This window comes from Lepisma saccharinum, chromosome 13 (genome assembly GCF_977018435.1).
Source record: "Lepisma saccharinum chromosome 13, izLepSacc3.1, whole genome shotgun sequence".
NCBI classification, from domain to species: Eukaryota; Metazoa; Arthropoda; class Insecta; order Zygentoma; family Lepismatidae; genus Lepisma; species Lepisma saccharinum.
In genome coordinates this window covers 2,637,290-3,708,734 of record NC_139241.1, presented here as the reverse complement: position 1 = coordinate 3,708,734, position 1,071,445 = coordinate 2,637,290, and the positions used below count along the sequence as shown (strand labels likewise).

The window sequence follows — 1,071,445 nt, the reverse complement described above, 5'->3', positions numbered from 1 at the left end:
CTGTACACCGCAAGGCAAAGCAAACGATCGACGTTGGGTTTCCTCGTCACGTCGATCGTCGCGAATCCGAAATCGTCCCTGTTCCAGCAAGAAGAGCAGCGTTTTGAAAATTGATTGATCAACAGGCCGTTGAGTTTAGATAACATGGAAGGTAGAAATTCATGATCTGCCTTGCGGTGTACAGTCTCCATTGTTTGCTTTCGGAAACCAAAAAGATTCATTGTCCTTGCTAGTTCTTTATTGTGTATGTGATAATTTGAGACAGTCAAAGTTTTTTTTTTATTTTAGTTATAGTTATTTAAGTTTATTTTTTTTTCAATTGCATTGCCTACAATTTTTACTATTTTCTAAACGATAGTGTCCCCAAGGCAACGTGTGGATTCCACAAGACAAAATACATCTTTTATCGTCGTGCGGATCTAATGCTACTTTCCTAACTTTGTTTGTTGTAATCACGTGGTCTACACTTTGGATTCTTTGTTCTATACTTAGTATCGTCGATTGTGAGTAAAGGCAATCGATGTAATCGTGGAGGGTGAGTTTGTTCTCCACTGTATTCTTGCCCACACCTTTTGCTTTCTTCGTGACGCTACTCTCTGTTCTCATGGCATACATCTTCGAACGCAAACCCGCGAACTCGACAATAATATCACCGTTACATTCATCTTTCAGTTTACCTAGGACTTTTTTGTTACGAGATGGAATCCCAAATCTGTTGGGTTGAGGATACGCAGAAGTATCGAAATACTCAAGCATGGAAGGATTTTTTATGTCTTCGTATAGGTTAGGTGTTTGTATGCTGTAAATGAAGCTGTCGGTGTCCGTGTACAAAAGTGATATCTTATCATTGTAGAAGGGTTTCATCACGTCGTAATGAAATTCGAACATGTAAAGTTTCGACAAGTCGAGAACCGTTGCGCCAACGTAAATTGGTTTTCTGAATTTCATCAATTTTATATCTAGATTGAAAAGTGCCAAATTCTCGTTGTAAATTTTTCTCGACTTGAATCTAGGATCGGCTATCCACTTCCGACATTTATTCTTATCGGAAATTAATTTCACGTCTACGTGCTTTCTAACATTCTCCATGGTCTTTCCGTACACCGCATTGTTCATTAATTTAAAGAAGTCCTTGTCTAAATCGGAAGTGGCAGCTGTTCTATGTTGTGTGTTAGTTTCTATGTAAGGTCTTAACCACGTGGAATGTTTAAACTTTAGTATTCTTCTAACATTTACTATCTGAACACCCTTCCCAATCAAAAACCGGAGATTCTTGTAGTGGACGACGTATCTCTGTTTAGGGTCCAATGTTAACAAAAGCTTGTCTTGAACCGAGTCGGGTGGACATTTGATTTCGGGAGTCGGAGGCAAATCCGAAAACGTGTCGTGCAGATGATCGGAGAATTGGAGATCTACCTCTGCGAAGAAACCACACTCGCTATCGTCGAAATGAATAATGTCTATCGAAGTGGGATCTAACCATTCGAATCCCCCGTAAGGAAGTTTCTGAACCATGGCATGTCCGTAGAGATTATTAACGTCGGCGTAGAAGATGTAATTCGATACTCGATTTGAATCGTAATCTTCTTTCATGTGTACGTTATTAGCTTTTGCATGTCTCTGTACGCATTGCACCATTCCACCTCGTATCCCTCTTTCGATGAAAAGTAACATGTCAACGTCCGATATCAGTTCCAGCTTGACCTTTGTCTGGAATAACATTGCCGACCACGCTAATCCCGGTAGACTGTAGAAATACGCTGGATCTAATTTATAAATATTCGTTGCCGTTTTCCTGAACGCTTGAAAAACATCCGCGAGTATCGTCACGTCCAGTTTTAAGTATGCGTCGTGGTAGTCTCCGAGTGTCCTACATTCTAATTTCTCCCACATGAGTTGCGCGTGTTGGTATTCTTCTTCCGTGATTCCTTTCTCTCTGAGTCTGCTGTAAAATTCTCTTGGAAGTGGAAGAGCGTCGTCGTTAAATTTAGAATTATCACTAACGTACTCGTAAGGATAAATCCCTTTACGTCTAACGAGTTCTATGTCTACGATGGGAAAACTAGCTCTCGTTATTTTAAATTGATCGTCGATGAGTTTGTTCGCTAAAGCATCCAGACTTGCAGAGAGAAATCTATACGAATCCAGGAAGCGCATCTCGATTGTATTTTTCGTTCCCGGAATCGACACTTGCTTGCTGAGACTAATATAGCGTTCTTCATTCTCGGCCAAGACACCTATACGTTTCGGATCGTAGCCAAGATGTCTCACCAGGTGGTGAAAATCATATCTGCTTCCGTTGTGAAAGAATATGGGGATGAATTTAGGTTTCTGGGTTTTAAGATTGCACGTGTTGCAAATTCCACCTATGTAGTTTCCGCTGAAATGATCGTGGTGGAATATTTTTTTGTTCTCATCAGTGAAACTTTGATCACATACCGGACACACCTCAGTGGAATTGTAATTTTGAAGTTCATTTTCAGTTAAAGGTGCCATCGGTTTTGATGTAAGCAGTACGCTACCAATTACCTCAACCTCCTCCACCATTTTTTCCAGGAAGTGTTCGATTACATTTGGCCCGCGGTATATATATGCTTCATTTATTTTATCACGTCGCACAACAACATAGCCGAAACTATTAGGTTGATGAAGCTGGTACGGCGTTGTGGAGGAAATTTCAGGATCTGGTTCGCAGTAGGAGAGTGGTTTGAGGAACGCCTCGAAATCTGCGACGATGATTGCGGGATGTTCCAACAATGCCTTGTGCATTTTGAATTCTTCGACTTCGTTCGTTTCGGGCATCAACATTCTAGCCGGTCTGTTGTCGCCGCAATAAATTTTATGTTCGGCAAGTTTCTCGATAGCAATTTGACGTCCGGTGTAATTTCGATAATTGAGTTGTTTTCGATCGTCGAACGTGGTTAGGCATCTCGGGCAAACTTCGATGTTGTTTGCATGCTTGGTTGATTGACTTCTGACCAAACGTGATAGTGAACAAATTAGCATATAGTGATGAACATCCTCGTTGGAAATTAGAAGAAGATTAATCACACGAGCATCGTCATCGTCGATATCGCTTATCCTGACGGGGTGCACAAGATATTTATCTGACGTAAAAGAATATACATTAATAGCGATGCGTTTTCCTGCACGATTTTCGAACTTTGTTATATCCGACAATGTCACCGGGTATTCGATGTCAGACATTACACTTTCAAATTCGGACTCGTATTGCTTGTAATGATAAATCCGTTCTGGATTATTTTTGCAATGAACAGGATGCAGTGCAGCCAACACACACCAGAGAAAACACTTGTTATCGCTGTTCTGTATATTTAACACAGCCCTCTTGTGTTGAATGTTCGGTGGAAGAGGAACGTAGCTGGATGCACAAAGAGGCGAGAATTGGTTCACGTAAACGGTTAACGTGTGAGGACTTCCACACAGAGACCATCCCGACCCCTTAGCCTCGAAATCGTCATGTTTCTTAACCAGCTCGTTGGAAACTTTATAATAGAAGTTGTCCAAATTTTCGACGTCAGCAAAATAAAAAGTCTGATTTTTTGTACGATGATAAAAAATACTTGTTGTGCCATCAACTTTCTCGTATTCGGAAAACAGAACAACGTATACTTTTATAGAGTTGTTTTCAAGTTTATCTTTCAAAATATTTAGTACAGATGTTTTCGTTTCATCCAAGAAACTAAGGATGTCACGGCCTGGTTCTGACTTAATTGAAAAATCCTGGAGTTGGTCGTTGAATGCAGATCTAATTGGTTTGCGTTCATTGGATAATTTAATTTGCTTGGAAGTGGAAGCTTCGGTTCCTGGATCATCGATTTTTCTTTTCAATGTTCCTTGTTCGGTCGATGGTTTGCAAATTTTGAGGTGTTTACTTAAATTTGTAATGCTGATCATCTTTCCGCATCGAGCACAAGACTTAGAAGGTGACGAACGATTAATTCTCGAACCTGTTTCGCTACATCTTGCCCTGTGTACCGATAAATTGTTCCTTGAGATTAGCTTCCCACAAGTAACACATTCAGTTTTATCATTTTTACGATTGAAACTGGTGGTGGATGCCATTGCTTTTTCGAAAATCACAGAAATCAAAAAGTCTAGTATATAGCGATACAATTTTCAGGTATGTTATTTATATAGAATTTCTTGAGGTGAAATAGAAAATGCACGATCACGTCAAAATTCAATCTGGTCGAAATTACTATGAAAAACCACGTGAAACACCTTTGAACTTGAAATAATAGATGGTATGTAGCTTCAAAAAAAAATTAAATACCTATTTTTTTTACAAAAACAAGAAGCACTGCAACAGGACGTCCGTACTCTTCGGCTGCTCTCACGAGACTGACTGATCTGCAGTGTATGCCGTCTTATATAATAAAAGCACGGACCGTATTGAAAACACCTGTAATAATTAACCAATCAGAAGACGCCACGTTAGATATGACTCATCACATTACGTCATAACTTGTTGCAACATGTTGTGTAATAGTTTACTCCCTTATAGTTAATACAACAAAGAGCATTAGATATGAGTCATCACAATGTTACGTAATAACTTGTTGCAAAAACGTTGTGCAATAGTATACCCTTATAAGTAATACAATTAAGAGGTATTTAATATGAGTCATCACAATGTTAGTTACATGGTTCTAGTTAGGATGATGATTTTTTTTTTTGGTTTGTTGGATAGGGGTTGAAGAAGACTATTTGTTGTAGTGACCACAGTATTGTTTTTTTTTTTTGTGTGTGTGTGTGCGTTTTCTGTTCTCTTACGAGAATTAATATAGGTTGCCATAGAACCCTCCAATTCATGACTTAGGAAAAATCTGTTTGCAGATTCATCACGTACGCCTATACATGAGTAAAATGTGAATAGAACCTATGTTCGGAAATCCAAAATGGCGACCGGAAGTAGAATTATCTTAGAAACAGTAAGACTTAGGAAAAATCTGTTTGCGGATTCATCACGTACGCCTATATGTAAGTAAAATATAAATAGAACCTATGGTCGGAAATCCAAAATAGCGACCGGAAGTGGGGTTATCTTGGAAACGGTAAAACTTAGGAAGAATCTGTTTGGTGATTCATCACGTACACCTATACGTGAGTAAAAATATGAATAGAACCTAAGTAGTTGTATTTACGGGGGGATAAACTCGAGAAAGTACGAACCCCCCTCCAGCAGCTTTGCTACACTTAAAACTTGCTTAACATGAGCATATGAGTTTTTTGCTCAAGTGTGGAGCTCTGCATAATTCAAGATTTTTGTAAAAATGCCCTCGGGAATTTTTCAGAAAGGAAGAGAATTTTTCAGAAAGGAAGATAATTTTTCAGAAAAGAAGTGCCCCTCAGATTGATTTGTCTACACTTACAGAAGGCACTTCTGTGAGATTGTTGTCCATAAATTTGTTAAAAATATGCCCCTCTTGGCCACACTTAAAACTAGGCTACCCACACCCATACACACACACACACACACCTACACCCACCCACACCCACCCACACATATTTACTTCCGGTCCACTTCCGGTCTACTTCCGGTCCACTTCCGGTCAACTTCCGGTCCACTTCCGGTCTACTTCCGGTCCACTTCCGGTCCACTTCCGGTCCACTTCCGGTCCACTTCCGGTTTGTCTACTTCCGGTCTACTTGTGGCCAAGTTGTGGCCTATTTATGATATTTTTATCCAGCATAAAGTTTTGATCTGAATCCCAGGAAATTGTATATAAATACCAAAGCCAAAAATATTAATACACATACACACATATATACACACACAAAGCACAGTGCTGAACTCAACTGATCCAGCATAGAGTTTTGATTTGAACCCCAGGAAATTGTATATAAATACCAAAGCCAAAAATATTAAGTGTATATACACATACACATATACTCACACACACAAAGGACAGTGTTGAACCCAACTGATATTTTTATCCAGCATAAAGTTTTGAATTGAATCCCAAGAAATTGTATATAATAAACAACAACAAAAATGCCGAATCAAAAACATTGTAATCAATGCAATAAAAATATATTTAGCTCTAATTGGGCCAGACACCAAAAAATTTGTAACCCGGACAAATACAAAACTCCCACAAAAATTTGCCCCAAATGCAATAGAAAATATAACATGAAATATTTCACATATACACATAAAAATACTTGCTCTGCACAACCATCCACTTCTGGTCTGAAAAGAAGACACGAAACACCTGTTAATGCTGGACCTGCAAAGCAGCCACGCTATGCACCCATCCGTAGCAGTTTTAACGGCCAATTAAGGGATCACCGGTTTGTATCAGAGCCAAGATGCGGCATTGAGAATTTCTTGAACAGTGTAAATCCTAATGTGCAGGCAATTCTAAATGCACAAAATGGCTCTTATAAGCTCTCCCTCAAATTGTTTGTACAATATAAGAAACCAAATGACACAAAATTTACACACCCCCACGTAACAGAAACTGTACCGGTATATTCAAACGCAAATTTAGACACAATAATAAGCAGGTTGATAAATCAATTGAACATCAAACACTCTGAATTTGCGGCAAAAGAGTCAGGATGGAGCCTATGTGGTTCATCACACAAGTTATATGTTAATATTTCTGAATTCAACCCATTACAAGGATCTACATATGTGCCATTACCTGCCAATATCAAAAACAAAAGAGCCATGGTCAATATTGAAAATACCGACCAGAAATGCTTTTTGTGGTGTATATTAGCTGTTTTGTATCCAGTTTCAAGGAATCCTCAGAGAATAAGTTATTACAAACAGCATGAACATATTTTTGACGATGCAATGGAGGGTTTGGAATATCCAATGTCAGTTCAGAATATTGATAAATTTGAAAAAAAGGCCAGGCACATCAATGGCAAACAATTATCTATTAATGTATTTACTTGTTCTACTGGCAATTGCTTGATAGATCCTCTCAGAATCAGTACACTTGATGATGAATATAAAAATATTTGCACATAGAATAGAAAATGTGTGCCGTGACATAGCATCTAACATCTTATTAAAATCAAAACCTATGTTGCCTTTAACAGAGGAACAGATTGAAGATTTCAACAATGCAGAAAAATGCCCGGTATGTGATTGTGAATTTTCAGATACAAATATCAAGGTACATCACCATTCTCATACAGATGGTAAATTCTTAATGGCCCTGTGTAAAAGCTGCAATATTAAGATCAAGAGACCAAGATTTATCCCCGTATTTTGCCACGGAGCATCCAATTATGATTTCCATCATCTGATCAGGTACGAGGGGTTTGAGAAGCAGAATTTAAATATTTTAGCTGAAAATGATGAGAAATATATATCTATTAGCAAGATAATTAAAGTTGATGGTGTTCCTATTCACATAAGATTTCTTGATTCTTACAGATTTTTATCTGCTGGCCTGGCTACACTGGCCTCTCAATTACCTGATGATAAATTAAAAATCACACGTGCATTGTTTCCAAATCAGGACCTGAAATTAATTAGGCGGAAGGGTGTATATCCATATGACTATGTCACAGATTTTTCTAAATTTGATGAGTGTTCCCTGCCACCACAAGAAGAGTTTTACAGCAAAATCAGAGGATCTGGAATCAGTGATGATGATTATCACCATGCTCAGTTGATGTGGAACGATTTAAAATGCAAGACATTTGGTGATTATCACATGGCATATTTGAAACTTGATGTCACTCTCTTAGCTGATATATTGCAGGCATTCAGAAAATCTTCCATGCAAAATTATAAACTGGATCCAGTATATTTTTACAGTGCCCCGGGCCTAGCATGGGCTGCAACGTTTTTGAACACTAAAATGCAATTGGATCTGATCCACGATCAAGATATGTATCTGTTTATGGAGAAATGTATAAGAGGTGGGATGGTGCAATGTTCCCAGAGATATGCCAGAGCAAATAACAAGCATATGCCTGATTATGATCCAGCACGGCCATCAAATTATATACTGTATGTAGATGCAAACAACCTCTATGGTCACGCTATGATGCAAAAACTGCCATATGCAGGGCTTGAATGGGTCGAAGATTTCAATATTGAAGATCTTCAGGACTTTGATGACAGTGACTATGGCCTCTTCTTAGAGGTTGATCTGACATTTCCTGATGATTTGCACAATAAATTTTCTGATCTGCCCCCAATTCCCGAGGTTCAGTGTTCACCTGGCTCTAAACAGAAGAAGCTCATGATGACTCTGGAGCCAAAACAAGGCTATGTCATATATTACAAAAACCTCCAGTTCCTGATGAAACATGGTGTCCAAGTGACCAAACTTGGCAAAGTCTTGAGGTTCAGGCACTCAAGATGGTTGAAGCCATACATTGATACAAACACGGAGCTTCGAACATCTGCAAAGAGCCAATTTGATAAGGCCTTGTTTAAATTGATGGTGAATTCAGTATATGGCAAAACTATTGAAAATGTCAGAAAACATACCGATGTTAAAATAATTACTGACCCCAGCCTGAGCAAAAAATTGGTTGCAAAGCCCAACTTCAATTATAGAAGAATTTATGATGAGCACATGGCACTTTTCAACATGATGAAAACAAAGATTAAGTTTGATAAACCTATTTATGTAGGGGCTGCGATATTGGAATTGTCCAAATTACATATGTTAACATTGTATTATGATGTGCTGAAACCTTTTTATGGTGATCGTGTAAAATTATTGTACATGGACACGGATAGTTTTATTCTTGATATTCAAACAGAAGATGTTTATCAAGATATTGCACAGTCTGAATTGTTTCAATACTTTGATACCAGTGAACATACAAGGATTCAACCCCACAACAAAAAGGTGCCTGGCAAGTTAAAAGATGAGACATGTGGTGATGCTATTGTGGAATTTGCTGGGTTAAGTGCCAAGGTGTACAGTTTTAAAACATGTAGTGCTGTTGTCAAAAAGGCCAAGGGTATTGGCAGAGTTACTGTGGAAAAAGATCTTGTATTTGAAGATTATAAAAATTGCATTAAATCACAGAGTTCAATTAGAACATCAGAAAATAGAATTCAGAGTGAGGATCACTTGTTGACTTCAAATGTTGTAAGAAAAGTGGCCCTGGACCCACATGATGATAAGAGATGCATTTTATCATGTGGCATACATACTTTACCTTGGGGGCATTGTGATTTGAAAAATGGGAAACAATGCCCAATTACAGAGCATGATTTGAAATAAATAAACATGCCTATGAACTTATTTGGGTTCAAAAAACAGGCTATTATGGAGCTGCCGACACCACAACCCTCTTCTGATATGCTGTCTAAACTGAGTGGCTTGTTAATTATTCATCTGAACAGCATATTTACAGATAATGATGATGAAACAGGCAAAATATTGTACATATTTAACAATAATTTAAATCATTACCAATTACCTGTAGGTGGTCAATTGCAATTTATTACAACCCCTGAGGGTGATGTCAAAATTTCAGTAGGGAGAAATATTTATAGAATCAAGCACTCAAACATGATTTCTGGCACTGTATATACTGTTTCTGCTGGTGACTGCTTATATATTGAGGTCCCTGGGTCATATGACAAGCTTATACCCTTTTTTATAGAATTAAGAATCAGATACTCTATAATAAATAACCAGTAAAACAAAAATGCCTAATGATATATTTGGCCATACAAGACATGAAGATCACAGTGATGAGATTCTGATGCTTGATGTCAGAGTCAAGAAATTAAGAAGTGATTTACAAGCTTTACAAACCACACTCAATGCCAGTCTTCAATTAGAAATTACAAATTTGCAATCACAATGCATGGACCCTCTTCTTAAAATTGACTCTGAACTCAAATTATTGCTTCAGAAATATACTGATCTGGCCACATTAGATAATTTTCAAAGTTTAGAAGAAGCTGTAGCAGCTCTTCAAGCCAAATTTAAGACCCAGGCCACCAACTCCGAGCAATTGAAACAGCAATTGGAAGAGCAGATAAATAATGTCCAGGCACAGCTCCAAACAATTGTCAAAAGCATAAAATCACAAGAAGATTTTGATCTAGTGATTTCCACTCTAAAGGAACAGATTCAGTCACTCCAGATACCTAATCTGGACCCTCTGAACAATGCCATAGCCGAGGTTAAAGAAAAAATTGAGACACTTGAAAATTTTATGAACAACTTGCCATCTTCTGATGCTTTGAGTGCAATAACTCGGAGTGTTGCCAACATTAAGCTGCAACTTGAAACATATGAAGATTTTGGAAAAATTCAAAGTACCATAACCCATCTTGAAGGTACAATAGCAGCAGTGCAAAGTGATGTGGCAAATGTACAAGAAACTCGCCTGCCCGGTATTGTAGACACTCTTGTTAGTGTCCAGCAACAAATCACAAAGCTTGAAAACCTCAACACCGAATCTGAGCTATCTCATTTTCATCACTTGATCGATGATATCCAAACAAAACTTGAAATTTTACAACAATCAACACCCTCTCAGGCAGATATAGCCCTGCTCCAAAATGCTATGCAAAATGTGGCTGATGCTTCTGAATTAAATAATATGAAATTGGCACTTGAATCTTTGCAAAATACTGTATCAAATCTTCCCACATCACAGGAACTTAAAAATATTAAGAGGGCAGTGAATAGGATATTGAAATCAGAAGATATCAAGAATATCCAGGCAGAGATCAAACATCTCACTCAGACAGTGGCTATTCTTCCAACTAATCAACATATTAATGAACTGCATGCCCTGTTTGAGGATATCAGAAGACAGGTCCATGATCTTACTGCTCAAAATTCAAAATTGGCAGTTGTTGAAAATTTACAGCAAATTGTAGCTAATATCAAGCAACAGCTAGGGACCATGGAATCCAATCAAGCAAATGCTTTGTCTGTTTTTGCCACCCAGCTTCAAGAGATTGTGCAACAATACAAGAAACTTGTTGTGGACATAAAGATCAAGCCAGGCCATGATGATGTTGTTAGGACCATCAATGAGCACCTTGAATCTGTAACAAGCAGATTGCTTACAGCAGAAAAAGAAATAACAGGCATAATCGAGAATCCAAAACATACAGTAATTCTTGAATTGTACAGCATCCCCAACAAAGAATATGATTCACCATTTACACCAGGTGGCAAAATATATATGCTGTCCCCTGCACAATTTTATTACCAGTTTTTTGTTGGAGGCACACTGAGACCAATCAAGATCAAATATTGGCTTCAACCACAGGCACACCACTACCCCACCTTATCAATAACAAATGCTGAAAACAAAGTAAAAATCACCAGTGTAGAGTTAGAGGATTTTAGAGACCCCAATACATTAGAAACATCTTATGCTGAAGATGATGGCTCTCTGGAATTTAAAATACAAATAGGGGACAAATTATATTTAGAAAATCCTGCAGTCTCAGCTGCTGAACACCCCATAGTTGCAATATTCTTGTTTACATATTATGTCTAGACAAATTATTGTTGATGAATTACACAGACAAGCCAGACATAATTATAAGAGACTGCCAGTAGTCACAAAGGGCATAGATGATTTATGGCAGAGCGACTTGATTGAGTTGTCAACTGGACAGTTGAAAAACTTAGACAAAATCAACAAGGGCTACAAGTATCTACTTACTGTAATAGACACATTTTCAAAATTTGCCTGGGCTCTGCCACTCAAATCCAAGACTGGAACATGTGTTACAGAAGCCCTCAGGACAATCATCAATCATTCAGGAAGATCCCCGCGCTATTTGCAAACAGATAATGGCAAAGAATTTTATAATTCAGTGTTTCAACAATTTATTAAAAGCCAGGCAATAAAACATTATTCGAGTTACAGTGATCTCAAAGCCTCAATTGTAGAGAGATTCAACAGAACCTTAAAAAATCTTATGTATAAACAATTTACCCTTCAAGGTAATTATAAATGGCTTAATATTCTTCCAGAACTTCTACATAAATATAACAACTCGGTCCATTCCACAATCAACATGAAACCCTCTGAAGTAACTCCATCTGATGAGCAAAAATTGATCAGGACTGTTTATTATCCTAGATACCAGCCAACAACAAGAAGGGCCAAATACAGGGTGGGTGATCAAGTAAGAATCAGCAAATATAAGCACTTATTCAAAAGAGGCTTTACGAGAAACTGGAGCACTGAATTATTTACAGTGGTTCAAGTTAAACCCGGGACCCTTAACACATATATAATAAAAGATCACCGAGGAGAAATTCTCAAAGGCAGGTTCTATGAACAAGAGCTCAGCAAAACTAAACAGCCTGACACATATCTCATAGAAAAAATCATCCGCAGAAAAGGCAACAAGTTATTTGTCAAATGGCTGGGTCATCCGGAAAACAGCTGGATCGATGCAGACAAAGTGATAATATGAGCACCTGGGATGTTATAAAGAGGCTGCCAGAACCTGAACAGCAGATTAAGATAAATGGAGTGCTGCTGCCTGATAATATTAGGTGTCTTATTGTTGGGCCATCTGCTTGTGGTAAAACTACACTAGTGGTTGATAATTTTTTATTGGCACCCAACTGGTTAGACTGGAAAAACAGGCACTTGTATGTCTTCTCTAAGAGCTTGGAACAATTAAAATATCAGCAGTTGATGAAGCTATATGATGGATTGGATATAGCCACTTTTGAACCAGATGTTAAGCCACTTCATGAATGTCTCGATAACTCTGTTGTTGTGTTTGATGACATTATACTGGATAATCAAAACAAGGTTAGAAATTTCTTTACACAGGGCCGACACAAAAACATTGATTGCTTCTACCTGGCACAGACTTTTTCAAAAATACCGAAGCAACTGATCCGAGACAACAGCAATTTTATATGTGTGTTTCATCAAGATCATACCAACCTCAAACACATACATGATGAATATGTAGGTGGGGACTTGAGCTACAATGATTTTTCCAAGTTTTGCAGCAGGTGCTGGAACCAGGACAGTTATGGGTTTGTCACAATTGATATGACAAGAACACCTAACACTGGTAAATACAGAAATAAAATCAACGATTTTCTAGACGTTGAGACATAAATAAATAAACATGAAAAGGCCAATCATTGATGATCTTAAGTTAAGAGATTATCTTGTAAAAAGATTTAAGGGATGGAAATCAGAGAACCGTGGAATTTATGAAAAACACAAACAAACAGAACAGCCTGTCATTGATGCTATTAATAATTTAGGTAAGAATATCAAAACTGTTACAGAGCAGAATCAAAATTTGATCACAGAGCTTGTACCTGTAGCTGCAAGAAACATATTAGATTATCCATTCACCCCACTTTCCAGCATTCATACACCTAGTCCTGTTGCTCCTAGAAGAATTGAAGCTACTCAGGATCCTATTGAATTGGGTCTTCTTGCTCAAAAATATTTAACCACACCTAAAGACAACAAAGATGAGGTTTTTGGCTTATATGCTGACACAGAGCTTGACGGCAGTATCATACATAGAATTGGTAATTTCAGAGTAACTTTTATGGGGGATGATATAATTGTATATTCAGAATCTCGTCTCGGAGAAAAAGGTGCTTTTGTTAAGTACCCCGGAACACCTGGATTGTGGGAACTGATGACTAGGAAAAGGCCTGGCAGCTATACAGATCAAGATTATGAACATTACAAAGAAATATTAATAAAATCAGATGCTCTGTACCAGAACAATGATCCCACACAAAAAAGAGTCAAGTCTAGCAGTGGGGCAAAATACAACAATTTAATCAAGCCCATATGGTCACAGATCAAGACTGGCAGTGGGATCAAACAATACAACACCCTGCCTAAAGAATTTGTGTGGGTTGATGATGTCAGGAAACTTGTGGATAGGTTATTGGTCATAGCTGGGGAGGAAAATGCTGGCAACCACAATTTTTACAATGAAAAGGTTGGAATTATGGACATGATAAGCACCAAATTGTCTAATTTTATAGTAAAAGACCCTAAGGGGATTGGATATCTCATAAAAATTATTAATACTCTACCCCCCAAATTTTGGAATATTTCTGAGGGTCGGGGTTTGGTTAATGACATCATAAACAAGCTGCCATTTGAACTACACATTCCAGGCTATCAGTATTGTGGTCCAGGCACAAAATTGGATCATAGATTAAACAGAGGTGATCCTGGTGTTAATCCCCTAGATGCTGCTTGTAGAGACCATGACATAGCATACAACACACATTCTGATCTTGACAAGAGACATGTTGCAGACAAGAAATTAGAAGAGGCTGCATTTGGTAGATTTGTAAGCAAAGATGCTTCTTTGAGTGAAAAAATAGCAGCATTGGGAACCACCATAGCTATGAGCACCAAACAAAAACTGGGGTGGGGGTTGTGAATATGTATATAATAAACCTACGATGAAGGCCAAGGGTGTTATGTATCAAATACCTTATGCAGGTCTCAAATCTCTTAAAACTATTGACAGTCTTTTGACCAAAAAGCAGCGCAAGAAAAAAAGCTCTTGTATTGCAAAGGGACATGGTATGAAATTGTTGCTTAGTACCCCCCAATTAAAAAAATTACAGCAATCAAGAAAAAAATTGCATACAGGGGGATTCATATTTACCATCCCTGCCATCTTAGCTGCTCTCGGGGCTGTTGGGAGCTTGGCTGGGGGATCAGCCGCCATAGCAAAAACAGTAATAGATGCCAAGAAGAATAGGGCAGAATTAGATGAGCAGAAGCGCCATAACCTGGCCATGGAGAAAAAAGGCAAAGGTGTTAAGAGAGCCATGAATAAGTTTAAAAAAAACAAGAGCCGCTTACAAACCAAGATATTGAAGCTTTAATCAAGCCATTGGGCATCAAACATTTTAGAGGTGTGTACATGTCTGATTCTTTACCGGAACAACCACTCAACAAAGAGTGTGGCATTGTTAATTTGGATAAGTACAAAAATCAGGGCACTCACTGGATTTGTTATCTTAAATATTTAAACAATGAGGCATTTGTTTTTGATTCATTTGGAGGTGTTCCACCTGAAAATTTAATAAAATATCTAAATTCACCTAATCTTTATTACAATAATGCCCGTGTTCAAAACTTCAGAGATGTTAATTGCGGACATTTGTGTTTATCTGTTCTCAGATACATGTCTCAAATAAATAAACCATCAATTGAAAATTTTCAAAAGGCCTTGTGGTATCTGAAACATCATGGGGGTATTCCATCTCACCAGCCAAAATTCAATATTGAAACTAAAATTGCATGATGACATAGTGTATCCCAAAACAATAGCTCTCAGAGCATTTTACGGCATGTACCTGATCCCAAATATTACTCACCACAACAACACAATTGCAGTAGGGGATCAAAAAATTGTCATCACTCCAGGGCAGTATAATCTGTCCACTCTAAATGCTCAATTACCCAGAGGTATAGTTTTAAGTCAAAATTCTGTCACTCACAGAGTAGAGATTGTATCTGCCACAGAAACAGTGCATCTGGGTACTATAGGAGAGCTGTTAGGCTTTGAGAACAACACAAAACTTGAAGCGGGCATCAAACACACTGCTATGAATATACCTAAATTCTTAGCCATAGAGACTCTGAATATTCACTGTAATGTGGCAGAGGGTATGATCACCAAATCAAATGGCATAGGCACTCACAAACAAACTGGCATCATTGCAACATTCAAACCTAATTCCGAATTCATGGAGCCCATCATCTACAATCCATCCCCAACATTATATTTTCCTGTCTGTCATAATAGAATAGATTATATTGAATTGATGGTCACTAATGAAAAAGAAGAATTAGTTGATTTTGCTGGAGCTACAACAACTGCAATCATAGAGATTAATATTTAAATAAAAATACATACAATGGAAAATATTGAGAGTTATGAGCTACAATCATTCCCCCCAAACAGGAGGACATTTGCAAATTTAAATCAACCCAACACACAGATTGAGGTTGATCTTGATGTAGGGGACGGCTTTATACACCCCCACAGAGCAGATCTATACATCAAATTTGATGTTGTAAAGCTCGATGGAACAGATTATCCGGCAAATACAAATATAAGACTGGTGGACAATTTTGTGCCGCATCTGTTCTCTGAAATTGAGATCAGAAAGCATGGCGTTGTTATAAACAGAGTGGATTATCCAGGCATTACCTCCACAGCTTTGGCTACATTAAAATTATCCAAAACCGAGGCTTCATACTACAGAATCGGTGGATTTGAAGCTGGTGATAAGATATTAACCAAGAGCCACACAGTGCTGTTCCCCATGCGCCTGTTGCCAGGATTCTTCTCGGATTACAAAGATATCATGTGGAAGGGTGGGTTAAGAATTACATTTAGAAGAGCTGCAAATGATAATAATGCTTTGATGAGGTACAGTGCCATAAACCCTACAGGAGAAGCTCTGCCTAATACCCTACCTGATGAGGGCAAGTGCATTATTCAGACTATGGAGTTAAGAATCCCTGTTGTTGAGTATGAAGCCAGTTACGCTCTTAAATACAAAGCAGATATCCTAAAAAATCCACAGGTTCCTCTGCAATTTTACACATATCAATGCGTACAGAAGCCTGCATCTGGTTCTTATTATGAGTTTGATGCTACAAATTCATTCTCCAGCATACAATACGACATGCCTGATTTTGTGGTGGTATTGTTTCAGACTGGAAGACACAATAATCAGGAAAAAAATTCAAGTAAATTTGATAGCTGCAACATCAAAAACATATATCTTAAAAATGGCAGAAATGAGGTATTCCCTAGAGAAAATTACAATTTAGACATGTCCAAGGGTGATTTTCTCAAATTATATGAGGCTTTTTCGGCTTTCAAGAGGGTCACTACAGGCAATACGGATATGTATTACACACCAGATGAATTCAAGACACGGAGACCCATGTTTGTAATCAACACTTCAAAAAGAAAACAAGTTGTGGTAAATGACAGAACAAACATTAAAATTATCTGTGAATTCCACGAGGCTTTACCCGATGACACCATATGTAGTGTCATTCTCATAGGTGAAAAATCATATGTTTATGATGTAAGAAATGAAAGAGTCACGGAGCAATTCTAGAAGGTCTCTGCATATTGCATTGTCTTAGTACTAGATATGCAAGATGAGCCTGGTGTCCAATTGAACTCAAACCGGAAGTAAACCGGAAGTGGACCGGAAGTAGACAAACCGGAAGTGGACCGGAAGTAGACCGGAAGTGGACCGGAAGTGGACCGGAAGTGGACCGGAAGTAGACCGGAAGTGGACCGGAAGTAAATATGTGTGGGTGGGTGTGGGTGGGTGTAGGTGTGTGTGTGTGTGTGTATGGGTGTGGGTAGCCTAGTTTTAAGTGTGGCCAAGAGGGGCATATTTTTAACAAATTTATGGACAACAATCTCACAGAAGTGCCTTCTGTAAGTGTAGACAAATCAATCTGAGGGGCACTTCTTTTCTGAAAAATTCTCTTCCTTTCTGAAAAATTCTCTTCCTTTCTGAAAAATTCCCGAGGGCATTTTTACAAAAATCTTGAATTATGCAGAGCTCCACACTTGAGCAAAAAACTCATATGCTCATGTTAAGCAAGTTTTAAGTGTAGCAAAGCTGCTGGAGGGGGGTTCGTACTTTCTCGAGTTTATCCCCCCGTAAATACAACTACTAACCTATGTTCGGAAATCCAAAATAGCGACCGGAAATGGGGTTATCTTGGAAACGGTAAAACTTAGGACAAATCTGTTTGCTGATTCATCACGTACGCCTATATATAAGTAAAATATGAATAGAACCTATGCTCGGAAATCCAAAATAGCGACCGGAAGTGGGGTTAGGGGCCAGAAATCTTAAAAAAATATTATTTGTTTGTTTGTTTGCGTCACAATATAGGCGTGCACGCGCGTGTGTGTGGCACATCGTTCCCGAGAGAGAGGTTTACAAAGGTCACGATATACAAACATTTGACCGGGGCTTGGAAAATTACGATAAGGTGCATTCATCCTTCAAGAATAAGAAACTGCATTATTTACTCATCACGTTGTGTCAGCGCAATAAATGAGGCGCTGAACATAGAGAGAAAATAAGAGTTTTTGAGGTTTGGTGAACCTCAATTAATAAAAATAAGTTTTTGAGGTTTTGGTGAGCTCCAAATAATCAAAATGAGTTTTTGATGTTTTGGTGCTGTTTTCTACGCTGTGAAACATCGTCAGCGCAATAAATAAGGCGCGGAACGTGGAGAGAAAGTGAGTTTTTGAGGTTTGGCGAGCCCCACCGAGCCCCACCGAGCCCCATTTTCGGTTTGTGAACCGGCTTGATTGCACTACTAGTTATCTTAGAAACAGTGAGACTTAGGAAAAATCTGTTTGCGGATTCGTCATGTACGCCTATATGTAAGTAAAATATGAATAGAACCTATGCTCGGAAATCCAAAATAGCGACCGGAAGTGGGGTTATCTTTGAAACGGTAAGACTTAGAAAAAATCTGTTTGCGGATTCGTCACGTACGCCTATATGTAAGTAAAATATGAATAGAACCTATGTTCGGAAATCCAAAATGGCGACCGGAAGTGGCGTTATCTTGGAAACGGTAAGACTTAGGAGAAATCTGTTTGCGGATTCGTCACGTACGCCTATATGTGAGAAAAAGTATGAATAGAACCTATGCTCGGAAATCGAAAATAGCGACCGGAAATAGGGTTATCTTGGAAACAGCAAGACTTAGAAAAAATATGTTTGCTGATTCATCACGTACTCCTATACGTAAGAAAAAATATGAATAAAACCAATAGTGTTCGGAAGTCATGCAGGTTTGGACGTGACGACGCAGTTCAATAACATAGGTTAGACCCAAAAAAAACCTTGGTGATTTTTTCGAGTAAGCAGCTGGCAACACTGCCAGAAAATAGGGCTCATTGCCTTACGAGACAAGTCCATTAAAGCGAGCCCCACCGAGCCCCATTTTCGGTCCGTGAACTGTCTTTTTGGAACTACTTATCAGTTTAATACTACAAGCTGTTTTACCATATGTACCAATTAAGCTGATTCTGTAAATTAAATGATTACCTTTCTATTTGAGTTATATGGTAATCAGTTTATCGATGGTTGAAGTCCGGTTTACCATATGTATTAAGATGGTTCTCGAAACAAGATGATTACGCCTTCTACGAATTTAGTATGACGATCAGTTTACCAGATGGCTGCCAGGATGGAACAATCACCAAATTTGATATGACCGGATGTAGCAACCCACTTTTTATCTTGCACGTTCATATAATATCGTAATCGAATCCTGCAGTGTTCTTGATAATAATAGTAATAATCTATTTGAAGCAGCACAAGTTTCACTTAAATCATTCTACACTTTGCATTCATAGACGCGACAACAGAATGGTTGACAGGGAGAATGTAAGTACCATACATTGATTTTATGTTGTTTAAATAATAAGTTTATTTACGTTATGATGAAAAAAGTTCATACAGAAAATATACATACATACTAAATTTTTGGTCACAACATTCTATGGCCATGTATTGGTGTACGTTGATATACCAGCACTCTTTAAACTGATACAGATACTATACAGTAAATAGCTTATTACATTAGTCATGAAAATACATTAGTCATGAAAGTAGTTTTCAAATACATACACAAAAATATTGTTTGAATAATAAACATTTACAATTGTGCAGTAATATTTTTACACTGTTACATGTTTATTATAACAATTTACATACTAGTACATATTTATTATATAGATAATAGATATACAGATTAGTCTGAAATAGAGAAAATTAAACACTAGGATTAGTGTATTAGTAGGATTAGTTAGGCGATTAATTTTCTCTTTTTGAGAACTTCCATCATTCTTTTTTCTATTTCTTCTTCTTCTCCTTCACCCCCCGTTTTTTCTTCTCCTTTCTCCTGTCTTACACCTTTAAACACTTCCATCAAATCGAAACATACTCGAAGTGATAAATAGGAAGGTATATACTGCCCTTTTTTTATGGTTTCGATAAAACCCTCGAATACTGGGGATTTTCCTCTTTTCTCGACTATGTACGAGAAGATTTTCACTAGATTATCAATTTCAATTTCACGATTTTTACAAACTTCCTCAAGGTTTCTTAACAGTTCCTCCGATAAACCATTCTCTTCACAGAAGTCCACATAACGTGTAATTCGTTTTTGTACTTGCTTCGTCTCGTTTTTATTCCACAGATTTCTTCTTGCACCCTTTTCATTTCCATTGTCCAGGTCAGCATACAAAAGGTTAAAACTTAATGGTAACACCGCCATCTGAAAATAAAAGAAAAACTTATTTATGTACACAGTATACAGTATTACATAGTTTAAACTATATATATATATATATATATATATATATATATATATATATATCTATTTCAGGAATATCGTTTTACCGTACGCCGCGAGATGGAGGATACGGTAAACGAGATGAGGAGGGTTATGCTCCAGCATCTTCAGACCGACGAAGACGTTGCACGGCGTCAGCACCAATTTGATGTTCGGCATCGCCAACAGACTATTGATGCAGCTAACGAGGCTTTCAATCAGGCTGAACTTGGTCGAGCACAAACGCTCGAAAGTAGAAGGTTAGCTGCAGATCAGCTTGAACAGCAATGGGCTAGGTATATATTATCATATTTTCTGTTTTATAATTTGTAACTGTTACTATTTTCTATATATCATGTCTTGTAATATATCGATATATAATATATGATATTTTTCATTTTTCTTATTTATTTTTAGAGTTCACCGTGCAACACTTAATGAGGGGGTGAGGATACTGAATACTATACCCAGGAACCTGTTCAGTGGCGAACTTTTGGTGGCCGCAGGCATCGCCGCTGGCAGGGCCCCTCACCCCGAAGACCGTCCAAACGTTGGGCATAACCCTCCTCAGCCTCCCCCTGGTGGTGCTCCTCAACCAATTGTCCCCGTTGGGCATAACCTCCCTCATTTTCCCCCTGGTGGTGCTCCTCAACCAATTGTCCCAAACCCTCCTTCAACCCCTTCTTCTCCTTCTACGATAGACCTTGTAGAAGAAGAGGGAGAGGTGGAGGAGGAGATGGGGTCTTACGTAGAAGAGTCCCGTGAAACAAATTGTATATAAACAAAAAATAAAAAACAAGATAAAACACTTATAGTGTTTTACGTCTAGTACTTAAGTTTTCTTGGGATGAAGAAGTAGTGACGAAGACGAGAAACTATAAGTATTATAAACAGAAAATATATACTCGAAATAGATAATAGATTTCACACCTTCGATCGGTTTTGTTTTCAGGTTGTGAAGTATCAACTATTAAAAACAAGATGGACTACTTATATTGTTTTTACCTTTAGTATTTAAGTTTTTCTGAGGCTGGAGGACTAGCAACGAAAACGACAAACTGTAAGTAGTATAAATAAAACTATATATCTGAATAGATTATATTTTACGCACCTTAGATCGATTCAGTCTTCAACTTCTGAAGTGTCAGTTTCCTCTATAATATTAGGAAACTGTCTCGTTGGCGGGGTTGTACTCCTACTGAACTGCTCCTCTACTTTGAATATGCTGGAAAGAAATAGATAGTTTCTTTTTAGCTCATTCCCTGTAGGGTTATTAGCATAGTCTAACAGTTTTACAGGGTCCAGAGCAATACCTTTCACACCTAACACAGTGCCTACCGACTCTTCTAAACCTGTGCCACCCCTAAACCATTTCATAATCTCGTTCAACGTTAACACAGACTCTCGATATTGTTTTCGGAAAGTCTGCATCAACGTTGACACATCACAATAATCCACCATCATGTATTCCTTGTGGCACCCTACTCGGTAGACACGTGGAAGTTCCTCACTTACCAGATCTTCTAGGTTCTCGTATTCAACTACCTCCATCCCCGAAATGGTTACATGTGGACTATCACCTCGCATCATTAAATATTTCGATACAATACACCTGGGAGGGGCATGTAAGCAATCTACATTTACATGTTCGGGGTCCAGTTCCTTTTCAGTATCTTCACATATGCACTTTGTTGAGGAACTCCCCGTAACCACTGTGAAAGGTCCTGCCCTGTACCCGTGAACAACTATTTCATTTACAACCTCTTCTGACCATACCACGTATGGTAGGTGGGAATATACGGGTGCTCTCTCGTAGATATAATGTGTTGGGCAAAGACCATTACTACGGTTTCTACAATAGTATACACTTATTGGAAAACCTTCACTTTCCACTTCTACAAATGCCTCACTATTTAAATTCTTACTGTAAAAGGTTACTAAAAGCGACTCGCGATATCTAACTGGAGCATCAAAAATTAATAATTTAGAAAAATCCTGATTTATTTTAGATTTTGACTTACTCAACAATTCTGGTTTTCTCAATCCTGAAACCGTATCAGGGTATGCTAAACACATTGTTCTACCGGGAGAACACTCCGTATACCCATAAAGAGGATTAGACGTTATATTTTTAACACTATCGCGTTTCCTTCTTCTCAAAGATGTACCGGAATTGTCGATACTCTTGCGCCTACAGCCGTTTATTTTTTCATATTCATGTTGTGCTGCATTCCTCTCCTCCCACGATCTCCGAAACTCTTCCTCACTAATCCAGGTCTTCACATACAGTTTTTCTTTTGGACTCACACCTGCATGCATCGACAATTTCGGTACACTTTGAGAACCAGGTAACTCATTTACACTAGAACCCCCGTCACTTTCTGGTGGGGGTGCTTTTCCAAGCATCCCGCCAAGAATTTGTATTACCCAAGATAGGAGACCCATGGTTACTCACCTTAACAGTCTTCGTTGATACACTTCGAATGCCTCAGAACAAATATCTCCAACGTGCTAGCTTCGAAGATGGTTGCTGCTAATAGTATGTCTGGTGAACTGTGGAAGTAAACTGACAGCAAGTATCTCGAACGTGTGAAGAATTTTCAGATGGATACTGGCTAATATGAGGATGTCTGTTGAACAGTGAAAGTTGAACGCAGGGTAGGGCTTTATATAGCATCTACCCCTCCTCTTCCTCTCCCGAAAGTCCTTCATATTCCCTGCGCATTCTCTCACGCAAGGCATCTAATGCCCACGTGCCTCGTCGGTCCTCTTCCTTCCCCGGTACACTGTACACCCTAACCTCCCCCGAGAACCGAACGTTTCTTTTTCTATTTGTTCCATCCACATCCTCCTTGACCAGAACTTTTTTTTCCTTTTGCCTGTTCTCCATCACTCACACCAGCAATCTAACACTTCCTCCATCCAGACCATACTTATCAGCCTCCCCACGAACATCCATAACTCACCATCAGATTTATATACACGAAAAGTAGACTACCAATAAGCGAAAATCACATAGTCATTACAATTTAGCCGCCGCTGGAATTCCTCCATGAGGGTGTCATAGTAAGAGAGAAATTTTCGCCATTGTTCAAAATTTAGTGTGACTTCTCCGGTGGCGTTGCTGATTTCCACTTTTATGTTTTCTCCACTGCCCTCGAAGGTGAAGTAAAGTTCTCCTATAATGTTTATAGATCTGAATCTCTCTTCTCGTGTAGGGAATCTGTTCTTGTAAGTGTCAAAAATCGCATCTGATTTGTACACGCATGCTGGGTACTCATCGCTATTTAGGACGATGTAATTTTTTTCATGTTTCAAAATCAATTCAGTGTCGGTGAAAGTACCTCGAATAACGACATCCATGTTGTTATCAATGTTGTAGCGGCTTTCTGGTTCCATGTTGTGTTTTTTATGTGTATCTCTAGTAGACTGCTATGCTTAGTGACTTTACAATATTTTCAAAATATGTGCAAAGTACTACAAAAAGCAAGCTTTACCAGTTACTCAGCCAATATTTCCTATTTCAAGTAACTACATGTACCAGAAGCACTTGCACCCCAACACTAACTAGACTTCAATACTTATCAACCTCCCCACGAACATCCATAACTCACCACACACCCATTCCACAAATCCATCTCCTCATATTTCTTAACACATGTTCCACATCCTCTTTTTACAACACATTATCTCATCACCACCCAAAACACACATCCTTTTCGTTACATTTATCTACCCATTTCCCAGAAAACACTCGTCCACATCCGTTTCCTCCACACTCTAAGGTCACCTCATTCTCCTGACATTTCCTAACACGTGTTCAATATCCTTTTTACAACATATTATCTTATTACTACCAATCTCCCAAACATGTTTCCTTCTGTTCCCCTTTATCTCCCGAGTTCCAAGAAAAACAGTTAACGCCCAGCTCTTATGTTATCATTTCCGGTGAAACACGACTCCAAAAACCCTCACACCACTAAGAAACGCCTACCCCTTATCTTATCATTTCCGCTCTTATCTTATCTCATTTCCGGTTTAGGTGGGATAGACGGGGGGGTATTACTACTGGCATGGACAGAGGACTGACCGTATCTGGTGTCCTTGCATCGTGCCAACGGGTCGTTCGTATGTGCTGTCCTTGCATGTGGAGCTGTCCGCACGTGGAGTAACTGGTCGTATCTGTTCCAAGAAATCAACGCAGTAACCACAGCTTTCCTGTTATTTCTGACCTTACTACACTGAAGGGTAGAGCGTGCATGTGGACTGAAGACAGGGAAAGATAAGATCCACAGAGCCTTGAGTGCTTCCTGTTGTGAACCGCACCCAATTCCAAGTTTACGGAAAATTATGTATAGGTACGTCCAGAAACTTGCACGTTAGATACTCCCAGCCTTATCTTAGATGGCCTCCATCTAAGCAGAAGACGAAGAAAAGCTTCCAAGAAAAGTCAAACCAAGCTTGAGAGAAGAAATCGAGCTATAGCATCCACCGACGAAAACTGACTTCCAAGACGAAGTTCATACGGCTTTTCAGAAGTAGCAGGGCTATAGCGCTAAAGTTGAACATCGAAGAACAGTTTCCACGAAGATGATTCTTTTAGGCTTTATAATTGCAGCTCGTATATAGCGTTGAAGAAGATCATATGATGATATTGACACTATATCATTCGAGTATCTAGTAGTATCGTGAGGTCAGGTATAGGGATAAAATGCAATAACCTATTCAAGTATTCACTAAAGGAAATGGAATTATGGTGTATTAGCAAATGTCAGTGGGTAACCCTAAATAAGCTAATGAGATTTCTCCATATCAGTAAATAATTTACATCATGGTTGATGTTGCGTAGTTTACACAGTTGTTTGTAGAGTTGCACTATTTTGCTTTTCCTTTTTGCTAAAAATGTTCATGTTTTCCTTAGTTCACTTTGTTTACCCATTATACGAAGATATGAGTCATTTGGATAACGTTTTAACTTGAAAATTGATTAGTTGTAACACCAATTTTCTTTCTAACAAATACAATGTTCGGATGCAGGTGAAACCAATAGAACCAATGGCACACATGGACACCAAGGAAACAGTTCTGTAAGCATAAGAAAATTACATCATATTACCGAGTTACAATAGATGGTAAAACTGAAAGTTAAAAATATTAATGTACTCAAGTGTACTGATGTACAGTGACGGACAAATGCTATTCAAGCTGAATTCAGCAGCTTTGCTCGTGAGTGGACTGGAGTAACTATAAGATATATTTCTTGTTATCAGTTGTTAGCAATAATAGCTAGACCAATAAAATCTAGAGGTGAGAAGTTGACAGGCTCATTCCATGCCAAATCAACCGATAATAATTATTTCTTAACCTTAAGGGTTCAGATTTTTTAGATTTTTTGATCATACAATGCACCTAACAAAAGGACAAAAACTGCCAAATTTCAGATTTTTTCCGCTTTAATTTTTGAGTTATTGTCTCTCGAAAATGCAAAAATCCCAAAATTTGATGACATTTTGAAATTTTTAAACAGCTGTAGATCAAAAACTATTTCACCTAAAGAGCTCAAATTGGTGTCATTCTCTTCTGCTTTTAATGGGCTTTAATTTGAATTGCAACATCAGTGTGGTATTTGAATTTTGTAATTTTTAAAAAAATTGAAAAAACTTTTTTGAAAATCTCAAAACACCATTTCTATTTTTTAAAAAAAAATATTTGTAGACATCAATTGACTATTTGTGTGCAAAATGTCATAATGGGATGGACATGGGTTTCCATGGAAATTAAATGTTTGTATTGTAATGTGTGCAAAATTTGCTAAATTTGTTGACTTTCATGTTATAACCACAAATATTTGCTGAGTGGTTTATGTTGAAGTCTTCATATTAGTCAATTTTATAATTTTTGGACTACACATAATATGAAAATACCTCAAATTTATCACTTTTAAGATCTGACAAGCAAATTGAAAAATATACGAGGGGAAGTGAAACGCCATTCTTCTAAAGAGACACATTTCTTAAGGGCAATCGTTCAGGGAAAATTTGAGACACTCGCAATTCGGAATAAAATAGTTTTATTAACATCTAACTAATCAATGTTATGTTGTTAGTATCCTAATCCTAAGCTATGTTCTAACCCAATCATATCAGTTAAGTTACATAACACAAGGGAGCATCTAAGTCTCCAACAAAACTGAACTCAGTTGTAACCTTACCTTGAACTCGCACCCAGTAACAGCTCGGGCAGCGTTCCGACACACACAACATACTTCATTCTTCAATCTTCAGTATATGTAATTTGTTGCTGACCTTGCCTAATTACTCAGCCTGTCAATCAGAAGTGTGCTCTTTCCTGTTTTTGTGCCTATCTTCGCAAACAGTCCTATTTCTATAAGAAAGACCTTGCCAGGCACATCCGTACTAGATGCGTAACCTTCTAGGTACATCTGCACGGGAAGTGCGGCCCATTTATTGACATATGATGATATCACTTGATTGACATCAGATGATTGAAACTTGAGGACTGACACCTGATCATGTGATGATATCATATGAGTGACACTACACGATTGACATGTGGTGATTGACATTATTGTCATATCATGGCCAAGAACTTGCCTTTGAGTGGTGTGTGCTAAGCCACCGCCGTCTCCGAGTTTCAACCTTCACACGTGGAGGAAGGCGTCTAACCTTAACTGCCCAGTGCTGAGTAACTGGTAAAATCAACTTCCTTTGACTGGCTGTTACTTCTTTCAGAACCAACTCCTAAAACTGTAATATGCATTACAACGTTACATTAAATGCACGTTACAATTCTCCCCACCTGATCTTAGATGGTCCTCATCTAACCTCCTAGCTAAATAAGTACCCTCACATTTGCTTTGCGGAGCTCACGTATATAATAAATTATATATATATAAGCAGCGTTTACATGATTACAGCTCCAGGTGTCGGAAATGAGATTAGTTTGTGTAGCATTATGAGTAAAAATTTCTTTCACATGAATTTATATTAAAAGTTCATCTGGGTTCGAACCATGTTAACGATTGGGTTATTTTACTTAAATCTATGGTTAGTAATAATACGTGGAATCAATACATTTTACATGATTATGTGAATATTTCTCATAGTAGTTGTCTTCTTTGATAACAATACAACTTTGAAAGTCCATGAATATATATATATATATATATATATATATATATATATGGTAGTTAACAATATAGGTGATATAAAGTGTGTCTCTATAATTCACAAGCACTACGGTAGTTTCACAGCGTTCACTTGTGACGTTGAGTATCACTACATCGCAAGTCCACTTGAAGTGTAGTAGTGTTTCTTGGGGATGTGATCCCAATATCGGGTTTAACTTCACAGGGATGGGTTTTCTATATCACTGTTCATCTTTCAATTAGAACATCAGGCTGGCCGCATACCCGAGACACCTTGGACATCAAAGGCACAAGAGAAGTGGAGAAGTTCTCACAGCCATTGGAATTGAGGTATGAGAACGTGTTTTTCTTTTACGAATCCTATATAGGATCCAAGAGATGAGGCTTATGACTAGACAAGTTAATAAGGTAAGCCATGTGTAAACAGCTACGTGAGAAGGTACGTTGGAGAGTTCTGGCGCTTGGAGTTGTGATTGCACTGTACAATTAGAATAATGCGTCATTTCCTCGGTACATTCGTAATTAGCGTGATCGACTAATTGATGATAATGAACCCAGTGCACTGGTAAGAATCGGGAGATTTGTGCTTTGGTAGCGTAAGGAAGGATGCAGGGGAACTGCGCTCGGAAACATTTAGATAAGACACATAATACACATTGGCAGCCCAGTTGAATACCTATCGTAGCAAAAGGAGATGCTCTTCTGAAACTAAAAATAATACTTTCACATTTAATATTTATTTCCACTTGAGGAGGGACTAACACAAGGTAAGTGGAAATATTTAGCAAGATGGGTGGTACCACTTGTGGGTTTTTGGTGCAATGTAAAGGACATCGTTCTACATGAGCTGACACATTGTTCCGTGGAACGGAGTCGATACATTGATACTCAGGGGTGAACATGTTTTTTTACTGAAGTGATAAAGCAAAGGATGTCTTGGGAGAGAGAACATAAATGGTCATAGAAAATATTATTGCTTTCATATGGGATAACAGTCTCTGTTGATAATTGTATTTGACACGTATTGTCATAATACTGATACGGTAGAGGGTTTAAATGATGTGCATGAAAATTGCATAGTTATGAATTAATGGAATTTTAAGTGCTATTAGGTTGATCACAGAACCAATCGTACATTATAGAATAGGGAGGTTATAATACTGATATAATTTCTCAGGGGAAATGGCTAAGGTATAATTAAACAAGTTTAATTTAGTTTGTAATGGTTTTAAGTGTTGTTCAAGAACTTTAAATGGTAATAATGCGGGGTGCATTGTTTTACTTTGGCAAGCGGAAACTAAGAAACGCAACATTTCAGGTAAGTCTGGAAGCGGAAGGTTTTGAATTTTAATCCAATCTGTTGCAGGAAAGTCTTCGATTCTTTGCTGAATTTGATCTATATGTTGGTCTTTAAAAACAGCGTTCTAATATGGGTCTTTGCAGCCGAGAAATAACTCCACCCTTGAAGTGCAGGGTCAGTTGATATGGTTGTATTGCCTAAAGATTAGGGCCATTTTTCCCAATCGAGAATGTCAGACGTGTGGGGACTGTACTGTATGCGATATAGTAATGGGACAGAAGTTTGGAACAGAATGGGAGGATCAATTTTATTTAAATAAAATCCAGAAGTTACAAAGGTTCTCATTGATAGTCCGTAAGTCGTTGAGAGGAAGGGCCAGTTTAAGATAAGGACAGCTAGTCATGCTGTCATGGTTAAGTGTACTGGTTTTCGGCCAGGATTGTACCTGCGATGTAAAGGTTTTGGTATGGCTCCAGTGTTTCGAGCAACTTGTAATCTGGGATCGTCATCGTTTATGAATATAACCTGATTAGATCCAGTGTGTGGTGGTGTATGGATCAGGGGCTTTCGAGTACAACAAAAATGTAAATGTTGTCTGCTTACCCAGTACACAAGTAAAATTATCAAAATGCAAAGAAAGATGATAATTACATAAATAAGTATATGATCTAATATGCCATTTGAGAAATCTAGAGCTTCGGTAGTTCGGACCTGGCTAAGGGCAATGAGTTGAATTGCTTGCATTCGGTATCTGTGGATAGTCCATCCAATCAGAAATGTAAGACACAAATTCCATATGATAATTAACGAAAGTTTCGAGCGATCATTATCCACTATTAATGACGAGGGAATATCGGAAATATCAGTCAGATCGCTATCACTCTCGACAGCTTCCGTTTGAGTGGAAATTTTCAGAAATGGAATCTTCTCGGGCCAAAATGCCTCCAGACTGTCATTAAAATGTTTGAATTCAGCGGCTTTTGTTCCTGCGAAAAAAACATTAATCTTCATCGTAAGAATTTTAACCCACGAAGCAGGTTAAATATGATAACTCTGTACGCTATCGCTAGACTGACTAGGGCATGGAAACGTTCGGGAAATAAAGGTTTCGTTAGCTACAGTTAAAGAGCAATGACACGGAAGGGTAATTTCCAAAGCACCAGGATCATTAGCATAAGTTTTGATTCTCATCTCTTCACCGTTGCATTCACCCGTTATCTCTGGCGGTGGATTTGTGATAACGTAATGGTCTTGCGTAATTTCCGTCACGATAATGTTATTTCCTTCGTAACATTGGAACATGCAGTGACCGGCCAGTTCTTGGATCGTGGCGCCTTGTCTTATCTTCTGTGCGCAAGAATTACCCAAGGTGGCGTCGTGCCCAAAACGAGGTAAATAACATAAAGGGGAATTATGTGGGTCGCAGGCGGCCAAAAAAGTCCCTGATAATAACCTTACGAAGGAGGGGCTTGTTGCCGAAAACAAGGGGAGTGTATAATGTGACAAGTACTATTTTCCCATCGGTATGGAACTGTGAGAAATTACTCCAATACGGAATTTTCCCCAATTTTGACAATGGGTATTTTCAAGGTTACCACTACTTTCTTTGGAGAAAATAAACAGTGAGATAGAGGAAGAGTGTAATATTTTATTAAATTCTTGGTAGGGATTGCCAGTTGATAACCATTTTAAAATAAAGTGAATTGTAATTGCTTTAGATCTCTTTTTAACAGTTGTGGCCTAATTAGATACAATGGAATTTTATTTGCAAAGCAGGAGGTTCTCAGTTCTCGTAACTCAGAATTAATAGTGGAACTTATTAAAAGTTGATGCAACAATACGGATCTTAAGGCAATAAGATATATCTTGTAGTTAGTCACATTAGCGTCCCTTCCTATAGCGGTTACCCTGTTTTCCAATTTAGTTCGTAAGAGGTTTATTTGTTTTTCAATTTCGCCTGTAGTGTTATTCGTTTGTGTCACAACATCGCGAATTTGAGATTTTAGAAGGTGAACCTGTTGGTGTTCATTTTTCAAACTCGTGGTAATTTTATGTACTTGTGCATTCAGTACACGTTCATTTAGCAGCAGATCATGGTATTGGCTCTCGCTCACAACTCCACAGCAGCAGTTAGCGAAATCACCAATGAAAGTTCAGCCTAGCCCTCTATTTGTCCTCTCATGTTCATCCGCAGGAGGGAGAAAATCTATGTAAGTGTGATTCAAATGATTTAAAAACAGATTCTGTAAGTTACTTACCATCCCTTCCAAGGCGTTAAATACCTTATACTCGTGATTTTCCTTCTCAAAGGTGACCTTTTGTCCCCTTGTGGCTTCCAGTAAAGAGTGGTCCACCACCGTGGTTGAAGGGAGACTTTCTGTGTAGATGAGGGGCACGCTTCCCTCTCAGAGAATGACCCTTGGCAGACTTCTGCAATAGGCTCGAGGCATGAGCCTGATAGTTGGGTTAGTCCGCACATATCCCCAAAATAGGATGCAGAAATATCATGGTACTGATCTGAAATTAAAAATATATAAGTTACGGTACTACACCCTACTATCCCCTATTAACTCTCCTTACCAGAGAGCTTCGACCCGAAACCTTTTCGAGTTAGAGATCAGTCATACTGTAATGAGGCGCAAAGAAAAGGGGGGAAGGTTCTGTCCTCGCCCTCTGTTTTTGTTTTTATTTATTTATTTATGGATTTTCTTTTTCTAACACATGAGAGCATTGTATAGTCCATAAGAGGGGCAAAATTGCCGCCATCCGAAAACAATAAATATATAAAGAGAGATAATAATATATTGTAAGCGTAGCGAATGCAAAACAGTGAAAATATTTACAAACTGGGAATTACTATTGACAATCATCGAATTTCATTAATTTCTTCTTCATTCCTCAAAGAGGCCAACGCGGGCCCCTAAATAAAGGGGCGAAAAATGCAAGCGACCTGTTCTCTGTCGAACTATGTGTGAAGGGTCCACCAATCGCCTGGTAATTGAATTACAGAATTGACACGTACGTGTAACTCGAATGACATTTGCGACAGCCACTCGACTGGTTCCATAAGACGTGTAAAGTGCCGGAAACTTAGGCGTAAGAAGGAAATCAGATCGTAAAGCACATGAAAATATGTGGCTGATCCTTGGGGCAAAACAAAGTTGAGGACATTTCTTCCTGTTTCAATATAGTTATTTTCACATGAAATGAATGCCCGAACAAAATCTACCAGAAATTGTGAAATTAGGATTTCAGCTTTGTCATCACAAGCTTCTTGTAAAAGTGAAATCTGTATGTCAATGGCATCCATGCCTAACAAGGTCGACGGGGCCAAGGTAACTTCAGGTAAAAGAGCAGAATCGAATTCCATACTAGAATGTATCATCTCAAAATCCTCGTCCAAACTGAGATCTGAAACGGGAGATCTAACGAAAGGTATTGTCTCTAAACTAGCGAGAGAGTCGTTATCAGAATCTGCTTCTCCTACTCGCCGACTGGAGACCTCCATGTTAATATGCGAAAAGATATAGGGTTTTATTGGCCATCCGAAATTCACAGTCGAAAGTCCAATCCAAAATATATTTAGCATAGCAAGACTGAAGAAATAACTTGATCCTGTCAAATGACTCCTCTAAAACTGTCTCTTTATCATCGGTAGCAGAAGCACAATCAATAACAATTTTGCAAATAGCCTAAATTCTGAGTCAACAACAGCCTCACAAACGTGCTCACGTATATTCCCCACTCCGCATATATTAAATATGTCCTGAGAAAAAATCGTTAATGGCCATTGTACGCCACTGAAACGAGGGATTTAATGAAAGCTAGCTTATGTTGTCCACTGTTCCTTTTATATATATATATATATATATATATATATATATATATATATATATATATATATATCCTTGCCGTGGAGAAAGGAGAGGGGTCGAGCATATACTGTGTACTACATAAATAATGCTTTTCTGACTGCTTCCAGGGCGCTACCCTATTCGGTTCACCAATTCTTCTAATTGTTTCACGTGATTTAATATTTCGACATTACTTTTGTCGCCCGTATCAATGGGGAACTGCCTATAGATTCCTGCCTTAGAGTGGATACGTATAAAATTTCTAGTAACCTCTGTGCAGTCTAAGAAGAACTTCTCTGCCTTTTGCGTTCTGAATAACCATTACAAATACTTGCTTATCTTCTGAATTTTTTCTGGTTCCAGAACGCGAGAGGAAGGAACGTTTAATTGTGCTGCAATTTCGTCGACAATGGATTGGAACTGTGTCCCTTCAGGGGATAAAACTAAACCAAGACCCTCCACAACAATCTTACCGGAATACATAAGGGTGAATAATGGAATGCAGGCCAAAGTATGCGGTATTCTACGATAAAGTTCTGGTGATAGTAATCGTTCCCAAGGAATCAAGAGAAACGCTCAGAACCCAATCAAATTGAAAAGTAGCAACCCAAGTGCGAATCTTGTAAACAAAAGATGGAATAAAAGTGTTGTAGAGCCAATTAACCCACCTAGTAGACGTGGTTAGATTTCGATGACAGACAGTTTCGATGAAATTATAGCCAAGGGTGAAGACTAGGTATTGAAGAGTGTTGTTTAGAAATAGGCCAAGCGTTTGTTCGGTGGAATATCCACCTAAAGCTTGCGAAAGAGCATTATTGACAGCTTCGACGATGATAATGACAATTTCGTCAGGTAAGTTCCACACGGCAGCGAACATATGGTTATATCTTTCGCGTAAGCGTACAAGAAAATGGTAGCTAATTTATACACGCTGTTGGAGAAAGAACAAAAAGTACCTCACTATTAATTCACGGTGGAAACAATATTGGCAACTCTGCAAACTGTAAGAAAAAAAGAAAAGGTAAGCGTAAGTGATTTTAAGAGATTTTATTTAGCTTTTTCTGAATTTGTCTGACCTCTAAAATAAGACATTGTCGTCTACTTCGTTACAAGGCAACAGTCTGTATTTGTATTGCGGGAAATGTGGTATCCGTAGTGATAAGTAATTCTGGCTAAAAATTCCATTGCCGGAGTTATCGTGAAGAGAGAGAGAGAGAGAAAAAACTTTCAACAATATGGAAAGGGGGAAGAACGAATGGATCCATAGTTGTTTATTTGTCGACAATTAGCTTTCGTTATTTTCTCGTTCCTTCCAATGTTGTTTTACGGCTGAGTCTTACAAAAAAATCTAAGGTAGAAAGCAGGGGGGTGTTTATATGCCTCCTCTTTAAAGTTGAATCCGAACCAGTAATGGCTTTTACCGTTTATCGAACTAGGTTCATCATGTGTAATGTTTCTTGTTTAGACCTTATCCTTGGGTAACGATTAATGTCGGTGCAGAAAAGGAAGTTCTGGGTATCAAGTAGTTCGGTGCAGAGATGACAGTTTTGTTATAGCGATTAAGCTTTGGTTAAAAAAAAAGTCATGCTTTAGTCTTACTTGATTTCCGTTTTAACCGGCCTATATTTACCCTTAAGTTTCTTTCTCCTTTTAGGCGTTCAACATCATATACATTCTTGCCGCGATATGGTCCATCGTATTTCCTTCTTAGTTTATCTGATATACCTTTCTTTTTTGCAGGAAAATAGACCATGACTACGTCATGTAATGCATATGAGGGTTCACGTCTGGTGGCGTCGAAACGTTTTTTTCCCTTGTTGGTGACGTTTGGTATGCAATTCTCTGGCAAGAATCTGAACTGTTTTAAGATCTTGGCGAAAATTCTCAGAAAATTGGTCAGTGGGGTTAGCATTTAGTCCCGTTTCAAGGGGAAATAGAGGTTTTCGTCCAAATAAAATCTCATAAGGTGATAGACCGAGGCCTTCTGGGGGACTACAATTATAGGCGTAGACGCATAAATCCAGAAAAGATACCCAATCTTTTTTATTTTCTGCTGCGTACTTGCTAAGCATCGTAGCTATGCTGTGGTTAAATTTTTCAACCTTTCCGTTCCATTGCGGTTGGTATCTGCTCGTCTTTAAATGCTTGATTTTTAGCACACTGAGTAAATTATCTACTAAGGCAGCCTGAGAAACAGAGCCACGATCGGTGAGTATACTGGCTATCGTTTCGTAAACTGTGTACACTCTGTTAACAAAAAAATTGCCACGGCCTTTGCAGATATAGTCTTAAGGGTTGAGATACCACCCAAGACGAGAGCATATCTATAGCTACAATTACATATCTATACCCTTCTTTACAAGGGGTAATAGGACACAGAATATCACTTGCCCAGTTCTCTCAAATATTTCCCACCGGCAGGGGTGAAGGCAACCCTGTTTCCTTCCTGTCGACTTGTTTCGTTGTTGACATATTGGGCAGGAACGAACGTAATTCAGTTCGTCTTTCCGTGCGGTTTTCCAAAAATAACGTTGGTAAACTTTTGCAAACTTTTGGATTGTCCGGTATGTCCCCCGGTATAAGGTGAGTCGTGTACATCAGAAAACACATCAGCCTTCAGATTGTCAGGAATCACTAATAGTTTCTTATCTTTGTATAGGCAATACAATACCCCATTATCTAACGTGTAATATATTACAGGCAGATGGTCTGGGTCGTTTTCCTTTAACTCAATTAAAGCTCGCACCTCAGAGTCTTGTATTTGTCGAACTCGTATCTCCCTTTGTCTTTCATTGAAAGTCGAGTCTGTCACTTCGTCAATCAGTCCAACCATGTCACCATGATCGATATAATCTCTTTCGTCATCAGTTAGAGGAGAAACTGGGGCACGGCTCATACAATTAATTCGCCCTGGGCGATGTTTAATTTGGTATTTAAACTGGGAAAGGCGTAAACTCCATCTTGCAAGCCTCCCCGATAAGTCCTTTGCTCTTTGCAGCCAACAAGCACCGGAACTATCGACCACTGCTATAAATAATATATCAGCCAAATACTGACGAAAATGGAGGATGGAGAATACAAGGCAATACACTTCTTTTTCACAAATACAAATAATTTACTTGTACTCCCGTAAACAATCTGGAGCAATAGCTCACGGCCTGAGTCACGGTTTTTTTTTTCATTGTTGGGATCAGGAACAACGTGACAAAGAACTGAGCCGAATCCCAGCTGTGATGCGTCACAATAGAGTTCAATGGACAGATTAGGAATTAAATGTCGTAGTACAGGGGCGGTCGTCAGTCACGTTTTAAGCTGGTTAAGTGCGGACAATTGTTTTTCGCCCATGATAAATGGTATCCCTTTTTTGGTTAGATCAATCAAAAGTTTAGCTATGAGACTACACCCTTGTATGAATCTACGATAGAAATTACAACATCTTACAAAGGACCGAACTCCCTTTAAGTTCTTTGGAACTGGAATATCCTTTATGGCAGCTACTTTCTTCTGCAACACCAATCTTGCCTATTATATGGCCTAATATTTCTGTTTCGGCGTACGCAAAATGACATTTCCTAGGTCTTGCTTTAAGATTCGACCATATTAAGGAGAGGAAGGTTTTTTTTTCTAATCTCTCCAAATGTTGTGTCCAATCTTCAGCAAACACAATAATATCGTCAAGGAAAACACATAAGCTGTTCCATTTAAGGGCTGCGAAGACTTTACCGACGCATCTTTGGAAAGCTGCAGGGGCGGAGGCTAAACCAAAGGGTAATCTCTTGAATTCAAAGGTTTCATCCGGTGTTACTATGGCTGTTTTATGCCTGTCTTCTTTTGCGATATTTAGTTGTCAGTAGGTGGTGTAAAGATCTAGGGTAGAAATATATTTCACCCCACTAAGATAATGAATGATATCAGAAATGGCAGCGAATCGGAATATGGCGCCCCTATTTTCTTAGTTGCAGAGAATGACGGAATTTCCGGTTTAGAGCCCTGAAGTCACAACAGAGCCTATAACTTCCGTTCTTCTTTGCAACTAACAAAATAGGGGCGCCATATTGCGATTCGCTTTAATGAATAATGCCCAGACCGAGCATTTTCTCAATTTCCGCCTTTATGAATTCCCGCTGCTTTGGTGATACCCTGTATGGTGCCCGTCTAACCGGAATATCATCCTCGAGTAGTAAATTCACTTCGTATGCATTGGTAACTCCCAATTGTTCTCGCAAGGCTGCAAAACAATGTTTGTATTTTTCTAGCAGTTGAAGTAACTCCTATTTCTGGGTATCCGTCAAATCAGGTGATATATCTAAGTCAGTGTAAATATTAATTTTCTTTCTATACAAAATTCAAGGTAATTTTTAAGTCTGCTGCGTCTATGGCATTTATCTGTTGTGACGGAGCACTTTGCAAATTTGAAGAAATATATTCTGGTTTGTGTAAGACTACTACTACGTAATTAGGCGGAAATGCAACTTTGAAATGATTCATATTAATGATAGGAATACATGTGGTAGTGTATTGATTTATGAGCAACCTAGGGACCAAGCAGCGATACTGATCGTACAGGCCACAATTGATTTTGAGAATGAAGTCCTGATTAGAGGAAACAGAAGAAGATAAAGTTATTGCTGCCAATTCTGTATATTGATAAGGTTCGAGTATAACCGAATGTGTTGAAAATGCCTTTAACATTCGTTGAATATCTGCAAAATTCCTGTTTACACTCTCGGATCCGAACGGAAGTTCTTCGAAAAGAGCTTTATCTATAGCCTCACTCGACTTCGATGTCGCGGTGTTTTTTCTATCAGAGGGAAAATCGTCTTTCTCCAAAACGCCCTGCCTCGTTTGCTTACTAACGGCAGCGTTTTCTTTACTAACCTTGGAAAAATATTCTTCTCGATTACTTTTAGTATTGAAAGAGACAAATTTTCGGGGTGCAATAAAATTTGGTGGGATATGTAATGAATCCGAATCCAAATATACTGAAGTAGATGTTTCTGCAGTTGGGAACGTTATTTGGTCCTTCTTTTGTACTTCCTTCCCCATCTGTACTTGTTTTGTACTTCCTTCCCCATCTGGATCTCGTTACCCCAGGACAAGAACAAGGTACAAATGAAGCTTTGGATTTACACAATCGTACACCCGTTCTCGTCAAATGTGTAACATCAAGGTTAAAGAAATCCGTACCCAAAATGATACGATTTTGTAATGAAAGGTTACCACAGACAGCCAATGGCATGCTGAACTTGTGAGACCCGATCCAAAAATGAAAGTTGCACACTGGAGTGTGTTTTGTTGCAATTCCTGATAACGTAGAGAAAGTTACCGAACCTGTTTTTCTAGCAGAGAGGGAAAAGTGTCGGGGTAATATTCCAAAATGCAAAAGGCTACATGTTCTCCCCGTATCAATTAGAGCAGGAAAATAACGTCTAAATATAGAAATCATAACCATTGGTCGTTGATTTTGTTTTACCTCATTTTGCAAAAAATGGAACAATTAATGGCACCATAATATTGCTTTTTCAGAGGCTTTTGTTGATGAGGATGTAGACGACCCCTGAGGCGTTTCCCCTTTACTCGTTTGGGTTCCCACGATAAGGAGAAGGACTACGTCGGAGATTTGAAACTTGATCTCTTGGAAAATCGCGATTGCATTCTCTTCGAAAAGGTTGACCGCGTTGTGAAAAAGAGCCTCTTCCTCGGATAGTAGAGTATGAACCCCTTTGTGGACATGATCTAGCAAAATGATATGCCGAGCCACAAGTAAAACAACGTTTATCGTTATTCTGAAAATTGCCTGGTCTTCCGCGAGATGATATTCGACCTCTATTGTTTCCACTTCCTCGTGAAGAAGTCGAAACTGGAGAATTCTTTTGTTTCTCGGTGGCCTTTGAACTTGTTCGTTCCACGGTGTGCTCATATCGCGTAGGATTAGCAGGACGACTTGACGAGTTTTTCGGACGGTCGCTGGTCCCTTGTACAACCTGAGCATAAGTACGAGATGCAATATCCGCCTGGCATTTGGGACGTTCGAGCAAACGCAGGTTCGCTAATATGTCGTCTAATGTTTGAGACTTCATTGTTACTAACTTTTCCGTATCCAGTGCATCTAAACAGTTGGAAACAAAATTTATTTTTCCGTCGTCATTCATATGTGGATCTGTCTTCTTACACAGTTTAAGAACATCGTAAAAATAATTCTCAATGGATTCATCCCGTTGCTTCTCTCGTGGTGCCAGCTCAATGTAGGCTTGTCCAGCCGGTGAGACGGGTTGAAAAGCCGTAGCAAGCGCGTCTTCAACTTGTTGGAATCCCTGTAGGTTTTCGGTTCAAATCCCAATAAGCCAAAGCGCTTGCCCCCAAATAAGCTGGCAAGAATTTTATTTTTTGTCCTTCCGTCCATCCCAAAATCGAAGCTACACGTTTGTACGTGTTAAAGAAATCAGCAAAAACACCCGGCTGTATTGCAGAGACTATGGTTTATGAATGCATTAGTGATCGGCATTAGTCTCTATAGTCTCTATACTACGCTCGTCAGGGAGGGGTGTACGAATTGCCTCTAGAGAGCAAGATGGGAGTGGGCATCTAATGCTAGTATATAATAGGTTTTTCTGTTCGCCAGTTGCCTGCTGACGTGTTACAACCATTCAAAAGCGGAAAACATGTAACAATAGGAGATTCGAACAAAGCATTTACAAACCCAAATGAAGGAACGGAATCTTACACTACAATCAACGAGAACAGAGAGTGGAAGCCAGGACGCAGCCGAAGACCAAACATCCAGACAATCGAACAACCAACAGGAGTGGTGCGACCAACGACAAGAGACAATGGACAACCATGAACGACAGATGAAACAGGAACCACTAAATTTTTCGACAAATGGAGCAACGTATTCAAACTATCAGACGCTTTACTAGAACAAGAAGAAAGTCACAGGGAGGGGGACCACGGAGCCTCCACCAATATGAAACGCCATTCTTCTAGAGAGAAACATTTCTTAAGGGCAATAGTTCAGGGAACATTAGACACACTCACAATTCGGAATAATATAGTTTATTTAACATGTAAATAATCAATATTATGTTGTTAGTATCCTAATCGTAAGTTATGTTCTAACATAATCATATCAGTTAAGTTATATAACGAAGGGAGCATCTAAGTCTCCAGCAAAACTGAACTCAGTTGTAACCTTACCTTCAACTCGCACCTTGTAACAGCTGGGGCAGCGTTCCGACACACACAACATATTCATTCTCCTATCTTCAGTATATGTAATTTGTTGCTGACCTTGCATAATTACTCAGCTTGTCAATCAGAAGTGTGCCCTTTCCTGTTTTGTGCTTATCTTCGCAGACAGTCCTATTTCTATAAGAAAGACCTTGCCAGGCAAATCCGTACTAGCTGCGTAACCTTCTAGGTACATCTGCACGGGATGTGCGTCCCATTTATTGAGATATGATGATATCACTTGATTGACATCAGATGATTGGCACTTGATGACTGACATCTGATCATATGATGATATCATATGAGTGACACTACACGATTGACAGCTGGTGATTGACATTATTGTCATATCATGGCCAAGACCTTGCCTTTTGAGTGATATATGCTAAGCCACCGCCGTCTCCGAGTTTCAACCTTCACACGTGGAGGAAGGCGTATAACCTTAACTGCCCAGTGCTGAGTAACTGGCAAGATCAACTTCCTTTGACTGGCTGTTACTTCTTTCAGAACCAACTCCTAAAACTGTAATATGCATTACAACGCTACATTAATGTACGTTACATACTTCATGTTAAAGTTCATGCTTATGTTAAAGTTCACAATTTGTCTTCGTTAATTTTGGACGTTCTAGAGTCCAATAATATGCATTGATTGTTGCATTATCAATTAGCGCAGAAATTAAAACATTTAGATTAACGTTGTATCCTCAAATTTCATGGCTTCTCATCAAATGAAAAATAAGAAAAGTTTGTCCTGTACCACCAATATTCCAGAATAAGGAAGAGTAGAATCCAAATGAAAACCACAAACCAAGGAGTAGACAAGGTAAAGGCAGGCAGCATCCATCCATTAAGTACAAGAAATAGGAAATCTACAAACATATAACAAGCATTAATGTACTGTAAAGTTAACTCATATATTCAACCATGTACGTGAATTCTAAAAGTATGAAGGCATATTAATTGATCAGATAAAATAATATTTTTCACTTATTCTAAGCTTATCTATCTTATCATTTAAATATATTGTTTAATTATACTGCTGTAAATAAGACATGACTAAAATATTATGTTACATATATGTATTTCCATTGTCTGCTTTCTTTGTTACTGTACAAGTAACAATTCATCAATTCACTTGATCTAAATCTAAATTCCTTCTTTACTTCTAAATAATAAGCTGAGGTAGGTTACTAAGCTTCATGCTTATTTAGCATACTGTCTCCAATTGATACCTTTGTAAAAGCAACAAGACTATACCAAGTCCTAACATCGTCGAGAAAACTATCTACATCGAGTGATTACTGCTCTATTAGCGACTATATTTATTCTATCAATCTCATTAATCTTTTACTGACTAAAATATAGCCAATAATGTCTTAATAAGTCATTAATGTCGTGCAATGCAACCAGTGAATAAACGTTAAGTAACACAACTACTATTTCTATAAGAAGGGTCATAACTTCTAAACACCATTAACAAACAGTATTCAATTACTTAACACACAATAGTAAGGTAAGGGATTAACTTGGCCTTTAAAACACTGACTGAGATAATAAGAAAACACATTGGCCCAGTAGAAAGATGCAAGAACGAGATTGCTTGCAGTCAAACATTGATAAAACGTGAGTTACAGCGTCACTAGACATCCGAGAATGGCTCCTTCCAGTTTACATTCTAATCTTCCCTTTAACTCTCCCCGAACCAAGGTTGCAATTGCCTCCAATTGCAAGCGGGAAAGGAGGGGAAGCCAAAGTAAGGAAAAACATAACGAACTGGAATGTGGCAAGATAAAAAGACCACAATCCACGAAAGGGCAAAAACACAACCATGCAGAACAGTCCCTACCAGTAGAAAAGCATGGCCGTATGCAGCAATAAAAAACAAGATCTACACAGAAGTACAACAGGTCAGTCCCAGAGGCTTCCACTCTAAAGGGGTCAACAGTCAGGGCTTGAACAATCCTAGAAAATAAAACGACGAGGGTAGCGTCTAAGCCTGGACACATATAATGAATAACAAAAGTTCACTTTGAATAGTGTCCGCACATACATTCCAATGGCTGGCAAGTTAAAAATAATCAAATCCTAACCGAAGAAGCTTTTTCTCTGTCAACAGCCAGTACTTGAACAAAGGGTGGATCCAGGTGCAAGGACTAGCACTCAATGAAAGTAACTGACAATGACAGAACTTAACGCTACAGCCGCGTTACGATGAAAACGAACCGTGAAATACAAAGTGAAGCTAGAAGGCAGCCTATCACATAAAAATTAGTATGAAACTTTTAAAAATTGTATAGGGCGATATAGAAATACTGGTACTCAGGTACCCTCAAAAGTGAATAATCGAGCCTGAACACGAGTTTAATTATGCGATGTGCTGTATTTGACCGGGTCCGTGTCAATTATGTACGTCCATTCCGGCTGCTGTGCCTGTGCTGTGCTGCAGGTCGGCTCACGCACAACAAGAAGACAATGGAAGTACATAAAAGTGTGCTCACAGAAGAAAAATACAAGGGTGGCACTAACATCCTAAACGAACGACCAGCATTTCAAAAGGAGATTCTCGTTGAAAGCTAAAATGGATACTTCTACACTGCACAGTAATTCCAATCAAGAGAAGGAACTAAGAAAAGACAAGGAAAACATGAGATAATGTCATGGAAATAAACTGAGGAAGACCAGTACCGTTCAAGTACCAAATTGCAATGGGAAACACACATCAAATCCCTGGAGTGTACATATCCCGTAAGGGGGTTTAAGTTATAAAAGTTCAATTGTACAGAAAGTTACAAACGTAGAACATATTAAATGGAAACCAAGTCCGAAGATACCAATGTGAAGTGTAAGTATTAAGTATAAGGTGAAAAAAGAGACATAATGTACGTACGTATTTTCGTTCGGGTGTGGTAGAGCGCTGAATGTGGCCAATTCTTCACGGCTTTCGCCGGAAGGATATAAGATTAGCTGCTGTGAGTCAAGAAACGGACGGATCTGGGTTGGAAAATTAGCTAACTTTGCGTTCCTCTTTTCTCATAAACACGGTCATTCAGCTAAAAACGAACAATTTTCGATACTTGTAGATTTCAAGATAGATGCTCGAAATTTGAACAGGAGGACATCTACTACGCAGGCTGTAAGAAACGGATGCGTATTGACACATCGAATTACCTATTTAATCGAGATATGTCATGAACGTGAAGCTTGGAATCCAAACTTCCTCGTTCGAGCTGCACTGACTTGCAAGACTTAGAAATATAAGTTCTATAAGGCACATATGGAAGGGTTAAAGTTACAGTGGTGTAAGTCATTTTTTTAAAAAAGAGAAATAAGTCTGACTCACAGCACTTTGCTGATCAACACAACAGCTGTTTCCTTTTTCTCTAGACCTTAAACTGTCATCTGTTGACAGTTGAATGAATCTCTGATTTACTTCACGTTTTCTGTTAACAGATTGACTTATCTCGATCTGGATTCTGTGTCTAAGTCTTCTTTAAAAAAGGTGACTTACACCACTGTAACGTTAACCCGCCCATATAACAAAATAACCAAATTCTAAAATACAACGTCGGAAGTACAAAATCCCATTTACCTAAGAAAGACGGAAACGACACCATCAGCTTTGGGCAGCAAGTGCCCTAGTATGGGATGGTGGTCACAAAAACTAGTTTAAAACCATATCAGTAAATGTGTAGGTCTCCATAAAATTAAGTGGTATGAAATGTGTACAAGGATTACATAAGAGAAGATACCTACCCAAAAGAGGGGAAAATGGTCAGCATGGTATTGAAACGCGTTCGAAGAATAACTGACGAAATCAGATCAGATATCTTAAGCACAAAAATCAGTGGCGGAATAACACATCAAGAATCAACAGTTACAAGACAACTGGTATCATGGCACAAACCGCCTCTTAGGCAAAAGGTCCGCTAAGGAAGCCGAAAGACACACGTGGGTGAATGTAACAACCCAAGATACTATACTGTTCCAAAACTGAGTACAGGAACCAAAATACTATGCAACAAAAGCAAATCATCCACGATCATCTGAACCCAGAGAAGAAACTATGCTTAATCCAAGTAAGCGACAATAAACGGCCATAAAAGAATGGCACGGGATTCGAACCGCCGCTCTCATAATAGCGACCTGAAAAATGTACTGCCTTGTACAGAAAAACACACGTGCCGACCCACATCAATAACACTTAAACAAACCAAAATGTGCACAACAGGCCTACATAGGTGCCTGGAAAGTGAATCAAATACGTATTCCTCTGTGAATGTCTTTAAACCGCTGCTTAACAGCGGTACACAACTCAACTAGACAGTAATGTTGACTGAAACGTGGCCGTGCTGGCGGCACACACAGAAATTGCTCCCGAATGAGCGCAACATGCACACGGTACATGGATCAACACGATTGCCATGTCTAGGCAACGAAAACTAGGCGGTTTTCCACAAACTCTAAAACCAAGGCTCCCTGAGCCACAAGATATACCTATAAAAGTTGCAACAAACGTAGATTGGAGTACTTCTTATCTTCAAAATAAACGTAAAATCCTCTGCGTCACAATATGCAGGAAACACTGCCGCTTCTACGGCCCTACGCGCACAAGAATCCCAAAAATAACTGTAAATGCCCTTTCAAAACACACCGTCGGTTGAAAATCAGTGCAGTTAGTAACTGCCGAAATACCACTAGCATGTGTTACTACAAAACCGAAGTGGAAGAAGACGTAAACTGTTAAGAATAACAACACACACTGACCACACACAGGGTGACCAAAAGATGTACACCTCGCAGTGTAAAATGTTAAATGCCGGCCGCGAGTAAGTAAAAAAAACGGGCAAAAGTTTTAAAATATAAGAGAACATTTTAACTGGGTCAAATGCTAAAAATTACACACATAATTACATAAATTACTTAAAAATAATACATAAATATTGCCCTAGTGTGTATCATAGTGCACTGTTATCAGTGAACATAGAAAATTGGGCCATCTAATCGACCGAGTATATGTAAAATAACAATTACAAGCGCAAGTAACGCGTCAAACCAATCAATATTTAAAATAATAAAACAAAATCGGGGAAATATTTAACAATACAGGCACATTAGAAGGAAGAGAAAGCGACAGATTAGTGGGCAATTAAATCGTCCGTACAGGGTACCAATAACATTGGGTACGTTCAGCAACAAGGGTAGTCAACGATTTACTTATTACAGTGTATCAAAAGTTAATGGTGTAATTAAATCATAAGTAAACAATGTAAAAATGAAGCATTTAATGTGTATGTAAGTTCCTACAATGGGAAACACCTATGTATTAAGTAACGACGTGGAATCAAGAAGAAAATTTCCATGCAACCTAACCAAGGCACGCAAAGTGAAGGAGACTGCCGTAATTAGGCACAATGAAGAGCTTTCCAACCACTATCGGGAAAGTACAATGTAGCGTCGAAGATACGCCACCGGGACTTATCCGGCATGTTTGGTACAAAGATTTACGCCATTGTCAGAAAAATGTCGACGTATAGCAAAGGGGGAAGCCATGGTGCTCTAACCGGGCCTGAACCGGTGCGGACCAAAAAATACTAAATACCCCTAAAATTAAGTTACGAGCATCGGTGTGCATGTGGATCACCTGACAAAAGATGTCTCATGGACAATTCGTGATATCTTGACGGCGAAATTTGTCAATGACAAGGCACGCCCAATTTCAAGAGCAAAGACAGAAGCCCAAATTACACATCATAAATGAGCTTAACGTCCAAGAATACGATAAATACCTTAAACACAAGCATTAGGGGAAACGCAACCAACAAAAGAACAAACCCGCAAATAAAGCAATATCGAGTACAAGGAACTCAACATCTGCCTGCAATTGACGTCGCAGCAGAACCAGGACTGAGCCGCACACCACTGGGCCTCAACCGGCGTGGACAGTTCCAACCAGTACCATACATAAAATAGAAACGTAGCCTCAACAATCTCAACAAATTCAGGGCCCAGCTGAAGCACGAAACGGCCGAAACCTAGCAAGAGTAGAGACGATATAACTTCTGACACAATTAACTCCGGTTAATTTAGGTGCTTTGTTGAAACATATGGGTTGCGTCAAAGGACTCTGACAGCGGCAAGGAGAAAAGTCGACAGCAACCTTCTGCGCCCACCACGGGCCCTAACAGCGTGGATCACAAGAAAATGGGTTTCATTGTGGTATCAAAGAGAATCAACAGAAGACTATGCTAAACTGAGGAGCCCAAGGTACATTCATTCTAAAAGGTAAAGATCTGAAAGTTTTAAACATCACTACAGGCACAGCGGCCAGACAAAGGGGAGGTCCCGAACAACACGGGGTGTTTTACAACCTTAAAGTAGTCTCAAAAGAAAACAACACAAGACTGGAAAGGAGGAAAAATACATCTCAATCCTAAAAGCGGCGCAAATATACCCGTCCAAGTATAAGTTCTCGGAACGAAAAACCTTGAAGGAGAGGATAAATTACGGCCAACGCCCAAAACAAAATGGCAAACATTGGCAGGCGTCACGAAACAATGTGTACGTTAAACATGCTATAATAGTGTAAGATAAGATTCAATTATGTGGTTGATTAAGTAAGTACAATATGTAAACAACTCGGTAATAATATAACATGTAAAATAAGAATACTTAGAAATAAAAGAAGACTGGTGTAAGACATTTCCCTCTCCAGCTCGGGGAACTGAAAACTTATACATAAAAAGAAGGTTATAGAACGAAGAAAAACCACCAGCCCAGAAGGATGGGGCTAGGAGATACTCAGCCTAACATGACGCTTGTGAAGGGTAAATCAAAGTTGAACTGCTCAGAGTTCTCAAGGGAGTTGGTAGTCGTCGCCACTCCACCGGAAGGGAGAATGGGAGATATCACTCGGAACATTCGAGCGAAGGAAATGGGGGAGGAACCAATTAGAGAGAACTAACGAGCTACACGATTCTTTCGAAGTTGCGCTATCAGCGGATACTTCCTTTATACCAAGAGCGAGTGGCGAGGAACAAGATAAGCACTTCCTACCGCAAAGCTAGCATTTGAAAGCAAGCAAACAAGTTTCAGATTTAAGAACCAAGGGATTTACATCCGAAAGTAGTGTTTTTGTGATATTACTGGGGCGATAAATGATGAGCCCCCCTCAGGCAGATTTGGCTACACTTAAAACTAACTCAAGATGTGCATATGAGCTTATTGCTCAAGTGTGGTACTCTGTCTAATCCAAGATTTTTGTAAAAACGCCCTCGGGAATTTCCCGTGAAATGATGAGCCCCCTCAGATTATTTTGCCTACACTTACAAAAGCCACATCTGTGAGATTGTTGTCCATAAGCTTGTCAAAAATATGCCCCTCTTGATATTTTTTGCTACACTTAAAACTAAGCCAAAGAGCCACCCACATACACCCTCACCCACACATATTTACTTCCGGTCCACTTCCGGTCATTTCCAGTCAGTTCCGGTCCACTTCCGGTTTACTTACGGTCATTTCCGGCCACTTCCGGTACACTTCCGGTTTACTTCCGGTCATTTCCGGTCACTTCCGGTCCATTTCCGGTCCACTTCCGGTCATTTCCAGTCACTTCCGGTTTACTTCCGGTCATTTCCGGCCACTTCCGGTCCACTTCCGGTTTACTTCCTTCCGGTCAATTCTCGTCATTTCCGGTCCACTTCCGGTCCACTTGTGGCCTATTTCTGGTTTATTTCTATTGCATCATGTTTTGCAACAAATTATTACCCAATATTATGCAATAAATTATGAGGTATGTGTTGTTTTCTGATTGGTTGGTTATGAAATAATGTGATGATGTGTTATATTTTGATTGGCTTATTGTTTCAGATGTTTTCAATGCGGTCCGTGCTTAGGCTATATAAAGAGATTTTGCATTACATATCAGCCAGTATTGTGAGAGTTGTTGAAGAGTACAGATGTGTTGTTGCAGTGCTCCTCATATTTTTTAAACACAAAAATATAACAGATTTGTATAAATTGAATTATAGGTTTGTTTGATTTAATATAGAGAATTTTTTTATTATTCATATCAAACATATTGAACAAAAGGTTTATATCTGCCCCAGTTTGTTATACATGACACATGGTATTATGTCATTGCTTTTCTAGGACATGCCTGTGTAAACATGCATTTGTGCTAGGGCAGTGCTTCTGTACTTATTCTACCTTTGTGCATATAGGCTATTAGCTTTACAACCTGTCATAGGTTTATTAAGTATAGAGTTTTGATTTGAACCCCAAGAAATTTTGTATAAATACCAAAGCCAAAAATATTAACACACACACAGATATACACACACTAGGTATACAAAGCACACTGCTGAACCCAACTGATATTTTTTATTAAGCATAGAATTTTGATTTGAATCCCAAGAAATATATATAATAAACCAACAACAAAAATGCCAAATCAAAAATATTGTAATCAATGCAATAAGAATATATCGAGCCCTAATTGGGCTAGGCACCAAAAGAATTGTGATCCAGACAAATGCAGAACTCCCACAAAAATATGCCCTAAATGCCATAGAAAATATAGCATGGAATACTTCACATATAAACATATAGATACTTGTTCTGCACAGTCATCAACATTGCCCCCACAACCATCTACATCTGGTCTGAAAAGGAAGTTTGAAACACCTGTTAATGCTAGACCGTCAAAGCAGCCACGCTATGAACCCATCCATAGCAGTTTTGCTGGCCAACTTAGGGATTACCGGTTTGTATCAGAGCAAAAATGTGGTATTAAGAATTTTTTGAACAGTATAAATCCTGATGTGCAGGCAATTCTAAATGCACAAAATGGTTCTTATAAGCTGTCCCTCAAATTGTTTACACAATATAAGAAACCAAATGGCACAAAATTTACACAGCCCCACATAACAGAAACTGTAGCTGTTTATTCAAATGCAAATTTAGACAAAATAATAAGCAGTTTGATAGATCAATTGAATATTAAACACTCTGAATTTGCTGCAAAAGAATCAGGATGGAGCCTATGCGGAACTCCACACAAGCTCTATGTTAATATTTCTGAATTCAGCCCATTACAAGGTTCCACATATGTGTCTTTACCTGACAATATCAAAAACAAAAAAGCCGTGGTTAACATAGAAAATAATGATGAGAAATGTTTTCTGTGGTGTATTTTAGCTGCTTTGTATCCAGTTTTAGGGAATCCTGAGAGAATAAGTTATTATAAACAGCATGAACATGATTTTGATGAAGCAATGGAGGGCTTAAAATATCCAATGTCGGTTCCGAATATTGATAAATTTGAAAAAAAAGGCCCGGGATATCAATGGTGAACAATTATCTATTAATGTTTTTATTTGTTCCACTGGTCGTGGCAATTGCTTGATAGCACCTCTCAGAATCAGTACACTTGATGATGATTCTGCTGTTCCGATTGATCTGTTCTTAATTGAAGCGGATGGCACACAAAATTACACTCTGATACATAATCTTGAAGCTTTAGTTAGAACACAACTAGACAAATCCAATACAATATTCAAGCTGTGTAGAAGATGTTTGACTGTATTTGATGGTAGAAAAATGATGAACGGTGTTTGTGAACAGAATGCAGAAATTGCTAAAAACAAGTTAATTGAACATTTAAAATACTGTGGCAACCATAAACCTGTTCATATGGTGATGCCTAAGCCAAGTGAAAATGCCAAATTCAAAAATTTTGAAGCCTTGTTGGAACACCCAGCATATATAGTCTGTGATTTTGAATCAAACCTCAAACCACTTGCATTCTGCAGCCCAGATTCTGATGAATCTTCAATTACATCATACCAGTTACATGAACCTTCTAGTTTTTATTATGTTGTTGTACAGGATGGTGTGGTTAGTAAAGAATATTTATACATGGAAGCAGATGCCATCAAAGAATTTGCACATAGAATAGAAAATGAGTGCCATAACATAGCATCTAATATCTTATTAAAATCAAAACCCATGTTGCCTTTAACAGAGGATCAGATTGAAGATTTCAACAATGCAGAAAAATGCCCGGTATGTGATTCTGAATTTTCAGATACAAATATCAAGGTGCATCACCATTCCCATACAGATGGTAAATTCTTAATGGCCCTGTGTAATAGCTGTAATATTAAGATCCAGAGACCAAAATTTGTCCCTATATTTTGCCATGGTGCATCTAATTATGATTTTCATCATTTGATCAGGTACGAGGGGTTTGACAAGCAGAATTTAAATATTTTAGCAGAAAATGATGAGAAATATATTGCTATTAGCAAGATAATTAAAGTTAATGGTGTTCCTATTCACTTAAGATTTCTTGATTCCTACAGAATTCTGTCTGCTAGCCTGGCTACACTGGCCACTCAATTATCTGATGATCAATTCAAAATCACATGTGCTTTGTTTCCAAATCAGGACCTGAAATTAATTAGGCGGAAGGGTGTATATCCATATGATTATGTTACAGATTTTTCTAAATTTGATGAGTGTTCTCTGCCACCACAACAAGAGTTTTACAGCAAACTCAGAGCATCTGGAATCACTGATGAAGATTATCACCATGCCCAGTTGATGTGGAACAATTTAAAATGCCAGACATTTGGTGATTATCATAAGGCATATTTAAAACTTGATGTCACTCTCTTAGCTGATATACTTCAGGCATTTAGAAAATCTTCCATGCAAAATTATAAGCTGGATCCAATGTATTTTTACAGTGCGCCAGGCCTAGCATGGTCTGCAATGTTTTTAAACACTAAAATGCAGTTGGATCTGATCCAAGATCAAGATATGTATCTGTTTATGGAGCAATGTATAAGAGGAAGCATGGTGCAATGTTCTCAGAGATAATAACAAGTATTTTCCCAATTATGATCCAGCACTGCCATGAAATTATATACTGTATGTAGATGCCAATAGCCTGTATCGTTATAGTAGTGCAGGTTAGAGAGTTCACAAACCTCTATTGAGGCTCGGTGAGGCTCGCCTTAATGGACTTGTCTCGTAAGGCAATGAGCCTCATTTGATGGCAGTGTTGCCAGCTGCTTACTCGAAAAAATCACCAAGAGTTTTTTTGGGTCTAACGTAGCCTCAAGCAAGGAGCTGGCAATTTTGCTTGAGGCTCGCCTTAATAGATTTTTCTCGTAAGGCATAAGCTTTATTTTCTCGCAGCGTTGCTAATATTTTACTCGAAAAAATCACCAAGGTTTTTTTTTGGGGGGGTAAACCTAGCCTAAAGCAAGGAGCTGGCAATCTTGCTTGAGGCTTGTTTTACAGTGCATAAAAGCAAGAAGCTGGCAACCTTGCTTGAGGCTTGGAGAGAGAGAGAGGGAAGAGTTAAACAACCGACAGCTGCCAACACCCACCCTAACCTACTCTAACCTAACCTAACCTAACCTAACCTAACCTACTCTAACCTAACCTAACCTAACCTAACCTACTCTAACCTACTCTAACCTAACCTACTCTAACCTAACCTACTCTAACCTAACCTAACCTAACCTAACCTAACCTAACCTAACCTAACCTAACCTAAAGCAAGGAGCTGGCAATCTTGCTTGAGGTTTGCTTTACAGTTCATAAAGCAATTTGCCAACCTACTAGTACTTTTTACCATGGCTTTTTACAAAAAAAAGAGAGGAGAGAGAGAGGGGGAAGAGTTAAACAACTGACAATGTCGCTAATATTTACCTACAGTTTTTTTTTACTTGGCAAGGGGGTTTAGCCAATTTATATACTGGCGTAACATACATACACTGGGCAAGGAGAGCCGGCAACAAATATATACTGCCGTAAAAGAGAAAGAGATGGATGGGTGGATGGTAATATAGTATGCGTGTGCGTGTGTGCGTATAATATGTAGCATTATTAACTAGAGTGTGTTGACAATTTACTTACAACTAAAAAAAATAGAGATGCCAATTTTGCTGTAAGATGAAGAGAGAGAGATTTATGGCTGGCAACAGTGGTGAGCGATGTTCTCTTATTGTAATTTTCCAAGTCCCCGGGGGACCAAATGTTTATATATTGTGATTTTTGTAAACCTCTCTTGGGGGGAATGATGTGCCACACGCGCACGCGCGTACTTCTTATTATTTCCGTATTGTGACCAACCAAACAAATAACATGCTATTCATCATCAATTTAGCTGTGTTTTGTTTGGCGTCTATTTCGAGCAGTTTGCCCGGCGGTAAAATCTTATTGTAACAATCGGAGGTGTATATTGGCTGCACTGCATTCTGTTTATTACAAAAATAATCCACAGTGGGTTGGATATTACAAACAATACGAGTTTGAGTTTTGAAAGTGTAATGTCTGGCATCGAATACCCGGTGACTATTTCTGATACATCAAAATTTGAAATATGAGCACGAGATGCAGAAGGAAAACGCTTAATCATCAACGTGTATACCTATACGTTGGATAAACATGTCGTGCATCCCGTCAGGATAAGCGATGTCGACGATGATGATGCTCGTGTGATTAATCTTCTTCTAATTTCAAACGACAGTGTTCACTATTACTGTCTCAGGAATGTTATGTTTTTTTTCTCTATAAAAAAGATTTGTGTTGATTGTTTGGTTAAAAAGAATTTCCTAATTATTTGTTTTTTTGTCACAAGAATTGTTTGAATTTGGTTTGCTTAAAGATTGATGCATTAACCTGTTAAGAATGTCATATTAATAATACCGGCTCGGAAATGTTATGTCCTCTTCTTCTATAGAAGGTCATATAAATGTGCCAATTGGTTGGTTAGGGGGGATTTTTTGATTAGTAAATTGAGGTTATAAATACGTACGTATAAAAGTTTTGCTAATATGGAATGCTAAAGCTTAGTACTTGGCTTTCTCAGAGATTCGAATTCTATTAGGTTAAACAGCATAGAAATTTCACAGCAAGAATTGGCGTATACAATGTATATATTTTGAGAGGGGGGTTATAGCTTTTTATGCTGTACGAATACTGGAAGCTTGACAGTGACAACCAACAGAGTAGGTAAACCTACATCCAGGAACTGGCAACACTAGTTTCTGACAGTGAATTTGAAATAAAATATTAAACAAAATACATGAGTAAGCACTGTGATTACAAATAGTACCAGTGTTATGCCCCCAACTCCAACTGGACAACTGGGGAAAATAATTGTACAACAACTTGTACCTAATTGTACAACATATACACAGACATAAAAGAGAGAGTCTTCCCGTAACTTACTTCATGTACAATTTATATGATTTTACAACTGTGAAAAGAAAGCATATGTGTTCTGTATTTTTCGAAGTTGAATGAAAGCACATGTTTTTACGCTCTCGTAATACTAACCTTGCCCCACTGATTTTAAATTGCTTCCATCCGCTTTTTTTTCTGTGTTATTTCCGCATGCACGCAACATTCGCTTTCAATAGACAGAAGGAGTGTTAGTATAGCAGGCTCCGAGTTTACAATTTATTAAATTAAACAATAATTTATGTAAGAATATACTTGTACTTACCGAACACAAAATAATAAAAGCACATGTGAATGTTTGCGTGTGTTTATGTTATATGACGACTGAGTAAAAAAATAATGTTGACTCCCCGAAAGATAAAGTACTCCACGTCACCAAAAAAAATATCTCCTCTTGTCGATAAGTTGTCACGTTGTAATCAAAGGGTCCCGGGTTCGATACCTACTGGATTCCGATTCTATTTTAAACTGTATGCCCAGTCCTCCGATTAATCTATCTGTGCATAGAGTAAACTTAAAAAATCGGTTAATTATTGTTGCGATTAAAAAAAAAAGAGGGGTGGGTGAAGTCAGATTCAAAAAGAATGTCACGTGATTATTTTGATTCAATAGCTTCGTCTAGTTTGCTGCATTTTTTTGACTGCACTCACGCGTTTAGTTGGTTACACGGTGCAACCTACCTTGTTGATTTTGAGTGTCATGTAGTGTATTTGGTGTCTGCACCACGTCTTGGAGAGGTGTAATATGTGGTGTGGTGTATGACCACGTGGTGAGTGGTTAACTAATCAAATGAATGTTTAAAGCAGCAGACAGGCATTTGTTGAATCTTCTGAACTTGAACACTGCTATTTGTCTACTCGGTTGAATGTTATTTTTTTTCACCAGCCTGACACCGGGATACACCTGCACTGCAAAGAAGTGCAGCGTACTAGACGAGGATATTAAATTGCATACCGATCTATTGCATGCTAACCAAACCTCTTGGGAGGTGGGCCACGGGTCCTCCACATGTATGTATGTATGAAATGCGATTTGGGGGAGGCCAAATTTTAAATTTACAGCTTAATTAATCTGCATGTATGCTTAATGTTTGATTTTTTTTGTTTCTAGTTCGACATGAGATACACACAATTTTATTTTTTGAAGTACCTAGGTTAATCTGTGACATACAACTAGCGATCGACACGACCACCTGACACACAGACACAGAGAGAGTGAGCAAATTTAAAATGTGATCTATCGTGAATTAAACTAAGCTCCCTCACCCACCCACATATAGTCTTACAGGTGACTCAAAAGCAGAAATTGGTCATAGCGTGACAGGTCGATCTATCGTGAACTAAACTAACCTCCCCCACTCATACATACACACTATGTCTTACAATAAGTAAGGCTGCTATATCGCATGTAAGGGCTGACGGTTGCCAACACACACAAGATCTATTGCAAATTTTATTAATCTACGACATAAGCCATGGACACACACACACCAAGCCTTCCAGATAGGCTATAAGCAACTCACCTCTTGCAATTGTATAACGGGGAAAATTAACCTACAGCTAGCAACACTGTTTGAGCTGCTTTCGACGAGTAGTGTTACCAAACTTACTTTTTTTGCAAATAGGCTCTACAGCTAGAGGCTTGAAACATATGCCCTACCAGAGTATGCCAACTTACCTCATGTAAAAATATTACCTAGTACGGGTTAAGCTGTGACATACAACTAGCGAACGACACGACCACCTGACACACAGACAGCTTATACGCAGTTTTTCCTACACACGTACTGGGTTTAAAAGATAACTTGCAACAACTATTTCACTCACCTCCTATCATATAATAAAATTACCACAGGTTTTTGATACTTGCTGCCAGAACATGGTGGTTTTAGACTGGAAATTCAGCCCGATTATTCTATTTGTGCAAGAGAAAAATGATGATGCCTGCATTTGGAATATATAATTCTTCTTACGGTATTTTGCGTGCCCCCAGTAACCTTGCTTTCGATTCACGGAAGCTATGACGTGTATTTCCTGTTTCGCGAACATACGAGAACCTTTCACAATGTCGCATCAGATAATATATTGCAAGAGCGAGTTGGTTGTGTATATAAATCTAGTCTTGGGGAATAGACATGAATATAATGTCAAAATTATTGCATAACTTAAAAAGAACATTTATTGCACTGCGCTTTCTAGCAAAGGTAAATGTGGAATGCCCCGGCCCCTCAGAGATTCGAATACTGTTAGTTAAACAGCAAGCATTGTCATATGGACTGACGATTATTATTTTTTAAAAAAACAGACCTCGTAGTAAGTTATAACCTGAGCTGTCTTGCAAGTCTCTCGAGTTTGATATATGATGCCACTATAAACTGTACACAAGATATACCCAGTCCCTGGCATGAGATGGACGAGGACCTATACAGTTGTACAATGGTTGTTTTTTTTATTAAAGCATAGCGCTTATTTACATGTCAGCGCAACATGCATGCAAAGAAGGGAGGGAGACCATAACGGATAATTCTTATTTCGATTTCAATATTTTTGCTAGTCACGCTATCTAGACGAACACTGGAAGATGGGCAAAAGCGAGGGAAAGAGAGAAATGTTACTTTTTGCCCCCTCTGCCTGTGTGTGATATACTAGTTTTACATGCATACGGCTGTATCGTGAAGCGAGGCCGAAAATAATTTTTGAAAGCAGTCTCGAGCATCTTCGCGTTCAGCCAACAAAGAAATAAAACATTACACATGGGTGTGGGGCGCAACAGCCACAGTACGGTAATGTGCATGGATGTTAAAACTTTTGGGTTTTTCTGAATAGACATACATATCAGTTTTGCAGTCTCCAGATGGGACCGGAGCTTACTCTTCATTTGGACAAGGGGGTTCAGATCAACTATAATTTTTGTGAAAATTACATATATAAATAAGACTTAAGCGTATTATCTGCTTTCATGTCAGATTTTGCCAACCTGTAAGCTGTAGTGTTTAGGTGACAAGCGACCTGCTCAAATATGATACTGTTGACAATATTGTACGTCCGTGAAAATTACATATATAAATAAGACATAAGCGTATTATCTGCTTTCATGTCAGATTTTACCAACCTGTGAGCTGTAGTGTTTAGGTGACAAGCGACCTGCTCAAATATGATACTGTTGACAATATTGTACGCCCCGTGAAAATTACATATAAATAAGACTTAAGCGTATTATTTGCTTTCATGTCAGATTTTCCCAACCTGTGAGCTGTAGTGTTTAGGTGACAAGCGACCTGCTCAAATATGATACTGTTGACAATATTGTACGCCCGTGAAAATTACATATAAATAAGACTTAAGCGTATTATTTGCTTTCATGTCAGATTTTACCAACCTGTAAACTGTAGTGTTTAGGTGACAAGCGACCTGCTCAAATATGATACTGTTGACAATATTGTACGCCCTGTGAAAATTATATATAAATAAGACTTAAGCGTATTATCTGCTTTCATGTCAGATTTCACCGACCTGTGAGCTGTAGTGTTTATGTGACAAACGACCTGCTCAAATATGATACTGTTGACAATATTGTACGCCCGTGAAAATTATATATATAAATAAGACTTAAGCGTATTATCTGCTTTCATGTCAGATTTTACCAACCTGTAAGCTGTAGTGTTTAGGTGACAAGCGACCTGCTCAAATATGATACTGTTGACAATATTGTACGCCGCCGTGAAAATTATATATAAATAAGACTTAAGCGTTTTATCTGCTTTCATGTCAGATTTTGCCGACCTGTGAGCTGTAGTGTTTAGGTGACAAACGACCTGCTCAAATATGATACTGTTGACAATATTGTACGCCCTGTGAAAATTATATATAAATAAGACTTAAGCGTATTATCTGCTTTCATGTCAGATTTTGCCAACCTGTGAGCTGTAGTGTTTAGGTGACAAGCGACCTGCTCAAATATGATACTGTTGACAATATTGTTCATATATTGTATTGTATAGGAGACTAGAAGCATATAATTTGGCGAAAAAAAAAACAAAAACAAGTAAGGTCATAGAGAATAGTTAAAAAAGAGTGAACAATTATATTTTGCATTGCACAGCATTGGATATTAAATAACGTACCCCCAAAAAATCTCTGCATTATGCGTTCTGTAAAAAAAATTGCCCCTACGTGCCAAACTGCTGTGTCAAGTAAACATTTTCAAAAGCACTGTCGTACTTGTGTGCCGGGAAAGCAAATATGTGCGACCAAACTGTGCTCTAAGTGTGGAAAAAATATTTCTATTGCCAACTTCAAGTTGTTTTTTTTGACACGTATATATATTATTATTTTTTTAACAGAGGAAGAAAGTCCGTGCTTCGGAAAACGCGATGATGTGCGTAATGATATCTTCCGTCTCCTGCTTAGACTTGTACCAATCTACTGTGTACCGTCTTCTTCCCTGCCTTGCCTCGTCCAGTTCGTCCAACCTCTCGTTCAATTTTTCCCCTGCAGCCGAAAGCAGAATGTTGAGATCACCGCACCTCAGGCCGCTGATATCCCGAAGATGGTCCTTGAGAACCATTTCACAAGGGATGCGAACTTCCGGCGTCGTTCTTGCTATGATTACAAGTTTCCCTACATCCTCACAATCTCCGTTTACTGCGTGTTTAAATATTTTACATAGTAGCTCGGGCGGCAAATCAGTTATACGAGACATGTTGTTATTATTATTATTTTTTCACTCTATGTTATTTATATACCCTACCCCAATTTTTGTTTGGTGTTCATGGCGATGGAGGTACCCAGTGCGGCGACCCGTTCACCCAGCGATGCGTCTCTGCTCACGAACCTTTCGAAAGCTGCGTGCTCTAACTTTCTGTCTGCTTCGTGACGTGCATCCAGATCCGTCTGCGTGGTGTTGTAAGCGATGTCGTGATTTTTGCATGCGGCGTCCAACGGATTCACACCCTTGTCCCCTCTCTCCAATTTTTTCTCGAGTTTGGTACCCGGTCCGCAGTACTGGTAGCCAGGTAGATGCATCTCGAAAGGTAACTTGTTGATGATGTCGTTCACGAGTCCCTTTCCTTCGGCCACGTTCCAAAATTTTGGAGGCAGCGTGTTGATGATTTTGATCAGGTAACCTATGCCTCGGAAATAAAACCACTCGACGATTGTCGTGAAAATTCAGTTGTTGTGTTCGACGACGCCATCCTGGAAAATCAAAATGAAATTCGCAACTTTTTCACGCAAGGTCGTCACAAAGGAATGGATTGTTTTTACCTAGCTCAAACGTTTTCCAAAATTCCAAAACAGTTAGTGCGCGACAACGCTAATTTCATATGTATGTTTCGTCAAGATCACACCAACCTCAAGCACGCGTACGATGACTACGTAGGCGGAGACATGAACTACAATCAATTTTCGGAAGGCTGCTGCTCTACTTGCTGGAACGGTGACGATTTCGGATTCGCGACGATCGACATGACGAGGAAACCCAACGACGGAAAATACAGAAACAAAATCAACGATTTTCTAAACGTTGCAACGTTGTGAGAAACGACGTGTATAAATAAACATTATGACGAAACGAAAAATCGAGGACGAAAATCTCAAGTTGCGAAAATACCTCGCAAAACGCTTCAAAGGTTGGAAATCCGAGAATCGCGGATTCTACGAAGAGAAGAAACGTCAGGATCAACCCGTGATCGATGCCATCAGCAGTCTAGGTAAAGAAATTAAAAGTGTCACGGAACAAAATAAAAATTTGATCAACGAACTCGTACCGCTCGCAGCTAAAAGTTACGCCGTACCCACACCTATTTCGAGCATTCCTTCGACGCCGTTCGAACTGAAGGATGCACCGGCACGACGTCGAGCTATAGGCAGCACGTCTTCGGATAAAATCGAGTTGGGACCTTTGGCACGAGACTACCTGAGTACGGGGAAATTCGACAAAGATGAAGTGTTCGGATTGTATCCCAGCATGGAAATCAGCGAAGGCGGCGGTGTGGTGTGGAAGATTGGGAAATCGAAGGTGACCTTCGAAGGCAACGACATTAAAATTAATTTAGGCGACAAGGATAGTTGGAACAGGTATCCGGGTACGGTGGGACTGTGGGAACTCGTCGCCAAAAAGCAGCCGAAAGATTACACCGACGAAGATTACCAAAGTTACAAGGAAATTCTGATCATGACGGATGCCTTGTACCAGAACAACGACGCCTCGCAGAATAGGGTGAAATCGAGCAGCGGCGAGAAGTACAGGAATCTCATCAAACCGATTTGGAACCAGGTCAAAACAGGCAGCGGCGTCAAACGCTACAACACGTTACCCAAAGAATTCGTTTGGGTGGACGACGTTAGGAAACTCGTGGACCGTTTGTTGGTGATAGCCGGCGAAGAGAATGCAGGCAACCGTAATTTCTACAACGAGAAGGTTGGCATCGTGGACATGATCAGCACGAAACTTTCCAACTTCATCGTGAACGACGACAAGGGCATAGGTTACCTGATCAAAATCATCAACACGCTGCCTCCGAAATTTTGGAACGTGGCCGAAGGAAAGGGACTCGTGAACGACATCATCAACAAGTTACCTTTCGAGATGCATCTACCTGGCTACCAGTACTGCGGACCGGGTACCAAACTCGAGAAAAGATTGGAGAGAGGAGACAAGGGTGTGAATCCGTTGGACGCCGCATGCAAAGATCACGACATTGCCTACAACACCACGCAGACGGATCTGGACGCACGTCACGAAGCAGACAGAAAATTGGAACATGCAGCTTTCGAAAGGTTCGTGAGCAGAGACGCATCGCTGGGTGAACGGGTCGCCGCACTGGGTACCACCATCGCCATGAACACGAAACAAAAATTGGGGTGGGGTATATAAATAACATACCGTAAAAAAACTACACAAGAAAAAATCTCAGAATATATATATAAATAACATACCGTGAAAATAACACATAGAGCATCAACATGAAGCCCAAGGGTGTCGTGTACCAGATACCATACTCCAATCTTAAAAATCTAGGTGCCCTCGATGGGTTACTCACCAAGAAACAACGCGAGAAGAAACGTTCTTGCTTGTCGAAAGGACACGGAATGAAATTGCTGCTCAGCACACCTCAATTGAAAAGATTGCAGCGTTCGCGGAAACAGCAAAAGGTCGGAGGTTTCATATTCAGCATCCCGGCCATCCTGGCAGCATTGGGGGCTGTTGGAAGTTTAGCCGGCGGAAGTGCCGCCATCGCGAAAACCGTCATCGACTCGAAGAAGAACAAGGCCGAGTTGGAAGAACAGAAACGTCACAACCTGGCCATGGAGAAGAAAAAGGGGAAGGGCGTGATGAGAAAGTTTAAAAAAAAGAAACAAAAGCACTCACCAACCGAGACATTGAATCTCTGATCGGACCGTTACAAATCAAACACTTCAGAGGAGTTTTTATGTCCGACTCGTTACCTTCAAGCGTTAAAAGAAGAGAATGCGGAGTAGTCAATTTGGACGGTCAAGAAAATCCAGGCACGCATTGGATATGTTACCACAAAAACGATGATAAAGCATTTGTTTTCGATTCTTTCGGAGGTGTTCCACCTACAAATTTAATTTATTATCTGAAAACGAACAAAACCTCTATATACTACAACGACGAGCGCATTCAAAATTTCGAAGACGTGAACTGCGGCCATCTCTGCCTCTCCGTGCTCGCGTTTCTCTCTAAAATAAATAACCCTACGATCGAGGATTTCCAGAAAGCATTGTGGAACCTCAAACAGCATCACTAGGATGGGCGTGTTCCATCTCACGAGCGAATCTTCAATCTTGAAACTCACGCTGCACGACGACATCGTCTATCCTAAATCCGTGGCTCTGCGTGCATTCTACAGCATGTACCTCATACCTAATGTTACGCAGCACAACAACAAAATTAGCGTCGGAAGCGAACACATCGTCGTCACGCCAGGCCAATACAATCTTTCCACTTTGCAAGCTCAATTACCCAAAGGCACATACCTTTCTCAAAATTCGGTCACGCACAGAGTGGAAATCCTATCCGCGACGGAGACCGTGGACCTGGGCACCATGGGAGAACTTTTAGGTTTCGAGAACAACCACCCAAAACTCGAAGCTGGCATCAAGCACACAGCAACCAACATTCCTAAATTCTTGGCCATAGAGACTCTGAACCTACACTGCAACGTGGCGGAAGGTATGATCACAAAATCCTCGGACGGATTATTAGGAAGTCACAAGCAGACGGGAATCATAGCCACTTTCAAACCAAGTTCCGAGTTCATGGAACCGATCATCTACACGCCCTCTTCGCCGATCTATTTTCCAGTACGTCGCAACCGCATAGACGACATAGAGTTGGTGGTGACGAACGAGAAAGGAGACGTGGTGGATTTCGCAGGTGCCACTACGACGGCCATCGTGGAGATCAACGTATAATAAATAACACACATAGTGAAATGGAGCAAATCGAAAGTTACGAATTGCAATCTTTCCCTCCCAACCGTCGCACGTTCGCCAATCTGAACGAAGCGAACAGGGAGATCGAATACGACGTGGACGTAGGCGACGGGTTCATTCATCCTCACAGAGCGGACCTCTACCTTCAATTCGACGTGGTGAAGAAAGAAAGCGGAGACGCGTTTCCCGCAGCAGCAAACTTGATACTCGTGGACAACTTCGTGCCTCACCTGTTCTCGCAGGTGGAGGTGAGGAAACACAACACCGTCATCGACAGAATAGATTATCCAGGCATCACGTCGACGGCGGTGGGAACGTTGAAATTATCCAAAACGGACGCAGCGTACTACCAGGCCGGGGGATTCGAAGCCGGGACCAAAATATCGACGAGAAGTCACACGGTGCTCTTTCCCATGCGTCTGCTGCCTGGTTTCTTCTCGGACTACAAGGAGATCATGTGGAAGGGAGGACTGAGGATCACGTTTCGAAGAGCGGCCAACGACAACGACGCACTGATGCGATACGCTACTTTGGGTCCGGACGGCACCACGCCGATAGCCAACACTTTACCCGAAGCGGCGAAATGCGTCATCCGGAGCATGGAATTGAGAATACCGGTGGTGGAATACGAAACGAACTACGCCCTCAAGTACAAAGCGGAGATCTTGAAAAGTCCGCAGGTGCCGATTCACTTTCACGGTTACCAGTGCGTGCAGAAGGTGGCATCGGGAAGTCACATGGAATTCGACGTGACGACGCAGTTCAACAACATACAGTTCGACATGCCAGATTTCGTCGTAGTGCTTTTTCAGACCGGGAGGGACAAGAATCAGGAAAAAGATTCCAGCAAGTTCGACGACTGCAAAATCAAGAACGTTTATCTGAAGAACGGACGCAACGAAGTGTTCCCGCGCGAGAATTACAACCTCGACGTGGCCAAAAACGATTACCTCAAACTTTACGAAGCGTTCTCGGCTTACAAACGCGTGACCGAGGGAAGCGTGGACATGTACTACACGCCCAGCGAGTTCAAAGCACGGAGACCCATGACCGTTATCAACACATCTAAGAGAAAGAAGGTTGTGGTCAACGATCGAATCAACATCAAGGTCGTCTGCGAGTTCCACGATGCCTTGCCCGAGGATACCCTATGCAGTGTTATCCTGATTGCAGAGAAGTCCTTCGCCTACGACGTGAAGAACGAGAGGGTCACAGAGCAGTTTTAACAAGTTTTTTAACATCTTTTCTTGCACAAATAAGAAATTTTCTGCACTGGCACAATCAGTTACAATGGCACAATACGAATTTCACTAGTTCAGATCAGTTACAAATGTCAATTTCGTTAGTTATCAGTTACAATATCTTTTTTGCACTATAGCACGAGAGACAATCAGAAAACTTGCACAAAAAAATTTGTTGTTGTTTTTTACACGTGAAAATTAACAATAAAATTTCTTTTTTTATCGTTTCAGATGCTGTCGAAACATCAAAAACACATACACACACACTAGAAAAAAAAAGCATGCAACTTTATTTGTAACACACACATATTCTCCATCTTCATCAGGAAAATATTATAATAAACATAATTATTTTTATCTATATCTCACAATAAAACTCTATATCCAAAAATATCACAACATCAAATAACACTAGAGTCGTTAGTACACGTTGCATGCATTACGGAGGTCCTCTGTAGGGTTTCATGGAAGTTTGGGGGAAAAAAAAAACACGTGAAACCCTACAGAGGTGCGGTTATCTAGAGCCGTAGCCGTTAGAACCTTTTTGGGTTGGGCACCACGCACCCTGGCGGGGTTAGGGGCCAGGTATCCTAAAAAACAACAATTATTATTTTGTTTGTTTGTTTGCGTCACAATACATACGCGCGCACGCGTGTGTGGCACATCGTTTCCCCGAGAGAAGTTTACAAAAGTCACAATATATAAACATTGGCCTCTCTTTTTTTTGGGACTTGGAAAAAATTTACAATAAGAGGACATCGCTCACCACTGTTGCCAGCCATAAATCTCTCTCTCTTCATCTTACAGCAAAATTGGCATCTCTATTTTTTTTAGTTGTAAGTAAATTGTCAACACACTCTAGTTAATAATGCTACATATTATACGCACACACGCACACGCATACTATATTACCATCCACCCATCCATCTCTTTCTCTTTTACGGCAGTATATATTTGTTGCCGGCTCTCCTTGCCCAGTGTATGTATGTTACGCCAGTATATAAATTGGCTAAACCCCCTTGCCAAGTAAAAAAAAAACTGTAGGTAAATATTAGCGACATTGTCAGTTGTTTAACTCTTCCCCCTCTCTCTCTCCTCTCTTTTTTTTGTAAAAAGCCATGGTAAAAAGTACTAGTAGGTTGGCAAATTGCTTTATGCACTGTAAAGCAAACCTCAAGCAAGATTGCCAGCTCCTTGCTTTAGGTTAGGTTACGTTAGGTTAGGTTAGGTTAGGTTAGGTTAGGTTAGAGTAGGTTAGGTTAGAGTAGGTTAGGTTAGAGTAGGTTAGAGTAGGTTAGGTTAGGTTAGGTTAGGTTAGAGTAGGTTAGGTTAGGTTAGGTTAGGTTAGGTTAGAGTAGGTTAGGGTGGGTGTTGGCAGCTGTCGGTTGTTTAACTCTTCCCTCTCTCTCTCTCCAAGCCTCAAGCAAGGTTGCCAGCTTCTTGCTTTTATGCACTGTAAAACAAGCCTCAAGCAAGATTGCCAGCTCCTTGCTTTAGGCTAGGTTTACCCCCCCCCCAAAAAAAACCTTGGTGATTTTTTCGAGTAAAATATTAGCAACACTGCGAGAAAATAAAGCTTATGCCTTACGAGAAAAATCTATTAAGGCGAGCCTCAAGCAAAATTGCCAGCTCCTTGCTTGAGGCTACGTTAGACCCAAAAAAACTCTTGGTGATTTTTTCGAGTAAGCAGCTGGCAACACTGCCATCAAATGAGGCTCATTGCCTTACGAGACAAGTCCATTAAGGCGAGCCTCACCGAGCCTCAATAGAGGTTTGTGAACTCTCTAACCTGCACTACTCGTTATGCTATGATGGATAAATTGCCATATGCAGGGCTTGAGTGGGTTGAAGATTTCAACATTGAGGATCTTCAGGACTTTCATGACAGTAACTATGGCCTGTTCTTAGAGGTTGATCTGTCAATTCCTGATGATTTACACAAGAAATTTTCTGATCTGCCCCCAATTCCTGAGGTTGTGTTCACCTGGCTCTAAACAAAAGAAATTGATGATGACTCTAGAACCAAAACAGGATTATGTCATATATTACAAAAACCTCCAGTTCCTAATGGATCATGGTGTTCAAGTGACCAAGGTTGGATAAGTTTTGAGGTTCAGGCACTCAAGATGGTTGAAGCCATATATTGATACAAACACAGAGCTTCGAACATCTGCAATGAGCCAATTTGATAAGACTTTGTTTAAATTGATGGTCAATTCAGTGTATGGCAAAACCATAGAAAATGTCAGAAAACATAGTGATGTTAAATTAATTACTGACCCCAGCCGGAGCAAAAAATTGATTGCAAAGCCTAATTTCAATTATAGAAGAATTTATGATGAACATATGGCACTTTTTAATATAAAAAAAACAAAGATTAAGTTTGATAAGCCTATTTATGTAGGGCTGTGATATTGGAATTGGCCAAATTACACATGCTGGAGCTCTATTATGATGTATTGAAGCCTATTTATGGTGATCGTGTAAAACTGATGTACATGGACAGAGATAGTTTTATTCTTGATATTCAGACAGAAGATGTTTATCAAGATATGTCACAGCCTGCATTGCTTGAATATTTTGATACCAGTGAACATACAAAGATTCAACCCCACAACAAAAAGGTGCCTGGCAAGTTAAAAGATGAGACACTTGGTGATGTTATTGTGGCATTTGCTGGGTTAAGGGCCAAGATGTACAGCTTTGAAACATGTAGTGGTGTTGTTGCCAAAAAGACCAAGGTCATTGGCAGAGTAACTGTTGACAAAGAGCTTGAATTTGAAGATTACAAAAATTGTTTCAAATCATGTAGCACAATCAGAACATCAGAATGCAGAATTCAGAGTGTGGATCACTTGTTGACTACAAATGTTGTAAGAAAAGTGGCTCTGGACCCACATGATGATAAGAGATATATTTTATCATGTGGCATACATACTCTACCATGGGGTCATTGTGATTTGAAAAGTGGTAATCAATGCCCAATTACAAAGAATGATTTGAAATAAATAAACATGCCTATGAACTTATTTGGGTTCAAAAAACAGGCTATTATGGACCTGCCAACACCAGCACCCTCTTCTGATATACAATCTATGATATCTAATCTAAGTGGTTTGTTAATTATTCATCTGAACAGCATACTTACAGATATTGATGATAAAACAGGTAAAACATTGTACGTATTTAACAATAATTTAAATCATTACCAATTACCTGTAGGTGGTCAATTACAATTTATTACAATGTCAAGATTTCAAGAGGGAGAAATATTTATAGAATAAAGCACTCAAACATGATTTCTGGCACTGTATATACTGTTTCTGCTGGTGACTGCTTATACAGGGTGTTTCTAAAGGTCGTTTACAACGCTTGGGAGGTGATTCCTCACACGAAAACAAGCAAAAAGTCTAAGTTCCATTTTTACGACTGAGGCTTCGTTTTCCGAGATAAGAGCCTCGCAAAAGGTGACAAAGTGAACGTCACACCTGACTTGGACGAATACTATAACAGATAGAGAGGCGGTTCCAAGGGAATCATAAAGGAATCGTATGTGCTCAGTCCGGAAGTCACTATGAAAAGTTCACTGCACGCATGCGCAATGGAGTCCTCAAAGGAATTGGGGATTTCCAGCAAGAACAATACATGGAAAGGGTATGTAACGCAGCAAGAAGGACCGTGACAATGAGAAATGCGTTAAAGACAACACATCCCGACCTCAAACATCAAAACATGAGCACCGAACATAAAATCCGAAAAGTTGAGCACGGTTGCATACCCCAGTTACACGCGAGGAATGAACGAATCATGTCATGTGGCATACGAGAGACACATTACTCCACTAGGAGGAGGGAAAGAAAAACACATTATCAGGTGATTGCGACAACGTGTATTTTTACACGCGACAACTACGTAATATCCCCCCCCACACAAACACAACAAACAACAAATGCTACAATATCTTACGCACAGACAGTCCGTGTCACTGTACACCAACTGAAGATGTCACTTTCACCACACAAAGAGGGTGGGGAGCAATACCAAGAGTGTTCTCACTGAGATTTGCCGAGGGCAATAATCACAGACGGTTTTCAAAATGTCTGCCATTCACTTCTACGCAGAGATGACAGCGACATTTCAAGGATTGTCGAGTACGAGCAAACAAGCCAGATGTATCTGCTACCGTCGCGGCGGCGACGTTGATGCGACAACGAGGTCCTCAGCTGATGTGACAGGTGTGTCGTATACGAGGGTTTTCATTTCTCCCCAGAAGAAAAAATCGAGAGGGTTGAGATCTGGCGACCTCGGTGGCCAAGGCACAGGCTCATCCCTACCAATGAACCTATTGCGAAACACGTCATGCAGGAAATGTCGTACATTACAATCGATATGAGCTGGTGCACCATCGTGTTGGTACCACATTTCTTGCCGCAGTGCCAAAGGTACGGTCTCCAACAGTTCAGGCAGAACGTCACTAAGAAATGCATGATACGTGCGACCATTCAGGCGAACAGGGAGAATGTATGGTCCAATTAAATGATCATGTACTATCCCGCACAACACATTCACTGAAAACCTGTGCTGGTGATGGGCCACAAAAAGTGCATGTGGGTTGTCAAAGTCCCATACATGACTGTTTCTACTATTGAAGACATCAATCCTGGTGAAAATGGCTTCATCTGTCCACAATACGTTTGCCCCGAAGTGAGGGTTTGTGTCCAGATGATGCAACAACCATTGGCAAAACTCCATACGAGGGCGAAAGTCACGAGGTAACAGTTCTTGTACTTTCTGCAGTTGAAAAGGGTGCATTCCTTCCTCTGACAACACTCGCCAAACATTCACATGAGACGTGTTTCGTGCCCGAGCGAGCACGCGCGTACTAGTTCCAGGATGTTCTGCGACCGCTGTTAACACATCTTCTGCAAACTGATGTGTGCGTACACTTCGGGGTCTTCCAATTTCTTGCCGCGGTGGTAACACTGACCCTGTTTCACGCAGTCGATTGTCCACTACCTGAAAGAAGGTGTGAGACGGTAAAGGTCTATGTGGAAAGCGTTCTCCATAAAGACGCCTTGCCTCGCGGCTATTACCACGTGCCTCCCCATACATGAGATGCATGTCTGCTAGCTGCTGGGTCGTATACGCAGCCATCTGTGTAATAGGGAGCTGGAACTGCAAAGTATTGTTTTTGTTTAACACTGGCACACTGCACAAATTGGCCGTATCACCGTACGAACACCACAGACCAATTGTTGCGATACTTGACTTGTCCACTCCACAACGTCAACTTCTTTCAATACAACATACTAGTACTCTTCAATGCGTATGACAACCTAGAGCGAACTGCTGATCATATCCCAGCACCTGCAACACGACTGGAACGACTGCCGGAGAGAACCAACCCTTCGAGCTCCTCTCGCGGGAACAGCAGTCATGAAGGTCAAACGTAGACTACGAGAGCCAGACTTGCCTGTGCAGCGCTTCCAAAACTGGTCTCTTTTACGTCACAATGATCGCGTGCGAACACTTTTGGTATTGCTCCCCACCCCCTTTGTGTGGTGAAAATGACATCTTCAGTTGGTGTACAGTGACACGCACTGTCTGTGCATAAGACATTGTAGCATTTGTTGTTTGTTGTGTGTGTGTGTCGGGGGGGGGGATATTACGTAGTTGTCGCGTGTAAAAATACACGTTGTCGCAATCACCTGATAATGTGTTTTTCTTTCCCTCCTCCTAGTGGAGTAATGTGTCTCTCGTATGCCACATGACATGATTCGTTCATTCCTCGCGTGTAACTGGGGTATGCAACCGTGCTCAACTTTTCGGATTTTATGTTCGGTGCTCATGTTTTGATGTTTGAGGTCGGGATGTGTTGTCTTTAACGCATTTCTCATTGTCACGGTCCTTCTTGCTGCGTTACATACCCTTTCCATGTATTGTTCTTGCTGGAAATCCCCAATTCCTTTGAGGACTCCATTGCGCATGCGTGCAGTGAACTTTTCATAGTGACTTCCGGACTGAGCACATACGATTCCTTTATGATTCCCTTGGAACCGCCTCTCTATCTGTTATAGTATTCGTCCCAGTTAGGTGTGACGATCACTTTGTCACCTTTTGCGAGGCTCCTATCTCGGAAACGAAGCCTCAGTCGTAAAAATGGAACTTAGACTTTTTGCTTGTTTTCGTGTGAGGAATCACCTCCCAAGCGTTGTAAACGACCTTTAGAAACACCCTGTATATTGAGGTCCCGGGATCCTATGACAAGCTTATACCTTTTTTTATAGAATTAAGAATTAGGTATTCAATAATAAATAACCACTAAAACAAAATGCCTAATGATATATTTGGCCATACAAGGCATGAAGATCACAGTGATGAGATTCTTATGCTTGATGTCAGAGTAAAAAAATTAAGAAGTGATTTACAAGCTTTACAAACCACACTCAATGCCAGTCTTCAACTAGAAATTAAAATTTTGCAATCACAATGCATGGACCCTCTTCTTAAAATTGATTCTGAACTCAAATTGCTGCTTCAAAAATATACTGATTTGGCTACATTGGATAATTTTCAAAGTTTAGAGGAGGCTGTAGCAGCTCTTCAAGCCAAATTTAAGACTCAGGCTACCAACTCTGAGCAATTGAAACAACAATTGGAAGAGCAGATAAATAATGTCCAGACACAGCTCCAAACAATTGTCAAAAGCATAAAGTCACAAGAAGATTTTGATCTAGTGATTTCCACTCTAAAGGAACAGATTCAATCACTACAGATACCTAATCTGGACCCCTTGAACAATGCCATAGCCGAGGTTAAAGAAAAAATTGAGACACTTGAAAATTTTATGAACTACTTGCCATCTTCTGATGCTTTGAGTGCAATAACTCATTGAGTGTTGCCAACATCAAGCTGCAACTTGAAACATATGAAGATTTTGGAAAAATTCAAAGTACCATAACCCATCTTGAGGGTACAATAGCAGCAGTGCAAAGTGATTTGACAAATGTACAAGAATCTCTAGAATCCCGCCTGCCTGGTATTGTAGACACCCTTGTCAGTGTCCAGCAACAGATCACAAAACTTGAAAACCTCAACACTGAATCTGAGCTATCTCATTTTCATCACTTGATCGATGATATCCAAACAAACCTTGAAATTTTACAGCAATCAACACCTACTCAGGCAGATATAACCCTGCTCCAAGATGCTATGCGTGGTGTGGTTGATGCTTCTGAAGTAAATGATGTGAAATTGGCACTTGAATCTTTGCAGAATACTGTATCAAATCTGCCTACATTACAGGAACTTAAAAATATTAAGAGAGCTGTGAATCGCATATTGAAATCAGAAGATATCAAGAATATCCAGACAGAGATCAAACAGCTTACTCAAACAGTGGCCACTCTAACAACTAATCAACATATTAATGAACTGCATGCCCTGTTTGAGGATATCAGAAGACAAGTCCATGATCTTACTGCTCAAAATTCAAAATTGGCAGTTGTTGAAAATTTACAGCAAATTGTAGCTAATATCAAGCAACAGCTAGGGACCATGGAATCCAATCAAGCAAATGCTTTGTCTGTTTTTGCCACCCAGCTACAAGAGATTGTGCAACAATACAAGAAACTTGTTGTGGACATAAAGATCAAGCCAGGCCATGATGATGTTGTTAGGACTATCAATGAGCACCTTGAATCTGTAACAAGTAGATTGCTTACAGCAGAAAAAGAAATAACTGGCATAATCAAGAATCCTAAACATACAGTAATTCTTGAATTGTACAGCATCCCCAACAAAGAATATGATTCACCATTTACACCAGGTGGCAAAATATATATGCTGTCCCCTGCACAATTTTATTACCAATTTTTTGTTGGGGGCACACTTAGACCAATCAAGATCAAATATTGACTTCAACCACAGGCACACCACTACCCTACCTTATCAATAACAAATGCTGATAACAAAGCAAAAATCACCAGTGTAGAGTTAGAGGATTTTACAGACCCCAATACATTAGAAACATCTTATGCTGAAGATGATGGCTCTCTGGAATTTTATATACAAATAGGAGACAAACTGTATTTAGAAAATCCTGTAGTATCAGCTGCTGAACACCCCATAGTTGCAATATTCTTGTTTACATACTATGTCTAGACAAATTATTGTTGATGAATTACACAGACAAGCCAGACATAATTATAAGAGACTGCCAGTGGTTACAAAAGGCATAGATGATTTATGGCAGAGCGACTTGGTTGAGATGGCAAGTGGACAGCTGAAAAACTTAGACAAAATCAACAAGGGCTACAAGTATCTACTCACTGTCATAGATACATTTTCAAAATTTGCCTGGGCTGTGCCACTCAAATCCAAGACTGGACAATGTGTTACAGAAGCCTTCAGGACAATCATCAATCAGAGTGGAAGATCACCGCGCTATTTGCAAACAGATAATGGCAAAGAATTCTATAATTCTGTGTTCCAACAATTTATTAAAAGCCAGTCAATACAACATTACTCGAGTTACAGTGATCTCAAGGCCTCAATTGTAGAAAGATTCAACAAAACCCTAAAAAATCTTATGTATAAACAATTTACCCTTCAAGGTAATTATAAATGGCTCCGTATCCTACCAGAACTTCTAGATAGATATAACAACTCGGTCCATTCCACAATCAACATGAAGCCCTCTGAGGTAACTTCATCTGATGAGCAAAAATTGATCAGGACTGTTTATTATCATAGATACCAGCCAACAACAAGAAAAGCCAAATACAAGGTGGCTGATCAAGTAAGAATCAGCAAATATAAGCACTTATTCAAAAGAGGCTTTACAAGAAACTGGAGCACTGAATTATTTACAGTGGTTCAAGTTAAACCTGGGACCCGATACACATATATAATAAAAGATCACCGAGGAGAAATTCTCAAAAGCAGGTTTTATGAAGAAGAACTCAGCAAAACTAAGCAGCCTGACACATATCTCATAGAAAAAATCATCCGCAGAAAAGGCAACAAGATACTGGTGAAATGGCTAGGAATCCCAGAACACAGCTGGATCGAGCCAAACAAAGTGATACTATGAACACCTGGGATGTTATAAAAAGGCTGCCAGAGCCTGAACAGCAGAATAAGAGAAATGGAATGCTGCTGCCTGATAATATTAGATGTCTTATTATTGGGCCATCAGCTTGTGGTAAAACTACGCTAATCATTGATAATTTTTTATTGGCACCCAACTGGTTAGATTGGAAAACAGGCACTTGTATATCTTCTCTAAGAGCTTGGAACAATTAAAATATCAGCAGCTGATGAAGCTATTTGATGGATTGGATATTGCCACTTTTGAACCAGATGTTAAGCCACTTCATGACTGTCTCGATAATTCTGTTGTTGTGTTTGATGACATTATACTGGATAATCAAAACAAGGTTAGAAATTTCTTTACACAGGGCCGGCACAAAAACATTGATTGCTTCTACCTGGCACAGACTTTTTCAAAAATACCCAAGCAGCTGATCCGAGACAACAGCAATTTTATATGTGTGTTTCATCAAGATCATACCAACCTCAAACACATACATGATGAATATGTAGGTGGTGACTTGAGCTACAATGATTTTTCCAAGTTTTGCAGTAGGTGCTGGAACCAGGACAGTTATGGGTTTGTCACAATTGATATGACAAGAAAACCCGTATAATGGTAAATACAGAAATAAAATCAACAATTTTCTAGACATTGAAACATATATAAATAACCATGAAAAGGCCAATCATTGATGATCTTAAATTAAGAGATTATCTTGTAAAAAGATTTAAAGGATGGAAATCAGAGAACCGAGGAATCTATGAACAACACAAGCAAACAGAACAGCCTATTATTGAAGCTATTAGTGAATTAGGTAAAAATATCAAAACTGTTACAGAGCAAAATCAAAATTTGATCACAGAGCTTGTACCTGTAGCTGCAAGGAACATATTAGATTATCCAATCACCCCACTTTCTAGTATTCATACACCTAGTCCTGTTGCTCCTCGAAGAATTGAAGCTACTCAGGATCCTATTGAATTGGGTCTTCTTGCTCAAAAATATTTAAGCACACCTAAAGACAACAAAGATGAGGTCTTTGGCTTATATGCTGACACAGAGCGTGATGGTAGCATCATACATAGAATTGGCAATTTCAGAGTAACATTTATGGGAGATGATCTGATTGTATATTCAGAATCTCATCTTGGAGAAAGAGGTGGTTTTGTTAAATATCCTGGCACACCTGGATTGTGGGAACTGATGACTAGGAAAAGGCCTGGCAGCTATACAGATCAAGATTATGAGCATTACAAAGAAATATTAATAAAATCAGATGCTCTGTACCAGAACAATGATCCCACACAAAAAAGAGTCAAGTCTAGCAGTGGAGCAAAATACAACAACTTAATCAAGCCCATATGGTCCCAGATCAACACAGGTAGTGGGATCAAACAATACAACACCCTGCCTAAAGAATTTGTGTGGGTTGATGATGTCAGGAAACTTGTAGATAGGTTGCTGGTCATAGCTGGGGAAGAAAATGCTGGCAATCACAATTTTTACAATGAAAAGGTTGGAATTATGGACATGATAAGCACCAAATTGTCTAATTTTATAGTGAATGACACTAAGGTAATTGGATATCTTATAAAAATTATTAATACTCTACCACCTAAATTTTGGAATATCTCTGAGGGTCGGGGGCTGGTTAATGACATCATAAACAAGCTGCCATTTGAACTACACATTCCAGGCTATCAGTATTGTGGTCCCGGTACAAAATTAGACCATAGATTAAACAGAGGTGATCCTGGTGTTAATCCCCTAGATGCTGCTTGTAGAGACCATGACATAGCATACAACACACATTCTGATCTTGACAAGAGACATGTTGCAGACAAGAAATTAGAAGAGGCTGCATTTGGTAAATTTGTAAGCAAAGATGCTTCTTTAAGTGAGAGAATAGCAGCATTGGGGACCACCATAGTTATGAACACCAAACAAAAACTGGGGTGGGGGTTGTGAATATATATATAATAAACCTAGGATGAAGGCCAAGGGTGTTATGTATCAGATACCTTATGCAGGTCTTAAATCTCTTAAAACTATTGATAGTCTTTTAACCAAAAAGCAGCGCAAGAAAAAAATTCTTGTATTGCCAAGGGCCATGGTATGAAATTATTACTTAGTAACCCCCAATTAAAAAAATTACAGCAATCTAGAAAAAAATTGCATACAGGTGGCTTCATATTTACTATCCCGGCCATCTTAGCAGCTTTGGGGGCTGTTGGGAGCTTGGCTGGGGGATCAGCTGCTATAGCAAAAACAGTAATAGATGCCAAGAAGAATAAGGCAGAATTAGATGAATTGAAGCGCCATAATCTGGCCATAGAGAAACAAGGCAAAGGTGTTAAGAGAGCCATTAATAAGTTTAAAAAAACAAGAGCCGCTTACAAACCAAGATATTGAAGCTTTAATCAAGCCACTGGGCATCAAAAATTTTAGAGGTGTGTACATGTCTGATTCTTTACCAGAACAACCACTCAACAAAGAGTGTGGCATAGTTAATTTGGATAAGTACAAAAATCAGAGTACTCACTGGATCTGTTATCTTAAATATTTAAAAGATGAGGCATTTGTGTTTGATTCATTTGGAGGTGTTCCACCTGAAAATTTAGTAAAATATCTAAAATCAACTAATCTTTATTACAATAATGCCCGTGTTCAAAACTTCAAAGATGTTAATTGTGGACATCTGTGTTTATCTGTTCTTAGATATCTGTCTCAAATAAATAAACCATCAATTGAAAATTTTCAAAAAGCCCTGTGGTATCTGAAACATCATGGGGGTATTCCATCTCACCAGCTAAAATTCAATATTGAAACTTAGATTACATGATGATATAGTGTATCCCAAGACAATAGCTCTCAGAGCATTTTATGGCATGTACTTAATCCCCAATATTACACACCATAACAACAAAATTGCAGTTGGGGATCAAAAAATTGTCATCACTCCAGGGCAATATAATCTATCTACTTTAAATGCTCAGTTACCCAGAGGTATAGTGTTAACTCAAAATTCTGTCACTCACAGAGTAGAGATTGTGTCTGCTACAGAAACAGTGGATCTGGGTACTATAGGAGAGCTGTTAGGCTTTGAGAACAACACAAAACTTGAACCAGCCATCAAACACACTGCTATTAATATACCTAAATTCTTAGCCATAGAGACTCTGAATATTCACTGTAATGTGGCCGAGGGTATGATCACCAAATCAAATGGCATAGGCACTCACAAACAAACTGGCATCATTACAACATTCAAACCTAACTCTGAATTCATGGAGCCCATCATCTACGCTACATCACCAACATTATATTTTCCTGTGTGCCATAATAGAATAGATTACATTGAATTGATGGTCACTAATGAAAAAGAAGAATTAGTTGATTTTGCTGGAGCCACAACAACTGCTATCATAGAAATTAATATTTAAATAAAAATACATACAAAAAAAATGGAAAATATTGAGAGTTATGAGCTACAATCATTCCCCCCAAACAGGAGGACCTTTGCAAATTTAAATCAACCCAACACAGAGATTGAGGTTGATCTTGATGTAGGGGATGGCTTTATACACCCCCACAGAGCAGATCTATACATCAAATTTGATGTTGTAAAGCTCGATGGTACAGATTATCCGACAAATTCAAATATAAGATTGGTAGACAATTTTGTGCCACATCTGTTCTCTGAAATTGAGATCAGAAAACATGGTGTTGTTATAAACAGAGTAGATTACCCTGGTATTAACTCTACAGCTTTGGCCACACTAAAATTATCCAAAACTGAGGCATCATACTATAAAATAGGTGGATTTGAGGCTGGTGATAAAATTATATCTAAAAGCCACACAGTGCTGTTCCCCATGCGCCTGTTGCCAGGATTCTTCTCAGATTACAAAGATATTATGTGGAAGGGTGGTTTAAGAATCACATTTAGAAGAGCTGCCAATGATAATAATGCTTTGATGAGGTACAGTACATTAAACTCTACAGGGGAAGCTCTTCCTAATACCCTACATGATGAAGGCAAATGCATTATTCAGACTATGGAGCTAAGAATTCCAGTTGTTGAATATGAAGCCAGTTATGCTCTTAAATACAAAGCAGATATAATAAAAAATCCACAAGTGCCTTTACAATTTTATACATATCAATGTGTACAGAAGCCTGCCACTGGTAGCTATTATGAGTTTGATGCTACAAATTCATTCTCCAGTATACAATATGACATGCCAGATTTTGTGGTGGTACTGTTTCAAACTGGAAGACACAATAATCAGGAAAAAAATTCAAGTAAATTTGATAACTGCAACATCAAGAACATATATCTTAAAACTGGCAGAAATGAGGTGTTTCCTAGAGAAAATTATAATTTAGACATGTCCAAGGATGATTTCCTCAAATTATATGAGGCATTTACAGCATACAAAAGGGTCACTACTGGCAATACTGACATGTATTACACACCAGATGAATTCAAAGCACAGAGACCCATGTTTGTTATCAACACTTCAAAAAGGAAACAAGTTGTGGTTAATGACAGGACAAACATTAAAATTATCTGTGAATTCCACGATACACTCCCTGATGACACCATACGTAGTGTTATTCTTATAGGTGAAAAATCATATGTTTATGATGTAAGAAATGAGAGAGTCACAGAGCAATTCTAGAAAGCCTCTGCATATTGTACAGGTTGGGCCTGGTGTCCAATTAAACTTAAACCGGAAGTAAATATGTGTGGGTGTGGGTGGGTGTGGGTGTGCATGGGTATAGATGTAGCTAATAAGATTACATTTTACAGGGTATTACACTAAAAGCAATAAGCTCATATGAGCATCTTGGCTTAGTTTTAAGTGTAGCAAAAAAAATATCAAGAGGGGCATATTTTTGACAAGCTTATGGACAACAATATCACAGATGTGGCTTTTGTAAGTGTAGGCAAATCAATCTGAGGGGGCTCATCATTTCACGGGAAATTCCCGAGGGCATTTTTACAAAAATCTTGGATTAGACAGAGTACCACACTTGAGCAATAAGCTCATATGCACATGTTGAGTTAGTTTTAAGTGTAGCCAAATCTGCCTGAGGGGGGTTCATCATTTATCGCCCCAGTAATATCACAAATAACACTACTTCCGAAATTACAGACAACATACATTACAAAAGTTCACATTAAAAGACAATGCCCAGGAGTAAAAGGGATGTTCATATATTCAACATATATGTGATGCGGAAAAACAAGTATGTACCAACTCAGCATTTGCTAAAAGATCATTAGGGAAAAATGGTAAGGGACCGAGTTTGATGCATGAAAGAGCTCCAAGGTTATCCTAGCCCAGGGTACTGAGAATGGTCCTATGTTGGAAAACATAGAAAGGCGCACCTCTACCAACTGTAACGGTATGTCGGGTAAGACCCCAAAGACTACCGTTAGGGGTATGTAACTCCGACGTCTGGGCTTCGAGCTGTAAAGGAATACATTTATTCATTCTGGCAGAGTCTTAATACTAAATAGGAGAACCTGTAAGGCGTAGACATAATTAGGCTTATAAGTAATGATTAACAATAGAGAATAGATGTTCTTGATATATGAACAAGAACATATCTCAGCCTATGTGTTAAGGGGAGAGCAGCTATAGAAGAAAGGTAGATTAGCAATAATTAGTAAGCTGTAAGTGAAGATCCTTGTCCATCTTCTAAGTGCCTGAAGACAGCCTGACTTGACTGGGTGGATAGCCATCTTGGGTCGGAGACTGGACAGCGCCGTACATCAGATCTGCTGGTCGACTACCACACCTCGAGTCTTGTGACTAGGGTGTGGCTGAAGCAACCTTAGACAGGGTTATTTCTGTTGCCTCACGTCGTTGTCAGGAAGTGTAGAAGGTCAGGAAGGCATCGACAGAGGACTGATCGTATCTGGTGTCCTTCCATCGTGTCATCGGGTCGTTCGTATGTGGTGTCCTTACATGTGGAGCTGTCCGCACGTGGAGTAACTGATCGTATCTGTTCCAAGAAACCAACGCAGCTTTCCTGTTGTTTCTGACCTCACGGAAGGGTAGAGCGTGCATGTGGACTGAAGACAGGAGAAGATAAGATCCACAGAGCCTTGAGCGCTTCCTGTTTACGGAAATCATGTACGTCCAGAAACTTGCACGTTACAGCTGTTAATACAGTGCATATTGATTGGATAACCTTGACTTTCAATTTCCATAAAAGTTTCCTCTGGTAAATCTCTATTGTAAAACGTCACCACAAATGATTCCCTGTACCTTACGGGGACATCGAAAATCAATAATTTTGAATTTTTACTCTCAAATATTTTTCTTTCACAACCCTTTACTTTTTTGGATCGGGAAGTTGTTATAGGGTACGCAAGACATGTTGTCTTTCCGGGAAAACGCTCTGTATACCCGTACAGAGGATTACACTTCACATTCTCATCAACACTATTAACTTTATGTGACATGTTATTTAATTCCACTTAAAATTATATTGTTTACTTTCTTTGTTACTTACTAGTAACAATTCATCAGTTCACTTGAGTTCAGTCCTTCATTTACTTCCAAATAATACGTTGAGGCAAGTTAATAAGCCTCATGCTTCTTTAGCATACTGTCTTTAAGTGAGACCTTTATGAAAGTAACTGGACTATACCAAGTCCTAAAATCGTTGAGAAAAACTATCTTCATCGAGTATTTACTTTTCCATTAGCGACTATACTTCGTGTATTACTCTCATTAATCTATTAATGATTAAACTATTTCCATTAATATCTTGGTAACTCATTAATGCCATGTAATTGATTCAGTGAATTAATATTAATTAACACAACTAGTATTCCTACAACTAAGTCCATAGACTTACAAACAATATTATAAGTAATCATTAGTCAACTGGTATTTAAAATACTCAGTCACTTAACACACAATAGTAGTCAAAATAATCTACCTAGATTAAGGTATGAACTTACCTTTTAAAGTACTGACTTAGGTAAAATAAAAAGAAGACATTGACCCAGTTGGAAGAAGGAGGAACGAGTCAAACATTGATAAACCGTCATGTTGCTGATATGACGTCACAAGTGAGTTACAGCGTCATTAGACATCCGAGAATGGCTACTTCCTGTTTACATCCTAATCTTCCGTTTTACTCTTCCCGACCCAAGGTTGCAATTGCCCTCAATTGCAAGCGGGAAACAGGGGGAAGAGCCACGGTAAAGGGAAAACACTACGAAGTGGATAGGGCAGCAACACGAAAATCGCAAATCAAAAGGTCAAGTTGAGCGAGTGTGTCTCATAACATGTAGCAACGGAAGCATGCAACTTCAGTAATGACGGGAAAAAGGTCCGTATCGTCTGAGTGGCTTCACAAGCTTGGACGTATGTAATTAAGAAAAGTTCAATGGCGTCTTCATATACAGAAGAGGCAAAACTTCCTGCTTCTATCAAAGAAAATGTCAGATCCCAACCCGAGAATCCTATATCTATGTAAAAGTCCAGTACTTGCAAGTATACGTACTCAATAGGAATAATTGACAAGAGACAGTGGTGTTACTACCAAAAGGAACCGTGAAATACAAGGTGAAGCAACAGGCGACCTATCACCTAAAAATTTTAGTATGAGACTTTATGGAATGTCCATATAAAAATACTGGTACTCAAGTACCGTCAAAGTGGATAATCGAGCCTCAACACGAGAGAAAGCGGCGAGGATGATGTATTCACCAACGATGTATATTTGTCCGGACAATGAGTAGCGTCCATTCCCACTGAGGCACCTGTGCTGTGTTACAAGTCGGCTCGCGCACAAAAACAGAGCACAAGGGAAGTACATAAATGTGCGTGTACAGAAGAAAAATACAGGGATTGCACTAACTAATTGAACAACCAGCGTTCCAAAAGGAGATTCTCATTGAAAGCTAAAAGGGATACTTTCACACAAACGTCAACATGAGTAGAAACTAATAAAAGATAAGTAAAAGAGCAAACAGTGTCGTGGAAATATACCGAACAGATTCAGTACAGTACAAGGACCGTATCACATTGGGAACTAAACGTCAATTACCTGGGATGTACATATCTCGCAAAGGAGGTCAAGGTATATAAGTTCAATTGTATACAGATTAAATGGTAACCAAGTCCGAAGATACCAAGTGTTAAATCTATGGCGCTAAAAATGAACTTTACCCAATGAGGAAGATATGAACTGGAAAATAGGCCGAGTTTAGAGAATGAAAGAAGGTGTCTTGCTGCTACTAGCCGATCATTCAAATGAAAGATAAATCACATCCATACCTTCGTTTGCTAATGCCGTGTGTTATAGTATATTCAAAATGCCAGTCCTGACATGAAAATAGACGTAATGGCGTTATACGTATGCAACCTCAAGGCGAACTCTGACGTCACTTGAGGTTTGAAGCTCAGGTTAGTTCATTGATGACTCCAGTTATACATTTATTACCTCCCTAATTCTCGCAAGGTTCAATGAGGTCAGATATATCAGTTCAAATATGCACTTATAACATGATAACCAACTCTAAGAAACGACGTACTTAGTTCTAAGTACTAACCCTAAAGGTAACTGAACGGAGATAATCTAAGGCGCCGTACTAGAGAATACGTAAAGTCCTTTTTGCCTAAGATTGGCAGAAGCGACACCGTCAGGATACCGTGTCCTAACAGGGAGGGCTTGGATAGCGTATCAGTTAGCGTGGTTGTCTCGATGATAGTGAGTGTTGGTAAGTAAGTGTATGGACACGCAAGGATTACAGAAGACAAGATACTCTACCTAAAATCAGTCAATATGACATTAAACGCGATCGAAATGTCTGACCCAGAATCAGATCAGGAATTAGATACTTCTAATCTAAAAACTTCTGTAATATGCATGCATTTATGCCATTAAAATTAGCAAAATATGACCTTAAAAACTGAAAATATGACGGATAGGATATATGTAAAATTTAAAATGACTGACATTTAAAAAATATATGAAACGCAATTTACAAAATAAAATTCAGTAATCAGTACTGAAAAACTTTTCACCGTACTCTCTCACAAAACTTTTCAATTTTACACTCTCTGGGCACTTCACTTTCGGCATCTTGAAATTATAACAACATACGCGTTACCTGCAAAATTCGTTCCCCTACTTTCTGGAGCAAAGATGGTCTCTAGTTGCACTGCGAACTGGAAGCTTCAAACGACAGGATTCCTTTCTCCCCTTCCTTGGCACTGATACGCTCCCCCACTGAAAATAACGTACACTTCCAATGCTGTCTGGTTGCCGTGTACAGAAGGAGATGGGAGGGGCAGAACAGCTAACGATAAGGAATGAACAAGAGCCTAACAATCTTTAAGCTGATTGCGGACAACGAAAAGAATAATTGGAAAACAATTTCACTGTTTATTGTTTAAAGCTCGTCCAGGAAAAGTACACCGTTGGTTATTTTCCAACCAAGGTATAAAACAAACTGAAAAAAGAAATCCGCCGTTTAGATAACTTTGCGAAACAAGCCAGGAATTTCTTTCTAAACACTGGAAGAACTGTGTGTTGAGCATGGAAATATGCTTTTATTCCACACTTTTGAGCCATAATGTGCCCTATTCCACACTTTTGGGCCATAATATGCCCTAAACCGAAAATATTGTAGAAATATGCATTTATATGACCAATAAAAACAGTGTTATTGATTTCAAGACATCAAGAAACGTGCTTAAACTAACTTAACAAACAGAAAACCAGCCCTAGGGAAAATATGATATGTCATCAAAATCCGAGTCCTAGTTATAATATAACTAAACCTGGGCAGAATTCGCTTCTCAGGGTTAGATGCAGCTAAGTAAGCACATAAACATACATTGGGCGAGTGAAATAACCCAAGGGTACTACGCGGTACCAAGTGCGAATACAGGAACCATAATACTATGCAACAAAGAACCATGCACGAACATCTGAACCTGAAAAAATCTGCTTAATCCAATCCAGAAACTGCCAGAAAAGAATTGCAAGGGATTCGAACCGTCGCTCGGACAATAGCGACCTGAAGAATGTACTCTCTTGTACATTAAAACACTCACACATCAAATAACACTTATTTAAACCCAAATGTGCACAACAGGTCAACTTAGGTGCCTGGAAATTGAAAAATTACTCAGCGAATGCCCTAAATACGCTGCTTATCAGCGGAACACAACGCAACTAAACAGTAGTTACCACTAAAACGTGGCCGTGCTGGCGGCACACACAGAAATTGCTCCTTACTGAGCGCAAATGTACACGATTGCCATCTCAAGACAAAAATGACGAGGAGAGACTTTCACAAACGCCGAACTAAGGCTCACTGAGCCTCGAGGTATACCTATAAAATGTAGTTTAAATCATACGCCGTACTTCATTACTTCAAAAATAAACTGAAATCTTCTGCCCCTTCTACGGCACTATGTGCACAAGGAATCCCGAAAAGAACCGTATAAATGGTTTTCAAAACGTACTGTCGGTTTGAAATCACTGGAGTTAGTATATAACTGACGAACTAACACTAGCAGGTGTTACGGTAAAGCCGAAGTGAAAGAAGACGCAAACTGTTCATAACAAAAACACACACACTGACCACACACATGGTGACCAAAAGATTCACACCTCGTAGTGTAAAATAGTAAATGGCGGCCGCGATTGAAGTAACCAGAAATCCAGCGAGTGTATTAAAATAAAATAGAACAGTTGAAAGGTACACATAGTATAATAATATAAAGTACTTAAAGATAATACATAAATATTGCCTTACGATTGGTTTAACGCGTTAACCGCGCCCGTAAGAGCTATTTTATACATACTCGGTCAATTATACGACCAATTTCCTTGTGTCCCTGGACATTGTAGTGCTAAAATTTATGGCAAACGCTAAGGCAAAATTATAACAAAAAAGGCACAAGAGAAAGAGGAAGGGAGAGATTTGTCTTTCACCAGCTTAGAAGAGAAAATTGCACAAAAATAGTAAAATGGCTACCAACAACATTGGGTACGTTCCGCAACAAGGTAGGCAACGATTTACTTATTAAGGTGTATCAAAAGTTGAAACAACGGTAAAGGGGGTAAATAAATCATTAGGTAAACATATAAACAATGGGGAATTTAATGTGTATGTAAGTTCCTGACAATTAGTGGAAAAGTTACGTCATTGGCAGAAAACGTCGACGCGTAACCGACCTGAACCGATGCGGACCAAAAATGCTACACAACTCTGAAATCTATTTATATTCATTACTGTGCGTCAGAAGCAACGGACAGTAAATTGTAAAAGTGTTGGTAACGTGTCCCAGTGGACAGGTGGCGACACTTAACATTGAGGATCGTAATCCACAAGGTACACTTCGCAACATCTTATTTGACCGCCCGGAAAGAATTCTAAGTCCCAAAATCGTAAACTTAGCAACATTGCACTTCAGCTCCAGGTGAGAGTAGCCAACTTTGAGCAGGTCCTTCCACTAGACGAAAAACGCTGCGGTGATAGGTTTTCAATTTAACACTTTCCATGAACTTAGAAACTATAAACCGCTATTATAATACAGAATGAAACAGAAATAATAATTTGGAAAAAGAACCTTGAAGGATATTTACGATTCTGCTTGCTCTACTTGAAATTTGGGGGGTTTGAAACACTGAATAGAGTTTATCTCCACCTGGAGGAAATTGCCATCATGTTTGTGCAGAGAGAAGCAAATTTGTGAAGAGTTTATGCGATATTTTATTTACAATACATTGCATAATATCGAACAGTTCTCAAAAACATATATTTTGCACGACTTGTCGAGAAAATGTGCTTGAAACACAGGGAGGTGGGAGTCTTCATAAACGTCAACATGTTTTTAAGAGTATAACGTCATTAAGTTAACGTAGAGCAGTTGGTTATGCGCAGCTATCCTTATTTTTCATCAAGCGTGAAAGGTCGCGGGTTCAAATCTCACCCTCTTTTTTCTCTTTTTTTTTTGTTTGCTGAACAGATACCGTTGATATTAGAATATTTAAAAAATGAATCCGATGCACACTTGAGGGACGTCCCTTCTGCGCATATTTCCCCTTAGAATTTGGAGATTTCCAGGATTTAAAGTTAAAACTTTTCTTCTTAGTTATTGTTCATATGTTGTGTTAACACACACATCATGATTAATTAATAAATAACATATATGTATTCAGGATGTTATAATAACATTATGTAATGTTATTTAAGTTATGTATTGTTTGTTCTTCACTGACACCTAAAATATTGACTATTTGATTTCGATATACTAAAAAAAAAGATATATAGTTATGTTAAGTAGTGATGTAGTGCAGTACTGTAACGAAGGAGAGCGTTTAATGAGTTCAAATTGCTAACATTTGTAGTTTTATGTCCGTTCCTTCGTAATGACTGTTGTCAATCCCCTCACCACCATCTTACCATGCGTATAAACTAATAGTAAATCGCTAATTAACATAAATAAATTGTTATTGCGACGAAGGCCGATTCGATAAGAAACTACTAATAAGTATTTATATAGTGAGAGACAAACAAAAAATTCAAAACCTCATAATGATCGTTCATTCCTCACTGCTTTGTATCTAAAATGTTTGTCTTCTTTTGAACAGAAAGTACGAGTATCGGATATAACAAACTTTACGCACTAACTTCGCAATATTCGAAACCACCATTACAGACTTAGCTCTATGTAACTTGATTCTGCGCATTCCACGTGGCATGTGACTTCCTCCTATCATCGAAATAACTTTCTCTTACTATTTCCTTTTCTCTCGTGAAATACAGAGACCAATGTTAACTTCTTAGCCCGGTGGATAAACTTTACACCCAACGATATACTCCTGAAAAAAATCCTGCCTGGGTGGAGAATCGAACCTACGACCTCCCTCGTAAGAATCAAGCACGCTACCTCTTCTCCAGGTAGCTCATGTTAATAATATCCACTTTTCGAGGGTTCGTAGCGTCGAAATGAGGAGTCAAACAAACAAAAAAAGATCATGAAGAAAAGTTGTTTTTTTGTATTTATAATATGTATGCACTTTTATTCGGCCTACGTATAGGGCCGGTGGCAACCCACCATCGTGAGGAAATTGGGAAGCTCCGAGTGAGTGAGCGTAAACTGGTCAAGAAGACCTACTATAATGGCTGGGGGTTCGTCGGGCTGATCACCCGTCACCCCAACACTGGTCTGAGACCTCCACGCTATAACAGGTGACGGCGGAACAGTGTGGGAGGGAGACCAGCAGTCGGTAGGTAAGCCAAGGCCCTTCAAGGGCTGTAGCGCTGTGGGTTAATATGTATGCACTATGAAAGTTTGCACGATAAGCCTTTGCATACGTTAATTCTATATTTTTCGAGACTGATACGAGAACGAGAATTGCCCTCCGAAACCGAGACGGATGTTTATAAATGGAGACGAGACTGTAAAAGAGACATTTACAAATAAACACGAGACAGACATTTAGAACCCTCAACGAGAACGAGACCAAGACTACCATTTCTCGTCTCGATAGGATCCTTAGTAGTGAGGTTGTAAACCAACCAATTAATGCGTTCGGGGTAAAGAGAAGTGACGGCTTTTTTCGCAGTAGAAAATTCAAAATATATCGTACTATTTCAGTATGGGATATAATGTTATACACATGGGCGTTTCACGTTCTTCTTTTGGTATGATTAGGGTTGCTTTATTTCGTAAGTGAAAATCCAGGACACTGCTGGCCGGAAGCTTGTTGAAGATGACTCGAGGAGGAATAAATAACTGATTTGACAGTCTCAATGCTGTTTCTTATCGCAGGAATTCCGAAACTATTAGGAAATTGCAGACATTTGGTCTGTAGTCCCATTTGGTGTGTGGAATTACGTAATTTCCTTCCCATTCGTATCCCGTCCTATACGTCTCTAATTTAAGAGAATGAAATAAGTTCGAAGAAATCTTATGAACAAGTAGATAGAACAGGTAATGTGGTAACTTTACTGAACCAAAAGGGGAAGGGACCCGTTAAACCCCCTTAAACACGCCCATGGTTATACGCACTATTTCCTTGTAATAATTATACATAAACTAAGTAAGTTTGGTCATCAACAAATTTTACAAACAATATTTTTCGCATTCTGAGAACACGCACGCAGCAGAACCCTTTCATTTATATTGCACGTGAGCAGCACGGATATTTCATAGAAGAATGATCATTACAAAGCATAGCATTTCTTTCCACCATCGCTCCTTCTTCAATTATTTAATCTGTACAGATTTGTAAAACTGCTGCACATGTTCGCTCACCGTGGGCTACCCCCGGTAAACTGGACGCTCGAAGCAGACGACAAACGAGCTCTCTCGTAAGTAGTGACGTATTAACATGGCGGCAGCGTGTTTTCAGCGCAACGCTAGCCTCGCAACTTTGGAGATCTCGTTTTTGCCTTAAACTGGACGCAGAGAAACGCGAGAACTTGCAGGGGTCATTTTTCCGGGGTATAGTTTTTAAAATTGTTGTAAAAAAAATTGAGTGGAAATGTCCATACTAACGAACTTCAAACTATGAAAAACATATTTTCGTAGTGGAAAAATCCAAGTCATTTTCGAAATAAGAACTTCATGTTTTTCTATATTATGAAGTGGATATATGGGAGGGACGTTACGATCCCTCAGCACGAAAATTTTAAGTAAGCTACCTCCAACTTTTTCAATGGTCATAACTACTAATTAGGGTCTAGAAATTGATGAAATATTAACTTTTTTTCTGACCCTTAAAAACAATGCTAAACCTGATATCATGTCCGTTTCCATTCAGTTAGAGCAGGTAAACAATTTCTATTTTACATTTTTTTTTGCATTTTTCGGCCTTTTTTGGCTTTTAGTTTATTTGTCAGTATTTTTAACAGTTTGTTGCATTTTTACTTATTTTTGAGATTTATTTTTCTCCTCCCCTGTTGTTTCGTGCATTTTAAATGCATTTACTAGTAAAACTTACATATTTAGATTTCTTGACATGGTCCTTTTAGCAAATTCACCATGAATCGAAAATACAGTCAATGGAAAAGCTTAATATTATTCTTAACTGAAATGTTTGGCAATGGAGTAAAATACTTTGTGTGAAGATCTACTTTGAGGTTCTTTTTCTGGACACTATTATCGCTTTAATCTGTAGTTTTAAAGTAAAATTAGTCACAATATTATATACAATTACACTCCGGTGTACGCGAAGCAGAACTGTATTTTCGGATGCTGGCCGACTACAGTATCATAGAAGGCCCGCTCTGAAAGGAGATGAATTGGTTCATTTGGTGTTTTAAGTCAACTTTATGCATAGTAAGGCTAATCGGGACTGGAACTACAGTTTAAAGTGGGATCCGAACCAAGTGCATAAAATAACGTGAATCGTGTGGTGTAGGGGGATCGTTTGCTTATGGAATGGAAGGTCATGGGTTCAAACCTACTTCTTTGCAAAATATTTTTCTGAAGTAAACGGCTTTGGACGAGAATGCTTATCTACGTTTCTTGGATATTTCCGTTGATATTTATGCGATTTATGTCCAGCATTTCCGGATGCAGAAAGTTGACATGTAAGTTCTTAATATGTGTTAACTTATAACAGCTGAATGAAAAGAAAAGTATTTCCTAAAATCCTGCCAATCACTGAAAGATTAAAAACATTAGTAGAAGCATTACTTCAGGCATGCACAGTGGCGACGATTATGGATTGTGGAGGGGCAGATGACCCAGCACTATGCTAAACATTATCTACAAATGGAAAGAAACTGTCCTTGCCCTCCCCCCACCTTGCCCCATCAGTTTTGAAACCCAAACGCCACTGAGCATGCATCGCATAAATATTTTACAGTAATATCATATACTATTATATTACGTTATTAGAACGCTTCGTACTCGGCAAATAAAAAGGAAAAAATAATAAGGAAAGGGTGGGATTTGAACCTACGATGTTTCGTTCTTGACGAAAACAGTAAAAAAAAAACGAGAGTGTTGTCATCTAACCAACTACTCCAGGAGATTACTAACAGAAAGCTCAGTAAAACACGTTAATCTCACTTGAAGCAACATTGTGCCGGAGTTTCGAACCATTTTTCGCCAAGAACCAAGGAAAAGACACACTTTGCAGAATAGTTTGGTGTTGTGCAAGGTATCTTTACTAAACATTTCGCATAAAATCATCATAAATTTGCCTTCTTGCATTCAAATGTGACCGCAATTCTTTCCAGGTGGATGAGAACCTGTTCAGTGTTTCACAATGCACATACATTTTCCTATTTTCAAATTCAGAACGAAGAATCTTGAAATATTTTCAACATTCGTATTTCTACTTAACATTTTTAGTCTACTCATATATTTTATTACTGCTTAATGTATCTTTACTTTATGGAATGTGAAAGAATGAAAAAAAAAATCACGAGCGTTTTCATTTAGGAAGAAGAAATGTTGCAAAGTTGGCTACTCTTAGTTGGCTCTGAAGCGCTATGCTGCCAAATTTACGAATTCCGGACTTTGAAATTTTTCAGTGCGGTCAAATAAGATGTTGCGAAGTGTACATACTCCTCCAGGAGTGAGAACATTAAACCATCATTGATAAGCTTAACTTCTATAAATACCTTGAACATAAGCGCGAGAGGGAACCAAAGTGTGAGGGGAAACTGAAAAAGGGGAAGACCAAATCCCGTAAACCAGAAGGATAAAATAAAAATTAACCCCTATCCTCACAAAGGCATAAAAAGAGCAATATAACGAGTGCAAGGAACTGCACATCTGTGAGGGCCTCTTTTTTCAGTTGGAAGAGGGACGCAAGGCATTGCGCCAGAGAACCAACTGCAATCGACTTGATATATCACTTGCAAATACACTCGATATAAATATGTATATCTGTGTATAACAAATACTGACATATTTAAATCTAAGGTAATAAAAATTGCAGAAAGCACTTAAAGTACCTATCACTCAACCTAACCTACAAGCTTCAGGCGAGGAGATACAGTTACGCACCATGTGTGCATTTATTTGAATATCGTCGGAATGGGCAATGCTTCTGAAGAAAAGCGGCGGGGTACAAGAGAGAATGAATTTCTCCACATGTGGCAGGTAGAAGCGTTCATCAAAGTTGATTATTAAGCTAGATACGACCTGTTAAAAATATGACGAATAAGAATTTTCGGAATCCCACGTATTCCTTATCGGAATCAACTTCAACATCAAGTTACAGTTAATCAAATAGGAGTTTCGACTTTTCTGCTTGGCAATCACTTCCTCAAACTACCATCTTCCCGTTGATATAATTTTCCATTCCATCGGAAGTTTGATATTCCCAAGATAACAAATGAAGGAATACTCCCATATGCCCAATGCATTTCTCCTTGCCTCCTGGCGTGTTTGCCAAGCCTGGTACGGGTAAAAGAGCTAAATTTCACCTTAAATGGAGTTAAAACTGACTTTCAAGGAGCTAGATTTACGAAGTGCTTCCTAGAGTAATGTCAGTTGTCAAACGGGTGACAATTTATTCTTAGTTATCGCCATCTAGATCCGGCGTCATCACCCATCTCATGGTCGTACGAAATCGAAAATAAAGGATTCCCAGATAATAATATTATGCCAATTTCACGTCAACACGGCGCTATAAAAAAGTAGCTGGGGATATAAGAAGGGATGGGCGACGCAGCCAGTATAACAATATCACGTCAAGTGCAAAATATATAATGATGGCAAAAGTTGGTCTATGTGGGCCGGATCCAGTGATGGTATCATAGTGAGGCACGGGGGCGGGCGCCCCAGTTCACAGGCAAACAAGTGCACGAAAGAGCTAGATCTGGCTCCAAGAGAGCTAAGTTGGCAACACTGACTCGGAGGGAATAGCCGGCCGGAGACTGTCTCGCATGCCCTTAAGGAATTTCTTCGCAAACCCAAAAGGAAGAACCGTTAGTGGTCTTACATTACATACCTACATACACACTGGCTATCAAGACTTACTTCTTTATATATCTACATTTTCCTCAAGTGACATGGAAGAACTCAGGGATTACTGCTATTACCGTAATTGTACCGCGGTAAGCTAGCCAAGTTCACCCCAGCATAACACCAGTGAATGCTGAGCCACAGTAGGACCTTCCCGACCCAGCAATATTTCAGAGCTGACGAACTCGTTAAGCTCGGGAAACCTCATGTACTGTCACACCATAGTATAGGGCCACCAACGCAGAGGCAGGCCCATTGTCCTAGGTGGAACTTCCACGACGTCTCCTACCAAACGGTAGAGAAAAACCTTATCGGGAGAGTTCCTACAGTTTTTCTTGCCATCCGAAGAACAAGAATCCATGAGATGTAGGGTGGAAACTTAACGTGTAAAGTGCTTTTAATAAAAATGAAAATAAAAATAAAAACTGCCTTGGTTAGCATAATCGTGTTACACCAAGAATCCAAGTCACTTCAGGAAAATCCTGTGTGTTATATTTTGTTAGCACATAATATAACACACAGGATATAACTATCAGATAAATAGAATACCTAGCATTCATTCTGCAATCTAATCTATCAAGCTGAATACAGCTGTGATGGGATTCTGTGAGTTCGCTAGGCGCCGTCCAACTTAAATCTGGGTTGCAGGCTTTGGCACTCTAAGACCTGTTGCCCACAGGGTTTATCTATTTTACAGACAAACATATTTGAACATATATAGCATTAAGAAGGTTCCTGGTTCGAATGCCGGCCTAGGAATGCGTGTACTTTGTCACTGCCCCATCATCTTCATTTTATTTTTATTTTATTTATTCAAAGTTTCAGATACAGCACTTTTAAGGCCATTTTACACTGAAAACTCTAACAAATAACAAGAACAAGTCAAGGTGGTTTAAGGTAAAAACAAGAAAGGTTAAATATAAACATAAAGCATAAACAAGGAAACAAACAAAGATTTACATATTCATTTTTAGGGAAGATCGGAAAATGCTTTCAGGGGCAAAAATGTCTATGTTTATGGGTAAATTATTGTAGAACTGGGGCAGCCTGTGGAATAGAGCGCGCTGTATAAGAGAAAGCCTAGCTGTGGAGGTGTGGAACAATTCAGTGTTTCGGGTCGATCGAGAGGGAACTCTGAAGTTGAATTCTGTAAGAAGAGATTCAGATCTTAATTTCCCATTGATGATTTTATAGAAAAAATTCATATCGGCCATATTGCGTCGGGTCTGCAGTAACTGAATGTTCAAAGTAGTCAGGATGTCAGGTTTCTGAAGATGCCGCAAAGAAGGAATTCTATGACGAACAATGGCGGTAAAGAAGCTGAGGACGGAATCCATGCTAGAAAGATTTGTATTGGAAGCCATGGCCCAGACTGGAGAACAGTATTCGAGAATCGGAGAAATGAATGACTTGAAAAACAGGCTAAGAGAAATTGGAGTATCAATTTCAGTGAATCTGTACAGGAGGCCTAAGAGGCGCATTGCACTTTTAGTTGTAGCTGCGATGTGTTCCTTAAAGTTCAGCTTTTCATCTATGATAACACCTAGATCTTTTTGGGCCGCAACTGTAGTAATATAATTGTTTTCAAGAACATAATGAGAAAGTATTTTTTTCTTTTTTAAAGAGACTGTGAGGGAGGAACATTTCTGTGGGTTAAGTTGTAGATTCCACAGCTTACACCATGTGACAAGTTCGGAAAGAGCATTCTGGAGAATCACAGCATCTTGCGTGGTTGAGATTTCTTTGAAAAGTTTACAGTCGTCAGCAAACATGAGTAAATTGACAGGAAATGAGGAAAGTCTTTGAGGGAGATCGTCCATGTATAGGATGAACAAGAGAGGGCCCAAGACGCTCCCTTGTGGTACCCCAGACAGGACAGGAAGAAAATCAGAAGAGGCGCCTGAAAGGGTGACACGCTGTGTCCGTGAGTGTAAATAATCCTGGATTAAGGAGAGAAATTTGCCATGTATGTTAAATCTAGTTCGTAATTTGTGAATAAGAAGAGCATGGTTTATTTTGTCAAAGGCTTTTGAAATATCCAAGTATATCACATCTAGCTGGGAATTTTTGGAAATAGCCCTAGTGGCATGTGAAAGGAGAACTGAAAGATTAGTCAAGCAAGAGCTACCTGGAAGAAACCCGTGTTGGGCAGTACTGATATGCGGAGATGTAAATCTGAATAATCTGTCCTTAATGATTTTTTCACAGATTATAGACAGAGGTGACAGGAGTGATATTGGTCTGTATGATGTAGCACTATTTTTGTCTCCAGATTTGTGAATGGGTACAACGTTGGCTTTCTTGAACATCTGAGGAAACACGCCTTCAGAGAAGCACCTATTTAGCAAGAGAGAGAGAGGATGAGCCAAGAAGTCGGCAGTGTTACGGAGGAAAATTGTGGGAATTTCATCTGGTCCTAAAGAGCGGTGTATGGGTAATGAGCCAAGGAGAGATTTAACTTCATGAGAAGAGGTTTTGATAGTTGATAGAGAGTGTGAACAGACCGACTGCACGTCGGGGAGTGGGTTGGTTGAAGCATGCGAGGTGAAGTTTTCGTGAAAGAAACTGTTGAATAAGTGCACTCTTTTATCTCCACAGGCTGATTCCGATTTGTACTTGATTTCCATGGGGACGCGTGGTTTTTGCTTTCTTGAATTTAACAAAGTAAAGAATTTCTTTGGGTTGGTAAGGCACTGTGCTGTTACGTTGTCTACGTAGTCCTTATATTTTTTCTTAAGTAAATACTTGGAGTGACGTCTAATACTACAGAACGTTTGGTGTGTATGCACATTGGGGCTTTGTTTCCACAGGTTCCAGGCTTCCTTTTTGTTTTTTAGCACCAGGAGAACTTCATTGTCAAACCACAACGGATATTTTGTCGATTTCGGTCTCCTGGCCGGCACGAAGTCATCAATCACGGCGTGCAGTACGTCCACAAACATCTCCACTGATTTGTTGACGTCATCATCCTGCACCAGACACCACGGATAGAAATGAAGAGCTCGGCGAATGTCCTCCCAGGGTGCATTCCGCCACAGGCGATAAGGCTGCTTTTGCGGTCGAGACTTTCTCTTCTCCACGGGGGGCAGGTACACAAGGGGCCCGTTCCGAAAGTCGCACGAGTTTAACGCGTTAAACGAGTTATGGTAACTGGCCGTTCCATAAGTGCTTCCGTGCGTTTCGTGAGTTTCATTATGCTGTCCCAAAAGTCGCATTCCGTGCGTTTCGTGGAAGAACGAGATTCACCAAACGCACGGGCCAGGATGCTGGTTTGTTCCGTGAAAATCGTCTGCTCCTTGCAGACAAAGCGCGTGCTGATGGATTGAAACTGCACTAGTTCGGAAAATGTATTATAATTTTAACAGATAGCGATATGAAGCAACATTCACAAGATAAGTATGCCTTGACCGTTCTTAGAATGTGATTAAAATGAGTAACAGTGGCCATAATAGAGTTTATTTTTGCCATAAGGACATTCCTTCCGCTGACGCCATGCGGAAACTTTCTCTAAACAAAACGCTGCGCCTGCGCTTTCGCCTAGCGTGTCCCATATGTCTGTAAAATAACTGGTTTCACCAGATTCACGAGCCCAGTTATTTTCGTTGAATGCGTTCGTTTCGTTAAGACTTTCGGAACGCACCCAAGGACATCTAGCGAGTCGTGGTCCGATGGTAAAATGTTTCTTTCCGGGGTTATTTCTGGATCAGGCAGGGTTGCCAGGACGTAATCTAAGTTGCTGTTACCGCGTGTCTTATGCATGTTGAATTGCTTCAGACCAATACCATTCACGAATGTGTCCATGAACCATTGATCAGCCGGGCAGTTTGGAGTACCAGACGTGGGAGTGTTCCAATCGATGGAAAGGTTAAAATCACCAAAAAGCATTACGTCACCACACGTTAAGGCTGCCAAGACTGAATCCCTGCAGGCTTCCAGAATTTGCACGGGAGAGTTTCTGTTCGGTCGATAGTACGAACCAATTAAAATTTTTCTACCTTTCTCAATGTTAAGTTCAACCCACACGATTTCACAGTCACGGTTCAGATCCTTTCGAATTTTGCTTTTCCACTTCACATTCACGCACACCATCACACCCCCTCCTCTTCCAACTGGCCGATCATTTCGAAAAATATTGAAGTGACTCGCAAAAGGCAATTCATTGTCTGGAACAGTGTCGTTCAGCCAAGTCTCCGTAAACACCAAGCAATCATAGTTTAACAGCTCCGTCAGATGAATAGTACAGTCGGTGAGTTTATTTTTTATGCTTTGAGCATTTTGGTAATAAACTGAGAGGGAGGTAGAGTTCCGTTGGAGGGGCCCGGGGTTCAGATGAACGTCACCACAAAGGAGCGCGAGGCACAGGAAGTGACGGTAGCTGGCGAGGGTTGTTGACTTACCTCGAGGGTGCGGCTCCCGTTGTACCGGCGGCCGAGACATGGCTGCGGAGAGCTCGGGAACGATTTGAATAGCAGGAACAAAGTAACTTCTATAACCAAGTATCCAGTTCGTGATTACAGGATCCCTGGCCCACATTGACGAGCCAGGGTGTAACTTAACAGTCTCATGATGTTGAATAACACAAATGGCACAAAACACTACAAGAATACAGGCTGAACTTGAGGAGCGAAGAAACGTACTCCGTCTACCATCCGCCATCTTGACTTGACTTGACATCTTCGCGAGTAGTCAAAAGTGGCAGATAAGCGAAGTAAAATAAGCCAAATCAATGTCGCAATAATAACACAGTGACCGAGTGTATTAAGTGGGCGACTTTCGATCTTCCACAGGAGTTCCCGGGTTCTAATCTCGATCTGGACATGGAAGTGTCCTTTCTTTAATTTAATCACATCATCACTAAATTCGCATCATCGCTATTAGCTAGAAATTACAGAAAAGCGACTGAAAACAATAGAATTCACAAACTTACGTACTATCCTGCAGCTGCCAGCGTCACTCCACTTTTGAATGGAAATCCTATTTGAAGCTTTAGTACAATATAATTCTTATGCGTGTCTGGCCGTTAATTTTTGGATGTAGTTTCATAGCTACTAAAACCAACTTCAACAATAAACAATATCTGTTGCATGTTTTAAAAATTGTTGTGCTGTTTTGTGTTAGGTCACGTTCACTTACAACATAATCTAGACCAATAAGACATGTGAATGTGGTTGGGAAAGCACAGACGCGCAACATTACTGGAATGTCCAAAATATAATAGGGAAAAAATACATTATACAAAACTTTATATGTTTTAGAAGTTGTTTCCAATAAACTTGACAAGTTTTGTTGTCAATCTGGGTGTTCGGATGGGTTATAGTCTGTTAACATTTTTAAGATAATGTAACATACAATTGTAAAGGGGAATGTTTTTCTCTTTCAATCTAATGTCTGTGAAATAGGGGGTACACTGATATTTGTAATGTAAAGCAATTATGTATGTTATATATGCATATTATAGGTCCAAAAATAAAATAACAATAATAATATAAAAGAAGAAGTTTCGAACTTAAAGAAAGTAAATATTGAAACTGAACGTGAAGTTAGTATATCTCTGGAATTAGCTTTATTTTTTTTTAATATAGCCATTTTGATATCGTTGCTCTTTGTCTGTATCAGTTCATTTTGAATTTCAGAACGTGGATAATTATTTTGAATCTCATTTTATTGTATTCGTCTGAAATGTTCTTGTGCTGATTGGTCATATTTCGAAAGAAATTTCACCAAATACCTGAACATTCCTTAATTTACTGTTGTTTCTGCTGTGTACAATGTTTCTCGATGTTCTCGAACCGTTAAATTATGACAAGTCAAAAATTGTGTTTATGCTTATCAACCTTTATAAGAGAAAGTTTGATTGTTGTTGTCTTGCTTCCTGAATATTCTAAAATCAGACACCTACTACGCGGTTTATTTAAAATACTAAATAGTTGACTTATTCATTCAAATTGTAATGTTTCACTAGAATTCATAACCGGTTAAAAACATAATGTTGTAGTTTTATCGCCCACAAAAATTAGCCCTTTCCATCTATTTTTCTCATCTATTTATTACATTTTTTTAAAAAAAATAATAAGCCCATGGGATGCGACCCCCTTCGCCCACCCTTTGCTACGCCACTGTTGTTATCATAATTCCTCCCATTGTCACGGTAAACTGAAGGTCAGATATGAGGAGTAAAAAGAATAAACAAAGAAATAAAAACGCATTATCTGCAGTGGTCTCAGATCCCATTCCCTTTTAAGGCACCTTGTAGACTCGTTCTGATCCAAATTTAAACTGTAGGTCCAGTTCCGATTAGCCTATCATGAGCATACAGTAGACTTCTCGACCCTGTTGAACGTGGTGATAAAAATACAGAACGAATGAGTCTTGAATATTATTACGCATAATAATATATCCAAAGCATGGCAGTTGGGAGGGCCCCTTTCCCCCTCCCCGTGGATCCGAGCCTGACTGGACATCGCTAATATAGTACATGGATCTTATATCCTATGAATATTCCTTTAAGATTTGTAATGCTACAAACGAGCATTGACCTGATTTTTGTCTATATTGTATTTGTAGCGTTTCTGATTCTAAGATTTTAAGAAGTTTCAATCGCTAATAATCAGGGCCGGATTAAGACGAAATTGGCCCTGATACATGGCGTGGTGCTATGCACAGGGGAACACTTTACCTTTTACTGAAAGAATAAAATACCGTTGATTTTTTCTGTACAACTAACTTTCAGGGTTAAAAATTTACTACGTCGCACTTACCGAACAATAATAAAGTGGCAACAATCGCCAAGAATTGCAAAAAAGCGCAGCTAAATTACTAAGGGCCGGTTTTTCAATGTTCAGTTAAGGTTCATGTTAGCACGTAACTGGAAGTTAGTGAAAATTTCGGTTTTTCAATGTACAGTTAGCTCGTAACTGGAACTCTGGTGGCGATTATCTTTACTGGTACTTCTTCTTGCAGTTACCAGCCTAACTGGAAGTTGCGAAGCAACATGGATGCCTCGTGCAGCTATCGAAGTTCCACACTTGCAACTTCACTGTCAGATTAAACAAGATATGATTCATAAAACTTTTAAATTCGTACAGAAAAATACTTATTTTGTTTGGCAGAGCTTCCCAACGTCCATGCAAATATGGAAATTAAGCAGCGTAGTTGCTAGAATTCGCTTTGCAAGGTTGTGTTAGAGAATTTGTGACCAGGATATCCAGTCTACCAGGCGGGACAATATCCAAACAGTAATGTGGTGTAGACACAGTCCGTGCTTGGCCACGGGAGAGGCAGGTCGAAGCAAAGCAGTCGTGCGGGCTTAGATAACGCGTGACGCGTAAAACCGAGTGCGAGTGTTGAGCCAAGTGGAAAATAGGACTCTGATCGGTAATAGTATTTGACAATAGTTAATAAAAACAAAAAGGATAGCAATGAAACGTGAAAACCATTTTGATAAATTTCGCATATGGAGCAGGAAAACCCAGTGCAATGGACGTGCATGAGTTGATTTACAGTCAGTTTAAACTTAGTATTGATGGAATTTTAGCAATACAAATACCGACAACTGCGCGGGGTGTGTATTTGAAATTAGTGCGACAACGTACTATGTTAAAATTGCTAGAACAGTACCCAGGTGAATTAAAATTTAAGTATGATAATGGGAACGTAGTGAAAGTAAAAATTAGCGACGCAAGTCGAATAGTGAAATACGTACGTGTATTTAATGTACCTATGGAAGTTGAATTAAGACAAGTGCACGGGAAATTCAGTGAATATGGAACAGTGGATGAAGTGACAAGAAATGTGAAGTGAAAAGTTTCGTTATCCTGTGCCCAGTGGCGTACGTATGGTAAAAATGTCATTAAAGAAGCCAATACCATCATTTGTAACTATTGGCAAATATAAGGCACACGTGATATATACGTGACAAACTCCAACGTGTGAGTTCTGTGGTTCGGATGAACATTTAATATACAGTTGTAACCAGCGGCAAATGACTACCCTACGGGTTCCACCGAAAGTCAAGGCAACCTACAGTAAGGCAGCTTTGCCCAATGAGACCGACATAGTAAGCTCAGAGGGATTAACTAGTGCATCAAATCAGCAGAAAAATGAGGTTACCTCACAAATGAAGCCAACCAGTAATAATGAGTTGGGAAAACAAATAAGAAGAACATAAGAGGAGGGAGCAAAGAAAAAAACGACAAAACCTCAAGATAAAAAACACTCGAAGGAAGAAAAAGAATCAAGCGAATTATTGAAGAGTGAGAAGAAAAAGGAAGAATTCATGGACACATCCCTCCCCCCATTACCTTATCACAAGAGGAAACGAAACTGCATCCGCCACTAAATCACTGAGTGACAAACAAGAATCAGAAGAAGACAGTGATCTCATTTCCACTTGTGGGAATGAGAATAGTAATCAAATGAAGGTAAGTGAAACTAAGCTTAAACGAAAAACAAAAACAAAAAACTCTATAGCAAACGGCGTTCTACCAGACGATTAGGAAATAACTTTTCAAATAGTGCTCCAATTATTGGTTTAAATTCTCCAGTAGTGAAGATGGGGACTGGTAATCGAAGTAAAGAAAGCGAAAAGGCAGCTCAAGAACATAGTACTTAGAGTAATTATTTATATGGAAAATATGTATTATACAAAAGTGTGGATTATTTTAATACTATTAATAGCATTATATAGAAATATGGAAACATCAGTAATACGAGTTGCAAATATAAATATAAATAATATACAAAATGAAACAAAGTTAAAATCACTACGTAGTTTCTTGCATCAAAAAAGTATAGATGTTGCGATGTTGCAAGAAGTAGGCCGAAATTCGCTAGAATGTAATCAAAATTACATAGAATATAATAATTATAATTCAAGTGGTACAGGAACTGCAATTTTAGTTCGTAAAGGACTATCATTTATCCAAGTACAAAAAGAATCCAGTGGAAGATTAATCATGGGGAAATTGGGATCCTTGACATTAATTAACGTTTATGCCCCGTCGGGATCAAGATACCGGAACGAAAGAAGTATTTTTTTATACATATACAGTACCACAATACATTGCAGGTAGTGCAGGTTCAATGTATTTAGCAGGGGATTTTAATTGGGTATTATGTAATGTGGATCAAACACCGGGTTATAATTTTTCAAATGTTTTGCAAAAATTGGTGCACAATTTGCAGTTAAAGGATGTGTGGCAAGAAAAAAGAAGCAATGAACTCGGATACACATACGTCACTGCAACTAGATAGGGGATATGTTTCAAGTGAACTAAAATCAAATATTACCTCTGTTCATATGGAACCGGTGGTTTTTAGTGATCACCATGCTGTAATTACAACAATGAAATCACCGGTAAGGTTAACTAGAATAGGGAGGCGAACTTGGAAAATGAATACATCACATTTAATTGAAGAAGATTTTAGATTTGGCTTTGACAAACAGTGGGAAAAATGGACTAAGAGATCATTATATGAACAAAATATTAATAGATGGTGGACAGAAATTTTTAAACCAAATTTCCAAAGATATTGTAAACAATACTCCTGGGAAAAATAACACGAATTGTATAATAAATTTAATTTCCATTATGCAGTATTACACGACCTATATAAGAAAAAGAACAATGACCGTGACACGCAAACGAAAATTAAAAAGTAAAAGCACAACTACTGCGCCTACAGGCAACAAAAGTAGAAGGAATACGTATACACAGTGCGCTCCCCAACATAGATATTGAAGAAGAAATAAATTTAGTTCACGTAACAAATATATATCAGCGACAAAAACAGAGTCTGATAACATAACTGCAGGATAATCATGGAGTAGGCCATAATGAAGGGAATAAAATACAACAAATAGTGTATAAATATTTGGAAAATAAATATTCAAACGCTTATCAAAATAATGAGGAGGCTAGTCAATATTTAGACAAATACATTCCAATCCTCCAATCAGAAGAAATGGTTGGATTAAACCAACAATATACAAATGAAGAAGTGTATAAAGCAATAGTACAGGGAGTACGGGGAACATCACCTGGGGAAGATGGAATAGCGACTAATGCATATAAAGTTTTATGGCCAACAATGGGTAATACTTTAACAAAATGGGTTAATACAGTATTAAACAAATATAATTTAGTAAATTATGAGACAACAGGAATAATAATTCTAATACCAAAAAATAGTCAACCCAAGGAGATGAAAGATTACAGACCAATAACATTATTTAACACAGACTATAAAATACTGACTAGATGTGTAGCAAATCGATTAAAGTTGATTTTGACAAAACTGGCTACACCATATCAATATGGAGTAGTTGGAGAAAAAAAATATACCATTTATTGACACTATTACGAGATGAAATAATAAAATCTCAAGACTCCCAACCAAATAAATACCTCGTAGCGGTTGATTATTCACAGGCATTTGATAGAGTGGGACATAGTTTTTTGTTAAAAACAATACAAGAGATGGGTATTCATGGACAAATGTACGAAAATATTAAAACATTAGTGACAAATATAAGCTTAAAGGCAAAAATCAATGAGTTTTTAACTAATAAATGCATAGTCAACAGAGGACTTCCGCAAGGAAGCCCATTAAGCTTACCCCTTATTGTAATGGCCTTGGCACCTTTCCTTCAACACTGTCGCACGACCGTAAATGATAACAATACAGGAACGGAATTTACGATTGGAGCTTATATCGACGATGTCACAGTCATATGCCAAAATCAGTCAGCGATCAAGAACTTAATGGAATGTATACGACAATATGAAATAGAATCTGGTGCCTTAGTGAATATGACTAAAACGTGTTACTTAGCATTAGAAAAACAACATGAACAGCTACCTGACGTGACATTTAAAAAAGTGGATCAAGTTAAAATCCTAGGAGTGTTGTTTACAAATGACACTACAAAAAGCATAAAACTTAGTTATGATAATATATATCAGAATATTAATTATACCATACACAAATTTATACAACGACCCTTCACTTTATGTACGCGAGTCAAAATAGCAAATGTATATATCTTATCAAAACTATGGTATGGGGCCCAAATTTGGCCATGTGATAATCGTAACTTAGCACGAATAAAGAAAAGTTTAACCGGTTCCTTTGGGCAGGAAAAGTTTTCCGAGTGAATCAGCAGACACTTAGCTCACAAAAACAGCAAGGAGGAATGAGTTTGGTGGATGTTGGTAAAAAAACAAACGCTTTGTTTAATCATCGGTATTTTTCAATAATTCAATCTAAAGAAAATGTCGAGGACATTCCAGGGATATTCCATTAGAAGCACCAGTGAATGAGATCAAAATTCCCACTTCCCAAAAAGTATATCAAGAAGCTATAATGGAATATTTATATGGACTTATAAAGAAAATAGACTATAATCAGCTAACAGTGAAAGATTTGTATAATCAATACCTTATTCAAAATAAAGATACGCCGCACATAGTGAAGAAACACCCACAATATAATTGGAAAAGAATTTTTACCAATATTTCGGCAAAACATTTATCCAATAGACAATGCAGTCAATGGTACCAAGTTGTTCACGAACTAATTGATAATAAAGCAAAACGACATCGGTTGGGGTTTAGTTCAGACCCTAATTGTGAGCAGTGTTTATTAGAAAATACAATAGCACACAGGATGACGCACTGTGGAAAGGCAAAACAAGACTGGCTGGTACTCCAAAAAATGATAGCACATATAAGTCGATTATTAAGTGTATTACTCCGAAATTACTAATTTTTCCGGAATTTAATTTTTTCCCTGCTACAAAGCATCGAGCGATACAGTGGATTATAGGTACGTACATGATATATATTTTTTTAAATGGACAAACAGGAAACAATATGAGGGGCTATTACCGAAGTGAATATGGGAAAATTTTACCTAGTAGAAAAAAAAGGTTATTTGCAAACTATATTCAACACACATTGTATGACTCAACAATAATGTAATATTGGTGAATGTAACTACAAATGAAGTATGTTTAAACCTTGTTAAAAAGTAGTACTATGTAATAGTTATATTGTAAATAAAAAAAATAGTAATTAGCGGCACCACCTTTCGGAGCGTGTTGTATTTTGTAATACGAGTTCGAGTCCTGGTCACGGGTATTTTTTTTCTTGTCAATTATTTATTACATGTGTTGCATTCAATTCACGCTTTATTGTTGAATGATCTTCTCGGATAAATATTACTGTAAATTTTAAAATTATTTTTAATCGTACCTTCATATTTTTAGAAGTTTAGAAAGCTTGCTTACTATTAACATGTTGTTTTTTCGCTCAGGTACAAAGCATGCAGTCAAATGTACATTATTTACATGTTAATAATAATAATAGTGTTTATATCAACAAACAGGTATTATTAATGTCTCGACTTTCGGGTTCTTCGCGCTTCTTCTACAAGAAAGTATCTGCGCTTGCTCCTCATAACATCATTTCCCTCACGTGGAATTGGCCTTTATTAGAAGAAAACCAAATTTGTAGTGCTGTCTTTCGTTAATTTATTTCGTAAGCATACAAAATGGATACGCAGCCATTGTTCCTATCGTTTCACATGCAATAACGTGCTTTCGAGTGCGGCGTGCTTGTAGTTCTATAGTTAAACGCCAGGCTGTGTGTCCGTCGACGCTGTTTGAATCTATACTAACAGATGGCGCGCATATCGATTTCCTGTAATTTCAGTGCTTCAGAATTGCCAACACACTGTTTCGCAGAACGAACCATGGTTTAGTTAACTCAAGGAATATAGAGATTAGGTAAAGCCATCCGAAGATTGCCGATCTTGCACGAACGCGTGACGTCACCGGAGAAGCAGTGAGCTCGGCTGAAGCAGTAGGCCCCTAGCATTTATATGGGAGATTCAGAGAGCGAAAGTATATTATTACTTTTAGGAGGGGGAAAATAATAATTGTCATCCTCCAAGATGGTATTGAGGCATCCTTTTAATGATTAGTAACATAATTGAAAACGCGCTACTTTTAAAAGGGGGAAAAGTACATGTGAAAAAATGTATTTTGAAAATCCATATTCCTGAAACTTTCTGACCGATGAGCTACAAAGAAAGTTGCGTGTTCTCCTTTAGAATTTCGTCATTTTACAAATCGTAATATAATTTTAATAAAAACGTGGCATGCTAAAGAAGAATTAAAGAGTAAAAAATAATTGATTAATAGACTTAGTTTATTTTACTTCGCTATCTGTCACATATGGCTAATCGCAAAGATGAGGATGCGTGATGATATGATGAAATTGAAGAAAGGAAAGTAGACCCATGCCCGGGCGGGGATTCGAACCTGGGGGCCCTTGGCATCGTAAAGCGTTGTGCTAACCACTTCACCACGGAGGTCAGCATTACAAGGAAATAAACAGAAAATGACAATCATATGGCATCTATGTTTTAATATGCGAGAAACATTTGCGAGGAGGTTATTGAAGTAACAAATAATTATTACAAGACGTTGTGATGAAAATTATTAATATACCTGAAATATCGAGAGTTGACCTTGCAGTCTCTAAATGTACTTTTAGGGTTACGCAAAACCTTTACTCAAAATTGATAGTGTAAATTTATAAGCTATTAAAATTTAAAACTTATTCCTGTTCGAAAAGAGAAACTGCCAAGTCAAATTAATATTTCGTAGAAATACATATATTTGTCTTTCATGAGGCCAAGAGAGTATTTGGAAGGGACGCTGGCTTGGGAAGGCTATAGCCCCGGATCTCGATCTGCAAAGGGGCTTCCAGTGGGAAAATATTCCTATGAAATAGTCCAGAAGAAGGGGCGAAATGATTTTTTTAAATGGCTCAAGAATACAAAGATATAAGTGGATATTTGACAAGCTTAGTCTAAAACTTACAACTGAAGTCGTACGTGTGTGTGTGGGGGGGGGGGGTGGCTACGTGAAGTAACACAGTGGAATATGATTCACAATACTAAAATTAAAATAAATATGTGGGAACAATAGAAATCAAAATATGTTATAGCTAGTGACGGCGCAATAGTAAAGATGGAGGGGTAAATCATATTTTCCCGGGGCAATCATTTTTATTATTCCGTTACATACGACACAAAAATGCACATTTTGGCTAAAAGAGCATTCATTCATTTATTTATTTTGTCGTTTTACTGGGGGCAGATAAGAGAGAGAGAGAGAAATTGTCGAACGAGAATTGGGAGGCGTTCCTGCCCCCCCCCCCCCCCGTAGTGTGGTCACTGCCTATGGCTATGCTGGAGAAGAATGAACCAATTAATATGCTATTAAATAAAACAGATACTTTTAACTTTTAATCAAATTATTTGTGAACTATGATTTAAATTTAGAGAGAGCACATACCTGTTTAATTTAATTTGGATGAGTTAACTTCTGAAGCCTGCCATTTCCGAGCCTTCTTCCGGTGTAACTATACTGCCCTTTGAGCCGTAGCTGCTGCGTTCAGGTGGCGGAACGAGCTGAATACTAAATATGTGACAAATATATATAAAAAATACAACGTGTTGAAGCTATTGACGGCGCCAAAGAAAAGACAGAAGAAGAAGAACGTGGAGACTGCAGTGATATTTTACGGGAAGCAGCAGGCACGTTTCCAGGAATTCCTTGCGGGGGGAGCCTGAACACCATTTTTTAAAGGGGTATCACAATTGTATGTGATAGACGCATGATAAAGGAAGAAGAAGAATTTGTATTCTATAGCATGTTATTGATTGGTTGTTATAGTAACCGTGTGTAAGATGTACGTGAATGGCTTCCATGTATTAAAGTTACGTTGTTAATTTGAACCTACGTGTTTGTATGTCTTGTAAATGTATAGATAAGAATCACACACACACACAACAAGGCTTACATCTATGGCGCAGTCGTACAGGATGTTCTTGGTGATTCTTCGTAAGAAGAAGTATGGATGAAGACGTCACGAAGAGTACGCGACGATCATCATTCCAGCATAGGTTTATGCAAGGAGAAATTGTGTCGGCTTGATCAATTTCTACGGTAAGAACCAAGATTACACGGTTTGTGTACTATTTACAATAACTGCACAAGGGTAAGGTTCAATCAATGCGATACAAATTGTGTCTACGGCGTAGATTACAATAATTGTACAAGAACAAAGTTTAAATCAGTGTGATACGGATTGTGTTTAAGATATTGTGATATTTAGTTGACCACAATTATGAATATGTTCGGTTTGAATTTATTCTCTGAGTTCCGGCCAGATTCGGAAGAAATAGAAGATTATTTAACGAGGTTCGAACAGTCTTGCTTGGCTCATGATGTTAATGAAGCCAGGAAGGTACCCATACTGATTGCAGTTATAGGGTCTGAAGCTTTCAAAGTGCTGAAGAACATCCTTGCACCTGAACCAGTAGATCGTCAAACGTATTCGATCCTCAAGGACAATCTGCTTAAACATTATGGCCAGAGAACAAACAAATATGTGGAACGTTTTAAGTTCAGGCAATGCATGCAGGAAAGCGGCGAGGATGCAACACGATTTATGGTACGTGTTAAGCAACAAACACTTAAATGTAGTTTTGGCCAGTACTTACAGGAAGCCATTGTAGAGCAAATAATTGTAGGCGTTCGGTCTGACGCCATTAGAAAGAAATTACTTTCTGAACCTACATTGACTCCAGCAAAATGTCAAGATATTGTGCTTCGAATGGAATTAATTGAACGGGAAACACAAATGTTCACACATCGTGAAAAGGAATGCAGTTCTAATGTAGTTGCATTTGCTGGGACACAGAAATTTAAACCATGTTTCCAGTCCTCGCAAGCGCACAAAAAGAACTTCGTTAATCCTCAGAATAGAAGTTATAAAAGCACTAAAGAATGTGATAGATGCTCCAGAAGACATGATCTTGGACATTGTCCAGCAAAATATTCGATATGTTCATTTTGCAAAAAGAAAGGTCATTGGCATGTAAAATGCAAGTTTAGGAAAAATAATGGTGGAGTTGCGAGTAAGACAATTACAAGTGATCAAATATCTACGCCTAATATTAAACCTTTAGAAGTTGTTGGTGAACAAAGCATACATAATGAATTTCATGGTTTCTCTTTACTGCACATCGAAGTTAGTGATTCTCATCCGCTAGAAGATAATACTTGCACTATTTCATCAAGCACAGACAATTCACAAGTGGAAGATGCTACGCTCAATCGTTCAAAAGCAAGGAGCGTTAATTTCAAGCCAAAGACAAAAGTTGTAGATGGCACTAATGTTCTTATGTCAGCGGAACCGTGCGTAGTTAATCTGTGTATTGATAAACGAATTATACAATGTGAACTAGATACTGGATCTCCAGTTACGCTGTTCAATAGCAAGTCTTTCAAAAAAAATGTTTCCTCATCGGCGAACACAATTCACTACACTTAAGTTACGAGATGTGAATAATAATACTTTGAAGTTGAAAGGTCAAGCTTTCATTGATTTATCATTGAATGATGTACTGTATAAATTACCGGTTATATTGTGTGAAGAAGAACTGCGTTATCCGTTGATTGGACGTTCATGGCTCGACAGTATTCATCCAGGTTGGAGGAACTTGTTAGCACAACGTAACACAATGTTCACAAATACGGGGTCCGGACGAAATTACAACGTAGATATTAATACAAAAATACCGGAAAGTGAAGGTTTGAGAGCGCAGCTGGAGAAGAAACTTACCCAGAAAGATAAAGAATCATGGGAACGTGACCAACTGCGATATGACGGACATAAAAGACCGAAGCTCCGGAGAGACAGGGAGAGGGACATTAGTAAACAGATTGCCATTGGAATGCCAGCTAAGAGCATGGCCAGTGACGACACTCAGTTTGACCAGAAGCTGTTCAACCAATCAAAGAGGATGGCCAGTGGGTACGGAGATGACGAAGCGTACAACGTGTATGATAAACCTTGGTGGCATGCACGAACTCTGGGCCAACATATTTACAGACCATCAAGATATCTGGACAACGCTGTGTATGGAGAAGATTTCGAGAAAATAATGAAAACAAACAGATTTGTCCCAGACAAGGAATTTGGTGGCACGGACCGTGGAGCACCACGCAGCACACCTGTTCAGTTTGAGAAAGATGAAGATGATCCTTTCGGTCTGGACCAGTTTTTGACTCTAGATAGAAGAGCTATCAAGAGACCTAAGGATGCAGAGGGAAGAGATAACGAAAACCAACCAAACACAGACGCTAGGCATGCACCACTCAGAAGATCGAATAGACTTAGGAGACTTCCTGATAGATATGGTGAGACCAGCACTTAAAAAAAAAAAAAAAAAAAAAGAGACTCCAGGAGGAGATGATAGACGCATGATAAAGGAAGAAGAAGAATTTGTATTCTATAGCATGTTATTGATTGGTTGTTATAGTAACCGTGTGTAAGATGTACGTGAATGGCTTCCATGTATTAAAGTTACGTTGTTAATTTGAACCTACGTGTTTGTATGTCTTGTAAATGTATAGATAAGAATCACACACACACACAACAAGGCTTACAGTATGTTTAAGGCCAGTGGTGGCAATTGGGTTCCAAAATGTGGGGGGGGGGGGTGGACAAGGAGACAAGCATTAAGAGACCATAGTGTGATAGTGTGGAGGCAAAAGAATGGGGAGCAACAATCTCCTAAATCGTCGCCACTGTTTAAGGCTGTCATTTTAATCAGAACGTGAAATCGGGACATTTTCTACCACTCAACTCCTCTGTTTCCATGCATTAATATTGTGTGCCGGAACCATCTCAGTATGTACGTTTGTCCATTTCTTCTCATCAGGCATCAAAACATCTATGTACCAGAAGTGTTTTTACGAAGCTGTTACACATGCACGGAATGCACAATCCACTCGACAACGCAAGATTCAAACTGTGTGCAGGGAACTGGAATCAAACAGTTCACGAATATTTCTCTCTCATTCGAGCCTGAACACCACTAATGCGTCTTGTCCTCCCATGTTTGCAGTTCTTATAAAAGCCGAAACCCACCAAATTGTTCATATTCATGCCTAAGCACTCGCACGCAAGTGTCCAAAATTGTCTGTTGAGTGGTGTCGAACCCAGTAGCCTTAAACAAAAGCATTTTTTTATGCCATGAAATTCTCGGATTGCATACACAAAATTTGGTCCTGGCACAACGAAATCATCACTCAAAACTTTGATTTTCAGTTGATCTGTGCAGCTTATTTCTTTTTTAATAAATCGCTCCAATGCCCAGCCCGATACTGCCGAAATATTCACTTTAGAGAGAGAGAACTTCGATCTCTTCGTCTTTCCACCCGAACTACTCGTATCACTACTCGAAGTTCCGCTGTCGTCAATGTTTTTAGCTTTGGGACCGAACTGGAACTAGTGGTAGACTTCGTTACTTTACGGTATTTAGTCCATTTCATTTTCGAATCACTAGATCTTATAAAGCAACCAATGGACACTGACTGATCACTAATCGACTGTACGAATTGTCACACTTACCTCTGAAGTCTCCACCTATTCTGTTGTACAGATCAACCGGGAAATTGAAGCCGCGTATTAATATCCTCATTATATTCTAGAACGTTTCGCAGATATCACGATTCGTAAATATTGCCAGTAGTTCGACTCCTTCTCTTTTTCAAGAACGTTCCCTCTCGCGCTTTCCAGAGATTAAAAAATTACAATGAATCCGAATCGCCCTACCTGCGGCGCTACCTTTGTTGTGCAGCTTCCAAATGCTGACAAGTCTCTTCTACATAGTGTTCAAGTTCGCTACGACAACACCGAAAGCGTAAGAAAAGTTTACGTGCAATATTATCAATAACAGGGTTATAGAACATTCTACGTCTTGCCTTGATAACTATTTCTTTCCTTAAATTATCGTCACATTATTCAAGAAGACAAAAACCTAATTTTATCTAGTGTACAATGAAAACTTTCCTGGTGGGGGGAGTCCACGAGTTACGATCCCCACCTTGGATACGCGCTATAAACAATAACAGGGTTATAGAACATTCTCCGTCTTGTCTCGATAATTATTCCTCTCCTTAAATTATCGTCACATTATTCAAGAAGTCAAAAACATAATTTTATCAGTGTAAACTGAAAAATTTCCTTGAGGAGCGGGGGGGGGGGGGCTCGAACAACCTGATCCCTACCTTGGATACGCGCTATTAGCAATAACAGACTTATAGAACATTCTCCGTCTTGCCTAGACAATTATCTCTCTCAAATTATCACCATATTATTCAAGAAGCCAAAAACCTAATTTTATCTAGCGTAAACTGAAAATTTTCTTAAAGGGGGGGGGGGGCTTGAGCCCCTGATTCCCACCTTGGATACGAGCTGTTACCAATAACAGGGTTATAGAATATTCTCCGTCTTACCTCGATAATTATTTCTCTCCTTAAATTAACGTCACATTACTTTATTTGACACCACAATAAACAAAAAATCTCATTTTATCTAGTGTAAAGCGAAAACTTTCGGGGGGGCTTGAGCCCCCTAAGCCCCCCCTTGGATACGTGCCTGGGAAGCAGTCACGTTTATTACACCCTTACATTTACATACAATATTATAAAGTTCTGCTTTTAGATCTCGCACAATGCCTTTTTCACAAAAATGGGCAATCTCTCATTTTTTTTATATCAATCAAGGTGTGATATTTTAGTTTTCTTCCGTTAGTTTTCTGATAATAGTTTTCACAGCTTTCCATAGCATTTAGGCATGATTTCAGTTGACAAGAACAAAATAATCGTATTTCAAAACATAGAGCAAAAGGAAATCCAACGCGCTTAAGTTAAAACTCACTTAAATTGGAAGCCTGGAGAGAACAAAACAGGGGTTCCTTCGTAACACGATTTCTTGAAAACCATTTTACACATTTGAATCAACTTTGCGATAAATTGATTAGAAAGGATGAATCTTAACAGTAAAAGTTGTAACTTTTCCCTTGCTACTATATTTTAGAAGATATTCGTTGTCAAATTTCTCAATATTTGCATAAGGAACCAGCCTTTTCCTTGCCGAGTGTTTCGATGGTGACGTCATGCATCCACGGACAACTGCGCATACGATCTGCGCCGCCGTACGAGCACCCCCTGTAGTTAACTGGCAGTTACCTTCACATTGAAAAACCCGGTGCTGGTTAAGACTGGCTGTTATCTCCAACTGGCAGTTAGTTAACAGAGAGATTAACAGGACATTGAAAAACTGGGTCTTAGTAACATAAGATTGATAGCATTAACTTGAAATCTTCGGTGAACAATTAAACACAACGACGTTATAGTTACGTCACAGAGCAAAGAATAATAGTAACTGTATAATAAGTAACGTTGTGTCTAGGCGTCCGAAATTGGGGCTCCAAATGTCATTCTAAGATTTATTTTCAGGTTTATAAAGCAAAAGAAAACTGTTCAGCTTTCGGAAAATTCTCGTGTGTTTTCATCTGGGCCTATTTCAGGAATGGCCCTAATGGTGCAGCATCAATAGCACCCACCTTAATCAGTCACTGCTAACAATAGTAAATAACAAAACGCTCACCAACCGGGAAAACAGCCACAAGCTTATGATTCACTCAGGCCTCAGGCGTAAAACGGGGAGTAAGGGGTGACATTCCACGTAGTACACCCAATTGTCAACCTCACTTCCACGTAGTACACCCTGGAATGCATTTTGAAGACGAACGAGGCTCTGGCGACTGACCCTATGGCCAGTATAATTCTGTGTGTTGTACTGTGTTTTGTTCTTGTGTGTGCTGAGTGCTCCTTTGCAGCCTCAGCTTTTAACCTAAGTCAGAATGTTTTAAGATTTTACTTATGAGACGTTACAGCTAAGTTATTTGTAATGGTAAGGGGCTAAAAAAGTGACGGGTAAAAAATAGCCTAAGTGCTTACGCACCCAAAATTTTAAATTCATATTCAGGCGTAAAACGTGGGAACTGAAAATGATGTGCATAGCTACTGTCCATGCTAAATATAAGGAACAGGTTTTTTCTCTTGAGCTAAGCAGGATTGACTCGATTTTAATCTCGATTGTATTGTAGAGTTGGGTAAAGTTAAATCGAAATTTTCTGATTCTAAGAAGAAATAAATAAATTACTAAATAGCAGGCAAATAAGTTTATAAACGCTATTGCTTCAATGCAGTTATTGTTTCAGTTCCACGATAAAGTATGAAAAAGTATACATAACGTAAATACTATGATCATTTCCTAATATCTGAAAAAGATTCCATTTCTTTTCAATTTTGGATATCCAGCTTTGGACAAGATCTAGTTATGTGTTGGATATCCAGAATTTTGGATATCCCATTTTGGACAAGATGTAGATGTTTTGTAAATCCCATTTCGGACAAGATCCAGATATGTTTTTTATATCCAGAATTAGATGTGTTTTGGATATCCCATATTGGACAAGATCTGGAGACGTATTGGATATTTGGAATTGGACAATGTTTCTGACAGCCAGTTCTATAAATCTTTGGGCTGTGTTAGATATCTAGAATTGGTCTAGTTTCAGATATCCAGTTCTGGATATCCCATAGACGTCCAATGGATATCCATAATATCCATGGATCTGATCTGGACATTGCGGATTTCCAATGGATATCCCTTGGAGATTTGTGCTGTATGGAGCATACACCAAAGTGTAAGAGCCTACTGAAATGGTAGCACAATCGTAGTGTCACTGTCGCACTCGTACACAAAATCTGAAAATGTAAAAAAGAAGGTTCTGACGTTTTCTCTCCTTCTGCATTTTCTTCAATTCGAACACTGTGCATTTGCATAATAGATTCACACTTCGGAAATTGTAGTACATGAAACTACTTTTCCTGTGGCGTCGAGCAACGACGAAAAAACGTCATCTTTAGTGCACGAACGAAACCAATTGTCGTACAACAAAACTTTGAATCTTAATCTATCCAAAGATGTTTGGTTACAATGTTTCTGTAGTGTATGGTTTCTTGGAAATAACATTTTGAAATCTGCTCCTTCTTTTTAACTAACCCTGTACTTGATAGAATTGTCGATAATTATTTTGGCTAAGGGACCACAGAGAACTGTGCAACGTCACTGATATCCAATAATGCAAATATATGCTCAGAGAATAGATTCCCTGAATAATGAGATACCAGACTAAAATTTGCCTTCTAAGATTGAATTCTGGATCTGTTACTGAGTGATTTGTTAATTCTTGATTTTTTGTTTTTCTTTACTTCTGAATTTAAGTGTTTTCCATTATTTCCAGTTCAGTGGCCGTTAACTTATCTACAAGATAAGCAAATGAACTACAAATATCAATTGTGACGTGTGTGTAATGTATGTGGCAATGACCTATCATCAAAAGTAGATTCTTCTTGCATTATCTCTTATCTAGATCTTGATAAGATACATCATTTCAGACAGCGGTTCACGTCCAGATTTTCCGGGAGAGTCCCGGAAGAGTATATTTTCATAACTTTCGTTATTTATTAATTACATTCTTTATAAGTCATGAATTTTCCTGACTTTTCTTGCAAAAACGTGTCTTCTAAAATTAGACTACAAGCCAGGGTTTTCATTTTACTCCCTGCCCTTGAAAAATCGTTTCTCAAATACTTTACCATCTTTGGAACCATACTACCGTTTCAGTGTTCACTCCATAATAATTATAATAATTGTAGTGTGTATACATACTACTTGGTCGGGAACCAGGCTTCTTCTCCCCTTCCTCCCCGCCAACAGACTTCCGGTCTCGGGATTTCACTTATGAAATATAGCAACCCTATCCTAGATGGTTTAACACTGACAATGAGACGGCTGGGGGGGGGATGCTTTGCAAACATTTTGTCAGCTGGGGTATACCATTTCTCCCTATCTCTCCTCACTTCGACCACTGGCCTGACAACAATGGGACATCAATATGGGAAGTGCAATATACTTGTAGTGCAATCCCCTGAAGCAGAGGTGTAAGCTGGATGTGAAATAATTTAATCTACACACACATACAATGTTATTAAATACCAGGGTGTTCAAAGAAATGTATACCTACTTTAAAGTGGAATAGCTGCTATATTATTGTGAGTATTGCAACAATACAAAGGGAAAATTTACAACATAGACACAGTTTCTGTGTGCAATTACAAGAAGTGCTCAAACTGCAAACCACCAGCCTGCAAACAGCTTTGCACACGATGCTGTACACAAGTGCTACGTCCCAGTCTCGAGACTTTCGCACTTGGCAGCTTAGGACAGGGGTAGATGCATTAGATATTCGGGCTATTAAACCTAAGCAACAAACGTTAGAGGTTGATAAAAGAAACACAATGTTTACCCACTACAGAAGGAAATAAACCGACATATATTCTGAAAGACAGGTTATCAATACATTCCATACACTTGATTAATTTTCTACAATCTCAATCTAAAGTTTCATATTTCCGAATTCTTCCTCTTTCCTATTATATACGATCTTCTTCCATATATGAACTTATTCTTCTTGCTATAGGCTCCATCTTCTACAGCAAACTTCTTCTTCTTCATACATGGACTTATTCTTCTAGCTATAGGCTTCTTCTTCTACACGAACTTCTTTTTCTTCACACATGGACTTATTCTTCTAGTTATAGGCTTCTTCTTCTACAGCAACCTTCTTTTATCTACATGTATGGACTTATTCTTCTAGCTCTAGGCTTCTTTTTCTACAGAAAACTTCTTCTTCTACATATATGGAGTTATTCTTCTAGCTATAGGCTTCTTCTTCTACAGCAATCTTCTTATATCTACATGTATGGACTAATCTTCTAGCTATAGGCTTCTTTTTCTACAGCAACCTTCTTCTTCTACATATATGAACTTATTCTTCTAGCAATAGGCTTCATATTCTACAGAAAACTTCTTCTTCTTCATATATGGAGTTATTCTTCTAGCTGTAGGCTTCTTCTTCTACATCAAACTTCTTCTTCTACATATATGGACTTATTCTTCTAGCTATAGAGTTCTTCTTCTACAGCAACCTTCTTATTTACAAATGTAAGTAGTATAAAATACCCTATTACTGGGACGAGAAAGTATGAACCCCCCTCAGGCAGATTTGCCTACACTTAAAACTTGCTCAACATGCCCATATGAGTTTTTTGCTCAAGTGTGGCACCCTGTCTAATCCAAGATTTTTGTAAAAATGCCCTCGGGAATTTCTCGGGAAAGTATGACCCCCTCAGATTGATTTGCCTACACTTATAAAGGGCACTTCTGTGAGATTGTTGTCCATAAATTTGTTAAAAATATGCCCCTCTTGATATTTTTTTGGCTACACTTAAAACTAGGCCAAACGTATTAACACACACCCACACCCACACACACCCACCCACACCCACACATATTTACTTCCGATCCACTTCCGGTTACTTCCGGTCCACTTCCGGTTATTTCTGTAGTAGATGGAAAATAGCGGAGCTGGATCGCCCGGGCGAGTCGTAGCCTTTTAAGCTGTATATTTTAAGGTACCTTCACGATAAAGAGATTTTGCATTACATATCAGCTAGTATTGTGAGAGTGGCTGAAGAGTGTGGGTATGTTGTTGCAGTGCTCCTCATATTTTTTTAAAAAACACAAAAATATAGCAGATTTGTATAAATTGAATTATAGGTTTGTTTGATTTAATATAGAGAATTTTTTATTATTCATATCAAACATATTTCTAATATATTGAACAAAGGGTTTATATCTGCCCCACTTTGTTATACATGACACATGGTATTAGGTTTTTGCTTTTCTAGGACATGTCTGTGTTGATATGTATTTGTGGTGGCTTAGTGCTTCTGTAGATTAATACTTATTCTATTCTATCAAAGCACACTGCTGAACCCAACTGATATTTTTTATTAAGTATAGAGTTTTGATTTGAACCCCAAGAAATGTTATATAATAAACATAACAAAGCGAAACATATTTACACACTAAGTATATACACTAAATATACAAAGCACACTGCTGAACCCAACTGATATGTTTTATTAAGCATAGAATTTTGATTTGAATCCCAAGAAATTTTATATAATAAACCAATAATAAAAATGCCAAATCAAAAACATTGTAATCAATGCAAAAAAAATATATCCAGCCCCAATTGGGCTAAGCATCAAAAGAATTGTAATCCAGACAAATGCAGAACTCCCACAAAAATATGCCCTAAATGCCATAGAAAATATAGCATGGAATACTTCACATATAAACATATAGGTACTTGTTCTGCACAGTCATCAACATTGCCCCCACAACCATCTACATCTGGTCTGAAAAGGAAGCATGAAACACCTGTTAATGCTAGAGCAGCAAAGCAGCCACGCTATGAACCCATCCATAGCAGTTTTGCTGGCCAACTTAGGGATTACCGGTTTGTATAAGAGCAAAAATGTGGTATTAAGAATTTTTTGAACAGTATAAATCCTGATGTGCAGACAATTCTAAATGCACAAAATGGCTCTTATAAGCTGTCCCTCAAATTGTTTACACAATATAAGAAATCAAATGGCACAAAATTTACACAGCCCCACATAACAGAAACTGTACCTGTATATTCAAATACAAATTCAGACAAAATAATAAGCAGTTTGATAGATCAATTGAATATTAAACACTCTGAATTTGCTGCAAAAGAATCAGGATGGAGCCTATGCGGATCTCCACACAAGTTATATATTAATATTTCTGAATTCAGCCCATTACAAGGATCTACATATGTGTCTTTACCTGACAATATCAAAAACAAAAAAGCCGTGGTTAATATAAAAAATAATGATGAGAAATGCTTTTTGTGGTGTATTTTAGCTGCTTTGTATCCAGTTTCAAGGCATCCTGAGCGAATAAGTTATTATAAACAACATGAAAATGATTTTGATGAAGCAATGGAGGGTTTAGAATATCCAATGTCTGTTCAGAATATTGTTAAATTTGATGATGATTCTGCTGTTCCGATTGATCTGCTCTTAATTGAAGGGGATGATACACACCATTATACTCTGATACATAATCTTGAAGCTTTAGTTAGAACACAACTAGACAAATCTAAGACAATATTCAAGTTGTGTAGAAGATGTTTGACTGTATTTGATGGTCAAAAAATAATAAATGGGGTTCGTGAAAAAAATGCAGAAATTGCTAAAAACAAGTTAATTGAACATTTAAAATACTGTGGAATCATAAACCTGTTCATATGCTTATGCCTAACCCAAGTGAAAATGCCAAATTAAAAAAATTTGAAGCCTTGTTGGAACACCCAGCATATATACTCTGTGATTTTGAATCAAATCTCAAACCCCTTGCATTCTGCAGCCCAGATCCTGATGAATCTTCAAGTACATCATACCAGTTACATGAACCTTCTAGTTTTTATTATGTTGTTGTACAGGATGGTGTTGTTAGTAAAGAAGATTTATACATGGGAGCAGATGCCATCAAAAAATTTGCAGATAGAATAGAAAATGAGTGCCATGACATAGCATCTAATGTCTTATTAAAATCAAAACCTATGTTGCCTTTAACAGAGAAACAGATTGAAGATTTCAACAATGCAGAAAAATGCCCGGTATGTGATTCTGAATTTTCAGATACAAAAATCAAGGTGCATCACCATTCTCATACAGATGGTAAATTCTTAATGGCCCTGTGTAATAGCTGTAATATTAAGATCCAGAGACCAAAATTTGTCCCTATATTTTGCCATGGTGCATCCAATTATGATTTTCATCATTTGATCAGGTACGAGGGGTTTGACAAGCAGAATTTAAATATTTTAGCTGAAAATAATGAGAAATATATTGCCATTAGCAAAATAATTAAAGTTAATGGTGTTCCTATTCACTTAAGACTTCTTGATTCATACAGAATTCTGTCTGCTAGCCTGGCTACACTGGCCACTCAATTATCTGATGATCAATTCAAAATCACATGTGCTTTGTTTCCAAATCAGGACCTGAAATTAATTAGGCGGAAGGGTGTATATCCATATGATTATGTTACAGATTTTTCTAAATTTGATGAGTGTTCTCTGCCACCACAACAAGAGTTTTACAGCAAAATCAGAGGATCTGGAATCACTGATAATGATTATCACCATGCCCAGTTGATGTGGAACAATTTAAAATGCCAGACATTTGGTGATTATCACAAGGCTTATTTAAAACTTGATCTAACCCTCTTAGCTGATATACTGCAGGCATTCAGAAAATCTTCCATGGAAAATTATAAGCTGGATCCAATGTATTTTTACAGTGCTCCGGGCCTAGCATGGTCTGCAATGTTTTTAAACACTAAAATGCAATTGGATCTGATCCACGATCAAGATATGTATCTGTTTATGGAACAATGTATAAGAGGAGGCATGGTGCAATGTTCTCAGAGATATGCCAGAGCAAATAACAAATATATTCCTGATTATGATCCAGCACTGCCATCAAATTATATACTGTATGTAGATGCCAAGAGCCTCTATGGTTATGCCATGATGAAAAAACTGCCATATGCAGGGCTTGAGTGGGTTGAAGATTTCAATATTGAAGATCTTAAGGATTTTGATGACAGTAACTATGGCCTGTTCTTAGAGGTTGATCTGACAATTCCTGATGATTTACACAACACATTTTGTGATCTGCACCCAATTCCCGAGGTTAAGTGTTCACCTGGCTCTAAACAGAAGAAATTGATGATGACTCTAGAGCCGAAACAGGATTATGTCATATATTACAAAAACCTCCAGTTCCTGATGAAACATGGTGTTCAAGTGACCAAAGTTGGAAAAGTTTTGAGGTTCAGGCATTCAAGATCGTTGAAGCCATATATTGATACAAACACAGAGCTTCGAACATCTGCAATGAGCCAATTTGATAAGACCTTGTTTAAATTGATGGTCAATTCAGTGTATGGCAAAACAATTGAAAATGTCAGAAAACATATTGATGTAAAAATAATTACTGACCCCAGCCGGAGCAAAAAATTGATAGCAAAGCCCAACTTCAATTACAGAAGAATTTATGATGAGAATATGGCACTTTTCAACATGAAAAAAACAAAGATTAAGTTTGATAAGCCTATTTATGTAGGGGCTGTGATATTGGAATTGGCCAAATTACACATGTTAAAATTGTATTATGATGTGTTGAAGCCTTTTAATAAGAATCGTGTAAAACTGATGTACATGGACACAGATAGTTTTGTTCATGATATTCAAACAGAAGATGTTTATCAAGATATAGCACAGCCTGAATTGTTTAAATATTTTGATACCACTGAACATTCAAAAATTAAACCCCACAACAAAAAGGTGCCTGGCAAGTTAAAAGATGAGACGCTTGGTGATGTTATTGTGGCATTTGGTGGGTTAAGGGCCAAGATGTACAGTTTTGAAACATGTAGTGGCGCTATTGCAAAAAAGGCCAAGGGCATTGGCAGAGTGACTGTGGACAAAGAGCTTGAATTTGAAGATTACAAAAATTGCCTCAAATCATGTAGCACAATCAGAACATCAGAATCCAGAATTCAGAGTGTGGATCACTTGTTGACTACAAATATTGTAAGAAAAGTGGCTCTGGACCCACATGATGACAAGAGATGCATTTTATCATGTGGCATACATACTCTACCATGGGGTCATTGTGATTTGAAAAGTGGTAATCAATGCCCAATTACAGAGCATGATTTGAAATAAATAAACATGCCTATGAACTTATTTGGGTTCAAAAAACAGGCTATTATGGACCTGCCAACACCACAACCCTCTTCTGATATGATATCTAAACTAAGTGCTTTGTTAATTATTCATCTGAACAGCATATTTACAGATGTTGATGATGAAACAGGTAAAACATTGTACATATTTAACAATAATTTAAATCATTACCATTTACCTGTAGGTGGTCAATTGCAATTTATTACAACCCCTGAGGGTAATGTCAAGATTTCAGTAGGGAGAAATATTTATAGAATTAAGCACTCAAACATGATTTCTAGCACTGTATATACTGTTTCTGCTGGTGACTGCTTATATATTGAGGTCCCGGGATCATATGACAAGCTTATACCTTTTTTTATAGAATTAAGAATTAGATATTCAATAATAAATAACCACTAAAACAAAAATGCCTAATGATATATTTGGCCATACAAGACATGAAGATCACAGTGATGAGATTCTGATGCTTGATGTCAGAGTCAAGAAATTAAGAAGTGATTTAAAAGCTTTACAAACCACACTCAATGCCAGTCTTCAACTAGAAATTACAAATTTACAATCACAATGCATGGACCCTCTTCTTAAAATTGACTCAGAACTCAAATTATTGCTTCAGAAATATACTGATTTGGCCACATTGGATAATTTTCAAAGTTTAGAAGAAGCTGTAGCAGCTCTTCAAGCCAAATTTAAGTCCCAGGCCACCAACTCTGAGCAATTGAAACAGCAATTGGAAGAGCAGATAAATAATGTCCAGACACAGCTCCAAACAATTGTCAAAAGCATAAAATCACAAGAAGATTTTGATCTAGTGATTTCCACTCTAAAAGAACAGATTCAATCATTACAGATACCTAATCTGGACCCCTTGAACAATGCCATAGCCGAGGTTAAAGAAAAAATTGAGACACTTGAAAATTTTATGAACAACTTGCCATCTTCTGATGCTTTGAGTGCAATAACTCGGAGTGTTGCCAACATTAAGCTGCAACTTGAAACATATGAAGATTTTGGACAAATTCAAAGTACCTTAACCCATCTTGAGGGTACAATAGCAGCAGTGCAAAGTGATTTGACAAATGTACAAGAATCTCTAGAATCCCGCTTGCCTGGTATTGTAGACACACTTGTCAGTGTCCAGCAACAGATCACAAAGCTTGAAAACCTCAACACTGAATCTGAGCTATCTCATTTTCATCACTTGATCGATGATATCCAAACAAAACTTGAAATTTTACAACAATCAACACCCACTCAGGCAGATATAGCCCTGCTCCAAAATGCTATGCAAAATGTGGCTGATGCATCTGAATTAAATAATGTGAAATTGGCACTTGAATCTTTGCAAAATACTGTATCAAATCTGCCTACATCACAGGAACTTAAAAATAGTAAGAGAGCAGTGAATCGCATATTGAAATCAGAAGATATCAAGAATATCCAGACAGAGATCAAACAACTTACTCAGACAGTGGCCACTCTACCAACTAATCAACATATTAATGAACTGCATGCCCTGTTTGAGGATATCAGAAGACAGGTCCATGATCTTACTGCTCAAAATTCAAAATTGGCAGTTATTGAAAATTTGCAACAAATTGTAGCTAATATCAAGCAACAGCTAGGGACCATGGAATCCAATCAAGCAAATGCCCTGTCTGTTTTTGCCACCCAGCTTCAAGAGATTGTGCAACAATACAAGAAACTTGTTGTGGACATAAAAATCAAGCCAGGCCATGATGATGTTGTTAGGACCATCAATGAGCACCTTGAATCTGTAACAAGCAGATTGCTTACAGCAGAAAAAGAAATAACAGGCATAAACGAGAATCCTAAACATACAGTAATTCTTGAATTGTACAGCATCCCCAACAAAGAATATGATTCACCATTTTCACCAGGTGGCAAAATATATATGCTGTCCCCTGCACAATTTTATTACCAGTTTTTTGTTGGGGGCACACTGAGACCAATCAAGATCAAATATTGGCTTCAACCACAGGAACACCACTACCCCACCTTATTTTTAACAAATGCTGACAACAAACCAAAAATCACCAGTGTAGAGTTAGAGGATTTTACAGATCCCAATACATTAGAAACATCTTATGCTGAAGATGATTTCTCTCTGGAATTTCATATACAAATAGGAGACAAATTATATTTAGAAAATCCTGTAGTATCAGCTGCTGAACACCCCATAGTTGCAATATTCTTGTTTTCATATTATGTCTAGACAAATTATTGTTGATGAATTACACAGACAAGCCAGACATAATTATAAGAGACTGCCAGTAGTCACAAAAGGCATAGATGATTTATGGCAGAGCGACTTGATTGAGATGGCAAGTGGACAGCTGAAAAACTTAGACAAAATCAACAAGGGCTACAAGTATCTACTCACTGTCATAGACACATTTTCAAAATTTGCCTGGGCTGTGCCACTCAAATCCAAGACTGGAAAATGTGTTACAGAAGCCTTTAGGACAATCATCAATCAGAGTGGAAGATCACCGCGCTATTTCCAAACAGATAATGGCAAAGAATTTTATAATTCTGTGTTCCAACAATTTATTAAAAGCCAGTCAATACAACATTATTCGAGTTACAGTGATCTCAAAGCCTCAATTGTAGAGAGATTCAACAAAACCCTAAAAAATCTTATGTATAAACAATTTACACTTCAAGGTAATTATAAATGGCTTAATATTCTTCCAGAACTTCTACATAAATATAACAACTCGGTCCATTCCACAATCAACATGAAACTCTCTGAAGTAACTTCATCTGATGAGCAAAAATTGATCAGGACTGTTTATTATCCTAGATACCAGCCAACAACAAGAAAGGCCAAATACAAGGTGGGTGATCAAGTAAGAATCAGCAAATATAAGCACTTATTCAAAAGAGGCTTTACAAGAAACTGGAGCACTGAATTATTTACAGTGGTTCAAGTTAAACCTGAGACCCTTAACACATATATAATAAAAGACCACCGAGGAGAAATTCTCAAAGGCAGATTCTATGAAGAAGAACTCAACAAAACTAAACAGCCTGACACATATCTCATAGAAAAAATCATCCGCAGAAAAGGCAACAAGTTATTTGTCAAATGGCTAGGACTTCCAGAACACAGCTGGATCGATGCAGACAAAGTGATAATATGAGCACCTGGGATGTTATAAAAAGGCTGCCAGAACCTGAACAGCAGATTAAGAGAAATGGCAAGTTGCTGCCTGATAATATTAGATGTCTTATTGTTGGGCCATCAGCTTGTGGTAAAACTACACTAATGATTGATAATTTTTTATTGGCACCCAACTGGTTAGACTGGAAAAACAGGCACTTGTATGTTTTCTCTAAGAGCTTGGAACAATTTAAATATCAGCAGCTGATGAAGCTATATGATGGATTGGATATAGCCACTTTTGAACCAGATGTTAAGCCACTCCATGAATGTCTCGATAATTCTGTTGTTGTGTTTGATGACATTATACTGGATAATCAAAACAAGGTTAGAAATTTCTTTACACAGGGCCGGCACAAAAACATTGATTGCTTCTACCTGGCACAGACTTTTTCAAAAATACCGAAGCAGCTGATCCGAGACAACAGCAATTTTATATGTGTGTTTCATCAAGATCATACCAACCTCAAACACATACATGATGAATATGTAGGTAGAGACTTGAGCTACAATGATTTTTCCAAGTTTTGCAGTAGGTGCTGGAACCAGGACAGTTATGGGTTTGTCACAATTGATATGACAAGAAAACCCAATAGTGGCAAATACAGAAATAAAATCAACAATTTTCTAGACATTGAAACATATATAAATAACCATGAAAAGGCCAATCATTGATGATCTTAAATTAAGAGATTATCTTGTAAAAAGATTTAAGGGATGGAAATCACAGAACCGAGGAATTTATGAACAACACAAGCAAACAGAACAGCCTATTATTGATGCTATTAGTGAATTAGGTAAAAATATCAAAACTGTTACAGAGCAAAATCAAAATTTGATCACAGAGCTTGTACCTGTAGCTGCAAGGAACATATTAGATTATCCAATCACCCCACTTTCTAGTATTCATACACCTAGACCTGTTGCTCCTCGAAGAATTGAAGCTACTCAGGATCCTATTGAATTGGGTCTTCTTGCTCAAAAATATTTAAGCACACCTAAAGACAACAAAGATGAGGTCTTTGGCTTATATGCTGACACAGAGCGTGATGGTAGCATCATACATAGAATTGGCAATTTCAGAGTAACATTTATGGGAGATGATCTCATTGTATATTCAGAATCTCATCTTGGAGAAAAAGGTGGATTTGTTAAATATCCTGGCACACCTGGATTGTGGGAACTGATGACTAGGAAAAGACCTGGCAGCTATACAGATCAAGATTATGAGCACTACAAAGAAATATTAATAAAATCAGATGCTCTATACCAGAACAATGATCCCACAAAAAAAAGAGTCAAGTCTAGCAGTGGAGCACAATACAACAACTTAACAAGCCCATATGGTCACAGATCAAGACTGGCAGTGGAATCAAACAATACAACACCCTGCATAAAGAATTTGTCTGGGTTGATGATGTCAGGAAACTTGTAGATAGGTTATTGGTGATAGCTGGGGAGGAAAATGCTTGCAACCACAATTTTTACAATGAAAACGTTGGAATTATGGACATGATAAGCACAAAATTGTCTAATTTTATAGTGAATGACACTAAGGGGATTGGATATCTTATAAAAATTATTAATACTCTACCACCTAAATTTTGGAATATTTCTGAGGGCCGGGGGTTGGTTAATGACATTATAAACAAGCTGCCATTTGAATTACACATTCCAGGCTATCAGTATTGTGGTCCCGGTACAAATTTGGACCATAGATTAAACAGAGGTGATCCTGGTGTTAATCCCCTAGATGCTGCTTGCAGAGACCATGACATAGCATACAACACACATACTGATCTTGACAAGAGACATGTTGCAGACAAGAAATTAGAAAAGGCTGCATTTGGTAGATTTGTAAGCAAAGATGCTTCTTTGAGTGAAAGAATAGCAGCATTGGGAACCACCATAGCTATGAACACCAAACAAAAACTGGGGTGGGGGCTGTGAATATATATATATAATAAACCTAGAATGAAGGCCAAGGGTGTTATGTATCAAATACCTTATGCAGGTCTTAAATCTCTTAAAACTATTGATAGTCTTTTAACCAAAAAGCAGCGCAAGAAAAAAAATTCTTGTATTGCCAAGGGCCATGGTATGAAATTGTTGCTTAGTACCCCCCAATTAAAAAAATTACAACAGTCTAGAAAAAAATCACATGTTGGTGGATTTATATTTACTACCCCGGCCATCTTAGCAGCACTTGGGGCTGTGGGGAGCTTGGCTGGGGGATCAGCTGCTATAGCAAAAACAGTAATAGATGCCAAGAAGAATAAGGCAGAATTAGATGAAATGAAGCGCCATAATCTGGCCATGGAAAAACAAGGCAAAGGTGTTAAGAGAGCCATGAATAAGTTTAAAAAAAGAAGAGCCGCTTACAAACCAAGATATTGAAGCTTTAATCAAGCCACTGGGCATCAAAAATTTTAGAGGTGTGTACATGTCTGATTCTTTACCAGAACAACCACTCAACAAAGAGTGTGGCATAGTTAATTTGGATAAGTACAAAAATCAGGGCACTCACTGGATCTGTTATCTTAAATATTTAAACAATGAGGCATTTGTGTTGGATTCATTTGGAGGTGTTCCACCTGAAAATTTAGTAAAATATCTAAAATCAGCTAATCTTTATTACAATAATGCCCGTGTTCAAAATTTCAAAGATGTTAATTGTGGACATCTGTGTTTATCTGTTCTTAGATATCTGTCTCAAATAAATAAACCATCAATTGAAGATTTTCAAAAGGCCCTGTGGTATCTGAAGCATCATGGGGGTATTCCATCTCACCAGCCAAAATTCAATATTGAAACTCAAATTACATGATGATATAGTGTATCCCAAAACAATAGCTCTCAGAGCATTTTATGGCATGTACTTGATCCCTAATATTACACACCACAACAACAAAATTGCAGTAGGGGATCAAAAAATTGTCATCACTCCAGGGCAGTATAATCTGTCCACTCTAAATGCTCAATTACCCAGAGGTATAGTATTAACTCAAAATTCTGTCATTCACAGAGTAGAGATTGTATCTGCTACAGAAACAGTGGATCTGGGTACTATAGGAGAGCTGTTAGGTTTTGAGAACAACACAAAACTTGAACCAGCCATCAAACACACTGCTATTAATATACCTAAATTCTTAGCCATAGAAACTCTGAATATTCACTGTAATGTGGCCGAGGGTATGATCACCAAATCAAATGGCATAGGCACTCACAAACAAACTGGGATCATTGCAACATTCAAACCTAACTCTGAATTTATGGAGCCAATCATCTACACTCCATCCCCAACATTATATTTTCCTGTGTGCCATAATGGAATAGATTATATTGAATTGATGGTCACTAATGAAAAAGAAGAAATAGTTGATTTTGCTGGAGCCACAACAACTGCAATCATAGAGATTAATATTTAAATAAAAATACATACAAAAAAAATGGAAAATATTGAGAGTTATGAGCTACAATCATTCCCCCCAAACAGGAGGACATTTGCAAATTTGAATCAACCCAACACAGAAATTGAGGTTGATCTTGATGTAGGGGATGGCTTTATACACCCCCACAGAGCAGATCTATACATCAAATTTGATGTTGTAAAGCTCGATGGTACAGATTATCCGTCAAATTCAAACATAAGGTTGGTAGACAATTTTGTGCCGCATCTGTTCTCTGAAATTAAGATCAGAAAGCATGGTGTTGTTATAAACAGAGTGGATTATCCCGGCATTACCTTCACAGCTTTGGCCACACTAAAATTATCCAAAACCGAGGCTTCTTACTACAAAATAGGTGGATTTGAGGCTGGTGATAAAATATTATCCAAGAGCCACACAGTGCTGCTCCCCATGCGCCTGTTGCCAGGATTCTTCTCAGATTACAAAGATATTATGTGGAAGGGTGGTTTAAGAATCACATTTAGAAGAGCTGCCAATGATAATAATGCTTTGATGAGGTACAGTACATTAAATGCTACAGGGGAAGCTCTGCCCAATACCCTACCTGATGAAAGCAAATGCATTATTCAGACTATGGAGCTAAGAATCCCGGTTGTTGAATATGAAGCCAGTTATGCTCTTAAATACAAAGCAGATATAATAAAAAATCCACAGATTCCTTTACAATTTTATACATATCAATGTGTACAGAAGCCTGCCGCTGGTACTTATTATGAGTTTGATGCTACAAATTCATTCTCCAGTATACAATATGACATGCCAGATTTTGTGGTGGTATTGTTTCAGACTGGAAGACACAATAATCAGGAAAAAAGTTCAAGTAGATTTGATAACTGCAACATCAAGAACATATATCTTAAAAATGGCAGAAATGAGGTATTCCCTAGAGAAAATTATAATTTAGACATGTCCAAGGATGATTTTCTTAAATTATATGAAGCATTTACAGCATACAAAAGGGTCTCTACTGGCAATACTGACATGTATTACACACCAGATGAATTCAAAGCACAGAGACCCATGTTTGTCATCAACACTTCAAAAAGGAAACAAGTTGTGGTTAATGACAGGACAAACATTAAAATTATCTGTGAATTCCACAATACACTCCCTGATGACACTATATGTAGTGTTATTCTCATAGGTGAAAAATCATATGTTTATGATGTAAGAAATGATTGAGTCACAGAGCAATTCTAGAAGAGCTCTGTATATTGCACAAGTTGAGCCTGGTGCCCAATTGAACTTAAACCGGAAGTAAATATGTGTGTGTGTGTGTGTGTGGGTGGGTGGGTGTGGGTGTGGGTGTGGGTGTGTGTGGGTGTGTGTGTGTGTGTGTTAATACGTTTGGCCTAGTTTTAAGTGTAGCCAAAAAAAATATCAAGAGGGGCATATTTTTAACAAATTTATGGACAACAATCTCACAGAAGTGCCTTTTATAAGTGTAGGCAAATCAATCTGAGGGGGGTCATACTTTCCCGGGAAATTCCCGAGGGCATTTTTACAAAAATCTTGGATTTGACAGAGTTCCACACTTGAGCAAAAAACTCATATGGGCATGTTGAGCAAGTTTTAAGTGTAGGCAAATCTGCCTGAGGGGGGTTCATACTTTCTCGTCCCAGTAATAGGGTATTTTATACTACTAATGTATTTCTTCTTTCATCTTCCTTTGTACAGTTACTTAGTCACTACATGTGCTAATGACTACTTATTTGCATTTTCCTTAGATGCTTCTTCTCTTTGTTGCTTACGATCACCCCGTGGAACTTTGGAATTACTTCCAACGACATGTGTATACAAATCTCTCGGTGGACCTTACGAATCTATTCGTTTAAGCTTAAATGTATTATCTTCTTTCTTCAAATCGTGAAAGAGACCTAGTGGGTCTTTGACCAAGACCAGTGGCTGGATTATCTCCCCACCTTCTCGTCTCCTTTTTTCAAGTATGGCTTCACGGGTCTTTTTCCCGGCTCTTTTGCCTCTCTTCTTAGGCAACTGCTCCCAAATATCTATTGTTCCCCCTTCGGGTCGCTGCTTGACACGCTGCGCCACCACCTGAGCAAACCAAAAGGGATAATCAAGGGGCGTCGCCGATCCCGCGTTCAACCTTGATTCGGTGCTGCAATGTATGCGCAACTCGAAAGTGCTTGGCGGCTGCCGAGAACTTGGCGCCACCATTGGACAAACAACCAAAAGTTTAACAGAAAAACTCGTTCCTGCTAAGCAGTAAGGACACGACATCGTAATCGTTATTTGGCTTCTTTACTTTCCTTACATAGGCATATATGATACGTATAGAGATATTTTAGCTCTGCTGCCTTTATCCAATTCATTGTTGTTATAAGTTCACAAATTAAACATTCACAATTAATTTCACTATTTACAGTCACATTCGTATGGTTCCCTTTCGAATTGTTGCTATAATGAATGTCCTTCCGACTTTTGCCGCGCGCTGCCATCTATCGTCCGATATATACAACTGGCATTTGGGTGCGTAACACAGAGATTGCTGCACAAGCCATTTCAATTTCATGGCGTAGGTCCACTAGTGACCGTGGCTTCTTACTGTACACTACGTCCTTGACGGGGGTTAAATCAGGCGAACGAAACGGGTACTCAATCGGGTCCCTTTGTCCTATCCAACGCTGCACTTTCTCAACTTATTGCATCGCATCACGTTGCGCATCGCATTGCGCAGCGCATCGCGTTGGTGAACACTAACGCGGCTCTGCCCGAAAGGTGCAAAGTACAGACGTGAAGTATGGTCTTAGCGGAAGTGACGTCACCTAGTACAGTTCGAAAGCGCGAAGAACAGAAGTACGGAAGTGCACAGCTCGCAGTACAGATGGTTGCTGACTAGGTCACATGCTTTAAAATTTAAAATCACGGAGGTAGAAAGCCAGCAACACAGGTAGATATACGTTATAGGCCAGCAAGTTGTTGATTATAGTTCTTCTAATGTGTGGGAATGTATGTGTACAAACATTTGAAAAGGCTATGTGATTTCTATGGTGAAAAACAAGCGTTTAAATGGCGAGGAAAACAAAGAGTCCTCAGTTTTATCTACTGATAGTATTTGGCGCTGCAGTCGAAGTGCAGTTCCAAAGACTTTCACTTCCAGTCCAAGACCATACTCGGAGGATGCTCGCTTCAAGTACGGTATTGCACCTTTCGGACACGGTCTTTGTTGCTGTTTATGAACGATAGTACTACACATTGAACCCGTAGCCAACGCGAATTGAAGCGTATCGCATGTATGACATGCTCTTAAATTCTGTATACATTTTTTTGAACACCCCAGTATAAAAGTAAATATTTAAAAATACATTATTGTTAATTCCTATAAACAAATTAATTATTTACTTTATCAGAAATGTTAATTCCTTTACTAACTGGTCTGGTTACAGATGTCAACAACAAAATAGTTGGATTAGTTTTATTATGTGTAGGGTTTTTTGTTTAGATTTGACTTTCTATTTATATAAATCAATAAGATTTCATTATTGTATTTGTCTTGCATTCTTGCTTCAGTTCTATTGTGTTTATATTGTTATTGGTGATCTTTTGAAAGAGAGAGAGATGAAGTATGTGTTTTCGATATTATTATTAGTAAAGTATATTTGAAGGCAAAACTAGTCGCTTATCTTTTGTTGTTACAACAGAAACTCTCTCTCACCGAAGTTCTTGTTTGGGAGGGGGGATTTTTGAGGACAAGATTTCGCATCCTGGTTTGTGAAGTGGTGGGTGGCGTGGGTGAATACTATCCCCCAGTTAAGAAAATATTCCTCAAGCATATCTCCGCATGCTGCATTGTCTTTGACGTAGATACACGATTGTCGTACCAGCAGGAATTAAAGTATTTAGATGAATGTATGTAGATCCATACAAGCACCCCCCTTCCCAACACTCGACCAAGTATTCCCCCAGCTAGGAATTTCCGCTTCGGGCACTGGGTGTAAGGGCTCACCTTTTTGAAAGACACTATTAATTACTCTTCCACCCTGGACTGCATTCTTGCAGACTAATGAGGCTCTGGCGCCTGACACTACAGCCAATATAATCCTATACGAGTCTTGTGTTCTGTTAATGCTGTTGTTTCTGATTGTCGTTTCATCTATTTCATCATATCACCACTCATCCTCATCGACTTGATTAGTGGCAAAAGGACGATTAAAATAACTTGTACTGATTGTGCTTTTGACTAAGCTATGAAGATTTTAGTTCGGGGATGACAATGTAGTCATAGCAGAGGCGTCTCGTGAACGCATGCGGTGCATGATGCGCATGCGTCAATTGTGGGAAAAAGGACAGCTTGCTCTGCGACGACATTCATGAGCATTTCTACATTCTAATTTCTTCATATAGGAGAAGTATTTATTTTACACGAGAGCGCTCAACTAAGCTTTCTTGGATCTGAAGTGAAAGAAAGTAATAATTCTTTTCCCACAATTGATGCATACGTCACTTCAGATCCAAGAAATGTAATATAAGCTTAGTTCAGCGCTCTCGTGTAAAATAAATACTTCTCCTATATGAAGAAATTAGAATGTAGAAATGCTCATGAATGTCGTCGCAGAGCAAGCTGTCGTTTTTCCCACAATTGACGCATGCGCAGCATGCACAGCATGCGTTCACGAGACGACTCTGAGTCATAGTACTTGCCTCAGTAGTAGTTTCAGAGAATCAGTCCATTGAAAGGGAGTAGTGTGTTTTGTGGTATTACTGGGTCGATAAATGATGAGCCCCTCTCAGGCAGATTTGGCTACACTTAAAACTAGCTCAAGATGTGCATATGAGATTATTGCTCAAGTGTGGTACTCTGTCTAATCCAAGATTTTTGTAAAAATGCCCTCGGGAATTTCCCGTGAAATGATGAGCCCCCTCAGATTGATTTGCCTACACTTACAAAAGCTACATCTGCCAGATTGTTGTCCATAAGCTTGTCAAAAATATGCCCCTCTTGATATTTTTTTTTGGCTACACTTAAAACTAAGCCAAAAATGCTCATATGAGCTTATTGCTTTTCGTGTAATACCCTGTAAAATGTAATCTTATTAGCTACATCTATACCCATGCACACCCACACCCACCCACACCCACACATATTTACTTCCGGTTTAAGTTTAATTGGACACCAGGCCCAACTTGTGCAATATGCAGAAGTCTTCTAGAATTGCTCTGTGACTCTCTCATTTCTTACATCATAAATATATGATTTTTCACCTATAAGAATAACACTACATATGGTGTCATCAGGGAGTGTATCGTGGAATTCACAGATAATTTTAATGTTTGTCCTGTCATTAACTACAACTTGTTTTCTTTTTGAAGTGTTGATGACAAACATGGGTCTCTGTGCTTTGAATTCATCTGGTGTGTAATACATGTCAGTATTCCCGGTTGTAACCCTTTTGTATGCTGTAAATGCTTCATATAATTTAAGCAAATCATCCTTGGACATGTTTCAATTATAACTTTCTCTAGGAAGCACCTCATTTCTGCCATTTTTAAGATATATGTTCTTGATGTTGCAGTTATCAAATTTACTTGAATTTTTTTCCTGATTATTGTGTCTTCCAGTCTGAAACAGTACCACCACAAAATCTGGCATGTCATATTGTATACTGGAGAATGAGTTTGTAGCATCAAATTCATAATAGCTACCAGTGGCAGGCTTCTGCACACATTGATATGTATAAAATTGTAAAGGCACCTGTGGATTTTTTAGGATATCTGCTTTATATTTAAGAGCATAACTGGCTTCATATTCAACAACTGGAATTCTTAGCTGCATAGTCTGAATAATGCATTTGCCTTCATCAGGTAGGGTATTAGGCAGAGCTTCCCCTGTAGAGTTTAATGTACTGTACCTCATCAAAGCATTATTATCATTGGCAGCTCTTCTAAATGTGATTCTTAAACCACCCTTCCACATAATATCTTTGTAATCTGAGAAGAATCCTGGCAACAGGCGCATGGGGAACAATACTGTGTGGTTCTTAGATAATATCTTATCACCAGCCTCAAATCCACCTATTTTGTAGTAAGAAGCCTCGGTTTTGGATAATTTTAGTGTGGCCAAAGCTGTAGAGGTAATGCCAGGGTAATCTACTCTGTTTATAACAACACCATGTTTTCTGATCTCAATTTCAGAGAACAGATGTGGCACAAAATTGTCTACCAATCTTATATTTGAATTTGCCGGATAATCTGTACCATCGAGCTTTACAACATCAAACTTGATGTATAGATCTGCTCTGTGGGGGTGTATAAAGCCATCCCCTACATCAAGATCAACCTCAATCTCTGTGTTGGGTTGATTTAAATTTGCAAATGTCCTCCTGTTTGGGGGGAATGATTGTAGCTCATAACTCTCAATATTTTCCATTTTTTGTATGTATTTTTATTTAAATATTAATCTCTATGATTGCAGTTGTTGTGGCTCCAGCAAAATCAACTAATTCTTCTTTTTCATTAGTGACCATCAACTCAATATTATCTATTCTATTATGGCACACAGGAAAATATAATGTTGGTGATGGAGTGTAGATGATGGGCTCCATAAATTCAGAGTTAAGTTTGAATGTTGCAATGATGCCAGTTTGTTTGTGAGTGCCTATGCCATTTGATTTGGTGATCATACCCTCGGCCACATTACAGTGAATATTCAGAGTCTCTATGGCTAAGAATTTAGGTATATTAATAGCAGTGTGTTTGATGGCTGGTTCAAGTTTTGTGTTGTTCTCAAATCCTAACAGCTCTCCTATAGTACCCAGATCCACTGTTTCTGTAGCAGATACAATCTCTACTCTGTGAGTGACAGAATTTTGAGTTAACACTATACCTCTGGGTAACTGAGCATTTAGAGTAGATAGATTATATTGCCCTTGAGTGATGACAATTTTTTGATCACCAACTGCAATTGTGTTGTTGTGGTGTGTAATATTGGGGATCAAGTACATGCCATAAAATGCTCTGAGAGCTATTGTTTTGGGATACACTATATCATCATGTAATCTAAGTTTCAATATTGAATTTTGGCTGGTGAGATGGAATACCCCCATGATGTTTTAAATACCACAGGGCCTTTTGAAAATCTTCAATTGATGGTTTATTTATTTGAGACAGATATCTAAGAACAGATAAACACAGATGTCCACAATTAACATCTTTGAAGTTTTGAACACGGGCATTATTGTAATAAAGATTAGTTGATTTTAGATATTTTATTAAATTTTCAGGTGGAATACCTCCAAATGAATCAAATACAAATGCCTCATCTTTTAAATATTTAAGATAACAGATCCAGTGAGTGCCCTGATTTTTGTACTTATCCCAATTAACTATGCCACACTCTTTGTTGAGTGGTTGTTCTGGTAAAGAATCAGACATGTACACACCTCTAAAATTTTTGATGCCCAGTGGCTTGATTAAAGCTTCAATATCTTGGTTTGTAAGCGGCTCTTGTTTTTTTAAACTTATTCATGGCTCTCTTAACACCTTTGCCTTGTTTCTCCATGGCCAGATTATGGCGCTTCAATTCATCTAATTCTGCCCTATTTTTCTTGGCATCTATTACTGTTTTTGCTATTGCAGCTGATCCGCCAGCCAAGCTCCCCACAGCCCCAAGTGCTGCTAAGATGGCCGGGATAGTAAATATGAAGCCACCCACATGTGATTTTTTCCTGGATTGCTGTAATTTTTTTAATTGGGGGGTACTAAGTAATAATTTCATACCATGGCCCTTGGCAAGACAAGAATTTTTTTTCTTGCGCTGCTTTTTGGTTAAAAGACTATCAATAGTTTTAAGAGATTTAAGACCTGCATAAGGTATCTGATACATAACACCCTTGGCCTTCATCCTAGGTTTATTATATACATATTCACAGCCCCCACCCCAGGTTTAGTTTGGTGTTCATAGCTATGGTGGTCCCCAATGCTGCTATTCTTTCACTTAAAGAAGCATCTTTGCTTACAAATCTACCAAATGCAGCCTCTTCTAATTTTTTGTCTGCAACATGTCTCTTGTCAAGATCAGAATGTGTGTTGTATGCTATGTCATGGTCTCTGCAAGCAGCATCTAGGGGATTAACACCAGGATCACCTCTGTTTAATCTATGGTCCAATTTTGTACCGGGACCACAATACTGATAGCCTGGAATGTGTAGTTCAAATGGCAGCTTGTTTATGATGTCATTAACCAGCCCCCGACCCTCAGAGATATTCCAAAATTTAGGTGGTAGAGTATTAATAATTTTTATAAGATATCCAATGCCCTTAGTGTCATTCACTATAAAATTAGACAATTTGGTGCTTATCATGTCCATAATTCCAACCTTTTCATTGTAAAAATTGTGGTTGCCAGCATTTTCTTCCCCAGCTATCACCAGCAACCTATCTACAAGTTTCCTGACATCATCAACCCACACAAATTCTTTAGGCAGGGTGTTGTATTGTTTGATTCCACTACCAGTCTTGATCTGTGACCATATGGGCTTGATTAAGTTGTTGTATTTTGCTCCACTGCTACACTTGACTCTTTTTTGTGTGGGATCATTGTTCTTGTACAGAGCATCTGATTTTATTAATATTTCTTTGTAATGCTCATAATCTTGATCTGTATAGCTGCCAGGTCTCTTCCTAGTCATCAGTTCCCACAATCCAGGTGTGCCAGGATACTTAACAAAACCACCTCTTTCTCCAAGATGAGATTCTGAATATACAATTATATCATCTCCCATAAATGTTACTCTGAAATTGCCAATTCTATGTATGATGCTACCATCACGCTCTGTGTCAGCATATAGGCCAAAGACCTTATCTTTGTTGTCTTTAGGTGTGCTTAAATATTTTTGAGCAAGAAGACCCAATTCAATAGGATCCTGACTAGCTTCAATTCTTCGAGGAGCAACAGGACTAGGTGTATGAATACTAGAAAGTGGGGTGATTGGATAATCTAATATGTTCCTTGCAGCTACAGGTACAAGCTCTGTGATCAAATTTTGATTTTGCTCTGTAACAGTTTTGATATTTTTACCTAATTCACTAATAGCATCAATAATAGGCTGTTCTGTTTGCTTGTGTTGTTCATAGATTCCTCGCTTCTCTGATTTCCATCCTTTAAATCTTTTTACAAGATAATCTCTTAATTTAAGATCATCAATGATTCATGGTTATTTATATATGTTTCAATGTCTAGAAAATTGTTGATTTTATTTCTGTATTTGCCACTATTGGGATTCCTTGTCATATCACTTGTGACAAACCCATAACTGTCCTGGTTCCAGCACCGACTGCAAATCTAGGAAAAATCATTGTAGCTCAAGTCCCCACCTACATATTCATCATGTATGTGTTTGAGGTTGGTATGATCTTGATGAAACACACATATAAAATTGCTGTTGTCTCGGATCAGCTGCTTCGGTATTTTAGAAAAAGTCTGTGCCAGGTAGAAGCAATCTATGCTTTTGTGTCGGCCGTGTGTAAAAAAATTTCTAACCTTGTTTTGATTATCCAGTATAATATCATCAAACACAACAACAGAATTATCGAGACATTCATGATGTGGCTTAACATCTGGTTCAAAAGTGGCAATATCCAGTCCATCATATAGCTTCATCAGCTGCTGATATTTTAATTGTTCCAAGCTCTTAGAGAAGACATACAAGTGCCTGTTTTTCCAATCTAACCAGTTGGGTGCCAATAAAAATTATCAATCATTAGTGTAGTTTTACCACAAGCCGATGGCCCAACCATAAGACATCTAATATTATCAGGCAGCAGCATTCCATTTCTCTTATTCTGCTGTTCAGGCTCTGGCAGCCTCTTTATAACATCCCAGGTGTTCATAGTATCACTTTGTCTGCCTCGATCCAGCTGTGTTCTGGGAGACCTAGCCATTTCACCAGTATCTTGTTGCCTTTTCTGCGGATGATTTTTTCTATGAGATATGTGTCAGGCTGCTTAGTTTTGCTGAGTTCTACTTCATAAAACCTGCCTTTGAGAATTTCTCCTCGGTGATCTTTTATTATATATGTGTTAAGGGTCCCAGGTTTAATTTGAACCACTGTAAATAATTCAGTGCTCCAGTTTCTGGTAAAGCCTCTTTTGAATAAGTGCTTATATTTGCTGATTCTTACTTGATCACCCACCTTGTATTTGGCTTTTCTTGTTGTTGGCTGGTATCTAGGATAATAAACAGTGCTGATCAATTTTTGCTCATCAGATGAAGTTACCTCAGAGGGTTTCATGTTGATTGTGGAATGGACCGAGTTGTTATATTTATGTAGAAGTTCTGGAAGAATATTAAGCCATTTATAATTACCTTGAAGTGTAAATTGTTTATACATATAATTTTTTAGGGTTTTGTTGAATCTCTCTACAATAGAGGTCTTGAGATCACTGTAACTCGAGTAATGTTGTATTGACTGGCTTTTAATAAATTGTTGGAACACAGAATTATAGAATTCTTTGCCATTATCTGTTTGCAAATAGCGCGGTGATCTTCCACTCTGATTGATGATTGTCCTGAAGGCTTCTGTAACACATTTTCCAGTCTTGGATTTGAGTGGCACAGCCCAGGCAAATTTTGAAAATGTATCTATGACAGTGAGTAGATACTTGTAGCCCTTGTTGATCTTGTCTAAGTTTTTCAGCTGTCCACTTGAAATCTCAACCAAGTCCCACTGCCATAAATCATCTATGCCTTTTGTAACCACTGGTAGTCTCTTATAATTATGTCTGGCTTGTCTTTGTAATTCATCAACAATAATTTGTCTAGACATAGTATGTAAACAAGAATATTGCAACTATGGGGTGTTCAGCAGCTGATACTACAGGATTTTCTAAATACAGTTTGTCTCCTATTTGTATATTCAATTCCAGAGAGCCATCATCTTCAGCATAAGATGTTTCTAATGTATTGGGGTCTGTAAAATCCTCTAACTCTACACTGGTGATTTTTTGTTTGTTGTCAGCATTTGTTATTGATAAGGTAGGGTAGTGGTGTGCCTGTGGTTGAAGCCAATATTTGATCTTGATTGGTCTAAGTGTGCCCCCAACAAAAAATTGGTAATAAAATTGTGCAGGGGACAGCATATATATTTTGCCACCTGCTGTAAATGGTGAATCATATTCTTTGTTGGGGATACTGTACAATTCAAGAATTACTGTATGCTTAGGATTCTCGATTAGGCCAGTTACTTCTTTTTCTGCTGTAAGCAATCTGCTTGTTACAGATTCAAGGTGCTCATTGATAGTCCTAACAACATCATCATGGCCTGGCTTGATCTTTATGTCCACAACAAGTTTTTTGTATTGTTGCACAATCTCTTGAAGCTGGGTGGCAAAAACAGACAAAGCATTTGCTTGATTGGATTCCATGGTCCCTAGCTGTTGCTTGATATTAGCTACAATTTGCTGTAAATTTTCAACAACTGCCAATTTTGAATTTTGAACAGTAAGATCATGGACTTGTCTTCTGATATCCTCAAACAGGGCATGCAGTTCATTAATATGTTGATTAGTTGGTAGAGTGGCCACTGTCTGAGTAAGTTGTTTGATCTCTGTCTGGATATTCTTGATATCTTCTGATTTCAATATGCGATTCACTGCTCTCTTTATATTTTTAAGTTCCTGTGATGTAGGCAGATTTGATACAGTATTTTGCAAAGATTCAAGTGCCAATTTCACATCATTTAATTCAGAAGCATCAACCACACCACGCATAGCATCTTGAAGCAGGGCTATGTCTGCCTGAGTAGGTGTGGATTGTTGTAAAATTTCAAGCTTTGTTTGGATATCATCGATCAAGTGATGAAAATGAGATAGCCCAGATTCAGTGTTGAGGTTTTCAAGTTTTGTGATCTGTTGCTGGACATTGACAAGGGTGTCTACAATACCAGGCAAGCGGGATTCTAGAGATTCTTGTACATTTGTCAAATCACTTTGCACTGCTGCTATTGTACCCCCAAGATGGGTTATGGTACTTTGAATTTTTCCAAAATCTTCATATGTCTCAAGTTGCAGCTTGATGTTGGCAACACTCCGAGTTATAGCACTCAAAGCATCAGAAGATGGCAAGTTGTTCATAAAATTTTCAAGTGTCTCAATTTTTTCTTTAACCTCGGCTATGGCATTGTTCAGAGGGTCCAGATTAGGTATCTGGAGTGATTGAATCTGTTCTTTTAGAGTGGAAATCACTAGATCAAAATCTTCTTGTGATTTTATGCTTTTGACAATTGTTTGGAGCTGTGTCTGGACATTATTTATCTGTTCTTCTAATTGTTGTTTCAATTGCTCAGAGTTGGTGGCCTGAGTCTTAAATTTGGCTTGAAGAGCTGCTACAGCCTCCTCTAAACTTTGAAAATTATCCAATGTGGCCAAATCAGTATATTTTTGAAGCAACAATTTGACTTCTGAGTCAATTTTAAGAAGAGGGTCCATGCATTGTGATTGTAAATTTGTAATTTCTAGTTGAAGACTGGCATTGAGTGTGGTTTGTAAAGCTTGTAAATCACTTCTTAATTTTTTGACTCTGACATCAAGCATCAGAATCTCATCACTGTGATCTTCATGTCTTGTATGGCCAAATATATCATTAGGCATTTTGATTTAGTGGTTATTTATTATTGAATATCTAATTCTTAATTCTATAAAAAAAGGTATAAGCTTGTCATAGAATCCCGGGACCTCAATATATAAGCAGTCACCAGCAGAAACAGTATATACAGTGCCAGAAATCATGTTTGAGTGCTTTATCCTGTAAATATTTTTGCCTACTGTAACCTTGACATTACCCTCGGGGCTTGTAATAAATTGTAATTGACCACCTATATGTAATTGGTAATGATTTAAATTATTGTTAAATATGTACAATGTTTTACCTGTTTCATCATCAACATCTGTAAGTATGCTGTTCAGATGAATAATTAACAAAGCACTTAGTTTAGATATTATATCAGAATAGGGTGCTGGTGTTGGCAGGTCCATAATAGCCTGTTTTTTGAACCCAAATAAGTTCATAGGCATGTTTATTTATTTCAAATCATGCTCTGTAATTGGGCATTGTTTGCCACTTCTCAAATAACAATGACCCCATGGTAGAGTATGTATGCCACATGACAAAATGCATCTCTTATCATCATGTGGGTCCAGAGCTATTTTTCTTACAATATTGCTAGTCAACAAGTGATTTTTACTCTGAATTCTATTTTCTGATGTTCTGATTAAACTCTGGGTTTTGAGACAATTTTTGTAATCTTCAAATTCAAGCTCTTTGTCCACAGTTACTCTGCCAATGCCCTTGGCTTTTCTTGCAACAACGCCACTACATGTTTCAAAGCTGTACATCTTGGCCCTTAACCCAGCAAATGCCACAATAACATCACCAAGTGTCTCATCTTTTAACTTGCCGGGCACCTTTTTGTTGTGGGGCTGAATCTTTGAATGTTCACTGGTATCAAGATATTCAAGCAATGCAGGCTGTGACATATCTTGATAAACATCTTCTGTCTGAATATCAAGAATAAAACTATCTGTGTCCATGTGCATCAGTTTTACACCATCACCATAAATAGGCTTCAACACTTTATAATACAATTTTAACATGTGTAATTTGGCCAATTCCAATATCACAGCCCCTACATAAATAGGCTTATCAAACTTAATCTTTGTTTTTTCATATTAAAAAGTGCCATATGTTCATCATAAATTCTTCTGTAGTTGAAATTAGGCTTTGCTATCAATCTTTTGCCCAGGCTGGGGTCAGTAATTAATTTAACATCAGTATGTTTTCTGACATTTTCTATGGTTTTGCCATACACTGAATTGACCATCAATTTAAACAAAGTCTTATCATATTGGCTCATTGCAGAAGTTCGAAGCTCTGTGTTTGTATGAATATATGGCTTCAACCATCTTGAGTGCCTGAACCTCAAAACTTTTCCAACTTTCGTCACTTGAACACCATGATCCATTAGGAACTGGAGGTATTTGTAATATATGACATAATCCTGTTTTGGCTCCAGAGTCATCATCAATTTCTTTTGTTTAGAGCCAGGTGAACACTTAACCTCAGGAATTGGGGACAGATCAGAAAATTTCTTGTGTAAATCATCAGGAATTGTCAGATCAACCTCTAAGAACAGGTCATAGATACTGTCATCAAAATCCTGAAGATCTTCAATATTGAAATCTTCAACCCACTCAAGCCCTGCATATGGCAATTTATCCATCATAGCATAACCATACAGGCTGTTGGCATCCACATACAGTATATAATTTGATGGCAGTGCTGGATCATAATTGAGAATATACTTGTTATTTGCTCTGGCATATCTCTGAGAACATTGCACCATGCCTCCTCTTATACATTGTTCCATAAACAGATACATATCTTGATCTTGGATCAGATCCAATTGCATTTTAGTGTTTAAAAACATTGCAGACCATGCTAGGCCTGGAGCACTGTAAAAATACATTGGATGCAGCTTATAATTTTCCATGGAAGATTTTCTAAATGCCTGAAGTATATCAGCTAAGAGAGTCACATCAAGTTTTAAATATGCCTTGTGATAATCACCAAATGTCTGGCATTTTAAATTGTTCCACATCAACTGGGCATGGTGATAATCTTCATCAGTGATTCCAGATCCTCTGAGTTTGCTGTAGAACTCTTGTTGTGGTGGCAGAGCACACTCATCAAATTTAGAAAAATCTGTAACATAATCATATGGATATACACCCTTCCGCCTAATTAATTTCAGGTCCTGATTTGGAAACATAGCACATGTGATTTTGAATTGATCATCAGATAATTGACTGGCCAGTGTAGCCAGGCTAGCGGACAGAATTCTGTAGGAATCAAGAAATCTTAAGTGAATGGGAACACCATTAACTTTAATTATCTTGCTAATGGCAATATATTTCTCATTATTTTCTCCTAAAATATTTAAATTCTGCTTGTCAAACCCCTCGTACCTGATCAGATGATGAAAATCATAATTGGATGCACCATGGCAAAATATGGGGACAAATTTTGGTCTCTGGATCATAATATTACAGCTATTACACAGGGCCATTAAGAATTTACCATCTGAATGAGAATGGTGTTTCACCTTGATATTTGTATCTGAAAATTCAGAATCACATACCGGGCATTTTTCTGCATTGTTGAAATCTTCAATCTGTTTCTCTGTTAAAGGCAACATGGGTTTTGATTTTAATAAGACATTAGATGCTATGTCATGGCACTCATTTTCTATTCTATGTGCAAATTCTTTGATGGCATCTGATCCCATGTATAAATATTCTTTACTAACCACACCATCCTGTACAACAACATAATAAAAACTAGAAGGTTCATGTAACTGGTATGATGTAATTGAAGATTCATCAGGATCTGGGCTGCAGAATGCAAGGGGTTTGAGGTTTGATTCAAAATCACAGACTATATATGCTGGGTGTTCCAACAAGGCTTAAAATTTTTTGAATTTGGCATTTTCATTTGGGTTAGGCATAAGCATATGAACAGGTTTATGGTTGCCACAGTATTTTAAATGTTCAATTCACTTGTTTTTAGCAATTTCTGTGTTACATTCACGAACCCCATTTACCATTTTTTGACCATCAAATACAGTTAAACATCTTCGGCACAACTTAAATATTCTATTAAATTTGTCTAGTTGTTTTCTTACTAAAGCTTCAAGATTATGTATCAAAGTGTAATAGTATGTGCCATCCTCTTCAATTAAGAGCAGATAAATCGGGACAGCAGAATCATCATCAAATGTACTGATTCTGAGAGGTGCTATCAAGCAATTGCCACGGCCAGTAGAACAAATAAATACATTAATAGATAATTGTTTACCATTGATATCCCTGGCCTTTTTTTCAAATTTATCAATATTCTGAACAGACATCGGATATTCTAGGCCCTCCATAGCATCATCAAAATCATTTTCATGTTGTTTATAATAACTTATTCTCTTTGGATTATCTAAAACTGGATACAAAGCAGCTAAAATACACCCCAGAAAGCATTTCTGATCATTATTTTCTATGTTAAGCACACCTTTTTTGTTTTTAATATTAGCAGGTAAAGGCACATATGTGGAACCTTGTAATGGGTTAAATATAGAAATATTAACATAGAGCTTGTGTGGAGTTCCACATAAACTCCATCCTGACTGTTTTGCTGCAAATTCAGAGTGTTTAATATTCAATTGCTCTATCAAACTGCTTATTATTTTGTCTAAATTTGCATTTGAATATACAGCTACAGTTTCTGTTATGTGGGGCTGTGTAAATTTTGTGCCATTTGGTTTCTTATATTGTGTAAACAATTTGAGGGACAGCTTATAAGAGCCATTTTGTGCATTTAGAATTGCCTGCACATCAGGATTTATACTGTTCAAAAAATTCTTAATATCACATTTTTGCTCTGATACAAACCGGTAATCCCTAAGTTGGCCAGCAAAACTGCTATGGATGGGTTCATAGCGTGGCTGCTTTGCCGGTCTAGCATTAACAGGTGTTTCAAGCTTCCTTTTCAGACCAGATGTAGATGGTTGTGGGGGCAATGTTGATGACTGTGCAGAACAAGTATCTATATGTTTATAAGTGAAGTATTCCATGCTATATTTTCTATGGCATTTTGGGCATATTTTTGTGGGTGTTCTGCATTTTTCTGGATCACAATTCTTTTGGTGCCTAGCCCAATTGGGGCTGGATATATTCTTATTGCATTGATTACAATATTTTTGATTTGGCATTTTTGTTGTTGGTTTATTATATAAAATTTCTTGGGGTTCAAATCAAAATTCTATGCTTAATAAAAAATATCAGTTGGGTTCAGCAGTGTGCTTTGTATACTTAGTGTGTGTATACGTGTGTGTGTGTGTTAATATTTTTGGCTTTGGTATTTATATAAAATTTCTTGGGGTTCAAATCAAAACTCTATACTTAATAAACCTATGACAGGTTGTATAAAGCTGATAGCCTATATGCACAAAGGTAGAATAAGTACAGAAGCACTGCCCTAGCACAAATGCATGTCTATACAGGCATGTCCTAGAAAAACAATGACCTAATACCATGTGTCATGTATAACAAACTGGGGCAGATGTAAACCCTTTGTTCAATATGTTTGATATGAATAATAAAAAATTCTGTATATTAAATCAAACAAACTTATAATTCAATTTATACAAATCTGCTATATTTTTGTGTTTAAAAAATATGAGGAGCACTGCAACAACACATCTGTACTCTTCAACAACTCTCACAATACTGGCTGATATGTAATGCAAAATCTCTTTATATAGCCTAAGCACGGACCGCATTGAAAACATCTGATACAATAAGCCAATCAGAATATAACACATCATCACATTATGTCATAACCAACAAATCAGAAAACAACACATGCCTAATAATTTATTGCATAATATTGGATAATAATTTGTTGCACAACATGATGCAATAGAAATAAACCAGAAGTAGGCCACAAGTGGGCCGGAAGTGGACCGGAAGTAGGCAAACCGGAAGTGGCCCGGAAGTGGACCGGAAGTGAACCGGAAGTGGACCGGAAGTAAACCGGAAGTGAACCGGAAGTGGACCGGAAGTGGACCGGAAGTAAATATATGTTGGTGTAGGTGGGTGTGGGTGTGCGTGGGTGTAGATGTAGCTAATAAGATTACACTTTACAGAGTGTTACACTAAAAGCAATAAGCTCTTATGAGCATCTTGGCTTAGTTTTAAGTGAATCCAAAACAATATCAAGAGGGGCATATTTTTAACAAGCTTATGGACAACAATCTGGCAGATGTGGCTTTTGTAAGTGTAGGCAAATCAATCTGAGGGGGCTCATCATTTCACGGGAAATTCCCGAGGGCATTTTTACAAAAATCTTGGATTAGACAGAGTACCACACTTGAGCAATAAGCTCATATGCACATCTTGAGTTAGTTTTAAGTGTAGCCAAATCTGCCTGAGAGGGGCTCATCATTTATCGACCCAGTATTATCATCAATTACACTACTAAAGGGAAACTTTATTCTTCTCTAAGACCTCGATCTCTACTTCGTTTTTGTTAATGACTTTTACCCCCATATTAAGTGATGGTAAAAAATAACCACTGTATTGATGTGCTCACAGAAATCATCTGTGTTTTCCTTTCTTCTTCTTCTTAGGGATATAAGGTGTGTCCCTTAAACGTAGTACACCAAAATGCCAACCTCACTTCCACGTAGTACACCTTACGCTATAATTTGCTGACTAATGAGGCTCTGGCGTCTGGACTCTCAGCTCGTGTTGTGTCGTCTCTCTATGTTTGTGATTGTGCCTTCATCCGTCTTATCTTATGATAGTTCATCCTAGTCTTCGAGATTAGTCAAAAGTGGCACAAAAGTTAATTAAAATAAACTAAATAAATTCTTATTTTTCCTCCTCTTGCAGGTCTGGGTATAGTTCTGGTCTTCGGAGCAACCTCACTTTACTGCAAAGGAAGTTCCGAAAGAAAAGTTTTCCCTCTTACAACCATATATCAAGTCCACGTGGAGTCCAGCAAATCCTCCCCTGAAACCTTTCCCAATAGTGTCCTTCCAAGAACTGACCGTATCCTGTCAAGTCCACTTATGTTGCCAATTCAGTTTCTTTAGAGATTTCTTAACGTGAGGTTGCGGTCATCTTTGCTAGGTTGTGTCATTGTGTTTTGCTATTTTCTTATGCAATGGAAAGACCTTGGGAGTAAATCGTCGCAGTGAATGAATGGATGTCCAAACACTACAGGCAAAAGTGACAACACAGCTTTTCCGAAAAACAGGTGGTGGCTCGAAACCAGATACGCGTCCGGTCGGCTTTCTCTGGGATTGCCCGTTCTGCGACTACAAAAATGTATCATTCCATCGGCGATATGGTCTTCCTAAATTTATTTTTTTCCTTTTGGCAAACGGCTATCTGCCATCGTCAGAACTCAGCATGTTGATTGGTTTATTTTACTTCGCTTTCTGCCACTTTTGGCTAATCCTGAAGATGAGGATGAGTGATGATAAGGTGAAATAGATGAGAGAACCATCACGAACACATATGGACCATGGCCGTATTTAAGGGGGGGGTCCTTAGGGTTCAACCCTCCCCCCCCGAAACTTCTGACATGTTAGATTTATACAGGTTGAGAATGCAAAGTCGAAAACTTATTCACAGCTCTACCTAGGTACAAAAATACAACAGGAAGACAATGTGGAGAGAAATCCGCCTTGCGACAATTTCGTCAGAATTTTCGAACAGTTGGAATTCCTGAAACTTGAGGAAAACAGGTTCTCTTTATGTCCACAGCCCACACGCGACCCTTAAACTTTCACTTGACCGTTCTCATTTCAGTGTTGTTTCTGGTTGGGACTCAAAATTTCCCCTTTTAACTTTTAAATTCCCTGGGCTGTTAGATAAGGTGTTTAACCCTCTCCCCTTTCATTTCTATAATTATAATATTCAAATATCGTCTTTAAGTTTAAGATAGATATACAAAAGAAAAAGTTTAATGTTTTCATTTCCCAGTTTATTGCATATTTTTATAAGTTTTTCTCCGTCTCTCCTATTTATCCCCCCCCCCTCCAGCAAAATCCCTTGTTTCAACAATTTCCCTACTCGGAATATTACTGCACCATGCGCGAGATGCGCCTGCATCGTGACAAATGAATGGATCGCTTAAGGTTGAATTTAGATTTGACTGTCGAACAAACATGACTCTTATAGTCCAGTCGTTGTCCTAGCCAATAGCCTCCAGTCTCAAATTTGTCATTGCTGGATGGAAGTATATTTGTCCTTTTAGATCGCGTCCTTGTGGTGTGATACGAGTGTGTTTCTTGTGCCGGAGTTCTAGTGCTTTGCGAACACAAAAAAGAAACGCGGTGCAGATGGGAGAAGCGGACAACTCTACTCTCGATTGGGATGTTTTTCAAGAAAAAACCTAAAAGTGAAAACGGATGTATCAGTGGGGACACCTCTAATGATGACTTCGCCGCGAAATCAACGGATGACAAGCAAAATGATATTATCACAAATGCATCAGCCGATTTGTTGGTAACTAATATTGATAGTTCTTTCTGTGAAAATGATATTGGCCTTTACCTTAATGTAGCAAATCTCAACAATCTGAAAAAAGAACAACTTTTGAAGAATCCGTGGGTTCCTTCTTCAACATATGCTTTCCCGCGCAGAACTGCACGAAATCTAAGATTTCAGCTAACGTGGTTGGAAAAGTTTCCGTGGCTAGCCTATGCCAGTAAACTGGAAGGCGCATTGTGCAAAGTGTGTGTAGTCTTTTCTCGAGTGGAGGAAGGGGGTAAAGGGGGGCATCAACATTTAGGGGCTCTCGTTACCAAAGAGCACTGCAATTTAAAAAATGCTTTGGAAGATTTTGCAAACCATGCGAATACGTCATACCAAAAACGGTGTTTAGAGCTAGCCGAGAATTTCATAAAAGTGACTGAAGGGAAAAGTAATAAGATAGTGGACCAATTGTGCAGCGAGCGAGATAAACAAGGAGCTGAAAATCGCGAGAAACTGCGCTCCATTATAGAAACAATTATTCTCTGCGGTCGTCAAGAAATTGCCCTTCGCTGAACGGATGACTTTGGAAACGGGATGAAGTCTGAGGAGGCTGAAACAAACTACGGTAATTTCCGTGCCTTACTACGGTTCCGTGTAAGTGCAGGTGACGTTGTGCTTCCGATACATTTGGAATCGGATGCGCTCAATTCAAAGTACACAAGCCCTACCATTCAGAACGAGTTAATTACGATTTGTGGTGACATAATTAAGAAAGAGATAGTGGAGAAAGTGAATGCTGCCGAGTGTTTCTCTGTGATGGCAGACGAAACTACAGACATTTCTCGAATTGAACAGGTATCTGTGTGTGCGCGTTGTGTAGATGTGAAGGAACGTAAAATTCGCGAAGACTTTCTTGAATTTGTTCCAGCAGTCGACCTTACAGGCAAGGGCTTGGCCACACTGCTTTCTGCAACCTTAAGAAATAACATAAACTGTAATTTCTTGGTTGGACAGGGATATGACGGAGCGTCAGCCATGAGCGGTTACCTGCATGGTGTTAATGAATATATTAGGAAGGACCACCCCATGGCTCTTTACGTCCATTGTAGTGCTCATTCCTTGAACCTTGCTTTGGCAAATTCGTGTACTCTATCGTCCATACGCAATTGCCTAGGAAGCATTCAGTCTGTTGCAAATTTCTTCCGTTCGTCTGCTCAAAGAAACGAAGTTCTGAAAACGGCAATAAAAGAAAACCTACCAGAATGTCAACATGGAACTCTGTTAGGTCTTTGTGAAACAAGATGGGTCCGTAAGCACGAGAGTGTTATCAGATTTAAAGAGTTGTACCCAGCTGTAGTGAATGCACTGGAGTTGCTAGAATCGTCTGCAAACAAGGAGACTGCTCAAAAGGCATGCCAATTGTTAAGTGCCATTGAAGGAGCTAAATTCGTTGTCCCCCTCCTGATTTTAGAAAACATATTTTCTTACACCCTAACTTTATGTAGACAACTCCAGGCTGTAAATGCAGACTTAGCAGAAGCTTGCAACCATGTGGACCATGTTATCAATACTTTAAATGCCATGCGCGAAAATGTAGAAGAAGAATTCAAGAAGATTTTCGCCTATGCCACTTACATGGTTACTGAAAACGGTGGCCATATGGATTTTCCCAGGATCGTGAAAAGCCAAGCCCATCGAGACAATATCCCGTTTATGACCTTTGAGGAGTATTATAAGTTGAATATTTTTCTTCCATTTCTAAACCATATTATAACACAGCTTAGTGACAGATTCCAACGCCACATGACACTGATCTCTTCTTTGCAAAATGTTATTCCAAGTAAATGTGTTACAGCCAATAGTGAAGACCTGAAGGAATGTGTAGACTTTTATAAAAACTGCCTTCCTGAGCCCAGTATTGCCCACGCTGAATTTGAGGTGTGGAAATCAAAATGGGTGAAGCACAACACACCACCCAAGTCTGCTGTAGAAGGATTTGTGCAGTGCAATTCTTCATTATTTCCCAACATAAGTAAACTTCTACAGATACTGGCTACATTGCCAGTTTCAACTTCTTTACCGAAAAGAACATTTTCATCACTCAAATGACTGAAGACTTACCTTCGAAATTCCACCAGTGAAAATCGACTCAACTGTCTGGCATTGATGTCTGTTCATCGCAACATGAAGATAAACCCTGAGGATGTGCTCGACCAGTTTTCAAAGCGTTCTCGGCGTTTTGTATTGTAGCTTCCATTTCGGTGAGTTGTTTCCCTTTATTATTATTATTATTATTATTATTATTATGATCATCTTCATCACCATTATCATCACCACGATGATCATTATTGTAGGAGAAATGTTTGAATTTGAATTTTGTATGTGTCACATTTTAAATATTATTGCTGCCACATATTCTTCATTTCTTTATTCACTAATTATTTTCGTTGTTGCGAGAACATCATTGAAGCATTAAGTAGACGTTTTCTGTATTTTCAAAAAATTACTGCATATAAGTTTCTATTTTATTATTTTATGTTGCTTTTCTACATTGTGGGTTAACCGCGACGATGAGGATGTACCTACCCATGCTTGACCAGAGTTCGAACCTGGAACCCCCTAACTTCGTACTTTACTCTTACTATTCCCGCAGGGCAGCTAGTGTAGTATTTACATTTAACCATTTTTTCGTGCCATGAAACACAAATAGTGTTTAGTGACTGCATGTAATACTATTAACTATATGACCCCCCCTAAATATTTTTCTGTCTACGGTCATGATATGGACAGCACACAACATAAGTCCCGGAGGATTATACTGGCTGTGAGTCCAGACGTCAGAGCCTCGTTAGTCAGCAAATTATAGTGTAAGGTGTACTACTGGAAGTGAGGTTGCCATTTGAGCCTCTTGCTAAAGGATCACCAATTTTCGTATTATTATTATTTTTTAAGTGTTACAAAGTTACAAATGCAATGTTGTGTATCTTCAATTGAACCAACTTTACCTGGGTGGCTGATCATGTGTCATCTCTGATTGCCCCCGTGAAGATGACATGTAATGTGCGAACTAGACAAGGAGTCAGTGTTGCCAACTATAGGAACGCAAAATATACTAAATCCCCTTTATTATGCCGTCAAATCAAATCTGCATGTAAAAACTATAGCTTTAAAACGCTATTCTAAGTTCAAGATAGAATTAGGGTGAGCAGACGTTCTCTTTTATCCGGATATGTCCTCCTTTTTAGGTGTCTGTCCGGCGTCCGGGCGGATTTTTTAGAAATCGGTAAATGTCCTCCTTTTTTTGGAAAGAGTTTAGCATCGATCATAGCACATGTGCTGCATCAAGAATGCTTCCACACACAACGATCATCATATCACTTGGGGCTCGTTAAGTATTCGAGCAATGCTCACCTAGCATCTGGGAGCTGAACGCGATCACTTTGCCCGACTGAGTCATTGCTATTATTCTAAATCGTTCCTTCGCCCTTTGAGCGCGTCCCAGACCAGAGGTGGTCATTTTCGTTCAACCTCCCTCACCCTCACCCTCACGGCTCGGCTTCGCCCTCACCCTCACGATTTGCCTATCGCCCTCACCCTCACGACTCACCAGTCGCCCTCACCCTCACACGCCCTCACCCTCACGATTTGCCTTTCGCCCTCACCCTCACGATTTGCCTTTCGCACTCACCCTCACACGCCCTCACCCTCACGACTCGCCTTTCGCCCTCACCCTCACACGCCCTCACCCTCACGGCTCACAATTCGCCCTCACCCTCACACGCCCTTACCCTCACGATTTGCCTTTCGCCCTCGCCCTCACACGCCCTCACCCTCACGAATCGATCTCGCCCTCACCCTCACACACCCTCACCCTCACAAGTCTTCGGAGGGTGAGGGTGAGGTCTGCCCTCATGAGGGTTGCCCTCCGTAGAGAGTTAGCGATGTTTGAAGAAATAACTGGTTCCTTTACCACGTGCATTTCATACATTGAAATGACACGAAATTGTTAACTCATTCATGTGAAGGAAGTTAATAATAATGATAATAATAATAAATTTTCTTTATTAAGCAATAAGGTTTAACAATGAGTATCATTTTGGACTAAGATTATTTGAGTTATATATTGCATAATTAATTTACATCAAGTATAATTATTATTTTTAATATATTTATTATTTTTAAGTATACGTTGTCACAAAAATCGTGTCATATACAGTATTGTGGGGGGGCCACTGACAGTAGCGTTCACTTTATAAACACCTTATCAACAAAAGATGCAACTGCTCCGTCTTTATTTCTTGTTGTTTATCACACTATAACAATGATAATATACAAGCATCTGAGTTGTATCAATTCATTCTCTGTCCAGAGATGTTGGACTCGATCTCACTACGTCACAATTACCGGAATTCCATAGATGAGAAAGACTTGCCCCGCAGGCGTTCAAAGCCCCTACCCCCACCCTCTTGTCTGCAAGGACAGTTTGGATTTGGAAAACTACATTCCATTCACTGATCTTCTTGGAAACCGTGATGGAAATCTGCACCGCAAACAGGAGTATTTAGAGTAGCTTGAAGTCAGCTTGGAAATGGAAATATGTTCACTAAACAGAACGTAGAAGCTTTTAAAAGGGGGGAATATATTGACGAGGCATAAATTTCGTGATTATGAAGACAGAACAATCAAAGTACAATAGTACTGTGCTACAATTTTGAATATGTCAGTCAATTTCAAAAATTATTTTTCATTGATTCGTGAATCGCTGATTGTATCGTGTCGTGGTTAAATAAACTTTCCTTTGTCAAACAGACTAGTGCCCACGCTGTCGTTTTGACAGTGGCGCAACTACAGGGGAGCAGGGAGGCATTGCCCCCCAAACCTTCGACGGAAGTCAATTCTAAGGGGGGCAAACGTTGACGGCCAAGGGAATTTCCAGGGGTCACATAGGAGCAATTGCCCCCCCCCCCTTGATTTCAAATTTTGTGCAAATAAAAATACATTTCGTAAAATTTTCTTGCACGCTTCGCTCGCACTGTCTGCTTTTCTCAATCTCGTCAAGTTCAGAGCCGTAGTTAGGGGGCGGCGGGAGTCGGCCATGGACGCTGAGCGATCTAAATTAAAAAAAGCTATAAAAGAGAGAATGCCATGGCGCCCCCTGAAATTATTTGCGTCATATTAAATCAATATTCTTTTCAGTTTGGAAAAATTGGATCTAAAAATTTTCATATACGCTTTGCTCGCAATACAATTGTTTTCTGTAATGTAATATATTTAGGCATATATGTACATATATGTATTGAATAAATTTTGAATTTGTACACAATTTAGTGGCAGCATGTTGCATATGTATTTTCTTATTTTATGTCGCTCCATGTTGCATATGTGTTCAACATATGATGTACATGAAAGTTATACATGTCATGTGTACGAAAAGAATTATAATCAGAATGCATTTAGCCATTCAAAAATACAGTTTGTGTGATTGTTTTCCATTATTAGCTAATGTGAAATTGAACGTGTTGAAAAGATATTTCAAATCGTTTGACCAAACAAATACTTTAGCACCGACTTCTACCCCCTTTTTGCGTAATTTAACAGGATAATAACGTTTTTGATGCTGCTGCTACTACTACTACTACTACTACTACTACTACTACTATTGGTACTTTTACCCTGGTACTTCCCCCCCCCCCCCGACAAAAAATCGTCCTTGCACCTCTGCGTTTTGGAATCCAAGGATTCCACTTCTAGCTGGTGGACAATTTAGTACTTCTCCCATTGTAATTGTAGGTGCAGTAGATATTAGCTTATTTGAGCATAAAGTTTACGTCTAACAAACTACATCCCTTGATAACGAATATAAAATATTACTACCTTGTTGATGGGCAATGTACATTGCTTCTTTTTCTTCTTATTTTGAACCGGCCCCTGATGCGGAGTGGTTAGCACATCGCGTTACGACGCAAGGGGTCCCGGATTCGACTGTCGGCTTGTGCATGGATGTTTGTGAGTCACCATTCATTAATTTCATCATATCATCTCATCACGCATCCCATCTTCGCAATTAGCCAAAATTGGCACAAAAGCGGAGTACAATAAAGCAAATCAATCAATCAATCAAATCGTATTTTGGTTTCTTCACGTTCCAATTATACTTCTCTAGAATAGCAACGATAAAGATACATGAATAAGGAATAGGCGAGGGAACACAAAGAAAAACCAATATCTGGGCACATGAAACTTTTCATTTCATTTTCTCTCCCCAAAGAACAATTTCACTTCATTTTTTTTTCGGAAGAAATCCGTCATAATACACGGTCAGTATATCGATTAATATATAATCACATAATAATCACATGCGTTTAACAGAGTGGGTTATGGCAAAGATACTACGAATATCATATGCTACTGCTGCCTACACCACATGTAATTCGTCTCGATTTTAAGAGAACACAACGTTGCAATTATCAAACATTTAGTTTAGTTTATTTTCCGTCAAGCAAATTTGTTGATTTAACCTCTACCAGGTAAATGGAAATCTGATCGTCATGATATGAATGCTGTTCTTTTAACGAATGTGGTTACAGTAACGTCATTGTCAATAGGGGAAACAGTCGAGTCAGGACGTCGTTAAGGGGGGCCGGGGGGGCACTGGCCCCCCGAAACGTTCACGTGGCCCCGGCAAACTGTTCTACATTTGCTGAAAATTTTACTTTCATGACAAATATTGCAAAATAGTTTTGCAGTTAGAAGCACTGTTCTTAATTTGAGTGGCACGAACCCAAAACCACATTTCTTTCTCGTTTTCCTGGTTCTAGCTATAGTGGATGTCAGTGTAGGAACCTAGAACTTAGTTGTTTCTCGGAATTTTGAGGGAGCGGTCTTTCCACCCCTAGCAGTCGCAGGTCAACAACAGGCAGGGTTGGGCGTTGAGTGTTGACGTTGCGTCCAAACAATGTTTTGAGTTTGAGTAGTTTGTGACCAGATTAAAGAACGACCGCTTGTGCAGCGGTAAACCACATATATGCAAACAGTTACAACTGGTCCCGAATCAGAGCTCAATACACGCTAAATAAGTATAATGGTGGCAGGATGCCTCATATCTCCAGGTAAGTAGTATTATTCACACCAAATATCTATTCTACTATTGAAACAGTCTAAAACACGCAACGTGTTAAAAGTAATTATCTTCACAAACTGTACGATTTCTCGAGTCACATATTTTTCTCGATATCGTGAAGACCGATTTTGAGAATCCTCCTTAACAAACGATGCCTCCCCGATTGCGCAGTGATAGCCTTGTAATCGAGGGGTCCCGGGTTCAATACATGGGTGGAGGTACACAGTGGTCCGGATCTTACTTTAAACTGTAGGTCCAGTCCCGATTTGCCTTACTGTGCATAAAGTGGACTTAAAAACACCAACTCAACTCCTCAACTCCTTAACAAACTTTTCGAAGAATCGAAAATTTAAACAAGAACAAGTAAACACATTTTTGTAATTTTGAAATATATTATTATTATAGTTATTTTGGGTATTTTTGGTTCGTATGAATCTGCCTCACACAGTAAGTTTATTTTGTTGAGTCAAGTACAATAACAAACCCTTGCAATAAGTCACTGGAAACACATGTGAGGTCGCACATATATTTAAGCATCTATAAATAAATAATAACCCGTTGTTCGACAGCCCTGGAAGGGCCTTGGCCCATCACCCGACTGCCAGTCTCCCTCTCACAATCCTACCTAGAGGTGTGGAGATCTTTAACCAGTAATGGGGTGACGTGGGATCAGCACGTCGAACCCCCAACCGTTATAGGGGATATCCGTAAATAATAATTATATTCTTGTGGTAAGGAGTCGTTGTCATTTAACAAACTTTATTGATTTATTCCATCAGCATTATTTAAAATGTAGTGCCATACCAAACGTACCAACTTAACAAACGCACATTGATTGCTAAATGAGACATTTTCCTTGTGTTGCAGAGCAGGTTCAGTTTTAGGAGTATTGCAATGTTTTACACAGTCTGTTCGAAGAATTTTTAGAATATTGATGTTTTGTCAAAGGGACCACCCCCGAATAAATATCTGTGGATGTTTTACAGGTTTCATCGTATTTAAGAAGGTAATTTTTCCGGTGCAACTTTCCTCCGAACAACATGTCTTTTGCCACTCAAGCTGAAGAGCCGATTCATAGGTGCAACGACCTTGGCAGAAAGAAACTCTGATTGGCACCATGTTGACAAAAGACTCAAGAAGTCCCGCAACCGACAGAACTCGAAGCGTTCGGATCCTGCGGTGACATAAACTTTGGTTGAACACAAACGGATGAATTGGTAGGAAATGCAGTGATTTTATGGGCCGTCCCTTTCTGGGAAGTCGGACCTTTTGAAAACACACTTTCCCTTCATGGACACCAGGGGGCCTAAGCCAGGTCACCCCTTCCCACAAAATCTTCTCTTCATCTGGCTCTGGTTATCGGCCGTGCCGAAACGCACTGCAGGTAGCTAGGACTTTCTGGGTTGATTAGTTTATGGTTCAGCATGGACATAGGCTTTTCAAATTGCAAGAGACAAATTCTACTTTTCTGGCGGGAGATGAATGACTAAAATGTCGCGGTTCCTCCAGGTTCCCACACTCAACCCTTGTGCTCATAACCTGCAATGAAGGGAAAGGCCATAATAAGCCTTTGTAATGTACCGATGTTATATCCCTTCTGTTTCTTTTTGCCCTACTGTGTTGATTGGTCGACAATTGATGACTGTCAGCTAGTTCGAAGACAGTTTGATCCAAGAAGTGGTTTCATAGTTAGCTTCTGTAAACCTGAGATTCCGGTAGGATCACGGAGTGCTGAAGATCTCATTTTCATGCATTGCGAGTGAAATTTCGATTGATTTGGTTCATTTTACTTTGCTCTTCTGCCATATTTGGCTAATTGCGAAAATGAGGATGAGTGATGATATGATTAAATTGATCAATGGACACTCACAAACACCCATGCTCAGTCCGGAATTCGAACCCGGCACACCTGCCATCGTAGCACGATGTGCTAACCACTCCGCCACGGGGGTAGGCGAAGTGAAATTTCGAGTGTGAAGCTGCCAGCTCGTTTTCCTCTCGAAAAAATTGAAGTAGGATTGACTGATCGATCAAATGTCCAACACATTGACTTTCTAAATTGGTGTCCGACTACCACACATGAGGCCGGTTTTGACTCCCAGGGCGGTTGATCTCACATGTGATGACGCTGTGGCTGCTACTTAGGCGGGAAAGTTGACTAGACATACAAATAAAATTAATCCAAAGTTATATAGCGAATAATAGTTACTTACATAATAATATCATGAAATATGGAGAGCCAAATTACTTATCAAGCATTTTCTGTGATTTGTCTATCCTAGTGGGAGCGAAAACCTTTTGCCCTTGCTGGTAAACTCGGTTCCTGCAAATTCAAGACGGCATTTTCTAATTTTCATTTCTATTTGGGCCGACAACTCCGTGGTGGAGTGGTTAGCAGGTTACGCTACGAAGCAGAATGTCCCGTGTTCGAATTCCGGCCTGAGAAGGTGTCTTCTTTGTGATGATCCTTTCATCAATTTAATCTTAACTAATTCTCATCTTCACGATTAGCCAAAAAGTGTCAGAAAAGTGAAGTAAAATGAACCAAGTCAATCAATAATTTCTATTTCGTTATTTTACGCCCCTTTTCTACCTCTTGGGTTAAATGCGACGATGAGATTGAATGATGATCCGAAGGAATAGTGATGCGAGACATGATGCAACCACACCTGTCCAAGATCCGAACCTTGGACCTCTGGTTTAGTAGTGCGTCATGCTCATGCTTCGGGAGTGGAATCCTTTGAATGGAAAACTATAAAAGTAGGGTGAAAGAAAACAACATTGTACTGTGCAAAAAGCCACGTTTAGGTCCTCTAAAGAAAACTACAGTTATTCAGTAAAATTAATTTTGAAGGACAAAGCCTCCGAAGTGTTTTTCCATTCGGTGACGCGTGGTCATCACATCGAGTCTCATCTAGTTTTGAGAGTGGAATTCGCTTAGATATTGATTTCAAGTAGCTTCTCAATTGTCCTCACGATGTTAGGCCATCACAGAAATTTTGGAGTTTCTACCAGGGATCGAACCTTGAAAGACTAGAGCGCAATAATTTGAGCGCGCGGGAATTCTGTTGTTTCTATTGCCATCATATATTTAGTTTTGCACACGCAAAGAAGATTCCTTTTTAGAAATTAGGTGTGTGCATAACATTTCATATACAGAAAAGTTATAATTCTCCAATGTGTACAGTAAGACGCCACAAAAGACTCGTGCATGTCCCATAGAATAGTGGTTAAGGGTGTCGCCTTGCACTAAAAGCCGCCGAATTCGATTCTGGTATAAACGATATACAGGGTGGCTCAATAATTCAATTATTATTACCCCCGGTACAAGGCCACTACAGCGCGCAACATGGAAATGGTGATGACCAATCGTTATCAGGCCAAGGGGGAACCACATTGACGACACCCGCAGGGTCGGCGGCCATCTTGATGTACGCCACCTTGAATTCAACTTCATAATTTTAAATGGGAAGGGGGTCGTACGATATATTAAAATGGGCTAGAATTTCACGAGAAATGCAATGGTGAAGGTTGTTTCGACGTATCTTTAACCAGTAAAAAGTTATGACTGAATTCTTGAACCAATTTGCTCCTTTTCGAGGTGTTAGAAAAATGCCTTAAAATTTGTTTAGCGCTTCGGTAATGCATCGAGATCAAAGTGACGTCTAGGGAGAGACGTTCGCATGCTATTGCACATTATTTTAATCAGATACATCCATGAAGAGCTGCTCATTATGAATGGTTGTCGCGAACAATTTACAGTGTGACGCTTCCATTGAATTAAAAGTCCTTCACAGTGACAAGGCTAATGTTTATGTTCAGAAGGAAGTTCATAAACAGAATATTCGATGCTTTTTATCTGATAACTCATTTTCAACAGATCAAAGCTGAATAGTTAGTGCTGGTAAGTTAATGGTGTGGCGTGCTGTGTGGAACACGATTGGTTAGTCAATTTTCCATCAACGGAACCTTAAATGCTAGGGCTACTTGGATTTGTTAAATAAACAGTTTTTTTCATCCTTGCTTATGGAAGAAGGTACTTTTTACAGAGATTTTTCAATAGGGAAGAACACCAGAACACTTATGTGAACGTTATGAACCAGTTTTTGTCCAAAGTTAGTTATCAGATGACAAGGGTCACATATTCTGTTTATGAACTTCCTTCTGAACATAAACATTAGCCTTATCACTGTGAAGGACTTTTAATTCAATGGAAGCGTCACACTGTAAATTGTTCGCGACAACCATTCATAATGAGCAGCTCTTCATGGATGTATCTGATTAAAATAATGTGCAATGGCATGCGAACGTCTCTCCCTAGACGTCACTTTGATCTCGATGCATTACCGATGCGCTAAACAAATTTTAAGGCATTTTTCTAACACCTCGAAAAGGAGCAAATTGGTTCAAGAATTCAGTCATAACTTTTTACTGGTTAAAGATACGTCGAAACAACCTTCACCATTGCATTTCTCGTGAAATTCTAGCCCATTTTAATATATCGTACGACCCCCTTCCCATTTAAAATTATGAAGTTGAATTCAAGATGGCGTACATCAAGATGGCCGCCGACCCTGCGGGTGTCGTCAATGTGGTTCCCCCTTGGCCTGATAACGATTGGTCATCACCATTTCCATGTTGCGCGCTGTAGTGGCCTTGTACCGGGGGTGTTAAGTGACTTATTGAGCCACCCTGTACATGGGATGCCTATCTTGAGCTCATTACACAAACGTTTCATTTTCGCAACGTTGTCATACTTGTGCAGTGTGCACCTGATTCCAGCACCTTTTTATATCTAAACTGACGGAAGAGGGTTTTCTCTACTTCTTAATTTTCTTCGAGCAAATTTACAAATCTAAGGAATAAAGACTAATGACATTGTTGTTGGTGTCTCAAAAATCTGACATAAGAGAAAATACATGGATTTTTAAAGACTGTCTATATGCCATTAAGTTAATAAGTTCATTCTGCATTTAGATTCCCGAATAATGGCCGTGGATTTCGCGAGTCTATATCCGTAAATTTTTGGGGGCTACAGGAGAAAATAATGTTCTCTTCCAATAATTGATTGATTGATTGTTTTGGTGTTTTAAGTCCACTTTATGCACAGTAAAGCTAATCGGGACTGGACCTACAGTTTAAAGTGGGATCCAAACCACTTGTGCCTCCACCGGGTATCGAACCCGGGAACCCTTTCTCTTCCAATAAGATATTATATATATATATATATATATATATATATAACACATACTGTACATATACTTATGTAGGCCTATATGGTAAATTAATAGTTTGTTAGTTTTTAATGGTTTGATAGAAAAAAAATCTTAAGTTTTGGCCTCCCCCCCGAACTGATCAACCTAGCTACGTCCCTGAGTCGAGTACTCGCTTGCTCCTACCTGTTTGCATATGAGGCATCGATACTGAATGGGAATTATTAAATTATTTCTTTCCCATTCTCAATTCCTTTGCCTCTGTCTACATATGTATCTATACATAATGTGAACACTGAGAAATATTTGACGGCATATATTTCACAAGACCTGGGTAGTATGAGGGGATAGCAACAACAAGTAAATTAAGAAACGAGGAACATAGATAAGAAGAGGAATAAAAAGGACTGATGTGGGGTGAGAGGGCAATATGTTAAGAGAAACAAGTATGTTGTAAAAGAATACATGCAAACACACACACACACACACACACACACACACACACACACACACACACACACATATACAGGGTGTTTCTAAAGGTCGTTTACAACGCTTGGGAGGTGATTCCTCACACGAAAACAAGCAAAATTGCGTAAGATATTGTAGCATTTGTTGTTTGTTGTGTGTGTGTGGGGGGATATTACGTAGTTGTCGCGTGTAAAAATACACGTTGTCGCAATAATCTGATATTGTGTTTTTCTTTCCCTCCTCCTGGTGGAGTAATGTCTCACTCGTATGCCACATGACATGATTCGTTCATTCCTTGCGTGTAACTGGGAGTATGCAACCTTGCTCAACTTTTCGGATTTTGTGTTCGGTGCTCATGTTTTGATGTTTGAGGTCGGGATGTGTTGTCTTGAACGTATTTCTCATTGTCACGGTCCTTCTTGCTGCGTTACATACCCTTTCCATGTATTGTTCTTGCTGGAAATCTCCAATTCCTTTGAGGACTCCATTGCGCATGCGTGCAGTGAACTTTTCATAGTGACTTCCGGACTGAGCACATACGATTCCTTTATGATTCCCTTGGAACCGCCTCTCTATCTGTTATAGTATTCGTCCCAGTCAGGTGTGACGTTCACTTTGTCACCTTTTGCGAGGCTCCTATCTCGGAAACGAAGCCTCAGTCGTAAAAATGGAACTTAGACTTTTTGCTTGTTTTCGTGTGAGGAATCACCTCCCAAGCGTTGTAAACGACCTTTAGAAACACCCTGTATATATATATATATATATATATATATATATATATATATATATATATATATATATATAAGAAATGTAACTGATACTATAATTGAGGAAATATTTAATTAATTAATTGTCAAGTGCCAAAAAAACAATAGGAAAGTTAATGAAATATACGATTGGCATGCAGACACTGCGATGTTTTGTTTCACAATGTCGAAAACATTGGCAGACTACTTTTAGAGTTCTATCTTTATTCATCACATCAGTCAACAACTGCAAATATTTTTTACGCTTGCCAGATCTTATCCACGACATCTGACAAAAACCGAATTTTTCGTACCCTTGGTTTACGACATAGTGGATACATATGTTCTTTAAAACTAAACTTGGTACTGTTAGACACACCAGGATCCGTTATTTTTTATCCTCTTGTTACTTTGCTTTCCTCCCGTTTGACAGTGAAAGTTTTTATGTTTTATGTATGCGTCAGGTATTTGGCCTCGAAACCACTGGAATAAGTTCTCATTTTTATTTAAAACACAATCGATTTATGATAAAATTACATTACATGATTATTAAGGGATAAATGTTGAGAAATATGCATATGTGAAGACAATACAATAAAATTGGTTGTTATCATTCCATGGACATAATTGAAGGGAAATTGGAAAGATCAAACTCCACTTTTCAGTTTTTAAACCGAGCCCGGAAAACAGTAGATATTAATGTGTATGTGTATAATGTCTAACAATGAGGGTGCGGATTTAAAAGCACTAAAAAGCCCTCAAATAGGCAGACAAATGGGCACAAAAATAAAAAAAAATAAGCACTTCAAAAAACACCCTAAAATCAAAAGACAGATTAATATTTATTTCCCACATGGGAAAAATATGTAATTTTATGTAATGGCCTTTTTTAAAACTATCAGCTGGTTACGTGATTTTCGGCTACTCCGAAAACGTATCTAGGACAGGGTTTGTTTCTCTACCTATCACTTAAAAAAAAAGGAGGATAAGCAGTGCTCGAAGTGAGGGGGCATGGTTTCCCCGAGTTAGCAACATTTTCACAGATCATCCCCCCGCTGCCACACTGTTATCATGTCACCACATTAAAGTTAAACTAGGTCGGTATTGCTGCTACAACCGTTTTTCATCTTCTTCTTCTAAGAGAACTACTCCGCGGCGGAGTAGTTAGCACTGCGCGCTACGATGGCACAGGTCTCGGGTTGGAATCCTGACCTGGATAGGTGTTCTTTGTGAGTGTCCCTTCTTCAGTTTTAAAGTATCATCACTAGGTGCGGATTTTTGCTTATTTGCCTTCTTTATTCCTTTGCAGAAAAAATAGGCTTTAATGTTTAAAGTTCGTTTATAGTCCGAAAACGCATTTAGTGCGTATAAATGCCTATTTTCAGGGTTAGTGTCTATTTTGCTTAATCGTGCCTAAACATGTCTATTCTGCCTTTTTTGATAACTTCAGCTTTTTTATGCGTCTTTGGCTTTCCCTACATTGAAGAAGGTAAGCCATTGGTTACATTGAACTAACTGAAATATGGTATTCGCCAAATTTGAACCCACTACTTCTTTTTTTCCAACTGAAATCCTCTAGTGTCAACCAGTACTCATCTGCTTTGTTGAGCGTGTGATAGGAGATAGGCAGTTATGTGTGGAGATATCGTGTTCATATGTTTAAAAATGCCTAAGCACAAGGCAGCCAGAAGTGTTTTAATCAAAAATGGATTGATGCAGAAGGTTGTTTTACGATTGAAAACTTGATTTTTGTTATTTAGCGCCGCTTTTCTCCACGTTTGGCTAATCGCATCGATGAGGATGAGTGATATGATGAAACTGATGAAGAGACACTCAGAAGCAGTGGCGTGCACAAGGGGGGGGGGGCTTGATGGGGGTTATAACCCCCTTTCGCCCAGTAGTCTATTCCTAAAAAAAAGAACGTCAAAGGTAGGAAAATATGACAAAATGAGAGCTGACTACCAAGAAAAATATACATAACCTCTCCCTTTCGAAAATCCTGGACACGACACTGCTCACAAGGAACACCCATGCACAGGCCGGGATTCCAACCCGGGACCCCTGAGTTGTAGCCTTGTTGTACTAACAACTCCGCCACGGAGGTCGTCCCCACACGGAAAAGTAATTTTCTGTCAAGCTTGTATGAAGCAGACATCTTCAACTGTTAAATTACTTCCAAATAAACAATTTCTTTCACATGGGAAATATCACATGTACCTAGGTACTACATATGTACAGTTTTATGTATTGCACTTGTTCAAAACTCTGAGCTGCTCACGTATAAATTCCCACTCCTCAGAAAATATTTTTCTACCTCTCGCGTTGTTTGGGAACAAGGATAAATGGCGAACAATGCACACTGTGACGAGCCTTCAGCTTACATTACCTCAGTTCTAAATGTAACAATGCTATGTTATGTGACAAACTTCGTTTAGTGGCTTTGTGTTGAATATGGAGAATTACACTAATAGCGTGTCTTGGCGCTAGTTGCGAGGATGCCATCCGCTCGCATCCGCTCACTTCGAGCACTGACACTAAGTCAAACGATATTATTTATTCTAAAATGTTATGCGCATACACAGATGAACAGCTCATCTACTCGTGCAAAAAGTGCAAGTAAAATCATTCAAATAAATAAATTAACCAGGTTGTGTTATCCTAGCTTCCCTCAAATGATCATTTCATTCAAACTATTGTCAATTGTTTGTGAAATATATGTGCGCAATTAGTACAGTGGGTAACAGAAATTCATTTCTACGGAGAAATTTTAATCGGAACATCCTTTAAAATTTTTTTTTTTTGTTAAAATGGTGCAAATCCTTTTTTCATCACTTCAGAACAATTATTCACGTAACAATCGTTAGCTCAAGTTATTTGTGCGAGAATTACTTTAACTGACGATTCTCTGAAATTTGTGAATTGTTAGAGCACTTTTATATGTAAACTGGAATGCTAATACAGTATGCATGTTCATTGGAAGTAAAAAAAATGCCTATTTTAATGTATTTTTATTTTAGTTGCCTATTTTAGTCCTTTTAAGTGCCTATTTGCATCATTTTGGTGTCTATTGCCTGCCTATTTCAGAGGTTTTTAGTGCCTATAAATCCGTACCCTAATAATCACACATCCTCATCTTCACGATCATCCAAGAAAAATTAAGTAAAATAAACAAAATCAATCAATGGAAATTCGTACATTAGGCTAAAACTTAATGAAGAAGATTTCAGGCTTAGTTCTGCTCCGTCCAGCGTGTCCGATATTGAGCTACATGTGCAAGTTATACTTCTTGTAAATATATCTGCAAAAATATATCATTATATTAAATTTTATTTTCAAACTGTGAAATGCGAGAAATTTCTCAATTTTCAAGTAAAATCATAATAATTGTATTTGCCACTTTTATTCTCACCATTTTTATCGTTGCCATTTTATCCGCTTGCCATTTTCAATTTGCCACTTTTTCCATTGCCACTATTGCCTTTGCCATTTTTACGTAAATTCCCCCAGTTTCATGCCCAATTGTTTGCAAGTTATGAAAAAAAAAATTGCACCCTTAAAATAAATTGTGGATGTTCCCAATAAAATGTATCTGAAGAAATGAACTTGCGTTACTCATTGTGCTGATTGCGCACATTACACCAATACGTGAGCTGTTAATTTGTATGGCATTACATTTTAGAATAAATAGCATCGTTGACTTATGCAACACAAAGGCACTACACTAAGTTTTTCACATAACTTAGCATTGTTTCATTCAGAACTGAGGCAATGTAAGAGGGTTCATCTTGGTGTGCATTGTTCACCATTTATTCTTGTTTCCTAATAACGCGATAGGTAGAAAAACATTTTCAGAGGAGCCTAAAATCACGTACAGAGAACCTGAGTTTTGAGCAAGGATATTTTGTAAAACTATATAGGTATGTGTATGTGGGATAGAATATTTATTTGTATAGTAATTTAACACAAGCTTGACAGAAAATTACTTTTCTGTCAGTGGGGCCGATATCCGTGGGGAAGTGGATAGCACAGCAGGGGTTCCAGGTTCGAATCCTGGCCTGGGCATGGATGTTCTTTGCGAGTGTTCCTTCATAAATGTCATCATGTCATCCCTCATCCGAATCCTCGCGATTAGCCAAAAGTGGAAGAAAAGCGATGCTGAATAACAAAAATCAAATTTTCCGTCGCTGGTTAAACAAACTTTTGCAGAAATCCATTTTTAAATCAATACACATCTGGCAGTCTTGCGCTTTTGGCATTTTTAAAAATATGAACATGATATCTCCACAGATAACTGTCTACTTCCTTTCACACACACACACAACAAAGCAAATGAGTACGGATTGACTGCTACAAGATTTCAGGTGGAAAAAAGAAAGGGTAGTTAGGCGGTAGGTGTCGTTATGTCCACGGTGATGACTGATGAGTCACCAACAGGTTGTCCAGTTTGCTTACCCCGATTGGGGCTTTCAGTCAGTTCAACGTCAACGAAGGCTTACATTCAACATAGGGAAAGCCAAAGGCGCATAACAAAGCTGAAATAAGCAAAAATTGCAGAATATGCATTTTAGGCACGATTAAGCAAAATAGGCACTCACCTAATAGGCATTTATATGCAATATAAAAATGCGTTTTTGGACTAGAAACACCATGAAACGAATTAAAAATATTAAAGCCTATGTTTTACTACGAAAGAATGAAAAAGGCAAATACGACTGCACCGAAATTGATGTACGGTGATGCATTCTATGATCCGAGCAAATTTAATCTCACTCTGATCACTAAAGGTTAGATTCATGGTACTGAACTGACTACATTCAGGTGTAATTGGTACAACTTCGATTGAAATCTCATAATATTTGAGTGAGGCAGAACCTTCTTTCCGGATCAAGTAAAATACGGAGTGACGTGCACTGAGGAGTAGCTAGTCTAGCAGAGATAGATTAATCAATCTCACATATCTAATTTTCAAATCACAATATTTATTGTCCTGTTGAAGCCACAGTTCACATACAACACTTTTCTTTCACATGCTTCTCGTCCCTCGGTGAGATCAGCTGGCAATGAATAGTGTGCTTCCGTGTGCTAAACGAATGCCTAAAAGAGTACAATTTTGTTGCTGAAAAATATTTTTTTGATTTGTGGCGATTTTATCTTGATATCAAGCCAGAATTGCCAATAATGTTATTAATATCTTGATTACTATTTGTATTCTAATTTAAATAAATAGTGTGCTCTCATGTGCTAGCGAATGCCTAAAAGATAGTACAATTTTGTTGCTGAAAAATATTTTTTTGATTTGTGGCGATGATATCAAGCCAGAATCGCCACAATAAACTCATTAATATCTTGATTAATATTCGTGTGCTTATAAAAATACATAGTGTGCATTCATGTGCTAACTATGTGCAAACGTTTGAGATACAATTTCATAATTTATTAATATGTGGCGATTTCCAGTTGACATACGTTTGTCCACCGCCTCACCACTCACCATCACCAGTTCCAGGTAGAAACGAAATGGCCTTGTCATTGTGAAGGACTTTTAATTCAATGGAAGCGTCACACTGTAAATTGTTCGCAACAACCATTCATAATGCGCAGCTCTTATTAAAATCGTGTGCAATGGCATGCGAACTTCTCTCCCCAGACATCACTTTGATCTCGATGAGCTAAACAAATTTTAATACATTTTTCTAACACCTCGAAAAGGAGCAAATTGGTACAAGAATTCAGTCATAACCTTTTACTGGTTAAAGATACGTCTAAAAAACCTTCACCATTGCATTTCTCGTGAAATTCTAGCCTGATTTGATATATCATATCACCCCCTTCCCATTCAAAATTCTGAAGTTGAATTCAAGATGGCTGACATCAAGATGGCCGTCGTCCACGCGGGTGGCGTCAATGTGGTTCCCCCTTGGCCTGATAACGATTGGTCATCACCATTTCCATGTTGCGCGCTGCAGTGGCCTTGTACCGGGGGTGTTAAGTGACTTTTTGAGCCACCCTGTACAATTAAATTCAACACATTTCTGTACTTAATACGTCATTTGTTCTTTTACAAACAAAATACAGTTCCACCAGAAGGGAATTTTGCAGCACATTTTACTTGCCCTATTTGAGAAATGTTACACCTTTATGCCCATTCGGTTAACCTGCTCATTGTCTCTCCTACTAAATAATATAATTCTAATAATTTGGATAATGGCCTCTCTTGGCTCACCAGAACATGTGCACTTAGAAGATCAAAATCAAATCTTTCTTATTCTATAATTTGATGCACATACACAGATAAACAGGTCATATAATCGTACAAAAATAAAATAATGCAAATGCTTTCAATTAATCAGGTTATGGTATCTTAGCTTTCATGCAAATGAGAATATGATTATAATTATAATCCATTGTCAATGAAACATTTGTGCGCAATTAGCGCAATAGGTAACGCTAGTTCATTTCTTCCCAGAAATTTTAATTGGAACACCATTTAAAATATTTTTTTTCGTTAAAAGGATGCAAATTGCTTTTCATCCCTTTTTGTGCGTACAATTGAACACAAAATTGCATGTAGTCCAGTTTCGCCTAATCCCCTTTGCCTAACTGCTTATCGGCACAGTACGCGTATAATGTGATTTATGAAATTTAACGGTCTCTCCACAGGCCGAAATGCCTGTTTTTTTCATGCTGCATTTATTGAAAAAAATTGTCTTAATATATGTACATTTAGAAACTTTTTTGTTTTACCTACTTTATACCCTACTGCCTATATCTTTACTTTTTACGCCTATTTTTTTAATTTTCAATGACAGTTTTAGATTGTGTTTTTAAAAAATTGTACATAACTTAGTTTTCTTTCAAAAACATTATTTATTAGCACATTACGATGTTGCCAGTTGCCAGAAACAATTACAAAGCTGTCAAAAAGAGGTGAAACTCTTATCCATTAAAGTCTTGGAGGAATCGGTTCAGCTACTAATTGAAGTGTCAGGAGAAAAAGTTAGCTGTTGCAGAAAAGTGCAAAGGTGTAATGAGTAAAAATGTATAACTGGAAAACTTGAAAACGATTTGTGATATTCTTAAACGAGAAAAAATATTTCATTCACGATATGAATCCAGTTCTTACAATAGCCTATTTCATGGGTGGTCAAATAAGATCATTCTCGTTATGAAAATCATTCTTTCTGACAGATGGGTATCAATGAATGTTCAAGAAAGCAAAAAACAAAAAAAAAAACTAGTGGATGTGTGTAATCAAGGCAACAAATGAAAGTAAATATGTTGTTTACATGTTGATTTTAAAATGAAATTATAGAGATAAATTATTTGGAACTTTCCCACTTTATTTTTGTTTATTGTGCCTATTTTTTAATTTGGTGCCTATTTTCCACATTATAAATGCCTTTTTGTCTGCCTATTCTAACCAAAATAAATGCCCGAACTCCGGTGCAAGTTATGAAAGTCATTCTTAGTTATCCTTGATATCATACACCTGGTTAGGTTAGATAAAACAAGAACAAGCAGAACATTAAGCGTCAATGAAGCAGCTTAGAATTTCTAATCCGACTAAAGTCAGAGATTGAAGGGGGTCGAGTGGAGGATTGTTTTTGCCTACTAAAAGATCGACCAAGAAATGGAGTCCTATTTTCCTTTATCTTACAGAAAATATAACAAACACCCCCGGCTGCTGGATTGTGTGACAATGCTCCTTTTTAGGAGCAACACCTGACTATTTGGCATGGGCACATGTTGGGAATTGCTTGGTGTTTACTTGGATCAAAATTTCCCTCATTCCCCCTTCCGACCGGTTTAGGCGGTTAGGCGAAATGGGATGCCATCCGAAATTGAGGTATTTTTTCAAATTGGCCAAATGGTTAGTGCAAGTTCTTTATATCAGAATTACTTTATTTCACAATTCCCTGCGAAGATGAATTATTAATTAATACCAGTTTCGTGTCCAGGATTTTCGCAGTAATGTCTATCATTTACTGCCTTTCACTTTTTTAAAATAATACTGGAGCAAAGGGGAGGGGTTATGAACCCCACCGATCCCCTCTTGGCACGCCACTGATTAATACATTTCTGGCTGTCATATCCCTTGTCATTTTGAAACACATGATATCTCCTCATACAGTCACATTTTTTCACAGGCACAACAAAGCAAATGAGTACTGATTGATTCCCACAAATCTTTCAGGGGGAAAAAAAGAAGGGGAGAGCTGGGGTCGTTACGTCCACATATATGATGAGTCACCAACAGGTTGTCCAGTTTGCTTACCCCGATTGAGGCTTTCAGTCAGTTCAACGTCAACGAAGGCTTACATTCAACATAGGGAAAGCCAAAGGCGCATAACAAAGCTGTAATAAGCAAAAATGGCAGAATAGGCATTTTAGGGACGATTAAGCAAAATAGGCACTCACTTAATAGGCATTTATAGACAATATAAAAATGCGTTTTTGGACTAGAAACACCATGAAACGAATTAAAAATATTAAAGCCTATTTCTTACTAGACCCGGTGGAGGAGGCACTTTGTAGTTCGGATCCAACTTTAAACAAGAGGTGGTCATTTTCGTTCAATCTCCCTCACCTTCATGCCTCGCCCTCACACGCCTTCACCCTCACGGCTCACCCTCACATGCCCTCACGACTCGCCTTTCACCCTCATGGATTTTCCTTGCCCTCGCCCTCACCCTCACATGCCCTCACGACTCGCCTTTCACCCTCACGGATTTTCCTTGCCCTCGCCCTCACCCTCACACGCCCTCACCCTCACACGCCCTCACCCTCACGACTCGCCTTTCGCCCTCACAAACCCTCACCCTCACAACTCGACTTCATCCTCACCCTCACACGCCCTCACCATCACGACTCGCCTTTCGCCCTCACCCTCACACGCCCTCACCCTCACGACTCGCCTTTCGCCCTCACCCTCACCGCCCTCACCCTCACGACTCGACTTCGCCCTCACCCTCACACACCCTCACCCTCAAGGCTCGGCTTCGCCCTCACCCTCACACGCCCTCACCCTCACGACTCACCAGTCGCCCTCACCCTCACACGCCCTCACCCTCACGACTCACCTGTCGCCCTCACCCTCACACGACCTCACCCTCACCGCTCGGCTTCGCCCTCACCCTCACACGCCCTCACCCTCACGACTCACCAGTCGCCCTCACCCTCACACGCCTTCACCCTCACGGGTCGATCTCGCCCTCACCCTCACAAGTCTTCGGAGGGTGAGGGTGAGGTCTGCCCTCATGAGGGTCGCCCTCCGGAGGGTGACCACCTCTGTCCCAGACTGCTGGAACGCATGTAGGCTGTGTAGTTCCTCTGATTTATTGATTTGCTATATTTTACTTCGCTTTTTGTGCCACTTTTGGCATTTGCGAAGATGGTGATGAGTGATGACATGACGAAATTGATGAATGGACACTCACAAACATCCGTGCCCAGGCTGGGATTCGAACCCGGGACCCCTAGCATCGTACCACGCTGTGCTAACCACTCCGCCACAGAGGTCAGTCTGTTCCTTTTCGAGCCATAATACGCGATACAGAAACACGTAGTGAGAATTTTGATTATTAAGTCATATTTACTTTTATGAAATAACGAAGCGAAAGTGTAAATTCATCAATGATCTTGCAAGAAAATATCCAGCTCTTAAAGGATGGAAGAAACGAATATGAGGTAAAGTGTAAGGTGGCTGTCACTTTCCCCTCCTGTTGAAAGAGTGATAGAAATGTTCGCTGCATTAAAATCATATTTCTTGTCCGAACCCAACCTAAACTACCTAAGATTTTTTTTTTTTTTTTTTTTTTTTTTAAATAAGTTAAAGCGAAGCTTACTTATTACATTTGCATTCACTAATGGGGATATTTCATTCTAATATCCAAGAATTGGAAAAGGAGTAACATTCTGTGCTTCATTGAATATATATTCTTAGTTTTGATTGTCAAGTGTTAAAGCCAATGATGTGCGTCTACGCGTAAACAACGATAGTCTACATTCTACACGTAGACTATTCTATACACGTAATCTATGTAAACAACATGACGAAAGGTGATAACTTATAGCCTGACAAGTTAAGTCCCGATATGCGCAAATCGCTGCGGAGCACTTCGTATTACGTCATCCTCCCCACCACTCTTCTACTCACTGGTCTGGCGTTGAGAGTACCAGTGGTGCCAATTCAGCAAAATGAAGCTAAAACAAATATGACAAACAATTTTCACTGTTTAGCGTGACGGTGCATGCAGGCTCCTATTACATCAGTGGCTCATTTTATTTAATCCGGCCTTTGAAAGTGCTTGCGGTGCGCTGATCGTAAACTGTAGTATTCCGCACGTGCGTTAAGGTTTATAACGAAGAGAAACTACAGGGCAAATGACTTTACTTTCTGAATGCGACATCCAGCAGTGTCCAGTTTTTTTTTTTTTTGTTTTTTTTTTGTTTTTTTTTTAAACCGAGTGGGGTGGTGGTTCGTTTGTTTATCGTACAACAATCACCACGAGAAGGCAATCTGATAACACGCTTGCCTGTGTTCTTTTCTAAAGCAGTGAAATGTTCTTGCTCTTTACTCTTGGCTGCAAGATTCTTACTTTGAAAGAGATGGACTTATGGACGAGCGTGTAGATGAACTGATAATTAGACTTGGTGAAGCCGATTCAGACACGGACACAGATTCATCGTTAGACATAGACTCGGATGAGTTGGAGAGTGAAACTGATGAAGGAGAACTTGAAAACATTTAGAAGGTGAGCTCAGTTCTATCGTTTATATATTTTTCATTTTTCTATCGTTTTATTTCATACATTTCTTATGCTGGTAAGAAATATCCCTAATATAACTTAATTCATTTAAGGTTTAAAGGGAAAATATCAAAATGTATTTAGAATTTAGCGCAATCAATAGGTAGCGTAGGTGACGGGATACTAATTCATGCCTTTCACATTCAAATTTCGTTGAAAATTCTCAGAGGATTCAGCTCCCTCCAGTTTGTAACACTGCGAATGAACGTCGCCGCAGACAATGGAGTGGGGAAATGTGATGTGAGGTGCGCAAACAATGGATTGCAGCGTCTTGTTTTTAAACTTGTCAAGTTATAGCAAAGGGCGCCGTGGAATTAAAACAAAATTATACTGCGTATCAGTTGTTGATGTGTGAAGATAATTTTTCATACTCTTTCTTCCTAATTCGAACAATTTCTCACCTAGGAAGAAACCTAATATAGGAAATATTCTAGTGTTTTATGGGGAAAAGACCACTCTTGCCTCACGACTGCCATCTGTTGTTGTGTTTTGCATACTATTTATCTTCCTCCAAACTTGATAATAGAAGAGAAGATAAATTTTGTTGTAAATGGGATTCTTTTCATTTCGTTAGGAACCAATACAGTTGAAAATGTCACTTTCCTTCCATGAGACCCTTGGAAATTAATTTTAATGCACTTTTGATTGTCTACGTAGTCTATGTAAACTACAACCCAATGTAATCTACGCGTAGATTACGTGTAGATAACGCATGTAGACGTAAACTTATAGTTTAAGGCACATCACTGGTTAAAGCATAGATTAGGAAATTGCTTTATTTGCTTAAAGAGAGAGGAAATTATCTGAGAAGTATCTGTGAACAAAGTGGTGGTTAGATTTTTTATATTGTGTATGGCAAATGTGTTGCCAATTTTGGTGTCTTTGTCCTCGTTTTTCGTCATGCTGTGTCCTCTTTTTTGAGTGTAATTGTCTGGTCACCCCAGATAGAATGCACCCGAATGTCAACCTCCCTTCCATGTAGTGCACTTTGGACTGCATTTGTCGGACTGGCGAGGCTCTGGCGTCTGGACTCACAGCCAGTGCAAACTTCTGTGGGACTCGTGTTGCCTCGTCCCTGTGTGTTTGTGATTGTCTCTTCATGGAATTCATCTGATCACAATTTCATCCTCTTCTTCGCGATTAGCCAAAACTGGCAGAAAAGCGAAGTAAAATGAACTAAATCAATCAATCAATCGACGTTCTGACGAAGGGTCACCCAGTGAAAAATTGCTTGGTAGGTCCTGAACCTCCACAGAGGTGGTACGCCACTGAGATTTTCAGCGTAGAGAATAGCAAAAATGATTTAATTTCATATTCGTAGATGATTTCCTTCACACAAAAACTGTTCTATAGTTAGATTAGCATTTTGTGGCCCAACAATGCTGTGCCTTCTGTTTCTTGTTGTTCATTTTCCTTCGCTTTTCTGCCGCGTATGGCTAATCGCGACGAAGAGTGACGATATGGTGAAATCGATGAAAGTACACTCACAAAAATACCCATGTCTAGGCCGGATTCGAACACGAGACCCCTGGCGTCGTATCGCACTGTGCTAACCACTCAGCCACGGAAATCGAACTTTAGTCTGGACTCTCAGCCAGTATGCTCCTCCGTGTGACTTTTGTTCTGTGCTGTCCATATGTGTTTGTAATTGTCCCTTCATCAATTTCATCTTGTCACCATTCATCTTTATCTTTGGGATTAGTCAAAAGTGGAAGAAATGCGACGTTAAATAAACTAAATAAAACAAATTAGAAATCCACTAAATTTGTAGACTTCTCATTATAGTTGGTAACTATGTCAACTTTCTTTCGTACGAAGCAAGTGCGTAGATAATGTTCCAGGGTGTAATTTCGGGAAAAACCCTTGCATCACTTCCCCGTAAAGCACAGTTTTGGCCACGAGTTGTCTGCACAGCGTGATATATAATTCGGGTGAGCTTATGGACTGAATCTGTCAGCAATGGAGAGCAGAGGTGCTACTGATGAGGTTTCGAACAACAGTTCTGATTTCGTGCATGAGGCCAGAGATTCAGGAACGGATACGGAAGAACGATTATATCAGCTGGTAGTCCAAGTTAGAAATCAGCAAGAGCAGATGTTGAGACAGTTTTCGACTGATTCATCGGGCCATCATGGAGGTCAATCGCTGACAGGTGCAAATGAACAGGTAAGGTAACTAACTAACAAGCCCTTCTACGAACGTTAGTGCCTCTTTACAAAGGTGGCTAGACGTTTCGTATTAGCATCGACATTTCGACAGTCCCTTATTTATTTATTTATTTATTATTAAACACAACAGGCGAATGCCCAATTACAGTGTTCTACATTTCTTGGTTTGAGTTTGTAAATGTACAGTTTGATAAGAAATATTATTGTGCAGAAATGTAAATAAACATAAAACATGTTAACGCTAAATTATATGTGTATACAACAGTTAACAAACCGAGTTATAATAATACATGTTAATTGAAGAGAGTGAAATAAAATATCTAACTATTATCTACAAAAATAGCCTACATGAATACAATATTTCAAATATTAAGTACAATGCACAACGTATTTATCTTTACACTCAGTATTTCAGATCTTTACCACCATATACAATATATATATATATATAAAAGGAGATACTAATATAATATATTATAAATTACATAAAATATGGAAATAAAATAAACAAAATCAAGGATAGAAGTTTAAACGTAAAAAAGGGACGCCAAAATATTACTTTTTTGTGACAGTGACTTATCGGCATGGAATTACTGCAACAATACACATTCTGTACTATTACTATGAACTATGTCATTGTTGGGTACACTTTTTTTTCACATTTCAAGCCAGGGGCTAGGACCCGAAACCAGAGGCGGCGCCAGGATTAATCATCTAGGGGTGCTGAGGGGGTGCGTTGTTGAAAATAACAAAACATTTGACACGCATGCAACCTTTCAAAACGGGGGGGGGGGCGAGGACAGTTTACTTTTCCTTGGTAGATAAGGTTCGAATCCGGCTCTGGTCGGAATTTATTCGGCCGGTGGCAACCCACCATCGTGAGGAAATTGGGAAGCTCCGAGTGAGTGAGCGTAACCCGATCGAGAAGACCTGCAACGGCTGGGGGCTCGTCGGGCTGATCCCCCGACACTCCAATACTGGTCTAAGATCTCCACGCTATAACAGGTGACGAGGAACAGTGTGGGAGGGAGACCAGCAGACGGTAGGTAAGCCAAGGCCCTTCAAGGTGCTGTAGAGCTATGGGTTATTATTATTTAGATAAGGTTTAGTATAGTGCGGGAGCCAAAATAGCAAAAAGAGGGGCAACTGCTACCCTAATCGCTGCCACTGATTAACATAAATTACTGATTGAAATGAGCTGAAATTTTTGCTCCAGTGTGAGGAAGAACAAGTAAGCGGAAAATTGTTTATCCAAAATGGAACATGGAAAAAAAAAAACATAACTCACATTAAGTTATAGGCAATTATCGAAAACAACAAACATACCACTTAGAGAAACAAAAAGAAGAGAAAATTCATAACAACAATGCTGACGAGAGGGGCAAAAAATTGCCGCTGATCTTCATAGAGGCTGCCGCCAGTACAGAAAAGCATACATAATGCACTTTCTTAAAAGTACTTGTCTGTTGCATACGATAATAACGGTCTTGCTTCAGTATCCAACATTCGGCGGTCAATATGACGACATGACATAATATGACACTCTACGGGTTAGTGATTTCAATTGAACGTAGGGGGTGCGGAAGAAGATTAAGAGGCGCGCAGCACTCCCTCGCGCTCCCCTGGCGCCGCCCCTGCCCGAAACTGCTCCTCCCCACCGACAGCGGACGGGGCTTCCAGTAAGAAGAGAAATATCTTGTCACCTTGTCGCCTTGGCAAAATCTGCGGTGCTCTTCAACACATTGTTGTCAGTTTTATTCAGTGTCAGTGTCACGTGTTTGCATCATCACTGAGGGGAAGAGCGTACAGTCAACGGCAAAGATAATGGTAGGCAAATTGTCCACCGCTATTTTATTCTACATCCTGTATTGTTTTAAGGAATGAAACTATGTTGGTTCGAAGCAGACATTGTTCTCTGCTTATTGACATCTTTATTTCAATTCACTGTCGTCACATTGTGTAATTCAAACCGAATGAAAATGGTGGTGGACAATTCGCCTACTGTTTCTTTTGCCGTTGGGTGTACATACACAGCGAAAGCAGATACTTGCTGTCGGATTTAAAATGATGGATACTCGAGTTTCGACTCCAATAAAAAAAATAACCATTAGACCTACAGAAAAACGAGTTACATCAAAACTTAGCTTATTCAATTCTGCGTTAATCTATGCTAACCAAATTTTGTTTCGAGTGTGACTTACGTGGCAACACCGCTCGCACTGACTCGTAGTAACAGCCGCGTGCGGTGTTGCAACGTTCCGCACATCTTTACTTCGTTGAATAAAAATCTGTATAAAATCGGTTTCGCAATTGGAATGGACAAAGATAATTAATTTTAAAAACAGATGCAAAGAGCTTCAAAACAAGACAAATATTGTATTTGTAGGACTACCCAATACCAAGAAAAAGTTGTATCGCAAAATTAATAAGAACGTATTTTTGACAAATTTTAAAAACATGAAAATTAAGAATTGTGTTTAAAACCTTTCTGCGTGCACCGTACTGAAATTTCATTGCGATCGGACCACCCGTTTTATATTTATAGAATTTCAAAGAGAGCGATGTTTGCACAACTAGAAAGAAGCGGCACTTTTTTTTGCTCTCACGACGATAAAAAAATAGAAGGCAAACTCGAACAAAAATTCCTTAGCATATATTAACGCAGAATTGAATGAGTTCAATTTTGATGTAATTCGTTTGTATGTAGGTCTAATGGTTATTTTTTTTATTGGAGTCCAAACTCGAGTGTCTATAATTCTTAATCTGACATTAATATTTAACATCCTTGAAGTTTTTGACAACAAAGCAAAGGGGAGGGGGATTATACACATGACAGCAGACAACACTGTCGTGAGCACAGCCCTCCCGAAATTTTCAGGAAATTTATTTATTTATTTATTATGCTGCGCACAACAGGCAACTGCCCTTTTACAGTGTACAGTAAATTTCTTGCATTTGGTGTTTAATATACACATAAAAAATTCAAACATGAAAAGTACATATAAAAGTTACACATATCATCCTTATACATTATCTTGTATCAAACATGAATCAAATTTTGCACAATTACATTCATAAATGTATGTATATGTACAGTGGCGTCTCGTCCCTTAGGGCTTCCGGGACTTAGCCCCTAAAGTAAAACGGACGTATTGATGTAATTATCAATCACCATAACGCATAACCATCATACAGTCTTTTAAAAGGCGATTTTTACCCACGTAAATTCATCGTCTGTTGCAATGGATACGACAGCACTCCTAGCGGCATTGATGTCAATTATCGTTTTCCGGGGCACGTCGCAAAGGAAGGCGTGGCCTACACCCACCTACGCTACAGTGAAGGTCACATGCTAGCAGAGAGAGGAGGGGAGAGTGCAATGGATTTGTTTGAGTGCTGATTCGGGGCTAGTTCCTTCGCGTCGCGTTCGATCTCGCGTGCTGTTCTGTAGTGTTTTGGTGGCTTTCATTCGCTATGTTTGAGTGAGTTTGGCAGGGTTGATGTTCGAACACAAATTGATGAAGGACATAGGCTGTCAATTACAAGACGCAATGAAAGGACATAGGCTGTCAATTACAAGACACAATGAATTTGTCCGGAAAAATAGGCATATATTAAATCGACATGAACTTGCTCTACGAGGACATAATGAAAGAGAACAATCTTTAAACAGAGGCATTTTCCCAGATTTATTATCCCTTCATAGAAGAGGGAAAACTAAAGAGGGAACTTCGTGTTCTTTATTGTAGTGAAGAGTTGAAAAACACAAACTCTATCAGTAGATTGCATTCATTTTTTATATAAAATTATTTAGAGGGTACCTTTTCAGAAACAGTAAAAATGACAAACATAGTTTTAATAACTCCAGTGGCAACAGCTGAATCTGAACGATGTTTCAGCACATTGAAGCGTATTAAATAGTGTTGCCCACGGGACGAGACGGGAAAGGCTTTTAAAAATTCGAGACGAGACGAGGTTGATCATGTGTCCCTTTGACTAACGAATATTTTCGAGACGAGACAGCATTTGCACGAGACGAGACAGGCCAAAGTCTCGTCTCGTGGGCAACACTAGTATTAAAGCCTGCTTGAGAAATGAAATGGGACAAGACAGACCAAATGCCTTGGCACTAGCTTACAATAGAGAAAGAATACATTTCAAACATAGAGGGCTTCAACGAAAAAGTAGTTTAGTCCAGTTTAGTAGTTTAGAAGAAGATAAATACCCGTTTTTTTTGTAATTCATGTAATTTGTCATTACATTTTAAATTCTTTCAAAAAAGTAAGTCCAGTTTTGTAGTCTAGAAGAAAAAAATACCTATTTTTTGTAATTCATGTGAATTGTCATTATATTTTAAATTCTTTAAAAAAAATAAGCCCCGGCTAAATTTGAGGCCTCGAGACGCCACTGTAGATGTATATGCATTCATAAGTGTAAAGAAAGTAAAGAAGAAGAAGAAAAAATAAAAAGATATTAAGTAAGAATGTTGTCCATTAAATTGCGTTTGAACTCAGGAAATTTAGAAAATATGTCCATGTGTAAGCCCTTCTCTAAGATTATACAAGCTACATGTTGTTCGCAGCGGAGCCATTTCTGCGGATTTTGTACGGGTGCGGGAAATTGCATACCAAATGAAAGCATTACAGAACTCGGGAAGAACCAAAGTGGTATTTGAAACTCTACCTTAAAATGACCCCCGATTAAATTTTTTTTATCTTTGAACAACCTTCGAGACGAGGTTAAAAATACTAATCATAAAATATTGTACAGTGTATCCCGTCCTTCTAGAACGCAGGTAGAGGGAGACTATTTCCATAACATCTTTGGCTGTTATGCATTTGAAGCTTCGGAACGAGTCACAACTCTCGAAGCAGCCAATCAACGAAGCGAGCCGCTGACGTCAACTCAACCCTGAACCTATAGCTAAGTACCCTGCTCAGGCTCTTAACGCCCACTAAGCTCGCTAGACAGACTCGCGTAGTCTGCGGGAGATGTTCCGAAAGTAATTCGAGTATATAGTGTCCACCTTTAGAATTCCAGCTCCCTCCGAAAAGAAAATCCTGCGTACTACTTAAGTGATCTGCTCCAACAAATTAGTGCCAATTTGAAAGAAAAAAAATACGACCGGTATGATTTTTGGCATCCTAATTTATTCCGGCCCATACCTGCCCAATTCGATCACTGCACGTAGTACACCCTGGACTGCATTTTTCAGTCTAGCGAGGCTCTGGCGTTTGGACCTACGGCCAGTATAATCCTCTGTAGGACTCTGTGTGCATTGTCCTGTGTTTTGTCCTTATGTGTGCTGAGTGTCCCTCTACAGCCTCAGCTTTTAACCCAAGTAAGAATATTTTAATACTCTGACATTACAGTTGTGCTATTAGTTATATTTTAGTCATGGTAAGGAGCAGGGGCGCCGACTTGCCAAAATTATTGGGGGGCTCTGATCACTGAAATAAATTAATGAATGACTCACTCTCCCTTTTTAAAGTTTTGGCTTCAGTGTTCGGAATTTCATAAAAGCCCATGAATTCCTAAAAAATATCAAATTTTTTATTCACAGTTCGAATGCAGAATATTAATTGTCCACAGATGGATATGTAACAACTTTCGTCAACCATAATAGCAAAATATTCCCGACTTTTAATATCTGCTTCCACGGAGCGCAAAACAGATCTCCCTAATATATCAATGATTTCGTTCTGAATGTCATGTGAGAGCCATTTGTAGCCCGAACTACCCTAGTTCATGCGCATCGTCCTTTGAAACTTTTTAGTAAAAAAATTAACAATACTCATAATTACATACTTAGTATATAGTAATAAGTCATGTGTTTTGCTGTCTCTGGTCATAGCTCCCCCAAAGTTGATGGTTTAGCGTTCTCAGCCCCCCCAAAGTTGATGGTCTAGAACATTGGAAATGTGTATTTAAAGTTATGTTCATATGGCACAATTCACAGTAAACTTTACAAGAGAAGCAAAATAATACATTAGATGCAAAATTATTTGTTGGGCTCTGCCACATCGTTAACATTGGGGGGACTCGAGCCCCTCCAAGCCCCATGGAGTCGGCGCCTATGGTAAGGGGCTGGACCCTTACCTTATCATGTGACGGGTACAAAATAGCCTAAGTGCTGACGCACCCAGGATTTTAAATTCAAACACAGGGATAGTCTGGCACAAACGAAGGGAAGCGAGAGGAGGCAAAGATTTACATAAGCGTTACTACACCAACAGACACACACACTGGAGAATAGAAGCATAAAATTATATATTTCATACATATAATTTAATAAAACACAGGACCACTGACCACAGCAAAATTTATTTTATTTCCACCCTGTAACAGGACCTTCTTCAGACAAAGATTCACAATAAATTTATTTATGCAAGATTTTTCAATTTTATTTACACAAGAATTTCTTCAAATTTATTTACACAATAAATTCTTCAAATTTATCTGTACAAGAAACTCTTCAAATTTATTTGTACAAGAAATTCTTCAAATTTATTTGCACAAGAAATTCATCAAATTTATTGTGAATCTTTATCTGAAGAAAACCCTATTAGAAGGTGAAAACAGTACGTTTAAGTGTATTATGCAATAAATTTTCCCTTGGTCAGCATTTTAGTGTTTTATTAAATATGGAAACAAGGCTTAATAGTAGAGCAGAGCAGATACCAGGGATATCGGTATCGGTAAGTATCGAACCAACATAATTCGATTCCTTAAAACAGAACAGGATGTAGAATAAAAAATGTAATGAAAATAGTGATGGACAATTTGCCTACCATTATCTTTGCCGTTGACTGTACAAAGCAAACAAATTAATCACATGTTGTTGAAAGTGGATAAATCACACTAATCTCGAATTTTACACCTCTGCACCACTCTAAAATTTATTTATCCACAAAGGACGCCTTTATGGTCATTTCGGTTAAAAATTTCCACTTTATACCCCCTTAAAAACGTACTTGCGCCCCTGAAATTAGTGACATCTCTCCCATTTTTTTATGTCTTGTTTGTGAAATACAGGGAATTTTAAGGCTTGGAAGGGATTTTTCGTCATCGGACGGAATTTCCCTCTGAGGTAGATACACTGATCTAGCAGACAGCGATATTCAACTTCTCTAATTCAACTCACCATATGAAAAGAAGAGTCCAATAAATTCATACGTTATTTGAAACGTGTGGTGTAAAATGCTAATAAAATATAGCTATCAAACTCGATTTAGTAACACTTTCACAGCAGACAGCATAATTCTAATGTATATGTAAAATAAAAGCTAAATTCCGAAGTCAAGTTTCGGGACATTCCCGAGTCGGTTCGCTTTCTCCCGAAATTCGAGAATCTATATATATTATCTCTGCGACGTACGATGATTGTAAATAAGTGCAGAATCACTCATCCATGCTTTGACGTCAATTCTCGTCAAAAGTGGAAAATTAAAAGGATACTTCGCCAGATAATAGTGAAATGGAAGGAGAAGCGTACGAGTTTGTGACTCGGTCAGCTGTAGGGGAAAGTGACATGGAACAACGTGTGGTTGAACTTGAAGGCAAAGTTACATTTCAGGAGAAGGAAATACGGAAGTTGAAAAGTCGACTTGCTGCACAAGAAACATTACTAAAACGTGGCGAAAATGAAAACGAACAGGTAGGCAGTGTATTAATTACCCGCTTGTTATTTTTTTTATTTTTTTTATTTACATTTTACTTGGGATTACCGCTAAGCAGTTTTTCCCATATCTATATACATATGTAGTGTACATAAACTTATATTTTTTAGTACATTATTATTAAAGGATACTATGAACAATTTTTTTTTCTATTAAATAGTTAAGCCACATTTTCTAAAAAAAGATAACAATATATATCCAACTGTAAGGTTAGGTTCACAAATCAAAGATTCCAAACACTGAGGAAAAGGAATTTCACAGTTTATAAGAGTTTTATAGAATGTCTCTCTTTCTTGTGTGTATCTATTACACTCAAATAGGATATGGTGTATATCTTCCTTGTTGCCACATGTACAGTTTGGGTTTTGTACAATCCGGATCTTTTGTAAATGACTTTTAGTAGTTGTATGTCCTGACCTAATACGATTTAGTAATACTATCACATTCCGTGAACCTTGAACTTTTGTAAACCAAGGTCTCATTCTATTGAAATTAGCTATCCTCTGATAAAAGCTGCCTGCATTTTGAAATTCACCTTTGCACCATTCCGTCCAGTTTTCCTTCAACTTTTTCTTCACCCTCGGTAGAAGGTCTGTGTACCAGGTTTTCAGCTCCAGTAAAGGTTGAATTACCCTAGCTTGTTTTGCATACAAATCTGCCATATCATTTCCTAAATGTTGACAATGTGCTTTAACCCAGGTTAAATGAATTATCTTTCCCCTGCTCCTTAAATTTTGTAAAGTTTTTACACAGTTTATAATGTATGGGGAGCATTTAAATAATAAATCATAATTGGACTGAATTGAATATAATACACTTTTGGAATCCGTTAATATTAATATATTTTTTTCTTGCAATTTATATGTTTATATTAGTGCTTGGTAAATTGCATAAGCTTCAGCTGTAAAAATGGAAAAATCTTCCGGTAAATGTATCATAATTGATTCCTTCTTCTGTACATCATAAACAGCACATCCTACATTTTGACTACTTTTTGAACCGTCTGTATATATAAAGTAATAATCTTTCCATCTTTCCATGTAATCATATTTGGTATATTGTTCAGGAAAATAAATATCTCGGTAAAAATTTACTATCCTTCGGACACCCCTATTTTTTTCATTTCGTCAATTTTTGACGTTCTTACTTATGTATGTGCTTCGCGGAACATTCCTGAAGGTGTATTAACGTTGTTTTCATGAAATTAATTCCAATTTTTCACATTACCAGTACGTCTTGCCTCAAACATAATATGCCGAGTACACCTTCCTACATAATCACGCGTCGTGCTTGTGTTTTGTCAAATTTTTGACATTCGTACTTACGTATCTGCCTCGCGGAACATTCCTGAAGGTTTATTGACGTTGCTTTGATCAAACTAATAGCAATTTTTCACATTACGAGTACTTCTTTCTCCTACCTTTCCGTTTGCCTCACACACAATATGGCGCGGATACCGTCGTAAATAATGACGCGTCGGGATGACACATCGGCCTTCTCTTTTCTCGATTTTCAATTGTAATGCAGTGTTTCAACCTTCGGAACCCAAGAAATGCCCGACAACAAATTTTAAGGAGCGATTTTACAATACCGGGAATTTCTTCATTTTGTTTGAAATTCGGTATACTCACCAATTTTGGCCCCGTAATCACGTATCTGCAGTTAAAATTTCGCGCTCACACGTGGAAATAGCAAAATAATCTCAATTAAGTTCGTATTTCCACACCCTCGATTTCCGAATTTCCCGCCGGTTCCGGGCTCCGCCCCTGGGGTAATCGACTTACCGCCCCCAACCGCTATCGCGGCCCCGCCTGTTTCTATAGACTCCCTGTTAAGGGCATGTTAGAAATTGGCCAGATTCACCTGCCCCCAAATAAGCGCCAGCAGTTAAAATTTGGCGCTCACACGTGCAAATAGCAAAATAATCTCAATTAAGTTCGTATTTCCACATCCTCGATTTCCGAATTTCCCGCCGGTTCCGGGCTCCGCCCCTGGGGTAATCGACTTACCGCCCCCAACCGCTATCGCGGCCCCGCCTCCGCTCCGGCTACCCGCCTGTTTCTATAGACTCCCTGTTAAGGGCATGTTAGAAATTGGCCAGATTCACCTGCCCCCAAATAAGCGCCAGCAGTTAAAATTTGGCGCTCACACGTGCAAATAGCAAAATAATCTCAATTAAGTTCGTATTTCCACATCCTCGATTTCCGAATTTCCCGCCGGTTCCGGGCTCCGCCCCTGGGGTAATCGACTTACCGCCCCCAACCGCTATCGCGGCCCCGCCTGTTTCTATAGACTCCCTGTTAATGGCATGTTAGAAATTGGCCAGATTCACCTGCCCCCAAATAAGCGCCAGCAGTTAAAATTTGGCGCTCACACGTGCAAATAGCAAAATAATCTCAATTAAGTTCGTATTTCCACATCCTCCGCCTGTTTCTATAGACTCCCTGTTAAGGGCATGTTAGAAATTGGCCGGATTCACCTGCCCCCAAATAAACTGCAAATTTATACGTGAGCGCCAAATTTTAAGTGCAGATTCGTGATTACAAGGCCCAAAATCAGAAACTTCACGGAATCCTCCACACCCGGTACAAACTTAATCACACATCCAGCAAACGTCATTCTTCTACCTCCCGTTTCACGTTCTAACGCTAGTCGCAAACGCAGACAGTTCGAAACACTGCATATCAACAAAACACAATCACGACCCGTCATGATAGTCACGACGGTGTACGAAGGTGATGGTGTACGAAGGTGTACGAACGTGATGTTGTCGGAAGATGTACGCGCCAAACGCTATCTCCGTCGGAGAATTAATTTTCAACGAACAACATAAATTTCAACTCTGAAACATTCCCAAATCACACAAAACACCTTCCCGATGTTCGACAATGCTACAGGAACTTATTACGGTAAGTAGTTTCTTCTGTAAAAATAAATAAATGTGTCCGAAGGATAGTAAATTAGTACCAATATCTCTATATTCACAAACAGGAAAATCTAGAGTATATATGGGCTTACTCCTTACTTTCAATAATTTTTGATGATCCTCATAGTACTCATTATATAATTGCACCCATCCTATATCTTCGCAGTTATTAATTTTGCCTGTATCATATAATTCAACCAAGTCGAATAGAATGTCGTTAAACGGATGATTAACTTCTGACATTGTTTTCAACAGATATTTAATAGACATTTCTTTTTTCCTATAACTTAAGTTCCATTCGCATGCTTCCATGTATACAGCAACATTGGGAGTACTCTTCATCAGTCCTAGACACTTTCGTAGAACTTTCCTCTGCATTACTTCCAAAGGTCGAAATACACGTTCCGAAATTGTATTAAAGACTATAATCCCGTATTCTATTGTTGGTTTGTAATAGTTTTTGTAAAAATTCATCATGGTACTAGGATGACTTCCCCATTTTGTTGTAGCCATAGAACGAAATACATTGTAAATTACTTCTGCCTTTTTCACTAACATTTTTACATGAGGTTTCCATGTTAATTTACTATCAAATATAACGCCTAAATATTTCACTGAATTTTCTATGGGAATGTGTAACTTTTTTGTGTATTGATTCACATTTTTCGGAGCTCCTTTTTTACTAAATATAATCAACTTTGATTTTTCGGACGATATATTCATAGACCTATTCTCAAGAAATTTCTTTATCTCTATTATTTTCGCTTCCATGTTGGTGACTCCTTTATCTACTTGCTTGACACTCTCATATATACATAAATCATCTGCATATTGTATAAATCCAAATGGCTCAGGACATATTCTTTGAACATCCATTAAATATATATTAAAAAGTAAAGGACTTAAAGGACTTCCCTGTGGAAGTCCTCTTGTTATCCATCTAGGACCCTCAACTTTATTGTGAAAGTAAAAATATAAACAACGATTTTTTAATAGATTCCAAATTATTTTTAGAAGCATATAAGGTATTTTCAGATTTTGTAGAATGTTTAATAATTTATTTATATTTACATTATCATATGCCCCTTTAATATCTAAGAAAGCAGCAATAAGACTACTTTTCCTTTTCATTGTATCATAAATTTTTGATGATAACATTGCCAACGCATCTGTACACCCCATTCCCTTCCTAAATCCAACTTGAAGCCTTGAAAATAATTCCTGTCCCTCTATATGCCAACTTATTCTCTTTAGAATTAATTTTTCAAAAATTTTCCCCAGTACTGAAGACAAAGCTATCGGTCTATAAGATTCTCCTTTATGTGGACTTTTGCCAGGTTTCAATATTGGTAAAATCATTTGAGTGTACCACGATTGCGGTACATTTCCTGAATGCATTATATAGTTGTAGATGTTACAAAGATATATTATACCACATTCCGGCAAGTTTTGAATCATCGAGTATGTTATTCCATCTTTTCCTGGAGTTGTGTCCTTGGCTCTTATTATGTCTCTTATTTCATCGATCATGATATTGGTATATAATCCTTGTGAATGTCTATCTTTAGGACTGAAAGAGAAAATTTCATCAGGGGCATCTGCAGGTTCTTGTTTATTATTACATGTTACCTTCATAATAAATTCATCTTTCCAGGTTTCTTTGAGTGGTATTAATCGAGGGGTATGTGGTTTGCGGATTGATTTAAATTTAGCCCACACGGTACTGATACTCTCTTTGTTATTTATGTCTTCACAATACTTTGCCCACGATTGTCTCTTTGCGCTGATATAACATTTCTTGGCCTGCGCTATTGCTTTCTTATAATTAATCCAAGTTTCCTGATTTGGTATTGTTTTATAAACTTTAGTAGCTTCAATTCTCTGTATTTTAAAATTTTGGCAATCTTTATTCCACCAGTGTACTATTGGATACTTTTTTACAACTTCCTCTTTTGCCCTTGTACATGATCTGTCCATAACAATGCTAACAGAATCTACAAAATAATCATATGTACTCTTATCAATATTATTTAAATCTGTATTTTTAAATAAGATTGTAAGTAATTTAGAATATTTATTCCAATCAGCTTCGTTAACTTTCCATTTTCTGAGCGGAATAGTGAAAGATCTCACTGAATTAGTATCAGTATAAAAGAAACATGGATAATGGTCACTGGTTCTTTGATCACTGTCTGTTTCCCACTGAAATTGACCACATATATCATCTGACATTAACGTTAAATCTATAGCTGTTGGCCGAGTACCTAATCTTCCTATATACGTAGCAGACCCGTCATTAATTACAGTAAAGTTGTACAAATCCATACATTCTACTAACACTTTCCCCAACTTATCTTCATCCTGATCTCCCCATATTGTGTGATGGCAATTGAAATCCCCTGCTATAATAAAAGGCTTTTCTATGCATTGAAACATTTGCGATAATGTATTTGTCGTTAATTTCTGTGACTCTGCACCTGTAGGAATATATATAGATATAATACTAACTTTTTGGTTCATAAAAGCGATTTTAATTCCTACGACTTCAATTTTGTATGTGTCGTATATAGACAATGTATAATCAAAAGATATAGGTTCAAATGGAATGCTTTCATGAATCATAATTGCAACTCCTTTACTATCATCTTTAATCTTTTCATAAATTATGTGATAATGATTTACTTTAAAATAATCTATGTTTGATGGGTTCACAGAGATTTCCGATAAACATAAAAGTTCAGGTCTATATTCATGTATTAATTTCACCAGATTTTGCTTTCTTGCTTTCAATGATCTTACATTCCAGTGTACCCCCACGAATGTTTTCCATTATTTTTCCTTCCACACCCTAAGGTGTCTCTCCAAAAATTTCCAAATCCTCAATAATTTTCTGCACCTGGCCATTTATTTGTGAGCATTCTGTTAGTATTTCTTTTATGCTTAATAAGTCAGAATTTTTAGTTAATGTCGCCATAAGTTTCGCCATTAATTGTAACAAATTATACATAAGATCCTTCTGAGATGTTATGTGAGGAAAGTACACGATTTTTTTCTGTTCTTCATTGTTGTAGATTCCGGTGCTCACCTCCTGCATGCTTCTGTTTGTACTATCCACATCTTCCTCATTTTTCCTTGTCTTAATTACAGTTCCTGTAGACTTTCCATTTAATTGTTTTTGATTACTTTGTAATTTCTTTAGAGAACCTTTACTTGATTCTCCTTCAGAATTTCCATTATAATTCTTTGTTTGTGAATAGGAATTTAGTCTGAAATTTTTTCCATATTTATTTTCAAATTTGGAATAGTCTCTATGATGTTCTGGAGGAACTCTTTTCCATGAAACATTTTCCAAGTATGTATCTGATTTTCTTTCACCCCAATCACTTAAGGCTTCAAATCTGTTTTGTATTGTTATGCTATTTCCTACAACACCAGTCTTTCTTGTGTCAATTTCACTTATTTGACTTTTGTTTATATGGTTTTTTATTTGATCAGCATATGAGTTGCCTTGAACAACATAATTGCTTGGAACATTACCTGTTATTACTTTCTCTCTTGCATCTTGCCGGGATAAATTATCATATGCCATAACTCTCATGATTTCTCTTTCCATTTCCCATTTTACACATGACTTATCAGTAGCAACATGTTCTCCTCCGCAATTTAAACACTTCGGAGTTTCATTACAACTTTCATGTTCCTCTCTTCCACATCTAGCACACTTAGCTTTATCCTTGCATATGGCTGCTGAATGTGCGAACCTGTAACATTTCTTACATTGCATCACATTTCTAACTTTAGGAGTAACATCGAAAATGTGACTAACCACTATAATCTGTTTAGGCATTTCTTGAGATCTAAACGTGATTGATATTAGCTTAGTAGGAACAAAATAATATGAACCATCATCTTTTCGAATTCTCTTTTTCATTCTTTCCACTGATATTACTGTCGGGTCTTCAATACTTTCCTTAATTTCCTCCTCTTCAAATTCAGTGGGTACACCATATATCAATCCTTCCTTCACCAATAAGGATTCCGGGATGAACACATCAATATTATTTTCTTTATGAAAATGCATATTTTTCATGAAATTGTTAGCTTCATTCCTGGTGTAAAAATAAATCTTTGCTCTAAATAAACCACTTGGTTGGATATATCTGACCCTTATATCTTTCTTTCTCAATTCATTGCCTATTTTCATAGAGTTAAATTTCTTTTCTGCACCTTTAGTACTAGTCATTATTACTAAATATGGCCCATTATGTGTATCATAATACATTTTACACTTGTCTACATTATTTTCTCTTCGACCTTCTCCAAACGTGTTTACTTTATCTCTATTATCTAACCTGTCTATCCTTACCGCTTTTGCTGGAACTTGATCATCTTCAGAAGATCTGACTCTTTTAGCTTGTTTTCTAGATGTTTCTTCTATAATGTTATCTTCTATAACAATTTCATTGTCTTCTACCAAGTTCGTTATAATTTCTACTTGATTATTAAGTTCCATATAACCTATGGCATCCGCCATGACGTTAACAAGACTGCCTTACGAAAATCACATTTATGAGTATAATTCCTTTTACCGTAGTTTTAAACTTCAACTTAAATAAGTATATGGGTTTAACTCAATTCCAGTCACAAAATTCTCTCTTTATAAACAGTACTCACTTAATTAACAACTATTAATATTACCACAATATTACACAAACAGCTCAGTTTCCATCAACCACAGGCTATTCCTACCCGCTTGTTGTAAACTAAATTTTTTGTTGAATACAGTGGGAGGTAAATGTTACTCGGCAAATTGTCCATGACTATTTAAATTTTTTCTCTTGCATTGTACGTGCTTGTAAGGAATGGGTTTTTACGTATGCTGATGCAGAGGTTGTTAGCAGCTGGTTTGGCGTTTTGTTTCATTTCTTGAAGTTTTCATTGCGTAGGCAAGCAGGTCGTTGGTGTGGTTTTTACGTGAGTAAAGTTAGGTTGTGCCAGAAGTTGGTTTCCAACGTTTGCCCGACCACGGAGAAAGTCAACATCAGTTTTAAAAACTACTTTCACCTGTTAGGACCACATTCAAGAGCATGCTGAAAATTCTAGTGTGAAATAAATGACCTATGAAAGTGTTTCTTTCTGAACATTCTAGTCACAGCACATATAGAAAATATAATATTTCCTTAATGAAGTAGACGCTATTCTTAACTTGAGTCACTCATCAATCATTTGTCAGCCGCCCGCCGTGGATGAAAAATATTTCTGTGTTGGGAATTGCTTATGATTTGTCGGTTTAACTGTAGCAGAACAAGAACTTCTTACAGGTATCCTTGTGAAAGTGGTTCGTTATCTATGTATATAAAATAAACACGGTCATAGGCGCCGACTCCATGGGGCTTGGGGGCTCGAGCCCCCCCCCCCCAATGTTAACGATGTGGGGCAGAGCCCCCCGAATAATTTTGCTTAAGAGGATCTAATATATTATTTTGCTTCTCTTGTAAAGTTTAAAATGCATTGTGCCACATGAACTTAACTTGAAATACCAGTGGCGTGCGGTGACATTTAAACTAGGGTACGCAACATGGGCCAACCGAAATGAATTATGGGGTCCAGAACCCCCCCCCCCTGGCCATCATGTTATTCAGAAAATAACTTTTTTCTACAATTTTATAATGGGAAATTTCTCATCCTTGTATCAATATCCAAATATAACGAGGTAAAATATATGTATGATATTTTATATTCGCAAATATATTCTGATAGTAGCTACGTAGAGTCCAACAATTCAACTTCGATTATTTTCTTCATGCAGTGCGATGAATATTGAGCGGGAAGGAAATGGCTAAATCATTTTCCGTCCTTTCAAATTTCATGTAACAAATTTGATAAATCTCAGTATCCTCTACTATTTCACACCTTTCACAGAGGAAACCAACGAATAAGGCCAACAATAAAGTTTCACTGTTTTTCTACTCAGTCAATCACTCTGAAGAGATATTTTTTCTTCTTCTCAAAAATCAAAATGCCTAATATACTGCTTATCATCCTTCACAACTCCTGCGTGAAACAATTCTTCCAACTCAGGAACAGACCTTCCATTTTGGATTGTTTACACTTTTTCGTAAATTCCGAAAATCCCTTCTCCAGTATGTCATCAATAACTCCCGGTCCCCTTATTTTATCACTTCACAGCACCGACAAACAATAGATATCCTGTAATGTAAATAATATGAACGAAACACTCGCTGCAAATTTCACACAAGAGGAGAAAGCAAAAGTCAACTTCCCACGGTACGTTGTGTCCGGTCCGCTATGCCCGAAAACCACGCGTTCTTGTGAACGAATGAGTCTTGAGTTGCCAGTCGACAAAATATTTTGTAGAAGGGAGACAATTAAGGACAAGTAGAAAATACGTCAGCATGCATCCCAGAACACTTCAAAAGCTAAACTACCGTACATCACTTTGCAATGTGTGGCAGGAGGGAGGGGGCTCATTCGAATCCCATTGTAAGCATTGTGTTTTATTATGTTTTTCTTTCATCATTCATTCATATCGTCGGGTCAACAATCAACACCCATGCTATGGAACTCAAAGTAAATATTGATCCCGAAAGGAGATAAACAGATACTTTCATACTCTTAGAATTGTGCGAAACTTGCAAATTGTTCACATATTTTCCTCTCGATAAGGTGACAGTCCATTCTGGTCCTCACCTCCCTATACGAAAAAAACACTTTCTAGTGTAACTTTAACCTCACATAAATATTTTATATGTGATAGTTTACGCGTATATTAAATATGATCTTCCACAACTACATATTCTTGCCCTCCTCTCTGATTCCTGTATCACTTTTTATAATGTATTTTTATTGCAACCCAACAGTGATCTATCTAGGCGTGGCTGCTAAATGTTAGTAAGCTAAGCATTCCACAAAAAATATATATTTACTACTGTCAACACTGCATACACTGTCAAAATCTTGGGTACCCTCGATGCTTAGAACCGGGAAAGAAGTGACAGAGAGGGTAAGTGCGGGCAGACCCAAACACGTGGCTGGGGCTGATATGAGCCAATGGGGTTACCTTCCGAATTTCTAGGGTACCAAGCAGAAGAAACAGCATCTTTCTGCGGAAATCAGCAAGAACGCGGATCGGATGGGTGCCGAAGTCACAATCGGGATCATTCGAGACTGCCTTCAGGAAGGCAGCAGCGTGTTCGTGCGGAAATCGGAATTTCTTGCAGTGGAACTGCTTTCGGAGCGATAATTGTTCAACTTTCATGTTCGGGGAAGACGAAAAAATGTTTATTTTTTTTTACTGTGTTGTGGGTACGCAGTGCACACATTTGAAGTGTTCTAGACCATCAATTTGGGGTTCTATGACTGGAGACAGCAAAACACATGACTTATTACTATATACTAAGTATGTAATTATGAGTATTGTTAAAAGTTTTACTAAAAAGAGTTTTAAAAGACGATGTGCATGAACTAGGTAGTGGATGGGACGTTTGGGCTACAAATGGCTCTAACATGACATTCAGAACGAGATCATTGATATATTAGGGAGATCTGTTTTGCACTCCGTGGTAGCAGATATTAAAAGTCGGGAATATTTTGCTATTATGGTTGAGGAAACTTGTGACATATCCATCCGTGGACAATTAATATTCTGCATTCGAACTGTGAATAAAAATTTGATATTTTTGAGGAATTCATGCGCTTTTATGAGATTCCAAACACTGAGGCCAAAACTTAAAAGATAGAGAGAGTGAGTCATTCATTAATTTATTACAGTGATCAGAGCCCCCCGCCCCCCCCCCCCAATAATTTTGGCAAGTCGGCGCCCCTGAACACGGTTATATAAGTATGCAAACCAAATTCCCTGAAATGCGTAAAATTAAGTAAACACTGAAGGTACCTTGAAAACTGTGAAACGATTTGAATGAGAAAGTGTTGTTTAAGTTTTTCTTTTATATCAAAAAATGAACTGAAGTTTATATTTGGTTTCACAATAAATTATACACAACACAATCTTACCTCTGCTTTAGTTTCCAGTACATTGGCCCTATGTTGGCTCCACCCACACCAAAGTCACCGTTGTCAAACAGTATGTTTGTTCGTACTGACCAATTACTTTTAATACAGTTGGCCCAATGTTCAGCCAACCACTTTTGGTTATTTGGGATCCACAAGTGTTAAAGGTAAAAGTGGCGCTGCAGGAAACAAGGACATATTTAGAGGACTGGTCTACGGTGTCCGGAAGTGCTCCCCAATAGATTTGCCATGTAGTAAAAAAAATGTTCTGAAAAATAACTACTTCTTTCCCCATTTGTTGTGAATCTGTTTTGAATTGGTAATCGTTTCGAAAATTAATGCTTAAATAACAAAACTTAAAGTGCCTCCTCGATGGTGTAGTGGTAATGTCATGGCCTTGTAATCAAAGGGTCCTGGTTCGATAACACATAGTTCTTCAGATCATATCTGGAAGGTCCAGTCGCGATTAGCCTTCTGTGCGTAAGTTTCAAGAACAAAACTTGAAACAACAAAAGTGATTAGGCTAATGAATCTTCAACTTAGAAGAGGAAGCAAAGATAAATAAAATATTTGTTATTACTTAACATTCTTCATAAAATACCAATAACTTCCATCTTTTTTTTATTCTATAAATCTTCATTTTCTATTTATTGTGACATTCATCTCTTATACAAATTTTAGTAGTCTTAATTAGAGATAAGCTGGATAATGAATCATACTGTTATTTCTATATTTTACACCATCTTTTTACTTACTAGTGTAATAATAATAAGTAGACCTTATTGTTATTTACAGACCTATTCCTCATAAAATGTACTACTGTATTAGTATATCTATAATTTTTAAATGATAATATGAACATGTGTGACAACTTCGTTCAGTGAGGACCTTGTCGAAATATATTTCTACACATGTGCATGGGTGTAAAAGGTTCTAAGAAACATGGTCAAAGAAGAATGCTGTGAAATTTCACACTGGCTTTGTCCAAATTCTATGAGGTAGTGATTCAATAATGATGTAATTCAATTTTTACCTAAATATTTCTAAAGGGCATGGCATTAACCTTTTCTTCTATGCCAATGCATTAAGTTCAGGGTTTGGAAACATAGCTTTGTATTTGTATATGGAATGATAAAATTGATTATGGGACAAACACACATTGATGCATTACCCAGGATGCAGCACCAAGCAGTGGCATATTCTCATATTTTTTTTTTTTCAAATATATTGAAATTGCCGGAAAATTTTGAAGTTGTCGATTTTCTGTTTTTGTTTTACTTCCATGCTTGCATTAGTGTTTTGTTTTATTTCTATTATATCTGATTAATATGTAGTAAATATATGCAATAAATGACATTTGTTGCGGTAAACCTGGTCAAATTTTCAGAATACAAGGCTGGCGCCAAGTATCTTTTACCTTACTCTATTATAGCATGCTCCACTGTCTGGCAGTTTTGAGTTGTACTGATTGTACTAAAAGCATCCATTGTTGTTTTTTTCAGGGTGGGTGTGGGAGGAAGAGGGAGACAAACCATTCCACTAAAACCACTGCTTCAGTTTGAAGTTATCCTGTACCAGTTTTTCCTTTGATTAATATGATTCATCCACAGTGTTTGGAAGTAACTAAAGGCATGGCCATGAAAACAGGTGGATTGCGCTGGTGCCACATATGGAAAAAGCAAAGCGAGATCTGGACAAAAGTCGCTGGTTCCCGCACATTGTGTGGCGGTGTCAACCGGGCTGCGTTGCCTATTTCTAGTGTCAGACCGACCTCTCACTGGGGCACTTTCGTGTCATGCTTGACCTTTCCACTTTGTATTTTGTGGATTACAAAGACGAACTCTACAATGATTTCTTTCATTCTCTTAAACATCCCAACAAACGGGGTGCTGCTCTGACGTGACAACAGCATTATCTTATGACACTTGCCTAATTTCATGGCCGTGCATTTAGCTACTTTTAAAGTAAGTAGCTGTAACAGACTTACTTGCTACATTAGAGGTAAAATTACCATCAGTTACTTTATGGCACTCAAATTGTTAACTTGGAAATGTATAATGTGAGAGAGGTGCTCAATTTGGAAACTCCAACAGTGTATCTTCTCTGGATGACAAGGTGAAAGGATTTTCATGGAATCACAAGGAAGTGGGCTTCATGAGGGCTTACTTAACACCACCTGTTTCTACTGTGATTAATTTGGTTTATTTTACTTAGCTTTTCTGCCACTTTTGGCTAATCACAAAGATGAGGGTGAGTGATGTTATGATGAAAGTTATTAATGGGCATTCACAAAGAACACCCATTCCCAGTCTGGGATTTGAACCCAGAACCCCTGGCATCTGATAACCACTTGACCATGGAGGTCGGCTATGTCTACTATGTTAACCTGTCTCCTTCCCGATTTGAATGTACTGCTTGAAAATTGTAACAATTAAAAGTTGTTCAAAATATAGATAAATATTAGTGTTTAAGCATTTTAGTCTAATTTTATACATCAATTTACCAGGATTATTGCTTTAAATGTTTGAGAATCACATCAGAGTATTACTTGTTACATTATCACAAAATTAAGTTTCTTCACACAAAGCCAATGTAAAATAAAAATAAATTTCGAATTCTGCATAATTTCCAGGACAATTAGACTCCTCCAAAGGGTCCTGTGACAATTTTGCAGAATCCATTAAAGACCACGATACCGGAAAAGGTATCTGTAAATAAATTCCAACCGATACTAAATAATCCCAGTACCACTGGTATTGGCCAATGCTGATGCATCGGTATCAGCTGAACACTAATACACATATATGACAGCATTGTTTTATATTTTTAATTTTTTTTTGTTTCATTCTGTCTGATCGTAATATTCAAGTTTTATTGTTTTTTTCTGTAGGGACAGTCAGAGGATGCACCCATTTCAGAAAGAGAGTTGGAATGCATTAGGTATGGCAGCAATCTCCTGGCATGCAGCTTCTTCTTTGGATATTTGTATTTGGTTCTTCGTTCAGAAGACATCAGTTATTCTTCAGGTGAGATTATAATCTTATAATAATTATTGAACTGGTTTCATTTCATTGAGTGTACTTGAATATGTTGCTTACATGTTGATTTGCAGAGCTTGTCACAATTTTTTTTCCATTGCTTAAAGATATTCCTATACTTCAATAAAATATATTCTTCTTCTTAATGTGTAGTACAAAATTATTTCTATGAAGAAATTTGATTTTATTATCCTGAGTTCACTCAAGGTGCATGGCTTTACATTAAAAGTTTATATTTTTCGTCAACTTAATGTAAAAAAAAATATATTTTTTTTGTATACATGTTTAAAATTTTGAAGACTCCAGTTCTATTAAATCATATTGGAACAGGGTAGGTACTTACCAGGAATTATGTGAGAATTTTCCTCCGTGGATGAAAAATTGCAACTTTTATTAATCCAATGCCATTAAATCTATTCATATTTATAAATACTCTGGTGTATGTTTTTCACAGTCTAGCTTTAATGTTTATTGAGGAAGTAAAATAAAACTGAAGTGGAAAACAAAAGAGATTTCTCTCAGTCCGTACACTTTGCTATCGCATAACAATCTCTCCGACAGTCATACAAGTCATCTGATGACGCCAAATCTAACCTTTTTCGAGATTTTAAGCTATGAGTTTGCCAGCTACTGCTTATCACATCACACTACGATGCCAGGGGTCTTGGGTTCGAATCCCTGCCTGGGCATGGATGTTTGTTTTCATTCATCAATTTCATCATGTCATCACTTATCCCCATCTCCGCAAATTAGCCAAAAGTGGCACAAAAAGCGAAGTAAAATTAAGCAAATCCAATGAAAAAATTTCAAAAATGAAACTACAAGTTGCTTTGTGATGGAAATTCGACTGTGTTTAGCATCAGTTAATTGTCTGTCTGGATACATTGGAATCACAACGACCCTTTCTTTATATTGTTCATATATTTGGAGGGGGGCAGTAATAAGTAATGTTGAAATAAAGGAAACTCTTACTTGTAAGCTTCAATTATTATCAAGTGTTAACTCGGGCTACATGAAAATTTATTTTTGTCAAAATAATTTACAATCATGTATTTTTAAGGCAATATAATCTGCTACCTCAAAACATTATTTTTTTAAATATTTTTTGAGAGGTACATCTTTTAATTTTATTGCTCCTTATATATTTATTTTTTATGTTTGTATGAAACAACGATATGTAATCGCATTCGATTGTGGTGGAATTTTCTGTAAAAATCCTTGCTGGTACACCCAAATATGTCAGATACCAATCCTTGACAACAAACCATTATCATTCAATGATGTTTTTGTATGCATCCTCTTATTTGAAAAACGTATACTTTTAAATTTCAAATTATAATAAAGACAATAATTACAAACAACTAATGCCACAGTAGCTCAGTCGTTACGGCATCTGACTACCATGCTAGAGACCCAGGTTGGGTTTGCAGCAAGGGAGAACCGGGATTTTTTCCACCGGTTCAAGATGCTCCGGCTCCCACCCAGTGTTGTATAAAGTGGGTACCTGGAGGAAACTTGGGGGGGTAAAGGCAGCCAGGGCAGTGGTGGATCCAGGATTGGCAGTTGAGAGGGGCAATTTTCGCCAGGTAGATTGCAGTACCTTACCAAGCCAGGATACTCTCCTGACATACGTTTTCAATGGTTACGTAAACAATGCTGCCTCAGAGAGAAGCTGGGTTGTCGCCTGAGGTCTCATTGGTAGTGTTTGAAACAAGGGTTTGAGAATTCCAATTCTACACTCGTTTTTTTTTGTTTGTTTTTTTCATAATTATCGTAATTAATTCCAACTTTGCGACACACACATAAATATGCATCGTAAATCTGTAAATAAACTGACAAACATTACTGTCATTGCACCTGAAGCATACTACTTCGTCCATCGCAATTTTCAGAGGAGATTTAGCAACAATGGCTTCGCGGTGAACGAGACAATGGTCGGTTCGTAAGTTAGGATTTACTTCGCGTACTTTACCCACGAATCCTTTCACTCAGCCTGTCATGGAAACGGCTCCGTCTGTACAAACACTTAACGCAGTCCTCCCAAATTGGATGAAAATTCTAATCTCCTGAAAAATCAAAGTGAGTTGATAAAAACTTGTATGACCACAATTGAGAACCTCAAAAGTGATAATGCGAGATTACAAAGCAAATTGACAAACTTCATACTCAGGTTGATGATCTTGATCAATACAGCAGGAGGAATACGCTTGAAGTTTGTGGTGTACCAGAGGTTCCAAATGAAAATGTTTTTGCAACGGTTATAAATGTAGGTCGTGCTCTTGACATCGAAATTAATGACGGTATGATCGATGCATGTCACAGGCTCAAAAAACATCCAGGTCAAAGTGCGTCCAATATTATTGTTAAATTTGTAAGAAGAACTGATAAAGACAAATTTGTTCTAAGGAGAAAGGTTAAACGTAATCTAAACTGTAAAGATATTGGTCTCACCATAGGGGGGCCTATTTATGTAAATCAAAGTCTCACAATGCAAAGGAAAATCGCCTTCAGTGAAGCACGGAAAGTTAAAAGGGAAAAAGGTTACGAATATCTGTGGATTGATTGGTCTGGTAATGTTAAGTTGAGAAAGAGAACTAATGATTCGGTGGTCCATATATTAAATTCAATAAATGATGTCATCAACTTGAAATAAAGGTATGGCCGAAACCGACAACTATTTTTCAGATACTAATGAACTATCTGTCTACTACCAGAATGTTAGAGGGTTAAATACAAAATTACACAAATTATACTCTAGTATATCCCTCGAAAATTATGATATAATCATACTAACAGAAACTTGGTTAAATGTGGGTGTATATGATGGCGAGCTCATAGATAACCGATACAATGTTTATCGCCAAGATCGGGTCCATAAGGGAGGGGGAGGTGTCCTGGTTGCTGTAGCAAACAAGTATTCTGTTGAGGAATTTAAAATCACTATAGAATATGTAGAAATAGTATGTATCAAATTTATATTTGAACATAGAAGCTACTTCTTTTTATCAGTATATTTTCCACCAAAATCACCAATTAAGAAGTATCAGGATTTTTTTGAATTTGTTGAGGAGATTGCTAACCGGCATAGTTTTAAAGTAATTATTGTTGGTGATTTTAATATTACCACGATAATAGATGATCAATATAATTTATTGGAAGGTGGACCTATTAGTATTTCTCTTGCTAATTTTGTATCAATGGGAAATTTTAAATCTGTTAATCATGTAAAAAATAAAAATGGGAAAACCCTAGATTTACTATTGACAAATATAAGTGATAGCATGAATCTTACTAGAAATTTACACCCGTTGCTTGAGGAAGACCACCACCACCCGTCACTACATATTCAGGTCTTTTTAAACAAAAAGGTTACTAGTGTTAAATCAAATCCAGTTACTGTATACAATTATGCAAGGGCTGACTTCTACAATATGTACAAACACTTGGAAAATGAAAAATGGGACAATTTAGCTACTTACAAGAATCCCAATGAAGCCTTAGACTATTTTTACAAGGTAATTAATGGTGTGATAGACATATATGTGCCGAAAATATCAATATGTAAAAAACGTTCTTACCCATGTTGGTTTACATCTGATATAATAAGAAACTTAAAAGAAAAAGAAACATACAGAAGAAAGATGAAATATTCAGACTACTATCAAACTAAATTTGCTGAATTACGTAGAAAACTAAAAAGAATGATAAATATAGCATATAAAACATATGTATCAGAAATAGAGAACAATTTAATAAGCAACATTAAACCATTTTGGAATTTTATAAGAAATAAGAAAAAAACTAATAGGAAACTAGCTTATATGATGTATAAGGGTAATAGATTGGAAACGAATGTATTAATTACTAATGGTTTTGCTGAATATTTTCAAACAGTGTATGCTTCAAATCCTTCAACATATAACATTATTGAACCCTCTGACATGATAGTATCTCAGTCGCTGGTAGTAGATTCAATCACCAACGCAGAATGCAATGAAGCCATAAAAAAACTGAAATCAACCAAATGCAGTGGTCCCGATCAATTGCCAACATACATATTCAAAGGTTGTGCCGAATTATTATGCACCCCTTTGTGTTATATTTACAATATTGTTTTAAAAACTCAAATTTTCCCTGATCTTTGGAAAATCAGTAAAATTTGTCCTGTTCTAAAAAAGGGAGACCCATGCGAAATTACAAATTACCGACCCATTTCTCTAATCTCAGCTCCTTCAAAAATATTTGAATATATATTATATAACAGGATATTCAACCATGTTAAACCTTATATATCAATAGATCAACATGGATTTTGTCCTGGAAAGTCTACTTCAACTAATTTGGTCAATTTCATACAGAGTATATCCGATTCCCTTGATGATAGGAATTCTGTTGATGCAATATATATGGACTTCGCCAAAGCCTTTGATACTCTTGACCACGATGTATTGTTAAGTAAATTGTCTAAGTTTGGTTTCTCTCATAACTTTCTTATGTTAATATCTTCTTACCTATGCAATCGAATGCAATTCGTAACATACAATCAAGCTAAGTCATACACTTACAAAGTTTGCTCTGGTGTACCGCAAGGCTCCAATCTTGGACCATTATTCTTTCTATTATACATCAATGATCTACCCACAATTTTTAAATACTCAAAATGCTTACTTTTTGCTGATGACTTAAAATTGTATAAAGTAATGAAAGATTCAAATGATGCACATAAGTTGCAAAAAGACTTGGAAAATGCACAAAGATGGAGCATAGAAAATAAATTAAACTTTAATGTCACAAAATGTTTTGCAATAACTTTTTCCAGGCAAATCAAACCCAATATTTATCAGTATACAATGAATAATCGTGCATTACAAAGAGTAAATCAGATAAATGACTTAGGAGTTACATTAAATAATAAATTATCTTTTGGAACACACATTGATCAGATTTGTAATGATGCTTACAGAACGTTAGGGTTTCTAATTAGAAGTTCACAAGACATGCATAATGAAAGAGCTCTGACAAGCCTGTTTAATTGCCTTGTTCGAACCAAATTAGAATATGCAAGTGTAGTCTGGTCACCTTACACTCAATGTAATAGCAAAAAGATTGAAATAATTCAGAAGAAATTTGTTCGTTACTTATATTACAAAAAACACAAAAGATCGTCTTTTCAGGATCAGGTATCATATAAACAACTACTCAGAGAATTCAATGTTACACCTCTGTACGAAAGGAGAGTAGTATCACATCAATTATTTTTATATAAGTTAGTCAACGGGCTGGTTGACAGTCCAAGTCTCCTCCAAACATTAAAATTTAATGCTAAGAAGGACATGTTGCGGTTCAGGCAGCCTTTTTATTACAGTAAATCCAACTCAACTGAACACCAGAATTCCCCCATTCTAAGAATATGTATTAAACATAATGAAATAGTCAGAAACGGTGGAGACTTGGATTTTGCTATGCCATTCATGCAATTCCTGTCCGTCCTTCGAAGAAAATCATGAATCATGAATAAATAATAAATAATTATAGATGTTTTCTGTGTATATGGGTATGTTTATAAATACAATTTGCTTGTATGTGTGTATATTCGTGCATAGTTATAAATGCCTCAGTCTGTATATAGATATATACCTTGTTCTACCTCAGTGAATATCATTTTTGGATTTATGTTCTCTAGAATACCTGTGCTGGTGTCTTTTTATGAAACCATTATTGTAGTATTGCTCTCCTTTTTTCTTCTATTGTTTTTGTATTGTATTGTATTGTTGGAATTATAATTTTTTAATTGTTGAAAATATGTATATATGTAAGCCTATTGTAATTGGAGCGAAAGCTCTGTTATAGGTGAAATAAATAAATAAATAAATATTAATTCATTACGGACCACATATTCATTAGTCGTACAAAATATTTCTTCACCGGTTGCTCGCTTGGGTAGATCTTTGTAAAAAAAGAAATTACTTGCAATTACATCCCCATCAACATACCTTATGTAGGAAAGAAGTTGTGCGTGACTGCCAATATCGGTGGACTCGTCGATCTGAAGTGAGAACTTTTGACTGCTCTTTATTTTCTCCTTCATAATGTCTTCGATGTCACTGGACATGTCACTAACTCGGCGGCTGATTGTGTCAGCAGAGAGAGGAATTTTTGAAATTTCAGTAGCGCGGCTGATTGTGTCAGCAGAGAGAGGAATTTTTGAAATTTCAGTAGCAGCTTCTGAACCCAGGACTATTTTTACCATTTCTTTACACACGGGCATTAACAACGTTTCTGCTATTGTGTGTGTTTTTTTGGCCTTTACGATAAGTTCGGCTACCTTATAGCTAGCTTTCTGTACTTTTTGTGAAACACGTACCGACGTAGTCATGAGCGTCACTTGTTTTTTATTTTGTCCCAACCAACGAAAATAATTCACATATTTACTTAACAGAGAGGAATGTTTTGTTGACAATTGTCGTTTTAATTTACTGGGAACCATAGCAGCATTACTGAGATTTTCACCACACACAACACACTCAGGGATTGGGCATGTTTTGTCACCACACCAAAAAAAAACCGTAAGATAAATAGTTTTCACTATATTGCCGGTGAACTACTTTCTGTTTCTTTTTTTGGGGCTCGATGGTTTCACTACTTGCACTCGAGGACGAACCACTCCGTAGAAGGAACTTATCCATATCGAAAAGATAAAATAGTAAGACTGGTGTAGCAATCCAATACTCGCACTACTGCAGAGCACAGCTGTGATAGAACTGATCTGAAATACTGTAATTGTTGTCTGACAATGTGTGGGTCCTTCGGCGAAGGAAAAGAGCAACAAAGTTTGAGAAGCGCCGACAAACAGGCACATTGTGTGATGGCACACTAGTGTGCATCGGCACACCGGTTGCGGAACACTGCTCTAGCTGATCATATCGGTTCAGATACAGAAGCTAGAAGATATATACGAAATCTCAAAAATTCACGGAAATCGCCTTCACTGCAAAGTACACCTTTAGTTTCATATTCGGAGAGTTTTCTGTCATCCATGTGAACCTGTGAAGGGAACGTTTTGACGTCCAAACAGTTCTCACAGTAGGTAGTAAATAACCTTTCCCTGTTTTCAGCTATTTGTTCTAGGCGTTTGTTTTGCTGAATATTTATTACGTCGAGACTAGGATCACTTCGCATCTTCAAGAACCGTTTCCCATCTTCCACTACCTTTTTGTGATAATCTTTAGATTCGTGAACGACCAAACCCTGTGAAATTTGAAAAACCCTTCGAAAGTTTCATAACTAATTTCCCAAGTGTCGCATTGTGTTTAATCCCCCTGACTTGACCAGGTACGAAAATGGGACAAAATTTACATAGGTAGCTCTGAAGGTGATCTGAAGTGACAAGCCACTCGAACGATTCCAGGTGCTTTTTGGAAGCGTATCGATGGCCATCTTTGTCGCCTTTCCTTTGCAAGGAGAATGGATATTTATATCCAACTGGTGAAAACAAATGGCGCCTTAAAATACCCTCTTTTGAAAAATTATCTATCTGTCCCCCCAGGAATTTTCCAATATCAAAAACATCAATTCGCTGAGGTGTTTCACTTTCCGCGCAAATTGCAATATCTGCACTGGTCTGGTCGAATCTGTAGATTCTGCACTGTCACATAAAATATCCTCGTCACAAAGAAAGCAAGAAACACAAGGATGGAAACGTATCGCACCAAACTACACTACCAATTCACTCGACCGGAAAAGAACGCAAGAACTGACAAACCCAAAGTTACGTTGACTGGTGTCGGCTGGACCCACCCTCAAGTCCAGCGTGGGTATCATATTACCGTGCATGTCCAGTGAAGACTGCGACTTTTCGGTGTTTACTGAAATGTTTGTTTTTTTCCTCCTTCTGGTCAGTAGCAAAGGGAAGGAAACCAAAATTTCACTTCAATAGGGAGTAACGAAGCTCCTGTTGTGGAAAATCAAGTTTACCTTGTTAATGAGGGAAATGTAAATTAAAAAACATACATGCAGAACTTAAATTATTAGTAATCATTATTATATATCCCAAAAATCCATCATCAGGGCAGGGGGGGGAGGGCGATGGCCTCTTATTCCCCCCCATGGATCCCTGCCTGAGCCAGGGGTGTTGCTGATCACATCACTCCCACCTTTGGCCGTGATCAAGAATGTGTGGGCCCTAACTCCACACACCCCTTATACACCTTCAGGCATAGTGCAAAGTATTATGGCCGCCACCTGTAGAAAGCTGTCGGATCGCGCTCCACATAAGATTGGATTTTCTGTGTTCTCAGTTTATTTCTTCATTGTGGTACTTTGCACGGGTGTTAAGCTATTGCTATTGAACAGTGCCGACGATAAAAACATTAACCCAAGTGAGTGGAAATGCAGTGAGAGGTGTTTTATTGTTCCAGCGGCAGGCGTCCTCCCGACGCTTTTCTCTGCTTCGCCGAGGGAGACACGTGCAACGGACAGCGGCCAAGGTAAGCCCAGGCCTCACCGGCTCTTGAACTTTCTTTTCCTTGTGATGCTGTGTGGAGACATTAAGTTAAATCCAGGCCCCAGGCCAATGGAAAAACAAATTCAGTGCATACTATCATAATGCCCAGAGCATAAAGAATAAACTTTCTGACTGCACTTCGGAATTGGGAGAATTTATGGAGCAGGACTGTATTGCAATAACCGAAACGTGGCTCAATGACAATGTACTGGATTCCAAACTGCCTTTTTCAAAACATTTCACTATGTACAGGAAAGACCGAGGCTCAAGGGGCGGGGGAGTGATGCTTTGCATAAATAACAAATGGAAAAGTGTGATGCGAAGTGACCTGGATCGCGACTGTGAAATTCTGTGGGTTGAGGTGCTTCTCGGCAAGAAAAACAAACTTTTCATCGGTTGTTTTTACAGGCCACACAAAACTTGCCCCGTAGCAGTTCTGGAGGCTTGCTACGATTCTGTGCTGTCGGCATCCTCACGATGGTCCAGAACCCAATTAATGTCTCCGTAATCAGAGGCGAGGGCCACCTGCACCAATCACACCATGAGAACATCCAAACAATCCTCTCAACACCAAAATTACAGCAACTTCAAATTTATGTTTCAGATAGCTCCCACGAGTCCTACCTAGTAACGCCGGCAGCGCTGATTTGTTGTATACTGTGGAGGACAACTGACCTCGAAAGGGATTCCTTTTATGTGAACAATATAAGTTTACTCAATAAGATCAATATTCAAATAAGAATATGCCTGTCAGCTACCATATAATTCAGTCTTGGATATCAAATTCAGAGCTAGTACAATTGTATGTGATGCAGTTTACATGTTTTATGCAGTCTACTTCCACACCGTTCAAACTTGTCTAACAGAATATCAAATTTTGTAGTAACCCAACAACCTAACCTTTCCCTAGCTGATTGCCAAACCAATTACAAGCAAGAAATAATATGAGTTACGTTGGCAAGACACACAAAGTTCTTCCCTCTGAAAGAAAACACACAATATTAAAATATGTCAACATGCAATTATCACATACCGATTTTGTAAGCATATATAGAATGAAATAGGAGTTTCGAAATACTTAAACATTTATTCATATGAGAAATTACACCTCTCCCTGATCATTAACAGGAGCTGTTTATATTTTCACTTGCACTTGTACTCGATTTATTTTCCACACTAGATACACACGCTAGCATGCTTTATTCGAAACGTACTTTTGATAGATCTACCTTTGAAGTATATAAACATGAGCTCATGAAAAGTGATTAAACTGCTGCAGCTTACCTCCTGAAACGGTGGGTCACGTGATCCTTTTCACACCCTACCTTTGTAATGGAACTGCCTAATCGCATCACCTTACTTCCATTCATTGCTCGATCCAACGGCCGATCTCCTGTTGTACAAAGTGCAGTACCTTCCTTCACTGTCGAACACTTATCTTCCGTAAGCTAAACAATGAGGATTCCTTCCCACATGGTTCCGTTATTTCTCTCATCCTTCACCTCTACCCCGGCTTCTTTCTTTTTTTTCTCCTTCGTGTTTTTATTTCTCCTTTTTACATCACGTTTTCCGCGTGACACGAGAAGTTCTACTGAACATAATATTAAGTACAAATATTCATATATGTATGTATTAATAATCTGAATGTCATAAAGACTTAATTGATTATAGTTATTTTATTCAAGCACAATAATGGAGAATACTACACTGTAAATTTTATAAGTTTTCGCCATCACAACAAAATGTCCTTGTGCATAGCGAAAACAAACTGTTTTTGGCGGTAAATTTTATGACAATGAGATCTACAACAACAAGAGATTAAAACTTGTTACAAAGGCACTTGCAATAACATGACTTTGAATTTAACTTCGAAATACCATTTACGTACAATGTGAATTAAAAATTTTGTAATTTATAATGAATTACAAATAGTGCCATCTAGCGTTATTTTCTGAACTTCGTAATGTACCGGTTTACGGACGTAAGTAAAATATTTAAAATATTTACATTCTTGTAATATTATGATACCATATGACAATAACCGTCATATTTGGCGCCCAACAAGGGGCTCGACCCCTTTCAACAAGTTTACATCATCAAGTATATATATTTTACTTTTACACCAGATAACCTAACCATTCGTCAGGACATATTCACCTAAAACATACATTCGCATGATTACATTCATAAAATCTTGATATAAATACAATATGTATAATACAATTGTTCCTTACCGGAAGGAAGAACTCCGTGCGTGCCCCAGATGTAACCCTTCTTTGCCATTTATGCCCAAAATTTTAAGATCAGGAAATCCCTTGCAAACCCAAGAAAGAAAATTTCAGGCCCACATCTCCTGTGCTGGTGCGCCGCAGAACTGCACCTACTTGGTTCCTTACCCACCGCAGGTACAAATTTCACTTCACCCACAGGAGAATGTTCCAAACCTCAGTCCTCACTACCCCCAACCTCATCTTGATTGCCCTTAATGGCAACACCTTGGGTGATGCTATCTCTCATCATCTGCATCCATTTTTCCGTATCCTCTAATCCCAAATCTGATAACTTTTTCATCCATACCATCAACTTGTCCTCGGAACAATTCCATATTTTACAATTTTCAATAGATTGGTTCTCTATTTTCTCCCCATTAATACAATCTACCAAAGACAGTGTAGAATCTTTGTGGTTTTTTACGCAAAGGTAAGGACCGACAAAGAGCTCGCAATATTTTCGTATAACTTTATCCCCTATACCACTCTGCGCTTGATTTTTAACAAAGACTAATCTACCTTCGTCAACTACAGGATTAGTGACATGTCTTGCGTTAAGTACTTTCAACCTTTCCCGCCTTTTGCTGATACTGCCTAAACTTGCCATAACCAATTTTTCATCCCACGTGAGCTTATTAGTTTCTATTCCCAACAACGGTATTTTTGTCAAACTCTTTTGCATGTTTAGCCTCAACTCAGCTGGTGAATAACCCGTTTGAGAGGAGATTGAACCATTGAGGAAGTTAAGGGCTTCTGGAATCCTTTCTGGCCATTTGGCATGGTTGGATATACATAGTACCCTCATCAGCCGATTTAATTCCAAGTGATACCGTTCCACTAAATTTGAGCACGGGTGGTACACAGGAGTGTACAGGAGTTGTACTCCCCAGCTTTTCATGACATCCTGAAAATTTTTAGATTTGAACTGTGGTCCGTTATCAGACATTATCTTTTGTGGTACACCTAAATGAACAAAGTATACTTTGGTTAATCTATTTACAATTGTGGCCGCATTACTGTTAACGACCGGATATGCTACTAAATATCTCGTGGCCGCATCCAACACGGTAAAAAGAAATCTTTCACGCCTTGGTCCTAGTGCAAAGGGACCTTGCAAATCGATAAATAACAACTGGCCTGGTTTGTCTGTGACATGCGACCTAGCAACGAACTTGGCCGGATGCTTATTAGGTTTGGTGCGTTGGCAGATATCACAATCTTTAATGTACGACTTAATATCAGATTTCATGCCTTTCCAATAAAATGCCTGATAGATCATTGCAAGAGTCTTGGCAACTCCAAAGTGCCCCAAGTCATCGTGACAAGCTATTAAAACCTTTCCTATCAAGTTTACGGGAATGCAAATTCTGTGACGTGAATTGTCATGGAAGTCTTTGATGTAGAGTACGCCACCATTCAAACAGTAAGTTTGATTCCAGGACCTAGAACGAGCATTTATCTTTTGAACCACTCCTTGCAGGTGATTGATTATTTCCAACAAGCCTATATCCTTGTGCTGCAAAGTTATCAATTCTTCTTTGGTAAACAACTCTCGACCAGCTTTCATGACCGTAGATATGTTCACCAAGAACTGAGAATCCGGAATGTTTGGAAAATTTCGACTAAGTGTGTCAGCTAAAACATCATCCGCCCCTTTACAATATTGCACCCTGAAGGAGTATTGCTGAATTTGTATGAACCATCTCGTTAAACGAGAGTTCCAAGAGTGAGCCGATTCGAGCCACGTGAGCGACTTGTGGTCTGACACCACGACAAATTGTCTGCCTTTGAGAAACGTAGAAAATTTCTCTATCGTAAACAATATGGCAAGAACCTCTATTTCTGTGGACGTGTAAGACTTCTCGTACGTCTTCAACAATCTACTAACAAATCCTAACGGCTTGATGTTACCATCCACAATTTGGTAACAATAACCACCAATTCCAATTAAAGATGCATCCGTTTGGATATATAATTTGTTGTCAAAATCCGGATAATTCAACGTTACCTCTTGAACGACTAATGTCTTGAGGAGCTTAAAAGCTTCTTCCGCTTCCCCTGACCAATGCCATTTGGACTTATGTTTCAATAATTCATAGAGAGGTTGTGCTGCAAGAGCGTAATTGGGAATATATTTGGATAGCCAGTTAAAACACCCTAAAACTCTTTGAAGCTGTTTCAAATTTTCCGGTCTACGCAAATTAATGATGCTCTCAACATACGAGGGATCCTTTTTAAACCCTTTAGTCGTGACCACATGTCCCAAGAACTTAAATTCCTTAACCGCAAACTTGCATTTCTCTAATTTTAAAGTGAAACCTGCACGTTTCAATCTCTCAAGCACCAGATTAACGTGTCTGAGGTGAGATTCAAAATCTTTTGACTTAATAATGATGTCATCCACGTACACCACTACGAATTCTAGGAAAGACCCAAGCACGCGATTCATAACGTCGACAAATACTGCCGTACCATTGACCGACCCAAACACAACCCTTTTAAATTGGTAGAGGATCCCCTCGAATGCGAATGCCGTATATTTTCTGCTATCTTTATGCAACGGAACCTGCCAGTACGCATTTCCCAAATCTAGTGATGTGAAAAATTGACAACCAATGAAGGACGTCAGCAAATCATTGAACTTCATTGGCGTGAGTTGCATAGGTTTGACGTGTTGATTTATTTTCTTCAAATCCACACACAGTCTAATTCCCCCATTTGGCTTCGGGACGACTAGCAGAGGCGAACGATACTCAGAAACTGAGAGTTCAATTATTCCCCATGCTAACATTTGACTTAAATGATCCCTAACCTTATCCCTATATGCAAAAGGTATTGGGTAATTTCTAGCACCTATTGGCACGCTGGAATCCAATTCCATTCGATGAACATATTCACAACATAAACCTGGTTTCTCCGAAAACATTGGTTCAAAATTATGGATCATATCAACGAAACGCGAACTTAGGTTACCCTCCAAATTTAGAGAGTCCTTTACCTTATCCGCAAAATTTGGCCGAACATACCCTGAAATCTCATCATTTAATACAACCTTGGAAACTGACAAATCCTGCTCCATGCTACCTGTTTCAACAAGTGGAGTAAATTTTAGAAGTGTCCTTCCATTGGGAGTTTGATAGAAGAACGCATCATTATTAAAATTTAATTCCCCTTGAATTCCATAAATAACATCTAAACCTAAAATTACTGGTACACTTAACTTCTTTACGACAATTAATTGAACATAGAATTCATAACCCCCCAAATTAATATTTAACTTGGTGATACCCTCAACTGATTTCGATTTTGTACCAGAATAGTCCACTAGCTTGATGTTGGAGACGGACTCCAACCTGGGCCTAGAAATTAAAGACGAAACCGATCTCCACGTATTGTATTCAAGGAGACTGACCTCAGCACCGCTATCACAGAGGGCTACATATGGCTTTCCTAAAATAGTAACGTCAATCAAAGCCGATGCACAACGTTGCGGACTAGCATTAATGGGGGTAACTAATTTCATGTCATCATCTAAATCACACTCCTCACTGCCACCAACAATATTTACAAATAATATGGCAGGCCGAAACATTACGCCCTCACCCCCTGCCCATTGGTAAGGGACCTCTGACGGTTTTTCGTCTTATATATTTGTCGACTATCACTAGGATACTCCTCAATGGCGTGAACCTCCGCCTCTACCACGAACTGAGTACCACAGATGGAGTTCACCTTACCTAGACTTTTGAACACTCCCTTTCTTTGAAGGAAATACATAACTTGTGTTATCCCATCCTTATTCCAATGTACCTTGTCTACCTTACCACGAGAAGGATTACCCAAATATTCTTCATACAAATACACCTTGATTGCTCCCTGATCATTAAAGAACAGAGAAGCAATATCATGAACCTTTACGTTTTCACCATTATGAAACGACATTATAAATTCATTGACTCCCTGCCATTTCCGCCAGATGCCTGAGTCTTTGTCCCGCATGATACGCGCCAAGGGTGGCAAAGTCAACCAGTTAATTTCTTTTGTTCGCTCCCCCAAGAGTTTCAAAATTTCTAACAAGTTCTCTGTGATGGCCTCTACTGATTTGAATTGAAGAATATCATTTGTTCCTATCAAAACAATCACTGCGTCCGGCAACCTCGGACATGAACGAAGCCTGTCAATCAATTGTCCAGTGGTTTGCCCACTTACCGCCCAACCTATTTTTCGGCAGCCTCTTTCGTCAAACGTGATTTTGTAATTTCCAATTGTTTGCGCTAACCTGACTGACAAACTGTCTCCTATCAATAGCTTGTCTTCAAACATCGGATCCATTCCTCGATAACTGTCTTCTACTTCCCTACAAACGCGCGTATATGTCGAAGGCCTATGATCCTTGGGAGGATTACCCGTAAACAAACCCACATCACCTCCTACGATGTGAGTTCCTCCTCGTTTCCCAACGAAGATTCGCTAAACATATTACCCCTGCCTGAAACGTGCCGTTTGGTCTTCGGACTATTCTGAGAATCTTTCCATGCACCCCTGGGTGAACTCTTTGGGAAGCGAGAGTCAAGATTACCCTTATTTTCAGGACTTGGCGACTTAACCCTTACTTTGTTTATTCCTCCTTTTATCCCTTTACCTTTGGATGGAAGAACCCATTCCTTTTTGACAACTGCATCCTTAAGTGATTCACAATTTTCGATAACATGGACAGCTTCGGTAAAAGACGATATGTCTTTCATTACGAAATGTTCCCTTAACTTGTACGGCAAAAGTGCGCCAAGCTGAGCCACAATATGGGACTCCTCAGCCTTAGGTTGGATGGAACGCAATAACTTGAAGTTCCTGGAGAAGTAAAGCAACACGCTCTCCTCAGATGTTTTCTGATACGGTGAGCTCAGAACCTTAGCTAGACAGGAACTTCGCCACCTTGAGCTTTCGTAATGACCGATAAACTCAGTTTTGAATAGGTCATAAGAAATCAGTTGCGACTTCTTTTCTGAAAACCAAAGTTTTGCACTTTCTGTTAGGAGTTTTGGAACATAATTTATATATTGAGCTTGGTCAACTCCATACAACTCCAAGAGTTCCTCTACCTTTTCAAGGAATTCAGTGGGAGTTATATCAGTGATCAAGCCGTTAAATTTGGGAAATTTTAATAAGTCCTGAGGCTTGATACTAAATTGTTTCCCTCGAGCTAAACCAAGACTAATGCTAGGATCAACTTGATCCACCTTCCCTAACTTCGACTTTTCCTGATCATTTCCTGTTCCCTGAAACCTACTGATCTTAGCCCTTTTATGCCTGGTTTTAATATAACCTTTCCTGTTTGAGACGAAACTCTTTTTGCACGGTCTGTCAGTGTCAGATGCAGATTCTGCACAGGAATCACTGATGCCCGCCAGTGGATTCACTGTACTACTCAACCTACCAGGTACGGTATCGGAATCATCTGTGGACGTAGCCTTATCTACAAATTTCCTTCCCACAAAATCAGGCACTTCCCGATCAATTACCTGAACTTTACTCTGCTTCACGCCAGATTCCCATATGTCACGACCTTTACCGGAATTTCGCCGTTCCCATCTGGCCAGAACCTGATCAACCCTTTCCATCGACTCCTCAAGAGATCGCAACGTGACCAAAACATCTACGGGCACATTATTTACCACCGAAGCCTTACTACCCTGATGTTCAGAAGAAATATTACCCACCGGCCGAGAGGGTGAAGGAGATTCCCTTTTTATTTCCAACAACTCACTTTCACTAACTGCTTTTCCTAACTGAGACCTGATCGTGACTTGGCCCAACTCTTCCTTCCTACAGACTAACCTTCCCCACACTTTCTCAACAATTTTCCCTTCCAAAGATCTGATATTAGTTTCATTATCAATTTTCATCTGTTCCATAGACTTTTGCATGACCTGAACTTCCGAATCTAATCTACCTGTCAGTACTTCCAACTTTTCTTCCAATCCCTCTGCCCTGCTCATACATTCGACCCTATACTGAGAGACTGACAGAGTGAGATCTTGAAGACCCTCACTCGTCTTAACAATGTCTTTCTGCAAGTCCAGAATACATTTGTTGGTGTCATTTATATTAGATTGAAGTCCACCCACCAAACTGCTTGCATGAGCTGTAAGTTCTGACTTCAGCAAATCAGCGTTTTCCCTGTTTCTCTCATCACACTGCTTGATGAAAGCAAACAAGGATTCAATTCTAACAGACTCTTGTTCTGTTCCCATTTTTTTTTATTATTGTTCAAACTTATTATTCAGTTTTATTTGTTCAAATTTATTGTTCCGATTTGTTTGTTCCCCACCGCAACAACTAAACCATTGAGTCTACATGATCTTTTACGATGGTCCAGAACCCAATTAATGTCTCCGTAATCAGAGGCGAGGGCCACCTGCACCAATCACATCATGAGAACATCCAAACAATCCTCGCAACACCAAAATTACAGCAACTTCAAATTTATGTTTCAGATAGCTCCCACGAGTCCTACCTAGTAACACCGGCAGCGCTGATTTGTTGTATACTGTGGAGGACAACTGACCTCGAAAGGGATTCCTTTTATGTGAACAATATAAGTTTACTCAATAAGATCAATATTCAAATAAGAATATGCCTGTCAGCTACCATATAATTCAGTCTTGGATATCAAATTCAGAGCTAGTACAATTGTATGTGATGCAGTTTACATGTTTTATGCAGTCTACTTCCACACCGTTCAAACTTGTCTAACAGAATATCAAATTTTGTAGTAACCCAACAACCTAACCTTTCCCTAGCTGATTGCCAAACCAATTACAAGCAAGAAATAATATGAGTTACGTTGGCAAGACACACAAAGTTCTTCCCTCTGAAAGAAAACACACAATATTAAAATATGTCAACATGCAATTATCACATACCGATTTTGTAAGCATATATAGAATGAAATAGGAGTTTCGAAATACTTAAACATTTATTCATATGAGAAATTACACCTCTCCCTGATCATTAACAGGAGCTGTTTATATTTTCACTTGCACTCAGCTCGTAACTGAATTTAGTACGAACAGCTGAATTAGAATTAAATATCTTCACCGTGTGTCTGATTTGGCAACATTGCCTCATTCAAGGTTATAATTCGTCAAGTTCAAATAATTAACCCAGATAATTTTACACAGACAATTTCAAGCAATTGCACATTTCTTACCAACCGTGCAAATTTCACTAATTCGTCTTTCTGCGGACTACATACCTGCATTACGACATGTGACCTTGAAATATTCAGACGCAATAAAATACCTTTTGTCTCTGATTACTACCCAGATTTAAAATTATAAGGATAAACACTTATTCAAGGTTCTCTGGATGTATTGTATCAGATCATGTTCAAATTATTAGAGAAAACACCATTTTACATGTAACGGCATCGCCCGCCATTAGCTGTGAACCACGAGATACGGAACGCTAAATTTTCGATTTATTTTCCACACTAGATACACACGCTAGCATGCTTTATTCGAAACGTACTTTTGATAGATCTACCTTTGAAGTATATAAACATGAGCTCATGAAAAGTGATTAAACTGCTGCAGCTTACCTCCTGAAACGGTGGGTCACGTGATCCTTTTCACACCCTACCTTTGTAATCACCTTACTTCCATTCATTGCTCGATCCAACGGCCGATCTCCTGTTGTACAAAGTGCAGTACCTTCCTTCACTGTCGAACACTTATCTTCCGTAAGCTAAACAATGAGGATTCCTTCCCACATGGTTCCGTTATTTCTCTCATCCTTCACCTCTACCCCGGCTTCTTTCTTTTTTTTCTCCTTCGTGTTTTTATTTCTCCTTTTTACATCACGTTTTCCGCGTGACACGAGAAGTTCTACTGAACATAATATTAAGTACAAATATTCATATATGTATGTATTAATAATCTGAATGTCATAAAGACTTAATTGATTATAGTTATTTTATTCAAGCACAATAATGGAGAATACTACACTGTAAATTTTATAAGTTTTCGCCATCACAACAAAATGTCCTTGTGCATAGCGAAAGCAAACTGTTTTTGGCGGTAAATTTTATGACAATGAGATCTACAACAACAAGAGATTAAAACTTGTTACAAAGGCACTTGCAATAACATGACTTTGAATTTATCTTCGAAATACCATTTACGTACAATGTGAATTAAAAATTTTGTAATTTATAATGAATTACAAATAGTGCCATCTAGCGTTATTTTCTGAACTTCGTAATGTACCGGTTTACGGACGTAAGTAAAATATTTAAAATATTTACATTCTTGTAATATTATGATACCATATGACAATAACCGTCATATCCTCTATGGGCGACGTAATTCTTTTCGGAGACTTCAATCTGTCAATTACATGGACAGACTCCAGGCATGGCCTTACAAATGACAAGAACGACACGTACTTCATGGATCACTTCATACATGGCCTCAGACTTCAACAGCACAATATGTTCAATACACGAAAAGACAATAACCTGGACTACATTCTCTCATCACTCCCTTCAGCGCACATTACCCCTTCGAGAAATCTCATCCCTTCGGACCACGAATCGCTGGATGCTGTATTCTGGCTCCCGGACCACCTGAAAAGTCAACGACCTTCCAGCCCTCCACGCCAATACCTTGTTTGGCGCAAAGCACCCTAGGGTGACATCCGTTCGGCGCTGGATTCCATTCCCTGGACAATCCTGGAGAGTGGAAGTGTCGACGAAGCGTGTGACGTGTTTACTGATGTGATTCATGCAGTGATAAAGGATTATGTGCCACTCAAAAAAACGAAATCAAGCAAATACCCTTCTTGGTTCGACTCTGAGCTCTTGCTTGCCCTTTTAAACCGAAAAAAGGCCTGGGATCTCTGGAAACATTTTCCTAATGAATACACACGGAAAACTTTCACCGACTTACGACGTCACTCTAAACAATTGCAGAAGACCAAATACAGGGAATACATCGGTGCCATCACAAACAATATCAAATCAAATCCAAAACGTTTTTGGTCACTAATCAACTCAAGGAGGCAAAATTCCCGAATACCTCTGAAAGTAACACATGACTCAGTATGCGCAGAGGGCCCTGACAAAGCTAATCTTTTTAACTCTTTTTTTCTCCATAAATACAACCTCGAATACACCGGCTTCATCCCTTCCCAACCTCCGTCCAGTTTGCTGTCACTCTCTAACTTCTCTCTCCACGTCTCCAGAAGAAGTGCAACACATCCTATCTTCAATGCCTCAAAATCGCGCCAATGGTCCTGATGAAATCCCTTCTATTTTCCTAAAAAACGCTGCTTCCTCTCTCGCTATTCCCTTCTCTATTTTATTAAACAGATGCTTCAAGGAGGGTACATTTCCAGATTCATGGAAAAATGCTAACGTGGTACCATTATATAAATCTGGAGACAAGTGTGCTGTTTCTTCTTATAGACCTATTTCCCTTCTTTCACCACTTTCTATCGCCTGTGAAAAGATAATAAAGGACCGACTCTACAAATTTACCTCTCCATATATAAATACAGCACAGCACGGCTTTTTACCAGGAAGCTCCTGCTTAACCAACTTAAGCATTTTATTATCTGACGCTATCAACTCTATATCTGAAAATTCTCAACTGGATGTAATATATCTGGATTTTTCGAAAGCTTTTGACTCTATAAACCACAATTTCCTGCTTCATAAATTATCCCACCGTTTCAATATTCATGGAAACTTTCTCTCTCTGCTCAAGCACTACCTCCAAAACAGACAACAAAAAGTTGTTCTTTCCGGAATGTCTTCTTCTTATCAAGCTGTATCTTCTGGTGTACCTCAAGGCAGTGTTCTTGGACCTCTTCTCTTCATCCTGTACCTTGATGATCTCCCAGAATATCTTTCAGAGTCATGCAAGAACCTTCTCTTGTTCGCTGACGATTGCAAAATATATAGTAAAATCTCCAATTTCAGTGACATGACACTTCTGCAAAAGAATTTAGATTCTCTAATAAAGTGGTGTGAATTATGGAACTTAAAACTCAACCCTCAAAAATGTACCATGATGACCTTCTCCTTGAAGAAAAACACATTTAATACTAAATATTTCATAAAAAATAATTGTGTTCAAAGAGTTGCCGCACAAAAAGGACCTGGGCGTCATATTTGACGAGAAACTTTCCTTTTCTGAGCACATCTCTACAGTCACAAGGGGTTCAATGCGTATGCTGGGTCTTCTCTATCGTTTCACGGAAATAAACAACTTGACTGCCCTCAGCTCCTTTTACAAATCTTTTGTGTCACCTAAAATTGAATACTGTTCTCCGATCTGGTCTATGGCATGCCCCTCAAATTCAGATAGACTTAATTCCATCCTAAATTTCTTCCTGGCCATTGTTCGACACCGAATTCCGTCCACAAAACACTTGCAAAAGTCCATCCTCCTGCAAATGTTAAATATCCAAACTCCACAAGAGAGACATAGACAGGCTGACCAAATACTTCTACATAAAATAGTGAATGGCAACCTCAGAAGTGACCGCCTTCTTCAGGAAATTCACTTTCGTGTGCCTGCCCGTTCAACAAGAAGCACTCAACTTTTTGCCTCTCAGAAGCCGAGATTGTGTCTCATCCAGCGCTCTCTGTTCCATAGACTGCCCAGTGAATATAATAATCTAGGAAGCCAAATAGACATTTTTGAAAATCTGGACAGTTTTAGAAGAAAGTTAGCAAAAAATATGTAAGTCTTTTAACCACATGTAATTTTTTTTATGTTATTATTTTTGATGTATTATGTTATTATTTTTTTGTCCTTATGTTCTATAAAAACGTTCCAATGTAAAATGGCTAACGCTGTATTTGGAATCTTCTATTAAATAAATAAAATAAATAAATAAATAAAGCACGGGGAGCACACTTTACTGTAATTAAAAGCAACTTTCAACAAACCTGCAGTACTTGCATTTGCATTGAAATCCAAGTATGTTATACCTGTGTATTTATATTCATTTATAAATGAAATACCAAGAATCGTTCAGGTGAAATTACGAGAGACTTTAAGTTGGAACCAGCAGGCAGGTGAGACGTACAGTAACTGATCCCAAATGGACAGCTGTATTTGAGGATTTAGTGTTGTAGTCACCAGTGGTCGGTTGGGGGGAGGGGAGGGTGCTAACCCTCAGTTAATAAAATTAGCATTTCAAGCACTGGTAGTCAGTCACTCCATATTATAACTTATATTTATTTAATGTGTTACTATCATCCAAATGAGTTGTTTCAAAATTTTCTCTGTTCAATGTGCACTTAACATTTTCTGTGGTGCTCTGCGCACACAGCACGCAAATGTCCAAAAGACATCCATTGGACGTCCCCAGGGACAAATACCCTGTCTTTAATGAAACCCCACAAAAAGAAGTCACATGGTGTAAAGTCCCGTGATCTTGAGGACCAAAACACTGAAAGTGGTGTGGGTGATTTGAGTGTCGCACTAGCGCCAGTGATATGAACTCTCAGCTTAATGAAACATGCACGCACAAACTGTTTGCATTCTATAATCCTCTACGTCTCTTGTTTCCCCTTTAATACCAAAGAAGTGAGACGAGGATTGTCTTATCGGCGCAGTGGATGATCATATATTAGGTACTTAAAGTATACAATTGGAACTTAATATTCGTTTACCAATATTTATTACAAAACATATTAGTACTTATACTTTCCAAATACAATTAATTCAACAGAAATGTCTATGGATTATCTCCCAGTTAACCTAGTTTCATTTGTCCCATTTGATAGTCAGCAGTCGGTAAGTAAAGGCTACATGAGTCAGAGCAAATCGCAACCCAGCCCAAAACCCCCCACAGCCAACATGACCCGGAGCAATCCACCAAAAAAATCTAAACTAAAACAATTTCCTTTTCTTGCACTTTTAAGAACTCAAAATAAATCAATAGACTTTAGGTAAATTACACCCGGCCATGAGGGCCTATAAAGGGCGATAGACCGTAATGCAATATACTCAGCCTGTCCAGCCAGTGTCCAGTACGTCAGACGTCTCTCGTAGTCGGCAAGGATCTGCCACGCTAAACTTCTCGCTCGACCAGCGCAGAAGCCCAGCCAATGGCAGAACCTTCCAGAGTCACCTGTCTGTTGAGTCTCCATCCGTCATTCATGAGCAATATTACACTATGGGCTTACAAAACAACCTCTCCCCCAAAAATTACAATTTTCTAGCACATAGTGTACTACTAGTTACACATATCTTTTTAGAATTCACATTTCAAACATACTCTTCTTACATAACCAAGTTTCAAGCTTTAGAGCGAGGTTTCGTAATAGTTATAGGGGTTTGCGCATGTCATCCCTCCAACTCCATCGCCTGTAAATATTCAAAAAGAAAAAGAAAACAAACTGGTACCAGTACAAGTTTACAAACATAAACCATTCATTCTTACTATAATACAGGCAACCTACACCAAATCTACAATAATTTACATTTATATAATGGGAGAATCCTTAATTAACCTTACATAGTCAGAGATCTTGCCGATCCATGTATAAAATTACCTATTATTGCCTCTCCTGGGCTCCAAATATCTTTTCAATTTATGTACATGTACTTTGGAACATACCTTGTCATCATCAACTTTCTTAACCAGAACTGAATTCTCTGTTAGAAATTTACTTATGAAATATGGACCCTCGTACATATTAGAAAGACTTTTAGTTATCTTGTCCTCTAAGGAAGATTTAATCTTAGTCCTAACTAATACTTTGTCATTGACTTGAAACGTTATGGGTGCATATCGCTTCTTATACAATTGTTTTCTCTTTTCCCATTCCCTTTGCATATTTCTGATAGCATTTTTCCATTTATCTTGCAAATTACCATCTGCTACATTAAAATCCATATCAGATAATTGCCATTGGACTTCCAATGGATCCCACAATTGTCGTCCCAAAAACAATTCCGACGGAGTATACTTCAATGTATGATGGTATGAACAATTTAAACTATACTGTATCCTTTTCAAACCTTCATGCCATTTAGTTTGATCTGCTGAATAATAACATCTCAAGGCAGTTTTCAAAGTACGTATGTATCTTTCACTTAAATTGGCCTGAGGATTGCCAACAGATAATCTAATATGCTGAATTCCATGGTTAAATAAATAACTAGTAAATGCATCTGATACAAAATATGAAGCATTGTCTGATACAATCTCATAACAATAGCCATAAGTCAAAAATATATGATGTAATTTATCAATCAATACACTTGAACTCAATTTCCTAATTGGCTCAAATATACAAAATTTTGATGCTCCATCTACCAGAACAAAAATATATTTATAACCATTAGATACAGGTAATGGTCCACAAATATCTATGTACAACCTTTTCATAGGAATTGTTACAATTTCAGACGTTAATATATTTTCAGGGGTTGTGTTTTTACACTTAGCTCGTTGACATACATCACAAGATTGAACTAAATCCTTAACATCCTGAGACATATGTTCCCAAGTAACGTGTCTCTGTAGACGCTTAAGTGTTTTCAACCAATTGCCATGAGATCCTGTTCGCATATTAGTGTGATAATATAATATTAAAGGATGTTTCAAATTATCTGGTACACATATCCTATAAGGAAAATTCTTGGCTTTAGTTCTTTTGTATAAGAAACCTCGATGCAATTTATAATTTGGGAAATTTATACCTTGCTCCATTTGTCTCATAATATTGGCCAATTCCTGATCTTTCAACATTTCTTTCTTCAAGGTATTGGCATGAAATGGGTTTACCAACATGGCCAAATTAACATTACTAACATAATCAGAATCTAATTCTTCCGTGTGATAATCTCTCCAATCATACATACGAGATAATAAATCAGAAGTCACATTTTGCTTAGAGGGTATGTGCACCACTTCAAACTTATAACAAGAGAGTTTCTCCATCCATCTCGCATATTTGGAATATTTCCGAGATTGTTTAACCATATAACTAAGGCTCATATTATCTAATTGAATAATAAATGGCTGAATTTTCAAACAGTATTCAAAACGTGATATGGCTTGCATTAAACTTATAAGTTCAATCTCATAAATTGTTCGTTTTCTATCAACTTCTTTTAATCTTTTAGAAAAGAACGCCACTGGTCTCAGATTATTATTTTCATCAGCTTGCAAAAGACAAGAGCCGAATCCTCTCAAAGACCCATCACATTGAATAACAAACGGTTTATTTAAGTCAGGCAATTTCAAAATTACATGTTCTCTAAATAGAGTTTTAATTTTTTCTAGTGCCTCTTGTTGCCTAGAACCCCAATGAAACTTTATTTTGGGTGTCCGGATTTCATTTAAGGGAGCTACTACAGTAGAATACTCTGGAATAAATTTAGAATAAAAATTTAAGGTACCCAATAATCTTAATAATCCTTTTAAATTTCTCGGCGAAGGGAGATTTTGAATAGCTTCAATTCTGTCTGGATCCATTTCACAATTTCCTTGCCCAACAATAAATCCCAAGAATTTTATTCTCCTTTTCAAAAAACAACTTTTATTGGGGGAAATAGTTAATCCATATTCACGTAATCTCTGCAGTACTAAACGTAAATGTTCCAGATGTTCTTTCTCATTAGCACTATGAACAATTATGTCATCACAAAATAAATGTAAAAACCTTCCCTTATAATCATGAAAAACTTGGTTCATAACTCGTGACATGCAACTTGGCCCAATACTAATGCCAAATGGAATGACCTTATATCTATACTGATTACTAGGAGTTACAAAGGCTGTTACATCTCTGCTAGATTCATCCAAGTTTACCTGGTTGAACGCTCTTTTCAAATCAATAACAGAAAATACTCTCCCCTGACTCAATTGAGCCATAGTTTCTTCCATATTAGCCACTGGGTGCGCATCATAGATTATTTTCTTATTCACTGCAGAATAATCACAAATAAGTCTTTTAGTCCCCCCTGAAGAAGGAATTACAAAGCAAGGTGCTGCGTAAGGTGACGAAGATGTTTCAATAATGTTTTGTTCTAATAATTCAGTAATCACTCCATCTAGTTCCTGTTGTTTAGATGGTGGAACAAAATATGGACTCCGATGTACCGGAACATTATCATATAATTTAATTTTATACGAAAAGTTCTTTAAGCATCCTAGCTTAGAAGTAATAACATCAGAAAATTCACTTTTCAACTTACATAACTGTTGTTCAGTATCCTCTAATGCAAACTGTCCAAAAGATGCGCCAGAAACATCAGAAGCTCTGGATTCGAGTCCACGCCTTCTCTCTCGTGGCCTCCACGAAGTCCTGGACTGGCTCCGAAAGGAGTTCTCACCATTGTTTACATTTCTGACGAAGTTTTCCTGGTTCGCACCTGCTGCCTGCTGGAAAGCTACATGTTGACCTTGGTCAGTTCTCGTGCGCTGATAAGACCGAGCTCCGACACCTCGGCCTGTGCTGGCTGAACCCTGGGCAGGAGAACGTACATGAAATGAAGGACGATCTTGTCTTTGTCTTTGACCTATATTCTGTAAAACACGAAAATTTTTGCATAAGCTTTCAGATGTCCATTTAATAGGGATTTTCTCATCACTTCCGGAAAAACCAACAATTTGTTCTAAATAGTTAATCACCATGTGGCACTGTTTCTGAAATCTAACACCAAGCACTAAGTCTAGAGGCATGTTTTTGCAGACATGAAAAGTTGTGGTCCACGATAAATTTCCAAGACCAACATTTAACATAACTCCTTTATTAATATTCATAAGGTTGTTGTTACCAACTATCACTTGCATATCCAAATCCCATTCTCGAACAGTTCCCCTAGTCTTTATTCGATCTAAGAGACTTTCACTAATTAAACTATATGTTGACGCAGAATCTAAACATGCCAATAAATTCAGATTCTTGATTTTACAGTCAACAAACACAGCAGTCACTTTAGTTTCACCACCTTGTCTGGGTCCTATGTCACTACGCGATCCTTGCAAAGCAAATTGAGCACCTCTCACTTGCATCGGACACCATCGCTCAAAATGATCACTTGCTGAACATTTACGACAATATTTGGGCGTATATTCTTTGAATGCAGGACCTTTAGCCTTGAATTGTCGTTCGATATTATGTAATCCCCAAAAATCCTTGGACAAATAAGAAAGTTTTTCTAAAACTTTCAACTCGTTCTGCAATTCATTTAAAGTATTAGGTATCCCCTTTAGATACAATTTTTGGGAATACTGAGGTTTAAGTCTATCCACAAGATAACTTACAAATGTACTTTCATCAATATCATACTGCAAAATCTTAGCAGCTCGAACTCTACTTTCTAAATACTCTAATGGAGTTTCATTATCTCTTTGATTACCCAGTACATATTTATTACATAAATACTGCCTCCCAATACAAGTTGCATACTTATTTAAGATCATTTGAACTACATCATTCCAAGGGATATTTTCAATTATACATTTCATCCATAATTTACCCATTTCAGTATTTAATTTTGGTAAAACTGCGAGCATAATCTCGTGAGAAGGAAACATTTTTCTGTCTTTAATACCCTGCAATACATACAGAAATCGATACAGGCTTTCAGCATTAATTTCCTTAACTATAGGTACAGTAGCTATTAATAGTCAAATTTTCTTTGGCCATTTCCATATTTAACTTTCTCAAATCGGACCTATTATATAATACTCGTTCGTCTTCATCAGACGACGACGAACTTTCCAAAGGCTTACTTGGGCGTTTATTCACCCACCGGGGTTTACAAGGGATTTTTACGTACGTTTCTACATCTTCCCCCTCCCTTTCTCGTCCTTGGGCATTTTCTGGGGTGTGTGGTAAGGGTCCTACAAATTCATTTAACAACTGCGAAGCAGAATGTTCTCTACGATTTGATGAAAGTGGGGGAAAAGGCGGAACAAAATTCCTCCCATCCACTGTTCCCATAATATCTACAGTATAATAATTCCGAGAGGTAGCCATATTACCGCACCATTTTACAGTCTAACCATACTAGAAATATTGATATATTGATAGCCAATTGTACACAAGTAACAGAGACAGAACCAGCATACAACCATGCTCTGCTCTTATAATCCTCTACGTCTCTTGTTTCCCCTTTAATACCAAAGAAGTGAGACGAGGATTGTCTTATCGGCGCAGTGGATGATCATATATTAGGTACTTAAAGTATACAATTGGAACTTAATATTCGTTTACCAATATTTATTACAAAACATATTAGTACTTATACTTTCCAAATACAATTAATTCAACAGAAATGTCTATGGATTATCTCCCAGTTAACCTAGTTTCATTTGTCCCATTTGATAGTCAGCAGTCGGTAAGTAAAGGCTACATGAGTCAGAGCAAATCGCAACCCAGCCCAAAACCCCCCACAGCCAACATGACCCGGAGCAATCCACCAAAAAAATCTAAACTAAAACAATTTCCTTTTCTTGCACTTTTAAGAACTCAAAATAAATCAATAGACTTTAGGTAAATTACACCCGGCCATGAGGGCCTATAAAGGGCGATAGACCGTAATGCAATATACTCAGCCTGTCCAGCCAGTGTCCAGTACGTCAGACGTCTCTCGTAGTCGGCAAGGATCTGCCACGCTAAACTTCTCGCTCGACCAGCGCAGAAGCCCAGCCAATGGCAGAACCTTCCAGAGTCACCTGTCTGTTGAGTCTCCATCCGTCATTCATGAGCAATATTACACTATGGGCTTACAATTCCTGTCGTGTTGATGCATGCTGTGTCGCCCGTGATGCATACATTGAACATTTGTAGGTGCTACAAAAAACTGTTGGAGTTCCTCGTTCGTTCTGGACTGGTTTCATTAACGAAAGTTCAATAGTTTACATGCAATAAATTTTTGTAACCCCTCAATTATTTATGTAACACTTGGCATATAGGGACGATAACACAAGTCCCACATAAGATTATACTGGCTGCGAGTCCACATGCCAAGGATCGCCAAATGCAGTCTAGGGTGCATTAATAGATAAAGTGTAATTCTCTTGATAAATACAGCCTCAGATTTCATCTTAACTGCCCTTTTGATAGGGATTGTTCATTATTAAATATTTAATTTAATAGCTAATTTGCAACTTTATCTAGCTAGGGGTTGTACTAATAAAGGTGAAGAAGAACTAAAAAAAAAAAATCTCGAAGTCAAGAATTTTGGAATTGTTATTTTGCTAGACACCCTAATATGGTATTTTTTTATTTAGGCTTGAAGAAAGGTCTACAGCTCTTCAAAGCAAGGAAACAGGAGAAACAAGGAGTGAAGGTGAACGTTCCTCTTGAGAAGATGTTCATTCTTTGCCCCTCATCTGCTTATATTCCACCAGAATTTAAAGAGGAGAGGATGGAGGTTGAAGACGTAAGTATAGTGCCAGGAATTTTTAGAGAAAAGCGGGAGTCACGTTCTTGATGCAAAATTGATTATATAATAATATTAACAATAGTTATAGTCTAATAACATTATTAATAATATGTCAATTTCTTGGGGATCTCTTTCATGTTGAAAACACCAGAGGTGCAGATATGTGAGTGCAACTTTTTTGTTTTCAAACCATTAATACATTGAATATAGTCATTGAAGGGCTCCCACATAGCCAAAAGGTAAGCGATCTTGCCTTTGGTGTGAGCGGTTCTGTGTCCAATTCCCAGTGAAAATGTTGGTGTGTTCTTTTTTAGTTAAGGTAAAGTTCCCCGTGCAGATAGGATAGTGCCATGAAGGCACGTTTAGGGGTCCGAATATTCTCCATCTCCATCTCCATCTCCATCTCGACCATTTGATCAGCAGCTTGCTCTGGCCACCTTATCCCTTCCTCCTGCAGGTACCCGTTGATTTGTGACTGGGTGAGCCCCGGAGCCACTTTATGTGGGAACAAGGCTGGAAAAATTCCTACCTTAGATCACACCCTCCAGGAATCGAACCCAGATCTCCTGTATGGGTGTTGGACTCCCTTTCGACTAGACCATCACTGCTATACCTCATACTTTAGAGAGAAATTCTCGACATTGTTCTTTTAACTGTGATTGGGCAAGAGTACACAGTCTGACTCTTCATTATTGTTAGAAACGATGTGGCCACGTTTGTTGGTCAAGTGTGTTCAGTGCATGACTCCTCACCAACATAGACTTTGCTAGAAATTTTTGTAGGGAGGTCAGCCGTTGATATAAAATTGATTATTATTATTATTATAGAGTTATAAAAATTATTATTAACTAATAATAACTACAAATAATTTTTGCCAAACTATTATTAAATTGTTTGTTTTAAAGTGTGTATTTTTGCACAGAAAGGCTAATCGGGACTGGACCTACAGTTTCAATTAGGATCCGAACCACTATGCATTGTTAATATAGAAGTGTGTCACTAGGATGTAGCAAATTATAAAGCAAGAGGGTAACGGTTCATAACTACTGCAAAGGAGCCTGCCCGGTCAATGAAGGAAAAGATGAGTTATAACCGAGTGTGAATGCTCTCTCCACACTATCATACCTGTCTGCTGTTCTTGAAGAGTCCTGTTCTGGATGAATCAATAGGCAGTGTCCATAGCCTTGTCAGAGTTCATACTTCGACTCTGACGTGCGTTCCTCCCGTAATCCTGTATTAACTGTAGTGATCGAATTTGTAAGATAATTGAGAGTGATGTCCTTCTGGAGTTCATCTTTTATACTCCTGCCGGATTAGAGGTTTATTACACCTCTTGTCCCCTATCGGCAAGGTGTACTTTCGTCACATCACGTAAACCTCAGTGCGAAGGCATTAGGAAACCCAGCGCATTCCTGGGATAACTTAGAGGCAGTCGACGGAAGCTACAGATTAATGAACAGTGTAAAGAGAGAATGAAATGAGCCTCTTCTCTGTCTTCACTCATTATACCTCATCAACATATTAAAATGTATGATTATGACATTTTGTTATTAACTGTTGCACACTTCATTCAAGTTGGAAGTTTTGGGCAATTGTAGTAATTAAATTTAAGTTTATGTGCTGTCATTGCTATTAGCCCAAAGTGGCAGAAATATGACATTAAATAACAAAATGAATCAAGTTTACATTCTGCAACCTCTCACATAAAAATCTTATTTCTGTAATTTTTCAAATCTCATAGAACCATTTATTCTTTGGATTAATTGGTAGAATATGAAAACATGGGATTCTGATGTGGCTCCTGCATTTTAATTCTTCGAGCCCACAATTTTTTTTGTGTTTTATTCTGTTATTGACTATCAACATATAAGTTTATTGTCTTTTGTAATTCAAAATTAATAATACCAACTTCCAGGGAAGATTCGACCCTCACTTCCGATACTCAAGCTCACTACTACAGCTTCTAGGTTCTAGAGTAAAGTGCTCCCTTGCGCTTTCCAGCACACCATGAAGGCATATAGGGGGTGTGAAGAATGGGCGTCAGGAAGGGGGGTCGAATGGGTCGGTGGGCCCCTCTCCCCGGAGAGACATGGTTCATTTAAAGATACAAGAAAGCCGAAAGTTTGTTACTCTTATTGTTAAGAACAGAAATAAAGTTCATTTAGTTAGTATTCGAACAGAATAATAAAAGTTAAAATGCATTGGATCGAAAACATTGAGTGCAAAATACAGCAACAAGGTTATATTCTACCATTTCATCCAAAGAACAAATGGTTTCACAGTTAATTCTAATAATTACAGTTGTAGTTGCGAGTCCACACAACACACTTTATAGAAAAAAAAACCTAGCATTTAAAGCCTTTTCTTGAATGAGACGTGCGAAGGTTAATATCCAAATGCATTTCAGATACTAACTGCATAAAATGCAAAAGAAGTAATAGAAAATAGTTATCATTTGCCTGACCCCCCCCTGCAAAAATGTTTGGTTACGCCCATGGTGTGAAGTTAGGGCCCCACACTTTCTTGTTCACGGTGGAAGGGCCCCCCTTGATCAGCTACATACCCATGGCTGCCTTTACCCCCAGAATTTCCTCCAGGTACCCACTATATTGATGCTGCTAGGTTTGCGCTGGAGCCGCTTGAACAGGTGGAAAAATGCCTGGTTCTGCCTTGCTGGGGATCGAACCCGGGTCTCTCACATGGTAGTCAAGATGCCCTAACAGAAATTTAAAAGTAATGGTAGCAACTTCCAGGGGAGGCTCGAACCTTGCTCCAGATACTTAAGCTCACCACCACAGGTTCTGGGTTCTAGTGTTTGCTGGACAATATCATTTTCACGTTATACAAGTAGTCATTTGTGATTTGGGTGCGTTTCTTTGTTTCCTTCTTGACACTTTGCAGGAAGTGTGAAATGTGGTAACGGAGAACAAGCTATATGCTATTAAGCCCACCATATGTGCATGGCGTTCTCGTCCCGTCCTAATTTTGTGACTAATTTTACTTGTTAACAACAGATTAAAGCGATAATAGAGGCAACCAAGGGAACCTCAAAGTACTTTAAGTTTGCTGGAGGATAAATAAATTTATCACAAATTATTTAATGCATTGCAAAACATTTCAGTTAAAATGATATTATGTATTTTTCCATTGACTGAATTTTGGATTAATGGTGAACTTGTGTAAAGGACCATGTCAGGAAATACAAATATGTAAGCTATGCTAGCAAATGCATTTAAAATTCACGAAACAAGAAGTGGGGAGAAAAGTAAGCCTGAAAAATGCAATGAAAATGACAAGAAATACTGAAAAATGACCTAATAGCCAAAAAGGCCTAAAAATGCAAAATACGAGGCATATTTTTAAAGTAAGTTCCATTTTTAAATTAGCACTGTAGCACTGCACTTGCTGTTTCACACATGCACGCTGAAGACCTGCATCTATGGGTTTGCCACAGACGGCAGTACGCAACCGGTTCACCCGAGTAGACAGTTGTTCAGGTGTGGTTACAATGCCACAGATGGTTGAAAGTCCCGCGGAGTGTGAGCTACGTGCTGTCATTCGTTTTCTAAGTGCAAGAGACGTGAAAGCAGCTGAAATCCATCGGCAGATTGCAGAAGTATATGGAGACAACGCTATGAGCGATAGCATGGTAAGAAGATGGGTGAGGGCATTTAAAGATGTCCGCACAAACATGCCTGATGAGGGACAAAGTGGGCGACCGTCCGTCAACGATGACCTGGTGGAGTAAGTTGATGAAACGGTGCGCGAAAACACATACTTTACAATTTCATCTTTATCTACAGAGTTTCCAGAAGTGTCGTGCACTGTTCTGTATTAAATTGTGATAGTACGCTTAAATTACCGGAAGTTGTGCTCACAGTGGGCACCAAAAATGCTGTTATCACATCAGGCAACCGATTTCTATGAAGATGGCATTCAGAAGCTGGTCGTACGATACGATAAGTGCCTTAATGTAGGTGGCAATTATATTGAAAAGTAGATGTAGGCCCAGGCTTTCATGTAAAAATAAAATTATTACATCATGTGTCGTGTTTATGTAATATCAAAACAGAATTTACTTCAAAAATATGCCTCGTTTTTCTGGTTCTAGCTGAAGGGAAATGGACAGATATCAAGTTAACATTGGTTTCAAGGCTCATAAAAAACAGATTATTTGTTCAAGTTAACATTGGTTTCAAGGCACATAAAAAACAGATTATTTGTCATAACTTTTGATCCATACTTACCAAGTTTTTTTTTTTCATGTAGGTTGTCGTCGTTCATAGACGGAATAGAGCTGGCTGCGAGCGGAGGTACCAGAGCAGGATCTACAAGTTGCAGCCTAAGCCTGGCAGTTCCCTGGGAAATGAACCGGTGTATGCTGTTGTTGAAGGGGCAGCCACTCTTTTGACCATGTACAACACTTTCGAGTCTGCAACTGGAGCATCAAGTAAGTACATTGTCCATAATTTATCCACACAACTAAGAATATTGTATTTCTTCAAATCCAAGATGCCATTAAATGTAAGGTGCAACTTAACCCTTTCTGGGGAGGTGTAAGGGTTCCACGTACTGCACCCAAATCATCCAAACTTCCACATAGTACACCCTGGACTGCATTTTGCAGACTAAGGAGGCTCTGGCGTCTGAACCTACGTAAGGTATAATCCTCTGTTGGGCTGTGTTTTATCTTTATATGTGCTAAGTGTCCACCCAAGTAACAATATTTTGGTCCCTCAACATTACATCATCATCCTTTGCCATTTCCTGCCCCTAGCTGGGTTGGCATAGAAGTCAAGCCACCACTCCTCTCTTTCCACGGTTCCAATCTTGTCCTCTTCTCCTAACACTCTCCGCTGTCTGCTCTTTCCACAGACATCTTGGTCTCCCCCTTGGCCTTATTTCCACTCCTTGTGTGTTGTAAGCTCTTACTGGTAGTCTTCGTGCATCCATCCTCTTCATGTGTCCAAAGTAGAGATAGCCAAACGGATCCGGATCCGAAAGTTCGTGATCTGAAAATCCGGATCCGAAAGTTCCTGATCTGAAAATCCAGATCCGAGAGTTTCGTTCTCAATCCCATTATAATATTACCACACCTGAAAAGGTATTATGATCTTAGATTACAAAGAAATTTTTCATTAGTTAGTCCTACAAGATTTTTTTTTCAAGTTCCTAAAATACTTTGCTACGCAATGGCTAACACACTCGTACACAAAAAGAATCTAACTTGTTTATCATAAAATGTCAGAGGTGATTTTGTAAATGCCATTGAAACAAATATGTATTCATTCGAATGTATTGGAAATTCAAACACATATAAATGTGAGACATTCCATTCCAGGATGAAACCTTTAACACATTTAACAAGATAGAAATGTTATACAAAAATTATACAATTGGTCTGCAGTTACAGTTTTATAAATTAAAATAAAACATTATAATATATGTAGTGTTATATAATTACAAAGTGTAAGACTAACAAGGGAGGTTATCTAAGTGTCCCCCTCCGATTTCCATGAAACTTGGCAGGTGTATAGCAGGGCCCAAAGGAAGAAATAACATGTTTTTTTGTTTCAGCTAAGAAACTGTTTTAGGGGGCAAAACCCCCTCAAATGTCAAGATGAGGACAAATTGAAGTGAGGATCTGACCCGTGTGTCCCCCTCCGATTTCCATGAAAAAAACACGTACTTCTTCCTTTGTGGCCCTCTATACACCTGCCAAGTTCCATGGAAATAGGAGGGGGACACTTAGATAACCTCCCTTGTAAGTGTATTAATTACAAATCGCGCACCCGTGCACAAAATATATTGGGTTGGCAACTAAGTTCCCACCGTTTTTTAAGGAAGGTGTTGAAAGGTTAGTTTTCAATTGCAACGTCCCCCGGTTGTACACCAGTCATCACAAAGTTAGTCCGCTACTCCTTTAGTCGGGAACATGAGAATCTGCAAATCATCAGGGCTTGCTGGGTAGAAAAGAAACACAACACTGTTTTCAAAGTTAAAACGCAGTTTTATAAACGCGTATATTTCATAATCACTTACCAGTAAAACACTAGAACATTCAATACTAACGTTGGGCAATTCACTCACATATAACGAAAGTCAAAGAACATAATTAATTGTTTACTTTCAACTTATCGGCAAGAAGAAAACTCGAAAAACCAAAATCTATACTTCAATTCTCCCCCTTTCCAAGTTCTTATTGATCTTCACCTTCACCTGTTTTTCAATCTCAGTCTGTCGTCAGGTGAGAAACATTCAGGTTAGTTCACTTCCTCGGCTGAGATGAGAAAGTGACGTCAACACGAACAGATTTTGACGTATTTATAAACATATATAAAAGTTCCAACTACAACTGTATCAGTCTAACTATAATTATCTGTGACAACTTGCACATTATTTGAAATAACAAACATTTTAAAAATCGTAACTTCTTATAAATATAAAATCTTAAACTCTCAGGTTCGTTACACAATAAACAGATACAAGCAGTTAATCAATAATGTATTCTCCTGTGTTGTTTACAATGTTTTGCCAAAGTTCAACAAGGTTTTCAATACCTCGTCGGTAGAAATCACGTGGTTTAGACTCAAAAAAGTCATCCAACCAAGCTCTCAATTCTGCATCAGTATTGCGTTCGCATAGCATTTGAAAGAGATCGAAAGAGGTGAAAATCCGTTGGTGCAAAATCAGGAGAGTATGGTGGGTGTGGCAGCACTTCCCAACCATGAGCTTGAATGGCGTCCTTGGTCATATTGGGGATATGAGGGCGGGCGTTGTCGTGCAGCAAAAGAACACCATGCTGCCGATTCGGTCTTTTCTCTTGAATAGCCGGGTTGAGTCGTTCCATTTGTTGCACATAGAGTTCCGCGTTGATCGTTTGGTTCCTTTCAAGCAATTCGAAATGGAGAATCCCTTCCCAGTCCCACCATACGCACGACATCGTTTTACGCGGATGAAGTTCCTGCTTCGCACGTGGGGTCGCTTGTTTCCCGGGGCTCAGCCATTCATTACGCCGCTTCATATTCATGTAAAGGCACCATTTTTCATCGCCAGTAACGATTCGGTGAAGAAATCGTTCCTTGTGTCCATGGGTTGCACGGTGCCGAGCAAGCAAACCAGCGGAGATTGTGGCTCGTTGATTTTTGTTGGTGACACTTAAAGTGTGAGGCACCCATGCTCCACACTTCTGAACCTTTCCCATCGAGTGAAGATGCTTCTCTACAGTAGTGTGGGAGCAACCCATTGTCTCTGCCAGTTCCCTTGTTGTTTGACGCGGATTTTCATGCAACAGGTGGTTCAATCGCTCTTCATCGAACTCAACTGGACTGCCAGAACGAGATGCGTCTTTGAGGTCAAAATTTCCTTTTTTGAACTTCGCATACCAATCACGGGCGGTTCTTTCAGCTATAGCACCCACTCCATACACAGCACAAATGTTGCGAGCAGCTTCTGCGGCCTTAGAACCTTGATTAAAGGCAAAAAGGAGGAGGTGTTGAAAATGCTCATTCTTCTCAACTTGACATTCCATTTTAATGATCTGTAAATAACAAGAAAATGTGTCTTAGTAACAAAGAAACATAAATTTAGGTATAACAATATATTCTCTTTCGCATGATGTACACCTTCGTGCCAAACATATTTAATGTCATAGAGATTTTTCCAATTAAAAAAAACGGTGGGAACTTAGTTGCCAACCCAATATATACAATGTAATGTATGTATATTTTATATATATATATATATAAAAATCAAATAAGGTAAAAGGAAACACTCACCGGACAGTCTACTGTCCGGTGAGTGTTTCCTTTTACCTTATTTGATTTTTACTTAGCCCTTTTGGCCCTCCTTGCTTTTATCCATTATATATATATATGTATGTATGTATATTAGCAGGTAACAATATGTTATAAACACATTCTTACTTTCCAAAGATGCGCTCATGTGGGATGGCCAAACGGATCCGGATCCGAAAAATTTTATGATCTGGATCTGGTTATCCCTAGTCCAAACCATCTCATCTGTGCATGATCTATCTGTCCTGGAGCTTCACCACCCCCACAGTCTGTCGGATCTCCTCATCCCTTATTCTATCCCTTCTAGTCTTCCCCAATATACTCTTTACAAATGTCATCCACGCCTCCCATTTGTCCTCTTCTGTTTACCTCCTCATCTATTCTTCCACTTCTCTCAATTATGCTTCCTAGATATTTGAAGCTCTCCACTACCCTCAACTCCATCTTTATTCTTGGTTCATTTCTGGCTCTGTTTCTTGTTGTTATTAGCACCTCACTCTTTTCTGCATTGAATTTCATTCCTGCTCTTCTGATTTCCTCATTCCAACTATCAAGCTGTCTCTGTACCCCATATTACTAAGTCATTCAGTGAACAACAGGGTCTTCATCTCTTCCTCTCCTATATTCTTCCCCACCTCTTTGTTAATTACATCTATTGTAATTATGACGAGCAGTGGGGTAAGAGAACTTCCCTGTTTTAGTCAATTTCTTATACTGAACCACTCTGTTCTTCTCACTGGTCTTTTCACACAGCTCTGGTTGGCCTTGTAGGTGCTCTGCACTCTACACACTAGGGGAGACCGGGGTAATTAGAACAGGAAACAGCCTGTAGAAGTTCCACTGTAAATTACTCAGAAAGTTACTGATGGATTTTTTAAAAATTTCTACCATTTCAAAGAACATCTTTTGTATATTTTTGAAAAAAATAATGACCATACCTGCATTGCAAATACTCGTCCAAAAAAAAAAATTGTCATGACACCATAAAATTGTTCCAATTACCCCATTTGGGGTTAATGGAACATAAGTTAGAAATTTCAACTGAATAGCTTTAGATTGCTGTTGGGGTAATAAGAACATCATATATAAATGTCTCATTTATCCTGCAAATTTGAACACAATAGCTCTACTTCTTCTGGAGTTATCAATGCTTGTTTAAATAAAATCCCAAGTTAACGTCTTTTTTCATAAAGTTCAATTTCCCAGCTGTGAAGCAAACATGTGTGAATGAAAATCAGTGTTCTATGATTTATTTGAAAGGTTACAGGCCATTCTACAATGTAGTAAAGAAAAAACTTCTAATAGTTACATGTACAATCTAGTATATCAATTAGAAAAAGTACAAAAAAGCATCTTTTTTGGAGGAAAACTTACTCCAATTTGTAACAAGTAGTGCTAATACTTCTAAAAACACTTAAGATAACTTACACTAACAGGTTTAACTGTCGTGAAAAACTAATATATACAGAAATTAAGCTTATCAGTCTCAAAAAACAATTATATATGAAACCATAAAATATAGGCTACATGACAAAAGCTACACCAAAGAACACTTGACCCATATTAACATTTGTCAGTTTGGCACCAGTAGATCTACTGATTTGAATGTTTGATTTCTTTTTTGAAAGCTTCATACTTGCTCTTAATGATGTCATACAATGGAAGGGTAAATGGACCGATTCCATTTAACTCCAAAGGTCCGTAAAATATAAACTTCCTATCAATTTCCTCAACATCAGGTCTTCGTGGCCAATCGAACTTGCCAGTTTCTTTTTCCTCCAGAAACTTGATTGTTGCTTTAGACTGGCCATTAGAGATTTTAATAATTCTACCAACATACCACTTTCGCTCGTAATATACAGCGTAGTACTTTTCCAGTTTGAATAGGACTACATCGTCATCCTCTGATTCTATTTTACTATGTATATCACAATATACTTATCTAATGATTACAATTACCGTTTTTTGAATGTTGATACAAAATACCAAGTATGACATTATATTATACATTGTACAATTTTAAAGAGTCGACCTTTGTATATAAACCTTGATGCCAATGCAAATGTACACAATTTCAATAAATTTAATTATAAATTTGAATGTATCATATCTTTCTTGTCTGAAAGAACACATATGATTGAAGATATTTGTTTTTCATATTGCCAGTCAAAAATAACTGTTATGACTAAATTATTATAAATATTGCACAAATGTGGAACTTTGAACTTAGCCTAACCATTTTCAAATGTTGTTATGACAATGTATTATTTTTATTGTCATATTCATGGTATTTCAAGATGATGTTCTTATTACCCCATGACTGTTCTAATTACCCCAAGCAAAATCAAGCAAATTACGCAATGTTCTAATAACCCCTTTGGAGAAATTTTTGGGGTAATAAGAACTTTGCTTATAAAAACCAGGCAAAATGCCCATAGACAACCAAACTCACATGAAAAGATGTGTGCCCTTATGTTTTATTATAGGGGTGAAGAAAATTTTGCAAGGGTTCTTTCATTCACATCCAGTATATGCAGAAGCAGAGAAACACCAAACATGCGTCACATCATTTTTTGCAGGTGTATAATAAAAGTCAAATAAAACTTACTTTTGTGTAGTTATTCCAATAACAAATTTTCTGCATGTAGGTTTAGTGTAGGTACATAGGTATGAAATGTTATTACACCAGTCTTTTCGTTTTAAATTATTCTACATTAACATGTTCCAATAACCCCATGTTCTAATTACCCCGGTCTCCCCTATCTCTTCCTCGACTCCTTTCTCTCTTAGAGCCTTCCAAATCTTTGTTCTGTCCATGCTATTGTATGCCTTTCCTGTATCTAGGAATGCCATAATCAAATCATTTCCATACTCGTAGTGCCTTTCCTCCATTTGCCTTATGGTGAATATCAGATCTACTGTTGATCTGCCTCTTCTAAATCCATACTGTTCCTCTCTCATGTTCAGCTCCGTTACTTCCCTTATTATCTTTTCTAATATGAGGCGTTGCGGATACGAAAATCACGCATGAAACATTCCGATCTACGGTTAGCAAGTTTTTGTGGAGTTCGCACTGTGCCTGACAACGTGAAACTCATTTCCCACACAATGTACGTTTGTTGAGTTCGCCCTTCGTATCCGCAACGCCTCATATTTTCTCACACACCTTTGCGGAGTATCACAATAGTGTTATTCCTCTATAGTTTTTACATTCCTTTGTGTCCCCCTTCTTGAATATTTATCTAATAGTCCCTTTTTCCAATCTCTTGGCACTTCTCTCTCTTGCCACACTGTTTTCAACACACTGTGCAGCCACTGCACACCAATCACTCCTGCTCCTAGTATCATTTTCACTGGCACTTTATCTACACTTCTTCTTCTAGCGCTTCGACTCATTCTTCCATCAACTTTCTTCTTCCCTCCTTTACTACTGTTCTTGCCTCTTTCTTCTTTCCCACATACTCTTTTTGTACATTTTGTGATTTAACTTTAAACCATTATTTTTGTTTTTTACTGCCTCTCTAGTTCTTTCGTTCCATGGTGTTTCTTTCTTTTCTTGCTTGTCCTTCCACATACCTTTTCGGCTACCTCTACTTTTAAATCTTGTCCATTCGGTTTCTACTCCTTTAGGTTCATCTCTTGGCACTTTTGTTCACATTATTTCTTGATATTTCTCTTTTATCATCTTATCCTTAAATATCCACCCTCTTGTTCCTCCCTTCTATCTTTTATTTTCCATCTCCTCACATCTCCACATCCACCGACTCAGTCGGTAACGCGACTGACTACCATGCACAAGGTCCCGGGTTCGATCCCCGGCCGGTTCAAATCCGGGAAGTTTTCTAACGTTGGAAGTGGCTCCAGGGCCCACCCAGCGTTGAATGACATGGGTACCTGGGGGAAACCCTGGGGGGTAAAGGCAGTCAGGGGCGTGATGCTGATCACATCACCCCCAATCACGACTGGATCAAGAAAGTGTGGGGCGTTACCCCCACACCCCCTATATGCCTTTATGGCGTGGTGCTAAGCACAGGGGAGCACTTTACCTTTTACCTTCACATCTCCTACTAGTAGCCTGTGGACACTATCTAAGTTGTCACTGGGTATTACTTTATTGTTCATTATCTTTCTTACTTCCTTGTTTACCAATATATAATCTATTACAGACTTTTGTTCATTATTCCAACTGTATCTTGTAATTTTATGGCTGTCATATTTCTTCTTAAACCAGCTATTACCTACTACTAACAGTCCGTTTCTCTTACAAAAGCCTCCCTCCCTCCTCATTCGTCTGTCCCCATCCATCTGCTCCAAGTATTTCCATATACCCTTTCCTGTCTCTTCCCACTTGTGCATTAAAATCACCCATCAGAATTTGCCATTCCTTTCCTACATGTACTTCCAAGTATTTTTCAAATTCCTCTTTCTCCTCCCTCGAACATCCTGTTTGTGGGGCATCCACTTGAATTATTTCTAATACTTTCCCTCTTACATTTATTTTTAGTTTTATTATTCTGTCATTGACTTTTTCTACTTCCTCACTTATTCCACTTCTGACTACAAATCCAACCCCCACTTCTCCTGCCCTCTTCAGTCCCTGCCCAGAGCAGTTTATAGTCTTTCCTCAATTTCATTTCTCTTCTTTCTTTCCATTTCGTTTTGCTCATTCCAAAGATGTCGATCCCTCTTCTCTTCATTAGATCCACAATATCTTCGATCCTTCCTGTCAGAGTTCCAATATTCAATGTCCCTATTCGTAGCCCGCGTCATCTCCAATTTCCAACCGGCTTGCTTCTTTCTTATCTCGAATTGTTTGTTTTCAGCTGTCGGCTAATCGGGCCTGTCACAGCCTACACCTGGGTGGTGGGGCTGCCACCTGTGGGTTCCCAGGTACACCCTTGTTTTCTGTCGGGGTTCCAACTTCCTTAGCTTTTCTGGATCCCTCCAGGCCCACAAGGCAGTGGTGGCAAAAACTTTTATGGTGGAGTTTATTCGCCTTGAGACAAGGCTCTTGGTGGGTATCTGTGGTATTTGCTGAGTATGTCCATGCCACTGGACACCCTCCACACCCTGATAGCCTTCCCGCCTCGGTCCAGGACTGCTTATTTGGGTTTCTCCTTATTCGCAACTTCCCCTCAGATCCGAGGAAGGTTTCCCTATCTGCCACCTGTGACCCATCCAGTTGCTGATGCAAGGGATAAGGGGCTGGACCCCATATAATGTGACTGGTACAATAGCCTAAGTGCTGACTCACCCAAATTTTCGATTTCATTGATACAGAGCCCTGTAGAGCTCATTCAAAGAATCGGGTTGCGGTGAAACTTGGTACAGAGGCTATGAAGCCAGGTGGAAATGTGGTGCTGTAATCTGGTGCACAGTGAACAACATCCTGGGAAAAGCTTTATAAGACCATTGATAACACTTGTCTTACGCTCCCAAAGCTTCATTCACTTTGACATGGTACATACTGAGTACTGCTGTACCGACATAAACTCATTTATTACTGCAGTACCTCATTTCAAGTACTTGAAATTCACTTTTAATTCTTGCTAACTTTTGCTTTGTACTTGCTGGAAACTAATTTTAAGTCCTGGTATTCTTTATTTTACAATGTTATATTTTTTCTCAGTATTTCCAAAAGATCACAAGGGAAAAATTGTGACCTTCTTCTTCGACAAATTGAGACAACTTGTTGCTGATGATCCAGAGTGCAGGGACTCGTGTGAAATAATTCATTATGAAGGTAAGTTGAATCTGTAAATATTTATGTTGTACATATCTATCAGTAGCGTAACTAAGGTCAGCCGCCCACCGGATCGGACACAATGCAACACGACGAGTCATTTTTCTTGCAAACCGACGAAACGTTTAACATGTGGCTCTTATGAGCCACCGCACACTGGACAAAACATTTGAACAAGTCATGTAGCAACAGTTTACGACAAAACAGTGAAGGTCCCGAGAATTTGTTTGACAGCACATAATATATATGTAAGTTTGGCAGTGCGGTCAATGTTAAAAATAGAGCTTGATCCAGAGCAGCTAATCGGAGACCTCTGCTGTGCAATTATTCATCGACTGAGCATCATAATAAGCACAAAATTGATATGTTATGGAATGAAGTTCCACAGGAGATGAATTACATTACAATTACATTAAGTGAAAAAATAGGCTTATTAGAAATTATCTTGTGGTGTACAAAACGTTTCGTAAATTGTGCAAGGAAAACAATCTTCAGGCCAGTTTGGTATTTATTGCTCAAATAACTGTGTGTTTGCATTACGTGAATTAAACTTTTTCCTTCTTTGGAGGGTGGACAGTGCCTAAAGTGAGCAAAACTCTGTTCCTGCTGTGACATCGAACATCCATTTTATTTATTTTATGCACCATACAAAAGTCCATTCTTTGTTACATTAATTCTTGTAAAGAATAGATGAAAGGGATAGAAGAAAGTTCTTGTAATAAATTTGTCTCCTGTTGGTGGGCAGACTGGAAATGTAGAAAGAGTAATATATTGCGGTGAGTGCTATTTCTTTAAGACTAAAATGACAGATGTGATAGATCTTATGTTTATACATTTACTCTAGGTGCAATAATAATAAGAATTAGTGCTTTTTTCAGGCGGTACGTGACAGCATGCTCTACCGGTAACCTTTTATATACCGGGTGGTCCAAAAGTCCCAGAACGGTCACATATCATGAGAAATACACATCGAATCGGAAAACGAAAAAATACGTGTTTAATAAGTGAAAGAAAGTTATTCAGTGATATCACACTTGATTCCCCACCCCCACCTCCTGGGGATGGGGTGGAGGCAAATGTGAAATTTTAAATGGAAATCCCCATTTTGTATTGTAGAATCGGAAAGAGGACTTCATTCCGAGTCCAACGAGCTATCAACCATCCTCCTAGCTCAATTACGAACGGAGATATGGCGATTTTAAATATGGAAGGGACCAAATACTCTATTGAAAGGTCTTGACGTGCAGATTCCAAATATGAAATCTCTTCCACTCTAGCTCAATTAGGGGCAGAACGTCCCTTTTAAAATTTTTTGGGTTTTACGATTTTTTTTTATTTTTTGTGGGGGGTGAGGCAAAAAATTTAAAATCTCCATATCTCCGTTCCTAATTGAGCTAGGAGAATGGTTATAGCTTGTTGGACTCGGAATGAAGTCCTCTTTCCGATTCTACAATACAAAATGGGGGTTTCCATTTAAAATTTCACAGTTGCCCCCCCCCCTGCTCCATCCCCAGTGGGTGGGTGTGGTGAATCAAGTGTGATATGATGGCTTCCTTTCACTTATTAAACACTTATTTTTTTTGTTTTCTGATTCGATGTGTATTTCTCACGATATGTGACCGTTTCAGGACTTTTGGACCACCCGGTATATGCAGAGCCGTAGCTAGAGATTTCTGCGCCCGGGGTGAGAATAAATTTCAGCACCCCCTACTCTCACCTTATCGAACTTATACAATTTCTTTTAAGGGAGGGTAGAAGCATGTGTTGTTGTACCTTACTTAAATAATGTCGTTCATTCAAATTGATGTTCCATTTATGCTAATAATTGTAGCAATTACGAGTTGTTTGTACATATACACATATTCTTCTGATTGAAGAATCATTATTGACCTCTCGGTGTGCAATGATAAAAAATCCTAGAAATGAAACTAATCCATGCAAAAAAAAATATCTTACCATATGAATAACTAACTAACTAACTCACTCTCTAGCCTTCTTAAACCCGAAGGTTCATGGCTGCAGCAATACAGGCCTTCCATCTGTCCCTATCTTGAGCAAGATCTATATACTCTTTTCCATCCCTACCGATTTCCTTTAGGTCCATCTCAACGTTGTCCCTCCATCTTCGTCTTGGCCTTCCTACTGGTCTCTTACCATCAGGTTTCCCAACAAGAATCCTGTAAACTCCTCTTTCCTCTCCCATTCGTGCTACATGGCCTGCCCACCTAAGTCTTCTTGATTTAATTATTCTAATAATATCTGGACATGAATACAAATTATGTAGTTCTAAATTATGTAACCTTACCATATGAATAGCATATATATTTCTTAGGCAGCAGAAAAATCTCTAAGAAAGATCATTAATGTAATGTAATGTATTTTTATTAATGAAACTCTTTCAAATACCGTGCAAAGTCATTATACAAACTAGCTAAAATCGTTCAGTATTAATGTAATGTTTATGAAGTAAAACCTATTTACACTGCAAAATGTTATACTGATCAGCTGATATCAAGAACAATAAAAACAATAACTTATTAAGAACTACAATCAGTACATGATTATTTGACAATTCTCCTGTGTGAACATACTAGCTACAGTTTCTCTACTTGCCTTTCTAGCAGTAAAGTCATTAATAACATCATCGAACACAAGTGATTGAACGCTGTACTTTTCAACAGACAAAATAGTCAGGTTAGTCAGCTTTTCTTGACTCAAGGAAGAATGCAAGTAATTCTTTATAAGCTTTAACTTTCTAAAACTCCTTTCACAAGATGCAACAGAGGAAGGTAGAGTTAAAAATAGTTTCAATGAAAAAAAAGGTAAAGTGCTCCCCTGTGCAATTCACCATGCCATGAAAGCGTATAGGGGGTGTGGGGTTAGGGCTCCACACTTTCTTGATCACAGCCGAACGTGGGGGTGATGTGATCAGCACCATGCCCCTGGCCACCTTTACCCCCCAGAGTTTCCTCCAGGTACCCACTTTATACGATGCTGGGTGGGCGCCGGAGCCACTTGAACATGTGGAATGCAGTGACAAAATTTGGGTACAACTCAATACACGATATTATGAATGAATGAGAGAGCAGCAAGTGGTGACAATTCTGACAAGCATTCCAAGTGGATTTTTTTTAAAAATGCTTGCGCATCATGTTTAAAGAACAACAGTTCATGAAGTAACTCACTTCCGTTGATATCCTTAGGGTATAATAAAGCCAGATCAAAGACTCCCTTTCTGAACTTTTCGTCTGACATAACTGCCATATTGCTTGGAATAATTACGGAAAAATCCACCAAAACTCCCTTCATTAGCTTGAATCAATTGCCTATTTGTGACAAAATTGAATCCAATGCACAAAACAAGCTCTTCCTAATTTCTTGTTCTTCATTTATGGCTACATTTTCATCTTCTGCAACTTCATCGAAAAACTTGGTTTTCTTCTATTTTGGACACTGTTCTTTACTTGCAATGTTTATATCATCAGTTAACAGTAAAGTTAAAATAAATGTGTGAATAATAGAAATCATTGCAGATTCGTGCTATAAATTTAGTACAATTTAAGTTTCTGAATTACTTTGATATTTCAATTTACATTGCAGCAAACTTTATTTTAATGGATATGTATGTAACATTCAAATCTTATCATCGGAAGCCATGCCAAGTAAAGTCGTAACATGTAGTAAAATGGAATGTAAAATTTTTTTAAAAAAATAAAGTGCCGTGTGGTTTCTATTTCCGATGCTGAAGAATCATCGTTATCGTCTGTGGATTCAAATTTTTTTCTTGAAAAACTTCGATAAAATCCTTGCACTTCTAATGTCCTCTTTCTCTCTTCTTTCTTTTAATGTTTTGAGCCCCAGAAATTTTCTTGGAAGACATCATTTATAATAATTACACAATTTCGGATACACACAGCTTCGTCAAAAGCACGTTGACAATACAATACTCCTTGCAAAGTGAGTGTATAGTTCGTAGTAGCTACATCTAAACTAGTAGAATAGCATGAGTGCTTTTGTGAAGTTATGAGAGCTTCAATTCTGATTGCCTTTTGCCCGGTCGCTGCCTTTTGTTTCGCAAATTTTGTTTATCGTAATGTTCTCAATGGGTCATTGTCGCATATGAGAACGCAGCCACTATTGAGAAAGATCAACGACATCAGAGTTTTGTTGTGTCTCGACACCAAACAGCATAGACTTTTATTTATTATTGTTGTTCTAAGTGACATATACTCTCATCCTGTACACCTTGAAAGCTGCCTGGGAAGATCATTGAAAGAGCCAAAGACCATCACGACATAGTCTCTTAAATGAAATAGCTTTTTTGAAGAGATATTGTTTTCCGTCTAATTTTGCAATTTTTGTTTTTGTTTTAAAGAAAATTTAGTACAGTTATTACAACATGCAGACTGCAGTTTACACCAATAGTATTTTTACAGCTGCACATACTATTGGAACTATTAACTAAGAAGTTGTAAAACACATCGTCCCTAACAAACAAATAATATATATATATATAAATTTGAATATTTTTATTTTATTTGTTTAAAAGAAAAGCTTGTAATGCGAGTGCAGCAAGTGAAAAAAATCAATATCTTTGCAAACTGGCAATGATATTATTTTAATAGGGTGCCAATACTTTCGAGGAGATCACATGCATTCTTTATTACAAGTAATTTTCAATGTTTTTCTTCTTGCCGTTTGGTGCCCCCTTCCATCAGCACCTGGGGCAACAGCCCACTCGCCCCCCCCCCCTCAGCTATGGCTCTATATCTCTGTGTGTGTGTGTGTGTGTGTGAGTGTGTGAGTGTGAGTGTGAGTGTGTGTGTGTGTGTGTGTTTGTTTTTTCATGTATGTATATTTATTTATGTACCACAATATTTTGAGCAGTTCTTATGATCAACACAGTAACAAATAATAACAACAAACCAACTTGTAGAGTACCGCAAATTTTCTTTCCAGGAAAGAGCGCTGATAACAATTATAGATATTTGATAGGGACTCGTCGTGTCGTGTCACATTGTGTCCCATCATGTTGCATTGCATCACATCGTGACTCGGCTGGTTGCATCACGTTGTGACTCGTTGTGTCAGATCCGGTGTGCAGCTGGCCTAACATGCTCTCCCCCCTCGCCTCTGCATCTTTCAGTACTTGATTAATAAAGAAGATTCCTATCCTAAAATATTAATTCATGTCTACATTTATATTGGGTATATACGTGGATGGATCGGAAACAACAAGCATTCTGTGAATGCACGAAATAGGAGGTAAGTTGTTGGTTTACCTGGAGGTGCAACAGATGGATGGCATCATATACGCGTGGCAAGTTTCAACAACTTTACATTTACCGTCAGTGGTGTAGTAGCCGATGCAATGGTGCAGAATTGGTCTGCTGTGGAAGTGCGAAGTGTCATATGCTTCTTGCGTGCAAGGAATGTTCTGGCAGCAGATATTCATCGTCAACTCATGGAAGTGTATGGTGAGAGAGTTATCACTAGACAACATGTTGCGAAATGGTGTAGGTCATTTGACTCAGGAAGGGAGGATATGTCAATCTGCCATAGTGCGCACAATGGACATCCAAGTTCAGCAACAACAGACGTGAATATGGCACGAGTGGACGAAATGATTCAGGTGAGAAGTGTGGGAACCCCCCCCCCACCCATACAGCCCTGACTTGCCCCCCCCCCCCCAGTGACTTTTTTTGGTTCAGCGATCTGATAAATGTCACACTCGCCTTGACGATTACTTGGAAAAGTGATGTGTTTAGCCTTCTTAGAATATATCATCAATTCATACCAGGTCATACTGTGCTGTTTTCATTTGTTGTTGTAACCCTTTTTTTTTCGGATCCATCCACGTATAACCAACTTCTCTTTGAAATAAATAAGGGAAAATATGTTGGAAATTCTCATCCATGACAATTGATTTTGAATGCAGTTCCCTTTTGAACCAGAGCTTAGAATATCAATAGCAGAACAATGGAATATTCTGAAATTTGACCTGGTTTACCACGACAATTCTTATATATGGTATGCATTTGTTATACATTGATTAGATATAATATAAATTAAGCAGACATGCAAGTAAAACAAATACAGAAGCATAAAAACTTCAATAATTTCCGCATACATGAAAGAAAGTTGGTTTACCAGTGGTAAACTAGAAAACATGCTATAATATGACTCTGTAACAGGCATATTTCCATTGCATGAAATTTGAAGAAAAAATGCTTCCAAACTCAAATTACAAAAAGGACTATTTATTTATTTATTATTCAACTCAACAGGTTTACATCAATTTACAGAGTTCATATTATGATAGTGCAATTTCTTATACAGTACATAGAATAACAATACTGTAGAGTTTCATAACATATTTCTATTCATCATAAGAATAGGGGATATTAAAGTTGAGGTTAAAAGTGAGAAAAGTGTATGTTCTGTTTTTCTAGCCAATGTATTCATAACTGTTCTCTTGAATTGTGAATATGCCATTGTGAACAAATCGATGATTTTATTCTATTTCTGTATAGCATTGTAGAACGCACTCATTCTCCAAATAGGTGACCTTTTCATGATATTTGTATGTGCTTTGCTCACACAGAAGGTTCCATGTTTGGGTCGTGTTTTAATGTTCGGAATACCTATTTTGAATTGTGAAAGCCACAGAGGAGATCAAAGTAGCATAAGGTCTCAGGCTATCCGTCTGTGGTCAAGTCTGTCCATATGGAATTGCTCTATTAAGTTAGTATGTGATTTGAATCTGGGGTATTCACCTTCCAGTTTGAATTTCATGTATCGCAATAATTTTGACTGTACATGTTCTAAATTTGTGGTATGTTTTTGAACTTCTGTCTGTGTTTCATATGACAGCTTTACATATGCTTTCCATTGTGTACAACAAAAATACGTAAGAATCACACAAATTGTGATAATTTTATCATTTGAACCGGACCAAGATCAGAAAGTTAGGCTTCCAGCAGGTATTTTCAAAACAATTGAAATTTGCAGAAAAGTATGTTGGTATTGCCAGATATGTACACAGAATATTCCTGAGTATACAACAAGCATACATGTTTCAGTAATCAAATTTTCTTCTAATGGCAGGCTGCAAGCCCACCATTCTTTGTACCATCCCTCCCATCAAGATGAAGCCATTCTAATTTGGACCACAGCTTTAAGTGTTTTGCATATATTTTGTGGAATGTTTCTATTTTGCTTTCCTCAGACAAACTTTTAATCTTCCCAGCTCTTTTTATCGTCCCTGTTAAGAGACGATGGCAGTGTTTTAACAAGCATTTGCAAATTTTTGAGAATAGCTCGCCTCTTACACCAAGTCTGAGAAGTTTTTAGTCTGTCCTTACCTTTTTAATGTGTTAACACATTGTGTACATCCTGTGTATACAACCTTGCAGTTTTAACCTTTCTCAAGGGGTTTTTACACACTTTTTTTATCTTGAAGGTAAGGGTTTTTAGCTAAAAGGATTTTTCCCCACAAACGTTGGAGGTTCCAGATGCCCATATGTGCCCACTAGGTGGAACGAAATAAAAAATTCTAAAAAAGAAATTTTAATAGTGCGGAAAAGTTGCCTTTTGATGTAAAAATGACAAAAATAAAATTTGATGATAATTGGAGCATGTCTTGAGGTGCCGCAAGTACGATGAAGTTTCATAAATTTGATTTTTTTTTGCTCTATTTCAATCTTTTTCGTACTTGCGGCACCTCAAGACATGCTCCGTTACCATCAAATTTAATTTTTGTCGTTTTTACATCAAAAGGTAACTTTTCCGCACTATTAGGTTTTTTTTTAAAAAAAATATTTTTTCTGTTCCACCCTAGTGCCCACACACCCAAAAATTTTAATTCATTCAGTCTTCTTATTTATTCTCTCTTTGCAGATAGAGACGAAAACGGAGACCCAGTGTCCATTGCAGACATTGTGCTGGAGGCTATTGAAAATAACCTGACCTCCAAGAGCAAAACCTAAGCTCCCAACAATGCAGGCAGATCATTGTTACCCCAGCTTGAATCCCATGTCGTTTTGCTATCTAATTTCTCAATCAATATGATCATGGTTACATTCTATCAAATGAGGGAGTTACATTGGGAAATAATTTATTCCAGAGATTAAAAACTAAATTTAAGCAAGCTTCAAATCATTTTAAATGTTATGATGAAATAACAGTGTGAAAATAACAGTTAATTCTAAATATATCAACATTCAAGATGCATATATTCTAAACAGAATATTAAATATCTATAATAGGCATGCTTTAAATGTACTGAAATTACCAACTAGTTTGCACTCTGTTAAATAAATGTTGTATTTTGTCTTCTAAACTGTGTAGAGCATAATCAGTACCAGGTTAGAACAGAGGGCAATAAATTACACCAGTGTAACTATCAATATTGCCATACCACACACACACAGCAAGTTGCAGATACATACATGAATAGTGAAAATAACATTCAGGAAAATATGTATCACACGAGATGCATAAACATTGCTAATGTTCATACTGATTTCCTTGAGAATATGCATTTCAATTTACGTAGTTGCTTAACACTGGAATGGCAGGTGGGAGTATATTTAATATAAATGTTAATATGGGGTGGTGGGTTGTTACTGTCCCCCTAATTTCTAAATACATTCAATTGCACACACAATAAAGTACTAGATAAAGGAACATGTAATGTATGCTATCAGCAAGATCTAATCCAAAATCAGCTTTTCAAACTCATAATTGAACACCAAAAGAAGCAGATAAATATGTAGTATGTTAATAAAAAGCCTGATTTAAAAAAAAATACTCATAGGGGAACCCGGGGCAGAACGGAACACTTAATATTCAAACGACTGTAAAATAGTATATATGAGACAAAAAAGGCTACAAATTTAGGTACATATCCTTTGAACGTTGACAGACATTAAAATAGAAATTACACAGAAAGAAACATTGCACACGTAAAGAAAAACAGGAAACATGTAAAGTGGTCCATTCTGCCCCGGCACTGGGGCACAATGGAATGAAATGTAATATAATTGGTGAACATTCGTCTACAAATGATATTATGTGGTAATTATATAACTTGTTGGTGTAGGACCTATGATTTGTGCTCTGGCATACCAGGCCTAACCAGGATGTCAGTGGTGCTTGAAGGCAAGATATCAACATCTGAGAAAATATCCATGTTAACAGGCCAAATTCCAGTTGCTTCGAAACCTTTGAGTATTATTTACACACACATCCTATTACACATGCACACAAAAGACAACAGTAGCTAGAAACTGAATAATGCAACAACATGGGGCAGAATGGAACCCTACTCCGTTCTGCCCCATCCTACATTGTTAAGCTACATGAGGTTCTGGCGGAAAATGCCTGTGAAATATGCAACTGTTAATATACAACGGTGTAGTACCCACCACATCTTTAACATGGAAACTAGGGAAACCATGTGTTACATGTGGAAATGCATCTTACCTTGAGAGTAGAGACGTCCAAAAGTTACAAGACAACCTCAAAAATCCACCAAAACATCGTCAACATGGTGTGAACTCCCTACCAACACCTCGTTATGGATAGTTGACTTCAGTTAGCTTCTGCTACCTTACGGAGAAATAAAGGGGGGATACTGTTTGCCCCGGGTTCCCCTATAACAGTATAGAACTGAGTCAAAGACTCCAGATGTAATTTTGTTTTGTTTTATTTTTAATTTATTCTAATTTACATTACATTCATTAACATGTCACAGTGACAATAGTAGTTGTCTGCAGAGTTTTTATAGGGCATAACAATTATAATTATTTACTATTTAGTTGAAATATAAATTCTGATTATGGTTAATATCAGAATAAATAATATATTTTTTTTTTTTTAAATTCCTAAATCAATGATCTCCACTTTTCAAATAGCAAACTAAATACTTATTGTCAAAAATATGTTTCCATGTAAAAAAGTTTATTATCTCTTAAAGTTAATCTTATTTGGGATAACTATTTTCAGTGTATTCATTTAGTTGTATGCAATTAATGCTCTTAACTCTTGTATTGTATTGTTTCTAATTTGCAGTGAAGTAGTAGCTTACTAACATGCTTATATGCAAACTGCTTATTTAACCATTGCATGATGTTTGAAGGAAATAAACATTTTGTCAAAGCATAATAACTGGCTTATACTTATCACCAGCTTTGCTTCATAATGACTTACCCAACTAACATTTGAGAGCTATTGTGTAGGTAAAGTTTTAGATTTCCGCATTTTTGTTATTGTTGTTGAATGAACATGAGGGGTAGTCTGAAAATATTTTTTGCTGATCAATTGATGAAGAAAAGTGCAAAGTAAGGCTGAATCGATACCAATGCCGATGTATCGGAATCATCATCATGAAAAATGGTGTTGAGTTGCCACCTTTCAAGATTTGGAAGGCAGAAGTGGAAGTTACTGAGTGCATGTCAGGATATTCTCTCACACTTTGGGCTCCGGCCTCGGGATGCGTACAGGGTCGAGTCTCCTGGGGGTAAGCGTAACAACTTTCCTCCCGAGATTTTGGCCAGTGTGTGGGACTGGTGGCCACCCACCATCGTGAGGAAATTGGGGAGCTATGTATGAGTAGCGTAGCCCTGTCATGAAAACCTATGACGACGATGACTTGGGGTTCATCGTGCTGACCACACATCACCCCGTAACCGGTTGGATGATCTCCCAGCTTGGGTGAGTGAGTGGGAACCATTCTGCCACGAAAGCCGGCTCATCCTGTGTGTGTGTTGAAGGGCTATGTTGTTCCCGGCTTTACCACAAGACCAGGTGTCACGGTGCCATTGTCTCGTATTGTCAGCAGAAAGCAGAACCTAAGTCTGCCTTCTTTCATTGAATTCTATCAGTGTCACATGGTCACGGTACCTGTCAGCAGTCACCATTCAACCAGCAACCGGCCTTCCATCCATGTCCGTACCACGTATCTGTTCATCATGACAATTACTGTTGTAACAACATGCATGCGCTTTTCATGAAAATTGCAAAGTGGTTTGCAAAGCACGCTACGATCGAGGGGTCTCGGTTGGAATCCCGACCTACACGTGGATGTTCGTTGTGAGTGTCTGTTCATGAATTTCATCATATCATCACTCATCCTTATCTTAGAGGACAGAAGAGTTTACAGGATTCTTGTTGGGAAACCTGATGGTAAGAGACCTGTAGGAAGGCCAAGACTAAGATGGAGGGATAACGTTGAGATTGACCTACAGGAAATCGGTAAGGATGGAAAAGATTGGATTAATCTTGCACAGGATAAGAACAGATGAAAGGCTTGTGTTCCGGCAGCCATAAACCTTTGGGTTTAAGAATGTTAGAGAGTTTAGTTAGTTTCACCACTGATCCTTCCTTATCTTTGCGATTAGCCAAAAACTGGCAGAAAGGTGAAGTAAGATATGCCAAATCAATCATTCTACATAGTAATTGCTAACCTGCTCCTACATATAATGTGACACACACCTTACAAACCAAAGATCACACATTCGAGGTAGATCGCTGACAGTATTCTAAATCCCATCTGTACATTTTCTGGGTGATATGGATACTGCAAAACTTATTTTCAGACAGACCCTCTTATTTATCAGGTTTTACTAGTTGGTAGTGCTGCCATCAATTTGGTTTGGATAGGTTTGGGGTAGAATTCTTTCTTTTCTTTACCGACGTCGCATTCCTGTAAGAAAACATTTCAATTACTGCTTGCATTTTTCCTTCCACTATCATTATATGAGGAACAGTGCTCGAAGTGAGTGCCCAGCTAGCAAAAGTTTCACCAAGCACCCCCTTCCCCCAAGTGTGTCACTGTCTCCATGGTAACCCCTAAGAACTATGGGCATTGTTAATGACAGAACTACTATGGACGAATCTTGTCAGACTGATATTCTGATTTTGAACTGTGAATAGTTGTTTTGCTATTTTCAATTTTTGAGACATTTCACATGACTTGGCATGGTTGTAGAAGACTATTGTAAGGCAGTTTTCAATTTATTATTGTTGAGTTAAAGAAATGTAATGTACTTTATACAAAATGGAAGAAAATCTGTCAAAAATTGCAACAACAGCTTCCTTATTTTTTAAAATTCCAAATTCTTATGTTAGGTCAGGTGTTCAAAATAATATGCAAGCTTTTGCTGAAATTGAAAATGAGTTATGGCATCATGCATGTTCTTAACTATTGTTAGAAACTTGCGAACCACGGTAGATGTTGCAGGTGCTTTGAAATCAACACCTCACGTGGCATGGCAGCGACAACAGAAGAGATGCAAAGGTCCAACCATTTTTCTTTGTTGGAAGAAAAGTCTTGTCTTTGCGCTTGCAACCGAGTGTGTTGTTATTTCCTTACTTCGAAATTGAACACTGAAACAATATTAACAATTGTTTACAAATATAAAATTTTATTATGAATCTTGAAGTTGATGCAGTAGTTGTCTATTCCTCAAAAAAGAGGACATTTCCTAATTTTCCTAAAAACCTGCCCGGACCATTTTTAGGACCTGAAAAATAGGACCTCTGGTAACTGTATCCAGAACCCCAACCAGGGTGGCTACTCAACAAGAATTCCTTGAATTTCTGGAATTCTGCTTCCAGACCTTGCACCTAACGACTACCACCTCTTCCGCTATCTGAAGACCTTCCTGGGCGGCAATCGTTTAGACACTGATGAAGAAGTGAAAACGACTGTGAGTAACTGGCTATCATCACAGGCGGCAGAGTTCTATGAGGAGGGTATCCAAAAACTCGTAGTTTGTTATGTTTAAACTGGCAAGGAAATTATGTAGAAAAAATAGAGAAGTGTATGTAAATTCAGAAAATAAAGGTTTCTTTGAAAAACATTTACTACTTCGTTTTTAATGCAAAATGGACCTTGCTTTTAAAAATAAAACTCGTATTATCGTTTATGACAATGTTGAACAGGCTGGAGAATATTTTTCCAAGTTTTGAATCTGCAGTTTAAATTTGGGTCACTGTGCAATATGCCTCAAAAGAGTATTGAATCCGAGACCCCTTCAGAGAGTAGATTTTTTTTCTTTGTTCATTCTCTCTACTCCTCATTATATCTGATAGTTCACTTTATCATGAGAATGGGAGGAATTATGATAATGACACAATGATAACCATCTATTCCAGCCCGAACCTCTTATTTTTGCATAACAATACTCTAATCTGTAGAATATGGAAGTTATTTTGGTTCCTGCATTCAGTAGGACAGTGCGTTTCATGATCAAGTTGTATGCAGAGCAGCAGTGAGCAAACTGGAACCGCTAGCTATGTAATGAAATAAGCTTGTACAGTTTCATTGACAGTTACAATTAAAATGAGCATGTAACAGTTGGGCTGAAAAGTTCGTAGGCTGACTCATACATGGCGTTACTAGAATTAAATCCATGTAATTTTTACATAGTACTAACCTTCAAAAGATATGTGTATAAATTTCACAGCTGCCGGATAATTAGTTCGTGAGATATAGCATTGTGAGTGAAGCAGCGTGAGATATAGCATTGTGAGTGAAGCAGCTTTTGTTATTGTGAAAAAATGGATAAAAAAGAATTTCGTGTGTTAATAAAGCATTGCTTTTTGGCGAAAAAAAATACTGTTGAAGCCAAGGCTTGGCTTGATAAACATTATTCGGACTCTGCACCAGGAAAATCAACCGTTGAGAAGTGGTTTGCTAAATTTAAACGAGGCGAAATGAGCATCGAAGACGATGCACGCAGTGGACGCCCCAAAGAGGCTGTTACCGACGAAAACATCAAAAAAGTCCACAAAATAATTTTAAATGATCGTAAAGTGAAGTTGATCGAGATAGCTAAGATTATTACATAGCGTTGTTGGAGCGTTTAAAGGATGAAATCACGAAAAAACGGCCCCATTTGAAGAAGAAAAAAGTGCTGTTTCATCAAGACAATGCACCGTGTCACAAATCAATGAAAACGATGGCAAAATTATATGAATTGGACTACGAATTGCTTCCCCATCCACCATATTCTCCAGATCTGGCCCCCAGTGACTTTTTCCTGTTTGCAGACCTTAAAAGAATGCTCGCTGGAAAGAAATTTAGCACTGGTGAAGAGGTAATCGCCGAAACTGAGGCCTATTTTGAGACTAAAGAGAAATCGTACTATAAAAATGGCATCAAAAAATTGTATGACCGCTATAATCGTATCGCCCTCAAAGGCAACTATATTGAATAATAAAATCGAATTTTGTCAAAAAAATATTTTTTACTATGTTAGCCTACGAACTTTTCAGCCCAACTGTTACCTTGTTACAAAAGGTGTTGGAAATAATGTCCTCCTGCTTCTACGCATTTACGGCATCTTTTTGGAAAATTTTCATTACTGCATATCAGTTCCTCTACCAAAAATTGCTTCAATTTCCTGATATTTTCTTTCAATTCTTCACAAGTTTTTGAGCACCGTCTGTGTAGAACAGGAACATTTTTAAATTCTGCTGCAAAACCCCTTCAAACTTCCTTCCCTACAAGAATTTGTAATGACGTAGGAGTCGTACATAAACATTCATGGGTTTAAATTGTACGTATACCGTGGCATTATTAGACTGCAAAAAAGCACCAGTAGTACATAAATTAAAAAAAAAAAATCTAAAACACTTGTTAGCACCTTAACACTTCACAAACACATGCAAACTGGACACCAGCTATCTGAATACTGATGCGTCCAGTGGCAAGTCAGCGTAAAGCTGTGTGTCTAAATGCTGGCAGACATGCTCCCACCACCCAGCATGTGAACAACTCTACTCTGAAACACACTATATATTACGTAGAAGTTTTCAGCGAAATATGCATCCAGGCTCGACCATGACTCAGGACATTTTGCTGAAAACTTGTACATAGTAAATCTCCTGTGTGTGCCTAATCTTCAATAACTGTATATATTGCTTACATAATTCTCGTGTGTGTGCCTAATCTTCAATAACTGTATATTTTGCTTACATATATCTCCTGTGTGTGCCTAATCATCAATAACTGTATATATTGCTTACATAAAATAGTGCAAGCATAGTTTAGAATTAATTCTAGGTGCCCCCCTTTCTGACTCTGCCACTCGAACCAGGACCACCCAGATCAAAAATTTGTAATGCAAAAAAGATTGGCACAGAGACTGAATGATAATGACTCATTCTCAATATTCATATTTTAAGTAAATGAAGCAGATGCAAGAGAATTCAAATGAGGTGTGAGAACAGATGAAATATCAAAACAGAAATTTGTATCATGGTGGCAGAGTCTGTCAACAATAAAGCAAAAAAATGAAAACACATGAAAATGAGCACCGTGCTTTATTGAAGTTCGTTTGTTGCCAAATATTCATACACAATATTACTCATTTACAGTAAATTCTATATAATTAATCCACACTAAAAAATATGCAGTATAAAAATTGTATCAACCAACTAAGAAGTGCATCTAGAATTTACTGCGTCTATATATGTATATTTACATCTCTAGGTGAATTTACAATAATACAGCTCGTTTCATGGATTTTGAAGTATTTTTAAAAATTGAAGTTTTACCATTTGAACCAGTCTCTCTATAAATTTTAAATGTTATTTTCCCATTTTAACCTAATGTTATATGCCTATGGAATTAATGTAATAAGCATGAAGAAATCTGTCAATATGACATACTGCAAAACACATTCATTAATGTATATTTCCATTTTCAGGGTAAAAGTAATAATTTTATGTTCTTACATAATATTGACTAATAAATTTTTACTGAACACAGATATGGGATTGCAAAATATGTGTATAAGAAGCCATAAGGTGTGACTGGCACTTTTGGGAAATAGTTTTATTTGGGTATAAGAAGATATTATTCTCTGTATTACAAGTTTCAGCTGGCAAAATATATTTTAAGAATTATGCAATAGTAATTGCTATGTACCTTTATTAACTACCTTTCCATTTATTGCCTTTTTTGCTTTTACAATGCATGGAGAATTTTTACTGATTAAGAAATTATATAGTTAGTCTTCCTACATTGTCAAATAGACGAACCTCGGTTTCTAAGTTTGGCTCGGGTGGACATTTGGCTGATGCCAGCGAAGCCATTTTCGATGTTACTTCTCCTTTCGTAAAACCGCTGTGATGTATCAAAATCTGAATTTTTTTTTTGCATTAGTTTCGTGGATATGTTGCAAATATCTAGACTGCAGCAAAAGTACACTACACAAAGATTCACATGAATGCTCTGGAAGAAATTCTAAGCACATGTAAGTTTTCAGATTTTAGAACATCATAGCACTTTTACAAAACGAGAGGAAACATCGAAAACAATCTTGCTGCAATCAGCCAAATGTCCAGCCAAGCCTGAACCAGTCTAACTTGAATACTTTGTTTGGAATGTATCTTTTCACACCACATCATTTACAATAGGTAGTCATTAATAGGTAGTCATGTATTTATTGGACAGATAAGAGCACTATGCACATAAAAGTTACAACTACTTTTCAAACAAAACTTTTTGTGCAATGTTTTTCTTTCCAATACAGTCAAATACCATGCACACGCACAAAGAAAGCTTGAATGTAGTATAAAACCAGTTTGAAGCACAACTTTAATTTACCACAGCTCAACAGAAAATAAAAAAAGATAAACTTATTTCAGTTTTCCCGAATATGTACATTATCATATTTTTGTTTACATCACTCTGTACAGTTAACATCAAAAAAATTTAAAAAATAAACTGAATGAACAAAACATAGAAATAGACACACAAGCACATGTAAATATGTACAAAGCTATTCTGCAATATATAAAGCAGGGAAAAATGTTCCCCAAATTCCTGGCCTAGCCATAGCATGGATGGAAGTCACACTAGTTACGCTGTCATACTGTTAAGATTTTAATGCACTATTGCACAAAAGAAGCAACTCCTGATGAATAGCAGATAGGTATAAGAAAACTATTCTCACTTTTACTATATGTTTACTGATAAAACAGCAATGTCATACCAATTTTATCTGACCCATCCCTAAATGTTTATAGCTTGGCCAAAATAATTTCAAACATCGACATACTCACAACTTAAAATTAGTGCAAAACCTCAACCAGTGACAAAATTATCCTTGAAAACGCTAAAAGATTATTCAAAACAGTATCATAATTCGTAATAATAATTCTTAATAATACAGCATGTCTATGTACCAGGAATTCCACGTCAACTATTGGCTACAGAATTATGTGTGAATTCTGCATGAATTTTTCTCTGCAGACATGAAAAATTGCAACTTTTATTAATCCAAATTCGATTGAATTTATACATATTTATAAATGCCCTGAGGCAAGTTTTTCACATTTTAGCTTTCATTTTTATTGAGGAAGGAAAAGAAAACTGCGTAGAAAGTAAAACAGAATTCTCTGGATCCGTTTGCTTTGTTAGTGTCCTTTGCAGAACAATCTATCTGACAGATGGAAGATTATTGTAAGATGAAATATCTTTAAGTTGATTAGGTAAATTTGTGTTTGAAATTGTCATAGAATTAAATATTGAATTGAATTAGAATTTTAGGATTCATTGGAATCACGCAGACACTTTATATTGTTAACATATTTGTGTGTGTGTGTGTGTGAGTGGGTGGTGTTCTTGAAAACCTAGAATTATACTTGAATTTTATGATGGTCCTTGGCCACTCTGCAATAATAATATAACCTGTCGTGCAACAGCCTGCGAGGGCCAGGGCCTGCCTATCTACCACCTGCCAACATGGGAGATCATCGAACCAGTTACAGGGTGACGTGTGGTCAGCACGACAACCCACCAGTCGTTGTTGTAGGTATTCTATGACCAGGTAGCTCCTAGTTTCCCTGCGATGGTGGATGGTCACCGGTCCCATACACAGGCCGAAATCTCAGGAGAAAAGATGTTACGCTTCCCCCAGGAGACTCGAACCAGTGCCCGTCCCATAGCCGGAGTCCAAATGCCTGATGTCTTAGACTCCACGGCCACAGTGCGGGACTATAACACTTCATACTTTTTTAAAAAAAACTTAGAACAATTCTGAATGTTTTGTGAATTTCAGATTTTGAAACTCAATTTTGTAAATCAGTATAATGTTCTTAGTAACACTGAAATAAACAAGTTTATGATAGCAACCTTTCAGTTCATCTACATATTGGTTGTATGTTGAGAAATTTAAGAATCCAGTACTGTACAATATAAATTATTTGCTTCATCTTGCATGAAGAGTTGAAAAGTAGCTCTGTTGATTGGTGTAATGTAAATTACATCCTCATTTATAATGAGGATGAATGATGATTAGCTACATCACCCATTGGGAGTGGCAGGTTCGATTCCATTAGAATAATACGATAGTAGCAGCATGTTATTAAAGCTAATGTTTCCATAACACCCATGCCTAAAAATTGTCATGGAATAAATCGACAGTAGAATTGAATGAAGATGAGCATTACACCAGTAATGGTAATGTAAATTATATATAGGTAAAAAAAATATAAAGCATTGTTTCATATTGCTTAGTAATCTACTATCAAAATGTTCGTTCTTATGCTGCGGGCATATTGCATCGCACTGTACCCTGAAGGCACATAGGGAATGTGGAAGTAGAGCTCCATACATGCTCGATCCCTCCTATGACTTGAATCAGGATCTCCCACATGAAGTCATATGGTGTACCGACCGTACTACTGAAGCATCAATAAATTTAGAAGCCATTTTAGGATGCCACATGTCAGTGGAAGAATGTAAATATCAGAGTGGAATTAATTCATTGTTGAAGCAAGGTTATCTCTCCGTTTTCAAAATTCATGACCATTTTGCTCGGCTGAAGAAATGAATGACATATCTCATATTGGATAAACCAGTGCCGTACTTTAATGCCCATTGGTTAACGTAATTTCCACCCAATGGGGTAAAGTACAGTGAAACAGCTGGAAAATATGGGGTTATATTCAACGCATTACTACCTTAGATGAGGCATTACTGTTTTACGTTTTAACTGCATGTACAGTGAATATTGTAAATTTCTTAGAAAAGTAGTCAGCATTCTATAGGATAAAGTTGTCACACTGGTTTTCACAGAAGTGCAATGCAAAATATGTACAAAAGTATACAAAATATTTCACCCCTGCTAATGATATGCTATAAATTTCCTGAGAGTAAATTCTTACTATTAGGCAGAGAGGAGTTTATCTTAATCACATGTTATAACTTTAGAATATTTTCACAACTTTGATACTTTAAATCACCATTTTACATAAATGGAGGAAAATTAGTTTGTCTATACATTTTCATGCCTTTGAATTTAATCAAGGAAACTTCAATTTTGAGTTGATAAACCTTTTTGGGAAGAAAATCAAAAATGAAGAATTTCTTCCTCTATGTTATTTTGAAATTCCATGTTCAGAAATACCAAATTCTAACAATACTAAATGTATCCCGATCATACAAATTCCAAGCACTGCTTAGAACTTGTTGCAAATGAATTCCGTTTCAAACAAATATTTTTGTAAAATCATTTTAGTTTTTATTAGCTATTATAATTTGCCACATGAGAACCAGAGAAATATAACTCCAAAAATGCTGTTTGCAGTTTTGTTTAAATAAATTTCTCTGAAGAGCACTCTTGGGAGTCAGATCCACATATCTCCACTTCTAATCCTTAGCAGTTAGGAGGAGTCACTAATTTACTGACTCTTTAAGAGTCTGACATGTTCCTAAGAATACATTATTTCCTCTCTCTAATTTTGATAAACATCCATCTGGTTCTCATACAACGAATCATTGAATTGAGAATTTGATGTACATATTCATGTTAGTCATGGTTAACAAATGTGAAATCTTTCACTTACATATATACAAAATTACACTCAAATTGTCAAGTCCTACATATTACTAACATTTCAAAGCAATTTTAAGAAATTCAATCCCAGGTGTAGGGTATCCCCAAAAGAATCCAAACAATGTGTGTACAACGACAACACAGGAATACCCCAGCCAGAATATTGCTTTATGTGTGAACAGGCAACTGAAGATCCACTTCAGGATGTTTTGACACATTAAAAAAAACCGCACACACGACAGCAGTAATAATCATTTTGTTTCTACCTATTTTACAACTTTCAGCCGAAGTCCATGTCCATGGGTACTTTATTCAATCATCTTGAACAACACGCATGAAAATATCATCCCAAGAATCTGGAAAATAAAGTGCAAATTCTTTAATATGTATTGACACTGATGTTGAACATGGTGCCATAATAAAAAAAATTATATAAAAATGTTACAAATAATGCGTATTAAAACGAGTCCTGCGGTAAACAAAACAGGTTAAGGATTATAAAAAAAAACTACAAGGTTATTTAAAAAAAAAAAGTGGCAGATTTGAAATCCTTGTGGGCACACGCTAAAAGATACAAACATGTGCTGTGCGTCACCAGAAGAAGTAGTTCTACCATCTCTTCCATCGAGAAGAAGTCATGTTATGAAGGTGCAAAAAGAAAGATGCACCCAACATTTTAATTCATTCAATCATTCCATGTGATGGATGCGACAAATGTCAAACAATAATCCATTTCATTCCACATGTGCTTCAACTTGTCTAAAGTTATGGACTCCACACACACAACACTTCAGCTCTGAGATTTGAAGGAAGGGCTAGGATGTTACCAGTGTCTTTTATGTACCCCCAGAAATAAAAATGACAGGGGTAATGTGTGGAGACGGGTAGCCAGCAATGATGCACGAGGTCACGGTGCCCACCTATTCCATTCCAGAATGCAGAACAACTTCTTGGGAGTGGCCAAGTTGCTTTCACCACCCCCAGCGCCACCGTGAGGAATCCAACGGAAATTCTATGCAGGTTATTAAAATTTTGATTCTTATTTTCTCCAGTTGACACAACACATGCTGCTTGTATCTTGTACCATGCATCCACAAAAAAAGCTTTGTAACCTTCTCCTTCTTGAATAATGCTGTGTAATAAATAAACTATAAGCTCAAAGAATTCCTTACTGAAAATGTGTTTCTCACCTGCACATGTGGTCAAGTACTGAAAATCACAAACAGCACAAAGTGCAGTCGTGGATTAAAGACAGGCCAGACAGGAAAATATGATTTTATTTACTGATACTGGTCTTTCTCAGGCTCCACAAAATGCCATGTGACACTTTTGCAGAGTAATTATTGTGGAAATTCAAAATTCCTATTTATTTTTTACCAAGATTGTGAGGAAAACTATTTTGTTATTCCATAACCGGTAATTCGATTAAGCCTTGTTTCCATGACAGATAAAGTAAAAGTACAAATGCTGACCAAGGCAGTCTATATTTCAGTAAAAGAAAAACACTTAACAACATGACGTTTGAAGTCTTTATCAGGCTAGTCGGTAGGGCATGTGACTGCCACGTGGGATACCTTGGTTCTGTTCTTAGTGTCGGTGATCTGAGGTCGGGGTTTTTCTGGCCTTGTCCCCACATAAAGTGACTCTGGGGCTCACCCAACCTCAAATCAATGGGCACCTGCGAGCAACTCTGGAGGTAAAGATGGTCGGAGCGTTGTGCTGATCAAATCACCTCCAAAATGGCCAAGATCGAGAATGTGTGGGCCCTATCCTCCCCCCTCCATCCCCTAAATGTGCCTTCATGGCAGGGTGCTATATGCATAGGGAACTTTACCTTATCAGGGTCTTCCTCAGACTTGAAACCATACTAAAATTAAATAAAATTCAAACAGGAAACTACTGGGTGGCGCACAAAAAACTGAACCCCGCCACGAACATACAAACAACAAATGAAAAGCCGGCCCGTGTACAGGCTGTTTATTTTCTCCCACCTATGTCACCTATTGTTCCGAAGCTGTTGCAACGATGTATACTTTATTGTTGTCAGTACGAAAGCCGTGAAGACCTGGTTCAGACGTGTGTAGGTGACATTTATTCTCTTCAACAAAGAATCACAATAGTGCAGGCCTACGTGTCTACCAGGTCATTTAAGGAAACACAGGATATGTTTGCAAGTTTCCTGGCACTTCCATACCAGCAAAGAGCAGTATACATGATTTTGTGAAAAAGTTGCATACTACAGGGTCAGTTGCAAATGCAAAAAAAGAATCGAACCCCATCTGTTCATACACCTGCTGTGATTGCGGATATTCAAGCACGAATGATCCAAAGTCGTAAGAAGTCGACACGCAAATTGTCGCAACAGGCGAATGTTTTGCGTAGGTCTTGTCAACGTGTTTTACACGATATAGGGTTGAAGCCCTACAAAGTGACATGTGTCCAAGAACTGAAGGAGGAAGACAAGGAAAAACGTGTGAAGTACCGTACATGGCTACTTGAAACAATTGTGAGTGGATTGTTGGGTCCCCTGCTGTATTTCATGAGTCATGAAGCCTGGTTCCATCTGACAGGACATGTAAACTCCCGGAACACGAGATACTGGTCAACAAACAATCCCCATACGATTGAAGAGGAACATCTTCACGATAGAAAAATCGGAGTGTGGTGTGCTGTGTCTGCAAGTTGCGAGTCCCATATTTTTTGAAACAACAGTAAACACCGATGTGTATATGGGAATCTTTGAGGAATTTTTTGCACAGTTGACCCCCATGAACGCTTATATGCTTTCTTTCATCAGGATGGGGCAACCTGTCATACTTCACGTGAGTCCAATCTCACGAATCCATGAAATCTATACAAAAGAAAGGACTGTTAGCAAAGAATTGTGGCCGCTGCTTTCACCGGACTTAACCACTTGTGACTTTTATCTGTGGGGCAGTCTGAAGGGAAAAGTGTACACAAATAATCCAAGGACATTAGAAGACTTGAAGGACAATATTCGCAATGAAATTTCAAGAATTGATGCCGCAGAGTTGTCCAGAGTGTATGATAACATGTTAAGGCGTGCATAACAGTGCATTGAAGCACAAGGCGGTCATTTTCAGCACCTACTGTAAAAGACAAGATCGTTTCAGTAAGTAAGGACCTTTGCATTAGCATATTTCTTTTAAAAAGTGCAGACCTTTGCATTTCTTATTTGTTTTATTTATTTTATTTCTTTTTTGTATCTGCTCATGGCAGGGTTCGGTTTTTCGTGCGCCACCCGATATATGTATGCACACAGCGCAGGATCTAGACACAAGAATGTCTGAAAGTTCCAGTTCTTATCCACATGTGTCATCTCATGTCAGGTAATAGACATCTCACCTGACGGGTACCTCAACCTCCTGATTGTCTGGTACCATTAATTATCATTTTCCTCACATCTGGATGCAGAGAGCTTCCATACCTTCTGATCTTCTTCCCTCTTCTTTTCTTTCTAACACACTCTTCCATTCTTTTGTTGATCTTAAGTCCTTCATTCAATTATTTAATTTTAGTTTGGTTTCAGTTCAGAGGAAGTCCCTGATAGGGGATTAGACGATAACGTTGTTAAGTGTTTTCTACTGAAATATAGACTGCCTTGTTCAGCATATGTTGTGTTTTTTGTATAACAGGTATTTTAATATTGTGATGTAATTGTTGAATATTCTGAAACAAAACTCTGGTAAATTAGCCCTTATAATACAGGGACTGACAGAAAAAGCTGACAGTTTCGAAATGTGTATATAAATAAAACAATTAATGTAATGCAAGGTTTAATAATCAAAATTGCTACAAAAATAATTGCCATTTACAGTGCTTACATTAATTTTTCTTTGTTTTGAAAATTGTGTCCGATAAGTGATGACCATTCCTTACACATTCATGTAGCCTTGCCCTCATTCAGAATTGCCGCTATTTCGTTGCAAATAGTGAATAGCTAACTTGAGATCACCAATTGTTGTTCAAATGTTCAAAAATGGTGTTTACCTTTGACACAATTGGATTGTTGTGTGAGGTCTTTCAATGGTGGAGTGGGGGGAGTGCTCGTTGGCTTCGTCGCTCAACGCCATTTCAGTTAAGATGGAGCAGTGGACTGGGTGACACCGTGCTTTTAAGTTACAAGCATATTTTAAAAATGGTGAGTCCATTGTCCACACCCAACGATGGTTTCGAAGGGAGTTCCATTGTCGATCGTCACGGCCGTGTACCCAGTCAGAATACGATACTGCTTTGGGTCAGAACTTTTCGAGAGACAGGGTCAAGTCTGAAAAAGAATCTCAATGGGCATGGTCCGGAAAATGTTTCTTGGACATGTAGTGTCAAGAAATGGTGACGTTCCCTGGCCTCCTCGCTCCCCGGATCTAGTGTGTTAATTTCTTTTCGGCTACCTCAAATCATAAGTGTACGTTGAAAGACCTCACGCAATTGGTGATCTCAAGTTAGCTTTTCGCAACAATATAGCGGCAATTCCCAATGAAATGCTCGTGAGGGCGACGTCCAACTTAAAGTCAAGGCTACATGAATGTGTAAGGAATCGAGGTTTATAATTTATCGGACACAATTTTCAAAACAAAGAAAAATTAATGTAAGCAGTAAGTGGCAATTTTGATTATTAAACCTTGCATTAATTGTCTTATTTATCAACACATTTCAAAACTGTCAGCTTTTTCTGCCGGTCCCTGTGCTTAATGGTGATGGAGTGGAATACTGACCCACTGATATTAAACAATATTTTGAACAAATTTTAATCATTACAGTTTTCAAGCATTGCTGTTGGGTGAAATTAGTAAAATTATTGGTATAGTATCGGTTCGAAGTGGTATCGGGTCAGTCCTAGTAAGAACATACGAGGTTTGGCTAGAAAAAAAACGGACTGATGCTATGAAATCTTTTATTCAGCATTTTGTACAACAGGAACTTTATCTCCTTCAAAGTACTCCCCTGCACGATCTGTACACCGCTCCATACGAATTTTCCATTGCTGGAAGCAGTGTTGCCAGTCATTTTCGGAGATCATGTTCATTACATCCGTCGCTTTTCTTTACACAGCTTCTACTGTCTCAAATCTGGTTCCTTTTAGGGCGGACTTCACTCTGGGGAATAAAAAGAAGTCACAGGGAGCAAGGTCCGGCGAATACGGCAGATGTTCTAACACTGGGATGCCATATTTAGCCAAAAATGTCTTCACCGACAGGGCCGTATGGACAGGAGCATTGTCTTGGTGCAGAATCCATGACTTCCGTTGCCACAAATCAGGTCGTCGTCTTCTTACTCGCTCACGAAGGGTTTTCAGCACATTAATGTAATGATGTTGGTTTACAGTTTGACCCTCGGGTACCCAATGAACGTACACAATGCCTCGAATGTCGAAAAAGACAATCATCATGGCTTTGAATTTGGACTTGCTCATGCGAGCTTTCTTGTGACGTGGCGAACTCGGGGTCTTCCAATGCATTGATTGGCGCTTTGTGGCAGGGTCGTACGTGAAAAACCACGATTCATCACAGGTTATCACTCTCTCTAAGAAGGTAGGGTCTGTTTCAATGTTCTTCAAAGTGTCCGTACAAATGTTCACTCGAGCTTCCTTCTGTTCCAATGTCAGGTTCCTTGGCACGAGTTTTGAACACACTTTACTCATGTTCAAATTCTCGTGTAAAATTTGTCAAACACTTTCTTTGTCTATTCCTGTGATTTCAGCAACTGCTCTAATGGTCAATCGACGATCTTTTCGAATCACATCACTCACTTTTTGAATGTTTGTTTCCGTTTTCGACGTGCATGGTCGTCCTGTACGTGGGTTGTCTTGGATCATTTCCTGTCCTTCTTTAAACCGTTTAAACCACTCAAACACTTGTGTGCGTGATAAACACTCATCCCCGTACACAGATTTTAACATGTCGTACGCTTCTGTTGCGGATTTCCCCAGTTTGTAAAGGAACTTCATATTGACACGCTGTTCCATTTTAATACTCAGCATTTTCCGGACGGAGCACAGACGCATGTTCCGCTTTGTCCAAGTGCCACAGCGAAACTGAGAGGCCTGCACCCAGGGCAATTAGTCATTCTGTAGGCAGGGTATGGTAGTATAGAATCATGCATTGCTCAACCTTCGCGCATTCGTTGTTTGCCAATAGCAACATCAATCCGGTTTTTTTCTAGCCAAACCTCGTATATCTTCAAGCACATGCATGATGATAAAAGCATGTTAACATAAAAGGGAAATTGCAATCCTGTGAATCAAAACAAACTCATTCACAAGTGATGCAGATAAAAAATCTGCTTATTTAATCATGTTCTCTCTTTTTTTTACCTATTTTACAATTCCTGTTGATCCATTGCTTTAATCAATCAGCTTAATCATTATACATGAGAAGATCATGCCCATAAGCTGAAAAGGATTGAAGTTGTGCATTAAACGTTTTTATATTAATTAACGCATTTCTGTCAAACAAATCATATTGTACAGCTATATAATGAGGTGTGATGCAAATTAAAACCCTGATCCGCAAGGGATGCATCTTATAAAAATGCTGATTATTAATTTTTATGACAAATTAACTATCAACCATGAAAGGTGATATATACAAGGTTCATTCGAAAAGTAACTTCCGATTCGGTATAAAAGAAACACCAGGACATTGTGAGAGTTTTTATTATATACAACTGAAAGAGACAACTCTAAGCTATTTTTCTACATAAGCACCGTTTCTGTTGAGACACTTATCATATCGGTAAACAAGGTTTAAAATACCCATGTCAAAGAAATTTACCGCCTGAGCATTCAGCCATGCAGTAACACTGTCTTTGTGCAACTGTATTTTGGGACAGAATAGGGATACTGTTGGTGGAGTTTCTGGAACGAGGCACAACAATCAATGCCCAAGTGTGTGAAACCTTGAAGAAATTTGCGACGAGCAATTCAAAACAGGCGACGTGGCATGTTGGGTTCTGGCATTGTTCTCATGCATGAACGCTCACCCACATACTGCTGCTCAAACCAAGGACCTTGTTTGACCACCCTCCTTACATCCAGATTTGACCCCTAGCGATTATCACTTTTTTCCATAAATGGCTAGGGGCACAGCTCCTCAACCAGGAGCTCAAGGGCAGTGTTACTGTATGGCTGAATGCACAGGCGGCAGATTTCTTTGACGTAGGTATTGTAAACCTTGTTCGACGATGTGATAAGTGTCTCAACAGAAACGGTGCTTATGTAGAAAAATAGCTTAGAGTTGTCTCTTTCAGTTGTATATAAAATGCAGGAGGCCTTAGAAAGATCTCTTCGCGGGCTTACAGCAGACGACAATATGGGGGTGTGTCTGCTAGAACCAATCAGGTCCGCGAATGAGTGAGCCCGGTTGTCACAGCTAGCTCGCTGCACCCTTGTGGAAGGGTGAGTGACCTCTGCCTCTTGCTACCTCGGCCTGTTTGTTCGGCTGAGGAGCAGACGACACGAGAGTATCGGCAATAGTGTGCGAGCGACGTCTGCTGATAGCCCGCGAAACACTCTTTCTAAGGCCTCCTGCACTATAATAAAAATTCTCACAATGTCCTGGTGGTTCTTTTATACCCAAACTGAAGTTACTTTCCAAATGGCCCTGGTACAGTGCATCCTATGAGAACCAGAGGAACGTAACTGTGAAATTCCTGTTTTCGGTATTGTTTAAATACCCCCAAAGAGCTCTACTTGTAATCAGATTCACATATCTCCACTTCTAATTCTTAGCAGTAAGGTGGAGTCACATATCTCTAGTTTACTGACTCTTTTTAAGAGTCGGACATTTTCCTAAGAATATATTATTTCCTCTCCTGTAAATTTGATAAACTGAAGTTGCATCCCTCTGGTTCCCACATATCAAATGGGCAGTCAACTTGGGATGCTCACATTATAAAGGTCAATTTCCCCCGATAGCATAGTGGTAATGTCATCACCGCTTCGTAATTAAGGGGTCCCGGGCTCAATACCTGACAGAGGATCCAAATTTAAACTGTAGGTCCTTGCCAAATTAGCCTATCTGTTCATAAAGTGAACTTAAAACTCAAACCCAGGCTTTCAAGTTTATCAGAGTTTGTGTTCATCTTATTCGTATAGAATTGCAACAAAAACTTATGTTCTGCTGACGTACCAACCAATGGAGTCTAAAACATAGCAGGAGTGTACTGCCAAGTTGGTCATATCCGTATGCATGGTGTGTGTAAAGAGGGAGTATGGTGTAGGGATGTGTGTGTTTGGACAAAGTAAATTTGCATCATAATCAAAGTATAGCAGAACGTCGTTTATCTGCACATCAGTTATCTGCAACGTCAGTTATCCGCACACTCAAAAAAGCAAGATTCAACGAGTGTTTTCTCATTTTCTCATGTCTTTTGTTTTCTTGTACTTTATATGTATGTAGTACTGTGTACTGTATGTATAAAATAAACCTGTACTGTACGTGTTTTTCTTTGTTAAATAAACACATGCTTGATTATCCGCAAAAATCGTTATCTGCATAACCTTCAATCCCAGTTAATGCAGATAAACGACGTTCTATCGTACTTACTTAAAAGACCTTCTATAATGTTGATGTAATATGTTGTGCAAGGTAACATATAAACACCAACCAATGATAAAGTAGGTACAAATAACCTATCATAGACTAGGACCCCATACAATTCCATGTAACCCACTAGAAAATCCACGTTATTAAAATAAGAATGTAATTGGATCTTTCTGTTATTGTTTTATTTTGCCATTCCAATATCACAGACGTAATTGTGATTTCTGGATGAAATAAACATGCAAACTCACCATCAAGCATGCAACTCCAATGCCAGCTCCTCCAATGATAGCAGCGTGGTTCTTGATGAAGTCCTCAGCCCTCTTCAGGCAGCCATGTTCCCACACTGTGTGATTATTAGGATTCTCTCTGCAAGGAATTTTCTGCAAAAAACCATAAGAAATTTAGTATGTGTATATATAATGTAAGGAATGAGGATGTAGAGTAATTCAGTAACATGTAGCGGTACTTACAAGGAAAATGGATTCTACATTCCAGCAAGTTTGCCCTTTTTAAAAGAGTACAAGTTGGTAAAATATAATGTATGCACAAGGCAATTTCTACTTCTAGAACTAGAAATGTCACGTGCAGTTGTTTGATTTATTAGGAGAGTCGCATGAAAACCTTAAAGTCCAATAAGAATTCTAGGACAGACTGTATACAGTCCAAATTTACATCAGGCATCAACTGTTATTTACACAACAACCTCAAGGCTGGAACACTAATCAAGTGAGCCTCAAAGTGTCATTTTAAAGATGGCGCCGCCTCTACACACTTGCACCAGTGAAAAGTAACAGTTTATTTAACTCCGTCAGCCAAAAACTTACAGAAATTTCTCAGCAAATGAAAATTCAATATCTCTGTGCATGCTTACCACACCAGCAAGTTTACTAATGGAGGAGAAAGTTCGAGAATGGCCTCAGTTCGCAGGCAGATGGGTGGAAAGGCCTTTGCAGTGGCTCATAAGTGACTGCACGTGGACCCCAAAGACTTATTCTTTTTAAGGTACACAGGCACTAACTCAAAGTTGAAAATATATGTAGATCAGAAAAGGTTTGTGATAAAATGCAGCAACCTTGTGCAACCCTGCATACAGAAATCTACTAGATAAGAAACAAAAACAAATGAAGGGTTTCATTTGAGTCTCCCTTGTAAATCATGTGATTTTTTTTTTAAAAAAAATAGTGATTTAATTGACTTGAAAATTAAAATAATATTTTATAGAATAATGTGTGGATATCAGAATCACTTTTGATGAAAATACATTAATCTCGTAATCAAACTGTGGTGTTTATTAGGCTCTTAAATACTCTAACATTTTCAGAGGAATTGATTGATTGATTATTCACCTTAGGGATTGCAATGATCCATGGTTTCGTCAATTACATGATATCATATTACATTGCATATTACAATAGAGTACATTCTTAAGTGTTACACAGTTTATGATCCAATCCGATACATAATATGTTTAACAATTTTCATAGATAACGAGGGTATAAACATATATTCGTAACAATATAAGGGTTAACAGAGTAAGTGGATATGATTGTCACTCTTTATATTCTATCAGTGGAGTTATTTATATTCATTTGGTTCCTTTATTTTCCTAGGAATTCATTCACTTTGTAATACATATTTTCTAGGAAAGGTTGCTGGATATGTTTTCTGAATTGCTTTTTGCGCATAGTGATTAGATAATTTATTGTATGTTAACAGTCCTGTATGGTCAGTACTTTTTCTTTTATGTCTGCAGTCTTATTGATTTTAAGTGAAAATTCTGAGCTGTTTGTGTTGTATTTGTGAAGGGCACAGTTTTTGTTTAATAGGGGAGAATGTTCACTTATGAAAAAATGACTTTCTAAAATATATGCGTATATACATGGTACTGGTAGGATACAAATACGTTGGAATAAAGGTTTACTGGCTGACCTTGGAGTTTCATGGCACATTATTATGATAATTATAAATCTATGTACTGAAGGGGTGTATCTCGTATGAAATGAATATAATATGTAAACTCTAAACATATTACATTTTTGTTGCTTTAAAACTCAATAATTTTCAAAGGCAAAAAATAGCATATAATTTGTGTAGAATAATATACAAAATACTAATCATGTGAAAATGTAAATAGTGTCATTATCATTACTAAATAAACATGGCAGCTGATAATATTGCACTTGACATCCCTTGCCTCTTGCAGGTTGAGTATGAGTAACTAACAACCATGCACTATCCTTTTTCCTCCCACCCATTATTGAATATTTCCTGGTGGCAGGGTGGCTTCGAGGAAGGGAAAGAAAAGAAAGCTGTGTAGAAAATGAAACGGAATTTTATCAATATATTTACTTTGTTAGGATCCTTTCCAGAACAATCTATGGGACTGGCTGGAGATTATTGCAAGGTAAGATATCTTGAAATTGATTAGGTAAATTTGAGTTTGAAATCTTTATACAATTAACAATTTTTGTATATTAATGCATTTGTGACTTTTGTGTGTGGATGTATTTTGAGTCCGAGCATGTGAAATGGCAAATCTAAACTCCACACCTTAAATGAAATATTTTTAAATACAGTGTGTCCAGCTTAAAAGTATAATAAAAGAAAAATTAATAACTTGAGAAGTAATTGAGATATTTATTGGCGGTTTGCTTCTACAAGTATGTTAACTCAATTTTTTTTTTTTTTACGTATGCTTGCGGCAGTTGGTACCGCGTGCTCATGCGCGTAACTGCTTTGTTCACGTAAACGCACGCATCAGTAGCCATGTGGACTCCACAGCAGAAGGTGTTCTGTGTGCTTTCTCTCGTGGAACTAAAGTCTGTTACACTGGTACAACGTCGTTTTCGGCTTGAATATGGACTGCGACCAACCGACGATGTTCCCAGCTACATTTCAATCAAGAAGTGGGACAGGCAGCTTCGGGAAACTGGAAGTTTCCTTTCGATGTCGGGCCGCCATGCCAAGCACGCAGTTCCAGAGGCTACTGTTGAATTAATCCGAGCGTCCTTCCAGCAGAGCCCTCGTAAGTCAATCCGACGAGCAAGTAGGCAGTTACAATTACCTCGTTCGACAGTAGACGATGTCGTCCATAAAAGGTTGCGCCTACGGGCGTAAAAAATGGGACTTCGTCACAAAATCAAGGACAGGACAGGACACGCCATGATGGAATAACTTCGCGGAGACAATTCTGGCAAAAATTGATGAAAACGAGGCATTCCTCGATTTCATCTGTTTCTCAGACGAGACTACATTTCACACTTCCAGCAAGGTAAACACACACAATTGCCGCATATGGGGAAGTGAACCCCCCCCCCCCCCATGTAGTGATGGAGTGGGAACGTGACTGTGTGGTGTGGATTGTTGAAGGACAGGGTTATAGGCCCATTTTTCTTCACGGAGCCTACAGTTAATGCAAGAACGTACATCGACATGTTGGAGCTGTATGTTGTGCCACAGCTTCCTCGTGAAGTGATCTTTCAACAAGATGGCGCACCATGCCATTTTGCGAACATTGTGAGGGATTTCTTGGATCATGAGTTCCCAGATCGCTGGATTGGGAGAGGTAGTCCGTGGATTGCTTGGCCCCCTAGAAGCCCAGACATTACGCCACTTGATTTTTTCTGTGGGGGTTTATCAAGAATCAAGTGTACCAGACACCAGTTTGTGATCTACAAGATCTACACCATTGCATTCGTGCAGCTATCGCTAATGTTACGCATGCAATGCTGCAAAACACTTGGAGAGAAGTGGAAAACAGATTAGATGTCTGTCGCGCCACTAATGGTGCACATATCGAGGTGTATTAGGTATGTAAAAAAAAAAACATTTTGAGTTAACATACTTGTAGAAGCAAACCGCCAATAAATATCTCAAGTTATTAATTTTTCTTTTATTATACTTTTAAGCCGGACACCCTGTATATATACAGTTCAATTGAATTGAATTAGAATTTTTGGACACATTATAATCGCACAGACCTTTATATTTTTAATATATTTGTGTGGGGGGGGGGGAGTGGTGAGAGGCAGTAATAAGTAAGGTTGAAATAGACATAACATCTGTTTCCCTTGTACTTTTGGAAAGTTTGCCTTGAAAACTGGGAATTATACTTGAATGGTCCTAGAGTTCCACCCTTTGGTTGTCTATACCATTGTGGAAATGACATCGGATCTTACTAAATAGGAGAATACTTGCAAGTTCAGATAGATGCAGCTGCAATAAAGGTGAAATAACAAAACATAATTTGTAAAATTCTCCAATATGTCGCAATCATTTGACTCTCCACTTTGTGGCGTGCATAATTGCTTTTCAAGTGAAACTTATGTAATGAAAATGTTGCTTACCTCTCCGTTGTGCACTTTGCAGCAGCTGTCAGGGATGTAGCCCTTATTCTGTTTCCACTGAAGGAAATTGTTAGTACCACAGCACTTCAACTGGAAAGCAAATATGGATATATATTATATATATATATATTCTGTAAACAGTTTAATTAAAATATTTGCATTTAGTGTAACACATAGTATTTGTACTTTGAGAGGGGTGTAAGGGTTGACCTTCCACATAGTACACCCAATTGTCAACCTCACTTCCACATAGTACACCCTGGACTGCTTTATGCAGACAAACGAGGCTCTTGCGACTGGCCCTATGGCCAGTATAATTCTGTGTGTTGTCCTCTTTTTGTCCTTGTGTGTGCTGAGTGCCCCTTTACAGTTTCAGCTTTTAACGAAAGTCGGAGAATTTTAATATTTTAGTAACACGACATTGCAATTATGCTATTTTAGATCTGGTAAGGGGCTGGACCCCGTACAACGTGACGGGTGCAATCTAGCCTAAGGGCTGACACACCCAAAATCTTAAATTCAAATTAGTACTTTGAGCTACAAATATTTACTCGAAACAACTATTTCAGTAGAAACAATATTGTTATATAATCCTATAAATATAAATAAAATAATACCTTCACGTAGAAGAAATTGTGAATATGACACATCTACTACGGACAAACGCAATATGTATCTTGAAAGACATAAATTAATGTACATTCAGAACATTGCATTACAAAAAATTGAAAAATAATCATAATGTAATCCATATCTTGTAATTAATACAATTACAGTAGAGCGTCGATTATCCGAACGTCGGTCAACCGAGCGACCGCTTAACCGAACTGTGTACTCGCTCACTTTCAGATATCTGTAATGAAAAAAGTACGTGACTTAGCTGCTCGTAAGCGTGTAGGCTTGCTTAGACAGACCAAAATAAAGGATTTTTTTAAACGTTAATTTTGTGTACTGTGTGTATTGTTCATGCAAAATGCGTATGTAATATGTACATATTTTTGTTTAATAAACTGTACCACATACTATATATTCCTACTAAAGTTGCCTTTGTACGTTACTTTGTAATACATACTTAAAGAGATGCCTGTTTTTATGAATAAATTTACTGTACAGTACTTCTTTTTGGCAAATAAACATGTACAGTTCGATTATCCGAACAAACCAGTTTTCCGAACACCCATGTCCCCCAATTACTTCGGATAATCGACGCTCTACTGTAATATGATAATATTTTTGTTATTTACTTACTCAAGTTACGATGCCGATAAAGTTAGTATGTGACATAGTAATTGGTATGTTTTCAATGTGATCAATATATGCATATTAGTGTATTGGAAAACTAAAAAAATTTCTGATCTGATAATTCTATAAATAGTTTTTAGTTGAATACATCATTCTATTATTTTCTTACTTTATATTTCTAATGAGTAGTTTCTTTTCCTGTAGCAAAATAATCATAATCAAATATTATTAAGCGGAGTGAAGGAATGAATGAAGTGCTTATGAAATATTTCCAGTTTTATATCAGATCATTACATTATAAGTAAATTCTATATCAATACTTTACCATTGTAGGTAAAAAAGAATGTATATTGGTCCATCATTGTAAATTATATGAATGTCATAAATGTTTACATATATATAATGCATATCGCCATTTTTTAAAACTATAGAATAATAAAATAAATAAATTACTAATAATAATAAGAAGAAGATTGATATTAACTTGTTATCATCAGTATTTGGACTTGATAGTTGCATCTAAGATTTGAATGTGAGTTTCAATGAGTTATTTAAATACCCTTTGTCAGTAGTTTAATTTGAGGCCTAGTTTTTGGGGGGAGGGTATGCAGAACATGAACCCCAGGTTCCAGTGGAAGGTTACCAAAAATGCCTTTGTAAATATTAATAAATCTGAACAGTATTGTGGACACCACTGTAGAGTGGGATGCATAAGTATTACCAAGCTAATTGTCCACCACCATGTTTATTCTCTTTGTTTCACATAACAAGAGCGTGAAGAATTGAACAAAATGCCAAACAAGCTGCTGACGACCATTGCACCAGCATACACAAACACCCATTTCTTAAAAACACACAGAATGCAAGAGAGAAATGTATGAAAATAATCATGAACGATTTGCTGAGCAATACTTGTTCATTCTACTCTACTGTGCCACTGATCAGAAATAATTAAGGACACATGTGAATGCCAAACAAGTGTAATATTTAAAATAGTTGCAATCGCACATTAAATAAGGTTCAAAACAATATTGCATTTGAATTAATGTTCATATTACTCCACAGTGTCTCGTACTCACAGTTCTCTGAGTCTCGTCCCAAGCTTTCGTGATGGCTTTCTTCTCTCCGTAGTATTTCATGCTGGTCTGCATCTCCTTCTCCATCGTGTCCCGCACCTTCTCTCTGAACACGTACCCCAAGATTCCTCCCACCAGCATAAGCACGAATATGATGAAGACGATTATGAAGTACTGAAATTCAAAAGATATTTCCGCTGACAATATAAAGTTTTGAAAAAATACGTACATTAATTGACATCTTTTGTTCTATGGGCGTAATTTGGAGCCTAATTTTGAGGGGTAGAATCGAACATGTGACTTAGAGTGTAAATTTGTAAAAAGTAGCGTTCACGATTATTTGCTTAATAAGTGCTACGTATACAAAATCACAAATATTACTCATTATTGCTTTGTTCTTCAGATCCCGAGATGTTGAGAAAAGTTATAAACCTGAAAATTTTGGGTAGGCAAGTGTATCCCTCCTTGCCCCTGCCAAGTTATGCCTTGTTTTGTTCAGAGCTCCATATTTGCATACCCTACTTCCTCCAAACTTTACTTCAACATGAAACAGATACATTATATCATGTTTATTTTTTTTAATTTACATCACTTCCTTGTGACTTTCGGGTAATTGCAATGATAAGGATGAAATTTACGAAAGAAATGTCCAGGATTTGAACCCAGAACCTTTTGGTAGTAAGATGATGAGTGAGCTTAAACATGCTAAGTGGGTATATAAATATAGTAACTATAGAATGGGAGGATGGGGTATAATTCTCCCTTCCAAAATTCTAGAACATCCCACTGTGAGCTGTCCTTAAATTAACTGTATGTTCAATTCATCAGTTTCATCGTATCATCCTCATCTGCACGATTAGACAAAAGTGGAAGAAAAGCGAAGTAAAATAAAGAAAATTAATCAATCACTTATAAACATGGTTATTATAGCCAGTTATCATTACAAAATGACCTGGAAATTTATTTTAAAATTTCATGGAGAATCTCTTTTGTCAAATTAGGTGAGAACCTTATAACATCTGCAAAACATTTTAGAATAAGTTTAAATTTGTTTAAATTTGTATTGATATCAATATCAGCAATCAGATTTGGTTAATGGAATAAGAGAGAAAATCCATAATACTAACTGTGAGAAGCATGCATTTTATTTCCTTCACAGCTCCAAGACATCCTAAGAAGGCTATGAGGGAGACTATGGCACCTGTGATGATGAGGATGTATATAGCTCCTTTGAAGAGGTTTGTTCCAAGAAGTTCATCTATGAAGGATTTGTCCACCAGTGTCCATATGCCAATACTTAGGACCACCAAACCTCCAATCTGGAAGAGAAGATGATTAAATGTTATAATTTATGTATTACACATAATATTGTAAATTTTCAAGCAATAGTCATATATTTCTTCTGAAAATGAAATTACAGATCGTCCATTTAGAATGTAAATGTTCTATCTCCATATTGTAAACAAATAGAGATATTTTGGCTGTGGTCTATTTAGGATGGAATTGTTTCATCTCTGCTACCGTCTGATGCCTACATACAACATATATTGATAAATTTAGAGTATTTTTGGCCCATGTACAGAATTTGCATTCTCGTGAATGCAAACTCCAACAGCCAATGAAACCTTAGGACAATTTCCTCAACCAACCACAAGCACCATCCGAGAATGAGATAAACAATTTGAATTCTAACCTCAGTCACTTGTGGGAGATGCTTATCAATAGTAATGGTCTTTCAGTTCTTGCATTTGTGGTTAACAGATAAATTTTTGAATAATAGTGGAATCAAAGTAGTTGATTGATTTCTCAAAATATGAATTATTTATTTTACTTTGCTACCAAATGACAAATTGACAATGAAATTGTTTCATCTCCATCTCGTTTCCAGAATGAAGTGTTTGATCTGGTAGATAGATCATTGGCACTTTCAAAACAAAAGTAGTGTTGCGTGCAGTTCTATCTGAAATTTCAATTATTAATTACAGCATAAATACCTTACCAAACAACTACTTCTTTTTAGATAGGCTTCAATATATCAGCCTTTGCAATGATATGAACTTTCAACACAATAGTGACAAAGGTTCAATAAATATGTCATGTCTAATTTTAAAGGGCTCTCCTGGAAAAAAAAATGGACAGAACATTTGAGGCATTGCGGATACGAAAGGCGAACTCAACAAACGTGCATTTTGAGGGAAATGTGTTTCAAGTTGTCAGGCACAGTGCGAAATCCACAAAAACTTGGTAACAGTAGATCGGAACGTTTCATGCGTGATTTCCAAAGTTTTTTTGTGGAGTTCGCACTGTGCCTGACAACTTGAAACACATTTCCCTCAAAATGCACGTTTGTTGAGTTCGCCTTTCGTATCCACAACGGGTCATTTACATTCTCAGCAGACGAAATATCATAGTATTTGATTTCAGTCTTCACCAAGGCTTAAAGAAAGTTAAAAATTATGTAATTCTACCAAAAAGTTGAACAATATTATGTTTGTTTTTAATATTTAGCAATAGAAGTGGAAACTTTTCAAGCAATATTAATTGAAAATAGCTATCCAAAAGGTGATCATTTTCCCAAGCAGTTGTTACTTTGTTCAATCCAAGCCTTCAGGTTCTTAAGCAAGGGTGTGTCCAGAAAATTTGCAAGGAGTTTCAATAGGCGCATTTGATTTGTACTAGTCATCATGTGAAAACCAGAGGCAATGATGTAACTCCAAAAATGCAGTTTTTTATTTTCTTTAGATAAACTCCTCTACGTGGAGTCAGATCGACATATCTCCACTTCTAATCCTTAGCAGTAAGGAGGAGTAATGTTAAGATTCAGATATATTCCTAAGAATACATTGTTTTCTCCCGAACATGTCAATATATATTTCTTAACAGTTTCAACTTCAATTGTCAAATCAAGATTTGAAGAATCGTGCTCATTCTGTTTCACAACATCAGTGCTATTTTGAATTACAATATCCTACATTAAATTAGTTTGAGGAAACATTGAATTTTTGAGGGGCACCACTTTCTGGGTAATTCGGCCAATTATCAAAGTATATCTAATCAGGATGGCTCCTATATGAAAGAAGACAACTACAAAATGAATTATTGTTTGTTTGTTTTGTTTGAGTTGGTGTTTTAAGTTCACTTTATGCACAGGAAGGCTAATTGGGACTGGACCTACAGTTTAAAGATATCCGAACCACTATGTGCCTCCACCGGGTAGCGAACCCACGACCCCTTGATAACAAGTTGAGAGGCTTTGCTCAAAATGATTGTGTTCAACTGAATAATGTTAAGTGATATCAAAACTAGTGACATATTGTATATTTTTTTTATAAGTTCACAACAACTTATTATCCCAAGTAAACAAAAGTGATTGGCCAATACTGAAAATTGTTGGCCAGTACTGAAAATTGTTGGCCGAACGTAAGAACATACCCTTGGGAAATGGTAATTTTGGCTGTGCTTCAAACGTTGGCTAAATGCACCCCAACATACTGAAAACTGAAGTTTAGATAGGTATCTAATTTATTGTGAGGCCAAATATAAACTCTAGTACAAATTATTTGTGTAAAATAAAAATAAAAAATACATAGCACTTTCATTTTCATATGGTATCATTGTTTTCAAGGTACCTTCAAGTGGTAGCACAACAATCTTTGTACAAACCACCTTCACAAGAATACCTCTATGAATGTTCTTGTTCTACTACAGCTAAACAGACAAACAATAAGCAATTCCCAACACATCTTTCATCCATGGCGGCTGACAAAGGACTGGTGAGTGACTACAAGTTAAAAATAGCTTCTACTTTGATTTTGACTCACTTTTCCATGGTTAGGCAAGCATTGGCCCAACATAAGACCACCTTGAATTTGCCAACCAATGTAAACCCAACCTTTCCCACTTAAAACTGCAGTTGGCTCAATGGTTGTGGTTACTTGGTGATAGGAACAAATACAAAATCTGTCTTGCTCCCAAAATGTATTTCTATTCTTGCCTTTATCGCCCATAGATTGTGTCAGGATTTTCGATCTGAGGGATGCAGAGCGTACTATAAGGGGTGTGATGCATATTTAGCCGAAAAACATCACTTCTATATTCATTTGTTAAGTTTCATATGTAGTGTGCCTTACAATAATATTACTATTTGATACATAGAGATTAGTTTTGTACAGCTTTAAAAGTTGTCATTAAATCAAATTATACTCGACAGGGCTAGCAATAGTGTAACATGTAAGTTTACATCCTTCTTTTGATGTCTGTTATGAGAAATTACATAGCAAGATTTTGCTCTGCATAGTCTACAAGAAAATTAGTTCAGTGTCAAAACTTCTTGAACATTCTCGTATTTTATGCTAACATTGTTGTTATAAATTCAAATGAAATATAGAATGTGAAATAAGACAATAACATTATGAGAAAAGGGTAATAGATACAATATTTCATAAATACCTTAAGAGGAGTTGACTTGGAGTGGTAGTTAAATAACGGTACACTATGTCTCGGGAATCTATTGAGCAAGACCACGCTAATGGTATAGAAGGGGAGAAAGTAAGTGGGCAGAGCAAAGCAGTGCATGCTTCTGCAAACGACTGGCAGTCTCGTTGCCCCCTCAATGCATTCACTTCCACTCTCACGCTTTCATTGGTCGAGCCCTTTCATGTCGCCACTTGCACATAGACTTGTTTTCATTCGCTTCCTCCGGAGATTCCTGGACCATAGTGTGGCTGCACCTACAGTTTGGATACGACTATCCCCACCAAATCACGAAGCACAAGACTTATATAACCACCGTCTTCCATACTTTATTATTAGACGGCCCTCATGGCAGAGTGGTTAGCATATCGTGCTACGATGCCAGGGGTCCCAGGTTCGAATCCCAGCTTGGGCATGGATGTTTGTGAGTGTCCATTCATCAATTTCATCATTCATCCCCATCTTCACAAGTTTTGATTATGATGAATTCTGTTTATGAGCAGAACTCTATGAAGCAGCAAGTAAATTCCCTAAACTTTTAAAAGTTATTCCATAGGGAAGCTTCTCTATCTGCACCTTCGCTATTCCTGTCCCCAAAATGTGTGACTGATGCCATCATTCACATTCCTTCCACATCTGCAAAAGGTCAACAGCTCCCAAGTTTGGGGAACGAAGGTGAGTTTTATTGCTTCGGTTGAGAGTGGAATGTATGGTAAGCACTATGATCGAACCTTGTGCATTTTTTGGTATGATATAAAAATCAAAAGTAGTATGAAATGTGTAGCAGTCAATTAATACTTCAAGAGATGTTATAGAAGATTGAGAAAAAACTAGAATTTGTAAGATATTTCTAAATTTTACATTAACTTAATGACCCTCCACACACACACACACATAATTTACTTTCATTTAATACTGTTAAACTTTTGCAAAATGGATTTGTCTAGCTACGGGCCTGGTGCAGAACCTAAGCGACCACCCCATTACGTGCACCTGGCACTGTCTATGCTGTCACCATTCACAAATTCAGTTTATTAGTAAATTAGTCTATTGATTGGCTATAATTCACAAGTAAGTATTTTGACAGCATTCCACACATTGTCATTTTCATCCAGAAATATTAGGAAACTGTGTTAATACAATTTAACAAAATGTGTGGTTTTGGAGGAGAAAGAGTAACAAGAAAACCCTGAATTAACATGGAAAATTAAAATAACAATAATAATAATAATAATAATTCTTTCCACTTACCAAGATGATGAAATTTGATATGAACATGCTGTATTTCATACATTTCCCACAACCATCCATTTCTTGTCCGAAACCCATGATGACTGTGTTGAATTATGTCACACCTGAAAGAAAAGAGCTTTATATTAATAACATAGCCAAGGTAATTAATCACATGAAATTTTGTCACCAGGAATTTCTGTAGTAGAGTCAGCCAATTGATACCAAGTTGAATATAGATATAATAATATAAGAATTTGAATGAGCAGAACAGCGTCGTAACATGATCGCTTGTGTAAACGGACTGACACGGACTGATCGCTCCAGCATGATGGTCCATACAAGAATTAAAGGAAGCTATCAGCCCGAAGCAATAAGCAGGTTTAAGGAATATTTCACACCGAAGTGACAAGCGACATGGGGCCTCTTCAACAAGGGCGCCCACAGGGGGCACTTGCCCCCTTTAGATATCTGGAAAGAGTTCACGTAATTCAAATGGTTAAATTGTAGTGATATTTTATTTAAAAATTCGGGTTATTGTTTTGGCACTTCTGTATTAAAAACTGTTAATTTCAAGAAATTTCAGACACTTATAGCGCAGAAAATATCGAGAGTTAACCACTTTTAAATAAGATCCCTTGGGATTTCTCAGCTGTTCAGGATTACAAAATGTCAGGAAATTATTTCCCGAATGTGACCTGGATAATTCACACCCCGTCATTTTCAATTATAGTTTTTAACAGTGCCCATAGGCACTTGCCTCCCCCCCCTAAATTGGGTTTACAAATTAAGAGTAGTTAACCTCCTGGGAGATGAGCAGCAAAGTAATAAAGAGTAATATTTTTGATTTTACAAATGTAAGTTATTTAGCAAATAATGCTAGATGCTATTTTTATAGGATGGAAAGCTTCTCAATTCTGCCCCCCCCCCCTGTTAAGCCCCAAGTTCGATTCTGACCCTCCAAAGCTAGACCCCCAAGTTACACCCATGACAGTACCCTTAAGCTTTTGCATGTAAAAACATAAATCAGAGATACCATGGAGACAATAGATTCAGTGCAAGGACGTATTTAGGGGGAAAGTCAAGGTGGTCTGGACCCCCCTTTGAAGGACAGTACCAAAGTTTATGCTTGCACACTACTATTTATGATAATATGCATAAAGTATTAATCAGAAACTTTACTTTTTGTCAACTGAATCTAACGTCCTTTTCATTCTTTGTATATTATTTGACATTTATTTATTTTTCAGGGCACTTGTTTTTATATAAATTATGCCGATCTTAACTGCAGGTAGATAATGAATACGTACTGTTATACCTCTATTACCATACAATCTTTATTGATTGATTGATTGGTTTGCTGTATTTTACTTCGCTTCTTGTGCCACTTTTGGCTAATTTGTGAAGATGGGGATGAGTGATGAAATGAATGAATGGACACTCAGAAACATCCATGCCCAGGCCAGGATTCGAACCCAGGAACTCTGGCGTCGTAGCGCGATATGCTAACCACTCCGCCACGGTCGGCCGGCCATGCTGTCTTTATGCCTATTCATGTAATGATTATATAATACTAATTATATTTAATTAGCGTGAATTTAATAAATTATAATTTGGTTATTTTAATTTAAACATTATTATTATTCCTGAGACACTCGGTTCGGACACTCCCCTCCCGAGATATTTTTTTAGATACGTGCTTGATTCAGTGCTCTCTGTTTGATGTCTGTGCATTGTGAAAAAGTAAAAACAAAAAAAGACAGAACTGTTCATCAACAAAGTGATAGATGTGTATGGAAAGGAAGCAAGGTGAATCCAGTTTATATTTAATAAGAGAACTCAAGTCTGATCTTGACAAACACGCCACTGCATTTTCAATGCAAATTGAATTGTATGATTTGTAAAGTAGTAGTAATAGTATAATAATAAAATTCAATGTAAAGCAACATATTCACAGGGATTGCACGAATAACAGACCGTGACACGATGCGCGGTATTCTGAAAACGACCCAGTCCAAGCGACACGTGCAACTTGTCGTGTCGCTTCAGTTCGAAAGGTTAGGTTGATTAGTGAAGGTTTGTTCCCAAGCGACACTTGCCGGCCCTCGGGGCAGAGTGGCATCGCTCTACGACGCCAGGGGTCCCGGGTTTGAAATCCGACCTGGGCATGGATGTTTCCGAGTGTCCATTCATCATATCATCACTCATCCTCAACTTCGCAACTTAGCCAAAAGTAGCACAAGAAGCGAAGTCAAATAAAGCAATTCAATCAACCAAGCGACACTTCTCGCCTGTTCCTTGTCCCTTCGGCATGAAAGTTCCCTGTTACATGAAAGTTTTCTAACCGAACCTACCCGACAACATCGCGCTATCCAGGTGGTTGCCTGCTCAGGCTGCAAGTCGCTTCGCCCGTGTGGCCTTGTCTCGAGAATGGCCCCTCACTTGTAGTTCAAATTTCAGGGCCTAGTGTAAATTGATAAAGGATCTCTTCCGCACCTCGAACGAGAGGCAATATTTCCAGGTGGTTACCAGCTCGGGCTGCAAGTCTCAAACTTAAAGAGAACCTCTCGGGGCCCGGTAACGGACCGCGGTCCAGCGGTTGAGAAACAGTATACTGATGGCAAGCCCAACTGGTGGCTGACCTACATAGCTCCATCTGCCCCCAATCGTGTTCGGGGGTGTGTGACTCGATGAGTGTCAACAACCTCAGTTGCGAACTAAAAGCTGTAGAGGTAACATCGCCCTCGCGTTGCAACGTTGCCAAGCGTACGTCTGTTTTTGCCAGTTGTGTTAATTAGCTTGTTTCTGCAGTGTGTGTGGGTCTTTTGTGCACTAATTTTCCGTGCTTTGTTCACTATTGTACAACTTTTATCCAGTAATGGCGCTTAATATGCCCACTGCATTTCTCCTTGCCTCCTGGCAGTGTTGCCAAACCTGGTGCGCATAAAAGAGCTAAATTTAACCTTAAATGGAGTTAAAACTGACTTTCAAGGAGCTAGATTTACGAAGTGCTTCGTAGAGTAATGTTAGTTGTCAAAGTGGTGGGGCGCTGCTATTACCGTTAACTCTAAATTGATGACAATTTATTTTTAGTTTTCACCATCTAGATCCGGCGGCATCCATCACCCGTCTCATGGTCGTACGAAATCAAAAATAAAGGATTCCCTGATAACAATATTATGCCAATTTCACGTCAACACGGCGCTATATAAAGTAGGTGGGGATATAAGAGGGGATGGGGCAACGCAGCCAATATAACAATACTATCACGTCACGTGCAAAATGTATAATCATTGCAAAGGTTGGTGTATGTGGGCCGGAACCAGTGATGGTGTCATAGTGAGGCACGGGAGCGGGCGCTCCAGTTCACAGGCAAGTGCACGAAAGAGCCAGATCTGGCTCCAAGGGAGCTAAGTTGGCAACACTGACTCAGGGGGAAAAGCCGGGCGAAGACTGTCTCGCATGCCCTTAATCCTGTGTTACGTTTCACGTTTGTGCCTTTTCGCGATTATTCTACCACCCCCATAAAAACTGTGACTTATTAAACACATTCGCATCAGAATACAGTGAATGTCGCAACAGCTGGGCACAGGTGCAGGCAACACTTATCTGCTGCAGAAGGGCATGCATGCACCTTCTTAAAAAAGAAGTACGAAGGTGCTGCACGTTCGACTGGGATACCTGTGCCAGGCCTTTCGTTTGTTGTGCATGTAGGTCAGGGCCATAAGGCTTTGTCCACGGTTTCACTTTCACAAGGACCGAGAAAGTCTTCCGTTGCAGCTGTTTGTACGCTTCCCATTATACGTGGGATAATCCCTGCTTGTGACGAAGGATAATGCGGGATTCCCGTAACATTTCACCTCGTCTCCTTGCAACGGAGATAAGCTCAAGGTCGAACAGGGGACGTGTCGACAAGGCCTGCATTCACCAATCCAAGCATCTATCTTCGAACTCCAAGGTAAAAATTTACAGTTGTAACACTTGGAACTCTGGTTAGGCACATATCTTTATTCGTAGGAAGAGGGGATGGCGAACCAAAGGCTTCAGAAATAACAATAATATAATAATAACATATACGTAAATGTTTAAGTGAATGCGTTAATATAGTTTCATGTAATAAAAGGTAAAGTTCCCCGTGAATATAGCATTGTTGTTATTACATGAATAACTGAAAAGACTGTACAGTGGGATCCATGAGTATTACAGTGCAAATTGTCCATCACCATCTTCGTGCACTTTATTTGACCCAATAAGAGCTTCAAGAATTACAAGAAAACTCAAAACAAGCTGTTGACAACTTCTGCACCAGCATACATAAAAGTCCATCGCTTAAAAACATATAGGGTGCAAGAGAAAAGTTAATGAAAATAGTCATGGACAATTTGCACGGTAATACACATGGATCCCACTGTACATGAATAAAGATATAACAGCACGTATTCATTATCTGGCTTACGTGTAGTTAAGATTTGTATAAAAAGAACTGTCATGGCCAGAAAATTAATGTTAAAGAGATAAAGAATTTAATATTAATTGAATGACAAAACGAAAGTTAGATCCAGTTGACGGATCTTATTAACATTTTGTGTATATTATCATAATTACTAGTGTGCATAAATCTTCTTTAATATTGCCATTCCAAGCCTATGATCCCAATGTAATCCTTGCCTTCAGTAAGTTGTAAATAAATAACCTAACCCTCGATTATACAACAAATGCTGAACAAGTATATTGTCATTATTTAATTGTACGCTGGTAAATCTGGGCCCTCCTAAATATGTCCTTGACTTTGGCCTGTTTCAGGAAAGAATTTTTAGTAAATTTCTACCGCTATGATTTCGTCCTGAAAACAAATGTTTATCTGGAGCATTCACGTGAATGTTCGTCAGTGGAGTGCTCAAGGGGGGTTGGTAGGGATCGTAACCCCCATTTGGCCCATCATTTCCTATAAAAAGAACGTCAGCCTCCCCGATGGCGTAGTGGTAACGTCGTCGCCTTATATTCAAGGGGTCCCGGGTTCGAATCCCGCTGGGGACATATAGTGGTTCGGATGCCACTTTAAATTGTAGGTTCAGTCCCGATTAGCCTTCCTGTCCATAAAGTGGACTTAAATAATAAAAAAATCAAACTCAAAAAAGAACGTCAAAGGTAGGGAAAATAGCAGAATGAGGACCAACTGCCAAATAAACGCATACTTAATACCCGCTATCCAAAATCCTGAGCACTCCACTGATGTTTGTGTCCTTTTCTGGGGGTGTGAGGGGGTGCATGGGGTGACCTTCGCAAAGTCAACTCACTTCCATATATACACCTTGTCTCAGTTATCTCTGGAGCAAGGCCGCGCATAGCGGTAGAGAAGGGGAGAAATCGAGTGGGCAGAGCGAAGCAGTACACGCTGCTGCGAAGGCTGGTAACTGCAGTCGCTTCCCCCTTCTACGAAATCCCGTTCACTCTCACGTGTTCATTGGTGGAGCCGTCTGGCGCCACTACTTGCGCAGAGACTTCTTTCGTTCGCCTGCTCCAGAGATAAACGGGACAGAGTATAGTAGCCTTTCAATCTCCAAAAGGAAGCACGAGCACCTCCCTCCGTCCCCTGCACTGTGCATGTGCGGTCAGCAGACCGAGGCGATAGAATGCACAACAGATGACAATCAGGAGCGTATATCCTAGGCTATCTGCGAAGCCTGAAGTCTAGAGAATAAAATACAGGAGAAAAATCGATCAGAAATTGTAAATAATATTATTCATATCAGTGAGATGATGATGCTGATTCTGGAGTTGGCAACCTGATTTCTTATGAGTTGGCAACCTGATTTCATATGAGTTGGCAACCTGATTTCCTATGAGTTGGCAACCTGATTTCATATGAGTTGGAAACCTGATTTCTTATGAGTTGGCAACCTGATTTCTTAGGAGATGGTAAATTTATTTCTATTCATAGCCTAGGACTACGTGACATAGTGAGATAGCCCAGTATACGCCACTGATGATGATATTGAGGTCAGGGGCGTGATGCTGATCACATCACCCCCGCTCATGACCGGATCATGAATGTGTGGGGCGTTACCCCCACACCCCCTATACGCCTTCATGGCGTGGTGCTAAGCACAGGGGAGCACTTTACCTTTTTTTGTTTAATCTTTTTAGTATATATATCATTTTCTTAGTCAGATTACTCAAAAGTGTTGACAAGACGAATGCCCCATTATATCCTGCTTACTTTAGTTAATTGACATCGCCGTCAGTAATTTGGGACAGGCTTCGAACTGCATATTTTCATAGCTACTTACCATAACGTTCATCATCCTAATTATCAAAACATAGGATATTTCACGAGAATTACAACAAAGGAAAAAATCAACAAATTCGTGTTATCGACTGCTATACCACCTGGTGGCAAAAGCGAAAAATGTAGTGCGAACATCAGATCCAAGCGAATGACGTATTTTCAGCAACCAATCAAATTGCCTATGCAGCTTAGGCCTAACCTTATTACAAATTGTGGTGTCTTTCGGAGAAGCTTCGCAGAAGGTTGGCTGTCACCTTCAAGGAAACGTGACTCAGTTTCCCAAGAGAGCAATATTATGAAATGTTATGAGCATGAAGACGTGGGATTACGTAAACACCTTTCTATGCAGTCAAGCGTGCTTCCGTTCAACAGATCTCATAAACACAACATCTTAACAAGAGGCAAATTCGTACATTTCCATGAGCAGCAATCATTTCACGTAATTTTTTGCTGTTAGCTTCTGCCAAAGTAGAATTTCTGCAGACAGGGTATTTAATAAATCCAGTTGAACGACATCAACCTCCAATTGGGGGAGTCAAAATAAAAACTGTGTGCTTTGAAGCTGGACGTTTAAAAAATCGTGTGACGTCATGCTTCTGGTCTTCGTAATCAGTGGCGAAGCGCAGGGTGCGAAATCATTGAATACTGATGAGGGGGGGGGGAACGATCTTAATACACACACACACAAAATTACATATTATGTGATAAACACATTAATAACGTTATTAAATATAAAAGTAAATTTCTAAATATTTAAAAATGCATTATTATTAAATACTATAAACGATTTAATTTTTTACTTTTGTATAGATCTGATATTCATAAAGTAGCAAACTAATTCCTTTACTGTCTGGTTAAAGATGTCAATAAATTACAAAGCAGTTGGAATACTTTTATTATGTATTCGTTTTGTAAAGTTTTTGGTGCATATTAACATAAATAAATTAGATTTCATAGTTATATTTGTCTTGCATTCTTATTTTACATTTATTATGTGTGTTTTGTTATTAATGTGGATCTGTTAATGATCTCTTGAAAGAGAGAGAGAAAGAGAAAGAGAGAGAGAGAGAGAGAGAGAGAGAGAGCATGCAACCCCCACAGTCACACTACTATGTGTGTTTGTTTTCGATATTACCCTTAGAAAAATATATTTGAAATCAAAACCAATTGCTTATCTTTTGTTTTTGTAACGTAAACTCTCCCCCCCCGGAAACTTTTGATGGGGGGAATTTTTTAGTACAAGATTGTTGGGGAGAAATAGTGTTGCCCACGGGACGAGACGGGACAGGCTTTTAAAAATTCGAGACGAGACGAGATTGATCATGTGTACCGAGACAAACGAATATTTTCGAGACGAGACAGCATTTCACAGCATTTCCACGAGACGAGACAGGCCAAAGTCACACTAGGGGGAAATCCCCCGCGAGGCCCGGAGGTCGAGTCTACCCTGATATATTTGTCTATTTAGGGATTTTTATATAATATCATTGAACGACGTTTAATACAAGAAAACTGAAATTCTATAGGTCTTTCCATGATTACTGAAATTTAATATTCCTGCCCTGTACTTGATGTTTACATAAAGTGCTCGAAAAGTCTAATTTCTCGGGACACGTATACCACGGCCTAAGGTACTTCCTACTAGAGCGAATAGTCTTCCTACAACGATCTTGATTGAGTGATTGATTGATTTGGTTTATTATACTTCGCCTTTCTTCCACTTTTGTCTAATCGCAAAGATGAGGATGAGTGATGATATGATAAAACTGATGAAGGGACACTCACAAGTTACCTGGCCTGGTTTCGAAGCCCTGGCTTAGCGAGTTGTGCTAACCACTCTGTGACGGAGGTCGGCTCTTTTGGCTACGTTCATTCCCGGACAGGAGTGAGAAAGTGTGAAATATAAATAATTTAGCGTTTTAAGCTGGTCTTAATCATACATTTTACTGTAATAATAACTTTTTATGACACAATAGATATTACTGAGTTGTTGTATATTCTTGTTACCTTAGTATGACTGATATTTGTAATCTTGTTCTCCCATAAACAGGAACAGAAGAGAATCGAGATTCCGCTTATGTGCATAGCTCATTCGGGTCTTGCGAATTATCCCGCACTGCAGTAACAATTGGCGTACGCTGGATTTTTTTTTCGGGAGGGGCTGGAATTGTAAAGGTGGATGCTACATATCTGCCATCTAGCGGGCAGCATACACAATAAAATATTTCGTATATTTGGACCTTTCCGCTTTCAAAAACAGTCATCTGAAGTAATTTTAAACGAGTTTGCATTTGCCACTCTGTTTGTTCCTGAGTTCTTCACTGCATACATTTGAAAATGTTGATGTATTTGCAGTAGACAACGTCACATTAATCCGATTTCGGAGGGTAGCGTAGCCCCAATAGCCTCTCTCTGCGCACGCCAGTGGCAGTAACAATATTTGAATATACACGCTCAGAATACGTTATGATGTGCAGTGCTTGAAGTTCAAGATTGTTTTAAACTCCCCTTTTTTGCCCACATAGACTAATCGGGACTGGACCTACAGTCTAAAGTGGGATCCGAACCATTTATGTGCCTCTACCGGGTATAGAACTGGAACACATTGATTACATCGCGACGACCTCACTACCACGCCATCGTCCATGTTACATCGACAGTCGTTGGCTAAGCTTGCAACTTACTCTGTGACATGGTTTGCTATCAAAGTTTGATAAGGTTTTACTGTAAAGAATTGAAAGAAATACGAAGGCTTTATTATGTTTCCACAGTTAAATTTATTTTTATTGTTCAAACGCTTTATCAGAAAGAAATAGCATCACGAAAACGCCTGTTTATGTGTTTTTCAAAAGAAGATAAAACCATATGGTTCTTGTTCTTAAATGTGTGCAAAATTGGCTTTCTTCCAAGTACATTTGCCATTACGCCCCAAACACACAGTTTCTTCTACATTACAAAGTAAATGCAATCATTTTTTGAATACTTCTTTCCCTTTAACATTAACTAATTTTATGTGCAGTGGGCAATATAGTGGCAGTTTTAGCTTTTAGGGATTTAAAATAACATTTTAATGTATAAAACATTGTCTGCTTCTAAAAAAATCTCAGCCAGAACTCACCGTGGGCGTCGGAAATGTGTGTGTGTGGGGGGGTGACCCCCTACCCGCTGGAGATTTGAATGGTTCATTTCAAGTTACAAAAAATCAGAAAGCGTGTTATTTTTTATTGTTAATAACATAAATAAAGTTCAGTTAGTTGGTATTCGATTAGAATAACGAAATAAAAATGCGTTAAATAGAACAAAATAGTGTAAAATATAGGAACCATTTTATGTTTTCATATTTTACCATTTACACCAAGAATAAATGGTTTCACAGTTTTCAGAATTCAAAAAAATTACAGTTTTATGTGACAGTTCACACACCATAAACATTATGAATAAAATGTATCCCTGACTTTTAAACATTTTCCTTGAACAAAGTCTTTAAAATTTAATAGCAAGATGGAGTAACTACGCATTTCAGTACAGATCCCTTTGATCAAGTAGAAACTGAGTCATGTTTTCTTGAAGGTGACAGCCAACGTTTCTGCGAAGCTTTTCCGAGTCACCACAATCTCTATTAAGGTTAGGCCTAAGCTGCATAGGCAATTTGGTTGGTTGCTGAAAATACGTCATTCGCTTGGATCTGATGTTCGCACTACGTTTTTCGCTTTTGCCACCAGGTGGCATAGCCGTCGATAACACGAATTTGATGATTTTTTCCCCTTTGTTGTAATTCTCGTGAAATATGCTATGTTTTGATAATTAGGATGATGAACGTTATGGCAAGTATATAATAGTATAGTACAGTAGTAGTAGTAGTAACAATAACAACACAGCGCGTTACGACGGCAGAGAACCCTGGTTCAAATCCCGGGATTGGCATGAGTGATCTGTGTGAGTGCCCATCAGTTTCATCATATCACCATTCATCGCCGCAATTAGCCAAAAGTGGCAGAAAAGCGACGCTAAATAACAAAAATAAAACAAATCAAATCAATCAATAATAATAATAGATTTGTAATAGAATTTGTGCCGCCCTCTGTGGCGGAGTGGTTAGCACTGCGGCGCCAGGGGTTCCGCCCGATTTCTACCTGCCTGGGCATGCGTGTTCTGTGTGAGTGTTCCTTCATCATATCATCACTCATCCTCATCTTCGCGATTGGCCGAAAGTGACACGAAGTAAAATACCAAATTAATCAATCAGTAGAATTTCTTTATTGTTATTAGTTTATAATCGTTATTATTTTATAACAATAATCATAAGCATGATAATAATTATTATTGTTATTATTTCTTCTATTCAAGATTAATCAATGGGCATGACAGCCCCTACAAAAAATTCTGGCGACGCCCATGGAACTCAACCCTTTCCTCTGACCACACGCCTGTGCCTATACCCTTCCAGTCACTCAACAAAACAGGAACGAGCGTCAGAGGAGACACAAGCAAGTCATTGTGAAAGATAACGAAAGCAAGAAGGGAACTTGAAGGGAAAGAAATCAAAGGAGAGGGAAGAAGAAAAGAAAGACAGAGGAGAAAGGCGAGAGAGAAAGAGAGATAGAAGAACAAAAAGTTCCATGGAGAGAAAAGCTCGATATAAAGAAGGGGAAACAAGTAAATAAGGGAGTGAGAAATTGTACAAAGAAAGAGAAAGTATTTGAGAGAGGGGGAAGCAAGAAGGAATGAATCAAAGACAAAGGTATAGAGGCAAAAAGCAGAAAGACAGAAATGAATTAACAGAAAACAGTTAAAATAATTAAGAGTAATTGTTCCGAAATATTGGGGGGAATAAGTAACCGGCTTGTACATCAGTGTTCGGGAAGTTACTTTCCAAAAGTAATGAATTACAGTGTCTCATTTCAAAAAGTAACATAGTTACAATCACTGGTTCTTGAAAGGTAACTTACTTTTACAGTTACTTTCTGCCGTAACTTTTCTTGCAAAGCAATTAGACACAATCAATAATCATTCATTGTAGTAAAATAAATATGTGAAGACTATCATGTGTTGTATTCGTGTTTCTGGTATATAATATGTCTTCATACAGGCCCATACTCAGGATTTTTTTTAGGGGGGCCAAGCCCGAAACCTTGGTTTTATATATATATATATAAAAGAAAAATTGTCATGAAATATATGCCAATTATTAAATAATTAATTAACATAATTAATTCATATACATATATATATATATATATATTTATTTATTTATAAACATGTATAAACAAATTAATTAGCTAGATTTATAAACTAGCACATTAATTCCTTTAACGACTGGTTCAAAATGTCAATAAATTAGAAGACAGGGGAAATGTTTTTTATAAGTGTTAGATATTATTTAATTATTGCTTTTCATACTTTTATTGTGTTATGTTTTTATAATGGTGGAAATCTATTAATGGTCTTTCGAAAGGAAATATTTCCTTATCAGAGTTGTAGCTAGAGATTTCAGTGTCCAGGATGAGAATGATTTTCGCACCCCTCTACCTAGATGTAGAAATTATCCATGCTTCGACATTGTAGAAATGTTATGTACTTACTCTTTTCCGCTAAATCCAATGAAAATAAAACTTAGCATTCAAGAAATGTGGCTAATAAAAGGACAGTCGGTTGTGCATCCCACATCATCTTCATTGAAGCAGTGTGTTATTGTTCACATCTGCAAAATCCATTGCAAATTAAAGATAACTAGGTGGAGGGACAAAAAATTAGAAACTTTAAGAATACATTAGTTTTCTATTAAGTAAACATGTAAGTGCTGTGTTTTATTCCCGACGAAAGGAGGTGAGAAATGGAGGAGAAATTATACAGGTTGGTCTAATTTCTATGCTCCAGTGGCCTAGGGTGACAATGACAACCACCTTCGCAGCTACAGCTCCATTTCTCCTAGTCTATGGCTCATTTCTCTAGTCTACGGCTCCATTTCTTACTAGTCCAATTTGATATAATTTTGACATCTATCTATGACTGTAGAAGTAAGTTTTTACTCCATGCTGTTACCAGCCCTAGACACACACAGAGAGAGAAAGAGAGAGAGAGAGAGAGAGAGAGAGAGAGAGAACAAGAGATGTATGCAACATTCAAACACACAGGCAGACATCATTCTTTGTTATTCCTTCTTTCTATGAGTTTATGATGTTATTCTTAGTGAAGTATGTTTGAAGTCCAAACTAATTGAATATCTTTGTTGTTATAACACAAACTCTTACCCTCGGAAAATTTTAATGTTGGAAAAATTTTAATAGAACAAGATCGTTGGTGGGAGATCCCCCTTCCGCCATAGAAATTCGTACCCTGAATGTGACCACCAACGCTATGGAATTATCCTTATAATGAAGAACATGTCCGAATGTGAATTAACCACGAAAAAAGAGGACATTTTCTCATCAAGACTGCAGTTCGAAAAAAGTCAAAACAGGGAGTAAATATGGTGAACTGTCCCGACCAAATTGGAACATTTAGTAGCTTCGCATAAATGGTTATAAAACTAAAATTACTAACCCATTCATTTATACAAGAACAAAATTTAAATTCTTGCAATATATATATATATACATGTTATTTTTGTAGGTTTGCATCAAAATATTTCATGGCTCGATGGGGGGGGCATGGCCCCTTTGGCCCCCCCTGGGTACGGGCCTGTCTTCATACATACATATATTTACATTATTGCAACAAATAATGTACATATCGTCGTATTAGAACCAGCGAGAATTGATCTCGGGGGGGGGGGGCTTTTTAAACCAACTTCATTCTTCAATAATTTAATAGTATTAAATGAAGGTGAATTATGTGTGTGTGTGTCTGGGGGAGAGGTCATTAAGTTATATACAATTTATAAATATCATACAAATACTACATTTTTCTACATCTTTTAAACCATCTCTTGAAGTGTTCATTGACTTCTACTGGCATCGTCCATTACTACACACTCCAACTACTTTTGATGATATATATATATTTATGTCATACAAGAAAAAATGCACAATATTCAATCATAGTGCCTACCATACATTCCACCCCCGGCAAAAGCAATGAAACTTCCCTTCGTTCCCAAAACTTGGGAGTCGTTGACCTTTGATGCAGATGAGAAGGGAATTTGCATGATGACATCAAAGTCACATATTTCTGTCTAAACAGGAGGTCGCAACAGGGGCAGCGAAGGTACAGATAAAGAAGCTCCCCTATGAAGGAACCTTCTAAAGTATAGAGAATCTTCTAAATACTTGCAGCTACGTGGTGTCAACTCATGAACGAGATGAGCAAATGTGATATCTGCTGTTCATGTTCTGTTCATTTATCCTTCAAGTTGTGAGACCTCTACATTTTCAATCTTCACAGCAAACAAATTACACAAAATAGTTTTACCTAATGTCAAGGGGGCTGATGGCAGTGCCAGGGGGAGATAGCCCTTGGCCCCTGCCTGGCTACGGGCCTGATTAGAACCAAAGGAACGTAACTCCAAAAATGTTTAAATGAACTCCTCTGAAGTTAGGTTATTTGGAGTCAGACCGACACATCACTTCTGATCCTTAGCAGTAGGGTAGTCACGTATCTCCAATTTACAGACTATTGTATTGCTAACAATACATTATTTCCTCTCTCCTGTAAATTTGATGAATTAGACAAATTTGATAAATTCACACGACGATATACGCATTATACATAACAGGTCTTTTTATGGACATCTGGAAACACTGCTTCTGTTCAAGCGCCACCTACTGGTATGAACCCGAAATAGCCTACATGAAGAAGCAGGAAAGAACGTTTCTGAGTCTGTGGTGAAATTTTAGCTAGTTGCGTAATATATAGTTACAGACAAATTCAAGCTTAAATTGTGGATTTAATCATCGTTTTTATTGTAAAAGTGTTCTGTGTTATTACAAGACAGTACATTTATTGAAACGTAAGTTAATATTAAATAATCTTGTGATTTAGAAGATAAATCAGTGTTAAATCTGGATAGCATGGAAGGCTCTGGGCCATCCAATAAAGTTTCCTGCTTGTAAGAAATTCAACAAATTTCATTCAAGTGAGGGAAAATGTCTAGCGAGGAAATTATTAATCAAAGCAGAGAGGACGTCCAAATGGAGATGAATGAAGTAGTGGAAGTAAAAAAGGATACGTCTTCAAATAAAGACGGAGAAAATATGGATGTTGAATTGGTTGCTAAGCAACCAAAAAGTCAGAACACAAAACGAAATCGAGCAAAATTTAGTGGAAAGGAGGAATCTATAAATGCTCCAAAAATTTTTAAAGCAAACGTATTAGAGCGTACAATGCAATCAAAGGACAATGTGAATAAAAATGACTTATTCTATCCTGGGCACGATGGCCCATATATTGTGCTTGTTGAAGGAGCGGAACACAACGTTGGTAGCTTTAGTGCTATTATGTTAGGTAGTCACTTAAGAGAAGCTAGAATTAAGGTGAATTTTGTTAAGGCATCGGGTCTTAATCGTGCAAAGGTTTACTTTTTAACATCCAATGATGCAAATGACTTTTACTTGAACAAAGAGTTTCAGAAGAAATATAAGGTAAATGTCAAAATCCCGAAGAGTCTTTTACACAGAATGGGACTAATATATGGGTTACCGTTAGATATAAACTTAGAAGAAGTACAAGATGAAGCAGAGGCTGAGAGAAATATTCCAATAATCAAAATGGAAAGAATGAAGAAAAAGATTTATCAAGAAAATGGGGAATTTGATTTCAAACCGACCAAATTGATCAGCGTAACGTTTCAATCACAAAGGTTGCCCTCGCATGTAAAGCTACTCAGTAACATATTTGAGGTGCAGTGCAGGAATTGTTTCCGTTTCTCTCACACAAAGGATGTTTGTAAGTCCAAAGCGATATGTCCAAGGTGCGGTGATTATGAACATGATGATATATGTGCTGCAGTACCTAAATGCATAAATTGCTCAGGAAATCATCTTGCAACTGAGAGGTCGTGCAGTAAGTGGGAAGAGGAAAGAGAAATTCAGAAGGTGATAGCATATGAGGGCTGTTCATATCAAGAAGCAAAGAGAAAAGTTAGTTCTAGTAGTTCATTTATGACCGAAAGAGACGATTATTCTTATGCAAACATACTACAAGATTTCCCAGTGTTAAAAACAACTAAAGCAGAGTCTTCCTTTGTACAATCTCCAAGTTCAGCAATTACAACAGGTAACAGATATGAGGTGCTGGCCACTCTAAGAGATGAGGAACCAGGGACATCAAGAAACTTATATTCGTGGAAATCTTCTCAACCTCATCTTTACAACATGAACAATAATTATGCTGATCGAAGACTTGGGAAGATATTTAAAAGTAAAGAAGTTATGAAAAATAAAGGTATGCAAAATCTAAAGTCGTGTGACAATCCTCACGTGTGAGAATTGGTTATAGTTTGTTATCATTTTTAAGGAAGTGTAACATACAATTGTAAAAGGCAAAGTGTTCTTAAAAAAAACAACTAATATCTGTAAAATAGGGGGGATGGACTGATAATTTTATTGTAAAACAATTGTGTGTGTATTGTTATGGACAAAAAATGGCATAAAAGCTGTTAGGTTCCAAATAAAGGAATGAATGAATGAAGAACGTTTCTGATCAGCTGAGACGCACAAATACTACAGGAATTGCTGTTCTTTTTTATCGTGTGAAAGTTATTGAAGTGTATGTCTGTTCCTTATAAATGTGCCTATACTTATACCGAAGTGGCTACACAGAAAAATATTGGAGGAAGCATGAAGCATGCGTTTGATAAAACTGGTTGTTTGGTAAGAGAATTGGACGATAAAGCAGCGTCAAATTTGACAGTGTGTGGATTTGATGGCCAGTTATATGTTGCTGAATTTACTGAAGGAACTGTGAAGGGCACTACAAACAAGTAAGTTGAACGTTTTTTTCTTATTTTCAGTCTTGAACCGAAGACATTTTTTGACGTGCTCGGACTGTCCCCTACTTTACAGTGACAGAATGATAGTAGAACAATGTTCACTTGTAAACTTGACAAGGATCGTGCTGAAAGTTTGAGTAACTAGTTCTGTCGTTTTATGTGAAATTTGCGCTAAATCTGTTATTTTGTACACGAAATTTTTCAATAGAAAACTCAGTGTTAAGTTCTTGAAAGCAAGGAAAATAATTTGGCTCGCTAACCGTTGAATTATTTTCTTTACGTAATGTACTCTTAACTCTATCAAGAATCTTTCGCTGCCTAGACCTACGAATTCGTAACGAAATGTGCAGATCTTGCAGGATTGTCTTTCACATTACTTTGGATAATTTTGTCAGTACACTTTCTATTTTAAGAAATAATTTTCTTCTCCCCTTCTTTTGCTATAGATTATATTCATATTTAACATGTGCTACATTTATCCACAGATAAACCAATGGTAACACTTTCATCTAGTCAAAACGGATTTCTTCATTTTAACAGAAGGAACTACTTACGCAAATCACTTTCTGTAGCATTGTTGACGTTCCCGAATGTATTTTCTGTCATCGTTTCATCTTTTTTAGCGATAATTCATGTTTATATGTATAAAAATATCGCAATTGCCGTTGCTTCCATGTACTTCCTCTACAAGAACCGGATGTTCCGTGCGTTTGATGACGTAACCCCCTGTCACTGTTTCCAACCACCCCGTGTTTTTTTAAGATGATGACGTGACCCCAAATTTTAGCTATGCTTGCCTAACCAAACCTAACCTTGCCGTGAATGGTTCGTGGGGCTATCCGTGAATGGTTTGTGGGGCTACCCGTGCATGGTTCTATGACCCCAAATTTTAACTATGCGTGCCTAACCTAACCTAACCTTACCTAACGTACATTCGTACGGAAATTTGGACGTCAATTTCCACCTTGGGTAGGTGGACTATTTCGCCATCTATAGTTCAGAGAAGAAAACCGATCGTTTTCGCGTATAGCCAATCCTGAAATGCCTCGTAAAGGCGTACCGGCCCAAATGGGTGTTTTTAAAAAATTATGAGGTACAGTGGCAACACTGTTGATGTTTGAAGGCAACAAAAGGTGTGTTTAGTGATGGTCTATGACATGGAAATACTGGAAACAGGAAAAAAAGAAAATGAAAATTATGATGAAAAAAGTGTTACTTACCTACTCCTGGCAACCATGCAATGCGATAAGAGCGCCCACCGAACGAGAACAAAAGAATCAGTTAGTTGTGTACTCAGAACTGTTTGAGCCGTGCATTTTGCATTGTTCGTAGGGGAAGATTAGAATTGTTCTGTGAAATGAAGTACTCTTTGGAAGAGAGGGTGTTCATTGTGGAACATTATTTTTGTTCAAAATCGTACGCTAGTGTAAAAACTGTGTTTCGCGAGAAATATCCGAATAACAGTATTCCAGAAAATTCGACGATATATCGACTTGTTTCCAGATTTCGTGAAACAGGATCAGTTAATGACAAACCCTACCACAGACAACCACCAGTTTTGACACAAGGTGTGCTGCAGGATGTTGAGCAGAGAATATCACAATCTCCCAGGAAATCTGTTCGTAAACTTGCTGCACAGTCAGGTGTATCAAAAACAACAACTCACCGAGCGTTAAAACAATTGCACCTACGTGCATATAAGGTACAAGCTGTGCAAGAACTGAAGGAAGCAGACAAAGGTGCACGTGTCACGTAACCACTGCCAGTGGTTTAGAAATTTTATTAGAGACAATGGTGTGAATATTTTGGATAAGGTTTTTTTCACGGATGAAGCATGGTTCCACTTAAATGGATATGTCAACAGTCAAAATTCTCGACACTGGTCAAGTAACAATCCCCATTTGTTACATGAACAATCACTTCATCCACAAAAGATCGGTGTGTGTGGTGTGCGATTTCGCGGAGAAAAATAATCGGTCCATTCTTTTTCAACACAACAGTTGACGGAATAGTTTATCGTGACCTTATCACACAGTTTATTTCTCTGTTGGAACGTGATGAACGTGATTGTTGGTTTCAACAAGACTCCGCAACATGTCACACGTCTAATGAAACTTTAGACATGTTGGCAGAGTTTTTTGGCGATCACATTATAAGCAAAAACGTATGGCCCAGTCGCTCCCCGGATCTGACGTCTCCAGATTTTTTTCTATGGGGTTATTTGAAACAAACAGTTTACATTAATAACCCAAGAACACTTGATGATCTAAAAATAAACATTTGCACAGCCATTAACAATATAAACCAATCAACCTTGCATAAAGTTGCTTCCAACATGATAAAACGTGTTGATGAATGCCTCAGGGAAAATGGTTGTCATTTTCAACATCTTTTGTAAAGCTACACTGCTCTGTTACGCGCATTGCATGGTTGCCAGGAGTAGGTAAGTAACACTTTTTTCATCATAATTTTCATTTTCTTTTTTTCCTGTTTCCAGTATTTCCATGTCATAGACCATCACTAAACACACCTTTTGTTGCCTTCAAACATCAACAGTGTTGCCACTGTACCTCATAATTTTTTTAAAACACCCATTTGGACCGGTACGCCTTTACGAGGCATATCAGGATTGGCTATACGCGAAAACGATCGGTTTTCTTCTCTGAACTATAGATGGCGAAATAGTCCACCTACCCAAGGTGGAAATTGACGTCCAAATTTCCGTTCGAATGTTTGACATGCAATTTTCATGCTTTGTGGAAAAATAAATTTACACTCACTTACATTTGGCAACACTGCATGAACAACACTGCACCCCGTTTGTTGTTTCTATGTTTAAAAATATCTACTTGGACAGGGCTAACATTTGGTGTATGACTTATGTATGTACAGGTTTCGGTTACAAAGTAACGCCACTCTTAATTCCCAGTTGCGCCGTTCGTGGGACACCCTGTAGAATGTTCCGCAATGCAGAATAAGTAAGTAGCAATGTTAAAAAGGACGAATAGCTGTTTTGACTAGATGAAAGTAGTAATAAACCGATAATACGTTTATCTGTTATTTATCTTTCGGTTATGTACATATTAACTTTCCAAATATCGAGTTATTAGAAAGAGGCTATCCGTGTGTAATCTGGACTGTAAGTTAAACCGGGGCCTCCGAGATACTTATATACGGGCCTCACACCAGCTTCCGTGACGTCACAGCATACAAGTCACAAGTATAGTCCATTTACAACATTTAAGGAAGTGCATTGTAAGAGTATAATATTTAGTTTTCTGACTGAATCGTCCTCTCTTATTCGTTCAGAACATTGCTTTCACATTTCAAATCTTATATGACATTAGAAAATACGTAAATACGGTAATATTGATAAAAGTAAAATCCAATCTTTACCGTTCTGCATAAAGTACCTTTATTTTTCAAATTACCAATGGAAAAAAGGCGATATAGATAAAAGTTTATCCTACATTTGGAACTTACTGTAAGTTCGAAAAGAATTATTGTTAGTATAAAATTGCTATTAAACTGCTGTGGAATAAACTTGGGTCAATGTTATGTATGCAAGATAATTTTGTAAAAATTTACGTACAGAAGGTTGAGGAATGAGCTTGTAAGATTGGAATTTCGTATTAAATAAGCTTTCCAACTTCGGAAATTCAATTCCCGTGTGTAATTTGAATAAATGTTTAATTTTCTAGAAATCTGGTCAGTGACGGCGCCAGGGAAAAATTACTGGGGGGGGGGGGGGGCGAAAAAATATTGTAGGGGCAGTCACATTAAAACGTCAGAAAACACTACATATATATAATATACATAAATATATAATAATAATAATACTTATTATTATTATATTCATGTATGGTGTTTTGTGTTTGTCCTTTATTCAAAGTGGACGTTTACTGCATAAATTTAGTTCTTGATTAAGAGTTTATCTCAATATGATTTGTTTTAATAAAGGCATTAATTCTTTCTTTATTCGTGGGAACTGTCGTAAGTTGCGTTGTTTTTAGTGGCCTATTTGAGAATTGGAGGAGTGGTAAAAAATGGTCTAAAATAGTTTCCCCATTTATATTTTTATAATTCATCATCTTTCTTGAGATGAAACTACTGATATAAATATTCAAGTTAAAGATAATAATATAGATGACGAAGGAAAATGTTTCGATAAGTTTTAAGCTTTCAGATAAAGGTAATGTCCGTATACGGAGTATACACGAAGATATAATAATCGAGAGCACCGGTTAAACATTGGGAAGTTTAAGTTATCCAAAAAGTTACAGGTTTTCCTTAAATCAGATTCCACCTTTAAAAATATGTTGCTAAATATAGACTTAATGTTTTGAACATTTGTATAATTAGTTAACAATTAAAAAAGAGAGAATGGGAAGGGCAGTATTATGATGGCTTCGGTATGCAAGTAGTGTGTGATAATTGTTTGTTTGATTTGTTGTTTCAAGTCCAATTTATGCACAGATAGACTAATCGGGACTGGACCTACAGTTTAAAAGTGGAATAGTAACCACTGTGCAATGTGCCTCCACCGGGTATCGAGAGTAATGTGTGATGAATAAGTATTAACAAGCAAATTGTCCATTGTCTTCCTCTACGGGGCAATTTGGTCATATAAATATTGAGGTTTCTTATTGTTTAAGACTCCTGTACTACAGGCAATGCCAAAAACGTTCTTCTATTTTTAACGTTTAACCAATTAAGTTCCTTTTAGTACGGGGAAATATGTTATCTTCTTTTGACATCATATACAACTATTTTGAAGTTTCTGTAGTTTGTAATTTAGGGCACTGTTGGTGCTTATAAATACAGGGCATGCGTAATCAATTTTTGTCATTACAAGTTTGTTATTGTCTTATTTTCTTGTAGTTTACGGTTATTACAAGCATAAGAAAACAGTTTTTCGTTGTGACGTTTCAGGATAACACACGCTCCCTTCATCACAAGTCACAAGTTTGTTGACTACACTATATAGTCAAAAGTCACCATTCCGGACACCCAGTGTTGTTCATTCTAAAGAAAACAGACAGGTAACTAATAAGATGTCGGACCTCCCTTTGCTATTGTTACAGCATTTACTCTTCAGGGAAAGCTTTCCAGTAAGTTCTGGTTTATTGCTTGTGGATATTTTTCCCATTCGTCCTGTAGCCTAGGGAATAGTTCATGGCTGGTTTTTAGCTCGAGTGGATCTGGCACGTAACGGACGCTCCAGTTCATCCCAAATTTGTCCTATGGGGTTCCAGTCTGGGCTTCGAGCGGGCCAGCTATGCACATCCTCAAACCACGATGCAATGGACCCTGCTTTATGGACAGGGGAATTATTGTGCTGATAGATAAAAGGGCCCATTCTAAACTGTTGTCACAGTGTGGGTAGCATGCTATTGTCTAAAATATCCTCGTAAACACCACGGTTGATGTTGCCTTGACCAAAATTAAATGGTCCGAGCCCAAACCAGGAAAAGCAGCTCAAGACCATGCCACTACCGCTAAGTTCACTTGGGCGTCCGGTGACTTTTGGGTATATAGTGTAGATGAGATTTTCTTTGCTTAGCATGTGTACGGTGCAAGGAAAACCTCTGAAGCTGGACAAGATTGCCTTACGCGAGTGGGATCAACTTCAATTGTCATTGAAACGAACACAAATATTGTTGACTGAGCATGGCCATTGGGCTGACTTATTGATTAGATACAGCTTGCCACTATTAAGGGATTGAAACATGGAAAGAGCACGTATGTATGAGAACAACTGACGGTTGATAACATATTCCTATATTGATTTGCTTGCTTGCGTGTGTATATTATATAGGCTATAGGGATCATGCAATGACATTTTCTCACGCATGTACTGTATTTGCTTGAATATAATGCACAGACTCCGTGGCGGAGTGGTTAGCATGACGCACTACGACACCATGGGTCCGGATTCGAATCCCGACTTGCGCATGAGTGTTCTTTTTGAGCATGGGCGTTGCCAGAAATTTTTGTAGGGGACGTCGGGTAAATGATAAAAGCTTAATATTAGAAAAATAATAAGTATTATTACCAATGTTATTATACAATCATAAATATTATAAACTAACAAAAATAAATTTGATTCGAAATAATAATAATTATTATTGTTATTATTATATAAATGGGGAGACTCGATCCACCAAACAAGTGAATAACAGCACAACTATTTTCTATTATTTATTTTGCATTTTATGCAGTTAGTATTTGAAATGCATTTTCATATTAACTAGTGTATGTTTCGTTCAAGAAAATGCTTTAATTGTTAGGGGATTTTTTTTCATAAAGTTTGTTGTGTGACCTCTCACCTACAACTGTAATTATTAGAATTTTGAAAACTGTGAAACCATTTGTTCTTTGGATGAAATGGTAGAATATAACCTTGTTCCTGTATTCTTCACTCAATGTTTTCCATCCAATACAGTTTTACTTTGATTATTCTGTTCGAATACTAACTAGATGAACTTTATTTCTGTTCTTAACAATAAGAGTACCAAACTTTTGGCTCTCTTGTGTCTTTAAATGAACGATGTCAATTTCCAGGGGGGACCGCCGACCCGTTAGACCCTCCTCCCGACGCCCATGTGAGTGCCCTTTCATCACATCATGACTCATCGTCGCGATAAGCCAAAAGTGGCAGAAAAGCGAAATAAAATTAAACAAATCAATCAATGAATCGAATCTAGGGCAAGGCTTGGATGTTTGCGTCTCTCCTGATTGATTGATTGAGTGTTGTATTTTACTTAGCTTTTCTGACACTTTTGGCTAATCGCGACGATCAGGATTAATGTTGAAATGATGAAACTGACGAATGAACACTTACAAAGAACACCCATGCCCAGGTCGGGGTTCGAACCCTGGACCCCTGGCGTCGTAGCGCGATGTGCTAACCACTCTGCCACGGGAGCAGGCAATAGAGATTTGAGTAAAACTAATATGCGAGAACTGAAATTGATTGACAGGGGCAAACATCCCCTTAAGGATTTTCCTTTTTCTAAAAAATAAAAAAAAATTAAAAAACGTGGTTAGCACAGGCTGCAAGGGCCCCGGGTTCTAATCCTGGCCTGGGTCTTCTCTATGAGTGTCCCTTCATCAATTTCATCATCACTCATCCTCATAGTCGCGAATATCCAAAAGTGAAAGAAAATCAACGCCAAATAACAAAAGTCAAATCAAATTCATTACCTCACATGCCTCCAAATGTTGTCATTTCCACCAACCAATGTTTCTTTACTAATCTTAATTGACTAACCTAGTATCCACCCACCTTGCTCTGAACCGAAGCGTACCACCAGGGGAAGAAATATACGGTCTTGATTTAGCAATTAATATAAATTGGCTACATCCTGCGTACACGTGTTCATTAGTCACCAAGACGTCACATTTTCGTGGTTATGTCATTAATAACATCACGGCGAGCGCACATCATTAAGTGATTTTGGAATGGCAAACACGATCATGTAATGTCACTTGAAGATTACTTTACTGTATGTGATTAAAGGTCTTGTTTTGTCTTCTCATATATATTTGTAATGCCAGTGTAAAAGGATAGCAAATGCGAAAACTGATCATATCCAGCTCTACTAATGAATTTCTTAGAGTTTGGTTTCATTTTGAGTTACAAGTTTTTATTCGATCTAATTAACTAACTCTCAAGCCTTCTTAAACCCGAAGGTTTAAGCAACACAAGCCTTCCATCTGACCCTATCCTGGGCAAGATCAATCCAATCTTTTCCATCCTTAACGATTTCCTTTTGGTCGATCTCAACGTTATCCCTCCATCTTCATCTTGGCCTTCTACAGGTCTCTTACCATCAGGTTTCCCAACAAGAATCCTGTAAACTCTTCTTTTCTCTCCCATTCGTGCCATATGGCCTGCCCACCTAAGTCTTCTTCATTTAATTATTATAATAATATCTGGACAGGAATACAAATATGGCCGTTCTTGTCTCCTCATCCCTTTTAGGTCCAAATATTTTCCTAAGGATCCATAATTTATGTTCCTCTTTTAATGTATATAGGTAATACTACAGGCAAAATAGATGCAAACAATTTAAACCTAATTTTATATTGTCAACATACATAATCGAGCCACCATACTTATGATTTATTAATATTTAATTTAGGAAGGTAGGTAGCAGTGAAATTCTTGGAATCGACTTTCAAAATAGGAATTTTCCCGAAGGTCGAGAACCACGCCTTTTCTAGGTGTGGGCTTTTTCAGAAACGATTACCGATGTTGCCCTTTACGATATCGGTGGAACGCTTTCATTCCCTACCACTGGAGCACACATCGAAAGGGATGGGTTTCATTCTATAAGCGAACCTTTTCATTAGCTCATTACCCAAACAATGTTGCCTTCTTCTTTCCCTTTGATAGAACACGGTGACCTCCACGCGGTGAATTGTAGGTCAAAGGTTAACGAATGGTTTGGCTGATGGCCTACTTAATTCCTTCTAGTCTGGCGCCCACGTCGCTTCGTTATACTGGGCTATTTTTCCACTCCCTCGTTACGGAAGGGAACCGGAAATTTGAGAACCCAATCTGGACATTTTGCCCGGAACACCTGCGGTCAGTTATCTTCAAGATCCATACTGTGGGTGGCGCATCCTGAAAATTTGATTGATTGATTGAATTGTTAAGCCCACTTTATGCACAGTAAGGCTAATCGGGACTGAAAATACAATGTAAAGTGGGATCCGCCGAACCACTATGTGCCTCCACCGGGTATCGAACCCAGGACCCCTTGATTACAAGGCGACGATGCTACCACTGCGCCATCGGGGAGGCTGAAAATTTGACCTGGTTTAACGCAACCTGTGACGTGCGCATAGGAGGGGCTGGTGGGGCTACACCCCCTCCGAAGTTTTGAGGAAATCAATATTTTCAAATAAAATCAGTGAAGAACGCGGGGAAAATCAGAATGGAAAATGCACCCCTCTTGAAATGACCCCGGATTGCCATATTTAGGATAGAAAGTTCTAAATATGTGAAATATCTTATTGTGTATACCGTCCCCTAGAAAGCAGCTATGTACACCCAACGGCAAAAGAAACAGTAGGTGAATTGTGCATCACCATTTTCATTCGGTCTGTATTACACAATATAATGATAATGCATTGAAATGAACGTCAATAAGCAGAGAACAATGCTTGGTTTGAACCTTAAAACAACATAGGATGTACAATAAAAAGTAATGAAAATAGCGATGGACAATATGCCTACCATTATCTTTGCCGTTGACTGTACAGTGGGATTCATGAGTATTACCGTGCAAATTGTCCATCACTAAGTTCGTGCACCTTATTTGACCCAATAAGAGCTTCAAGAATTAAAAGAAAACTCAAAACAAGGTGTGGACAAAATCTGCACCAGCATACATAAAAATCCATAACTTAAGATCACACAGGATGTAAGAGAAAAATTAATGAAAATAGTCATGGACAATTTGCATAATAATACTCATGGATCCCACTGTACCTAACTCCACCATTACAATTCCAGCCCCCCAAAAAAAGAAAATCCTACGTATGGCAGTGACCGAAACAATTCTTACTTATTGAATATATTTATTACTTGTATAAATTAGACATAAATAAAACACCAATGCAGACATGAAGTTAAACGAAACAGAAGCCCTACAGCGTCAGATGTTTCGGCAATTTCTATATTTTTCATAAAATTTCCCTTTTCAACAAAAATTGGGCCTGGATTTCTTCACAAAGGGAAATTTCCCCTAAAGTAGCAAACACTGCCTCTGCGGAAAGCAGGAAGGTACAAGCACTTTTCTCTCGCCAACGCTGTTTGCAGTGGTGGAACTGACCTCACAGGTCGCGTATTTTAGTGAATGTGTTACTAATTTAATTTTAAAAATTAAATTTAATTTCGATTTATTCTTTCAAATCTGCGAAACGATAAAAAAATTTAATCAAATTTTTAGAGGATAAACTCGCTTCGTTATGTTATCGTTGCTATTTTTAATTTCGTCTTGACCGTGGAGGCTCCTTTGCCAGTATCGAAGGTGTTACACTTCGAGTACGAGATGTCAAGCGATTGCAGAACCTCGAGATGCTCTATTCCCATTCACTGCAAACAACATCACGCAGCCCGCATTCGCCCTGTTCCACAGAACATTGGGTGCTGCTGGCAATCTCTTTTAGCCAAGCGGTGACTGGTTTCATATCTCAAGCAAGCAAATATTTCACGTTACTCATAGACTTCCCCTTGTGGCGAAATTCGAGCAGAATGACAGGAACAACGCGAAATAGATTAAGTGCGAGGGGGGTTAAGTACAGTTGTCGCGCTTAATCATTGTTGTTCTTTTCGCGGATGTTACTCTTGCCATTCATCCTTCTCGCCGTTGTTTCTTTTTCACGCTTGGTCCTTTTTCGCTGCTCCCTATCTCGATTGAACCTTATGTCGGTTGTTTCTTTGTCGATTCAACCTTTTCTCGGTTGTTTCTTATCTCAGTTGTTCCTTTTAGCGGTTGTTTCCGTTCACCCTTGATCTTTATCTCGTTTGGCCCGTATCTCGGTTGTTCCGTTCTCCTTATTTTGGCTTCTCCTTATCTCCGCTTCTCCTTATCTCCGCCTCTCCTTATCTCCGCTTCTCCTTATCTCCCCTTCTCCTTATCTCGGTTGTTCCTTTTCGCGGTTGTTCTTTTTCGCGGTTTTTCTTTTCATGCTATATCTTTTTCTTGGTTCTTCCTTTTGCGATTCATTCTTTTCGCGGTTGTCCCTTTCACACACACCCGACACTTAAATTGTATTTGACACGTCCTTTTCCATTGCACTAATATTTATTGTTATTAATTATCTTTTCTCTTGTACAAATGTTTATTTTCTGTAATTTACCTATCACTGATAATGTCAGGATAGTGACTAACCTGTATATACATATCTTGTAAGAGCTGTTACCATGGCAATTACGGGTGTGTTTTGTCTTGACTTGGAAGTTCGGGTAATCTGTGGTTTTGGCTCTGGTTTTTGAATAGAGTGATCAAGTTGAATTATAAGAAGTTTAATTTCTTTGAGTAACATGGATTATATGTTAGGCATATAAGTATTTAGTTTGCAAAGAAGTAAAATAGACTTCCTTTTTCTTAGTGCAAACTTAACTTTGATTTTTATTTGGTTTGAACAACGAAGAGAGATATTACCCCATACCCTGAGAGGCATCACGTGTATGCTTTCGAGTCTTTCATGTGAACTTATTATTTGCTCTGGTAGTTAAATCATGTTCTTTTGACCAAAGAACGTGTCATATAACAGCATTAATCCTTCTCATACTTAATCCGTTGCGTAGTTATTTCCCTTTCTCTCATCATCCTTCATCGTTGTTTCCTTTCATCGCTGTATTCAACAATCGCACCACTTTTGTGTTACATACATCTGTGCCAATCAGCGTACATATTATCAATTCGATTGCTTATTTCCTTCGAAGGTTACTACAGAGAACAACAAATGAAACAACAATGTTATACACATTTATTTGCATTTCCTTGGGAACCGGTTACTAATTATCGCGTTTGAAAACACGTCAACATTTATTACATTTCATATTTCCAAACTCGTTTTGTAATACAGGATGTTTCACTCACTATTGGTCACAATGTAATGAAATTTACTACCGACATACCTTGGTGTGTGAAAAGCATGGTGACGTCATTGGAGATGGTGCCACAGTCTCTCTAGTCATTGTGTGGGAATGCGCGTGCATCCGGGCGATTCTGCCGTTAAATGCGTAAACGGAGTTCATAAAGTTGTGCCAGCGACAATTTACTGCGCAGTTTGGGGTCCGGAAACCGCCTGCAAAGTCTTCAATATTTGGTGAAGAAACTGGAAACAACGTGTGCAGCATTGAAGCTAATAGCGACCACCGCCAACATTCGCTGTGACGTCACCAAGCTTCTCATACAACAAGGTATCCCCGTAGCAAATTTAATTACATTATGAGCAATAGTTTGATTTTTATAACGAAAATCACGGGCCGAGAGCGAGTGACACACCCTGTACAAGACCAGTTCCCGAGGTATGCAACTCCTTGGTCATTTTCAGCTTGAAAACTAATTTTACATGAGTTGGCGTGGTCAAAAATAGATCCAGCTCCTCTCCCATCTATTAATTAATTAATTTTGGGGAGTGCGTCGGTACATATGGACATTTTGCACCCTTCAGGGTACACGGAAAAATATCCTATCTAAAATCCTTACCTGATAAAAAAGGTGTGTAAAAAGCCCCTTCAAAAAGGCTTAAAAGGAGACTGTACAGGACAAGCAGAACATTGTATTAAAAAGGCAAGGATAAACCAAAGACTTCCTCACAGACAGTGGAAGAGTACAGCTCTTTAAAAAACTTTTTAAAAATTGTAGTCCTCTAGGCTATAAGCTCTTGAATTTCGTTCCTTGCGGTCGTAAAATGTAGTTCAGGTACATGTTTTGGAGGGAATGTACTGTGGTATCTTCTCAGTTTAAAATATTTTACATTTACTCTAGTTATCTTTGTCGACAAATTGTACCCCCTCCCCTTTATGCACTTGCAATATTATGAGGTTTTATTGCCAAATGTTTTGGCATTCTGTTGACTTTCGCTTCCTAAGGTATAAAAAAAATTTACATGCCGGATTGTCCATGGCTATTTCTTCATCAATGTTTCTCTTGCATCCCGTGTGTTTTTAGAACTTTTTTAAGTATGCTGGTGTAGAGGTTGTCAGCAGCTTGATTGGAATTTTGCTTCAATTCTTGAAGCATGAACATGGTGATGGACAATTTGCTTGGTAATACTTACGCCAGGCCCGTAACCAGGATTGTTTTGAGGGGGCCAGACGCATAGGAAATTTTTTATAAATTTTCTCTCATATTATACTATATATATATATATATATATATATATGGGGGGAGTGTATGGGAGAGGGTAGTTAGAGAAATTTGCTCATTTTGCTACGGAAATGTTGAAGAACAGCATTTTCTTACCTATATGTATACAACCACGTGACAAATATTCGCAGCAGTTGACCCTGACATTTGTTTCTGTCAGAGAGCAAAAAGAAAAATTGTATGATGCGGGTAGACTACCATATATGCATAAAACAAACAATTCAAATAAACTGACTTTTCCAGTTTACATAACTGTGTAATGATTTAACATGCTAAAAAGATGAAGAGTTACACTTCAACTTTGTAAGTTAATCAAATGAATCACTCTTGTTGAACATTTTTGAAAAAAATAAATGAAAGAACCATTTTATAAGCAATATTACCCAAAATGGAAGATTGTTGGGAATATAAAACGAAACGTGTTTCCGGTTAACAATTCTGCCAAGCAAAAATCGTTTAATTTACCTGACTTCTCCAGGTTTTGGAAGTTTTTCTTTTTTTTTAAAAAAAATCTTGTTTCCAATGACCTCAGTCCTAGCCCTGTTTTCCTGACTCCTCCAGTTGTCCAGGACTTTGGCGTCAGTGCCACGGTGCGAAATCACTGCAGATTGGTGGGGGGGGAGGACCAGACAGACAGACACACTCCACACAATATATATACCACTAAATATCTGTCAATTATTAAATAATCAAATTATATTATAAAATATACAATAAATTATTTTGACTATCCTTAATTTAAAATTCGATTGCAAATTAAAGATTTTAATACACCACTAATGCTATGAACATCAACAATGATAAGAGTGACTGAAGGAGGAGGGGAAAAATTGAGAGACATTAAGAAGATAATGGTTTCCCATACAAAATTCATATCTAAATGCTATTTCGTGTTTTCTTAATAAATGTATATACTTGAAGAAAGACGATGAGAAATCGAGAGGAAATAACAAGTTGGACTAATTTAAGTGTTCTGGGATTGCTTGGTGCAGTGTCCTTAGAGATGAGGCTCTTTGTTGTCCGTTCTTTGCGAATGTCTTCGATATTATTCCAGTAATTGACTCCCAAAGTATTTCATTCCCAAACTAATTGCTTATGTTTGTTGTTAGAACAAAAATCTCCCCCCGGAAAAGTTTGGTGGGGGAGGATTTCAGGACAAGATCGTTGGTGGGGGAATTTCCCCCCTGTCCCCCCCCCCCGCGATTTCGCACCCTGGTCAGTGCAAACCCTGTAAATAAATTATCTGAAGGGAACGGCTAAGTGACTTCACCCTGGCAGTGTGTCTGCTGGCATAATATTGTTTCTATGGCGTGTTTTCACTTTTAAAATCTTATTCGACAGTAAAAATAAATGCTAGTGGAAACCAAGAAGCTACTAAATGGGGTTGTATACATGTGGGATAGAAAATGCCAATTTCAACGGCTCGTAGGATCGAATTTTTTGGCCTTGATGTCCTCTGCACACTGTGAAAGTTGTATGTTGTACGGTCACACCACTGTGCATTTATGTTCAAGACAATTACAAGTAGAAAAGAAGAAAAGTTGCTGTAAAACATATTCCGATTGACAGAATTTCGTAAATAATAATGTACTTAATTTCTTGAGTGTTTTGGACAAAAGTCCTACATAACCAGTACAATGTCTGTACAAGTCTTTCTTCCCTTATGGCAAGTAGTTTCCGAGGCGAGACGAAAAGGTCGGGACATGGATTAAAAGGAATGAACTGTCCCGACTAAATCTGATAGCCTTGCATCAATGGTTATAGAACTCAAATAGCCCAATATTGCAGACTGCAGACTTCTAGAGCCTGCCTCTGTCCAGAAACAACCTATTCATTTGCGCAAGGACAAAATCAAAATTCATGCAAAATTTTAAAAACTGTCAACGTAATTTTTGTAGGTTTTTATACGTTCAAATTAAAAATTTTCATGTCTCGAGAGGAGGGCATGGTCCCCCTGTCCCCCCCCCTTGGGTACGGGCCTGACTTACGCATCCCACTGTGCTACAGAGAGGTTTGAAAAAGTCAGATACGCATATATTCATAGCATTTGGATCCATGTTCTTCCCTTCGAGATCAATGTTAAAATAAATGTGTTAATTTTATGGATTAACTTCAGACTTCTGCGTAAAATGACAACCTGAGAAATAATTGAACTAACATCCAGTTTTTTTTAGAACCATACTTCTAGGACGTTCTTTAACAACTACCACTGAGAGTTCTAATAGTTCTTACTCAGTTATCGCTTGTGTACAAACAGTACATAAATAACTTGTCACGTTAACTAGAATATTTATACTAGCATTATTCTTGTGGACGTTTTAATGTTCTGAAAGCATGGTAAAATTTGTTTGCTGTTGAATAGAAATATACTTCACTGCCATCTATGGAGTGATTATGAACTGTTACGTATAACGTTGAGAAAAATTGACAGAAGTTATTTTACAAGAAGTTGTATGTAGCAATTGTAATTTCGACGATGAGGATGAGTGATGGGATTGATGAAGGAACACTCACAAAGAACACTCATGCCCACGTAGGGATTCGGGCGTTGTAGCGATAAGCACTCCATCACGATTCTTGTTACTTGCAAAATTATCACACAACGTTTTCTTCTATGTATTCGGTGGAAACTTGGTGTGGTTAACATCATGGACATCGGACAACATAACATACGTCATGTGGATGTAAAATACATGTTTTGATTATCACGTTACTAAGAATTCGTGAAAATGTGGCAGATTTGTCTGGTAACTTTCCTCTTGAATTTCTTTCCTTCTGTTAAGTTAGAATGAGCTACAGCTAACTCAGCTAAATCGTAGCATTCTACTTCTCCCATCTTTCTGTTGCTAACCTTTGACGTCTGGAAGAGAGGGGGGCCACGGCTCCCCCCTAGAAAATGAAGGTTCCACCTAAAAATTTTCAGTCACAGTAATTTTTGTTAATTATTATAAGGTTGTTGAAGGAAGATGATAATTTCAGTATTTTTGAGGGGAATCACAATTATGTGGGAAAATATGACTCCTTTGCGCCCCTGGAAAAATAATTACCTTGCTTGCCCCTCCCTGGGAAAAATCCTGCGAACCTCCATGATGCTAACACGTAAAGCATTATATTCGATAAAAACTAATATCACAATTACTTATCACTAGAGAACGGAAGTTTAGGTAAATAAATGTTTTTTTCTGCGATAAGATAGAGACCCTCGTTTTTGCCAAAATTCTGATCATAGCCTTATATGTCAACACAGCAAATTTTATTTTACATAAAGACACATATTTTCCAGTTTTCCATATGTAAATACGTATTTTGCGAATTGTCATTTTAAATACATAAAATCGCTCATTGACTTCAGCTACCTCGAAATCCTCGAAGGAAAAAAGGTTTATTCTCCGCACCTTTTTCATATCGAGAGTGTTAGGTTTATTTTGTCTTTGAACACGCTCGCTGGCAGACTTCTGGCGCCTCGCCTACGATCCTATTGGGAGAAAATATTACCCCCACTGGATCTAACGCACAAGTGATAATGTCTAAATGTACAGATATTTTTGGGAAAAACCAAGGTTTTCAAACGTTGTGCCAAATTACACGTGTTTTGGAAGGAGGTGAAGTAGAGGAAGAGGAAGCTTTGGAAAACTTCAGCGTTAGTGGCATTTCGTGCTTCAAATATGCAAGAATTGTTTCTTGTGACGTGGAGCGATCTTTCTTACAATATAAGATGCTTTTTAGAGATAATCGTCACAGATTTACAATGGATAATTTGGAAAAAACTATGGTGATCGATCCACTGCAACTCTTCCAAAAAATAGCTCGCTAAGAGGTAAGCATTTACAAACTGATTTCAGGTGTTTAAATGCATGTAATACTTTGTTTTTGTTACCAAATGTTTTTATTTTATTTTTGTCACATATTTTCCTCTTTCTATCACATATTTTCAACATTTATGACACATAAAAAAAAATATTTGTGAGTTTTTTAGCACATAATGTTCCGTTCCCTACTTATCACATCGTCATCCCAAGGCCCAACTCACCCCAGTCAACAAGGTAATGTTACCACAACGTTGTGGCAACGTTAGCCCCTAACATACCTAACGTTGTTACAACGTTGAATGTATGTTGATACAACGTTGCGAAAACGTTGTGTCAACGTTTAAGGGTAATTTATTTCAACGTTGCTGCAACGTTGTCGCAACATATACTGAACATTACGTAGCAACGGTAGGTATGTAAGGGGTTAACGTTGCCACAACTTTTTTGCAACATTACCTTGCTGCCTGTGTAATTTACGAATATAACAATGCACATTTAAAATATGGTTATTTCACATGGTAAGCTATTAGCAATCTTGCCACATTTTTGTATATACTACATATGTGTAACAGGAAAAACTCATGTTTGCAACGTCACAGTTTCTCTTTACATACTATAGAAACTTTTCCTGCTCCACCACAATAGACAATTGTTAGTCTGGAGATTTTCATGAATTAACAAATCTCTAACTACACTTGGTAATAGGTTTCTTTTTGCAGTTTTTTTTTTTTTTTTTTTTTTTTTTTTTGCTAGTGTCAACCCGTTGAGAGGGTTATGCCCTCACTTCGGTAAGTGATTTCATTGTAAGTTATGTGTCTTTCATCATTTTGGATGGTCTAAGTGCTTTTTTTTATATTGCAGAATATTTTTGTTATTAAGATTGGTGATTCGTATGTGTTATCTTACTTTTGAGCATGGTTGAGAAGATTGTAAATATGGATTTCGATATTTGGAGTCGGAGTATTGTTGGTACTGCTTAGGCTGTAGTGGTGGGATAAATATGGCGTGATAACTGCGATGGATGATATATATCGTATTCGTGTTTCTGTGGGTCTAGATCATCTAGATAACTTGAATACATGGTGAGCAGGTGTTGTAATGGCGTATACATATGTGTAGGTGCTGCATCATGTCGGATGTCAAGATGAATGGTATTCCAGAATACTGGGTTTTCGGATATCATGGCTTTGTTTATGTATCGTTGGCGAAGGCTCTCGACGTGATACAAAATAGTCGGGAAGGAAATTCTGTCATACAGTAGTGCTGTGGGATAAGGTAATTTAATCCGGAAAGCCAATCTAAATGCGTGCCGTTCAAAGATTTCCAGTTGGTCGTAGAAGGAAGCAGAAGCGTCAATCCAAGCAATATGCCCGTGAGTGATGGCTGGGCGCAAGAACATTTTGTAGGTGGTTAGAACTGTTGTCGGGTGTAATCCCCAAGATGTACCCACCAGTTTCCATAATAGGTTTAGGCGGTTTTTTACCTTCTTCTTTATCTTTTCTAAATGTGGACGCCAGGTCAGTTTTTCATCTATGGTAACCCCAAGGTATGTTACGTGATTTGAAGGTAAGATGCGTCTCCCCTCTATTTTAATCTCCAAGAGTTTGGGGTTTCGGTGTATTTTGGAGCGACAGTGGGGAGGTAGGAAAACTACTGCCTGAGTTTTTGAAGAGTTTATTGATAGTTTCCATTGGTTGCACCAGCGAATAAAGGAGTCTACGGCCTTTTGGAGTGTTTTATTAATGGATTGAACTGTTTTCCCAAGAGTTAGGAAAGCAGTGTCATCTGCAAATTGGAATACGTGTGTGCTGGTATCCATGGTCGGCATATCTGTTACATACATTAAATATAACAGCGGTGACAAAACAGACCCCTGCGGGACTCCTGTGTGCAAGAAGATGGGATAGGATGTTGCCGAGTTCAGAGAGATGTATGCCATGCGGCCTGTCAGGAACGAATGGATAAGGCGAATGTAGCATTGAGGAAGTTGGAATTTGTGGAGTTTATATATTAATCCGGAATGCCATACTTTGTCAAACGCCTTTTCGAGATCGAATAAAAGAAGACACGATGGCAAGGACTTGTTATAGTGGTTTGTTATAGTTGTTATCAATCTCAGAAGTTGGTCGTTGAGGCTGATGGATGGTCGGAAGCCTGCTTGATGTGCTGGTAGAAGCTTCTTGGATGAAAGGTGTTGGTGCAATCTGCGTACAAGTACTTTTTCAAAGATTTTGCTGAGGGTCGATGTGAGCTGTATTGGTCTGTAAGAGGATACTTCGCGAACAGGTTTCCCGGGTTTGGCGAACAGCAGCATTTTGGAAACTTTCCATTCTGTCGGGAAGTAGCCTGTTCGTAGTATATAGGTATATATGGTGGCTAGGATTAGCAGAAAGGTTCTTGGAGCCTCTCTGACGAGTCGGTAGGTTACCGAGTCGAAGCCTGGAGCAGTGTTCCTTTTCCGAGATATTGCGCATGCTATGTCTTCTGGTGTTATAGGTGAGGTTAGAGGTTCGTTTTCATCCATACTATGGTCATTGTTAGGTTTGAGAGCTCGGTTATGTGGATTTGAGACACGTTGTACTGTACGTGATTGGGTTGTTTTGTGTAATGGTTCAGTTTGTGGTGTGAAGATACCTTGAAAGTGGTGTGCAAAGGCGTTTGCTTTCTCTTGGTCGTCGTCTACGGATTTCCCATCGACTATAATGGGATATGTAGTTCTTGACCTTTTCCCTGTGAGTTTGTTAAATTGCTGCCAGTATTTGGATGGATGTGTTGTATCAGCCAGTGTATTGCACGTTTTTATCCAATTCCTTCTTTTATATGCAATGATATAGTTTTGTACCGTGCGGAGGAGTTGTCTATGATGCCGTAACGCTTCAGGATTTCTTGTTACAACATACTCTCGGAAGGCACGCCTGGAGGCTGAAATCAGTTTTAGATAGTTCGGCGGTAATTTTGGTTTATATAGATTGATGGTTTGAAGTGGGATGGTACTTTTCGCAGCTTCAGTTAAGGCAGAAGTGAGTAATGGGACTACATCATCCAGATCCCTATCGTTTGTTGGCGTATCTGCGTTTTGCACGGAGTTTTCGATTGCATTACGATATTTTTCCCAGTCTGCTTGATCGTAGGAGTACCTTGTTATGAGAAAGGGTTTGTGAGGAGTTGGTGCAGGTGCGTCAACTGTAAAGATTATAGGTGCGTGATCGCTACCAATGGGTTCAAGTACATCCACGTTGCTATTTGTAAGGAGGGAAGTCGATGTAAGTACAACATCTGGAGAAGTACTGCTGATTGGTCTAGATGGTTTCGGAAGTTGGTGGAAATGGCAATTTTGGCAGTTGACTATAGTTTGGTGAAATTGTCGCTTTTCGACTTGTGGTCGACTATGGAGATTTATGTCGGCCATGATTATGTAATGCTTGTAGCTGTTTTCAATGTAATTGATAAAGTTGTATGGTATAGGATGTCCAGGCCGAACATAGATGGTTGCTAGGGTAATGCTTCTGTGTCTCAGATATATTGTTGCTATGCTGTATTCCGGCAGGTTGAAATGCGGTGGTAAAGTGTGTTCTCTATGCGGATATGATTTTCGGAAGCCAATTGCAGTCCCTCCATTTGCACGTTGAGCTTCCGTTGGCCCATCATGTCGAATCATATTATATCCGCTGATCTTGGGTTTGAATTTTGGCGTTAGGAATGTTTCGTTGAGGGCAAAAGCTGATACATTCTTTTCCTGCAAGACAGTCTCAAATAAGCTTTTGTGTTTTGTTAAAGAGCGAATATTTAAGAAGAGAAAAGAATAACCCATGATTGTTATGAAGAGTCTGAAAACTGTTTTAGGATGTACTTGTGTTTTCAAGAGGGTTGATATTGAAATGAACATGTGGTCCCGTATACGTAGCGTGTAACTGCAGTTTGAAAAGTGTTTTTGCAGCGAGTATGACTTGGTCCAGAATATGTGTGCGGAGAAATGGCTGGATGTTTTGAGTTGTAATAGTAAAGAATCGTAGCAGGTCTTCCACAGTGATTGGGTCCATTAATGAATTTGCCGGTTTGGTTGAGCTATCTATAGTTCGGATGGGAACAACGAGCTCAGGGTGATTTGGTTCTGGGTTAGGTCTGGCTTGGCATTTATAGCTGTAAGTAGGATGTCCTTCAGAGCATGTGTTGCATTTAGGCGGGTTCTGGATGTTTGTACAAGTGTTGGTAGAATGTGGCCCAGAACAGTATCCACAGATGGCTGAATTTGGACAGTTGGTTGTAGTGTGCTGATTGTATGTTTGACAACGTTCACAACGCACTGGCAGTGGTGTTGACGTCCTGGAAGGTTCGACTCTGTGCTTTCGACAATATATATAGGCTCCATTGTGCAATAGTTCGTCCACGGTATCTTTATCTACTGTCAGTATGCGAACCATATAGGTTGGTCCGTTATCATTTCGAATTCTCATGCACTTGTGGATGGTGTGACCTTCTGCCTGAATTTCTTCAGCGATTTCTGTGTCGGTGTATTCAGGGGGAACACCCCGAATCACCACTGATAGCATTGGTGTTCGTTTAGGCGGAGGAGGTTGCTTTGGACGTGTAGAGGTTAGTGGCTTCATATTGGCATTTGTACCAAAAATTTCGTAGGAGGCCTTGTCTCTGATAATGGTGGAGAAGTGTGGGTCAGTAGATTTAATAATTATTCCGTTTCTGGTGAAGACAATTTCATTAACTGAAGCTCTTGGCACATATTTTAGGATTTGATTTAGGATATGTTTTGGCGTCTTGTATTTGGCGTCAAAGTTGGTGAGCAGGAAGTTATATAAGCTGGTATCCTGGTGTTTGGATTTTAGTTGGTCTACATGTGCTGTATTTGCTGCATCTCGTTTTATTGGTGATCGAGATCGTTGTCGTTGAGGTAATCCCTCATAGGAATTGCGACGTCGGTGTTTGGTGGAATAGCTGGACGTTTGCATTGGATCATTGGTACTTCGTGAATCGAGCATCGTCTCGGAGTTTGGACCGTCCGTCCGTTTAGTACCTCCGGTGAAGGTTTTCACCCCTTCTCGCTGTCGTAGCAGCGTTGCAGGAAGACCATGATGCATATCAGAAGACCACAACCGTGAGTTGTTTATATGATCCAATAGAACAAACGCAAATCCTATGGGAAAAGAGGCACAAACTCAAACCAACTGACAACTCAATCCAAAGAAGCGAATCAAAATTCCAAACTAATTGTAGAGCCCAAGACAAAAGAAGAGGAAGGATGAAGGTAGTAAGGGAAAACAGTTTCAAAAAATAGTGCAAGTCGTATGTCTGCTCCACTCAACGTGTTCAACCAAAAAGGTTCCTCGCAATCACCTAACCACCGTATAGGCACAATTGGTACCGTTTGTCCGTTCCAGACTTACGGCTTCCACCTGAAATAATTGGCCCACGATGCGTGACACAAGAGAGACCGACTTACGATTACCTATACCTGATGCTTTTTGCAGCACTTAGCTCCTGATTATATAATCTGGGATAAAAATATTTATCATGGGAGTTTCACTTGTATTCAACATATTTCATTTTCTGATCTTCCTTACAACTTCAATATTCACACATCTTTCGAAGGATAATAAAACACATTTTTTCACTAATTACAATTGAAGTTATCCTTATTTGTGTTACTAAAAGTTATGTTTGTTTTGTATTTGATTCGCACTGCCATCTAGTGTACGCTCTAGGAAATATAAGGTTTGGTGGTCAGTGCACATACAAATTCAGATTAAACAAAACACTCTGATCTGACGCTTGTGGCGCTCATGGTGGTGATAGGGTTACCAGATCGCTATAAGGGAAATGTAGGACATAATGTCCCAAAATGTAGGACTTTAAGTCAAAATGTAGGACACAAAACACTCGCAACAAATAATACACATTTCTAGAACAAGTTAGAAAGTAATTTAAAATTGGCACTTTCAGGTTGTTTTTTTGTAAAAAATTTCATATCTTAATGAATTCTTAAATGCAAAATTTCCAAATTTGTAATCAAAACTAAACAACACACTTCTTACTACGTTTTAACTGGTGCTTCTTACAGGAACCAATTTTTCTCAAACTTTCAGGTTTCTCAAAATACGTGGGTGACACTAAAAGTTTTTAGATGCGGCAACACTGATTGCAGCAATACATTGTCTCTAGGATATGTTGAAGTTAGTAGTCTGTGAAGTGTGATAATGCTGCAGAATTTATAGTTGTTAATTGTTGTGTGCCAGAAATTAGTCAATTATTGTCGTGTGTGTACAGTAAAATGGATTTAACACGGGAGCACTTCAGAGCAATGATTTTTTACGATTTTCGAGCAGGTTTAACGCAGCAGCAATGTTATGAAAGGCTCCGAAATGCATTTCAGGAGGAAGCCCCATGCCGTGCGACTGTGTTTAATTGGTTTTTAGAATTTCGACGTGGACGTCAGAAACTCAGTGATGAATTACGTGATGCTCGTCTTGTGACAGCAACTTCTCAAGAAAACGTCGACAGAGTGCGTCGCATGATAGAGGAGGATAACCGGGTGACATATGCAGTTATTAGTGCAACACTGGGTATTGGTATGAGTCAGGTTCAAACGATCCTGCATGACCGCCTTGGTGTCAGGAAGCTCTGTGCCAGATGGATCCCACACCATCTTACTCAGGAGCAAAAGCAGGCACGGGTCACATGGTGCATGAAAATGCTGGACAAATTTAACCAAGGACAATCAAATGCAGTGTATGACATCGTAACAGTTGACGAAACTTGGGTGTACTGTTATGAACCCGAGAGCAAACGACAGTCGACTCAGTGGATCTTCCCGGATGAAGACCCACCAACAAAAGTCAGGAAGGGACGAAGTGTTGGCAAACAAATGGTTGCCACTTTCTTCAGTCGGACGGGCCATATTGCAACAGTGCCGCTACAGGGACGTCGGACCTTTAATGCTGAATGGTACACTACGGTTTGTTTACCGGAGATCGTACGGAAAGTTCGTGAAAAACGCCCACGAAGTCGCATTATTGTGCATCAAGACAATGCGCGCAGCCATACAGCAGTACGAACAAATGAATTCTTCAAAGCCTCCAACATCGAAGAAATGACTCATCCTCCTTACAGTCCCGACCTCGCCCCTTGTGATTTCTTCCTGTTCCCTAAAATCAAGGATACATTACGAGGTTCTTCATTTCCTCTCCCGAGGAGGCAGTCACCGCCTTCGTTCAGTGCATTCAAGAGGTGCCTGCAGATGTGTGGTCCCAGTGCTTTCACACTTGGTTTGAGTGGATGAACAAGTGTATCAACTGTCATGGAGAACACTTTGAAAAATTATAGCATTCATACTTTTGGTCTCCAGTGTTTTACTTGCGAGTGTCTAAAAACTTTTAGTGTGACCTATCGTATATTTTTGAGAGACTGATGAACAGTCAAACTCTTTGAAAATACTTATATTAAACCACTCTCAACATTTGCACCGTGACTCAGCAATTACCGTAACTTGAAATGGTTCAAGAAGTTTCATCTGGGGTAGTTTTTAGTTCAATAACTTTGTTCTCTATGCCTCTGCTTTAAAATCAAAATATTGAATAAGAAACACCTTGTTCCATCAGTATAAACCCCAAGGCAAGAAATTTCGCTCATGCACCGAACAGTGACATCATCAGAATCTGCACCCCCCAAAAATATTCATAAATTGATTCCGTTTTTGTTATAGCAGGACAAACTTTTATTTTCTTTTTGGCCAATGACTAAATCAAAATAAATTTCACTATTGAGTTTGGAAGTGCAGTCCATATTATAACTTGAATGATTTTCTTTGTTCAACTGAGCCTCCCCGATGGCGTAGTGGTAACGTCGTTGCCTTGTAATCAAGCGATCCTGGGTTCGATACCCGGCGCAGGCACATACCATAGTGGTTCGGTTTTAGTTTTTTTTTAGATGCAACGTTATCACAACGTTGTTCCCTTACATACAACATTCATCATAAATACAACATACATACAACGTTGTGGCAACGTTAGTGTGTTGACTGGGACATTCCTTCTCGACAGAATATCACTCCTCCAGTTTAGTTCACCAGAAGCCGCCACTGAGTCATGCTGTGGTAATTAGATACTGTATGGGGTTAATGACAAGTCCCCGATCTCCGGTGAGGGAAAACCGAGATTTTTTTCTACCTGTTCAAGCGGCTCCGGCACCCATCCAGTGTCGTATGAAGTGGGTACCTGGAGGAAACTCTTTGGGGTAAAGGCGGCTAGGGGCATGGTGCTGATCACATCACCCCCAGCTCGGCCAAGATCAAGAAAGTGTGGGACCCTAACTCTGCATCCCCCATACGCTTTAATGGCGTGGTGCAAAAAGCACAGGGAAGCACTTGACTTTTTTTTATGGGTGATGACAATCTGGGGGGAAGCGCCATTGGCCTTGGAGGAGACCTCTGAGTTGAGTCCCTGGTTTGAATCCCGACCTGGGCGTGGACATTCTTTGTGGGTGTCCTTTCATCATGTCATCTCGGTAGTCTAGTCGGTAGGGCGTGTGACTGCCACGCGGAAGACCCGGATTCGATTCCCACTGTGAGTGATCTATGGTCGGAATTTCCCGGCCTTGTCACCGCATAAATCGGCTCCGGAGCTCACCCAGCCTCAAATCAATGGGTACTTGGGGGCAACCCTGGGGGTAAAGGCTGCGGGAGCGTGGTGCTGATCACATCACCTCCAAAATGGCCGAGATCGGGAACGTGTGGGGCCCAACCTCCACATCCCCTAGATGTGCCTCACGGCACGGTGCTATATGCACGGGGAATTACCTTTACAATCTTATTGTCATCTTCGCAATTAACCAAAGTGGCAGAAAAGGGAAGTAAAATAAACCAAACACTCAAACCAAATCTTGCTCGTAGATACATTGACCGTCACTGGCGAAAGCAGGATTTTCTTTTTTTCGGAGGAGGTTGGAATTGTAAAGACAGATAGCACGCAGCCTTTTTCTAGGGGACTGCATACATAAGAAGACATTTAGTATTTTTAGAACTTTTCACTCTCAAATATGGCAATTGTCATGGGCGCCCGCAGGGGGGCAGCCCCCTCTGAGATTTCTGGAAGGAGTTAATCTAACTCGAATGGTGAAATTGTAGAGATATTTTATAACAAAAAGTATTGTTTCTGTGACTTAATAATAGTTACAGCAACTATTATTATTATTATTATTATTATTTGAAGTAGGGTTGCATGTACTATTTTTACACTGATTAACTAACCATAAAAAACAGCTTTTTGTCATACATGAATTAATGTTAAATATACAGTTATGTAAATTCTATACAGAATATGGAAATTACAAATGTATATAATTTAAAAAAAAACATAAGTATAGTAGTAGTAATAATAGTAATGTTATAACAATAACAACAATAATAATAATAGCAGTAATAATAATATTATTAATAATAAAATTCTGTAACTGCCCCACCGGAGATCATTTTAAGGGTATTTTTCCGAGCTCTTCACTGCTTTTATTTGAATATTTTATTTTTCTCAAAATTTCGGAGGGGACCGCAGCCCCATCAGCCCCTCCTCTTCGTACGCCAGTGTTGACCGTATACATACGGTCTTACAACTTTCCTGCGCGTAAGATCCCTGCGAAGCAGCTGTCATCGGAATTGACCAATGAGACGTCTCGCAGGTCACGTGTTACCTTGGCTTCGTCCTTGCCGTGAACGGACAATGGGTATCCAGAAGCCCATCCTAAGGCACACGCTCCACGATTATGATATATACGCACGTGCCGCTTCCCTTAGTTTTTGTGGATCGTGTAAATAAAAGTGAAAGCAGAATTCCTCAATCGTTACGTCAGATGGGCGAGGGAACAAAGGCTGCGACGAAAAATGGCCTCAAACGGCGAAAGAAGTTACTTGCAGTGTTCCCAGGCGTTGCTTTTTTCGACGAGTGTCAACACTCAAAGATTTTCTCCACGCGGCCCTCACTCTTAATACGTTCCATACTTATATCATACTTATATCTAGGGCAGTTGATGACAAATAACCTTTTTTTTTCTGAGCCATGAAAACAATGCTAAACAGTCCATTTCCCTTTATTTAGAACCAAAAAACATTGTTTTATTTTGCATTTTCGGCCTTTTTTGGCTTTTAGGTCATTTTTCAGTATTTTTTCACGTTTTTTCTTCATTTTTGAGGCTCATTTCCCCCACCCTTCTTGTTTTGTGAATTTTAAATGCCTTTCGCTAGCAAAACTTATATAAATTTCCTGACATGGCACTTTTAGCAAGTTCGCCATTAATCGAAAATACGGTTCCGGGAAAGTACAATATTATTTTAACTGAAATATTTGGCATTAGTGTGTGTGCTGAGTAAATATTTACTGCCAGCTTTTAATAAATAAGGAGATTTTATCGTCGGAAACAGTATAGTTTTAGTTTTTGTTAAGTAATGGATGAATGATTTAGTTTTAAAAATTTAGTGAAAAAGTTTTTAATAGACATATTTAATTTTCTTGTTAGGCCTGTCCTCAATTTTGTTTTCGTTAAGGGGCTTATCCCCCTATTTCGTGACGGACAAAAATAGCCTATGTGCTGATATGCCCATAATATCAAAATCAACCAATCAATCTTTATCTTTACTCTCCTATGGAGGAACAAGTGTTTATTAATTGTAATGATTGCTCTATTGTGATTACGTAGGATTCATGTACTTTGGACTAAGAAACAAAAATCTCCGCTTTTTCAAACCTCTGAGAAATTTTGGTTTTAGGCTCCGCACCCACCTAGGGCCTGCCCTGTTTTACAACATTCAATCATTTATTGATTTATTTATTGGTACAAAAGATGGGCTAAAGAAGGGATTATAACCCCTTTTCCCCCTCTGGCAACGTCACTGAAAACAACTGATCATTAATATCAGTAATTTAACTTGAAAGAACTTTTAAAAATGTTATTTTCACGCTAATATGCACCAAGACTATTCTTCACGCTCTATGGCAGTTTTCAATTAGTCTTTAGTGTAACACAAAGAGATAGTAGCGTAAATTTTTAAAACATAGACTTTGGCAGTAGCACCTGGTCAGCGGAACGATTCGCATCGCATCGCTGCGTTTACGTTGCGGAAACTATAATCTTTACCGTGCTTGGCACCGCCAAGGACGTGAAACAAAGAAGGAAGGAAAAAATTACGGTCCAATTTTAAATTCAAAGGTTACTCAGTCCATGCTTAGTGATTTGTTTTGTCTTGTGTTACTACGCCTTTCTGCCACATTTCGCTAATAGCGATCATAGGGATGAATTGGTTTGTATTGGAAAGTATTTTATATTGTTTTCAATGTATTGTTATGAAAAATTCTTATCTATATATCTGTAAATGCAATGGAGAAATCCTATAAAGCAACTAAAATAAATCTCTGGTAAAGCATGTGGAATTTGTAACTTAGAATAAACTTTCTCATACAATTTTTTTTTCAAATATATGAACATTTTTAACTCTGTAGCTTCATTGTGTTTAACACACTTATAGAAAATTCAAAAACATGCTGCTTCAGTCATAAATTGACATGTTCTTCCTTTATACAGGTCTTCAGCAGGGCTAGCATGGCATCCCTTGTACCTTTTCTGAAGAAGGAAACCTCCTTTAGGTTGCAAAAGCATGAGTAAATGCTTACAAGGGTCAAAGAAATGATTTAGAATGACGTTGGTTTGTTTTATTTTAATTCGCTATTCTGCCAGTTTTGCTTAATCGCGCGGGTAATCATGAAAGATGACATGAAATTGACGAAAGGACAGTAACAAGCATACATGGACAGGACACAACCAGGGTGCGAAATCCTGGGGTGGGGGGGGCACAGGGGGATTCACCACCACTAAAAGTCTTGGATTCAAAAATCCGGGGGGGGAGAATGTTTGTTATAAAAAAAAAGGCGAGCAATTATTTTTTACTTTAAATATGCTTTACTAAAGATAGTATCGAAAACACACACGAAGTAGCCTAATGTGTTTGCAAGTGTTGTACACTTTCTCTCTCTCTCTCTCTCTCTCTCTCTCTCTCTCTCTCTCTCTCTCTCTCTCTCTCTCTCTCATTCATTCAAGAGACTATTTACAGATCTTACACCAAAAACAAATGTTATAGTGATATAATATATTCATAACAAAGGTAAAATAGCAATGCAAGACAAATATAATTATGAAATCTAATTGATTTATACTAATAGAAAGCAAAATCTAAACAAAAACTTAAAAGATGATAAAAATATTTAAACTATATTATACATTATATAATATATTAGTCGAGTTTGGAATACCTAAGAAGCTTGTTAGTATGATAAAAGTATGCACCAGTGAAACAGAAAATAAAATTCGTGTAGGTATTAATGTGTCTGACAAATTTACAATTCATGATTGGTTAAAACAAGGAGATGCATTATCTCCATTGCTCTTTAATTTTGCCTTAGAATATGCTGTTAGGAAGGTAAAAGAAACTAAAGAAGGACTAAAATTAAATGGTGTGACTCAGTTGTTAGCATATGCAGATGATGTAGACTTATTAGGGGATGATATAAATACAATTAAGAATAATGCTAAAATATTTTTCAAAACTGCTAAAGAGATAGGTTTGGAAGTTAACAAAGAGAAAACTAAATATATGCTTACAGGCTGAAACCAAGTGTTAGGTAATAATCAAAATCTAATTATTGATAACAACTCGTTTGAACCAGTTTCCAAATTCAAATACTTAGGAGTAATATTAACAAATGAAAATTATATGAAAGAGGAAATAAAAAGTAGGCTTAATTCAGGAAATGCATGTTACTTCTCTCTTCATAAACTTTTGTCTTCTCGTTTAATATCTAAGAAACTAAAAGTTAAAATATACGAAACAGTAATTTTGCCTGTAGTATTATATGGGTGTGTAACTTGGTCCCTTACATTGAAAGAGGAAGACAAATTGAGAGTATTTGAAAATAAGATCCTTAGGAAAATATTTGGACCTAAAAGGGATGAGGAGACAGGTGAGTGGAGAAGGTTACATAATTTAGAACTACATAATTTGTATTCATGTCCAGATATTATTAGAATAATTAAATCAAGAAGACTTAGGTGGGCAGGGCATGTGGCACGAATGGGAGAGGAAAGAGGAGTTCACAGGATTCTTATTGGGAAACCTGATGGTAAGAGACCTGTAGGAAGACCAAGACGAAGCTGGGGGGACAACGTTGAGATGGACCTAAAGGAAATCGGTATGGATGGAAAAGAGTATATAGATCTTGCTCAAAATAGGGACAGATGGAAGGCCTGTGTTGCTGTAGCCATGAACCTTCGGGTTTAAGAAGGCTAGAGAGTTAGTTATTTGTCATTTATTGACATCCTTAACGAGTCATTATAGGAATTAGTATAAAATAATATGTATATACTTAATAATTATTATAATAATAATAATGTATTTTAAATCATAATTTACTTGTATATTTATTATTATAAGTATGTATTATATGTATAAATATTTATATATTTGAATGGCTTATTGCAGAAAGGGACCTGAGTCACATTTTTGAGGTATCGGAGTTAATTTTTTCATCTCCACTGTGTCTAGCAGCATACTGCAGGGGGGTGCATTGAGGGTTGCAAAATTAACTATTCATTATGTTGAATATTTGAGCCAACAACGGCACATTTCTTTCTTACACTATAATATCATACGATTTTTCATTGTTTTTCTCCGAATTGTGCAAAGTTGACTCAGGTCCCTTTCTGCAATAAGCCATTCATTTGTATATATATATAACATATATATGTATGTATATATATATATATATATATATATATATATATATATATATATATATATATATATATATATTTTTGTGTGTGTGTGTGGATTAAGATCTCCTAACCCCCCCCCCACCAATTTTCAATGATTTCGCACCCTGGACACAACTCAAGCCTCACAGAACATTATACTCCCTGTGAGTCCATACACCAATGTGCGAGAACCAGGGTGCTAACCGCGATGATGATAGCGCGCACCCTCAAAATTGGGAATGTGGTGGGATTTTTACCTTAATATTAAACCTGTATATAATTTTCTAAAGAATGTGCAGAAAAAGAAATCTCACACCTTGACACCTACAATACGTACAGTGGGATGCACAAGTATTACCAAGTAAAATGGTCCATCACCATGTTTATTTCCTTTGTTTTGCATATTACAAATTCAAGAACTGAAGCAAGACAACAAAGACGCTGGCTGCTTACAAACTTTGCACCAACACACACAAGAATCCATTCCTTAAAAACTCATACGATGTAAGAGATGAAAACAGTAATGGGCAATTTGCCGAACAATAGTTGTGCATCCCACTGTACGATGGATTCTAGGACAATTGCGATGACTTTGACGGTGAAGGTCATTTTAAAAATTAATGGTAGGACGATTGCAACGACCAAGATGACTAACCCACAGGTGCACCCAGTGGCGAGCCCAGGCTTTTCGAAAGGGAGGGGTTATGTATACTTTTTCTTGGTAGTCACCCCTCATTTTGTCATATTTTCCTACCTTTGACGTTATTTTTTTTAGGAATACTGGGCGAAAGGGGGGGGGGGGGGTTATAACTTCCATCAACCCCCCCTGGGCACGCCACTGGGTGCACCTAACCTAACCTAACCTAAAAGTGGTTGTAATGAAAGTACGTTTACAAGCTACCTTGCCAGCGAGGGCGCCGGCAGGATTTTTTCTCAGGGGCGGGCGGGCAAAGACACAATTTTTTATTGCTATTAATAAGAGTAATAATACTATTACTATTACTGCAATTATTGTTTTATTATTATTATTACATTACTATTACTACTATTACTACTTATGTTTTTTTTTAAATAACATACATTTGATAATTTCCATATTCTGTATATCTCTACACAGTGCCATTCACGGATGAGTCTTCCGCAGAGCGGCGGCTATTATACAATTTGCATAACTCTATACTTAACATTAATTCGTGTAGGACAAAAGGCTTTTTTTATAGTTTGATAATCAGTGTAAAATAGACTGTAAGCTTAAATGTAACCCTATTTCAATTAATAATAATGATAATAGTTGCTGTAAGTTACGGCCTGTAGGTCACAGAAAACAATACTTTTTGTTATAAAATATCTCTACAATTTCACAATTCTAATTAGATTAACTCTTTCCAGAAATCTCAGGGGGGGGGACCGCTTGCCAGTCTCAAGTCTGGAGGAAGTGTGAGAGGAATCAATATTCGAAAATATCAATATTTCCCATAATTCTCTTGTAACAGGTATTGTACGGGGTGTTAAGTCACCCTTCAATTTAATAGATTTAAAATGCCGTGGCAACATTCCACCCGCCCTTTCACTTCTGTGTTCATCGCAATTGTCCGCCATCGCCATTGTGCGGCTACCGTACGATGAGGCAGGGTGGAAACAAAATATATATCCTCAGTAAATCATTTACTTTAGCTGGTTCCAAGTCACTTTTGCTACAAGGTGCACCATATTTATTCCAGCCACGCTCGGGGCGCCCCTGGTTGAGATCCCACTCAAATCCAATTGCATGTCCGGCCCCGATTAGCCTTTCTGTGCATAAAGTGGACGTAATAAAGGAAAGCAATGAAACTTTTCTTTGCATAATACTGTGGATTGAAATCAACTCACTACTTACAATTTCACTTTTGATTACATTCCCCAGAGCAGGATATTTATACGTGAAGGCCTGGAAGTAACATCATCCTGGCCCACCCCTACACAATTTATGTTGTAACTTCAATCAGATGGTTCGCTATATTTTTACCGCATTAACATTTCAATTATCTCATTTCGTGGTTCATTTCAGACCAGTTTTTGCCCACCTGAGGCCTGTTTGCAGGTGGAGGACAGGGGTTGTAGCCCCACAAACCCCCTCATTCGGGGCCTGTTCTTCCCCCGCCAACCGCACCTTGAAAAATCGTTGAAAACAGCCGCGTCCCTTGTCAGCCCATCCAACCCCTCAAAACTGCGTAAGTGCATTGTCTTCTCGACATGTAGGCACTAGTGTACGCCTGTGTAATTTATGTAGGGGTACGATGACGGGAAATATTTTCGTTGCGTCTATAATAAATGTAGGATATAATCAGACTGCATTGGATTCATGAAAACCTCCATTTCAAGACATGGACACCCAAGAAATTCACAATTATGTTGTGTTTGTAATTTCTGATATTTTTGGCTAATCACGACAATCAGAATAACGCGCTACTATGCCAGAATTCCCAGGTTCGAACCCTGGTCAGACATGGATATATCACTGTGTTTGTCCCATCAGTTCATCGCCTCCCCGTAGTGGTAACGTCGTCGCCTTGTAACAATGGGGTCGCAGGTTCGATACCCGGGAGGCCCACAGGTTCAAATCCCACTTCAAACTGCAGGTTCAGTCCCGATTAGCCTCTCTGTCCATAAAGTGGACTTGAGAAGAATCTCAAACAAACCCATCAGTTCACCCACATCATCGCGATTAATCCAAGAAGCAGAAAGTGGCGTAAAATAACCAAAACATGGAATAAATAATCAGATGACTAACAAAGATATACCTGTGTCAACTGTCAACATAGCAGGGGCGACACTTAAGTGTAGGCCTGAGTGGGTCCACGTTGACCATCGTCAAAAAATAACCGGCAAAGTTCGTGATGCAAAATAAAAATGAATGTCAACACAGGTAGTAATGAATATTTTTTAAACCTTAATTTTTTGTGAAAATGTATTCGGCCCAAATTTTAAAATCATTCAGTGGTGCAGCTTCTCACCGCAAAGTCTGGCTGGCGCCGTTGCTGACACTGACAGCCCACGCAGAATCCGTGGCCTGGGCATGAGTGTTATTTGAGAGTGTCCCTTCATCAATTTCATTACATCATCACTCATTCTTGTCGTCGCGATTAGCCAAAATCGACATAAAAGCGACGCTAAACTCAAATCAACTTCTACTAGGAACCTTCAGTAGCGACATCGTGAGCGGACCGCACAACACGCTCGACCATCGCAGTGAGAATAACAACGTACAATATAGGCCTAGGTCGATAGAAAATGTGCATGTAAGTATTCTGTGATATTTATTGATTCGATCATTTCACCAATCATGAATAAAATACTAAAATAAGAAAAGCAAATGCAACTATTACGTACCGTACTGAAAACAGATACACAACTGCAAGCAAGAACGTTCACACACGACACAACCGACGTAAAAAAAATGCCTTGTCCCAAATTTCACTAACTCGCCTCTGGCGACACAACCACTACAGAGATCGAGGACCTACTGCCTTCGAAACTTTACGCGAAGAAAGTCAACATTCGTGTAACTCAAGGCGATATTGCATTTAGGCGCGCTTCGAGCTTGCTCGTATTCGGAACAAACTTTCCGCGCCTACGAGCTGCGCAGATCACGTGGGTGGCAATAATATACTACCAGGTCTTGGGAGGGGAAGAGTAATAATCGAATCGGAAGGTGTGCGTCTGCTTGCGCACGTGTTTCGTATGTATTTGTTGTCAAATCACCAAAGCAACACCGCTTCGAGGTTCGTTACTCTAGCCACTGGCGTACGCAGGACTTTATTTCTTTGAGGGGGGACTAGAATTATAAAGGTGGATATTACATGGCTCATTGTGGGGAGGGGCAGAATTTTATAATTACCAGTGGCGTGCCTGGGATATTCGAAAGGGGGGAGTTACGTATAATTTTTTTTAGCAGTCTGTTCAAATTTTGCCATCTTTTCCTGGTTTTGACGTTCTTTTTTTCTGGAATGCTGAGCCAAAGGAAGGGTTATGACCTTCAACAATCCCCACCCCTTTGGGCACGCCATTGATTACTAGGGCAGCAGGGCTGAAATGATGCCCACACCGATACCAATACTCTTATCCATTCTCGCCGATACCGATGCGTGGAAATATGTTCAAAATATTGATTAATATTAGAGTGTAAGTAACTATTTCCTATTATATAAGCATCAATTTGTCAGAGTTTTGCTTTAAAATATTCACGAATTAGATAATCTAAACTACCTCCTATGTAATCACAAAAGACAGTTTCTCTACACAATGTTAGTGCAAAATTAAGGGAAACTTGAAATTTTGCATAATTTTCAGGATAATTAGAGTCCACGAAATTGCCGTGCAGCATTTTTGCGGACCCAGCAAAAGACCAAAATGCCGGGAAAGTATCTGTAAATAAAGTGCAACCGATACTTTTCGATACCAATACCACGTAGGCCGATAACGATACATCGGCATCGTTATCTAGTCAGCCCTAATATTTACCTTTAAAAGTTGTTCGAAGACAAAAATGGAAATTAATCGGGGTAATTTTAAGATGGGGGGGTCAGTAACGACTCTGTTTCCCCCCACCCGAGCTCTTAACTGCTTTCATTTGAAAAATTGATTTTCTCGGAGGGTCTGTAGCCCCATCAGCTCCTCCCTGCGTACGCCAGTGACTCTAGCCAACGTACACAATTGATGTTTGTAAAAATTATATAAAGTTTATTTGCATTCAAGGATTACCGTGTGTACAATAAATAGTACATGAACATATCAACGTATTACAATATACAAAACCTGTACTACATTAATGCATTGTGCACATGTACAAAACAAAATACATTACAAAAATTGGGCCTAACTCAGGGTCAGGCATTATAGCAAAATTTCATGAGAATGATTAACATACAGCGTACTGTTAGGTGACACTAATTATTCGAGTATAGATGGCTAGTGGCTACATTACATTTTACGTTAATAAAGAGGTTGGCTACACTGCAAAGTTAGCTACACTATAAGTTTGCTACACTGTGTTGTGCGAAAGTCGCTTCGATGTATTCAGTTGAGAAGTAGGGTCTTTGTCTTGTGTTTGAATATGATCAATTGTGGTTCTTTCCTCATGTGTTGTTGTAGGGTAATTTATTGTAGACATCAATGGATGAGTTTAAGGGGCCCTTTTACATAAGTTACGACGGCAGTGATTTTTATGAAGTTTATCTCTATTCCTTGTTTGAAGACAGTTTGTATTATTTTCTTCGGATATGATTCTCCTTAAGATTTTCTTGGGTACACATTATAATTTTGGGACGTTCTCCCTCTGCATACCATTTTTTTCCAAACCAAACAAACATGTGATAATTTGTGATCTTTGTGTACATACAAATATCCACAGCTTGAGTCTGCCCACAAAAAAATTCGAATCGAACGGGAGGAGGTGTGGTTAATAATTGAAAAGTTGAGTGGACTATAGTGACGTCATATTTACGCGTCATCACAACAGAAGGAATAAGGGATAGAAACACGAGAAGAAATGTGAAAGAAGCAGTAAAGAATGAGAAGGGGAGAGAAATAAATCACACATAGGGAAAGGGGGTGATAATATAGGAATGAAAGAGTGAGAGGAACAGAGAAAGATTGAAGTGTAAACGAGACATACATAGGGAGAGAGAGAGAGAGAGAGAGAGAGAGCACAAAAATGAGGGAATAAAGAAATAAATAAGCAAGACAGACTGAGGGAAAGGACAAAGTAAAAAAGAGAAGTGGCAGAGAGAGGAGAATAAACAGAAATATATATATATATATATATATATATATATATATATATATATATATATATATATATATATACCAGGTGGTTATAATTAAAGTGACGGTGTTCAGAGTGGTACAGCACGGGCTGTAATGAGAGTAGCAGTCTGAAACTTCGTAGATATGCTAATGAAGCAATGCGCTCGCGAATTATAAAAAACAAAAATTAGTTACAATTCTCGCCACCAGGGTAAAAAATGGCGCTGTAAGCAGTCAAAACTTGGTATAGTTACAGGAAAAACACTATAAATCGCAGAAAACAATACTCTTTGTAATAAAATATCGCTACAATTTCACTATTCGAATTACATGAACATTACTATAAGAAAAAGCAACAAGCGTCACCAACAACAACCAGGGAGCTCACACAATGGTTAGGCAATGTCACCGACTTTGACGTCAGAGTTACGAAAAATTCCACGTTTTGACTGCTTACAGCGCCATTTTTTACCCTGGTGGCGAGAATTGGAACTATATTTTTTTTTTTTTTTTTGCATAATTCGCGAGCGCATTGCTTCATAAGCATATCTACGAAGTTTCAGACTGCTACTCTCATTACAGCCCGTGCTGTACCACTCTGAACACCGTCACTTTAATTATAACCACCTGGTATATATATATATATATATATATATATATATAGAGAGAGAGAGAGAGAGAGAGAGAGAGAGAGAGAGAGAGAAAGATAGCGAGACGGAGAGGGAGAAGAGAATAAAGAAAAATAAACAGGAGAAATAAACAAAAGAGAGAGGAGAAAAGGGGGAAGTAAAAGTGTAAAGAGAGATAGAGAAAGCAGAGAGAACAGAGAAATAAATACGAGAGGCCGAAAGAAAAGAAAACAAGCGAGACCAAGAGAGAGTGTAGAAAAAAGAAGTGAGTCAGACAGAGATTGAAACCAAAGGGAAAAGAATTAAGAAAGAGCGCAAGGGAAGTAAATACAGAAATAAAAACAAAGAAATTGAAAGAAAAATAAGACGGAGGGAGCAAGGACAAGGAGAGATTGAAAAATAAACCAACAACATAGAAATGTGGAAACAAGACAAAGAAGGAAGCCCGAACAAAAAGATACTTGGAGAACTAGAAAGAAGATGAATGAAAAATAAGTTGCAAATGAAAGGGAGTAGGAAAGAATGAGCAGCCATCTTTTTCATATTATCTTCCTAAGGGGGCAAATTGCCACTTGTAAATCTGTCACAGACAGCTCGATATTCCCAAACGTAACTGCAGAACATCCAAAATAGTAGAAAGAGTAGAACAGCGAAGTAGTAAATGAGAAAACATTATGCAATGAGTTACGCCAAAGAAAAGAGAAGAAACATAACAGGACGTATCATTGTTTTCCCTGATAAAACACTTCAGGAAATATTACAATGGACGTGGAAAAAAATCGGCGAGAAGATGGGAAAATTCTTCAAAAAACATCAGGAAGCACAGAAGCCACAAGGGAACGAGGAGAAAGCGAGCTGCCTGGGTTTTATATGCAACAAGATGAACAAAACTCACAAGTTTCGTACGCGGAAACTTGTCCAATTGGAGGACAAAAAATCGTCACGAATTTTGGATTCTTTCATTCGCAACGTAGGACGGAAGCAGTGACGTCGCCGGAAAAGTTCCCTGCGGTGGGCTGTAAGGAAGTTTTCAGATCGAAGCGACAAGATACACGAGCCCGCCCATTCAGTCCATAAGCAAGCATTCACCGCGCTACCTACATACCGAGGCGACACCATGCATGATTTTAAGAAAACTGCACAGTCTATTGTGTCGCTTCGGTTCGGAAGATTCCATATATTTTTTTTTTTTTTTACTGAGGTTTCGTTTCCAAGCAGCGCCGATGTTGCGCACCGAAACGTCTCTCTTGGAAACCAACTTTGGAAAATAAATGCAACCTTCCAAATCGAAGCGACAAGACAAGTTGCACGCAGGGGCGCCGACTTGTCAAAATATTGGGGGGGGGGGGCTCTGATCACTGAAATAAATGAATGAATGACTCACTCCCTCCCTTTTTTAAAAATAAAAATTACGTCTTCGTATAGCAGATTTAAGCAGCTATCATATTCCTCATGCAAATGAAATGTAACATGAAAAACGTGTGTCTGCTCATTTGTTTTTTTAGATAACAATTAACATTTATATTTAAAAGTAGGCTATGTATTTACATTAAGAGGCCAACATAACAGTTTTATGCCGGCCTCGGTAGCCGAGCGTGTTGGGTGGTCGGCTCAACTCGCTTTGATCCGGAGGTCTCGGGTTCGACTCCCGGCGAGGGCATGGGTGTGTTTTAATGTCCGCAACAGACTTGTAAAGAAAGGACATGTGACGGGTGCAAAGAACCTTAGTGTTGACGTACCCATAAAAATAGCGAATATTTACAATATTTGAAAGTTTTATTTAATTATTTACATAAATGCTAACACAAATCGCAGGCAATTGTTTTACTTTTTTGTTCTTGCTACAATATTTTACTTTTTTAATTTAATTTTGCAATAATAAGAAGCACATAGCACGACGTGCTTTAGCAATAATGCACTTGATCATAGCCGTTCCCGCTTTCGCAATACAGACTTTTCATAAGCTTTCCTTGTGTACTTTACTGCAAGCCAGTGTTGAATAAACTCAAAGACTTGAGAATTATTTTCCCCTTATTCTTTGGATTAGAGGAAGAGATTTCGAGGATAACTGAATATCCTACATATCAATATTGCCTGAAAGTCGTGTTTACGACCTTAAATTGTTCAGAATTCACTAAACAACATACTGGTATAATTGTCATATCACCTCGTTATTTTGAAACTCTTTTTAGTAAAAATGTTAACGATACTCATAATTATATACTTAGTATATAGTAATATGTCATGTGTTTTTCTGTCTCCGTTCATAGCCCCCCAAAGTTGATGGTTTAGCGGTCTCAACCCCCCAAATTTGATGGTCTAGAACATTTCAAACGTGTATTTAAAGTTAAGTTAATGCGTCAGAATTCAGAGTAAACTTTACAAGAGAAGCAAAATAATACATTAGATCCTCTTAAGCAAAATTATTTGGGGGGCTCTGCCCCCACATCATTAACATTGGGGGGCTTGAGCCCCCCCAAGCCCCATGGAGTCGGCGCCTATGGTTGCACGTGTTGCTTGTCGTCTGGGTTTGTTCGCGCATGCACGGTGACTGATGGGACCCGCGTCGCTTCAGTCTGAATGCTCCCTAAAGCAAAACATTCACCGCGCATGCGCAGACAACAGACCGAGACGACACAAAGCACGGTATTGAGAAAACGGCCCAGTCCGAGCCACACAAAAGCGACAAGCCGCCCCTTTCTTTCTCACTTTTTAAGGTTCTTATCTTTGCTGCTCTCTCTTTGCACGTTTTTTCTTCCTCTGTTTTTCTTTCCACGTTTCTGTCTTTTCCTTTCTAGCTTTTCTATCTTTGTACTCTCTCTACTTCAACGTTTTTCTATTCCTCTATTTTTATTTCCAAGTTTCTCTCTGTCTTGCTTTTCAAATTTGTCTTTCTCTCTCTTTTTTATTTCTGTTTTTGATATATATTATAAAATACATTATTGTATGTGGTGAACTAGCAGTTATGGCCAATATACATAGTCTGTGCATAGCAACGATTATGCATCTTGTTTATGTGTCGTATGGATGATTTATGTTTTAATCATGTAATCCACCTTGTTACAAGTTTGAATATATTAATTATGAAGTTCCAATCTTGAGATGTGTATTTCTGTTTATGTCATTAATATTAGGACATAACAAAATGGCGACGAGGATTAAATAAGATAAATAATTACTACTGTAAGTAGAATTATAGTAATTAAGTCCAAGTGAGCCAGTATGGAAAAAAACATAAGTTTTATACCTGCATTTGAGGCTTATAACCCAAGCCAGGATATAAATTCGTATATTAAAAGATTCAAGGCTTTTATTGAGGCTAACGATATACAAGAAAGGAAACGAGTGTTTACTCTTATTTCTGTAATCGGTACTTTACCATATCAAGAGCTGGAACACAGATTGTCCAAAGGATCCACAAGATTGCACCTTGGATGAACTCTTTGATACATTGCAAAAAATATATGCACCACAGGTTAATAAATGGATTCAACGATTCGCTTTTATGCAAATAAAGCAAGAGCAAGGTGAGAGAGCTACATCGTACATAAATCGTTTAAAAGTTGCTGCAATAACTTGTGAGTTTACAGCAGATGAATTAGACACTCGTCTTAGAGAAAAACTTGTGTTTGGACTACCCGATAGTATACTAAAAGATAGATTACTGTCAGACATGCCCAACACATTCGAAAAGGTTTGTGATGTAGTACTCCAACATGAGATAATACGCACAAATAAAAATAAAGTCAATCAAAATGCATTTTTGGTAGGTGGAAATAAACAAATACAAGGCTCACGTAGATTCGGTACAAACAATTCGTTTGCTAAAGCTCATTTTTCAAAGAATCAACAAGATACAAGATAATCAAGATTTGGAACAAATAATGCATCCAAAGGCATGCCACAATCTAAACCCCATACTGCATTTAGCCAAAAATTTGTATCACGGCAAAATCAGGCAAATGATATAAAATGTAAGCGCTGTGCAAGGTTAGGTTGTACATTCAAAGAGAACTGTCCTGCATTCAATGCTATTTGCAGTTTCTGTAAGAAGAAAGGACATTTCTTGGCTGCATATTTCGAAAAAAATAAACAATGGAAGGAATCTGCAGTCAATTTATCTAATATGTATAAAGGAAATTGTGAAATGAGGAACAGTAATTTGGATACCAAAGCTAATGGTTATGGAGAACACAATTCTCAACATAGCTTATTCTCTGTGCAAGAAGATAGTGCATATACTTTTTTAACTACAAACACGCAACAAATGCACAATAAAAAAGCAAACGATTCTATTTCTAATTTGCAACACGCATCTGATCAGATTTCATTGAGAAATGAACGTTTACCTTTGTACATTGATATTATAATACAAGACCAATCGTTAGAAGCTATTGTCGATTCTGGTAGTTTTGCTAATTTCATTTCAAAAGATTTGTTAACTAATCTTATTGGCAACTTCACACTGAGTCCGTTATTAAATTCATATACGTCGATATCAGGTGAAAGATTGTGTTTAATAGGCCAATTAAACTTAAAACTTTACTATAATGGCAAAATGTACATGATGTCTTTTGTTGTTGGCGATAAGATTAATACAAATATATTAATTGGCAGAGTTGGGATGAACATATTATTTGGTGATTGGCGCAGCAAACTTCTAAATGAGTTTCCTGAAACTGATTACATTCAAAATGAAGATTCTACGCATGCTTGCTTAGGTCTGGAATCAAAAGATTCGCTACCAGATGCTTGTTCCAAAATTCAGCGTTCAGGCATAATGGATACTCCAAAGGTACATGTACAGAAGATTGATGACGTGGGTGAATGTTCACGAACATCAAATGTGCAAGGGCAAACTAGCAAAGTCATGATTCTGAACAAACATAAAGCCGACGTACATAATTCAAGTAATGTAAAACAAATGAACATTGAAGACTGTCGTTCACAATTACTGACATCTTTTGCAGAATTGTTTAATGAGGATATTAGTACACCCATTAAAGATTTCAAGGTATCAATACCTTTACAGAAGAATGCTAGGCCTGTGTTCAGGAAAGCGTACAGAATAGCATATTCATTACGAGATCAAATAAAAGAAGAAATAGATAATATGTGTAAGCAGAATATTATAGCTCCTATAGAACATTCAGAATGGGCAAGTCCTATTGTGCCAGTTAAGAAATCAAATAATTCTATACGTATCTGTGTAGATTACTCGAAAACGGTCAATTTTCAAACCGATGGTTTGGTGTATCCTCTACCAGATTTTCCTGATATTTTACAAAAAGTTAAAATAGGAAAGTACTACACCAGGCTTGATTTACGTTCAGCATTTTTACAAGTTAGTTTGCACCCAGACTCACAAAACATATTATGTTTAAATTATGATTCTCACTTGTACAGAATGCAACGTTTACCATTTGGTACAAATGTTTCGTCTCAGCTTTTCCAACAGGTAATTGATTCAATTTTAACAGGATTGGAAAGAGTTGCAGCATTTATTGATGATGATATCATTTCCGGAGATAGTCTACAAGAATGTTTCCTAAGAAGAAAACAAGTTCTGGAACGCTTTAAAGATTATAATGTTAAGGTCAATTTAAGTAAATCTGAATTCCTAGTGCAAGAAGTGATTTACTTAGGAAGACGTTTCACGGCAAATGGAATCACACCAACTGAAAAGCATGTGCGTGCTATTTTAGAAAGTCCAGAGCCAAAGGATAAGGTTCAACTACAAAGTTTTTTAGGGATGGTTGCATTTCAAAGCCGTTTTCTACACAACTTGTCATCTACAATACCACACCTATATCGACTTCTGAGGAAAGGCGAAAAATGGTTGTGGTCTAATCAATGTGCATCGGAATTTAAGGCTGTTAAAGATAAGATTGTTCAGACACCTGCTATAATTCCTTTCGATCCTTCAAAAGAAATAATCCTAGAAACGGATAGTTCTTGCTATGGTGTTGGAGGACGATTAGGGCACAAGATAAATGGCGAACATCGAACAGTGGCGTGTTTTTCAGCTACACTTTCACCTGCTCAAAAGAATTACTGTCAGGGAGAAAGAGAGGCATTAGCCATTGTTTCGTCTGTGAAACATTTTTACTTATACCTGGCAGGTCAAAAATTTACAATATACACTGATTCAACGACTGCGAAATCATTGCTTGATTCGAATACACCAGTGCCAATGCAACACAATGCACGTTGGCAGAGATGGAAAATATTCATGGCATCTCTGAATTACGAAATAGTGTATTCTAAGAAGGTTCCAATAGCAGACGCTTTGTCAAGATTACCACTACCTGAAGAATTGCAATCAGATTTGGTTTTGACAGCGTATGGAGATCTAGAACAAAAGTTACAACCATTACGCATATCTGAGATCAAGGAGCATACAAAAGGCGATAGTTTGTTGTCTAAAATAACAATTTACGTTAAGAATGGCTGGCCAAGAGGAATTGATACACAAATCAATGAGGAAGCAGTAGCTTTATGGAAGAAATGTCTGGAACTGTCAACAGAAGATGGATTGTTGATGTGGGGAAATAGAATTGTATTGCCAGAGACACTGCGATGCAAGTTTCTGACTCAAATTCATGGCCTGCACAGTGGCGTAGTGAGATTAAAACAGATTTGCAGAGATTTAGTTTGGTGGCCTAAAATGACTTCTGACATTGAAAGTTTTGTTGCAAAATGTGATGCTTGTCAGACGAATGCAAGAGCTCCAGCAAAACGACAATTTACATCATGGACACCGACATCACAACCTATGGAACGTGTACATGTCGATCATTTCTATTTCAATGGTTATTTATTCCTGTTGTGTGTTGATGCTCACACGAAGTTTTTGAATGTTTGGCAATGTTCTAATTTAACGGCTCAGGAAGCAATTAGACATTTAAAAAGCCAATTTTACATACTTGGTTCTCCAAAAGAGTTAGTCTCAGATAATGGACAACCCTTTGCAAGTGAACAATTTAAGATGTTCTGCCAAAGGTTGGGCATTGAACTAAAGCATTCCTGCCCATATAAACCTTCGGGAAACGGGTTGGCTGAGAGAACAGTCAATACCGTGAAAAGGTATCTAACCCTCATAGGAGATTTTCCAAAAGGGGATGTTAGAAAATTAAATACTGAAGTAGAATCACTACTGCGTACAGTAATACACTGGCATAACAACACTCCATTGCCATCAACTGGAACATCTCCAAGTTCATTAATGTTTTCTTACAACACTGCAAGTAATATAATAATTAAAGATGACACTAAAAATGTTCATTATGAATGTGAGAAATTTTCAATTGCAAGTAAAATATATTATTATTGCCCTGAAAGAAAGATGTATCGGAAAGGAGAGATTATTGAAAGACGCAGTTTTGCTGTGTATAAAGTAAGAGATGTAGAAAGTGGCAGATACCGTATCAATCCCTAAGATTGTATGTTTATTTTATTTAAGTCTCTCTGAACGCTTCATGTTGACCAGGGCATTCACTTGTTTTTCTCAGCTGTCTCAAGCCTCTTAGGCATGTTTACAATGCATTGTGTTGTGCCATGCAGACCTCCTGAGCATTCAGGAAACAGGCAATACTTCTGGTTACAGAGTCAGCGGTTTGCATGGTAGCAATTATAATAAACACGATTCGGCAATGAGGAAGAGCTCGATGGCCTAGGAATATAGAGGTGAGACAAGCTGAGGGGAGACGGACTTTTGGGATTGAGTGGAGTTGAGAGAGGTGGTCAGCAAGGCAGGAGGGCAGTAGTGGAAGCACGCTTTGGTCAGCATAAGAGAGAAGCTTACAGAGGACTTCGCTTATTTCGATTCAGCTAAAGACTTCAGATAGACAGGTAATTATCCTACACCCAGCCATGATTCAGGTTCAACGGTTCGCAAAACCCAACGAGTGACCATTGTCTTTTCTGTAGTCTAGCTCCTAGTGTAATAGTGTACCTTTCGCATTGCCAAGCGATAACTCGCCATGCTAATGACGAGTGGTCTCATCAAGGATGAATGATGACCAATTTACATCACCCCATCGATTAACTGGTTGACATGCTAGATACTCTTAAGATCCCACGAACTTCAAGGTGCGTTACGTGGTAGAGATGCGGGCCTTTTCATTTTTTTTTCAGAAAATGAAAAGAGTTACAGTTGATTGTTAGCTTTGAAATTTTCCCCCTAGCTCCATTTCGTTACGTGGTGGAGATACGTGGGTCTTTTCATTTCTTACAGGAATGAAAAGAGTTTGTTAATCAGTTCTAAATTAACCCCACCCCAAAGCTCGTTACGTGGTGGATTTGCTGGGGCTTCTCATGCATTTTTTCGGAAATGCGATGAGAAAAGAGTTTGTTAGCCAGTTTAAATTCAACCCCACCCCAAACATTTTGCTCATTTGTTTAGTTTTTTCTTTTTAGTATGTCCTTGCCATATTTTATTTTGAAAATACATAGGGCTTAAAGCTTTTTGCATTAATGGGGGGGAGAAGAATTTATATATGCCATGATAGATGTTTAGTCTAACATGAGGATGAATTCGATTAAATTTATCGACTTCAAGTCTGGGTCGGTAATCAGCGAAATGTAGAATGCGGAGGAACCTGCGCCCTAGCTCCGTCGCGGTTGCCCGCGTCGGGCTGGCGCTTTGGTATCAGGAGCGTCCGGCATTCCGCGTGGCGGTAGGTTCGATGTCGGGTTTCAGGCAGCCACATTTTGCCAAAAATGCGGTCGGCCAGGGACGTCCGTGGACGTTTTCCTATCAATCCGCTCCTGGTAGCACCATGGCTATGACAAATTCTCACCTGGGAAATTTTTACCATTCAGAATTTTAAATAAGGAATAAGGGAAAGGCATTTAGATTTGAAGATTTCTTGCATTGACAGTGATTTTAGAATTTTTTTTATATGACCTTGGATACGAAAATTATTACAACGTTCGTTATGAGGATGCAGTAAGCTACAGTAAACAGTAAACAATTTTTTATCCTTAACATTTTAATTAATTAACAATGTGGATTAAAAGTGGATTTTAAAGTTATTTATGAATGAGGAAAATAAATTAGTGCCACCGAGTCAGAGTCAATCGGCACTATGGTGCATTTTAACGAGTCATGGCACAGAGTATGCTTGTTTGAGTCAAATTTTTGTTTTTGTTATTATTATTAATTGAAATTTCCTTAAAAGTTTCATTTAAATTTGGTTTAAAACTGACCGTAACTTGTAAAGGATTTAGAATGCTTGAACTATGACTGCTAAGACTTTTGCAACGAGGATATTACATTTTATACATATATAGTTTTGTGAACGAATAAGGCCCCGAGGACCACTCATTTATATTCTTAATGACTGAAGTCTCCTAGCACCTCATGAAGGGAGCTTAGATTAAGGAGATAGTCAAGTTTATACGAGATAGTCACTTGCCTTACGTTACCTTAACTTACGCATACATTGCCTGAAAATTTTAATCCATGTTAATATGTAAAGAAACGAAACGCTAATTATATTCCTCGACACGCTGTACAATTATGTCCGCTATTACGCCAGGCGTATATAGTTAGAGTGGCGTACCGTGATTTAGGGTATAAACCGCCCGATTAATTAAAAGTTCTAGTTGAGAAGTAATAGATGTATAAATAGGCTGCAGTGACGAGAGATGTCCGTACACAGGTAAGCAGTTGTGACGAGAAAGAGTCCGTACACATACATATATACATATACTTATATGCTTTAAGCAAAGTTAGGCACAGCCAACTTATTTTGAATAACTAGAAGAGAATTATGAGAGCATTACACGGCGTGGACCATTCTCACATATTAACGAGATTTTTTTGTTAGTATATATATATTTTTTTTCCTGTCCGAAACAGTTTCGTTTGACAGTTGAATATTTATCCTTAGCACGTTGTAGCTTCGAACGTTAAAAACTTTAAAATGCAGATTGTTTTAAAATCTTAAATATAAATATTGCAAGTTTGCTCCAAGTTACGGCATTTATTAAAGGGAAACAGGTCTAATATTTTAAATCCACTCGCGTGACATAATAATAATTTATAATAAAATGGCACTAATAATATTAAAGATTAAAAGCAGACTTATTATTTAATAATGTGCTTTAGGCACAAAAGTTTTTTTTGCAGTATTTAATAATACTAGCTCAGCGAATACATGACTAGAATTTAATAGTTACTCTTCAGAAGAAGGTATATGATTATATTAGCAAAGTTTATTTTAAGCGCCAATTATGAGAATATTTATATTATATGAATATGTAGACGTCGACGTCAAGATTTTTTTTGCGCTCCAATAACAAATATTTTCCTTCGGATATTGGATTGCAACCTATAATCCTGGAAATCCATTCTGCCATCGCAGAATGATAATGATTAAACCACAACGGTTTTAGTTTCTAACTTTACCACAATAATATGCTAAGCATATTTTAGAATGAGTAGAGGGAATTAAAGATTCTTCAAGTTTTAGTGATGTTAGTATTTGAATGCATTTAAAGATTGCATAAATAATAATTATTATTTTATTTCAGGTAGTCAGGAGTAAATCAGTCTCAATTTTTCCTTTACCTTGTACCTCAGTACGGTTCGATTGATTTTAAGTATTTAAACATAAAGTTAACACCTGAAATTAAATAAGATAAGTTTGCAGTAAAATTTAAAAAAAAAAGATAAGTTAAACAGTGCTAATAAATTTAGAGAATAAATAAATTATATTAAATAAATAAATTACGCAGATAAATTGAGCCTAGAGTCAGAAAATAATTAAAAGTTGAGTTAAACTATCTACTAATTAGACTAGGCAGGCTTAAAGTACGTATTAGCTTTGAAGAACTGTTTGTTTTGATTGCCTAAATATCATGAAAATCATTGCGATTTTAGCTATTTTAATCGGATTTCTTCCATACGTAAAAGCTTCTAATTTTATTTATCTGTTGAACAAGTCCTTTGACTATCCTTATAATATAATTACAATTTTATTATTAACAATATTTATTATTAGTAAGTAGTGTAAGTGTATTGTTTCTAAGTAATACTTAGTAGGTATGCAATATGTAGCCTCTTTTTTTATCAATTGAATATCACTTTTTGACATATTTTGACAATTTTTTGTCGATGTTTTAGCGTTTAGCGATGTTTTAGTAAAATTTAGTAAAATTTCCCCTTTTTTCCCACTCATACTTGGTAGCTATGCATTTGTAGCCTCTTTTTTTATCAATTGAATATCAGTTTTTGACATATTTTGACAATTTTTTGTCGATGTTTTAGCGTTTAGCGATGTTTTAGTAAAATTCCCCTTTTTTTCCCACTCACACTTGATAGGTAAATCACGATCTTACGTGATATAACTTAACCTAGCGATGTTTTAGTAAAATTTAGTAAAATTTCCCCTTTTTTCCCACTCATACTTGGTAGGTATGCATTTGTAGCCTCTTTTTTTATCAATTGAATATCAGTTTTTGACATATTTTGACAATTTTTTGTCGATGTTTTAGCGTTTAGCGATGTTTTAGTAAAATTTCCCTTTTTTTTCCCACTCACATTTGATAGGTAAATCACGATCTTACGTGATATAACTTAACCTATTCATTTTTTTTATTACGTGCTAAACTACACGAGAGCCTCTACGTGCCTTGACCTACTTTACTAGTAGTGTAGGTGCACGGGTTGACCAACATCAATTGGGGTTCAAAAATACCTCAAAAACTCACTTTCTCTCCACGTTCCGCGCCTCATTTATTGCGCTGACGATGTTTCACAGCGAAGAAAACAGCACCAAAACATCAAAAACTCACTTTACTCATTTGGGGTTCCGCCTCGAAGTGAGGCTCGGTGAGGCTCGTCTTAATGGTTTTACGTGATATAACTTAACCTATCTTACGATTTTTTTTACGATCTTCAGTGATATAACTTAACCTATCATTTTTTTTTATTTGCACACCGAACTAACTTACATTATATTTTATATATCCTTGTTGATTTTTTTTTTTAGTAAGTGGCAATTTTTTTAGGAATTTTGTTTTTTAAAACTGCTCCGTTACCCTCTCGTTCTTCACGTCGTGGACGAAGGACTTCTCTGCGACCAGGATGACGCTGCATAGAGTATCGGCAGGCAAGGCATCGTGGAACTCGCAGACGACCTTGATGTTGGTGCGATCGTTGACCACCACCTGCTTTCTCTTAGATGTGTTGATGACGGACATCGGCCTGCGTGTTTTGAATTCGCTGGGCGTGTAGTACACGTCCACGCTTCCCTCGGTCACGCGTTTGTAAGCCGTGTAAGCTTCGTAAAGTTTGAGGTAATCATCTTTGGTCATGTCGACCTCTGTTTGTCAAAAATTCGAGATATTTGCAATTTAACGCTGTGGACTTGGAAAATTTTCGATTGATGAAAAAAATTGGTTCCATGACGACCTATGTTTATTTTGGTATGGGTGGACAGAGGACACCGAGACTCGACCGACGCACTAAACCCGACCTCTCTATGACTATTCGTTCAAAAGTTACGAGTGATCAAAGTTTTTGGGAGGGGTGGGCTAACTTCTTACCCCTTGACCCCAGGACCACCAAAACTTGGTATACGTATTCTACATCTCAAAATCGCAAAATCGACAGGGGGCATCTAACGATGCCGTATGGGGGTGTTTTTCGATATATTTTTTCGATAACTCTTATCATTTTCGAGATATTTGCAATTTTAAGATTTTTTAACGCTGTGGACTTGGAAAAAGTTTTCGGAAAATTTTTGGTTCCATGACGACCTATGTTTATTTTGGTATGGGAGGACAGAGGACACCTAGACGATGCTAACGCAAGAAATCCCAGCTCTCTATGATCATCCTTTCGAAAGTTACGAAAAATATTTTGGCAATTGGCCCACCCTTGACCCAGAACCTCTAAAAACTTTGTACACGTACTCTACATCACCAATATCGACAAAAGGGTCAACGGGAGGAGTTTTGCGCTATCTCTCACTGTTTTTCGAGACATTTGCAATTTAACGCTGGACTTGGAAAAATTTTCGACAGAGGGGTCAAATTTGGTTCCATGACGACCTATGTTTATTTTGTTAGAAGATCAAAAAGGACACCGAGACTCGACCGACGCACTAAACCCGACCTCTCTACGACTATTCGTTCAAAAGTTACGAGTGATCAAAAGTTTTTGGGAGGGGGGTGGGCTAACTTCTTACCCCTTGACCCCAGGACCACCAAAACTTGGTATACTTATTCTATACCTCCAAAATCGACAGGGGGCATCTAACGATGCCGTATGGGGGTGTTTTTCGATATATTTTTTCGATAACTCTTACCATTTTCGAGATATTTGCAAATTTAACACAGGACTTGGAAAATTTTCGGAACATTTTTTTTTTTGGTTCCATGACAACCTACGCCAATTTTGTTATGAGAGGACAGAGGACACCTAGACGATGCTAACGCAAGAAATCCCAGCTCTCTCTATGATCATCCTTTCGAAAAAGTTACGAGCAATGAAAAAAAAAAATATTTTGGCAATTGGCCCACCCTTGACCCAGGACCTCTAAAAAAAACTTTGTACACGTACTCTGCATCACCAATATAGACAAAAGGGTCAACGGGGAGGATTTTTGCGCTATCTCTCTCTCTCTCACTGTTTTTTCGAGATATTTGCAATTTAACGCTGGACTTGGAAAATTTTTCGACAGAGGGGTCAAATTTGGTTCCATGACGACCTATGTTTATTTTGTTAGAAGATCAAAAAGAACACCGAGACTCGACCGACACACTAAACCCCGACCTCTCTACGCGTACTCTACGTCACCAAAAAAAAATCGACAAGGGGGAGATTTTTCGATAACTCTCTCACTGTTTCCAATGTACTTAGGTTTTTTGATAGACGACAACGACGGAATCATCAATGAGTAAACATCTGTGAACTCGGTGAACAAGTCAACTTTTTTTTTCAGTACGTCAATATTTTTTTTCTTATTTCTTAGTGAATGGGTTATGGATGACTTGCAACGACGAAGGCCTTCTAGCAACACGTACTTAGCTTATGCCTCTTCCACCGAACATTCAACACAAGAGGGCTGTGTTAAATATACAGAACAGCGATAACAAGTGTTTCCTTTGGTGTATATTGGCTGCACTGCATCCTGTTTATTGCAAAAATAATCCACAGTGGGTTGGACATTACAAACAATACGAGTCCGAGTTTTGAAAGTGTAATGTCTGGCATCGAATACCCGATGACCATTTCTGATACATCAAAATTCGAAACACGAGCACGAGATGCAGAAGAAAAACGCTTAATCATCAACGTGTATTCCTATACGTTGGATAAACATGTCGTGCATCCCGTCAGGATAAGCGATGTCGACGATGATGATGCTCGTGTGATTAATCTTCTTCTAATTTCAAACGACAGTGTTCACCATTACTGTCTCAGGAATGTTATGCTCTTCCCCTTTTCTCTATAAAAAAGAGAGATTTGTGTTGATTGTTTGGTTAAAAAGAATTTCCTAATTATTTGTTTTTGTCACAAGAATTGTTTGCATTTCAAACATTCCTAAGTGTTTGCGTAAAGATTGATGCATTAACCTGTTAAGAATGTCACATTAATAATACCGGCTCGGAAATGTCATGTCCTCTTCCTCTATAGAAGGTCATATAAATGTGCTAATTGGTTTGTTAAGGGGGATTTTTTGATTAGTAAATTGAGGTTATAAATACGTACGTATAAAGGTTTTGCTAATATGGAATGCTAAAGCTTAGTACTTGGCTCTCTCAGAGATTCGAATTCTATTAGGTTAAACAGCATACAAATTTCACAGCAAGAATTCTCATATTTACTGACGATATTCTTAACAACCTGTGTTTTGATTCCACTACAAAAACTGTATACAAAATATGCAGTCCCTAGAATGAGATGGATGAGGCTTATGAACCTTGACATATACAGTTGTACAATCTGGCAATGAATAGATGTTGTTTTTTATTAAGCATAGCAGAGTGTTTTCGCTTATTTTAATATCAGGCAACAATGTTAGAAAGTGGCCCCAAGAATAAAATTTAAAATCACTAATGTGATGTGAACTTTTTTTTTTTTACTTGTGTGTATTTGAATATGAAAGTGAGGTACTTTGAATAAATGAGGGGGACAATCACAAGTAAGCTTGCAATGGTATTGGGAGGTGTCACGAGTTCAAACTTCAGACGATTCCTGCTAATCTGCTAAGGTGATATCAGTACGAAAATTTGTAAAAAAGAAGAGGCTAATGGCAACGATGAGGATGAATAATGATAATTATGACGAAATTGATGTGTGGCACTTAGAAAACAAAACTTCAAAGTGTATTGCACCAACAGCTACAATTGTCCCCCTCTCCCCAAAATACAAGGCAGTCAATAGAGGTGTATATTTGTTGGTTTACGAGTCTGAGGGCTTAAGTTAGTATGTTTATTATAGCTATACATATTAAAAAAAAAGAAATGACCTGAGCAATAAAATATAACAATACTGATCCTGACCTTTGTCGGATGACGTAGTGGTAATGTTGTTGCAATCCCACTTCTGATGGTGTATAGACTTAAATATTTACATAACATGAAATACTGTTAATGGGAATATGTTGTTTCTAATATTCTATATAGAAAGCAGATAACAAGAAAAAGAAGAAAAGAAATGTTGCAGGTAGATACGGAGCCTCAACCCAAACACATATATGATCGGACAGGATGTCAATAATGCATTTATAACTAACATGTGATTATTCAAAAATTGAAATAGTACAGTGGGAAACAACTAACTAACTAACTCTCTATGTTTTTTTTTAAACCGGCACGAATGAGAAACGAATAAAGGAGATTTTTACAGGAATCTTGTTGGAAAACCTGATGGTAAAGGACCAAAACGAACATGGAGATGAATCTAAAAGAAATCTGTAAAGATTGGAATAGAATATATATAAATTTTGCTCAGGATAAGTACAAATTGAACTGTAACAATGAATTTTCAGAATCAAGAGTGCTAGAGAATTAATTAATTAATTAATATTTAATATAATGAAGGTAGTAATATAGTATTCTTATTGAGAAGAGAATTTCTACAAAACTTATTTTTCCTCGTATGTTTACTAATAGCAGTTACATTTGACATGTTTGACTAATCGCGAATCAACGTACGGAAGCTGTTGGAAGCAGTTTGAAGACTGAAATGGCTATGGAAGGACACTTATTATAATGTTAATATTTTAGTATAATGTTTTGAGAATTGCTTCTCGATAATGTTTGGTATATAATTTAATCTGTTGTTAGATAAAATACATAATTATCAGAATTTAAGGATGCAAAATATGAAGAGCGAATGAATGATACGTTTGACTAATCGTGAAGATAAGTATCACAGTACGTTTTTCAACGTTTCAGTAAACGTTCTTATACGTTCTTAAACATTTCAACGTTTATATAAGAACGATAAAACGTATGTTTATAACAAAATAAACATAGGTCGTCATGGAACCAAATTTGACCCCTCTGTCGAAAAATTTTCCAAGTCCAGCGTTAAATTGCAAATATCTCGAAAAAACAGTGAGAGAGAGAGAGATAGCGCAAAAATCCTCCCCGTTGACCCTTTTGTCTATATTGGTGATGCAGAGTACGTGTACAAAGTTTTTTTTAGAGGTCCTGGGTCAAGGGTGGGCCAATTGCCAAAATATTTTTTTTTTTCATTGCTCGTAACTTTTTCGAAAGGATGATCATAGAGAGAGCTGGGATTTCTTGCGTTAGCATCGTCTAGGTGTCCTCTGTCCTCTCATAACAAAATTGGCGTAGGTTGTCATGGAACCAAAAAAAAAAATGTTCCGAAAATTTTCCAAGTCCTGTGTTAAATTTGCAAATATCTCGAAAATGGTAAGAGTTATCGAAAAAATATATCGAAAAACACCCCCATACGGCATCGTTAGATGCCCCCTGTCGATTTTGGAGGTATAGAATACGTATACCAAGTTTTGGTGGTCCTGGGGTCAAGGGGTAAGAAGTTAGCCCACACCCCTCCCAAAAACTTTTGATCACTCGTAACTTTTGAACGAATAGTCGTAGAGAGGTCGGGTTTAGTGCGTCGGTCGAGTCTCGGTGTCCTTTTTGATCTTCTAACAAAATAAACATAGGTCGTCATGGAACCAAATTTGACCCCTCTGTCGAAAAATTTTCTAAGTCCAGCGTTAAATTGCAAATGTCTCGAAAAACAGTGAGAGATAGCGCAAAACTCCTCCCGTTGACCCTTTTGTCGATATTGGTGATGTAGAGTACGTGTACAAAGTTTTTAGAGGTTCTGGGTCAAGGGTGGGCCAATTGCCAAAATATTTTTCGTAACTTTCGAAAGGATGATCATAGAGAGCTGGGATTTCTTGCGTTAGCATCGTCTAGGTGTCCTCTGTCCTCCCATACCAAAATAAACATAGGTCGTCATGGAACCAAAAATTTTCCGAAAACTTTTTCCAAGTCCACAGCGTTAAAAAATCTTAAAATTGCAAATATCTCGAAAATGATAAGAGTTATCGAAAAAATATATCGAAAAACACCCCCATACGGCATCGTTAGATGCCCCCTGTCGATTTTGCGATTTTGAGATGTAGAATACGTATACCAAGTTTTGGTGGTCCTGGGGTCAAGGGGTAAGAAGTTAGCCCACCCCTCCCAAAAACTTTGATCACTCGTAACTTTTGAACGAATAGTCGTAGAGAGGTCGGGTTTAGTGCGTCGGTCGAGTCTCGGTGTCCTCTGTCCACCCATACCAAAATAAACATAGGTCGTCATGGAACCAATTTTTTTCATCAATCGAAAATTTTCCAAGTCCACAGCGTTAAATTGCAAATATCTCGAATTTTTGACAAACAGAGGTCGACATGACCAAAGATGATTACCTCAAACTTTACGAAGCTTACACGGCTTACAAACGCGTGACCGAGGGAAGCGTGGACGTGTACTACACGCCCAGCGAATTCAAAACACGCAGGCCGATGTCCGTCATCAACACATCTAAGAGAAAGCAGGTGGTGGTCAACGATCGCACCAACATCAAGGTCGTCTGCGAGTTCCACGATGCCTTGCCTGCCGATACTCTATGCAGCGTCATCCTGGTCGCAGAGAAGTCCTTCGTCCACGACGTGAAGAACGAGAGGGTAACGGAGCAGTTTTAAAAAACAAAATTCCTAAAAAAATTGCCACTTACTAAAAAAAAAATCAACAAGGATATATAAAATATAATGTAAGTTAGTTCGGTGTGCAAATAAAAAAAATGATAGGTTAAGTTATATCACTGAAGATCGTAAAAAAAATCGTAAGATAGGTTAAGTTATATCACGTAAAACCATTAAGACGAGCCTCACCGAGCCTCACTTCGAGGCGGAACCCCAAATGAGTAAAGTTAGTTTTTGATGTTTTGGTGCTGTTTTCTTCGCTGTGAAACATCGTCAGCGCAATAAATGAGGCGCGGAACGTGGAGAGAAAGTGAGTTTTTGAGGTATTTTTGAACCCCAATTGATGTTGGTCAACCCGTGCACCTACACTACTAGTAAAGTAGGTCAAGGCACGTAGAGGCTCTCGTGTAGTTTAGCACGTAATAAAAAAAAATGAATAGGTTAAGTTATATCACGTAAGATCGTGATTTACCTATCAAGTGTGAGTGGGAAAAAAAGGGAAATTTTACTAAAACATCGCTAAACGCTAAAACATCGACAAAAAATTGTCAAAATATGTCAAAAACTGATATTCAATTGATAAAAAAAAGAGGCTACAAATGCATACCTACCAAGTATGAGTGGGAAAAAAGGGGAAATTTTACTAAATTTTACTAAAACATCGCTAAACGCTAAAACATCGACAAAAATTGTCAAAAAGTGATATTCAATTGATAAAAAAAGAGGCTACAAATGCATACCTACTAAGTATTACTTAGAAACAATACACTTACACTACTTTAGTATTTTTGTAATTTTCATAATCTGTTATTTTCAATGTCAACGCAAGAAATCTATTATTTATGACCATGAGTGTACCAACGAATTACCGTTAAGTAAACTTAATAATGATCCACCGTCCATTGATCAGATTTACGATGATGTTGCACCGATTGTTGAAGTGGTACCATTAAAAACGAGTCACCCGCCAATTCCCCCACCCCTGCCTCAGTCCATTATTATTCAACCTAGGGTACAACAAGAAGTTCAGGATGTATCCAGAAATATTTTAGTCACTAAAGACGACAGTATAGATTTGCCGAAGAATATTTTATCCGTTAAAGATAGAGTTCAGAAATTTGCCGTAAGCAAGGGTCCTAATTTTGTTCAAAACAGTCGCAAAATGGAAAGTGAATTGCCTATTTCACCCTGTGTTCAGCCAGTTGTAAAAGTTAAAGATTTATTTGCGAATCAGTCACCAGCAAAAGTCGAGAAAGTTTCAAATGTCACTTTAAAAGCAGAAAGTAAGCCAAATTCTCAGGTTCCCGAACCTGTTGTATCTTTCACAGATCATATTTTTTACGACTACACGTTCGCCTAGAATTTTATATTCATTACGATTCAATACTTTATGCAAGGTTTATTAGTCATTTATTTTGCTAGCAGCTTCCCAAGTCTTGTTATTGTACGAGCACGGAAGTGTTCAAGTAAACACGCTGTCGCAAGCGCGACGATTTTTTCTCTCTTTCCATCCCATTTATGACGTAATTTTAAAAGTCCTTGACTTTATTTAGATTCTCGCAGCTCTTACTAAACCTTGTTTGTAGTAATTTAAAGTTTCGTAAACATTTACGCGTCATTCAGTGTATCAGTTAATCAGAGCTTGCATTTTCTTCCTCCGCTCCTGTGCTTGTTACCCGAAGCAACGATTTTTCCCCCTCCACCTCTCCGACGGCATCCCGAACGTACCCGAAGATGTCGTCCGAACACGCCGGCAAGCGAGCCTCCGAGTTTTCTTGCAGTCGATGTAGAGAAATTAGTTCAGTCCTTCCAAGTGACTACGAAAATGCAAACTTTGCACAACTTAGAATGTCTGGTGTCAGCGAATTCCTTTTTTCCGAGCTGAAGCTCTCCCGAGTACTTTGAGCACGTTGGAAGCTCAGAAACACTTAACATGGACTTACAACGAACCAGTGGCGTTCGTTCATTAAAATTTTATGGGACCAGTTTAGCTAAGCATATAGCCATCAAGATTTGATTTTCACGATAGAAGTTCATGTAAACAATGTTAGGGATATATTTTGTTCTACATAAATAACTTTTGCCATAAAACGTCGCATTTATGCACTTCAGACTAATCACGACCAATAATTTTACAAAGGAACAACAAGGCGAATTTTTTTGCGTTTTTCTCGCAAAATTTTCCCGTTTTTCATAGAGATATTTATAGTAAGTAAATTTTTTGGGAAATCGACGTACATTTGGTTTAAATCAGGATAAAGTCAAACGAAATTTTGATAAAATCAGGGAAATTTCTACGAAAGGGCAATTTTTAGCACTTTATGCACATAGAGTAATCAAAATTGTTAGCAACATGCCAAGGCTAAGCCTCGGTGATTAGCACAGGCATGTGCAGCAAAAGTCGCCACGGCATCGTTAGCCTTTCCAAATTTAAACAGTGTGGTTTACCACAAATGTTATAATTTGGGAATTTATTATTATTATTTATTATTAGGAAATTTAGCTCACTTACCCAATTTGCACCTTATTTGACAATGCAGCAATGAAATTCATTACTTCTTACTGATTAACTTCGTGTTAATTTTAGTACGGTAGGTAATAACTAATAATTTGTATTTATATTCTAATATATTGCATAACTATTCTTTATCTATTTTTTTTTTGGACATACCTAAGGAATTGACACACCATTCTTATATGAGTCAAGTATACTTTTCCGCGGCGGGTCTGTTTACACGACCAAGTGATTTGAGGTATACGGCGGACTCAAGAAGTTTTGAGTGGTTAAATTTCTTTTGTTTAAAGAAGATATGAAATTGAGAAAGTTTTTCATTATTCTTATTGTGTTTAAAATTTGAATATCACCTTTTTAATTCCCTAAAGCCATATTTGTTACCACCTGGAGTTTCAACGAAACTCAGAAGTAGCATTTACTGAAAATTTTGTTTTATATTGCATTATATTGAACCACAGCAAATTGCACCGGCCTATCGTTTATTAGGAGGCCATTAGAGGCTTGTCAAAGCAACCTTTTAGCACTCTAATAGCTTGCTTTGCGCAACTCAAATTTTATATATTTATTTTAAGGGTTCACAACATAATAATTCATTTTATAATTTTCAACAGAATTTAGAACATGCTTGCAACACTTACTTTTGTTTATTAATTTTACATTTTGTAATTTTGAAGTGAAGTCTATTACTGACAATAAATTATTTCAGTTTATTAGGACACGTAATGGTATTTTAATATCAGGTTCAGGTCAATTTATTGTTATTCAGAATTTGAATAATAATTTGAACACCCATAGATCAATTCAGATTAACGAAGGGCAATCTATATTTTTTAATTATCAGGATTTTTCTCAGATTATTGTGGATAAACAAATTTTACATACAAGAATTTTAGCTTTCGAACAAGTGAAAATGAAGGAAATTGAGTTACCACTTAATATTCCCAAGAATTTATCTGATTTCACTATTCCCCAATGGACTCCGCTTGAACTTGCTTTAAAGCAACTTAATCAATCGATTAGTAAGGGCATCTCATTTCAGGAATTAGTTTTAAACCCTTTGCCCATGTCTATATTAGTATTTATTATTTGGAATGTTTTATTAACATCAGTACTTGCGTATTATTTGTATAAACATCATCAGCTTTCTAAACAGGTTCATTGAGAGCAGCACAGTAATAATTAATAGTTTAAGGCAACACATCAATCATGGATATTAATATTTTAATTACGGTTGGATATTTTATTTAAATTTTCCTTATTTATTTTCAAAGAGTTATGGCAATTATTTAATCAATTTATTTTAATTTATTTTATTTTGATGAGGCAATTTAATTTAATTTAAAGAAAAGGCAATGGAAATAAGTTTGGTTTTTGTGCATAAACGTGAATTATATGTACCCATCCTTTGCAATTTCCTTTTTTTATTATACTTTTCCTTTTTAACCTAACCTGTCTATACGGAACGACGTGGACAAGCAATGCCTAAACCATCCATGGGCATTTTTCATGACGGACATTCGCAGACAGTCTATTACTACACAGAAAGATTCATCACCATTCTACGAGGGAGACATGCAGACATTTTCTACTATACAAGGATTACATTTTCCCGGAAAGCTATATTCAACCAGGAATTTTCCAGTTCAATGGATTCCAGACTTTCAACGACACCTAGTGAAGGAAGCAGATAAAAATTTCCCTCCACTCTGTTTGCAGTTGGAACAACATTTCTCCCATTTCGCAAGTTTTACGGGTAATTTACCACATTCTTTACATTGCCCCAATGCAGTCAAGACGACAAGCAATCCAAAAAGAAGAAGAAGCAGAGAAAACATACACTCTACAAGCAGCAGTTTCGGTCACAAACAATAATTACAGAATTGTGGTTCGAATTGTGCTACAGTGTTTTTTCCACACATACACAGGCGAGCTCCTATCATGTGTATTTATTTGGTCATTTAACATGCATTATGGGAAACAATACTTTTCCATAGCCCTTATACACATCTTCAGTTTCGTGCCATGCATGATAACCAGTTTTATATGCATTCAAGTTTACATTATACTACAAGGAAGCGACAAGCGCCAGTGGTGTCAATTGACCAGTGCTAGCATCAACTAGTGCATAATTTTTTTTTAAGAAGAAGCTTTTACAATGGATATCCAATTGAACATGCAAGCAATAAAAAACATAACTACAGCCCTTTCGAACATTCTAGAAAGCATGCTTTAGTGCCAATGTTTTAGGCATATGTTTATCCCAAGCAGTAATTTTTTTTTCACCAATATGGAATATCAAAAGCGACACATTTGTTCGCAGAACATTTTTTGATATTTATAATTCGAGAACACAGTTTTTGACACTTGCAAGATTATTAATTTTTTTGTGTGCAGTCACACAAAGGTATTCACCAAGCCATATATATGTATACAGTGTACAGATTAACGTAGAAAAGAAAAATTAAAGGATATATTTATGTTTTTACCAGCGACAGTTATCAGTGTAACCAATTATATGCATCGAATATTGTATAATAATACATCGGAATGTGTAACATAGCCAGTGCAAGTTCATATATTTGACGACGTCAGAAGTGAAGTGGCTACGCATTTAGCAAAACGTATTACACTTTGGTATAATCAGGCTTTCACAAAGAAAAAACAGTGAGATGTGACAATGTTTTACATGCCTACTTACGTTTCTACTTGTGCACCTTTTTAAGGTTTTGTAGTTTCTTTGAAGGGTTTATATCGAGTGGCAATATAAACAAACATTGTGAATTCCGTTCTACCTTGCGAAGACGCTCCAGCCGTTTGCCTCGCTTGGCGACACAGAGTAGAAATCGCTTGGCTAGGCATCACAGACTATTGACTGACTGATCGCGTAACGAGCAATTCTACATAATAAACATTACGCACACACAAATGTGGTACATTGAGAGTTATATCGCTTAACTACACGAACTCTTGTGATTTCTAGTCATATAATAGTACATATTATTGTTTTATATCATACGAACATACGAATTTGTTAATCTTAATTGTCATGTTTAGGAAATTGATTTTTTTCTTTTTTTCTTTCTGGAGTCGGAGAGAAAGTTATGTTTGGTGGTCTTATTTTGTATATTTGGTTTTTCTAAGAAAATACATGGAATTGGCGAACCTGAGTCATGTCAAGCTTTGCGATTTAACTTTTAAATTTTCAAAAGGGAAAATTTTTCTCCGCGTGGGCGAACGTATCAATCCCTAAGATTGTATGTTTATTTTATTTAAGTCTCTCTGAACGCTTCATGTTGACCAGGGCATTCACTTGTTTTTCTCAGCTGTCTCAAGCCTCTTAGGCATGTTTACAATGCATTGTGTTGTGCCATGCAGACCTCCTGAGCATTCAGGAAACAGGCAATACTTCTGGTTACAGAGTCAGCGGTTTGCATGGTAGCAATTATAATAAACACGATTCGGCAATGAGGAAGAGCTCGATGGCCTGGGAATATAGAGGTGAGACAAGCTGAGGGGAGACGGACTTTTGGGATTGAGTGGAGTTGAGAGAGGTGGTCAGCAAGGCAGGAGGGCAGTAGTGGAAGCACGCTTTGGTCAGCATAAGAGAGAAGCTTACAGAGGACTTCGCTTATTTCGATTCAGCTAAAGACTTCAGATAGACAGGTAATTATCCTACACCCAGCCATGATTCAGGTTCAACGGTTCGCAAAACCCAACGAGTGACCATTGTCTTTTCTGTAGTCTAGCTCCTAGTGTAATAGTGTACCTTTTGCATTGCCAAGCGATAACTCGCCATGCTAATGACGAGTGGTCTCATCAAGGATGAATGATGACCAATTTACATCACCCCATCGATTAACTGGTTGACATGCTAGATACTCTTAAGATCCCACGAACTTCAAGGTTCGTTACGATACAGAAATGTACACTATTCATTTTTAAAGATTCTTCATGGAACAGGAGGAGATTCAAATCAGTCAGAAATACCCAAGGAATATGACGATAGTGCATATCATGCATATTTATATCCTCCTATTAAAAATGAAATTCATCGGCAGGAACTAAGCGACAGTGAAAAACACAATGCTCACAGTTCATCTCCGAAGCAAGAAAGTAGATCATATTCAAAGGAAGCGAGCAGACTTGGTCCAGGTACAAGTTCGTCTTCGAAGGGAGGAAGTGATTTTGTAAGAAGAAAATCTCAAAGAGTAAAAAGGCCAAGAGCGTTTTACCCGTAGTAGTATAAAAGTATATACAACCAGGACGAGAAAGTATGAACCCCCCTCAGGCAGATTTGCCTACACTTAAAACTTGCTCAACATGCCCATATGAGCTTTTTGCTCAAGTGTGGAACCCCGTCTAATCCAAGATTTTTGTAAAAATACCCTCGGGAAGTTCCTGAGAAAGTATGACCCCCTCAGATTGATTTCCCTACACTTATAAAAGGCACATCTGCCAGATTGTTGTCCATAAATTTGTTAAAAATAAGCCCCTCTTGATATTTTTTTTGGCCACACTTAAAACTAAGCCAAAAATGCTCATAAGAGCCACACCCACACCCACCCACACACACATATTTACTTCCGGTGTAAGTTCAATTGGGCACCAGCCTCAACTTGTATATCTAGTATTAAGATAATGTAATTCTTCTAGAATTGCTCTGTGACTCTCTCATTTCTTACATCATAAATATATGATTTTTCCCCTATAAGAATAACACTACATATCGTATCAATCCATAGGATTGTATGTTTATTTTATTAAGTCTCTCTGAACGCTTCATGTTGACCAGGGCATTCACTTGTTTTTCTCTCAGCTGTCTCAAGCCTCTTAGGCATGTTTACAATGCATTGTGTTGTGCCATGCAAACCTCCTGAGCATTCAGGAAATAGGTAACACTTCTGGGTTTGGTGTCAGCGGTTTGCATGGTAGCAATTATGATAATAAACACGATTCGGCGATTCGGCATCGAGGAAGAGCTCGATGGCCAGGGAATATAGAGGTGAGACAAGCTGGGAAGGGACTGGACTTTGGGAATTGAGTTGGTAGAGAGAGGAGGTCAGCAAGACAGGAGGTCGATAGTGGAAGCTCGCTTTGGTCAACACTTAGAGAGAAGCTCACAGAGGACTTCGCTATTTTCGATTCAGCTCAGAGACTTCAGTTAGACAGGTAATTATCCTACACCCAGCCATGATACAGGTTCAACGGTTCACAAAATCCAACGAGTTGCCATTGTCTTTTCAGTAGTTTAAATCCTTTGTGTAATTTGTACCTTTCGCATGCCAAGCAATAACTCGTCATGTCAATGACGAGTGGTCTCATCAAGAGGATGAATGATGAGTAGTTTACATCACCCCATCAGTAAACTGGTTCAGATCCCTTCATTCTATAGAATGACACGATATAGTGTCATCAGGGAGTGTTTCGTGGAATTCACAGATAATTTTAATGTTTGTCCTGTCATTAACCACAACTTGTTTCCTTTTTGAAGTGTTGATGACAAACATGGGTCTCTGTGCTTTGAATTCATCAGGTGTGTAATACATGTCAGTATTGCCAGTAGTGACCCTTTTGTATGCTGTAAATGCTTCATATAATTTAAGGAAATCATCCTTGGACATGTCTAAATTATAATTTTCTCTAGGAAATACCTCATTTCTGCCATTTTTAAGATATATGTCATTGATGTTGCAGTTATCAAATCTACTTGATTTTTTTTTCCTGATTATTGTGTCTTCCAGTCTGAAACAATACCACCACAAAATCCGGCATGTCATATTGTATACTGGAGAATGAATTTGTAGCATCAAACTCATAATAAGTACCAGCGGCAGGCTTCTGTACACATTGATATGTATAAAATTGTAAAGGAATCTGTGGATTTTTTATTATATCTGCTTTGTATTTAAGAGCATAACTGGCTTCATATTCAACAACTGGGATTCTTAGCTCCATAGTCTGAATAATGCATTTGCCTTCATCAGGTAGGGTATTAGGCAGAGCTTCCCCTGTAGAGTTTAATGTGCTGTACCTCATCAAAGCATTATTATCATTGGCAGCTCTTCTAAATGTAATTCTTAAACCACCCTTCCACATAATATCTTTGTAATCTGAGAAGAATCCTGGCAACAGGCGCATAGGAAACAGCACTGTGTGGCTCTTAGATATAATTTTATCACCAGCCTCAAATCCACCTATTTTGTAGTAAGAAGCCTCGGTTTTGGATAATTTTAGTGTGGCCAAAGCTGTGGAGGTAATGCCGGGATAATCTACTCTGTTTATAACAACACCATGTTTTCTGATCTCAATTTCAGAGAACAGATGTGGCACAAAATTGTCCACCAATCTTATATTTGAATTTGCCGGATAATCTGTTCCATCGAGCTTTACAACATCAAATTTGATGTATAGATCTGCTCTGTGGGGGTGTATAAAGCCATCCCCTACATCAAGATCAACCTCAATCTCTGTGTTGGGTTGATTTAAATTTGCAAATGTCCTCCTGTTTGGGGGGAATGATTGTAGCTCATAACTCTCAATATTTTCCATTTTTTTGTATGTATTTTTATTTAAATATTAATCTCTATGATTGCAGTTGTTGTGGCTCCAGCAAAATCAACTAATTCTTCTTTTTCATTAGTGACCATCAACTCAATGTAATCTATTCTATTATGGCACACAGGAAAATATAATGTTGGGATGGAGTGTAGATGATTGGCTCCATAAATTCAGAATTAGGTTTGAATGTTGAAATGATGCCAGTTTGTTTGTGAGTGCCTATGCCATTTGATTTGGTGATCATACCCTCAGCCACATTGCAGTGAATATTCAGAGTCTCTATGGCTAAGAATTTAGGTATATTAATAGCAGTGTGTTTGATGGCCGCTTCAAGTTTTGTGTTGTTCTCAAAGCCTAACAGCTCTCCTATAGTACCCAGATCCACTGTTTCTGTAGCAGATACAATCTCTACTCTGTGAGTGACAGAATTTTGAGTTAATACTATACCTCTGGGTAATTGAGCATTTAGAGTGGACAGATTATACTGCCCTGGAGTGATGATAATGTTTTGATCCCCTACTGCAATTGTGTTGTTGTGGTGTGTAATATTAGGGATCAAGTACATGCCATAAAATGCTCTGAGAGCTATTGTTTTGGGATACACTATGTCATCATGTAATTTGAGTTTCAATATTGAATTTTGGCTGGTGAGATGGAATACCCCCATGATGTTTCAGATACCACAAGGCTTTTTGAAAATTTTCAATTGATGGTTTATTTATTTGAGACATATATCTAAGAACAGATAAACACAAATGTCCACAATTAACATCTTTCAAGTTTTGAACACGGGCATTATGGTAATAAAGATTAGCTGATTTTAGATATTTTACTAAATTTTCAGGTGGAACACCTCCAAATGAATCAAACACAAATGCCTCATTGTTTAAATATTTAAGATAACAGATCCAGTGAGTGCCCTGATTTTTGTACTTATCCAAATTAACAATGCCACACTCTTTGTTGAGTGGTTGCTCTGGCAAAGAATCAGACATGTACACACCTCTAAAATTTTTGATGCCCAGTGGCTTGATTAAAGCTTCAATATCTTGGTTTGTAAGCGGCTCTTGTTTTTTTAAACTTATTCATGGCTCTCTTAACACCTTTGCCTTGTTTCTCCATGGCCAGGTTATGGCGCTTCAATTCATCTAATTCTGCCCTATTTTTCTTGGCATCTATTACTGTTTTTGCTATGGCAGCTGATCCCCCAGCCAAGCTCCCAACAGCCCCGAGTGCTGCTAAGATGGCCGGGATAGTAAATATGAAGCCCCCCACATGTGATTTTTTTCTAGATTGTTGTAATTTTTTTAATTGGGGGGTACTAAGCAACAATTTCATACCATGGCCCTTGGCAATACAAGAGCTTTTTTTCTTGCGCTGCTTTTTGGTTAAAAGACTATCAATAGTTTTAAGAGATTTAAGACCTGCATAAGGTATTTGATACATAACACCCTTGGCCTTCATTCTAGGTTTATTATATACATATTCACAGCCCCCACCCCAGTTTTTGTTTGGTGTTCATAGCTATGGTGGTTCCCAATGCTGCTATTTTTTCACTTAAAGAAGCATCTTTGCTTACAAATCTACCAAATGCAGCCTCTTCTAATTTCTTGTCTGCAACATGTCTCTTATCAAGATTAGAATGTGTGTTGTATGCTATGTCATGGTCTCTACAAGCAGCATCTAGGGGATTAACACCAGGATCACCTCTGTTTAATCTATGGTCCAATTTTGTGCCTGGACCACAATACTGATAGCCTGGAATGTGTAGTTCAAATGGCAGCTTGTTTATAATGTCATTAACAAGCCCCCGGCCCTCAGAAATATTACAAAATTTAGGTGGTAGAGTATTAATAATTTTTATAAGATATCCAATCCCCTTAGTGACATTCACTATAAAATTAGACAATTTTGTGCTTATCATGTCCATAATTCCAACCTTTTCATTGTAAAAATTGTGGTTGCCAGCATTTTCCTCCCCAGCTATCACCAATAACCTATCTACAAGTTTCCTAACATCATCAACCCACACAAATTCTTTAGGCAGGGTGTTGTATTGTTTGATTCCACTGCCAGTCTTGATCTGTGACCATATGGGCTTGATTAAATTGTTGTATTTTGCTCCACTGCTAGACTTGACTCTTTTTTGTGTGGGATCATTGTTCTGGTATAGAGCATCTGATTTTATTAATATTTCTTTGTAATGTTCATAATCTTGATCTGTATAGCTGCCAGGCCTTTTCCTAGTCATCAGTTCCCACAATCCAGGTGTGCCAAGATATTTAACAAAACCACCTTTTTCTCCAAGATGAGATTCTGAATATACAATGAGATCATCTCCCATAAATGTTACTCTGAAATTGCCAATTCTATGTATGATGCTACCATCACGCTCTGTGTCAGCATATAAGCCAAAGACCTCATCTTTGTTGTCTTTAGGTGTGCTTAAATATTTTTGAGCAAGAAGACCCAATTCAATAGGATCCAGAGTAGCTTCAACTCTTCGAGGAGCAACAGGACTAGGTGTATGAATACTGGAAAGTGGGGTGATTGGATAATCTAATATGTTCTTTGCAGCTACAGGTACAAGCTCTGTGATCAAATTTTGATTTTGCTCTGTAACAGTTTTGATATTTTTACCTAATTCACTAATAGCATCAATAATAGGCTGTTCTGTTTGTTTGTGTTGTTCATAAATTCCTCGGTTCTGTGATTTCCATCCCTTAAATCTTTTTACAAGATAATCTCTTAATTTAAGATCATCAATGATTGGCCTTTTCATGGTTATTTATATATGTTTCAATGTCTAGAAAATTGTTGATTTTATTTCTGTATTTGCCACTATTGGGTTTTCTTGTCATATCAATTGTGACAAACCCATAACTGTCCTGGTTCCAGCACCTACTGCAAAACTTGGAGAAATCATTGTAGCTCAAGTCCCCACCTACATATTCATCATGTATGTGTTTGAGGTTGGTATGATCTTGATGAAACACACATATAAAATTGCTGTTGTCTCGGATCAGCTGCTTCGGTATTTTTGAAAAAGTCTGTGCCAGGTAGAAGCAATCAATGTTTTTGTGCCGGCCCTGTGTAAAGAAATTTCTAACCTTGTTTTGATTATCCAGTATAATGTCATCAAACACAACAACAGAATTATCGAGACATTCATGGAGTGGCTTAACATCTGGTTCAAAAGTGGCTATATCCAATCCATGATATAGCTTCATCAGCTGCTGATATTTTAATTGTTCCAAGCTCTTAGAGAAGACATACAAGTGCCTGTTTTTACAGTCTAACCAGTTGGGTGCCAATAAAAAAATATCAATCATTAGTGTAGTTTTACCACAAGCTGATGGACCAACAATAAGACATCTAATATTTTCAGGCAGCAACTTGCCATTTCTCTTAATCTGCTGTTCAGGTTCTGGCAGCCTTTTTATAACATCCCAGGTGCTCATATTATCACTTTGTCTGCATCGATCCAGCTGTGTTCTGGAAGTCCTAGCCATTTGACAAATAACTTGTTGCCTTTTCTGCGGATGATTTTTTCTATGAGATATGTGTCAGGCTGTTTAGTTTTGCTGAGTTCTTCTTCATAGAATCTGCCTTTGAGAATTTCTCCTCGGTGGTCTTTTATTATATATGTGTTAAGGGCCCCAGGTTTAATTTGAACCACTGTAAATAATTCAGTGCTCCAGTTTCTTGTAAAGCCTCTTTTGAATAAGTGCTTATATTTGCTGATTCTTACTTGATCACCCACCTTGTATTTGGCCTTTCTTGTTGTTGGCTGGTATCTAGGATAATAAACAGTCCTGATCAATTTTTGCTCATCAGATGGAGTTACCTCAGAGGGTTTCATGTTGATTGTAGAATGGACCGAGTTGTTATATTTATGTAGAAGTTCTGGAAGAATATTAATCCATTTATAATTACCTTGAAGTGTAAATTGTTTATACATAAGATTTTTTAGGGTTTTGTTGAATCTCTCTACAATTGAGGCTTTGAGATCACTGTAACTCGAATAATGTTTTATTGACTGGCTTTTAATAAATTGTTGGAACACAGAATTATAAAATTCTTTGCCATTATCTGTTTGCAAATAGCGCGGAGATCTTCCACTCTGATTGATGATTGTCCTGATGGCTTCTGTAACACATTTTCCAGTCTTGGATTTGAGTGGCACAGCCCAGGCAAATTTTGAAAATGTGTCTATGACAGTGAGTAGATACTTGTAGCCCTTGTTGATTTTGTCTAAGTTTTTCAGCTGTCCACTTGCCATTTCAATCAAGTCGCTCTGCCATAAATCATCTATGCCTTTTGTGACTACTGGCAGTCTCTTATAATTATGTCTGGCTTGTCTGTGTAATTCATCAACAATAATTTCTCTAGATATAATATGAAAACAAGAATATTGCAACTATGGGGTGTTCAGCAGCTGATACTACAGGATTTTCTAAATATAATTTGTCCCCTATTTGTATTTTAAATTCCAGAGAGCCATCATCTTCAGCATAGGCTGTTTCTAATGTATTGGGGTCTGTAAAATCCTCTAACTCTACACTGGTGATTTTTGCTTTGTTATCAGCATTTGTTATTGATAAGGTAGGGTAGTGGTGTGCCTGTGGTTGAAGCCAATATTTGATCTTGATTGGTCTCAGTGTGCCCCCAACAAAAAACTGGTAATAAAATTGTGCAGGGGACAGCATATATATTTTGCCACCTGGTGTAAATGGTGAATCATATTCTTTGTTGGGGATGCTGTACAATTCAAGAATTACTGTATGTTTTGGATTCTCGATTATGCCTGTTATTTCTTTTTCTGGTGTAAGCAATCTGCTTGTTACAGATTCAAGGTGCTCATTGATGGTCCTAACAACATCGTCATGGCCTGGCTTGATTTTTATGTCCACAACAAGTTTCTTGTATTGTTGCACAATCTCTTGAAGCTGGGTGGCAAAAACAGACAGAGCATTTGCTTGGTTGGATTCCATGGTCCCTAGCTGTTGCTTGATATTAGCTACAATTTGTTGCAAATTTTCAATAACTGTCAATTTTGAATTTTGAGCAGTAAGATCATGGACCTGTCTTCTGATATCCTCAAACAGGGCATGCAGTTCATTAATATGTTGATTAGTTGGTAGAGTGGCCACTGTCTGAGTAAGTTGTTTGATCTCTGTCTGGATATTCTTGATATCTTCTGATTTCAATATGCGATTCACTGCCCTCTTAATATTTTTAAGTTCCTGTGATGTAGGCAGATTTGATACAGTATTCTGCAAAAATTCAAGTGCCAATTTTACATTGTTTAATTCAGAAGCATTAACCGACAATTTTTTGCATAGCATTTTGGAGCAGGGCTATATCTGCCTGAGAGGGTGTTGATTGTTGTAAAATTTCAAGCTTTGTTTGGATATCATCAATCAAGTGATGAAAATGAGATAGCTCAGATTCAGTGTTGAGGTTTTCAAGTTTTGTGATCTGTTGCTGGACACTAACAAGGGTATCTACAATACCGGGCAGGAGGGATTCTAGAGATTCTTGTATATTTGTCAAATCACTTTGCACTGCTGCTATTGTACCCTCAAGATGGGTTATGGTACTTTGAATTTTTCCAAAATCTTCATATGTTTCAAGTTGCAGCTTAATGTTGGCAACACTCCGAGTTATTGCGCTCAAAGCATCAGAAGATGGCAAGTTGTTCATAAAATTTTCAAGTGTCTCAATTTTTTCTTTAACCTCGGCTATGGCATTGTTCAGAGGGTCCAGATTACGTATCTCCAGTGATTGAATCTGTTCTTTTAGAGTGGAAATCACTAGATCAAAATCTTCTTGTGATTTTATGCTTTTGACAATTGTTTGGAGCTGTGTCTGGACATTATTTATCTGCTCTTCCAATTGCTGTTTCAATTGCTCAGAGTTGGTGGCCTGGGTCTTAAATTTGGCTTGAAGAGCTGCTACAGCTTCTTCTAAACTTTGAAAATTATCCAATGTGGCCAGGTCAGTATATTTCTGAAGCAGCAATTTGAGTTCAGAATCAATTTTAAGAAGAGGGTCCATGCATTGTGATTGTAAATTTGTAATTTCTAATTGAAGACTGGCATTGAGTGTGGTTTCTAAAGCTTGTAAATCACTTCTTAATTTCTTGACTCTGACATCAAGCATCAGAATCTCATCACTGTGATCTTCATCTCTTGTATGGCCAAATATATCATTAGGCATTTTTGTTTTAGTGGTTATTTATTATTGAATATCTGATTCTTAATTCTATAAAAAAAGGTATAAGCTTGTCATAGGATCCAGGGACCTCAATATATAAGCAGTCACCAGCAGAAACAGTATAAACAGTGCCAGAAATCATGTTTGAGTGCTTAATTCTATAAATATTTCTCCCTACTGAAATTTTGACATTACCCTCAGGGGTTGTAATAAATTGTAATTGACCACCTACAGGTAATTGGTAATGATTTAAATTATTGTTAAATATGTACAATGTTTTACCTGTTTCATCATCAACATCTGTAAGTATGCTGTTCAGATGAATAATTAACAAAGCACTTAGTTTAGATATTATATCAGAAGAGGGTTGTGGTGTTGGCAGATCCATAATAGCCTGTTTTTTGAACCCAAATAAGTTCATAGGCATGTTTATTTATTTCAAATCATGCTCTGTAATTGGGCATTGATTGCCATTTTTCAAATCAAAATGCCCCCATGGTAGAGTATGTATGCCACATGATAAAATACATCTCTTATCATCATGTGGGTCCAGAGCCACTTTTCTTACAATATTGCTAGTCAATAAGTGATCCACACTCTGAATTCTGATGTTCTGATTGTGCTACATGATTTGAGACAATTTTTGTAATCCTCAAATTCAAGCTCTTTGTCAACAATTACTCTGCCAATGCCCTTGGCCTTTTTGGCAACAGCGCCACTACATGTTTCAAAACTGTACATCTTGGCCCTTAACCCAGCAAATGCCACAATAACATCACCAAGTGTCTCATCTTTTAACTTGCCAGGCACTTTTTTGTTGTGGTGTTGAATTTTTGAATGTTCACTGGTATCAAAATATTTAAACAATTCAGGCTGTGTTATATCTTGATAAACATCTTCTGTTTGAATATCAAGAACAAAACTATCTGTGTCCATGTACATCAATTTTACACAATCACCATAAAAAGGTTTCAACACATTATAATACAATTTTAACATGTGTAATTTGGCCAATTCCAATATCACAGCCCCTACATAAATAGGCTTATCAAATTTAATTTTTGTTTTTTCATGTTGAAGAGTGCCATATTTTCATCATAAATTCTTCTATAATTGAAATTAGGCTTTGCAATCAATTTTTTGCTCCGGCTGGGGTCAGTAATTATTTTAACATCAATATGTTTTCTGACATTTTCAATTGTTTTGCCATACACTGAATTGACCATCAATTTAAACAAGGTCTTATCAAATTGGCTCATTGCAGATGTTCGAAGCTCTGTGTTTGTATCAATATATGGTTTCAACCATCTTGAGTGCCTGAACCTCAAAACTTTTCCAACTTTGGTCACTTGAACACCATGATGCATCAGGAACTGGAGGTTTTTGTAATATATGACATAACCCTGTTTCGGCTCTAGAGTCATCATCAATTTCTTGTGTTTAGAGCCAGGTGAGCACTCAACCTCGGGAATTGGGGGCAGATCAGAAAATGTGTTGTGTAAATCATCAGAAATTGTCAGATCAACCTCTAAGAACAGGCCATAGTCACTGTCATCAAAATCTTTAAGATCTTCAATATTGAAATTTTCAACCTACTCAAGCCCTGCATCTGGCAGTTTATCCATCATGGCATAACCATAGAGGCTGTTTGCATCTACATACAGTATATAGTTTGATGGCAATGCTGGATCATAATCAGGAATATATTTGTTATTTGCTCTGGCATATCTCTGAGAACATTGCACCATGCCTCCTCTTATACATTGCTCCATAAACAGATACATATATTGATCTTGGATCAGATCCAATTGCATTTTAGTGTTCAAAAACATTGAAGACCATGCTAGGCCCGGAGCACTGTAAAAATGCATTGGATCCAGCTTATAATTTTGCATGGAAGATTTTCTGAATGCCTGCAGTATATCAGCTAAGAGGGTCACATCAAGTTTTAAATATGCCTTGTGATAATCACCAAATGTCTGGCATTTTAAATTGTTCCACATCAACTGGGCATGGTGATAATCATCATCAGTGATTCCAGATGCTCTGATTTTGCTGTAAAACTGTTGTTTTGGTGGCAGAGAACACTCATCAAATTTAGAAAAATCTGTAACATAATCATATGGATATACACCCTTTCGCCTAATTAATTTCAGGTCCTGATTTGGAAACAAAGCACATGTGATTTTGAATTGATCATCAGATAATTGAGTGGCCAGTGTAGCCAGGCTAGCCGATAAAATTCTGTATGAATCAAGAAATCTTAAGTGAATAGGAACACCATTAACTTTAATTATTTTGCTAATGGCAATATATTTCTCATTATTTTCAGCTAAAATATTTAAATTCTGCTTGTCAAACCCCTCATACCTGATCAAATCATGAAAATCATAATTGGATGCACCATGGCAAAATATAGGGACAAATTTTGGTCTCTGGATCTTAATATTACAGCTATTACACAGGGCCATTAAGAATTTACCATCTGTATGAGAATGGTGTTTCACTTTGATATTTGCATCTGAAAATTCAGAATCACATACCGGGCATTTTTTTGCATTGTTGAAATCTTCAATCTGTTTCTCTGTTAAAGGCAACATGGGTTTTGATTTTAATAAGACATTAGATGCTATGTCACGGCACTCTTTGTCTATTCTTTGTGCAATTTTTTTGATGGCATCTGCTCCCATGTATAAATCTTCTTTACTAACAACCCCATCCTGTACAACCACATAATAAAAACTAGAAGGTTCATGTAACTGGTATGGTGTAATTGAAGATTCATCAGGATCTGGACTACAGAATGCAAGAGGTTTGAGATTTGATTCAAAATCACAGACTATATATGCTGGGTGTTCCAACAGGGCTTCAAATTTTTTGAATTTGGCATTTTCACTTGGATTAGGCATCACCATGTGAACAGGTTTATGGTTGCCACAGTATTTCAGATGCTCAATTAACTTGTTTTTAGCAATTTCTGTATTCACTTTACAAACCCCATTTATTATTTTTTTACCATCAAATACAGACAAACATCTTCTGCACAACTTGAATATTTTATGAGTTTTGTCTAGTTGTGTTCTGACTAAAGCTTCAAGATTATGTATCAAAGTGTAATGATAAGTGCCGTCCTCTTCAATTAAGAGCAGATCAATCGGAACAGCAGAATCATCATCAAATGTACTGATTCTGAGAGGATCTATCAAGCAATTGCCACGGCCAGTAGAACAAATAAATACATTAATAGATAATTGTTTGCCATTGATATCCCGGGTCTTTTTTTCAAATTTATCAATATTCTGAACAGACATTGGATATTCTAAACCCTCCATTGCTTCATCAGAATCATTTTCATGCTGTTTATAATAACTTATTCGCTCAGGATGCCTTGAAACTGGATACAAAGCAGCTAAAATACACCACAAAAAGCATTTCTCATCATTATTTTTTATATTAACCACGGCTGTTTTGTTTTTGATATTGGCAGGTAATGGCAGATATGTAGATCCTTGTAATGGGCTGAATTTAGAAATGTTAACATATAACTTGTGTGGAGATCCGCATAGGCTCCATCCAGACTCTTTTGCTGCAAATTCAGAGTGTTTAATATTCAATTGATCTATCAAACTGCTTATTATTTTGTCTGAATTTGCATTTGAATATACCGGTACAGTTTCTGTTATGTGGGGCTGTGTAAATTTTGTGCCATTTGGCTTCTTATATTGTGTAAACAATTTGAGGGACAGCTTATAAGAGCCATTTTGTGCATTTAGAATTGCCTGCACATCTGGATTTATACTGTTCAAAAAATTCTTAATGTCACATCTTGGCTCTGATACAAACCGGTGATCCCTTAATTGGCCATTAAAACTGCTATGGATGGGTTCATAGCGTGGCTGCTTTGCTGGTCCAGCATTAACAGGTGTTTCATGCTTCCTCTTCAGACCAGATGTAGATGGTTGTGGGGGCAATGTTGATGACTGTGCGGAACAAGTACCTTTATGTTTATATGTGAAATATTCCAGATTATATTTTCTATGGCATTTAGGGCATATTTTTGTGGGAGTTCTGCATTTGTCTGGATAACAAATCTTTTGATGCTTAGCCCAATTGGGGCTGGATATATTCTTATTGCATTGATTACAATATTTTTGATTTGGCATTTTTGTTGTTGTTTATTATATAAGATTTCCTGGGGTCCAAATCAAAATTCTATGCTTAATAAAAAATATCAGTTGGGTTCAGCAGTGTGTTTTGTATATTTAGTGTATGTGTGTATGTATGTATGTGTGTTAATATTTTTGGCTTTGGTATTTATATAAAATTTCTTGGGGCTCAAATCAAAACTCTATACTTAATAAACCTATGACAGGTTGTCAAAAATTCTGTCTATTAAATCAAATAGATTTGTAATTCAATTTATATAAATTTGCAATATTTTTGTGTTTAAAAAAATATGAGCAGCACTGCAACAACACACCCTTACTCTTCAACAACTCTCACAATACTGGCTGATATGCAATGCAAAATCTCTTTATATAGCCTAAACACAGACCGCATTGAAAGCATCTGAAACAATAAGCCAATCAGAATATAACACATCATTACATTATGTCATAAGCAACCAATCAGAAAACAACACATGTCTAATAATTTATTGCATAATATTAGGTAATAATTTGTTGCAAAACATGATGCAATATAAATAAATCAGAAATAGGCCACAAATGGACCGGAAGTGGGCAGAAATGGGTAGAAATGGCCGAAAATAGACCGGAAGTGGACCGGAAGTGGGCAGAAATGGGTAGAAATGGCCGAAAATAGACCGGAAGTGGACCGGAAGTGGGCAGAAATGGGTAGAAATGGCCGAAAATGGACCGGAAGTAAATATGTGTGGGTGGGTGGGTGTGGGTGTGGCTCTTATGAGCATTTTTGGCTTAGTTTTAAGTGTGGCCAAAAAAAATATCAAGAGGGGCTTATTTTTAACAAATTTATGGACAACAATCTGGCAGATGTGCCTTTTATAAGTGTAGGCAAATCAGTCTGAGGGGGGTCATACTTTCTGAGGAACTTCCCGAGGGTATTTTTACAAAAATCTTGGATTAGACGGGGTTCCACACTTGAGCAAAAAGCTCATATGGGCATGTTGAGCAAGTTTTAAGTGTAGGCAAATCTGCCTGAGGGGGGTTCATACTTTCTCGTCCTGGTTGTATATACTTTTATACTACTCCCCTCATAAGTTTGTTTCCTCTAGAAGGGGAGCAGATTGATATATATTACGAAATACATTATTGTATGTGGTGAACTAGCAGTTATGGCCAATATACATAGTCTGTGCATAGCAACGATTATGCATCTTGTTTATGTGTCGTATGAATGATTTATGTTTTAATCATGTAATCCACCTTGTTACAAGTTTGAATATATTAATTATGAAGTTCCAATCTTGAGATGTGTATTTCTGTTTATGTCATTAATATTAGGACATAACAGTTTTATCTGTCTGACTTTCTTCTATTGTTCCTCTCAATTCTTTTTCTCTGTTCGTTGTATCTACCGCTCATTTTCTTCTCAATGTCTTTCTATATATCCTTTCTTTCTCTGAGCAACCTCGACGGCGCAATGGTAACGTCATCATCATATTGTAATCAAGGAGTCCCTGGTTCATAACATGGTGGTGGCACGTAGGTTTCAGATCACACTTTATACTGTAGGTGTGTCCTCTTTGCTGGGAATCTCTGGAGCAACAGTGTCCCATTGCATGGGCGTGCGCACGGTGGGAAATTGCCCCCCTTAATCATGGATGTCCACAGATTTTTCCCATGGAGGGACAAGCAAGGTATTTTTCCATGATATTCCCCGATAATAATGTTGCCCCCTTAAAAAACACCAATTGAATTTGAAACTATCGCATTAATGTAAATTACTGTGACTGAAATCAAATTATACGTGTGAAATATATACTTATCATGTTGCCATTCGATTTCTAAGGGGGAGGTGTCGCCATCCTTGCCCCCCCCTCCTTCCAGACGTCCATGTTCTTTCATTTTTACACTTTCACTTAGAAATTTAGTGTAGAGGAATCTTATTGCCGTTTTTAAACAATATTATACTCGTAAAGAAAATTAACTATTTTCAAGCCGATTAAAGTCCAAAACAACTACGAGGGAAGGGGATGCAGTGGCGCAACCACAGGGGGCAATGGGCATTGCCTCTCCCCAACCTTGGACGGAAATCAATTCTAGGGGTGCAAGAGGGGCAACCATTGAGGTAGAAAGCAAGACTAATTGAATCTAAGAGTAGCAGGACAAAAGTATACTCAAGATGGAATTAGTTTTCACGTCTTTCTTACATTATTTCTTCCAGACGGCCAAGAGCACTTGCAGGGGGTGCACAGAGGGGCAATTGCCCCCTCGATATCAAATTTTATACAAATAAAAATACATCTCGTCAAGGGCCTCCCCGATGGCGCAGTGGTAGCGTTGTCGCCTTTTAATCAAGGGGTCCCGGGTTCGATACCCGGTGGAGGCACAAGTGGTTCAGATCCCACTTTAAACTGTAGGTCCAGTCCCGATTAGCCTTACTGTGCATAAAGTGGACTTAAAACACCAAATCGATCAATCAACATCTCCTCAAATTTTCTTGCTCGCTTTTTCTCCTTTCTTTACACTCTTGTCAATAACAGAGCCGTAGGCTAGAAAGGGGGCGGCGAGAGCTGGCCCTGGGCGCAGAACGATCTAAATGAAGAAAATTGTAGAAGAGAATGCCATTGCGTCCCATGATATTTGTTGTGTCATGTAAAATCAATATTGTTTTCAGTTTACAAAAATTTGAGCCCAAAAATTTTCTTGCTCGCTTCGCTCGCAGTTTTTTTCGTTTCTGTAATGCATTGTAAATTACCAGAGAGAGAAGTTGTAACTAATAAGTGATTCAGACTCTTGCTGCTAAACAGTTTGGTGTTATATGCATAAACACAATTGTTTTGAGGAAAAGGAGTGCTGCACATTTCAGAGACAATTTATGGTGCTCCTATATTGCTGCATTATATATATATATATATATATATATATATATGATGTGTGTGTGGGGGGGGGGGGTATACCCCGTCAATGCAATGGAACTAAAAACAGTGAGATAAAGTGAGGTTTTACTTTCCCGACTGAACTTTTATCAATGCTTTTGCCCCCCTAATCAGAGGGTCTGCGCACGCCTATGTCTCATTGGAAATGAAAAGATACACTAATTTAGAAACTTAAATCTCCCATTATTCTTGGTTTTTAACGTCCAACATGTTCTGCTCTTATGTATACAGAACGTTTATTGATTGATTGATTTAGTTTATTTTACTTCGCGTTTTTTGCCTCTTGGCTAATTTGCGAAGATGGGGATGAGTGATGAAATTATTAAATTGATGAATGGACATTCACAAACAACAAGCCCGAGCGTGATTTGAACCCGGGGCCCTTGGCGTCGCAGCGTGATGTGCTAACCACTCGGCCACAGGGTCCGGCACAGTACGTTTATTTATTTTAATAATGTTTATATAGTAAGTATATAATACCTTGTACTTCAGACTAAGGAACAAAAAACTTATTTGTTCAGAACATTGAAAAATGTTGGTTACAGGCCTTGCGTAACAGGGAACAACCGCGAAACGTATAGGCCTAACACAAGATTAAACGCGAAAGGAAGAAGAGCGAAACGGAATAAATGTCAAGGAATAGGTGCGAAGGGTTTAAGCGCGAGATAAATAAACGCGAAACTGATTAAGCGCGAAACCAAACTTGTATACCGGAAGAAGCGCCAAAGAAATAACAGTGAAACGGATTAAGCGCGAAAGGCATAAGAGCGATAAGATTAAGCGCGATAGGTATAAGAGCGATAAGATTAAGCGCGATAGGTATAAGAGCGAAAAGATTAAGCGCGAAATGCATAAGAGCGAAAATATTAAGCGCGAAACAATAACAGCGAAACTGATTAAGCGCGAAGGGAATAAGAGCGAAGGGAATAAGCGCGAAGGGAATAAGAGCAAAAAGATTAAGCGCGAAGGGAATGAGAGCGAAAAGATTAAGCGCGAAGGGAATAAGAAGCGAAAAGATTAAGCACGAAAGGTATAAGAGCAATAAGATTAAGCGCGATAGGTATAAGAGCGAAAAGATTAAGCGCGAAATGCATAAGAGCGAAAATATTAAGCGCGAAAAAATAACAGCGAAACTGATTAAGCGCGAAGGGAATAAGAGCGAAGGGAATAATAGAGGGAAGGGAATAAGCGCGAAGGGAATAAGAGCAAAAAGATTAAGCGCGAAGGGAATGAGAGCGAAAAGATTAAGCGCGAATGGAATGAGAGCGAAAAGATTAAGCGCGAAGGGAATGAGAGCGAAAAGATTAAGCGCGAAGGGAATAAGAGCGAAAAGATTAAGCGCGAAGGGAATAAGAGCGAAAAGATTAAGCACGAAAGGTATAAGAGCGAAAAGAATAAGCGCAAAATGCATAAGAGCGAAAAGATTACGCGCAAAATGCATAAGAGCGAAAAGATTAATCGCGAAAAATAACAGCGAAACTGGTTAAGCGCGAAGAGAATAAGAGCGAAGGGAATAAGCGCGAAGGGAATAAGAGCGAAAAGATTAAGCGCGAAGGGAATAAGAGCGAAAAGATTAAGCGAGAAGGGAATAAGAGCGAAAAGATTAAGCGCGAAGGGAATAAGCGCGAAGGGAATAAGAGCGAAGGGAATAAGAGCAAAAAGATTAAGCGCGAAGGGAATAAGAGCGAAAAGATTAAGCGCGAAGGGAATAAGAGCGAAAAGATTAAGCGCGAAACGGATTAAACGCGAAAATTTCACTTTCACGCTTAATTCCGTTCGCAGTAATTCTGGCGCCCCGACCCGTAGCCACCTAGGTCCCCATGGTCCACCCTAGCGTCATTTCATCACTGTTGCACATGCGTCACAGGTTATAACGAACACAATATTTTCACTCATGCTTCGTGGACTCTGTCGTAGATTCAAGCACAATTCAAGCGGAGGGAAGAAAATTTATGGTGATCGCTGAAACGGACCACTAAGTAGCCCACTTATTGCGTCACCGTGGTTTTGTCGTGACGTAAGGACGTCGGCACCTGTGGCTTCACATTCCCTCACGAGCCATTGATTTCTATTGTGTAATCATTCCTTTGGTTCACTTGAGAACATTAATTGTTTGCATTCTTCCGCAACTCAAACAAGCAAGCACAAAATTTATATTGTATACACGACCGTTAAATTCAGTGTACGAATTAACGGGAAGGAGGAGAGGGGTTGCCCCAACAAAATAAATTTATCCCCAGCAAGGACGTATTTAGTGAGGTCCCCCCCCCCAAATACTTACTAACTACTAAAACTAAATAATGAAAATATGCTTGATGTTTAATCTAGGGTTTTTTATTTCTGTCCAACTTATTGGAAGGCAAGGATCATACGACATTGAATTACAGTACCAAAGAAGATTTATGCAATATTTATTACTACTTACTATAATAATATGCATAATATATTACCAGGAGCTTTACTTTTCGTCAACTGGATCTAACATCCTTTCTTAATATTCAGTTCTTTATCTATTTGATATTAATTTCCTTTGCCACGGCATTTTTCTTACAAATCTTGCCGACCTTAGCTATTACGTAAGCTAGATAATGAATACGTGCTCTTCTATCACTGTCCTTATACCGTCTTTTTACCTATTCATATAATAAATATATAATAATTTGAATATTTTAATTACTACTTTAATAATAATTATTTTAATTTAAACATTTTTATTATTATTTTGAGAAACTTGGTTGGGACCCCCCCTCCGAAATGGATTTGTAGATACGTGCCTGATCCCCCGGCAAAAGAAAATTATTCTTACCCTGCCAGGAATGTTTCTATCCCCCTCAAAGAAAATGAAATCGAAAGCATTAACACGAATTATCTAACTGGGCGTCATCGTGTTGGGTTCATTAACGTAAATGAATAAATAAATAGCAGCTATACAATTTCTCAACTATGTAACGAACACAATTAAAAGATAATTTCCCTGCCGAAATGCATGACACCATTCGGAAACTGACCAACCTCACCAAGGCGAAACAACAGTTAACTGTTTTCCACTGAAGTTTTTATGGCATATAGTGTTGATATTTTACATGTATAAAATGTTCACAAGAAACTTGTACAGTGGGTTCCTGAGTATCACCGTGCAAATTGTCCATCACCATGTTCGTGGACTTTATTTGATCCAATAAGAGCTTCGAGAATTAAAGGAAAACTCAAAACAAGCTGTTCACAACTTCTGCACCAGCACGTATAAAAATCCATCCTTTAAAAACACAGGATGTAAGAGAAAAATTCATAAAAATAGTCATGGACAATTTGCACGTTAATACTCATGGATCACACTTTACGTAGGTTAGATGGACGTTAAGTTTGAACTTAACGAAATAAATTTGGTCAAACTATCTGTGTTGCTAGTTCGATAGCTCTATTTGTGTGGGAGTTAGGGTTTTCTTAGAATGTAAATATAAAAAATGTCTCAAAATTACATGTAAATGTTATCATAGGATCTAATGACCAAGGTTAGAATCAATGTTCAAAACCTCAAGGCCATAGTTTAGTTTACTGACTGCTGACGTACAAATTCGCAGTGGTTAAATTAGATTTTATGTAGATATGAAAAGGATTGCAACATAGGCGTAACTTGGTGGGGGCAAGAGGGTACTTGTATGCCCCCCAAAAAGTTCCACTTTTATTAAAATTTACAAATTAAGGGTACATTCCCATGCAGCACAACATGGTTTCAGATACGTTAGCAACACGTAAGTCGTGAAATATTGTGACATTGCAGCAATGTTGCAGAACATTACAGAAATGTTTCGGGTAAGTTCCAGTAATATGGAAATGTCCGCGAACATAACACAACATTGATAATGTTACAGAAACTTGTAAATGTGACATTACAGGCACATTTCCATAAGGTTGCATAATATTTCAGTTACATTACTGCAATGGTATTTTACATTGTGGTTATATTGTATGAAATCAATAGTGTATTCGCTTCTAGGGCCTGAATTTTGATTCATCAAAATGTGTAACAGTTATTTAGCAAAATCGTCCTTTATGGGATAGACAGCTTTGTGCCTACGCAAGGGGGGTTACGGGGTTTACCCCCCCCTTGAGCTTGTGAAATATTATAAAAAATGCTGTGGAAAAAAAATTAAATGGCTAATTTTTAGTCAAATATCTGGGACAATAATATTACTATTACTAGTTCTACTACTACTGCAACTACTATTACTAATAATAATAAAAATAATAATTTGAATTACTATTTCCATGCAGCATGGAGAAAAGCACAGCATTCCAAACACACGCGTCTTTCAGTGATGCCTTGAAAATAAACACGAGTTTATGAGGTTAGGTTAGGGTAACTATGTTTTTTTGGAGCTTTTCAGTCTATTAAAATTGTATTCAAAGACAAAAATTGTAATCGGGATTCACTTTAAAAGAGGTTTCGCATTTACACATTTTGATTTTTTAAAGTTCTTAACGGATTTTTATTTGAAAATTCTGATTTTCTCAAAATTTTGGTAGGGGCTGGAACTCCATCGGCCATCCCTCTACGTACGCCAGTGTTCAACGAACATGTGTTTTTTTTTGTGTGTGTGAACAATGAGAATCAACTAAATAAAGTTATTGGTACGTTGTAAGAGGCTAATGTATAGAAAGGCTAAGCGGACAAAAATACAGTCACCAATTCGCCTTCCCATTATATTGTTTACCACAGCTCGTTTGAATGTCTATCTTTAAAATATCTCACCTTGTTGACTAGACAATTATTCAAACGACAATAAGCTTAGCTATTGTAAAATGTTTTGTTGGTAAGACCAGCGAGATAATCCAGATGTGAATTATAGGGGACATTTATGCGGGGAAAAAGCCGGAAAAATTCCAACCAATTTCGGGAATCGAATCCGGATCTCCCGCGTGATTGTCACTTGTCAGACGCTCTACCGACCAGATCACCGCCGCTCCTTGGATGAGTTCCATACTTTGATTATTTCAATTTATTTTAATATATTTTCTTGTATTTATGGATCTTCTTCACCCTTGAAATGTCTGATCTCGTTGACCAGACAATTATTTTGTGACAAAGAAACAAAAAAAAAAATGCTCCCAGGATTTGATAAAAATCGAATGACTAGAACGTAATTTCGTTCTATTGTTTTCATAAATACTATATTTATGTAGATCTCTACTACTTAATAGTAGTAGTAGTGGTATTAGTAGTATTAATTCAGCTAATTAATTAATTATAAGTATTATTAATTAATTGTGATTATTATTATTTAATTAAAATATAATAAAACAATGGTAATGTGAATTTGGAAAACAGTTTTAGAAATAACACCCCCCCTGATGAAATCCTGCGTACGCTACTGGTCCCCACCCAAAGGTTTAGTCTCAATTTCGATTCAGCTTCCCCCACGAAGTTAGGACAATGTATGATTCTTCACTCCCCCCCCCCTCGAAGTTAGGCCCTAGTTTACGCCCAAGTATTGCAAGACGTTCCGTTTTTTTTTAATAAAATTGAATTCACTGTCCGGAAAAATGCTTTCGAGGCACATTTTCTCACGATTTTTGTTTTCCATTCAATCTATGTTTCTCTGCTTACGACTCGAAGTTGGTAGAACCAGTCGGCCCTAGGCATGTGCGGTGTCAGAGCCATACAATATTCATAGGGGTTTAACAAATATTCTTCAGAGGTCAGAAAAGATTGATTTTTTGTTAGTATGAAGTACGTATATCTCAATATAAACATTATTACAATAAATAAACAATTGATTTATATATATATTGTATTATTACCTAAGAGCAATTAGCATAACGTGTTGAAGGTTAAAACCAAGAATTCTGAGATGTTAATAAAAGTTTGTAAATGACTGTTCCTTTTAATTTCCGACATGCCACTGGCGCTACGTTCATTGTATTTATTACACAACTGGGTGTGTTCTATATCAAATTATTATCTTACGTATGGTAATTCTCTTTTCGTTTACCTTTTATTGAATTACGACGCAGGTGTTTCAGGTTCGAATCTCGGCCTGGACATGAGTGTTCTTTGTGAGTGTCCCTTCATCAGTTTCATCATATCATGAATTATCCTCATCGTCGCCATTAGCAAAAAATGGAATAAATGCGACGCTAGATAAAAATCAAATCAATATTGTGTAGTGAGCTTATATTGTTTCACATAAAATGTTCACGATTTCATTAAACGAATAGTGATTATGGACTATTTTTGATTGAAGTATTTGAACACGATTTTCAAGTGGTAATTCGTTTTGAATATCATTTCAGTAATTTTGGATATGTCAAAGAAAAATCAAATTAGTTGCTTAATTGGAAGCACCAGCGTCCTATAAACTCGTAAGAAACGTACACCATTATTATCCTCTGGCACGGGTCCTCGGGCGAGTGAGACGGCAGTGCATTCCATGCTTGGCAACACTGAAAAAGATGACATACATTGTGGTCGAATGGTGAGGAATATCTATTTCATTATTACAGCGAGGTCTCGGTCCATGGATGGTATTGGAGGGCGTAATTTTTTCAGGAATTTTAAAAAAAAATTCAATTCCGGTCCAGGAGAGAAAATCAGCAAACGCAAATGGGTTCTGGACTGTAAAGAACCTTTTTATCTGTAAAATGTTTCAATTCGATCCAGGAACCCATTAAAATTTATGGGTTCCTGGACCTAATATAACAACCCTGATAAATATTGATGAAAAAAGTCATGGACAGTTTGTCGAGCAATACTTGTGCACTGTAAAGTCATAGCTTTGCCATTTATAAGATTACAACATAAAAATATTTGAAGCCGGCACTGTAACTGTGATTTTCCTTTCAGTGTTACCAGGTTTACTGTGTCTTGAAAGTTTCCGGACTCAACATATTATTCACCAATTCGCAGGTAAACTTATGGATAATTCCAGAACTGCCATGATGAAAGGAGTCTTTTCTTTGAACGCTGACAAGCCCCTGACCTAGATCTCATCCTCCTTGCAGGGCCACTTTTAATTGCCTGCTGAATACGAGGTCGTCTTATCTTGATGGAGCCAAATTGCTCACAGACTCACGAGAAACACACAGATTCGTTTTCGCACGGATCAAGGGAAGAATACAACACAGCACTAGAGGCGCTAAGGTGGGGGTCGCAGCCCTATTCTGCCCCTCCCCAAAGACGTATTTAGGGGGGTCAGGACCCTCCCGAAAGACTTACCAAGTACTAAAATTAAATAATAGAAATAAACTTTTTCAATAAGACATTAAAATACTGACCAAGGCAGAATTTATTGCATAGAAAATATATACACTAAAAAGTTAACGTTTCCACCCTGTAACAGAGTATTCTTCAGACGAATATTCACACTAGCATGATGAAAATTACAAAACATCATCTTATATATACACACTCCCAGACGCTTTTTAGTGTGCGTTATGTAATCAGAGAAGGAAAGAGATCAGCAGATAAAGAGAGAGAGAGAAAGACTGAGAGGTATAAACAGGAAGAGAGAGAGAGAGAGAAAGGAAAGAAAAAATGAGATACACAAGTATAGGCTATAGTCAGTGATGTGCGTCTACGCGTAAACAACGATAGTCTACATTCTACATGTAGACTATATTATACACGTAGATTAGGTAATCTATGTAAACAACATGGCGAAAGGTGATAACAGAGGGCGCCTTGGAATTAAAAGAAAATTATACTGTGTATCAGTAGCTGATGTGTGAAGATAACTTTTCATACTCTTTCTTCCAAATTTGAACAATTTCTAACCTAGGAAGAAACCTAATATAGGAAATATTCTAGTGTTTTATGGGGAAAAGACCACTCTTGCCTCACGACTGCCATCTGTTGTTGTTTTTTGCATACTATTTATCTTCTTCCATAGTTGATGACAGAAGAGAAGATAAATTTTGTTGTAAATAGGATTCTTTCCATTTCGTTAGGAACCAATATAGTTGAAAATGTCACTTTCCTTTCATGAAACCCTTGAAAATTAATTTTAATGCACTTTAGATTGTCTACTTAGTCTATGAAAACTACAACCCAATGTAATCTACGCGTAGATTACGTGTAGACAACGCATGTAGACGTAAGCGTATAGTTTACGGCACATCACTGGCTATAGTATAGATGTAGACCTAGGACTGTCGCATTTGTATCAAAGCTCATGTAATAAACCTTCGGCTATTTACTCCTCCCAAGTTTGCTTTCATGAGTAACGTCGGCTTGTCGTAAACCAATGTTGCAACATGACGCAAAATTTCCCTCGTCGCAGAAAAAATCAGGCAGAATTTTGGGTGAAAGGGGAAAAATTCATTAAAAATATCAACATCGCATGGAATTTTGAAGAATCTGGCTCACTTATATAATAAAGTCAAGCTGAATAAACGTGAAATAATTTTTTCTCTCCTTTTCGCGTAATTCATACCCCAAATAAAGTTTAATATTTTAAATTTCGGACTTGGGAGAATAAATATCTTTCCATTATCGTAATAATTCAGTAAGTATAAGCCTAATGTTAGTGAAGATTTTGGCATTTCGTATATTCATGGGCGGAGCTTGAGGCTAAACTTTGAGGGCCGTTAGAGGGAGGGGGAGGGAGATCGAAGATTTTTCCATCCCATAAAAATAGATTGTAGGACTAGTTCACTACATCTGAGAAATCATAAAAATGACTTAACATGTAATGAAAACCTAAATATGCTGACCAAGGCAGAAATTTATTTTATTATAAAACATAAACTAAACGTAACGTTTCAACCTCCTAGCAAGGTCTTCTTCAGACTCTGCACCAAGTATGTACATCCATCAATATATCTAGGTAGCTTATCTTGTCTTCTTCTTCTATTGCGAGTTCCAATAATATCCCTCTTTCTTCATCTTGTATTTCTTTGGCAAATATGTCGAGCTGCCTCTTCGTTCCCTTCCATATGCCAAAACAATCGTTCCAACAATTGGGTTCCAAAACGGGGGGGGGGGGGGTGGAGGGCGTTGCAAGCAAAGTTTACTTTCTCTTGGTAGACAAGGCTTAACATTAAGAGGCCATAATGTTGAGGCAAGAAAATAAAAAATGGGGAGCAACTATCCCCTAAATCGTCGCCAATGTAAGGCTGTCATTTTAATCAGAACATGAAATCGGAACATTTTTTACCACTCGACTTCTGTTTCCATGCATTAACATTGTGTGCCGGAACCATCTCAGTATGTGTGTTTGTCCATTTCTTCTCATCAGGCATAAAAACGTCTATGGTGTCTGAGTGTTTTTACGAAGCTGTTACACATGCACGGGATGGACAATCCACTCGACAACGCGAGATTCAAATTGTGGGCTGTGAACTGGACGCAGACAGCTCTCGAATATTTCTCTCCGATTCGAGCCTGAACACCACTAACGTGTCTTGTCCTCCCATGTTTGCAGCTCTTATAAAAGCCGAAACCCACCAAATTGTTCAGATTCAGGCCTTACCACTCACAAGTGTTCAAAAATGCCTATCACAGCTTCTGCTGTCTTGTCGTATATCGGCACGAAACAAAGGAAGTCTTCTCGAATACAGGTGGATCACGAAACAATTAATGCACAGTGAAAGCCCTTCGGTTCCCAACACATCTAATGTTTCGTCTCCCAGTATGATCAAATGCTTACTCATTTATCTCCAGTGACGTACCCAAGGAAGGGAGGGTTGGTGAGGTCATAACCCCATTTGACCCAGTATTTCTTTTTTTAAAAAAAAAAAAGAAAGAAAGAGGAATGTCAAAGACAGGAAAAAATTGGTAAAATCAGGACTGACCACCAAAAATAGTATGCGTATTCCGAAAATTCTGGGCACGCCTCTCTTTATCTCGGACATCTTTTAAAATCAACTCACCAGAAGTTTTAATCATCGTATTGTAGATTGAAGTAAGATGCGTTCTTCCTGCAGGTTTGGATATGATCCTTTAGAGTGCTGTCGTCTGCCTGCCTTCACACCTAACCTTAACAGGGCCCTAATTTTCCATCCTTGGGACTTGGATTTTCAAGACTTGGGAAGGTTTCAGACCAAAGGGACACGCGATACATGTCGATTGGAATGGGCCAATCAACAGCAACGTTTCACACCGTAGCGACACAAATGGCCGCACAAACCTAATCTTCAGGCAACACGGTGTGAAATCTCCCTTATTAGGCCACTGTCATTGTCACCTCGAAGTAGTAGCTCTTGTTGACCACAGAAAAAAATTCTTCTCAACCGGTGGGAATGCTCCTCAGTTTTCTTCTCTCTCCTATATTTTCTGTGCTTGTTCACTATGCAGGCAACACCTTACGATTTGATATATACAGGACATGTACTATGTAGACATTTTAACGAAAAATCGGTTGAAGTCAAGGATGGCTAGGTGGCTCAGTTGGTAGAGCCCTGATTTGGGTCCTGGTAGAGCCTGCAATTTCCGCCTAAAATGTCTACATATGCAACATCTTGCTTTCTCTTCTCGACATTCATAAAATTTTCGGCTGTCTCTTTATGATAGTTAAGTGTTTGAATGTGTTTCGAACCCAGTAGGCTTAAACAAAAGTATTTTTTTATACCATGAATTTCTCGGACTGCATATACGAAATTTAGTTCTGGATAAACTAAATCATCACTCAAAACTTTGATTTTCAGTTGATCTATGCAGCTTATTTCTGTTTTAATAAACCACTCCAATATCCGGTACTGCTGAAATATTCACGAGAGAGAGAGAGAGAGAGAGAGAGAGAGAGGGGGGGGGGCTTGATCTCTTCGGCCCTCGACCCGAACTAGCACTACACTGAGGCCTCGGAAGTTCTGCTGTCGTCAATGTCTTCATTTTCGAATCACTATATCTTATAAAGCAACCAGAGAACGCTGACTGATTACTAATCGACTGTATGAATTGTCACACTTACCTCTGAAATCTCATTAACCAATTCTTTGTACAGATCAACAGAAAAATTGAATCCGTGTATTTATATCCTCATTATATTCTAGAACGTTCCACAGATAAAACGATTCGTTAATATTGCCAGTAGTTGACTCATTCTCTCATTCAAGAACGTACCCTCTCCCGCCTTCCAGAGATTAGAAATTACAACGAATCGCCCTACGTGTGGTGCTACATTTGTTGTGCAACTTCCAAATGCTGACAAGTTTCTACATAGTGCTCAAGTGCGCTGCGACAACACCGAAAGTGCAAGAAAAGTTTACGTGCAATATTATCAACAACAGGGTTATAGAACATTCTCCGTCTTGCCTCGATAATTGTCTATCTCCTTAAATCATCGTCACAAAAAGCCAAAAACCTAATTTTATCTAGTGTAAAATAAAAAATTTCCTTGGGGGGGGGGCTCGAGCAACCTCAACCCCACCTTGGATACGTGCTATTAACATTAACAGGGTTATAGACCATTCTCCGTCTTGTCTCGATAATTATTTCTCCCAAATTATCATCACATTATTCAAGAAGCCAAAATCCTAATTTTATCTAGTGTAAACAGAAAAAAATCCTGAAGGAGGGCTCGAGCCTCCTGATTCCCACCTTGGATGCATGCTATTGACAATAATAAGGTTATAGAACACTCTCAGTCTTGTTTCGATAATTATTTCTCTCAGATTTATAAATTTATTATCTTCATATTATTCAAGACGCCAAAATCGAATTTTATCTAGTGTAAATTAAAAATTTCCTGAGGGGGGGGGCTCGAGTCACCTCATCCCCACCTTGGATACGTGCTATTAACAATAACAGGGGTATAAAACATGCTTCATCTTGCCTCGATAATTATTTCTCTCCTTACATTATTTTCACATTACTCAAGAAGCCAAAAACCTAATTTTATCTAACGTAAACTGAAAAATTTTCTGGGGAGAGGGTCGAGCCCCCTGTGTCCCATCTTGGATACGTGCTATTATCAATAACAGGGTTACGGAACATTCTCCGTGCCTCGATGATTATTTCTCTCCTTAAATTATTGTCATATTATTTTATTTCACATCACAAGAAACCAAAAACCTCATTTTATCTAGTGTAAACCTAAAACTTTCGGGGGGGCTCGAGCCCCCTAAGCCCCCCCTCTGGATACGTGCCTGCCGTCAAGATTAGGCCCATTTGATTCTGCCCCCTCAAGATTAGGTCCCAAGTTTGATTCTGCTCCCTCATAATTAGGCCCAGTTTAATTTTACCCCCCTCATAATTAGGCCCAGTTTGATTCTGCCCCCTCAAAATTAGGCTCGGTTTGATTCTGCCCCCTCAAAATTAGGCTCGGTTTGATTCTGCCTCCTCAAAGTTAGGCACAAGTTTGATTCTGCCCCCTCGAAGTTAGGTCACAAGTTAAGCCCATGGTTAGACGGACGTTACGTTTGAACTTGGCCATAGATTTTCAGTCAAGCTATCGATGTTGCTAGTTCGATAGCTATTTTTGTGTATAAGCTTGGGTTTTCTTAGAACTTAAATATACTAACTGTTTCTAAATTACGTGTTAATTATCTAGGTTAGAACCAATTTTCTAAGGTAGAATAAAAAGGCAATAGTTTAGTTTACTAAATGCTAACATACACACAAAGTCCTGATTAGCCTATCCGTGTGCAGAAAGTAGACTTAAAACAAACAAACAAAACTTCGCATACCTAAAAACCTATCTCCCAAAATGAAGTCACAAATACGCCACTGAGTGGCCATCCCCCCAAAGCAATAACCTTAATTCGCACAGTGCCTACAGGAATATCAAAATATCAGTAATCTCTTGGCTTAGAGTAGCGAACTTAATTGGAGGCTGATAGATGGCAGCACCATGAAGAAAAGTTTCTGTAAGTAGTTGTAGCAATAAGTTAAACACAGTAAGAATGAATTTCAGATTTGAAGGTGGCAAATACGTAGGAAAACATGTAGTAAAGAATGAAAATGCGAGGAAAGAAGAAATAGAAATGACGTAAACAAAAAAGGATAACCACTTGCTGTAGTTGGGCAGAGGGAAGTAAACAAGTATGTGGCGATCTTTGTATTTGATGATAATATTGAGTGAAGTATTTGCCAAGTTTATTTCCTATTGATGAGGGAGAAACAGAAATGTATGGTAATATTATTGAAAAGGTACGGTTTTACTCAAATTAGTATTTGTATTTAGTACACACTTGCTGTTAGTGTGTGCAATTAGTCGTGTATAAAACACGACTTCGACACAAACTTTTAACCTATAGAACCTCCTTTCTGACAATCATATTACACAAAGACACACATACATACATACAGGGTGTCGCAAAACTCTTTCAACAACGCTTGGGTGCTGGTAGATATCATAAAAACAAGTAACTTTTCCCTATAAGGTTTACCTCGAAATCGCTTAGTTTTTGCGCTATAAGCTCTTAAAGTCTATCCTGTACGTATGCAACCAAACACAGCAAACGCTTGCTCTGACATAACTACCAGGGGCGCGTGGCAGGGTTGCCACTAGCGTTCCTCGTTAAGAGAGACGACTTGAAAACAAGAACTTGGGAGTCTTGCCTGAGCAAAATCCAAAACATTATTGGTACTTGCGATGTTGTAATAAGCATTCACAGTATTTATAAACTGACCAAGACAAATAATGGGCAGACTGAAATTCAAGATTACTCATTCTAAAATATCTCCAAAATTGATTGATTGATTGGTTTATTTTAATTCGCTTTTCTGCCACCTTTGGCTAATCGCGAAGATGAGGATGATGTGATGAAATAACAAATTACACCAATGTCTAGGCCAGGATTTAAACCTGAGACAGCTGGCGCCGTAGCGAGCTGTGCTAACCACATCACCACGGAGTGTTTCGTGTATCATGCAACATCAACAATTGCAAGGGATACGTGAGATAGGGGAAATCCACGAACTAACAAATGCTGCAAAAGCTGGTAACTGCAGTCGCTCGACCTTCACACAATCCCGTTCCTCTCACGTGTTCATTGGTGGAGCCGTCTCACGTCACTGCTTACGCAGAGACTTGTTTTCGTTCGCCTGCTCCAGAGATGACTGAGACAGAGTGTAGTTCCCAGTCCTAGAACTCTTAGGCAGTGCCACCGCACGTAACAATGTGCAATGCCAACAATCCACAACGTTGTTCTTTTCGAGCGAAGATCTACAGACGCGTGAAACGACTTGTGACGTAACTGTTTTTATTTTTGTTCACAGACCAAAAAATGAGGTAATTATTGACGTGATTCAGTGCATCCTGCTTCCAAATGCCCCTAAGAACAAAATACCGAAAGCCTAAAGGAAGGAGGGGAACAGATGACTCAACCTTTGGTACGTGCGAATTCTTCCCAGAGGGGAGTTACTCACAGGGCACGCAACGAGCCTTCTTGCGTAAGAAAGTCTCTACTGAAACCATTTCAATTGTCATGTGACCTTGGTGCTACTAGTTCCTAACACGGGGCACCTTTTGTAGGTTCGACACCAGTGGCGTGACGGCCTCCTGGTAACAGGCCCCGAGGACAAGACTGTCGAGGGTATAAGGCGATCGCTACTGCTTAACCTATTTCTACTTTCGTCTTGTTAAAACTTATTTATGTAATTTAGCCCCCATTATTCCAGTGAGCTTATTACAGTAAAATACGTCTAATTAATATTGAGGAAAGTAGAGGAAAGTCTTAAATAATGTTCTGATTTCTCTTTTCCGCAATAATTGTCAGTGAACTATAAACACGACAATTGACGTCTTTTGTTGCATTCCAGTTGTCAATACTGATAGAACGAAAAAATATAGTTGATTTTTCTGTTCATATTATTCCTATTTTATATACGAGTAAGTAATTTTTGCAAGTTTCCAAGTGTAATTAGCAGTATTATAAAATGTATTGATCGTATGCAAAGCTATAATTAAAAAAATAATATCAAAGAACACAAAATAAATACAACATGCTGTACTGTAGCCTTTATTTAAATGCAATCATAAAAATGCTCGTTTCATATTTTTATATATTTTTTTAAAAAATACTTCCTCTATTGTATAATAGTCCTTTCTTATACCAATTATGGATGTAATTATATCAGTATTCTCCCATAAATGATTTATTTTAAAGTTAATAGATTTTCATCCGTATAATGGTAACACAATCCAAATTTAATTGAAACATTGTCTCCACGTTTCACAAAACCTCTGAAAATGTTGCCACAACAGCACTGGACGGAAACATAATCGTTGTTATAGCCATTCAGGACAAAGCAACACGACCCCAATTCGTGTAAAGCAAAACATTGATCGCGCATGAGTTAAGAACAGACCCAGGCGACATGATGCAGGATATTAACAAAACGACAGCTTGTTGTGTCGCTTCGGTTCGAAAGGCTGCATTGATTACTGAGGATTCACTTCCAAGCAACGTGTCCCCTGTCGCGTGTCACCTCGGTCTGAAAATCCCCTTAGGGATATTTCATATCGAAGCGACAGCTGACACATGTCGCTTGGGATCGAGCCAATCATACCGTAGGGGCTTAACACACGACACAAGCCTTCCGTTCGATTGGTAGAATCCTCAAGCGTCGCATGTTGCTTCGGTCTGAAAGATTCCTTTGAGCTTATTCCATTCCAAAGACATTTGACATTTCGATGATCTAAATCCGTTTCCACGACTGTTGAATCAGATATTTCCAGAGGCCATTTTCCCAGTGAGTAACACTCTTATGTCCCTGGCCTCGCCCAAAGGTCAAAGGATCTTGGTTTTATGAGAGACTCTCATACACTCCGTAAAGTGGATAAAATCGGCGAAGAATTCCAGACAGCAAGGCAACGCATTTTAGTGGACCAGTACATTCAGTTCGGCCTTGGAACGTCAAACCAGCATTGCAACATCTGCGCATAAGACCACGTAGTACAGTGGGATCCTTGAGTATTGCCGTGCAAATTGTCCATCACCGTGTTCGTGCACTTTATTTGACCCAATAAGAGCTTCAATAATTAAAAGAAAACTCAAAACAAGCTGTTGACAACTTCTGCACCAGCATACATAAAAATCCATTGCTTAAAAACACGTAGGATGTAAGAGAAAAATTAATGAAAATAATCATGGACAATTTGCAGGGCAATACTCATGGATCTCACTGTACATAAAGCAGAGCAGTTCTCTTTTTCTGTCTTGTTGCTATTGTTGTTGGTGGTGGTAGTGGTGTCACTTGGCGGGGGCAAGGGGCACTCGCCCCTCAAAAGGTTTATAGAAATGTAAATGTTAAGGGTATTTTTTCATCTTATGGAACCTGACGTTCATGTTCTGTCCCCCCACAACCCCCAAGTTGAGTACCAAGTTACACCTGGCGGCATCCGTGGCGGAGTGGTTAGCACACCGCCATAGATCCCGAGTTCGAATCCCGACCCTGGGCATGGATGTTTGTGAGTATCCTTTCATCAATTTCATTATATCATCACTCATCCCCATCTTTGCAAATTGGCACAAAAAGAGAAGTAAATCAATCATAGAACCATATTTTCTTGGGTTAATTGTTCGAGACATTCCATTTGTTTATTCTACTGCAATACTAAATAAATTAACTTTATCTCTATTCTTGACCATCAAAATGGCCTCTGATGGCGTTGTGGTAACGTAGACACGAGCAAAGAGGGGATTGGAATGGCTGCAAAGATTGGTAATAAGGAGGTATTTACGATGTTTTTAAAGATATGAATACTAGGATTGATTTTACGAATATAGTTATTTATTTGGAAGTTGAACTTTAGTTAGAGGGTAAAAAATGATTCCTACTGTTCTAGCATTAAAGTTTCTGTCTGTCGTATTTGCCAGAATTCGTTTACCAGTGTGAAGTTCCAAGGCCTGGGAATAGGCTTACCATTCGTCCCGTATTAGGCCGGATATTTAGTGCTGTCCGGGATTGCAAAATGTCCGGGGTTGAGAATCTGAACATGAAAATAGCTACCGATATTGAATATTCATATAATATTGAATTTTATGAGGTTATTAAAACAAACAAACCATTTCTGAAAAAGTCATATCTAGTAAAAAGTACAACTGAGTCAACCAAGAGATAATGCTACCTAGAACAGAGAGGTTTCCAAAACATCAGAAAATGTATTATTCAATTAAACACTTGCAAATTAATTGATTGATTTTAGAAAATAATGTTAATATTCTATCTTGTTCAATTTATAGTTTAATGTTCCAATAAAATGTTAAGGCTTTCAAGTAATTTCAATTTATTTTTGTAAAAGAAAAAATCTGAAATTCAGCATGCAGTAACGAGTTGATCGCGAATATGTCCTGGGTTGGACCTAAAAAATATGGTAAGCCCACCTAGGACACTAAATTTCGTCTCGTCTTGAATTTACAAAGATCTGCCTAGACAAATGAATGGTCTAGTCTCGTTGTCGTACAGAATGGGTTCGAATCCCTGCGTCGACGTGGGAGTTCTCTGTTCTCTTCATCAATTTTATCACCCATCCTCATCGCCATGATTAGCCAAAAGTAGAAGAAAAGCGGCGCTAAAAGATCAGAATAGTTGTTGTACAGTGACAAGTGCAAGTGGCCTAAGTGCTCACGCACTCTAGATTTAAATGTCAGTCAATCAACCAATGAAAGGTTAATACATTGAAATCATATCCATAAATATTTTTATTTTCCTAACCGACTGGGTCAAGTGAATTAACGATAACAACATGCTCTCAAGTTCATTCACCGCGTGCATATGTTTTCTAGTTGGAAGAATCCTCCGTGCGTGCTGAAGGACAAAAGCTCCGCCAACTTGACACCCGGAACAGAATCTATCGATCAGTATTCGTGCCTTCCACGTTCGGAATATCTCCTTCCGTTTCCTTCCTGGCCAAAGACATACACAATGCCCAAGAGTAACAGACACGAAGCTGGCTCTGAAGATTCGAATGTGCAAGGGGTGGCGATTGCACGATAAGGTTCATATTGCCTTCCGGGTAGGTCAGAGGGCAGCACCAGCGTTATGTTGAGGATTGTAGGTCTAGGTTTACATGCTGTGCTGATATAGTACTTTCTATACCTCAATTGGTTATTAGGGTCTAGAATATGCACTAAAGTTAGCAAAATATGCAAAAAAATATGCACTTTAGAGAAACAACTTACCCTTTTTTAATGTTATCTTTCAGTTTCTACAAAAAACCCACATGTAAGAAAATATTTGTTCTTTTTCAGCTCATACGATTTAGCATGTAAAAACGTAAACTTTGCAGTTCTGAATGCTTCCACACACTCTAATTTACACTGTTGTTTTATAAATTAAAGAAAAAATTACATTACTTACATAGCTTGCTTGTACTTGATTACATTTTATCTCAAATTTTCAACCTTGAAACTCCCATCTGTTTTCGGAAAGAACATTTTATCCTCACAAGGGAGGTCATTTTAAGTGTCCCCCTCCGATTTCCATGAAACGTGGCAGGAGTATAGAGGGGGCCCAAAGGAAGAAATATGTGTTTTTTTTTTTTTTTGTTTCGGGTAAAAAACTGTTTTGGGGGCAAACCCCCTCAAATGTGAAGATGAGGAGAAATTGAAGTGGGGATCTGACCCCGAAACCACGTAAATCTGGCATAGGAAGAACACGCTCATTGGAACACACACAGCACAAAACTGTAGGATTGTCGGTACCAAACGCAGTGCAATTGTAGAGAGATGCCGAATTCATAGACACCGTTGTTCCCGGATAGGCATGGGCATAACAATAGACGGACCAGAGCAGGGTAACGGAGCATCAAAATAGCCGCACATGGGAACCATAACCCTATCAAGCATGACCCAGATATCATATAGGTGATATCCATAGCCAAGGACACAAGAGGATAGTTCCATAGATGAATGCACAGCATGTATAAAACATTTATTACCACCAGGAAGTAGCACGAAACAACGTTACCGATCTGCCAACACAAAGTAAAGACAAGCACCCATGCATCACATTGAAAACCGCCCCCATTGTTGCTTCCACGGTGTCAATGTACATACTCGTCACAGTAATGGTACTCCTCAAAAAAATGATGTAAGCATAATGTTAGGTTACGCAATGCACATCATATTACTGCCACTGCACCACAAACATCACACATCGGATTACTGTCACCTCCAAAATAGAATGCCACCGGATTCTTAAAAATGGAGGTGGCCTTTCGGGAAGATCCCCACTTCAATTTGTCCTCATCTTAACATTTGAGGGGGTTTTGCCCCCTAAAACCTTTTTTTAGCTGAAACAAAAAACACGTATTTCTTCCTTTGGGCCCCTCTATACACCTGCCAAGTTTCATGGAAATCGGAGGGGGACACAGGGGTCAGATCTCCACTTCAATTTGTCCTCATCTTGATATTTGAGGGAGGGGGGTTGCCCCCTAAAACAGTTTTTTAGCAGAAAGAAAAAAACACGTATTTCTTCCTTTGTGCCCCTCTATACACCTGCCACGTTTCATGGAAATCGGAAGGGGACACAGGGGTCAGATCCCCACTTCAATTTGTCCTCATCTTGACATTTGAGGGTAGGGGTTTGCCCCCTAAAACAGATTCTTAGCGAAGCAAAAAAAAACTTTTTTTTATTTCTTTGGCCCCCTCTATACTCCCGCCACGTTTCATGGAAATCGGAGGGGGACACTTAGATGACCTCCCTTGTCATAAAAGAAGTAACTTTAGTTCTACTTCACAAGATATAATTGGACAATATTTTAAGGCAACAATATCTGACATGTCAAGTTTATGATTATCGTCCATGGCTATGTAAAATCTCGCACATTGTCACCAGAGCTGCGTAGCCGCTGGTTTTTCCAACAGCCTGGGATCAAACTAGGAACCCCTGATATCGCAGCGCGCTGTGCTAACCACTCCACCAGAGAGGTCGGCGGGTGGAGATAGGAAGTTATTTTATTAAGATGAAAGCAATGCACTCAAAGCACAGACGTAAAATAAAATTGTATCTAAAATATGCAAGAAGTTTATGTGTGTGATTCACACATTCATTTGCATATGCAATATGCATTTTTATATATAAAAAAAAATATGCATTTGCATACGGAATGTAGAAAATGCATAATTATCCGGGCCTGCACTGTTACGAGACTTCCATTTAAATATCATACGCTATTTATAAGAGAACCCAATTATAGTTTTCTAATATTACATAGTATAATTAAATTACAACTAATTCGCTGGAAGTCCCAGCAATGTTCTTTTTTTTCAATTTGTACAAGCAGTCGTAAAGATAAGTCAAATTGTCCATCTCTATTTTCGAGCATTTTTCTTCGTTCTAGGCGTCTTTAAGAAATTAAATTGTACAGTGGGATTCGTAAGTATTATAAAGCAAGTTGTCCATCACCATGTGTATCTTCTTTCATTCTAGTTTTTTGGACTTTTAACTACTGTTATTTTTTAAAAAAGATATTTACCTACGTTTCGGAGGCTGAATCTGCCTCCGTCTTCAGGGTAGCGTGTAGTCGTTAGGTCCTCCTATGCAACCATTTATGCGACCCAACGACTACACGCTACCCTGAAGACAGAGGCAGATTCAGCCTCCGAAACGTAGGTAAATCTATTTTTTTAAAAAATAACAGTGGTTAAAAGTCCAAAAAACTAGAATGAATAAATCACCACTGATTAGCTACAATGTATCCTCTTTGTTTCACAGTGGGATGCACAAGTATGGCTCGGTAAATTGCCCATAACTATTTTTTATTTTTTTTCTCTTGCATCCTGTGTGTTTTTAAGAAATAGATTTTTACGCATGCTGGTACAGAGATTGTCAAGAGCTTGTTTGGAGTTTTGTTTCAATTCTTGAATATCTCATTGTGTAAAACAAATAGAATTAACATGGTGATGGACAATTTGCTTAGCAATACTTATGGATCCCACTGTACGCAATGAGAATTTCAATAATTGGCACAAAATTTCAACAATCCGTTGACAGCCTCTGCTGCACCAGCAGTCGTAAAAATCCATTACACGTGGAATGGAAGAGAAAAAATAATGAAAAAAGTCATGGACAATTTGCCAAGCAGTACTTGTGCTGGAGCAGAGATTGTCTTCTCCTTATTAGTGCTTTTTGCTTCAATTCTTGAACCCCACGATGCGGAAAACGTAACGAATGAACATTGTGGTGGACAATTTGCTCCTACTAAAGTTGGCTGTACAGACTCGTACCAAATGCATGGTTTGCTTTAAATTATAATCATGTTAAAGGAGTTGCACGCTCTCCACACCGGAGAATAACAAATGCTTGTATTTTCGCCTCTGACATTTTGAATGAAGCTGATCATAACTTATTAAGTCTTCGTTTGTAACGATTTCTATATACTTATTACATTTGACATTCGTGTTAAATATCTGTTCGAGGCCTTTGACTGTTTTCGATTAGGGTTTACTTACCTGAATAAAAAGTGGACTTTATCAAATATCACTATTATATGTACATCATATTTCTTGAGTAAATCAATAGATGGCCTGCTAGTAACTTAATAAAAATTTTAGGCCCGTGTTAGTTAACTGCCTTATTGTATAATTACTCAATTACATTAAGAAATAATCCCTATTCTTAAGCGCATATTATTTCCTTTACCCATTTTATTGATGGTGAACAAATAATCCTTTGCTGACTCACAATGTGTGTTTCACCAAAGGTATAGTTTTTAATACAACGTGAAATAAATTAAATATTTCCCGTTGAAGAGAACTTCGGAATCTAACATCGGTTTCCTTGAAAACGAGACACAAAAATTGAGCATTGTTTGAATAATATCCTTGGTTACCAAAATTGTGGAAGAATTGGAAATCGTGATTGATACCACATTTACATGCGATTTATTATTACATTTGATAGTTTCCGTTCATGGTAGTTTAGTTTCGAAGATGGGAGGAGAGAGTAACAGCTTTAACCGTCCAGTTGACCCTCTCCTTGGAAAGTGATATTGTTCATTTGATTATTATCAAAGGTGCAGTTCGACCTTCCTACCTCCAAGAGTTCGACGGACCTTGATTTGTGAAAATTAGTATTTTTTCTTCTTAGTGAAAGTGTAAACTTTTCTGAGGCCGACTTTAGACGAAGCATCTCCTGCGATTAGCATTTGCGATTGCGATGCGAAAGTTAGATAATGTATACAGCACGAAAAGCATACGAGATGAGCCACCAGAGCCACGTGAGTGAGTGTTTTTAAGACCACTTTATACACAGTAAGGCTAATCGGGACTGGACCTACAGTTTAAAGTGGGATCCGAACAACTATGTGCCTCCACTGAGTATCGAACCTGGGAGCCCTTGATTACAAGGCGACAACGATATCACTGCGCACCAGAGACACGTGTTTACAATTGAAAAAAACTAATTTATTCTTCAATAAATTTTCTGTATACGCTACAAAGTATGTATATAAACAGTGTCATTGATTTGCACCTAATACCGTTTTATGGAATACCTTATTCCTCTCAGTTATCGGCTTTTGAAAATGTGAACTGTTACATTGTTTACATCTCACTCTGGCGCCATTACATCTGCACGCGTGACTTAGAGCTCGTTTCTGATTGGTCATGCTCTGAAAAATGATACGGAAATAGGGCCGAATCTATCCTCGAGAAATACCATAAAATATGCCATGGTTTTACACGGTTGCATTGTGGTCATGCGTAAATGCTAAGAAAACATGCTCTATTCTAAAGTGGACCTAATTAATTTTACAAAACAATAAAATTAAACAGTAACTTCTAAATTCGTTGACTGTCAGAATAAGAGGCTTGCGTTTCTTTTTCCCTCTCCGTGAAAGCTAACAGGGCAATCTGATTTGTATACAGACAACAAAATCGATAGCCATTCACGATGCCACCTGCACGCACTAAGCATTCGACCCGCACCTTTGAGAAATATTCATATCGATTCCATCAATCTAACCCCGGAAGCAAGCCTTGGGTGCGTGAGAATTCCCCTCTGAGGTGAATAACCTTTTAGACTTGACTTTGGAAGGACGCCTATGGTGAAAGAGACGTCACGCATTTTCCACCCCAACAATGGCCGTGGAAGGTCGAGGGTTGTGAACTGATAATGATCTCTCGCGAGTTGTTTACTTGGATCCAATCAATAGCCTTCTCTTCCCTTGCACTGTACTAATGTAATTAAATGACAAAGGAAGAGAGAAGAGCAGGTTGTTCACCCCCAGAAATGATTAGTGCCTCCTCTCCTGAAGTTCTGATGACCACACAAATGCTTACCGCATACTGTTTTTTTTTTTTTTTTGTGTATTCTTACTTCCGGTTCGGCAATGAAAGTGAGCAAACAGTAGCGATACGATTATTACGTACAGGTACACGTCACGTTACAAGAACTAAATGATTGCTACAAGCAATGATGTGTTGTAGATCAGCGGTTTACTATCGGTTTACCTATTTTCAACCGAAAACACTATTAACTCTTGTAGTGTCAGATTACGTTGTGACTAGGGCTCTGAAGTTGATGACCTAAAACATCTTTACAAATGACCTATACAATAACCATGAAATTATTAAAAATGACTTAAAATAATTTTCGGCCTTAAAATAAAAGCTTGATCTTCCCATAAATAACAAGACTAGTTCAATAATTTGATAAAATCTGTTATTTGTTGTTTAAACTATCGAAGCAAAGGCAAAAAGCAATTAAGTGCTAATGAAGTTTTCTATATTTATACTTCAAGGTTACATAAAATACTCCGCACCTCAAGGTTTTTCTCATTTCAGCAGTTTTTCAGCATCTGAAAATATACAGTTTTGTTTAGTGTGCATCTAGATATTCACGAACCGCTCCGGTCCATTTCGAGCACTGGTAGGTTTACGTAAGAGCAACCGCAACCAGGATATCAGCATCCTTGATCATGCACAAATTGAATTTTTAATAAACAGTGTCTGTTCGAACCGGACCCTTTGAAAGAATAAGTTTTTGTTTTCTTTCTTTATTCGCCTTACTCCTCATATCTGACCGTTCAGTTTACCGTGGCAATGCAATGAAAGGAATTATGAAAGCGACATACAATAATAACAGTCTATTCCAGCCTTGGCCCCCTATTTTTGCAAAACTATACTCCAGTCTGTAGAACATGGAAGTCAACTTGGTTCCTGTTTGCAGTACTATCTATTGATTATATAAAACAGTGCAAGTGTAGGTTAGAACTCGGTGAGGTACCTACCAGACTAATATTTGCCCCTTCCAACTGTAACTTGTTGATCCGCACATGTGCAGCCCTAGGTATATGTTACGAATGGGGAGCTAACAACATCGTGAGTCCCACCTATACAATATCGGTTATAACGTTTAGGCCAAGTTGTGCCAGATTTTAATAGCCATATTTTTCAGTGTTCGGAAAGTTACTCTTAAAAAGTAACTGAGTTACAGTTACAATTACTTGGGTAAAGAAGTAACGGAGTTACAGTTACTCATTTAAAAAAGTAACTCACTTTGGTTACAGTGACTTTTAGCTGGAGCTGGAAATTTTCTTGCAAACAAATTGCGCACAAGACACGATCAGTGATCATTAATTCATAGTTGCCAGTTCAATCTCTGGGAAATGTTCTTTGTTTATCTTCGCAGCAATGAGCCAGTTATTGACCTCCCGGTGCTTGTAACTTTTTAATACTTTAGTAAACAATAAATCAATACAATTCCCTGAAGTCCGCCATTAATGGTCGACAGAAGTAAGTGGAATCGCAGAGTAACCACTCTAGGGTGGAGTTCTTTGTCTTTTGACAGCCTGAGCAAAAAGAGGAAGATCGTCTGTAGTAGGTTGAGGAGCTAACTTTTTATGCCCAGCTGTTGTATGCTATGAAATATCGACTAAGTGCCGCCAAGTTTTCCAATACAGGGGACAACAACCTCCCCGATCGTTGAGGGAAAGGGGGAGGAGACCCTTTAACCTCTCACAAACGCAGTGTGAGTGGTTTCATAAGTATGTGAATGGGTAAAATGGCTTCCGGGTGTTCATTGGGATGAGGTTGTGCTAGGTGCTGTAAACACTGTCGTACACACGATTTTTTTTTTCGGGAGGGGCTGAAATTGTACAGTGGGATCCATGAGTATTACCGTGCAAATTGTCCATGACTATTTTCATTAATTTTTCTCTTACATCCTGTGTGTTTTTAAGCGATGGATTTTTATGTATGCTGGTGCAGAAGTTGTCAACAGCTTGTTTTGAATTTTCTTTTAATTCTTGAAGCTCCTATTGGGTCAAATAAAGTGCACGAACATAGTGATTGACAATTTGCACGGTAATACTCATAGATCCCACTGTACAGGTGGATAGTACAGCCAACGTCAAATATAATAGTGGGCAAATTGTCCATCACTATTTAAATTTTGCTTTATTCTACTTCCTGTGTTTTAAAATATAGAAGTCTGTTGATGTGAAAGCAGATGTTATCCTCTATTTATTGACGTTTATATTTCCAGGAATGACAATCTCATTGTGGAAAACAGACTGACTGAAAATAGTGATGGACAGTTCGCCTACTATTTCTTTCGCCGTTGGGTGTACATAGCTTGGTTCTAGATGGGCGAGAGACACAATAAAGTACTTCGTACATTTGGAGCTTTTTACTCTATTAAAATTGTACTTGAAGACGAAAATGGTAATCGGGAGTGATTTACATACTTTGATTTTTCGAGTTCTTGACGGATTTTGATTTGAAAATTTCGATTTTTCTTAATTTCGGGAGGGGCTGTAGCCCCATCAGCTCCCCTGCGTACGCCAGAGGCTGTAAAGGATAAGTTAGCATCAAAACACCATCACCATGAGCTCTTGTGAAAGTTGTCAGTCATTGTTAAAGAGGCGCAACCACAATTTTTTGTCTGGGTGGGGGAGGGGGCAAGTACCAGGATAAATGTGCCAACAACAATAATAATAATGTTGTTAATATTATTTACAGTATTATTATTATGGCTGGTAGTAGTAGTAGTAGTAGTAGTATCAAAGACGTTATTATCCTCGTACATAATAGTTTCGTACAGTCACGGACACTTCTGGGTTGTAACGACCCTATTGAAGAAGCACTCAAGCAAGCCAGCCATCCATGTCTGACGACAAAGCGCCTTGTGACTAGACAACCCAAACAACATTGTAATTCTGCGGCTTGTATACCAGTCACGGGTATACATTTCTGTAAATTGAGCAGTGATGCCAAAGAGAAATACGAGATGAAGATTGTCGGAAGTAATTAATGTCTCGTGTTCTCGACATGCAATAATACTCGGTCCAAATTACGTTCCTTTATTTAATGTTGTTTGGTAACGAACATGACGGACTGGGTTTATATTTTCACTCCTTGCATTACACTAAGTTCTATATTTTACAATTATATTAATGCTTGAACGAAAATAATACCTAGAACAACATCCAACACACGTTCACACCACTCTTGTCACTCACATGCACGTGAAAACGCACACACAAAGCTAAGTTTTAACTTCCAAGTGAATGTCCAAATGACAGTAAATGGAGAAGCATGATGTGCGAAACATGTGATATTTCACAGAAAGAATGCGTCTATTTTTTACATACGTGGTTTCTATTAATAGAGAATGAGACAATTATCAGAAATTAAGATGCATTTGCTTTTTCATGTGCTGAGGAAGGAAACAGACTAACTGGGAAAAAGAAAATGTAGTGCTATTGATAGTGTGTTGGTTAGAGTGCAGAGCTTTCATCAGCGTGGCCTGGGTTCGATCCCCACCATGGGCAATTTTTTTTATTATTTTATTGCAGTGAACAAGTTTATTATTTTGTTTTCTAGGCATTCTAACGAAAGGATACACATCAAATTTAATATTTTAATCTGTCCTTTCATTCTTCTAATAGGTTCTCTATCACAAGGGATATAGAGATTCTCTATCTTGGCGAAGAATATCTTCTCAACGGTTACGTAGCTACGATTCTCCAGTCCCTTCCACCCACTTATTTATTTACTTTCTTCATATCTATTCACGAAATACCATGAATCTAATGAAAACACACAGATATAGTTAGAACAGGAAACACACCTCGCATTGAAGGTTCCAGGTTTGAGTTCTGGATTTATTGCGAGGGTGGATTATTCCTGTGTGTCTATTTATCATCTTCGTCTAAAAAACATTCCTCAGTATTCCCGTGATTAACTTAGGGAGATACCAAAGCAACTCAAATAACAAAAGTACAGAAAACGCATGCCACACCTGGCTACGCATGTTGTACCTTGGGAATTAGCAATCTGAAAATAAACTTCCGTTTTTGTGGACTACTTGCAAAATCGTTTCGAGTTGTCTCGTTTGGAGTGTTGGCTAGCGTGTCGGACTAGCGTGCGGGCAACCTGAGTTCGAGCCCACCGGAATGTAACTTTTTTTTGTCTAATTTCAGCCAACCTTATTTATAAAACTCAGTTTTCTTTAAAACCTTTTGAATTACATGCCACTTCGTATGTTAGTAATCTGAAAGCAGCAAAGATGAACATTTCTTGTTCCGAAGCGACGATGTATTTGTGTATACGTTGAAAAAACACAGTTATTTATTAGCGAAAAGCATGCAGCCACGTTATAATTGAGATCGCTTCCGAGTTGTCAGTGCTAATATGGCAGTATCTACATTCTGTCAACACACCGACTTTAACGTTCCCCGTAAAATGATTACCTTTCCATGTTTCAAAATCGTGAGTGCTGTCGAAAGTAAATACTTTGATACTTGCGTTTGCATGTTCCAATCCAAAGTAATACAATTTTCTTTCCCAGAAAATGACATTGAAACCATTAATAACTGGTTTTGCAATGTGATATTGATATCATATATTGAAAGATTAAAAATGGAGAATTTCTCTTAAACTAACTTATAAATACCACTGATGTGAAGCGTAAGATGCACGATCAGAAAGCCTGAAGGTTGCATTGAAAACTGCAGAGAACAATGACTGACTTATGAACATCGAAAATTTTTTCTATGCTTCAATGGGATTTTAGATAATAATAATAATAAACAAGGGAGAAGAACACAGGTTGATTTGATGAACTAATTTGTAAACTAAAAGTTTTAATTAAAGAAACAAAATACGTTCACGATTTAATATGTCATTCAATTTCAGGCACATTCCACCAACTGAAAGAGTATTTTCAAAATTAATAATATTTGGATAACCGACAAATCCAAACTTGACGTTGAGCCCGTAAAGCACTTGATAATTACAGAAATATACGTAATTTTACTTGAGCATGCCCTTAATTTTGTATCTTGATTGTGGAAATAATGTGTTGCAACGAGCAGTAGTATGTTTTAGAGAGTGTTTATAATCTTTTGTGTACTGCATAAGAATACTGAAGTCATTCTTAGTTTCCTAATCAAATAAAAAAATATTTATTGTAATCTTTAAAACGGAAAGCCTTTGTTTCTTTGCAGCTGTTAATGATAGAAATTCAATTGCAAACAAGTTACCATATTAACAAATATTTATCTTACATATTTGTGCTATGTGCTCGTATGCTTTATACAGGATGAGGAAGGAAGCAGATTGTTCTTGGGTAACCTGTCCTGCTCTTGTCAGAAAACCTGATCAGCATACTGAACCAAGCCATCACACGAGATACGACTTCAATAATAAGATCAGTTTCTATGGCCAACTTACTCCAAAAAGGGTAATAAAATTGTCAGTGTGAGGAGACTGAGAAATAATTGCCTCCCATATTACATTATACTCTGTATGCCTAGTGTGCTTTGCCTGTCCCTAAAGAATGAGCTGAAGACAAACCTCTGTCTATTGTAACGCGTGTAAATTCTGTTCCAGCTTGCATGTTGAGCAAATAAATAAAATTGAAAACTGTAAAAATAGAGATTTCCACCCAAAAATAAAGTAAAAATATATTTCACCTTTATTTCAATAAATTATTAAATAAAATGCAAACATTTGTTGCTCGAGTTATTAAAATGAAATTGGGCAGTAGAACGGGAATCGAACCCATAACCTTCGGGACGTATTACTTATTCACTACTATGGGGCTACCTGGCCACTTTAAAGTCATACAATAGCATCTCCTCATCAAGGCACTTGGAAAGTATCGAAACCTTCAAGCGCTTTTCCTTGGATTTTTTCTTCTTTTAAGTCCACTTTATGCACAGTAAGAAAGCTTATACCGGACTGGACCTACAGTTTAAAGTGGGATCCCAACCTGTCGCGTATAAACCTGGTATCAAACTTTTCCTCGGAAATTGCTGGCTAATACAATACTCTTTTCGGGCATGGATGTTTGTGTTTGTCCCAATGAGAATAAAGAGAACATAGAGAAAATTGACATGTATGACAAATGAGAAAAATGTGAAGAACTGGGGATAATGACAAGTAGGTATATTCCTTTAATTCAATAATAAAAAAAACTGCAGGGTACCGTACCACTATAGAAAATCCCGTCCCAAACCGTAGCTTCTCCTTCTTAGATGAAATCAACAGATACTCGCAGTTTGTGACTTGTGTGCTTTTTCCTGAGATATTTTATTTTAGTTTACAATTTTAGTTCATCATTAGTTCTTCTCTCTTGTTTATTTATATTAATAACTAAATTTCTATTATAGTACGAAAATAAATTTCACTATTCATAAGTCATGCATTGTAAACTGTTAAAAAATAATGCATTGTTCTCTGCAGTTTTGTGTAGTAAGTGCAGTTTATGTAATTACATTAAACGTGACAGATCAACTACAGATCAATTTTTCACATCAGATACACACTTGAGAAAAAGTGGGAATATAATCAAAATGTCCATCAGCTATTCATTGATTTCAAAAAAGCATATGATTCGGTCAAAAGAGATAAATTATAATAATATATTAGTCGAGTTTGGAATACCTAAGAAGCTTGTTAATATGATAAAAGTATGCACCACTGAAACAGAAATTAAAATTCGTGTTGGTATAATGTGTCTGAAAAATTTACAATTCATGATGGGTTAAAACAAAGAGATGCATTATCTCCATTGCTCTTCAATTTTGCCTTAGAATATGCTGTTAGGAAGGTAAAATAAACTAACGAAGGACTAAATTAAATGGTGTGAATCAGTTGTTATCATATGCAGATGATGTGGACTTATTAGGGGATGATATAAATTCAATTAAGAATAATGCTAAAATATTTTTCAAAACTGCTAAAGAGATAGGTTTGGAAGTTAACAAAGAGAAAACTAAATATATGCTTACAGGCGGAAACCAAGTGTTAGGTAATAACCAAAATCTAATTATTGATAACAACTCGTTTGAACCACTTTCCAAATTCAAATACTTAGGAGTAATATTAACAAATGAAAATTATATTAAAGAGGAAATAAAAAGTACGCTTAATTATAGGAAATGCATGTTACTTTTCTCTTCATAAACTTTTGTCTTCTCATTTAATATCTAAGAAACTAAAAGTTAAAATATACAAAACAGTAATTTTGCCTGTAGTATTATATGGGTGTGAAACTTGGTCCCTTACATTGAAAGAGGAACACAAATTGAGAGTATTTGAAAATAAGATCCTTAGGAAAATAATTGGACCTAAAAGGGATGAGGAGACAAGTGAGTGGAGAAGGTTACATAATTTAGAAGTACATAATTTGTATTCATGTCCAGATATTATTAGAATAATTAAATGAAGAAGACTTAGGTGGGCAGGCACGAATGGGAGAGGAAAGAGGAGTTCACAGGATTCTTGTTGGGACACCTGATGGTAAGAGACCTGTAGGAAGGCCAAGACGAAGATGGAGGGACTACGTTGACTTGGACCTAAAGGAAATCTGTATGGATGGAAAAGAGTATATAGATCTTGCTCAGGATATGGACAGATGGAAGGCCTGTGTTGCTGCAGCCATGAACCTTCTGGTTTAGGAAGGCTAGAGAGTTAGTTAGTTAGTTAGTTCTCTGCAGTTTTGGATGAAACATTCAGGCTTTCTGATCGTGCATCTTACATCAGTAATAATATTCTTCCTACAGGTCTCTTACCATCAGGTGTCCCAACAAGAATCCTGTGAACTCCTCTTTCCTCTCCCATTCGTGCCTGCCCACCTAAGTCTTCTTCATTTAATTATTCTAATAATATCTGGACATGAATACAAATATGATCATTTATAAGTTGGTTTAAGCGAAATTCTCCATTTTTAGTATTTCAATATATGATATCAATATCACATTGCAAAAACAGTTATTAATGGTTTCATTGTCATTTTCTGGGAATAATAAAAAAAATCGTATTACTTTTCATCTTTTCTGCTTTGGAGATTGCCAACATACGAAGTGGCATGTAATTCAAAAGGTTTTAAAGAAAACTGAGTTTTATAAATAAGATTGGCTGAAATGAGAAAAAAAAAGTTACATTCTGGTGGGTCTGATAACCCATTTTCGACAGATCAAAGAAGAATGGTTAGTGTTGGTAAGTTAATGGTGTGGCGTGCTGTGTGGAACACGATTGGTTAGTCAATTTTCCATCAACGGAACCTTAAATGCTTAGGGCTACTTGGATTTGTTAAATAAACAGTTTTTTCATCCTTGCTTATGGAAGAAGGTACTTTTTACAGAGTTTTTTCAATAGGGAAGAACACCAGAACACTTATGGGAACGTTATGAACCTGTTTTTGTCCAAAGTTAGTTATCAGATGACAAGGGTCACATATTCTGTTTATAAACTTCCTTATGAACATAAACATTAGCCTTGTCACTGTGAAGGACTTTTAATTCAATGGAAGCGTCACACTGTAAATTGTTCGCGACAACCATTCATAATGCACAGCTCTTCATGGATGTATCCGATTAAAATAATGTGTAATGGCATGCGAACGTCTCTCCATAGACGTCACTTTGATCCCGATGCATTACCGATGCGCTAAACAAATTTTAAGGCATTTTTCTAACACCTCGAAAAGGATCAAATTGGTACAAGAATTCAGTCATAACGTTTTACTGGTTAAAGATACGTCGAAAACACCTTCACCATTGCATTTCTCGTGAAATTCTAGCCCATTTTGATATGTCGCACGACCCCCTTCCCATTTAAAATTCTGAAGTTGAATTCAAGATGGCGGACATCAAGATGGCCGCCGACCGTGTGGGTGGCGTCAATGTGGTTCCCCCTTGGCCTGATAACGATTGGTCATCACCATTTCCATGTTGCGCGCTGCAGCGGCCTTGTACTGGGGGTGTTAAGTGATTTATTGAGCCACCCTGTATAACTTTCATGTACAAGATATGTTTTACACATGTGCAACACGGAGCGACATAAAATAAGAAAAATCATATGTAACATGCTAACACTAGATTGTGTACGTATTCAAAGTTTATCCAATACATTACAGAAAACAATATTGCGAGCGAAGCGAGCAAGAAAATTTTTAGATCTATTTTTTGCAACTGAAAACTGATTTAATAGGGCGCAAATAATTTCACAGGGCGCCATGGCATTCTCACTCTTACAATTTTTTTCATTGAGATCGCTCGGCGTCCATGGTCGACTCCCGCCGCCCCCTACCTACGGTCCTGAAGTTGACGAGACTGAGAAAAGCAGGGAGGGAATGCGAGCGAAGCAAGCAAGAAAATTTTACGAAATGTATTTTTATTTGTATAATATTTGAAATCTAGGGATGCAATTGCTTCTCTGTGCCCCCCTGCATGTGCCATTTGCAGTCAACGTTTGTCCCCCTAGAATTGACTTCCGTCGAAAGTTGGGGGGGGGGGACAATGCCCCCTCTGTGGTTGCGCCACTGCAGTAGGCTATATGCATTTGGACATGTAAACAATTTATATTATGCGTATGTAGAAGAACAGGAGCACGTATAATGTAGAGATTAGCATCAAACATGCGGAAGCTGGTTCTCAACTTTTTTAATATCACAGAATGTTGCCACTACTAATCACATCTCACTTTAAAATACATTACATTAGATACAATAAAATACAATACATGGTTAGGGAATGTAAATCCGGAAACATTTAATAAATATATTTACCTGATAATATCTTTGGAATCTCTGCAAGTATAGTAAACTTCCGTAAATACTAATTGAAAGCTATGGTGAATTCAACAATCACATGAAAATCACAGTTGCAATAAATAATTCAGTTCATTGTTAAAGGCAAGTAAAACATTGATTTTAGTAGATAAATGGACTTGGTGTACACTAGCACGTAACCTTTAATAGCTGCTCTAAAATGTGAGCGTATTGTACAGTCACCAGCAATAAAAATGAGGCACCTATATCCTGAAATACTCACTTCTCTTCATAGCTTTATGTGTGTTGCCAAAAGTCTAAAGAGATATCAGAAGTTTCTCTTGAAGACTTGCTATTTAAGTTCGCTCATCGCCTTCGAGTTAGGCAACACAGTGCCACGAGGTAGTGCGAATATTTCAGAACGTTGGAGTCCAATTTTTATTGTAGGCGACTGTACATAAAGCTCTGATTTTAAGATCCTGTTCCAACGTCTAAACATAAATCAAAAGTGAGTTATTTCATTTGACATATTGTAATTATTTAAGTGAATATATGTTTGATTACTTTCTCTAAAAAATAAATTTTGACAAAAAGTGAAACAAGGTTGTTTTTTTTAAAAAAAATCAGCATTTAAAATGTGATTTTTTATTATTACACGTGCTTGTTGTTTTTATTGCTTGGCTGCATTGTTTTAATTGTTTTTTTGACCGTTACAGTTCTCGTGCCATTTCGTAAACACGTTCGCTTATCTTCTTTCATAACATGTGTTATTAGAACAGCTAAGCCCCGTGACAGGTTAACTTTGCAGCAGGTTTTATGTATCAATCCATGCAAAAATGGCGCTCAGAATCTCCCGTGCCAGTCTTGCCTCAACCGCCGAGCTGTTGATATCACAGACAGTGAGAAAATGGACATTATTGCAGCGGAACTATATTCTGCGCGCGCGTTTGGGTCTATGTATGCAAAAAGTTGCTGCAAACTTAACCTGTCGCGGGGCTTAGGAAGCAAATGTGTGGAGTCATTGTGCAATAAAAAGAGTGTTTAAATCTCTCGGGGATATTAGAAAGAACACGCTAAGATTTTCTGCTCTGTTGAGATGAGTGTGTCCTTCTTTTCTAGCGTCTACGTCATTTCGTCAATGAATATATCCTAGATGTAGTGTACGCCACAAAGTACTGTATTTGACTTTTTAAGTACAGTAAAGCTATTGACATCCTTCTGATACGGGAAGCTGAGTGCCACAGGCCCGCAGTTTATTGGTCGAGGTGAAAAGAACACGAATACATAGCCTACATACCATACCCCCTATACATACACACAAACAGGGGCGCCGACTTGTCAAAATTATTGAGGGGGCTCTGATCACTGAAATAAATTAATGAATGACTCACTCTCTCCCTTTTTTAAGTTTTGATCTCAGTGTTCGGAATCACGCAAAAACCCATGAATTCCTCAAAATTATCAAAATTTTTATTCACAGTTCGAATGCAGAATATGAATTGGCCACGGATGGATATGTCACAAGTTTCGTCAACCATAATAGCAAAATATTCCCGACTTTTAATATCTGCTACCACGGAGCGCAAAACAGATCTCCCTAATATATCAATGATCTCGTTCTGAATGTCATGTGAGAGCCATTTGTAGCCTAAACGTCCCATCCACTACCCTAGTTCATGCACATCGTCTTTTGAAACTCTTTTTAGTAAAAATTTTAACAATACTCATAATTATATACTTAGTATATACGGTAGTAATAAGTCATGTGTTTTGCTGTCTCTGGTCATAGCCCCCCCCCCCCAAAGTTGATGGTTTAGCGGTCTCAGCCCCCCAAATTGATGGTCTAGAACATTTCAAATGTGTATTTAAAGTTAAGTTCATGTGGCACAATTCTGAGTAAACTTTACAAGAGAAGCAGCAAAATAATACATTAGATCCTCTAAAGCAAAATTATTTTGGGGGGCTCTGCCCCCACATCGTTAACATTGGGGGGCTCGAGCCCCCCCCCCCCAAGCCCCATGGAGTCGGCGCCTATGCACACAAACATACATACATACATTTGAAAAATATCATAAATGTCCTACATTTTCAGTTAAAGTGAAATGATGCAAGTTACAAGTTTATGGACTATGCTCCCAAACTCAATAGTGAAATTTATTTTCAGTTATAGTTATAGAACAAGAAACGGAAGCAGTTAATGAACAAAGTTTTCGGACCATATTCTGATGATGTCACTGTTCAGTGCCTGAGTGAAATTTCTTGCCTTGGGGTTTATACTGATGGATGGTGTTTCCCATTCTTATTCAATATTTTGGTTGTGAAGCAGGGGGTATAGATAACAATGTTATTGAACTAAAATCTACCCTAGACAAAACTTCTGAAACCATTTCAAGTTATGGTAATTGCTCAATATTTGTTTGCCATTCCAGGCCATAATGAGAGAGTACTTTCTTTACCATCAGCACAACGGAGTCAAAAGACTTTCAAAAAGTCTGTAAAATTTTGTACCGGGGTTCAGTATGATTTCAAAGAGTTCGACTGTTCAGTGTCTCATAAATATATATTTGACTAAACTTGAAATTTTGATAAAAATTGGCACCTCTGAGAAGAACGAGTTAAAACATGTGTACTGAGAAGTGTATTGTTTAGTATTGATTACAGGTTTGGAAATTTTGCATTTCAGAATTCATTGAGAAATCATGTTTTTAAAAAGCTGCAAAGTGTAAACTTTACATTACTTTCTAACGTGCTCTAGAAATGTGTATTATTTATTGATTTATTGTGAATGTTAAAGTGTCCTACATTTTGACTTAAAGTCCCACATTTTGGGACAATACGTCCTACTTTTCCTTTATAGCGATCTGGTAACCCTAACCCAATGAAGGTTCACTTCTCTACTCTACTTCAGTACTCTATTTGGAATAGAGTACTGAATAATGAGGTCGTACTCAGGGTGGTAATCCGATTTGAGCTTCGATAGCGAGCCAACGAAATCAATTCTCTCCGCAAGTACTGACTCGAGAAGTGAACACGTGCGAGGGATCGGGATTGCGTGGAGAGGGAAAAGCGACTCCAGTTACCAGCCTTTGCAGCAGCGTGCACTGCTTCAGCTCCTCCCGCTCGCTTTCTCCCCTTCTTTGCCCTTATGCACGGCCTTGCTCCAGAGATTCCCGGGATAGATTATACTTATGTATTGCTAGAGCCGCGTCCCGGGGAGGAGACATTTTGGCGTCTGCATGGAATTTGGCGCCTCTTTGTTTCCATTTCATTTGATTCTTTTATGAGGCTCAAGGTCTATGGACTTATAATTTGGTATGTTCTAATTATTCAATATATATAAAATTTCTCTTTCATTACTTATTCATTATTTATTCTTAATGAAGAAGATAGCCTAAATTCCTTGAAAGAAAAATAAGAAGAAACCTTGGAACGTCCTACTTCTGGAAGACCAGCTACTTGCAACTCCTGTTCCTTTGGGAGGCTTAAGGTCTAAGGACCTATATTACTCAATAAATTTACTAGATAATATCATATATTCCAAGTTAGTATTTTATTACATTTATCATTATAAATTTCCGTAAGATTTTCAAGCTGAATGTCGGCACCAAACAAATACTTAACATATACAAGTCAATTTAGAAATTTTGGAAACACTGGTCAAACATATATATGATTTTGTTTGTTATATTTTATATTCATATTCTGTATATACTTTTCCTTTATTATATTTATTCCTGAAATACAATAATCTTAGGAAACACAAACATACAGTGTATATATACACACCTTTGTTTTATTAATATGCACCAAGGTCTGAAACTTCTCCCTACAAATACTCGAATCCTCTTCCATACTTAATCCTAAACGGGACACTACCGCTCTTGCCGAAATAACAGCTATGATAAGCAACCTACGCAAAAGTATACCAAGAGAGAGGGTTGCGTAGAGTGAGTGGCGAGAGAGGCTGGAGGACCTCGTCCCTCAGTGTCCCGATCCTCTTTTTTCCATTGTTCTAGCGAACGTTAATCTCCTAAACTTCGACAGGTCTCCAACCCTGAAAAGGAGGTTCGATAAGCACATTTATGAAGCCTCTGAACACGTATTTTCCGCTATCTACTTTTAAAACGCCCCTGTACTTACATTTCGTCATCGTCTTATTTTATAACCCAGTGGGAAGACAATAATTTGAGTGGGGGCTGTCACATTCAGTTCACTCCTAAATACAACACAAAATACATATTCGAATTAAAAGAGCATTTATTTATCAATTTTTTTTATTCTCCCGGTAGGCATCGACAATGTGCTTCTGTCGTTATGCTGATAAGCTGGTCTCTTTATGTTATCTTCCTTTTTCCTCCATTTCTTTGAATCTCTGTCAATTTATTTTTCTGTTTTTTTTTGCCACTTTTTTCTTTCAACATCTTTCTCTATCTTTATTTTCCATGTTTGTTTATTTCTAGTTTTTCTCGTGTTCTTTCTTCCTGTTGATTTAATTTCCTCTTTGTTTTATCATTTGTTTCTGTATGTCTCTCTATGCTTTCTTTCTTCCTACTCCTCTCTTTTTTATCTCTTTATTTCTCATTTCTCTTTTCTTCCCTCGTTTCTATATCCCTTCTTATCTACAATTCCGGTAAATGTCTGTTATATCGGAGGCACATTTCTATCGGTTACCGTATTCTCGCGTCTATAAGCCGCACTTTTTCTCCCGAAAAGTGGACCAAAAAATGGGGTGTGGCTTATACACGCGAACGATAAGAAAAGCATGTGCGGCTTATACACACGAATGAGAAAACATTTGCGGCTTATACACGCGAATGAAAGAAAGTGCAGCTACTGCTAGGATACTAAAATACGATTTGTTATCTTTAGCACATAACGGATTCATTAACAGCAAATCCAACAACAATGCATCTGTAGCGGGCTTTGCAACAATATGATATCTTTAAACTTTTTTTTTGCAACAATATCATAATATTTTATCTTTGAACACGAATTATTCTTACTCTCGTATTGATCTGGAAACTATTCAGTAAAGTGAAGTTGTTAAAGAAGGTTGTGGGCCTGAGGTCAAGGTTGGTACTATCAAAGGGAGGATGTCTGGCAGAAGAATCAGCTACGATGCTCATTTTAAACTTCAAGCGATACGATATGCTGAAGGAAACTGCAACAGATCTGCAGCGCGATATTACGATGTTGACGAGTCTAACACTGGTTGATGGAGAAATCAGAAGGAACAACTTGCTGCAACAAGTGGCAAGAGAAAGACATTTCGTGGAAAAGGAGCCAAATTTCCACAGGTAGAAGAAGAAGTTTTGCCCTTTGTAAATGAGAGAAGAAGTGTGGCTGGCTATGCTGTAACCGTAGAAATGATACGTTTTCAAGCTCGTGAAGTAGCTTCAAAGTTAGACATCAGTCGTCAAGCTTTCCGAGCTAGTACGGGATGGTGTTCACGTTTTATGCGTAGGAAAAGTTTATCGCTTCGCCGTAGGACAACAATTGCTCAACGTTTCCCTGCAGACTTTGATCAGAAAATTGTTAAATTTCTCAAATACGTGATTCGAATGCGAAAGTCTAATGATTATCTTGTCTTAGATCGGCAACGCGGATGAAACACCTATTTACTGGGACATGCCTATGTCCAGCACAGTTGCACCGAGAGGCTCGCACACCGTATTGATCAAGACCCAGGGTGTAGAGAAACAACGGTGCACTGTAATGGGTGTTCTCGCGGATGGAAGGAAACTGCCACCGTATGTTGTGCTGAAGCGTAAGAACGTGCCAAAGGAGACATTTCCGCCGGGTATTATCATACGTGCCCAGCAGAAAGGATGGATGGAAGAACTGGCATTGGACTGGATAGACAAAGTATGGAATAGAAGGTCTGGTGCATTGCTGAAGCAAAAGAGTTTGCTGGTGTGGGACAGCTTTCGTGGTCACCTAACAGACAGAATACAGACAAAATTCAAACAGTTGAAAACTGATGTAGCTGTGATTCCTGGGGGTCTAACGTCTGTACTGCAGCCCCTAGACGTTTGTGTAATTCGCTCGTTTAAAGGTGCGTTCCGGCGTCTGTATAATGACTGGATTAGTGCAGGAAACCACGAGCTTACAGCAACAGAAAAGATCAAACGTCCGACTGTCAAGCAAGTGTGTGAATGGATTCTCGCAGCATGGGAAAGTGTAAAGTCGGAGACAATTGTGAAGGGTTTTCTGAAGTGCGACATATCCAATGCCCTAGATGGTACCCAGGATGAAATGTTGTGGGATGATGATGCTAGTGATGTGCAGAAAATATTTCAACGAGTAGCAGCAACGACAGTGAATAAGGGCTTTGAGGACTCAAACTGATTGATACGGTATTAATATGTAGATCATTGCGCTAAAATAAAGGTTAAAATACTTTTAAAATACGTACTTGAAATTGGCTACCTTCACAAAAAAAAAAGTCAATCGTGCGGCTTATACGCGAGAAATTTTATTTTCATGAAATCTAAGGCCAAAAAAGGAGGTGCGGCTTATACACGCGTGCGGTTAATAGACGCGAGAATACGGTATTTTCAGTTTCAAATGGTTCTTACTTATCAATTGTGTATTGCGGAACATAGTTGAAGGTGCCATTATGCTTTTTACACGAAAATAACTTCGATTTTTCACATTACGAGTAATTCTTTTGGGTCCTTTCTTCCGTTGCGGAACATACAATATGGCGCGCACAGCTGTGGATCATCGCGTGTCGTGCTTGTGTTTTGTCGATTTTGAGTGAGTATGCAGTGTTGCGACCTTCTTAACCGACAAATACCTAATTTCGTGTTCATTATGTCATCACAAACCATTGACGGATAGCCCCAAAAACCATTCACTATAGCCCCACGGACCATTTCCGGCAAAATTAGGTTAGGTTGGGTTAGGTTAGGTAAGCATAGTTGAAAAAAAATCTCGTAAAAAAGGCACGTTTGTAAACACTGGCGAGACCACGTGACTTTCGACGCTCGCGCCATCTGCAGGTACATAATGGAAACAACGGCATTATGTTGTCGCTTTGCACAAAATGCAAGTTTATTATATCAAAAGTGCTTATTTCTTGTTGTGCAGCATTCTACGGTGAGAAAATACGTCCACGAACTTTCAAAATGCTACAGAAACTCATTTCCGTAAGTAGTTTCTTCTGTAAAAATGAAGAAATGTGTCTCCGATATAACAGACATTTACCCTACATTCCCCATTTTCTCTCCTTCTCTTCCAAACTCTTATTATCTCTTTTGTTTCTTCATCTGCTCTTTCTTCTTTCACTATGTTTCTCTAAGTCTCCATATATTTCTTCCCTTCTCTCTATTTTTCTTCTGTTCCTCTATTTTCATCTTTGTTCCTATCCTTGCTATCACTTTCTACCTCTATTTCTCTATATATTGTTATCTCCTTATACCTCTCTCTGTCTCAATCTATGTCTTCGCGTGTGATTCTTTGTCTGCTGCAAATAATTTTCAGTCTTTCAGGAATGAAGTCCTATGATCTTCTAGTTAGAATGACCATAATATTTTGATCCCAAGGTCAATTTACCCCCTCCCCGCCCCCTCTTCCTGGAAAATTGGTTAGGCCTAAATATATTATTATTGTTCTTAACGTATTATTATTTATTAAAGTATGAACCACATAGATGATACATTACAAACAATAAATGAAATATGATTTCATGTTGCTAAAAGGTATTGAAAATCTCGATAACTTGCATAGTGTTTCTGCTCCCTTCTGATCAACCTAGGATTATTTTTTTTGGATTTGATTTATTTGTGCTTCTTGGCTAATTTGCGAAGATGGGGGTGAGTGATGAAATGATGAAAATGATAAATGGACATTAACGCACAACCATGCCCGAGCGGGATTCGAACCCGGGACCCTTGGCGTCGCAGCTAACCACTTTTTTTTCTTTTAAAAAGGAATACCCCTATTCGGCAGTATCCCCCGTCATTCATACATTTTCACAATCTTTCGCTCATGTCAAGTTTCACTGCATTCACATTGGTTCTCATTATCTGGACAAACACAAACATCCAAGCCCGAGCGGGATTCCAACCGGGGACCCCTAGCGTTGCAGCGCGATGAGCTAACCACTCTGCCACAGTGTCCGGCACCACTCAGCCACAGGGTGATAAATACTTCATTTTCAAAATAAACTAAATCTATCATTAAATTATTTATTTTTAACTCTTTCATTCATGTGATTCTTCTTTAGTATGCGACGTTTTGGTTAATAAATGTTAAATGAGATCATGAGCAAATTTCTTTGCAACACAACGATCAGAAAATTTGAGAAACATGGATTTTCTCAATACGTTTGCATGTGTACTTCGCCCCCTTTTAAAAGTAGTGCGTTTTCACTTATGTTATTAATCATTAAAGGAATGCCTCACTGCATGATAAGATCGAGTACCACGCAGGGATGGAAATTTGCGGTAAATATCGTAAAACATAATATTTCAGTTTTCTTGTATTAAGCACCAGTTAATGGAATGATAAGTAATGAAATAATCCATAATAGAGGCATCTGGACCTCCTCTTATCTCTTATGAGGCTTCGCCACTGTGGATGTATTTAAATGCAATAAATATATAATATATATAAATATAACAATAAAAATATAAGCTAATATTATATATATATATATATTATGTTAAATATATATATTGTATGGGGGAAGAAAATCCCACGAGCACTCCTTGACAAAAGATCCTGGCGCCATCTATGATTTCTTCAGAAAGCTCATCAAGTGGAAAACAGGATATTGAAAGAACAGAAGTTGGCAAAAACTTCCTACATTCGAAGATATTGCTCTGTCTTTCGGACAGTGTTACTTTCCCTGCTTAAAAATATGGTTCCCGAGAGTTAAACATTTCTTTGTACTGACGTTTCATTCTTTCATCCAATGAGAAAAGACTATTCGTGTGACTAAATGTAACAAGGCAAGACACGGCTTAATATTTCAATTTTTTCTCGAAATTAAATTCTGTAACCAGCTGCCAATACAATGCAGAAAGGAGAGAAATTTGGCGAAATTTAAACATATAATGATATCTATAAATGGTGCCTGAACCCAATATGGCCTAACTAAGGTTTGCGATCGTTTCTAATAGTGTACAAAGTCAGGAACATAAAACTAGTGGCAAGATTCAAAAGAGGGAACATTTCTGGACGTTTACTGAAAATTGGAACCAATTCCAAATAATAACATAGCTGCAGGGAAGATTTTATTAAAAAGTTATGTTTTATGTTATATATTTATATGTATAGTTATATATTTATATGTATAGTTATATATTTTATTCTTTAACATCAAGAAATGCAACAGAAATTGTAAAGAAAGTGCCAGAACGTTGTTTTTGATAAGTAGATAAGTATATTTGTGCACTTAAATTTACATAATGACATGAGATTTACACAAAGAAATAAAATTGTTTACAAACCAATACACAAGGGAGTGACATGTCACAATTTGTTACCAGAAGAATATGTATTACACATCTCAGTCTGGGCAAATGAAAGGTTCATTATTATCTTAAGTGAGTCCTACATACTCTACGTAAACACAAGACTGACAAATGTCACATTTGGGTCCTTCACTATATACTCCCATGTAGGACATATTGAGTCTACCTTACATAGTGTTATTTTTCTTTAGTTATAAACAATACTTTACATTAAAGTGTAAACTAAGTACATTATTGTAAAGTATAAGTTATGAGCTATCATAATATCCACTAGAAAAGTAAACACCTATAACTTAGAAGATGTAGTAAGCAATAACTTCCATATGCAATATTATCGACTATTTTGCTTCTTTCTCCATGAGTATTATCGTGCAAATTGTCCAGGACTATTTTCATTAATTTTTATAAATGTATTTTTAAGCTATGGATTTTTATGTATGCTGGTGCAGAAGTTGTCAACAGCTTGTTTTGAGTTTTCTTTTAATTATTGAAGCTCTTATTGGGTCAAATAAAGTGCAGGAACATGGTGATGGACAATTTGCACGATAATACTCATGGATCCCACTGTACTATACGTACAGCCAACAGATTCAATCACGTTATTCGGACATTCTAAAACACATACTAACGTCATCTGTTGAATTCACCATGTAACTACTTGAAAACAGCAAATAAGTCATATTGGGTTCATGTACCTTACGAATACTGACACCTCGCCTTATTTACTTCATTGTTTCCCTCCCATTGTTGCTGCTCGCATATACCTGGCTTATTTTACTTAACTTTTCTGCCACTTTTGGCTAATCGAACCCCCCCCCCCTCATAAACACATAGTAAAGGCAAGGTAAGTTCCCCGCGAAAATGGCACCGTGCTATATGAAGGCACATTTAGGGGATGTGGAGGCGGGACCTCACACATTCTGGATCTCGGCTAGTGTTTGGATGTGATGTAATCAGAACCACGCTCCGGCCGCCTTTACCTCCCAAGGTTGGCCCTAGTTACAATTTGATTTGAGGCTGGGTAGCCACAGAGACAAGGACGGAAAAATTCCGACCGTAGATCAGCCACCTCGGAAATCGAACCCGGGTCTCCCACGTGGCAGTCAGACGCCCTGGTGACTAGACTACCGCGGCTGTCACACATATATACAATTATGTTGGTAGTTTTCTTTAGTGGATCATTTTACAATTCTATATAGGTCTATCCTTATGCTCTGATAGTATAATTTTATAGCATTATGCACTTTTATGAATGTATGGCAAAAAGCTGTTTAATTTGACAAGATATAATGCAATTTATTAAGTTAAATGTAATTCCACTGCAAATATTAATATAATAATATTATTTTCCAAACAAGAGCTTCCCAACATGTTCTTTTGCAAAATGAAACATATATGAAATGCGAGCCGGCCCCGTGGCGGAGTGGTTAGCACATCGCGCTACAACGCCAGGGTTCCCGGGTTCGAATCCTGGCCTGGGCATGGAGATTTGTGAGTGTTCATTCATCAATTTCATCATATCATCACTCATCCCCATCTTCGCAAATTAGCCAGAAGTGGCACAAGAAGCGAAGTAAAATAAATCAAATCATTCATTTATGAAATGCGAGACGAAGTACAGTATCGGCCACTTCTGGATTTTTGACGATCCTAGAGTATTGTTGTCTGACCGCCAAGCCCCTTCTGTATAGACAACACAACTAACATTGCAAATCTGCAGGTTGTATACGGTTATATCTTGTATATCTCGCAAGAAGAGGCTGCGGCTTGGGAAATTGACAGAACTTCGTGTATATTCTGTCCCGCCAATCTCTGGAGCAAGACCGGGCATAGTGGCAGAGAAGTGGGGCGAGGGATCGAGTGGGCAGAACGCTGCTAGAAGGCTGGTAGCTGCAGTTGCTTCCCCGCCCCCTCCACGCAAACCTATTCTCTCTAACATGCTCATTGGTGGATCAGTCTAGCGTCACTACTTGTTTTCGTTTGCTTCCTCCAGCGATAGCCGCCCGGGGCCTCGCGCTTGAAGAGGCTTCGCGTCCCATGGGGTAGATACGAATAATGTAATAAATGGAAGTGTGAAAAATAAATGAGAATGGCTAATCTTTATGGACAATAAAATTAAAACATTATGTTTTATCTGGCTTTAAATTTTAGTTCAACGTTATAATTTGAATGAATACGTCAAATCAGAAAGGGGTCCCGAGTTCGATACCCGGGGGAGGCACATAGTGGATCGGATCCCACTTTAAACTGTAGGTCCAGTCCCGATTAGCCTTACTGTGCACAAAGTAAACACCAAATCAAACCAAACTTCAAATCAGAGACGTAACATACAGGCGGGTGGGTCCTAAGCCTAAGCGTTCCCGGGAAATAAAGAATATTGTGGTATCTCTTATGTGAAATATTTACGCATAAATTGACGATAACTTGCTTGGACATTTTTATGCAATTATTCTTTTCTTGAATAAGAAACACTTTATTTGGTCATTTCTTCTTTACGTTGACCTTGCACTCTTGATTTTAATATGTTAACAGTATAGCACCTCCTACTGCCACGGAGAAAGGTGTGGGGCATTTAAATGCTTGCGGTTGTTTTAAACTCAAGGTGGTCATGGGAGGGGATAAGAATAATATCAAAGAAAGATAAGTTGTAAAATATAAAAAATTCACAGATCGAGGTTCGATTTGTATAATTATTAATGTAAGTGTAACCCCAACCAGCCATTAAAAGTAATTGCTAAAATTTCTTGGAATAATCTGACTGTACATAGTTCCTGACGATTTTGTTACGACACTGCGTCAAATATTTTATACTACAAGGACATTTTAGGCGTATGTGTAGAGCCCAACACATATAATTCTGCCGTGCGATGCGCGACACAACTCAAGAAGCAGTGTTGCTAATGGAGCAGATAGAAAAATTGCTGCTGTAGAAAAATCGCTGCAGTGCGCCGATGCACAGTTGTTACGTACAACAAGAAAATTAGAGAATTTAGGTCTATCTAACGTTGAGTTTTAAACGTCATGCATTATACCAGGACTAGGATTATTAATATGTACTAACAAGTGGCTTTGTATGTAGCTACATACATATTGTTGTAATCCCGTTTTACCTGGGATCTGAGGTCACAGGGAAGTTTCATTTAAACATTTAGGTAGAGCTTAATAATATCTGTTGGCTGAACCTGCTCCGTTAGGAGGGTAGAGATATGGAAAGTTGGTGTAAGGTTATTCACGCTTGTTCATACCTGGTAGGTGTGTGTGTTGTCTTGTCCTGATGCTTCTCGCAGACCGAATCGTGACAGTTGCCAAGGTTCTATCCAGCGACCCTCAGCTCACCAAACCGTGCGATCCCTTGCGCCTTGTAGCATGCTAGGCAGCGGTAACTCCGTGTTCCATCGTCGTAGTTCAGCAGTGTAATGTGTTGTAAAGTATTAGACTAATTATCCATGTAGCGTCGATGAGTGTCAAATTCTAATAGAGTAGCGTCGATGATAAGCGTAGTTCGAATGAGAGCGAGCTCCGGGTAGGAGCTTTCTTTTATAATCTCAGGCGTCGAAAGGTTGTTAAACCTTTCGAACACGATGGATCTTGTTTAGATCCACGCGTTTGCCTTCCAGTTCCTTGTTTAACGGAAGTTACAAGTTAGCGCATTCTTGGGATCACTCGCTGGTCGGACAAGTTCAGGAAATAAACAAGTGTGAATATTAACATGACGAGGTTTTCTCGGTTTAATAGTCTCCATATCTCTACATTCCCCTTGTTGAGATAATCGAGCCACTCTGTGATGGTCGACTACCTTCCTCCGGAGTAGGTTATATTTAAAAATTATTATTTATTAACAAATCAAACTCGTAGAAAACCAATACAGCAAGCCAATCACTAGAAGAATCACATCACCGTAAAAAAATTGAAATCACCAGAATAGTCATAGCATCAAAAATAGCATGGCACCAAACACCGTTGAGAAAAATATAAAAACACGTAGAGAAAAAAAAATTAATTGTAGGTCATAGCCTCTTATAAACTCAAAAAGTACGAGCACAATAACTAAGTCTTGAGGCATAGATAAAAATAATTACATAAGTGTGACACTGAACTAGTTTTGATTGAATGATGACAGCACGATAATAAAAAAAAACACATGTCAGCACAGTGTGAAGAAACGCCGGAAACCGCACGCGGTTGTATTTACTGTTTGCTGAGTTCAAAGTACACTCGGCATAACACACGATGCTGGGCGGAGCCTTGAGGTATGTTACCATGGCAACGCTGTAGACTGCATGTCGCCATAGGCTGGACGTTCTGTGCAGCTGACGATAAAAAAAACACAAAAGAAAGAGACGTATCTCTAATCCAATATGGGCAGCACCCATGGGCACAAACTTTGGTACTGTAAAGGACATGCGTGTGTACTAATAGCGTGTGCCTTACGGTAGTTGAAGTAGCTGAGCACCGGAACACTTTTAGCCGATGAAAAATAACATATGCATCATATGACGTCAGGAAACAAGGGCAGGATGCACTCAGTGGGAGGGGCCTTGGCGATGTAGGTCGCCGTGACGTCAGGGAAGTTCAGTCTGGAAGTCAAGTTTGCGATGGCGCTTCGGGGCAAGAAACGCCGTGGGTAAAGCGCTCCACATCAAGGTCGCGGCTTGGGTGATGGAAAAATCAGCCATGGGGCCAGACGGGAACGGGTCCTTTGGTGCTGGAATTCCACAAAATCGTTGTCGGTCTCTGCGATGAGCCTCGGTCTCTCGCTCGGTGGTACAAGCCGGTGGTCGTCATGAGTCCGGCAGCATCCGTGGCGATGAGAATGAAACAAGCGCAAAAAAGGGAAAAATTAGGAAGTGGAGCAGAGTTACAATAAATGATGACGGGTTATAAAATCAATTGAAAAAGGACTTTCAGATAAAACTGGTGAATTATTTTGGGGGGAGGGGAGGTAATATCTAATCGTAGGGATGGCAAAGGGGCGTTGTTGCTTATATGACGTAGAGTTTTGAAGGGGACCTGTTTATGATTAACAGGTTTACCTGAAGAAAAGTTCGCCGGGGCAACGGGGGGGGGAGTAGGTGGAATAATCGGCCTAGCCGGAATAGGGGCCGGGGGCGACGGTGGCTTGACCTGAGGTGCCGGAAGTCGGCGTCCTTTCGAAAGAATGGTGGTACATTGAGTGGAAGTATTTATTTGTTTCGTACCAGAGGTGAAAGGGGTCGGTGGAAGAGGGGGTGGTGTGGGAATGACTGTTGTCTCCGGGGCATGTGAAAGTGATTGTAAGGCAATTGGGGCACTGATGAAAGGTTTCTCTAATCGTAGTTGGGGTGTGGTGACAGGTGATTTGGGGGAACGACAGCAAGATATAATTAATAATGCCAATAAAATAAGTATGCCGAGAAGAGCTATTACGATGGATGCGATAATAGCATAATGAGCTGGAGACATCTTATTGTAGGGGTCTGAAATGAGAAAAGAAAGGAGAATTCAGCGATAATAGAACGAACTAAGTGATTACGAGACATTTCCTTCTGTAATATGTGTAAATGTCGTTTATAAAATCAATTGCAAGAATTTTACGTGTCTTGTGGACAAAGGTTTAAGCGCCTTCGATTCGCTGCTAATAAAAAAAAATTGAAAAAGAAGTGAAAAAGAGTAAGTAATAGATTTGTGTAAAAGTTCATTGAAAAATAGAGTAGGTTTTAATTTCATGGGATATGAGCTATACCATGTTGTATGCTATCAATATTTGAACTATAAAATTAAAGTAGAGAGTGGGAACATTTGCCTATATTTATTATATACTTTGTTAACATATTTAGTGCATTGCAGCTTTCAAAGAAGCAGTTCGCGTTACACCTAAGCGTAAATAAAAAAAAATGCTATGGCCAAAAAGCCAAAAGTTCAGCAAGTTCTACGCAGTTCATTTGTTCTTTAAATCATTGATCTTGTTCTATCTTAGTTCTTTCGTTCTTTATGTCTGTGTACTTTTTTCTTCATTTGAGCGTATATGTACCAGCAAATGGGGAAAAAAATATTTGCTAGTTAGAATCATAAACACACTAAGTACTTATTAGTCAAATCAGCTAAGTGATATGTTCTGACTATTACTATGCGTTTAAACGAAAATTATAAAATAACATTAAAATATCTGTAAAAAAATTAATTATTAGGCAAGAGATGTATTATAAATGTTCCGACGATTGAGATAGCATTCTGTAATCCTGGCCTTGTTAAAAATAAAAAGGAGTTCGTTCTAACGCAGAAATGCAGTGCGAGCACGGGAAGTGGATAAAAAAAGGGGGGTCGATGAGCGTGAGAAAATGCTGGATCATGGGATGTTAACATGTGCAATGTATGCAACGAGAAGGCTAAAGAGAGTGACAACGGAGTGGAGTGTTAATGAATGTTAGTGGGGTTTTTATGGCACTAGTCGTAGCGGGCTTTGAGTCTAGAAATGGTAATAGTGTCAGTCTTTTGTTTACTCCTGCCGTCGATGAAAGTGACTTCGTAGGAATTCTCGTTAACTTTGCGAAGAATAGTTCCTTTATACTTATAAGAGGACGCAAAGGCTTTTGACACGCCTGGAGTTGGAGTGGCATCTAGAATCCATACATGTTGTCCTGGTGAGTACTGTATTTGTCTAGAAGTGCGGTCTGCGTACTTTTTCTGCTGTTCGTAACGCTTATGCAAGTTGTCGTGAGCGGTCTTTCGTATGGATGTCAGTAGTTCAAGTCTCTGTGCGTTCGTCTGGGAAACATTGTCGGGGTTCGAAGGAAGGACTGCGTCAGCTAAGATCCTTGGGTTGTAGCCAAATAAAGTAAAATACGGGCTCTGGAGGGATCCAGAATGGATTGTAACGTTGTGGCTGAACGCTGCGCTAGCTAAATAGCCACACCACGAAGCCTTCTTTTCTAACACAAAAACTCTCATAACTTTCTTTAAGTAACTAAATGAACTTTCAACTAATCCATTCGTGAAATGGGCACAAGTATCTACATATTTTAGTTGTACGCCTGTAATATTAGCTAACTCTCGTAAGAGTAAACTTGAATTGGGTGTTGAACGATCTAAATAGATCGTTTCCGGGATGCCATGAACTAAAAAGACTTTCTCAACTAAAGCTGTTGCTATGTTTTGTGCATCATGATTAGCCAAAGGAGCTGTAATTACGTATCTTGTACAACTATCAACTACCGATAGGAAATATTTGTATTTGTGCGTTTTTGAAGAGACTAAAGGACCACATACGTCAATATGAATTCGTTGGAAAGGAATTTGGGCTGGTTGAAATGTTTGCAGCGTATGCGGTTTAGAACCTTGTGGTTTCTTTGAGATCTGACAAGGGATGCAATGTTTAACCTTATCGTACACAAACTTCTTCATATTAGGGAAAAAGTAACGCATAAGCATTAAATTATATGTCTTTTGAGCACCTTGGTGACTTCCGTTCATTTTGTGTGCATGAATAAGATCGAAAACTTGATTTCTTAATGCATGGGGAATACAAAGTCTATCCCGATTACCAGTTTTGATTTTATTAGTCCTGTATAAGACTCCATTTTTGAGTACATAAGAATACGAAAGCTTTTCTAGTTTAGGGTCACTAGCTTTGTCTTTGTTTTCTAAAACGTCAATAATGTCTCTGAAATAGGGGTCTTTACGTTGTTCTGAACTAATATCAAAATCTGCTGCTTGTGCATGAAATACTTGATGAAAGAATAAGTCATCATCATCATCATCTTTCTTGTCATGATTAGTCTTGTCAAGCGGTAAACTTGCACGGGAGAGTGCATCCGCAAGTTCATTTTTACTAGCGCTGACATGCCTTATTTCGAAATCAAAATTCTGAAAATAAAGGGCTCTTCTTCCTAAAATAAAACTATGGTGTTAAGTTGAACGAAGATAGGATAAGGCTTTAACCACAAAATGTTGATTCATAAGAAAAAATTTGAAAGTTTTCAATACATAATATGCACCTGCAATTTCGAGTGAAAATGTGTCAGCTCTTTTCTCTGTGTCTGTTAAGGCTCGTGAACAATAGGCACATGGATGTAAATTTCCTTCTTCATCAGGCTGTAACAAGGCTCCTCCAATGCCAATTCCGCTCGCGTCAATGTATACATATGAGGGGCGTTTAGGGTCATAAGGGCGGAGGATAGGGCCGGACGTGATCATTTCTTTCAGTGTTTCGAAGCTCTTCTGGTGTTCATCAGTCCATTGAAACTTAACATTCTTTTTAAGAAGCTTGAATAAACATTCTGTTGGTCCTGCAAAACCTTGCACAAATCGTCGAATGAAATTTACAAGTCCTAGAAAACTACGAAGCTTGCGTTTGGTGGTAGGGGTGGGATATTCCAAAATAGCTTTAAGAATGTGTTCTGAAATCTTAACTCCCTTTTGAGATACCAAATTACCAAGGACTTTTACTTCGGTAAAAGCTAGCCTACACTTAGAAGGTGATAATTTAAGGGATGCTTGTCTTAACTTTTGAAACACTCTGTCCAGAATGTTAAGCATGTGTGGGAGATTTGAACTGTAAATAATAATATCATCAGTGTAAATAGAAAGTTCTGAACTGTCTATTCCGCTAAGGGCAAGTTCACTTACTCGGTTCATTACACCGGGGGATGTTTTCGATCCCTGGCATAACCTAGCATATCTAAAACTGCCAAGATTGTTAATAGAAAAGGCGGTAATGTCTTTAGAACGCTCTGTTAATGCAACCTGAAAAAATGCACTGGACATGTCTAAAATTGAGTAATATTTCTTTCCAGCCATCTCTGTCATGATGGTTTTTATGTCTGGGGATTGTAAGGAAATCGGAGCTATTATCCTGTTTAAATCGCGGAGGTCAGAGATAAAACGGTAAGTCCCATTGGGTTTCTTAACTAATAGGACTGGGTGTCGATAGGGACTCCCTTCACAGCGTTCTATAACACCTTGGTCTAGTAATTTCTGAACTTCCTGTTTCATGGGTTCTCGGTAATGAAAAGGAATAGGGTAGGTCTTGGCGTACAGTGGGGTGTCATCTGTCAGTTTGATGTCATATTCCAAAACATTGGTTTTAGTTAATTTATCCCCTGACCAGAGAAAAATATCTGCATACGTGTATGCGAGCTTTAGGATTTTTTCTCTTTCTTCTCGGGGAATATCAGGATTAACTGTGAGGAGGGAGGGGTCAAATTTCTTTTGACTTTCACTGATTTGTTGCTTTACTGTACTATTTTCATTACAAGAGTATGAAAATACGACATCTTCACTTTTATGTTCCCAAACGGAAGTAACGTCACTTAAAATTTCACAGGTCGATATTTCGCCTAATATTGTGTCACTTTCCAAAGTGATTGTGGTTTCCATAGGGTTGTGTATGTGAATGACAGGTGACTGCGGGTTTACTGCAGCATTGGGAAGGACTACTAGATGCTGGCTCATAAGGGAAGCAGATGGTGTAAAAAGTACAGGCTTATGGGTATTAGGTGTCGTAGTGGTAATGTTCAAATTGATATAAGTCTTGGATCGTGGACTTAACTGAACTGTGTTTGAAAGGGTAGCTTTTCCCTCATACACATTTACATTCTCAATTTGAATGAATATGTCATGGGACAGCTGGTGAGTCTTGTACTTTGATCTTAAGATACTATAATTTGGAGTACGTCCTAAATGATAAAGAGTTATTGTGTTGTCTTTTAACGACATTTCGCACCTCTGCGTTCGTAAAAAGTCATTTCCTAAAAGGGGAGGGACGTTAGTTGAATCTACTATTCTAAATGGGTGCGAATATTTACGCTTTCCAATTATGATAGGAAGAACTACAATTTCAGACACACTCAGTTTCGATCCAGACACACCTTGGATTGTGGATTGTACCTTGTATGTTTTTCTTTCAGAAGGAAGAAGATGGGAGGGATAAATTGAGATTTGGGAACCCACGTCAATAAGTAAATCTACCTGTTTGCCTTGTATGCTACTATTAATAAAGTATAGGCCATTTCTCTCAATTATAGGAACTTTATCTAATCTGGTATTATCTTCGATTTCGTTCCTGCAAGTCGAAGACGATTTTAGTTTAAACCACTGTCTCGTTGTGGCTTGTAAAATCAGTTGTCGCTCTCGTGATTATAACGACCGCAAAACCTGCAGGCTGAGGTATTTGCATCGTCGCGATTAGCCTGATCTCGACGTTGAAACCTCTTGTTACTATTACCTCTGAATTGGCCTCGTGAGTTCGATCGAAAGTTACCTCTGTGATTAGCTCTATTATTATTATTATTCCTGTAGGAAGAGGAGTTATTATTCCCCTTGTTGAAACCTCTGTTATGTGCGTTTTGATTAGCCGTTTTCGCAAATTCCAGTACATTTGAGCAAAGATTAAAAAGAGAAGTTGCGTTCATCTGTTCGGTTGAATGCAAAGCTAAGTTCGACATTTCTGACGAAAGTTTATTTATCTCATCACCAGAGGCGGCATTTTGAGCGTGTTTCTCTGTGGCTACGGCTGGTGTCGCCGCGCAGCGGGCACTATCAGTACTCGGTACATGATACATTCCTTGATACATTGCGTGGGAGTTATTGGGAGCGGGATTGGATTGTAGACTTTGGACTTGATGAGTCGATGGTGGGAGAAAAGGAGATGGACACTGGTTGTATGGTACAAAGTGCTGACTCGGGTTCAATGGATTACTGGGGAGGGGGGAGTAGACCTGTGCATGCGAACAGCTGTGAAGTGGTGTCGGGGTGAATGTCTGTTGCTGCAAGCTGGCTTGTGCAATTGCCTGATCTATTTCCAATTTCTCCTCCAACATACGTGAATTTATCAATGACTGCTGGCGTTCGAAATTCTGTAGGTGGGCAATTAATTCTTCTGTTTTGGCGAAATGCTTGTTGGTTAAACAGCCAATGTATTTGGCTCGCAGTCCCGTGATGATGTAAGAGAGAGTTTGTTCTTCAGTGGCGTTCGGGAAGTATTGCTGGACCAATGCCTTTTTAGCAATAACATAGGTATGGATCGGTTCACTAATCATTTGCTTCTTTGCAAGTACTATCTGTACAGGATCTGCTGATAGGTACGATCCCTTAAATAGCGTACTTAGCTCGTCTTTGATATGGGTGTATGTCAAGTCTACAAAATTGGGTCGTTTCTGTATGTCATGAAAATAAGTTAAAGCGGTGTCCGTCAAACATAAAGGTAACATCTCTTTACGCTTAGCTTCCGACCATCCTGCGGCGTGTGCTACATTTTGGAACTTGAGGAAAAATGAGTCAATGTCCTTAGGGTCATTTCCGCTAAATGGTGCCGGGTATAATGCAGTGGGGATTGGGGTGGCCATGTTAGTGGTGGAAATTTCTACAGCTACGTTACCAGAACTATTAACAGTGTTAGAGGGAGTTGAAACGGGAGCTGGGGTACTTGCTAAGGGCTGAGGTTGGTTTCTGTCGGGTGTTTGCAGTCCAAGGACAAATTGAGAGTAAATTTCTATTAGCAGACCTTAACCGTGTTAGTGGAGGGGAGGGAATTGGGGAGAAAGGACGTGAATTTATTGGATTTGCCGTGATTGCAGTAGCTAACTCTATGATTTGGTCGAGGGAGGAATCTAGGTGTTCGTGCAACGCTATCTGTGACGTATTCATAAATGAAGGTTCGTCGTGCTGACCAAAGAACAAATGAAAGTATGGGTATACAGTTATTTATGTCATTAATATATCGCTGGTCAAATAAGTATAAGCAAGTGTTCTCATTCCTGTGTGAATGATGCTTGAATACATGTTATGCAGAAGAACTAGCTTTGTTGAAAAAGGGGGGGGCTCGGCATAAAAGAAAAAGAGGGGTTGTTTTCCATAGGGTAATACACAAAATTGTCACTGGGTCTGACGCATCTTAAGCGTACTGTGGAAGTATGAATTGGAATTACTAAAAATTTACTTAAAAAATGCTCCCAAAGTGGGAGGGAGGGGGGGAGAGAATAATTTAATGTAAAGCAATTCGTACAGGAGGGTACTTAATTGCAAAAAAGGGCCTGAAGCATCTCCACCATGTTGTAATCCCGTTTTACCTGGGATCTGAGGTCACAGGGAAGTTTCATTTAAACATTTAGGTGGAGCTTAATAATATCTGTTGGCTGAACCTGCTCCGTTAGGAGGGTAGAGATATGGAAAGTTGGTGTAAGGTTATTCACGCTTGTTCATACCTGGTAGGTGTGTGTGTTGTCTTGTCCTGATGCTTCTCGCAGACCGAATCGTGACAGTTGCCAAGGTTCTATCCAGCGACCCTCAGCTCACCAAACCGTGCGATCCCTTGCGCCTTGTAGCATGCTAGGCAGCGGTAACTCCGTGTTCCATCGTCGTAGTTCAGCAGTGTAATGTGTTGTAAAGTATTAGACTAATTATCCATGTAGCGTCGATGAGTGTCAAATTCTAATAGAGTAGCGTCGATGATAAGCGTAGTTCGAATGAGAGCGAGCTCCGGGTAGGAGCTTTCTTTTATAATCTCAGGCGTCGAAAGGTTGTTAAACCTTTCGAACACGATGGATCTTGTTTAGATCCACGCGTTTGCCTTCCAGTTCCTTGTTTAACGGAAGTTACAAGTTAGCGCATTCTTGGGATCACTCGCTGGTCGGACAAGTTCAGGAAATAAACAAGTGTGAATATTAACATGACGAGGTTTTCTCGGTTTAATAGTCTCCATATCTCTACAATATGGACTAAAAATTCGCAAAATATAACACATACGTAAAATTACCAAAAATGCTCCAAAGAAGACATCTTCATAGTGATTCCTTATTTGAGTGATTTCAAACAAAATCAACACTTAATTATTTTCCATTGCACTGGTGGCGTTCTAACTGTTCACTCCCAAAACCCGTCTACACTGGTACGGAACTGCAACGACAGATAATAGACGACCGACACTACCACTGCTTTGAGAACTAATAACATGCGAACGTGTTAAACCGCGACAATTGGACCACAACACTCCTCCTCAAGCAGTATTATTGTCTCTGTGATCGGCGACAGTCGGTTGCCTTTGTTGTACATTTACAAACGATGCCGGCTTCCACAACAATAACAAGTACATATACTGCCACTAGACGATAAGCTGCGCGTTTTTTTTTTCTATGAACTTGTCACCCATCAAAGAATGGCAATTTTAGCAGAAAACAATACATCGCATTAAGCAGCAAAAATGACAGCCTCCTCTATGCAATTTCTACAAGAACACGTGCCGGAGCCAAGAGTTGAAATGTTCATGGAGCCACATAATTTATTTCTCTTGAACAATTCCAAAATTATGAAATATGAACAATTTGTGAATTTCCATACCTTGGCTATGCAAGGTTTTTGATTTCAACTTTGACAGAACTGGAGGCATTTCGAAATAACGTTCATTAACAAACACACACTTTCACATATACGCACGCAATTAACGCACACAACGTCAAACCGGTCAAATATTTATTATGAAATAAAAACATGGTGCTTCGAATCCAAAAACTCACCATCACTTTACTTGCCTTTCTCCTTCCGTGACAGAAATAGTGCTTCAATATTACAGTTAGCAACACTAGTTACTAGCGAGCCAAAGAACATGTACTGCATACGCCGTGCTATATTGCCACATTACCGTCCCTGCCGAATGGTGTGAACCGCGAGCTGGAGCGCTATTCAATTGTTTTCAATGATGTTTGCGCGAGTGTGTCCCGGAATTGAATGACAATGTGGCAACAATGGCGAAGGTTGGCGAGCAGCGTAGAACACGTGATGTTAAGAGAGAGGGAGACGAAACGAAAATTGGTATGTGCGCAACGGCAAAGATATATGTGATGCACTCTACAACAAAACGAGATTCACGTTTATCAGCTATGTCCTGAAATTCAAATTTAACTGGTAAAATTAATGTGCAACAAAGTTAAAATGCCCATATTAACAAAAGTCTAATTAGCTCATAGGCGCCGACTCCATGGGGTTTGGGGGGCTCGAGCCCCCCCCCCCAATGTTAATAATGTGGGGGCAGAGCCCCAAATAATTTTGCTTAAGAGGATCTAATGTATTATTTTGCTTCCCTTTTAAAGTGTACTCTGAATTGTGCCACATCAACTTAACTTTAAATACACATTTGAAATGTTCTAGAGACCATCAACTTTGGTGGGCTGAGATCGTTAAACCATCAACTTTGGGTTGCTATGACCAGAGACAGCAAAACACATATACTATATACTAAGTATATAATTATGAGTATTGTTAACATTTTTACTAAAAAGAGTTTCAAAAGACGATGTGCATGAATTAGGAGAGAGGATGGGACGTTCGGCCTACAAATGGCTCTCACATGATATTCAGAACGAGATCATTGATATATTAGGGAGATCCGTTTTGCGCTCCGTGGCAGCAGATATTAAAAGTCGGGAATATTTTGCTGACGCACCTTGTGACATATCCATCCGTAAACAATTGACATTCTGCATTCGAACTGTGAATGAAAATCTTGATATTTTGAGGAATTCATGGGCTTTTACGAGATTCCGAACACTGAGGCCAAAACTCTTTTTGACGTTGTAAAAGACATTCTGGTGCTTCTGGACTTGACCATACAGAATCTGAGGGGACAGTGTTATGATTGTGCCTCTTGTATGAGGGGAAGATTTAAAGGGCTGCAAAAGTTAGTTACAGATCTGCAGCCACAGGCAAATATTTAGGTATATTTTTTATGTGAACGAGAAGACTGGCCATACTGGACTGCGACCACTTTGCCCTCATCGGTCGACGTTGAGAGCCTCCAGTATCCAACAGATCTTAAAGAACTTTGAAAACCTTCTCAATTTCTTTGAGAAATTTCTGAAGAAGATTCTACTAACGCAGCATTAAAATGTGCTGGATACCTGGAGACAATGCTTCACTTCAAGACATTTTTCTTTCTCTTCCTCTGCTGCCATGTGATGGGTTCAATAGAAGAGGTAAACTGTAAGATTCAGTCTCCACGCATTGGTGCTACAGAAGTGGAATCAAAACTAAAATACTTGACTGACATCTTTCAAGAAAGGGGAATGGATTTTGAGCAGTTCTGGCAGAAATGCACAGAGGGCAAACCCAGCCTCGTTGATGAGTCAGAACTGCCCCGGCAACGTTACGTCCCTGAGAGATTTGAAAATCCTGATGCTGCCAAACCTCACAAGTTCTACACGCCAAAATAATATTATAAATCAACATACACTGACGTGTGTGACACAGCAAAATCTTGTGTTAAACAAAGACATGAATCTACAGGACTACAAAAAATAACAGCCGTAGAGAAAGAATGCATCTCAGCTGTGAACAGTTGCACAACAAACTTTGAGCAAACGCGAGAATTCTTTCGCCGAGATTTGGATGCCGATAGGCTCTCCTTACACCTGTCCATGCTTGGTGATATCGCCAAACAGAAGAAAGTGGTTCTAACTACCATGCGTGACATAAGGAAGTTTCTTTTGGAAGACAGCACCCTCCATGAGCTTCTGCCTGAAGTTACCAAACTCATGATGCTCCTCCGCACTGTGTCAGTGACGACATCCACAGCCGAAAGGTCATTCAATGATCTTCGCCGACTGAAGACATATTTGAGTGTGACAGAAGAGAGAGACTAAGCAGGTTAGCGTATTCCACATACATCAAACTGTGCTTGATAATTTGGACCTGAGACTGCTCGTTAATGAGTTCATAAAAAAAATAGCCCAGTGCGTAGAGCAGCTTTGCTTTATTTTGAAATCATGTTCATATGTTTTTGTTGTGTATGTCACTTTATATCTTAGTGTACATGCTACGTATTTTTTTATTATTGCAAAATTAAATTAAAAAAGTAAAATATTGTAGCAAGAACAAAAAGTAAAACTATTTTCCTGCGATTTGTTAGCATTTATGTAAATAATTAAATAAAAATGTTAAATATTGTAAATATTCGTTATTTGTATAGGTACGTCAACACTAAGGTTATTTGCCCCGTCACATGCCCTTTCTTTACAGGTCTGTTGCAGACATTAAAACACACCCATGCCCTCGCCGGGACTCGAAACCGAGACCAAAGAATCAAAGCGAGTTGAGTTGACCACCCAACACGCTCGGCTTCCGAGGCTGGCATCAAACTGTTAGGTTGGCCTCTTAATGTAAATACACACTTTTCAATAAAAATGTTAATTGTTATCCAAAAAATAAATGAGCAGACACAAAAGACATAAAGAGACTTTGAAACATTTTCTAAACTTTTTCATGTTACATTTCATTTGCATGAGGAATATAATAGCTGCTTAAAAACTGCTATACGAAGACGTAATTTTTATTTTTAAAAAAGAGAGGGTACATATTTCAGTGATCAGAGCCCCCCCAATAATTTTGACAAGTCGGCGCCCCTGAATTAGCTGTACTAGTTGACTGTACACCCAACAGCGAAAGAAGCAGTAGGCGAATTGTCCACCACCATTTTCATTTTTCTGTATTACACAATGTGATGACAATGAATTGAAATAATGACGTCAATAAGCAGAAAACAATGGCTGCTTCGAACCAACGTAGTTTCATTCCTTAAAACAACACAGGATGTAGAATTAAAAGTAATGAAAATACTGGTGGACAATTTGCCTACCATTATCTTTCCCGTTGACTGTACCAAAGATTCCACACTTATGGAGCTAATGCGTTTTAAGATTTTTTGATATTGAAACCGATTGTGTCGAAGAGCCCTGTCCGCCCTGTCTACAAATCACCGACAATTTATGTGCGACCATCGACATTTTCATCTTATGCCATGGTTTGTGATATTTACATCCTTCAAATTTTGAAATAAGGATACCAAGAAAGACTCATTAAAAATATTACAGCTTATATGTAAAGATTCGTAGTTTGCAATACTGATTTTTTTTAAAAAATTAGGATACATAAGGAATTTTCAGTTACGTCTTAGTACGTGAAGAACATCTTTAGAAACTTACTATTACTGCAACTTTGGTTATATAAAATTCCAGCAGTGTGTTACAAGAATATACTGCAACCTAGGGTAAATATCAATTTTGTCAGTAATGTATTATTATTTAAATATGATAATCTGCTGACGTCCCTGAAGATTTTGTATCGATTCAGGTTGAGATTTCAAAGTTAAAGAACGGATGGAGGACCTCGCATTCTAAACTTGCCCAGGGCCTCGCGATATGTTGCTACGCCACTGCCTATAGGTATTGATATGTCAAAGTACTAGCCAACGATTTCAGAGAAAAAATCTTCGTCTTTTATTTTGTGTGCAGATTGTCGAGAAATATTTTGTTTTCCATGCTCTTACGACAATTGCCACTCTGGATCGTGTAAAACATGTAAATAAAAGCGTTGATTGTAAATAGCATTTTTCTGTTTTGTATGATAATCATTTTCTTAAAAATGAAAATGTATCCTATGTCGAATATGACACGTCGATAATTTAACATGCAAATGTTTTTAAAAAATGAGAACATTGTGAAAAAGGTAATGTGAAAAAATTATTTTACTAAATATTACTGAAAAACATAAAAAAGAGCAATTCCACCCAAAATTTAAATATATTTTAGTTCATCTTTATTTCGATATATTATTAAATGAAATGTAATAATAGTTGTTGAAGATAGTAGAAAATGCGCAATAATCGAACCCAGAATCTTCAGCGCGTGAAACTGACATGATATCACTGGACCACTTGGAAGTCGAACAATTTCCTCACTTCATGAGGTACACTTGGAAGCTTCAAAAATTGGAGGCGTTTTTTTTCTCGGAAATGGCTTGTTAGTGCGCGCTAGTACAGTGGGATCCATAAGTATTATCAAGGAAATTGTCTATCACCACGTTTACTTCCTTCGTTTTACGCAATAAGAGCTTCAGAAACTGACAAAAAAAAACACCAAACAATCTGATTACAACCTCTGAACCAGTATACTTAAAAATACAGTCTTCAAAAATACATCGGATGAAGATATAAACGAGCGAAAATAGTCATGGACAATTTGCTGAACCATACTTATGGATCTCACTGTACCTTAGCATGCCAATACGTACAGGATACACTACCACCACATAAAGTTCTGTCCAAAACTCCATTTTCCAAGCCGTAACCTCGTTTTGTGAGATGTAAGTAGTTTTGATATAATTTTGTAAGTAAAAGTTAATGAATTTCCATATTTGTGCTGTTTTCTTTAACAATTCTTACCTCTTCGTATTTTGTGGGATATGGTACATGAGTTTGCCTTCACAGCGAAACTCTGCGAGACCGAGAACGAGAACGAGACGAGCCTGTGCTCATGTCGTCTCGATACCATACGCCATAGGATCATATAGGTAGTAGGAATCCTTACAACGGTGAATGCCAAGGAATACATAGATGCTTATTTGTGTCGATAGGTGATATGTATGGAGCATTATTATGAACCAATAATGCTAGATGATAATGTATTTGAAAATTCGCGTAAACAATACTTAACATCCCAGGAAAAAACATTTCGATTGTTGCCGTGTCGGCAAAAGCGTTTTAGGGTACGGATGTTCTTTTCAAGCTCTCCGCTCAGTCACACGGCCTCGCATTCCATCATGGATTCGAAAGTTGCTTTTGCCCCAGCCGACCACCTGGCTCCAGCAGCCCTACAGTCTTCGGAGGAAGAGGCGACCTTTGGCTGCTGCTGGTCCAACCCCTCCTGGGTATCGATGTACACATATGTCTGTATGTGTGTGTAATATTTTGCTTATCTTCGAAATTTTCAATGCATTACTTATATTTTTGTTTGTATAATATATTATTTTCAATTGGCCAAGACGAAGATGGAGGGACAACGTTGAGATGGACCTAAGGGAAATCGGTATGGATGGAAAAGAGTATATGGAACTTGCTCAAGATAGGGAAAGATGGAAGGCCTGTGTTGCTGCAGCCATGAACCTTCGGGTTTAGGAAGGCTAGGGAGTTAATTATTATTTTCAAGTGACCAATTTTCATGTAATATTTTCCATTGTATTTCATGCTTAATTGGAGGGTATAAATATGCTCGATATGCACTATCATCATGTTCATTAAGTTTCTGTAACTGCTTTGACTCTCCAGTCTCATGAAAAATCTTTAAGAAATGAGTAGTATACATTTCTGTATGTGCCACTGTCCACATCTCTCACTTTATCCACAACAAAACTGCATCTTTCATTAATTATCCCTTTTCGATATTTTTAATTATATGTATACTTCAGTACCAATTGAGAATTTCTCAGATTCATAATGTACATTTTTATTATCATCTTTAATGATGATATTTGCAGTGTTCTAACAAAATATTAATGAACTTGGAGACTTTCAAGTTGATGGAAACGAAGTGTTTCTATACCAATGTATTACTGTACTTAACTCAGTATTTAACTTTCTTACATCTCACTTTGGAAAATCAGGTTCTTTTTACGGTATTAACAGTTCTCAGCCAAATCGTTTCCCGAAGGTTTATATGGACATTAGTGCTTTAGCTCAATTCCCAATCTTTGACAAAACATTTTAAATTGTTCACTAGCGAACGGTTGTTCATTTTCTGAAGTCAATTCCTTTGGAAAACCAAGTATGTGAAATTGACTTTTTAAACGTCTAATTGTTTCTTGAGCCCTTACATTAGAACATTGCCAAACGTTCAAAAATTTTGTATGGGCATCAACACATAATCCTTTCAAATACTGGTGAAGTATTTTCCTATTTTTACTTCTTGTAAAATATCAAGATAATCTGGGAGAGGGTACGCTAAACCATCGCGTTGTATCGGTTTGAAATTGACTTTTTTAGAATATATACTCTAGACAGATACGTATAGAATTGTTGGATTCTTTACTGGCACAATTGGACTAGCCGATTCCGAATGTTCTATAGAAGCTATTATATTTTGCTTACATGTTATCTATGTCTAGCTTTATTTGATCTCGTAATGAATATGGTATCCTGTACGCTTTTCTGAACACAGGCCTTGCATTCTTCTGTAAAGGTATTGATACGTGGAAATACTTAATAGGTGTACTAATATCTTCATTAAACACTTCTGCAAGAGATATCAGAAATTGTCCACAATGTTTTTTTTTTTTTTTTTTTCAAAATACTCGAAGTATCTACCTCGCCCTTATGTTTGTTCAGAATTGTGACTTTGTTTGTTAGTTGCCTTACACACTAATTATTCGTGAACATTGATCCATTTTATCCATCTTCTGCTGATGTACCCTTTGCGTATCCATTATGTCTGATCCTGAATTTTGGAACAAGCATCTCGTAGCGAATCTTTCGGTTCCAGACCTAAGCAAGCATTTGTAAAATCTTCCATTTCAATTTCAGGAAATTAATTTAAACGTTTGTAACAACAATTATCAAACAATATGTGCATCACGACTCTGCCAATTAATACATTTGTATCAATATAATCTCCAACAACAAAACGCATCATGTACATATTGCCATGATAGTAGAGTTGTAATATTAATTGACCCAATAAATACAAGTTTTCACTTGAAATTGACATGTATGAATTTAATAACGTACTCAGTGTGAAGTTGCCAATACAATTTGTTAACAAATATTTGGAAATAAAATTATCAAAACTGCAGGGATTGAAAATAACTTCTAAAGACTTGTCTTGTATTGTAAAATTAATGTACAAGGGTAAAAGTTAATTTCGAAAATTGTCTCGCAGCGAAGAAACTTGGTCAGGTGTGTGATGCTGCAAAGTATAGATTCGTTTTCATTTTTGTTGTGCGACATTTGTTGTGTGTTGCACGTAGAATTGAGCTATCATGAGAATTGTATTTTTCATAACCAATACTACTGATATCTAAATTACTGTTCCTCTTTGCACAATTTCCCTTATACATACTGGATATATTAACTGTAGGCTACTTTTAGTTGTTTATTTATTTCCAAGCATGCAGACGAGAAAAGTACTTTTCTCATGCATAAGCTGCAAATAGTATTGGATGCAGGACAGTTCTCTCTACATATGCAACCTCTTGCATAGCGCTTACATTTTATATAATTTGCCTGTTCTTGCCGTGGTACAATTTTTTGCTAAATGCAGTATGGGATTTAGATTGTGACACGCCTTTATATGAAATATGTGTTCCGAATCTTGATTGTTTTATGTTGTCTTGTTCATCTTTGAAAAATTGAGCTTCAGCAAAACGAATTGTTTGTACTAAACATAGCTGAACCCTACACTTGTTTACTTGCACTCACCACAAATGTATATTGGTGAGTTTGTGTTTGTGCGTATTATGTCACGCTGAAGTACTACGTCACAAACCTTCTCGAATGCATCTGGCATGTCTGATAATAATCTGTTTTCTTGTATACTGTCTGGAAGTCAAACACGAGCTTTTCTATGACGAGTATCTAATTCACATGCTATTGCAGCAACATTCAAAGGATTTATGTATGACCTAACGGCTTCTCCTTGCTCTTGCTTTATTTGCATAAAAGCAAATCGTTGAATCCGTTTATTTATTTCTCGACCATAATTTTTTCTCGATGTAGTAAAGAGTTTCTCGAGTCGAAGGTGCAGTCCTCTGGATCCTTTGGACTTAATCTGTGTTCCAGCTCTTGATATGGTAAACTACCTATTGCAGAAATTAGAGTAAACACTCGTTTCCTCTCTTGTATATCATTGGCCTCAACAAAAGCCTTGAATCTTTTAATACAAAAATTGTATATCCTGGGTTTGGTCATACACCCCGAAGGCCGGTATGAAACTTTCGTATTTTTCCTACTGGATAAAGTTGAACTTAATGATAAAATTCTACTTACAGACACTGAACGTGTATCTTCTTCAAGAATCGTCGACATTTTTGTTATGTCTCAATCGTCATGATATAAACAGAAATACACAAGTCAAGAGTGGAACTTTTATATTTCAAATTATAACAAGGTGGATTTATATTTTTAACACATAAGACAAATATAAACAAGGTCCATCATAAATGTTATGCACAGACTATCACAATTCGCCATAGCTGCCAGTTCACCATACATAATAGTAACAACATATTGGAAATAATTTGTTATGATATGTAACACTTTCTCTCTTATTCTTTTATATATTTTCCTCTTCTTTCTTTTAACACATCTATTCCTTTCTTTTTTACATTCTACTGTTCTCTATCTCTCATATTTTATGTGCGTGTCGTGGGGATTTCGGATGAACTGGGTGTTATTGTTACTTTTTATTATTTACGGTTTTAAATAATTAAATATATCTCTGATTTAAACCCAAAGTTCATTATTACTCTCGTAAACATAGCATCAGGCGAACATCCCGTTTCAGGATCCAATTGCGATATTGATTCATTTGCTCAGTGATTCCAGAAAAATTAGAGATGAAGATTGTGGAACGTATTGTCTCGTCTTTTCGAAATGGAATCAATCTCGGTTTCTTTATGTTGTTTCTTTTAATGCTGCTTTGAAACTAATCTGACGAACATACTTTACTTTCACACTGTGTAATAGGACCAACTCTATATTTTTCAGTTATATTAATGTGTTGGAGGAAAATAATGCCCAGAAAAACTTTCAATACGCAAGATAGCCGCTCTTCCCACGCACGCATACACACAAAACATAGTTCTAATTTCCAAAGAAAATTACCAAAACCTTGAAATGGAAAACAGAACACGTAAAACATTTTTGAGAGTAAAAAGGCATCTCTTTTTAATATACATGAAGTGTGTTAATACGCGTAGCCGATGAGGTGAAATATTTATGAGGGAATTTAAAATATATTTGTTCATCAGGTAATTGAAGATTTATTGATGAAGGAAATAGACATACTTGAAAGTAGAGAATGTAGTGGTATTGACAGAGTGAGAGTTAGCGTAGAGAGGTTTCATCAGGGAGGCCGAGGTACGATCCCAAAGAAGGGTTCAAATTTTATTCCTTTCCATTAGTGATATCCAAGCATTTTGACGAGAGTTCATGCATCAACTTTGATGATTTAGCTCAGGGGTTTCCAAACTTCATCGTTTCACGGCGCCCTTGGTTTTTCAAGATATTTCCGCGGCGTCCATGTCACAATGTATGCCTCTCTAACACTTGCAACGCTCAGTTAACGTGGTTAGGTTGCTTGCCTTAAGTTAAAAAATAAACTTATTTCAAATTCAGAAATATTTCACATGTAAAAAGTACTAAACAAGCACATATTTGAATTGATGCGATGGTCCCCTTCTAAAACCCTGTGTAGGCTAACAAGTAGACCGAAGTGCCATTCAGTGAAAATATTGGAACATTTCGGGGCGCCCTTGTAAGCACACATAGGTCCCTCTGATAGTGAGAACAAGAAACATAGTCACGAAGGTCCCTAGCTCGAGTTCTGGCTTTTTGCGTGGGTGGTTGTATTTGAGCATTCCTTCTTCAGTTTCATATACACACCATACATCCTCATGGTCTTGATCAGATTAAGAAGGAACCAAAGCGACTTAAATCATTTTATTTAAGTATATTTTGTTAGCGTCGCTATTCTTCCAATTTTGGCAGCGCTGAGGATGAGTATTGATGTGGTTAAATTAATGAAGAGACAGTCAAAAAGATACTCGTGCACAAGCCGGGATTCGAACGCAGGACACCTAGCGTCGGAGAGCGCTGTAATAACCACTACGGCACAAAGGTCGGCTACGACTTGAACAAGAAACAAACAAAATGCCGTGCGTCCGATTCCTTGTGAGGCCGACAGATCGGGAGAAGTGTGGCGGGCGGCACTAACAGAGATGCCGACATTTTCGACCAGTAACGTCACGCTTATTTTTATGGACAAATATTTAGCATGCAGATATTTATATTAATACTCCAAAACGGGCACTAACCTGTGTTATAAGAGTTGTTCAAAGTGATGCCCACCTACATTCAGACATTCCTGGCATCGTTTGATGAAATTTTGATTCACACGCAAAAGTTCTTCTTCCGTAATTCTTGCAAGTTCTGCCTATATATTGTCTTTTAGTTCATCGCTACTATGAGGGTTATTTCGGTAGACTATTTTTTAAGGTTCCCCACAAATACCATCAACAATATTCTGCAAAACACAACTACAGAAACTTACTCGACTTACGTTGTCAGGGGGCCGTAATTCTTGCACTAGAGACTCTGTACGGTTCTAATTTTGGTAGCTTAGTGGCTGTATGTGCTGATGATTCTAACGCTGCCCCAATTTCGTCTAGCTTTTCTTCTGTTAGAATCCGTCGTTTTTGCTTAGGGGTTCTAAAATTTAACGATCCAGTTCCTCGTAATGTAAGGACAGCACGTCTAACCGTCTTTCTACCTGGAGGTGAAACGCCAGGGAATTTCTGTGCAAATTGCCTACAGACATCTCGACACGAGTCTATTTTCACGCAAGTGTCATACATAAAAATTCTTTGTTCTAACATGAACTTTGCGGCTGGCATTTCAATCGCCTCACTTACACGCAACAGTCACACACTGCAATTACACAAAGAAGGAGCACGACAGGTAACCAAAAAACACACTCTTTCACACAGTACGAAAATAACACGCTCTTGGTTCCAGGTCTGTTCCTCACTCCATTCGCAGCTCTGTCCAGGGCATCTGTAGTCGCGAAGGAAACAACAACTGAAGCTCGGAACTTTCAGCCCACGCAATGTAATCTTGATACAGTGTTGCACATTCGAAACCTCCAAACGATTCCGAGCGAAGCAAAACGCTTTCGAGGGTAAACTTAAGCGGGACGTTACTGGTCGAAAATGTTGGCACCTCTGCTAGCGCCACCCGGAACACTTCTACCGATCTCTCGGCCTCGCAATGAATTGAACGCATTGTACAAGATAAACCTTTCCATACATGGGAATACCAACATCATATGTTTTTTTTTTTTAACTCATAGGACTATTTTGATAAATAAGTGTTACATTTGCAAAATAATAAAATTACTTGTTACTTTTGTCCTCTGGTTTCAGGGGGTTAAGAAAAGTACAATTAGGTATCTTCTCAATCCTCATACGCCTGAAACATTTGGGAGCAAGTGTCCCCCTGCTCCCACCAAGTTACTGCGCAATAATGTGTCGCTGAAAATCCATAATAGTTTGAAAAATCTATGATTCCTTCCTAGTAGGTCGCAAAAATGATGAATAAATTGAAACGGGACGGTGCAGGGTACAGGTATCTGGATAACTTAGTGGTAGCAACTGTCGTATTTGACTATCTCTAAGTCATCGAGCAACTTGGCAACAATATTTAACATGTCGTGGCATTGTTACATTCAAAATGGCATATGGGGGGAAAATTTGAAATTCTTTTGACATTTTTACCTCACGTAAATTGGTATTGAATTGAATTGATAGCATTTATGTGCGGAGTATGTTCTGAGAAGGTTCAAATTCGATAGCCCCCTTAAAGTTTAAACACGCCACTGTTAAAGCGAAATATCACCTCAAAATAAGTGTTAAATTGGTTAAGCACCCTCCCCCCCCCCCACTAGCTAGTTCGTTACCTGGTAAATAAGAACACTAGTTTTTCAGATCTTTAGCATCAATAATGTTCATTTGGTTTTCAGACAACGTCAGCACACGCCCTGCCTTTGCTCCCATGTTTCGTGCTCTCGATATTTTCCCAAACACGGACATTTGAACATTTACTATCTCAATGTATATAAATAAATGTAATATGACACGCAAACCTAAATGTCCGTGTGATCGATCAATGACAAAGAAGGACTTGCAAATATCTCACTGCCGGTAAGAATTCAAATGCGTGGAACTACAGCTTCATTGAATCAAATTTTATCAGGGCAATGGTATGTTAACCAGAAGGCGTCACATTTAGAATATCTGTCCCAAAAGTAATGAGACTATGTTTGACAGGTCAATCAGAAAGGTTGGGGGATGGATCTATTGGGCGGGGTGGTTCGTGGAGGGATGTCAGGCATACAGTGTGACGTTCACTAGTCAATCATTAGCACGATTACGGTTTCCTTTTTCCAGTATTTACTCTCATAAATTTAATTTTCAGACAAGAGTTGATTCCTCTTTTCTTCCGAACAGTTAAACACTCGAAGATTTGAAAAGTTCACCTTGTCATAATATTGCTGGTTCATTGTGTAAAGAATTGCATTATTGTCCTTAATTTCCTTGACAAGGAATGGACCAATATACAAGTTGAACAACTTATGAATCTGGCTGTTAATTTTAGAACTAACTTGCCTATTTTTTATCATAACCAAATCTCCTGTTTGAAGTTTGATCGAGTTCAATGCATTCTTAATCTTCCTACTTCTTCTAGATTGTCTAGTCCTGATTTCTGCTAAAAACAATTTGCGTTTCCATGGCAAAGATTTAATTTGTTCTGGCCAGCCGATTTCTTCAAATATTGAGTCCTTCATATCTTCATGTAAGAAAAGTTCACTAGGAGATAATCCGGTAACTGAAGAACATGAATGATTTAATAACTGAATAATAGAATTTATTTTTGGATACCAACTGGTGTGATTATCATTGCAGAATAATCGCAGTAACCTAACAATCTCCTTATTGTACCTCTTAATAGGATTAGATTTCGGATTGTATGTAGTGGTAGTAATATGCCTAATTTTCCTTGAATCCATGTAGGCTTTCCACTCATTTGATGTAAATTGGCTTCCACAATCTGATAATAATACATTACATACAGGGTAATGTTTAAAATATTGTTCTTCAAAACGATTGATAATTTCCCTGGCAGTCGCTTTTCTTAACGGGTAAATCATAACAAACTTTGACATAACGTCTACAATTGTGAGGAGATATTCATATGTACGTGATCTTGGTAATTTTCCGATTAAATCAATAGAGAGGAAATCGTGAGGTTGGTGAGAAACGACGTGATATTCATCTCTCCGCAACGGCCGACCTACAATCTTTGTTCGTGCACATTCTATGCAATCTTTCAGGTAATTTCTAATTGATTTTCTCATGTACGGCCAAAAATATGCCCTTTTACAAGCTGCTAAAACCTTCTGATAACCAAAATGTCCATTTAAATCATGCATTTTATGCAATACCAAAGGTATAAGATCACGTGGCACTACAAGTTTACAAATTTCATGTGAATTGGGTTTATAAAAAAGAATTTTGTTGTGAATAAGATACTTTGGAAAGTCTTTATCAGTTGTACTATTTTCCAGGTGAGAAATTATATTATTACATTTTTCATCTGCTCGTTGAGCTTTTAACCAAATTGAAGAAGTATCATCTTGTGAATCTTCCACAATTACTTGATTGATATATAATTTATCATCAAATGCACAATAAGTAGTACAAGGCGGAAATCTGCTCAACGTATCAGCAATATTATTCGAAACTCCTGGTATATAACGTGAAATCAAAACACTGCAGTTTGAGAGCCCATCTCGTAAGACGAGAATTAAGTGATTGTGCAGTTTTAAACCAAGACAACGACTTATGATCCGAATATAAGTTGAAATCAGTTCCTCTAAGATATATAGCAAATTTCTCCAGAGCAAATAATATAGCTAAACATTCCAATTCGTGTGTACTGTATGTAATCTCTGCTCCTCTAAGAGCACGACTGCCGTATTGTATGACACGAATTTCATCATTATCAACTTGCCAAAGTACACAACCCAATCCTTTCTGGCTTGCATCCACAGAAACACAAAACCTCAACTCAAAGTCGGGTTGACTCAATGCTGGTGCTGAAATTAGAGCATTCTTTAATAACAAGAAAGCTTCTTGACACTGAGGTGTCCAATAAAATGGCACATTCTTGCGTGAAAGATGATATAATGGACTAGCGATATCTGAAAATCCATGTATGAAACGATTCCTCCAATTTGCCAGTCCTAAAAATTTACGAAGTGACTTTTTGTTTTGAGGAACAGGAAAGTGTAGAATAGCTGAGTCTTTATCTTGATCGACCTTAATCTCGGAACCAGACACCACATGACCCAAAAACTTAATTTCCGTTTGGAAAAATTTGCATTTGGCAAATTTTATGGACATGTTCGTCATCTGCAATGTCTGTAGAACATAACCAAGGTGTTCAAAATGTTTCTCTATTGTTGGGTTAAATATCATCCACATATATCATCAGAAATGAATGAGTCTCTGGTCCAAACACCTTATTCATACTCTCAACAAAAACAGAAACAGCTGATTTTATATCAAATGGCAAGTAACAAAACACGTGCTGTCGTCCTCGATACGAAAAAGCGGTGTTCTTATATGAGTCGGGCGTAAGTGGTATTTGAAAATATCCACAGGAGAGATCAATCGAAGAAAAATATCTTGCATCCTTAAAATGTTGAAGTAGCTCGTTTATAGGTTCAACATGGATAAGTGGTGAAATTACATGTTGATTTAGGCGACGAAAATCTACTACTGGACGCCACTCACCGTTAGATTTTGGAACGATATGTACTGGGTTTAAATAAGGCGAAGACATCTCTTTAATTATTCCCCAGGCTTTCCATTTTTCTAGTTCCTTTTCTAACGCTGCTCATTTGGCGAACGGTACTGGATATATAGGTGCCTTAATTGGTTCCTTTGTGTCTAGTTCAATTTGATAAGGTTCTACGAATGCAGATCGGGGTCGATCAGAAAACAACCTATGATATTCTATTATTAGATTCTCAAGCTGAGACTGCTGCTCCGTGTTGAGTGATTCACACGACCGCACCTTCGTTGTGATCTGATCTAGAGAAACGACAAGTAAATTTTCTGCTTCTTTCACTATAGTAACTTCCTGTATCTGTCAGCGATCCCTATCAGTTGTGATTTTGCTAGAGTTAAATGGCTGAACCAATTCTGAACCAGTAGATGCCATCAAACTAATTTCGTTTCTTCTAAAATCGAGTACAGCTTTGTATTGCCTTAAAAGTGGTATTCCGAGAATTAATTCAGCATGCAGTTGCTTCAATACAAACATCTCCAAAGAAAAAACTTCCGAGTTAATTGAAATACTTATAATCTTCCGACCAGCAACACGAAACTACTGATGTCCTGCGAACGGCAATAACTTAAGTTGATCCACTGTATCCGGTTTGGCACTCGGAATAATTGATTTTATAATGCACCATAATTCATAACTGACTAAATTACACAGGCTTCCACTGTCGATGACACACTGTATGGTAATACCGCAAACTGTTCCTGTGATAAAGGTTGATCAGTAATAGGAGTAGGTATACCAGTATCATTTAAAATCCAAGTAGGTTCATCTTCGTACCAATCTAATTGAAAAAATATTGAAAGTGGATAACAATTATCAACTTCAGATAAAACGGAATTACTTAATACAGCATACTGACAAGTTGTGCCTATATTATCACTACGATATGATTTAGACGGACCCTCCATTATGTTAGTGCGAGCAAACTGGTCCACGTTCACCCTCGACGTTCGTTTAATGTTGCTTCAGGGGCAGAAGAAATGAACTGTTTACAAGAAGTTTCTCTTGAATCGAAAGATGGAGCATTTTCATCCAATGGAGTATTCGCCACTGCAGTTGCATTGCAACTGTTTCCCGTTGACAACTGAGAAGACGAATATCCGCAATTACATACACTGCATGGTTGGAATGAGTGGATATTATCGTTAGAGAACTGAGAGTTAGGACGAAGTGTAAATTGCTGTTGTTCTTGCTCGTTTCTGGCATTGAAACTGTTGCTCATAAATCTACCATTATTGTTGAAGTATCGTGAGCTTTGTGGACTTCTATTTTGGCGGAAATTTTGAGTTCCTCCTCGTCTGTAACGATTATATGGTCTGTTAGTTAGGTTAGGTTTCCCAAAATTATTATTTCTATTAAATATCATCGTCTTTTGGCTGGAGTTTGATCGTTGGTTTTCAGCAACAAATGGAACATCTGTACGTGGAATCTTAATTCTTTTATTTTCATCGCTAGAAGAAACAAAATGAACACTATCATTAGGTCTTACGTTACGTCTTGAACCTTGATTTCCATTAGGTTCATCATCGTTCACAATCGATGAACTTTTAGCAACACTTTAAACTCTCAGTTTTGCCCTTGCACTATTATTGTCGGTAAAACTTTTAGAATTATTCCCATCATGTCGGAAATTTTTTTCACGTACATTATCATGAACATTAAAACTCTTGTTCGATCTTGAATTCACTAAATCGAACCTCTTTAGTAACGCAATTACATCATCCATTTTAACTAATCTAGCAGCTAATATTGTTTGTGCAATAGATGTGGGCAACTGATTTATTAAAATATCAATAACTTCTAGTAGTGGGAAAGGCCATATTATAAACTCGAGAAATGATGAGCCCCCCTCAGGCAGATTTGGCTACACTTAAAACAAGCTCAACATGCCCATATGAGCTTTTTGCTCAAGTGTGGAACCCTGTCTAATCCAAGATATTTGTAAAAATGCCCTCGGGAATTTCCCGTGAAATGATGACCCCTCTCAGATTGATTTGCCCGCACTTACAAAAGTTGCATCAGCCAGATTGTTGTCCATAAGCTTGTTAAAAATATGCCTCTTTTGATATTGTTTTGGATACACTTGAAATTAAGCCAAGATGCTCATAAAACCCACATACGCCCACACCCACCCACACCCACCCACACACACATACACACACACACACCCACACACACACACACACACACACACACATATGTTTACTTCTGGTTTATTTCTATTGCATCATGTTGTGCAACAAATTATTATCCAATATTATGCAACAAATTATAAGGCAAGAGCTCTTGCATCATGCTGTGCAACAAATGATTTTCAATATTATGCATGTGTTGTTTTCTGATTGGTTAATTATGACATAATGTGATGATGTGTTATATTCTGATTGGTTCATTGTTTCAGTTTTAATCCGTGCTTAGGGTATATAAAGAGATTTTGCATTACATATCAGCCAGTATTGTGAGAGTGGCTGAGGAGTACAGATGTGTTGTTACAGTGCTTCTCATACTACAGGCCTGTTTGGTTTAATATATAACATTTCTTATTATTCATATTAAATATATTTCTGGTATATTGAACAAAAGGGCTTATATTTTGTATAAAAAATCTGATATTTGTTACATCCAGCTTGTTTGTTGTAATCCACTCATATTTAGAGTCAGGCTTATATCTGTCCCAGCCTGTTATACAAAAATCAATACATAACACACAGTGTTAGGTCATTGCCTTTCTAGGACATGCATGTCTGTACAGGCATTTGTGGAAGGTCAGTGTAGATCAATATTTATTCTCTTTTTCCACTTGTAGGCTATTAGCTTTACAACCTGTCATAGTAAGCATAGAGTTTTGATTAAAACCCAAGAAATTTTATATAATAAACCGAGGATAAAAATTAATAATAATATTAATAATAATTAATAATATTAACATTAAATATATACAAGAAATATACAAAGCACACTGCTGAACCCAACTTATATTTTTTATTCAGTATAAAGTTTTGAATTGAAGCCCAGGAAATTTTATATAATAAACAACAACAAAAATGCCGAATCAAAAATATTGTAATCAATGCAATAAGAATATATCCAGCCCCAATTGGGATAGGCATCAAAATAATTGTGTTCTAGATAAATGCAGAACCCCTACAACAACATGCCCCAATGCCATAGAAAATATAGCATGGAATACTTCACTTATAAACATAAAGGTACTTGTTCTGCACAGTCATCAACATTGCCCCCACAACCATCTACATCTGGTCTGAAAAGGAAGCATGAAGCACCTGTTAATGCTAGAGCAGCAAAGCAGCCACGCTATGAACCCATCCATAGCAGTTTTAATGGCCAACTTAGGGATCACCGGTTTGTATCAGAGCAAAAATGTGATATTAAGAATTTTTTGAACAGTATAAATCCTGATGTGCAGGCAATTCTAAATGCACAAAATGGCTCTTATAAGCTGTCCCTCAAATTGTTTACACAATATAAGAAACCAAATGGCACAAAATTTACACAGCTCCACATAACAGAAACTGTAGCTATATATTCAAATACAAATTCAGACAAAATAATAAGCAGTTTGATAGATCAATTGAATATTAAACACTCTGAATTTGCTGGAAAAGAGTCAGGTTGGAGCCTATGCGGATCTCCACACAGGCTCTATGTTAATATTTCTGAATTCAGCCCATTACAAGGATCTACATATCTGCCATTACCTGCCAATATTAAAAACAAAAGAGCCGTGGTTAACATAGAAAATACCGACCAGAAATGCTTTCTGTGGTGTATTTTAGCTGCTTTGTATCCAGTTTTAAGGAATCCTCAGAGAATAAGTTATTATAAACAGCATGAAAATGATTTTGATGAAGCAATGGAGGGCTTAAAATATCCAATGTCAGTTCAGAATATTGATAAATTTGAAAAAAGGCCAGGGATATCAATGGTAAACAATAATCTATTAATGTTTTTATTTTACTGGCCGTGGCAATTGCTTGATAGATCCTCTCAGAATCAGTACACTTGATGATGATTCTGCTGTTCCGATTGATCTGCTGTTAATTGAAGGGGATGACACACACCATTACACTCTGATACATAATCTTGAAGCTTTAGTCAGAAAACAACAAGGCAAATCCAATACAATATTCAAGTTGTGCAGAAGATGTTTGACTGTATTTGATGGTAAAAAAATAATAAATGGGGTTCGTGAAAGGAATGCAGAAATTGCTAAAAACAAGTTAATTGAGCATCTGAAATACTGTGGCAACCATAAACCTGTTCATATGGTGATGCCTAATCCAAATGAAAATGCCAAATTCAAAAAATTTGAAGCCTTGTTGGAACACCCAGCATATATAGTCTGTGATTTTGAATCAAATCTCAAACCCCTTGCATTCTGTAGCCTAGATCCTGATGAATCTTCAATTACATCATACCAGTTACATGAACCTTCTAGTTTTTATTATGTGATTGTACAGGATGGTGTTGTTAGTAAAGAATATTTATACATGGGAGCAGATGCCATCAAAGAATTTGCACATAGAATAGAAAATGAGTGCCATGACATAGCATCTAATATCTTATTAAAATCAAAACCCATGTTGCCTTTAACAAAGGATCAGATTGAAGATTTCAACAATGCAGAAAAATGCCCGGTATGTGATTGTGAATTTTCAGATACAAATATCAAGGTGAAACACCATTCTCATACAGATGGTAAATTCTTAATGGCCCTGTGTAATAGCTGTAATATTAAGATCCAGAGACCAAAATTTGTCCCTATATTTTGCCATGGTGCATCCAATTATGATTTCCATCATCTGATCAGGTACGAGGGGTTTAACAAGCAGAATTTAAATATTTTAGCAGAAAATAATGAAAAATATATTGCTATTAGCAAAATAATTAAAGTTAATGGTGTTTCTATTCACTTAAGATTTCTTGATTCCTACAGAATTCTGTCTGCTAGCCTGGCTACACTGGCCACTCAATTATCTGATGATCAATTCAAAATCACATGTGCTTTGTTTCCAAATCAGGACCTGAAATTAATTAGGCGGAAGGGTGTATATCCATATGATTATGTTACAGATTTTTCTAAATTTGATGAGTGTTCTCTGCCACCACAACAAGAGTTTTACAGCAAAATCAGGGGATCTGGAATGATTATCACCATGCCCAATTGATGTGGAACAATTTAAAATGCCAGACATTTGGTGATTATCACAAGGCATATTTAAAACTTGATGTGGCTCTCTTAGCTGATATACTGCAGGCATTCAGAAAATCTTCCATGCAAAATTATAAACTGGATCCAATGTATTTCTACAGTGCTCCGGGCCTAGCATGGTCTGCAATGTTTTTAAACACTAAAATGCAATTGGATCTGATCCAAGATCAAGATATGTATCTGTTTATGGAACAATGTATAAGAGGAGGCATGGTGCAATGTTCTCAGAGATATGCCAGAGCAAATAACAAGTATATTCCCAATTATGATCCAGCATTGCCATCAAATTATATACTGTTTGTGGATGCCAATAGCCTGTATGGTAATGCTATGATGGATAAACTGCCATATGCAGGGCTTGAGTGGGTTGAAGATTTTAATATTGAAGATCTTAAGGATTTTGATGACAGTAACTATGGCCTGTTCTTAGAGGTTGATCTGACAATTCCTGATAATTTACACAACACATTTTCTGATCTGCCCCCAATTCCTGAGGTTGAGTGCTCACCTGGCTCTAAACAGAAGAAATTGATGATGACTCTAGAGCCAAAACAGGATTATGTCATATATTACAAAAACCTCCAGTTCCTGATGAAACATGGTGCCCAAGTGACCAAAATTGGCAAAGTTTTGAGGTTCAGGCACTCAAGATGGTTGAAACCATATATTGATACAAACACAGAGCTTCGAACATCTGCAATGAGCCAATTTGATAAGACCTTGTTTAAATTGATGGTCAATTCAGTGTATGGCAAAACAATTGAAAATGTCAGAAAACATATTGATGTTAAAATAATTACTGACCCCAGCCGGAGCAAAAAATTGATAGCAAAGCCCAACTTCAATTACAGAAGAATTTATGATGATAATATGGCACTTTTCAACATGAAAAAAACAAAGATTAAGTTTGATAAGCCTATTTATGTAGGGGCTGTGATATTGGAATTGGCCAAATTACACATGTTAAAATTGTATTATGATGTGTTGAAGCCTTTTTAAAAGAATCGTGTAAAACTGATGTACATGGACACAGATAGTTTTGTTCTTGATATTCAAACAGAAGATGTTTATCAAGATATAGCACAGCCTGAATTGTTTAAATATTTTGATACCACTGAACATTCAAAAATTAAACCCCACAACAAAAAGATGCCTGGCAAGTTCAAAGATGAGACGCTTGGTGATGTTATTGTGGCATTTGGTGGGTTAAGGGCCAAGATGTACAGTTTTGAAACATGTAGTGGCGCTATTGCAAAAAAGGCCAAGGGCATTGGCAGAGTGACTGTGGACAAAGAGCTTGAATTTGAAGATTACAAAAATTGCCTCAAATCATGTAGCACAATCACAACATCAGAATCCAGAATTCAGAGTGTGGATCACTTGTTGACTACAAATATTGTAAGAAAAGTGGCTCTGGACCCACATGATGACAAGAGATGCATTTTATCATGTGGCATACATACTCTACCATGGGGTCATTGTGAATTGAAAAGTGGTAATCAATGCCCAATTACAGAGCATGATTTGAAATAAATAAACATGCCTATGAACTTATTTGGGTTCAAAAAACAGGCTATTATGGACCTGCCAACACCACAACCCTCTTCTGATATATATCTAAACTAAGTGCTTTGTTAATTATTCATCTGAACAGCATACTTACAGATGTTGATGATGAAACAGGTAAAACATTGTACATATTTAACAATAATTTAAATCATTACCAATTACCTGTAGGTGGTCAATTACAATTTATTACAACCCCCGAGGGTAATGTCAAGGCTTCAATAGGGAGAAATATTTATAGAATTAAGCACTCAAACATGATTTCTGGCACTGTATATACTGTTTCTGCTGGTGACTGTTTATATATTGAGGTCCCGGGACACTATGACAAGCTTATACCTTTTTTTATAGAATTAAGAATTAGATATTCAATAATAAATAACCACTAAAACAAAAATGCCTAATGATATATTTGGCCATACAAGACATGAAAATCACAGTGATGAGATTCTGATGCTTGATGTCAGAGTCAAGAAATTAAGAAGTGATTTACAAGCTTTACAAACCACACTCAATGCCAGTCTTCAATTAGAAATTACAAATTTACAATCACAATGCATGGACCCTCTTCTTAAAATTGACTCAGAACTCAAATTGCTGCTTCAGAAATATACTGATTTGGCTACATTGGATAATTTTCAAAGTTTAGAGGAAGCTGTAGCAGCTCTTCAAGCCAAATTTAAGACCCAGGCCACCAACTCTGAGCAATTGAAACAACAATTGGAAGAGCAGATTAATAATGTCCAGACACAGCTCCAAACAATTGTCAAAAGCATAAAATCACAAGAAGATTTTGATCTAGTGATTTCCACTCTAAAAGAACAGATTCAATCACTGGAGATACGTAATCTGGACCCTCTGAACAATGCCATAGCCGAGGTTAAAGAAAAAATTGAGACACTTGAAAATTTTATGAACAACTTGCCATCTTCTGATGCTTTGAGTGCAATAACTCGGAGTGTTGCCAACATTAAGCTGCAACTTGAAACATATGAAGATTTTGGAAAAATTCAAAGTACCATAACCCATCTTGAGGGTACAATAGCAGCAGTGCAAAGTGATTTGACAAATGTACAAGAATCTCTAGAATCCCGCCTGCCTGGTATTGTAGATACCCTTGCCAGTGTCCAGCAACAGATCACAAAACTTGAAAATCTCAACACTGAATCTGAGCTATCTCATTTTCATCACTTGATCGATGATATCCAAACAAAGCTTGAAATTTTACAACAATCAACACCTACTCAGGCAGATATAGCCCTGCTCCAAGATGCTATGCAAAATGTGGCTGATGCTTCTGAATTAAACAATGTAAAATTGGCACTTGAATCTTTGCAGAATACTGTATCAAATCTGCCTACATCACAGGAACTTAAAAATATAAAGAGGGCAGTGAATCGCATATTGAAATCAGAAGATATCAAGAATATCCAAACAGAGATCAAACAACTTACTCAGACAGTGGCCACTCTACCAACTAATCAACATATTAATGAACTGCATGCCCTGTTTGAGGATATCAGAAGACAAGTCCATGATCTTACTGCTCAAAATTCAAAATTGGCAGTTGTTGAAAATTTACAGCAAATTGTAGCTAATATCAAGCAACAGCTAGGGACCATGGAATCCAATCAAGCAAATGCTCTGTCTGTTTTTGCCACCTAGCTTCAAGAAATTGTGCAACAATACAAGAAACTTGTTGTGGACATAAAGATCAAGCCAGGCCATGATGATGTTGTTAGGACTATCAATGAGCACCTTGAATCTGTAACAAGTAGATTGCTTACAGCAGAAAAAGAAATAACTGGCATAATCGAGAATCCTAAACATACAGTAATTCTTGAATTGTACAGTATCCCCAACAAAGAATATGATTCACCATTTACACCAGGTGGCAAAATATATATGCTGTCCCCTGCACAATTTTATTACCAATTTTTTGTTGGGGGCACACTTAGACCAATCAAGATCAAATATTGGCTTCAACCACAGGCACACCACTACCCTACCTTATCAATAACAAATGCTGACAACAAACCAAAAATCACCAGTGTAGAGTTAGAGGATTTTACAGATCCCAATACATTAGAAACATCTTATACTGAAGATGATGGCTCTCTGGAATTTTATATACAAATAGGAGACAAACTGTATTTAGAAAATCCTGTAGTATCAGCTGCTGAACACCCCATAGTTGCAATATTCTTGTTTACATATTATGTCTAGACAAATTATTGTTGATGAATTACACAGACAAGCCAGACATAATTATAAGAGACTGCCAGTGGTTACAAAAGGCATAAATGATTTATGGCAGTGCGACTTGGTGGAAATGGCAAGTGGACAGCTGAAAAACTTAGACAAAATCAACAAGGGCTACAAGTATCTACTCACTGTTATAGATACATTTTCAAAATTTGCCTGGGCTGTGCCACTCAAATCCAAGACTGGAAAATGTGTTACAGAAGCCATCAGGACAATCATCAATCAGAGTGGAAGATCACCGCGCTATTTGCAAACAGATAATGGCAAAGAATTCTATAATTCTGTGTTCCAACAATTTATTAAAAGCCAGTCAATACAACATTACTCGAGTTACAGTGATCTCAAGGCCTCAATTGTAGAGAGATTCAACAAAACCCTAAAAAATCATATGTATAAACAATTTACACTTCAAGGTAATTATAAATGGCTTAATATTCTTCCAGAACTTCTACATAAATATAACAACTCTGTCCATTCCACAATCAACATGAAACCCTCTGAAGTAACTTCATCTAATGAGCAAAAATTGATCAGAACTGTTTATTATCCTAGAAACCAGCCAACAACAAGAAAAGCCAAATACAAGGTGGGTGATCAAGTAAGAATCAGCAAATATAAGCACTTATTCAAAAGAGGCTTTACAAGAAACTGGAGCACTGAATTATTTACAGTGGTTCAAGTTAAACCTGGGACCCTTAACACATATATAATAAAAGATCACCGAGGAGAAATTCTCAAAGGCAGGTTTTATGAAGAAGAACTCAGCAAAACTAAACAGCCTGACACATATCTTATAGAGAAAATCATCCGCAGAAAAGGCAACAAGTTACTTGTCAAATGGCTAGGACTCCCAGAACACAGCTGGATCGATGCAGACAAAGTGATACTATGAACACCTGGGATGTTATAAAGAGGCTGCCAGAACCTGAACAGCAGATTAAGAGAAATGGCAAGTTGCTGCCTGATAATATTAGATGTCTTATTGTTGGGCCATCGGCTTGTGGTAAAACTACACTAATGATTGATAATTTTTTATTGGCACCCAACTGGTTAGACTGGAAAAACAGGCACTTGTATGTTTTCTCTAAGAGCTTGGAACAATTAAAATATCAGCAGTTGATGAAGCTATATGATGGATTGGATATTGCCACTTTTGAATCAGATGTTAAGCCACTCCATGACTGTCTTGATAACTCTGTTGTTGTGTTTGATGACATTATACTGGATAATCAAAACAAGGTTAGAAATTTCTTTACACAGGGACGGCACAAAAACATTGATTGCTTCTACCTGGCACAGACTTTTTCTAAAATTCCCAAGCAGCTGATCCGAGACAACAGCAATTTTATATGTGTGTTTCATCAAGATCATACCAACCTCAAACACATACATGATGAATATGTAGGTGGGGACTTGAGCTACAATGATTTTTCCAAGTTTTGCAGTAGGGTGCTGGAACCAGGACAGTTATGGGTTTGTCACAATTGATATGACAAGAAAACCCAATAGTGGCAAATACAGAAATAAAATCAACAATTTTCTAGACATTGAAACATATATAAATAACCATGAAAAGCCCAATCATTGATGATCTTAAGTTAAGAGATTATCTTGTAAAAAGATTTAAGGGATGGAAATCAGAGAACCGAGGAATCTATGAACAACACAAGCAAACAGAACAGCCTATTATTGATGCTATTAGTGAATTAGGTAAAAATATCAAAACTGTTACAGAACAAAATCAAAATTTAATCACAGAGCTTGTACCTGTAGCTGCTAGGAACATATTAGATTATCCAATCACCCCACTTTCTAGTATTCATACACCTAGTCCTGTTGCTCCTCGAAGAATTGAAGCTACTCAGGATCCTATTGAATTGGGTCTTCTTGCTCAAAAATATTTAAGCACACCTAAAGACAACAAAGATGAGGTCTTTGGCTTATATGCTGACACAGAGCGTGATGGTAGGATCATACATAGAATTGGCAATTTCAGAGTAACATTTATGGGAGATGATCTAATTGTATATTCAGAATCTCATCTTGGAGAAAGAGGTGGTTTTGTTAAATATCCCGGCACACCTGGATTGTGGGAACTGATGACTAGGAAAAGGCCTGGCAGCTATACAGATCAAGATTATGAGCATTACAAAGAAATATTAATAAAATCAGATGCTCTATACCAGAACAATGATCCCACACAAAAAAGAGTCAAGTCTAGCAGTGGAGCAAAATACAACAACTTAATCAAGCCCATATGATCACAGATCAAGACAGGTAGTGGAATCAAACAATACAACACCCTGCCTAAAGAATTTGTGTGGGTTGATGATGTCAGGAAACTTGTAGATAGGTTGCTGGTGATAGCTGGGGAGGAAAATGCTGGCAACCACAATTTTTACAATGAAAAGGTTGGAATTATGGACATGATAAGCACCAAATTGTCTAATTTTATAGTGAATGACACTAAGGGGATTGGATATCTTATAAAAATTATTAATACTCTACCACCTAAATTTTGGAATATCTCTGAGGGTCGGGGGTTGGTTAATGCCATTATAAACAAGCTGCCATTTGAACTACACATTCCAGGCTATCAGTATTGTGGTCCAGGCACAAAATTGGACCATAGATTAAACAGAGGTGATCCTGGTGTTAATCCCCTGGATGCTGCTTGTAGAGACCATGACATAGCATACAACACACATTCTGATCTTGACAAGAGACATGTTGCAGACAAGAAATTAGAAGAGGCTGCATTTGGTAGATTTGTAAGCAAAGATGCTTCTTTAAGTGAAAGAATAGCAGCATTGGGGACCACCATAGCTATGAGCACCAAACAAAAACTGGGGTGGGGGTTGTGAATATATATATAATAAACCTACAATGAAGGCCAAGGGTATTATGTATCAGATACCTTATGCAGGTCTTAAATCTCTTAAAACTATTGATAGTCTTTTAACCAAAAAGCAGCGCAAGAAAAAAAGCTCTTGTATTGCCAAGGGCCATGGTATGAAATTGTTGCTTAGTACCCCCCAATTAAAAAAATTACAGCAATCTAGAAAAAAATCACATGTGGGTGGATTTATATTTACTATCCCGGCCATCTTAGCAGCTTTGGGGGCTGTTGGGAGCTTGGCTGGGGGATCAGCTGCCATAGCAAAAACAGTAATAGATGCCAAGAAGAATAAGGCAGAATTATATGAAATGAAGCGCCATAACCTAGCCATGGAGAAACAAGGCAAAGGTGTTAAGAGAGCCATGAATAAGTTTAAAATAAACAAGAGCCGCTTACAAACCAAGATATTGAAGCTTTAATCAAGCCACTGGGCATCAAAAATTTTAGAGGTGTGTACATGTCTGATTCTTTACCAGAACAACCACTCAACAAAGAGTGTGGCATAGTTAATTTGGATAAGTACAAAAATGAGGGTACTCACTGGATCTGTTATCTTAAATATTTAAAAGATGAGGCATTTGTGTTTGATTCATTTGGAGGTATTCCACCTGAAAATTTAGTAAAATATCTAAAATCAACTAATCTTTATTACAGGTCTAATGCCCGTGTTCAAAATTTCAAAGATGTTAATTGTGGACATCTGTGTTTATCTGTTCTTAGATATATGTCTCAAATAAATAAACCATCAATTGAAAATTTTCAAAAAGCCTTGTGGTATTTAAAACATCATGGGGGTATTCCATCTCACCAGCCAAAATTCAATATTGAAGCTCAGATTACATGATGATATAGTGTGTCCCAAAACAATAGCTCTCAGAGAATTTTATGGCATGTACTTGATCCCTAATATTACACACCACAACAACACAATTGCAGTTGGGGATCAAAATATTGTCATCACTCCAGGGCAATATAATCTATCTACTCTAAATGCTCAGTTACCCAGAGGTATAGTTTTAACTCAAAATTCTGTCACTCACAGAGTAGAGATTGTATCTGCTACAGAAACAGTGGATCTGGGTACTATAGGAGAGCTGTTAGGCTTTGAGAACAACACAAAACTCGAACCAGCCATCAAACACACTGCTATTAATATACCCAAATTCTTAGCCATAGAGACTCTGAATATTCACTGTAATGTGGCCGAGGGTATGATCACCAAATCAAATGGCATAGGCACTCACAAACAAACTGGCATCATTGCAACATTCAAACCTAACTCTGAATTTATGGAGCCCATCATCTACACTCCATCACCAACATTATATTTTCCTGTGTGCCATAATAGAATAGACTACATTGAGTTGATGGTCACTAATGAAAAAGAAGAATTAGTTGATTTTGCTGGAGCCACAACAACTGCAATCATAGAAATTAATATTTAAATAAAAATACATACAAAAAAAATGGAAAATATTGAGAGTTATGAGCTACAATCATTCCCCCCAAACAGGAGGACATTTGCAAATTTAAATCAACCCAACACAGAGATTGAGGTTGATCTTGATGTAGGGGATGGCTTTATACACCCCCACAGAGCAGATCTATACATCAAATTTGATGTTGTAAAGCTCGATGGTACAGATTATCCGGCGAATTCAAATATAAGATTGGTAGACAATTTTGTGCCACATCTGTTCTCTGAAATTGAGATCAGAAAACATGGTGTTGTTATAAACAGAGTGGATTACCCCGGCATTACCTTTACAGCTTTGGCCACACTAAAATTATCCAAGACCGAGGCTTCTTACTACAAAATAGGTGGATTTGAGGCTGGTGATAAAATTATAACTAAAAGCCACACAGTGCTGTTCCCCATGCGCCTGTTGCCAGGATTCTTCTCAGATTACAAAGATATTATGTGGAAGGGTGGTTTAAGAATCACATTTAGAAGAGCTGCCAATGATAATAATGTTTTGATGAGGTACAGTACATTAAACTCTACAGGGGAAGCTCTGCCTAATACCCTACCTGATGAGGGCAAATGCATTATTCAGACTATGGAGCTAAGAATCCCGGTTGTTGAATATGAAGCCAGTTATGCTCTTAAATACAAAGCAGATATAATAAAAAATCTACAGGTGCCTTTAAAATTTTATACATATCAATGTGTGCAGAAGCCTGCCACTGGTACCTATTATGAGTTTGATGCTACAAATTCATTCTCCTGTATACAATATGACATGCCAGATTTTGTGGTGGTACTGTTTCAGACTGGAAGACACAATAATCAGGAAAAAAAATTCAAGTAAATTTGATAACTGCAACATCAAGAACATATATCTTAAAAATGGCAGAAATGAGGTATTTCCTAGAGAAAATTATAATTTAGACATGTCCAAGGATGATTTCCTCAAATTATATGAAGCATTTACAGCATACAAAAGGGTCACTACTGGCAATACTGACATGTATTACACACCAGATGAATTCAAAGCACAGAGACCCATGTTTGTCATCAACACTTCAAAAAGGAAACAAGTTGTGGTTAATGACAGGACAAACATTAAAATTATCTGTGAATTCCACGAAACACTCCCTGATGACACCATATGTAGTGTTATTCTTATAGGTGAAAAATCATATGTTTATGATGTAAGAAATGAGAGAGTCACAGAGCAATTCTAGAAGAGCTCTGCTTATTACATTGTCTTAGTATTAGATATGCAAGTTGAGGCTGGTGTTCAATTGAACTTAAACCAGAAGTAAATATGTGTGTGTGTGGGTGGGTGTGGGTGTATGTGGGTTTTATGAGCATCTTGGCTTAATTTCAAGTGTATCCAAAACAATATCAAAAGAGGCATATTTTTAACAAGCTTATGGACAACAATCTGGCTGATGCAACTTTTGTAAGTGCGGGCAAATCAATCTGAGAGGGGTCATCATTTCACGGGAAATTCCCGAGGGCATTTTTACAAATATCTTGGATTAGACAGGGTTCCACACTTGAGCAAAAAGCTCATATGGGCATGTTGAGCTTGTTTTAAGTGTAGCCAAATCTGCCTGAGGGGGGCTCATCATTTCTCGAGTTTATAATATGGCCTTTCCCACTACTACTTCTGTATCATTCGGACGATCACCTAAATTATAATATGCTGAATGCGTACGAATAGCAAAAACTTCCATACTACTCGTCGATTTAGGATCATATTTACGACTTCTAAGTTCAGATAATTGAGCCTGAGTTAACGAATAAGACGTATAGTGATTCAGAAATTCGTCAACAAACTGTTTGTACGATGTAAACGAATCGACATGAGTATTATACCAACCTTCTGCAGGTCCTTGAAAACAATTAGTAATACATTCAAGCCTTTGCATGTCAGGAACTTGCAGTTAGTCTAAGTAGGACGTTAAAGTTTTAATAAACTTACGTGGGCTTGATTTTTCAGGATCTCCAGAATATTTAGGAAGAACAGTAAGTTCATTCAATCTTACCAACCGTCGAGGTTCTTGAGTAAGTGAACGCGCACAATTGTCAGGATAATCATGTAATGGAGCCGTGCCGTGATCAACACATTCTCCCTTCATTTCCTTTCCTCCAATTCCAGGGGGAGTTCTTTCAGGGCTGCCAATATTCCTATCAGCACATATCAACAGGTGAAAGACTATGAAGAGCGACGCATAGCGTTACGCAGAATTGGGAAGGAAAGAAAAACATAACAACTGATGAGGGAAAACGCTCAAAATCAAAATAAAACAAATAATATCTTTTTAAAATCATCATTGCTTAGCTGCATGGCTGGGGAGAGACCTGCGCTCGATCGCCAGCTCTAAACTTCGAAGGAGACGAAGAAAGTGAGCGGAAACATCCATCGCGACACTTTAGGCTGCTCTCATACTGAACTAGGCTTTGTGGCGGTTCCTCTCTCGAACCTTTAGGCCACCCTCTGTCGTCAGCGTCCTCGAGCATAAATCGCCTTCGAAAAACTATACAATCGCAGCTATTACATTAAAAAAAAATCACGAAGACAAAGCGTCCATCCTCATCTTTACCTTCCTATTTCCTTCAATCACCTTTCAATATCCTATGTCATCTGTTTCTTCACCTCGGCTAAAACTCAGTGGGCTAATGGGATACTCTGACCCCTCTCAGGTACGGGTATAGTAGTAGAAATACGTGGGATATGAAGCTTCAACTGTTATGTACTAAATCATTTGATAGGCCATGGAAAAGGGAGATTTTATAAATGAATAACATCTGTTTCCGAAGAAAGGTCTGCGTCTTCAGTAGGCTTCTTTATGGGCAATTATTTTCCTGAAGATGGTTTATTTTCAAGATACTTTTATAAATTTACATGTTAGTTACAGATCTCCATAAATAAAGGTCAGAACAGATTTCTTTCTTATAATTAAATCTACGCGACTTTTGCAGTTTATTTACATAATATGGATCAAGCTGTCATATCAGTTATATAAAGACGACCAGGCGCTTGCTTGGAACTTTACGAACGCTCCTTGACATAATGAAGCATAACTTTGACGTGACTGGCGAAGGTTTAAGTATTGACTCCGATTTTAATATAAATTGGACATTATGGGCTGGCTTCAAGATATATGTAGAAATACAAACTGCTATAATTCGTAAAATATTAGAGACATCGACTTGATATCGGGTATGGCAACATGTTAGCATGTTCACAGGGCGAAACCTAACCATGCCAGATATCAATAATGAATAACTTGATCAAATAATAATAATCATGGAGACGAAATAATCTGAACTTATTCTTCCGTATGATGGCATGTTAGCATGCCCACAGGGCGAACCTACTCATACGGCAGAATAACATTAAGTCCTGTTGCATAATGCATATCTTACGTTTAAGTTTCGAAGAAATCAAACTGAATTATCACAAAGGTTGAAAGCAATCGTAAATTAACTTATTCTCACGCATGGTGACATGTTAGCATGTCCACAGGGCGAACCTAACCATGCGTCAGAATAACAGTAAGTTCTGAGTCGAAATTTAATATTATTTTGCTAAGATTTTATTTAAAATTTCAGAAAACTTGAAAATAAAGTTTAAATTAACTTATTCTTTCGTATGGTGACATGTTAGCATGTCCACAGGGCGAACCTACCCATACGACAGAATAACTATGTCTCTAAGCTAATTTGGGAACGAAGACTGAGTTCTTGAACCCTCCCATAAAGGGAGCTGAGTATTTAAGATGTTAATCCATCGGAGTCGGTGATGAAAATGCCCCCGAATTAGGTTCCGTAGCTGTATTTATACCCCCGCATGTCATGCAGAGCGCCTCCCGTGACACAAAAGATAAACATAGCTACAGCTGTGATATGCAGAACTAATTTGTGTATAATGGCAATATTCTAAAGATTAAACAGTATGTTCCATAAGGTTCATTTTCTATGCCTAAAACAACAATTATGATCCTTGAAGTTTCTATAATATTATCTACTACAAAGTTGTCACATTCTTAAAAACTTCTTTCCAATGTCCATAAGGCTTATATTACTAATAACTCAAACTGAAATTTAGCTCTTATGGCTTTCATAGTACAAGTAGTTTGATTCTAAAACTGAGAACACATACTTTTGACTAATTGTCAACAATGAAAGCTTTTGCTTTCAAGAAGCTTGCAAATAACAAATTCTAAACTTCTCGAATGACAGAATTAGGTCATTAGTTTAAATATTAAATAACTCATCTTTCATAACGTTTTTAACAGTGAATATATAAAAAGTAAAATAATTAAGAATAATATTAAATATGACCGAATCCTTGATACGGTTCGGGAGGATCATATCCATCACATCGATGATTTTGCGGATTTGCTGACTTTTGGTTTACTTGCCTCCTTCTTTCCTGACCAGAACCATCAGAATATAAAGAACGGGTTGATTGACATAACTTGTTAGTATTACTAGTTCTTACTCGATTATTTCTAGAACGTTTGTGTCTTTGTGAAGCAATGCGATTGTGTTCATCATCAGAAACATCAGACGCTGAAGAATCAGATGATTTAGGAGAGGTTAGGTTCCGTGCAGGAATACCAGGTTGAAAGTTACTATTCACATGAGAACTGTAAACTTGTACAGGATTACTTGATTCAACATTAGTCGAAATATTAGATGTTAACTTAGTAATATTTTCCTCACATGCTTCCACGCGCTTAGTTATTTCGTCCTTGCTCACAACGGCTTCAAGTCCTTGAACTTGCCGAGACAACCCTGAAACATTGTTCTGCCATTCTGTAATCTGATCATTCAATCCAGCAAGTTTATCACAATTCTCTGTACAGGTAGTGTCGACTTCCTCGATTTTCTCTGTTAGTCCTTGCACTTCTCTTTCCATTTCCTGATGTAATGAACGTGTTGCTAATTTGCAGGACTCGGCAACTTCAGCTAATTCCTTTCGTAACGATGTACTCAATTCGTGGAAGTCAAACTTGAGTAGTTGCTGTGAATTTTGAATTTCCTGTTGAGATTCCCTGATTTTTGTAAACTCAAGCTGTTGAGACTCTTGAGTTTGCCTCATAGAATCTTGAGTTTGCCTCATTTTTGTAAACTCAAGCTGTTGAGACTCTTGAGTTTGCCTCATTTTTGTAAACTCAAGTTGTTGAGACTCTTGAGTTTGCCTCATTTTTGTAAACTCAAACTGTTGAGACTCTTGAGTTTGCCTCATAGAATTTTGAGTTTCCCTAATTTTTGTAAATTCCATCTGTTGCGACTCGCTGATTTTTCTTAACTCTGCCAGCAGATCAAACATTTGAAAAGGAACATTACTTTGCCCCGTTGACGTCTCTGCCAACACAGAAGTACGAATGTCAATTTCTTGAACATTTTCTTGACTTCTTTTCCATTGCACGAAAGCTTTAATACTGAACGGATCATAAGGTGGATCACAATCTGTACAGAAATAATTTTCATTTAACTGGTATAACTCCCAATGCTTATTGGACAAACCCAAACATTGTAAATGATACCAATGGCCACAATTTTCACAAGCTACCAACCTTTCCTTATCGGGATCTTTGCAGCACTTCACCATATTCATGGCACCATTCTTATTTTGTGATTCATCAGGTTCATCACCACAATTGATAGATCTAGCTTTAAGGCTTGTTTTGGATCTCAGATTATAAGTATTACTTGATGCGTACATAATATAACTTTATGTACAAACTAGATTCACGGGAACAATGGTGTAAGTTAACACGCAAAACACATCACTCAAGATCGTGCTGATGACGTTCCACAATACTGGACTACCAATTATACTGTGACGTTCACTAGTCAATCATTAGCACGATTACATTTCGTTAATAAATATTAGAAACTAAAAACGTGAAGATGAAGATACAACTTCTATGGGTCTATATATTAGTGAAATAACTGAGCAATATGCAGTTCACTATTACCTATATTTCCATTTCTTGTCACACACATTACCACATAATGACTATTGATTCTCGTTGCTATAGCAACGTTAGAATTCCAAATATCTTGTTTATACAGCGTATAGTGCAATGAGTAACATAAAACATAATTAACGTTGTACAAAGTAATTATAATACATTTTTTTGAACCGTTAATATAAAGTGATTTGTATAATATGAAATTAATAATTTCAATAAACATCAGTGGCGTAGCGTTATAGTACGTCCGTACGCCCGGCGTTCCCAGATTTAAAATTTCAAAAATGCGTAAATGTTGTGAATATAAAGTAAAACGTGACTAATTTCATACATGTTTGACCTTCTTGGCATTATATAGCTATTTTTCGCGATCCGCTTGCAACGTTCCACTCTCAACACTCGTTCTAGCATCTTTTTTCAATGCCTTTCCTGGCCGGACGCCGAGCAGGTTCGGCGTAAAAGACTCTATATTCTTTGCTGCCTTTCTGGAGGGAAAGCTTCGAGGGTACAGCACGCGCGTAAATGCTCTCTCATACGCCAGCGTACGGAGCAGCAGAGGTCTACCGTGATTGGTTCATGTGACCCTTCCTGCCTTCTGAAGCAGACGACAGCGGTAGAATTCCTACCTGGTTCTTCGCGCTCATGCAACTCGTGCTATGTGATGCTACAATACGCAATATTGACTGACGTAACTTTACCAATCTCAAATATACCGCTTCTTAATGGCCACTGCATCGTATAATTATCGCACGAACAGCGATGTGCATTAGAAACTAAAAGATAATCACAGTTTTCGTCAACTAAGTTGGTGAAGTCCTCGTGGTAGAAATTCAGCCTGTGGTTGCTCTACCACTTAACCCGCAAAACTATTATTTTTTTATTGTTATTATTTTTTCGTTATTACCTAACTGCTTAATATTGTGTCAATGGAAATGTTTAACATTCATTTGAAAACTCTTAACATCAATTGTCTCTGGACAAAATTATTTAAAAATGTTGATCAGCATTCTCAAGATATAATAAACAGTGGTCTGAATTACTAATCGGCAATGTTACGTCAGTAGAGTGAACGATATTTGGATCATCCACCCACCTCCGTGTCAGAGTTCTTTGCACAGTGCGCCAAGACGACAGAGGTCCCTGGTTCGAATCCCGGCGTGAGCACGGGTGTTCTTTGTCAGTGTCCCTTCATCAATATCATCACTCATATTTATATTCGCAATTAACCAAAAGTGGTAGAAAAGCGAAGTAAAATAAACCAAATCAATCAATAGTTGGATCATCCACATCAGTGACGTCTGCTGTTATGCAGAGGCGCTTGTGATTCAGGTAGGTTTTTAATTGATTGATTGATTGATTGATTTAGTTTATTTTACTTCGCGTTTTGTGCCTTTTGGCTAATTTGCGAAGATGGGGATGAGTGATGAAATGATGAAATTGATGAATGGACATTCACAAACAACCAAGCCCGACCGGGATTCGAACCCGGGACCCTTGGCGTCGTAGCGCGATGTGCTAACCACTCGGCCACAGGGTCGGGCAGGTAGGTTTTTAATGACTTGCGTCATGCAGAAAGATATAAAAAAAAGGTATAAAACACCAGAGTTCAAAACATTTGTGGCATAGTGAGGCATCTAATTTTCTAGCTAAAACATGCATGGATGATGTTTTATTGAAAACTTAGCTGACTTCAGGCAAATAAACAATACCTGTGGCGACTAATACCATAAGTAAATTATTAAGCAAGAAAGGGCCGACCCTTCCTTCGGACTTGGTGTTCCCACCCGAAATGTCCATGCAAAACGTTCAAGACCTAAAACCATCGCGACGACGGGACAGGGGAGCCGAAGTGAGCCCTCACGAACATTGGGAATACAGCGGGATGCGAATTCACTCACACCACAGCGGCACAATCCCGCCCAGTTTGCGGCCCCGTGTTTATTAAAATAATCAGTGGCGTAGCGTTATAGTACGCCCATACGCCCGGCGTTCCCTAATTTAAAATTTAAAAAATGCGTAAATGCTGTAAATATAAAGTAAAACTTGACTAATTTCATATATGTTTGACCTTCATGGCATAAGAAAAGGCGCGCAAATACTCTCTCCGTACGCCAGCGTACGGAGCAGAGAGCTACGTGATTGGTTCTAGGGTTCACGTGACCCTTCCTGCCTTCTGAAGCAGACGACAGCGGTAAAATTTTTGCCACTCGTGCTATGTGATGTTACAATACGCAATATTAACTGACGTAACTTTACCAATCTCAAATATGCCATTTCTTAATGACCATTGCATTGTATAATTTAACGCACGAACAGCGATGTGCATTAGAAACTAAAAGATCAACACAATTTTTGTCAAATAAGTTGGTGAAGTCCTCGTGGTAAAAGTTCAGCCTGTGCCTGCTCTACCACTTAACCCGCAAAACTATTCTTTTTTATTATTATTATTATTTCGTTAGTATCTAACTGCTTAATATTTGGTCAATGGAAATGTTTAGCATTCATTTGAAAACTCTTAACATCGAATGGTCTCTGGAGAAAATTATTTAAAATGTTTATCACCATTCTCAAGATGCAAGTGGTCTGAATTACTAATCGGCACTGTTACGTCAGTAGAGTGTACGATAGTTGGATCATCCACCCACCTCCGTGCCAGTGTGTTTTGCACAGCGTGCCAAAACGACAGAAGTCCCTGGTTCGAATCCCGGCGTTAGCACGGGTGTTCTTTATGAGTGTCCCTTCATCAACTTCATAAATATCATCACTCATATTCATATTCGCGAATAACCAAAGTGGTAGAAAAGTGAAGTAAAATAAACCAAATGAATCAGTAGTTGGATCACCCATAACAATGACGTCTAATGTTATGCAGAGGCGCTTGTGATTCAGGTAGGTTTTCTAATGACTTGCGTCATGCAGAAAGATATAAAACACCAGAGTTCAAAACATTTGTGGCATAGTGAGGCATCTAATTTTCTAGTTAAAACATGCATGGATGATGTTTTATTGAAAACCCAGCTGACTTCAGGCAAATAAATAATACCTGTGGCGACTAATACCATAAGTAAATTATTAAGCAAGAAAGGGCCGACCCTTCCTTCGGACTTGGCGTTCCCACCCAAAATGCCCATGCTACGCCACTGCAATAATGGCAACTGAGTTGTTAAGCTGTCTGTGCTTTACCTGCAATTACAATTTGATATTATTCATCAGTTTTAAAACATATGTTCAATTAATGTTTTAATACATATAACGACGATGATAACAGTAATAACATCAAGCCCAGTTACCGGAAACAAATGGGAAGGATTATTTCTGATACCAAATTTTATGACAATAGCGACACTTGTCACGCTTAATTTCAAGTGGGGAATGGTCACGGAACGTTGGATTCGTCAATGGTGGGCGGGATAGACGTGAGGTTTTCGCCGCGATTGTGAAAGATTTAAGATGGCGTGAAATCCTGGACTTCTGGTAAACCAAATTATAATATGGGTATGTTTCTTATGTAAAATTTCCTCCTCTTTAATTTTAATCAATTTCTTTTTTGCCGTAAAATATACCATTTTTGAGATATATGTTGTTCAAAATTTTCAGGACATTTTGCGGTATTTCCGGGACTCTGTATGAGCAAATGTTGTTTTTATTATTTTTATTTTGGATATGTTATTGAACAGGTTTTTCTGCGAATATTGATGTCCATATCCCTTGTATTGCAATTAATTTAATTTTCAGCTGTATCTCGCCTCGAGCAGGCGAATGGCGGACAACTGTGCAGTGCGTCACTCAAGCGCGGGTAACTCCGTGACTGTGTCTTCCCCTTGGTCTACAAAGTTGTCAAGCGAAAGTCTAAGGCTTGATGAAAACCTGATATAGTGGTGTCTTCTCGACATCTGCGACATCGAAGCGTCAAGAATGATAAAAAAATCGACTTTGGTAGTTTTTGTTCGTTTTGTGCGGTCCTGGAAGACAATATGTGTAGTCTAAGTTAAAGCCCGCTTATTTCTCTTTCGTTGGAGTTCTATTTCAAATCCGTGGGTTTAGCTGCTTACACGTAACATCCATTCCAGTGATAACTTGCACTTTTCCAGCATTCCATGTTGTCCACCGCCTGGAATTCCAGGATACGGAAAGGTCTTTAGGACTGTTGAAATGTTGTTTTGACATTTTCTTCTTTATTTTGACAAAATAAAACAGATGTACAAATTTTCAGTTTCACTCTTATTTTTTTCAAACCTAAATTGACGTCTGTAAGTTTAAATGGAAAGTTAGTCTCATTGGCTGCCCCAGTCGTTACAAAGCTATCAAGCAACACTTATTGGCGCGATATAAGAATCCCTTTTAATTTTATCTTTTTTTTTGTCCGAGGCATGAGAGTGTATAGTTGTGTTTGTCCCATTGTACACTCGTAAATGCATTCTCATCGTCACCCCAAGAGATAGAAAACAACGAAAATAACTTAAGAGAATGAGAGTGAGTGTCGAGAAGTTTCGACCTATGCAATCGTTGAGGACGCGGCGCAACCTAAAAAGACCAATAGTTAATTGTGTGCATTACCTTGTTTTTGTTGATCGCTGATTAATTGCTTTTTACATACTTGTAAAATATTCATTGCATATTGAAAACACGTTTAGTAAAAATAAAACCAATCGAACGCAGGCTTAGGGTTGTCCGACCTGTCATGATATGCTGTAACTGCTGTTGGCGTACGTGAAGAGATTCCTTCCTAGAGTTTTCTCACTAGCCACTGGATTAACGGTGATCCTATATATTTTATACCCTGAGTCCCTTACCGCTTGAAAGAAGTATGCACACAAACATTACAAAGTAATTCGAACTTTCAGGATTCGTGATTTGAGTGATTTTGTTTATTTCCCTTCGCTTTTCTGCCACTTTTGGCTAATCGCGAAGATGAGGATGAGAGGACGCTCACAAACACCCATGGCGAGGCCAGGATTCTAACCCTGAGACTCAACCACTCCGCCACGGAGGCCAGCCTTTCAGGATTCGTCCGACGAAGGGGTTTAAACTTTAAAAAAGACGCAACACGTACGTTCCTGTCGCCAGGAAAAAGACGAGCACGCAGGCAATGTTTTTTTCACCCATCCTAACGATCCTCCATCCTACTGGTATAAATCATGGTTGCAGTTCAGTGTTGCTATACAAAGGGAAACTTCCCTCAGGGCAGGAGTATTCAGACAAAATTATAGGTGAAAAGGGATCGGAACTGTAGAGCTATTTGAAGACACAGTCGTCGCATATTAAAATCAAGCTGAATGGAGGCATAAATTATCCGTTTTTCATAATTACATATTTCAAACTTGTTACTTGGGAAAACTGTATTTTCTTGGTAAAGTTTTGTGATCGTGTTTTAGTTTTTCCTTGAATAAAGGGAAATTTTTCATAATGAAAAGTGAAATTATGCTTTCTACTTTTTCAACAGTTGTTTGTTTTCTAAGTAACAATTTACGGAGTTCCGTGATTAATAATGGAACAATGAAATCCGAGTGCTCGTGTTCCCATCGTCGCGGTTATCTTAGCTTAAAATGAGTTTTTGTTTTGAGTCCACTTTATGTACAGAAAGGCTAATCGGGACTAGTCTTACAGTTTAAAGTGGTATCCGAACCACCATGTATCAAACTCAGAACTCCTTGATTACTAGGCGACGACGTTATCACTACGCCATCGGGGAGATGTCTTGGCTTAAAAATCGATATATTCCTTGGTAAAGGAAACATTCTCTCTTAAGTTTTCATGTCCATGTCTATGTGCGCAAATTAAAACGTAAGTACGAGTAGTTCATAGAAGTTCCCAATATTTCCATTTCTCTCTCCAAGGTACTCGTGAAGACAAATATAAAACCATTTACGTAAATAGTCATTTACAATTTTTAGCACGCCTTTACATGACAAATTGCATGATATGCTTACAAAATTTCAAGGTTTTTTGAATCAGTTTGATTTAAATTGTGTGATTGACAAAAATCAGTGTTCCATGTCACTTTTAAAATAAATAAAATATTCAGTAATGCACATAAGTAATTTGTGTATATCAGAATCACTTTTGGTGAAAATAAATTAATATCTAAATCATTCAGTAGTATTTACTGGGCTTTTAGATACTCTTTACATTTTCTAAGGAGACCACCCCGATGGCATAGTAATCAAGGGATCCCGGGTTCGATACCTGGTGGAGGCACATATTAGTTCTGATCTCACTTTAAACTGTATGGCCCATTCGCAATTAGCCTTTTGGTGTATGAAGTGGGCTTAAAAACAAACCCCCGCCTTGCCAACAAATGCATGAAATCAGCTTAAATATGAACTCCTTGGCGTCGCAAGGCATTTTTACGTGAAACGTCCTCTCGTTAATTCTCACACTAATTATAACTGCCATATTGATGCTAAACTTTGTCACATGTTTGCCCTACTCAAATACTATAGTATATTTGGCATACTTTCCGATGAGACACTTGATGTGGCAGGTGTAGAAAGTTCTCTGTGTGCAAGGATTCTGAAAATAACATGCATTGATGATCTTTTTTTTCAATTTCCCACTGGGTAGTGACATATCATCTGAGAAACTGTTTTGCTATAGTTATGTGAACTTTGTGTTTTTTAGTAATAGTACATGCAGTAAAAACAAGCTACTTGTGAGTATGTGAAACTCGATTTCTAGAACATACATTAAATTTCTTCACCCTTGTCAGTAAGTCTGAGTGAAGCATCCCAAGCAATTGATCTTCTAGCTGCAGTCGAAAAGAAGACTTTGTTATCTGTGAAAAGGTTTTCAGTTTTACTGTACACTTGACAAAGTATTTAGAGCCCTCATCACAATTTAGCCTCTGCTCTTTTTTACCCAAGAGACGTCACAGAACTGCTTCAGAGATTTCAGGAGATTTCAGATGAAGAGTGCAACCAAATATTTCAAACTGCTTCTGAAAATTGTCAACAGAAATTCAATTCTGAAATTACTATATTCCAAGAATAACAAAAAGGCAACAAAGAAGAACTAGGAAACTATCCTCGAACTATTATAGAGGCGTGGACACCACACACAGTGTATAAACCTCATTCTGAGTCGCTTCTATTGTATTTCCCAATTAATAACGAGGTCTGAAGGTTCAGAGATGTTGTTTGAAACTTCTGTTTACATAGCAAATAAGCAAAGGATGAAAAACAATGGTGGCATTGTTGGATGCCGTCTCCGTGGCAAACTGGCTGCCATCAGCATTAGGTTGGAAAGGGAGCCTTTTTAGCGTTGCTCGCGAGTATTTTTGTGTTTTTCAAAGTGTTCTCACTTCTCAAGTGAAAATGCTACTGGCATTGCAAGTCTTAGGGTGCTTGGTTGCCTTGCTGCTAGAGGCAGATCCTCGCCTCGCAGCTGTATTTTTGTTTGCCCCTCTTCTGTGGGAGCAATATCTGTGTAATTGTACGGCAGTAAATGGGGGTAAATGTAGGGGCCGAGAAGAAGGACGGCGAAGGTTGATGCTCCACGTGGAAGCGTCTGACCGGGAACTGACCTTCCAAGGGGACCTCCATTACGCACCTTTGACATTGTGGACGTTCACGTCTAGGTGCGTAATGGGGGACACCTTGCTCCGCCTGCTAGAATTTGTGTCTCAGCCAATGTTAACGGTCTTGGAGATTCGTCTCCCTCGTGGTTCGATCCCAAACGTCGCCATCGTCTTCAACCGGCTGTCTAGAGAAATTGCGGAGGCTGCGTACTTCCTGGAGGACCCTCTCACCTCCCACGCCTTGGTCATCGCCTCGAGAAACGATCCTGCTGTTCCCAGCTCCAACACTATAAGAGGTGTGACAGTGTCTACTTTGTTTTGTGCCGACTGTGACTATTACATGTATGAACTGACAGTGCGAAGTCTGCATGTGGTGGTTGCAAGAGGTTCGCCAACTCCTCTCAGAACGTCAGCAGTGAGTGCCAGCAGCTGTTCCCGTGCGTTAGAAGATAGAGGAAGACAAGACACAGAAGATGCTCCTGTGAACAGACAAGATGAATTTTTGCCACTTCCTCATCGCTTAGCCAACGTGTCAGCTGTGAGTCAGAGTGACAAAGCAGACACTCTGAAGGAAACAAGAGAAGCTTCCAAACCAGAAAGTGAGAAAGCAGGCACTCTGAACGAAAGGAAAGATAAGGAAAAGACAGATGAGGAAAGGCTGTTGAAGGAGAATTATCTTCCCGGAATAGACACTGAGAAAGCAGTAGTGTTGAAGAAACTGAAATATAAGGAAACGACAGATGATAAAGAGAAGAGAGAGAGAGGAGAGGGCTACAAGATGTTGCCAAACAACGTCCCCTGCATCACCTCAAAGAGCGTTCCTTCCCCTCCATCCATTGTTCGCTCTCTGGAGATAGTTGAACGCGACTGGCGGAGACTCATTGAGATAGAAGCTGGAAAAATAAGGCAAAGGTTGAGAAGCAAGTGTCAAGATTTTATCTCACTCTACAGGAAGGACGCAGAAGATATGGAGCTGGTACCTCGTCTGCTCGAGGAGTGCAACAAGCAGCTGCAGAAACTCGAAAACAGCTTCCTGTCTGAATGCGAAGAGTTCATCAGGCAGCAGCTCCTCCGCATCCAGGCCATTCGCGTTCACGCTTTCGCTGAACAAGGATCTGGTCATCGTGTGAACTTGCGTGCAGAACTGGCCGAATTGGAAGTGAAAATAAACGAAATGTGGGCAGAATCTTGTGCGGACTACGGCATGTTCGTCTACCGTATTGGCGAGGAAAATGATGCAGAAAGGCAAGAAGAACAGAAATTGAAGCAGGAGGAAGAGAAGAAAAAGAAAGAGAAGCAGCTAAAGATGGAGTCAGAGCTAGATTCAACTTACCAGCGAGTCTCGTTCACCGCCAAAAAAGAATTTATAAAGAAGGTGAATAATGATTACAACTCTCATCGGAAGCAGATGCAAGGACGCGATATACACTTCCAGATCGACGCAGCAACTGTCAAGAAGGCTTTGTCCTCTAAAGGCAAAGTCCTCATGAAATTTCATCTGCGTATGAAGCAACTCGAAGCAGAGTTGAAGGGGATGAACGATCCGGAAAAGGAGACAATATACATGAAGTACATTGAGAATGAGGTAAGGGGTGCGGTGGAGAAGCACCGTGACCTGTATATCTCTGTTCTTAATCGTATAGCTACGGTGGTAACTGCATATGAACATAGGATAGCAGCGTGTGGTGGCATTCCTGGGAGAGAGGTTGAAGCCACGAAGAAAGAGGACAGCTACTGTAAAGAAATCGTCGAGGACAGGGAGTTCTCGGAGAGGAAGAACTTCCTGCAGGAATCAGCTTCCACGAGCACCTCCACCGGCTGCTGCCCGAACTTTCGTCGCATCAGATGCTTTTTAGGCAGAGTCTGTGGCAAGCGACACCGCAAACATTAGTCTGTGAAGGGAGGAGGGATCGGTGAGAGAGAAATGGAAGGACATTTCTAGTACATCACGTCTCGGAAACTATTTTCAATTATCTACTTCACAGCTTATCCAATGTAGTGATCTTACATGCTCATACCTTTTGGAATATTTATGCGAATGCCATTTTAAGTAGCATATCGGAAAATTTTTGCACAGAGGAATCTGCGATAGTTAAATGGAAAGACATTTCGTGTCGTTGTGCAAAGTATTTAGAAAAGATTTTCAATACTGCAATTTCTTCTATGCAGCGATTTAAGTGAATGCCATTTCAAGGAGTATGCGGAAAATTTTGAGTGTTGGCATTTCATCTGAGTAGCAGCAGTAGTACTAGACAAACCCGTATTTAACCGTTGTTCAAATAAAGCGTTAATTGTTCGTAAAACTAACGTGTTGAGTCATTAAAACCTTTCCACGTGTTAAGGTGTAGGTGGAACAGATCAACAAACATGGACACATTACATGTTGTGGTATTCAAAGTGTGAATGAGCTTTTACAGATAATTCTAACTTCAGTAATAAGAGTGAAATTTCAAAATGAGTCGAGATACATGTATTGACAAATAGGACTCTCGGATGGCGTAATGGTAACGTCGTCACCCTATAATAAAGTGATCCCGGGTTCGATAGCCTGTTGAAGTAGACATTGGTTCGGATCCCACTTTAAACTGTAGGTCCAGTCGTAATTCGACTAACTAAGCATAACAGCAAACTTGGAAACTTTCTCTGCGCGTATTTGACTTTTTTAAGTCCACACTCTCCACCGGGTATCGAACCCGGTACCCCTTGATTACAAGGTGACAACGTTACCGCTACGTCATCGGGGAAGCCACACACTTTTTTGGATCCAAAGAACTGATTGAGCAAGGGACTCGGGAAAGGGATTGAAAGAACTAATATCCCCAACTTAAATTCTAGGCACCTACCATATTTGCCGGCGTATAAGATGTACTCTTTCTTTTAAACAATATTTTAGATTAAAGTGTAAACTAAGTATATTGCTGTAAAGTACAAAATATGAGCTATCGTAATAGGTACTATCACTTGGAAGATGCAGTAAGTAATGCAATATGAGATTACGTGGAACACAATCACGAGGTTCATCTTTCTCGCTTCTTTGTCCTCAAATTACTGTTTCATTGGGGCAGTCAACAGATTCAATCACGTCATTCGGGCGTCTAAATGACATATTAACGTCATTTGTTCAATTAACCTTGTAACTACTTGGAAACAGCAAATAGGCCATATTGGGTACCAGGTCATGTTTGGTTTAGGTTCTTTATTTTAAATACTGTACATTAATTATAACATTAAGTGATTAAGTTTTTCCTTAAGAATGTGTCCAAAAAAAGGGATGCGTCTTATACGCTGGCAGATACGATCGAACATGCTCATTGAAATTGTGGTTTGCTGGAATTTTTAGAGAAAAATTGACATTTATAGATACATGATTCCGTTGGTTTACTTTACTTAGCTTTTCTGTCACTCTTAGGTAATCGCGAAGATGGGGATGGGTGATGCAATTGTAAGTTGATAAAGGGACTCTCAAAAAGAACATTAATTCATGTCCAGGCCGGGATTCGAACCAGAGAACCCTGGCGTCGTAGCGATTTAGATACGTGGAACCGGGAGAAAGGTAAATGTGAACATTTAAATTGTATTGCCCCATTGAAAAATCCTCCTGAACTAACATTGACTGAACACCACCAATATTTGTGAGGAGGGGAAGTTGACACATGGGCACAGGCAAAAAATGTCACGTGATAAGTTCGTTGTGTCCTGCAGATACTGTGGGATTAAACATTATGGATACTGAAGTTTGGAATTAATTTTAAATGATGTCCGCCTTGCCATCAATCTCCCAACCAACTATTTCCCAACGTTGGCCCAACTACAATGGAAAAACTTTGCCAACAATCTTCCAACCAAATCTATTTCCCAGCATTGGGCTAACTACAGTGGAAAAACTTCCCAACCATTAATACTCAAACGAAAAACCAACATGCCAATGTTAATACTTTTGGCAAGTTTGTTTATAATATTAATAAATATTTTACAAACAATTGCATCATTTCTTGTATGTATAAAAATTTATTAAGATTATATTATTAAGACATTTTCAAACACTGGAGAAGAATACAAGAAATGATAAAAAAAAAAACTTATGTATTTATCATTATAAAAGTAAAACATTTCTTAGCGGAGCCAATAAGCAAAACGAATTTCACATATACTATTCAAGACAATCACCTTCATACATTATAAAAAAAAATAGCAACATGCTATTGTATTTATTGAAGGGAAAAAGGTGCATGAGGTGGACAATTCAGGTGTCAAAGAACACAATGTCATTTCAATAGAATAGCTTATTATTACAAAATGGAATACATCCAAATGCTGATGTGTCAGCAAAATCTCCTGTAAGAATATACTTTTTATGTAAATAAATTGAGGATACAATAACTCTGTTCTTACATTCTTTTACCTTAAACATAAACAATCTACTGCTTGGAAGAGGTGAAGTGAAAATGTCCAATTTGTTTATGAAAATGTTACAATTTAAATTATACGTACAAACCATCATTACTACAATCCTTTTCAATGGAATTTACAACAACAACATCACCATCTTTCATTAAGAAGCAATCATCAGGTGAGGTTGTTCCCACAATACAATTCTCATTTTCATTCAAAAGTATACATTTGATACAGTCATTCCTATAAACAGGGGAATGTTTAATACTATGGCCATTGCTGTGTTGGCCAGATTTTTCCCCTAGTCTTTTAGCTACCTGTTCCAAAGAATTATGTGGACCACGAACCATCTTCCTAATTGTTTTCATAAAATTTTCAAATGGAAATGCAGAATATTCATTTAAAGGACCAAAGTTAGAAACATCTTCAACTACATGTAATAAATTGTGAAAATTGTAGATCAAAAGTTCAGGAGAATAATATTCTGTAATATTTAGCAAAACAATGAAGTAGTTCATGTGCAAAATTTTGCCATCTTTCCACTTTACTAAGGTCTGTGCTGGCCAAAATATACAGAGAAACATGCAGGACAAGAAAATGATTAAATAAATGCTCTGGCAACACATGTTTCAAAACTATAGTCCCAAAATATAACAGAAATGCTCTAAATTGAGTAGCTTTCCAAAATTTGAACAGCTTCAATGATTATGGTTTTCTGGAGAATTCTTTTGGAGTGTAATGAGCAAGGACAATAAGTCATTCAGAAATCTTCTGTGCATGCAAAGAACTGCATTTACATTTTTTTGGTCCTTTCTCTACCCATGCGCTAATAAGTTTTTTTAACAACACCAAGACAAACTAAATGCATCCAGTCAAGTGGAACTTGTGAAACTAAGCCTACATGTAAATCAGAAAAAATGCTTCGAAACGGCTGGTGATCCTCATATTGCATGTTCTTAAAATTTGCATCTGTCCTTAGAACTAAATCATGCTCATACTGCCATGTGGTTCTCCCCAAGTATGTTCCTTCCTGAATGCATTTCTCGCAGCCAAATAATGAGTTATGAGATACAATGCACTGGGGCATCTGCTACAATGCAACTTATGAAAAATCCATAAAGTTTACATCAATCAAAAAAACTGTTCTTTCCAATTCGGAACACTCGTTAACAAATTCAAGGAAAAAAATCGTTTGAAGAACTTGGTTTTGTTTCCCCATAATAAATTGCAATGATAAATGGAGCCTTGTTAATAGCCTGATCTAAGATTCCCAGCAAAGGCCGAAAACATTTTGTGGAACTTTTATGCAATGGAAGTCCATCAACGTTAATTTTCATAGTTAAAAATTGTTTAAACTTTTCATTTCTTTTCTGCTTTTCAAAAATCTGCTAATGTGGTGTAGATATTAACCCTGTTTTCTTTGACACCAAAGTAAACAAACAAACCTCCTGAGCATGTTCTCAAGTCTATTGTTCTAGGGGTTTTAGGAAGAGTCCTTGAATCTAGAGAAGGTCTGTTACGTAAGGTTTCAAAATATGGAGAAAATCTGTGGTTGCATTATTAGAAATATTGTATTTCTTTGCCCAAGAAATTAAGTGCTGTGAAATAGGATGTGAGGCAGTTTCCAAATCTGTTACATTACCCTCACTACTGCTTCCACTACATGAACTACTTGAAAAATCACACACACTTTCATCACAAGTATTTGAAAATGAACTTGTAGAACGAATTGAATTATGTCTGTAGATCCTGAAACAGAAGGGACTTCATGAAATTCACTCATTATAATTTCTGCAGCCTTAGAAATGACTTGTCTCTCGTATCTTGCTGAAAAACTATCACCAGTCTTTACTTGTTTACTTATTTCTTGATGTTCCTGCAGTTGCCTTTTCCTTTCTACGTTGCTCCCGGCTGCCATCTCTATCTTTGACAAAGCGGAACCAGCTTTGTATCACTGAGTGTATTTCATAATCTGATGCATTTGATGTACATGAATTCCTTCGAACTGAAACTAGAAACAATTCAAACTGTTAGATCCATGGATGAACTCAAATGATATGTGTACTTGGGCCTATCTTTAGTATGAGGATTAAACTTCCCATGAAAGGAAACTAATATTCACATATTATCCATGTGGGGTGACATTAATCCTTCACATCTAGACAGTTACTTGTACTATATGCATGGACATCAGCAGGAATTTTTCCAGGGAGGGGCAAGGAAGGTATTTTTTTCAGGGGAGGGGGCAAACAAGGCACATTTTCCACAAAAATAGTGTTGTTCCCTAAAAAAAAAACTTGCTCAAATTTGAATGTATGGTGTTCATGCAACAATTAACAGATATTATTGTGGCTAAAATGAAATTATATGTGTGAAATACATACTTTTTCGTTGACTTTCATTTTTCAGGGGGGGCATGCCCCCTTCTGGAAGCCCATGACTATATGGTAGGGAAAGGATGAGAAAGGAATTACAGAGATTTGCCGCAATATTCATTTCGTGTCAGTGGTGTAAAACTGCAGGGAAGAAACTGCATGGCTAGCCTGGCCTCATCCGAGATCTAACTCACTACCTTCTGAATATAAAGTGAAAGCTCAACTAACTAAGCCAGGCTTGCTGAATTGTGAGAAATGAGTTTGCACTTATGAACACTGTTCTAGTATAAGCAGAATAGTTTAATGTTACATGAAATAATATTAGTTTTTCCTATTAAGTAAATAAGACAGCTGAAGTAAAAAACATTAACAAAAAACAATGGTAAAATTAAACAACAAATAAGTTTATTTTAGATAAAAATGTTTCTTCTCAGAATACATTTTTAAAATGTCCTTATTAGAAGATTTTTAAAGACTTATGTAAAAGAATGCTCACTGTTAATACTAAATGTTCTAAAACTTTCCATCATGTACATTATTTGGATTTTACACCAACAAGTAATGGCCCTACAGCCAAATTTAGTTACCAATTGAAAAAAGAAAAAAAGAACAGCCTTCTAACTTACTTGGTACAAGTTCCAATAATTTCAAATGTCTGAGAGGTATGTTGTTGTGTTTTCCAGTCCAGTTATGACATGCTGCCAATGCATCAGAAAATATTTTTTCCAGAATTCTTTGCACAATTTGCTGTAGGTTTTTGCCTCCAATGAAACTCATGTACGATTCCTACAACAAAACATTAATTCAATCAAGAAGCACTGCACTGTGGGTGATACAAGGTACACATTTTATCGTAAAATTCCAATCTCCAGGAAACTTATTTCTTCAATTTTACAGAATGGAACTGAGTTTCTGTACACTTTTGAAAGGTCATGGAAGTGTTTTCTTCCATCGTTCAATTTATTTGGCCGGTAAATCATGTATTTTTCTAGATTAATGTTTGTCTCTCTGATGCACAAAAGCTGTTGCCTCTATTTCCTTCCACTATGTAAACCAGATGTTGCGTGCATTTCATGACATAACCCCTGGTCAGTGTTTCCAACCATGCATATTTGTAACTATGTTAACGTTACATAACCTACGTAAATCTGCATCTCAATGTGCATGATTTTTGAGTATGTTAACCTAACAAAGTTAACGTAACGTAACTAATGTAACACTTTTTTAACTATGTTAACCTAACCTACCGTAACTAAGTTAACGTAACGTAACTAATATAACCCTTTTTAACTAGGGAAGTAGATATTTTTCAGTTAGGAAGGTTGGAAACACTGCATACCCACTGATGATAGATAACGTTAGTCAAGATTTGCCTGCCATATTGTGTGTAACACAAGCGAAAAAGGAACGAACAATAATTACTCGATATGTGCAAAATTGAAATTATTTTCTTAAAAAAAGTGAAATCCCACCTTAAAGAATCTTTAGCAATGCATAATAGGTAAGTACGAATGTGAAAAATAACAAAATAAAGGAATTTGAGACGTCTCCCGGAGATCGGAATTTTAATGAAAACTGAAATACTTCAATTTGCATGATTTTTCCAGTGAAACTTATATTGATGTAAAAGAAGCACATGGAGTTTAGAATGTAATTGATCTCCCTTAAATTAAAACATACCACTTTGAGCTGCAGTCAATTATGCTGAAAATGTTAACTGCTCGATTAACACAGAAAAAAGTTTGACATAAATAATTTCACTCACGGAAATATGTCAACTTACCATCTGCTTCATGTGCTCGGGAGAAGAAAGTAACCACTCTTCCACCCTCTGAATGTCATCCTCTGTTTGACAAGGCAGCTTTAGATTTTCAGGCAAGGGCTGATTGGAGGATATCAATGTTGGATTCAAATTTTCCAAAATAAGCTTCTGATTTTCATGCATTTCTAACAGTCTATTCTCAATTTTTGCTAGATGACGTGAAATAACAGATAAACTACTCCCATGAAACTGGCAAATTGCAATTCTCTTGTCTGAGCCAGATGTAGATTGTAGAGCCGAAGTTGCTTTGCCTTCACCTAGAATGAAGATGCCAGTGAAAGTAAAAGTTCAATCTCTTGCAATCAGTACAATATACATATTACAAATTGAAATAGGAAAATAGCTACCGTGTGTTGTTGTACAGTTACAAACATGTTAGTGTATCTTCCTTCATAAAAAAAGGTCACAATTACTTAATAAAATTTAAATTCCTAACACATTAGTGACATTAATATGTTCGAAATATTTTTTAAAACTTGAATTTACATTTTACTATGGTATACTGCTTATCACATTTGAAACAGAACATGTCTCTGCACAGTTACTGGCTACTGTATACCACACTGTGTATAGTTGTCTGTTTTTGATTAAATATGGCTGTGAAACATGCTTGTCAGAATAACATAATAAATAATAAATTTGACACATCATTTAAAAAATTTGTATGGTACTTGAATTTATTAAGTGTGGCTACAAACTAATTCTTTTCCGAATAATTTATGAATTACATATCTAATGATTCAGTGTATTTTACTCAAAAGAACAGTGGAAATGAAAAATGTTGTGTTAATTTGTTGCTTAACTATAATGAATCACGCCGCTAGAAAGTGAAAACACAAGGATGTCTTCTGCATTTTAACCTTACTGGCGGTAACGGTTCAGATTGTTTTATGATTTTTTCAAATTCTCCTAACAGGAATGTTGAATTTTGGCAATCATTGTCACACGAAACTTGAACCTTTTTTAACGTAATGAGTACTTCTTTGTAGCTAATCAGTGGTGATTTATTCATTCTAGTTTTTGGACTTTTAACCACTGTTATTTTTTAAAAAATAACAGTGGTTAAAAGTTCAAAAACTAGAATGTAATTAGTACTGTTTGGAGTTCAAATAAAAGTTATTTATGTTGAAAAAATGGTAAAAGTTCAATATATCGGAGACACATTTCTTCATTTTTACAGAAGAAACTACTTACGGAAATGTGTTTCTCCAAGGTTTCCAACATTCGTCGAGGTAGTTTCTTTCATCGTGGAATCTATTTGACCGGGAAATCATGTATTTTTCAAAAGAAATGCACAATTGCCATTGCTTTCATTTGCTTCCCCTATGTGAAGGGGATGTGATGACGTAACCCCCTGTCAGTGTTTCCAACCCCCCTTTTTAACCTTGCTTGCCTAACCTAACCAAACCTAATCTTATCCGAAATGGTTCGTGGGGCTATCCGTGCATAATGTACAATTTGCACACGTGGCAAACACGATAGTAGTCAACTTGTGCCCGCCATATTGTGCGTTAGGGAAGCGAAAAAAAGGAATAACAGAAACTACTCTCTATGCGAAAAAATGTGTTTGTTTTCATGTAAAAAGCATAATGGCACCTTGAACTATGTTCCGCAATACACAATTGGTAAGTACGAACCATGCGAAACACAAAATATCGGATTTTAATGTGTCTCCGATATAACGAACTGGTACCGAAAATATTAACTTAAAAATTATCTTACGCAAGAATGTTTGCTTTCTATGGAGAATGCACTTTCCCAGGGGGTGCTATTCCGGCTTCCCGCGCTACGGTGGCACGTGAAGGTCTTCTGCTAGAGTGACGTCAAAAAGGGGATCCCTCAGTTGCGGGCCGCTTAATAACATGTAAAATCATACAAGTTTATCGCCTCATGGAGGCGATTATAACTCTTGGGAAGCAATGTTTATAACATGTAGTTCTTCTTCACTGCTTTCCCGTACCTTCTCAAGTTAACTGAGGATGGCAAACGAACAAATTCATGCTGAATTCAGCAAAAAGGGAATCAATGTCTTTGGTTCTTTAACACTATTTGTCTACACTTGTACACGCAGCAATAAAGTTGGTTGGTTGGTTGATTGGTTGATTTGGTGTTTTAAGTCCACTTTATGCACAGTAAGGTTAATCGGGACTGGACCTACATGTTAAAGTAGAATCCGAACCACCATGTGCCTTCACCGGGTATCGACCCCGGGACCCCTTGATTACGAGACACAGCAATGAAATTAAATGATTATTAGATGAGAGTCTCATATTGAGACGAGCACAATAGAGAACACCCGAAAAATCGTCAAGTGAAACAATTTGAAATGCCTCTGTGTGCTGGAGGGGGGGGGGGAGTAGTGTCTCGTGCGCATACTTTCATGCAAATAGTTTACTAACTTAATTAATTATAGCGTGGACATAACTGCAACAGGAGATTGAACGGAAAGGATTAAGTAAGTCCCTCTACATGTATATAACGGGTCTCCATGACAGCATAACGCTTTAGGAAGCCAGAGGCCCCAGTTTGAACCATAGTAAGGCATATAGCAATGTTTGTCTCATTCTCCACTCATTAGTTCATCATTCATCCTCATAGTAGCGATCAACCCAGTAGAAATTCGTCTTTAAATGAACGACACATACATACATATTGATTTATTATTATTTCGTTTTTCTGCTACTTCTGGCTAATCGCGAAGATGAGGATGAATCGTGATAAGATGAGGCGGATGAAGGGACAATGATAAACATGCAAGGACAATACAATACGAGCCCCACCAAGGATTATAATGGCCACGAGTCCAGACGCCAGAGCCTCGCTAGTCACTAGTATGTAAACTTCTGTAAACAAACGGTCTCACCGATTCGATGTATCACTCCGCGTCAGCTGTTTCATGACCGCAATCATCTGCTGTTACACTCATAGTTCGCCGCACTTATTCATTTTATATAAGAGCCTCTGAATGTGAGAACCCGCTCTCAAAACATCAGACGAATTTGCAGCCGCATACATTGTTACTCTCCCGGTCATTCTCTCTTTCATAACCCTTAAAACTGCAGACACTGACACACCACTGCACTGGGATACCAACTTAACCACTTCATTTACTGGTTTCTCAGGATACTACTGACAGATCGTTACATAAATATTGAGTAGAATCTGTTTCTCACCCCTTTTCAAAGGCTGTCCTTGCTGGTGTTTTGAAAACAAGCTCTGAGAACACTGAGACTTTCCCGCACGCACAGAACTCGGCATGTTATTTTTCTAACGATAAGTCAGGCAATATTACTAAGTTGCACTACTTCCTTGCTGTTCACATGATTATTTTCAGAAAATAACCAATGTTATAAAATATCATTATGTACACAAATCTCTAAGCTCATTGAAAGTTACAATGCATATTACTACAAAATGTTCACACTTATCTTTCCTTGTCATGTCACCAAGTTATTTTACGAAGTGCACTATATTTGGCGGAACAAAAATCGTTATTAGGATGCTTGTCAAAGTTTCCAACCGCAATAAATTTACGAACATTTTGTCTTGTTTTGATCATCATCATTGGACTTACAGCAATGCATATGGCTGTTTATGCCCATTATATATTTTATTTACATAAGATACAATTTACATAAAATCTACAAATAAATTTCAAATACACTCCTATCTTTATCAAACCTTAGAAATATACATTACCATGTTATATCATTTTGTCTAAAAAATGCAAGTAAAATATATTCAATTCGCATGCAAGAAAGAAGCCAAATTTATGGGAAATGATTACTGGTGCAAAGAGTTAACCATAAAGGTGAAGCAATAAGTAAAAAAAGAAAGAGCATTGGGTTTAAAGTGAGACGTCATTTGTGGCAGGGTATCCCATACTACAAATTGGCTGTTGTTTTACCTTACGTAATGAATCCTGTAACAACGCTGGATTTTCGTGTGGATTATTTTGTTATTTTACTTCTATGAGTTTGCAATGCTTTCTGCATACAGGTGGTTTTGTTTACAGAAGGTGTCAGGGTTTTTGATTTGAACCATAGTTAAAGATTTTCACATCTACAAAAAAAAAAAATATCCAAAACCCATTTCCACCTCACTCAAGGATTATGTTAATTCAATTCAAATTGTACGCGGGTTCAGTGCCATGAATCTAACCTTTACTGAACAGAATGAAATTGGTTCATAGAATGTATCGCCGAAAATCAATTTCGCTGATATCCCGTTGTCGCTGTTCTATTTTCATTAGATACGAGCTCCAATTACCATTTTAATCCTTCGTTTTAAAAGTTATTCAAACACAAAAATAGTTATTGGGGGTCATTTTAAAGTTGTTTTTTTTTTACTTCATTACTGGTGTTATAATTCATTACTGTCTTCATTTGATTTTTTATTTTCTAAGAATTTCGGCGGGCTGCAGCCCCTTAAACCCCCCTGCGTACGCCAGTGCTTGCCACACTCATCTAGCCTACGCTCCCATCAAATTTATCATTTCATCATTCATTTTTATTGTTGCGGTTACCCTAAATACGTAGAAAAGCGACAGCGACATCCTATGTATACTAGATATATAAATTATAATGAACAAATTATTAATAACAAACATCTGTGAAAATTTGAAGGTATGAAGGATAATAAGTATTGGTGTAGTAGCGAAATATTTAATACGTAAAATTGTATTTATTTACCCATACGCAACTTAAGATTTCAATGTAGGAGCGATATAAGAGGATAGTCGTGATTACTTTTTGTTTGATTTGTATAACGACATTTATTGTAATTGCGTGCTGTAAACTTCTTCATATTATTGCCTAGGTCTTATTCCTTGCGTTTTGCTTATTATTCTGCCTCAAATGGTTAATAGAACCAAGATATGGACAATCAAAAATGAAAATATTTCCCGTAAGCTTCCATTGCTACGCGAGCCCCGCCCCTTGACAGATCCCCTTGGTCACGTCAGAGCTCGTTGCGGCTTCTGGCCAATGGGAGAGCTCCGTGTCTCGGAATGCTCTTCCTAAAATACTTCTATAGAAAGAGAATGGGGATGTATTATTCTCTTTGCTTCTATATTCCTTGGCACTTTCCTTTACAACCGACCGTAAGTATTGTAGACTAGTGGGAATTGATGAATAACTAAATCGAAAGCTTAGAAGAATGCATTTAGACATTTAGGGCCGTTTTTTCAATGTTCAGTTAAGGTTCATGTTAGCACGTAACTGGAAGTTAGTGAAAATTTCTGTTTTTCAATGTACAGTTAGCTCGTAACTTGAACTCTGGTGGCGATTATCTTTACTGGTGCTTCTTCTTGCAGTTACCAGCCTAACTGGAAGTTACGAGGCAACATGGATGCCTCGTGCAGCTATCGAAATTCCACACTCGCAACTTCACTGTCAGATTAAACAAGATATGATTCATAAAACTTTTAAATTGGTACAGAAAAAGACTTATTTTGTGTGGCAGAGCTTACCAACGTCCATGCAAATATGGAAATTAAGCAGCGTAGTTGCTAGAATTCGCTTGGTAAGGTTGTGTTAGAGAATTTGTGGCCAGGATATCCGGTCTACTAGCCGCGACAATCCCCAATCGGTAATCGGTAATTTGGTGTAGTGGTTAGCGGCACCACCTTTCGGAGCTTGTTGTGTTTTGTAATACGAGTTCGAGTCCTGGTCAAGGGTACTTTTTTTTTCTTGTCAATTATTTATTACGTGTGTTGCATTTAATTCACGCTTTATTGTTGAATGATTTTCTCGGATAAATATTAGAGTAAATTTTAAAATTATTTCTACTCGTACCTTCATATTTTTAGAAGTTTAGAAAGCATGCTTACTATTAACACCATTTTTTTTTCGCTCGGGCTGTCGCGCTATGGGTTATTTATGCATAGAGAGGTACAAAGCATGCAGTCAAATGTACAATATTTACATATTAATAATAATAATAGTGTTTATATCAACAAACCGTTATTATTAATGTCTCGACTTTCGAGTTCTTCACGCTTCTTCTACAAGAAAGTATCTGCGCTTGCGCCTCATAACATCATTTCCCCCACGTGGATTGGCCTTTATTAGAAGAAAACCAAATTTGTAGTGCTGTCATTCGTTAATTTATTTCGTAAGCATACAAAATGGATGCGCAGCCATTCTTCCTATCGTTTCACAATGCAATAACGTGCTTTCGAGCGCGGCGTGCTTGTAGTTCTATATTTAAACGCCAGGCTGTGTGCCAGTCGACGCGGTTTGAAACTATACTAACAGATGGCGTGCAGATCGATTTCCTGTAATTTCGGTGCTTCAGAATTGCCAACACACTGTTTCGGAGAACGAACCATGGTTTAGTTAACTGGCAGTTACTTTCACATTGAAAAACCCGGTGCTGGTTAAGACTGGCTGGTATCTCCAACTGGCAGTTAGTTAACAGAAAGATTAACAGGACATTGAAAAACTGGCCCTTAGAGACTTTATTTTAATGCTAAGAGAACCAAACCTGACCTACCTAACTACAGAGGCACATATTGAACAAAACCTTAAGCAATCGCCAAAACTCTGCAATATGTGTTAGCAGAAGTAAATTGAAATCAAACAATGTAAAAATTGAATTCGTAACATGATGAAATCACAATGAAACAAAAGGAACTTGAGCAACTGGCAACTGGAAAGATACGAAAAATACTCTTTCAACATTGTTCGTTGAGTTTCATCTTAGGTTGTGTGATTCAGAGTCTCTCTCGAAAAAATCGTCGATGTTTCTCATTATGAATAACAAGGAAATAATTTATCATTTCAATTGCAATTAAGAGACCCACAAAAGTTGAATTTTTGGTCCCGAAGAAAAGAAAACGGGCTCTCATGTTCGATCTATACAATGCTATTTTGTACATTCTTAAAAATCTAACAGTTACCAAAAACTGCCTCGGAATGCATAACTTTCATAACTATGTAAATATGAATAACTCTGCAAGTAAATTATAACATTATTTTTCATTACCTGTACTATTATCGAACTAAATCAGTGTGTCACTTACCTTTCTCAACGTCGTCTTCAGTAAAAAAAAATTTAACTCATCAGTCGTCACACATCCATATCCAGTTTGTAGTGATGGGTCGTTCGTGAACGAGTACGACTCCCTCTTGGGAACTGTGAACTGCTCGCTCCTTCGGAGTGAACAAGCAGTTCCTCTGAGGTCGTTCCTCGCAGGGGGTGCTCGTTCGGCGGCGCAGATCGTATGCGCAGTTGTCCGTGGATGCATGACGTCACCATCGAAACACTCGGCACGGAAAAGGGTGGTTCCTTATGCAAATATTGAGAAATTGGACAACGAATATCTTCTAAAATATAGTCGCAAGGGAAAAGTTACAACTTTTACTGTTAAGATTCATCCTTTCTAATCAATTTATCACAAAGTTGATTCAAATGTGTAAAATGGTTTTCAAGAAATCGTGTTACGAAGGAACCCCTGTTTTGTTCTCTCCAGGCTTCCAATGTAAGGGAGTTTTAACTTAACCGCGTTGGATTTCTTTTTGCTCTATGTTTTGAAATAAGATTATTTTGTTCTTGTCAACTGAAATCATGCCTAAATGCTATGGAAAGCTCAGTAAACTAACAGAAGAAAACTAAAATATCACAGCTTGATTGATATAAAAAAATGCGAGATTGCCAATTTTTGTGAAAAAAGCATTGTGCGAGACCTAAAAGCAGAACTTTATAATATTGTATGTTAAGCCCCTATCACACGGAACTGGATTTCTAGTTGGAATGCCCTAGTTGGCGATGAACTGACTTTCTGGGTAGTAATCATGGCCGCCTGGCTGACTGCTTGACTGGTTTTGAGGAATGGGACATGTTCTAATTGCTACTAAGGGCCGGTTGCACCATCGCCACTTAATCTGCCACTTTACAAAGTGCTGGATAACGACAGGCGGGAGATTTAGGCGGCGGTGGGTTGCACCAAGCATTTTTATCCTCGGCCTTGTAAGGTGGAACTTTCTCCTGCTTGCCTTACGACCTGGCAACAGAAACTGGAGAAAGTTGTGTTTTCGATTGTGATTGATTGATTGATTGATTTAGTTTATTTTACTTCGCGTTTTGTGCCTCTTGGCTAATTTGCGAAGATGGGGATGAGTGATGAAATGATGAAATTGATGAATGGACATTCACAAACAACCAAGCCCGACCGGGATTCGAACCCGGGACCCTTGGCGTCGCAGCGCGATGTGCTAACCACTCGGCCACAGGGTCGGGCATGTTTTCGATTGTGTTTTGTTTGTTTATTACGTCCTAATATCTGCTTGTCAATTCCAAATGCATGCTCTTTCAACTGAAATATGTTTAAAAAAACTAAATATTTATTGCAATAAAATGAAACAGCTGATAGAAGTAGGTAATGCATGTGTCGTACTCTCATATAGTATCAAATGTGTTATATGATACAATATAACCCGTAATCTTTCGAAGTAGTGGGAAGCTTACAAAATGTTCAATTTATTTTTCACGTACTCCAATTAACATAATGCAAAAAAGAATATTCCTCGTCTTATCTTTCAGTAAGACATACGGTCACTTTTTTAAAAATATTAAACACTACTAAACAGTGACCAAAATTTTACGAAGTCGTAACAAATGCAAGTTACATTTATTCAATTTTTAGTGCAAGGCTGTCATACCTGAGTTTGTGTAAATATACGGAATGAGAAGAGCAATCTTCTATTCTGCTCTTACTAATTTATCATTCGTTTCTGTTAATAATTTATCAATCCGTAACCCCTTCTTTAGCGAATAGCGAGTATTAGTATTATCAACTTTGACCATCTTATAGGTTTCTTCTTTATTTATAATGCAGCTTTTGTGAAAGTTGGTTAACGATGCAGATGAAAATTAATTTTTTGTATTCAAGACAAATTCGAATAGCACAAAAAAAAAATCGTTAATCAACGGTTCCATGTACAAGGTACATTTTGGGAATTACTATCATCTTAGCACAAAAGGAAGAATCAAATAGTAAAGTAAAGTACCGTAGTACTGTATGTACGCATGTTTTATTCTTATTAAGAAAAAAGAAGAAACTCCAGGCTGTATATACTTTCAGATAGGTAGTTTCGTGCAACGTTATATGCTAGTGCAATGCAAGAACGTATATATTTCTTTACAAAAAACAGTAATATTCACCAGGAAAATATACATTGTACATACGTACAAGCTGTGGTCCTTTTTAGACGAGCGGATAGGGACAGTATTAGCACCTTGGGTAATACATGCTAACAACACCAAACATGGCCTGCCTAACCTATCCACGTATGTACGTATATAATAACTTAAATAAACAAATTATAATTTGCCAAACCTATTTACATGCTTATTTATGCTATTATATGCCTACGTGGATAGGTTAGGCAGGCCAGGTTTGGTGTTGTTAGCATGTATTTCCCAAGGTGCTAATGCAGCCCCTAGCCGCTCGTCTTTTTAGGCCAGTTATTTTGAAAAATCAAATACAAGATCATGTGTATTGCATATGAATGTTAAAAAAACAAAAAAACAAAAAAATTGAGTGCACGTTTTATGCATCTTCAGGCATGTAGATTCGTGCAAGGTTTATTACAATGGTGCATTTTCTTTGTATCTACGAAACGTAACACCATTCGGAAATTGTTCCTTGTATATAGCCTACGTATCAACGCCGTAAAGATACTGCTGTACCTGTCTCTATTATTATTATTCTTTGCCAGTTTTAAAGTTAAAGTACAAAATCTCGCACAATGTAATGAAAATATGTTACTTCGCATAAAACGTTTCCTCTAAGTAGTAAATACCAAAAAAAAACTTTGACATTTACGTCTTATGCTCTCCCATGAATATTAGGGTAGGGTTGGTTAGGTTAGGTACAAAACCAGTAGGAAATTGTTCCTTGTACTTGTACATGCATGTCAACATCGTAAGGATGCTTGTTAACAGTAAACTTTTTTTTGCCAATTTTGGAAGTTAACATACAAAATCACACATATACAATGTATACGTTTCTTAAAAGATTGGTATTACGTCTTATGTACTACTATGTATGTAGTTTCTTGCAAGGTTATTAATGTAAATGTGTGTGTTTGTAAAAAACACACCACCATTCGGAAATTGTTCCTTGTACGTACATATGTATGAACTGGACGGTAAGAGTAGCTACTGCTAAATATTATACGTGCATTCTTTGCCAGTTGTTATTCGAAAACAACACATTACTTGTTTATTTGCAATGTTACATTCACACCAATTGCGACGGAAGTGACTCTAATAATATTACACGTGTTTTAATCTTAAAGATTACAAATTACCAGGATTGCGAAAAAGCAACTGATGCATGGTGTACATTTCGTGTATTGCGTTTGGTTGAAAAAAATTGTTACAGCAAACACACATTCATTTATTTGGAACGGCATTTTAATACAATTTTGCAAGCATCAAACGCATTACTTTAACCTGGTTTTATTTTCTGTACCCGCATGCACTCAAATCCTACATACGAAATTACAGTGAAACTGCTAATGCTAACATCAATATACAACATTTTCGGAACACACACGAAAATGACCATCTAATATTCATTTCTACACATATATTTACAAACGTTGCTTTATTTATTGCCGTTCCTGGGATAATTAACAAATCCGCCTTTTTTGGCTGTTATTTGGTAATGCAAAACATGCAGCAAACTTTCGCAATTTGCAACAGCTTATCGAGACTTTGCCATGTTATCAACTATAAAAGTGTAAACACAGATTATACTAGGTGCTGCACGTATCTGTTGGCTGCACAGTGTACTGCTTTTCCATGTTTACCTGGCACTTAACGCGTTAGGCGGAGCCCCGACCGCCACTTACGTTACACGGGACTGTAAGTGCTAGGTAACGTTAGGCGGACATTGAACAACCGCAAAATGGTGTTAAGTGGGGGATAAGACGTTAAGCGGAGATGGTGCAACCGGCCCTAACTTCTTCGACTAAATTCTGTGGAACAGCCAATCAGTGCAAAGTTTGGCCATGTGAAGATATTCTGTGAGTTTGTAAAGTAGCCTTTTTTTGTCTGTGGCTTCCGAGAGCATACAACACGAAAGGCATGTTTACAATTGAAAAAGCTAAAATATTCTTCCATACGTGTATCGTAAACGTTGTAAAGTACGTATTTTATCAGCGCCGTCCTTCTCTGCCTAAAACCATTTAATGCGATGCGATATTCCTCTCGGTTGAATAGTTATCGTATTTTAAAAGTATGAAGTGATACGTTGTTTACATCTCGCGTGGCCGCCATTATGGGAACGAAAGACTATCGACAAGTACGGTATAACAAGTACCGTGTGAGGCGAAAACTAGCAAATGGGTAGCCAGTCCAGCGTCAACTAGAGCATTCCAACTAGAAATCCAGTTCCGTGTGATAGGGGCTTAAATGTAAGGGTGTAATAAACGTGACTGCTTCCCAGGCACGTATCCAAGGGGGGCGGCTTAGGGGTCTCAAGCCCCCCCCCCCCCCGAAAGTTTTCGGTTTACACTAGATAAAATGAGATTTTTTGTTTCTTGTGGTGTCAAATAAAATAATGTGACGTTAATTTAAGGAGAGGAATAATTATCGAGGCAAGACGGAGAATATTCTATAACCCTGTTATTGGTAACAGCTCGTATCCAAGGTGGAAATCAAGGGGCTCAAGCCCCCCTTCAGAAAATTTTCAGTTTACGCTAGATAAAATTAGGTTTTTGGCTTCTTGAATAATATGGTGATAATTTGAGAGAGATAATTATCTAGGCAAGACGGAGAATGTTCTATAAGCCTGTTATTGTTAATAGCGCGTATCCAAGGTAGGGATCAGGTGGTTCGAGCCCCCCCCCCCATCCCCGCTCCCCAAGGAAATTTTTCAGTTTACACTGATAAAATTAGGTTTTTGACTTCTTGAATAATGTGACGATAATTTAAGGAGAGGAATAATTATCAAGGCTAGACGGAGAATGTTCTATAACCCTGTTATTGTTAATAGTGCGTATCCAAGGTGGGCATCAGGTGTCTCGAGCCCCCTCCCCCAGGAAATTTTTCAGTTTACACGAGATAAAATTAGGTTTTTGTCTTCTTGAATAATGTGACGATAATTTTAGGAGAGAAATACTTATCAAGGCAAGACGGAGAATGTTCTATAACCCTGTTGTTGATAATATTGCACGTAAACTTTTCTTACGCTTTCGGTGTTGTCGTAGCGAACTTGAACACTATGTAGAAGAGACTTGTCAGCATTTGGAAGCTGCACAACAAAGGTAGCGCCGCAGGTAGGGCGATTCGGATTCATTGTAATTTTTTAATCTCTGGAAAGCGCGAGAGGGAACGTTCTTGAAAAGGAGAAGGAGTCGAACTACTGGCAATATTTACGAATCGTGATATCTGCGAAACGTTCTAGAATATAATGAGGATATTAATCCGCGGCTTCAATTTCCCGGTTGATCTGTACAAAAGAATAGGTGGAGACTTCAGAGGTAAGTGTGACAATTCATACAGTCGATTAGTGATCAGTCAGTGTCCATTGGTTGCTTTATAAGATCTAGTGATTCGAAAATGAAATGGACTAAATACCGTAAAGTAACGAAGTCTACTACTAGTTCCAGTTCGGTCCCAAAGCTAAAGACATTGACGACAGCGGAACTTCGAGTAGTACTACGAGTAGTTCGGGTGGAAAGACGAAGAGATCGAAGGTGTCTCTCTCTAAAGTGAATATTTCGGCAGTATCGGGCTGGGCATTGGAGCGATTTATTAAAAAAGAAATAAGCTGCACAGATCAACTGAAAATCAAAGTTTTGAATGATGATTTGGTTGTGCCAGGACCAAATTTTGTGTATGCAGTCCGAGAATTTCATGGCATAAAAAAAAATTTGTTTAAGGCTACTGGGTTCGACACACACTCAACAGACAATTTTGGACACTTGCGAGTGCTTAGGCATGAATATGAACAATTTGGTGGGTTTCGGCTGTTATAAGAGCTGCAAACATGGGAGGACAAGACACATTAGTGGTGTTCAGGCTCGAATGAGAGAGAAATATTCGTGAACTGTCTGCGTCCAGTTCCCTGCACACAGTTTGAATCTTGCGTTGTCGAGTGGATTGTGCATTCCGTGCATGTGTAACACCTTCGTAAAAATACTTCTGGTACATAGATATTTTGATGCCTGATGAGAAGAAATGGACAAACATACATACTGAGATGGTTCCGGCACACAATATTAATGCATGGAAACAGAGGAGTTGAGTGGTAGAAAATGTCCCGATTTCACGTTTTGATTAAAATGACAGCCTTAAACAGTGGCGACGATTTAGCAGATGGTTGCTTCCCATTCTTTTGCCTCCACACCATCACAATGGCCTCTTAATGCTTGTCTCCTTGTCCACCCCCCCCCCCACACATTTTGGAACCCAATTGCCACCACTGGCCTTAAACATACAATTGTGATACCCCTTTAAAAAATGGTGTTCAGCCCCCCCCCCCCTAAAGGAATTCCTGGATGCGTGCCTGCTGCTTCCCGTAAAATATCACTGCACTCTCCACGTTTCTCTTCTGTCTTTCCTTTGGCGCCGTCAATAGCTTCAACACGTTGTTTTTTTATATATATTTGTCACATATTTGTTTTAATTAGTATTCTGCTCGTTCCGCCACCTGAACGCAGCAGCTAGGGCTCAAAGTGCAGTGCAGTTACACCGGAAGAAGGCTCGGAAATGGCAGGCTTCAGAAGTTAACTCATCCAAATTAAATTAAACAGGTATGTGCTCTCGCTAAATTTAAATCATAGTTGACAAATAATTTGATTAAAAGTTTTAAAAGTATCTGTTTTATTTAATAACGTATTAATTGGTGCATTCTTCTCCAGTATAGCCATAGGCAGTGACCACACTACCAATTCTCGTTCGACAATTTCTCTCTCTCTCTTATCTGTCCCCAGTAAAACGACAAAATAAATAAATGAATGAATGCTCTTTTAGCCAAAATGTGCATTTTTGTGTCGTATGTAACGGAATAATAAAAATGATTGCCCCGGGAAAATATGATTTACCCCTCCATCTTTACTATTGCGCCGTCACTACTACAACATATTTTGATTTCTTTTGTTCCCACATATTTATTTTAATTTTAGTATTGTGAATCATATTCCACTGTGTTACCTCGCGTAGCCACACCCCCCCCCACACCACACACATACGTACGACTGCAGTTGTAAGTTTTAGACTAAGCTTGTCAAATATCCACTTATATCTTTGTATTCTTGAGCCATTTAAAATAGGAATGTTTTCCCACTGGAAGCCCCTTTGCAGATCGAGATCCGGGGCTATAGCCTTCCCAAGCCACCGTCCCCTCCAAATACTCTCTTGGTCTCTTGAAACAAAAATATATATATGTATTTATACGAAATATTAATTTGACTTGGCAGTTTCTCTTTTCGAACAGGAATAAGTTTTAAATTTTAATAGCTTATAAATTTACACTATCAATTTTGAGTAAAGGTTTTGCGTAACCCTAAAAGTACATTTAGAGACTGCAAGGTCAACTCTCGATATTTCAGATATATTAATAATTTTCATCACAACGTCTTGTAATAATTATTTGTTACTTCAATAACCTCCTCGCTAATGTTTCTCGCATATTAAAACATAGATGCCAATTTCTGTCTATTTCCTTGTAATGCTGACCTCCGTGGCGAAGTGGTTAGCACAACGCTTTACGATGCCAAAGGCCCCCAGGTTCGAATCCCCGCCCGGGCATGGGTCTACTTTCCTTTCTTCAATTTCATCATATCATCACGCATCCTCATCTTTGCGATTAGCCATATGTGACAGATAGCGAAGTAAAATAAACTAAGTCTATTAATCAATTATTTTTTAAACTCTTTAATTCTTCTTTAGCATGCAACGTTTTTGTTAAAATTATATTACGATTTGTAAAATGACGAAATTCTAAAGGAGAACACGCAACTTTCTTTGTAGCGCATCGGTCAGAAAGTTTCAGGAATATGGATTTTCAAAATACATTTTTTCACATGTACTTTGCCCCCTTTTAAAAGTAGCACGTTTTCAATTACGTTACTAATCATTAAAAGGATGCCTCAATACCATCTTGGAGGCTGACAATTATTATTTTCCCCCTCCTAAAAGTAATAATATACTTTCGCTCTCTGAATCTCCCATATAAATGCTAGGGGCCGTCTGCTTCAGCCGAGCTCACTGCTTCTCCGGTGACGTCATGCGTTCGTGCAAGATCGGCAATCTTCGGATGGCTTTACCTAATCTCTATATTCCTTGGTTCCTCGGAGTCGTGAGCTTTGAGTGTACGTTGTCAACCGCTCCTGCAGTTCCAGCTCCGTCGATGACTCATGACTGCGGGAGAGAGCGACGGTGTTTTGTTTTGTTTCTGCTGTGTACGTGCTCTGGTTTTCTTGTGGTAGGTGGAGTAGTAGGCGGAGTTCCCTCTCTCCTAATTCTTTTCACTCAAGCTAACTCCAGCAAGTCCTCCCCCACCCCCACTTCAGCTGAAACCAACATCGAGAGGAGTTGATCGTTCCTTTGAACGGCTTTGAGTGAGCGAGCTCCGGTGAACAGCCTCCCGAAAAGGAACTGCCATGACAAGTGGTAGTTCCTCAGGAGTCGTGAGCTTTGCTTGTATGATGCCAACGCTCCCAGTCGATGACTCACTCCTACGAACCTGCGCGAGAGGGGGAGAGAAAGAGCGAGCGAGGTCCCGTCTTTTGTTGCTGGTTGTTGATAAAGGTAAAGGTAAAGTGTTCCCCTGTGCATAGCACCACGGCATGAAGGCGTATAGGGGGTGTGGGGGTAACGCCCCAGTGGCGGTTTTCCGCTTAGTTATGCGTGCAACTCTGTTTACAACAGCAATGCTGCAGTAGCTCAACAATGAGGGAGGGATGATGATTTAAGAGGTTCTTCAGTTACCAATTTGGTTTTCCTGATTTTTTTAAAAAATACTTTTAGTTGAAACTTTTGAATTTCTCAAAATTTCGGGAGGGAACTGCAGCCCCATGAGTCCCCCTCGACCCAATCACCCATTCAATATTACATAAATTCTGAATTCAACCTAAATTTCAGGATCTTACTAAACATTCTGTAGATACTCTTGTGAGGATATCAGTAAAACACACAATGTTCGTTCACTTCCAATCAATATATAATTCACTATTTGATATCGCTGTGTAGACAACAATGAAATTAATATAAACTATAAACGATGGATAATATTGAGTAATCGGAACTCGACGTAGCTCATCGTCGTCGTCCCCCCCCCCTCGAGAGAATCCACTCCCAAAAAGGCCAAGCACGGCGAAGCCGGTTGCCTAGGGGTAGCAAGCGAAAGGGTGGGTCTCCGCCTCCCTGCCTCTGCCTGAAATGCGAGCGAGCGAAGGGTGCATGTTGACAGGAAAAGATGTCCTGTACGACTGGACAAAAAAAAAATCAGACTCTCAGACGTTTGGCAACACCGCTTTCGCCCCCCCCTCCTTTTCACACTAGCACAAGTGGAGACTAAAAGTCTGGGGTTCCTCAAGTCCAAACTCTAGACGGAGTGACTTTAGTAGCTGTTTATGTTTTCTTCCATTCTTGCGCGAAGGCGGATTCCTCCCCTCTAATTCTTTCCATCCCCTCCCCCGCCCAACGAAACCAACTTGGAGCTGTGTTGGTATGGTAGCTCCTGTGAACGACTCTTTCAACGAGCAAGCTCCAATGAACTGCCTTTCTAAAAGGAACTGCCTCGTCCGAGAGCATGCTCCGTGGCCTCGTCGTTCCTTTGAACGACTCCTGGTGAACGACTCCTTTCGGTGAGCGAGCTCCGGTGAACTGCCTCCCGAAAAGGAACTGCCATGACCCATCACTACCAGTTTGGCCGCCGGCGCCGCCATCACACAGTCACAATCGACTTTCGAACACACATCGATTATATGTATTTCGATATAAATCGTTATGTGAAATTATTATTTTAAAAAACTTCTCCGGAGGATGAACAAATCAAAGAGCACGCCATCGTTTTTACGTTTATATTTAACTCAATTCATTGAGAATGTTCTTTGCTATACTTTTCCGGCAGCAGCCTGAGGCTCGTTTTGTCCTTAAACAATTTCGTTCTTCATTTGGTTGCCCTAAGCTTTACATTGTAGCGCAATAGAAATTGAATTCGCACTAATCGTTCACATCAGGTAAGTGCGGGCCAGAAAATGTCTGGTGGGGACGGGGAAAATTCACCATTTCCCTAGTAAATCGGAAAATTTTCGGGACGAGAAATATTTTATTTTTCCCGACACTTCATAAGACTCGAATTTTACACGCTATTTCTCCGTCGAGTGATTGTTTTTAGAGGTGTGTGCGGGACAGCTTTTTTGGGTCGGGATGGGATAGGGATGGGATTTTTTTTAAAATTCCGACATTCGGGACGGGAAGTCGGAAAATTTTCGGGACGGAAAATGTTCAAGCTCTGGAAATATCTAATTCTACACGTCATTTCCACTTTAAGTGATTGCTTTTGCACATTTTTTTTTTTACGTTAAACAGAATTTAATCTTTCTTAGCTCACTGTAGGGTCTTGCTGATCGACAGGGGGAATTTTACTCCCTCTTTCTCGTTTTGCATAACGTCACTGGTCACTGTACCAAACCTTGACTGCAATGTTGGGCCAACCTACAATATGGGCATAATTGACAACCATGTCTGCCAACAATGTGAATCATTGGCCCAACGTAAGATATTCGTTGGCAAGAACTACCAACCACTTCCCAACCATGCCGACAATCACCCAACGTTGGCCCAACAATGTGTGCTACTTGGGACGCGTTCATGAATTTACGAGCGCGGTGCTGTTCTGCGCATGCGCAAGTATCTTTCCCTGTGATTCCACTATAGCCGACCCCCGTGGCGGAATGGTTAACACGGTGAATCCCGGCCTAGGCATGGGTGTTCTTCGTGAGTGTCCCTTCGTCAATTGCATCATGTCATCACTCATCCTCATCTTCGCGATCAGCCAAGAGTGGAAGAAATGCAAAGCCACATAACAAAAATTGAAACAAATTGAGTCATATGATACAAGGAACATTCAAGGCAAGTCGAGGGTTACAGCTCCTCGTTACAGTCGACGCGCTAGCTACGTTAACGACCGGCTGGCTTTCAAGTCCACGGAGCGCGCCCACCAGTTGCAACAATCACATTCAACGTACAGTGTTGCCAGACATCTACTCTACGTTCGTGGCGGCGGCTTTCTTCAGTTCTTCGACGTTAAAGAACTAAACGTGTGGACTATACCTCTGCTGCTAGAGCAATTTACACCACATTACACTGTTGTCGGATTAAAATTTATAGATACTCGAGTTTGAACTCCAATTCAAAATTAACCAGTAGATCTACAAAAAACGAGTTACATCAAAACTTAGCTTATTCAGTTCTGCGTTAACTTATGCTAACCATTTTTTTTGGGACTATGCTTTATAATTTTTGTATCAACGGCAAAGTCATTGTCCTCTTATATTTAAAAGATCACTGCAATGCAATAGACATTTAAAGGACAAAGGAATAATACAATAAAATAAGCTGTCCCATACGATGAGAATTATAAAATCTTATTAATTTGCATTCCTTCTGTAATTAAATATAACAAATTGACATGAATGAATTACGAAGTAAAATAGGCCTCATTAAGTTCAAATCTTACTTGAACAGAAACTTTACCCTCCCTACTTTCGTGGCGAATTTGTGAAATCTACAACTCATACATTTCTTTGGTTCGTTTTATTACGCCAAGAGAGGTATTTCTCAGTGGACACCAAACCGCACATCTGCTTTAGTTGATCATTAAAAGTATCAATTCTTTTGACCGAAGGTTCTTTTCCTTGTGGTCGATCTACTAGACTACAGGGCCTTGAATAACGTAGTGTGGAAAACGACCCAAGAAACTGGTTCCCCGAGACGATGACAAGTAGATGGCAGTGTGATCGACCCAGGTGCTAATTTTGTTATGAAAGTAATGCGGCTTAGTTAGTTTTTGGAATATATTGTGTAGATTTGTTTCTCTAGAAAGGCGGTAAGTGAATTGATGGAAACAGTTATATTTGTGGAGTGATTTGCAGTCACGAAATGGCATTAATTTTGAAAGAAAAGTAAAATAAAATTAATAAATAAATAGCATGCGTAACACAAGAAGAAACATCGCAATGTGATTCCGGACGTCAGGTCTTGGACTGTGTATTAGAGTTTATTGTTCTATGTTATTAGAATATAAATAGTATCCTGATAGATATTTCATACCGAGGCGACAAACCACAAATGTCGATTGAAAGCGAGCAGTCGGAAATCAATGCAGCCTTTCGAACCGTAGGGACACAAGCTCTGACTGCACCGTTTCCTCAAGGAGATTTTACTCCAAAGCGACACGCGACAAACGATAGGAGGATTTCACACCAAAGCGACACGGGTCCTTCGGTCCAAGGCAACTTTCACACCGAAGCGACACATGTTGCTTGGAAACGAGCCAATCAAGAGCAACATTTCACATCGTAGCGGCATGACGGGAAGCACAGGCCAGCGTTTGGTTGGTGAAATCCTCAAGGGATAAGTGTCGCGTGCCGTTTGTCGCTTTTGTGCGCAATCTCACTAAAGCAAGACACTCATTGCATCGCGTATGTGCGAACAACAAACCACGGCAACATGTTGCAAGCTATTGAGGAAATGGCCCAGTTTGAGCGACACGTGTTGCTTATCGTGTCGCCTAGATCTGTTGTTGTAATGTGCGCTTTATCGTGTCGCCTATCTGTTGTTCGCAAGCAACGCTTGCTAATAGACTGACGGCAACATGTCGCTTGTCACTTAGTTGGGAACTCCCCATGTAGCGCGTCGCTTCGTTCTCAGCACCCTTCCTTTAAGGAGCTTTCCGACCCAAGTAACAAGTAGCACGCGAATACGCCATATGAACGTGTCGTTTGCTGTTTGGACCCTCATGTGCAATGAATGCTATTTTACAGTCTGGAAGTGTGTGTCACTAGTATGACAGTGTGAACATCCCGTGTCGCTTGTCCCATTGGTTTGAAAGTTGCCTTACAATCATGTCGATGGTACTAAGAAAGTTTGTGGGGTTCCCCTTGTCGTTTCATGCAATCATCATTATCATCATCGCTGCGATTACTTTAAAGCGGAAGAAAAGAGACAGTAAATATCAAAAATACAAATGCTTCAGTGTGTATATCTTTAAAAGAAATGATGATGATAATAATAACGAACCTAATTCATACACAAAAATTTAGTTGCCAAGAGCATTCCACGGGTATTTTTTCTCCCGTATTATTAACGAAAGTATGACGATAACAGGACGTGGTCGACTGTCTAGAATGTTCGTTAATATCTTCGCGACGACTGTACCAAATATCATAGCAATTATCACATTCATAGAAATGCTTCATGTAAAAGAATCAGACGTTGCAGCGAAAACTCCATTTACTTCCATTATAAGCAGTCGAACACCAAGCACCGGGGTCAACACCAGCGCCTCTAGCGGATCATTTTCGAGTGGAACCATCCAGAGAGCCCAAAAGCATGCCGTTTTCCACACTACGTTATTCTAGGCGCTGTAACTAGACTCGCGACGAGATAGAAGTGGATTCGAGATCGATCGAGTCACAGGCTACTACGGACGAGTCTCAACACAGACAAGTAAATCTGAAACAAAGAAATGCATGGGTTTGTAGCCCAGACTACAGCGTCTAGAATAACGTAGTGTGGAAAACGGCATGCTTTTGGACTCTCTGGATGGTTCCACTCGAAAATGATCCGCTAGAGGCGCTGGTGTTGACCCCGGTGCTTGGTGTTCGACTGCTTATAATGGAAGTAAATGGAGTTTTCGCTGCAACGTCTGATTCTTTTACATAAAGCATTTCTATGAATGTGATAATTGCTATGATATTTGGTACAGTCGTCGCGAAGATATTAACGAACATTCTAGACAGTCGACCACGTCCTGTTATCGTCATACTTTCGTTAATAATACGGGAGAAAAAATACCCGTGGAATGCTCTTGGCAACTAAATTTTTGTGTATGAATTAGGTTCGTTATTATTATCATCATCATTTCTTTTAACACATTGACTGCCACCGTGTAACTGAAAATGTATCTCTTCTGGGCCAATCCGATTTTCTTGTTACTGACCGACTGTGAATGAAATGTGTATGCATAATATCTCCAAACAATTGAAATTAAGCCCATTGTTGAGGTTTTTGTGGCGTGTATGCATTTCTATACACGCGGCGTAGTTTTTCAATTTGACGTTGTATGCCACGTGTATATGATTTCATACACGTAATTATTCGCTTTGAGTTACCACATTTTGTCTTATTCTTTCCGAATATCATGTTGTTTTAAAATTTTGTGGTGAAATGTAGCTCGTAGCTTCTGACAATTGCTATAAAATGATTCTGCAACAGTGTCAACTGTTACGATTTAGCAACAATGACGTAACAGTTGCATGTTTTGTTTCTGCCGAAATGCTGTTGTAGATCGTGTTTTTTTTCCGCAGTGCTCTTGTGATACAGCCCCTTTGACTAAGACCGCCTCCAAGTGTTGGCGCCGAGAGTCATAAGAAGGAGAAGAAAAAGTAGACTGTGTTTATTGTCCTCTGTATTTCGTATAAGAAATGGATGAAGACCAGATTAGACTTTACCTTCAGGGTGATGAAGATTTCAGTGATATGAGTGGTGAAGACCTAAATTACGATTCTGATCTGGACCCTGAGTATTTTCCAAGTGATGCTTCTGATGACGATTCGGCTTCCTGCGGCGAAAGAGACGAGAGTGCATCGTGTTCTAGACCTGCAACTTCTGTTGAACATCAGCAAGACAGTGAGCATCACGACGAAGAAGCTACAGTTCAGCGGCGGAATCCATCTGACAACGCCCGCCGTGATTTCAGTCATTTAGTTTGGGATATTCCGAAAGGTAAGCAACCGAATATTAATTTCAATGGAAGAGCTGGAATAAACCCAAACTTGGCTGCTACATTGTCAGGAGGTGAACCTCAGGATTTTTTCGAATTTTTCATAGATAGTGATATTATAAAACTGATTGTAGAACAAACTAACCTTTATGCAACACAGATTTTGTTGCAAAATGATGTGAGGCCACATTCTAGACTTCACAGTTGGGAGCCAACCACATGTGAGGAAATGAAAAAATTCATTGGACTATTAGGATGGGTGGGCTTGGTCAAAGTACCAAAATTATCAGACTACTGGAGCACTAGTGCTTTGTATGATTTTCCTCTTCCCCGAAGTATAATGAGTAGAAACAGATTTGAACTGCTTCTACGAATGTGGCATTTTGCAGACAATTCACGTGCTGTCCCTAATGACAGGTTACAAAAAATTACGAACATCACCAACAAACTCATTTCACGATTCCAAGAAATATACACACCAGGGGAACAAATTTGTGTCGACGAAAGTATGATACCATGGCGGGGAAGACTTTCATTTCGGCAGTACATCCCTTCCAAAAAGAATAAATACGGAGTGAAAGTTTTCAAGTTGTGTGCCAGCAGGGGCTATACATGGAACATTATTCTTTATGTTGGAAATATAAACGGCCGGTAACATGTCAGTTCCTGAAACTGTTGTGTTACAGCTTGTAAGAGATCTTCTTGGTGAAGGCCGGCGTCTTTACACAGATAATTATTACACCACCGTTCCTCTTGCTTACCTTGCCATTGACAATAATACCCATCTGATCGGTACAATTAGGTCTAACCGGAAATATTTGCCAGCAGATGTTGTTCAAGATAAATTGAGGAAAGATGATATTGTAGGAAAGGAAACTGAGGAAGGTGTGACTATTCTGAAGTGGAAAGATAAGAGAGATGTGTTAGTTCTATCTACAGCTCACTCTGCTGAAGAGGTAACTGTAACAGAAAGACGTGGTTCAGAAATTAGAAAGCCTACCGCAATTGTTGATTACAATACTGGCAAGTCCTTTATTGACGTAAGTGATCAGTTGGCTTCATATGGGAATGCTCTGCGAAAGACTACTAAATGGTACAAGAAAGTTATTATTGAATTTATATGGGGAACGGCTCTCGTGAATGCTTACATTCTCTACAGTGACTGCATCCAGTCCAGTAACATACACGTAAATGAATTCAGGGAACGTGTAATCCTAAGTATTCTTTCTGAACAATTACCTCCTGGACAGCAACTCACTTTACCTGTGCAGCAAGGCAGAAAAACTCCAACTCATCACTTGATAGACAAAGTAGGGGATAATGGAAGAAAGAAGCAAGGACGCTGTGTACATTGCTACAAAATCTATGGCAGAAGTGGAAATTCTGACTCGACAGGGAGGAAGTTTGCCAGGTGGGTGAAGACAGTATGTGACAAATGTCCCAAAAATCCTTTTATGTGCCGGGAGTGTTTCAACAAAAATCATTGAACTTCCAAAGTGTTCGGTACAAAATATGTCATTCTTATATCTATATATATCTACAAGGAACATAAGTTTACAAAAAAATATTATATAACGAATCGTTTTGTAAGAATTATGATGTACTAGCAATGTATTCCATAATGTATAATCGTTTGCTGTGAATTCAAACCAGAAAAAAATGTATTTACACATTTACCCTTCTTCTTTAGTTGTCAATACATTTGTACTAGTGAAAATAATACGTAAGCGTAAATAAAGATTTGAAGATTTTATTACTCTTGTAAGACATTACAGAACGAAAAATTATTACTGCCCCATCTTAGCTGTACGCCACGGCTATTTAACAGTCATATAGTTTTGCTTGAAGTGTGTACGCATTTCCATACACGCGGCCAAGAATCAGGTTCTTGTTTGTGTATGGAGTAGCATACACGTGGCCCAGAAGCAAGAAGCCATGTGTATGATATATCATACACACGGCAGTCAATGTGTTAAAGATATACACACTGAAGCATTTGTATTTTTGATATTTACTGTCTCTTTTCTTCCGCTTTAAACTAATCGCGGCGATGATAATAATGATGATTGCATGAAACGACGAGGGGAACCCCACAAAACTTTCTTAGTGCCATCGACATGATTGTAAGGCAACTTTCAAACCAATGGGACAAGCGACACGGGATGTTCACACTGTCATACTAGTGACACACACTTCCAGACTGTAAAATAGCATTCATTGCCAGGGTTGGCATGTTTAAAACAAAAGTGTTTAAAACACTTTGTTTTAAACGTTTAAAACACACGGCTTTGTTTTTTTTACAAATGTTTTAAACGTTTAAAACAATGTGTTTTAAACATGTTTTTTTAGAAGTGTTTGAAACACATTTTGGTACTTGATATTTTATAATCTATGATTTTTTTTGTTTGGCAACCCTGTTTTTTCATTGAATCTGTGTCAATTAATCCGTGCTTTATGGGTCTCACTCATCGCACAACACTTGACCAACCTTTTGTTCTGACGTCACAGGAGAAAGCTTTTTAATTTTAGGGCACATGCCTACGTGTATGCACAAGGTAGCAAAACTGTTGTGCGACAAGAAAGACCCGTGCTTTACTGTAGAAATCGAAACTTCTCAGTTCTTTGTTTCCTACCGTCCTGTAAGTTTGAGACAGGTGAAAGCTGGAAACGAATATCTGAATACACAATGTGTGATTTTGATCATGACGTGATTTTTATTTCTCTTGCGATACGATTCATTGGTTTGTATAACTGAATGAAGCGCAGATGGTTACTTTTGGTAACATAATTTTGTACTTGGAAAGATAAATTGATCTGGAGAATTTATTATGACACTGCAGGTTGTTTTCTGCTATATAAACTGTTCAGGCAGCAGGAAATGTTTCACCTTTTTCCAGGACGAGGATAGTAATTCAATAATATTTAGTTTCTTGAAATTTAGATGAGTATGAATCCTAACCTACATCAACAGTGACGGAAGAAGGGGGCTATTACCCCCAACCTTTGTCCCTGCAGTAGAAGTGTGCGGAATCCCGAAAAGTCGGAACCAGGATCGGGGGCAAAACAGGCCCGTATCTAGAGGGGGCAGGGGGCAACTACCCCTCCCTGAGAGCCTGCTTTGGCAAATCTGTGAAAAATACAGAACACATTCCTACCTGAAATTCTCAATAATCTTTACAATTATATCATCTGTTACTCTACCAACATAACAAAGACACTTATTGATTTTGTGATTTATTAGGGTGTGTGGGATTCCGTATAATGTCGTATCATGATTGGGGGGGGGATTCCCTTCCAGATTCAGACTTCGGAAAATGATTTCGCAATTTTCTCTAGAAGAGTTGTGACATTTTGAGTAGTCTTGTATTAAAAGTGCGTAAAGGTGTTGGATGTTTTTCTTGGGATGTGTTGCTATGAACTTGGAACTGCTTGAATTTTTGCTTCATGTGATAGAGAGGGAGTGGATATTTGAGTTTTGTTACGTATCGTTGCATTTCTGCCACTTCTAGCTAATGGCAGCAATGACTGATGACGTGAAATTGATGAAGAGACACTCACAAACAGTGCCGAAACCACAGGGGGGCATGGGGCATTGCCCCTCCCCCCCCCACCTTGGACGGAAGTCCATTCTATGGGAAGCAAACGTTGAAGTAAAAAAACAAGACTAGGAGAATCTAAGCATAGCAGGACAATTGGATACTCATGATGGAATTAGTTTTTACGTGTTCCTTGCATTTTTCTTACAGACGGCCAAGGGGACTTGCAAGGGGCAATAGCCCCCCCCATTTCAAATTTTATACAAATAACAATATATTTCGTAAAATGCCCTTGCTCGATTCGCTCGCAATATCTGCTATTCTTATAGTCCAAGTTCAGAGCCATAGCTATGGGGCGGCGGGAGTCGGCCCTGGGAGCCAAATGATCTATATAAAAAAAATGTTAAAGAGAATGCCATGGCACCCCGTAAAGTTATTTGCGCCCTATTAAAACAATTTCTTTCTATGAAATTTAATATGAAATATTAAAGATAACACTGTAATCCAAGAAGTCATTGATCAGTCAAGGGATTCCTATTTGTTTGTCAGGTGTCAAAACATGTATTTCAACTATAATATAATACAATTCACACAATATTTTGCAAAATGGTTAACGTAACCAGTAGGCAAACATTGTCTGTAGTGATGCAAGAGTCTCCCCTTTGAAGGAAATAGAGTCCGTGGTGGACTAAGGTACCCACCCATGCTTTAATGTTTTAGCAAGTACAAAAAATGTATTACAAATTTTTACACAATTCATCAAAGTGTAGATAATATGTAACCATTATTATTTAATTAATTCGATTTTTCTTACATAACACAATACAATGGTGTTGTTGGATTCACATTAGATACCTTTGTGAGTAAGAATCTTGCATCCTGGAAACCAGAGGGAATCATTATGAAGCATGATTTATAAAGGGCTCCCCTAATCAGTTCTGCAGAGAGGCCAAAGCTGTTTGTACATGTTAATCATCTATTAACATTATCGACCTGTAGATATCAAGTTGATACAGTCTCTATTAGCTTATTTATGTTAAACTTTATATTCTTTGAAGTGGCGTGCCCAGGATATTCGAAAGGGAGGGGTTATGTCTACATTTTTAAGTAGTCATTCCTCATTTTGCCATATTTTCCTGCCTTTGACGTTATTTTTTTTAATATTGGACCAAAAGGGAGGGGTATAACTCCCACTAGACCCCCCTTGGGCACGCCACTGATTCTTTGACAATCTGGAAAGATCATTATCGAAATGTTGCTATTTGATGCTGCTCGAAGTTTTTATTGATCGTTGCAGTTTCTTCAAGATATCATCCACTTATCTCTTTTGGGGGAGGGGGCAAGGCCTCTGTGTACCCTGCTATATCTGCCAATGTGACACAATATATTAAGAAATTACCCCCACTAGGATTGACTTCGCCCCCCCCCCCCCCTACAAAGAATTCCTGGCTACGTGCCTGGGGCAAAAATTCCCGGCCCGATCGCGACTTCGGGAAATGACTCCCCGACTTTTCGGGATCCCAAGCAGTCGGGAAATACCGAATGGTCATTTTAAAAAGTCGTCAATTCTCGACGTTTTCTGCATTGTAAATGTCTGGAACTTATCGGAAATTGTTAGTTTTGTACCAGAAGTGCAAAATCAAGCAATTAAGATGGAAATTACGTGTAGAATTCGCGATTTCAAGAGCTTTGGGAAAAATCGAACATATGCCGTCCCAAAAATTTCCCGACTTTGTCGGGACATTGAGAATTTTCCCCGTACCGAATGTCGGGATTTAAAGAATTTCCCGTCCCGACCCAAAAAATTGTGTCCGCACACCCTGCAGTATGGTAAACCTTATCTCCAAAGGTAAATAAACTCTCCTGGCCGCCGCTACACTCATAAAAACGAGTATTTTCTCTTTAACGACTTTAACTATAATTTACTGGGAAAAGGTTGACTTTCTTTTGTTTAAAACATGTTTAAAACATGTTTTTTAACTCATATTTAAAACTATGTTTAAAACAAAAAAAACATGTTTTAAACAAAAAAAAAACACAAATTTTGCCAACCCTGTCATTGCACATGAGGGTCCAAACAGCAAACGACACGTTCATATGGCGTATTCGCGTGCTACTTGTTACTGAGACCGAAGCGACGCGCTACATGGGGAGTTTCCAACTAAGTGACAAGCGACATGGTGCCTTCAGTCTATTAGCAAGCGTTGCTTGCGAACAACAGATAGGCGACACGATAAACCGCACATTACAACTACAGATCTAGGCGACACGATAAGCAACACGTGTCGCTTTGTCGCTTCTGCGTCGCTCAAACTGGGCCATTTCCTCAATAGCTTGCAACATGTTGCCGTGGTTTGTTGTTCGCACATACGCGATGCAATGAGTGTCTTGCTTTAGTGAGATTGCGCACCAAAGCGACAAGCGGCACGCGACACTTATCGCTTGAGGATTTCTCCAACCAAACGCTGGCCTGTGCTTCCCGTCATGCCGCTACGATGTGAAATGTTGCTCTTGATTGGCTCGTTTCCAAGCAACATGTGTCGCTTCGGTGTGAAAGTTGCCTTGGACCGAAGGACCCGTGTCGCTTTGGTGTGAAATCCTCCTATCGTTTGTCGCGTGTCGCTTTGGAGTAAAATCTCCTTGAGGAAACGGTGCAGTCAGAGCTTGTGTCCCTACGGTTCGAAAGGCTGTATTGATTTCCGACTTCTCGCTTTCAATCGACATTTGTGGTTTGTCGCCTCGGTATGAAATATCTATCAGGATACTATTTATATTCTAATAACATAGAAAAATAAACTCTAATACACAGTCCAAGACCTGACGTCCGGAATCACATTGCGATGTTTCTTCTTGTGTTACGCATGCTATTTATTTATTCATTTTATTTTACTTTTCTTTCAAAATTAATGCCATTTCGTGACTGCAAATCACTCCACAAATATAACTGTTTCCATCAATTCACTTACCGCCTTTCTAGAGAAACAAATCTACACAATATATTCCAAAAACTAACTAAGCCGCATTACTTTCATAACAAAATTAGCACCTGGGTCGATCGCACTGCCATCTACTTGTCATCGTCTCGGGGAACCAGTTTCTTGGGTCGTTTTCCACACTACGTTTTTCAAGGCGCTGTACCCAGACCAACTGTTTAAGTGCACCGTCGAGAAAATGCAGAAAGGTGCATAACACGGATCAACTGATGCTCTAAAATGCATCTCGACAGAAATAAATACTCACTTGCATCATAGAATGTAATTCGGTGTTACCTTTAACATTAACAAAAATGCAATCTGATTCCTCGCAGAGGCCATAAAACACTTTAGTGCATCAACCGATGCGTTTCTGGCGCAACAACAGACGTCATCCTTTTACGTTTCTGTATGTAGAATTATGATAACGACATACAATGACAACAATCAGAGGCGCCGACTCCATGGGGCTTGGAGGGGGGGGGGGCTCGAGCCCACCCAATGTTAGCTAATAATGTTGAGGCAGAGCCCCTCAAATAATTTTGCTTAAGAGGATCTAATGTATTATTTTGCTTCTCATGTAAAGTTTACTCTGAATTGTGCAACATGAACTTAACTTTAAATACAGCTTTGAAATGTTCTAGACCATCAACTTTGGGGGGCTGAGACCGCTAAACCATCAACTTGGGGGGGGGGGCTATGACGGGAGACAGTAAAACACATGACTTATTACTATATACTAAGTATATAATTATGAGTATTGTTAACATTTTTACTAAAAAGAGTGTCAAAATAATGCGGTGATATGACAATTATACCAGTATGTTTGTTGTTTAGTGAATTCTGAACAATTTGAGGTCGTAAACACGACTTTCAGGCAATAGGAGAAGGTGGGGGAATGGCGCTCAGCGGGCAATGGCACTCACCCCTCTGTAGTCGTTACGGAGGGTGTTATTGAAGAGTAACCCGTGCTGACATCTAGAACCCAGTACTATGAGGCACCAAACAAAAGGCGGCACATGTGGAGTTGACTTTTAAGAAGCAGGGTGCGAAAAACGAATTCGTCATATTTTGTTATAAAATTGGGAAGGAAAAAAGTGCAAGGTAAGTAGACGGAACGTTTAAGCTAGAGTCTTGAAAATTTTACAGATATAATAATAGTATCTCTGTTTATTTCTTAATTATTATAAAGTAAACATTTGAGGTTCTTCATGAGACGAGAAACAAAAAACATAATATGGCGCCTATCGGATAATGACGCTCACGCTGTTTGTGATGGGAACATGAAGGGTGCAAAGACGTTTCTCATAATAAGCGTCCCATGTGTGCATTTTTGTTCAAAAATGTGCTCAATTTAATTTGTATCTGCATATTAATAAATATAAGTACTTAAGGATATAGTTTCTGTATAGTACAAAAATGGTATTGATTTACTGTTAGGACCATTACCGAGTGCCATTATCCTACTAATAGTGCAATTCCGCTCACACGCACATTGGTACTTTTTTACGTTTACAGATATAACTATTAACGACAGGGAGCAAAGTGATACGCAGAGATGTACTACAAACATTGCTTTTTCAGGCCCACATTTTCTTTTTGTTTCACTGCGTACAGTTTTTGAGATTTTTAAAATCTCCCTTAGGTGGTCGCAATTCCCCCACTTTCCCCTATATATGATATGTACGATATTTAGTTATCCTCGAAATCTCTTCCTCTAGTCCAAAGAATAATGGGAAAATAATTCTAAAGTCTTCGAGTTTATTTCACACTGGCTTGCAGTTAAGTACGCAAGGAAAGCTTATGAAAAGTCTGTATTGTGTAAGCGGGAAAGGCTATGATCAAATCCATTATTGCTAAAGCACGCCGTGCTATGTGCTTTTTATTATTGCAAAATTAAATTAAAGAAGTAAAATATTGTAGCAAGAACAAAAAAGTAAAAGTATTTTCCTGCGATTTGTGTTAGCATTTATGTAAATAATTAAATAAAACTGTTAAATATTGTAAATATTCGTTATTTTTATGGGTACGTCAACACTAAGGTTATTTGCCCCTGTCACATATCCTTTCTTTACAAGTCTGTTGCGGACATTAACCCTCCATAACCCGCGGGGCGGCACTCAGCCGCTTTTTCTAAAATTTTGAATTATTCTCTTTATCAGTGCAAGAATGGTCTGGAAAGCACTAGGAAACTTATCTACACTATTCACAAGAAAACATAGAGGCGTTCCAACCTTTTTTCTGGCGTTTTTCAGTTGTTTGCATGCCTCAAAAGTGACCGGTCCCCCTTAGGCTGCACTCAGTACCTCGCGCGGGAACGTTTTCTATCTTAAATCATATAATAGCAGTCCAGCCATGAATTTGGCGGATGTAAGAAAAATAAAACGACGGTACGTTGTTCGGAATGCAAATTAATTGTATGCAGAAATCATTGCAGTACCCATACGAAATGTCGGAGTTGTCAAAATGTACTGGAAAGTGACAATATTGGGTCCGTTTTGTTTGAGTTTGTATATCTCTTTTCACATATATCTTGCAAAACAAGAAGAAACATTGAGATTTGAAAATTTTGATATTTTGTAAGTATCTTCGAGTTGTATTTTACTCATTTGATTGCTTTTTCAGCGAGTCAGCAAGATTTTGACTGAGAATTTTGGAACAAATTGTTCCTTTCTAAGCCCATATAAGTTGTATGATTTCAATTCGTTTTGAAAAATATGTTGAACGTTCTTGAAAAGTACGTTGAAAATTTTGTGAATGATGAGTTCATTTTTAGTTTCTTTATTATGTGGCAAAATTTTAAGTACGTGTATTTTGGGAATAATATTTTGGTGTATTTGCTTCAAGAGTCTAAGCGTGTACTTCTGTGTCATTTCCTCTAATGTTTTTAGCTTATATAGTTTTAGTTTTAGTTTAGCTAATAAAAATGTCCGAAATGGACTGTTTGCGTTCATATAGCCTATATATTTCCAGTAAGCGCTAGGGTAATTCAACATCAATTTGCATCAATAGTTCATCTAAATAAAGTTGGTTTCGATACGGCGTGGAACATTTGTGCTACTATGAGGGCGCGTATGACGGAGGGATAAACCACACCCATGCCATCGCCGGGACTCGAACCCGAGACCTCCGGATCAAAGAGAGTTGAGTCGACCACCCAACATGCTCGGCTACCGAGGCCAGCATAAAACTGTTAGGTTGGCCTCTTAATGTAAATACATAGCCTACTTTTCAATAAAAATGTTAATTGTTATCTAAAAAAAACAAATGAACAGCCACAGAAGACATAAAGAGACTTTGAAATATTTTCTAAACGTTTTTCATGTTGCATTTCATTTGCATGAGAAATATAATAGCTATACGAAGACGTAATTTTTATTTTAAGAAAAGGGAGGGAGGGAGTCATTCATTCATATATTTCAGTGATCAGAGCCCCCCCCAATAATTTTGACAAGTCGGCACCCCTGACAACAATCTCTTCCATTCCTGGACCCACTGCGTTTGTGCTCTGCTATGAATTATGTGATCTTCCAACAACTGCAATTCATTTTGTTCTGAGCCTGCGAACAGGACCAAAGCAAGGGTGGATAGAAATTATGATTATTGTCAAATCGTTCTCCTCCGTGGTCGAGCGGTCTAAGGCGCTGTGCTTTGGACTCCGACTGCGAGACGGCATGGGTTCGAGTCCGCCTGGGTTCAGTCTCTAGGTTTTCGTCCTGTGTATAGGACCGGTGGTAATCCACCATCGTGAGGAAACTACGAGAGAATAGCGTAACCTGATCTCGGATGTCTGCTATAACGGCTGAGGGTTTGACGTGCTGACCCCACCGCACCCCATTACCGGTTCAAGATCTCCACACCTCTAGGTAGGATTGTGGGAGGGAGTGTGGCAGCCGGGAGATTGGTCTAGGCCCTTCAAGGGCTATCGAGCCATGGGTTATTGTTATTATTAAATCAAGCTAAACATGCAATTTTTAACAGTGGCGCTATTTTTTGTGACAGACTGTATATATACACCTAAAATTACCACCGGAAATATCTTGTGAACAAATATAAATATTGAAAAACTGCTTTCGCAGATACAAAGGTGTGAGACAGGCTCATGAAATTAGTGGACACAACACGTTCAACTACGAAAGGAAGTAATATTTTCAACACAAACTCAGTTATAACACCATTAAGCCTTGTTTCCATGATATGAAAAACTAAAAATGCTGACCAAGGCAGTAATTTATTTTATTATAAAACATAGCACTTGTACTTGGTGCAGAGTCTGAGGAAGACCTTGCTAGAAGGTTGAAACGTTACATTTAGTTTATGTTTTATAATAAAATAAATTCCTGCCTTGGTCAGCATTTTTAGTTTTTCAAACTCAGTTGTCTTTTTAATGGAAACCCAATTTTATTTTCAGCTCATTTGAAAGTACGGGAAAATTAATTAAGAATGGCGTTAGTTACATTGTAATACGTCAAAGAGCAAGTAATTGTAACGTAATCGTACTTCCTTACGTAGTTCAATGTATTGTGTCCACTAATTTCATGAACCAGTATCATACCTTTATATCTGCGAAAGCAGTTTTTCAATATTTATATTTGTTCACGAAATATTTCGGGTGGTACTTTTAGGTCTCACCCTGTGTGTATATGTGTGTGTGTGGTTGGGGGGGGGGGGGTCCGCAAAAATGCCAAACAACACTTTCACAGAGTTTAATTATCATGGAAATTATGCAAAACTCAAAGTTTCCATTCATTTTGCACCATTATTGTGTGGGAAAAACTGTACCTTGTAATTACATAAGAGGTATTTTAATATTTTTGTGTAATCATAACCTGTGGTGTAACAGGCCAGTGCCTACCAACCGACTGCCGGCCTCACCCAACCAGTTACAGGTTGACGTGTGGAGAGCACGAGAAAATCCCCAGTAATTGTAGGTTTCCATGACAGGGTTACTGGCCCCATATACAGGCCAAAATCTCAGGAGAAAAGTTTTTACGCTTCCCCCAGGACACTTGAAACTGCGTGCATCCGGTACCAGAGTCCAAAGCATGACACCTTAGAAAGCACAGCCACGGTGCAGGACATTATTCTTGTGTAATTCTTGAATATTATCAGAATTACTTACTTACACTAATATTAATCAATATTTTTAACAAATATTAATTGAAGGGCTCTGGTGTAAAACATGGTAAGTGACATTTAAGTTGTTTTTGATTACTATGTAAAATGTGCCATCCTTAAATTTTCGAGTGAAATTGCCATGTCATGCAATTTACATTAGATTAAGTGAAGCCTTCTGAAATTGGTAAACACAACATGAAAACAATTTATCTACAGTATAGCTTCTAAGAACCATTTTTTCTTAATGAACTCGGAAATGACCAAAATGTCAGAATGTTTTGCACCACAGCCATTCAATTATTACAATTTTCAAGCATCAGTATCAACAAGGATTGGTAAGAGTACACGTTTCAAGAACAGTAAAACCTCGTTAATCTGCACACCGATAAGCCGACGTAGCTTAATCTGGACCAAAAAAAAACAAAAACCAGAATGCAAGGTTTTAAATGTGGCTAGAAAAGAAAAGGCAGACAACCACTGATGAAATTCTGTTTCCTGCAGACTTCGTACTGTACTGTATGCCCTTTAAATACACCGTAATAAACTGTGTCTTGTTGCTATAAACGGAGTTTTAATGCACTTTCTACTGTTCTTTTAGGTTATTTCAGTTCATCTAGACTTTCGTTAAACCAGTAAACTTATCCCCCCCCCCCATTAGTCTGGATTAACAAGGTTTTACTGTAGTATAGGCATAGTCAAATGTTATTTTCTGAAAACTATCTTTTATAGAGTGCTCTGAGCCCTCCACAAATGACAGCCAGTGACCACTGGCAAGAAAAATGCCCTCATTATGGACATTGGTGATTCACATTGCAAACCATAAACATAAATTCTAGATAGTGTAAATTAAATAATAAAAAAATGTAATAAAATTCTTTATTATTGAAAAGAAATTCTCATTACAAAAAATCTTGCACAAGCAAGATGTATATATACCTCTAAAAATACATTTACTAAAATGTCAATAAGTTACAATAAAAAATACATTATATAATAGGCAGATTATGACTTCTATACTTATAAAAATACATATTTTGTTCCTCAATAACATGACATAACAATTATTACAAAATATCCACCCACATATAAAATGTTTCAACAATTTATTGCTTTCTTTTACATTTTTTTCAGATAAATTTTGCATTTCTTAACAGGATAACTAATGTATTGTTGTATATCATTTGCAAACAATTTAAAACTCTCTCTCAGTGTTTGAAATGAAAAGGGTTATTGTCAATAAATTAAAACTCTTTGTTTCCATATTATGCACTGTGATATTACAAATATGCTTGTACAAGTTTTATCATTTTCAAATTTTCAGTTCCCTACATATAACTGTGAGTAAATACGGAAGCTCGAAAAAATTTAAGCAGCTTTATTTTTACTTGCTACTTTCAACTTTTATAGCACATATACATAATTTGTCAGATGTGAAGAAACAAGCATAGAAATTGTATTAAAATACAAATAAATAACTGCTTCTAACTTCATATGCGTTCAATTATGCATTTGAGCATGAATCACAGGTACTGCTTGTTCCCTTCATAAGTGCAGTACATTTTCCTGAGGGATTTCTATTTTTTACTAAAAGTTCATTCAATTAAAACATTGTTGTAGCTCACACTTTCCAATGCCATGCATACACTCATACAATTACAACTTCACAGTTTTTGTGCAAAAATCTAATTCCACAACCACTTAAAGAGTACAATATAAAATTAATTACTACATATAAAAATAGATACATTCGGGACGGACTGGTATACATAATTCACTGACAATACACAATTTAAAATTACATTACACATTGAGGCATAAGTACACTCCTGTTCAGATAAAATGGCACATCCTCCAACTGTTCAATCGTATAAAGTGTGCCACTTTATGTGAACAGGGGTGGACAAGAATTTGAAAAGGAAGAACTGACGTCACATATACAATACCACTATCCTTCGACAAATATACCACGTTCATCACTTTAAAGTTAAGTCTAGAATCACTAAACGTTTTTCTATATTTCTGTTCAAGATAACTTTATGCACAGATATCCAATTCGGACCAGTCTTAATGGTTATCTGTGATGACACTTGATTTTACTAGGCTCCACATTGTGTTAAGTGTCCATAAATATTTGTTTCCAAAACTGTTTAGAATCAATAGTTGTCGGAAATTTGTGAAAAACAGTCAAGCATGTGACAATTTGTTCCCCAAATTTTCAGGGGGGAAAAGATGACCTGTCTGACACCCTGTGTATCAATTTTATACACATGGCACTTAAAGTGTTACAATTCCAAAGGAGAAAAAGCACACATTCAGAAAAAAGAAAAGTCTTTCCAGGTGATGCAACACGACTGAGATTTTTCACATAAAATGTTGAAGAAGGAAGTATATTCAGAGGCCTCACCAGATCCTCGTGGTTAAGTGTGAAGCGAGTTGTGCGAATTTGTGTTTGGTTGTGGCGAGCTCAAACACACCCTCCACACTAGGGATGTTTTCCCTGACAGACAGTTGTTTTCCATCCCCCAACATTTTGGTCAACAATTCCCAGACCCACACCTTTCCACCCGTAAATACAACAGACCGAAGTGCAACGAGTTAACAGCATTCAGCTGGTGATATTGGCACTGTTGTACACAACTTCACCATTCACCCCAAATGCACTGGCATTTCTTTGAACCCGATACCCATTTTCATCTGCCACATTTCTGATGGCTTTCACCTGGGCAAAACCTAAAAAACCGTAAACCAACAACCACCACTAATTCACCCAAAACCCCAATTTCACTGTTGCCTCCATCAAGAGCCACCACAACACTAAAGCCCGGATCACACGGAACTGGACTTCCGGTAGAAATGCCCTAGCTGGCACTGGACTGGTTTTGACGATTAGACTGTTCTAATTGCAACTGGCTCTCTCTGCTGGATTCTGTGGAACAGCGAATCATAGTGAAGTTTGGCCATGTGAAGATAATCTGTGTTTTGCAAGGGAAAGTTTCTTGTCTGTGGTTTCCGAGTGTTGGCTGTTTTTCTTTGCTGCTTCATAAAAGAAAAAGAAACCGAGATGATGTGCATTCATGTTCATCAATATTTAGGAATTTATCCACAAAGCAATGAGATGTGTTCACGATAAATATGATAAACCCATAATGAAAATCATTATTATTATAAATGTATTATATGTTTAGTTGAACAAAATATTTTCTTTTTTTTATGAATAAATATGCATACACGAATTCACTAAAAATCTTGTTCAGTACACATTGATTACCATATTTTCTTTCGAGCCAATTTCTAGTCCATGCTTTTGTTTTAGTTATTTTAATTTTTAATAACAGTAGTAGCTATTCTCCTACAACATTCTTCAAATTCCTCGTCCATCCTTTTAGATTGTCTGCTCTGCGCAATGTCTTCTGGGAATAAAAGTACACAGGCAAGTATGGTAACAGGTATCGTGTGAGGCAAAAACCAGCAGCCGAGCCAGTGCTACAGAACTAGTCCAAGTCGAACCGGAAAATCCAGCAGATCTAGCCTCGTGTAATTCAAGCATTACATTGACTGTTTATTAGCAACCATTATCCACCAACAAATTCCTTCGGAAATGCTAAAAAGATCCCATGTGCATGTTACCACAGGGCCCTCCCGCACTCCACCTACCCACTCATTAACCATCCCTCCGATCCCACTCATCAACCAGCAGAGTCTCCAACCCTGGGGAAAGTGTACTTTTTTGTCTAATGCCTATTGCTATCTTCGCCCACTGTCTGGCTACACTGCAGTACAATCCCATCTTTTCTTCCCCAGTGGACATGTAGACAGTCTAAGACATATAGAGTATGGACCGATATGAAATTTTGGCCCATATCAACAAAGTACCAATACAAAATTCCAAATGGTTCACTGACCTCCTTAATAAATATATCTTACTAGATGAATCAAGTTTTTGCAATGCAAAAGAAGATGCATATTTAAACATTTACTTAAAAAAAGTAGAGAATGCAGATTACCAGTTTATATCCATAAAAATTACAACAAAATGGCACAATATTGTACTAAATTGTACGATATTTATGGTGAAAAAAGATCAATATTTCAGTACAAACATTGAGCATATTTCGGGATCAAAAGTGGTATATAAAATGGCATTTTGATTTTGGTGAACATATTCCTAAATTAGGTCTTAAAAACTACACTTATTACACAAACTAAAGACTTCCCATCTAATAGTACATTTATGTAGTTATCAGAGTATTAACTTTATTCTTGTGTAAAGGAGACCATTTTTACTTCTCAAGTATGTACAGCAGAATTAATCAATTTTCTGTGATTTGCACAACTCACAGGATAAATCAGATTTCAGAAAGTGACGCATCAAACAAAGTCTAAATTACCAATTTAAGAGTAAAATTTGGCATAAAAACTGAATACTATTACAGTGTGTAATTTCACATTTCGTGTTTCCGTCAAAAATGAAATATACATGCCTCTATTTATAGATATATTCAATCATGCACCGCTATGCTCATATCGGCCAATACCAATAGAGTACAGATTATTCTGTCCTATCTCTAATAGAATCTTTCCCTTGTTTTGTGTGGTGTTTACTGTTTCCTTGCATTTTTATCTACTGTATCTGCTATATGTTCTTATCTCTCTCTCTCTCTCTCTCACACACACACACACACACAAACAGAACAAGGAATAGAAAGAGCAAAAAAAGTAGTGATTTCGGAAAGTAGGAAAATATATCTCAATCAAATATTCATTAAAGAAAATTTTAAAAACACATTCAACACTTTTGGATGGAATTCAATAAAATCACAACCAGACTGCACAAAAATCTGAAGTACCTAACGGAAGTCTTAGGGACATCCTGTTCAAATTTGGGACACATTACTTGGACAAGCAATTCTTCTTGACATACATTTCTTATTAACTTAAGTTTCTTAAAAAAATAATCTCTACAAAACAGGAAAACACATTGGAAATACTGCCAACATTAACAAATACTGTGTGCTTGCTCTACAATTTATAATTTAATTTTTATAAACTCGCCACAGAATAAAGTTATATTACCCTGCATTTTCTTACACAGGGTGTTGCAGAGTTCATAGCATAATTTGAGTAGTAAATGACGATGATGCTGTGCATGAATTGCCATTTACAGTAGACTGTGCTTCAGTAGCTTCTCTTGTGGCAGACCTTTCCACGGAAAGTGATCTTTCTTTATGCGGACATGCTGTGGCCAGCTTGGTCTCCAGATATGTCCCCTTCAGACTTTTTCTTTGGGTTTTTGTTTACGCAAAAAGTATTCCAAATTTGTCCTGTCATGATCTCGGAACTGAAGGATCGCACCAGAGACGTCGTTAGCAGTAACCCAGAAAACACATTAGAACAAGTAAAGGACAGTGATCAATGCCACTTGGAGAATATACATGACACTGCTACTCATTTGCAGACGTCATATTCAAACATTTACTGGTAAATGGCATTCCTTTCTGTACAATTACAGTCATTCAATAAAAATACTTATTTTCCATATGTAATTGCACCTTTAACCATTTGTGGACAAGCGATGGGCATAGCCCATTGTACAAATACTGTCCAATAACACTAGCCACAGGCATAACCCATCGTTCACTATAAAGTTCTATTGTGAATGAAGGACAGATTATAATCTCACCGCGTCAAATTTCAACCACTAAATGTTACATTTTCTCCATTGCTGAATTTTACTTGTACTTGTGTCTATTTATGTTGCACTTTTGTTTATACTCTTGGGAATTGTATTTAATAATTTATATCCACATTGTGGAAATTTCTGATGATGATTCAGTTTCTAATTCGATCCTAATAGAACGTTTTTGTTATTTTCATGAATTAATTCTATATTAGCTGTTCCAAATGTTTTCAGTAACTTCTTATGCAATGTTATATTTTTTTGTAATTTCAAAAAATTGTTACAGAAAAAAATTAATAAATGCGAGAAAATTTATATCTGTGGAAGGAGGAACTGTTGTAGATTTGTAGAAAAAAAAATTAAATAACACCAAACTCAACATATTTTCTATAATTTTTCTTAAAAACATTTAAAAAAAATGTCTCCTGGGGAAAAGTTTATATTCGAAGTCCAATCCAGTAAAGGTTAAATTATGCTATGAATGCTGTCACACCCTGTATCAACACCCATAACTATCAATGTTTAAATAAACAAAAGCCTGTCTAAAAGTAAGAAACAGTGCATGTACAAGTGAGTGAATTCTATATTTTCGTTCCAGTGAAAGAATTTCCAGTTTCTTTTTCAGGAATTAAGACATTAAGAATGTTAAAAAGCAAACAAAACAAGGAAACTGGAATATGCTGGCAGTCATAAAAAAACAAGTTGAGGGTTTTTGTCAGTAATGTGTTCCAGTTTTTAACAATTTAAAATATCTTAATTTCTGGACATTCCCGATAAAGAAACCGAAATAGTTACAAAACGTTGGAAGGAAAATCTAGATTCAACCATTTGTACACTTGAAGTATTTTTCATATTTCCATCATACAAAAATAATAATAATAATAATACTTAGGGGCTTTGCTAAAGAAAATAGGACAGTATAATTAATTAAATGCATGACCATGAAATTAGGCAGCTGGGCAGATTTGCATTGGTGCCACATATGGGAAAAGCAAAGCAAGAGCGGGACAAAAGTCGCTGGGTCCCGCACACCGTGTGGCAACGTCAACTGGGCTGCTTTACCTAGTTCGAGCATCAGACCGACCTCTCTGGGTCACTTTTGTGTCATCCCTCAGCTTTCAAGCAAATACTGCCAGTTTGTATCACATGGATTACAAAGACCAACTCTACGAGATCTTACATTCTCTTAAAACTCCGAACACACGGGGTTGTGCTCCAATGTGGCAACAGCGCAAACTGCTTAATTCCATGGCTGACCGTGTAGCTCCATTTTCCTATTTATAATTTCATTGCAAATGTACTTTCAGGAATACAAGTGCCTTCAAAAATTCCTGTGTAATAATACTAAAGTTATGTAGCAACATGACAGTCAATGCCAAGCCCCATTTAAACCAAAACACGTTGTACAAAATAAAAAAGTATCTATTACACAAGAAAATGTCTATACAAATAAAAACAGCTTTACACAACACACCAATGAATTCAACAATATTTATACACCTTACAGAATACAAGTACCCCATCACTTCACCACACAGGAATCCCTTAGAGGGTAAAACACTATCACCACCTCGCACCCCTTTTATACCTTTAGAATTTCAGATCCTCTTCCACACAAGAAATGATGATTCCATAATATACAAAATTCAGTCCATCTTAGAAAAAGCACTTTCCAAATATAAATACATATAAATATTAAAATGTTATAAAAATTGTTGTTCTGTACAAGATTATTTTATACCCTGCCATAAAGTTATCCGACCACGATGATATGTCTGATTTAGGAACATGGAAGTACAATTACGCTGTACCCACAATTCCACTGAGATTCTAACACGATTGAAGTCCTGTTGTTATTCGATAAGCTTGAAAAGCGAACATGAGAACACCATACCAAGGATCTGAAAGGAGGGAAGCATTATAATTAAAAAATGAAGAGGAAAATTAGCATTTTATGTGTCTAGAGCAAAGATTTCTGGTGACAACCTGAAATGTCAACCCTATGTTAAACCTATTGAGGGTTGTTAAATGTCCAGGAATTGGAAATAAATTCAATTCCAGTCCGGGAGAGAGAATGAGCAAGCGTAATGAGTTCTGGACCGTAAAGAACCTTTTTATCTTTAAAGTATTTGAATTCAGTCCCGACACCTTTCTTTCCGGATTAACTTAAACATGGTCCAAGTTCGGTATTGAAATGAAACAATACGGAACTTGAACTGCATTCAAATTGTGCGAGGAAAAAGGTTCCTGTCCTGTTACAGAACCCAATGGCTTCCTGGACTTATAACAACCCTGGTTGGGATAAATGCATGCATAAATCCAATAAACAGAGGTTAAGCCCTTTTGTCCATTTTCCATTCCTATTTACTGTAAAGGGGAAAGAGGAAACACAACAGTTCTTGGGTCAGTCAGCAGCATCGACTTGGCTAGAAAAAAACACGGAATGTAACAGACAACAACATTAAACACTTTGCGTGATGCATGGTCATTCTCCAATCATATGAGAAAATGTACAACTATCTTTCTTGTGACTGAGTTGTATAATATTATGTATAATCAAGCGACAAGGAAGAGAAACAAATGTGTTCAATAGTTTGTTGTTTAGAGTTGGCTTAATTTTCCATGTACACCATGTTGTGTAAATGTTGAAGAATTATTAAACATAGTTTTGTGTACAGTATGTATTTTATTGACTCTATCCATGTTTTCACGTGTATCTAAGAACTCTTAATCTAATCTCTCTGAACGTTTCAATCTTACTATGGTTCTGTTCAGCCCAGGTCGGACTTTTCGGGATCCCGAGCAATCGGGAAATACCAAATGGTCATTTTAAAAAGCTGTTAATTCTCGATGTTTTCTGCATTGCAAGTGTCTGGAAGTTATCGGAAATTGTTTGTTTTTATTCCAGAAATGCAAAAACAATCACTTAAGGTGAAGATGACGTGTAGAATTCGAGATTTTCAGAGCTTCAGGAAATTTTGATCATTTCGCGTCCTGAAAATTCCCCCGACTTTTGTCGGGAAATTGCGAATTTTTCCTTCCCGAATGTTGGGATTAAAAGAATTTCCCATCCCGATAAAAAAATTCTGTCCTGCACACCCCTAGTGAAAAGCACGCTCTGAAATCTATCGTCTTGCGTTTGTTATTGCGGTATTCTTCTGTGTTTTAGTTAGTTTCTTGATTTATTCATGTTGCATTGTTGTTTCTATTTCGTTAATTATTATTTATTGTTGTGTTAGATTGCAGAGTGCATGAAATGAGCAAGGAGAACAATGGCATGTTTTTCTCCAGCATGCTACAAGAAATAGCATAAAAAAGTAAATAAATGTTTGTCCTCGGCCGAACAGTGTCGAACGTGTATGCCTATTTCCGGGCAATGAAATTATTGGCTGCATCGACGCAATGAACACTGCCACTCGAATGACATCTGAAGCAACGGGGATAGCTATGTCAGAGGTTTACTATTATTAAAATTAAGAATGACTTTCATGAAAACAAAGAGGGGAAACTTTCTGCACCAAGTAAGAAGACGAATGGTATGGGGCGATTCGTCTTGAAAAATATGATAGTTTTACCCAGGCTGTTATGAATGTTAAGTACAGGGAAAATGAGCTACCGACTTTGGGAAAACTTCATAAAATCATCAAATACGAACATGATTTTCCTAAAATGTCACTCTCAACTTTACGGCGTAAACGTAACAACATAAGAATATGTTGTTACGTTTTAAAAATAACTTGCCGTGCAGAAAAAAAACACATTTGTTCCATGTTCTCGTTTTAATTGAACAAGTTTGTTTAAAGTTCACTTTATTCTCAGATAAGCTAATCGAGACGAGACTATAAAATGGAATCCGAACCATTGTCCATTTGACTCCACGGGGAATAAAACACTCTACTCGATTACAAGTCAACATGGTTAATAACTACCTTTTTTCTTTTAATTTTGTACAGAGTTTTCTTTGAATATCAGCCGTGATCCGAAAATGCCCTGATTCTTTGGTTAACTCACATTAAGCAATGTTCTTTGGTTTGTTTTTTTCCATCATTTTAAATACCATTGCTAATATCTATAATTTAAATAATTATGAAATTTTGCATTTACCAAAAGCATATATTACTTTCTAAACATAGAAATATCGTTATTGTTCAGTAGTACAGATGTAACGGAATCAAAAGAAAGCGAAAATATTGTTAATTTGCGGAAGAGAATACTACTGAGAATTGAAACTAAACAATGAGTATGAAGCTGTAATTCATGCGTCTGGCTTTGTCAGTAACCGACTGTTTTGTTTGTTTCAATTGTCATTTTCCAACCCAAAGCTGGATATGGGTCTGGTTCCAATGTCCATTCATGTTTGTTTAAATTGACAAGAATGATTGCTACCTCTGCATTTCAGCCCATTTAATGAGTGAAATGAGACGATCTACATTTGAAATCCTAAAAAATACACCTCATTATTGCACGTGATTTTGCGTACACCTTGCATCCCTTCACCGCTGAAACAAAACAACAAACAAACAAAAAAAAATCTCTTTGCGTCGGTTGGAGGGACCGCGAGAACGAAGTGCGTAGCGAAAGCGTAAGCACTTGCTGTTTTTCATTTGTTACGCTTTAAACATGGCAACATCTTCGTGCCAAGAAGGAAGTAGGTACCAAACTGCCGTGAACAAGTCTGTAGTTGGTTTTCTGAATAAGGCAGTGGCGTATTCTGAAAATTTGACCTGGTTTACCGCAACAATTCTTATTTATTGTATGTATTTATTATGCACCCCATTTAGATTAATTTGATATACGAGGTATGGCAGAAAAGTAATGAGACATTTTCTTTTAACCGTGAATATTATTATTTTTACAAATCAAGGTTATCCCTTTCAAAATAGTTCCCTTGGGCAACCGGGGGAATAGAAAGAAGTCCCAGTGACTGAGATCTGGCAATGCAATAAAATACCATTTTAGGGTTAATTACCATGCCTAGAACAAAACACAATATGTCAAAAGGGAAGCATTTTGTAAAGTAAAACATACAAAAAATAACAATATTTTACGTCACATAGGTTAAGAATAAGACAAAATCATACTGTGAGGAACGTAAGGTCCTCCACTTGGCCAGGTGATGGTTAATGTGCCCAGTACATAGCATAAGAGTGCTGTACATACCATAATGGAAGAAACGCCAAGAGCTGCTCCCCCTATGTATGCGGCATGCTCATTTACATACACTTCCAATTTCCCCAGGCAGCCTTCACTGAAGGTGTTGTTCTGGTCTGCTCCCATTACGTCGCAAGGTAATTTCTGAAAATAAACAAAAGACAACACATGGGAAAATAAGCCAGGCCCTTGTAGACAGAGGGTGATCAAGTGATAGGGAAAATGAGGAGACAAGGTTGACTGTCCCAGCTGAGTCATCTGAAATTAATTTTTCTTGTATGTACATATTTCTTCTATTATTTCTCTTGTAGTTTATGGCTGTTACAAGCATATACAGTGGAACCTCGATTTTATGTTTTTCAAGGGACCAAGCTGTGTCGCCCCAGTCGTGCTTCCATTTGTAAAGCAGCAGCTCAACGTCTGTATGTACCATATATTATCTGTGCCATGCACAAAATTTGAACATTCTAGAATTAATTTGCAATCTTTTTAGATATCAAAACAGTGGCTGCGGTGGCTCAGTCGGTAACACGTCTGACTACCATGCTAAAAGTCCCGGGTTTGATCCTCGGGAACTTTTCTAACATTGGAAGCGGCCCAGGCACCCACCCAACATCGAATGACATGGGTACCTGGGGGAAACCCTGGGGGGTAAATGTGGTCAGGAGCGTGATGCTGATCACATCACCCCTACTCGCGACCGGATCATGAAAGTGTGGGGCGTTACCCCCACACTCCCTATACGCCTTCATGGCGTAGTGCTAAGCACAGGGGAGCACTTTACCTTTTTAGATATCAAAATTAATTATTTTGTGATCTTTTTCGGCATTGGAAAAATATTTTAAGAAGGTATGTAATTTACAACTTTAATAATTTTATGTAACTATTGTAAAAGCCTAAATTGCATGATGTAATTATGTAGATCCCTGGGTACGTGTAAATATCAACCAAGTTTTCTTGGTGTTGTGTCAACAACCATTCAATATAAAAAGGGACCAGATTTCTGTATTTTTGGCTTCCTTGCTCGGTTGCTGTTAGGCTGGTATCACAGGTTAACCTCATAGGGTTACCCGTACTACCCGTACCCTAAATAAGCGAATCGTCTTATGCTTGGGCTAGTTTCTCATAAACCTATGCTTCCGAGCCAGGTTCTTGCGATACTATCTAACCATGATTAATCTTGGAAGGGTTGCCCGTTACAGATTTGTTCGCAGATCTGCATCTGTCAACTCGATCCAGGATTGCCAGTGGATTGGCAGTGTATAAGTTTTGATGTATTTGTGCATAAAGGACAATAAATAAGACATATTGGAAAAACTTTTCATTTCACAAAGGAAGGTCATCTGTTTACCCTGTTAGCCTGAGAAGTCCAAGTTGGGTAACCTAGCCGAGGCCATTCACAGGCATTAGAGGACCAGCGTAGGTGCATGTCAAAGCTGAAAAAACTTGAAGTGCAGGGAAATCTTAAATCTGGGGAAATTTCATAGCATTTTGCTTTGTTGGAACCTTGAATTAAACCCATGAGGACCAAGGCCTACCTACAGACTGCCGGCCTCACTCCCATCTGCCGATGTGGGAGATCATCCAAACAGTTATGGGGTGACGTGTGGTCACTGCACGTGACACTCATCAAATGTCAACGTCAGGAACCAGGACCTTTATGCTTTGTGATGGCAATCATTGCTGTTCTGCTACTTTTTTATTTCAATGATACATCTGGAGCTGACAATCTGATTTTGGAGGAGTTTGCAACCTGGCTGCTGTTGGCATGGCAACGAGGCTTTCTTGAAGATGCCAAGAACGAACTTAATGGGTGTGTCTAACCACTTATACACGGCATTTACCAGAACATAGTCTTCTCCCTTCCTCCTTAGCCTAGGACCACGTGGCATAGTGAGATAGTTCAGATCTTACTGATATGCTACTGATTAATATTACTATGGAAGTATTCCACTGAGATAGTCAAGTATAAATTAGATGTAGTAGCTGTTCAGGAAGTTAGTTGGCCAGGAGAAGGGAATTGTAAAACTAAAAATTATACTTTTTTCTATGGTGGTACTGAAAATCATAATTTTGGAACAGGCTTTATCATAAATAATAGAATTATCTCAGCTCTTAAAACAGTAGAATTTATTAATGATAGGATATCATATGCAGTTTTACAGGGTAGGTGGTGTAAAATTATTTTAATAAACATACATGCACCAACGGAAGATAAAGATGATAATACTAAAGATGATTTTTATACAGAGTTAGAACAGGTCTTTGATAAATTTTCTCAGTATGATATGAAAATTCTGTTAGGTGACTGTAATGCACAGATTGGCAAAGAAGAGACATTTAAACCCACGATTGGTGAAGAAAGTCTTCATGAATTAAGTAATGATAATGGTATAAGATTGATTACTTTTGCAACCTCAAAGAATTTAATTGTGAAAAGTACCACTTTTAAACATAAAGATATCCATAAATATACCTGGTGTTCTCCAGATGGTAAAACTCATAATCAGATACATCATATTCTCATTGATAAGAGAAGGCATACTAGTATAATTGACGTTCGTACACATAGAGGTGCTGACTGTGCCAGTGACCATTATTTAGTAATTGCTAAATTAAGAGAAAGACTCTCAGTGATAAATCATAAGCAACAAAATCTAAAAGTTCTAAAATTTGATACAGGAAAGTTTACTGATGAAAGAATTAAGAAAGATTACCAAATTAAACTGTCAAATAGATTTGATGTTTTGCAGGATTTAAATGATGATGAAAATATAAATGAAACAGACGTAAATAAGAATTGGGAGCACATACGTAATGCAATAGAATCAGCAGCTAAAGAAAGTATAGGATACCATAAACCGAGAAAAAGTAAGCCATGGTTTGATAATGAATGTCATAATCTAATAGAAATAAGAAATGAGGCTAGACTTAGGTGGTTAAATAACTCTGATGATACAAATCTAAACAATTATAATAGAATAAAGCGAGAAGTTAACCGCACGTTTAGAAGTAAAAAAAGAGATTACTTGAAAAGCAAAATTAACGAAATTGAAACAAACAGCAAAAATAAAAATATCAGAGATTTATATAAAGGTGTACATGAGTTTAGAAAGGGGTGGCAACCTAAAGTAAACTTGATAAAAGATAAAGACGGTGATTTTCTAGCTGACCCAAGCGATATTCTAAATAGATGGAAGAACTACTTTAATGACCTTTTAAATGTCCATGTAGGAGATAAATCAGAAGTGAAGGAAGTACACACAGCAGAACCTTTAGTTCCAGAACCTAACTTGACTGAAGTTAAAGATGCTATTAAAAGGCTAAAGAATAACAAAGCACCTGGCATTGATTTAATACCAGCTGAGTTAATTAAATATGGTGGAAATTCATTAATATGTCAAATTCATAAATTAATTTGTTTAATATGGAATAAAGAAGAAATTCCTCAACAGTGGAAAGAATCCATAATTGTTCCTGTGTTTAAAAAAGGTGATAAAATGAACTGCAATAATTATCGTGGAATTTCTCTACTCTCAACAACATGTAAAATATTATCTAACATTCTTTTAACAAGACTAACCCCATATGCTAATGAAATTATAGGTGATTATCAATGTGGATTTAAACGCAACAGATCAACTACAGATCAAATTTTTCACATCAGACAGACACTTGAAAAAAAAGTGGGAATATAATCAAAATGTCCATCAGCTATTCATTGATTTAAAAAAAGCATATGATTCGGTCAAAAGAGATAAATTATATAATATATTAGTAGAGTTTGGAATACCTAAGAAGCTTGTTAGTATGATAAAAATATGCACCAGTGAAACAGAAAGTAAAATTCGTGTGGGTATTAATATGTCTGACAAATTTACAATTCATGATGGGTTAAAACAAGGAGATGCATTATCTCCATTGCTCTTTAATTTTGCCTTAGAATATGCTGTTAGGAAGGTAAACGAAACTAAAGAAGAACTAAAATTAAATGGTGTGACTCAGTTGTTAGCATATGCAGATGATGTAGACTTACTGGGGGATGATGTGAATACAATTAGGAATAATGCTAAAATATTTTTCAAAACTGCTAAAGAGATAGGTTTGGAAGTTAACAAAGAGAAAACTAAATATATGCTTACAGGCCGAAACCAAGTGTTAGGTAATAATCAAAATCTAATTATTGATAACAAATAGTTTGAACCAGTTTCCAAATTCAAATACTTAGGAGTAATATTAACAAATGAAAATTATATTAAAGAGGAAATAAAAAGTAGGCTTAATTCAGGAAATGCATGTTACTTCTCTCTTCATAAACTTTTGTCTTCTCGTTTAATATCTAATATTTAACTAAAAGTTAAAATATACAAAACCGTAATTTTGCCTGTGGTATTATATGGGTGTGAAACTTGGTCCCTTACATTGAAAGAGGAACATAAATTGAGAGTATTTGAAAATAAGATCCTTAGGAAAATATTTGGACCTAAAAGGGATGAGGAGACAGGTGAGTGGAGAAGGTTACATAATTTAGAACTACATAATTTGTATTCATGTCCAGACATTATTAGAATAATTAAATCAAGAAGACTTAGGTGGGCAGGCCATGTGGCACGAATGGGAGAGGAAAGAGGAGTTTACAGGATTCTTGTTGGGAAACCTGATGGTAAGAGACCAGTAGGAAGGCCAAGACGAAGATGGAGGGACAACGTCGAGATGGACCTAAGGGAAATCGGTAGGGATGGAAAAGAGTATATAGATCTTGCTCAAGATAGGGACAGATGGAAGGCCTGTGTTGCTGCAGCCATGAACCTTCGGGTTTAAGAAGGCTAGAGACTTAGTTAGTATTCCACTGCCAGAGTTTTGGTTTAGAACATGCAAAGAATTGCACTGGAATATTAAAATAACCTCAATTTAATTGCAAAACCTATTTGTTCATGTAATGCTTGTGGCAAAGAAATTAACATTTTGAATTATACATAGTTTCCAGCATAATTAGACTCTGCGAAACTGTTGTGTCACATTTTTACAGACCTTGTGAATAAACTACAAATAAATTGCACATCCTGGAGCTCATTAAATTTAAATGTACTGCCAGGACAGTGTTGGCATTTGAAAGTCCTTCTGCCACAGAAAAGAGATAATCAGTTGCATCACTAATATCAAATATCAACAATTTCTTGAATGCACTGTGCAATCCATGTGTAAGTACAACACCACTACATGCGTAACATAAAAAATTACTATTTTTTAAGCTTACTTTTCCATCAGGTCCTGCCAGGCAGCAACTATTCGGAACTCTCCCCATCCAATCTTCATAAGTATTCACTCCACAGCATTTAAACTGAAAGAAGAAAAAGAACACACACAATAAATATTTTCAATGTTGAAAATACATTCTCATATGCAATGTAGAACAATGTCACCTTTTTTGATCCGATTTACTCTTTTGATTCATTTTTCAGTAAAAATCTGAGCTTTTCTGCAATATTTCCTCTCGCTTTGATAACATTTTGAGTCGTTATTCTTCATTTTTCAACAGCGTAATCATCAATTCTAACTCAAAGACAAGATCAACGTTCAATTTGTATCACGACAAGGTTCATCCTCACTCTGCTGCTTTGACAATGACAAGTCTTCATAAGCTCAAATGGGGTGAATTGCTCGCCTGTTCCATTATACAGCCCTGACTTGGCTCCATCCATTGAAAAAGGCAAAACAGGGCTTAAACTTCTATGACGTACAACTCCTGCATGAGCCAGAATATAACCAAATGCCTTATTTGATAACCATTAGGTACAGAGCCATGAAACTTAGAACATGTTTAGGAGAAATAAAATAATTTTTCCCATTTGTAGAACTTAAGCTCATGCACCTGACAAGAAATAATATGTTATAGACACCATTGCACTTACACTAGTTTGTGTCATATCCCAAGCTCCTCTTAGACTCTCGCTGGACGTGTACATTTTAAGGGACGATTGCATAGCATAGCCAGCTGTCACGTGAACTTGCCTTCGAAATACATAGCCTAAAATTCCTCCAATCACAAGGGTCACAAAAATAATCAGGACAATGATGAAGTACTGAAATAAAAAAAACATATATTTAACAAAATAATTCTCTCCAAAAGTATCCAATAACATAAAAGTCACTCTGTTCTTGTGTGGGTATTTCTCTTACGATTAAGGTACCATTGAACGAGCACATCAGCATTGAAAAGTACCTGTTTGAATTTAATTACCAACACTAGAGTCGTTTTCACGTTCAGAAGACACAATGGGCTCTTATGGGCAATGCTTTTCTTATGGGAAATATGAGCGCGCTGTTGTCAAATTTCTGGATTTACAAATTTAGCTTAAGTAAAATCGGTACCTGCAGTTTTGCAGGAAATTTTGTAGAGAATACGATGGTGAACACAAAAAACTGGTAACTTGCTTACATAATTTTAGATAAATTAAAAACGCAAATTTTCTGTGAAAACACAATTTTTACATTGTTTTCATTCCTAACGTTGAAACATGCCGTAAAATTGAAGCTTTCATTATGAAAAAAATTGACACTGTTTTTTAATTGTCATAGGTGACGGTGGTACTCAGAATTTATCAATACTTTAAAGCATATTTGCATTAAAAAATATTCAAATAAAGTATGTGGAGATTTTTTATATTCGTGCAGTAGAAAATGTCGTCGCTGGCCATTTTTTGTTCTCTAATTCCAAGTAAAAACTTCCAGCGACAAAGTTGTGGAGAAAATAATGAAATTATTTTTTATAACCACTCAAAGGTTCCCAGAAATATTACTTCCATGCATTTGGAATTTCTTTTTAACCCGAACCGCGCGCGAAGTAAGGGGACGTTGTCTGGCCATCTTGAGCTGACTCACCGCAGCATTCCGGCTAATCACTACCAAGTTTTCAAGTTATTTTATTTCCATTCAGTAAAAATATGAACTTCATGATGTTTGTTATAATAGAATTGAAATTACTTAAATTTAATAATTGACAATTATTTCCAATGCTGCTGTTGTGATCAACATTAGTGCTGTCGCAAATACACGTTGTTTTCGTTTACATTACTGTCGACATTAATACTGAAATGAAGATCACCTTTCAGTTTCCAACGTACACATAAATTCATAGACACCATATTAAAGGCTTTCCAACACGTGACAAAATACGGGGCTTCAAGATAGAAATATGACATGCCTTGCTTGAGTCATTCACGTCTTATCAGTTCACGTGGGCCATAACTCATTTGTTTGTTTGGGTTGCAACTTAATCTAACCCATGTGCCAGGTTCCCCTTACTTGAGTGAGAGATCTGCTTTGGTCTGTTTAGACTTTTTCCCTCTCCCGAAAAAGTGTTTTCAGTTGTATGAGCTCTCAGTGATTTTTACTTTTTTAAGTGATTTCTGAAGTGTCATATTCGTGCATTACACTCGCGTGTGTAGTGATCGCAATGGATCATAGTAAAAAGGGTAACTGTAACGTTCACAGTATAATATTAATATTAATAATTACATATAATTATCATTATATATACAAAATACGTAACACCTTCATTGTGAAGGAAGGTCATCATTTCCCGGCGACTTGAGCTAGCGCTGTATTGGCAACACTGTGCGGTTTCTCCATAAGCGCCGTTGTGTCTTCTGAACGTGAAAACGACTCTAGTACAAGGTAACCAAAAAAGTTCTTGCCGTTTTTGATCATTAGAAACAAAAAGGTATGCAGCAAATGTCACGTACCGTTAGTCCTCAAAGTAATCCCCATCAGCATCCAGCACCTTTTGCCAACATGCCTCCAGCTGTGCAATGCCCTGGCGATAAAACTCGGGGGTCTCAGACGCAAAGAAGTCCGCGAGTGCTTGTCGCAAATCTGGCTCATTTGCATAGGATTTCCCACGAAGGTGGTTGTCCAGGGAATGGAAGAGGTGATAATCTGTTGGCTCAAGATCCAGGAAGTACCGTGATGACAAAGTGTCTCCCAGCCAAGTCACTGTTTGGTATCCCTGGCCACCTGCGGTTTGGCATTGTCGTGAAGAAGCAGTATACGCTTGCGATTAGCCAATGCTGGCTCCTTATGCTTCAGTGCCTGTTGCGCACGTTCCAACTGATGCGAGTAGAGGTCGTTGGTTTGGCCGTTTGGTGCACCACTTGACGACTAGTCTACCATACAGAGCATGATGTAAAGGTGGTCTTGGGGTGTGGACACAGGGTCCCGTGCTGACAACCAATGTCTGGCACACTTGGGAGTGTCATACAGGACCCACTTTTCATAACTGGTGAGCACTCGACCGAATATGGGTGTATTGCGGTCCAAAGAGAAACAGGCTGTCACTTGTTGCTTCTTGCCTTCCGACAGTGTATGAGGTATCCTCATGCTCAATTTGAACGTCTTCCCTATGTGGTGCAGTCTGGCAGTTTCATCGAAAACCTGGAAGTGGTTGGCAAGCTCACCACACCCTAGGCTGCTGTCCTCCTGTATGGCCGCGTTCAGGGCCTCGTCATCCAGGACCTGTGGTTGGCCACTGCGGGGTTCATTACAAAGTGACAGATCTCCCGACCTGAACTTCTGGAACCAATACCTATCAGTGTGTTCATTCACAGCATTATCCCCAAAGGCTTGACGTATTCGGAGACTTGATTCTGCTCCTGACAAGCCAACCTTAAAGTCATAAAGCAGACAAACACGAACGAGCTGCTTGAATACTTCCATTTCTCTTCGCCCATGCTGAAGCTATGGCTGCTACAAGTGTGCAATGTGTCTGTATTGGGGAAGACTAATGTCCCCACTCCCACCCGGACCACTTTTCCAGCACCTGACATGCATATTTTCCAATCAGTGATCATTTCTTCCTCGCAATACACCGGGTGATTCATTTGAGATGCTAGAAAAGTAAACCTTTATACACAAGAGGTTAATGTACGTATCTGTGAGCAGCTTGTTGTAATATAAGCAGAAAGAATATAAGTTTGGAATGAGTGGAGGTTTACAGACTTCAGCCACATGGTGGCGCTACTGTGCATGGTAACAAAGGTGGTGATCATGGCACAACAGCCCACACAGTATGTCGTATGGTATGCGAAATTTTCGAGTATTACATGCATGCTACTGCCACCACGCCATGCAGCTGAAGTCAGTAAACCTCCAATCACTCGAAACTTACATCCTACCTGCTTATATTACAACAAACTGCTCACAGATACGCACATTAACCTCTTGTGTATAAATGTTTACTTTTCTGGCATCTCAAACGGATCAGCCGGTGAGATTGTTTTCCGTAAAGCATTGTAAATTACCAGAGAGAGAAGGAAGACTTCTCTTAATTGATTTTGTCTTCAATGCATGCACAAATGTTTTGAGGAAAGGAAGTGCACTCATTTGAGAGACAATTTATGCAATTCTTGCTTTGGTTTAATATGAGATGGATGAATTGATTGTGTAATGTATTTAAATAGTATATGTTGCATCCATATGTACTAAAGAAACTTTGCATACGTATACAATTTAGTGTTGGCATATTGTATAGGTGTGAAACATATATCATGCATGAAAGTTATACATGATAATGTAAAAAAAATATATTTGGTCTAGGAATTAATTCGTGCGCCTGGACAAGAGATGGCGTAACGAGCGTATCGTCCCACAGTTCTGTGTATCCACACATGCGTTGAAAACTCCTGTCAGCGCGCATCGTTCGTAGTATAGGGCAGTTGATTGATGCGTCAACAACAGCATTTTGTAGTCAACTGAACATGGCACAGTTCGTGCCAGATAAAGTGTTTTTGCGGGGTGTTCTGCTTCATTACTTTAACATGCAGAAAGGTGCTACCGAAAGTCATTGTATTTTGGTGGAAGTGTATGGTGACCATGCGCTAGCTGAGCGAACGTGTCAGAAGTGGTTTGCACGGTTTAGAAGTGGTGATTTCGGCCTGGAAGACCAAGAGCGATTTGGACAGCCAAAAAATTTAAAGACGAAGAATTGAGAGCATTGCTCGATCAGGATTCGTGTCAAACGCAGGAAGAACTTGCAGAAGCATTAGGCGTTGATCAAACAACAGTTTTCAAATGCCTCAAAGCCATGAGAATGATTCAAAAGATGTCACATTGGGTTCCACATGAATTGAAAGACAGAGAAGTTGAAAGACGAAAAACCATTTGCGAATTGCTGCTTCAAAGACAGAAAAGAAAGGGGTTTTTGCATCGCATTGTTACTGGCGATGAGAAGTGGATCCATTACAAGAACCCGAAATGAAAAAAGGCCTAGGTGAAGCCAGGTGAACCAGGTCCATCACAACCGAAACGAGATATTCACTGTGCAAAGGTTATGCTGTGGATATGGTGGGATATGAAAGGTGTGGTGTACTATGAGCTGCTGCAACCGGGTGAAACTATTAATGGAGAACGTTATCGACGACAATTAATGCGTTTGAAGCAAGCTCTGGCCAGGAAACGACCAGAATGGGAGAACAGACATGATAAACTTATTTTTCAACATGATAACGCTCGCCCACATGTCGCAAAACCGGTCAAAACCTATTTAGAAAATGTCGGATGGGAAGTTTTACCCCACCCGCCGTATTCACCAGACGTTGCTCCTTCGGATTACTACTTGTTCGATTGCATGAATAACGATTTGATTGGACAGCGGTTCACTTCTTCAGAAGATATCGAAAAATGGGTCTCTGACTGGATCGCTTCAAAGGATGATGACTTCTTTCGCCATGGAATCCGTAACTTGCCTGACAGATGGGCGAGAGTGGTGGCTCGCGATGGACAATATTTTTCTTAAGGTATTTATGTATTTTGTGTTTGAACTACAGTTTCAATGTGTGCGTAACAACCGCACGAATTAATTCCTAGACCAAATATATATATTCGGATTGCATTTATCAAGCATTTTCTGTCTTTCAAAAATTGTTTGTGTGCTTGTTATTAATGTGAAATTGAATGTGTTGAAATATTAAATCAAATAGTTTGTTCGAAAACAAATGCTTTAGCACAGACTTCTACCTCTAATAATGTCTCCGATACTACTACTACTACTGCAGCTCACCGCTCACGAGAAGTTCCCCAAACGAGGGGTGACGGGGAGCGGGTGTGAAAGAAAGGACCGGTCCATTTGCAGATTTTAGGGGTAGCAGAAAGCCTTCTGCTACGGCTTTTTGAAGTGTGTGGGAGTTGATTTGTGTCAATCACGCAGAGCGTGTGTTCGCAGCAACAGTTTGCTGTTTTTCTTTCAGTGGCCAGAACACTTTTGTATTGCTTATCCTGTGCATTATACAGACTGTATTTCAAAGAATATACAGCAACGACTTTAGGGTTACCAGATGACAAGCTTTAAAAAAGAAGGCATTATTAGATTGCAAAAGGTTGTTAACTTTAGACGAAGACACACGTTTTGTGCTTACTGGTGTTTTGGTGGGTTTATAGATCACAAAATAATTTTACACCATTTCCGTATAACTAATAATAGGCCTCATTGTAGGCAAATGTCTGAATATTCTAATATTTATTCACCATGCTCCTAATATTATACGGTTGTGAAGCTTGGTCTCTTACTTTAAAAGAATAACATAAATTGACATTCTGCCTCGGAGTTTTTTTCTTCCAGGCCTAAAGTCAGGAAACCATTTTTGTAAGACATCACTAAAAACACATTTGCATTTTGGCATGGTTCAGATCGCTGATCGACAGAACTTCACTTCTCCACTGCCATGTAACAACTAAGAGTACGGCAGTTAAAAAATACTGTTTATTTCTGAATTCTGTCATGAAACTCAAATCAAAGTAAGCCGTGGCGAATTGCATATTCTTACCTATTGTCAGAAACTTGCTGCTCACCAAGAGGCACGGTAGATGTCACAAATGCTTTGGAATCGAAACCTCAAGCAGAGTGGCGGTGACAACAGAAGAGACGCAAAGATCCAACAATTTTTCTTTGTTGCAAGAAAAGTTTATTTTATTTGCGCTTGCAACTTAGTGTGTTGTATTTCTTTACTTTGAAATGGAAAACAGAAACAATATTAACAATTGTTTACAAATAACATTTTGTTACTAATCTTGAAGTTACGCAGCTGTCTATACCCAAAAAATAGGATATTTCAAAATGTTTCTAAAAACCTGCCCAGAGCATTTTTAGTACCCGAAAAACAGGATTTGTCTGGGTAAAAGAGAACTTCTGGTAACCCTAAACGATTTGCGTCGCTGCACTGGTTACAGACAGCCCACATGTGTTTTTCACTCAGGGTGCACACCCCAACCCTAATAGTGGAGTCCCCTGCTGCTACGTCACTTCATCACCGTCAGGGATCTTCTCCTGAGCAATCAGCTGTACTACTAATAATAATAATATAATAATATCATCATTGTTATTATTATTGATACATTTATCCAGGTACTTGCCTCCCATCCCAACCCCCGACAAAAATTTGTGCTTGCACCTCTGCTGTAGAATCAATGAATCATGCAAATGTGATAAATGCTGTTCTGATTTGATATAGGCATTCCACAAAAAGTGGAATCCATGTACAGGGTGGGTGAGAAATAACACATTGAAAATTTGCTGTAGTTTTTGTAATATTTAAGGAATCTCAATAAAACTTTTTGTACATATACATTATGGAATAAGATTACATATGTGCATACAAATTTCACAAATGATAGCCGATAGGTCTGTATTTTCTGCACGACACCATGAATGGAGAACGCTACCTGACAATGTTGCAAAGATACCTTTCGCCCATCATTTCTCGCTGGGAAACATTAGTGAGCTTGTTTTAATGCAAGACGGTGCACCACCACACTTTCTACTTACCCTACGGGCCTGGTTGGACAACAAGTTTCCACGACGTTAGCTTGGATGACGAGGACCTCACGAATGGACTGCCAGAAGTACAGACCTCATGCCCTGCGACTTTTTCCTGTGGGACTGGGCAAAGGAAAAAGTGTACAACAATTGGAGGCATAGATTCGGGATGTTATCACAAATGTCCCAAAGGAATTGCTACAGAAGACCGCAGATTCCATCCCCGTTCATTGGAGGAAGATAGTGGATGCTGCCGGTGATTACACTGAATTCTGTTTGGCACATATGTAATCCTATTCCATGATGTATGTGTACAGAAAATTTCATTGGGATTGCTTAAATATTACAAAAACTACAGCAAATTGTCAATGCCTAGTTATTTCTCACCCACCCTGTACATAATAAAATGAATCAATCTGATCATTATTGTTTTTTAATTGCATTAAGGTTTAAATGTTTGTGAAAGTGTATAATTTGCATATTTCACCATCAAAAATTAGCATCTCTAACCTGTATGGTTCACAGACAAATGCAACCAAACTTTGTTACATTTTTAAAGCGTCACACACAACACTTTTTCATGCTTCAGGCTATGTCATCACACTCAAGTTTTTTCATTTGTTAGCAGCCAGCACAAAGAACTTCATAATTATGCAAAATCAGTTATTTATGAATATTTTAATCTAATATCGTATCACACACGTAATGCTGGAATGGCCCTGTAAGGTTTGAATTTTGTTTTAAGTCCATATTAGGTTAATTGGGACTGGACCTACAGTTTAAAGTGGGATCCAAACCACTGCATGCCTCCACCAGGTAGCAAACTCATGACCCCTTGATTACAAGGTGATGATCTTGAATAGTTCATTAATCTTCTCAATTAATGTCTGTAACCAGGTGATTGGTTTGAAAGAGAAACTGAAGCACGTTTAGATATTTACTTTTCAAATGTATATGGATTGTATGGTTATATTGGAAGAGAATAAGTAAAAAAAAAAAAAAATGACAGAATTTTCCAGTAAGTTGCAGACTAAACATGGAAATATCACATCTGCAAGATCGTACGGATTTGCCAATATTTCCACATTAGTTCTCACAAGAAGCTATGACCAAAAGAGGAGACCAGCTACAGAGCTCAAATATTTTTTTAAAAAATATAGCTCCAATGTTCTACTGCTTCCCTGCACAAAAAAAAGATCCCCAACTTTGGCTTTTGTTTAAACTTCCCAAGACCTTTGGCCCTAGATTTCAACCCTTTACACTAGAGATGGTAAAATTAGATACAGAACATGAAATGTACTGAAAACAATATATTTATCCTCGCTTTCTACGAGGGTCATTCGAGGAAAGAGATTGTTTTTTTTGTTTTGTTTTTTGTACAAGCCCGATAAATGAAATGAAACACTAGCAATGTGTTCTTTCGTCTACATTTACACACAATGCAATGTTCATGCATGCAGGCTACCGTGGCACGTGATTAGCATGAGTCATGCAGTGACAAACGTGCCCTGGCCATAAGGAGTAGCGAGTCATGGCGGAACAACGTGTTTTGGCGGTGTGGAGTACTGCTCACAGAGTTTTTGAAGAAAGGGTAAACAGTCAATGCTGCACGTTATTGCCAAACACTGGAGAAAGTGAAAAAAGCAATTCGCCGCAAACGTCCTGGACTCCTTTCTTCTGGTGTCATTCTTTTGGATGACAATGCTCGTCCCCATTCGGCAGCACTAACACAGGCTTGGCCCTGAGTGACTCGTTTTCTGCACTGGAGTCCCAGCTGCAGGGTCAACGTTTTCACACTGATTTGGAGGTTCAGACAGCCGTGAAAAGTGTTCTTTGTTCCCTGGAGCCTGAATTTTTTGCAGATGGCTTTCAAGAACTTGTGCAACGATGGGACAAATGCCTGTGCCGCCTTGGAAATTATGTTGAAAAGTGAGAAAGGACCATGCTACTTGGTGCAACTTGATTTTTTGTCTGTAACTTAAGAAATACATTTCTTGCAACATAGGGAAACTTTTTCCTTGAACGACCCTCGTATCATTTTTATTAACAGGTTTATCAAAAATATTACAACTGTCTGCCAAGGTCAAAAATACTGGAAACCATGAAATTAAAATGGCCACCATTTTAAAAGAAATTCAAATAAGAAAAAAGTAATGTGTGTTTTAAAGTACTCTTGCACATGGGTAAAGAAAAAATAATGAGGCAACTAATTGTTGTTGTTGTTATTGACCATTTGGAATGAGTTGATTTGTTAGCTCATATCTTGCGCGTGTGTGAATTACTCACTTAGTAGAAATATTCTATTATATCTATACTAAACTTCTTCATAAGAGCAAAAAGGTTGTGTAATCATTTAGGTGAATTGAAAAAAGATGAAAAATGGACCATGGGGGTAGGCAAAAGGAACGGATGTAAGGAGAACGAAATGAGGAGGATGCAAAGGGGAGCTCGCAAAATTTGCAAGAGAGAGGAAAGGGAAATAGTGGAGGATGCAAGGGAAGAGAAAATGAAGTATAGATATATGGGGGTACCCTATTTCAAAGGGGTTTCCGAAAGGATTGAAAAAGTGGTAAAGGAATATGGTATTAAATGTGGGATGAGGGACCAGCGGACAACGGAAAAGCATTTTACAGAGTACAAAAAGGATAGAAAGGCAGGGGAAATTGGGGTGTATAGAATTAGTTGTGAATGCAATAAGGAATACACTGGACAAACAGGAGAAGTATGGAGATAAGATGGAGGGAACATGATAAGGACATTAGGGAGGGAGTTCCAAGAACAGGTTTGTCAGAACACATTATTGAAGAGCAACATAATATTAAGAAAAAGGAGGTAGTTAGGAATGAAAGCAAACAAATAAACAGAAACGTATATGAGGCTGCGAATATATGCAAAGATAGGAACAATATATTAAATAGAGATGATGGAAACGTGGATGAAATGTGGATTAGGATGTTCAAAAGGTGGGAAGTAAGTGAATATAAGAAACTAGGTTTTCATGTCACACCGGGCGTAATCTCTATGGTTTAGGAGAATCATGATTTCGAGTATGAAATGACGTAATGCGGGGGGAGGGGAGACTGGTGAGCATAGTTTGGAATCGGGAAACTTCCTGCATTCGGCAAGAAGGCAAACCAGATACCTCGCAGGCGAGCGTGGAGTCGCATGTGTGTGTTTTTTAATGTTTCAAGTTTTAAAGTTTTTTTATCTTTGACTTTTTACACTTTTGGAGCTTTACTAAGAATTGAATGTGGGCATGGGAGTTTTACCAGGAATGGGCAAGTTGTTAGGAAACCCTTTTTTACCATAGTAACACCTATCAACGTACTCCTTGTTTCACTTCTATTTGAAGTTGCTATGAAGCAATTTCGTAGCCAATTAGATAACCTGAGCAAGGGAGCAGTTGACTCCCGAAACGTAGTTTGGCATACTGTACATACTCACAAACCGTAAGTAAGCTATATTTTGGTATTTTTAAATATTTTTGATTTGTTAGGAATCAACTAGAGTAGACTCGCGATTAACCGAGTCCCGATTAACTGAGGCTCCGGGTTAACCGAGGGAGTGGTTGGAAAACATCGTGCTTCATAATGCACCCCCCTGTTTGTTTATGGAGTCAAGTCACCATCTGCACTGCACGTGTTCGTTACATTGTCGGTGTATCCGATTGTTACGGTGGAGTTAAGTCTGTGTAAACCTATTCTAAGCGGAAAAAGAAATCTTCTATATTTATGTTGTACTAGTAATAAATAATTACTGTACAGTTTTAAGTGTTGTTTCGTCATTTATGACCTATTAGCACATTATCTCCGTATTATCCGTGGTAATCTCGGTCCCAATTAGCTCGGATAATCGCGAGTCTACTGTAAATGGAAAATAAAAAAAAAGGGTAATAAATGGAGCTCACCAAAAGCAGCATGCACTTGATTTCCTTGACAGCGCCAGCGCACCCCAAGAACGAAATAACAATGATAACGGAACCAGTTCCCACCAGGATGTAGATAGCTCCCATGTACATGTTGGTCCCAAGGATGTCCTCGATGAAAGCTTTGTCCAGCATTGTCCAGGCCCCAATACCAACAATCGCAAAGCCACCCAACTGAAACAAATAAAGCTCAATTTAATATCTGAAACAGAAAACTTACCAACTTCATTTCTGAAAAAACACTAAGTTGCTGACCAAGGCAGTTTATTAAGATAAAAACACTTAACAGGTAACGTTTCAACCCTGTATCAGGGTCTTCCTGAGACGAAGAACTAAACTAAAATGATGAAATATACTACACACATATCAGGGTCACTAGCCACACAAAAACAAATCAATTTGACAGTCCTTATCTTGGAAGATTTTCCCAAAGGAATTAAACATATCACCTCTTGACAGTTGACTAATGGGTCTACAACATTGACAGGTTCATCGGCTGACACAGAGAATAACCCTGGTTATGAAACAGTGGAAATATTTATACATTCTTTAACTGAATGTATCATCTTTAAATCAAGAGAAATTATTATTAAAAGTAAAGCTGCTGGTAGTGCCACAAGTTACCATGGTTAAATATTTTAAGCGAGGCCAGATTTGTACAAATAGGTTGATATGAAATAGGTAAGAAATGGTGTGTGTACATGTTGTATAGGTATAATAAACACACACGTTGTATACTTACCAAAATAACAAAATTCGATACGAACATACTGTACTTTACAAATTTGCAACAGGTATCCATTCTCTTGCCATTAGCCATGGTTCTCTGCACAGAAATCCTGTCAAAAAGGAAAATAAAACTAGATTAGCATTCAATGTGTTACATACATGTGTGTGTAGTAATACATACAGTTGACCCTGAATTATACATCTGTCAAGGTGAAGAGGAAATAATACATATAACTGAGAATTACTTACAAATCAGATTTAGACACCATGGCATATCAGTGTTAAAATAATGTAATTGTATCTCATTTGAGGAAAAAGATACAGTATAATACAAGTTAATTCTGTCATAAAGTGGTAAATTAACGGTGTGATTCTTAAATGCATTACCTTTGCCACTTTATAACTTTAATTTGGATTAGAATCCACTTCCTGTACACATTTTTCCTTCTGGTCAAGCATGTACCATTTCCTCTTTCTGTTCTCCATGGCCAACAAGTAGCAACTGAAAATATTCACTGAAGGAACCGCTGTTCTGTTCTTATTACAGAACACTGCAAATGTCACCTATTGGGCTTTTTTTTAACATGTGTACTTTCGTATTGCGATTATGCTCAAAATAAACTACGTCTCATATGCTGAACAACTCGAGATTCCATGCCACGCACTGCCTCTCCTTGCCTTCTCTGTGACACTGCCGTGCCGCACTCGTCTTTCTCGCAACTCAAGACTGTCCACCACCATGCCTGCCTATCCTCTTTCGCTTTTATGTTTGTGTTTTTGTAACGACAAGAGTGTATACTTCTGTGACATTGTTCTTGGTTACGTACAAATCAACTGTATTTTATGAAAATCAGTATCCATAACACTGAATTACGTACAAATAAGGTCTAATTAACACATTTTTAAATTATTTTTAAATTGCCGGGACCTACAGCAATTTACATATAGAACAGCATTACACAGAACTGAGTTACGTATAAAGCAGTCTCAACTGTATGCATGTGTCTCTTTTTAAGATGCAAGACGTTTACATGAGAGTGCTTGGTGCAAGGCATGTGGGCCACCAAAATAACAAAATCCGATTTTGACTTAGTATTACGTATGATATAAGACTATGTTTCTTGACTTTGGTTAAATTTTTAAGCACAAAAAAATCAGTATTCTAAAATATTGTGTTTGTAATAAATCTAGACATGTGCAGTGTAAGTGGAAAATAAATTCTCTCATCACTTGCATGGTCCAAAAGGGTACTACGTAAGTCAGAATGAGTCTAGAAGCACACTTGAATAAAATTGTACTTACACAGACACACATACATATACACATATGTTGTCACGTGCCTAGTCGGCCGAACACAATCACTAATGCGAGATGGAATATTTCATGGAAGCGACGACAGACGGCAGTGTGCAAAAGAACGGGGAGAAAGCTGATTGTTGAAATTAGAATATGAGAAAGATGATTATATGTATTAAAGCAAATGGAAAATAAGTAAATGCAGATTATAGAAATGTACATGAGGAATAAATAACATAATGTAAATAGGAGATTATGATAATTAAGGATATACCCATATATGGAATATTCAGTAAAGTTAATAAGCTGAGTGACGAGTTCAGAAATGTGTCCTTTTTCGACCGGATTTGATTCTGTTTACCTCTGGCGAGGAGAATATCGCCAGGTTTTGTCCCTGGTGGCAGTGTATTCAAATTAGATGCCCCAAAGCACTTACGGTTGTGCTTTTCTTTAGATGCACTGGGCCACAGGTAGCACTATATCCAGATTTGTCGGCCCTGAAATATTTTCGAGCTTGTGTTCAGGCTTCAGAAAAGAGAGAAACGTGCAAAGGTATTTGAGCTTTCAAGAAGTATACGATTGCTGTAAAAGAAGAGATATGAAAAATATATGATTTGCTGCAAATAAAAGATAGAAGAAATAGATGATAAATAGAAGAAAAAAGAAGAAGGCCAAGAAACGATTTGTTGTAAATAAAAGATTGAAGAAATAGAAGAAAGTACAAGCAGCCAATCATTTATTCATAAAGGAAATCGATATCCTTAGAAGGAAGAAGAAGCCAATTTGTTTAATGAAGAAGAAGGTAAATATTCATGTACATATATTGTATAATCTCAGTAACTGTGAAGATTCTCAGAATATACACTCACATTTTCATCATATCCTTTGGCTATAACGCTTTCTTATTTGCATTCTCAAACAAAGAACCCATTATCCTGAAGATACTGTAGCCGTCGTATAGTTAAAGTAAGTGCATCCACAAGGGGCATTGCAATGTATGTATGTACTACTCAATCATTGTATGTTTACAGTTTATAGTTCTATTTTGATTTTCCACTTATCCATACACTGTAAATGTAGACTGTATTCTGACAAGGGTTAGGTGGGAGAACAGCGTATGCTGAACCTTGCCTGCTAAATAATGATATCGTTATTATAATTATTATGAACAAAAGGATGCATATTTCAATACTGGAAGAGGTGTTAATACCTTTCTTCATAGCTATTCCTGGCTGGAGCTTATTGTTTCACAATTCATCACAGTGAACTGATTTGTTTTTATAATGTAATTCCCTAAGTAAGAGACATTTAGTTCTATTTTTGAATACGTTTTGATGGTTCTCTGCAAATGTTTGGTAGGAATTACTATTAGGGCATTCCAGAATTACATGTGTGACATTTTACACACAAAATTTAACGTTCCAGATTTGAGATTGGATTGAAATATTCAGAATGAACTGATTTTATAGAATTATGAAGTAATTTAGGCTTTCTGCTAAAACAATTGGAACGAGTTTACAATACTGGACCACTCTCAAATTTCTATGAAATTTCGCCTACTCACTAATTGTGAACTCCTAATCACGAATCTGCATGTGCTAATTGGCAGTCAAGTACGGAAATCGAGAAAAAAAACGAAATAAACTATGTTTTCTTAATGTAACGTAACCCTACCATAAGAACAGTAGCTCCACGGAAGACACCTTTTTCCCAACAAGAAGAAATCAACGTGCACTTATCGCACAACAATTTATCAACATTGTGTTCTGACGTCACGGGAGAGAGCTTTTTCATCTTAGGCAAGAGAAGGTATAGTTCTCTTAGCCAAAATATTAATTTTTCTTTGTATTTATGCTAATGGAATCTAACCTAACAGGCCTAACCTAACCTCATAGGCATTCCTCGTCTGACGTCAATACACAAGGTAGCAAGATTGTTGTGCGTAAAGGAAGCGAATTGCGAAACAGACTGTTCCGAATTGCTGTGTATGGACAATCACCGTGGTAAATTGCAAGGTTATTTTACGAGTTCTACACATAAATGTACAATTTTAACAAGTGACCGCCAAATATGAACTACAGATACATCATCAGGACACTGAAATTAGTAAGTAGGCGAAATTTTACAGAAAATGGAGTGTAATCCGGTATTGTAAACTCATGCCAATGCCAAAAAATGAAAAGAACTTGAGCATGATGGGATAGCCTAAATACATGAAAAGCATTACGGAAATGTGTTATGTGTGACACTATAAAAATGTATAAAATTTTGACTTCATTTGTCTGTGAAGCATATAGGCTGCAGATGCTAGTATTTTTTATTGTTGTAAAGTGCAAATTATATGCATTCACAAACATCTAAACCTTAATGCAATTAAAAATAATAATAATTTCCATATTAATTCATTTTATTAATTGACACGGTGTAAGACCACTTTTCGTGGAATGCCCCAATTGTATATTTAGCAATTATTTATCATGGACATCTGTTTTATAGTGCCATGCAAATGATTTGGTTAAAATGTCATATGCGGGAAATGGATTTCTTCAAATTTACAGGAGAAAGTACTTACGGAATTGAGTTTCTGTGTAATTTTGGAAGGTCGTGGAAGTGTTTTCTCGCATTTTTCAATGTATTTGGCCTCTAAATCATGTATTTTTCTATAATAAAGTCTGTCCGATGCACGAAAGCTGTTGCTTGCATTTCCATCCATGTACTTGAACCGGATGTTCCAAACACAGTTTTTTCACTATATTGCCCAACCTAAAGCAACCTAACCTTAATGTGATGGAGCATCGGGCTATCGTGAATGGTTTGTGGGGCACCATGATGTGCGTACCGTAACACTTCAAGAAATGGCTTATTTTAGTGTAAAAAAGTTTCTAATCATGTGAAAACCTTAATGGCACCTTCAAATATGTTCCGCAATACACGTAAGTACGAACCATACGAAACACAAAATATCCGATTTTAAAGTGTCTCCGATATAACGAATTGATACCCACAAAAGTATTTCAGATATGTTATTTGACTAACAAGAGCCCTAAACCCGACCCGCCTAACCTAGCTACAAAAACACCACACACATAATCCAGAGGCATTAAGTAAACAAAGCGATCCCCCTCCAGGCTAGAGTCTAGTTTACGTCCTTCATGCCCACTCCTTCTTACCCGTTTACGTCTTTCTTGCGCACTCCTTCTTGCCCGTTGACAAAACCATGCTAGCAGACAGCCGGCGCTCCGGCATTCGTAGACTAAGTAAGTTTTTCTTTTTACACTTTCTATCACTAACCATTCACGAGAACGAGGTATGTCTACGAGGTTAGGTTCCATTAGCACTCATTTCACCCCTAAATATGTGCTTCATCATCGAAAAATGTCCACGTTTTTCTCGATTTTCTCCTCCAGGAAACTTTTCCTCGCCTTGGGCTTTGTTGAATTCCTTATAAAACAACCTTTCCAGCGATATATGACACATATTCCTTAGGAAAAGGACGTAAACTAGACTCTTACCCCCCTCCAAGAAAACTTGTTTTTTAAAGACGTTTTTGTCTATTGCATTTTCTATTATATTGTCAATATATAAAAATTTCTGAAAATTAATTAATTTTTTGTTTTTCATGATATAAAATTTGAAGATGCTGTCATATACTGCCTAAAATTTTAATACTTTAGATGCATGTAGCGTTTAGGTAAATTTCAAGTATGGTAATCCTAATATTCCAAGATGTAATAATTAATACTATTTCCTTTGAAACTTCACGAGTTTTACAAAAACATGGGGAAATTTTAAACATTAGTAAACAATTTCATGCACAAACAGTAATTTATGATTACTTACAGTCTATATGTCTCATACGAAATAAAGTATATGGTTTAATAAAAGTTGCTGGACTGAAATAAAAATCTCTCTCATCCTTATTAACCCACATGAATTCAAACAATAGAGTGCATCACACAACTTTTACATTCAGCCTTCAGCATAAACAAATATCCCACTTCCTGTGTACTTGCAACCCACTTTCACTTCCGCGCCGCTACTTCTTCTTCTTTTCGTTTAAAAATGGCCTTTACGAAAATGGATTGAATCGGAAACCCAACAAAACCTCCAGTCCAAACTAATAATCATCTAAATATCTTGCTTATATAATAAGTAACTTCGAAATAGGTAAGTGAAACTAATGCTAAGGGAAGGGGGTTGAAGTGAAAATTGAAAAGTTATTGAAAATTGATCCTTAAGCTGGGGGCAAGTATTAGGAGAATTAGTGCTTTAATCACTAAAGACTTCCAGAAATTCCGCACCAATCAGTGTTGCCAAGTTGGCCCTTTTGGGGCCAGAACTGGCCCTTTTGAGTACGTACTCAACCCCAAAATTCAGCAAAAGCCCCAAGGGGCGTTTTAGCCCTACAGAGAGAAATCTTGCTACAAATCTAGCCCTTTCAGTAATGAAATGTTTTTTGGTATTTCAGTAAACTGCAAAGAAGAATTAACTTTACCGACCCTCCTCTGCACCTGCAAACTCGTCCTGCGACCCCTCCTGGGGAGCAGGTATCAAGTGCACATTGTCACTTTATCCCCTTGTTTCTGGTTTTGGTATGCTGTGTAGCCCGAGGCGTATTACGGATAGCGTCGATTCCAGAAAATGCGAATCTTTGTTCAGTTGCATTGCATCTGGTCCTTGAAAGTGCAGAAGTGCGGTGCGGAATCGACGAATCGTTCGTAACAGTGAGGCACGCCCAGAGACTAGTTCGTGCGTGCGGCCGTGTGTGTGTGTGTGAGTGTACGTGTTCATATATGTGAAGGAGGTATATGCCGAAAATGTGTAATCTACTGCACCACAATTTACGGGGGAAATAAATTATTTAAGTTAAGAAAATTTAATTTAGTTGATCGTATGCCCCTCATCTTGACAGTTGATTAGTTGTGGTTCTTGAGTTTCAGAAATTTTGCACCAAACACCCAAGAATTAAGAACCAGATTTTTTTTTTCAGTGCGCAGCCGCACCTTTGTAAATCTAGCCCCTTGGATGTGAATTTTAGCTCCATTTTGGGTGCGATTTAGCCCGTTTTTCTCTCGTGCTGTTGGCAACACTGGCACCAATCCGAGTCTTCAGATTTCCCGGGAGAAAATGGACAACAGGAGACCGGAAAGATTGAGGAGAGTTTGTTTTCTTGTTTTAGATTAGGTCACATTGAAAGGTAACTGAAACTACAAAACTTTTTGCATGTAGAGACATAAGTTCAAAGACTAAAATAATTTTTTTGGTATTAAATGTCTTGGTACTTACAAAAAATATATCTAACAAATGAATCGTCTTCGAACATTTATTTTACGCGTAATAATTTAATCGTTGTTATTGAAAATAAGGAGGTTGTTCCATGTTGTGTTACGTTGCGGATTGTTAACCGAAAAAAAATATGGAAAACCATATTTTTAACTTTAGTTTTAGTTAGGTCTCTGCTGTTGGCAGCTACGAGACCGTTTATGACTGCAGCTTCATACTCCGGGACCAGGTATTTTCACAATGATGTAGCATTGCATTTCTCTCTCATGGTCCTTTAGTACACCTAGCAGCAAATGTAATATGAGACTAATTGTCCAAAACAATTTTCTTCAGTCTGTTTTTCACAATGTGGTGGTGGTGAAATAAAAATGGGTCTCACTGCAGAACATGGGCTGATTTTAATGTGTCTCCGATATAAGAGACATTTACCCAGAATTATATTCCTTCGATCAACACAGGATGTAGAATAGAAAATAATGAAATTAGTAATGGTCTATTTTCCTACTATTATCTTTGTTGTTCTGTGTACTATCCGTAAATACCATATAGATTAAGGTACACACACAAGACATATATTGACCCAACTACCTATTGCTGAAAATGTCTGTACTATACTGCCACCTATTGTGCATCATATAAATTCGTCACATGTGTAAATACAATTACTAAACAAGTGAAATGTATACGTAGTGCATATTTCTTGCTGGACAATTTTTCATTCCAATATATTTCCATACACCCGTTTCACACCAAGTAGACATATGTCGACTAGCTATAGTCTAGGATACATGCTGATACTGCTATCTGCAACACATTTAACACATGCTACTGTTGTCCAATTTGGGTAATGATTATGCAGATTTAAATTAATTTTTAGATATTCCTCCTTGGAGTGTAAAATATGAATCCCCTGTCCAAAAATATTTTCTCAACTTCTTATTTATACATTTTTTGAAGCTGAAGAAATAATTCCCTTTCAAAATTGCATTAGATATAAAAATATGGTGTCAGATTCAATTTAAAAATAAATGTTGCATTACACTTATAGAAAAGTTTCATTTTTAGCACATCGGTTTGTATATGTTTCAGGATATCAGAACCAGGTTTAATTTTTTTTTCTGCACTTACTTCTGGCAAAAGCATGTAGCTGTTTGCGAAAACCTTAATGTCAGAGAAACTGTTAGAGCTAGACACCTGAAATAGAATTAATTTTATTAGTTATCTTAAACTAACCCTTAATCACTATGGACTGTCTCTTAAACCATGCTGAATTTGTTTTTATCGCACCCTTCTAAACACAAGTTGACCCTTCGCCTTACCTTTCAGTTGGGGTGCTGGCTACATACTGTCAATATCACGAGGTCTTGCCTTTGTTTTCTCAAATCTTATTGAATTTTATTTTCGGCCAGTGGACTGACAGATGTGCCACAGTAGCTATGTGTGTGTTTTTTGTTACATTATACTTCCAATGGCTCATCACTCATTTTCAAAAGATTTCATGTTGCTTGAACTCCTGCTCTTCTGAGGACTTAGAATTTGCAGTTTCAATTTAACTAAACAATTATAATTGGAATCTCTTTACAATACCTATTCTTCTATAACCAAGTCAAGTGAAGTTAAAAGCATCAGGAATTGAAAACTGTAAAAGTAGTTCACAGTTCAAATTGAAAGCATAGTACTTAAGAGTTAAAGATCCTAAACAGAACATACTTTGGTACTAGTTTACTATTGTTCGGACAGATTTCTTTATTTCTACAGAAGAAACTAGTTACCGTAATTAAGTTCCTGTAGTGTTGTCTAACATCAGGAAGGTGTTTTGTGTGATGTGGGAATGTATGATAGGGGAAATTCATGTTCATTGTTGAAAATTAGTTAGCCTTTGGCGCGTACACCTTCATACATCATCACGCGTCGCGTGATTGTGTTTTGTTCATGTTCATTGGGTATCCAGTGTTTCGAACTGTTTGTGTTTGCAACAAAAGTTAGAAACATGATGTGTCGTGGTTGCGTGGTGAAATTCGTACCAGGTGTGGAAGATCCAGTGGATTTTTTAATTTAATTGAACACGGGATTGTGAAGAAATTAAAGGAATGTCGAAAATGTAGCAGTGAATGTAAGCTACTCGTTAGAAGGAGTGGGCTGTGGGTATATGCGTAATATGACGTGTCGTGGATGCGTGGTGAAATTCAGGTAAGTTTTCCGTATCCTGGAAACAGATTTCTTCAAATTTAAAAGTTTGGGGCTCATTTGGGGGCAGGTGACTCCGGCCAATTTCTACGAGGGTCACTATTTATATTTTGAGCCTAACAATGAAAAAACAGGAATTTGGCATTGAAAACTGCTTTATTGTTTTTCGAAGTATTCTCCTTTATGGTCAGTACACTTTTGCATTTGTTCGTCAAAGCAGTTTTTTCAATCTTCTTGAGACACCTCCATAATATGGTTTTTGAATGCATCAACGGCGTCTTCCGCCAACGAAAATCGTTGTCCACGCAATTTATTCTTGACATTCGGGAACAAGAAGAAGTCTTTGGGTGCCAAATCAGGACTGTACGGCGAATGACCCATCAATTCGATTTTTTGACTGTTCATAAAGTCTGTTGTTAGACGAGATGTGTGACAGCTGGCATTGTCTTGATGAAGAATAACACCATTAAGCCTTGTTTCCATGATTATGAAAAACTAAATATGCTGACCAAGGCAGTAATTTATTTTATTAAAAACATAAACTAAAACGTAACATTTCAACCTTCTAGCAAGGTCTTCATCAGACTCTGTATCAAGTACAAAAGTAACAAGATATACAAAAAGGGCATTATATATACACAAACATTACTCCCTCCAGACTATTAGAAAGTTGTTAGGAACTTTCTAGCACTTGACTTTCACTTTCCAACTGTACTTTCACCTAAAAGGCTAAACATAATTACTTTCATATAGAATGTGAAGAGATATTCATATAGAATGTGAAGAGATATTCATATAGAATATCTCACGCTCTTTTTCCTTCATTTTTCTCCTTTCTCCTCTCCTCTTTCTCTCTTGTCCTTTCCACTCTTTCTAACACCTTCTTCCATTCTTTGTTTAACTTCAGTCCCACATTCCAGTTCATTATGTCTTCTTCACCTTTCTTCTCTATTTCCTTGGCTTCCTTCCATTTTCTCAATAGCATTCTCTTCTCCCTTCCTATCTGCTTAGCCTCATCCCACTCTATGTCATGTCCTGTTTCTCTCGTGTGTTTAAATATTGCATTTCTCTCTCTCTTAAGTCGTACTTCATCCCTATGTTGCGTGAACAACTTTTGTTGGATTGGGTTCATCTTGAAACACCCATACAGTCGACTGCTGTTTACGTTCTGGCTCATATGCATATATCCAGGATTCGTCACCTGTTACAATCTTATATACGTCTTTTGAAGCACCACGATTGTATTTATTGAGCATTTGTTTGCATCAAATGACGCAAGCGTCTTTTTGAGTTTTTGTCAAATTGTGTGGGATCCAACGAGAACATACCTTTCTCACAGCTAAATGATCATGTAATATTTTATATATACTGGTGGAACTAATGCCTATGGTTGCCTCAATCTCACAGTATGTTACATGATGATCTTGCAGTATTAGGTTTTGCACAGCATCAATGTTTTCTTGAACAACAACTGATTTTGGACGACCTTCGCGAATCTCGTCGGTGAGCGAATGGCGGCCACGATTAAATTCGTTATACCAGCGTTTCACAGTGGCAAAGGATGGGGCTTCATCGCCAAATGTGGAAGTAAGTTGATCGATGCACTCTTGTCTTGATAATCCACGTCGAAAATCGTAAAAAATCCTCGCACGAAAATGTTCACGAGTTAATTCCATTTTATTGTTGTCGTGCAATCTCCGAGGCAACATAAACAACACAAATGAAGCTATTGACAAAACATTTGAAGTACGTTATGGTCAATAATGCCAGACGATTCCGTGCAAACGTCAAATCGCGCCTAACTTCAATCAGTGTTGCCATGGCTCAAAATATAAATAGTGACCATCGTAACATGCCTTTAACAGGGACTCTATAGAGAAAGCTTTTGAGCCGGAGAGGAGCGGAGGCGGGACCGCGTCAGCGGTTGGGGGTGGTTGGTCAATTACCCCAGGGGCGGTGCCCGGAATCGGTGGGAAATTTGGACTCAAAAATTTCAAACTAAAATAGTTTTTTAGTTTAAATTCCCCACTGATTCCGGGATAAATAGCCCCAAAAACCATTCACGGAAAGCGCCACGAAACATTTCAATTTTCTTCGTAAAACAATGCGAAAAAGTTTTAAAAAAAATTTGATCAGATGAGCGTTGTTCACGGGTATTTCTTGGGTTCCGAAGGTTGAAACACTGCATAACGAATGAAAATCGACAAAACACAAGCACGACACGCGATTGTGTAGGAAGGTGTATTCACCATATTGTGTCTCAGCCAAGCGAAAAGACTACGAGAAAGGAGTACTCGTAATGTGAAAAATTGTAATTGCTTTGATCAAAAAAATATCAATACACCTTAAGGAATGTTCCGCGAAGCACATAGGTAAGTATGAATGTCAAAAATTGACGAAATGAAGAAGTTATAGGTGTCCGAAGGATAGTAAATTATTACCCTTCTTCTTATAAATCTGGGAAGTAAATCACTTTTTTAAAATAAAATAAATACGGAAGCTGTTGCGCGCTTGCTTCATCGACACACTATGATGTCGACAAACAGCCGCAAGTTCGTCACTTGCGGATAGCGCAAACACCGACGCAGCGGTCTACACTTTAATGGATCACATTGTATAATTTTGCATTTTGATAATATACACGATAATTAATGGAGTGACTTACGGAATATAATCAGTAAAAACTTATGGAGCTAAAATTTAAATATGTAAGTAGAAATTTTTTTCATATATCGATAATTGTTTAAGAACATTTTTTTTTTTTTTAGGTATCTTTGAAACGCAAAGGACTGTCAGGCAACAAAAATGAATTCCAAGCGGAAACAGTTTCCTCCTAAAGGCACTCCACCTGCATCTGCTAAGAAAGTTCGGTAAGTGTACAAGGTGATTTTCAGTCTGGATGTATAGGGTGTCCGAAAAGTCACCGTACCCCTAGACTATATTATACAAGGTATGTACTGAAAGTAATGAGCCAAGTGTTATTAAGTTAGAAACCAATATTTTTATTCTACCTATAGTAATACATAATTTGGACCTTGCTCTTACTTTTCGACATAAAATCCTGATCAGGAATCATTGTGCCACTGTTACGGAGCTGGAAAATGCCCCTCTTGCAGAAGTCCATTTTGGCACGACGTGACCAACAGAAAGCCTCATCAGTCACCTTGGCACCCATCTTGCAATACCTAAGAGTCTTTTCTTGTGTCCTGTATAAGCACTGTGTCCAATGTTCAGATAATGTGCAATTTCTCGTACAGTTATCATCCTGTCACTTATGATAATGATAAGCTTGTCAATCCGGTCCATGTTCTTGTGCATGGAAGCTGGTTTCGGTCTGTCACTACGGGGCTTCTCAACAATGTCTGTGCTACCATCTCTAAAATGTTTCACTGTAGCCTCTACTGTAACCCATGAAGGCATCTCCACAGAAGTTCAGTAAACGCTGATGAATTTCTGCAACGTTTTCACCAACAAGAAATTCTACGTCTGTCTATAAATACCATTTTTCTCTTACTGACAGCAAAAGTGTGCATGCAACTGCATGTGGTTCATGCAGTGGACAACAGATGGCTGTACCTCCCATATGTGTGGTTTCAACTGAAATAGCGAAGGCCTGAGAGTAATGGAACAAGGCTCAAGACTTTCAGTGCGTGCCTTGTATATATTACTCCTAGATATGTATGACGTATTTATTTACATTATAACATACTTGGATCTACTTTACGTTACAGTACAACATTTGCCCCATGCATTGTCCATCCTGCACCCACACACACACGTCACTAGCCGCTCATCAACATTGTAACTGTGCCTGCTTACATCATGGCACAACTGACATAGGGATTTGAAGGAGCATTCCACGTGACCTTCAGAGTGGGAATGCCAACCACGAAAATAAAATCATTCCCAATCAACGGACAATTTTCAACACTTGTCACAAGAGAATACATGCAAAGTAGGAGTATGGGGATTTCTCGAAAACTGTATTGTGAAATTTGTAGTTTTTCTTGATTGTTTCATTTCTGCCTTGCTAGTTTCTGATGCTGAGGTTTCGTAGCTACTAGATTAAATCTACAAAGGTACAAACCAGTGGTATTTACTAGGTTCAAAACCTGGGCTGTCTCACCATATCATAGTGTTCGAATTATGACGGTATCATAATGAGTACCATCATAATGTGAAAAATAAAATAATTTTATTACTTGAAATTTACGATTTGAGGTCGTATTTGGTAGTTTATATTTGTAGAAAATTAATTTGCATCACTTTGGCTTTGTTTTAATTGAAGTACGTGTATAAACTTCAAACATTTAAAATATTTTTATATATATCAGCGATGTAATTTGGTTTGTGATGTATCAAGAATATGCTTACCGTAAATTGCCAATTTATGCAAAATCGCACATATGTTTGGCTTCAACAGCTTTTACTTGCTCATTCATAAGTATATGGGTACGAACATGTATTTATTATGTATTACTAACACGTACAATCCATTTGAAATAAGTTTTGGCAGAATTTCGACGATAAAGTTACGATTTGTTAAAATGAGCGCCTTGAAGAGTAATCCTAAAGTTGTGAAGTAATCCTAAAATTGTGAAACATAGCCAACTCACATAAAGGGAAAAATCTAAGTTGTGCGTAAATAACCTTTTTCCCACCAAAATTGTAAAACTTAAAATTACTGAAAAAGGTAAAAAGAAAATACATAAACATGTGATAGAATATTGTAATATCTATTTTATTGTATATAATTTATTTTACATGCGTTTTCATGCATAATATCTGTACAATTCAATAATTGTCATTTGAAAAGTATTCGCAAGTTTGTATTCTGTGCTCAAAGTGGTAACAGTGTGAGTTTGGAGACACTGCTTCATCTTTATGATCACGGACGACTAGAATGGAGTCACTAAATATTTTGGAGACCTAAATTGGAAATATTTTATATAAAACAACAAGATTTCTCCAGGAAACGTGACAAAAATGTTACAAAAAGAGCAGTAACGATTTTTCGATCTTCAGAAAGGCCGTGAAGAACCTAAAAAGTGAATAGGACATTAAAAAGTGACCGGTCCATAGGACGTAAAAATGGCAGCCATCTTCTCTTGGTGTTGAATTTTCAGATAAGTATCTTACATGCATGTAGCCACGTAAATGAAAGGCCTAATTTTATAATATGAAAGAATTGACTACTTTGAATGTGGAAAGTCTATAGAACACACAAAAACATATAATTTGTCTTGGATAGTTCTTCGTTATAATCGAGCGTTTAGTGCAAATCGTCTCGTAAAAATCCTGGAAACTTAGAACAATTTTCCATATGCTTATAAGTTGACTTGAGATCGTGACTAATATGTAAAAGAAGTTGAAATATAAAATGTGATATCAAAATGTAAAATCTTAGTTGATTATATGAATGTATGCTTTATACGGTATATGAACGAATACTTCGTACTTGTGAAATTTATTTATAATACACTGTTCATTAATATTTAACATGTGGTAATTTTCTTTATTTCTGCGAAAGTTAACACAGTTATTTGTAAGGTTAAGTTGATATATAAAAATTTGGATTGAACTTTTGGGCAACTTATGATTTGAAATATTAAAACAATTTTCTTTAATTCCTTTTAAAAATATATATGACCGTGTCATTCAGTAAGCCGAGGAAGAGCGTCATAGAATGTACAAAAATTTGCTGGTGGGAGAGGCGTAGATTTTTGTTCTTTTGTGTGTGTGTGTGTTTTGAAGTAATGTGATATTGTTATTTTCCTGTAGTTTATGGTTATTACAAGCATAAGAAAACAGTTTTTCGTTGTGACATTTCAGGAGAACACACGCTCCCTTCATCAGACATTTATTTTCATTTTGACTAAAGATTTAGTCAAAGTTCCTGTAGGTGAACAAAGCTTATTCACATACGTAAACCGAGTAAATAGTTTGTTAATTATGTCACTCATTTCAGTTCACTACACAACATAGCGCATAAAGTCCCCATCTTTAGTCAAAATGAAAATAAATGTCTGATTAAAGGAGTGTGTGTTCTCCTGAAATGTCACAATGAAAAATTGTTTTCTTATGCTTGTAATAACCATAAACTACAGGAAAATAATTCTACAGTGCAAGCAATGCGTACATACAAGAAAAACTATGTGATATTGTGATTTAAAATATACAAGTTTGGGACCTCCTCTTTGGCATGTTTGTAATGTTGTCGTCTTTATACTAAGGGTTATGTTCGATACCTAGCAGAGGAACATAGTGGTTTGGTTCCCACGTCCAAACCAAATTAGCCTATCTGTGCAAAAATCAACAATTTGAAGGTTCTTCACATACATAAGCCAAGTAAATAGTTTGTTAATTATGTCACTCATTTCAGTTCACTACACAACATAGCGCACGTTTGTTAATTATGTCACTCATTTCAGTTCACTACACAACATAGCGCACATCATTCACAAAGATACAATTCACTCATCCATTCACTCAAGTACTTTACACAGAGGATTTTTCTCTAAATACATTTCGTGCACCAAGGAACCTTGAACATCCCTCGATGCAATCTTGACTAGAACTGGTCTGTTATTTCAGTTATTTTTAGATTCACTCATACACCATTGCTGGTCAGCCAACAGATTTCTCCTCACCATTGTATCACACCCACTCTGGTTGTTCAACAACTCTTTTCCAGCAGCAGCATGGAATAGCCTCTGCCAGTGCTACCGCAACGGAATCTGTTGCCTTTGAAACACAGTAGGTAAAACGGCTATAGCAAATAATCATGCGAGGCCAGGCTGGCTCGGTAGCTCAGTGGTTAGAGCAATTGCACAGTATGCCAGAGACCCGGGTTCGAGTCCTGGTTGAGCCTGCATTTTTTGCTGAAAATTTCGGCGTAGTACATCTTTGTGTGCCTAATCTACAATGAGATAATGGATGATTTGAAATCTGGATATCCATTATTCGGAATTTGTGGCCATCCCTAGTAGATTCATATTGCTCTCTGTTCAAATTGTATTGATTTTCGAAACCATACAATTTGAACCAACAACACTGAAGAAACCAGCCTCCAGGTCCGTGCACTTCATTCGAGAAGAACATTCGTCACGAAACAACTGAATTAAGGAATGCCGCAATGAACGTCAAAATCTTCACAACTGGGCTTACGGAATGACCAACAGCCATGACTTGTTTAATGTGCCCAATAATGTATAGTTGGTTGTCACACGATTGGAAAGATAGGTAAAAAGAAAATAGAAAGCAAAGTGCTCTCTATGTCATGAAGGCATATAGGGGGTGTGGAGATAGGGCCCCACACTTTCTTTGATCACGGCCGAAGGTGAGGGTGATGTGATCAGCACCATGTCTCTGGCTGCCTTTCCTCCCTCCAGAGTTTCCTCCTTCAGAATGGAATGGAAATTTACTTTATTTTAAAGTTGCCTGGAAAAATCAGGGAGTTTGTTCACAAAAAAATATTGGGAGTTGTAGGATAGAATGACACAAACGTAAATCACTGTGTGGTCCACCATAAAGGTTAAAGTGTACTAAGCAATAGATTTTCTTCCGAGTTCCTTTTACTTCTTGCAAGCAAAATATCTGCAAGATTTTAATTTGTGAACTGTAACCTTTGTCCTTAATTATATGCAAAGAGGTGTCATTTTATTCTTGAATTAGTTTTGTTTGTGGTATCAGAAAGTAATAATAATAATTAGATCATTTTTTTTTTTTTGACCAAATCCAATAAACTACTGATATTGATAATTAATATTTTGCCGATCCAGTATAAAATTGCATATGTCCCATGAAGTACCTCCTAAGTTAATGTATGTAACCAGATGACTGCTGTGAAAAATAAACAGATATACAGTTCCAAAGTTTTACAGAAGCAAGATGTTTTAATAACATGGCTGAAATACTTACATTGTTGGTAGTGTGTGTCCTGAACTTTACACATATCAATGCAATAGTTCAGTTCTCGTCTCCCAGGACTTTTCCCCTTCCACAGACAACCACTTTCCTCAAATTTCTTGCTTCAATTGTAGATGGACTGCCTTGTGGGTGGTTGTTTGTCATACCATCTTCTAAAATGATGCTGTACGGCAGTAATTTTGAAAATTCAAGCACACACAAAGCCTTTTCTACCTGGCTAGCCACCATATTGTTCGACTGACGTCAAAGGTGCTGACTTGATGATGCTATCACGAAAAGGCAGAGGTCGTAAATTTGAAGACTTTCTCTATAAAACAGTACTAAATGCTTCCTGATAAAACAAACAGTTTTCAATTTATAAACCATTTAATCTGTCTTAGTCTTACCCTGTGTATTTAAACATTTACCTTAGAAAGGTATGACATGAAAATAAAATGTCAGACTTTTCACTATTCATAAATATATCCTATTGGTAAAATTACGAATTTTACGGGTACTGTTCCAGTAATAGTATTAATAATACAGAAGGTGGTGATGGTATGGCTATGAGGAGAAATAGGACAGGTTATTGTAAAATGAATTTAAAATAATAGTGAACTGTGTATCAAGGATTCTGGAAAATGTATGGGAAATGCATTTGAAGTTTTGTGGTTGCTCTTCTATTGTTTTTATTTAAAAAAGCAGCAGTGGCAGTGTTTTCTCTGTAGCTCTTGTTATTTATTTATTAAACAAATGGTGCCACAGAACATTGTTCTATTGAGGCATACATGCATTTTTTGCATTACATACATTGTTTTACTAATTAATATACAGATGAACCCCTCACTCCTTTCTCCACTAAGCCAGTAGTGTTCTTTTGAATGAATGCAGTGACATCCTGTTTATATCAAGCCCTGAATCATTTGCCACTACTTCATTATAATTTTTGGCCATTTTTCACATCGGAGATAGCTGTACATAATACTATGTTCACGATTTTGGCACATGAAACAACCCAGGTTTCGGTCTGGTTCTCATTTGAGGCACACGATATTGCAATATAGCTACTAACCCCATAGAGAGTATTCTCTTATTACAATTTCATATAGCATGCTCATCAAATTTAGATTAAACCTTACTTCCATTTTTGTGATGTTAAAATGCGATATAAGCTCAGAGTACAGAGTGAATTTAGGATACACTTTGTCCTTAAGATACCTCAAGAATTGGACTAAATCATCTCTACTTCACTCGTATGTTTTTGTCCAAGGATATGCCATATTACCGATGCATATTCCATCAGTGAGTGCACTAAAGAGACAGCCCAAGTTTTATTATTGATCTACTTGCCAGATCTTCCCCACATCTTTTTATGAAGCCTAGTTTCTTGTATGCTTGGTTAATACGTTGTCTGCCATGTAGGTCATAATGACCGAAACTGGGGCACACCAATCATGCCATGTTGATCATTACAACCGAAACATGCAGGGTGGCTACTCACCGAGAATTATACATGAATTCTGCATGAATTTTTCTCCGTAGACATGAAATATTTCAACTTTTGTTAATCCAAATCTTATTGAATTTATACAGGTGATTTTAAATGCCCTGAGACAAGTTTTTCACAGTTTAGCGCTCATTTTTATCGAGGAACGAAAAGAAAGCTGCTTGGAAAATAAAACAATTCTCTATATCCATTTACTTTGTTTGTGTCCTTTCCAGAACAATCTATCGGACAGACAGGCGATTATTGCAAGGTATCTTGAAATTGATTAGCTAAATTTGAGTTTGACAATTAACAATTTTTCATAGATCCCGTAACTGTGACTTGTGGTTGTATTTCAAGTCTGATTATGTGAAATGGTAAATGAAAACTTAGCACGTTAAGTTAAATATTTTATATATACCATTTAATTGAATTAGAATTTTTATATATGTTGGAATCACATAGACCCTTTGTATTGTTAATATATTTAATAACACCGAAATCTTATTTTATTTACAGCTTTTGAACCCGAAATTCACTCTGCTTTTGTACTGAAATTTTGCATTTTTATTCACCAAAAATATGTGCCTCTATGTATTACCGCCTCTCAACACCCACTTGTGTGTGTATGTGTGTGGGTGTTGAGAGGCGGTAATACATAGAGGCACATATTTTTGGTGAATAAAAATGCAAAATTTCAGTACAAAAGCAGAGTGAATTTCGGGTTCAAAAGCTGTAAATAAAATAAGATTTCGGTGTTATAGCAGTGAAAAAATCTGATCAAAAACTATATAAAATGACATTTTGTGTTAACGATATGATGGATATGTTCTTGACATATTATTCCACTTTGTCCTGCCTATAGTTTATTACAGGGTTCCCTCATTATGCAATTTTTCAACACCGCATCTCCTGAAGCTTTCCTGGCGGCGAATGAAGAAGTTCTCTTGGGATATCAGCCAGGTGATTTCCAGATAGGCTTCTGAGCTTTTGAGAGCTAACGTCACTCTTCATCTTCAGGGATTGAAGTGCAGAGAAAGGTTAGGGTATGGTTATATGTGTTTGATGTGGGAGGGGTACGGAGCAGGTGGCGGGCCAATCAGGTGCAGTCTCTACGATGTCCACACTCCCAGTCATGGCATCAAGAATTTTCACCCAGAAAAATTTGGGTTAGTAGAACATTCCATCCAAGAGGGCCATAGAATCGCCTTTACAACCACCAAGATCATAAATAAGTTGTCCAATTACTGGAACCGTCTCGTCAAAGAAGCAATAGCCATCCATGGGGAATGGAAAACCTGAACAAGGACTCTGGACTAGAACTGGACCCAGCATGGTTAGCGATAGTCGACTGGGAACCCGGACATCATGGAGATGGCACCTGATTGGCCCGCCACCAGCTCCGTACCCCTCCCACATGAAACACATATAACCATACCCTAACTATTCTCTGCACTTCAATCCCTGAAGATGATATTGACTTTAGCTCTGTAAAGTTCGGAAGCCTATCCGGAAATCACCTAGCTGATATCTCGAGAGAACTTCATCTCCTGACCTATCTACACTTACAGACTCCCTATCATCACCGTTTACTGAATGACTTCAATACAAAATTGTCAATGGCAAAATCCGTTGCAACACACTCATCCAGGAATTCCACTTTCGAGTGTCCATGCGCACAACACGTAATACAAATCTATTTTACGCCCGACCCTGTGGCCGAGTGGTTAGCACATCGCGCTGCGACGCCAAGGGTCCCGGGTTCGAATCCCGGTCGGGCTTGGTTGTTTGTGAATGTCCATTCATCAATTTCATCATTTCATCACTCATCCCCATCTTCGCAAATTAGCCAAGAGGCACAAAACGCGAAGTAAAATAAACTAAATAAAAAAATAAAAAAAATCTATTTTACACAGAAGAGCTGGAAATTCAAAAAAGATCGCTCTTCCACAGACTTCCCACTCAATACAATGAACTTTCTTCAAGTGCTGATGTATTTTCCACAAAGTAAGTCTTTCGGTCTACCATCAGAACATATGTTGCTAAATATTACTTAATTGTGCCATCTTGACTTATTTATGTTAATCCTTTGTGCTGTTTTGTTATTATTATTTTTTGTTCTTTTCATTGTTGATGATTTTAGTGTAAAATGGCTATCTGCTGTATCTGAAATTTTTTTAATAAATAAATAAATATTTTGCTTGCAGAGTGGACGATGAAGATGAAGAGTTCCAAGGAACCTTCGAGGAGCAGCTGGCCCTCATGGACCAGATCGAAGCAGAAGCCATGGAAGTGGATTCTCAGGAATTCCTTGGTCAGGTATGGCACTCAGAACTTTCACTAAACAATATTTTGCTTTAATATGCCTATATTTATAATCAGAATTTACTAATAGTTTTTTTTATGTATCATTACAAATCAAGACCGACCCAGCCAGAGGCAGGAAACTGCTAAGGATTGTGATGATGATGATGACAAATCAAGAAAACATGGTCTGGTAACTTCACTTTCCATGTTGAGGAAGACACGTGTGATAAGTTTGCAACCTTTTTTCAGCTGCTTCAGGGTGTCTTAAGTGTCTTGAAAACCATGGAAATCTCGGTATTTACTTATATGGAAATGTCTGGGAAATTTACTTTCCTAGAAAAATTATGAGAGCATGTCTGGGAAATTTACTTTCCTAGGAAAATCATGAGAACATCTTAGATACTTGTTCCAGAAATGTCTGGGAAATTTACTTCTTATCTAAATGTCTGAGAAATTTACTTTTTTGGAAAAGTCATGGGAATGTTGGTGAAAAGTCAATTTTTCTGGAAAAGTCAGGGAAATTTGCTTTCATGGGAAAATTTTGGAATTGTCTGGGAAATTTACTTTTATGGGAAAGTCTGGAAATGTCTAGGAAATCTATTTTTATGGAAAAGTCGTGGGAATCTCAGGCAAATTAACTCTTGCTGTGGAAAATTTGTTTTTGTAGTAGGATCTTCGAACCAAAGAAAACTAGGACAAGCAAGATTTAAAATTTGTTGTAGAAACTCGATGTTGCAGTTGATATATTGACCAGTAGTTAGTGTAGAAATTACGAGCTTAGTTGAGAACTTTTCTTCCGCTACATTCTTTAGGATGGAAACTGTGCAAGTAGCAACCGCAACAAAAACAGTTGGTAGATAAAATAATTGACCAACAACACTGTACAACATCGATGAAGAGAAGAGGGGAGAAGGTAAGCAACAGATACAAGTATGTGATTAAGGGCCCCAGGTTCGAATCCTAGCCTGAGAGTGGGTGTTGTTTGCGAGTGTCCATTTATCAATTTCATTCTCATTGTCACGATTAGCCAAAAGTGGCAGAAAAGCAATGCTAAGCAACAAGAATCGAATCAAATCAAAGTTGCTCATTCTTAAGCCTGGTTTACATTGTTCGAGTAGACGGGAGCGTAGCTGGTGTGAGTAGGGTAAAACGAGCTACTCACCTTGTGTAAACAACTGGGGAGAGTGCTGGAGCCGGATTTTTTGTCTATTATAGGAACAAAGAAAAGAAAGTACGGGTGTATGAGGCCACAAGTGCAGGATATGGGACTTTATGTATCTCGCGGAGGAGCAGTAAAATTGAAAATAAATAATTGTACATTTTGCATACAACCAAGAACGATTTGAAATAGAAAAATTAAGGAAGTTAGTTTTCTTTCTACAAATGTCCTCTAGCATTATTGTATTCATTTTTTGTAAAGAAAAAGTGTGTAAACCGTTTCAGAGCTTTTTTAAAAAATCGCCAACAATGTCGGTGGGTTCATTCTGTTAGAAGAGCGCCAAACAGCTGCACCCACTATCCCACTTTGCTAGAGTCGAGTATTTATTTATTTATTTACCAAAGAATCCCAAATACAGCTTTGGCCATTTTACATTGGAATGTAATAACAATGGAAGTAACAAAATATAACAATGGAAGTAACAATAAAGAATAATAACAAACTAAAATGCATACATATGAGATAAAAGTGGATTATATGTTGTTACACAGTAGCTTTCTAAAACGTGACTGGTTTTCAAAAATATCAACTTGGTTTGATAGAGTGTTGTATTGGCCATATAGTCTGTGGAAGAGAGAACGCTGCATTAGGCTTAATCTGGGGTTCTTATATGTGAAAACTGAGTGCTTCTTCTGGTGCGGGACGGTACTCGAAAGTGAATTTCTTGAAGGCGGCGATCATGTCTTATGTTCCCATTGGCTATTTTATGGAGGAAAATATGGTCTGCAAGTATGTGTGTAACATGAGGGGTATGGATGTTAAGCATTTTCAGAAGAATGGACTTTTGTAAATGTTTTGTGGATGGAATTCGGTGGCGAACAATGGTCAGGAAGAAATTTAGAACAGAATTTAGACTACCTAATTTTGAGGGGCATGCCATAGACCAGATCGGAGAACAGTATTCAAGTTTTGGTGAAACGAAAGATTTGTAAAAAGTGCCGAGAGCAGACAGGTTGTTCATTTCAGTAAAATGATAGAGGAGACCCAGCATACGGATGGAACCCTTAGTGACTGCAGAGATGTGGTCAGAAAAGGAGAGTTTCTCATCAGATATGACACCTCTAAGTCCTTCTGTGCGGCAACCCTTTGAACGCAATTGTTTTCTATGGAATATTGCGTATTAAATGTATTTTTCTTTAAGGAGAAGGTCTTGGTGGTACATTTCTGAGGATTAAGTTTCAGGTTCCATATGTCACACCACTTTATTAGGGGATCTATGTTCTTTTTCAACAGTGCCATGTCATTTAAATTTGATATTATTTTGCAATCATCTGCTAACAATAGAAGGTTTTACATGAGTCCGAAAGATATTCTGGAAGATCATCAAGGTAGAGGATGAAGAGAAGAGGTCCAAGAACGTTGCCTTGGGGTACACCAGAAGATACACCTCGATAACAAGAAGAGGTTCCGGAAAGTACAACCTTTTGTTGTCTGTTTCGGAGGTAGTGTTTGAGCAGAGAGAGAAATTTCCCATGAATATTAAAACGATGACATAATTTATGTAGGAGGTAGTTGTGGTTTATAGAGTCTAAGGCTTTGGAGAAATCAAGATATATATTACATCCACTTGAGAGTTTTCAGATATACAGTGTCATATAATACGATGCTGAAGTTCGTTAAGCAAGAGTTGCCTGGTAAGAAGCCGTGCTGTGCTGTATTTATGTATGGAGAGGTGAATTTGTAATGTTGGTCCTTTATTATTTTTTCACAGGCGATAGAAAGTGGTGATAACAGGAAAATGGGTTTATAAGAAGCAACAGCATCCTTGTCCCCAGATTTATATAACGGTACCACATTAACCTTTTTCCATGAATCCGGGAATGTTGCCTCATCGAAGCATCTGTTTAATAAAAAAGAGAAGGGAATAGCGAGAGAAGAAGCAGTGTTTAGGGGGAAAATAGAAGGGATTTCGTCAGGACCATTTGCGCGATTTTCAGGCAACGAAGATAGGATGCTTTGAACTTCTCCCGGAGACGTGGAGAGAGATGTCCGAGAGTGACAGCAAACTGGAGTGAGATTAGGAAGAGAAGAAGCTGGTGTATTCGACACTATATTTGTAGAGAAAAAGGAGTTAAAGAGATCAGCTCTGTCAGGGCCCTGTGCGTGTGCTGAGCCATGCTTTACTTCGAAAGGTATTCGGTTGGGAATTTTGCCTCCTTGAGTTGATGAGTGACCAAAAATGTTTGTGATTTGATTTGATGTTGTTTGTGATAGCGCCAATGTATTCACTGTATTTAATTTTCTGCAGTTTTTTACAGTGGCATCTTAAATCGGTGAAGGTTTTTCGAGTGTTCTCGTTAGGAAATTGTTTCCAGAGATCCCAGGCCTTTTTCTGGTTTCCCATTGCAAATAAGAGTTCAGAGTCTAACCAAGAAGGAAACTTGCATGGTTTAGATTTCTTAAGTGGTGCGTAATCTTTTATAGCTGCGTGAATTACATCTGTCAGCATGTCACACGCTTCCTCCAAAATTCCACTTTCCACAATCGTCCACGGGATGGAATCCAGCGTCGAACGGATATTGCCCCCAGGGCACTTTGTGCCAAACGAGGTGTTTGCTTCCCGGAGTGGGAGGTCGTTGACTCCTCAGGTGGTCTGGGAGCCAGAATGCAGCATCCAGCGATTCGTGATCCGAAGGGGTGACATGCGCTGAAGGGAGGGAGGAAACAATGTAGTCAAGGTTGCTGTTTTTCCGAGTATTGTGCAAGTTGTGCTGGCGAAGTCCGAGGCCATGAAATAGTTGTCCTGGTTGTCTATTGCAATGCCGTGCGTGGAGTCTGTCCATGTGATAGAGAGGTTAAAGTCTCCGAAGAGAATTACGTCACCCGTAGAGGATGCTGACAGCACAGAATCGTTGCAAGCCTCTAGAACTGCCAGAGGGTAAGTTTTGTGCGGTCTATAAAAGCAGCCAATGAATAATTTGCTTTTTTTGGCGAGAAACACCTCCACCCATAGAATTTCACAATCACGCTCTAGGTCACTTCGCACCACACTTTTCCATCTGCTATTCACGCAAAGCATCACTCCCCCGCCCCTTGATCCTCAATCCTTACTGTATTTGTTGAAGTTTTGTGTTCGCAATCAAGAACGCTGTCGTTAAGCCACGTCTCGGTAACAATGCAATCTTGTTTCATAAAATCTGCAATCTCCATAGTGCAGTCAGTAAGTTTATTTTCAATGCTCTGCTCATTTTGATAGCGTTGAATCGGTTTCCAATCGGCAGGGGGCCTGGGTTCAACTTAATGTCCCCACACAACAACACAAGGAAGAGAAAGTTCCAGAGCCGGTGAGACGAGGGTACCTTGGCTGCTGTCCGTACAACGTGTCTCCCTCAGCGAGGCAGAGAAGAACACCGGTAAGATGCCTGCCGCTGGAAAAACAAAACATCTCTCACTGCATTTCCATTCACTAAGGCTATTGTTTTTGCCATGGACACTGTTCAGAAGCCTGACACTCGTGCACAGGAAAAGAACAGAGAAATAAACAATGATCGCCGAAAAGCCAAACCTTTTCGGAGCGCGATCTGACAGCTTTCTACTCCTGGCAGCCATTGTGGGTTCAATGTGGAAAGAAATTGTTGGTAGAATGTGTGTAAACAGCTACTCGCCATAGAAGGGTCGAGTCAAGCAGACAGGCCAGTAACTCTCCCACTCACTCAACCAATGTAAACCAGCCTTTAGAGGTGCCATACAGGAGTGCATAGCCTCCACATACCCATTGCAAAGTAACAAACTTAAGTATGATAAATTAGTGTCATGTGTACCTTCATTTCATCGCTTAGTTTTCGCATGTTGATAATTTGATTCTGTAGGCCATATTTTTTTTTTTTTTGTACAGGGACCAGAAACGCAGCAGACAAGCGTGAAATGGAGTCGGCCTCCACCCCCACCATTGAATCCAGACAAAGACAGTCTTATTTTTCAGCAGTTGGATATAGATCACTACACAGGTAAGTCAGAGTTTAACTTCGTCACTTCGTATCATCGTCATAGAATTTTAATGTAATATGCCGTAATTCTAATGTATTATGCTGTCCTTTGTGATCTGTTTGTATTTGTTTATACACTCGTAGCCTGGTCCAAAATTTGCAAAAATTTCCTTTAAATGATCAGACACTTTGAGGGTCATAGAGCAGGTTTGGCAGGTATGCCAACAGTCTAAACGCACGGCCATGAAATTAGGCAGGTGGCAGAAGGTCGCACTGCTGCCATGTCGTAGCATAACCTCGTGTGTTCGGAGGTTTTAAGAGAATGAAAGATCGTTGTAGAGTTGGTCTTTGTAATCCATGTGATACAAACTGACAGTATTAGCTTGACAGGTCAGGGATTGCACAAAAGTGTCCTGGAGAGAGGTCGGTCTGACGCTCGAACTAGGCAATGCAGCCCGGTTGACGTTGCCACACAGTGTGCGGGAACCAGCAACTTTTGTCCCACTCTATCTTTGCTTTTCCCACATGTGGCACCAGCAGAATTCTGCCCAGCCACCTATTTTCATGGCTGTGCATTTAGGTATGTTATACCTTAAGAGAAAAATAAAAACGTGTGGAGCATGGCTGGAAAATGTCGCTCTGATCCCAAATTTCATGTGGGGTGTTTTTAGGTCCATTGGCATCCAAATGGGGAGTAAAGTGGAACCACAAGCAAAAAAGCCTGCACAGACCCGCTACTCCTGTGCACAGTACTCCAGTGTGGAGGGAAGGGGCAGAGTGGAGCATGCTTTCTTATGGCCCGAGCTGAACCGAGGAAGGGAAAGCTGCACTGAGACTTTTCGTCGACGGTTCTTTGTTTGTGGTCGCTCTATAACTTGCTAAATTCTCACGTTTTTGGGAATTTTGGAACAGGGTAATAAACTACCAAAAAGTAATACATACAAAAATGACGTGAAAGGGGAGGAGAAAGCTGAAGGCTTTATAACGAAGAATGTAACGACTGTAATGACACAAAATTTACATAAAATAATTTGAGAGGTCAGACAGCCGTTACAGCACCCACCTGAAATGTTTGTCCAGGGTCCGTTCTCTGCCAAAACCTGATGGTGCTACCTCTCGCTCTCAGAAGTCACCCTCTGAGGCATGCTTTCCACTAGGATGTGGACAGGGTTTGATACACCTTGTTTATTTTGGCCATATGTAATATTTTATGTTTCCTCTTAATTTCACAGAAATCTGTTTGATTTATTTGTTAGTTTCAATGCTGTTGTTTGTGTTGATTTAAATTTGTAATTCTTGCTGTATATTTGCTACACGCAATATCGGAAGCGGAAGTCATTTCCGGTTTATAAACATTTGTAGAACTGTCCAATCTTTTATTGATTCCGTTGCCAGGACAACAGTGCGTGAAAAGGAAAAAGTAAGTTGAGTTGCGCGAGATGATGTTAATTTTGCGAAAATTTGTTGTTATTTTGCAGTGATTGCTTAAAGGTAAAATGTGTTATTACATTTGTAAAATGGCAAGAAGCTATTTATTTTTCAAATCGTTATGTCCTGAGAATGCTCATTGTAGCATAACATTAAGGAGAGTCTACTAACTCCGCCGCACAGGGAGATTGGGTAGCTACCGTGACGTAGTGATCCAGTGGCAAACACCAGAGAGGAACGTCACGGGTTGGCACGTTTAAAACAACTTGTTTTAAATATTTAGTTGATTGAATTGTTGTTTTAAGTGCACTGTATGTATAGGCTAGTCGGGACTGGACCAACAGTTTAAAATGGTATCTGAACCACTGTACCATGTGCCTCCACCGGCTATCGAACCCAGAACCCCTTAATTACAAGGTGATGACCTTACCACTATGCCATCTGGGAGGCCCATTTTAAATGTTTAAAACACAAGACTGTTTTTTTTTTTTCGAGTTTTTTTTTTTAAAAAAAATTATAACGTCTTTAAAGCACATTTTGATATTTAATAGTCTGTGATTATTTGCTATTTTGTAACTTTTGTCTTGTCATTCAACCCATGTTACTTTGTTTACTATGGCTGAAAATGTATATTCATTTATCAAAGAAACACATTGTAATGAGTACCCGTGGGCCACATTAAGAACACATGGCTATGTTATGTGCCATTAATCTACCTGGGCTTCTGTTCACAATGTTCTAATGGATACAGACATTTCTGTTGCTGCCTGAAACTCCTATCTGATGTGGCCATCGGCTGTGTTTGGTTTAAGAGAATTTAATGTTTCGGGGTTTGGCGATCTGTGTTGGTCAACATTTATAGTTGATTTCGGCCTGCTTGACAACTCAGTCAGGTGGCCTCCCATGATTACACCCTTATCGAAGTCAAGGTATCCGCCTAACCCTATTTATAGGAGAGTCAGCACTGGTATCTGTTCAGAGTGGTACCACCTACCATTATTAGCACTTAGAACAGCGTGTCTACCAGTCTGGAAATCCTGGAGAAGTCATGGAATTTACTTTTTCTGGAAATGTCCTGGAAATTACCATGTTTCTGGAAAAACGAACATTTTTGTAGTAGTGCACTAAAAGTAGGTTTTGAACAAATAAAAAAGACAAAAATTGTAAATTTGGTGTATTGAGTATTACTGGTAGTTACAGTAGATATTGTGTAACAAATATTCTAGGATAAGGTCATGCTTTGAGCTATTTTCATGAAATCTACTATTCTAAGTGGCTATTGAAATTTCTCACTTCCTTGTTGCAATTTTTGGGTTTCCTTTGTTGCAATTTTTGGGTTCTGTTTGGTAGATATTAGAATGAATACAGATTTTTATTACCAAATTTTACTATAATTATGTATTATTTATGCTATAATTATGATTTTTTATGTGAAAAGAATTCGTTGTTAACCATATGTCAGTTCTGTCATTATCACTAATTATATGTGAAGTGAACATTCTAAAATCCTGGTTATTTGTGCTTCTAAATGTGGTTTTATGTATGCACATGTTTAAATATATGAATTGCCTTAATGCCAACCTCTGTGGCAGAGTGGTTAGCACTGCATGCTACAATGCCAAGGACTCCAGGTTCAAATCTGTCACACATCCTCATCTTAGTGATTAGCCAAAAATGTCTGAGAAGCAAAGTAAAATAAGCCAAATCAATCAGTCAATGAATTGCACTAATGGCTTTGATCTGGAAAATATTTGATTCTTGGTCTGGAAAAGTCACCATGTTAGAAATACATTTTTAATAACTTAAAATTGTTACAGTGTTCAAGACCGGCATTGGGGGATAAAGTTTCTTTAAGAGTGTAATTAGCGAGGCTGTAATATAGATGCATATATTTTAATATTCGTGTAAATTTTAAAACTATGTACAGCCTATTTCAAACGTGTGTGTGTGTGTGTTGCAGGTAAGCCAGTAAAGGGAATGCCAGGGCATCAGATTGGGCCAGTTCCCATTATGCGCATGTATGGGGTGACCATGGAAGGAAACTCCGTGTGCTGTCATGTACATGGATTCACTCCATACTTCTTTGTCCAGGTGCCGGAGACATTCACTGACAAGCATTGCTTGCCGTTTAAGGTAAGTGGAATGAAGTATTCACTATTTATATCCTGATCTTCCACTGGCTTCTATCTTTTGATTGTCCACTCGGCCATCCTGTCTACTTCTGGGTTGTTTCTAAGCTGTAACACTTTATCCTCCCCTCTTTAGGCTTGGTGCACCCCATACTTGGGTGATTTATCTAGCGGTGGGAAATAGTCAGTGCCCAGTTTTTCGTCTTTATCTGTGATTTGTCAGTTTTTTTACACACTGGTCGGTAAAGTCATTATTTCAAGAGTCTGGAAGAAACCAAGAGAGAGGGAGAGGAAGTTAATTTTCTGTCATAAGCGAGGTGTCATTGCCTGTCATGTGCATGCTGTACTCGACTTTACAACGTGCTTTCTTTTGCTTCGCACATTTGACACTTACATTTGTCAAATTGGATGATTTTTGTAGATTTTCATTTACGTGTCCAGTAATGTTTTGTAATTAAAATTTCGTTTTTTGGTGCTTGGCGAATGTTGATTTACCTTGTTTTTTCCTCTGGCCATTATTTCTGTTGATTGCATTATGCGATAGTTTTGTTATTGTTTTTGCACTTTGAAAGATACGTGACTTTCTGAAAAAAAATTTGTTTAATTTAAAGATGAGACATTCTGTACATAACTTTCCCAGACCCAAAGGTGGATTATGGGAGGGGTGGAGAGGGTGACCGCCCCTTCCGAGATCCTTGAGGGGCCATCATGGGAGACTTCCACCGAGGACTTATTTCATTTTTTCATATAGTGGTAAATAATTTACACAGTTGGAACTAAATATAACACATATAGTGTCAATTAAGAAACATACAAGATCGGAATGAAGGGGAACGGAGAGGGAGCCCCACTACCCAAGGGGCAACAGACCCTTAATATGGCCTTATTTTATTTTTTCAATAATATGAACGGTTGAAATGCAATAAAACAAATTTTGTGGTATTTTACGAAAAATTATGATTATGGGTTAGCAGGAAACTTAACGGCAGGTGCAATGAGCGACGAATGATAAGAGGGCGATGAAAGATACGAGGCGATGAGAGACAGGGGGGGGGCGAACAAAGATAACAATGAGGAATGATGGGGCGACGAATGATAAGAGGGTGCACAAAGATAAGAATGACGAAAGATAGGGGTGATGAAAGATAAGGTAGCGAACAAAATAAGAAAACGAATGATAGGGTTGACAAACGATAAGGGGGCAAACAAAGATAAGAATGACGAAAGATGTTGGCAACGAATGATAAGGGGTGAAGAAAGATAAAAATCACAAAAGATAGGAGAGACGAATGATAAGAGGGCGACGAGAAACAGGGGGTGAACAAAGATAAGAATGACGAAATATAAGAGGCAATGGGAGATTAGTGGGCGAATAAACATAAGAGTGGCGAAGGATGGGGGTGACTAAAGATAGGAGGTGACGAGAGACAGGGGTGAATTGATGGGTGTGGTGAAAGATAGGAGCCGACGAAAGATTAGAGGGAGGCTACAGACATGGGGCGAGCAAAGGTAAGGTTGACGAAGGAAGGGGCGACGAAAGATAAGCACGAAATTAACTTTAGGTGAAGGACTAGTGTAATGTTAATAGGGTGGATCAAATGAGTCCCTTCATAGAGGTTCTAGAAAATATTCCCGCCACCTCTACCTCCTCACTTGTGGCATTTTATGACATACCCAAAAGCTAAAAATTAGCAACCACGAGACACAAAGACACTGCAGTGCTTTTCTTGCCTGTTGGGACGAGACATAGGTTAAGCTGCTCCTTTTTGGCATCATCACTGTTCACAACATTCACACCTATTGCAATCAAAAATCAATTTATTGTGATTTTTTTTATAGAAATCTATTACAGTCTTTATTTTCTTGAAGATAAACAACTTAGAATGATTGATGTGCTCAGGAAACATTGCTGTATTTTATGGTGCAAGCGGTACTTCAAGCTATGGAGCCACGGGCCTCCATACAGCTCTTAGGCTCTTTTTTCCAAATTTAGAATGAATAAATACGGAGAAACTAGTTCTCACTTTTATCCGTGAAGCTGTTTTTTTCTTCTTTTTCGATTAATTTCAGTGGCCACTGCTACCATCCTCGTTGGAACTTGCTGCACTCAAGAATGAATATTCCTTTCTTTTTATGTTCTACAGTTAAGTAAAGATGCAATTGGAGAAAACAATAATATATCACTTATTAAATAACACGGACTTGTACTAAACTTTCGTGCAGCAGAATTCAGCAAGATAGAACAAGACTTTGCGGTCCTTTAATAAGAGCATTTCCTTGTCCTGCGGTGCTCCTTGATTTATCAAAAAATAAACCTCAAAAGTGTACCAGCGACCAGTGGCGGCGTTTGGAGGCGGCTTGAGAGGTAGTTGCCTCCCACTTTTTGCCACTTCCGCCCTCAGAACTATGCTAAACCTTTTCTACCAATGGAAAGTAAACTGTCCTTGCCAGCACCTTGCCCCCCTAGTTTTGGAAGCCAATCACCACCATTGCCAGCGACGTTACTTCTAAACCCACACACACAATACAGTCGGACACTATACAGTGGAAGATATCACAAACACTGGCGTGCCCAGGATTTGCGAAAGGGGTGTACGTTCTTCTTTAGAAATACTGGGACAAAGAGGGGTTATGACTCCCATCAACCCCACTTTGGTACGCCTCTAATCACAAAACTGGGACCATTCGCGATGTCACTATTACTTTAATCCTGGGACACGACTATTACAGTTCTTTTCCGGATTTACTTACTGCTTGTTTGATTTTCCTCACTTTACCCATAACTGTGGCCTCTGAACGTGCATTTTCGAAACTTCAGCCAATAAAATATTATCTGCAAAATAGTGCTCCTCAGCAAAGATAAACAAACATATCCGTTTTCAACAATGAGCACAGGCAAATGGAACACTACACGTTGAACACGCTGTGAAACACTTTGCTCATGCCAAATGTTTTAGTTTTCCAAACAATTATTTTACGCTGAATTTAATATCGTTGCTTATTTCTTGCATCTTGACTGTTCGATGTGCATTAAATACACATTCATTACTTGTTTTGCTGCAAAATGCAAATTTATTTCAATAAACATCAGCCACACGATGTTAATTTTCTGACTTAAAAACATTACAAGCATGCAATTCAACCAACCTCATAGCTCAAGAAATACTATGACTGGGGCTGGGGGGGGAGGGGGCATTCATGACACACGGCTGTGCCTCCAACGTTTTAGTTACGCCCATTATTTTATGACATATTTGATAGGACCGTAGTTTGTAAGGGAAGTGTGGGTGCCGAAAGCTCGGGGTTGGGGACCGCCGAAATGGGTTTCCACCCCCTCCGAGAGAAAGTCTTTAATCTGCCACTGCCCAGACCTATTTCATAATTTATGATGTGAGCGACTTACTCACTTTTATATAGATTAATTCGTATTTTCAATAAATTAATGAAAAAATACAAAACTTTTGTACTTACGTGTAGCGAGTATCTATTATTTCAAACGATGTTTCGGGAACAACTGTTCCCTTCTTCAGGTTCTTTTTCTCGGCTACCAGAAATATGTCATAGCCATGTCAAATGTCCTAGTAATAAGTGTTATCGTACTGACAAAGTAGTACAGTTATGAAAACTTTTCTGGAACATTTACAAAGACAACACTTTCTAAAGTCCTATTATCCTGTGAATTATGCAAATTGTGAAAAATTGATTAATTCTTTTGTAAATATTTGAGAAACAAAAATAGGCTCCTTTACACAGGAATATACTGATAACTACATCAAAGTGCTATTAGAAAGAACATGTTTATTGTGTGTTGTAAGTGAAGTTTTTAAATCAAATTTAAGGTTACATTTAACGTTTTAACACTAAAATGCCATTTGCTGCTTTTGACAGGTGTGGAATAACGGCCTGCAGACTGCCCAGGGGTGTCCTTGAAATGTATCAAAGCCTTATTTTTGATTATATAAGCGTAGCTATTTGTTTTAAAAAAAGAGTTGGACTTGTGTAGAGAAGAATTAATTGAAGTTACTGCTACTTAACATAATAAATATATTTGCAAAATCATGCAGCAGCTTAAGCTAAGAGATTATTGCTATTTTGATATTATCATGCAGGTATTAAATAAATGCATACCTACAATAAATGTATTCTTTATCAGTAACAATTAAAGTATTTTAAGAAATAAGGCTATTATTTTTCTTCATTTAAAATTGTAAATATGTTACGTGGTCAAAGTTTTTATTGGGTTGGAAAATAGGAGGGGGCTGCGAAAAATTCAACTTGTCTTTGTGGAAATTTTACCCTGAGCCACCCCTGGCTTTTGATCCAGAAATATGACCAGTTTTTGTACCGAAATCTTGATGTTTTATTCATCATTAATGTGTATCCCTACCTATAAAGTCCTGCTTAACCCTAGCTTTCACAATGGGGGGAGGGGGCTATCAGGCCCAACACCTATAGTTTTTCATTTTTTCAAGTGAAAACTTTTGTAAAATATTGAAAATAAATTACATTGTTCCCTAGGGTGTTTGGAATATTTCTGTATTACTTTTGTTCACATAAACATAATGTAATAGTAATAGGGGCCAAAATGCACTGGGTAAGCCTATGAAGCGCCATCTTTGAATTCCGCAGGTTAATCAGTCTCCTCCATAAAATATTATATAAATATGCATGAAGGTTACAGATTTGGCACTGCTGTAGCAAGAATAAGACAATATAGGCAATAATTACCATCAAAATTGCATTTCAGACTGCCTTAAATAAAGCAATTCTTGACGACATGAGGTCAAACAAGGATATGGTGACGGAAGCAGTCCTCGCCGTTGAACTCCAGATGAAGGAAAACATTTACGGCTACCGAGGAGGGAACAAGGTGCAGTTTCTCAAGATATCAGTTGCATTACCGAGGCTCATTGCACCAGGAAAACGTCTACTCGAGAAGGAAGTGGTGTATCCGGCCCTTGGGACGTACAACTACCAAGTATTCGAGTCAAACATAGACTTTGATATTAGGTAGGTTGGTGGTAAATAGTGTGATGATATGCAGACTTTATTTGTTGTTCGTTGAGATATATTCACGTTCCCGCATTGTACATTCAATCTTGATAATCCCAACTAGGAATGGCTACAAAATTTGGATAAATTCAAATTAACTAATATCCATTTCGTATACAATGGATAATCCAGATAGTTCAATTATTTTAGATAATGCGGATATTCCAGATATGAGAGCTATACGTTTATTCCTCATATCCAAGTATTCATACTCATTCAGATATCAGAATATTTTATATGTGGATAGAAAATTATGTGATATCTGGATAAAATTTTATTCCTCATTTTGCCATCCCTAGTCCCAGCATAGCAAAATGTTATAAAATTTTTCTGCATTTAAGTTTTTCAAGTTTGTACCCAGAAAAACATAAAACAGTTTCAATTGTATACTCCTAGCCAGAGGTGTTCATTTTGAATCAACCTCCCCTCACCCTCACCCTCCGACGTCGCAGTCGCCCTCGCCCTCCACCGCCCTCACCCTCCGAGATCGCCCTCACCCTCCGAGATCGCTCTCGCCCTCGCCCTCCACTGCCCTCACCCTCCGACATCGCTCTCGCCCTCCTCCGCCCTCACCCTCCGAGATCGCTCTCGCCCTCGCCCTCCACCGCCCTCACCCTCCGAGATCGCCCTCGCCCTCCACCGCCCTCACCCTCCGAGATCGCCTCGCCCTCCAACGCCCTCACCCTCCGACCTCGCCCTCCACCGCCCTCACCCTCCGAGATCGCAGTCGCCCTCGCCCTCCACCGCCCTCACCCTCCGGCATCGCAGTCGCCCTCGCCCTCCACCGCCCTCACCCTCCACCGCCCTCACCCTCCGACATCGCAATCGCCCTCACCCTCCGACATCGCAATCGCCCTCGCCCTCCACCACCCTCACCCTCCGAGATCGCTCTCGCCCTCGCCCTCCACCGCCCTCACCCTCCGAGATCGCTCTCGCCCTCGCCCTCCACCACCCTCACCCTCCGACATCGCATTCACCCTCGCCCTCCACCGCCCTCACCCTCAGAGATCGCTCTCGCCTTCGCCCTCCACCGCCCTCACCATCCGACATCGCATTCGCCCTCGCCCTCCACCGCCCTCACCCTCCAGTCGCTTTTTTAAAAAATATATTATTTGTTTATTGTTTTAAAAGTTCATATATTTTTTTAACGCCTGAGAAACGTTTTATAAAGCTTTCATTTTAAAAATATATATTTAACAATAGTAATAACAGGAAATCCTTTCTTCTGTGTATTGTACTAAGTATTGCGGTTCTGGATATGTTTCTTTGTTCGCACTACACATATTAAAAACAATATTTTTTGTTGCTCCCCAGCTTAGAATTTAAAGAAAACAATCCATTTACAAAGTCACAGTGCAGAGAAGTTATTATAAGAATTAAATAGCAGTAGTTGAAAAAGAGCACTCATTTATTGAAATTTCAGATTGAAAGCTGCACGTGTCGCTTATCGCTTATGTGTCGCTCGGTCTGTTGGAATATGCTATGAATACTATCTTATAGATTGAAGGGGCCGTATCGTTTGTCGCTTAGGTGTGAAATTTTCATGTCTCTTGTCGCTTCACAAGGCGACAAGCAATACGTGTCGCTCGGAAACGAACCCTTAATAATACATGAAACCTCTCGAACTAAATAGGTGTATTTCACTTACGTCACAAAATGTTGCATTGTGGGATTGAGCTGCCATGATTGAGGTCTGTTCTTATTGTAAACTTACGCACTTCAAGCGGGTGGACGGGAGATTTCAACCTTGTTTACGATGGTACTGCGCAGGATTCGGTTCTTTAAGATAAACTCACGTTTATCCTCGAATTTTCGAGGAAAGTCCAGAAGGTGCACTTCACCACGGCACGGGACTTGATAGTTGTTGATCAGAAGATGCTGTGTCGTCTGGTTGGCGAGAATATATCGTGCCAACATTAATGTAATATAATTAAGCCTTGCTTCCATATTAAAAACACTAAGTTGCTGACCAAGGCAGTTTATTAAGATAAAAGAAGAAAACACTTAACGGGTAACGTTTCAACCCTGTATCAGGTTGAAACGTTACCCGTTAAGTGTTTTGTTTTATATTAATAAACTGCCTTGGTCAGCAACTTAGTGTTTTCAACATTAATGAAGAAAGCAAACATTACAGTGTGTGCAGTTAATGATTATGCTACCTTCGCACGGTCAAAATACCGCGGCCATTAAACAAGTGTCATTGGGCAGGTTATACTTCATATAAAACCTATGCAGTGAACATTTCTCTCTGACTTTTAGTACAAAGGATCGAACTGGTGTGTTTAATCATACTTACAATTGCGTTTCCTTGTTTTTTGGTAGAAAGGTGCTGATACTTCCCATACGTTTGACGGTAAAAATGATAACATTCAAAGTTAAATTCATATTGATAATTGTACCTTTCTACTTGATTACTTATATTTAGTTCGTTAACACAAACTGTTAATAATTGTTATTCGATCAGCGCTTGTAATGGCTGAGCCTTGTAATTTACAGTTTTACAGTTACAGTAGCCATTTATCATTTACCACTGCAGAAAATCAACAACAAAGTACTTGCATTGTCTATCGCTATCACCACAGATCAAATAAAAGGACTCGTTGTTCTGAAGCTATCAACCGAGTGGACCTGTTTGTTACCCCTTAGGCGACTTCCTGAAGCAGATTCCATTCTCAGTATGAGGAACGTTGATATCTGGAAATCTTTGACAAGACAAGAGACCAGGTCCTGGAAAGGATTAAATGCGCTTCCTCCCTCCTCCCCTTTGCTCTTTTAACAAAGAAACGAGAAGAAGGTTGGCGTCTGTGCTTTCAGTCAGCCTGCTAATTCCACGAAAATCTTTAATTTTGTCCTGCAAATTCCTCACATCCAAAATTTCTGGGGAGCGCCGAGTTTTTTGTTACAAGAACGAAGATAAACTATTAGTTTCAACTTGAGCTCTGTGGAAAGTGGAAATCCGAGGGGGCCATATTTGTTTTGTCAAGAAAAAGTCAGGCTGATGGAGCAAAATTCCAATTTACCATCTGCATTGGGAAGCCAGACAAGAAATGTGGTACCTCGTTTCCCAAGATACTCGCCGATATCCGTGGCGGAGTGGTTAGCACAGCGCGCCGCGCCACACCACGACGCGAGGAGCCCCGGGTTTGAATTCCGGCCTGTAGATGGTAGTGTTTTTGTGCGTGTCCCTTCATCAATATTATCAGTCATCCTCATCTTCGCGATTAGCCGAAAGTGGCAGGAAAGCGAAGAAAAATAAACCAAATCAATGAATCCAATTTGGATAAAGTGGTTATTAATTCATTGATTGATTTTATTTATTTTACTTAGCTTTTCTGCTACTTTTGGCTAATCGCGAAGATGAGGATGACTGATGATAAGACGAAACTGATGAAGGAACAATCACAAAGAACACTAATGCCCAGGCTGGGATTCGAACCGGGGATCTATGACGTCGAAGCGCACTGTGCTAACCACTCCGCCACAAACCGTAAAAAGGTTTTTTTAGAAGGTTTGTAAGAGATTCTCACGTGGGTGGACAATACTGTAACTATACCTATCAAAGAAGTTGCGAGGAAAAATCAATTTTCAATTTGGGGTCTCATTGTGGAAATGTTTACTTGATCTTTGTTTTCCTTATTAATAGAGCCCGGAAGTTCAGGCATTTATTTTCGTTAAAATAGGCAGGAAAAAAGGCATTTATAATGTGGAAAATAGGCACTAAAAAATGAAAAAAAATGCAAAATAAACCGAAAAAATGATACATTTGGAAGTCGCTTACTTTTATATATAATTTCTGGCAACATGTTAAAATCTACATTGGGAAGAGCATTTCAATTTTCTCCGTCTTGATTGCACATAACTACAAGGTGTTTTTTTAAGTTCTCAACATTCATTGATAGTCGTCTGTCAGAGAGAATGTTTTTCATAATAGAAAATGATCTTTCTACTTCGACAGAAGTTATTGGAGCATACATAGAACAAGCTAATGTAGCTGGACTCATTTTGTTAACAGCATTTTCACCTTTTTGAATATCACAAATTGTTTTCAATTGTTTCAAGTCCTTATTTGCACTCACTACCCGTTTTCACTTTTCCGCAACAGCTGACCCCTTTTCTCCTGGCACTTCCATCATCTGCTGCATAGGTTACTCGAAGATTTTCATGGATGCTACAAGAGTCTCACCTCTTTTTTCTAGCTTTGTAATTGTCTCTGGCAATGCACCATAATGTGCAAAAATAAACGACAGTTCATTCTTCAGTTCTGAATAGCACAGGAGTTTTTCACTTCACGAATTGAAGCCGCTTCATTTTCTGGATGAGCATCGATCACCTCACTGATTTTTTCAAGGTTGTTAGCATAATATATAGCTGCTGATATCCAGGTTCCCCATCTCGTCAAGACTGGTTGCGGAGGTAAACTAAGCTCAGGCGTAACTTCCTGAAATGTTCGGGTTCGAGAGGGAGATTTCAGAAATATCTTCTTTGTGTTCGAAATCAACCTCTCCACTTCAGCAGTCAATCATGCACAAGAAATGTTAACCGAAAGGCAATATCCTAACTCAGCATGAAATACTTTTTTCTCACACTTTTCTCCTTCAGCAATGTTGAAACATGCGTGAGTTCAATATTACTTAAATAAGGCGAAAATTATTCACGTAATATACGGAAGAAAAATAAATGCCAACATTTTTTTTAAAAAAATGGTCAAATTTCATTGAAAAAGGCAGAAAAAGGCATTATAATTAAAAATAGGCAGTGGGGTCCCAAATAGGCAAAATGAAAAGGCTTCTAAAACATTCTAAACAACATAAAAAACGTATATCCGGAAAAATTTTATCAATATATACAGTAAATAAAAAGAGGCATTTTGCCAAACTTCCGGGCTCTACTTATTAAATAACTGAATCCAGTAGGAGGTTTTGATGGAGAAACCAGATATTGTTGTTGTGCCCGCCGATTTCTTTAGATATATTCATGACTGCCCAAATACTGGAAGAGCCGTGTACTATTTAAATGAACATCATACGGTGCCAAAACGTGGCAGTGTGACAAAGACGTTGTAAAGCCTCTACCACCAAGTGGAAAAGGAAGGAGTGGCTTCTAATGGCAACCCTCGATGTAGCACAGTTTCCTGTGGCCTTTCGCAAGTAAAATAACGAGAAGAAACGTATGTACGCATTGATGATGTCAGAGGGATGGACAGACGTTTTAACCCACTGTCTGGTTCTGTACAGTCAAAGTACTATGAGGTAGATTTTATTTTACCTACACGGCCCATACTTTGGGATCAAATATCTCCTGTTATTTGTGATTTCTGCACTCGGAAACACATTTTATATTACATCAAAGTCTAAACCTATTGATAAAGAAACTGACGTAATTCTTGAGGGGTATTGTCGGTCAAGGGGCCTGGACATAATCACCCACTCTAATATAAGTAATTATAAGGTTATGCTTTCAATCAAATAATCACTAACATTCATGGACATCCGCAGGATTTTTTTGGTGGGGGAGAGGGGTGTAAGTGAGGAATATTCCCCCATAATTGTGCCGCCCCTGAAAGAAACACTCAGTCGATATGAAGTTATTACGTCCCGGCGATATCCATTTAAGGAATAAACACAAACGACTGTGACAAATAAAATTATATATTTGAAATCCTTAGATCTATCTTAATTTGAAAAATATAAAATCCTGTAGTCATTTTTTTAAAAAAATCAGAAATAAGTTGTCATATTTTCAGAATGAATGAAAAAGCCGTCAATTTTATTTCTGGGTAAGTTAAATCATATAAGTTCAGTACAAAAATGCTTGTGTTGGTGTTGCACCTTTCACTTTCAATGATAATGGAAATTTTAGTAAACCATGTTTTCGGAAAACAAATATTAGAAAATACTACTTTATTAATTTATTAGTGTACTAAAATATAAGTGTGAAATGTTGAAATATTCTTTTCTGGAATCCTTATTGTTTGGTTAACATTGTTGTAAAGTTTAAGAAACATTGAAAAATTTATAAGAGGGATAGAATTATTTCTCCAAGACAGCGAAGCTCATACTTGGGTTGAGTTGAGTTGGTGTTTTAAGTCTAATTTATGCACAGTAAGGCTAAGTCCACTATATGCACAGTAAGGCTAATCGTGACTAAACCTATGGTTTAACGTGGGATCCGAGCCACTGTGCCATGTCCCTCTACCGGGTATCGAACCCGGGACCCCTTGATTTCAAGACGACGACGCTACCACTGCGCCATCGGGGTGGCCCAGCTCATACTTGGAGGCTATGTGAATGGAAGAAAGGATGAATCACTGAAAGTTCGAGGGGCTATAAATATGAAACCAGACAAGTGAAAAAGAAAGTAGTTTCTCAATATCATGTAAGGATTAAATGTGTCGATTTTCATCAAAATTTGAGATCACAGGTACCATGGTCGGGTTGAATTGACATGAAATGACCGATAAACTTTTCAATTTGAATTTGAATTTGATTTGAAAATTTTGGGTGCGTCAGCACTTAGGCTATTTTGCACCCGCCACATTATACCCCTTATCGTTACAAATAACAACTCTATCGTCGCATAACTAAAATCATAAAATATTAAAATCTTCTGACTTCCGTTAAAAGCTGAGGCTGTAAACGAGACGAGCACTTAGCACACATAAGGACAAAAAACAGGACAACACACAGAATTATACTGACCATGTGGCCAGTCGCCAGAGCCTCGTTAGTCTGCATTCCAGGGTGTTCTACGTCGAAGTTAGGTTGACTATTGGGTGCACAACGTGGAAGGAGCACCACCCCTTACACCCAGATAAACTTTTCAAATTTACTGAGAAGGAACACAGATTTCTAAGCACTAAAGCCCATATAAAACACGGATTTGAAAAGAAACAAACTTGAAAAAAAAAAAATTGAAGGCATGTGTTTTTTCAACATTTAATAATTTTGTTTCAAAATCAGGGCTAGAAGTTAGTTGGTGCTTATGTGTGGTTTTACGTTACGCATGGATTCATATATCTCCGAATATTACTACCCTTTTAAGGTCTTTATTCAAAGAGAGCTTCAAATATATTTGATTGTTTTTTCTGTGTCAAAGTAAAGCTCTTCTAGTCAAGTGAATATATCTGCTGGAAAATAAAGAACCAGCATTCTTCACTTTCCGCGGAAGCTTTCGTATGCATTCTTCCGGTGCATTCTTCATGGTTCAATAGACAGGCAGGATGTCTACCAGCAAGGAGGAATGTGCAGGCAATTCTTGGAATTAGGCTTGAATTCCATTCGATGTCAGGTCAAATAGTAAGCAATATAAGCTACAATGGGAACAAGACATTATCGAAAAAAGGGAAATATTATTTTGGGTAAAGGAAATTTATAATAATTACTCATGAAAACAAAAATAATTTTAATTTAATCCTATCTCCTCACGTCTCGATCAGCCCCGCCATTACCATCACCCTCCATCGCCCTCCACCACCCTCCACCGCCCTCACCCTCCGAGATCGCAGTCGCCCTCGCCCTCCACCACCCTCACCCTCCGAGATCGGCCTCGCCCTCGCCCTCCACCGCCCTCACCCTCCGAGATCGCTCTCTCCCTTGCCCTCCACCACCCTCACCCTCCGAGATCGCTCTCTCCCTCGCCCTCCACCGCCCTCACCATCCGACATCGCTCTCTCCCTCGCCCTCCACCACCCTCACCCTCCGAGATCGCAGTCGCCCTCGCCCTCCACCGCCCTCACCCTCCGACATCGCAATCGCCCTCCACCGCCCTCACCCTCCGACATCGCATTCATCCTCGCCCTCCACCGCCCTCACCCTCCGACATCGCAATCGCCCTCGCCCTCCACCGCCCTCACCCTCCGACATCGCATTCTCCCTCGCCCTCCACCACCCTCACCCTCCGACATCGCAATCGCCCTCACCCTCCGACATCGCAATCGCCCTCACCCTCCACCGCCCTCACCCTCCGACATCGCAATCGCCCTCGCCCTCCACCGCCCTCACCCTCCGACATCGCATTCATCCTCGCCCTCCACCGCCCTCACCCTCCGACATCGCAATCGCCCTCGCCCTTCACCGCCCTCACCCTCCGACATCGCAATCGCCCTCACCCTCCACCGCCCTCACCCTCCGAGATCGCCCTCACCCTCCACCGCCCTCACCCTCACAAGTCTTCCGGAGGGTGAGGGTGAGGTCTGCCCTCACGAGGGTCGCCCTCCGGAGGGTGAACACCTCTGCTCCTAGCTAGAGAAATGTATGCAAAGCATGCCCCAGCTCTCTCATTGTCACCATGTTAACTTACAGGAGCATTACCGTAGCTAACTACAGGGAAAGAAAGTCACAAGTCATAGGATGTATTACTTAAATAAGGGATTGTCCCTTAAAATCCAGCATGTCATGTGCTTTTGTTTAATTTACCAATAGATTCTAATTACATTTGTTCTTTTTTTTAATCTATTTTGGCTGGTAAAGTCTTGTGTTGCTGTGTTCGGCGAACCAGATATACAGCATGTAACAAAAGTCCGAGAACACTTTTAACAAATTTATTATAGCCAAACGAGTAGCATTAAAAGTAACAAAGTACATCATTTTAAAGAGTAAAGTTGTAAGTGTTTTTCTCATTGCAGGTGTTGCGTGTAGTTCCATATATCGTCGCTAGGTGGTGTCATAATCGAGTTGGCACTTTCTGGAGCTGGTCTTTTGTATTTAGGATATAACGTTTGCACTAACTGTAGTCTGTAAGGTTTCATGTTTAATTTTTTACACAAAACAGGCCACACAGTCATTGTTGACGTTTCAAACTCACGTGAAGCTCTGCGTTTAGATTTTCTCGGACTCCTTGTGGAAGCTTCTCTCACTCGCTCAATGTCATTTTCACTCGCACCTGGCCAACCACTTCTCTTCATCACACACAAACACCCAGTTTCAACAAACTTTACATGCTAATTGTAGTTTGTCTCCTTGGTTTGTGCTGCTTTCCCGTACTTCATCCTAAATTTTCATTGGATGCACTCTTGGTTTTGTCAAATTCTAGCACGCAGAAAGCCTTCTCAGCTCCAGAAAGCACCATCTTGATAATGACACCACCTAGCGATGATATATGGAACTACACGTAACACCTGCATTGAGAATAAAACTTACAACTTTACTCTTTGAAATTATGTACTTTGTCACTTTGTAATGCTACTCGTTTGGCTACAATATTTTTTTTTTAAAAGTGTTCCCGGATTTTTGGTACACGCTATATCTGAAGGAAAACACGTCCCTACTAACTTCAAGCTTAAGATCATCTTAACTGAATAACCGAACAATACAACAGGTCTCCCACAGTCTACGGATGAAACTAGTCAATCCAACAACTAATATACAACCTGTATGGGGGAAAACTATGGAGAATAAATATGTTTAGGAAAGAGTGAAGAAAGTATATACTATTCTCTGAAAAGTCATAAATATGCTATATCTTCTTTGGTCGTACATTTGATTAAATTTGGAAAGAAACGTTACAACGTTAGGTCTCATGAGCATTCATTAATGCAGATTGTATTGTACAAAGTGTATGTTGAAGTCACGCTCTTTGTTGTTTGAAGTAGATTATACAGGGTGGCGCATGGGGGTGGGAGATTTTGAATCGCATAGTACAAGGTCATTGTTAAATTTGGCAATGCTGTGAGACCATGAGAATGTTGCATAGACAATGCCATTTCAGTTGGTATGGAGCAGTAGTCAGGGGAGCAGCATGCTTTCGTGGGAAAGCATATTCCAAAAACCGCGATTGTTGTGTGAAGCTGAATTTTGGCATCATTTTCAACTGCGCCGTCATGATATGTTTCCGTCGGTCCACACTGTGAAGAAATGGGTGGAAAGATTTGAAGCAACGGGTTCCAACATTGAACTTGAAACATGTAGGACCAAGAAAAATGGTTCGAACTCCAGAGAATATCCAAGCAGTAAATGCCGCGATCCAGCAAAGTCCGCAACGTTCTGCAGGACGACATTTCTTCGGAGTTTGGGTAGAATATTGCATGAAGATTTAAAACTGCATCCATATAAGCTCCAGGTAATCCATGCATTGAAGGATAGTGATTCAACAATCGACAAACATTTGCTGAAACATTTTTAGCCAAATGTAACAAAGATCCAAATTTCCTTGAAAACTTGTGGATGTCAGATGAAGCACATTTTCACTTGAATGGCTATGTGAATAAACAAAATTTTTGGTACTGGGCTGCCAACAATTCCCACTTTTTACACCAGACACCGTTACACAGTGAATAAGTGACAGTGTGGCGTGCCATGTCAATGCAAGGAATAATTGGTCCATACTTTTATGAAGATGATCATGGACGGGCAGTTACTATAACGTCACAACAGTACGTGAACATGATTGAAACGTTTCTCACAAATGAACTACAGAGGTATGCAGTGAATGAATCCACATGTTTTCAGCAAGACGGAGCTACAGCTCGCACAGCGAGGATATCTGTCGCCACTTTACAAGACCTTTTTGGAAGGCGTATCATGTCCAGGAACGGCGATATGAACTGGCCTGCTAGATCGACAGATCTGACACTGTGTGATTTCTTTTTATGGGGATATTTAAAGGATCGTGTGTTTACTACTCGTCCTCATACACTGGATGAACTAAAGGCTCTGATATGTGAAGACATTCGGTCTATCACCGTGGACATACTGCAAAAAGTTATAAGAAACATCCATTCCCGAATGCAGGAATGTTACCTCAGTGAGAGATGCCATTTAGAGGACTTTATTTTCAAAACGTGAGTTTTGTTTTGTTTTTTGCAAATGGCATACATGTACCTTTTTATGTCCAGAATTATGTAACAATATATATATTATTACTGTGCATTACGACATTATCAAAATCTCCCACTCCCACGCAACACCCTCTATATTCATTGCATGTGTTCTTGATTTAAAACGATGAATTCCTCTCTTCTTTCACTTCAAACCAGTGAAGAATATTGTCAGACTGTATAACTGTAGTTATTTCTACAATAGCTTTATCCCAAACTCCCATACATCTGATGGAGGGACACGGGACCCATACATCTCTTCATCTTGCGAGATCTTTTGCAGATGAAACAAGACTAAGTTTTTCTTGACTTGCTATGGCTGCAAGATGACTGGAAGCCTTCTTAATTCCTGCTGCAAGATGTGGCGTCAAATTCCGGCTGCCAGATGCTAAATGTTCAAGATCTGCAAGAGAATGTGAAGTTGTCTGGCTCGCTGAACGGGCTAATAATTTTTTTTTTTTAATATTGTAAAAGTTAATATTTATAACAACAATATAATAATTAAATAATTCTTGAAGCTTCCCTGATGGCGAGTGATGAAGAGGTTTCCTTTGGATATCAACCAGAGGGACACGGGACTCAAACTGAACCCAGCCTGGTTAGCAATAGTCGACTAGGAGCGCAGACATCCGAGAGATGGCACCTGATTGGCCCACCATCAACACTGGACCCCTCCCAGAACAAATACATAAAATCTTACTCTGACACATCTGTGCACTTCAATCCCTGAAGATTAGAGTGACATCAGCTCTCGAGAGCTCGGAAGCCTATCCCGAAAAAACCTCTTCATCAATAAAATAATTTGTTTCTACCACTGAGCAGACGATATGAAAGGGCATTGTGAAATGCTCCAATTCTGATTTCACGACATTTTCTTCAATTTGCTTCCAGGTTTATGGTGGACACAAATGTTGTCGGCTGCAGCTGGGTGGAGCTGCCCCCGGCCAAATGGCAGATGAGGGCGAAGGACAACAAGCACTCCCTTCCGTGGACATCTCGATGCCAGATGGAAGTGGACGTTTCGTGGGAGGAATTCATCTCCCATCCTCCGGAAGGGGAATGGTCAAAAGTGGCTCCGTTCCGAATCCTGAGTTTCGACATAGAATGCGCAGGAAGGAAAGGTGGGTATTGGTATGGGTTCCTTTGAATATTTTCGTGATTAGGACCTCCATGGCAGAGTAGTGATCACAGCATGTTATGATGCCAGGGGTCCTCGGTTCAAAATCCTGGCCCGAGCATGGGTGTTCTTTGTGAGTTCCCCTTCGTCAATTTCATCATATCATCATTCATTCTGATGTTCGTAATTAGCCAGAAGTGGCAGACAAGCAAAGTAAAATAAGCGAAATGAACTCTTCAATCTATTTAGAGTTACGAAAATTCTGAATCATTCATATAGCCTGACAAGTTAAGTCCCAATCTGCGCAGATCGCTGCGGAGCACTTCCTATTACGTCATCCTCCCCACCACTCTTCTACAAACTGGTCTGGCCTTGAGACTACGAGTGGTGCCAACTCAGCAAAATTAAGCTAAAACAAATATGACAAACTATTTTTACTGTGTAGATTGTCGGTGCCGGCTCATATCAGTTTATCAGTGGTTCATTTGATTTAATCCGGTCTTTGAAAATGCGTGCGGTGCGCGGATCGTAAACTGTAGTATTACGCACGCACGTTAAGGTTTATAACGAAGAGAAGTTACTGGGCGAATGACTTCATTTTCTGAATGCGACATTGAGCAGTAGCCTGCTTTTTTTTTTTTTAAAAGTCTAGTAGGGTGGGGGTTATTTTGTTTATCGTACAACAATCACTACGAGAAGGCAATCTGATAACATGCTTGCCTGTGTTCTTTTTTAAAGCACTGAAATGTTCTTGCTCTTTACTCTTGGCTGCATATTTTTGAAATGCAAAAATCAAATCATGCCGGGTTCAACGAAATCCACAATCTGCTCTGGAAAGCCCCTTAGAGGACAGGCCAGTGAAATTGTTTACAATGTTGCAACATATTTGCGAAATCAGAAGGAGTTACATAAACTTAAGTATAATGTTTTCGAGTCCACAAGCGCCACCACAGGAGTATCTAAATGGATGGTTTCTCAATTTTTAAAAGAATTGGATTGATTTGTTGTTTTAAGTCCACTTTATGCACAGTAAGGCTAATCGGGACTGGATGTACAGTTTAAAGTGGGATCTGAACCACTATGTGCCACCACCGGGAATCGAACCCGGTATCCCTTGATTACAAGGTGACGACTACCACTGCGCCATCGGGGAGTTCAAGTTTTGAAAGAAGGAAAAGAGTTGTTGGCGAAACGTGAGCTGAAGTTCTGTACTCCGACAGGTAGAAAACAGCCCAGGAAAAAGCGAATACAAATTTCGTTGAAAATCCTCAGACCATTCCACTCCCTCCAGGTTGCAACAACGTCACTGCGGAGAATGGAGTGGGGAAATGTGGTGTGAGCTGCGCAACAGCTATTTTCAGCATCTTGTTTTTAAACTTGTCAAGTTATTGTGTATTCTAGGTTTCAGCTAGTGCAACTTTAAACTTCGAATGACCAAATCTGGATAAAATTTTATCTGGATATTGGATAATTTTCTATTCAGATTTTTTTCTATTATTGGACATTCAGATTATCCGAAACAAGCCATAGTTGCAAGAACTCATGTCTAGACTATAAGAGGGGGGGGGTTGCTTTAGCTCTTCCCAATCCCACCCCTGAAGAAGTTACCCCATTGAATTTGCAACAACATGACACCTTCAGTTGTGGTGCAGCGCAGTCGGATGTCTAGTGATGGTAATTTCCAATGACTAGCTGGATGAAGGTGATTCTTGAGAAAGTTACTGTAATACTCACTGTTCACGGTAACCCTTCGGTACTCTGTGTGACAGTGGAAAATGACTTTGTAGTCATAGGCAACAAGATTCATCACTTTAACTCTTAAATGCATGAATTATTTTTTGTCAACTTTTTTCGTGTTTTGAGTCGAATATCTGTTATGTACTAATAAGTGATTTGGAATCATTTTTTGAAAATTTCCATTCTCCCTTTTCAAATTTTGCCCATTACCAGATGGTAACGCTATGCGTTCACCCCGTACAAATTGATTTATTATTGAAAACTTGAAATTTTTTGAATAACCTTAAAATTACTTTCAAAATTTGATTATTTTTTTTAAAATAATACAAATACTATAGATCGATTGTACATTAATCTCACATTTTCTGAGCTAAAAAAGCTCAGGTATCTATTTAGTACATAATGATTCACATATTGTTTATCATTCTTGAATATTCACTTGTCATAGAAACTTTGTATTGAGTTGAATTGCAGTTTTTAAGTCCATTTTATGCACAGAATAGCTAATCGAGAGTGGACCTACAATTTAAAGTTAGATCTAAACCGATGTACCATGTACCTCCACCGTGTATCGAACCCGGGAACCCTTGTTTACAAGGTGACTACGTTACCATTACGCCATCGGGAGGCCCTTGTCGTAGAAACGTATGAAACATGAAGTCCAACAACATATTTTATATGTCCAATGCGAACACTACTGGTGGACCACCAGCATACCACTCATCTTTTAAAACCTTCCTTTGTGTTGTAATGGGCCGCCAAGCTCCCTTAGGTGCAACACAAAATGATGTCATATAGTTTTGAGCGATATCCAAAGTCAAGCTGGGAGAATTTTTGTCTCTGGAAATTCGTGAAGCATATGGATGAGAGGAGCTGCAGTCTTTCTAAATTTGTTCTCAATGTCAATGGAATCTTCATATACTCTTATGTTGATAGATATCAAAACTAAAGAGGTATCCACGGAAGGTTTTCAAGCACCAGGCAGGCTTTGTAACCAAATCTTATAGGTTGACCTGTAATAAATAGCTTGCACGAATGTTTTCCATAATACGGAATCACAGACTCAAGAAGACTGAGCTACTGAACAGGCACAAAATGTTCCATGAAATGGTCATCTATTATTACTATTATTTTATTATATTTATTATTATTATTATTTTTAAAATAAAATATAAATTATAAGCAATAGAAATAAATAAACCATGCAAAAGACAAGAAAATCCTTTACAACTTAAATTTCGTGCTTTACGTGCAATAATAAAATAATAAATAAAGTAATTGTTGAAAAGACCTGTAACTACTGTATCTGTATAGCATTACCATATGGTAACGCCACCGTTATGAGCAAAAATCGAGCAAGTGATGTGATTTCTTGAACAGAAAACTTCATAAGTTTTTAATTACATCTGTTTACTAAATGCTGAAAACATTCAGAACTACATAATGAAAGACAATCAGAAAAAAACGCTATATTTACTTTCCAGTGTATGACATTGAATAAAAAATCGAAGGTCAAAACAAATACATCCTGAAACAAATGCTCTCAAATGCAAGCTTTATCCTTCCTAGAGCGACTTCTGGCACTAGGGCCTACACACTCAATACAGACAAGCCTCTAGCACGAAAATGTGTGAATGTTGAGCGTTACCATATTAATGTGGCTGGGTGCTTGTTGGAACTTTCGTGGTCTTGAAGAACCAGCATGGTGAACTACTTAACCCCTATTTAAGTGCCTCATCACCACAAGCTTGCGCAGGTTTCTGTGACACTTTAGAACATTTCTTTCACATACAAATTGAATTTTGATTAACGGAATTTGATATTTTCTTAAGAATACTGTTTTAGAGCACACTACTCAATACGACAGTGATGCCGCCACATGTCAATCTGTGGAACTACAACATGTCATTTGTAGAGGTGGGATTAAAGAAATTATCTGAATCCACGATTAATTGTTGCTACACATGACAAACAGTGGACATGTTGAGTAATATTTTTTTTAAAAATGATCCTCGTGCATTGCCCTTGAGCATTTATGAAGAAAGTTTTCTGATTGAGTAACGTTTTCCCCTTCTTCCAGGTATATTTCCTGAGCCAAATCATGATCCAGTCATTCAGATTGCAAATATGGTTGTTAAGCAAGGAAGCCCGGAACCATTTCTTAGGAACGTCTTCACTCTGGACACCTGCGCTTCGATCGTCGGGTGTCAGGTGCTCAGCTTCCACAAGGAGAGCGACATGCTGGAGGTATGTTATTTAATTCCTAACCCATTGTTTCCATTATTCTAAATACTATGGCATCTTCTTGCAATAGGTACAGTCTATATCAGTAGAGGCTCTCTTTTTTTTTTTTTTCAGGTAATATTGTAAGTTTTCAATTTATTTCATTTCAGAAATGGGCTGACTTTGTTCGAGAAGTTGATCCTGATGTATTTACTGGATACAATATAAACAATTTTGACTTGCCGTATCTTTTAAACAGAGCCAAGCATCTATCAGTCAAGAACTTCCACTATTTAGGAAGAATAAAGGATATTAGGTAGGTAGCATCTTGTACTATTGGTGAGAGAGCTTTTCCACTAAGTCCTTCCATTATTCCTCATGTAGTTTATGGTTGTTGAAAGCATTTACATACATTTTTCTTGTAATTGTGATTGTTTGAACTGAAATAAATGTCTGATGACTCCTGAAACATCATAAAATGAACAATAAACTATCATTTCATTGACAAAAAGGAGATATTTGTTGAATTAATCACTACTTAATAGGACTGAGCCAATACCGATGCTTGACAATTGTAATAATTTCAAGTTGTTCAAAATATTTATGAATATTAATGAGTGAATATTCCATTCCAATTATCCCGCACCATGACAGTGTAGTCTAAGGCTTTGGGCTCTGACTACGGGATGCTCACAGGTTCGAGTCTCCTGGGGGAAGCGTAACAACTTTTCTACTGAGATTTTGGTGGGACCGGTGGTCACCCACTATCGTGACGAAATTGGGGAGCTACAAATGAGTAGCATTACGCAGTCACAGAAACCTACACCAATGACTGGGGGTTCTTCATGTGACCACACATGGCAGGTGGGAGTGAGGTTAGCAGTCGGTAGCTAGGCCCTGGCACTCGCAGGTTGTTGTACCACATGTTGTTATTATTATTATTCCATTACAATCATAAGCATCCATTTACTATAGTTTGGATGTACTCTTGTTTTCTTTTTTATTTGAAGTTCCATGTTTTAGTGCACAAACAAATTTATGGTGTTTCATTTCAGATCAGTTGTCAAGGAACAAGTTCTTCAGAGCAAACAGCTAGGTAGGAGAGAGAACAAAAGTATTAACACAGAAGGAAGAGTGTCGTTCGACTTATTGTTGGTAAGATTCTTTTATTCTGTTTCAGTGCATCTTGCAACCTAGGGTCCCTGGTGAACACACAGTGGTTCAGATCTCACTTTAAACTGGAGATAGATTCCTGATTAGTCTTTCTGTGCACAAGGTAAATTTTTGGACCCTTAACTAACATATGCTCCAAGTGTTTGCCATCATTCCATCTAACCTCTGTCAAAATTTTTGTAACTATTTGGTAACATTTTTTAAAACTGGATGCCTGTGTAAAATGGTTCTTTTGAGTATGCAGTTAGCCGAACTTTGGGAATGTGAAAGTAATTTTTTTGTCTGGTATTGTAATTGTGTCTGTTCTTTGGATACTTCAATTTGTGATTAACTTTGATACACTTACTATTCATTTTACCACGAAAGTTTTTTCCAGCGATCAATTTTGCCACTCGTCTGGTGGCTTCGTCAGGCGTGAACTGTCTTGCTGCAGCTGGCGTGGTTCCTTCTTCTTCCACTTGTGCTTGTGGCGGTGCAAATTGACGCAGCACTTTCACTTTTTGTCGTTCTCGTGCGGGTGTAGAGCTTCCTTCTGTTGCCACGCCGCGGGGTTTAGGTGCTGTACAAGACAGTTCCAGATCTTGTAGTCTGCTTTCACAGGGCGGTGTTGCTCGCATGCGCAGACAGGCTTTTTTGCGAATGTTTGGGGTCTGTGCTTGGTTTCTTGTCGCAGGGGAGGAGCAGGTCAAGACTACTAGAAGGAAAGGCTGGGGTCAGACACGCCTCTTTTCGTGACTGCCGCGGGTGTGACGTCATCGGCGGACAAAACCCAGCTGACTCTTTACCCCATATGGAAAGAAACGTGGAAAGGCTGATCTGTTTTGTTCTTTTCGCTCCTTTTTTCTTGTATTTCTGGATTGTTGGGTTCAGGTGCGAAATCCTGTGGGGGGGGGACAAGGAGGATTTCCCCCACCAACAATCTTGGCCTCAAAAATCCCCCACCAAAAATTTCCCAGGGGTAGAGTTTTGTTATAACAAAGGAAAGATAAGCAATTACTTGTAATTTCACTCGTACTTTACTAAGAATAATATCGAAAAAACACACAAAATAGTGTAGTTGTGAGTATTGAATGCATTCTCTCTCAAGAGATCATTAACAAATCTACATTAATACGCACAATAAAAGAAAAACAAGAATGCAAAACAATAATAACTATGAAATATAATTGATTTATATTAACATAAAGCACAAACTAAACAAAAACTTACACATAATAAAACTACTTCAACTATGTCATAATTTATTAACATCTTTAACCGGTTAGTAAAGGAATTAGTTAGCTGCTTTACACTATTTGATATGTATGGGAGTAACAAATTAATTTCTAATTAATAATCATAATAATTATTTTAATTGAGTAATTTATTTTTACGTTTAATAACATCAAATATGTACATCGCATAATTCACACATATGTTTGTGGGGAGGGGGGTTTTAAGTTAAGAACTTTCTCCCCCTCACCAGTTTCCAATGATTTCGCACCCTGGTTGGTTGCGAGTTGTTGCAGTTTACAATGCCTTCAGTGAGGTGTTGCGACGTGTCGTGATCTCCGATAAAAAATAGAAACAGCTGGTGACGATATATAACTGAACACATCGCATCTAACGAGACTTGTTAGTGGATTGCGATACCAGATACGCTTTCGTCAAGGACCACGTGATCAGGTATGGCCCCAGAACTTCCACACATTCCTCGAAGTGTTGTTCAAAGATTCATAAGACTCAGAACTGTAATCTGAATGAGGAAAGTTAACGAAGAAGTGAATATTAATAGCAGAAGCAAAGTCAACAAATTGCAAAAGTTGAAGTGAAACAGCTCCTCCCTCACCTCTAAAACAGATGACTTCATAAGTATAACAATAGGTAAGTCTGCATCATTTATTATTATTATTATTTTACGCATTCAACATATTTAATTTTTTCTTTCTGCTCTAACAAAATGCATTACTAGGTGAATTAACCCAATTTTACATGAAAGCTACTGTTTCACAGAGGAATGTGACGACATATAAACTACCGATAAAGTGTGTGCGTAAATGGCTCTGTAATCCAACTGTAAGGACATACGTTATGTCGGATCCAAAGTAAGACTGTGTATTCACTCCCAATTAGTTTCTGGGCATAATTACGGCTCTTTTTGTTCATAATTAGTGCTTTCTTTTGGCTGCGAAACCGGAGCGTAGAGCGATCTGTCCGCCCGTGACGTCAAGGACCACGTGATTAGGTATGGCCCCAGCCTTCTCCTTCTAATAGTCTTGGGAGCAGCTTGATTGGGCGCTTGTTGCTGGAGAAGAGCAGGTTGGACAGGTGTGCATATTCCTGATGGCGGGAAGCCAGGTTTTATTGAGGGCCCCGGTATTGGTGTTGAGGTCGGAATGACAAATCTCTGGCTTGATGAAAGATTCAAGTAGCATGATGCTGACCACAGGCTTGGGAGGTGGTGAAGAGGCCTTTCTTGCCACCTCATAGACGAAAACCATAGCATAGGCTCCTTTAAAATAATCATGCAAGCAAAATCCACACTAGAAAGGTTTTCAAAAGAAACCTATGCAATAGTGACCGTGCCCGCAGACCTCAACACCAATACCAGGGCCCTCAAAAAACCTGGCTTCCCGGGAATATGCACACCTGCCCAACCTGCTCTTCTCCAGCAACAAGCACCCACCCAACCTGCTCCTCTCCTGCGACAAGAAACCAAGCACAGACCCCAAATGTTCGCAAAAAAGCTCACCTGCGCACGCGAGCAAACATCGCCCCGCAAAAGCAGACGACAAGATCTGGAAGAGCCTTGCACAGCACCAAAACTCCAGCTGCAGCAAGACAGTTCATGCCTGACGAAACCACCAGACGATTAGCGAAATCAATCGCTGGAAAAAAAAAAAAAAACTTTTGCGGAAAAAAGAATAGTAAGTGTATCAGAGTTAATTACCTATCTCCGCGTAACCGCCAAACTGATATCTTTAGATGCAATGTACTTCAATTTGGTTTCGTGTACAAAAGTAAGTGTTTCAAGTGTGTATCAATTTGGAGGTGTTTATATCCGAAATTTTTTGAAAAGAGTTGTTTACATTTATCAGTTTTGTGTGCATTTGCCAAAATGCGCAATGCTCTTTCTTGTATTTTAAAAATAGTCCGTGATTGTGGAGAGTTTCCCCAAAATTGGATGGAAAATAGATATTTAGCATACATACCTTATTGCATATCGCAGTGCCTCACATGACCTTATTTGTAATTATGTTTCTCATTTGCATAATATCCAGGGTAATTAGACTGCAAAAGTGTCTCTCGGAATTTTTCAGGACCCTTTAAAATACACAGACTCTGGAGAAATATTGTCTGGTATTGGTGATAACTTGAGTCTAGAAGTTTGGCAAAATGCCTTATTTTTCCTTCTGTATTTAGTGATAATTTTTTTTCTTGATATACATGTTTTATGTTGCTGCTAATGTTTTGGAAGCTTTTATCATTTTGCTTATTTTGTACTGCACTGCCTGTTTTTAATTTTAATGCCTTTTCCATTTTCAATAAGGTTTTTAAATGTGTTTCTTTTTCTAAAAAAAAAATTTGTACACATCTTACTTTTCTGTCAAAAACTTTATTTATCAGCACATTTGGTTTTGCCAGAGACAATTACAAAGCTGGAAAGAAAAAGGTGAAACTCTTATGACATCCATGCAAGTTTTTGAGGAATCAGTACAGCAGCTGATCGAAGTGCCAGGAGAGAAGAGGTTAGCTATTGCAGAAAAGTGCAAACGTGTAATGAGTACAAATGTGGAAGTGGAAAATTGAAAACAATTTGTGACATTCTTTAAGATTTAATCCAGTTACATGTATGCTCCAATTACTTCTGTCAAAGTAGAGAGATCATTTTCTGTTATAAAAAAGCATTCTTCCTATGAATGTTGGAGAGAGAAAAACCTAGTGATTATGTGCAATCAAGACAACAAAGATAAAGTTCCTTGTGTATATAGCACCGTTCCATGAAAGCACCCACACACATTCTCGATCTCGGACATTTTGGAGGTGATGTGGTCAGCACCACACTCCAGTCACCTTCACCCCCCAGCATTGTGCCGAAGTACCAATTGCTGAGTGAGGCCCAGAGCTATTTTATGCAGGGACAAGGAAAGAAAAATTCCAACCTTAGATCACCCACTCCGGGAATTGACATCAAAGGAATTTAAATCTATTTCCATGTAGATGTTAACTTCTTGAATGAAATTATGGATGTAGGCGACTTGCAATTTGCCACTTTTTTCAGTTTATTGTGTTTTTGGAGCCTATTTTCCAAATTATAAATGCCTTTTTGTCTCCCTATTTTAAGCAAAATGAATGCCTGAACTCCTGTCCTCTAGTAATTACATTTGAACTGTTGCTTTCCAGTACTATTGTCACCGGTATTGGCAGATACTGATTCATTTGCACTGCCCTAGATGTGCGTTAACATTTGATCATTTGCCTCGTTTGCAGGTTCTAGTGCGAGACTACAAGCTCCGTTCCTACACCCTGAATGCTGTGAGTTTCCATTTTCTGCAGGAACAAAAGGAGGACGTCCACCACTCAGTCATCAGCGACTTGCAACATGGAAACCCTCAAACTAGGAGGAGGTAAGATACCCTTTGCGTTAAACTTGCTTGAATGTTCGCATAACCCAAAAACAGGAAAGGAGTTTGACTTAGCAAGTGACTCTCACTTGCCGCTTTCAATCTGTTTCAGGAATTAAAATATTTTTTTAAAAAAAAGCTACCAGTCTGGAAATCATGGAAAAGTCTTGGATATTTCATGGAAATTTACTGTTACTAGAGAAAGTCAACATTTTTGTATTAGTAAACTAAAAACAGGTTTTTGAACAACAACAAAATTGTAAACAAAAAATTGGATAACTTAACTTCAGGTTGATATACTGAATAGTATTGATAGTTATAGTACAAATTGCACATTAAATACTCTAGGGAAAGGGGCCATGTTTTGAAATCTTTTCATGTTGAAAATTTGCTACTGTAAGTGGCTAATGGCATTTACCGCTAAATTGTTGAAATTTGGGTTGTGTTTGGTTGATATTAGGAGTTTTACTGTAATTATATATTATTTATGCTATAATTGTTGTAATTCTTTTGCATAAAAAATAATTCTTGGTTTACCATTAGTCAATATATGAAACGTAATACACAAGTTCACCCATGATGTATCTATACCATGGTCATTTTCTGTTATTATTATTACTTTTGATATGTGATATGAATATTCTAAAAAATTGGTAAAATGGGATTCTAGGTGTGGTGTTTAGCACACACATGTTCTGTAACTTTTATAACAAAGGTTACAATAAAAAACATTTCAATGTAAGCTGAAGTAAGTGGAAATTGTCTCGTTGCATTTAATCCAAAATATGATATTCATTAACCAATTGAAATGATATTCTGTTACAATTTTTCACTGTTGATGATCTTTATTCAGGCTTGCTGTATATTGCTTAAAAGATGCATACCTTCCCCTGCGACTGCTGGATAAATTGATGTGCATGATCAACTACATGGAAATGGCTAGGGTGACCGGTGTCCCTCTCTCGAGTCTCCTGACCAGAGGCCAACAGATAAAGGTCATTTCTCAGCTTCTCAGAAAGGTAAGTGCACGGTACATTTGGTTCTATTTGTTAGGTGGGAAACACATTTAGAGATGGGCTGGTGTAAGTTTTAATTTTGTAGTTCAAGTGGTATAAGGGAATATATCTGAAAGAAGCATGTACTGTACAGTTGTACCAAGAAAGAAAAGACTGCAGCTTGCTATGACACCAGGGATATCACGTTTGAATCACAACCTGGCTGTTCTTTGTGGTTAGCCAAAAGTGGCTGAAAATCGAAGTTAAATATATAAAATCAATCAATCCAGAAGACACCCAGCCTCCAGAAAAACATTGGTTGCTATCATTGAATAAATTCCGATGGATATTTTCTGTGGCTGCTATCATTCAATAAATCCCAATGGATATTTTCTGTAGCTGCTATCATTGAATAAATTCCAATTGATATTTTCTGTAGCTGCTATCATCAAATAAATTTCAATGGATATTTTCTGTGTCTGCTATCATCAAATAAATTCCAATTGATATTTTCTGTAGCTGCTATCATCGAATAAATTCCAATGGATATTTTCTGTGGCTGATATCATTGAATAAATTCCAATGGATATTTTCTGTGGCTGCTACGATTGAATAAATTTCAATGGATATTTTCTGTGGCTGTCATTGAATAAATTCCAATGGATATTTTCTGTGGCTGCTATCATGCAATAAATTCCAATGGATATTTTCTGTGGCTGCTATCATCAAATAAATTCCAATGGATATTTTCTGTTACCAACACCACTGATATCAGCTGATGCTAAGTATCAGAGTGGTTAGCAGAGCATCCTACAATGCCAGAGGTCCCGGGTTCGAATACTGGCCTAGGCATGGCTGTTCTTCGCAAATATCCCTTCATCATTTTCATGGCAGAAAAGTGAAGGAATATCTATCAAACAATACATCACTATGTGCTTAGCCTAACATTCATTAGAAAATGCGCAACAGCCCATTTAGGGCCAAGGCGTACCTACTGACTGCTGGCCTCACTCCCGCCTGATTCTACTTGAGCACTCACCCGAGGTGGGAGATATGAAACCAGTTACGGGGTGGCATGAGGTCAGTACGACAAACCTCCATTCGTTGTTGCAGGTTTCATGACCAGGTTATGCTACTCATTCATAGCTCCTCAATTTCCTCACGATCGTGGGTGGGCACCGGTCCCATACACAGGACAAAAGTTTTTGTACTTCCCCAGGAATGTTGAACCTGCGCACGTCCCGTAGCCGGAGCCCAAAGCATGATGCTTAGACCACATGACCATGGTCGGGACATCAAAGTGACAGAAATTACATGCTGCTAATAGAAATATTGCACAGGTAAAATTACCGGGAATTGTATAATATTCAAATAAGGTGAAAAGCTTCATTACGTAACATATTCCATTAAGGTAATAAATGTACTTTTATTTTCGTTATTTTTTCCTACGTAGGCAAAGGAGAAAGATTTCCTCATCCCAACATACTCAAGTGGAGTACAGGAGGAACAGTACGAAGGAGCAACTGTGATTGAACCAAAGAAGGGCTACTATGATGACCCAATAGCAACCCTGGATTTCAGCTCTCTGTACCCCAGCATCATGATGGCTCACAACCTTTGCTACACTTCACTGCTTCAGCCTGGAATGAAGGAAAAACTAGGGTAAATATTAGATATGGACTAGCGTACTGCATGGAGATTATCCATAAAAATTACAACAAAATTGCAGAATTTTGCACTAAATTATCAGATATATATCGGATTGGTAAAATAATCGGTAATTTTACCGATAAACCAATACACCGATATGCCTATATCGACCAATACCGATAGAGTACAGATTAAACGGTCCCATCCCTAATATATTGTAACCTGTGAAAATATGATCACTTTTGCTGATTAATATGATCAGGAGCTTGAATACATGGTTTGGAATACTGCCATGAAGGAATATGGAATTCTTGCAAGATGTGTCAGTTTCCAACACAATAAGTGCACTCCTTGGATTTTTAACACTCAAAGTCACTATTTTATTAGTATGGCGACTGTTTCCACTTACAAAGAAAGATCATGGATTTGATTTCACAAGAATACATTCTCCTGTTCAAAATTCGACTATTTTACCGTTGTCATCAAATTGATATTTTGATTAAATTTACATATATTATGGTGCAATTTAAGTTGCAACAGCACTCTCGGCAGTATATCGTATCAATCCATAAGATTATATTTTTTTAAAGCCTCTCTGAATGCTTCATGTCGACCAGAGCATTCACTTGTTTATCTCAGTTGTGTCAACCTCTGAGGCATGTAAACAATGCACAGTGTTGTGCTATGCAAACCTCCTGAGCTATTCAGGAAATAGGTAGTTCCATCTGCCTATGGAGCCAGCGGTTTGCATAGTGGCAGTTAAAATCACGATTCGGCATGGAGGAAGGTCTCCATGGCCTGGGTAATATAGAGGTGAGACAGACTGAGAAGGGACTGACTTTTATTTTGGATTGAGGGGAGAGAAGAGCTTAGGAAAGGAATTGAGCTAAAGTGAGGCGACGCGCCAGTCAACCTGCAACGAAGCCTACAGAGGACTTAGTTTATTTTTATTCTTCGAAATTATCTTCATTCGTCAGATAGACAGGTTATTATCCTAACCCAGCCATGATTCAGGTTCAAAGGTTCATAAAACCCAATGAGTGACCATTGTCTTTTCTAGTTGTTAGTTTTGCTTTTTACTACTACTAAGCTCTTAGTATGACTATGACAAAATACGATGTCACTTTAGTTGCCTTCTTGTCCTTCTCTTTCTCTCTCTCGCAGTGTTTCCAAATGCAGTACTTTGTCACTATTGTCAGAATATAAATGTTGATAATTTTTACTTGTACGAAATATTATTTTTTACAATATTTTGTTATAATTTTTACTGTGATGCATATTTTACACAATAAATTGATCTAAACTTTTTTTTTTAAATTACAACATAATAAGTTTGATAAAATATTTTTACCCTCAGTGGAAAAAAGGTTTTTCCCGTATGTTATACATTTTTTTCCGCGAATAAGGTTTGCTATATAAAGAACAAGTTATTTTATGTGTAGGATATGAAACTACACTTTCTAAGTAAATTGATAATTTATGACTAATTTCTACTTAAAACATGTTTATTTGGGTTATATTTGCTTTCAAATTAGCCTACGCATGGGTACAAATACAAATTATCTTGCAAAATTTGCCAAATTTTATATTTATTGATGTTTTTATGCTTGTGTTTAATACACCCAGTAGAACTATTTTTTGGCACTTTGTTACCAACGCCTGGTACACATGACCTGCCTTGTTCATACATTGTTCAGTTCCATGAAGTGTCCTCTTCCATTTATATATTTCGAATTTTTGTGTTGGTACTGCATTCTTGCAAAAAAAAAAAAAAAAAATAGTTGCCATGACTTATGTATAACCCTCAGTTTATTGGGAAAATATCTATTGTGGGTCTTATCAAGCATTCAACCATAACCATTGTAGTGTCAAAATTAAATACACCCAATTTGTGACCACTCTGTACTATTTTTTTTTTGAAAAACTGATGTTTCTTTACTTTTTCCATTTACAGATTAACCCCTGATCAGTACACAAGAACTCCAGCTGGCAACTTCTTCGTGAAGCCCTCCGTGAGGAAGGGACTGCTTCCGGAAATCCTGGAGAACCTTCTGGCTGCCCGGAAGAAGGCAAAGACTGATCTGAAGAATGAAACTGATCCCCTCCGGTGCAAAGTGCTGGATGGTCGACAGCTGGCCCTGAAGATCAGTGCCAACTCTGTGTATGGTTTCACGGGGGCCCAAGTGGGGAAACTGCCATGTCTCGAGATATCTGGGGTAAGGGTTTTATTCTGGTAGTTTACCTCTATGGAAGGTAATTCCCTCTTCGTTGTTGAAGAGAACATCAAGATGTTCTTGTTTACATTTTTGCCCATTGAGATCTTGTTTTTAAACTACAAGCCTTTGAAAATCATCAAATTTATCCTCTATGTATGCCATCGTGCAGTCAAATTTAAATTTGCCTCTTGCCATATACAAGGTGATTCTAAAGTCTCTATACATTTTAGTGATATTGTGAAAAAATATATTTCTTTTGCATGTTATGTAAAGCACTGCTAACAGTAGAACAAAGAACAACCGTTGTTTGTGCTTGTCTGCATCAAATGATGTATGAACAGCTGCGGACGGACTTCACTCAGAAATTCAGAAAAACAGGCCCCCACCAGCAGGGACAGCGACAGGGGTGGGCCTGTGCCCACCTGATTGCCCACCCAATCAAATTCAATAACTACATATGCTTCGAGATAGCTATATGAATGATTTGATAAATAAGTGTATTCTGGTCTGGTGTTCATAACATGTATATTTTACTTGTGAATATTATCTATGCTAGAAATGTTCACATATTATCAACCCATAAAAAGCCAATTTTGTAATTAGAAAGTGAAAATAATTACTAGAGCTATTGAAACAAAAACTGTGATCAAATGAATGCTTTCATGATTAAAAGCAGCTAGTAGGCTTGGGAGGCTCAAAATTATGCAGGGTATGATCAAGATGAGATCAGAATTTAGATTGAACTTGAGGACTGCAGGTCCGGGCCTCCACATACGTATATAAATCCCGGCCTGGGTATGGTTAAAATAATCTCCAAATAAACAAATAAAAACATCATCTTGGCGTTACTTCCTCTGGCAACACAATACAATATTTCGACTTTTTAATTATTAGAATAATTTAATCAACAAGACTTAGATGGGCAGGTCAAGTGACACGAATGGCAGAGGAAAGAATAGTTTACAGGATTCGTGTTGGGAAACCTGATGGTAAGAGACCAGTAGGAAGGCCAAGACGAAGATGGAGGGATAAGTTGAGATGGACCTAAAGAAAATCGGCAAGGATAGGAAAGATTGGATTGATCTTGCCCCGAATAGGGACTCACGACCGGATCAAGAAAGTGTGGGGCGTTACCCCCACACCCCCTATACGCCTTCATGGCATGGTGCTATGCACAGGGGAACACTTTACCTTTACCTTTTTACCCGAATAGGGACAGATGGAAGGCTTGTGTTGCTGCAGCCATAAACCTCTGGGTTTAAGTATGCTAGAGAGTATAATATAGTTTTAATTAGCTCTGCATTGAAATTCCAATTACATTACAATTTTTATGTACCTGTTATCTTTAAATATCAATATGGTATGCGAAATATCAACTTTATATTCATTCTACTAATAAGAAGGAATCACAATAATTACTACAAAACTGAAATGAATAAATTTTAATAAACCAGTTATGTATGGAAAATGCTACAGAAAAGGTGATTGCCTGAGACAAATATTTGAGACTTTCGTAAAACAATGTCATTGTTCACGGAATTAGCTGCCTTGATCCACTAATAAAACGCTGTGCAATTGAAACTACCACCTCAACTTTCTAAGAGCTATGGACTAATGAAATCCATTTTTGGAAGAGTAAGTTGTGGTTGAGTTATTTTATTACCCTACAATGCATGATTTTTTTTTCATGAAATGAAAAAAATATATTTATGTTCTCTAGACAAAATATACACATGAAAAAATGTTTAAAAAAATAAAAAGTGAAAAGTATTGATTTTATGAACAATTTTAATAAATGTGACAAATGGCAACATCATGCATTGAGTTTTGATTATTTATTATTCTTAGAATATACAAATTTCAACATAAAACATACACAAATTAAGTTTTTTCGAAAAATAGTGAAAAATATTAATTTTATGCACAATTTCATGTGACAAATGGCAACATCATGCATTGAGTTACTTTATAATTATTATAAGATACAAGTTGCAACATTATACAGGGTTGTGCACGAAAATCAGGCTCGCCTCGTATCACTTGGTTTGAAATGAAACTTTCTCCTAGAAACCTAAGTTAATGTGCTCTAGAAACAAGAACATGAGCAGATACAGGGAGGGGAGGAGTGACGTTACATGATGTGACCAGATGGGGAAAGTAGTGGAATGGACGAATATAGATGAAATAATAATTTCTGAATGTCTGAGGTGGCTCAGTTTCTTTTTGTGCCCAACCCTATACATTTCAGATTAAAGGTTGTGCCCACGTCACTGTCATCGAAATCGAGATCAAATTCGCTACCACTGGGGATTTCTAGTATAATGCTTTGTGTCAATGGCCTCACTCTCCCGCCGTCATTCACAAAGCGTATACGAGGGGGTGCTGAGAAGTATTGAGCCTTACCCAGAAAAAAAATCAGCTAAGAGGCTGAAATTTGCAGGGTGTACTAGTCAATTCTTCTACATGTAATGGTGCAAAAATTGACTTTCTATGATTTTAACTTCGCTTTGTTATTCATGTAGGGTGACCAGACGTCCTCTTTTGACCGGACATGTCCTCCTTTTTAGGTGTCTGTCCGGCGTCCGGGTGGATTTTTTAGAAATAGGTAGAGGCACATATTTTTGGTAAATAAAAAAGCAAAATTTTGGTACAAAAACGGAGTCAATTTCGGGTTTAAAAGCGGTAAATAAAATGAAATATCGGTGTTATAGCGGTGAAAAATTGGATGAAAAGTGGTATATAAAAAGACATTTTGGTTTTAAAATTGTGAATATAATCCTAAATTTGATTTTAAAACTACACTTATTCCACAGAATAAATATTTCACTTCTAATAGCACATTTATGTAGTTATAAGAGTATTAAGTTTATTTCTGTGTAAAGGAGTCAATTTTTGTTTCTCCAATATTAACAGCAGAATTAATCAATTTTCCGGGAATTGCATAACTCTCAGGATAATTCAGACCTCAGAAGGTGTCGCATCGGTGAATAAACCCTGAATTTCGTGTTTAAGAGTTAATTTCGCTTTTTGTAGTTCATTTCGCATTATTTCGTGACAAAACATGGTCACAAAATGCATCTCACACCTTTCAGAAACATGAAAAATTAACACTACAATGTGTTTTTTTCAAATTTCGTTTTTTTCATCAAAAACGAAATATGTATGCCCCTAGAAATAGGTAAATATCCTCCTTTTTAGAAAGAGTAGCTATAGCCCATAGCCAATGTGCTGCCTAGAGAATGCTTCTACACATAATGATCATCATTTAAGGCATATCACTTTGGGTGCGTTAAGTATTCGAGCAATGCTCACCTAGCATCTTGGAGCCCAACACGATCACTTTCCCGACTGAGTCATTAATAAGGTGCGGATTTATTGGCACTAAAAACCTCTGAAATAGGCACTTAAAAAGGCACTATAAACTAAGAAAAGACATTAAAATAGGCAATGAATGTGAACTTATTTCAATTTTCTTCTTACAATGCACAGACTGTATTAACTAGGGGTGTGCGGGATCCCGAGCAGTCAGGAAATAAAATACCGAATGTTCACTTTAAAAAGTCGTTAATTTTTTACGTTTTCTGCATTGTAAGTGTCTGGAACTTATCGGAAATTGTTAGTTTTTATTCCAGAAATGCAAAAATAATCACAAAGTGAAAATGACGTGTAGAATTCGAGATTTCCAGAGTACGATAACAAACTATTAATATTAATTAACATTCTTTTGATCGAAATTCACATTTGTGGGGAAAAGTAATTCTCACAAAAACAGCTTGTGGTAACTACTGTGCGAATTTGAACAAATGATGAAAAAACAATTTGCACCATTGTAACAAAAAGAACATTTTGAAATAATTTTCCAATCAATTGAGACCCTCAAATCTGGTAAATACCAGATTTCAGTCAGTACAACATCAACAAAGCCTTACATTCTTGAATCTATGGAAAGCCAAAGGCACGTAAAAAAAGCTGAAGTATGCAAAAATTGCGGAATAGCGATTTTTGAGCACGATTAATCAAAATAGCCATTTATAGGCACTATAAAAATGCATTTTAGTACTAGAAACACCATGAAACAAACTTTTAACATTGAAGCCTATGTTTTACTACAAAGGAATATAAATGGCAAATAGGCAAGTTCGGCACCCGAGTCATTACTATTATTCTAAGTTCTAACTCGTTGTTTCGCCCTCTGAGACTGCTGGAACGCATGTAGTCTGTTAAGTTCCTTTTTGATTGATTGGTTTGGTTTATTTTACTTCACTTTTCTGCCACTTTTGGCTAATTGCGAAGATGGATATGAGCGATGGTATGATGATTTCGATGAAGGGACACTCACAAAGAACAGCCTGCCCAGGCTGGGACTCGAATCGGTGACCGCTCTCGTTGTGACGTGGTGTGCCAACCACTCCGCCACGGGGATCGGCCAGTTCCTTTTCGAGTTATACATACACGATGCAGAAACGCGTAGTGAGAATTTTGATTATTAAGTAATATTTACTTTCATGAAATAACGAAGCGAAAGTGTAAATTCAACAATTATCTTGCAAGAAAATATCCAGCTTTGAAAGGATGGAGGAAGAAACGAAAATGAGGTAAAGTGTAAGGTGGCTGTCACTTTCACCTACTGTTGAAAGAGTGATAGAAATGTTCATGGCATTAAAATCATATTTCTCTACCCAATTTAAACAACTTAAAAATTGTAATTCGGTGTTTGGAAATAAGTTAAAGCTAATCTTACTTGTTACATTTGTATTCACTTGTGGGGATATTTCATTCTAATATGCAAGAATTAGAAAAGGAGTAAAAATATGTGCTTCAAATTGTAGATATTCTTTGTCATTCGTTAAATGAAAGATTCGGAGATTGCTTTCTTTGCTTAAAGATAAGAGGAAGTTATTGAAAGAGATCACCTGAAAATTCTCTGTAAGCAAAGTGTTATTAAGATTTTTATATATTGATTAAATTAGGAGTAATGGCAAATGTGTTGCCATTCTTTGCGGCTTCCTCTTTTTTATGACTTTGTCCTCCTTTTTCGCCTGCTCTGTCCTCTTTTTTGAATGTGTGTCTCCAAAGACATAATCCTGTTGCATGACAATGCCTCACCACACACTGTAGGTGAAACAATGGCGACACAGACCGCCTTATGCTTTCAAGTGTTGCTACACCCACCCTATTCACGGACCTGGCTCCATCTGTTCCACCATCTGAAAACAACACCTAATGGCACAACAATTTGCAACATGATGATGCCCTTGGAGAGCTTTTCTGGAAGTGCTGCCATTTTCACTTTGGACCTGAAAAACAAAGGGAAGTTAAAATCATAGAAAGTCGATTTTTGCACCACTACATGTAGAAGAATTGACTAGTACACCCTGCAAATTTCAGCCTCCTTGCTCACTTTTTCTGGGTAAGGCTCAATACTTATCAATACTTAATACTCCCCTCATATTGTCAACACTTTTCTCTATTGTCCTGGAACACCTCTCACACAGCTAGATAAAACTCTAATGTTCAACAAACTCTCTCACAACTACAAATCACGCGATGACACCACATTCGATGTTCGCAAGAAGCAGTACAAATGTGCTAGAATTCTTTACTTACTGTGGCTGGCTACAGCTGCTACTTCTTGCTTCTTGCATCATGTTGCCAATTGGCAACAAGTATATTGGAACTGTAATAGGCCTAATGTTGCCATTTGGAAACAAGGTTATTATCGTAACAATAGGAACCAAATGAATTGTTACATATCCAGTCATATAAAGTGAACTTGAAACCTACAAATTATTTTGTGTATTTTTTGCGAAACAGTAAAATTTAATTTTTACATTATTTAACATTAATCAGCCCTTAAGTTAAATTCATGACATCTAGTGCTACAAACGGCAAATTCATATTTCAGAGAATAAAATGAAGCCATACAACTGCCATCTAGCGATTAGTTGACATAATTACGATGTTCTCCTCCAGAAGTGAAACAATCTACCACTTATCCTTACTTTTCAATCGCACTAGTAGGACTGTATTATCAACTAGCAAACAACCACTACATTAAATCAAATAACTCCCTTATGGTTAATGGTAGAGAAAAGAAACCGGTACATTATAATGTAAAAATGTTCAATAGTACTTTATAATTATTAAGTAATTAACAAAAAAAAAAACGTTAAGACAGGTAATGAAAATCTAACTTTCTCCATTTTTGTTAATATTTTTAAAACAGTGTGGACAGTATGTATAATATACTTCATTCGATAAATTGCCCAATCGATTTTCTTTCATTTGGTGCAAACGAAGGTTTTATCTAGGGATGTGATGAGGCTGAAAATTTACCGATGCCAATGTACTCACAGATACATACGATCTCAAGAGATGCAAATATACAGTTGTGTCTGCAAAAAGTGGTTATGTGAATCCTTAAGAAGAACATAGATTCTCAAGAGATTTAGCACTACAATCACAAGCAGTTCTTTGAAATGCAAAATGAATTCCTGTTCTTAATGTTTGAAAGTTAATGCTGCCAGATTCAACTTCAGAAACACGAGTTTTGGAAGCACCTCAGGAAGTAACCTACTTCTCTTATCGCAAATCTCTTCAGCAACACTGAACACTTGTTCACTGAATACTGATGCAGCAGGTATTTTCTCACCACTTGCTTCAAGTTTGGATACTCATTTTTGAATTTCCAATACAACAGCGGATCCTGGTCACGTGGACTAGTTGGTTCAGCAATGTTTTGTTGTATTTTTGATTTTCAGGTAGGTTGATCCTCTGAATGAGGGTTTGCAATAATTTTATTACAGAAACTCTACAATGATGAAGAATCATAACCTAATTTTCAATAAATCTTACAAATCTAAAATTTATTAGAAGGTAAAACTGTAGTATTATTTGTATCGATTTAAATATCTGATTTTTGCTGATACCGATGCGTCAATTTCTGCCGATTTTCATACATCTGTAATCAGCTAGTTTTATCTCTATCCTGTGAGAAGTTATACGCGTTTAAAGATTCCACTACAAATTCTGACGGCAGCCATGTTGATGACATCATATCTCCGAAACCCACAACTGGATTCTTTGGAACTTTTTGTGAGAAATATGCCTTAAGTAGTACTACATGCTCCAGCAAGTTTCGTTTCATTTTTTTTAATGTCCAGGTTTGCCTCCAAAAATGCCTAATTTCACTATACTATACACCGAAGATATGTTTAGAACATGTCACTGCACAAACATAAATATTTTTTAGTGTTCTTGCATTTGCACACATCCAATGTTTTTTTAATACTTCCTCTGAAATACCATGCTAGCATAATATAATAAACTACCTATAATAAAGTTGGCCGCGGTGGCTCAGTCGGTAACGTGTCTGACTACCATGCTAAAGGTCCCAGGTTCGATCCTCGGCCGGTTCAAATCCGGGAATTTTTCTAACGATGGAAGCGGCCCCGGCGACCACCCAGCGTCGAATAGCATGGGTACCTGGGGGAAACCCTGGGGGGTAAAGGTGGTCAGGGGCGTGATGCTGATCACATCACCCCCACTCCCGACCGGATCAAGAAAGTGTGGGGCATTACCCCCACACTCCCTATACACCTTCATGGCGTGGTGCTATGCACAGGGGAGGACTTGAGAGAGAGAGAGAGATGCTTTCCCCCCTCTCTCCTCTCTCTCTCCCTCTCTCTTTTTTATCTTTTTTACTTTTTACCTGTTCTTGCATTTGCAAAAAAATCAAACTTCCTATTAATTCACCATTCATGTTCTTGTAGAATATTTACAATTTTATATCAGATCGGTAGAATTAATAAGTGTCGATTAATTTTACATCGATAGTTTGTTGGTATAAAATCATATTGGTACATGTCTGTTATGTAGTTTGATGTGCATAGCCTATACGAGGTCTGACCATTAAGTTTGCGAACTTGCCACCTTGTAGTGCTTGTAGGCAGCACTATACAGGCAGCTCTGTAAGATTTTGTAACCTTGGTATTTCAATGTTTCACAGCAGTGTTTGCGTTGATGCGTGGCAGATTGCGTGCGTGCGTGAAACTGGACAAGAGTGGGAGTGAAATACGGGAAATGTTAGTACAGGTGTACAGCAAGAATGTCATGACGAAAACAGCAGTGTACAAATGATTGATTGATTGAATTAGTGTTTTAAGTCCACTTTATGCACAGTAAGGCTAATTGGGACTGGACCTACAGCTTTAAGTGGGATCTGAAGCACTATGTGCCTCCACTGGGTATCAAACCCGGGACCCCTTGATTACAAGGCAATGATGCTACCACTGCACCATCGGGGAGGCCCTCAGTGTACAAATAGATCAATTGGTTTTCTGAGGGGAGGGGGAACAAGTGGCAGATGAAGAAAGGTAGGGCAGCCAGTAACGAGCCAAACATGACGAAAACATTGCCAAAATTCGTAAAATTGTGCATGCAAATTGGGATTGTTCACTATGAATTTGTACCACCAGCCCAAATAGTTAACCAAGTGTACTATTGGAAGTGCTGCAAACGTTGCGTCAAAAAGTGAGATGGAGACAACCAGAACTTTTTGCCAACAACTCATGGTTCTTGCATCACGACAATGCACCTGCACACACGACACTGTCTGTATGGGAGTTTTTGAGCAGGAAACAAATAACTTTGGTAGACCACCTGCCATACTCACCCGACCTTGCCCCCAATGACTTATTTCTTTACTCGAAGGTCAAACAAGTTTTGAAAGGAAGACATTTTGATGGCAGCTAAATCGACGGCAGCTCTGAAGGCCATTCCAGAAACAGAGTTCCAAAATTGCTTCGAAGGGTGGAGTAGGCGCTGGCATTGGTGTATATCTTCCAAAGGGGAGTACTTTGAAGGTGACCACAGTAGGGATGGCCAGAACCGGATCCCGGCGGATCCGGAATTTTCAGATCTGGATCCGGATCCAGAACTTTCGTATCCGGATATAAAACTTTCGGATCCGGATTCGTTTTGCCATCCCACATGCGCTTCTTTGGAAAGTAAGAATGTGTTTATAACATATTGTTACCTGCATATATACATATCTATATACTATATAATATACATACATACACACATATATATAGTGTGTGTGCGCGCATGCACGATTTGTAATTAATTAATACACTTACAAGGGAGGTCTAAGTCTCCTCCTCCGATCTCCATGAAATTTGGCAGGTGTATGGAGGGGCCCAAAGGAAGAAGTACGTGTTTTTGTGTTTCAGCTAAAAAACTGTTTTAGGGGGCAACCCCCTCCCCCTCAAATGTCAAGATGAGGAGAAATTGAAGTGGGGATCTGACCCCGAAACCACGTAAATATGGCATAGGAAGAAACAGGGGGCATAGGGCCTATCTAATCACCTGTCAAATTTCATGGGAATCGGAGGGGGACACTTAGATAACCTCCCTTGTTAGTCTTGCACTTTGTAACTATACCAGGTGGTCCATTTATAAGGATATTATGGAATATCGCATGCAGAATGCATCCAATCGAAAAATTGCACAGAATAAAAGTTTGATACTATTGAGGGGGTAAGTCAATGCCGCAAAAATTTCCTTGCCACCAGCAACCCCTCAAGGGAGGGGAGTTGGTAAATTTGAAATTTCAAATGGAACACCCCCATTCATTTTACATATTTGGATTCTGTGTTGAAAGAGAAGAATTTTTTGTTTGAAAAATTTTGTAAAAAAATTGCGAACTTCGAACGTTTATAAACATTTGGTAGTTTCACATTCATTTTGTTCCCTTTATGTAATAACGGTTTTGGTTTCCGTTGAGAAGATTGCATAAACTAATTTTATTCAAAAAATGTGTGCAAAGAATTCGGCAAAAGAAAATTGTTTGCAATTTATGTTTTTGTGTAACAATAAATAATATTAATTTGTTCCAACTCTTTGGTTTCAAGGAACAATTTCATATGAACAACACTACTCAGTACTCCATTCAGGCTCAAGCCATGTTGGACACAAAGTTTCCTGGTCGATGGATAGGACGTGGAGGACCCGTTTCTTGGCCAGCTCATTCACCCAATCTCACGTCGCCTGATTTCTGCCTTTGGGGACTACTTAAGGAAAAGTGTTACACGAAGTTCCAACAATGCTAGAAAACATGCGGCACGAATTATTGATGCTTGTGCCTCTATCACTCTTCGTGTTTTGAAATGCATTGAAGAGAACGGTCATCATTTTGAACATTTGCTCCTTTAAACATTTATTTGTGTACCTCAAATGATAACTAATTTGTAGTAACATACTTCATTTTGTTGTTCATATGAAATTGTTCCTTGAAACCAAAGAGTTGGAACAAATTAATATTATTTATTGTTACACAAAAACATAAGTTGCAAACAATTTTCTTTGACTTACCCCCTCAATAGTATCAAACTTTTATTCTGTGCAATTTTTCGATTGGATGCATTCTGCATGCGATATTCCATACTATCATTATAAATGGACCACCTGGTATAACACTGCATATATTATAATGTTTTATTTTAATTTTTAAAACTGTAACTGTAGATCAATTGTATAATTTTTGTATAACATTTCTATCTTGTTATATGTGTTAAAGGTTTCATTCTGGAATTGAATGTCTCACATTTATGTATGTTTTCATTTCCAATACATTCGAATGAATACATATTCATTTCAATGGCATTTACAAAATCACCCTGACATTTTATGTTAAACAAGTAAGATTATTTTTGTGCACGAGTGTGATAGCCGATGCGTAGCAAAGTATTTTAGGAACAACACTTGAAAAAATTCTTGAAGGACTAACTAATGAAAAATTTCTTTGTAATCGAAGATCATAATACCTTTTAAGGTGTGGTAATATTATAATGGGATTGAGATACGAAACTCTCGGACCCGGATCCGGATCCGTTTGGCCATCCCTAGACCACAGTGCTATTCAGCAATAAGGTACGTAGCACATTTTCTAGGATTTAACTTAATTGTCAGACCTCGTGTTATTCAAAACTGCATGGTGTAATTGTATATTTTAGTGGTTATGCATTGTGCTTAAAATTCACTTTCCCTTTCCTTTCATGTCAGAGCGTCACAGCATACGGCAGGACAATGATTGAGCAGACCAAACAGGAGGTAGAGCAGAGATACTGCACTTCTAATGGATACGAACATGATGCCATCGTAAGTATTGATTTATCTGCCTTCTGGCATGTACTTTCAAAGCAGTGGTGCCCTCAGGGGGATTTTTACCTTAAAATAATAATGATGCATTCCAGCATTACGTGTGTGATGTTTTACCCACAAAATGTAAGGTTACAGACACGAGATTGGATTATAAGATTCATAATGAACGGATTTCATAGAATTATGAAGTACTTTGTGCTGTCTGGGATTCCACACTTCCGGTTTCCTTAAATTTGGCATACCATTCAGTGATGCTTTTGTGATCAGGTGGTGGTCGTCCATATTCCCTTGTAAAATTTCATTTTCAGTTTCAGCAATTGCAGCGCCTCCTATATTAACTCAACTTGTACCTAAAACACAAGAAAAAAATTAATTAGTACATTAACTTAAAATAACAGTATGTAGCTGTAATATTTTTTTTTTAAAAAAAATCATTTTTGTAATGGAAAGACTTTATGATCACCCTGTATATATTTTTCTAAACTATGTGTAAAAAAGTTTACACCTTGGCACCATGCTGCAATATGTGTGTGATTAGATGGGAGGGCGGGGTGATCAGAATATATTTCCTTTAGCTGGTTCCAAGTCACTTTTTTAATGTGTTAGATGAAGAAAAGGAAGAATTTAGTGGTGAGGGAGATCAAGTACCATGTTGAGTAAACCTAAATAGAAATTAATTTTACTCATAGGATAGTAGTAGACATGCTGTTGTCATTACTTTATGGGCATTATGGCATGATCTGGGGATATGTGCCATTGGCTTTGGGGTAATGGGCACCCCTGTTTTGAAAGAGGTTTATCCTCTCAGACTATAAGATTGTGTCATGTGTGTTACAGATCATCTTGAATTGTTGAATTGTAGCAAAATGTTATATGAAAACTAATTTGAAACGGAAGCAATCACTACGTATAAATTATAACTTGTTGGTCATATGTAGAAAATTTAACTTGACAGTAACATTGTATAAAGGAGAGAAAAGTTAGGAAGGAGTATTCTGTGTTGACTTCGGGTGGAAGGTGTTTTGTAAGTTTTATGTATGTTGAACACCTCTTTTAGCAAGGAATTTAACTTTTTTTCATGTTGAAGTAATAAAAACATGAAAATCGCTAACTTTAAACTTGTCTTATAAACTTAGAATCAGGGAGTCGTAACGTACCCAATTTGCGTTACACGGTACGTTCCATTTTGTAGGAGGAAGAGTATGGTTCAACTGCTGGTACCCATGTAACGTAACGAAATTCAATATCTTATAGATTGACGTTACAAGAAACGTAACAAAATGTATTATGGTAGATATTAACGTTATAAACGAACGTAACGAAATGAGCACATTGGAACATAACGTAATATGCAATATGGTATATACTACCGTTACAAGGAACGTAGTAACGAAATGCAATATGGTATATACTAGCGTTACAAAAACGTAACGAAATGCAACATGGTAGTAAATAACGGTACATAGGAACGTAATGAATGCAATCCTCCGTAACGGAATGAAGTGAAAGGCAATATGGTTAAATAACGTTACATAGGAATGTAGCAAAATGTAAACCTCTGTAGCGGAACGGAACAAAATGCAGTTGGGTACATACCATCTGCATAAGGAACGTAAATAAATTCAGTATGGTAGATGTTAACGTTACAAGGAAAGAACAATTCAGAAATGTTAGCAAGTAACGTTATAGGCGCGTGACGAATATAATCTATTTAACATCAAGGAAGAAAAAGGAATAGCCAAAATCTCTTACCTTTCATTGGAACATTGCGAAAAATAACTCAGTATATCGTATGGGATTAATGTGAAATAGCCGTGAAAAATATGGTTGTTTGTAAAAAAATGAATTTCAACCAGGGTTGTTAAAGGGTCAGGAATTTTAAATCAATTCAATTCCGGTTCAGCAGGGAATATTAGCAAAGCATAAATGGATCTGGACTGTAAAGAGCCTCTTTATGTATTTCAATTTGTTCCAGGGACATTTTACCTGATCAATTGAAATACGGCACAGGGACCTTCTTTCCGGATCAATTTAAAGACGGTCTAAGTTCCATATTGAAATGAAGGAATACGCAACTTGGGACCGAATTTAAACTGTGCGATAAAAAAGTTTCCGGTCTTGTTGCGGAACCCAATAGAACCCACTAGAATTTATGGGTTCGTGGACGTTTAACAACCCTGATTTGATATTAAATTACATTTTTGGCTCGAAATTGAATAAAGCTTCCAACTAGTGTAGAAATGAGTAGCAATAGGCGTGCGCACGGGGTGCAAGGGGGGGGAGGCAAATGCCCCCCTCGTCATGGACATCTTTCGATATTTTAGACGCAGGGAAATATGCCATATGCAATTGCATATTAACCCGATAATAGAGTTGCCCCCTCAAGAAACACCACTTGAATTCGAAATTATCGCATTCCTGCATCCCCATTATAATAATTTATGTTAATTACTATGACAAATCAAATTATACGTGTGAAATATATACTTTTAGCTGACATTCGTTTTCTAAAGGGAAGAGGTGGCCATCCTCGCCCCCCTTCCAGATTTCCATACCTCTATATTATTATACTTTATTCCAGAAATTTAGGGTAGAGGAATCATATCGCCGGTTATTAAACGATATTATGCTCTTGAAGAAAATGAAGTATTTTGAAGCCGATGAAAGTTCACAAAAGAACAACGGCGGAAGAAGGTGCAGTGGCACAACCACAGGAAGCAGGAAGCCCTCAAACTTGTACAGAAATCAATTCTAGGAGGTAAGGAAGGCAACCATTGGACTATAGAAAGAAAGGTTGCAGAATCTAAGAGTAGCAAGACAAAAGGATACTCAAGATGGATTTAGTTTTCACGTCTTTCGTGCACTATTTCTTCCAGACGGCCAAGAGCACCTGCAAGGGGGCACAGAGGGGCAATTGCCCCCTCTCGATTTCTATCTTTATACCAATTTAAAAAAGTTATATAAACTTGGACAGTTGCTGCTGATTACGGTGTAAGTTTTGCCCGTGTAAGGTAATAAATAGATTTATTATTAATTTTTGAAGCTGCACCGTTCATTTATAAACACACTGTATATGAGCCATTGTGAATTCGAGTCAATTTAAACATTTTGCGTTGTTGCGAGATTATCTATTAGGATAAAATTTGGACATAAATAATCTAAGTAGAAAAAGTTCAACTTGTATATCAAAATTGCCATGTCCATCTGATCTCCGAAAGTAGTGTTTAGCACGTCACATTTCAAGTATACGATTGATTGATTTGGTGTTTTGAGTCCACTTTATGCACAGTAAGGCTAATCGGGACTGGGCCTTCAGTTTGAAGTGGAATCCGAACCACTTGTGCCTCCACCGGGTATCGAACCCGGGACCCCTTGATTACTAGGCGACGACGCAACCACTGCGCCATCGGGGAGGCCATTTCAAGTATAGTCGATGATTGTATCTAGTATATGAACGAGATTTGTCTCTCCTCTCAAACAATTCGTGGCTTGTCCCCACCGAACGAAGTGTGTCACTTATAAATTAAGTTTCCGAAAGCAGGCATTATGAATGAACAGAACAAAAAATACTCCTGAGAAATTACAAAAATTATAAGCCAGTTCGTGACCGGGAGTTATTGACGGTCTCCCCCCCCCCCCAACCTATCCGCTTTAGGTTCCGGGTTCGAGTCCTGGTCTATAAATATCTTTTTTAGGTGTCTCTTCATCAATTTCATCTATTTATCATCCATCTTCATAGTTTCGATCAATTATAAAAGTGACATAAAAGCAAAGCAAAATAAGAACAAATAAAAATAATTGCAAAATGACTACAATGTCAGAACTACATTTGAAAAATAAAATGCGAGCAGAAGATTCATTTTCAAACAGGTATTTGGGTAGAATTGTGTAGACAGACAGCATGCTCCCGAAAGTTGCCAATCCACGTGTAGTTTGACCTTCGATACTGGGGTTGCCCTTTTTCAGGAAAGTTTTCTCGACCCCCCTCAGGTGTCTTATCAAGAATGCCTCGGTGTTCGCAGCATTGCCAACTTATTTTCCGTTGGAAAAAGTCTTTTTCCTCCTATTTAATCTGCGGTTGGCTCTACAATATATCATATTAAACAAGATACAACAACTGAATTACGGCGAAGTAGGTTAGAAACCCTGCGTGCTCAAGAGCAGCTTCGATAAGGCACCTGAATTGTTTCGAGCGGAACCAGGAAATGGGCGATCTTTATTCCCGAAGGCCATTCCGTAAAACTAATGCAACAAGAAGTTTTCTGTGTAGATTTGAGAGTATGAAATTGTAGGTTGATGATAGTACTACAAGACGTCAAGTGGATTTTTTTCTGTTTCGTTATTTTATATAGCTTTGCTACCTATATTTATTTATTTATTTATTTCACCTATAACAGAGCTTTCGCTCCAATTACAATAGGCTTACATATATATATATATTTTAAACAATTAAAAAATTATAATTCCAACAATACAAAAACAATAGAAGAAAAAGGAGAGCAAAACTACAATAATCGTTTCATAAAGAACACCAGCACAAGTATTCTAGAGAACATAAATTCAAAAATGATATTCACTGAGGTAGAACAAGGTACATATCTATATACAGACTGAGGCATTTATAACTATACACATGTAAATACTCATATATAAACAAATATACACACATACAGGCAAATTGTATTTACAAACATACCCATATACACAGAAAACATCTATAATTATTTATTATTTATTCATGATATTCTTCGAAGGACGGACAGGAATTGCATGAATGGCATAGCGAAATCCAAGTCTCCACCGTTTCTGACTATTTCATTATGTTTAATACATAGTCTTAGAATGGGGGAATTCTGGTGTTCTGTTGATTTGGATTTACTGTAATAAAAAGGCTGCCTGAACCGCAACATGTCCTTCTTAGCATTAAATTTTAATGTTTGGAGGAGACTTGGACTGTCAACCAGCCCGTTGACTAACTTATATAAAAATAAATGATGTGATACTACTCTCCTTTCGTACAGAGGTGTAACGTTGAATTCTCTGAGTAGTTGTTTATATGATACCTGATCCTGAAAAGATGATCTTTTGTGTTTTTTGTAATATAAGTAACGAACAAATTTCTTCTGAATTATTTCTATCTTTTTGCTATTACATTGAGTGTAAGGTGACCAGACTACACTTGCATATTCTAATTTGGTTCGAACAATGCAATTAAACAGGCTTGTCAGAGCTCTTTCATTATGCATGTCTTGTGAACTTCTAATTAGAAACCCTAACGTTCTGTAAGCATCATTACAAATCTGATCAATGTGTGTTCCAAAAGATAATTTATTATTTAATGTAACTCCTAAGTCATTTATCTGATTTACTCTTTGTAATGCACGATTATTCATTGTATACTGATAAATATTGGGTTTGATTTGCCTGGAAAAAGTTATTGCAAAACATTTTGTGACATTAAAGTTTAATTTATTTTCAATGCTCCATCTTTGTGCATTTTCCAAGTCTTTTTGCAACTTATGTGCATCATTTGAATCTTTCATTACTTTATACAATTTTAAGTCATCAGCAAAAAGTAAGCATTTTGAGTATTTAAAAATTGTGGGTAGATCATTTATGTATAATAGAAAGAATAATGGTCCAAGATTGGAGCCTTGTGGTACACCGGAACAGACTTTGTAAGTGTATGACTTAGCTTGATTGTATGTCACAAATTGCATTCGATTGCATAGGTAAGAGGATGTTAACGTAAGAAAGTTATGAGAGAGACCAAACTTAGACAATTTACTTAACAATACATCGTGATCAAGAGTATCAAAGGCTTTGGCGAAGTCCATATATATTGCATCAACAGAATTCCTATCATCGAGGGAATCGGATATACTCTGTGTGAAATTGACCAAATTAGTTGAAGTAGACTTTCCAGGACAAAAACCATGTTGATCTATTGATATATAAGGTTTAATATGGTTGTATATCCTGTCATATAATATATATTCAAATATTTTTGAAGGAGCTGAGATTAGTGAAATGGGTCGGTAATTTGTAATTTCGCATGGGTCTCCCTTTTTTAAAACAGGACAAATTTTACTGATTTTCCAAAGATCAGGAAAAATTTGAGTTTTTAAAATAATATTGTAAATATAACACAAAGGGGTACATAATAATTCGGCACAACCTTTGAATATGTATGTTGGCAATTGGTCGGGACCACTTGATTTGGTTGATTTCAGTTTTTTTATGGCTTCATTGCATTCTGCGTTGGTGATAGAATCTACCACCAACGACTGAGACACTATCATGTCAGAGGATTCAATGATGTTATATGTTGAAGGATTTGAAGCATACACTGTTTGAAAATATTCAGCAAAACCATTAGTAATTAATACGTTCGTTTCCAATCTATTACCCTTATACATCATATAACCTAGTTTCCTATTTGTTTTTTCTTGTTTCTTATAAAATTCCAAAATGGTTTAATGTTGCTTATTAAATTGTTCTCTATTTCTGATACATATGTTTTATATGCTATATTTATCATTCTTTTTAGTTTTCTACGTAATTCAACAAATTTAGTTTGATAATAGTCTGAATATTTCATCTTTCTTCTGTATGTTTCTTTTTCTTTTAAGTTTCTTATTATATCAGATGTAAACCAACATGGATAAGAACGTTTTTTACATATTGATATTTTCGGCACATATATGTCTATCACACCATATATATATACCTTGTAAAAATAGTCTAAGGCTTCATTGGGATTCTTGTAAGTAGCTAAATTGTCCCATTTTTCATTTTCCAAGTGTTTGTACATATTGTAGAAGTCTGCCCTTGCATAATTGTATACAGTAACTGGATTTGATTTAACACTAGTAACCTTTTTGTTTAAAAAGACCTGAATATGTAGTGACGGGTGGTGGTGGTCTTCCTCAAGCAACGGGTGTAAATTTCTAATAAGAGTCATGCTATCACTTATATTTGTCAATAATAAATCAAGGGTTTTCCCATTTTTATTTTTTACATGATTGACAGATTTAAGATTTCCCATTGATAAAAAATTAGCAAGAGAAATACTAATAGGTCCACCTTCCAATAAATTATATTGATCATCTATAATTGTGGTAATATTAAAATCACCAACAATAATTACTTTAAATCTATGCCGGTTAGCAATCTCCTCAACAAATTCAAAAAAATCCTGATACTTCTTAATTGGTGATTTTGGTGGAAAATATACTGATAAAAAAAAGTAACTTGTATATTCAAATATAAATTTCATACATACTGTTTCTACATATTCTATAGTGATTTTAAATTCCTCAACAGAATATTTGTTTGCTACAGCAACCAAGACACCTCCCCCTCCCTTATGGACCCGATCTTGACGATAAACATTGTACCGGTTATCTATGAACTCGCCATCATATACACCTACATTTAACCAAGTTTCTGTTAGTATGATTACATCATAATTTTCGAGGGATATACTAGAGTATAGTTTGTGTAATTTTGTATTTAACCCTCTAACATTCTGGTAGTAGACAGATAGTTCATTACATTTTTCCGAAGCCATTTATTGTTTCAAGTTATCTAAGTCATCAGTTGTTCTTACTACATATACATCCCTGTCACCCTCTCTCTTTCTCAATCTTATATTTCCAGAATTATCAACCCATACGTAGGCATAATTTCTTTCCCGTTTAATTGCCCTGACTTCACTATATAATTTCCTTCTAAGGGGGGTGAGACTTTGGTTAATGTATACCATATCATTGTTAGTGTAACCCAAATGAAGACAATTTAGATTTCTTTTTACTTTTCTTCTTTCCATAAATTTATCCTTATCTACTCGCCTAACAAACTTAACAATGATGGCAGCAGATTTTTGTTGAGGAGGCTTCTTTAATCTATGACAGGTGTCTATCATTTGATTATCTACTTCAATATCTAACACTCGCCCTACATTTTTTACAACTTCAAACAAATTTTCATTCTGATTAACAGGAACACCACATATTTCCAATGTGTTTCTTCTCCCATATTGCTCTAATTCGTCTAATTGCAATTGTGACTCATTTAATTTCTTTTTTATAACAATATTCTCTTCTTTTAACTGTTCTATTTGAAGCAGACACGTTGCGATGGTTTCAGATTGTTTTTTAACCAACTCCACATTTTCATCAAGTTTTTCATGTGCGAGATCAAGCGACTTTCCTAATTCGCGTTCGGTGGTTTCTTGTTGTTTCCTCAGATTTTCCACTTCCCTTTTCAAACTATGTAATAGCTCATACACATCCGTAATAGACGGTTTTACTTCTCCTGATGGTTCATTTGCACTTTCTTCTAGCAAGCTACCACGCCTTGATTTAGCACATTTTATACACCGCCATCCTTCATTTGTTGATTTAATAAATTCCACGTCATTCTCCTCTAGATGAACACATTTGGTGTGATACCAGTTAAAACAGTCCTTACATTGTATTTTTGAAAGTATGTCCTGCCTTGACACAGGCTTTGAACATGCAGAACATGTACTCATTTTCAAGCAGTTCCTACGTTGCCTCCTATCGCGATGTATAAAGTAGTTGCACACGTTAACTCGCTGTTCACTTGTAATTCGTTTGTTTACATTTGGTTCACTTACAAATTTTAGCAATATAACATTATATATGTTCCTTAGTTTCACTTGTTCTAGTTATAACTTTAGTATAGTACTTATAGTTTGAATAACTAATCAATAATTTGATGAGCAGACAAACACGAAGAAGCCGATCCCGTGGCAAATTAGTTAGCGTAATACACTGCGAAGTCTAATGTCGGATTAGAAAATATGGATGGGTCATTTGTCTTTATACCACTTCCATCACCTATCACATCCTTTATCATCGCGATTAACCGAATGTGGTAGACGCGAAATAAAAATAGAACATTTGCATGAATGTCCGAAAGAGAGGCAAGGGCACGAACCACCTGTAAAAGGAAAGTCAACCAAAAATTATATATATATATCGCGCAATTGCATTTTAGCTATAATAATATATGTTAATTATTGCATGAACATGATAACTTCAAATTAAAGCAATGGTTTTTGAGGAGACAACACTGTTATGGGGGAACATGCACCTTGTTTGCCCCCCCCCCTTGGAAAAAAAACTACCTTGCTTTCCCCTCCCTGTAAAAAAATCCTGCAGACGTCCATGAACCTTTGGTATCGACTTCGGAGTATAAAGCTGCAACGTGCCACCACTCGTAACTCCAGGGTATGCCGAATTGGCAACACACCCCTCCTTGCTCCGGCTGGTCAGTTGGGAGCACCAGTTCTCACCCAGGGATCGGGATTAAGACGATCCACCCTTCCTCCAGAAAGGAAACCACCGAATTACGACACGTAACAGTAAATAAAATTCCAAATACTTTATAATTAAAATGTCCAAAATCTTTAATCACGAATCGCGCGCGTACATACTGATTCGCACAAGTTAAAAGTTATAATTTATTAGGTCATGCACGCTCGCAGGCAGTCATAAGCAAGTTATTTAACACGAGAGTCGGCGCAACGCCTTCACAGTTAATAGCAAGACCTCAACTGCTACCTCAAGCGCGAGGTGCAGCATAACAAATTGTTCTAACTTACAATACAAACTCATAACATAAAATAACACAAGAAAAACTGATAATTTATATAACACATCAATGTTAATTAGCGATAGTAAGCTAAAGTTAAGGTTGGCAACAATTAAAAATGCCAACGTGGAAGTTTTTACATCGCCAAGAACACGAGACCTGGTTCCCCTACTCCTAACATAAACAGCCAATAGGAATACGATATTTTATTGAAAACGAGGGAGAAATACTTTGCTATAATATTACAATATTAAACTATATAGAAATAAATAAACTCATTTTATCAAATAAATCATATTTGCCCTTGTACATAAAAAAATGATTAAATAAAGATTTAGTTTATAAGGAAGACAAATTACTTCAATCTTGTACATTGTTGAACAAAAATCGACATTAAGAAGAAATGTATTTAACTTGTGCTTCAAAAACAATGAAAACGTTGCATATATTATTTGGGATTCTATAAATTCTGAATAAATGTTGCAAAAATACGCGAAAAAGAAAGTAAAAAAAAATACGTGAATAATATTATAAAATATAAAGAAACGTAATATATACATGAATTATAAAAACAATTAACTATAAATAATTTAATCCAAGTTCTTAACTTGAAAATATACGAATAAGATAAATGCCAATATACAACTGAAATCTGCCCAACATGGCGGTCGTTAGATAGCATTGTTTCTTCAATGTATAGCGCGGCAATAGACCGCGACAGCCTCTTATTTGCCAGGAAATATCAAAACGAGAACAGGGATAGGAATTCCTCTTATTTTAGATTTTCTCAAACTAATGGAGTGCATACATTGCTCTAAGCAGGATGTCTCTCTACCTTATGATGGGAGCAATGTATGCGCTCGAAACATTGGACGCTAACGCCGATTTAAGCTGGCTCGCAAGCCGAGAACACTGTTAGAATCTCCACAGGAATATAATAAAAATGTATCATACCCAAATGACACATCTGGTGTAATACCTAACGTGCCAAATTTTGGAAAATAGGAGCTGGTAGCGCCACTTCCCCAGGATTATTATCCGTGGCCTGCAAGCAAGGTTCTTGTATGTGTGACTTTTCTGTTTCTCAGACTACGTGTGACTACCTACAAATTATGTGAAACGATAACAAACAACTTCCCGACAGATTTCCAAGGCTTGTTTCACCCTAGCTACAAACTACCACTTCGATCACTGCATGCACGAGTGAGTAGTGGTATTCGCGTGTCTTCCCTTTAATGCAAAACCACAATTTGCTCCACAGCATGCTAAGATTTTCGAAAGCAATACTTGTGTGTTAATTTAAATTTTGCCCTGTTCATTCATCTATACAGTATTTACTACTTCCAAATTTGTGTGCCTGTCTTGAGTTTGCATTTTCGTGGCTGCTGCCATATTGCGTAGATGAACGAAAAACACACTCAATATACCAAATTGCTTGTATGTAGACATCAGACGATAAGAGATGAAACAATTGCAGCCTACAATTTCCCTCAATCAACTACAATTGCCATCTGAGTATAAGAAACCACTTGCATTCTAACCGGGTTCGATTCCTGGTGGAGGCACAGTGGTTCATTTCCCACTTTAAACTGTAGGTCCACTCCCAATTAGCCTATCTGTGCATACAAGTGAACTTAAAACAAGACAAACTTTCATTCTAACCTCAGTCACTTGTGGAAGCTGCTTAGAAGTAGTAGTGTTGCTGGCATGGTGGACTTCGGTTCTTACTTTTGCTTTTAACAGATAGATACATTTTGAATAATAGTGAAATCAAAGTAATCGATTATTTTACCCAATGAGAAAGTTATAATGGAATTGTGTTATCTCCATTACAGAACAACTACCTAATCTCATTCAATTCCAGTGTTCTATCTGGTAGATAGATATATCAACCTTTGCAATGATGTAAACTTTCAGTGCAATGGCGACAAAGGTCCAATAACTATAATGTCAAACTTTAAAGGTTTCCTGACAAAATAAAAAATGGACAGATCATTTACATTCTCAATGGACATGTTGAAAAAAAGACTAATATTCATTTTTTTAAATTTCTTTTTTTAGCGTAGGTAAAAGGAAGTCACTTGAATAAAGGGGGAATATAATCAAAATGTCCATCAGGTATTCATTGATTTCAAAAAAGCATATGATTCGGTCAAAAGAGAGAAATTATATAATATATTAGTCGAATTTGGAATACCTAAGAAGCTTGTTAATATGATAAAAGTATGCACCAGTGAAACAAAGTAAAATTCGTTTGGGTATTTATGTGTCTGACAAATTTACAATTCATGATGGGTTAAAACAAGGAGATGCATTATATACATTGCTCTTTAATTTTGCCTTAGAATATGCTGTTAGGAAGGTACCAGAAACTAACGAAGGACTAAAATTAAATGGTGTGACTCAGTTGTTAGCATATGCAGATGATGTAGACTTATTAGTGGATGATATAAATACAATTAAGAATAATGCTAAAATACTTTTCAAAACTGCTGAAGACATAGGTTTGGAAGCTAACAAAGAGAAAACTAAATATATGCTTACAGGCCGAAACCAAGGGTTAGGTAATAATCAAAATCTAATTATTGATAACAACTCGTTTGAACCAGTTTCCAAATTCAAATACTTAGGAGTAATATTAACCAATGAAAATTATATTAAAGAGGAAATAAAAAGTAGGCTTAATTCAGGAAATGCATGTTGCTTCTCTCTTCATAAACTTTTGTCTTCTAGTTTAATAACTAAGAAACTAAAAGTTAAAATATACAAAACAGTAATTTTGTATGTAGTGCTCGTATTATATGGGTGTGAAACTTGGTCCCTTATATTGAAAGAGGAACATAAATTGAGAGTATTTGAAAATAAGGTTCTTAGGAAAATATTTAGACCTAAGAGGGATGAGGAGACAGGTGAGTGGAGAAGGTTACATAATTTAGAACTACATAATTTGTATTCATGTCCAGATGTTATTAGACTAATTAAATCAAGAAGACTTAGGTGGGCAGGCCATATGGCACGAATGGGAGAGGAAAGAGGAGTTTATAGGATTCTTGTTGGGAAACCTGATGGTAAGAGACCTATAGGAAGGCCAAGACCAAGATGGAGGGACAACGTTGAGATGGACCTAAAGGAAATCGGTAGGGATGGAAAAGAGTATATAGATCTTGCTCAATATAGGGACAGATGGAAGGCCTGTGTTGCTGCAGCCATGAACCTTCGGGTTTAAGAAAGCTAGAGAGTTAGTTAGTTAGTTTAAAAGGAAGTAGCTAAAAATGAGTAAATAAAAAATATTACGTGGCAGAGTGGTTAGCACAGCGCACTACGACGCCAGGGGTCCCGGTTTCGAATCCCGACCTGCACATGAGTGTTCTCTGTGAGTGTCCCTTCATCAGTTTCAGCATTAGTCCCTCATGCTCATCTTCGCTTTCTGAACCGCCAGGTGTACAGCACGTGGCATAGCGTTTCGCGTCTGAATTCCAGGAACAGGCAACTTACGGTTACCTGACCAAGTAGCGTTTCGTCCGAGGGCTACCATCCTAATAGTGTTTAATGTAGCAAACTCTTGCTAACACTCTTAAATGCTCCTTCGAAGAAAATATTTTTTTTTTGTTTTAATATTCCTTTCCCTCTGGGAATTGCAAATCTCACCTTCGTAGTTGTCAGATAGTAACAAAGTGTTGCCATCTGCCATGACTAAAATTTCTAGATCCAAGTTCACTTCCTCTCGACGATTTGTTTTGATTTGATTTGTTGTTTTAAGTCCACTTTATGCACATTAAGGCTAATAGGGATTGGACCTACAGTTTAAAGTGGGATCCGAACCACTTATGCGTCCACCGGGTATCAAACCCGGGACCTCTCTCTCGACAATTTGTCTTGAGTCTGCACTCCGCTATCTATGCAATGTAGTTTTAAAAGTTGTAAACCGAGGTATACTAGTCACCAATTCCATCGCTGCCAGTGGTTAGTCAAGGTGTGACTCATCATCAACCAGGCTCGAACGAAACGCAACTTATTAAACCGTCGCAGACGAACTGTAGCATTTTTCTAGAAATTTCGCTTTCGGACGAAACGCTACTGAACCGTACAGCAGTCCCAATGCCTGCTCCAAGTTGCACAGCTGCTTTCGGAGCTCTTGGTTTGGAAAGGGGGTGGGGATGAGGAAAGGGTCTTGATTTTTTATACTGAACCTCGTTCATTTCGTTCTCCTATTTCTCTTAGTTGAATTTTCTGAGATACGGAATCTACCTCATTTTGCTTTTCATTACGTTTTATTGCATCACCCACGGTACGCGTACATGTACTACTTAACATTTTCAATTTCCCTGTACCCTTTGGTTAGGTACGATAAAAATAAATAGCTGCCATTCGTCAAATGTTGTATTTTTGTTTTGGTTACCCATTTTTCTCGTACTTCAGTCAGGGAGCAATGCAGCTACTGGTAACAAATGTAGTCAGGAAGTAGCATTAATTGTTCCTTCCCCGCACTGTAGTTGACCAGTAAAAAAAGCTATGTAAAGCCTCGTTTCTATTACCACAAATTTGCCGTGCAACATGACGCGCGGCATGCGACGCTGCATGTGCCAAGCATTTGTTGAAATGGAAACTGTCTGCAACATGCCGCGGCGCAAGTGCCGGGGACAAAATTGCCCCAACAATTAAGACGCACAACATGAGCCGCGGACAATGGAAACAGCCTGCAGCAAGTTCCTGGGGCATGCGCACTAGAATAGAAACAGACGACGCGACTACAATCTGTGGTCCAACAAGATTTAATAACAATGCAAAATCACTTACAGTCATTCTTACAAAGTTTTCGTATCCACTTTGAAGACGTAAGTCTCTCATCAACGAGTTATATGCTCCTTCCGAATTTATTTTCGCTAGAAAACTTCTAATTCACCATCTAGGTCGTTTTCGTCTTTTATTTTTACAAGTTCATGGTACGCGCCTGCCATAACTACAAAACCCGCCATAGTTGTATTGTTCATCTTTACACAAGTTAAATCACTACCAAATTATTACAATACAAGAGAAGAAACACTGACTACTCTAAAGCACAATGGAACAACGCTACACTCAAGTCCTGCACTCCGCTGCTGTTTCGGGCGTATTTTGCAGAAGTAGTTTTGAATTGGAAACAGTGCACTGAATGACGCGCAACATGCGCCGGCACATGTTGCGCGTCATGGGTCTGGAACTTGTCAGAATGGAAACGTAGCTTAACAGAAATAGAAGGCTTTCACGATTTGTCTGAATATTAAAGTGATCTCTTTTTTCACACCCAAATATAAATAACTATTTTCAGATTTGAAAACGTAACAGGGGTGTAAGGGGTGACCTTCCACGTATTACATCCAATCCTCAACTTCATTCCACGTAGTACACCCTGGACTGCTCTTTGCAGACTAACGAGACTCTGGCGACTCGCCCTATGGCCAGTATAATTCAGTGTGTTCTCCTGCTTTCTGTCATATGCGCTGAGTGCCTCTTTACAGCCTCAGCTTTTAACCTGTCAGAATATTTTAATATTTCAGTTATGCGACATTACAGTTATGTTATTTGTTATGGTAAGGGGCTGCACCCCGTATAACGTGGCGGGTGCAAAATAGCCTAAGTGCTGACGGACCCAAAATTTTAAAAAAAAGTTACATATAACTTTAAGAAATGCGTATAAATATTTCACCATCGTTTATATTTATGTACATGTTGTTAATTTTCAAATATTGTGAAGAAATGCAGCAAGATGCTACGTATTTGAGTACTAATGTGAGCCACTGTATATGTTATGTTTTTATTTCATGAACAATGTATGGTCAAACATTACTTTGCAGAGCTCCGTGGCGGAGTGGTTAGCACAGTGCAATACGACGCCACAGGTTCCGAGTTCGGATCCCAGCCTGTGCATTATTTTCTTTGTGATGTCCTTTCATCAATTTTGTCATTTCATCACCCATCCTCGTCTTCGCGATTAGCCAAAAGTGGCATAAAACCAAAGTTAAATATAACAAATCAAAATCAAACATTACTTGGCATGACAAGAATGGATAGGTTATTTTGAAGCTGCTGTTATTAAAAGCAAATTGTATGTAGCTTTCCTAGACAGAAGTTTCACACACAGAAACTGATTGATTGGATAACGGCTGCGGATTCCTACTCGAGCAGAAAATATATATATATTTCCATTTATTACTTACAACAATAGCAGACTGATTTCCTGGTAAATCAAAGAAAACTTGCATTCACAGTTACAAATTGACGTGTTGAATGAAGTTAACTACAGATTTCTCTCACTCCAATTCTGATTAATCGAACAGCACACCACAACGTGGGTCATTATATATTTCCAACTTACTCTCGAGTTCCTCAACTAAAAATAAATTGACTGCGAGACAAAAACTCCTCTACGATAACACATTATATGCAGAGTATACGTAAGTTGAAATTCCATCATAATAATAATTTGAATTCTTCAAGTAGTAGCTACAAATATAATTTTTCATACATATTTTCTTAGCAAAATATGAAGTTCCTCACTTCACAAGGATAACATATACACAGTATTTCACAAGAGTTTTTAGTTCGAGCTAGTCGTAGGCCTAATATGAATATAAACGTCTCTTCATTACTTAGTTAAAAAAAAAGTGCCAGGCAATCAGAATTCGAGGGTATGCCTGAAATTATTTGTAGTATCTCATGTATCAAGGGGGCTTTTTAAGTAAAATGAAGGATACATACCACATGCTTTGGTCAATTCAGAGTAGTAGAAACGTAATTATACTGCATGTTGCAACTGAAACCGTAGCCTCGAAGGCCGAAGTCGTTTAGTGATCCACTCATACACTCGGTACCAAACATTTCAAGTTCGAGTAGACATCTGGGCATGGCTGTTTTTTTTGTAAGCATCCCTTCATGGATTTAATATGATCATCATTCATCTTCATCGTCGCGATTATCTACAAGTGGCAGAAAAGCGATATAAAACATGAATAATACAAAAGTAACGAACAAAAGAGGATAAAAGGATGAACTGAGTTTGAGTTAATGATAGGAAGTTTTATAAAATTACTGTTTCTTGAATAATCTTGTCCTTTGTTCCGATTGTATTTCTCAGTCACACGTTGCTCAATGTCCATGTCGACTGCCGTTCTTGCGTTCTTGAAAATTACTTTCTTGTCTGTCCATGCCCTTCTTTCAAACGTGGTAGGTAGGCGGGCGTTCTGTCTGTTTCTACACCAAAACGTTTAATGCACCTCATGTCCAAGAAGACAAGAATTACTGAAAGTAATTTTCAAAATTGTAAGCGGATGAGGGCCCTTGTAAATGATAAAATATACTGTCCTTTTATTCGCTTAATTTTGAGAATCACTTTCCATACAATTCTTGCCTTCTTGAGAGTCCAATGGCCCTGTCTAGCTACAGACCAGTTGCACAAACGCGGTTTCGTTTGTTTCGTACAACAATTCCATCTAACATTTCGTTTCTACGCATTTTCTACTTGCCAAAAGTGCCTTTCATACAACCCCAAGGCGTTGTCTACTCGGATGCTTCGTGATCGAAGGTCACGTGTACAAAGTTTCAGGATTCAGATTTTCCGATTTTGCATGGTGCTGCTGCTATCAGTTCGGTTCGCCTTCTCAAGGTCGCGCAACAAGCAATTATTTTTCGTCTTGCGATAGGAGAAAGCTTGCCTCTCGCTTAGGTGGACGAACGCGTGGCACGGATGATTTTTTGGTTCGACCATGGTTGGTCCTTTATGTTTCGTCCTTCAGCAACTTAATCTAAGCACGAATCATTCTCATCGCCAAACAACTGTATTTTTTAAAAAAAAAATGATGTAATACATGTAAACAGAGAGAGAGAGAGAGAGAGATAGATAGATAGATATAAACGTTTTCCCTCAACAAACGTTTGCTTTGCTATCGTATAAAGTGAACGTACATGTTAAAATTCATCTAGCATAAATAATCAAATTAGAACAAATTCACATAAAGCGATTAAGTATGCAGAAAGGAAATATATTTGTGATAAATACATAGTTAATAAGTAAATTCCAATAACCAGAACTTTTGTCACGCCGAATCTTGTTTACGGATGTTTTCAAACGTTTTGTTTTACAATTTATTTCTTCACTGACATCCAAAACGAAAATACGTATTACAACTTAGTGACTTTCAAGGGGTCAGTACTGTAATGTTAGTATGCTGCCGATCATAATTATGAGGCTTCTTCGAAAACGCCTTCGATAACGGTATTTGCTATTCGTAACGGATATGTGTATCACTTTTTCGAAACAGACTTTTGTTGAGGAAAAGAACTGTAACGTTACAAAAGTAACGAGCACAATTATACGAGAGACCTATGTTATTCACTCCGGAACACGGCATTGGGCACGGTATTGCACATCGGAACGTCTGTATCATACCAGCTATAAATAACGTTGTTGCTTTGAAAAAAGGAGTGTAACGTTTTTACAGCCGTGACCTAAATTAAGTTACTGGTTAATTGTAACGTTACTATCACTTTCCACACACACTAAAGTTACTAGTCAATACGTGACGAACCTCTTTCTTACCCTGTAACGTTATTGGTTGCCGGCAATGGATGTAACGTTAAAGTGTCACGTGAAGACCTACTCCTATAGAGATCAGTTATGGTTCGGTACCGTTATGCACACCTGTAACGTAATGTTCATATACCTGAGGTAACGTTTCTGTTCACGAAAAAAGTTATTCTGTTTCTGGTTGTAACGTAACGGAAACCGTAATTGAAAATACCGTTCCATTTCGTTACGTTACGACTCCCTGCTTAGAATTACTGCCAAGGATCGCTGGCTGCCCTGATGACATAATGGTAATGTGTTCGCCTTGTAATCAAAGAGTTCTGGGTTTGATACCGGGTGGAGACAAATAGTCATTGAGATCCCACTCTAAACTGTAGGTCCAGCTTCAATCAGCCAAGCTGTGCATAAAATGGACGTAGAACAAAAACTCAACTGGGAATCACTGGTTTCCATCCTGTTGCTTTGCCCAAGTGTCATCCACCCTTACGTAGCAATTCAGAATGACCCAGTATGAGAAGCAAATGGTTGTGTGTGCGTTGGCCAATATATTTCTCCCAGTATAGTAGACAAAAATGTCTACAGAAGAGGTCAGTGAACCAGATAATGATCATGAAACTTCTACAAAAGTCTCTTCAATTGTATGTGTGTTGTCAGGGTGGCTTCTCACCGTGAATTCTGCTTGGATTCTTTTCGGTAGACGTGAGAAATTGCAACTTTTATTAATCCAAATCCCATTGCATTTATACATATTTTTTAATGTCCTAAGGCAAGTTTTCCACAGTTTAGCTTATATTTTTGTCAAGGAAGGAAAAGAAAAGAAAGCTGCATTGAAAATAAAATATGATTTCCCTCAATCCATTTGCTTTGCTAGTGTTCTTTGCAGAACAATCTATCTGACAAACAGATCTTGAAGGTACTTAGGTAAATTTGAAATTCTTATACAATTAACAATTTTTCATAGATTACTATATATCGTAACATCTGGACTTATGTTAGATGGTATTTCTAGTCTGAGTGTGTGAAATGGCAACTGTAAACTTCACACCTTAAATTAAGTAAATATGTATGTATGTATATACTGTTCAGTTGAATTGAATTATAATTTTTGGATACATTGTTTTTGCACATATTTGTATTGTTAATGCAGTTATTTGTGTGTGGGTGGTGAGAGACGGTAGGTAATACCTAGGGTTGAAATAGAGAAAACATCTGCTTTTTCCCTTGAATTTTTGGGAAGTTCGCCTTGAACACCGGGAATTATACTTGAATTTTATCATGGCCCTAGACTGGCCACCCTGGTTCTGCATTTGTAAACTGCACTAATGAGTGTGACAACGTAGAATTCGGGCCTTCCCGATGGTGCAGTGGTAGTAGCATCCTCGCCTTGTAATCAAGGGGTCCCAGGGTCGATACCCGGTGGAGGCACATAGTGGTTCGGATCCCACTTTAAACTGTACGTCCAGTCCCGATTAGCCTTACTGTGCATAAAGTGGACTTAAAAACACCAAATCAATCAATAAATCAAAACTTAGAATTCATTACAATTAAAAATACATTGAGTTCTGGAAAATAAATGAATTAAAATGGTAAGACTGGAAGACAAATCTTAAATCCTAGCCGATCTCTTTGGCAGGGTGCTATGATGCAAGTGGTCCTGGTTTTAATTCCCAAGCTGGGCATGGTTGTTCTTTGTGAGTGTCCCTTGATCAATTTCAACATGTTGTCACTCATCCTCATCTTGCAATTTGGCAGAAGAGTGAAGTAAAATAAACCAAATCAATCAGTCGATCAAGTTCCTGGCAGATGAATAGTTCTCGTGCGACTAATAAAGAATAACAAAAACTACCTCTTCCTGTGTTTTGTTCATTCCAGCCATCATTAATGAAAATTGTGTAGTTCCAGCTTATTAAAACTCTGTGAAAGGGTCACTGGTATATTTTAAACCCAGAAAGATAAACCTGACTGAAAAAGTGTCATGGAATTTTATTTTCCAAATTATTTTATGCATACTACTGCTTTTTTTTTCTTTTCTTTTTTTTTTTTCATGAAATCAGCATTGAATGATCTTTAAGTATTGTATTTTTCTGTAGGTTATATATGGTGACACAGACTCTGTGATGGTTAAATTTGGCGTGAAGAGTTTGGAAGATGCAATGGCCTTAGGGAGGGAAGCAGCAGAATTTGTCAGCTCAAAGTTCATCAAGCCTATAAAATTGGAATTTGAGAAGGTAAATTCAAGCTTGAGAAGGAATTATGTTGTATTTGTAGATTTTAATTTGAGAATCATATCAAAGTTCCATGTTCATATAAAAATTTCTGCTGGTGTTGAATACTTTGTGTCAGGGCTGAACCAATGCCATTTTGAACTGATGCCAATAACACTGGTCGAAAAAAAAAAGTTTTGATGTTTTCAAATCAATAGGTATTTCTGAAAGTGTTTTGAATGCTGATCACAGAAATGACATCAATTTCTTCCCATCACGTCAGGATTTTTCTACACGTCACTAAGTTCAATCAACGCACCATATTGTAACATTGAGTATTGGACATTTTGTGAAGGAAATTTTCATTCCAATGTGTCAATGTGAAGGTGGATTAGATACAATTCTACATGTATTTCTAGTTGGAAATTGGAGGATTTGTATTGTAGAAAACCAATATTTTACCACCATCTAAACAGAGCCATCTATTGGGGATGTGATGGAACTACACATTTTACTGAGAAATTAAGGCAGTTATTATATTGCTTCTTTTGTGAAAAACTAGACATGATGGGGAAAAATGGATTTCATTTTTGGAATCAGCATGTTGAACAGAGGCAACAGTCATCTGTGAGACATCAAACCCATGTCGATCAGTGTAATCATACCAATTCTCAACTATTTGTTCCCTACTAAACAAGTGGCAACATTGCGATGTCAGAATATGTGATGATTTGGCATGCACAGGAGATGTACTTGGTGAAATTCTAGCGAAAAATGCAGGCTTGACCAGGACTCGAACCTGTATCTCTGGCATACGTGCCATTTCTTTACCAACTGTTAGCCCTAGATTTCCTGATTTTAGACTGTCGCTGTTTTTCATGTGTGGAATTGCCTCTGCCAGTGCTACCACAATAGGATGTGTTATGGAGCCTCTCCGATTGCGCAGTGGTAGCGTCGTTGCCTTGTAATCAAGGGCTCCCGGGTTCGATATCCGATGGAGGCACATAGTGGTACGGATCTCACTTTAAACTGTAGGTCCAGTCCCGATTAACCTTACTGTGCATAAAGTGGACTTAAAACACCAACTCAATCAAAGGATGTGTTGTCTTTGAAACACTGATGATGTCAACACTGTCTAATTTCTCCCGACATAGAGTTGCAAAATACCTTACAGTTTGCACACACAGGAGATGTACAGTAGGATGCATAATTATTGCCAAGCAATTTGTCCATCGCCATGTCCATGCACTTTATTTCATCCAATGAGAGGTTCAAGAATTGAAACAAACTTCCAAGCAAGTTGCTGATAACCTCTGCACCAGCATACGTAAAAATCTATTAAGCAATACTTATGCACCACACTGCACATGTTTGAAAGCCTGTTGGGTGTGCTTTAGAATACCACCACTAAAGTTGTCTAATTAGGTGAGAAACATCAGTGAGATATCAGAGACTTGTACATAGTTTCAGAAGGCAAACATCTTTTTAATAAAGATAGATAGCGTACAGTATACAGTAAAGTTCAGTACAAATAAACACCCCTTAAAGTAGTCTCTCAGATTTGCCACGGTACATTGCAAGCAATGAGGAAGGTGTTGAATAACATTGGCTACATGCAAGTTGTTAATGTGTTGCACCTCTCATATCAAAAAGCCCACTTTCAGAAAGCTTGTCCCATGCAACAACAACCGTACTTCGGGAATCAAATCAAAGTAACATGGACTGCACGAAGCTAAAAGTAATCTCCATGGCACAACAGCCCTTTAAGGGCCAGGACCCGCTAGAGTGACGTTTTCATTGGATGATGCATGGTACATCAGCAAGTGTGCAATTCTTGCCATGAGAATGAAACGCACATCAGGCAATATGCAGGTACTGTCTTGAGCTCTCGTGTACTGGCATTGCCTACAAGGGGGCCTGAAGGAGTTTGAATTTCTTTTTTAAAAAAAAGTGTTTTAATTTTTTTTACCATAGGCTTATAGCCGAATTTGTACTGAACAAAACCAGCTGAAATTTGTTACTCTGTCATTCATAGTACTGACATGATCATCATCCTTTTTCCTGCCTCTGGCTGAGTCGTCATAGAAGTTAAGCCTCTCCATTTTCTTCTGATCTTCCACCATTCCTCTCTTTCCACTGTGTTCCAATCTTTTCCTCTTCTTCTAACATTCTCCACTATCTGCTCTTTCCAGCGACATAATGGTCTCCACTTTGGCCTTATTCCAACTCCTTGTGCATTGTAAGCTCTTGGTAGTCTGCATCCATCCTCTTAATGTGTCCGAACCATCTCATCTGTGCCTGATCTATCCTGTCCTGAAGCTTCACCACACCCACTGCCTGTCAGATCTCATTCCTTATTCTATCCCTTCTATAACTTGACAAGTTTAAAAACAAGATGCTGCAAATAGCTCTTGTGCATCTCACACAACATTTCTCCACTCCATTCTTCGCAGCGACGTTGGTTCGCAGTGTTGCAAACTGGAGGGAGCAGAATGGTCTGAGGATTTTCAACGAAATTTGTATTCGCTTTTTCAGGGCTGTTTTCTACCTGTCAGAGTACAGAAATTCAGTTCACCTTTCGCCAACAACTCTTTTCCTTCTTTTAAAACTTTGCCTCCCCAATGGTGCAGTGGTAGCATCGTCACCCTGTAATCAAGGGGTCCCGGGTTCGATTCCTGGTGGAGGCACATAGTGGTTCGGATCCCACTTTAAACTGTAGGTCCTGTCCCGATTAGCCTTACTGTGCATAAAGTGGACTTAAAACAACAAATCAATCCAATTCTTTTAAAACTTGAGAAACCATCCATTTAGATACTGCCTTGGTGGCACTTGTGGACTCGACAACATTATACTTAAGTTTATGTAACTCCTTCTGATTTTGCAAATATGTTGCAATATTGTAAACAATTTCTCTGGCCTTTCCTGTAAGGGGCTTTCCAGAGCAGATTGTGGATTTCGTTGGACCCGGCACGATTTGATTTTTTCATTGCAAAAATATGCAGCCAAGAGTAAAGAGCAAGAACATTTCAATGCTTTAAAAAAGAACACAGGCAAGCATGTTATCAGATTGCCTTCTCGTAGTGATTGTACGATAAACAAAATAACCGCCACCCCACTCGCTTTTAAAAAAAACCAGGCCACTGCTCGATGTCGCATTCAGAAAATGACGTCATTCGCCCAGTAATTTCTCTTCGTTATAAACGTTAAGTGCGTGCGTAATACTACATTTTACGATCTGCGCACCGCACGCATTTTCAAAGACCGGATTAAATCAAATGAACCACTGATAAACTGATATGAGCCTGCATCGTCAATCTACACAGTAAAAATAGTTTGTCATATTTGTTTTAGCTTAATTTTGCTGAGTTGGCACCACTCATACTCTCAAGGCCAGACTAGTATGTACGTAGAAGAGTGGTGGGGAGGATGACGTAATAGGAAGTGCTCCGCAGCGATCTGCGCATATCAGGACTTAACTTGTCAGGCTATAGTCTTCCCCAATATACTCCTTAAAAATTTTGTCTCCACTGCCATTGTCCAAGTCTCTGCTCTGTACTTAATTATTAGTACATATTGTGTGTTATATACTACCTTCTTGCATTTTATAGGTACATCCCTGTTCCATATTAATCTACGAACACTTTGTTAGAGTCCACACCTCCCATTTGTCCTCTTCTGTTTACCTCCTCATCTATTCTTTCACTTCTCTCAATTATGCTTCCTAGATATTTAAACTCTCCACTAGCTTCAACTCTTCTGTGTCCACCTTTATTCTCGTTACATTTCCGGCTCTGAGATATAATTTTTTATTTAACTTCTGTAATTTTAATCTCCCCACCTACGTTGAGAAAAATTAACCTCTGGCATTTAAGAATTAATGTGTATGTATGTATGCATGTAGTGAGTTCTTGAATTTCTATCTCCCATGCCTACTTTTATGTGTTAGTTTCGTACTCTTTAACTAATGTTGTAACCAATATACTGTGCTAGCAAGTAATTGAGTATGTACTTAGCTAATATTGCTTATTTTTAGGTGTACTTTCCATATTTGTTGATAAACAAGAAGAGGTATGCTGGATTGTATTTTACAAGACCTGATACATATGATAAAATGGATTGCAAGGGACTGGAAACTGTGAGACGAGACAACTGCCCCTTGGTTGCCAACATGATGAACACGTGCCTGCAGAAACTACTGATTAACAGGTATTATGTGCTGGAACATTTGATGTACGTGTGTAAATGTTTCTGCTATTCATTTCATAAAAGATTGTTTCCGGAGTTCACTGTTCATGCTACCACATAGGCATTATACATGTGAATCACCTTATGGTTTGGTACACACAGGAGTAACACTGACGGAAACAACGGAAGCGAAAAACCAGGCTTGGTAGTTCAGATGGTACAGAAGTGGGTAATTGTTCATTATTTGTGCTCAGGTTGAATTTCCTGCAGTCGGGATATTATTGAAGATGTTTTAACATCCTTAAGTATACAGTTGACCCCGAATTTTATATTTTTTCTTCATTATACCTAGTGATATCATAAATTGTGTTACAAAGTTTAGACAGGGATGGCTACACTGATTGGCAAGGTAACAATTCAATAGTATGGATGCTGGATGGACCAAATTTGGAGGGAAGCATGACAGAATACCACTCTATAAGGATGTGCAATGCCCATTCCACAATTTTGGGTGTAAAAGACTAAAATTACTGCATTCAGAAATTTTGTGTAATTACGAAAAATTTCAAACTTTGGGTCTTTCCTCCACTAATGTGTGTATTATGCACTGGGGGTAAGATCACAGTATCTTCACTATCACTTTTGTCTGATCCATTGGAAGATATTACATCTTGAATTTCATCAAGTTCGAGAATATAGATTTCATTTTCACTTTCTTCATCAGCACAAATGTCATTCACTACTCTTTCAAAATCCTGCAACTTGATCGCCTGATTTCCCTTTCGAGATTCCATTCTTCTTTCCTTTGGGGATAAAAATAGACTTGCACTTCACATAACAATGACTCAAACGTTTCCGAGGTCAAGAGCGATCTTCCCTCAACACTTGCGAAAGACGCCCATGCCAGAGAATGGTTGGATTCTCTTCAACGTGAAAACATGCCCACGCCAGGGAAAGTGTTAATGCCCTGAGGCAAGTTTTTCACAGTTTAGATTTTATTTTTATCAAGGAAGGAAAAGAAAAGGAAGCTGGATGGAAAATAAAGCAGAATTCGCTTTGGTATTCTCCTTTGCAAAACAATTGACGGACGGAAGATTACTGAAAAATATCTTGAAGTTGGTAATTTTGAAATTCTTTTACAATTAACAATTGTTCGGAGAATGCTATATTCCTAGAGGCACATATTTTTGGTAAATAAAAAAGCAAAATTTCGGTACAAAAACAGAGTCGATTTCTGGTTCAAAAGCGGTAAATAAAATAAAATTTCGGTGTTATAGCGGTGAATAATAACATCAAAAGTGCTATATAAAATGACATTTTGGTTTTAAAATTGTGAATATAATCCTAAATTTGATTTGAAAACTGCACTTATTACACAAAATAAACTTATCCCTTCTAAAAGCACATTTATGTAGTTACCAGAGTATTAAGTTTATTCCTGTGTAAAGGAATCCATTTTTGCTTCTCAAATATTTACAGCAGAATTAATCAATTCTCCGTGAATTGCATAACTCACAGGATACTTCAGACTTCAGAAAGTGTCGCATCGGGGTATAAACGGTAAATTTCATGTTTAAGAGTCAATTTCGCATTTTGCAGTTCATTTCGCATTATTTCGTAACAAAACAGGGTAGAAAATGCACCTCAGACCTTTCAGAAACATGAAAAATGAACATTACAGCATGTTATTTCATATTTCGTGTTTTCGTCAAAAACGAAATTTGCATGCCTCTATATATTCCGTATCATTTGTGACTTGTGTTTATAGTTGTATTTCAAGTCTGAGTATGTGAAATGGCAAATGTAAACTCTCCACCTATGTAAAATGTGGCCACGGTGGCTCAGTCTGTAACGCGTCTGACTACCATGCTAAAGGTCCCGGGTTCGATCCCCGGCCAGTTCAAATCCACCCAGCATCGAATGACATGGGTACCTGGGGGGTAAAGGCAGTCAGGGGCATGATGTTGATCGCATCACTCCCACTCACGACCGGATCAAGAAAGTGTGGGGCGTTACCCCCACACCCCCTATATGCCTTCATGGCGTGGTGCTAAGCACAGGGGAGCACTATACCTTTTTTTTTTTTACACCTATGTAAATATATATAAATTAAATTGAAGTAGAATTTTTGGATACGTTGGAATCGCACTGACCATTTATATTGTTAATATATTTGTGTGTGTCTGGTGAGAGCCGGTAATACATAAGGTTGAAATAGAGAAACGTTTACTGTACCCTGGAATTTTTTGGAAAGCTCACCTTCAAAACTGGGAATTATACTTGAATTTTATCATGGTCCAAGAGTGGGCCACCCTCAGCATCATTAAGAAATATTAGAAAAAAGTGCTAATAATGTGTTTTGTTGTGCTATTGTCTTGAAAGACACATACATTGACCTTTTCCTTGATTAGGGATCCCAATGGAGCCACGGAATATGCAAAGCAAGTAATTGCCGACTTGCTGTGCAACAGGATTGACATCTCACAGCTTGTGGTCACCAAGGAGCTCACGAAGTCGGACTACGCAGCCAAACAGGCGCACGTTGAGTTGGCCAATAAAATGAAGAAGAGAGATCCAGGAACGGCTCCCAAGCTCGGAGACAGAGTACCGTATGTGCTCATAGCAGCCGCTAAAGGAACTCCCGCCTACATGAAGACCGAGGTCAGTAGAATTTTGTTTGAACCGCTTTCATGTTCTGTAATTTTCTGTACTGGTTTTGCCTGTCTGTGTACCTGTAAATCGGGACTTCAGTTTTTCAGTACTATTATTGAGTTCCAACATTGTTTTCTTTTCTTCCAAATTTGTGTTTTTATTTTAAAACTCTTCTGCCAAATATGTCTATAATTACACCTTCTTGTGCTTTTTGCTTTTAAAATATTAGTTTAATTTGTAGGTCACATGGCCTATACGTGTTTGTTATTTTCTGTTATTTCTCGTGCAACAAAAAACACGTTACAGCTCCCATGTGTCTGTAAGTGCATGCTTGATCTTTGCTCGGTGATGCAAAACGTAAATTTATATGTTGTTTCATATAGCCTTTTTCTGGGTGAAGGGATAAAATTTTATGCCTATGCCGCAGTGGTAGAGTCGTCACCTTGTAATCAAGAGGTCCCTGGTTTGCATCCCACTTTAAACTGTAGGTCCAGTCCCGATTAGCCTTACTGTGCATAAAGTGGACTTAAAACACTAAATCAATCAGTCAATCAAAAATTTTAGAGAACTGTACATTGTTCACCCATAAATAGGGCACAATTTTTTATAAGTCTGTAGCACAATAAATGTTGAATTTTCATGATATTTTTCGTTTTAAGTGCAAAATACAGTTGAGACTGCTTTATACGGTACTCAGTTCCGCGTAATTCTATTTTATACGTATAAATTACTGTATGTCCCAGCAAAATATGATTTAAAAACGTGTTACTTAACCCTTACGTGTACGTAATTCGGTGTTATGCGTACTAATTTTCAAAAAATACAGTTGAATTGTACATAATCAAGCTACAACAATGTCACAGAAGTATACTTTTCTTGTCATTACAAAAACACAAGGGGAGTTTCCTGTACGAAACAGGATAGGTGATAGCTGACGTTTGCCGTGTTCCATAATAAAGAAAGAACTGCATTTTTTTCAGTGAACGTTTTCAGTTGCCACTGGTCTGCTGTGGAGAACAGAAAGGGAAAAAAGTTATATGCTTGACCAGAAATAAAATTTATTTGGGAAGTGGATGCTAATCCACATAAAACTGAAACTGAAATACCTACATATTTAGGCATCGCTTACACCACACTTTCCACAGTCATAAGAAAGAGAAACGCCATTTTTATTCAATTTTTAAAATTGGCTAGTAAAACGAATTATAAAGCTATAGTCTCTAATGTAGTATTTCAGTTTCAAAGTATTCACTACAAAAATTTCAAATGTAATGAATTTAAGAATCAAACTTTTAGATTCGTTAATTTACCACTTTATGACAGAAATAACCTGTATTGTGTATATCTTGCTCCTCAAAATATATACAATTACTGTAATTTAATAATGATGTGGCATTGCATCTAAATCTGATTTGTAAGTAATTGTCAGTTATATGTATTTTTTCTCTTCACCTTGACATACGTATAACTTAGGTTCAACTGTATGTTTAAATTTTCAAATAATAATAATAATATAAAAGCTACAATTCACATTTCATGCCAACTTTGTGTTACTTTGCAATTTCAAATGCATGAAGAATATGTTGTGAACATGTCACTGTACATATATGAATACTTGTTTACAAGAATTAACATTTTTTGGTGTTGTCATGCTTGTGAAAAAAATACCGACCCAGCCAGAGGCAGGAAATGGTGAAGGATGATGATGATGATGCTTGTGGAAAAACCAAGATCCTGGATATCAAAAATTTAAAATTCCACTGAAAAGTCTTTTTTATGTTAGTACATAATTAATGACTTAAAAATTAATAAAATATGCATTTGTAACTGAAAATTTTCAAAAATATACCCTAACATATTTCTAAATAGAAATATTAAATTTATTTTACATTGCTTTTCTATCTCTTTGAGAACAGAAATGAGAAGTACAATGAACCAAATTAATCAATCTGTCTATCTCTTGAGTAAATCAAGATGTTGAAGATGAATGATTTAAAGTAAAGTAAAAAAGTTACTTGCTCCCCTGTGCTTTGCACCAATCCATGAAGGTGTATAAGAGGTGTGGAGTTAAGGCCCCACACTTTCTTGATCATGTCCAAAGGTGGCGGTGGTGTTATCTACACCATGCCCCTGGCTGCCTTTACCCCACAGAGTTTCCTCCAGGTACCCACTTTATATGATGCTGGGTGGGTGCCGGAGCCACTTTAACAGGTGGAAAAAATCTGGGTTCTCCCTCACTGGGAATCGAACTCAGGTCTCTCGCATGGTAGTCAGACGCCATAATGACTGAGCTACCATGGCTGGTAATGTAAATTTCTAATAAATGAATAGTGTTTTCGCATGTAGATTACTTCATGAGATCAACTGTTTATGTAAGATTTTTTTTAAAAAAAGAGAAAAAGGCAAGGCTGAAACAAGCCAAGAAATATGTAGGCATATTTTATTCCAAATGTGAGTAATATGTGCTGGAATGGTAGCATAACAGTAGTTTATGGTTAAAATATGGTCACTCATGTGGAAGTGGCAAATATGTGTGCATATGCCCCAATGAAAACTTAATTTAATTAGTTATTTCTTTGGCTGAGCTGACACTGATGTATCTTTAGAATTTATTCATCAATACAGTCCCAGCCTTTGGTATTTCGTAAGGTTGGCAACAGTGGGCATGATACTTGCATGGAGTCTAATGATCCTGGAAATTATGCAAGATATCAAAATTTTCCTTTGTTGTGCACAAGTACAGTGTGCAGCATGAAAAACTAGCTCCGTTCTAATTAATATACAAAATGTACATTTCATGTAAGTTGTATATTACGGTACTGTATCAGAGAAACTGCATAGGTGATGTGGACTGAAAAATACGGTGATCGTGGGTGGAGTCACAACGATGCACCATGCCGACAACAGTGATCCGTCTTCTCGAGCGCATTTCAGTGTTTACAGTGAGTGCCTTGTGTCGGACGTAATTTTTCGGTGTTTGCGTGCAGTACTGTTCAACATGCCGTATTCAATTGAAGAAAGGATTGCCATAGTGGAATTTTACGTGCAGACGCATTTCATAAAGTAGACAAAGGGAATGTTCGCCGACAGGTTTCCCAATCGTCAGATTCCCACCAAGTTGACAATTCAAAATTGCTCAAGAAATTGAGAGCAACAGGATCGGTTGCGAATGTGCCCAATAACAGACCTGCACCTATGAGGACACCTGAGTTGACAGGAAATGATAACCAGAAGTCCACGGAAATCGAAACGACGATTGGCCCAAGAAGTTGTTGCCTCCCACAGAACGTGTCGACGTGTGCTCCACCAGTTGCACATGCTGGCGTATCATGTGACTGTAGTGCATGAATTAAGCCACCCGACAAGGTAAAGCATGTCAGATATTGCAATTGGCTCAATCAGATGATAGTGGACGGTCGTATGGACCCAACTCTCTTGCTTATGAGTGATCAAGCGTGGTTTCATCTCTCTGGGTATGTGAACTCCCAGAATATGAGATGCTGGTCCCAAGACAATCCCCGTCTTTATCACGAGCAACCTCTGCATCCACAGAAGGTGGGGTTGTGGTATGCCATGTTCGCCCAGCACATTATTGGCCCTATCTTCTTTCACGAAACAGTAAACACCACCGTATACCTCAGAATATTCTAAGAATTCTACGCACAATTGACAGATTACGAAAGGAGTACTGCTATTTCCAACAAGATGGGGCAACGTGCCACACCTCCAAATTGTCCATGGAGGGGATCAGTGCCATGTTTCCACACAACGATTAATCAACAAGGACTTGTCTCCGGACCTATACACATGCGATTTTTACTGTTGGGAAACCTGAAAGGGAAGGTGTATGCAAAAAATCCCCGTACCTTGCAGCAACTGAAGGGCGATATCATGCATACAGTGCGCAGCATTTCTCATGCAAAACTGCAAGCTGTCATTCGAAACATGTTATCCCGTATGCTAATGTGTCTTCAGGTTAATGGTGACCACTTTCAACATCCGTTGTAAACAGTAAGTAGATGTATCATTATTATTTCAAATGTACTGTACATATTGTATACTGATCGGAACAAGGCTAGTTTTTCATGCTGCACCCTGTATAATGTTAAAAAGTCCCACACCATGACCATGTGGTGTAAGGCATCAGTCTTCGGGCTTGGGCTACGGGACACATGCTGGTTCAGTTTTCTTGAGGAAAGCGTAACAACTGTTCCGAGATTTCGGCCAGTGTATGTTACAGAAATTGGGGAGCAATGAATGTACAGCGTAACCTAGTCATGGAAAACCTACATCAATGACTGGGATTCGTTGTGATGACCACGCATCACCACTTAACTGGTTGGATGTTCTCCAACCTCTGCTGAAGCATGTCGGAGTGAGGCCAGTAGTCGGTAGGTAAGCCCTGGCCTTCACAGGAACGAACTATAATTTGTCTAATGAAAGACAGCCTTGTATCTCTTACATTACTTCTGTGGTATATAAAAAGGCATTTCAGTGTTAAAATGGTGAATGTAACCCTAAATTTGATTTAAAAAACTACTTATTACTCAAAATAAATATTTCCCTTCTAATAGCACATTTATGTAGTTGTAGTGTTAAGTTTATTCCTGTGTCAAGAAATTCATTTTTGCTTCTCATACATTTACAGCATTGCATAACTCGTGGGATACTTCAGAAAGTATCACATTGGTAAATTAACTCTAAATTTCACAAGGAGGGAGTAATGTTTGTGTGTATATATAATGCCCTTTTTGTGTATCTTGTTACTTTTGTACTTGATACAGAGTCTGATGAAGACCTTGCTAGAAGGTTGAAACGTTACGTTTAGTTTATGTTTTTAATAAAATAAATTACTGGCTTGGTCAGCATACTTAGTTTTTCATACACATCTAAGAGTTTATTTTCATTTTGCACTCCATTTCGTATCATTTCATGACAAGACATGGTAGGGAAATGGACCTCACACCTTACAGAAATATGATAAATAACATTACAGTGTGTTATTTCACCTTTTGTGTATCTGTCAAAAACAATATATACCTACCTCTAGGTATAAATCGTTCAAGTTGTATCACAATTCCATAACATTGTTAAATTTCACATGATCATTTCAAATCATGTTTTTGATTCTAAATTTTCTGTGCTTTGTTTTGCTAAAATACAGTGGCATGTAAGGTAACCTTTTCTTAAGGCAGCTTTCGGACTGTGACAAGTAACGTGTGTCATTAGGAAACAAATCTGCAGGAATAAATGCAATCTTTCTTACCAAAGTGACATGACAAGCTGCACATGTCACTTCCATGCACCCTGACTGAGCCATTTTCACAATATTGTGCATTGCCACCGCGGTCTGTTGGTCGTTCATGCACAGTTTATGTTTTTATAACAAACTGAAAGTGGCCGTGTCACTTTGATTTGTAACCATGTGACACTTTTGACTTGTTGCCTGTCATGTCAGATTAAAAGCTGCCTTAGTATTTCATGGGTAGCTCATTTTTTGTACTTCTTTCTTTCAAGGATCCAATTTATGTGCTGGAAAATAACATTCCTATAGACTCCAGCTACTACCTGGAAAATCAGCTGTCCAAACCACTTATTCGAATCTTCGAACCTATTCTTGGAGATAAAGCAGAATCCTTGTTGCTAAGTAAGTTCCAGTGTAATGTAGATTTTTATGAAAAACTTTGTGGTATTTTATGATTCTGTATGGCAGAATAAGTGAATTTGTGTGTGTGGGTTTATAGTATCAGTTCTATTGCAGGGTTTTAGTTAAAATATTGTTATCACAATGTTAATGATTATTCTCTTATTTGGTAATTACATATGAAGAATATTATTTTCATGTACTTTGCACTGTACCATACATGGGTGTAACTTTGCTCGTCTTGGAGACACTTCCAACATTGCCAAAATAGCATTTGTAACAACCAGGAGCCAATGTTGAGCTCTCATTCTCAAAAAGAATTTCAAGATGAAAAATTGTAAAAGATATAAGAAATTGTTGTTTGGATGACAGATAACTTGTAAATAATGCACGCAATTGAAGGGTATAAGAATGGTTGTAAACTTTCGTTTGTTTAACGTCACTTCGAACTTTCAGTTATTCGCAAGAAATTCACCAAAATCTTTTGGTCACAAGGCGACATGTAGTTATTACGCGAATATAGTATATATGTTGAGAAATGTTCTGAAATATAGAAATAATATGTAAAAATAATGAAAATATGCACCAGAACATAATATTTATCCAAATATGGAAAATAAAAACTGAATTTTTCGAGTCTAGATGCCATGATGTGCAAAGATAATACAAAATATAACTGTTTTAGTTTCATACATAAATATGTACAGTATTTACATATAAATCGTTCCCTGCGCATTACTTTGATCCTCAGGTCACAGGAGATTAACAAAAGTGCTAATAACTTGTAAATTTTAGTAAACCTGAAAATTTTCAGGTCAGAGACCCCCACCCCTGCCAGGTTACACATATACCATAAAAGCGGATAGAGAGATTGGAGTAGGGGCCCCACACATCAATATCAGGCAGACTCGAGGAGATGTGATCAGCACTATGCTTCAGTTGCCTTTACCCACACCCCAGAGCTGCTGTATACAGGAAGATCAACATGAAAAGTCCAGCCTTAGGTCAACCTGGGTCCTTTGCATAGCAGTCAGATACCCTACTAACTGGACAGCTATTTTTGTGCTTGTAAAATCATAGTTACAAAACACAAGAGTTATGTAACGCCTTCAAATTAAACACAAAATTAGAAATTAAAGATCTGTAAATTTGCTAATAAATGTACAGGAAAGAGATTTCTTCGAAAAACTGGCATTTCTTATTCATCACTGTTGCTATAGGTCTCGTGCCACGCCACAACTTGAGCTCTGGGGAGAAAGTTGACCGCAGAGCCAGTGCCAACGCTCATAATGAGTTCTCCGCCCTTCAAAAGCAGTGTTTGCAACCCCATGAATTTCTTGCTATTCCCAATATATGTTACCAGAATGCCTGATAACAAAGAGCATTTCTTAGCAAAGCTATATATACACCCTATGTTATTTTAATTAACAAAAAAAGTACATCGACCTTCTAGCCTATTAGAGCCATGTTTGCTTTGTACACTCCTTCCTCCCCCCCCCCCCATTTCCTTCTCTCTCCTTTTCATAATGGAAGTTATTGGGTTAAAATGTCTGTCCATTCCTCTGACATCATCAATGTGTATATACGTTATGACAGGGCTCGAAAAATCCCGGTCACCATGGCGACTAAAAATTTCAGCCTGGCGACTGATCTTTTGCTGTAATATGTACGAAATTTTGATGATTCTAAGTTCAAATTGCAGTACAGCGTAACTTAGCAATTTTTTTTTTTTTTAATCAACGTTGTGAACATTCCAGAGTGTCAGTAATAATTTCTTACTCTTTGTCCCCCCAAAATCCCATTTCCGGTTTTCTTGAATGATTTAGCGATGTTTTGAATACCGTGATGCTCAGCTTCTTATACAAAGTGTTTCAAAAGTTGCACAACCCAAACTTTGAAAATGTATATCATGAAAACCGTACGAGATATTTACACCGGGTTTTCTGCATTATAAAGTCTCATCCATTGAGATATTTTTCAATGCTTAAAATTATCAGTTTTCTCCATACAGCAAATTTAGATAAATTAATAACTGGCAGAAGGCAGCGTTAACATTTTTCCAGAATTGCACTTTTGAATGAGAAAAATACGTAAGAAATTATCGAAGGGTCATAATTAGATGACTGATGCCATGTCAATCTGTCATTTGCAACCAATATTGCTCATGTGCAACATTTGATGGATTTTTTATTGGCGATTTTATGGGTTGGGTGAAAAAGTGCCATTTTTGGGATATTATATGGCACTGCTAGCAGGTCGAAATATTGTCAATAGACGCACGCCACATGTGCCTAAGTATTGGCTATACATGTACGTGAAAAATCATAAACCAAGATTTTGTGCCGAAATTGGACTCTTTGAGAGAATCCTTGTCGGCCTCTGGGTACACTGAATTCTCTTTGCTCACTTTCGACGCTACTATGCCTGTTCTTTTAATTGATTCAGCATGGCGTATTCTTTGGAGCAGCGTGTGTGCATTGCTGAAGAGTATTTTACTACTCATCCTTACACCCAGGTGCAAGAGGTTTTCCAAGAAAAATCCCCTGCTTGTGCTGTACCTCACAAAGCAACTGTTTTACAACTAGTCAAACACCAACAAATGATCCCACAAATTGTTAAGAGTTGGTATTATTATTGAAAATTAGGCACACACAAGATGTACTACGTAGAAATTTTTCAGCCAAAAATGCAGGCTCGACCAGGACTCGAACCTGAGTCTCTGGCATACCGTACGATTTCTCTAACCACTGAGCTGGCCTGGCCTTGCCTGATTTCTCGCTGTCGCTGTTCTACCTGTGTGGAATCGTCTCTGACAGTGCTACCGCAACGGGATCTGTTGCCTTTGAAACACAGTAGACTTCGACATTAATGCATTTTTCGCTGAAAATTTCTATGTAGTAGCTACATTTCCTGTGTGTGCCTGATCTTCAATAATTAACATCTCTACGCTGGGAGGAACCAGGCAACGTCGAAGTCTACTGTATTTCAAAGGCAACAGATCCCGTTACGGTAGCACTGGCAGAGAAGATTCCATGTATGTAAAACAGCGACAGTGAAAAATCAGGCAAGGCCTGGCCGGCTCAGTGGCTCAGTGGTTAGAACAATGGCACGGTATATCAGAGACCCGTGTTCGAGTCCTGGTCGAACCTGCATGTTTCGCTGAAAATTTCTACGTTGGTATATATTGTTGAAAATCAATTCTCAGATGATTTCAGCAAATTAACAATATTTTTAAAAAATAATGTAATTGCTTTTATTTGGATACATGCTAACATAAATGTATGAACCCAGTGATAGCGTACATGATTAGTTTAGTGCAGAAAACCTGGTGTGAATACCTCTTACGGTTTTCATGATATACATTTTAAAAGTTTGGGTTGTGCGACTTTTGAAACACTCTGTAGTATGCACAATTGCTAGTAGGTAGTTTCCTGGCGCCTGATTTGAGAGCTGGCGGCTAGCTTCGAAGAAAATTTTTCGAGCACTGCATTTGATGGTATTCTCGATATATATATTTTTTTTCACTAAGGGCCCGAAATATTTTACTTGCGGAAGGCCACAGGAAACTGCGCTACGTCGATGGTTGCCATTAGAAGCCTCCTATCTTTTCCACTTGGTGGTAGAGGCCTTATAACATCTTTTGTCACATTGCCACGTTTTGGCACCGTATGTTTCATGTAAATAGTACACGGCTCTTCCAGTGTTTCGGCAGTCATGAATATCTCTCACGACATCGGCACACATCACAATAAAATCTACTTTTTCCATCAAAACCTTCCTATTGGATTCAGTTCTTTAATAAGGAAAACAAAGATCATGTAAACATTTCCATAATGTGACCCCAAATCGAAAATTGATTGTTTCTCGCAACTTCTTTGATAGGTGTAGATACAGTATTGTCCACAATGTAAGAATCTCTTACAAGCCTTCTAATAACCCCTTTTTATGGTTTGTGACAGAGTGGTTAGTACAGTGCATTTCGACGTCATATGTTCCAGGTTCGAATGCCGGCCTGGGCATGGGTGTTCTCTGTGATTGTCCCTTCATCAGTTTCGTCATATCATCAGTCATCTACATCTTCGTGATTAGCCAAAAGTGGCAGAAAATCGAAGTAAAATAAATAAAATCAATCAATGAATTAATAACCCTTTTATCCAAATTGGATTGATTTGATTTATTTTACTTCACTTTTCTGCCACTTTTGGCTAATCGCGAAGAAGATGATGATGTGATGATATGACAAAACTGATAAAGGGACAATCACAAAAACACTACCATCTACAGGCCGGAATTCAAACCCAGGGCTCCTCGCATCGTAGTGTGCTGTGCTAACCACTCCACCACGGATATCGGCGAGTATCTTTGGAAATGATGCTTGCGCTTCTCCCACATTTCTTCTCTGGCTTCGTGCTGCAGAACCCCCTTTTGCCAAATTTTGCTGCACCAGCCTGTCTTTTTGTTGACAAAATCCATATAGCCCTTTCCAATTTCCCCAGAGCTCAAGTTGTCGCACGAGGCCTATAGAAATCAAAGATATATTATTTCTTAACACACAGGATAAGGTAGCAGCAGGAGAAAGTCTGGTTATACTGATCATTAGAGCCCAGAAGTTCATGCAGGCAAAAAGGCATTTATGATGTGGAAAATAGGCACAATAAACTGAAAAAAGTGCCAAATTCCAAGTCACTTATATCTAGGGAGCGAAAGTTGATGACCTATAGAATGTTTTTAAAAATGGGAAAAAATGACTAAAAATCCAAGAAATGACCATTAAATTTGTTAGTTTCAGGTTAAAGATTGAAATTAAAAGGAAATTAAACAAAATGCAATCTTGCTTTCAAAAAAAAGAAAAATGCACCAAATGATACTACATGCATTTCCCTGTGGGTCTCACCACCTGGAAGCCGTATGACCTGTCATCTGGGCAGCTCCCTCCCCTCCCCCTCGAACATCACAGCTTTCTCCAGAAAAAATTCATCGTCTGGCCAGGGTATTACCAGCCTCTACTTACCTTATCTTAAATCTAAATTTGCCCCCCACCCCCCAGACTGACACCTGGTAGTTTCCCCCGACGCAACAAAGACTGTCACCAGTTCAGCATTTTTTTGCTCGTAAGTTGCAATCCTGCGAGATATTTATAGGCCTATGTTCACCTTGGTGAAAAGACTCAAGAATATTACCAAAATGAAAGAAGTGACAAAATATGACGAAACAATACATCAAATATTGTGAAAAATGACGGCAAAATGCTGAAAATAGGGGAAAATGACCTAAAACCTGAAAATTGGCAAAAAATGCACTTTAAAATTACCTTTTTTTGTTTCTAGACTAAGTGTAATATTTTGTGTATTTAATGGGCATCGTGTCCGAGATGTCTGAAAAAAGATGACATTTTATCAACTTCCACATCCTACATAATTTCATTCAAAAAGTTAAAAATCTACATCTATGTTTTTCCTTTCATTTATTGTCTTGATTGCATATAACCACTAGGGTTTTTATTTTAATTATAAAGTTTTCAACATTCATAACCGTCTGTCAGAGAGAATTATTTTTCATAACAGAAAATGATCTCTACTTTGCCAGAAGTAATTGAACCATAAGTGAAACAGGTTATTGTAACCTGATTCATATTGTCAAGAAAAGATTTTCCACCTGTAAGAATATCACAAATTCTTTTCAATTTTTCCAATTCCACATTTGCACTCATTACATATTTCCACTTTTCTGCAATGGCTAACTTTTTCTCCTGGCACTTCCATTAGCTGCTGCACCAATTCCTCGAAGACTCATGGATGCTGTAAGAGTTTCACCTATTTTTCCCAGCATTGTAATTGTCTCTGGCAACATCATAATGTACTAATTAATAACATTTTTGCGAGAAAAATAAGTTACATACATTTTTTTTAAATTCAAATTTCATTGATAATTTTGATAATTGCCAAAAAAGGCATTAGAATTAAAAATAGGCCATAGGGTACAAAATAGGCAAAATGAAAAGGCTTCTAAAACATTAGCAAAAACATAAAAAATGTTATGTCAAGGAAAAATTATCAATAAATTAAAGCTCACGCTAGTGTGCATCTGTGCGTAAGTTATGCCCAAAGTTCAGTCTGTGACACAAAAAGCCCTTGTTTGGTGTCATATGATGTCTAATTTTTACCGTGGTTTCGGATCTGTTTATTACGAGAATTCTTATTTTAGTAAGAAAGGAGCATGACTGAATGCAAAAAGTAAGACCCAAATTGCATTGGCAACCATTTTACCTGTTGCCGTTTCTTTATTATAAAGTACAGACCTACACATTGGTCAGTTTGGCTGAGTTACTAACCCTCTTGGGTTTACTGGGGGTTGGTTACTCTGTCAGTTGAAAACGAATGCCCATGAAAGGATGTAGGCTTTGAGATTTTAATTGGTGAGTTTGGCACTTATATTTTGAAAATGATTAATTTGACCAATTGAGTACAATGAGTATATTATAGGCATTTTACCAGGCCCGAAGCCAGGCTGGGCACTGCCACCAGCCCCCTTGACGTGAGGTAAAACTATTTGGTATTCTAATTTGTTTGCAGTGAAGAGTGAAAATGTAGACAGCAGATATTATTTGGCTCACAACTTCGATGAAAGATAAATTCACAGAACATGAACAGTCGTTCAATCTTCTTTATGAGCCGAAGTCTAAGTAGGAGCAAGTATTTAGAAGATTCTCTAGACCAGTGGTTCCCAAAGTGTGCACCGCACCGCCCTGGGGATCTGTGGCTAACTTGCAGGGGAGCAGCGAAATGTTCCAATATTTTCACAGAAATGATATGATTTTTCTAAATATGTGCTTATTTAGTACTTTTTACACAAGATGTTTCTGAATTTGAAGCAACCCAACCACACTAACTTAGCGTTGCAAATGCTAGATAGGCCAACATTCTGACTTGGGCGCCGTGGAAAAATCTTGAAATACTAAAGGAGCCATGAAACTAAAAAGTTTGGGAATCCCAGTTCTAGACCAGAAATTTCTTCCAGAGGGGAGCTTCTCAATCTGTAATTTCCCTGCCCCTGTTGCAGCCTCTCGTTTTACAGAAATCTGTGACTTCGATGTCATCATTCACATTCCTTCCACATCTGCGTCAAAAATGTCAATAGATCCCAAGTTTTGGGAACCAAAGGGAGTTTTATTGCGTCGGCTGGGGGTGGAATGACGGTAGGCACTATGATTGAAGTGGATTTTGTTAATTTTTTCTTGTATGATATATTTAATTGTGTCATCAAAAATAGTATGGAGTGTGGATTAAGGGATGGTGTCACTACCAGTCAATTAACACTGCAAGAGATGGTTTAAAAGATATACAAATACTAGTTTCTTCTAAATTTTATATTTTACAATACATTAAGGACGCAGACACACATAATTTACCTTCATTTAATACTGAAACTTTAGAAAAATGAACTTTGTTTAAGGCTCCCTGATAAGCTGTGAGCCCCTCCTGGAGATCAATTCTGGCTACGGGCCTGCATTTTACATGGGATTTAGCAGGACAGCAGTTAAAGAAGCATTGGATTCTTAGAAGAGTGACTTTAAGTTTCATTCATTTGATGTTGGCTGCAGGAGCACAAGCACATATAAATACATTGTTTTATTTCATAAGAAGCAAGAATGTCATAGCAAAGTTCTATTTTGAAATTTGTAAGTATTAAATGAATAGAAATGAAAAACAGTGGAAATGACCATGATTATAACAATTTTGTGGCAGATACCGGTGGATGAAGTTTGAGTGTGGCAACAAAGCACGTTCAATGCGAATTCAGAACAATACTGGCTCAAGAGCTGAACATTTCGAAAATGTCGATGTCTCGTGTGCTCCGAAGTGACCTACGACTCCGTGCTTATCGGCAAAGTACTGGTCACTTCCTCACTCCATAGCTTAAGGTCCAGACGGAGCAGAAAACAAAAAGTCTCCTTCAGCGTTACGCAAATGGTGGCCACAGGAGGATCCTTTTCACGAACGAAAAAATCTTCATGATTCAAGAGTCTTACAATCGTCAAAACGACCGTGTTTATGCCTTGACACCCCAGGAAGCTCTTGAGAAGAGAACATGCCATGGATCCTCAGAGGCCATCATCCCGCCTCAGCGATGGTTTGGTGGGGGGTTTCGTACGATGGCACAACTGACCTCCACTTCTGTGAACATGGTGTGAAAACATCTGCAAAAGTGTACCAAGCGACAGTGTTGAAGCCACTTGTGAAATCGTTGACTCGCACCATGTTCAACAATGAGCCGTGGAGCTTCCAGCAGGACTCAGCACTGGCCCACAAGGCAAAGACCACACAGGAGTGGCTTCAGAAGAATGTGCCTGATTTCATTGCTCCAGCAGCCCTGACCTCAGCCCATTGGACTACAGGTTGTGATCCGTTTTGGAGGGCATGGTCTGAAGGAAGAGACATCCAAACCTTGCAAGTCTGAAGCATTCTTTTGTGAAGGCCGTGGCAGACTTTCCCCTCGAGACTATGCATGCTGCAATGGATGACTGGCCTCAGAGACTTCGGGCCTGTGTGAAGGCCAGAGGTGGCCATTTTGAACAGTGATTGGTTCTCTGTGTTGGCAAGACCTGTACCTTTGTAACATCCAAATATTAATACACTAGCTTGCTCACTGTGCCTGTAGTTCATTATTAACTTTGTAACAGAATTTATGATATGACTAGGTAATTGACATAGTATTAAGTTTATTCCTGTGTAAAGGAGGCAATTTTTCTTTCTCCAAGATTTACATCAGAATTCATCAATTTCCTGTGATTTACATAACTCTCAGGATAGTTCAGTCTTCAGGAAGTTTAATGGATTGATTTGGTCCGTTTTACTTTGCATTTCTACCATTTTTTAGGCTAATCACATAGATGAGCATGAGATATGATGAAATTTGATGAATCTGCACTCACAAAGAATGCCCATGCCAGGATTCAAACCTAGAACCCCCTGAAACTTCAGAAACTGTTGCATCAGTAAATCAACTCTAAATTTATGTTCAAGAGTTTATTTTGCAGAAGATTTTGTATCATTCTGTAATGAAACATGGTAGGAATATTCACTTCACCTTTCAAAAACATGAGAAATGAACATTATAGTGTATTATTTCACATTCAGCTTTTCCAGCTAGAACAAAATATACATGCCTCTACACAGGGGTAGAAAAATACAGGAAGCGTAGGCGCCATGCCACCTGAAAATTATCACCTGGAACCTGAACTTTAATTTAATATATATAATGGGGTTGGTTTATATAATTAAATGAGAATAAGAAGCATGCAATTATAAATTTTCGCACTGTTGCTAGCCGAATTCTAAAATCTGTAGCGATATGGTAGAGTTGGTCATGTAATAGAATGTATTGCATCGTTATTGATGCTGTTACTGGTATAGCTCTCTTTACAAAGGCCACTCTGGTGCAAGAATTAATTACTTTTAGTTCAATCTTGTATTAATAAATGTTTTAACCCCAACTTACCTGATGGGTGTTCTGTGAGTCCCACTATCTCCATTTTTTATTTTTTAAACTGAAAATTTTTATAAAAAATTGATGATAAATTACAATAGTTCCCTAGAATATTCCCAATATTTCTGTATTACTTTTGTTCATAAGGACATAAATGTAATAAGAGGCAAAATGCACTTAGTGGACCTATCAGGAGTCATCTTTGAATGCGTGTGATTCGAGACACTCATGTCAGTGATTGGTTGGTAATGATGGTAATTTTTGTACTTATTATAATTAATAAAGAACCATATATAATCAATAAAGGAAGCAGGGAATCAATAACAAAATTGTTTCTTGAATTCAAGTGATAAAGAAAAGTGGGGGCAAGTGAGCCACATCCCCCCTTCCTGCTCAGCTAGTAAGTTTCTTGTATGGAACGGGTAAGCTAGGATTAAGACCACGTTTCAAAATCTGCAGCTTTATCTTAGTTAGTGATTTATGGCTTTCTTAGCCCATATGTGAGAGAGAAAGTTAAAAATAGTGCCTCCCGAGAAAAAGGGACTGGCACCTGAATTATTCTTAGTTTTGTCTATCCCTGCCTCTACACATAGATACTGTAGGTGACGTTATAATTTGTTGTTTCGTTGCAGGAGGGGACCACACAAGAACAAAGGCTGTCGTGACGTCCCGTGTTGGTGCACTGTCTGCCTTCACTCGCCGCAAGGAAACTTGTATCGGATGCAAGTCCGTGCTGCCAGGAGACGGGGACACAGCCGTGTGCAAGCATTGCGTTCCGAACGAATCCAAGATTTACCAACAGGAGCTGGATCGTTTGTGCGAACTGGAGGGTCGGTTTGCCAGGCTGTGGACCCAGTGTCAGAGGTGCCAGGGAAGTCTACACGAAGAAGTGCTCTGCACCAGGTAATATGAAGCTTTCAATTTAAGACAAACAATTGTGTTTTGCAATTTTGTGCAGTATAACAAAATGAAGCCTTATTTCCTTATAATTTGGTGCACACAGGAGATGTGTCATGCAGAAATTTAAGCGAAAACAGCGGCTCCACCAGAACTCAAAATTTTATTGCAGGTTGGGGTCCAGGACATTGATAGAATGTCAGAAGTAGAAATAATAATAACAGTAATTATCATCATCCTGGCTATTATTATTCAGTGTCCCGCACCGTGGCCGTGCGGTCTAAGCCATCATGCTTTGTGCCTGGCTATGGGATACACACACGTTCGAGTCTCCTGAGGGAAGCGTAACAACTTTTCTCCTGAGATTTTGGCCTGTGTATGGTACCGGTGGCCATCCAACATCATTAGGAAATTGGGGAGCTCCGAATAAGTAGCATAACCTGGTCATGGAAACCTACAACAATGACTGGGGGTTCGTTGTGCTGACCACACCATCCTGTATCTGGTTGGATGATCTTCCATCTCACAGGTGGGTGTGAGGGCAGCAGTCGGTAGGTAGACCCTGATATTATTATATCAAATTCACATTATTCTTGTATGTACGTCTTGCTTGCACTGTATTTTTCTTGCAGTTTACGGTACTTACTGTGCTGTCAATTCAACTGAAACAAGCAATTTATTATTATTATTTATGTATTATGTTCACACATTGTAATATTATTCACAAGATTGATTGCATAAGTGCTTCATTATGCTTTTGTTAAATTCTTTCCATTGCTGTAACTGTAACATTATGCAAACTAGAAATAAATGTCTGATGAAGGGAGAATGTGTTCTCCCAAAACGTAACAGCAAACATTGTGTTTATGAGCTTGTATATATCATATTGATTTAAGTCTTCTCCTCATCATACAATGTAATGGTTTTCATCTTTTTCAGTCGAGATTGTCCCATCTTCTACATGAGGAAGAAGGTGCAAATAGACTTAAGTAGCCAGGACAAAGTTCTACAAAGGTTTGGCATCCCTACGTGGTGAAGAGAATATATGCACAGAGATTTCATGATAAATTATAAGTTGTTTTTTTTTTGTTTTTTTTTTTTTTAAAGAAAGAAAGAAACTGAGAGTAGCACAATTTCTGTCCATTGATCTCAGAGGATGTCAAGTTTTAGATTTTAAAGTAAATGTGCACAGTTTCAAGTTAAACTTTTCTACCTGATGTGGCAGTTTGGCATGTTTTAAGTCTAACTTTGGCCAACAGTTGAATTATTGTCTGTTGAAATAAGGAAGTTTCACAATTAGAAAAATAAGCGCTTGTAAGTAGTTGCTTTATTCTTATTGTTTGTTGTTGCAAGTACACTTGTCTCATGTTTTGAAATGTGTTTAATTTTGATTAACTCCCATGTTTATGTATGTATGATGCATTACGTCTGTGCAAAGTTCATTTAAAAAGTTCTGTTTTCAGTAACAGATTGAACAGGATTTATTTCATCCAGTCAGAATTCAGGAAGAACGTGATGTATGTTTGTCACAAGCGGAAACTTATGTTTGAAAGTTAACAAATGGACAAAGACTACTATGTAATAAAAACATAACAAATTGGTATTAGATGCCACTAAAAAATAACAAAGAACTACTCACTCGGCCCTGTTTCCAAGGCTACAGACTTTCCAAGAAGTTTAATATTTAAAAAATGACCCACAATATTGGTTAAATGGTAAAATTAGAGCTTGGCTTATACCACATGCCAACATCATAATACAATGATGTAGAATAACAACATTACAACATTCCATTATTATAATAAATGGTAAAATGTTGGAAAGGTTAAAATAAGAAGGTTGAACAATGGCAGCAAGCTGATGAATGCTCTGTAATCATGTGGTTAATCAGTAGAGGCATGCAAATTTCGTTTTTGACGAAAACACGAAATATGAAATAACATGCTGTAATATTCATTTTTCATGTTTCTGAAAGGTCTGAGGTGCATTTTGTGACCATGTTTTGTTACGAAATAATGCGAAATGAACTGCAAAATGCGAAATTGACTCTTAAACACGAAATTTACCGTTTATATACCGACGTGACACTTTCTGAAGTCTGAAGTATCCTGTGAGTTATGCAATTCACGGAAAATTGATTAATTCTGCTGTAAATATTTGAGAAGCAAAAATGAACCCCTTTATGCAGGAATAAACTTAATAGTCTGGTAACTACATAAATGTGCTATTAGAAGGGATAAGTTTATTTTGTGCAATAAGTGCAGTTTTTAAATCAAATTTAGGATTATATTCACAATTTTAAAACCAAAATGTCATTTTATATAGCACTTTTGATGTGATTATTCACCGCTATAACACCGAAATTTTATTTTATTTATCGCTTTTGAACCCAAAATCGACTCTGTTTTTGTACCAAAATTTTGCTTTTTTATTTACCAAAAATATGTGCCTCTATTAATCAGGTTTCTTTATGCATCTGCACACCCTGCTTTTTTCTGTCATAATTGGATTTTATGTACTAGAAATTTATCAGGTTTTCCCGACAGTCTGGTCTTTATCCTTCACCTGTTTTTGTTAACTTCAAAATATAAGATTCCGTTTGTGATGTTACGTTTACATTTTCATAATTAATTGCAATGTTATGTCACTTCAAATTCCCAAAAATGAATGAGAAGGAGTCATTGTGGTCGTTCAGCAATTCTTGTACATTCGAACACTATGGTATGGTGAGATAACCCAGTATCGGCCACTAATATTCACATATCCATTGGACCTATTGTAATAAAAATGAAACAAATGTTAAAATGTAAAAGAAGTATATTGGGGGGGGGGAATGTAATTGCTTTTTCTCTGGTTATTCAGACATTCAAGAAATGATTATTATTTTTTTCAACTTATACTTTGTAATTTAACCCTGCGTTAGATACATACATCATTTTCTGTAACATATTTATGCACCTGTTGCCCAACCCTTTAACTATCCATTAAGTTATGAAATACACTACACGTGCATGCTGAAGGTTCTTTCTTCAAAGATCAGCTGCACTTTGTAAGTGACGTAACACGACAAAGTTAATGTGAGTCGCATACTTGAGAGACAGTTGTTCCCCATATGCCTAAATATGTAAGAACAGAAGCAGTGTCATGTGTTCTTTTGGTCACGTGGTCACTTTTATTGTCACTTTCATCACTAACACTTACCTGTGTGTCCTTCCTCACAGACCCATTTCCATATAACATCTGAATCTCCTGTGTGCTCTTGTCTTTCTCAATTTGGTATTTTTCTCCAGTGTTACACTTTCCTCCAGGGGGGGATCTTCACAGGGTGGAATATCGTAGGCATCAAATTATATTTTTACAGTGTCCCTTGCCTCTGATATGTAATTAACTTAAATTAAGTGTAATTAGATATAATTAACTAGCCCCATCTAGTTCTTTGCACCGAAGCGTCTAGTTGGTTACATGGTGCAACACAGAGTCGTCTAGTTCGTTGATTTGGAGTTAAGTAGTGTATTTGGTGTCTTCAACGTTTGTCGGTGTATGGTCACGTGGTGCATGATAACTAATCAAATGACCGTTTAAAGCAGCAGACAGGCATTTGTTGAATCGTCTGAACTCGAACACCACTTTCTACTTCGTTAAACATCATTTCCTTGCACCACCCTGACACTGAATACACCTGCACTGCACCGAGTGTCAAAAAGTGCAGCCAACTAGACGCTACTATGAAAAAGTCCGAAAAAGTATGTTTTATAATGAATTAAAGTGAAAGTGAGCATGGTTGCCAAATTTCTTAGCTATTGTGTGAATGCTATGCCAGGCTATTGAAATTCTTTTGGGTGTGAGCTTTTTAATTTCCGGAGGAGATTTTCCCCACTGGGCCTCCCCTGAATCATCACTGTTTTTCTTGTTACGTATTTAGTCCCGCAAGCATGAGACTAACGTGTACGTATATTATTACATGGCTTAGAAGTACAGCAGCTAACCTTAGAGAAAAGAATGTTCAGCTACACAAAAGCACTCATGTGCCGTAATTCACAGTGTTGCAATCTCTCAATAAATATTGATGGGGGACACCTGTACCCCATGCAGCTAAGGGAGGTTTCATAAAATAAATTTGAAACTATGTCAGGGAATGTAGATTTTCAGCGAAAAAATGCACGCTCGACCAGGACTCGAGCCCGGGTCTCTGGCAATCCGTGCCATTGCTCTACCACTGAGCTACCGAGCCGGCCTGGCTTCCCCTGCATTTTCGCTGGCGCTGTTTTACCTGTGGTAAAATGCAGGGGAAGCCAGGCCGGCTCGGTAGCTCAGTGGTACAGCAATGGCACGGATTGCCAGAGACCCGGGTTCGAGTCCTGGTCGAGCATGCATTTTTCGCTGAAAATCTACATAGTACATCTCCTGTGTGCGCCTAATTTAATGGATATGTCAGGGAATGATTGTATTTAGTGTAAGAGTGTAAGGCAGGTTTCACACCGAAGTGCCAAGCATAAAAACCGCAAACCACAAAGTACATGCACCGGAATAGGCACTTGCCTTTTCATTCTGTAAAAACAGCATTCATTGTACACTCATGGACACTTCTGTGTTGTAATATTATCATTAGCTTTCAATGCAATTGTTACAATCCAGAAGTGGCCGCGACTGATATGTAATTAACTTAAATTAAGTGCATTACCAAGAGACCAAGGTAACCCTATTGAGAAAATGACCCAGTAAAAGTGTCATAGGCAGCTTGTGTCACTGTGGAATAATCATATGCATTTCTTTCTCAAGGTTCTTTTCCAAGTGACAAGTCTTGCTTGCTGCTTGTCATTTTGGTTTGAAATCTGCCTAAACATTTTCCTTTCAAAGAGATTGATCATTGAATTGCCTCAGTTTGTATTTTCAGTAATGAAGTGTGTTAGTTTTATCGGTGCATTGTATTTTTGTACAGTTTCTTCAGTATTAAACTAGAAAATAAATTGTCATACATTCCTTTTTATGTTTTCTTTTCAGCATGTACCTATTTTGTATAATATCAATATTATCAATCTTTGATTAGATTGATCTTGGCCAGGATAGGGACAGATGGAAGGCTTGTGTTCCCGCAGCTATAAACCTTTGGGTTGAATTTATGAATTATTTATTAACACCTTGTTTTAAATGGCAGAGTTAAGGCCGTACAAAGCCTTTTCTTCCACTCAACCATACATTTAAAATTATACATTCTTATATTATACACAAAGTACATTGTCATTTCACATAGGTCACACCCACCCACACACATACACACATGTCTTAACGTGCTGAATATAGCACATAAAATACAAAATATGTAATACACTAAATGCGAAATATGGATTACAAAATTTAAAATTGTATTTAAGTAACTGCAAGGTATTTTAAGACATCATTCCCTTTAGTCTGCTTGACAGGAGAAGATCGAATGAGTACTCTGAAGAGAGTGGCGAAAACGTCTGCTAAAGGAAGTGACAGAGCTTACTGTTCTAGTGCTTTCTGGGAACTGGTCCCACAGCCTTACAGCGGATATGGAGAAAGAGTTGGAGAAGAAGTTTTATCTGTGGATGGGGATAGAGAGCTGCGTGATCTGGTGTCGCAATCGTGGAATTCGTGAAGAAATTGGAAGCGAGAGAGGAGATAGGAAGGTGACTTGAGGTTGAGAACTTTGCAAAGTAAAATCAGAGCATGCAGCGTTTGTCTTTCTTGCATGCGTAGCCACCCCAATCATAGGTGGCCCCAATCTTTTAAATTAAAAATATATCATACGCAGGCATTTTCAACATACTGCAGATGTCTAGCTGACACACCTGTTAAGCTGGAATATGCTACATCACAATAATGTAAAGAGGTATTTAGTTATTACCAATCTTTGTGTTTACCTTTGCTAAGATGATAGGCATAACTTGCCCATCCCCAAAAGAATTTCAGGTTTATAAAATTCACAAGTTAGAGTACATGAGGAGTAAAATAATAATAAAGAACAATTTTTATGAGAAGGAAAAATTTTCGAGTCCCTTATCCTCAAAGTTAAGCTCCAAGTTAACACCTCTGTGTAGTTACAAGGCAGTAGTGACCCTCTCTGTTTAGCCAGCAGTCAAAATTACTAGGATTTCAAAGTGAACAGTGTCAGTTTTTCTGCAGTGGTCATGTGAAAAAAAATAATCATCATTGGTCGCACAGACCAGTATTTTGATCCATCGAATATTATTGTTTATACCCATTATTTGTCGAAACATTACAGGAGGGAGGAAATACTAAATTTAGTGACTTTCATTTGATTGTAATGAATAATGCTCGGAAGTCGATGACCTAATAAATCTCAAAAATACATGCCCAAAAAAATTTGAAAAATGATCTGAAAATACTTTTTGAGTAAAAAAAAAAACCTTTCAAATTAAAGCTTTATTTTTCATAAATTATGAGAGAGTACTTGAATATAATTTGATAAAATCTGCTGGTTGTCCATTTAAACGACCGAATCAAGGGGAAAAAAGCAATTATTTCAGTATGTAGTTTCTTTATTTTTACCTCAAGGTTACATAAAATATAATGAAATGTTTTCTGAGTAAGTCACGTTAACAGTAATCGGTAGAGGCACATATTTTTGGTAAATAAAAATCAAAATTTCGGTACAAAAACTGAGTCAATTTCGGGTTCAAAAGCGGTGAATAAAATAAAATATCGGTGTTATAGCGGTGAAAAATTGGATGAAAAGTGGTATATAAAAATACATTTTGGTTTTAAAACTGTGAATATAAATCCTAAATTTGATTTAAAAACTACTTATTCCACAGAATTAACATTTCACTTCTAATAGCACAATTATGTAGTTATCAAGAGTATTAAGTTTATTTCTGTGTAAAGGAGTCCATTTTTTCTTTTCCAACATCAACAGCAGAATTAATCAATTTTCCGGGAATTGCATAACTCTCAGGATAATTCAGGCCTCAGAAGGTGTCGCATCGGTGAATAAAACCTAAATTTCATGTTTAAGAGTTAATTTCGCTTTTTGCAGTTCATTTCGCATTATTTCGTGACAAAACATGGGCACAAAATGCATCTCACACCTTTCAAAAACATGAAAAATTAACACTACAATGTGTTTTTTCAAATTTCATTTTTTCGTCAAAAACGAAATATGCATGCCCCTAGTAATCGGCCATCATATGAAAATACAGTTGTGTTTCGTGTGCATCAGATTACACTTTTATTTAATATTGTGACTAATTTTATTTTAAAACCACAGAATAATAAGATGCCAACAAGAGAACCTCAAAGTATTTTAAGTTTGCTGGAGAAAAAATGAATTTACCACAATTAATTATTTAATCTATTGCCAAAGATTTCATTTAAAAAATACCGTACTTGTTAGGAAATTACAATATGTAAGTTATGCTAGCAAATGTATTTAAAATCCACGAAACAACAGTGGAGCAGCAAGGAAACCTGAGAAATGATAGCAAATGAACAAAAACGACAAAAAATAAAACTAAAAAAAGGCCATAATATGCAAAATAGAAACAAGAGATGTTTCTCTCAGGTGAGGATATAGATAAAGTTACGTGTGGCAGGTTCCTTTGGGGTAGAGGTTAAATTTGGTAGTGGTAACGTGGATCTGGAAGGAACAGGAAGTGACAAAAATTGGGTAGGTTTTGCTCATAGGGTGGTTGCATTTGTGAACAGGGGAGAATTGGTTGTGGGGTGAAGGGCATCCATGGTTGACCAAGCTTGGTGTAGGCGAAGTGGCTAACATTTCACATTAATTTGAGTATTTAACCCAGGGATTTCCAACCTTTTTACGTTCACAGCACTCTTGGAAATGAGATTAAAAACTTGGGAATCCCTTGTTATTTTTTTTCAATCTTAATCTTAAATCGAAGTGGAATCAGGATCAAGATAAATTTATTGTCAAATAAGTATCTACTTCTGTACTAATGTTATTCATTTATTGAAAGATAATATAAGGAATAAACATCAGAATATGATACAGTTTATTACAATGGAAATCATTCTCTTGTTTTATTAATGTGAGACTTGCGATTGATGCTTAGAATACAATGTTTGCTATGAGGCCTCACAGTTGACAACGAAACATGCATATCATCCTCAAGATTATGCAGTCTATTTATTTCTTTGGATTTGTCACCATAGCAGAGAAGGCTTGCTCGCATAAATATGAAGTTGAAAAGGACAAAAGTACTTTCATGTTTTTTATTTCTTGGGTTAGGATAATCCTTTGCCAGTCCAAGCCGAAAAATAGCCACTGATGCCTCAATCCTGGTGAACTTAATATTTATTTTGCCTACTTCCAAATAATATATGTAATTTTTTTCTCCTTATCCTTAAAATACCTTGCGGCACCCTGGTTGCGAATTACGGATCTAACTAATTCAACTATTTGCTTTCCAAAATTTGAGGACATATCGAATCTTAACCAGGGGCGATTCCTCCATGTAGGAAGTGAGGAACTTCCTACAGTTGATTTACACTTGCTTCAAGTTCTCTACTTTTTAGGAGTTTATAATAATGTATGTTGTAAAATTATGAACAAAATGTACAATTGGCTATAGCCTGACAAGTTAAGTCCCGATATGTGCAGATCGCTGCGAAGGGGTCACGGGTTCGATACCCGGGGGAGGCACAAGTGGTTCGGATCCCACTTTAAACTGTAGATCCAGTCCCGATTAGCCATACTGTGCATAAAGTGGACTTAAAACACAAACTCAACAACAACAACAACAACAGATTGCTGTGGAGCAGTTCCTATTACGTCATCCTCCCCACCACTCTTCTACGTACTACAGAGGTTGTGTCCGATCTATGGTGAAGAAATTGCACCTCTTGCAGGACCACCAAGTGGGAAGAGAATGAAGCTGCCAGTCGTGTGAGCACGTTGGACCGTTGACTGTGTGTGACAGGTGTGATCAGTGTGTATCGGGAAGAATGCCGCCGTAAATCAGTGCATATTGGGAGGGTTACATAACAGTTGGGCTGAAAAGTTCGTAGGCCGACTCATAGATGGCGTTACTAGAATTAAATCCATGTGATTTTTACTTAGTACTAACCTTCAAAAGATACGTGTATAAATTTCACAGCTGCCGGATAATTAGTTCGTGAGATATAGCATTGTGAGTGAAGCAGCTTTTGTTATTGTGAAAAAATGGATAAAAAAGAATTTTGTGTGTTGTTAAAGCATTGCTTTTTGGCAAAAAAAAAAATAATGTTGAAGTCAAGGCTTGGCTTGATAAACATTATTCGGACTCTGCACCAGGAAAATCAACCGTTGAGAAGTGGTTTGCTAAATTTAAATGAGGCGAAATGAGCATCGAAGACTATGCACGCAGTGGATGGCCCAAAGAGGCGGTTACCGACGAAAACATCAAAAAAGTCCACAAAATAATTTTAAATGATCGTAAAGTGAAGTTGATCGAGATAGCTGAGACTTAAAAATTTCAAAGGAACGTGTTGGACATATTATGCATGAATATTTGAACATGCGAAAGCTGTGTGCAAAATGGGTGACGCGCGTGCTCACAATCGATCAAAAGCAACAACGTTTTGATGATTCAGAGCAATGTTTAGCGATATTCAACCGTAATAAACATGAATTTTTCCGTCGATATATTACAATGGATGAAACAAGTATTCTGGGATGCGCATGGTATTATATTCATCGATTACCTCAAAAAGAGTCAGACCATCAACAGCGATTATTACATAGTGTTGTTGGAGCGTTTAAAGGATGAAATCACAAAAAAACGGCCCCATTTGAAGAAGAAAAAAGTGCTGTTTCATCAAGACAATGCACCGTGTCACAAATCAATGAAAACGATGGCAAAATTATATGAATAAGACTACGAATTGCTTCCCCATCCACCATATTCTCCAGATCTGGCCCCCAGTGACTTTTTCCTGTTTGCAGACCTTAAAAGAATGCTCGCTGGAAAGAAATTTAGCACTGATGAAGAGGTAATCGCCGAAACTGAGGCCTATTTTGAGGCTAAAGAGAAATCGTACTATAAAAATGGCATCGAAAAATTGTATGACCGCTATATCGCCCTCAAAGGCAACTATATTGAATAATAAAATCGAATTTTGTCAAAAAAATATTTTTTACTATGTTAGCCTACGAACTTTTCAGCCCAACTGTTATCTGCACTTTCCGACGTAAACTACAGTGATAGTGCCATTATAAAACTGTGCAAGGAGCGTGGATTCAATGTGTCCAAAAATGGCATATCACAGGTGTTGAAAGGGGCAGGTAAGGCGAAGCGTGGAATGATTCATATGGGGCAGAAACAGGCCAATCCCCGGCCTGCCACTAGCCCCACACCAGCTACAATTCTGGACGTCCGGGTGCTGGTCATCAGGGAGAATCCAGCCACACAGAGAAGTATCGCGAACCAGCTACAAACATCACTGAAGACAGTGCACACCATCATTCACCACGATTTGGGTTTGGAAAAGCGACGCAAAGGGCATTTTCATAAGCTCAAAACAAGGTGTCTAAGTCACACATCTCGCTCAACCCGCCTCGTCCTCCAAAAAATGGCAGATGAAACTGGAATTCGTGCCATTCGTTTCACAGACATTCCAGTAAAGTCATCTGATGCCTCACCAATGGACTTTTGCACCTTCAGACTACTGAAACGAGCCTTGTCTCACAGGAGACCTCGCACCATTGAAGGGCTATGGAAAGCCTGTCAGGAGGAGTTGTTGAGGCTGGGCTTACTACACTTCGTGCCAGTTTCCTACAGTGGAAACTTCGCTGTCAGGCAATTGCCAAGATGCAGGGACACCAAATAGAGCACTCTCGATGGTGGCGACATGGTTTTTTCTTAAAGTAGGTGCAGTTTGAAATCGTCACCATGGATCGGAAACAACCTCTGTAGTCTGGCCTTGAGAGTACGAGTGGTGCCAACTCAGCATTAAGCTAAAACAAATATGACAAACGATTTTTACTGTGTAGATTGACGATGCAGGCTCATATCAGTTTATCAGTGGTTCATTTGATTTAATCCGGTCTTTGAAAATATACGGTGTGCGGATCGTAAACTGTAGTATTACGTTTATAACGAAGAGAAACTACTGGGTGAATGACTTCATTTTCTGAATGGGACATCGAGCAGTGGCTTGGTTTTTTTTTAAGCTGAGTGGAGTGGGGGTTCTTTTGTTTATCGTACAACAATCGCTACGAGAAGGCAATCTGATAACATGCTTGCCTGTGTTCTTTTTTAAAGCATTGAAATGTTGTTGCTCTTTACTCTTGGCTGCATATTTTTTAAATTCAAAAATCAAATTATGCCGGGTCCAACGAAATCCACAATATGCTCTGGAAAGCCCCTTAGAGGACAGGCCAGATAAATTGTTTACAATGTTGCAACATATTTGCGAAATCAGGAGTTACATAAACTTTAGTATAATGTTGTCGAGTCCACAAGTGCCGCCAAGGCAGTATCTAAATGGATGGTTTCTCAAGTTTTAAAAGAATTGGATTGGATTGATTTGTTGTTTTAAGTCCATTTTATGCACAGTAAGGCTAATCGTGACTGGACCTACAGTTTAAAGTGGTATCCGAACCACTTGACAGGTAGAAAACAGCCCAGGAAAAAGCGAATACAAATTTCGTTGAAAATCCTCAGACCATACCTCTCCCTCCAGTTTGCAACACTGCAAACCAACGTTGCTGTGAAGAATGGAGTGGGGAAATGTGCGAGATGCGCAACAGCTATTTGCAGCGTCTTGTTTTTAAACTTGTCAAGTTATAGGTTAGCTACTGTCAAGTATACTGCTGTTAATCGCTCCAGCTGCAGCCCAAAAACGATGGACACACACATGCTTTGCTGCTGCTGACAAACCTAGCTGGTTGCACTGCAGACAAATGGGTGATGAGTGGAAGGGGGTGGGTGAATGTTGCTTGCTTGCTTACTTACTTACTTGTCACGATCTTCTGCTAACCTCCTTCCTTCACTCCATGAAGGTCAACGGCTCCAAAGGCAGAAGAGGATGGATGATCATCTCAACGGCTCCAAAGGCAGAAGAGGATCATCTCAACGGCTGAGGAGGCGGTGGAACCTATAGGAGTAATACCTCTTTAAAAAAAAACCTTGGTCCATCTGGCTCCGGATGGTAGCACCTTGTAAGGGCCCCTAGCCAGGGATACGGTGAAGACATCTGTGGCGGAGAAGGCAACCCACCCTCTTGGGAGAAGAGGGAAACCACTGCCTTGTGGAGAAGGGGAGCTTCAAAGGCTAAGGGAGTAAACCCTGAAAGAAAATCCTGGTCCCCCAGGTTGGGGGTTGGAGTGAGAGACATTACCTCTACCCGTGAAACATAAGAGCAGAACTTATAGTGAAGGTTGCGCAGATACAATATTGAGGGAAGAAGCAGCAAGAGTTTCCTCAATCAGCAATGCCAACCCCAGCAAAATGATACTAAACCTAGCACAGTTTGATCTTTGTTGGCACCTAGCACCCTGCCTTTGGCAAAACCTAGTGTAATCTGCAAATGTGAGTGTCTGGGAGAGGAAAATCTAATTCATAGGAGTATGTTTTCAGGAAATAGAAATTAAATTAGGTTCAAATCTTATTTCTACTTCACCAGCAGACATGTTTCAAACAAATGTGAGTATGCTGACCCAGCGACAAGCTTTTACAACAATGCCACGATCCACCCTCTGTCTTTTCTTTATCCTGCCCGATTTTGTTGGTGAGGAGATTTTATGGCAGGGAATCGGTAGAAGGTTTGGGGTAAACAAACAAATTTTCTCAGACCTTTTCAAGTTCTACGCTGAACCCATTTCGTTGAGTCATTGTACACAATTTTGTGGGACAATTAACTACATAACTGTAGTGAATAAAATTAACACAAGTTCAAAGCTTGAAAAGTAGTTGCATAATTGAACTTAAAACTAAAGTTATACGGAAAAAAATAATAATAGTAACCTAGCACAATTTAGAAGAATTTAGTATAATTTCAGAGTTTAAGCAGCTCTTTTTATTATTTTCAGTCCACACATCGACAGGGAGGCGAGACAAAATCGAAATTCTTGCGAAATCTAAAATATCGTCAATGTTGTTTACATTTGTTTTTATAGGTTCACATTAAAATATTTCATAGTTCAAGAGGGCAAGGGCCGCTTGCCCTACCTTGTGTGAGGGCCTGAAGCTAACATTCTAAATGCAATGGATAGTACAAGCAATACGTGCGATTGTAACTGAACACATTTTTCAAACCTTCCTTGGTTTATCATAACTTCTTCATACACCCCAAAAAAGCCACGAGTTGCCACTGCACTTAACAGGCTATTGCATTCAGATAAAAAGTAATCACATTAACTACTTTTTCTTCAAGGAATTTGGAGGATTATGAGCAGGGTTACCATACGTCCCGTTTTCCCTCAATATGTCCTTTATTATTTATTTATACACACGCACACACATATGTACAGGGTAAGTCAAAAAAGAATGAAACAACTTGACACAGTTATTATGACGTAACTGAGACAGAAAATCAAACAAGACCTCCTAAAGAAAAACTCTGGAAGTTTTATTCCCATTTATTGGCCTAATGCTGCTTTGCTCCTGCTCCACCAGAATCGCCATTATCGCAAAATGGCTAATGACCAGTAGAAGGTGCATTGTGTGTTGGAGCTATCAAGAACTGATTCAATCATAATGGTGCAAAGACATTTCCGCATGCGTTTCGGTAGTAATGTATATATTTCACCCTTCCGAAAGATTTGTCATAGTGAATGTGAATAGTTAGTGCCTTCGAAACTGTGGACAACGACTTGCTGTCTCGTCCATTGGACCTTTTCCGTGTTACACGTGGTTCCCATGTTGAATTGTTATAATGAGAGTCATGCGAGTAAAACTTCCAGAGAGAGAGAGAGAGAGAAAGCATGTGTAAAGATATTAATCTCCCATAAAGTATTGTGGGACTATGTATTACATACCGAATATGTTAATGAAATTATCAGTCAAAAGTTACATGTAAAGTAGTATGTTGTGTGATTATACAGGGTGTCATTTTAATGGCGCCCACGGACCACGGAAACGTATAGAGGACATCAAAACAAACAACTTTTCTCAGTAACATTTTTCTCATTGGTGCGTCGTTTTGGCGCTACAGTCGTTCAAAAAAGCCCGTTTTGCCGCCTGAATGCTGGCAACCACACACAACATTTGATTGCATTGGTGACGTCATATCCCGTCATGAAGCGATGCGTTCCAGGGTTGCCAGGAACACACATACTCTGTGAACTATGACAGCTACAATCAGCCACATTATGTACCGTAACACAAAACGAGAAAATACGTTCTGTAACCTAACAGGAAGTAAACAAACGATACGAAAAATAGTAGAAAGAAAATAGAATTCAAGTGGAAGTGGTCATATCGAATTTTGTCTCAGCTTACATGTCAAATATTTGCAAATCTAGTTACAAAGTTTGGCATCTACAATTCAGTCTATCCACTTCGTTTTTCTGATACTAGTTTTCTGTGACACACTGAACAGATGACAAAATAGAAATGAAAGAACTCTAAATTCCAATGTTAAGCAACAGATAATATAATGCATATTCAGAGCATTAGGAGGCAAGTGGCAAAAATGATTGAAAATACAGGGATATAAGTAGTAGTAATACAAGCTCTTAACACGACTATGTGTTTATCTATGTACCGGATACAAATGTGATAGGTTGCAACTGTGAACAGTGCAGTATATTTGCTACTGATTGATCATTAGATTGTTACTGTGGTTGTACGTGTTTTAGCCGTAATGTAACAACTTGCACCTCGGATACTTCCGTTATTAGCACAAAAGTACCACAGGGCATCTGGGCACAAACCTGTAGATATCAACCTTGCAACAAGATTTGCAAATATTTGACATGTAGCTGGGCGGAAACAGCCACGTGTAAGCTTTGTTTTACAGCTAATAATGTGGTTGGTAGTTTGTCATTTTTCACAAAATTTGTGTGTTCCTTGCAACCCTGCCGTGCGCTGTTTCGCTGCAGGATATGACGTCAGAGGTACGATCAAATGTTGTGTTGGGTTGCCAGCATCCAGGCGGCAAAACGGTCTTCTTTGAACGACTGTAGCGTCGAATCGACACCAACGAGAAAAAAGTTACGGGGAAAAGTTGTTTGTTTTGATGTCCTCTATACGAATCTGTGGTCCGTGGGCGCCATTAAAATGACACCCTGTATAATCACAACATAGTGAATTTTTTTATCCAGCTTCGATATACCCTGATATGTTTTGTTTTTAAGTCCACTTTACGCACATATAGGCTAATCGAGACTGGACCTACAGTTTAAAGTGGGAGTGTAACTAACACGCTCTTTGCCTCGCCCCCTCCCCAACCCTCCCGCAACTCAGCAGGGTGCCTCTACTCGTTAAAAAAAACTAATGTTAAACATGATTGTTCTTTTGATTTCAATTGACACTACATTCCGAAGACAAACAATTCCTGTGGCTATAGTGCAAGATACTTCATCTTCATATTTCTCCCAGATTCCGTTGTCTGTCGGTGTGTTCCATTAGGGCAGTGGGGCTTGAAGAGCAGAAGATTTGTTTTATTCCTTTCATGTTCTGAAATCTATTGCTTAGTTCATTTACTAGAATATCTAAAGCACGGTGGAAAAATGTCGTCTACTCTTCGGCGACGTAATCAGTGACTTGAACTATTCAGCTAATGAAGTTTTTTTTTCCTTCTGATCTTATAATTCACTTTCTACTTTTTAGTTATTAACATTTTCTGTTTGCAGTTGGAGGGGCATAAAAATATAATACGTTTGGTTGAAAATATATTTTAACGCCGAAAGGATAACTTTTGTGAACTACCTTTCTTTCTTAACACTCCCGGGTTGCGGGAGTGTTATTTACGCTCTTGGATCTATGTGCCTCCGCCAGGTATTGAATCCGAGGCCCCTTGATTACAAGGCGACGGCGTTACCACTACGCCATCGGGGGGGCATGTAGGGTTTTGTTTTCAGAGCTAGTAATTGTAATTTCAATTTTTCAAATGTAAGTGTACTTATTCTTTGTTCCCAGCTATTGATTTTTTAAAAAAAATCCCCCGCAAACCAATAGGCTTCGCTTGGCTTTGCGAATCTGAAGAAATCGGCGCCTATAAGCGCATCTTATCCCTTTGCTGCTGTTATCTGCATTTCAGACCAGAGTGAGGCACCGACAGACCTGGAGGTCTGTGCCGCTACCATTATTTTCGTGGCACTGGATCAACACCGAAATTTTCTAGCTCCCGCCTTGAATCGAGCCCAGGACCGCTAGTACCAAAGGCGAGAACGCTAACCTTGATTACGCATGAGCTTCCTATTGTACGGTGCCTTTGACCAGTGTGCGAATTAACGGGGGGGGAGGATGCCGGGGATTTCCCCCAACAAAACATTTTGTCCCCAGCAAAATAAAATTATTTTTATTCCTGCCGGGGATGTTTTTATCACCCTTAAAGAAAATGAAAAAAAAGGCAAAGAACTGTTCATGAACAAAGTGATAGATGTTTATGGAAAGGAAGCAAGGCGAATCCAGCTTCTATATAGATAGCAGACTAGTCTGAACCTGTATACAGAGCCAACGTATTTTTAATTCAATTTGAATTTTATGACATTTTTACAACAAAAACAACAACAATACAAGTTTCTGTAAATGAAGTCCAATATATGAAGCACTCTGACCCCTGAGAAAAAATCCTGCGGGTGGCCTTGAAGTGGGCATCCTACCCCCCCCCCCCCCCCCCCAAAGCATAAAGTTTGATTCTTACCAGTGCGTTTCACGGTCCAGTTGGCCGTTGATTGGCGGCCAGCACACCGGGCAGTGAGAGCGCGTCTGTCGGAAAACTGGATGGTTGGTTGAATTTGGTGTTTTAAGTCCACTTTATACACAGTAAGGCTAATCGGGACTGGACCTACAGTTTAAAGTGGGATCCGAACCACTATGTACCTCCACCGGGAATCGAACCCGGGACCCCTTGATTATACAAGGTGACGACGCTACCACTGTGCCATCGGTTATTCTTTACCTTATCCTCTGTAAGACATGTGTGATATATAGTCGTATTCTCCGAAATCTCATATTTTCATTGATGTACGATACGCACCATAATTTTGTTTCGTAACTGCTGTCACAATAATTAAAGCTATACCCCTTCCGAAGGAAAATAGCATTGAAATGGATAGGAAGAAAAGAAGTTCTCTCGTTGCGAAGACTCAGTCCCAGCACGTTGTCTGCTGTCAGGGGTTTATCCAGGATTTTTCCCTTGGGGGGAGGGGGGTTTGGAAAGTTTGGGGATGTTAAGTGCATATTATGGACTGTTTTTAAAATGTTTGCCCTAATTCAATTTGTTCATAGATGTTTCCAGAGATTAACCCCCTTCCCTTCACGTAACATTTCAGGGGAAAAAAATGTCAAATGCAGGAAAAGATGGAAAATAGATTTTTGTGATAATGTTAACATTTCAATATAAAGTTTCGTATAATGCTTTCCGAAAATGTTCAGTACTTGATTTAATCAAACGTTACATAACACACAAGAGATGACATTGAAAAACACAAAATTTAAACATATTATTACCAGGAATAATTTCATGCAATTCTTAAGCTAGTTAAAAAGAAATTAGAAACATTTTCGCAATATTTTTTAACTGTATTTGTATGGTTCTTGTCGTAGGTGCAACTCAGAGTTCAGCTTAGGGGGTGCCTAATTAATAAATGATATGTCAGTGCATAGGTGCGTGCGTGCATGCTTGCCTGTCTGAAGTAGTAGTAATAAGAACAGATATAATATATAACTTTTGAATGAAAGATCACACTGCGAGCAAGAACATTTTTAGAACTATTTCTTTGCAAACTGATTATGCATATTATTAATTAAACATGGTGACAGCATCCCACGATGGTTACTCTTTACAATCTTGTTTTGCTCGTTCGGCGTCCTCTTTACCTCAGCACATGCCCTCTGCCCCCTGCCCCTTCCTGCTCTAGCTTCAGTTAGAAAATATGCATACATTTATTGAGAAAATTCCATATACAGCACAGGTGGCCATTTTACACTGAAATTGTCAACAATAGAAAAGCAATAATAATAATAATAGGCAAAAAAATAATTAAGAGTAACAAAACAACATAAAAGTGAATAGCAAATGAACAAAAAAATAAGTAAAAGATGGCACTATGTGATATTAATTACAAGCAGTTCTTCTGATAGAAGACCGAAAGGCAAACTCTGAGGAAAATATATCAATATTTGAGGGGAGATCATTGTATTGTGCTGCAAGTCTGTAAAAGAGAGATCTTTTTTGAATTTCTAGTCTAGGATTTTTTTGTATAAAATAATCTTGTGTTGCGTGTTGTACACATAGGTACTCGAAAGTGGAATTCCTCAAGAAGTGTGTTGCAGCGGATTTTGCCATTCACAATTTTGTATAAGTAACTGAAATCATTCTGCAAACGTCGCTGATAAACAGTTTGTAAGTTTAGAAAAGACAAGAGATGCGGAGATGAAAAATTGCATAATGAGGGAACCCTGTATCGAACTATAGCTAAGAAGAAGTGAAAGATTGAATCGATTCTAGAGAGATGAGTGGGGCATGCCATGGACCAGACGGGAGAGCAGTATTCTATTATTGGGGAAATGAATGATTTGAAGTACAAGGTGAGGGCTGAGATGTCACTAATTTCAGTGAAACGGTACAGTAAACCTAAGAGACGCATGGCCTTTTTTGTGGTGCCTAAAATATGTTCCTCAAATGTGAGCATTTGGTCGAAAACAATGCCTAGATCTTTGTGAGAGGGTACTGCCTTGATGTTATTGCCAGAGATGGGAGTAAATGACTTTAACAGATTTTAATAGTTCTATGAAGCGAGTGAGTTCTAAATCTGCTGGTATTTTCAAATATCTGTTTAAACAATGATTCACAAACTGAAATAAAGTAATGAAACTCTCTATATATTTAGAGCTTGGCCATGAAGACTAAAATATACTGGGAAGTTGGGATGCACGTTTGATAGAGACCTGGTATTGCTTTTCAACTAAATCGGTCAAGTAATTTCATATTGAAGTCTTATACCGTTACAAAACTTTGGAATATAAGCTTGGCGCTATTGAGAGTGTATCTTTCAAATACTGAACAACAGACTCTAGGGAATTAGGAGTTATGTGACTCTTTGCCTTAAAAGAAAACTAAATAACATGTGAAAATAAAAGCATGGCATGTTAACTGCAAAGGGAAGACAAGGAACTTTCACTTCTAAATTGAGGTAATGCTTTATTTTCAATTATTTAAAAATTTTAATAGCATTCCTTTCACTTTCCAATGCAAAGACCACACACAATGAATCAAACGAAATTTTTCTCTCCACATTTTCCAGCAGGCAGTGGCAAGTGCCATCGTGCCCCATTGGTGCGCTTATGGTCAGATGTAAATTTGGGACTTAATGTAAATTAAATTTCTTTCTTATGTTTAATTCATTATACTTTCTTAGCTTCCTCTGAAAAGTTGGGAAATACAGTATGACCCAAAAGAAAAAAACGGGCTTCATCTTTCTATAGGCTTCATGTCTTCATTTTTTGTCGGAATTAAATGCAACTTCAGTTATAACCAGTTTCTTGTGTTTAGAACATCAAATTAAAACATGAAAGTCTTTGGCCTTTTCCTCTTCATTCTAGAGCATTTATACGAGATGACCTCCATTTAGCTCCGTGCATTTCTTGAGGCGCAGCACGAAGTTGTCCAAGACGTCCTTACAAACAGACCGAGGAATGGCTCTTATCTCCTCCTTGAGTTCAGTGATACACTCGTATCCTTGAGATAGCCCCAGAGGAAGAAATCTAGGGGGCTAAGGTCTAGGCTATGAGGTCCCCACTCAAAATCAGTCTTGAGACTGATCACACTGCCTCCAAAGTTCTCTTTTAGCCAATCTCGGTTCCATCTTGCTGGAACCAGACCTTTCTCATAAGCGACGGATAGAGGGTCTGTAACTCACTCTTGAAGGTTTTAAGGACCTCAACATGCCTTTCTTTACTGAACTGACTCTCACGATCTCGACCAGCTCGGCTGTACACTTCCTGGGACGTTCTGAGTGTCTTGGACGGTTTTCACTTGCTGCATTGAGGTTCTCCACAATCCCATACTTCTCAAAGTGGTCACCCCAGGTCTGTATTCTGCTTTTGGAGGGGGCCTTCTCATGTTCGAACTGATGCATGAAAGTCTCCTGGATTTTCTTGGACGAGCCTGTCTTGTAGTAAGGTTTCACGCGGTACATTTTTTGCTCGAGCTTCCATTGAGGTCTAGTTGTGTTCACAGGCGTTGCTTCTGCTATGTCCTGCAAAATAAGGGTGATTTGTGAATGGATGTAGGAGATATCACAAAAAGTGCACGTCGGGCCCGTTTTTATTGAGTCACCCTGTATTAAATATGCTATTATGTCAGGGAGCCATCTAAATAAAAAGAGGAAGACAATTTTTACTAAATCTATATCTTTGCAAACTGACAATAACTTTTATTTTATAGGGTGCCAGTAATTTCATAGAGCACCACGACATTGAGCCTTTTCTATTTTTGTCTGTTTTGCTTGTTTAGCACCTCATTTATCCTTAGCGCCCAGGCAACCACTCCACGTGGGCCCTCTTCCTTTTTACAAGTCTCTTTCTAATATATAATTTATTTTACAAAGGTTAGAACTCTTAAAGCCACAAAAATGGTCACATACATCAACTATAGACGTGAATGAATCATTTAGGTTCTTCATGATATACTTGCCGTTTTATATCGAATACTCAGTCAGTAAAATTTATATTGGTACTTTATGAATGAATATCCATTGGAAGAAATTATACCTTATAACTATACATATAGTGTCACTGCTTTTCTACTCACGACTTTCGGTTTCTTTCTGTCTGGTTTCATTTTCTATACCTTCTTCGCCCAGTTTTGCAGTCAAGTTTCAGACATTGTTACACTAAGTAGAACGACAACACACAAACTGATTGATTGATTTGCTGTTTTAAGTCCACTTTATACACAGTAAGGCTAATCGGGACTGGACCTACAGTTTAGTGTGGGCCGAACCACTATGTGACTCCACCGGGTATCAAACCTGGGACCCCTTGATTACAAGGCAACAACGCTACCACTGCGCCATCGGGGAGGCACAACACACGAACTGAGATGCTACACTGAGGCATTTATTTGACTGTCCTCTTCTCTATCACTCCAAAATCATCCATATCGCCCAAGTTACAGAAAAATAGTGTTGCTAACCATAGCAAGAGAATACACTACAAGGAGTCAAACCTGTATCTTTCAATTTCTTCCCTTACTTTTATTGTACATTTTTCACATGAAAGAATTGAAAGGAAAATGCGACAAAATGTAAATTTCATTGACTCAGGGGTTGAATTTATAAATCTGTAACGTATTTAAGAAATACATATTTATTTAGGCATTCAAACACTGATGCGGTAATGGCGGCTGGTCGCTAGTGCGTAACGTTTGTGCTCCCGAAATAACATAAACAACTGCAGTAAATTAACATTCTAATAGTCAAACTATTATTGTAAGGTGAGATTAATATCTGAGAAGTGCATTTGCAAATAACACGCCTTCGGTTTATTACTTTGTGCCTTGTATTGTACTATTTTCTAATTCACCGTTCAGTATGGCACCGAAGAAATCTGGAAAGAACCAGGGATCACCGAACAGCGTAAGCAGTGTTTCCAACTTCAACAACGTAGAATTTGTGAAACGTGTTTGTGAAGAAGTGAAGATTGCTGTGCAGGCACCTGAAATGATGAAAATTATGGTGGACTCGATAGTCGAGGCAGTGACAAAATCAGTGCTTCAAAGTCTGGAGGAAACACTAAACTTTAACGTTCACAGCATGAAGGATGAACTGAAGAAGAAGGATGAGCAACTCCGAGGGCTCAGGGACAAATTGGACGACTTAGAGCAGTACCAGAGGAGGAACTCCATCCGGATATTCGGTATTCCCGAAACTTCCAACGAGAATACCGATAACAAAGCAACCGCCTTGTTTGAAGAGCAACTGGGCATCAAAATCCAGCATGGAGATATTTGCAGAAGCCACAGGGTAGGAGGGCAGAAGAACGGAGGTAAGCCAAGAGCCATTCTTGTTAAATTTACTAGTTACCGTGCGAGAGCAAGTGTGTTTCGAAATAAACGGAAACTGAAGGGTTCTAATATCACCATCACAGAAGATCTCTGCCGCGCACGTCTCGAGCTTCTGAAACTGGCGACGAGCAAATACAATTACAAGAATTGTTGGACCCAAGATGGGAATATCGTAATAAACATTGGAAACGTGAAGCACTTCATCACTTGCAGAAAGCAATTAGATGAACTTTGAACGCTTACCGGGAAGATGTGAGTGATCTGTAAACTTTATCATTTTTTAAAATCTCTTTTACCTTTCATAACATAAAATTTAAATTTCACATTACTCTTATAATTTTTATTTATCGGGAACACATTTAGTCTTAAGTTGTAGCTTCTAAATGTTTGAGTTCCTCTTTTCTTTGATATATACGTGTTTTGCTTCTTTTATTATTGTTTACTACTTTCAATATTTTAATCGCAACTGCATAATTTTACAGTTTAGTTTCGTAAATGTGAGATACGTTCTTGTACATAGCTAAGCAAAGTTTAATTGTTAGTAAATCAAAAAAACATATTCATAAGTTTCTAATGATCAAAAGTACCGTAAAAAGCAGAAAACTTTTATTTGTATTTGTATTTGTGTACTTTATGCATCTGCGGATAAATGTAGTGAGTTTGCAACCTCTCTCTGCTCTGCAACCCTCCAGAAGTTACTTCTAAAAAATTTACCGTTATGCCTCCAACAGAACCTACCACCCCCCTTGAAATGAACTCCACTGCTCTAGGGCATGTCCTCCGTCACCCTCTCGCCGATGACAAAAGAACTAGTGATGGGTCATTGCAGTTCCTTTTCGGGAGGCAGTTCACCGGAGCTCGCTCACCGAAAGGAGTCGTTCACCAGGAGTCGTTCATAGGAACGACGAGGCCACGGAGCATGCTCTCGGACGAGGCAGTTCCTTTTAGAAAGGCAGTTCATTGGAGCTTGCTCATTGAAAGAGTCGTTCACAGGAGCTACCATACCAACACAGCTCCAAGTTGATTTCGTTGGGTGGGGGAGGGAATGGAAAGAATTAGAGGGGAGGAATCCGCCTTCGCGCAAGAATGGAAGAAAACATAAACAGCTAGAGTTTGGACTTGAGGAAACCAAGATTTTTCGTCTCCACTTGTGCTAGTGTGAAGGGGGGGGGCGAAAGCGGTGTTGCCAAACGTCTGAGAGTCTTATTTTTTTTTTTGTCCAGTCGTACAGGACATCTTTTCCTGTCAACATGCACCCTTCGCTCGCTCGCATTTCAGGCAGAGGCAGGGAGGCGGAGACCCACTCTTTCGCTTGCTACCCTAGGCAACAGGCTTCGCCGTGCTTGGCCTTTTTGGGAGTGGATTCTCTCGAGAGGGGGGGGGGGGGACGATGAGCTGAAAACTCGGAATTATTGCGGAGGGTTAGAATTCTTTCTAGGGGTATTGTAGACTGTTCGTATGAACATCTGCACTGCAATCAAGGTTTAGGGTCCAGTTACTTGTGGCATATTTCGTTTTGCTCGCCAGTTAAAATTGCACGTCGAGTTCCGATTACTCAATATTATCCATCCTTTATAGTTTATATTAATTTCATTGTTGTCTACACAGCGATATCAAATAGTGAATTATATATTGATTGGAAGTGAACGAACATTGTGTGTTTTACTGATATCCTCACAAGAGTATCTACAGAATGTTTAGTAAGATCCCGAAATTTAGGTTGAATTCAGAATTTATGTAATATTGAATGGGTGATTGGGTCCAGGGGGACTCATGGGGCTGCAGTTCCCTCCCGAAATTTTGAGAAATTCAAAAGTTTCAACTAAAAGTATTTTTTAAAAAAATCAGGAAAACCAAATTGGTAACTGAAGAACCTCTTAAATCAACCTCTCAAATACAATTTTTGTCATTAAACCACTTTTACCCGTGGTATCAGTATCGGAAGATATCGGTTGGATTATATTTACCGACACCGGCCGATACTTTTCCAATATTTTGATCTTTCGCGAGGCTTGCAAATATGCAGCAAGCACTTTCAGGGTGTCCTTGAATTTATGCATAATTCCAAGTTTCCGTTGTTTTGAACCAATGTTGTATGGAAAAATGTATTTTGTGATTACGTAATAGTATTTTCAGATTTTGATGCAATTCTTACGTTTAAAGCATAACCCTAATAAATTGATACACACAATTGGAAGTATTTACTTACACTAATATTAGTCAATATTTTAAACAGCTTTTAATTAATACGCGTCATTTTCAAACAAGGGTATCGGTGAGATAGGTAAGAGAATCAGCATGGGTGTGGATATCCGTTCAACTCTAATAATTATGAAATGTTTTATTACTTATTCCGCCCCACGGGAAAAAATGCAGCTTTCTAACATCCACATTTACAATTCCAACCCTCCGAAATAAAATCCTGCTTACTCCAGTGGTACTATAGCATGTTATGATGCGTCTGTCTCCATTAAGCGGGACTTTTCCTTCCAGATGGACATCACGGACGTTCTGATAATTCCCAGAGCAGCTGCTGTTCTCCCAATCACTTTTATTAAACTGAATCAAAGGGCCATTATTATCTCTTTCATTTTCAAAATAATCTCGCACTGCACGAGTCTGGCCACGCATAGGAATACCACGCCCGACAACTTTTTTTTTCTTTCGATTTCGCCGGTGTATTCGCGTTATGCTCATCATCTTTCAGTATAAAAATCACAGATACGAAAAAAAAAAGCCCAAACAAACCGCACAATAACGCCGAACTTTTTGCTGTCAGGCATACACTTGGCAACGCAGAATACCACGAGAATTCCCCCTCGACACGGCAACTGGTCAAAGCCGATTGGTTCAGCGATTCACGTGACCCTCCCTAACTTTCGACAGAAAAGACAAAAATAGAATTTCCAAGTCCATTCTTTCGCTCGCTCTCGCGCTCTCTCTTTCTCTCCCCCTCTCTCGCGCAGGTTCGTAGGAGCGAGTCATCAACTGGGAGCGTTGGCAGCATACAAGCAAAGCTCACGACTCCTGAGGAACTACCACTTGTCATGGCAGTTCCTTTTCGGGAGGCAGTTCACCGGAGCTCGCTCACTCAAGCAGCCATTCAAAGGAACGATCAACTCCTCTCGATGTTGGTTTCGTGCAGCTGAAGTGAGGGGGGGTGGGGGAGGACTTGCTGGAGTTAGCTTGAGTGAAAAGAATTAGGAGAGAGGGAACTCCGTCTACTACTCCACCTACCACAAGAAAACCAGAGCACGTACACAGCAGAAACAAAACAAAACACGGTCGCTCGCTCTCTCGCAGTCATGAGTCATCGACGGAGCTGGAACTGCAGGAGCGGTTGACAACGTACACTCAAAGCTCACGACTCCGAGGAACTACCATAGAGGAACTGCTCGTTCACTCCGAAGGAGCGAGCAGTTCACAGTTCCCAAGAGGGAGTCGTTCAAAAGGAACGACTCGTTCACGAACGACCCATCACTAAAAAGAACCGGCTGCTCCCTGGGTCTCAAAATAGCAAATATAAACGTCAGGTCATTATTCCCCAAACTTCAGGAAATATGCATCGAAATTACAGAGAAACAGATTGACATTCTTGTTATAACAGAAACGTGGTTAACTTGCAATATAACGAATAATGCATTGAAAATTCCAGGTTATGACTTAATACGCTCTGATCGTCATTACAGCATGGGTGGGGGTGTCTGCATATACGCACGGGAGGGACTAAAACTGCATCCGTTGTCTTTCGAAATTGAAGGAGAGCAAGGAATATAGAAGTACTTTAGGAAGAGCATTCCGAGACACGGAGCTCTCCCATTGGCCAGAAGCCGCAACGAGCTCTGACGTGACCAAGGGGATCTGTCAAGGGGCGGGGCTCGCGTAGCAATGGAAGCTTACGGGAAATATTTTCATTTTTAATTGTCCATATCTTGGTTCTATTAACCATTTGCAGCAGAATATTTAGCAAAACGCAAGGAATAAAGCCTAGGCAATAATATGAAGAAGTTTACAGCACGCAATTACAATAAATGGCGTCATACAAATCAAACAAAAAGTAATCACGACTATCCTCTTATATCGCCCCTACATTGAAATCTGAAGTTGCGTATGGGTAAATAAATACAATTTTACGTATTAAATATTTCGCTACCACACCAATACTTATTATCCTTCATACCTTCAAATTTTCACAGATGTTTGTTATTAATAATTTGTTCATTATAATTTATATATCTAGTATACATAGGATGTCGCTGTCGGTGTTGTTATATGACGTCGCTTTTCTACGTATTTAGGGTAACCGCAACAATAAAAATGAATGATGAAATGATAAATTTGATGGGAGCGTAGGTTAGATGAGTGTGGCAAGCACTGGTGTACGCAGGAGGGGCTTAAGGGGCTTCTGCCCGCCGAAATTCTTAGAAAATAAAAAAAAATCAAATGAAGACAGTAATGAAGTAAAAAAAATACTTTAAAATGACCCCCGATAACTATTTTTGTGTTTGAATAACTTTTAAAACGAAGGATTAAAATGGTAATTGGAGCTCGTATCTAATGAAAATAGAACAGCGACAACGGGATATCAGCGAAATTGATTTTCGGCGATACATTCTATGAACCAATCTCATTCTGTTCAGTAAAGGTTAGATTCATGGCACTGAACCCGCGTTCACATTCAGCTGTAAATATTGATACAATTTGAATTGAATTAACATAATCCTTGAGTGAGGTGGAAATGGCTTTTGGATTTTTTTTGTAGATGTGAGAATCTTTAACTAGTGATGCACACATGCTTTCACTTACATTAAAGTTTACACTGTGGTAAAATTGCATAAATATTCTACCCACACTGATTTGTGTTTAAAAAACTGTAACATCAAAATATGTTTTTTAGAAATTAATAAATAAATAATAAATGGATAAAATGCAATGTCGTGCGAAAGCGTAATCCCTTAATAAATTCAAAGAAACTCGTGCCAGCTCGATGGGGAATCTGGTTAACGGCGTGTTCGACTTTGAATCCCGTCACTGAAGTTCCCGACTTCGAGTCACGTCGTGGGCATTGATGTTCTTTGTGTCTGCCCTTTCATCAAATTCATGTGATCATCACTCATCGCCGCGATTAACCAAAAGTGGTAAAAAGCGACGTCAAATAACAAATACATGAACTGGCCTCTGTCTTGGTTTAGCAATGTGATTTGTTAATCACTATACGGTGGAGGCCGAGGCGGAAATAAATATCAGTAAGAATAAAAAATCATTACAACTTACCTTTCCTGGAGACTTATGGTTTTGAAGACGATGCTACCCACTGTCGTCTTTTTCTGACTGCACTTGCTTCCATGGACTTGAGTTTCATTAGTTTATTCAAATGTCGTATTCTAATAAAAGTTCTTGTTCTGACGTAAAGGGAAATAATATTTTCGTTAACTTCAGAAAATTTTGACTGCAATACTGTCTTTAGAGTGTCCATAACTTTGTGTTGCTTGGAAACACTTGACCCATGGAAGGATGCAAACACAATCTCAAATTGAATAACTTTTTCCATCCACTCCTGTGTTGGATGGGTAAGCCCCCCCTTTTGATATGATTGATATCCAGTCATCGCTGCAATGTTCTGGAATATCTACTTTTCCCCCCCTAACACCTAAAGTTTCGTCAACTTGACGGCATTTAAAGGCCACGTACCCAGCCAAGTATTTAATGGCATCTTGCGACACGTCATTATCACTAACAGAACGATCTGAAATCTGCGTGTCGAGTAGATAATCTTCTTCTTGGATGTGCATGACCGTGGTTGTTGCTTCCTCAGTTACATCAATGCATAACTCGTTCGTTACAAATTCTATCAAGTTGTCCCCATCAGCTGCTTGATTTTTCTCTACATCACCCTGAGAAATATTGTTGCCTTCTTGAACCACAGAGACACCTCCAGACAAGGGGATGTCGTCTATGTTCCTGGTTAGCAACAATAGGCGAATCCTATTTCGTACTTCAAAGGGGGTGGGGTTGTTATAGAAAGCCCCTAATCCGCGAATACACGAAAAAAAGTTTTCGAGGCAGTCCTGGTTCAGCCTGGCAGTTAGAATGTATTTTACACCATGCATTCCTTTCATGGCCTCATATAAGCCCAAGAGAGACTTTATGGACATAATGAAGCCTTTCTGGAAAGGCATTAAACCTTTCTTATTCCCCACTCTTAATTCTTTTATTACCTCAAGAAACCTTTTCAGAGTATTTATTTGGCTTTTTTCATTCATGCCATATCCACTTCGGAGGGGAGTTTTCTCGTCTTTTGGTATTCGCGAATTTAATACGTCAAAGACGTCATTTACCAATAGAAAGAAATTGGCTTCTCTTTGACGCTTCAGTATGTGATTCAATGCAAGTCCTGTGCGCCGAGAAAACAACTGGGCGGCCATTCTTACATTTTGTCGTGATCGTCCGCTTACACTTATATGGGCCTCATTGATGTGATATGTCACTAACAAATCTCCTCTTTGATGGTCTAGCATTTGAAGTATCATATCCTTCCTAAGTTCTGTGCCGTTTTGAAGGAACAGACCCTCGTCGAGAAAATGGTTCCTCAATAGCTTCAGGAGATGAGGCACATCATTAAAAACCCAAACCTTTTGTTCATGTAGAACGGGATTCACAAAGAAAGTTTTTTCAGTATTTACGCCCAACTCCCTCCACACTTTGGAATTCTTTCCCCCCATGTCACAAACAACAGCCACTACATGAATACCGCAATTTTCAATTTCACTTATGATGTCCTTTAACAATTCTGCTGTCATTGTCACATCAAAATCATAATAGATAGGCTGCTTCCACTTGGAAAACAAGCCTCTCACCATCACGACCTGCACATTGCTATGCGGCCCCAGTATGGCATCCTCCGAAGAATCAAAGCAAATCCGACCATCAATGTTCATTTCGTCGAAAGAGAGCACTGCTACTTTGTCCCGGGAATCAAAGTTAGTGGCCCTAGCCTTGAGTAAGCACAGAACTTCTTTAATGATGCCGCGCTTGCACTTAAAATTTCTTGTCCACTTTCGAAGAGTGGAGGCAGCAGGCAAGGGTACATTGCGCTTTCTCAAATATTCGTACGCCTTCTTGGAAACTGCTCTTAATGTTAAGGCATTTGCAATGTCTTCAGAGGACCATTTCACCCTCTTATTGCCCTCCAAAAGGCGTCGAACTTGGCCTGGTGTGAAGCATTTTGAAAGCACTTTTCTTACTTTTTCTTTAACAATTGTATGTTTTATCTTAGGCTGATTTAGCACAACAAGTTTGTGTCTCCTAGCGATTCTTAACGCAATTTCTTTCCGTCGTGAGCAGCTAAGTTGGTGGCATTTTTCTTTTTAAGCAGCTCAATTTTTTTTCGAAGTTTCGCTATTTCTTCATCCTTGTTGTCTAAATACGGGACAGTATTAGTCTGCTGATCAACCTTTCTTTTTTTAGGGGACAAGGTATTTATGTTTGACAATGCCCTTTTCCTAACATTCCTAGCTTCCTTACGTCTTTGTCGATCACAGGAGTCCTGTAGAAGACAAAGAAACGCTACATTTGTACACAGCATGTAAACAAGAAATACAACATTCAAATGAAACCAATTACAGGCCAGGTAGGTATATAATCTTCAATCTCTATCAGTCGTTAATGCGAGGGATCAAGTGAAAATATTGCTTTGATGTTGATTAGGTGGCACTCTAAAATCTCATTCAGACTCTTAGTATATTTACTAAGGACGCACAAACAAACCAATGAAGCGTTCATCAGCAATGTGATGGATGTTTGTGGAAACATGAATTATACCTCAGATAATCTTCCTCATCATTATTGTTATGTTTAATCCTAGCTTACCCAAGGGGAGGGGGGAATTGTCAGGCCCACTACCTCTATTTTTCAAATGTGTTTTTTTATAAAGAATTGGAACTAAATTACATTATTGTTCACTGAGTGTTTCCAATATTTCTGTATTACTTTTGTTCGTAAAAGCATAAATGTAATGTATAAGTGTAAGCAAAACGCACTTGGTACGCCAATCAGGCGCATCCTTGCATGCGTGTAATTCGAGACACTCATGTCAGTGACAGTGTACAATTGGCTTGAAATGATGGTAATTTTTGTAATTATTATAATTAATAAACAATTCCACTTCTATAAACATAAAATGCACTAATGGGAATTATTTTGGTCTTTGTGAGTTCGAGTGATTGGTAAAATATGTGTGTGACTCATGCAAAAATTTGTTGTTATTATTTTTTAATTATTATTATTATTATTTATGGTAAAAGGAAAAGCTCCCCGTGCGTATAGCACCGTCCGTGAAGGCTTATAAAGGAAGTAATACCCTCAGATTAATTATGGTAATATTTGTAATTATTATAATTAATAAATAACTGCATATATATATATATCAACAAAGAAAGTACTGATTCCATAAGAAAAAGATTTCTTGAATTTTTATGGCAAGAAAAGTTGTTTGCATGTGAGCCCATACCCCCTCCCTCTATGTAGCTTCTCGCCCGGTACGGGTAAGCTAGGGTTAACAAAAGGATTCAGAAAGGCGGCGTGAAAGATACAAATATAGACTAGTCCTCCAAGGTATGTAGCTTCTGTAAAAATTCAGCTTAAAATTTTGGCTATTAACGTAGTCAAAATATTTGTGATTTGTCCTCAACTCCCATTGCAAACTACGCATTACAATTACTTTCTTTTTTTTTTTTTGGAAAACTATAGCCGAAGTAATACCCTCAGATTAAAGCGATTTTAATTCTTCATTTTCTTATGTTTTTTTTTTAAATAACTACAGAACGCTATTGTCCATCGTCTTATTCTCTCGCAGGAGCAGGCCGGCTCCCGTGGCGGAGGGGTTAGCACATCGCGCTACGAGGCCAGGGTTCCCGGGTTCGAATCCAGGCCTGGGCATGGATATTTGTGAGCCTCCATTCATTAATTTCATCATGTCATCACTCATCCCCATCTTAGTAAATTAGCCAAAAGTGGCACAAACAGTGAAATAAAGCAAATCAATCAATCTATCTCGCAGGAGTGGATATATAGGTAGTTTTCCCAACTGCTGCCAGCTGGATTATTGAATGTTTATAGTTTGTTTCAGAAGTCGTTTCTAATGGTGATTGCTTAATTTTTGACGGCCTTTTTATTCGTATGTTAATTGATGATTTATAGTTAAGATTTAGACGTATGGCTGGATGGTAGTTTCATTACACGTCAAAGGAATAATCGCTATTTGTTCCGGGTTAACTGATAAAAATACAGTCCAATACCAAAAATACAGTCCAATACCAAATCAGTTAAAGGCATATGCGTAACTAGCGGGGGTTCGGGAGTCTGAACATCCTTTACCTGCCACCGACCTTCTCGGGTTGCGTCCGGATCACCCCGTAAATTCAAGGGTGAGAGGGTCTGAGTAATGATTACGAGTCAAACTCGTCGCTATTTCGAGGAACGAATTCAAAGAATTAGAAATCTGTACAACGACTTATTATTTAAACCTTTGTCACACCCGTTTCGTCTTGAAGGACAGTTGCATGACCAAGTACACCCTTGTTGCGCCAAGGCAAGAATAAGTCGCACATACGTATATATTTTCGTGTACTGAAGTCTCAACTATAACGACAACGATATCAAGAGATTAACACGCCGAATATTGTGTAGTCTCGATTGTACACGGGTCTGTTTCGTCTCGACAGATTTGGATGTGTGTATGCTGGTTATTTTTCGTCGCTGTTACAGCTCTCGCGCTAACCGCAACGATGAGGATGAATGTTGATCAGTTCAAACAGATGAAATATATGACAGAACAAACAAAATGTTCGATATATGCTTTGACCCAGTTCCTTCCCTGGCATCTCTGGTTTTCAGCGAGTGACGCTGACCACTGTCAACAGAGGCAGCCAGCGTATATGTATGTATGTGTGTTCTTCAACCGGTAATGGGGTGACGTGGGGTCAGCACGTCGAGCCGCCCTCAGCTTTTATAGGAGATTTCTGAAACCGGGTTACGCTACTCACTTGTAGCTCCCCAATTTCCTCACGATGTTGGGTTGCCACCGGTCCTATACACAGGCCGAAAACTCAGAGACTGAACCCAGGCGGAATCGAACCCATGCCGTTTCGCAGTCGGAGCCCAAAGATCAGCCCCTTAGACCACCCGGCCACGGAGGAGGACAAAGATTAGTGAGAACCAAGTCATAAATATTCTGACTGCCATATAACTTCAGTAAATGTAGATACTTTTTGCTGAAACTTTTAGTGCGGCAGATACTTGAAGTCTACTTTCCTTACCTTGAAGTATTGGTCTCGCAATTTATTTTACTTAAATTGGTCAATCGAAGCAGAGCCCCCAGCATTAGTGTAATATGAGTAGTTACAGACAATTTAATACATCCCTTTAAGTGATTTCATTTCCTAGAGAGATTTTTTTATTTGCAGACAGGTAAATGAGTACCAAGTCGGATAATCACTACAAATTGCATAAACAGGGACGGGCTCAAGCAAGTAAAGTATTTGGGGAGGAGGGGTGAGGTATATTTGACATCCTCAAAAACGCCCCTTCAGTTTGAAGTTATCATGTTCCGTTAATACTCTTTCCATAATTAACATAAATTACTGTGACCGAAATGAAATTATATGTGTGAAATATATAATTTTATGCTTAAGTTCATTTTCCAGGGCGGGGCCGTGGCTTCCCTTCCCCCTTCCAGACGTCCATGACCATAACACCCAGAAGAGGTATTGAAATATATCAGTAATATTTGAGTGAAATACTAAAGTATCCAAAAGAATGTTGATGAATGTGATTTTTTGTCATATTGTTCTCGCGTTCAATTTACAGAAGAGCAGGAGAGAAAAATCGTCTTTAAAAAAATCACAGTTTATCAGTTAAACAAGTGTGTAGTACTCTAAAAAACTCACGTACCTGATTCGTGTTTCCACTTGAGCTTGAACATGCAGAGGCATCTCCGTGCCAATTTGGAATACATTGAGATGGCACAGCATCTGAACGCAGAAATTTCCTTGTCGGTAAACCAAGTAGTTCGTTTTTCATATCCCTTTCATAATCACTAGTAAGAAAATGTTTAGAGCACACTCGAGTATTATTTACATTAAATTCATCAGATCGTTTACAGCGAGAAATCCACACGCGCTTCAACTCTTCATTTTTTGGAAACGTATGGTATGTGGTACCAGATTCCTTAAAGCCCCAATTGGTACACTCTGCAACAGCACAAGAATGTTTACCTTTGGCACGCTTATTCATGGTACAGACACCGAAAAGACGTAATACGACCTAAAATTACTCGCTTTCAATATTCAAGACAAACAGCACACGCACTTCTGTAAAAGAATACCGGATCGTTACTACTGGACCTGCAGATCAAAGAGAGATTTTTCTGACATCTGGGAGAAATCTGTGCCTCGAAGTTGGCTTATACCGAACAATGAAAGCCATGTCGCTTTCGGAAACTGGAAGCAATTACTTGCCATTTGAATGTTCCCAACTGCAGGTATGAACCCCCTCGGTGTACGTCAAATCGTCTATCGTATTTCCCTTACCTGGAGGAATGGCTAGCGTAACGCTCTATGAACTCAAAAGCTAACCCTGGTTGAGGCATGGGTGTGTATCATTGTGTGTCTTATCTATTCCATCTTTCATTTTCATTTCATTGCCTTAGATTGCTCTATAGGTCAAAAAGCGACGTGAAATAATAAAACAGATTGATTGATTGAATTGGCGTTTTAAGTCCAGTTTATGCACATTGAGACTAATTGGGACTGGTGCTACAGTTTAAAGTGGGATCCGAACCACTATGTGCCTCCACCGGGTATCGAACCCGTGATCCCTTGATTATAAGGCGATGACGCCACCACTATGCCATCGGGGAGGCCCTCAAAATAGAAATAGATGAAAACGTTAATTGTTTCAGTAACGATCTCGCTACCCAGCGAAGGTTTAAGGCTCGAGCCCCGCCTGGACATTGTGTCCCTTTGCGGGTGTCCATCAATTTCATCTATTCCTTACTCATCCTCGCCTTCCAATTAGGTAAAAGTTACAGGAAAGCAACCTAAAAATAAGAAAAAAATATTTGCTTCGTAATGACGCAATTTGACAAGGACGCCCGCAAGATTTTTTCACAGGAGAGGCAGCAGTGCTGAAAGAGGGAAAGGTTTTGGAATGCTCTCTCTCTAGTTAAGAAAATCCTCTTAAAGAAAATTCCCCCACTAGGATAATTTGCATACACATCCCCCACCCACTGCATTTTCTCTATGATTTTGCAATATACTCGTACTTATTATGTAATGCAGCAGTAACTTCAATTAATTCTTGTCAACAATAAGTCGCACCTGCAAAGAAGTTGCTGAAATTCTACTGCTGGAAATTTTTAAAATACAACACTGTGTATATATATAATATATGGACATAATTTGATGCATGTTTCTTCCGTATAAAAAAAGAAAAAAGAAAACACTACGTGTTAAATAAAAATTAAATGTAAGAAGGATACCGTTATAGACATTCGTATTATTGAAACTGATGGCAATATTTGCATTAATTGCGTAACTGTAACTTCATAATAATAATAATAATAGTTTTACTCACACGCACACAACACCGAAATTTTGGAGCTTCCCGTGGATGCAACTCGACAGGACTCATACAAAAGACTACAAAAAACCTAAATATAGGGTCGTTATACACACACACACACACACACACTATATATATATATATATATATATATATATATATATATATATATATATATATATATATATATATATATATATATATATATATATATATATATATATATATATATTCTCTGAGGACAGCCCAATTGTATTAATTTCCACGTAGTACACCCTGGACTGCATTTTACATACTAGTGACTAGCGAGGCTCTGGCGTCTGGACTCGTGGCCATTATGATCCCTGGTGGGGCTCGTATTGTGTTGTCCTTACATGTTTATGATTGTTCCTTCATCACGCCTCATCTTATCACCATTCATCCTCATCTTCGCGATTAGCCAGAAGTAGCAGAAAAGCGAAATAATAATAAATCAATATGTATGTATGTGTCGTTCATTTTAAGACGAATTTCTACTGTGTTGATCGCTACTATGAGGATGAATGATGAACTAATGAGTGGAGAATGAGACAAACATTGCTATATGCTTTACTATGGTTCAAACTGGGGCCTCTGGCTTCCTAAAGCGTTATGCTGTCATGGAGACCCGTTATATACATGTAGAGGGACTTACTTAATCCTTTCCGTTCAGTCTTACTCTCTCGATCCTGTTGCAGTTATGTCCATGGTATAATTAATTAAGTTAGTAATCTATTTGCATGAAAATACGTATGCGCACGAGACTCTACCCCCACCCCCCTCAGCACACACAGGCATTCAAAATTGTTTCGCCCGACCCTGTGGCCGAGTGGTTAGCACATCGCGCTGCGACGCCAAGGGTCCAGGGTTCGTATCCCGGTCGGGCTTGGTTGTTTGTGAATGTCCATTCATCAATTTCATCACTCATCCCCATCTTCGCAAATTAGCCAAGAGGCACAAAACGCGAAGTAAGATAAACTAAATCAATCAATCAATCAATCAAAAATTGTTTCACTTTACGATTTTTCGGGTGTTCTTTCTATTGTGCTCGTCTCAAGATGAGACTCATCTAATAAGCATTTAACTTCATTGCTGTGTCTCGTAATCAAGGGGTCCCGGGGTCGATACCCGGTGAAGGCACATGGTGGTTCGGATTCGACTTTAACCTGTAGGTCCAGTCCCGATTAGCCTTACTGTGCATAAAGTGGCCTTAAAACACCAAATCAACCAATCAACCAACCAACCAACTTTATTGCTGCGTGTAGAAGTGAAGAAAGATAGTGTTAAAAAACCAAAGACATGGATTCCCTTTTTGGTGAATTCAGCATGAACTTGTTATTATTACATCCTCAGTTAACTTGAAAAGGTACGGGAAAGCAGTGAAGAAGAACTACATGTTATAAACATTGTTTCCCAAGAGTTATAATCGCCTCTATGAGGCGATAAACTTGAATGACTTTACATGTTATTAAGCGGCCCGCAGCTGAGGGATCCCCTGTTTGACGTCACTCTAGCAGAAGACCTTCACGTTCCGCCGTAGCGCGGGAAGCCGGAATAGCACCCCCTGGAAGGAGAGTTTGACGTTGAGTACCTTGCAGCTACGGTTGAAATAAAAAAGGAACGTCTCGGTATTTGTGCCGTATACAGGCCTAAGCGTATTCCATATACACAGTTGTCAATTTTAGAAGATATATTGACCGAAATGTATCCCTTAGTTAATGACCTTATTATAGCTGGAGATTTCAACATTAATTTCTTACATCCAGACTGTGCTGACGTCATTTACATTCAAAATTTGTTTAATCAATTTCAATTAACGCAAATAATCAATAAACCAACCAGAATAACCTCCACGACTAAGTCATTAATTGATCTGACGTTTGTCAGCAACATGCAAAATATAATCCAACATGGTGTCGGTGAGCCAGTCAGCAACAGCGATCATAGAATGACCCACGTTGTACTTGCGTATACCAAACCAGAAAGCGTGAACAGAATTATATACCACAGAAAATACGGTGATATTGATTATGATAAATTCGTGAAGGACGCAGAAAAAATTAACTGGGGAAAAATATATAACACCGATAACTTGGATATGAAAGTAGAGTATTTCAATGTCAACTTACTTGATCTCTTTGACAAGCACGCGCCAGTTCGTAAAACACGAGTTCGTAACAAACGTATGCCGTGGATTACATCGAATGTGAAGCTGTTGATGAAACTAAGGGACAATGCGTTTCGTAAATTCAAGCGAATCGGAACTGAATCTGCATGGAAAGAATACAAAGAATTGAGAAATTTCACGACATCTGTTATTCGGCAAGAAAAAAAGTGTTATTTTGAGCATAACATCAATAAAACACCAAGACAACCAAAGCATTTATGGAAGCAGCTGAAATCTGTAGGCATTGGCTCAAATAAAAATGATCTCCCCTCCACGTTTGACAATGCGAACGAGATAAATGAACACTTTATTAATTCAATTGATAGTCTAAATATCGACCAACGTCTGATATCTCAAGAATGTTTAAAATTTAGTAACCAAAAGTTTAATAATATGCTTCCCGAATTTGCTCTTAAAAAAGTGGATGGCTATACTGTAAGAAAATGTTTGTACGAAATCAAGTCTACTGCTATTGGTGCAGATGGAATATCAACTACAATGCTGAAGTTATCGCTACCTTTTATTTTGCCTATTATCACACATATTATTAACTTTTCGCTCGAGAAATCCGTATTTCCCAGGAAATGGAAAGAAGCTTTGATAACACCACTCCCTAAGACGACCCGACCAACTAATGTAAACGACCTTCGACCTATTAGTGTTCTGCCCGTGTGTTCAAAACTACTAGAAAAAATAATCTATAAACAGACATTTAGCTTCGTTGCCCAAAACAATATTCTTCCACCCTCACAGTCAGGATTTCGGCCGGCACACAGCACTGCTACGGCTTTGCTGAAAGTCACAAATGACATCCTCCAGGCTATGGATAAGAAATTCCTCACTGCATTAATATTATTGGACCTGTCCAAAGCATTTGATACGGTACAACATAAATTACTGCTCAGTAAACTGAAATATTACAGTTTTTCACAATCTACCCTTAAATGGTATTTTTCATATCTAAGTAACCGAAATCAACGTGTAAAACTGTCGCCTACATTATTATCTAATAATTTATATATTTCATCTGGTGTTCCACAAGGATCTATACTAGGTCCCTTATTGTTTACGATTTATATTGCAGACCTACCCTCAGTTGTCAAATACTGTAACGTACATTCATATGCTGATGACACTCAACTAACCAAATCATTCAATCCAACAGAAATTGCCATAAGTATTGAATACATAAGTAATGATTTGGGTGCGATAAAAACATGGTGTGATGCAAATGGCCTTAAAATTAATGCTAATAAGTCATGTTATACATTTATTGGAACTCGAAATGCTATTGGTTCGGTCGAGCACACTAATACAACAATTAAAATAAATGATGATGTCATACCTAGAGCTCAAGTAGTTAAAAGTCTTGGACTGATATTTGACACTCGTCTATCATGGAATGAGCATATTAGCCGCCAAATCAATAAATCATTTGGAACACTTAGATTCTTGTTTAAATTTAACAAACTATTATCTTCAGAAGTCAAGCAGCGATTAGTTGAAACACTTATATATCCATTTCTCGACTATTGTGACGTAGTGTACTCTGGTAGAATAAATAAAACTTTACAAGCAAAGATTCAAAAATGCCAAAATGCGTGCATGCGGTTCATATTTTGCATCCCGAGATGTGAACATATTTTACCTGCCATAAATAATAAGAATATCCTCAATATGTACCGTAGGCGGCTACTGCATACATATTGCCTTATACATAAAATTATTACATCTGGCAAGCCGTCGTATCTGGCAGACATGTTGATCCCTCGCACCAGTATTCACAGCCACCATACAAGAAATAATTTCAAATTTAACCTTCCAGTAGTGGTATTTGTGGTATTATAAACTCGAGAAAGGAAGAGCCCCCCCCGAGCAGATTTGCTTATACTTAAAATAAGCTCAACATGCCCATATGAGCTTTTTGCTCAAGTGTGGAACCCTGCCTAATCCAAGATTTTTGTAAAAATGCCCTTATGGATTCCATGAGAAAGGAAGAGCCCCCCTCAGATTGATTTGCCTATACTTATAAAAGGCACTTCTGTGAGATTGTTGTCCATAAACCTGTCAAAAATATGCCCCTCTTGATATTTTTTTGACTACACTTAAAATTAAGCCAAGATGCTTATAAGAGCCACACCCACCCACATACACCCACACCCACCCACACATATTTACTTCCGGTCCACTTCCGGTCCACTTCCGGTTTACTTCCGGTCCACTTCCGGTTTACTTCCGGTCCACTTCCGGTCCACTTCCGGTTTACTTCCGGTTTGAGTTCAATTGGCCACCAGGCTCAACTTATATATCTAGTATTAAAATAATGTAAATCTTCTAGAATTGCTCCGTGACTCTCTCATTTCTTACATCATAAACATATGATTTTTCACCTATGAGAATGACACTACATATGGTGTCATCAGGTAAAGCCTCATGGAATTCACAGATAATTTTAATGTTTGTCCTGTCATTCACCACAACTTGTTTCCTTTTTGAAGTGTTGATGACAAACATGGGTCTCCGTGCTTTGAATTCATCTGGTGTGTAATACATGTCAGTATTGCCTGTAGTAACCCTCTTGAAAGCCGAAAAAGCCTCATATAATTTGAGGAAATCATCCTTGGAAATGTCTAAATTGTAATTTTCTCTAGGAAATACCTCATTTCTGCCATTTTTAAGATATATGTTCTTGATGTTGCAGTTATCAAATTTACTTGAATTTTTTTCCTGATTGTTGTGTCTTCCAGTCTGAAACAATACCACTACAAAATCCGGCATGTCGTATTGAATACTGGAGAATGAATTTGTAGCATCAAACTCATAATAAGTACCAGATGCGGGCTTCTGTACACATTGATATGTATAAAATTGCAGAGGAATCTGTGGATTTTTTAGGATATCAGCTTTGTATTTAAGAGCATAACTGGCTTCATATTCAACAACAGGGATTCTTAGCTCCATAGTCTGAATAATGCATTTGCCTGCATCTGGTAAGGTATTAGGCAGAGCTTCTCCTGTAGGGTTTATTGTACTGTACCTCATCAAAGCATTATTATCATTGGCAGCTCTTCTAAATGTAATTCTTAACCCACCCTTCCACATAATATCTTTGTAATCCGAGAAGAATCCTGGCAACAGGCGCATGGGGAACAGCACAGTGTGGTTCTTAGATAATATCTTATCACCAGCTTCAAATCCACCGATTCTGTAGTATGAAGCCTCTGTTTTGGATAATTTTAATGTGGCCAAAGCTGTGGAGGTAATGCCGGGATAATCTATTCTGTTTATAACAACGCCATGTTTTCTGACCTCAATTTCAGAGAACAGATGCGGCACAAAATTATCCACCAATCTTATATTTGAATTTGCCTGATAATCTGTTCCATCGAGCTTTACAACATCAAATTTGATGTATAGATCTGCTCTGTGGGGGTGTATAAAGCCATCCCCAACATCAAGATCAACCTCAATTTCTGTGTTGGGTTGATTTAAATTTGCAAATGTCCTCCTGTTTGGGGAGAATGATTGTAGCTCATAACTCTCAATATTTTCCATTGTATGTATTTTTATTTAAATGTTAATCTCTATGATTGCAGTTGTTGTGGCTCCAGCAAAATCAACTAATTCTTCTTTTTCATTAGTGACCATCAATTCAATGTAATCTATTCTATTATGGCACACAGGAAAATATAATGTTGGGGATGGATTGTAGATGATGGGCTCCATAAATTCAGAATTAGGTTTGAATGTTGCAATGATGCCTGTTTGTTTGTGAGTGCCTATGCCATTTGATTTGGTGATCATACCCTCGGCCACATTACAGTGAATATTCAGAGTCTCTATGGCTAAGAATTTAGGTATATTCATAGCAGTGTGTTTGATGGCAGGTTCAAGTTTTGTGTTGTTCTCAAATCCTAACAGCTCTCCTATAGTGTAGTGATGGGCATTAGTCGACTAATATTAGTCGATTAGTCGATTATTAAAACCATCGAAAAAATTATCGACTAATGAAAATTAGTCGACTGAAAAAATTAGTCGACTAATATTAGTCGTTCGACTAATATTAGTCGAATTAGTCGTTCGACTAATATTAGTCGAATTAGTCGTTCGACTAATATTAGTCGGATTAGTCGTTCGACTAATATTAGTCGTTCGACTAATATTAGTCGGAAACATTCCGACTAATATTAGTCGGAAACATTTCGACTGATTTCAGTCGGGAACATTCCCACTAATATTAGTCGAAATGACCGAACATGTCTCATTTCCAGACGAACAATCGACTACTTGAGCAGAGGGCTTATTGTCAAGAAGGGAAGCAAAGCAGGTAGGTATTTCTTGGAAAGGTCAGTGACTGGAATATTTTATCCCTTGATGCCGCGACAGAGCTGGTATGCAAAGGGAAAGCTGACCCTGCTGTAGCTCTATCCCCCCCCTACCTCCAGGGGGCGATGCCTACCGTCATTCATGTCGCTATTTTTGTTTTCTCTGAAGGGATACACATTCATAGTTCCGAGAGTTTCTTGGTATTCACAGGCCAGTGCACATTGTTGGTGCAAGAAAGACACCGCAACATTTTAAAAGCAAAACTATCCATTTCTGACCTTCAGATGGATTAGAGGGTTTATGATAAATGCATTTTACTGGAATGGAAATATTCTTAAACTTAAAAAACCGGTCGAATATAAGAAGAGAGTTTACAATCCACCAGCTCTGATGCAAGGTAAGGTAAAATTAATTTAATTAAAAATAAACATTAATTATGTTCGTGGGGCAAATACTAAAATATACGCTGTCCAGAACGATCTCAAACTTGCTGCAGTCGCTAGATGTTAATTTACCTTTCTGCCCCTTATGGGGTACAAATTTGCCAGCAACATCGGTGGCAGAGCGCGCAGGGTGGTTCATTCACATTCACGCCTTTTACGGCTCCGGGTTCGAATCCTGTGGTGGACATGGGTGTTTCTTGTAAGTTTCCACTCATCCATTTCCTGTAATCACAATTCATTCTCATCATCCCGATTAGCCTAAAGAGGCATAAAAGCGATGTAAAATGAGGATAATAATAAAGAAAGATAGAGGATGTATGTCACTTTGGGTAACCACGACGATGAGGACGAATTGATCAAAAAGAACATCCATGTCCAGCCTAATACTCAAGGGGTGGGGCAATGGGGTAATTTACCCCCTCCAACTATGAAATGTTAATTAATTTCGTGTAGGCCAAATGCATTTTATTCAGTAAGATGAGCTGCTTGAAAGTGCCATTTTTCACAATTATAAATCCATACTTAACTCCCTCATATTTCGATTATAATCACGAACATTTGTGCCCGCGGTGGCTCAGTCGGTAACGCGTCTGACCACCCTGCAAAAGGTCCGGGGTGCGTTCCCCAGCCGGTTCAAATCCGGGAACCTTTCTAACGTTGGAAGCGGCCCCAGCGCCCACCCAGCGTCGAATGACATGGGTACCTGGGGCCTGGGGGGTAAAGGCGATCAGGGGCGTGATGCTGATCACATCACCCCCACTCACGACCGGATCAAGAAAGTGTGGGGCCCCACACCCCCTATACGCCTTTATGGCGTGTTGCTAAGCACAGGGGAGCACTTTACCTTTATAACGAACATTTTTTGGTACATATCAATCCGTTCCCTATAACCCTTGTTTTCCTATCAATGAATATTCATTACTCTAAAGGATTGTGTCGAATTTTGCCTGTATTTGCAGTTTTGATAATTAGCATTGCATTTCTGCAACTTTTGGCTAATCGCGACGATGAGGATGAGTCATGATCAGATGAATTTTGATGAAGATACTATCGCAAAGTGTCATGAAAAGATATGGATTTTATTTGAACCAGGAACTTTCGGTGGTAACTTCGTTAATCCAGAACTCAACACGTTCGTCCACCGAGTCTGCCATGACAATGCGTTGTCTTACACTATCATTTTGTAATCAATAGATCGCTGGATTTATATGCTGGGGCCTACATATTTTATACTGCCCCATTGAGCCTACATGAGTATAAACGTAGAATTAAAGAATCTCAAATAATAATAAAAGTTCAACTTTTATTAGTTAGGAAAGGAGTGAATTAGAGGTTCGACTGATAAAGAACTTCATGTCCAGCCACGTCAGCAATGGGGCCATTTTTTCCTAGAACTATGATACGTTTTAATGTGAAGCTATAAAAATTTACGAATATAATGAATTCTATTTCGTCCTTGCATAAATGAATGGGTTGTTCGCAGAGAGAGGCAGGCTCCAGTCTGCCATATTTGGTAATTGTACCCAGGTAGTTTTATAACAATTGATGCAAGTCTACCAGACATCCACATTTTTTGGGACAGTCAAATCTTTTTAATCCCTGTCCCGAGTTTCTTCTAACTAACCGTCGCACCCTGCTTTTTCAGTCAAAAAAAATGGTTTATAATCTCTCATCTCGTAATCGTCCAATTGGTGCGTTAGAGAACGAAACCAATTATAGCGGCGCATGATCTTTCGACACAGTTTCGCAATACTCTGGTAAATTTTCTCAGGTGTAATATTTCGACTATAATGCACAAATCAATAACAACTAATGTCTTACTTTTTTGTTTCATACCGAAAAAAGGCTTACTGTCACAAATAAATTATGTTTGTCGTTTTAGACTATTCAATTTCAACTTATTCGCTAGTATTTCATTCATCCTAATATTGCACCAAAGGCAGTTTACATCGTAATAAATAATTTTTAACTGATCAGAACTATATTTTTAAAAGCTTCACATAATGGTCACACCCCTTTAAAAATTTCGACCAATATGTGTTGGATAGTATGGGAGCAAGAACTCGCCTCCACTGTTGATTAAAGGAAATTTGAAAACACTGTTAAGGAATACAGTACTATTAGAATACTATTAGAATACTTCTAAGAATATATGTAAACATCAAACATGAAGCTGTACGACGTATGCGAGGTATCTATCAGTGAGATTGATTTGTTCCGTTACTTTAGATTTTAATGTAGCATCTCTATAATTGTATGTCTAACTGTAATACTACTATAGTAAAGTTATCGGTCACATCTGACACTCCAACAAACAACATTTCGCATCTTTTCTTTGTTCCAATTAGGATTTGTCCCCCCCCCCCCACCCAAGACACATGATAATTCCCGTCTATGGGCCTGCCTATGTCTTCTTTACGTCTTTATTTGAAGCCGGAACCTTGATGGTGACTGACATCGTGAGTACACAACTCAACGTTTCGGGCCACAGAGACTGTTCTCAATGTTCTCATGCGTGACCTTGTAATGAAGAGATCCCGGGTCTATTCTCTGTGCGCCTACACACACACACACACACACACACACACATATATATACATATACATATACATATATATATATATATATATATATATATATATATATATATATATATATATATATATATATATGTGTGTGTGTGTGTGTGTGTGTGTGTGTGTGTGTGTGTGTGTGTGTGTATAAACATTCGTTTATAAACAGTCCAATTTAGCCTGGCTCAGCTCAGCACAAGAGTGGAGGAATTTGAAAATAATAAGAAAAATATATAGTTCCACTTTGACTAATATTTGTCGTTAACGACTGATTCGACTAATATTAGTCGAAAGACTAATTCGACTAATATTAGTCGAAAGACTAATTCGACTAATATTAGTCGAAAGACTAATTAGACTAATATTAGTCGAACGACTAATTCGACTAATATTAGTCGAACGACTAATTCGACTAATATTAGTCGAACGACTAATTAGTCGAAAAAATTAGTCGACTACTTTTTCGACTAATATTAGTCGAACGACTAATTCGACTAATATTAGTCAAACGACTAATTCGACTAATATTAGTCGAACGACTAATTCGACTAATATTAGTCGAAAAAGTAGTCGACTAATTTTTTCGACTAATTAGTCGATATTTTGTTTCGACTAACGACTAATTAGTCGATGGTGGAAATTAGTCGATGGTGCCCATCACTACTATAGTACCCAGATGCACTGTTTCTGTAGCAGACACAATCTCTACTCTGTGAGTGACAGAATTTTGAGTTAACACTATACCTCTGGGTAATTGAGCATTTAGAGTGGACAGATTATACTGCCCTGGAGTGATGACAATTTTTTGATCCCCTACTGCAATTGTGTTGTTGTGGTGTGTAATATTAGGTATCAGGTACATGCCGTAAAATGCTCTGAGAGCTATTGTTTTGGGATACACTATGTCATCATGTAATTTGAGTTTCAATATTGAATTTTGGCTGGTGAGATGGAATACCCCCATGATGTTTCAGATACCACAAGGCTTTTTGAAAATTTTCAATTGATGGTTTATTTATTTGAGACATATATCTAAGAACAGATAAACACAGATGTCCACAATTAACATCTTTGAAGTTTTGAACACGGGCATTATTGTAATAAAGATTAGCTGATTTTAGATATTTTACTAAATTTTCAGGTGGAACACCTCCAAATGAATCAAACACAAATGCCTCATCTTTTAAATATTTAAGATAACAGATCCAGTGAGTGCCCTGATTTTTGTACTTATCCAAATTAACAATGCCACACTCTTTGTTGAGTGGTTGTTCTGGTAAAGAATCAGACATGTACACACCTCTAAAATGTTTGATGCCCAGTGGCTTGATTAAAGCTTCAATATCTTGGTTTGTAAGCGGCTCTTGTTTTTTTTAAACTTATTCATGGCTCTCTTAACACCTTTGCCTTTTTTCTCCATGGCCAGGTTATGGCGCCTCTGCTCATCTAATTCTGCCTTATTCTTCTTGGCATCTATTACTGTTTTTGCTATGGCAGCTGATCCCCCAGCCAAGCTCCCAACAGCCCCGAGAGCAGCTAAGATGGCCGGGATAGTAAATATGAAACCCCCCACATGTGATTTTTTTCTTGATTGCTGTAATTTTTTTAATTGGGGGGTACTAAGCAACAATTTCATACCATGTCCTTTTGCAAGACAAGAGCTTTTTTTCTTGCGCTGCTTTTTGGTCAAAAGACTATCAATAGTTTTAAGAGATTTAAGACCTGCATAAGGTATTTGATACATAACACCCTTGGCCTTCATTGTAGGTTTATTATATACATATTCACAAACCCCACCCCAGTTTTTGTTTGGTGTTCATAGCTATGGTGGTTCCCAATGCTGCTATTTTTTCACTTAAAGAAGCATCTTTGCTTACAAATCTACCAAATGCAGCCTCTTCTAATTTCTTGTCTGCAACATGTCTCTTGTCAAGATCAGAATGTGTGTTGTATGCTATGTCATGGTCTCTACAAGCAGCATCTAGGGGATTAACACCAGGATCACCTCTGTTTAATCTATGGTCCAATTTTGTACCGGGACCACAATACTGATAGCCTGGAATATGTAGTTCAAATGACAGCTTGTTTATAATGTCATTAACCAACCCCCGACCCTCAGAAATATTCCAAAATTTGGGTGGTAGAGTATTAATAATTTTTATAAGATATCCAATCCCCTTAGTGTCATTCACTATAAAATTAGACAATTTAGTGCTTATCATGTCCATAATTCCAACCTTTTCATTGTAAAAATTGTGGTTGCCAGCATTTTCCTCCCCAGCTATCACCAATAACCTATCTACAAGTTTCCTGACATCATCAACCCACACAAATTCTTTAGGCAGGGTGTTGTATTGTTTGATTCCACTACCTGTCTTGATCTGTGACCATATGGGCTTGATTAAGTTGTTATATTTTGCCCCACTGCTAGACTTGACTCTTTTTTGTGTGGGATCATTGTTCTGGTATAGAGCATCTGATTTTATTAATATTTCTTTGTAATAATCATAATCTTGATCTGTATAGCTGCCAGGCCTTTTCCTAGTCATCAGTTCCCACAATCCAGGTGTTCCGGGGTACTTAACAAAAGCACCTTTTTCTCCGAGACGAGATTCTGAATAAACAATCAGATCATCCCCCATAAAAGTTACTCTGAAATTGCCAATTCTATGTATGATGCTGCCATCAAGCTCTGTGTCGGCATATAAGCCAAACACCTCATCTTTGTTGTCTTTAGGTGTGGTTAAATATTTTTGAGCAAGAAGACCCAATTCAATAGGATCCTGAGTAGCTTCAATTCTTCTAGGAGCAATAGGACTAGGTGTATGAATACTGGAAAGTGGGGTGAATGGATAATCTAATATGTTCCTAGCAGCTACAGGTACAAGCTCTGTGATCAAATTTTGATTTTGCTCTGTAACAGTTTTGATATTCTTACCTAAATTATTAATAGCATCAATGACAGGCTGTTCTGCTTGTTTGTGTTTTTCATAAATTCCACGGTTCTCTGATTTCCATCCCTTAAATCTTTTTACAAGATAATCTCTTAACTTAAGATCATCAATGATTGGCCTTTTCATGGTTATTTATATATGTCTCAACGTCTAGAAAATCGTTGATTTTATTTCTGTATTTGCCACTATTGGGTGTTCTTGTCATATCAATTGTGACAAACCCATAACTGTCCTGGTTCCAGCACCTGCTGCAAAACTTGGAAAAATCATTGTAGCTCAGGTCCCCACCTACATATTCATCATGTATGTGTTTGAGGTTGGTATGATCTTGATGAAACACACATATAAAATTGCTGTTGTCTCGGATCAGCTGCTTCGGTATTTTAGAAAAAGTCTGTGCCAGGTAGAAGCAATCAATGTTTTTGTGCCGGCCCTGTGTAAAGAAATTTCTAACCTTGTTTTGATTATCCAGTATAATGTCATCAAACACAACAACAGAATTATCGAGACAGTCATGAAGTGGCTTAACATCTGGTTCAAAAGTGGCAATATCCAATCCATCATATAGCTTCATCAGCTGCTGATATTTTAATTGTTCCAAGCTCTTAGAGAAGACATACAAGTGCCTGTTTTTCCAGTCTAACCAGTTGGGTGCCAATAAAAAATTATCAACCATTAGTGTAGTTTTACCACAAGCAGATGGCCCAACAATAAGACACCTAATATTATCAGGCAGCAAGTTGCCATTTCTCTTATTCTGCTGTTCAGGTTCTGGCAGCCTTTTTATAACATCCCAGGTGCTCATATTATCACTTTGTCTGCATCGATCCAGCTGTTTTCCGGATGACCCAGCCATTTGACAAGTAACTTGTTGCCTTTTCTGCAGATGATTTTTTCTATGAGATATGTGTCAGGCTGTTTAGTTTTGCTGAGTTCTTGTTCATAGAATCGGCCTTTGAGAATTTCTCCTCTGTGATCCTTTATTATATATGTGTTAAGGGTCCCGGGTTTAACTTGAACCACTGTAAATAATTCAGTGCTCCAGTTTCTTGTAAAGCCCCTTTTGAATAAGTGCTTATATTTGCTGATTCTTACTTGATCGCCCACCCTGTATTTGGCCTTTCTTGTTGTTGGCTGGTATCTAGGATAATAAACAGTCCTGATCAATTTTTGCTCATCAGATGAAGTTACTTCAGAGGGTTTCATGTTGATTGTGGAATGGACCGAGTTGTTATATTTATGTAGAAGTTCTGGAAGAATATTAAGCCATTTATAATTACCTTGGAGGGTAAATTGTTTATACATAAGATTTTTTAGGGTTTTGTTGAATCTCTCTACAATTGAGGCTTTGAGGTCACTGTAACTCGAATAATGTTTTATTGACCGGCTTTTAATAAATTGTTGGAACACTGAATTATAAAATTCTTTGCCATTATCTGTTTGCAAATAGCGCGGTGATCTTCCACTCTGATTGATGATTGTCCTGATGGCTTCTGTAACACATTTTCCAGTCTTGGATTTGAGTGGCAGAGCCCAGGCAAATTTTGAAAATGTGTCTATTACAGTGAGTAGATACTTGTAGCCCTTGTTGATTTTGTCTAAGTTTTTCAACTGCCCACTTGCCAACTCAATCAAGTCGCTCTGCCATAAATCATCTATGCCTTTTGTGACTACTGGGAGTCTCTTATAATTATGTCTGGCCTGTCTGTGTAATTCATCAACAATAATTTGTCTAGACATAATATGTAAACAAGAATATTGCAACTATGGGGTGTTCAGCAGCTGAGACTGCAGGATTTTCTAAATATAATTTGTCCCCTATTTGTATTTTAAATTCCAAAGTGCCATCATCTTCAGTATAGGCTGTTTCTAATGTATTGGGGTCTGTAAAATCCTCTAACTCTACACTGGTGATTTTTGGTTTGTTGTCAGCATTTGTTATTGATAAGGTAGGGTAGTGGTGTGCCTGTGGTTGAAGCCAATATTTGATCTTGATTGGTCTCAATATGCCCCCAACAAAAAACTGGTAATAAAATTGTGCAGGGGACAGCATATATATTTTGCCACCTGGTGTAAATGGAGAATCATATTCTTTGTTGGGGATGCTGTACAATTCAAGAATTACTGTATGTTTTGGATTCTCGATTATGCCGGTTATTTCTTTTTCTGCTGTGAGCAATCTGCTTGTTACAGATTCAAGGTGCTCATTGATGGTCCTAACAACATCATCATGGCCTGGCTTGATCTTTATGTCCACAACAAGTTTCTTGTATTGTTGCACAATTTCTTGTAGCTGGGTGGCAAAAACAGACAGAGCATTTGCTTGATTGGATTCCATGGTCCCTAGCTGTTGCTTGATATTAGCTACAATTTGTTGCAAATTTTCAATAACTGCCAATTTTGAATTTTGAGCAGTAAGATCATGGACCTGTCTTCTGATATCCTCAAACAGGGCATGCAGTTCATTAATATGTTGATTGGTTGGTAGAGTGGCCACTGTCTGAGTGAGTTGTTTGATCTCTGTCTGGATATTCTTGATATCTTCTGATTTCAATATGCGATTCACTGCTCTCTTAATATTTTTAAGTTCCTGTGATGTGGGAAGATTTGATACTGTATTTTGCAAAAAATCAAGTGCCAATTTTACATTGTTTAATTCAGATGCATCAGCCACATTTTGCATAGCATTTTGGAGCAGGGCTATATCTGCCTGAGAGGGTGTGGATTGTTGTAAAATTTCAAGTTTTGTTTGGATATCATCTATCAAGTGATGAAAATGAGATAGTTCAGATTCAGTGTTGAGGTTTTCAAGCTTTGTGATTTGTTGCTGGACACTGACAAGGGTATCTACAATTCCAGGCAATCGGGATTCTAGTACATTTGACAAATCATTTTGCACTGCTGCTATTGTACCTTCAAGATGGGTTATGGAACTTTGAATTTTTCCAAAATCTTCATATGTTTCAAGTTGCAGCTTGATGTTGGCAACACTCCGAGTTATTGCACTCAAAGCATCAGAAGATGGCAAGTTGTTCATAAAATTTTCAAGTGTCTCAATTTTTTCTTTAACCTCGGCTATGGCATTGTTCAGAGGGTCCAGATTAGGTATCTGGAGTGACTGAATCTGTTCTTTTAGAGTGGAAATCACTAGATCAAAATCTTCTTGTGATTTTATGCTTTTGACAATTGTTTGGAGCTGTGCCTGGACATTATTTATCTGCTCTTCCAATTGTTGTTTCAATTGCTCAGAGTTGGTAGCCTGGGTCTTAAATTTGGCTTGAAGAGCTGCTACAGCTTCTTCTAAACTTTGAAAATTATCTAATGTGGCCAAATCAGTATATTTCTGAAGCAACAATTTGAGTTCAGAATCAATTTTAAGAAGAGGGTCCATGCATTGTGATTGTAAATTTGTAATTTCTAACTGAAGACTGGCATTGAGTGTGGTTTGTAAAGCTTGTAAATCACTTCTTAATTTCTTGACTCTGACATCAAGCATCAGAATCTCATCACTGTGATCTTCATGTCTTGTATGACCAAATATATCATTAGGCATTTTTGTTTTAGTGGTTATTTATTATTGAATATCTAATTCTTAATTCTATAAAAAAGGGTATAAGCTTGTCATAAGATCCAGGGACCTCAATATATAAGCAGTCACCAGCAGAAACAGTATATACAGTGCCAGAAATCATGTTTGAGTGCTTAATTCTATAAATATTTCTCCCTACTGAAATCTTGACATCACCCTCAGGGGTTGTAATAAATTGTAATTGCCCACCTACAGGTAATTGGTAATGATTTAAATTATTGTTAAATATGTACAATATTTTACCTGTTTCATCATCAACATCTGTAAGTATGCTGTTCAGATGAATAATTAACAAGCCACTCAGTTTAGACAGCATATCAGAAGAGGGTTGTGGTGTCGGCAGCTCCATAATAGCCTGTTTTTTGAACCCAAATAAGTTCATAGGCATGTTTATTTATTTCAAATCATGCTCTGTAATTGGGCATTGATTTCCATTTTTCAAATCACAATGACCCCAAGGTAAAGTATGTATGCCACATGATAAAATACATCTCTTATCATCATGTGGATCCAGAGCCACTTTTCTTACAATATTGCTAGTCAGCAAGTGATCCTCACTCTGAATTCTATTTTCTGATGTTCTGATTGAACTCTGGGATTTGAGGCAATCTTCATAATTTTCAAATTGGAGGTCTTTTTCAACAGTTACTTTGCCAATGCCCTTGGCCTTTTTGACAGCAACACCACTACATGTTTTAAAACTATACACCTTGGCACTTAACCCAGCAAATTCCACAATAGCATCACCACATGTCTCATCTTTTAACTTGCCAGGCACCTTTTTGTTGTGGGGTTGAATTATTGTATGTTCACTGGTATCAAAATATTGAAACAATTCAGACTGTGCAATATCTTGATAAACATCTTCTGTTTGAATATCAAGAACAAAACTATCAGTATCCATGTACATCAGTTTTACACGATCACCATAAAAAGGTTTCAACACATCATAATACAATGTTAACATATGTAATTTGGACGATTCCAATATTGCAGCCCCTACATAAATAGGTTTATCAAACTTAATCTTTATTTTCTTCATGTTGAAAAGTGCCATGTGCTCATCATAAATTCTTCTATAATTGAAGTTGGGCTTTGCAACCAATTTTTTGCTCAGGCTGGGGTCAGTAATTATTTTAACATCGGTATGTTTTCTGACATTTTCAATTGTTTTGCCATACACAGAATTCACCATCAATTTAAACAAGCCCTTATCAAATTGGCTCTTTGCAGATGTTCGAAGCTCCGTGTTTGTATCAATGTATGGTTTCAACCATTCTGAGTGCCTGAACCTCAAAACTTTTCCAACTTTGATCACTTGAACACCATGATGCATCAGGAACTGGAGGTTTTTGTAATATGTGACATAATCCTGTTTCGGCTCCAGAGTCATCATGAGCTTCTTCTGTTTAGAGTCAGGTGAGCACTGAACCTCGGGAATTGGGGGCAGATCAGAAAATTTATTGTGCAAATCATCAGGAATTGTCAGATCAGTCTCTAAGAATAGGCCATACTCACTGTCATCAGAATTCTTAAGATCCTCAATATTGAAATCTTCAACCCATTCAAGCCCTGCATATGGCAGTTTTTGCATCATGGCATGACCATAGAGGCTGTTTGCATCTACATACACTATATAATTTGATGGCCGTGCTGGATCATAATCAGGCATATATTTGTTATTTGCTCTGGCATATCTCTGGGAGCATTGCACCATCCCTCCTCTTATACATTTCTCCATAAACAGATACTTATCTTGATCGTGGATCAGATCCAATTGCATTTTGGTGTTCAAAAACGTTGCAGCCCATGCTAGGCCCGGGGCACTGTAAAAATATATTGGGTCCAGTTTATAATTTTGCATGGAAGATTTTCTGAATGCTTGCAATATATCAGCTAAGAGGGTGACATCAAGTTTTAAATATGCCATGTGATAATCCCACATCAACTGGGCATGGTGATAATCTTCATCAGTGATTCCAGATCCTCTGATTCTGCTGTAAAACTCTTCTTGTGGTGGCAGGGAACACTCATCAAATTTAGAAAAATCTGTAACATAGTCATATGGATATACACCCTTCCGCCTAATTAATTTCAGGTCCTGATTTGGAAACATGGCACGTGTGATTTTGAATTTATCATCAGATAATTGATTTGCCAGTGTAGGCAGGCTAGCCGATAAAATTCTGTAAGAATCAAGAAATCTTATGTGAATAGGAACACCATTAACTTTAATTATCTTGCTAATGGATATATATTTCTCATCATTTTCAGCTAAAATGTTTAAATTCTGCTTGTCAAACCCCTCGTACCTGATCAGATGATGGAAATCATAATTGGATGCTCCGTGGCAAAATATGGGGATAAATCTTGGTCTCTTGATCTGAATATTGCAGCTATTACACAGGGCCATTAAGAATTTACCATCTGTATGAGAATGGTGTTTCACCTTGATATTTGTATCTGAAAATTCAGAATCACATACCGGGCATTTTTCTGCATTGTTGAAATCTTCAATCTGTTTCTCTGTTAAAGGCAACATAGGCTTTGATTTTAATAAGAAATTAGATGCTATGTCATGGCACTCATTTTCTATTCTATGTTTAAATATTTTGATGGCATTTGGTCCCACGTATGAATATTCTTTAATAACAACACCATCCCGTACAACCACATAACAAAAGCTGGAAGGTTCATGTCGCTGGTATGGTGTAATTGATGATTCTTCGGGATCTGGATTGCAGAATGCAAGAGGTTTGAGGTTCGATTCAAAATCACAGGCAATATATGCTGGGTGTTCCGACAGGGCTTCAATCTTTTTGAATTTGCAATTTTCACTTGGATTAGGCATCACCATATGAACAGGTTTATGGTTGCCACAGTATTTCAGATGCTCAATTAACTTGTTTTTTGCAATTTCTGCACTCTCTTCCCGAACCCCTTTCACCATTTTTCTACCATCAAATACAGATAAACATCTTCTGCACAACTTGAATATTGTATGAGTTTTGTCTAGTTGTGTTCTGACTAAAGCTTCAAGATTTTTTATCAGAGTATAATGATATGTATCATCCCCTTCAATTAAGAGCAGATCAATCGGAACAGCAGAATCATCATCAAATGTACTGATTCTGAGAGGTGCTATCAAGCAATTGCCAGTGGAACAAATAAATACATTAATAGATAATTGTTTGCCATTGATATCCCTGGCTTTTTTTTCAAATTTATCAATATTCTGAACAGACATTGGATATTCTAAACCCTCCATTGCATCGTCAAAAAGATGTTCATGCTGTTTGTAATAACTTATTCTCTCAGGATTCCTTGAAACTGGAAACAAAGCAGCTAAAATACACCACAAAAAACATTTCTGGTCGGTATTTTCTATATTAACCACGGCTCTTCTGTTTTTAATATTGGCAGGTAATGGCAAATATGTAGATCCTTGTAATGGCTTGAATTCAGAAATATTAACATATAACTTGTGTGGAGAACCGCATAGGCTCCATCCAGACTCTTTTGCCGCAAATTCAGAGTGTTTAATATTCAGTTGATTTATCAAGCTGCTTATTATTGTGTCTAAATTTGCATTTGAATATACCGATACAGTTTCTGTTATGTGGGGCTGTATAAATTTTGTGCCGTTTGGTTTCTTATATTGTACAAACAATTTAAGGGACAGTTTATAAGAGCCATTTTGTGCATTAAGAATTGCCTGCAGATCAGAATTTATACTGTTCAAGAAATTCTCAATGCCACATCTTGGCTCTGATACAAACCGGTGATCCCTTAATTGGCCGTTAAAACTGCTACGGATGGGTTCATAGCGTGGCTGTTTTGCTGCTCTGGCATTAAGAGGTGCTTCATGCCTTCTTTTCAGACCAGATGTAGATGGTTGTGTTGATGACTGTGCAGAGCAAGTATCTTTATGTGTATATGTGAAGTATTGCATGTTATATTTTCTATTGCATTTGGGGCATATTTTTGTGGGAGTTCTGCATTTGTCCGGGTTACAAATCTTTTGGTGTCTGGCCCAATTAGAGCTAAATATATTTTTATTGCATTGATTACAATATTTTTGATTTGGCATTTTTGTTGTTGTTTATTATATACAATTTCTTGGGATTCAATTCAAAACTTTATACTGGATAAAAATATCAGGTGGCTTCAACACTGTGCTTTGTATGTGTGTGTGTGTGTATATGTGTGTATACACTTAATATTTTTGGCTTTGGTATTTATATACAATTTATTGGGATTCAATTCAAAACTTTATACTGGATAAAAATATCAGGTGGCTTCAACACTGTGCTTTGTATGTGTGTGTGTGTATATATGTGTATGTATATGTGTGTGTGTGTGTGTGTGTATGTGTGTGTGTGTGTGTGTGTGTGTGTGTGTGTGTGTGTATGTATGTATGTATGTGTGTGTGTGTGTGTGTTTGTGTATTGATATTTTTGGCATTGGTATTTATATACAATTTCTTGGGGTTCAAATCAAAACTCTATGCTGGATAAAAAAAGCAGAAATAGGCCACAACTTGGCCACAAGTGGACCGGAAGTAGGCAAACCGGAAGTGGACCGGAAGTGAACCGGAAGTGGACCGGAAGTAAATATGTGTGGGTGGGTGTGGGTGGGTGTGGGTGTGGGTTTTATAAGCATCTTGGCTTAGTTTTAAGTGTGGTCAAAAAAAATATGAGGAGGGGCATATTTTTGACAAGTTTATGGACAACAATCTCACAGAAGTGCCTTTTGTAAGTATAGGCAAATCAATCTGAGGATTCTCTTCCTTTCTCATGGAATCCATAAGGGCATTTTTAGTAAAATCTTGGATTAGGCAGGGTTCCACACTTGAGCAAAAAGCTCATATGGGCATGTTGAGCTTATTTTAAGTATAAGCAAATCTGCTCGGGGGGGGGCTCTTCCTTTCTCGAGTTTATAATACCACAAATACCACTACTCCTTCCACTCTGCGACACACAGGCATATCAGTCGTCGTTTTCATATTCTGCTGCAAAAATATGGAGTGCCCTACCTAAGACCATGTCGAGCATATCTAAAATAGAATCTTTCCGAAACGAAGTAAAGAATTTTCTTTTGGCAGAGCAGAGATTGTGTTCAAATACTATGATGTAACTTGTATGTTTATGTTATGTATTTTGTCTACATGTTATTATTTTTACTTATTTTTCATTCATTTTATTTTATTTTTATGTAGTTATCTTTCACAATTTTTTGTATCATTTTATTCATACAATTATTACTATTATTTTATCAATAGATTTTGTAACTAAATCATACAGTTTATTGTACACTGTATTAATACTGTAATAACATAAGAAATGTAAATTTAAATGTAATCGATGACACGGGTTAGGTGGCAGAACAGCCTCAGGCTGAACCTCGCCCACGTAAATAAAGAATTTTGAATTTGAATTTGAATTTGAACTGTCAACATTGTATGCGATGCGTGCTCCCTGGAAGGAGGGCGAGAGGTCAATTTGACATTTTCCAAATGGCAATGCCCCTTCCCTAGAGCTGACCGAAGCCTTGTCAAGGGAGCCTGGTGTTTCCAGGAAATGACGATGCTGCACATTCCACCCTCCTTCCTTGACACTTTTGTCTTAGTTGATCCAAAGGTCCATTGGACTACGCTTCTTGTAGAGCTACAAATGGTTCCTTTCTGTTAATGTTGAAGTATTGTCATTCTATTGTTGATATAAAAATCCATATTTACACCCCCCTACAAGGGGGGGTCCACTTTTCTGCTTGGGGGGTGTTCATCAAAATTGGGGGGGTGAATAAATCACTGTCTGCTGTGACGTCACCACTAATGGACTCCATTTTCGTTGAATGCGTTCGTTTCGTTAACACTTTCGGAATGCACCCCTGGTTTATAGTCTTGTTAATGAAGACTTTTACCAAGTGTCGAAATTGGAAAGAGTTGAAAAAACTCCCGAGTCAAAAACCAGCAAGCTGGGAAAAACCTCAGCCGCATCTTGAATTAGCATGATTTTCATCTAGATTCTAGTGTGCTAGGAACCCCACGTTAGAAGGGGGAGGAACTTCGCACACCCTAATGGTTAAATCCTAGGAGAGAGGATGATATCGAGAATTTAGGAAAGAAGGTTCAGCCCGAAGGCCATCAGGAGTTTCTAAGTGTTAGTAGGACATACACATTCCGACTGACATCCGTAATGTTGGACCAAAATGCCGAACGATTAATTTTGATATACAGGCCGAAAAGTTAGCCGGATCGAAGAATTTAAACAGACGTGTGGGTAAAAGAAGGAGAAGTCTTTGTCAAGTCAAGTCCGTTGGGAGACATCTCATCTGCTTCTCCGGACATCGGCGCTTCAGTTTCGGGTCTGGACGTTGGGCAGCATTGGCTTCTCCTTGGGGAAGGCGACTTCTCGCCAGACCGACTCGTGCCGCACCTTTGAGCGCTACGGGTCCCCCACAATTAGGGCCCTCGATCCTTGCACTACAGGGATACGACGATGCACTCCTACCCGGGGGAACCATACATGATGCTCATGTGCCTGCCTCTACCCCTTGGATCCTTTTCCGAGTTGGGGTAATTATCATCCTAGGATGACACGACAGACCCATGGTCCCCGGTGAACTATGGCCACAAGGCGCGTAGGAGTGCGGTGCTGTCGGGGTCACCACTCCCCAACAGACTTGTGTGAATCGGCCCTTTTCAGGGCCACCAACCCGGTCGGATTTGAATTAGCTTCTGCTGCCCTTCGCCTTTCTCCTCCTCATCCCTGCTTTTGCCCAGGTCCACGTACTCCCTTCTCCTCAGGATGAGCTTTCGAGCGGTTGTTGCTAATAGGTAACTTCCCCTCCCGCGACATCCTCGTTCTTGCGTTCCCACCCGGTCTTATTTTTCACCACTAGGGCTTGTGCCGTCTGCCCGGAGGTGCAGCTAGCCACATCGGAAGCTGCTATCTTACCCTGGGTTGCACTGCTTGGTCCCTAATGTGACATTCGTCTTCTTCCTTAAGTTCCCGCCAAAAATGTTTTGTTCAGAAAAGGACTCAGCGCTTAGTGAGGGAAAGTTTTGCTCGGTGCCTCGGGTCCTGAGAAGGACCTTCACAGCACTAGCGGTGTTTGTTCTTTACCTTGAAGGGAATCCTGAATTCCTCCACGACCGTTGGTGGCCCTAAGAAGGCCCGTCCGCCACTCGGGAGGTGTTTAGGGTAGGGATGGCCAAACGGATCCAAAAGTTACGGATCTGGATCCGGATCCGGATCCGGGTCTGAAAATTTTGGATCTCAATCCCATTATAATATTACCACACCTTAAAAGGTATTATGATCTTCGATTACAAAGAAATTTTTCATTAGTTAGTCCTACAAGAATTTTTTTCAAGTGTTGTTCATAAAATACTTTGCTGCGCATCGGCTAACACACTCGTGCACAAAAATTATCTTACTTGTTTAACATCAAATGACAGAGGTGATTTTGTAAATGCCATTGAAACGAATATGTATTCATTCGAATGTATTGGAAATGAAAACACACATAAATGTGAGACATTCCATTCCAGGATGAAACCTTTAACACGTATAACAAGATGGAAATGTTATACAAAAATTATACAATTGTTGTACAGTTACAGTTTCACAAATTAAAATAAAACATTATAATATATGCAGTGTTATATAATTACAAAGTGTAAGACTAACAAGGGAGGTTATCTAAGTGTTCCCCTCCGATTTCCATGAAACTTGGCAGGCGTATAGTGGGGCCCAAAGGAAGAAATACGTGTTTTTTTGTTTCAGCTAAAAAACGGTTTTAGGGGGCAAAACCCCTCAAGTGTCAAGATGAGGACAAATTGAAATGAGGATCTGACCCCTGTGTCCCTCCAATTTCCATGAAACTTGGCAGGTGTATAGTGGGGCCCAATGGAAGAAATATGTGTTGTTTTTTTTTAGCTAAAAAACTGTTTTAGGGGGCAAAACCCCTCAAATGTCAAGATGAGGACAAATTGAAGTGAGGATCTGACCCCTGTGTCCCCCTCCGATTTCCATGATATTTGGCAGGTGTGTGTATAAACGGGCCCAAAGGAAGAAATACGTGTTTTTTTTGTTTCAGCTAAAAAACAGTTTTAGGGGCAAAACCCCTCAAATGTCAAGATGAGGACAAATTGAAATGAGGATCTGACCCCTGTGTCCCCCTCCGATTTCCATGATACTTGGCAGGTGTGTGTATAAACGGGCCCAAATGAAGAAATACGTGTTTTTTTGTTTCGGCTAAAAAACTGTTTTAGGGGGCAACCCCCCTCAAATGTCAATATGAGGACAAATTTAAGTGGTCATTTGACCTATGTGTCCCCTCCGATTTCCATGAAACTTGGCAGGTGTATAGTGGGGCCCAAAGGAAGAAATATGTGTTTTTTTGTTTCAGCTAAAAAACTGTTTTACGGGGCAAATCCCACTCAATTGTCAAGATGAGGACAAATTGAAGTGGCGATCTGACCCCTGTGTCCCCCTCCGATTTCCATGATACTTGGCAGGTGTGTGTATAAACGGGCCCAAAGGAAGAAATACGCGTTTTTTTTATTTCAGCTAAAAAACTGTTTTAGGGGGCAAAACCCCCTCAAATGTCAAGATGAGGACAAATTGAAGTGTGGATCTGACCCCTGTGTTCCCCTCCGATTTCCATGAAACGTGGCAGGTGTATAGAGGGGCCCAAAGGAAGAAATACGTGTTTTTTGTTTCAGCTAAAAACTGTTTTAGGGGGCAAAATCCCGTCAATTGTCAAGATGAGGACAAATTGAAATAAGGATCTGACCCCTGTGTCCCCCTCCGATTTCTATGAAACTTCGCAGGTGTATAGAGAGGCCCAAAGGAAGAAATACATGTTGTTTTTTTTTGTTTCGGCTAAAAAACTGTTTTAGGGGGCAAAACCCGCCTCAAATGTCAAGATGAGGACAAATTTAAGTGGGCATTTGACCTATGTGTTCCCCTCCGATTTCCTGAAACTTGGCAGGGGTATAGAGGGACCCAAAGGAAGAAATACATGTTGTTGTTTTTTTGTTTCGGCTAAAAAACAGTTTTAGGGGGCAAAACCCGCCTCAAATGTCAAGATGAGGACAAATTGACGTGGGGATCATCTGACCCCTGAGTCCCCCTCCGATTCCCATGAAATTTGGCAGGTGTATAGAGAGGCCTTATGCCCCCTGTTTCTTCCTATGCCATATTTACGTAGTTTCGGGGTCAGATCCCCACTTCAATTTCTCCTCATCTTGACATTTGAGGGGGGCCTCTATACACCTGCCAAGTTTCATGGAAATAGGAGGGGGAGACTTACACCTCCCTTGTAAGTGTAGTAATTAATTACAAATCGCGCACGCGCGCACACACACTATATATATGTGTGTGTATGTATGTATATTATACATACAGGGTGTCATTTTAATGGCGCCCACGGACCACGGAAACGTATAGAGGACATCAAAACAAACAACTTTTCTCGGTAACATTTTTCTCGTTGGTGCGTCGTTCCGGCGCTACAGTCGTTCAAAAAAGCCCGTTTTGCCGCCTGAATGCTGGCAACCACACACAACATTTGATTGCATTGGTGACGCCATATCCCGTCATGAAGCGATGCGTTCCAGGGTTGCCAGGAACACACATACTCTGTGAAAAATGACATAGCTACAATCAGCCTCATTATGTACCATAACACAAAACGAGAAAACACGTTCTGTAACCTAACAGGAAGTAAACAAACGATACGAAAAATAGTAGAAAGAAAATAGAATTCAAGTGGAAGTGGTCATATCGAATTTTGTCTCAGCTTACATGTCAAATATTTGCAAATCTAGTTACAAAGTTTGGCATCTACAATTTAGTCTATCCACTTCGTTTTTCTGATACTAGTTGTGACAGTCAGATTTACCGTCGACCTGCCTCATCATTATTATTATTCTAACCATTAGCCGTAAAAAATGTGTTTAATCAAGGTGTTGAGTGTGTTTATTTGTATGTATATATATTTGATATGCCAAGCCAACGGGAGAAAGAAAGGGAGTCGCAAGTCTGACGGGCGAGCACCTGAAAGGTCACGTTATGCGTCTAGAACTTAGGAAATTCGATCTTAACGACAGCCATTCAAATATCTCGGGTTCCAGCGGCCGGATTGATGTGAAACTTTTACCAGCGCAGCAACATGTATGCAAGGACGGATGTGTGGAGTTTCGTCGCAATCAAGCAACAATTACGGATGCCAGATCGAATTGGTTATAATCGATCAGTTTATGGGCAAAGATTGCAGTTGACCTGTGGACGCTGCGCTGACGGCGGGTTAATCCGAACGTTTCATACAGAAGCACGACCCTGTCCAGCTTGGGAGACAATGGAGCGAAGTGGAATGACCTCTCCGGAAGCGTCCCTTCAACGACCGCCGAGCGTCCTTTTTCGAAATCCGGATAAAACGAAGGACATGCTTTTTCGACGCACAGTTTTATCGCGATTCTTGTAGCGAGAGCACCTCCGTGCTTCATCTCCGTACACCGTGGACTTAGTTTTGTTTCGCGAACATCAGTGTGTGATAGGCAGTAAGTCGATACGAGTGTGCTTACCTCAATCGCTGGAGGAAGTCGAAACGAGACTGTGTTTCCGCTATAATCTTACGCCGTCTATAGTTTTTGTGAAACAAGGAACTTCGAAAATCATGGCGGGCTAACGGAAGAAGAGAGGAGAGGGGTCACCCTCGGTTCGCCCGATGCCAGACGAGACACCACGACCAATGCCTACAACATGCCAAGAAACCCGAGCTACGCCGCCTGATGCCTACCAGCCGCCACACAGAGAGAGAGAGAGAGAGAGAGAGAGAGAGAGATGTCGAACGCTGCCATGTTAACGTCCCGACGCTTGAGATCGTCCGACGGTGATGGAGAAGACGCCGACGAGCCAAGAACGACCGCCCAGATGCGACGTCCGAATCGCGCCAGACCACGGAGACGTTCACCGACCCCGGGAGGAAGAGACGCCGAGCCTATTGACGTTCCCGAGCGACGCCGACGACCCATCATCACTGATCCGCCGAGGAACCAGATGCATGAACGCTCTTCGCATTCTCGTCGTCGCGATCGAGGAAGAATAGGAAAACCTTTCGTGTGCATACTAAGTGATTTCAATCGCCCATGAAGACGCCAGGATGCGCCGTGGAACCTGAGAGATGGTAATGTATTCATCTGTATGAATGTCAACACGTACCGGCTCGATTGATATTTAGAGAACGCCCTAGAAATTCGTCAACGTTTGGAAAACGCCCACACAACTCGAAACTTCATACCAAACTCCCGTTGCGCTTATTATTTGTATTTAATTGTCTCAGGTCAATTTTACTTATTTCTTGTGATTTTTAATGATCTTAAATTCGCTGTTGTTTGTGCTCCTTTTGTATTTGTTTGAAGTGCGTACTGCTAGAGTTAAGCGCCGCCAGCTTAATTGTTTAATCTATTTGAGGTTTGTTCATTTTAGTATGTGTCAGCGCTGTGTCGCTGCTAGCTACGTCTGGTCGCGTATGTGATTATTTGTTAAAGTATTTGCCTGGTAATATAAATTGCTCGTCGCGGCGAAGTGTTGAAGTCCCGCCTGCTAGAGAGTATATGTTTGCGTCACTCAACGGAGGTTATTGTTATGTTTGGAACCACGTGAGGTCAAGTAAAAGGAAAACGTCCGCCAGCGTGAGCGTAATTGCTGTTGAGACGCTTTTGTTTATTCTGGACAAATAATGTATTGTCACCGCACCGACCTATTTTTTAAAGGTGAACTTAAGTAAGGGCTGGCTAGTGAGTTGAAGTAGCACTGGAGCAAATTCACAAATGACCTGGTTAGACAAAAGTCAATGTAAAATTAAGTGCGAATGCAATAATTAGGGCTCGTCGTCAAAAACCTGTACATTGTATGTATTATTTTTTGTTGATGCGCCCCAAAAAGATTGAGTCTGTGAGCGAATGTGTGAGTGTGAGAGGGGGAAATGTACCAAATTAATTTTTGTTTTGTTGTGAATAGAATATACTTTTTATTTTTCATGTTAATTTTGGGCAATATCATTTCGTACGCATGTCGCTACCCGTGATTTTCAGGTGTGCAGCTAGCCGCTTCCCGGCTACAGGTAAAGGTGTGGTAATTGAAAGTATATGTTTTTGTTTGATATGGCTAATCGCTATGCACTGTTGTTCACCGTCCCTATACACGAACTCAACCTGGACCGTTACGCTATTTCACTTGTCCGAGGGAGATTTTGCCGCCTCTATCTAGGTAGTGGTAGCTTTTGTTTTCCCGGGCAAGGGAGGGCGTTTCACATAGTTTTCTGTGACACACTGAACAGATGACATCATAGAAATGAAAGAACTCTAAATTCCAAAGGTAAATAACAGATAATATAATGTATATTAAGAGCATTATGAGGCAAGTGGCAAAAATGATTGAAAATACAGGGATATAAGTAGTAGTAATACAAGCTCTAAGACGACTATGTGTTTATCTATGTACCGGATACACATGTGATAGTTTGCAACTGTGAACAGTGCAGTATATTCGCTACTGATTGATCATTAGATTGTTACTGTGGTTGTACGTGTTTTAGCCGTAATGTAACAACTTGCACCTACAGCCGGGAAGGAATAACCTGGCAGTGACGCCACTCCCTGCTAAGTCAGCGTTGCCAACTACTATGAAAGGAACCATGGCACGAGTAAGAGTATGAGCAGTAAAGATTGCGGTGCAAACTAACAATTTTCAATTTAAAGTTAGCACTGCTAGATGTTTATTTTATGTTTGTTTATTTTAATTATTTCATATAATTCGGCTTTCAGCAAACCTTCTGCATGCGGAATATTGTGAGATGACAGCCACGACTTCATTTCATCCTTCTGCTGTTTGATGTTGGGACTTTTTTCAGTAACTTGTTGTGGTATGGAGGATTGTCACACACACTAACAAGTTTGGGGGCAGATTGGAAAGAAGCTGTTCTTCGAACCACAACATAAAATTGTTAGTGTTCATCTCCCCATGATAGTCACCAGAAGTTGTTTTTGAAAGGAAGGAACACTAACTTCGCCCCCTCCACAAATCCACTTTCACCACCGGCATGCACAATAATAAACCTGGGACCCTTTCCTGTTGGCACTTTTATCCCCCTTCCCCCCGGATCTTTGGAATCCAGCCAAACATTGGGGACAGTGTGGTGTGTGTTCACGAAACTTTCATCCATGTAAATGAAAGACCGGCAGAGTTGCTCTCTGCGCAGTTCTTTAACTTCACGCAAAAATGATCGCCGCAACGCAACGATGCTGTTTCGTTCAAGGAATAGCTTCCTGCTGTTTACGCTGTGCTCTTTAAATCTAAATCCTAATTTTCTTATGATCATACGCAACGACCAACGCGAAACCTTAAAATTAACATTTTATTGCAGTTCCTTCATCAGTTTATGTACAGTGACAACAATGCCTTTCCTGTATAAATCATGGATTGTTCGGCGCACGACTACTTCATCAAAATAATCCAGATTTGTGACACGTTGCTGGGCGTTCGGTCGGTTTTTACCCGCCGTTGAAAAAGGTTACCCGCTCGCAATCGCAACACTTTTGTCTTTCTCCTTCAAAATTCTCCACACAGATCTTTCACTGACACCTGTCGCCACGGGCGTTCTGTGAACAGCTGTGGTTTTGTTTTCATCGCAATCAAAGTACTTATACACATTGAAAACTATTTCTCTTGCATCGCTGTGCAAGGGCTTACCTTTCTTTACTCCACTGCTCATTGTACAACAACAACAAAACCAGACAAAAAACCTGCCTAACAAAGAAACAAAATAGCCTGCAATCCCTCGCTCGTAGCTGCGGTTTGTTAGACTATTGTAGCAGTGTGGGGGTTTGCACGCCTGCATCACCCCTCTCGGAATGATTTCGATTGGTTTGCACGTCACCTTGTCGTCCGCTCTAGCGAATGAGCCTTCGCTTCTGGAAGGAGAGGTGAAGGTGGGAGATGACGTCACTGCCAAGCTATTTCTTCTGCGCTTTAGTATACTTCCGTTATTAGCACAAAAGTACCACAAGGCATCTGGACACAAACCTGTAGATATCAACCTTGCAACGAGATTTGCAAATATTTGACATGTAGCTGGGCGGAAACAGCCACGTGTAAGCTTTGTTGTACAGCTAATAATGTGGTTGGTAGTTTGTCATTTTTCACAAAATTTGTGTGTTCCTTGCAACCCTGCCGTGCGCTGTTTCGCTGCAGGATATGACGTCACAGGTACGATCAAATGTTGTGTTGGGTTGCCAGCATCCAGGCGGCAAAACGGTCTTCTTTGAACGGCTGTAGCGTCCAATCGACGCACCAACGAGAAAAATGTTGCGGGGAAAAGTTGTTTGTTTTGATGTCCTCTATACGAATCTGTGGTCCGTGGGCGCCATTAAAATGACACCCTGTATATGTATATTAGCAGGTAACAATATGTTATAAGAAAAGCCCGGATTTCTATGTAATTACATATGTTTTCCTTTATATGTACAAGCGTGGAATTAAAATATATTGACGAATTACGTCAGTAGAGATGTCACAGTGAAGTTTTATATTACATGTTTTTACATATTTTAGTAAATGTTACATATTCCTAAGATATGAAATATTTTTTACATAAAACAATCCTTAAGAGGAAAATCCAATGAACTTTTGGCTTACTAGTTAAAAAAGTATCTTCTCACTTCCCCTCCCCATTTCCAGGTCTAAAAAATATAGTAACTTAAAAGTGCGATTTGCCTTCGTTGCACGTACATAGCAGTTCGTTGATTCGCCGCATCGTAACAATTACATCAAGATTCGACAGTGTTTCAGTTTCCAGTTTGTAACATGGAGCGGCAAGCAACACACAGCGAACGAAGAGAACCAACAATGGAAGGTGGCAAGTATAACGCTGAGAGGCACTTACCTTTCATCCGTACATTGTTGTGATCGTTTTGATTTTTGCAGCCGGCGGCGACAAATCTTGAATGAAGTATTGTTAACTCAACCGTAGAATTTCGTATATATATTTCGTCGCCTTTTCATTTTAACCATTGGAGTTTTAAGAAGAGCTTGCCTCAGTATTTAAACAGTGTTTTAGCTGTAGAAAGCTGGAATGGCTCCGCCTACCTCCTCGTTATCTCAAAAGTTGCGATCTTGGATAGCAGTCGAAGATGCATTTACTACGGATGGTAAAGTTATTTTTTTGTCGAGTGTGCGATAAAAAAGTTGGGTGCACTATGAAGTCTCAATTAGATCAACATGTTCGCACTTCACTTCATGTGAAAAACAAACAACTACGGAGTGAAAAGAAGCAAGTTTTACTAACCCAGATGCAAGAGGATTCTTCATTCAGTGTGTTTTACAAGGAAATGTGCGAAGCAATGATTGCAGCAAACATCCCTTGGTATAAAATTCAAGTACCGAAGTTCCGGGATTTTCTGGAAAAATATTGTGGCCGTAAACTTCCTGACGAGTCAACCCTTCGAAAGCGATATCTTCCACATTCCTACAAAGAAACTTTAGAATCAATTAGGGCAGAAGTAAGCAGTTCCTATGTGTGGATTTCCATCGACGAAACAACTGATGCTTTGGGACGGTATGTAAGTAATTTCATTGTTGGAACGCTAATTGCTGATTCTCCATCTACACCACATCTCATTGCATGCAAAGTTCTAGAGCGTACTAATCATTCCACCATAGCACGATTTGTGAATGGCAGTCTTAAATTGTTGTATCCGGATGGCGTACAAGAAGAGAGAGTTCTTCTCATGTTCACAGACAGTGCGTCATACATGTTAAAAGCTGCTACGGCACTTAAAGTGTTTTATCCTAACTTGATCCACTTTACTTGCTTGGCACATGCTCTCCAACGCATTGCTGAGGAGGTGAGAGGCAATTTCCCGGAAGTCAACCAACTAATTTCTTCCACGAAAAAGGTGTTTCTGAAGGCACCACAACGTGTGCAAGTTTACAAGGAACAATTGCCAGGTGTACCACTTCCTCCGGAACCTATTCTTACTAGATGGGGCACTTGGATCCGGGCAAGTAAGTTTTACAACGAACATTTTGAAGAAGTGAAATCTGTGCTTGACTCATTTTCGGCGGACTCAGCTGTATCGGTACGCACTGCTCAAAATCTCTTCAAGGACACCAAACTTGCTTGCGATATGGCATACATAAACAGCAATTTTGGTTGGATTGATACAAGCATAAAAAAAACAACTTGAAACTGTTGGGCTTCCTCTCCTGGAAGCCATGGATATATATGAGGATGGAAGAAAGAAACTGTCTGCTGTTGGAGGAGATGTGGGAGAGAAAGCTCGAAGAAAATTTGACGCAGTGACTGAAAGAAACCCAGGTTACGTCAGCTTATTTACAGTGAGCCGCATTCTCAATGGTGAAACAGTTAACCCTCCCAATGATATTTCTCCCGACCACATTCACCTCCTGAAGTACGCTCCGGTTACTTCTTGTGACGTGGAGAGAAGTTTCTCTGCGTACAAGAACATATTATCCGATCGGCGACAAACATTTACTTCTGAACATTTGGAAATGTACCTGGTAACATATTGTAAGTTAAATAATTAAATACAGTGCCTGCCCCAAGATCAAAGGTAACCTGAATTTTTGTAAGTGCTTTTTGAGTGAAAAATTTGGGCAACGAAAATTTACTACTGAACATTTTGAATGGTACCTGGTGACATTGTATATTAAATATTGAATATATTCAAATTGTGGTTAATATTTTTGCTCTATAAGAACATAAAAAATACTTAATGTAAGCATTGTAATATTGTAACTTCAATTTTTGTAAGTCTTTTTGAAATAAACATATCCCTTTGTGAGGAAAAAATGTAACAAAAATAGGAAGTAACGTTTGTAATAAATATTTATAGTACATATTTCATTATGAATTTACATATTTTTTACATATTTCAGACATTTTTATTACATATTTATGTACATATTTTAGGGGTTGATATTACATAAAAATCCTGGTTTTAGTTATAAGCACATTCTTACTTTCCAAAGAAGCGCATGTTGGATGGCAAAACGGATCCGGATGCGGATCCGAAAATTTTTGATCCGGATCCGAAAATTCTGGATCCGAAAAATTTTAGGATCCGGAACCAACCGAATCCGGATTTCGGATCCGAGAAGATCCGGATCTGGCCATCCCTAGTTTAGGGTCCTTGCAGTAGCAACCAGGGAACTAACTACCTACTCTAAGCTTTCCCCGTTGGATAAGGGAGCTTCAGAGTCGTCTCGTCTGCAAGGCAAACTGGAACGTACGTCAGGGTACGTGAGTCATGTGTCGAGCTGTTCGCTTGGTTGTTGGTTGAGTTGTTGTTTTAAGTCCACTTTATGCACAGTAAGGCTAATCGGGACTGGACCTACAGTTTAAAGTGGGATCCGAACCACTTGTGCCTCCGGCCGGACCCTGTGGCCGAGTGGTTAGCACATCGCGCTGCGATCCCAAGGGTCCCGGGTTCGAATCCCGCTCTGGCTTGGTTGTTTGTGAATGTCCATTCATCAATTTCATCACTCATCCCCATCTTCGGAAATTAGCCAAGAGGCACAAAACGCGAAGTAAAATAAACTAAATCAATCAACCACTTGTGCCTCCCCCGGGTATCGAACCCGGGACCCCTTGTTACCGTTAGGTATCCACACACGCGCTCACCCCCCCCCCCCCCTAAGTTTGCTGTGGGAATCGAAGTGGCCGCCGAAGTCCCACGATGCTCGCCGATTACTGCCACCCGCCGGCTCCTATCCTGGAAAATCGACGTCGCTCTCGCTCTTGGCTCTCGCTGAATGCGGTCTGGTACTGGACTCAGTTATGTTCTCTATGCAAGCTGTCACTCTTGCCCTGCCAAAAGCTCCCTTCCCAAATTTTGATAGAGAGCATGGTCAACGCCTGCACTTGGAGCCACCAGTCCATCGGCTCCCAAAGGAGCTCGCGGGGGTGAGTAGCGCCCGACCTGAGTCAACCGGCAACTACGCCAAAAGGCGCAGACCTAGCCTGAGACACTAATGCACTCCCAAGCTCATTATAGTCCCATGTCTGGTCTTTTGCCTAGGCATGATCTTCCCCTCGGAATAGATCCAGTCAAGCCGGATTTCTCCCTTGGGGAAGCCTCCATTTCATGCAGGCATGGTCTAGTACGAACTACCTACAGGAATATCTGATATCATGCTTCCAGGTTTATAGTCTTGATATACGTAGAAGACTTTTACCAGTGTCGAAATTAGAAAGATTTGAAAAGACTACAAGAGAGTAAAGGGAAACTCCCGAGTAAAAACCCAGCAAGCTGGGAAAAACCTCGGCCGCATCTTGAATTAGCATGAGTTTCATCTAGATTCTAGTGTGCTTGGAACCCCCACGTTAGAAGGGGAAGGAAATTCGCACGCCCTATTGGTTCAATCCTAGGGGAGAGGATGATATCGGGATTTTAGGAAAAGAGGTGCAGGTTCAGCCCGAAGGCCATCAGGGATTTCTAAATGTTAGTAGGACCTACACATTCCGACTGACAACCGTAATTTTGGACAAAGCCGAATCGAAGATTAATTTTGATTTGGCTATTACGGATTATTTTATTACTTATAATTTCATTAAACGACGCCTTAATACAAAAAATCTGAAATTCTAGGCCTTATGATAATTTCCACAAATTCCCATTCCTGCCAGAGGCTCTATCGTCACATGTGGAGCCACTTCTCCACGGGCCTCAGCTGGTCCCATAACATTCTATGTGATTCATGCGGGAAAGCATAATTTCAGGGGCGCGTTCTCCCGAAATGGACACAGCGAGTCCGGTCTCACGCAGTGATGCCAACCCTAGCATAATTGTGCTAAACGTAGTACAATTTGAACTTTATTGCCTCCTAGCACCCTGTGTTTGGAATAATGGTAAAATATATCATCATCTATAAACATGCGCCCCTGGGAGACAGATAAATTGAATTCAGAGAAATATATTTTGAAAAAATTAAATTTTAAAAAATCGCATCTTATTTGTTTCAATCAAAAGGTAGCATGCCAATCCAGCTGCATCTGGTCCACCGTCTTCTTTTCATCTTTTCTTTATCTTTCCTTACTTAGATCACGAGCAACATTTTATTGGAGGAAATTGCTAGAAAGTTGGGGTCACAGATAAAACAAGCCGCCGCCTTTTGTAGTCGTCGAATTATCTCAAACTTTTTCAAGCGTTATATTGAACCAATTAATGGAGGAAAATACCAATATTGTTTAACTAATCAACAACGTACGGTCAGTCACATAATTATTCGGACAGATAAGATTTCTGAATATTTACTGACGTAGTCGTGATATAATACGATGATAAATGTTTAATATTTATTTAACAAACAATACACAATATGAGCACACTGTTAATTATCTTCAATTATGTTTAATATAATATATTAGTAAAATATTTTCATTAAACAAAACAAACATTTTTTGTGGGTTAAACAAAATTATTCGGACACATGGAAGGAGAAACGGGAAAACACGCTTCAAAAGCAACGAACAGAAATGTCAGTATCTGGTAGGCATCCCTTTCATTTTTAACACCTCGGATAAACGATTTGGCATACTTTCTACCAATTTTCTGGTGTACACTGGCGATATGTTGGCCCATTCATGTTGAAGTTTCTCCTTGAGGTCTGCCTTCGAGGTTGTAGGTGTTTTCCTCACTTCCTTTTCCAACTTACACCAGAGGTGCTCAATGACGTTCAAGTCTGGAGACTGCGGTGGAGGATGAAGCACTTTTGGACAGTTGTACAATAACCATTCTTGTACTACGCGGGAAGTGTGCTTCGGGTCATTATCTTGATAAAACATAAAGTTACAAAGAATGCCCATCATTTCAGCACTAGTCTTTAGATTTTACTTCAGAATGTCAAGGTAACGGTACCTGTCCATTGCCTGTTCGATGAAAGCCTATTTGCCAACGCCTTGGGCCGACATGCAGCCCCAAACCATTACGTGACCACCCCCGTGCTTCACTGTTGCTTGCAAATTTTTCCCTCGGAGCTCCTCATTTGGTTTACGCCACACTGTTACCCTCCCATCTGACTCACAAATATTGAATTTACTCTCGCCAGTGAAAATTACCCGATTCCATCATGTCTGATCCTTTCCTAAGTGTTCCTTTGCGAACACCAGTCTTTTTGTCCTGTTTGGCTTACTTACAAATGGCTTTCTCCTGGCTAAACGGCCATGATAGTTTGCCCTTCTGAGCACTCTTCGTATAGTTTCAGGATGACTATGCTTTACACACTCCTCAGGTACCTCAGCACACACCATTGGAGCACTCATCTTTGTTTGTTTTTTTTAATTTTCCTCACGATTACTGTCTCTTCTCTGGGGGAAAAAAATTCTTGGTCTCCCTGTATGACCGTGGGACTCGATCCTGTCTTCATCTTTAAATCGCTTAATAATATCTGCAACTGTACGTTTTTTTCATTTTCAGCATTGAGGCAATTGCACGGTAAGTTTTACCCTTAGCGTGGTGCCATATCACTAACTGACGTTGTTCAAATGAACTTTCCTTTCCTCTTCGCCCCATTTCTACATAGAAAATGTTCTCATATCACAACTTTGTTAAACAAAACGCGATCGTAATTGCTATAGAAACCTACAGGAAACCAGAGTTAATATATATGAACAGAGTATACATACATCAATCAATCCGTAAATCGAAATTGTCACTGTATCTCAAACTTACGTTAACATTTACTATGTGTCCGAATAATTTTGTGGCACTATTTTTGCAACGGTAGGGATTCATCCTTCGTTATATTGTTTCTGATGTTCGTTTTTTAACTTTTTATCGTCCAATTTTGTGCTAAACATGACATTTTTTTAAACGAAAATCAACTTCAACGCTATACACAGATTTCACTCCCTTCCCGCTCTTAAACGTTAGAAATTTACTGTGTGTCCGAATAATTATGTGACTCACTGTATGTTCACATCACAACGGCTCCCAAAACAGATGCATAGAATGAACTTAAAACCTAAGTCATCCAAGTTTTAGTTACATTTAGCAAAATTTAAGAGTTTAATCAGCACACTTTTCCTGATTAGGAGGTTGGCAACTCTGGAGACACGGTATAAACTGAGCTTCATATCTGTTTCTTGTCCAGCGCGGGGTGTCCAACGAGGGGAAAGGAAAGCTGAGGGTAGAAAGGGAAATACAACTTGTTCCGAGGGCGAAACAAATGTTTCTATCACAGTGTTCTGCGTTTTCGGTAGTTTCTCGATTTACTCCTGTTGCGTTGTTGTTTTATTGTTATATTTTATCATTTTTTTTCTTTTCGTTCATTTATTTTTTTTGTTCTTTGATTGATTTGTTGGGTTTTTTTGTTTTTCTTCTCTTTTTGTTCCACTTTTGGCTAATTTGCGAAGTTGGGGAAGAGTGTTGATATGATGAAATTGACGGATGGACACTCAGAAATATCCATGCCCAGGCTGAGATTCGAACCCAGGACCCCTGGCGTCGTAGCGCAATGTGCTAACCACTCCGCCACGGTGACCGGCTTTCATTGTTGTTAGCGTGAAGTGAGCAAGGGGAATAATGACTTGTATTACTCTGGAATGCTACAAAAACAAGCATAAAAGCCTATTACCGGGCATAGGAAGAAAGAAGGGGCATCGGAACATTGAGGACTGCCACTCGAATGACATCTAAAGCATCAATTTACAATAAAATCAAGAAATACGATTTAGGAGTTAGCACACATCAAGAGTTACTATTCAGGTACGTTGATAGATGCAAGAATATGTTGTTACATTTTCAAAAATAACTTTAGAGGTTATATTTTTTGTATTTTACAAAAGTTGAACCCATAAAAACACGAACTCACACGCCTGTGCCTACCCTTCCAGCGACACCACGCTTCGCCACTGATTGTTACCTTTCAAACAAGGAAGCCCTTGAGGGAACCTAACCGTTGGCTTGCCCGACTACAGGACAAAAAAGCAACCTAGGCCAAAGCATTTACAAAGAAATAAATTCGTACATATATACTTTCCAATTTCCAGATGTGTGCGTAGAAACCACACAGCAACTTATATCTATCTAAATTTACCATAACCTATGTAATGCAAAATACGATTTTTCACATTCTTCACACTATTTATAAAGCCTATTTTACTTTATTTTCCATAAAGCAATTTCAGCTTGTGTTTAATTTCTGTTGCGCAAGTTATGATCAAATATTTTTTGGGCAATTAAGAGAAAATACACTGAGAAGATTACATCGGTTGCACAGTACATTTCAAAAGCTTAGTTTATGTGTAATTATTACAAGGAAATAATGTGTATAACATTATATCACATACTGAAATGGTTGGATATATTTTGAATTTTGTGCGAGAAAAGCCCCGAACGCATTAATTGGTTGGTTCACAACTTCACCACTAGGGATCCTATCGAGACGAGACATGGCAGTCTTGGTCTTGTTATCGTTGAGAGTTGCAAATGTCTCGTGTTTATTTGTAAATGTCTCGTTGACGGTCTCGTCTCGGTTTCGGAGGGCAATTCTCGTTCTCGTCTGAAGTATCAAAAAATATAGAATTAACAACGTACGCAAAGGCTTATCGTACAAACTTTCACAGTGCATAGAGATTATAAAGACAAGAAACTTTGCTCAATGATATTTGTTTGTTTCAACGCTACGAGCCCTCGAAAACTGGATTAACTGCAGTAACCTGCTTTGTATATCCAAACCAAATCGCCGATTCAGAATTACCACGAATGAACTAACGTTGTGATTATAATCAAAATTCAAGATTTATCTTAGGAAGCCGCATGTTCCAGGTTTGACTCTCGACCTGGACATGACTGTTCCTTTGTGAATGTCCTTCCATTGAAGTGGAAATTGTTACGTGAGGGGCGGGGGGGGGGGGTGTTTGCTCGAGACTTTGGGGACACCTAGGGGGATGCTTCTATGGTATGGTTAATGTTAGTGTTGCTCACGAGACGAGGCATGTTCCGTCTCATGTCATAAGAAGAGACGGGAAAAGAGAATGTTTCGAAATGAGACGGGACAGATCAAAGTTTCGTCTCGTCTCGTAATACTTAGATTGTGCTGGTTGTTGGTGGTGGTGGGGGTGAGAGTTTCTTCTGCAACCCGACTTCGAATACTGCTTGCAGTCATTCATCTTCATTGTCGCGATTAGCCAAAAGAGGAAAGAGGGCCTCCCCGATGGCGCAGTGGTAGCGTCGTCGCCTTGTAATCGAGGGGTCCCGGGTACGATATCCGGTGGAGGCACATAGTGGTTCGGATCGCACTTTAAACTGTAGGTTCAGTCCCGATTAGCCTTACTATGCATAAAGTGGACTTAAAACAAAAAATCAACCAATCAAAAGTGGGAAGAAATTGACGTTAGAGAAGATATATACTAAATTAACCATGCCTTCTCATCTTTGCGGTTAAACAAAGTGACGCAAATGGCAAAAGTGACGTAAAAGTAGGATAAATGCGTACATAAATTTGCAAAAAATAAAAAAATAATATATATATATATATATATATATATATATATATATATATATATATATATATATTAACTGAGGAAAACTGCCGTTTACTGCAGGAAATTGAAAAACTCCTCGTACAAGTTTTTACCCTATCACCTCTTATACTGAAGAAATTGGCTTGTAAACCCGAGTGATCTAAACGTATTGTTATTTTAATATAAAAAAGGGTAAAAAAAAGGTGAAGTGCGCCCCTGTGCTTAGCACCACGCCATGAAGGCGTATAGGGGGTGGGTTGTAACGCCCCACACTTCCTTGGTCCGGTCGTGAGTGAGGTTGATGTGATCAGCATCACGCTTCCGAAGAAAATATTATGACGAAAAATATTTGTAATTTCAGAAAAGGCATTATTGTAACAATAATTTCTTGCCAGTGAGAAACTATGTTGGCAATGAACAAGGCTGTTCACGTGTTCAACCATTGGCAGTCTAATGAAAAAAACTTCTACCGAGTGGTTGAATTGTAGTAAACAGTTAGGGCATAATTCATCTCCAAGCAATGGAGCACACATTTTTGCACTGTAATTTATAAGATATTTGTTTTACACAGTAACAAATCACAATCACTTTTGCTGTCTCTTTAACGGCCCATGCTAAGTTTACGGGACGAGCAGAAGCCCTGCCTGCACGCTTTTCTAAATGATGGCGTCAGGCCAATCAGACGACGTTTTCAAATTAGTGACGTAGGGGGTGAATTTCAGCAGTGTTTCTCGAGAAACAAACAAAAATCTCGCCGAGAAATTTTGCTCATCTCATTTTCGTGTCCTTATCAGTAAAATGAATGGATTTAAAACGTTTTTCATGCTATAATGGAAATGTCCATTCCTTTTGTGAAATTACTTCAATTTCTCTCCTGATGTTTTCCTTCAGTTCTTCTAATGTATGGCTTCAGGTTTAAAAGTTTGGTAGCTTGCCACGCAGACGTCTTGCAAATATCTGTTTATTGTGCAAGACGTTGGAGGAATTTTTGAGGAGCATGTACCAACCGTGCTCCAACGTCGTCTAGTTTCTCCTCCGTGGCGTAAGCACACTCAATTTTCGACATTGTGTATTCAAACACAGCCCTTTTAATTTTAGATTAATTTTATCATATGACTTAGAGAGAGCGTCGTCGGAAATTTTCGTAGAGGGTAAAGGCCAGTAATAAAAGTAGAATAGTAGAAATAATAATAATTATTATAACTGTTATAAATGTTATACAATAAATAATTACCAAACTAATGAAATAAACTAATTTATTATTATTATTAATTTATTAATGCTATTCGAGTGCATATCCAGCACAACAGTTACAATACTGAAATGCACAGTTAGGCCTATTGTATTTTATTATTAACTTTTGCAAGTGTCGTTCAAGAAAATACTTCATTTAACTAATAAAGTTTACATTGATTACATTAAATTATATTTTTTGGAATTCTGGTTGATTATAAACAGTTTCAATTTTTAAATATAGTCAACACATGTGGGTTAGACGATTATGATTTTTTAAACACGTAAAACATTTTCATTTGAATTACTCCGATGATGTAGTGTCGACTACAGAGCCTATTTATTCCCTCTGTTTGTGTCCAATCTTTTCGTTGCTCAAGTGTTGTGTGATAAGTGAGACACGTATAAGGTTCACAGATTTAATGAAAAGATAGGGTTGCCAAACAAAAAAATTATCACAGACTATAAAATATCAAGTACAAAAATGTGTTTTAAACACTTCTAAAAAAAACCTGTTCAAAACATTTGTAAAAAAACAAAGCCGTGTGTTTTTAACGTTTAAAACAAAGTGTTTTAAACACTTTTGTTATAAACATGCCAACCCTGATGCCAACCCTGGGTCACCTGGGTGACTATCGAAAGTCTTCCACCTCCTGTAGCGACGTCCATTGAAACCTTATTGTTTCCAGGCCATGCATTTCATTTGAGAAATGAAATAGAAATTCATGAATGAAATTAAATTAGACTTTTGCACAAAGTATTTTTGGAACGCCATAACGAAATTTATTTTCACAACTTCGTCTGGTGATTTTGGGTAAAAGCAGACAGAACCTTTTTCCAGACACGGTCTGGCAAATGTGACCGGTTACACGTCTAACATATGTCGTGTGCGCCTGAATCACTACCGAAATTTGTGGATTTAATGTGTGTTTTAAAATATAGGAGGCTGGTTTTATTTTAAATAATCAGCTTCCTTAAGTGAACAATACTGTGAAATATCTTAGTGTACAACAACAATGGGTATGAGTCCTTTTTAACACAAAATATGCATTTTTTTGGTATCGTTAATAATTGTTTATAGTTCCTTCACGAGTGTAAACTTTTTATGTAAACTTACGTGTTGTAATGAAAACTTACGTATGCACCTCCGTATAAGTGCACTGTAATTAACTTGGAAATTTAAACGTTGCATGTATTATGTTCACATACCTCTTTCATGACATCAAAGTGTACCGGCAAAATATGGAAGATTTTAAATAGTATTTAATCCTGGCATGTATTGGGAGAGAAAGTTACAGAAATTGATGTCTCGGACATCGGACTATTTTATTTAGGCTTCTGAATGAACTGTTATCTAATTGTCTTTAGTTCGTAAGATCTTATTTCTGGTACAGAATGTGTACATTTATTCTTTTAACTGTACTTGTAAATTCAAGAGAATTTATATATATATATATATACGAAACCACGAATAAAGGCGTTCTTTGCTCGTACGTTCAAGTTAATACAGTATGATGACCGCTCCCCCCTTTATAAAAATTCTGGGAGCGAATTTACAATTTTGTTAATATTTCGCATACTCACTAATTTAGGCCTCACAACCACGAATCTGAAAGTAAAATTTTGGGGTCACGTCTAGAAATCTGAAAATAAGAGGGTCCCAACCAACAATGTAGAATCGCTCATTATTTATCGCAAGATCTATCGTTTCACAACGAAATATACATATTCCTGATATACTACAACCACACATTTTGGTAACATTATCGTATGAGGGAAAAGGATTCCTTCAAATTTACAGGAGAAAGTACTTACGGAAATCATTTTCTTTAGCATTGTGGAAGTTCCTGAATGTAGATTTGATCCATTTTAATGTGAATGCATGTTGTTTTCTGCGAAAATCTCTGGGTAACAGTTTACTATCCTTCAGACACCTATAACTTCTTAGTTTCGTCAATTTTTGACATTCGTACTTACCTATCTGCTTTGCGGAACATTCCGTGAATGGTTTTTGGAGCTATCCATCCGGAATCGGTACGAAATTTAAACAAAAAAATTATTTTCGTTTGAAATTTTTGACTCAAATTTCCCACCGATTCCGGGCTCCGCCCCTGGGGTAATTGACCTACCGCCCCCAACCGCTGATGCGGCCCCGCCTCCGCTCCGGCTCCCCGGCTTTTTCTATAGACTCCCTGTTAAAGGCATGTTAGAAATTGGCTGGAGTTACCTGCCCCCAATTGAGCCCCAAACTTTTAAATTTGAAGAAATCCGTTTCCAGGATACGGAAAACTTAACCTGAATTTCACAAAAAACACTTTCCCGATGTTAGACAATACTACAGGAACTTATTACGGTAAGTAGTTTCTTTTGTAGAAATGAAGAAATCTGTCCGAAGGATAGTAAACTAGTACCGATACAACCCTGTAGCCAGTGTTTCAGTCTCGCCGTGTTTTCACTAGAACCACGTGTTGAGTATTTTTAATTATTTTTTTTAACTATGCTTGCCTAACTTAACCTAACCTAACCTTACGGAAGATGGTTTTTGGGGCTAACGTGAATGGTTTTTGGGGCTAGCGTCAATGGTTTGTGGGGCTAACGTCAATGGTTTGTGACGTATTAGCATAATTTCAAATCTGGGCATGAAAGTAGATATTTTCCAGTGAACAAGGTTGCAACACTGCATAAATCGACAAAACACTCTCAGAACGCCCCCTAAACCAGTACGCTATCACGGCCATAATGTGTTACAGATTCGAACCAACAAGTAACAGTAAGTACTCGTAAATAGAAAAAATAGACATTATCTTAGTTAGAAATGCATTATTTCACCTTAAGAAATGTTCCGCATTCGAAAATAACACGTTAGCAATTTAAAGAAGTATGAAATATATGATTCGTAGGTGTTTCCCTCATACGATAATAGTACCCAAATTTTAACTATGTTTGCCTAACCCAACTGCAACTAACCTAACTTTACTGTAAATGGTGCGTGGGGCTATTCACCAATGCTGCCTGACCTAAGCATTCATGGTTCAATGACCCCAAATTTTAACTATGTCTACCTAACCTTCCTGTGAATCGTGCATGGGGCTATTTGCCAATTGTACGTGACCTGTACGTCCATGCTTCTACACTTTCGTAGCACGTAACTGGTGAAGATACATTTTTAATCAAAGGAACTGAATCACAGTTTTCAAACTTACCTCTAATTAAAATCCACATTCCACATGCTCTTATCAATACATGCACGGTTTCTGTACAATTTCTAAGCTTCCCCGCGTGGACACATGTAACTACCCTCCTTCAGCAGAACATGAAATTCCATCAATTTGTTAACCAAACCACGACCATCCTCTTCTACACTCCACTTATATAACTGTAGCCCATTAACAATCTTTTCATTCCTCTCTGCCATTCTTCCATGACCAATGCTGTGAACCAAAGAGAATCACTCTGAACAGCGTCGCTATGCTCTAGACAGGGGAACGGAGGTTGATCCTCATTTCGTCACAACATCAAACATGGTTGCTATGTTTCTTTATGGGGAATCATCGTGATAATTAACAACGTTATTTTACAAGTTCTACAACTAAATGTGCAATTTAAACACGTTACCCCCAAACATTATGTGCATATACGTAAGTACGACTGCATATTTAGTGAGTATAACAACTAGTAAACTAATTACACAATATATCATCTCTATATTGTAAATTCTTACCAAATTCTGTAAACTTACGGTCATCAGTTATACTTTTTCTTCTATGGAACCCAGTACATTATATATATTTTTTTTATTTTGTAGTAAATAAAACGAAGAAGAATGGGTGTTAAAAATTCCGTATATGTGTTTTCCCAACATCATTTGATTTACTGTCTCTTGAATACATACTACTGCTACCATTTATGGAGCACTTCACACATGACACCAAGAATTTATTTATTCCCTTTGTAACCTATTTCTGCTTGGTTTCATCTTAAAAACTTTTGCAAAGATATATATGTAATATAATATAATTCACATTTGTAATTGCTGCCTAAACTACCCACTGCCCGGCACACCAACTAGTAGACCACAACCAACTGCTAATACATAGCGATGTTTATTTTTTATCCTTTTTTCTCTTAAGATTTCCTGGTTACCCCTGTGCCTCTGTGGATAGCAAGTTTGTATGTTTGAATTAATGTTTATCTCGAGTTATGATGACAGTCATTATCACATTCTAAGAATCTAAAATGCAATCTTCATTAGTATACACCTATATAACGTTCCTTCATTTCAGAAATCATTGAAATCCCAATGTTAATGAAAAAACCCACTGGGTTTTAAAATGTTTTTTTTTTGTGTTGGGCCCACCTTGGCGAACCCTATGATGCACCCAAAATTTTATATTCAAATTCAATCACTCTGTCACAGTAAATGAATGGCTACTATTGCGAAATAGGTTACATGTGGAATATTCACAATTTTTCGCTTTGAACATGAAAGCCTGAGTTTTCATAAATTACAAGAAAGGTGTCCCGGGTTCGATACCCGATGGAGGCACATAGTGGTTTGGATTCCACTTTAAACTGTAGGTCCAGTCTCGATTAGCCTTACTGTGCATAAAGTGGACTTAAAACACCAAATCATAAATTACAAGACATTTCTTGAATAATTCGATAAAACCTGTTGTTTGGTTGTTTTAACTACCGGAGCAAACAGGGAAGGGGGATAGCAATTAAGTGCAAATGTTGTTTTCTTTATTTTTACTTCAAGGTTACATAGAATACACCGCAAGGTTTTTCTGTACAAACCAGTCACCTCCTTTTCAGAGTGGGCATTCAACGATACAGTAGTCGGCCAGCATCTGAAAATACAGTTATGTTTCGCGTACATCAGTTTAGTATTTTTTTTTTTAATATTGTGTGTAATTATACTCTAAAACCACAGATTAAAGTAATAATACTGACCAGCAAGGCAACCTCAGAGTAGGCTTCACCCAATGTATTTTAAGTTTCTGGAAGACAAATAAATTTGCCATAATTGTTTAATCCATTGCCAATAATTTCACTTGAAAATAATAATATGCTATTCCATTGACTGTATTTTCGATTGATGGTGAACTTGCCAAAAGGACCATGTCAATAAAAATAAATAACCCTGAGCGCAACAGCCCGTGAGGGACAGGGCTTACATACCGACTGCCAGCCTCGCTCCCACCTGCTGAGGTGGGAGATCAAGCAGGTGGGAGATCATTTAACCAGTTACAGGGTGACGTGTGGTCAGCACAACAAACCCCCAGTCGTTGTTGTAGGTTTACGTGACCAGGTTTCGCTACTCATTCTTTGCTCCGCAATTTCCTCACGATTATGGATGGCCACCGGTCCCATACACTGCCCAAAATCTCAGGAGAAATGTTTTTACACTTCCCCAAGAGACTCGAACCTGCGTGCATCCTGTAGCCAAAGCATGATGCCTAAAGCTTAATGCTCATTGAGATGCCGGAAACATGCCACCCCAAACCTCCGAGTGGAAAATTTCATGTGCCTTTCCGAGGGTAGTCCACTCATGTGTTGTGCCGCCATGCTCCGAACCACGCCACCGAGGGGAACATTTTCCGTGATCAGCTACAGCAGGGCCGAGTGTGACGCTTACCGGAGGCAGGGGTGATTCATGACATGCTTGCGTCATGGGCATTTTTGGGAGGGACAAAATTTTATAGTTTAGCTACCATGTATTCACACAAAAATGGGGGATAGTTTCATTTGATTGACTTGTTATTTATTTTTAGTTATGGTTATTACATGTTCAGCATCTACTTCATGATTTAACAACATCCACAAGAACACTATTTCCTGTAGCAAACATGAAAGTGAGTCTTTTAATTTCATCTGGAATGAAAGGTTTCGATTGTTGGAATCTCGGCCAGTGGTAAACAATGTCTGGTGTTTCTTTGTGGTAGTTCGGAGTCAGCTCGAAACTTCAGACATGCGGACTTCAGTTTCAGTGTTTGATGGTTTCAGGCACAATTTGTTTCTTGAAAGTGTTCCTGTGCTATGACTGACTTTATGATTGTAAAATACTGTCAGTTTTCATTGTTTAAAACGTAGGTGCCAATTTTAGGGGGGGTAGCACTTTCTGCCCCCTCCCCAAACTTCACCAAGAGGGACAGATGTGTACCGCTTACGAATCGGAAATTTAATTAAAAAGAGTCAAATTATCGACATTCAAACAAAAAACAATTATTCTGTGTTTATCCAAACTATATTTGTGTGTGTGTGTAGGGGGGGGGGGTTGTGATGAACAATTCTTATGGGGGTGGGATGGGCACCCCTGGCTGTAGGTAAACAAAGATACATGGAATAACACGAGAGGGCATTTGAAGATGCAGCGAACAGAAATTTTCCACCCTAGAAACCTGCATACATCTGGCATGGAAGTTCTGTTGCTGCTTTTTTCCACGTCTTGGTGGCCAATATGGTTTAGACCTCACAGCCTTGGTGTGGGACAAAGGACTATGTCAGATAATATAAATATGCTAGCAAATGCATTTAAAATTCATGAAACAACAGGGTAGGAGAAAAATAAATCTCACAAATGGGGAAAGTAAAAAGTGACTTAAAAGCCAAGCAAGACTGAAAAGATGTAAAAAGAAAAGTGCAAAATAAAAACAATATTTGCTGGTTCTAATTGAAGGGAAACCGACTGTTATCAGGTTTAACATTGGTTTGAAGGCTCGGAAAGAAGCTGATTTTTCAACAACTACCGAGCCTATTTGCAAGTAACCCTTGAATAATACATCATTAATTAAGGAAGAATAATGTAATGCAAGATATAGGAATTCAATGTTTCCCTCATCCTAAAAGTAAGTAAGGGCAGCCAGGCTCTTCTTCCTGTTCTCCATTCCAAGGTCAAAACTGCATTGAAACTGATAGCATGGTCTTTAGTGCACATAAAGAAGCATGCCCCTTGCTTGTTTATTCTCTCTCTCTTTCTTTTTTAATGCAGCAAATCCATTCTGAAGTTTCTCTCGGTTTTTGGTAAATATGCTACCAGGTGTGCCGGTTAATAATTCTTAATTTCGTCACTGGATGGCACTGGAAACAAGGGTTGGTGTACAGTCTCAACTGTTACGTCAGTGTGTTGCGAGGACAATACCTGTCAAAACGTCATGGATGTGCAACCGAGTGCGAGTGATCATGATATTGAGTTTGTGTGGTAAACATGTCGACCTTCAAACCAAATAAGGAGCATGTGCGGCACGTCCTGCTTTTCTTGTTCAATAAAAAGAAAAACAAAAGTGAAAGCCATCGTATCCTTGTGGAAATCTACGCTGACAATGTCCTAACGCAAGATGCGTCTGTGCTTTGGTTTCGACGATTCAAAAGTGGTGATTTCGACTTGAAAGACAAAGATCTCCCGTGCCATTCGAAAAAATTCCAAGATGCCGAATTGCAAGCACTGTTGGGCGAAGACGATACGCAAACACAACAACAACTGGCAGAGAAGTTAAATGTTGGTCGCCAAACCGTATCTGATCGTCTTCATGCCATGGGAAATATCCAGATTGGGCAACAAGACACGGAAAAGTGATTTTGCAGCACGACAACGCCTCATCACACACAGCGAAAGGCGCCAGAGACACCATTTCTGCACTTGGCTGGGTATTCTTGCCCCACCCGCCATACACACCAGACTTAGCTCCTTCAGACTACCACTTGTTTTCATTGATGTCTCACTCACTTTCCCAGCAACACAATTATGAAGATGTCGAACAATGGCTTGCTGACTGGATCACCTCAATATGTGAACGATTTTTCTGGTAGGGCATCAATAATTTGACGGACAGATTGGCAAAATGTATAGCTAGCGATGGCGCATACTTTGAATAAAGCATTTGTTACCTTTCTCCCTAGCTGCATTTGTTTTCTTTCGGATCAATTAAGAATTATTAACCGGCACACCTGGTAGAACCTGCTTCCACGGTCCTTATGGTATTAGTAAAACCTATGCACAGTACCCACTAAATAAATAATGATTCAGTGATTGACAAAAATGAAATTTGATTAAAGATGTGACCACACTCACCTCTCCAAGATTCTGAAGTATGTGTTAAAGAGGCATAAATAGAAATTGAACTATGTAAGAAATGTCTGTGTACCGCAGGGTTGTTTGATTTAAATCGTGTGTTTAAAAGAAAATCGGTGATTTAAATCGCTTCAAGGAATAATGCACATGAGTAATTTATATATGTCATAATGCATCTTGATGAAAGTGCATTGATACTCTAATATTTTCAAAGGAAAATCATGCAAACATAATTTATATATTCATGGAGTGAAGCTCGTACTGTTGGAAAATGTAATACATATACCATAAACACACTTACTGAACTTATGATGTGGTTTCATTAATACAGTCAACTAACTTTTCCAACGTAGACAGAGTATCAGTAACAGAAAAGTGAATTTACATATATTTTTTTATTTGCTTTAATGAAACTGTTCAAAAGTTTTACAGGGTCCTTTACCAGAAAACACCTTCAATCACGAAAAGTATAGAATAAAAGCCTTTATTGCATGGTGCTATATGCACAAGGAACTTTAACTTACATATTTATATGTATTGTGCTGAAAAACATACAAGCAATTTTATGCATGTTTTCATTTTCTCAAAATCACCTCTTTCAAAAAAAAACTAACTAACTAACTCTCTAGCCTTCTTAAACCCGAAGGTTCATGGCTGCAGCAACACAGGCCTTCCATCTTTCCCTATCTTGAGCAAGTTCTATATACTCTTTTCCATCCCTACCGATTTCCCTTAGGTCCATCTCAACGTTGTCCCTCCATCTTCGTCTTGGCCTTCCTACAGGTCTCTTACCATCAGGTTTCCCAACAAGAATCCTGTAAACTCCTCTTTCCTCTCCCATTCGTGCCACATGGCCTGCTCACCTAAGTCTTCTTGATTTAATTATTCTAATAATATCTGGACATGAATACAAATTATGTAGTTCTAAATTATGTAACCTTCTCCACTCACCTGTCTCCTCATCCCTTTTAGGTCCAAATATTTTCCGAAGGATCTTATTCAAAAAAAAACTGCTATGATATTCCAAAATCTGAAAAATTACATCTGCTTGGAGTTCCCTGTAGGTCATTCAATTGAATCTTTATGTGGTTGAAAGTTTCACTCCCTGATACAGGGTTGAAACGTTACATGCTAAGCGTTTTTAAATCTTAATAGAAAACACCTTGGCCAGCAACTTAGTGTTTTTATTATATTATTATTATTTATATTTTGCTGTTGTAGACATTTACAATAGTTTCATGGCTATGTAAGCTTCTTGGACTTTCGAACAGAATCTTAAATATGTCACTGCCTCATGCAGTCATGTTGTTGCTAATACCTTGTTTTTCCCAACAGGTGGATTGCTAAGCTATTTTCGGAACCTTCTTGGGAACCGGGAAATGAGGATACTGATACTTGGCTTAGATGGTGCAGGGAAAACCACCATTTTATATAGGTAATTTTTATGTTATCGTTTTATTGTAATGTTAATCTTAGTAAAAATGGTGGTATTTCATGCCACATGTCATCAACATATCAAAAAATACATAATGCCCACTTGCCGCACCTGAATCTTGATGTGCCTACAATTGGAGGATATAAAAAGGTTGTAAACTTTTGTTTGTTTAACGTCACTTTGGACTTTGACCAGGTATTTGCAAGAAATCCACCCAACTCTCTTGTCACACAGCGACATGTAGTTATTGCGCGAATATGTAGTATATGTTGTGAAAAATTCTGAAATATGGAAATAATATGTAAAAATAACTTAAATATGTAAAATATGAACCAAAACCTAATATTTGTACAAATATGGAAAATAAAAACTGAAATTTTCAAGTCTATATGCCATTGTGAGCAAAGATAATACAAAGTATAACTGATTTCAGCTTCATACATAATTATATATTTACATATAAATCTGTTCCCTGCTGATAGGTAACACCAATATAACCAGTGTGTGAGGGATTGGAGGATTATGGTTTCTATTGCTTCTCAAAATACTGGCTGTAGGTGCAGTGTAATTTAGCAAACCATACATGAGCCACTGAAACTACCTCTGTGAGTTGCTGGTAGCTTGCGTTCATGTTATTAACAAAATCTATTAATTGTTACGTTCATTTCTTTTATCCAGATTACAAGTTGGGGAAGTAGTTACAACAATTCCAACCATTGGATTTAACGTCGAACAAGTAACTTACAGGAATTTGAAGTTCCAAGTTTGGGATCTTGGAGGACAAACGAGCATCAGGTATAGTTCGTGTTGTTATCAGTTAGATTTTTTCATAGTACCTTACTTTTTGTGGTGTTGTACAAATGATGATGACGCTTTAAGGTTTTTGCAGATGGGAGTATTAATCCCATACACAAAAACAATCTTTGATATCTCTCTCACCATATTAACATTCCGAAGCTGTCGTCATTCCATACTCTTTTTGCAGCAGTTTGTTCCATTATTTAAGGCGAGGAGCGACAATTTTCCCTAGGTCTTTCTCGCTGCGGCAGCTGCCGATCACTGTTGCCAACTTTGCTCTTTTGGAGCCAGATCTGGCTCTTTCGTGCACTCGTTTGACTGTGATCTGTGGCACCTGCCCTCTGCCACCACTGGCTTCGGCACATAAAGATGAACCTTTGCCATGAGTGTACATTTTGCACATGACATGATATTCATATATAGGCTGCGTCACCCACCCACCTTCTCTTTCCTCCCCAAGTATTTTTATATACTGGGTGTGTCAAAAAATGTATACACACTTTGAACTCTCATAGAAAATTTATTTTCCAACCTACAAGGTTAAATTTCTGGGAAAAGAAAGGCTACGGTCCAATTTGAAAAATAAGTGTACTTTCTGGTCAAACTGAACGTTCTAAATGTTAAAGTAAATGTTCAAAATGTTAGCCTTCAGCTTCGATACATTTCTGAGTATGAGTCACGACTGATTCCGTACTTCGCACCAAAGTGTGTCCAGGTTACGTGGTTTACGACGGTACACCTCATCTTTTACTGTGCCCCATAAGAAAAGATCGAGCTGCATAAGGTCTGGAGAGCGTGCAGGAAACTCGATTGGTCCCCTGCATCCTATCCACTGGTCTGGTACATTTTAATCCAGGTATGCTCGCACATCCCTATGATAGTGTGGCGGGGTGCCATCTTGTTCGTAATAAAACCTGTCATTACCGTACATTGCACGAATGGCAATGAAAATTGAATCAGCAAGCATTGTCAGGTACTTTTCTCCAGTTACAGTACCTTCAAAACTGAAAGGGCCAATGTGTCCCCTAGGAGACAAACCACACCACACACATTTACACCAGGCAAATTCACAGCGTTTTCAACAATAATGTGGGGATTATCTTCAGCCCAGTACACACAATTATGCCTATTGACAGTTTCATTAAGTTTGAATTGTGCTTCATCCGACCAAACAATGCTACCCATAAATCCCGGTTCACGTGTAACCATCTCCTGAACCCATTCACAAAATTGTACCCTGCGATCTGGGTCGTCGTCACTTAGCTGTTGCACCAGCCTTGGAATGTACAAACGCAACTTGCCTTTCTTCAGAATGCGTAGCACACTACTTGAACTTGCACCACTCTCACGTGACCCTTGCTCAGAAATGTATCGAAGCTGAAAGCCATCATTTTGAACATTTACTTTAACCACCATTTGAAACATTCAGTTTGACCAGAAAGTACACTTATTTTTCAAATTGGACTCTAGCCTTTCTTTTCCCAGAAATTTAACCTTGTAGGTTGGAAAATAAATTTTCTATGACAGTTCAAAGTGTGTATACATTTTTTTGACTCACCCGGTATAGTGCTGTGTCTAAGGTGAAGATGACAATATTATTATCCGGATATCCTTTATTTTTTGATTTCATATGAGCATCAGTGGATTATTGAGATGGGTGATGCTGCCAAATCTAGGCGGTGAAAACTAAGAATAAATTGCCATCACTTTAAAGTTGACGGTAATAGCAGCGCCCCCCACCACTCTGACACCTAAAATTACTCTAGGAGGCACTTTATGCAGCCTTCGTTAATCTAGCTCGTTGAAAGTCACCTTTTGCTCTATTAATGGTGAAATGTAGTTCTTTCATGCACATCAGGTTTGGCAACACTGCCAGGATGGCCATATGAGGGAAGTAGGTTTATGGGACCATTATTTTATTCATTCTCTTGGGAATATCAAACATCCAATGACGTAGGAAAGTACATGGATGGGAAAAGGACACGTTGAACTTTGTCATAGTAGAAGGAAAAGTCGAAACTCGCATTTGATTAGCCGTAATGTAAGTTGAAGTTCCCATAAGGAATACATGGGATTCTGTAAATACTTATTAACCTTCTAGCGGGCGCGTTCATAATCGTGTCACCAGCGGGCGCGTGATGCATTTTTTACGTCATTTAGTATCATTCATTATGAGCAAGAATTTTTATAATATAAACGAAAATGTTTTTGGATCTACATTTATTTATATCATATCTGAGGTTAATATAAATTAAACATATTGAAATTCAAGTTAGAATGCTGAAAAAAAAAGAAAAGCACAGTATGTAACTTATTACATATTTATAGCGCACCACGCTTTTCATCAGCAGGCGAGTGTCGTACTTTTTACGACAGATATTCCTGCTGAAAACCTAAATGTTACAAGTCTATGTACAAACACTATACATTCCAAGTTCAAAATTGACCGAGTCGAGTAAAAATTCTCTACGTCATATGAAAAAATTATGGGCAGTCTATGGAAATATCCTGTGTACACACTCCCACCTCCCCCTTCCCTCACCGAAAACACACACACACACACACTTACACACACACTAAGTAAAATAAACCAAATAATAAGAACTTACTTTCACATTTTTGGATATGTCCATCCCCTCAAAACATCCTGGGAACGAGCCTAGCTACCAAAGTAGGTCAAGTCGCGATTAGCCTTTCTGTGCATAAAGCGGACTCAAAAACAAAATCGAAGTCAATCAATCTATTCTATTCGAGAAACTTGAAGGATACGCTGAATTTCGATAACGTCTACGTTTTGTCGACTCATTTTCAACAATGACCTGACAAAATAATTACAGAACAGGAGCAGGCATGCAGCGCAAACTTTACGACACGGTGTTCTGATCTGAAATAAACAACAACTGACAGAGTATAACATATGGATTAGTAACAATGAATGCTTATATTCAACACAAAATACCTCTTTGAGGAATACAGAAAAAGCATAGGTCGACGAATTCAAAGGAAACACAAGAAAATTAAAGAAAATTACTTTTGGCGTAAATTTTGCGCAGGCGCACCCACTCGAAGGTTAATCATATTTTTCAAACATCGTTTCTACCTTACTAATCAACTTGAAAAACAGTTTCCACTTGCAACGTGGAGAGAAATTCATACTCTCTTGCATACTAAACCCTTTTTTAAATAGCAGTGCCCAATGCGACGATATTGAAATAAATGCACAACTAATTGTCCCTCCTCGCCTTCAGTTTAACTGGTTTTTGTGTTATTTTATTGTAATGAATGCACTAAAATAAACAAGAATTGCATGAATATTTGATGACAGATAATGACAGAAATCTCAGTGAATGATGATTAGATTACATTGATGACCGAGTATGTACAAGACAACACCTACAATCATGTCATGACTTGATCCTTCGGTGACAAGATGTCTGTCACTCAATGTGCCAAGAATTCTTCCTTGTGTCAGATATCCATAACTGTGAATGCTAGAAGAGCCTTTTGGTGGGAAAAGTATGACAACAATGAAAGACTTGTATATCATCCTAATCAGGGGGATTTAAAATCTGAGCCTATAGTCTATCCTTTGTTTTGAATCCTGCCGACATTATTATTAACAGTTTTATTTATCATCATGGTACTTCACTTCCACAGATTGCATGTTCTGTATTAATAACGCTTGTAAACTTTAAAATATAGACACGTATGATTAAACATTATTCATTAAACTTTGATAAAGCAATACACTTGGATTTAACAAGAGAACACTCACCTCTGTTTCCTTCTGGCTTTTGTGGCAGCCAATTGATGAAAGAGGGACTCAAGAGTCAATTTCTTGCAGGTCATCAGCATTCGTTGTGAGGGGTGCCAAACTAGAAAGTCTGCTATCTGACACTGAATTTCTGAGGGCAGTTCTAATTCTCTTTAGAACATTAAATGCCATTTGATGGTAAAATGCAGGAGCAATGTTGATTTCCACTGTCAATATCCCTCCATCTGACTTTCAATTGTTGGCATTCAAAATGTTTACACTTGTTTCTTCGAGGAACAATTGTTTATATTCGAACATATTACGTGACCTTGCCTGGCTTCCTTTGCAGTCTGCCATACAGACTTGCACTCCAGTTATAATGCAATACTTAAAATAGGGCTATATAAGAAGCTATTTAAATGCTAGAATCTCCTACCTTCTACTTTCTTTCATCATATAAGCAAGTAAAAGGACTTCAGATGATGATTTATTTTACAATTATCACAATATTAAGGAACTTAAGTAGTGGATGGTCTTTGCCCCTTCAGCGTCTCATTTTTGTGCAGCCCCCCTTGACTATAGCCTAGTGGTAAATCACCCGCTGTTCCTCATCATAACAACATTAAAGTGTAGAAAATGTAACGTAAAAAAAAACTATCAAATAAAAATCAAGGCAAGAAATTTGGGAAGACAAATTGTCTGATTGACGAATTGAGGAGTTGATAATTCAGGCTACATGCTGTCACCGCATGTACCTTGTTTTCTCATCCTAAATTTTGCATCAATGTATATGTTCCTTCAGGGAAGGGTGAAAAAACTTTAATATAGATTCTCCCCCATTTGAATTTGGTTCAGAGTCTGAGGAAGACCTTGCTATAAGTTTGAAACATGGTAAAGGGTATAAAAACCCTATCTTCCAATTAGTGAAGGTAAAGGCAGACCATTCCACTGACCATTTGTTGTGGCTCCAGATGGTTGTGAAGCCTTCACTGCTGGTATTGTGATAAAAGAACACATGCTAAAAGATGATACATCGATTTATTACATGTAAACATAAATGAACTGTAGATTACACATGAAATGAAACAATGTTGCGAACGATGATTTTTCTCAGAAGCTGGCTGTCTCAGCTCGATGACATTCAATTGTTTTGGAATTGAACTCAACACCAAGAGATGGCACTAGTTGGTTTTTCACGTACTGCCTCAAATTGACAGAACACCATATTTTAACTGTTTTCCATACGTTCTTTTCTACTATACACCCACAAAAGTAATTGTCATTTACATATCACCCCTTCCCACCCCACCCATAGGGGTGTCTTAACCCCCACAGTATTTATTTCCAGATTGCAAGTGATATGTGTACCAAGTTTGGTTGAAATTTCTCCAGGCATTCGAGAGTTATGCCGGAACAAACAAATGTACACACACACACACACACACATACATCATTTCTATATATATATATAGATATTGCATAGTTATTTATGATGTTACTGTTGGAGCCTTCTTTAGGTAAGCCACTCCAGCGCAGTAATTAATTTAATCCAGTCTTGCATTAATTAATAGATTAGATGTTATAAGGTCACATTTCAAAATGTGTAACTTTATCTCAGTCCTATTCATGGCTTTCTTAGCCCATATTTGAAAGAGAAAAAGCTGGCTCCTGAGAAAAAGTGACCGGCGCCTGATTTATTTTTAGTTCTGTGTACTCCTGGTAAAAAAGTGTAAGTTTTAGAAATTCAGTGAGAATGTTTTTGAACAGAACATTTTATTTTCTTGTTAGGTTCCTGTCCTCGGGTTAGTTTTAGTTAAAGATACTCATTCCTGTATTGTGCGATGACCACCAATAGCCCATGAGCTGATGTACCATTAATTTAAAGTCAATCAGTTAGTCAATTTGTCTCAATTTTTAAAGAATTGAAGCTATAGTAACACACATACACACAAAAAATTGCCTGCATTGTTCACAAAAATGTTATAAACTTTGTCACACTGTTTACAGTACTATTTTTATTTAGTGTCACTTTTGGCTAATCGCAATGATGAGGATGAAATTGATGAAGGGGGAACTCACGATTATCAAAAATCCCAAGTTATTTATTTCTTTGTTAAAAGAACACAAAAAGCACGATAAAAAACACTTTAATAGTTTGTCGAAGCTCTCGATTGTTGAGATTGATAGCTGAGGGTTTCACTGTTTTATATCTTGATAAATCTTTATTTTTCAATAATGAATGTTATAAATAAAAAATGTTTATTTGGTATAACACGAAACTTAAAATACCCATCTCCCTCGGCCATCAATCTCAACAAACAAGAACTTACCCACACTGCAAGGCCACAATGCTATCTTCTGGCACACACAGCAAGTAGCAACACCAGCGGAACTTCAACTGCGTCCACTTCACGAACACTTCATCACTCGACCAGCCCTGATGATTGTTCCGAGGTGGAGTCGAAAGCTTGGACAAACTCTTAAAAGTGTTTTTTATCATGCTCTTTGGGTGTTTTTTGTTGTTTTTAACAAGTAATTTGGTGGCACATGATGTAAGAAGTTTTTCACTGTCATATTAATTATTTATGTACAGTCAAGCTCATAAATTGCTAAGTATATTATCTATTACAAGGGTCGTTCAAGGTTGACCGGGACTTTTATTTCTAGACAGGAAATATACATACATAGAAGCACCAAACTATGTCAGTTTTTCAAAGTATTCCCCCTGAACATCCAGACACCGTTGCCGTCGTTGTGGAAGTTCCTTGATGCCTTTGGCGTAGAAAAAAGTAGGTTGGTTGGTTGGTTGGTTGATTTGTTGTTTTAAGTCCACTTTATGCACAGTAAGGCTAATTGGGACTGGACCTACAGTTTAAAGTGGGATCCGAACCACTTGTGCCTCCACCGGGTATCGAACCCGGGACCCCTTGATTACAAGGCGACGACGCTACCACTGCGCCATTGGGGAGGCCCTAAAAGTAGGTTGGTGTCGTAACCACTGCAGGACAGCGTTCTTGAGTTCCTCATCTGTCTGGAAGTGCGTCTCGCCCAAATGCTCTTTAAGTGCCCCAAACTGAGGCATAAATCTGGACTGTAAGGACTGTGTGGTAAAACCTCCCAGTGCACGCTGGCCAGTGTTGTTTGAGTCAAATGGACCGTGTGGGGCCTGGCATTGTCATGGAGAAGAATGACGTGTTTCGACAACATTCCAGGGCTTTTCTTCCAAACAGCCCAACGTACAGCACCGTGAAGCAGTGTTGAGTAATACTTGGCATTAATTGTGGCACCCTTCTCCACAAAATCCACATGGATAACACCTTTCATGTTCCAGAAGACAGTTCCCAAAATCTTACCGGCAGACGGCAGCGCTGTGCTGTTCTTGGGTGGAGGGGAACTTTTATGGCACCATTCGTACACTCTTGCCCGTGACAGTGTTTGTCCACCATACTGTGCTTGCAGTCTACGCCAAATTTGAGCAGATTTCTCCTTCACGAGAAATTTCATTATACAACGCTGTTCCACAGCAACAGATACACTACTTGCCGCCATCTTTCTTTACACTACTGCGCATGCGCCAAATGTGTTGCAAAAGATCATGGTTACTCGCAAGGAATCATGGTCTGTCCTGCCCTAGTAATGCAGAGCTACATTGATTCATAAATATTTTACGCACGAAAGTCCTGGTCAACCTTGAACGACCCTTGTACTATCCAGTGCAAATGTAGACATGAATAATCATCACGAAACTTTAGATGGGATGTCTTAATGGCTAACACAGCACAAAGAACAAACCTAAAATACTAACTAGCCTAGTGATGTAGGTGCATATCAATTTATTTTCATTACGTGTACTAGCATATGATGTGTATTTTACTGCAGCATATATTTGCTTTGTTTTCCTAGGCCTTATTGGCGTTGTTACTACTCCAATACAGATGCTATCATATATGTAGTGGATTCAGCTGATCGAGATAGGATAGGCATATCGAAAGAAGAATTGTTGACGATGTTGGAGGTAAGGTGGATGGTAATTTTACACTTCTTTTAGAATGAGGAGGAAAAATGTCTCCTAAATGTATAAATGCAACATAATGTACCGTACATGAAACACATCCCTTGATAGCTAGTGTTGAGTCAGTCATTGGTGTTGGTATCTGAAAGTATTAATTAGAATTTTATCACTGCAGAGTTTAAATATCCTTGAAATTATGCATAATGCATAATTTTAATTACAGTAAAACCTCGTTAATCCGAACTAATGGGGGGATAAGTTGACCGGTTCAACGAAAGCCCAGATTAACTGAAATAACTTAAAAGAACAGTAGAAAGTGCATTAAAACTCAGTTTATAGCAACAAAACATGTTTATTATAGTGTATGTGAAGGGCATAGGCCTAAATACAGTACAGTAAAATGTAAAGCAATGCTGTACATACATATGCGATACCCATATTATGATGATGTGCCCGATGGACCTGGCTCTGCATCACTCGAAACTGTTGCTGTGGAAGTTGGTTTAAAGTACATGCCTATATTCTGTTGGGACAGTTTGGAATGCATTTCCTTGACTTTTTTTGGGTGGGGGGGGGGGCTTTTGCCTTTTGCATGTTCCGATTAAGCGAAGTCCGACTTATCGAGAAAAGGATTTGCTGATTAAATTATTATCTAGAGCTGAGCTGATGTTTATATCAATGCTGGTTGAAAAAATGTAACAATTTTAAAATCGTTCAGTATTAGTGGGGAGTATTCACTCCAATTATAAACTTCAGTTCACCAGTATTAAAAGAACTATATCAGAATGTAAAAATACCTGTTATGTAATCGCAAACTTCGCACATAATATTCGTACAAAATTGTCATGTGTCATTTTGCACACACACACTGATCAAATTACTAAATATCTCGATGAGTTTCACTTGATTATAAAACTAGGAAGAATGAGAAATTTTGTCAAAAATTTGAAAAATAATAAGTTCTTCCATAAAAACGAAATTTGAATCACACCGAGGAAATGACAGATTATGGGAAGGAATCGACTGGTATGAGCCCGACCCTGTGGCCGAGTGGTTAGCACATCGCGCTGCGACGCCAAGGGTCCCGGGTTCGAATCCCGGTCGGGTTTGGTTGTTTGTGAATGTCCATTCATCAATTTCATCATTTCATCACTCATCCCCTTCTTCGCAAATTAGCCAAGAGGCACAAAACGCGAAGTAAAATAAACTAAAATCAAATCAAATCAAATCGACTGGTATGAGTAAAATATTCTAAGCGATACTTTCTGATACAAGTACTCATGTGAATATTTTGAAACCAATACATTTGAAGTACATTGATGTGATTTAGTTCCAATGGAAAACTTATATGTAAAAAGTTACAAGGATAAATCATCCTAACTGCTTTTAATTGTTACAAATTTACAAGTATCGGTGCTGGTGGGAATCAGAAAACAATCGGAGCTTGTATCAGTATCGGTTCACAGTGGTTTTGACTCTGCCCTGATTAAGTTTCGAGTTTTAATTCTACCTAATGCACTTATAGAAATAATCAGAACGGTGTACAGTTTAAACTGAAATCTGAACCACAATGTTCCTCCACTGGGCATAGAACCCGGGACCCCTTGATTACAAGAGGATGATGTTACCACTGTGCCATCAGGGAGGCCTTCTTGCCATAACGATGACATAACCAGTCTGTCTACTGTCTAGGAATTCCTGGAATTAGGCGATACTGTAATTATGGAGAAATTCTATGTGAATTTTATTTACAAAAGTGAAAAATCTCGGCATCTAGTATTCCAGCCTCATAAATGTAGGCAGAGGTTGGAAGAAAGCGATATTGCATTCAGATAATCTGTATTTTTGTTCACTTCACATAAAAAAAATTAATGCAGTTTGAGTTGCAAAGTTACATTTTTGCATTTGAGAATAGCTAATTTTATTTTAGAGTCCTCCTTTGTGCCCATGCAGTCTAAAGTGCTGTGCTTTGGACTCCATGTGCGGGACGGCATGGGTTCAGTTTCTGGGTTCTCGGCCTGTGTATAGGTCTGGTGGCAACCCACCATCGTGAGGAATTTTGGGTGCTAAGGGTGAGTAGCATAACCTGGTCTGGGAAATCTCCTGTAACGGCTGACGGTACGAGGTGCTGACCCCACTTCACTCCATTACCAGTTGAAGATCTCCACACCTCTAGGCAGGATTGTGGGAGGAATACTGGCAGTCGAGAGATAGGCTAAGGCCCTTCAAGGGCTTTAGTGTCATGGGTTATTATTATCATCAATCTTATTTTACCATGTAGCAGTTGAAATGTCGAACAATTTCCTCTCAGTTTTAACATTCGTCCAGAAATATTATCTAGGGCTTGAATTTTATCTTTTTATTTCAGCTTACAAGTGGCTGTTTCCATTCTAACTATGGTTTTTTTCTTTCCTGATTGAGTCTTTTGTATTTTTTCTGTGTACTACGAGGGTGGTTTGAAAAGTTCTCGGAATGGAATAGAAAGAAACGACTTACAACAGTGATTTTTTTTTTATTTTTCAATGTAGTCTCCCTGTACACTAATGCACTTGGTCCGGCGATGTTCCAATGCCTTGATCCCATCTCGAAAATTAGATTCCTCCCGGCCTGTGAAATACATGTCAACTTCGGCTATTAGTTCTTCCTTTGAAGAGAATCTCCGTCCACCGAGGAAACTTTTGAGTTTGGGGAAAAGATGGAAGTCTGAGGGAGCCAAATCAGGCGAATAAGGCGGATGTGGCAACAATTCGTAACCAAGTTCATGCATTTTTGCCATGGCAACGACAATTGTGTGAGGTCGCGCATTGTCCTGATGCAACATGATTTTCTTTCTTGCCAAACCTGGCCTCTTTTCCCGTATCTTATGCTTTAGTTGGTCGAGGAGATTAGCGTAGTATTGTCCCGTAATTGTTTGACCAGTGGGAAGATAACCGATCAACAGAATCCCTTTCGCATCCCAAAACACTGACGCCATTACCTTTCCGGCCGACCGTATTGCCTTTGCTTTCTTTGGTGGTGGTGAATCAACATGTTTTCACTGCTTTGACTGTTGTTTTGTCTCTGGGGTATAGTAGTGGACCCACGTTTCATCTGTCGTCACAAACCGGCGCAAAAAATCTGTTTCGTTTATCTTAAAACGAGTCCAACATTGTTCGGAAATGTCCACTCTGATGCGTTTATGGTCCTGTGTTAAAAGTCGCGGCACCCATCTTGCAGATAATTTTCTCATATCCAATTCAACTGTTAAAATGTGATACGCCCGTTCGGATGACATTCCTATAGCTTCAGCAATTTCACGCACTTTCAGTCGGCGATCCTCCATGACCAATTTATGCACTTTTTCAATAATTTCTGGGGTAGTAGCACATTTTGGGCGACCACTACGTGGATCATCTTCTAAGCTGTCCCGACCAAATTTAAACTCGTTTGTCCACTTTGCAACAGTTGAATATGAAGGAGCAGAGTCCCCCAGTGTGTTCAGAAAATCGGAATGAATTTCCTTTGCTTTCATACCTTTCTTTACGAAGTACTTAATCACCGCTCGAATCTCGATTTTTTCCATCTTCACAAAGCACTGCACGGGAACAACTACAAAGTGACGTCCGCACCACAGATCTCTACCCAGAACACTGACGTGCCACGTGTTTATTAATAAAGAATGGCTTATTACTATGCGGGAACCTCGTTGTCGTAGCACTGACATCTGGTGGTGATTCCGAGAACTTTTCAAACCACCCTCGTACTACTGTTCATCATTACTGAATTCTATCAGTCATATCGGTAATTGACCGAACTATTTTCCCCATCTGTCGTCAGTGTCTCCTATCTCTCAAGGGAAGTTATGTTTTTCAACAGAATTCTGTTCTTGGTTTAAAATCATGCTATATTTTTCACACTCTTATATACTTTTTCGTACATTTGTATTTGCTTTCTTTCTGATATCTTTATATATATATATATATATATATATATATATATATATATATATATATATATATATATATTTGTTTGAGGGCTATATTAAGGATCTTGACAAAACTAAAATATGAAGTTTTTATGAGTGGTTATATTCTTTTGTGTGTAAGGATAAATAAAGATAATACCACTCGCAACTACAACCTTCTTTATGGTTTTAACCCTTTTTGCTCAATATAGAAGTACAATATCTGCCCCCGTCTCCCCCAGCTTTCATTGTTTTCTGAATACTTTCAATTGATTATAATTGTTATGGCGTAGAGGTCTAAACTTAAAGTTGAAGGGCTCGGGAGTGAAACATGGTAAGTGACATTTCGGTCATTAATGAGTTTATTAAGCAGAAGGGTTCTTAGAAGCTATACTGTAGATAACTTGTTTTCCTCTTGTGTTTACCAATTTCAGAAGGCTTCACTGAGTCCAATGCAAATTGCATGACATGGCAATTACATGCGAAAATTGAAGGATGGCTATTTTTACTTTGTAACTCAACTATGACCAAAATGTCACCATGTTTTACTCCCGAGCTCTTCAATTATTAGTGCGTATAGAGTTTGGATAAATAAAAATGCATCTTACCATCAATATACAGTTGAAGTCGGGTTATACGTTTGTCAAGGTGAAGAGAAAATAATACGTACAACTGAAATTACTTACAAATCAGATTTAGATACCATGTCGTATTCTGTAATTGTATCTATTTTGAGGAACAAGATGCAGTTGAATACAGGTTATTTCAGTCATAAAGTGGTAAATTAACGAATCTAAAGTTTGATTCTTAAATACATTACATTTGCCACTTTATTAGTGAACACTTTGATTCTGAAATAATTTCCTTGTAATCAAGGGATTCTAGGTTCGATATTCGGTGGAGGCACATAGTGGTTCGGATCCCACTTTAAACTGTAGGTCCAGTCCCGATTAGCCTTACTGTGCATAAAGAGGACTTAAAAGACCAACTCAATCAATACTGAAATACTACAGTAGACAGTTTTACTATACAATTTTTAGAAAAATCGTCTAAAATAGCATTTCTTTTTTTACTAATGACTGTGCAAAGTGCCTAAATCTGCAGCTATTTCATTTTTAGTTTATTCCTGTATAAATTTTATTTTCTGGTCAAGCATGTAGCATTTCTTGCTGTTCTCAATGGCCGACCAGTTGCAACTGAAAACTGTCACTTCTGTGACATTGTTGTAGCTTGGTTACGTACAAATCAACTGTATTTTATGAAAATTAGTACATATAACACCGAATTACATGTAAATGCATTACTTACAAATAAGGTTTAATTAACATGTTTTTAAATCCTATTTTGCCGGGACCTACAGTAATTTACGTATAAAATAGAATTACGCAGAACTGAGTTACATATAAAACAGTCTCAACAGTATCTCTATTTTATAGTTTTGAAGAAGAAACACATTTTTTTTCTATCTTTAATACGTTTGGTATTTTTACATGGTGCAGTGTCTTTCAAATTTTGCAAAATATTGTCTGGCATTTTTTTAACAAGTTTTACAAAAATGGGGTGTTAGTGTCTCTTCGTTGGCCTGCCACATTTCTACAGTCCCCATTTTTCACGACAATTAGATGATAGCAACAAAGGAAAACCTTATATATACATATAAGGAGAGAAGAGAAACATACAAGGTGTTACTCGTTCCCATTGAAGATTTTCAAGTGATAAAGTGACTCCCTATATACTTCCTGGGGGGGGGGGGGGTGGAGGTGTCACCACGTGAATATAGATGTCACCATTCAACTTGGTAGATGACGTTTCCTGTTTGACCACATCATGAATGGATCGTAACTTCTTTTCGATTTATGCAGTTGATACAAAGTTACCTTAGGTACACAAGGACTGCCAACCTCTACTTTTCCTCGCTTTAGAAGGTATGGTCATAACAGGCCTTTTTTTTCAGGCCCTATGTTTACAACCCCGGTAGGGTTTCTGTTACGTCAACAAGATGAAACTTCTTTCGAGTGTGCTATTTCCAGCATTGTAAAGCATGCAATGCTCTTGTTTGTTTTTTTTTTAAAAAAAACACATATTAAGGAGCATCACAACACAACTTACATAGAATATGTGTATATAATGGAGCATAGAAAAAATTATAAATAAGCAAAAGCTTAAACTTGCTCACTGTTAGTGCTGGAAAGAACTGAAAAAAGAGCAACTCTGGATGCATTGTTTTGGCTTCACGGTATTTCTCCTTTTAATTTTTTGGATCCTGCTGTTCAAATTATCGAATTCGGAAACAATATTCCTGTTTTACAAACCATGAAATAGTTTCAGTTGTTTGATGTTGAATTTTTCGTTTTCTAATGAACAAACGAGTGACAAGACAGATAAAGGTTTTTGTTCTTTAGGTGACACATTTATCTTAGACAGAACCCTTCTTCTAGCATATCTTCACACTAAGGATGGTCAAAATATCCGGAATCCAGAAAATGTAAAATCTGGATTTGGAAATTTTACTATATGCATTTCGGAAGCAAAGGTTTATAATGTTCGTTCCATCTTTCCAGAAGATATTAACAAAGCTCTTATTTTAAGTTTTGTCTTCCTCATTTCATGATCATATATCCAAGACCTGTTCAGAATGCTAAGTTTTGGTTGTACTGACATCCGGATTGCCTCAAAATGCTGATTCTCTGGTTTTACTATCCAGATTCTGGATAATTGAAAGTCTGATTTGAGCATCCCTACCTTACATGACTTGCACAAACGCTGTTATCATCACTGACCTGTTCATCAGATTTTTTTGTTTTCTTGAGATAGTGTGGACATGTGTTTACAGGACATAGCGTGGACATGTATGTACAGCTGACTGTTCAGGAGAAAAATTCCAATGGAAGTGAAGTGACGTAGTGACAGGCAACTCCACTATTAGGTTGAGGGAGTGCACCCTGAGTCAGAAACACATGCTGGCCTCACTGTAACAGGTGCAGCGACATAAGTCATTTCCGTGTATTCTTTTTGGACTTCTTTGAAATAATAAATAATAAACGATACAAAACTATTCTGGACACTGAAAAGAGGAACAGCAACCTGTTGCCGCAAACACACACTCTGTGTGATTGACACAAATGAACTTTCTGAAAAGACAATGAATGTGTCAGCTACCCCTAAAATATGCAAATGGACCGGTCCTTCCCTTTATTCCTGCACCTCATCTCCCCTCGATTGGGGATATCCTCGTGAGCTGACTGCTGTATGGTGCAGAGAGACATTATTATCACTCGGACACTGTGATATGAATTGCATATAAAAATAAATGGAAATATATGAATACAGGATCAAGGAAAGAACACAGAAACATGTTTCCCTTGCCAACACCATGCAGCGATCATTTGTCCCTATGACATCATAGTTTTACAACCACCAGTTTGGCAAAAAGGGGCGTTATGAACACACTTCCGAAGCAGGCAGTAACACACTGCGGGAATTTTCGGTTTTCCAAATAGTAATAGTGCGTTTTTATAAAGATTTTCTTCGGACAAAGCTGAAATATTCTTAAATATGCAAAACTCTCTTTTTTAATCAGAAATGCAAATTATGAATCTTTAAATATAACCTATATTATTTTTTAACCATGGCATCAAGGTGAAAACACCGAAGGATGCATATACGCATGTAAAATATTGGAGCTTTGTAGTGCAAGGGTGGGAGGGAGTGCACGAAACCACAATCCTGCCTAGAGTGCCAAAATGTCTAGCTACAGGGCTGTACCAAAGACTTAGAGGGACCTCCCAGGAAATACAGACTCCCTCAGCAACACAAATGACCTTCAAGATGAAATAAGACACCTGTGCACAGCTTTCAGACAGAATGGATACACTGAAGACATCATCAATAAGACACTAGAGTGAGTAATGCACAACAAGAACAACCAACAAACAAACCTGAAACTCTCAGAGAACCAAGAAGAGAAGATACCATCATCCCATACATTGGGAACCTCTCCGCTGTCATCAGCCGCATTCTTTCAAAGCACAATATTAAGGGAGAATTCTCACCGAAGAAACACGCGACATGAGATACGTGTCGCTTGGAAGCGAACCCTCAGTAATCAATGCAACCTTTCGAACTGAAGAAACACAGCAAGATGCACATGTCGCTTACGTGCCTCTCGGACTGTGCTGTTTTCACAATATCGTGCATCATGTCGCTTCAGTTTGTTGTTCGCGGTTGCGCAGTGAATGCTTCACTCCAACGAGCTATATTTAGACTTTAGAAAAGAGCCCAACCGTAAGCCTTACAGCGTATTTGAAGCTCAAATTTGTTGATATAATAAAGTATCGATATGTACAATGTTTTAAGATTTAAACGCAACGTTCTTTTCACTTTATCAAGTTTTTTGATGCAGTCATGGGCTGTAATTTGCCTTCAACATCGTGCCGTGTTTTCACCACTTACGACACTAGTCTAAAATAGATAATTCAACATGGTCAAGTAATCTAGTGCATTGTTTCTGAACTGCCGGCCGTCACCCGATACCGTGCCCTCGTATCAACTATACTGAGCTGCGAAAGGTTCTGTTGAAAATGGTTGACAACTGTCATAATCCCAATATCATATTTGAGTTGTGAATTTTCATTTTTAAAGTCCATTTTATGCACAAATATACTTATCAGGACTCTACCTATAGTTTAATGTGGGACCCGCGCACAATGTGCCTCTGCCGGTTATCAAACCCTGCATCACTTAATTACAAAGAGACGACATATTCATATTTTTATATTTGTCAACAATTCTACACACACAATCAAACTATTATTACTCTTTATGATTATGCTAGACCTTAGTTATCATTATTTAATTTCATAGGTACATGTTAATTCATACATAGAATCTTGAATACTGTAAAGGTAGTATTTACAAGGAAATTTCTTGGGCTAAGGGCATTGACTTAAAAAAATACCGGGACATGGTTTCACGAAGATTGAGAACCCTTTCTCTAGTGTTTTAGGTCTTTGCTTTATTCAGGCTGGAAAGTCTAGGGTATACAGTTTGAGGGCAGTGCATATTATTTCTCAGTTTTCTCATGCACAACATGCCTCTCCCCTGTTTCAATAACTTGCACAAATTTTACAATGCGATTTATATGCAGAAATGTCTCTTGTTAAGTTTTTTCGGGTTACTAATAAACTGATTAATGCAATTATATCTGCACCATCATGCGACTGAGCAAAGAAACAAGTGTTGCTTGCTGCGTGTCGCGTGCATCTTGTCTCTCCGGCAGGGTTGGCAAAATTTGTAATTTTAAAAAAGAAACAAAACAAACAGTTTTTTTAGCATGTTTTAAATGTTTTAAACAGTGTTTCAAACAAGAACCGAAACAAACATGGTTTAAAGAAATAAAACGTTTAAAACATAATGCCAAGAAGACTTATTTTCTAAGAGTAATGATTAATAAAGAATCTGTTAATCATCCAAGGATGCACTGTGTTCCTATTATAAAGTAAATACTTGACTAACTTCTTAAAATACTTCTTAAAATACACATGTATTTTAGTCTTAAATCTCGCATGTAGGCTGTTCGAGAAGCTTCAATTAATCCACAGTTGCCAGATCCACTGAGTCTACGTGGTAGCTATTATGTCTTTTTTTGTTTTGTTTTCTAATATATTTTATCGTGAATGCATCTGACATTATCAAGAATGTGCACATTTTGCAGTGTGATGTGCACATTTTGCAGTGTGTTAAGTGAGGAACAAAACGGTTTCATTCGTGTAGTATTCAATTTTTAAAATATTTTAAACAGCTGTAAAAGAACAGCCACGTGTTTTAAATGTGACCCACGGGCATTCATCACAATATGTTTCTTTGTTAATTCAATATAAATTTTCAGCCACTGAACAGATTTCTAAACAGAATAAAATGCATTGAATGAAAGGCGTAGTTATAAAATACACAAATAATCACAAACTATCAATCACCAAGTATCAGAATGTGTTTTAAACAAGTCTGAAAAAAACATGTTAAAAAACTTCGTAAAACACTTTGTTTTAAATGTTTTAAACATGCCAACCCTGCTCTTCGGTGTGAATTCTCCCTAAGATCCACAAACCACCACAGAAAGTCAGAGACCGACTTTCATACCCTAAAGATGACCTAGGACAGAAGACACCCGGGGTTTACCATGCCATCTGTACCTGCGGTAAAGCCTACATCAAGAATTTTCGTCCAGAAATATCAGGGTTAGCAGAACATTGCATCCCAGAGGACCATGGAGTCAACTTCACAACCACCAAGATCATCAATAAGTCATCCAATTACTGTGACAGAATCATCAAAGAAGCAATAACCATCCACGAGAAAAGGAAAACCTCAACAGGGACACGGGACTAGAACTGGCTAGCGATAGTTGACTGCGAGTGCAGACGTTGTAGAGACGACACCTAATTGGCCCGCCACCTACACCATATCCCTCCCACACCCAACCATACCCTAACTATTTTCCGTACTTCAATCCCTGAAGACGAGAGTGGCATTAGCTCTCGAAAGCTCAAAAGCCTATCCAGAAATCACCCAGTATCCCTAGAAAACATCTTCATCCCTCAAAAACAGTTGAAAATTACTCAAATTTAATAAGTAAAATGGTTTCTGTGTGCTTTCTGAGTAGTGTGATTTGTGGTACAACCAGGACAACAAATGATGAGCCCCCCTCAAGCAGATTTGGCTACACTTAAACCTAGCTCAACATGCCCATATGAGTTTTTTGCTCAAGTGTAGCACCCCGTCTAATCCAAGATTTTTGTAAAAATGCCCTCGGGAATTTCCCGAAGCTACAGTGTACAAATGATGAGCCCCCTCAGATTGATTTGCCTACACTTATAAAAGGCATTTCTGTGAGATTGTTGTCCATAAATTTGTTAAAAATATGCCCCTTTTTGATATTGTTTTGGATACACTTGAAATTAAGCCAAAATCCTCATAAAACCCATACCTACACCCATACATATTTACTTCCGGTTTAAGTTCAATTGGATACCAGGTTCAATTTGTTTATCTAATATTAAGACAATGTAATATGCAAAAATCTTTTAGAATTGTTCTGTAACTCTCTCATTTCTTACATCATAAACATATGATTTTTCACCTATGAGAATAACACTACATATAGTGTCATCAGGGAGTGTATCGTGGAATTCACAGATAATTTTAATAAAAACTCTCGGGAAATTCCCGTGAAAAATTATGACCCCTCGGGAATTTCCAGTTTTTTTTCTTCTCGGACCGGCTTAGGGTATATAAAGAGATTTTGCATTACTCCTCAGCCAGTATTGTGAGAGTGGCTGAGGAGAACAGATGTGTTGTTACAGTGCTTCTCATACTTACAGGCCTGTTTGGTTTAATATATAATTCATATTAAATATATTTCTGGTATATTGAACAAAAAGGGCTTATATTTTGTATAAAAAATCTGATATTTGTTGCATCCAGCTTGTTTGTTGTAATCCACTCTTATTTAGTCAGGCTTATATCTGTCCCAGCCTGTTATACAAAAATCAATACATAACACTCAGCGCTAGGTCATTGCCTTTCTAGGACATGCATGTCTGTGCAGGCATTTGCGGAAGGTCAGTGTAGATCAATATTTATTCTCTTTTTCCACTTGTAGGCTATTAGCTTTACAACCTGTCATAATAAGCATAGAGTTTTGGTTTAAAACCCAAAAAAAATTTATATAATAAACTGAGAATAAAAATTAACAATATTAACATATTAAATATACACAAGAAATATACAAAGCACACAGCTGAACAAAATATATATATATATTAAGTACAAAATTTTGAATTGAACCCCAGGAAATCTTATATAATAAACCAACAACAAAAATGCCAAATCAAAAATATTGCAATCAGTGTAATAAAAATATATCCAGCCCCAATTGGGCCAGACACCAAAAGAATTGTGACCCAGGCAAATATAGAACTCCCACTAAAATATGTCCTAAATGCCACAAAATATTTAGCAAGGCATATTTCAATAGACATGTGGGCTCTTGTTCTGCACAGTTATCAACATTGCCCCCTCAACCATCTACATCTGGTCTGAAAAGGAAGCATGAAACACCTGTTAATGCTGGACCGGCAAAGCAGCCACGCTATGAACCCATCCATAGCAGTTTTAACGGCCAATTAAGGGATCACCGTTTTGTATCAGAGCCAAGATGTGACATTAAGAATTTTTTGAACAGTATAAATCCAGATGTGCAGGCAATTCTAAATGCACAAAATGGCTCTTATAAGCTGTCTCTCAAATTGTTTACACAATATAAGAAGCCAAATGGCACAAAATTTACACAGCCCCACATAACAGAAACTGTACCTGTATATTCAAATACAAATTCAGACAAAATAATAAGCAGTTTGATAGATCAATTGAATATTAAACACTCTGAATTTGCAGCAAAAGAGTCTGGATGGAGCCTATGCGGTTCTCCTCACAAGTTATATATTAATATTTCTGAATTCAGCCCATTACAAGGTTCTACATATCTGCCATTACCTGCCAATATCAAAAACAAAAGAGCCGTGGTTAACAGAAAATACCGACCAGAAATGCTTTTTGTGGTGTATTTTAGCTGCTTTGTTTCCAGTTTTAAATCATCCTGAGAGAATAAGTTATTATAAACAATATGAACACAATTTTGATGATGCAATGAAGGGCTTAGAATATCCAATGTCTGTTCAGAATATTGATAAATTTGAAAAAAAAGCTAGGGATATTAATGGTAAACAATTATCTATTAATGTATTTACTTGTTCTACTGGCCGTGGCAATTGCTTGATAGCACCTCTCAGAATCAGTACATTTGATGATGATTCTGCTGTTCCGATTGATCTGCTCTTAATTGAAGGGGATGATACACGCCATTACACTCTGATACATAATCTTGAAGCTTTAGTCAGAACACAACTAGACAAAACTCATAGAATATTCAAGTTGTGCAGAAGATGTTTGTCTGTATTTGATGGTAGAAAAATGGTGAATGGTGTTTGTGAAAAGAATGCAGAAATTGCTAAAAACAAGTTAATTGAGCATCTGAAATACTGTGGCAACCATAAACCTGTTCATATGGTGATGCCTAATCCAAGTGAAAATGCCAAATTCAAAAAATTTGAAGCCTTGTTGGAACACCCAGCATATATTGTCTGTGATTTTGAATCAAACCTCAAACCCCTTGCATTCTGTAGCCCAGATCCTGATGAACCTTCAATTACACCATACCAGCTACATGAACCTTCCAGTTTTTATTATGTGGTTGTACAGGATGGGGTTGTTAGTAAAGAATATTTATACATGGGAGCAGATGCCATCAAAGAATTTGCACATAGAATAGAAAATGAGTGCCATGACATAGCATCTAATATTTTATTAAAATCAAAACCCATGTTGCCTTTAACAGAGAAACAGATTGAAGATTTCAACAATGCAGAAAAATGGCCGGTATGTGATTCTGAATTTTCAGATGCAAATATCAAGGTGAAACACCATTCTCATACAGATGGTAAATTCTTAATGGCCCTGTGTAATAGCTGCAATATTAAGATCCAGAGACCAAAATTTGTCCCTATATTTTGCCATGGTGCATCCAATTATGATTTTCATCATTTGATCAGGTACGAGGGGTTTGACAAGCAGAATTTAAATATTTTAGCTGAAAATAATGAAAAATATATTGCCATTAGCAAAATAATTAAAGTTAATGGTGTTCCTATTCACTTAAGATTTCTTGATTCATACAGAATTTTATCGGCTAGCCTGGCTACACTGGCCACTCAATTATCTGATGTTCAATTCAAAATCACATGTGCTTTGTTTCCAAATCAGGACCTGAAATTAATTAGGCAGAAGGGTGTATATCCATATGATTATGTTACAGATTTTTCTAAATTTGATGAGTGTTCTCTGCCACCACAACAAGAGTTTTACAGCAAAATCAGAGGATCTGGAATCACTGATGAAGATTATCACCATGCCCAGTTGATGTGGAACAATTTAAAATGCCAGACATTTGGTGATTATCACAAGGCTTATTTAAAACTTGATGTCACTCTCTTAGCTGATATATTGCAGGCATTCAGAAAATCTTCCATGGAAAATTATAAGCTGGATCCAATGTATTTTTACAGTGCTCCGGCCCTAGCATGGTCTGCAATGTTTTTAAACACTAAAATGCAATTGGATCTGATCCAGGATCAAGATATGAATCTGTTTATGGAACAATGTATAAGAGGAGGCATGGTGCAATGTTCTCAGAGATATGCCAGAGCAAATAACAAATATATTCCTGATTATGATCCAGCACTGCCATTAAATTATATACTGTATGTAGATGCCAACAGCCTCTATGGTTATGCTATGATGGAAAAACTGCCATATGTAGGGCTTGAGTGGGTTGAAGATTTCAACATTGAAGATCTTAAGGATTTTGATGACAGTAACTATGGCCTGTTCTTAGAGGTTGATCTGACAATTCCAGATAATTTACACAACACATTTTCTGATCTGCCCCCAATTCCCGAGGTTAAGTGTTCACCTGGCTCTAAACAGAAGAAATTGATGATGACTCTGGAGCCGAAACAGGATTATGTTATATATTACAAAAACCTCCAGTTCCTGATGAATCATGGTGTTCAAGTGACCAAAGTTGGAGAAGTTTTGAGGTTCAGGCACTCAAGATGGTTGAAACCATATATTGATACAAACACAGAGCTTCGAACATCTGCAATGAGCCAATTTGATAAGACCTTGTTTAAATTGATGGTCAATTCAGTGTATGGCAAAACAATTGAAAATGTCAGAAAACATATTGATGTTAAAATAATTACTGGCCCCAGCCGGAGCAAAAAATTGATTGCAAAGCCCAACTTCAATTACAGAAGAATTTATGATGAAAATATGGCACTTTTCAACATGAAAAAAACAAAGATTAAGTTTGATAAGCCTATTTATGTAGGGGATGTGATATTGGAATTGGCCAAAATACACATGTTAAAATTGTATTATGATGTGTTGAAACCTTTTTATGGTGATTGTGTAAAATTGATGTACATGGATACAGATAGTTTTGTTCTTGATATTCAAACAGAAGATGTTTATCAAGATATAGCACAGCCTGAATTGTTTAAATATTTTGATACCAGTGAACATACAGAGATTCAACACCACAACAAAAAGGTGCCTGGCAAGTTAAAAGATGAGAGACTTGGTGATGTTATTGTGGCATTTGCTGGGTTAAGGGCCAAGATGTACAGTTTTGAAACATGTAGTGCTGTTGTTGCAAAAAAGGCCAAGGGCATTGGCAGAGTAATTGTTGACAAAGAGCTTGAATTTGAGGATTACAAAAATTGTCTCAAATCATGTAGCATAATCAGAACATCAGAAAATAGAATTCAGAGTGTGGATCACTTATTGACTAGCAATATTGTAAGAAAAGTGGCTCTGGACCCACATGATGATAAGAGATGCATTTTATCATGTGGCATACATACTCTACCATGGGGTCATTGTGATTTGAAAAGTGGTAATCAATGCCCAATTACAGAGCATGATTTGAAATAAATAAACATGCCTATGAACTTATTTGGGTTAAAAAAAACAGGCTATTATGGACCTGCCAACAGCACAACCCTCTTCTGATATAATATCTAAACTAAGTGCTTTGTTAATTATTCATCTGAACAGCATACTTACAGATGTTGATGATGAAACAGGTAAAATATTGTACATATTTAACAATAATTTAAATCATTACCAATTACCTGTAGGTGGTCAATTGCAATTTATTACAACCCCTGAGGGTAATGTCAAGATTTCAGTAGGGAGAAATATTTATAGAATTAAGCACTCAAACATGATTTCTGGCACTGTATATACTGTTTCTGCTGGTGACTGCTTATATATTGAGGTCCCTGGGTCATATGACAAGCTTATACCTTTTTTTTTTATAGAATTAAGAATCAGATATTCAATAATAAATAACCACTAAAACAAAAATGCCTAATGATATATTTGGCCATACAAGGCATGAAGATCACAGTAATGAGATTCTTATGCTTGATGTCAGAGTCAAGAAATTAAGAAGTGATTTACAAGCTTTACAAACCACACTGAATGCCAGTCTTCAATTAGAAATTACAAATTTGCAATCACAATGCATGGACCCTCTTCTTAAAATTGATTCTGAACTCAAATTCTTGCTTCAGAAATATACTGAACTGGCAACATTGGATAATTTTCAAAGTTTAGAAGAAGCTGTAGCAGCTCTTCAAGCCAAATTTAAGACCCAGGCCACCAACTCTGAGCAATTGAAACAGCAATTGGAAGAGCAGATAAATAATGTCCAGACACAGCTCCAAACAATTGTCAAAAGCATAAAATCACAAGAAGATTTTGATCTAGTGATTTCCACTCTAAAAGAACAGATTCAATCACTCCAAATACCTAATCTGGACCCCTTGAACAATGCCATAGCCGAGGTGAAAGAAAAAATTGAGACACTTGAAAATTTTATGAACAACTTGCCATCTTCTGATGCTTTGAGTGCAATAACTTGGAGTGTTGCCAACATTAAGCTGCAACTTGAAACATATGAAGATTTTGGAAAAATTCAAAGTACCATAACCCATCTTGAGGGTACAATAGCAGCAGTGCAAAGTGATTTGACAAATGTACAAGAATCTCTAGAATCTCGCCTGCCTGGTATTGTAGACACACTTGTCAGTGTCCAGCAACAGATCACAAAGCTTGAAAACCTCAACACTGAATCTGAGCTATCTCATTTTCATCACTTGATCGATGATATCCAAACAAAGCTTGAAATTTTACAACAATCAACACCCACTCAGGCTCATATAGCCCTGCTCCAAAATGCTATGCAAAATGTGGCTGATGCTTCTGAATTAAATAATGTGAAATTGGCACTTGAATCTTTGCAAAATACTGTATCAAATCTGCCTACATCACAGGAACTTAAAAATATAAAGAGGGCAGTGAATCGCATATTGAAATCAGAAGATATCAAGAATATCCAGATAGAGATCAAACAACTTACTCAGACAGTGGCCACTCTACCAACTAATCAACATATTAATGAACTGCATGCCCTGTTTGAGGATATCAGAAGACAGGTCCATGATCTTACTGCTCAAAATTCAAAATTGGCAGTTATTGAAAATTTGCAACAAATTGTAGCTAATATCAAGCAACAGCTAGGGACCATGGAATCCAATCAAGCAAATGCTCTGTCTGTTTTTGCCACCCAGCTTCAAGAGATTGTGCAACAATACAAGAAACTTATTGTGGACATAAAAATCAAGCCAGGCCATGATGATGTTGTTCGGACCATCAATGAGCACCTTGAATCTGTAACAAGCAGATTGCTTACAGCAAAAAAAGAAATAACAGGCATAATCGAGAATCCAAAACATACAGTAATTCTTGAATTGTACAGCATCCCCAACAAAGAATATGATTCACCATTTACACCAGGTGGCAAAATATATATGCTGTCCCCTGCACAATTTTATTACCAGTTTTTTGTTGGGGGCACACTGAGACCAATCAAGATCAAATATTGGCTTCAACCACAGGCACACCACTACCCCACCTTATCAGTAACAAATGCTGACAACAAACCAAAAATCACCAGTGTAGAGTTAGAAGATTTTACAGATCCCAATACATTAGAAACATCTTATGCTGAAGATGAAGGCTCTCTGTAATTTCATATACAAATAGGAGACAAATTATATTTAGAAAATCCTGTAGTATCAGCTGCTGAACACCCCATAGTTGCAATATTCTTGTTTTCATATTATGTCTAGACAAATTATTGTTGATGAATTACACAGACAAGCCAGACATAATTATAAGAGACTGCCAGTAGTCACAAAAGGCATAGATGATTTATGGCAGAGCGACTTAATTGAGATGGCAAGTGGACAGCTGAAAAACTTAGACAAAATCAACAAGGGCTACAAGTATCTACTCACTGTAATAGACACATTTTCAAAATTTGCCTGGGCTGTGCCACTCAAATCCAAGACTGGAAAATGTGTTACAGAAGCCTTCAGGACAATCATCAATCAGAGTGGAAGATCACCGCGCTATTTGCAAACAGATAATGGCAAAGAATTTTATAATTCTATGTTCCAACAATTTATTAAAAGCCAGTCAATAAAACATTACTCGAGTTACAGTGATCTCAAGGCCTCAATTGCAGAGAGATTCAACAAAACCCTAAAAAATCTTATGTATAAACAATTTACACTTCAAGGTAATTATAAATGGCTTAATATTCTTCCAGAACTTCTACATAAATATAACAACTCTGTTCATTCCACAATCAACATGAAACCCTCTGAAGTAACTTCATCTGATGAGCAAAAATTGATCAGGACTGTTTATTATCCTAGATACCAGCCAACAACAAGAAAAGCCAAATACAGGGTGGGTGATCAAGTAAGAATCAGCAAATATAAGCACTTATTCAAAAGAGGCTTTACAAGAAACTGGAGCACTGAATTATTTACAGTGGTTCAAGTTAAACCTGGGACCCTTAACACATATATAATAAAAGACCACCGAGGAGAAATTTTCAAAGGCCGGTTCTATGAAGAAGAACTCAACAAAACTAAACAGCCTGACACATATCTCATAGAAAAAATCATCCGCAGAAAAGGCAACAAGTTATTTGTCAAATGGCTAGGACTTCGAGAACACAGCTGGATCGATGCAGACAAAGTGATAATATGAGCACCTGGGATGTTATAAAAATGCTGCCAGAACCTGAACAGCAGATTAAGAGAAATGGCAAGTTGCTGCCTGAAAATATTAGATGTCTTATTGTTGGTCCATCGGCTTGTGGTAAAACTACACTAATAATTGATAACTTTTTATTGGCACCCAACTGGTTAGATTGGAAAAACAGGCACTTTTTTTTTTTCTAAGAGCTTGGAACAATTAAAATATCAGCAGCTGATGAAACTATATGATGGATTGGATATTGCCACTTTTGAACCAGATGTTAAGCCACTCCATGAATGTCTCGATAATTCTGTTGTTGTGTTTGATGACATTATACTGGATAATCAAAACAAGGTTAGAAATTTCTTTACACAGGGCCGGCACAAAAACATTGATTGCTTCTACCTGGCACAGACTTTTTCTAAAATACCGAAGCAGCTGATCCGAGACAACAGCAATTTTATATGTGTGTTTCATCAAGATCATACCAACCTCAAACACATACATGATGAATATGTACGTGGGGACTTGAGCTACAATGATTTTTCCAAGTTTTGCAGTAGGTGCTGGAATCAAAACAGTTATGGGTTTGTCACAATTGATATGACAAGAAAACCCAATAGTGGCAAATACAGAAATAAAATCAACAATTTTCTAGACATTGAAACATATATAAATAACCATGAAAAGGCCAATCATTGATGATCTTAAATTAAGAGATTATCTTGTAACAAGATTTAAGGGATGGAAATCAGAGAACCGAGGAATCTATGAACAATACAAGCAAACAGAACAGCCTATTATCGATACTATTAGTGAATTAGGTAAAAATATCAAAACTGTTACAGAGCAAAATCAAAATTTGATCACAGAGCTTGTACCTGTAGCTGCAAGGAACATATTAGATTATCCAATCACCCCACTTTCCAGTATTCATACACCTAGTCCTGTTGCTCCTCGTAGAATTGAAGCTACTCAGGATCCTATTGAATTGGGTCTTCTTGCTCAAAAATATTTAAGCACACCTAAAGACAACAAAGATGAGGTATTTGGCTTATATGCTGACACAGAGCGTGATGGTAGCATCATACATAGAATTGGCAATTTCAGAGTAACATTTATGGGAGATGATCTCATTGTATATTCAGAATCTCATCTTGGAGAAAAAGGTGGTTTTGTTAAATATCCCGGCACACCTGGGTTGTGGGAACTGATGACTAGGAAAAGGCCTGGCATCTATACAGATCAAGATTATGAGCACTACAAAGAAATATTAATAAAATCAGATGCTCTATACCAGAACAATGATCCCACACAAAAAAGAGTCAAGTCTAGCAGTGGAGCAAAATACAACAATTTAATCAAGCCCATATGGTCACAGATCAAGACTGGCAGTGGAATCAAACAATACAACACCCTGCCTAAAGAATTTGTCTGGGTTGATGATGTCAGGAAACTTGTAGATAGGTTATTGGTGATAGCTGGGGAGGAAAATGCTGGCAACCACAATTTTTACAATGAAAAGGTTGGAATTATGGACATGATAAGCACCAAATTGTCTAATTTTATAGTGAAAGACACTAAGGGGATTGGATATCTTATAAAAATTATTAATACTCTACCACCTAAATTTTGGAATATTTCTGAGGGTCGGGGGTTGGTTAATGACATTATAAACAAGCTGCCATTTGAACTACACATTCCAGGCTATCAGTATTGTGGTCCAGGCACAAAATTGGACCATAGATTAAACAGAGGTGATCCTGGTGTTAATCCCCTAGATGCTGCTTGTAGAGACCATGACATAGCATACAACACACATACTGATCTTGACAAGAGACATGTTGCAGACAAGAAATTAGAAGAGGCTGCATTTGGTAGATTTGTAAGCAAAGATGCTTCTTTAAGTGAAAAAATAGCAGCATTGGGGACCACCATAGCTATGAACACCAAACAAAAACTGGGGTGGGGGTTGTGAATATGTATATAATAAACCTACAATGAAGGCCAAGGGTGTTATGTATCAAATACCTTATGCAGGTCTTAAATCTCTTAAAACTATTGATAGCCTTTTAACCAAAAAGCAGCGCAAGAAAAAAAGCTCTTGTATTGCCAAGGGCCATGGTATGAAATTGTTGCTTAGTACCCCCCAATTAAAAAAATTACAACAATCTAGAAAAAAATTGCATACAGGGGGTTTCATATTTACTATCCCGGCCATCTTAGCAGCACTTGGGGCTGTTGGGAGCTTGGCTGGGGGATCAGCTGCCATAGCAAAAACAGTAATAGATGCCAAGAAAAATAAGGCAGAATTAGATGAAATAAAGCGCCATAACCTGGCCATGGAGAAACAAGGCAAAGGTGTTAAGAGAGCCATGAATAAGTTTAAAAAAAAACAAGAGCCGCTTACAAACCAAGATATTGAAGCTTTAATCAAGCCACTGGGCATCAAAAATTTTAGAGGTGTGTACATGTCTGATTCTTTACCAGAACAACCACTCAACAAAGAGTGTGGCATTGTTAATTTGGATAAGTACAAAAATCAGGGCACTCACTGGATTTGTTATCTTAAATATTTAAACAATGAGGCATTTGTGTTTGATTCATTTGGAGGTGTTCCACCTGAAAATTTAATAAAATATCTAAAATCAGCTAATCTTTATTACAATAATGCCCGTGTTCAAAACTTCAAAGATGTTAATTGTGGACATTTGTGTTTATCTGTTCTTAGATATATGTCTCAAATAAATAAACCATCAATTGAAAATTTTCAAAAGGCCCTGTGGTATCTGAAACATCATGGGGGTATTCCATCTCACCAGCCAAAATTCAATATTGAAACTCAAATTGCATGATGATATAGTGTATCCCAAAACAATAGCTCTCAGAGCATTTTATGGCATGTACTTGATCCCTAATATTACACACCACAACAACAAAATTGCAGTAGGGGATCAAAAAATTGTCATCACTCCAGGGCAATATAATCTGTCCACTCTAAATGCTCAATTACCCAGAGATATAGTATTAACTCAAAATTCTGTCACTCACAGAGTAGAGATTGTATCTGCTACAGAAACAGTGGATCTGGGTACTATAGGAGAGCTGTTAGGCTTTGAGAACAACACAAAACTTGAAGCAGCCATCAAACACACTGTTATTAATATACCTAAATTCTTAGCCATAGAGACTCTGAATATTCACTGCAATGTGGCCGAGGGTATGATCACCAAATCAAATGGCATAGGCACTCACAAACAAACTGGCATCATTGCAACATTTAAACCTAATTCTGAATTTATGGAGCCCATCATCTACACTCCATCCCCAACATTATATTTTCCTGTGTGCCATAATAGAATAGATAACATTGAATTGATGGTCACTAATGAAAAAGAAGAATTAGTTGATTTTGCTGGAGCCACAACAACTGCAATCATAGAGATTAATATTTAAATAAAAATACATACAAAAAAAATGGAAAATATTGAGAGTTATGAGCTACAATCATTCCCCCCAAACAGGAGGACATTTGCAAATTTAAATCAACCCAACACAGAGATTGAGGTTGATCTTGATGTAGGGGATGGCTTTATACACCCCCACAGAGCAGATCTATACATCAAATTTGATGTTGTAAAGCTCGATGGTGCAGATTATCCGGCAAATTCAAATATAAGATTGGTAGACAATTTTGTGCCGCATCTGTTCTCTGAAATTGAGATCAGAAAACATGGTGTTGTTATAAACAGAGTGGATTATCCCGGCATTACCTCCACAGCTTTGGCCACACTAAAATTATCCAAAACCGAGGCTTCTTACTACAAAATAGGTGGATTTGAGGCTGGTTATAAAATATTATCCAAGAGCCACACAGTGCTGTTCCCCATGCGCCTGTTGCCAGGATTCTTCTCAGATTACAAAGATATTATGTGGAAGGGTGGTTTAAGAATCACATTTAGAAGAGCTGCAAATGATAATAATGCTTTGATGAGGTACAGCACATTAAACTCTACAGGGGAAGCTCTGCCCAATACCCTACCTGATGAAGGCAAATGCATTATTCAGACTATGGAGCTAAGAATCCCAGTTGTTGAATATGAAGCCAGTTATGCTCTTAAATACAAAGCAGATATAATAAAAAATCCACAGATTCCTTTACAATTTTATACATATCAATGTGTACAGAAACCTGCCGCTGGTACTTATTATGAGTTTGATGCTACAAATTCATTCTCCAGTATACAATATGACATGCCGGATTTTGTGGTGGTACTGTTTCAGACTGGAAGACACAATAATCAGGGAAAAAATTCAAGTAGATTTAATAACTGCAACATCAAAAACATATATCTTAAAAATGGCAGAAATGAGGTATTTCCTAGAGAAAATTATAATTTAGACATGTCCAAGGATGATTTCCTTAAATTATATGAAGCATTTACAGCATACAAAAGGGTCACTACTGGCAATACTGACATGTATTACACACCAGATGAATTCAAAGCACAGAGACCCATGTTGTCATCAACACCTCAAAAAGGAAACAAGTTGTGGTTAATGACAGGACAAACATTAAAATTATCTGTGAATTCCACGATACACTCCCTGATGACACCATATGTAGTGTTATTCTCATAGGTGAAAAATCATATGTTTATGATGTAAGAAATGAGAGTCACAGAACAATTCTAGAAGAATTACATTATCTTAATACTATACTTATATTTAAAATTTACATCCTCCATGATTTCATGGAGATACAGATTTGATTGGGATTGGTCTAGAACCTTACATTTTATGTGTGAATGTCACACACATAATGCTGGACAAAAAGATTTTGGTGAGTGCACTCCACCTCGTAGCAGGAAGTAGTTTTTATACAATGTATTTTTCTCTGCAACAGGAAGAAGAACTCCGAGGTGCTATTCTGGTGGTACTAGCGAACAAGCAGGACATTGAAGGGGCATTAAGTGTTGCGGAGGTTCACCAAGCCTTAGGCCTTGATGCTCTAAAGAACAGAACATTCCAAATATTTAAAACATCTGCCACGAAAGGAGAAGGTCTGGATCAAGCTATGGACTGGTTATCTAATGCGCTACAGAACAAAAAATGAAAGTGGCTTGAGAGAATGGTTGCAACGGTAATATATGAAGAACATGTGATTTTTTGCGAGTGCAAGTGCAAATGGGTATGATGTACGGTGAGTTTTTTTTTCTTTAGGAAATGCACAGTCAGTGATTGAGTACTTGAACAGTGAAGTTTACGAACTGTAATAATAATAATAATGCTTTTGTCTTTTTCTCTAGTGACAGTTTTTCTGTCCCGATGTGAAGAAACATGTTCATTTTCTGCTATCTCTGCCTAACTCTGTAGTTTTCCGTTGAATTCAAATTTTATTGGCCAACGTATGCAGTGTATTCCGGGTGTTGTTGTAGAAAGGTCTCTTTTTATGTATATGCGAACGGGCCCTTTTAACATGAAACCGTAATACAATCTGATCGACTTGCTTATGCATAATAGACTAATTTGAAACTATTTGCCTTGTACTTTCATTTGAATCCACTATCTAGTCTTGCTTTCGGGAAAACAAGGTTTAAATATCGATTCCACTTTTCCAATGAATCCAAAAATACCAAGAAGAACCAGCTTTTATATAATCTTGCACATGTAATGAGCAGTTTTTATTTTTCATTATTGTTAAGTTACTTTCCAGTGTTATGTTAAATATGTTGCAATATAAATATATATCTATATACATATTTGTAAATATATTTTCATTCACATTGAAAACATCATATTTGACAACTAAGTTACATTCTTCAATATTTTTTGTTCATGCCTTTATTTATTGTACCACCTTACAAATATTTTTGTTCATGCGAGAAATATTGTAATGAAATATATATACATGCCGGAATATTCGTTTGCAAATAACAATGCAAACGGACACTATTAGCTGCTATGGTAATCAAGAGCATGAGAGAGTTCACATCAAAGGAATGGCGCTAAGAATTGTGTGGATGTTTTTCACTTTTGTATAAATATTGGAATGCAAGAATAGATTGTTAAATTATTTTAATTGTATTTTCAATATTTGTATTTAAATTCTTTTTTCCGTAGGTTACTTCACACCTTGTTATAAGTGACTCAGGTTAAAGAAATTCTGTTGGTGTAGTGAACTTTCAGTGCAGTAGGAATGTTTGTGAATAAATTTTACATTCCTAAACATATTTGACTTTTTATGTATGTCCAAACATGCACACATCTATACAAATTTAGTATTGGGTATATATTAAGCTGTTGATTGATTTGCTTTATTTTACTTCGCTTCTTGTGCCACTTTTGGCTAATTTGCGAAGATGAGGATGAGTGATGATATGATGAAATTGATGAATGAACACTCGCAAACATCCATGCCCAGGCCAGGATTCGAACCCGGGACCCCTGGCATCGTAGCATGATGTGCTAACCACTCTGCCACGGGGGCTGACTATTAGGCTGTTGGAAGTCAAAAGTGTACGTCATATGTTTTGGTTCTGTTTTTAGGACTTTCCATGGGAATTTAATACCTTAAGCTTCAACAAACCGGTGGGAATATACCTTCCCATCAGGTATAATCTCTCTCTGAAAACCTGGGGTAACTACAGTGAGTCTTACATTCGACTTGACCACGAAGCAATGGCTGGTGCACCAGGTAGCAAGAGTGCATCTGCCGGCAAACTGGAGGCAACATCCGCATAACTGGAACTGCTAGCTCGTACGGTTACATTTCAGTTAAAATGAGCACTTACCTTGGTATAAGAAATGTTGTCCTCTGGCATCCACACATTTACGACATCTCTAGGAAATTTTCACCGACACTCATCAGTTCCTCTGCTTCAATTTCTTCAATTTCTAATGAATGGCTTCAGGTTTAAAAGCTCGGTAGCTCGTTTCTTGAGCAATGCGCCAAAGGGATTTTTGAGGTGTATGGTCCAATCATGCTCCAACATCATCTAATTTCTTCTCAGTAACCAAACGCCATTTCACCCTTCGCTTCTTATCAAGAAGAAATCCTGTTTCCCTAAATTTGTTCACAAGCATTCAAACACTGTCTCTGTGTGGAACAGGAACATCTGGGAATTCTGCTGCAAAACATATTCTAACTTCTTCCCTACAATAATTCGTAATGAAGTAAGAATCATGCATAAAAATTCATTATTTTAAATTGTACGTATTAGACTGCAGAAAAGCACCAGTAATACGTAAGCTAAAACAAAACAATCTAAAACACTTGTTAACACCTTAACACTTCACAAACACATGCAAACTGAACACCAACTATGTGGATACTGAAGCACTGACGCATCAAGTGGCAAGTTAGCATACAACTGTTAGTGTAAATGCCGGCAGACGCACTCTCACCACCCACACCAATTAATGCACCATATCAAAACTGTCTGCTTTGTATTGACATTTAGGCCAAAGAATGGAAGGTCTGCATCATACAAACTGTCCACAAGTATGGAGATGCTTCACTTTTAGAGGAATATAGCATAAAAGTACATCTCTAACATTATATTTGAAAGACTTATGAATAATAAGGATTTGAAGCTCTCCACCTCTACATGGGTGTTAAGCATGCCATTACAGACTACCATATTTCACCACATAATGGTCACACCCTGTTTTTTCAGTCCACAAATTGGTTTATAACATTTCATTGCATAATCGTCGCATCAGCACGTCGGATATTGAAACAAATTAAAAAGCAACCCAGAATCTTCAAGCACAGAAGATTAAATTTTGTAAGTTCTTACTTCGCAGCACTGTAGTATATTTTCTACAATCATTAATATTTCAGCATTAGTACTTGAATCAATAACAACTAATGTGTCATACTGAAAAATCGTTTGCTAAATTGTCACTAAGAAATTGTGTGTTGAATTGGAGCATTCAATTAATTATAGCATTCATTGAATTCTAATCTTGCCCAAAGACATATTAATAAATAATTTTTAAGCACCACAGCACTTTTTTTTTTTAATGAAAAGTTTCACACAATGGTCACACCTCACTTTATTGCAAAAAAAAAAAAAAAAAAGGCATAAAATCTGCAACAATTTATGTGGTGAAATATGGTATTTTCTACTGGGTTCTATTTTTGGAGACCTGAATGATGGTGTACCAGATTTCACCCTCTGTCCTGGAGGCTGAGTTCCGTTGACCAACAGGCAGAAAGTCTGAGGTAGAGCAAATCATAATGACATAGGTTCTGAATGCATATTATGTGTATTACTGTTCTTGATACAAAAGTACCCCACTTAGGATGCAAGGATCTCCCCGATGGTGTAGAGGTAACATCATCACCTTATAATCAAGAGGTCCTGGGTTCAATACGTGGTGGAGACATAGTGATATGGGCCTTGGGGGGGAGGGGGGTGAACAGGTTCTTCGACCCCCCCCCCCTTGAAATTGACATCTTTCATTTCAAGTTAGAAAAAAAAAGAGAAAGCTTGTTATTTTTATTGTTAACAACATACAGAATAACCAAAGTAATAGTTTAGTGTGAAATACAAGAACCCAGTTATATTTTCATATTGCGCTATTTAAACTAAAGAATAAATGGTTCCACAGTATTCAAAATTCCAAAAAAAAAAAATATTTTTGTGCGACAGATCACACAACATAAACTTTACGAGTAAAATTTCCCCCTAACTTTTTTAAACCTTTTTGTGAATGAGATGTGTAAAAGTTAATAAACAAAACATAATAACTATAAATCTCAGTACACTGTATGAAATGTACGAAAAGAATTGAAAGCAGTTGTGGTGGATATTTATTCATCTGGTGCATGAAGTATCAAAGTCTCCCCATTAATGTAATGATAATAATAAATTTGACATATAACTGGTTTAAAATAACAATTATAACTGTGATGATAATAATAATTATTTCTGCTATTCAAGTTTTATCAATGGCCTGACCCCCCTACAAAAAGTTTCTGCGACACCCATGATTTGGATCCCACTGCATTGTATGTTCAGTCCCAGGGAGCCTATCTGTGCCTAAAAGTGGAGTTAAAACTCAAACTTATGGTGCAACCTAGAAAAGTGGTAAGTAAGGGCGAGCAGACTTATCTGGGCTACTGTCCTCCTCTTCTGTTCCCTGGTCTAGCAGCCAAGTGCCAATGGATGAAAAGACCCACGTGATGCCCAGGAAAGTCTGGTAGCAGAAGGAAACCTTCTAGCCTTTAGGATTTATTCTACCTAAGGCTGTTAATGATGCATATGATAGTATAGATAGCATTAACCTGTAGGGGCTATTAACAAGTAAACAAAAGCCAAATTGAATGGCACAATTGATTGTGGAACTTTAACACAGTAACTTCCAGTTCGGTGTAAATATGGACACTTCAAGAAAAGCACATACTTGTGGCTTTTTTAAAAATCTTTTTGCGTGACTGATAAAATGTCTCCAATAAAAGCATCCAATGACAAATAAAAAAAGCAGTATCATGACAAAGTAAAGGGTTTTCCAGATCCATTGGATAAGCAACTAAGAAGTAATGCAGGATTATTCCAAATTGACATCAGTTTACTGCCCGCTGTTGCATTTTTTGGCCATAATTTCATATTTCATTGAAAGTATAGCTGTCTATTATTAACCCGTAACGGGCATGGTGTGGTCTGGAAGAAAGCTCTTGTTCTCTGAAGTAATAACATATTCTTCCCTCTCCTTTTCGGTAGCTTCATATTTTGGAATATCACGTAATCTGCTGGTGCCACTTCGCTAGTTCCATTTAAGTTTCATAGCAGTAGACACCACCTGTGGGTGCCAGGGACCACGTGGCACCCTTTGCATAAGTCTTTCGGCAAGGATCCTGCTGTGAGAATCAGAGTTGACGACCCTTCTTTTAGTGAAAATTAATCAATTTTCCGTGAATTGCATAACACACAGGATATTCAAACTTCAGAAAGTCTCGCGTTGGTAAATGAACACTTAATTTTGTGTTTTAGAGTCTATTTCACATTATTTCGTGACAAAACAGGGTGGGAAAATGCACCTCACACCTTTCAGAAATGTGAAAAATTAACATTACAATGTGTAATTTCACATTTCGTGTTTTCGTCAAAAACTAAATATGCTTGCCTCTATTAATAACACTAGTAAACTTTAAAATATAGACACATCTTTGGTTGCACAACGGTGACAATGTGATGAACCCATCATTATTCAATTTTCCTCATTTTGAGGAGGTTCTCACTGACACATCTCAACTTCCTCAAGAAATGCACTTATCCATTGTGCAACTACCAGATATGGCTAGGCATTGTTGCTACAAGCTTCATGCAAGTCTTGATGACATTTTCATGCATTTTTGACACTGGCCAACTGGATTTTGATCCACAATAGCTGTTCTACCTTTGTAGACATCACTATATATATAAAAATGGATGTATGTGTGTGTGTTTTGTTTGTTCAGCAATAACTCTCGACCGCCTGGAGCGATTTCAACCAAACTTGGTACACGTATCACTTGCAATCTCGAAAGAAATACTGTGGGGGTAAGACACCCCCTGGCACCCCTAGGGGTAAGGGTGGGAAGAGGACATAAAATAGCATTCTGTTGTGTGGCATTTTCGTGTCATATCCTGCAAGGTATGCTTCCTACAAGACAGCATAGCGAAGTTGGTTGCCTACACAGGAGGTGCGATATTGCTATCCTCGAGCAATTTCAACACATCACTTACAATCTGGAAAGAAATACTGTAGGGATAAGACACCCCTAGGATTGGGGTGGGAAGGGGGTGACCTGTAAAAATAGCATATGACATTAGTGTGGAATCCATAGTTTTCGGGGTCACTAAGATGAATAGTGACACTCCCAATGCCCTTCAACTCAAAGTTCATTTTACACTATAGTTAGAATTCATTATTTTCCTGTCTAATAGAAGATTGGGATAAATAAATACCTGGGCAACACCAGGCAATCAGCTAGTGTTTTATAACAGAACACACATATGGTGTTTATTTCAATCTCGTACATACACATCATCACTCTCTGCATTTTTGGTACTCCACACATCAACATTGATCCCAGCTGGCAATGCTCAATGCCTCATATCATATGCACGGTGTTAACACCTCTTCCTGTTGCCACTTTTAAATTTACAGCCCATGCATGTGTTGTAAAAATTCTTTTTTTCGTATCTGTTTGTGTGTGCATTGAATGGAGTGGCCTCAGGCCATTTTGTGGTATCCTCATTTGTCTGAACCCACAGTTTGCAGTGTCATCTGAACCACCAAAATATGTGCTCATGTAGGTAAGGTAGATGCAGTAAATTCAATATACTACTTTCTCATTTTCTATTGTTAATGCAGTAAATGGGATCTCCTGGTGGTGTAGTGGCAGCATCATCACCTATTAATCAAGGGGTCCCAGGTTCAATACCTGGTCGAGGCATATAGAGGTTTGGATTCTGCTTTAACTGTAATTAACTGACTGTAGGTTCAGTCCCAGTTAGTCTAACTGTGCATAAAATTGTTCACCACCATTTTCATGCTCTTGTATTTGACATCCTGTGTTCTTTTAAGATATGGAATTCTTTTCGTGTGAAGTACAGGGTGTCCCACGAACAGCGCAACTGGGAATTAAGAGTGGCGGTACTTTGTAACCGAAACCTGTACATACATAAGTCATACACCAAATGTTAGCCCTGTCCAAGTAGATATTTTTAAACATAGAAACAACAAACGGGGTGCAGTGTTGTTCATGCAGTGTTGCCAAATGTAAGTGAAAGTGTAAATTTATTTTTCCACAAAGCATGGAAAATTGCATGTCAAACATTCGTACGGAAATTTGGACGTCAATTTCCACCTTGGGTAGGTGGACTATTTCGCCATCTATAGTTCAGATAAGAAAACCGATCGTTTTCGCGTATAGCCAATCCTGAAATGCCTCGTAAAGGCGTACCGATCCAAATGGATGTTTTAAAAAAATTATGAGGTACAGTGGCAACACTGTTGATGTTTGAAGGCAACAAAAGGTGTGTTTAGTGATGGTCTATGACATGGAAATACTGGAAACAGGAAAAAAAGAAAATGAAAATTATGGTGAAAAAAGTTTTACTTACCTACTCCTGGCAACCATGCAATGCACGTAACAGGCAGTGTAGCTTTACAAAAGATGTTGAAAATGACAACCATTTTCCCTGAGGCATTCATCAACACGTTTTATCATGTTGGAAGCAACTTTATGCAAGGTTGATATTGTTAATGGCTGTGCAAATGTTTATTTTTAGATCATCAAGTGTTCTTGGGTTATTAATGTAAACTGTTGTTTCAAATAACCCCACAGAAAAAATCTGGAGACGTCAGATCCGGGGAGCGACTGGGCCATACGTTTTTGCTTATAATGTGATTGCCAAAAAACTCTGCCAACATGTCTAAAGTTTCATTAGACGTGTGACATGTTGCGGAGTCTTGTTGAAACCAACAATCATGTTCATCACGTTCCAATAGAGAAATAAACTGTGTGATAAGGTCACGATAAACTATTCCAACTGTTGTGTTGAAAAAGAATGGACCGATTATTTTTCTCCGCGAAATCGCACACCACACACCGATCTTTTGTGGATGAAGTGATTGTTCATGTAACAAATGGGGATTGTTACTTGACCAGTGTCGAGAATTTTGACTGTTGACATATCCATTTAAGTGGAACCATGCTTCATCCGTGAAAAAAACCTTATCCAAAATATTCACACCATTGTCTCTAATGACATTTCTAAACCACTGGCAGTATCTTACACGTGCACCTTTGTCTGCTTCCTTCAGTTCTTGCACAGCCTGTACCTTATATGCACGTAGGTGCAATTGTTTTAACGCTCGGTGAGTTGTTGTTTTTGATACACCTGACTGTGCAGCAAGTTTACGAACAGATTTCCTGGGAGATTGTGATATTCTCTGCTCCACATCCTGCAGCACACCTTGTGTCAAAACTGGTGGTTGTCTGTGGTAGGGTTTGTCATTAACTGATCCTGTTTCACGAAATCTGGAAACAAGTCGATATATCGTCGAATTTTCTGGAACACTGTTATTCGGATATTTCTCGCGAAACACAGTTTTTACACTAGCATACGATTTTGAACAAAAAATAATGTTCCACAATGAACACCCTCTCTTCCAAAGAGTACTTCATTTCACAGAACAATTCTAATCTTCCCCTACGAACAATGCGAAATGCACGGCTCAAACAGTTCTGAGTACACAACTAACTGATTCTTTTGTTCTCGTTCGGTGGCCGCTCTTATCGCATTGCATGGTTGCCAGGAGTAGGTAAGTAACACTTTTTTCACCATAATTTTCATTTTCTTTTTTTCCTGTTTCCAGTATTTCCCTGTCATAGACCATGACTAAACACACCTTTTGTTGTCTTCAAACATCAACAGTGTTGCCACTGTACCTCATAATTTTTTTAAAACATCCATTTGGACCGGTACGCCTTTACGAGGCATTTCAGGATTGGCTATATGCGAAAACGATCGGTTTTCTTATCTGAACTATAGATGGCGAAATAGTCCACCTACCCAAGGTGGAAATTGACGTCCAAATTTCCGTACGAATGTTTGACATGCAATTTTCCATGCTTTGTGGAAAAATAAATTTACACTTTCACTTACATTTGGCAACACTGCATGAACAACACTGCACCCCGTTTGTTGTTTCTATGTTTAAAAATATCTACTTGGACAGGGCTAACATTTGGTGTATGACTTATGCAGTGGTCGGTAGTAGCGCGCTACTTGTAGCGTCGCTACTGTAGCTAGCTACAAAATTTGTAGCGGTAGCTGTAGCGGCACTACATTTTTAAATTGTAGTTGTAGCGGTAGCGAAGCTACAAAATTCGTGTAGTTGTAGTGAAAATTTCGCTACAGCTACATTTTTCTCAGCATTTTGAGGTAATTTTTGAATGTGGCAACGGCGTCAAAAATAAAGGACAATATTGCTTACTTTTGCAGGAAACTCGAAAAGACAAAGTCCATTACATGCAAATACAGATAATCTAGATTATAAATATCTTTATATCGCAGATTATAAATATCTGCGTAATTTATTTCATTAGCATCTGAATAATTCTAATATCCAGATAACTAACTGACATAAATGAATATATTCCGGCTAATAGCCATGTATTCTAGCTGCATCGCTATTTTGGGGAGAATCATGCCGCATTTGCTACACCGCCAGGAAAAAATGCCCCGTTTGTGCCACCCCCGGAACAAATCCTATGGATATCGATGGCGTAACAGACAGCAAAATATCCATAATTACTGTGTAAAACACAACGTACAGTGCAAAAACGGGCGATCCATTTTCTACTAATCTGACAAAGCAATAGTGCCAGCAATCAATGGTTCAGTACGTTAACAGCATTGATCATTGCAAGTGTATAGGATCACACTGGCAAGAAATTATTGTTACAAGAACGATAGTGTTTCTGGAATTACAATTATTTTGGTCATAATGTTTGTTCGCAAATTTTAAAATTACAATATGTTTAGAACACTCGGATTTACACATCAGTTTCCTCAATATATTTTATGATATTGTAACAAAAAAACGTACAAGTTATTGACTTTCCTGCAGAAATGACATTTTTTTTGTTAAATTACACAGTTTTCAAATTTATGTATTTTTCCTACTTTTGCGTCCCTTTTCTGTAACTTTTTCTAATCATGGCAATGAGGATGCATTGTTTATTTAGTTATTTTCTTATCTATGGCCGTTTTCTGCCACTTTTGGCTAATTGTGAGAACGAGGAAGAATGATGAGCAGAGTGAGGAATGGAGGAGCAGGAGGATCCCATCTTCCCAACTAGGAGTCATTCCTAGTGTTTGTTTTGAGTCCACTTTATGCACAAATCAGCTGATCGAGACTGATACGAACCACCATGTGCCCTCAGCTGGGTATCGAACCTGGGGCCTTTGAATACAAGGTGACAATTACTGTGTCTTCGGGGAAGCATTTCCAACAGAAAAACTTACGTAAAGCATTGCTCCATCTGTTTCTCATTTATACCACTAGGAGCATCACCCAGCTATCCTCAAGGATCGAGCAAATATCCGCCATCCCCCAAATAACATTATGTTTAAGTTAAGAAGATTAAATTGCTAAATATCACATTTTTATCTTATTCCCATTTTGTGCAACACGTTCTAGTTAATTTCGATACATGTGATATTCTTCCAATTAATTTTAAAAAAAAGTCTGTCACATAAATATTTTTCAAATTACAATAAGAACATCACTTATACATGTAACACCTAGTTTTTTGAATTGATATGCCTCTTACAAACGTACTTTATTCTCAAACACTTTATTCAAAATATATAACTGAAGTAACACTGCTATAAAAATTATAGAATGAAGGGAATCATGGTAATAAATAACAGAATCTATTTTTCAGTACATACAACTATCATACTAGGGCTTCTTTTGAATAGCCATATTGCTGTTTTAAGTTTTTAATACAGAAGTAGCGCAAAAGTAGCAAAGTAGCGAGTAGCGAACAGGAGTAGCGTAGCGAGCTACTTTTTCGTAAATGTAGTTGTAGCTGTAGCGAAGCTACATTTTGGAAGAGTAGCTGTAGTTGTAGCGAAGCTACTTATAAAATGTAGCGTTCTGATCACTGGACTTATGTATGTACAGGTTTCGGTTACAAAGTAACGCCACTCTTAATTCCCAGTTGCGCCGTTCGTGGGACACCCTGTAGATGCTGTTCTCTACTTTTTGACATTTTTATTTCAGGGGTTATAAAATTTCAGTCTCTACCTAGGCTATTCTTTGTTTTGAGTCCTGCTGATATTATTTTTATTAATGGTTTTGATATCATGGCATTTTACTGGTATCACGGTACTCAACAAGACAGATTTGCTGTAGACACACCTTCTGAATAGAAAAATCCATTTAATTTAAGTACAGTACTTTCTTTAGATTTTTTGAAAGATGCTTTTGTTTTTCATTTTTCACTTTTTGTTATAAGCACCACTTACACTGTGCATTTCACCACACACATGGACGTCTGCCGGATTTTTTCCTGGGGGGGACAAAGGAGGTCTATTTTCCCCCATAATAGTGATGCCCCCTCAAAAAACACTATTTCAGTCTGAAATGATCATGTTTCTTCGACGAATTTATAATAATTAACATAAATTACTGTGACTGAAATGAAATTATGTGTGAAATATATAATTTTTAGGTAGAGGCCCTTCCCTCTTCCAGATGTCCATGACCACACACCACTAATACCGCACATTCACCAAACGAAAAGAAACCGACACTACATTATGTTAGCCACACTAGCTGCGAATCAAGGAACAAGGATGTTCATTTCAATGGTCAACATCCCTGCACTTGACTTTGAATTCTTTCCATTCAATTTTCTTCAAGAAACAATTGTTTATATTTGAGCATTGTTACGTGTCCTCGCGCTGCTTCATGTACAGTCTGCCATACAGACTTGCACTCCGGTTAAAATACATTACTTAAAATAGAGTTATGATTAGAGACCGCATTTTAAAGGGAAGTCCTTTTTTATTTTTCAACATGAATCATGGAATAAAAAACAACAGTGTTGATCATCTTCCTTGGTCCCTCTATTGTCAAGATATCAAATATTTTGTATGACTGTATTTTCTCTAAACAAAACATTCAATAATCATGTATTTGGTGCAGTTTAGAGGAAAGAAATATAAGCACCTTCTACCTTCCCTTCCCTCCATGAGTGTTGGGAGCACATTGCAGAGATTTTTGCAACAATGCGGTCTGGGCTTAAGCAGTAACACATTCATTGGAAGCACCACGCCTGTTGGGTTGAAAGTCTACTTCTTATCTGCTAGATTTAGACTTTTATTGTGAATTTTTTTAGAATACTTTTAACTTAACTGTGTGACAGTGACGCAATATTGAGTGTCAGTGAAATGGTGAAGGCAGGCAAAAGTGGCAACATGCTATGGAAGGTGGTAAGCTGTTGCAAGGGAGATTTCATGCAAATGGTAAGATTATTTGTTGTACTTTACCTTCAAAAAAAGGAAATGGAAAAGAACTATAGTTTATTTTTCTACTCCACTAATAATACCGGCTGTCCCAGAAGTCTCTCCCTGATTACAAACTTTATTCATATCCGCTATATGCAATGTAGAGATGTGAAAGTGGTGCCAAAATGTTGGAAAACTAACCAAGTTTATTTGTTGAAGGTTTCAGTAATGTGGCTGTAGTGTAGCAGTGTCAGTGCCAAGGAATCCGGAATTAATGCTCTTGACATCAGGTGGCATCTTTCCATTCAATCTTTCTTGGACTTGACAGGATTTGGGAATGAAGATAAATTCCATTTGAAAGTTCCTCTGCATTGTTATTGGTGACCGGGTCTCGTGATACCAGAGGACATGCTGAGCTTTTTCCTGATTTGTGAACATTTCCGGTTTTCTGGGCACTGACACTGCTACACTACAGCCATGTTACTCAAACCTGCAACAAAAAATCTTGGTTAGTTTTCCAACATTTTGGCACCACTTTCATATCTCTGCCTTGCATATGGCGGATATGAATAAAATTTGTAATCAGGGAAAGACTTCTGGGACACCCTGTATTATTGTAAATGAAAGCACAGTATATGGATATTGCGCTTTCATTTAAAATAGTGTTTTTAGTGGAGTGCAAAAAAGCTATAGACTAATTTTCCCTTTTTTGTCCTTTTTAGAGGATTTTTTCCCCTTTAAAATCCGGTCTCTAGTTATATTGTAAGAAGTTGTTCAAACGTTAGAAACTCTTTCCATCTACCCTCATTCAAGAAATAAGCAAGTCGAGGGACTTGATATGTTTAATTTTGCTATTATCACAATATTAAGATATTTTAATAGTCGATGGTAGAGTCACTTCTGCCCCTCCAGTGTCTCATTTTTGCATGGCTATAGCCTAGGATACAGCGGTGCCCATCCCCCCTAAGCCCAGTGGCACATCCCCCCCAAAATCATGTCATGTGTGTCCTCCAAATCATATCATTTGCACCCTCAAACCATATCGTAATACCCACAAAGTATTTAATTACGACAGCGTGTCTACTGAAAGTGACTTTTTTCTTAGCTTTACTGAACACTACTTGATCTTCCCCTCCTCCCTACACAGAGGTGCCCATCACTCAACACCGTCCCTAAGATCACTCATCATAATCCCCACAAAAGTTTGGATGAATACGTAATAATTGATGTCTATTTGCATGAAATACCATGTTAAACTCTCCATATTTTTTAAATGATCGATTTTCGAAAGAAAAAAAAAGAGCTAGCATGTTGATTGGTTAAATGTAGTAAATTAAATTATGTAAATATGCATATACTGTAAATAGTGTTTGTGAGTGGGGTTATAAAACTCACAATTCGAGTATTTAACACTAATTGTTACACAACTTAAGATTAAGATAGAAAATTCAACTTTGGCAAACCAAATAACATGCTCCAGCCGTATGACAGATCCTATTATTGTTTCACGAGACCTTAGTTAGAAGTTCTTGTGGTCAGGGCGAGAATATAATACGGTTCCTCTTTCAAAGAACTCACCCCCACCCTGTTTCCTTCGGGGTAAATATTATTATTTTAGTAACCCAACATAAAAATAATTACGTGGATTTTATCTTCAGTGCAAATTAACTTGTTAAAGTAATATTTTCCTGTGACAAGAAGTTAGGAATGCGGATTCGATATATTTTTGTTACAAATGATGCACCTGCTTTAAATTAAGCAGTATACCAACACTATATTTTAAGAAGTTATGTTATTAATGAATACCGAGAATATCGCTTATGTCTTGTAATGCAGCTATAGTATAAAACTTCACATTCACCTCGGAAAACCGCCGAACACACATCCCGGCAACACGTAGGTTGCGAGCGAAACGATCAAGAAAATTTTTACATCCATTTCTTTGCAGGCTTTCAAGAATATTAATTTAATGGGGTGTCAATACTTTCTTAGGAACTCAAGATATTTAGTCTTTTCCAGCTTCTCTTTCGACACATTCGGGGTAGAAAACGTGTGAACCATATTGCTAACCTAAGGGTATGATACGCTAAATAGAGTCTCCAAAATTTAATGTTCGAACACTCCCTCCACTACAGAAATCCCTTGACAATCTAAGATTTAACACTTTATCAAGAGCTTCCTATCTCCCCCTATAAATTTAATACTCAATCCTATCACCAAAATTTCCATTCCAATTTTGATATTGAAGAGTGGATATTGCCTCCTCCAAAAAATTAATTCTCAGTTTCCGCAACAGTATAAGACATTAGTAATACACAAGAATTGGATACCCCCTCAATTTAATGCTCTAGCTAACATATCCACCACAATCTAAGACCTAGAGTTGGATACTCCCCCCCCCCAAACGTTTAATTCTTAATTCACAATCCCCCCCAGAAATATGTAAGAGTTGGATGTTTTTCCCCCCTTCAATAATTCCCTTAAATACTTTCTTTTCTTCATCTAATGGATTAAATATGGTGCATTTAAGGTGTAATTTTTTTACATATATTTTAGAAAAATTATATAAATGTTGAATTTTATATTATTTGAAGGGAAAATTTCCCCCAAAAAATCTCGATGGCTCAGCCTGCACCTTGATTCCCCCTGTGGGAAACCCTGCTAGGATAGCCTGGTGGCAAATTCCCCGTCCATGATCATCACATAAAAATGGCGAGGAACAATTTGCCTAATTTTTCCTTTGATGTCGGGTGTGCAATATTTACTGCCATTTTTATTTTTTTCTAGGAAATATGGGAATAGGGATATAATCAGTGCTTGTTAGTGTAGTGAACCTTATTTTTAACACTTTGTCGGCTTGAGTAACCTTGTATTAATGCCATCACCCAGGATGTTCCCCCTCCCTTTCCAAACCGATTCTAAAGGCATAAGAGTGTTTCATTTCAAACCCATCGCCGCTTTTACACACAGGCAGGTAGATATAATAATACATAATAACCATAACTAAAAATCAATAACAAATCATTCAAACGAAACACACACCCCATTTTTGTGTGAAGATATGTATATAGAACTGATAGCTAAACTATAAAATTTTGTTCCCCACAAAAATTCCCATGACGTGGGCGCATCATGAATCCTCCCTGTGCATATGTATGTTCTTATTTTACGTCGCTCCATGTTGCATATCTGTGAAACATATATATTGTACATTAAAATTATACATGTCATGTGTACAAAGAAAATTATATTCAGATTGAAGTTATCATGCGTTTTCTGTCTTTCAAAAATACGGTTTGTGTGCTTGTTTTCCATTATTAGCTAATCTGAAATTGAACGTGTTGAAAGAATATTTGAAATGCTTTGTTCCAACCAGTGGCGTGCCGAAAGGGGGGGGGGGGGTTGGTTGGAGTTAAAATAAAAAAAACTCCAAGGTAGGAAAATAGGAAAAATGAGGACTGACTACACAAAAAAAGTACACATAACCACTCCCTTTCGAAAATTCTGGGCACGCCACTGGTTCTAACACAAATGCTTAGCACCAACCAACTTCTACCTCCCTTTTTTGCATGATTTACGAGTATAGTAATGTCTACGATACTACCACTACAGTCGGGACGCGCTAGCTAGCGGCGTGGAACCACCCGCTCCGGCAGCGACGCGCAGTTGCCGGATTGACCTACTTCAGGATTTTCGCGAGTCCACAGAAACATCTGGTTAAACAGTCAACAACGGGACACTTCCATTGTTCTCATTCTCAGCAAAAACAACTGATTCTTTAACTACTACTTCTGTTCTTTCATTCATTTTTTATGTTTTTACATACAGGTAGATCGAAGCATTAATTACACATGTACCAAATGTATCATTAATGTTTAGGAAATCGAGCAATTGCCAAGCGTTTCGTTGTAATTAATTGAACTCTGTATTGCCAGAGCCTGTATTATCCTGTAGCTTCCCAAATTATCTCACTTCACTCACCCACATGTGCCTCCCCGATGGTACAGTGGTAGGGTAAGCCTCGTCGCCTTGTAATCAAGTAGTGCTGGGTTGGATACCCTGTCGAGGCACATAGTGGTTCGGATCCCACTTCCAACTGTAGGTCCATTCCAGATTAGCCGTAGTGTGCATAAAGTGGACTTTAAAACACCAAGTCAATCAATCAATCAATCAATTCACACACAATTGATTTGTTCTTGATAAATTCTTCTCTGTAATACAGTAACTCAGTTCTGTGAAATTCTGTATAAAAGGTAAATTTTTGTAGGTTCCGCAAAATATAATTTTAAAATACGTGTTAACGAAACCAAGTTGTACGTAATTTGTTTATACGTTATTCGCCCTAATTTTCAAGAAATACATTTCATTTGTACGTTCTGAAGCTTCAACTATGTCACAGAAGTATAAATTCCATGTTGTTACAAAACAAAGGGCGAGTTTCGTATACAAAAACAATAGGCGGGCATAGCTGCGGTCGGTATTGAGTTGCGAAAAAGACAAACGTGTCGGTGTGACAAAGAAGGCAAAGAGAGGCGGCATGAAATCAAAGAACGATTTGCCACAGTTGTTCAAACCACAAGACGCATTTTCTTTTGAAGGTAATTATGATACGATACAACACAAGTGAAAAGATGCCGGTAACTGATGCTTGCAATGTACCATAATAAAAACACAACAGAGGTTCTTTCAGGGAAGGTTTTCGGTTTCTGTGTAGAGCAGGAAGATAAAATGTTTCATGCTTGCCAGAATGTAAAATTCACCCGGGACGTTAACGTTAACCTACAAGAAACTTCAGATTCAAACTTCTAGATTCGTTTAATTATCACTTTACGACGAAAAGAACATATATTAGCATACTGATACGTACGTGCTTAATTTCGCGTGACGCTTAATTTTTTCCCGAACTTGCCAACAGCTGATTAGCCTGTCCGTCTGTTTGTGCGAACGTGACAACGTAGATAACCCCCAGCCACATGGCAGCCAACGAGGAGACAGAATTTGGTCACGTTCTGCCGTTCTGCGTTCTGATTGCACGCCGCGTCTTATCTCGTCCCGACTTTAATAATAATTATAATAACAATGTCATCATCATCATTGTTGATATTATTATTATTGTAGGCATGTTTATTCTGGGTCTTGCCACCTCCCAGACATAAATTCGTGGTTGAGATTGATTGATTTGTTGTTTTAAGTCCAGTTTATGCACAGAAAGGCTAATCGGGACTAGGGACTTGCTTCATTTTGCTTGATTTTAGCACAACAACGTGTTACGTACCCAATAGGACAAAGTAATGTATATAGTTTGCCAAAGAGGAATAGAGATGGCAGCACCAGGCGTGCAAGGTTAAGAATTGGCATAATATATGTGAATAACTTTATAAATAAGAACAAAGCAGATTGGAAAGATGAAAAACAATAGATATACTATAAGAAGATAAAGAATAAATATAAAATAAATAAATTAATGTATATACGCGATAAATCAAACCAGTGATCATATGTAAGTTGATCAGAAAACTAAAGAAGTCAAAGCACTGATACAAATTTGTGTCTTTGAACAGATATTGCATCTGTCTGATTGATTTACCATTCCCATAGCGGAAATTTTGTTTACAACAGTGGCGGCGCGTTCCAGTCGACGACCCACAGCACTTTTGGTTGCGCGTTTCAGCCGTAGCACCTACTTGGATGCACTTGTCAGTCGTTTGGCACCAAGTATACACTCTGTTGTACCTAGTTAGTGTTGGCGCGTTCCAATCGCAGCCGCAAGGGAGGAGATTAGTATATTTCCCAAAGCTTAAGGGAAAAAGCTGGAAAAAAATAAAGGAATTCATTAAATCGTCAAAAACATAAATAAATGGAAATCCAGAGGGAAGTTCACAAAGAAGACAAGAAGGAAGTCCAGATCCAGAACATCCATTAAGAAGGAAGTCCAGAACGTCCTTTAAGGAGGAAGTCCAGATCCAGACTGTCCATTAAGAAGGAAGTCCAGATAGAAGAATATACAAATTGAAGAAAAGAAATAATAAAAAACATATTGAGATAAAACTTGACTGTAGATGAAAATTATAGAGAAAAGTAGCTCATCATGTAAATATTCTATTTCCATGTATCCTTGTTTATATAATATATTCGTTTAAACGTCTCCATTGAAAGACATCCTGTCTGGTTTCGTTGTCTATAAAGAACCCTACCCTGTAGATATTCTAGCTGAGGTTTCAGTTGAAGATTCATGCACCTTGCACCAAATGGAGGTAGCATTAATAAATGACAACCAAAACCAACTTTTGGGGCTAGAGAATTAGGAAACAGACAGCGAGGAGAAAAAGAGTAATTGAAAATGGAGGAAAAGGATAAAGATGCAAATGAGAACGCAGAAGCTACAATGAAGGACGATGGAGAGAAAAGGGAAACTTTCAGTTGTTGTGGAGAGGACGGAAACGAGGAAGAAATTATTGTTTGTACCACATGTAAGGAAACGAGACACTGGATGTGCGAAAAAATAAGAAAGGAAAAATATATATCAATATGCGAAAGGGAAGAAGGTTACATATGTAAGAAATGCAAGAAAGAAAAACAAAAGAAGACAGAAGAAATAAATATATTAGAATTGTTTCAAAAAATGTCAATACAGCTGGAAGCCAACGCCGAAAGTGTAGATGAAAATAACAGATAGTTGAAGGAGAAGTTAGAAGAAAGTAATCGGAAAGTAGAAGAAAATAACAGAGAGCTGAAGGAGAAGTTGGAAGAAAGTAATCGGGAAGTAGAAGAAAATAACAGAGAGCTGAATGAGAACAACAAGGAAATGAAAGGAAGGCTGGATGAAAATAGTAGAAAATTAGGAGCTGTAAGAAATGAAAGCAAGGAAATGTACGAAAAAATAACTGAGATATGTGAAGAAAATAGAAGATCACTGGAAAATAAAATAGAAGAAAGAACACTGCTAATTGAGAACAAAAGCGTGGATATAAATAGAAGGATCGAGGAAAAAGTTTCAAAACTTAGAGTGAAGAATATACACAGAACCAACAGTATGGAAAGAAAAATTGTTGAAAATAAATAGATAGAAGCCGTATCTTCTAGAGTAGATGAAAACGAAAGCAAGATAGAGGAAGCAAAAGTCCTAATGGAAGATAGAAGCTGGGAAATACGCAATAGAATGGAAAGGCGGTTCTAAAACTCAGAGAAGTAAGCACGCGGGAACTGAAGAAGTTCAAGAAAAAACTAGCAGTATGGAGAAGGACATTGCGGAAAATCGAAATAAAATTAATGCAGCAGATAATAAGGGAAAGGAATTAAACAGAAAATTAAATGGGGCCGTGTCAAAGATGGAGAAGACAGAAAAGAAGTAGAAGAAGTGGAAAGGAAGTTAGGAGAGCTATTCGTCAAAGAAGGAAACATGAAACGTAGGTTTCGAGAAAGTGAAGAAACGAATGTTAAGAAAGAGATGAGAGAAGAGAGTTCAAGCGATGAATCGACGACGGAGGAAGAAGAGAAGCATAAGAGATATAGAATATCGGGACGTCACAAGAAAAGGAAATGGAAGAGTAGCGAAGAGGGAAGTATAATAATGAAAGGCTCTTAGACATATTGGAAAATGAATTCCCAAGAGACGAGAACTATAGGACTAGGATACCTAGGTCACAAGAATTGCAGCATCTTCCAAAAATCAATGGGAATATATCTGATAAATGTCTAAGAAAATTTTTAAGGGAACTAACAACAAATGTCAGACTTATGAGGATCCCGAAGGAATGATTTTGAACGTCATAGAGACATGTTTTGAACAGTCGGCAGCAGGATGGTATCAACTTAATCAGCACAAATTCAGAAATTTTAAAGATTTCAGCCGAAAATTCTTAAATTACTATTGCAGTGAAGATATAAATGAAAGGCTGCTAGAAGCATTGAAGAGAAAATATGTAGATTGGTCCAAAGTCGACAGCCTAGAAGAACATACGTGGGAGACCCTTAGAAATTTCAAAAATCTGAAGGAAGGATGCAGCGAAGAAGAGCTGGTCAAACAAGTTGTCCAAACATTGCCGTTAAGAATACAGAGAGCTATAGCAGCGGTTAAGATAAAAGCAGTGGATGATTTGATTGAATATTTAAGAACCGAGGATGTGCTAAGAAAAAATCAGAATTTATGGAACGATAAGGAAGGAAGATTCTATGGAAAGAGGCAACATTCAGAAGAAGAAGGGCGCCCAAAACCAAAGTTCAGAAGACAGGAATTTGACGTAAGAAGAATATAAGTTAGAAACCAGAGACTAGGTGAAGAAAGAAGAGACGGAGGAAGAGACAATGGAAAATATGAAAGAAACATAAACTCTGTGGAAGAAAGAGAGAGAAATGATGATAGATATCGAGGAAATTGGAGAAACTTTAGAGGCCGAGATAATTTTCGAAGATACGGAAGAGGAGGAAATCAGCGATGGAGGAACTGATATGAACAGAAGGAAGATAATACCGAGAAAGTGTGTCCAATGAAGAAATGGAAAGACGAAATGAACTATTGGAAGAAGAAAGAAATGAAGCAATAGAACTGTCGAGGAATTACTTTAACGACGAAAGAAGGTTTCTGGAAAAATTGCAGGAAGAAGATCACCGAAACCCAAAAGATATAATGGCAAACAGATGAAAATGTAGTAAGATCGTCAAACTGTAAATAGAATTAATCTATATGTAAATATTTGTAAATATAAGAAATTATAGTTCATCAAAGAATCTGATATAGATAAAACAGAGAAGATACTATATGTTTAGAAGTTAAAGAGAGGCCAAAAGATTATTCAGATAAGAGACTTACAAGCTCACTTGAAGACATCAGACAAGTCGTCACCATAGAAAGGGAACGTAATATCATAGGAACTGTTGATGGGAATATGAATCTCCAAGGAATAAGTTTCACTGACGACTTAACCTTACCAAAAAGCTGGATGCGTAATGCCAATGGTGGAACAACATTTTGAGAAAAGTAGGCTGGACATGATCTACGTTAACGAAAGGAAGGCGAGAAGACAATTAATGTAAATGATATCCTACGTATTCCTATGAAAAAGAAATTGCGAAGAGGAAAATGGAAATGTGCATTAAAAATGAGAATCTTGTGTATAAGACGAAGAATAACATATGAGTTATAGAAATGAATACTGACAATAAAAAATAATTATAATGCATATGTCAGTGATACATGAGATGAAGATGATGCACGAAAGAATGTCCACGAAGTAGAGACAGAAGAAGCGAGAAATGTGCTATTGAAACGTAGAAATTCATTTATGAAGAGCCTAGACCATCCTTTATATATGTTTATCATGTACAGGAAAAGACTGATATCTGCCGACAAGAAAAGAGTTGAGTGTTACAGAAATTATAAAAATAGAGCATCTTAGGAGGAACAAAAGAATAAAGAAGTGCCAGTTCCTGAAAAGAAAACAATGAAATAGAAGCCAAACGAAGATGCTGCGAATGCTAATTATAGTTTGTGAAAAGGAGAGCTGTGTATACATAGGGAGTTTTGTGAATCCAATGTGAAGATTGATGAAGATTGAAGAATAGATGAAGGAAAGAAGAAATTCAGGGGAAAACATCTTTCTATCTTCATATTTTTACGATGAAAAATCTGTCTGATTGATTTGCCATTCCCATAGCGGAAATTTTGTTTACATCAGTGGCGGCGCGTTCCAGTCGACGACCCACAGCACTTTTGGTTGCGTGTTTCAGCCATAGCACCTACTTGGATGCACGTGTCAGTCGTTTGGCACCAAGTATACACTCTGTTGTACCCAGTTAGTGTTGGCGCGTTCCAATCGCAGCCGCAAGGGAGGAGATTAGTATATTTCCCAAAGCTTAAGGGAAAAAGGTGGAAAAAGGATAAAGGAATTCATTAAATCGTCAAAAACATAAATAAATGGAAATCCAGAGGGAAGTTCACAAAGAAGACAAGAAGGAAGTCCAGATCCAGAACATCCATTAAGAAGGAAGTCCAGAACGTCCATTAAGAAGAAAGTCCCTTAAGGAGGAAGTCCAGATCCAGACTGTCCATTAGGAAGGAAGTCCAGATAGAAGAATATACAAATTGAAGAAAAGAAATAATAAAAAAACATATTGAGATAAAACTTGACTGTAGATGAGAAGTATAGAGAAAAGTAGCTCATCATGTAAATATTCTATTTCCATGTATCCTTGTTTATATAATATATTCGTTTAAACGTCTCCATTGGAAGGCATCCTGTCTGGTTTCGTTGTCTATAAAGAACCCTACCCTGTAGATATTCTAGCTGAGGTTTAAGATTAAGATTCATGCACCTTGCACCAAATGGAGGTAGCAAACGATATGTTTGGAAGTTTGAAAGGAACAGCTTGTTCAAGGGAGGCCAATGACATACATGGACGACCGGAGATTTTCATGTTCCTGCAACACCCTAACAACAATTAACATATGTTATTGTGAAAGGAAAGTATATATGGGGAAGCCGTAGCCTCCCTTGTCCCCCTTCTGGACGTCCATGATGACATCTGTATTGCATCTTACACTCCAAGAAAGTGCTCATCGAATTGTAAACATTGAAACCCACGTTACTGTCTTATTGAACTATATGTGGTGAAATACAAAATAAAATTATCCTTGCCTGTAAAAACACACTTTTTGAATCTTTGTAATAGGACATTCTATCATTGTAAGAGTTTGTGTTTTTGGTTGAAAGCAGGTTTTGAAAATGAACTGCTGAAAGGGTTGCGGAAGAAAAGGGTGTGCGCAAGCACTCTTTCGCACTCCCCTGGCACCGCCCCTGGCTTCAAGAAATTTCAGACAGTTACAGTGCAGAAAATACCAAGAATTAACACGTTTGAAATACGTACCTTTGGAATTTCTTGAATGTTGAAAAGTCGGGAAATGATTTCCCGAAGTTGGGATCTGACCATCACAATTCACCTGCCGCCATTTTTTTTTTTTCAGTAACCTTCTATGCATAAAATCTTGAATCAGAGATATCATTAAGGAGAGTAGATCAAGTGGTCTGTTTGACATCTGTGCCCCATCGTAAAAAAGTACCAAAAGGCAAAGAACTATTCATAAAATATTTATAGATGTTTATGTAAAGGAATCAAGACGAATCCTGTTTCTGTTTCAGAAAGTGGACTCAAGTCAGGCACGTATCTAGAAATGTGTTTCGGTGTGGGCGTCCGAACCAAGTGTCTCAGGAATAATAATAATAACAACAATAATAATGTTTAAATTAAAATAATGATATTAAATATAATTAATACTAATTACAATACATAAATTAATATTATATTATTATTACACGAAAAGGTAAATAGACTTTATAAGAATAGAGATATAACAGCGCATATTCATTACGTAGCTTACCTGTAGTTAAGATCGGAATAATTTACATAAAAACAAGTGCCCTAGCAATGAAATTAACGTAAAATAGATCAAGAATTGAATATTTATCAGATAACAAAAATGATGTTGTATGTAGTTCGAGAAAAGTTTCTTTGTAATGCCATTCAAAGCCGTATGATCCCAATATAATCCTTGTCTTCCAATACGTTCAGAGGAAATTATACAACAAAGGCTAAACGAATATATTTTTCATAATTTAATTTTAGTACTTGATAAGTCTTTCGGTCCGGCCCCCCCCCCCCTAAATACTTCCTTGACTTAAGTCTGAACTTATTAACAACGCCAAAGTATTTTCAATTCAATTTCAATTTTATGATTTGTAAAATTTGTAAAATAATAATAAAAGGTAAGATATATGATTCCATGACTGAAGGGCAAGATGTGAAATCTTACTCCGCCTTCCGAGAAAAAATTATGTGGTGGTCCTTGGCTGTCATTCGTTTCAATTGGAATAATTGGGTTGGCATCAGCATAATTTGGGTTCCAAAACTTGGGAGGGGGGGGCAAGAACAGTTTCCTTTCCCTTGGTAGATAAGGTTTAGCATAGTGCGGGAGTAAAAGTTGCAAAAAATGGGGGGAAACTGCCTTCTACACCCCCTAGTCGTCGCCACTGCTTCGCATTATTTGTAAAATTAAGGCGGGAAGTGATTTTGCCAAGTTGCAACAGTAGTTTATGACCACTTTCGTACGCAGAAAGGGGTTGATGGGGCTAGAGCCCCCTCTGAAATTTGGAGAGAATCAACATTTTCAAATTTAAAAAAAGTGAAAAACTCGGGGAAAACTAGAGTAGAAATTGCAAACCTCCTTTGAAATGACTCCCGATGCCATTTTCAGAGTGGAAACATCTAAATATACGAAATATTTTTGTGTGTATTTCACCCTACTAGAAAGCAGCCATGTACAGTGGGATCCATGAGTATTACCGTGCAAATTGTCCATCACCATGTTCGTGCACTTTATTTGACCCAACAAGAGCTTCAAGAATTAAAAGAAAACTCAAAACAAGCTGTTGACAACTTCTGCACCAGCATACATAAAAATCCATCGCTTAAAAACACATAGGATGCAAGAGAAAAATTAGTGAAAATAGTGATGGACAATTTGCACGGTAATACTCATGGATCACACTGTACTATCCACAGGGACGGCGCTACAGGGGGCTGAAACCCCCCAAAACAGGTCTCAGCCTCCCCCCTGTAGCTCCCCTAAATTTTTATAATATTGTGCACACATTTCGGGCGAAAACTTAAAAATTAGAAGTTTACATTTTCCCTTTAAAACTTCCATTGTATTGGTGCAAGTACAATGTTCAAGTACATTTTCTAATTCGGTTAGATCACAAGGGTACTTTATTACGATGTGTTCTAAAATCAAGGGGTGAGAGCAGCTGCAGATATGCCTGGATAACAGTAGTCACTGATCATTTGATACTATTAAGTAATTGGCCACTCATGAGTCGCCAAACTTTCAACGAAATAATCTGTCTGTCTGGTAGGCGTATTCAGTGGCTGTGAGATTGTTGTTTGGTTGTTGGCATATACAGCTAAATGTGTACAATTATTAGCATCTAGTATAAAACGTATCACTATATTTCGGAATAGCCGTAAGTAATGTGATAAATTATTTTGGTAACAGTTCCGTATATCGGAGACACATTAAAATCGGATATTTTGTGTTTCGCATGGTTCGTACTTACCAATTGTGTATTGCGGAACATAGCTCAAAGTGCCATTATGCTTTTCACACGAAAACAAACACTTTTTCTACTAAAATAACGCATTTTTCTAAGTTCTACCGAACGCACGTTACGGTGCGATATCGCTTGCTTTGCAAATGATATCGCTTCTTTTGTTTTCGAATATCAGTGTTTCCAACTCCATTATGCAAGAAAATTGTTATGTTCCACGATGAAATTACCTACTATCGTGTTCGTCACGTGTGCAAATTGTAGTAGCTGACGGATAGCCCCACGAACCATTTCCGATAAGGTTAGGTTAGGTTTGGTTAGGTTAGGCAAGCATAGTTAAAAAAAGGGGGGTTGGAAACACTGACAGGGGATTACGTCATAAAACGTATGGAGCATCCGGTTCACATAGGGGAAGCAAATGAAAGCAATGGCTTTTGTGCGTCGGTGAGATATTTCTCTTTGAAAATACATGATTTCCCGGTCAAATAGATTCCACGATGAAAGAAAATACCTCGACGAACGTTACAAACCTTAGAAAAACTCATTTCCGTAAGTAGTTTCTTCTGTAAAAATGAAGAAATGTGTCTCCGATATACGGAACTGTTACCATGATTTTTTATAAGTAGGGTGACGTTCAAAATCTAAAGAAGCGTTATGTTTCTTTTCTGTTTGTTAGTTTCTCATTCGAGTACCGACAATTACATGTGTGTTAGCGATGTTCTTTCATTGGTTTCGTATACTGCTGGACAATGAAAACCGGACACTTTAATATTTGACATCTGAATTGCAATAACAGCTCGCAGGTATATTACAGAATGTTCGGCAGATCATGTAGTACCATATGCACCATTCATAGGCTCGGACTTAGTTTATGCATTCGTACTTAATTCAGTTTCTGCAACATTTAGTTAGCCCTTGTACCAGAGCTTTTATCGACCCATTGCGTTATCACAAAAAATGCAAGTGTCCGGTTTTTTTTGTCCAGCAGTATATATTTATTTTTCTGCAAATATTCGAGACGAGAAATACGATGGGAAAGAATCAAGGAGTACGTAAATTACCTAATTCTTAAATAATATGAAATAATGGTAATAATAAAATTTGGCTCCGATCCCCGATAGCCTATCGACAAAATCGGTCCCGGGTCCAATACCTGGTGGAGGTAACATTTCATTAAGTGCTTCGGATTCCAACACAAGCTGTAGCTCTCGTCCCGATTAGCCTCTGTGCATATAGTGGACCTTAATACAAATCCAATCAATTAATCATTGCAATACGGTGCAAAAATCAGCACGCTTGGGCAATTTTATTGCTCGTAGTTCTAGTTCTATAGCTATATCAATTAATTATCATTAATGATGCTAGAAAATAATTTATGCTGTACCGTCACAGTGGCGAATTACGATTTCGTAGAGTAGAATCAATCTTTGAAGCACATAGGAAATTATTCATCCAATTCTGATCAGCCTTTATGCTCATACATTACAGTTGCTCATAAAAATAGGCGTATCTCTTGCTATGATTAATTTGCTCATTTAAGCAAAAAAATATCCACACTCTTCACACGATTAGGGGGGCATTTGCCCATCCAGTTTTCGCCACTTTTGTCCCAACACTATGCCAAATCTTATCTACGAAGGTTGGTTTGAGTTGTTGTTTTAAGTCCACTTTATACACAGTAAGGCTAATCGGGACTGGACCTACAGTTTAAATTGGGATCCGAACCACTTGTGCCTCCACCGGGTATCGAACCCGGGACCCCTTGATTACAAGGCATTATCTACGAAGGGAAATGTACTGTCTTTTACCATGTAGCTAAAACTATTGATCCTTTTATGATAAGTTTTTATGCATAATCTATTCTGAAATAAAATTATGATCTTCAGCAGTTATTGTTGTAAGGAGATGTTTATTATATTTATTTTGTGATTACACGATAACATGTTTCAGGTGGACCATTAGTTCCTGTAAGTACTATATGGAATTTTCCTTGCACTTGAATAACCTACGTTGTGAAATGTAAAATGTGTTTGCGTTTTACCGAATGGAAAGAAATATTGAAGCAACAGTGGCGTTTGTCCTCTCGGATGTAAATTATGCCCAAAACAAATAATATTCTAAATAAAATATGTGTTATTTATATATTGGGAGGAGAGAAAGCTTTAACAACTAAAATCAACGTGCTCGGTTCATAAAGCAGTAGATATATACAACACTGCCAAAGTTACATGATCTGTTCCATTCTGCGGACAACATTGAATTGCAATAACACTTGGCTGGATGCAGTAAAGTGAAATGGTAATATTTTTATACTCGCTCTTCATCCCAATGCAAGTTTTACAATGATATCAACAAGAAAATTTAAGCGGGTCATGTTTTCTGTTTGTATCAACATTCGATTGTTCTCAAGTTACTTTTCTCTGATCGTGCAATTAAACAATGTTACAATATGCTCTTGCAGTTATTTAAGGCAAATTTCAAGAAAAAATACATGGTATTTCAAACAGTAAATATCAATGACACACGATATATGGAAAGAAAGAAAAATGGAAGAAATATTTATCAATGTTCACCTCGTTGTTCATGCTTCTTCTTTATTATTATGGAAACAGGATTTTATGAATTGATTCTCCCGTCTTGCTGCATACGTTCACTTGCAACACATTTTACAAGCAAATATTCGTTAGTACAGCCATGTTACAACAGCTGAACTACGGTCAATGTCTGCTGATCGGAGAAAAATCGCAGATCAACTTTGATCGCAGATCGCAGGGACTTAATCTCAGTTCAACTTTTATACAACACAAATTCAGAGTTCAGCGTGACTGCAGATCAATTTTACTGGCTAATCGAGGATCAACTGTTTTATACAATCGGGCCCAAGAAGCAGAAAGGAACTCAAAATAAAGACCCTTCAGCAACTGCTTGCAATAGTAAAGTATTAAGTAAATACCTTTTAGCCGGCATTAGTTACCCCCCCCCCCGAGAATTTGACTCCGAAATCTGTAGCCCCCTCCACTTATTTCAACCTGGTGCTGTCACTAACTATCCACCTTTACAATTCCAGCCCCTCCCGGGGGGAAAAAAATCCTGCGTACGTCAGTGTTTATGAGTTATGACGTCCATTCTCTCTCGCACACATTCTTCCCGCCAACGTACCGTGAATCCCTAAGCAAATTGGCGGGAAACTTCTTGAGATACGCCTCGAGATTGACGAGGATTTAGATCGGCATTTAGCGCTGACCCGAAGGAAGATGATTCAGTAGAAGTTCAGGAAAATTCTTCGCATGGTTAGAACTCGGGGCGGGGTGCTAGTGCTGTGCGGAAATCTCGCTCTGGTTGACGTGCTTGAGCAAGAAGAGAGTTTTTACTTTTCCTTTACAACCTTTTTGTTCCTCTCATGAAAAACTGGATCATTTCTTATGCAGAAACATCCTCAAAGTATCCAGGAATACGGCCGGCAGCAGAACAACTCCAGGTCGGTCAGCGCTCGAAACGAGGAGCCAACCAACTTGCAGTCCGACACACAGGTTATCCAATCCAGCGTTGCCAACCTCCCGATAAGAAAAAGTGCTCTTTAATCTGTGAATTTGAGATTATCCGTCGATTACAAAGCGGAACAGGGCCTCCCCGATGGCGCAGGGGTTGCGTCGTCGCCTTGTAATCAAGTGGTCCCGGGTTCGAGGCACATAGTGCCACTTTAAACTGTAGGTTCAGCCCCGATTAGCCTTACTGTGTGTAAAGTGGACTTAAAACTCCACATCAATCAATCAACAAAGCGGAACATTTGTTTTATTTGCGCCCAACAACTTTCTACCATGCCCTGAAATGTTCCTCGCGGGTTAAACTGGAGAATAAATAAAAGATGAAGAGGAGAGGGTGTGGTTGGAAAAGCATGTCCCTGGACGGGAAATTACATCTGGATATAATTTTATTTCTAATTTCTCTAATTATCGTCTTTTGAAGTGAATTTCTCCCTTCCAGAGAAGCAAGTTTACAAATTATGCTAGATTTTCATACTACACAAACACAGGATGCTAGGTGCCAACTATGGATGGGCGATATCGGAAATTTGATATTGCGATATATCGTCAAAAAAATATCGTCACAGAAATTACGATACGATATTTTTCCGTATCATGATATTGGCAATGTATCGTCTCCACGATATATATCGCCAAAATAGCATGACGATATATCGTCTAGTTGATGATATATCGCCCAACGAATCTCAAATTGTGCTAGGTTTAGCATCATTATGCTAGGGTTGGCATTGCTGATCCAACCTGAGTTTTGGATGGTCAACGATAGAGTCCGCCTCTGTCGGTGTGTCGCCGTCGTAAAGGAGCACGTTCCTCTCCCTCCCCCCTTATGGCCTACTAGGGAGAGAGAGTTTTTCGGCTGTGGTTACATGCTTTTGGACCGGGGCATTGTGCGCGAGATTCACAGATTAGTCTTAAAGGCGCGCGCGTGCGTGTGTGTGTGCGAGGAGGTGCGTTTTGTAACGTTCGCTGACGGAACACACTTTGGTTAAATCGTGCGAAAGTGGGCGTGTTGAGGTGTTCTGCTGTGGCTCGAATTCCACACTGACTAACAATATTGTACGTTTGTCATTTCGAATGTCAGCCACGATTGTTGTAACAGGAACTGTGAGTGAGGTTCACTCGTGTTAAGGAACGTCGTTGATTCGTGTGCAGCCGTAGTGAACGTGTGGGTATTTTGCACCAAGGAAGCTACCTTCATATTCCAGTGTTGTTATCACTGAATGAATACCGTCGCGTTTCGTATCGGGCCGTGTAGAATTGTCAAGTGCAGTTGGGAAATATCAAGCCTGTAGAAACACACCAGCAACTTAAAATCAAGTAAGTGCAAGGGCAATGTTTTTATTGTTTTAATTACTGTTGTTATGACGTTTGCAGGATATATTTCCACGGGAACAGGTAGCTTTCTCGTTAAGTTCCCCCCTCTTTAACACCCCTCCTCCATCCACATGGCTCTTATATACAGAAATATTGGTGGAGTTTACCATTCAGCATCCCAATGATAGGGCTAGTAAAATTTTAATAGTTATAGACCGTTAATGATAGTAATAACTACTGCTAGATGTTAGCGATTACATTTGTAATACGGTTACTAATTTCGGCATTCCACGAAAATTGGTCCTACTCCATGTAAATAAAATTAATTAATATGGAAATAATTATTTTTAATTTCATTAATATTTATATGTTCGTGAATGCATATAATTTGCACATTTTACCAAGCATCTGCAGCCTGTATGCTTCACAGACAAATTAACTCAAAATTTGCTACATACACTTTTGTTAATGTTTTTCATGCATTCATCACCCTATGCCTTCATATTAATTTTTTTTATTTGTTAGGAGACACCACAATGTACTTCATAATTCTATGAAATCAGTTCATTTTGAATATTTAAATCCAATCTCGTGTCTAACACCTTAAATTTTGTGTGTAAATGTCACGTAACGCTGGAATGTCCCCCAATTATTATTATTAAACAGTTTACAATTATCAATAGTATATTTCCTCTTCAATAATCTTACTGTAACATCGTGTGCACCTATTAACAATGTTTATTAATATTCTTCGTTATGCTTATTGTTGATTCAAATGTCTATTTTCGACTTGAATAATCCATTAAATTGGTCTGAATTTTCACTTTGCGAGACCAGATACAATTAATTATTATCAATTACAGTGTATTTTATCCATAGCAAATTCTGAAACATGCTTAGGTTATGAAGAAAATAATTATTGCAATTGAAGAATATATGACCATCCATTACGAGTAAAACCATAAATAAAATTTTCAAACTTCTTCCAAATAATATAATGAAATGATAATTGTTGATTTGCTGATGCAATTAATGTAAAATGTTTACTAAACCAGTGTGTGGGGGGACCCGTTAAACCTTTGCCACGGCCATGCCCCTCCAAGAACTACCACCCCGCCCCCTGGTTTCCTGCACCCCTTGCTTGTTAACAACAGCACGTCAGATGAGTTGGCTGGCTACTGACTTTTGCACCAATAGTTTTCTTGTGCTCATTCCACAGCTTAGGCATGATTTGCATTCATGATGCAGCGTCCATTAATCTTCGCCGAGTCGAGGTATTCTGCGTGGAACTGCGACGGACTGCGAAGTCGATGTTTGCATGTGCTTGCAGTATTTGGCACCTTTTGCAAGGAAACTTATCGTAACGTTTTGTTTCACACTCACAGTTTGTATTTGCTCTCTCAGATTCAAGTGCCGGATTGATGTTTGGATAACCTAACAAAACATAATTTTACTACATAATCAGTTTCGAACTTATTTTGCAAAGGCGCAGATTTTTGGCGGGAGGGGGAGGAGCCACTTTCTGCCCCCACCCAAATTCTTCGAGACTTGATTTTGATGTGATTTGTGTTATTTAGCGTCGCTTTTCTTACACTTTGACTAATCGCGACGAAGAGCATGTTTGCTGATGAATTGAATTTTTGTTTGAAGTCTACTTTATGCACAGATAGGCTAATCGGGACTGGACCTACAATTTAAAGTGGGATCCGAACCACTATGCAATGTGCCTCCACCGGGTGATATGATGAAATTTGTGAGGGACCTGGCCCTCACAAAGAGCACCCTCTTGCCCAGACAGAGATTTGAACCCGTTACCTTTGACGTCGTAGCGCGGTGTGCTAACCATTCCACCAGTTCTTAAATTCTTAGAGGTCAAATATTACACACACACACACACACCATGGGCGTCGCCAGAAATTTTCCTAGGGGGTTCAAATCGAAGATGTGGAGGACACCCCCTCCCCTCAAAAATATTGTCCTACAGACCAGTGGCATATGCAGAAGTTTGTTAAGGAGGAGTTCATTTTTAAAATTATTGCATTATCAGTAAATGATGTTATTATTTTTATTATTATTATTATAATTACTTCTAGTAGTAGTAGTAGTAGTAGTAGTAGTAGTAGTAGCAGTAGCAGTTTTAGTTTAGTTTATTTTAGCATCCAATAAGTTTATTATATGAATAATATAGTACTTGTTACACCCAAGATTACATAATATACTTCTAACATTAGTAGCAGTAGGAGGAGCAGCAGCAAACGCAGTAGTATAAGTGGGGATCAACTGAAACTCGTTCAGTGGTCATAATTCGTGAAATATATTTTATTTCGAGCTGAAACTGGTACACTGTCTAGAGCCGTCTATGGTTAGCGCTCAGTAAAAATATTGTTCAGAAGAAGTCACCATGAGCGTTGAGACACTTGTCCCACTGTGTCACTAACTTACAAATGCCGTCCATGTAAAATTGCGAAGGCTGAATCTCAAACCAATCACGCACAGCGTCCTGAACTTCAGCTTCAGACTGAAATATCTGACCTAGCAAAGCCTTCTTTAGAGGCCCAACGATGTGACAGTCACAAGGTGAAAGGTCAGGGCTGTAGGGCGGGTGTCGCAACATTTCCCACTTGAATCGTTGAAACAAATCCTGCACTTGGTTTGCAACGTGTGGACGCGCGTTGTCATGCAACACAATGACTCCAGCGGTCAATAAACCAGGCCTTTTGTTTTTGATGGCTCTCCGTAACTGTGTCAAGGTCTCACAGAGCGTGCGGCATTGATGGACTGTCCTGGTTCCTTGAAGTTGAGCAATAATGGTCCATGGTAATCAAAGAACACAGACGCCATAACTTCCTCCGCAGACGGTTGCGTCTTGAACTTTTTGGGACGTGGAGATGAGGGGTGTTTCCACTGCATAGTGGAAGACTTTGAACTCGGTTCAAAATGATGGCACCAAGTTTCATCCTCAGCAACAATGCGCAGCAAGAAGACGTTACCTTTCAAATGGTAACGTGACAAATGTTCAATGGAGCATCCCATACGCTCCAACTTTTGGTCCTCCGTCAATATCCTGGGTATCCACTGCGCGCACACTTTATGATAACCCAGAGCTTTCACAATTTTGTGAGCAGTACCATAACCCATGTTTAACTCGTTCGCTATGGATCGAATACTCATGCGTCTATCTGCAGATATTGCCGCATTCACCGTTTCACACATGTCTTCTGTGGCAACAACATGGGCTTGGCCAGGACGGGGATAATCAGTGGTTTGTTCACGCCCCTTCCGAAACATTCTTGCCCAGTCCACCACTGTTGTTTTGGACACACATGCATCACCATACACGTCTTTCATACGCCGGTACACTTCAGCTGGTTGACAACCTTCGGCACTCAGAAACTGGATGACAGCACGCTGGTCCTGTTTGGACGGATTGGGGATGTTGAACGCCATCTTTCACTCGTTATACCTGCAAAACGGAAACACGTATAAACAACATTCCTACACCCAACACACAGGGACATTAGCCATTACACACTATTGGACAAACAATATCCTCCTACACACTATACCAATAATACATGGAACGAACGGGTTTCAGTTGGTCACCCCTTGTATAAGAAGCTTCAAAACATGTGAAAGTTACAAATTAACAGAGTTTCAGTGTTGCAAATTATGAAAGATTCGTAACAAATTCGATATCTGAAGACCATTTTTATACAATGACGCAAAATGAGGTGAAATAAAGTGCTTAGTTGTTTATAAATTGCCATAAATTGAAAAAAAGTAGATGGAAATTTCCAGGGGGGATCGAACCCTGCCGACGCCCATGACACACACGTATATAAGTGTGTGTGTGTGTGTGTGTGTAAATATTGTTTGTCAACTTCATCTGAAGTTGGTGCTTACAGTTGCTATGTACACTAACATACGCAGGATTCTTTTTCGAAAGGAGCTGGGATTGTTAAGGTGAACATTACATAGCTGCGTTGTAAAGAAAGTGGGATGCAGTACAAAATATTTCGTAATTGTCATTTTTACCTTGGTTTTAAAAGTTGTTTAAACATGAAAATGGTAATGGGGGGTTATTCTAAGGTGTGTTTGCATCTGCACTTTTGTTTTCCTAGAGTTCTTTACTGCTTTAATTTGAAAATTTTGATTTTCTCAAAATTTCTGGATTGGCTGAAGTCACATCATCTCCCCCATGCGTTCTCCAGTCGCTGCGTAAACTAGAGTGTTGTATTAAATAGACTGGCTTACATTATTTTCCAAAATGCAACCCCATTAAACAATGGCAATAGGTTCAAGTTAGAATAATGTGTTGGACGTAGCGCAGGTGCGGATCCACGGGGAGGATGATAGGGGCGATTGCCCCTCCCAACTGCTAGGTTCTTCAATGTAGGATTGTGGAAGGGAGATAGGCCAAGGCCCTTCAAGGGCTGTCAAGGCACGGGTTATGTTATGTTAAAGTGATGAGATTTGTAAACTACAGATGTGATTAGTCGATAATGAATATTCTTCCAGTGTATTAAATGTTTGACGTATTTAGTTGAACAATATATTTTATGAATGAATCCTGTGTATCTCCTGTATGAATATGTACTAGAGTTTATTAAAAAGCATATTGAGCACACAACGATTGCTATATTTTCTATAGAGGCAAATTCTAGCCCAAGCTCTTCTTTTTCTGATTTGTCAGTTGTAAGGAAAATAGCAACAGTAGCTAACTATTCTCCTACAACGTTCTTCAAGTCGCTCGACCATCTTTTTAACCCGTCAGCTCTGCGCAATGCCTTGTGGGAACAAAAGTCTGCCAAAAAGTACGGCAACGAGTGTACTCAACTAGCAGATGAGTAAGTGCCACACGACGATTCCAACTGGAAAATCCAGCAGTAAATCTAGCCTCGTGTGATTCAAGCATTATATCGAGTGTGAATTGTTGCGATATGACCACTACACCATCGCGGAGGCAGGTTTTCTTTAAGTGTCTATAGTTCAATTCAATATAATGTTGATTGGTATTTGATGTGTTGGCGATAGGTGTTTCGTGATTTCTTTATTTTCAACATCGCATCCCCTCAGCACCTGGGGCCGCCGCTGACAGCGCGTTACGATTCAAGGAGTCCCGTGTGTTTTTCCCTTCATCATATCATGACTCATCCGCATCTTCACGATTGGCCAAAAGTGGCAGAAAAGCAAAGTAAAATAAACCAAATCACTCTCTCATTGGACAACGCCGTTCGTACACTAGAGGCAATACTAAGCATTTAATTTGCCACAACAAAAGACGATCAGTGTAAGACTTTTTTCCACTCTACCACTTTAGGAATTGGAACTTAGATCTGGCAGTAATTGTACAACACTTTAAGTCTGTGTCTTCAACACACACAAACGAAACAACTCATTTCTGGCGAGAGAAACTTAATTTACCTCATGATAACATCCAACAACACAGACTTGTGTTCGAAAAGTTAACGACTTCGAAAGTTCGAGATATACATGAGCAGAACACGATTGTCAACTGTTGCGATCATTGTTCGTCGATTCAATGAAGCAGCAGACGAAACAGTTGAAGGCTTTGGACGAACTTTGTTTGTCCTTGATTTGCGTTCATTTAAGATTCCGGTGCTCCATCTCGCTTTGTGTCGATCAGAGAGCGGGAACTGGTTCTGTTACACCCCTCCCCCCACCATGTACTACACTCCTATGTAGACTAGGTCATCTGTGCGAGTGAACTCTCTTATTCCATCAGTTTGAAGCCGGGCAGTCTGCTAAAAATTGTAACTGCCAGAATGGTCAGCACTTATATTTGCAAGCTTCAGCGAACGGGGAAATGTTTAGATCTGGTTAGTTAAATAGACACCACACCTAAGTTTCTTTTACAACTGCTTAAAACGCTTCTGTAAATTGAATAGTATATGGATGAAACCGTTTTATTCCATACTTAATGTACCGGGTGGCCAGAATTAAAGTTACCCAACTCAGATCCCTCTGTAGCCTTTTTGAGGCATCGTATAACTCTGAAATTTGTTGAATCCACTTTGCAGACCATGGGGAAGAGGATAGCGATAAAATGGTTCAATTTTCCGCCACCAGGTTGAAATGTGGCGCTGTACTTTCATGATGAGTTGTACAAATAATCACGTTAAGTGATTTAGCTGAGTTATTAATTAGAAAGACATTTGTTAGTGGCTGGAAGTTGCGAGAAAATAATCTCTCGTTTATTGCAAGATTGCAAGGTAAAGGCAAATCCATAACCAATTGGAGCAGTTTACGTCATTATTACAACCCATCATGGAAGTACAGCGCCACATTTCAACCTGGTGGCGCAAAATTGAACTTTTTTTTTTTTAATCGCCATCCTCTTCCCCATGGTCTGCATAGTGTATTCACCAAATTTCAGAGTTCTACGATGCCTCAAAAAGGCTACAGAGGGATCTGAGTTGGGTAAATTTAATTCTGGCCACCCGGTATAATCAATGTATTGATGTGGTTTTAAGTCCACTTTATGCACAGAAAGGCTAGTCGGGTATGGACCTACAGTTTAAAGCTTGACGCCCACTGAGAGACGGCAACATATGCGTTTCCGGCGTATCAGTGATAAGTGATAAGATCACCTGCTGACTTCTGGCACGGAAATTCCCAGCTTCGGTTCTGCGAGTTTCCCTGTAGTTTTGTTCGGCTGGTATCGGCTACTTCCGTGTCTAAAGAAGCCGAACGCTGCTTGCAAGGTGCTAAACTTGCTGAAAGCGTATGTATTCTGCTTCGGCGAGCTCAACCATATAAATGAGTTTTTCTGGCCATGGTACCTAACATTACACACATACATACACACACGCACAGAGAGAGAGAGAGAGAGAGAGCATGAGCATGTGCGTGTGTGTGTGTGTACAAATATAAGTACCTACAGTACAGTTAATTTCCTTTAGTGCCTTCCACATGTTTCCCAGAGCGCGGACATCTCCAAATATGGCAACTGCAATGTGCTCACTCAGTTTCACAAAAATTTCAAGTATTTGAACAGTACATGGACAAAAAAACACACGGAGAGAGATTTCGCAACGTACCGCGTGGGTTTCGTGTCCGGTGACCCAGTGAGCAATTATGTTTGTTTTACACGCACGCATTTTTACACAACAGTTAAATCAACTGAAGGCCAAAGTGGTGACGGGACACTTTCCCCACATTACTTTCCCCCGAGGTCAGAAAAATTCGACCGAAATATATCTGGTAGGGCGTTCAATTTATTCTGTCTTTCTTCTATGTTCATCGCCATCGGAAAACAATATTCATTTTCTTCTGTTGTTGCTACGAAACTGATTTAGAGCTTCTTCTGTTTTGTTATTTTTCATTTTCGATCATCGGATGGAAGGGATATATTCTGATGCATGGGCGTCCGGACCGGGGGGCAGGAGGGGCAACGCACCCTTGTCCGAAAAATTAAAGTCGTCCTACGTAATTTCATTTTAATCACAATAAATTTGGTTTGTTTATTATAAATGATCATGAATAATATTCAACTTGACGTCATCGCAGTGCACTTTGGGAAGAAACAGCTTCAAGTACGGCAGATTCGTGACTGTTAAGGAAAGCGTATGAGAGAGAAGAAGCTTCCTTACATTGAGAACATTTGCGATATTTTATACGTACACATTCCTCATATGATCATAATAATCATACCTTGAATAACTTCGGCAAAGACCATATGCACAATGTTTATCCGTCATGCTTTCAACGCAGGATCTGATCTGTTTGCCAGAAATTTGGCGGCGGAGCGTGATCTCGCGCAATGAATTGTGGGGGAAGTTGTCGCTGGAATATCGTCCATTGCAAGTGACAGGTACAGAATTTCAATTACAAGCTTTTCTGAAAAGGCAGCACCGTTCTTTCTACTAGCTATAAATGAATTAGATGACTAACTAACTAACTCCCTAGCCTTCTTAAACCCGAAGGTTCATGGCTGCAGCAACACAGGCCTTCCATCTTTCCCTATCTTGAGCAAGTTCTATATACTCTTTTCCATCCCTACCGATTTCCCTTAGGTCCATCTCGACGTTGTCCCTCCATCTTCGTCTTGGCCTTCCTACAGGTCTCTTACCATCAGGTTTCCCAACAAGAATCCTGTGAACTCCTGTTTCCTCTCCCATTCGTGCCACATGGCCTGCCCACCTAAGTCTTCTTGATTTAATTATTCTAATAATATCTGGACATGAATACAAATTATGTAGTTCTAAATTATGTAACCTTCTCCACTCACCTGTCTCCTCATCCCTTTTAGGTCCAAAAATTTTTCTAAGGATCTTATTTTGAAATACTCTCAATTTATGTTCATCTTTCAATGTAAGGGACCAAGTTTCACATCCATATAATACTACAGGCAAAATTACGGTTTTGTATATTTTAACTTTTAGTTTCTTAGATATTAAACGAGAAGACAAAAGTTTATGAAGAGAGAATTAACATGCATTTCCTGAATTAAGCCTACTTTTTATTTCCTCTTTAATATAATTTTCATTTGTTAATATTACTCCTAAGTATTTGAATTTGGAAACTGGTTCAAACGAGTTGTTATCAATAATTAGATTTTGATTATTACATAACACTTGGTTTCGGCCTGTAAGCATATATTTAGTTTTCTCTTTGTTAACTTCCAAACCTATCTCTTTAGCAGTTTTTAAAAATATTTTAGCATTATTCTTAATTGTATTCACATCATCCCCCAGTAAGTCTACATCATCTGCATATGCTAACAACTGAGTCACACCATTTAATTTTAGTCCTTCTTTAGTTTCTTTTACCTTCCTAACAGCATATTCTAAGGCAAAATTAAAGAGCAATGGAGATAATGCATCTCCTTGTTTTAACCCATCATGAATTGAAAATTTGTCACACATTAATACCACACGAATTTTACTTTCTGTTTCACTGGTGCATATTTTTATCATACTAACAAGCTTCTTAGGTATTCCAAACTCTACTAATATATGAATTAGATGTGATACTTATATTTATCTGGCATTCTTGTTCTAGTACTTTTATTGTGCATATATTGTTACTGGTCCCTTGAGAGAGAGAAAGAGAGAGACAGAGAGATGGAAATCAAGCGACACTCACAGACAGATATCGTATAAAACCCCACACTGGGTTTTCGGGATCGAATCTAGGCTGTGCCAGCCTGGAGCAACTCGCCTCTGCGAGAGGTACCTTTTATATGTGAGGGGACTCACCCCTGTGAAATAAGGAGAACACGAACGACATTCAATATTTAACACTTCTATTGACTGGACATGACGGGGTCGTGAAAACAATAGAAAGGATGTTCGTTTACCCGTAGATTCCTGTAGACGGTAGTCTCCGCTGATTTGGTAGATAAGGCACGGTCTCGAAATGAAACTTCTTTAGGGAGCTCAACTCCCCCCCCCCCCCTTATAACTCTAACGTAGCACCGATATTCAATCTATACATTGGAGATAACCACTGTTTACTCTATAACTTTCGGACTACAACTCAGGCCCGTAGCCAGGCGGGGGGCTGAGCCTCCCCCCCCCTCCTGGAACTTTCGTCAGCCCCCCTCGCACTGCCGTCAGCCCCCTTGACATTAGGTAAAACTATTTTGTGTAATTTGCTTGCAGTGAAGTGCGAAAATGTAGACAGCAGATATTATTTTGCTCACAACTTTGGTGAAGGATAAATTCACAGAACACGAACAGCAGCTATTACGATTCGTTCATCTTAATTATAAGAAGTCTAAATAGCGACAAGTAGCTATATAGAATATTCTCTTCTCTAGATTTTAGAAAGTTGCTTCATAGGGGAGCTTCTTTATCTGTACCTTCGCTGCCCCTGTTGCGAGTTGAGGCCTTCCGTTTAGACATAAACCTGTAACTTTGACACGTCATCATGCAAATTCCATCGGTAACTGCGTCAAAGGCCAGCATGGAACGAATGGTTGTTTTATCGGTCCGGGGGTGGAATGTTCACTAGGCACAATGACTAATACTGTCCATTTTTCTTGTGTGATATAAATATCTGTATCATCAATAGTAGTATGGAATGTGTAGTATGGGATGATTTCAGTAGCAGTCAATTGACACTTCAAGCGATATTTTAAAAGAATGTAAAAATTGTACTACATTTTAAAAAATGTAGTATTTGTATCATGTCTCTAAAATATATATATAACTTAATGACCCCCTACTCCCCGCCCCACGCCCCCCCACACATAATTTACCTTCAATTAATACTGTTAAACTTTTGAAAAATAGACTTGGTTTACAAAGCCCCCTCATAACCCGTGAGCCCCCCCACCCCCACCCTGGAGATCAATTCTACGTAGCTAAGGGCCTGCTACAACTGAGGCAGAGAGCTGTTATCGCGATCTATTTAAAGGGGATTCAAATTTCCGATCGTTAAAGCCGTTGAGCCAGTTCCATCCTGTCGTTAACCGTGTTTTTTGCATAAGGCTGACGTTACGTTATTTCAATTGATTTCCTCTCGATTCCTGTGTCAGCGGAGTTTAAATATCCAATGAAGGTCGCGGTGTAATATGCTTGTAACAAGTTACTTCTAGCGCTTTAGACGGACCCCTTGGCAAAGTGATTTGACTATATTATCCTTCGTTATTTGTGCGTGTGTTTTCGATATTATACTCAGTAAAGTATAAATAAAGTCAAATGTAATTTCTTATCTTTGTTTTTAAATCTGTGGTCAATATTATTGGATTGATTTGGTTTATTTTTCTTCGGTTTTCTGCCACTTTTGGCTAATTTGCGAAAATATGGATGAGTGATGATATGATGAAATTGATGAATGGACACACGCAAACACCCATGCCGGGATTCGAACCCGGAACCCCTGGCTTCGTAGCGCGATGTGCGAACCACTCCGTCATGGAGACCGGCTGTTCAGATTCGAGAACGCCACGCCAGGTCAGTGGTATGTACTAAAGATGCAGTGGCGTGCCCAAGGGAGGGGAAGGTTGATGGGGATTATAATGCCCCCTTTCGCCCAGTATTCCTTAAATATGACAAAATGAGGGATGACTACCAAGAAAAAGTATGCATAACCTCTCCCTTTCGAAAATCAGTGGGCACGCCACCGTAAAGATGCTTCGTCTTTTTGAAAGCTTAGTAAGTGGCTAGGTCTCCTGAGCGATAATCAAAGTGTACAAAACCAGCGCCATTTTACACGGGTCGCAACATAACAGCAGAAACCCATTAAAAAAACAGGTGATTGTGCTTTCCATTTCGGCAGAACCATTAGAAGCGAGTGATGTTCCTGGATCAGAGGGAAATTTCCCTGTCGGTATTCCGGAAATTTCCCTTTCCGACCTTAAAATTTCCTCTTTCACAAACAATAAATACAAAAGAGGCCACTTATTAAAGGTTTGTTCAGAGATTTTGATCTAAGAAGGTGTCCGCAGTGGCGCAACTACAGGGGGGGGCATTGCCCCCCTCAACCTTGGACCGAGAGGAGTACTAGGGGGGTGCAAGGGGGTCAAACATCGACGGCCAAGTGTACCTGCAGGGGGCAATTACCGCCCACAACTTCAAATTTTATGCAAATAAAAATACTTTTAATAAAATTTTCTTAGTCTTATCAAGTTCAGAACCGTAGCTATGGGGCGGCGGGAGACGGCTCTGGGCGCCAAATGATCTAAATGAAAATAAGTTGTAAGATTCATTGATTTGTGGTTGTAAGTCCACTTTACGTACAGAAAGGTTAATCGGGACTGAACCTACAGTTTAAATTGGGATCCGAACCACTGTGCCTCCACCTGGTATCGAATCCGTTATCCCTTGATCACACGGCGACGATGTTACCACCACACCATCGGGCACAAAAGTTGTAAAAGAGAGAATGCATTGGCATCCCGTGAAATAATTTGCGCCATATTAAATCAATATAGATTTCAGCGTGGAAAAAAAAATTGGATCCAAAAATTTTCTTGCTCGCTTCGCTCGCAATTTCTCATTGTTCTCTGTGATGCATTGTGAATTACCAGACAAGAGAAATAAGACTTCTCTTAATTGATTTTCTTTTAAATGCATGAATAATTATTTCGAGAAAAGGGAGCGTGCACATTTGAGACAATTTATGTATTGATTGATTGATTTGCTTTATTGTAAAGGTCCCACCCTCGGTCCCCGGAATGACATATCTTTCACGGGGCCAGACGTCACCATAGGTACGGGAAACCGGTTGTCGATTTACTTACTGTCCAGGTTTTTTAGTTCGGTACTGAGACGGTCGTTTATTGTCGTACTAGTGCGAGGCGGAGATAAATACCTTGAAATGTTACACTTTTTTGTTTACCTTAGACATGTAGACTCGAACAATAATAACACACTAATAACATTATACCAGATACCTGAAAAACATCAAATGATAACACTGACGAATTGTAAAAATATGAATATATTGTATCAACAAAAAAATATTGGAATCAACAAACTGATTACATCGCCTCCTCACTCACTCTCTCTCATTCTCTCTCTCTCATTCATCACTTCTAAGGAATATCACATGTGAATATACCGTGCGTTCATTTCGATCTGCAGCCGAGAGATCGGGAGAAGCGTGGCGGGCGGCGCTGACGGAGATGCCGACATTTGCGGCCTGTAATGCCCGCTTATTTTTATAGACATATGCAGACATTTATATAAATATTGCAAAACGATCACTAACCTGTGTTATAACACGCAAAAGTTCTTCTGTAATTCATCCAAGTTCTGCTCTTATATACACAAAAAAAATACGCTTTAGAAACGATGTTAAGAGCCACAGATAATAAAACATTTTAATCATAGTTTTGACCAGTAACGTCCTGCTTAAGTTTATATCCTTGAAAGAGTTTTGTGCCGATGAGGATCGTTTGGAGGTTTTTAATGTGCAACACTGTATCAAGATTACGCTGTAGAAGAAACCGTTAAAAGTCAATAGTGTTCGTGAGCTTCCTTGCAATCCGAAATCTCCGAGCTCGAGTTTTTTGTTCCTTCGCGACTAGATGAAGACAGAGTTGTAAATATAGTGGCGAGCAATGTAAACCAAGAGCGTGTTAATTTCGTACTGTGCGCAAGAGTGTTATTCTTGGTTACTTGCAGTTACTTGTTTGTGTTATTGTAGTGTGTATGTGTGACGTGTCAGTGAGACGATTGGAATGCCAGCCGCAAGATTCACGTTAGAACAAAGATTTTTTTATGTATGACACGTACCTACGTGAAAACAAACTCGTGTCGAGACGTGTGTAGGTAATTTGTACAGAAATTCCCATGCGTTTCAACTCCACACAGAGATACGGTTAGACATCTTGTCCTTAAATTACGAGAAACTGTATCGTTAAATTTTAAAACACCTAGGCAAAAACGACGGATTCTAACCGAAGCAAAACTCGATGATATTGGTGCAGCGTTAGAACGTTCTCCAAACAAAACTCTACGCCGTGTTTCACAAGAGGTGGGCGTGTCAAAATCATCGGCACATACAGTCACTAAGCTACTAAAATTAAAACCATACTCTTATAACACAGGTTAGTGCTCGTTTTGCAATATTTATATAGATGTCTGCATATGTCCATAAAAATAAGCGGGCATTTCAGGCCGCAAATGTCGGCATCTCCGTCAGTGCCGCCCGCCACGCTTCTCCCGATCTCTCGGCTGCAGATCGAAATGGACGCACGGTACATACAAATCATGGATCTAATCAACATACCATTTCCTTTTTGTTTGAACGTTTACGTGAATTTAGGTCATTAGTCTGCCCGCTTCTGTGCTCTTTTAAATCAAATATGCGCCAGCCATCGGAAAGCAGTTATCTAAAACAATTGGGTCGGCGTAGTTAAACCTTTCGTTCGAATGAACGTACGCATCAAGTCGTAAGCACGACATTTACCAAGTTTCTCGGATGGAGGTAATACACGCAAGCCTCTCTCGTCCATTGAGAACAAATACACCATTACATACTGATGCAAAACTTAATCGGCTCCAACTGCCGGAATACACAAATCAATCGTCGGCTCGAGCATAAATTACAACAAAAACACAATGCAATAAAGAATACTACACTCGCACTACCTTGCAATATAACATACGCTTTCAACAAATTAAAATACTAATCAGTCAACCTTTGACAAGCTAATTGACGCGACTGGGCGGTTGGTTAAACAAAAACTTTGACAAGTTACACGAAAAATTAACGTAATGGAAAGGAGCTTCTAACTCTGAATGCAGACAATCAAATTATTACATATGAACATGAAATGACCTTTTATATAACATTACTCAAAATATCAGACACGGAAGTTAGGTTCGGGATTCCTGAGTCACTTTGCAAATCAGTGAGACTTCGGCTTTTACGGGACGGCGTTGATACAAACAACACATGCGTACATACTCTACCAGACTCTGCTACATCGTGGGGTCGTTCATCTTTCCTGAATGCGGGGATTTGCACAAGGTTCCTTTGCGGCGAAAACGTACTTCGAGGTAGAACGCGACGAAGGATGGTTGCGAGGAAATTGGGCACTTTCACTTTCATAGAACGTCGCGTATCCTCTCTTCTCACAAGCGTCGGCTGTACATTCTCACGCGTCGGTCCGGAATCTCTCTTGTGTGTCGGGCATCAGTCAAACGTCGTCCTGGAATCATCTCTCTCTCTCATTGGGCTTCTGTCGGACGTTCATCTGGAATCATCCTTCTCTCTCTCTCTCACCAGTACCGGGCTTCTGTTGGGCGTCAAACTGGGCTCGTCCTTCTTGGCGTAGGGCAATGGTTGGCTTCGCGGCATTGCGCGTCGGTCGTGTCGGCTGGCTTACCCGGATGGTGGTGGTGCATCGTTGCAGGCGTCGGGAAAGGGTGACTGCCCCCTTTCTCTATCTTTTTAACCGGCCATCGTTATGGTAGTTCTCGTTTTGTAAAAACAAACCACCGCGAAATGCTTCACAGAATAAAGCACACACTGGTAAACTCGCTATCGGTAACTCGCTCACGGTACGCAAAAGAACGAAGTCCACGGAACAAAACAGTAGTCACGCAGGAGTGTAGCGCGGATATGCTCTCTCTACAAAATCCGGATAAAACTGTGTGGTGAACTCCCAAGTCCTGCAGATTTATATCAGATTCAAAAGTGTCCGTTGAAAAGACGTTACAGTGGCTTGGCTTTCCGAAGAGGTGGAAATGACCCCGGCTCATTGTCTCGAAACGTGGTCACAGGGCGTGTCTTCGGTTCTTGTTAGCTTGGGCTCCAGCTGATTATCCTGGTCATCTGTGAAAAGTAGTTTGCCCTCCCGCGACGAATCCTCTGTTGGTGCGAACGAAAATAAGTCCATCCTTTCTCCGTGACGAGCCGCTTCGGTGCAAATATGTCATGTACTATGCAGTGTTGACAGTTCGTGCTGTCACTCAGAAAACCCGTCTCCCAACTCCCGATGTCTTGCTCGGATACCAATTTTACCTCATACGCATTGCAAATACTCAGAGCACATAAACCCAACTTCATACTTTACATTTAACCATAATATGATTTAATAAACAAAACTGATTATTATCGAACGGTGATTTTTGACGTCATCGGATACCGTGACATTATTATACTTCGCGTCTTGTGCCACGTTTGGCTAATTTGCGAAGATAGGGATGAGTGATGAAATGGATGAATGGACGCTCACAAACATCCATGCTCAGGCCAGGATCCGAACCCGGGACCCCTGGTGCTGTGTGCTAACCACTCCACCACTGGAGCCGGCTGACAACTTATGTAATTTTTGCTATTGGATGTTGTGAGATGGATGAATAGGTTGTGTAATGTATTTAAATAATATGTGTTGTATATAATATGTATTAAAGAAACTTTGAATACGTACACAATTTAGTGTCCACGTCGCTCCATGTTGCATATATGTGAAACACATCGTGCATGAAAGTTATACATGTTAATGTAAAAAAGAATTAATTATATTTGGAATGCATTTATCAAGCACTTTCTGTCTTTCAAAAATAGTTTGTGTGCTTGTTTTCCATTATTAATGTGAAATTGAACGTGTGGAAAAAATAATTCAAATCGCTTGTTCGAATACAAATGCTTTAGCACCAACTTCTACCCTCTTTCTGCATAATTTACGAGGGTAATAACGTCTTTCATACTACTACTACTACTACTACTACTACTACTACTACTACTACTACTACTACTACTACTACTACTACTACTACTACTACTAATAATAATAATAATAATGTTAGTCCTAGGTTCGAATCCCAGCTTGGGCATGCATGTTTGCGAGTGTTCATTCATGAATTTTACCATATGATCACTCATCCCTATCTTCGTAAATTAGGCAAAAGTGCCACAAGAAGCGAAGTAAAATAAAGCAAATCAATAATAATAATAATAATAATAATGTTATAATAAAAACACTATTATTATTAGCTTTATGATTATTAAAATAATAATAATAATTATTATTAGCATTATTATTATTCAAATTATTATTATTATTGGTACATTTATCCTGGTACTTGCTCCCCCCCAGACAAAAAATCGTGGTTGCGCCTCTGGGTCTACTAGCGATTTTAGAAGGTGTGAAGGTAAATTTAGCTTCAATAAGGCCTCGATGAACACTTTTATGGGCACGTCGCAATAAATTTGATTGGTATGTTAATTAGGGGTCGATAAATCTTGTAGAGTGGCATGCATAAGTATTACTAATCAAATTGTCCATCACGATGTCCATGCGCTTCAATGACGTCCGCAGGATTTTTTTCCAGGGAGGAGAAAGCAGGGGGGGGGACAAACGAGGCATATTTCCCCCGTAGTAGTGTTGCCCCCTCAAAAAAAAAAAAGTAATTCTTGACATTTAAGTTATCATGTTCCTGCAACATCCTTCCATTAATTAACATAAATTACTGCGATTGAAATGAAATATTTGTGTGTAATACGTATGTAGGTCCATAGGCGTAACTTGGCGGCGACAAGGGTGCACTTGCCCCCCCAAAAATTTCAAGTTAATGGTAATTTTGTTAACTTCTTGGAACCTGAGGAGCAGAGTAACGCATCAACTTTTATGTTTTCTTTAAATGTAACAGTTATTTATGAACATAGTACTGGATGATATTTTTATGCTTCTGAAAACCTTTTGATCATGCTTTGGACTCCGACTACGGGACGCTCGCAGGTTCGTCTCTCCTGGGAATGACATTTTGAATAGAGCCACGGTAGTCGGTAGGCGTCTGACTGCCACGCTGGAGACCCGGGTTCGACTCCCCGAGGCTTGATCTAAGGTCGGGATTTTTCCGGAATTGTCCCTGCATAAAACGGCTTCGGGGCTGGGGGCAACCCTGGAGTGTAAAGGCGGCAGCAGGAGCGTGGTGCTGATCACATCACCTCCAAAATGGCAGATATCGATAATGTGCAGGGCAGTACTCCCATGGCACGGGGATATTTACCTTTTTTTTTTATCTGTACCTGACAATGTTGCAAGGGTATGTTTGGCCCATCGTATTTCGCTGGTGAGCTTGCTTTTATGCAACATGGTGCGCCGCCACACTGTGCACTTACCGTACGGACCTGGTTGGATCACATATTTTCCAGGATGTTGGCTGAGACGACGAGGACGTCACGAATGGCCTGCCAGAAGTCCAGACCTCACACCATGCGACTTTTTCCTGTGGGGCTGGGCAAAGGAAGAAATGTAAAAGACAAGACCCCACACTGTGGAACAGTTGGAGGCATGGATTCTGGATGTTATCGTAAACGTCTCGAAGGAATTCCTACAGAAGACCGTGTATTCCATCCCCCTTCGTTGGAGAAAGCTGGTGTATGCCGCCGGTGCCTACATTGAATTCTGAGTTGGCACATGTGTAATCCTATTCCATAACGTATATGTACAGAAAATTTCATTGAGATTTATTTATTTATTTATTTAAAGACATGACATGACACTACAGGCAAATGCCCATTTACAGTGTCTTGTTGGTATGAAATTATAACACGGTTTGGTACACAAAATATGCAATCAGAAGAATTCAAAAAGTACAATAATATGATAATATGTGTTACAGTAATATAAAAATTAATATAAGATTAGATATGAAAGGGAAGTATAAAGTATTAACCTGACAGTTTGGGTTAGAACTTGCACATGATAACCAAGAAAATAACCAAGGAAAAACATATGTACTTCACCTTACATTTAAAAACGATAATATATAGATGTAATGACAGTAATTAGTAAATAACACACAAGAAAAAAGAAAAATAGAATGGACTCTACGCCTGTACATAAAGAGACTGAACTAATAAACAAAGTTAAGTCTGGCTTTGGAAATAAGTTTCTGTTTCCCTTTTGAATTTTCGAAAACTTTGGAAGATGTCTATCTTATCATATGTCTTTGCAATTTCGTTATATAACCTACACATTCTCCGAGTGGGTGCCGCATTGGCTGATTTTGTTTGAGCTCTCGGTACTTGAAACAGCTCTTTCCGTGGTCTTATCTTATTATATGGTACATAAAAAGGGATTTCTGAGAGCAGCTGAGAGGAGTCTAATGAGTTGTTTAAAAGTTTATGTAAGAATAGTAACTGATGTGTGTTTCTTCTATCGCCTAGGGATTGTACATTGAAGTATTTTCTTTAGGGTATGATAAGGAGTATATTTGGGGTAAACGCCGTCTCTTTTCAGTCCTAGGAATCGAAGGAACTTGCTTTGTACATTCTCTATTCTGCTGGTTTCATTTAGGATTGCTTAAATATTACGAACATTAGTTACTTATCACCCACCCTGTATAGTAATTATAACTGTAGTAGTGTTGGTATTCTTTCTACTAAAGTTTTATAAATATCTGACCTTCCCTACAAAAATTTCTGGCGTACGCCCTTGCTATTATGTAATTTTCGGCTCCAAAATTCCCCTTTCCTGAGAAAATTCCCTGCTGGGGACACACTGTTACCAGCCAACAAAGCTCTCACTTGTATTCGATGACACCAACACTCCATGCAGAGAGAGAAAAGGGCAAGTCTTTGGTCGGTGACACGTACCCACAATTCACAGCGCTTTTGTCCATTCGTTATGTGTTCCTGCACACGGGGGCCACTGCATCGATGAGAACCGGTCGTTCAACTCACGGACACGTGATCTAGATCGAAAAGGCTACCCTTCGGTTCGTGGAAAAGCAAGAATACCCACCCCATGTGCGTCGCCAGAACGTTTTGTAAAGGGATCAGGTCATTGATAATTTGATTTGGTGTTTTAAGTCCACTTTATGCACAGTAAAGCTAATTGGGACTGGGCCTACGGTTTACAGTGGGATCCGAACCAATATGTGCCTCCACCGAGTATCGAACCCAGGACCCCTTGATTTCAAGGCAAAGACGCTACCACTGCACCATCGGTAATGGTAAAAAAAAGGTAAAGCGCTCCCCTGTGCATAGCACCACGCCATGAAGGCGTATAGGGGGTGTGGGGATGACGCCCCACACTTTCTTGATCCGGTCGTGAGTGGGGGTGATGTGATCAGCATCACGCCCCTGACCGCCTTTACCCCCCAGGGTTTCCCCCAGGTACCCATGTTATTCGACGCTGGGTGGGCGCCGGGGCCGCTTCCATCGTTAGAAAAGTTCCCGGATTTGAACCGGCCGGGGATCGAATCCGGGACCTTTAGCATGGTAGTCAGACGCGTTGCCGACTGAACCGATAAAACTTCCTTAGTAAAAATTGTAAAACTGTTATGATTGTTATAAAATATTAACTATAATGAACTAATGAAAATGAAGGATTTTCTTTCCAAATGTATTATTATAATTATTATTCGGGAGATTTCCTTACTTGCTGATCTCTGTGGCGGAGTGGTTAGCACAGCGCGCTACGACGCCAGGGGTTCCGGGTTCGAATCCCTGCCTGGACCTTGATGTTCTGTGTGAATGTCCTTTCATCATATGATCCTCATCTTCGCGATTAGCCAAAAGCGACAGAACAGCACGCTTAAATATCAAAAATATTTTAAATGATCAACCTTAATTTCTTGATCCACCAGATGACAGCATTTGCACAACTGTTTTACACTATTCTTTTACATAGTTACTCGGTTTTTAACTTTTTTAACTCCTCGTTCAAGAAAAGTTGGGTGGAAAGTTTAGTCTTGACGTTTATGCTCTATAATCTCTCGCACAAAACGTTAATTTTTTGGAATTCGTTGGGCTAAGGCTGCGGGGCGCGCACAGGTTCGAGTATCCTGGGCATGGGCGTCCGGAAGGGGGGCAAGGGCGAGCCGTTACCCCCCCTGGAAAATGAGTCAACCAAAGATTATGTATTTCACACATATAATTTCATTTTAGCCACAATAATATGTGTTAATTATTGCATGATCACCATAAATTCAAATTTAAGCAATTTTTTTTTTAGGGAACAGCACTATTTTTGGAGAAAATGTGCCTTGTTTCCCCCCCTGAAAAAAAATAGCTTCCTTGCCCCTCCCTGGAAAAAATCCTGCGGACGTCCAAGCTCCTGGGGGAAGCTTAACAACTTTTCTCCTGAGATTTTATGCTGGGTATGGGACCGGTGGCCACGACCATCGTGAGGAAATTGGGGAGCTACGGACGAGTAGCGTAACCCGGGCATGGAATCATACAACGACGACTGTGGGGGTTCGTCGTGCTGACCACAAGTCACTCGGTCCAATAACTGGTTGGATCATCTCCCACCTCTGCAGGTGGGAGTGAGGCCGGCAGCCGGTACGTAGGTCCTAGCCCACACGGGTTAATGCTAAATGCACAATTAACAAAATTTTCACCACTCGTTTTCCATAGGGGCTAGCGCCCCCTTGCCCCTTCTGGATTCTCCCGAGTTCTGTTTGTGGTGAAGGTATAGTGGGATCCATGAGTATTACCGTGCAAATTGTCCATCACCATATTCGTGCACTTTATTTGACCCAATAAGAGCTTCAAGAATTAGAAGATAACTCAAAACAAGCTGTTGACAACTTCTGCACCAGCATACATAAAAATCTATCGGTTAAAAACGCACAGGATGCAAGAGAAAAATTAATGAAAACAGGCATGGACAATTTGCACGGTAATACTCATGGATCGCGCTGTATACTTGTGTGTTTGTATGCAACTTACCCATTCCATTGTCACAGGTGACACACCCGGGCTACATTTTCGACATTAAAGTAACTATTGTACTGGTAGTTATGCAACATCAACATTTTCCTTACGGTTTCTGTGCAATGAATTATGAAACAAAACACTGTTGATTAAACATAACTACCCTTAGAATACTTTCCCAGATTTATAGCTATAAGTGAACATTTTTTTGTGATAAGAACTTTAATTTTTGTGAATTTTCAGATTATGAAAAATAAATTACTTAAGACAAAGAAAGATGCCTTTGAATATTCTAATGAAGTTGAGGAAGAAATGTAACAGTTAAAGGAGATTTTTTTCTTTAAACTTAAATCAGAGAGTTATAGATACAATATTAAAATATCTTCTACTAACTAAATTATGTACAATACTTCTATTGAAATGACAATTTTAGATTGTATACTCAGAAGATAGAATAAAATTACAGCATTGCATTTAATTTAAAAAATTGAGATTCAGGCGCAATTTGTCATAGAATGCCCCAACTGTAGTTTAGCCAAAATTTGCCTTTTTCTCCATGTCTTCTGTCGCTGCCTAGCGGCCAAAATTAGAACTAGTAGACTTACCTGGGCCATGTTGAGAATTTCTGCCACTCCCTATACTTTATATTGCATAATTATGGTGTGGTAAAACTGCTTCAGCTTGCGTGGCAGAAAAATCCTCACCGCTCTTGCCTTTATTCGCGCGAAGGTGAAAAAAAAACAGCATATTTTTTTCCCCAGAAAGCAAGGAAAACAAAAGAAACTTTCTCCAAGGCGTGTTTCAAATATGCATGCATATGCAGATTCTATGGTCGTTGAAGGCAGCACAGTTTGGTTTGTGAGGTCGCTGTTTGGGATGGACACCCCTGGTTGATGGAATGTGGGGCCCGCGGCGAAACAGAGGCCAGCCCCCTCTTCCCCCTCCTCTCTCCGTCACTCATGCACAGTCCGAACCTCGCACCTGTGTTGGAACTGCCGGGAACCAGTGTTGTTACGGGAAGGAATATTTCGCTACCCACTGCTTTAGGTTTCTTGAATCAGACGTAGGCACGTAGTCAGGGGGAGGGCTAAGGGGGCTGAACCCACCCGAAATGCCACAAATATTTAACTTAATTAGTATGTAGTGGTAATTTATTTTACTTCCTTAGCAGGATTAAACATTAGATCGAAAACAGAGGAACCAGGTTCAGTAGCGTGCCCAAAGGGGGGTTGGTGGGGGTCATAACCCCCCCTTTGGTCCAGGATTCCTAAAAAAAGAAAGTCAAAGGCTGGAAAAAATGGCAAAATGAGGAACAATTACTAAAAAAATGTATACATAACCCCTTCCTTTCGAAAATCCTGGGTACGCCACTGACCAGGTTATACGTATTTTTATTTTCAACCATTTAATCCAAAGAATATATGGATCCACAGGTCTCCAGATGTATAGTTTTCTTTGTGAGAGGTCACATAATATAAGCTTTGAGTAAAATTTGGACCTAACGTTTAAAACCTGTTTTTTAAACGGAATGTATAAAAGTTAATAACAAACAAAATACAATAACTATAAATTTCAGTACACTAACTGTACAAAATGTAAGAAAAAGTTGACAGCACTTGTGTTGAATATTCACTCATCGAGGATCGAGTAGCAGTCTCCCCATTTATATAATAATAATAATTATACAATAATATTAATAATAATAATCAATTTGGAGTTAACATTGGTTTATTTTTAATAACTTACAATAGTTATTATTGTAAAATGACAATTATAATCGTGGTAATAATTTTTATTGTCATTATTATTTCTACTAATGAAGTTTTGTCAGTGGCCTGACTGCACCCCTGTGCTTAAAACCACGCCATGAAGGCGTATAGGGGGTGTGAGGGTTACGCCTCACACTTTCTTGATCCGGTCATAAGTGGGGGTGATGTGATCAGCACCACGCCCCTGACCGCCTTTACTCCCCAGAGTTTCCCCCAGGTACCCATGTCATTCGACGCTGGGTGGGCGCCGGGGCCGCTTCCATCGTTAGAAAAGTTCCCGGATTTGAACTGCCACTACAAATATTTCTGGCGACACCTGCGCTGATAAGGGATGAGCCCCACCGAAATCAAATCCTGGCTGCGGGCCTAATCAGAGACGACAAAGTTGGGGGAGGGGGTCCGGTCCCCTCCGAAAGACTTACAAAGTACTAAAATTAAATGATAAAAATATTAGTATCGGCGGCCGATACCAGTGGTATCTAGTGTTGCCCGACCCTATGGCCGAGTGGTTAGCACATCGCGCTGCGAAGCCAAGGTTCCCGGTTTCGAATCCCGGTCGGGCTTGGTTGTTTGTGAATGTCCATTCATCAATTTCATCATTTCATCACTCATCCCCATCTTCGCAAATTAGCCAAGAGGCACAAAACGCGAAGTAAAATAAACTAAATCAATCAATGAATCAATCAATCTAGTGTTGCCCACGAGGCGAGACTTTGGCCTGTCTCGTCTCGTGGAAATGCTGTGAAATGCTGTCTCGTCTCGAAAATATTCGTTTCTGTCGTCTCGTCTCGAATTTTTAAAAGCCTGTCCCGTCTCGTCCCGTGGGCAACACTAGTGGTATCTGTAATCGAAAGTATCGTTGGAATTTATTTATCGATACCGGCCGATGCTTTTCGTAAATATTTGTTTTTCAAGGACTGCGCAAAAATGCTGATCTAAGTATGCTGAAAAATATGCAAAATTCGAAATTTCTTTATATTTTGCACCAGTTTTGTGTGAAAAGAACTTAATTTTGTAATAACATAAAATGTAATTTAATAATCGGATGTAAGTTTTTTAATATTTTTAAGCAAAAGTGTTCGTAAATTGCTGCATATAATTAGAGTGTAATACGCACACACCAGGAGCGTATATTCTAGGCTATCTGTGAAGCCTGAAGTCTAGAGAATAAAATTCAGGAGAAAAATCAATCGGAAACTGTATTATTCATATCAGTGAAATGATGATGCTGATTCTGGAGTTGGCAACCTGATTTCCTATGGGTTGGCAACCTGATTTCCTATGGGTTGGCAACCTGATTTACTATGGGTTGGCAACCTGATTTACTATGGGTTGGCAACCTGATTTACTATGGGTTGGCAACCTGATTTACTATGGGTTGGCAACCTGATTTCCTATGGGTTGGCAACCTGATTTACTATGGGTTGGCAACCTGATTTCCTATGGTTTGGTAAATGTATTTCTATTCACAGCCTAGGACCACTTGACATGGTGAGATAGATCTTGGACTCGGTATACGCCACGGATACACACTAATATTAACCAATATTTTGAACACTTTTTCAATTATTTCAATTTTCAAGTATTGGTATCGGTGCCAGTATCGGTATCGGTTGAGAGTGGTATCGGCTCAGCTCTACGAAATATACTTCCCCAGCATTTGTTGTATACTCAAGGGTTATTTATTTCCGGCTCTGGTTCGATACCTACCTGGTGGAGGCACATGGCACAGTGTTTCGGATCCCACTTTAAACTGTAGGTCCAGTCCCGATTAGCCTTTCTGTGCATAAAGTGGACTTAAAACCACAAATCAATCAATCAATTATTTATTTCCGCCAAACTTATTGGAAGGCAAGGATTATATTGGGATCATAAACTTGGAACGACAGTACCAAAGAAGATATATGCACAGTGCTATACTCTGTCCCACCTAACTGTGGAGCAAGACTGCGCATAGCGTCAGAGAAGCGAAGGAAATCGGGTAGCCAGAGCGAAGCAGTACACGCTACTGGCAAGGCAGTCGCTTCCCCCCCTCCACGCAATTCTCCCCCCCCCCCACCTGCTCATTGGTGGAACCGTCTCGCGTCACTACTTGCGCAGAGACTTGTTTTGGTCCGCCTGCTCCAGAATTAGCTGGGACAGAGTATACTTGTAATAATAAGCGTAATTATTAATCACGAACTTTACTTCTCGTCAGCTGCATTTAACATTATTTTTTTCGTTATTCAATAAATATTCAATTCTTTATCTCTCTTACATAAAATTAATTCATTTTGGCGATCTTAACTACACATAAGCTAGATAATGAATACGTGGTGTTATATCTCTATTCTTGTACCGTATTTTTACATATTCATGTAATAAAAAAACAATATCGATTTTATTCATTTAACAGCACACACATGTCCAAAATACATCCATTGGATATCTCTTGGATATTAAGAGTTCTGAATATACAATACATATCCAGGAAGACATCCTCTGTATATCCATTTGTCCGCATACGTGATTTCCAGGGGATATCCAGAAATGGATATGTTTTGGACGTTTTCGGATCACTTTTGGACATCAAGTGGGACGTTTTCTGGACATTATATGGCTTTGATTTAGACATTTTTTGTACGTATTTTGGATATCGTATGGATACGAAAAGTACATTATTTAGACTACATTTGGATATTATCTGGACATTATATGGATATACCGGTAACAGGGAAGTTTATTATATTAGTCTATACATTTATTAGGGCATCATTTAGACATAATTATATATAAATCCTTAAAAAATGTATGTATACGAGAAAATACTCAGCATTAGTAAAAAAAACAACTTTTGTAAAGCTTTATTGTTGTCATTATTAGACACTCGAGTCGAGGACTCCCATATTTCTAGATACCTACGTGGAGTTTTTTTTCTTCTTTTTAGTGCTCAATAAACCATCCATTACAAAATACTTGGACATTAATTGTACAACAGTTGTTTTTGACCTTAACTAGACGTAAGGAGTGTGGGGTGACCGTTTGAGGAGGCTCCCAAACCCCAAAGGCCAATCTAACTTCCACGTAGTACATCTCTGTAACTGTAGGCCAACGAGGCTCTGGCGTCCGGACCTACGACCAGCGTAATCCTCTGTAGGACTGTGTTGTTCTTATCTGTGCTGTGTGCCTCTTTACAGCCTCAGCTTTTAACTAATTTAAGATATTTTAGTCCTGAGAGACACGTATTCATTTTAGTCACGGTAATCTGAGCCCCGTACAAGGGCCACTATTTATATTTTGAGCCTTGGCAACACTGATTGAAGTTAGGCGCGATTTGACGTTTGCACGGAATCGTCTGGCATTATTGACCATAACGTACTTCAAATGTTTTGTCAATAGCTTCATTTGTGTTGTTTATGTTGCCTTGGAGATTGCGCGACAACAATAAAATGGAATTAACTCGTGAACATTTTCGTGCGATGATTTTTTACGATTTTCGACGTGGATTATCAAGACAAGAGTGAATCGATCAACTCACTTCCACATTTGGCGATGAAGCCCCATCCTTTGCCACTGTGAAACGCTGGTATAACGAATTTAATCGTGGCCGCCATTCGCTCACCGACGAGATTCGCGAAGGTCGTCCAAAATCAGTTGTTGTTCAAGAAAACATTGATGCTGTGCAAAACCTAATACTGCAAGATCGTCATGGGACATACTGTGAGATTGAGGCAACCGTAGGCATTAGTTTCACCACCATATATAAAATATTACATGATCATTTAGCTGTGAGAAAGGTATGTTCTCGTTGGATCCCACACAATTTGACAAAAACTCAAAAAGACGCTCGCGTCAATTGGTGCAAACAAATGCTCAATAAATACAATCGTGGTGCTTCAAAAGAAGTATATAAGATTGTAACAGGTGACGAATCATGGATATATGCATATGAGCCGGAACGTAAACGGCAGTCGACTGTATGGGTGTTTCAAGATGAACCCAATCCAACAAAAGTTGTTCGCGCTCGAAGCACATCGAAACAAATGGTCACCTGTTTTTTCTGGAAAATTGGTCATGTGGCAACTGTGCCTTTAGAGGAACGTAGAACGGTTAACTCTGAATGGTACACAACAATTTGTTTGCCAGAGGTCTTGGGTCAAATACGGAAAACAAACAAACGCCGTCGGATCATTCTTCATCAAGACAATGCAGCTGTCGCACATCTTGTCTAACAACCGACTTTATGAACAGTCAAAAAATCGAATTGGTGGGTCATCCGCCGTACAGTCCTGATTTGGCACCCAATGTTCTTGTTCCCGAATGCCAAGAATAAATTGCGTGGACAACGATTTTCGTCGGCGGAAGACGCCGTTGATGCGTTCAAAAACCATATTATGGATGTGTCTCAAGAAGATTGGAAAAACTGCTTTGACAAATGGTTCGAACGAATGCAAAAGTGTATTGACCATAAAGGAGAATACTTCGAAAAACAATAAAGCAGTTTTCAATGCCAAATTCCTGTTTTTTCATTGTTAGGCTCAAAATATAAATAGTGACCCTCGTATAATGTGATGGTTGCGTATGACACAAGCTCTGACACACCCAAAATTTTTATTTCAATCAATCGATCAGTAACAAGCGGAAAGGAAAGAGTATAGCAGAGTAAAAATGAACCATATTCCCCTCTACGGCCATATCCCATCCTTGAACTATTTCTGGGTTAGCTTCTGCTGGCGATTATTTGGTTGTGTTGCTTTGTATTCAGTCTTCAAAAATTGGATTATTTTTTAATAATGTGGGCAAATTTTGAACTCACGGTTTGCAACACTGCTTGGGATTCTAGGAGCGGTCATGAAACCATCGAGGGAGGGAAAGGGAGGGAGGTGAACCGCAATCTGATTTAGGCCTATGTCAAAATTTACAAACCGTAAGACACGCGATTCTTCCTTCGTGATTTACGGCCGCTCCCGAACGCTCTTTCTGGAATGGGGGAAGAAGACATTGGGACTATTCTTCTCTTGAAGGAACCATAGGGATTAACATGTAATAAGCACTTCCACGGTTTGGACACTGGTCAAATCAATTAACGCCTTCTTTCCCTCCTTCTCTCGGTTTGTTTTGTCTGTCCTTTCCTTATTCTCTGTCCAATTCTACCTTCCTTACCGTCTCTTTTACTCATTCTATCATCCTCTATCTCGCTCTTTCATTCTCTTACTTCTCCCCACGAATTCTTTCTCAATCTTTCTCTGTTTCCCTTATGTTTTTATTTTTTTTATGTCCGCTTCTCCTTCCTCAGTTGCTCTCTGTCCGCTCCACTTGTTCGTCGTCCGCTTCAATTGCTCTGTCCATGTTAATTGCTCTCTGTCCACTTCAATTGTTCTCTGTCTTCAATTGCTCGTTGTTCTCTTCATTTGTTCGCTGTCCCCTTCAATTGCAGAAGTCATGCAAGGCTAACATGTTCCTTTTACATGGAAAACAACTGGTGACACGTTTCTTTCAGTAGCTTTACCCAACACACTCTTAGCTATGCAGGTAATTTTTGTTTTACATTTTTCATTTTTGTTGTCTTGAATTGTTATTTGTTATTTTTAACAAAGAACTGGGCCTGGGGACCTATATGTCCAGTTTCCCAATGGCTGCACAGCTTGCAGCATGCACTTCCTACAGAAAAATGAAGTTCTGCAAGTTCTCCTTCCCCAAATCGACGTTTCGAGGCGATTTGTCGCAATCGCACGCCATCGCCTCTCTGAAGTTCAGCACCAAAATGTCCCGCAGGGGAAACGAGTCGGAAAGGAATGAAGAAGAAGCATTCCTCGCGGACAGGCACAATCTAAAACTATTCTTTCTTCTTCGCCAAAAAGAGCGCACAACAGATTACTGGTTGTTCAGGTTGCGTGCGTTTCAGCATTCTGCAAAATGTATATTCTTGGAGGCAATAGCTTCCACTGGATTAGTTAGGAAAGTGGCCAAAAGATGGTGCTGTTGCGCTCAACATCCTTGCAATGGTGCACTGGGGCGCGTCCAATATATCATTGGGCAAGTCAAGTATCTGAGCGCTCAGCGAGCAACGTGATCGCTCAGCAATTTGATGGCCAAATAGGCGTTGCTTAGCTGGCGCTGCTCACTTGATCGCTGAGCGAACTTGAACCTTGCTCGCCACAGGTTTGAGCCACAGAATATAGAGTTTTTTGTTTCGATATGAGGCAAAGGGAAGAAGACGATAACTGTATGAGGATGGCGGGGTGGCTACCAATGAGGAAATATTTATGATGAACGGCTTGCGATATAGCGTAATTACTAATTAGAGAGGAAGTTCAAGTAACAGAAGGTGATGTAATATTCCAGCTTTTGTAATTGTATTAAAATGAAAATTTTGTTTGTTCCAAATAATAAATATTCAATATACACCGTAGTTTTGGATAGTTGTGTAAGGGTGTGGAAATAAAAATTTCGACAGTTTTGTTCACATCAACTATTCTATTTCCATAATTAACAGCTTTCCAAACACAGAAATCTTGTACACTCGACGTAAAAAAACACATTCATCACAGATTACTCAAAGGCACTGATGTTTTTATCAGTGAGCACACCGAGTCAAGTAAATGATCTGTCTGCTCAACGAGCGAAAATCTTGCTCAGCGAGCGTCGCTCAGATACTTGACGGGCCCGTAATAACTTTCCGTTCTGTACGGGAGCAACGTAAATTCTTTTGGATCAACATCTTTTCAACATAGTTAACTTACCTCCCTCTCTCTGTGTGGGGAGGGGGGTGACGGAGAGATTGATTCGTTTGCTTTATTTTACTTCCCTTTGGTGACGCTTTGGCAAATCGCGAAGATGAGGATGACTTATGATGGAAGGACACTCACAATTGCCAATTCTCGTGGGGATTCGACGGAGCGGTCCGACCCCCAACCCCCTCGTGACGTCCATGCTCGCCCCTTCTCTTTCTTTCGGTGAGAGAAATGGATAGGGGGAACGAAAACCAGAGAAACGCAGAGGAGAGAGAGGGAGGAGAAAGGAAGAGTTGCTTTCTCTCTTTCTTCCCAGCACAGCACGACAGCCGGCCGTGGCGGAGTGGTTAGCACGTCGTGCTACGACGCCACGTGTCCCGGGGTCGAATCCGGCCTGGGCATGGTTATTCTTTCATTTCATCATAATTTATCATCCCTCATCCTCGCAATTAGTCAAAAGTGGCAGAAAAGCGAAGTCAAATAAACCAAGTCAATTGATTAACTCTCTACTTTCTTATTCAGAACAGATGAACACAATCATCCATGTTTTATTCAGGATTTGAACCCGGCACCCCTGGCGTCGTAGCACGATGTGCTAACCACTCCGCCACGGAGGCCAACACCAGTTGAGCGATCGAGCCAGCCCTGTTTTCGTCTGATCTTTCGCTGTCGCTGTTTTACCAGTGTGGAATTATGTCTATCTGTGATTCTGTAACGGGATCTGTTACCTTTGAACCATTTTTGACGTCCACATTGTCCACTTTCTTCCAGCATAATTATCTTACGATAATGCACACACACACACACACACACACACACCTCCTGTCCCACCAATCAAGAAAACGTGAAAATCCTCCACGGTGAGCGAAACGTAGCATTCTCGAATATTTTCCATCAATCTCGTAGTGAACATCTTCGAAGTACATCCTATTTCGCCAAAAGTGGCAACGACTTTTGGATCACCCTGTGGAGCGAGCGAACACGTAGCCCCGCTAATGTGAGTGTCCCTTAAAATCTCGGCCGGCCAGGAGCACGGATGAGTGTTGGACATATTTGGTAGGCTCTGATAACGGCCGCGGGCCAGAAGAATATTTTTCAGGAGGAGGTCCTTTGACCTTGGCTTGTTCTCGTCATTATACACAGGCTCTTGCGAGGAAAAGGAAGAAGAAAAAAGAATTGTAACACCCTGCGAAGCATTCGGTAGCTGATGAATACAGGCTGTCACACGTTCACACAGGGCTTCATTGTAACGTTGGGCGAAGAATTCCTTTATTTTTCACCTGTTGAAAAAGTTCTTTGTGGTTACCTTGTTAACTAAGGGCGTATTCAGCAACGTGACGTCAGATGCGTACACACTTAAAGGTAAAAGGTAAAGTGCTCCCCTGTGCTTAGCACCACGCCATGAAGGCGTATAGGGGGTGTTGGGGTAACGCCCCACACTTTCTTGATCCGGTCGTGAGTGGGGGTGATGTGATCAGCATCACGCCCCTGACCGCCTTTACCCCCCAGGGTTTCCCCCAGGTACCCATGTTATTCGACGCTGGGTGGGCGCCGGGGCCGCTTCCATCGTTAGAAAAGTTCCCGGATTTGAACCGGCCGGGGATCGAACTCGGGACCTTGAGCATGGTAGTCAAACGCGTTACCGACTGAGCCACCGCGGCGTACACACTTACCGCAATATTTCGAAGTAACTTGTTACTTGTGTACTCATTATTCCGCTTTAACATTTTTGATAGCATAAATGCTATGTAAATGCTTCCAAAAGTCTTATAGCAAATAGTACTTTAAACGGAAGCATTTTATGGAACATTTCAGTTAGCTTTTGTGATTACAATGTATAATACGAGTACATACAGCACGAAAGGCACGTCGACTATGGTGAGAGCACGATGGTCACAATTGAAACAACCAAAATACTCTTCCATGCGTGTACAGTAAACACTACAAAGTATGTATTTAAGCAGCGCCATTGTTTTGTACCTAATACCGTTTTATACGAAACGTTATTTCTCTCGGTTCAATTGTTATCGCATTTTAAAAATGTGAAGTGAGACGCTGTTTACATTTCGGCCGCCATTACAGCTGCACTCGTGACTTAGAGCTCGCTTCTGATTGGTTATGCTACGGAAATAGGACAGATTGTATCCTTGAGAAATGCCGTAAGATTTTTCACTTTACACGGTAGCGTTTTGGTCATGGCACAAATGTTAAGGAAAGTGCTTTCGTCTAAAGCTGGTCTTACCAAGTTTAGGCTTCCCCTATATCGTAGTGGTAACATCGTCGCTTTGTAATGAAGGGGTTGGATATACATTGCACAGGCACATTGCTCAGTCGTTCCGATCCCACTTTTATCTGTAGGTCCTGTCCCGATTAGCCTATATGTGCATAAAGTGGATTTAAAACAAAAGCTCAACTCATACTTAACTTACTAAGTTTAATATCACTTCTGTAGATATGTAGTGGTGCATGCAGTGGCGTGACAAAGAGGGATTAGTGGGGGTTATAACCCCCCTTTGGCTCAGCATTTCTAAAAGAAATAACTTTAAAACTTGGAAAATGTAATACACTCAAAATGTTTTGCTGTAGGAAGCTTTCAGACCAAAGTGAGAAGCGACAGACCACGAATGACAGAGGGGGGTGGGTCGCACTCAAGCGACAGGCGACACGGGCCCCTTCAGTTTAAAACAAACAACAAAGTGACGCGACATCACATGGGCTTAACTTGGGACTTAACTTTGGGGGGGGGGGGGGCAGAAGTTTCTCTGTCTCTAAAAATAGCATCCAGCATTATTTGCTAATAACTCTTATATTTTGCGAAATCACAAATATTACTCTTTATTAGCATGCTTCACAGATCCCAGGAAATTAACGAAGTCAATTTTTTTAATAAGTAAGTTTTGGTATGTCTGAATATTTTAGGGGGAGGGGCGATTGCCCTCCATTGTCCCTGCCAAGTTACGCCTATGCGATATGATTCATAGTACTGAGAAAACTGCCCAGCCCGAACAACACGTGCAGCTCTTGTCATGTCTGTTCAATTCGAAAAGTTCCATTCGTTTCTGTCGCTTCGCTCAACGTCAATTATACCGGGACGCAAGAAGTCATCAAAGTTTTCGACTTGCAGCCCGAGCTGGCAACCAGCTGGAAAATGTATTTCGTTCGGGGTTCACCAGCGATAAGAGGAAATTATTTCTCGCCAGTGTTGGTGAGGAATCAAAACCGTTGAGAGGAGAATTCTTACTCGTCCAGCCTGCAAATTTGAATTATAACTGTGGGTCCGCTCTCGAGTTAGTGAGGCCACGGTAACAGCCGGCAGTGACCATCTGTTGCGGCGTTTACCTACGAAGGAACTTACGGTCAAGGAGCCAATTAGGTCTACCTCTGTCCCCCTGTTTGGGCAAGAAAGCCACAACCTTAGAATCCTCCCCTTCCCGAATCAGACAACAGGGAAACGGCATTTTGTAAAAAATTGCCGTTCTGCGCTGTGAATGGGGGCGCCGGTTGTTAGAGTGGCCGGAAGGGTCAAGCGACTTGCAGCCCGAGCTGGCAACCACCTGGAATGAATGAGTTAGTTCGGGTTTCGACTGTGAAAACAGGAAATCCTATCGCAGTGGCGGTGAGCGACAAACCAATCTAACCGGGGGCGCGTTGCTTCCAACATCCAAATCCGGACGTTGACTGACAGTCAGTTTAGTTTGCACAGCAGTTTTCAGTAACAAATGTATTGAAGTGGAAATGTTCTGATTCATTCGAATTCTTCGGTGTCTGAAATGGAACATTCCAACGAGAATCACCACTTACCAAATTCTTTTAATGATATTGGCCAGAGAAAACTTAAAGATTCATTAGATCCCGTCATTGTCAACTAATTTAAACCAAATGTTATATTTGTGTAAAAAAAACAACCTAATGTAAGCGAACTACTTCTCTCTCATATTATAACTAACTAACTCTCTAGCCTTCTTAAACCCGAAGGTTCATGGCTGCAGCAACACAGGCCTTCCATCTTTCCCTATCTTGAGCAAGATCTATATACTCTTTTCCATCCCTACCGATTTTCCTTAGGTCCATCTCAACGTTGTCCCTCCATCTTCGTCTTGTCCTTCCTACAGGTCTCTTACCATCAGGTTTCCCAACATGAATCCTGTTAACTCCTCTTTCCTCTCCCATTCGTGCCACATGGCCTGCCCACCTAAATCTTCTTGATTTAATTATTCTAATAATATCTGGACATGAATACAAATTATGTAGTTCTAAATTATGTAACCTTCTCCACTCACCTGTCTCCTCGTCCCTTTTAGGTCCAAATATTTTCCTAAGGATCTTATTTTCAAAATTATCCCATAATTTATTTAATAATAATAAATTTGCAGAGTACATATTAATTAAGGTATAAAGTTACAAATATTAGAAAGGTATTTACGAGAAAAATTGTTTGGATCGGGGCATAGGCTCTTAAGAAAAAAGAATTTTACCGGTCCGTGGTCTCACGTTGAGAAGCACAGTTCTACGAGCACGTGCTTGCAAAAAAATTCAGTTCTTGACACCTTTTTCTTTCAGAGGACTCTCCTTATTGGGTCTGTCTGAGTAGTCGAAACGAAATTACATCTCTTGAGTTTATGAAGGGGGAAAAAAACACGATGGAAAATTACAACACCAGGAACGCGGATGGATTGTGGTTTGAGCCATTGAACAATCTGCTTCGGTTGATGTACAATATTTCGTACAGCCGTCTCTCTGCGGGGAGGCAACGCATTGTTCACATTCCTCCCGTCACCCCTCCCCCCCACTCTCTCAGCCCGTATCCACCCGTTGCGGTCAAAGACTCCTAAAAAATCCGCCACTGATGACTGCGGCTTGTGTTTCGGACGGCCATGTTTTCCCCCTCCTCGCGTCGTGGCTGTCACTTGTTTTGGTCCATTTCCACCAATGACCAAAGGAATGATTAGAGTTGGAGCTTCAGCAGTGTTGCCACAGTCGGATGACACAAATTCCCTTTTTTGCTTATTATTTCCCTCCATTTAAAGAAATCCAATTAATAAAGATAGGTAAAGTTTCCCTTGCACATTACACCGTACCATGAAGGGACAAATAGAAGGATTGTGAAGGTAAGGTCCAACATATTACCAATCACGATAATTTTGGAGGTGATGTTATCAGCATCACGCTCCGGCCGCCATCAAGAGAACAAGCACTCCGCTTATAAGTCTTGCTTTAAACGTGTTAATGTTACATCTTTTCTACAATAAGTAGGCCTAACTATAAATGCAACTTAGTTACTTTTTGATTTAACGGTGGCTCAATTGCGTTTTGAGCAAAGTAACTTTGACTCGCTTACCTTTGAGCAAAAGTAACAGTGACTCCGTTACTTTTTAAGGTTGATTGAGTGATTGATTGATTTGATGTTTTAAGTCCACTTTATGCACAGTAAGGGTAATCGGGACTGGACCTACAGTTTAAAGTGGTATCCGAACCAGTGCCTCCATTGGGTATCGAACCAGGGACCCCTTGATTACAATGCGACGACTCCATCGGGAGGTCACTTTTTAAGGAAATTAAGAGTTACTCTGTTACTTTTTAGCAACATACGTGTTAATTGGTTACTGTTTTTTTAGCAAAGTAAGTGTTACTTAGCAACGCTTTGAGCAAAGTAAGTGTTACTTGGTGACATTTTGAGCAAAGTAAATAAGTGTTACTTGGTAACGTTTTGAACAAAGTAAGTGTTACTCGATGACGTTTTGAACAAAGTAAGTGTTACTCGTTGACGTTTCAAAGTAAGTGTTAGTCCTTGATGTTTTGAGCAAATTAAAGTAAGTGTTACTCGGTGACGTTTTGAGCAAAGTAAGTGTTACTCGGTGACGTTTTGAGCAAAGTAAATAAGTGTTACTTGGTGACGTTTTGAACAAAGTAAATAAGTGCTACTTGGTGACGTTTTGAACAAAGTAAGTGTTACTCCTTGATGTTTTGAGCAAAGTAAAGTAAGTGTTACTCGGTGACGTTTTGAGCAAAGTAACTGTGACTGTTACTTCTTGAACAAAGTAACTGCGACTCTGTTACTTCTTGAACAAAGTAACTGCGACTCTGTTACTTCTTGAACAAAGTAACTGCGACTCTGTTACTTCTTGAACAAAGTAACTGCGACTTGGTTACTTTTGAGCAAGGCGATTTTAACTTAACCAAGAAAGCTGAAATCATAGGAATGAAGTTAGCAGTGGAATATTGAGGTTATTCATGGGAAGAATTGATTGGTTGAAACCATGTGAAGACCAAATCAGTTACACGTTGAAGGTTTTCAGAGGAAACTCTCCCTGTCCAGCCGATTGCGACAGTTCATTGACACAGGCTGTTAACGACTAACGCCCTCTTCCGTTAAAAGCCTCTCCAGACAATTCTTGCTTATTATATTTTCCCGTTATGGTAATCTCCTTGGAAACTTTGGTGACGTAATTACGCAACAGTACTTAGAGTACGGTTTTTTTAAAAAATAGTCCCTTGTACTTACACATATGGGGACAAAGTCGGTTCTTATGCACACTCCATGCGTGGATATGGAGGTCCGCAGGATATTTCCCAGGGAGGGGCAAGCAAGAGGAGAGGCAAACGAGGTATATCCCCCATAATAGTGTTGCCTCTTTAAAGATAAACACTTTTTGAGATTGAAGTTATGTTCCTGCAACTCCCTTCCATTAATTGACATAAATTACTATGACTGAAATTATATATAATGTGTGTGTGTGTGTAATATATAAGTTTATGGTAACATCCATTTTCCAGGGGGGGGGGGGCGTGCCCCATGTGTGTGGCAGATGGTAGCGTACTCTGAGTTTTGTGCGGGTGGTGGAGGGGCTGAACCTGATGCTATGTATTTATAGATTGTAACATTTTAAAGTAAAAGAGAGTGCCTGTGTTTCTCAAGGTTTTACTCCACTTTATGTTCACTAACCTCAATTAGTACTTCGACAGTTTGTTTCTTTATACAGCATATTTGCAGAAGATACAATTGAATCTACAGGTGTATCAATATACGCTGTATAAACACACACCTCATTACTAACTCCGTTCACCCTGTACAGGTACCAGAGTGCTCGAAGTGAAGGGTATCCCCCGGTCAGCAAAATTTTCGCGAAGCATCCACCATCTGTTTCATTGTCACATGTTAAACAATAGAAGCATCTTCCCAGCGAAACCCAAGGCTGGACCAAACATCCGCCAGCTAACATTTTCCACTTCGGACGCTGCAGTTGAAAGTGGGATCCGAACACGAGACGATGTGAGGGACGACCCTTTCCGAAGATACCGAAATATCAACCTCCCTTCCATGGACAGCATTTTGCAGACTAGCGAGGCTCTGGCGTGTGGGCCGACGGCTAGTATAATCCTCTGTGGGCCTCGTTCCTTCATTCATCTCATCTCATCCTTATCTTCGCGATTAGCTAGGAGTAGAAGAAAGGCGACGTAATGTAAACTATATCAATCAATCAATCACAGGAGAACGAAGCCGGTACCCTTTCATTACAAGCCGATAGTCACCACTACGCCATCAGGGTGACGCGTGTGTTTGTTTACATGCAATGTTGAAATTGGACAAACTACAGAAAGATGGGAAGGGGGGGGGGTTTGTGCAACTTCAAAAAATATCTATTTTTTCTTATTCAGATAGTTTTTAAGTGTTACAACCAGCGTAATGAATATGAATTGAAATTGTGCCCTGTGAACAACAGAAAAAAAATGTTGTTATAATTTATATATTTATTAAAAACTACAGAACCCATTTATTTTAGAAACTTAGTTACAAACTCTTGATTATTTTTTTTCAAAGAATATTTGACACACACGTAGTACAATTGTCTTCTTTCCATCTTGGGAATTAAATTCTAATACTGAAAATTCGACAAATAACAAAAGATATATATTAGTACGTTTCGACAGAGCATCGCTTCTGTCGTCTTCAGGTGAACAAATTTATTTTTCCCGAGTTCGAACAAAAATTAACAATTGTCGGTGTTATTGCAATTCTAAAAATAAGATTCCTACATGTAATTAACTAACTAACTCCCTAGCCTTCTTAAACCCGAAGGTTCATGGCTGCAGCAACACAGGCCTTCCATCTGTCCCTATCTTGAGCAAGATCTATATACTCTTTTTCATCCCTACCGATTTCCTTTAGGTCCATCTCAACGTTGTCCCTCCATCTTCGTCTTGGCCTTCCTACAGGTCTCTTACCATCAGGTTTCCCAACAAGAATCCTGTAAACTCCTCTTTCCTCTCCCATTCGTGCCACATGGCCTGCCCACCTAAGTCTTCTTGATTTAATTATTCTAATAATATCTGGACATGAATACAAATTATGTAGTTCTAAATTATGTAACCTTCTCCACTCACCTGTCTCCTCATCCCTTTTAGGTCCAAATATTTTCCTAAGGATCTTATTTTCAAATACTCTCAATTTATGTAGGACAAAAAATACAAAATTCGCCATGTGATTTCAGTTATGTTTCAAATGCATACATAATATGTAAACATTAGCCAATCATGAAATGTTCGTAATTTTCGAATGCTGTGCTGAAAAGTGTCTAAACACCGCTACTTTTATTCTTTTAAACAATTTCTATCCAGAGCATTGTAATTTGGCACAATTTCGGGAGCCGAGCCCATGCGTGGCTACGCCATTGTTCACGGGAATTCCGCTTCCTGGTAGTGTGATTGGTTGGAGGCCTCGACAAGCAATGACGTAATCGCCACGGCCCGTTACGTGCTCCAGAGTCGAGACGAGGTGCTCTGGGAGATTGAGCTTCTCGCAATTCTCGCTAGAGGGCTTTGCTGTCGTCAGAACGCCAGATTCGCTTTCAGATAAAGGCATACGTCTGTCTATTCGCGATTAAAATTACCACATGAGCGCTAGTGTCGCTTCCAATATGGCCGCTCTATGTAGGATAAATCTTTGTTTACATTCAGTAGTAAGTAGTACGTAATAGCAGCGTGTTGTCATTGCTGGTATGGACGAAACGTTTAATTACGCGATATTTTTAAATATTGCGAATGCGATGTGAATTCCAGGAACTGTAACGAAGGTGAAGCTGTACTGAGAGCGAAGCATTTATTTATGATAGGGAAAAATAACACGGAAAACGCACACGAAACTAATGTAGACGCACTGGTTCTTCAAAGCAGTGCTGTTTCATCTGCACTGGATTCGAACCCGGGACCCCTGGCGTCGTAGCGCGATGTGTTGACCGCTCCGCCACGAAGGCCGGAGAAAAGTTAATAAAACCAAGAATCCATTGCTTCTACATGGTACATTATACTGAAATATAAGCACTCTACCTGATTCTGTTTCCTTATCGTCTCTGGTACTTCAAGATGGTTGGTCTTCAATCACAGAGTATTTGAAAGGGAAAGATAAATGTCCTGGCGAAATTGTTCATTTATTCGAACCTCATTTGGCCTGTTGTCAAACGTATTTAATGCAACAGACGAACGCAGATGATTGAATCAGTTTTCACGATTTTCACATTTTGCAATATTCACAAATCCATTTTGGCACCACATAGTTCTTTCCGTAGAAAATAGTAAACAATGGCAGTACTAAAGTTTTTTAAGCTTTCGGTTTCCACATAACCACTCTAACTTCCCGCAAAAACAAACAAAACAAATAGAAATTCGCACGGGCGAGAACCTTTTAACCTCGCAAAGCGCTTGAAAAAAAACGTGACCGCGGCCAGCGAGTGTTACGAACTCTAATTGGCGGATGTGTCTATGGGCGTGATGTCTTAATAAGACCGAACGCTCTGAAACGTTTACATTCACGTAGAATATGTCATACGCATGTCAGCCATCATATTTTTGTTTTTCTCGTGTGCTTTGAAACGTTATGGTTTATTTAAAAATGTCAAAATTGTAACTTGCTTGTTTGATATGCTACAACTCTGGCGTGGACACTTAATCGTGCAGTTCGCAACACTGAGGACATCAGTTTACTTTACCGATGGCATCCCCGACTTGCTTCCATCCCTTGTCGATTGGAATACAAAAGTTTCTCTCCACAAAAGAAAGTCTCCCATTGGCTGATTCAAGGTCGCCTGATCCTCTTGGGGAATCCGGCTGGCGTTGGCTTTTAAAAGCAGGCCAGGGTATTGTGTCGCCGTCGCCGTGCAGATGTTTTGTCAACAAGCCACGAGAGGGTGTGGATAATCCCATATCGGAAAAGGACGAACATTACGAGCCTACGGATGGTTGAGGTAACAGGGAAGAAAGAATGTGAACAACTAAAAGTTAAAGTAGTAATTTTCCAACCGTAATGCTGTGGGCCAGCACTGCTGGCCTGGAGTGCACGCGCATGAGTGTGTGCCTGGATCCACCGAAAATCTTCTTTGTGTAATTTTAGGTATATTATAATTCAATTACGTAGGAAATAATGCACACCCCTTCCCCGTAGTTGCTTAGAACATTCATAGGCTTGAAAGGGCTTCATTTTCTATAAGAGTATACTATCGTTTAATAACGGCGATAAGATTCCTCTATACTAAATTTCTAACTGGGCATAGATGTCCGGAGGGAAGGGGCAAGGATAGCCCACCCCCCCTGGAAAATTAATGTCAACCTAAAAGTACATGTTTCACACATATAATTTAATTTCAGCCACAGTAATTTACATTAATTATTATTATAATGAGAACGCAGGAAGTAATAATTGCAAACTCAAGTTGTGTTGTTTGAAAGTGCAAGACTACAATGAGGGCAATATTCTTAGTTTAGCCCCACCATGATGTGTCTTGCCCCTCCATGGAAACAAATCTGCGGATATCCTTGATTAGGGGGGAGGCAATTGCCCCCCTTGCCCAGAAAATGTACTAAGACCAAGAGTTCATTTACCAACACAAATGCATTGTACAAACAGGTATATTGTGCTATACCATTAAGATAAGCAGCACGTGGTAATATACGCCTTTTGTCTTTTAAGTATGATTCTAGCATTCATATGGCTGAAGATGCAGGAGCGTAGTATGTGGATCCAGACTTAAGCAGATCAACTATTTCTTTTCCGCCTTCCACTTAACAAGTATAGTGCGGCTTGGCAAATTAAAGTTTTAGCCATATCAGACCGCGGAAAGAACCATGGAAGCATACTACTTTAACTTATGTAAAATTATTAGGATATTTTTTCTTGTCCTGCAAAGTAAGAGCAATTGCAACGAGTAGCAAAATTCCAGAAAGATGAAAAGCGTACATATAGTCAGTATATAGCAAATTACCGATAGCTTTTACGTAGAAAAGCTAAAGCCATCTTCATTGCCAGCATTTATTCTTATTCCTAAATCCAAAGCTTCATCGACAACTTTACTCAGCATTGCCCCCCCCCCCCCATTTTCCTGTGCGCACGCATATGGGTACTGCCTGGGCATTGGTGTTCTTTGTGAGTGACCCTTCATCAACTTTATCACGCCATCACTCATCCTATTCGTCGCGATCAGCCAAATGTGGTGGAAAAGCGACGCTAAATAACAATCAAATCAAAAGACGTTCACGTGACTTAGCACTGAGTGGCCGGAAATCTACAGAGTTAAGCCGGCTTTAGACGAAAGCATTTCCTTTAACATTTTTCTAGCATCAATGCTATGTAAATACTTCCAAAAATATTACAGCAGGTAGCACTTTACACGGAAGCATTTCATGGAACATTTCGGTTAGCTGTTCAGATTACATTCTATAATACATACAGCACGATAGACACATCGAGTTACACCATATGGTGAGTGCACGGTGTATGCAATTGAAAAAGCTAAAATATTCTTCCATACGTGTACAGTAAACGTTGTAAAGTATGTATTTTATCAGCGCCGTTCTTCTCTACCTAAAACCATTTAATACGAAGTGCAATTCCTCTCCTCACGCGGCCGCCATTACAACTGCGCTCGAGACCTAGAGGCAGTGATGTGCCGTACACTATAAGTTTGCGTCTACATGCGTTGTCTACACGTAATCTACGCGTAGATTACATTGGGTTGTAGTTTACACAGACTACGTAGACAATCTAAAGTGCATTAAAATTAATTTCCAAAGCTTTCATGAAAGGAAAGTGACATTTTCAACTATATTGGTTCCTAACGAACTGAAAAGAATCCTATTTATAACAAAATTTCTCTTCTCTTCTATCATCAACTATGGAAGAAGAAATATAGTATGCAAGAAAAAACAACAGATGGCAGTCGTGAGGCAAAATTAGTCTTTTTCCCATAAAACACTAGAATATTTCCTATGTTAGGTTTTTCCTAGGTGAGAAATTGTTCGAATTTGGAAGGAAGAATATGAAAAGTTCTCCTCACACATTGCCGACTGATAACTCTGTATAATTTTCTTTTAATTCCACGGCGCCCTTTGCTAAGTTATCACCTTTCGCCATGTTGTTTACATAGATAACGTCATCTACGCGTATAAAATAGCCTACGTGTAGAATATAGACTATCGCGGTTTACGCGTAAACGCCTAGAGGTGGCTTCTGATTGGTTATGCTACTGACATATGCCATGGCATCTGAAATGCCATAAGATTTCTCACTTTACGCGGTAGCATTTTCGTCATGGCACAACTGCTAAGGAAAATGCTTTCGTCTAAAACGGACTTTATGCCTCATGCCCATGTCTATTAGATGCACAATGATATAAGAATGTGTCACGTTTCAGTTCGCTAACTTATACAGTACAGTAAATGCATGTATTCCGTACATGATCATGAATAACTTTTGTTTAATCTTGATTCGAGATGTGTAATGCTAATGGCCCGTTTTTGTCATTACAGATGAGGTGATACAACATGTTCAGGAGCCCGTGGATAATGGTTAACAGGTAAGGACCAAATTTTTTAATTCTTACTTATTACTCGTAAAACAATGAATGTTACATTTGTCACGGGCTGCTAATTTAATAATAACTAAATAATTAACTCAACTAACTCAACTGAGCTGAGCTTAGCAACGCAACAACGAAGAATCTCTCGCCTCACCTGCTGGGCGAATTAAACATTACATGAAATATAATACGGTCAGGATAAGTGCCTAACAGTCGGAGTTACCGAGAATAAACCTAGGAGGATTTGATTTCAAATACTTGAAATGACGTTACATAATACTACGGTGTTTCTGAATATACACATATATTAAAGCACAGATAAATACACATTACATCTTGCCCTCTTTCACTCGATCTCACATTCATTCTCTCATTCTATGGCATATTGCGACAATATGACAAATACAAAGGTTAGATTAATTACTACTTTGATCATACTCTTGCTATGTCTTGGCTACATTGCCTTTTACAATTTATCGTTTACGATTTTAAGTATAAAGTGAATAATTGTTCCTTGTGCGAACCCCTTCTATCTTTTCTGAAGGTATAAATATATTTCATGAACTGTCGTTTGCGGCTAACATAAACTCTCATCTTTAACATTGATTACTTCCGCCGGAATACCGATGTCTAGGGATGCCATAGCGCTGATTTAAGTTAAGCAATGATTTGATTCACGCAGATTCGCGGTAGATAGTCGTCATCTTTCTCACACACGCACATGGTTGGATCTTACCTTCGCTGCATTCCCTCTGACCTGGGTTGGGTGAAAGTGGTCCTACAGTTTTGGAAGGCCTCCACGCTCCATTGTTGCACCTCGCGGTTATCCTGGTTGGCGAAAGTGGATCAGTCGGCAGCTCCATCTGGCCTCATCGGATCCTGGCTTCACTCGTTCACTGTCGACTCCATACGACAACTTGCGCAATAATAGGTCAGTTCTTCGCGGTCACTCGTAAGTACAGATACGTGACTTGGGCGATGAGACGAACATACGCGATGAGCCATTCGCGGTTTCACATGGATATCAAATGTTATTAACTTTCACTACTTTGGACGTTGTTTCGGACGATTGACACGGGTGGACGTGTCTGGCGTTATTCTCACATAACCACACGTATGTGCACGGATGCGTTGACGGCAAGGGGGAGGAACGACCCCCTGGTTCTATTCTGCTCTACTCCATGGCTCTGAAACACTCACTCGAGGAAAAACAAATCCAGACCTCGAGTCTGCTTGCAACTCGCAGCTCGGTCGCGCGTAGCTCACACTCCGGTGGCGATTGTAGGCAAACTGTGCAAAACTGTTTCAAATCATCCCTTTTATTCCAGATTTGAACGTAGTGACGCGCTACCCTCTATGATCAGGTGCTTGTTTATTGTTTCTGGTGCTTTGACCGTTGTCCTCCTATCCTGGTCAATGCTCACTCCGGTCCTTAACCTTTGGTAGCAGCCCCTCGCGCAGAGATTAGGCTAACTCTTCCTCCATTGTAGTCAGTCACGAAAAGCAAAGACATCTCAGTAGGGTAGCTTCTCCCTTTCAATTCCGCGATGAATCTTTAATAATTCATAACTCCCGTAGTTCTGTTCTGATTAGGCTCAAATCTTGGAATCAGTACTTTCATGATGTGTTCTTCCGCTGGTTAAAATCTCATCCAATTCGGTCCATTGGTTTAGAAGTTGCATTTTTCTTGTTATTCCCATAAGAATGCATGTAAATCCGAATTCGGGCGAAAAACGGTGGTTGAGCAATCTAGTGTTGGCTAAGGCAGTTCGCTAGACACCTGTATTCGCGACGGATATTAATAATACCAATTGCAATTAATTCCTACTAACGGGCAATTAGATTAATTACTTGTCACTCAATATTTGACCGTTATAACATTCCCCTCCTTTTAATTATGAATTTTTTTCAGAGCGAACTTGCGAGTGACAGGAAAAAATTCATACCACATATTAATGATATTTGTTAGTGATCGCACACTTAGGCGTCTGAATAGGGACTCGAACCCTGGACTGTATAACTTTTAACTCAACATTAGAATGAAGTTATACTTTCTGCAATTGTACTATAATTATGAAAATATAAACAAATATGATAACGTATACAAGAATACAATATAAAGTACCTTTTAACATGGAAATCTCAACGTATATTACCACCTACATACTAACTTTGAGTACACCGTGTAGTTTTATACATAATAAGTGAATGCTGAATAATAAAGTAAATAAGATATAAGTAAATATTTGATTTGCAATTTGTTCCCGCTCACACATATGTTTGCATACTTCTTGCATTAATTATAAGAAATGTCTACATTTTTTGCCTTTTAATATATAAAAAATAATCTCTAATTTTCCTATTGTTTACTTTACAATCGGGGTGGCTCTAGTGCAATATTTTCTTCAGTGTCTCCTTTGACATGAGCCGGACTGGCAAAGGAGCCTTCTAGTCTCCCGTCGGGCCTTGAATATCAGTTATCTGCTCCAGAGATCGCTGTTCTTGACTCAGTCTACTTCGTCCAGGTTGGTAATCTAGGGAGAGTGAGTCCAAGTTACGGCTAGTAGACGGTCTATTCCAATCGAGTAAATTAGCATCAGTCTGTGGGGACACGACTGTTCTAACCGCATTCACAGCACGATTCCTCTCAACTTGACTTGGGTTGTTTTGACCCCTGCAGTGTTGCCATCTCGTGTTTTCTCCATCTCTATCATCTCTGAAGTGTTGTTGTTGTGGACGGTGATTGCTGTACTGGCCTCGCTGGGGATAAGGGGCGGTTAGCATTTCTTTCACTCCGTAGTCCTGCAATGTGCTTTTCCACTCGTTGCTCAAAAACTGTGGTCCTCGGTCATAGAGCTTCCGTTTCTCAGGGTTGGAAAGAACTTCATATGCCTGTTCAAACTCTTCAAATATATCGAATGGTGGATTCCGCTGCTCGAGCCAGATCCTTGCATTCCCTTTGGGTAATTTTCGCATTAGCCTCAAGCAGTCTGGGCTATCGACATTGTACAACAAACAATCTCTCTTGAAGTCCCCTATGAAGATTGACGGTAAAATCTCGTCGTGATCGGGGCTGTACGTTTGAAAATGATCTAGGCTGACCTTTGAGAAGATTCCGCGAGTATTAGACTCCGGGTTGGAAACACTGCGTGTCTCCTGCTGGGCGAAAGCGTTCAAGCTCGGCGAGTTCCCGCTCCGGCCGATGACGTCACGCGCTGCTTGGCGATCCAAGGAAGTTGGTGCTGATTGACAGGTCAGCTGGTTGGTCACGTCTGCTGCGACGAGCAAAGGAGTTGGGTTCGCATCCCTGGACGTTGCCTCCAATCGGCGAATCTCTTCGTCCTCATTTCTTCTCCGTTGCGTGATTCGGAAATCCTTCAATTCACGTGTCTCCGCTTCCAGTCGTTCTAATCGGCTGGTTATGCCCGTCTGATTCTCGGTCGTTCTTGCGTCCAGCGTTCCAATAGTTTCTTGAACCTGACATAACTCTACACGCAGATCTTTCTCCATTGTGACTACATTAATGTTTGTCTCTTCATGTCTCCTTTCGCATTCCTTCTCCGACTGAAGTACTTTCTCCTTCATTCGGTCATTTTCGGATAGCAGTACTTGGAAACGGCGGTCCCATCTTTCTTCCCACTCTTTTCTTCTTCTTTCTTCCATTTCTTCCTTCTGTTTTCGGCGTTCTTCCTTCCTTTCTTCCTGCTCTCTCCTTTCGGCAGCCTCTATCTTCCGCCTTTCTTCTTCTTCTCTCTTCCTCTTCTGTTCTCTTTCTTCATCTCTGGCTTGGATATAGCTGATTAGCTGAGAGAACATGGCCTGCACGTCCATCTTCTCTGGAACTGGCAACCCTGTTACCGACTGATCTTTCCCTAGATCCTTATCAACGTTGCCGGCTGACGAAACGCCTGCATCTGTAGAATTCTCAGCCCCTGGGCGGTCCATGGTATTGTTCGTTAATCTCTGGCGGAGACGAGTAGTTCTTTGCATGCCAATCTTCTTCTTCTTCTTCTCGTGGCTGGCTATCGCCGAAGGAAAAAGATATCAAAATTCTTTTCCTGGTTTCTGGTTTCAGATCCCGGGGATCGCACCCCTCACCTGCTTCCGTGTGTAACGCGTGTCCTTTTGTCCTTTATCGTCCGAAGTTAATAACGCCCATTGTTAATAAAATAATAAAATCCTCTAATAATTCTGCTATGGAAAAATGCTATAGTCGCGACAAAGTATTTCACTATTACACCATAAAAAACACACAAAATGGTTCTAGCTACACATCGATTGCATATTCAGTTAATTAAAATCACCGTACAAATTACACATTAATACTTTAAATGAAAACGTCTTTATAGATTCTTATCAGGATTTTCAGTTACAGGTTGCAATTATTTAATTTTCAACAAAAAAATCTTAGTTCCCCCTTAGCGTTAAATTCTGGTACCCTGTCGTAGACATTCGTAGGCTGAAAACTCTCTTTAACAACAAGTATTAAATCCCTTGGGTAATAGACATAACTGATTGTTAACCATTACAATCAAACTTAATAAAAATTCACATTGAGTAGATAAGCAACTAATTAGAATACTCGTGACCTCCAGGTTCCTTACTAGCCTGCCTGTAACATCGTTCTACGAGCCTAATTCCTATTTGCTTCCTATTTGCCTACTCTTCTATTTGCCTATTCGTCGATTATTCGGGCCTACTCTTTACACCCCTACTTGTCTATTCACATACTCGTCGATTATTCGGCGTACTTTTTTACTTGCCTACTTATTTAATTTGCCTACTCGTCGCTTGTTCGGGCAACCTTTTATATGCCTACATATTTATTTGCCTACTCGTCGCTTGTTCGGGCAACATTTTTACTTGCCTACTTTTTTGCCTACTCGCCCCACGTTCGGGCGCCATATTTTGTCACGGGCTGCTAATTTAATAATAACTAAATAATTAACTCAACTAACTCAACTGAGCTGAGCTTAGCAACGCAACAACGAAGAATCTCTCGCCTCACCTGCTGGGCGAATTAAACATTACATGAAATATAATACGGTCAGGATAAGTGCCTAACAGTCGGAGTTACCGAGAATAAACCTAGGAGGATTTGATTTCAAATACCTGCAGGGCGATTCACGAAAATGACTACAAAATCGAGTCTACAACGAAGTAGTCGTTTTTAGTAGTAAAAGATGTAGTAAAGTGCGATTCACGAAACCGTCTACTAAGAATCGACTACATCTTTAATTGTCTACAGCGCACGGCTACAAGGAAAGTGGTGAACTTGGCGAAACTAAGCAATATCTATGGAAATAATCGATATTTTTATCGATTGTTGTGCTATTTCCTTGACATTATCGATGCATGTCGTACTTCGAGATTCCGAGAGTTGTTTGTTTACGCAGAATGAATAGAAAACTAGTTTAGTTTGTTAAAACTGCGAAGTAATCGTAATGTACGCGTAACCGTAAAGTAATTTGTATAAAGTGAAAATACTCTTTGAATTAAAGCAATTGTGTGTAAATACACGAAATTTAATAACAGATGCTATGTTTTACCTATGGTTTTACCTTACCTTCTACTGTATGTCACTGTTGAAACAATATGCGGCAGAACTAAGGAATACTATTTTTCTTATGTGTTGCAATTGAATGATGCAAAATGTAAAGGCAGCTGATTTTTCATGATTGATTGATTTAGTTTATTGGTAACACTTTACTATACCGGAGACGGAGTTCTTCAAATTTACAGGAGAAAGTACTTACGCAAATCATTTTCTGTAGCGTTGTTGATGTTCGGGAATGTAGTTTTGATCCATTTTAATGCGAAAGCATGTGGTTTTCTACGAAAATCTATTTCCGACGCGCTATTGCTGCTGCCGCCATTTCCTTTCTGCACGAGAGCACAATACGCTCTCGTATTTTCCGTATATGCTAAATTGAACGGAGTGCTAATGGAACCTAACCTAACAGGCCTAACCTAACCTAATAGGCATACCTCGTCCCCGTGATGGTTCGTGAGGCTATCGTGAATTTTTGGGGCTGCCCGTGAAAGTTTGTGGGAAATAAGGAACAACAGTAAGTACTCATTATTGTAAGAAATAGACATTATTTTCGTTAGAAATTCATTATTTCACCTAAACAAATGCTCCGCAATGCAGAATAGTACGTTAGCAATGTAAAAAATTGCGAAATAAAACATTGATAGGTGTCTCCGGTATAGTAAAGTAGTACCAGTTTATTTTACTTCGCGTGTTGTGCCTCTTGGCTAATTTGCGAAGATGGGATGAGTGATGAAATAGATGAATGGACATTCACAAACAACCAAGCCCGACCGGGATTTGAACCCGGACCCTTGGCATCGCAGCGCGATGTGCTAACCACTCGGCCACAGGATCAGGCAGCTGATTTTTCATGCTTTGCCATTATTATCTATAATGCAGGGAGTAAGAAACCATTAAATTATCCACCCATTGAATATCTCGTGAAAACTCAATTTTCTTCTTTTTACAAATGTCAAATTTTTAGTTGTTTGGCATTACATTTTCTTAAGTTAGTCGTTCATAGCAGGAACGTCTACGTTTTCTTAACCTGTTCAAACCCATTAAGATTAACGTTGCCAGTTTCGTACGAACTGTTTCTCTTTACTCAACTTTATGCACAAATAGCCCTGCTGAGCAGCCATCATCTTATGCTAAGCACATGACATACACATTAAAAATAATACTAAAGAAATTATTTACACTTTTAGTGTCTCTTCTGTACTGTTTTCAGTACATCAACAGGTGTTTTGAAACATCTACTGTGTGTAGATTTTCAAGCAGATATGAAAACAAATCGTTTATCATGAGGAATGACAATTTATATTTACAGCCAATATGTTAAAGAAATGGTAGGCGAGTTGTCCATAACAGTTTTTATTTGGTCTGTTTTACACAATGTGAAATTTAAATGAAAATGTAAAAAAAGTGGAGGACAATATGTGCTTCACTTCAACAGAATTCCATTCTTTAAAGCAACATATGATGTGGAATGAAAAAAATTAAAAGATATGAACTATTTGCCTATTATTTTTTTCTCTTTACTGTACATTAGATCTACTGTAGGTGTTTGGTAGAAAACCATTCAGTTTCAGTAGATTTCCAAGAAAACAGTAGAGTACAATTGATAACAGTTGTAAATAGAAATTCCCAGCTAATCGGGCCACTATGTACCTCCACTGAGTATCAAACCTAGTAAAGTAGAATCTGAACAATTGGAATCACTAGCGAAAATTAAGTTCAAGGTTCACGGATTACAAATGTCACTAATTATTAGAACAAACATTTGAATGTTTTTGTGCTCAAAAATTGTTCATGCCTTGAACTTGGCCAAACTTTTAATTGATGAATAAAATATTGTCATGTTACATGCTACATTTGTACATATGAATTTCATTTCTGACTGAATGCACATACTACGGAAACATAAAAGATAGGCCTACATGTTACTTCTTTTTTCTTTAAGGACGATTTTCATATCCCATGTTATACTGTATGGAATTCTCAGCAGACAGTTATTCATTGTTTGTTGCCAAGAAGATGGACTACTACTGCCACCACCTGGCAAAAAAACAACAACATACATTTGCATTATCTATAAGCAGCTAGTGACAGCAACTTGGAGTATGGTAAAAGCACCAAACCGTGACATACCTAACCTACTCACACCTGCATCTGAGATCAGAAATAAATCAAACATAACCACCCTAACCTTTTCAGATGTTTGTTTTTGCTATCAGATGCATATGCTAGTAGGTTTGGTGTTTTTAGCATGTAACACCAAGCTGCTGTTAGCTGCTCATGTAATATCTATGTATAAGACAACCACTTACATCACATTTGCTTACACCTCAAATTTACAGAAATTTCATTCAATGAGAATTTCAAGAAATTCTTAAAAGTTACACACATCACAATTTGATACACTCCAGAATATACCTTGCATTCCTGTTGATAACAAAAAAGAAATGTTGACATTTGTAACAATTTGGATTAGAAATCACGGAACGACTTGAGATGACCGGACCCCTCTCCGATTTTCTTCACATTTGGCATACTCACTAATTGAGGCCTCCAAATCACGAATCTGAAGTTAAAATTTGTCGGAAACGTCTAGAAATTGCAAAATAAGCTAAAATAAGGCGTTAGTTTTCGGAATGGAAACTGTCGATTTTCGAGAATTTTTTTGTTTCACAAACAAATATATATATGCCTGATACTACCACGACACCAAATTTTAACTATGTTTGCCTAACCTAACAGAACTAACCTAACCACGTGCCAATGGTTCGCAATTATTTCCAATTTCTAGATCCTGATACTACCACGACACCAAATTTTAACTATGTTTGCCTAACCTAACCGAAACTAACCTAATCACGTGCCAATGGTTCGTGAGGCTAGCGTCAATGGTTCGCAATTTCTAGACGTGACCGACAAATTTTAACTTCAGATTCGTGTTTAGGAGGCCTCAATTAGTGAGTATGTCAAATATGAAGAAAATCGGAGAGGGGTCCGGTCATCTCAAGTCATACCTAAAATCACACAATAATGAAAGAACCAACTATATGGGATTATAGATTTAAAATAAAAATGCTCTGTTCACATATTTTTTTAACCTATTTATTGATTTATTTATTGCATTGGTCTTCTGCTACTTTTGGCTAATCATGAAGATGGGGATGAGGAATGACATATTTAAATTGACGAAAGGACACTCACAATAACATCCATGTCCTGGGAAGGATTTGAAGCCTTAACTCCTGGCATCATAGCAAACTTTGCTAACCTCGATAACAGTTCGTTATATCGGAGACACATTTCTTAATTTTTACAGAAGAAACTACTTACAACGTTCGTCGAGGTATTTTCTTTCATCCTGGAATCTATTTGAAAGGGAAATCATGTATTTTTCAAGAGAAACATCTCAGCAACGCACAAGTGCCATTGCTTTTGCTACGTGAACTGGATGCTACATACGTTTGATGATGTAACCCCGTCAGTTTCCAACCCCCCTTTTTTTAACTAAGCTTGCCTAACCTAACCTAACCTTATCAGAAATGGTTTGTGGGGCTATCCGTCAGCTACCCATGAATAATATACAATTTGCACACGTGACGAACATGATAGTAGGTATTTTTCGGTAAAGAAGGTTGGAAACACTGCATACCTACAACAGTAGTCAACCTCTGCCCACCATATTGTGTGTTACGGAAGCGAAAAAAGGAATAATAAAAACTACTCTTTATGAAAAATTGTGTTTGTTTTTGTGTAAAAAGCATAATGGCACCTTGAACTATGTTTCACAATACACAATTGGTAAGTACGAACCATGCGAAACACAAAATATCCAATTTTAATGTGTGTCCGATATAACGAACTGTTACCCTAAACTCTTTACCTATTTACACTAGAATGCTTTGGTGCACCAAATTAATTTTTAAAAAATCATGTTCTAATGCAATTTCCTCTCATTGTTTAAAAAATTACTAACCATTGTTATAACTGTATCTTTAGTCAAAACAAAAATAAATGTCTGATGAAAGGAGCGTGTGTTCTCCTGAAACGTCAGAAAGAAAAACTGTTTTCTTATGCTTGTAATAACCGTAAACTACAGGAAAATATTTCCTCTCATGTATTAACTATTTTGAAAGTTATGTTGTTTTACAATAATTGCTACCACAATTTTTTAACCGTTAAAAGATAAGTAGTGTTACATAATTAAACATGAATGTGCTGAGGGGTTGCCAATAGAGGAAATATAGTGCTTCTTGTTTATAATAGTGATATCCCTAATATTTTATATGCATCGAAAGATGTTTTATGCTGGCTAATACAGGATTTGAACTGAGAAGTTTATGTACAATACACTTCCCAAGCACAAATCCCATACCGTGCCTTGCATTAATGCTCCTGAGTCTGGATCCCAGGGAAGCCAGAATGAACTTGGAACCTGAGAAAAATAAAAATATATATATATAGTTTGCACATGGTAATGAACACATAATCGTCACAACAAACTCTAAATGTTTACATGTGTTTGTGTCAGTACAGTGTACTGTTTTGTTCTAGCAGATAATATGTGCTCTATCTACACTATGCCCTAAGTATACAACGTGCTCTATCTACACTATGTCCTAAGTATACAATGTGTAAATAAAACCTGCTGTAAAGTACAATTTTTATCCACATCTAATTTTTAAATGACATATGTTTCAACAATTTGTATTAATGCATGATCATTATAAAAATTATTTCATAATAAATGCATAATTATTGTGCTGTGAAATTTAGTTATAAATTAAGTAAATGCTTAATAAATTTATGTAAAACTATATTTCACACAAATCTTGAGCACTGCACAAAGAAGAAAAATAGCTCTCATGGGACTTCATTGAAGCCCATGTTAACAATTGAGATGGTTAGGTTGATTTGATTTGCTTCATTTTGCTTCACTTTTGGCTAATTTGCGAAGATGGGAATGAGGGATGATATGATGAAATTGATGGATGGACACTCAGAAACAGCCATGCCCAGGTCAGGATTCGAACCCGGGACCCCTTGCATCATAGCACGATGTGCTAACCACATCGTTGGCAATTGAGAAGGCGAATGGAATGGCATGGATAAATAAGAATAATAAAAACATCATCACAACGATTGTACATAACTGGCAAAAATATAGGCTGCTATGATAAGTGGTGTGTGTACTGTGAACATTTTCGATGCATGCGTTTGTATGATTTAGCAACCTTAAGTAGCCTATCAAGAGTTTTCATTTCTTTTCAGAAATGTTTTCACTATTTACTTTTGTCCTGTTACAGCCATCAATAACCTATGCACATTTTTTTTTCACTTAAGTTTGTGCTGCTTCTTCTCATCCGTCTGCCTGGAAGCACGTTTGTACAAAACCAAACTGCATACTGTTAGGGCTTGACTTCCGTATAATTACGATTTTGTCATGGCTTATGGGATGCATAAGATTCAAAATGAGTCGTTATTATTTATGGTCTGTAGAAGATGAAATTGCTGTTTTTAAATCGCATGAAATCCTAGGTAACAGTTCCGAATGTTTCATGATTTTTCACAAATTTTATAGGAGTATTAGGAAGTGTTTACAAAACTGGAAATGATTGTGGGAGTAAGTTAGAAACTTGGAGAAACTAATTAGCACAGTTAAAAGTTGCACAAAGTATTAATTACAAGATAAATTATGTTTTGAAATGTATTGTGCACGAGCAGGAATGCCTGCAAAGAGGTGCTAACAAATTATGCCTACCAAACTTAATCTGCTCGTGGAAGTGTATTTTCATATAAATTAGTGCAAGATATGGATAATTATTATTATTACTAACTTGGATTACAGGAGGTTGAGAGAGAAACAATCCTTTTGTTGGGAAAATGAGGTTCCACAATTTTGATCTATCCGGCACCTCCTGTTCAGTGACAAATTATTATGAAGATATTTTCGAAACAGAAAAAGGATTTCCGATATCTCTAAGATGTGTTTTAAGTACACGCAAATGCCCACTGTCATTTCCTTCTGCTTTTCGAAAACGTGAAAACACAGATTATGGGCCATTTTGGAAGCTCTATTTTCTTCTTTGAAGTTGGATGTCATACACAAACACAGAATATGACGAATGTAGTTCGCTGTAGCCCGCTCTAGGAGGGTTAAAAAGGGTCCTACAAGAACTGTCTACAACTGTAGCCCGATATGTAGTCGACTGTAGCCTGTAGACCGCTGTAGACAGTTTCAAGAATCGCAAATTCAGGAAATGACTACAAATTTGACCACAAGCCTGACGCGGCTACATATTAGACTACATATCGGACTACTAACAGTTCGTGAATCGCGCCGCAGAAATGACGTTACATAATACTACGGTGTTTCTGAATATACACATATATTAAAGCACAGATAAATACACATTACATCTTGCCCTCTTTCACTCGATCTCACATTCATTCTCTCATTCTATGGCATATTGCGACAATATGACAAATACAAAGGTTAGATTAATTACTACTTTGATCATACTCTTGCTATGTCTTGGCTACATTGCCTTTTACAATTTATCGTTTACGATTTTAAGTATAAAGTGAATAATTGTTCCTTGTGCGAACCCCTTCTATCTTTTCTGAAGGTATAAATATATTTCATGAACTGTCGTTTGCGGCTAACATAAACTCTCATCTTTAACATTGATTACTTCCGCCGGAATACCGATGTCTAGGGATGCCATAGCGCTGATTTAAGTTAAGCAATGATTTGATTTACGCAGATTCGCGGTAGATAGTCGTCATCTTTCTCACACACGCACATGGTTGGATCTTACCTTCGCTGCATTCCCTCTGACCTGGGTTGGGTGAAAGTGGTCCTACAGTTTTGGAAGGCCTCCACGCTCCATTGTTGCACCTCGCGGTTATCCTGGTTGGCGAAAGTGGATCAGTCGGCAGCTCCATCTGGCCTCATCGGATCCTGGCTTCACTCGTTCACTGTCGACTCCATACGACAACTTGCGCAATAATAGGTCAGTTCTTCGCGGTCACTCGTAAGTACAGATACGTGACTTGGGCGATGAGACGAACATACGCGATGAGCCATTCGCGGTTTCACATGGATATCAAATGTTATTAACTTTCACTACTTTGGACGTTGTTTCGGACGATTGACACGGGTGGACGTGTCTGGCGTTATTCTCACATAACCACACGTATGTGCACGGATGCGTTGACGGCAAGGGGGAGGAACGACCCCCTGGTTCTATTCTGCTCTACTCCATGGCTCTGAAACACTCACTCGAGGAAAAACAAATCCAGACCTCGAGTCTGCTTGCAACTCGCAGCTCGGTCGCGCGTAGCTCACACTCCGGTGGCGATTGTAGGCAAACTGTGCAAAACTGTTTCAAATCATCCCTTTTATTCCAGATTTGAACGTAGTGACGCGCTACCCTCTATGATCAGGTGCTTGTTTATTGTTTCTGGTGCTTTGACCGTTGTCCTCCTATCCTGGTCAATGCTCACTCCGGTCCTTAACCTTTGGTAGCAGCCCCTCGCGCAGAGATTAGGCTAACTCTTCCTCCATTGTAGTCAGTCACGAAAAGCAAAGACATCTCAGTAGGGTAGCTTCTCCCTTTCAATTCCGCGATGAATCTTTAATAATTCATAACTCCCGTAGTTCTGTTCTGATTAGGCTCAAATCTTGGAATCAGTACTTTCATGATGTGTTCTTCCGCTGGTTAAAATCTCATCCAATTCGGTCCATTGGTTTAGAAGTTGCATTTTTCTTGTTATTCCCATAAGAATGCATGTAAATCCGAATTCGGGCGAAAAACGGTGGTTGAGCAATCTAGTGTTGGCTAAGGCAGTTCGCTAGACACCTGTATTCGCGACGGATATTAATAATACCAATTGCAATTAATTCCTACTAACGGGCAATTAGATTAATTACTTGTCACTCAATATTTGACCGTTATACATTTCAAGTGAACACGTTGAATGCTCGAAAAAAAAAAAAATATCTAAAAAAAACGACAAATTGCCTTTCACTTCCCAGGGAAATAAAACAGTGACGTGCTGAGGATTTTCGAAAGCATAGGGTTATGTATATTTTTTTAGTACTTAGTCACCCCCCCCCCCCCCAGGGCGCGCCACTGGACATGAAGGTTCAAAGAAGTTTCAACATACCAGAACTAACCGTGTGTGTACCAAACATCATGTTTGAAATGACGTGCGCATGTGCTGAGAGGCTACTGTTCCAATGCCTTCTAACATTAAAGCCTGCGCAGTGGTAGGTGACGTCATCACAAGTAGGCGTATTCGATGCATCGTACAGTCAACGGCAAAGGTAATGGTAGGCAAATTGTCCACAGCTATTTTCGTAACTTTTTTATTCTACATCCTGTGTTGTTTTAAGGAATGAAACTATGTTGGTTCGAAGCAGGCATTATTCTCTGCTTATTGGCGTCATTATTTCAATTCATTGACATCACATTGTGTAATTAAGACCGCATGAAAATGATGGTGGACAATTCGCCTACTGTTTCTTTCGCCGTTGGATGTACCAGTGGCGCCACCACCCAAAAATTTGTCATGTTGTTGTTTTTTTTATTATTGTTTTATATTTGTTATCGGGATTCACGGTGGAGTTGAAATCTGTAAATAAGATTTGTGTATATATATGAAGGAACAAGATTGGTAAAATCCCATGCCCACCTGAAACCACTCTCACCGGAACTCGAACACGTGTGGGTCTTCCGCGTCACAGTTAGATACCCTACCGACTGCACCACCGTGACTCTTCCGAATTATAGGGCATCATACTCCTCGTAACTCTATTAATAAATAGCTGCTTGCTGAATACCGAAACATGACAAGAAACGTGAAAAGGATTCTGGTTTCTAGAAAGAACAAAAAATGTTGAGACTTCCAGAAATTTCGGGGGAAAAAATACAACATTCGGGAAATGTCAACCTTCGGGACATCTGAAGTGCCGGGAAATTTAATCTATTCGTGAATCTCTACATTTCGGGAATCGTGACAATCTCAAATCCCAAATGTTCGTTGTGGAATTAGTGAATAATGTTTAAGTATTGTATTCAGAGTTGTCTCCTGGACGCATGCGTCAATTGTGGGAAAAAGGACAGCTTGCTCTGCGACGACATTAATGAGCATTTCTACATTTTAATTTCTTCATATAGGAGAAGTATTTATTTTACACGAGAGCTCTAAACTAAGCTTATAGTACATTTCTTAGATCTGAAGTGACGCATGCGTCAATTGTGGGAAAATAATTATTACTTTCTTTCACTTCAGATCCAAGAAATGTAATATAAGGTTAGTTGAGCGCTCTCGTGTAAAATAAAAAATTATCCTATATGAAGAAATTAGAATGTAGAAATGCTCATTAATGTCGTCGCAGAGAAAGCTGTCCTTCTTCCCACAATTGACGCATGCGCAGCAGGCCCGTAGCTAGGCAGGGGCCAGGGGGGGCTCAGCCCCCCCTGGCATTGTCGTCAGCCCCCCCTGGCGTTGTCGTCAGCCCCCTGGTATTAGGTAAAACTATTGCATAATTTGTTTGCCATGACAAGTGAAAATGTAGAGTGTGGATATTATTTGCTCATAACTCGATAGAAGGATAAATTCACAGTACATGAAGAGCAGCTATCACATTTGTTCATCTTGTTTATAAACCGAAGTTTAAGTAACGGAAAGTATTTAGAAGGTTCTCCAAATTTCTTCCACAGGGGATCTATGCACCTTCGCTCCCCCTCTTTCGGCTTTCCCTTGTAGCAGGTCCTTTCCATCTGCATCAAAGGTCATCGGCTCCCAAGTTTTGCGAAGGGAAGTTTTATTGCCCGGTCGGGGGTGGAATATAAGGGCTTGCCCATGCCCTGTCGGGGAAAAACATTGACAAAGACACTTTGTTGAGTTCTTCATTCGTGTAAAGAAGGTTTCGCGTTTGCGCGGGTGTTATTGTGTTTCGTATCTTCGTAAAACTGATTCGTGTGATAGTGAGTGGTTTCAGTGACGAATAATATAACCATGTTTCGTCCTTGGTGTGTAGTATTGTGATATTTTAACGATTCCCTAGCACCATGGATAAATTTATAATTCGTAAAAAAACATCTGAATCTTTGACCACGGCGACCACCGTACCTACTCTTTCCCCATCTACGGCTGCCTCCAATCAAGAAGAGGATTTCTTGCCTACAGAAGTAAAGGACATTTCCAAACCAGGTGAGGAAATTAAACAGCTAAAACTCAAACATTACCCCCGAAATGCTGATGGACGGTGTTTTCAAAGTGACTGGTTTAAAAGGTTCAAATGGTTAGAGTATTCACAATTTTTAGATGCAGCATTCTGCTATGCTTGTAGACAATATCGGCCTTTCGGATGCAAAGAAGTGGCCTTTACATCTAAAGGTTTTAAGAACTGGAAGGCAGCTCTCGATAAAACCAAAGCAGGGCTAGTGAAACATGATGCGACACTTACACACATAGAAGCAATGTCAAGGTGGGCAGAAAAGCAAAACCGTTCGTTGGTAGGAAAATCTATCTCTACACTAGTCAATCAGAATGTTCTTGAAAAGAATCAATATTATGTCAAGAGCAATGCTGAAGTTATTCAGTTCCTTGCAATAAACGAATTGCCTCTTAGGGGAACGTACCACTTAGAAGAACATGAGGAACAAAGCCTGTTTCGAAATCTTTTCGAGTTCACGCTTCGAAAAGATGAGAAACTGGCACACTGTTTTAAGCAGGTGCCTAAAAACGCATCTTACTTGTCCCCTGAAATTCAAAATGACATTATTGAAATAATGGCTGACATCGTACGTGAAAACATTGTTAGTGACATTAATAGTGCAGATGTTCCTTTGTATACTTTGCTTGAAGATGGTACGCGAGATAAAAACAACAGAGAAAACGTAGCCATAGGAATCCGCTATGTAAAGAATGGGACAGTCGTGGAATCAATTCTGTGCATAGAAACACTGTCAGCTTTTGATGCAGAGTCTTTTGCAGATCTAACATTAAATATTTTTCAGAAATATGGTTTGGATAGTGCGAAATTGCTCAGCCAGTGTTTTGACGGGGCTTCAGTTATGAGTGGGAAGAAAGGGGGTGTGGAAGCTTTAATCCAGCAACGGCTTGGGCGTCTAATTCCTTACGTTCATTGTTTTAACCATCGGTTACATCTGGTAATTGTTAAATGTGTGGATGAAATTTCTCCAATTAAACACTTTTTCGAACAGAGTTCCATGTTGCACAATTTTCTAAAAAACTGAAAAGTTGCCATTTTATACGAGGGGAGAAGTCTTTCGCGACTTTTAGAACAACGTTGGTCAGGACATTTAAAAATGACGAGAACAATATTTGAAAACTACAGAGATATAATTCATGTTTTGCAGTTGGTGAAAAATGGAAATTTTAACGGGGATGACGTAGCAGCAAGTGTTGGTTTGCTTGTAGTCATTAGCAAACCTCAGTTTCGGTTTTGCTTAGTGTTCATGAAAAAGATCCTTGAAATATTAAGCACAATTGATAAAATGCTTCAAGCACGTAATGTTCATTTGGATGCTGGTAGAAAGATGATTGAAGCTGCCATAGAAACATTAAGGAGCATGCGTCAGGAAGATGTGTACGAAGGCATTCTGCAAGAAAGTAATGTACTGCTAGAAGAGGATGGAATTCATGACGAGATTGTTGAGCACCCCACAAGAAAGAGAAAACGAAATACACAGTTGCAAGACTTCGTTATCACTGACGTCCTAGGAGAGGAAAAGCTCACATCTCTCACACAAATATTCTACGAATGTTTAGATCTTGTGCTAACAGAAATAAATAGACGTTTTACCAATAACGACGACTTATTGGAGGCTATATCATCGGCTGAGTCCCTTCAATTTAGCAACATTGAATATTTATCAGCCTTTGGAATCACCATTCCGTCAAAAGAGGAACTAACTGTTGCCAATGCATATCTCAAGAAACTGGATTCCCCTGATACTTTTGAAGAACTGTACAAAACTAGAATGGCCTACGAAGACACTTATGCTCTACTTGCTGGCATAAGAACTTTTGCATGCAGTACAGCGTTGTGTGAATCCACTTTCTCTGTGTTAACCCGCATCAATAGCCCTCAGAGACTGTCAATGTGCATCAAGCGCCTGGCAAATCTTGTTTTTCTGGCATTTGAGAAGAAACGAGCATCGAACATAGATATGTCGAGACTGCTTCACAGGTTCAACAACATGAAGAATCGCCGACTCCAACTTTTTAAGGCAGAGGTATGTACTGTAGTCACTATTATTGAATATTGTGCATTTTTCATATGCTAACTAACTAACTCTCTAGCCTTCTTAAACCCGAAGGTTCATGGCTGCAGCAACACAGGCCTTCCATCTTTCCCTATCTTGAGCAAGATCTATATACTCTTTTCCATCCCTACAGATTTCCCTTAGGTCCATCTCAACGTTGTCCCTCCATCTTCGTCTTGGCCTTCCTACAGGTCTCTTACCATCAGGTTTCCCAGCAAGAATCCTGTAAACTCCTCTTTCCTCTCCCATTCGTGCCACATGGCCTGCCCACCTAAGTCTTCTTGATTTAATTATTCTAATAATATCTGGACATGAATACAAATTATGTAGTTCTAAATTATGTAACCTTCTCCACTCACCTGTCTCCTCATCCCATTTAGGTCCAAAGATTTTCCTAAGGATCTTATTTTCAAATACTCTCAATTTATGTTCCTCTTTCAATGTAAGGGACCAAGTTTCACATCCATATAATACTACAGGCAAAATTATTGTTTTGTATATTTTAACTTTTAGTTTCTTAGATATTAAATGAGAAGACAAAAGTTTATGAAGAGAGAAGTAACATGCATTTTTCATATGGGATACAAATATTTGTGTAATCAAAAGTGTATGAAGTGTTTAGTAAGGAATGAGGTCAGTAGCATTCAATTAACACTTCGAGAGATGACCGTGTTTTAGAAGATATTGAAAAAGAGGGTATTATTTGTATTATATTTCTATTTCTTTAATGTTTTATATTAACTTAATGACCCCCTTAACACACACAAAATAGCTTACCTTTATTTAATGTGAAACGTTTTTTTAAAAAGTCACCTGATAAACCGTGAGCCCCCCCTGATAAACCCTGAGCCCCCCCTAGAGATCAATTCTAGCTACGGGCCTGATGCGCAGCATGCACCGCATGCGTTCAGGAGACGCCTCTGATTGTATTGCAAACATTTTAAGAAATTATGATAAAAGCAGGTTGGAGTAATTGGTAATTTTACTGATGTCGGGTCAAAGAGGGAGACTCTATTTGTCAATCAGATGTAATGAAGGATTGTGTGTGGAAAACAATTGTATCACAGTTGACTGATTCTGGCGAGTACTATCTACGCTTGTTGCAGTTCATAAAGCTGAATTTCAGTTCCGGCATGACCCATGTGTGGTGACTAGGGGGATGCGGGATAAATTGTTTGGTCGGGACGTGACATTTTTAAAATCCAGAAGTTCGAGACTGGAAAAGTTCGCAACTTCCCAACTAGGTTGAAAAATTTTCGGTACTTGCAAATGTTCGAAATTTCCCGACGCTCTGGAAATCTCGAATCTACGTCCTTTTCACCTTAAATGATTGTTTTTGTATTTCTGGAATAAAAGCTAACAATTTCCGAGAAGTTCCAGACACTTACAATGGAGAAAACATCGAGAATTTATAACTTAAAATTACCATTTTGAATTTCCCGACCGTTCGGGATCCCAAAAAGTCGGGAAGTCTTATTTCGAGGTCGAGATCGGGCCGGGATTTTCTTTTGGCGGGGGGGGGGGGGATCCTGCACACTCCTAGTAGCGACCTTCAGAGCTAGAAAAATATTTGACGTGCAGAATGATGTAACAAATTCCATCTTAACGACGTAGATTTTCCTCAATCATCCAGTTTGCTTCACACCAAACATTGACCTCACGCTTTATAAAAGAAAATTATGCGTCCACGGTTTTTTTCCTCCATTCCATCCGCGCAGAGAAGAAAAGGAGAGAGGGTTTGGCAACATTGCTCACAATTTCGACCTCGCCGCTTGGCGCGCTGCGTTCTCGGGCACCCAGACACCGCTAGGAGAATAAACATAATCATTATCAAGGTGAAACAGGGACCTGGGTAGCAATTAAATAGGCTGCGTGATGTAATTTCATTCTCTTCGTAGCTACCGTTTTTCGACATGGGTTCCATTCCTCCTCCTCCCTTCCCTCCCTCCCCGGGGGCAAGGGTTGAGGAAATCACCTGCGTTTACCTTCCCGGGAGAGGGAGTTGCCTGCAGGGGTCCCTCATAATTTTTGTGCGGAACAGCCATAAGCTGTCATATTTTACCTCCCCCTTTCATGACACTTTGGGATGGGGAAAAAACATTCCTTGCATTTTGCTTGCTCACGTACCAAGGACATATTTAGGAAGAGGTACAAGGGGTCAGGCCCTCCCCCCCGAAAGATAATATCCTTGTTTAGCACTTGTTGTATAATAGAGGGCTATTTTTTTCCGCCGAACTTAGCAGAAAGCAAGGATTACATTGGGATCAGGGTGCAGAATCATTGAAGACTTGGGATGGGGGGGGGGGGTCAGTGCTGCAGTCCCAAATTTTCAGAGGGTATACGCTAAAGTTTCGTGAAACGTTATGAGAGATCATGTTTTTATTAAATATAAGGATGAAATTATTTAACTTCTACAAGAAATTGGTACAGTGATATCTATGAGTATTACCGTGCAAATTGTCAAATTTCATTAATTTTTTCTCTTGCATCCTATGTGTTTTTAAGCGATGGATTTTCATGTATGCTGGTGCAGAAGTTGTCAACAGCTTGTTTTGAGTTTTCTTTTAATTCTTGATGCTCTCAAATAAAGTGCACGAACATGGTGATGGACAATTTGCACGGTAATACTCATGGATCACACTGTATTTAACATAATAATTTGACATTGAACAAACCCAGTTTTGTACTTAAATTAATGAACGTCGCACCAGCACCACTAATTTAGAAACGTTTATTAGTCTCCCATAATTCTTGCCTTTAACCTTAGACCTGTTCTGCTCCATACGAAATATACTGCTGGACAAAAAAAACCGGACACCTTAATATTTGACATCTGAATTGCAATTACTTATGAATTATGCTCTCAGTTAAGTATTGTACAATTGAACATTCATTATTGAACATTTTCCATAGTTTTTTCGTTTATTATTTATCTATTTATTTATTTATTTATTTACTCGTATTTACTTATTTGGAACACCTAGTAGGCTCAAAATCAATTTCCTGCAATTTTGTTTTAATTTATTGATTATCAATTCCTGTTGATGTTATTTTGTTTAATGTCTAGAGAGCCATGAATTTTGGTTCATAGTAACCATAGTAACAGATAATATTAACATTGTCATTGCTGGTATTTTTCTTGCAAGTGTATTGTAAGTTTGCTAGCTTGAAAATGAGACGTGAAGAGGTAGTAAAAGCAGTAACTCTTCGCGATGATGGTCGTAGTGTACACTATATTGCTAGGGTGCTAAATATAGCACAAAGTACTATCCATGAAGCTCTCAGACGGTATGATGCAACTGGTTCCTATGGTAGAAGACCGGGTTCTGGTCAGAAACGATGCACAACAGCACGGGAAGATTGTTTAATGCGTATCATAGTCTTAAGAGACCGTCGTACAACTTCAAATATTGTGGCACAGCGTTTGAGAAATGTTCATAGAGCTTTGGTTTCTTCACGAACAGTTCGTAGAAGACTGAATGAAAGTGGTTTATCATCTCGGAGGCCGGCTACAGGTCCCAGGTTGTTAGCACGTCACCGGAAGCGAAGACTGGAATTTGGTACAAAACACTTACATTGGAATGTGGAGCACTGGGAAAAGGTTTTATTCTCCGATGAGTCAAAATTCAACCTACGTTCATCAGACGGGCGTGAACATGTGTATAGAAGATCTAATGAGCATTATGCGTAATGTTGTTTCGTTGAAATATCACCCTTTGGAGGCAGTGGTGCCATGGTCTGAGGAGGTATTTCTTTACAAGGACGTACAGAGTTGGTTCTTGTAGAGAATGGGGCAATGACAGCTTGCAGGTATATTACAGAATGTGTGGCAGATCATGTAGTACCATATGCACCATTCATATGCCCGGACTTTGTTTTTATGCATGACAATGCGTGTCCTCACATTGCGAATATTGTCACGGAGTTCTTGGACGAAGTTGCGATTACGTGATTAGAATGGCCACCACAAAGTCCAGACCTAAATCTGATAGAGGACGTCTGGGATCAACTGAAACAACATATCAGAAACCGCACAATAGTTCCAGAAACAATTGAAGAGCTAAGACTTGCCATTCAAGAAGAATGGGAGCAATTGGACCAAGAAGTGATTGCCAACCTTATTCGAAGTATGCCACAGCTGTTACAAGCTGTAATTGATGCCAGGGGAGGTAACACCCACTACTAGACAGCTTATATACCCCACCAGTACCAGTTAACAATATTAAAAAAAATATTGGTAAGATTTCCTTTTCTCTTTTTTTTTTTTTTTTTGGAGTAGTTTTCTGTAACTTTCGTTTTTGTTCTAATTTATCTTATTAACAATAAATTTTAATTTGCCTTCTGTTGAATATATTCAGGTTCTCTTATTTCCAATAATTTCTGCAACCTTTAGTTAGCCTTCGAATCAGAATTTATGCGTTATCACAAAAAATGCAAGTGTCCGGTTTTTTTTGTCCAGCAGTGTATATAAAATAATTGTTTAATAAAATAATTGTTTATTAATTGTAGTAGGTTGATTATATAGGACACCTGTACTTCAGACAAATGGAACAGAAATCTCAGAGATTTTCAAATCTCTGAAAAATGTTGATTATAGGCCCTGGGTATATGGTATTGTATTGCCCAGGCACTGCAACCACCTTAAGGCCCACCCTACTTACTTTCAATGATATACAGTTCGTGTTTAAAAGTTCTGACAAATTGATGTGAAGAAACTATTGATGAGAGTTTCACTGTATGTGAATAATCAGTCACAATTGTAGTGAGATGGATGACTTCAAGGTTATGAGAAGTATAGAGGTTGGGCCAATCCCTGTTTCTCTCGTGATGACGAAACGACGGCAAGAGATTAATTTATGCATGAAACGAATTCCAAATCTATGCGCTAAAGTTGCAGTATGCAGATTTTGAAACCATGCCAAAAACGAAACAAACGAAATCGAGTACACAAATGAGCCTTTCCTGATGTAAATTGCTCATGTGGCTTAACAAAAGAGATTTCCTTGTGACCTATCTTTCATACCTCGTCGATCGTACTGCCAGCTGTTGGTAAAACCTCTGGTTAAACAATTGAAACGAGCGTTCCTGCCTGAGGCGACATTTGCCGATAGGGACAGATTCTGTCACAGAAATGAGAATCATCACTTCTACAATACTTCACATCCTATTCTTTTTTCCACACACCTGTGCATATTGTATATTTCATCTTGAAAACAACAAGTCACGTTTTATCTAAGTAACTTCTTTTCTCAACTAGAAATGATCGATGACTCGGAATTCTTCAAGGACTAAACATTTCTTTCAAGTTGCTGACGTATCAGACGATAAATGTGGATATAACTTACTGAAGCTAAATTTGCCCAAACTGGGCAAAGCACCCCCTAAAAAAGGAAGCTAGAAATTTTCACTTCGAGCACTGGGGAGGGGGCAGAGTAAGATTTCAGCTATAAAAAAACCTCATATTTTTATCTTTTATTATTAATATCTTTTTACAAATCGTAAAATTGAAATTGAATTAAAGATACCGTGGCGTTATTCTCAAGTTCAGACGTAAGTCCACTATTTAAATAGAAACTAGATTTGACTTGCTTCCTTTTCATAAACGTCTATCATTTTACTGATGAACAGTTCCTTGTCTTTTTGTACTTTTTTACAATGCACAGAGACCATTTATTCTGCTATTTTTTATCCACGTTTTCACGCCACAATTTCATCATTTTTCGAATTACATGAAGTTTTCCTGATATGACAGGAGGGGCAAGTGCCCTCCTCTGCGGGCGCCCTTGTATATTGACTAACATTATATGCCAGACTCAAATATGTTTACTGAGTTACAGATTTCATCATGTCTCCGTTATGCTGTGTATGCATTGTAAAACTTTTCCTACTTGCCATGTTCGTTTGTGTTTTGTGTTCAGCTGCTACGAAGCAAATGTGTCCTATTCACAAAGCGTATTCTATAACTCCTTTCTTTTCCTTCTCGATTGCCTCCCCGATGGCGTAGTGGTAACGTCGTCGCGTTGTAATTAAGGGGTGCCGGGTTCGTTACCCGGTGGAGGCCCAATTGTGGTTAGGATCCCACGTTAAACTGTAGATCCAGTCCCGATTAGCCTGTCTGTACATGAAGTGGACTTAAAACAAAAACTCAATTCAGTTTTTGCTTCTCGTGTAACAAGATGCAACAAGGCCTGTAAAGTTTAGCTCATAGGGCGCAAACAGACAAATAATCCAGTCGACTTGCGCAATGGTGACTTGGCAAGACCGAAATATTGCGTGACACAGCGGTTATTTCACTAACGCATGAATGGAATGCCAAATATTTCTCTCCCGTTGCTTAGAAACCCCCCTCCCTCCCCCTTTCGCCGTTCTTCTTTCTTCTCGTTCGTTGCATCTACCAATCAGCCGTTCTGAGGTATTTTCTTGGCGTTCCTAGCAACATTCAAGGATGACATGGCACCTGTCCTTTCGCAACTTTTAAACATGGAATCCGACTTAAAGTGAGTGTGCTCACTGTGGGACTTTCTCAGGAGCGGAGTTTCATCCAGTGCAGGCCCGTAGCCGGGGGGGGGGGGGGGTAAGGGGCCAGTGCGCCCTACCCCTCGAGCCATGAAATATTTTGATGCAAACCTACAAAAATAACATGAATAATTTTTAAGATTTTGCAAGAATTTGTTGTGTCTGTAGAGAGGCAAACTCTAGAAGTCTGCAGTCTAATATATTTAGTAATTTTAGTTTTATAACCATTTATGCGAAGCTACTAAATGTTCCAATTTGGTCAGAACAGTTCACCATATTCACTTCCTGTTTTGACTTTTTTCGAACTTCAGTCTTGATGAGAAAATGTCCTTTTTTTGTGGTTAATTCACATTCAGACATGTTCTTCTTTATAAGGATAATTGCATAGCGTTGGTGGTCACATTAAGGGTACGAATTCCCATGGCGGAAGGGGGATCTCCCACCTTCCCACCAACGATCTTGTTCTATTAAAATTTTTCCCCTATTAACATTTTCCGAGGGTAAGAGTTTGTGTTATAACAACAAAGATAAGCAATTAGTTTGGACTTCAAACACACTTTACTAAGAATAACATCATAAACACATACAAAAAAGGAATAACAAAGAATGATGTCAGCCTGTGTGTGAATGTTACATACATCTCTTTTCTCTCTCTTAGGGCTGGTAACAGCATGCGGTAAAAACGTACTTCTACAGTCATAGATAAGATTTTAAAATTATATCAAATTGGACTAGTAAGAAATGGATCCGTAGCTACGAAGGTGGTTGTCATTGTCACCCTAGGCCCCTGGAACACTGGAACATGGAAATTAGACCGACCTGTCATTTCTCCTCCATTTCTCACCTCCTTTCGTCGGGAATAAAACATAGCACTTACATGTTAATTTAATAGAAAACTAATGTCTTCTTCAAGTTTCTCATTTTTTGTCCCTCCACCTAGTTATCTTTAATTTGCAATCGATTTTGCAGATGTGAACAATAACACACACTTCTTCAATGAAGATGGTGTGGGATACACAACCAACTGTCCTTTTATTACCCACATTTCTTGAATGCTAAGTTTTCTTTCATCGGATTCAACGGAAAAGAGTAAGTACATAACACTTCTACAATGTTTAAGCATGCCAGCTACATAGATTTACACCATTATAAAAACATATCACAATAAAAGTATGAAAATTTAATTATAATTTTTAATAAAGAACAATCAAATAATATCTAACACTTATTAAAAACATTTCACCTAACTTCTAATTTCTTGACATTTTGAACCAGTCGTTAAAGGAATTAATTTGCTAGTTTATAAATCTAGCAAATTAATTTGTTTATATATGTTTATAAATATATATAAATAAATAATGATATTAATTATTTAATAATTGATATATATTTCATGACAATTATATATATATATATATATATATATAACCAAGGTTTCGGGCTTGCCCTCCCCCCCTCCAAAAATCCTAGGTACGAGCCTGATCCGCTAGTGTGCGTCTAGTGTTACATTCTGCATGTAGATAATGCAGACTATGTAATATGCATCGCATAGACATTGTAGCATAACATTTAAATAGTTCTTATACTTACATTTCCACGCATTAGAAGAACTACAATCAACATCTGGTTGAATTTCGACTTCCATAATTTGAAACAAGTGCACGAGTCTAGTAAACAAGTCTGCAACGATGCGCGCTGCATGCTTCAGGCTCGATTGCTAGTTTAATTTGTACTTTCGAACCGCACTAAGGGAACGTCACTTCCGACAAGACTGCACTTCAAAATTGCCTTTTGCACCTTTCGGACACATCCTTCAGAAGGTTCGCTTGGGGGGGGGGGGGTCGTTAATTTTTCCTGATCACATGAATCTAGAACAATTGCGATGATTTTGACGGTGAAGGTCATTTTACAAATTAATGGTAGAACAATTCGACGATCAGGACCTAACCTAACCGAACCAAAGGCGCCACAGAACTAATAATGCTGTAGAAGGTTGGAACAAGAAAATAAATAGGTGGCCTGGAAGACCGCATTCAAAAATTCATGATGTTCTGGCCTGTCTCCAAGAGCCAAGCAGAAGACACAAGCATCAAGTACATGCGGATGGAACTTAATGTAGAAGGTCAGAAAAGGAAGAAGCGTGACATTAGGATCGACGAGAGAGTTGGAAAGTGTATTCGCACATATGAGGAAACTGGCCACTTCAAAAGGTGTCTGTTGGCTCTAGCCCATGTGCAAAAACTTGATTGAACCCAATTCCGAGCCGAAAATACCAATATTTCCCATAATTCTCTTGTAAGAGATATTGTACGGGGTGTTAAGTCACCCTTTAATATGAGAGAAGATTTAAAATGTCATCGCAATTGTCCACCCGTCCTTTCACTTCTGTGTTCATCGCAATTGTCCTGCTACCGATCACACCAGACTAGATTAATTGCTGAATTTTTTAGTTGGACTAGTTGTGTGGTACTTTGCTCATCTGTTAGCTTTCGCCTCACACTATACAAGTTACCATACTTGTTGGTAGGCTTTCGACATCTGTTCCCACAAAGCATTGCGCAGAGGAGCGACTTGAGGAAGAACGTTTTAGAATAGAATAGCTACTCCTATTTTCCTACAATTATCAAAATTAAAAGAAAACCATGGGCTAGAAATTGGCTCGGAGGAAAATATGATAGTCAAAGTGGTACCCAGCATGCTTTTAATAAACTCGGGTATGTATTTATGCATGAGATTCACAGGATTCATTCATAAATAATATTTGCTTCAGTTCAATATTTCAAACATTTAATACAGAGTTAATAAATGAATCGGCAGGTTTAAGAAGGGAATAAGTCCTAAAGTAAATTTGTGGGAAATAAAAAAAAAACCTGCAAAATAGGTCCGGGATTAATTTCCTTCTTACGCCTTACGTTATTTATCTTCCTCTAGGGACTGCTTTTTATATCTTATCTTCACACTCACGTGTAGAGAGACGCCTTCCGATGATGTCTAGTACAAAAGGTCATTTTGCCATTTTTTGGTCTTCATTCCCTTCTTAAACCTGCCGATTCAAATAACAATAAAGATTTTCATTATCGGATAATCACATCCATCGTGTACAAATTTCATTGCTATGTATAAACTCCTAAATATTAATAAACACAAATGCACTTCATTTTCTATTCTTTTTTTATCAAGCAGCGAACACAAAATATATATACAACCAACGCTCAAAACCACAGACAAAAACAGCTACCGCTTTTCCTCGCCAAACTCACGGATTTATCTTCACATGACCGAAGTTCGCTCTGATTGGTTGTTCTACAGTATCGAGCAGAGAAGAAAGATGCAATTAGAAGACGATCTACAGCCTGTTCGGCGAGAGAACAGACTTCAAAATTCTATTTTTGTCTTTTCCGTCGAAGACTGAACCAATTTGCTTGGTCCAGTTGCCGTGGTGAAGGGAAATTGTCGTGGTATTCTGCGTTGCCAAATTTTTCGTTTCGAGTCATTTTCGAAACAGGTGGCACCCTCAACAAAGCAAAGCACGGCGAAGCCTAATGATTGTCCCCGCGACTGGGTCTGAGATTCCCTGCCTTTTCCTGGAATGCGAGCGAAGGGTGTATGTGGACAGCAAAAGGTGTCACGTACGACTCGACAAAAATCAAACTTGTAGCAACACTTATTTCCCCCCTTTGAAACTCCCACAACTGGAGGCGAAAAGTCTGGGTTTCCTGAAGCTTATTCTTTGGCCGATCGGGATTTAGTCGTCAAAACCCGTTCAGCAGCCATCATTTCCAGCCAGGAAAAAGGTCCAGCGCCAACTAGGGAATTCCTACTGGAAATTCAGTTCCGTGTGATTCGACCTTTACACCACTGCCATGGAGATAGTTAGGCACAACTGCACATTCAATCTACCTCTGTCACACTGCATATCTTTACTTGGTTGATCAACACCGTCTGATTATATTGTGCGTAATTGCAAGGTCTTTGCTGCGTACCACGATGTGTACAAATAGAAGCTATCACTCTGAGAAAGTTGCGATGAGTCCATCCGCTACTGTGGCGCCATTAGGGAAGAGGTGGGAAGATTGAACGGCGCATGGGCGTGGCTGCATCAGGAGAAGAAATGAGGACGATTAATATCTGACACAGGGGGAACATCGTAATAACTCAGTCTCTTCGAAAGATCCAGAAGGGGGTGCGTTAGTCTGTTGGCATTGTACAGGAAGCAGTGTGCATGTCCCCTTTTATTGGGACGTTCACGGCTCATTCCTTATCAGCAGCCGCCATCTGAAGGCGAAGAAATGAAGGTAGAATTTCTCAGTATATTACAACTTATTATACAACATGCTTAATCCTGGTAAGGAAGTATAATTAATTACCACTCTTCACTATTTAAATTAAATATTTGTAGGATTTCGGGGGAGCTTCTCCATTGAGCCCTTCCCCTGGCTACGTGCCTGACTCTGCCTGGGGAATCTGTGGAGCAAGTCCGTTCATAATGGTAGAGAAGGGGAGAAAAGTGGTGGGCGGAGCAAAGCAAAATTGTCCATGACAATTTTCATTATTATTTTTATTGCTTTCTATGTATTTTAAGGAACTGATTTTAATGTTGGTACAGTGGTTGTCAACAGCTTGTTTGACGTTCTGATTCATTTCTTGAAGATCTCATTGGGTAAAACAGAATAAACATGGCGATGGACAATTTGCATGATAATACATACTTAAGCAGATATCAAGTTTTGTGCAAAAGTGCTATTTAACTCTTCTCCGTCCACAAAATCTTAGCATATGTGTAACCTACAGCACAGGAAAATGCACATCCTGCATATTATTGAGGAATGAAATAGTAGTGGTACAGTGGGATCCATGAATATTACCGTGCAAATTGTCCATCAGCATGTTCGTGCACTTTATTTGACCCCAAAAGAGCTTCTAGAAATAAGAAAGAAAACTAAAAGAAAGCTGTTGACAACGTCTGCGCTAGCATACATAAAAATCCATCGCTTACATACACACAGGATGTGAGAGAAAATTAATGAAAATAGTCCTGGACAATTTGCGCGGTAATACTTATGGATCCCATTGTACAGTAAAATGCATAAATATTATCAATTTCATAGATAGGGACGAGGAGTTTCTGACTTTACTAGAGGTTGTCAACTGCTTCTTGACATTTTCTTGAACATCATAACCACTACGTAAGACAAATAGGGTGCATAAGTTACCAAGCAAATTGCCCATCACCAGGTTTATCTGTTTGTTTTAAACAATGAGAGCTTCAACAATTGAAACAAAAAGCGAAACAAGTTGATGATAACCTCTGCAGTAACATATTTTAAAATCCATTCCTAAAAAACACGTAGAATGCAAGAGAATAATGAAAATAGTCATGAACATTTTGCCGAACAATACCTGTGCATTCCGCTGTACGTGAAGCGAAATAGTTGTATTGCAAGTTCCTCGGGCTGTAAGATCGAAAATGACAACTGTGGAGTTTCGTTCGAAAAATAATATCGGTGGAATGCAAATTATTCCTTTCCCAAGTTATAAAAAAGCAAAACAGAACAAAATTAAATAATAATTACACACACAGGCACTAGTCTTATAAACGGGTTTGTCAAGTCCCTGCTACGAAACGAAAACCAGGGTAAGAAGAAGAAGAGAAAGAAAAAATGTAGATTCAGAATTTCGCCAGAAGTACTAGCGAAGGCAGCGGAAACATCCAACTGAACGCATTTGCATGAACGCTCGCAGCACCATCTGGTGTACGGTGCGAACCTTTCCATATCTGCTCCGAGATTCAGCCTAAAGAAAAAGTGAAGTTTTTAAGAGATATTTGTTGAAAACATGAAATGGATACTTCAAGAGAAAGGCACTGCTTTGACTTCCACTAAAACATGGGACGTTTCGATGCACATTTTTCACAAACATTTTTATCATTATCCAATTATAACTTGCCCATGAGGATGGGATGTCCCACCTTATCCTCGACCTGTTTGCCAAGTGGAGTTTTGCGCACGACACACTCAAGAACAAATCGTTATCCTGTGTTGTGTGAGTATAGAAATGAGGACACAACTATGTACATTCGTGGTTTTTTTTTTAATATGGTGATAAATTGTGTTACACCTGGTCATTTTTCACATAAATCTGTTAAGCGCTAGAATAAAAGACTTATCAAGTACTAAAATTAAATAACGGAAATATACTTGTTTAGTATTTGTTGTATAATCGAGGGTTATTTATTTCTTCCTTGCTCTGAGACGAGGATTATACAGGGTGTATCTAAATTCCCATTACAGACTTTGAGGGCTTGAATGTGGGGACCAAGTTTGTAATGGGAATTTAGATACACCCTGTATGATCTTCATACAGGGTGAGCATAAAGTCTTTCCCAGATTACAAACTTTTATTGCTAAAGAACTATGCTAGATACAGACATGCGGTTTGTTGGAAATGGTAGCTTAATTCATAATGTTTTGTTATCATTACACTTCAGTACACTTCCACATGTGCTCCTTTTGTTGCCCTTAGAACGTCTAGGCGATACTCAATTTCTCTCCATGTCTTTGCCAACATCTCTTCCGTCACCGTCTCTATAGCATCCCGTATTCGTGTCTGAAGAGTTTGCATATCAGGGACTGGTGAACTAAACACTGTGTCCTTAACGTAACCCCATAAAAAAAGTCAAGAGGGGTTATGTCCGTCGAACGCGGTGGCCATGATATGGGACCGTCTCTACCGATCCGTCTGTCTGGAAAGGAGTCATGCAAGAACTGGCGAACAGTTAACTCCCAGTGCGGCGGTGCACCATCTTGTTGAAACACTACCCATGGTTGAAATTCCTGTAACTGGAAGTTGAGATATAAATATTCATAATCAGGGAAAGACTTTATGCTCACCCTGTACTTTTGAATGACAGCACACAACTACTTTTAATAAGATACGTAAAATATTAATCAGGATCTTTTACTTTTCGTCAACTGAATCTAAGATTCTATTTTGTTATTCAATAAATAGTCTCTGACCTCCGTGACGGAATGGTTATCACAGCGCCCTACGACGCCAGGGGTCCCGGTTTCGAATCCTGGCCTTGGCGTGGATGTTCTTTGTGAGTGTCGCTTCATCGATTTCATCAAATCATCATTCATCTTCATCTTCGCGAGTTTAATCGACGAATGATGCAAAACTATTTCACAAAGTTGTTCACAGCCAGTGACGGCGATTGGGTGCCAAAACTGGTGGGGGGGAAAGGGCAGTTTATTTTTTCCTGGTAGACAAGGTTTATCATTAAGCGTTCATATTTTCAAAGTTGCAAAAAGTGGGGTGCAACCGCCCCCTACGCCTCCTAGTCGCCGCCATTGGTTGAGACAATAGGCCGAAATCTATTCCGGGTTTTCCAGGGGGTTGGTACAGTCATCGGCAAAGATAATGGTAAGCAAATTGTCCACCGCTACTTTCATACTTTATTCTTCAGGATGGCGCATATAGTATCTACCAATATCAGTTGACAACCCTGTCGGAACGGAGGTGCGCATGCGCAGAAGTCTTCCATGCTTAGGCAGCTGCAAGTCTCGCAATCAGTCTGCCATGGAACATTAGCCTGTACAGACACGAATCGTGGCAGTGGAGGCGTTCATCCGAACGGGTTCCATTCAGGAGACACTGCACTGAGACATCAGGACGCCAGGGAATTCGCCTCCTCCGACCTGGAGACTTCTGTTTCTGCCATTGGCTCTCTATTGTCTGACCCAACGTGTCGCGTTGGAACGCTCTGATGGCGACCCTCTTTGGACCGTCGTCGCAGTGCCTGCTGCATATCCTAAATGGAACCCGTTCGGATGAACGACTTCTCTGCCACGATTCGTGTCTGAACAGGCGAACGATCCACGGCAGACTATTTGCGAGACTTGCAGCTGCCTAACCATGAGAGACTTCTGCGCATGCGCACCTGCATTCCGACAGTTTCTCCAACTGATATTGGTAGATACAATATGCACCACCCTATACATCCTGTGTTGTTTTAAGGAATGAAACTATGTTGGTTCGAAGCAGGCATTGTTCTAATTGACGTCTTTATTTCAATTCAGTCATCACGCTGTGTAATTCAGCCCGAATGAAAATAGTGGTGGACAATTCGCCTACTGTTTCTTTCGCCAGCCAAAATCGAATATTTATTTATTTAGTGAAATTTCCATAACTGCATAAGCCATTTTAAACCGGAAATACAGAAAATAATAATACAGTAAAACAAAACATAACAGTTCCAAGATAATCAGAGCTCAGCCTCACAATATCATTACTTATGTACAATTGTTTGCAGGTTGGTGATAAAAGACGAATAACAGCTGAGAATATCCACTTGGTTTGAGATGATGTTGAATTGGTCCGGTAGCCTATGAAAAAATGAACGTTGTACAGTGGGATCCATAAGTATTATCGTGCGAATTGTCCATCACCATGTTCGTGCACTTTATTTGACCCAATAAGAGCTTCAAGAATTAAAAGCAAATTTAAAACAAGCTGTTGACAACTTCTGCACCAGCATACATAAAATCCATCGCTTAAAAACACACAGGATGCGAGCGAAAAATTAATGAAAATAGTCATGGACAATTTGCACGGTGATACTCATGGATCCCACTGTACATATGAGTGATAGTCTAGGAGTTGCAGTGTGGAAAGTTTCCTTGCTCCGTGTTTTATGTCTAGGCACTCTGAGGGAGAGTTCGTCGAGTGGGATGTTACATCTCAAGCTTCTATTTATGACCTTATAAAGAAATTTCATACGTATATGCAATGTATCTACGTGATTCTGAGGTATTAATGTGTAAATTTTCGAGCAGATCTCTCTTGGATAGGTGTCTCGGGTCGGTACTCTCTATCGAACTATGGAGAGGAAAAAGCTGATAAGTGATAACACTGGAGATATGAGAATGAACAGACTATGTGAATATTAGGGTGGTTTCAGATCGAAGCGACAGGCAAGAATTTACATGGTGCACGGTATTGTTGCACGGCCTAGCAACAAGCGACACACAGCTTGTTCGAAATGCTACATTTGTCGCTAGTATCTTGTCACCTCAGTCTGAAATTTCCCACTGGATTGTGACGGCAGCCAGAAGCAACTAGATCGTTGAATGGGGCACAAAATGACATCAGTGCCATGCGAAGTTTGGCACACCTGGCCGAACTGATGGGAAACTCACGTAATACGTTCATGGATATCACATAGAAGTGGATCACAAAGTAACATTTGCTGAAGCCTTGTGAAACTGGAGCTAGGTATCTACTTAATCAGAGCTTTCTCTGCCAGCCCCTTGAGGAACAGCAGCATGTACTTCTGAACACTTGATGCTTCCGTCGCCCGTAGCGAATGCACCTGTTTTCTCATCCAGATATTCCCATTTGGAAGCACCAAGTTCGTGTCATGATCAGTGTTGCCATATGAAGGAAATTTCCCTTTTGAAGAAAATGTGGACAGAATTTTAAGGGAAAAGGGAAATTACATGAAGAATGTCAAAATTTCACCGAAATTTTAAGACTTTAGTACAGATGAATTAGGTTCCAGTTCAATATTCATATATTTTTTGTTACTTCTAATTTCCACTGCTTTGGATATATACCTAATGTATATTTATATTTGTATATTGTTTATTTTATGTTGCTCTTGGGTTAATAGCGACGACGAGGATAAATTATGAACTTATAAAATGGGTGATGCAACAAATACAACTGTACATGCGTGACCAGGATTCGAACCTGCAACATCTGGTCCTGTAGCAAGAAGACTGGCTATTAGCAAGCATGTGATTAATTTGTTTAACATATTTCATGTGTAAGAACATGCAGCAACGAAAGTACTATTGCTGTTACTACTACTACTACTTATTATTATTGATTCGGCGTAGTGGTAGCATCGTCGCCTTATAATCAAGGGGTCCCGGGTTCAATACCCAGTGGATGTATACAGTGGTTCAGACCCACCTTAAAATGTAGGTCCAGTCCCGATTACCCTTTATTTGCATAAAGTGGACTTAAAGCAACGACTCAACTCAACTCAGCATTAATATTTGATGAACACACAAAAGAAACTTGTAAAAAGTTACTAGGTTTTATATTTTTTAGCTGGACTACTTACTCGTATTTTGGTCGATTTTCTGGCCATCGAATATAAGGTGCTACTCGTAATTTGGCTCAAAAATCAACCATGCAGCTGATTACAAAATTCCTGGTTTTTATTATGTTGATTCTTTTCTGTTCGGTCGGAAACACAGTGGGTTAAACGAAGCTCTGGCACGTCGTATGGATGAACCCTTTTCCCCCCGAGTCCAAAGTTACGTATGGAAGTTGACACGAATTTTAAGTTCGTACACTTATTTGACAACAAAATGTTATAACTGGTAGACTATTTGACCAATCTACTTCGGGTAACTTTTGTTTTGCAACTAAAAACATAAGGGCATGCAATCGTACAGAAATCAAAACGCCAAAGCCAATAAGAGGGGTTTGGTGGACCGCGGCCCCCAGCTTTTAATGAAAAGATCACAAAAATGGGGAGTTTGTCCCCTCTTTCCCCGCTTTTTTGGGAAGAGGACGCAAACTTTAGCCTTATTTTCAAAGAATGGTCCTTTCTCAACCGAATGAAAGTCATTTCATGTTCCTGGGTGCATTACATTATCGAATATGTTAAACAAACTCCCCATTTTTATGATTTTTTTCATTGAAAGTTTGGGGGCCGCGGCCCACCCAATCCCTCTTATTGGCTTTGGCGTTTTGATTTCTGAACGGTTGCATACCCTGATGTTCTAGCTGCAAAACAAAAGTTACCCGAAGTAGATTGGTCAAATATTCTACGAGTTATAACATTTTTGTCAAATAAGTGTACGAATTTAAAATTCGCGCCAAAGGCCTCGGCGAAACCGGGGTTACTTTCTGACGACCCCCTCGGCAGAGTAAAGGTTATTAACAGATTGGAAACTTTTAGATTTTTGTGTCACAATTGTGCGTCTCATTCAAAATTAAATTCATTAATATTTCAAATATTTTTACCTTTTGTATTGTACTACCTCTATTTTATTAATCAATAATTCATATCAACTATGCTGCTTTCTGCTGAAGTGTATTCATTTCAGCAAACAGATATACAAGGCAGCAGGTAACTTTCTTCCACACACACAATACTACACACATTCTACAATTCCAAATGGGAACTGACCGCGCATAATCACATCAAACTATCTTCAGAATATGGGAGCTGGAGACCGACAGCGGAACACCTAGCCTCTGAGGTGAAGCATACCCATCCAACTGAATTAATATAACTCAAATCAATGGTCTTAAACCACATGCTGATCTACTGTCGCTCTCTGGCTCCCTATGCACTATTTGTAACAAGAAAATTGTAACATGCAGGGCGCGTGAGCTCTCAACACTATAGATTTCGGATCCCGAAATCCGGTATATGTTAAACAATGCATACATTCACACAATACTTATATCGTATTTTAAACATATTCCAGCTAAGGTTCATGTAAAAAATGAAAGGTATAGATGTATTAACATTGTACTGTACTGATACCAATGTAATTATACAAAATTATATTTATGTTATTAAATATTATTGTAATTGTCAAATTTTTATTTCCAGATTTATGTAAAATGCAAATTTCAAATAAAGTAATGGAGCGTAACAATAACGGGGGAACCGTAAAACGAGCAACTGCCGTCCCAGGTTTTCACAGAGGCACTGGGACATGCGCATACCCTCGAATGTATGTGGGTGGAGGTTAGGATACATTCGGGGGTTCCCCCCTTATTGTGCGTCCATTATTAGAATATGCTTGAATATTATGGAGCTCAGCAGCTAAGTGCCATGCAGGGAAAATAGAATCAGTTCAGAAGTTATTTATCAGATTACCGTGCACAAAAACTCTTAAATTGTTACGTAGCCTAACATTTGAATATGAGGAGTAGTTGGAATCACTGAAATTACAAACACACTTCTTAATAAGAAGTAACAAAATAAATGTATATGCTATCAGTGAAGATCGATAGTGACCATTTCATTAGAGCTATGGCTTACAAGGTTCCCAAATATGGAAATAGACAAAATTCAATTAAGTAATAGTAAGAATGGTAGTGAACAAATATAAATACTATAATTTAAATTATGATACATTATAAACTGTAGAAACTAGACGTGGTACTCAGTATTATTTAATTATTAGAGATATAGTAGAAGATCTTGTCGAAAACATTAACTTCAAATGTAATGTGGCTCTCAATATGTATTTCTGCATAATTACATACCTGTAATTTTGTAGTTTTTTACTTGACTTAGTGCAGTGTTAGGTCGTGTACTGTGCTCAGCACTTCAACCATTATTATTATTATTATTATCAGGTTACTTTGTACGAAGTTGAAAAATAATTACTATGAACAACATTATTCTGAATTGCTAACACAGTTAAATATGTCTACCTTAGAAGAAAGGAAAAAATTGAAAAGGAACAATTTTGTACAGAATAATGTATCTTTCCAAGTAGATAGTGAATATTTTTTTAATAATATATCTTGTAAAATTCCGGAATACGATGAATATCTCAATTCTAATATATCTCAAAGGCCAGAGCTTGTGGAAAGCTACAAAATGAACTTATGATGATGTATAAGATTGTAGGATCCATTGTATTATTTGATAATCATTTGTTCAAATTTGTTGACACAGTGATGTACCTGGTTGTTAAATCGTGCTCATCACTTAAATATATTACTTCTGCTACTACTTGTATTATTTTATAGTTAAGGGGCCCCGGGTTCGAAACCCGGTGGAGGCACAAGTGGTTCGGATCCCACTTTAAACTGTAGGTCCAGTCCCGATTAGCCTTACTGTGCATAAAGTTGACTTAAAACACCAAATCAATCAATTATTTTATAGTTCTTTAGATGAAAGGGGAAAAGGGAAATTTTGCTTTCAGTTTGTGGCAACACTGGTCAGGTTTGGTCGCAGCGTTTTGGAGCTCATGAATTATTCATGGTAGCTGATGAATATGCAAAACGTGTAATAAAGCATGAGCTAGTTTTCCGAGGAGGGGTGTTTGCAATCTTGTTCCAGCTGATTGTTGGAGTGGAGTGTACCTTCCGTTCATCTTTCAAAGCAAACGTCTTGAAGGTTGACCTTGAACTGTTCTCACAAGGCATTGGGCGCGCGTTCATTGATTTGCACGCGGACGAATGTCTGTTTGGTTTTTTCTTTTTTTCTCTCATGATGAACATATTTCCTTTGCAGTGTGGTGATTAGGGATCGGAAGTTGATGATCTAAAACATTTTTTTAAAAAAATGCCTGTAGAATGACCTTAAAATTCTTTAAAAAATGACCCGAAAATAATTTTTGCTCTTAAAATGTAAGCTTCATCTTTTCATAAATTACAAGAATAATTCGATAAAACCCGTTATTTGGTTATTTAAACTACCGAATCAAAGGGAGAAGTAATGAAGTGCAAGTGAGGTTTTCTTTATTTTTACTCTACTGTTACATAAAATACACCGGAAGGTTTTTCTGTATAAGTCATTCACCTCCTATCAGAGTGGGTCTTGCGTCGTACAGTAGTCTCTTAGCATCACTGTACAGTTGGGTTTCAAGTGCACCAGATTATAGTTTTCTTATGTTGATTTATTTTACTTTAAAACTGCAGGTTAAAGCGATAAATAGCGGCCTGTAAGGGAACCTCCAACCAAAGTATATTAAGTTTACTGGAAGAAAAATAAATGTACCACAATTTTTAATCCAGTGTCAAACATTTCAGTTAATAATAATAATAATAATAATAATATTGTGCTTTTGGATTGACCATATTTTCGATTAATAGCATACTTTCCGTGTTAGGAAATTTAAATGTGAAAGTTATGTTAGCATATGCATTTAAATTCACGAGACAACGGGGGAAGGAGAAGGAGCAAAAAATAAACCTAAAAAAATAATAGTAAATGGAACAAAAACTGCACACATGCTGGAAAATAACTTAAAAGACACAAAAGGTCGAAAAATGCAAAATAAACGCAATATTTTCTTGTTTTGAATGAATGAAAATTGACTACTATCAGGTTTAGCATTACCTTCAAAGCCCAGAAAATAAATATGATTTTTCATCAACTTCCTAGCCATAGTGATGATGATTGTGTCACAAGAAAATATTGCTATTTGGTAAATGTTAGAAATATCAATTCACTCCACGCAAGATCATTAAAGTGCTGGAAGTTAGGTATTTTCGAAGGATGCCTGTAGGGCCGGCCCTAGATGGGTACGAAGTCTGGGATAAGGGGGCTATAACAATTTTTCAAAAGTGAAAATATCAGATTTTTGTGGATTAGACTGAAGCACAGTGTCCTATGTAATTACAATATAAACATCGTTGCAATTAGTAAACAGTCACTTTATATTTCATGTAAGTAGAACCTTTTGAAGGTTAAAATCAAGAATTATGGAAGGTTAGAAGTTTCTCAATGTCTTTCCATTTCCGATGTGGCACTCATGCGATGTTCAATATAATGAATTACAAAGCTAGGTATGTTCAATATCAAACTACCTATCAAAGTGGCAATTTTTAATCATATCCAATAACATTATTTATCTCATTTCCCTTTTGTTTACTTTTCGTTTAATTGTGACGCTGTAATGAAGTTACATTGTTTCAAATGAAGTATAAGGTGACCAGATCTTTACGACAACAACACATAAAAGATCTGAACATTTTTCATATTTTACTGTAGGAAAGACGGGACGGTAAAATGTAAACATTTTAATATATAGAAACTGTTTCGTCATAAACAGTGACAGCGTCGTCGACTTGTAATCAAGGGTTCCCGGGTTCGATACCCGGTGATACAAGTGGTTCGGATTCCACTTTAAAAAGTAGGTCCGGTCCCGATTAGCCTTACTGTGCATAAAGTGGACTTAAAACACCAAATGAATCAATCAATCATAAATATTTATGTTTGAAAACTAAATAAATATATACTATGTAAATAACTTTCATAATATGTTGATATGCCCTGCACTGCAATCAAGCAGTCCTTTAGAATTTGAAGACATACATTGATATTTTGCCGATGGATCTTCTTCAGTTCATCCTTCTTTTCAAGTAACATTTTGTAAAAGTTTGCACACGTGTGATAAAAGTTCGTCTTATTAATCAACAGAGCTTTCAAAGTTTGTACTGATAGAGCGTTCCTGTCACTTGTCCACAAACGAAAACTGGTTCGCACGAATTGCGCATCTACCTTGGTGCAGGTGTCTCACCAAACCTGAATTGCGCCATGGACCGAAGATTGCCCCCTTTCACCGAGGACGAACTGCGCACCAAGCGGAAGTTTGCTGGAAATACATACAGAAATGGAACAAATGGACAGAAATAGAACAAATTCAAAGCATGTAACAATGTAACTAAGAATAAGAATAAAAATTTTATTTCAGATTTGGGCAAAATTGCCAATAATCATATATCAAATTACATTTTAATATATACATCCAAACGAGTCACATGTACTTAACAATTACATTTTAATATAGACATTAACAAATTTCTTATGATTAAGCCAGTCACTTCTAGTTAACAAGGTACCTTGTAAGATACGCATTTCACAAAACTCAAACTATCAGTATTATTATTTCTAAGCTGTGCTAATTTACTTTCGATGAATGCCTGCTTTTGTTTTGTTTTTTTGTCAGTCTGTGGAACAACACGGACGTAAGTGTCTGTCTGGGCTGACTTCAAGCTCGTCAAGAAGTTATATATGTTCGGGTGCGGAGAATTGCACGAAGCATTGAGTAAGCAGAATACCAGTACAATGTACGATCCGTTCGAATACGCGTGTATGCTGAACAACAACTGTAGGAAGTGACACGCTTCATACTCAAATGTCCCACCCTTTAGAATTACTTGATTCTCGCACAAGTACTCAAGATTTGAGTCGCAAGAAAAAATCACGATCCCCTTTTCTTTGTCGTTTTTTAACAAAAAGTTCTCACCACGACTGGTCTTCACTTCTATTTCATCGACCATCAACTGAACTTCATCCGAAGTTTTGGATGTACTTTCAACCGAGCATAATTGATGTTCCTGACGAGCTTCATGTCCTTTCGGGTTAAGGTTTCCACAATGTTCCGCTGCTCCTGTAACTCTGTGTGTATTAACTTAGAAGATCTTTCCTCAATCTCGTCTCCTTTTCTCTTGATGCTGTTGCTCAGGGATTTTCTCTTTAAAACCTGGTCTCGGAGGGCATCATGATTGTGCTCTTTTTCCATCCGCGTGAATGTAGTTCCATCGCCGAGTGTGTAAAGTATGGCCTTACATGATTTACTGAGCGTTCTTGAAACGTAGATTTCAACATCTTCCCTTCTCGAAACGTAAGTTTTAAGTAAACCAGAAGTGCGTTTCCTCTCTCACTCCAGATTTTTTGTATTTCCATATCGCTGCATTTTATTCCACAGTACGCAAGTCATTCTTCCAACGAGTTCAAGGGGCCTCCCCAATGGCGCAGTGGTAGCGTCATTGCCTTGTAATCGAGGGGTCCCGGGTGGAGGCACAAGTGGTTCGGATCCCACTTTAAACTGTAGGTCCAGTCCCGATTAGCCTTACTGTGCATAAAGTGGACTTAAAACAGCAACTCAAACCAAACTCAAACCAATCCAACGAGTTCAAATTAATGTCACAACTGCAAACAAAAGAAATGGCTTCGCAACTTAACAGATTTCACATTAGGTCGAACGTTATTAACTGAAATCTATGACGAGCACTTTCACTTCACTGCCCTGTGCGCAATTCGCGATTGACATGCACCTGGCACCTGGGCCTGTTCCTATCATGTGCCGCTCTGTGCGTAATTCGTGTTCGGAGATTAGTGAACCATTATCAACATTCATCTCTGGCCAGGTTTTGTGCGCAATTCGAGTTTGCCCACGAAAACACTCGTTCAGTGAGGGGGACTAGTTCCAGGTAAACAGAGTAGAAACTCCAATATTTTAAGAACATTGGAATATGGGACATTCTTGACATGGAAATGTGAAATTATTTCCACGCAACAATCACTAAGTGATGTTTTTCGAGCTCTCAGTTTTTCAATATTTCTGGCGTTGTATACCATAGTTCATAGTAATCGTGTTGTAGTAATTCTATGTAATTCTATGCCGACCAAAAAGGGACATTTTGGCTCTCCGTTTTGGGTTATAAAATAGTCGGGACAGTGTCAAAAACATTGGGCTGTCCCGGCTAATACTGTCACCCTTAATCAAGTAATATTTTCACTTAATTATTTCATGCTATAATTAAAAGAATAGTGTATATTAACTATTTTTGACTTAAATATTTGAACACGATTGTTATGTAGTTCTTTGCTTAGTGATTTCAGTAATTTTGGATATTTTTAAGCATGTCAAAACAATCCATAAAGTCAGGAGAAATCAGATTAGTTGCTTAATTGGAAGCACCAGTGTGTTATAAACTCGTAACGGATCGTACACGATGAATTATTTTTATGTGGCGGGGGCCTTGAGTGTCTGCCCGAGTTGCCCCTCCCTAGGACTGGCTCTGACCTAAAACCCGAATATGTCCTTTCTGCGAAATGTCCTGCATCAACGATGAAATATGTAACACTGCTCATTTTAATGAAATTGGTAATGTTCAAACTAGAGATGGCCAAATCGGGACCTCTGAGATCAGTGGCGAGGCGTGACATTTTTACGTAGTCATGGCAAGATTTGCCGATCGATATTTCAACCGGGAAGGAAGGAGGGGGTTGCAATAATTCTGCGGGATAAACTTTCAAATGTAAAAGCCTACTGCCATACAATAGACATTTAAACGACAAAGGAATAATATAATAAGCTGTCCCATACGATGAGAATTATGAAATCTTATTAATTTGCATTCCTTCTGTAATTAAATATAACAAATTGACATGAATGAATTACGAAGTAAAATAGGCCTCATTAAGTTCAAATCTTACATGAACAGAAACTTTAGCCTCCCTGCTTTCGTGGCGAATTTGTGAAATCTACAACTCGTACATTTCTTTGGTTCGTTTTATTACGCCAAGAGAGGTATTTCTCAGTGGACGCCAAACCGCACATCTGCTTCAGTTGATCTTTAAAAGTATGAATTCTCTTGAGAGCAGAAAACTGGTGGTGTTTTAGCTGGTATAGTGCGCAAAATAATTTAGCTAAACGAAAAACTTTCGCTTATCATAAATGCTACCAATTTACATGGCGATTTATCGTAGTGCAGTTCTATAAAACACACTATCAGTTCATTTCTAAGACCTTGCGAATCAGAAACATTTGGATTAAACTGCATTTTCAAGTCAGCAAGCAGATTTTCAGGAGAAAAATTTCTTTCGGAATATGAATTGAATTTTGTTAAATGTTGGTTAAAATAGAGCGAGTTCGGCAACGATGAAAAACGGCCAGCTGCATGACAGGTTGTCAATAGCAAAAAAAGAAAGAAAGGAACCCTTCTGTATCTTTGTTCAGGAGCTAAGCCATGCATGGCTCCGCGTGCCGTGATTGCCGAGATCAGCCGAACCATGCCGAACCTGGGCTCTCATTTCGATGCGCTAAACTTTGCGAATCCATTGCGTATTTCTAGTCGTTTTATGCTGCCATTTGACTAATTTCGCACAAATTTTGGAATATTCTGACACCTTTTTTTGGTCCTCCTCTAATAAATTTAAAAAAATATTATTTTTTTTAATTTTCCTTGGTCATCGCCACATCTGCCGATGCCCGGACGCCTCGCCTCTGTCCGAGATACTATACCTATACGAAGTATACGCATCTCGGAGGCCCCGGCCAAATTCGGATTTCAAATATCCGCATATCTGGTATTTTGATATGTGGATATTCGGATTATCCTAATGTTGGGATATACTAATTATCCGAAATACCCGGATGTGTACATTATCCCGACAGTTTTATCATTTATCCATTTAACTGACTCCGCATATTCTTTTATTCATCTTCGTATTTCTACTGTACGGATTCTCTACAAATCCTTCATCCATCTTGTCTGTTTATCCATTTTACAGATTCTTCGCATACCTCTTTTTGCTTAAAACAGGTCTCTGCATTACTACGTTCAGTGTAAATCACAAAGTTTTCCGCCGTAATAAAGAATGTAAACGAGGTACACTTTAGAATATAACATTCTCACTTTGATGTCATGATTCTTTATTTGGTAATCATTTCCTTCATTTCAGGCGCCATTCTCACCGGAATAACTTAACTGAACTTGGAAAGTGAGTAGCGATCTGTATACACGGAGTATTTGAATACTCTGATATTAAGAACAACGTATTAGTCTGATATTCGGATTTTCCACATTATCCGTGTATTCAGATTTTCCGGATATACGGATTATCCGTTGCATCAGAAACGGATATCGGATAACTTTAAATACGGATATCAGTTATCCAGATTTTGTTTCCATCGCTTAGTTCAAACATGTTGAACCACTGTCAAAATTAATTATTTTTGATTCAACTAAGCTAAGGTTAGACTTTAGAAAGACGGAAATGTTTACACATTATCCAGAAATTAACATTCCGCCGTTTGAAAACTTGTGGGTGAATTGTAAAGCCACACGTTCTCCAACTGAAACAGGGCTTTCGATAACGAATAGTATTTGGAATTGCGTCGTCGCCTTGCAATCAAGGGGTCCAAGGTCCGATACCCGGTGGAGGCATATAGTGGTTCGGATCCCACTTTAAACTGTAGATTCAGTCCCGATTAGCCTTACTGTGCATAAAGTGGACTTAAAACACCAACTGACAACTCGTATTTGGAATAGGGGTTCCTGCCCTCCTTGGAAAATTTACATTCTGCTCATTGCGCTTTTCTATATAAGTAATATAAATTGACATAAAGCATTCTTGTCCATGGAGAAACCCCCCCCCCCTTCCCATGCCCTTTATCATGCCGACATGTAAAAACTTAAAAAAAGAAAAAAACTTGATATCACACAATGTAATATTTCTCGCACATGCTCTGAATTTTAACAGTTAATTTGGAAAAACACAGAATTTTACCACGCGCAATAAATTCTAATGAGCCCTATCCGTTTGAAAGGCTGTCGAGTAATTCTTTGTGCATTGCATAATAAATTAGTTGTTTGTTCCTTACGTAAATCAAAATTTCTCATTTAGTTTGTAAAAATTATGCTAAGGCTTTTCTTTCTTTAACAGTTGTTCGTAAGAGCATATAACGCAAATTGACTAATATATGTCTCTCAAATACGTCACAAACTGTTGCATTGTGGGATCGAGCAGCCATAATGGAGGCCAGTTCTTGTAAACATACGGAATTCAAGCTGGCGGGCGGAAGATTTCAACCTTATTTTCAATAGTACAGTGGGATCCATGAGTATTACCCTGCAAATTGTCCATCACTATGTTCACGCACTTTATTTGACCTAATAAGAGCTTCAAGAATTAAAAGAAAACTCAAAACAAGCTGTTGACAACTTCTGCAACATCATACATAAAAAGGGCCTCCCCCATGGCGCAGCGGTAGCGTCATTGCCTTGTAATCAAGGGGTCCCGGGTTCGATACCCGGTGGAGGCACAAGTGGTTCGGATTCCACTTTAAACTGTAGGTCCAGTCCCAATTAGCCTTACTGTGCATAAAGTGGACTTAAAACAGCAACTCAAATCATACATAAAAATCCATCGCTTAAAAACATATAGGATGTAAGAGAAATTTTAATGAAAATAGTCATGGACAATTTGCACGATAATACTCATGGATCCCACTGTACATTGATTGTGCAGTATTCGGATGTCCAAACAGAAGCTGACGTTATTCCACACGATATTTCCTTCCGAACAAGAAACAAAATTGGCCGCGAACATGGCGGCTGTGCCAATCCTGACGTCGCATTGACAATTTTTTAAAGTTGGCTTTTGTTTTTGGTTGTTTGTTACATACGCAGAGTGGCGTAGCCACCCGAAAGTAATAGATGAGAAGGTCTAAATATGAGCCCCCTTTTTTATGTTGTCATTTTCGGAGGGGAAAAAATAATATATCAAGGACCTGCCTTTAAAATGCATATATATGAAATTATACTTAAATCTAATAGCATGCTAAACTCTTAAAATTTAAAGAAAACAGTCATTTATCGCTAAAACATTATAAAATTCATATTTATGAATAATCAGTTGTTTTAAAAATCACGCGGAATGGGAAAAATCGAAGTTAAAAAAAGCATCCAAATATTTGTTTAAAATGTGATCTCAACATTAGGCCTCATGTCATAGCCCATATTTAGACCATCACGCTATTTTCTTCTTCAATTTATTTTCGCTCTATGTGGTGCATATTTCACAAACAAATCATGGCATTATAAAAACCCACATTTGTTTTATGTACCGCTAATATCATAACCTATACAAAGCGGATGAGAATTCAGAAAACGTTGAGTTAAAACATACCTGCAGAAAGTTTTCGGAGATCGCAATTCTATAACAGCGTCCAAGGCCGAAACTAACCACCACTTTCTCTTGCAAATTTGCGCTGCAACCTTTGTCTTTGACAGATAACCAGTTCCCATAGCCTCTGCCAGGTTGCAGCACCCGGAGGCGCTGATAACTCCAAAACCCATATTTAAACCTTCGCCCATATTTAGACCTTCTCCTCTATATTGGGGTTCTCTTAGTGAAAACAAAAATATCGATACCATTGATGATGCCAGAGTGGGACGTTCAATAGGTACTTCCCCGCAAACCACAAGTTGTATTAAAGAAATTAACTTTTACACTACTTCCTATTTTTTTGCTATCAACGTATATATCAGTGTAGTATCTTGTGGAACTGCATCAGGATGTTTTGAATTTCTGATTAGTAACTGGGAGAATTGATTGATTGACTTTTACTTCGCTTTTTGTGCCACTTTGGCTAACTAATTTGCGAAGATGGGGATGACTAATGATATGATGAAATTGATGAATGGACACTCACAAACATCCATGCCAAGGTCGGTAACTGGATGAAGATTGATTGATTGGTGTTTCAAGTTCACTTTATGCACAGTGAGGCTAATTTGGACTGGACCTACAGTTTAAAGTGGGATCGGAACCACTATGTGCCTCTCCTTGATTACAAGGCGACGACGCTACCACTGTGCCATCGCGGAGGCCCACGACTAGAAGAAGAAACCGGAAGCATTATCTTTTGCTTCAACGCAGTGGCACAGCCAGGATTCTTTCTTGGAGGAGGAGGAGGTCAAATATTTTGTTCACGATCCTTTGTACTTTTGGCTTGCTACATTTTTTAAAAATTATTAGGTTACATATAATACACAGATATTACACAGTTGTTTTTTAAAAAAATACTATTTTGTGGGAATTGTTTAAAGGATAGCAAACACTCGTCTTTTGGACTTCGACGTGGTGCGCCTTCATTCCCAAAAGACATTCCCTGGCTGCTCCAGGCTAAAATTCAATGGAAGAATCACGCACATTCACCTTCTAATACTAACAGTAACTAATATATTCAAGCAAACTTACCATTTCAGTTGCGGGGGTTGAACTGGGCCTATAGATTACCAGTGCTAACCCAGCATCACAAGGTAAAAAAAGGTAAAGGGCTCCCCTGTGCTTAGCACCACGCCATGAAGGCGTACAGAGGGTGTTGGGATAACGCCCCACTAGGAGCGTAGGCTAGCTAGGTTACCTGCGAAGCCTGAAGTCTAAAGAATAAAGTTCAGGAGAAAAATCGATCAGAAATTGTAAATGTTATTATTCATATCAGTGAAATGATGATGCTGATTCTGGAGTTGGCAATCTGATTTCGTATGAGATGGCAACCTGATTTCGTATGAGTTGGCAACCTGATTTTTTAGGAGTTGGTAAACTTATTTCTATTCATAGCCTAGGACCACCTGACAAGAGTGAGATAGCCCAGATCTTGGAATCAGTATACGCCACTGCGCCCCACACTTTCTTGATCCGGTCGTGAGTGGGGGTGATGTGATCAGCATCACGCCCCTGACCGCCTTTACCTCCCAGTTTTCCCCCCAGGTACCCATGTCATTCGACGCTGGGTGGGCGCTGGTGCCGCTTCCAACGTTAGAAAAATTCCCGGATTGGAATCTATACTGGAATAAAATAGTGCGAACTTCAGTTCCGAAAGACAGGTAAGAGAGCAGCGATGAAACTTGATTCATTGAAAATTCCTTACTCAATGAAAGGCCAATCAGAAGAACTTGACCCCAAAAAAGTTGTTGCCACAAGGATCATAATTTAATGTTGATCATAATTTTAACGATGCTCTTTCTGTTCGATATACTACCAAACATAGATTTCTAGACCATTTCATGAAACAAGGCCTGTTGTAATAATAGATCAGAGCTCGAAGTGTGTGTGGATGGAAGGGACGCAGGAGGATGCTATCCCCCAGTTTTCTTAAAGCATCCCCCACCTACTGAATTGTCTCCATGGTGATCCACACAAGGATCTTCCTTTCTATCTCCAAACTTGAGCAAGCAAACACTCAGCTGCTAGGAATTTCAATTTTGAGCACCGTATATCACAAAATCGTAGCACACTGGAAAAGAACAACTGGTTAGACAGAAATGTCCACTAGAATTTCATATGAAAGAAATATCAACTTAAGAAAATTCACTCAAATTAATGGTGACATTTAATTCCTGCGGAACTGAGTTTTTGGGTTCCTTTGAATTAACACGTAACGGGAGTGGATAATGTGGGAAATTTATTTCAGCTCTCATTTGAATATGAAAGGGCTTGGGGCTACCTTGAAAATACGAGGGTCACTATTTATATTTTGAGCCTTGGCAACACTGATTGAAGTTAGGCGCGATTTGACGTTTGCACGGAATCGTCTGGCATTATTGACCATAACGTACTACAAATGTTTTGTCAATAGCTTCATTTGTGTTGTTTATGTTGCCTTGGAGATTGCGCGACAACAATAAAATGGAATTAACTCGTGAACAGTTGTTGTTCAAGAAAACATTGATGCTGTGCAAAACCTAATACTGCAAGATCGTCATGTGACATACTGTGAGATTGAGGCAACCATAGGCATTAGTTCCACCAGCATGTATAAAATATTACATGATCATTTAGCTGTGAGAAAGGTATGTTCTCGTTGGATCCCACACAATTTGACAAAAACTCAAAAAGACGCTCGCGTCAATTGGTGCAAACAAATGCTCAATAAATACAATCGTGGTGCTTCAAAAGAAGTATATAAGATTGTAACAGGTGACGAATCATGTATATATGCATATGAGCCGGAACGTAAACGGCAGTCGACTGTATGGGTGTTTCAAGATGAACCCAATCCAACAAAAGTTGTTCGCGCTCGGAGCACATCGAAACAAATGGTCGGCTGTTTTTTCGGGAAAACTGATCATGTGGCAACTGTGCCTTTAGAGGAACGTAGAACGGTCAACTCTGAATGGTACACAACAATTTGTTTGCCAGAGGTCTTCGATCAAATACGGAAAACAAACAAACGCCGTCGGATCATTCTTCATCAAGACAATGCCAGCTGTCACATATCTCGTCTAACAACCGACTTTATGAACAGTCCAAAAATCGAATCGATGGGTCATCCGCCGTACAGTCCTGATTTGGCACCCAATGACTTCTTCTTGTTCCCGAATGTCAAGAATAAATTGCGTGGACAACGATTTTCGTCGGCGGAAGACGCCGTTGATGCGTTCAAAAACCATATTATGGAGGTGTCTCAAGAATATTAGAAAAACTGCTTTGACAAATGGTTCGAACGAATGCAAAAGTGTATTGACCATAAAGGAGAATACTTCGAAAAACAATAAAGCAGTTTTCAATGCCAAATTCCTGTTTTTTCATTGTTAGGCTCAAAATATAAATAGTGACCCTCGTATTAGGTGGGAAGTTACATTTTAAATGCCACACGTAAATCTAATATTAGTGGTGACATAACATGCATATAGGTATGAGATGAAGGATTTTTTCCCCCTATCGATGGCCATCTGCGAGCAAGTAAGTTAATTCTGTATTTCGGAGGGGACACGTATGCCAAGATGACGGGCCCCTGTGGCTGAGCCAATACACTCCTGCTTATTACAGCATGAATCGTCGTATGCGAATTTAAGTTTTGAATTTCTGGAATTATATGCAATTTCAGGGGCATAGAGAGAGAACATTGCGGGGTCCCTATACCTCGCGTTGCGGGGGTGGCTGCTACACATGACTATATCTGGAATGGGGCCTGAGCAAGGACTTATTTAGGGTTCGGACCCCCGCCCCCGAAAGACTTACAAAGTACGTACATAAATTTAATAATGAGAATGTATTTGTTCATCATTTGTTTGTATAATCGATGCTTATTTATTTCCTCTGAACTTAAGGCAAGGATTAGAATGGGATCATAGGACTTTGAAGGACAGTACAATAGAGGATAATGTACGCTTTACTTACATAAAATATTGATCAGTAACTTTACTTTTCGTCGACTGGATCTAACATCCTTTTTCATTATTCAATAAATATTCAATTCTTTGTCTATTTGACATTAATATCCTTGCAACAGCAGTGGGTTTTATACAAATTTTCGTGATCTTAAATACACTCGAGCTAGATAACGAATACGTTCTTTATACACTATGTGGAAGAAAGTCATTGGACACCACATGTCAGCGGATACCATCAGTTTTCTTGCAATCAATAGGAGGTCGGTCCGCCTTTGGCAGCGATAACAGCAGCCACTCGTCGTGGTAAACTGGCCACAAGGTCTTGTAGTACACCGAGTGGGATATTCCGCCATTCCTCCTGCAGTACAGTCACCAACCCTGGAACTGTAGAAGGACAAGGCGATCGCGACCTCAATTGGCGCTCCAGTTCGTCCCATAGATGTTCGATAGGGTTGAGGTCAGGGGTCTGAGCAGGCCAATCCAGTCGGATGACATTGTTTTCTGCATACTACTCCGTGGTAGCCCTGGAAACATGACAAGTCGAATTATCGTCCTGGAACACACATTCTTCGTTTCCTTGGAAACTCCACAATGTGGGGAGCATGGACTTGTCGAGAATATCTCGGTAGGACGCAGACGTCATGTGGCCATACACCGGTACCAGTGGACTCACGCCATGCCAGCTGAAATAACCCCAGAACATGATGCCACCACCACCATATTTCACTGTGGGCACTACACACTCGGGTAACAGACGTTCTCTAGATAATCGCCATACCCACACTCTCCCATCTGATCGAAACAGTGTGAAGCGTGATTCATCGCTCCATAGGACCTTCCGCCATTGCTCCACCGTCCAGTTTCTCCGCTCTTTACACCAGCATAGTCTCTGCCGTTTATTGTTTTTTGTTATCAGGGGTTTGTGGGCAGTGGCTCGACAATGATAACCGAGCGCATGGGCCTCCTTGCGAAGTGTCTTCGTCGAAACAGTCAAATTGGTTGCACTTTGAAACTCTTCTGCAATCGAATGCATCAGACGGGTCCTGTTTTTGCGAATCTTCCTCTTCAGGACTCTCCTGTCCCGGTCGTCCAATTTCGTGGGTCTTCCACTTCGTGGTACATTGCTGCAGTGTCCCTTTTCCTTCCACTTCTTGATGACAAAGGCTACAGTTGATTTGGGGACCTGTCGGACATCAGCTATGCTACGTATACTCATGCCTCCTATGGAGCAGCCTACTATGATCACTCTTTCAAACATGCTGAGCTCTTTCCTGTCCGTCATTTTATCAGCGAATGATCTGAGAAGCCTCCTGCTGCCGTATATATACCCGTCTGTACTCTCTTTTCCATGAGGAGTTTGTTTCAGAGTTGAAACCGGGGTGTCCAATGACTTTCTTCCACATAGTGTATTTCTATACAGACTTTTTATCTATTGATGCAATAATAACAATGCAATATGAATTAATTTACATACTTCATTAATATTTTAATATAATTATAATTTAATTATTTTAAAGATTATTATTATTATTATTATTATTATTTCTGAGATATTGGTTTGGACCCCCCCAATGGACGTCCGCAGGATTTTTTTCCAGACAGGCAAGCAAGGCAATTTTTTTCCAGGATGTGGCAAAGGAAGCATATTTTCTCCCCCTCAAAAAACACTGCTTCAATCTGAAATTATCATGTTCCTTCAACACCCATATAAAAATTAACATAAATTACTGTGACAAATGAAGTTATGTATGAAATATATCTTTCAGGTGGACCAGAGGCGAAGATATAGTACAAGCAATGCAAGCACTGCTTGCATAATTCGAATATCATTTAATGTACTTAATGTTCTAACCGTATTTAGTTTCCATCGCACTCGATTTCGCGAAAAAATGCGGCCGCAAACTCCCCCAGCAGCTCTATAGCAAGCACCAGCCTCAATGCTTGCAGCCGTTCTGCGGGAAAATAAGGCCTCCGAAGGAGTCACATGGCGAAGCGTGAAATTCTGGTGGAACCCGTCCACAAAGCTTCTACAAAAAGCTGTGCTTTCCGAGCTTGCGTGATTCCCGAAAATAGCCGAGTTCAACCGAAAGCAGAAGGATTCATCTATGGGTACGTTGCCAGCAAAAACTAGTAACGAATATTTGTCTTCATGAACACGTAAACAAGATCGCAAATATAATAATAATTGTTAGTCATAAAATAACTAAAAGAAGTTATTATCACTGTTCTAAATTCCATATATATCATATTATATTACAAATTATTTTAGATTTCGCGAAATGTAAAACGCGTAGAAAAAGTTGACATTGGGAGTTGGGGCAGTGGAATTTCTGCACCCCCGTGAAGAGTTTTCTCAGGGAGGGAGGGAAGATTGGACGGACCTTGGTCCTGCACCCTGCTTCCTGGTCGGTCCAGCTCAAATTACGCCAGAAGTGTTGACCGCTACCAGTGTTTGCAACTGCCAAATTATTTACGCAGTAATTCAAGTGAGCTCTTTCACAAATTTTACAATCAATAAATTGACTGCTTTTGAATAAAACTTGGGGTGAAAATAAAGCTATCTGAGAAAGAACTATCTACTGATATTTGTACATGGCATAGAAGTAAATCGTATACATTCTGCATATTATGAGCACAAGAATATGTTTTAATGATTGATTGATTGATTTGTTGTTTTAAGTCCACTTTATGCACAGTAAGGCTAATCGGGACTGGACCTACAGTTTAAAATGGGATCTGAAACACTTGTGCCTCCACCGGGTATCGAACCCGGAACCCCTTGATTACAAGGCGACGACACTACCACTGCGCCATCGGGGAGGCCCGAATATGTTTTAAGTTCTATTATTATGACGCAAGTGGTGTTCCCAGGGTCTTTTTACGGTCCCCATTTTGTCATCTTTTCCTTCCTTTGACGTTTTTTCTTAGATATACTGGGCCAAAAGGGGGTTATGTCTACCATCCACCCCCCCCCTTCGCCCCGGGCACGCCATTGAATGACACTTTATTACTTAAATATTAATGTACATACTCGTTCTGCTGAAATGATTCTGATTCCTCCGCGTAATTTTTATCTCCAAACTGATATATCTTTCCTTTGTGACGGATAAAATTAAGGAAAGAGGTTGGTATCACTTTCTGTTGTTTCAGAGATTTTCAAAGTGATCTTGTGTGGATGCTTGCATTTGCAGTTGTGGAAAGCGCGTGGGATAGTGTGAGTGTTTGTTGGTTCGTGTTTTGTGCTGTGAATTTATCGGAATGAACGCGTATTTAGGAACGGTTGATGTGAAGTGCGGGTGTATTATTGAGCAATTGAAAATTGCTTCGTTTAGCTCGAGAGAGATAAGTGTTAAAATGAAAATCGTGGAAGGGGGTCGACCAACACCAAGAGTTTGAAATTTATTGTGGTGAGTACATCGTCTATGCATGTGTTTCTTTGCTTTGAAATGAATTTTTTATTGTTTGTGTTTAACTTTTTATTTAGTGTTTAAGTTACTCCAATGCGGTTTTTAGGGTGCCCAAAAATACTAAATTACATCATGCAGCGTAAAATAAACAAATGATTCCCATTTTTTTTTATCTAAATCGGTTTGGTCACCGTTGACCATATTAAATAATAATGAACAAATAAAGGTACTAATAAGTAAGTAAGAAATTCCGTCTCCCTTTAGTCGTATGCGGAAAGTTCGCATATGCAAAACGTTTAATATCATATGAATAACGTTACCTGGATTTTTTTTAAAAAGTAAATGTGACGTTTGCGGATCATATGGTTTATTTTTAGTACAGTCACTTTATTACGATATTTTGACAAATCCAGCGACTGGGTAAATGAGGCTATAAACCTTGAATCTTTCCCCTCGGCATGTCGTTGTACTACATGTTTTGTTGTACTGAAACATTGCTTGCCTCCTTCGTAAGACTACGCTTCGCTACTGAGGTGGACATTCATTTTCAAGGGGGCCGTGGCCCCCTTACTTCCTTCCGGACGTTCATGGGACGTGCCTGCTGTTGAACTATTACTGTTGTGCATGATGCTCTGTTTTTTTTTTTCTGAAAATAAGCACCTTAGTTTTACTGTACAGTCACTGACACTTCCGGCTTGTAAGTTCAATGTATTCATTACAAGCCGGCAGTGTCCGTGACACTACATTCTTCTTTATTTGCTGTGTACTTAAGGGTAGAAATACACGACGTTACCAAACTAACCCATTCCGTAAGTCAAGTTTGTTGCTATTCGTAGAGAACAAAATGTGTGGAAAAATCTGTCCCGCCTCTCCTTTTACTAAACCAATTAATAGAACATCACCACCCCCACGCTCCTTTTTGCTGTTAGAAAAATTTATCGATTGTCAAAAACAAGAGCTCTTTAGCTACCGGACGTTCTTCCCATTTGGGCCCAAGAAGTGTTGTACAGCAGCTGCTCTCCCAAAGGAAGGAAATACTTTTTATCTTCTTCTTCCTCACTGGCTGCATTCCTTCCTTTCCCTCCCCTCCCTGAAATCTGTTCACGTCGAGCGTAATGCTGGTAGCGCCAAAAAAGAAGATAATAAAAGACGATGAAAAAGAAATAGGAGGGAGAGAGAAAACGAGTCCCCCAACAATTAGCTTGCTTGTTCGCGCGTTGGAATCTCTGCCTCGAGCACCCCCTCTCCACAGAAGAAGAAATACTTCCAGTCTCGCCCTTCAGTGTTGCTAAATCCTTCTTCTCAGATGTTACCAGAACGTTGAACCCATACCTCGATGTTGAACGATTAACTTGGGGTTCCAGTTTCGCTGAGCAAATTTCTTTTCGGGAGAGGCTAGAATGGTAAATGTACATAGTACAGTGGGATGAATAAGTATTACCTAGCAAGTTCATCACAATATTTGCTCTGTTTGTTTTATGCATTGAAATATTCAGGAATTGAAACAAACTGATAAGCAAGCTGCTGAAACTGCACCAGTACACACAATAACAATAATTTAGTCCTTACATCCACGTTGGATCCAAGAGAAAATTTAATTAAAAAAGTCGTGGGTAATTTATCGAGTAATACTTGAGTATTTCTTTTCTCACTGTACATAAGTTTGTTCTAGAGGGCGGCGGAAATTCTTCTCGAATATTTCAACTTTTCAATGTTAAAATTGTACGCGAAGACAAAAATGGTAATTGGGAATTATTTTAAAGGGAGGTTTGTATTTACACCTTTTTTTTTTCGAGTTCTCCGCTGATTTTCGTTTGATTTTTTTTATTTTCTCAAAATTTCGGTAGGGGCTGTAGCCCCCATCAGTTCCCCCATGCGTACGGCAGTGAACACCATGCTTATTCTCTTTGTTTATCGCAATGAGGGATACAAGAATTGAACAAAACTCCAAACAGGCTGCTGACAATCTCTGCGCCAGTATACGTATAAATCAATTCCTGAGAATACGCAAGTTTCAAGATATAAAAGAAAAAAATTGTGATGGACAATTTGCAGAGCAATACTTGTGCATTTCACTGTACTTGAACGGTCTATGTCAACAACTTAGGGCATTGGTTTCGGAATATTGCATTTACTAGATGATATTTGATCAAAAGGTGGGATATCAAATCCACAGAATCAATTCTAATTCGTGCTTAACATGTGTTCATTTGAAAATTCTAAGAGGAAAATTTATCTTATAGGCTCGCAGTTGATTAAACTCAGAAGTGTATTCCAGAACTAGAAATGGCCATTTAAGCAAAAACGCATGCACAATAAATGCTCAACTCTTCAACGTTGGCACAAAACAAAAAGAACAGTAGTACAGAATTATATAATTTTCTAGAAGTATTTAACAAATTAACCCATTATAGGAATTTGATGGCGAGGCCAAGTGATAATATTAACATAACATGCTTACCAAGTTCAAGTTCACAACTGTTCAATGTGCTTCGCTTTTCGTGTAATAGATGGCAGCACTCAACAGACTTTGGAACTATAGAAATCGTTGTTGCAGAATTGGTATAAGGGGGCTTTATGTGCCTACCTTAGAAGTGAATTTAATTAAAGTGGCCTTGAATTAAATTAATATCAATCACTGTTGGCATGACTGAAACTAGAGACTTTAGATCAGGATCAGCACATGGAAGAATGCTTGAGGCGCAAAGACTTGCAAGCAATCCGTTGTATGCAAGACACTGCGGTATACGCATGGTGGTATGACCAGACACACACATTCCAAAAAGAGGACAAAGTCATAAAAAAGAGGACACCACAAAAAATGGCAACACAATCAATATAAAAAAACCAAAAGACTACCAACACTTTACTCACAGATAATTCTGAAGATTTTTTTTCAATAAATTCCTCCTACTTTTAAGCAACGAAAGCAATTTCTTAATCTAGTGTTTAACATGACAATCATAACTAAGAATATCTATAGTTTGAAGCACAGAATGTGACTCTTTTTCCAATTCTTGGATATTAGAATGCAGTATCCCCATATGTGAATGCAAATGTTACAAGTAAGCTTCACTTTAACTTATTTCCAAAAACTGAATTTAAATTTTAGGTAGTTTAGATTGTGTCAGGAAATATGATTTTAATGCCACGAACATTTTTGCACTCTTTCAACAGCAGGGGAAAGTGACAGCCACCTTACACTTTACCTCATATTCGTTTCTTCCATCCTTTAAAAGCTGGATATTTTCTTGCAATATCATTGATGAATTTACACTTTCGCTTCGTTATTTCAATAATCAAAATTCACTTTCTGTATCGCGTATATTTGACTCTAAAATGAACTGGCTGATCTATGTGGCGGAGTGGTTAGCACACCGTGCCACAACGCCAGAGGTCCCGGGTTCGAATCCCAGCCTGAGTGTCCCTTCATCAAAATCATCATATCGTCGCTCATCCTCATCTTTGCGGAACCTCTTCTCTCGAACAATTTAAATTCGGTACAAGTTGCGTATTGTTTCATTGAAGAAAGGTTCCTGGACCGAATTTAAATTCATCTCCCCAAAAAGTACCTTGACCGTATTTATATCCATCAAGAAAAAAATTCCTGGACCGAATTGAAATACTTTAGAGATAAAAAGGTTATTTACGGTCCAGAACCCATTTACGCTTGCTGATTTTCTCTCCGGGACCGGAATTGAATTTATTTAAAATTCCTGGACCTTTATCAACCCTGCTAATGACTAGGAGTATGCGGGACAGAACGTTTTTTGGTCGGGACGGGAGAGAATCGCGATTTCCGGACAAAGCCGGGAAATTTTCGTGAAGGGAAATGTTTAAAAATTTCCCGACGCTGTGGAAATCTCAAATTTTACGTGACTGTCTTTTATTTATTTATTTATATATTTTTATATATTTTTTTTACAATTTCCGAGAAGTGTCAAGACACTTACAATGCAGAAAACATCAAGAATTAACCACTTTTAAAAATTATTATTTGAAAGTTCCCGACTGCTCGGGACCCTGAAAAGTCTGGAAATCATTCCCCGAAGTCGGGATGGTGACCAGAGATGTCCAGTCTGCGGAGGCTGGGCCTCATGAGGCTCGGACTCAGCCTCTGCCTCCACGACCATTGCGAGGCCGAGATGGAGTTCGGAGATTGAGGCCGTGTGAGGCTGGAGGCCGGGCCTCGCCAGGCCGAAGTCAATTGGCCATCTCTGACGGGACGGGATATTCTTTTTACCGCTCTCGGTACCGGCTATTCTGGATTCCGCACACCCCCACTAATGACTCAGTCGGGAAAGTGATCGTGTTCAACTCCCAGATGCTAGGTGAGCATTGCTCGAATACTTAACGCGTCCCAACTGATATGATGATCGTTATGTGTGGAAGCATTCTTGATGCAGCAAATGTGCTATGATCGATGCTAAGCCCTTTCCAAAAAAGGAGGACATTACCGATTTCTAAAAAATCCGCCCGGACGCCGGACACACACCTAAAAAGGAGGACATGTCCGGATAAAAGAGGACGTCTGGTCACCCTAGTGTGTGGTACAGTGGGATTCATACGTATTACAGAGCAAATTGTCCATAACCATCTTTATGCGAGTTTCATGAACTAAAACGAAACGTCATTCATAATTCAACCTTTGCCCAACCAGATGTAAATATCTATTCCTAGCTGTCAAAGAATTAGCAAATAAATAAGTAAAATTATCCATGTGCAACTTTCTGAGCAATACTTGTGAATCCGACTGTGCACTTTAAGTTTTTCATTGATATAGGTAGTAAGTAGTTTTTTTCTAGAAACTCCCCCTCTACCCCCCCCCCCCGGTTCCAATGCTCGTGGTTATACTAATCTGGACGCCAGGGATCCTGGGTTCGAATCCCTGACTCGGCATTGGTGTTTGTGAGCGTCCATTCATTAATTTCATTGCATCATCACTCATCTTCATCTTCACTATTATCCAAATTGGCAGAAAAGCGAAGTGAAATAAACTAAGTCAATCAAGCAATCAATTATGCTAATCATGACGTACTGTGTAAAGTAGAATTGCTAATGCTAACCTGTAGCTTCCATTGCCAAGGTAAAGTTGGATGCATAAGTATTGTTCGGCAAAGTATTTCTTTCACTAATTTTCTAAACAGTTTTATCGATAAATTGTCCAAGTAGTTCTGAGTTTTAGATTGCTTGTGCAATAAACTTCGCCTCTACAAAGCGAAAGTTGCAATATGACTGCCCAACGTAGAGCTACGGCGAATTGAAACGTCAACTTATCGCACTTTCAACCTCTCTCCTCCCAACTCCAGCCGACCTCCGTAGGGGAGTGGTTAGCACAGCGCGCTTCGACGCCAGGGATCAGACTTCATTGAGGGGGAACTGAAATGTAAAACTGTCCCTTACATCTGACGCGTAGTTAAATTTAAGTGTAATTAGGTACAATTGACTATAGTTTTTAGAATAAAATTATGAGAATCAATAAAAAAAATAATATAGCCTTTACAGCAAACTGAGACACCTAGGCTTTCTACGGCATATCTGTGGGTGACATCATCAATGAGCCTTTATGTGGGTTTCTCGCCCCCCCCCCCCTCCCTCGGTTGACACCTTCACACAAGCTTGAAGCGTTATCCTGATCCATCATATTTCTCATTCGAGCATTTATAAAAAGTGGACGATAATTTAAATTCGTTCATTATTTTGACTTTTATTTATAAACAGGACTGAACTAGTACAGTGGGATCCATGAGTATTACCGTGCAAATTGTCCATCACCATGTTCGTGCACTTTATTTGACCCAATAAGAGCTTCAAGAATTAAAAGAAAACTCAAACAAGCTGTTGACAAGTTCTGCACCAGCATACATAAAAATCCATCGCTTAAAAACACACAGGATGCAAGAGAAAAATTAATGAAAATAGTCATGGACAATTTGCACGATAATACGCATGGATCCCACTGTACTTGTTACTGCAAAAAAGCCATAAAAAGTACGTTCGACATTAAATTAAAGTGAATGAAGGAAAGATAAAGTGAATATGGTTGCCCAATGTCTTAGTTATTGTCAATGACTTTTCAATTTCCAGGTGTATTTTCCCCTCGGGCCACCCTCCTGAATTCATTACTGGGTTGTCAACAGCTTGTTGGTCATTTTGTTTGAATTACAGAAGCCCTTATTGAGTAAAACAAGGAAAATATGCGTAGTTATGGACAATGGCGACTACATCCGTCCAATAATTTGTCGTGTTATTATTATTATATTTGTTATCGTGATTCGTGATGGATTGCTCGTTGAAATAGTAAATATCTGATTTAAAAGAAAATAAGTAGGTAATTGTTAGCATACATTAATATCATAAAACCATCAAGCCTTGTTTCCATGATATGAAAAACTCAATATGCTGACCAAGGCAGAAATTTATTTTATTATAAAACAAACTAAACGTAACGTTTCAACCTTCTAGCAAGGTCTTCTTCAGACTCTGCACAAAGTACAAATGTAACAAGGTACATATATATCGTCCTGTTTTGTACCTTGTTACATTTGTACTTGATGCAGAGTCTGAAGAAGACCTTGCTAGAAGGTTGAAACGTTACGTTTAGTTTATGTTTTATAATAAAATAAATTTCTACCTTGGTCAGCATATTGAGTTTTTCATTAATATCATGATACGCGGAAGGCAGGATTGGTGAGATTTTTTTGGTGAAGTTATAACCCAAGTGCTTGAGCCCACCCAATGTTTTTCAAACGTTTGGCATCCCGGTGATGGACAACTTGCCTGATAACACTTGCACACTCACTTTTTGTTTCTTCGACGGTTTCGATAAGTGATAAGCTGCAAAGCAATACTAGGAAGCAACAAACGGCGTTAAAAGGACAACAATAGACTTACACGTATTGGCGGGAAACGGCCTTTTTGTGATGGAGTGCTGTGGAAAAGCTTTTACGTGCATGCAAGTGGGTTTACCATGTTATGCTAATGTAAACGAGTGGTCTTTCTCTCAAGAATTTCTGTATCCCCTCCAAGCATTTTTTTTTTCTGTGGTCCATCTTCGTAAATCAACGCCACGCTGAGATGAAAAGTTTTTTTGTTGCTTGTAATGCTGTTTTATAGTCTGTGTGTGTGATTGAAGTAAAAGCCTTAATACCCTTTCCTTTGCTATTTTATAAAGGCGTCGGATTTTTTTTTAGCAAGGACAACTAGAGCGAAGTTGATCGTTATCGCCGGTGGGAATTTTCCAGAACCCCCCCCCCCCAACTATTATACCTCATTTACGTCATCACAGGTCAAATCTTTCAACCCTTCCCCCTGCTTTTCGTTGCGCTCTCATTGTTGGTGCTGTTGAAAACAGCACAAAACATGGTAAAAAGTATCTTGTATTTACTTGCCAATAAATGTTATTTCCAGTGCTTGAAAGTAAGTAAAAGCACTTCCATGAAATGAGGCGGGTGGCAGAAGTTCTCGCTGTTGCCACGTCGGAGCACAACCCCGTATGTTCGGAGGTTTAAGAGAATGAAAGATCTCATTGTAGAGTTGGCCTTTGTAATCCATGTGATACAAACTGACAGTATTTGCTAGAAACTTCAGGGATGACGCAAAAAGTGCCCCGGAGAGAGGTCTGTCTGACGCTCGAACCAGGCAACGCAGCCCGGTTGACGTAGTTGAAAAGCATTAACGAATGTGTTACGTGTGTAAAGTTTTAAAAATGTCGCAAATTTCGACTTCGATTTGTCTTTGAAGAATATAGGCTGCAAATGCTGGTAAGATTTATTGTCGAAATGTGCAAATTATATGCATTCACAAACTTCTAAACGTTAATGCAATTAAAACAATAATAATTTCCATGTTAATTTATTTTGTTATTAGCATGGAGTGGGACCACTTTTCGTGGAATGCCCCAACAGGTATTTAAATATTCTGATGTCATTTTTTAATATTTTAAATTAGAATTCTGGTAGATAGGTTGATTTGGTTTCTGCCACTTGTGGCTGATTGCGAAGGTGAGTGATAATATGATGTAATTTATGAAAGGACACAGAAAGAAACACACATGCGCAGGCCGGGATTCGAACCCAGGACCTTCAAACCCCTGGTTAATAAATGCTTACAATTGGAGTGGAATATTCACGAACTAAGTTTAATCAATATTTTGAACACCTTTTAAGAGCCTTGCTGTGGGTATCGGTCAAAGCGGTATCGGCTCAACCCTAGGATAAATGAAACACAAGTAACAGGCAACATGGCACTGGATCGTAAAGAAACTTTTCATCTGTGAAGTACTGTATTTCAATTCGGTCAAGGAACCTTTTTTTTTTTCGGTTGAATTTAAACGCGGTCCAGGAAAATTTCTTCCGGATCAGTTTAAATAGGGTCCAAGTTCCGTATTGAAATGAAACAGTACACAAATTGGATCGAACTTTTTTATTTATTTATTTATTTATTGAACTCAACAGGTAAAAAAAAGTAAAATGCTCCCCCCTGTGCTTAGCACCACGCCATGAAGGCGTATAGGGGGTGTGGGGGTAACGCCCCACACTTTCTTGATCCGGTCGTGAGTGGGGATCAGCATCACGCCCCTAACCGCCTTTACCCCCCAGGGTTTCCCCCAGGTACCCATGTTATTCGACGCTGGGTGGGCGCCAACGTTAGAAAAGTTCCCGGGTTTGAACCGGCCGGGGATCGAACCCGGGACCTTTAGCATGGTAGTCAGACGCGTTACCATAGGGAATACAATTGCATAGTAATTGCATACTTCTGTAATATAGAGATAGGAATTATATAGATAGATAGATAGATATAGACATATACACTTTATCACACAATTTCATTAGAAACTTGTGTGTTTAAGCTTAGGCCATTGTGTTAATAATGGCTTCACTGAGGTCCCTTAGGTTCATAGAAAACATGTCAATGGTGTTATTCTTGATTTGCAATTTATTGTAACTGGTGCACATTCTCCACAATGGAGATTTCTTTCCAATTGCAGATGTAGCCTTCTTTATAAGAAATACTTCATTCTCGAGTCTAGTTTTCAACGACGGGATTCCAAAATTTATCTGGCAGAGTAGATGTTCAGCACTTATTTCGTGATTTAACAACTTCCACAATAATATTATTTCATGTAACTTTCTTCTATGACACAGCTTTGTAAACCGATATTCATATATTAGGTGGTCGTAGTGTTAAAATGTGCGAGAAAAAAATATTTCGGTCCTGCAATGGAATCCAATAGAACATTATAGAATTTATGGGTTCGTGGACGTTTAACAACCCTGCCTATCTGTAACAGTGTTTGAGATTCGCCTCTACTGGGTGAGGGATTCAATATTAATTCTATTGTAAAAACGTAGTTGATATCTTTATGTAAACAAAAGTAGTCTTGCAATAATACTTGGATCAAAAAAGAAGTTCCCAATCCTGACGACTAGTTTGTAAACTGTGGTAAAGGTCATAAAGAAACAGCATAAAACGTGTAATACTCACATTTCAGCAAGGTCAGCATTTAAGGATTGACATTTCGTTAACGCATCTGAATCAGTGTGCGTTTAACACTTCTATTGCCCAACGAAACTCCTTGCACGTGACTGGCGAATGATGAATACGTGAGCCTCCCCTCCCCTTCTGATCCGATCGCTCGTTGTGGCGTGGGGGCCATTAATATTCACGGAGAGACCCGTTCCTCAAACCAGCAAAAACGCGGGTCAGGACGAAAAGAACAAGTGTCTTGCTTTAACAACATTCCGCACCAAGAAACTCGCCGTGGTTTTGGCGACTCTCGTGATCGCCAGCTGAAGAGGCGATGGGACACACTCGTGCTCAGGCAGTGTTGCTAACGCTCGCACATTTCGTATTATGCTATACTTTGACACGTGCTTTCCCGTAGCACAAGTATTTATTGTTGTTATTTTGTAATCTCTGTATTTGGCATGTAGTGCTATGTTTCTTCAATATTTTAAACTACTTCTGATGATGTCAGAGAATAGTGACTTGCCTGTATATGTACATCTTGAGAAACTCTTTGTAAAACCTTATCGAGTTTATTGTCAGAAGTTATTAAATAGAAACGGTCTGCATTATACATATACGTAATGTTAAGTAACTTGCTTGGCAAGAAGTGAAATATATATATCTTTAAATTCCTATAAATCTGATTTTATTCATAAGTATCTGGCTGCTGCTATTGTTGTGATTAGTTGTTTATTGTTTCGGTGAACAATTGCATGAGATTTGAGCGAGGAATTGTTGGAAACCGGCAAAGATGTTACAAAATTAATGAATTAACGAATATAAAATCCTCATTATACTGAAGTCAGAACTTACTTTTAAAGGTCGAATAGACCCTTCTAGTAGAAATACTATAAGGCCTTCCCGATGGCGCAGTGATATCGTCGTTGCCTTGTAATCAAGGGGTCCAGGTTCGATACCCGGTGGAGGCATATAGTGGTTCGGATCTCACTTTAAAAACTGTAGGTCCAGTTCCGATTAGCCTATCTGTGCATAAAGTGGATTTAAAACACCAACTCAATCATCAACTAATATAAATATGTATAATAGCTCATTGGAAAGCGTATGAATCAAGGATTCCGGAAATGCAGGATTTATGGCGAGGAAACAATTGGTAAGAAACATAGCATTACGTTTGAGGCACCTCCATTATGAATGAAACGTAATGAGCCTAATTTACGTGCAGAATACCACTTTGTTTTTAGGAAGCACTCACAAACAATGAATTAATGTAACCTAACCTAACCTGACCAGAAGCAAAAGTTCGAACTGCCAAGAAGCGTGAGTCTCAGTTTCAAGTTCATGCCATATCTATCTTGTCTTCAATGTTTCGTAAGGTACTTCCTTGAACCCAATATGGCCTGCCTAAGGTTTACGGTTGTTTCTAATGTTTTACAAAGTTAGAAAGTTAAAACTAATCGCAAGATTCAAAAGGGGGAATATTTCTGGACGCTTACTGAAAATTGGGTTCAGTTCCAAATAATAACATGGGTACAGTGAAGATTTTGTTAAAAATTAGCTTTCAGGCCATATTGGGTACATATGTAGTTATGTATCCAATGTGGCTTAGTATTATATTTTGTTCTTTCACATAAAAAAATATAACAGAAATTGTAAAGAAAGTACCACAATGTTATTTTTATAGGTAGATAAGTATATTGATACACTTACGTTTTATTTACATTACGACATAATTAGATTCCACAAAGAAATAAAATTGTTTACAAACCAATAAACTAGGGATTGACCTGTCACAATTAGTTACCAAAAAAACATGGATTATACACATCACAGTTTGGGCAAATGAAAGGTCCTTCAACATCCTTAGTGACTCCACACACTCGACGTGAACATAAAGAGTAACATATGTCACATTTGTGCATGTCCTTCATGATATATTTCTATGTAGGCCATATTGAGTCTACCTTACATAGTGTTATTTTTTTCTTTCGTTATAAACAGAACTTTAGATTAAAGTCTAAACTAAGAACATTGTTGTAAAGTACAAATTATGAGCTATCATAATATGAACTAGAGATATAAACCCCTATGACTTGGAAGATGTAGTAAGTAATAACTTCCATATGCAGTAGATCACGTAGAACACAATTGCGAAGCCCAGCTATATCACTTCTTTGTCTCAAGTTACAGCACTATAGGTACAGCCAACAGGTTCAATCACCTCATTCGGACAGTCTAAATAACCTACTAACGTCATCTGTTGAATTAACCTTGTAACTACTTGGAAACAGCAAATAGGCCATATTGGGCCCAGGTACCTTATTTGGAAGAAAACCATTTACCTCACCATTCGTCACGATTGCACAAAATAGAACACAACCTACGATGATTCCAAAAATCAACGGGCCAAGTCATTTTGACGAACTTCAGTGAGTGAAGTCGGGTCTACCTTATCACAATGCGAGAACAACCTTTCATTCTGACGTCACCATGGAATGCTTTCATTGTTAGGCCATATGCCTCAGTTGCTATGTTAGGCTTGTTAGGTTTAGTTCTATTAGGATAAAAAAACATGTTTACAATGTATTTATGATAAGAGGACCAAACTTAACACACCTAAACTAACAACGTAGGCATTCCTCAACTGACGTCAGAACGGAAGGTTGCCCTCGCGTTGTGCGATAAGGCAGACCCAGTGAAGTCAAACTCGCCAAGAAACAAAAGAATTCCAAAAGTATTAGCTATGGCCAGGCACACAAAAAACAAGTGGCAAAATGAGATTAAAATAACCAAGAACTTTATATTCCCCATACAAATTCAAGAAAAACACCTTCAAATCACGAAAATAATGTCTATTTTTTAAAAAAAATATAGAAACTTGAATATCCAAAAATAAAAATAAGAAAAGAAAGTTTATTCCTCGTGGAAATTTGCATATATCCACGTTAAGAAGCCGAAGTTTGACCTGGCAACTGCGTGTTTACAACATGGATTACAATACAGGAAATAAGCTGTGGTAATACAAGAAAGTATATATTTTTCTTACAGAACAGGAAGTGAAAAATGCATAGTACCAACTGGAAGCATAAATTAAGTACTATTAGCGAACTATATCGATATCATACAATGATCTTGATATGAGAGCCATTTACAAGAGAATATAAGGTTTCCCATACTTCAATAAAAGGCAGTCCCATTATATGTTTCTCTACAGCAATTAGAAAATTAAGTTTGTTATCCTTACATATGGTTACCTTCTATATTTTAATGAAAAGCTTGTATTCTGAAAAAAAAAAAAGTTCAAGATATTGACATATTTTCACCATAGAAAACATTCAGAAAAAATAAAGAAAAATGATAGCCAAATGCTTATGAGTCCAGAGCCATCTATTGTTCATCATAATAGCGATTTTTTAAAATCTATTTTTGCTTTGAAATTGTTCAGTAATAAAGTAAATCCATTCAACATTGTCAAAAAACTATTTCATTTTTATTATTACAAACTTTTGTAACAAAAGGTATTAGCCTGTGATTTGGTTCTGGAAGGAAGAAATGTCCATAAAGAAGAAAGTTAAATCTATCTCACTATCACTACTGAGAAAACATGATGGATGATAGCCAAGTTTGTAGTAGCTGTCGTTACATAAAAATCTAAAATGTGAAGTTTTTGGTCTCAGTACTCTAAAAATACTGCAGAAAAATCTTGCTATAGGCTTTTGGAATCTGTACAAGAACTGAAGCATCAGGATCCAACAGATAAGTGTTAAAATCTGTCACTTTCTTGTGTTGACTATTTGGTCACATGTTTTGTGTTAAAAGTTTTACTTAGGTTTTAAAATCTTCTGGAATCTTTGACGTGTGATTAAAGATCTAATTCTCAAATCGAAAAAATCGTTTTTGTTTTGTTGTGCCTATTTAAAAATTGCTCCTGTGATTATTTGACATTTCGTCCACTGAGAATGTAAATGGTCTATGTCCAATTTTCATTTCTCAGGAGAGCCCTTTAAAGTTTGACATGATATATTTATTGAACCTTTGTCACCATTGTGCTGAAAGTTCGTATCATTGCAATGGCTAATATATTGACGCCTCTCTAAAAGTAAACAGTTGTTTGGTTAGGTACTTATGCCGTAATTAATAATTGAAATTTCAGATAGAGTAATTGCACGCAACACTAGCTTTGACTTCAGAGTGCCAATGTTCTATCTAACAGATAGAACACTGCATTCTGGAAACGAAATGGAGATGAAACAATTCCATTATAAATTTGTCATTCGGTAGCAAAGTAAAATAAATAATTCATATTTTTGGAAATCAATCAACTAGTTTGAATCCACTTTATTCAAAATTCTTGTATGTTAACCACAAAAGTAAGAACCAAAGACAATTACTATTTCTAAGCATCTCCCACAAGTGACTGAGGTTAGAATGCAAGTGGTTTATCTCACACTCAGATGGTGCTTGTGGTTGGTTGAGGAAATTGTCCTAAGGTTTGATTGGCTGTTGGAGCATGCATTGTGGCTGCTTCCAAATTCTGTACATGGGCCAAAAATACTTTCAATATATCAATCTTGGTAGTATGTAGGCATCAGACGAAAGCAGAGATGAAACAATTCCATCCTAAATAGACTACAGTCAAAGTATCTTAATTAGTTTACAATTTGGAGATAGAGCATTTGCATTCTCAATGGACGCTTTGTGCAAATTCAGTGAGTCATTTATTGATCCTAAAACAGCGTTTGCTTGATCCAGGGGCATGACACGTGTAGATTCTAGATTTCTTTCGTAAAGTGAAAAAAAAAATGTCATAGAACATATATTTTAACGTCGAAACGGTAGAACACAAGGGTCGCTTACAGCCACCATTTATTTTGTTCTTCTAAATTGAACCACACACAAACTAATTTAATGAAGTAAAATAAAATACTACACATTCAACTTCCTGGTATTTAGCGTTTGATAGAGGATCTACTGTCGGTTTAAAATTTATAGATACTAGAGTTTCGACTCCAATTAAAAATTTACCAGTAGACCAGGGGTGGCCAATGCTTCGACCGCAGTCTACCAGTCGACCCGCAAGCCGCGAGATGTCGCCCGCGGTGCTCTGTCATATTATATGCATAGTCACAAAACATTTTATTACTTACCCCTCTGTATTTTCAACTGTTGTATCAGGAAAAGATCTTTGTTGTAACAGTTAATTTCTTTCTTTGTTGAATCACATAATAATAAACCATAAACAATGTAAATATTCCTGGAATGCAGTGTCAAGTGTCTGGAAACAAGTGAACTGACTGCTGAAAAGTACAAAATAGTTGTGTAATTTCTTTAGTGATGCCCAGCAACAAGTGAAATACTTTTGTTAATATGAGTGTTTATGAAATAATGAAATTGTAGTAATTATGTTTATTTAAAAAAAAACTTCTCATTAAAAGGATGAAAATATGCCAGGCCCACAGTACTGAAGCCAAAACTTATTTAATAAATAAATAAGTAAATATATAAGTAAATAAATAAATAAATACATACATACATAAAACAAAATGTCAATTTTATGGTATTGGCCCTTTGCTTCCTTTTTTAGGCCCTCCATGTTAGGTCTGTGGAGGTACATAGTGGTTCGGATACCACTTTAAACTGTAGGTCCAGTCCCGATTAGCCTTTCTGTGCATAAGGTGGACTTAAAACAATTCAATCAAACAGTCATTGTTAGGTGTAATAAGACAAGTAGACCGCCAGTGATTCTTGAAATATAAATTAGCCCTCAAACAAAAAAAGGTTGTCCAGTCAGTAGACCTATATAAAAACGAGTTACATCAAAATTTAAGTTATTCAATTCTGCGTTAATCTATCTTAACCATTTTTTACGAGTATGCCTTCGTGAGAACCAAAGAAAAGTGCGTTTTTTTTTAGTTTTGCAAACTATCGATTTCTTTTGATTGATTGATTAGCTTTATTTTATTTTACTTCGCTTCTTGTGCCACTTTTGGCTAATTTGCGAAGATGGGGATGAGTGATGATATGATGAAATTGATGAATGGACACTCGCAAACATCCATGGCCAGGCCAGGATTCGAACCCGGGACCCCTGGCGTCGTAGCGCGATGTGCTAACCACTTCGCCACAGGGGCCGACAAGACCACTCCGCCACGGGGGCCGGCCGATCTCTTTGGAATTCTATAGCCTAAATAATGGCTCGATCATGATGAAATGTTACTGTGGTGCAGGCAGAAAGGTTTTAAACACAATTTTCAGCTTTTAAAAAATTGATCAAAAAACCGTTGTTATCAATTTTTCGAAACAACTTTTTCTTAGTATTGGGTAGACCTACAAATACAACATTGGTCTTGGTTTGAAGCTCTTTGCATCTGTTTTTCAAATCCATTATCATTGTCAATTCACATTGCGAAACCGATTTTATACAGATTTTTATTCAACGGATTAAAGATGTGGCAACACCGCTCGCACTGACAGCCCGCAGTTTCCACGGTTCAACGTACATCGCCGTGTGCGGTGTTGCCACTTTTCACGTACAACTTTAAGCCGTTGAAAAAAAATCTGTATAAAATCTGTTCCAAACTAGAGTATCTATAATTTTTAATCCGACGGTAGGCCACACTCAGTACCGGGAATCTGTGGAACAAGGACACTCATAACGGAGGGAAGGGGAGAAAGCGAGTGAGCGTAGCAAAACAGTGCCCGCTGCTCGAAACAGCTGGTAGCTGCACCAGTGTTTCCCCTCCATGCACTCGCTCCCCTCTCCCGAGTTCCTTGGTCGAACGCTCTCGAGTCACTACCTGCACAGAGTACCTGGTTTTGTTCGCTTGCTCCAGAGCTTCCCGAGAGCACAAAAGTTACAGTATTGATTTATGATGACTACAGCGTGAAGTTATGAACGCGCATTCCTAAAAACATCTGATATTCGTAAAAAGTTAGTAAAAATCATGTACTGGAAATGTGTATACGAGGGTCACTATTTATATTTTGAGCCTAACAATGAAAAAAACAGGAATTTGGCATTGAAAACTGCTTTATTGTTTTTCGAAGTATTCTCCTTTATGGTCAATACACTTTTGCATTCGTTCGAACCATTTGTCAAAGCAGTTTTTCTAATCTTCTTGAGACACCTCCATAATATGGTTTTTGAACGCATCAACGGCGTCTTCCGCCGACGAAAGTCGTTGTCCACGCAATTTGTTCTTGACATTCGGGAACAAGAAGAAGTCATTGGGTGCCAAATCAGGACTGTACGGCGGATGACCCATCAATTCGATTTTTTGACTGTTCATAAAGTCGGTTGTTAGACGAGATGTGTGACAGCTGGCATTGTCTTGATGAAGAATGATCCGAACTTTTGTTGGATTGGGTTCATCTTGAAACACTCATACAGTCGACTGCTGTTTACGTTCCGGCTCATATGCATATATCCATGATTCGTCACCTGTTACAATCTTATATACGTCTTTTGAAGCACCACGATTGTATTTATTGAGCATTTGTTTGCACCAATTGACGCGAGCGTCTTTTTGAGTTTTTGTCAAATTGTGTGGGATCCAACGAGAACATACCTTTCTCACAGCTAAATGATCATGTAATATTTTATACATGCTGGTGGAACTAATGCCTACGGTTGCCTCAATCTCACAGTATGTCACATGACGATCTTGCAGTATTAGGTTTTGCACAGCATCAATGTTTTCTCGAACAACTGATTTTGGACGACCTTCGCGAATCTCGTCGGTGAGCGAATGGCGGCCACGATTAAATTCGTCATACCAGCGTTTCACAGTGGCAAAGGATGGGGCTTCATCGCCAAATGTGGAAGTAAGTTGATCGATGCACTCTTGTCTTGATAATCCACGTCGAAAATCGTAAAACATCATCGCACGAAAATGTTCACGAGTTAATTCCATTTTATTCTTGTTGCGCAATCTCCAACACAAATCAAGCTATTGACAAAACATTTGAAGTACGTTATGGTCAATAATGCCAGACGATTCCGTGCAAACGTCAAATCGCGCCTAACTTCAATCAGTGTTGCCAATGCTCAAAATATAAATAGTGACCCTCGTATATACCAGGGTTGTTAAAAGTCCAGGAATTTTAAATAAATTCAATTCCGGTCCAGGAGAGAAAATCATCAAGCGTAAATGGGTTCTGGACCGTAAAGAACTTTTCATCTCTAAAGTATTTCAATTCGGTCAAGGAACCTTTTTTCATGAACAATTTAAATACCGTCCAAGAACCTTTTTTTATAATGTAACAGTACGCAAATTGGACCGAATTTAAATTGTTCGAGGAAAAAGGTTCCGGATGTGCAGGGGAACCAAATAGAACCAATTAGAATTTATGGGTTCCTGGACTTGTAACAACCCTCGTATATACAACTGATGAATACAGTAATATTAATATTAAAAGCTAGTTCCAAAGTGAAGCATCGTACGCAAATGCCTAGTAGTTTAGCATTTGCCCAACAGATGAGTCTTTCTTAGACAAAAGAACCTTGCTGAGTGGAACCTCAGAGACGGACATCCTAGGTTTTGAGGAAATACACCTATTGAATGAGCTAGGAGTTCGAAAAAGAGATACTGTAAATTTCTTGGTTTCACCGTAAGAATCACGTAAATTTGTGCGCTCGTGCATAATACTAAACTCTAATACACGTTAGTGCAAGAAGTGTTTGTGTTTAACATCTCATAAGAGATGCATTTAAAAATTCTAATTATTTTAGAATGGGAACATGTTTTTAAATTGTTATTTTTTGTGTTTTATGTATTATAATCAAAGCGTTTATGTGGTTTGTGATACATTTTGATTACAAATAAAAATTATAATCATCAACAACCGAACACTCCAGAATACGCGACATTTCACCACGAGAAACTGCTACTTGATGCCACATGTTTGGAGACGTCCTTCCCGGTCCAAGAACACTACCTACATGATGACGTGTAAACTGTGACAAGTGGGAACATGCTAAAGACAGGTTGACACATGAACCGCAACCTAACGCTGATATTACAGCACCCATGAATGAAAATTTACAGCGGTCAAATCAACCTCTCCCGTTGTTCTAGGGGTATAACATGAAGTTTCACAGAAATAAATATATTTTGTATAGATTTCAATATACCATTTAAAAAAGGGCAAAGAATTATGAAAAGTCACATTTCGAGTTAAAAAAAAGGGATAGTTATTAAAGAAACGGTGAAGGTATGGGTCATTTTGATCCGATGATTGCTACAATTTGCTCTCAACTGGACTATCGTTTTAAAGACATGAAAGCAGTTGTAGACACATAGAAAGTGATATAACCTTCTTTTTATAAAGATCTATAGACACTGAACTTCCTAAACAACCTGAAAACATTGCAAAATCATTTCCAAATCTTTATTTTAGTCACAAATATTATCAGAAGTTCTTTTAAACACAAAATTAATGATATAAATGACGTAACAGAACTTGCTCATCTCCTTGTGATACAATATTGTTCATTGAATTCTAGTTACCCTGATATGATTTATTTCTACGCTTTGGTACTGTTCCTTTCACAGTAGCAAAGCTCAGAAACATCATTTTCTAAATTGAAAATTATAAAAACGTATAAACGAAAGTGAAGACAAAAAATCAAGTTTAACAAAGTAATCGATGCTTTTGCGTAAATGATATTAAATTAACCTATAGTTTAAGCATTGTAATTAACCTTAATTTGTTAATTAGTAAAAAATGTACTTCACAGTATCTATTTTATTAGTTATTTTGTACTATTCCTCTTTAGCATTTATGAAAACAAACAGTATTTAATCATAATAAAGAGAATTAATATTTGTTTCACCCCATATGCTCAAATTAGGCATTTTTTTTGTATTCGAACCACTATTATATCGGTAACTGGGGGGGGGGGGTCCTTTTAGTAGACTGCCTCGGGGTCCCCATGAGTCTCATTACGCCCCTGGTTCAGTGAATGTTAGTTCAGTAGGATTTTTCAACGGGGACAATACATATCAATTTAAATACTAATATTTTCTTTTCTCCCGGTTCCACGTATGAAAATCGCTGGGGTCTCTGGTTAGAATCCCGACTTGAACATGAATAAATGTTACTCCCTCTGTCCCATAATTATTGTCCGGTACACTTTTGTTTGTTGTCACAAAATACTTGTCCGATATTCAAACTGTGACATTTGTGTATACAGAAGAAGAAAACGAAACACGGGAATGAGTCATACAACGTTATTACTCAAGGATCAGTACAAATAGGCCGACCAAGAACATAAATAAAGAGTTACCATTTTGACATACCGGACTATAATTATGGGACAGAGGGAGTATTTTTGAATGTCCCTTTATCAATTTACAATTGCATCACCCATCTTCATCTTCGCGATTATCCCAGAGTGACAGAAAAGTGAAGTAAAGTAAACCATAGGAATCCTGTATCTATAAATGTCAATATTTCTCTAATCAATTCCAGCAAACCGTAATTTCAATAAGCATGTTCGATAATTACCGTATCTGCCAGCGTATAAGACGCATCCCTTTTCTTGGACACATTTTAAGGAAACTTTTATCATTAATGCTATAATTAATGTACAGTATTTAAAACATAAAGCAATATGTGCCGGCCCCCTAGGTGGAGTGGTAGGGACATCGCGCTACGACGCCAGGGGTTCCGGGTTCGAATCCTGGCCTGGGCATGGATGTTTGCAAGTGTCCATTCATCAATTTTCATTATATCATCATTCATCCTCATCTTCGCAAATTAGCCAAAAGTGGCACAAAAGGCGAAGTAAAATAAAGCAGGTCAATCAATCATAAAACAATATGTACGCCTACTTTCAACAAATAACTTACCTAATCTAACTAGGAAAGAATACATTTTAACCTTCTTCGTCACACACCGCAAGAAAACAAAATTTCCAGAAATGGAGGCAATCAAAAACTGAGTATCGGCGTACAAGACGCACCCGATTTTTTACACTTATTTTTAAAAGTAAAAGTGCATCTTATACGCGGGCAAATATGGTAGGTGCCTAGAATTTAAGTTGCGGATATTAGATCTTTCAATCCCTTTCTGAGTGTGTGGCTTCCCCGATGACGTAGCGGTAACGTTGTCACCGTGTAATCAAGGGGTACCGGGTTCGATACCCGGCGGAGAGAGTGGACTTTAAAAAGTCAAATACGCGCAGAGAAAGTTTCCAAGTTTGCTGTTATGCTTCGTTAGTCGAATTACGACTGGACCTACAGTTTAAAGTGGGATCCGAACCAATGTCTACTTCAACAGGGTATCGAACCCGGGATCACTTTATTATAGGGTAACGACGTTACCATTACGCCATCGGAGAGGCCTATTTGTCAATACATGTATCTCGACTCATTTTGAAATTTCACTCTTATTACTGAAGTTAGAATTATCTGTAAAAGCTCATTCACACTTTGAATACCACAACATGTAATGTGTCCATGTTTGTTGATCTGTTCCACCTACATCTTAACACGTGGAAAGGTTTTAATGACTCAACACGTTAGTTTTACGAACAATTAACGCTTTATTTGAACAACGGTTAAATACGGGTTTGTCTAGTACTACTGCTGCTACTCAGATGAAATGCCAACACTCAAAATTTTCCGCATACTCCTTGCAATGGCATTCACGTAAATCGCTGCATAGAAGAAATTGCAGATTGAAAATCTTTTCTAAATACTTTGCACAACGACACGAAATGTCTTTCCATTTAACTATCGCAGATTCCTCTGTGCAAAAATTTTCCGATATGCTACTTAAAATGGCATTCGCGTAAATATTCCAAAAGGTATGAGCATGTAAGATCACTACATTGAATAAGCTGTGAAGTAGATAATTGAAAATAGTTTCCGAGACGTGATGTACTAGAAATGTCCTTCCATTTCTCTCTCACCGATCCCTCCTCCCTTCACAGACTAATGTTTGCGGTGTCGTTTGCCACAGACTCTGCCTAAAAAGCATCTGATACGACGAAAGTTCGGGCAGCAGCCGGTGGAGGTGCTCGTGGAAGCTGATTCCTGCAGGAAGTTCTTCCTCTCCGAGAACTCCCTGTCCTCGACGATTTCTTTACAGTAGCTGTCCTCTTTCTTCGTGGCTTCAACCTCTCTCCCAGGAATGCCACCACACGCTGCTATCCTATGTTCATATGCAGTTACCACCGTAGCTATACGATTAAGAACAGAGATATACAGGTCACGGTGCTTCTCCACCGCACCCCTTACCTCATTCTCAATGTACTTCATGTATATTGTCTCCTTTTCCGGATCGTTCATCTCCTTCAACTCTGCTTCGAGTTGCTTCATACGCAGATGAAATTTCATGAGGACTTTGCCTTTAGAGGACAAAGCCTTCTTGACAGTTGCTGCGTCGATCTGGAAGTGTATATCGCGTCCTTGCATCTGCTTCCGATGAGAGTTGTAATCATTATTCACCTTCTTTATAAATTCTTTTTTGGCGGTGAACGAGACTCGCTGGTAAGTTGAATCTAGCTCTGACTCCATCTTTAGCTGCTTCTCTATCTTTTTCTTCTCTTCCTCCTGCTTCAATTTCTCTTCTTCTTGCCTTTCTGCATCATTTTCCTCGCCAATACGGTAGACGAACATGCCATAGTCTGCACAAGATTCTGCCCACATTTCGTTTATTTTCACTTCCAATTCGGCCAGTTCTGCACGCAAGTTCACATGATGACCAGATCCTTGTTCAGCGAAAGCGTGAACGCGAATGGCCTGGATGCGGAGGAGCTGCTGCCTGATGAACTCTTCGCATTCAGACAGGAAGCTGTTTTCGAGTTTCTGCAGCTGCTTGTTGCACTCCTCGAGCAGACGAGGTACCAGCTCCATATCTTCTGCGTCCTTCCTGTAGAGTGAGATAAAATCTTGACACTTGCTTCTCAACCTTTGCCTTATTTTTCCAGCTTCTATCTCAATGAGTCTCCGCCAGTCGCGTTCAACTATCTCCAGAGAGCGAACAATGGATGGAGGGGAAGGAACGCTCTTTGAGGTGACGCAGGGGACGTTGTTGTTGTTTGGCAACATCTTGTAGCCCTCTCCTCTCTCTCTCTTCTCTTTATCATCTGTCGTTTCCTTATATTTCAGTTTCTTCAACTCTACTGCTTTCTCAGTGTCTATTCCGGGAAGATAATTCTCCTTCAACACTATTTCCTCATCTGTCTTTTCCTTATCTTTCCTTTCGTTCAGAGTGCCTGCTTTCTCACTTTCTGGTTTGGAAGCTTCTCTTGTTTCCTTCAGAGTGCCTGCTTTCTCACTTTCTGGTTTGGAAGCTTCTCTTGTTTCCTTCAGAGTGTCTGCTTTGTCACTTTCTGGTTTGGAAGCTTCTCTTGTTTCCTTCAGAGTGTCTGCTTTGTCACTTTCTGGTTTGGAAGCTTCTCTTGTTTCCTTCAGAGTGTCTGCTTTCTCACTTTCTGGTTTGGAAGCTTCTCTTGTTTCCTTCAGAGTGTCTGCTTTGTCACTTTCTGGTTTGGAAGCTTCTCTTGTTTCCTTCAGAGTGTCTGCTTTGTCACTTTCTGGTTTGGAAGCTTCTCTTGTTTCCTTCAGAGTGCCTGCTTTCTCACTTTCTGGTTTGGAAGCTTCTCTTGTTTCCTTCAGAGTGTCTGCTTTGTCACTTTCTGGTTTGGAAGCTTCTCTTGTTTCCTTCAGAGTGTCTGCTTTGTCACTTTCTGGTTTGGAAGCTTCTCTTGTTTCCTTCAGAGTGTCTGCTTTGTCACTTTCTGGTTTGGAAGCTTCTCTTGTTTCCTTCAGAGTGTCTGCTTTGTCACTCTGCCTCACAGCCGACACGTTGGCTAAGCGATGAGGAAGTGGCAAAAATTCATCTTGTCTGTTCACAGGAGCGTCTTCTTCATCTTCTGTGTCTTGTCTTCCTCTATCTTCTAACGCACGGGAACAGCTGCTGGCACTCACTGCTGACGTTCTGAGAGGAGTTGGCGAACCTCTTGCAACCACCACACGCAGACTTCGCACTGTCAGTTCATACATGTAATAGTCACAATCGGCACAAAACAAAGTAGACACTCTCATACCTCTTACAGTGTTCGAGCTGGGAGCAGCAGGATCGTTTCTCGAGGCGATGACCAAGGCGTGGGAGGTGAGAGGGTCCTCCAGGAAGTACGCAGCCTGCGCAATTTCTCTAGACAGCCGGTTGAAGACGACGGCGACATCGGGGATCGAACCACGAGGGAGACGAATCTCCAAGACCGTTAATACTGGCTGAGCTGCAAATTCTAGTAAGCGGAGCAAGGTGTCCCCCATTACGCACCTTGACGTGAATGTCCACAATGACAAAGGTGCGTGATGGAGGTCCCCTTGGAAGGTCAGTTCCCGGTCAGACGCTTCCACGTGGAGCATCAACCTTCGCCGTCCTTCTTCTCGGCCCCTACATTTACCCCCATTTACTGCCAGAGTTCTACAATTACTGAGACATTGCTCCCACAGAAGAGGGGCAAACAAAAATACAGCTGCGAGGCGAGGATCTGCCTCTAGCAGCACGGCAACCAAGCTCCCTAAGGCTTGCAATGCCAGTAGCATTTTCACTTGAGAAGTGAGAACACCTTGAAAAACACAAAAATACTCGCGAGCAACGCTAAAAAGGCTCCCTTTCCAACCTAATGCTGATGGCAGCCAGTTTGTCACGGAGACGGCATCCAACAATGCCACCATTGTCTTAACTTTTTCCGCATTGGCTACGTAAACAGAATTCGCACAAAACATCTCTCTCCAGCCTTCGATATCAATGGCGAAATGCAATAGATGCGACTTGGAATAAGATTTTTAGAATGTGGATGGAAAGAATTAGTAAGTACTCTGCTTACATCGGCCGATTCATACATCGCTGTAAGTAGCCTACTTGTTAGTGCTCAGTGCTATGTTTTCCCGTTTGATTGCTTCTTATGAACTCGTAATTCATATGCGCTAAACGCTTCGATATGCAGTTTCTTTGCAATAGAAGCACAGACTCCAGTCATCTAGCGTGTCCTAGATCCTTCCTTTATCTTCGTCATTCTTTTCTAACCAAGTTACCGCGCGTCAAAGCTGCATCAAGCTGTACATGTCAAGCTTGTCACAGAAAGCTGCATGCTTGCCACAATCTTATGTGCTATCTGGAATATATTTGAGTGTGATTGGTATTTATAGGCATTCTACAAAAGACTTATAAACTGTAGAAGTTCTTCTTCCACAGTATTTAGAATCGTTAATATATTAACCTAACCTCACAGTGCGATCTTCATGGTCATTATTTTTTAGATTGATTGATTTGCTTTATTTTACTTCGCCTTTTGTGCCACTTTTGGCTAAATTGCGAAGATGGAGATGAGTTATGATATGAGGAAATTGATGAATGGACACTCGCAAACATCCATGCCCAGGACAGGATTCGAACCCGGGAACCCTGGTGTTGTAGCGCGATGTGCTAACCACTCCGCCACGGGATCTGCTTATTATTTTTTAGAAAAAGTGGAATTTCAGTGCAACAAATTTGAGTCAATAGTGAAATATGTTTGTGATAAAAAATAATGTAAGCAAGTTTAAAGAAAGGAATATGAAATGTTATGTACATGATATCACTATGAGAACATTTGCAAAAGTTTAATTCCAAATAAATAAGTAAAAGTTCTTGAAGAAGATAAAAGGTAAAGTGTTCCCCTGTGCATAGCACCACGCCATGAAGGCGTATAGGGGGTGTGGGGGTAACGCCCCACACTTTCTTGATCCGGTCGTGAGTGAGGGTGATGTGATCAGCATCACGCCCCTGACCGCCTTTACCCCCCAGGGTTTCCCGCAGGTACCCATGTTATACGACGCTGGGTAGGCGCCGGGGCCGCTTCCACCGTTAGAAAAGTTCCCGGATTTGAACCGGCCGGGGATCGAACCCGCGACCTTGAGCATGGTAGTCAGACGCGTTACCGACTGAGCCACCGCGGCCACAAGTAAAAGTTCTTGAATATGAAATTAGAACTACTTTACGCAGCATTTATTCTGAGCTGTGATTGGTACAGTGGGCTTCACAAGAATTGCTCAGCAAATTGTCCATGACTATTTTCGTTGTTTTTTATCTTCATCCTACATATTTTTAAGGACTGTATTTTTACGTATGTTGGTTCAGAGGTTGTAAGCAGATTGTTTTGTGTTTTGTGTCCGTTCTTGAAGCTTTCATTGCATAAAAGAAAGATATGGTGATGGACAACTTGCTTGATAATACTTATGGATCCCACTGTAGAGGGAAACTATTTAGTTTCACTGTTAACTTTCACAAACAGCTTTCGCGCCATTAGACTGTGTTTGCGAATTGCATTCTTACGAAACAACTCGCGAACACTCAAGCAAACCTTATATGAGCTACGTCGGAGCAGAGCACAGATAACAGCCTCGTACAGATAGTGTGATAATGGAACGCGATGGAAGTGGTTGCTTTTTTCAGCAGCAGAGGGCAGCGTTGTTTCCTGCCACAAAAGGTAGACTTGGGACATGCCAAGAAGTGCGCGGTTCTGGCGGAGACTGTAGCTATAAGCCAAGACAAAACCTAAAACATCACTTGCTTTCGAGTTCTTGAAATTTTCAGTGAAGTTCAGTGTCGTAGCGGTAGCGCCCGCCCCCTGCAAGAACGGTGTTAAACTGTAGGCAAGTGCCTTGCCACTGCCTTTACATTGTGGGTGGAATTTTCTTTGTTTTTGGCTCATTTGTAAGCTAACATATTATATTGACTGTCCGGTACTGGACGACGATTTTCCTTTTTCTTCGAATGTTACTATACTTTGTTTGCAATTTTATTTGTACTTTCGTTTTCATTTTTGAGCAATGATTCCCTGTTTTTAAGAAAGAATATCTTGAAATTCCATACTCTTGTTTTCAACTTGTATTCCGCCTACTCATTTTCTAATTATTGCCAATAAACTTAGGGTGTCCGGTACTGTAAAACCTTTCCCTATATTTAAAGACACGTGCTTCTTACTGTGTTACCCAAATCACTGCATTGTCCGTCCAACAGGCATTGGACATGAGAGTCCTTGATTACGTTTCAAGTACGTTATCGGACTAGTTCTACTATTGAATTTGGAATCTGTGGTTATTCCTTTTTCACTTTTGTGATTGCTTCATTTAGCCTTCGGGATTTTCTCTACATCTGGAATGTGGCCACTAGGGTTGTTAAAAGTCCAGGTACCGATAAATTCTAATGGGTTCTATCACAATTTAAATTCGGTCCAAGTTGCGTGTTGTTTCATTTCAATAAGGAACTTGGACCCTATTTAACTGATCCGGGAAAATGGTTTCTGGACCAACCGTATTTAGAATGATCCGGAAATAGATTCCTGAACCATATTTAAATTGATCCGGAAAAATTTTCCTGGACCGTGTTTAAATTCATCCGGATTTTTTTTTCGTGAACCGTATTTAAATTGATCTTTAAAAAAAAAAAAGGTTCCTGTGCAGAATTGAAATACTTTAAGGTCCACAACCAATTTACGCTTGCTGATTTTCTCTCCTGGACCGGAATTAAACTTATTTACAAATCCTGGACCTTTAACAACCCTGGTGGCAACCTCACGTATGACGTATGTGACAGTTACACGTATGCACGCGGGGGAAGGCAATAAAGTTGCTCCTGCGAGGTGTATCTGCTCCCAGCACCTTATAATCTGTGGAAGGGAGGAGAGTAATTGTCAGGCTGCAACTGGTTTTCGAGAAGTCCTTCGACCTATTAGACGACACGAGAGTATCGATTAATCGGTCGTTTAAGGCAATTGCTCCGAACTAGTTTTCCCACGGGATCCAATCACCTTTTCTAAAACTAACCCCTCACCTCTTTTTTTTAATTGGTGAGTTATATACCTTGACGTTGCATGTCAATTGTCAGCTATTGATGTCTCGGAAAATTAGGCAAAGGAAATACGATTTTCATTTGTTTGTTTTTCCTACTAAATTTCGTAAGGTTGTTTTAAGTGTTCGGCATATTCTTTTCGATTGTGTCGATTTTATTTTCCACGGATGGAGGAAAACTGTTTGTCATTCATGTTGGGAAACGATGACAGTGTTTCAGTCCCATGTTTTTAGGTTTTTGAGAAACGCGAGGTTTTTACACGGTAAGGAAGTCTTTTGACAATCCTTGCCTTTTTTTAATGGTCCTGTGCACGTCATTGTCAAATTGTTCTTTGATCGTGTACAGGCACGTATCTAGAAGTACATTTAGGGGAGGAGGGTCCGACCAAGTCTTCAATAATAACAATAATTAAAGTTATATGTAAATTAATTAATATTGTATTGTTGTTATTACATGAATAGGTAAAACTACGGTAAAAGAAAATACGTATAACAGTACGTATTCATTATCTAACTTACGTATAGGGAAGATCGCCAAAATTTGTATAAAAAGAACTGCCCTGGCAAGGAAATTAATGTCAAATAGATAAACAATTGAATATTTGTTGAATACCAAAGAAAGTACTGAGATTGAATTGAGAAAAAAATAAAGTTCCTGATTAATATTTTATGCATATTATCGTAAGTAATTGTGTGCATCAATTTTTGGAACTTGTTACGTTCCTTTTTACAGTTGTTAGCCAATGTTCTTTCTGTCGGGCTCTTGAGAACTTCACTGAAGCCATCTCTGGATCATGGAAACACTGAACAGCATAGATGGGTTTGACTGTTTATTTGCAAAAATTTTAATACAGTTCGTAGTAATACGGGATTGTTCAGTAAACCACAATTTTGAAGTTTTTGAATTTAAAAAGTTTATGTTCAGAGTTTTCTAAATCCTGTTCTACACAGGCGGTCTTCTTCCTATTCAACACAGGAAGTGCAAAGTTAAACCTGTTCAACACAGGTTGTCTTCTTCCTATTCAACACAGGAAGAGTAAAGCTAAAACCTGTTTACACAGGTTTTCTACTCCCTATTCAACACAGAAGAGTAGTCCCTATAGCCTGTTCTACACAGGTAGTCTCCTTCCTATTCAATACAGGAAGTGCTCCTATATAATATAATATATATATTTTACTCGCCTCGGCTTTCAACCTCGTCGTTAATCTTTATTCAAGTACCAACAATTACTTACAACCTTGCATCGATAATGTTTTATTACATAACATAACAAAAGAATATAATATGAGAATTTGGGTAGTAGGCTTTACCTACCCTACTTCTCAAGACGATATAATTGACCGTTGCAAACTGTCGCAAACCAGGAAATAGCTAGTGTCCACATACAAAAGGAGACAAAACAATAACACAACAAACATTAAGGTTTCAAGGCGTCAGCCAGGTGTAGAATCACCTGTTGCCGTTGTGTGGAATCCGATGCCTCTCTGATCTGCTGCAATCCCTTTACTAACGTGATGAGCTCTAGGAGAACGTCTGGCTGGGAAAGTTGAAGTACGTCTAGCAGTGAAGCTTGTTGCATAGTCTGAACTGCCACTGGGCGAGAGACTTGACGTGTTGCTGGAGGTCGTGGAAGATCCGTCCTGCGTAGAGCTGGCTTCTGATTTGGCCGTCTAATCTGAGCTGATGGGCAAGGTTCCTTGACGGATGACGTCATGGCAATGTCCTGTCGAATGGGCCGTGTATGTTCACGTCGTTTGCAGTCCTGTTGGGCACGACGTTCTTCTTTGACCTTCTTGAATAGAGTGCAACCTCTATAGCTGGCGTAGTGATGTTGTGTGAAATTAGCACACGTCGGTGGTATAGCTTGATCCTTCTTTGGGCAGTCAGAAAATAAGTGGGCCCCTGCGCATTTAACGCACCGGGCCTGGGCGAAGCAGTGGCGTTGTCCATGCCCGATCCTCTGGCAAGCATGGGATTGCAAGATTTGTGACGAGCGATACTTTTCAACTCGAATCGAATACATGCCGATATGATCAAGCCTGTAAATGCGTTCAGATTTCGATAAACTAGGCAGAACGACCAACAATAGAGGTAATGGTCGTCTGGTCGAAGTGGTACAACAGGAAGCTTGGTCCGTATTGTTCGGTTGCTGCTGCCGTCGAACTGGTGCTGTAAGGCGACTCACACTATGGATTTGATACCCATAGCGAGCTGTCAAAACTTCGTACACGGCATCGGTGGAAACATCCACCGGAATCTGACGAATGATCACTTTTAGCTTCGCTGCAGCGGACGAGCATATTGGAGCTTCTTGTTGTGAAGGTATTCACGAACAGTCATGAAATCCCTCTGGTCGTACGTGTGAACTCTGTAACATCCTCTGTTATAGGTAAAAGTAGCTCTGCCCTTGAGGAGATCATCTATTTGAGTAGCTATCAAAGAGCTTGTTGTACCAAATACGGAAATACAGGTGTCTGTATGTCTTCTAAGTTGGAGTATCTTCAGGTTGAAAACCTTGGGACGTACCATTTCGGCGTGACGCTGAAGAATCAGCGTTGTCGAACTCGCTATGGGTAGAATAGTCTTCTTCGCTAATTTGTCGACGTTTTAGGCTGATTCTTCCCTGTTCCATCGCTTGGGCGTGAAGAGTCGAATACAATTTCGTTCTTTCTTCTACCGCTGCGGAGAGCTAGGGACGAGGTGTTTCCTCCCCGACATCGGAACGACATGTGTGTGTGTGTGCTCCTATATAACCCAAATTTTGCGCTTTTATACCTAAGGGTTTACCCCCCGGCGATTACATATTTTTCATATCATAATACAGTTTCATCCTTTTAAATTTTTTATACATATGTTCATTTATCATTATACAATTTTAAAAGTTCAGTTATGTTTCTTTCTTTTATCTTTTTATTTATTTATGTACATTTTACTTGGGATTACCGCTAAGCAGTTTTTCCCATATCTATTTCTTTTATCTTGCTTCACAAAGAGTAAAATTTATAATTTACAAGTTACAGTTATCAGTTGATGCATACAGGTTAAACGCTCTCTTCATCTGAGCGCTGATTGGCGGAACATTAAATGCGTAATACAACCGCGTTACATTTCTCAACATTTTGCATAAGAATAAAGCCGTAACAAAATAAAACCGTTAACAAACTGTCTTGTAAAGCAGTATGATCCCAATTTCTCGCCTTCCAATAAGATCCGGCCTCCCCGATGGCGCAGTGGTAGCGTCGTCGCCTTGCAATCAAGGGGTCCCGGGTTCGATACCCGGTGGAGGCACATAGTGGTTCGGATCCCACTTTAAACTCTAGGTCCAGTCCCGATTAGCCTTACTGTGAATAAAATGGACTTAAAACACCAAATCAATCAATCAACCAATAAGTTCGGCTGTACATACCATCGAGTGTGTAACAAATGCTAAAAGAAGTTGGTTAGTCTTTCGGGGGGTTGGTCCGGACCCCCCTGGAACACCCTAAATATGTCCTTGATCGTGTACCACTGTAATTTCAGAGTTTTCAAGATTACCAATAATAACGCTGTTCAAAGACTTTCAATTGTCGATTTTCTTGGGTCATGACTTGACCGCGGATTTCAGGTTTTTTACCTACTTTTTCCTTTACAGGTATGTAAGAAATAAAAAGTTATGTCAGCGTTTCATTAAAAAACGCAACAACTGGTGAAGTTTTATAGTGCCTAAAAGAACCTATTTTGCTTGTTATAGCCTATTTTAGGTTTATGCGCCTAAATCAAGTCTTTTTTTTTGTAGGTTTTTATATATATTTTTAAATGTTTTACAGAATATGTCACACAGAGGCATTTGCTTTGTTTGGTCACGAAAAATTCAATGACGAACTTGTTTGAAGTCGATTTCCCTTCCTCCAAGCCCATGGTGATTTTTCAAAGCTCTAAACAAATCAAAATGTCTGGTACCACTGTTACCTGTACGATCCAAAGTGGCCTGATCTCTGTAGTCTTGCTCACTTTCGCGTCACTTCGGTGTTTTGTGGCATTCACGCCTTGCAAACTAACATTGAAGTTTGCACAACTGACTATGTTTTTGTTGAAAGCTTATTTTCAGCATATAAGATGATCCTCAACGACAAAATTGCGGAGTTTGACTGTGGATAGCATTAAAAAAGATTGTTGCCTAACTAGAAGCGAAGAGTGGATTTTAATAGCAAATTTCTAATGGTAAGTTCTGCCATCGCGTAGGGTTAGGCAACACACATAATGTTATGCAAGGTAGTACGTATTTCAGGATATAGGTGTCTCATTTTCATTGCCGGTGACGATACCTAATCAGCATTTTAAAGGAATTTTGAACTATTTTATGGTTTTTGGAACCTACTTCAGGATTTTTCGAGCGTAATTTAAGATTTTTAGGACCAATTTTAGAGAATTTTTAGAACTTTTTTTATGATATTTAGAGCCTATATTAGGGACCTAAAAGCACACTTTTTAGAACCTAAAAACCCCAGGTTTAGTCTTGACTGCTCTGTTTCAATGGCAATTGAATCGGCTTTGCTGAAATCCGACTGAATATTTTCGGCATTTTCGATTCGTCCAGCTTTTGAGTCGCGAATCTTGACATGCGTAATGCAACGGAACATCCAACACGCTGGAATGCCGTTTGATGAAACCGAGTCCTTTGTTCGATGGCATTTCCTTAGAGTTGTTCCTGGGGAAGGCAAAAGCAAAGGCGCTGGATTTTGCACGGTTGTCCTGGTGGATGTTGACAGACCTCTGAAACGACGGAGGTGCTGTCATCTCGTGGAGAAGAATGATGGCCATGCGGAATCGTACATCAGGTCTCCGATTCATTGATATTTCTGTTACGCAAGCACTTACTGTGCAAGGGGGGGGGGGGGAGCAGAGCGTTCTCTCCGTTTTCTGTCAGCTTCGTAGCAAACGTAAAACTAGTTAAATGTTTTTTGTAGCGGGTACACAAAAATACACACACACAGTGGGTTCCAAAATTGGAATGGGGAGGAGGACAGTATACTTTCCCTTGGTAGATAAGGTTCAACATAGTGCGGGGGTAAAAGTGGCAGAAAGTAAGAGGCCCCCACGCTCTCCCCCCCCCCCAATCGCCGCCACTGTACAAACATATATTTTAGCAATAGAATCTGTAAAATTTATTAACTTTCGTGTCCCGATTTTGTACAAAATAACTCAAAAGTTTTTATGTGCGCTCGTACAGTCAACGGCAAAGATAATTGTAGCCAAATTGTCCACCTCCATTTACATTATTTTTTTTTTTTTAATTCTACATCTTGTGTTGTTTTAAGGAATGAAACTATCTTGGTTCGAAGCAGGCATTGTTCTCTGCTTATTGACGTCATTATTTCAATTCATTGTCATCATATTGTGTAATATAGATCGAATGAAAATGGTGGTGGACAATTCGCCTACTGTTTCTTTTGCCGTTGGGTGTACACCTCAATGTAGACACCCTTTTGTGGCTCGACAGATATCAGAACGATACTCAGGCTCGTTCCAAGTGTTCATCAGCATTTGGGGCGTTATTAGCACAACGATACGCTGTTTCAAATCACCCAAATAGTGAACTTTCCTCTTGTACAGTTGCGGACATTTCTGGGTTGTAACGATTCCATTGAAAGTCAATGATATTGTCACAACCCAGAAGCGTCCGTGACTGTACACAACGTCTCTAACGAAGCTCCATGGAAAAAAGGTTTAACGGTTTCAAATCTGGCGATCTCGGTGGCCAGGCAGTTTCTGCGCATGCGTGACTCAACACTATTGGTTGTACAAGTGGGCTACTGAAATCTGGGATCAACTGAGCTTCACTACGAGACAATATAAGCAGTGGTTTTCGTATTATAAGTAGTTATTTTGTATACCTCTTGCCCGGACACCATGTGTGTGTGTGTCGCACACATAGGTACATACATACATATCAAAACAAACAACATTTTTCCGTAACATTTTTATAGTTGGCGCTACAGTCACTCCCAAACGCCAGTTTTGCCGCCTGTATACTGGCAACCCAAAATCGCATTCGCGAAGTCATTATCTGCGGCGAGACAGCGCACAGCAGTGTTGCAAGGATCACACAAATTTTGTGAAAAACATATGCGGTGCAAGGTTTTGCCTGATATCATTTACACGTTTCTGCAGTCCGTGGGTGCCATTAAAATGACACCCTGTGTGTGGGGGGAGGGACGGGGTGTAGTGTGTGTATGTGCATGAACGTACGGCAAGGGGGGGCCACGGTTCCCCCTGGAATATGAAAGCCAACCAATATTTCAGGCATATAATTTCATTTCAGCCAAAAAAATATATGCTAATTATTCCATGAACATAACTTCAAATTGAAGCAATGTTTTTTTGAGGAGACAACACTATTATGAGGGGAAATGTGCCTTGTCTGCCCTGCCAAATGGCTTTTTCATTGGGTGACTCGATGTCAGCGCATCGAGTCCCATCGCCGCTGTTTTCTGGCTTTCGAGAACGTAGCCCGCTACTTCTTCTTTTCAAGCAGCTCCATAATTGTCCTCACGACGCTTTTACAACGCCGAAATTTTGGGGATTGCCACCAGCGAATCGAACCAGGGACTGCTTTCATCAAAGGCGAGAGCTTTTGACTATCGCCGACACTGAGGTCTAAAATTATCACGCCCTGAGACGTAAACAGTAGCAAACAGTGTGTTATTTGAAAAATTTCCAGCAACAGCTTTCGAAATATAGGATTGATTGATTGAATATTTGTTTTTAAGTGTTTAAGGGTCGGACCTACAGTTTAAAGTGAGATCCGAACCACTGTGTAATATGCCTCCACCATAGGCGTTCGCAGACTCTATTATTAGGCGGGGGGCAAAGCCTTGATGAAAGTTCAGTTGGGAAATAAAAACCTCATTTTGTCTCGCTGTTTTAGTTTCATTGCATTGATGGGTGTGTGTGTGTGTGTTGTGTATGTATGTATATATATATATATATATATATATATATATATATATATATATAATGCAGCAACATCGAGGCACCATAACGAATAAATACATTTTGTCTGAAATGTGCCACGCTTCCTTCCTCCGAACAATTATGTACATTCATTCAAAACAAGACTGTTTAGCAGCAAGATCCTAAAGTACTAAGTAGTTATAACCTCACCCTCTGCGAGTGAAGGGAGCAAGAAAATTTTTATATCCAAATTTTTGCAAACTGATAACAATATTGATTTAATATGGCACAAAAAATTCATGGGGCGCCATGACATTCTCTTTTACAATTTTCTTAATTTAGATCGTTCGGCGCTCAGGGGCAACTACCGCCCGCCGCCCTATAGCTACAGTCAGCTCTGAACTTACAAGACTATAAGAAAAGCAAATAGTGGAACCTTCCCCAAAATATGGAAAACGAGCGTTATTTGTCCTCTATACAAGGGGAAAGGGGATGTAAATGACACTAATAATTACAGAGGTATTTCTCTCCTGCCCGTGTTAGGGAAAGTATATTGTACTAGTATTCTGTACAACAGATTGAGAAAATGGGCCGATATTTTTGATAAACTGACCCCCCCTGCAGGCTGGTTTCAGGTCCAATTATAGCACTGTAGATAATGTTTTTGTCCTGAACACACTGATTCAAAGCAAATGAAACGAGAAAAGGGGGAAATTATATTGCTGTTTTGTTGACTTCGAAAAGGCGTTTGACTCTATCATTAGGCAAATGCTATGGGGGAAGTTAGGGGACATGGGGGTTTCGGCTAGAATGATTAATACGCTAATGAATATCTACAGAGGGGTCAAATTTTGTGTCAAATGTGGGCAGGGGTTGGTGTCTGGGCAGCACGAGAGCACGGTAGGCGTCAAGCAGGGATGCATACTTTCACCTTTACTTTTCATTCTTTTTATTAATGACGTTGCTAGCTTCGTGGGAGAAGAAGGAGCTGAAACACCGGAGATAGTCGGGACACCGATACCAATGCTTCTCTATGCGGATGATCTCGTTTTAATATCAAACGAAGTACAGGGGTTACAGCGGGGATTGAACAGACTTAAACAATATTGCACAACATGGAAGTTGAAGGTAAATACACGAAAAACTAAAATAATGGCGTTCAAGAAAGGTTATGTTTTCGCAGCAATGGAGCGGTGGACCTATGGGGATTCCGAGCTTGAAATGGTCAAACGTTTCACGTATCTAGGCATCACGCTGAGTATGGCAGGGGAGTGGACAAAGCACATCGAAGGCAGAAAGGGAAAAGCTTGTTATGGACTGGGCAAGGTAGAGCGACTGCAACGGAAAGTCCCTACAGTCAGTGTGAGATTGCTGGACCAAATTTATGAAGCAACGGTGAAAGCAACCCTATTTTACGGCGCGGAACTATGGGGGAGGGTAGGGGGGCGAGTAGCAAATCAGATACAAGCGCGGTTTTTAAAAGAAATACTGGGAACCAGCTCGAGTGCAAGCACGTGTGGCGTCCTGAGGGATATGGGAAAACATAGGGAGGATGTCGAAGCGAGGATGAGATGCTTCAAGTACTGGATGAAGCTGGAACAAGGGGCCGGAGACTCACTGAAAGAACAGTAGCGGCTCGTGCCTAAAATAACAGGTGAAGAAGTACATTTATAGGCAATGAAAAACAAATAGTAAGTGTCAGTGGGCCCCCCACAATTTAAAACGTAATTTTTGTCTTCATCCGTCCATCTGGAAAATGGTATCTGCAATAAATTACGCACTAAGTCATTTACTGGGTTCATTGTGCAATCCACAGCTCAACACATGAACACAACACATGATAGGAAACGCGAAACACATACGCGGAACAAGACCTCGCGAGAACGCAACGATTTTGCCACAACCACTGGATGCAATGTTTTCTGTCGACGAGAGAACTGCTGCACCTAGATGGCGACACCCGTTCAATTCCAACGCTAAGTGACGTCACCGTTGCCATGACAACCGGCTAAAGTCTTCCGCAACCTAGCGGCGTCTGCTCTTGGCTTGTTTTTGCTACGACGAACTCTTCACGTGCGTAGCGCCGAGCGGCGTATTATTTGAGTATTATCGTGTGCGTTCTGCTGGGAAATAGTTTATTTTAACAAGCAAATGAAAAATGTCAATATTAATTTGAAAATTAGGTGAAAACATCTGCACTTGTTGCACTTGGCCAACCGCCACTGTGAAAGAACAGTGTCTGCGAGTTCAGATTGAGGAAGGGTTCGCACGCCATTGGGTCTGGGGGGACTGTGGGAAGAGGTGAGGGGCGGGAGGTGCGAAACTGGGATGCTGCAAATCATAAGGGAGAGATTGGTGGACAGTAGCAGGCAATACATCATGGCAGAATGTAGGGAGAAGGTAACGCTCGTCGCCGCACAACCGCCAGGGGTGTGGGTGGAATGGGGGAGAAAACGATATATTGATACGTGTACGTACCAGCAAAGTCGTGGATTCGCCTGGTTCCTGCTAGGGGGGTGGAGGCAACACAAACTCAAGGGGCTGGACGGTCGTGCCATCTGCACGTTATGCGGCGAAGAGGAGGGCTCACATCCTGCATGAGTGTGTTTGGTCGGCACCCCTCACAGACAACGCAAATGGGGGGACAGTGCAAGGGACAGCATTGAGCAGACCATCCAGGCTATATGTAGGGAGGAGAGGAGTGGCATAACGAATGTAAATATCAAAGCCCTGGGCTCCTATTTACATGCAGTTTGGAGGGAGCGCAGGAAAATGCTGCAAGGAGTCAGTGAAAGTGAAGGGTACGGAACAGCAGTGGCTCAGGCATAGGTGGAGCGTGAAGTGAAAATGAACAATCTCAAATGTAAGAAGAGGACCACATTGCTATTTATATATGTACATAGTATGTAATTATTTTCCAAATATTTCTGTTTATCAATGTTTCTGAATGTATGATAAATGGGGTGCATGTTTAAGGTCGGGACCTGGGGGAAACCCTGGGGAGTAAAGGCGGTCAGGGGCGTGATGCTGATCACATCACCCCCAGTCACGACCGGATCAAGAAAGTGTGGGGCGTTACCCCTACACCCCCTATACGCCTTCATGGCGTGGTGCTATGTACAGGGGAACACTTTACCTTTTTTACCTTTTTTATTGTAAGATACGCACAGCCGAAGGGCTCGTACCAATATCAATAAATAAATATCATATCATATATAAGAAAAGCAGACACTGCGAACGAAGCGAGTAAGAAAATTTTACGAAATGTATTCTTATTTGTATAAAATTTTATATCGAGGGGGCAATTACCCTTTGTGCCACCATACAGGTGCTCTTTGCCGTCTGGATGAAATAATGCAAGAAAGGCGTGAAAACTAATTCCATCTTGAGTATCCTTTTGCCCTGCTACTCTTTCTTACCTAAATGTTTGCCCCCTAGAATTGATTTCCGTCCAAGGTTGGGGAGGGGCAATGCTCATTGCCCACACCGTCCTGTGGTTGCGGCACTGCACCTCCTTCCCCCGTAGTTGCTTTGAACTTTAGTCGGCTTGAAAATGCTTTATTTTCTTTAAGAGTATAATATCGTTTAATAACAACGATAAGATTCCTCTACACTAAATTTCTAGGTGAAAGTATAAAGGGACATGGACGACTGGAAGGGGGAGCAAGGATGGCCACACCTCCCTCTTAGAAATCGAATGTCAAGATATATTTCACACGTATATTTTGATTTCAGTCATAGTAATTTACATTAATGCAATAATTTCAAATTCAAGTGGTGTTTTTTGAGAGGGCAACACTATTATCGGCGTAATATACCCCATGGAAAAATACCTTGCTTTGCTTGTCCATCCGTTGAAAGAATCTGCGAACGTTCATGATTAGGGGGGGTAACTAACCCCCCGTATGGGCCTATGGCCTCCACTGGGTGTCAATCCAGGAGCGACAACGTTACCACTACACTGTCGGAAACCCACCTCGAATCATAGGAATATAATGTAAATTGTATATATACACCAAAGTATATATAAGTACCAAAAATTATCAATCAAAGGGGGAAATTTCCCTTATCCCCCATTCAAATAGCACACTGGTAGTAAAGCCCCATTGGATCTAATGACACATAGGCATAGCTGAAAAGATCCACACTCCACGATAGAGGTATGGTAATCCGCCACTGGATCATGTTAGTACAACACAAACAGACCCACGACATAAAAAGAAACTCACGTGTAGAAAATGGATGAAACATATTTTACATTGCAAAAAGGTACTGTTTCGTTTGTGCTGCGATGTGTAGAGCCGTTCGGTGCTGCCACCTATAGGCAGAACCGCGAACTTCATTCTCCCTTTTGTGGGTCAGTAGCCTCGGCTGAAGGTGGTAGGCCGCGGCCTAACCTAACTTGATAAAACGTGTTCTGTTGCGTCTTAATACGTGGTTGGTCGTCGTGAGGAAGGTGTTCGAGTAAATTGCGATTTTTAACGACATTGTAACAAGCTACGGATGTTGCCATTTTATTATGAAGACAGTGGTTCATGTAAATTAATACAATTGTATTTTTTCCCCCTGTTTCATTTATTTCACGTAACAAGGGCGCATGCTGGATTTTTTCTCCTGTGGGCCCCGAGTAAGATCTTGCACTTCAGCCATAGAAACTTTTATTATTGCTGTTGTTATTGTTATTACTTACACGCTATTATTATTATTGTCATTATTACTACTTTACAAACATAAAATTCAAATTGAATTGAAAATACTTTGGCGTTGTATACACGTTCAGACTCAAGTCTACTATTTAGAAACGACAATACAAGCTAGATTCACCTTGCTTCCTTTCCATTAACGCTTTGTTGATGAACAGTTGTTGTCCTTTTGTACATTTTCACAGAGCACAACATTTATCAAACAGATAACACACAATCTACTGTCCTGTCCTTCATGGTACCTCTGATATCCATGTTTTTATATGCGGAACGGTACTGTAAATAATGATAATAATAATAATATCAAGGTCAGATGATCCCGATTTCAGGAAATTATTTCCTTACTTTTCGTAATCCAGAACAGCCGTGAAATTCGAAAGGATCTTATTTAAAAGAGGTTAATTCTTGATATCTCTTGCAGTATATGTGTCTGAAATTTCTTGCAATTATCAAGGGGTCCTGGGTTCGATACCCAGGCATATTGTGCAGTGGTTCGACTCTTCGTATCTCTCCCGGAAGCGTTTCGATTCCTCGTGCCTCAACGGGCAGCGTTTCGATCTTTCTAGTTTCTATCAGGTAACCTTTAAGGCGAGGAGGGACAATTACGCACTAGTTGTACATTTATTTCAATATCGTCGGATTGGGCACTGCTATTTAAAAAAAGGGTTTAGTATGCAAGAGGGTGTGAATTTCTCACCATGTTGCAAGTGGAAACTCTTTTTCAAGTTGATTAGTAAGCTAGACACAATGTTTGAAACATATGATTAATACAGGGTGTTTCACCCAAGAAGCCGTGATTTCTAGCGGCTACAAAATTTATTTTAAGAATAGTATAGTAATAAACATAAATGGATACACAAGAAACAAAGTATAAATTTTGTTTTACACTGTTTTGTTTCGTTTGTTTCAGGTTGTATAGTCCAGTATAATAATGGCGGAACATAGACTGTCGTTGCAACAGAAGATCTCATTGGTGACTTTGTTCATTGAATCACGCTCCCTTGTTGGTGTCCAACGACGATTCCGACTGGAGAATCAGTGTGCATGGGCACCATCCACCAAGTCCATATGGCGTTATGTTGATCAGTTCAATAAAACTGGTAATGTTAGAGGGAAGCAAAGAGGGGGATCCAGACCAACTGTGCGTACAGAACAGCATATTGCCGTAGTGCGAGAATCTGTTGTGAATAGCCCGACAAAAAAATCTTTGCGACGTTTTTCATCAGAAAACGCAATATCCCTAACATCATGTTATCGTATTCTGCGAAAAGACTTGCAAATGTTCCCCTACAAAATGCAGAAGCTTCAAAAATTAACAGTCATTGGAAAAAGAAGGCGTTTGCATTTTGCAAATCAGTTCAGTGCGTTAATTGCTGATGACCCTGACATTATTGGTAACTTGTGGTGTACAGACGAAGCGTACTTTTATCTGTCAGGTGAAGTAAACAAACAAAATGTAAGGTTTTGGGCAACAGAAAATCCGCATGATTTGGTAGACTCACCTCTTCATCCGGAAAAGGTTTTCGTTTTGTGTGCTATTTCAAAACATGGCATAATTGGACCTTTCTTCTTTGATGGCTATGTCACATCAGAAAATTACTTGCAAATGGCTCGAACATGTCTTACATTAAACTTTAGTCTTTGATTTATCAGACCATGTAAATTTATCTTACAATGGGTATCATTTAAAAATGTTGTTGTACTTCAAAATCACGGCGTTTTCACTGAAACACCCTGTAAGTATTTACAGAATCCCATGTATTCCTTATGGGAAATTAACTCCAACTTCAAATTACGGCTAATCAAATGCGACTTTTCTACTTTTCCTTCTACTATGACATAGTTCATGTGTCCTTATCCGTCCATGTACTTTTCTACGTCATTGGATATTTGATATTGCCGAGAGAAAGAATAAAAACATGGTCCCATAAGCGAAATGCATCTGCGGCCATCCTGGCATTGTTGCCAAACCTGACGTGCATAAAAGAGCTACATTTCACCCTTAATACAGCTAAAGATGACTTTCAAGGAGCTAGATTAACGAAGGCTGCATAAAGTGCCTCCTAGGGTAATTTTAGGTGTCAGAGGGGTGGGGGGGCGCTGCTATTACCGTTAGCTTTAAAGTGATGGCAATTTATTCTTGGTTTTCACCGCCTAGATTTGGCGGCGTCACCCATCTCAAAAATCCAGTGATGTTCATATGAAATCGAAAATAAAGGATTCCCAGATAATAATATTGTCATCTTCACCTTAGCCACAGCGCTATATATAAAAATACCTGGGGGGGAAAGAGGGTGTGGGTGACGCAATATCACGTCACGTGCAAAATGCACACTCATGGCAAAGGTTGGTCTTTATGGGCCGGAGCCAGTGGTCGCATCATTGTGGGGCAGAGGGCAGGTGCCACAGTTCACAGTAAAACGAGTGCACGAGAGAGCCAGATCTGGCTCCAAAAGAACGAAGTTGGCAACAGTGATCGGCAGCTGCCCCAGCGAGAAAGACCTAGGGGAAATTGTCCCTCCTCGCCTTAAGCTTGACGGTTAAGGGGAGGAAGTACAGTTACGCACCAATTGTGCATTTATTTCAATATAGCCCGAATGAGCACTGCTACTAAATTTAAAAAAAAAAAAAAAAATGGGTGTATCAAGAGTATGAATTTCTCTACAACACTGCCAGGATGGCCCTAGGAGGCAAGGAGAAATGCATTGCACTTATGGGAGTATTATTTTATTTGTTCTCTTGGGAATATGAAACTTCCGATGGCATAGAGAAAGATATGAACGGAAAGAGGGCAGTTTGAAGATGTAATTGACAGACGGAAAAGTCGAAGCTTCAATTTGATTAGCCGTAACTTGATGTTGAAGTTGATTCCCCATAAGGAATACAAGGGATTCTGAAAATTCGTATTCATCATATATTTAAAATATCGTGTCCAGCTTAATAATCAACATAAAAAAACGATTCCACTTGCAACATGGAGAGACATTCATACTCTTGGGTACACCCAGGTTTTTTTTTAGTAGCAGTGCCCATTCGGGCGATATTGAAATAAATGCACAACTGGCGGGAAATTGTCACTCTTTAGCTTGTGCTGTGTCTGGAAACTTGTAGATGAGCAAGTGTTTTGTTTCCTATTGCAGCGCTCCTGTGGCGGTGTGAAGGCGACCTGTGGGATGAGCGCTGTTCCTCACCCCATTCCCGAATTCAGAGATGCAGATCAGTACAGGAGCCCAGTCACCGACGCAGGACATGAGATAATCCGACCCAAGCCAAGAAGGTAAGTGGCCAAAGTGAATCGTCATTTGTTTATTTGTAAAAAGTGTTCATTTCTTCCTTTGCAGATCTACCAGGTTTCATCGTCAATAACTTTTCCCGTTTTGTTTTCTTTCTTCTAGTGTAATTACAGAAGAAGTAAAGTAACAGAAGGTAATATGAATTTCCACTTTTTGTAATTGTATTAAAACTAAAGTGTTGTTTCTTCCAAATAGACAGCGTATTTTAGGAAAGTTGAGCAAGTGTGTGAAAAAGAAAATTTCGAATCATGTTTGTTGAAAAATGCTTGGTTTTGTTCTCATTCATGATGTTACGTTCCTAGCAACTTTCCTCACCCTTTACTCCTATAGTCGGGAGCATGGAGTTTCTAAGGGTCTACACTGAAACCTATCTTCAGGGTAGGTGCAGAACAAATCCAACCAACGTCGTGAAGTTTTAATGAAAAGTTTATTTACTGCTTGAGTGTTTACAGCCAGAGGTTAGTTAACTCGCAACTGGAACTTGGAGATCAATGGTTAATAGATAATTTCGAACTTTCTAGAAAGGTCAGACTAAGGTGGCCCAAACCTAGGGTTTTACAGAAGAGCGGCATACACCTATTCACTTCTTCCTAGATTAGACCGTTCCTATTTGGCCAGTCTAGGTCTTTAAAGAAGAGCGGCTTGCACCTATTCACTTCTACCTAGACTGACACCAGAACAGACCTCCTTACGGACCAAACTCCTTCGTATTTATACCCGAAGTTCCAGCCTCGAACACCTGTCTTTAGGTAATTTCTTATTACAATACTCTAAATTACAACAGAAAGATATTTGAAAAATACATAGTTTGGCAATTAATAATTTACAAAGAAAGTTTACATATTCATTTGAGTTAACAATTATTTCTTTAACGTTGATAAAATCTTACATTTTGGAAATATACAAATTTAAATGTTCCGCCATTATTTAATTACAATTAGGTTAGTTCATCAAACATGGATAATCTTTGATTGGCAAATCTATATTTACATCATAATAAATGCTCGTTGTCTTAAGCGAGCTGTCTTCATTTGATAGTTACAGAAAGGTGAATACATTAGTTCAACAACGCCTTGATTGGCGCGTTCATATTTGCGTCACAACATGTAGTATCACGGACATTAACAATGACTTGAGGTAACACTATATCAATTTTTCTTTTAACACGGCATTGCAAGGTTACAAAATAAGTAAGGTCGTAACAATGAGCACCTGGCTATTGTTTTGAGTTGCTGTTTTAAGTCCACTTTATGCACAGTAAGGCTAATCGGGACTGGCCTGCAGTTTAAAGTGGAATCCGAACCACTTGTGCCTCCACCGGGTATCGAACCCGGGACCCCTTGATTGGAAGGCAATGACGCTACCACTGCGCCATGGGGGAGGGCCGCTATTGTTTTGAGAAGCAATAATTATAATATTAGTTTTGCGCTACACTATAACCATGCTCTTGTCTCGAGCGCAACTATATCATATTTTGATCAATGAACTCAATCCGTCAAGTAAATGATCTGTCTGCTCAACAAACATAGCTCAGACACTAGACGCTTCCTACGTATGGTTCAAGTCATGATTGGAACGCCACATTACTTCAAAGAAAGTTTCGAAAGATAAGTTCCCCTCTCACAACCATGTGTCAAGTCCACGTGGAGCGCAGTATATCCTCCCCTCAAACATGTTTTCACCAATAGCGTCCGTTTTAGGAACTGGCAGTACTTGCCAAGTCCACGTGGAGTAAGATAAGATAAGATGTTGCGAATTCAATTTCTTTAGAGATTTCTGAACGTGAGGTTGCTGTTGCGTTATCTTTGCTGTGTTGTGCTATTTGTTTATACAACGTGGGACCTTGGGAGTATAACGTTGTCGCAGTTCGTGTTGGATGTCTATACGCTGCAGGTAAAAGTGACAACATTGCTTCTCAGAAAAACAGGTGGTGGATCAAAAGCATATACGTGTCCGGTCGGCTTCCTTTCGAGCTGTGTCAAGGATACCGAACTGGCGTTTCAATGAGGACTTCAACTTTAAGACAATTGAATTCACTCCATCGTTAACCAGACTGGCAAGTATTACCACACTCAAAACTCCAAAGTCAAGCGCCATACTTCTGCCTCTTATCACGTTAACATTTTTTTAACGCCCGCTACATGATACCTGATTAGCTAACTTCTAATTAATCTAATAACATAAGAGAAGTTCAGAAAGAAAACACGTTTAACACTAAACTTGAATCAGATCAACGAAATATTTTTTTCGTCCACGAATGTAGAACGCTGGAGGTGCTTCTTGTTTTGTAAACAATGCTACAACCTGTTATTAATTAACGCATCTACAGACGTGGCTAAATCTTGATCGTGAGAAAACTAAGACGAAGGAAAATTAGTTTTGCAACAGGAAGCAGGGATTAATGGCCGTGGGAGCCCTGCAGGGGGGCATATGCACGAGTTGTCTCCCGTCTTCCTTTCTCGCTCAAACACTGTGGTGTAGTTTTCTATGCTAAGTTCTTGGTGCTCGTAGCAGGAAGTATCACCTCCCTTTCTGCGTCTTTGTCTCCCTTTCATGTAATTTTTCTATCGCTCTTAGAATTTTTATCATTATCTTCTCAATAACTCTTTCGCTTCTTCCTCAATTGCTTTCATGTTATCTTGTGTCTCCGTCCATGTTTCTTTCTATCCCTCTCCTTCATTGTTTTCTCTCAAATCCGTTTCACTTCTCTCTCATTTGTTTCACTATGTCTCTCTCGTCTCCTCTTTCATTTATTTATCTTTCCCACTTCTTATTTCATTTGTTTATCACAGTCTCATTTTATTTGTTTCTCTCTGTCTCTCTCCCTTCTCTTTCCTTTAATTTGTTTCACTATCTCTCTTCCTCCTTTCATTTCTCTGTTTCATTACTTCTTTCATACATTTCACTCTCTCTGATCCTTTTTCATCTGTTTCACTGTCTCTATTTTCTTCTTCAACTTCTTTCGCTGTGTTATGTGTTTCACTCACTTTCCCTCCTCTCTTTATTTCCTTTCTTTCATCATCTATCCTTTCATTTTTCACTCTCTCCCCCTTCTTTTTCCATTTGTTTCTGACAGTCTTATTCCTTCTTTTGTTTGTTTATTTCACTATCTGTCCTTCCTTCTTTCATTTCTCTCAGTTTCATTTGTTTCACACTCTCTTCTCTTTTTTCATGTTTCACTATCTCTCTAAAACCTTTTTTTCATTTGTTTCACTCTGTCTTTCCCTTTCCTACTTTCTTTCGTTAGCTTCATTTATCCTTTCTTCTTTCTTTCTCTGTTTCATTCATTCTCTCCTTTTCTCATCTGTTTCAATGTCTCTTTCCTTCTTTCGTTTCTGTCACTCCCTCTATTTCCACTTTCATTTCTTTATCTCTCCACTTCTATTTCTTTCAGGGTGTAAGGGGTGACTATTTCCGAGACACCCAAATGTCAACCCCCTTTCACACCCTGTACTGCATTTTGCAGACTAGCGAGGATCTGGCGTCTTGACTTTCGGCCAGTATAATTCTCCATAAGAGTGTTGTGTGATGTCCTTGTGTGTTTGTGATTGTCCTTTCATCCATTTAAGCTTACCAGCATTCTGTGGTGTACCCAAGAGGGGGTTGGTGAGTATTATAACCTCCTTTTGCCCAGTATTCCTAAAGAAAATAATGTCAAAGGCAGGAAAATGTGACAAAAGAAGGCTGGCTACTAAGAAAAGTATGCGCAACCCCTTCCTTTCAAAAGTCCTGGGCACGTCACTGTCAACATTCATTCTCATTTTTGCAATTGGCCAAAAATGACAGAAAAGGGAAGTGAATAAACTAAGTCAATCAAATCAATCGTTTGTCTCACTCAGTTTCATTTGTTCCACCGTCTCTCTGTCTTCCTCTACATTGTAGTCACTCCCTCTGTTTCCTCCTTTCATTTGTTTACTTCCTGTCTTTCCATATTTCATTTGTTCCAAACTCTCTCTTTCCTCCTCTTATTGGTTTTACTCTATCTTTGATTCCTCGTTTGCTTCACTTTCTCTGCTTCATTCTTCCATTTTGTTTGGGGGTTTATCGGAGCTGGAATCATCTTGATCTTTGGTGTGTTGTTTTGTTTAACGTCTACAAATAATTTTCTTTCGCTTTTAACATTTTCATATTTCTCTTCTAAAAAATCCTCTGCTTTTCTCTTCAGTTGTCTTTTTCTCTTAACCGTTGTCTTTCCTTATCTTCTTTCCTCTTTGTCTTCTAATTCTTCCTCCGTATGTTTGACTTGTTTCTCTCTCTCTCTCTCTCTCCTACTTCTTGCATTTGTTTCAGTGTCTCTTATTTCTTGTTTCATTTGTTTTTGGCTCTCTCTTTGCACTCTCTTTCTTATTTTTTTCACTTCGCACACACACACACTCGCACCTATTTCATTTCTATTTCCTTCTTTCATTTGTTCCATTCCCTCCTTCTGTTCCCTACTATCATTCGTTTTTGTCCCTCTTTCATTCGTTTCGCTTCTCCGTTTACTTTTTTCCTTGCTTTCACTCTCTCTCCATCTGTCTTTCCATCATTCATTTGTTTAACTTTCTTTTTCTTTTCTTTATTTCTTTCACTCTCCTTTCACTCTTTCCTTCTTTCATTTGTTTGGGGAGTCTATCCTGGGGAGCTGGAAGCATACTTGGTCTTTGGTGTCTTGGTTTCTATTCGTTTTGTTTTCCGTCTACAACAAATGCAAATCGCAACGTTGTAGCAGCTTCCTAACCTTGCACAACGAGCAGATCAACTATCCACACATATAAAACGGACGGGGGCAATACACCGCTCCAGCGTTCCTCAGTTTTATTATCGCCATTTTGCAACCGGCTTTTAATCTCTCTTTCCTCGTTTGACTTGGTAATTGTGAAAAGGAGTGTAAGGAACATGTTTTCGGGTGCTGGTACTTGCACCCGGGGCACTGACTGGTCTTGCGAATACCTTTTATATAAGCTCTGAGTCGATATTTAATGGCTTCTCGGTGTTGACCAAATCTGCTGCAGACTCAGTTTTACGAGACTACCTGGAACGACGGTGGCAGTTCATCAGCCCCTCTTTTGTTCAGTCTGAGTAGGCTTGCTGTATTCGTGCGAGGTGGCTGGAGTCTTGGTGTACGGTGGGATGCATAATTATTAGGATGGAAAGCTCAAATTTCGTCCCACGTTTTTTCGTTTCTTTTTGCAAAATTGATTGATTTTGTTTATTTTACTTCGCTTTTCTGCCACCTTTGGCTAATCGCGAAGATGAGGATGAGTGATGATAATGAAATTGATGAAGGGACACTCGCAAACACCCATGACCAGGCCTGGATTCGAACCCGGGATCTCTGGCGTCGTAGCGCTTTTTTCAAAAGTACCTGGATCATTGAGCTATAATGCCATATAAGAACAAGTTTTTGAAAAGTTTATAGAAAAATACATAATATGTAAATAAGCTCGCTTTTTTTGTCCTGTTAGATCATCCGACCAGTTACGGCAAACCACCATACTGGGGGGTTTGTCAATAGAAGAGAAAAATTAAGGGGAAAAAAGTCAGACAATTTGCCGAGCAATACTTGTGCATACCACTGTATATATGTATATTCTCAAAATGTTGATTACACAAAACCTGAAATATAAGTCACGTGAAATACTTTTTTTGTTTCGACCAAGTGACACAAGAAAATGAGTCTACAGTTGTGGCACTTTTTATATCCCAATAGCAGCGATGTGCGTCTACGCGTAAACATCGATAGTCTACATTCTACACGTAGACTATTTTATACACGCAGATTACGTAATCTATGTAAACAACATGGCGAAAGGTGATAACTTAGCAAAGGGCGCCGAGGAATTAAAAGAAAATTATACTGCGTATCAGTTGCTGATGTGTGACAGAAACTCTTCATACTCTTTCTTCCAAATTCGAACAATTTCTCACCTAGGAAGAAACCTAACATAGGAAATATTCTTAGTGTTTCATGGGGAAAAGACCACTCTTACCTCACGACTGCCATCTGTTGTTGTTTTTTGCATACTATTTATCTTCTTCCATAGTTGATAATAGAAGAGAAGAGAAATTTTGTTGTACTATATAGGATTCTTTTCATTTCGTTAGGAACCAGTGTAGTTGAAAATGTCACTTTCCTTTCATGAAACCCTTGAAAATTAATTTTAATGCACTTTAGATTGTCTACGTAGTCTATGTAAACTACAACCAAATGTAATCTACGCGTAGATTACGTGTAGACAACGCATGTAGACGTAAACTTATAGTCTACGGCACACCACTGCCCCATAGTCAACACTATCGTACGTAACGTAACATGCTGATTGCCCCCTCACCCCCCTCTTCCGTACGCCCGATCAATGGCCATATTTTCAACGTCTAGCAAACTAAATGGAAGATACACACAAACTGTTAATTTGCAACATTCGTAATTTGTCAGTTGCCCCAAGGCCGGTGCATACAGGTGAGTCAATTAGGGATTGTGAACGGTCAGTGGTTAAGTTATGGCCCCACTTTGAAGAAACGAGAAGGAAAGAGTATATACTTTCTAAACTTATCATGGCGTGATAAAGTAATTACAAAAAAAGTATCACCTAGGCCTACATGTCGATCGAAATTAATCACTTTGTGTGTCGGATGTTCCGGGTTTTGCAGTTAACATGTTAACTCTCCGTTGGCGGCGCTAGTGATTTCGGCATTAATTCCAGATATGTCAATCCAAAGTTTTTTCTCTCCCATCTACTCAGCTCACAGGAGTCAAAGGAGTCTGGACCCCCTCTTCATCCTCGAAAGTCTTACCAAGTCCACAATTAAGTAACTAAAAATACTTGTTTGCCATTGTACATTATGAAGTTATATATTTCCACAGAACATACATTCAGGTAAGGATGAAATTGTACATATACAGCTTAGCGTTGACCTTGCTTGCGAAAATTCTTGCGTACCATCACTAGTACTAATAATAATATACATAAAAATAGTGATCACGGACTTTACATTTCTGATATTCAATAAATAATCAATTTAAAATTATTTTGACAGTAATTTATTTGATAGGACAGCTGTTTTTATACTTTTTAGTGATCTTAACTACATAATTACATTACTATTCTTATATGCCAAACGTGCCGGGTTCGAATCTCATCTTGAGCATGGGTGTTCTGTGAGTATCTCTTCATTAATTTCATCACATCATCCTCATCTTCGCAATTAGCCAAAAGTGGCAGAAAAGCGAAGTAAAAGAAACTAAATCATCCAACAAACCAAATGTATTCTTATGTAATATTTTTGCCTTTTTATTAATAATACATATTATCAATGTCCCGTTATATTATTATTAATCTTATTAACGTAAACATTATTATTATTACATTTGAGACACTAGGGTCCGGACTCTTCCCGAAATATGGTTCTTGATACGTGCTTGAACCCGTGACCTTTTGATCATGGTAAAAATTATTTTAATTACAGCTATTTTCTAATTTGTTCTTCTGTCTACACGGATATACGTATCTCGGGGTGAAATATGTGATAAGAGGCACTGATAGCTGTTTCAAAGTATTGAGAAAGTTTCTTTTTAGTCACCCTGTTCCAATCGTGGAATTCCAATGAGGTGTTCCGAGGCAACGGTCTAGCCAGCTAGCCTGGTACGTTGGCGATCCAGGTACGGTTGCATCGAGAGAAAAAATCGAGAAATTAATAACGCTCGGTACAAAGGGAGGGCATTTACATACCTCCAGTGGGCAATAAACCGGCTGCAAACAAAACACGACCAAGGGGCGACGTTACGGGGTAATTAGCCAGGCGGTGAAAGTCCGATACCAGGGAGAGTGAGCTAGCTGCCTGCATGAAATTGTATCAGGCCGGGAGGGGGAAAAAAGATCCGTCAAGATGGCGTTGTTGTAGCCCACGTGGTGGTTGTTCACCAGTGGCGGGTTCAGCAATGCCACTTGGGAGGGGCGATTTTCCCGCGCGGAAGTTAATTCTCAAGGACGAACCCCCAAAATACTAACCAAGTACTAAAAATAAATAATGAAAATATACTTGTTTATAATCAATGGCTTTTCATTTCCTCTGAACTTAATGTAAGGCAAGGGAAGAATTAGATTGGAATCATACGGCTTTGAATGACAGTATCACACAGAAGGGCTCTTGAGTAAGAACATGGTACGTCCGGTAGGGGATGGCTAGTGGGGACACGCTCCTCCTGGAAAACGAATGTCCACCTAAAAATTATACATGGGTTGGAAATTTAATAGTGGCAACTATTAATTTACAAATGCTACGAAAGAGATACCTCTGTGAAACTTTTACAGTCCTTCGATGTAGTCAGTCACCAGCATTCTGTTCAACCGTTGCCAGAGATCTGGAAGTCGTAGTATTTGTGTAGCAGTACCTGTTCTGTTGATGGTTTTATTTAAGTGGTCTATTGACTCAAGAATCTCTGGAACAGTTCTGAAGCTTCACCTTAGGGATCAAATCAAAGTTACAGGGGCTTAAGTCTGGGAAGTATGGGTGTTGGTAGAGCATCTGCCAGCTCAATCGAGCTAACAAATCAGCCACAGGTTGCGCTACATGCGCCCGAGCATTGTCCTGCAAAATGGTGAGAGCATTCAGGAGAAAGTGTCGCCTCTTCTTTCGCAACGCAAGTTGCAGGTTATGTTCTAAAAATGAACAGTAATACTGCGCATTGACGACGGTCTGTCCTGGAGGTAAGGCGAGAATCACCAGAACTTTCACGTTAGTGCGGTTCTGACTACACAACTTTAGAGCGCCAACTCCAACGATACTCTATTTCTCTCGTCACTGCGCATGCGCCCAATGTTGGAAGGAAGAGTCCATTTACTGGGAGGTAGCTTAGGTGTCAAACTAACATGTGGTATAAGTGAGAAGCACCGGTTCCGTTTCATGGCGTATGTACAGCAGTGTTGCCACTATTAAATTTCCAACCCACGTATATTCCACACGTAATTTCATTTTTCATCACAGTAATTTGTGTTATTTATTATAAATGCGTTGAAGGAACATGATAATTTCAGACGGAAATAGTGATTTTTTAGGTTGGCAATACTATTATGGGGAAAATATGCCTCCTTTGACCCTCCGAAAAAATTACTTTGGTTGCACCTCTCTGGAAAGAATCGTGCGGATGTCCGTTTTGGTCATTATTGAGTTACAAAGTAAAAAGAGCCAACATTCAATTTTCGGGTGTAATTGCCAAGTCATGCAATTTGCATTGGACTCCTGGACGCTTCTGAAATTAGTAAACACAAGACGAAAGCAATTTATATACAGTATAGCTTCTAATAACTTTTCTATTTGAAAGAAACTCGGTATAATAACCAAAATGTCACCATGTTTTAACATTTATGCACACTACTTATGATAATATGCATAAAATATTCATCTGAAACTTTCCTTTTTGTCAACTGGATATAACATTATTTTTCGTTGTTCAATAAACATAAATTCTTTATCTTTCTGACATTAATTTTCTTGCCAGAGGAGTTATTTTATACAAATAAATATAATCTTGAGTACACGCGATCTAGAGCTCTATTCTTATATACCTATTAATGAAATAATATCAATACACTATTAATTAATTTACATATTTTATTAGACTATAATTTAATTTTATGTAGTTATTTTTTAATTTTATTATTATTATTATTACTGAGACACTTGGTTCGACCTCCCCAGAAATAATTTTCTAGATATGTGCCTGCTAGAAAGGGCGAATACTTGACAAGAAAACTCTTTTTCCAAATGTACTCCTTCGCCAACGCACATTTCCCTCGGTCTTCCATCACCGTTTTACCAATGACATCATAGGAGACTCAATGAGGGAGGCGGCAGGTTCGGAGTCTTTAACCTCAGATGATGAATCGCTCTGCCTTCACGTGGGCATAGCGTTATGCGCGCAAGTCATGTCCGATGCACGTTAACTCTCGACAAACGACAATCGTTTTTCACAACTCGGCAAGCTTTTTTTGTACAATGCCAAGGTGGGTACGCAACAGGTGGGTAAATAAAGCGCTACGTGTGTTGTATTGGCAGAGATTATAACGAACTTTTGGAGCCCCTTTATAAGTATATACATAGTTCGCTGCACTTATTGACTCTCTCTGCACTCGCATGTCTAGTTGGTTACACCACAGATAAGGGTATATATACCAACCCTTATCTGTCGTTACACGATGCAACATCGACTCGTCTAATTCGTTGAATTGGTGTCAAGTAGTGTATTTGGTGCCTGCACCGTTTGCATTACGTTTTAAAGCTATAGATGGTCACGTGGTGCGTGCTAACTAATCAAATGAACGTTTAAAGCAGCAGGCAGGCATTTGTTGAATCTTCTGAACACCGCTATTCGTCTTCTTGGTTGAACGACATTTCCTTGCACCAGCCTGACACCGGAATATTCCTGCACTACACCTAGTGTCGAGAGATGCAGCGAAATGGAAGGGGCTAATGTTTCCTTAAGGGACATACCAAACTAATGGACGCATCAGAAATGCATTGCATACATGTTAATAAAATAATAATAATTAGCCCAAATTTAAATATTTAACCAAAGATAACAAGTGAAGTACAGTGGGATCCATGACTATTACCGTACAAATTATCCATGACTATTTTCACTAATTTATCTCTTACATCCTATGTGTTTTAAGCGATGGATTTTTATGTATGCTGGTGCAGAAGTTGTCAACAGCTTGTTTTGAGTTTTCTTTTAATTCTTGAAGCTCTTATTGGGCTAAATAAAGTGCACGAACATGGTGATGGACAATTTGCACGGCAATACTCATGGATCCCACTGTACGTGTCAAGTTACTCCTAATGGATCGAATAGCAGCAGGATGCAGAATCCTTGGGGGGAGGGACAGGGGAGATTCTCCCTACCAATAATATTATCATAAGAATCCCCAAGTAAAATTTCCGGGGAGGGAAGTTTTTGTTAGATTGATTGATTTGGTGTTTTAAGTTCACTTTATGTACAGTGTAGCTAATCAGGACTGGACCTACAGTTTAAAGTGCGATCCGAACCACTATGTACCTCCACCGGGTATCGAACCCGGGACCTCTCAATTACAAGGAGGCGACTGTGCCATCGGGTAGGCCTGAACCTTTGTTAGAACAACAAATATAAGCAATGTGTCTTGTCTTCGTACGAGGATTAAGTCATAAGTCATGGCAACTGTTGTTTTTTTTCGCCAACAGGGGACAACACGAGAAATCTAAGATATACGTTTGTAAGTGTATGGAATGTACCTTCGAATGAAGCCACCAGATGAAATTTGGATACAGGAGACTCTCGTAGGGAAGAGGCAGAACACAAGACAGTGGACAACAGTGTTTTATTATGGCATGAACAACAAGTACACAAGACTACACTGTTTAACAACCTTCAAACTATTCACCGAGGTTATCCACTGATCGTTGCCAGCGATTGTGTAGGCGTTAAATACTATCCGCTTCGACTCGAACCCGCGACCTATCGGTTTCGAACCTGTCAGGCTATCTTCGCACGTTCTCCCCTTGTCACCCTGGCTTAGCTGCATGTGCAGCGCTAACGTATGCCACCTCTCGCCGAAATACTGTTACGATCTCTTCTTTGTTGGCAAACCGTTTCCCACGCAATGGCTTCTTCACTTTGGGGATGAGATCATAGTCACATGGACTTAGATCAGGAGAATAAGGCGGGTGTGGAAGATCCTCTCATCCCCAACGCCGTAAGCGACGCCTAACAATGTCCGCCGTGTGAGCTGTCGCGTTATCGTGTTGGATAATGGCGTTGTCCACAAGTTCTTGACGTATGTTCCGTACTGCACGGCACGATTGTGTGACATCAAAAATGAAGTGTAATACGCTGCATTCACAGTGTGCTTCTCACGCACTGGATGGCACACAAGAACACCTTGACAGTCGTATGCCAGAATGACCTCCATTTTCGAACGCTGTCACTCACCAACTGAACTTGTGTGTGCGCGTGCTTACTACCCCACCGTTGTTCACTTACACCATCTGGTGGTTTCTTTCGAAAGTACTTTCCATACACTTTCAAACGTATATCTTAGATTTGTCATGTTGTCCCCTGTTCGCGAGAAAAAATATAGTTGCCATGACTTATGACTTAACCCACGTAGACTATATGCGTTACTAATGATAGTAACAATGTAAAATAAAAGTAAAACAAAAATATATGACAAATATTAGTATGGAATCGAATTGGCTTGTATCAATAGAAATAAAAAATTAAACCTAACTTACACACAATAAAACCATTTCAACTATTTTGTAATTTATTGTTTTTAACCAGTTGGTAATGGAATAAGTTGATATTTAATAGATACAGTAGAGTAGACACCAAAGGAACATGAAAGGAGTTCGGATTTAACAAAAACATCGCATAATGAAGGATGGCTTTAAGGGGAATAAGCTTCTGTTCGAATTACCTAGTACTCGACTTATCCAAGTCCGAATTAAAAATAATCTACTGTGTGTGTATATGAAGGTAACAATAAATTCCTTTATATATATTTAATAACGTATATATTTGAAATATTTAGTGATTTATTACTTTATATGAAATAACATAATAAATATGTGTATAATGTAATCATTCAGATATAATTTGTGCGTGTGTAAATTAAGATCAGTGATCAATGATTTCGAAATCTCGCAGGTAGTAGCATAATCGTGTGTCCTTTAAATGTGTATTTGACCTTTCATCAGTCTCATCATCTCACCCTTCATCCTCATCATTGTTATTATGGGTGTAAGGGGTGATCCTCTATCAAGACACCTAAATGGAAACCTGTTTTCCACGTACTACCCCCTCCCTCCCTCCTCCCCCGGACTGCATTTTGGAGACTAGCAAGGGCCTCGCGTCTCCAATCACGGCCAGTATATTCCTCCGTGGGTCCTGTTTTGTGTCGTCTATATATATATATAATGTTTGTGATCAGGTGATCAGTGGCGTGCCCAAGGCGGGTTGATGAGGGTCATAATTAGCTCTCTGCCCCCGTATCGCTCCCCCCCCAAAAAGAACGTCAAAAGTAGGAAAAGATGGCAAAATGAGGGCAGACTACTAACGAAAGCATACATAACCATAGGCGTCGCCAGAAAATTTTACAGGGGGGGTGGGGTAAATTATAAAAGTTGAATAGTAGATAAATAAGAGTATTATTGCCACGGTTAATAATGTTGTTATACAATAATAAATATTATAAACTAACAAAAGTAAATTTTATTGGAAATAGTATAATCATTATCATTACTATTAGGCTATATATGGGGAGAGACGATTCACCAAACGAGTGAATACCAGTACAACTATTTTCCATTACTTCTTTTGCATTTTATGCAGTTAGTATCTGAATGCATTTTGATATTAACTTTTGCACGTCTCTTTCAAGAAAAGGCTTTAAATGTTAGGGGGATTTTTTTATATAAAGTGTGTTGTGTGACCTCTCACCTACAACTGTAATTATTAGAATTTTGAAAACTGTGGAATCATTTGTTGTTTGGATGAAATGATAGAATATAACCTTGTGCCTGTATTTTTTACTCAATATTTTCGAATCAATGCTAGTTTTACTTTGATTATTCTGTTCGAATACTAACTAACTCAACTTTATTTCTGTTCTTAACAATAAGAGTAACAAACTTTCGGATTTCTTGTGTCTTTAAATGAACGATGTTAATTTCCAGGGGGTCCACCGACACGTTCGACCCCCCCCCCCCGACGCCCATGTACGTAACCCCCCCTTTCGAAAATCCTAGGCACGCCACTGCTTGTGATTGCACCTTCATCCAACTTATGATTTATCCTCATCTTCGCGATTAGATAAAATTCTAGGACGTATTTAGGGTGGTCCATGGGATCCGCCCCCCCAAAAAACTTACTAATTACAAAAAATTAAATAATGAAAATATATCTGTTCTTTAATCGAGGGTTATTAATTTCCGCCGATCTTATTGGAAGGCAAGGATTATATTGTAATCATACTACTTTGAATGACAGTGACAAAGTAGATTTATGCAAGATTTATTACTACTTACAACGTAACATTCATAAAGTATCACCAGGAAGTTTACTTTTCGTCAACTGGATGTAACACCCTTTTTATATATTTAATAAATATTCAATTCTTTATCTATTTGACATTAATTTCCTTGCCAGGGCAGTTTTTTTTGTACAAATTTTGCCGCCTTAACTGCACGTAAGCTACAGTCCCGCAGAATTAACTTGAGACAAATAGCTGCCGGCGCCACTGCAGGAGTACCAACCTACATCGAACGCTTGACTCTCACGCGAATCGCGGGCAATCAGCTGACGATGGGAGATTTGAATAATAATTACATTGTGTAATGGAAATATCACTGTGTTAAGAGGACATGCTAAGAAAATTATAGGCATTATAAGTATTCTTACACAATAAATGGATAAACAGTTTATTCTTTACGTTTAATCCGTAATTTGGAAACACTGCCCCTTCGCTTGCTTCACCAGCCACTGCACGTGAGTCCTTTCAACAGTTGGTAACATTTCGCGCGCCCGAACATTAGTGTCTCCGTTGGCCAGTTACAGCGAGAAGTCCCTAGCTCTAGCCAATTCGAGCGCGGTTGCATCACTCACAGAGCGGCCATTTCTCCCAAGTTAATTCTGCGGGACTGTAGATAATGAATACGTGCTGTTATATCACTATTCTTATAGCGTCCTTTTACGTATTCATGTAATACAAATATATTAATTTTAATAATTTAATTAATGCTTTTATAATTAATATAATAATTAATTTTGTTTCAATATTATTTTGTGACACTTGATTCGCCCCCCCCCCCCCCTCCCCGCTGAAACATATTTCTAGATACGTGCCTGCCAAAATTGGCAGAGAGAAGGATTAAAATAGCCAAACGAATCAGTCATAATGTTAACCGTGTAAAAGGCAATCACTAATCTAGACCAAGGCGCTGGTGAGGTGATAAGAGTCTTGAGTGTTGGAAGCGGGTGTCAGCTTTCAACTGCGTGTGAGCCTCCACGTCGTCGCAGGCGCTCCCGTCAATGTCCTTCGGATCCTCTAGGTTTTCCTCTTTTCCCGAGGGAAAAAGAAAAGCACGCGCGCGAGAGGAAAAAGCGACACGAAGCCTCCGTTCTTGTGGAGGGGAAAGGCGCTGGTTTACGACGTTTGTGGAAAGGGAGATCCACACCTTTTACCACGCAATTAACATACGGAAAGAGCGTCTATAATCTTATAAATCCAGTGGCTTGCGCAGGATTTTCCAAAGGGATGTATGTATACTTTTTTTTTTAGTAGTCAGCCCCAGGGTGCGAAATCATAGAAGACTGGTGGAGGAGTAAAGTATTTATAGTGCAGTATACAGAAAGTTCCGAAGAACAGACTGAGTATATTTATAATGTTATTAAATATAAGAGTAAATTACTACATATTTAAAAATATAAATAGGAATTAATTTGTTACTGTTATATATGTAAAAATATCAGATATTTATAAAGCAGGAAGTAATTCCTTTGGTGGCTAGCAAACATAATACTTGAAATGAAAGTTTCATTTATATTAATAATTAACATAAACTAAACTTAATTAGATTTCTGTACTTATATTTGTCTTGCATTTTTGTTTTTCTTTAATTGTGCATATGTTACTGCTGACGTAGACATGTTAATGGTTTCATGTGAGAGAGAGGGAGAGAGAGCACATCATCTTTTCTAGATTATCCTTATTAAAGTATGAGGGTTGTCGCCACACACATACATAAATATAACCCAATACATCCACTGTTCCGTTTTTATTTGATCCACCCTAATATATTTGTAGGTTTATCTTTTGCTTTTACAACAAAAACTCTCCCCCCCCCAAGAAATTTTTGTTGGAGGAGATTTTTGAGGCCAACATTGTTGGTGGGGGAAATCCCCCCCTGTTCCCCCCAGAATTTCGCACCCTGGTTAGCCCTTATTTTGTCATCTTTTTCTTTCTTTGACGTTCCTTTTTTTATAAATGCTGGGTTAATGGGAGGTTATGACCTCATCAACCGCCTTCCCTCTTTTGGGCACGCCATTGCACAAACCCCTTCGTGCATTCAGATGCAGGAGTTCCTACTGCATGGCTTGTCCATAGCGAACTCGATTTTTAAGTGTAATTTTTTAAAATATTTTTTCTTTTTGGTTTTATTTTCCCAAAATTCCGCGTTTTTATTTTAGCTTTTACTACAAAACGTTAAGCCATCGGCAATAAAAATGGGATATTTATTTAGATTCTGAAATACCCGCTTCCCGGCAAGACGCTACATGTGTTGCCTGTCTCTACAGCGATGAGTGGATTTTCAGTGGCAACTTCTATCGCCGCCGTAAAGTTAGGCAACACACACAACACCTTTCAGGATGCGAGTATTTCAAGATCTAAGCGTCCCATTTATATTGCCGGTTTACTGTACCCAAATTTATACCTTCACTGTGCCTTTAAACTAGTAGTAATTTAAATTGTAGCTAACACGGCCTGTCCTTGACTTTCTCACGCGACAAATGCCGATGTCACGGCTCCCGTGTAACGGTAGATACCGCTCGATCTCCCGCCAGAATTCCGTCACTTTACTCGGCGAGCAAACGTTCTCGTAGAAGGTAACAAATAGTTGGAATCGTCGATTTGCATGTGGATTCATGTAGCAGTCGGAATTATTTCATGTATAACATGTATACCAGAGTACTGAATGTTACTACTTTCGCTCGCTCGTATCGTTCTAGTCTCCTACCCTTGAGCGTATACAATGGAGTATCATTTTAATGTGACAATAATCGTATTACAACACCATTAAGCCTTGTTTCCATGATATGAAAAACTCAATATGCTGACCAAGGCAGAAATTTATTTTATTATAAAACATAAACTAAACGTAACGTTTCAACCTTCTAGCAAGGTCTTCTTCAGACTCTGCACCAAGTACAAATGTAACAAGGTACAAAACAGGACGATATATATACACAAACATTGCTGCCCTCCAGACTATTAGAAAGTTGTTCTGGAACATTCTAGCAGGTGGCTTTCCCTTGTCAACTGTACTTTCACCTGAAAGGCTAAACATTTTCTTCCATATGGAATGTGGTTGTACTCTTTATCTCACGCTCTTTTTCCTTCATTCTTCTTCCTTCTTCTCTCCTCTCTCTCTCTTGTCCTTTCCACTCTTTCTAACACCTTCTTCCATTCGTTGTTTATCTTCAGTCCCCCATTCCAGTTCATTGTGTTTTCTTCATTCTTCATTCATTACCTGCTAGAATGTTCCAGAACTACTTTCTAATAGTCTGGAGGGGAGTAATTTTGTGTATGTATATATATATATATATATATATATATATATATATATATATATATATATATATATATATCGTCCTGTTTTGTACAGTGGGATCCATGAGTATTACCGTGCAAATTGTCCATGACTATTTTCATTATTATTTTTTTTAAAACCTATGTGTTTTGAAGCGATAGATTTTTATGTATGCTGGTGAAGAAGTTGTCAACAGCTTGTTTTGAGTTTTCTTTTAATTCTTGAAGCTGTTATTGGGTCAAATAAAGTGCACGAACATGGTGATGGACAATTTGCAAGGTAATACTCATGGATCCCACTGTACCTTGTTTCATTTGTACATGGTACAGTGGGATCCTTGAGTATTACCGTGCAAATTGTCCATGACTATTTTCATTAATTTTTCTCTTACATGCGATGCGTTTTCAAGCGATGGATTTGTATGTATGCTGGTGCAGAAGTTGTCAACAGCTTGTTTTGAGTTTTCTATTAATTCTTAAAGCTCTTACTGGGTCAAATAAAGTGCACGAACATGGTGATGGACAATTTGCACGGTAATACTCATGGATCCCACTGTACAGAGTCTGAAGAAGACCTTGCTAGAAGGTTGAAACGTTACGTTTAGTTTGTTTTATAATAAAATAAATTTCTGCCTTGGTCAGCATATTGAGGTTTTCAATAGTCGTATGTAAAATATCCATTCTGGCAGTTTCAGCCCACAAACATCTATTTCATTGTCATATCTCCCTGTATTGATAAGATAGTCTAAAGTACATTTTAACATGGAGATGATAACTATGTTCACTTAAGTTTCAATTTTCACTGCGTCTTTTACCTCACGATCCATGTTTGACAGAAAAATGGCGTTTCTACGTGTACTACCAGGCTTCGAGCGTATACCGCTCTTTTGGCCCTCTCGAGCGTTATTCACTCGTGACGTCATGGGGAACTCTGAATTCCGTACGCTACCTCGCGTCCTCCTTGCGAACTATTTGACGCTCGAGTGGAATATTCTCCCTTCAACTCCAACATTCACCATAGTTTTCATTTAAATAAGACTTTGTAAAAAACGTGTGCGTTTATAGATAAGTAAAAATAGCATATTGTATTTTTAAAACATAGAATGATGGATTTTCGCTACGGATGCAACTTTCCAATATTGTCGCGCCTGCTAGCGTTGTGCGAGCTTCAAAAGACAAGGCGTGGTCGGTGTAGGCCACGGTGCTTGCAGCTCTAAAGTGGCGGACATCCGCTGCGATTCTGTCAATTTCCCGACGACCCTTGGTGGTTCCTCGAGGGGTAAGCAGGCCTTCGTTCCTCAACCGGAACAAGGGAATTGCTGGCGACCGGTTCAAAAGCTCCCTAACTATATTTTTTGAATGTTGGATCCGTTTACTTTGCTTTCCTGTCACTTGCTAATCGCGATCATGAGGATGAGTGATGATATAATGAAATTGATGAAGGGACACTTACAAAGCACACCCATGCCAAGGCCAGGATTACAACCAGGGACCCCTGGCGTCGTAGCGCGCTGTGCTAACCACTACGCCACGGAGGCGGCGATAACACATACCTAGTACAATATTGGCGGATTATTAAAACTAACATTATTTTATTTCGCTGCTTTATAATAACGAGACATCCTACAGTAGTTGTGAAATCATAGCTACCTTATCAACTCCGGTAATTCTTTAACTATTCAAAATTCTGAGGGAAGTATTTAACGCTTGGGGTCTTTAGGGCGCCTGACTGCAACGCGGGAGATCGGGTTCGATTTCCCCGATTGGTGATAAATCGGAATTTTTCAGACCATGTCGGTGAGTTGGAGTGGCTCTGGCGTTCACCCAGCAACTAATAAAAATAGGTGCCTGAGGCAATCCTGGTGGGTAAAGTGGCCGGAGCGTGTTGCTGATCGCGTCACCTCCACGATGGCCGAGACCATGAATGTGTATCCGGGATTTTCCATCCCTGGGATGTAAGTTCGTGTAAATTTTGATCCCAAAACACCATAAATTGGGCATTTTGTGAAAAAGTTTTGGTAGGAGGGGTGTGTGGATAAATCACTCCCCGTATCTCCATGGTAAAGCTCTCCCCTGTGCATTTCAACTTGCCATTTAAGAACGTAAATAAAAATTGTGGTAAGGTTATGGATAAACTCACTGGGAAACAATGGGCTTTAGAAGGAACATGGTGTCATTAAGTTTCAGTACAAAATTATCAAATAATTAAAACAGAATGCAAACAGTGTATTCGTTACCGAACGATTCTTCGCACATGCATGCGTGGGTCACGCAGAGGTGCTACCCGATGCAACGGTCCAGTGCGTCGAGTTGACACACGTTGCATGTAAGGCAAAGTTTGCACGTCGCTTGAAGTCTTTCGGTCACATGCGACGACGTAAAGTTGGTTTTTGAAACGAAAAAAACAAACTGTAACACTAGGTACATAACTGTTTCTCTCCTCCCCAAGTCATGTGCTGAACTTATGAATAGCCCACATGTTTACTGGATCATATAGTTCATGTAAACTTGTAGATGGTCGAAGGCCAATGGTGCAGGACGATGGTTCCCAAAGTGTGCTTACAGGGTCGCCGCGGAATGTTCCAACATTTTCACTTCAGTGGCGTAGGGGGGTACAGGGGTACATTGTAACCTCCAAATTTTTGAAGGGGCTACAGTACCCCCTAAACCGTAGATCTGAGTTGTACCCTCCTAGAATAATTTGAAAGACTCAAGATGCTGCTGTAAAAAGTACAGATTTTCTAATAGCATAACTGGTTTCTTTAACGTAAGTTCAGTACTTTACTAGCAATAATTTTTTATAACTCCTCAATTATTTATGACATACCCGGTATATTTTTCAACATTCAGTCACTTACTTTTTGTGTAAAACACAATAAACATGTATATCATGTGTATATACAGGCTGTCCCATAAAATATATGCACATTTTACAGTGGCGTATACTGAGTTAAAAATCTGGGCTATCTCACAATATCATGTGATCCTAGGCTATGAATAGAAATCAGGTTGCCAACTCCCAAGAAATCAGGTTGCCAACTCCCAAGAAATCAGGTTGCCAACTCCCAAGAAATCAGGTTGCCAACTCCCAAGAAATCAGGTTGCCAACTCCCAAGAAATCAGGTTGCCAACTCCAAAGAAATCAGGTTGCCAACTCCAAAGAAATCAGGTTGCCAACTCCCAAGAAATCAGGTTGCCAACTCCCAAGAAATCAGGTTGCCAACTCCAAAGAAATCAGGTTGCCAACTCCAGAATCAGCATCATCATCTCACTGATATGAATAATATTATTTACAATTTCTGATCGATTTTTCTCCTGTATTTTATTCTCTAGACTTCAGACTTCGCAGATATAGCTAGCCTAGAATATATGCTCCTGACATTTTAACAGGAATTTCCAAATCAAGTGTCCGTTGCAATTTGAAGCACTGCCATTGGGAGAATTAACATTCCAAGAAGAGTGCTTGCTCTCTGTGCAGATGATCCGGACAGGAGAGTGCAGTTGTGTGAGTGGTACTTGGAAAAATGTGCCGAATAGATGGATTGGACGAAGAGATTTAGAAGAATACCCTTCGCGTTCACCAGACTCCTCACGCCACTATTCTTTTTGATGGGGATACACAAAAGCCTAAGTGTACGGTACAAAACCGGCAAGAGTCGACGAATTGAAGGCAGTCATTGAACGAGAATCCTCCAAAATACCGAACGAAATTATTCTTGATGTTTGTGATTCCTTTGCTTCGGGTTTCTGGACCAGAATGGTCATCAGTTTGAAAACAGGCGTTTGACCGCAAGAAATATTCATGTCTGTAGGTTATTTTAAATTTTGTAAAATCTAAATTTGCACATGTTCATATGTCATATTCGCGTGCTGCTTCTTACCTTGGTCGAAGTGACAAGCGACATGGTGCCTTCAGTCTATTAGCAAGCGTTTGCTGCTAATTCTGCGAACAACAGATCTAGGCGACACGATAAACCGCACGTTGCAACAACAGATCTAGGTGACACAATAAACCGCACGTTGCAACAACAGATCTAGGCGACACGATAAACCGCACGTGTCGCTTTGTCGCTTGTGTGTCGCTCAAACTAGGCCATTTCCTCAATAGCTTACAACGTGTTGCCGTGTTTTGTTGGTCGCGTATGCGCGATGCGATGAGTGTCTTGCTTTGGGGAAATTGCGCACCAAAGCGACAAGCGGCACGCGACACTTATCGCTTGAGAATTTCACCAACCGAACGCTGTCCTGTGCTGCCCGTCATGCCGCTATGATGTGAAATGATGCTCTTGATTGGCTCGTTTCCAAGCGTATCGCTTCGGTATGAAAGTTGCCTTGGACAGAAGGATCCGTGTCGCTTTGGTGTGAAATCGCCGTATCGTTTGTCGCGTGTCGCTTTGGTGTAAAATCTCCTTGAGGAAACGGTGCAGTCAGAGCTTGTGTTCCAATTTGCATGCATTATTTGCAGTTAGAATTCTAATAATGCCTACTCTGATAGGTTAGGAGCCCGACCCTGTGGCCGAGTGGTTAGCACATCGCGCTGCGACGCCAAGGGTCCCGGGTTCGAATCCCGGTCGGGCTTGGTTGTTTGTGAATGTCCATTCATCAATTTCATCATTTCATCACTCATCCCCATCTTCGCAAATTAGCCAAGAGGCACAAAACGCGAAGTAAAATAAACTAAATCAATCAATCAACCTACGGTTCGAAAGGCTGCATTGATTGATTACCGACTGCTCGCTTCCAAGCGACAATTGTGGTTTGTCGCCTCGGTATGAAATATCTCTCAAGATACTAGTTATATTCTAATAACATAGAAAAATAAACTCTAGTACACAATCCAACACCTGACGTCCGGAATCGCATTGCGATGTTTCTTCTTGTGTTACTCATGCTATTTATTTATTTTATTTTACTTTTCCTTCCAAATGAATGCCATTTCGTGACTGCAATCCAATCCACAAATATAACCGTTTCCATCAATTCACGTACCGCCTTTCAACACAAACAAATCTACACAATATATTCCAAAACTAACTAAGCCGCATTACTTTCATAAGAAAATTAGCAGCGATACTGATCGCACTGCCATCTAGGTTGTCATCCGTCTCGGGAACTAGTTTCTTGGGTCGTTTTTTCCACACTGCGTTATTCAAGGCGCTGTACCTGAACCAACGTGCGTTGATCGAGTTTCTAAGGACAGAAAATGTGCCCCCAATTCATATTCATCGGAGAATTAGAACTCTTTTATGAGGAAGAATGTGTAGACGTCAGTACTTACTATTGAGCTGTTTGTGCTCGTAATGAAAACCCCAGCCGAGGAACTCTCAACGTGTGTGAAGAAAGAACCACATATTGCAACTGATGAAGTTCATCAGAGTCGAGTCGATGGACTCATTAGAAAGAACCGTCGCAGAACCCAGACAAAGCTTGCATTCAAGTGTGAGCGAGTGCAGGCGATAATTGCAGATCTGGGATGCATTCTTAAACAATATTATCACAGGTGATGGAAGTTTGGGACACCATTTCGGCTGAGAAGTGAAACTAGTCTCTGACAGACGTGTGTTGATCGCCAGGGCGATTGTGTGGAAAAGTAATTGTGTAGATATAAACAATAGAGTTACAGACACTTATATGCATTTCTTTTATTCAAATAAATTGAACAGTTTTCCAATAAAAAAAATAGGAGGCATTACTTTTCAGCATGCCCTCGTACAATGAAAACTGTCCTTAGTCCACAGTCAGGGCTTCCATAAACGCTTCATTGTTTAGAATGTCTCGAATTTGAGGTTTCCCTTCTTTCAATGTAGCTGTGCTTATGGCTTATGTTTGGGAATTTAGCAGTAAGGTATTATTATAACGCTTTAGAGTTAAATTTTGCCAGTGGCTCCACCAAGCACTTTACTAACCCAAGTTTTATGCGCAGAGGACTTTGTTTTGCATTTTCTTTTGTTCATCCATTCACATAATCCATTGGTACATGATGTGCACAAAATGAGGTGTCCAACACTTGTCTTGCTCCTCCAATGGACATCCAAAGTACATCTGATCAGTTTCGGCAGGCAGTGGCGTGCCCAAGGGGGGTTGATGTGATGGGGATTATAACCACCCTTTCGCCCAGTATTCCAGAAAAAAAAAGAACGTCAAAGGTAGGAAAATATGACAAAATGAGGGCTGCCTACCAAGAAAAAGTATACATAACCCCTCCCTTTCGAAATGCCTGGGCACGCCACTGGGCAGGGGCGATTCCTCCACGTAGGAAGTGAGAAATTTCCTACAGTTCATTTTTACTTATTTCCAGTTCTCTACTTTTTAAGAGTTTAATGCGTGTTATAAATTTATGAGCGCAATGTACGTACAATAGCCTAGGTTAGCTACTGCCAAGAGTTGACTGCTCTCGGTCGCTCCAGTAGCAGTACAAAGACGGTGGACACGGGCTTCTCTGCCGCTCGCTGAGGAACCTCGGTGGTCATCCTACAGACAGATGGGTAGTGCAAGGGAGTAGGGAAAGGTTACGAAGAGATGCCAACCCCAACGAAATGTTACCAAACCAAGCACAGTTTGATCTTTGTTGGCACTTAGCACCGTTTCTGGCATAATCTGCAAACGCCAATCCCAAATTAAATTCAAAGGAATATGTTTTCAGGAAATAAAAATAAAATTATGTCCAAATCTTATATCTACTTCACCAGCAGACATGTTTCAAACGAAAGGGAGTATGCCGATCCAGCGGAAAGCTATTTTACAACCATGCCACGATTCATCCTCTGTCTCTTCTTCATCCTGCCCGATTTAGTTCGCCAGGAGATTTTTATGGTAGGAAATCGGTAGAAAGTTGGGGGTAAACAATTTTCTTAAACCTTTTTAAATTCGATGTTGAACCCAGCCGGTTGACAACAGAGCTGGTACAACCTGAACATCTAAATCAGCTGATTGATATTTGTACCAGTTTTATTGTTTCCTGAAACTGTGTCTGGCGGTTGCAACCTTAGTTACTGGAAGTGTAGCACACCGGTAGGGCTCATCTAAGTATTTTTGTTCTGTTTATTGCAGAGCAAGGGGGAAATTAAAGCAGTTGAATTTGATTAGATGGCTGCCCTGTGGCGGATACAGCTGGTAAATAAGCTGATTGGCACATCTGTAGACGTTACACCCAGTGAATTTCATAACCCTCTCTCATCTCAATAGCTCTACGTGCTGGGGGATAGATTTGGAATCAGGAGATCAAACTTAGTCTACAGCACCTATTATAGTTTCTGTGATGATTTTTCGTTGTTGACCAGTGTTATTAATGCGTGTAAAAGTTAATGCTTCAGATTTCATTCTGGATGTGGAATGGCCACATTGCTTTATTTAATATTTTCACACACACACACACAAGAATATAATTCTTAATAAACAAAGTGAACAATTCTTAACCAGCAGTCAATACAATTTCAGATTTCCAAATATTCAATTTTATCAAATCCCAGTACAATGTATAACAATGAAAAATTCATAAAAATTCTTGAGCACAAGCATAATATCTTGACTTTTCCTTGACTCTTAACCTACCTGTTGATTTCTTGACTGTGGGCCTCCCCGATGGCGCAGTGGTAGCGTCCTCGCCTTGTAATCAAGGGGTCCCGGGTTCGATACCCGGTGGAGGCACAAGTGGTTCGGATTCCACTTTAAACTGTAGGTCCAGTCCCGATTAGCCTTACTGTGCATAAAGTGGACTTAAAACACCAACTCAAACCAATTTCTTGACTGGTAGACAACCTGAAATAGCATTGCGTTGCTGCAAATGACGTCATCAGAGATCCACTCCATTCTGGACGTGTTACAAAGCGCCAGGACGGGCGCTGTGTTCCTCCGCGCGGGTACAACTATAAAGCATACGTGTTCCCACGTGTAGGCAGGCGCTTATTGTACTCCGCGTTCGTACGTGCGGTTGTTAAAAACCTCGCGTTTTACTTTTCTTTCACTTTCTCCCCAATGCGGGGGGGAAAAGTGTAACGTTCTCCGAGCCGAAAGCGGTTTTCAAAATCTTCCTTCAAATTAACATCCTCCCGCGCACGTGTTTCTCTCTATTTTCTAAATCTGTTTCTCACTTAGCTTTTTTTTTCTCTTGTAGAGAGGATGTTGCGTGTTAACCCACTCTGGGAGGAGTGAGATGACACAGTCACTGCTGCTGATACAATGCTATGCATAAGTATTACCAAGCAAATTATCTATCACCACGCCTATTGCCTTTGTTTTACGCAATGAGTGCTTCAGGAATATAAACTAACTTTAAAAAAGCAAAAATTGTACTAACATTTAAAGTTAAATAATTAATATTAGTATTTATACAACCAAATTTAACATTAGAGAAGGGGAGAAGGCAGTGGCGTCGCGTGCGGTTCGCATACGAGTGTTCTCAATAATGTTTATGTACTGAATGCAGATTTACTCCTCTCCTTTGTAACTTCATATTCAATTGAAAAAGTGAGAATAACAGTTCAATTTATTTTCAACAATTTCCCACCAAAACCAGAACCACGCTATATTTTAAGTAATACAAGAAGGACCTAGGGGAAATTGTCCCTCTCCCCCTTAAAATTCACCAAGTTTAGCGAATTGTCGCTAAAGTTTGCAACTATGTAGCACACATCTTTTCGAGTCCCCCTAGACATGCCTTGTATATGCTGCACTCTGGTGCCGAATGTAAGAAGTATTGTCGCTTGCATCAGTGTTCGCACAGCGAAGTGAACATCTTCGGGGTATAGTGGCCAGCAGCCCCTTAGCTGTCAGCTCTATGCAACACGCACAGCAATGGTGTTCAACGCCCTCCGTGGAACACCGTTGGAGTCAGTGTTACCAACTATCTGAAAAAGTTATCAGATGTGTATATACTCGTACATCAAACAGTATCTTTTCGAATTATTATACGTATGTGTGTGTGTGTGTGTGTGTGTGTGTGTGTGTGTGTGTGTGTGTGTATTTAATATGTACGTAATTTAAGACATATACATGAGTGTTCACGTGCTCATGCGAACATTATCAGGCGATGCGGCTGGGAGAAAGCGAGTAGGTGGAGCGAAGCAGTAAATGCGTAATAACAATGTGTGCGCATAATAAAAGTAAAATAACAATGCAAGCCATGCAACCTATGAAATTAATTGAAGGGCTCGAGTGTGAAACATGGTAAGTGACATTTTGGTTGTTTTTGAGTTGCAAAGTAAAATGTGCTATCCTTTAATTTTCGAGTGAAATTGCCATGTCATACAATTTGGATTGGACTCGGTGAAGCCTTCCGAAATTGGTAAACACAACACGAAAACAATTCATCTACAGTATAGCTTCTAAGAACCTTTTTTTCTTAATGAACTCGGAAATGACCAAAATGTCACTTACCATGTTTTACACCAGAGCCCTTCAATTGATTTATATTGGTATAAAGCAAAAAGTAAACAAAACGAATACGAAATAAAACCACCCAATTATTTTGTAATTAATTGACATTTATAATTAGTTTACTGCTTAATAAAGATGTGATATATGTATGTATAACAATAGCAAAAACAAAAGCATACAAACGTAACGAATGAATTCCTTTGTATATATTTAATAGTAATATGTTTTTTTAATAATTAGTAAATCTACTTTTTATGTGTAATAACATAATAAATGTGTGTGAATTAAGATCTTCCTCTCCTCCCCACTCCACTAGTCGTCGATGATTAAACGTCCTGGGTACAAAGCACTTTTTCTTCCTTTGAATGTTTCAACAATTACAGGTACTTTCGAAGCACCTTGTGGTTGCTTTTACGACATCGTCCAATCAGAATGAATCAACCGAGACGCTTCTCCTTTGAATATCAGGATGTCTGCGGTCCCTTGTGTCACTGGCGAATTATGCATGGCAGTTAGTAGTTTGGAAGCTTGCTGCCTGGCTGCTACAAAATCAAAGCAGGGTACAAATCATGGTGTCGAAATTACCCTATAAGGAATTGGAAAGTCTAGTTTTCCCTTTCGTTGGAATTTAACCCACTTCTGGTACAGCCTAATAGCATATATCTTTGTACTGGTTTCTTTGTTAGTTTTAGTCGATGTGCGAAATCAACCTGATGACGTCACCAGAGAATTTAGGGGGGCGACAGGGGCTGCAAAAGAAAAGAAAATTGCCCTCTTTTGAAGCACATCGTCATCATTATTATTTATAAATAATTTATTATGCATAAACTGGATATTCTTTGAATATCTCAGATTTTTTAGATGGTTCGAGAATAATGTACTGAAAATAAATGTTTTAGCTAAAATTTTAAAAAAACTTTTTCTGAGAAAGCAAAATTTATTTGTGGAGTGTCACAAGAATCTCCTCTTAGACCAATTTTATTTGCAATTTTAATTATGATATCATGTATAGTGTTATTGACTCAACTTGTCTCTATATGCTGACGATCTAAAAGTGTTTAGGGAAATAAAAAGTGGATTAGATGTATTGAAGCTACAAAATGCTCTTCAGAGAGTGGTACAGTGTGAAAACAGTGGAATGCTAATTAATCTTAGTAAATGCAAAGTAATTAGATGTACGAGAAAAACATTTTGATGCTTTCAATTATTGTATTAAACATCACAAGGTTCTACTGTGTTCTAGTTATAAAGATCTAGGAATTATTATTGATTCATCGCTATTATTTGAAGAATTGAAAGAAACTTGTAAGAAAGCTAAAAATTTACTAGGTCTTATATTCATTAATTCGATTTTGTTTAACAAATTTGAGACTTTCAGGTTTTTAAGTCGCAGTTGTACGCCCAACACTAGAATGTGGTTCTGAATTGTGTAGCTATTCAAATTATGCCATATGGGAAAAAAATAGAATCAATTCAGAAACTATTTGTCAGATTATTGTGTTTGAAAACTCAAAATCGTTGTATAAGCGTTTAAATATGAGAAGTGTTTTACATATTTTAATTTACAAATACGTTATTTAAGAGGAATTTAAAAAGAAGTGTAGATTGATAGAGACTTGAGAGCTATTACTTACAAGGTTCCTAGAGAATACTTTTTCCAGTAGGTATAACAATGGTTGTGGACTGATAAAACTACTATAGATAATTTAGACGATAATCTGTGTTGAATTAATTGTAAAAAAATAAAGATAAGAAATATCGTAGGTACACATTGGGCATTCCACGAAAAGTCGTCCTTCTCCTTGTAAATAACAAAATAATCAATGTGGAAGTTAATATTCAAATGTTTGTGAATGCAAATAATTTGCATATTTCAACAACAAAATTCATTAGCATCTGTAACCTCCATGCTTCATAGACAAATGAAGTCAAATTTTGCTACTTTTTAAGCGTCACACACGTAACACATTTTCGTTAATACTTTTCATGGCTATGTCATCATATTAATTTTTCCCCCATTTGTCATCAGACACCACAAAGTACTTCATAATTCTATGAAATAAACTCATTATGAATATTTTAATCCAATTTCATGTCTAGAACCGTAAATTTTACGTGTGAATGTCGCACGTAACGCTGGAATGCCATAAACATTTATGTGTGTTGGTGTGTGTGTGTGTTGGTATGTATAAATATATGTGCTGCGACTCCAGACATACAGGGTTCGAATCCCGGCCTGGGCATGGGTGTTCTTTGTGTGTTCCTTCATCATATCATCACTCATCTTTATCTTCGCGATTATCGAAAAGTGGCATAAATGCGAAGTGAAATAAACCAAATCAACCAATTAATGAAACCTTACACTTACGTGAATGTCACACACGTAACGCTGAAATGCCCGATATAGTGTACTAGCTAAGATAATACTATTGTGTGTATCAGATAATATAAATTAAAACTTCCCTTTCACTGCAAAGTTCAATTTATATTTCCTGAGTTTTCTTTCATCGTTGGCGCGTGATTATCAACCAAACGGGTGTGAGCCATATCTGAAATCTCTCTCAGCCTACTTAGGCGTTTCATTAAACGTTTTGATTTCATTTCCCATGCAGAAAGGAACTGCTCGTTTATGGCACACACACACTTTCCTTTTCACCGTTTACGACTGATTGTAAAGGTATTTCTCGTATGTGCGAGTATATTTCATGTGGAGAAGGCAAAAATTAATGGCTGCATCGAAAGTAACTTCAGGAGTTTCTCGGAAACTAAAGAAAGCGGTGGAAAAGGTGCGTTAGGTAGATTCCTGTAAAGATTGGCGATAGGAAAGGAAAAAACACTGCGCATGATCATGGTGATTGTCAGTTCCTGTCACTGAACTTGCAGATTGTGCATAACGATACCCGATTAACGATCATTGGAAAGGGAAATTCCCATAAACCGCTTAACAGTGTTGCACATTGATGAAAAATTCCCTCGGCTTAGCAAAATTAGGTGCAAAGGGGAAAATATCGAAATTGGAAGGCAATTTTAAGATGCTCGGCTCGAGTCCAGCTGAATAAAGTGTAAAATAAATTTAAGTTCCTTTTTCGCGGAATTTATACCCAAAATAAGAGTATATATTTTAAATTTGAAGCTTTGGAAAAGTAATAGCACCCCAGTATCATATTTACTTTTCAGATTACTAGAATGATTCAGAAGGTGTAAACCTAATTTTAGTTAAAATTGTTCTTTTTCGTATATTTTTCTGAAATTGTACAATTTGCTATCCGTCGCCATAAATGTTTGTAAGGTTGGTAAGACCATTGATAAATCTTGAATAGGAGAATATTAATTTTATCATCGTTATCACTGTGATTATACAATAATAACTATTATAAACTAATAAAATTAAACTAACTTTGTGCCAAATTATTATTGGGGAGAGACTTGTACTCTCCAGATGAGAGTCCCAATTTTTTTCTTTTTTGTTTTAAATTTAATGTGAACTCAAATGCATAATTATTGTATTTTATTAACTTTTGCACACCTCGTTCAAGAGAGAGCTTTAAAAGTTGCGGGGGTGAGGAGGCAATTTTAGTCAAAGTTTATGTTGTGCGACATCACACATAAAGAAAATAATTTTTGGAATTTTGAATAATGTGAAACCATTTATTCTTTGCTTGAAATGGTAGAATATGAGCAAAAGCATTTTCTGATTTCTATATTCTACAGTTTTTTTCGATTTAATGCAGTTTTTTTCGATTTAATGAAGTTTTTACTCACCCTCCCGACGCCCATGTTTGTTATCAATAATCTTCCCTCTTCTCTGATTTTCATGCATTCAACGAGCTTAATATTTCTAGGATCCAGTCAAAATATTAGTCTTAATTCTAATACTACTGCACAATAATATTAATAGCTGATAAGACTTTGTGATGGCGATTTCTACTTATACAAAGGGAAAATTTAGACGAGAAAGGAAAATTTTTCACCTTGAAAAGGGGAATTCTACTGTCTCCTTATGGCAACACTGGCGCTTTCTTTGCTGTGTTCAGAGTCAACGTTCGAATGAAAGATTGTAGGAGTCTGTGTGTTAACGAATCTTTGCTGTGTTCAGAGTCAACGTTTGAATGAAAGATTGTAGGAGTCTGTGTGTTAACGAATCTCACTACGCTATTTGCAATACAATTACAATATTCTATATTCTGTAATGTAACTATTGTTTTTTTAAATTATTGTTGTTAAAGCAATCGAGTCAAAGAAGCAATAAATAAATTTTATTGTCCAAAGGGGAAACATGTTTGTTACGACACACGTATCAACTTCTGAGATGTTTGTTTTATGCGTCAACTTCACTTTACAATTACTTGAGAACTAGGTACTTGTGGTATTACAATGTAACAAACGCCATTCTTAATGAATTTTTCCCTACTTTTAATTGCACTAAAGATAATGTGTTTTCCATTTTAAAAACCGTAAGTTTGTGTTGAAAATCGTACTTTATTAGTTGAGCGTTGTGTCCAGTAATGCCATGAGCCCTCTCATAACTTTACATCTGGGAAAGTAATTTTTCAATATTTATTCTTGATCACGAAATATTTCCGATGGTAATTTTAGTGGACTCGCCCTGTATATTACTTATTAAATTACTTATATTATACTCTCTCTTCAGATTGTTACTGTCTTTTTAATTATATTTTTATATTATTAATTATTATCTATAGATAGGCCTCCCCGATGGCGCAGTGGTAGCGTCATCGCCTTGTAATCAAGGGGTCCCGGGTTCGATATCCGGTGGAGGCACATAGTGGTTCGGATTCCACTTTAAACTGTAGGTCCAGTCTCGATTAGCCTTACTGTGCATAAAGTGGACTTAAAAAACACCAACTCAACTCAATTATCTATAGATAATTATTAACATTCTTTTAATGTGTGTAGGGCCAAAAGTTGTTCCGCATAAAGGATGCAATATCAATAATACAAGCGCAACCTTAGTGCAAACAATGATAATGATAACAACAGTCATTCTGTATAAGGTAAAATAAATATACAGGTGATTTTTCGATGATCTATGCATGGCTCCGCAATGCATAAGCACCCTAGGTTCTTAATCTTGTGGTCGGTCCCCTGTGGGTTTGAACCCGCGATCTTCCGAGCTACAAGTCCCGTCAGTTCGTTCAGTTCCCTAGAGGAAGTGGATAGTCTTGTATCTGGTACGTAGCAGCTGTTTTGCGTGACAAGCTACGATAGGGGCGCGTGACGCCAACGTGCGACATTCATCGGAACTCAAGGCGCACGAAACATGATTCGACACCTCGGCGAGGTCACGGGACTCCTCCCGCTGCCTCTGTAGGTTACTGTGCGATGCTCTCGTCTTGCACGGCTGCGGGACGAAGGATCAGTCCCACTCGCTAACGGTATAGCACTCCTCGCTCACGACATGCGTTCAGTTGCAGAATCGAGTCGCGAAAATTGACTTAATTACTGTTTTGCAACACGGCAATACGGTCGCCACAAGTCTCACATTGTACTCTGCGAGGTACATCCCAGTGCTAACAGTCGCTAGGAGCATTAAACCTGGTCTTCCTAACTACGTAACAATATGTGCATTAATAGAACTAAGCGGAGTGAGACTTATGGCGACAGTGTTGCCATATGATCCTTTTCAGTCTCCTAGTTATCTTCATTCTGGTACGACACAGTGGCATTTGACCTGGTTTATCGCAACAGTCAGTGGCGTATACAGAGTCCAAGATCTGGGCTCTTTTACTATGTCACGTGGTCCTAGGCTATGAATAGAAATAAGTTTACCAACTCATAGGAAATCAGCTTGCCAACTCATGGGAAATCAGGTTGCCAACTCATGGGAAATCAGGTTGCCAACTCGTAGGAAATCAGGTTGCCAACTCGTAGGAAATCAGGTTGCCAACTCACAAGAAATCAGGTTGCCAACTCACAAGAAATCAGGTTGCCAACTCATGGGAAATCAGGTTGCCAACTCACAAGAAATCAGGTTGCCAACTCATGGGAAATCAGGTTGCCAACTCGTAGGAAATCAGGTTGCCAACTCACAAGAAATCAGGTTGCCAACTCCAGAATCACAATCATCATTTCACTGATATGTAGAATTTTATTTACAATTTCTGATCGATTTTCCTCCTGTATTTTATTCTCTAGACTTCAGGCTTCGCAGATAGGCTAGCTACCCTAGAATATACGCTCCTGGCAACAATTACTATTTATTGTTAAAGGTAACGGTAAAGTGCTCCCCTGTGCTATGCAGCACGCCATGAAGGCGTATAGAGGGTGTTGGGTTAGAGCCCCACACTTTCTTGATCACGGCCCAAGGTGGGGGTGATGTGATCAGCACCACGCCCCTGGCCGCCTTTACCCCCCTTCCTACAGGTACCCACTTTATACGGCGCTGGGTGGGCGCCGGAGCCGGTTGAACAGGTGGAAAAATCCCGGTTCTCCCCCGCCGGGATCGAACCCGGGTCTCTCGCATGGTAGTCAGGCGCCCTAACAACTTTTTTTTTTAATAAAAGGAAAACCCCTAAGCTGAAGCTTCCCCCATCACACTTCATTTACTCATATCATTTCACTGAATCTCTATTTCAGGATTTTCAGGACAGACAATCATAAACATCCACGTCCGAGCCGGGATTCGAACCCGGGACCCCTAACGACTGAGCTACCCCGGCTATTATTTATTGTACAGTATATATTTATTATTGTATTATAGACTTTCAAATTATCCGGCAATTTCTATATTTTCATGAAATTTCCATTTTTTTTAACCTAAAATTTGATTTCCCTGCATAAAGGAAAATTTCCCTTCATGTAGCACCACTGCTTATGCCAAGCGCGGCACGGATAGCAGTAAGGAACAAGAAGTTTTCTCCTGTCAACGAAGTTCTTAAATAGTCAGTCGCTTCGACTCCTTCACTCTGCCTGAGTCCAATCGGGTAGGACACCCGGTCCTCAGAAGGGTGCGATGGACAATGATCAATGGCGTACGTAAACCAGTGTCTAAGCTCTTTATGTACTGTACTTAAATTCGAGTTTAAGGCTGTCGCAAAACAACTTCAACAACGGTTGGGTGCTGGTAGATATAATAGAAACAAATAACTTTTGTTAAGAAACATTACCTCGAAAGCGGTGCCATAAGCGCGCAAAATCTAACCTGTATGTATGCAACCCAACACAGCAAACAACCGCTCTCACATAACGTCCAGGGGCGCGTGGCAGGGTTGCCACTAGCATCACTTGGCAGTCGTACCTGAGCAAAATACAAAAAGAATAATGATACTTGCGACGTTGTAAGAAGTATTTACAGTACTCACAAACTGATCAAGACAAAGGATTTTCAATAAATGAGGACTGAAATTCAAGAGTGCTCATTCTAAAACTCTACATCGTGTTTCAACTGTCATGCAATACCAATATCGTCAGAGAGGCGTGCGACAGATGTTGATGCTAACAAATGCTAACATGATGTGCTCGCCAGCTCGTTTTGAACAAGTGACGCTATTGGCAACCTTGCCACGCGCCCCTGGAAGTTATGTCAGAACGGTCATTGGCTGTTTCAGGTTGCATACATGCAGGTTAGATTTTAAGCGATTATAGCGCAGAAACTATGCGCTTTCGAGGTAATGTTCATTAGGAAAAGTTGCTTGTTTTTATTCACTTCAAATGACTCCCCCTCTTTTTTTTTAAAGGAGCTATGACGAAAATGTTTGTTTTTATTTAAGACTCTTAAGTTTAGAGTCATACCCCCTTTATGTATGACAGGGCAAAATAGCCACCACGATATTAACATTAATCACTCAATCATTGTTAAAACCTTAACTATTATTTTTTACGTGACACCCTGTCTGGACGGAACTAGCTCTTTATCACCTTTTTTGCAACCACACACGACGAAAAGAAGGAAGTTCGCATAGCGCCACTTCCTTCTGCGTACGAGAAACTCCCCATATGCGGATTTATAGTCAATAAACGCCATGCATATGTGGAAGTGGGGAAGCTGTGTGGTGTTCCTTCATTTTGTCTTCCTCTTCCCAGTTCCCTGGAAAATATGGTTATTTCCTCAACCTCCAGTTCTCATGGAAGGGTAAATGTCGCAACATTTCATTCATTCTGTCGCGCTCCAAACTTACTGACACGTTTCCCTTCCGCTTCCTTCCAGTCAGAGTTGCCAGGCACCGACGCCAAAAAGCACCGTCAGTGTTGCTATCAATCCAATCGAAGCACGACTTTTTAGTCTGTTTCGTAGTCAACCGAAGTCCTTGTCTGAGTGTCCCTTCATCAGTTTCGTCAAATCATCATTCATCCTCATCGTTACGATTATCCAAAAGTAGAAGAAACTCGACGTAAAATAACAAAAACATACATAAATACAAATCCAGCACGTGAACATGCAAAAAATAAGTGTGCAACGTAAAAGTTGAACTCTTGATTTCTATATTGTTTTATTCGTTGATTAATTTACATTATTATAGTTGAATTTCCGCAGGTAGATATCTATAAATATAACCAAATGTCTCAGAAATAATATGTCTATTTATAATATGAAAATCAATATTGTATTATCATTACAAGAATAGGTAAAAAGACTGTACAAGAACAGAGATATAACAGCACGTATTCATTATCTAGCTCATGTGTAGTTAAGTGGTGTTAGTAGTTAATTAAGATGTTAATATATTTCGATATTAAGTTTCCGAAATATAACGGCATTGGACATTGAAAACATTAAAGTATCAGATCAGTAACGTGCAGATACCCAGAGATATTTAAAAACTAAAAAGATGAAAACATTTCCGACAATATCTCTCTCTGTATAGAGCGGCCCTTCTGGTGCTTTCCTCTGATGAACTGGTACAGTTGCACAAGTATTGCTCGGCAAATTGTCCATGACTATTGTCAATAATTCTTTTCTTGTTTTTGAGGACTGGATTTTTATGTATGCTGGGGTGCATAGGTTGACAGTAGCTTTTTTGGAAGTTTGTTTCAATTCTTGAAGCTCTCATTGGGTAATACAAAGAGAATAAACATGCTGATGGACAATTTGCTTTCTAATATTTATGCATTCCACTCGGGGACAACTTGGAGGATGTTTAAATATTGATTTACTCTTCAAGGTTGGCAGTTCAATGTGTCCTCCTTTTTGCTATTCAAAATACGACAACCCTACTCGAACAGCGGAATAATTTTTGCCCTTGCACACTTAAAATTGACCTCAAAAGTTATGAAAAGATGGTAGACAAATACGCACGCCAGTTTCCTCTCACCAACCCACACGCACATTCAAGCACTGCGTGCTCGTGATTTCGTTTTGGATACAGAAGGATTCTCTCTCTCTTCTATGTGTTTGCATGGTGAATGACACGGAAGCACTAACTGAACCTTGTGCTTTCCGAAGCTTTCTGATCTCGTTTGAGCGAAATTTTATTTACAATTCAACATATCGTTCGGCCAGAAGTGGACAAGTTACTCAAAGGAGTAACACGTTACAAGTTGCTTTACCTAGTGTGCAGTAGCGTGCCCAGGATTTTTGAAAGGGAGGGGTTATGTATGCTTTTTTTTTAAGTAGTCAGCCATCATTTTGCCATCTTTTATGCTTTTAACGTTGTTTTTTCAGGAATACTGGGCCAAATGGGGGGTTATAACCCCCATCAACCCCCCTTTCCCTTGGACACGCCATTGCTAGTGTGCCATTCTGTCCTAGAAGTCTGTGGAGTAAGCGAACGAAAACAAGTCTCAGTGCAAGTTGTGACGCGAGAGCCAATGAATGTGTAAGGGGAAGTAGGAAAACGCGGCTGCAGCTACCAGCAGTTTGCAACAGCGCGCACTGCTTCGCTCCGTCTACTCGCTTTCACCCCTTCTTCACAGTTATGTCCGGCGTTGCTCCAGAGACGTAATATATATGTAGCCCGTGATGCAGGAATCGGCGTAAACACTTTTCCCGGGGGGTGAACATTTCCCCAGGTAGGCAATACCTATCTGATTTTGAATTATTTGACAAGAGGATAACATTTATTTTAGTGTCCACGCAAAAAGTACAGTGAACAGAATGAAATATTTTCATCACTCCTTCCATCCCGACGAAAACGTCCATAGGCAAGAACGTTTCTGATTGCAGGTGAACAAAGTTCAACCTAAGGCCGTGTCCCAAAGGTACAAGACCGTACTTGAAGCGAGCACCTCCGAGTATGGTCTTTGAGTGTTGTCTTCAAGTCGTGGACTGAAAGTGTTGTCTTTTGAATTACACTTCGACTGCAGCGCCAAATACGATCAGTAGATAAAACTGAATACTCGTTGTTTTCCTCGCGTTTTAAACACTTTTTTTCACCATAGAAATCACATAGCATTTTCTAATGTTCGTACACATACATTTCCACACATTAGAAGAACTATAACAAACAACTTGCTGACCGATAACGTATATCTACCTGTGTTGCTGGCTTTCTACCCCCGTGACTTTACGCAAATGAACAACGAGTGCGGAAACCACGTGACCTAGTCACCAACCATCTGTACTGCGAGTGTGCACTTGCGTACTTCTGTTCTTGGCGCTTTCGAACTGTACTAGGTGACGTCTCTTCCGCCAAGACCATACTTTTCTTTGTACCTTTCGGACAGAGCCTAAATTGTGTGAATTTTTGTTTCAGTATGGATATATGGAAACGTTTTAAGGGAAAAAGAAAAGGAGGGATATGCAATAAACGGAAAAGAATGGGGGGAAAGGTAAATAAGGATTTGAAAGAGACAAAGGAAGAGAGATAGAAGTGGAAGAATGGAGAGGGGTGGTGAGAAAAGTAAATATTTGGTAGATACATTTGAAAGAAAATGAAAGAAAGAAAATAGAGGGGAATGCAAGATGAGGAAAAATAACAGCGATAGAGAAAACTATACGGCGTACGCTTTTAGAAGGAACATGAGTTCAGCCAATACGCAGCCAGTGTTGTCGCGCTGTTGCCAAACCAACTGCTAGCGGAAGAGAAGCACAAAGAATTCGTTGTGTCCAATATTCAACTTTTTTATATGTAATGCATGCACGTGATATATGAGTACAATGAAATATATAGTAAAGAATTCTACACAGGATTATATCATATCACTGCAGCATATAAGAAAAACTAGTACCTGAAAGAAGTTTGAAGGTATTTTATTTATTATAGAGGAACTGCAAGGCCATCATCATCGCTCTCGTTTCTGTTTTCTGGCATGTTTCCCCAGGAGATTTGAATAGGGGTTCACCGATTTCTGTGGTAGATACATTAACCTGTTTTATAATACGCAACACAGTATGCATCATACACCACACGCTTTAGCCGTAAGTTTCAGCACGCACTTCTTCCGACACCAATTCCTTGAAGTAAGAATACATTTCAAAACAGTGGCGGCGATTAGGAGGGAGGGGGCAGTTGTCCCCCCACTTCTCGCCACTTTGGTTCCCGCACTATGCTAAACCTTATCTACAAAGGGAAATATATTTTCTTTGCCCCCTCATCCCCGGTTTTGAAACCCAATCGCCGCCACTGCTTCAAAAATAAGATTTCTATCTTGTGAACGTAATATTTTACCCTTGCTGCCTGTACTACTAGTACTAGGTTTCGAGAGCAACATTAATAATTTGATTTGTTTTGCTTTATTTTAATTCGCTTTTCTGTCACTTTTGGCTACTTGCGAAGATGGGAATGAGTGATGATGTAATGAAATTGATGAATGACATTCATAAACATCATGTGCAGGTCGGGATTCGAATCCGGGACCCCTAGCGTCGTAGCGCGATATGCTAACCACTCCACCATGGGGGCCGGCGCGAAAATATTAAATAACACTCGCGGAACACACGCTCTTGCACAACTATCGAAAATAAGGGCTGTATTGCCCTAATCATCCTCATCTTCGCGATTAGTCATAAGTGGCAGAAAAGCGAAGTAAAATAAATCAAATCACTCAATAAGGGATTATCGAATCCTCTCACAACTGTTCTTCGTGGCCTACGAGTAAAATTATCTTACACCGTCCTTGTTACGAAAACGTTGAACTGAAAGTGACTCAGACTCTCAATGTTCGTGAAAGCCCACGACAACGAAGGGCCATTGTTCATATTCAGCCGAATTTGACACCCATAGCTTTACCATGACACAACTCGGCGGGATCAACATGATGGCAACGAAAAAAACAGATGGAACAAGGAAGGAAAACGAAAGGGTAATTGTGTGTGTGTGTGTAGAGATACGTTCTTTCCCCCGTGTTTCTTCAACAAACTATAACTCCGGCTGTACGCGACGGAAATTCGTGGGACTTGGGCAGACAGATTCAAAATGTCGTGCCCCATCGTATGATGAACTTAAAAGTGGCGAGTTTTATGAAAACTTCTTGCGCGCAAGAAAAATACAGAACACGGCGTCTAACTTGCGCGCCGCAGTTTCCTAACTGTACAACGTTGCACTCCTGCTATTGGCTGGTCGCCAATGACACGCTCTCCGTAGCTCCGCCCGATATCGCTTCTAAAACCGTGCGTCGTTTTTTTTTATATAGAAATAGAAGAGAAATATGAGCTAGAGAGAAGAATGAAAGAGGAAAATAAAAGCGAGGCAGAGAGAAAATAAAAGGAACAGAAACACTGTAAATGCGAAATCAAAGAGAAAAAGAAACAAGAGTGTAGAAAGAGGAGAAATAAAAGCGAGAGAGAGAGAGAGAGAAAAGTGGAAGTTAAAGCGAATGAGAAAGAAAGGAGAGGGTTTGTGAAAAAAAAGCACCAGAGGCAGAGAGAGAGAAAAGTAGAAATATAAGTGAATTAGAGAGGAAGAGAGGAATAAATAATAAAGAAATGCTGCAAAGAGAGAATAATTGAGATTATTGTAAAATTTAGAGTAAACAAGGAGATAGATTGTTCCACACATAAGCGCCGATTTTTTTTCGGGGGGGGAAGTAAGGCACTTTCTCCCCCCTCCAAAATTCACCTAGAGAGACTGTATCATATATATTTTCAAATATATAATATTGTTTATTACAACTTTGCCCCCCCCCCTTATTTATTTTAAGTTGACGCTTTTGGTTCCACATGGCATGATAAAAATAAATTTGGAAACCACTGATCTAGCGTGCAAGGGATTCCTTGCTATTTTCTCACTGTCTGTGCGCCGCTTGTCGCTATTTTCTGACCATGATCACCAGGACAGGTGGCAAAATGTGTGGGGATCTACTTCATATTCCCCCCTTGTTCGTCATTGTCCGCTGAAGAAAAAAGGAGGTTGACTGCAAATGTCGTTTTCTCAGAGCAATAATAGAAGGAAGCCGGCAGAAAGTCGTCATATACCAGCGGATGAGAAAGAGGTCATTTCTTTTCGATGAAAGGTGATGGAAGAGCGGGGGAGTCGGGTGAATGTCGAGGGGGGAGGAAACCTTGGGAAAAATCTACTTTATTTCGTTGTAGGCGCGCGCAGGATTTTTGTCGGAAGAAAGCGTGCGAGGCGAACACTCGAGTTTTAGGTTTTAATGTTACTGTTAGACAATGAGGAACACCACGCCGAGGAGAACAGCAGACAGCACCCGCATCCACGTGTGACGATTGCCGGGATTTCGTTTCGTATCCTCCCCCTTCTTCGAACCGTGACGTCACTCGGAGGTAGAGATTCGAACAGGAGTATCGCGAGGTAGCTTGGCGGGCTCGATAAGTGCATCGAACAGTAGCTCAGTGTTTTGTTTCTTTTAAAAGGTGCTGAACGACTATCAGTGTTGAGTTCATGTCGTGGAAGAAAGCTGCAAAGTACAGTGTCTGACAGTAATCTCAATATGAATGTTGATAAACAGCGTTGAAGTTCAAACGTTTGGCTGGAACAATAACAGCCGCTAGTGGATATAATGATTTTAGTGTTCAAAGTGGGGACCACAAAAGGAAGACCTAAGTGAGATAACACGAAAGTGGACACCTAAGTGAAATAAAGAGTAACGCATACATTTCCGCGAACTAGTGAATATTCTTGAGCACCGGTTGTATTTTTACCAATCTTCCGAAACCCTTACACACTTAATCCATCTTAAGCCTTGACGTGAAAGGCTTTTCAAAGCTACCGTTGTATGGTTTTCTTAACTGTGTACATGTGTAATTTGGCGAACCGAGCAGTGTGTTCAGATCTTCACGTTTTGTGAGCGTCTGTTAGCGAGTTCTTGAGGATCTTCGCACCTTGCATGCACCATTTCTGGGCAGATATAACATCTAGTCTTGCTATAACATTCTGTGCAAACAAATTATGTATTCTTGGAATCCGAGCGGGCTAACGTGAGAAAGACAACCAACAATGGAATCTTACATTGTAGCAACTTCGTATTGTTACTTGAAAAAGAACACTGTGCTTGCCTTCTACATAGCACATGGGAAATGTGGTTCTGTCAGTGATAATAAGTGACTATTTAACTACATTCGCGGGTGCTCTTTGATGTTTGGTTCTTGCAATAGAGGTGGCACCAGTAGGAATGGTGCAGGTGCAAGATGCCTTGCAAGAAGAAGTATAAAGAGCAACAATGCGAGTGCGACTGTCTCCTGTGCAGGGAGCTGCAGTCACTGCGCCCTTCGGCGTCGCCTTGTGGGGATTCCCCTCAGTGTCAGAAAAACAAAAGCAAGCCCAATTTCATTCTGAGGCGTCCCGACGGCAGCCAGGAAGGATATTCGGAAAACGGTGGCAGTGTTACTATTGTTGTGAACAACAATACCATCACGAAGAAGATCGAGGACGCGTTCAGCTACAAGTTGCAGGATGCCTTCGAACGGGGGATGGGTGAAGATGTGCGGTAAGTTGATTTTTGCATCTGTTTTTGCATTGTTGTTAGCGTTACACGGAAAGAACGTGATATGTTTAATTTAACAAAACAGGGTTGCTAAAATCTAATAGCACGGTAATCATGGACTTCCGCAGAATTTTTTTCCAGGGAGGGGCAAGCAAGGTATTTTTTCTAGGGGGGGCAAATTAGGCATTTTTCCCCATAATAGTGATGCCTCCTCAAACAACGCCCTTATAATAAGTAACATGAGTTACTGTGACTGAGAATGAAATTATGTGTGAAATATATAATTTTTAAGTGGACATTCATTTTCCAGGGGGGCGGTATCACCTCCTTGACGTCCATGAGCAAATTCTTTGGCAACTCTAAACAAATGCCCACAATTACTAAAGCAATTTTGATCTTGAGAACCTAACAGTTTCAGCTGGGACTCAAGGACTTGCGCTGGGTAAAAATTACCCACAGGCAAAATTGCTTCTGAAGTCAGAATTATAATTGTTCTAAACAGTGGCGGCGATGAAGGGGGCGTAGGGGCCGTTGAACCCCCACTTTTTGCCCCTTGACTTTTCCTCTTAATGCTACTTTTTTCTACCACGAGAAAAGGAAACTGTCCGTTACCCCGAAGTTTTGGCACTGGTTTTAAAACATGTAAACCTCCATTGATTAAACTAACTTTATTTATTTTGAACATTCTTATTATATTACGCAATTAATTTGATAAAAACGATAAACAAGAACATGTTCAAATACCAAACTGAATCGTACTCGCACAGCTGATTCAAGGACCCGACAGTCGTACGGGTTCACTGGAAAGGTACTGAGAGGGGTGGCATGCACTCATTGGAAGTGATCAGAAAATATATTACAAAATCGTCTGGGTAATTTTAACTGATACGCGCGTCCGTACAAGATAAACAAATATTTGTTTTCCAGAACTTGTTTTTTTATTAGTCCAAACATTTTTCTCTGTTTAGGTTCATTTGGAAATGAACTTATGAACTTGTGGGAACCTTTTTTCTGGATCAGTTTAAATACAGTAAAACCTCGTTAATCCGAACTAATAGGGGATAAGTTGACCGGTTTAACGAAATTCCGGATTAATTGAAGTAACCTAAAAGAATAGTAGAGAGTGCATTAACACTCAGTTTATAGCAACAAAACACGTTTATTATGGTGTGTTTAAAGGGCATAGGTCTAAATACACTATACAGTACAGTCACATGTAAAGCAATACTGTACATACAATGCAGTAGGTACATAAGCGATACCCATATTATGATGTGCCCGTCGGACGAGGCTCTGCATCACTCGAAACTCTTGCTGTTGAAGTTGGTTTGAATGTCTATATTCTGTTGGGACAGTTTGGAATGTATGCCGAGGGTATTCCTGTGTAAATGCGGCTTCTTCCCGAAAGTCTGCGGGAAACAGAATTTCATCAGTGGTTGACTGCCTTTTCTTTGGAAAGTTCTCCCATGGACGTTGGATGTACGTATTCTTAGCAGTTACGGAGCAATATGACGAATGCGAATGTTGACTTCTAGCCACATTTAAAACCTTGCACTCTGCTTTTTCCCCCTTTTGCCAGTCCGTATTAACGAGGTTTTACTGTACTCGATTTTTCGTGGAATACCAGCCTGGGCATGTTGTATTCGAAATGAAATTATGAACTTGTGATTGAGTTGCAGATTTTGATAATGACAGCATGAATGCCAATTTTTAATACCTAGAAACGCGCATAATTTATATTTTTTGTTATATATGCACATTTCTTAGCTCGTTATTATGCGTATGTGTGGATTGTGGTGTGCCAAAGTGGGGCGGGTCATAATTCCCCTTCGTCAGTTGTATCAGATGTTCGCTTATCTGGTTACATTCATTGTCAACGTTTCCTTTTATGCTCAGATTATGTGCTCAAATAAGGAACTGGACCTACAGTTTAAAGTTGCATGCGCGTGGAATTTGCCATCACCGAGGATCGAATCTTTGACCACAAGGCAACGGATTTATATATGTGGAGGCCCGGGGCTATATATAATTCTAATTATAGCTTTTAGGTTAAGTTATGTCAGATATACTTTTATTTATTTATAGGGCATTTAAAATCTTTCGTTTTTTCATTTTGTAAACCTTTTTTTCCAGTGGATATCCGGGGCTGTAGCCCTCCAAGGCTCCCCTTCAAATCCCGATCTGATTAGCACTGCGCCATTGCGGAGTTCCTCGTGTAGAAGTATTCCCATGGATAATTTAGTTCATGTGTTTAATCAATAATTATTACTATGATGTATTGCTGCTACTGCTGTTAATCAGTTTTTATCAGTAACTTGACTGACGTCACAAGAAGTCCTTGCAACGTCCATAAATACCAGAAGAATGAACTTCACTTCTGTATAAGAATGCTTAAGTTCATTAGTCATAGAATACAAAAGAAAAATAGTTTGACATGTTACATTGTGTAATCTTTAATTGGTGGAAAGTTACCTTGGACAGTATCATTTTGCAAATACAAATTGATTGGGCCTTCGATTTACACGATGAGCCAGCTTTCCATTTTATTACCGACCTTGTCAAACATCTGTCCTAAATATAAAGATGCGTTAGAATTCTATACTTGGTGTCAGGCACATATCTAGAAATATATATATTTGGAGGGGGTTCCGAACCGTGTAGTAGTAGTAATAAAAAAGCTTATAGTTAATTTGTATTGAATAAACGTTTAATAATGAAAATGAGCCAATCATAATGATCATTATTATTATTACACGAACAGTTAATATATGAAACAAGAATGGCTGTAGATGAATGGTTAGAAATCTCCAAAATTTCGGTATTGATTCTCGAGGATAATTGGAAAGAAGTAGCATCGGGCTCAGGTCCAGAAAGCAATAAAAACAGCGACGATGGGATTCGATGCATAGACCAGCGTGGCTCAATGAAAAGCAGTTTGGAAGCCCTTGGAACTGCAATAGGTATTAAACGGCAGGGAAATTAGTTTTCATTGTTTTACAAATTTTTGTCGAGACTGGAAGCGAGATTGGATCCTTGCCAAGGTGGAAAGGAGACTGGAGCTGTTTAAATATCCGAGAACGAGAGAGGCTTCCTCGTTGACGAGACGAGACTGGTCATCGATACCATTCCCTCTCATTTTGTTCACCCGACTTCATTTTAAAAGTAGGTGACACGACAGCACCTCATTGTAAAGCAGTGAAGTGATACGCCATTCCTAAGATGCTTGGAAGCGTAGCGTCAACTCGGGAAGATACAAGCTTCTAATTCCCGGCGTTGTAAACGTGTCTTTTACTTAACAGCGTCCTCGCCTTCAGAAATTAATTGCAGTGCTAAGGGCCTTGGAGAGATACATCCTCAATCCTCAATGTCGTTCCTCTCGGTAATTCCCGTTTGCAGTTGCCTTTATCTTTCCTCATTATCTACCAAGTGATTATGGATTGGAATGCATGATTTGCAACTTCAAGTGTCGCGAACTATCCAACAGCGTGGTCTTCAGGCCGTGTCCGAAAGGTGAAGAGAATATCCTTCGACAACAGTCTCGCACTTCGGTTTTTAAGTCGTGTGGGCTGGAAGCGGAAATCTTTCGAATTGCAGTTCGAGTGCAGCGCCAAATACGATCGGTAGATAAAACTAAGGACACGTTGTTTATCCAGCGTTGTAAAGATTTATTTTTCACCATAGAAATCACGTAGCATTTTTAAAAGTTCGTTATGCTTACATTTCCACACATCAGAAGAACTACAACAAACATCTGACTGATTTTAGACTTCCATGATTTCAAGCAAACGAACGTGCACGAGTTTTGTAAATAATGCCTGAATCACACGAGGCTAGATGTCCTGCTGGATTTTTCAGTTGGACTTGGACTAGTGCAAATTGTCCATGACTATTTTCATTAAGCTTTCTCTTACATCCTGTGTGTTTTTAAGCGATGGATTTTTATATATGCTGGTGCAGAAGTTGTAAACAGTTTGTTTGTTGAGTTTTCTTTTAATTCTTGAAGCTCTTATTGGGTCAAAGAAAGTGCCCGAATATGGTGGTGGACAATTTACACGGTAATACTCGTGAATCACACTGTAGCCTACTAGCTCTGCACTGTCTGTGCGCCGCTTGTCGCTATTTTCTGACCATGATCTCCCGGACAGGTGGCAAAATGTGTGGGGATCTACAAGTATGGCAACAAGCCTTGTTGTACGTGCAACACGGGGCGGCAAGCTCAAGGGGGCGTCAAAATGTATAAAAATGGAAGCTGCATTATTTGAGGCAGTTTGGTCGTCTTGGGGCGGAGAAAATTCAAATTAAATCCATTTGTCAATTCGTCGTAAGAGATTTAAAAAAATATTTGTTGCATTTGTAATGGTAAACTAAGGTATGTATATCTGATAAAAGGAAAACTCTCGGTTGCAGAATATCGTAAACGCAAACGAGAAATAGAGCGCAATATAGAAAAACGAAGTGGAGTTTTGTACAAATTTCTGAAACTTGAGGCAAGCGATGTAGTGAAATCCGAAGAATTCGAAACAGGTAGGTGATTGTGAACTCGTGGCAGGTTGTTCTAATTGCGATCCTGATGATAATGGTGTATTTCAGCAAAAAAGTGAAAGAGAATCTCCTTTTGTCAGTGCTCAGGATGTAGCGGAACTGTATGAAGAATATACCTGGGTACAGATCCAGCGAAATTAGACTATGGTTCTGTTATTCGCCACTTCGCAAATAGAAAAGCTAGAAAAGTTCATTTGTAAGCTTTCCAACTTAAGGGGGAAATGGTACGAAGTTAATATGTAATCATGAAGAAATCGTGGTTTACAAGGTGTACATAATTGTACATACATAGTTTATTGTAAATAGTGATGAAGTGAAGATATGTTACTTCACGTACAACGTTCAGGAAAATGTACATAATTGTGGACAGTATAAATAGTCATGAAGAAATAATGAAACAAAACAGGAGAGGTGAGAGTTCTGCACGTCGGCAGAAACTATGTTGAGTAAATTCAACATATATTTTATTATTATTAGGCTTAAATATAGATTATTTTTTATTTATGAATAACTTATCTTCTCACATTATGTATTCTTTCATTTTATTATATTAAAAATTGGTTATGCCATGTGAAATTGCCACGGATAACAAGCTTAGTTGTTCATACGTTTTCTTTGTACGTATTTTGGGGTGGGGGCCGCAAGAAGTAAAATTGCACGGGGCGGCAAAATTCCTAGGGCCGGGGCTGCTTGTATGTATACTTGGCATGAGTTTACAATACCGGACCACTCTCCAATTTCTATAAAATTTCGCCTACTTACTAATTTCGGTGTCCTGATGACTTATCTGTAGTTCATATTTGGCGGTCACTTGTTACAATTGTACATTTATGGGTACAACTTGTAAAATAACCTTGCGATTTACCACGGTGATTGTCCATACACAGCAATTCGGAACCATCTTTCTTTCGCAATTAATTAGCTAATGGTCTTCCTTTACGCACAACAATCTTGTTGACGACAGACGAGGAATGCCTACGAGGTTAGGTTAGGTTCCATTAGCATAAATACAAAGAAAAATTAATATTTTAGCTAAGAGAACTATACCTTATCTTGCCTGTTGATTTCTTCATGTTGGGAAAATGGCGTCTTCCGTGGAGCTATTGTTCTTATGGTAGGGTTACGTTACGTTAAGAAAACATAGTTTATTTAATTTTTTTCTCGATTTCCATACTTGACCGCCAATTATTACATGCAGATTCGTGATTAGGAGTTCACAATTAGTGAGTAGGCGAAATTTCATAGAAATTGGAGAGTGGTCCGGTATTGTAAACTCGTTCCGTATACTTTTGTTCCCATAAGACATTGCGCACTGCAGACAAGATATAAAAGATGGACGAGCGATTTGAAGAACGTTGTAGGGGAATTGCTACGACTATTATTAATCATCTTTTATCTCTGACCTACAAAAAATTGTACATAAGTAATGCTACTTTTTTTTAACACTAAGCAGCTGTTTTACTATTGTTTCCGGTTTAAAATAACTTGTGCTGTACTGGAAATGTCATTAAACAAATAAATTTGATACCTCAGGCAAGCAAAAATGTAGACCAAAGCAGCTTCGTTTTCTAGTCCAAGCTACCGGCAGTAGTTGAAGGTATTTTCTGAGTCAAAAGCTTTAGTGGCACAGAAGATCATTAGTTGTTTGTACCCGTGTGTACTAAGAAGGAATCTTAGCCACTTGTTTGTGCGTGTTCGCACCTGCCGCATACTTTGAACAGTCTTCACACGCAAGCACATAAGTATACAAGAAATTGTGTTCTGGTGGTAAGAACACGCACTGAAATTCCTGTACTGGCTAAAATTGCTGTTCAATTGTATAGCGCTTTCCTTGTATATTTAAATGGAGATTTCAAAGCGATCAATTATATAATTGCTGACTCGATCTCCAGGTATAATGCTAGACACCGTTGTCACGTATTTCATGCTTCAGAAAAAGGTGAAGGTATGTACACACGGGGACAAACTAAATTTGAGCAGCAAACGAACACATATTTATTTTCATATCACATGTAACTCTAATTACAATAGGGTCCTGGGTTCGAATCCAGGTATGGGTGTTCTTGTCCCTTCATCAATTTTATCATAACATCTATCTTAGTCTTCATAATTAAATAAAAGTGGCAGTGAAGCTTAATAAAATAAAATAAACAAAATCGTAATAGAGAAAAATAATATTAATTTTTAAAAAAACAGTGTGTGTGTAAAAAAATATGCTTCTATTTTTTACGAATGATTAAATTCTATTGGATTATTTCATTTGAGGTGAGAATTACTGCTTGACATGTGTCCCTGATAGGATTGCCTGACGTCATGTGAAAATTTGTTTTATATATTGCTCTAATGATATATAATATAATGCGTACTAGAACATATACAATATTTCATTGTTTTGTGTTAGTGATTTTACAATACTATTCAGTGTATCCTATATTGATTTGGCTTACTTTAATTCGCTTCTGTCACTTTCGGCTAATCGCGAAGATGAAAATGAGTGACTATATGATGAAATTGATGAAGGGACACTCACAAAGAATACCCATACCCAGCCCGGGTTTCGAACCCTCAACCTCTGGCGTCGGAGTGCGTTGTGCTAACCACTGCGCCACGGGAGTTTGCTATTAAGAAAGGGCAATGAGGATACAAATGTCAATTATCAAGGGGAGAAGCTTGAGACAGTTTCCGGTAATTGTTCCTAATGAATACTAAGACGTGATAAAAAAAACTTTATATGTTAACAAATATCATGTTCACCGGGATCAAATAGCCCCAATGCTGACGCATCCATATATATTTTTAAATAATTCAGTGCCTATAGAAATGACAGAATACTGGAAACACTTCACTTTTTGTTTGTCTCTGTTTTTTCACCTGATACATCTTACACCTTAGGATCTATTCTGTGGTGAAGTGCCAGTTTTCTCTGTTATACAAGAAGCAGCGGTGCACAACGATTTTCCTCCCTCGTTTCCGCTCACTCGCTTGCGTGATTTTCCTCCCTTCTTGGATGAAAGCTGGATTTCAAGGACATTACAACCCAGACCAGTACAACACAAATGAAGATGCACAACTGGAATAAGCAAATCTAAAAATTAGCGTGAGAAATGCTGCATTTAAATTTCCTAGTAAGTTTTACGTAAGGTAGACGTTCATCTTCCGTGTCTGTGTAATAAAAAAAATAGTATGTGGCTAATTTTAATTCGTTGATGTTACAGCGAGTCGTAGAGTAGGTCTGCTTGCAGAGCCACCTGTCGACAGGTCGAGATCTGTTGGGATTGTGGTAGACAAGAGGGTCTAGGTCGAGTGAAATACATAAATATAACCCAGCAAACTGTCCATCACCAAGTTTACTCCCATTATTTTACACGGAAAGAGCATCAAGAATTAAAACAGAACACCAAACAAGCTGCTGACAATCTCTGCACCAGAATACGTAAAACCCATTCCTTAAAAGCGCGAGAATGGAAAAATTAACGAAAAAGTCATGGATAATTTGCCGAGCAATATTTGTGCATCCCACTGTATGATATATAACAATGGGCAAATTGTCCATCGCTATTTTCGTTCTATCTACGTCATTCTAAGCATTTTTAATGAACAGAATTGTACTTAGACCGAAGCAGAGATTGTCTTCTGCCTATTTGGGCTCTCGTTTAATTTCTTGAACCCCATGTTGCGGAAAATAACTAAAGAACACAGGAATCGACAGTTTGCCTACTATTATTTGTCTGTGGCTGTACCAGGCAGGACGAGATACACACTTCATTTTATAATCTTAACATAATCTTCTTCTGTTCTCTGTATGTGAAATTTATGCCCGTGTTTCGATACAAGAGAATATTTTGTGCCTTCTGTTGGAAAATACACAATATGTTAATAATTAAAAGCAGAGTATTGTATCACTTTAAAAGCTTCACTAAAATGAGCCTAAGTTCACTTTTATTCTCAAATTGAGTTTTTCCTCAAAATTCTCATTCCATGTTGTTGTAACGAAGATGATTAGAAGTGTTAAATATTATTGGAAGCGCTGTTACTGATTCAGTTTTCCTTGTATTTCAATGATGTAACTATTATATTGTTGTAAAAAGATTTAAGGATTATCTTAGGATATTATCAATACAAAACAAGTATACATATGGGATATATTTCCCTGATACTACCAGAATTCCCCTCGCTTAAATTTAGATTGAGCTAAACAGGAATTAGACGAAACTATAATTCCAGTCTCCGAATACAGGAATATGTTCAACGGTCTCAGCTATATCTAGTTCGCTTTAGATTTTTCTGCTAAGCAAAATCTTCACTCCCAGATTTCGTTCAAAATATCACTATCATATTGGCACAAGGCACATAAGGGAAGTCGGACAAACGAGAAACAGTTAAGAAAAGAATGAGCAATTTGGATGATTGACGCCCGGAAAATGGACCACGCCTTCCATGCGACCACATCCCTTCGATTCCATTGTGATCACTCGAGTGGATGAAATTGCCAAGGGATGGGCAGAACAATCTTCCCTTCCAGTACAGTTATGATACTTCCTCCGCTCAAATCGCCATCGAAAACAATTGAAAACGATGTTCTCGTTCGCTAAGAGGCGCTGGTCATTTTCTCAGCGGGCAAGTAACCCAGTCTCTTGTGGGAAATCTGTCAGTCAAGAAGTTTCGAAAGATGGAATTCTCAGCACTCGTTTGGCCAATGCAGAATACGACCGGAAACGTCACCGATTCATATTTCTAAACGTGAATCTTGACATTTTTCTTAACAGCATTCAGACTTCAGGTTACGGCACCTGAAAACAATTGTAATTTTATCCTGTACGTATGCAACCACGCAGCACTCGAGGTTTCCTCTCTAGGACAGTGTGCAATGCTCTCCTTTTCTCTCTTTTTCTCTGAGAGAAAGAGAGAGAAAGAATAAGCAAGGAGAGAGTGAGAGAGATATCTTCCTCATTCTTTCGTTCTGTTTTCACTTTTTCTTTCCCCCTGCCCCCCCTCCTCTGTTCTCTCTCCTTTCTCTTCCCTCTTTCTCTCTCGACTTTCTCTATTGGACTCTCTCTCTGTCTCTGTCTCTCCCCTCCCTCCAAAAAGGTAGAGAGAGATTTATTGATTGATTTGGTTTATTTTACTTCGCTTTTCTGCCGGTCGCCTTGGCGGAGTGGTTAGCATATCGCGCTACGACGCCAGGGGTCTCAGGTTCGAATCCTTGTCTGGGCTGTTTGTGAGTGTCCATGCATCAATTTCATCATATCATCATTCATCCTCATTTTCGCAAATTAGCCAAAACTGGCACAAAAGCAAAGTAAAATGAAGCAAATCAAACTCCGCTTTTCTGCGAAAATGAGGATGAGTGATGACATGATGACATTCACCAAAGGACATTCGCAAGAAACATCCATGCCCAGGCCGGAATTCGATCCCGGGACCCCTGACGTCGTAGCACGCTGAGTGAGAGAGAACAAGAGAGAGAGAGGAATGGGGTTGCTTCCTGGCGTGTGAACTGGACAAATCTACGAATTCTGCCTTCAATACTTCTAATCCGAAATCTTCACTTACGGTAAGTAAGTAGTGGCAGAGGTGTGGTTTGAAAGTGAGGTTTAAGCTTTGAATCAGCCACTCTGATGGCATGAGGCGTTTCGAAAGCGTCCTATCGTTTTTAGTTAAATAATAAAAAAGCCACTGGCACAGGTCAGTAGCCAGGCAGGGTCGCCAGGCCCCCCCCCCCCCGGGCACTCCACCAGCCCCCTTGACATTAGGTAAAACTATTTTGTTTTTTTATTTGTTTGAGATGAGGAGTAAAAATGTAGACAGAATATATTATTTGTTCACAACTTTGTTCGTTCATCTTGTTTATGAGCAGAAGTCTAAGGTTCACTAGACTTTAGAAAGTTCTTTCATAAGGAGCCTTCTTTATCTGTATCTTCCCCTCTTCCTGTTGCAGCCTCTCGTTTGACAGAAATCTGTGACTTTGACGTCATCATCCACATTCCTTCCACATCTGCGTCAAATGTCAACAGATCCCAAGTTTTGGGAACGACGGGGAGTTTTATTGCTTCGGCCGGGGGTGGAATGTACAGTAGGCACTATGATTGAAGTGAATATTGTACATTTTAACAAGTATGATATAAATATCTGTATCATCAAAAATAGTATGGAGTGTGTATTAAGGGATGGTGTCAGTATAGCAGTAATTAGCAGTAATTAGCACTTAGAAGATAGGCTCTAGAAAAAACCCTCTAGTATTTGCGTGATATTTCTAAATTTTATATTTTAAATTAACTTAATGACCCCCGACACACATAATTTACCTTCATTTAATACTGTTAAACTTTTGAAAAATTGACTTGGTTTACGAAGCCCTCCCTGATAACCCCTGGAGATCAGTTCTAGCTACGGGCCTACACTGGCAACGATGACCTGCGTTGCATTCTTGCATATATGTACATACGGGATAGGAAATTGAGTTATTCGGAGAAGTGTCGAAATGAGGTATGCAGAATTGTTTAAAATTGTGTCAACAGTGTAACTGTAATATTTTTGTTGCATAAACAGTACTTTATAATAGCCAGTCAAGTAACATCTGTGTAAAAATAACTACACAAATGAACATACTTGTATATCCGGACTTCCAATAAAACTTCTCATAAAACTTATTTGATAACAATTTTTCTCTTGTGTCCACAATTTTGACTCGAGTTACCGTACTAAACTAACGAATGATTGGCTACAGTAGTGTCACGAGACGAAAATAAAATGCTGTGTAATGAGAAACGCCAGCAGTCCCCGGGTGACGAGAGGTCGCCAATAGTGTCGTGATCGAGGGAGCGAAGCGCGAAGTGTGTTGCGAGTGAAAGTGTTAAGTCGGTCCATTTAAAAGGTTTGGCCCAATCCACTGAGGACACCTTCGATGGACCGATACAGCGCCACGTCGTGACTCAGCCGAGGAACCGCGAAGGATATCAGGTACAGTGGTGACACTTTGGGTTTTATCCTTGTCAGTGTTTAGATATCTTGCTGGCTCGTGCGTCATCTTCCCCCCTTCAGTTGTGCGATTCTATTAAATATTGGTAAAGGGCAATGAGTGTAATTTATTCCATTCTTCATACACACATCCTCTTGCAGCCAAGCACTTTAAGCCGGCGAACAGCCTAAACGTAACAGTAGGATACATAAGTATTACCAAGAAAATTGTCTATCACTACGCCCATGCACTTTTTTACCCAGTGAGAGCTGCAGAAATTGAAATGAAATGCCAAACAAGTTTCACATAACCTCTACATCAACATACGTTAAAATCTATTCTTTTAAAACGCATAGGATTCAATAGAAAAATTGATAAAAGTAGCCATGGACAAATTGCCGATCAAACTATGTAATAAGCTATTAGAAATAAGTTTGAACAGGTCTAAAATTAGGCGTCTAACTGTGCTTTTGTTGGGGATTTAACCCTTAACCGCTGTCGTGAACGTTTCGGCACTAACACAGTCGTGCGGTCCACAGCACCTCTAAGAAAAAAGGAATGTAACTATATGAGGGCATATTTTAAATGATGTGAATTTAATCATGTTGTATGCTTTGTTATTCACTGAACACAATTACATAGTTTTGAGAGCGAAACATTCTTTTTTTAACTTTTTAAAAATAATATTTTGTTTATATTGTGAGTTTAAGGAAAACAAATTTACTAAACCAAAATATATCTTAACTGAGTATTTACACACAGCTGATCAACGTGAATTTAGTCCTTAGTTATTGTTAACATTCATTCTTCAAAACCACGGTTCTCTATATTCAGTAGACTATATACCACAAACAAAAAAAATCTGCCATTCTCTTGTCTATTGACCATAATAAATCGTCGGTGATTTTAATTCTCAAACACAGTCGTGACGTCCGCGGGACAGCAGTATATAAATAGAACACCACAGAAGCAGATAATGCAACATTTACCTTCACGCTTTCACAGCACACTGAAGTTGAGGAAGGTACTGAAAGATAGGTAGCCTCAAGGTCAAAATTAATGGCGGGGTAAGAAGCAAAGGAACGCACCTGTCCGTGGGACGTTACAACTGTATTGAGGGTTAAAATATCATAATTGAAACGGTTGGTAAACGTCATCCCCAAACGATTGATACTTGCAAGGAAATAACTTCCAGCTTTACGTGAGAGGCATTTTACACACCAAATTTTAGGTTATTCACAATGAACTGATTTCATAGGAATAAGACGTTCTTTGTGGTATCTGCTAACATTTTTTTTAAAAAAAAAAACGACAACTTGAGTAAAGTGGCATATCCTCAATGCATGAAAAGCATCAACAAAAGTGTGTTACATGTATGACTTCATTTGTCTGTGAAGAATATAGGCTGCAGATGTTAGTAACTTTTATTGGTGAAATGTACAAATTATATGCATTCACAAACATCTAAACATTAATGCAATTAAAAACAGTAATAATTTCCACATTAATTGATTGTTAGTTACATGGAGTAGGACCATTGTTTGTGTAATGTCGCTGTAGTTCTTGACTTACGCTACTTTTCTCCCGATAGTGGCTCTTCATTGGTCATTCTAGTTACGCAACGTCTGTAGTGAAATGTTTGTGGTGCAACGAAACAGACAATTTTGATTGTGAAACGAAAATTTTTCAATGCAGAAGGGAAGAAAAGGTCTCGCAAGGGTGTACATGCTTGTTCTCGGTTGTTCCTCTTGAAACATCGCAAGCTATTTCGTAAGATAGCTTATGTTAGCGGTGGGAAGAGTGTTATAAATTTGAGGATTTTTTCGAAGCGCGGACAATACGTTATTAAAGTCCGCGCGTTCATTATATCCCCATCGGCAACCCTTTGATAAAACTTAACACTGGAAACAATAGCCAACAATAGCCAGACCGCTTCCGATAAGCGCGTGCACTGAGACGTTGTTGCCACATTTTCTTTACATTTCTTGTAGTTGCAAGACGGAGCAGGCGGGTGCGTGAACCTCTCGTTATTTTTGCGCCATAACCACGTGCGGGGTTGATTTTCTTAACTAGTTGTGTTGTGTTATGGTGCTGTGTTGTTGCTTTGTTATAGTGGTGTGCTTTTAGTTTTTTTTATTAGATTTTGGTTTTTTTATTAGCATGTGGAGACCGTGGGTTGCAAACCAGGTTCCTTTAGCAAACGTTGTTGCGCAGGAGAATTTAGCTGACGAAAGTGACCCCCAGCCAAGTACTAGCAGCGGCAGTTCCAGAGTGCTGAGGAAAAGGAAGAAAATTCTGAACAAACAAGCTCAAGAATTTGTATGCAGTGTGCACGAATATGTCTCCAGGAATAATTCAGGAAGAGGACCAATATCGGAGACAGCAAATATTTTGAAATTAGACAGGAAAACAGTGCGAAAGATCACAGAAAGAGGCCCAGTTACACCAAAGAAGCCTGGTAATAAAAATAAAAAATTTCATAAAGTGGACGAGTTTGTTTGCGATTTTGTTAGGAGAGAGATTTACAATTTTTTTTCTAAAGGACGCGCACCAAGTGTCTGTGAATTATTAACACAACTCAAACTAATATCAGACTTTCCTTACAAACAAACGACGCTTCGAGAGCTTCTGAAGAAACTTGGTTTTTCTTTTCGTCAGCTGAAGAAAAGAAATGCAATAATGGAGTCGACAAGAATTGTTGCTTGGCGGTATCGTTACCTTCACAAACTCAACAAGTTGAGATCAGAAGGCTGCCAGATTGTTTATTTGGATGAAACTTGGTTCGACACTCACGACGTCGTCAAAAAAGGGTGGGACGACGGTACTTGCAACTGTATTTTGAAGTCGCCGTCAGCACGAGGAAAACGCATCATGGTGCTCCATGCTGGGAGCAGCGAGGGGTGGGTCCCAAATTGTTTGTATCTTTCCGCTAAGAACATTGGAGATTGTAAAGCTGATAGTCACGACGAAATGACCGGACAAGTGTTTGAAAATTGGTTTACCAATAATCTGCTGCCAAATTTGCCAAGTGATAAGAAGTGTATCATAATTTGCGATAATGCAAGTTATCACTCGAGGCTGCTGGTGAAAATCCCAACTATGAAGACAAAACTGCAGGATATTATTTCCTTCATGGAGAGGCACGACGTTCCAGTACCGAAACCTGTTCCTATAAAAGCCCTTTTATTAGAAATAATTAAATCGGAAAACATTACTAAAAAGTACGTAGTGGATGAGCTTGCAGCCTCACGTGGACATGAAGTGTTGCGACTCCCTCCCTACCATTGCATGTTTAATCCCATAGAACTGGTGTGGGCCAAGTTAAAATCATACGTGAGGAGAAACAATGTATCGCCTACTGTAAGTGCCAGTGTATGCCAGCTGTTGCGTGATGGGACAGAGACAATTGATGCTCAGCTTTGGTTGTCCTGCATTCAACACACCATCAAAATTGAGAGAAAATACATTAACCACGACACGGATAGTAACCAGGAGAGATTCGTGATTCACGTGGGAGACAGCGATGACGATGATGATGAGTGAAGGTAAGTTAACTATATATGTATATTCTAAATAATATATTTTTCGAGTAGAAAGGTTAGGGGTATTTAGTGTAAATATGAGGATTTATAATATGCCTCTTTCCTATCTTTATTAATATTGTCCTTTTTAATATTTATCTGTATTTCTTTTCTCTTTACATATTCTTTAATTTGTTTGTTTCTCTTTCTTTTTCTTTACCCTTTCCTTCAATTTGGCAACATCGCTTTCCTACTCCAGTTTCTTCAAAAGAAAACCGCCCGCTTGGGTGTTTCTTTTAACAAAGAGCACCGCTCCCTTTGTTAACCGCTGGGGATATAATGAACGCGCGGACTTTTACTTAATAGCATTAAGTAAAAAAAAAAATCTAGCAGACGAAGCGTGGACTCGAACTTAGAGGTTGTAAAACAATTGATTCCCTGCCACGGAAACAATGTGCGTGTTGTATAATCCCTCTACTCTTACGTGAAGAAGTCAGCGGGATGTGTGCAAGGGGAACGTGTTCAGTTGAGAACAAACGAGTTTTCTGGTTATTGTTCCTAGCTTGTTTCCGATACCGTGGTGTTTAACTCAATGCTCTGAAAGACAATGCAAATTGTGTTTGCAAGTATTAATTAGTCCACTCTTTTGGTTTTCTAATTTATCTTTTGTAAATAGTTTTGGTATCTTATACCGACCAGGACATTGTAGAGAGTTGTGACTGTCTTCTACATTCACAAATAACTAATATGTACTTGATTTCTATTGCGTACAAGTTTATAAAATGGACAGGGAACTATTGAGGTTAAGAACGCTGTATCAATGTCGATATTTGTTTTAAGTTCTTGATTTCGATTAGTTTTTGTTATATGTAAGAAAATTGACTTAAAATGTCTTGTGTCAGAAATCGAAAATGAGTTTATATCAAATGTTATAAAGTTAAATAATATTTTGAAAGTTGAGTTGTGTTGTTTAATTCTTGCAATGTAAGTATAATAACATTATGAAAACCAGTTGAGCGCTGAGGACTTGCAATTTAATTTTAAAATTGTGTTAAAGTCTGCTCATCCTTTGCGTACAATATATATTCAGTGTAAAGTATCGTTGCAGAGTGCATGTACAGTCACAAAGGCAAAAGAGAAGATTTTGATTTGCAATAGTAGCAGATAATGATGATATGGCTAGGATTTTCATGACTCAGCATATTTCTCTTTTGGTAAAGGTGATGTGTTCCCTAAATATATAGAAATTCATTATTCATATTATGATTTTCATGGCCTGCCCGATAGTGGAGGCACGTTGCACAGTGTTTCTTATTCCACTTTAAACTGTGCACAAAGTTGACTTAAAACTACACCTCAAATAAACAATTATGATAATAAGGAAAATCTGTCTTCCTGTCGCCTCCATACTATTTCAGACCGAAGCGATAAAGTCAGCTCCGGTCTGCACAAAAACATTACTGTGCATGCGCAACTAACAGACCGAGGTCACACGATGAGAAAACTGCCCAGCCCAAAGCAGCATGTCGTGTCGCTTGTAGCTTCGGTCTAAAAGCTTTCTTAAAGTTCCACGTTTCTGAATTCTTTGGTAGTTGAATATCCAGTATAGGTAACCAAAGTATATGTATTGCTCATATTAGAAAAATCGATTGAGTGCCACGTTGAAAGATTATGATAAATAATTCTATGGATTCGAGTATCTTGTCATCTCGATATGAACAAAGAATCTAAGATTTAAGATTGGAATAACTTCAAATAGTTTCGAACCACAATAATTATGGAACTTTGTAATTTTATGTAGTTAAAGCACATGAATTTCTCAAATGACCGAGTTGAAATAGTATAGAGTGAAAGAGAAGCCTTTTTATATTGGGTATTAATATTCCCTGCCTCAAACTTGTGCACGCAAAAAATTAAATATAATTTCATTGGTATTGGAATAGAAGAAATCTTTCATTTATCTAGGAGTTTCAAGTAATAAAAAACTTTGTTTTTTACACAATACATGCAATATTGGCAAAATGATCGTCATTTAAAAAAGTGTAATAATTTTCTGAATGACAGCGACAATGGTTCTTTATTAGCATGCAATGTCTATTGAACATTATCCATTGACTAGTGTGTATAAGTACGTAGACTGCATTCTAATTTTCAAATTTGCTGTTTTATTTCACATGGTCAAAAATGCCCTCAGGTTATTTGTTGATTTCTGTATTATATTTCCTCGTATATTAATGGCATCGTTGAAGTAGTTACATTTTCGTTAATTTTATGTACAAAATGAAATAGATGGAAACTTGAGAAAAGTTAGGAAAGTAGGTGTGTAAATTATTCCGTTCTGCAAAAGGGGGAAGGGGGCAAAGCTGGTATCACATCCGCTAGGCCTGCAAAGCAAACTTTGGATTTTGAAATCTCTCTAAATGAGTACTGGGTTTATATGGAAATGCGAATCGTGGAATTTGAAACCCTTTGTAATAAATTCTGAAATCAGCTTAAATACGTACTAGACCTGTGGAAAGAAATGAATCGAATAAAATGAATTTGGAATACGGTAAAACGAATCTCGGATGTATAACTGCCAGGGTTGGCAAAATTTGTGTTTTTTTTAAAAGAAACAAAACAAAGTTGTTTTTTTGTTTTAACCATGTTTTTAATGTTGTAAACTGTTTTAATCAAGATCCCAAAAAACGTTTTAAAGTAATAAAAAGTTTAAAATATAATGCCAAAAATATTTATTTTCTAAGAATAATAAGTAGGGACGTGAAAAGTAACAACGAAAAGTTGAGGGAAGCAAAATAAAGTGTTTAAAATTTATTTGGGTAGGTAAAGGAGGCAAATTTTCGGTGTTTCGAAATCGCGAAATAACGCGAATTATGCCAATTTTCATAATAACACGGAATTTTACACTTTAACTCGAAAAACGCCGCGAAATATGCAATATAAACAGGGGATGACACTTCTTCTGTTCAGAAAGAACTACCTGAAGCGCTGTTCTGTCGTTTGTAGTATAGCTGGTAATAGTTCGATTCAAAAGAGATTGTCACGCTTCATTTATTGTAGTTTGGCGCAGATTTGACTGACAGTATTAACCTCGCCCTGAAATAGAATTCGCTGGGGGAATATTCCCAGAAGTGAAATTTCGTAGGAACGGGAAAATTTTCAGGGAGAAGCACCTGTTGTGTTTCGGACGGGGGGGAGTGTGTATGTTGTGTACACAAAATAGTCGGGATTTTTTGGTATTGTTAGGGAAATGTTGTGTGTGTGATTCTGTTCAAAGATTTGGGTGTTATCATTCAATAAACATTTCACATGTATTGGCTGATGAGATGAAATAGTTTTTCTAATGGAAGAAATTTCGATATTTATCACAAAGGTGGCCATATTTCTTTACATTAAAACTAAAATTTGTCTCAATTTTCCAGAACTGAAACAATGTGAAAATCTTAAGCATAAAAGGAATAGTAAAAATGCATGTAAAAATAACACTGAATTTTACCCTAAGCCCCGAAAAATAACACCGAATTGCAGTAAAATAAAACTAAAACTTCACGTCCCTATTAATAAGGAATCTGTTGATCATACAAGGAAGTATACAGAATACTAACTAGTTATTCCTAGTTATAAAGTAGACACTTGTCTAACTTCTTAAAATACCTATTTATGTTAGTATTAAATCTCGCATGTAGGCTGTTCGGGAAGCTTCAACTTATCCACAGTTGCCAGGCCTCACTCAGTCCACGTGGTAGCTACTATGTTTTCAAAATACATTTTATCGTAAATGCAACAAAATATTGAAATTGATAATTATGTGCAGTATGTTAAGTGAGGAGCAAAACTGTTTCATCCATATAGTATTCAACATTTCTAAAGAAAACAGTCATCTGTTTTAAACGTTTTGAACATGCCAACCCTAATAATAACTCTTTCATAATTCACCATTATGAATATAATCGAAAGTAACATGACTATCTGAATATTACTTTGGAAGAATGATAATAGCATACCATAATGTCGGAGATTTGTATTGTCGCGTCAATGCACCTTCGTGTTTTGGAATGCCAGAGACATAGCCAACGGAAAATGGTTATTAACATGTAATTAACCTCATCCTTTGCTGCAAAACCCTTGTAAGCTTCGTGCTTTAAATTTTTTTCAAAGTAGGCCGGAAGTTGTCCATTGCGGACAAAAGGAAATTCATAACCTTGCGCAGTTCCAATCCAAAAGGGATCGTGAGCTCAGCTTTCATTATCAGAAACACAAATCTCGTTCAACAAACAGAAGAAGCGCCCGAAGGTGCGATTGTTCAGCGACATGTAAAATATGACGTTCCACTCATCAACAATACAAGTCTTTTAATTTTGCCTTCAGGCCTTACACAACGCAATTGAAGCGAGAGTATATTTTAGGGATGCCAGCTGGTTAAATGAAGGAAGAGGAACTGGCACCACTGCTGAAGTATTACGTGAGAAATTTTGCATGCGAAAAATAGTCCATGAGGAATTAAGGAGATGATCGTTGTACAAATGAAAATACCATAGGTATAAGTAAGGAAATATTAATATAGTCATTCCATGCCAAATCATCACGAAGAAAATGAAGTTATCAACCCGACCATCTCAGACTTTCATGAAATTTGGTAGGATGGTAGGGAACATGAAGTAACTTACATGTGTAAAATTCTATCCCTCAGTGATACAGGGTGTTCATACAGCAGGGTTGCCAACTTCATAAAAAATGTAAAATTTATGCTTAAAAGGCCAACAAAAAAATCATAACTTTTCTTCTAATTATGGCATAACTTTCACCTTGGGCTTATTTTGAAGCTACCGAAGCATAATTTTCATAAAAAATAGTCTCATATGAAAATACTGAAATTTTTATTTCAAGGTCACACGATGCGACATTTGTCCTGGAATACCTAATAAAACTTATCTTCAATTTTTGTGGAAATAAGGTATGTTGTACAGTTAAATGTAAGTTTCAGTTTGGGATGGCTTTGGGAACAGGAATAAAACATCTGATACGGTGAAATACGGTTCTATAATAAGATCAGTTGCCAGGCCAGCACAAAACCGGCCACTTCGCATAACATGTAGTCCATTGCAGATTTTTCATAGAGGGCTGATGATTGATTGCACGATGGGTTTCATCATTTCCTGATTATATCCATAACTGATCGCAGATGCAAACTCTACTTCCAAATACGCTCGGCTATCAAAGAATATCTAGCACCCTAATGTTTTGAAACTGAAAAGCAGAAGCATCCTGTTATATTTCTGAGTTGAAGCAAATGTAGATATTCTTCGGAATTTCGATGAAGCCAATGTTGCATCCTACTACTGTCAGATTTTTTTTATTCCTGTTCCCTAAGCCATCCCAAAATGAAACTTACACCAAACGAAGATTACATTTAACTGTATAACATACCTTATTTCCACAAAAATAATTGAAGATATGTTTTATTAGGTATTCCAGGACAAATGTCTCATCCTGTGACCTTGAAATCAAAATTTCAGCAGGGTATTTTCATATGAGACTATGTTTTATGAACATTATGCTTCCTTAGCTTCAAAGTAAGTCCAAGATGAAAGTTATGGTATAATTAGAAGAAAAGTTATGAATTTTTTTGTTGGCCTTGTACGCATAAATTTGACATTTTTTATGAAGTTGGCAACCCTGCTGTACCAACACCCGGTATCACTGAGGGCTAAAATTTTACACATGTAACTTCATGTTCTCTACCATCCTACCAAATTTCATTAACATCTGAGATGGTCGGGTTGGGAGCTGTGATTTGGCATGGAATTTTGAACAATATCAAACCTTGGGTGAATTTTTTTTACACCGCCATACTCACACTTGTTTTGGATTGCTGGATAGGTACTTTCTCAACAAGAATGTTAAATATAATTACGCTTGTCTAAACCAAAGTAGCAGTAGTTCGTGCACAAAATAGGGAATTTAATCTGACCCAGGTTGGAACTCGAAACCAGACCCTTCTTTGGAAAGATCATGATTCGATCACTGAACGCACTTGGTCAAATATTACTGTGTTATAATGGATTTACACTTCCTATTTTTCACTTAGTTATTAACTTCTTTTATTGTCATTCAGTGACACTAGAGGAGGGCCCAGTTTTGCCTTTATTATTATTGTGATTGTATATGTATTAACACAAAAGATGTCCCGTCTTTCTACACCAATCACTATAATTCTTAGATCTGTGTGATCATTTTCAGATTTTTTTTAAAAATAATTCTGTCACATCGGTTAACTGACACTTTAAAGTTTGAAAATCAATAGATTTTCCACGTTGTGATATTTGTACTCTTCTAAATCTGAGGTACAGTAGGATGCATAAGTATTACTCGGCAAATTGTCCATCGTTATTGATAATTTTTCTCTTGAATCGTACGTATTTTTAAGGAATAGATTTTTACGTATGAGGTTGTCAGCAGCTTGTTTGGCGTTTTGAAGTTCTCATTGGGTAAAATAAAATACATGAATTTAGTGATTGACAATTTGCTTGGTAATACTTATTTATTCAACAAAGGATTCCAAATGCAGCATTAACCATTTTGTACTGAAATGTACCAACAATAGAAAATAACAACAATAACACCAAGAATAGTAAAAAAAACTAAAAATTACATGCGATAAAGTGACTTACATATTTTTGATTTTCAAAAATGTCTATTTGGCTTACTAATTTATTGTATTGGCTGGGTACTCTGTGAAACAGGGAACGTTGGATGAGGGATGAGGCATAATCTTGGCCATTGGCAAGCAAAAACATGAGTGGTTCTTGTTGTGCGTTACGGCACTCGAAAATGAATTTCTTGGACAAGGCCATCATCACCTCTGATGTTCCCATTGGCTATTTTATGCAAGAAAATATGGTCTGTCAGTTTGTCCCTCGTGAGGAGTATCAATATTTAACATTTTCAGAAGGATGGGCGTTTGCAAATGTTTTGTGGATGGAATTCGGTGACGAATAAATAAATTTAGAACTGAATTTAGTCTATTTGAATTTGTTGTACTTCTATGGACCAGATCGGAGAACAGTACTCAATTTTAGGTGAAACGAAAGATTTGTAAAAAGTGCTGAGAGCAGACACTGCACTGTGAGAACCAAGTTTAAGTTCTATTAACAAGCACTAATTGTACTGAAATTATAAAAACTTAACAGTAGAATCGTGAGTAGCTCGTTGAAGCTACTTTAGATGAGTAATTAACAACATAACATATTATATGTATGGCTATAAGAAATTGAGAGGAAGAATATCCCGAGTGTAAATATGATGGCAGCTCTAGTTTCCGTTTTTTTCCCTGTAAAGCAAATTATGCACGTGACGTTTGTAGTCACTTGCACGTAAGTAATTGTGCGCGTTTTGATTGGCATGAAACGAAAGTTGTCGTGTGGGAACACTTTCTACTTGTTCGCTTGTTTTTATGGTGCGAAGTTCCCAATCTGAATTGAAACGCCATGCTTGTACTTTTTTTTTTAACAAAAAAATCTCTTCATTAGCGAGAAAATATGCTGGCGGAATTCCCTTATTTCGACCTTTCTTTTTTCCAATTCATTTACTCTTCGCAAAGCGTATAGAAGAGCAAGTGTGATCATTCTTTCGCGAGCTCCGTGTGAGATAGGGAGAGTTGTGTTACCTGCCACCGCGGCGCTACAGTCGTTGAAGATCTTTTCTGTCTGTCGAATCTCTACTACTATCTACTGTGGGAAATATAATCATTTAAATCTCTGCTGGAGTCGTGAACACTGTTGCCAGTTATAGTGGCTTCGGATTACGTTACATTATTTTTATCGATGCTTCTCCTCTACAGATTAACTCTTCTTCTGTGGCGTTGTTTAGATATATGTATTACAATTATTCTAGCGCTATAATTACAATTTGTTCAGTTGCATTATGTTCTAAACACATTATACAGGGTGTTTAAAAACGATTAATCGGATTTAAAATTGTCATACAGTGTGTCCCAAAATAGTGTTTACACTCTTTGAACGTTAAAAATGGGAACACTAATAACAGCAAGTGTGAAATTTTTTGCGTGTCACATACCTTAAAGTTATAGATGTTCATTGGCAGCAATACTTTGTCTGCAATGCTATAGAACGGATCAACAAACAGCAGATATGGTTTCCACAGGAAGAGAAGCACAGGCAGTCTCAATAGCATGTTTCATGTCATCCAGTGACCATGACTTTGTCGGGTAGACATCGTTCTTCAGGGTACAATAATGCCTACCGCCTGGTGGGCTGTGATGGAACTAAAAAAAACAAATGCCTACACCCGTTCACACACACACACACTCAATGTAGATATTGCAGCTTCAAATACAAAAAGTCCAGTCAAGTTATCTTGAATAGTTTCTCTGTTATTAACATTCAAAGAGTGTAAACTGTATTTTGGGACACACTGTATATTTGGAGTTTACGTCATACTGGTAAGTGATACGTTACTCTGAAAGAAACCCCACAACAGTTGTAAGGGCTCCATGTGATCCAGGGGCGGGGAATTTTCTTCCGCACCCCCTATCGAAAACCTATATTCTACCGAAAACATTACAGTGTCATATTATGTCATGTGGTTGTCATATTGAGGGCTGAATGTTAGGTACTGAAGTGAGACTGCTGTTATTATTTACAACAGGCAAGCATTGATCCTACTTTCAAAGAGATTCCGCATTTATCTTCCTGTACATGGTCAACCAAGTTAGTAGTAAGGTGTGTTTTATACAGCGTATATTGATACTCGTGTAAGTTGAATTGTATGTTTCGCAAATATGCTGTATAAGGAAACAAAACTGCCGGAGTGTGAGTGTACTGTCGGCAGTCTATAAAGATCAGCGGCCCTTGTCTTTATTCTTCAGAATTGTTGTTAAGAATTGTTTCTTTTTGAGTTTCAAGTAATTAAATCTGTTTGTGTTTTTCGATAAATGTATACAGCTCAGTGTCAGTTGTATGTTTTCCTTTGCACTGTTGATACACGGTTTTGTTGTCCGCCTACGTGCTATTTTCTTCAAGTCGCAATGGAACAAAAATTTCAGTTCCTTTCAAGTATCATCAGGTCGTTCTCGGGAAATTATTTATCGTGACGGTAGTTTCTTTGTTAATTCGTCCTAGTAAATGTACCATTTCAGACATTTTCAAAGACTGTTACGAATGGTCCAAAAATTCCCGTGGAAATGTTAATAGTTTGTTGTTGGGAACATAGCGGCCCAAGGGATTTTAACTAAGAATTTGCTGTGTACTTAGCATTTTATCCTGACGGGCAGACGGAAGGTAGGCTACGTAGCCTATTATGTAAAACAAACGCACATGAAAAGAGGGGTTGCAAAGCAACGGGACATTTTCAGAAAAGTGAAGCAGTCCAAAATAAAAAAAAAGGGAATTGGTAATTACATGAAAGTGACTACATAATTTCGTATTTGTTGTTATTTTGTTTTTTTTTCAAATTGAAGAACTTTAGGTTGCCTAGTAGTGATCTCTTTCGTTTACCCAACGCACACAAACTGAACACTCGGCAGTTGTTGTCACCTATACACCGTATTTGACATTTTGTACCTAAATTGGTTGTGCCTTGTAATCAAGGGATTCCGGGTTCGATATCCGGTGGAGGCACATAGTGGTTCGGATCCCACTTTAAACTGTAGGTCCAGTCCCAATTAGCCTATATGTGCATAAAGTAGACTTTAGACAATGGATGTCATTCCAAACGTGTACATCTCAGTCACGGTCATTTATGTAAGTTTTTATAAGAGCGTTGCAGGAACATGGTAACTTCAAGTGGAAGGATTTTTTAGAGAGAGTGAGCAACACTATTAGGGGGGGGATATACCTCGACCCCTCTCCATGGAAAAAATCCTCCAGTCGTCCAGATGTGTCATTGGCTGTTCTTTTCAAATTTCGAAACGTCGTTCTTGTGCTAAATTCAGGCAAAAATTAAGCAAGTCGCTAGTATTCTTCAGTTTCATTAGCATATTATCATAGATGGTTACTAGAAGTTGATTTATATTTGATTTAGGTACTACAACATGCAATAATATTTCACATTTTTTTATTTTTTTTCAACGTCACACCCCCCTAAATTTCATTCCGCACCCCCTCAGCACCCCTAGATGATTAATCCTGGCGCCGCTGCTGATGTGATCTCTTCTAGTTACACGAACAACATCAAAGTCAAAGCGCTAGAGGAATTTCTTCATTACTCGCTCCAACATGTCTGTTCTCACCGAGTTACGATGCGATTTTTCAGCCCATTCACAGTTGGCCTCCTAGGACAACGGATCGTATTCTGGGAATACGTTAAGGATGCTTTGTAGCTTATACCGCTCACCAAAGTCTGGATAAGCTGAAAAATCCCATCGCAACTGCTGTGAAGTCAGTGAGTAGACATGCTGGAGCGAGTATGTCACGAATTCAACTGTCACTGTCGTGTAACTAAAACACGACACATGATGCACTTATAAGCAAGGACTTATTTAGAGGAGCGGGGGTCCAATTTTAGCTTCAATTAGTGACTATATATTTTCTGCTTTTCTCCTGTTTCTTGTTTCTAAAGAACAGGGAATTTTGAAACCGAAAAGGGATTTCTTCGCATACGAGAGGGAAATTTTCTTCTGGACCAGGATTATAATCGAGGCAGTGGCGTAGCGCAGTTCTCTTGGGCCCCCCCGCAAGTAAAATATTGGGGGCCGCCCTCAGTGGAAAGAAAGGAGAAACATCGAGATGATGCCAGAGTGGAGCGGACACACAATAGTTAGAACCCCCCCGTTGTAAAATGAATTAACTTTAACCCTTCCTTCCCATTTTTTGTCATCGACTTAGGCTATATATCAGTTTAGTTGTTTGTCGAAACTAAATCAGGGTTGTCTGAATCTCTGATAAAGAACTGGATGAAGAAATGAGAAATGTTTTCTCTTACTTCAACGCGGTCACACAGCCAACTATTTTGTTCGAAACGTTTTTCTTATGTAGGTTACTTATAATACACATATATTTAAACAATACTGTTTGGGGAAATTGTTTAAAGCATAGTAAACACTCCTTTTTTGGACTTAGAGGTGGATGCACCTTCAGCCCACAAAGCCATCCTCTGGCTATGTCAGACCAAGATTCAACGTAAGAGCCTTCACATTACGCTTCTAATACTAATAGTGAGTTACATACTCAATCAAACTTATCATTTCAGTTACGAAGGTTGAACTGGACCTCTACATTGTCGATGGTGACCTAATATCATAAGGTCAATTGCAATCTGTTGCTAAGAAATAGAGATGGACTCAGTCTTGAGAGATAGAATATTAAACAGCGACTGGACTTTATTCACTCAATGAAATGCCGATTGGAGGGATTGGAGCACTTAGAGCACTGTATACGTTGTACGCCCTGCGTGGCGGAATTGGGGCTACTGGACCTAAGGCCAAAGGGAAAATTGCCCCTGGGCTCAACATCCAGAGTTTTTTGGGCCCCTTTGAAGTAAAATGTAACAGGTGTGGACATTGTGGAAAATTTATCTGAGGTCTTATTTCAATCTCATACTGAGGCTTGGGGGTCCCCATGAACATATTTGGTGGGAAGTTACATTTTAAATATCACTTAATATTAATGGTAATAAAAAAGGTCGTAAATTATGAAGTGTGTTTGTTTAGGTATTGTGTAACAATAAGGAGGCATCGACCGGTTGAACAACTGAATCTTTCTACTCGATTCACAACTGTACTACACTATACTAAGTTTACGAAAGCTATGAGATGAGAGAAGTTCCTATCGATTGCCACCTTTGAGCAATGAACTTTGAGACCCATAATGTCAAGTTGCCCGGGTTCCTCTGGCTGAGACAACGCCCCACTGCTTATTATCGCAGACGTCGTCATATGATATGTTACTGGGAATCAAATTTCTGTTTCGTAAATTCATTTTTTAAATAAGCGACAGTAAGTACTGAATTTCTGGGATTATATAAAATGTCAGGATCACAGAGAGAACATAGCGGGGCCCCTGCAGCTCGGGGGCTGCGGGGCGGCTGCTACGCCACTGAATCGAGACCCGCCCTCCTACTCCTCCGCCCTTGATGCAAATGGCAACTTGATTGAATGAACTTGAAGCACAAAATTCAGTAGTTCCGTGTCGAGACTCAACAGGCGATCCTCTGCAGTTCTAAGATTAGGTGCAAAGGGGTCAGTGTGTTAGATGCCGCGGGATATGTCACGCCTTCGCCAAGGTGTGGGAAAAGGAAGGTTAGCACGGTAAGGCACCGCAACGACATCTGGCGCAAGCGACGCGAAACGCTACAGCTCCTTGGCTTAGCTTATCTGCGCGTCGTTGTCAATGAGAACAGTGGCGCATCCACGACTGGTACTTGGAAGAGTTAATTTTTTGCCGGAAATACATTCTAAGAACCAAAATTTTGCATAATTCTTATATAAATAATATACCGGGTGGGCCATAAGTCAGTTGTCAAAAATGCATTTGGTGCAATAACAACAAACACAAACACCACACAATAAACAATCAATGTCACACAGAACCTCACACAAAACTCCAATAACTGCTAGTGTCGACTGACTTATGGGTAATACGCACTAGTCAAGTTCACAACTGACTTCCACTACGCTAGGCAAAACAAAGTCTAACGATTGCTAGTGACAACTGACTTATGGTCCACCCGGTATAGTATTGAAAACAGGAACCTAGGTGCTCTTTACATCCCTTTTTAACTCTACGGTAAGAGTTTTACATGAGGGAATAAATACGTATTTCCTCGCATGCTTCGAAGGGTTCTAAATGGCCATTCGCACAAAAACACCCCCAAAATGTATCAATCGAAGGTCTGTGGTTTAGCGAAACATACTGGAAAAATGAAAGTGTTTGAGCTGGAGGCCCGGTTTCTATTCCCGGGGTGGATGATATAAGGTCTGAATTTTCCGGCTCGGGGGCTCACCAGCCTCAAATCAATGGGTACCTGGGGGCAACCCGGGGAGGGGGGTTTAAAGGCGGCTGGAGCGTGGTGCTGGGCTCCAAAATGGCCCAGATCGAGAATGTGTGGGGGCCCTACCCCCCATCCCTTAAATGTGCCTTGATGGCACGGTGCTACACGAGGAACTTCCCCTTACCTTGAGCCTCTGTTCAAGTCCACATTTATGCACAGAAAGGCTAATTATGGCTGGACCTACAGTTAAGTGGGATCTGAACCACTATCCATCAGATATTGAACCCGGGACCCTTTGATTACAAGGCGACTACATTACCACAAAGCCATCAGGGAGGAAAAAGAAGGTAGCACATGGATTAGAATATCTTGTAAGTAATTTATGTTTATTATGTACCGTGGCCGTTCGGTCTAAAAAGGGACGGTCGCAGTTACCGAGTCTCCTAGGGGAAGCGTAACAACTTTTCTCCTGAGATTTCGATCCGTGTATGAGACCGGTGGTCACCCACCATCGCGAGGAAATTGGGGAGTTGCGAATGAGTAGCGTATCCCGGTCAAGGAAACCTACAACAACGACTTGGAGGTCGTCGTGCTGACCACACGTCACTCCGTACAACTCGGGCCAATGAGTGAGAAGGATCAGGTGGGAGTGAGGCTGGCAATCGGTTATGATAATAGATGTTTATTATGTTTAATCCAAAATTATCATTTAACGACAGTGGCGGCGATTAGGAAGCCGGGAGGGGGGGTGCAGTTGTCCATCCACTTTTTGCCAAATTTTCCTCCAATATGCTAAACCTTATCTACCAAGGGAAAGTAAATTATCCTTGTCCCCTCCAGTTTTGGGACCTTGCCCCCCAAATATTGGAACCCAATCGCCACCATGATGTAACGATATTGCTTGATTTTCTATTGTATGCTATTGCTTTAGCATTCGATTACTGTGATTAGTGTTTGACAAACATTTTGTATTTTATTATGTTCAATTTCTTCATTTTCTTATTTTACCTTGTCATATTTTGTAACCAACTAGGGTTGCCAGACGTCCCGTATATTCGGGATTGTCCCCTTTTTTAAAGAAATGTCCCGGTGTCCCGGAAAATGTTCTCAGGACGCCCATTTGTCCAGTATTTAGCTAAAGAAGAAACGAATTCAAATTTCAAAATCATTTTATACAACAAGAAATTAATAACAATTTATAACTAACCTAATTGGATACCAATTACCATTTACCACTCAATCCTCATATTAACATTGGCGTAGAACTGCTCATTGTCGATATGACAAAAGCAGTTATGGTTCTAATACAGCTTTTCTTGGTCAATGGAATCAGAGTGGAGTGGATAATATTCAGGGCTTAGGTGATGAAAAGTTTTATTTATTTTCGTCATGCAAAAAAGAAAGTGTTCTTATAGTAGTGATTATTCTAAGCAAAGGTCCTCGTAATGGACGCCCTTGTAATCAAGGGGTCCCGGGTTCGATACCCGGTGGAGGCACATAGTGGTTCGGATCCCACTTTAAACTGTAGGTCCACTCCCGATTAGCCTTACTGTGCATACAGTGGACTTAAAACACCAATTCAATCAATCAAATCTTAAAGGACGCCAAGTGTTCACTCAAATATTACCTATAATATATTTTGTCAAAATGTTAAAAATTAGGCATTAACAGTGCTTTAAACTGCAATTGATTTTGTAATGTTTAAAAATGTTATAAAAATAAATTTAACTATATCTATGTATATATGTCCCGTTTTTCTTTTATTTTAAAAATCTGGCAACCCTATACCAACGTATCTGTACATTGCACTGTAAATACTGTAATGAAAAAAATAAAATGAAAATGTATTCGTATCATCACGATAAAACTCGTTATGTGAAGTAATATTTTTTAAAAAGAAGAAAAAATACAAAAGCCCTATCGTCAACTCTGACTCATGCTGACAAAATGGAAGCACGACCGTTACTGGCGGAAACGTTAGCCAAGCGTCCTTGAGTTGAGAAGATAAACACTTCAAGAGTCATCACAGTTATTCTCTACACGTTTCCATAATTCATCCTTACTTTCCATTTTTATTTCACGAAAAGAAAGACCACAACAATGTACCGACAGGTGAAAGTATGGGAAGACGTGGAGAATATATGGCTCTAGTGAAAAAAAAAGCCATTAACTACCATTATACCGTTTATGGTGTTCTTGAGAGTAACGCTTGGTTATCAACAATTGACGAGGATTCACACGTTGGGGGAGAATGGAGGTTTTTCTTTTTGATTTTGTTGTTATCATTTTAGCTTTCATGTTCAGTTCCAGTAGTTATTACAATGTTCAGTCATTAAAGATTGTTTTGTTTCACAGTGCCTTGTACACTTAACGCGAAGAGTGACAGTCTCGCACCAGTCGTGCATTTATTTCAATATCGTCGGAATGAGCACTGCTACTAAAGAAACAAAACATAGAACAAGAGAGTATGAGTTTCTCCCAGGACCGGCTCGAGGGGGGCTTGCGCACCCCTTAATTTTCTTCCGCACCCCCTTAGTTCAAGAAAACACAAACCCTTAGAGTGTCATATTATGTCATGTCGTTATATTGACCGCCGAATGTTAGATACTGAAGTAGAGTGCATCACACATAAATTTGCCGTTGCGTAGAAACGAATTTTCGTTTCGTCTCCCTCTCTCTTAGCATCACGTGTTCTACCCTGCTCGAAAACCTTCGCTATTGTTGCCATATTGTCATTCCATTCCTGGACACACTCGCGCAAACATCATTGAAAACAATTGAATAGCGCTCCAGCTCGCGGTTCCCACCGTTCGGCAGGGACGGTAATGTGGCAATATAGCACGGCGTAGTGCTTGCTTCTTTTATGCAGTGCATGTTCATTGGCTAGCTAGTAACTAGTGTTGCCAACTGTAATAATGAAGCACTATTTCTGTCACGGAAGGGAAAAGGCAGGTAAAGTGGCGGTGAGTTTTGTTGGATTGGAAGCACCATATTTTTATTTTATACTAAGTATTTGACCGGTTTGACGTTGTGTGCGTGTATTGCGTGTGTCAGGCACGTATCCAGGAATTTCTTTCGGGGGGGGCTCAACACCATTTTTTTAAGGGGTATATAGTAAGAACCTCACAATTGTGTGTTTAAGACCAGAGGTGGCAATTGGGTTGCAAAACGGAGGGGGGGGGGGTGTGGAGGGCGTTTCAAGGAGAGTTTATTTTCTCTTGGTAGCCAAGGCCATAGCCAAGGCTTAACATTAAGAGGTGATAATGTTGAGGCAAAAAAATAAAAAATGGGAAGCAACTATCCCTTAAATCGTTGCCACTGTAAGGCTATCATTTTAATCAGAACGTGAAATCGGAACATTTTTTACCACTCGACTCCTCTGTTTCCATGCATTAATATTGTGTGCCGGAACCATCTCAGTATGTGGGTTTGTCCATTTCTTCTCATCAGGCATAAAAATATCTATGGTGTCTTTGAGTGTTTTTACGAAGCTGTTACACATGCACGGGATGGACAATCCACTCGACAACGCGAGATTCAAATTGTGGGCTGGAACTGGACTGGACGCAGACAGCTCTCGAATATTTCTCTCTGATTCGAGCCTGAACACCATTAACGTGTCTTGTCCTCCCATGTTTGCAGCTCTTATAAAAGCCGAAAACCACCAAATTGTTCAGATTCAGGCCTTCGCACTCACAAGTGTTCAAAAATGGCTGTCACAGCTTCCGCTGTCTTGTCATATCGGCACGAAACAAAGGAAGTCTTCTCGAATACAGGTGAATCACGAAACAATTAATGCACAGTGAAAACCCTTCCTTTCCCGACACATCTAATTTTTCGTCTCCCAGTATGATGAAATGCTTACTCATTTATCTCCAGTGACGTGCCCAAGGGAGGTTTGGTGAGGTAATAATCCCATTTGACCCAGTATTCCTTTTTTTTTTTAAAAAAAAAAAAAGAGGAACGTCAAAGACTGGGAAAAAATGGCAAAATCAGAACTGACCACCAAAAATAGTATGCGTAACCCCTCTCCCTTCCAAAAATCCTGGGCACGCCTCTCTTTATCTCGGACACATTTTTTAAAATCAACTCACCAGAAGTTTTTATCATCGTATTGGAGATTGAAGTAAAATGCGTTCTTCCTGCAGGTTTGGATATGATCCTTTAGGGTGCTGTCGTCTGCCTGCCTTCACACCTAACCTTAACAAGGCCCTAATTTTCCATCCTTGTGACTTGGATTTTCAAGACTTAGGAAGGTTTCAGAGCGAAGGGACACGCGATACATGTCGATTGTAATGAACCAATCAACAGCAACGTTTCACACCGTAGCGACACAAAAGGCCGCACAAACCTAATTTCGACTTGTGAAATCCTCAGGCGACACGGTGTGAAATCTCCCTTATTAGGCCACCGTCATTGTCACCTCGAAGTAGTAGCTCTTGTTCACCACAGAAAAAATTATTCTCAACCGGTGGGAATACTCCTCAGTTTTCTTCTCTCTCCTATATTTTCTGTGCTTGTTCACTATACAGGCAACACCTTACGATTTGATATACACAGGACATGTACTATGTAGACATTTTAACGAAAAATCAGTTGAAGTCAAGGATGGCTAGGTGGCTCAGTTGGTAGAGCCCTGATTTGGGTTCTGGTAGAGCCTACAATTTCCGCCTAAAATGTCTACATATGCAACATCTTGCTTTCTCTTCTCGACATTCATAAAATTTTCGGCTGTCTCTTTATGGTAGTTAAGTGTTTGAATTTGTTTCGAACCCAGTAGGCTTAAACAAAAGTATTTTTTTATGCCATGAAATTCTCGGACTGCATATACGAAATTTAGTTCTGGCAAAACTAAATCATCACTCAAAACTTTCCTTTTCAGTTGATCTATGCAGTTTATTTCTGTTTTAATAAACCACTGCAATATCCGGTCCTGCTGAAATATTCACTTTAGAGAGAGACAGACCTTTGATCTCTTCGGCCCTCGAACCGAACTTAGCACTACACTGAGGCCCCGGAAGTTCTGTTGTCCTCAACGTCTTCATTTTCGAATCACTATATCTTATAAAGCAACCAGAGGATGCTGACTGATCTGATCACCAATCGACTGTATGAATTGTCACACTTACCTCTGAAATCTCATTAACCGATTCTTTGTACAGATCAACCGAAAAATTGAATCCGCGTATTTATATCCTCATTATATTCTAGAAAGTTCCGCAGATAAAACGATTCGTTAATATCGCCAGTAGTTGACTCCTTCTCTCATTCAAGAACGTGCCCTCTCCCGCCTTCCAGAGATTAGAAATTACAACGAATCGTCCTACGTGTGGCGCTACCTTTGTTGTGCAGCTTCCAAATGCTGACAAGTCTCTACATAGTGCTCAAGTGCGTTGCGACAACACCGAACGCGCAAGAAAAGTGTACGTGCTATATTATCAACAACATTGTTATAGAACATTCTCCGTCTTGCCTCGATAATTGTCTATCTCCTCAAATCATCGTCAGATTATTCAAAAAGCCAAAAACCTGATTTTATCTAGTAAAATAAAAAAAAATCCTTGGGGGGGGGGGGCCTCGAGCCACCTCAACCCCAGCTTGGATACGTGCTATTAACAATAACAGGGCTATAGAACATTCTCCATCTTGTCTCGATAATTATTTCTCCCAAATTATCATCACATTATTCAAGAAGCCAAAATCCTAATTTTATCTAGTGTAAACAGAAAAAAATCCTGAAAGGGGCTCTAGCCTCCTGATTCCCACCTTGGATACGTGCTATTGACAATAATAGGGTTATAGAACACACTCCGTTTTGTCTCGATAATTATTTCTCTCATATTTATAAATTTATTATCTTCACATTATTCAAGACGCCAAAAATCTAATTTTATCTAGTGTAAATTGAAAAATTTCCTGAGGGAGGTGGGGGCTCGAGCCATTAACAATAACAGGGGTATAAAACATGCTCCGTCTCGCCTCGATAATTATTTCTCTCCTTACATTATTTTCACATTATTTAAGAAGCAAAAAAACCTAATTTTATCTAACGTAAACTGAAAAATTTCCTTGGGAGAGGGTCGAGCCCCCTGTGCCCCATCTTGGATACGTGCTATTATAAATAACAGGGTTACGGAACATTCTCCGTCTTGCCTCGATAATTATTTCTCTCCTTCAATTATTGTCACATTATTTTATTTCACACCACAAGAAATGAAAAACCTTATTTTATCTAGTGTAAACCTAAAACTTTCGGGGGGGGCTCGAGCCCCCTAAGCCCCCCCTCTGGATACGTGCCTGGCGTGTGTGTATGTAAAAGTGTGTGTTTGCTAATGAACGTTAAATTCCATAATGCCTCCAGTTCTGTCGAAGTTGAAATCAAAAACCTTGCATAGCCAAGCTCGGGAAATTCTAAGCAACGTGCACGAGTTCATGAAGGAGGAAGCCAGTCATGGTGTTAGCATCCCAATAAAGCATTTTGGCAAGAGAGCAGCGAACAGCAGCAACAAATTGTTCATATTTCATAATTTTGGAATTATTCAAAATAAATAAATTATGTGGCTCCAACATCATTTCAAGTCTGGCTCCGGCACGCGTTCTTGTGGAAATTGCATAGAGGAGGCTGTCATTTTTGCTGCTTAATGCGATACATATTGTTTTCTGTGTTAAAATTGCCATGCTTTGATGGGTGACAAAGTTCATAGCAGGGCCGGCGGAAGGGGAGGGCGAACCGTGCCATCTCCCAGAGCGGCAAAATTTGAAGAGAAGAAAAAATAAGCCTATTGAAAACTGTGATCGAGCGAGATATTCTTTTGCGCTGAATAGTATTGAAATAGCATAAGAAGTCTCATTATTTATTTTATATTTTGATGTTTTAGTTAGGAATATATTGATTTTCAATTTTCCGTTGCTGCGTAATGACCGGGGGGGGGGGGGGTCGAAATAGAGCGGCATCTGCCGCCACCTCCCAGGGAGGCAAAATGACTAGCGCCTGCCCTGGTTCATAACAAAAGAAAAAGCCGCGCAGCTTATCGTCTAGTGGCAGTATATGTACTTGTTATTGTTGTGGAAGCCGGCATCCTTTGTAAATGTACAACAAAGGCAACCGACTGTCGCCGATCTCAGAGAGGAAATAATAATACTGCTTGAGGAGGAGTGTTATGGTGCAATTGTACCGGTTTAACACGTTGGCATGTTATAATCTGGCGTTGCAGTTCCATACCAGTGTATACGGGTTTTGGGAGTGAAAAGTTAGAACGCCACCAGTGCATTAATGCAATGAAAAATAATATATATATTTTTTTTATAATGTTTGAAATCACTCAAATAAGGAATCGTATGAAGAAGTCTTCTTTGCAGCATTTTTGGTAATTTTACTTATGTGTTAGTTCATATTTTGCGAATTTTTAGTCCATATGTATGTAGCTACATACAAAGCCACTTGTTAGTACATATTAATCCTAGTCCTGGTATAATGCATGACGTTTAAAACTCAACGTTAGATAGACCTGAATTCTCTCATTTTATTCTTGTACGTAACAGCTGTGCATCGGCGCACTGCAGCGATTTTTCTATCTGCTCCATTAGCAACACTGCTTCTTTAGTTGTTTCGCGCATCGCACGGCAGAAATATCTGCGCTGGACTCTATGGCCATTACTATTGTATGTAACCATGAGCGTCGGAAGGGGAGGTCGAAACGGTCGGTCGACCCCCCTGGAAATTTCCATCTACTTTTTTTTCAATTTATGGCAATTTATAAACGAAGCACTTTATTCCACCTCATTTTGAGTCATTGTTTAAAAATGGGTCTTGTGATATCGAATTTGGTACGAAACTTTCATAATTTGCAACACTGTATCTCTGTTAATTTGTAACTTTCACACGTTTTGAAGCTTCTTATACTACTACGATTGCTGCTGATACTGCTACTAATGTCCCAAGTAACTATTATGTAATCTTGGATGTAACAAATAGCTACTATATTATTTATATAATAAACTTACTGGATCCTAAAATAAACTAAACTAAACTAAAACTGCTACTGCTACTACTAGTAGTAGTAATAATAATAATAATATATTGGTAATGTATTAATAATATAATAACAACAACAATTTAAAATACCGCTAATGCAATAATTTTAGCAATGAACCCCTCCTTGACAAACTTCTGCATATGCCACTGGTTCGTATCACAATATTTTTCGGGGGAGGGGGTGTCCTCGACATCTTCGATTTGACCCCCCCCCCCCCCCCCGCCAGGAAAATTTCTGGCGATGCCCATGTATGCAACAGACAAGCAATTCTGTACTGGCGACAGCCTCTATGATGATCAGTGGCAGTTTCTTTTTCCTCTCGTCAGCATTGTTGTTATGAATTTTTTCTTCTCTTTGTTTCTTCGAGTGGTATGTTTGTGGTTTTCGATAATTGCCTATAACTTAATGTGAGTTATGTTTGTTCTTTATTGCATTGTTGATAAGCTGTTTATTTTCCGCCTACTTGTTCTTCTTCACACTGGAGCAAAAATTTCAGCTCATTTCAATTTCATTTCAATCAGTAATTTATGCTAATCAGTGGCGGCGATTAGGGTAGCAGTTGCCCCTCTTTTTGCTATTTTTGCCCCGCACTATGCTAAATCTTATCTACCAAGGGAAAGCAAACTGTCCTTGCTTATTCCCTTAGTTTTGAAAGGTTGCATGCGTGTCTAATGTTTTTCTTATTTTCAACATCGCACCCCCTAAATTTCTTTCAAATGGAGATTTTCGACATTACCAACACACAATATAACCATGCTAAAGGTCCCGGTTTCGATCCCCGGCCGGTTCAAATCCGGGAACTTTTCTAACGTTGGAAGCGGCCCCGGCGCCCACCCGGCGTCGAATAACATGGGTACCTGGGGGAAACCCTGGGGGATAAAGGCGGTCAGGGGCGTGGTGCTGATCACATCACCCCCACTCACGACCGGATCGAGAAAGTGTAGGGCGTTACCCCCGCACCCCCTATACGTCTTCGTGGCGTGGTGCTAAGCACAGGGGAACACTTTACCTTTTACCTTTTTTTTTATATTGGACGACCATCTGTAAAGAAAACTACATCCAGATTGCAGTTCATACACGCAACACATCTAATACCTTAAAGTAACTGCAAAAGTAACTGTTATTTTTTCAAATAAAACTGTAACAGTTACTTTTTGCGCAATGCAACTGTCACTCATTTATTTTTGAGCAGAGTAACTGTGAGTCTGTTACTTTTTGAGCAAAGTATCAATAAATAATGTATTTTTAAGAAATTTCCAATTAGATGCATACTTTTCCTGACGCCGTCATCGAAAGAAACTGAAGGAGCATCACTGAAGTGAGAGGACGTGGACGATGTCTTCCTGCTTCCTTCGAGCAGTTCGCACCCAAATCAATCGCCGTTTCGCAATCCCTGGGAACCGAGGGTCCCGGGGTGTCATTGTGAGCGTATTTACATAACTCTCCAGCCACTCGGCGAAAGGATTGTTTTCGCCGCTTCCTGAAGGAAATGAACTTTTCTGGCGGGAATTCTCCAAACGCCTGCCACGGTTTCTCTCGCAGGCTGTCCGCTTGCATTTTTCCACTTCCTGAATTTTTCCCTAGTCTTATCTTTCCCCCGGTTTTGTTACGTACACTCTCTCCTGAACACTTCGTCAAGACTGAACTTCTGCCTCTGGGTCCGACCAATGCCTTCCTTGCAATTATGGAGTGGATTCTTTAGGTGCTATAAAACTGAAAAATATTTACTTCATGTTCTAAAAACAGCGGGGAAAAATGTGGCTAAAAGTAGAAAATTCATTCAAGAACTGCAAAAATATTACTCATAAATGACAGTAGAACGTTAATTGCTTGTTGCATTCTGTTGACTACAATAAACAACAAAATACATTTCGAAACTGTCCTTTGAAAATGCAGGCCGATTATCTCTGAAGAATGTCTGAACATTTCCATATCGCACGTAGTCAGACGTGAATATTTGAAGTGAAGGATGCCATGCACCTACATTTTCACTCTTGAACCCGAGCAACTTTACAGATTTTTTGGTACCTTCTGTGTCCGTGTGTGTGTGTGTTTTTTTTCCGAACAGATTTCGGAATTTGTCTCTAAGCACCTGTATGCGTTTCCCTGATAGAGACTTCAGTTTCCTTTCAACTGTCCCTGCAAAGCACCTGTGCGGAACTTTTCACTTTTTCTATCACGCCACACAGAAAGGTTAGATATGCAGACAGGAACCCCAGATCGTTTTGTAAACATTTATCTTTCAATAAATCTTGAAGCATCGCAGTGAAGAAGTGTGTTTTGTCAAACTCATTCAAAACACAGGAAAAAGCTTCAAAATTATTTGTTGTGGAGTCCAAAATAGGATAGTAATTTAATACAGTGTGTTTTGTCTATTTTATGCATTAATATGCAAAATATTTGTGCCCTCAAAGACAGTAGCGCAACTACAGGGGGAAGGGGGTATTGCCCCACCCCAACCTTGGACGGAGATCTATTCTAGCGGGGGCAATGTTCTAAAAGATAGAATGCCATGGCACCCCCATGAAATTATAAACTATTTGGGACATATTAAGTCATCATTGTTTTCAGTTTGCAAAAAATTGGATCGAAAACTGTTTTTGCTTGCAATACATGGTTGTTTTCTGTAATGAATTGTAAATTACCAGAGAGAGAGAACGAAGACTTCTCTTAATTGATTTTGTCTTAAATGCATGAACAATTTGTCCGAGTTGTCTTAATGTAGATAAAGCAATAATTTTCCTTAAATCATATTCCAAGTTTTGAGCGAAAGGAGCGTGCACATTTGAGAGACAACTTATGTCATTTTTGCTGTTGGATTATGTAATGTAAACAATATATGTTGTACACATATGTAGTAAAGAAGCTTTGAATACGTACACAATTAATGTTAGCATATTATTTTCTTATTTTACGTCGCTCCATGTTGCATGTGTAAAACACATGTTGTACGTGCAAGTTATACATGTTATGTGTAAATAAATAATTTTATTCGGAATGCATTTATCATGTATTTTCTGTCTTTCAAAAATACAGTTTGTGTGCATGTTTTCCATTCTTATTGTGAAATTGAACGTTTTGAAAATAAAATTCAAATAGTTTGTGCCATCACAAATGCTTTAGCACAGACTTATATCACATTTTTACGTGATTTACGAGGAAAATTACGTATTTGATACTGCTACTATTACTACTACTACTACTATAATAATAACGATAAAAGTTATTATTATTGGTACGTTTATACTGGTACTTGTCCCCCACCCCCAGACAAAAATTCGTGGTTGCGCCTCTGCTCAAAAAATTCGGAAACTTTATTTTTGACTGGAATGTCTAAGATATGTACATTATGTTATTTTCCTAGAAATATGTTTTGTTTTATGTGCTAAACGTAAAATTATGCATTTTAGTGTGAAATAAGACTTTCCGAAGCAAGTTTGTTTGTAAATGTTTTGTGTTGACTCTACGTTCTAACTCTTCGTGAGGCAACACACGCCATCATCAACAAATCGTTTACGACATGTTTCTGGGGAAAAAGAGGAAAAACCTATAAACTTGATGCGACTCTTGTAGAAATGGATACCATACAAAAAGAAGATTAAAGTTCATAAATGAGGATATATAAACCAATAATATGTGTCTTAAAAATATTCATTAGGTTTTTATTGTCTAGTTTTGTGTGATTTTTCCTACCCCATATGCCATGTACCCTGGGCGGGTGCAACGTACTTCACATGTGAAAAATGTTACACTGGTCATGTTTGATTATCATGTTTAGTGTGCTATTATTAAAACAAATTGTTTTATTGGAAATGTAGTGTGAAAAATAAATGTCACTATATCCCGTAACTTATTTTTTCCATTGCATATGATTGAATGCTGTGTTGAATGTTTCTGTGAATTAGTATCTATAAGTATGGTTTGTAGATTTTGGGAAGTAAATATTTCAATGTGTGTATAATGCCTGAGGTGTAACTTTTCCTTCTCGCTCTTAAACGAATCCAGTACGTGACTGCTACTGTGTCAATAAGATAAGACCTCGGTACTAGACGCTTGGAGCTGATTGGTCGCTGGACACACTTACTCAGATAGCACGTAAGCTTACGATAGCTTGCTCATAGTTTGTCAAAGTAAGTTTGGCAAGCTGGAAATAAGTTTGATGTCAGTGGTACTCGACAAGTGAGTGCTCGGAAGCGATAATGTTCGAAAGCTTACACCAAGTTATGACGAGCTTGATGGAAGAAGTTTGCGCTGGCAAGTTTGCTGCAACTTAGACTTTGGTAAGTACTATCGGATTAAAAATTATAGATACTTGAGTTTGGACTCCAATTAAGAATTAACCAGTAGACCTACATAAAAACGAGATACATCAAAATTTAGCTTATTCAATTCTGCGTTAATCTGTACACTGCGATGTTCATCGAACCGTTGAAACTGCGGGCTGTCACTGCAAGTCGTGTTGCAACGTTCCACGTACATATTTACTCCGTTGAATATAGGTTTGTATAAAATTGGTTTCGCAATGTGAACTGACAATGATAATGGATTTTGAAAACAGATGCAAAGGGCTTCAAAACAAAACCAATATTGTATTCGTGACTGCCCAATACTAAGAAAAAGTTGTTTCACAAAATTGATAAGAACGGTTATTTGACAAATTTTAAAAATCTGAAAATTAAAAATTTGCTTTTTAAATTATTATTTTTTGCCTGCACCGTAATAAAATTTCATCACCATTGGACCACCTGTTTTTTTTTATTTATAGATTTTCAAGAAGAGCGATCGCTTGCAAAAATAAAAAGAAAGAAAGGCACTTTTTTGTTCACGCGACGTTAAAAAAATAGGCCTACTCCAAAAAAAAAACTGACTAGCAAAGATTAATGCAGAATTGAATAAGCTAAATTTTGATGTAACTAGTTTTTATGTACGTCTACTGGTTAATTCTTAATTCAAGTCCAAACTCGAGTATTTATAATTTTTAATCCGATACTGGATGCAACCTTGCAGCTGGGAGCTTCTCAACTTTGCATGGCAAAGTTGCTTCAGGCTTGCAGCAAGTTTTCTGTGCTATCTGGCTACGGTATCATCTTTAGCGCGAACGCAGGAAAGTTACACCTCACGAACTGTAGTGTGTTGCACCGTTCCTTGAGTGCGGTTCACTAAAGTTTTTTTCTTTTCTTCTCCTCCAGGCCTGGGGACTTCCACCGCCCCGTTGGAGATGCATCGGCCATCGTGAGGGGCGGGGGAGTGGGGAAGGACCTCCCCCACTATGGCTACCACCCCTCCCCCGCCAAGACCCCCGCCAGGGACACGGGGGGAGGGTCTGCCCCCGCGCTCAGGACGACCAGCACACCTGCTGCAGGACCCCAGAACCAGGTAAACACCGTGAAATGTGTTTGCATGCGTGTACGCACATGTGCGTAGGGTTTGAGTGGTTCGGCGCTGCTCTCGTTGGTGAAGGGCATTGCACGAGATGTGATCTACCTGCCTCTGGGCATTGTTGCTTCAACAATCAAGCTAACAAAACACGAGAAGTCTTTATACAGGCCGTTCTTGGAAATCATTCTGCCATCTGCTTCGTTCCGTTCCCAGAATGCACCGTAGGCGGTTTTTTTTTTAGCTTATCTAGCATTACATTTTAGTAGAATAATTTCAACACTGTTTTTTAAGTCATTAAATACCAAAGAAAAGAAGGTGTTAATTGAAAAAAAAAATAGTTCTTGATTTTGAAAGTACAGCCAAGTTCTTCACGAATGTTCAAAGAACATCCCTAAAAAAGTTACTTTTTAAAATCAGTGACGGTGATTAGGGGCGGCGTGGGGGGGCAGTTGCCCCTCCACTTTTTGACACTTTTGCCCCAGAACTATGCTGAACATAATCTACCAATGGAAAGCAAACTGTCCTGCCCCCCCTCCCCCCCCGCCACTCAGTTTTGGAACCCAATCGCCGCCACTGGTTAAAAGTTATTTGTATTATTAGTGCTCAAGCTGTGTTGTCATGAAGTAAATATTAATGCGAAGTACCAATTTAGTCATTGGTTAAAGCCATTTTTTTTTTGTAAGAAGTGATTGTTAGACAATTGAGTGTTGTACACAATACAATACACACGCGTAAAACAGATATGAATAGGAGAAATGTACATGAAATGAACCCGATGAAAAGTAGTACTAAATACCACACTCTGTCATTATTGAAATTATCTACGTCATGAACCAGCTGGTAGATGAGAGAATTTTCCTTAGTATTTTTCTTAACATTTACGCCATGACCAAAATGCTACAGTGTAAAGTGAGAAATGTTATGGCATTTCAGATGCCAATGGCATCTTTCATGGCACTCCTCAAGGATAGGCTCGGTCCGTAGCATTTTTCGTAGCGTAACCAATCAGAAGCGACCTCTAGGTCACGAGTGCAGTTGTAATGGCGGCCGCGTGAGATGTATCACTTCACATTTTTAAAAGGCGATAACTATTCAACCGAGAGGAATAACGTTTCGTATAAAACGTTATTAGGTACTACACAATGGCGCTGCTTAAATACATACTTTACAACGTTTACTGTACACGTATGAAAGAATATTTTAGTTGTTTCAATTGTAAACACCGTGCACTCGCCATAGATGGTGTAACTGAACTCGACGTGCCTTTTGTGCTGTATGTATTATATATTGACATCGCAAAAGCTAACCGAAATGTTACAAAATGCTCCCGTGTAAAGCGGGCCGAATGGAGTTACGGAGCCACAAAACTATTGCCTATATCTAGAAAACAGAAAAAGCAAACCACACAAAAATTAAGGTGAGTGATCTAGAAGAAATTCTAAGCTTATGTAATTTTTCAGGTTTTGGAATATCAAAAGGTGTTTTTGAAAGGAGAGGAACATTTCAAACACCTGCCCTGGTGTCGGGCAAAGGAGATTAAATGCGAGTGCAGTCTACAACACAAGAAAAAACAGCGATAGAATAAGCGCGAAAGGAATATGCGCGAACCAGAGTTAGCCCAGAAGGAATAACTACGAACTGGATTTTACGCGAATGGAATGGCTGCAAACTGGATTTAGTGCCTAAGGAATAACTGTAGACTTTATTTAGCGCGAAGGGAATAGCTGTAGGCTCGATTTGGCGCGAAGGAATAACTGTAGACTCGATTTAGCGCGAGAGGAGTAACTGTAGACTCGATTTAGTGCCAGAGGAATAACTGTAGATTCGATTTAGCGCGTAAGGAATAACTGTAGACTTGATTTATCGCGAGAGGAATAACTGTAGACTCGATTTGGGACGAAGAGAATAACTGTAGACTCGATTTGGGACGAAGGGAATATCTGTAGACTCGATTTGGGGCGAAGGGAATAACTGTAGACTCGATTTGGGGCGAAGGGAATAACTGTAGACTCGATTTGGGGCGAAGGGAATAACTGTAGACTCGATTTGGGGCGAAGGGAATAACTGTAGACTCGATTTAGCGCGAGAGGAGTAACTGTAGACTCGATTTAGCGCCAGAGGAATAACTGTAGAGTCGATTTAGCGCGTAAGGAATAACTGTAGACTTGATTTATCGCGAGAGGAATAACTGTAGACTCGATTTGGGACGAAGAGAATAACTGTAGACTCGATTTGGGACGAAGGGAATAACTGTAGACTCGATTTGGGGCGAAGGGAATAACTGTAGACTCGATTTGGGGCGAAGGGAATAATTATAGACTCGATTTGGGGCGAAGGGAATAATTATAGACTCGATTTGGGGCGAAGGGAATAACTGTAGACTCGATTTGGGGCGAAGGGAATAACTGTAGACTCGATTTGGGGCGAAGGGAATAACTGTAGACTCGATTTAGCGCGAGAGGAGTAACTGTAGACTCGATTTAGTGCCAGAGGAATAACTATAGACTCGATTTAGCGCGTAAGGAATAACTGTAGACTGGATTTATCGCGAGAGGAATAACTGTAGACTCGATTTGGGACGAAGAGAATAACTGTAGACTCGATTTGGGACGAAGGGAATAACTGTAGACTCGATTTGGGGCGAAGGGAATAACTGTAGACTCGATTTGGGGCGAAGGGAATAACTGTAGACTCGATTTGGGGCGAAGGGAATAACTGTAGACTCGATTTAGCGCGAGAGGAGTAACTGTAGACTCGATTTAGCGCCAGAGGAATAACTGTAGACTCGATTTAGCGCGTAAGGAATAACTGTAGACTTGATTTAGCGCGTAAGGAATAACTGTAGACTTGATTTGTCGCGAGAGGAATAACTGTAGACTCGATTTGGGGCGAAGGAAATAACTGTAGACTCGATTTGGGGCGAAGGGAATAACTGTAGACTCGATTTAGCGCGAGAGGAGTAACTGTAGACTCGATTTAGCGCCAGAGGAATAACTGTAGACTCGATTTGGGGCGAAGGGAATACCTGTAGACTCGATATGGGGCGAAGGGGAATAACTGTAGACTCGATATGGGGCGAAGGGGAATAACTGTAGACTCGATATGGGGCGAAGGGGAATAACTGTAGACTCGATTCGGGGCGAAGGGGAATAACTGTAGACTCGATTCGGGGCGAAGGGGAATAACTGTAGACTCGATTTGGGGCGAAGGGGAATAACTGTAGACTCGATTCGGGGCGAAGGGGAATAACTGTAGACTCGATTCGGGGCGAAGGGGAATAACTGTAGACTCGATTCGGGGCGAAGGGGAATAACTGTAGACTCGATTCGGGGCGAAGGGAATAACTGTAGACTCGATTTTGGGCGAAGGGAATAACTGTAGACTCGATTTGGGGCGAAGGGAATAACTGTAGACTCGATTTGGGGCGAAGGGAATAACTGTAGACTCCATTTGGGGCGAAGGGAATAACTGTAGACTCCATTTGGGGAGAAGGGAATAACTCTAGACTCCATTTGGGGCGAAGCGAATACCTGTAGACTCGATATGGGGCGAAGGGGAATAACTGTAGACTCGATTTGGGGAGAAGGGGAATAACTGTAGACTCGATTTGGGGCGAAGGGAATACCTGTAGACTCGATTTGGGGCGAAGGGAATAACTGTAGACTCGATTTTGCGGGAAAGCAGTAACTGTCGACAATATTTAGCACGCTGTGGACGGTATTTGTGCGAAATGATAAACTATGGACGGAATTAAGCGCGAAAACGGCGATCTAGAAATAAATGCTAACTGGATATACGATAAAGGATTAACCGTGGACGCGCGAAAGGAATGATCGCCAACAGGACTAAAAATCCGCCAAGTGTGGTGACCTTCTCTGACGTGTTACTCCACTGACAACGGGAGTTCCTCGTCCTTGAACTCGGCGTCCAAATTGTCGTCCCTTTCCCCTCGAACTCAGGCGAACAATGCCCTTGAACCACAATAATGGATTTCATTATCTCCTGTCTCTGTGCTTTCCTGCGAGTACCCCCGTGCCAGATACCAGAGACGGAAGGTTTTTAAATGCTGTTGATAGTAAAAACGTGCCTGTTGGGTTATGTGGCGACGTTTAGACACATTTGCTTGATGCTTCCCTTTCGGAAGGGCCTCAAAGCTGTCATTCTTGTCTGTGCAAGGCACCTTGAGTCTAGGTGGCTCTTCAAGTATGTAGGGAACCTACAGAGTGACCATGAAATACATCGTAGCTTCGTCGAAAACTTTACTTAAACGAAAACTAAATGTAACAAAATAGTGTAGAAAAATCAAAAATATGTAGTGCGTACAGCCTATGGCTCGCACAAAAAGAAAATAAATCTATCTATCTATATGATTGCGTGCGCTGTTCCTGGATGTGGATAGCTATATCTCGGAGGGCGGTCCGAATCAAGCGTCTCAGGAATAATAATAACAATAATGTTAAAATAACTATATTATAACTATATTAAATATTAATATAGATTATTAATATATAATTATTATTACATGAATAGGTAAGACGCTATAAGAACATAGATATAACAGCACCAGGAGCGTATATTATAGGCTAGCTAGGCTACTTGCGAAGCCTGCAGTCTAGGGAATAAAATACGACAGAAAAATCGATCAGAAATTGTAAATAAAATTATTCATGTCAGTGAAATGATGATGGTGATTCTGGAGTTGGCAACCTGATTTCTTATGAGTTGGCAACCTGATTTCTTACGACTTGGTAAACTTATTTCTATTCATAGCCTAGGACCACGTGACATAGTGAGATTGCACAGGTCTTGGACTCATTATACGCCACTGAACAGCACGTATTCATTATCTAGCTTACCTGTAGTTAAGATTGCATAATTTGTATAAAAGCAAGTTCACTGCCAAATAAATTAATGTCAAATAGGAGGGGAATTGAATATATAGTATAGTTTATATTGATTAAAACAAATATGTTGGATCCAGTTGGCGAAAAGTAAAGTTCTTGATTAATATGTTATGCATATTATCATAAATAGTTGTGTGCAAGCATCAGGGGTGCCCAGAGGAAGGGGGGGGGGGTTCATGACGCGCCTGCGTCGTGGGAATTTTTTGGGTGGGACAAAATTTTATACCAATTCTATATATCTTCACACAAAAATGGAGTTGAATCGCATCGTTTGATTGACTTGTTACTGATTTTTAGTTTTGGTTATTATGTGTAGTTTTTATACCTACCTGTGGGTGATAGGTTTGAAATGAAACACCACCTATTAATGCCTTTAGAATCTGTTTGGATGGCATTAATACAAGGTTAGTGGAGCAGACAGACTGTGCAGAAAAAGGTTGACGAACAATGGCAGTGAGCCTAAAGTATCTAAAGTAAACATATATTGCTTAAATATGGCTGTATTATACAGTGACACAACCAGAGTGGGGCAGGGGGTCATTTCTCCCCCAGCCTTCGAAAGAAGTCAATTCTAGGTTAGCAAGGTGGACACAGAGGAGCAATTACCCCTTCGATTTAAATTTTATGCAAATAAAAATTCATTTTGTAAAATTTTCTTGCTTGCTTCACTTGCATTGTCTGCTTTTCTCGTTTTCGTCAAGTTCAGAGCTGTAGCTAGGGGCGGCGGGAGTCGGCCATGGGCGCCGAATGATCTAAAAAAAAGTTATAAAAGAGAGAATGCCATGGGGTCCAGTGAAATTATTTGCGCCCTATTAAATCAATATTGTTTTCAATTGCAAAAATTTGATCCAAAAATTTTCTTGCTCGCTTCGCTCGCATTCTGCTTGTTTTCTGTAATGTAATGTATGTAAATAATGTGTGTTGTATATTTGTATTAAATAAGCTTTGAATACGTAGAATTTAGTGTTAACTTGTGGCATATGTATTTTCTATTTTATGTTGCCCCATGTTGCATATGTGTAAAACATATGTTTTACATGAAAGTTACACATGTATCTTCGGAATGCATTTATCATTCGTTTTCTGCCATTCTGTGCTTGATTTCCATTAGTAGCTAATGTGAAATTGACGGTGTTGAAAAAATATTTCAAATAGTTTGTTCCAAACAAGTAGTAGTAGTACTAGTAATAATAATAATAAATCCATTATTAATGTTATTGCTATTGTTATTGGTACGTTTATCCTGGGGGCCCGGACCCGTCCAAAAGAATTAGCAAATACTTAAATTGGATAATGAAAATGTATTTGTTTAGCATTTATTGTATAATCAATGGTTATAATTTAATATAAGTTGTTGGAAGGCAAGGATTATATTGGGATCAAAGGACTTTGAATGTCAGTACAAAAGATATTTGCATGCTACTACTTAAAATATGTATAACATAATATGTATAAAATATTAATCAGGAAATTTTATTTTTCGTCAACTGGATCTACCCTTTTTGTTAATCAATAAATATTCAATTCTTTATCTAACTTCTTTATACAAATTTTCGTGATCTTGAATACACAGAAGCTAGATTATTAATTATACGTGCTGTTAAATCTAATTTCTTGTACCGTCTTTTTACCTATTGATGCAATAATAACAATACAATATTAATTTAATACTATATTAATATTTGAGTGACATTTTTTTATTTTAAACATTATTATTATTGTTATTTTTGAGACATTGGTTCGGGTACCCTACCGAAATATATTCCTAGATACGTGCCTGTTTTGGATGTATCTTTATGCCTAATATTTTTATTTAAGTCCACTTTATGGTCATGATAGGCCAATCGGACTGGACCTAAAGTTTAAATTTGGATTGATTTGTTTTATTTTACTTAGTTTCTCTGCCATTTTTGGTTAATCGCGAAGATGAGGATGAGTGATGATATGAAATTGATGAAGGGACACTCGGAAGGGACATCCATGCCCAGTACAGGATTCGAACTGGAAACACCTGGCAATACAGATGAAATCGTTAAACCCCTGAAGATCGGAATCTCTGGTGTCGTATGCGCTGTGCTAACCACTACACCACGGAGGTCGGCTATAAAGAGAATAAAAAAAAAAGATATGAGAAAGTAGACATAGTGAATGTGAGATAGAAACAGTATGATCATTTAGCTACAGTTGGAATAAATTGATTCAGTTTAGGGTGAAACAGACTTTGCGGATGATATTTTCCAAGCTCTGATTGGTTCTTTTTTTTGCCATTCCTGAAACCCACTGCTGCTGGAAATACTGTTACTTTCACGTTCGCTTAGGAAGAAGCTCGTTTGTCAAAGCTCTGACGTGAGTTGTGCCAGGAAGCATAGAGATAAGTTCGGAAACTTTGATAAATGCGACAAGGATTCTGACGCCTAATCCATGTCAAGATTGTTATCTGAGGTGACGTACGCTAACTGAAGAGCGTTCTTGGCATGAAATCTATCGTCCCTAGCAGTTGGCACAATTTTCGTGGGTAGTTGTACAATGTACGCTCACGAGAAGAAATGGGTTGGACTCTGAAACAAGCAAAAATGAGCCATATGTTCCCTTTTGATCACGCAACCCGTATGACACAACTAACGGAGTAGGCCTATTTGCATACGATGCAAGCAGTCGTGTCGCCATCCGCTTGTAATTTCAAGGTGGAAGAAATGTCTTTTGGTGATCAGTTGTCATGCTTGCTTCTTTTTTCCTCATTTCTTTCTTTGTTTTTTCTTTCTTCATTTTAGTTTCTCTTTCACCTAATTCTTTTCTCTTCTTCGTTGCTTCTCTCGCTCTTTTCTCTCTCTTTCTTCCTTCCTTTATCTTTTAAGTGTTCTTTCCTTTCTTTGTTTTTCTATATTTTTATTTCTCTTCCTCCTTTTCCTTTCATATTTATTTCTTTTTCTTTGCTTCTTCCATTCTTTCTTTTCACCTCTTTCTCTTTCCATCGTTGTCTTTTTCATTCCTTTTCTCTTTCTTCCTTCCTCTCTCCCTTTCTTTGCGTCTTTCTTTGCCTCGGTCCCTCCATAAGGAACCCAAACAAGCGAAGAGAGCGCGGGCGATGCAATCAGCTGCTTGCAAGGACGTATTTAGGATGGTGGTCCAGGGCATGGTGGATCCAGGGATTCCGGACTCCCCCCCCCCCCTCGAAAGACTTACCAAGTTCTAAAATTAAATAACGAAAATATGCTTTATGTTAAAAGGACACTAGGGCCTCCCCGATGTCGTATTTGTAACGTGTGGAAAAACAGGTTACGTAACATGCAATTTTAGTGAATAATCATGCATTCTGTACTCTGTACAGAGATGTCCACGGATGCAACGGATAATCCGAATATCCAGATTATTCGGTTATCCGGATAGAACAGATTTGATGAAGTATTTGTAGAATCAAATGATGAAGGATTTATAGAAATACGAAAATGACTAATGAAAGAATATGTCGATAGCCTCTAAAACAGATAAATGATAAAACTGTCCAGTTAATGCTCGCACATTCGATATCCGGATAATTAGGATATATATTGATAACTTGCACGATTCATACATCCGGATATTAGAATATCCGATATCTGAATATTTGAAATCTGGATAGATCCCTACTCTGCACGGTAACAAGGAGAGACGTGATCCGAATGCTGACGGACAGTCAATCATTTAAATTTTTCTGCATGACATGAATAGTGACGATTATTACTTTATTAGTGATGCATAGGAAACATGCCATTTCACATTCCTTCCGCAATTCGATGCTATCTGTAGTTAGCCAGATATAATAGAGAGCGTGATGTTGCGCGCTGCACATTTTGCTCGGATTCAAATTGCGGCCAATCTATTATGGTGGCACCCTCAATTGAAGTAATTCTCTCTCGCCAGAAATTTTTGTAAGCGGGGGTCGGGGCACTTATAAAATTTTAACCGTAGAAATAATTAATACAAATAAACCAATTTTATTCCAAAATTATTATTATTCTTATTCTTAGCGAGGCTCTTCAACTCTAGCCATCAGATGAGTGAATATCTAACACAACTGTTTTTGTATTATTTTTTTACATTGTTCTGAAATGCATAGTTATTCTATTTTGTTACTAACTTTTACACACAAAAGTTAGGAAAGTTTTAGTCACAAAGTTCGTTGTGTGACTTCTCACATAAAACTCGAATTTTTGGAATTTTAAAAACCGTGGAACTATTTATTCTTTGAATTAAATGGTAGCATATGATAACACAGTATTTTACACTATTTTTGTTCGATCTAACGCAGTTTTTATTTTAGTATTTCTCTTCAAATCAGTTTGAAGTTATCGTGTGTTTCTAACAATCTGTAAAGTGGGATGCGCAAGTGTCACTCAGCAAATTGTCCACGACTATTTCCATTAACTTTTCTCTTGCATCCTACGTGTTTTAAAGGAATAGATTTTTACATACGCTAGGGCAGATATTGTCATCAGCTTGTTTGGCATTTTGTTTTAATTCTTGAAGCTCTAAAAAGCTGGCCGCGGTGGCTCAGTCGGTAACGCGTCTGACTACCATGCTAAAGGTCCCGGGTTCGATCCCCGGCCGGTTCAAATCGGGGAACTTTTCTAACGATGGAAGAGGCCCCGGCGCCCACCCAGCGTCGAATAACATGGGTACCTGGGGGAAACCCTGGGGGGTAAAGGCGGTCAGGGGCGTGATGCTGATCACATCAACCCCACTCACGACCGGATCAAGAAAGTGTGGGGCGTTACCCCCACACCCCCTATACGCCTTCATGGCTTGGTGCTATGCACAGGGGAGCACTTTACCTTTTTTATCTAATTGGTTAAAACAAAGAATAAATATGATTATGGACAATGTATTTGGTAATGCTTATGCATCCCATTCTACCAGTCTTGCTTGTAACTATCATTACCCATAAGGACAAATTACAGTGACTGAAATTTGACTTGATTTATTTTACTTCGCTTCTTGTGCCACTTTTGGCTAATTTGCGAAGATTGGGATGAGTGATGATATGATTAAATTGATGAATAGACATCACAAACGTCCATGCCCAAGCCAGGATTCGAACCCGGGACCCCTGGCGTCGCAGCGTGATGTGCTAACCACGGTGACTGAAATGAAACATGTGAATCAGCCCCTGAAGTGGAAAACGTTAGCTGGGTTGTTTGGACCAGCCTTGGAGTTAGCAGGAGCATTTCCCTATGGTTTAGCATTGTGAATGTCACAATGGGTCAGCTAGGGGGGATGCTTTGCGAAAATTCTGCTATCTGGGGGATACCATCCCCTCGCATCCCCCCTTCACTTCGAGCACTGATGTGAATTACAATTTTAGGCTGATATGAATTTTCCAATGGGGGCATGTCCCCTTGTCGCTCCTCCAGACGTTCTCAAGATATGCCGCTTTCCCCATGTCCCCTGGACAGTGCCGCGTTTTCTAAATTCAATGACAACCTTCCATGAAGACAAAAACATGCAGAAAACATACGGATGCACGCACGGATTCAAAGCAGTCCAAAGCTTCCGCGTGTGACGTTCTCCGGTAGCCATTCAGGGAATAAAAGATATCATCCCGCCTTCTCATCTCGTTCACCAACAATGAATTATGTATAAAAGCAATCGTGGTGGAATTTCTCCTCTTTCATAGACGGTTTTTCGTGCGTTCTACTTCGGTATTTCACCCGATGGATTTCCGTCCAATTAGGTAGCCAAGTGTGCCAGGTCCTTCATCCGTTTCCCACAGTTCCCGCTCACGCGATAGGACCTGGCTGCCCGCTCCCCAGTCAGGAATTCTCGACCTTGAGGTAAATTATGTGGCTCCTCAAAAATTTTCCCTCCGTTTTTTTAAAGACCGTTCGCTTTCTTCTTTTTTTGTGTGTTGTTTTCCTCAGTGTGGTCGAGGAGAAAGAAACCAACTTCGTTTCGTTTTACGATCAGTCCTGAGCAAATATCTTGTTAATAAACACCGAACAACTTGAACGTAAAAACACAGATTAACACCTGGTCGACATTTTGGAGCGAAATGAATTGTTTCATAATATACAGGGTGTCCCAATAAAATTTATACACATTTTGAATGATTATAATGTCAGTGTTTATTGAGATGCAGTTCAGTTCATTACAAAATTTAAAATAATCAACAGGGATGAATATTTTTTTCACAAATGGCGAAGTAAAGGAAATTGTAATTATTAAGAGATTAAAATGATAATCTCTCTTTATGTTCACTATTTTTCTTCCTTTTCTCCGAATGAGGAGACAAACTAAAAGCAGCATTTAATAAAATCAGTATTACCGGTATATTTTTTTTGTTTCCTCCCACTTGGGTTTAATTTCTCATTAAAATCGATTTGAATGCATATTCAACCAACATTAGAGAGAGCAAAACATGATATTCAGCAATAATTTCAGGAAGCAACTTATTGCGTAAAACTTTACAATTGCACAGCATTGACGTCAGTCAGAACCCAGTAAAATCAAAGACTCACCATCGATTCATATTACCGGGCAAATGGTCCATCACTAGTTTAGTTACTTTTTGTAAACATAATGTTACATTCCAATGTAAAATGGCTAATGCTGTATTTGGGAATCCTCTGTAAAATAAATAAATCAATTAATAAAAGGTTCAAGAATTATCTGTGAATATTTATGACATGTTTTTCAAGGCAAAAGATATCCTGGTAGATATTGAAATGAGCCACGAAAATTTAAAGATTAAACTTATATATCATCAGTTGACAGTTACACGTAACTGGATGTGATCACAAAGCTTTTAATTTATAATTTGAGGCACAGTTATACTATTCTGTCTTCAGATATACAGAAAACATTCTTGTCGTTCAATTTAACTTAAATTTCGTCGATCGCACAAGTGGGGCATTATGAAATTTTAATTATTATTATTTAATAATTATTATTTCTATTATTCAATATTCTTGCGACGCACATGGGAACTATTATGAGGGAACCCCCCGAAATTTGTTCCTGCTTATATATTCATGAAAACATTAGTGTTGTGTTCATTTTGCTATATGATGACGGCAGGCTCAGTTCCTCATGTCTAAAGCGTCATTGAAGCATTCTAGAAATATGAAGAGGAAGTATGTATATGCACAGGTTGTTGGCAAGTAAGTCTCACTTGAAATTCAAGAATTGATCTGCTGTTTGTCATTAAAATGCATGTTCTGCGGTGTAAATTACGAACGGAACACGAATCTTGATGTCTTTTGCCGGTTCGGTGACGCCTTCTCCAACTGAAAGTCTGAAGCAATTAGCGAGTGACCTTGAACATTCGAATCATAAGATGGCGGAACTATCAGTTTATAAATTTAATTACTTTCTCGCCTCTTCATACAGAGGTGATTGTTTCTCTGTTAAAGGATGCGTGTACATTTTGCAAGCGTTGCAACTGCAGCGTAAAGAGTAAATAAACTATTTTATTTTCTGCCATGTTCAAATAAGTGTGGTTTATATATGATTTTTTATTTCATTAATTCATAACTACGGCTCGGAAGTTTTAAAATCTTTAAAAATGACCTAAAAATGATTTTCTACTGTAGTAATATAATACATATATTCATTGTTGTTATGAATACACTAGGAGAAATTATTGTACACTGTTTCCAAAGTACAGCCTTGGAATAAGGGATAAAAGAGTCTGGAGCACATTTCCAAATGCCGATGAGCTTATTTGAAATAAACAAGAAATCAGTTGTAACACTTGTCACTTCCTGTCAGTGGCGGATCCACGAATGCCACTTGGGGGAGACGATTTTCCCGCTGAAGTCCATTCTAACCAATATTTACATAGTTTTTATGTAAAGGATATGTAGCACTACTCTATGCTAGGGATTAACGTACACAGGGTGTAAGTGGGTCCGAATCTCTGGTAAATAAAGGATGCCTATTATTATCTTCTATCATTATTCTATGTTTCCATCGTCGTGATAAACGTGAAGATGTAAAGATACGACGAAAAATGGAGAATCGATGAAACAAGGACCTTTTTTCCGGTATCATGTCACCCTTGTTCAGCCAGAAAAATATACAAAACATTAGGCACATTATTTTTTTATTTTTTATTTGAAATGTAGATTATTACCAGAAAACCTCGTTACAGAATTAGGGACAAAAATTATAATGAGGACCTGGATAGTTATGCACTTAAAATACCTAAAATATGTATGCAAATATGCACTAGATAGGTGTAAAATATGCAAATAAATATACACTGTAGGAAAGAAACTTACCTTTTTTAAAATGTCTTCTTTCAGTTGCCGCAAAAACCCTACATGTAAACAGATATTTGCTCTTTTTTCAGCTCCTACGATTTAGCATGTAATAAATGTAAAATGCAATTTTGAAATCTTCTACACACTCTTGCTTTACACTGCTGTTTTATAAATCAAAGAAAATTACACTCCTTTACACACTTTATTACAACATGATATCTCATATTTTCAACCTTTAAGGGCCTCCCCGATGGCGCATCGTCGCCTTGTAATCAAGGGGTCTTGGATTCGATACCCGGTGGAGGCACAAGTGATTCGGATCCTACTTTCAACTGTAGGTCCAGTCCCGATTAACCTTACTGTGCTTAAAGTTGACTTCAAACATCAAATCAATCATTTTCCAACCTTTTATACTCCTTGTTTTCGGCAAGAATGTTTTTATACTCAGGAAAATAGATGCACAAGATGCAATTGGACAGTATTTTAAGGCAAAAATATCTGACACGTCAACTTCATGATCATCTATAGACTGTCCATTATTTTTTTTATGCAAAATCTCTCACATTCTCACCATACCTGCATAGCTGCTGTTCTTTTCCAAGAGGCCGGAATTTGAACCCGGGTGAGGTACGCTGGAGGAAAAAATATAGAACGTTCTTTCATTAAGAAGAAGACAATATACCCGTAAAATACAATTTTAGTAGTGGTTTAAGAAGTTTATGTACTAAAAATGATATATTTCACACATAATTTCATTGCAGTCACAGTAATTTATGTTAATTATTTTAAGGACGTTGAAGGAACATGATAATTTTAGACTGAAGCAATGTATTTTGAGAGGGCATGTGCAATATTATGGGGAGAAATATGCCTCCTTTGCCCCCCTCCTCCCCCCTGGAAAAATCCTGTGGACGCCCATGCATATATGGTTCATATATGCGTTAGAAAGAATATTAAATATGCATTTATGAATAAACCTTTAAAACAAGCATTTGAATATAAAGACGCATAATTAAACGGGCCTTAACGATAATTGACGTTCCGTTCTACAATATTTATAAAATATCCATAATTACAATCCATAGTGTTTTACAACGATGCAATTCATCGCGACGAAATAAAGGATAGCATACATATACAATACCGAGATACAAATAAAATATATATTAATTATAATGTATGCAAAAACCTAGTTTTCGCATTTGGTGGGCAATCGCCCCCCATCACCCTCTCGTGGTTTCGCGCCTGCTTCCTGTAAAGTTCCCTTTGTGTTTGTCTTGGGAAGTTATTCTGAAAAGCGGAAGATTAGAAAGTAGTTGGAAGTTCAATTGTTCCATCCACAGAATTGGTGACGAACTGACACAAGCAACAGGGTGTTTGGTTATATGGGTGTTCCTGAAAGTAAAGAAAGTGTCTGAAGTTTTGACTACATGGCCCGGTTTCTTTGGCGCTAGCGTCGCGAAGGTCGCTGCTCTCGTTTACATGCCGACATAATAACTGCCGCTCCGTCAATCTGTGCACAGGTGCAGCGTGGATGGGGTGTGGAGTGGATGGCCAGGGAAACCGAGGAATGCAGGGGGAGGGAGGAATTTCGCCGACCCTTCTGTGCAGGAGGCCGGGTGTTTCCACAGAAAAAGAAGTTTGTGCGTGCGTGACAGTGTTGCAAACCTGCAAACTTATTCTGAAAAGTGTCTGCAGAATTGTCCGTTCTGGGACAAGCTGTGTATTTCCAGGGGATCCAAGTATTATAAATCTATTCTTATGTACAATTAACGTATGTGAAATTTGAAATTCCTGTGTCCAATGAGAATTTCCGGCGAGTTGGTTGAAGCAACGGGATTCGAACCCCCGATCGGTGGCGCCAACTTGGGCCTGTGGGGCTCGACCCTTCCCAATAATTTGTCTGTTACTAAATTTTATTTTAGAAAAAAAGTCTCCGTGCTTAAGAAAACAAAATGTTTCATCATGTCTACAGAATCTCTCAACTTAATTACTATTATCAAAATATTTAATAAAAATTTGTCACATTTCCAACACGATATTTTTCAGTGTTCTATATTATTTTTACACTATCCGTGGTGTTGTCGTTTTTAGGATTGTGAGTGAGGAGGATGAGGACCGAGGTGCACTAAAAACTCGCAAAATACGCACGCAAAAATACGTACTTAAAGTGATGAACAACGAAGGATTTGTCATCATTTTCCCAGGTTAGGCATTCAAAAGGAGTCATTTTTCTTCGAAATAGACATTTATAACTACGTAAAATACACTAAAACAGCCACTATAATATTCAGAAATGACTTGAAACTGTTTTTAAACGTAAGCTCACATTTTGTGGCCAAGGAACATAAAAATGCATTTTAGAGCAAGATCAGCCTACTTATGGCATATATTATTGCATAAAATTATAAAATAAATCTCCGAGTTCAGCCCACTCATTTTTTCTCAAACGTTGGAACAACTGCACCCGATCTAATGGTTAATCATAATCGTCCGCACAGCGTCTTCGTGGGATAGTAAAGGTAGTCAGTCACTTTCTCTATGAAACCTAGGTCATGAGGGGTGTTCATGTTAACCCGCCTTGAAAGAGGATATATTAAACGAAAAGTCGATCCATCCTTGCTGGGCAGAGAATTAATTCAACACAGAAATTCTTGACTTCGAACTGGGGACACTTAAGATTGATCACCTTCTCCCTTGACATCTAAAAGAGAAGTACACTTTTAGTAAATCTTTATTTTCCTTGTAAGGCAGGACATTTATCCATCCCAAGTAATTATTCCGAGAAATATATAAAATCACCTTATAACATTCATATTTGAAAAATGGAGGACAAAACAAATCAAATCAATATTTTAATACCACCTTTCCCACGAAGACGCCTACTTAAATAATTAATTAATTTGTTTATTTGAACACGACATACGAATGACCAACTACAGTGTTCTACATTTTCTGCTTTGAGTTTGTAAGTTCACATGATTTAATGACAAGAAATGTTATTTGAAGTTGCAGAAATGTAAATCTAAAACATGTCAACGCGCTAATGTAAATGTACACAACAGAAAGTATAGTACTAAAACAATAAGTTATTATAATAATACAAGTTAGATTGAAAAGAGCAACATAAAATATCAGACTATATCTTGTGTACAAATAGCCTATATGAATACAATATTTCAAATATTACAATGCACATTTTTACACTCAATATTCCAGATTTGAACCACCACGTACAAAACAAAATATAAAGAGATACTAATATAGCTTTAAAATTAAAGTGGAAGTAATGGTACAGAAATATAAAACAACTGAGTTATTATTCAATCGCCGTTTTATGAATACAACTGAATTTATAGCTGTGCATAACAGTTTTCTTGTCGGTTTTGCGCTTGAATGCATGCACGAATGCCCTTACACATGTAATCTTCATAAGCTCCAAAGATCCTTGCTTTAATTTCCGGGTTTTGTGTGAGTATCACGAGTTTATTCTCAAAACAAGCCGACTCTAACAACGGGCATTACGTACGTAAACACTTGAAACAAATGACTACCGAAAGTTCCTAATGTAAAACTAAGGACGTCACCAGTTAACCAAATATTGAGAGTGCCTTCCTCGTGCATATTAAGTTGGAAATGGACAGGCTTAACTTTTGATGGTAGTTGGTTAGATAGCGGGAAACAAGACGCTTTGTAGATGGCGTGAGCGAGCGACTGGGAGACAATGAAGCGCCAACACTGGTTACGAATGTAATAAGAAGCAAATTGTCCATTATCATGTTTATTCGTTTTGTTATCAAGACATAATCACCATCCAGTTAATTCGAGGACGATTTGATTGACATCCAAGACACGTAGGCATAGCAGTACAATGGGAGTCACAAGTTTTAACAGGCAAGCTCTTATTGCTTAATACAAAGAGAATGAACACGGTGATGGATAATTTGCTTGGTATTGCAAATTATTGCTCGGCGTAATTGTCCACGAGTATTTTCATAATGTTACTCTTGCATTCTATTTGCATTTAAGGAATGGCTTCGTAGGTATGTTGGTACACAGGTTGTGAGAGTTCGTTTGGCGTTTTGTTTCAATTCTTGAATCTCTTATTACGAAAAACAAACAGAACGAACATGGTGATGGACAAATTTCTTGGTAATACCTATGCACCCCACTGTACAAAGAGTAAGCAAGCCAATATGAAAATGTGGAGGTGGAAGGAAACTTAAACTTAATGATAAACCAATGCATGTTGAGGCTAATTAGGTTAATTCACGGCAACTAAGACATGCTAGTAATAAGCAGTTTCACGTTATCTTCAAAATCAGCTGACAGCGTGTGAAAGAAAGTAAATCCGCATGGCATATTTATATAGCCTACACACGATTTTTATTCCAAAAAATAAATAAAAACAAATGCAGGATCTTAAAAAATTCAAACAAATTTTAAAATAAGTCACATGAACGTTTACTTTAAGAAAAAGTTGCACAATAGTAAGTCGCGCTTAACATTACAAAGCTTCTTATGTGCATTTCTGGCCAAGAACTTGTTTGACTACTCACAGGCATCTATATTCAGGCTGGATTGATTGATTTGGTTTATTTAATTTCGCTTTTCTGCAACTTTTGGCTATTCGCAAAGATAAGGATGAGTGATGACATGATGAAATTGATGAAGGGACACTCACAAATAACATGTCCAGGCCGGGATTTGAACCCGGGACCCCTGGTGGTGCTGCATACATTCTAATTCGATTGTATACGAAAGATTTAACTGCCATGGGTAGGTAGATAGATAATGTTGTCGCATTACGCCAAGATTTAACAGATTTGTCGCCTACTCCCTCCAAATATTGTGTGTTCTAGTAGATTCTGGGTTGTTTATCACATAGATTGATGACTTGAATAGATGAACAAGCGAGCCAATTGAGATGAGGTTATCTTAGGTCTCATAAAATATCGTTTTAACTTTAGTCGATTGGAAGATATCGATAGCATACTGCAATCTCGATTGAAGACAACTGATAGACAATTTTGTCACATGAGTTTGCTGGTTCATTACAATTTGATGTTTCATTTGGGCAAGAGTGTATTTTCTGGGAGTAATGCGTTGGCAACACTTGCGCATAGGATTAAGTAAAGTTTACAAGAGCACGGAGGGAAGAAGGCAGCTTATTGGGTGAGTCGGCCGAATTCAGAAGAAAAGTGTTGAAGGCCACGGAAAGGCTAGCTTAGTGCATCCATCCCTTGTCTGTGACCCCGAAGTGCTTCGTTCCCAGTCGCGCGAGTCGATCCCACCGCCAGAGGGCAACCGCGGCGGCGAGCTGTTGGCTGGAAAATCTTCTTTAGTTAGTCATTCCGAGAAGCAATCAGTGGCTCGTTCTGTTTTGTGCATGGTGTTGAGACAAGTGCTGGTGCATCCGTGTGCAATGCTTTGTGCAATGTGTGTTCGTTGTTGCTAACCCAAGGATCACCGCGTCCGCTGACCAAGCGAGGGACGGTGGTGTATTTTTGTTCAATCTTTTCGGAATGGCTGTCAAGCTCCAAGCTCATGCTGCCTGCAGATACGAAGGAGCCAACAGTAAGTTTTCTTCTTTCTTTTTAATAAGCGACGCTTTCCCATTATTCAGCTTGGGTAGAGTCCATTGCACTGCATTGTTTGACTTTGGCTTGTGAAGAAACATGAGAATTCGTACACAGTTTTATAGTTCATCTGCAATGTCATGTGCGCTTGGTAAACATCAAAAGCAGAATGATCGTAACCAGGGAGTGCGTAGGAAAAGTTTGATCTGGTGGACAAGGAGCAATATATATTAGGGTGGACAAACATAAATGTATATTAGCTTCGTTCACACGCACACACACTATCTTCCCCGTGGCGGAATGGTTAGTACATCGCGCTACGACGCTAGGTGTCCTGGGTTCGATTCCCGGCCTGGGCATGGATGTTCTTTGTGAGCGTCCTTTCATCATATCATCACTCATCCCCATCTTCGCAAATAGCCAAAAGTGGCACAAAAATAAACTCCATCAAACTAAAATAAACACTATCTTTTCTGAGTGTCCCATCTTCATAGGCACCCCCCCCCCCCCTTCCCCGGGGAGATGCATAGGGTACGGAATCACCACCCCGCCGTTACCAGCTCTGGATTTCCTCGCAGTATAAATGATTTTAAGCGTTGATCACAGTAATAAACCAAATGCAAGAGTAACATTACTTACTCTAGCATTCTTTAACCTGAAGGTTTATGGCTGCAGCAACACAAGCCTTCCATCTGTCCCTATCCTGGGCAAGATGAATCCAATCTTTTCCATCCTTACCTCCTTTAGGACCATCTCAACGTTATCCATCCATCTTCGTCTTGACCTTACAACAGGTCTCTTACCGTCAAGAATGCAACAGTATTGAAAGACAAGATGCAGATAAGCCGATCTCCGTGGTATAGTGCTTACAACAGCGTGCTACAACGCCAGGGGTCTGGGATCCGAGTCCCGACCTCGGCATGGGTGTTCTTTGCGAGTGCACCTTCAACAATTTCATCTGTCACCACTCATCCTTATCTTCACGATTAGCCAAAAATGGCATACAAGCGAAGTAAAATAAATCAATCAATCAGGTTATTGATCAGATATGCAAGATATGGGGGGCCATGACCCACGCTGCGTCATAGAAATATTGGGCGGGGGTTAAAATAAAGAACTTGATAACATGGGCGACGCCAATAACTTTTGTATCGGCGGTGGGGCCTTTGATATGACATTGAATAGTAGAAATATAATAATAAACAATTTTATTAACATTGTTTTATTATATTCTTATTTTAGAAAGAGACTTCTAATTGTGCATAACCGCTTCCGTTTATTTCATAAAACATTTTATACCGTTAATATACTGAAATAATGGCGATTTTATTAACTTTGGACCATATATTGAGCTTTTGTGAAAACTTTTGGGGTATGTTGATGAAATTTTAGGGTATGTTAGGAATGTGTGGATAAATCACTGGCCCTGGCAACTCTGCCACGTAGGCTAGCCAGTTATTATTAGCTCTCCTCTAAGACAATTTACTTTACATGAGCCCGAACCAGTGGCGGCGATTGGGTTCTAAAACTAGGGGGGGGGGGGCAAGGTGCAAAAACTGGGGGGTAGGACAGTTAACTTTCCCTTGGTAGATAAGGGTTAGCATAGTGGGGGGCAAATTTGCAAAAAGCGTTCCTCCCTGATCGCCGCCACTAACCCGAACTATGATTGTTTCTCCTTGCCTCCCCAAAAAATTGATTTCATACAAAGCTGTCAATATTGCCCCTTTCATTCTCAATATTATGTTGTTCATTTTGGTAATTCTCTATATTTTGGTTATATTAGCATGTAATATCTTCGATAGGTTTTGATATTGCACCCCTTTTATGGCCGTATATACCTATATTGTAGATAATTGGTGCGCATCAACTTACAGTATAATGTTGTGCAAATGTCACAGTTAAGATTTAATAGTTACTATTTATTCATCATGAACAATAACTGTTAAATTATGACAAATCAAATATTATCTACACAATTTGGATACAAATGATCCGCTCGGGAGTAAGACTTAATACCCCACAAAAGTAGGAAACCGAGAAAAAACGCAAGTGATTGTCCGCCCGTTGCATTTTGGCTTATGGGTTTGCCCAGATGTTCCGTGTGTTTCTGACGATCATCGGTACCGATGGAACTTCATTCACTATTGTACAGCATCCAACGTTAACTCAAGTTTTACTTCCGAGCCGCCCAAATATTAGCTTGATGTTCACATAACAATATTATTTTTGCATTTAACTCTGTTCATGGGCGTCCGGAAGGGGGGGCAAGGGGGGGCCACGGCCCCCCCTTTGGAAAATGAATGTATACCTAAAAATTATATATTTCACACATAGTTTCATTTCAATCACAGTAATTTTTGTTAATTATTATAAATTCGTTGAAGAAACATGATAATTTCAGACTGAAATAGTGTTTTTTGAGAGGGCATCACTATTTTGGAGGAAAATATGTGTCCTTTGCCCCCCCTGGAAAAAAATTACCTTGCTTGCCCCTCTCTGGAAAAAATCCTGCGGACGTCCATGACTCTGTTAGAATTGTGCTTTTATTTATAAAACACTTACTTTGTGCGTGATAGTAATAAAATAATTTTCAAGGCCTGTTCAACAATTCAAGTATCTTGACAAATTTTGCGATTTGTTTATTTTATTATACAATTACGTCTTTAATTCTGACAGTTTACTAAACCAATGAGAGGAAGTTTGAGCATGTTAAACCCTCCCCCCCCTTACAGCCGATGACTCCTTTCGTGTATGTAGGACCAAAATCTGATATGTCGTCACATCAGTTGCATGTGCTAAGAGTAATCAGTATATAGGACATTAAATACGAGTGAAATGATGATGTATTTCTTGATGAAATTCACACGCAATCCAAGATCCTGGTTTTCCCTCCCCTACCTTCAACTTTCATGACTCACTAAAAATTCTACAAGTTCTTGATTTTTGGTAATTTTGGTGCTAAATTATATCCCCTCTAAAATCTATCTCACACCTCCAAATTGACAACTCTGGTCAAACTTTGCGCCTCTGTCTTGCAATTTTGCTTTTCTATTTCCATGGCCCCCACTGGGAATCCGTGACCGTTTGCAGTCAGTTACTCAGTAGCCTAAAATGGCACCAAGTCTTTATTTACAACATTTCTAAGGAAAATATCTTATTACTTATTTTTTGATGTTTTACACCTCGCTGTATATTATATACGGTACCCTGTTTGACTATATAACGAGAAAATACACTAAAACATCGAATACATGAAATATGGCACAATACACACACAGAATCCAAAAGGTGTCAGTTATGCAAATATAGGGTGGCGCAAAAGTCATCATCCTTTGAACTGACCTTTATTTTGACATCTTGTTGTTTATATGAGTAGTGTTTTGTCATTTAAATAGAAGATACTCACGAAATTTATTGTGTGCGAAAATGAATAAAGTATACCCGACAAGAACTTGGAAAAATTGTGACAATATTTTTAAGGATTAATCTATCTGTAATCTTGACACAACGATAATTTAGACAACATTTTCCCAATCGTCCAGCGCCTACACTGCAAACCATTGAACGTCTTGCTTCCTTTGTGGATATTTGAAGCCATTGGTTTATGTGAATAAGCCAGAGACATTACAGCAACTAAAGGACAATATTCATCATGAAATTGAAAACATTTCCAACACCATGGAAAACGCAAGAAGAAGAGCCCAAATTTGTATCAATTCGATGGTGGTCATTTATTGGATGTTATCTTTAAAAATTGAGGACATAAAACATACAAGTATCAATAAAAGTTTAACACAAAAAAAGACTACTTTGTTTAATTTAAAACCCAAGCTATAGGCTAAGAAAATCAGGTGTTTACTTTTGCGCCACCTTGTATGTATAATCGATTCAATTTATTTATTTTACTTAGCTTTTCTCCCACTTTAGGCTATCGCGATTGTGGCTTTCTTAAATGTGTTTTGATGTAATTTTTAATATCATAGGGAGAATTAAATTATTTTAAACAAAAACAAAAATAATAATGTTTTATCCTATGGTAGCGGTTTATATAGGGCTACTGTGTTATTAGGATATATTTTAAAATGATTTATGATTAGAACAATGTTGGGAAATAATATAAAATATATTAGTGTAGTTTTTAACGTGAAGTTTTTGTCTGCAACTTTAAATAACATCTTTGCTTAATAATATTGTTTTGGCTGTAGTGTTACAAATTCAAATGCATAAACTGCTAACAAAATTTACATAGAGATGCGTCAATTGAAGAGATCAAACGCGTTCATTTCAAAGAAACCAAAATTACACATTTAACTAAAGGTGCACCAACCTTGACTTGATTTCGAGGTTTGTTTGCAGATGTGGCTACTGAAAAGTCGTTTCCCGCCCCATCTGCTATGAAATACCTGGGCGGTACTCTGCACATGGACATTTTGACAATAACCCAAGGAACCGCCTCGCGTCCTTGCGGAACGTGACTTTGTAGCTCACGTTTGTCCAGAACATTACGAGTCAATGCTGTCACGCCAGAAGCTACACATGCAGGAACGCACGTCATGTTAGCATAAATATTCTTCTCCATGCTGTTTACGGACATAATGCCGTTCCGTTTATGCACTCAGCGAAATAGTTCCAAGATTTCATGCGTATGGATTCTGCCCGTGATTTTGGAGGGAAGAATCAGACCAAGGACGTATTTAGGGGGTCTCTGGACCCCCTCCCCACCCGAAAGACTTAACAAGTACTAAAATTAACTAATGAAAATATACTTGTTTAGCATTTGTCGTACAATCGATGGCTATTAATTTCCATTGAACATATGGATCATACGGCTTTGAATGACATTACAAAGATGATTTATGTACATTACTACTCAAAATAATATTCATAAAATATTAATCAGAAACTTTAATTTTCTCCAATTGCATCTAACATTATTTTTGTTATTACATAAATATTCAATTCTTCATCTAAATTCCATTCATCTTATTGGCAGGGCACTTGTTAATACATAAATTATTTCGATCTCTATTCTTTTACCTATTCATGTAAGAATAATATAATATTAATTTATATATTGTAATTAGTATTAATTTGATTTGAGATAATTGTGAATGTGTGGTTACAAGCCGCCACTGACTTCATTGTTTGTAAACGTCGTCCTAGTTGGTAAAATGCTAATAATGTGTGCGAATGTGTGGTTACCATCCGTCACTGATTGCATTTTGTAAACACAGAGTGCTTTACTCCTTTCGCGTCCGAGGTTTGCTCTTTGTTTACAAAACAGAACATTTCCGAGAGGTGGCGTTGTAATCAAACAGGCTGGGTACGATCAGTACAGATAATTGTACATGCTTGTGACCAATTCCGAAATGAACCGGGGGTGTTCGAAAGCATTTTTCCAACTAGGACGACGTTTACAAAGAATGAAGTCAGTGGCGGCTTGTAACCACACATTCGCGATTATCTCGAAAACGACTCGTTTGCAGACCCATGTTTACTGAGACTTTTTTGCTTCAATTATCGTGTACTTCCACCTTTCGTGTCAGTTTGCGCTATTATATAAATTTGACCATTGTATTATTATTATTCCTAAGACACTTGGTTCTGACCCCCCCCCCCCTTTCCCCCGAAACATAATTCTAGATACGTGCCTGCTTCCGAAAGATGTTCATTCACATTTTACGAAGTCCAACTTACTGAGCAATCTGGCAGTCTTTTCTCGTGTGTGCGGAGGCCTATGTCGAGTTGTGAATACCCAAAAATCCAACCCAAACATGGGCAAATAGCGTCTAGGAAAGGATAAATAAACCGAACAGATTCACGATCCCAAAATCTTGATTCCGTAGCTAGTAGCTATAGATATGAAATTATTTTATTGAAACTAGTTGCTGTTGATTATTTCCGCTGTTCGGTATGAAAAGTCTGAAGGAATTGGGGATGCAGTGTGAATGAAATTCTAATTTGTAAGCATGCCACTGGCGGAAACTCTTTTGACTTTCAGTGTGTACCACCAGATGGTGTATCTGCGCACGCAGTCACTGAGTTCAAGTGCATCTGAAAGATCTGTGGAAAACCAAGAATAATGCCAAAAATCAGCTCCGGTCTATCTTCACGGTGACACTTTTAGTTCGTTGTGCACAATGACGTACAGACAGCAAAATTAATACACACCGGAATGTGGTGCAATGAAACGACAGTGTTGCAATATGTAAATATTAAACACCAAATCAAATCCTAATTATAAATGAAAATAATTGCATTACGTATACTTCCTCAGCAGATACTGAACTTCACATGTAAATGCAATTACGTGTTTTATTAATATATTTATATACTTCGTGGTTGCTAACGAAAGGCGGTGAGAAATGGAGAAGAAATAAGTCTGTCTAATTTCTGTGTTCTGGGGATTTCTGGGTTCAGTGTCCTAAGAGATGAGGCTCTTCGTTGTAGGTTCTTTTTGTATGTTTTCGATATTATTCCAGTCAAGTATATTCGAATCCCAAACTAATTGCTTATGTTTGTTGTTAAAACAAAAACTCTCCCCCCTCGGAAGAGTTTGGTGGGGGGGGGATTTCAGGACAAGATCGTTGGTGGGGGGAATTCCCCCCGGGATTTCGCACCCTGGGCTGGACCTACAGTTTCCGAACCACCGTGTAGATACCCGGTGGAGGCACATTTCACAGTGGTTCGGATACCACTTTAAACTGTAGGTCCAGTCCCAATTCTGTGCATAAATTAGATTTAACATTTCAAAGAAACATTGAAGCAGTTTTGCATGCTGGACAGACTAGTTTGAATCTGCTTGAAGGGAATTGATTAGAAGGATTTTGTTCCCAATTTTGCTTCAGTTTGATGTGTTCTGGGAAATTGCAAAGAAACTAAAAAAACGAAGCTAGCAGCCAGGGAATGTCGGAAGATCGCGTGAGGTTTGACTCGAAGTGGCCCGAGGTGTGGAATTCTGTTGGCGCCAAGCCGCTGGCCTAAACTGTTGCTCCGGGGGGTGGGTTTACGTCTACGGCAGACGCCGAAGGAAATTTTTCGTGGGTCTCTTGCAACGTCCCGGAGAGGGTAGCACCAGTCCGGCTTAGGACAGGGTAAAGCAAGCATGAGACACTCAGGGCAACTAAAACTGATTGATAACCTTAAGGAAACAACTTATTTAACCCACTACAGAATGTGCAATGCACCGTATATTCTTATCTCTTCAGATTACATTCATTTGATATACATAATCGTATTTCGAGCTATCTATTTGTTTACCTACATATATATCCTTGTGGGTATATCGAAATACATCTACGGGAAGGAATTCTTCTTCTCCTTCTTATCATCTAATAATCAGTATGGGAAGACTACTTCTTCTTCCAATGGAATCTTCAATATGAGGAGGACTTCTCCCAATTCAATCTTCAATATAAGAAGGACTTCTTCTTCTTACAAGGTATAGGAAGGACTTCTTCTTCTTCTTATCATCTAATAACCAATATGGGAAGACTATATTCCTTTCCCGGATTCTCTGAGTAAGAGAACGCGAACGCGTTCTGTGCGCATGTTGAAGGGTGTGCGCCTCGTCCAATGAACGCGCGGAGGGGAGGGGCATCCGCGGGAGGGGGCTCATTCGCGGTCCAGTAGTTCCGTAGTAAACATGTCAGCTCGCAAGTCTAGGGGAACTCTGCATTCAGGAGAGAGCCTCATAGTGTTGAATGTGTTCGAGAACAACTTGTTTGAAAAGTTTAAAACACATGGCTTTTTGATTTTTAGAAATGTTTAAAACAAAGTGTTTCAAACATGTTTTTCAGACTTGTTTAAAACACATTTTGATACATGATGTTTCATAGTTTGTGGTTATTTACATGTTTTTTGAAAATGTATGTTTAAATTTGTTTTAATTTTTTTCTGTTCTTCGTAGCATCAAAAGACAAATAAACGTGCAATATTATTTGTTCTTTGTGTAAAACAATACACTGGCCATTGTTAAGAATAAAATAAGAAATTGGCAGCAGAAAGCGTTTTGCTTTACGGCCGTTACACCGCGCAGCACTTCGTTGCTTTCATCCCGCACCCTTCCCCACTCAGTCTGGCCCCGCCCAAAAGCTTTCCCCTCTGCGCGTCGCTACTCCAGAGAATCCGGAAAAGCAGTATACTTCTTCTTCCAATGGAATCTTCAATATGAGAAGGACTTCTTCTTATTCCAATAATCTATACTATTCTTCTTCTTTCAATTCAATCTTCAATATGGTAAGACTTCTTCTTCTTACAAATCAGTAATCAATACTAGAAGGACTTCTTCTTGTAATACAGTAATTAATAATGGACAAACTCCTCCTTCTTACAATTGTCACATCTGCTGACAACTGATTGACTATTTACAGGAAATATCCTCTATTTATCGGGGTCCACATCTGGGATCCTTAGGCCGTGTCCCAAAGGTGCAAGACCGTACTTGAAGCGAGCATCCTCCGAGTATGGTCTTGGAGTGCGGTCTTGAAGTCGTGGACTGGAAGTGAAAGTCTTTCGAATAGCACTTCGACTGCAGCGCCAAATACGATCAGTAGATAAAGCTGAGTACTCGTTGTTTTCCCCACGTTATAAACACTTGTTTTTCACCATAGAAATCACGTTGCATTTTCAAATGTTCGTACACATACATTTCCACACATTAGAAACACTTTAACCAACAACTTGCTGACCCATAATGTATATTTAACCTCTTTTGCTGGCTTTCTACCTCCGCGAATTTAAACAAACGAACAACGAGTGTGGAAATCACGTGACCGAGTCAGCTTCCATCTGCACTGCGAGATATGCACTTGCGTACTCCTGTTCTTGGCGCTTTCGAACTGTACTAGGTGACGTCACTTCCGCCAAAACCATGCTTCAAGTACATACTTCGTACCTTTCGGACAGAGCCTTAGAATCGGCATCTTTGATATTCTTATAGATATCGCGTGGCATTTCTACAATATCTATAGGAATTAGCTTGGCTTTCTTCTCTTCTCTAGCAATATCCTCTTTTAATCCCAGCAGATCCTGCGGCCAGCGCGATTCCCATGCTTCTTTGGCATCTCTATGTATATATCAATGCGCCGACAGACTCTACTTGACGACCCAGAATTGACAGTTAACAACAATTGACAACTACGTCGTGCTTCGGTGCGGCCTAGAACTTGGCGCAGCCAGGGTAAAACAACCCAAAGGGACAGTCAGAGGTTCGCGATCTTATCCGCGCTCCTTGACCCGGTGCCGCATATGATGCGCAACTCGTGTGGCTTGGCGCAGCCAGGGGAAGAACAACCAAAACTCGATTGAGAAATCTCGTTCCCAACGGGATTGTAAAAAAGAGATAAAAAATTGGAAACGTTTTCAGACTTGTTGACTCTTCAGGTCGTAATGTATATGGTGAATACTGTTGTCCTCTCTTCTTTTATCCTTTTTCATAGTTCATTATTGTTATAATATCATAGATCAATCTTAGATTATATACTAACAATACATATACATAATTTCATCTTCCTTTTATCCTACATGCAATATTTAAGCGAAGCGAGATCAACGCCGTACCGAGTGCTGCCATCTATGAGTCGCCGTTTCAAACATCCACCATATGCTTTACCGGTGCGGGCACGTGACACTCTTTCCGAGCAAGCCTCAACCAACCTCCCCGTCTTTCGCCTTCTCTGCAGTTTTTCGCAGCTTGACCACCCAGGGGAAGGGCCATGTGGGCTATGCCCCTCTCGAACTATGATAGATTTTTAATGTGAACTCGTAAAAACCAACAAAAATAACATTGACGATTATTTTTTAAGGATTTTGCAAGAAATTTTGATTTCGTCCTTGCACAAATTAATGAGTTTATTGTGGAGACAGGCAGGCTCCAGAAGTCTGCAGTTGCAATATTGTGTTCGTTTAGTTTTATATCCGTTGATGTAAGGCTACCAGACTTCCCGATTTAGTCGGGACAGTTCATTCTTTTTAATCCATGTCCCGACTTTTTTTTTCGAACTGAAGGCGGCCGGAGCGTGGTACTGATCACATCACCTACAAAATGGCCGAGATCGAGAATGTGTAGGGCCCCTACACCCCCATCCCTTAAAATGTGCCTTCATGGCACTGTATTATATGCACGGGGAATTTTTTACTTTTTATTTGATTATACAAAATAGTGCAAAATAGTTACTAAACCAATGCGAGGAATTTGGCCCCGTTAAACCCTCCCTAGTTACTCACGACACCCAAATATCAACCTTACTTGCACGTTCTACACTCTAGGGCCTCCTCGATGGTGCCTTGTAATCAAGGGGTCCCGGGTTCGATACCCGGTGGAGGCACATAATGGCTCGGATCCCACTTTAAACTGTAGGTCCAGCCCCGATTAGCCTTGCTGTGCATAAAGTGGACTTAAAACACTAAGTCAATCAATCAAAACGTAGTACACTATGGACTGCATTTTGCACTAGCTAGGCTCTGGCGTCTGGACTCACGGACAGTATAATCCTATTGGGGGGGGGGGGGGCATACTGTCGTTATGTGTTTGTCATTGTCGATTCATCCATCCCATCTTCCCAATTAGCCAAAAGTGCCAGAAAGGGGAAGTAAAATAAACTAAGTTAGAATAATAAACTTCCATGGCCACAATCTTGATGATTTACGGATTTGAGAATATTTAGTACAAGCAGTACTGTAAGAAAGATTTTTTTGTGGACGCATGTTAGCTATATGTGATTATTATTAAATTGTAGTAGAATAAACGAAAAAAACCCTCCCCCCATCCTTTATATTTTGATTAGTCAGCGTTTTCTCACGGAAGAAACAAATACGGGGACATTTCCTTAATTTGTTTTTAATGGCGAGAGATTTCAGGTGAAGTCATTTACTTGCAACTCGACAGACATACACTGCTTCCAAAACCAGTTACTTACCGGCTGGAATGCCATCTCGTCGACGCGACAAACGTCTGCATCTGTTTTAGGCCAAAACACGAGAACCGCATTCTGCGCCGCTGTCATGTCTGGCGATTGTAAGAATCTTGCGAAGAGCCTGATGACAGCTAGTGTTTGTTCCAGAGTTCGACCAGGCATGTGCGACAACTGGTTATTCTGCATCCAGTGTCTGGCGGAGATTCTGTACCGATCAGGTTATCGTTTTATGAGGCAACTGGGGAAGTTTCGTTACTGCATACGTAAGTTAAGTCGAAGAACACAACGCAGTATTGAAAACGGGCGTCAAACAATGAACTTCCATCCAATACAGAGATGGCGCTGCTGGCAACGTTGCAAATCAAAACCTAAGTGTAAAACTGTATCTGCTGTAGACGGAATAATTTTCTTCAACATTTTCGCTAGAATAAATGGTTACAAACATCTTACAGCAATTTTATAACATACAATACTTTACACGGAAGGATTTCATGTAACATGTCGGTTAGCATATGCGATTGTGATGCGAAGCGTGCAGAAAACATTAGATAATATCTAAGGCACGTATCTTGAAATGTATTTGGGGGGCAGGGGGAGGAGGGTTCGAACAAAGTGTCTCAGAAATAATAATAGTAATGTTTAAATAATAATAATTGTTTTATAATTCTTATAAATTCAATTAAAATATGTAAATTTCTTAATATTTTATTTACATAAGTATAGAAATACTGTATAACAACATATATTCATAAACTACCTTACGTGTAGATAATGAATCGCCAACATTTGTATAAAACATCTGTCCTGGCAAGGAAATTAATGTCAAACAGATAAAGAATTTAATATCTTCTGAGTAACAAAAGAAAAATAGACTGTTAGATCCAGTTGACGATAAGTAAATTCGTGATTAATGTTTTATGCATATCATTAGTAGTCTGCATAAATCTTCTTTGACATTGTCCTTCAACGCCATAGTATTCTCAATATTATCCTTGGTTTCCAATAAGTTCGACGGAAATAAAAAATCATCGATTATTATGAAACAAATGCTAAAGAAGTATATATTTTGATTATTTAATTTTAGTATTTGGTAAGTCTTTCGGCGGGGAAGTCTGGATGCCTTGGACGTCCTTCATAATATATAGCACGAAAGGCACATCGAGTTTCACGGGCCGGAACCCTTGGCCGAGTGGTTAGCATATCGCGCTGCGACGCTAGGGGTCCCGGGTTCGAATCCCGCTCGGGCTTGATTGTTTGTAAATGTCCATTCATCAATTTCATTCCTCATCCCCATCTTCAGCAAAGAGGCACAAAACGGGAAGTAAAATAACTAAATCAATCAATCGAGTTACACGGTCTTCATTTAATATGTAATAAATTTAAAGAGGAAGAGATGCAGTTTCAGAGAGGAATGATTAGTTAATGGAATATCGTGTAAACAAACTGAAACTGTAAACTTTCTTGTAATATAAGTAACCACCAATCTCACCTACATATTGAGATATATTTCTGTCCATGAGCCAGTGCCTGGAGTTTACAATGAAATGACTATGTATTCTTCCATGTGTGCACTGTATGGGCTATAATTTTTTTTTGTTTTTATTGATCAAAAATTTAAAAAAAAGTATTAAAACCAGTGTTTTTCATACATAAGCTGCCTATAAAATCAGAGAGCGTAGCCCTTCGTAAAACAAGTCACAGTGAAACCTGATATTATAATTTCCCATAGTCTCGAAGGGTTTTCTCTTGTTTTTGTCTATCTTTCTAAACAGTGGTGTTGGTTCAGTCTCGAATTTTCAAACGAGACCAATATTTTTCTCGCTACCACCTCTTATTCCTTGCGTATTGACAAGATCTTGGTCAAATCTCTCTTGATTTTGGGAACGTGCAATCGCTTCTAACAGGAACTTTAATGTCGTCAAACAGTGGTGCCAGATCATGGATGAACCGGTAGTCCAAGGAAGAAATCGAGTTCGGCGACTGGGAATGAAATTATATGGCGCCGGGAAGAAAGATTCCCAATTAGAACGGCAACCCACAGGTCCTCGCAATCAAGGTCCGCACTCTTAAAGGCAAAAAGGTTAAAAAGGAAAAAAAAACAAAAAAAAAAAAAACACCACAGGCGGTCAAGATTTAATAAGCAAGGAGGGAAGCTAAGTCTCCAGGTGTAATGAGAACCCTGGCATCGTTATTATCAAGGTTAAGGGTTAAGAAACTTCTGTATTTCTCAACTTGAAATTGTCTTTGGCTCCTTTCGCAGATCGTCCACTAGGTGGAGCCACTGTTCCGTGTGTAGATATTCTAAGGTGTAAGGTGGATGCATGCAGGCGAGTCAATGACAATCATTGGGCTATCATTGGTTGATGAAATGACCTCACTATGGAGGGACATGGGGGATGGGAATACAAATTTACACCGCCACTGAACTGAGATTCATACCATAATGTCACCAAATAGTATAGAAACGTGTATTATTAAAAAATATCCACTCATTTTCCCAGTTGTCCATCAATGTCCCAAAGTTTCAAGACTGAGTTGTTCAAACCAACCGTCTGACGGCGCTAGCTATTTCCGTACTAACCTTTCAGACTTAAGTGACGCATCCTATTATGTGGAAGATTTACATGTAATTAGGAAATGCATATGCGTATTTTGCAATGCTATTCACTATCTTTTTAGAGAAGGATAGATGGACAAAAATAATTGCATGAATATCTTATAATAATTTAAGGTTATTTACTGTCCATAGGGCAACGGGGTAATTAACCTCTTTGCTCTACTATAATAATTTGGTCTTCTTTGTGAACTCTGTACTATTCAAAACACAAGCAACTACAAAGTGACATACTTTAAACATCATTGCGAAATTTTGTAGAAAGTACATCATGTAAACACTTTTGACTAGAAGTTCGTAACCGAGCTATAAACAGGATTACCTGTTTTCCCTCGTTTTAGATAAAATTGTCCGGATTTTCTACAATTTTTTAACAAAAATATAGAAATAAGACAATAAAAATAAGCATAGATGTCACACTAGTTCGATCATAAATACAATTATAAGTAAAATCGCGTAACAGCATCGATAGCAACCGATAGGTCGATGTCAGAAATTTCCACAAGACATCTCGAGCGTCGAGTAATTGCGGGCCAGAACACATGCATTTGTTTGTGTTTTTATACATTAAAAGTTCTAACAAAGCATATAGAAAAGTATTGAGGTAGAATGTAATATTTAATTCTTGGCTGAAATTTTTTAAAAAGTTCATCTTTTCACTTCACAAATATGGTTATACTGGCCTTAAAAGAGAAATCCAATTGAAGCTATTAGTATTAATGAGTTGGAAATATTTTGAATAATGTACTGAATTGAAGAGAGGTACAGTGGGATCCATGAGTATTACCGTGCAAATTGTCCATCACCATGTTTGTGCACTTTATTTCACCCAATAAGAGCTTCAAGAATTAAAAGAAAACTCAAAGCAAGCTGTTTACAACTTCTGCACCAGCATATATAAAAATCCATAGCTTAAAAACACAGGATGTAAGAGGAAAATTAATGAAAATAGTCATGGACAATTTGTATGGTACTATTCATGGATCCCACGGTACATTAGCTGCTTGAAATTAAAATGTTTAACAATAATAGTAGGGTACAGTAGGATGCATAAGAATTACCAAGCAAATTTTCCATCACCATATTTATTCTCTGTTTTACGTAATGATAGCTTCTAGAATTCAAACTAACTGTCAAACAAGCAGCTAACAAGCCCTGCACCAGTATAATAAAATTCAGTTCCTTAAAAACACGCAGCAAGGAAGAGAAAAAATAATGAAAATATTCATGGACAATTTGCTGGGTTATATTTGTGCATCCCACTGTACATGAAAATAAAGGTAAAATATGTCACTGAAACTGTATCAAGATAGCCTAAGTTTGTTCCTCATATGCCGTGCCACCCTACCTCTACACTCCCTATATGTGCCACCATGGTACAGTGGAATGCATAAGTACTACCAAGCAAATTGTCCATCATTATGTGTTGGTCGTAAGCAATGAGAGTTTGAAGAATTGAAACCAAACTGCATTCCTTGAAAACACGTAGGATGCAAGAGAAAAATCAATGAAAATAGTCGTGGACAATTTTGCTGAGGTATACTTGTGCATCCCATTGTACATGGCTTTTACTAGTATTATTGCTCTGTGCCCTCATTTCTAGATATTCATTGTGGGAAATAGGGAAATAATGTTGTGTATGGCTTACGGAAAACACAGAGCTAACTGGAAATATGCGAGAATTTTGCAAATGGACAAAGGGTAGTGACTCTCGATTGTCTTTTGTTAAAATATTCCAGGGGGCGGGTCTCAATTTCGGAAGAGCAAGACCCCACGTTGTTGATCTTTTGCAGTATAAAAAATTAACAGCGTTGCCCTGTTGTTCCAGATTACCCGTCACTGGCTTCTTACTTTAATGGCCAGAGTAGCCATGGGAGGAGAGACTGCAAACTGGTATGAACAGTTAGTTAATTGGAGGCAGGAACAGGTTCCGAGGAGTTGTCACGTGACGCCTGTGACATCCATCTTCCCTTGCGTCAGTAACCTGCAGTCTCTAGCCTTGGAGAAAGAACGAGGGGGAAGGGGGGAGGGGAACAACACAAAGGGTAGATTGAAAAATTGATAGACCTACAGACATATATATATAGGGTAGGTAGATGCGTTTTCTATTTTCTACCTCCTTTATTAACGCAGTGATGAGGATGAATGATGAACTGATGGAATTGATGAGGATGAATGATGAACTGATGGAATTGATGACGGTGATGCATTCATGCCTTGGGGCACTCCCCCGATGGCGTAGTGGTAGCGTCCTTATCTTGGAATCAAGAGATCCCGGGTTCGATACCCGGTGGAGGCATATAGTGGTTCGGATCCCACTTTAAACTGTATGCCCAGTCCCGATTAGCCTATCTGTGCATGAAGTGGACTTAGAAACCACAAACTCAAAGCATCCATGCCTTGGTTATAGGTTGCGAGTCTGGGGAAGAATTCACACCGATGCGACAGGCGACATGTGTCGCTTAAGGATTTTACCAGTCGAACGCAGGCTTTTCTGGCCTGTCATGCCGCTACGATGTGAAACGTTGCTGCTGATTGGCTCGTTCTCAAGCGACATGTGTGGGTGTGAATTCTCCCTGGGACCTCTGGCTGTAAGGGTAGAGGGTATGGATAGCAGGCTACATAAGTGTAGATAAGTACGCGGGCAGCTAGATCGAGGTATGTGCGCATGCGCAGCCTAGATAGAGACAGACAGGTGCACGCGCATGCGCAATTCATATCGCATATCTTCTAAATGTGCAAAATGATCAATGGTTTGAACAAAGGTGCTTTATTTACTGTCGTGCTGTGGTTCCTCGCCGCGGGTCGGTTTTGTTCTTATTTACATCACTATCGAACAGATATAAAAACTTGGTTTGTGAAGTTTCGTAAACTTAAAATCAAATGTTGAGATTCTTTCATAACGAGAGAGATAAAACAGAGGATATTAATCATCGCTTGACAGCGATATTTTGTTTCTGCTTGGCAGAACTGGTGAAAAAAACATATGCAAGAATTAGCACAGGGATTACTAAACAGTAACTAACCTCAGGGGGTGGAATATCAAACTTAAAGAACGAAAAATAAAATAAATACTAATACTTTCAAATTGCCCCTTGCGTCTGATATGTAATTAAATTAAATTAAGTGTAAATTTTGATAAGACTTCAAAAGCACGTCAGCACCATTCCACAGCAAAATTGACTGACTAACCGTTACTTAGCTGCAAGAAATTGAAATTCGTTACAACAATATAAGGTCACTTTACCTACACAAGTCCTGTGGTGGTCTACACGTTTCCATTGTTAAATGTCAGTGAAATGGAATTTTATTATGTATTACTAATTAACAGTCAAAACGGACACATTCGTTCTTTCTTTTTACTTTTGATTACAGAGGACTGAATCAGTGATTATTATTGCGAAAAAGTCAGAAAAAGTATGTTCTATGTTAAATTAAAGTGATTGAAACAAAGCCCAAGTGAACATAGTTGCCAAATTTCTTAGCTATTGTCCGACTGCTCTGCCATGTTGACATTTTAGAAGGGGCGGTTCAATTCCCGGAGGGAATTCCTCCCTTCCACCCCCTGAATTCATCACTCTAACTAAATAATACCTGCATCAGCAAAGGAATTTAGTGTATCTCTTACTTTGCACAACTTTCGATGACTGTTGCTTTCTTTTCGAGCGAGATTCGTTCGTGCCGATGTAAAATCATTGTTTCTGCATATACCTGAAGGTTCTTTTATTGTGTGCAAATGTCTGACTGCCAGAAGGAAGACCAAGAGGAATGGGAGAAAGTGTGTGACAAATTTTATGAATGCACAAGAACGGAAGGTCAATTATCAACACTGACGCCATTTTTATTTGCCTTTCACAGTACGCAAAGTACTGTAATTTGTGTGAAATGTTCTCAGCGCGCGTCGAAATCCTCCCACCACGTGTACTATTGCATCTTCTTCCGTTGCGGCTTTTTGCCTTCATTTTCGGCGTCACCTGCAAAAAATGGAGGGAAATCTCTCTTCTCTCCTTTGTTGGCTGTTCGAGTGCGACTTCTTTTTACTACAAGATCAAGAAGAAGTGGGATAGAACCAATGGAAATAAAGATAGACCTGGCAAACAAGAGTTAGATTTTATCACCGCCCGAGATGCATGTTATGCCTGTTTGGGGTCTTATTCCACCTAACCTATTCACGTGTTCATTTTTCGTGCGAAAAATTGCTTCCCTCTCCTTTATGCTTACGGGAGTAGGTTAGGCAGGCCTTGTTTGTTGTTTTCTAGCATGGTTTTTGTCGTATGGAGCTTCTAAGGCTCTTCGAGGCCCCCCCAGACAAGGCATAATAACAAACTTGCATATATCGCTCGCAGAACTGTCTAGTCAATAGTTTAACCCAAGTTATAAATAGAAAGCTCTTTATTAAACAGTGACGTGCTCAATTTTATGACCGCAACTCGATATTATTCAAAACAGAAGAATAGGACCTCCCCTACTAACGTCGCCTTGTAATCAAGGCGTTCTCGGTTCGATACCCGGTGGAGGCACATTGCTAGGTGTTTCGGATTCCACTTTAAACTGTAGGTCCAGTCCCGATTAGATTATTTGTGCATAAAGTTGGCATAAAAACCCAACTCAAACAAAAAAACGTTGAATTGACATATTTAATGATTATAAAATTCCCTAGAAAGTACAACATGTAACCCCCCCCCCCACACACACACACGATGGAACGAAAATTGTACACCAATATGAATGGTGGTGACGTAGTTAACTTGCATTTACGTTCATACATACCTTGCTGCCCTACTAGTTCTACCAGTGCGCCCCTGACGCACTGACGAATTATAAAAAGATTATCTCGATGGAATTTTAGAATGGCGGTAATGCTGAAATCGATCGTCTTTTGTTTTGTCTCTCTTTCTAAAAGGGGGGAGCCCGAGGAGAGAAGCAACTTGTAGGTTTGCGTAAGCAGACCACGTGCATGCTTCTCTGCGAATAGTTGGTTTATTTACTGCCAATTATGTCATAGCTTCCAACTGGTGTACGCGGCGAGGCGGACTGATGTGGCTATAACCCCCTCCGAAATTTTGAGAAAATCAGAATTTTCAAATGAAAGCAGTAAGGAACTAGGGAAAGAAGCGAAGCGGTGAGTGCAATTCCCTTTAATATAACCCCCATTTACATTTTTTTGTTTTAAACAACTTTTAAATGATAATTACGAAATATATTACTGTGCATCGCCCCTCCTTAGAACCCTGCTGCGTAATCTCCATCTTTACAGATTCAGCTCACTCCGAAAAAATCCTGCAATTTGCCTCAGGCGGGAAACCGATTCTAATACTTTTATACACTCTTTATGTTGTCACCCACTCGCCTCACTAGATCCATTGAAGATTTATCGCTAGTTTTAGACTTGGGTAAACTTGGAAGAGAGCTGGTCAATTGTGGATTTTTATTTATTTAATATTTGTAGTATGGTTACATTTAAGCTTACAATATATATTTTGCCCTACATAGATTGTCAGGCATTACTACGTTAATCAGTGAGTTCTTTATTTTAGACAACTCAGGAGCTGCCCCACTTTAATCCGCCCCTGGCCGAACAAAAAACTTGAACCCCATCCCCTCGAGATTACAAAGTTTTTGTTTTCATCAACAATGATTTTGATCAATGGCGTCTTGAACTTCAAGACCGCCCATAAAACAAACTTTTTTGGTTTAATTTATGTAGACCAATCTCCTTGTATTTCTATTTCGTAAGAAACCCGTGAAGAAAAGGACACCGCAAAGAAAACTGATACACGCCCAGTGTTTTAAAAAAAAGTTCTAGACGAGAATTAAGTTTATTGTTACCGCATTGAATCACTTTAATTCTCGTTCCTGCGAAACAAAAACCGGGAATGTTCCGTTCGAGTGAATTCCTTGCTCCTCGGAGGCACGGTTCTGGCAGGAACAAGTTTCTAGCCAGCGGTGGAATCTTGATTTGGTGCTGATAGTGAGGGCGCTACCTTCGACTGATCGGGATATAATTCCTTTGGACAATGTGCGACTTCTTGCGCCTAGATATTGACCTTGGCTCACTGAAGGACACAAGACACTATTGCTCAGTACAATCGTGCTCAGATTTTCTTTTCGGAGGGCACTGGAATTGTTTGATTTTATTTGTTTTATTTTACTTCGCTTTTCTGCCACTTTTGGCTAAATGCGAAAATGAGGATGAATTGGATGAAAGGACAATCACAAATGAGAGGATAAGTGTTGCCCTATTGTAGAAGGAACCCAAATGTCAACCTTGTTTCCACATAGTACACCTTAGTAACTGTAATACTGCAGCTAGGTGGCGTGCCCAAGGGAAGTTGGTAGGGGGTTATAACCCTATTTGGCCCAGTATTTGTAAAAAAAAGTCAAAGGCTGGAAAAGATGACAAAAATGAGGGCTGTCTACAAAAAGATAAGTATACGTAACACCCCCATTTCGAAAATCCTGTGCACGCCACTGTCTACAGCCAGTATAATCCTCTGTAGGGTTTGTGTTGTGTTGTCCATGTATGTTCGTGATTGTTCCTCCATTCTTTGTCTTATCACTAGGGTCCGGGACTTTATGTTACAATATAATTTTTATTTGGTATCTGATCGAATACTGGGGTGACATCTTTAGATATCTGATGAAAATCAGCCGAAATAGACGAATTTCGCGTTTTTACAACATATTTCTTCAACTTTCTCGTAATAAGACATATTTCAGCATATTTTTTTTCTTCTTCATAAAATAGGTTATTTTTATTTATTCTTCGTACCTTTACCGCGACGGATCGTTCATATTATCACTGGCAGGATGAGGCAATTACGAACGAATAAATTTAAAGCAGGTGCTGTCTTTTCTTACCAACTAGTACAGAACAGTAATACCCCCTTTTTTATAGCGAGCTACCAATTATGCTTTATTTTCCACAAAGGTGTAAATCTGACGTAATAGTTAATGAAACTTAGGATAATTGGAGTTGCAGTGAAACTCAACAATATTTTCAGTATTTTCCCCACTACATTCTCCGGTTAAAGGGATTCGTGACTTCACTTAATACCCTACCCTCTTAATAGTAGATCTTCCCTGGAAGATACTGACTTCCCGTATAATGAGAAATTCGAAAGTACTGTTGTGCATATTTTTGGCTTTACTGAGAATATTTCTGCATTTTTCTGACATTTTAAATTTTTCATGACATATTTTCCCATTGTTATGACATAATTAAATACGTATTTTACAGTTTTATAGGGCATAAAATCCCCGGGCCCTACCATCACTATTCATCCTCATATTCGCGATTAGTCAAAAGTGGCAGAAAAGCGAAGTAAAATAAAACAAGTTAATCAATCAATCTAATACAAATGGACAGCTCACAGCACGACCCATGAGATCGACATTTGGAATCTAGGACAATTGCGATGAAGCCAAAATCACGGACAATTGCGTCGATTTTGACGGTGAAGGTCATTTTACAAATTAATGGTAGGACAATTACGACGATCAGGATGACTAACTCACAGGTGCATCATAATTGACAACCCTTCATTCCTGAAACGCGAGGACATTGACGAAGGCTGGCTCTTCATTCATGGTGACTTCCCCTAACCATAAATTGCAGGATTGTTTTGATTACTTTGTTAGGCAGTGGCTGGAAAATGAAGACATCCCGGTAGACATGTGGACTTGCTACCAAAGGCGCCACGGAACTAATAATGCTGTAGAAGGTTGGAACAACAAAATAAATAGGTGGCTTGGAAGATCGCATCCAAAAATTTAAAATTCATGATGTTCTGGCCTGCCTCAAGAACCAACAGAAGACGCCAACATAAAGTACATGCGGATGGAACTTAATCTAGATCAGAAAAGGAAGAAACGTGACATTAAAATCAATCGACGAGAGAGTAGGAAAATGGATTCGCACATATGAGAAAAACGGGTGACTTCAAAAGGTGTCTGTTGACTCTAGCCCATGTTCAGAAACTTGATTGAACCAAATTCCCAGCCAAGCACTTCCGTGCTGCAAGGAAATAAAAGAAGAGAGTAATATAATAACAAAAATACGAGAATGAGGATATAGTTATGACTGACGATGTGTGGAAGACCGCTGATTTTTAACATAACAAAGTGGTTGTAATGCAAGTACGTTTACAAACTACCTTGCCAGTCTCAAGCCTGAAGAAAGTGTGAAGGAATCAGGGTTCTATTTGAAAATATCAATATTTCACATAATTATCTTGGAAGAGGTATTGTACGGGGTGTTAAGTTACCCTTCAATTTGATAGAAGATTTTAAATGTCATCGCAATTGTCCACCCGCCCTTTCACTTCTGTGTTGATTGCAATTGTCCGGATACTGACATTTGGATGCTTAAAGAAAGTCACACCTTTCAACACTGGAATTGTAAAGGTAGATAGTACATGTCTGCATCCTAAGGGAGAGAGCGGGACATACTAAAAATATTTTGTAATTAACGTTACTTAACCTTCGTTTTAAACGTTGTTGAAAGACAACGGGGGTCATTTTAAGCGGGATTTGCATTTACCACTTCGGTTTTTCCCGAATTATTTGCTGCTTTCATTTCATAATTTTGTTTTTCTAAAAATTTCGGGAGGGGCTGTAGCCCCATCAGCTCCCCCTACGTATGCCAATGGCGGATTAACGACTCTGTACTTGGGTAGGTGGAGGATTGATTGATTGAGTTGGTGTTTGAAGTTCACTTTATGCACAGTAAGGCTAATCGGGACTGGACCTACAGTTTAAAGTGGAATCCGAACCACATGTGCCTCCACCGGTTATCGAACCGGGGTCATCTTGATTACAAGGCGACGATGTTACCACTACTTCATGAGGCAGGACCCCTCCTCTGACGTCTAATTACATGAATGTCTAAAATAAGAATTAACAATAAACTTTACGAGCGGCAGTTAGAAAATGGTCTGCTAGAGAAAGCACAGTCTGTCCCGGGATTCACTGGAGCAAGCGAACGTAAACATATCTCTGCGCAAGCAGTGACTCGACCAATGAACACTAAGGCTACGGCCAGACGAGCGATATTTACTGCCAGAATTCTGCCGTAAATGTCGCAACTACAATTATCGCAAGTGGGTGGTCACACGGTAGCTGTAAATGTCGCTCTACTCTGCGTTAAATATAGCAACAAAATTTCTGCCCCGGCCAGACGAGCGACATTTACTACGAAAAGCATTGTGTTCAAAACGTGTCTTGAGTTTGCTGAAAGAAATTGCTCCATTCATAGTGGCATGTAACAATGAATTGCCAGTCGAAAGCAGCTCTGTGCTTGCTTCTGATTCGTCGTCGTCGGCAAAAGCGTAAGAGACAGTGGTGGATTCATCCTATTATTAGTGAAAGATCGTACAAAGGAAAGTTTGTGCTTCTTCATAGGAAACTGAAAGACTATCCAGATAAGTTTTTTGAATGTTATAGAATGTCTACAAGCTCCTTTTAACTGCTACTTGCAACTGTGAGTGGTAGCCTGAAAAGAGAAGGTACAGTTATGAGGGACTGCATAAGTGTGGAAGAGAAACTCGCAGTTACATTACAGTAAGTTTAGTTTAATATTACTGAAAGTAAAAAGGTAATACATACTACACAGACATTGATAAAACTAGAACATAACAAGATAAAATGTTCTCTACAAATCAAAGAAAGATAACACTGACTCTGATTCAACATCTGATTCAACGGTAGTTCTGGATGATGATGATGTGCATGAAGTTTGGGGAAGCAAATTTGTAGGGGAAACTGCTTGAAATGAACCCCTGCGTTCAGCAGCATCATCGTAAGACTTGAGCAACTGCATGACTATCTGAAATTCTAATTTATCTGAAGGATGTAGTGTTTTCACAGTTGGTAGCAATGATAATAGAAACGTTTTGTCAGGATCATTTTCATGTGGGTCGAGCCAGTTTTTTTCCAAGAACGTCCAACAATTCCCTCTCAAATGAATCTCCAGATCTCCTCTTTCGTTTGGCAGGTACAGCTTTAAAGTGTTCCGTCGAAGAGGTGGCATTGCTGGTATTGGTCTGCGAGAGTTCTTCCTCTGTTCTGTGGTCAATTTGGTCATCAGTTTGATCCATGTTTCCGGACGTCCTGTAGAACAATATTGAAAAGAAAAACATTCATGTTACAAAAGCATAATACAGAAGAACAGATCAAGAGACAGGCGGGGCATAAGTGTCCAGTCATCAATTTCATCATATCATCACTCATTCCCATCATCGATAATGCAGTGTAATGCAAGGAGTGAAAATATAAACCCAGTCCATCAGGTTCGTTCCCAAACAACATTAAATAAAGGAACGTAACGTGGACCGAGTATTATTCCATGTCGTGAACACGAGACATTACTTCCGACAATCTTCATCTCGTATTTTTCTTTAGCATCACTGCTCAATTTACAGAGATGTATACTCGTGACTGGCATACAAGCCGAAAAATTGCAATGTTGGTTGGGTTGTCTAGTCACACGGCGCATGATGGTCAGACATGGAGGGCTTGCTTCAGTGCTTCTTCAATAGGATCGTTACAACCCAGCAGTGTACGTGACTGTACATACATACAACTTTGTTAGGTCCAGAACCTCCACCCCATCCCCCCGCTCTCCAACAAGTTTCAGATCAGCTGCGTCTCTGATTTTCACATATGAAATATAGCAACCCTAATCATACCAAAAGTTAACTCCCCCCCTTACGTGAACTATATATACGCCCATGCTTCAAGGAAACAAACGCAAACTGCTGATTTGAAATTTATATATTAATGTACTGGAATGTGAAACAAAATCTATGTCCAACAACAGTTTAGTGTAGTAATTAAATAAGGTAGTACTTACTGCCTAGATTGCAAAGTCGGAAGAAGAAAACACATTTGTTTGTGGTAAACGTAAGGTTTCCTTGTAGTCGCACCACTGCCACTACGTCCATCTTGTGATTTCACAGATCTTGTAAATGCATCTTTCAAGCTTTTCCAACGTTTTTGAACCTCCTTACCTAAATTAATCATAACATTCATGAGGAAAATTCGAACTCTGTTCACACAATTGTTACAAGCAAAATGCTATGTCACAAATGTAACTTTAAAGGTACAAACATTTCAAAACTAGTGGCGTCTCCTGTGTACGTAACTAAATAAACAATTAAACCTGTAAATGATCAGTCATGTCTTTGAAAACGCTTCTCAAATCACTAGTTTCTACAGTTGGCATGTGGCGAAAGTACAATAACAAAGCTATTTGGATTTTAGTTTGAACATGTATTTTATATTGCGTTAACCTAATAAAATCGCCACTAGCTTTGAGATGGTTATAGCTACAATATACCACATGACAGTGTCTGAAAACAATTTATGCATAATTGTAACTGAAAGCAACTCTGTAAACACAACGAACATACTCATCTCAGTTTAAATCACAGGACATCAACTAGATGGTACTTACACATTTGTTTTTACAATTAAATTATTCTATATTTAAGATCACGTCCTGCTTTTTTTCAGATACCTGGGTTCTGGATGCTCTTTCCGGACATTGCATTTCGATTTTCTAATTGGTCGTGCCACAATTGCTGACATTGTCAGAGAAACCTGTGTGGCCATATGGCATGGTCTTCATGCTGAATACATGAAACAACCGTCTGTGGAGGACTGGCTTCAGATTAGCCACAAGTTCGAAAGCAGAGCTAATTTTCCGCATTGTGTTGGCGCTATTGACGGCAAACACATCAGAGTTATTAAACCCTGGAACAGTGGGAGCGAGTTCTTCAATTACAAGAAGTTTTTCTCCATAGTACTAATGTCAGTAGCTGATTCTGAGTATTGCTTCACGTACATAAATATTGGAGCTTATGGAAAAGAAAGTGATTCAAATGTATTAAAGGCTACAGATTTGGGGGAACAAATCTATTCTAACACATTATCTTTATCAGAGCCCAAGACATTTTCAAGTGAACATGCAGGTGATCCAATTCCATATGTGTTTGTAGCTGATGAGGCCTTCGCACTCTGCTCAAGTTTGCTGAGGCCATATCCTAACAAAAACCTAACACCTGAAAAGAAGATATTCAATTATCGACTTACCAGAGCAAGAAGATTTGTTGAATGTGCATTTGGCATATTAGCAAATAAATGGCGGCTGTTCCATCGCCCCATTGATGTTAGTCCGGAGTTTGCCGATTGTATTATCAAAGCATGCTGTGTACTACACAATTTTGTTAGGAAGAGAGATGGGTACAACTTTGAGGATACACTTTCATGTCCACTAGAGAGTATACCTGCTCAGGGAACAAGAGGAAATAAAAGTGGTGTTCGGATGAGAGATGCTTTCACTACCTATTTTTGTTCTGATCAAGGATCACTTCCCTGGCAAAACGATTGCTTGTAAAGCTGTTCTCAAAATGTTCAAAACTTTTTCTATACTATGCTCCCCCACCCCTGCATGGAACACACCATTGGCATTGGCTGTAATTATTTACTTTCGTTTAACCCACTTATGAGCATAGTAATACATTATACTATGTTTTCATTTACTATCAATATCATTTCATTTCGTCTTGTTCATTGCAATGTTTGTAGTAAACAAAAATCCTAACCTGCTAATTGACGTAATAGTGTAAAAAATAATAACTATGTACTTTGTATTTTCAATACATTTTGATTCGTTTCAAGTACTTACCTATGTCGTTTCTTTCTTCAGAGGTCATATCTCCCCACTTCTCACCAACCACATCCATTGTCACTTTCATCCACGCATCCATCTTCATGTTTCTGTTCTTGTAGTCCTCACAATTCGTGTCAAACAAACAGGGATACTTTTGGACTTCAATTATTACATGTTCACTGTCAATATAATCCATAGTTGTACAGTTCGACAGTTAAATTACCGCAGTAAATGTGGCAGCTACAAATATCGCTACGCGTTGCCACGCTCACGCGGCAAATACTGCGGAAAAAATGGGTCCCGGCGCATTCCTTCGCGACACGACCTTGAAGACGCGCCAAACTGGCTACAATTACTGCTGCTTCTGGCCACTCCCATTTACGACCTAAGGGTGCATTTCTTCAGCTACATTTACGGCAGAATTCTGGCAGTAAATATCGCTCGTCTGGCCGTAGCCTTAAGGGAAATTGCGTGCAGGTACCATCCGTTTGCAGCAGCGCGTACGGCTTTCCTCCGTCCACTCGCATTCTCCCCTTCTCCACCGTAGCCTTGCTGCATAGATTCCCGAGACTGTATGTAGATAATCCGCCATTGCGTGCATGCGTTGTTATGTTATTGACATATATATGCAACACTGTTAAGCCTGGCTTCCATGTTAATAAAACATTATAGTACTGACCAAGGCAGAATTTATTGTATAAAAAATATATACACTAAAAAAGGTAACGTTTCCACACTCTAACAGAATATTCGTCTGAAGAACACCCTGTTAGGCATGGACGTCCGCAGGATTTTTTCCAGGGAGGGGCAAGGAAGGTATTTTTTCCAGGGGGAAAAACAAGGTAAATTTTCCCCAATAATAGTGTTGTTCCCTCAAAACACATTGCTTAAATTTGAATTTATCATATTCATGAAATAATTAAGACTAATAATTTTGGCTGAAATGAAATTATATGTGACAAATATATAATTTTTGGTTGACTTTCATTTTCCAGGGAGGGGCACGCCCCCCCCCCCTTCCGGACGCTCATGCTTTTAGAGGGTGGAAACGTTACCTTTTTAGTGTATATATTTTTTTATACAATAAAATCTGCCCTGGTCAGTATTTTAATATTTTAGATATATGCAGTGATCGAAATGGGGGGGGGGGGGGTGCGGCGTATGGTATCCTCCCAGCTAGAAACATTTACTTAAAGCTGTTTTGTTCAGTGTTGCCACAAAATGAGGGCACAATTTCCCTTTCCAAGGGGCAAAATTTCCCTTTTTGGACCAATTTTTCCCTTCACCTAGCAAAATATACAATAATAATAAGTAGTAGTAGTAGTAGCAGTAGCGGCATTATTAGTGTTGGCGGTAGAAGCAGTAGTAGTACGTAGTAAAGTATTCCGTTGAATTCGTTATTCTTTGGAATAAAAAATTTCATATTTCAGTTTCATCACTTCCTGACCAGATGTCCCAAGTTTGAATCCTGGTCAGGAATCCATTTAATCGTTAATCCTCATCGTTACTATTTACAAAGATGCATAAAAGCAACGTACAATAAACTTAAGGCAGCAGAAACAAGTAGATATAGCAAAATAAATAAATAACATAAAAATGTGGATATGAATATCGAAATTAACATAAATTGTAATAATGTAGTCAGATGACTTTAAAATTTCCCTGCAATTGTGGTATTTTTCATCGAAATTCCCTTCTCCCTTTTGGCTCAAATTTCAATCCGAATTTCCCTGCAAATGGGAAATTTCCCTTCATGTGGCAACACTGGTTTCGTTGCCACAATATTAAACCATAGGGGCACCAACCCTCCGCTACTTCCAAGGACCGAGCAAACATCCCCACACCTAACAATTTTCACTTCGAGGGCTGGTTCCATGTGATAATGGATACAGGAATGGAACAGCCTACGAAGCTTCAGTTCAGACGTCAGACATGGAACTTCATTTGTCATTATGCAGCATGGGTTGTTTATCTTGTGGACAGTTGGAGTGGAAGAACATCCACTCTCACCGGTAAGATAAGAGCAAATGGGTTTGGACAAAAGACATTGACCTTTCACTCGCTATGCCCGTTGAAGGAAACAATGTCTGCAGCAGAGGTTGTAGACTTGTCAAGCTGGAAATTATGATAGATGGAAAATATCATTATACACGTCGGTTTTACATGTGAAAGCTATATTTCCAAATAATATTTCGAAGGCATTGAAAGTGGTTCTGAACTATTAGCTTGTGTGGAAATTATTATTAAAATAGATTTCAACCAGACACATATCTAATATAGATATACATTTCGGGGGGTCCGACCAAGTATCTCAACAACAACAGCAACAATAATAATAGAATAATTATGTTAAATTAATAATAATTAAATGTGTAAATTAATATTGTATTGTTATTATTACATGAATAGGTAAAAAAGATGGTAACAGCATGTATTCATTATCTAGTTTACGTGTATTTAAGGTTGCCAAAATTTGTATAAAAATAACTGCACTGGCAAGGAAATTAATGTCAAATAGATAAAGAATTGAATATTTATTGAATAACAAAAATGAGTTAGATCCAATTGTAATAGGCAAAATAATTGTGTGGTGATCATTTCTAATCGCCTATTACAAGTGACGAAGGAAAAGTTTCTGATTAATATTTTATGTACATTATCATAAGTGTGCATAAATTTTTGGAACTGCCCTTCGAAACCTTATGAGCCAAATTCCTTGCCTTCCAATAAGTTCAGCAGAAATAAATAAGCATCGATTATGCAACAAATGCTAGACAACTATATTTTGAGTAATCAATTTTAGTACTTGGTAAGTCTTTCTGTGGGGGAGGGGTGGTACGGACCCCCCCCTAAATATGTCCTTGATTTCAACCACCTTTTTCTTTGTTTTATGAAGCTATAACGATATGTGTGTATTTGTAAGCAGATGTGTAGTTTAAAAATATGTTATAATAAACACGAACTGTTCTATCACTGTCCATTCTAAAGATTTCTTAATTTTTTAAAAAGCAATAATGCAGCATGCTAAATGAATTAAAAATAAACATACAATAATGTATTGTGACAATATGTTAGCATTGATTTTGTCATTTTTAAAATTGCAATTTTCAGACGAGTACGATGCACATTGCCAACTTATATTTCTGTGGGGCTTGAGACATCTAGCAGGCACGTAGCCGGGGAGGGGGGGGGGGGGGGGAGTCCACTCGAAATCAAACAAATTTATAATTTAAATAATGTATAGTGGAAATTAATTTTCAAGGTTTCTACCCCACACTTTTTCTCCTTTAAATGGTGGCTGCTGATAAGGGATGAGCCGTCCTCCCAAATTAAATTCTGGTTACGGGCCTGGGGTCTAGTATATGTCTAACATTACATCAGCTTAGAATTCCTCTAGAGCATAGTTTCTCAACCTACGGGGGCGTGACCCACTGCTGGGTCCTGAGGTGGGTCGCAGGGGCGCCGACTTGTCAAAATTATTGGGGGGGGGGCTCTGATCACTGAAATAAATTAATGAATGACTCACTCTCTCCCTTTAAGTTTTGGCCTCAGTGTTCAGAATCTCATAAAAGCCCATGAATTCCTCAAAAATATCAAAAATTTTATTCACCGAATGCATAATATTAATTGTGCATAGATGGATATGTCACAAGTTTCGTCAACCATAATAGCAAAATATTCCCGACTTTTAATATCTGCTACCACGGAGCGCAAAACAGATCTCCTTAATATATCAATGATCTCGTTCTGAATGTCATGTGAGAGCCATTTGTAGCCCGAACGTCCCATACACTCTTCTAGTTCATGCACATCGTCTTTTGAAACTCTTTTTAGTAAAACTTTTAACAATACTCATAATTACCTACTTAGTATATAGTAACAAGTCATGTGTTTTGCTGTCTCTGGTCATAGCCCCCCCCCCCCCCCAAAGTTGATGGTCTAGAACATTTCAAATGTGTATTTAAAGTTAAGTTCATGTGGCACAATTCAGAGTAAACTTTACAAGAAAAGCAAAATAATACATTAGATCCTTTTAAACAAAATTATCTGGGGGGGCTCTGCCACCACATCGTTAACATTGGGGGGCTCGAGCCCCTCCAAGCCCCATGCAGTCGGCGCCTATGGTGGGTCGCAAAGTCGGGCTCAAAAATTTATTTAATG

The 1,071,445-nt window shown here is 38.5% G+C and overlaps 11 protein-coding genes and 1 non-coding gene across 20 annotated transcripts in view; 6 read left to right on the top strand and 6 right to left on the bottom strand.

The window, feature by feature from the left end:
• Nucleotides 1-20,445: 20,445 nt before the first annotated feature.
• LOC145997119 (uncharacterized) lies at nt 20,446-21,145 on the top strand. The gene is made up of 2 exons (XM_083133745.1): nt 20,446-20,660; nt 20,782-21,145. The coding sequence occupies exons 1-2, from the start codon at nt 20,446-20,448 to the stop codon at nt 21,143-21,145; spliced, it is 579 nt and encodes a 192-aa protein (XP_082989871.1).
• A 124,812-nt stretch (nt 21,146-145,957) lies between these two features.
• On the top strand, nt 145,958-147,472 carry LOC145997118 (52 kDa repressor of the inhibitor of the protein kinase-like). Its single transcript, XM_083133743.1, has one exon. It carries the CDS (start codon nt 145,958-145,960, stop codon nt 147,470-147,472), a length of 1,515 nt encoding a protein of 504 aa, XP_082989869.1.
• A 24,146-nt stretch (nt 147,473-171,618) lies between these two features.
• On the top strand, nt 171,619-249,170 carry LOC145997147 (stimulator of interferon genes protein homolog). 3 transcript variants are annotated; one of them, XM_083133797.1, is made up of 6 exons: nt 171,619-171,887; nt 193,416-193,551; nt 222,607-222,758; nt 227,031-227,211; nt 236,187-236,300; nt 248,825-249,170. In XM_083133797.1, the coding sequence occupies exons 1-6, from the start codon at nt 171,681-171,683 to the stop codon at nt 248,836-248,838; spliced, it is 804 nt and encodes a 267-aa protein (XP_082989923.1). In that variant the 5' UTR covers nt 171,619-171,680; the 3' UTR covers nt 248,839-249,170. The 3 variants fall into 3 exon arrangements, with proteins under 3 accessions (XP_082989923.1, XP_082989921.1, XP_082989922.1); XM_083133795.1 differs by having other exon boundaries at nt 171,621-171,887; nt 244,200-249,170; XM_083133796.1 differs by lacking the exon at nt 171,619-171,887 and adding an exon at nt 179,263-179,546 and having other exon boundaries at nt 244,200-249,170.
• LOC145997101 (uncharacterized) lies at nt 216,463-222,157 on the bottom strand. The gene is made up of 3 exons (XM_083133728.1): nt 222,104-222,157; nt 219,561-219,891; nt 216,463-216,719 (listed from the first exon to the last, which is right to left on the bottom strand). The coding sequence occupies exons 1-3, from the start codon at nt 222,155-222,157 to the stop codon at nt 216,658-216,660; spliced, it is 447 nt and encodes a 148-aa protein (XP_082989854.1). The 3' UTR covers nt 216,463-216,657.
• Nucleotides 249,171-251,618: 2,448 nt separating the features above from the next.
• LOC145997148 (tetraspanin-11-like) lies at nt 251,619-327,386 on the bottom strand. 2 transcript variants are annotated; one of them, XM_083133800.1, is made up of 8 exons: nt 327,182-327,386; nt 277,112-277,215; nt 272,515-272,706; nt 271,391-271,561; nt 269,070-269,159; nt 264,972-265,103; nt 262,491-262,568; nt 251,619-256,512 (listed from the first exon to the last, which is right to left on the bottom strand). In XM_083133800.1, exons 2-7 carry the CDS (start codon nt 277,187-277,189, stop codon nt 262,521-262,523), a joined length of 711 nt encoding a protein of 236 aa, XP_082989926.1. In that variant the 5' UTR covers nt 277,190-277,215; nt 327,182-327,386; the 3' UTR covers nt 251,619-256,512; nt 262,491-262,520. The 2 variants fall into 2 exon arrangements, with proteins under 2 accessions (XP_082989926.1, XP_082989925.1); XM_083133799.1 differs by lacking the exon at nt 262,491-262,568 and having other exon boundaries at nt 327,182-327,384.
• PolD1 (DNA polymerase delta 1, catalytic subunit) lies at nt 293,173-655,230 on the top strand. 2 transcript variants are annotated; one of them, XM_083133794.1, is made up of 21 exons: nt 293,173-293,298; nt 550,510-550,611; nt 559,343-559,454; nt 564,497-564,608; nt 567,976-568,148; nt 572,892-573,154; nt 584,901-585,130; nt 588,944-589,110; nt 589,257-589,402; nt 590,142-590,241; nt 594,730-594,866; nt 595,717-595,882; nt 597,312-597,520; nt 599,463-599,724; nt 610,789-610,884; nt 631,165-631,302; nt 635,312-635,484; nt 637,875-638,124; nt 643,633-643,762; nt 653,878-654,148; nt 655,082-655,230. In XM_083133794.1, exons 2-21 carry the CDS (start codon nt 550,547-550,549, stop codon nt 655,176-655,178), a joined length of 3,297 nt encoding a protein of 1,098 aa, XP_082989920.1. In that variant the 5' UTR covers nt 293,173-293,298; nt 550,510-550,546; the 3' UTR covers nt 655,179-655,230. The 2 variants fall into 2 exon arrangements, with proteins under 2 accessions (XP_082989920.1, XP_082989919.1); XM_083133793.1 differs by lacking the exon at nt 293,173-293,298 and adding an exon at nt 545,381-545,468.
• LOC145997145 (CD151 antigen-like) lies at nt 514,393-544,275 on the bottom strand. The gene is made up of 7 exons (XM_083133792.1): nt 544,112-544,275; nt 538,989-539,085; nt 538,229-538,420; nt 527,426-527,596; nt 526,771-526,854; nt 521,523-521,657; nt 514,393-518,263 (listed from the first exon to the last, which is right to left on the bottom strand). The coding sequence occupies exons 2-7, from the start codon at nt 539,064-539,066 to the stop codon at nt 518,216-518,218; spliced, it is 708 nt and encodes a 235-aa protein (XP_082989918.1). The 5' UTR covers nt 539,067-539,085; nt 544,112-544,275; the 3' UTR covers nt 514,393-518,215.
• Nucleotides 655,231-730,642: 75,412 nt separating the features above from the next.
• Arl1 (ADP ribosylation factor-like 1) lies at nt 730,643-772,822 on the top strand. Its single transcript, XM_083133791.1, has 5 exons — nt 730,643-730,806; nt 739,193-739,292; nt 739,971-740,087; nt 747,748-747,859; nt 771,505-772,822. The coding sequence occupies exons 1-5, from the start codon at nt 730,803-730,805 to the stop codon at nt 771,712-771,714; spliced, it is 543 nt and encodes a 180-aa protein (XP_082989917.1). The 5' UTR covers nt 730,643-730,802; the 3' UTR covers nt 771,715-772,822.
• A 28,243-nt stretch (nt 772,823-801,065) lies between these two features.
• LOC145997143 (ankyrin repeat and BTB/POZ domain-containing protein 2) overlaps nt 801,066-1,071,445 on the top strand; it is a 331,863-nt gene continuing 61,483 nt past the window's right edge. For 2 of the 5 annotated variants that reach the window (XM_083133786.1, XM_083133785.1), the window contains exons 1-2: nt 979,730-980,977; nt 1,022,169-1,022,355. In XM_083133786.1, the coding sequence (XP_082989912.1) occupies nt 980,679-980,977; nt 1,022,169-1,022,355 (486 nt within the window). In that variant the 5' untranslated portion in view covers nt 979,730-980,678. Of the gene's footprint in view, nt 801,585-843,951; nt 843,999-939,338; nt 939,476-979,729; nt 980,978-1,022,168; nt 1,022,356-1,040,845; nt 1,041,080-1,069,187; nt 1,069,297-1,071,445 lie in introns of those variants that run through there. The other 3 variants (XM_083133787.1, XM_083133790.1, XM_083133788.1) reach the window with 3 other exon arrangements.
• LOC145997117 (histone-lysine N-methyltransferase SETMAR-like) lies at nt 804,327-805,028 on the bottom strand. The gene has a single exon (XM_083133742.1). It carries the CDS (start codon nt 805,026-805,028, stop codon nt 804,327-804,329), a length of 702 nt encoding a protein of 233 aa, XP_082989868.1.
• On the bottom strand, nt 940,801-940,876 carry TRNAG-UCC (transfer RNA glycine (anticodon UCC)). Its single transcript has one exon. It is a non-coding gene; the product is annotated as a tRNA-Gly (tRNA).
• Nucleotides 1,064,520-1,067,480, bottom strand: LOC145997100 (uncharacterized). The gene is made up of 3 exons (XM_083133727.1): nt 1,067,300-1,067,480; nt 1,065,464-1,065,620; nt 1,064,520-1,064,721 (listed from the first exon to the last, which is right to left on the bottom strand). The coding sequence occupies exons 1-3, from the start codon at nt 1,067,478-1,067,480 to the stop codon at nt 1,064,520-1,064,522; spliced, it is 540 nt and encodes a 179-aa protein (XP_082989853.1).

Excerpts from the sequence above, each read along its gene's own strand:
- LOC145997119 (XM_083133745.1), top strand. The coding sequence starts at position 20,446 with ATGGAGGATACGGTAAACGAGATGAGGAGGGTTATGCTCCAGCATCTT. Across the intron at positions 20,661-20,781 it reads CTTGAACAGCAATGGGCTAG|AGTTCACCGTGCAACACTTA; the intron begins GTATATATTATC and ends ATTTATTTTTAG.
- LOC145997118 (XM_083133743.1), top strand. The coding sequence starts at position 145,958 with ATGAAGTCTGAGGAGGCTGAAACAAACTACGGTAATTTCCGTGCCTTA.
- LOC145997147 (XM_083133795.1), top strand. The coding sequence starts at position 171,681 with ATGGAGAGCAGAGGTGCTACTGATGAGGTTTCGAACAACAGTTCTGAT. Across the intron at positions 171,888-193,415 it reads TGACAGGTGCAAATGAACAG|GGACAGTCAGAGGATGCACC; the intron begins GTAAGGTAACTA and ends TTTTTTCTGTAG. Across the intron at positions 193,552-222,606 it reads AGACATCAGTTATTCTTCAG|GCTTGAAGAAAGGTCTACAG; the intron begins GTGAGATTATAA and ends TTTTTTATTTAG.
- LOC145997101 (XM_083133728.1), bottom strand. The coding sequence starts at position 222,157 with ATGTTCAATGTATGCATCACGGGCGACACAGCATGCATCAACACGACA. Across the intron at positions 219,892-222,103 it reads GCATCAACACGACAGGAATT|AATATAGGTCAAAGACAAAG; the intron begins GTAAGCCCATAG and ends CGTGTTTTACAG. Across the intron at positions 216,720-219,560 it reads GGATACTGAACAACAGTTAT|GCGATGGAGTTGGAGGGATG; the intron begins GTAAGTTGAAAA and ends GAATATTTACAG.
- LOC145997148 (XM_083133800.1), bottom strand. The coding sequence starts at position 277,189 with ATGGGTTTCGGACAAGAAATGGATGGTTGTGGGAAATGTATGAAATAC. Across the intron at positions 272,707-277,111 it reads TATCAAATTTCATCATCTTG|ATTGGAGGTTTGGTGGTCCT; the intron begins GTAAGTGGAAAG and ends CTTCTCTTCCAG. Across the intron at positions 265,104-269,069 it reads GCAAAGTGCACAACGGAGAG|AAAATTCCTTGCAGAGAGAA; the intron begins GTAAGCAACATT and ends GGTTTTTTGCAG.
- LOC145997145 (XM_083133792.1), bottom strand. The coding sequence starts at position 539,066 with ATGGCTAATGGCAAGAGAATGGATACCTGTTGCAAATTTGTAAAGTAC. Across the intron at positions 538,421-538,988 it reads TATCGAATTTTGTTATTTTG|TTGGGTGGCTTTGCGATTGT; the intron begins GTAAGTATACAA and ends TATTTGTTTCAG. Across the intron at positions 518,264-521,522 it reads TTGGCGTTTCTTCCATTATG|ATCCTTGGTATGGTGTTCTC; the intron begins GTATGTACAGCA and ends CCCTCCTTTCAG.
- PolD1 (XM_083133794.1), top strand. The coding sequence starts at position 550,547 with ATGAATTCCAAGCGGAAACAGTTTCCTCCTAAAGGCACTCCACCTGCA. Across the intron at positions 589,403-590,141 it reads GGAAGAATAAAGGATATTAG|ATCAGTTGTCAAGGAACAAG; the intron begins GTAGGTAGCATC and ends GTTTCATTTCAG. Across the intron at positions 594,867-595,716 it reads AACCCTCAAACTAGGAGGAG|GCTTGCTGTATATTGCTTAA; the intron begins GTAAGATACCCT and ends ATCTTTATTCAG.
- Arl1 (XM_083133791.1), top strand. Across the intron at positions 739,293-739,970 it reads AAAACCACCATTTTATATAG|ATTACAAGTTGGGGAAGTAG; the intron begins GTAATTTTTATG and ends TCTTTTATCCAG. Across the intron at positions 740,088-747,747 it reads GGAGGACAAACGAGCATCAG|GCCTTATTGGCGTTGTTACT; the intron begins GTATAGTTCGTG and ends TTGTTTTCCTAG.
- LOC145997117 (XM_083133742.1), bottom strand. The coding sequence starts at position 805,028 with ATGGCGTTCAACATCCCCAATCCGTCCAAACAGGACCAGCGTGCTGTC.
- LOC145997100 (XM_083133727.1), bottom strand. The coding sequence starts at position 1,067,480 with ATGGATTATATTGACAGTGAACATGTAATAATTGAAGTCCAAAAGTAT. Across the intron at positions 1,065,621-1,067,299 it reads TGAAGAAAGAAACGACATAG|GTAAGGAGGTTCAAAAACGT; the intron begins GTAAGTACTTGA and ends TGATTAATTTAG. Across the intron at positions 1,064,722-1,065,463 it reads CCGACTTTGCAATCTAGGCA|GACGTCCGGAAACATGGATC; the intron begins GTAAGTACTACC and ends ATTGTTCTACAG.